This window comes from Bubalus kerabau, chromosome 3 (assembly GCF_029407905.1).
Source record: "Bubalus kerabau isolate K-KA32 ecotype Philippines breed swamp buffalo chromosome 3, PCC_UOA_SB_1v2, whole genome shotgun sequence".
Classification (NCBI taxonomy): Eukaryota; Metazoa; Chordata; class Mammalia; order Artiodactyla; family Bovidae; genus Bubalus; species Bubalus kerabau.
The window spans coordinates 155,535,829-156,482,383 of record NC_073626.1 but is presented as its reverse complement, the minus strand read 5'-3'; the positions used below and the strand labels follow the sequence as shown (position 1 = coordinate 156,482,383).

General features: G+C 37.5%; 2 protein-coding genes, 2 long non-coding RNA genes and 1 other non-coding gene across 7 annotated transcripts; 2 read left to right on the top strand and 3 right to left on the bottom strand.

The window, feature by feature from the left end:
- Window positions 1-38,222: 38,222 nt before the first annotated feature.
- Window positions 38,223-578,277, bottom strand: LOC129646728 (sperm-associated antigen 16 protein-like). Of its 2 annotated transcripts, none has more exons than XM_055573380.1 (7): window positions 577,555-578,277; window positions 532,582-532,725; window positions 474,594-474,779; window positions 373,762-373,888; window positions 274,686-274,751; window positions 241,364-241,490; window positions 38,223-38,471 (listed from the first exon to the last, which is right to left on the bottom strand). In XM_055573380.1, exons 2-7 carry the CDS (start codon window positions 532,716-532,718, stop codon window positions 38,251-38,253), a joined length of 864 nt encoding a protein of 287 aa, XP_055429355.1. In that variant the 5' UTR covers window positions 532,719-532,725; window positions 577,555-578,277; the 3' UTR covers window positions 38,223-38,250. The 2 variants fall into 2 exon arrangements, with proteins under 2 accessions (XP_055429355.1, XP_055429356.1); XM_055573381.1 differs by lacking the exon at window positions 38,223-38,471 and adding an exon at window positions 106,872-107,602.
- LOC129646731 (uncharacterized) lies at window positions 276,908-281,054 on the top strand. The gene is made up of 3 exons (XR_008712147.1): window positions 276,908-277,003; window positions 280,244-280,511; window positions 280,871-281,054. It is a non-coding gene; the product is annotated as an uncharacterized LOC129646731 (long non-coding RNA).
- On the bottom strand, window positions 571,134-577,548 carry LOC129646726 (uncharacterized). Its single transcript, XM_055573375.1, has 3 exons — window positions 576,682-577,548; window positions 573,384-576,550; window positions 571,134-573,184 (listed from the first exon to the last, which is right to left on the bottom strand). Exons 1-2 carry the CDS (start codon window positions 576,760-576,762, stop codon window positions 575,048-575,050), a joined length of 1,584 nt encoding a protein of 527 aa, XP_055429350.1. The 5' UTR covers window positions 576,763-577,548; the 3' UTR covers window positions 571,134-573,184; window positions 573,384-575,047.
- Window positions 578,278-590,021: 11,744 nt separating the features above from the next.
- Window positions 590,022-590,147, top strand: LOC129648131 (small nucleolar RNA SNORA11). Its single transcript, XR_008712715.1, has one exon. It is a non-coding gene; the product is annotated as a small nucleolar RNA SNORA11 (small nucleolar RNA).
- Window positions 590,148-799,611: 209,464 nt separating this feature from the next.
- LOC129646730 (uncharacterized) lies at window positions 799,612-923,801 on the bottom strand. Of its 2 annotated transcripts, XR_008712146.1 has the most exons (4): window positions 923,664-923,801; window positions 877,735-877,862; window positions 800,955-801,140; window positions 799,612-799,784 (listed from the first exon to the last, which is right to left on the bottom strand). It is a non-coding gene; the product is annotated as an uncharacterized LOC129646730 (long non-coding RNA). The 2 variants fall into 2 exon arrangements; XR_008712145.1 differs by lacking the exons at window positions 799,612-799,784; window positions 800,955-801,140 and adding an exon at window positions 863,529-864,951 and having other exon boundaries at window positions 923,664-923,798.
- Window positions 923,802-946,555: the final 22,754 nt, after the last annotated feature.

Below are 946,555 nucleotides of genomic sequence, written 5' to 3'. Positions count from 1 at the left end.
GATTGCTCTAGTCCTAAGAATATTTGCATAGACATCTAATAGAATGCTTTTTCTTTTGCTTTGCTTTGTTCAGCTTATATGAAGTAACAAACTGCCTAATACTTGGAATCAGAGTTCCCCAAGGCCAGAAAAATGACAGTCACCTATGTCCCATTGGAGAGGCACAGATACTGAAGCGCCTTCCTTGCCTTGAGACTCTTGACCTGGCCTCACTTATAAAATCTGGCTATACTCATCATCAGAGAGTATGGTGAATGCATCTTTTGTAGATGGTTCTGATTTCTACATTACATTCCAAAGCTTGCCAAATATGCTGTAAATGTGAGGTTCCAGCTTCCTATTCAAATAATAAAATCTCCTGGGCATTCTGAAAATATTTTACTCAAAATGAAAAATGTTGGCAGAGAAGAGGCAACCATCTTTGGGAATTATGCCTCCCTGTATCTCACACTCTGTGCATGAAGAACTTGCCCACATGAAAAGGAATCACTGCTCTTTCATACTTGGAGTAACTTTTCCAAAACAAAAGTACCCCTTGATTTTGCTGTTACCAAAGATCTTATTTGATGCAGGAACTGTTGAAAATTTAGCTTTGGTATCCATTTTCTTAATAGTAACTGGGAATTTAAAACTATTTAGAAATGACACCTGCTTTGTGACTTCCTTTGAACCATCTCCCGAACACACAGTATTCTTTAAACCATGTGGTAATCAATACCTTGAAGGGTACTGCTTTTTAGAATTGTTGTCACTAAGCATAGCAATTTTCTTGGAAAAAAAAAAGTGCCATTTTGCTTTCCCTTGCAAAGAAAAAAAGGGGTTTAACACAGTAGTACCAAGAATTCCCTTAGGATCCGGAGGAAGTGCATAGTGATAATCCATCCCAGAGGATGCAGTGGCAAACAGGGACCCTTTACCCCTTATTTACTGAAACTGCCTTTTATAAATTTTCCTCTGGAGAGTAAGAACCAATTATATTAATGTAGATGTGGAAGCGATAACTGATTTCACATCATGGAAAACATCCACTGAAAATAGTGATGGAAACAGTAGTGATCACATTCAACTGCTGTGGCCTGAATGTATAGTGGTGTTTATCATGTCCATTCTGTGATTTCAAGTCACAACTGCCATGAAAAAATGTTTTGGGGATCCTGAGAGCCTCCCAGTCATCTCAAGTTGAAGGTGTGCTCTGTTTTAATTTCCTTATAAGCTGATTTTATCTCTACATTAGAAATAAATTAGACAATGTATATGCCAGTAAATTATCTCTGGAAATGGATTCTAATAGGGCTTTTACTTTTTTTATTAAAAAATAAAATAGAAGAACCTTGGGTCCCATTCTGTTGCTTGTTTTCTGCATATTAAAACTCTCATTATTAACAGTTCTTGAACAATAAAGCAGGAGCAATCACATAGGACTACATAAAATGCATTTCAGTAGGGTTCAATAGAACCATTTTGGAAAATTGTTTTAGCCATTTTCTTAGAGATTGCCAGAAACTAGAAATGCTTTTCAAATGCTAACATTTCGTAAAGCCTGATATTTCACGTGATACTTATTGGGTAAAAAGATCTTTCATTTCTATCCCATGAACGCCAATAATGGAATCGGTGCTCTTTTAAATATTGTCACTATAGGTCTCGGACTTAAGGGTCTGTCTCGTTTAAGGCAAAGTGTTGCTTAAATTTTGTTGGATAATGACACATAACTAGCCTTGTTCACCATCATTTTACCACTTTGCTCTATCCTTGCCTTCCACTTTGCTGACAAAATATTTACTAAATTGACCATTCTTTTATTTAGTCCTTCATTTAACAATAATAATTTGTTATGGGTTAGACACTGTACTTGGATCTGGAAATGCAGTGTTTATAAGATCAGTCTCTGCTTTTGTAAAATTCAGGGTCCAAACCATTCATACCTTGTCTCCTGGCTGCCTGGGCTCTCCTGAGCTATACACATGGTTGAGGCAATTTGAATGTTCTTTCTGAAAGGTCCCCAGAAACAGAAGGGTAATTCTTTTCTATCTTTGGTATGAAATGCTTAAACCTCTGAAAATGCTTAAACCATGACAGAGAAAGGATAAGCCCACCTGGCAAGCCAAATTACCATACTCAATCCTGATGATCAATGTTATTGCACTCAGGTTTCCCTTAACAGAATTGGGGTAGAATAGGAAAAGGAGTACGTCAAGGCTGTATATTGTCACACTGCTTATTTAACTTGTTTACATCATGAGAAATGCTGGGCTGGATGAAGCACAAGCTGGAATCAAGATTGCAGGGAGAAATTTCAATAACCTCAGATATGCAGATGACACCACCCTTATGGCAGAAAGCCAAAAAGAACTAAAGAGCCTCTTGATGAAACTGAAAGAGGAGAGTGAAAAAGTTGGCTTAAAGCTCAACATTTAGAAAACGAAGATCATGGCATCCAGTCCCATCACTTCATGGCAAATAGATGGGGAAACAGTGGCAGACTTTATTTTGGGGGGCTCCAAAATCACTGCAGATGGTGATTGCAGCCATGAAATTAAAAGATGCTTACTCCTTGAAGGAAAGTTATGACCAACCTAGACAGCATATTAAAAAGCAGAGACATTACTTTGCCAACAAAGGTAGTCAAGGCTATGGTTTTTCTAGTAGTCATGTATGGATGCAAGAGTTGGACTATAAGGAAAGCTGAGTGTCGAAGAATTGATGCATTTAAACTGTGGTGCTGGAGAAGACTTTTGAGAGTCCTTTGGACTGCAAGGAGATCCAACCAGTCCATCCTAAAGGAGATCAGTCTTGAGTGTTCATTGGAGGGACTGATGTTGAAGCTGAAGCTCCAAGGCTTTGGCTACCTGATGTGAAGAACTGACTCATTGGAAAACACTGATTCTGGGAAGGATTGAAGGCGGGAGGAGAAGGGGAAGACAAAGAGGGAGATGGTTGGATGGCATCACCAACTCAATGGACATGAGTTTGAGTAAACTCCGGGAGTTGGTGACGGACAGGGAGGCCTGGTGTGCTGCAGTCCATGGGGTCTCAAAGAGTTGGACATGACTGAGTGAATTGAATTGAGACAAAGGGGTCGAAAACCACTAGATCAATTCTAGGTTTCTTCTGGAACTGATCTAGAAGGACCTTTCCTCATCTCTGTGTTTAGTTCTAACAAGCTTGGCAAAAATCTGATGGGCCTCAGATTTCTCAGCCTCTATATAGGACATCAAAACCAGTTCTGGGGTGAATCTGAAGTCACAAGGATAGTATTAGGAGGGGCAACTCTCACAAGGGAACTCTGTTCAGATATTCAACTCTGGGGGTGGCCCTTAGGAGTACATAGGAAGAATATGGGCCTAGGAATCACACTGCCTGAAAGTTCTTAACAGCTCTGACACTTACAAGTTTTGCAACTTAGTTCTCAAATTTCCCCTTCTGTACGACTGGAGAAAGCAATGCATTAAGGTTGGAGATTAAATATCTCAAATTTCCCCTTCTATAAGATTGGAGAAAGTAATTCATTAAGGTGGGAGATTAAATATCTCACAAATAAGTATATGTAGCTCAGGATATCCAATTAATACCCTCTCTTTCTTTTTTCCTTTCTGTATTACTTTGCCTGACTGTAGAGCTGGTTGCATAGGAAATTACTCAGAACTATCACATCAGATACTTGGAAAACACACAGAAGCAGATTTTGATGCAGTAATGTACACAAAGCAATGTATCCATTTTCAAAGGAAATGCACCATTTGCAAGGATGATTTACAAGTGGCTATCTGGTGTCAATCTAACTCAGAGTTCAGCAACCTGCGGCAGGTAAGCCAGACGGTGGTGTGATGAGCCAAGATGCTGGGCATGTTGCCATTCCCCAGGTGGAAAAAACTCCAGACTCACTGCCAATCTGAGCCTGGCAGAATGAGTCGTGAGTTTCTCTAACTGCTGCTGCTCCTTCTATTACACAACTGTCCTTAGAGAGCAAGGAAAAACCTGACCTAGTGAAAGCAGACACTTGTTTCCTGGACCTGAGACTGAGGGCACGGTATCCTTGGAACTTGTTTAACCATTCTCATGGGCTGGGAAGATCCCTGAAGGAGGGCATGGCAACCCACTCCAGTATTCTTGCCTGGAATCCCATGGACAGAGGAGCCTCGTGGACTACAGTCCATAGGGTTGCAAAAATTTGAACATGACTGAGCATACATGCATTGTGGTAGATAATGATGAGAAGTACCCCCCCACCTCATTTTTTTTTTTTTTTTTACTGTTGAAAACCAATAAGGAAGCATTTAACTCCAATGGCTATTGGCAGTCTTCTCAAAAGAGATGAAGTCAATAGAACAGAGATAACTACAGAGCAGAGATACAGGAATGAATTAAGTGGCACCACTGATGATATTATTAAGACAATGCACTCTGCCTCCTATCACACTTCTGAATGTGCAAACCAATGTACTTTCTCCCTATATAGGTCAGTTTAGTTTGAAGTTCTTGCTATTTGAAGCCAAATTATCCCTAACCTACTTGTATGTTACACTAGTTTCTTATTGCTGCTATCACCATTATCAGGACATAATGACTTAAAATGTAGCAATTCATTACAACTGTGGAGACCAGAAGTCTGCAATGGGTCAGAAGAGCTACATTCCTTTTAGAGTCTAGGGGAGAATCCACTTTCTTCCTTTATTGGCTCCTACAGGCTGCCTGCCAGCTTCACTGGTAGCTCAGCTGGTAAAGAATCTGCCTGTAATGCAGGAGACCCCCATTTGATTCCTGCCTTGGGAAGTTCCCCTGGAGAAAGGATAGGCTACCCATTCCAGTTTTCTTGGCTTCCCTGGTGGCTCAAACAGTGAAAAATCTGCCTGCAATGTTGGAGACTAGGGTTCCATGCCTGGGTTGGGAAGATCCCCTGGATGAGGACATGCAAACCCACTCCAGTATTCTTGCTTGAGGAATCCCCATGGACAGAGGAGCCCAGTGGGCTAGTCCATGGGGTCACACACACACACCAGCTGCCTGCACTCCTTGGGCTATGGCTTCTTGCTATGTTTATCTTTACTTTTGTCATAACATCTTTTTTTCTGTCTCTGATCCTCCTGCCTCCTCTTACCAGGACATCTGTGTTATATTGGGTCCACTGGATATATCCATGATAATCCATCTCAACATTTCTAATTTAACCACATCTTCAAAGTCCCATTTATGCTATAAGGTACCCTCAGATTCCAGTGATTAGAACTATTTTTTTGTGTGCTATTTTTGTGCTTTTAGTGCTATTTTTTGTGAAAGTGTTAGTCGCTCAGTCGTGTCCAACTCTTTGAGACCCCATGGACTGTAGCCTGCCAGGCTCCTCTGTCCATGGGATTTCCTAGGCAAGAATATTGTCAGATCAGATCAGATCAGTCGCTCAGTCGTGTCTGACTCTTTGCGACCCCATGAATCGCAGCACGCCAGGCCTCCCTGTCCATCACCAACTCCTGGAGTTCACTGAGACTCATGTCCATCGAGTCAGTGATGCCATCCAGCCATCTCATCCTCTGTCGTCCCCTTCTCCTCCTGTCTGTTGCCATTCCCTTCTCTAGGGGATCTTCCCAACCCAGGCATAGAAACCTTGGTCTCCTGCATTGCAGGCAGATTCTTTACTGTCTGAGCTATCTTTTGGGGGGCCATTATTCTGCTTGCCATGTGCACTTAACACAGCCACATGGCTCCATTCCTAAGGGGGGAATCTGTGTGGTTTGCTACCAGTAAACACTATTAATATCAAATTTTACATTTTAAAAACATTTCTGGACTTCCCTGGTGGTCTAGTAGTTAAGAATCTGCCTGCCAACGTGAGGGACATGGTTTCAGTCCCTGGTCCAGGAAGATTCCACATGCTGTGGGGCAACTAAGCCTATATGCCAAAATTAGTGAAGTCCACACACCATAGAGTCTGTGCTCCAGAACAAGAGAAACCACCACAGTGAGAAGCCTGTGCACCGCAATTAGAGAACAGTCCCTTTCTCCACAGCTACAGAAAGTCCACACACAGCCATGAAGACCCACACAGTCAAAACATGAACAAAATGTTAAATAAAGTACTTTAAAAAATGTTAAAAGATTGCCATTCATGTCATATGATCATTGATGGAACCCCCACATGCTAGCCATCTTGCTCACAAAGGTGAATTTGTCTGGCGGAGAACAGACACATGTATATGTTTGGGTGAGTCCCTTGGCTGCTCACCCAAAACTATCACAACATTGTTATTCGGCCATAGCCCAATATAATGTTTGAATAATATAACAGAATGTTTGAAAAAAGAAAGATGAATCTGTCTTTGTTCCTCTTCAAAATGGGAAGACAGAGACGGAGTCAGAAGATGTTTTTAGAGAATATTCAGTACTGTAGGCGAAGCTGTGTAAACAGAGAAGGAACATCACTCGCATTGCTGGGTTAAGCTTGGTTTGGTTTTAAGGCCTTTTTAATTGCAGATATGGAAGATACTCTCACTAGTATACTAGATAAGATTACAACAAGAAAAAACTGTTAAACTAATACATTTCCAATTTTTTTTTATTATCTTGAACTTTTTTTTTTAAACTTCCACAGGTCTGGTTTCCTTAGGTCAAGCACAGTTTGAGGAGAAGATTAAGATGTTTGAGAAGTATGGTCTGGATAAATTTGTACAATATATTTACAAGCTAATTCATTTCATAATCAATTTTTGGAAACAATGTTTGCTAAGTTACTAAGTTACCAGGAAGTACATTGCATTCCAGAGATAATTCAAAGTTAATTGAGAAATCATGGTCTCTTATATTCTAGTTATAGATAGGACAGCTACACAAACAACTAAAATACATTTAATACACCTTAGAATAATGCCCAGTCACTAGGGAAGCCATTTAAAGCTTCTTTTAAAAGTTAGTTGAGGTCTAGACAACCTAGCAAGTGCTAGAGAAAGGGAGTGAGCTGAGGCTGCTGTCCCTCCTCTAAATCTTTAACACTCAAGGGGCTAAGATGTCAGTTCTACAACCAATTAAAGGAAAAATGCCCTGTTCTAACATGTTCTTGAAGACCCATATTTACACTAACATGCTAACATGTTTATCTTGAGGGCATTATGCTATTAAAATCAGATCTTAGAATATAGTGCATCTTTGCACAACACACTAAGAATGCAGGTGACATGCGGCCATCACCTAACAGGATTTTGAGTCATGCACAGCTCATCTCTGGGTACCAGGAAGGACATACACCAAAAATAAAAGAGAAGGGAACAGCTAGCTACCCACTCCTGTATTCTGGCCTGAAGAATTCCATGGACTATACAGTCATGGGGTTGCAAAGAGTCAGACATGACTGACTTAAAATTATTGATTGTGGGAGTCCCTCATAGCTCAGTTGGTAAAGAATCTGCGTGCAATGCAGGAGACCTGGGTTCTATTTCTGGGTTAGGAAGATCCCCAGGAGAAGGAAATGGCAATCCACTCCAGTATTCTTATCTCAGAAATCCCATGGACAGAGGAGCCTGGTAGGCTACAGCCTATGGGGTCCCAAGAGTCAGACATGACTTGTTGACTAAAACTAACAAGAACCACACATTGAACTAAATGATTTTGTTTGTGGTGCTTTATTTAATTGAACGAGGTGTGCATCTACTTCAAGGTAACTGGTGCAGAAATCAAATGTTCTATTTCACATAATGATTAGCTGAGTAAATAACTCTAGTGGCGCTCTAATGTTTGGGATCCCTGATTATTCAACACATTTGCTTTCAGGGTTGCAGGTGCAGGCTGCCTCTCCAGAGTTTCGTATATTTTGAGAAGTTTATAGTTTCTGACTTTCTTTTTGTCCCCCTTCTATTTTAGGAAAAGAGTTTAATGATGCCAAGTGTTTTAGAAGAGAGAGTTTGTCAGGCAACAGGAGCTAGAGGAATAAGCTGGTCAGTGGTTGAAATGTGGGCGTATTTTTATTTCTGCTAAATACTCAGGTTAATGTTCTCATGCTGATAGACTCTAGAATTTCTGGTCCTGTTTAATATCATCAGATATATTTCATGGTAAGGATTGATTTCAACGTCTATCAGATTTTGGATAAATGTGCTTACTTGGGAATTTTATCTGAAGAAAGTCATTCTGGATATTTTTAGAGTCATTCCAGATTCCCTCCCTGGCATATTGCCACCAAGCAGACGCTTTGGGATGTTCACTTAAGACAATTAGTGTAGAGGCAGTATTTATCAGTTGCCCTTGAAATAAAAACCAACTGCTATAGCGTACAGTTCCAGGTAGGATCTTGCAAGCTGGCCTCAGTCTTTCTCTAGGTACTGTTCCTTACAGACTTCGCATGCTTCTGTTGCCACTTTGTCCTGCTTCATTCCAATTTTGCCTGTTTTTGGCTGTCACTTAACCAACCAACTCAAGAATGAAAATCATCTTTGTTTTCCTTGCCTACATCTTCCTGGAATATGGTCAGTTTTGTGTATGTAGTGGATGCTCAAAGTATTATTGCTAAGTGAAGGAACAATTTCACATTCTTTCAATTATAACTAGGATTGATGGAACTATTGTTATGAGAAAGTGAAATCAAAACTTCTATTTCATTTATCATTGGCAGGAGATTAAAAAAAAAAAGTACAGCAAAAATCAATGACTTTCTCCACCTCTGCCTCTTCACAGAAGAAGGCCCCTCCCATCAAATTTTCACTCCCATCAGCAAAGTAATCTGTCTGTCTCTGTCTTCCTCTTTCTGAATGACCTAGCAGAACTTTTGAATTAAAAAGTAAGGGTCACTGTTCTAGTGAAGCAGGGGCTTTACTCTGAGATTTCTCTATTCTTTCTTCTACATAATGATTAATAAGTTGAGGCACTGCAAGTCACAGACTGCCTTCAGAATAATACAAAATATTTACATTTTTAAAATTAATAAATTTATTGACTTTTATCCCATACAAATATACTAGGTTTGATATTGTTCTAAGAGGATGAGCTGCAATATAAGGTTTAACCTTATAATGTGTGGCTCTTATATTTGCTGTCATTACTTTATAGCCATGTCTCATGTAATCAATAGTATCATGAAAGGAAATGTAATTCAATATTTTTGCATTGGCATGTAGTACCTCCATATACTCTTCATAATATCTATTGGTGGTTAAGAAAGTGTCATTTAATTAAAGACTTTGTAAAATTGTTCAAATAAATTCTTCATATTATTATTCTGAAAACTGTTTTTTCTGAAGCATCATTTCTTTTTATTAAAAAAGTACTAGTTTGGAGGTATATTAACCTCACCAGGATTTCAAAAATAAGAAAAAAATATAGTTTTACTACATTCTTTGATATACTCTGATTTTCTCATGGACATGGGATTACTTAAAATATTTATTATGATTTTCCTTCCTCCCTGAGTTTTGCTTTGTCATCTTGAGCATCAGCAAATGTAGGTAGTAGCATTTCCTGGCACATATATTTGAATATTTCAACTCAAATAAAACTTTTATTTCTAATCTTAAAAAATAGCAAGATGGGTAACACAATATCACGGCATTTACTGGGGGTAAGCGATACCAAAGGAAGGGCTGAAATTTTCTACTATAGGTTGGCAAAAATTCCAATTCTTTAACTTCTATTGTCTAGGAATTATGACATTAAAAAACACTGTAAGTAGGTGAATGACACATTCCTTTGCCTTAAATTGTAAACTTCTTGGGACCAAGCCTGTGAAATCCGTGTAGTCTCTCTAGATGTGTGAATAGAGAAAGGATTTATGGACAAGGCTTGATATCCACCACCACTTCAACAAAAAATTGGCTTTTTCCTATTCAAACAATTCCCAGGGATATGTTTCAAATGATGTTGAAAAGAAAAGTTACTTGCTTTTTGCTCCTTTTCCTTCAAGCTCTTGTGATACTCTTGGTTATATGCAATTTGATTTTTTTGTTTGCTTGCTTTAGGAAAGAAAGTCTGATTTTGTTTAGTTTTTAAACAAAAGATAGAGACAAGTTACACTGTTACAGTGCTTCAAGGAAAGTTGAAATTACTATTTGTCACATTTGGCCTTGGAAAGCAAATGGTATAAACAGCCTATAGTACATTCAGCTTCTAGCATAGACGTAAAGCATACAACAGCATGGAATTTAGGTCTCTAATGAGTTTTGTATATATGTTTCATATAAATGTATTTAAAATATAAATTTAATATATATTTTACATATACATAAAACTATCTTCAAACCTAGTATATGAAGAATCACTAATATCTAATTGCTGTATGACTATTCAACATGGCATGTCAACTGTATTCAAAATAGGGAATGTCTAACAGAAGAAACCTACAAGGCTCAGATGTATCTCAGTGTTAAGAGAAGACAAGGGAAAGTCAAGTAATAAACTATATACAAGATATGCACACATACACATATCTGAATCTTCTACTCTTTGCATGAAAATAAATTCACATAGCCAATGATATGGATTATAATGTTTTCAGGTTTAGCTACCTTTACAGATATACAGGCTCTAGCATACAGCCTGGCCCAGAAAAACAAGTGTTAATGCACAACTTGTGCTTCTTCAACAACTAATTGGATGTTATTACATAGGAACAATGGATTTTCCATATAGACAACTTAGAGTGACTTCACTGAAGAATAGCTTTAGAGTTTTCCTACATTTTGAAGCCTTCAGACATAGTGAATTATCCTTGTAACAGTATACCTTAGACTGTGAATTTGACAAGTCAAGAAAATGTTATTTCAAAACTATGCTGAAGATATGGGATTGATGAAGAGCATTCTCATGAGATACTCATGTAACTAAAGGGAAGGTTTAGTATGCTTATAGAAACCCAAAGCTATGATCGAAACAATCTTGAGATTCCAGTCATTAGAAGGAACAATTCTTTCTGTCCACCAAATCCTCACAGAAGCTTTCAAAGTTTTTCACCAAATGCTCACATCATTCTGCCCTCCAAGATACAGGTCAGAAAATGTAGAAAAAGGTGCCCATATTGAGAGAAGGAGACTCTTCATGGGAAGAGATGGAAATTGACAGAAGTAAAATATTTAGAATAAGTATCTAGTAACAAGATTTTCTGAAAAAAATAATTGAAGCTCCTTGACACTGCCAGATTACCATCAGAAGACAACATCATATGGAATAAGTAGCAGGTAAAAAGGGGCATGAGAAATTTGGGAGTGTATTTGTATAGAACAGCAGTACTATTTTGTCTATACAATAATATAAAACAAGGTACATTGGGAGTAAAGGTATTATTTTATTGATGTGCCTCATTCCCTGAAGAGTCTTTGAGTTCAAATTTGCAATAGCACAGAAACCTTCTCTGCTTTTGGCTGTGTACTAAAAGAGAATCATAAATATAAAAAAAAAAAAGCCATTAATCTAGTAGGCTAATTAGAATCAGTTAAGTTTGATGCAGAGTTTCTTTAATTCCATGGAACTATTCTCTCAGCCCACACTAAACAGTATAAAGTTGCCAGTTCACGTAAAGGCTAACAAAAGTAAGCTTATAGAAAACAACCCAGCAAGTGCAGCTAACTCTGAGCTTGTTTGCCTTGTGATAATAAATGTGATGTTTACTGGCCACATGAATTGTTTAAGCAAGCTTTCAACTTTCTACTCTTGAATTCTTTTTGTATTTTTAAAAATTATTTTTACCTAACTCAATCTATTCTATACAACAGTATTAATATATCACAGGTTAAATTTCCTTTTTATAGAAACTATATACCTACTATCTGACCATAGTCCCAATTGCAATAATCCACAAGAAACACAGAGTGATGGTCTCTTAAAGTTATCTGACAAATGTTCTGATGACTAGACATTCACATTTTTCCTAGGTATTCATTTATAGAATTCTTTTTTATTTTCAGTTGTATGGACAAATTTATTGGTGCTTTATCAAAGCTACTTATAATTTGATAATAAAATGCATCAGACTGTCACTTTTAGAAAGAAACAGACCTTGAAGAGAGTTAAAAGCTAGTTTTATATGACAGAATAATAAAGATGTCATCTATCCCTACCATCTTGTTTTTGAATGTCATTTTTCACAGCAGGGAAAATTAATATATTTCAAAAGATATAAAGTATAGGAAATGGGCATCAGTCACCTTCAGATTTTTTAATGAAACACTGTGACAAAGTATGATTTTAATCAAGTTCGGGGAATTTTTTTTCATTTACTCACTTCTTAACACTACTCCATATTACATAAGGAATACTTCTGAAACATGCATTGTCTTCTATTTAAAATTCCTAAGGCTACATTTCATATGCCTTATTTAATTTTGCTATTCACTTCATTGGTAGTGGTGCTTATGCTTTCAGCGGTTAGATTACATTTGGGTGGCAACTTCCAATCAGTCAAAATGGCAATCATGCATTGAAGGCTGTGGGTAGTGGGAGAATTTGGCCTTGACTATCTTACTAAGTGGCAGTTCTCTAAGTCATTTAAGAGGAAAAGAAAAACAGTCATGAAGAGTTTAAGTAAGTCCTGATATTCAAGTTCAAATTCATATTTGCTCTTCAAACTCACTATATCCAAAATAATAAACTTTGAACTCTAAACTTTAAACTTTAAATGGACTAATAAACTTCTACAAACTTAGGCTTCCTCTTATGTTTCCAATCTCTTGTTGGAAGCAGGACCATCCCCTTCTGTCACTCAGGCTTGAAACCTTACTTAGACTCTCTCTCCTTTATCTTCTAGCATCCACATTCCTCAATCCCTAGAATGGTTCCTTTAGAATGTATCTATCATTCTTTTTTTAAAAGAAATCTTATTTATACATTTATTTCTTTTTGAACAGTTGCAATATCTTTCTAATAGCTTCTGAGGCCTATATCTCATTCCATAAGACATACTGACATCACAGTAATCTTCCTAAAGTTGTAAATTTGAATCTTCCTAAAGTTGTAACTTTTATCTGAGCTCATAAACCATACATAGCTCACTTCTGCCCAGAGGAAAATGATATGATAAATACACTTGTCAGTCACGCAAGTCATCCCATAATCATCAGTGGTCTACCCTCCAACCTTATTTGTCATTAATCTTTCCTCCAAAATGTCCCTCCAACTCCCTTTAGCTGAGTTGACCTTCTGGTTATTCTTAAAGAATACTCTGTACTTTCAGTCTTAATCTGAATGCCATTCTCATCTTACCAGAGTATAATCCATTTCTAAAGCCCTTTTCAAATTCTGTCTCCTGTGTGATGCTTTTAGTAAACTCACAATCATCCAAACATGTAACCATGTAGATTTACCTAAACACTGTAAAGATGAAGAAAATATACTAAGAAGATACAACATTGATGTATACCCTCAAGAATTTGTCTAGTTGGAAAATAATATAAAAACAAAGATTAGCATCAAATGACATCAATATAACATAAATAGAATGTCATTCTTACTATAATAGAAGTATAAAAAAATACTATGGGAACACAAAGGAATGGGTATCTCTTCATTAAAGAGTCAGGGAATACTTCATAGAATGAGCACAAATTGAGTTTTCACCAGTAGAACAAAGAAAGTACATTTCATATGGAGGAAACAGTCTTCAAAAGCAGTAAATGGTTAACCTATTCACAAATTTATTGAGAATCCACTATATTTCAGAATCAATTATATATCACTATAATTACTGAGGATTCTACAGTATGAAGGATGGAGAGGAACAGAAAGAATTAAAAGACATGTTTTAGTAGAATGAAAAGATAATAGTTACTCTTTAGTTGTTAGAGAATATGAAGATGGAAATGTCCACTAAAACTTTTGGGTTTCCTGAATGAAAAGGAAGATGAGCCCATAAACTGAACTAGAGAATACTAGAGAAGGAGTGCGTCTGGGTCATTTTTCAAGCTGTTAAATTTTAATTACAAATGGGTAAGATGTTCACATGGGGAATGGAAATGTGGGTCCACAGGTTCGTCAACATTAAAATAATATTTGAAGGCAAGGGAGTGGGAGTGGATTTTATTTTAAAAAGAGAAGATGTACATTGAGAGTCGATGAGATGTCTCAGAGACTAAGAGAAAAGATTGCTTAAAGATATATGAAGAGGTCACCAGCCTTAGTGAAGAACAGTTATGTAAATTATTGGGCTCAACCATTATAAGGCCCTTTTAATTTGGTCTTTGGAAACACAGTCATAAAGGAATAGCAGAGGCAGACTGCAGTGAATGAGAGCCATAAATGAGAATGGAGGGGGCTGGTGAGGTAGTAAGATATTTCTAGCTCAAGGAGCTCTAGAACTAGAAAGAAAGAGAAATATGTTCAGGAAAAGAGGTTATTTCTGATGGAGAAAGAAATGGGCAAAGTGGTAAGTAGAAGAAAACAGTAAGGGAAAAGTAACTAAAAATATGGGGGAGAGAGAAGAAATGATGGATCAGATTCTGGAGAAGGAGGGAATGACAGTCTTAATTTAAAAAAAAAAATAGGAAAAGAATAACCAGGTGGAGACTAAAACCCATGTGGAGACTAAACAACGTGCTACTAGAAAACAAAACAAACTATGGGTCAATTATGAAATCAAAGAAGAAATCAGAAAATACCCCCAAACAAATGAAAATGGAAATACAACATTCCAGTTCTAAGAAGGAGTTTATAGCAATATATGTCTTCCTCAATAAACAAGAAAAATCTCAAACAACCTGCCAAAAAAATAAAAAGAAAAATCAAAAGTCACCAGAAGGAAGGAAACAATAAAGATCAGAGGAAATAAATAGAACAGATAAAAACAACAGAAAATATCAACTGAAAGCTGGTTCTTTGAAAACATAAACAAAATTGATAACTCTTTAGTCAGGCTTACCAAGAAGAGAGAGAGAACCCAAATAAACAAAAGAAGAGAAAGAGGAGAAACCACAATACCACAGAGATGCAAAAATAAATAAATACTATGAATAGTTATATGTCAACAAATTAGAAGAAATGGACACATTTCTAGAAACATACCGCCTGCCAAGATGGAGTCAAGAAGAAACAATTTGAATACATTGATTACCAGAAGTAAAACTGAATTTATAATTTAAAAAATCTCCCAGCGAATAAGTCCAGAAGTAGATAGCTTTACAGAGGAATTCTACCAAATACATAAAGAACTAATTTCTTAAACTATACCAAAAAATGCAACATAAGGGAACACTCCCAAAATTCATTCTTCATGATCCCTATCAGGCTTCCCAGGTGGCTCAATGGTAAGAATCCGCCTGCAATGCCAGAGCCACAGGAGACATTGGTTTGATACCTGAGTCAGGAAGATCCCCTGGAGGAGGGTATGCCAACCCACTCCAGTATTCCTGCCTGGAGAATCCCATGGACAGAGTAACCTGGTGGGCTACAGTCCATTGGGTTGCAAAGAGTTGGACAGGACCGAAGTGACTTGGCATGCACACATGCACACAGGTCACTATTACTCTGATACCAAACCAGACAAAGAATTTAAAAGATAGAAAAATAAAATTATAGATCAATACCTTTTCTGAATATAGATGTAAAAGTCCTCAACAAGATATTTGGAAACTGAATACAATAATAAGAAAAAGGTCATACACTGTGATCAAATAGGATTTTTTTTAAACTTTACAAAATTGTATTAGTTTTGCCAAATATCAAAATGAATCCGCCACAGGTATACATGTGTTCCCCATCCTGAACCCTCCTCCCTCCTCCCTCCCCATACCATCCCTCTGGGTCGTCCCAGTGCACTAGCCCCAAGCATCCAGTATCGTGCATTGAACCGATTCAACATTCAAAACAATATGATACACCACATTAGCAAAAGACAGGATAAAAATTACATGATCATCTCAATAGACAAAAAAAACACATTTGACAAAACTGAACATCCATTCATAATAAAAACTTTCATCAAAGTAGATCTAAGAAGAACATATCTCAACATTATAAAAACTATTTACAAGAAACCCATGGCCAACATAATAGTCAACACTGAAATGCTGAAAGGCTTTCTGCTAAATGCAGAAACAAAACAAAGATGCCCACTCTTGCCACTTCTATTTAATGTAATGTGAGAAGTCTTAGTCATGGCAATCAGGCAAGAAGTGAAAGATTTTCAAATTGAGAAGGGGAGAAGTAAGAATGTCACTATTTGCAGATATAATAATCTATATAGAGAACCCTAAATTCCCCACACAAAGCTATTAGAGGTAATCAATGAATTCAACAAGGTTACAGGATACAATATCAATTTTCACAATTCTGTTGTTTCTATACACTAATAATGAAACATCAGAAAGTTAAAAAAAATCCTGTTCACAATCACATAAAAACTACAGAGGAATAAACTTAACCAAGGAGCTGAAAGGCCTATACTCTGAAAATTATAAAATACTGATGAAGGAAATTTAAGTTGATACAAGGAAATGGAAAAATGTCTCATGCTCTTGAAGTAGAAGAAAATTGTGAAAATGGTCATACTACCCAAAGCAATCTACAGATTTAACACAATCACTCTCAAAATATCAAAGACATTTTCACAGAACTAGAACAAATAATCCTAAAGTATATAAGGGGCCATCAGTTCAGTTCAGTTCAGTTCAGTTCAGTTGCTCAGTTGTGTCCGATTCTTTGTGACCCCATGAATCGCAGCATGCCAGGCCTCCCTGTCCATCACCATCTCCCGGAGTTCACTCAAACTCACGTCCATCGAGTTGGTGATGCCATCCAGCCATCTCATCCTCTGTGCCCCCCTTCTCCTCCTGCCCCCAATCCGTCCCAGCATGAGTCTTTTCCAATGAGTCAACTCTTCGCATGAGGTGGCCAAAGTATTGGAGTTTCAGCTTTAGCATCATTCCTTCCAAAGAACACCCAGGGCTGATCTCCTTTAGAATGGACTGGTTGGATCTCCTTGCAGTCCAAGGGACTCTCAAGAGTCTTCTCCAACACCACAGTTCAAAAGCATCAATTCTTCGGTGCTCAGCTTTCTTCACAGTCCAACTCTCACATCCATACATGACCAGTGGAAAACCATAGCCTTGACTAGACAGAACTTTGTTAGCAAAGTAATATCTCTGCTTTTCAATATGTTATCTAGGTTGGTCATAACTTTTCTTCCAAGGAGTAAGCGTCTTTTAATTTCATGGCTGCAGTCACCATCTGCAGTGATTTTGGAGCCCAAAAAAATAAAGTCTGATACTACTTCCACTGTTTTCCCATCTATTTCCCATGAAGTGATGGGACCAGATGCCATGATCTTTGTTTTCTGAATGTTGAGCTTTAAGCCAACTTTTTCACTCTCCTTTTTCACTTTCATCAAGAGGCTCTTTAGTTCCTCTTCACTTTCTGCCATAAGGGTGGTGTCATCTGCATATCTGAGGTTATTGATATTTCTCCCGGCAATCTTGATTCCAGCTTGTGCTTCTTCCAGCCCAGCGTTTCTCATGATGTACTCTGCATAGAAGTTAAATAAGCAGGGTGACAATGTACAGCCTTGACATACTCCTTTTCCTATTTGGAACCCATCTGTTGTTACATATCCAGTTCTAACTGTTGCTTCCTGCATATAGGTTTCTCAAGAGGCAGGTCAGGTGGTCTGGTATGCCCATCTCTTTCAGAATTTTCCACATAGAAGAACCCAAAAACAATCTTGAGAAAAAAGAACAAAGCTGAAGGTATTACCATCCCCAGACTTCCAACTATACTACAATCTACAGTAATCAAAACAGCATGGTACACACCAATCAGTGGAATGGAATAGAGAGCCCACAAATAAACTCATGCACCTATAGTTAATCTACGACAAAGGGGGCAAGAATATATAATGGAGAAAAGACAATCTCTTCAGTAAATGGTGCTGAGAAAACTGGATAGTCATATGTAAACCAATGAGACGATAACATTCTCTTACACCATATATAAAAATAAATTCAAAATGGTTTAAAATCTAAATTTAAGGCCTGAAAATGTAAGATTCCTGGAAGAGAGTATGTGCAGAATACTCTTAGACATAAATCATATCAATATTTTTAATCTATTTCCTAAGGCTTCCCTGATAGCTCAGCTGGTAAAGTATCTGCCTGCAATGCAGGAGACCCCGGTTCAATTCCTGGGTCAGGAAGATACACTGGAGAAGAGACAAGCTACCCATTCCAGAATCTTTGGGCTTCCCTGGTGGCTCATATGGTAAAGAATCTGTCTGCAATGGTGGGAGACCTGGGTTTGATTCCTCGGTTGGGAATATCCCATGGAGAAGGGAATAGCTACCCACTCTAGTATTCTGACCTGGAAAATTAAAGGGACAGAGGAGCCTGGTGGGCTACAGTCCCTGGGGTCGCAAAGAGTTGGACACATCTGAGCAACTTTCATTTTCACTTTCGAGGTAAAATAACTAAAAGCAAAAATAAACAAATGAGATCTAATTAAATTTAAAACCTCTTCACAGTAAAAGAAACCACTGACAAAACAACAACAAAAAAAGACAATATACGGACTCAGAGAAAATATTTGCAAATGACGTGATTGGCAAGTATCTCATAGAAGTTAATATCAACAAACAACTCAATTAAAAAAATTGGGCAGAAGACCTGAATAGACATTTTCCCAAAGAATACATACAGATGGTTTCTAGGTATATGAAAAGATGCTCAACATCACTAACTGTTAGAGAAATAAAACTAAAAATCCCAAGGCGATACTACCTTATGCTTGTCAGAATTGCTATTATCAAAAAGTATCAACAAATGTTGGAGAGGACATGGAGAAAAGGGAACCCTCATGTACTGTTGGTGGGAATGAAAATTCATGCAGTCACTATGAAAAATGGTATGGAGTTTCCTTAAAAAAAAGAAAAAAACTAGAAATAGAACTACCACATGATTCAGCAATTCCACTCCTGGGGATATACCCAGAAATAAACAAAAACACTAATTTAAAAAGATACATGTACCTCAGGGTTCATAGCAGACTATTTACAACAGCCAAGACGTGTAAACAACCCAGTGACCATCAACAGACAACTGGATTCAGAAGATATGGATATGCAATGACTTTTACTCAGTCATAAAAGAGAATGAAATACTGCCAATGCAGCAATATGAATTGACCTAGAGTGTAATATGCTGAGTTAAATAAGTCAGACAGAGAAGGTCAAATCATGTCTGACTCTTTGCAACCCCACAGACTGTAGCTTGGCAGGCTCCTTTGTCCATGGGATTTCCCAAGCAAGAATACTGGAGTGGGTAGCCATTTCCTTCTCCAAGGGATCTTCCCAATCCAGTGATTGAACCTGCATCTCCTGCATTGCAAGGCAGATTCTTGACCATCTGAGTCACAAGGCAAGCCTGATATCACTTACAAATGGAATCTAAAAAATAATACAAATGAATGAATATAAAAAGCAGAAAGAGGCTCCTAGATACCTAAAACAAAGTTGAAGTTGTGGTTACCAAAGGGAAGTGGGTATGGAACTAACAAATATAAACTACTAGATGTAAAATAGATAAGCAACAAGGATATACTGTATAGTACTCAGAATTATACCCATTATCTGTAATAACCTGTAAAGGAATCTAATCTGCAAAAATATTGAATCATTTTGCTGTATGCCTGAAACAATATTGTAAGTCAAGTATATGTCAATTGAAAAGAAGTGAATCTTGATGGAACGAGTGGTTTAGGAAAGCAGGAGGAAGATAAAGATAAATGGTAATTAATTTTAGAGATAGGAATAAGTAAAATTGGAGGAGTTCAATGGCTCCAATTTTGTGCATGTATATGATTCATTCCTACTATGTTATGACATTTTCTATTTCTTTTAAAGCATTCATCACATTCTTCTCTGAATAGATATAGATATATTCCTATTTTAACTTCCTAATAAAATTAGAAGCTGATTAAGAACAGGCAACATGTCTAATTTTCTTGTGTTTCCTCCATGTACTAAGACAGCTTTTGGTACATTACAATTTGAGGGGAACTTATATAATGCATTTTTGTGGCTATTTCATTAAATAATAGTTCAATATATATAGGTTAGATAAATTCTTTCTTGACTAGGAAGCAGTGGGTATAACATGAAAGTGAAGTCGCTCAGTCATGTCCGACTCTTTGTGACCCCATGGACTGTAGCCTATCAGGCTCCTCTGTCCATGGGATTTTCCAGGCAAGAGTGCTGGAGTGGATTGCCATTTCCTTCTCCAGGGGATCTTCCCTGACCTAGGAATTGAACTCAGACGCATTGCAGGCAGACGCTTTACCGTCTGAGCCACCGGGGAAGCCCCTGGGTATAACATGACATGAGGTTTATAAGACTGGAGAAGAGAGATTGTCAGGATCCTCTGCATTTAGAAGGAAAAAAATGTAAAATAATGGGATATCAAGTGGATCCAACTATGTAGCACAACAGGGAAGGAATGGTATGTTGATATAGTTGATCTTCTTTGTATATTTTCCCTTTATAATAGATGATGTTACTGTTAAAGCAGTTGTTACCTCTCCCTAAGGAAGGATTATATTCCCTCCTCACTGAATTCAGGCTTGGCCCTAAGACTCGCTTTGGCTCTTCCATATGACGAAGGCATACATCTACATTATGGTGAACATAGGAATGGTCATGTGACTTGCTTTTATTAGTAAAATGTAGGAGAGACATGTTTTGACAATTTTCTTTCTTTCTTCCTCTGCCATGAAACTAATAGTATCCAAGAGTAGCTGCTACTCCTTCTCCTTTCTGCTAAAGATGACCTGGCGCAGATCCTTAGACCCTGGAATGGAGTTTATGTGACTGAGAAATGAAACTGTTGCAGCAGGTTACTGAAAATTTGGGATTGTTTGTTACCACAGCAAACAATCCAGATGGGTCATTCCCCTCCTCAGATTCCCTCCTTAGGAAGTCATCTGAGATACCTTGAATCATGAAAACAAGGGTCCTACTACTTGATATGTGTGTGTGTGTGTGTGTGTGTGTGTGTATATATATATATATATATATATATATATATATATATATATATATATAATATAGTTGCAGAGAAGATAGATAAAAATGAAACAAATTAAGAATATAAAGTAATTATATCTAAGTGGAATGTAAATAATTTGAAGAGGATTTTTGAGAGCCATGTGTAAAAATGGGGCTAAATACAGGTGGGCTAAAGAAGTAAAGGCTTCACAGAAGGGGTATGTTTGGAGTTGATTAAAAGACAAAGATCAATAGATAAAGAGAAGAATGGGGGTGCTGTCTCAAATATGTAGAATTTCATGTCCAGAATCTGTAGAGCCTCCTAATTCCCTAATTTTGAAAGTGTAATCATTTCAACTAAAATAATCTTTCAAACCGATTTTCTACTTAAACAATAAATTAGATTAAGAAGTGATCTCATAGTTGGACTAGAAATTCACATTCAATGTTACTATATAATAATACATTTGGTAACAAAGACAAAAACATAAATTAGTGTGTGTATATGTGTGCATGAATATGTGGGTATGTGGGTGCATAGTCTAAGAATTCTACTTTAGTTGATATCTACATTTCTAAATTATATTATTGGTATCCCTACCACTTGAAAAATAAGGTTTCAACAAACCAAGAAAGTATACAGAGATAAACAATTTTAATTCACTGATCAATATTGAATCATTGGCAGCTTCTGACTAGTCCAAAACAAAAGATAATTTTAAATTGTAACAATTGTATTATACTGGTTTCAGTCTGTTTGAGACATTTTGACCCCTGTTTTAAATATGTAACTCCATAGTGATGAACTTCTAGGATAAATGAATCTGTCTCTAACTCAGAGTATCCTAAAAATGGCAATAGAAACTTTGATAAATATAAAGTGGCTACAGAATCTTGCTTCTGTGAAAACGTTTGAGCTCCTAAAATTGTTGTAAACTCTCTTAGAACTTGTTTCCTGGTGGTTCAGCAGTAAAGAATCCACCTGTCATGCAGGAGATGCAGGTTCAATCCCTACATGGGGAAAATCCCCTGGAGAAGGAACTGGCCACCCACTCCAGTATTCTTGCCTGGGAAATCTCATGGACAGAGGAGCCTGGTGAGCTACAGTCCATGGGGTTGCAAAAGAGTTGAACACGACTTAGTGACTAAACAACAACAAAAGATGAAGCTGGTAGAAAGCTATAGAATACCTTCGCTTTTCAATTTGTTTGCTATAGTTAAAATGAGATGTCAACACCAGAGTTTTTGTGTTTTTTTTTAGTGACTTTCCTGTCTGCAGCTGTTGAAGAGTTAAAGAAACATGCTTGAGTGTCTAAAATACTTGTTTCTCTTGTCCAGAAGAATATTCCAATACACTTTAAACATATCAAAATGCTGATTTTTTATTAATTCATAATCCATTAGTTATTTGGCTGGGAGAACCATTAAGGAGAAATTATTATGGATGCCCTAAAATTACAGAGCATCTCATTTCACGGTGAACATTCTTTGTACCTGTTCCATGAAATGACGTAACTGTGGTGACTGATGGCTGAAGGAAGGTGACAGAGTAAACTTGCATGTCAAGGGATGCTCAAGAAGTTGACTCTGGAGGGAAACGTCCTGCTTGTTTTAAAGTACAACACCTGAGACCAATCTACATCTTGGCAGTGCTCATTAGCAAGCCAACTGTAGACTAAACACTCTCCCTCAGAGGGGCTTTAACCAAGTCGGAGCTCATTAACAAGGAGTCCATGGTGACCAGAAATGTCTTCTGCAGATTATGCAGACAGACCAGCTTTCTTCATGTAAGTCTGGTTTTAATAATTCCTCTCAAAATTTTTCTCAATTAGAGCAAATTGACACTACATTTTCCTTAATACATTTAATTAACTCTTTAATGATATATAGGGCATTGGGACATATTCTGTTGCTCCAATCACTTTTTTCTCTTGAAAATTTCTCTTGAATCTCACTTAGGCCTTATGATCCTCATATATTTTCTCTATTAAAAATGTAAATAGAACCCTGGAGCGACTAATTTGAAGGTTAACAGTTCATCTGCAAATGATGTAGAAATACAGGACAGGCACAGCCTTGAGAATTAAATGTTCTTTGAAAGGCCAAAGCGTTAGATTTTTTTCAGTTGTTAAAAATGTTCTCTTGTGCTCTAAATTTGTATTAACTCTTTAGCAGCACTGAAATCCCTTTTTGTTGTTGTTTGGTCAAACAAAAATACTGCCTCCTCAAATGCCCAATATGATTTTAGGAGAGTAAGATATTTGTTGCACAAAAAAAGGACATACAGTCTGGAGTTAGGCAGTCCTGAATTTAAACCCTGATCTGTCACTCACTAGCTCTACAAACTTGGAAAATTAACCTCTAAGATTATTTCTTTATCTATAAAATGGGGTTAAAAATGGCACTTCTCAGGGTTGTTATGAGGATTATAAAATTTGATACATATAAAATACTCAGACTAATGCCTGACATATAGTAAGCTCTCAATAAATGTAAGCTTGGATCACTGCTGTTGCTGGTGTTATCTATAAAAAAAGAATAATTAAAATAACACATAGGTAGTGCCCAGCAAGTGCTTATAGTAAGCCTTTAATAATTGATCCTTCCTTTCCCTGTCTAAGGACCTCTGTGAAGTTGTGAAAAGAATCAGTCACATATTTACAAGGGGAAAAATGCAGCAAATTGATATAAATGGGTTTCTTATTATATAACAATAAATTTAAAACAGGCAAAAACTATTGCTGTAATGTTAAATGACTGTGTATGGCAAAAAGAAACTGAAAATACCCAACGCAAAGTCAAGCGATCAGCCTTACAAGTTAGAAATATCAGTACATCCTTCCTCCTGTTATGTCTTTCCCAACTCTCATCATCAACACTGGGATCTCTGTAGACTCTTTCTGATGAAATAAAACCATCAGAGTTCAGAAGACTACAACAACCAGAGCTCATAATTCTGGAGCCATAAATGGTAAAGATCCCCTGCTCACAGGCATGATGTAAGCAGCAGGAAAAACAGTAACTAAGTTTGTGATTTCAGAGTAGGTCCTATAGATTCTTTTTTTTTTTTTTTTTGAAGTATCAGAGACAAATGTCCAGAGAGCCCTTTCCAGTATAAAATTATATAGTAATACTCTATAAAATAAAAACAAAACAAAACAAAAACTTTTGAAATGCATTGCTTAACTTGTAGAGGCAAGTGGGTTATAGTTTAGGGAAAAATTTTTAAAAATGCAAAAATTTTGAAAGACAGAAGGTTACTAAAGCTTGAGTTTGCCCTAGAGATCTATTTCCTCATTCCTGGTGACTTGGTGCTGGGTAGAGCTTGTGCTGTAAGGAAGTAAGTGACATTGGGGAGGGGAGTGGCAGACTTGATGAACAAAGTGAGCATTGAGGCCAGAGACACATTTAAAACTACGATGCCCAAATGATAACACCAAGACCATTATACTTGTATACCTGCAAACACCATGCACTGCACAACCGCAGAGAATGAGCTTTGCATGAACCACAGTGTGAAAGTGGGCTGCTAAGGGCTTCTCTGATAGCTCAGTTGGTAAAGAATCCGCATGCAATGCAGGAGACCCCGGTTCGATTCCTGAGGTGGGAAGATCCGCTGGAGAAGGGATAGGCTGCCCACTCCAGTATTCTTGGGCTTCCCTTGTGGCTCAGCTGGTAAAGAACCTGCCTGCAATGTGGGAGACCTGGATTCATTCCCTGGGTTGGGAAGATTCCCTGGAGAAGGGAAAGGCTACGCATTCCAATATTGTAGCCTAGAGAATTCCATGGACTCTATAGTCCATGGGGTCGCAAAGAGTCGGACACGACTGAGCGACTTTCACTTCATTTCACTTCACTTCAGGTTGTACGTGGCAGCTCTGGCAAATGCCAACACTGAATTAATTACAGAAAAACACGCATTTCAGAAGGATTCCATCACAGATCTGTACATGTTCCAGCCATGACTCTGGGTAAAGAGATTGTTCTTGATTTAAATCATCTTAAAATGGCTAATCATAGACTCACACTCCTGAGTCTGGGGCCTAAACTCACACTAGCCACATGACCTTAAATCTCCTGAATTCAACTATTTCAAGTTTTTCTGGGACAGCAACATCTCCAAACACTTGCCAGCACACAAATAAATCCTCCTGAGCAGAAGCTCTTAAATCGAAACCTCAAAAAAACTTTTATGGGACAGAAGTCACCGTAAAGAAAATCACAACATAAATCAGTAAAAAGCTACAGGAAAATTAGCAGAAATAACAAGTTGTAGAATCAGACCCACAAAGAGTGCAGATGATATTATCAATACAGAATATAACATAAGCATATTAAACATATTGAAGAAAATAAATGACAACATCAAGATATGACAAACAAGAGACTATACAAATGGCTAGGCATATTTGAGAAAGAATCAAATACTATTTCCATGAATAAAACACTGAATTATTGAAATTAGAAACTCAGTAGATGTAATACAGTGCAAATTAAACACAGCTGAAGGGAACCTGAATAAACTAGAAGACAGATGAAAAGAATTTAAACACTGCACCACATAGACAAAAACAGATGGAGATGTAATGAGGGATGATAAGAGGAGAAGAGAAGGAATATAACATATTTCTTATTGGAATTCTAGTAGGAGATAGATAATAGAGAGGCTGGGGAGATAAGTATTTCAAAAGAAAATAATTTTCCAGAGTTGAAGAAAAGCACCAATCCTAAGACTAATATAGTTAAAGAAATTCATACTAGGAACATAGTAGTGAAGTTTCAGAGTACCGAAGACAAGGGAGGTCATAAGGCAGTCAGTAAAGAAACAGTAACTTTCAAGGGATCATTTTTAGATTCAAAGTGCTATCTCCATAAATAGCAGTGGAACCAGAGAGCAATGGTATATCTTCAAGCACTGAAAGACAAATGTTGCTGTACAAATTTATACTAACAAACAAGACTTTCACAACTATAGGAAACATGAGGGTATTAGAGAAAACACAGAGTATTTAGGATGAAATAGGCTTCCCTGGTGGCTCAGACAGTAAAGAATCCGCCTGCAATGCAAGAGACCTGGGTTCGATCCCTGGGTTGGGAAGATCCCCTGGAGGAGGGCATGGCAACCCACTCCAGTACTCTTGCCTGGAGAATTCCATGGAGAGAAGAGTCTGGCGGGCTAGAGTCCATAGTATTGCACTTAGACAGCTGACCACCAGAAAAAAAAAAACCAAAAAACCTATGAGATAGAAGAAAACTTGAGCTAAAGGGATAATAATCATTTTATAAATACTACATCATTACCATTTTATTTTACTTTCATTTAATTGTAATTAATTATTTTTTTCTGGTTGTTTACTTTTTAAAGCTTTAATTAGCGTATAATTGCTTTATAATGTGTTAATTTCTGTTATATATAACAATATGAATAGAATTAAAATAACATCTTTTGAAAGTTTAGTTAAGACAGGACACAGTGGCTTAAATTAATAAGTTGTTTAAAGGTCCTTGCATTATTCTGGAGGACAGTTAACACAGATTATCTTTATGGTAAATTTTATATTGAAATTTCTTGAGTAAATGCTAAAAGAATAAAGTATATAATTTCTGAGTTACGAGAGAGGAATACACAGGTTGAGGTGGGGGCTTTCAGCATAACCAAAGAAAAAAAATTTTAAAAGGATTTGAAATTTTTAAATTAATCATTCTCTCTGAAACACATTGTCTTTCACAAGAAAGCTTAGTAAAGTATGGGAGACCTAGATACACACACACATACCCTCTTTCACTTTATGTTGGTTGGTAACATTTGGATGCATTCCTACCAAGGGACAAGTTTTCCCCCCTTTCTCCATGATTTTATTCACATTTTACATAATTTCTTTCATTTTTCTTCACAAAAAAATCTCTGTTTAAAAGGATATGGAATGTGTTTATTGGACGTGCTTATTGCAAGGGGGAAATGTATACATTTTTTGAAGAATATGACCAGAAATAAACTGACACCAATGAAAGTGATGAATTTCTCCAGCCTATATTTTCAGGTGTTTATTTCTCATTAACATAATTCAGTCACAGCTAAGAGACATGCTGCCATGCTGAAAACAAATGTCACAGAAGCAGACTAGATACTAGTGGCTTTGCTCTATTTTATGATAATTGCAATCACAGGTTATCACAGACAGTATAAATAGCATGTGGATTTTCATGTGATGAAAGCATTGAGATTTAGGGGAAGTTTAAATGTCTTAGAATTCTAAGTAAGGTCTTACAGCTTTACACAATTGCATCCTTTATTCTTGGGTGATTCAACTCTGCCTATTAGCATTTGATCCTCAACTAATTGGGTATTTTGTTGTCTATGAAATGCAGGGCTTAATTTGTAAAGAGAGTATCTGATCTGTGGGCTTCTCTCTTGAAGAACAGCTTAACTGAGACCTTCATTAAGGATTGCCCACATCTCCTGCAGACAGATACTGGGTACTGGAACATTATACAATTTAAACTCTAAACGGTAGGTTTGAAAATGTGACTTTTTAAAATCCTTGATTATCCTCTGAATACAGCAGTTAGGCTTTGGATATTCATGATACTGATCTCCCTATGTGCAGTGTTATCACAGGAGTTAGAAAATGAAGTTAGAGGTGATTTCTTTACCCTCAGCAATTTCATATATAATTAGTAGTAAATTTAAGAAATGTTGAATTAGTCAGCTTGATTTTTAGTGTTTTGGTAAAGATACCTCCCTCTTTTTTGCCTTCATTTTTAAAAATACTTTTGGTGAATTTTATGCAATAAATAAACATTGACAGATCAAATCAATATTTAGGTTAAGCCCCATTTACAAGACGATGATGTAAAAGAATTTGATATAGGACTCCTCAAAGAACCAAGAAATTTTCCATTTATGATAATAAGGATGAACCTGGCGGGCACTACGCTAAGTGAAATAAACCAGAAAAAGAAGGAAAAACACTACATGATATTAATATCACTTATATGAGGAATCCAAACAGTCAAACTCATAGAAGCAGAGAGTAGAATGGTGGTTGCCAGGGATTGAGGGAAGGGGGATAAAAGGGGAGTTATTAGTCAAAATTTCAGTTATGCAAGGTGAGTAAGTACCAGAAATCTACTGTATAACACAGTGCCTATAGTTAATAATATTGTATTGGAGACAAAAAAGTTTGCTAAGAGGCTAGATTTAATGTCAATCATTCTTATAATGACAACATTGATGACAATGATAAGGAGGAGGAGGAAGAGGAGAAGCAGTAATAATAATAGTACAGAATGCAGGTGGAAACTTGTGGAGGTAATGGATGTTACAGCATAGATTCTGGTCCAACTCTTTGGGACCCCATGGGCTGTCACCTGCCAGTCTCCTCAGTCCATGGAATTCTCCAGGCAGTAATTAATACTGCAGTGGGTAGCCATTCCCTTCTCCAGGGGGTCTTCCTAACCCAGGGATTGAACCTCAGTCTCTTTCATTGCAGGTAGATTCTTTATCTGCAGCAGGGAAGCCTTTACAGGCATATACTTATCCCCAAACTCAATTTATATATATTAAATATTTATAGTTTTACATGTCAATCATAAAAGGCAAAAAAAAAAAAAAACACAGAAAAGATCCAAGAAGAAAGAGTAGTGAGTCACATATTAAATGTATTAAGCAGTTTATAAGAAACAACAGTTAGTGGAGGATCCCAGCAGACCCATTTGGATCTAGAATCACAGGAGAGCACTAATACCACAAACAGGCAGTGAAGTTACTGTCACTAAAGGCTCTCTGTAAAAGTTAGGAAAAAATAATTGAAAGCAAGTTCCATGGCAACATAAAATATATGTTAAAGTCAAATAATTAGTTTGAAGACAGCATAAAACTGGTAGAGTACAAATACTTTGTATAGCCAGCAGCAAAAGGGAAAATATAAAATGAGGAGAAAAGCACATGGATTTACCAGGATTTGAAAAGTATAATTTGAAATGTCAAATAATCTGAAAAAATAAAAATCTACACTGAAATACTATAAGCGATATCCAAAGAGGAGAGAAGAAACTCATACAGAGAAAGAGTCAGGAAAAAAAATTCTCATCTGACATAGTTAAAATTCTGAGGTCCAAGTATCAGGACAGAATTGAAAGACTGGAGAAAGTCAGGACAAAGGCAAAATCTCTTCAAGGAGAATGTTATAGAAGCATTTGTGAATTATCCAGTGTACCACTTATTCAAGGAAACCTAAATGGGATTTATCCTTCGAATGTAGGACAATGAAATACTTGGTCTCTCTAAATCATTAACATTAAAATTTTAAAAATGGTGATAATTTTAACAACTCAATTAGACTATCTGGGATACTTAAATAACAACGACTATTAATTCGTACACCATTTAAAAAGAAATTATATTGCTTTTTACAATGTAAGTAGAATACATTTTAATTGTAAAAAATTAGATAACTAAAAACTAAAAATAATAACATGGATAACAAAATTATCTCCTCATATAAATTCCATGCACAGAGAAGCCTGGCAGGTTATACTCCACGGGATTGCAAAGAGTCAGATAACACTGAGGGACTAACACTTTTACTTTTTACTATACTGTCAATATTTCAGTTTTAATATATGTATATAAATAATATATATACATAAATATATGATGGTATATGATTGATAGGTAACCTTAAAATATGCACATAATTTGATAGAAGTGATTCTAGAGTGCTATGGAATACATACATATATCTGTTTACATACATATAGGTAGACACCAACCTTGTTCTTTCTTTTGTAATTTCACACTACAAATTTGATTTGTACATTCATTTCCACCCCCCAGTTCTTAAATGAAAACATTAGAAAAATTCCATAGCTTTTCTGTTTACTGTTAGATTGCTGTTAGGTCTATTCCAGACTATTCATCATATGTCCGTATTCCCTTATAGTACCAAAACCTCTGTTGTTGTTCAGTCACCCAGTTGTGTCCAACTCTTTCTGACCCCATGGACTGCAGTATGTTAGGCCTCGCTGTTCCTCACCATCTCCCAAAGTTTGCCCAAGTTCATATTCATTGCATCAGTGATGCCATCCAGCCATCTCACCCTCTGATGCCCTCTTCTCCTTCTACCCTTAGTCTTTCCCAGCATCAGAGACTTTTCCAATGAGTTGTCTGGAAACTGAGTTCACATCAGACAACCAAAATACTGGAGCTTCAGTTTCAGCATCAGTCCTTCCAGTGAATATTCAGGGTTGATCTCCCTTAAGAGTGACTGATTTGATATCCTTGCTGTCCAAAGGAGTTTTAGGAGACTTCTCCAGCACCACAGTTTGAAGGTATCAAATCCTCTACTCTCATCCATTTAATGTTTCTCCCTTCATCCAGCTCAGGTCTGCAACAGGTTGGATGCATATAATGGAGAAGTAATGTCTGGTTCATTGTATTTCTTTTCTGACTCCAATTATTGTCAACTGACATTTTGGGGCAACTCCAGGTTGAGGTCAGAGGAGGTTATCATTCTTCCATGGGTTTCCTTTGGAGATCTCTTAGTGAAAATCTAAGGAGTGCTGGGATCAGAATGCTTAGTGTAAATTCACTGATCTAGTAACCTTTCCTCCTCCTGGATATCAACACCTCCCTTTTCAAACACTGAACTCCCAAAAGTTCATTACTAAATTGGAATTACATGGCTTCCATGAGATTCTCTTAGGCAGAGATCCTCTTATGATGAGCCTGAGCCTTGCAAGAAGACAACATGTAAACCAAGAGAAATATGTACCATTTCCTGCCTCTGTTTATGAGTGTGGAGTTCACTTCCAGCCCAGTCAACTGCATGTAACTTTTCAGTTTCAGATTTTTCCAAAGTCAGAGTCAGAATTCTTATCGCACTAATATGACAAAAGGCATCTACTCAGGGAAGTTCTCCTAAAGACTGTTTACTAAGCTTGAGTAAAAAGGAAAATTCTAGAACTGAAACATGCAATATCTGAAATAAAAATTCACTACATGCATTTAAAAGCAAAAAATAGAGGAACAATAAAGGAGATGTAAAAACAATAAAACTATCTAATCTGAAAGACAGAGTGATAAAAGATGCCAAAAAAATTAAAACTTTAGGGACCTGTAAGACAGTATCAGAGAGTCTATTATATATGTAATTGGAGCCTCAGAAGAGAGGAAAAAAAGAATGGGGAACAAAAAGTATTTGAAGAAATAATATTTGAAATTGCCAAAATTTGTTAGAAGAGATAAATTACAGAATCAAGAAACCCAGTAAACCTTAAGCAGGTTTTAGCTGGAGAATGTGGTAGACTTCAGTATCTAGGACAGCATCAGTCACATATCTGGTGCCTTGCTGAGAAAGGCTGAAAAAGCTATAGTACACAGGGCCTCTTCAAGACTGCAGTTTTAGGGCAGTGAGAGATGGACCATAAGGAAAGCTGAGCACCAAAGAATTGATGCTTTTGAACAGTGGTGTTGAAGACTCTTGAGAGTCCCTTGGACTGCAAGGAGATCCAACCAGTCAATCCTAAAGGAAATCAATACTGAATATTCATGGGAAGGACTGATGTTGAAGCTAAAACTCCAACATACGATGGAATACTGAAAGCAATGCACTGCATGTGAGTGTGAAAGTTGGTTAGTCGTGTCTGACTCTTAGAATACTGGAATGGGTAGCCTTTCCCTTCTCCAGGGCATCTTCCTATCCCAGGGATTGAACCCAGGTCTTTTGCATTGCAGGAGGATCCTTCACCAGCTGAGCCACCAGGGAAACCCAAGAATACTGTAGTGGGTAGCCTGTCCCTTCTCCAGGGGATCTTCCTGACCCAGGAATTGAACTGGGGTCTCCTGCACTGCAGGCAGATTCTTTACCAATGGAGCTGTCAGAGAAGCCCCCAATGCACTGAATGAACTATGATGTTAAAGAAAAGACACGAATCTCTCAGACTGAAGCAGAACACAGAAGCTGGGTACAGACCACATACTGTGCACCTCCATTTGTTTGCTGTTCAATAACAGGCCAAGCTGATGTATAGAGTTTTAGGAGGGAAAGGGCCATGGACTCAAGATGAGAGTGAAGTCACTGTGCAGTTACCTTAGGAGACACCTTAAGCAATTCCTCCACCATGAGAGGGAACATCTACTGAAAAGGCCATTGGAATCCAGTAAGGAGGCCCAAGAACAGCAGATCTGGTAGAAAAACTTGGTTTTGGGGGATCTGTGGGTCCTGGGGGAAATTTGAAGCTGCCAGTTTTCTGTGAACCCTAAAAGGCTGAGGGATATTGTTAGGATAATGGTTACCACAGAGGATGAGGAAGCAGAAAATGACTGGGAGAGGGCTTGTGGGTTGCTTCCAAGATGCTGATAGTGTTCCTGCCTTGGACCTGAGTAGTGGTTTCTGGAGTATGTTCACCTTATAATAATTCACAGTACTATACATTTAGGATTTGTGCAATTTGATGCAAGTTATATTAATTAAAAAAATAACAAAAAGATTATGCACTGGAGTGGAAGAAATGAGACAGAAAGAGTACCTAGAAGGAAATTTTATCTAGGCAAGTGATAAAGAGTCTGAGTTAAGGCAAAAACAGGGAGAAAGGAGGGAAAGCAAGAGATGAGAATCTGATGGAAGCTGGTTTAATTGTTTATCAGTAAGACAGAGACAATAGGAGCTACCACATCAAAGAAAACAGAAATACGGATAGTGTCTGCATCTGTGACCAACACAGGGCCCAACAGCAGATAACAGCCCAAGGTGCAAGTAAATGGCAAGTCAAGTTCAACAGAAAACTGTTGAAATCCAATTGTATGGGATGGAGGTTCTAAGACTCCAGTCCCAGAAGTATTAGAAAGACAAGTTTCTGGAAACAGAACTGGGACACTGTGTTCAGTAGTCAAATAAGACTACTTCACTCTCCCATTAGGCTTTAAGTTTGTTAAACTTACAATTGTTGTTCCTCATGATAGACTAACAAAGTAGCATGTGCCTAGAAATACAATAGGTGTATAAAACCTGATAAATTTGCCAATAAACCGATGACTATGACTAGGAACAAAAAATAACTCATTCATGTGAACTGAGGTTCAAGGGAAGTTCAGTTCAGTTCACTTCAGTCACACAGTCGTGCCTGACTCTTTGTGACCCCATGGACTGCAGCATGCCAGGATTCCTTGTCCATCACCAACTCCTGGAGCTTGCTCAAACTCACATCCATCGAGTCGGTGATGCCATCCAACCATCTCATCCTCTGTCATCCTCTTTTCCTTCTGTTTTCAATCTTTCCCAGCATCAAAGTCTTTTCCAAAGAGGTAGTTCTTTGCATCAGGTGGCCAAAGTATTGGAGTTTTAGCTTCAGCATCAGTCCTTCCAATGAATATTCAGGACTGTTTTCCTTTAGGATTGATTGGCTGGATCTCCTTGCAGTCAAAGGGACTCTCAAGAGTCTTCTCCAACAACACAGTACAAAAGGATCAATTCTTTGGCACTCAACTTTCTTCACAGTCCAACTCTCACATCCATACATGACCACTAGAAAAACCATAGCTTTGACTAGTTGCATCTTTGTTGGCAAAGTAATGTCTCTGCTTTTTAATATGCTATCTATGTTGGTCATAGCTTTTCTTTCAAGGAGCAAACATCTTTTAATTTCATGGCTGAAGTCACCATCTGCAGTGATTTTGGAGCCCAAGATAATAAAGTCTGTCATTGTTTCCATTGTTTCCCCCATCTATTTGGCATGAAGTGATGGGACCGGATGCCATGATCTTAGTTTTCTGAATGTTGAGTTTTAAGCCAGCTTTTTCTCTCTCCTCTTTCACTTTCAAGAAGAGGCTCTTTAGTTCTTCTTCACTTTCTGACATAAAAGTGATGTTATCTGTGTATCTGAGGTTATTGATATTTCTCCCAGCAATCTTGATTCCAGCCTGTGCTTTATCCAGCTTGGCATTCCGCATGATATACTCTGCATATAAGTTAGACAAGCAGGGTGACAATATACAACCTTGACATACTCCTCTCCCTATTTGGAACCAGTCTGTTGTTCCATATCCAGTTCTAACTGTTGCTTCTTGACCTGAATACAGATTTCTCAGGAGGCAGATAAGATGGTCTGGTATTCCCATCTCACACTTTGTTGTGATGCAGATAGTCAAAGGCTTTGGCGTAGTCAATACAGTAGAAGTAGAGGTTTTTCTGCAACTCTTGCTTTTTCAGTGATCCAACAGATGCTGACAATTTGATCTTTGGTTCCTCTGCCTTTTCTAAATCCAGCTTGAACACCTGGAAGTTCACGGTTCACATACTGTTGAAGCCTGGCTTTTCAAACTACCACATAATTGCATTCATCTCACACACTAGCAAAGTAGTGCTCAAAATTCCAAAGCCAGGCTTCAACAGTTGAGATGAATGCAATTATGCGGTAGTTTGAACATTCTTTGGCATTGCCTTTCTTTGGGACTGGAATGAAAACTGACTTTTTACAGTCCTGTGGCCACTGCTGAGTTTTCCAAATTTGATGACATGTTGAGTGCAGCAATTCCATAGCATCATCTTTTAGGATTTGAAATAGTTCTACTGGAATTCCATCACCTCCACTAGCTTTATTCATACTGATGCTTCCTAAGGCCCACTTGACTTTGCATCCCAGATATCTGGCTCCAGGTGAGTGATCACACCATCCTGGTTATCTGAGTCATGATCTTTTTTGTATAGTTCTTCTGTGTACTCTTGTCACTTCTTCTTAGTATCTTCTGCTTCTGTTAGGTCCATAGCTTTTCTGTCCTTTATTGTACCCATCCTTGCATGAAATTCTCCCTTGGTATCACTAATTTTCTTGAAGAGATCTCTAGTCTTTCCCATTCTATTGTTTTCCTCTATTTCTTTGCATTGATCACTGAGGAAGTCTTTTTTATCTCTCCTTGTTATTCTTTGGAATTCTGCATTCACATAGGTATGTGGCCTCCTCAGACAACCATTTTGCCTTTTTGCATTTGTTTTTCTTGGGGATGGTCTTGATCACTGCCTCCTGTACAATGTCACGAACCTCCGGCCATAGTTCTTGAGGCACTCTATCATCTCTAATCTCTTGAATCTATTTGTCATGTCCACTGTATAATCATAAGGGATTTGATTTAGGTCACACTGGAATGGTCAAGTGGTTTACCCTACTTTCTTCAATTTAAGTCTGAATTTTGCAATGAGTTCATGATCTGTGCCACAGTCAGTTCCCAGTCTTGTTTTAGCTGACTGTATAGAGCTTCTCCATCTTTGGCTGTAAAGATTATAATCAATCTGATTTCGGTGTTGACCATCTGCTGATGTGCATGTGTAGAGTCTTCTCTTGTGTTGTTGGAAGAGGGTGTTTGCTATGAACAGTGTGTTCTCTCAGCAAAACTTCTGATAAAAAATATGATAAATTGGTCAACAAATAAACCAATAACTAGGAACAAAAAATAACTCATTCACTTGAACTGAGGTTCAAGGGAAGAGTTTAGGCAAATGTGCATAAATTAAGATCCCAATTACTAGAACAAAGGGAAACACTTTAGTCCAGATAAGAAGAAAGATCATCTGGAGAAAGTGGTTTAGGATTGTATTTGTCTACTTCTTTGTTTACAGGGATGATGTCAGGATAGTTTGATCTGAAACTGCAAGTACAATTTCAGGAGTTCCAGTTTCATTATTTGAATGACACTTCAGATAAGATCACATTGAAAAAAGACTCAAATTTAATCTTAATCTCCATTAATTATTAAAAATAAAAGAAACACTAAACTTTAAACATTAAACTTCATTTCTGGATAACATAAAGAAAGGCATTGAATCATATTGAATAAAGTAGGATTTCAAAAGAACCTGTCATTTTTACCAATAGTAAAAATTATAATTTCTTTAAGCAATATATATTTATGAAAAAGCAAGGAGTTATACACCCAAACTGTCTTCTGATTTTTTTCTAAAGCTTTAAAATCAGAGTCAGGTTGAAATTTCCACAGTACTAGGCAATCCAGTTTTTATTTCAAATCCTTCAAAGCCATGACATTCTGATTTTTAAAAGTTAAACGATGACTTTGACTTTATTAAGTGTTATCTCCTCTACACAAGGATGTCAGGTTTTAAAAGGTCATTCAAATGCATATCCATCTACATATATCTTCTTTTTCAATACATACTGATACTCTCTTGAATATAGAACAGTGTTTTCAATAAATGGTACCTGGTAAATGTGCTTTTGCTGAAAGTATATTGGTTAGGAAAAAAGAAAAGTTCTATGGTGGAAGTGGAAACCGTTATTAAAGTGAGAGAACAAAAATCCATTTATTCTTCACAAGCAATTTGCATATGGTTGAGTTTGAGACTTAGAACTGTTCTGAATACTCTCATCTCATTAGTATTGCTGGGTTCTTTCTTTCTCATTGTTCATTTTCCCTTATTCAAGCTCAGTAAGGCAGATAGTCAATTTTATTAATCATGCTCAGAAAAATTATTTACTGTATTGGAAGTTACTTGGCTATATAAGTTACGATCTATTTGAAATTTGGACGTTAATTTAGAGACCATTCTGGAGTAGAAACTAGATTAACTAAATAGCAAGTTCTTTTAATTATTTTAAAATCTGGTATCTCATTATACGTAAGTTTATCTGGTTAGCTTAAATGTGTGTCAGTCCTGTAACCTACTAGGGCTAACAATATAATTACTGACATATAAAACCATCATCTATAAAATTAACATACACAAATAGGTCGTGCTTCTATACACTTGGAAAATTGTATTAAAGAAATAAGAAAAAGCATTCCCATTTACAATAGCATTCAGTTCAGTTCATTTCAGTCACTCAGTCTTGTCTGACTCTTTGTGACCCCATGGACTACAGCACGCCAGTCTTCCCTGTCCATCACCAACTTTCGGAGTTTACTCAAATCATGTCCATTGAGTTGGTGATGCCATCCAACTATCTCATTCTCTGTCATCCCCTTTTCCTCCCGCCTTCAATCTTCCCCAGCATCAGGGTCTTTACAAATGAGTCAGTTCTTTGCATCAGGTGACCAAAATATTGGAGTTTCAGCTTCAACATCAGTCCTTCCAATGCATATTCAGGACTGATTTTCTTTAGGATGGAGTGGTTGGATCTCCTTGCAGTCCAAGGGACTCTCAAGAGTCCTCTCCAACACCACAGTTCAAAAGCATCAATTCTTTGGCATTCAGCTTTCTTTATAGTCCAACTCTCACATCCATACATGACTACTGGAAAAACCAAAGCCTTGAGTAGATGGACATAATAATAAAATACTTAGGAATAAATTTAACCAAGGAGGTTAAAGATCTATAGACTGAAAATTATGAGACATTGATGAAAGAAGTTGAAAAGATATCATATGTGCATGAATCAGAAGAATTAACATTGCTAAATTGTTACTACCCAAAGTCACTTATAGGTTCATTCCAATCTTATCAAAATTCCAATGGCATTTTTCAAAGAAGTTAAAAAAAATCCTAAAATTCTTATGGAACCACAAATTACTCTGAATAGCTAAAGCAATTTTGAGAAAGAATAACGGGAACTAGAATCATCACACATCCTGATTTCAAACATTATTACTAAGCTATAGCAATCAATACAGTATAGTATTGGCATAAAAACAGACAAAGAGATCAGTGGAATAGAACTGGAAGCCAAGAACAAAATTATAAATATATGATCAACTAATATTTGACAAGAGAGCTAAGAATACTCAATTGGGAAAAAAAAAAAAACCTCTCAGATAACTGATGTTTAGAAAATTTAGTATTTACTAATAAAATAATTAAATCAGACCCTTATCTAACAACACTCACACAAATTAATTTAAAATGGATTAAAGATTAAAACATAAGAACAAAAACTGTAAAAATGGGAAAGCCCCTTGTGATTATTTCTTGCACTGTTGTTTTGTTTTGTTTTTGATTAAAGAATCCTGGATCTCAATAAGATCCTCATGTAGACTTTATTTTTTTTTTATTGTAGAATTTAATGTTTTAATGGATATGTTTTTAGCATTCTGTTTTTTGTTTTTTTTTGGTTTTTTTGGATATAACACCAAAACCACAAGCAACAAAAGTAAAAATCCACATGGCAGTTACATCATATTGAAAAACATCTACACAATAAAAGGGAAAAAAAATGACAACAAAGTGAAAAGGCATCCTACAGAATGGGAGAAAATATTGTCAAACCATCTATCTGATGCAGTGTTAATACAACTCCATAGCAAATAAACAAAAGCACAACAAAAACAATACTGCCTAAAAATGGGCAGAGTATCTGAAAAGATTTTCCCCAAGACCTCAAATGACCAATAGATACACAAAAAGATGCTCAATGTCACTATCAGAGAAATGCAAATAAATACCATAATGAGATATCACCTCACACCTGTCAGAATGGCCATTACAGAAAAGGTAACAGACACACGTGTTGGCAAGGCTGCAGAGAAAGGAGAATCCTAGTGCACCATTGGTTGGAGTATATATTGGTACAGCTGCTACAGAAAACATTATGGAGGTTCCTCAAAAAAAAATTGAAAATGGAAGTACCACATGATCCAGCCATTCCACTCCTGGGTATATATCCAAAGGAAACAGAATTACTATCTCAAAGGGATAACTGCACCCCCATGTTCACTGGCATAATATTTACAACAGTCAAGACATGAAAATAACTTAGATGTCCACTGGTAATGAATGAATTACAAAATATTTGATGTGTATATACACATCATGGAATATTATTTAGCCAGAAAAAGAGAATTCTGCCTTGTGTGATATCATGAATGAACCTAGAGAGCATTATACTGATAATAAGTGAAATAAGCCAGAGGAACACAAACATTGTATGTTTTCACTTATACGTGGAATCTAAAAACGCTAAACACATAGAAACAGAGAGTAGAAGGTGGTTGCCAGGGTTAAGGGTTGTGGAGCATGGGGAAATCTTAGCCAGAGACTCCAAACTGCTAGCTATAAGATGACTAAGTTCTGGATATCAAATTACAGCATGGTGACTGTAAGTAACAGTACAGTTCTACATTGCTCGAGAAAGAGTAAATCTTAAATATTACCACCATTGACAAAAAATGATAATTATGTGAGGAGATGTGGATTATTAACATTATTGTGGTAATCATTTAGCAGTGTATACATGTATTAAATCATGACGTATTCCTTAAGCTTACACTATATCAAATCTCAATACAGCTGTTAATGAAAACTATTAAATATGTCTTATTTTAAAAAATATGTACAGATATGCCAGTATTTATAGTGTTTGGCTATATATTTCACAGTTTGTTTTTAATTTTTTTCTTCTAATGGTCCAGTACAATTTAGCTTAAAATAATGCAGCAGCAGCATACCAAAATCACCCAAACTTTTGAAAAAACAAATATGGAAGAATCTCAGATAAACAGTTTCCTGACACCTCTCTCCCAGAAATCTGATTCTTCAGGCTTTAGTTCTACAATGAGTTCAGCAACTTTAGTTAACATGTGTATATCCCTATTTCTTGAGGCAGTATCTATTAATTTCTCACTACTGAAAGATGGGATTATTTTTCTTGCATTACCCTTTTCTCCTTTCTTGTTCTCCTATTTGACAGTGCCTTAAAATTTTAAAATAAGATAGATGTTAAACTTAGACTTTTCAGCCTGACATTTTTGACAATATCTTTTAGCTTGCTATTTTGTAAAACGTACATATTAAAGACTTGACTTTCCTTAAATTCTCTCCTGCATTCAACCATTCTTCTCATCATCTCCTAAATTTCATCTTTGGCCGGTTAACCTTTTACATTGTCAGGATTGTTAATCGTTACATTCAATTCTATGACTTGAAATGGTACCTGTGGCTTTATTCACAGGCTCAGTAAAAGTTGATAATGCCAGAGAGTATTTCTATTGTTATAACTATGGTCTGAAGATATAAATATTTCTTAATAAGCAGGCCAGTCATATTGAATTTTTTCTTTAGGATACTGCAAACTCTAGAACAGGGGTCCCCAACCCCAAGGATTTAATGCCTGATGATCTGAGTTGGAGGTGATGTAGTAATAATAGAAATAAAATGTACGATAAATATAATGTGCTGGTATCACTCCAAATCCATCGTCCCAACCATTTGTGGAAAAACTGTCTTCCACAAAACTTGTCCCTGGTATCAAAACATTAGGGATCACTGCTCTAGAATACTTTAATTAAAAGGGATGCTTCTAGCATTAAGGTCAAGTGAATTTTTACAATATCTCCATTATTTAAATCATTTTAGTTTATATAATATTTAGATTACCAATTTGGGAGAGCAATTTTTTTCCTAGAGTTTCCAATTCTTTTTCCCCCCTTGCATTATTTTTCTTTATTATATGGGGCTTCTCAGGTGGCATAGTGGTAAAGAATCTGCCTACCAATGCAGGAGACACAAGAGATGGGGGTTTGATCCCTGGGTTGGGAATTCTTTATTTTATACCTAATTTAAAAAGAAAATTTCCACTTATTTTAAATATAGCAGTGTGTACATGTCAACCCCAAAATTCTAACTGTCCCCACCCTTCACCCATCCCCGCTGGTAACCGTAAGTTCATTCTCTAAGTCTGTGAGTCTGTTTCTGTTTTGTAAATAAGTTTAGATTCCACATATAAGAAATATCATATCTTTCTCTGACTTATTTCACTCAGTATGAAAATCTCTAGGTCCATTCATGTTGCTGCAAATGGCATTATTGAATTCTTTTTAATGGTTGAGTAATATTGCATCATGTATATGTGTATCTTCTTCATCCATTCTTCTGTCGATGGACATTTAGGTTGCTTTCTTATTTTGGCATTGTAAATAGCACTGCAATGAATACTGGGGTGCATGTATTCTTTTGTACCAAGGACTTATGTATAGTACAGGGAGCTCTGCTTAAATTACATAACAACCTAAATGAGAAAAGAATTTGAAAAGGAGTGGATATATGTATCTGTATAACTGAAATCACTTTGCTGTATACCTGAAACCAATACAACATTGTTGATCAACTATATGCCAATATAAAATAAAAAGTTAAAAAAAAATAAAACAAAACTTCTAGGGATGTCTTCTAGTAGTCTTCTGACCACTTTTTGCCCTGGAGACCTCCCTGTCAGAGCCCTTAGACTTTGTAACTTGTTCCCTCAGTTTGTGAACAGTTATTCCACATAATCTCCACTGCTATCCTGAAATGGATTAGATCTTTCACGGTTGCTATGTTTTTAACCTCTTAGTTAAGAGGAAGTTCTTTTGCTAGAGTGCATTCCCAAGCATACTGCCAAGGGAAAAAAAAAAAGTATACTGAAGGTAAACTTTCTTTCGTTTTTTTAAATATATTAATGAAGACATCCCTTCAGATTAATACTTATAGCTATCTATGGAAATTAGATTGAAAGTTATTTTCTCTCTCTGAACTTGCTTAAAAAACATAAATTCAATCTGTCCCCTCCCCGCCACAGAAGCTGGAGTTGCTGATGAGAAGTTGAGTCTAATCTGATTCACATTCCTTTGTATGTGACTTTCTATTTAATCTGAAATAATTTTAGAATATTTTCATCCAAATTTCATTTTCTTCAGACTCCTTCTAAATCTGAAGTTCAATGGTAATTCTGGGTGTCTGTTATTTATTCATTGTGCTGGATTTTCAGTGAGTTCTTTGAACCTAAAGATTTGGTTCTTTCAATTGCTGAAAATTTCCTTCTCTTTCTAGGACTGTTGCTGAATGAGTATTAGACCTCTTGGGTTAATCCTTGGTCATTCTTGTATTTTCCATCTCTCTTTTTCTCTTACTTTCTGGAAATATTCAAAATACTTATTTTCCAGTCTTTTTTTTTTTTTAACCAATGAAAGTTTTCAATCTTTTGAAATTGTTTCCCCTAATTGTTCCTTTTAGTGGCATTATGCAATTTTTGGGGGCATAATAATATATTCATAAATCATTCTGAATGTATTAATTCTCCAAGATTTTGGCTGAGACTACAGTCCAATCTAATGCTTGGAGTTCTCTCCCCCAGCTCATTAAAGCTGTTAGCACAATTCTGTTCCCTGGGGACAGCAACCAGAGGCTGTCATCAATTCCTAGAGACTATTCACTGTTGCCTGCCCCATGTCCTCTCCACAACATGGCATTTGCTACTTCAAGGCCAGCAATAGAACATATGTATTATTTTGAATCTGAGTTTAGACCCAGAAGTAAAGAATTCATATGATTAAGTCAGGTCAATCAGGATAATCTCCTTTTAGACTAACAATACCCATTGATAAGTAAACTGAATTTTATCTAGAGTATTCATTTTTTCAGTTAATAATCAACCCATTGATTGGATCAACATCCAATAACCCCTTGAATTATTTTATCACAATCATAAGTTCTGTACATACTCCAGGGGGCAGAACTGAAGAAGGCAAGTGTCACTGGGAATCATCTTGGAATTCTGCCTATCACACAGAACTTAATGTAAATTGAAAAGTAAAATTCTTAACATTACTCAATTTCAGGGAAATACAAATAAAAACCATAATGAAGTAATACCTCAAACCTATTAAGATGGCTATTACAACAACAACAAAAAAAGTGTTGGCTAGTATATGGAGAAAAGGGGATACTTGCCCACTGATTGTGGGAATGTAATGGTACGACCACTATTGTAGTACATTGCAAAAGATTATTTCAAAAAAAGAAATACCATCAGTTCAGTTGAGTTCAGTCACTCAGTAGTGTCCAACTCTTTGTGACCTCATGGACTGCAGAACGCCAGGCTTCCCTGTCCATCAACAACTCCCAGAGTTTTCTCAAACTCATGTGCATCAAGTTGGTGATGCCATCCAAACATACCATCCTCTGACCCCCTTATCCTCCCACCTTCAGTCTTTCTAAGCACCAAAGCCTTTTGAATGAGTCAGCTCTTCACATCAGGTAGCCAAAATATCAGAGTTTCAGCTTCAGCATCAGTCCTTCCAGTGAATATTTGAAGGTTGATTTACGTTAGGATTGACTGGTTTGATCTCCTTGCAGTCAAAGGGATTCTCAAGAGTCATCTCCAACAACATAGTACAAAAGCATCAATTCTTTGGCTCTCAACTTTTTTTATAGTCCAACTCCCACATCCACACATGAATACCAGAAAAACCATAGCTTTGACTAGATGGACCTTTGTCGGCAAAGTAATGTCTCTGCTTTTTAATATGCTGTCTGGGTTGGTCATAGCTTTTTTTTTTTACAAGGAACAACTGTCTTTTAATTTCATGGCTGAAGTCATCATCTGCAGTAATTATGGAACCACAAAAAATAAAGTCTCTCACTGTACCCATTGTTTCCCCATCTATTTGCCATGAATTTATGGGACTGGATGCCATGATCTTAGTTTTCTGAATGTTGAGTTTTAGGCCAGCTTTTTCACTCTCCTCTTTCACTTTCATCAAGAGGCTCTTTAGTTCTTTGCTTTAGGCTATAAGCACAGTGTCATCTGCATATCTGAGATTATTGATATTTCTCCTGGCAATCTTGATTCCAGCTTGTACTTCATCCAGCCTGGCATTTTGCATGATATACTCTGCATATAAGTTAAATAAGCAGGGTGACAATATACAGCCTTGATGTACTTCTCTCCCAATTTGGAACCAGTCTGTTGTTCCATGTCCATTTCTAACTGTAGCTTCTTGACCTGCCCAGATTTCTCAGGAGGCAGGCAAAGTGGTCTGGTATTTCCATCTCTTGAACAATTCTCCACAGTTTGTTGTGATCCACACAGTCAAAGGCTTTGGCATAGTCAATAAGGCAGAAGTAGATGTTTTCCTGGAACTCTTGCTTTTTCAGTGATCAAACAGATGTTAGCAATTTGATCTCTGGTTCCTCTGCCTTTCTAAATCCAGCTTGGACATCTGGAAGTTAACAGTTCACATACTGTTTAAGCCTGGTTTGGAGGATTTTGAGCATGGTAAAGCATCTGCCCGCAATGCAGGAGTCCTGGGTTTAAACCCTGGGTCAGGAAGATCACCTGGAGAAGGAAATGGCAACCCACTCCAGTATTCTTGCCTGGAGAATCCCAGGGACAGAGGAGCCTGGTGGGCTACAGTCCATGAGGTCGCAAAGAGTCAGAAATGACTGTGCGACTTCACTTCACTTTTGCTAGTGTGTGAGATGAGTGTGATTGTACGGTAGTCTGAACACTTTTTAGCATTGCCTTCCTTTGGGATTGGAATGAAAACTGACCTTTTCCAGTCATGTGGCCACTGCTGTTATCCAAATTTGGTGGCATATTGAGTGCAGCACTTTCATAGCATCATCTTTTAGGATTTGAAATAGCTCTACTGGAGTTCCATCACCTCCACTAGCTTTGTTGGTAGTGATGCTTCCTAAGGCCTGCTTGACTTCACATTCCAGGATGTCTGGCTCTAGGTGAGTGATCACACCATTCTGGTTATCTGGGTCATGAAGATCTTTTTTATATAGATGTTCTGTGTACTCTTGTCACCTCTTCTTAATATCTTCTGCTTCTGTTAGTCCATATCTTTTCTGTCGTTTATTGTGCCAATTCTTGCATAAAATGTTCCTTGGTATCACTAATTTTCTTGAAGAGAGCTCTAGTCTTTCCCATTCTATTGTTTTCTTCTATTTCTTTGCACTGATCACTGAGGAAGTCTTTCTTATCTCTCCTTCCTATTCTTTGGAATTCTGCATTCACATGGGTATATCTTTCCTTTTCTCCTTTGCCTTTCACTTCTCTTGTTTTCTCAGCTATTTGTAAGGCCTCCTCAGACAACCATTTTGCCTTTTTGCATTTGTTTTTCTTGGGGATGGTCTTGATCACTGCCTCCTGTACAATGTCACAAACCTCATTGCATAGTTTATCAGGGACTCTATCAGATCTAATCTCTTGAATCTATTTGTCACTTCCACTGTATAATCATAAGGGATTTGATTTAGATCACACCGGAATGGTCTAGTGGTTCTCCCTACTTTCTTCAATTTAGGTCTGAATGTGGCAAAAAGGAGTTCATGATTTAAGCCACAGTCAGCTACCAGTCTTGTTTTTGCTGACTGTATATAGTTTCTCCATCTTTGGCTGCAAAGACTATAATCGATCTGATTTCGGTATTGACCATCTGCTGATGTCCATGTGTGTAGTCTTCTCTTGTGTTGTTGGAAGAGGGTGTTTGCTATGACCAGTGTGTTCTCTTGGAAAAACTCTGTTAGCCTTTGCTGTGTTTCATTCTGTATTCCAAAGCCAAAATTGCCTGTTACTCCAGGTATTTCTAAACTTCCTATTTTTGCATTCCAGTCCCCTATTATGAAAAGGACATCATTTTTGGGTGTTAGTTCTAAAAGGTCTTGTAATAGTTCGTAGAACCGTTCAACTTCAGTTTCTTCAGCATTACTGGTTCGGGCATACACTTGGATAACTGTGATATTGAATATTCGCCTTGGAAATGATCAGATCATTCTGTCGTTTTTGAGATTGTACACTAGTACTGCATTTCAGACTGTTTTGTTGACTATGAGGGCTACTCCATTTCTTCTATGGGATTCTTGTTCACAGTTGAGGATATAATTGTCATCTGAGTTAAATTCACCCATTCTAGTCCATTTTAGTTCGCTAATTCCTAGAATGTGGACGTTCACGCTTGCCATCTCCTGTTTGACCACTTCCAATTTATCTTGATTCATGGACCCAAGATTCCAGGTTCCTATGCAATATTCTTCTTTACAGCATTGGGCTTTACTTCCATACCCAGTCACATCCACAACTGGGTGTTGTTTTGACTTTGGCTCTGTCTCTTCATTCTTTGTGGAGTTATTTCTCCACTAATCTCCAGGAGCATATTGGGCACCTACCAACCTGGGGAGTTCATCTTTCAGTGTCCTATCTTTTTGCTTTTTCATACTGTTCATGGGGTTTTCAAGGCAAGAATAATGAAGTGGTTTGCCATTCCCTTCTCCAGTGGACCACATTTTATCAGAATTCTCCACCATGACCCATCCATCTTGGGTGGCCCTACATGGCCTGGCTCATGGTTTCATTGATTTAGACAAGGCTGTGGTCCATGTGATCAGTTTGATTAGTTTTCTGTGATTGTGGTTTTCATTCTGTCTGCCTTCTGATGTAGAAGGATAAGAGGTTTATGGCAGCTACCTGATGGGAGAGACTGACTGAGTGGGAAACTGGGTTTTGTTCTGATGGGTGGGGCCATGGCCAGTAAATTTTCTGTTGATGGGCAGGGTTGTGTTCCCTCTCTGTTGTTTGACCTGAGGCAAAACTATGGTGGAGACAATGAAGATAATGGAGACCTTCAAATGGTCCTGTGCATACACTGCTCGCACTCAATGCCCCTGACCCTGCACCAGGCCACTGCTGCCCCACGCCTCTGCTGCAGATTCCTGGACACTCACAGGCAAGTCTGGGTCAGTCTCTTGTGGGGTCACTGTTCCTTTCTCCTCAGTCCTGGTGCATGCAAGGGTTTTGTTTGTGCCCTCCAAGAGTGTGTTTCCCCAGTCCTGTGTAAGCTCTGGTGGGTCTACTGTAGGGCTAATGGTGACTTCCTCCAAAAGGGCTTATGCTGTACATAGGTCTGCTGCACCCAGAGCCCCTACCCCTTCAGCAGGCCACTGCTTACCCATACCTCCATATGATTCAGAAAAAAAATACTTTGGGGTATATTTCCAAAATCATTAAATCAAGATCTCAAAGATGCACTCCTGTGGTCACTACAGCACTATTCACAATAGCAAAGACATAGAAACAACTTAAATATCTATGAACATATAACTGAATAAAGAAAATACAGTGTTTACATATATACATATATATATAATGAAATATTATTCAGCCTTAATAAATCTTGCCATTTACATCAACATAAATGAAGGTGAAGGACATTATACTACAGTGAAATAGGCCAGTTGCAGAAGGACATATATATACTACATGATACCACTTATATGAGGAATATAAAATATTCAAACTCATAATTAGAAATCATGGTAGAAAACAAAAAGGAACTAAACAGCCTCGATGAAAATGAAAGAGAAGAGTGAAAAGCTGGCTTAAAACTCAACATTCAGAAAACTAAGATCATGGCATCTGGTCCCAACACTTCATAGAAAATAGATGGGGAAATAATGGAAACAGTGACATATTTTATTTTCTTGGGCTCCAAAATCACTGCAGATGGTGACTGTGGCCATGAAATTAAAAGATGCTTGCTCCTTGGAAGAAAAGTTACGACCAACCTCAGTTCGGTTCAGTTCAGTCATTCAGTTGTGTCCGACTCTTTGTGACCCCATGAATTGCAGCACGCCAGGCCTCCCTGTCCATCACCAACTCCCAGAGTTCACTCAAACTCATGTCCATCGAGTCAGTGATGCCATCCAGCCATCTCATCCTCTGTCGTCCCCTTCTCCTTCTGCCCCCAATCCCTCCCAGCATCAGAGTCTTTTCCAATGAGTCAACTCTTCGCATGAGGTGGCCAAAGTACTGGAGTTTCAGCTTTAGCATCATTCCTTCCAAAGAACACCTAGGACTGATCTCCAACCCATACAAGTCTGTTAAAAAACACAGACATCACTTTTCCAACAAAGGTCCATCTAGTCAAAGCTAGGGTTTTTTCTATAGTCATGTACAGAAAACTCTCATGTTGTGAGAGCTGGACATAAAGAAGTCTGAGAACCAAAGAATTGATGCTTTTGAACTGTGGTATTGGAGAAGACTCTTGAGAGTCCCTTGGACAGCACTGAGATCAAACCAGTTAACCCTAAAGAAAATCAGCTCTGAAAGGGAACCTGGAAGGACTGATGCTGAAGCTCCAATACTTTGGCCATCCAATACAAAATGTTGATTCATTGGAAAAGACCCTGATGCTGGGAAAGATTGAAGGCAGGAGGAGAAGGGAATGACAGAGGATGAGATGGTTGGATGGCATCACCAACTTAATGGACATGAGTTTGAGAAAGTTCTGGGAGATGGTAAAGGACAGAGAAGCCTGGTGTGATGCAGTCCATGGGGTTGGAAAGAGTTGGACCCAACTGAGTAACTGAACAACAACTTATATGAGGAATCTAAAACAGTCAAACTCAGAATCAGAGAGTAGGATGATGGTTGCTGGGAGCTGGGAGGTCAGGACAACAGGGAGCTCAAAGATACAGTTTCAGTTATAAAAGATGAATAAATCTTATATATCTACTATATAACATAAAGCCTACAGTTAACATTTGCCAAGAGGGTAGATCTTATATTAAGTGTTCTAATCATGAGAAAAAGACAGAAAGAGGGCAGGAGGAAAGTTCTGGAGATGATAGATATGTTTGTGACATATATTGTGGTGATGATTTCACAGATAGATACTTATCTCCAAACTCATCAAGGTGAATATACTATGTATATTTTTTATATGTCAGTCATCTCTCAATAAAATATTAAAAAAAGAAAAAGATAAGATGGTATTTAAATAATGAGTATCAGTTCCTAAAAGGAAAGAATCCATATAGATGAATTTTACATGAAATGATGTTAGATGCAGGCAAGAAATAAGCATTCTGTGATCCTACAAAGTGAGAAGTGTTCTTCGTTTGGCTAAAATAGAGATGTTAAAATCTTAAGAGGATTTCTTACAACAAATTGCTTATCAGGCATTCTGTAGAATGACTTGACTGTCTTGAAGAGAGATTAACTAGTGAGGTAAATTAAATTACAATATTAGTCTTGATTTAATCAATCAAATAAGATTTTAAGTCTAAGTCCTACACTTATATTATGACACAATTAAAATCAGTCATTTTAGTAATTTTTGCTTTTCTGTCATCTTTTTATCTGTTATATTATAGACCAACAATGGACATTTGAGGAGTGAATGATGAATATATACTTCTATAGTACCAAATGTTGTTCTGAGTTTATCGGATTTTTAGTTTCTTGTGATGGAGGAGCAGCAACCCTACCTCATTATGTTACCAAAAAAGGTATCTCCATCATCTCAGCTAACTCAAATTTCAGGCAGTTGCTTAATGAAGAATGTAATCAACCTCCAAATAGTACCTTACTGAATTCAATCCTTTTTTTGAGCAGAAGCAATCATCATAGCTTCATTTGATTGGGTATTTATTGATTTCTTAATTTTTACTTATAATTCTTGTTGCTGTGGTTGGATACCCATGAAGTATCAAAAATGTTGTGTTGGCAGAAACACCATTGATACATTTCAAAAATGAAGACAATATCGAGCAGTGTAAACAAAGCACTTGATTTGGGTATTTTTGAATGTCAAAATGCATGCTTCATCCAATTATCATAATAGTTGTCCAAGAAAGTCACTTAAAAAAACAAACAAACAACCATTACTCCTTGGACAGGGAAGCCTGTATTGCTGCAGTCCATGGGGTTGCAAAGAGTTGGACACGACTGAGCAGTTGAACTGAACTGATGACTCCTTAGTGTCAGTATTATATACTAGGATAGGGGCATAGGCAAATTATGAACAGTTTGGAATTTCTGATAGTTAGACATACCTCAAGAATTTTAAGACTTTTACTTTATTTCTACCAAATTATTTTTAGAAACTCATTAGAGACAGAAACAATTGACAGAATGAAGACTAGCCTTTTCATTCTAACCCTGTTCATCCCCAACTAGAAGCTGACAAAGACAGAATCAAGACAAGAGAAAAGCAAAAGACAACAGGACCAATGTAATCTAATCTCTTATCTATAGGAATCTTGGTGAAGAAATTTTTTTCTTGGAGGCTGCTGGAGATAAGTGTCCATTTTAACATCTGTTTTGAATGCTAGTACATTTGTTAATGTAAATGAAAACTCTCAACTCTTGCCTCCTTTTTAGAGTACATAGGATATGCTGTGCTTAATCGCTCAGTTGTGTCTGACTTTTTGCGACCCTATGGACTGTAGCCCACCAGGCTCTTCTGTCCATAGGTATTTTTCAGGCAAGAATACTGGAGTGGGTTGCCATTCCCTTCTCCAGGGTATCTTCCCAACCGCCTGCATTAAGGGCAGATTCTTTACCATCCGAGCCACCAGGGGAATCCTAGAGTATATAAGCTGAAATGAACTACTTACAAATAGAATAGGAACTTTGGGTTTCACCTATATATGCCTTTTTTTTTCATTGAATGAAAAATTCTTTAAGTTCTATAGTCCTTTACAATTTTCAAAAGTTTCACTGATGATTTTATATAATCCCATAATAACCCTTCTTTTTCATCCCACCACTTTTCATTCCCTCTCCCTCTTCCTTCTTCCCACTGTAACCACTAGGTTGTTCTCTTATCTGTGAGTCTGCTTCTTTTTGTTTTATTCACTGATTTATTTTTAGGTTCCATATATATATGTATATAACTTTTTAAAATGGATGATATCTTCAAATGCCTAAAAATATTCAAGTATCCTATTCATAGTAGTTTTGAAAAATATCCCACTATCCCTGCCACGAGTCATGTTCCTTTTGAAGAAATAGATTTTTAATTTCTAGAAGGAATCCAAGTTCTTGGCTTAAAAGGTTTATCTTAAGGTTTTGAGTAATTCTTTGGTCACCTAGTCTCATCTTCTTGTTTTTAGGTAGAAAAGGTTCGCATCCACTTACAAAAAGAAAAGAAAAAGCCCTGAATTATAATGTTGGTTGATTTCCAAAGTATAGATACTCATACCCTTGGTCAAATAAAGTTAACAATGTGACATCACTGAATACAAAATTTAGAAGAGAAATGTCTATAATTGACTCTCATGAGGCAATCTAATCATTCTCTATAACGATATACTTTTGGCCAAGATTATCCATAGGCAATTCTTATAGTTTGTTTTATTTTGCATAGACTGTCAGAACAATACAGCTGGTTTTAGAAGAGCCAGAAAACATTCATTACCCTCCTAAAGGTACTCTTAAATTAATTTGAAATATAATAAGATGTGACTGTCATTATGGTATGATTTTTCTGCAATTATGAATCAGAGATGATAAGCCATGGCCTGTTATTTGTATAGAAAACAACAGAACATACTTGTGGAGGTCTTCAAAGTAATACTTCTGACTCTCATTGACAGATGAGGAAACTGTGTTGAAGACAGGTCAGATACCATAATCAGAGTTGGTTTTAGGAATGGACTTCTTAATAAGTTGATGAGTTCAGTAGTTTGTGTGTGTGTGTGGTTTTTTTTTTTACAACAAACTTCCTAAACACTCATTTTGCCAATAGTATTTTTGCATACTTGAACAAGAAAACTTCACTATAAAAGACAAAACATTTATTTAGATACATGAATAAGCTTAGCAAACCCCAAGGATTTATATAGATTGGATCAGCACCATGATTTCTTAGACATTCCAGTGGAGGCCCCAATAACATGAGGCTTTTCTTTCAGGAGTGGGAAACCTGGGTCATTAACTGGTGGTGTGTTCTCCATTGCTTCAATTTCTGTCTCTCTAGACTTGTCTGTGTTCAGCTGTATTCAAAGAAATGAGGCAGCCTAGGAGATTGATTCAGCAGTAGAGATTTCCTATATCTCATAGTCTTTACTTTGGGCAAGTTATTGAGATCTAACATTAAACTTTTTAGCTTATTCATAAAGTTTTCCTTTTAGCTTTAATCTTACTGGAGATGATCACAGTACATTTCTTTAAAGAGTACAGTTAAATGTTGAAGAATGAGAAGATGAGAGTGGTTGCCACAGTGGTTCAATATTCAGAGTACCATGGAGATAGTTACTATTACAGGGATCCCAATACAAGATAGACAGGCAGCCAACAAAATAATTTATCAGTCTATCTACTCTAAAGAAATAATGTATGCATGATCAGGAGGCTGAACTTAGCTCTACCAATAAAAAGTCAAGATCCCTTGACCCAGGTTACCAGACCTGAGTCAATGTTAAGATTCAGGACCTACCGACTGAAAGCAAAGGTTTGACCCCCCTCCCACCCACCTCTTGAAAAATGATGCTGCAACATCATGGAAAGGACATATGGTAATCATTCACTTGGTTTCTCCTAAGGGATCTATGGCCATTTCCTCAGATAATGTTAAGGAAAGGAAATAGTGAGATAATGTGAAGACTTTTGACATTAATCTGTGGAGACTTAAGTATCACATCATGACTCTTGTTAGAGTTGCTGGAGTACATGGGAAAATATAAGCAAGGAAGTTAAAGATACTATATCCCAGTTCTAGGCCACAAATGGTCCATGAATTCATCTAGATATCATTCCCTGGTCACCAAATATGTAATTACAATGGATTTAAATGGTGGTTGGCTGAACTCCCATTGGTTCCTTGGCTTCTGGAGTGACAGAATAATGGGGAAAGTCAAATAGGGAGTATCTGTAGAAATTAGTGCCACTTAAAGATTTAAAATAATGAAGTATGGTAGTCCTCATAATATCTTCATTTAATTAATCAGTCAGGCCCCTACACAAACCACACAGATGTTGATAAAGTGCACTGCTGTGAACTCAAGTATTTCTTCTAATGCATCTGGGGCATCAGATGTATAACAAACAGTATCTCTGATAGAGCAGATGAACACAGTTTCATGTATCTGGAATATTGCGATTGTTTTCTTTTCCATCTTAATCAGGAAGGAGGATAAGAAGCAGTTTGAATTCATGTTGAATGAATAACAGTACACAGTTATGGTCTTGTTCCAAAGCTATATTAACTCTTCTGCCCTCTGTCATATACAGTCTGAAGGAGTCTGGACAACTTAGAAAATTGGTTCACTTATGTGAATATTTAGGAATTTTCCATATCAGTGAGGGCTTCAGAGGACCATCAGTCTGAGGCATGTCAGTGCATCTTCTTCAAAAATAAAGGGCAAATTATTCCATCACATAATTTCCACAAACAAGAAGGAAACATAATGCCTGGTAAGCTTCTTTGGGCTCTAGGGGCAGCTTATTCTATGCCTATGAATACTACTTCAAACCATTTACTGAGTTACATGAAAAGCAGACAGCTTGTTGTGGGTTTCAGAGCAGGAAAGAGCTCTGTAGCAGGTCTATGCAACCTGGAAGACCCTATAATAGCAGATATCTATTCTGTGATTGGAAAAAACATCTTTTGGGACATAGGGAAAGCCCATATAGGAGAGTCATTGCATAGACAGTTCAGTTTCTGGAGCAACATCAAACCATCTGCATCAAAGAATTACACACAACTCAAAAATCAACTGCTAATGCCTGTGACTCTGGTAGCGAAAGGCCACTGTCTATGGAACACCAAATAAGCATGTGGCCCAAACTGTCTGTCACAAACTGGTTTCTGCCATAAGCACTAAATCATACATTTTGAGGTATCCAGAAATAATCTGTAATAAGATGGAAGAGACTCATCTGGGATTAGCCACTGGTGGGATGAGAAAGTGAAGTCTCTCAGTTGTGTTTGACTCTTTGCGTCCTGTGGACTGTAGCCCACCAAGCTCCTCCGTCCATGGGATTCTCCAGGCAAGAATACTGGAGTGGGTTGCCATTTGTAAGTAAACATGATGAAGTTGCACTCGTGGCCCAGACCACCATGTCATTATCTACTATTTTGCCAGCACTTTTCCTTTAGCTCACGTTGGTGGCCACATGGGGGTCCCTTATGAGTAAGCAACAGAGAAGGCAAAAGGGCAAGACTGATTCACTGATCAGTCACATCAGTGTGTGGGTGTATACTGAAAATGGACTGCTGATTCATCCCCATACAGGGGTGGTCCTGAAGTCAGTGTTGAAAGAAATCCTCCCAATGGGTGGATTCGGGTAGTGTACCCAACTATCTACTTTATGTAGAAAAAATAAATGTAACCTAAGGTAGGATTATACAAAGACTCTGGAAGTGGCAAATGGGGGCCTGGAAGGAGAAAGACTGGGAATTTGAAAAAAAGGAAAGGAGATGATACATGTAGAGAGACATATGAGAGTGGCCATAAATCATCAACTTTAAAACACTTGATAATGTCTTCAATATCTGCTAGCAAAGAGGCACATACACACAAAACACACCTAAATGGACAGATTGACTTGGTCATTTGATGTCAGCCCATATCTATTATATCATCAAGCATCCCAATAGCCATGGTGTCAGGGATGTCCCTGTGTGTGGACCAAACATCTTAGGATTCCATTCCCAAATGCTGATTCATTCTGAGTGTACAACCTACCATTAAACTAATATTAAGTCAGGAATATAGCAAAAATCCTCAAAGAATCCCATAAACTGACATCGTGACAAATGTTTTTATTTGATACTTTGTACCCTGGGAAGGTCTTTATTTTTGACTAGAATGAATATTTTCCTAGTATGGATTTGCCTTTTCTGCTCACAAGGCTTTACCTAGTTCCACTCTCAGAGGATTTACCGAGTATTTGTTCAAAAGACATGGAAGAACACAAAATAATCTTAGATCAGTTTTTTTTCTCACAGAAAAGCAGGTATGAAAATGGGAACAGAGTAATAGATGCTGTAGGTCCTATCACATGCTCCGAACTTATTTGCCTGAGACATGTGGAATGCCTTTTGAAACTTCAGCTGAGAGGTCAGCGTGGAGAATATCTGCATGAATGAAGAGGAATATTACTCCCAGGGACCCATTGCAGCATTTTTTGCTTTCTATCTCTGCAATTTTAAGCAATGTAAGCAACTTTAAGTTCTCAGGGGAAAACCTTTCATCCAGGGGGACAGTTAGAATTTCATTAAACTTTAAGCTATGACCTCTGTTTGGTCACTTCTTGCTTCTTTCAAGAGTGCAGGAAATAATCAGAGGAATCACCACCTTGCCTAAAGTAATTGACCCTGATGATCAGGAAGAGGTAGAGGGCTCTGTTACAAAAGGGCAATCAGCAAAGGATATGTTTGGGACCCAAGTGATATACTTTGGCATTCCATGGTTTTCCTCTTGGCCAATTAGGACAGTAAATGGACAAACAAAGCTACTGTGGCCTGAAAAGGGCACAGTGACTAAGTGTTCACACCTATCAGGAGCAAGGATCTGGGTCACTCTACCAGACCTAAGTAGATGCTAACCATAGGTGATGGAAATACAGAATGGTTGTAAAGAAGAGAACTGATGATTATCAGCAGCAGCCTCAAGAACAACTACACTGGTAAAGGTTGTTCTCTGTCTTAAAGAGCCTTCCTCCGGTTAAGTTTCTCCAGGAAGTAAACCAATCAGAATCCTTGAAATACTGCTCTTAGATGAGGTGAATTTATTATATGAAGTAAGTATACCCAAGAAGCACGGAGCTGAGTCCTGGTTGATGCTATGATCCTACCCACATCCCTCATTCAAGGCCAACACACTCACTACCCCAGCTGCTGAGTACTGGCATCTTAGGATCTATACCTGGGAACAGGTCCAGGCATAGTTCTCAGCTAAAAATGAACTTCCTTGCTCAAGACTTTGCTCCCTTCCTAAGGCCAGTCAACACAGAATGACTGGTTTATGCAGGAGTCACAGCCACCATCCCCTTTCTTTGACTTGGGACAACTCTGAAGGGCCATCCTAGATTCATGGCTTCCTATAGGATTGACTGAGGCATCTTCACTAATGCACCAAAACTTCTCCTTTTTCCCAATTATGTTTCTCTCGTTCTCTTACAGATGCTCCCAAGAGCACTTTTCAATTAACTACCATGTCAGAGTATTTCTTGGGAAACCAAATATAAGGCAGTGCCCTTTCATTTTCTTATAACATTTCCATTTTTTCCTACTTTATCTTCAACTCTATTCCCATGGAGCTAAGAGATCTAGTTGTGCTTGTCCCATAAACTTTTCATTTTAAATTGTTCCCTTTCTGAGCTCTTTCATCTATCTTCTTTTCCTTTTCGCTCTAATGGCCCCAACATACCTGGACTTTCAAGCTGACATCTCATTGATGATGTAGGGGCAAAGTTGGGACCTTTGCTAAAAGCAGTCTTTTATAGTCCTTTGATATTTCACCAGGTTAGGATACCATTACCGGGCAGTGTTGCATTGATTTATATACTCTAGGGAAAGTACTTGGAAGAAAATCCTACCTGAAGGATGGACTTTAGCTGGAGCCAACAAGACAAAAATGCCACAATCTAAACCTTCCTTTTCGATCTTTTTCTAAGTAATTTTTTTTTTTAAAGATTGCATGCACAGCAGGTCAAATATTCAGCTATATGTTCTAGAAACTTAAAAATGTCTCCCTCCACCATTCAAATCTGAGTAGATTTTAGAAATTCTATAAAGTACTGCATACAAGCATTCATTAATTTCACTCTTTTTTTTAATCCTTCTGAGTTGCTGCTTTCTGAACATGGAGAATACTGCTGTTTGATTCTATCTTGTCTATTCAGTTCTTTGATTTAATCAAGTTGAGTAAATGAAGAATACTAAAGGTTAAACTGATTTTCCAAATATATCAAAGATCATATATATTGTTAGAAATACATTTATTTCTAAAAATTAAGATGGAACTATACATAAAATAAAGTAGTGATTCTTTTAAGGATTGGCACCAAAGAACTATAAATAACTTTGAACTTTTTAAAATTTTACTTTTTGCTGTGTTGGCCCCATCATGTCATACTCTGTATTCCAGAGCTGATTTTAGATGGAGCAAATCTCTACTTCAAAGGCAGCTTTATTCTTTGAGCAGCTCTGCCTCTCACAGAATAGAATAAGAAACCTTTGTTTCTGTGTCACAGAATTGATACTGTTCTTTTTGTCATAGAGATGTGATGCTTCAATCATATCTTTCTAACCATCTTGATGTCCCCAGCTGAAGAAGTTAACTTAGTTTCACTGTGCTTAGGTTTACTTAATTGCATCATGAAGAATTTAGGTTAGTTTCCAGACTAGTACTTCAACCTTCAAGCTTAAAACACACACACACAGACAGACTCACATGAAAAGATACACAAATTACTTTACCAATGCTTGGATCCTAGTAACATGTCAATGAATGTTAATTTTTATGATTGTTATTATCACATGAATTGAAGTGTTCATACAGTAAGAAGCTATAATAGGAAGCACCAATCAGTAGTAGATTTAAATAATTACAACATAAGAAGAGAGGGGAGAAATTCTAATTAATAGAGACACTTTTTCCTTACTATTTGATTTTGGTCTTTTGATTTGAAATAGACTTAAAAATATAAATCTGACATATTAGATTTAAATATATATATTACTCATTCTGTGAGGCCATAATTACACTAATACCAAAACCAGGAAAAGACACTACAAAAAAAGAAAAATAAAACTACAGGCTAATATCTTTTATCAATATAGATGCAAAAATCCTCAACAAAATATTAGCAAACCAAATTCAACATATAAAAAGGATCACATTCCGTGATCTAGTTGGATTTATTCCAGGGCCACAAGGATAGTTCAATATTTGTAAATCAATCATTGTGATAACAGCACATTAATAAAAAGGATAAAAATTGCATGATTATCTCAATAGATGCAGAAAAAGCACTTGAAAAAAGTCAACTGCCATTCATGATAAAACACTCAAAATGGGTATAGAGGGAACATATCTCAACCCAATAAAGCCATTTATGACAAATCCATAGCTAACATCACACTCAATGGTGAGAATTTGAAAGCTCTTCTTCTAAATTCAGAAATAGGACAAGGATCCCCACTCTTGCCACTTTTAACATATTAACATAGTTTTGGAAGTCCAAGTCATGGCAATTAGACAAGAAATAAAAGGCATCCAAAATTGGAAGGGAAGAAGTATAACTTTTATTATTAGCAGGTTACATGAGACTTTATATTGAAAATCCAAAAGTATCTATTCAGAAACTATGAAAGCTTATAAATGAATTTAGTAAAGTTATAGTGTACAAAATTAATTTATAGAAATCTGCTGCTTTTCTATACAGTGATAATAAACTATCAGAGAGAGAAAGTAAAAAAAAATCCCATTTAAAATTCTATCAAAAACAGGAATAAACTTAATGAAGTAGGTGAATAATTATACTCTGAAAAATGATAGACACTGATGAAAAAAATTAAAGATGATACAAAACAATGTAAAATGCCCCATGCTCTTGAAATGAAAGGATTAACATTAAAATTACCATATTAGCCAAAGCAATCTACAGATTTAATACAGTCCCTGTAAAAATACCCAGGAATTTTTAATAGAACTAGAACAAATAATCCTAAAATCTGTACAGAACCACAAAAGACTCCAAATTGCCAAAATAATCTTGAAAAAAAAAATCTGGAGATATCACCTCTCATACTTCAGACTATACAATAAAGCTACAGAAATCAAAACAGCATGGTATTGGCATATAAACAGTATACCAAAATGAAACAACCAGTCAAAAAAAAATGTTCAGAAGACTTGAATAGACATTTTTCCAAAGAAAATATATAGATGGCTAGCAGGTACATGAAAAGATGCTCAACATTGATAATTATTAAAGAAAAGCAAAAACAAACAAACAAACAAACAAACCAATAAATGTTGATGATGAGATGGAGAAAAAGGAACTTTTGTACACTGTAGGTAGGAATGTAAATTGGTACAGCCACTGTGGAAAACAATATGGAGGTTCCTCATAAAACTAAAATTAGAACTATCATATGATTCAGCAATTCCACTCTTGGGTATGTATCAGATTAGTCGCTCAGTCATGTCCGACTCTTTGCAACCCCATGAATCGCAGCACGCCAGGTCTCCCTGTCCATCAACAACTCCCGGAGTTCACCCAGACTCACGTCCATTGAGTCAGTGATGCCATCCAGCCATCTCATCCTCTGTCGTCCCCTTCTCCTCTTTCCCCCAACCCCTCCCAGCATCAGAGTCTTTTCCAATGAGTCAACTCTTCGCATGAGGTGGCCAAAGTACTGGAGTTTCAGCTTTAGCATCATTCCTTCCACAGAAATCCCAGGTCTGATCTCCTTCAGAATGGACTGGTTGGATCTCCTTGCAGTCCAAGGGACTCTCAAGAGTCTTCTCCAACACCACAGTTCAAAAGCATCAATTCTTCGGCGCTCAGCCTTCTTCACAGTCCAACTTTCACATCCATACATGACCACAGGAAAAACCATAGCCTTGACTAGATGTACCTTTGTTGGCAAAGTAATGTCTCTGCTTTTGAATATGCTATCTAGGTTGGTCATAACTTTCCTTCCAAGGAGTAAGCGTCTTTTAATTTCATGGCTATAGTCACCATCTGCAGTGATTTTGGAGCCCAGAAAAATAAAGTCTGACACTGTTTCCACTGTTTCCCCATCTATTTCCCATAAAGTGATGAGACCACATGCCATGATCTTCATTTTCTGAATAGGAGACAAAAAAAAAAAAAAAAAAAAAAACACCAAAAACCTAAAACTGATATATGCACTCCAATATTCACAGCAGCATTATTTACAATAGCCAAGATATGGAAGCAACCTCAAGCAAATAAATGAATGGATAAATTAGATATGAAATATTTCTATAAACTTATACACATGTATTCGGAGAAGGCAATGGCACCCCACTCCAGTACTCTTGCCTGGAAAATCCCATGGACGGAGGAGCCTGGTAGGCTGCAGTCCATGGGGTCGCTAAGAGTCAGACATGACTGAGTGACTTCACTTTCCCTTTTCACTTTCATGCATTGGAGAAGGAAATGGCAACCCACTCCAGTGTTCTTGCCTGGAGAATCCCAGGGATGGGGGAGCCTGATGGGCTGCCTTCTATGGGGTCGCACAGAGTCAGACACGACTGAAGTGACTTAGCAGCAGCAGCAGCATACACATAGATGTATATATGTGTATACATATATATATGTATACACACACACACCTGGGGGGTCCAAAGCACTGGGATCCAAAGCTACCAGAGAAGCTCCCATATTCATATATATATATATATATATATATATATATATATACACACACACATGGGAGCTTCCCTGGTGGCTCAGATGGTAAAGAATCTGCCTGTCAAGCAGGAGACCTGGTTTTAATCCTGGAGTCAGGAAGATTTCCTGGAGAAGGGAATGACTACCCACTGCATTATTCTTGCCTGGAGAATTCCATGAACTGGGGAGCCCAGTTGGGCTACAGATGGGTTACAGTCTATGAGGTTGCAAAGAGTCAGACACAACTGAGTGACTACTTCTCACTTTCATATGTGAATATTACTCAGCCATACTGCTACTGCTAAATCACTTCAGTCGTGTCTGACTCTGTGCGACCCTATAGATGGCAGCCCACCAGGCTCCCCCGTCCCTGAGATTCTCCAGCCAAGAACACTAGAGTGGGTTGCCATCTCCTTCTCCAATGCATGAAAGTGAAAAGTGAAAGTGAAGTCGCTCAGTCGTGTCTGACCCTCAGCGACCCCATGGACTGCAGCCTTCCAGGCTCCTCCATCCATGGGATTTTCCAGGCATAAGAGAGAATTAAATTCTTCCATTTGCAGCAATGCAGATGGAGTTAGAAGGTATCATACACAGTGAAATAAGACAGAGAAAGAAAAATTCTACATGATATCACTTATATGTGCAATCTAAAAAAATAAACAAATATACACAGTGGAACAGAAACAGACTCAGATACAAACTATGGATTACCAGTGAGGAGAGGTAAAAGGGCAAGGCAAGATAGGGGTAAGAGATTAAGAGATACAAACTAATATATATGAAATAGATAAGCAACAAGGACACATTGTACAGCATAGGGAATTTTGACCATTATCTTGTAATAAATTTTAATGCAGTATAACATTTAAAAATACTGAATCATTATGCTCTACACCTGAAACTAGTATTATAAATCAATTATACTTCAATAATGCTTACTATCATAAATTAGTGGGAAAATATGCATGTGTTTAAATGAACTGCCAAAATATGTAATTCCCAGTTTTCAGCAAGTTCAAGCAAGAGAAGTGAAGTGAGGGGGTCCAAAGTGCTAACATTCAATGTGATACCTTTTAGCCAAAATATGCTTAAGGACTCTTTTATATTATCAATTACCTCTTGCTCATGCACTGATATACAACATGAATTCAGAATAAAACTGAATTGCACATAGACAAATAGCTTCTCTTTCGATTTTATAAGTGAGCCCCTACCATAGAGTCTCCAGGAACCTGCACATAGATTACATCAAATTCATTTACTGTCAGATGAATCATTTCATGATCTATAATCCACTGATGCCCTAGTATCAATCAGACAAGTGACTGATTAACTAGATGGGCCTTTTTCAAAGTCCCCTGCAGGCCAACAGATTCCAGACTTTTCAATCAGGAAGTAGAAAACAATTTCAGAGGAACGAACATTAAAAAAGAAAGAGAAAAGGAAGAAGCCTACATTATATTTTACGTTTTTACTCTCAACTCAAGGAAATGCAGCCTATCCTAGTAGCAGATCTTTGAAAGTCTCATGACTCATGAGATAATGTAAAGAATAAAGAAAATAGAATTAGAATTCTGTACCTTTTATATAACTTCACATAGTTCATAGTTTGGACTGAACTTTTAAGAATATATGATGATTATGGGACTGCTTGAAAAATTAGAATGGTTACAATATCTTATTATTTTAGTCTAACTACAGGCTTGAGTGAAGACATTCAAAATATACTGATTGAACATCTGGAATGTACCTGACACCTGACAGTAATGACACGGCTGGACCATAACATTCCATCTCAATTGATCCTCACACTTCTGAAAGAAAATACAATTTTTATCCCTGGGAGCTAAGGCACAGAGAGGTTAAATAACGGCCAAGGTCTGGCCCAAGTCTCATAGTCCCTGGATGGTAGAACCACAATTCAAGCCCATATCTATCTTCCAACAGAAATTGTACGCCTAACCTTTTTCTTTGGAGAAGGCAATGGCACCCCACTCCACTACTCTTGCCTGGAAAATCCCTTGGACACAGGAGCCTGGTGGGCTGCAGTCCATGGGGTCGCTAGAGTTGGACACGACTGAGCGACTTCACTTTCACTTTTCACTTTCATGCATTGGAGAAGGAAATGGCAACCCACTCCAGTGTTCTTGCCTGGAGAATCCCAGGGACGGGGGAGCCTGGTGGGCTGCCGTCTATGGGGTCGCACTGAGTTGGACACGACTGAAGCGACTTAGCAGCAGCAGCAGCAACCTTTTTCTTAACTGCTGCCTCTTTTCATCATATCATTGAAAAAACTAGTCGTTTAGCTGAAATGATTAGAAACACTAATCATTTCAAATAAACAGTTTGGTGGTTGATTGCAACACACATTTTATAATTCTTAAACTTTTTAGAAACTGGATGTCAAAAACTTATTTTCCAAAATGCTAATTTTATTTCAAAAGAAATTCATAATCTTATTCCTATCCAATATTCAATATTTTCACCTAACACTTTGTCTTCTGTGGATAGTTACAATGGCTTGACAATTATATAGTCAAATGTTATAAGTCTTAGTACACCAACACTAGTATCTGGAAACAATACGATATTTGATATTTTTATCACACTGGGGTGAGAAAACCTCGCAAGTTACTTCATCACTTTGGACCTCCCTTTCCTTATCTTTAAGATTAAATTTCTAATATTGTCATCCTTCAGTTACTCAGTCATTCCACAAATTTTTACTTTTTTGCCTACTGCATTAGTAGTTGTCCATTGCCACCATAACAAATAAGCACAAACTCAGTGACTTAAAACAAAAGAAATTGGTTCTCTCACAGTTTTGGAGGCCCAGTGTCTGAGAGCAGGTGTCTGCAAGGTTGTTCTCCATCCAGAGGCTCTAAAGGAGATGGATATTCTTAGCCTCTTCCTTTGTTGGTGGCTGTCCAACCTCTGCTTTCATCTTCAAGTTGCTTCTGCCTCTGTGTTTGTGTTGGCATCTATTCTCTCCTTTATAAAGACTCTTGTTACTGGATTTATGGCTCACCTGTGTACAAAGGTCCATCTAGCCAAGGCTATGGTTTTTCCAGTAGTCACCTATGGATGTGAAAGTTGGGTTATAATGAAAGCTGAGCGCCAAAGAATTGATGCTTTTGAACAGTGGTGTTGGAGAAGACCCTTGAGAGTCCCTTGGACTGCAAGGAGATCCAACCAGTCCATCCTAAAGGAAATCAGTCCTGAATATTCATTGGAAGGACTGATGTTGAAGCTGAAACTCCAATACTTTGGCTGCCTGATGTGAAGAGCTGACTCATTTGAAAAGACCCTGATGCTGGGAAAGATTGAAGGTGGGAGAGAAAAGGGGATGACAGAGGATGAGATAGTTGGATGGCATCACCAACTCAATGGACATGAGTTTGGGTAGACCCTGGGAGTTAGTGATGGACAGGGAGCTCTGGGGTGCTGCAGTCCATGGGGTTGCAAAGAGTCAGACATGACTGAGTGACTGAACTGAACTGAATTGTGTAATCCAGGATTTTCTCATCTCCAGGTTCTTAGCTTAATTACACACAGAGAGACCTTTTTTTCCAAATAAGGTCACACTCATAGGTTCTAGATGTTTACATATCTTTTGAGGGGAGGCCACTGTTCAACCCACTGCACCTAACACGTGCCAGACATTAGATTTGGATGCTGGAACTATTTTGGGGAAAGAGGCATAATCCTCAAGCTTATGGAAGGCATTTTAATTGCTGCAAGAACTTTGGAAATTATAAATCCCATAAAAGTAGAAGCTATTATTATCTCTTAAAAAATAATAACTCCATTTCTCTTCCTTTTTTTTTGCCCCAGTCTGCTAATAATAGAAAAATAACTGGACTTCACATCAATGCTACTCTTCATTTGTGACTAGAACACTTGTCAAAGGAAGCTGACCAATAATAATAGTCTGAAGAAAGCATCAATCAGAAACACATGTTGATGAGGGCATTTTCCAAGTAGAATAACGGCAATAATACTTAATGTGGCATGATTTGATCTGAGGGCAAAATAACTTGTAAATGATTAAGTTTGATTAAGAGATTAACATCCCCCCAAATGATGCCTTGATAATATCATCATTGCAGATTAATTTCTTTTCCTCTTTAAAGATTTCATCATAATACACTCCTCTTCTCTACCTTAAAAGTTCTAGAAAGGATAACACCTTACAGGTTATCTACTATCACTAGGAGGGAAATAGTTTTGTTCTATGATACTCAAAGTGTGAGCCACAGATCAGCAAAATCAGTATCACATGGTAGCTTGTTAGAAATAATCTCAGGGTGAGGGTGCTTCCCTGGCGGCTAAGTGGTAAAGAATCTGCCTGCCAATGCAGGAGACACAAGTTCAATCCCTGGGTCAGAAAGATCCCCTGGAGAGGGAAATACTCCAGTATTCTTGCCTGGGAAATCCCATGGACAGAAGAGCCTGGCAGGCTACAGTCCGTGGGGTCGCAAAGAGTTGGACACGATTTAGCGACTAAATAACAACCCATTCGGAGCTACCAAGCCAGTATGTATGTTTTAACAAGATCCCTAATAACCAGAAGGTACATTACATTTGAAATGTTAATTACATCCTTTCTAACTAGCACAACGTGTTAAAACAAGGCTTTTGGTGTAGCACTTCTCAAAAGGTAGACTGCAGGCTTTTGTTCATTTATTTCAAAGGTAACCAGTATGTGCCAAAATGAGAAAAATTTGTTTATTTAATAGGTTCTGTGAAATTAAACTTATTCAAAGAAATGTCCTATTTACTGAGGCTGAGTTTCCTACTACTTCTGCATTTCACTTTTTTTTTTTAATGATGATAATATAAAAGATGGTCATGTGCAGCATGCATGCATATGGATGCATGGATGTTTAACCCTTTATTTTCAAAATGAATTTAACAAATATCCACAGTATTTTTCCCTTTAAATGACTGACCTATACAATTTAAAAGTGGTGTGGATAGAAGATGAGCCATTGAATGGAAGGGTGGAGTTGAAGAAAGAAAGGAGGGGGGTAGGTGAACATCAAAGAGGTATTATTCTTTATATTTTTCCTTAACATTTTCTTTAATTTGTTTTCCCCTTAGGGTGGACCTCTTTGGGGAGACCACACAGACAAGGTTTGACAAGTTATCATAATGCCACTCAGCGTGGGAGTACTATCTGATAAGGCTTTCTTCATCCAAGAAATGTTCATCATATACAATTCACCCCATGTGCTACTGAAAACATCATTTGAAGTAGTAGACTGCAGTGTAGAAAGTATTCTTAAGTTCTAGAATCTTCTCAAAGGGGAACTCTTCTATGTGGCTATCCACCAAATATCCCCTTTCTATTCTTTGAAAATAGACATTCACGTTCAAACCTCACCCTTTGCTTCAGAGATGGTTCCATTTCAGTTCACTTGAACTGCGAATTAAAATATTAATACTTTGAAAGCTATTCAAGTATACACTATTTCTCTAAAAGAAATATTAAGAGGGGAGAGAAAGGTGACAAGTTCTTTGAAAATGAATATCATAACATTCATGGATTCTTTGAATAAACTAGTGACATTTACGATCACTAAATTAACATTTTAATTTTTCTGAACGAAATCAGCTATTCAAAAGGCAAAGTCTTAAGCTATTTTTCTCTTTCCACAGACCCTATTGTTTCTGATGTAAATACATACTGTGCATTCATTAATTAAAGGTTATGCTATAAAAGATTCTTTTCTAATTTACCAAAGATCAGACTTTTAAATCATTAGGAAAAGCAAGATATTTAGTAAACTAAAAAATGTTATAGATCAAAGGTGCCCTAAATTCAACTTTAAAAAGTTATTCCTACACAGCTTTCTCACAAATAGTTAATGTCCCTTGAAGTGAAGTGAAGTTGCTCAGTCGTGTCCGACTCTTTGTGACCCCATGGAAGGTAGCCTACCAGGCTCCTCAGTCCTTGGAATTTTCCAGGCAGGAGTACTGGAGTGGGTTGCCATTTCTTTCTCCAGGGGATTTTCCCAACCCAGGGATCGAACCCGGGTCTCCCGCATTGCAGGCAGACGCTTTACTGTCTGAGCTACCAGGGAAGTTGGTTCAGATTGTCCCTTGCTTTTCTCATAATTGGAAATAAAACACAACATATGTGTAAATAAATATTTGATCTTTCCTAGCACTTGCATCTTATAATTAATAGTGTGATGGGATTTTAAATGTTAAAGAAATAATAATTTGCCATCAACAAGGGTGGGGGAATTTTGTTTATTAGTTTTGTGTGATTCAATTTGTGAAAATGTGCTTCATTGATCTTTGCAAAAGAACTTTAATTGGAAATGAATATCACAATCTATTTGCCACACCAATAATCCCAAGTTGCTGCAGTTCATTAAGTGCCACACCTGCTATTTAGCTTTCCACAGGGAAAAAAGTCCTTGATTTAATACATCTAAGGATGGCCAGGTGGGAACTCAAAAAACAATTTGAATTAAGTATTTCTTTTACTCATCCAAGCTGTTAAAATATACACCAAAGTGTTGCTTGAGATAAATATGCCCTAATACTTGATCTGGATATTACTTTTTCCTTTTATATAAATATAAATTATTTTCTTAAATACAAAAGTAATCCATTTAAATAATATTCTTTAAAAATATCACAAATAAATGAGGAAAAAGTCTTTTTCTTTTTTTAATACCAGTGCACACAGGGGTTGTCAGATCACCTTTACAAGCAATCTGAAGCTCAGTGGGGTGGGGAGAGGAGAAAGAACAGGCACTTTATGTTAGGATGAAAACCATAGGACAGATACCAAATAAACAATATCAACAGCCACCCTCAACAGAACAGATACCCTCAACAAATAAGAAACAGCGGTGGAGAACAAGCAACAAAGCACTCAGTAAATTCCTTTAGATGAAAGAGCTAAAAATAATATTCTAGGCGCCTGTGAAAGATTTTGCTGCTTTTAGTTATTTGGAAAATGAATTCTTACATCAGTCAATAACTGGATTTTGGGGAACCCTCTGTGCTTAAGCTTGAAACGTGATTGATCCATGTGGGGACCAAGCCCATGGCTCTAGTTTTGTTTCAATCACCCCCTCCATGAAGCAGTTAGGCTGCAGGCTGTGGATTCATATTGTGATTGTGAGCACAATAAAGTCATGGTAGTGCCAGGCTAATTAGCAACCTCCTTTTTCCCTGGAGAAGAAACTCTCACCGTGCAATTTTAAGTTTTACAAACAAGTGGCTAACACTTTTCTGATGGTAGGTGAAGTGAGAGGGTTAATATCTGAACTATATTTTAAACATATTCAAAATGCTCACTAAAATTTACAATTTAAACATTTTAAAGATGTGTTCCTCTATTTAAAAATATATTTTGAATATATATTCAAAATATAACATATATTCAAATATATATTCAAAATATAACTTCTATAAAACTATGGGAAAATGTAATTTATTTTTTGCAAAATGTACTTCATTATCAATGTTTCTGTGATCATTTTTCCAGCAGGTGAGGTATGTCCGTATACAAATTAGAAACAGAATATTTAGATTTTCTCTATCCCAGCTAATCAATACAATTTTGTCTCTCTAAAAAAGTTAACCAGGTTATTCAACAGACATGGGTACCATTTTTGCATGAGGCTTCAAGATGAGGAACAAGTAGGGATAGGGGACATATAGATAAATTACATGTGATAAATACTTGGGATGATTTAAAAAAAAAATATGACACTTAGTTTTCACCTCAACCAGACCAATGGTATCAAAATTTGGGGAAAAAAGGTCAGTATATTTGGATTTCTTGAAAAATGCCTTATGTGATTCTAATGTGCATCCAGGGTAGAGAATCATGGAAGTGTTTTAGAATTGGACCTAAACCAGATAATTATAAAGTAATGTGGTAACAGCACTGAAAGAAATATATCCAAATCTGTAAAAAGCATGGAAGAGAAACTACAAAGACAGTTCTCTGATTAACTTGGAACAGCTCAGCTTGGAAGAGGGGTGCAGGAGGTTGTTTTTATTTAACATAACTCTGTATATAGTCATTTCAAAAGAAAAAAGTTAATTTGGAAACTTAAAGGCCAGCAGTACATTCAGTTCAGTTCAGTCGCTCAGTCGTGTCTGACTCTTTAGCAATAATATGTACACAAAATATTATAGCAGCACAGAAAATTGCTACTAATCTAGGTTCTATAACCATAGAAGCCTTTCTCAAGGAAACACAAGTTTAATCTTAAGCTTAAACCTTTACCTGTCAATCAATTTGAAAACTATTTCAAATTTTCTTATCAATAAAATATTACACAAATATAAGACAGCTTATTTGTAGCATTTAACTTCCAATGATAGTCAAGTTTAATAAGAAAATAATTATATTCCAATAAAGAAAATTATGTCCCAGACGTATTATTGGAATCTATGTTAGTATTTATGTGCATCAAAAAAGTAGTTTAAAATAATTAGAATAAATGTTACTATTCATGACAGTTACATTTTTGGCTTAGTTGCTTCTCAGCACATGGGATCTTCCTGGATCAGGGATCGAACCTGTGTCTCCTGAGAATTCTTTACCAGTGAGCCACCAGGGATGTCCCAAGCCTATTTTTTATTAAGGTGTTCTAGTAATTCTTTCTCTGAAAGCCATTATCTTGCTCTTTCTTTTTTTTTTTCTGGTAAGGAAATACTGAAATACAAACTAAATGCAATACTATCTGCTGTATATTAATACTTTGCATTATATTCAATCTGCAGGCAATATATTTATTTATTAACATAACAACAGGCTTATGTGATTTTTAAAGAGGTTTTGGGACTTTTAAACAAACATAAGTTTTTCAATCAACACACTTAAAATTACTTTTCTTAATTAATGCATGAACTACTTTAACAATTTTTACTGAGAAATTGCTAAGTACCAGAATTTCCACTCTGGGAGAGTGTGGTTAACAAGAAAGGACTGCAGGCAAATACACAATGAGACAGTATCATGTGTGCTATGTGAAGACAGCATCACGTGTGCTACGTGAAGACAGCATCATCCGTGTTATGTGTGCTACTCCCACTGCACACTGTCTTCACATAAGGGCCCCTTTCTATTCCCACTACACACTATGTGGGGATAGATAGGGGCCCTTAACCCAGATGCGAGAGTCTGGGACTTCTGGAAAGAAGACTAAGCTGAAATCTTAAGAATGAACAGGACTGGACCAGATAAAGGTAGGAGTGAAATAAAAATTTTCAGGCAAAGAACCCAAAAGGAAGAGAATGGCAATGAAAAATCAGAAGGATGTTTGTGTCAAGACAGAGGGGTTTAGGAGGGTGAAACATCAAGAGGTAAGACTGGGGAGTTTGGCAGGGGATAGATAACATGGATTGAAGACAAAAAGGAGAAGGGGGCTGCAGAGGATGAGATGGTTAGATGGCATTACTGACTCAATGGACATGAATTTGAGCAAACTCTGGGAGATAATGGAGGAGAGAGGAGCCTGACATGTTGAAGTCCATGGGGTTGCAAAGAGTCCAACATAACTTAGCCAGTGAACAACAAAGATCACAGGTGGTCCTGAAAGCAATGTTAAATATTGGCAGACTACTGAAATATATGGACCAGCTTTACCCGGGCTTGCATGTTGTGTATAATTTCATGGCACTGGACAAACATCTTCAGCAATATGGCACTGGAAGAATATTTTATGTTCTCAGTAAAGATATCTTTTAAAAAAGTATATCCACTGAGTTTTCCATATAGTCTAGTCTTTTGTCTTTTGTAATGACTCTTTTCATCTGAGTCATTTCCTTATTTGGGGGTCTTATCACTACATTTGAATTATGTAATATTTCTCTAGCTGATTTCTCCTTTCATTCTTTTTCTCTGTTTCATTCTCCAGTCCTACATAGTCTTAGGTCTTCCCTGATAGCTCAATTGGTAATAAAATTGCCTGCAATGCAGGAGACCCCGGTTCAATTCCTGGGTCAGGAAGATCTGCAGGAGAAGGGATAGGCTACCCACTCCAGTATTCTTGGGCTTCCCTTGTGGCTCAGCTGGTAAAGAATCTGCCTGCAATGTGGGAGACCTGTGTTTGATCCTAGGGTTGGGAAGATCCCTTGGAGAAGGGAAAGGCTACCCACTCCAGTACTCTGGCCTGGAGAATTCCATAAACTGTATGGTCCATGGGGTCACAAAGGGTTGGACATGACTGAATGACTTTCACATTGTCTTAACTATATTAGTCTCTGTGATATCCTCACTTCACTCTTTCACCACTCTTTAAACACGTTCTCTATTTTTTTCAGTTCATTAATATAGAATCCATATGTCTTATGAATATTTAAATAAAATATTTTAATATATTTTATATTCTAATAAATTAATTGCAATATATGAAAATAAATATATAATATTTCAATAATTTAGCCTAACATTAAAGAATTCTTTAGAATCTAAATTCAACTCCACTTTTTTTTTTTTTTTTTTTTTAATTTTATTTTATTTTTAAACTTTACATAACTGTATTAGATTTGCCAAATATCAAAATGAATCCGCCACAGGTATACATGTGTTCCCCATCCTGAACCCTCCTCCCTCCTCCCTCCCCATTCCATCCCTCTGGGTCGTCCCAACTCCACTTTTAAGATCTTTTCTCTACTTTGAAACATAAGTGGGAGGAGAAAGGGAAGGATTTGCTCATCCTGAATAAATTCTCAAAACTGGCAATGTTTCAAAAGTGTGTTAAGGTAGTAAGTCCATTTAAACATTCCTAACAACAGTTGACTCATTGGAAAAGACTCTGATGCTGGGAGGGATTGGGGGCAGGAGGAGAAGGGGATGACAGAGGATGAGACGGCTGGATGGCATCACTGACTCGATGGACGTGAGTCTGAGTGAACTCCGGGAGTTGGTGATGGACAGGGAGGCCTGGCGTGCTGCGATTCATGGGGTCACAAAGAGTCAGACATGACTGAGCAACTGAACTGAACTGAACAACACAATGAGAGTGCTCTATAAGAAGCAAGGTAGAAAGGAAGATAAGAAGAAAGCCGAAAGAGAGTGATACCCTTTCACCGGCTCATGATTTATCTAGCTCCTCACCCCAGACTTGCCTCCCCATCATACCTACATACCAGGAACTCTCTGCCTAGAGTTGAGTCTGCACAGTGAGCTTTGAAGATAAGAAGCCTGTTGTCTTGCCCCACTTGCAGTCTTTAAAACACCATTCTTCTCCATGAGGTCTGGGCTGAATTCTGAGTGGTTGTAGAGCCTTATTGTTTAGAGTCCACACCCTGATCAAGTGCAATTTCTGGGATAGTCAATGAGACTACGAGGGAGTAGAGGCAGGGAAGTGAATCAAATCTACTGTTATTGCTTAGTTTAAAAGTCTTGTTCTCTAACATTTGCTGTGTTTCCTGTTTCTCTGAGGAGAATAATGATTCCTCCAAGTATGACTGATCAGTCATAACTGGCACAGTGGCAGACGCCAGGTGTCATATTATTGCACACAGCAGGTGTTTCTAGATTTGTGACAAGTACCAGTATCCTGTCAGAGGCTGATGAATCCTGGGTTCTGATCATTTCTTACACCTCAAATATCTTCTTAAAAAAACACATGCTTAGTACAATAATTAAGAAATACACTCAAATTATATTAATCCCATCCTCCCTTAAGTACTTCTTAATTCTTTTTGTTCCTGCAGAACTCTGATTTTGTTCAGGTATCTGGAGGGTTTGTACTTCAGGGGAAATGAGGGTTGTCTGTGCTGTGTTGGTTGCCAAGTCACGTCAGACTCTTTGTGACCCCATGGACGGTAGCCCACCAGGCTCCTCTGTTCATGGGATTTTCTAGGCAAGAATACTGGAGTGGGTAGCTATTCCCTTTTCCAGAGGATCTTCCCAACCCAGGGATTGAAACTGTGTCTCTTGCACTGCAGGCTGATTCTTTACCATCTGAGCCACGAGGGAAGCCCAAGGTGGTTAGTCTTAAGACAATTATGGTAATTACATTTTTTAGACAGTGACTGGTTTACGCAAGGGCATGTTATGTAATTCTGACCAATGAGATATAAGGGAAAATTCTACCAGGGAGAGTGACTGGAAAAGATTTCCTCTACTCTGAAAAGTACACAGGTAGAGATTAGTCACTTTTTTTTCTCTCTTATGGCTGCACATAGAATCTTGTTGATAAAATCACAAAGAAGGTGAATCTAGACATTTGAAACTGATGAGTTAACTAACTCTGGAGCTTCCCTAACTCTGATGTTTTGTGAATTAATAAACCCCTTAATTTTTATATTGGGCTTCCATTGTGGCTCAGCTGGTAAAGAATCCACCTGCAATGCGGGAGACCTGGGTTCAGTCCCTGGGTTGGAAAGATCCCCTGGAGAAGCAAAAGGCTACCCACGCCAGTATTCTGGCCTGGAGAATTCCATGTACTGTATAGTCCATGGGGTCTCAAAGGGTCAGACACAACTGAGCGACTTTTTCACTATTGTTTACATCATTTTTAGAAGTAACCACTGGAATACCTGCAGTCTAAAACATCAAAACTATTCTAGGATGTTACAAATGTGGCTTTGGGAATCCTGTCTTAAAATGACGAATAGGAACCTCTCAAAAGGGAGGGAGAGTCAAGGGCTGTGCTCATGTCATTTGGGAGACCTGCCGTTCAGTTCACACTATCATGGTTACATTTCTGGACTTGGATCATCTTTGATATTATAACATAGCCTGCTTTCAATGGAGCATGTGCCCAAATTGCTTTTCATGTTAATGTTAATGGTTTTTACTTTGTGGCATGGGTAAAATGAAGTGGAAAGAACATTGGGCTGGACATAATACTTTGATTCTTGTACTTATGTTGATACAATTTTATGACCTTGGTCAGGAAAATGAAATACTTTGGGATGTGGTTTTCTCAACTGCTAAATGAGCTTAGATTATATCTTACGGGGTTCTGACTCTAATTTTCTAGAGTGCAAAACATACCCACAATTTGCCTCCAGGAATCAGGAACAGGCACTACAACCTGGGGTTTTTCTAACAATGATATGTACTTTATATACTTTCTGCATTTTGTGTTTCATCATCTATGCATGCCTATTGCATAAAGTTCCACTAATAATCCAGTAATGAGCGCTATCTCATTAACTGATTTGGATCCCAGTGCAGTCTGCACAGGGTTTGGCAAAATCAGGCCTGTGGACCCTTCAGTGAAATGCTGGATAGCGCAGATGTAAGCGTAGAGGCAGAACAGTGAGGATTGTTGTAGCAGAACTTCTGAAGGTGCTGTATGATACGAGGATTATATCACACAACACTGATAGACTCTCAAGACAAAATATCCAAACTGAAAAATGAAAGAAAACCATGTTGATTTATTTATTTAAGATTGAGGATGCAGAAATTACAGAAGTTAGTGTAGGAAACACCTTATTAACAACAACAACAAAAATCATTCAAGCCTCAGGGCCTACAAAGGTAGGGGGAGAGGAGATTTCTTCATAGTTACTTCATCAACTTTCCTTGTCAAAGAACCTCAAATAAGGTGCTCATAACAAGCAGCAAGAACTGTCACCAAACAGTGGTATGAAAAGCAAGAGGCTTCACCCCTAACTGAAAATTAAGAGTCACAGTCAGCTACATACTGATGAGGTTAAGAGTCTCTTATTCACCAGCCCATGGATAAGCCAGAATGTCCTCCCATCTTACTCAAACGGCTTTTTTCTTTTTCTCTAATATTCTCACTGACACAGCTGCCTTACTTAATTGGACTATTGCTGCATTGCATTTCTAGCACACTGTTTTGCTTTGTTATAACTTTGCACAATAGCTTACCTACAGAAGCTCTTGTTAAGCCACTTGGTATGATTCATAAGTTGGATATGGCAAAACTAATACAATTATGTAAAGTTTAAAAATAAAATAAAATTAAAAAAAAAAAAGAAAATCTTTTTTCTTTTTTTTTTTCAAGAAAAAGGTCACAAGGAAACATAGTCACCAAGGTGACCAAGGCTAGTAAAATAAAGAAGCTGGTTACACAGAAGACTACAATCAGTACAATCACCACTTCATTATTAGTGCTCCATGAACAAAACAAGCCATAGGCAAAGCTAGAATCCTAAATGACAAGATATTCCAATCTCCGTTCACTCGCCACTTGCACTGGCTTAGAAGTCAGATGTCTGTACTTCCTTGAAAAGCACATTTCCATACTAAATTAAGGCTGAACAACCAAAGCCAAATGAGAGAAATATTTATGCATGATTTAGTAAAACGAGAAAACAATGCGTTCACCACCAGCTAACCACATTGTCTCCCTAGACAAATTTCACACTCAAAATGAAATCACTCATGCTTTTCCTTCCATTTGGAGGGCAAAAAGAACCTTTAAAATTTTTAAACTGAGGCTATGACAACTGAACCAACAATAGGAAATGATAGCCTCTAAATCAGTTTAATATGTTTAATAATAAATACCACTTCTTCATAAATTTAAAAGCAGGCTTGGTTTCCAGAAATGTTAACAGGTGGGAGAAAAAATATCAATAGGTGATACAGAGCTGTATTCTTTGGTGCCTGCACAAAAGAAGGCCATACGAGATAAGCATCGCTATGATCCTATCGCATGACTGCTCTACTCCTAACATTTTCTTCCCAATTACTGACATGTCCTTCATTTAGCTGTTAATTCCTTTCCTGCTACTGAAAAGCAGTGTTTAAAAAAACATAGATGAAACTCAGAATGGTGACTGGGAGTGGATGGGAGCATCCTTTCAGGCTGTTCTTTCATTAAAATCTTCTTGCATTGTTTCAATCCCTTCGATTTTTAAGGTGGGGTCCTAGTCAAGGCTATGGTTTTTCCAGTAGTCATGCATGGATGTGAGGGTTGGACTATAAAGAAAGCTGAGCACCGAAGAATTGATGCTTTTGAACTGTGGTGTTGGAGAAGACTCTTGAGAGTCCCTTGAATTGCAAGGACATCCAGCCAGTTCATCCTAAAGGAGATCAGTCCTGGGTGTTCATCGGAAGGACTGATGTTGAAGCTGAAACTCCAATACTTTGGCCACCTGATGCGAAGAGCTGACTCACTGGAAAAGACCCTGATGCTGGGAGGGATTGGGGGCTGGAGAAGAAGGGGATGACAGAGGATGAGATGGTTGGATGGCATCACCAACTCAATGGACATGGGTTTAGGTGGACTCCGGGAATTGGTGATGGACAGGGAGACCTGGTGTGCTGCGGTTCATGGGGTCGCAAAGAGTCGGACATGACCAAGCGACTGAACTGACTAATTTAATTTGACATATGCACTTATAAGAAGAGGAGATTAGGACAATAGCTAGTGGGAAGCTGCTGTATAACACAAGGGGCTCAGCTCAGCGCTCTGTGATGACCTAGAGGGATGGGATGGAGTTTGGGGGGTTGGGAGTGAGGCTTAAGAGGGAGGAGATATATATAAAAGATAACCCATACATGAATAAAGAAGAATAAATGATGAGTGTCATTAAAGCAAAAAATGAAGCTACTGTGTTATCCTTATGTGTGGTGAAAAAGGTTCAGTATAACAGATTTTAATTTTACTGAAAATAAAATGACATTTTAGAGACATTTTCCCAAACATACTTTATGAAAATATCTGAATAAATAAAATGTAACTGAATACTTGGCAATTCCTCTGTAGATAATAACCAAAAGATCTAGGAGAAAAAATTCTTTAAAATTAAGTAAGAAGTAATTTTAAATTCGGGGGTTTCCCTGGTAGTTCAGTGGTAAAGAATCCTCCAATGTAGGAAAGACAGGAGACACTGGTTCGATCGGAAAGATTCCCTGGAGAAGGAAATGGCAACTCATTTCAATGTTCTTGCCTGGGAAATCACATGGACAGAGGAGACTGGTGGGCTACAGTCCAATGGGTCACAAAAGAGTGTGATGCAACTTAATCACAAAACAACAGTTTTGAATTCACAAAGGTTCTTTCCAGAAAGCACATGTTATTATTATTAATTGGAATTAAAGTGTATATTGCACGATTCCCCAATATTAGTGGTGATTTTCAATTTTATTGACGATGGCACTTAGGTACATAGATCATAATTTCAGCTTCATTAAAGTAAATGTAAGGTTAATTCACTTGGCTTTCTAATAAACATATTTTGTTTACTTGAAACAACTTTATAGTTTGGTCATTTAAAATTATATATATGTAACAAGATAACTGGTAGTTTACTGGTTTTCTTTCTGTAGTCATGATATTTTTATGCATGGTAATTTTTTTGGCTTATAATAGATAAAGGAGTTGCTTGCATTTTTCCACTTCACTTTGACAGTGATAAACCTGACTTGAATGCTGTGTAAGCAGGATCTGTTCTAATAGAAATGAACTTGGGTAACCTGCCTGAAAGAATGCATAAAAAATGGAAAGACCGTACAGAAATAGGAAACTAATTATATTGCACTATATATAACTTTTTGATTAGAATAACTGAATGATACTTCTGAAAAAAATCATAAATCATTCATATTCTAAGGATGGATTGCTGTTTAAGTCAAATAATAATGATGCTTTGGGCTCTACATATATAAAGTGATTAAATAGCATCAGTGTGGATGATCAAATTTCTCAAAATCAAACCTTTGCACTCAGCAGTCTAGAGCACATGGAGAGAGGCCAATATATATGTTTCTGTCCATAAGAATTGAACATTTAGAGGAGGATTAACCTGATATGGAATGTCCTAGGTCTATACCAAACAAAGATAACACCAAGAACCCCATGTAAAGGATTCAAACTCAGGCCCAGGTACACCTTGAGAATAAGACCAAGTTCACTCAGGATGGAAATTATTCTCTCCATTTGGATTCAAATTTTTAAAAGGCCATAATGAGTCATCTTTACCTCTGCATGAAACCTAAGTGTGCATCAGTGCAGCAGGTGAAGTTGCTGAGTGGTATTCAAGTGCTAAAAATTACTAACTCACCCTGAGAAGGTATTTCTTTTGTTTTTAATTTGGAAGCCTCTAACACATAATTTTCAGTTTGGATTTAGACGCTTTATCATAACTGTTAAAAGATATGATTCACATCATTAAACCTGATCATTTTCATTATAAAGAAAATGATTCACAGACTAAAACCCATGCAAAATATTTTTTTTTCTTTGAATAATTCAGTTTATTAGTATGGAGACACTTGTATCCTTGAAAGTTTAAAATTCCTCATTTTAAAAATACACAGTATCAAATCTCTTCTACATAATAACAATATGTTTTGTTCTTTTTCTTTTTAAACTTTTTATTTTGTATTGGGATACAGCTGATTAACAATGTTGTAATAGTTACAGGTGGACAACAAAGGGACTCAGCCATGCAATATACATGTATCCATTCTCCCCTAAGCTCCCCTCCCATCCAGGCTGCCACATAACATTGAGCAGAGCTCCCTATGCCATACAATAGGCCTTGTTGGTTATCCATTTTAAATATAGCAGTGTGTATAGGCAACCATAAGTTCATTGTCTAGGTCTGTGAGTCTCTTTCTGTTTTGCAAGTTCATTTGTGTCATTTCTCTTTATATTCCACATATAAAGGATGTAAGAAACTACAGTGACATACCATCTTACACCAGTCAGAACAGCTATCATTGAAAAATCCACAAAGGATGGAGCTAAGGGATTCCTTCTACAGTGTTGATGGGCATGGTAAGTGGTACAGCCACTATGGAGAACAGTATGGAGGCTCCTTAAAAAAACAAATTAAAACAGAGCTACCATATAATCCTGCAGTTCCACTCCTGGGCATATACCCAGAGGAAAACATGATCCAAAAGGATACATGCACCCCAATGTTCATCACAGCACTGTTTACAATAGCCAAGACATGGAAGCAACCTAAAGGTGCATTAACAGAGGAATGGATAAAGAAGATGTGTTATGCATATATATATATATATACACACATATATATACTGTGGAATATTACTCAGGCATTAAAAAGATAATAATGCCATTTGCAGCAACACGGATGGCCAAAGAGATTGTCATACTGAAATAAATTTTATTCTCTCTAATTAAAAAAAAACAGTGGGAGTATGTGAGGTTAGGTTTTACACTGTAAGTATACTATGTTTAGTTGGGGATTTCAACCACAAAATAGTCAGTGTATCTTTATTTCATGGAGAACATTACCTTTGAAACTACCTAATCAAAGGGAAAATTTTTTAAAGATCAACTAAAAATGGCCAAGACAATGGTCTGACAATGTATAATTATTGGTCACCCTGGTCTAAGCTCATATACTTTGCTTTCCAGTTAAAGGGAGCTTGAGGAGGGAGAGTATTTAGAATCCTTTAAGGATTAATTTAATAACATAATTACTAAATATTGAATAGTAAGGTAATTTAATAAACAATCGCATAAGGATTATTTGTTGCAAGTAAGATGTAAATACATATGTATTTTAATGTTACTTTTATTGACTATACCAAAGCTTTTGACTGTGTGGATCATAATAAACTGGAAAATTCTGAAAGAGGTGGGAATACCAGACCACCTGACTTGCCTCTTGCGAAACCTGTATGCAGGTCAGGAAGCAACATTTGGAACTGGACATGGAACAACAGACTGGTTGCAAATAGGAAAAGGAGTACATCAAGGCTGTATATTGTCACTCTGCTTATTTAACTTATATGCAGAGTACATCATGAGAAACCCTGGGCTGGAAACACAAGCTGGAATCAAGATTTCTGGGAGAAATATCAATAACCTCAGATATGCAGAAGACACCACCCTTTTGGCAGAAAGTGAAAAAGAACTAAAGAACCTCTTGATAAAGTGAAAGAGGAGAGTGAAAAAATTGGCTTAAAGCTCAACATTCAGAAAACTAAAATCATGGCATCCAGTCCCATCATTTCATGGTAAATAGATGGGGAAATAGTGGAAATAGGGGGAAAAGTGGCTGACTTTATTTTTGGGGGCTCCAAAATCACTGTAGATGGTGATTGCAGCCATGAAATTAAAAGACGCTTACTCCTTGGAAGGAAAGTTATGACCAACCCAGAGAGCATATTAAAAAGCAAAGACATTACTTTGTCAACAAAGGTCCATCTAGTCAAGGCTATGGTTTTTCCAGTAGTCATTTATGGATGTGAGAGCTGGACTATAAAGAAAGCTGAGTGCTGAAGAATTGATTTCTTTGAACTGTGGTGTTGGAGAAGACTCTTGAGAGTCCCTTGGACTACAAGGAGATCCAACCAGCCCATCCTAAAGGAGATCAGTCCTAGGTGTTCATTGGAAGGACTGATGTTGAAGCTGAAACTCCAATACTTTGGCCACCTGATGTGAAGAGCTGACTCATTGGAAAAGACCCTGATGCTGGGAAAGATTGAGGGCAGGAGGAGAAGGGGACGACAGAGGATGAGGTGGTTGGATGGCATCACCGACTCAATGGATATGGGTTTGGGGGGACTTCAGGAGTTGGTGATGGGACAGGGAAGGCTGGTGTGCTGCACTTCATGGGGTCACATAGAGTTGGACGTTACTGAACTGACTGAATGCTACTTAGAAAAAGGCATTTCACTAGAATATAGCATAAGTTTAAAAATCTTAAAAAAAATATGCCTCATAGTTAAAGGGGTAAGCAGTGGATAATAGAACACACACTGACCCCCAGATTCAAAGGCCATAAATGCCCTGCCCACTTTCTCTCCTTAGGTGCTAATTGCATGACCTTTTAGAAACTGATGAGGAAAGTGGAGATTCTGACTTCAAAAAGGGAGTGAAATGGTAGACCTGAACATGAACTAACTCTTAATGCTAGATCTGGGTGCTGTGTCTTTCAGCATCAACCTCACATCATAGTTGATGGGCCTGATTTCCCTAAACTTTGTGCAGATAGCAGTGTGACACTGACTATATCAGTTCCCACGCGAGGATATGGGCACAATAATTATTGTGCAATAAACCAAGCATTCCCCATTCTGTGAGGAAACAGAATAGTCATTAATGTTGGTTATAGATTCAAGAGTCCAATACAGCTAGATTTGTAATTTGGTATTAGATAGGTACCTTGGTAGAGGCAATAGGATCAGATATTAACATTCTTATGTCTTTTTTGATAAAATTCCTTTCTATGGGAAAGGGAGAGGCATGTCCAGGTACAAAGGAGACTGTTTATAGGCAAATAAGAATGGACTATCCCACAGTCAAACATAGGCCTCCAATGGAGTTTCTTTGACTAAATCCATGATATTTTGTTGACTCAGGTGGTTGCACAGAGTCAAACATGACTGAAGTGACTTAGCACATACACATCAGGCTGGGTATGACCCATGGTCAAGGTTGATATGGAGCAAGTGAGTAGGGCTGAATTATGAACTCAAGTGGAAGGTGCTCACTGCTTATCCTAGAGCTAGGTTCTCCAAGAAGTTTAGTTGGCATTTCAATCAAAACACCGTAAGCTTATACTCATGAAAATTGGACTTTTTAATATCCATACATGATAATTTATCAAGTATATGAATCATATTCATTTCCAAAATGTAATTTTCTACTGGTGCTGATACTTTCATTGAAATAAACAAATTTGAATGCATTTGATTATAATAGAGAGAAAATCAATATTTTAAGATATTAAAACTCAAAAACCCCTACTTCCACATCAGGTAGATGAACAGATGAATGTGTTTCAATCTCAGAAAGCCCACACCCTATTATGGTCTGATCAAGCCCTGCTGGCACTACTACGCTGAGAGGATTGATTCTTTTAAGGGGATTTAATCTCTTTGGATTCATTTAACTGTGGAACATCATTCTTTAAAATGTGAATATAACAAATAAAATAATAAATCTGTGAACTGTCAGCATATATTTTGCTTCATGATGCTATTCCAACAATGGATATATTAATAGAAAGAAATCGCTGATAAGTTATTATAATAGAGAAAAGATAAAAAAAAAAGAAAACGTGAAAAGTAGAATTATTTTTACTTCAGACTTTCAGTGCCTATACAGATTAGAACTCATTAGTCATTCAAAGCCAGAGTTTTGATGAATATAATCAATAGGAAGTGGTTTCAAATAAAACAGCAGAGAATGCAAGGCACTGACATTATAATTAATAAATGTTAAAAAGCAGAGACATTGCTTTGCCAACAAGGTCCGTCTAGTCAAGCTATGGTTTTTCCAGTAGTCATGTACAGATGTGAGAGTTGTGCCATAAAGAGAGATGAGCGTCCAAAGAAATGATGCTTTCGAACTGCGGTGTTGGAGAGGACTCTTCAGGATCCCTTGAGATCAAACCAGTCAATCCTAAAGGAAATCAACCCTGAATATTCTCAGTGATGCTGAAGCTCCAATAGTTTGGCCACATAATGTGAAAAGCAGACTAATTGGAAAAGACCCTGATGCTGGGAAAGATTGAAGGCAAGAAGAGAAGGGGACGACAGGAGATGAGATGGTTGGATGGCATCACCAATTCAATGGACATAAGTTGAGTAAACTCTGGGGGATGGTGACGGATGGGGAAGCCTGGCATGCAACAGTTCATGGGGTTGCAAAGAGTCGAACATGACTGACTGAGGGACTGAACAACAACAAATAAGAAGGAAAGACAAGTAAGACAACAAAGATGTATATTTTTGTGCATGTGATCATGAGATTCAAGGAATCTCACCCCAAAATGAATATGATATGTGATTAAAAACATCCTTTCCAAAGAACTTTATTAATCACTAAGTTCATATTTCTAGCCTTAATTCAGCCAATTCAGTAACTCTTAAATAACTAGGAAACAATCTTTCAAGGTAGTTTTAATTCAGTTTAAGACAAGGGAGGTGGCATTCAAGAAGATGATCTGCCATTAGTCCATTATGGAGAGCATTAACACTTTAATGGGTTTATCAATCATTTCTAATGATTCTAAAGCAAACTGCAGGAGATCCTGAAGGGCAGGGAAGCCTGATATACTGCAGTCCATGGGGCTGCAGAGAGTTGGATACGACTTATGAACAACAAAAAAAGCATTCAGTTGACGAGCTTTAGAGCAAGTTCTAATGATTTTAAAACTCTGATTAGTTCTTTTACAGTATTATTACATGTATTTTGGAAAAATAGATAAGCGTTGATATAAGTATTTTGAGGTCCCTGGAGATTCTTTGATAAAGGATAATTTGTAATGTAGTTGGACTAGATTAGAAGTGCCAACAGACTTTCTTATCCAATGAAGGCCTCAATCATGCTCAACCTAATATTTGGCTGTACTTTTAACTTTCTGCTTCTATTGATCTCAGTAAGATGCTATCTAAACCACTTCAGAGATGAAAAATCTTCAGTTGCTATTTCCTTTGAGAATGAGCACATCCATCTTCAAATGAATGTGCATTTAAAAAATATTCAGCTTCATTGAGTCATAACTGACAAAACTGTCAATTACAAATAAAATTGGCAACTACTTTTCTACTCTTTGTTTCTACCAGTTGGACTTATTTCACTTAGCATAATGCTATAAGGATCATTTATGTTGTTGCAAATGGCAGGATTTCCATCTTCCTTGTGATTGAATAATATTCCATTGTATATACAGAATGGGGGGATGGCATTCTCAGACCACAGCATTTAAAACAGGCAAATGGACCTCTTTCACAAAAAGACTAGGGGATGGATGTCCTTTTTGCCTTCTCCCTCTCTACTGGGCCCTAGGGGGAATAATCACAATAAGTCCTTGTGAGCCAACACTATAGTCTACTCTTGCAGGTTTTATGGACCCAAACTCTGCTTGCTCTCTGAGGTGAATGTTTTGGATATCCTTCCCTCAGATGTAAGTCTTAAAAGTTGTGGGGTCCAAACCTACTGCTCTACAGACAGAAGTGGGAGTTTGTGAGTTCCCTCCTGATTGTGCCTTGCTGTGTGAGGGGTGAGGTTTATGGTGAGAATGTGTTTCAGTCTTTCCCACCTTTTAGATGTGAGTAGTTTCTCATTTCGGAGAAGGCAATGGCAACCTACTCCAGTACTCTTGCCTGGAAAATCCCATAGACGGAGGAGCCTGGTAGGCTGCAGTCCATGGGGTTGCTAGGAGTTGGACACGACTGAGTGACTTCACTTTCACTTTTCACTTTCATGCATTGGAGAAGGAAATGGCAACCCACTCCATTGTTCTTGCTTGGAGAATCCCAGGGATGGAGGAGCCTGGTGGGCTGCCGTCTCTGAGGCTGCACAGAGTCAGACACGACTGAAGCGACTTAGCAGCAGCAGCAGCAGTTTCTCATTTTCTTCCCAGGTGGCTCAGTGGTAAAGAATCTCCTTGCCAATGCAGGAGATGCAGGAGACCTACGTTCAATCCCTGGGTTAAGAAGATCCCCTGTAAAAGGAAATGGTAACCCACTCCAGTATGCTTGCCTGGGAAATCCTAAGGACAGAGGAGTCTGGAGGGCTACAGTCCATGGGGTCACAAAAAGTCAGACATGACTTAGTGACTAAACAACAAGTTTCTCATTTGCCTTATGTATAGGAACTGCTCAGCTAGTTTCTAATTTTCTTTCAGAGAAAATTGCTCTGTTTATTTGCTGACAACTGTCTGTGGAAGAAAGTGTGGGCAGGAGCCTCCTATGTTGCTATCATGGAAATGAACTCAATATGCACATTTTTTTGAGATGGACAAAGGGACTGAACTGAACTGAAAGGGACCAGAGTATCCCAAGAGTTTCCTACTTGAGGGTCTGTGGAAAGTTCTGTAGAGTCAGAGAAACAATATACAGAGCCACTATCTGCAAGGTGTGTACTATTTATTATGTGCCTTCATGCTCAGTCGTTCAGTTGTGTCTGACTCTTTGTGACCTCATGGACTGTAGCCTGCCAGCTTCCTCTAACTGTGGAATTTTTCAGGTTAAGAATATTGGAGTGAGTTTTCATTTACTACTCCAGGAGATCATCCCAACTTAGGGATCAAATCTGTGTTTTCTGCAACTCCTGCATTGGCAGGTGGATTATTTACCACTGAGCCACCAGGGAAGTCCATTATTTAAAATACACACAGTCTAGTTGTTGGAATCAATAATGGCACGAATACCATATAACTGAGTGCTAGGTGTGGAACTCAATGTTCTGGTCAAAGTCAAAGGAGAAAGAAATCAAACTAAAGGAAAACTTCAGAGATGAAATAGTGAAATTGGGTTTTAGAAGGTGGACAAAATTTATCAAGACAAAGGGAAGAAGAAAAAGAAATATGATGTAAAATAATGAAATCTTATCAGTTACTCGGAAGGAAATCTTTATTTTGTGTTGTTCCCCATGGAGCAGACTCTCAAAAGACATTCACTCCCAGTATAACCCCCTGATAAAAGGAAGGTGCTCTATGAAACAGACTATTCATTAAAATCTCTGTATTGAGTTTTCTGGAAAAACCTGAATGAACACTGGCCAACCCATATGTATGTGTAGTGTTTATTGCTAAATGTTTTCTGAAAGTCTCCTTGCTGAAGAGCTCTCCAATCAATAGGATACATTTTGATTATTAATCACTGTTTTCAGAACAACATTATAACTGGATGCTTCTACTGTAATTTAAGAACAACTACTGATCTGATTGCCCCCATTTATGCATTAGCAATTTAAGTTTAAAATGTTAATTTCTTAAGTTATATATATATTTTTTAAGTTATATTTTTTCAGGTTAAATTCAGAGTGCTATTGTACAACTAGGCAGCACTGGAATTATCACAAATGAGAAAGAAATTGGCTAAATGTCTGTATCCTCAGTGCCGCAGTGGTATACATACACTTAAAGCAATTTGCTCATTAAACAGACATTATTAAGAGCAGGAAAATTTTGCCAATACCAGCAGAAAGATTCAGTTTGGAATGTAACCCTTTCTCTCAATTTTGGCTAAAGTGTGAAGCTTTTTTAACATTTTAATGCAAATTTTATCCATTTTAAAAGTAGTTAAAGGTATTATCTCCAGAGTTTATTCTGTTCACCACTTAGTATATTCTCATCTTCCTCATCTGTGAAATGGAAATCATAAAAGACCCAAACTTACAAGTTTTGTAGCAATTAAAGGCATTAAATGTGTGATATATTTAGAAATATCTAAAGTTTATAAAGAAGCATGTGTGTGTGTGTGTGTGTGTGTGTTAGTTGCTCAGTTGTGTCTAACTCTCTGCAACCCCACAGACTGCAGCCTGCCCGGCAAGAATACTGGAGTGGGTTGCCATTTCCTTCTCCATATAAAGGAATGAAATATGTAAAGTATTCCAAGCTCATGCTCAGTCATATGTGACTTTTTGTGACCCTTTGGACTACAGCCCACCAGGCTCCTCTGTCCATGGGATTTCCCTGCAAGAATACCAGAGTGGGTTGCCATTTCCTCCTTCAGGAAATTTTCCTGACTTAGGGATCAAACCTGCATCTCCTGCATTACACGCAGATTCTTTACCTGTTGAGCCATTAGGGAAGCCCTGCAGCACTAACTTTTAGCAGGCATATATTTAACCCTCTATAAACATTTGTTACTTTTGTTGTTGTTGCTATTAAGTCATAAATGAACAAGAACCTAAAGTCCTTACACTTGCAAAACATCTTGTTCACACATATAATTATAATAATAATTCAACAAAAGAACTGATGCAGGCAAGACAAAACAAATTATCCAGTCAAGAAACCAGAGTAAAATCAATTTACTGACAGAAGACTGGTAAGCACTATTATTAATTATTAGCAATTATTAATAATTACCCATCACATACTTGCATGCTTTTACTAGGCTCTATCTCTGTTTACTTATATATAAATATGTTAAAGTATTGCTTGCTGTCATCTATACATCTCATACTGAGCCAGTATCAGATTTAGATGGTATCTCCGATCAATTTTTCATTTGAACCTGCTGTGATCTTTTTTATCTTCTTTCAACTAATTTGTCAGTGCAAGGTAAAGGCTTGTTAAAGTTATTTAGACAATCCATTATGCTATACTACATAATATATCATGTTGAAGTAATCTACATGATGTCTCACAAAGTTTTGGAGTGTATGAAACTTGAATTTTAGTTTCAGTTCCGCTAGTATCTATTTTTTCATATCCTAAACTAGTCATTTAAATTGCCCTCAATTTGCCTTGATACAATGAGGAAATAGGCTGCATGATTTCTGAGATCCTTTTCAGATTTAAAATTTTGATGCTAAGTCTGTAGAAAAAAATACATTTGCAAATTAAACAACAGTGTCTCTTTAATTCCTCATTCAAAATCAAGAAGAATATATCTGGGAAAGTATTTCCTGTTAGTCAGCTAGGATAATGTGGAGTTTCCTCTGCGTTTAGAAGAAATGAACAACCTATCAATTGCCTTAACATGAATGTTTCATAAAATAGATTAATATTAAACTCATAGAATATTGAATTACTGGACTAGAGAATCAGAATAAAACCTTCTGGTCTTCATCAGTACTACTTAAAGTTTTTCCTTACTGGATTTATTGTGACTACATGAAAATATGATTTTCTTTTTGTTTGTTTACAGACTTTCTTTTTCAGTTTCATTAGATTTGATTCAATCTGCACCATTTATAAATCATTTATGATATTTCTTGATTGATTACAGATTCATCTGTTTTATTCAATTACAATGAAATGCACATATATAAAGTATAAAATATGATTAAGTTGTAATATGTACATGCTGGTTTTGTTAATAGGTATATAGTTCTGAAGCTATTATCACAATCAATTTAATAAACATAGTCATCACCCTAACAAGTTTCATTGTACTTCTTTGTAATCTATCTCTACAACCCACCTATTCTCCATCCCTTGCCCACTGTACTCTTCCCCTTAGGAAACTACTGTCTTTCAGCCATATAATTTACTTTGTATTTCCTTGAGTTTTATACTAATATAAATGGGACCACACAGAATGTACTCTTTCTTTCTAACTTCTTTCACTCAGTATAATTATTTCAAGATTTATGCACGTTGTGTGTATCAATCAGTAGTTCATTGCACTTTACTGCATGGACAAATCACATTTGTTATCCATCTACCTGCTAGACATTTGGGTTATTTCCAGCTTTGACTATTGCAGATAAAGATGCTATGAATACTGAGTACAATTTTTGTTTTGAATATATGGTTTGGTTTTTCTTAAATAAATACTTAACATTGGAATGGATAGATCATATGGTTTTAAACTTTTTAGAAAAGTGTACAACTATTTTCCACAGCAGTCATAGCATTCATATTCCTTCCAGAAGTGTGTAATAGTTCCATGTCCTTTACGTCCTCAACATTGTCAAAAATCAGCTGTCCCTTTATGTATGGATATATTTCTGGAATCTCTATTCTGCCTTTAAGCCAATTAGAATACACTGTGGTACAATAGTAAACCTTGAAAGCAGGTAATATTATTTCTCCAACTTTGTTCTGCACTTCCAAAGTTGTTTTGGTGATTCTATATTCTTTGTATTTCCATATGAGTTTTAGAATCAGCTTGTAAATTCCTTCAATTAAAACATGCTAGGATTTGGGTTGGCACTGAATTTAACATATTGATGTTTGATGAAAATCGACAACTTTACAATTTTGAGTCTTCCGACTGGTAAGTAAAGTATAGTTCTCCATTTAGCTCCTCTTTATTTATTTTCAGTATTTTTGGATGGCTTTCTTTTTTAGTTTGTACATATGGTAAAAATCATTGCTTGATTTCAAATACTAAACCAACTTTACATTACTGGAATTATCCCTATTTTGTAATGATTTCTGCTCTGATATTTATTCTTTAGAGTTTAAAACGTGTCTACTAGGTTCTTCAGGTGAAAAATGGGATGATTAACTTTAATCTTTTTGTCCGCTGTACTATCAGCATCTAGTGCTATAATTTTCTCTCAAAGTATTGCTTTAGTGGTATCCCATAACTTTCAATGTTTATATTTTCACTGCCATTTAGTTCAAAATATGTTATTTCTTTTTTGTTTTATTCTTTGATCCATGGGTTATTTGATTTCTAAGTATTTGGAGACTGATTTAATTCTAGTTTCATTCAATCATTTTAAATTCATTGAGACTTATTTTTATTGTCCAGAATATGATATATTTATGTGTTTCACATGCACTTGAAATGTATATGTATTGTGCTGTTATGAGGTAGAATGTTCTATAAATGTCAATTAGGTAACATTGGCTGATGGAGTCAAGTATTTTATGTCCTGATCATGTTTCTATCTACTAGTTCTGGCTCTATTAGTTATTTAGAAAGATATTTATCTTTCCAAATATAATTGTGGATTTAGAGCTATAAGTTTTTGCTTAATGTATTTTGAAGTTATGTCATTAGGTACATAAACATTTAGGACTGTAATGTCTTTTTAATAAATTGTTTTAACTGTTTACAAAGTTTATTTATTATTATGAAATGATCTGATGTTCACCTTTACTCTGAAGTCTACTTTTTCTTATGATTAGTGTTAGCATAATATATAATTTTCCATCTATTTACTTTTAATTACTTGTATCTTTAAAGTGTTTCTTATAAATAAAATTAGTTTGTTCTTGGTTTAAAACAGTCAATTTATAATCAGTGGTTTTCAATTGTTGTATTTAGGCCTTTTATATTTGATGTCATTATTGATATGGTTATGTTTAAATTGACAGTCTTGCCACTTATTTTCTCTTATTATCCATTCCTCATTCTCCTTTCCAGTTTTTCTTCCTTCTTTTAAACTCATGAAATATTTTTATGTTCCCATTATTTCTTTTTTTGGACTTATAAGCTCTGTTTTGTTATTTTTACAGATGCTTTAGGGTTTCAGTTCAGTTCAGTTGCTCAGTAGTGTCTGACTCTTTGAGACCCCATGGACTGTAGCATGCCAGGCCTCCTTGTCCATCACCAACTCCTAGAGCTTGCTCAAACTCATGTCCATTGAGTCGGTGATGCCATCCAACCATCTCATCCTCTGTTGTCCCCTTCTTCTCCTGCCTTCAATCTTTTCCAGCATCAGGATCTTTTCTAATGAGTCAGTTCTGCATATCAGGTAGCTAAAATATTGGCATTTCAGCTTCAGCGTCAGTCCTTCCGATGAACATTCAGGACTGATTTCTTTAGGATGGACTGGTTTGATCTCCTTGCAGTCCAAGGGACTCTCAAGAGTCTTCTCCAACACTAAAGTTCAAAAACACCAATTCTTCGGTGCTCGGCTTTCTTTATAGTCCAACTACCACATCCTAAAGGAGCAAGCTTTAGAGTTTAATATTTACTTAACATATAGTACAAGAATCAAAAAGTAAGACTTCTATTTCTCTTCTTTTGGCCTTTATGTTATTATTGTGACACATTTTATACATATGTGTGTAGCAAATAACACAATGCATTGTTTTACTTTGTTATCTCCTAAAAAGATTTACATACTAAGAAAAAAATCATACGTATTTATTGGGTTGACCAAAAAATTCATTCAGGTTTTTCTATATGATCGTATAGAAAAACCTAAACAAACTCTTGGTCAAACCAATAGTTGTATAGTTATCTTTACCTGGTGGTATTCATTTCAAATTCTAGTTTATATTTATATTTCATCTCCTTTTGTTATCTTTTGATTGTATATCTGAAAAGTCATTATTTTGCTTTCATTTTTGAGAATTTATTTTTGTTAGGCACGGAATTGTAAGATGGCAAGTGTCTTTCTTTTACTACTCTAAATATATTGCTCCATTGTCATCTCATCCTGTTTCTGACAATGTTAGTTATAATCCTTAATTCTGCTCCTTTTTACATATTGTTTATAACCCATTTTTTCATTGCTTTATAAGACTTCCTCTTCTTTTTATACAATTTGATTCTGATATGCTTTAGTTTAGTTTTCATCATAATTCTTTTGTTTGGGGTACATTGAGTATTTTGGATTTGTGGGCCTTTAATTTTCATCAGATTTTGAAAAAATAATTGGAAATCATTTCTTTAAATATTTGTTTTAAGTTCCTCATTCACTTCTTTTAGGGACTCCAAATACATGTATACTATTAGTTCAGTTCAGTTCAGTTCAGTTGTTCAGTCATGTCCAACACTTTGTGACCTCATGGACTGTAGCACGCCAGGCCTCCCTGTCCATCACCAACTCACAGAGTTCACTCAAACTCATGTCCATTGAGTCAGTGATGCCATCCAACCATCTCATCCTCTGTCATCCCCTTCTCCTCCCGCCCTCAATCTTTCCCAGCATCAGGGTCTTTTCAAATGAGTCAGTTCTTCACATCAGGTGGCCAAAGTATTGGAGTTTCAGCTTCAACATCAGTCCTTCCAACGAATATTCAGGACTGATTTCCTTTATGATGGACTTTTTTTTTTTTTTTTCAAATCTTAATTTTAAAGTAAATAGAGGATAAGCGATGCCCTCATGATTCAGAGGTCAGTATTTCGATTCTGGTTTCAGCTTAAGTGCTTGAGATACATTCTTTTACAGGCTTTTTCTTTGTTGTGATTATTTTCTCCTGAATTAATATCTTCTATTGAGGTACTTAAGAAAATCTCCTCTCATAGCTACATGATATATGTTTTACTCCCATTCCCTCCAATAAACAGTTTGGAGTAACAAAATGAATGCCAGGTGATTCTTATGGCATTACATTTAAAAAATATTTATTTATTTTAATTGGAGGCTAATTACTTTACAATATTGTGGTGGTTTTTGCCATACTTTGACATGAAGAGTTTGCTGTAGAGTAGATTGAAATGGTTTTGCAAAGTCAAATAGATACTGAATTTACTGTATTAAATACAAATGTATGCTTCAGAAAATCTGTTGTTATTCAGTCAATAAGTCAGTCATAACTGACCCTTTATGATCCCATGGACTACAACACACCACTTCCTCTGTCCTCCCCTTATCGCCTGGAGTTTGCTCAAATTCATTTCCATTGAATTGATGATGCTAAGCATCTCATCCTCTGCTGCCCCCTCCTTCCTTTGCCTTCAATCTTTTCCAGCATCAGGGTCTTTTCCAAGGAGTGGGCTTCAGAAAATATAGAAAATTAATTAACTAAAGGCTAATTTGATTTACTTAAGCAACATACACACAGATACATTACTGCACACATATAGAATTCTGTGTTCACTAATCAGCTAGTATAACCCTGCAAACAGACAGATGTCTAAAGACTGAAACTGAAGCTAAAATGGAAGTAAATTATTGCATCTGGGGGGTGGAATTAAACTGCATGATTTATTTTCTTCTCTAAGAATCTCATTAATGTTATAATGTTTTATAAAAAATTTTAATGTCATTTCTCTTCAGGAAGACCATATTAAGCAGCTTGTTGTGCTATGATGTACTATTAATAATGTACTTAGGATTTTTCATGTCTAACCTGAAAACAAATTTGTTTTACTGTCTATATAGTGCATGGATACACTTAGAACAAAAATATTCATTGTTACAATTCAAATTTAAAGTGGGTTTTTAAAAATTTTCAAATTGTTCCCAAAGATATCTTATTGAAAGGCAAATACCTAACGGCTGCATTTTAAAACAGCATTCTATTTCTTTCTACAAAAGAAAAATCTGGCAAGTGGTTATTAAATTCAATTTTTAGGGATTGTTCTTATTTTGTTAAAGTCAAGACACCATAATTTAGTCACTAAAGTAATCAGAGTAGTTATTTCGTTGAATCACGGATTCCAGTAAAATAATTAGTAACATTTACATGTAGCAGTTTCTTGCTATTACACCTGAGTAGAATAGGAAAAAGGTTCTATACTATTCTTGCATGCATGGCATGTGTGAATGCAGAAATCTAGAAGCTAGTGGTATATTTAATTGTATATAAATACACAACAAAGAATGTATACACACACACACTCTTCAGACTCTTGTTATCTTTCCTCAAAGTATTCATTAAGCCATACTTTTTCCACTGTTTACATTCAGAATAAATGCAAGTGCCCCTCATTTCTTTTCAGTCACCTTGGTTCTTTCTAGCCTCAGGAAGATAAAACATTAAGTCTTGGAATAATACGATTATTCCTCCATCATTTTCCATGAGGAATGCCTTCCCCCTTCTTTCCAGCTCCCATCTACTCTGTGAAACTCTATTCAAGTCTTTTTTCCTTTCCAAAGCCTTTTTGAACATTCAAGTAAACTCTATTTTCTCTTTTATTCTGATGCATGCCTTGAAATCATATTTTGCCTATCATATAGCATTACCGAGAACCCACTACTGGTGAACCACTAATGCTAAAATAGGAGAAACAAGAACAACACAGTTCTTGTACAACCAGGAATTGAATACTCAACTAAAGAGCCTGCCATTGTATCAAACTCAAGTTCTAGATTTAGTTAATGAGCAAATCTTTATTCAATGGCAACAACGTGCCAGGCTCTGATATACACACTGTGAATGCTTAGTGTACAGATAAACAAATTTTTTTCATGATGATTACAGTCTACCTTTAGGTCCAGTCCAAGCTCCACCACTGAATGACTTTAGACAAATACAATTTAGCCTCTCTATATCTTAATTTGCCTATTTTACAAATTACTATAATGACATTTTCAAAAGTTACTGTATTAAATAAAATAATAAATGGGAAAATTAGTTTTAAATGACAAATAAATTGGCAGGTATTTTAAAAATCATTCTTGGTGTTTTACTTCTAAATTTCAAATATCTAAATTCTATTTCTCCAAGAAGACAGAATGCAGAATCTGCTCAGTTGTTCAGTTGTGTCCATTTCTTTGCAACCCCATGGACTATAGCCTGTCAGGCTTCTCTGTCCATGGAATTTTCTAGGCAAGAATACTGGAGCAGGTTGCCATTTCTTACTTCAGAGGATCTTCCCAACCCAGGGATTGAGCCCATGTCTCTTGAGCCTCCTGCAGTGGCAGGCAGATTCTTTACCACTGAGCCACCTGGGAAGCCCATTGCATCACATATTTCTTGGTAAACATCACACGGCTTTGAGCCATTTTATTTGTACAGTAATCTGTCCAACAAGTATTATTGAATCTAATGTGCTTTATAAAATCATAGGAAGATATTTCTCTCTCACCTCATAACCATTTGTAGACTCACTAATAAGATCAAAGGAATTACAATTTTTCTTTATGAGTTTTATAAAACCTATACATTTTACACAAAATGACCAGAAAGATTCAAGTGATAGATAACTAGTTAGTTTCGATAGACTTATTAATACCATGATGATAATGACGATAGTTTAAACCAAGCACACATTCCTGGTCTACAGCAGGCAAATCTGATATAGATATTGTGAGAATTCAAGAAATCTTTACAAAATGGTCCATCATCAGTCAAAGAAAAAATTATGAAATATTTTTGGTGTTTGGTATATTCTAAAATTCAGTAGACTGGTCTGTATAAAAAGATCATGTCACAGGTTACTTTCCTTTGTAGGACAAAGATATCATAATGTATCACTAATCTAACTTAATCTAACCCAGATTACTTATACATCTTTTTCATTACCTACTTAATAGAAACTCAACTAAAATTCAGTTCAGTTCAGTTCAGTCGCTCAGTTGTGTCTGACTCTTTGCGATCTCATGAATTGCAGCATACCAGGCCTCCCTGTCCATCACCATCTCCCAGAGTTCACTCAAACTCATGTCCATTGAGTTGGTGATGTCATCCAGCCATCTCATCCTCTGTTGTCCCCTTCTCCTCCTGCCCCCAATCCCTCCCAGCATCAGAGTCTTTTCCAATGAGTCAACTCTTTGCATGAGGTGGCCAAAGTACTGGAGTTTCAGCTTTTGCATCATTCCTTCCAAAGAACATCCCATCCAGGGCTGATCTCCTTTAGAATGGACTGGTTGGATATCCTTGCAGTCCATGGGGCTCTCAAGAGTCTTCTCCAACACCACAGTTCAAAAGCATCAATTCTTCAGTGCTCAGCTTTCTTCACAGTCCAACTCTCACATCCATACATGACCACTGGAAAAACCATAGCCTTGACTAGATGGACCTTTATTAGTCAGAACTAGCTTGCATTTTGTGGAAAGAGGAAGCAATCTATCTGCATCTTCTGTTGACAGTTCAAAATGATTAAACAAATAATCTCCAAATATTGACCAGGGTCTCTAAACACTTCCATCCAAATCATCTATCTTTCCTAAATCACATTCTTCTTGTGAACCTTATAGATTGTAATGGGCTTAAATGTGTTTCAAGCAGAGCAAACAAAATAGTTACACTTTTGTTCTCATATTGACTCCTTTTCTGTACCCTCCTTTTTAATTCCTATAAATTTTCTGTCCCGGTAATTATAAAGGCACTCATGGTCAAGATCATTAATATACTTCAAATATGGCTCAAGAGTTTGGCTAAGTGTATTTCTTATTCATTCACTTATTCACCAGATATTTGACAAGTCCTTAATAGTTTGCAAATACTGGGTCAGGCCCTAGTGATAGAGCACTGGGCAAGATGGCTTGAGTCTTAGCACCCATGGGACTCACATTCAAGACAAAGAAAGTAAACAAGCAAATAATAAAGGAAAATATGATTTTGGATAACTAGTGCTAGCAGAAATGTACAATAGTGAGTTTTAGTCACTGGTTGGCTTTGAGGGAATGCTATAGCTAATAGGTTCAGGAAAGGTCTCATAGAAAAGGTGACATTAAATTAAAAATACAAATAAGTAAGGAGCTATAAAAATTCCTTAGAATTTTCACAAAAGCAAACTCAAATGGGATTATAGACCTAAATGTAAAATGAAAAAGTGTAACATTTCTAGAATATGATAGAGGAGAACATCTCAGTCACCTTGGGTTTTAGTGATGACTTTTTAGATACAACAGCAAAAGCACTACCCATGAAAGAAAAGCATGATAGGTTGGGTTCCACTGACATGAAAAAACTTCTGCTCTGTGAATGATATTTTAAGAGAATAAAAAGATAAGTCACAGACTGTGAGAAAATATTAGCAGAATACATCAGATAAAGGACTTGTATTTACAATGTATGAAGAGCTCCAAAAAACTCAATAGCAAGAACACAAAGAACCCAATTAAAAAATGGACATAAGATCTGCACAGACACTCCATCAAAGAAGTTATATAGGTGGCAAATAAGAATATGAAGAGATATGTCATCTTATATGTAATCATGGAGTTGCAAACTGAAACAACAATGAAATACTGTTATAATGTATTAGAATGGTTAAACTCCATAACACTGATGATAGCTAGTGCTGATGAGGATGTGGGGTAACAGGAACTCTCATTCATTGTTGGGGAAAATGAAAAATGGTATGGGCAGTTCAGAGGATATTTTGGCAGCTTTGTACAGAGTTAAACTTCTCTTACCATACAATCCAGCAACTATACTCCTTGATGTCTACTCACAGGAGCCGAAAACTTCTGTCTACACTAAATCCTGTACATGGATTTTTATAGCAGTGTTATTTGTAACTGCCAAAACAAAGAAGTAAACCAAGATGTTCTTCAGTAGACAATCGAACTGTGGTGCACCCAGACAATGAAATGTTATTCAGAAATAAGAAGAAATAAGCTATCAAGTAATAAAAAGATATGGAGGAATTTTAAATGCATATCACTAAGAGAAAGAAGCTAGTCTGCAAAGCCCACATACTGTTTGATTCCAACTTTACACCATTCTAGAAAAGTCAAAACTATGGAGATGGTGAAAAGATCGGTGGATGTAAAGGGTTTGGGAAGAGGGAGAAATAAATAGATAGGACATTGGAATTTTAGAGCAATGAAACTGTTCTATGTAATACTGTAACAATACAAAAGCAAAGCACATAAGTTGAACACATGTATAGAACCAAGAGTGAACCCCAATGAAAATTATGAACTGCAGTTAACAGAAACATATATATTAACATAATAGTGAGATGTTAAGCCTTTAGTTATTATGTAATATATAACATAATACATGTTGTATACTACATAATATATGCTATGTAGTACATAACATGTGTACTACACTAATGTAAGATGTTAATCATAGGGAAAACTGTGTAAAGGAATGTGGACATATGGAGAAAGAGTGGAGTGAGAGTATATGTGCACTGTCTGTCTAGTCTTTTTTTTTTTTTAATAAATCTAAAACTGTTCTCAAAATAAAGTCTATTAATTAAAAGGAGGGCAGGACATCCTAGGTGGAAGGATTAGCAAACAGCAGAAACACACTTGGTGCGTGCAAACCCGTGTAGCTGAACTGCAGAGGAGAGAAAAGTGCATGGAGATGATGCCCATGAGGGAAATGCCATCACAAAAGCTCTGAGAGCCCATGGAGATGCTTTGAATTCACTTGAGATGCCATGGGGAACCATTCTGGGGTTCTGAGATATTTGATTTCATTTCCCTAAATCCATTTGACTATTAAGAGGAGCACGCATTTCAGAAATATGGGGGAGAACACAATTAGGAAGAGATTCCAAGTATAAAACACAGTGAGGAGATGGTTACCACATCTAGACAGCCATGTGCATTTCTGTAGTTTCAGTGCTGTGCAACTCAGTTTCTTGCTCCTAATTCTGAAAGAGGCCACTTTGTGCTTAATTTTAAGTACAAACTCAAAAGTGTTGATCAATTCTTCATAAACCTGATTCTATAATTACTCCAAGGATGTTAGTGAACTAAATATTCCATAAGAGCTTGCAAATATAAATAAAATATGTTAAAGTACAGTTTTTATATAAAGGACCAATTTTGGAAGACAGGACAAATGTCTGTTATTGTTCTCTGTTTCAACTGAAGACTGCTTATTTTAACATGCCTTTCTATTTGCATTATAAAAGCTGAAAATCATCTGTAGAAGTAGCCCTGAGGGAATTTAGCTCAAAATTCCCAAATGAGCACTCATTCCAGGCAAGCACTGAGAAGCTGACCATATGCTGATGCTAAGCCTGAAAGATCTTGGATTACCCTTGATCTGTAGCTGTGCAGCTGTAACATAATTCTGACCTATTCCACAGCTGCTAATGACTCAACACCTGAGACATTGACGTGTAACAGTCAAAAGTTTATTTCAGTCTGTGGTGGCTGTTGTTTCTTGGTCAGTGAAACAGGAATTTAAGATTTTTCAGGATAATAATAAAAGACAGACTTACTTTTTTCCAAAGTACTTGAAGCTTTTCAATAGAATTAAAAAGTGTATATCAAGTTGAAATCAATTATGCTACAAAAGGTAATTTAAGAGACTTTCTAAACAGTCAGCAAAAACAAGACTGGGAGCTGACTGTGGCTCAGATCATGAACTCCTTACTGCCAAATTCAGACTTAAATTGCAGAAAGTAGGGAAAGGAAAACCACTAGACCACTCAGGAATGAACTAAATCAAATTCCTTACGATTATACAGTGGAAGTGACAAATAAATTCAAGGAATTAGATATGAAAGACAGAGTGCCTGAAAAACTATGGATGGAGGTTCATGACATTATACAGAAGACAGGGATCAAGATGATCTCAAAGAAAAAGAAATGCAAAAAAGCAAAATGGATGTCTGAGAAGGCCTTACAAATAGCTGAGAAAAGAAGAGAAGTGAAAAGCAAAGGAGAAAAGGAAAGATACATCCATTTGAATGTAGAGTTTCAAAGAATAACAAGGAGAAATAAGAAAGACTTCCTCAGTGATCAGTGCAAAGAAATAGAGGAAAACAATAGAATGTTTTCCTAGAGATCTCCTAGAGATCTCTTCAAGAAAATTTGAGATACCAAGGGAACATTTCATGCAAAGTTGGGCACAGTAAAGGACAGAAATGGTATGGCCTTTAACAGAAGCAGAAGATATTAAGAAAAGGTGGAAAGAATACACAGAAGAACTGTACAAAAAAGATCTTCACAACCCAGATAATCATGATGGTATGATCACTCACCTAGAGCCAGACATCCTGGAATGTGAAGTCAAGTGGGCCTTAGGAAGCATCACTATGAACAAAACTAGTGGAGGTGATGGAATTTCAGTTGAGCTATTTCAAATCCTAAAAGATGATGCTGTGGAAGTGTTGCACTCAGTATGCCAGCAAATTTGGAAAATTCAGCAGTGGCCACAGGACTGGAAAAGGTCAGTTTTCATTCAAATTCCAAAGAAAGGCAATGCCAAAGAATGCTCAAACTACTGGCAATTGTACTCATCTCACACGCTAGTAAAGTAATGCTCAAAATTCTCCAAGCTAGGCTTCAATAGTATGTGAACCGTGAACTTCCAGATGTTCAAGCTGGTTTTGGAAAAGGCAGAGGAACCAGAGATCAAATTGCCAAAATCCATTGGATCATTGAAAAATCAAGAGAGTTCCAGAAAAACATCTATTTCTGCTTTATTGACTATGCCAAAGCCTTTGGTTGTGTGGACCACAACAAACTGTGGAAAATTGTGAAAGAGATGGGAATACCAGATCACATAACCTGCCTCTTGAGAAACCTGTATGCAGGTCAGGAAGCAACAGTTAGAACTGGACATGGAAAAACAGACTGGTTCCAAACAGGGAAAGGAGTACATCAAGGCTGTATATTGTCACCCTGCTTATTTAAATTATATTCAGAGTACATAGTGAGAAACGCTGGGCTGGATGGAGGACAAGCTGGAATCAAGATTGCCGGGAGAAATATCAATAACCTCAGATATGTGAAGAAGAACTAAAGAGCCACTTGATGAAAGTGAAAGAGGAGAGTGAAAAAGTTGGGTTTAAACTCAACATTCAGAAAACTAAGATCATGGCATCTGGTCCCATCACTTCATGGCAAATAAATGGGGAAACAGTGGACAGACTCTATTTTTGGGGGCTCCCAAATCACTGCAGATGGTAATTGCAGCCATGAAATTAAAAGATGCTTACTCCTTGAGGAGAAAAGTTATGACCAATGTGGAAAGCATATTAAAAAGCAGAGGCATTACTTTGCCAACAAATGTCCATCTAGCCAACACTGTATTTTTTCCAGTCGTCATGCAAGGATGTGAGAGTTGGACTCTAAAGAAACTGAGTGCCGAAGAATTGATGCTTTTGAACTGAGGTGTTGGAGAATGCTCTTAAGAGTCCTTTGGACTTCCAGGAGATCCAACCAGTCCATTCTAAAGGTAATCAGAACTGAATATTCATTCGAACTATTGATGCTGAAGCTGAAACTCCAATACTTCAGCCAATGGATGTGAAGAACTGACTCCTTGGTAAAGACCCTGACTGCAGGGAAAGACTATAGGCAGGAGGAGAAGGGGACGACAGAGGATGAGATTGTTGGATGGCATCACCGACTCAATGGACATGAGTTTGAATGAACTCTTGGAGTTGGTGATGGACAGGGAGACCTGGCATGCTGCAGTCCATGGGGTCGTAAAGAGTCGGACATGACTGAGCAACTGAACTGAACTGAACTGGGAGTTGGTGATGGACAGGGAAGCCTGGCGTGCTGTAGTCCATGGGTCATGAAGAGTCGGACATGACTAAGTGACTGAACTGAACTAAATATAGAAACTTTTGAACATGGAAATTCATTAAAAAACTGACTCAAAAATCTTGATTTTTCTATCTTCATTTCTAGAATGAAATGAAGATATGAATTTTTCTATCTTCATTTCTATGCTTCATTTCTTTTTCTTCTTGGAAAATGATATTTTTTCATGATAAGGACAGTTCAGAGAAGTTTTTCTTACACAAAATACAAAGGCTACTGCAATAAATAAAGGCATATTTGTAAAACAGAAAGTATCTGCAAGTAAGGAATATTATAGAAAGATAATAATTATAAATTCATTAGATTATCTAATAGGTATCTTATATATCTAATGTTTAGCATTTAGACATTAAAATATAGTGTCTAAGAGTAAAATAAAACTCTTCAAAAGTTTTCCTTTATTCATGATGAAAACAAAACAATCTCCTATTTTTAAAGACACTTGTCTCATAATTCAGCAATATGTCTTGGATTAGACAAAGTGTCTATGTTGCCAACTCTTTTTGGCTGATACTTGCATGAAAATCACATAGATGTCTCCCATGAAAAAAGTTATTTGACAAAATTTTTATAAATAAGGTAAGCAAAATATAATCTATTAGTCATTTGATCATAATTATATATACATGTATATATGGGCTTCCCTAGTGGCTCAGTGGTAAAGAAGTGTTAGTTGCTCAGTTGTGTTTAACTCTTTGTGACCCCAAGGACTGTAGCTCACCAGGCTCTTCTGTGCATAGGATTTTCCAGGCCACATTACTAGTGAGCGTGGGTTGCCATTTCCTTCTCCAGGGAATCCTCCTGACCTAAGGATCGAGCCCCTGTCTCCTGTGTGTTCTGCACTGCAGGCAAATTCTTTACCCACTGAGCCATCAGGGAAAAGCTGATTTAATGGTAAAGAATCCTCCTACAATACTGGAGACAAGACTTCAGTCCCTGAGTGGGGAGGATCCCTTGGAGTAGGAAATGGCAACCCACTCCAGTGTTCTTGCCTGGAAAATTCCACAGACAGAGGAGCCTGGTGGGCTACAGTCCATGGCGTTGCAAAAGAGTCAAATATGACAGAGTGATTAAGCAACAGCATATATATTTATATACTTATTTTTTATTTTAAAGTTGTTAGAAAAAGGAACACATTATTTAATGAACATCTAAATTAAAAATCAGTTCTGTGCAACATTTGGATTATTACTTTTATCCAAATATAAAAGTGATAAATATATAAGTACCAAATACATGTGGTAAGATAGTATTTCCGAAGTGTTAATCATTTTCTCTGCCTCCCAACATCCAATTTCTATCCACCATTCAATCGTATTCACTACAAGCTAGATTGTGATTCTCCCAATTAGTTCAGGGACTAAATAATTTTCTCTCTCCTTTGATACCTTCATGTCTTCTAAACTATAAAAATAACCCCTGGGGAAAGGACTGTGAAGACACTGAACAACTGAAATTAACTTCCCCACCTGGTGGCAGATGCTTATAATTGAAACTAAGTAGATTTTAGAAAAAAAATTCAAAAGTACCTTTCCTTCCTCTACACTTAGGGTAATGGGCTAAGATATCTGCATCTTGTATTGATATAAAAGAGAACCCTGCCCAATAATTAGAGCAAAATCTTTATCAGAAGTCTTTATTAGTTTATTTTATTTAGTTACTAAATCACTACAGAGTAGTTTAATTCTCTGCTAAGTAAATTTACCTTGGTCATCTGTATTCAAAAATTAAAATTTATGTAATCTTGGTTAATCCTATAAAGAAAGCCGAGCACTGAAGAATTGATGCTTTTAAACTGTGGTGTTGGAGAAGACTCTTGAGAGTCCTTTGGACTGCAACGAGATCCAACCAGTCCATCATAAAGGAAATCAGAACTGAATATTCATTAGAAGGACTGATGCTGAAACTGAAACTCCAATACTTTGGCCACCTGATGCGAAGAGCTGACTCATCTGAAAAGACCCTGATGCTGGGAAAGATTGAAGGCGGGAGGAGAAGTGGATGACAGAAGATGAGATGGTTGGATGGCATCGCCAACTCAGTGGACATGAGTTTGAGTAAACTTCAGGAGTTGGTGATGAACAGGGAGGCCTGGTGTGCTGCAGTCCATAGGGTTGCAAAGAGCCGGACACGACTGAGCCGCTGAACTGAACTGAACTGGGAGTTGGTGATGAACAGGGAAGCCTGGCATGCTGAAGTCCATAGGATCGCAAAGATTCAGACAAAACTGAGTGACTGAACGGAATTGAATCTTGATAATATGGCACAATTCATCGACAAAAGGATTTTTAAATTATCTTTTGTCCCTGAACTTTTATAATAGAAAGGTTTGGTGCAAAAAAGAATTGCTTTAGCGAAATTCTTGGGCTGTCTATGTAGCTATTCATCTGGATAATTCAGAAGTTCACTTAGAAAATAAATCCAAACATACATTCTGGGAATTCTGATTTGAGATTTCTCCTAAGAAAACAACAAATATAAATCACACACACACACACACACACACACACACACACACAATTACTCCAAGGCACTGAAGAGTGAAATAAATAAACATGCATATAGACAGTGAAGGAGAGTGAATACAGAGAAGGACATGACTCAGGATATGTTAAGCACACTTTTAAAACTTGCAGCACAAAGGAGGCCCCAGTCTGCAAGACAGGGTTTAAGACTCTTATACAAAAACCTGCAGTGTTATCACAGAACCAAAGGACAGAATTTTGGTCACAAATATCTAATGAAGTATTGTGTGTGTGTATTTGTATATAGTATGTGTGTGTGTGTGTGTGTGTGTGTGTAGCCAGGAAGGAAGAGAGTCACAAAGTTGAAGACCTCACATGTGTAAACAAACTCTACTCAAATACCTGTGCGCTTAGTCGTTCAGTCATGTCTGTCTCTTTGTGACCCCATGGATTATAGCCTCCCAGGCTCCTCTGTTCATGGACATTCTCCAGGCAAGGATACGGGAGTGGGTCACCAGCCTGCCTTCAGAGGATCTTTTCAACCCAGGGATTGAACCCAGATCTCCCTCATTGCAGGCAGATTATTTTATCATCTGGGCCACCCCATACCTGCCTGACCCCTAAATTAGCCATGCAGACTCCAAGCAACTCAGTGATAATTAAAACAACTGAACTGAAATTTAAGCTGTTGGCACTTTCAGGAAAGACTTTGTACTTTGAGTTCATCTAATAAAATTCATTTTTAAACAAAAGTAGTCAACACTTTTGAGGAAAATAAAAACAGAATTCAGAGTATCTACAACTCATTTTTAAGTAAAACCAAGATACAAGGCAAAAATAACTCAACATAGAAAGAAAAGGAAACAGGTGACCCAATCTTAACAGAAAACAAACATCAACAGACTACAATCTCAAGATGATCTGAATATTGGAATGGGAAAGAAGTTTAAAACAGCTATAACAATTATGCACAAAGACATAAAATAAAATATATTCACATGGAATAAAAAAATTAAATCTCAGAAGAGAAACTATTAAAAAAAGGCCAGGTGGTAATTGTATAATAGAAAAATACAATATCTGAAATGTAAAATTCACTAGATTGGATTAATTGCAGAATGGAGATGACTGAAGTAAGAGAAGACTGAGGAAAGGAAGATCACAGAAGACAAAACAATATAAACAGTCAAAATTGAAAAACAAAAATTGAAAAGATTAAAAAACAATAAACTGTCTCAGGAACCTGCGGTAGGACACTAAAAGTCCAAAATATGTCAACAAATTTTGCAACATATTAATAGATGAAATAGGCAAATTCCTTGAAAAATAAAACTTACAGAAATTGACATAAAATTGATCACAAAATCTGAATAGCTTTACATCTACGTTTTTGGTAGAAATTAACAAGATGATTCTGAAATTTATATGGAAATATAAAGGAAATAGGAATATTTAAACAATCTTGAAAGGAAGAACAACTCTGGAGCTACTTTTACTACTGACTTCAAGGTCACTGATTTCATCAACAGACAATATGGACGATATAAGAACTGACAAGTAGATCAATGTAACAAAATAGGGAGACAAGAAATAGGCCCAGAATTTTATAGGTATTTCATTGTTGATAAAAGCACCAAAGAACACCAATGAGGAAAGGGAAGTTCCTTAACATATGGCACTAGAATGATTAGATAACCAACAGTAAAAGTGAATTCATCAAAATCCACATTATACCAAACAATTAACTTGCAATGGAGTCTAGATTTTTACTGTAGAGCTATAAAGTGTTTAGAAAAAGCAAAGGAAAATACCGTTGCAAACCTCCAGAGGAAACAGATGTTTCTACCGGTGATAGAAAGCACTAAGCATAAAATAAAATGATAATTTAGACTACATCAAGAGCAAAACTTCAACTCACCAAAATAAAATGTTTAGAGAACAAATGAGCGAGCCATAAACTGGAAGAAAATATTTTCAAAGCATATATCTGGCAAAGGACTGATATCTAGGATATACAATGGAATTCTATAGTTCAGGAATAAAAAAATCTAATCAAAGATAGGAAAAATATTTGAACAATAATTCACCAAAGAAAATAGATAAATGACAGTAAGAACATGAAAGGATGCTTAACATCATTAAGCATTGGGGGGTGCAAACTTAAACTATTAAATACTAATATGCATCCCCCAGATTTGCTAAGTTTAAAAAGATTCACAACACCAAGTGATGGTAAAGATGTAGAATAATTGGACTCTCACATTTCACAAATAGGAGTATAAAATTATACCATCACTATGGAAGCAGTTCAGATTTTTTAAACCTATATGACTCTGTAATTTAGTCATTTCACATCTTAGTACTTAAGCATGAAAAATGAAAACATATCCCATAGAGATGAGGTATAAGAATATCCATAGTAGCTTTATTCATAATAGCCAGAAACTAAAAAGAGCACGTGTCCATCAATAGGGGAATTGATAAATAAAATGATACGTTCAAACCATAGTTACTATTCATAAATAAAATAATGGACTACTGATACACACAATAGCATGGATAATTTCCATAAACATTATGCTGAGTGAAAGAAATCTTACCTGAAAGATTCCACTTATTTGCAGTTCTACAACAGTCAAAAACTAATATGTAGTTGAAAAATACCCAGGCTGTGGTAGTTCCTGAGGGTTGTAGGTGGAGATTGAGTGAGAAGGAGCATTAAATAACAATTTTCTGGGATGATAACATTCCATATCTTATAGAGAAGTGAGTTGCATTGTTTTATGCATATATGGGAAGTCAGCAAATGGTACAATTAATATTTGTGTAAAATGAATACTGAACTCTAGTTAAAAATATATGTTGAATTAATTGGAGTAACTATAACAACATTTGCAACTTAATTTTACATGCATCAAAAAACAGGATGCACTAATATAAGTGTAGGGAAGATACATGCTGCTGCTGCTGCTGCTAAGTCGCTTCAGTCATGTCCGACTCTGTGAGACCCCATAGATGGCAGCTCACCAGGCTCCCCCGTCCCTAGGATTCTCCAGGCAAGAACACTGGAGTGGGTTGCCATTTCCTTCTCCAATGCATGAAAGTGAAAAGTGAAAGTGAAGCTGCTCAGTCGTGCCGACTCTTAGCGACCCCATGGACTGCAGCCTTCCAGGCTCCTCTGTCCATGGGATTTTCCAGGCAAGAGTACTGGAGTGGGGTGTCATTGCCTTCTCCCAGGGAAGATACATAGATAGACAAATTAAATATAGTAAAATGTTAACTATGGAATGAATGTTGTGGATATATAGGTATTCAGGATTAAAATCTTTAAGCATTTCTCTATGTTAGAAAATCTCTGGGGCCAGATTGATTGATTCCTTTGCTACTGACAAGAGAATAAGAGAATGTCTCTAAGCCACAAAATTGTGATGGCTATGGAAAGAGCTAGTTATATTTCCAAAAGCAGGAAGTGGGTGTGGGGGAGAAAGGATGCCTGATAGTCATATCAATAATGATTCACTGATGATTTATTTCACACTAGTAACTTTGATATAATAACATACTAATCATGTTCAAGCAATGATACTAATCATCAATATTGGAAGAATGTGTTGGTTTATTATATGTATTAAAATGAATTTTCCTTTTTATAAATGTAGGAGGTTAAATGATTATTCTCCAGGTTAACAAGTGCTAAAACCTGCCCTGAATGCAAGCTTTCAACTGAAAATACAGTGTTCTTTGTATCATCAACCTATACTATGGTTTTTCTAGTAGTCATGTATGGGATGTGAGAGTTGGACTATAAAGAAAGCTGAGTGCTGAAGAATGGATGCTTTTGAACTGTGGTGTTGGAGAAGGCTCTTGAGAATCCTTTGGAGTGCAAGGAGATCCAATCAGCCCATCCTAAAGGAGATCAGTCCTGGGTGTTCATTGGAGGGATTGATGTTGAAGCTGAAGCTCCAATACTTTGGCCACGTGATGCGATGAGCTGACTCATTTGAAAAGACCCTGTTGCTGGGAAAGATTGAAGGCAGGAGGAGAAGGGAACGACAGAGGATGAGATGGTTGGATGGCATCACCAACTCAATGGACATGGGTTTGGGTAGACTCCGGGAATTGGTGATACACAGGGAAGCCTGGCGTGCTGCAGTCCATGGGGTCACAAAGAGTCGGATACGACTGAGTGACTGAACTGAACTGAACACTGCAGTTTGGAAATAGATACCATTCTGAAAATAACGAATTTAATGGTTTAATAGACTTTGCCTATAAAATGGGAAATACATTCCTCTGAAAATAATTTTATGGCCTGAGCATAATAAAATTTTACTTACAGAGTAGAAATCTTTTAAAATCACCCATGTAAAAGAAAGATGATGATATTTAAAATACCAAAATTAACTCATTTAAGATGATTATTATTTGGATGTAATTTGTAGGAATTAAGAGGAAACAATAAATTAACTAAAGGCATTATGCTACTTAATCAGAATTTTACTCTGAAAACTTTAGCAAGGAGAAATAAACATCATTTTAGTTACTTAGACTCTACTTTTTAGCAATTTGTGCTTCAGATATGAATAGTTTAACCTTGAACTGAAAAACAGATTTGAACATACACACTAGAATACATGTGTAGCAACAAATCAAAGCAAGCAAGAACATTACAAGAGTATATTTGCTGGACACAGAGTGAGACCATGGGATGACACTCTTCTTGAAATATATGAATGAGGAAACCACAAAATTCAGTAAAGTGCCTTTTCAGTCATAACATATAACATAAATTTACTGACTAATAATTTTTAAGTTAATTCTTATATGTGTATAGTTTTGACACAATGAAATATAATTACATAATGTTAATCAATAATGTTTAGTGATAGTACTTAGTCATTATAGTCACTTAAGATTTTCAGAATAAGTTCATTTTTATAATATAGAAATAAAGGTGAAAGTAAAGGAAGAACTCTAATTTCTTTTAGTCTTTTTTTCTCCTTTGTTGACTATTTTTTTCTTTTAATTTTTGAAATTGAATACATGGCTCTAGCTTTGCAGTGACTTTTTTTTTCTTTTTCTGTATACACAGTAATGCTAAATTTGCTCAGGCCTCAAAGCATAGAACGTGTATGTGTATATGTGTATCAAAATACATACAATCAAGTTCTGATTTGGGAAGTATTTATATACAATATTATAATCTACACTGCAACCTGTTATATGAATTAAAACAAAACATACTCTAGTGAAAGGATAAGGGAATATTTAAATGTTTCTATTTAACTATACTCAATTGATATGCTTAAATAATAGTTCTTTATATGTATACACCAGACAAAAGAAAACATATTTTATGTTTTTTAACAGTAATGGTAGTTTGAAGCCAAACTCCTATCTTTTAATATGATATTAACATATATTAACCAACCTAATAAATGGGAAAAATGATTAAAATGATGAATCAAAATCAGGGAGAATCAGACAATCTATTTTAGAAAAAAACATGGCAAAATCCCCTTTGGTTTAAACTCTCCTTATCATTCTAAACTTTAATGTTTGACCATTTATATATTTCTTTCCAAGGGAGTTTTGTATCTTTATTATATTGTAAATTTAATGACATTGTTTTCTAATTTACAAAAGGTTAGTGAATTAATAATAATGAGACAGTTTTTAACTGTTTTCTTCCTTTTACAGATATTAAAATGCTAAATTTATTCCATTATTATTAAGATTTCATGCGTGCATACTTAGTTGCATCCAACTCTTTGCGACCCCTCTGGCTGTAGCCCATCAGGCTCCTCTGTCCATGGGATTTCCCAGACAAGAATATTGGAGTGGGTTGCCATTTCCTTCCCCAGGGGATCTTCCCAACCCAGGGATCAAACCAGCATCTCCTGCATTGGAAGGCGGATTCTTCACCACTGAGCCACCTGGGAAGCCAATGATTAAGATCAGGAAACATTAATTTACTAGAGAATTTGTGAACTCATCCATCTATTTTCCAGTCTTAGTAAATAATTAATGTGCAAGCTTAGTTACTCAGTGGGGTCCAACTCTTTGCAACCCTTTCAACTGTAGCCCCCAAGACCCCTCTGTCCATGGGATTTCCCAGGAAAGAATACTGGGGTGGGTTGGCATTTCTTTCTCCAGGGGATCTTCCCAGCCCAGAGATGGAACCAGCATCTCCTGTGTCTCCTCACCACAGGAGAATTCTTCACCTGCTGAGCCATCATTCTTAACCCACTGATAAATTAAAATATTTAACCTGCTGATAGATTAAAATAAAATTTATATTTGCTTTATTGCAAATAGAACTTGATCTCTGTTAGTACTTGCCTTAGACTTACTAGGTGCAAAATTTTTCTTCAGTAGTTTCAGATTCCTAGTAATTCATAATATTCCGCCTTTGAATGGTTTCTACATTTTTCCTCAGTGAAGGAGCTCATTTCCTTTTAATTTTTTTGCAATTCATTTGTTAAAGACATATTCAACCTTTTTATAGAAAATGATAAATAACTGTCAATGAATGTGGCAGACTACTAAATGTCTATGTGAGCACCCTATTTCTAAAGGCTTCCTAAAACTCTGTTGTGGACACGTGAACAATTCTTGTCAATGACAGAGTGAAAGTCATGTAGAGTTCCTGGTAGAAGGCGCTCAAGAGAAGATGTGAGTTTTCCTGACTCTGACCTCTCCTCCTAACCTTGTAGCTGGAAGCAAATTTCAAGATGTCTGAATTGCAAAATGAATGTAGGCTTGATCCCTGGGTTAGGAAGATCTCCTGGAGGAGGAAATGGCAAGCCATGCCAGTATTCTTGCCTTGGAAATCCCATGGACAGAGAAGCCTGGCAGGCTACAGTCCTTGGGGTTGCAAAGAGCCAGACATAACTGAGCAACTGAGCACACCAAATGTAATGTAACTAAGTGCAAAATTTTATTTCTTTGTCTCTACTGTCAATCAGTTTCTGTTTTTTCAGTTTGGGAAATTCTTGCCTATTATTTCTTCAAATACTGCTACTCTGACACACAGAACTTTTTTATTCGTCTTCAAAACATTTACCTTTTGTAATTCTGTGTTTTGGGAACAATATTCTCCCAAATATTTGCAAAGCTTACATCATCAAATTGCTCTACTTTCTCCATAAATTTCATTATATTAAAGAGTTCTTCCCCAACCATCTTATCTCAAATCTCATTCTTTTCTATCACTTTCTTGCCCTATTATTTTTTTCATAGTATTAATTACTTATACATCTCACATACTTATTTGTTCATTTATCATCCTTATTTTCCTAAAATTTAAATTCATTGAGCTTTTTTTGGTCTGCTTTATCATTTCCAATAAAGTGCTTAGAATAGTGCTTAGAATATAGCAGGTACTCAATAAATATTTTCAGAGTCAATAAAACTTCATTCAACTTAGTTTTGGCACTACTTATGCATATTAGGTCCGTCAAGTCAAGGCTATGGTTTTTCATGTGGTCATGTATGGATGTGAGAGTTGGACTGTGAAGAAGGCTGAGCACCGAAGAATTGATGCTTTTGAACTGTGGTGTTGGAGAAGACTCTTGAGAGTCCCTTGGACTGCAAGGAGATCCAAGCAGTCCATTCTGAAGGAGATTAGCCCTGGGATTTCTTTGGAAGGAATGATGCTAAAGCTGAAACTCCAGTACTTCGGCCACCTCATGCGAAGAGTTGACTCATTGGAAAAGACTCTGATGCTGGGAGGGATTGTGGGCAGGAGGAGAAGGGGACGACAGAGGATGAGATGGCTGGATGGCATCACTGACTTGATGGACGTGAGTCTGAGTGAACTCCGGGAGTTGGTGATGAACAGGGAGGCCTGGCATGCTGCGATTCGTGGGGTCGCAAAGAGTCAGACGCAACTGAGTGACTGAATTGAACTGAACTGAACTGAACCGATGCATATTGTACCTCTCAATATTTATATATCTTGTTACCTTTTTTCTGTGTTCTGGATGAATTCCTCAATACCATCTCTTAAAAAATTTAATGACTATAAATTTCATTCCTATGATATCTTATTGATTTTTTAATTTTTTTTAATTTTATTTTTAAACTTTACAAAATTGTATTAGTTTTGCCAAATATCAAAATGAATCCGCCACAGGTATACATGCGTTCCCCATCCTGAACCCTCCTCCCTCCCCATACCATCCCTCTGGGTCGTCCTGATCTTTTAATTTTTAATATTATTTTTTCCAAAATTCTGGAATTGTGGATTTTATATTCATTTTTAATGTGACCTCCTGCCCACCCTTTCTCTTTTTCTCTATTTATCATTCCCGTTCTAGTTGTTTTGCAGGTGCCTGGTCCTTTGAGCCTTCTGTTCAAAACTAGGTCTTTAAATGTCATTTTGGAACTCTTGTCCTGAGATGATACTGACTCTTATTTCAATCCCAGTTTGTTAACTGTGTCTGTCTTCTAAGAACTGTAGTCCATTGCCTACTATAGAGCTATAACTGGAGACACTGGGCTGACATTAGTTGAAGTAGTAGTGTCTCAAACTATAAACTTACTATATCCTCTGACTAATCTGTAATAACTAAGTACTCTGTGTAATTAATTTTTAACATCACACCACAATTAATCATTGTTTCTTATACAATTTTATTTAGTCATCAAACATTTATTGAGTGCCTCCAGGAAAATATTTGCTAAGTATGAAGAATCCATTCATAAATACGAGTTATATTCTTCAAGAGACAACATATGAGAGAGCCACATCAATGCAATATATAAAAACAGAAAATAAAACATAAACTTACTAGATCTTAGAAAACTCTACCTTTTTTCCCATGATGTAATAGATGATCTAAGTCAGACTTAACACATCACTCTTCTGAAATATGTGATGAAATTCTTACCACATGTTTCACAGGTGAAGGTTAAAGAGGGCAGGATTGAAAGCAACAAACAAGTAGGAAGCAGGCTATATATACCTATCCAGTCTGTAGCCTTTGGAAACGACACTTTCAATGACAATTTATATGTAACTCTACTCCTGTGATGTTGTGTTTGGAACTGCATCTAATTCAACTAAAAGATATATTGCTTGAGAGTCAATGATCTAATAAACAAGTTTGTTATAGAACATTTTGCTGAAACCGTTCAAGGCACTTAGCTAATACATCTGTGCCAAAAACATTTATGTAGTCAACAAAAAGGCAGGATTTTTTTTTTTCAAAGAATAAACAAGCAGTTTATGGATTGAAATCATTCTCTCTGACCTGACAGATAACCATCGTAGGCTGTGTGGCAAACTTTAAAATACAGCAGCTTAAAACAAAAATTATTATGATATAGTTTACATTTTCCGTGGATCTGGCATTCAGGAAAGACTTGGCTGAATGGTTTTAGCTTAGGGTGTCTCATGTAGCTGCAGTCAGAGACTGGCAAAAGCTGAAACAATGGGAGACTGGAGCAGCTGGGGGTGACTGGTTTTTTCTGCATGCTCTTTTTGTTTGATTGAGTTTGGTCATTTTTGAGGCATGATGGATTCAGGGCAGGCACAGGCTTATAGGATAGCTTAGGGTTCCAGGACAAGTGTTTCAGGAAGCCAATTCTGAATTACATCACCTTTTCTGAACAAGCCTCAGAAGTAACCCAATGTCACTTCTATCAGTTCTATTAGTTAACAAGTAAGCCTCAAGCCCCTGGAGAAGGGCATGGCAACCCACTCCAGTATTCTTGCCTGGACAGAGGAGCCTGGTGGGCTACAGTCGATGGGGTCGCAAAGAGTCGGACACGACTGAAGTGACTTAGCACGCACGCACACAAGCCTCAAGCCCTCTCAGATACAAGGGGTATCCTGGACCTCATTTCTTGAGGAAGAGGGACTTCAAGGTCACATTATAGAAGAGCAGATTGGATGGGAGCTACTATTGTGACCATTTAGGAAAAGTACAACATGCCACACTAACAGCATCCTGTCCTCTTAATTTATGAGTTTGTAAACTGTGGAGTCCAATAGTTTGGATTTATCCCAAGAACCTCTGTTAGTGGCAGAGCTAGAAATGGAACATATATCTCCTGACCGCCATTCTCACTTTTTACCTTGTCAGCAGAGTGCATCCTTGAGGGTACTAAAAGGAAATTCAGAACCTAGGTACTCCATGGTTGATGTGAGTTGCTTGGGAATTTCTAAGACATGTGTGTGCATGCCAAGTCGCTTCAGTTGTGTTCAACTCCTTGCCACCATATGGACTGTAGCCCTCCAGGCTCCTCTGTCCATGGGACTGTCCAGGCAAGAGTATGAGAGTGGTTGCCATGCCGTCCTCCAAGGGATCTTCCCGATCCAGGGATTGAGCCAATGTCTCTTAAGTCTCCTGCATTGGAGGGTGAGTTCTTTACCACTAGCGCACCCAGGAAGCCCCTTTCAAAGGCATACATAATTACTGAGCATGGAAAAAAACAAAATACACATACAATGGGGACATATATACTAGAAATCTGTCTGTACATGGAATGTCTTGACCAAACATATGATTTCTAGTATATGTGCTGCTGAAGCAAGCACAGACATATGATTTCTAAATCGCAAATTCATGTACTCAATTACTTATTCATTCAAAACTTGTTTCAGACCTTTTGAACTGTGACAGGATGTATTTGAATACATATTAGGTAAATTAAAGAAACATCCTCTATTTAGGGCTCTAATTCAATAAAAAAAAGTGCAAATGTCAAATATGATATAATATTGACATGAATCCCTAATTTAAAGAAATGAAAAATGTTTGCTTCAGTTAACCTGAAATACCTTTAGATTTTGGCAGTAGATGGCCAGATGTTGCCTTAGGTACACACTAGAACTTGTGTTCAGTATAACCTATAACATAAAAAGATATCCTACTTATGTATGAGGAATAGGTTGTTTGTTTTGAAATTCAGAATGTTTTTCTTTATGGAAAAAAAAAAGTGCTTCTCTGAAAGCCCAGGTTTCTATATAAAGCTTTCAGCCAACATATAATTAATTATTTTGCCTATATAGAGCAAATATGTGCAATGGCTTCTATTTTTTAAATTCTTCTTTTTAAACATCTAACTTAAAAAAAATATGAAAATATATCATTAAGTTAGACCCTGAAAAATGTGGTGTCCAAGGCATTACAGCTGAAGATAACTGAGTTGTCTTTGGGGATTCAGGGAAGAAATGTTGGTGGAGAAATACATGGTAATTGAAGAACTGTAAGACAGAGAGAGGACAAATGAACTTAAAAATGTACAAAAATCTATATAAAGACTAAATCTGTGATTTCAGAATGTTACTGTATAGCCAAAATAACATTCCTGTGCAGTAACTTGGCAATTACGGAATAGCATACAGAAACAGAAGTTTATAGGTAGTGTTAGAGGAATATGCATAATTTATAGTTAGAATGCAGAGTCAGGCGATAGTAGTTCAAGGACATGAGAACACAGAAAAGTAACCAATAATGCCAGGAAACTGAAAAATGTCTAGGCATAGTTTAAAGTTTTGGAAAATAGTTAATAAAATTTAGAGTTAGAAAAAGGTATCTGGAATAAGGAGTCATCTTTTGGCAGAAGAGGTAGAAATAAGATTACTGAAATTTCTAAACATAACTTCTTGTTTAGAGTCCAAAGTAAAAATATATGCTGAATATGAAAAAAGATTAAAGTATAATGATAAAATATGCTCTGGCAGTCAACAGTGAAGATCATTATGATAAAAAATAGAATTTCAATATTATTATTTATTGAAAATCATAACACTGACAGTCATAACATATTTTTTGAAATAGCAATAGATTTTCATGTAACTATTTGAATAGTTTTCTAAAAGTTAATTTTTAATTACATTCTTTAAAGTGTTTTAGTAGCATGAGTTCTCTTATAACAATTGTTCCTTCTTACCAATATTTTAACCTCTGATCATTTTTATCATATTACAACCTTACTTTTTTTCATATCAGAATCTCAGGTTTATACTTAGCTTCTTAATTTCTCTGAAAACACAGAGAGTAATTTAAAAATCATATGGAAAATCATTTTAAGTCTGTTTATTTTCAGAACTTCAGCTTATCATTGAAGAAGTCACATGCTGAGTGAGCTGAAAATTCTATTAATTAGTTACACACTAATAAGTAAGCTTTAAATCCCAATGCCAATTAAATCTATTTATAATTGCACTGGGAGCTGCTTAATATAGAACAGGTCTCCAATCTTCATACAGATTCTGATCCATGGTGTTATATATAAAAAAGTAATTTTTTAAAATGCATTCAATTAAAATATTTATTTTTATTTTTAAAAAATAATTTGCAGGCTTTTCTTTATTTCTATACATATGTGCCTAATTGAGTGGATTCACAATAAAGCCATTATAGTAAGAAGTTTGTGTGATACACAAAGCCTTATGATTAAAATTATATCATCAAACAATTTAGAAATGACTGCCAAAGTTCTAAACTGAAACTTCAGAAATATTACTGCTGATCACATTATAATCTCATGTCTTTCTGTTTGATAAGTGACTTTGGGGCAAAAGCTGAGTGACCTGTGCCTTAAGGTGACGGTGAATATTTGAGAACTTCTTCATTCCTGTTCACTGGTTGCCTAGAGGCAGTGAAAATGCTGGATCTCTGAACTGAGATCATGAGTCTGATGAGACAATCTGCAGAGAAGGGCTATGGGAACAGGAAGACACTATTACTGATGACAATGCAAACTCCACATTGCTTGATATTTATTAAACATAATTTAAAATAGCTTTTCATTCAAATTTTCAGAAAATTATTTGCCTATAAATATTAATTGTATGTAATTGGCAAACTCTTGATGGTGGGTATTGATATTTAAGTCAGTTCAGTTCAGTTCAGTCGCTCAGTCATGTCTGACTCTTTGCAACCCATGAATCGCAGCACTCGAAGCCTCCCTGTCCATCACCAACTGCCGGAGTTCACTCAGACTCGCGTCCATCGAGTAGGTGATGCCATCCAGCCATCTCATCCTCTGTTGTCCCCTTCTCCTCCTGCCCACGATCCCTCCCAGCATCAGAGTCTTTTCCAATGAGTCAACTCTTCCAATGAGGTGGCCAAAGTACTGGAGTTTCACCTTCAGCATCATTCCTTCCAAAGAACATCCAGGGCTGATCTCATTCAGAATGGACTGGTTGGATCTCCTTGCAGTCCAAGGGACTCTCAAGAGTCTTCTCCAACACCACAGTTCAAAAGCATCAATTCTTCGGCACTCAGCCTTCTTCACAGTCCAACTCTCACATCCATACATGACCAATGGGAAAACCATAGCCTTGACTAGACGGACCTTTGTTGGCAAAGTAATGTCTCTGCTTTTCAATATGCTATCCAGATTGGTCATAACTTTTCTTCCAAGGAGTAAGCGTCTTTTCATTTCATGGCTGCAGTCACCATCTGCAGTGATTTTGGAGCCCCCCAAAATAAAGTCTGACACTGTTTCCACTGTTTCCCCATTTATTTGCTATGAAGTGATGGGACCAGATGCCATGATCTTAGTTTTCTGAATGTTGAGTTTTACACCAACTTTTTCACTATCCTTTTCACTCTCATCAAGAGGCTTTTTAGTTCCTCTTCACTTTCTGCCATAAGGGTGGTGTCATCTGCATATCTGAGGTTATTGATATTTCTCCCGGCAATCTTGATTCCAGCTTGTGCTTCTTCCAGCCCAGCATTTCTCATGATGTACCCTGCATATAAGTTAAATATGCAGGGTGACAATATGCAGCCTTGACGTACTCTTTTTCCTATTTGGAACCAGTCTGTTGTTCCATGTCCAGTTCTAACTGTTGCTTCCTGACCTGCATACAAATTTCTCAAGAGGCAGGTCAGGTGGTCTGGTATTCCCATCTCTTTCAGAATTTCCCACAGTTTGTTGTGATCTACACAGTCAAAGGTTTTGGCATAGTCAATAAAGCAGAAATAGATGTTTTTCTGGAACTCTCTTGCTTTTTCCATGTTCCAGCGGAAGTTGGCAATTTGATCTCTGGTTTAAGTATAAACTTGCAAACAGGAAGTGTATGTGCAAATGTTTATTCTTACATTACCCAGTTGTTATAGAAAGACTGAAAAAAATCCACTGTTTATAATACATTATAGCCTTTTATATGATTCTATATATATCAAAGAATATCATAATAAGACAATTATTATAATCATCAATATAGGAGACTAATTTGTGATCCACAATAACATAATTAACATATGGTTCCATAAAACCATACAGTACCACACAGGCCAGGTTCTGTAGATTTATTTTAGGAACTCTTACTCCATGGAGAAAATTTTAACCAATAATAAACTATACTTTGAGACTATTTGCAAATAAATATGGGCAAACTTGCATGTTATAATCACGTTCTTTTTGTTTATACCTTTAGTTCATCTCAAGGGACTACTGAAAAAGATGAGCACTTAATATCATGATTTTCTTCCTTGATTATTGATAACACTTAGAATAATGGCATTCTGGTTCTATTTCTACAAATTGATTAAAACTAATTTTTTACTATAAAGAGACAAGTATTTCAAGGCACTGAACCAGGTTTTCAGGCTCTCTTCTATCTCTTCAGTCTTTGAACACTTAGTTACCACTTCTATAAATTTGTAAGATGCCTTACGATCTTAGAATTTTATTTTACTTGCTTTTATTATGACCCAAAACATTTATTGTTCCAATTATTGATTTCCCAGTCCCAAGCTTAAGAGAATTCAGTTTTCTTAATCAGCAAGTCATTCCTGAGGTAAACTTTTATTTTTTTATTTTTTTTAATTTTATTTTTAAACTTTACATAATTGTATTAGTTTTGCCAAATATCAAAATGAATCCGCCACAGGTATACATGTGTGCCCCATCCTGAACCCTCCTCCCTCCTACCTCCCCATACCATCCCTCTGGGTCGTCCCAGTGCACTAGCCCCAAGCATCCAGTATCGTGCATCGAACCTGGACTGGCAACTCGTTTCATACATGATATTTTACATGTTTCAATGCCATTCTCCCAAATCTTCCCACCCTCTCCCTCTCCCACAGAGTCCATAAGACTGTTCTATACATCAGTGTCTCCTTTGCTGTCTCGTACACAGGGTTATTGTTACCATCTTTCTAAATTCCATATAGATGCATTAGTATACTGTATTGGTGTTTTTCTTTCTGGCTTACTTCACTCTGTATAATAGGCTCCAGTTTCATCCACCTCATTAGAACTGATTCAAATGTATTCTTTTTAATGGCTGAGTAATACTCCATTGTGTATATGTACCACCACTTTCTTATCCATTCATCTTCTGATGGACATCTAGGTTGCTTCCATGTCCTGGCTATTATAAACAGTGCTGCGATGAACATTGGGGTACACGTGTCTCTTTCCCTTCTGGTTTCCTCAGTGTGTATGCCCAGCAGTGAGATTGCTGGATCATAAGGCAGTTCTATTTCCAGTTTTTTAAGGAATCTCCACACTGTTCTCCATAGTGGCTGTACTAGTTTGCATTCCCACCAACAGTGTAAGAGGGGTCCCTTTTCTCCACACCCTCTCCAGCATTTATTACTTGTAGACTTTTGGATCGCAGACATTCTGAGTGGTGTGAAATGGTATAGTGGTTTTGATTTGCATTTCTCTGATAATGAGTGATGTTGAGCATCTTTTCATGTGTTTGTTAGCCATCTGTATGTCTTCTTTGGAGAAATGTCTATTTAGTTCTTTGGCCCATTTTTTGATTGGGTCATTTATTTTTCTGGAGTTGAGCTATAGGAGTTGCTTGTATATTTTTGAGATTAGTTGTTTGTCTGTTGCTTCATTTGCTATTATTTTCTCCCATTCTGAAGGCTGTCTTTTCACCTTGCTAATAGTTTCCTTTGATGTGCAGAAACTTTTAAGGTTAATTAGGTCCCATTTGTTTATTTTTGCTTTTATTTCCAATATTCTGGGAGGTGGGTCATAGAGGATCCTGCTGTGATGTATGTCGGAGAGTGTTTTGCCTATGTTCTCCTCTAGGAGTTTTATAGTTTCTGGTCTTACGTTTAGATCTTTAATCCATTTTGAGTTTATTTTTGTGTATGGTGTTAGAAAGTGTTCTAGTTTCATTCTTTTACAAGTGGTTGACCAGATTTCCCAGCACCACTTGTTAAAGAGATTGTCTTTCCTCCATTGTATATTCTTGCCTCCTTTGTCAAAGATAAGGTGTCCATATGTGCGTGGATTTATCTCTGGGCTTTCTATTTTGTTCCATTGATCTATATTTCATCTTTGTGCCAGTACCATACTGTCTTGATGACTGTGGCTTTGTAGTAGAGCCTGAAGTCAGGTAGGTTGATTCCTCCAGTTCCAATCTTCTTTCTCAAGATCGCTTTGGCTATTCGAGGTTTTTTGTATTTCCATACAAATTGTGAAATTATTTGTTCTAGCTCTGTGAAGAATACTATTGGTAGCTTGATAGGGATTGCATTGAATCTATAAATTGCTTTGGGTAGTAAACTTTTATTTCAACAATTAAACAATTGTTGATGAAACAATAAGTGTAGGGCCACATCCACCCAAATGATTGTTCATAGATCACATCAGGCACATTTAGCATTTGTGTAGAAGATGCCAGATATATGCTGATTTAAGTTATCACATGATTATACTTTTTTATTATAAGAGATTTATATATTTGAATTATAATGACTTTGTGAAATATGGATGTTGCCTATTTTACCCAGTGGGAACTTACTATATTACCTATAATATTAGCCATATTAACCAGTTCATATGCTGCTTTTATTTTCTTATAGCCTGTGACTAAGGAGAGTCTGTTATTCAAAAATATAAAAAAAATATATACTGGGGAGAGAAGACAAAATAGCAGAGTAGAAGACTTTGAGCTTACCTCCTCCCATGAGAATACCAAAATCACAACTAACTGCTGACAACTAATAATAAAAAAGGCTAGAAACTATGAAAAAGTATATTTTATATCCAAAGACAAAGTGGAAATCACAATGACATAGGAGGAGGGGGCACAAGTTTTCCCATGGGAGTGAGACTGTTGAGCCTCACATCAGCCTGGGGGCTTTGTATCAGGAGGAAGATCCCTGAGAGTATATGGCTTTAGGACAAGTAGGTCTTGATTGTAAGAGTTCTACAGGACTGGAGGAAAGAGAGACTCCACTCTAGAGGTAAGCACACAAGGTCCAACACACGGTGGGTCTCAATGCACAAATAGTGACTCCATTGGAGCCTGAGCCAGACCTATCTGCAGGTCTTAGAGGGTCTCTAATAGCCAAGACATGGAAGCAACCTAAGTGTCCACTGACAGATCAATGGATAAAGAAGATGTGGTACATACATACAATGGAGTATTCAGTTCAGTTCAGTTCAGTTGCTCAGTCGTGTCCAACTCTTTGCGACCCCATGGACTACAGCACACCAGGCCTCCCAGTCCATCACCAACTCCCAGAGTTTATTCAAACTCATGCCCATTGAGTGAGTAATGGAATATTACTCAGCCATAAAAAAGAATGAACTAATGCCATTTGCAGCAATGGACCTGGATGGACCTAGAGATTATCATACTAAGTAAAGTAAGCTTGACAGAGAAAGACATGCTGTGATATTGCTTATACGTGGAATATAAAATAAAACCATACAAATGAAATTATTTACAAAACAGAACAGATTCACAGACACAGAAATCAAACTTCTGGTTACCAAAGGGAGTGAGGGAGAGGGATAAATTAGGAGTTTAGGATTTGAGCCACCATGGAAGTCCATTAAAATATACACACTACTATGAATAAAACAGATAATGAATAAGGACCCACTGCATGGCATGGGAATATATAGTGAATATATTCACTATCTGTAATAACCTATAATGGAAGAGAATGTAAAAAAAAGAGTACACACATTTATATTTAACTTAATCATTTTAAGTTAAATATAACTTATATAGTTATATTTACAGTATAATATATACAGTACAGGTATACACTGTATACCTGAAACATAGCACTGTAAATCAACTATATTTTAATAAATCATTTAAAAATTATAAAAAATTCATCTTTTTATTGATCATTTTTTCAAAACAAAATATTTTGGAAGATTCAGTAAATACAGTTGAGAGGATTCTTACTCATCAGGAATAAAGAAATTGGAAAAGAAACACAATTCAAAGTCATTCAGTATAAGTCTGTGAAGGAAAAAACAGAACAATCCTCTAAGGTTCCCTCTCTTTCCTTGATATTAGAGAATCAGAATTTGATAGGCGAATCTTAGCCTTTCTATGTCTTGGGGAAGCAAAAATTGTAATGATTCACCCCTGTTTTTGCATGTATCTTCCTTTGATACAAATCTAGTCTCTATTGAGAATCTAGAGACTTGTATGGATGAGTGGGTATCTGCCCACTCCAAGAATCTTGTCTTGTGAATGGATGAAAGTTACAACATAATTTTCCAAGGTTAGGAGCAGAATCTATAACCTCAGAAGAAATGGAAGCTAACAGGTTGAAATAAGGACTAGACCTGTGACCTTAAATTCATAAAGTCCTCCTTTTCTCCTGGGCTGAGTAGTTCTGCCTAGAAAATATAGGATCCTAGCCACAGGAAGTTGGACCAGCTTTCCTACTGTTGGCTCTCTAGTTAAGAGAAAGAAGGTTTTATAAGACAATTGATTATCCACATCTTTCTTTAAAATCTCTAAGATACAAAATTCTGAAAGTTTCATTCAGAAATCTACTTCAGTACTACTAATGAATTCTAATATCAGAATGTTTCTTTTATAAAATTAACTCGACACCAGTTCAAACCTATTTCCTTGTCATATACTTAGGGAAGAAGAAAGGCAGTTAGCATGCCCCATAAAACAATGAACCCTAAGGTCATTAAACTGTTATTCTTTCTCTTATTTTCAGTTTAACTGATACTTTTCCAAAGCCTTTCTTAAGTCATTTTAATTTTTAAATTAATTGATTTTATTTCTTAGAGCAATTTAAGTTTATAGAAAAATGGAATAGAAAGTACAGAGGATTATAATCAATTTATTTTTATTTAACCAAATAGTAAAAACCACTCTTTTTGAAGATGTTGTCACTAAAGTATTTATTTTGAGTCAAACAAGAAAGTCATGTGTACTGTGTCAATGTTACAAAAACATAAAAAGATGCTAGAAGATGCTAGAAAAATCAGATGGGCATCTTTGAATAGTAGTATTTAAATAACTAAGCTGTTCTGGCTGACAATATTCTGACTCTGTGCGACCCCAGAGACGGCAGCCCACCAGGCTCCCCCGTCCCTGGGATTCTCCAGGCAAGAACACTGGAGTGGGTTGCCATTTCCTTCTCCAATGCATGAAAGTGAAAAGTGAAAGGGAAGTCGCTCAGTCGTGTCTAACCCTCAGCGACCCCATGGACTGCAGCCCACCAGGCTCCTCCGTCCATGGGATTTTCCAGGCAAGAGTGCTGGAGTGTGGTGCCATTGCCTTCTCTGAAAGTCTATAAAGGTGCAGCCAAAGGTTGGAAGAGATCTAATGACTCCACTAAATTTTCAGAAATATGTAATTATCCATCTCTATGTACAGCTGAAAGAAAATAAACTATCTATACCTATTGTTATACATATTTCACAGAAGGAGTTGGGACTGTAGATACAATTTCTAATCTATTTGAATATTAAGACAGATATTGGAAGAGAAAGGTTGCCAAATTAAAGTCAGGATATGTATTTTTTATAATCGTGCGCTTTTCAGCATGCATTTACATTTAATTATGTATGTGCTGTGGAATGTATTATTCTTTCATATAAAGTAAATGCTTAGTAGAATTTATATAAATTCTAGGTCTCTATTATACATATTTGATGGTGGCTGTTTTACATTATAAATTCAGATAATTTTATCTGGCACAACTGACCAACTCTAAACAGCATCTGGAGGTCTTCATCTGAGGTGTACTGCATAGGTAAATTTTATAAATACTTGAAGAATTTGTGAAGAAATAAAAAGGTAACTACATATTTCTTATTTTAAGACTTCTAGCTTGAATTTACATCTTGAAACACCCTTCTTAAACATTGCTTTGGTGGTGGTGTTGTCTGGATATGGAACTGGTGCAGTTGCAATACAAATCAGATAGCTTTTCATACATTCTACATGGAAACCAATTATTCATTCACTTTCTCATCCACCATAAGCCAGATACTGAGAAAACCTGAGGGATACAATGATGAATAGGACATAGACCTGCTCTAAAAAATGTATGTGCTCTTCTAGTGTGTCTCTAAAATCAAACGTAAGAACAAAGCCAAATAAAAATTAGCATTTTAACTATTTGGCTTTGGAATTCTTTTTCCATGAAATGAATTCAAGGGAAATTAGAAACAATAATTCAGTCTTCTGAAGGCAGTTCTGTGCTGCTCTAAGATCTGTGGATTGGGGATGATAGGTAAAGCCTTTCCAACATGGCAAGATGAAAAGAGCACTGGGGGATGAGGGAAATGACCTGATATTAGTCCCAGTCATTCAGTGATAATGTGATAATGTGAGTTTGGGAAGACACTATTTGATTTCTGCTTTTCAGTTTCTTCATCCTTCTTTAACGCCCACTCGACATAGGTACACAGTCCTTAACTGGGCTGGGTACTGGCTGCTTGGTCTGGGTGGTGGAGGGTGCACTGGGGGTGGCTGTTCTTACTATTTTGTTGTTGTTGTTGTTTCTGCTTTCTCTCAGCAAGACTTTTATGAATTTTAAACTGTTTTAATCTGTCACAGTAAAAGAGGAATACGCCTGTGCTTCCCAATTTAAATAGCTGACTTAAGGTACTTAATAAAAAGTGAACACATTATATTTCCAACGATAATAACTTTCCTCTCTCAGGGATTCTGAGTTGGACCTGACAACTTGAATGTCTTCTACCACATCTCCAGTGTGACAATACTGGTGTTCCATCTACATTAAAGGGACTGCACGGAAAAAGCAGCGAGGTAACGTCTCCCAGGGTGCCCTGCAAACTCAAAACAGCCAGATGAATTAAAGGTTGCTATTATTATCAACACAGGCTTAATACATGTCCATTAAAGTGAGTGTTTATGTTTACTCAAAGTCAATTTAAATTCCACTTTCTTGGGATAAAGAGGAAATGATGAAGGAGAGCTTTCCCACATTTAGAAAGCCATGAAAGTGAACATGCATTTGCTCAGTCATGTCCAACTCTTTGCAACCTCATGGACTGTACGGGACCTGGCTCCTTCATCCATGGGATTTTCCAGGCAAGAATACTGGAGTGGGTTGCCACTTCCTTCTCCAGGGGATCTTCCCAACCCAGGGATCAAACCCAGGTCTCCCACATTGCAGGCATACTCCTTACCCTTACCATCTGAGCCACCAGGAAACTCCTAGAAAGGCTTAAAAATGGTGGTTAATTGTTTAGTGGATATAAAGTTTCAACTTTAAAAGATGAAAATGTTTCAGAAAATTGCTGCACAATAGTGGGAATACAGTAACACTAAGCTGTATCTTCCAAATAGGCTCCAAATAGGAAAAGGAGTATATGTCAAGGCTATATATTGTCACCCTGCTTATTTAACTTATATGCAGAGTACATCATTAGAAATGCTGGGCTGGAGGAAGCACAAGCTAGAATCAAGATTGCAGGGAGAAACATCAATAACCTCAGATATGCAGATGACACCACCCTTATGGCAGAAAGTGAAGAAGAACTAAAGAGCCTCTTGAGGAAAGTGAAAGAGGAGAGTGAAAAAGTTGGCTTAAAGCTCAACATTCAGAAAACTAAGATCATGGCATCTAGTCCCATCACTTCATGGGAAATAGATGGGGAAACAGTAGAAACAGTGGCTGACTTTATTTTTTGGGGGCTCCAAAATCACTGCAGATAGTGATTGCAGCCATGAAATTAAAAGACACTCCTTGGAAGGAAAGTTATGACCAACCTAGACAGCATATTAAAAAGCAGAGATGTTACTTTGCCAACAAAGGTCCATCTAGTCAAGGCTATGGTTTTCCAGTGGTTGTGTATGGATGTGAGAGTTGGACTCTAAAGAAAGCTGAGTGCCGAAGAATTGATGCTTTTGAACTGTGGTGTTGGAGAAGACTCTTGAGAGTCCCTTGGACTACTAGGAGATCCAACCAGTCCATCCTAAAGGAGATCAGTCCTGGGTGTTCATTGGAAGGACTGATGCTGAAGCTGAAACTCTAATACTTTGGCCACCTGATACGAAGAGCTGATTCATTTGAAAAGACCCTGATGCTGGGAAAGATTGAGGGCAGGAGGAAAAGGGGACGACAGGGGATGAGATGGCTGGATGGCATCACCAACTCGATGGACATGGGTTTGGGTTGACTCCGGCAGTTGGTGATGGACAGGGAGGCCTGGTGTGCTGCTATTCATGGGGTCGCGAAGAGTTGGACACTACTGAGCAGCTGAACTGAACTGAAGCTGTATATTTAAAAATAGCTAAGATGGTAAATTTTATATTTTATTGTTAGAGAAGACTCTTGAGAGTCCCTTGGACTGCAAGGAGATTCAACCAGTCCATCCTAAAGGAAAGCAGTCCTGATTTTTCATTGGAAGGATTGATGCTGAAGCTGATACTCCAATACTTTGGCCACTTGATGTCAAGAACTGACTCATTTGAAAAGACCCTGATGCTGGGAAAGATTGAAGGCAGGAGGAGAAGGGGATGACAGAGGATGAGATGGTTGGATGGGATCACTAACTCAACGGACATGAGTTTGAGTAAACTCCGGGAGTTGGCAATGGACAGGGAGGCCTGGCATGCTGCAGTCCACAGGGTCGCAGAGAGTCAGACATGACTGAGCAACTGAACTGAAATGAACTGAACCACAATTGAGATAAATTAATAAAAGGCAGTTCAATGATTAACTACATCAGAGTTATGATTCCAGTAGCCTCAAAGACCTCAAAGCTAAATTTCTAAACTGAGTTTTATGATCAACATACAGGTATGGCAATTGAATGCCAAGTTTCAAACAACAAATAACATCTACTCTTAAGAAATGTCAGCTGCAGATATTTTTATTGTTAGGAATATAATATTTATATCATGCAAGGTAGTGATTTAAAACGTGCATTTGCCTCATGAGCTAAGTCTTTGTGTCAAGCACATAAAGTCATTAATTTTTTAGGAAGAGGGAACTAGATAACATGTGAAATTCTAAGTCATCTAAATGCTCTACTATTTACGAGCACATGTGCTCAGTTGTGTCTTAACTCTTTGCGACCCCATGGACTGTAGTCTGTTGGGCTCCTCTGTCTATGGGATTTTCCAGGAAAGATTACTGGAGTGGGTTACCATTTCCTCTTCTAAGGGATCCTCTCAATCCAGGGATCAAATCTACCTATTCTGCAAATCCCCTACAAATATAAATCATATTTATAATTATTTTATATTTATTTTGAATTTAAGTAAAATTTATAATTTAATTTTTGTGGTATTCAGTTAATAGTGCTTTGTTAAATCAACTATAATGTTAATTTAATAAAATATCTTGAGTATTTAGTGAATTAATTTTTCTGGTTAAAATGCAGTTAGAATGTTTCCATCTGAACTTAGCACCATTGCTGATAGAACACCTTAACAAGAGGAAATCTAATTATTTTGCCATTGAAAAGGTAACAGGAAGATCATTTGTAATGATGTAGAATAATTGCAAGATGATCCTGAGCATAAAAATAATTCCTGAATAAAAAACAACTTGATTTCAAAAGACTGACAAGACAAGAGGGGCAAGTTCTATGGAAATTGGACAGTATGAAATGAAATGATAAGTCAAGAAGATGGAAAGTTAAACATAAAATATCTTATTATCATATGTATTCAGAATATATAATTTTAACATTAATGAATTTGAGGTAACATCAAAAAAAAAGCTAGAAATAGTATATTTAAATTGCTAACTCATGTGGAAATGTTGCATTTTCTGCAACAAAAACAAATTGTATGATTAACTAGAGGTTGTTAATGCAATAAGAAATCTACTTGATGTTAGTGACAATCTGAATTACAACAGTTTCTGCAACATGAGATCTTGTTCATAATGCAAATATTTGTTTTAGAATTAGACACAATGCTCTAATCTTTAAATCTATAGCAAGAAGCTTGACTATTTAGAAGAATGATATTATAGCTTCTAAAATGTGAAAAACAGTAATTAAAAGTACTGAAACTAAGTTTTAGTTTTCATGTATAGAAATAAGTCATATTAAATTTCTTCTACATATTCCTTCAAAAACATACTTTCATACTTTTACCCTATACTTGTTGACCTGAAATGTTTCCTTTTCATAAGGAAAATTAGTTGAAGCAAAGGTAATATTACTCCCAGGAAGGGATTTATAAAATTATAAGAATGAAATTCTATTATGCACTCTACTATTTAGTAAGTGGCAAAAGTTGAATCAACAAAATATTGGCCCCTAGATTATTGCTGCATTTTAAAACGAAATGAGTTAAGCACAATTTACAACTTATTTTTCTCCATTTTCTAGGAGGATTGTAATTATTAAATATTTAACTACATGTATTATTAAAATTTTAAAGGAAATTCATATTCTAGTAACACAGGATTAATTTTGAAAACTTCTCAATACCATCCTATAAAAACATTTTCCTTGAGAGTAGATAACTAATGATTACATGATAATATTTATCTTATTAATAAAATATCAATACTAACAACAATTAATGAATTAAAATCTTTGTCTTTTTAATACTTGACAGCCAAGTCACCAAACGCATTTACTCAAAAATGTAGGTCTATTATGAACCATATGTCAGGATGCTCTTAGGAAATTCATTCTTAATCTTTAAAAATATTTCCTCATATCAAAACAGACCATGCATCCAGAGTATAAAGAGAAAAGTAACAATATTGTTGCAAGTGATAAAATCATTTTCCCTTTTTTGCTGACAACATAAGGACACACAATACTCTCTTTTTAAAAAAAAATCATTTTTTTAATATAATCAGAATTAGTTTATTAAGTTTTAGTTTACATTACTTTTATGGTTTGCATACTCCTTCTACCAGCCCCCAGCTGTGCAGTTTATTTTTTTTTTATTACAATTTTTTTTTTACTTTACAATATTGTATTGGTTTTGCCATACATTGACATGAATCTGCCATGGGGGTACATGTGTTCCCCATCCTGAACTCCCCTCCCACCTCCCTCCCCATCCCATCCCTCTGGGTCATCCCAGTGCACCCGCCTCGGGCACCCTGTATCATGCATCAAACTTGGACTGGAGATTCATTTCACATATGATAATATACATCTTTCAATGCCATTCTCCCAAATCATCTCACCCTCGCCCTCTCCCACAGAGTCCAAAAGACTGTTCTATACATCAGTGTCTCTTTTGCTGTCTCGTATACAGGGTTATTGTTACCATATTTCTAAATTCCATATATATGCGTTAGTATACTGTATTGGTGTTTTTCTTTCTGGCTGACTTCACTCTGTATAATAGACTCCAGTTTCATCCACCTCATTAGAACTGATTCAAATGTATTCTTTTTAATGGCTGAGTAATACTCCATTGTGTATATGTACCACAGCTTTCTTATCCATTCGTCTGCTGATGGACATCTAGGTTGCTTCCATGTCCTGGCTATTAAAAATAAGGTTTCACCTGTCCTTTCATGATGAGGCTCAAGCATCAGAAGTATACATTATGGATATGGAAAGAGGTCACTTTGAGGAGAATAAGTTCCAGGAATAAAAATGGAAGAAATGCAAAGTTAAAGAATCCAAAATTGATATCACACTGTTTTTCCAAGGAAGACAGCATATAAACTCTCTGTCACTCTGAGCTTAGCCATAAATCTTATGATTATTTCTCATCCCACAGTCACTCTCAGGATGTAGGATATGCTCAGGGGACTCTTTTGAATCCAGTGAATGGCTAAAGCTTCATGATCTAAAAATTTCTATGCATGACCATCACCTTATTTGGCAAGTCATGATGATAACTGCTGGGCAATCAAGATATAATAGGTGAATTCAAAAATCATGTCTTTTAAGACTATTCACATCTACTTTTCTTTTAATAGTGATTCATTATAACTACCTATACAATATAATTTTTATTATAATAAATTAAATCTGTATCTCTTAACAGCTTAAATACCTGTCTCTTACTCTGCTTGGCACACAGAAATTAAATGCTTGTTAAATTTAGCTATAATTGTTGCTGAACTTGAATTACAAGTATCAATTTATCAAAGTTAGCAGGGCATCTGGTAGGAATTATTTAATCAATAATATGATCTGGCATATGGTTAGACTCTAATTTTCAAAATTATAAAATAAATAAGTATATTTATACTTCTACCATATTCCATTAATAGAAGATGAAGAATCTAATGTACATTTTATTCTTCAGAATCAAAATTTCTCTCCCCCTTCACTTTACACATTGTATTTGCCATGTCTTTAAAATTAGTTCCGAATTTAAAAAGCTAAAAAATAGACAAATACAAATTCTAATTGCACTTGCAGTTGTAGAACATAATGACATTTGGATGTGTATTTTACTGATGGAGTAGCTATAGTGCATCAAGAAAACAAATACAAAATCTAATTGTAATTTTGGAAATAAACATTGTTATGATCAAAAGAAAACTAAAGGAAATCTAAGTGGTTTAAACATTGCAAGTTAAAATACTTTGAATAGATGTGAGGATGAAATAAAAATTAATTCTTAGTAACTGTTAAAAACTTGGGTGACTGCAGACCATTCGTCTGTCCCACTAGTGGCAAGATCTTCAGTGAGTAAAAGGAGAGGTGCATGCATGCTCAGTCATGTCCAACTCTTTGCGACTCATGGGCTGTAGCCTGCCAGGCTCCTCTGCCCCTGGGATTTTCCAGGCAAGAATACTGGAGCGGGCTATCATTTCCTCCTCCAGGGGATCTTCCCGATTCAGGGATTGATCCTGCATCTCCTCCATTGCAGGTGGATTCTTTACCACTGAGGCACCTGGGAAGCCCATAGAGGGAGGGAAGTAAAGCTTTTTTAATCCCATTCAACACACATACATTGAATTTATTATATTCAGGGGGCAGGGAGGGATCTTTTAAATTTTAAATATCTGGTTTAAGATGTTTAAATGCCCAAATATAGTTCAATATTTATTTGAAAAAAGTAGAATGTAATATCATTTGAGGAATATTCATGTGAGAATAGTATAATACAATATATATCAGGGAAAATATTTTTAAGTCAGAGAAATGTTAATAGTATGTAAACCCCTGTTCGATTCCTGGGTCGGGAAGATCCGCTGAGAAGGGTTAGGTCATCCACTCCAGAATTCTTGGGCTTCTCTGGTGGCTCAGCTGCTAAAGAATCTGGCCTGTAATGTGGGAGACCTGGGTTCAACTCCTGGGTTGGGAAGATCCCCTGGAGAAGGGAATATCCTTTGCAGAAGGGAATGGTTTACCCACTGAAGTATTCTGGCCTGAAGAATTCCATGGACTGTATATTCCATGGGCTCCATGGTGTCAGAAAGAGTCGTACAGGACTGAGTGACTTTTACTTTCACTTTCTTTCTTCATTTCTTTCACTCAACATCTTGTTTTGGTGTGTGCTCATCCATTTCACAATGGCACCCCACTCCAGTACTCCTGCCTGGAAAATCCCATGGATGGAGGAGGCTGATTGGCTGCAGTCCATGGGGTCGCTAAGAGTAGGACACAACTGAATGACTTCACTTTTACTTTTCACTTTCATGCATTGGAGAAGGAAATGGCAACCCACTCCAGTGTTCATGCCTGGAGAATCCCAGGGATGGGGGAGCCTGGTGGGCTGCCGTCTATGGGGTCACACAGAGTCGGACACGACTGAAGCAACTTAGCAGCAGCAGCATGCATTTCCAAGATAGCAGGTATTCATTTTGAGGATATATTACATTTTATTTATCCATTCTAGTATTTACTGATGTTCAGAATGTTTTCTTACTTATCAACTAATGGCCTTAGCTTCTTGTAATATCTACTCAACAAAAAAAGAGAACACTTCAGATTTTGAAGTGATCCTCCAAAATTACCAACAAGGGAAATGCAGGATAATCCTAAAAATAAGTCATTGAACACACATTAAATTTTATTTGCCAATGTATTTTATATACATATACATATAAGTAAATGATGTATGCCATATATATATGACCTTAGTGCTATCTAAAGGAGTTTTAAAATGATCAAAAAAACCTGTATGGTGATCAAGAACTGAGAATTAGAATCGGTCATGGAATAATTGACTAGCTCAAAATTGGGAAAAGGGTACAACAAGGCTGTATATCTTCACCCTGCTAAATTTAACTTTTATATAGAGTACACAAAGTAAAATGCCAGGCTGGATGAATCACAAGCTGGAATCAAGATTGGCAGGAGAAATATCAAAAACCTCAGATATGCAGATGAATCAAAAACTTCAGATATGCAGATGATACCACTCTAATGGCAGAAGAAAAGAGGAACGAAGGAGCCTCTTGATGAAGGTAAAAGAGGAAAGTGGAAAAGTTGCCTTAGAACTCAAAATTAAAAAAAAAAAAAAAAACTAAGATCATGGCATCCAGTCACATCACTTCATGGCAAATGGAAGGGGAAAAAGTGAAGAAGTGACAGATTTTATTTTCTTGGGTTCTAAAATCACTGTGGATGGTGACCGCAACCATGAAATTAAAAGACACTTGCTCCTTGAAAGAAAAGCTGTGACAAATCTAGACAGTGTATTAAAAAGCAGAGACATTACTTTGCCAACAAAAGTCTGTCTAGTCGATACTATGGTTTTTCCAGTAGTCATGTATGGATGTGAGAATTGGACCCTAAAGAAGGCTGGATGCTGAAGAAGATGTGCTTTCAAACTGTGGTGCTGGAGAAGACGCTTGAGAGTCCCTGGGACTACAAGATCAAACCAGTCAATGCTAAAGGAAATCAACCCTGAATATTCAGTGGAAGGACTGATGATGAAGCGGAGGACCCAATACTTTGGCCACAGGATGAGAAGAGCTGACTCACTGGAAAAGACCCTTATGCTGGGAAAGACTGAAGGGAAAAGGGGAAGGGGGTGACAGAGGATGAGATGGTCAGATGGCATCACCGACTCAAAGGACATGAATCTGAACAAACTCAGATTTGGAAGCCTGAGTTTGGCATTTGGCATGCTGTAGTCCATGGGGTCATAAAGAGTCGGACACCACTTAGTGACTGAACAACAGCAACAACAAAGATGATTATTGTTCAAATCTGCATTTAGCACTTCTAGAATAGATTGATCAAATGAAATATAATCAGAAAAGTCCCTTCCCCCAATTCAGATCACTAGTGATTTAGGTAATATTTGAGTGCATCACTCTACTTTACAGTTCTCAATATTAAGACCTAAAATATTCTCAAAAAGTCTTACATAGTTATTAATTCCTTGACTAACTGGATTTTCCATGACCACTGAAAACTCAAAATCAAATCCACGTATAATGTTGAGTTATCAAAAGAGAACATTAAAAAAGAAAACAAAAATAATAAAAGTAAACCTCTGTCAACTGTGGATAAAACAGTGAAATCTTCCATACAAAATAAACTACATACAAGGCAAAAGATACTATACTCTGAGATAGCTGTCAATTAAAATTCTAAATTTTACCTTTCTTATTTCCAGAAAGGAAAGCACATAACATAAACCATATGTTTACTTTTTCCTATAACTTCTACCTTAGTTATGACTACAAGGACAAGAAAGTGTATTTAAAAATCTGTGTAAAAGGAAATATTCATTAGCACAAGCTAGCATATTCTAATAGCAGTCTTCTGTGATATTAAAGGTTCCTCTTATTCATATTAAAATATATCAGTTTAATTTTTAAAATATATCAAATATCAAATATTAAAATATAAAAACTAATTGTATGGTATGTCTAGTTACATTGTAAACAAACATAAAAACACTATTTGAAAAAAAATCTACACATACTGTTCACTTTTTTAACAAAATAAACTATGTCAAATTTCACTCTAATTCATTGAAAACATAAACAGCTCATTGAATTTCTTAATTTTTAATTTAGCAATCAAATTACATATGTGTACTATCACAATCTCTGAAAAAAATTAGATAATAGTTCCTGATGAAACTTGACCATATGTTTAAGAGTAAAGTAATGTGTCTAGAATTGCAAAAGTGATTTATTTTGTTAAGGGTCTCATTCCTCTTTCTCAAGCTCAATACCTTCCTTCTTCCTTTTCAGGCTCAATATTTTATTAGTATCTTCTGGCTACGTGAGTCTCCCTAGCATAAATCATGGATTTTTATAAATTTTAATAGAGTAAATCATGAAGTGGTGGGACTGGATGCCATGATCTTCATTTTCTGAATGTTGAGTTTTAAGCCAACTTTTTCACTCTCCACTTTGCCATGAAATTAAAAGACGCTTACTCCTTGGAGGAAAGTTATGACCAACCTAGAGAGCATATTCAAAAGCAGAGAAGTGGTGGGACTGGATGCCATGATCTTCATTTTCTGAATGTTGAGTTTTAAGCCAACTTTTTCACTCTCCACTTTGCCATGAAATTAAAAGACGCTTACACCTTGGAAGGAAAGTTATGACCAACCTAGAGAGCATATTCAAAAGCAGAGACATTACTTTGCCAACAAAGGTCCGTCTAGTCAAGGCTATGGTTTTTCCTGTGGTCATGTATGGATGTGAGAGTTGGACTGTGAAGAAGGCTGAGTGCCAAAGAATTGATGCTTTTGAACTGTGGTGTTGGAGAAGACTCTTGAGAGTCCCTTGGACTGCAAGGAGATCCAACTAGTCCATTCTGAAGGAGATCAGCCCTGGGATTTCTTTGGAAGGAATGATGCTAAAGCTGAAACTCCAGTACTTTGGCCACCTCATGCGAAGAGTTGACTCATTGGGAAAGACCCTGATGCTGGGGGATTGGGGGCAGGAGGAGAAGGGGAAGACAGAGGATGAGATGGCTGGATGGCATCACTGACTCGATGGACATGAGTCTGAGTGAACTCCGGGAGGCCTGGCGTGCTGCAATTCACGGGGTCACAAAGAGTTGGACACGACTGAGCGACTGATCTGATCTGATCTGATCTGAATAGAGTAAATCATAATTAAATAGAACCAGTAGTTCAAATAGGAATTTCAAAAGTGAAAACAAAAGAATACTATGAGTATTAGATAATACTTGTAAACTTAAAAACACAAATATTATTTGATCACATCTTTTACAAATAGATATTATTTTGCCTTATTTTAAATCATGGATTTCCTTAATCCATTATGATTTTTCATAAACAATATGACTTTATATCTAAGGTATTTCTTTAAGAAATCACACATCACAATACTGTTGCATTTAAAATATGCACTTATAAAGCTGATTCTGATCATTAATCTCTGTTCTAGATTGATTTGTGTACTTTTTTTTTATCATAGGCTGGACTATACTTGAAATAAATGTATCAATAAGTAACAGACTATCTCAAGCCCTGACCTAGTCCTGCACTCATTTCTTGCTTCCACTGAGCACTATTCTAGGACATATCTGGCTGTTCCAACTCTGTTTAGCTCCAGTGAGTCAGGAAATGAAGAATTATTACAACATGGAAAATTGTAATGGTGGGCTGGAGCTAATCACTCAAAGGAGGCACTTGAACTCTTTGGCTACACTTTTAGTAAGACCTCTTGGATGAATGGAGTTATTCAATAACTTTCTCTCCCAATGACATTGATACCCAAGATGGTAGAGAGACAGCTTGCATCTGCTTAACCCATCTTGCTTTCAAAATATACTAGGTACAATTTGGACCACAACAAGTGCCAAATCTGCTCTTTCTGAAATGTCTGCTCAATGACTTCCCATTCAACATCTCCACAACAGGGGCCTCCCCCTTGGATATCAGATACCGAATTAGACTTGAGCCGTATTTTCCTGCCTCTTTTTAGATCTAGTTCCAGAATCTTGGTGTCCCCTGCAGACTCTCTCACTTATGTTTCATGTCTATTGTACCAGCATGTACAAAGAGGTGTATTTTAATTCCCTGCTGGGAGCAAACTACTAAATTTATAAATATCAATTATTTATTAACTAATTTTTAAACTATCAGAATATTTCTCTCTGAGATAAATTATTGTTTTAAACATTCAAATTTAATGCAATAAATGTTTAATATCACTGACACATATTTATTTATATCTCATTTTGTTGCAAGAAAGAATTTGAGACACAGTCAGAACTGTACCTAGCATTGACATTACTTGACTAATAGTGAAACTAGTATCATATATACTACAACTCAGTATTTTTATGAACTAACAAAGGGTTAGGAATATTCTTTGCCATCTTTATTAGTCTATTAGCTACATGTTTTGACTAATGTAGGATTTAGTCTGATGATACAACACTGTCCAGAATCAGGTAGCATTAATGCAAAATGATGTAATTTAATACACAAAATACTCTAATCACCATGGGTTCACTGTTGTAGAATAACTGCAATGGAGGACTATTGCATATCAAACCTTTATTTTCATTGTCTCACATACTGAAAATTTAGGGAAATCATTCTGATTTAGTTATATTTTACTCTACCTTCTCTGGTATATTAGGTATTTTCTATTTTTCTACATTTATCATGTGAAATGTTGGAATGTAAGCGAAAACTCAATATGAGTTATATTCAGCAAAAATGGCATAGTTGAGCATTACTGTGCTGAAATTAGCTGATGTATCGTGCTTGTGCATGCCGTCACTTCAGTTGTATCAGACTCTTTGCGACCCTATGAACTATAGCCTGCCAGACTCCTCTGTCCATGAGATTTTTCAGGCAAGAATAGTAGAATGAGTTGCCATGTCCTCCAGGGGGTGTTCCTGACCCAGGGATCAAACTCTCTTCACTTACATCTCCTGCACTGGCAGGTGAGTTCTAAAGAACTCGCCACTAGTGCCACCTGGGAAACCCCCTATGAAAAGGAAATGTATTAACATTGTAAGTATCCTCAGTAGAGCAGAAGGCTCCATAGATTACACCTCTTTCATTACAGTTCATCTTACAACATATTCAATGCTGCCTCCACTTTTGCACTATGTAAATATTTTCTGATGGCATCAAGTCATCTTTTATATCTGCTTTCCCCCAAATATGAAATAAGCATTGAACTATCATTTTTATATTTAATATGCTAAATTATAATGTTTTTTAAGCAGAATGAGTGTGTATTTAATGTTTATACTGTAAAATGTTTAAAATGCTGTATTAAAATAAAACTCAGTTCAAAACTTTTCTCTCAATTTCAAATATCTCTATGGACAATGATCCTTTGGAATAATGACACTTAAATGGATGCACTTGTCTTTAGATGAAAACTGGCAAGAAAATAAGGATTCGTGTTCTTTCTTTCTCACATTGTTAGCTATTTTTATGGGTTAAGATATTTTTTCCTCTATTCTACTGTAATAATATTCCAGGAAATAGTCTTTGAATCATTTTCCAACCCTGCTTTCAAACTCAGAGCCAGAAGAAATGTTTTCCTATGTGCTCATTATGGTACCTTTTTTATAAGGTAGCATATATTGTTCTATATAAAAATTACTAATTTTTTTTGGTCTTTCTCCCAGTAGACTATAAGATCTTTGAGGGTAAGGACTATGTCTTGCTTACAGTTCTATCTTTCATGCTTAACACAGTTCCAAATATATGATTTGTTAAAAGAATGTTCCATGCCAAGAACCCTATAACTTAATTTTTTGCAGCCTTCATTCTACCAAGGAAATTCTCTCCTATGGTCTGTGTTCAGTTAACACTAGTATATTGACTGTCCTTCCCCTATTTTCATGGAGACAAATGTTAATGAAAGTCAAATCGGGTACTGGCTCTGACATCAATTTAGGTATAGAAATTTGAAGTTAATCTGTCTAAATTTTAGTCTTCTCAGTTGTTGATGTGGATAATAAGACTCTGATTTTTATTTTTTTTTAATTATTATTTTTTTTAATATTTGGTAATCTTTTTTTTTTTTAATTTTTAAACCTGAAACACTGTATTAGTTTTGCCAAACATCAAAACGAATCCGCCACAGGTATACATACGCTCCCCATCCTGAACCCCCCTCCCTCCTCCCTCCCCACACCATCCCTCTGAGTCGTCCCAGTGCACCAGCCCCAAGCATCCAGTATCGTGCATCAAACCTGGACTGGCAACTCGTTTCATACATGATATTACACATGTTTCAATGCCATTCTCCCAAATCTTCCCACCCTCTCCCTCTCCAACAGAGTCCCTAAGACTGTTCTATACATCAGTGTCTCTTTTGCTGTCTCGTACACAGGGTTATTGTTACAATGCAGATTGTGTATTATAACTTAAATAGTGCCTGGAAAGGATAAACTACTCTACAGGACAGTGGTTGTTCAACTTTAGAATCACTTTGATGTCATTTGAATGATATTATTAAATGACATTATTAAATGATGGCTGAGCACCACTCAGAAACTCTGGGGTTTGGGAATATGAATTTCTGGCAAGCTCTCGGGTGAGACTGATGCTGTCAATGAAAAGATCATGCTTTGAGAACCATTGATACAGGGAACTGTTACTATAAAATGGTTAAACATTTTTGTTTGCTCCTGTATTCATATTATAATCCTTTAATATTTACATATTTCAGTTCTTTTACTATCCTAGATGGAAATGTTTTTTTCTATTTCAATACTTAGTAGTTTGCAAACTTACTTATATTTGGAAAACTTACTTAATAAAAAATGAGGTAAAATATTTTCTACCCATAAATTTAATATATTAAAATGAAAAATTATTTGATCAGCTCTATAGCAAGATGAAAAAATATATTAAAGAACTTTTGAGAAAATGTTTTCAATGGCATGTATATTGCATTATGATATAAATCCATGGGTCATAAAATACAGTTGAAACTTACAGAAAGTTAATAAAGTTGAATAACAATTAACTCACAATGTACTAAGTTCTTAACAAAAATAGGTTTGGATCTTGAATTTAAACAGCCTGATACATTAATCTACTCAACCCACACTACTAATTGGAATGCATGCTCGCAGCATACTATGCAATAGACTTGGTGAAAGATTATTTCTTTGCCAGAGCATATTCAATATTCAATTATTTTCTTGTTAATAATTTATCCTGCATAATAGAGAAAACACAGTAAATAACCATCTGTCTCCGGAGCAGCTTTTATATTTACAAATATACACAACATAGAATCTCAGCAAGAGGCACGTAGAAAGAAAGAACATTCCAGGTTAACTGCTTAAATAAAAGAATTTGCCAGACTTCTATGTTAAACTTGCTCCTATTCTTGGCTCCTAGTTTGGATAAAATAATGACAATCCAAGATGGGATTACAAGGGGGAGAAGATAGTATGTTAGGAAAGCTAAAGGTTTTAGGGTATACAGACACATGGATGTATAAACTTAGTTAACATGAGGAGCAAATTTTATAACATGAACTCCAAGCTATCCATGGGAAAGTTGGAATTTTCAAATGGCCACCACCTATGGCAGAAAGAAGGGAACCACTTAGAGACAGCTACAGCAACTACTATAGGTAACCAAGAAAAGAGGGAAAGCTATATCATGACACACAGAAAGTAGGACAATGCAAAGTCAATGTGTTTGTTTCTGCACGACAGGTGCGAACATACTGCAGTCTTGCCTGGGAAAGGAATTAGAACAAGAATGACAGGAGACTAAAACTAAATATCTTAGTATTTATGAATACTAAAATAGATTATTAGTATTGTTGGCCTTTTTTTTTTTAAATCTTATCCTGAAAATATTTTAAGGTTAGGCTTCCCAGGTGGCTCAGTGGTAAAGAATCTGCCTGACAATGTATGAAATGCAGGAGATGCAGGTCTGATACCTGGGTGGGAAAATACCCTGGACAAGGAAATGGCAATCCACTCTAGTATTTTTGCCTGGGAAATCCCAAGGACAGAGGATCCTGGCAGGCTACAGTCCATGGGGTCACAAAGAGTCAGACACGACTGAGTGACTAAAAACAGCAAACATTTTAAAGTTCAGTTCAGTCAGTTCAGCCACTCCGTCGTGTCCAACTCTTTGCGACCCCATGAATCGCAGCACACCAGGCCTCCGGGAGTTCACTCAGACTCACGTCCATCGAGTCAGTGATGCCATCCAGCCATCTCATCCTCTGTCGTCCCCTTTTCCTCCTGCCCCCAATCCCTCCCAGCATCAGGGTCTTTTCCAATGAGTCAACTCTTCACATGAGGTGGCCAAAGTATTGGAGTTTCAGCTTTAGCATCAGTCCTTCCGATGAACACCCAGGACTGATCTCCTTTAGAATGGACTGCTTGGATCTCCTTGCAGTCCAAGGGACTCTTAAGAGTCTTCTCCAACACCACAGTTCAAAAGCATCAATTCTTCGGCACTCAGCTTTCTTCACAGTCCAACTCTTACATCCATACATGACCACTGGGAAAACCATAGCCTTAACTGAATGGACCTTTGTTGGCAAAATAATGTCTCTGCTTTTGAATATGCTCTCTAGGTTGGTCATAACTTTCCTTCCAAGGAGTAAGCGTCTTTTAATTTTATGGCTGCAATCACCATCTGCAGTGATTTTAAAGCCCCCCAAAATAAAGTCCCTCACTGTTTCCACTGTTTCCCCATCTATTTGCCATGAAGTGATGGAACCTGATGCCATGATGTAAGTTTTCTGAATGTTGAACTTTAAGCCAACTTTTTCACTAAGGTTACTTGGCAGCAAATGCTGAAACAGTTCCTAATACTAACTTTAGCTTATTAATTTTGACATTACTGAGGCAGCAAATTATTCAGATCACGGTTTACATTCATAAGTTATACAGAAGACATAAGAATCTCTAAAACTTCTGTAGTCACTATTTGACCACAAATTAACTGGAATAATTATCAGGAGGAAAACAATTTAACACATTTTAGGCATGAAGTATATATGATTTTTATTACTCAATTAAAATAATTAATGATACATATTAAAAGCTCTCTCTGAAAATATTTTATTGAACTTATTTACATTCTCTGGACAAGTTCTCTAGACTGGTGCACTGCTTTGTCTTTGACATGTCCTTAAGATTAATCAACTTGAATTATTTTTATTCATACTTTATTGCTAATTTAGCTATTTTCCAATATCAACAAAGGCAAGTATGAAGTGAAGTGAAAGTCACTCAGTCATGTCCAACTCTTTGCAACCCCATGGACTACACAATCCGTGGAATTCTCCAGGCCAGAATACTGGAGTGGGTAGCCTTTCCCTTCTTTAGGGGATTTTCCCAACCCAGGTATTGAACCCAGTTCTCCTACATTGCAGGTGGATTCTTTACCAGCTGAGCCACAAGGGAAGCCACAAAAGACAAGTATAAAAGCCTAAAATATAAGAAAGCACAAAGTAAAACTTTTAAAGATCTTACTACTGAAATTTTAGGAAACAAAGCATATTTTAAGAGCCAGGGAATCATTATTAGCCAGAAACTGCCTTTTATTTTCTCAAAGACTGAACTGTTTTCTGAATAATCCTTGAGTTTCACATTTTGCGATTTCTTATTTTTCAACTAATTGCTCAAAATATGACCTTATGATATTCTATTAATGTGTTTACCAAGGTAAAGTTTGGGAGGAGTGTATACAAGTACTTTAAACAGTCTTTAAATCATGTTACTGTTCTGAGCACAGCAAACAAATTTTAGAGAGCAGTAAAGGGTCAAGATTGGGAATAAGGATTTATGTGAAGGCAATTTTAATACATAAGTAAACAGCAATTCAATATTTCATATATTGATATCCCCACCTCTCATGTCTTCAAAATATCCAGAATGCAGTCATTTGTTCCTGCCTCACCTGTTTCCACTCTGGTCCAAGCCCCCATCCTCTCCCTCCTGGGTTATCACAATAGACTCCTTAGGTACACATTGTCTACAGTCTGGTCTCAGGAGCAACCAAATTGATTCTTCTAAAATGTCTGACCTTTAAGTCGATTCCTATCTTACTCCCAGTAAAAAACAAATTTTGAGAAAAGTTGGTGAGGCCCTACACGATTTGGTTCCATCTCACTCACCCCATGCATTCTCACATTTTATTCACATATCCTGCCATCTATTCTAACATTGGCTAACTCTTTTTCAGTTGCATTGGGCTTGCTTGCCTCTCCTTGAACACTGGGGAACATGTTTCAACCTTAAGTTTTGATCTTGCTCCCCCTTCCATTTGCATGGCTTAAATAATACCTTATTAAGTGAGCCTTTTTCTAAGAATTCTAGTATAAAAATTAGCAAATTCCTCCTTCTGCCAGTAAGCTAGACCCCTTTCCCTGCTTTTTTTCTTTCAACACCATCCATTGACACATGACATATTATGGATTAGTTGATTTTTTTATTGTCTAACTGTCTTCCTGCTTCCATTATGACAAATGCCATTATAATGCGAGTCCCACAAGGTCAGAGTTGATTCTACTCTGTTTCATTGCTGCATGCTTTGTGCTTAGAACATTGCCTCATCCATACTGGGTACTTGATAATATTTGCTAAACACATGAATGTTCATTTATAATATTCATTTGTTTGCTTTCAACAAGTAAAATATTTAAAAACTTAAAATTTCCCAGGACTACAAAATGAACCTTAAGACTAAAGTTATTTGTCTTATTAAACAAAGAAGCAAACAAGTAAAGCTCTGTTCTCAGGGTAATTATTTGTACAGCTTTACCTCCAAAAAGCCTTAGTTTTGCAATTCTTTCCTCTATCTTAACTCAAATGTTTTTCATACATCATATGCATTATTTATGGGTTGAGAAATTGCAAGTCTTTTTGAATGTGTCTGCTATAAAATATGTTTGTATTTGATAAATCTTAGACATTTTAATTTTAGACATATCAAAAATGTAGTGTATATATATATATATATATATATATATCTCAGTGACATCACGCACCTCAATCACAATGATCTATCTTTAATAGAAATAACTAGTCTGTACCAATATATATTTTATAGAACACTTACTGTTTTGTATTAATTTTAAATAAATAGAGTAATTGTAAAACATCTGTAATTTAGCAAATTGACTAATATGAAAGAAAAACTAAAGTATGGCCGTGGGGAGATGGCTTCACATCAGGACAAGGAGCATAGCTAAGAAATGAGAAGTCTTAAATAACTCAAAATTGCACTGTGTGGATAGTGTTTTGTTGACCCCAGGGAGGAATATCAAAATCCTTAGCATGACATTCAAGATTTTTCATGGTCCCAGGTCAAAATGACAGCAGCCCCACTGACAGCTAGTCTTCGCACTTGTACTCTAAGCTCTGGACATTTTGAATGGCTTGCCTTTCTACAAAATGCTCTAAGTTTCATTGAGTTGCTTTACTCATTCTGCTCCCTATGGAAAACTTCTCATCCTTAGAAATCCATTTCAAATGCCTCTTCCTTTGGGTAGTCTTGCTCAGTGCCTGGGGTTGAAACATGCCCTATTCTGATCTCCACACTTTATCAGTATAAGACACTATATTGCAGTTTTTATGCATATGTCTCCATCATCCAGATATGGATAACTATCTGAAAGTGGGAATCATCTCCTATTCATATGTACATATCCTGTACTGTATTAGATAAATGACACAATCACATTTGTAAAGTTGTAGTTGGGAATAGATATTTTATTGTAATAGAAACATCTTTTCTATAGCAAGATTCTATAGAATGTATAGGGAATTCTACAGGGAATGTTTAAACTTAGTTATTTTTAAATATTTTTGCCAAAATTATTTTTACTGCTTTGATTTTTGTTAGTGAACAGTTACCTCTTAAGTTAATCAAATTTTCCAATAGTTTGCATTTTATTGTTCTGAATGAAAAAGTTGAACATTACTTCTGTTTGTTTTTTTTTTTTAAATAAAAACCCTTCTCTTGTTCTCTCTTCATTACTACCTATTTGATTTTGTTTATATGCTATATGTATTCAGAAATAAGCTTCAAAGTAAACCTACCACAATAAAATATCACAGTGTGCCCAATGTGGGAAAATTACTACTCTAGGAAAATAAATCTTACAATAAAGTAGTATTCATTATTATAATGGATACTTCAGTGAATACTTCAATTTCAGCTTTTTGCTAATGACCTATATGCCCCAAGCCTTTCTGAACAGCTTTCAATTTTTGAGTTAAGACTAAACATAGATTACCTCCCAGTGAGATGAAGTCCCCCAGGAAGAGCTGACCGAGCAAAAATGGTTCACAACAATGGAAATCTTTTAAAACGCAGATGTTTATGATCATCAAAGGTTTTATCACATGTTTCATGTTAAAAATAAAAGAAAAAAACACCTGACATTATCCAGCAACACTAAGTGAATGTCTTCTTGTCAAGGAAATGGTTCTCAACAAATAACAAAAACTGAAAACAAGATTCTGAACATTCACTCGGCCCGAATAAGTGGTATTTCACCTTATTTTCACCTTAGAAGTACCTGGGGATTTTCCAAAACTACAGACCAAGGTCCCATCTATAAAGACTGCTATTTAACTGACATGCGGCTTGTGCACCAGGTACTTTATAGACGTTCTAAAGTTCAATAGGTTAGATAAGCCCAGGGTAAATATCTCTGGGGTGAATCTCTTAAAAATGTATGTTTTAGCCAGGTTAGTCAGCTTTACTAAAAAAGATAGATGTTTCTGACAATTACATTAATAGCAGTAGGTATTCTACATGGTAAACGACTATGTCATGGCAGGCACAACAGAAAAAATAATGTTTATTTTAAACAAAAAACATTGACTTGGTTTCTGTGTTTCACAGATTAGTAATAAAATTCTTATTTTTTTCCCCTGAGAGAAAAACATCAAATTACAATTTGACTGAAAAGGGTTATGAACAAGAGTTTGTGTGGATGGCTAGATTATTTTGGACTTAAAATAGGTAATCTTTCCACAGCATGCTACTGGACAGCCAGTGTCTTAGTTAATGCTTCTATAACATAATACTGTAGACTGGCTTATAAACAGTTGAACTTTATTTCTCTCAGTCCTGGAGGCTGGAAAGCCCCAGATCAATGCACTGGAAGAATCAGTGTTTGGTGAAGACCTATTCCTAGTTATAAAACTCATTGCATATCTTCTTATCGTAACCTTTCAGGGCAGAAGTGGAGAGGGAGCTCTCTGGGGTACCTTTTATAAGGGTACTAATCCATTCATGAGAGAACCGATCTTAGAACCTAATAACCTCCCTAAGCCTAGTCCTAAAACCATCAAATTAAAGGTTAAGATTTCAATGTATGAATTTTGGGAGGACATAAGCTTTAGTCCACTGAAGCAAGGGAACTAAATTCTTAACACATACTAATCTTTCAGTTGGCTGGTAAATAATCAAAGCTATTATGCAGGAGACATGGTTGTACCCATCACATCCAGTATCACTGAATATAACTCTGGATATCATAAGGTACAAATGTATATTTTTATTTAAAATGAATATTCAGATGTGTCCCAATTCTTTCAATGTAATACTGGGTTGGCCAAAAAGTTCATCCAGGATTTTCATGGTACAGAAAAACCTGCACAAACATTTTGGCCAGCCCAATATTTTGCAGTTGGTACTTTACTAATTCTAAAATAATTCTTAAATAGTATTGACTGATTTTTTTAATCACAGTACTACACACAGCAAAAACAAACCAAGGCAAATGACTTTTTAGAGATAACACCAAAGGTACAACCTGTGAAATAACTGATAAGCTGGACTTCATTTTGATATTTGGCAAAACTAATATAATTATGTAAAGTTTAAAAATAAAAATAAAATAAAATTGAAGAACAACAACAACAAAAAAATAAAATTAAATTAAAAACTGCTCTGCGAAAGACAATGTCAAGAGAATGAGAAGACAGGCCACTGAGTGGGATCTAATGCTTGTAAAACACATATCAGGTAAAGGACTGTTACTGTAATTATACAATAAGAAAACAATCTGATTAAAAAATGGCCAAAGACTTTAACAGATCCCTCACCAAAGATACACAGATGGCAAATAGACTTATGAAAAGATGCTACACATCATGTTTCATCAGGGAAATACAAATTGAAACAATGAGATACCTCTACATATCCACTAGAATGACCAAAATCTAGAATACTGATGATGTTACACAATGGCGAGGGTGTGGAGCACTGCGAGCTCTCATTCTATGCTGTAGGAATACCAAATGATACAGCTACTTTGGAAGATATTTTAGCAGTTTCTTGCAAAACTAATCCTACTCTCACCATAAATCATTTATTTATTACTCCTCACTTTCAACCTAAGGGAAAGGAATGCTTCAGTTCAGTCCAGTTCAGTCACTCAGTTGTGTCCACCTCTTTGCAACCCCATGAATCACAGCACACCAGGCTTCCCTGTCCATCACCAACTCTCGGAGTTCACTCAAACTCATGTCCATAGAGTCAGTGATGCCATCTAGCCATCTCATCCTCTGTCGCCCCCTTCTCCTCCTGCCCCCCATCCCTCCCAGCATCCAATGAGTCAACTCTTCGCATCAGGTGGCCAAAGTATTGGAGTTTCAGCTTCAACATCAGTCTTTCCAATGAACACCCAGGACTGATCTCCTTTAGGATGGACTGGTTGGATCTCCTTGCAGTCCAAAGGATTCTCAAGAGTCTTCTCCAACACCACAGTTCAAAAGCATCCATTCTTCAGCACTCAGCTTTCTTTATAGTCCAACTCTCACATCCCATACATGACTACTAGAAAAACCATAGTATAGGTTGATGATACAAAGAACACTGTATTTTCAGTTGAAAGCTTGCATTCAGGGCAGGTTTTAGCACTTGTTAACCTGGAGAATAATCATTTAACCTCCTACATTTATAAAAAGGAAAATTCATTTTAATACATATAATAAACCAACACATTCTTCCAATATTGATGATTAGTATCATTGCTTGAACATGATTAGTATGTTATTATATCAAAGTTACTAGTGTGAAATAAATCATCAGTGAATCATTATTGATATGACTATCAGGCATCCTTTCTTCCCCACAACAACTTCCTCGGCTTTCTTCACAGTCCAACTCTCACATCCATATATGACCACTGGAAAAACCATAGCCTTGACTAGATGGACCTTTGTTGGCAAAATAATGTCTCTGCTTTTGAATATGCTATCTAGGTTGGTCATAACTTTCCTTCCAAGGAGTAAGCATCTTTTAATTTCATGGCTGCAATCACCATCTCCAGTGATTTTGGAGCCCCTCAAAATAAAGTCTGACACTGTTTCCTACACAAAAACCTGCATATGGATATTTATAGCGGTTTGCTCAATAAAGGACATAAATGGTATGGACCTAAGAGAAGCAGAAGATATTAGGAAGAGATGGCAAGAATACACAGAAGAACTGTACAAAAAAGATCTTCACGACCCAGATAATCACGATGGTGTGATCACTGACCTAGAGCCAGACATCCTGGAATGTGAAGTCAAGTGGGCCTTAGAAAGCATGACTACGAACAAAGCTAGTGGAGGTGATGGAATTCCAGTTGAGCTATTCCAAATCCTGAAAGATGATGCTGTGAAAGTGCTGCATTCAACATGCCAGCAAATTTGGAAAACTCAGCAGTGGCCACAGGACTGGAAAAGGTCAGTTTTCATTCCAATCCCAAAGAAAGGCAATGCCAAAGAATGCTCAAACGACCACACAATTGCACTCATCTCACACGCTAGTAAAGTAATACTCAAAATTCTCCAAGCCAGGCTTCAGCAAAAGTGAACCGTGAACTTCCTGATGTTCAAGCTGGTTTTAGAAAAGGCAGAGGAACCAGAGATCAAATTGCCAACATCCTCTGGATCATGGAAAAAGCAAAAGAGTTCCAGAAAAACATCTATTTCTGCTTTATTGACTATGCCAAAGCCTTTGACTGTGTGGATCACAATAAACTGTGGAAAATTCTGAAAGAGATGGGAATACCAGACCACCTGACCTGCCTCTTGAGAAATCTGTATGCAGGTCAGGAAGCAAAGGTTAGAACTGGACGTGGAACAACAGACTGCTTCCAAATAGGAAACGGAGTACATCAAGGCTGTATATTGTCACCCTGCTTATTTAACTTATATGCAGAGTACATCATGAGAAACACTGGGCTGGAAGAAGCACAAGCTGGGATCAAGATTGCCGGGAGAAATATCAATAACCTCAGATATGTAGATGACACCACCCTTATGGCAGAAAGTGAAGAGGAACTCAAAAGCCTCTTGATGAAAGTGAAAGCAGAGAGTGAAGAAGTTGGCTTAAAGCTCAACATTCAGAAAACGAAGATCATGGCATCCAGTCCCATCACTTCATGGGAAATAGATGGGGAAACAGTGGAAACAGTGTCAGACTTTATTTTTCTGGGCTCCAAAATCACTGCAGATGGTGATTGCAGCCATGAAATGAAAAGATGCTTACTCCTTGGAAGGAAAGTTATGACCAACCTAGATAGCATATTCAAAAGCAGAGACATTACTTTACCAACAAAGGTTCGTCTAGTCAAGGCTATGGTTTTTCCTGTGGTCATGTATGGATGTGAAAGTTGGACTGTGAAGGCTGAGTGCCCAAGAATTGATGCTTTTGAACTGTGGTGTTGGAGAAGACTCTTGAGAGTCCCTTGGACTGCAAGGACATCCAACCAGTCCATTCTGAAGGAGATCAGCCCTGGGATTTCTTTGGAAGGAATGATGCTGAAGCTGAAAGTCCAGTACTTTGGCCACCTGATGCGAAGAGTTGACTCATTGGAAAAGACTCTGATGCTGGGAGGGATTGTGGGCAGGAGGAGAAGGGGACAACAGAGGATGACATGGCTGGATGGCATCACTGACTCGATGGACGTGAGTCTCAGTGAACTCTGGGAGTTGGTGATGGACAGGGAGGCCTGGCATGCTGCGATTCATGGGGTCGCAAAGAGTCGGACACGACTGAGCGACTGATCTGATCTGATATTCATAACTGCCAAAACTTGGGAGCAACCAAGATGCCCTACAGTAAATGAGTGGAATAATAAACTGGTATATCCAGGCAGTGGAACATTATTCAGTATAAAAAGAAATGAGCTATCAAGCTATGAAACACAGGGAGGAACCTTCAATTCACATTATTAAATGAAAGGAGACAGTCTGAAAGCACTACATACTGTATGACTCTAACTAGATAACATTCTAGAAAAGGCAAAACTATGGAGACAGTAAAAAAGAGTTGGGGTTGCCCAGGTTATTGAGGGGGAGGGAAGGGGGAGACAAACAGGCAGAGGACAAAGTATTTTTTAGGTCAGTGAAATGCTCTGTATTATACTATAATGTTGGATACATGACATTATACATTTGTCCAAACCCAGAGAATGTACAAGCCCAAGAGTGAACTCTAAGGTAAACTATGTACTTTGGGTTACTGTGATGTGTGAATGTTGGTTCATCAGTTATTGTCAAGAAATGTTTAACAGGAGGATTCCTACGTGGTGTTTCTCATAAATCCTCTGTTCCTTATCAATTTCTGGCAACAGAAACGAGTGGAATGGCACACTGCTCACAGGACTGAGGTCATAGGATGAGACAGGCTTCAATCTCCTTCAGTAAACATTCTCCTTACGACAAAACTGCTTTAGTCTCAATCCTCTTTCTTGAGATATGGCTTGTCTCCTGACGTGACCATTATTAATCCCTTGTTCCCTTGGTAACGGTTACTATACGTTTGGTTTTCTGATCTTTATCTTTGTCAAAAAAATTTCTTGTACAACAGCCTATATATACCCACAGAAAGATCATTAAAGCCCTTCCTCCACCAGAGGCTTGGGTTCCCCTGTCTCTCTCTCTCTCCCCCACTCCGACTAATTCTCTGGAGCATAGAAACCCTCCGAGCTCATTCTCCTACCTGGGCTTTCAAGACCCCCTCGAGAGGGCGCCCTGTGCCTTCATGAGCGGTGCAAGCCCTGTTCAAGGGTTTTATTGGTTCTCTGTGTAAACCAGGGAATATTAGCTTCTTTCTCTCTTTCACTTTCTTATCATCAACTCTGGACTGCCAGGTTCTGGTCCATTAGAGGACTGCAACAGGTTATAACAAGTGTACCTCTCTGGTGAGGCACAACGATCATAGGGGATGTTGTGCACGAGTAGGGGCAGGGAGTGTGAAAATCTTTTTACCTTATTCTCAGTTTGGCTGTGAAACTAAAACTGCTCCATAAACAAATAAACAAACATAAGAATGTACACTAAAAGGCACATAATTGAAATATGCAAGTGGAAACACTAAATAGAGCATGAGATATTTTTCTTTAGCATTCCTCTGCTACATAAAAAGTTCTAAACTAGTTTTGTCTGTACCTAGGGTCTGAAATGTAAAATCTCATTTTATCAATTTTTGAGAGATAAGGAGGGGGGTCATGAGCTAAAGAAATACATTCAAAAGAAACAAATATCTACTATTTAACAGTTTCTCTCTTTTAATAAAGAGAGTTAAAAGAGAAAGATAAGGCATTACCAATTCATTAGGCACAGTGAAATATCCTTCTTTAACCTTTGTGCTTTTTTTTTTTTTTAAGTGAATACTGCTAAAGTGTTACACAGATGTACCTTTGTTTTTCTTTATCTTGAGTAAGCAAAAGAGGATGAAAAATAAAATCACTGGAGAAAATAAAGACAAATGACAAGCTGCTCAAAGAGAATGAAGGTGAAAATCCTCACTTATCAAACCCTTAGAAACAGACAAGTTATGAAGAAAACTTCATCATTCTGTAAGTCTATTTAAAAATAGTCTGGCTTTGCCCAAAATATTTGAAACACTGTAAAAAAGAAAAATAAAAACTAGTTCAGGGAGTTAAAAAGTTTCTGTAGAATAAGAAGCAAAAAAAAAAAAAAAGCATTACATACACATACAAAGTTTCAGTTAAGAAAGCATTAAAAAATGTGAACTTGATGAGTATTTCTGATGAAGGATTCTAAGATACAGACACTGATTTAGCTAAGATGTTGTTGAACTTGTTTGACATCCAAGTGGAATTATCTAAAGCAAAGTAAAGGAATACATCGGTTCTCATAATTAAAACATTGGGGGTGGGGAAGAAGTTCCCAAAATCCTAGATAGAAAGACTACCCTGAAGGTATGGAGACAGAATAACTCCCTTTCAACCATATGGAAAAAGAATGGTGTAGGAGTATTCCCTTAAAATATAAAGAATAGCTATAAAATAAAATCTGTCCATCATATGGCATATGATATCATTTTTACCATGTTAATTTTATTTTGCTTTTAAGTAAAAAGCTGCTTGAAGGTTAATTCATTAATCCCTATACTTGTTGAAGGTTTACTATTTCCCTGACACTACTCTAAGAATTAGAGAGGAAACAAACAAACAAAAAAAAGCCTAACAGATGCCTTTGGTTCCCTGAAATTTGCAACCCAGTTTTGACATATTCAACTATGACAAATTCTGTAATAGTAGTATCTACAGAACACAGAAGGTATGTTTAATTCTGGTTAGATGTGAGAGGTGTGACTGGGGATTCTGAGTTGGATTTTGCTGAGGGTTGGTATGGTGGTAACATAACTTTCGGGTTATATGTCTTTTTCTATTGAGAATGTGGAGAATTTTATTGATTAAAAATTAACAAGCTCAAGTGTAATTAACTTAGTCAAACATTAAGCATTTCATTGCCTCAAGCATATGGTAGTTTGATAAGCCGGTCCAATATCTGACACCATATTATAACCAGTCGGAAGAATCAAGCAAGTTTTAGATGGCTGTGGACATGCTGAGAAGCAAAGCTGATTTTTGGGGGCGGGGGGGGGGTAAAGTTTATATACAGCTTAGATAAAAAGACCATCTGAGTCAAAAATTCTTCTTCCCTTTAAGACTACACTATAATTTTACAAAATTTAGTTTAAACTCTATTATCAGTAACTATTTAAACTTCATCTTGTAATAAGAAAGTTTACACATTTTTTGAAAGCTTTGTGTTGCTTTTAAGGGTTTCCCTGGTGGCTCAGATGGTATAGAATCTGCCTGCAATTCAGAAGACCTGGGTTCGATCCCTGGGTCCTATTAAGTTTATTTTGATGTTTATACTCCTTCATCAGTTAATGGCAAATACATAGTTGGCTTAGTGTTTCAGATAGAATAATCATCTGTGAGCTTGCCACATAGAATAATATTACAAAAATACAGAGGGAAGCTAGCAAGATTTTTTTTTTTTTCTAAAAATTTGGAGACTTTCATGGAATGCAATGTTGTGCTGTGTAACATACACATCCAGTTTTCTTCTAGGCTCTCTATCCTCAGTGTCTAAAATAGTAACTTCAACAGAGTAGGTCCTCCATAAATTATCTTATTGTTTCTTGTCATCTTTTTTTCTGATTGGAATTTGTAAGAAAGTATGAAAATAGCAAAAACTCACATAGCACTTTATAAATGCCAAGCACTTGTTCTAAATCTTTTAAATACAGTCCTTCATAGATCATATTAAGTTACAGATAGCACAGAAAACTATATATAATCAGAAAAAATTACATATATAAATAATGCTGGCAATATCGCCATTTGATAAGTTATTTCTGTTTTACTTTGTCACATGCTCAGTTGCTTCAGTCATGTCCAACTCTGCAACACAATGGACTGTAGCCCATCAGGCTCCTCTGTCCATGGGATTCTCCAGGCAAGAATACTGGAGTGGGTTGACATTTCCTCCTCCAGGGGATCTTCTTGACCCAGGGATTGATCTGTGTCTTTTACCTCTCTTGCATTGGCAAGCAGGTTCTTTACCATGAGTGCCATCTGAGAAGCCCTACTTTATAATGGTTTTGTAAATATTACTTAATATAACTAATAATTAATAGATTTGGTGTCTCCTAAAACTTAGATATTTTAACCAAAGATTACAAAAGCACATCAAGTTGAGAATTAAAAACAACACTAATTATTCTAAATTGAATTTAAACATTAATTCCATACAATAGATAATGTTTTTCAAATGCTCAAATTTATGAATACCACAGTTATATCTATTTATCCTCATAAAATATAATACATTTTAAATTTAAGTGATATCTTTGGATCCTTTATTATTTCATAAATATTAGACTGAAGTGAAATGTGGAGGGGTTTTGTTTATGTTTTTTAAAATAAGCACCATACTTTAGATAGTTTCACTTTCTATTTTGTTTCCACACCAAGACTGGTAGTTGGCTTTTCAATTCCCCAAGGTCATTTTCACAAAGCAACAAATAATCTCCCAAATCCTAAGACTTCTAAAAGCAGTTGCCCCCAGAAGAGCAGCCATTGGTGAATTCTGCTGGGATGGTGATGCTGCAGATCCGCTAAGCTCACTTGTCACATGATCCAGTCACTCTTGAATGCCAGCCTTGATGTCTGTTCCAAACTCACGCCTCAACAAAGCTATGAATGATTACATGCCATGCATCTTCACAACCACTTGTGAAATGGCAAATGTTAAATCTGCTAATACCAAAGATCGACAGTATTTAGTAATAAAGAAGATTTACCCCCGAAATGGAGTATGGCAAAACTTCCACAGCATCAGTATGTGAAAATGGAGTCTGTGTGGCCAACAGGGCACTGAAATGGACCCAGGAGGCCCCTGGGGAAGTGGGGTCTGTGCACATCTCCCTCTGGAAGGAATGTGAACTTTGAACAGCACCAACTTGCAAGACCACAGCATCCTGAAAATTGCTGAGGCTCAGATGGTAAAGCATCTGCCTGCAATGCCGGAGACCAGGGTTCGATTCCTGGGTCAGGAAGATCCCCTGGAGAAGGAACTGGCAACCCACTTCAGTACTCTTGCCTGAAAAAATTCCATGGACAGAGGAGCCTGGTAGGCTACAATCCATGAGGTTGCAAAGAGTCAGACATAACTGAGCGACTTTACTTACTTAATAATATTTCACCTAGTAACAACCATAGCAACCAATTACTTATAGTTTTGATCTGCCAGCACCAATCAAGATTCTTGCAACACAATTTATATAAGCTTCCTCCTTTTCTTTCAAACACTCTTCGGCTTTCAAACCTCCTCATTTGGGTTTCTGCCTGACCCTGTGTCTTCTGAACTGCGATTTAACTCCAAAGAAATGTTTCTGTTGCCTTATAGCACTTGTTCTTATTTCTTGGTCGGTCAACAAATGTGTCATTACAAAGTAGCTTCTTTCCTCTCTTTCCATCCTCCTTTGTCAAATAAATGTGGACTAAAGCTCTGATTATCTTGGCAGGAGCAAAGTGTGTGGGAGTTATAACACCACAATGGAGAGATTACCAGGTTAAAGGCAGCTTAAAGGCAAAAGGTAGGTCTTTAGTATCTTCAACTCCTGTTCAAGTTTCCCAGGTATGACTTGAAGCCAGGGCTCTAAACAGTCTGCTCTTCTCCTCTTTGTGTCTATTCCCCAGAATATCAATTCTCAAAATGTGGTTTCAGGACTTCTTAGGGTCTCCAAGACTTTTTTTAGGAAGACCTTGAGGTCTTCCCTTTTCTTACCACAGATCTGTGTAAGGGCTCATTTGTATTTTTCAACCAAATCAACGTATTGCAAAACACTGATTGTGGAAGCAGATATTAGAATCTTAGATTTCTTATGCTAGATGTTAAAGAAATTTGAAAAATGTAAAACAATACCAATCTTCTAACTTTTTCTTTTGTTTTGTAAAGATATAGATTTTTGAAAAATGTTTGTTAGGATGTAAAGAGAATGTGAAGTCAAGTGGACCTTAGAAAGCATCATCTTTCAGGATTTGAAATAGCGCAACTGGAGTTCCATCACCTCCACTAGCTTTGTTCATAGTGAAAGAGCTGCACTCAATATGCCAGCAAATTTGGAAAACTCAGCAGTGCCCACAGGACTGGAAAAGGTTAGTTTTCATTCCAATCCCAAAGAAAGGCAATGCCAAAGAACGCTCAAACTGCTGCACAATTGCACTCATCTCACATGCTAGTAAAGTAATGCTCAAAATTCTCCAAGCCAGGCTTCAGCAATACGTGAAGCATGAACTTCCAGTTGTTCAAGCTGGTTTTAGAAAAGGCAGAGGAACCAGAGATCAAATTGCCAACATTCGTTGGATCATGGAAAAAGCAAGAGAGTTCCAGAAAAACATCTATTTCTGCTTTATTGACTATGCCAAAGCCTTTGACTGTGTGGATCACAATAAACTGTGGAAAATTCTGAAAGAGATGGGAATACCAGACCACCTGACCTGCCTCTTGAGAAATCTGTATGCAGGTCAGGAAGCAACAGTTAGAACTGGACATGGAACAACAGACTGGTTCCAAATAGGAAAAAGAGTACGTCAAGGCTGTATATTGTCAACCTGTTTATTTAACTTCTATGCAGAGTACATCATGAGAAATGCTGGGCTGGAAGAAGCACAAGCTGGAATCAAGATTGCCAGGAGAAATATCAATAACCTCAGATATGTAGATGACACCACCCTTATGGCAGAAAGTGAAGAGGATCTAAAAAGCCTCTTGATGAAAGTGAAAGAGGAGAATGAAAAAGTTGGCGTAAAACTCAACATTCAGAAAACGAAGATCATGGCATCCAGTCCCATCACTTCATGGGAAATAGATGGGGAAACAGTGGAAACAGTGTCAGACTTTTTATTTTGGGGGGCTCCAAAATCACTGCAGATGGTGACTGCAGCCATGAAATGAAAAGACGCTTACTCCTTGGAAGGAAAGTTATGACCAACCTAGATAGCATATTGAAAAGCAGAGACATTACTTTGCCAACAAAGGTCCATCTAGTCAAGACTATGGTTTTTAGTGGTCATGTATGGATGTGAAAGTTGGACTGTGAAGAAAGCTGAGTGCCAAAGAATTGATGCTTTTGAACTGTGGTGTTGGAGAAGACTCTTGAGAGTCCCTTGGACTGCAAGGAGATCCAACCAGTCCATTCTGAAGGAGATCAGCCCTGGGATTTCTTTGGAGGGAATGATGCTAAAGCTGAAACTCCAGTACTTTGGCCACCTCATGCGAAGGGTTGACTCATTGGAAAAGACTCTTATGCTGGGAGGGATTGGGGGCAGGAGGAGAAGGGGATGACAGAGGATGAGATGGCTGGATGGTATCACTGACTCGATGGACGTAAGTCTGGGTGAACTCCAGGAGTTGGTGATGGACAGGGAGGCCTGGCGTGCTGCGATTCATGGGGTTGCAAAGAGTTGGACACAACTGAGCTACTGAACTGCACTGAACTGAACTGAAAGAGTCATTATGTTTATTTAAAATAAAGTGATAAAGATGTTTTAAAAAATTACACATACACTTAAATATTAATTCAAAGTATAGTATTAAAATATATAATATAAATAAGCAAAAGATTTTGGGGATCCACAATAATTTTTAAGGGTGTGAAAGGGTTTTAAGAATGAGAAGTTTCAGAACCACTGCCCTAGAAGCTGCTTCAAAACCACTTCAGAGGTCAAACAAGAAACCATGCATCAACTCTCAGAGAGCCCACTTCATCAGGACACTTTATGAAGCATGTCCATACATTGCCTTTTCCTTTTTCCTCATAGCTGTTTTATGAAGTTTTTCTTGTCACTCACATTTTCAGATGAGAAAATTGAGGAATATAGCCATTAAAAAATTAAGAAACATAACCCCTTAAATGTGTGACCTATTCTTTCACCTTGTGGAAAGTGCATGTAGCCTAGTGGGAGTTTATTCAAGTCTGATAGGGTTCTTGTATGTATTGCTTTTTTGTTGTTTAGTTGCTAAGTTTTGTCCGACTCTTCTGTAATCCCATGGACTATAGCCCACCAGACTCCTCTGTCTACGTGATTTCCCAGGCAAGAATACCGGAGAGGGATGCCATTTCCTTCTCCACTTATATGTATTAAGCACTATTAAAAGTGGTGACATAAACTTTTGTAAAATGTATTTAGTTTGGAAGCAACAGTTTAAAGCCAGTTAGACTGATAGGAATCTGACTTTTGGAGCACAATGGTATTTAAAGCATTAACATAATATAATCAGAGAGGGTCACATGCATGCTTTCAAATATGCAGAGCCCTTTCTTTATTTTACAACTTCTCATTCTTTTCCCTTTGCATTTCCCCAAGCCAATTAAAATGCAAACACAGGAGTCTTGATAAGAGGCAGCAAGACAAGTGACACAGGGGATAGCAGTAAAATATGACTGCCAAATATATGCAGAGTACCACGAATAATTGGATTTTTAAAGTCTGAGCTTGCATGCTTTACCCTTTATCTCCCATTAGATCAATCAGTGCTTTACTCTATTTATATCTAAATTGTTAACCTTCTCAAAATTTTAATAACTAAAACTTTATTAACAATTTTATTAAAATGTGCTGCTGTTGCTGCTAAGTCACTTCAGTCGTGTCTGACTCTGAGGTTGTGCTAAATCTGCCACTTAGTTCTTATAAATCATTGTTCTTTATCTGAAATAATGGATTTTAATGTCTGATGAAGTTTGTATTTGTTAACCTATAAAATGATTGAAAAAATGACCCTATAATTTAACACTATCTTAATCACATTTTTGTATACCTCATGCTTATTCAGAATGCCTATGCAGAATTGTATTATCTATATTTCTTTAACACAATAACTTCAACTAATGAAAAATAAGTTCAAAACTATTCTTAATGTTATTAATTGTTCTCCAGTGTTGACTGTATTAAATATTCAAAACATTTAGTGTTAAACATGCCTGTCTGCATCCTACAATTAACATGAAGTTGTACATATCTCACTGCAATAAGTCATTTATGACAAACTCATAAATCATAACATCATATTAAACAGTGAAAACATGAAAGCATTTTCTCTAAATTTGTAAATGAGACAGGAATAAAGAATATCCACTCTCACCACTTCTATTTGACATAGTGTTAGAAGTCCCAGCCACAGCAATCAGGCAAGAAAAAGAACCAAAAGCGATCCAAATTGGAAGGGAAGAAGGAAAACTGCTACTGTTTGCAGATGACGTACTTTATATAGGAAATCCTAAAGTCTCCACCTGAAAACTATTAGAATAAATGAATTCAGTAAAGTTGTGGGACAAGATTAACATGTAGAAATCTGCTGCTTTTCTATACATTAAAATCAGAAAGAGAAAACAAAAAGTCACATTTAATAATGCATCAAAAAGAAAAAAGCATATAGGAATAAGCTTAACCTTGGACATAAAAGACCTATACTCTGAAAACTATAAAACACTGATGAAAGAAACTGAAAATCATATAAAGAAATGGAAAGATATCCCATGCTCTTGGATTGGAAAAAATTAACATTATTAAAATGGCCATACTACCCAAAGCAATCTTTAGATTTAATGTAATTCCTATCAAAATGCCAATGACATTTTTTCACAGAACTAGGACAAATAATCCTAAAATTGATAGAAAACCACAAAAGACTCCAAATTGCTAACAATCTTGGGAAAAAAGGAATGAAACAGAAGGTATAACCTCTCTGACCTAAAACCATACTACAAAGCCACAGTAATTAAAACAGTATGTACCAGCATAAGACAATGGAGAAGAATAGAGAAGTCAGAAAAAAAAAAAAGAAACACCCTGCCTTTGTGGTCAATTTATCTACAACAAAGGAGGCAAAAATCTACAATGGATAAAATAGTCTCCCCAATAACTGGTGCTGGGAAAATTGGATAGCCACATGTAAAATAGTGGGATGAGAACATTCCCTCACACCATATATTATAAAAAACTTAAAATGGCTTAAAGATCTAAATATAAGACCTGAAACCATGAAACTCATAGAAGAGAACATAGGCAGAACACTCTTTGACATAAATTATAGCAATATTTTCTTAGATCAGTCTGCTAAGGCAAATGAATGGTCTTATGGCAATCAATATCTATCCTTAACATGCTTTTTTTTTTTTTTTACAGATCCCTGTAAATCATAATCCTAATCACCTCTCAGTTGTATTATTTATTCAGTCTGTCTTCTATTTTGTTTTGCTTTTCTGCTTTCTAACTTCTTCCTATCTCCATTTAACCTAATATCTTAAACAGTTTTATCATGTCTGTGCCACAGTCAAGCATTTCATTATTTTGGCCTTTTGTATCGAGTTCACTTTATCTAAATAATGCAATCATCTAAATGTATCCAATATTCTCTCATTATTCTACCAATTGTGCTTAGTCACTCAGTCATATCCAACTCTTTGCAATCTCATGGACTGTAGTCTGCCAGGCTCCTCTGTCCATAGGAGTTTCCAGGCAAGAATACTGGAGTGGGTTGCCATTCCCTTCTCAATTCTATCAATTACACTTCTGCTAATTTTATTGTCATTGGGCATGAATCCTAATTCCTAACTCCAATACTTTACATATAATTATTTGCATCTGGAATAGCTTTTCTCGAACTTTTTGGAATTAGTATCTGTTAAGTCTTTCAAAACTAACCTTCTCAATTTTAATTGAAGAAAAGAGGTCAGGTTTTCTTGGAAACTAAGCCAGGAAAAAAAAATCTGTATGGATTAGGATATAGACTGAGCCATGATGAAGATGAAATTAACCTAAAATGAAGGGAGAGGTCAGAACTGTTTGTTTGACAATACTGACAAATGAAGTTTATAGTGATGGCTGATAGATAAGTGTATTGTAGCAGGTAGAACTGTCAAAAACCAGAGTCCATCTGGGATCAGGAAGAGAGTAATGGTGTTACCATTGCAGCAGAACAACTGTGAGAAAGGAAGCTAGTTGTTTTAATAGGACTTCACTTTCCTTCACTTTTTTTTTTTTTCCCAGTTATTCTACTTCAAGTGAAAAACAAATCGAGCCATGGTAAGGTGAGACTATTCAAAGGTCCAGAGAAAAGAGATTTCTTCCAATGCTGGGAAAAGGGACAATTATAGTCACAGAGAGACCTCTCTTTTAGTCACAGAGAGACCTCTGTGACTATAAGAACTTTGAGCTTCTCAAGAGTTATACAAAAGAGATGTCCTTTTATAAAGAAGAGTAAACAAAGCCAAATAGAACCCGGTGTGGGCAAGTGGGATAAAAAGCTGGCACGATAGCACAGTAGGTCAGAGAATGTTTTATCCTGAGGTCAGTCTACTCTTAGAAGGAGGTGTATGCTGGCTCAGGCTGAAAGTGAGCTGAAGCTTAGGAATTTGGAAGGAGGACAGAAACTTAATCAAAGTGTGGTTAATAAACATTTTGTCTAATTTATTAGTGGGGATAAGAAATTCATCTAGTCATTTCTTAGACAAAGGATGAAACCTGGAGGGTCTGTGTTCAGCCTTGTCTTAGGTAAATGAGGCAGGGCAGGGGCATCGGTGAGACTTGTCTAAATTAAACTTGGAAGAAGATTGCTTTCTTGAACTAAGTCTTTGTTCCTAGAACAAAGAAGGGTGAGGACATATCTTAACCTTCAAGTAAAATTCAATATTGTTACCACTAACATCAGAGAAGGCAATGGCAACCCACTCCAGTACTCTTGCCTGGAGAATCCCAGCGACGGGGGAGCCTGGGGGGCTGCCATCTATGGGGTCACACAGAGGCAGACATGACTGAAGCGACTTAGCAGCAGCAGCACCACCACCACTAAAACTTATTAAGTTTCTTCTAAGGGCCAACTGGGGCTTCCCTGGTGGCTCAGTGGTAAGAAATCCGTCTGCCAATGAAGGAGATATGGTTTTGATCTCTGGGTCGGGAAGATCCCCTGGAGAAGGAAATAGCAGCCCACTCCAGTATTCTTGCCTGGGAAATATCATGGACAGAGGAGCCTAGTGATCTACAGTTCATGGTGTCGCAAAAGAGCTGGATATGACTTAGTGACGAAACAACAACACAACAATATGGACCAACCACTGGGTATGGGAGATTCAGAGATAAATGTTAAAAAGGTAGATTTATTATAAAAGTACTGAACTGTAATATCCAAGTCCCCTTAATTACAAAATATTTTGTGAGATGCTAATAGCCACAGAGCCTGTTAGATGGCAGGGAAAACCAAGTTGCTATCAGGACATATTTCTATGTAAGTATTTCTGGCAAATTGACTAAAGAGATCTTAAGGAAAAAGGGAACCCAAATCTATACATTTCCAGTTACTTGCTGCAATTCTTTTCTAAATATAGCTAATTGTGCCTGTGTGTGTGTTGGGGCAGTGGTGGACATGTGTATGTGTGTATAAATAATGCATTCCAGGTTCTAAAAGCTTCAGGACCCACAAAATTTATATAATAAGATAGAGCCTTCAAGTGTCTCATAGGAGATAGGCAAAAAAAAAAAAATCCAACCAACATTTACAGGTCAGAAAACCAGTAAGAGTTGGGGAATTAGAGGAGAGAGCAGCCTGCTAGACTGAAGGGTGGCACGTCGAGGAGGAACAGTAACTGAGGAGTTTTTCAATGTTATAGAAATTATAATGTCAGAGAAAATATGGATGTTTGGGAAGGGTATTTTAGTTAGAGGGAATAGCATGGACAAATGAAATAGAGATTATCAGAAAGTCCTTTTTTTTCCCAATGCTGCTGCTGAAAAGTCGCTTCAGTCGTGTCTGACTCTGTGTGATCCCATAGATGGTACCCCGCCTGGCTCCCCCGTCCCTGGGATTCTCCAGGTAAGAACACTGGAGTGGGTTACCATTTCCTTCTCCAATGCATGAAAGTGAAAAATGAAAGTGAAGTCGCTCAGTCATGTCCGACTCTTAGCGACCCCATGGACTGCAGCATACCAGGCTCTTACGTCCATGGGATTTTCCAGGCAAGAGTACTGGAGTGAGGTGCCATTGCCTGCTCCATTTTTTCCCCCCAATAGTATAATTTAAAAAATGATATGGCTCGCCATAGGACACAGGCTAAGGAATATTGGGAATTCAGGTTTCAGAAGCAAGCCTGAACTCTAGCACCAAAGGCACTGTCAGTGAGAAAGAGTTTAACCTTAACCATGAAAGTAATGAGGCTTCCCAGTTGACTCAGTGGGTAAAGAATCTGTCTGCAATGCAGAAGATGCAGGAGACATAGATTCGATCCCCAGGTCAGGAAGATCCCTTGGATAAGAAAATGGCAACCCACTCCAGCATTCTTGCCTGGAAAATCCCATGCAGAGAGGAGCCTGGCCAGCCACAGTCCATGGGGTCACAAAGAGTCAGACACAACTGAGCGACTAACACTTTTGCTCATGGTACATCCAGAGGTTAATCTGTGAGATGAAAATCTGCGCTGGGTGGAGTTCTAGATCACAGTGCTCTAGGCCCGGATTTATGGTGTCTCATGGGTCTCCTCACAAAACGCCTTGAGTTCCTAAAATTGAATCTTCAGAGGGTTATTGTTTAGGGATCTTTCAAGCATTTTTGGGCTTCCCTGGTAGCTCAGACAGTAAAGAATTTGCCTGCAATGTGAGAGACCTGGGTTCAATCCTTGGTTTGGGATGATCCCCTGGAGAAGGAAATGGCAACCCACTCCGGTATTCTTGACAGAAGTCATATTCAAAGCAACTAAGAAGAAAAGAGGACTTTTTTGGTTCCCCTAAACTAACAGCTGAAAATGAGGGGAAAAAAAAAGAGCTAGTCGGAATGCCTCTGAGAGCTTAAGCTCTGCCAGTTCTTACCTTGTGCTTCTCCCTCTGCTTTGTTCTTCCCTCTACTGTCCTTCTGTCGCCTTTCATTGAGTAGTAGGGATCTAATTCAATGTATATCCAGGCCCTGGGGAAATACTGCAGTAAACTAGACAGAGAAGTTCCCTACTCTTGTGGAACTGCCATTTTAGCAAAAGTCAGAGAAGGTGCACATAATAGCCCCTGGGAGGGGCTTCTCAGGTGGCTCAGTGGTAAAAAAATCCACCTGCCAGAGGTATACACATTTCTAAGGCTTTTAATACATAATGGTTTCCATCCACCAATGAAATATTACCTTGAAATACTCAGTAATAGTAGACAAAAATGCTAATATTTTTTGTATGAATGGAGTTCCATTACTCTAAAAATCTTTTCTAATTAATTGAGACTTAACTTTTTAGTACTAGTTGAAGCTTCTGTGTATAAACTGCTTACTTCTCTGTGACCTATTTATTAATTACCCTGTTTTTCTGTTGTAGTTTTCTTTCTTATCTACTCATAAGGGGTCTTTAAGTATATTTACCTTTTTACATATGGATTGCTGCATATCTGTTCTATGTTACAAATAAACACTTTTTGTCAGAGTTTTTAGTTATATTTTTATTGTGTTATTTGAAATACATTATTTTAGTTGTGTATGCTGCTGCTGCTGCTAAGTCGCTTCAGTCGTGTCCGACTCTGTGCGACCCCATAGATGGCAGCCCACCAGGCTCCCCCATCCCTGGGATTCTCCAGGCCAGAACACTGGAGTGGGTTGCCATTTCCTTCTCCAATGCATGAAAGTGAACAGTGAAAGTGAAGTCCCTCAGTCGTGTCTGACTCTTAGCGACCCCATGGACTGCAGCCTACCAGGCTCCTCCATCCATGAGATTTTCCAGGCAAGAGTACTGGTATGTCTTATTTTTTAATGCTTATCCTTCTGGTTTTCTGTTGTTTCAGTGGTTTTGTTTGTTGTTTTTTTTTTTAAAGGATAATCAATTTAAGGTGAGATGAGTATTCACCTCATTTCTTCTGAATCTCTCAAGACTTTATTTATTAGACTTAGTTCTTAATTCCATTTGTAATTCATTTAATGAAAGACAGAAGGTAGGAATTCATCACGACTACCACAAACAGCATCACTGCCATACTGAGGTAACTAAATGTCCTCAAATTATTTATTTAATAATTCTTCCTTTTTTTAAAAAATTATTTTTAATGGTTAGGAGGTGTAATTTTTAGGATCACACTAATATGTTAGCTTATATTCAAACATATTCTTATGTTATGTTCCAGTTAGAGCCTAGAAAACATTGTTTTCTGCTGCTAAGTCTCTTCAGTCGTGTCCTACTCTGTGCAACCCCATAGACAGCAGCCAGCCCACCAGGCTCCCCAGTCCCCGGGATTCTCCAGGCAAGAACACAGGAGTGGGTTGCCATTTCCTCCTCCAATGCATGAAAGTGAAAAGTGAAAGTGAAGTCACTCAGTCGTGTCCGACTCTTAGAGACCCCATGGACTGCAGCCTACCAGGCTCCTCCGTCCGTGGGATTTTCCAGGCAAGAAAACATTGTTTAGGACATGTTAAAACAGAGATAGCAGTATCCTATATACCCCAAATGATATCACCAACTATTCAAAACTGTCATGAAGATCTAAAAACAAATTATTCTATGTATACAAAAAAAAAAGTCTTTCTGATACTGACTGGAAATATGACCCTTCCCTCTTCTCTTCTATACCTTTGTACCCTGTCCTGGAGTTTTAGCTGATACAAATCACATTTACTCAAGTTGACCAAATAGGTCGAGAAAACTGTAGGACGGAGTATTGATTTCAGTTTGTGATCGTGTTCAACAGCTGGTATTTGTTGCCAACATTAAAGTCTCCCCTTTTAAAATCCAGTTTTCTTGATAAGGATAGAGCAAGACTGAGGTTGTAAAGGTCATGTGACAAACACAATAGACAGACTTTTATAAGAACTCCATTGGTGTTTTCTTCATTAAAAAAAAAAATAAATATATGTACTTTATTGGAGGATAGCTCTTGGGGTGACATTAACAAATAATATAATATTACTGACTGCAGAAGTTTGGAAGTTAATAACCCCAATGAGGTTTAATATAAGGCAAAGGTGCTACTGTTTCTGGGCAAAGCCAGGACATCATTGCCACCAGCATTAGTATCCGTAACTAACCAAAGGGTGGCATTGGTCATATTGGTAAAAATATCTGGAACCAAGGGTTAGGGTCCTCTGCTATAGTGATAAGACAAGGTTCACCGCAAAGATAGTACTTTTTCTCTATGGCCCGAAATAGTCTTTCAAGTTGTTGAAGGGAAAGTGAGGAAAGCAGAGGACATCTCCTTGTGACCTATTTCATGAGTGGGTGTACTGTTTGAACAGTCTTCTAGAGTGCTTAAACAGCTCTTAGGTAACACATGTTTTCAAAAGGGGACAGACAATTAAAATTAATCCTTTGCTGTTTTGGTAAATTCCACATAGAACTATCTAGTCAAATATTGTTTAAGAACAAGCAAGTGAACTGGTGAGCCCTATCTGACAATTAGAATCAGGACTTTGGTACTCAGTATAGACAGACATTGGGCAAATGATACCCTTTACAAAATTTTGATTTGAAGGCAATGTTTTGACCAATGGATGCCCCATGATAGATCCAAGAAACAGAATAACTCATATATATAGACAGGCTGACCTCTAAATGTCATAGAAGTTAATGGGACTACTTTCAAGAGAAATCATCTTTTTGTGATAAGGCCCTAAACAATTAAGGTATTTTTTAATCAACAGGCTAAGGGACAAATATATCTTACTTCTGAAAATTAAGGGCTAATAAAACAGGTCTGTGTGAATCACAATAAACTGTGGAAAATTCTGAAAGAGACGGGAATACCAGACCACCTGACCTGCCTCTTGAGAAGCCTATATGCAGGTCAGGAAGCAAGAGTTAGAACTGGACATTGAACAACACACTGGTTGCAAATAGGAAAATGAGTACGTCAAGGCTGTATATTGTCACCTTGCTTATTTAACTTATATGCAGAGTACATCATGAGAAATGCTGGGCTGGAAGAAACATAAGCTGGAATCAAGATTGCTGGGAGAAGTATCAATAACCTTAGATATGCAGATGACACCACCCTTATGGCAGAAAGTGAAGAGGATCTAAAAAGCCTCTTGATGAAAGTGAAAGAGGAGAGTGAAAAAATTGGCTTAAAGCTCAACATTCAGAAAACGAAGATCATGGCATCTGGTCCCATCACTTTATGGGAAATAGATGGGGAAACAGTGTCAGACTTTATTTTTCTGGGCTCCAAAATCACTGCAGATGGTGATTGCAGCCATGAAATTAAAAGATGTTTATTCCTTGGAAGGAAAGTTATGAACAACCTAGACAGCATATTAAAAACCAGAGATATTCCTTTGCCAATAAAGGTCTGTCTAGTCAAGGCTACGGTTTTTCCAGTGGTCATGTATGGATGTGAGAGTTGGACTGTGAAGAAAGCTGAGCGCCGAAGAATTGATGCTTTTGAATTGCGGTGTTGGAGAAGACTCTTGAGAGTCCCTTGGACTGCAAGGAGATTGAACCAGTCCATCCTAAAGGAGATCAGCTCTGGGTATTCATTGGAAGGACTGATGCTAAAGCTGAAACTCCAATACTTTGGCCACCTGATGCAAAGGGTTGACTCATTGGAAAATACTCTGATGCTGGGAGGGATTGGGGGCAGGAGGAGAAGGGGACAACAGAGGATGAGATGGCTGGATGGCATCACTGACTCGATGGACATGAGTTTGAGTGAACTCCAGGAGGTGGTGATGGACAGGGAGGCCTGGCGTGCTGTGATTCATGGGGTTGCAAAGAGTCAGACACGACTGAGCGACTGAACTGAACTGAATTCTCAAATGTTGTAGGCTGAGGCCTAACCACCTAGAATGCCTAAGTGTATAGGATAATGACACAAAGTCCTTCAGGCAGAATTGAGTTCTCATTAGAGACTTAGGTTTTCCACATTGTAAGGGAACTACCTTTTTAACATTCTCACATTTTAACAGATTTCTTAACAATATCAATGAGGTTGAGATTAAACTTTTGGCAATGGTTTCTCTGATTTTATACATTTTCTGGGATTCACTTTTTAAAAAAATTAGTTCTCAAAGTTCCCTCAAAAATGGAAATGTACATAATTTCCTTATTTAGGATATTTTAATGTGTGGGGTTTTTTTTTGTAGGATAACAAGTTATTTCATGAATGTAAGTTTCGCATCCTCAGCTAAAGTAAAAATGTCCTCAGGTAAGATGTGCCTCCAAAAAAGTGTTTATATATAGGTAAGTTGATGGGCAATTGAAGCTTCTATACTAACTGTATGGTTTAAAGAAATATTTCTATGAATAAAAATACACTTAAAAGTGTGAGGTTTATAAATACAAAAATTAAGATACAATTATGCCTTTCAGTGACTTATGGTTTTTAACTATCATAGTAACAAAAACAAGCAGGCATGAAAAGTAATACTGTTATCAACTTCAATTTTTTAAAGAACTACCAGAACCAAAAAATTAAATAAAATGCATTATTGAAAATAATATTGGGACTTATTTTTAAATTACACATCATCCAATTATCTTCAGCATGATAGTTATCTTCATCATCAATAATCTCACATAGACTTTGACTGAATCACCTTTGTTGGCAATGTAAAAGAATATTTTTAATTGCTATAGGTAAGAATCTCAACTTGTCTTTCTTCTCAGACTTTACCTTATGAGGGATTTAAAAATATAGAAATTTAGCAATTGATTTTAGTACCAAAAGAGAATGTAATTCTCTTAGGTCCATTTCCCAGGATTGTATTCTATAATAGCTTAGCAGATATAATTAAAAAAAAAATCTGTGATGTTTTCTGTGGTAGTATCAACAGGAAATTAAAAACAAAAACAAAAAACAGTATTTGCTTTCTTTGTGTTTCTATTCAAATGTGTTTGAATACTGACACTTTGAACAGATCTGTGTACTGTAAACACCATTCTGTCTTTTGGCCCTTAATGGTATAGTTTAGCTAGAGATTAGAAGGATAAGATTTGTCCAACTTTCATGTTTTGAGGAAAGTATAATAGTCTTAAAATTAGTTCAAATTTCCCCTGGTGCACATGGTTTCATGATTATTTCTAACTGGTATTCTCTGGCTCTACAGAATTGCTGTGCTTTAGTCTTTCTCCTTCAAAATCCCTTTACCTCTGCCCTGTTGACTATAGATAAAAAGTACCCCCTTTCCATGATTTTTATTAAGCATGTCTCCAAGTTCTTTTTATTAACAGATATTACTTTACTTAAGGCTTTTATATTCTAGAAATGTAAACAAGTTTAACATCGATTATTCATGTTTTCAAAAGTGCCATGTTGTTCAAACACCTTTCCTTCCCCAAGTACTTTTGTCTTTAGTTGATATATAGACATGCTGCTGCTGCTGCTGCTAAGTCGTTTCAGTCGTGTCTGACTCTGTGTGACCCCAAAGAGGGCAGCCCACCAGGCTCCCCCGTCCCTGGGATTCTCCAGGCAAGAACACTGGAGTGGGTTGCCATTTCCTTCTCCAATGCATGAAAGTGAAAAGTCAAAGTGAAGTCGCTCAGTCGTGTCCGACTCTTAGCGACCCCGTGGACTGCAGCCTACCAGGCTCCTCTGTCCATGGGATTTTCCAGGCAAAAGTACTGGAGTGGGGTGCCATTTCCTTCTCCAGGGGATCTTCCCAATTAGGGATCAAATATAAAAAGAACATTACAACTAAGGAAAAATTTTTATTATTCAAGTATTTTTAACTTAGCAGCTAGTTAAAAAATTAATTAAAAGCATTTAGTACAGAATAGGTATATTAGAATAGCTCTTCAGATTTTACTGATATGCTGATACTGAAGCAACAACTCTTTAGTAACAATTCACTGTACTTCACTGAAGCATGTAGACAACTTTGGCTTCATCTTTAGACAAGATATTTTCAATTATTTTGTTAACTGACCCACAAAATGGTGCCAATCTGCAATTCTGTAATATTAATAACATATTTTTTGTAGATGTTTTTCGAGTCTCTAGGCAAACAAAAGCTGAGTCGATCCAATGGGTCACCTGTTAATTGGCTAGAAGAAAACAGGTTATTCTGTGTTTCAGATAACATGTTTCTTTGTGTTATAACTACTATTTGATTCAAATATTTTGCCTTGTTTCATTTTCTTAAATCCAAATCAAAAAATAGGCCAAAGAACTAGATAGACATTTCTCCAAAGAAGACATACAGATGGCTAACAAACACATGAAAAGATGCTCAACATCACTCATTATCAGAGAAATGCAAATCAAAACCACTATGAGGTACCATTTCATGCCAGTCAGAATGGCTGTGATCCAAAAGTCTACAAGCAATAAATGCTGGAGAGGGTGTGGAGAAAAGGGAACCCTCTTCCACTGTTGGTGGGAATGCAAACTAGTACAGCCACTATGGAGAACAGTGTGGAGATTCCTTAAAAAACTGGAAATAGAACTGCCTTATGACCCAGCAATCCCACTGCTGGGCATACACACTGAGGAAACCAGAAGGGAAAGAGACATATGTACCCCAATGTTCATCGCAGCACTGTTTATAATAGCCAGGACATAGAAGCAACCTAGATGTCCATCAGCAGACGAATGGATAAGAAAGCTGTGGTACATATACACAATGGAGTATTACTCAGCCATTAAAAAGAATACATTTGAATCAGTTCTAATGAGGTGGATGAAACTGGAGCCTATTATACAGAGTGAAGTAAGCCAGAAAGAAAAACACCAATACAGTATACTAATGCATCTATATGGAATTTAGAAAGATGGTAACAATAACCCTGTGTATGAGACAGCAAAAGAGACACTGATGTATAGAACAGTCTTTTGGACTCTGTGGGAAAGGGAGAGGGTGGGATGATTTGGGAGAATGACATTGAAACATGTATAATATTATATATGAAACAAGTCACCAGTCCAGGTTTGATGCACGATACTGGATGCTTGGGGCTGGTGCACTGGGATGACCCAGAGGGATGGTACGGGGAGGGAGGAGGGAGGAGGGTTCAGGATGGGTAACACGTGTATACCTGTGGCAGATTCATGTTGATATATGGCAAAACCAATACAATATTGTAAAGTTAAAAAATAAAATGAAATTTAAAAAAAATCCAAAGCTAATGGATACAGCATGGTGACTGCATTATTTATTTGATAAGTGAGAGCTAAGTACTTAGTCCCTCAGTTGTGTCTGACTCTTTGTGACCCCAAGGACTATAACCTGCCAGGCTCCTCTGTCCATGGGGTTTCCCAGAAAGAATACTGGAGGGGGTTGTCACTCTCCTCTCCAGGGCATCTTCCCAACCCAGGGATTGAACCTGGGTCTCCTGCATTGCAGGCAGATTCTTTAGCATCTGAGCCAGCAGGGAAGCAGATCTTAAAATTTCTCATTACAAAAAAAGAAACTGTAACTATGTGTGGTGAGGCATGTTAACTAGACTTACTGTGATTATTTTGCAATACAGACAAATATCAAATCATTATGTTGTATACTTGGAAGTAACATATTGTCAACTATCGCTAAACTAAAAAAAAAAGCAAATGGAAGAGGTTTCTGTCAAGATGTTGCAGTAAGAACCACCAGAAATCTGTCTCCTAAAAACAACAATCACATAAGTGGAATCTGTCTGATAAAATTTTTCTGAAAGGCTTGCAGAGGCGGGCTTAGATGGTAAATTGAAGGTAATTTTGGTCCATTTCAGCTCTAAGTTCAGTGCAGCTACTTCACCCTCCAGTCCCATGAAAGGCAGTATGAATGTACTCCTGAAGCAGCCTTCACACAGCTTCTAAGAACCATGTGGGCAAATACTGGGGATCTGTATTCTGATAGTTGACTGCTGCCTCTGATCACAAACGTGCAGACACAGAGGCAGGCAGGTAGCGCTCCACTGGTGTTTATGTCCCTGCTCCTCCAAATGAATAGATTTCCAGGAAAGTCAAGAGCTGGTACCCATTTCCCTTGCTGTTTCATTTTTCTCTTTGTCCCCTTTTGGGAGAAAAATATTAAAGATTAGTACATTCAAAAAAAATATATATATATATGGGAAAATTAGAAAGTTACCATGCATGTCCTGGGAAAGGCACAAGCTTAGAAAAAGACTGAGAACACCTTAAGTTTGCCCCTCAGGTTGATCCTTGCACAGAGACCCTACAATAATCAAAATAAAACAAAACAAAGAAGAGCAAATTTTGAAGAACAGGAAAAATCACAGAGACAGAAAGTAGAATAGCCGTTTCCAGGAATGGGAGGAGAGGATAGAGGAGTTATTGTTTAGTACAGAGTTTCAGTTTTGCAAGACAAAAAAATTCTGGAGATGGGTGGTGGTGAGTGCTGCACAATTTTATGAATACACTTAATATCACTGAGCTGCACACTTGTGCATGATTAAGGAGGTACATTTTTATTATGCATTATTTTACCACAATAGATATTGAAAACAATGCTAATGGGCTGGTGAAGAAAGGCATTTGGAGTCAAATAATATTAACTGTGGATCTATGTTCTACATGTGTTTTAGAAATCTTAGATTTTATTCTGCTTTCTCAAAAGCCCTCAAAAACTTTACATTGGTTAAAGATTACAATTTTTAGAAATCTGTATTTCATGAGCTCTTTCAAAGAATTATAAAAATAATTAACTATTTTTCAGTCAATTTTTGTTGCACATGATTTGTACAGTAAAACAGTACAAATATTTCTTATTTTGAAAATATGTGATTTGAATGAATTATAAATGGGTTTGTACTTTTAAGAATTTTTAGTTAGCATATTGATCTAGACTTTTACTTGTATGGCCACCCGATATGAAGAGCTGACTCACTAGAAAACACCCTGATGCTGGGAAAGATTGAAGGCAGGAGGAAAAGGGGAAAACAGAGGACAAGATGGTTGGATGGCATCACTGACTCAAGGGACATGAGTTTGAGCAAACTTCACGAGATGGAAAAAGACAGGGAAATCTGGTGTGCTGCAGTAGAGTTGGACATGACTGAGCGACTGAACAACAACAACAAATTGTCTTATCTTCTACATGTTAAAAAAATTAATGGATTAATTCTGCTACCTAATTAGAAATAATTTAGGTCATACCTGAATGGTCTAGTGGTTTTCCCTACTTTCTTCAATTTAAGTCTGAATTTGGCAATAAGGAGTTCATGATCTGAGCCACAGTCAGCTCCCAGTCTTGTTTTTGCTGACTGTATAGAGCTTCTCCATCTTTGGATGCAAAGAACATAATCAATCTGATTTCAGTGTTGACCAAATGGTGATGTCCATGTGTAAAGTGTTCTCTTGTGTTGTTGGAAGAGGGTGTTTGCTATGACCAGTGTGCTGTCTTGGCAAAACTCTATTAGCCTTTGCCCTGTGTCATTTGTACTTCAAGGTCAAATTTGCCTATTACTCTATGTGTTTCTTGACTTCCTACTTTTGTATTCCAGTCTCCTATAATGAAAAGGACTTATTTTTTTCTGCGTTAGTTCTAAAAGGTCTTATAGGTCTTCATAGAACTGTTCAGTGTCAGCTTCTTCAGCATTACTGGCCAGGGCATAGACCTGGATTACCATGATATTGAATGGTTTGCCTTGGAAATGAACAGAGATCATTCTGTCCTTTTTGAGACTGCATCCAAGTACTGCATTGAGGACTCTTTTGTTAACTATGATGGCTACTCCATTTCTTCTAACCGATTGTTGCCCACAGTAGTAGATATAATGGTCTTCTGAGCTAAATTCACCCATTCCAGTCCATTTTATTTTGCTGATTCCTAAAATGTTGATGGTCACTCTTGATGAAAGTGAAAGAGGAGAGTGAAAATGTTGGCTTAAAGTTCAACATTCAGAAAACTAAGATCATGGCATCCAGTCCCATCACTTCATGGCAAATAGATGGAGAAACAGTGGAAACAGTGAGAGACTTTATTTTGGGGGGCTCGAAAATCACTGCAGATGGTGACTGCAGCCATGAAATCAAAAGACGCTTACTCCTTGGAAGAAAAGTTATGACCAACCTAGACAGCATATTAAAAAGAGGACACATTACTTTGCCAACAAAGATCTGTATAGTCAAAGCTATGGTTTTTCCAGTGGTCATGTATGGATGTGAGAGTTGGACCATAAAGAAAGCTGAGCACCAAAGAATTGATGCTTTTGAACTGTGGTGTTGGAGAATACTCTTGAGAGTCCCTTGGACTGCAAGGAGATCCAACCAGTCCATCCTAAAGGAGATCAGTCCTGAGTGTTCATTGAAAGGACTGATGTTGAAGCTGAAGTTCCAGTTATTTGACCACCTGATGTGAAGAACTGACTCATCTGTAAAGACCCTGATGTTGGGAAAGACTGAAGGCAAGCAGAGAAAGGGACGACAGAGGATGAGATGGTTGGATGGCATCACTGACTCAATGAACATTTCAACTAATGGCCAAGTAAAACTCAAGGGTAAATGTGGTCCGAATGCTAGCTTTTATTGAAAAAGTGAGAATGAATGTGATAATATTTATTTCATGATATAGATGATTGATTTTTAAAAATCATGGTCTTTGATATTTTCTTAATCACTTTACCAATTGATAGTGAGTGAGTGAAAGTTGTGTCCAACTCTTTGCAACCCTATGGACTATACAGTCCATGGAATTCTCTAGGCCAGAATACTGGGGTGGGGTATCCTTTCCTTTCTCTGGGGGATCTTCCCAACCCAGGGATTGAACCCAGGTCTCCTGCATTTCAGGCAGATTCCTTATCAGCTGAGCCACAAGGGAAGCCCTTACCAATTGATAGGTTAAATCCAAATAGGAGAAACATATAAAAAATACAGATGACTGTCATATAAACTGATATTCACCACATACGGCTGTCACATCAAAGTCAATAAAAAGTACTAAAGTAGAAATAACAGAAATGGAGCTCTAATGACATAGAAATCTGAAAAAAAAATTTGTGAACTATGTCACATGGATTACTTAAAACAATTTTATTAATATGACAATGATACTTTATTTGCAATAATAATTATATTTTTAATTTTTCAGTAAAACATGGAGGAGATTTGGGAATACTCACTATAGAGTTTTACTATTTAGTCCATTCCTATTGTAGAATATGTCCAAAAGAATTACATTTTATTTTAAACAGACCTTTATTGATTCAAAAATTCTGTAGTTCCCAAACAGGGCTAATAACCTTTTTAAAGTAACATTAATGTCAAAATATGAATATAAATTCACTAAAGATTTTCCCATTTATTTTGCCTGTATAAATTGCATGGTCACATTTAAATGAGCATTAAATGGTGAATTAGAACTATAAATAATATTGTAAGTCAATTTATGACCTAAATTATTTTTATAACATTTTTTTGTGCTCAGAAATTCAGTGGAATATTGTCAGGTTAATTGCCCTAACTTTATCTGAGTGATGTTCCAAAGCTTCATACTGACAGGTGTACCTGTCTTCTGTTAACTATATATCCCAGGGCCATTTAAGCCTTTAACTATTATTAATTATGACTGTTAGATTTATACATTATCATACAAAGCTAGTATCAAGCAGTTTTCCTTCAGCTGAGATTTCTCATCACTTATCCTTCTAAGCATATACTCTGAAGTAATTTTTCAATCTAATATAAAGTAAGAAAATTATAGGTTCTGTGTTTTTGATGGATTATGTTGCGCTATATGGCATTATACTATCCTTCAGCTCTCTCCTACATTATTTTTAGCTCAAGCTTAAATTAGTAGTCTGATTTTGATTCTTAAATATTCAATTCAATTCAATTAAGGAATCTGCCTGGCTTGAAAATGATGCATTTTTTTTTATTCAATTCCTAATAATGTAATAGGCATGTAGATTGATCTTATCTTTTCATCTTTATTCTCCAAGGTTTTTCTATACAATTTCTGAGCATCCTCTGTATTTTACTGGTCTGTTGTGTGTTTTCAGTTGAAATTAAGAGAATATCATAGGGCTGGGTAATAATTTATCACTCTACCATTTTGAATTAGGTAATGATATTTGTCTCTATTTTTCATTTCCCTCATAAATAGTCACCAACAAATAGACTCTGTCCGTTCTATTAGGACAGTTTTCCTTTGGGTCCTACTACCTAAGTGGAATCTGAACCATCACATAGCTCATGTAGATGTAGAAAAGAAATGACATTAAGATGGCAAATCCTTTATGCATAGGTCCTAATGCTAAAAATCACAAGATTCCAGGGTCTCAAAAGGAGATGAACGTGGAGGAGTTGAAGGACAAGGAGTTAAGGGAGGAAAGGCTGCAATGGCCTATTGATCTCTGTGTCTTTTGATAATATTCATTCTCTCTACCCTACATCTCCATCTTCCCTGACTTGTCATTATAACATGCAACATGGGGTTAATATTAGGAACACAGTGAAAATCTTTCTTTCAGAGCCTAAAAGTTTTATTATTATTATTTAACAGGGTGATTCTGGACCCCATAACATTCTACACTTATTTTGAAGATTCTTACAGGAAAACAGGAAAACATGGTAGAAAGACCATGATGTATTAGTGTTTCTCAGTCTGAGTCCTGGGCATTTTTGCTAATCTCTCTCTCTCTGCTATCCTAAATGACACTATTTATTATTTGAAAGTGAAAGTGAAGTTGCTCAGTCGTGTCCGACTCTTTGCGACCCCGTGGACTGTAGCCCACCAGGCTCCTCCGTCCATGGGATTGTTCAGGCAAGAATACTGGAGTGGGTTGCCATTTCCTTCTCCAGGGGATCTTCCCAACCCAGGGATTGAACCCGGGTCTCCTGCATTGCAGGCAGATGCTTTAACCTCTAAGCTACTTACTTGACTTTAAATAAAAACTTAATGTTGGTAACTTAAAATTCATTATTGCAGCTGGAAACTCCCCTTCAGAATTTAAACACACACCCCCACCTACTTTTCTACTTGAACCTTCATTTGTTCTCAGAAGAATCTCAAACTTAACCAGCGTAAACATGAACTACTTGTTCCTCTCCTGAATCTTTCTTCTACATTTCCCTCACCTTCACCTCAGTAAGAGCGAACCATGTCACTTAGTCACTGAAACAAATTAGAAACCTAGGGATCATAAACCTGGAGGTCCAGCCACTTTGCTAACTCACTTCCTCCACACCCATCTACAACCCCCATCACCATCTTCTATTAGCTTTACCTCCAAAGTTTGTTCAGATGTATATTTTCACTTCTCTCCACTCACTGCCCTCTTTGGAGTCCAATCATGTACGTCTATAGTAGCCCACCAGTGGTCTCCCTGCTTTCACTCCTAAGCCTTCCAATTCTTATCCTACACAATTGGTAGAGTGATATTTCTAAAATGTAAATTAGATCATAATAATCTCTCCTTCTTGGAATTAATCAGCCTTCATTTGAACTTGGAATAAAATCCAAACTCTTTAATGTGGTACCTGTCTATACGTCTATCTTTATCTCTCCACTTAACATCCATTACTGGTCACTTTGCTCCTCTTACACTTCATTTCAATTCTTCCCCAAATTTGCAAGTATTTTCTGTTCTCAGGGCCTTCTTGCAAATCATTCATTGTGAGCTGTTTACCTGCCTGACTTTTCTTCATATTTTAGGTCTCATTTTAAATGTCACTTCTTCAAGAGCCCATCCCTACAGGCTCTGCCAATTATTCTGTTTCATTCTCTGTTCTTTCATTTCATGATCTTCAAAATTTGTTACAACATACTTTTCTTATGTTTACTTGCATTGTGTCTGGCTATATTAGACTGTCAACTATAAGTTTTAATAATATCTTTTTGACCAGCAAACTCTACTGTGGGTTATAAAAATCTAAAGTGATAATGTGCATAGATGTATCTTGTTCTACAAGATATATTTGAAGAGTTATTTCTCTGGGGCTGTTAATGGTCACTATGAAAATGTGTGAGTTTATTGTGGGTACCCTTCTGTCTCATTTTCCTGCTTCTAAGTCACCCTAGAGAAGGAAATGGCAACCTACCCCAGCATTCTTGCCTGGAAAATTCTATGGGCAGAGGAGCCTGGTGGGCTACATTTCCTGGGGTGTCAAAGAGTTGAACATGACCAAGCACAAGTCACCTGTAGTTTCAGACACCAGATATCCAAAGTTTTCTCTAATAGTCTGCAGAGTAAGAGTTAATGTCCCTGAATGAGAATGAGGAAGTGGGGCTAGTAGATACTCTGGTAATCTTTGAGTTTTATTCATATGTGCATTAGTGCATACCCTTTGTGACTATCATCCAGGTAGATGGATTTGCCAGTAGCTGATTTTGAAGATCCAACACATTACTTTTAGCTTTAAACAAGTCTGAAGTGAATTTTCATACATCACCATCTAGTGGTGACCAGTAGAAAGAGCAAAAGCCCCATGAAGGCCTGTCATCTATTCTTACCTACCCTACTTTGGGAAGATCCACTGGAGAAGGGATAGGCTACCCATTCTAGTATTCTTGGGCTCCCCTTGTGGCTCAGCTGGTAAAGAAACCGCATGCAATGCAGGAGACCTGGGTTCAATCTCTGGGTTGAGAAGATCCCCTGGAGAAGGGAAAGGCTACCCACTCCTTTGGGTAGGATTCTCCATTCTGGCCTGGAGAATTCCATGGACAATTATAGTTCATGGATTGCAAAGAGTCAGACACAACTGAGCAACTTTCACTTAGAATGTGTCAGTGACCATTCAAAATATCTTACTGACCAAGTTGTGTTTACCATTTGCTGACGATATTTAAGTATTGCATAAAGAGTAACTAAAGAGTAACTCCCTTTAGAAAGTCCTATAGAATGCCAGCCAATTCTGCTGATGCAATGGTGCGTTTGAATGGTACATTGCTTTATTTACCTCAGTAGCACCTGAGAACTTTATCCTTTAACAGAAAAATATAAAACTAACTGCTTTGGTTTTATATAGAGATGATGCCCAGCGTTGAGCTTTTGTCCAGCTGAGATGACATCTGTACTGACACGGCCATACATTCTCACTTGGTCTATTTTTTGTTTTCAAAGCAAGTGTCTGAGGCCACGAAACAGAGGACAATAAAATAACCTACACTATATTGATATAAAAAAGAGCCACCTTTACGTAAGTATTTCTTTCTGGTGAGCAACCTTATACAAATACTCTCACAATAAGCTTCAGGAAGGTATTATGACTGCAACTGCAGAAAAAATGAGTTAGATTCAGAGAAGGTAAGGAACTACCTAAGATTACATAGCAAATAAATCACATAAACCTATTATTGCCAGAGGACTACTTTTTAAGTGAACCACTCTGCCTGACACCTCGGCAGTAACAGCCCTGCTGCTGCTGCTGCTGTTAAGTCGCTTCAGTTGTGTCCAACTCTGTGCGACCCCATAGATGGCAGCCCACCATGCTCCCCCATCCCTGGGATTATCTAGGCAAGAACACTGGAGTGGGTTGCCATTTCCTTCTCCAATGCATGAAAGTGAAAAGTGAAAGTAAAGCCACTCAGTCGTGTCCGATTCGCAGCGACCCCAGGGACTGCAGCCTACCAGGCTTCTCCGTCCATGGGATTTTCCAGGCTAGAGTACTGGAGTGGGGTGCCATTGCTTTCTCCCAGTAACAGCCCTAAGCTCTACCAAATGAAGCAAATTAACTCTCTCTTTCTCTCACACACACACACGCATGCACGTACAGAAAAGATCACACATTGGATTGAATGTTACTGAATTTCGAAAGCTCTTAACAGTTTAACTATAGAAATACACTTGAATGGCTTAGTATCTGTAGTAGAGGCTGTTGGGGCTTCAGCCAGTTCCCCTTCTGTAGCCGGTACAGCATCCATCCCCCAGCTGCAAATTGTCCATTGGGGCAATTTTCTTAAAAAAATTTATATATATATATATCATTTGCTAGATGCCATTTTGCCGGAAAAAAACAATGTCTCACTCTCTACCCTCGCATAGCCTCCTGCAGCCAACAACTGACTGATACAGAGGCACAAAGCTTGGAGCCTGTGTCTCCAGGTTAGGCAACACTACAGACTCTACAATGCGAATTACACTCCAGAGCTTCATGTGGGGTCAGGCAGATACTAGTCATAGGCTGAAACCTCACCACTGCGTGGCTTTTGTCCCTTCCCTTTTCTGCCTCCCTCACTCCATCACGAGTTTCTCCAAAGGGCACTCCCTTGCATTAGAATCCCTGTCTTACAGTTCAGGGTCTTCTTCTGGAGGAATCTAATGTAAAACAGAAGCTTATTGCAGTTTCCGTACTTATTTTAAAAAATGCATTATGGCAACAGAAAAACAATTATATATCAGGCTTCCCTTGTAGCTCACTCAGTAAAGAATGTGCCTGCATTGCAGGAGACCGGGGTTCTATCCCTGGGTTGGTAAGATGCCCTGGAGAAGGAAATGGCAACCCACTCCAGTATCCTTGCCTGGAAAATCTCATGGACAGAGGAGCCTGGTGGGCTGCAGTCCATGGGGTTGCAAAGAGTCCGGCACGACTGAGTGACTAACACTTATAGGTGCAATATGGCAAGCAGAGTATTTTGCTTGGGTCCCTGTCAAAGGGAAGAAATATCACATGAAGGCAAAATGTAAAGAAAACAAAATTAACCCAAACTGTCTCTTTGGAAAAGCTAAAAAAAAAAAAAAAAAATAGAGATATAAAGGATTGCATGATACCGCTAAATGAAATAAAGTGAAAGTTAAGTCTCTCAGTCGTGTCCGACTCTTTGTGACCCCATGGACTGTAGCCTACCAGACTTCTCTGTCCATGGGATTTTCCAGGCAATAGTACTGGAGCGGATTGCTATTTCCTTCTCCAGGGGGTCTTCCCTACCCAGGGATCAAACCCAGGTCTCCCACATTGTAGACAGATGCTTAACCGTCTGAGCCACCAGGGAAGTCAAATGAAATAAGCAGAACAAAATATAGCACATGACAAAAAGAAAAGAAAACAACTTTTGGTAGAATATATTACAAAAATATAGCTGCTTCTGCTGCTGCTAAGTAGCTTCAGTTGTGTCTGATGCTGTGCGACCCCACAGATGGCAGCCCACCAGACTCCCCTGTGCCTGGGATTCTCCAGGCAAGAACACTGGAGTGGGTTAACATTTCCTTCTCCAATGCATGAAAGGAAAAGTGAAAGTGAAGTCGCTTAGTCATGTCAGACTCCTAGCGACCTCATGGACCGCAGCCTACCAGGCTCCTCTGTCCATGGGAGTTTCCAGGTTAGAGTACTGGGGTGGGCTGTCATTGCCTTCTCTAAATGTAGCTAAATAAACCGTGCAAACAAAATACTATTTTCTCCTTGATTTTTGTCTCCGGGTATTTAATAGAAGAAACATATCTCCATTTCTCTTTAAGAAATACAAAATGGATTGCTTTATCAAATTGCAATGTAACTCAGTAGCAAACTTAACATTATTCATTAATTGACACAGGCATTATTTTCTTAAAGCAATAGGAAAAAAGAAACATTAAAGAAAGTATAGCAGTGAAAGAGAAAATAACTTCTTTGTTCTGTAGCAATCATTTATGTTTTTCACCTTTACCCTAGCTTTATTTTGTCAAAGACAAGTTCAAAGACTCATTCAGACTCTTGAATGAGAATACACTGGAACTGAAGCTGAGGAATATGCACATCAAAAGCATTTTAAAGGCTTAAACTTACAGTTATATGTCAACTATATCTCAATAAAGCTGGGGGTGGTGGGGCAAAGGTACTTTAAGCAATGGTCTTCAAAATAAATCTATATGTACCCTTGGGAGTCAAAAAGAATTCCCTAAGGGCACATGGGCACATAGGCACATAGCCATACAATAATCATTCCTAGAATTCCAACTTTTACACAAATTCCTTAAAATTGGTTCACACCATACTGGTTCACAGCATCCGGGCTTTTCCTTTCCAACTTCCTTTTTTTTTCAGTCATTTTTCTTCTCTATTGTACTAAACAGAAGTATGTTACTGCTTTAGGTAAAACCAAGTCACTTGTGCCAAACCAAGGAACAATTAAAGATGGATGGCTCCTAATGAAAGATTTTTTCAGGGAAAGCAAAGAGAGTTATTGGCAAGAGATACTGAAATGGCTATGCCTTTTCCCCTGCAAACAAATGACAAGGGCTCATGCTTCTTTTATCTCTCTTTCTGTTTTACTGTTTCATTATTTTGTCTTCTTGTCTAGAATTCAGATGAGATGATCTTAAGAATGTATGTGAAGTTGCTCAGAAGTGTCTGACTGTCTGCAACCCCATGGACTGTAGCCTGCCAGGCTCTTCCATCCATGGGATTTTCCAGGCAAGAATACTGGAGTCAGTAGCCATTTCCTTCTCCAGGGGATCTTCCCAACCTAGGGACTGAACTTGGTTCTCCCACACTGCAAGCAGACTCATTACCATCTGAGCCATAGGGAAGCCCCTAAGACTATATACCACATTTATATTTGAATTGATAATGAAATAAGCTTGACCTGGCTGATTGGTCTCATAATAAGGACTGGCTTTTTTACCATTCACCATAAACTCAGTAATTAAATGAATAATTGTAGCTGAAGCTAAAATATTTTGGAAAAAATATATGCATAGCACAAATATAATAGACAACATGTTGGAGATAACATCTTTTATGACTACATAATTTTATGAAACAATTTTAGATAATAATATCAGGGGAGTTTGTAATTTACATGCTTCTGTCTCGTCGCAGCAAAACTTTGAAGTGACAGATGAACTAGTGTTACAGCCCCATGTAATTTCCTTGGACAGACCAGTGTTATAACCCCATATAATTTCCTTGGATGGACTAGTGTTACAGCTCCATGGTACAGCTCAGTTTTATTTAGAAAGCAAAGGAAAATACATACTTGACGTATGAGGGTGGGCCGACCCAAAAGATGCTAAGAGAAGAGAAGAGAAGCTTCAATCCTTCTAGGCTTCCTCCTTTTATATATTTGTCTCCTCCCCCAACCGGAGCCTGCCCTGTGTAAATTGGACCATCCAGGAGGGCCGTTTGTTTTACTTGAGGTCCTCACTCTGGTCCTCCGACCTTCCTTTGTTCTATTTTCATGGACACTTCTCTTCTTTGCCTTTTAGCCACTGCCATTTTGGACTGCTTTTTCCTATTCTAACTACCTAACAATAACTTTGTAAAAGAATATATATTATTTTTTTCAAAATGTTCAGGTGAAAAATTGATGCACACTGTTCTAAAATTGTTCAAACCATGCCTCCAAGATGTATTTCAAAGCAAACAATACAATCTGGCAAATGAGGAAGAGAGGACGTCTGCAAAGGTCTCAATCATATTTCAATTTTTATCATCTACCTTTAGTCTGAGAGGAGTACCAGAGAGTGTCTATATTGAGACAGACACAGAAAAAGACCAGGAGAAAATTCCAGTGACACTGTGGTATGAATGTGAGAAAATGACTAGCATCTGATTGCACATGTCTACGTGTACAAATCAAGGTAGAAAATGATAATGTAAAACAGGGAAACAGAAAATAATTTCAGGGTAGTGTGGTCATTTTGAAGGTTGGTTCACTCAAAGCTCTTAACCATTCTATTATTTCCAACTAAAAAATCTGAATTTGTAAAAAATTTTAAGTGGCATTATCTAGTTCTTCCAGGGAATATTGGTAGTTTCAATCATTCAAAAGATAAATTATGTTAGCTCACTTTTTGATAGAAAGAGAAGGATGCACCTATACTTTAAATAGCCACATACATTAATATGCATGTAGAGAAGTTAACTGTATAATTAAGTTGATTTTTTAAAAGAACCTCTTAAAAACTTCTCTCTTCCCTGGAGTATTTTCAATCACTCTATCAAGATAAGATGGAAGAAAAAATGTAAAAAAGATGCTTATGCATTCAATACAGAAAATTCATATTTAGCATTTGCTGTTTTTGTGATCACCTCCTAGGATCACATTTCACTATAATCTTAAAAAAAATCTCTAATTAAATGATATTATTTAAATATAATTTTAAAATGTGCAAAATGCACAGGTAGGGTTATAGGATTTTATCCAAAGACGAGAAACACTGTTTATATGACTGGCATTTTAAATGGTTATCAAAAATTTCTCAACATTACTTGTAGCACAAGAATCATGAATGTCCTAGAAAAGACAATGATAACATTAGATGACATGAAAAATGAGATGGATTCCATGTTTAATGGCTTTTGTGATTTTTTAAAAATGTGAACTGCATGTTTTATAAAAATTCTTTTAGTCTTCTATTCTCAAAAACCAGCTATCCTATTATTATTCCACATTAGTTCCATTTGCTGATTTGATGAGTAAAGGCCTAGTGGCCAGATGCAAATTCTGCTTTCTGATGTTAATCTAACAAGCAGAATAGCTGTGAGTCTGTCTTTCTCCTGCCAAAAGCTTGGAGGAGTCAGGAAGAATCATTGTGAGATGCAATGCACACATCTAAGCAATACAAGGTAATTATATGAATTGACTTGTTAGTTCTGAAAGTGAAAATTCATACAACTAAAAGAGAAAAAGCCATGATTTTTTGTAAAGATGTGAGTTCTTTCTTGGTCAAGAGATGTTGCTATGTATAAAACATGACTCATTTTCTCCTAAATCTTACCCAGATTTTCAAAATCTGCTTACAAATGAAGCAAACAGAGAAATGAACAATATCACATATGAATCAATGAGTGATTACCATGAAATTAGTTAGTGACTTTAATATGAGTAAAAAAAAAAAACAAGTTACAAGAGTAGCTTTGTTATTTAAGCAGTGTGGAATTAATTGTATTAACAGATTTTCACATTTGAACAATGCTGACTAATGGGAGTTCAATATTTCTAAAATTAGAATTCAGGACCATAACAACTAAATACAAGGCTAAGGAGAGACTTACAGGTAAAGTTATGTTGCTTCTGAAGACTGAACAATTACATTTGTAAAGAGTTTGCACATTTATGTATGTGAAAAAATATTCTATGTGGATTAGGTACCAAAGAATGTTTAGCTTTTGAAATGTTAAGTAAAGAAATCCAGGTATCTAGTTCAAGGATCCCCTTGTACTCTGAAATATGGAATTTCAATTGTTCTGATTTGAAGAATCAGAAATAATTAAAATTGCTGCATCTAGACTTAATTTTCAGATGTTGCATTATGGCTGTGCCTCAACAAAGACCAAGTACATGGGACATTTTCTTTATTGTATAGAGCTTGGCACACAGTACGTGGTTTATGAAAATGTGCTGAATGACTGACTACAGAATATCTTTGAAAGACTGTATGGGACAAGGGTAAGTCTCCCTATAGATCCTCATTATACTTTCAAATATGCTTAATGGCATGTCTAATGAATGCTTTATTGGCAGTACCTCTCAAATTTTAATTGCAGACTTTCATTCTCCAGCTTTAGTGAACTAATTTCACATGGTCAAGTCAGAGGTTGAGCTAGGTAAGAGGCAGATATTCACAGAGAAGTGGAGACACAGACGTAGATGATCTGGGCAGAGAGTGGGGCACACACATGGACTTCTTCTGTGTCTCATTGAGATAGAAAATTATTAGGTAGTCAGTGTAGGGTTAAGGCCTCGGTTTCTTTTCCTAAAAATCCAATTCCAACCTCTACCTATTTTCTCAAACAAGTGTCTCACTCCAGCACTCCAGTAATCTTATAACTGTACTTGCTGTTACAGTTCCCTGGTATTCAGAAGGATGCTTCCCTGGCCCGGAGGCCATAACACACTCGAGCCCATGACAGGACAACTAGTAACTGCTATCCAACTTATCAAGGAGAAAAACACCAGGTGGGCCTTTAACTTTTAAAATATACACTTGTTTTTTAAGGAATCTCCACACTGTTCTCCATAGTGGCTGTACTAGTTTGCATTCCCACCAACAGTGTAAGAGGGTTCCCTTTTCTCCACACCCTCTCCAGCATTTATTGCTTGTAGACTTTTGGATCACAGCCATTCTGACTGGTGTGAAATGGTACCTCATAGTGGTTTTGATTTGCATTTCTCTGATAATGAGTGATGCTGAGCATCTTTTCATGTGTTTGTTAGCCATCTGTATGTCTTCTTTGGAGAAATGTCTATTTAGTTCTTCGGCCATTTTTTGATTGGGTCATTTATTTTTCTGGAATTGAGCTGTAGGAGTTGCTTGTATATTTTTGAGATTAGTTGTTTGTCAGTTGCTTCATTTGCTATTATTTTCTCCCATTCTGAAGGCTGTCTTTTCACCTTGCTTATAGTTTCCTTCATTGTGCAGAAGCTTTTAAGTTTAATTAGGTCCCATTTGTTTATTTTTGCTTTTATTTCCAATATTCTGGAAGGTGGGTCATAGAGGATCCTGCTGTGATGTATGTCGGAGAGTGTTTTGCCTATCTTCTCCTCTAGGAGTTTTATAGTTTCTGGTCTTACATTTAGATCTTTAATCCATTTTGAGTTTATTTTTGTGTATGGTGTTAGAAAGTGTTCTAGTTTCATTGTTTTACACGTGGTTGACCAGTTTTCCCAGCACCACTTGTTAAAGAGATTGTCTTTAATCCATTGTATATTCTTACCTCCTTTCTGCTGTGCATACACACTGAGGAAACCAGAATTGAAAGAGACACGTGTACCCCAATGTTCATCGCAGCACTGTTTATAATAGCCAGGGCATGGAAGCAACCTAGTGTCCATCAGCAGATGAATGGATAAGAAAGCTGTGGTACATATGCACAATGGAGTATTACTCAGCCATTAAAAAGAATACATTTGAATCAATTCTAATGAGGTGGATGAAACTGGAGCCTATTATACAGAGTGAAGCCAGATAGAAAAACACCAATACAGTATACTAACACATATATATGGAATTTAGAAAGTTGGTAACAATAACCCTGTATATGAGACAGCAAAAGAGACAATGATGTATAGAACAGTCTTTTGGACTCTGTGGGAGAGGGAGAGGGTGGGATGATTTGGGAGAATGGCATTGAAACATGCATAATATCATATATGAAACGAGTTGCCTGTCCAGCCTTTGATGCACGATACTCGAAGCTTGGGGCTGGTGCACTGGGACGACCCAGAAGGATGGTACGGGGAGGGAGGAGGGAGGAGCATTCAGGATGGGGAACACATGTATACCTGTGGCAGATTCATTTTGATATATGGCAAAACCAATACAATATTGTAAAGTTTAAAAAAAAACAAACTCAACATTCAAAAAAAAAAAAATATACACTTGGCTCTTGAACAATGGCCTGAGGTCATGAGAAAAGGTCAGGAGATAGAGAATCAAAGTTTTAGGAAAATCCAAGGACTGGGAAATCAAAGAAAGTCCTAAAATTTGACAAGTTAGACATGTTGATTTTTAAACTGATTGGTCAGGGACTACTCACACTGGGACCTCTGACCCGACCTACAACTAACAGGTCGATATTGGTAAAAGATATAAACTGTTGTGATTCCCACAGTTTCAGGACACTTTCCCCCCTCCCCATGTCTTTGCTGGGAGCCTTGTACTTCTAACTTCTATATTCTGAAATAAAACTCTGCCTGTGTGAGTGTCTGTGTGTCTGTGGAGTTCATTCTTTGGCTTTGCGACAGAACTTGTATTCCTGTTTCATTATGACTAGAGCTTCTGATGGCTTAGAAGGAGTTGCTAGAATAGAGCCTCAGCTTTCAAAGCTATATGTTCTAAAGGTCTCTCTAACCTGAATATTGAGAAAAATGCACTTTGATAATAACAAGGAAGACATGGGTATACAGAAAATAGCTCAAAGTATGAAAGCTTAGAAAACACATCACTCTCATTTTTTTCTCATCACTGTTTTTTTCTCTGTCCAGCAGAAAACTGGGGAGGCTATGAGATATGGAGTCATAAGAGAAATTGGAAAGAAATAGCTAAGGTTTGGTTAGGCATATATATCTAACCTCAATATCACTGTGGATGGTGACTGCAGCCATGAAATTAAAAGATGCTTGCTCCTTTGAAGAAAAGCTATGACAAACCTCAGCAGTATATTAAATAGCAGAGACATGACTTTGCCAACAAAAGTCTGTATGGTCAAAGCTAGGGTTTTTCCAGTAGTCATGTACAGATATAAGAAGTGGATCATAAAGAAGTCTCCTAAGACACTTCAGTTGTGTCTGACTCTGTGCAACCCTATGGACTTTAGCCTGCTAGGTTCCTCTGTCCATGGGATTCTCCAGGCAAGAATACCGGAGTGGGTTGCCATTCCCTTCTATAGGGGAACTTTCTGACCCAAGAATCAAACCCATGTCTCTTATGTCTCCTGCACTGGCAGGTGGGTTCTTTACCACTAGCACCACCTCAGAAGCCCCTAAGAATGCTGAGCACAAAAGAATTGATGCTTTCAAATTGTGGTGCTGGAAAAGACTCTTGAGAGTCCCTTGGACAGCAAGGAAATCAAACCAGTCAATCCTAAAGGAAATCAACCATGAATATTCACTGGAAAGACTGATGCTGAAACTCCCATGCTTTGGCCACCTGATGTGAAGAGCCAGCTTATTGGAAAAGATCCTGATGCTGGGAAAGATTGAAAGTGGGAGGAGAAGGGGGTGACAGAGAATGAGATGGTTGGATGGCATTACCAACTCAATGGACATGAGTTTGAGCAAACTCTAGGAAATGGTGAAGGACAGAGAAACCTGGTGTACTGCAGTCCATGGGGCCTCAGAGTCCGACAGGACTGAGTAACTGAACAACATCTGTCTAACCTGAAGTTCTTTCTATCATTTATTGTGTCAGACATTATTGTTCACAGGACAGCTGTCCACCCTCTTCTTCCTTGCTGCCCCCTGCTGCAGACAATGGAAGACACTCATCCCAATCCCTCTTGTAAGTAGGGGAGGCATATTGTTTATATTGTTTAAATTGCTAGTAAATTATGGAAACATTCTTGCTTTATGATAAAAGGGACAAGTATTTGCTGAATGAATGATGGGTGGATAGATGAATGTGTGATTTTCATAATTTCAGAAAAAAGGATGTGACAGGATTGCCAAGATTTTTTCCCCCTATTTTAGAGTGATTTATAACACCAAGATGACAATATAAAACACTGATAACTTAAGCCATAATACTTAGCTTCATCAAGGCCAAGGAATAATTGAGAGATGTTATATTTAAAATAAGACAAGAATCTTAAGTATTAACACAGAAATACACTGGAACCTTGTGGATGTTTGTGAGGATATATACTGATGCATGGAGAAGGCACTGGCACCCCACTCCAGTACTCTTGCCTGGAAAATCCCACGGATGGAAGAGCCTGGTGGGCTGCAGTCCATGGGGTCGCTAAGAGTCAGACACGACTGAAGCGACTTAGCAGCAGCAGCAGCATACTGATGCATGCATATTCATTTAAGGTATAACTACTTTATGCTTATATAGTGTCCTAGGAGAATAAACTTTAAAAATCTATCTGTCCCTTCTATTGAAACTATTTACATACTGAATAATTCCTGTATTTAGCTCTTTCCATTTCCTCAGGGAGAACTCCATTTTGGCAACTCTTCCCCTCCCCACCCCCACACTGCTTGTTGTACTGAGTTTTTATTTGAGTGCTAACTACATAAAGACAACTAGTGCAGACATCAACTACTTCCTTGTATTCTTTTGGCAGAATGCTAAAGCAGTTATCAACAACATGGCATGGCTAAGAATATTTGCTTTTCATTGAAGTTTTTTTTTTTTAATTAGTTCTTTTTCTTAGGTGTTATAATGGCATTGTTATTATACAGAAGGATGTCTTTGTTCTTTTTTTTAAAATTTTATTTATTTGACTGTGCTGGATCTTAGTTGCAGCATGCATATCTTGCAACCCTGAACACACTTGATCTCATCTCGTCATTTTAGCAATTCTTAAAACACTAAGTCCACTTAGCATTCATTAACTCCATCCACATCTACCCCTTCTTTTCCAGGGAGCACATAAGATGTAACATTACCACAACTGGAGGGAATCTGTGTGGTTCCTGACCACTGTTATTCCTCCATGGTAGCATCTACTCACAGAGAAGGAAATGGCAACCCACTCCAGTATTCTTGCCAGGAGAATTCCATGGACAGAGGAGCCTGGAGGGCTATAATCCATGGGGTCGCAAAGAGTCAGACATGACTGAGCGAGTAAGCAGAGCAGAGCCTCTACTCAGTCATCTGAGTCATTCAACTCCCTGTTCACATAATTTGTACCAGTTACTAAATCATTTCATAAGCATTGCTCTCACTGGTTTCAATCCTGAGTAACTTTTTTTCCTTTCCTTAGACTCTCCTTTTCTCCCCAGTCCATGGATTTTTTTTTTTTTTTAGCTTAGAGGAAAGAAAATTCTCAAACTGTTAGATTCTCATACAACTTTCTCTTACACTTGGACTGTCAGTTTAAAATTAAAAGGCAAGATGCTTTATGCCCTGGCTTCAGCATGAGCTATGATGACCCCTGTGGCAGCTCACTAGGAACAATTTTATGGGGAAAGAGTGTAGTAAGGTGAAGGTGGCATGAAATTCTGACTAATACCTGACACTGTCACTCTGCAATTTACCCAAGAAATGTTTTAAAAGAATTCTTAAATTTTCAGCTCATATTCATTAATTTATTAATTTAATTTTTGTTTTTTGAACACTATTTTATATTTGTGGCTCAGTGGTAAAGAACCCATCTGCCAAAGCAGGAAATGCCAGTTTGATACCTGAGTCAGGAAGATCCTCTGGAGAAGGAAATGGCAACCCACTCCAGTATTCTTGCCTGGGAAATCCATGGACAGAGGAGCCTGGGGGGCTACCGTCCCTAAGGTCTCAAAGAGTCGGACAGGATTTAGCGATAGAGGACAATATAGTGCTAGTAAGCATATTTAAATAGAGTGCTGAAGAAAACATACAAGGATTCTGCCTTAATAGAATTTACAATGTAGTGGGGAGGGGGACTCTAAATTAAATTTTTTTAAAAAAGGAATATAAAGTGAATAAATAGAAAAAGGAGAAAAGTAAAATATGATATGAAGAAATAAACAGACTGAAGGGTAACCCTGTTGCTCATATGTTTTAAGGTTACTCTAAATATAAAGTATGGTCGGGTGCCCCTGCTCTCTGATTTCCACGTAACGCCACATCCATCTCAGACAGCCCTTAGCTTCTTAGTTCCAGGTTACACAGGCGGTTTTGGTCAGTTCACCACTAATTTGCTCTCCCTTCATCCTGCAAGTTTTGCTTGCTCTGTAAAAACTTCTCAGACGTCTCCAGTTCAGGCAGAGTTCTCCATTCTTTGAAATAAATATGTGCTCTCTCTGCATCTGTGTGATGTTTAAGGGAAAACCTTGTAAGGTCCCTCCTTGTAAGGTTCCTCTATTATCACATCTCACTGACCAACCTTTCTATAAATTCTTTTATCAGAGAGGGAACTAAGTTAGGGACTTTAAATATAGGTCTATTTGTTAGTGCTATTGTGTTTTGTGATTTTTCTTATTTTGTCCCATAGGACTGGGTTGGCCAAAGAGTTCTTTTACAGTGATTACGGTGAGGATCGCTCAGTCATGTCTGACTCTTTGCGACCCCATGGACTGTAGCCTACCAGGTTCCTCTGTCCATGGGATTTTCCAGGCAAGAGTACTGGAGTGGATTGCCATTTCCTTCTCCAGGGAACTTCCCGACCCAGGGATCGAACCCGGGTCTCCCACATTGTAGACAGACGCTTAACCGTCTGAGCCACCAGGGAAGTCAAGAGTTCTTTGGGGTTTTTCAATAAAATACAAAGGAAAAACCCAAACAAACATCATTTCCAAATGCAAAGCATGCCCACTCAATAACTAAGAAATAAGCTTTGCTACAATAACCATACTATAGCAGGTGCCTATTATGTAGTGGGAACTGTATTAATTTACATAAAATTTCTCATTTTATGCGAGAAGAACCTTATGAAAGAGGCAGACCCCACCCAGCTCAAAAAGGTGGTTTTGTTGAACTGTCTATATAAGTTGGATTACAATGGAATGTACTTAAAAAGCAGGGCTGCCTCCACGATGAGCACATTTTCAAGCATTTTTCAGCCTTCACATAAGTCAATTTTATGTGTGTGCAAATCTACCTTAACTTTCAGTCACCTATGCAGCCTAATTTTTTAATCTTTAAGTATAACTAATTCTCAATGTTAATAAGCAATGTGATTCTAAAAGGTCCAGCTGGCACGTTTTTATATCCCTAACAATTTTCTAAATGCCAAAGAAAAAACTAATTTTTTTTTTTTAGGGACTTGAAATCATTATTTGTATTCTGTCATTAAATTACTTAAATTTTACTGAAGGCTTTTGATTGGAATTAAAGTTCATTTTACAGAGGCCTATCTCCCTAGGAACTCCACAACGAAAAGAGAAAAATTTGAAAGCTTTAGGTTTTCAGCGATTAAAGTGATTTGTTGAATTATATGGCAATAATTGCACTTGTAAATCCTACTATGAGATCAGTCAGCCATGTGCTGCCCTTTAAAAGAAACCAAAACTGCTGACAAATGTCTGCCAGCTATCAGGCAATAAGATTTTTTATCAAATTATGCCCTTTTGTTTTTGACTCTGAAACTGGTTGCGAATTTACCCTTAAGAAATGTATAAGTAATATTCCACCAATAGCTGGCCTTATAACATATAGCAGTTCTTTCTGAGAATATTGTGGGAAGAAAAAGAAATGCTTATGTATTTTGGTGCTTCCCTAGTGGCTCAGAGGTTAAAGCGTCTGCCTCCAATGCGGGAGACCCGGGTTCGATCCCTGGGTCAGGAAGATCCCCTGGAGAAGGAAATGGTAACCCACCTCAGTATTCTTGCCTGGAGAATCCCATGGACGGAGAAGCCTGGTTGGCTACAGTCCATGGGGTCACAAAGAGTCAGACACGACTGAGCGACCTCACTTACCTACTTAAGGCAGAAGAAATGAGTCTTAACATTAATCTGTTATGGGTAAGCCCAGTTATTCCAGTAATGTTAATAATAAACTATTAGTGAAGATCAGCAACTACAGAAAGCCTATGTTGAAATAAGCGGCTACCATTATTATTCCCTGATAGCTCAGTTGGTAAAGAATACGTCTGCAATGCAGGAGACCTTGGTTCAATTCCTAGGTTGGGAAGATGTGCTGGAGAAGGGATATGCTACTCACTCCAGTATTCCTGGGCTTCCCTTGTGGCTCAGCTGGTAAAGAATCTGCCCACTATGCAGGAGACCTAGGTTCAATCCCTGGGTTGGAAAGATCCCCTGGAGAAGGGAAAGGCTACCCACTCCAGTATTCTGCCCTGGAGAATTCCATGGACTGTATAGTCCATGGGGTCACAAAGAGTCAGACACCACTAATCGACTTGCACTTTCACATTATCAATAAAATTTGTAAAGGTTTCAACTAAATTTATATTTTTGTGACATAAATAATCCTTGGTAGCTTTTACTATCACATAACTCTGCTCAAATTTTATTTAAATGACATGCAGGGAATCTTTTATTTTATAATTTAGATAACAGACACATAGGAAGATGTTTATCATGTGTGAAAGTGACATAAAGAGTAAATAGAATGCTAACATATTTATTTTATGTGCTATGTGGTTGGCAAATCAGTGCTGTAATGTCCATTCTTTGGCTATTACTAACAGCACTTGATTCCGCTTTGGTTCCAATATATCACAATCACACTTATGCTTACAGCTTATACAATTATGTAGCAGCTGTAAAAAGATTGAAAGTTAAAAAAAAAATAGCCTTTTGAACTCAAGATTTTTTCATCCCTATCATGAAATATATGTACATAATACATATATAATGCACGTCTGTTATTTTGTAACACATTGGACAGAAGAAAAAACTTCAAGAAGAAAGGTTTATTATCTTTTAATCTTGGTTGTATAATGCACAGATTAGTCTATCCATTTAAATGGCTGGTCTGTTTTAGACCACACTGTTTGAAAAGACTTAGAGGATACTTGTGAATATTCAGTGTACTATCAGTATATTTACTTTTAAAACTAGGAAACTGATTATCTTTAGTCTCAAGAATACAAGGATAATAAAATAAGCAAACTCCTGAAAACTACAAAGTCTATTACTTAGCGTAAAATATATCTAGAATCTCCATTTTAATTTTTCTCCATTATTTTGTTATAGTTTTTTCTTCCGCAGTAAAAGGTAGAAAGGAGAAAGAGAAAGAGAAAAACCATTCATTTTACTCCATGATGAATCTTATGGAAAATACACAGCAGGTTAAAGACTATGAAACTTCTTAGGTAACATGGGGTTTCAAATCATTCTTACATTCCTGTTCTCAGTGAGTTTGCTGGGCGTGTTGTGAGTATGGGCTTGGTGGTGGTGGGTGGAATTTAATAGCATGCAGTTGTGATTTTACAGGCCACTTAAAAGAGCAGTTCAAGTCATTATGATGCAAGAAGCTTTCACTCATGATCTTGAGTATATCAAGATCATCTTAGATATTTCCTCCTTTTAATATTTTAATGCAAATTTGAAACCACCTGCTTGACTTCTAGGTACCTGTCTAGTCTAAAATATGCAATTATACATGTTATGAAGGTGACAATGGCAGATAATTATCAGACCTTTAGTTTTATAAAATTCAAACCTAAATGGGTAGAGCAGGAAGTAAATGTAGAAAAAGGAAAGATGAAAGTATGCAGAGTTAAAGCCCTGCTCTAGCAGTTTTTGTGTCCTTTATAGAGAAGGTCTGTGAGTGGAGAAGTTTTGCATGCTCCTCCATCAGGTTTCTTTCCTGTGTTCATACAGCAGTGATTAGCCATGAAGTGATTAAAAAAGAAAAAAAAAAAAAAAAGACTGCCTATAAAGGAGTCACTAGTCACTAGTGAAGTCGCTCAGTCGTGTCCGACTCTTTGCGACCCCATGGATTGTAGCCTACCGAGCTCCTCTGTCCATGGGATTTTCCAGGCAATAGTACTGGAGTGGATTGCCATTTCCTTCTCCAGGGGATCTTCCCAACCCAGGGATAGAACCCAGGTCTCCCACATTGTAGACAGACAGTAAGTTATGTTAAAACCTCCCTTGAAGTGAAAGTGAGTCACTCAGTTGTGTCCAACTCATTGTGACCCCATGAACTACAGCCTGCCAGGCTCCTCTTCCATGGGATTCTCCAGGCAAGAATACTAGAGTGTGTTGCCATTCCCTTCTCCAGAGGATCTTCTCAACCTAGGGATTGAACCCGGGTCTCATGCATTGCAGGCAGATTCTTTACTATCTGAGCCACCCAGGAAGCACCAAAAACTTCCCTTGGGATCACCTTAATTGAAAAAATCGCATTATATCTGCTGCCATGTCAAATCAGAAGCTGCTATTTTGTGCCATTTCCTAAGGAAAGAGATGTGTTGTAAGCACACAAATTTAAAATATAAAAACCACATTTATCATTTTAGATATTCCCCTTTGTTACATCTGCTCACATTTATAGATTTTCCTCCTTCCCAGATATTCTCCTTGAACCTATATTCTGCCTATTGCTAAATTAATCCCTTTCAAACACCATATACATCCTTGTTTTTCCTGAAATTATTTCTAAATTCAGTTGGAAAACATAAACTAAAGTTCAGTAAGTAAAATTAGCCAGAAGTCATTTTTACTTTTGAATAAAACAGAATACTTGTATCCTTAGTACAACTGTTAACTAAACCAATCAGGGATAACTGCAACTGAGAGAAAACAGATTTTTAAATGAAATCCATTCAAGGCCACAATGGCCCCAGGTAGTTTTGGATTGAGTTTATACTAGGCAAGATCAAATGTCATTTTGCACTGGCATAATATTAGAACTTTCACATTCAGCCTGAATTGTTAATTACTCAAGAAATTCTTTAGGCATAGAAAAAGTCTAATTCTGGAAGCACTATCAGGGCCCACACTGGAAAGACACCATTTACGCTTTATATTGAATACCTTATTACAGTAATTTGTGGGTAGCTGGCCCACCTCTGAGTATCCAGACATTCTTCACCTTACTGTTGTAATTATTCTATATACTTCAGGGCATGTGGGTTTTCTGAATGCTACCTTGTTCTTACCACATTAGCTTATTACCTAGAAAGTGAAAGTGAAAATGAGGTCACTCAGTCCTGTCCAACTCTTGGCGACCCCATGAACTGTAGCCTACCAGGCTCCTCCGTCCATGGGATTTTCCAGGCAAGAGTACTGGAGTGGGTTACCATTTCCTTCCCCCTTATAGGGAGCATGAATATTGACTTTTCGGAAACAATTTGTTGGCAATTAAATTGGAAAGACACTGTAATCTATTTATAACTTATTGAAACTTATCCTGGGAATACATGAATCCTGAATGCTATTCCAGGGATTATGACAGGACTACACAGTAATTCTGAGTTTTGGGTACCTCTTCTGATCAACTGTTCTTTTCACTGAAATAACTGCCTTCATTACTCAGCAACTCACTGCAGACCACTGTGACATCATATGAGAAAGGAGGATTTTAGCAACAACAAAAAAATCCCAGTCTTCTCTGGAAAAATTCTCTAAATACTATGAAATATATGTAAATGTCAGGCCTGCTTCATTCTTCCTTCATTGTGTGTATGCTGCTGCTCCTGCTGCTAAGTCGCTTCAGTCGTGTCCGACTCTGTGTGACCCCATAGACGGCAGCCCATGAGGCTCCCCCATCCCTGGGATTCTCCAGGCAAGAACACTGGAGTGGGTTGCCATTTCCTTCTCCAATGCAGGAAAGTGAAAAGTGAAAGTGAAGTTGCTCAGTTGTGTCCGACTCTTCGTGATCCCATGGACTGTGGCCCACCAGGCTCCTCCGTCCATGGGATCCTCCAGCAAGAGTGCTGGAGTGGAGTGCCATTGCCTTCTCCAATGTGTGTATAAAACATACAAATGAGTATAATCTCCTGGGTAAATTCCTAATGTCCCTCTGAATTACTCTCCAACTACAGGTGATGTAGCTATGGTAGTTTCTGGTGCTCTTATATGTATCTTCATAATTGGTGAAACTGATGTTAGTTTCTCATGAGATAGGGGAGTGGAGAATGCATAACATTATTCATCTGTATAACTTTATATACCATCATGCTATTTATTTAGGAGGGGTGTATATAAAATTGATCATCTCTTTATAAGTAGTTGCTAACCCAAAGTGGCCTAGTAATATTTGAATTATTTTAACATCAATTTTGTAGTTTTTTGAAAAATATAATAAACAATTAAATTCTAGGCACACAAAACCATTTTTTCTCCATCAGTGTTGCTTATGAATTCAAATTAAGTTGAGATTGGAATATACCAGTTTTACATGGTTGACATATACCAGTTTGCTCAGCGCTGCTGACAAACTCAAAGTCACAGGTACATGTAATATCTTGTGAGGCTGTCCATGAGAAAGCTTCCTATAGCCATAAATCCAACTAAGCACATTCACAATATACGTATTCTATTGAGGGCATTGTCTAGCAGATTCATTTTGTTTTACCACTTAAGTTAACCAGAGCCACTTTTGCTGGCTCTAAAATAAATAACCCGGCTTCAAGAAGGAGTAGGAAGAAGTGACAAGAAGACGAGAGGCCATTTCACAGAGAAAGGTGTTTTGACATCATGGAGCAGTCTTCATGGAAGAGGAACTGCTCCTCTGGGAAAAGAGGTGGCTACAAACAGATGGTCTCTACTAAGCAAAATTGACATGTCTACAGGTAATGAGTTGCTTCTATAAAAGAGGCAGTTTATCCACTGAGGTTTCAGCACTATAGGGCCTAATTATTCCTGACATATTGCCCATTTCGTACGCTCATGATATTATGGCCAAATAGGAAAAAAAAAAAAAATATATATATATATATATGCACACACTGGTAGCACAAAACTCAAAGGAAACAATGCAGGCTATAAAAACATTACCAGAGAATGGGTTCTTTTTGAATTCAGGTCCATCTGTTCCTTCTAATTTTGCAAATGGTGAAGGCTAAATGCCGTTACAAAAAATTCCTAGGGATTAGATGATACTTATTTTTTTTAATTTTTGGCCTTATACATTTAACTTTTGTTTTAGGAAGAGTTTCCAGAATAAGCAAGAAATTAGAGCTTGGAAATATTTTCATTTTTCAGATAATATAGCTATAATATCTTGTGTATCCAGTTTTTTTGTTTGTTTTTCTGGAAGCTTAAGAAGAAAAACTTAGTAGTTCATCTTAGTTTGTAAAAAAAAAAATATTCATAAGTTAAATGAAAACTTTAGAAGCATTTCACTATATGACAGACATATCTCTGCTTTTTTCTATATTTTACGTATAATAAACAGCACTTCTAGAAGAAGCACTTTCAGAAGAATAAATTTCCATAAACTGTTTCCTGTTAATAAAATGGGAAGAATATTTATGTAAGAATGTTTAAGTTTAGACACTGGTCATTAGAAATTAGAAATAATACTAAAAAAACTACAAGTGCTACAAAACAGTGTATACGCACATATTTCATATATATTAGGTATCTGTAAGTAACATATTTTTAAGCATGACTCATATGACTCATTACTTTAAAGACATTGAAAAGCAATGTGGACTTAAAGATTACTGCCGGGAGCCAGAATATTGCATATTGAATGCATATTGCATGTTGAGTGCAGCACTTTCCACAGCATCATCTTTCAGGATCTGGAATAGCTCAAGTGGAATTCTATCACTGCCGGGAGCCAGCGTGAGGCACTCCGCCCATGACAAAGGTCATGAGGAAGAAGGCTCGGCATACGCAAAGGCGGGATCGAGCCTCAGGAGTCCCCCTGGAAATTCTCGAGCATCTACCCCCAAACCTGAGTCTGCCTACTTTCTGCCTTGTGCTTTCTCTGACTTTACTGGGGGCTGTCCCCCACTACCTCTCTCTGAAAAAAAGAGTTAGCTTACAGCTCCAGTTAATAATTCCTGGGTGTGACAGTGTTTCAACCTACAAACTCCTTTGGAAATCCTCTAGCCTGCCTCAATAGGTTTTTCCGGCCACATGTGATTGTTCAGAGCCTCCCAACTGTGAGAGGCGGGAGATGTTCTAAACTGTCTAAACACAGATTCCTTTGAGTAGTTAAAAGATTGATTAGAAATTGTATTGGTGAAGGGTTTTTCACTTATTGGGCCAATGTTTGCTGCTAAGTCTCCATACTCCTTACCTACTGTGTCCTTGGCAGTGTATTGCTTGATATAATGGGTGTATAGAAATGTAAGTAGTAGCCTCAATGTAAGCTTGGACCCTTGAGTTAATTCTTTTCTTGATTGAGCCCACCTCACCTTTGCCCTATAAGAATGCAGCTTTGTCCAATGCTTTTTTGGAGGCTGGTGCCTGACTTTGGAATAATCACCTTTAGAGAAAAATAAGTTTCTTAAAATGTTAACAGGCCTCCTGGCCAGAAGATGATGTAATTCACCTGAACTTTTGCATATGATAAGTTTGAAAGCCTGGCTTCAATTAGGACTAGGAACTGCTGTCCTTGCATGACTCCACCCCCTCCCCCATTATCCTCTATGCACAGCTTAAGGTATAAAAACTACTTTGGAAAATAAAGTGCAGGCCTTGTTCACTGAAACTTGGTCTCCCCATGTCACTCTCTCTCTCAAATTCTGGCTGAGTCTCCATCTGGAGCGCGGAACCCACCATGCTTGCTAATTATGCCTGGGCTTCTAAGATCCGACCGGGGAGGCCTCAGTGTCTCCTCTCCTTCGGGAGAATGGAAGGACGCCTGTGGCCTACGGAAGTGGTGCCAACTTCTTGTCTTGAAGTTTTATTGGTCTCCCGCGTAAACCAAGCTACTCAGCCTCTTTTCTCCACTGAATTTTCCTACTGAGCTATCCTCATTCTATTACTCTTTATATCCTTAATTAACGTTTAATTAAGCAGTTGTTTCCTGATCCTCGCCTATGCCGTCTCTCCTTCGAATACCCTGGATCAGACGGGGCTGGACCTTGGCAGATTACCTTGAAAACATTTTTTTGATCCAACTCTATTCACGGAAGAAATTCCTTAGTATTATTCCTTGTTAGCAAGTTCTGGCTTTGGAATAAAACATACACATCCAGATGTTCCTTTAGCACAAGAGTGCTGAACCAGAGCCATATTATTTTTTGTTCAACCACCTGTGTATTAGCATCTGTTTGCAATTGTATATACTCAGATTTTTATATTGATTACTATCAATTTCATTCTTTCACAAACTATATAATATAGCAACCACAAGATTGTTATATTCCAATTTCCAAGATTAATTGTAAAAATATACTATAATGTTTGCAGAAATCCAACATCTCTTGTCTAAAGAGAGGTAGTGTAGTAGAAACAAGAATGCTTTATTCCAAAATATCACAATTGGATTAGACTAAAAGATATTTTTTTCAACAATAAGATTTTTATGATATGATTCCGTTCAGTTCAGTCCTCAGTTGTGTCTGGCTCTGTGATCCCATGGACTGCAGCATGGAACTTACTCCCATAGTGGCTACTCAGACTCACATCCATCCAGCTGGTGATGCCATCCAACCATCTCATCCTTCATCATCCCCTTCTCCTCCTGCCTTCAATCTTTCACAGCATCAGGGTCTTTTCAAAATAAGTCACTTCTTCACATCAGGTGGCCAAAGTATTGGAGTTTCAGCTTCAGCGTCAGTCCTTCCAATGAATATTCAGGACTGCTTTCCTTTAGGATGGACTGGTTGGATCCTGCAGTCCAAGGGGCCCTCAAGAGTCTTCTCTAATACCTCAGTTCAAAAGCGGCAATTCTTTGGTGCTCAGCTTTCTTTATAGTCCAACTCTCATATCCATACATGACTACTGGAAAAACCATAGCTTTGACATAGGAAAGTAATGTCTCTGGCTTTTTAATATGCTGTTTAGGTTGGTCATAAGTTTTCTTCCAAGGAGCAAGCATCTTTTAATTTCATGGCTGCAGTCACCATCTGCAGTGATTTTGGAACCCCCCAAATTAAAGTCTGTCACTGTTTCCATTGTTTCCCGATCTATTTGCCATGAAGTGATGGGAGCAGATGCCATCAACTTAGTCTTCTGAATGTTGAGTTTTAAGTCAGCTTTTTCACTTTCCTCTTTCAATTTCATCAAGAGGCTCTTCAGTCCTTCACTTTCTGCGATAAGGGTAGTATCATTTGAATATCTGAGGTTACTGATATTTCTCCCCAAAATCTCAATTCCAGCTTGTGCTTTATATAGTCTAGCATTTCCATGATGTACCCCTCATATAAGTTAAATAAGCAGGGTGACAATATACAGCCTTGACGTACTCCTTTCCCGATTTGGAACCAGCCTGTTGTTCCATGTCCAGTTCTAACTGTTGCTTCTTGACCTGCATACACATTTCTCAGGAGGCAGGTCAGGTGGTCTGGTATTCCCTTGTTTTTAAGAATTTTCCACAGTTTGTTGTGATTCACACAGTCAAAGGCTTTGATGTAATCAATAAAGAAGAAGTTGATGTTTTTCTGGAACTTTTTTGCTTTGTCAATGATCCAACGGATGTTGGCAATTTCTCTGGTTCCTCTGCCTTTTCTAAATCCAGCTTGAACATTTGAACACAGTTCAAGTACTGTTTAAGCCTGGCTTAGAGAATTTTGAGCATTCCTTTGCTAGTGTTTGAAATGAGTTCAATTGTGTAGTAGTTTGAACATTCTTCAGCATTGCCTTTCTGGGATTGGAATGAACACTGATATTTTCCAGTCCTGTGGCCACTGCTGAGTTTCCCAAATTTGCTGGCATATTGAGTGCAGCACTTTCACAGCATCATATTTTAGGATTTGAAATAGTTCAACTGGAATTCCATCACCTCCACTACCTTTGTTCAATGTGATGCTTCCTAAGGCCCACTTGACTTCACATTCCAGGATGTCTGGCTCTAGGTAAGTGAGCACACCATCATAGTTATTTGAGTCATAAAGATCTTTTTTGTATAGTTCTTCTGTTTATTCTTGCCACCTCTTAATATCTTCCACTTCTGTTAGGTCCTTACCATTTCTGTCCTTTATTGTGCCCACCTTTGCATGAAATGTTCCCTCAGTATCTCTAATTTTCTTAAAGAAATGATTAATTATATGATTAATAAAAATTAAATATGCTATTATAGAAAATTTAGAACAGACAACCACCTATATTTCCTCAGTTTCTTCTACATGTGGATATGCAACTATGTGTGTTGCACATACAAATACATACATACACATACATGCATACATACATATGGGTTTTCCAAGGTGGTTCAGTTGTAAAGAATTTGCCAGTCAAGGCAGGAGACACACAGGATGTGGGTTTGATCTCTGGGTCAGGAAGGTCCTTGGAGAAGGAAACGGCAACCCACTCCAGTATTCTTGCCTAGAAAATCACATGGACAGAGGAGCCTGGTAGGCTATAGTCCATGGTGTTGCAAAAGAGTCAGACACAACTTAGCGACTAAACCAGAACAACATAAATACATGACTACAAAGCAAATATAACTTTTATAAACAGCTTTTCCTTTTGGACAGAAGATCTTTTTTTCACATAATTCTTAGTGTGTTTTCAATGATCTGACTTTCTCTTTAAGGCAAGCTGAGTGAGGAGCTCAGAATTTTGTTGAAAGCTTAGTGTCTTCATGTCTTAGATTCTGCAATCATGATTATAAACTTTATAGTTTAATTGTTATATGTAAACTTTATGATTACATTCAAATGTCTCAGTCCACTGGTAGATCTAGAATTCTTTCTACTCTAACCATATCTATATATCAAGACAAAATAAGCCTCAGAGTAAATCCGTAAACATTTATTGATCATTCGCAATAAGCCAGACATAATATCAGATGTGGAACACGAGGATAAACAAGTATCCCTTTCTGTGGGAGTTCAGCTCTGCAAGGGAGATGACATGTGAAAACACAAGCTAACTAAAGAGCAATAGAGGTTGTACAAAGTTCAGTAAGAATATGGATGAGAAGAAACTTATCCTGCCAGAGAGATGGAACCGAGGAGTAGAAGTGAAGGAGTGAGACAAGAAAAAGTGCTGAATCAGGGGTTTTTAGCGAGAAAAGTGAAAGATGGCAAACTGTAGAGAACAGATGTCGAATCCTGAGCACAGAAATGGCTGGCAGAATAGCAGCTTCCATCAAGGGTTTAAAAGAAGGAAACTGCCATGATCAGGCCAGTCTTTTCAAAGACAAGTCTTGGGGGGAAGAGTTTGTAGCTATTTCTCATGCAGAATAGTACCTGGTATTGGTCCACATGTTAAGGAAGGTCAGTTAAAAAATTCAGAGGTTTTGAGCTAGGCAATGCTGTGGATGATGCTCCTTTTTACGGGAAGTGGGATATACATGTCTAGCAGTACAATGACTTCATATCCTTGGCAAGAAAGATGGTTTTATATCTTATATAAATAAGCTTACATATTAGAAGCTGCCATTTATTGGTAGCATTCCAAACATTATCATTAAAATTAGACCATTAATTTTCTAATAACTGTTCCATATTTATCTATATTCCTGGAGTTAGGCTCAACCCTAATTAAAAACAAATAAGAGATATTCCCCAAATAGATATTAAAAAATAAAAATCCAGCATAAAATTCTACTCCAGTGCTAATAATGTCTAGAAAAACTACTATAACTTCAAGGAAAAAATACTTTTTTAGAAAAACATGTATATAAACACACATACACACACAATAAATTTCACTAGAGTGTCATGGAAAAGCAAGCAAGCCCAGGAAGCTTTAAAAAAATTGACCATTACTGTACTTCTATTGTAATGCCAGACAATTGAAGAAATATTCAGGGAAAGATTGTCTTATTGAGCTCCCAGAGGAACAGAATATACAACTGTACATTCTTGGAATCAAAGGAAAAGGAGAAGAATCTTTTTGTTAGCTTATCTTTTGAAAATCCACAAAATTATAGGGTTATTTCACTTTCTTTGTGCATAGATGGAATAGCCATCTGCTGAAATAAATCTTTGAAAGACAACTTAGTAGACTACTTCTGAAAATACAACTACAGGGTAGAGTGAAGTGAGAAGAGAGCATAACTAAGCTCTGTTTGGAGGATTTTTTTTTTTTTCCTGTAATTTTTACAATTTTCCATAGGTCTATCTTGTAATTTTCAAACCGTGCATTCATTTTGGGGGATAACTATTTATAGCAATCCTAACTCTAGTAATATTATTTCTTTTTTATAACTTCCTAATCCTTCAGAAGCAAAAGGCAAAGGAGAAAAGAAAAGATATACCCATCTGAATGCAGAGGTCCACAGAATAGCAAGGAGAGATAAGAAAGCCTTCCTCAGTGAACAATGCAAAGAAATAGAGGAAAACAACAGAATGGGAAAGACTAGGGATCTCTTCAAGAAAATTAGAGATACCAAGGGAACATTTCATGCAAAGATGGGCACAATAAAGGACAGAAATGGTATGGACTTAACAGAAGCAGAAGATATTAAGAAGAGGTGGCAACAATACACAGAAGAACTGTACAAAAACGATCTTCACGACCCAGAAAACCACGATGGTGTGATCACTCACCTCGAGCCAGACATCCTGGAATACGAAGTCAAGTGGGTCTTAGGAAGCATCACTACCAACAAAACTAGTGGAGGTAATGGAACTCCAGTTGAACTATTTCAAATTCTAAAGAATGATGCTGTGAAAGTGCTGCACTCAATATGCCAGCAAATTTGGGAAACTCAGCAGTGGCCACAGGACTGGAAAAGGTCAGTGTTCATTCCAATCCCAAAGAAAGGCAATGCCAAAGAATGCTCAAACTACTGCACAATTGCACTCATCTCACACACTAGCAAAGTAATGCTCAAAATTTTCCAAGCCATGCTTCAACAGTACGTGAACCATGAACTTCCAGATGTTCAAACTGGGTTTAGAAAAGGCAGAGGAACCATAGATCAAATTGCCAATATCCGTTGGATCATCGAAAAAGCAAGAGAGATCCAGAAAAATATCTGCTGCTACTGCTGCTAAGTTGCTTCAGTTGTGTCCGACCCTGTGAGACCCCATAGATGGCAACCCATCAGGCTCCCCTGTCCCTGGGATTCCCAGGCACGAACACTGGAGTGGGTTGCCATTTTCTTCTCCAATGCATGAAAGTGAAAGTGAAGTCACTCAGTCGTGTCCCACTCTTCGAGACCCCGTGGACTGCAGCCTACTAGGCTCCTCCATCCATGGGATTTTCCAGGCAAGAGTACCGGAGTGGGGTGCCATTGCCTTCTCTGAGAAAAACATCTACTTCTGCTTTATTGACTATGCCAAAGCCTTTGACTCTGTATATCACAACAAACTGGAAAATTCTTAAAGAGAAGGGAATACCAAACCAACTGATCTGCCTCTTGAGAAATCTGTATGCAGGTCAAGAAACAACAATTAGAACTGGACATGGAACAATGGACTGGTTCCAAATAGGGAATGGAGTATGTCAAGGCTGTATATTGTCACCCTGCTTATTTAACTTCTATGGAGAATATGTCATGCGAAATGCTGGGCTGGATGAAGCACAAGCTGGAATCAAGATTGCTGGGAGAAATATCAATAACCTCAGATATGCAGGTGATACCACCCTTATGGCAGGAAGTTAAGAAGAGCTAAGGAGCCTCCTGATGAAAGTGAAAGAGGAGAGTGAAAAAGCTGGCTTAAAACTCAACATTGAAAAATGAAGATCATGGCATCTGGTCACATCACTTCATGGCAAGTAGATGGGGAAACAATGGAAACAGTGACAGACTTTATTGTTTTTGGGCTCCAAAATCACTGCAGATGGTGACTGCAGCCATGAAATTAAAAGACGCTTGCTCCTATGTCCAACCTAGACAGTATACTAAAAAGCAGAGACGTTACTTTGCCAACAAGTGTCCCTCTAGCCAAAGCTATGGTTTTTCCAGTTTCATGCATGGATGTGATTTGGACTATAAAGAAAGCTGAGTGCTGAAGAACTGATGCTTTTGAACTGTGTTGTTAGAGAAGACTCTTAAGAATCCCTGGGACTGCAAGGAGATCCAACTAATCCATCCTAAAGGAAATCAGTCCTGAATATTCATTGAAAGGACTGATGCTGAAGCTGAAACTCCAATACTTTGGCCACCTGATGCAAAGAACTGAGTCACTGGAAAAGACCCTGATGCTAGGATAGATTGAATGCAGGAGGAGAAGGGGACGACAGAGGATGAAATGGTTGGATGGAATCACCAATGTGATGGACAAGTTTGAGCAAGCTCTGAGAGTTGGCAGTGGACAGGGAAGCCTGGCATGCTACAGTCCATGGGGTCACAAAGAGTTGGACACGACTGAGCCACTGAACTGAATCCTTCAGAATGGGCTTCCTAGGTGGCACTAGGGGTAAAGAACATGCCTGACAGTGCAGGAGAGGAAAGTGACACAGGTTCAATCCCTGGGTTGGGAAGATCCCCTGGAGTAGGAAATGGAAACCCACTCTAATATTCTTGCCTAACAATCCCATGGACAGAGAAGCCTGGCGGGCTGCTCTCCATATTGTTGCAAAGATGCAGACATGACTGACGTGACTTAGCACTTAGCACTAGCAATCCTTCAGAATATTTTAAAATTTATCCACTTAGATAGTGTTTATTTTGATCTGTTTTACCCCACAGTTCTTTGGTGGGATATCTGTGTACACTATTATCCAAAGAAGTCTTTAATAAATGTGTCTGTAATCTAGAGCCATTCTAGAAATACAGGTTAAAAATTATAGTTCTTGGTTAAATATAAATGAACATTCTAATATTTCCTTGGCAAAATATAAATTTATTTGTTAAATGGTAGTCATCTTCTTTATTACAGAACCAGGAAATAACTTATGCCTTTGAATTGTGGTACTAGAGAAGACTCTTTATAGTCCCTTGGGCATCAAGGAGATCAAATCAAATCAATCCTAAAGGAAAAACTAGTTGTGTTCAGTCATTCAGTCATGTCTGACTCTTTGCTGCCCCAAGGACTGTAGCCTGCCAAGCTCATCAGTCCATGAAATTTTCCCAGGCAAGAATACTAGAGTGGGTTACCATTCTCTTCTCAAGGGGATCTTCCAGACCCAGGAATCAAATCTGTGTCCCTTGCACTAGCAGGCAGATTCTTTACCACTAGTGCCACCTGGGAACCTCTAAAGGACATCAGCCCTGAATATTCTAAATGGAAGGTCTAGTGATGAAGCCGAAGGTCCAACACTTTGGCCACCTGATGTGTAGAGCCAACTCATTGGAAAAGACCCTGATGCTAGGAAAGATTGAGGGAAAGAGGAGAAAGGGGCGACAGAGGATGAGATTGCTTGGATAGCATCACTGACTCAGTGGACATGAGTTTGAGCAAACTCAGGGAGACAGTGAAGGACAGGGAAACGTGGCGTGCTGCAGTTCGTGGGGTCACAGAGAGTCGGACATGACTTAGCAACTGAACAACAACACATCCAAGGAATCATAACATATAAAATAACAAATATATCAATTCTCATTGCTGTTTCCTCACCACTCCTCAATTTCCATTGATTGTGACTCAAGAAACCCTAAAGTCCCACACCACTGCTTCACATGACAGAAAATGTCCTCATCTGCATTTTTATAGAGAAAGCAAATTAGCTTTGGAGAGATCCACAAATTTACCTAAGATCATCAGATTACAACAAAAAGGGAAAAGGATTTTATAACTAATACATAATGCTATCCTATCCAGCAAGAGAGTTCCAGAAAAGCATCTATTTCTGCTTTATTGACTATGCCAAAGCCTTTGACTGTGTGGATCACAATAAACTGTGGAAAATTCTGAAAGAGATGGGAATACCAGACCACCTGACCTGCCTCTTGAGAAATTTGTATGCAGGTCAGGTAGCAACAGTTAAAACTGGACATGGAACAACAGACTGGTTCCAAATAGGAAAAGGAGTACGTCAAGGCTGTATATTGTCACCCTGTTTATTTAACTTATATGCAGAGTACATCATGAGAAACGCTGGGCTGGAAGAAGCACAAGCTGGAATCAAGATTGCTGGGAGAAATATCAATAACCTCAGATATGCAGATGACACCACCCTTATGGCAGAAAGTGAAGAGGAACTTAAAAGCCTCTTGATGAAAGTGAAAGAGGAGAGTGAAAAAGTTGGCTTAAAGCTCAACATTCAGAAAACGAAGATCATGGCATCCAGTCCCATCACTTCATGGGAAATAGATGGGGAAACAGTGGAAACAGTGTCAGACTTTATTTTTTTGGGCTCCAAAGTCACTGCAGATGGTGACTGCAGCCATGAAATTAAAAGACGCTTACTCCTTGGAAGGAAAGTTATGACTAACCTAGATAGCATATTAAAGAGCAGAGACATTACTTTGCCAACAAAGGTTCGTCTAGTCAAGGCTATGGTTTTTCCTGTGGTCATGTATGGATGTGAGAGTTGGACTGTGAAGAAGGCTGAGCGCTGAAGAATTGATGCTTTTGAACTGTGGTGTTGGAGAAGACTCTTGAGAGTCCCTTGGACTGCAAGGACATCCAACCAGTCCATTCTGAAGGAGATCAGCCCTGGGATTTCTTTGGAAGGAATGGTGCTAAAGCTGAAACTCTAGTACTTTGACCACCTCATGTGAAGAGTTGACTCATTGGAAAAGACTCTGATGCTGGGAGGGATTGGGGGCAGGAGGAGAAGGGGACGACAGAGGATGAGATGGCTGGATGGCATCACTGACTCGATGGATGTGAGTCTGAGTGAACTCCGGGAGTTGTTGATGGACAGGGAGGCCTGGTGTGCTGAGATTCATGGGGTCGCCAAGAGTCGGACACGACTGAGTGACTGATCTGATCTGATCCTTTATTAGACTTGGGATATTGATTATTAATTTCTCTTAGTTACTTGTATCAGAAACTGTTTCTTCCTTTTGAATTTATTAAACATAATTTAGTCTGGAACTTCTGAGTTTTAAAGAGCCCACATATTTTCTGATCTGCCTATCCTCTATCACCACTTCCTCTGACAGTGCCTGTATGTTGTCTTGGCGTGTGGTCTTCCTGTTATCCACTGGATACAATCTTGGGGGACTGTTAATCCAGATACCTTGCTGTCTACTAGCCATAGGACAGAAAGTGACCAGGCTAATCAGATTTTCTTTCCCTCAAAAATTCTTCCTGAGTCTTAACTGAATTAACACCTGGGCTAAAAATGCCTGGAACCATTTTATCTCACTGACAGTACTCTGAAGACCACATTCATTAATCCAATTTCTTTTACCCTTACAGCTTCTCTGATGCAAGAATTTTCTGAGACCTGGCTGTTAAGTTTAATATCTTTCTTTTGGAGTCTGCACACTGCATCATGTTCTTCTAATTTATTCCTTTCTTATATGAATTAGCAGAATTGGCTTTTGTTAATTGCAATCCATGAAAAGTAACTCATACAGTGTAGTAGGGACTTTCCAGGTGGTGCTAGTGCTATAGAAGCTGCCTACCAATGCAGGAGACATAAGAGTCATGGGTTTGCTCACTGGGTCTAGAAGATCCACTGGAGGAGGGCATGGCAACCCACTCCAGTATTCTTGCCTGGAGAATCCCATGGACAGAGAAGCTTGGTGGTCTACAGTCCACAGGGTTGCAAAGAGTCAGACACAGCTGAAGCGATTTAACACAGCACAGTGTGAAAAATAGTACTGGTTCTCTACCAAAGATTCAGACTCCCTTCCAGAGTAGAGCTGCTGCTAGACAATGGGTACTGTGTCAGGGAATACAGTTCTCAGTTTCCCCAGTATCTAAGAAGGGCCATGAGACTAGTTCTTGCCAACTGAGTGAAGTATCAACATTGATTGAGGGCCTTTGTCCTTGGTAGTAAAAAATATTTCTTTTCGTTTCTTTTTTGGCCATGCTGTGCAGCATGTGGGATCTTAGTTCCCTTGCCAGGGATCAAACCAGCACTCCCTGCATTAGAAGCATGAATCTTAACCACTGGATTGTCAGGGATGTCCTGAAAAAAGATTTCTTTTGCAGTAATGCAAAGGTAATTAAGGAGCATGTGTGCATGCTAACTTGCTTCAGTCGTGTCTGACTCTTTGCAACCCTAGGCTGCCAGGCTCCTCTATCCATGGGATTCTCCAGGCAAAAACACCAGAATGGGTTGCCATGCCCTCCTCCAGGGGATTTTTCTGACCCAAGGATTGAACCTGAGTCTCCTGTGGCTCTTGCATTGCACATGGTTTCTTTAACACTGAGCTACCAGGTAATTCGTATAATTAAGGAGCAGGCTTCTGTTTCTTCCCTCCTTTCTCTTGTGCGCTCACTAGATGTGACCTTTGAAACTGTATGGTAAAAATGGAAAAGGCTTTGCCAGCTTGGACCCTGACTGCACAGAGAAGAGCCCTCTTCCCATTGGATTGATGTGAATGAGAAGACAACATTTTTGTGTTAAGCCATTGATTTTTGGATTTATGTTTCTCATCACCTATCATTATGATAACTAATACCTGCAGGTAACATTAACTAAATTTTTTAACATTAATTATTTTTCACTTAAATATATTATATTTATTTAGTATTCTTTTTATTTATTTATTTATTTTATTTTATTGGTTTTGCCATACATCAACATGAATCCGCCACAGGTGTACACATGTTCCCAAACCTGAACCTCCCTCCCACCTCCCTCCCCATACCATCCCTCTTTTAGTACCACTTTATATAGTGGTATCAGTTGTAAATCAGTATCTTTAAACCTGATTCTTCAACTAGTAATTTACGGAACCACTGAATCTATTGTTGTTGTTCAGTCACTAACTCATGTCTGACTCTTTGAGAAGTCACGGACTGCAGCACACCAGGCTTCCCTGTCCTTCACCATCTCTGGAGATTGCTCAAACTCATGTCTATTGAGTCAGTGATGCCATCCAACCATCTCACCCTTTGTCACCCCCTTCTCTTTCTGCCCTCAATCTTTCCCAGAATCAAGGTCTTTTCCAGTGAGTTGAACCTACACATCAGGTGGCCAAAGTATTAGGGCTTCAGCTTCAACATCAGTTCTTCCAATGAATATTCAGGACTGATTTCCTTTGGTATTGACTGGTTTGACCTCCATGCTGTCCAACTGAATCTATGGAATGTGATAAAACCTTTACAGCACACGCGGAGAGCTAATTTGCCAGTACACTTTGTTAGTGCAAGGAGCAAAAGTTTTCCTTTAAAAGCAATGTAAGTTTGCTGAAAAACTATCTTCAAATTTAAACTTTGGAAGAGTTAATGGGTACTTTTAAGAAATCATATGAAAAGTTCATGAAAAAAGTACTGATAATGACTAGGGTCAAAGGTCATCAATAAATGTTTTCTGTGTAGTTATTGTCAACTAAAAAACATAGCCACAGCCTGAAAGTAGAGAGTTATTTTATTTGGTGAGAATGTTTAGGATTCTGAGCCCAGGAGGCAGCATCTCAGTAGTTCTGAGAAAAGTGTTCCAAGGAGGCAGGAGGGGCAGTCAGGCTATATACAAGTTTGCAACAAAGGGAGCAGGCAGTCTGAACATGGAAGATCAGGTACCAAGTTAAGGAATTTAGCATTCTATGTAAGGGCAGATGTAAGCCCCTGGGCTCACAGAATTCCTTCCTTCATATGCACCTCAGCTGTCTGGGGTCAATCCTGTTTCCTTATTCACCTTGCTTCTTGCATTCCCCCAGCTCCTCAGCAATCACCCCGGGGGGTGGCAGCATCCACAGGATCGCAGTTTGGGGAGCCCTCTTTCATATTTGAAATTCACATCAAGAAATCATTGATGGCTGTGACATTTCCTGTTTATTAATATGGCCAGGGATATTTTCATATCACATTATCAATCAACAAATATTTACTGAAATGATGGTATTTGTACAAGGCGAATATAAATAACTCAGTGAAGTGCAACAAAAGAACAAAATATATTTTGTAAATTAGAGAAAAGTATACTGAAAAAGCAGCACTTTGACATTCTAAACAACCTATCTCAATGTAAAGGAACCAAACATTGTTCTTTCAAATTTTTACTGTCATAATTAAGGTCTAACATAACTAAGATGGTATATGTTAATCACTCAGTCATGTCTGACTCTTTGTGACCCCTTGGATTGTAGTCCTCCAGGTTCCTCTGTCCATGGGATTTCCCAGGCAAGAATACTGGAGTTGGTCACAATTTCCTACTCCAGGAGGTCTTCCTGACCCAGGGATTAAACCCAGGTCCCCTGCATTGCAGGCAGATTCTTTACTGGAAAGTGACCAGACTTGAAAATTAGAAATATTTTTACCTTATCTCATTACCTTGAAAGCTGTATTACTACTCTGGAAAAATCTCATTACTCTAGAGTCAAGGGCTAAGGAGTCACAAAATACTGGGATCCTATGAAGTTCTCCTGGAGATATAGGCGGAATAGTAACTTTCTGATGCTAGACTTCTTCTAGCAAATTCCATATCCATCCCCATTTCTCCATCCCAGTGCCATGTGGGAGCCTGCCCAGGATCTCTGATGATGATATTTGGAACTGTAATTAAGAAGTTCTAGGGATAGAGATGGTAGGAGTTTTTAAGTTCTAAAACTCTGAAAACATGGATAGGACTATATCACAGGTCCTTTTCCAGTAAACTAGCTCCTAGAGTTTGCACAGGTAGATTATCTCAAGTGCACAGGTAATAAGACCAAAGAAGGTACAGTAACATGTCATGTAATCACATTTACTGTTAGAAAACCACAGGATATAATCAAGAGCTAATAGCATGCCACTTCTATTTCACACATCCCAATTGACCTGAAATTGATCGATACTTGTGATATCCTGAAGATAGGTGGTCTGAATAGCATAAATAGAAGGCTTATTTGATGACAATCTTGTTCCTTAAATCACAGGTTTTTATTCCAAATGAAAGTAATATTCCTTTTTATGTATCTAAACACAGCTAGAAGCACAGAGGCAACAGAAACTTGCTAAGCTGCTGAACTTCAAGGATGCTTTTAGAAAGGGTAGGATATGATGACTTTCAAAAGGTTTCAGTATCTGATTGTCTGTAGGAACAAATTAATCAGTAGAGGAAGCTCTTGTATTTAAGCCAGACATGGATAGAACTGCAGCACTAGTGTTAAACACACACACACACACACACAAACACACACACACACACACATATATAAATACATATACATATGTGTGTATATGCTCAATTGCTTCAGTCATGTCTCTTTGCTACTCCATGGACCATGGCCCACTAGGCTTCTCTGTCCATCGGATTTTCCTGGCAAGAATACTGGAGTGGGTTGCCATGCCCTCCTCCAGGGGATCTACCTGATCCAAGGATGGAACCCACATCTCCTGTATCTCCCACAGTACAGGTGGATTCTTTACCTCTTAGCCACCAGAGAAGCAAATACATACAAATCGTACACACACATGCACACATATATATCCCTCTCCCACAGGAGACATTTTTTAATGGAAGAAAAGCCATTCAAATTGAGATTTTTGCTAAGTGAACCTCTCTGAAACAACAATAACATAATGCATGTAGAATCATCTGGCATAAAACTTCCATTATTTATATGGCTTCATCTGAATTCTAGCAAAGCGTAACATTTTTAAATCAAAGGGAGATATCTTTGATTGAACTCCCACAGGAGAGAGAAGTCACTGTCCAGCTAAGTCCTACTGGGCGGGCTGATCTTGAAATTGTTCAGTTGTATCTTTTTCATTGTATTGCTGGAAAAAATCATGGCATTTCCCCCCCTCCCCCTTTTAGCCCCAGAGTAATTAACTTGTTCATTACCAAGTTGACTGACTTAATACTGTCCAGGCTGTAACCCCTTTAAGGATATTTTTGAGGCAAATCACAACCAAATTTAACTTTGCAGATTCAGACAAAATTAGCAAGTCAGTGTAATGAGGCTCCCAATCGTCTGAGAGAACCTTCTAACATTGCATATATGTCTTTGAGAAGAGAATATTTAATATCATACTATCTGCTAGACAAAAGTAGTTTCTATTCAATAGCTGTCCATCTTCCTATACTCAGGGGAAAGCGGCATTTCTCTCTGAAAAATGCAGAGAATATCAATGGAGCTAATCTCTTTAAAGCACTTGGAGCTCAAAGCAATTGCCTGGAGTTCTAAAGGGTCCCACCCTCATTATCTTAGCAAAAGAAAATTGACCAAAATGCAAAATCCTGCCTGGCTTCTGGGACAGAAATACTCAAAAAATAGTTACAATAAACATTCACCAACTCACTTCTAAGCTCAACATTTTGAAACCTAATTTACTTCCCTAGAATAAAAGAGTCAAATTATGAACCTGAATCTTTCTTAACACAAAATGAGGAGTAAAAGAGGTACATAATTGAATTATATTGGCCAGTATCAAATAACTAATCTATTGCTTTATGTCTCAGATAATATTATAGTCCAGGAAATAATAACTTTTACAATATACTCATAAATGCCTAAGAATTACCAAATTATGAGTTACATGATAGAGTAAGCTCTTTCCTAAGCATCTTATTTCACCTGAGGATTTTCTCAGAATTCTAATCTACAAAAGATAGGTGTCTCTGCTGCTGCTGCTGCAGCTAAGTCGCTTCAGTTGTGTCCAACTCTGTGCCACCCCATAGACGGCAGCCCACCAGGCTCCCCCGTCCCTGGGATTCTCCAGGCAAGAACACTGGAGTGGTTGCCATCTCTAGAAACCATCAATAGGAGAAATTCGAACACATCTTACTAAACCATGATTATTTAGTTTTTAAAATGACATGAAAGGTTTAATTTCTGTATCTCAAAGGCAAAATGGCTCTGATAAAGTAGCTGCAGTTGGGGTAATACACTTGCTCAGGCTGCCTTGTCAGTTTCCCACTGCTAAGATTTTCCACCAATAACAACAGATCCTTTAGCGTTCAATAGGATTAGTTAGAGGGGTGGATGAAGGGAGGTGGGTGTTTGTTTCCCTTTGCTCGCAGATAATTTCACCCAGCATATCTTTCCTCGGACAGACTCCTCCAAAGGCCACACAGAGTAAATAATAAATAAAGAGGTGAATCAAGCTACCACTCATTATATAAACTTGATACAAAGAATTATGACCACAAGGAAGAAAATTATGCATCTTGAAGTGTTTTAGATGCTGGCTTGAGAGACTGAGGAGACCAGGATTTTCCAAATTGCAGCTTGAAATCAATAAGTGGGTCATGAAAGAAATGTAGTGCAGCATTAAAAATGATATAACCCAGAAAATATCTATTTATATGTTTATACATATTTATAAAAATATAAATATATATAATATATATATGTATGCTTAAGATCATGTTTTAAGGTTATGATGCAAAATAAATTTCCTGCTGTGGGCTGTCCTTGTAACAAAGTTCTCAAGAAGTCACTGTTTTACTAAAACTCTCCAATACTTTGGCTTTCTCCTTCCTATTCAAAGTATGACCTATGAGACCCTTCGTGGTCTAACTCTTGTCTAGCTCTCCAAAGTCATCTCATGCCAGTCTCTGTCTTATTCATTTTGCTCCAGTTAATGTGGATCCCCTCAACCTTATTCTACCTCAAGGTCTGTCTACTTGGAATCCTCCTACTAGAACGTTCCTTCCCAAGACCCGTGCATGACTTACATCCTCACTTCATGCCTGCTACCTTTGCTCAGAGATCATCCCTGAAAATCTTACCTGAAATATTAAGTCTCCACCCTTTCAACTCTATACACTTACCACAGCTTTATTTTTCTTATACCATTTACACATGCCTGTGCGTGTGTGTATGTGTGTGTGTATGTGTGTGTGTATATGTGAGAGAGAGGGAGAAAGGGGGGGTGGTGAGGGAGAGAAAGAGAAGGACATAAAGGTTCATACAGAGATGGAGAGACAAATACTTAATTTTGTTTCTCCCATTAGAATGTAAATGTTGGAGGACAGAGACTTAAGCCTTTTTTACCATGTTTATGTGAATGATCTCATTAATGCTCACAAAAAATGATAGGTACTGTGTTTTGTTATCCTCATTTTACAGAGGAGGGAGTTTAGGCATAGGAAGATTAAGGAACATGCTCAAGGTTAGAGAACTAATAAGTGGCAGAATCTGGATTTAAAACCAATCAGCCAATCACTGTAACTCTGGAGGCTGTTGTTCTTAACTGCTCTATTGCTTATGCATGCAATTAGAATGAAAAGAGGCCCAATATAAAGTGTAAAATAACTGTATCATTACAATACTGTAGGATATATAGTTGAATGTGGTGATCAATAAGAGAAATATAGTGCAAAACACTATATATATATATATATATGTACACATATAGAGTATTTTTTATAATTTTTAGTAATATAGCAATTCTACATAATTAGGGCTTCCCTGGTAGCTCAGATGGTAAAGAATCTGCCTACAATGTGAGAGACCCAGGTTCAGTCCCTGGGTCTGGAAGATCCCCTGGAGAAAGAAGTGGCAGCCCACTCCAGTATTCTTGCCTGGGAAATCCTACAGACAGAAGAGTCTGGTGGGCTACAATCCATGGGGTTACAAAGAGTTGGACATAGCTGAGTGACTAACACTTTCACTTTCATACATACAATTATATACAGTAATTTTACATGAAGTTTCATGAGAAATAGAAAATTTTTAAACTTTGATTTGTATGATTTCATATAATTTTCTTTTATACATTTTTTTTCTGGTTTTTCTTATACTTTAACATTTTTTATATTGCTCTTTTGAAAATGACAGTAATAATCACAAAAAAAACATTCAAAATGACAAAAAATATACATCTTAAAGAATAATGCTTCCTCTGGGCAGATAGAAGGGCTCTGAATGTTATTGTGGTCTAGGAGCATCAGTAAAATGCCCTTTTCTTTCTACTCCAGTCCAGAACCAGCTGAGGAACAGTCACAGGAATTATAGAGATAGAGATCAAAATAGTACCTTTAACGTAATATGTAGCCTCGTAGTATCCTAACAGTTTCTACAACTAACTCTGTCCAGTCAATTATTGACAGAGTTGCAAAAACTCTGGCTTCTTTTCCTGGAGAAGCAATGGATGAAAGAACCTGTATAATCAGAGAGCTGGTCAGTTCCTTCTAAGCATTTCAGTTAAGCAACACAGCCCTTGAACAGGAGGAGAGAGGAAGGGCAGAGATGAAGTACAGAGGGACTAGGAATATTCTAGGACTCTTTCTTCCAGGAAAAAGTGAACACTAGAGGGTTTAAGTGTTAACCTCTCATAGACATGAGAGTCACCTGTTTCAGATGAATCCTGTTTATTTTCTCTTATGCTCATTTCTTTCTGGTTCAGGACAGGAGGAGAAGGGGAGCACTTAGAAGATCATTAGGACTAACCTGTCCAACCACAGTAAGAAGTTAAAAAGATAGCAGCTCTTCACGGTTTCATACCAGCATTATTTATTTGCATATTAGTTTTTATTTCTTTCATGTTTACATAAGAATTTTTTCCCTTTTTTGTATTAAACTTTAGAACATAGTTAGTTTAAGAAATTTAGATAGAACAGAGTAAACACCTCCCTTCCTCCCCCACTCCCCTACCCCCCCACTCCATCCTCCCTGCCACATAGAATTCCTGCAAACATTTTGGCAGCTCTATTGTCAGGCTCTTTATAAGCTTCTGCATCAGTGAATGTCTTGGAAGGAAACAAAGACCACATGCTCATTTAAAAAGGCTTATTAATGAACGGGCCGTTTACAGAGGGGAGTAAACAGAGGAAAATTTAAGAAAATAAATACATAAACTAGAAGCAATGGAAAGTTGTTACCTAGGCCTGTAGGGGCAAAAAGTGGAAATGACCTACATGGAACCTGGCTGAAAACTGGAGCCTTAGAAGTAAGGCTACTTGAAAGGAGCTGTAGCTGTCTAGCAATGCAGCCTTCCTTACAAATGCATCCAAGGTGGGATCAAAAGGAATAAATGCTCCAAATTCTCATCCTACTCTCTCTTCTTCTCTCAGTGCCTCTCATGATTTAGTCACTAAGTTGTGACTGACTCCTATGACACCATGGACTATAGCCCACCAGGCTACTCTGTCCATAGGATTTCCCATTTTCTTTTTCACGGGATCTTCCTGATGCAGGGATTGAACCCAGATTTCCTGCATTGCAGGCATATTCTTTACCAACTGAGCTACAGAGATATTTGTGAGGTTCAGATTCCCATGTCTCTCATGTGTCAATCTCAAACTGAAATCAATGGACAAATATCTTCCCAGGGAATGGAGGAGGGCAGAGAAGAGCATGGAATGGAGGAGCAAGTGGAGGGACAGAGCCAGTGAGGAATGAGCAGTATAACATCCATCTCTCTGTTTGCCTGCCTACCTTTCTGTCTGTCTATCTAAACACTCACTGTGAAATTATGTCATATATTCTATTTTGTCACTACCTTTATCTTCACTATGCATTGTGAAAAGCTATCTTTGAACTTTATTATATCCACACATGATATTTTCATGGTTACATAGTATTTCACTGCATGAGATTTTTTAACAAGTCTTATGATTATATATCGGAGAAGGCAATGGCACCCCACTCCAGGACTCTTGCCTGGAAAATCCCATGGATGGAGGAGCCTGGTGGGCTGCAGTCCATGGGGTCTCTAAGAGTCGGACATGACTGAGTGACTTCATTTTCACTTTTCACTTTCATGCAATGGCAACACACTCCAGTGTTCTTGCCTGGAGAATCCCAGGGATGGAGGAGACTGGTGGGCTGCCATCTATGGGGTCACACAGAGTCGGACATGACTGAAGCGACTTAGCAGCAGCAGCAGCATGCTTATATATTTAACTTATTTTCAAATTATCCTCAGTTATTATCCTTATGGCAACCCATTGCAGTGTTCTTACCTGGAGAATTCCATGAATGGAGGAGCCTGGTGGGCTGTGGTCCATGGGATCTCAAAGAGTCAGGCACGACTAACACACACACTATTCATACTGTTCATGGGGTTCTCAAAGAGGAACTCCCCAGGTCGGTAGGTGCCCAATATGCTACTGGAGATCAGTGGAGAAATAACTCCAGAAAGAATGAAGGGATGGAGCCAAAGCAAAAACAATACTCAGCTGTGGATGTGATTGGTGATAGAAGCAAGGTCCGATGCTGTAAAAAGCAATATTGCGTAGGAACCTGGAATGTCAGGTCCATGAATCAAGGCAAATTGGAAGTGGTCAAACAGGAGATGGCAAGAGTGAACGTCGACATTCTAGGAATCAGCGAACTAAAATGGACTGGAATGGGTGAATTTAACTCAGATGACCATTATATCTATTACTGCAGGTAGGAATCCCTTAGAAGAAATGGAGTAGCCATCGTGGTCAACAAAAGAGTTCGAAATGCAGTATTTAGATGCAATCTCAAAAACGACAAAATGATCTCTGTTTGTTTCCAAGGCAAACCATTCAATATCAGAGTAATCCAAGTCTATGCCTCAACCAGTAACACTGAAGAAGCTGAAGTTGAATGGTTCTATGAACACCTACAAGACCTTTTAGAACTAACACCCCCAAAAAGATGTCCTTTTCATTATAGGGGACTGAAATGCAAAAGTAGGAAGTCAAGAAACATCTGGAGTAACAGGCAAATTTGGCCTTGGAATACGGAATGAAACAGGGCAAAGGCTAATAGAGTTTTGCCAGGAGAATGCACTGGTCATAGCAAACACCCTCTTCCAATAACACAAGAGAAGACTCTACACATGGACATCACCAGATAGTCAACACTGAAATCAGATTGATTATATTCTTTGCAGCCAAAGATGGAGAAGCTCTATACAGTCAGCAAAAACAAGACCTGGAATTGACTGTAGCTCAGATCATGAACTCCTTATGGCTAAATTCAGACTTAAATTGAAGAAAGTAGGGAAAACCACTAGACCATTCAGGTATGACCTAAATCAAATCCCTTATGATTATACAGTGGAAGTGAGAAATAGATTTAAGGGAATAGATCTGATAGATAAAGAGTGCCTGATGAACAATGGATGGAGGTTTGTGACATTGAACAGGAGACAGGGATCGAGACCATCTCAATGGAAAAGAAATGCAAAAAAGCAAAATTGCTGTCAGGGGAGGCCTTACAAATAGCTGTGAAAAGAAGAGAAGCCAAAAGCAAAGGAGAAAAGGAAAGATATAAGCATCTGAATGCAGAGTTCCAAAGACTAGCAAGAAGAGATAAGAAAGCCTTCCTCAGCTATCAATGCAAAGCAATAGAGGAAAACAACAGAATGGGAAAGACTAGAGATCTCTTCAAGAAAATTAGAGATACCAAGGGAACATTTCATGCAAAGATGGGCTCGATAAAGGACAGAAATGGTATGGACCTAACAGAAGCAGAAGGTATTAAGAAGAGGTGGCAAGAATACACAGAACCGTACAAAAAAAATATCTTCATGACCAAGATAATCACAATAGTGTGATCACTGACCTAGAGCGAGACATCCTGGAATGTGAAGTCAAGTGGGCCTTAGAAACCATCACTACAAACAAAGCTAGTGGAGGTGATGGAATTCCAGTTCAGCTATTTCAAATCCTGAAAGATGATGCTGTGAACGTGATGCATTCAATATGCCAACAAATTTGGAAAACTCAGCAGTGGCCACAGGACTGGAAAAGGTCAGTTTTCATTCCAATCCCAAAGAAAGGCAATGCCAAAGAATGCTCAAACTACCGCACAATTTCACTCATTTCACACGCTAGTAAAGTAATGCTCAAAATTCCCCAAGCCAGGCTTCAGCAATATGTGAAGCGTGAACTTCCAGATGTTCAAGCTAGTTTTAGAAAAGGCAGAGGAACCAGAGATCAAATTGCCAACATCTGCTGGATCATCGAAAAAGCAAGAGAGTTCCAAAAAAACATCTATTTCTGATTTATCGACTATGCCAAAGCCTTTGACTGTGTGGATCACAATAAACTGTGGAAAATTCTGAAAGAGGTGGGAATACCAGACCACCTGACCTGCCTCTTGAGAAACCTGTATGCAGGTCAGGAAGCAACATTTGGAACTGGTAATGGAACAACAGACTGGTTCCAAATAGGAAAAGGAGTATGTCAAGGCTGTATATTGTCACCCTGCTTATTTAACTTATATGCAGTGTACATCATGAGAAATGCTGGGCTGAGAAGAAGCACAGGCTGGAATCAAGACTGCTGGGAGAAATATCAATAACCTCAGATATGCAGATGACACTACCCTTATGGCAGAAAGTGAAGAGGAACTCAAAAGCCTCTTGACGAAAGTGAAAGAGGAGAGTGAAAAAGTTGGCTTAAAGCTCAACATTCAGAAAACTAAGATCATGGGATCTGTTCCCATCACTTCATGGCAAATAGATGGGGAAACAGTGGAAACAGCATCAGACTTTATATTTCTGGGCTCCAAAATCACTGCTGGTGGTGATTGCAGCCATGAAATTAAAAGACGCTTACTCCTTGGAAGGAAAGTTATGACCAACCTAGATAGCATATTGAAAAGCAGAGACATTACTTTGCCAACAAAGGTACATCTAGTCAAGTCTATGGTTTTTCCAGTGGTCATGTATGGATGTGAGAGTTGGACTGTGAAGAAAGTTGAGCACCGAAGAATTGATGATTTTGAACTGTGGTGCTGGAGAAGACTCTTGAGAGTCCCTTGAACTGCAAAGAGACCCAACCAGGCCATTCTAAAGGAGATCAGCCCTGGGTTTCATTGGAAGGAATGATGCTAAAGCTGAAAGTCCAGTACTTTGGCCACCTGATGCGAAGAGTTGACTCATTGGAAAAGACTCTGATGCTGGGAGAAATTGGGGGCAAGAGGAGAAGGGGACAACAGAGGATGAGATAGCTAGATGGCATCCCTGACTTGATGGACGTGAGTTTGAGTGAACTCCGGGAGTTTGTGATGGACAGGGAGGCCTGGCGTGTTTCAATTCATGGGGTTGCAAAGAGTCGGACAAGACTGATCGGCTGAACTGAACTGAACTGAACACACACACACATTATCCTTCATGACTGGTGTTCACAGATACCCTTTTGAATTGTTTTTGAGGATTATTCATAATTAGAATCATTCAACACTTAGAATGAGAATCTCTAATAATTTCATCACATGAGAACATGAATTGACTTTGAATTATAGCAAATAAAGCTTTTTTAACACTAATTTTACCTTCATTACTGAAAACAGGAGGGCAGTATTTTAATCTTATTGACTGTACTACTGTCCACACAATATGCACCACTGATTATAATCAATTGACTGTTTCACACTCCAAAATTGGGTCAAGGCTTTCTTACAAGTTGCTGCTGCTGCTGCTAAGTCGCTTCAGTCATGTCTGACTCTGTGTGACCCTATAGACGGTAGCCCACCAGGCTCCCCCGTTCCTGGGATTTTCCAGGCAAGAACACTGGAGTGGGTTGCCATTTCCTTCTCCAATGCATGAAAGTGAGAAGTGAAAGTGAAGTCGCTCAGTCGTGTCTGACTCTTAGCGACTATGTTTAATTGGAAGTACAACTTCAAGAGGAAAAGAAAACAGAAAAAAAGTTACAGAATATTTCGAATCTAGGCAGAAGAATTAATTCAGAATAATAACCTAGTTCAATTGTCTCAAAACAAACTGAATGTCAACTATGGCAAACACACAAACAATAAAAACCAGTACAGTTCAGTTCAGTCGCTCAGTCCTGTCAGACTCTTTGTGACCACATGGACTGCAGCATGCCAGGCTTTCCTGTCCATCACCAACTCCTGGAGCTTGCTCAAACTCATGTCTATTGTGTCGGTGATACCATCCAACCATCTCATCCTCTGTTGTTTCCTTCTCCTTCTGCCTTAAATCTTTCCCAGCACCAGGGTATTTTCCAATACGTCAGTTCTTCACATCAGGTGGGAAAGAATTGGAATAGAGGAAGAGATGGGGGAGTAGAAGGACCTGCGCACATCTTCTCCTATAAGAACTCCAAAATTGCAACTTGCTGCTGAAAAACCATTGACATGAGAATGTTGGATTCCACCAAAAAAAGACACCCCACGTCCAAGGGCAAAGGAGAGAAGCCCCAGCAAGATGGTAGGGGGGCGAAATAGCATCTGGATTTAAACCCCATACCTGCCAGAGATGCTTAAAAAGTTCAAACAAAACCTTGTACACACGAGGGCCCAGAGACCCAACAGAGACTGGGCCAGAGCTGCCTTTGAGTTGTTTGAGTGTCTCCTGTGGAGGCCCCAGTCAGCAGTGCCCTGCCATGGGAACAGGGGCTCTGACTGCAGCAGATCTGGGTCACACAGACTGTGGCATAAGCCCTCTTGGAGGAGGTCGCCATTAGCCCCACCTTAGAGCCACTGAGCAGACGTCCCACAAACTGCAGAACAATTATACGAAAGAAATTCTCACACTGTTAAGAAAGTTCTAGGACCCAGAATAGATTTCCCAATGGGATCCAGCAAAGGGACTGAGAAGCCCGAGGGAATTTGACTTTGGAGGCCAGTGTGATTTGATTACAGAACTTCCATGGACAGGGAAAACAGACTCTTGGAGGGCACAAATAAAACCTTGTGTGTACCAGGAGCCAGGAAAAAGAAGCAGCATCCCCGCAAGAGACTGAGCCAGACCTGCCTGTGAGTGTCCTGGAATCTCTGTTGAAGGCAAGGGTCAACAATGGCCTGTTTCAGGGTCAGGGGCACTGAACACAGTGCATGCACATGTCATTTTGAAAGAGGTCACCATTATCTTCATTATTCCTACCATAGGTCTCAGGTCAAACAACACAGAGGGAACACAGCCCCACTCATCAACAGAAAACTGGATTAAAGATTTACTAAATGGCAATCCACTCCAGTACTATTTCCTGGAAAATCCCATGGACAGAGGAGCCTGGTAGGCTACAGTCTATGGGGTCGCAAAGAGTTGGATGTGACAGAGCGAATTCACTTCACTTAAGCATGGCCCCGCCCATTAGAAAAAGACCCAGTTTCCCCCATAGTCAGCCTCTTTCATCAGGAAGCTTTCATAAGCCTCTTATCCTTATCAATCAGAGGGCAGAGAGAATGAAAACCACAATCACAGGAAACTAACCAAAATGGTCACAAGGATCACAGCCTTGTCTAATTCAATGAAACTATGAGCCATGGCATGTAGGGCCACCCAAGACGGAGAGGTCATGGTGGAGAGTTCTGACAAAATGTGGTCCACTGGAGAAAGGAATGGCAAACTGCTTCAGTATTCTTCCCTTGAGAACCCCATGAACAGTATTAAAAAAAAAAGTACAAAACAGGTTAAAAGAGAAGTCAATTTTGATAAGGAAAACCTCATAGGACTAAGTGGTAGAAATACACTGTTGAAATGAATGGTATTAAAATTGATAAAGCTTTATACAGATACAGAATATTATTACTAGAGGCCTCCCATGCGGAGACAAGGTCTCTAAGCACTCTTTTTCTATTGCCTTACCATTATAGAATGTACAGCAAAATATTCCCAAATTCTCACTGATATAATTTTTTCTTTAAATGGAAACACCTACCTCATGTAAACTTCAGTTCAGTTCAGTCACTCAGTCGTGTCCGACTTTTTGCAACCCCATGAATTGCAGCATGCCAGGCCTCCCTGTCCATCAACAACTCCCGGAGTTCACCCAAACTCATGTCCATCTAGTCGGTGATGCCATCCAGCCATCTCATCCTCTGTCGTCCCCTTCTCCTCCTTCCCTCAATCCCTCCCAGCATCAGAGTGTTTTCCAGTGAGTCAACTCTTTGCATCAGGTGGCCAAAGTATTGGAGTTTCAGCTTTAGCATCAGTCCTTCCAATGAACACCCAGGACTGATCTCCTTCAGAATGGACTAGTTGAATCTCTTTGCAGTCCAAGGGACTCTCAAGAGTCTTCTCCAACACCACAGTTCAAAAGCATCAATTCTTTGGCACTCAGCTTTCTTCACAGTCCAACTCTCACATCCATACATGACCACTGGAAAAACCATAGCCTTGACTAGATGGACCTTTGTTGGCAAAGTAATGTCTCTGCTTTTGAATATGCTATCTGCTTTTGATCATAACTTTCCTTCCAAGGAGTAAGAGTCTTTTAATTTCATGGCTGCAGTCACCATCTGCAGTGATTCTGGAGCTGAAAAAAAATGAAGTCTGACAGTGTTTCCACTGTTTCCCCATCTATTTGCCATGAAGCAATGGGACCAGATGCCATGATCTTAGTTTTGTGAATGCTGAGTTTTAAGCCAACTTTTTCACTCTCCTCTTTCACTTTCATCAAGAGGCTTTTGAGTTCCTCTTCACTTTCTGCCATAAGGGTGGTGTCATCTGCATATCTGAGGTTATTGATATTTCTCCCAGCAATCTTGATTCCAGCTTGTGCTTCTTCCAGCCCAGCATTTCTCATGATGCACTCTGCATAGAAGTTAATTAAGCAGGGTGACAATATACAGCCTTGACATACTCCTTTTCCTATTTGGAACCAGTCTGTTGTTCCATGTCCAGTTCTAACTGTTCCTTCCTGACCTGCATACAGGTTTCTCAAGAGGCAGGTAAACTTATACATAGGCAAATCACTTCAAGAAGATTCTTAAAAACAAATCAGACTAATTTGGTTTTGAAACATGGCTGTCAGGTTTACAGTTAATTTTAGGTACTTCTAAATGTTACCAATATCAATCTTTCTCTGCATAAGTTTCCATAGTGGCAGTGAGCAATAAATTATCTATTGATGTGAAAAAGGAAAGTAGCAAATCCATGAACTATCTCCTCCTTAACAGAGCATGCAGCAATATTCATATACATAAATATCTTGTCAGCTTATTAAAGAAGAAAGTGCTGCAAAGGTAACTACAGTTCCTGAAATTGCTCATTATTATGGTATCAATTGCTGTCTATTTGTGTCTGATGTGTTTCAGTTCAGTTCAGTTTAGTCGCTGAGTCATGTCCGACTCTTTGAAACCCCATGAACCACAGCATGCTAGGCATCCCTGTTCATCACCAACTCCCAGAGTCTACCCAAACCCATGTCCACTGAGTCCATGATGCCATCCAACCATCTCATCCTCTGTCGTCCCCTTCTCCTCCTGCCTTCAATCTTTCCCAGCATCAGGGTCTTTTCAAATGAATCAGCTCTTCCAATCAGGTGGCCAAAGTTTTGGAGTTTCAGCTTTAGCATCATTCCTTCCAAAGAACACCCAGGATTGATCTTCTTTAAGATGAACTGGTTGGATCTCCTTGTAGTCCAAGGGACTCTCAAGAGTCTTCTCCAACACCACATTTCAAAAGCATCAGTTCTTTGGCTTTCAGCTTTCTTTATGGTCCAACTCTCACATCCATACATGACTACTGGAAAAACCATAGCCTTGACTAGACGGACCTTTGTTGACAAAAGTAATGTCTCTGCTCTTTAATATGCTGTCTAGGTTGGTCATAACTTTCCTTCCAAGGAGTAAGCGTCTTTTAATTTCATGGCTGATGTGTTTACATTTCTGTATTTCATGTAGTTGAGACTGTAACTTAAGTCCTACCATGTTTTTAAATGTAAATGAGAATACCAATGTTTGCTGTGATTTGATCACCCTTGATCTTCTCAGGTGGCTCTGTCTACCTGGAATGAGGCAGACCTGGGTTTGATCCCTGGGTCAGGAAGATCCCCTGGAGAAGGAAATGGCAACCCACTCCAGTACTCTTGCCTGGAGAATCCCATTAGGGAGGAGCCTGGTAGGCTACAGTCCATGGGATTGCAGAGTAGGACAGGACTTCACTTTCACTTTCTTTAGTGACTATTCTTTGACTTGATCAAATATATTGGCTCTCTTTTAAGTTTCATGTGTTATTCCCTTTTGGCAAGACTAATTTATCTATACCCTGATGAATGTGCATGCATTTTAAAAAGTAAGCTAATTTATTATAACAGTCCTCTCAAAAATAAAGACCAGAGTTAGTACCAAAGCCAATCAGACCATCTCTGATCTGGCCCTTTGATAACATTTTGACTTAATCCTCATAATTCTCCTCATCTAACTTTAAACACACACACAAAAATACAGTTTCATCTTAGCGACTTTGTACTGCTACTCTTGCTGCCTGGACTAGTCTTTCCTCTGATAATCACTCAATCTATTCCTCCACTTCCTTCAAGTCTCTGTCACATATATCACTTTATCGAGACATTATCTCTGAACATCCTCTATAAAGTAATATTCAATCTCACTACATTTCACTCTCTTGGCTTATTTTTTATAACACTAATCTTCAATTATTATTATTATATTCAATTATTATTGGATTATTATATTCAATTATTATTGATTCCATTAATTATTTATCACCTACCTTCCTCTGATCCTTCTCCCCTAAGTAAAATGTAGGTTCCATGAGAATAGAAATATATACCATGTATATACTGCTCTATCCTTACCATCTAGAATAGGAAAAAATAAATATCTCCTGAAAGAATTAAAATCATCAAAGAAAGACAAGGGCCAGAAAGGTATTGTTGCAGTTAATTTTATGTGTCAACTGGGCTAGGCCATGGTACCCATGGTATCCTGCTTCGAACAAACACCAGTATAAATGTTGCTCTGAAAGTATTTTTGTATGACTAGGTTTTAAGTCAAAAGACTTTGAATAAAGCAGATTACCCTCTATATGGTGAGCATGCCTCATCCAATCAGATGAAGGTCCTAAAAATTATAGACTGAAATCTCTGGGAATAAAGCTGTTCTGCCTTCATATTGTGTTTGGACTCAAACTATGTACACATACACTCACACACAAACACATACTATTGGTCTTGTCTCTCTGGAGTATCCTAACTAGTACAAACAATTTTTATACAAGCATATTAATGTAGAAAAAATTCATGTTTCAAAAGCTATGAATATTCGATTGAAGAAAAAAGAAGTAAAATTAAAAACATAAAAATAAAAATTCCCACAAAACAGATGTGAAAGTAAAAGTAGGGAAAGGAAGATTACCAGGAAAATATGACTTCAAAGAAAACAGGGTACCAATTCATAATATAAAACCAAATAGAGCTTAAGGCAAAATCATCATGAAGGTGATGTTACAGGTTGATAAAAGGGAGAAAAGTTGATGAATATATAACGATTATGACTATATCTATCTAAAAGCATAGCCTCAAAATATATGCAGCAAAAAACTGATAAAATTATAAGAATAACTTAACACTTGTGGTTAAGGATTTTTTACTATATCCAAGTCAGAAATGGAGAGCTCAAGGAGTCAAAATAAACGTTATAAATGATGTGAATATCTTGTAAATAAGCTCAAAGTAAATTCTAGAAAAATGCTTGATCTAATAAGGGGTGCACACATATGCATTCTTTTTGATTACACAAGAAACACTGAATAAACTGTGTATATTAGAGGTTACAGGAGACCAGCTTAATGCAGTTCATGTTCTCTGACATAATAAAATAACAACTTAAAATTTTGAAAAGAGTAAAGATTCTAGGAGATAAGAAACTTAATAGATATTTTTGGAAAAGAATAGCAAAGAGTGGCTTTACATTCCTATGTGAAGTAATACTAGAACATCCAGTAATACAAACAGAACTATGCCAACTCAGGAAAAAAAAAAAAATGTCACCAAAAGATTAGAAAAATGAATTCAAAAAAGACTCTATCTCTCTATATGAGGTTGATAGAAGTGGCATCCAGATCAGTAAGGTAAGGTTTAATTGTATAGTTGATATTGTCAAGAAAAAAGCCTCAATAGTCAGGAAAATAAAATTGGACCTCCCACTATAGTCACTGAATTATTTTTCCCAACTTTGTTTTTCTTTCTTATAACAAGGTTAAAAATCCCTAGGCATAATCCAGGACATGTCCTTGTAATCTGTAATAACAGTATATACCTCTATTTAAGTGGCTTTGGATTTGGCTTATAACTTGCTATGAATATGCTTTGGACAAACAGATATCAAGCAGACAATACTTGTCGCGTTGGAAAGAAGACATGAATGTGATTGCACTGCTTCTTTTCCCTCCAGCTATACTTACTGCAGGAGGTTAACATGTCCCACATGTAGACCCTGGGGTCCAGAATGAGAAGACACATGGAGCTCTGCTGGAGCTTATGAAAGTGCAAGTGGCCTGAAGAGACATGCAGCTTTCTCGTAAGAGAACAAGGAACAAATTCTCCAATAAGTCAGGAAGATCCTGGGTTAGTTTTGGAGGAAACACTGACTGATAACAACCTCTTGTACCTTGAATCAAAGTCCTAAAATGTTAAAGATAACAACGTAAAGCTAAAAAAGGAAGATTTGGAAAAATGATTTTATAATCTAATAATATGGGTAATATTCTCAAGCAATGCCCACCCCCCCAAATATTAAGATAAAAATACAATAGTTTTTATTCTGTGAAATTGCCTGGAGAATTATATGGACAGAGGAGCCTGGAGGGCTACAGTTCATAGGGTTGCAGATAGTTGGACATGACTGAAGAGACTTAGCAAGCACAGCATAGGTAAGATCAATAAATGTTTCTCCTTGGAATAAATATACATTCAAGAGTAATTGTACACATGTGTGCTCACCCAGTTGTGTCTGAGTCTTTGTGACCCTATGGACTGTACTCTGCCAGGCTCCTCTGTCTGTGGAAATTTCTAGGCAAGAATATTGTAGTGGGCTGCCATTTCCTACTCCAGGGGATCTTCCCAACCCAGGGATCAAACCCTTGTCTTCCACATCTCCTGCACTGAAAGCAAATTCTTTACCACTGTGACACCTGGGAAGCCACAAGGCTGACTGTATATAGATAATTAAATCTGTAAGTCCCAAGACAAAGGAAACCCAATATAAAAAAATTGGCAAAGGCAATTAATTCACAGGTGAGAAAGCCTGAAAGACTGATGAGTGAAAAGATGCTCAACAGTACTAGTAATTAGGGAAATGCAATGTATGTAGTGCCCGCTATACTGGCAGAAATATAAAGTCAAATACTACCTGTATTAGTCTACTGGGGCTGCCATAACCACTGGATGCCTTTAAAAGCAGAAATTTATTTTCTCACAGTTCTGGAGGCTTGAAGTCCCAGATCAGGATGCTGGCATGGTAAGGTTCTGTGAAGGCTCTCTTCCTGGCTTGCAGACTATGGCTTTCCAGCTGTGAGCCCTCATAATCTCGTGCTTACAGGTGACTGTTCTTAAATAACCCCTAATCCAATTGGATTAGGACATCACCCTTAGGATCTCATTTAAATTTCACTACTTCCTAAAAGGCCTTTCTCCAAATACAGTCACACAGGGAGCTAAGGTTTCAACACATGGATCTTAAGGGGAATACAATTTAGTCCATAGCTCTACCAGATGCTGAAAACAAGATTCCTGAAGGGTTGTAATCAGAACAGTGATTGTTAAGAACCATGTGACAATGCTTAATTGAATTAAATAATATACATTCTGTGGCATGGCAAGTCCTCTCCTTTCCAGGACGAGGTGGTATATACCACAGAGAAACTCTCACAGTCACTCATAATGGAGATATATATGAGGATGTTCGGGGCTTCCCCAGTGGCTCAGGGGTAAAGAATCTACCTGTAATGCAGGACACACAGGTTTCAATCCCTGGGTTGGGAAGATTCCCCTGGAGGAGGGCATGGCAACCCCCTCCAGTATCCTTGCCAGGAAAATCCCAAGGACAGAGGAGCCTAGCAGGCCATGGTCCATGGGGTCACAAAGAGTCAGACATGACAAGCACACACACTTCAGTTCAGTTCAGTCGCTCCGTTGTGTCTGACTCTTTGCGACCCTATGGACTGCAGATGCCAGCCCTCCCTGCTGCTGCTGCTAAGTCGCTTCAGTCGTGTCCGGCTCTGTGCGACCCCATAGATGGCAGCCCACCAGGCTCCCCCATCCCTGGGATTCTCCAGGCAAGAACGCTGGAGTGGGTTGCCATTTCCTTCTCCAATGCATGAAAGTAAAAAGTGAAAGTGAAGTCGCTCAGTGGTGTCTGACTCTTCGAGACCTCATGGACTGCAGCCTACCAGGCTCCTCTGTCCATGGAATTTTCCAGGCAAGAGTGCTGGAGTGGGGTGCCATTGCCTTCTCCGAGTATGTTATCTAGGTTGGTCATAACTTTTCTTCTAAGGAGCAAGCATCTTTCAATTTCATGGCTGCAATCACCATCTGCAGTGATTTTGGAGCCCCCAAAAATAAAGTCTGCCACTGTTTCCACTGTTTCCCCATGTATTTGCCATGAAGTGATGGGACCAGATGCCATGATCTTAGTTTTCTGAATGTTGAGTTTTAAGCCAGCATTTTCACTCTCCTCTTTCACTTTCATCAAGAGGCTCTTTAGTTCTTCTTCACTTTCTGCCATAAGGGTGTTATCATCTTCATATCTGAGGTTACTGAAGTAGCAGGGACTTATAGGGGGGTTAGGTTCTATGGTGCCTTACACTAGTACAATAAAGAAATAAAATGATATAATGAATAAAATTGGAATACTATCCAGTAGATGAACTGATAAACCTGATAGACATACATTAATATGGATAAACAGGATAGAATTAAAAGGCAAGAAATTGAATGAAATTTGTGACAAAATATAGTTTTTAAAGAAAATTAGATGCATTCATGTATAAAATAACTATATTCTTCAAAGATACTTGCAAATCTAAGGAAATATATCAAGGATATTTAAAGACTTCCATACAGGGTGGGAGGGAATGAGAGTAGGGATGGAACATACAAATAGAAAAGTAATAAAATCTACAAATAATTGTCTGTTACATATTGAGAATTATGGTTAACTCAGCTCTTTGTATTTGAGGAAGAATAAGAGAAAGAAGGGAGAAAGAAGCTGGATGAACAGAAGGGACATAAGGAGGAAAGGGGAGGAGGAAAGAAGTAGAAGAAGGAGAAAGAGAAGCTAAAGCAGAAGCAACAGATAACATTTATTGTTACGACTAAATTTTTATAAGGATAAATGGTTCCTAGTGCTGCATAGAAAAAGGAAGATATCAAACATTATGAAAGACATAGTGAAAGGATAACAGAAGAGCAAAACTTCAAAGTAAACTGAGTTCATGAGAAGAGAAATGGTAATGTCATTTACATTACAGAAGTGCCCGTCTTTTTTCTCCAGCTCCATAAACAGCTACAGTACCCTTTACAAAACACACTCTGATGGCACCTACAGCATATTATATGTGGGGCAGTTTAACTTAGAGGTTTCAACACTCCCAGTTTATGATTTGCACATTCATGACTATTGTTTCAATTTACTTTGTAAATAGAATCTTACCTGTCTATTCATAGTTAAATCCTAGAATTTAGAATAGTACCTGGCAGATAACAGGCTTACGCTATTTGTCAACTGAATGAATATAATTTCTACTTTTAGACAAACAAAAATACAGGAGAGAAAATAATAAAATTCTTGGCTAGAAGGCATGACTGAAATGCACATATATATTATGCCAAATGCATATTCATTATTCCACTTATCAAACTCACTATTTCAAAACATTTACAAAGTACTGATTTTCATAATATCAATAATATACTGTTATATTCCTTTTTCAATTTTTCTTTCTTTTTGTTGTAGACTGCATAGTAGGGGATGCTGCATGAATATGATTTTAAATAATTTTTGATATTCACTCCAGTTATAGTATAAGTAAGATATTCTGAGATCAACCAGATTTGAGAAAATCATATGTGAATATTGTTTGAAATTCAATTTTAGATAAATATAACTTAGTGTTATCATATGTGCCATCGGGGCCAGCTCCCTCTCTAGGAGAGCATGCAATTTGCTCTGGATTGATTTGCACTTCTGTTGAACTGCAACTTCTCTTAAAGGATTATCCTATTAAGAAGTATCAGCTTGGCTGATTAAAGATAATTATCTATTCAGTTCTGTATACATAATCTACTAAAAAGAAGACAGATTCTTGTGCTACTTGACTTTGGGCTATGAAGTATGTGTAGACTACAGATTTCAACTGTTATTATTTTTAAATTTAGTACACCATCATATGCTACTACATTAAAATAGTACATTCCTCTTAATTACATAACTGTGTACCCCTAGGAAAAATTCAAAGGTAAAACTGTACTTTAATTCTTTATATAAATGCATTTTTCTTGATTAATATATGTGTAAAAATAGTAATATTTCATAATAACCTATGCAAACATGCATTTGTTCTTTTTATAGTATTTGTAATCACACGGTCATAGTTAATTATATGGAATATTTTATTGCCTGGGTGATGTTAAGATATAGCCAATCATGAAATTAATTCCTCATACTTGTTCATTTCAGTTCAGTTCAGTTGTTCAGTCGTGTCTGACTCTTTGCGACCCCATGAACTGCAGCACGCCAGGCCTCCCTGTCCATCAGCAACTCCCGGAATTCACTCAGACTCATGTCCATCGAGTCAGTGATGCCATCCAGCCATCTCATCCTCTGTCGTCCCCTTCTCCTCCTGCTCCCAATCCCTCCCAGCATCAGAGTCTTTTCCAATGAGTCAACTCTTCACATGAGGTGGCCAAAGTACTGGAGTTTCAGCATCATTCCCTCCAAAGAAATCCCAGGGCTGATCTCCTGAATTTCTTAAACGTGGTGGCAATAACTTGGCATTAGCACAGTAATTGTTACACGAAAATAACTGCTATAAATGTATTTGAAAACTATTTCTTATATGACTACTGCAAAATTAATCCTCATTAAATATGATGACAGTAATTTAGAATTTGTCATTTTTTGGATATGAGCTGTATTTAAAATGTTTGTATATAATTAGGCACATAAGCTCTGTAATGAACTTCCAAGGAGAAAGTTTATGTACATAGGAAAACATTTCCAAGAATCTTGATCATCTAGGCCTAATATTTCTATGCAACTCAACTACAACAGAGAATTAAGCAAGGAGAAAATACTATATAAAACTGAGGACCTAACAACATAAGTGTGACTTTTTTGTATCATCCAGGCAATTAAAGCTATAATAGCTGACTGTATCTGAATAATGCTCTAATTTGTAAGATTAATAAGTTATTTTCTGCTCTGATTAAACCAGAATAGGTCAGATTTTTACTATCTCATAAAGCCCTATAAGAAGAATTTGTTTGAGTTATTGAGTTATTAAAATGTTGAAACTTATGCATGTTGTTTGATAAAATTCCATTCCTATAGAGAATGAACATGTTGTTAGGTTTGTAAGAATAAAAGTTTTATATTGCTGAGCAACACAGCTGTCTTTTCAATTTGAGGCTCAGTTTCTAAATAATCTTGATTTTTATATCAAATTGTATTTCCATTTTGGAAATAGGAAAAGTGGAGTGTTTTACTTACAGTTTCGTGTTTTATTTGTAAATGTTAAATAGTATAAAAGAGTATTAAGTTTTTATTTTAAAATATTATTTTTATCCCAGAATACCATGCTCCAATGAAGAGTGGACAAGGCACTACTCAGCTGTACAAAACTTAGGTTGGAAACATAACTGATGAAGTCACTTAATCCAAATCTCATGTTTTTAAGATCAAGTTGAAGTCAACAGAGACTAAGTGTCCTGCTCAATTTCATATTACAATTTCATATTCAACCACAGATGGACAACAATATTCTTTAGAGCCTTGCCTTGTGCTTAACTTCTGATGTATGGTATGTAAATTATTTCTATATGTTTCTTTCTACAAATTCAATCCAGACTCAGATAAGACATTAGATAGTATTGGAGATATGAAATAATCATTTCTAAAACTATGAAGACAGTTGCAAAAGTGAGGCCTTATAGTTTGTACAATGATGTTGTCATTAGATTAAGTACACACCCTTTCAAACATAGTATCGGAAAGGAACAAGAGTTACGTTCATTGATTCTGTATTTTGAAAAAGTCAGTAATTTCATTTATATTAAGCCTTCACAATTGGTGTAATTCAAATGCACTTCAGTTTTCAGAATGTATGATACATTATTAGGATGATAGTCTAAATACATAAAAATTAATATGGCGTCATCACCAACCAATTGGGCTTCCCTTGTGGCTCAGCTGGTACAGAACCCACTTGCAATGTGGGGGACTTGAGTTCAATCCCTGGGTTAGGAAGATCCCCTGGAGAAGGGAAAGGCTACCCACTGGCTTGGAGAATTCCATGGACTCTATAGTCCATGGGGTTGCAAAGAGTTGGGCATGGCTGAGCGACTTTCACTTTCACCAACCAGTCAGAATGGACAACAGATCAAACAGAATAGGTTCACGGTCAATGGTCATAACATTTTTTACAATTGCAAATATTATTTCTGAATTAATATATCTTCAAACAATACACATTTAATTAAAGTTTTCATGGCATCCCCATTATTATTAGCATGTTATCTTCTATACTTGCTATCAGGTGAATAAAAATGCTTCTAAAACATAGAATAGCATGACAAAAAACAAAGAGAAAGGACACTTTTTTATTTTACAGGTAAAGTGTAAAGCCAGTTCCTATGAACCTCCAGAATTTTTTCTTTACAATTTCCTAGAGCTAAGGATGAAATAAAATGGAATTCAGGGTCTCATAGAAATGTACAAATACATATATTTGTTAATATACATACATAATTAAAGCTCTCAAACCTTCTTAAAATGGGAGAAATGGAACCAAACCCCTAATATTTGTTAATATACATACATAATTAAAGCTCTCAAACCTTCTTAAAATGGGAGAAATGGAACCAAACCCCTAGTTCTGTGCTAAGGAAAAAACAAACAAAAAAACACCTTGTCCAGTTCCTAGAGCATAGTATACTTCATTGCAGGTATTATTCACACATTTGACTCTGCAAGGGAGATACATAATCTTATTTCTTTCAGTTCCTCCAATTCCTTTATCCAGTAGCAGAGAAGCCCATATTTTACTCAAAAACAAAATGGGTTTGCATATAAACAGGGGACAAAATAGCTGGGTTATAAATAACTGAGCAGAGTCTTCTAGTCTCCTTTTCTCTCTTGTGTTTTATCCACTCTTCCTGTTACTCTTTCCCAGGAAATTGAAGTAGAATGATCTTGCTCTTAGGAGGAGCTATTTAGCTTGTCTCTGCCTTATGCCTTAGAGATAACAGAAGTTAGCTTGCTTTACTCCTTTCCTATTTCAGTTTCTAATCAGGCCAGGACTTAAGTAAATAACAAAAAGTGCCTGTAAGCATTCACCTATTCCACCCAGATTAGTCTGATAAGAATTTACCATGAGGTGTGGAGCTGGAGTTTCAGCTCCCATTAGGAACATATTTAAGGTTCCCCATTGTTATAATCCACCTGTAATGTAGGAGAGATGGATTTGATCCCTGGGTCAGGAAGATCCCCTGGAGAAGGCAATGGCCACCCATTCCACAATCTTTGCTTGGAGAATTCCATGGACAGAAGAGCCTGGAGGACTATTGTCCATCAGGTCGCAAAGTCTATCAGGTCAATGACTGAGTGACTAACTCTTTCACTTTTCTTTTTCTCTTGTTATAAGACATCAAAAACTTGGCAGATAACACTAGGGAAATCATCTTCTCTTTTTTTCCCCCCTTTATCTTGTCTTCCTTTTCAGACACAACTAGTTGACAAATAGTGACAGGATGTTGTCTTAATCAGTTTTGAGTCAAACACTGTCAAGTGGTCATTACTTAGATTATTTCAATATCCAGGCCTTACAAAGAGCTGAGAAAAGAAGAGAAGTGAAAGGCAAAGGAGTAAAAGAAAGATATACCCATCTAAATTGGGTACCAAAGAATAGCAAGGAGAGATAAGAAAGTCTTCCTAAGTGGTCAGTGCAAAGAAATAGAGGAAAACAATAAAACAGGAAAGATTAGAGATCTCTTCATGAAAATTAAGAGATAACAAGGGAACATTTCATGCAAAGGTGGGTACAGAAATGATATGGACCTAATAGAAGTAGGAGATATTAAGAAGAGATGGCAAGAATACACAGAAAGACGATCCAATAAAGGTCTTTTTGACCTGGACAAGGACAATGGCATGGTTCACTCATGTAGAGCCAGACATCTTGGAGTGTGTAGTCAAGTGGGTTTTAAGAAGCATCACTATGAACAAAGCTAGTTGAGGTGATGGAATCTAGCTATTTCAAATCCTAAAAGATGATACTGTTAAAGTGCTGCACTCAGTACGCCAGCAAATTTGGAAAATGGAGCAGTGGCCACAGGACATGAAAAGGTCAGTTTTCATCCCGAAGAAGGTCAGTGCCAAAGACCGTTCAAACTACCACACAACCGCACTCATTTCACATGATAGCAAGGTAATGCTCAAAATTCTTCAAGCAAGGCTTTAACAGTACATGAACCGAGAACTTCCAGCTGCACCAGCTGGATTTAGAAAACGTAGGGGAACCAGAGATCAAATTGTCAACACCATTGAATCATAGAAAAAGCAACGCAAGTCCAGAAAAACATCTACTTCTGCTTCATTGACTACAATAAAGCATCTGTGTGAACACAAAAAACTGTGTTCTTAAAATTCTAAAAGAGATGGAAATACCAAACCACCTTACCTGCCTCCTGAGAAACCTGTATGCAGGTCAAGAAGCAACAGTTAGAGCCGGACATGGAACAAAAGACTAGTTTAAAATTGGGAAAGGAGGACACCACAGCTGTATATTGTCACCATGCTTATTTCACTTATATGTAGAGTGAAAGTGAAGTCACTCAGTCATGTCTGACTCTTTGCGACCCCATGGACTGTAGCCTACCAGGTTCCTCCCACCATGGGATTCTCCAGGCAAGAGTACTGGAGTGGGGTGCCAACATCCTGTGAAATGCCAGGTTGGATGATTCACAAGCTGGAATCAAGTTGCTGGGAGAAATAACAACAACCTCAGATATGCAGATGACACACCCTAATGGTATAGAGCGAAAAGGAACTAAAGAGCCTCTTGATGAAGGTGAAAGAGGAGAGTGAAAAAGCTTGTTTAAAACTCAGCATTCAAGAAACTAAGATAATGGTATCTGGTCCCATCACTTCATGGCAAATAGATGGGAAAACAATGGAAACAGTGACAGACTATTTTTTGGAGGGCTCCAAAATCACTGCAGATGGTGACTGCAGCCATGAAATTAAAAGATACTTGCTCCTAGGAAGAAAAATTATGATAAACCTAGACAGCATATTTAAAAGCAGAGACATCATTTTGCCAACAAAGTTCGATATAGTCAAAGCTATGGTTATTCCTGTCATCATGTATAGATGTGAGAGTTGGACCATAAAGAAGGCTAAGCAGCAAAGAACTGATGCTTTTGAACTGTTGGAAAAGACTCTTAAAGGAATTCAATCCTGAATATTCATTGGAAAGACTGATGCTGAAGCTCCAATACTTGGGCCACCTGATGCAAAGAGACAATTCATTGGGAAAGACTCTCATGCTGGGAAAGATTGAAGACAGGAGGAAGAGGAGGTTACAGAGGATGAGATGACTGGATGGCATCATTGACTCAATAGACATGAGTTTAAGCAAACTCGAGGAGTTAGTGATGGACAGGGATGCCTGGTGTGCTGCAGTCCATGGGGTCGCACAGAATTGGACATCACTGACAGACTGAACAACGCAACCTAGTCAAAGCTTGCTCTGCTTGCTGCAAGAGAAGTCAATGAATCTGAGACGAGGTACTTGGATTAGGAACAGACTTTATTTGTGAGCCTGCTGACAGAGAAGATGGCAGGCCTGACCCTCAAAATAACCATCTTGCTGGGGCCTGGATGTCAGATTCTTTTCTGGATCAGAGATGGGTGGGATACAAAGTAAACAGACCATTTAATTCTTGCAAATCTCCTAAAATGACAAGCCTCAGGTAGTGGGATGTGTTAATTTTATGTCTTCCTTACAGTCATTACATGGGCGGTGTGAAATGCAATATCTCCTGTCATATCAACAAACAAAGATGTCACATCTATCTGTGATCCCAGACTCCCCAAATGTGAATTTTTGGTCATGAAATGTGCTTGGTGCTATGCCATTTGCTACACAAAGAATCACAGGCATTCACAGGTGGATGGGTCTGGTTATCTCCTTGAGGCAGGCCATTATGTACGTTTATAGTAAAAAAAAAAAAAAAAAAAAGGGTTAAAGTCACAGAAGCAGATACAGTGTAAATTTAAAAGCAACTCTTCCAGGTTACAAATCCATTTCTTTCCTATCACTTTGTCTTTCACTGAATCTTTCTGCAACAAGAAATCAAGAATCTGAGCTTCATTAGGTCCTGAAACTATGTGTGGGATCTCAGCTGGAAAACCATGGGTTTGGGCTGAGTTCAAGCCCGAGCACATGGATTGAAGTCCCAATCTGAGGTGAATGATTTCAGTAGTAACAACCTCATTAAGTTGTGGTAAAGAATAAACAAGATTTTTATGAGAGCTGACTCAGATGGTTCCATTGGTAAAGGGACTAGACCCAGAAGTGTGGACTGATGTTGCCTCACTATTGAGGTAATAACATTCTGAGCCCTCTCCCTGCGTCAAGTTTTCTGCAAAGAGCCAGACAATAAATATCTGAGCCTTCACAAGCCATATAGTTTCCACTGCGAATATTCAACTCTGCTGTTGTAGTATAAAAGTAGCCTTAGATAATGCATAAATTAATGGGTATGGTTGTATACCATTAAAATTACAGATAAATACAGGTCAAGCTGGACTGTAGGCAGTACTTTGCCAAGCCCTGTTCTATGTACTATCCTTTTGAATTGCAAAAGGATAGTTGCAATTGCAAAATTGCAGTTTTACCATCCTGGTTGATGGGAGCACAAACTATTCCTAGGCTATTGTGATCCTCAGGGATTTTTCTTGTTAACTCTTCAGACAGATTTTTCTAAGCCTTTAGGCTGTCATGTACTGATCCATACTCAGCTAAAGACTGGAAGGGATCTTTTGCAAATCTCTAGAGCTCCCTCTTTGTGTTGCTGTCTCCTGTCCTGTCTCTTGTCCTGTCCTGTCTTGTCCTCTGCCTTGGCCTCACTGGACTGCCCATTCTATCTCCCTAACTCTGGGAGTTTGCTGAGCTTCCTCAAGGTTTTTGTTCATTTCTGAGATGCAATCTAGAGATTTCCTCCAGACAGTATTCTGTGCAGCCATAGAGCTCATCTTATTTACCCACCTCTCAGTACTGTCTTCCACTGCCCAATATTCAATTTCTGAAAACCATTGTTGCATAAATTTTGTCTGTTTTTTCCTTCATTTTAGGTAGGAGGGTAAACCTGGTCCCTGTTTGGCTAGAAGTGGAAGTTGTGATAGGTTTTTAACATTCCACAGACAAGGAAATTAAGACTCAGAAATGTTCAGAAATTTCACCAAGATCATTCAGCTAGTTAGTAGTAGAGACAGAATTCAAAACCAGGGCTTCTAAATTCTGAGTTATACTAACTTCCAGATGCTCCATTATACTACACTGCTTCCAACAGAAGGGATTGACCACAACCTGTCTTTTAAATATGCTGCTCCTGCTGCTAAATTGCTGTAGTTGTGTCTGACTCTCTGTGACACTATGGACTGTAACCTGTCAGGCTTCTCTGTCCACGGGATTCTCCAGGCAAGAGTACTGGAGTGTGTTGCCATTTCCTCCACCAGGGGATCTTCCTGACCCAGGGATTGAACCTATGTCTCCGGCATTGCACACAGATTACCACTGAGCCACCAAGGAAGCGCATCTTTTAAATATAAAACAGAACAGGGAACTGAAGCCTTCACTAACAGAAACTAATAAACCAAAAATGAAGATTATCTTATTATTTTTTGAACAATTTTAGAAGGGCCTGATACTTGTCATATTTTATAATGGGGTCATTATTTTTTCTTATAGTTTAGTATCTCTATTGTCATTCTGCTTGTGGGAAATATCTAGGATTATCTCCAAATGGTGGGAAACCTTGCCCATTTTAATGGTCTAAGACTGATAAGCTTTCTGTTGGAAAGTTCCCATCTGGCTCAAGCTTCAGCTTCTGCATTTTTTAAGGATGTGACTTCTTTGCAAATGTATTGGAATTACCTTTTACAAAGGAGTGAAAAATAGTTCTAAACTACATAAACATGATGAAATGAGAGCTGTGGGAAAGTGTATGTATAAATTCTCACAGTTCATTTTGGTTATTTTCACTATAAAATTCCATTTAACATTTTTCTGAAATAGTAATAAATTTTTGAATGGTAAAACATATGGCATTTGCGTATGCCAAGTGCGAGATATTTAGATAATGAATATTTGTATGTGTAGCACTGTACTACCAGGAGGTTCTCTGTTTAATGAGAAAGAACACTTATCCTTTTACAAATACATGAATGATAAATATATACTGATACATGTATATATCTATGCTGCTGCTGCTGCTGCTACTAAGTTGTTTCAGTCGTGTCTGACTCTGTGCGACCGCATAGACGGCAGCCCACCAGGCTCCCCCATCCTTGGGATTCTCCAGGCAAGAACACTGGAGTGGGTTGCCATTTCCTTCTCCAATGCATGAAAGTGAAAAGTGAAAGTGAAGTCTCTCAGTCATGTCCGATTCTTCGTGACCCCATGGACTGCAGCCTACCAGGCTTCTCTGTCCTTGGGATTTTCCAGGCAAGAGTACTGGAGTGGGTTGCCATTGCCTTCTCCGGTATATATCTATAAACATAGGTAATCTGTATTTGTTGTAAGCAGTGCATTTTCAAATAAAACATTATGCAAATAATACTATGCCACATGCAACTCCTCTTTTAAATGTGTAAGAAGCTGATTTCTTACAGCAACAGTAAAGCTAAGCCCTAGATGATGATTCACACTTCTCTAAATCTTTTGATTTTAATTATATATGCATATATAATGTTAAATATAGTTTTACTTGCTAGTTAATCATTTAAATTTTTTTTAATATTAGAGGAAAACAAGACTATATTGGGATTTCCTCATTATAGAATGCAATTAACCCATGAAACAAATTAGAATATAGTAAGACAATTATCTCTTCTATTATTTACATGAAAAGCTTAATTCAGGAAGATCAAATAACTTGCTTAAAATCTAAAAGGTGAGGAAGAGCTAAGGGTCTAAATCTTAGTGTACGTTCTTTTTCCACACCATTGGTTTGAAATATTTTTATCAAATATAACATTTCAAAAATTGATACACTGTATTTTGTTGTTTAGTTTCTAAGTTGTGTCCGACTCTTTGAACCCCATGTACTGTAGCCTACTGGGCTCCTCTGATCATGGGTTTTTCCAGGTAAGAATATTGATGTGGATTGCCATTTCCTTCTCCAAGGGAGGAAGTCCCTGATACATCATGAGAAATACCAATTTTAAAACAGAATAAGTACTATTTCATTAGTATGTAATTTACTCTTATAAATTTAAAATAAAATTATAAAATAAAATAAAAATAGTTATGAGATAAATAATTAATGAACACATTTTAATAAATATTTGAAATCAAATGTTATGAACCACAGTTTCAGTCTTTAATGATCTCTACTCAAATATCCTGTGTATCCTGTGTTGGATTTGCAGTGAAGAAATCCCTTATTTATAAAGACAAGCCATTGTGTATAGAGACAGCTCTGTTTAAGCAGCACACCTCAAAATTTCAAGATGCCCTTCAATTAAACTGATTTAGAGACATGAAATATGAGGAGAAAATTTTTGTTTCTGTGTTTATTATTTAGGATATCTGAAAACTACTTGCACATTCCTTATATTAAATTTCTCAAACAGAATACTATCAGTACTTCCGCATATGTTATATGATATTATGATGATACTGCATATGTATTATCAATGACCTTTCCTCAGGTCCAAGGAGGTAAGCTTGCATTGGCTTCCCACTGGGAATAAATAAAGTATGTCAAATGAATGTGTATTCTGAGCTTATTATGTTATATTTGATATTATTTTCATAGTCCAAATATCCTCATGACATCTTTTTATACTTTTAAAATGATCTTTTCCTGAATAAATGCAGATGAGAAGAGATCTACATGTTCCTGTCCTTATTTCAATTTTGTTTTGCTCTTGACTTCACTTTTCTTTACTCTCTTGAAATGAACATAATTTCTGGTATTTAACTTTGTGATTTTCATCTCTCTGTTCAGATCCTCATTAGACCTTGTCTTTGCTCTTCCCAAATTCCTTCAACTCTTAATGTATTTCATACTTTTAAAATGATGAGTGACTTAAGACTTCTTCTCCACCAAAGCACACATTTCTCATTATTCAATGAGAAAAAGACATTAATTTCTCAAACACTAGAATTAAAATTAATTATATCATGTTCCTTGAAGAAATGGTCAAAGGAATGGAAAGGTCAAGTTGAAATTATATTTCTTCAAACTGATGAAGTGTTTTCATTAATAGGGTCCCTGGTTTACACTCTTTATGTTTCTCATTGTTCCATCCTTGATTTTGACAGTTTTCTTAATATTAGTGTACTATCAAATATATAGCAGTAATGGAGAGAAAAAATAGATTTGTTGTACCAGGGGCTTCAAGACTTGCATGACAGTAAGATAGAACTGACATTTATTTAAAATAAGGTTTGCCTGACAATATACGGAAAAGAAATTTGAGGATGGATGATAAGGACAGTAAAAGGCAGTGAAAACATATTTAATATTATGACAGTAAAATATATATCTAGTGTTAGTTGTACAGCTTTCCAAAACATCTGTTTTTCTATTATTAGAAAGTACAGACAAAAGCTTTGAAATTTCAGAATTCAAAACTCAAGGACCTGAATACTTGGATGCTATTTCAAGATAATAAAGGAGATTTATTGATTTGAAAATGTTTATAAAAAACAAGTTGAAACTCCTTTAGATTTATGATGTCAATGTATATTCTATATATTGTAAAGTATAAATTATTATAATACTAATGAGCCTTCACATTAAAAAATTAAATTCTCATAGTTAGGATATTTTATCCTGTACAGTGTTTTCTGTTTCAATTCTAGCAAAGCATAAAAGTCTTAATGTCAAGAACATTACTAAAATATTTTTAAGGAAGTCATTGTTATTAGTGTGGCTCATATACCAGTCTGCAATGGGAACACAACTTAAGATTTATTAAGAAGACAAACTTACTGAATTCTGAATTTCAGATATGTGATGGCAATATCATGAAACCAGTTCCATGGAACACACAATTATCTTATGGCTCTAGAACTGCTGAGTATATTCATACTTTCTGGACTATATTTAAATAGAATATTATTTCCATTATATATATTCAATCTCTATTTCTTCATCTAAAATCACTATCTCTACCACTTTGAGTGACTGCCAATAAATAACAAAAGTTTTAACATCTCAAAACTTAAAAAAGTTTATAACATGTATTATAATAGCAAAGGTAAGCTATATCAATCAATAACAGATATACATTATTTAGCATAGGATATTATTAAAGATAGAGTTGTAATTGTAATTTTAACATTTTAAATGTACAAGTGGAATCATTGTGTGACTGTTAATATCAGTTGCTACACTATTGATCATCAGCAAGGATAAAATATTTTCTTATTGATAACATTCATCTTATTGCAGAAAAACGCTAAACACGATAATATACTATAATTATTACCAGTTAAAACAATTATTTTTGGACATAATTGCAGCAAAATGAATACATATTTAAATTTAATTGTAAAATCTAGAGACTATGAGATATTACGCATTTATTATAGACTAAAATAATTTTACTCTTGTCAAAGGTTTGTTCTTCCCTACTTTTAGCCATTTGCCTTCAAAAAACTTGATTTTCTTGCATTGGATGGTGATTCCAAGGCATGCAGACTCCAAATTTTGCATGATGCTACTAGGAACTTGAGTGATTTAAATGAGCACACACTTACCTTCTCTATTATCCTTTTTTTCATGCATGTAATAAATGCAATGCTTTCATTATATATATGTGATATGATATATAATATGATGATTATAACAGTGTAATATATTTTAGTATAATATTAAGGACAGAAATTTACATAGAAGGAAATGCAAAAAATTAAAATGGCAATAGAAAATACTTTCAGGACAAATATTAAAGTTGTCAACTTGGTCAAAATGTTAAACAAAAAAGATCCTACCTGATGAATCAAAGGTCACCTCATTGCCCGGGCTTGGACCTACATCAATGGACACCATGGGTAGGAGCTTCCGAAAATCCCACAGCTTTGTAACTCCACAGGCATCACAGGATGCTATCATGTGACCCTTTAAAGTATTGAAAAAGAAGTTTTATATATATACACACATACATGATACTTCTCTCAAAATATATATAAAAACTCAGACCAAAAGAAAAGATTTTCTATTACCATTTTATTAAATCCACAAGAATACATTCCTCTAAACTAAAAAGTATTCATTATACCTTTGTCTTCGACATAAAAGCATTATAAAGTGAAAATCTATATATGTAAAATCCTATATCACATTTTGGAAGATGATTCTCAGGAAATCATTTTGATGATTTTAATTATATTAGAAGATGTAATAAAACAACTACACACATGCACGTGCATGCAGTTTGTCTATATATACACATATCTCATGTATGACATGTGATTTACATATAAAAGCTACCTATACATGTAAAAAAATTGCACTAAATGCACACTCCCTTCACATGCTTGTAACTAGTTAGTACTGACAATTTATATCTCAGAATAAAAATAAAAACAGAGGTAGGAAAACAACTGGACAGGAAAGAATAATTTTTATCATAGTGGGTAGATCACTGGAACCATGTAAAATTGATGGCAAGGAAGCTGTGCCTATTGTGGTCTGTTAGACAAAATTATTAGAAATAATTTTTTAATGCCTAGTCAAAAATCATTCCTTCATTATTTTCTTTCTAGATATTCTAAAATGTCAAATAACTTGATCAATATATAATTTCTCTCATTATTTTGAACTAGCTCACATACTTATTCCTCATTTACTCCTTGATTTCTACCCTTTCTGTAAAAAATGTGCATACTGTATTAGAATCCAAGTCAAATGTTCCCTAAACATTCCAGCAATGTAGCAAATGCAATTAGTTTTAAAATTCTGTAACTGTTATCACTCACAATGCGGTATAACAATCTTTTACCCTCAATCTAATAAATGGAATACTTAATCCTTTTTGTGACTTAAAAAGAACACAAGGAACTTGGAATGTTTTCAAATATGTAAACATGTAAGAACTGTGAAGAATCAATGAATTTAATTTTTAGAAAAGAATAGTTATCAGGATTACATGGAATATTAAATGTTAAAAATTATAAAGAACTCTTTCCAGATATAAGGGCTTTCAAACACCTTTTACAAGTCACAGAATGGAATTTTTTTTCAACTTTGAGTACAGAATAAATTTTAATCAGAATTTAATTTGGAGAAACTTCTTCTCAAAGTCAGGTTATAGACTTCATGACCTTTTCTTCTCTAGATTTTATGACACAAAGAAAATCATAAAATGTGCCTTATACCATTGAATATTAAAATTTTAGAAACTATACTAAATATAAAAATAAATTATTTAAATGCTTTTAGTATTTTCATATTTCATTTTTACTGCTGTCAACACATTTAGAACATTTTGATAAAATTAAAATAATAGTCAATACTTATTAAGGGTTTTTAATGAACTAAATGCTGTGCTAAATAATTTATTGATAAAAATAGATTCATTATTTTAAACAATTTTGAATAACATCATTTAGCCAAACTTTTCCATTTACCAAGGAACTTAAAATTCATGACAAAATTTGCATTATGAAAAAACAGAATAACTTGTAAAGTGGTACAAGTTTGCATTCAGATTTGATAACCAGGAGACACTTGGTAACTACACTTTCAGTTAGAAGAGAGGTAATGTAGTGCCTCTCGGAGTGCCTGGGGCATAGAGAAATTAAAAAAAAAAAAAATTAACCCAATAGATGACAAATGCCTCATGGGTGTTTACCCAGAAGTTTTAAATTACTTTCACACTGTTGATGAGGTTCTGGAGGCCAAGAATCCTGGAGTGGTTTGCCCTTCTCTTCTCCAGTGGGTCATGTTTTGTCAGAGGATTGCAGGCCGGAGGAGAAGTGGGCGACAGAACATGAGATGGTTGGATGGCATCACTGACTCAATGGACATGAGTTTAAGCAAACTCCAGGAGATAGTGAAGGACAGGGAAGGCTGGTGTGCTATAGTCCATGGGATCGCGGACAGTCAGACTCGACTTTTTTACTGAACTTTCACACCAGCCTTAAGGTAATATTGCTTCTAACCGTAATAGTTCTGAATCAGCTAGACAAAAGGAAGAGATAAAAGATGCAGAGAATCCAGAACAAAAAAGTTGGAATATCAAGATTCTGTATTCCTTCTCACGCAATCTCAGGTGAACTGGAATCATCTGCCTTTCTCCTTCTATAGGTCAAAAGAAGACACTAAATTATTACTAATCCAAACCACACACTGTGAGTTTTGAGGTAAATGAAGACAGGGAGTGTGGAAAAGGGTTTAGTTGACAACCTAGTGTAAAAACAAATATTTTATCTATAATTTATGTCAGATAATAAAACAAAGACTAGCTACAGTTAGGCAATTAACCTAACTAAGAAACAAAGATTTCAAAGAAAATGTTTTTTGTTCAGGGAGGTAGGAATTGTGACCATCCTAAAGAAAGTATAAACTCAAAGAATTTTGGAAAATTCTTTAAAATGTAATTCTGGTTATGTCACTGGTACCAGTGCTGATACTGAGAAGGAAAGGTAATAAAGATGGCTGCATTGAAAGCTCTCAAAGAAGATCAGATTCAGGCAGATGGTTATTTATACGACACTGAATCTCCAGCACCTGGTTTAGTTCCTGTGACATTTGGGATTTGATTTTGATTTATAGAATAAATGAATATAAGAGGAGTAGAGTAATCAGTGTTGACCATGTGAAACTTTAACGGACTTTTGTTTCTCAAAATATGGTAATGAGCAGAAGCTCAGAAAAATACAATAGTGTTTTATTTTGTGTGTGTGTATGTGTGTATTTATTAGTTTTGGGATTATAGACTCAAATAGTAAAATGAAGCAAGTAAAATTTAGAAAATGGACAAAGGATACAGTTGAGATTAAAATGAATAGCCATGACTCCTAAATGCCCCTATTAAGCTTTGTCAACTCCAACTTAAAGATCCTAGTGAGAAAATCCATATAGATGTGAGGTTAATAAGTTAGAGTATAACAGTATAAAATCAAACTAGCTTTACCTAGGCTGCTGAAAATATACTGGAGAAATATTTAGCTGTACATATCAAGAATCACAAAGGTGTTCATACTTTTGAAACTTTTAAGGTTACTTATTAAAAAATGGAAACACGTGAATTTTATAATAATCTAATTTAGAAGAAATAAATCTTGTGCTGTTGTGGATCCTGAAAACTGCTAGAGGCGCCTTTTATGCAAACTTGTTACCAACAGTGTCAGGAAGAAAAGCAGACTGAACAGCTATTGCTCAGCACAGATGGCTCTAAACATATTTATATATTGTAAAACAAAGAAAAAGCAAAAATTAGCTAATGAAGTAATTTATAGGTTAAATGAATAATTAAACTATTTTCATAAATCCATAGTATTTCTTCATATAAACATATCTTATGGCTTTATATAATTTCCAAAAATAGATTTTACAAGTTTGGGCATTACTGTAAGTTTGGGTTAGGAGGATATTTTTCAGGTAGTATAAGAAATACCATAGAGTAATAAACTATTTTATATGAAATTCCTTATATATTTATATTATATCAAGAAGAAAAACATAGACTCTTAATTTATTATAGAAACAGAGGTCTAATTTGATTGCACTTTGAACCTCCTTTCTGATAAGCCAGCTAAATCAAATTAAAAATTCTGTTGGTTCAACTCACTATTTTTATATATATTCTCATATATATGTATATATAAAACATGTATATATATATCTTTATTTTTACCATCTTTATTTGGAGTGAATGTCAGAACATCTAAAGAAGGAAAATATTTTTAGGTCTATGACATTACTTCTTTTGCAAGTTTCTTCAAGGCTGAATAACACAATATATGTAATTATTCTCTTCTGAGAGTTATGCAAAATAATAGAAAATTAAATTAATGATTATGTATCAACTATGTACACATGAGAGTGTTATAAGCTCTTTAAGAATAGGTACTTTGGCTTAACAATACGTTCCCATGATCTTGAAAAGCACCTAGTAAATGTTTTGCAAATGTTTTGTAAATGATTTGCAAATAACTGCAGATGTATAAATAAATAACCGAGATGAATTACTGTGATATACTGTGCTTAGTTGCTCAGTGGTGTCCGACTCTTTGTGACTCCATGGACTGTAGCCCGCCAGGCTCCTCTGTCCATGGGGATTCTCCAGGCAAGAATACTGGAGTGGGTTGCCACCCCCTCCTCCTGGGGATTTTCCCGACCCAGGATTCAAACCCAGGTCTCCATCATTGCAGGCAGATTTTTTTACCATCTGATCCACAAAATAGCAATTAGAGAAACAATGTAAGTTTATGCTAAACTGTCATTAAACTTCTTGAAAGTATACAACAGATATGGTACAGTGATTGAATAGGGAGATATGTTTATAAAAAAATTGCTCTATATATTTCTTAAGACTTTATTTTTTAAAGGTAGTTTTGGCTCATAGCAAAATTAAAGGGAAAATAGATAAATTTTTATTTATCTCCTGCCTCCACTTAGCCTCCCCCACTTACAACTTCTCCACTGGAGTGGCACATTTGTTACATTTGATGAACCAATATTGACACATTATAATCACCTCAAATTCCTACTTTTACATTACAATTCACTCCTAGTGTTGCACATTCTATGAGTTTAGACAACTTTACAATGACATATACCCTTCACAATGGTATCATCAGAGTATTTTTCCTGTCTAAGTATTCTTTGCACTCATCCATCCATCCAAACCCCTGGCAACCCCCCATCATTTTGCCTCTCTAGAGGGCAGCCAGAATGAAAACCACAATTACAGGAAACTAACAAAACTAATCAGATGCATCACAGCCTTGTCTCAATGAAACTATGAGCCATGCCATGCAGAGCCATCCAAGACGGATGGGTCATGGTGGAGAGTTCTGACAAAATGTTGTCCACCAGAGAAGGGAATGGCAAACCACTTCAGCATTCTTGCCTTGAGAACACCATGAAGAATGTGACCCCCATGGACTATGCAGTCCATGGAATTCTCCAGATCAGAATATTGGAGTGGATAGGCTTTCCCTTCTCCAGGGTATCTTCCTAACCCAGGAATTGAACCCAGGTCTCCCACACTGCAGGCAGATTCTTTACCAACTGAGCCACAAGGGAAGCCCAAGAATACTGGAGTGAGTAGCCTATCGCTTCTGCAGCAAATCTTCCCAACCCAGGAATTGAACTGGGGTCTCCAGCACTGCAGGTGGACTGTTTATCAACTGAGCTATCAGGGAAGCCCCATGAAGAGTATGAAAAGGCAAAATGATATGACACTGAAATAGGAATTCCTGAGTAGGTGCCCAATATGCCATGGGAGAAGAGTGGAAAAATAGCTGCAGAAGGAATGAAGAAGCTGAGCCAAAATGGAAACACACCCAGTTGTGGATGTGCTGCTTATAAATGTAAAGTCTGATGCTATAAAGAACAATATTGGATAGGAATCTGGAATGTTAGGTCCATGAATCAAGGTAAATTGGAAGTGGTCAAACAGGAGATGGTGAGAGGGAACATTGATATTTTAGGAATCAGTAAACTAAAATGGACCAGAATGGGCGAATTTAATTCAGACAGCCATTATATCTACTATGTGGACAAGAATACCACAGAAGAAATGGAGTAGCCATCATAGTCAACAAAAGAGTCTGAAATGCAGTACTTTGGTGCAAGCTCAAAAATGACAGAATGAACTTTGTTCATTTCCAAGGCAAAACATTCAATATCACAGTAATCAAAGTCTGTGCCCCAAGCACTAACGGTAAAGAAGCTAAGTTGAAGAGTTCTATGAAGACCTACAAGAGCTTCTAGAGCTAACACCAAAAAAAGAAGTTTTTTTCATCATAGGGGACTGGAATACAAAAGTAGGAAGTCAAGAGAAACCTGGAGTAACAGGCAATTTTGGCCTTGGAGTACAAAATGAACCAGGGCAAAGGCTAACAGAGTTTTGCCAAGAGAAGGCACTGGTTGTGGCAAACACCCTCTTCCAACAACACAAGAGATGACTCTACGCATGGGCATAATCAGACGGTCAATACCAAAATCAGATTGATTATATTCTTTGCAGCCGAAGCAGGAAAAGCTCTATATAGTCAGCAAAAACAAGACCAGGAAGCTGACTGTGGCTCAGATCATGAACTCCTTATTGCCGAATTCAGAGCTAAATTGAAGAAAGTAGGGAAAACCACTAGACCATTCAGATATGACTTAAATCAAAACCCTTATGATTATAGTGGAAGTGATAAATAGATCCAAAGGATTAGATCTGATAGAAAGCGTGCCGGAAGAAACATGGATGGAAGTTTCTGACACTGTACAGGAGGAGTGGTCAAAATATCTCTAAGAAAAAGAAATGCAAAAAGACAAAATGGTTGTCTGAGGAGGCATTACAAATAGCTGAGAGAAGAGAAGCGAAATGCAAAGGAGAAAAGGAAAGATATACCCAACTGAATGAAGAGTTCCAAAGAATAGCAAGGAGAGATAAGAAAGCCTTCCTAAGTGAACAATGTGAAGAAATAGAGGAAAACAACAGAATGGGAAAGACTAGAGATCTCTTCAAGAAAATTAGGCATACAAAGGAGACATTTCATGCAAAGATGGGTACAATAAAGGACAGAAATGGTATGGACCTAACAGAAGCAGAAGATATTAAGGAGAGGTGGCAAGAATATACAGAGGAACTATACAAAAAATATCTTAATGACCAAAATAACCATGATGATGTCACCACTCACCTAGAGCCAAACATTTTAGAGTGTGATGTCAAGCGGTCCTTAGGAAGCATTACTATGAGCAAAGCTAATGAAGTTGACAGAATTCCAGTTGCTGCTGCTGCTAAGTCGCTTCAGTAGTATCCGACTCTGTGCGACCCCATAGATAGCAGCCCATCAGGCTCCCCTGTCCCTGGGATCCTCCAGGCAAGAACACTGGAGTGGGTTGCCATTTCCTTCTCCAACGCATGAAAGTGAAAAGTGAAAGTGAAGTTGCTCAGTCGTGTCCGACTCTTAGCGACTCCATGGATTGCAGCCCACCAGGCTCCTCTGTCCATGGGATTTTCCATGCAAGAGTACTGGAGTGGGGTGTCATTGCCTTCTCCAGAATTCCAGATGAGCTATTTCAAATCCTAAAAGATGATGCTATGAAAGTGCTGCACTGAATATGCCAGCAAATTTGGAAAACTCACCAGTGGCCACAGGACTGGAAAAAGTCAGTTTTCATTTCAATCCCAAAGAAGTGCAGTGCAAAGAATGTTCAAACTATTGCACAATTGCACTCATTTCACATGCTAGCAAGATAACGCTGAAAGTTTTCCAAGTTAGGCTTTAACAGTATGTGAACCAAGAACTTCCAGATATTCAAGCTGGATTTAGAAAAGGCAGAGGAACCAGAGATCAAATTGCCAATGTCTGTTGGATCACAGAAAAAGCAAGAGAGTTCTAGAAAAACATCTACTTCTGCTTCATTGACTATGCTAAAGCTTTGACTGTGAGTATCACAACAAACTGGAAAACTCTTCAAGAGATGGAAATACCAGACCACCTTATCTGCCTCCTGGGAAACCTATATGCAGGTCAAAAAGCAACAGTTAGAACCAGACACAGAACAATGAACTGGTTCCAAATTGGAAAAGGAGTACGTCAAAGTTGTTTATTGTCACCCTGCTTATTTTACTTATATGCAGAGTATATAAGTGAATATCATATATCATTTCACTTATATGAGAAATGCTAGACTGGATAAAGGACAAGTTGGAATCAAGATTGCTGGGAGAAATATCAAAAACCTCAGATATGCAGATGATACCACCCTTAAGGCAGAAAGTCAAGAGGAACTAAAGAGCCTCTTGATGAAGGTGAAAGAGGAGAGTGAAAAAGGTGGCTTAAAACTCAACATTTAAAACCTAAGACCATGGCATGTGGTCCCATCACTTCATGGCAAATAGATGGGGAAAAAATGGAAACAGTGATGGACTTTATTTTCTTGGGCTCCAAATCACTACAGATGGTGATGGCAGCCATGAAATGAAAAGACACTTGCTCCTTGGAGGAAAATCAATGACACATCTCGACAGCACATTTTAAAAAAGAGAGAGAGAGAGAGACATCATTTTGCCAACAATGGTCTGTATAAGTCAAAGCCATGGTTTTTTCAGTATTCAGGTATGGTGTGAGAGTTGGTCCATAAAGAAGGCTGAGCAATGAAGAACTGATGCTTTTGAAATGTGCTATTGGAGAAGACTCTTGAGAGTACTCTGAATTGTAAGGAGATCAAATCAGTCAATTGTAAAGGAAATCGACCCTGAATACTCACTGAAAGGACTGATGCTGAAGCTAAAGCTCCAATACTTTGGCCACCTGATGAGAAGAGCTAACTCTTTAGAAAAGACCCTGATGATGGGAAAGACTGAAGGCAGGAGGAACAGAGGGCAACAGAGGATGAGATGGTTGGATGGTATCATCTACTCAGTGGACATGAGTTTGAGCAAACTCCGAGAAATGGTGAAGGACAGGGAAGCCTGGTGTTCTGCAGTCCATGTATTCACAAAGAGTCAGAAACAACTGAGCAACTGAACAATATACTGAATCTATATGTAATTTTGTTCTGTAATTTTTAAGTCTCCTAAAAATGTGTTATCACACTTTCATAGGTTAATACATAGAAAAGAAGAAAAAGAAAGGAAATAGACTAGAACAAATAAATAAAAAGAATGTTTCATAAAGTTGGATATGTACAAGATCTCAAAGAATAATAACATATAAAAAGGATACACATTACAGAAAAATAGAATAGTAACATAGAGTCTACGAATAAAAGCACAGGCTTCTGAGCTATGGGTTTAGGAGCAAGCCCTAGTTATTTCACTTCTGTAGGGTATCAGAGACTACACGAACTTTGTGTCAGATGGGTGACAAAAGCTTATATATTTTTAAAACAATTGATAGTGTAGTTCAGTCACTCAGTCATGTCCAACTCTTTGCAACACCATGAACTGCAGCACGCCAGGCTTCCCTGTCCATCACCAAATCCTGGAGCTTGCTCAAACTCATGTCCATCGAGTTGGTGATGACATCCAACCATCCCATCCTCTGTCTTCCCCTTCTCCTCCTGCCTTCATCTTCCCCAGCATCAGGGTCTTTTCCAATGAGCCAGTTCTTTTCTTGAAAAGATGAAGCTGACAAAAGTTGCTTGCAAGTGCTGCCTGAAGTTGCAATTTACATGAAGGTATACATTTATAGAATCCACAGTCTCACAACTTGGACCTAAAGTTGTGAGAGTAACACAATTCCAGTTAATGAAAAATGAATACTCATTAAAGAAAAATAAGTAAAACAAAAACAATCTAAAAGGACTTAAAAAAAAAAAAACCCAAGAACTTGAAATGTTAATTATTGAAAACAAAAGATTCATTAGATGGGCAATACCTTAGAAAAGACAAACCTGAAAAGAGAGTTAGTGAATTTAAAGACTGGGAAATTCAGCAAGATGGCAGATATAAAGATAAAATCATGACAGCATGTAGATCATTGAGACGTGGGGAAGTATGGAGCTGGGTATTCCAGTAGATTACATAAAGAGAATGTATAGTCAGAAAGAACAGCAGTATTGGAAGGTATAATAATTGAAATTTTCCCACTGAAGGAAGCTATATGTTAAAGATAAAAGTGAAATCCAAGGACTGAGTATGGTATGTAAAACACACTGAGAAACAATCAATAAAATGTTATAGAGCATTATGAATTTAAAAAATTATAAGAGAAAAAGCAAAGATTATATATAAAAGAAAAACAATCAGATTTTTTTAAAATAAAAACTAGATGTTAGCACTAGTGAAATAATGTCCACAAGTTGGGGGAAAATAATATTCAATCTATATCTGTTTCAGTTCAGTTGCTCAGCCGTGTCCAACTCTTTGCAACCCCATGGACTGCAGCATGCCAGGCCTCCCTGTCCATCATAAACTCCCAGAGCCTACCCAAACTCATGTCTATTGCATCAGTGATGTCATCCAACCATCTAATCCTCTGTCATCCCCTTCTCCTCCTGCCTTCAATCTTTCCCAGCATCAGGGTCTTTTCAAATGAGTCAGCTCTTCACATCAGGTGGCCAAACAATTGGAGTTTCAGCTTCAACATCAGTCCTTCCAATGAACACTCAGGACTGATCTCCTTTAGGATGGACTGGTTGGATCTCCTTGCAGTCCAAGGGACTCTCAAAATTCTTCTCCAATATCACAGTTCAAAAGCATCAATTCTTTGGCACTCAGCTTTCTTTATAGTCCAACTCTCACATCCATACATGACCACTGGAAAAACCATAGCCTTGACTAGATGGACCTTTGTTGGCAAAATAATGTCTCTGCTTTTTAATATGCTGTCTAGGTTGATAATAGCTTTTCTTCCAAGGAGCAAGTGCCTCTTTAAATTTCATGGCTGCAGTCACCATCTGCAGTGATTTTGGAGCCCCCTCCAAATAAAATTTGCCACTGTTTCCACTGTTGCCCCATTTATTTGCCATGAAGTGATGGGACCAGATCCCATGATCTTAGTGTTTTGAATGCTGAGTTTTAAGCCAACTTTTTCACTCCCCTCTTTCACCTTCATCAAGAGGCTTTTTAGATCCTCTTCACTTTCTGCCATAAGGGTGGTATCATCTGCATATCTGAGGTTACTGATATTTCTCCCAGCAATCTTGATTCCAGCTTGTGCTTCTTCCAGCCCAGCGTTTCTCATGATGTACTCTGCATAGAAGTTAAATAAGCAAGGTGACAATATACAGCCTTGATGTACTCCTTTTCCTACTTGGAACCAGTCTGTTTTTTCATGTCCAGTTCTAACTCTTGCTTCCTGACCTGCATACAGATGTCTCAAAAGGCAGGTCAGGTGGTCTGGTATTCCCTCTCTTTCAGAATTTTCCACAGTTTATTGTGATCCACACAGTCAAAGGCTTTGACACAGTCAATAAAGAAGAAATAGATGTTTTTCTGAAACTCTCTTGCTTTTTCAATGATCCAGCAGATGTTGGCAATTTGATCTCTGGTTCCTCTGCCTTTGCTCAAACCAGCTTGAACATCTAGAAGTTCATGCGTATTGCTGAAGCCTGGCTTGGAGAATTTTGAGCATTACTTTACTAGTGTGTGAGATGAGTGCAGTTGTGTGGTAGTTTCAACATTCTTTGTCATTGCCTTTCTTTGGGATTGGAATGAAAACTGATCTTTTCCAGTCCTGTGATCACTGCTGAGTTTTCCAAATTTGCTGGCATACTGAGCTAATTATGACTCTGGATTAAATGTATTTTAAACATTCAGACTATAAAAGTTTAACTCAAAATCTGATGGAAAGAACTATTAATAATTATTTTTTACCGCAATTATCAATAGTTACATTGAGCGGTGATATAATGGTCAGCACACATACTGAAAAATCAAGGAATTTTAATCAAGGTTAGTTGACTCTTCACTACAAAAAAGAAATGCCCAAACCAAACCCTACCTGTAACTATGCTAATCCAACCTTAATTTTAGTCTTAATCGAAGCAAAACAAACAAAAACAAGAAGTTCATTAAGATGAAGTATATAAAAGAATAACAGAAAACACAGTAAGTTGTGATAGTAATAACAATAAGTATACAAATAATTATACAGATAACCACATAAATAGGCTACACATAACAATTAAAATAGACAACAAAAATGTTTAGAATAAAACAAAATACAGTCTTCTGCAAATTACAAAAGAAACATTAAAACAAGTACAGGGGCAAAAATAAATAAAATATTCAAAAAGAGTGAAATTATTAAAAATGATTAGATATTAATTAATAGGAAGCAGGTAAAGCAGCATCAGTATTAGGAAAAAAAAACAGTTAAATGAAAGAAAAAATTCTTACTAGAACTAAGGGAGGTCAAGTGATTTTACTAACATTATCTAGGTAGAATGAATTGGAATGAGGATTCAAGCATAGGTCTCACTGACTTCAGTTTCTAAGATTTTAAATAATATATATAATATAGTATAACATGTCATACTGTTTAAATATATTGAATATATTTTTTCCATTAGAATTCATTTAAATGAGTCAATAACTCAGATCAGTATCTGTCACAAAGATGTTCCTCACAATATTATTCATAAGGTGGGGCAGTAGAAATATAAGAAATAAATTAATATACAGATAGATACACAGATGCACATATATAGAGATAGATACAATGATTAACATATAATTATATAACTAAACTATTATGAGGAATGGCATTTCCAAAGACTATTAATGCAAGGGAAAACACACATATGTAGTGGAATGAAAGAAGTGGCAAAGAGTTATTTACACTTATACACACATAAAGACAAGTGTTGAAAATAAGATTGGAAGGACTAAATCAGAAATGATTATCTTTAGGTGATAGGCTGACTCATTCTTATTTGTTCCCTTTCACATTTTCAAAATTCAAATTTCAAGGAATTACCATCTACTAATTATTATAATCAGAAATATATTTTTGAATAAATAATGAAATCAAACCACCATACACAATATCTCTCAAGTGATCTAATTTTCATTTTCTTACTATCTACTGTGTAAAATGGGTAAGAAAGAGGAGTCATCAAGCAAATGACAGACACATTAGGCCCTAGAAACATCAGCTGCTTTCCATATGTGAAGGTAATGATGTGCAACTTGGAATTAAGGTATAACTATAATAAAATGTTTAGGCTCATTAAGAGGAAAATTAGTATTTCAAATATTTTTAGTATTGATATACATTAGTGTGTCTCTTAGGACAGGCTTATGCAGTATTAAGCATTAGTTCATTACACTATTTCCTTAGTACCTCAATGGCACAAATAACCCAAAGAAATTACGGAATTAGAATGGAAAGAGAAGGTAAGTTTTGGGAATGTTCAAAGATTGTGAGGCTAAATAAGGAAGGAATATAAAGCACTGGAAAGATGTCAAGAAGATTGCTGTTGGGAGTACATACATCATCCCCATAGCATTGTCAATCAGTCAGGTATTAATAACCTGGATCACCAATCATGCCCTGGGGACATGGGAGCTGGATATCTCAAACAATTACTTAGCATCTAGAGTACAAAACATTGGACTATGATTTGTTCAAAGTGGTTTCTATTTATCTCATTTCATCCTTCATTTCTGTGGTTAGGTTATGTGTGTGAATGCTCAGCCATGTCCAACTCTTTGGGATCTCATGAACTGTAGCTCACCAGGCTCCTCTGTCCATGGAATTTCCAGGCAAAAATACTGGAGTGGGTTGTCATTTCCTACTCCAGGGGATCTTACCTACCCATGGATCGAACTTGTGTGTCTTGTGTCTATTGTATTGGTAGGCAGATTCTTTACTACTGTGCCACCTAGGTTATACCACCAGCTTATTCAGATAAGGAAATAAAGACTTATAATAAAATACTATACAACTTGCCTAATAGCATTTTGTTAGTAAAATGTAGACCTAGGATTCAAATCCAGACACTCTGACCCAAGTGTCCCAGCTCTTAAATGTTCAAAAAGGAAATTTTTTGCATGCCTTGATTTTTGGGTGCTTTGGGGAACAGAAGACCATAAAGTCCCAACTAGGTGCTTAAAGAGTATAGTCTATTATGGAGGTTGAATACCCTCAAAGAGCTAACAGTATTGTAACAGAATAACAACAAATATGCATTGCCTGTGTGTTAGTTGCTCAATCGTGTCCGACTCTTTGCAACCCCATGAACTGTAACCTGCCAGGCTCCTCTGCCCATGGAATTCTCTAGGCAAGAATACTGGAGGGGGTTGCCATTCCCTTCTCCAGGGGATCTTCCCAACCCAGTGACCGCACCCAGGTCTCCCTCATTGCAGGCAGATTCTTTTACTGCTTGAGCCACTGGGGAAACATTTGCAAAGAATAAATTGAGAAAGCAGGTGTTAACTTACAAAGCGAAAGAATAATTAGATAGATGAAGACATTAGTGTATATAAATGAACAAATATTTACTGAGCTATCCTATGTCCCTGACATGGGGACATAACCTAAAGATACAACAGATACAAGCTCAAAGGGGGCTTAGAGTTAGTCATTGAAGAAAGGACTAATCAAGCACGTATCAGTTCAATGGTGTCCAACTCTTTGCCACCCCATGGACTGCAGCATGCCAGGCTTCCCTGTCCATCACCAACTCCTGGAGCTTACTCAAACTCATGTCCATTGTGTCGGTGATGCCATCCAACCATCTCATCCTCTGTTGTCCCCTTCTCCTCCCATCTTCAATCTTTCCCAGCATCAGGGTCTTTTCCAGTGAGTCAGTTCTTCGCATCAGGTGGCCAAAGTATTGGAATTTCAGCCTCAGCCTCAGTCCTTCCAATGAATATTCAGGACTGATTTCCTTTCAGATAGACTGGTTGGACCTCCTTGTAGTCCAACGTACTCTCAAGAGTCTTCTCCAACACCACAGTTCAAAAGCATCAGTTCTTTGGTGCTCAGCTTTCTTTATGGTCCAACTCTCACATCCATACATGACTACTGGAAAAACAATAGCTTTGACGAGACGGACCTTTGTTGGCAAAGTAATGTTTCTACTTTTTAATATGCTGTCTAGGTTGGTCATAATTTTTATTTCAAGGAACAAGTGTCTTTTAATTTCATGGCTTTTATTTTCAAACATGTATACTACAAAGTTAAATGCCAGAAGTAGGTAAAGTGTTGTTTATTGTACAAATTGAACACCTAATCCAAGACTGTGGGATCAGAGGTTTCTGTAGCTTTCTAGAAACAGTCACATTTTAAATAGGTGAAGATTATAAAGAGATATTAGTGGAGAGGAAGCAGGAGGGCATTGTTAGTACTGAAAATGGTATAATGTCAGAGCGCAAAGCAGAAATTAACATATTTCACATGGGGCAATATGAATTTATGATGAGATTAATAATGTGTAAAAATTCAAAAGAGTTTTTGGAGCTCACACTGAGAAATCTTAATTTTATATATGATGTAAAATGATGTAAATATTGGTATGTTAAAATAATGAAGGCCAATAGGGTACTAAGTACAAAATTGTGTTTCTGAGACCCTGAAAAACAAGTAAACATGACATTCCTGTGTTTTTCTAGTTTGTGCCATAAGTGTTAGCAAGAATTTTGCTGAACTCAGGCAAACTTGTCTGGGCCAATAGGAAACTTTATTCATCAAAGAAATATTGATTGAGCCCTTCGGGTATTAGGCACTGATTTAAGTGATAGATAAACAGACTGAACAAGACAGAAGTCCTAGACTTACAGAATTTGTATGTTTCTGAAGAGAATCACACAATAAATAAATCAGTAAAATAAGTTATGCATTAAATGTTAATAGGATTTATGAAAATAATTTTAAAAATTGTAGACAAGGAGTATTTGGCAGAGAGAGTGTTAAAATAGAAATATCCAGGTCAGTAATGGTCTCACTAGGAATTTGATCTTTGAGTCATGACCACTGAGTTAAGAAGAGTGATCCAGAAAAAGGAAATTACCTGGTCCCTAATATTAATAATGTCATGATTGAAAAATTAGCCCCTCCTTGACCTGCTTCCTTCCTGCCTCTGGTCTCCCACAACTTCTCTACACATTACTCTGCTTTCCACTCCTCAAACACATGATGCCCTCATCATCTTCTTGCTATTTCTACTGACTAGGTGCTTATTGGAGAAGGAAATGGCAACCCACTCCAGTACTCTTGCCTAGAGAATTCTGTGGACAGAGGAGCCTGGTGGGCTGCTGTCCATGGGGTCACACAGAGTCGGACATGACTGAAGCGACTTACCATGCATGCATGCCTTGGAGAAGGAAATGGCAACCCACTCCAGTATTCTTGCCTGGAGAATCCCAGGGACGGAGGAACCTGGTGGGCTGCTGTCTATGGGGTCTCACAGAGTCGGATACAACTGAAGCGATGCAGCAGCAACAGCAGGATGCTTATTCGCTATTTCTTTCTGTTAAGTGTATTTAAAACATGGCTCTAACACAACTTCTTCTAAATTATTCTAAGGAACATAAGGTATTCCTTATCTTGCACCTGAAGAACCATGTCATAAAACTTACACAACTTTTTTTTTTTTAACACATGCCTGTCTCTTCCTTCTAGATCTATATTGTGCAATTCATGTGGCTACTGAGTACTTGAAATGTTAACTTCTGCAACTGAGTAACTAACATTTTAAATTTAATTGTATTTAAAACTGAAATTTTCTCATTTAGCTAGTCACAATCATATTGGACATTTTAGACAAAGAACAGTTCCATCATTACAGAAAGTCTGTTTAGAGAGTACTGCTATACATCTTTTATACTCAGTTTGGGGCTTATACACTTAGTAAATATTTAAATAAATGAGTTAATGAATCATTCTTTCCACAGCTGAATCATTAGAGCAAAACTTTTCCTAATGGTTATAATTGACTTCTCTCAAGAATTATGTTAGATATCCCCATTGACTTTTAACTTGACATTTTTGGCATTTGTAATTTGTTGCATTACATTGATAGGTAGCTATCAACTTGGATGTAGATTTTGATTCTTTAATTATATTCTAGTTCATCAAGGAGCAGGACTAAATACTTGATTGAACCTACCACAAAACCTAGCATAATGCCTTTCACTCTGCAAACGCTAGAATTCAACTGAAAGCACAGTTCCGGTAGAACTGAGGACAGATTAATCCAACTTCCTGTCTGCTAGATATGATGTAAAATAAGTGGATTTCTGAAGGTAAAGAAGAGAAGAAGCTTTAATAAATCACTGAGAGTCTTTCTACTCTAAGGACAACTTTTGAAACTAACATTTTATTCAAGGAGAAATGGAAATTCCTAACATGACATATAAAATTAATGCATTGTGCCTCTGGCAATGAGTCTCTTCTAAAAGCACTGGAGATAAATTTTCTGAATCTCATGTGAGTTTACTTCATTGTCAGTGTCATTATTGGCATTATTTCAGGTATTCATGAATGAGATCTTCGTCTTGTAGGCTCTTAGTGCTTTCTTTTGATGCGGCTTGCCACACTACAGTCGTCTTTCATGACATATCTACAGAGTTCCATACTGACAGTAATGTCAGAGTAGGGTAAGAGGATTTTTGGAATATGAAGGAATAAACCAAAGATATATGAAGTAAAAAAACCTGAAGCTTAGTATTTAATATCTGAAGAGAGAACAATGTTAAATGATTTCAGTCTGGCATCACTGTGCACATTAAATTAAAAAGATTTCAGTTTTGCTGTTGGGCTTGCTAATAAGTATGTAGTCATAAAAGACCATTCAAATTTCAGAAAGACCAGATGGTTAAAACACATTCTTCTTTCCCTTAAAAGCTTTCTAACTGATACATTCAAATTCGATAGATTTTCTCAATTTCTAAAGAAAGCATTTGTGATTATAGACACATTTCTGAAAGAGAGTTAAAAAGGCTGTCCAAATCAAAATCTCCCACAGATCAGAAAAGTGAAAGCTTGAGAAATTTCCTCCCGTTTGGGTTCATCTTATTTGGGGCACTTCGTGCATCTTTTACCTAAGTATCTGTTTCTTTCTTATGATTTGGGAAGTTTTCAGCCATCATTTCTTCAAATACAGTTTTGATCTCCTTCCTTCTACCTTCCCCTTCTAAAGCCCCTATTATACCTAGGCTGGCATATTTATATTATCCCATTGCTTTTTTTTTTTTTTTGTCTTTTTGTCTGCTGTTGTGATTGATTTCCATTATTCTCTCTTGCAGATCACTCACTCATTCTTCTGTGTTATTTAGTCTGCTACTCATTGCTTCTAGATTAGTTTTTATCTTGGCAATCAAATTGTCTAATTTTGATTGGTTCCTCTTTATAGTTTCCAGCTCCTTGTTACAGTGATCTGGATTTCTATCAATAATTTTTCTTAATTCTTTTAGCATTTTTATTACTTCCTATTTGAACTCAGTTTCTAGCAGACTGGTGAAGTCTGTTTCATTATTGGTTCTTTCAGTGGATTTCTCTGTTCTTTTAATTGGGAGTAGTTCCTCTGCTTTTTTCGTGTTACTTAACTTTCTCTGTCTCTATAAATGTAGGTGAAATAGTTACCTACTGTGGTCTTGGAGGGCTTCTTATGTGGGAACAACCTGTGTAGACTGTAAGTCCAATATTTTTAGTGTGAGGGCTGTTTTTAGTAAAGATCCTCAGTGTGTTAGTCATTAGCCTTGTGAAATGGGTGTGACTGTCATTGCAGAGTCCAGAGCCTGTGCTGGATGTTGGGTGGGGCCTCTTTATTCCCAGGCTGCCACAGCCCTGTTGGGGGCCGAGGTCTGCTTCCCATTTTCTGGTGAAGAAGCCCTGAGTGTGGGTCCAATAAGGCTCTACGCCCTTAAATGTATGCTCTGGCCCAGAGGCGGTGAGTGCTGGAGCAAGTGAGGCCCGTGTAGTCACAGCAAAACCTATGCATCTCCCATGCAGGCATCTGTGGTTCTGCCCAGAAGCAATGCTACTATATTGTGTCCTTTTCTCCACTGCATTCATCCCAGGCCTAGAGCTGGGCTGGCACTGGGGGCCAGGGCCCACACCCCAGGCCCTCTGGCATCTCTCTGTGCTGCTAGATAGAGTCCTCTGCCAGGGCCCATCCTCCTGAGATTCATTGCCTGGTACATCGTAGCATCCCCCACCTAGTACACATTTCAGGCTGGGGAGTGCAGCTGGGGGACAGTCCTCAGTGCAGGGGTACCTCTGCCCTGACTGCTAGCAAGCCAGCACATGTGCATTCCTCTTGAGCAGAGTCCAGGCTCCTCCAACCCCTCTACCTGCTGCAGCAGACCTCCCAGAGGGTTTCCCAGGATGAGAGGCTGCCCATATCAACCTTCTCTCCTCTTCACAGATCCCTTCCAAGGGTGCCAGTCCTGTCCCCGATGCCTAATTTTTTCCCCCTTTCTACACAGTTTTATGGGATTTTTTTCCTTGCAGCTTTTTGGTTGTATAAGAGATCTTTTGCCAGCTTCTAGTTGGTTTTCTGTGAAAATCATTCCAAATCTAGTATATTTTTGATGTTTGTTGGGGGAGGTGAGTTCCACATCCTCCTACTCTGCCATCTTGATTCTCTGAGGCTGTTTCTAATTCATATACCTGGTGAGCACTAGTTGGGACTGGAAACTCAGTCTGATTGAAACCAAATTCATTAGATAAATAAGAAGAAATTTAGGAATAAATTCATATGTAAATCAGAAGGAAGGTCTTTATTTGAAGCTTTTAAATTTAATTTTGATGCTCAGTATTATTTGACTTTGGCACAGTGACCTTGGAACTAGCAGAAGTTGAGGTTATAAATATACAATGTTGGGGAAGGGGGATATGGCTTATTAGTGAATGTTGCCAGACAATGAAAAGCCTGAGTAGAGCTTGGAGTTTTATAACTTTTCTTGTCACTTTCCCTGTTATACTGGAAAATACTTAAGATTTAATTAAAACATGCCAATAAACTTCTCACTCAGTCTTTAGCAATTATAACATGGCACATGTACATAATTAATGTGGTCACTTGAGTAATTTATACACATACTAAACACACACAGACACAGAGCATATATTTTCCTGAAATTATTATATCTCAAGAGTTCTTTGCCTCTGCTCATCAACTTATTTTATTTAAACAACTATCTTTAAGTAAAGCACATATGCCATATTTATCAACATTTGAATGAAGTATGTGGTGATAATTTTACTGCCTTAAAACAACCCACACTAATGGGTTTTATAATTTGCAAAATAAAGGGCATTCGATTGCTTTTAAAAACCAATTTGTCATCTGCTGAACTTTTACTACTTTTTGATCCATTTAATTGAGCTGTTCTAACCCATCTTTCTCCATAGTACAACTTTACCCCTCCACCAGTCTACTTTTATTTGTTATGATAAGCTGAAGAAATGTATACATAATTTTAAGATGATGAATTTTCTTTTTTTAAGGATTCTGATAAAATTCAGTCATTGATTAAATATTTACCATACAAGTGTTCCCTCTTAGAATGACCCAGTTCCAGGTAATGGAGTGTGGTGAGATAGGGAGGACAGGAGAGGCACAAACTGGAAACAAATAAGATATGATCCTGAGCTCTTAAATGAGGTATGCATTTGAAACTTGTTGAAACTAGTTTGTAAACGTCCTAAATAAAATAAATTTCCTGTGACTTTACATGAGAACAAAACAGATATAAGTGAATCTCTGATTCTACAGATTTGAAAATAACATCAAACTTTCTTTTCCAATGCTCTTCACACCCCTGGTAGGACCAATATTCTGTTTTGTCAACCTTTGACTTCCTACACTGCCACTCTATTCTTTCCATTTGCCAAATCAAGAAAGAGAACGTTTCATTTAAAGTCTGAAATGAATAGCATGTGAGAGCAGCGCTGGAGCAGTTTTTGCATTGATTTACATAAGGAACTGGAGATCACAGGACCCCCTGAGGAGTAAAAGCTAGTCACAGTTGATACTACACTTGAAATACACCATGGACTGCAATTTTAATGATGCAGACATTTAAGTTTATCAATCTGTTGTTTTTCATCAAAGGAGAACAGCAGTCCTTTTACATTCCCAGAGTAATGAAGGGGGCAGGGTAGGAAATGAAAATCAGAGAAATGCAAGTCTTCTGCTGAAGTGACTAGAGGTCAGAGAGGGATTTGGAATCTGGATGAAAACTAACCAATGACTAAGGTACAGACTGTGAAATATCCAGTCAAGCCAGTCTCTTCCTTATTAGAACAAGATTTGATTTTTTCTTTTTTTTCTTCACCTAAATCATTTCCACAAATATTTATCCAGCACTTACTAAGAACAAGGTACAACTTCATATTGCTAGTAATTTCAAGATAATCATTTTTTAAGCGCTCAGACAGAGCTTTTTAAAAATACATATGTTTACCACTTCACAGTTAAATAAAACTAATCACCTAGCAAAGATGGCAGCACCATATTAATTAACCATTCTCAATAACAATTGCTTTTCTCTTTGTCCTTTGATTCTTTGGTCACTGTACATGTTACATGTACAATCACACCAATTTTGTTAAACTTGTTTTAATTATTGTTAGCAACCTAAAGTGTTAGTCTATTTGGCAGAGGTCTCTTTTAAAGTGGCCAACAGTAAATGATTAATGTAGTGTTCACTGCAATACCACTGTTGGAATAACCTGCAATTAATTTATTTCCTGTTAATATGTATATAAGCACAATTGCAATAAATTCAGAGCAGTTCCACCACATATTCAAAAATGACAATTTATGAATAGGTTTTTTTTTTCATTATTTTTACATTTCTAAGGTTCATGTGTATGACAACTGGCTTTATTTGGTTGTTGTCATATTGAAGTCACTGAATAAAATATATTTAAGACTATAGTTTGATTTAAAAAATAGATTAGAAGGTGGAACTATATATATTTAAAATTCATAGCCTTTCTAAGAACTATTATATACTAGGCTGTGCTTCTGTTTGTTCAGAATTTTTAGAAACAATTCAGTTTAGTTCAGTCGCTCAGTCATGTCTGACTCTTTGCAACTCCATGAACTGCAGCACACCAGGCTTCCCTGTCCATCACCAATTCCCAGAACTTGCTTAGACTCATGTCCATCGAGTTGGTGATGCTATCCAGACGTCTCATTCTCTGTTGTCCCCTTCCCCTCCTGTCTTCAATTTTTCCCAGCATCAGGGTCTTTTCTAAGGAGTCAGTTCTTCACATCAGGTGGCCAAAGTATTGGAGTTTCAGTTTCAGCATGTCTTTCCAATGAATATTCAGGACTGATCTCCTTTAGGATTGACTGGTTTGATCTCCTTGCAGTTCAAGGGACTCTCAAGAGTCTTCTCCAACACCAAAGTTCAAAAATACCAATTCTTTGGTGCTCAGCTCTCTTTATGGTCCAACTCTCACATCCATACATGACTACTGGAAAAGCCATAGCTTTGACTAGACAGATCTTTGCTGTTAAAGTAATGTTTCTGCTTTTTAATAGCTGTCTAACTTGGTCATAGCTTTTCTTCCAAGGAGCAAATGTCTTTTAATTTCATGGCTGCAGTCACCATCTGCAGTGAGTTTGCAGCCTAAGAAAAAAAAGTCTCTCACCCTTTCTTTTTCATTAGAGAAAATATATCCTTGAAGAAGTTGTAGGCATAGAATGCTCTTTGGAGAAAGAAAGCTATAATCTCAGAAAGGTACAGTCCATTTTTACTATTTTATGTATGAAAATCAATATAATATGGAAGAAATACATATATTAATGGCTTGGGTATATTTGTAATTTTGTATTTGAGCATGTAAACTGAAAACCAGCTATTTCTAAAAAAATTTCTATCCCTTAACCTAAGAAAAAATTTAAATACCTTTGGTCAACTCTAATAGGAAACTCATCAAAAGGAAACAAAGACTATATTTAATTAAGATTGTATTCCAAATTTTCTTCCACTTAGGTAGAGTAAAAGATCTAGATGCAACTAGTATTTAACTTAGTAACAAAATTTTTGTTTTACTTCACTATCACCAAAGTATCAGGTCAATGAATGTTAGCAAACTCTTAATAAAAAGTGAATATGAAATCTTGAATACTTCAGGAAAATACAACTAGCTTGGGTTTCTGAATGCAATCTGGATTTAGGAACTACAATTCCTTTAGTTAGGACACTGTTGAGTGTTCTGGTACACCAGTTTTAATGGGGAGGGGTGAAAGACAACATGCTGCTGATTGACATTTCAGGCCCCAGGACCATGGTAAAACCTGCCACAGGAAATCTCAGCCCCTCTTCAGGGAGATGTAAAATTTTTCCTGCAAGGCCACCCTGGATATACAATCTGAATCTTCTGAAGAGGAAGGCCAGATTCTCCTGCTATGCTTGTGGTTGTGCATGTTGACTAGCAGTTTTTAAAGTATCAATTCACAGGGTCACATTCATCAACAAATACACAATTAGGTGAAGAAAATTATATTAAAGGGGCTAATTTTTATTGTAATTGTGCTTATGAGTAAATTTGTGTGGCAGTTCATTGTGCTCTAATTATGTGACTCAGGGATAACATATGATACATTAGACATTATCCATATATGTAAAACAATCTCTTGTAAAACTCATGCTATTTATCATGCATGTAGTTTTTCAAACTTTTAAAATCTCATGCAAGTTTAGACTGTCTAACTTAATCATTACTAGAGAAAAATCTATTTTATATTGATATTTTGATTTTATTTAAAATATTTTTGTACTCTGGAAACCACTCAAATAAGATTTCATTGTACTGAAAGAATAATTTCCTAAATAGCCAAATACTTTGAGCAATGACACTGTTTCTTATAGAAGTAGTAAATATATTTTGAACAATATTGGCAGCTGTGTGCTCAAAACAAACATGGACAATCTGAAAAAGTGTAATAAATTTTACAATACTATTTTAAGATCAATAGTAAAAAATAAATTTAATCATATCACAGCAAACATTGTCCTAAGAATGTCCTCTAAAATACCCCTTGAGTTCTGACTTGTGTTGGCTTTCTAATGTTTCCTAATCAATGAATGTTTATTGATTACTTTCTGTACCAAGAACTATGCCAAGATCTATGGAGTAAAAATGTTAAGGTATTATTCAGCCAAAAGCATCTATTGTACTTCTCATAGTCAGGGCATTTTTATATGAATAAGCATTTTGAAAGCCATAGATAATGTTATGAGGTTATCCTAAAATAACCTCAACCATTTTACATTAAGCCAAAAGAGCAACCTAAGTTGACAATTATCTGTCAGACGTAAGCTATTTCACCTGCTTTATCTAATCCTTGTCCACTTCATCTGCCCTGTTCCTCTATCAGGCCACACTTCCACTACCTCAGGAACTTGTCCTTTACCGTTGCCTCTGCTTGAGTTCTCTTTCTTAAAATCATTGCACAATTTTCTTAAATGTCACTCTCTAGGAGAGTCCCTTTCTGACTATTTTGTTGTAAGCTCCAACTGTTACCTCATTACTCTTTTTCCACCCTAATTGATTTTGGATAAATAAGACTTACTATTCTTGAGACTATTCATGTGTTTACTAGTTTAATATCTCTGGTTCTTACCAGAAGATAAAGTCCTAAGGGCAGAACTTCCTTTGTGGCTCAGCTAAGGACACAGCTTCCCTTGTAGCTCAGCTGTTAAAGAATCTGCCGGCAATGGGGGAGACCTGGGTTTGATTCCTGGGTTGGAAAGATTCCAACCACTAGAGAAGGGAAAGGCTACCCACTCCAGTATTCTGGCCTGGAGAATTCCATGGACTGTATAGTCCATGGGGTCACAAAGAGCTGGACAAGACGGAGCAACTGAACTGAATGATATTTCTAAATATTTTAAGCCACCAAAAGGATACACACACACACACACATATATATACATAGACATATATACATACATATATATATATACACACAAATTATTAGTTAGTTTCACAGTCAAAGAGGAAGTGTCAAGGAATATGACATAATCACATTGCTTCTAATTTTCATGGAACTACCAAGAAAATTACAAATGCTTAAATCACCTCTATCCAACTAAAGAAGTTATTAAAGGTTAAACTTTGGGGGCAGGGTAAAATCTTAAATGTATTGTATCTTCTTTGTCATATGAAGTATTAAATTTCTGAGAACTAAGTAGAAATAAAGAACCTCTATCAATTTATTACATTTAAATATATTCTCTAATTTTTGAATGTCTGCTTACAAGAACTCTTTTTTTCCCTTCACTTTTACATTTTTCATCAAAAGTTATTTTTTCTTCACAAAAGTTAGCACAATAAGGTTATTTTCAAAAAGGTTTAGTTTAAGAAGATCATTTAGTATAGATTAGTTTAAAAGAACTGAAATTAATTTTTAATAAATGTAGGAATTATTGAAATAACTCAAATATTATATAAAATGAAAATGCCAAGTTCCATGGCCTTTAATTTTCTATTCTGTTGTTGTCTCCATTTCCCCAGATAGACAGAACCTATTTTAGTGTTTTTCATCACACATCTAAAAGTTTTGACTTATGAATCATCTAGATGTAGCAATGAATAAGAACTGACATCAAATATCAATATTATTGGCCCAGCTAAATGGTAGTTGACATCAACTTGTATTGCTGAAGAAGTAAACAAAAAAATTTTTTAGTAAGTACTGCCTGACATCATTTGTCCTTCAGAAGATCAATGACTGCATGACCTAAATGTTATTTGTATTTTTTATATAAAATGGCCAAAGATTGATACTAAGCACTTTGTTTGAGAATGAATATAAATGAACAAAATTCAGAAAACAGAAATTAATCTTCCTTTGCCAAAATGGAATGAGGATAACTTTATAGGTAGGCAATTGCAGGTATTTACTTTTCCACAATTTTTAAAAATAGATAATTAAGGCACTTATATTCACATACTAGTAACTTGGGAAAGCAATTAATCTATTACATATCAAATTTAAAGCTCTTAATAACCTAATTATTAAATGTTATGCTGTGATATGAAACAGACAAAATATTCCTATGTAGGTTTATATACATTTTTTTCATGGAATTTGCTCAGGTTTAATACAATTCAATAATTTCCTATTCAGAATAGCTTTAGAATTTATTTCATTTCTGTTAAAATGTTAAGTGTATACTTCAGCTGTACGTTTATACCATCTATTTTAAATGAAATTAAGTGAAAGGATATAAGAAAGTCATATATATGCGTGTGGTCATTTTTTCATTTACATCTACATATTTGCAAACAAGTGGCTAGAAAGAAACATCATCGTTTAGCCACTAAGTCCTGTCCAAACCTTTTGCGATCCCATGGATGGCAGTCTGCCATGATCCTCTGTCCAAGGGATTTCCCAGACAAGAATACTAGAGTGGGTTGCCATTTCCTTCTCCAGGGGATCTTCCCAACTCAGGGATTGAACCCATGTCTTCTACATTGGCAGGCAGATTCTTTACCATTGAGCCACCAGGGAAGCCCAGAAAGAAACATTAGCTTCACCAACAATAGTAGTTGTAATAAAACTCAACATTCAAAAAATGAAGATACTGGCATCTGGTCCCATCACTTCATGGCAAATAAAGGGGAAAAAGTGGAAACAATGACAAATTTTATCTTCCTGTGCTCCAAAATCACTGGAGACAGTGACTTCAGCCATGAAGTTAAAAGATGCTTACTCCTTGGAAGAAAAGTTATGACCAACTTAGACAGCATATTAAAAAGCATAGACATTACTTTGCTGACAAAGATCTATGTGGTCAAAGATATGATTTTTCATGTACAGATGTGAAAGTTGGACTATAAAGAAATCTGAGCACCAAAGAATTGATGATTTTGAACTGTGGTGATGGAGAAGACTCTTGAGAGTCCCCTTGGACTACAAGGAAATCAAACCAGTCAATCCTAAAGGTTGAACAGAATATTCATTGGAAGGACTGATGCTGAAGCTGAAACTCCAATACTTTGCCCACCTGATGTGAAGAACTGACTTCTTAGAAAAGATCTTGATGCTGGGAAAGATTGAAGGCAGGAGGAGAAGGGGACAACAGAAGAGGCAATGATTGGATGGCATCATCAATTCAATGGAGTTTGAGCAAGCTCTGGGGGTTGGTGATGGATAGGGAAGCCTTGTATGCTGTAGTCCATGCAGTCACAAAGAGTCAGACACAACTGAGTGACTGAACTGAACTGAACTGAATTGTGGTGCTAGAGAAGACTCTTGAGAGTCCCTTGGACAGCAAGGAGATCAAACCAGTCAATCTTAAAGGAACTCAATTGTGAATATTCATTAGAAGGACTGATGCTAAAGTTGAAGCTTCAATACTTCAGCCATTGGATGCGAAGAGTCAACCCTCGGAAAAAAATGAAGGCAAAGGAGAAGGGGGTAACAGAGGATGAGGTGGTTGGATTGCATCACAGACTCAATGGACATGAGTTTGAGCAAACTCTGGGAGACAGTGAAGAGCAGGGAAGTCTGACATGATTCAGTCCATGGGGTCACAAAGAGTCAGATACAACTTAGTGACTAAACAACAATAATAGTAACAGCTGGAGTGTTAAGAATAGAAGTGATAATAGTATTTTCTACTTGCCAGGTATTATATTAAACACATTATTATGTATTGTGTAATACTGTTCTTTTTATCATTCATTTTTACAATGAACTAAATGATTATCAAGATTATACATCTTGTGAGTGGAAAAGCCAGGATCCAAACTGTACTAGGGGACAAGTATAACTGAAATTGGGTAATTTTCCAGTGTTCTAAAATTATGGAACAGTGTGATGCTATAGAAGTTTTCTAAGGAACAGCTAATCTATTATGAGAATTAAGTGAGCTTGTCTTGCAGTTTAATATCCACAGAACTTTGAAAACCAACATAGTTGAAAAAGTAAGATGCAATGATACATACTATAATGAAATCCTTGTGCTTTCATTGGTCTAAAACTCTGCATTTATTCATCACATTTTTTGAATATTATGTATGCAAAATAGGCATACTAGATGCTGGAGATAGTGAGCCAAACAAGATTTAAATGTCCTATTTCACATTTCTTTTTAATGCTGTTCAGTGTATAGATTTTTTTTAAGTAAACAGAGAAAAACCCCAAGACATTGTGAACCATGACTGAAAAGGAGGTCAAACTGAACTAAATTAAGTTCTTTGCAGTAGAATGGCTAGAATGATAACTGAGGTACCCAAGCTGGGGTACAATAAGTGAAGGCAGAAGGGTGATAAGATGTGAGTAAGATTTTAGCTAATAAGAGCTCTCAATGAAGTGGAAGCACCATACTGGCTTTACTTAAGAGCTGGAAGACGGACTGGTATCTTTAGAAAAGCAATGCTTGGAACTGAAGATTTGAAAACGATGCAATTACAATTAAGGACAAAGTGTTCAGCGTTTGACTTCAAGAGTAAGTAGCTGAGGAGGAAAAAGGTGTTTGAGGAAAACTGGTCAAGGAAGTAAGTGTCAAAGTACTTCATGAGCCATATATGTAAAGATAGACAATAACTCAGGAATTATAGTCTTCAGAGAAGTAAGGTGACTAGGAGGTTCTCAGCAGTGAATCACAGCAACGAATCTGTCTTAGGATTTCAGTGGGATTACAGCATATTTTGATTTTAAAATATCTAATGCGTTAGTATAATGTATTGGTTGTTTTTCTTTCTGGCTTACTTCACTCTCTATAATTGGCTCTAGTTTCATCCACCTCATTAGAACTGATTCAAATGTATTCTTTTTCAATGATTGAGTAATACTCCATTGTGTATATGTACCACAGCTTTCTTATCCATTCGTCTGCTGATGGACATCTAGGTTGTTTCCATGTCCTGGCTATTATAAACAGTGCTGCGATGAACATTGGGGTACACGTGTCTCTTTCAATTCTAATGCATATATATGGAATTTAGAAAGATGGTAAGGATAACCCTGTATGCGAGACAGAAAAAGAAACACAGATGTATAGAACAGTCTTTTGGACTCTGTGGGGGGTGGGGGATGATTTGGGAGAATGGCATTGAAGGTCCGTCTAGGCAAGGCTATGGTTTTTCCTGTGGTCATGTATGGATGTGAGAGTTGGACTGTGAAGAAGGCTGAGCACCGAAGAATTGATGCTTTTGAACTGTGGTGTTGGAGAAGACTCTTGAGAGTCCCTTGGACTGCAAGGAGATCCAACCAGTCCATTCTGAAGGAGATCAGCCCTGGGATGTCTTTGGAAGGAATGATGCTAAAGCTGAAACTCCAGTACTTTGGCCACCTCATGCCAAGAGTTGACTCATTGGAAAAGACTCTGATGCTGGGAGGGATTGGGGGCAGGAGGAGAAAGGGATGACAGAGGATGAGATGGCTGGATGGCATCACTGACTCGATGGACATGAGTCTGAGTGAACTCCGGGAGTTGGTGATGGACAGGGAGGTCTGGCGTGCTGTGATTCATGGGGTCGCAGAGAGTTGGACACGACTGAGCAACTGAACTGAACTGAACTGAATATCATATAAGAAACGAATCGCCAGTCCAGGTTCGATGCAGGATACAGGAAGGTTGGGGCTGGTGCACTGGGATGACCCAGAGGGATGGTGTGGGGAGGGAGGTGGGAGGGGAGTTCAGGATTGGGAACACATGTACACCCGTGGTGGATTCATGTTGATGTATGGCAAAACCAATACAATATTGTAAAGAAATTAGCATCCAATTAAAATAAATAAATTTAAATAAAAAAATAAAATATCTAATGTGGTTCATGACTTAATTCTGAAAGTCCAATTATTCCTCAGTGAGCTTTCAGCTAAAGCTGGCAGCCCACATTTTCTGGAGCAACTCCTTATCATCCAACCTGAATCCACAGCCTCTGATACATACGGAAGAAGTACAGGAAGATACCTAGGCACAGAGAATGCAGAGAGGACTTCATCTTTTTTCAATACTACCATATTTTATGAGTACTGGCTTTTTGATATTTTCCTTCTGATAGTCATTTTGATTCTATGGGCATTTTGACATGCAAAATGTAAATGAATGTTATTGATAGATGCCCACATCAGCATTTTTTCCCTTATTACTTACTTAGACACTTATCTGCAAAGATCTGTGTTTGTCCCTTAATTTGATCCTATTACCTCTCCTAGCTCTCACATACCCTTCTACAGCATCCTCTAATGATCCATATATATGATCAACCAATTCCCCTGCAATGCCACTTTCTGTTCTAAACACTTCCTTCACCTTCTCGGCTTAAATTGTGACCTGAATCATTACTCACAACCATCACTTTTCTTCAAGTTCTCTAAAGCAAGAAATTATTTCTCTTGTCCTCTACATGACTCAAGGCCAACAGATGGGGTAGGAATCTACATTGCTGCAAAGTCCTATTAAATCCCTTTCTGTCTTACTTATTTAAAACTCCAAACTGCTGCAGAGTGAAACTGACAGACTTCACCTTCCATCACTCTTATTCACAGCAGGCAGTTTCCATGGAATTGTAGACGAAAAACAAGTCAGAACTTGAATAGCCATCTATTAAGGCTATATGTCATTCATTTCAAAATAAAAATATCCACATTTTATATAATTAAAGTATATACTACTAAATTAAAATAATCAATATAACAATATTTGAATAAAGCAATAGGTTAATTAAAATAAGTGAGAATAGAACTTAAGGTTGTGTGAAACTTCTTCTTTTATGAGCTGATTAGAATTCTAGAACTATTAGAATTACCTTTGACTCTACAGAGCCTTTCAGCTTTGTTCCAACAATCAATGTGTTGAGACTAAATTCCTAGCTTGAATGTGCAAGACGGAGGTAAACAGTCTCACGGAAGGATGTACTGGTATTCTAATAGAGTTGATTTACAGTGTTCATCTGACTTTTCCAGGCAGGCATAGCACAGCCATCCTGGCTATGTATCTCTCAGAACAGTTGGAAATACCCACAGAAATATAAGGACACTCACCTGACCATAACATCACTCTAGAAGAGGATCAAGAAAAGTTCTTAGAAGGCCTGATGGAATCTCCACCCTAGGCAGACTATAGGTCAATTTTCTAAAAATTTAAAGGCAGGGGACACTCTGATAGGGATCCCCTATTCATTTTCTTGCTATATATTTCTACAATTAAAAAATTACTTATATTGAGTTGTCTGTGTCTATTATCATGGTAATTACAATCAATTTTAAAAAATTGGTTTTGCTTTACAAAACTGACTTAGTAAAAAGCTTTCATAGGTCCTTAAAATGTTTCATTAGCAGATTACTTTAAAAAGAGGTTTTAGATAAAAATCTATCTCCAATAGAAAAATCAGTCAGAGATGAAGACACTGGGGCCCTAGTCCTATAACACAGAAATAAATCTTAATTTATATACTTTTATATAGAACCATGCATCCATACTGATATTGTATATTTGTTTCTATGATTCTTGGTGGCTAGCTGGATCTCAATGAGTTTTACATTTTTGATTTCTGCTTACAAATCTAAAATTAAAGAATTTTCCAAAAATTGTGTTTATGTAAATAGCTAAGTGCATTTTAACTGGTAATGTAACTTGAATGCATATCCCTAAGGCATCAAACAATTATCAGACAGACCTGATACTACACAATTCTCTGCCTGCTATATATGTACCATATAATGCATTTATGATCACAACTTTGAGAGTTTGAATGTGAACTGTGTCACAATGCCATTTCCTTCAGAAATCCTGAAAGTCGTTGCACTCTTTTGGTTACTGCTGCCTTCATCCTCCTGACACTCCCTAACAGGTATGTGAAATATGACAGTTTTCAAAACAGTTGACATAAATGACTGAAAATTTCACTTAAGAGTGTCATTCATCAAAATAAAACAGCATTTCCTTAACAGTAGTTAAATACTTATAGCAAGGAAGAGATAAATTAATGGAAGAATTCAATGAGGCTTTGGGAACGGTGATTTGGAACAGTGTTGTAATAGGCCCTTTGGTATGAACAAAGTGTGTAAACAATAACACTTTGATATTGGACAGTCACTTTGGTCAGTCACTTTGATATTGGGCACCTGGACCTCATATTCATTATCTTGCTTTTGAAATACACATAATTAATGTATGTGTCCCTTGATTGCTGAGTGAATAAATCTAATTTAGGTATTTCCATATTTATTAATTGTACTATTTAGGATTGTTAAATGGTGTGAACTTTCCAGCTATAAGACTACTTGCCAAAATAAATGCTTGACTTACAAAATATTACTTTACTACATTTTAGCTTCCATTTAATTTTCCTAGGGTATGTGAAGCTTTAAGCCACTTAATAGATTTTTTAGCATAAATATCCTATCATGTGTGTCTACAGTTCTTAAATGGCTATATACTCTGCTAGAAATAAAATTTCACTTGGTATTTAGAACTAATTTATAATATATTGACTCAAGAGAGTCAATTAAATGGAAATTCTTTACTAAAACAAATTTGTTAAAATTTAATTTTAGTTGAGCCAATCATGAATATTCCAGGGCTGGTGACCCCAGCACAATTTCACTTGAAGTATACAACATTCCGTTAGCAGAAATTATTTTTAGTGAATTATTTTTAGTGAACACTCTTCTCTCTCTAAAAGAATAATACCAGCATGATAGTAATGGAATTTTGACTATGCTATCATTTTGAGGTTGGGTGTAGGTAATCTATCAGATTTCATTTTTAGCTAATTGGAAAAGAAAGAGGAATATGGAACTAAGATTTACACTCTACTGGGAACTGAGAGTCAAATTAAAATGTTAGATATAATTAAATCATATAGTTTGAAGGGGCTTGAGAAGTCATCTATCTAGTCAAAGTGCTTTCATTTGAGAAGGTACAAACTTAAAATCATCCTTCCATGATTACCATCTGAACTCTTTTAGTGAAAGTGAAAGTGTTGTGTTTGACTCTTTCTGAGCCCATGGACTGTAACCTGGCAGGCTCCTCTTGTCCATGGAGTTCTCCAGGCAAAAATACTGGAGTGCATAGCCATTCCCTTCTCCAAGGGATCTTCCTGACTCAGGGATTGAACCTGGGTCTCCTGTATTGCAGGTGGATTCTGTACTGAGCCACCAAGGAAGCCCTTTTAGAGACAATCCCAATTAGCACAGAAACTCAAAGCCATGTTTAACAATCTTCATCACTGGCAAAATCATCCCGATCTCTACATAACTCAAACTGTAGATAAATATTTTTGCTATGTCATCAGTTTATATAAAGAAAGACATATTTGAAACTTTTTCATAAGAAACTGAAAAACTGTTAAATCAAGGTTGCTCTATTCTACCCTGAGGAAAGGCCCCATTTCTTTAACATTTTCTATTCTTGACTATCCTGTCAATCATTTTCTTTAGTTTATGTTCTTACACTAAAATTTACAAGCTTATATTCTACTTACTTTCTTGAAGGCCATGCTAGACAGAAAGCCTTGAAACATGTGTTTAAGTAGAATTAAGTACAATAGAAGATTCCCCTCTACTTACCACTGTAAAGTGTGTTTTAAACTTCTTTAATTCTATATTATGTGTACATTGTTTTCATTGCTGTAATCAATTTACAAATTTGTTCTCTCCTCTCACCCTGTTAACCTGCCATTTTTCTCTGGCACTTTTTTTCATTAAAATGAATTTGAATAATAAAGCTGTAAAATAACTTAGTGGAAGAACTCAACTCACCCTCGGAGTGAAGGTGGCATCATTGATGGAATGCATGTGACCGTAGAGAGACTGCTCACATTTCCCCTAAGAAGACAAAGCGGAAACACAAGTCAAATAAATTCCTTTCAATATATGTGAAAAGAAATGGAAAGACAACAAATGATCTTATTTGTTTTAAAGTAATGTTTAAGTCAATTAATAAAATCAATACATACTCACGGTAGAAAATGCTAAATTTTGCTGTCAGCTACCGTGTAGAATCAGACATGGCTGCACTGGTGAGTGTATCACCAGCATTGGTATTTTACAGTGAAATTCCAGTATTCTCACAGTTCTATCATTGAACTGGTAGTGAATTCTCACTAAATGACTCCATTTGCAATTAGCATACCTTTCAAGTCATGGTGCCAAGTAGTGAATTCTTATAGAAAGCCCTCGTTTTCAGGATGTTTTTATCACTGCTCAGGGTATGGGGTTCTTTTTCCTTTTTAATCACAAGATCGCACTTTAATTCATAAATTCTGAGTTTGGTATTAAGATCATTACAAGTATAAAAAATGTTACAAACATGTCCAGTAGTATTTTTAACACAAAACAAGCATTTATTTTGAGAAAAGCATGCTTTGCATCTACTTCTTTATCTTTTCCAAACAATAGATAAAACTAATTGAAACTAACTACAAAATTTCCAAAAATGAGCCCATAGCACACTATACCCTAATGGCAGAAAGTGAAGAGGAACTAAAGAGTCTCCTGACGAGGGTGAAAGAGAAGATTTAAAAAAGCTGGCTTTAAATTCAGCATTCAAAAAACTAAGATTATGACATCCAGTCCTATTGCTTTATGGCAAACAGAAAGGGAAAAAGTGGAAGTGACAGATTTTATCTTCCTGGGCTCCAAAATAACTGTGGATGATGACTGCAGCCATGAAAGTAAAAAGTGCTTGCTCTTTGGAAGGAAAGCTAGGACAAATCTAGACATATTAAAAAAGCAAATTCATCACTTTGCCAGCAAAGGCCCATATAGTAAAAGCTATAGTTTTTCCAGTAGTCATGTATGGATGTGAGAGTTAGACCGTAAAGAAGGCTGAGTGCCAAAGAATTGATGCTTTCTAACTGTGGTGCTGAAGAAGACTCTTGACAGTCCCTTGGATGGCAAGGAGATCAAACCAGTCAATCCTAAAGGAAATCAGCCTTGAATATTCATTGGTAGGACTAATGCTGACGCTCCAATACTTTGTCCACCTGATATGAAGAGACAACTTATTCAAAAAGACTTTGATTCTGGGAAAGATGGAAGGCAAAAGGAGAAGAGGGTGGCAGAGGATGAAATGGTTGGATAGCATCACTGACTCAATGGACCTGAGTTTGAACAAACCCTGGGAGATAGGGAAGGACAAGGAACGCTGGCATGCTGCAGTTCATGGGGTCACAAAGAGTCAGACATGACTTAGCAACTGGACAACAAAACATTGTAAAAGGATTTAAATGTAGGACTTTTCATTGTGTCATCAATGTTCAAAGTGCATTCTTACCTATCCTAGGGAAATAACTCAAGTCTTATAGAAGAACCAGAGAACAGAGAAAGTTAAATCTGAAATGTTGTTTGCAGATTATTGTTATGGGATGAAATTCAGATTTCATTTTATAATGCATCATTCATTTAACAAATATCTTTGAGCAATTAATGTATTCTCAGCACAATTCTTAGAATATGTTAATGAATAAAACAAAGAAACTTGTCTTCATTGACCTTAAAATCTAGGGGAAGAGTGAAGGAACAGACATTTTAAAAAGGTATGAATGTGTTGCTTAGTCACTCAGTCACGTCTGACTCCTTGCAACCCCATGGACTGTAGCCTGTCAGGCTCCTCTGTCCATCAGGATTCTCCAGGCAAGAATACTGGAGTTGGTTCCCATGCCCTCCTCCAGGGAATCTTCCCAACCCAGGGATTGAACCCAGGTCTCCCTGCAATTAGCATTGCAGCCTGATTCTTTATCATCTGAGCCACCAGGGAAGCTAAGTATGTTAGAAGAGAATAAATACTGTAGAAAGAAGAAAAGTCAGGTAGGGTAATGGGTGTCATGAATTCTGGGATTGAAGATCTAAGGGCAAATCCAATTATCAAGTAGAGTGATAGAGTTTGATCACATTCAGAAAGCAGGGTTTGAGCAAAGACTGAGGCAGTAATGGGAGTTGCCCAAGAAGACATCTGGAGGAAGTGCATTCCAAGGAGAAAAAGTTAGAACAAATGCCTCAATGTGGGAGTCTGCCTAGTATGTTTCTGAAACAGAAAAGAGGCCATTGTGGCTGGACAGAAGTCAGTCAGAAGGAGAGTAAGTGTACTCAAAAGGCTTCATCTATTTTTCATTCACTACATTTTGTTGACTTAATCCTAAACTATTTAAGGAGGAGAGATTTCAGAAAAGACTATAGAAGGAGATATTAAAAGATACAGGGTCATCATTATGCCTCCTCACTGCCACAGAACATTCACAGACTAGTTTGGAACTAAGAGGAAAGGCTTTGTAATTAAACTTATTTAATCCTCATTATTGTCACCGAATTCAACACATTAAATTTCAAGTATCTATTTATAGAACTAATGCATGCTATTAATCCCTTTTTATAGAATGCAAAATTTCCCCACATGAATTTAAAATTCATAAAAATATATTGAAACACTTTGGCACCCTCTCAGGATTCCCCCTATTCAGGCTCTTCTGGTTTAGTATCTTGATGCTGTTAATAACATTAAGCCAATTATGCTGAGGACTTCAAATCATCCAAATTCCCAAAGTAGGAATAAATTACTTACAAAGTCAAAAAGGCAAATATAAGATGTTGTAGTTAGCTTTCATATATTATCTTAGGAGCTTATGGTTAATTTTTTTGAGAACTCAGTAGGAAATAGCAAACTGCTTTAGTATTCTTGCCTGGGAAATCCCATGGACAGGGGAGTCTGGTGGTCTACAGTCCATGGGGTAGCAAAGAATCATACACAACTGATCAACTGAGTATACAATACCATATATAGTTAAATAACATTATAATTATATAATGAGTGCTAATATGGTCTAAGTATTTATTAGTAAATTTGTCTTAAAATAATTTCTGTGTTAATAAAAATTTTACATTTGGTCCTCTTCTAAATTGAGAACCTCTAAACTATTTGATTAATTGGTATGGAAAATGGAGTTTCCTGATTCAAACCCTGAATGCCAAGATTTAATTCAAAGTTGAATCTCCAAGGCCCTCTTGAAAAGCCCTGGAAATATGGGGATATAATGGAAATGCTGACGGACCACATTTGTGCTGCTATAACAAAACCTGACTCGAAGATAAATGTTTCATGAATTAAGAAAAGTTAAAAAAGCTTTTCTATCCAGCTTTGTTCCCAAGATAAAAGTGAATCTCCTCCTTTTTCTTTGTCGTATAGGGAATATGAGGGTTACTAATATTCTGGTCTGCAAACAGCCTTAATCAAAAGCAATACCCAAATCAGGACATTAAAATTTGGAATATCTTCTTTGATGAATTCTTGTCAGAATTGTTTTTTTTTTTTCCCCCAAAGAAGTGAAAAAAATGAAAAAGAGGGTAGTGTTTTCCCCAAAAAAGGAAAAAAAAAAAGCCACATGAGATAACATGTCATTGCTCCAGCATTTGATTCTCTCAGAGAAGCTGTGTGCAATAATGGTTTCTCTGACTTGCCCTGGGGACAGAAACATCTCCGACTTAATTCTTGGCTCTGCTGTGCGACCAAACAGTGGTGCGACATTAAATAGGTTGCTTCAATTCACTGTGCTTTAGTTGCCTCATGCAATTCTCAAAACAAATCTATAGATTAAATGCCATTACCCATGTCTAATGAGATGATAAAAACATTTTATCATCATTTAAGTCTGTTTTAAGAATTACATGAGATAATGCATGGGGAATGTTGGTACAGTGCCTACAGTGCAAAGAAAGAACACAAATATTAGCTCGTAGTACATGTGACATAGGCCATTGAAATACTGATGATGTTCAATACCTCTGCCCTTAGCTATCTGTCTCCTTAAAGATCCTCAGAAGGAGTCTTATCAGCATGAGTGCTGATTTTTTCCATTTATCCTTCAGATGCATTCCCCATGTGGCACTGCCCTGCTCTGTGCCCTGATCTCTACTAACTACAACATCATGGGCTTTCAGGCCCTCCATCCTCTGTTCAGAGTGAGCCAGAGGACAGTGCCAGCAGGAGACAGAAGAGCCAAACAATATGGAAGATGGATAAATGACCACTTCAGCTCCCTTCCTGTTCAGCTGTGATTTTCTTATTGGCTCTGTCCTCCGCCTAATTCCACTGCTTGTGTTGTGCAGGTTGTCTATAATGGTGGGAGCTCACACTGTGTCCACTGTGCTCTCCTTCCCTGGCCCCTTCAGCTGTAGGGGTAGTAATGGCTCTCTATTATTGCCAGCCTTGGGTGCTATGCTTGGCCCCTTAACCTTGTTCCCATTTCTGTAAACATTCAACGGGAGTACATTCCGTGTTTCATCTGTTTTCTGCTGGGATCTGTCTGATCCAGCATGTTAGACATGATATGCAAAAGCAGACTTTTTGATTTTTTACTTCCAAGCTGCTTCTCTTGACCCTTGCCAAATCTTACCTTTTAAGTAAACAGCATCACTAGTTGCTCAAAACACCAAACAAACAAAAAACCTAAGCAATCAAAAACCTGGGAATTGATAACCAACAAGGACATACTGTAAAGCACAGGGAACACTGCTTGACACTCTGTAATGACCTACATGGGAAAAGAATTTGAAAGGTATGTGTATAGCTGAATCACTTTGCTGTACACCCGAAACTGACACAACGTTGTTAATCAACTATGCTCCAATATAAAACCACAGTTAAAAGAAAAACTGAGACTTGGAAGACCTCCCTTTCATTCTCCACCTCCACCCTACCCCTTTATCCAGTATATCAGTTCTGTCTTCAACATACAGCCTTACTCTGCTCACCTCTGCCCTTCTCCACTGTTACCACTCTGCTGCAGGATAACATCCCAAGATGATGAGGACAGCAGGGGCATCCTTGATCATCGCCTTGCTCCTACCCTCACCACACTCCTCATCCATTTCTCTCTCAGGCACTGGAGTGATCAATAAAACCTGAGTCAGATCATGCCATGCTACTGTTTACAATCACCCAAACGGTTACCGTCACACTAAGAACAAATTTTCAACTCTTCACTTAGGTCCAAAGGCTTTGTATTGTTTGGCTTCTGTCTGCCTATCTGACCACATCCTTCACCATTCTTCCTTCTCATGCCTTGTGTCCCATAATTCTTTTCCTGTTTCTGTATGGTCAGGGCTTTCTGAGCAGAGTACTTCACTTGTTCAAAATGTATCTGAATAGCAACCCTGAAGATGGAGACTTCTGGAGAGGTTGAGGGGCATCTTCCCATGAGGCATTTGTTCACATTACAGGTTTCTCCTCTTCTGTCTATAGAGGATTTGCTTATATTCAAGAGTGAAGGTTTTACTTTCTTTCACTCGGCAAAACTGTCTTTTATCCTGTCTTTGCACTGCAGAATACTGAAGAATTGATGATTTCAAGTTGTGGTGCTGGCAAAGACTCTTGAGAGTCCCTGAGACTGTAAGGAGATCAAGCTGGTCAATCCTGAAGGAAATCAACCCTGACTATTCATTGGGAGGACTGATGCTGAAGCTCCAATACTTTGGCCACCTGATGCAAAGAGCTGACTCATTGGAAAAGACCCTGATGCTGGGAAAGATCGAAGGCAAAACGAGAAGGGGGCAACAGAGGATGAGATGGTTAGAGATCACCACCGACTCAATGTACATGAATTTGAGCAAATTCTGGGAGATAGTGAGAGACAAAGGAGCCTGATAGGTTACAGTCCATAGGGTCACAGAGTCAGGCATGCTTAGCGACTGAAAAACAATGACAGCAATGGAGGGGCACTGAGATTCATCATGTGAGGGTTCCTTTCTATGCTCTCAGTAGAGTAGCAGAAAATTCTATGGAACCATTTTTCCTTTCCCCTTGGACACTCAGCCAGACAATGTCAGGAGTGGCCCTGTAACCAAGTTTTGCCCAGTGAAATGTGGGCAATTGTGAAATAAGTCCAACATAGGTCTGGACCATAAAATACCCTACACAATCCTCTAAGCTCTTTGTTTTTGACTGTTTGCAGGCTGAAGGTAGAGGAGCTCTAGAAGAGGGCAGAGCATGAATATAAGGAGTCTGGGTTTCAGAACCACCTCAAGGAGAAAAGCTACTGATCAGGACCTTCTAACAGGACATTCTATGAAATAAGAACTAAGCTTCTAGTGTGTCAAGCCCCTGAGACTCCAGTGTTTAACTGTTTCAGCAGAGATTGGTACCCAACAAATAGGTCATCCTGTTTCTTTTGTATCATTCATCGATAACTAAAATTAGTTAATGAATTTGTATTCCTTTTGATTGTTATTTTCCACCCACTAGAATAGGCCCCATAGGAGAAACTTGCTTGTTTTGTACCACTATATCATCCCAAGGCCCAGGACAGCTCTGGTAGGATTTCATAAAAGTTGTTGAATGAAAAAGTAATCAGTTACATGAAGATCACTACTGAGAAAAAAAGAAAACAAAACTATCCTCACCAGATATGCTTATTTTTAGATAAATAGCTTGGTCTTCTTTCCAATATTCTTTTTTTTTTTTAATCTCATCTGTCATGACATGAAATGTGCCCTGTTTTATTCCCTCAATTCCTTTGCCATAACGTGGTTCTAACCCAGTAGCATATCTATGCATCGACTACGCCACTGTCTCTTAATGTTTTAAACAACTACATGAAGATATCTGATGACTCCCGGTCAAAAATGCAGCTTTTCATTTATTGAGTGCTTATTATGTACTTAAAGCACTGTGTTAAGTGCTTTACTTTCATTGCCATATTTACTTCACAGAACAGCTCAATGAGATGGTATTATTGTGATTACCAGTTTCGAAATGAGAAAACAGAAGCACTATTCTACAACAGCAGAAGGAAAGAATGCCAAAGCCAAGATAGTAATTGTTTTGTTATAAAGTAAGCTAATGTTTTATATGCACGAAATTGAAATGAGAAGATTATTCTATAACCATGTTAACAAACTACAGAACTAGTTTTGAGCCTGTCCAATCAATTAGTAGCGGTTCCATACTCCTGCTTACAAGTAAATAACCAGAACTGGTTTTAAACCTATTTAATTAATCAATGACAACTAATTTCAGTAAACACTCCTTGAAAAGCCAAACAGCAACAGACTCCTGATTTGAAAGCCAGCCAACTGGCTGGATTCACTACAGTGAACATGTTCCTAAGGCTGATATTAACCTTCTTCCTCCTGTGTAACAGACAAAAAAAATGAGCCTCAATAACCAACACAGCTCCTCTTCTAAGACTGACCTAACCCAGTTTTTGCCTCTGTAACCAACACAGCTCCTCTTCTAAGACTGACCTAACCCAGTTTTTGCCTCTGTAACCAACACAATCCAAAGTAAACTTACTTTGAGCCAACATGCAATCTGAAAATGAAAAGCTGCATTTACATTTCATAGTTGGGCATATATCTAAACAGATGAATATTATACATGCATATAATGCAGAAGTTAAGAGCACAGGATCTGGAGGTACATTGCCTGAATTTGAACTCAGGCCTTGAAGTTTACTGTCTTTGGAAGACTCTGAGCCTCAGTTTCCTCATCTGCAAAACAGGAATAGTAAGAGTATCTAAATCATGGTGTCATTATGAGGTTTAACCTAATTCATGTAAAAAGCTTAGATTGCTGCCTGAGACACAGGAAGTGCTAAGTAACAATACATAGATTATAAATTTTGTGATAGCAGGATAACATTTATTATCTTCATCATTTCATAATTATAACTATAGAGACAAGCTGGCTCATGAGAGGTATTTAATAAATATTTTTCAAGTTAGTACACACACACAATAAGGCCATCTCTAGGAAATGTATTAAGTTTAATGCATTTATCCTTCATCAACTTTCTTTTCTTCACATGACCTCTGCATTTTCAAGGCAATTCAGGCAGAAGGGTTAACCTTTCAGGATTTTTTATTTTATAAAACAATCCTCATGGAGAGGAACTATAGGAAATGGAGCCCTAATAATTGAATTTCACAGCCATTTGACCATTGCATGGAAAAAAATTTTATGCACTGTCTTTTTCCTGTCCAGGGCACTCCCTGCGCCTAGCAACCCCTCAGCCCTGCCAGCCCCTCACATGGCAATACAGCCTGCTCATAACATTATTTCTGTGTATATTTCTAGAAAATAATTGCTTAGAGTAAAATAGTTCTTGATTTTTAAGAAAAAAATTCTGTACATAAAATTGAATGAAATTAAAGAGGATTACATTGTGCAATAGTGTCCTATGAATTTTTAATTTCCAATTACATGACCAATGAAAAGTACTATTAAAGAAAAGAAAGCAAACTGTGTCCAAGGGTGAGCCAAATTAAAGTTGAAACCACCTTGAGCAAAACAGTCTGCCTCAAGATGTACCATTTGTTTCTATAACAGCTACTATCTTAATCATGAAGTTTAAAAAGTAATTAAGAATTTAATAAAGACCTTTTTTAAATTGAACAGGGTCACGTACTTAATATAACAGAAAAATTGGGGTAACATTGACATTTTCTGCAAATCTTTTTAAAAAATAACTTTGTGAAATCAAAGCATTTTAACTTTATAGGTTTACAAATTGTTAAAGAAAAATATATTATTATTATATAAATAATCTCACTGGTACATAAATTAGAAACAGAATAATTATTAACAAGGTTTCTGGTTTTTGTTATTCCATATAAATAACTAACCATGTCTGTGAAAGATTGATTGCAGCTTTTAAAATGTTTGCTGAATGCATGTGTAATTAAGATGAGTTAAATACGCAAATCAAGCCTAAATAGCTTCATTTATTAATGTTAGCTTGCCTTGCCTCTACAAAATGTATGCTGTGAATTTGTTTAGCATGCAGTATTTTTTTATTTCTTTATTTCTTTGTTTTAGGTTGAATTGCTAAGGAACAGGATTTTTTTTTTTTTAATAGAAGGAGGAATAACTTTAGAAAGGAGTTCCGGGTACCATTTAGAAAGGAGGGTTTAAAGAAATGCTCCCAGTACCATGTAAACTAAGTTTTTATCCTGTATTTTTCCAACTACCTTTAGATTATATTTAATTAATTCCATTTCATCAAAGTAGCAAACCTTCTGGGAATTTATTTTGATGCAAATGAGCCTTTAGTTACAATGTCTCCAACACAGTGATTAAGCAGAACACAGAGATTTAGAAGAACAGGCCATATGAAATGAACCAAAATTGCTTGTAGAAGTATCTCTCTCAAGAAGATATTTAAATTCCTCTGTATTAACCAAACAAAGCTCTCTGTGCAAAAGTACCAGCCTCATTTTATTCATGTGGAAAACACTGTCAAGCATTTACCAGAAACATAGTGGTTGTAAACAATGCAAAGGATATATAGTATAAGGCAGAGGGAAACACAACTCTTATTAAAAAGTTCAGTCAATCTCACTTGCTCCTGATAAGCAAATGGGAGGGAAAAAGTCTCATCTCAGGGCAAATACATTTTAAATTTCATCAGTCTTTTTTTGCTATTTAATTCTTTTTACCACTGCACACTGCAATCCAAGTTTCCAAAATTCAGAATATTGTTTCACATGATTATTTATTTTATTGCCTGGTTTAGAGTTTCTTTTATTTTTAATAAAGATTTTTTTCCCCAGTGGAAAATAAGTTCTTTTTTTCAAGGTTTCTGATGGGATGTTGAAGCTGAAACTCCAATACTTCGGCCACCTGATGCGAAGAGCTGACTCATTTGAAAAGACCCTGATGCTGAGAAAGATTGAGGGCAGGAGGAGAAGAGGACAACAGAGGGTGAGATGGTTGGATGGCATCACTGACTCAATGGACATGAGTTTGGGTAGGCTCCGGGAGTTGGTGTTGGCCAGCGAGGCCTGGCATGCTGCAGCTCATGGGGTCGCAAAGAGTCAGACACGACTGAGAGACTGAACTGAACTGAACTGATGGGATACATATACATACCCATACATGTGTGTGTGTGTATATATGTGATTATTTTTTCCTAATTGTGATTATAAAAACCACATAATATGAGACATTCCCTTATAATAGCATGGTGGAGTCAGGACTTAGAAACTATGCAATTTATTACACCAAAGAGAATTTAAGAGGAAAAATATAAGAATAAATTTGCTAACCAGGTAGCGCAAAGTGTTAAAGGAGAACCCTAAAGTATTCTAGAGGTAGTAACTGTAGAAAGCTGCTATAATCCCTTGGGTTGAAAGACCAAAGGGAAGAGATTTGAGTTATTAAAATTTAAAAATTTAGAAGGGCTTAAATTCAGACCTTGGAAGGAAAGTTATGACGAACCTAGATAGCATATTCAAAAGCAGAGACATTACTTTGCCAACAAAGGTCCGTCTAGTCAAGGCTATGATTTTTCCTGTGGTCATGTATGGATGTGAGAGTTGGACTGTGAAGAAAGCTGAGCGCCGAAGAATTGATGCTTTTGAACTGTGGTGTTGGAGAAGACTCTTGAGAGTCCCTTGGACTGCAAGGAGATCCAACCAGTCCATTCTGAAGGAGATCAGCTCTGGGATTTCTTTAGAGGGAATGATGCTGAAGCTGAAACTCCAGTACTTTGGCCATCTCATGCGAAGAGTTGACTCATTGGAAAAGACTCTGATGCTGGGACGGATTGGGGGCAGTAGGAGAGGGGGACGACAGAGGATGAGATGGCTGGATGGCATCACTGACGATGGACGTGAGTCTGAGTGAACTCCGGGGTTGTGATGGACAGGGAGGCCTGGCGTGCTGCGATTTATGGGGTCGCAAAGAGTCGGACACGACTGAGCGACTGAACTGAACTGATGGCGTGGGTGGTGTGCTTGGTTGCTCAGTCATGTCAGAGATGTATACATATTGAAAATATCTTCTGATTTCTTGTTTATTACAATTATTAAACTGTCTTAGCATCCCATTTCCCCTCACCTCATATTCCTAATATAACATTCACAGTTAGGTCAATATTCTGTGTTTACATTAACAGGGTTATGTTCATACCATTCACTGCTCAATCAAGTAATGTATCAAGATTAGTTTTAGTTTCTTATAGTATCCTTCTCTCAATTAATAGTTGTCTTATTTTTTATTTTCCATATTTTATTTGTACCTATTGCTAATGTCTCTTGTTACTCTGATGACCTCACCATTCAGTTGTCCACATATTAAAAGAGATTTACTGATAACTCTGACAAAGTACTGGGATGGGCATGGGGGATAAAAAGGTGGCTAAGACAGACCCCTGTCCTGCTTTGCCATACAGGAACATACAGTTAAAGTGTTTGAGGAGAAGGGAGGTGGAAATGGAAACAATTATTGATATTCTATAATGTACTCAATTTTGACATTTTGATACAAATTATTGTTATTCTATAAGTTCAATTTTGACACTTTAATATAGTGCTGGATTTCAGTTTGGAAATATTTTTACATTTGAATTCTCAAGTGAAATTGGTCTGCCATTTTCTTTTTCATATTTCAATATAATTGTTAGTGCCAGGTTTTATAAAATGACAAGAGTATTTTTTTATTTTTTAGTATCCTAGAATAGTTTGGATATCATTGGCATTATCTGTCCCTTGAAGGGTAAGAGGACTCACAGGTAAAACCATCTGGTCTCAGCACCTGTTTTAGAGGTTAGAGCTCTTCAAATGTTTCTAGTTCTTCTCAGGATGTGGTTTTATTCTTTTGACTTTTGTTTCAATTTTGCTAATTTATAGTTCACTAGAAAATATATCCTTTCTCCTAAAAAAAAAAAAAGAAAATATATCCTTTCAACAAATATTAAGTGAATTCTATTCTGCCAGACACTGCTATAGTTTCTATGGCTACCTTGTTGATTTTATCTCCATTTAAAATATTTTAAACCATCAGAATTACACATGTTGCAGTTTGAGTTCTTATATACTGGTATTTTCTTTCCTTCAGTTTATGTTTATGCAGATTATATGTGTGTTTTCCAGCATCTCTTGAATGTACACAACTGCAAATTTGTTCTTGTACACCGAAAAGACAATACTACCTGTTATACAATTACCAATAACATTTTTTCTTTCAAATTTTCCCTTGTTGTCTACAAACAATAAATGCTGGAGAGGGTACACAGAAAAGGGAACCCTCTTACACTGTTGGTGGGAATGCAAACTAGTACAGCCACTATGGAGAACAGTGTGGAGATTCCTTAAAAAACTGGAAATAGAACTGCCATATGACCCAGCAATCCCACTGCTGGGTGTACACACCGAGGAAACCAGGATTGAAAGAGACTCGTGTACCCCAATGTTCATCGCAGCACTGTTTATAGTAGCCAGGACATGGAAGCAACTTAGATGTCCATCAGCAGATGCATGGATAAGAAAGCTGTGGTACATATACACAATGGAATACTACTCAGCCATTAAAGAGAATGCATTTGAATCCATTCTAATGAGGTGGATGAAACTGGAGTCTATTATACAGAGTGAAGTCAGAAAGAAAAACACCAATACAGTATATTAACGCATATATATGGAATTTAGAAAGATGGTAACAATGACCCTATATGTGAGACAGCAAAAGAGACACAGATGTAAAGAACAAACTTTTGGACTCTGTGGGAGAAGGCAAGGGTGGGATGATTTAAAAGAATAACATTGAAACATGCATAGTATCATATGTAAAATAGATCGCCAGTCCAGGTTGGATACATGAGACAGGGAGCTCAGGGCTGGTGCACTAGGATGACCCTGAGGGATGGGATTGGGAGGGAGGTGGGAGGGGGGTTCAGGATGAGGAACACACATACACCCATGGCTGATTCATGTCAATGTATGGCAAAAACCACTACAATATTGTAAAGTAATTAGTCTCCTGTTTGGCAAAACTAATACAGTGTTTCAGGTTTAAAAATAAAATAAAATTAAAAAAAATAAATAAATTAATTAATTAATTAAAAAAATAAAATAAACAAAAATTTGTCCTTGTTGGACTCTACTCTTTCATATTGCAGAGATGAATTATTTGTTCTTTGTATGGACATAGAACAATAGACTGGTTCCAAATCAGGAAAGAAGTACATCAAGGCTGCATATTGTCACCCTGCTTATTTAACTTCTATGCAGAGTGCATCATGTGAAATGCCTGGCTGGCTGAAGCACAAGCTAGAATCAAGATTGCTGGGAGAAATATCAATAACCTCAGATACACAGATGACACCACCCTTATGGCAGAAAGTGAAGAGGAACTAAAAAGCCTCTTGATGAAAGTGAAAGAGGAGAGTGAAAAAGTTGGCTTAAAACTCAACATTCAGAAAATGAAGATCATGGCATCCGGTCCCATCACTTCATGGGAAATCCATGGGGAAACAGTGAAAACAGTGTCAGATTTTATTTTTCTGGGCTCCAAAATCACTATAGATGGTGACTGCAGCCATGAAATTAAAAGACGCTTACTCCTTGGAAGGAAAGTTATGACCAACCTAGATAGCATATTCAAAAGCAGAGACATTACTTTGCCAACAAATGTCCGTCTAGTCAAGGCTATGGTTTTTCTTGTGGTCATGTATGGATGTGAGAGTTGGATTGTGAAGAAGGCTGAGCGCCGAAGAATTGATGCTTTTGAACTGTGGTGTTGGAGAAGACTCTTGAGAGTCCCTTGGACTGCAAGGAGATCCAACCAGTCCATTCTGAAGGAGATCAGCCCTGGGATTACTTTGGAAGGAATGATGCTAAAGCTGAAACTCCAGTACTTTGGCCACCTCATGTGAAGAGTTAACTCATTGGAAAAGACTCTGATGCTGGGAGGGATTGGGGGCAGTAGGAGAGGGGGACGACAGAAGATGAGATGGCTGGATGGCATCACTGACTCGATGGACGTGAGTCTGAGTGAACTCCGGGAGTTTGTGATGGACAGGGAGGCCTGGCGTGCTGCGATTCATGGGGTCACGAAGAGTCGGACATGACTGAGCAACTGAACTGAACCGAACTGAATGGGACCGGTTGCCAAGATCTTAGTTTTCTGAACTTTGCACACAACAAATCATGACTTAACACACAGCAATCTTGAACTATGAAGGATAATAAAAGAAAACACTGTGACTTCTTAAATCAAGTGGAAACAACTGCCCCAATTAACAAATGCTTTGTGTTGAAATGAAAGAAAATGCAACACAGTAATGTATTGTTATTCTCAAAAGTTTATATTCTATGGTAATTGCTGGGGGCATGGCTGTAGATACATTTTCAAGTCACATCATAAGGAAAAAAAAATGTGGAGTGTGTCACGAGAGCAGAAAGAGACAATCACATGACATGTTTGGAATGATTTCCAGTATTAATCTTGGAAGGAGTATTTTAAAATTTTAAGGGTGAACAGTATTTCAAAAGGCAGCAAGGGAAAGATAACGTTCAAGGTAAAGGGATACAGAGGCATAGAGGAGAGAAAGTTTCTGTATTACATACAAATCAGACAAAGTGCTGCTTGTCTGTGATACTAAATATGTTTGCTTAATCAGTTTAGTCACAATCATGTCCAACTCTTTGCGACCCCAGGGACTGCAGCATGCCAGTCTTCCCTGTCCATTACCAACTCCCAGAGCTTGCTCAAACCCACGTCCATGGAGTTGGTGATGCCATCCAACCATCTCATCCTCTGTTGTCCCCTTCTCCTCCTGCCCTCAATCTTTCCCAGCATCAAGGTCTTTTCAAATGAGTCAGTTCTTTGCATCAGATTAGCAGATAATTAGGAGAAGGCAATGGCACCCAACTCCAGCACTCTTGCCTGGAAAATCCCATGGATGGAGGAGCCTGGTGGGCTGCAGTCCATGGGGTTGCTAAGAGTCAGACAAGACTCAGCGACTTTACTTTCACTTTTCACTTTCATGCATTGGAGAAGGAAATGGCAACGCACTCTAGTGTTTTTGCCTGGAGAATCCCAGGGACGGGGGAGCCTCGTGGGCTGCCGTCTATGGGGTCACACAGAGTCAGACATGACGGAAGCGACTTAGCAGCAGCAGCAGATGATTAGATGGATAGGTCTTTGAGGAAATATTTAAACATCATGGTGAAGAAACTACATTCAATATGGTAGAAATTTCCTATAAAGTCTATGATCATGTGAATAACATGATTAGAATTATTCTCTGTGAAGGTATAATTAAGTCCCATTTTAGAGTAGAGTCTAGAGTCAGAGGGCTTACCAGATGGCTCAGTGGTAAAGAGCCCATCTGCCAATGCAGGAGACACTAGAGATGTGGGTTCAATTCCTGGGTCAGGAAAATTCCTAAATGGTGGAAGTGGGATATAGATGGTGGGGAATTATGTAAAAGACAATAGAAAGGGCACATCTGCAGGATTTAACAAATGACTGAATACTCATTGAAGACTCAACTGAAATACCTATTCCATGTGAAACACTTTTTTTTCAACTCCCCCCACGCAACATGAATCATTCTCTGCTGATGTCCTGATGGCTTTTTATTAACCTTTAGAATAGCACTTATCACATACTGTGTTTACTTGTCAGTCTGCTTCCCCAATTACAGTAGAAGATCACTGAAGAAAGGTATTGTTTTATTTTTCTGTGTAAACCCAGGACATAAATGCACTCCCTGGCAAGGAACAGATACACAGTGAATGATGGAAAAATTAATACATGAATGTGTGAAGTGACATTGACTCTTAGAGCCTGAGTCATTAGGAAGTAAAGCTACCATTTACTGAAATAGGGTTTAAAGAATAAGCTGAGACATTGGGGCAAAGACCTGTTGAGTTTAGGTCCCAGTGAACAGTTATGAATATGAATTTGAGGGAGTGGCAATATCTTTATATTATTACCTACCATCAGGAGATAAAATCTAGTGTATAGATTGATCAGAAAATATGAAAAGAAGAGAGAGGCAATGTGATAACTAAACAAAATGTTGTTGAAGTTTATAATTTTTTGATGAATTATAAATGAAGCATTTTCTTTGATTTAAGGGGAGCATAAAATGTAAGGTATGAGGCAGAAAAGTGAAGTTGGCAAATCTAGATATGCTTTCAAGAATTATGTGCTGAAGAGAGCACATAATGAGAGAGAGGGGAAAATGTCATTTCAAAGACTGATAGGATTGAGGATTTTGCTTTCAGTTTATGGCTTTGTTTGCTGTGTACATGTTGGTGAGCAGAGAGTAATTATTTCACAGAAAGTGAGAAGTTAAACATGCAAACAACTGAGAGCACTTCATGGAATAAGGTCTAGAGAGGGGAGAGACAGAATGTCATGAAAAGTTACCAAGGAAAAAAGAATTGTTAATCCTGAGAGAAAGCACAAAGGAAGAGAAGACAGATGGAGATAAATTTGAAAGTACTGATAAGAAATGTGAAGACTGTCAATGTTGTAGGGTCTCCTCAAAACTGAAGGAGCTTAGTTCATCTACTGCAAGTTTGGGAGGGGGTGGATTTAGAGCTTTAGTAGATTAGGGATTCCTATGGGAAAGGAGCTAAATACTAAGCATAGATGAGGAATAACAACAAAATGATGCAAAAAATAAGGGTCAAGTTGTGTTTAGAAGTAAAGAATTCCTGTGGGTGCAATAAGTAGGACTTTGTACTTTTGTGTAACAATGTGCACAACAAGAGTGGCTGGCAACAGAAATCCTAGTTTATGGTTCCCAGTTCAGATGCTCAACAAAAGGAATGAAGGGAGGTTAATTAGTTGAGTCTGTTGATAGATAGGGATTGAGCATCCCTATTTGTTACTGTTCTAGCTGAAATAAAGAAGGCACACTAGAAACCAATAAGAATCCTCCTGCAACGCAGGAGACCCGGGTTCGATTTCTGGGTCAGGAAGATCCTCTGGAGAAGGCAATGGCAACCCACTCCAGTATTCTTGCCTGTAAAATCCCATGGACAGAGGAGCCTGGCAGGCTACCGTCCATGCGGTTGCAAGAGTCAGACATGACTTAGTGACTAAACCAAGTAGTACCTCCACTGAATTCGAACTTATCCACACAGTTATTGGGGGAGCTAAGAAAAACTGTCCTTTTTCTCTGCCTCCCAGAGAAGAAACAACTGTGTACCCTCAACTCAATAGAGGAGTAGAGAGACTGAGCCACACAGGCACAGATTCCTTCTCCATCCTCACCAGTCAGATGCTCATCAACTATGTCTTCCTTGGGGGCGTGTCTATGAGGACTCTGGAGAAGAGGCTTCAAGTATTCTTCTAAGACTTTCCTTTTAAGAAGCAGAAGTTCCTTTCCCTCTGTGGACAAGTGATGAAAGCATTCTTTCTTAATAGATGGTAGCATTACTGAAATTATTGACCACATTTCTGGCTGTGTAGACCTGTAAATAAAGTCATCAGATATGATGAATTGGAAAAAGTCAAGAAGCAATATAGGGTCATAATAAGAATTTAGAGCTTATTTACTAGAAGTGGAGAAGGTGAGAAAAAGGTTGAAATTAGTTCAATGTCAGAGTCTGAGATTATGTTTGTAGATGGTAGAGTTATTGAAAGTTATGATGTGTTGTAAGGTATGTCTGAGTGAAAGTGAAAGGAAATGACAATGTGAAGAATTGAAATTGAAGACCTGTTAGGCTAGGAAGTGAGGAAGGTCTTGATCACAGATGTTGAAACCGCTGAGCCAGTGGTTATCAACAGTGGATGAAGAGTTGAATTACCTGGGAAATGATTTTAAGAAATATTAATGCTTGGGTCCTCTCCAATTAAGCTAGAATCTCAGTCTTCTAAAGCTCCTTAGGTGATTCTAATGTATGGCTAGCATTGGGAATCTCTATGTCAGGAAAGAATGAAAGGAAGAACAGGGTGAAATGGATTTAAAGACAGTGATAAATGTGGAATGGAGTACTGAAGACAGATAGGGCAAGGAAGACAAAGCAAAAGTAGAAGAGATTACTGACTGGAGGCAGTGGAAATTAGTCTGAAAATGGCAATAGAACTAAAGCAGTAGGAATCCATCAGGGTCCCAAAAGTCAGAGGACTTGGAGAAGGTTAAAAAGTAATTAAGAAGGATATAAAAGATCTGGTGTCTTCAAGGTGCAGATACTTTTTTTGTTTTAATGAAAGGAGATTGTTAAAGAGTCATTTATTTCTAGAAAAACAAGGTTGAGTGGATCTCTATGCCTGAGTCCACGCACAACAATTTAACATTCTCCTCACCAAACAGTTAAATCGCTGTGATAAGTTCAAAATGAAGGGCAAGTGGAAAGTTTTATGAGGTCCAGCTGCAGGACACGGCAGGGGTATCAAAGCCAAGAGCAAGGGGCGAGAACAGCCAGGAGAAAAGCCAAGGATCAGAGCCAGAAATAAGCACTTGAGCCAGGATGTTGAAAGTGAAGGACAATTAAAACAGCTCAGAGCTTGAGAAACCTGAGGTGGAGGCAGAGGGAAATGGTCAGAAGTTCATTTCCACAGTGGTTCAGCTTTCTTGAGTTCTAGTGATTATAGTGAGATGGTCCCACCTGCTCCACCCTCTTGTTCCTTTCTCCCTTTAATGCAGCCCCCACTAGGGAGTGGGGGAAAAAGACACTAAACAATGTTGCAATTTGCAGCAAATTTCAGAGGTAGGCTGAGAGCTTTGTAGGTCTTGGGGTAAGGATGGCCTATTGGTTTCTTAGATCTGCCATGACAAAGTACCACCAACTGGGTGGCTTAAAACAAGAGAAATGCATTATCTCATTTATGGAGGCTAGATGTTGGAGATCAAGGTATCATGAGTTTTGGCATCTCTTGAGGGCTCTGAGGATGAACCTGTTGTATGTCCCTCTCTCTTAGGGTGGTAGCTGGCATTCTTGGCATTCCTTGGCTTGCAGTATTCCAATCCTGGCCTTCACTTTCACATGGCATTCTTCCTCCATGTCTGTCTGGTCCTCCTCTCATAAGAACACCAGTTTTATCTGAATTAGGATCCACTGTATTCCAGTATGACATCATCTTAATTAGCGACAGCTGCAAAGACTCTATTTACAACCCAGTGCCAATCACAAGTATTGGGGTTAGCACTTGAACATATCATTTCTGGGAGACACCTTTCAACCTGCAATAGAGGGCATGTTGACAGATAAAATTTAGTTAATGGAAGAATTAATTAACTATGCAGCTTGGAGCCTTGGTGCAATCCTACATATGCAGGATCCCACTTCCGAAGAGGTCTCAGTTGAATGGTGGTTTTCAGTGATGGGACAGAGAAAGGAAAAAGTTGGTTACTCTAAATAATACCTATATGTCCTTACATGATTTAAAATTTTATGTACAGAAAACATGTTCTCATTTATTTTATATTACTTTATAGCCTTGATTTAAAAGAATCTAAGAGGAAACTTCCTCATACAATAATTCTCAAAGCGTGGTCCCCAGACCAGGTGCATCAACATCATTTGGGAACTGGTGTGTAATCATTTCAGACCCACTGAATCAGAATTTTGGGCATGTGTATTCTTGGTGAGTCTAGTTTTAGGACCAAATAATTCTGCTTAGAGAACCTTGCCTGTAATTAGGGAAAATAGTCATTAGGTAAGGAGTTGTCTTTGGACTAAAACACTAACATCCAGAGTTTGATTAATAAAGAAGATAAGTATAACACTGTTATCTTGGACTATTCATAAAAATTATAAATCTTTCATGTGGTGCATTATTTTAAAGGTCTCAGTAGTTTTTTAAAACTTACTGACAAAGTTCTGGGATTAGGATCTCTTATGACACCTGTGTGTGTATTAATCGTTCAGTGATGTCTGACTCTTTGTGACCCCATAGACTGTAGCCTGCCAGGCTCCTCTGTCCATGGAATTCTCCAGGCAAGAATACTGGAGTGGGTTGCCATTCCCTTCTCCAGGGAATAGTCCCAGCCCAGGGATCGAACCTACAATTGATTATGTCTCCTGCATTGGCAAGCTGGTTCTTTACCACTAGTGTTACCTGGGAAGCCCCCTTATGACACCTGTTGGTGGTTTACAAGTCTTCAGATGATTCTGATGTCAATAGGTCCTTGTTTGCCATATGTCAGGTGCCCTCTTTGTGCCATATATTAAATGATGAACTTGATTTCTCACAAGTATTATCATAAATATTATCACCCTTTTAAGAATGAAAATGCAGATACAAAGAGGTTAACTAAACTGTCTACATTTACACAGCTGCTGCTAAGTCACTTCAGTCGTGTCCGACTCTGTGCGACCCCATAGACGGCAGCCCACCAGGCTCCCCTGTCCCTGGGATTCTCCAGGTAAGAACACTGGGGTGGGTTGCCATTTCCTTCTCCAGTGCATGAAAGTGAAAAGTGAAAGTGAAGTCACTCAGTTGTGTCCGACTCCTAGCGACCCCATGGACTGCAGCCTACCAGGCTCCTCCATCCACGGGATTTGCCAGGCAAGAGTACTGGAGTGGGGTGCCATCACCTTCTCTGACATTTGCACAGCAAGGAGTGATAAAAATAGATTTCAAATCCAATTTGATGGACTGCAAAGCCCATATTACTTCAACCACACCACTCTGCTTCAATTTAGAGACTAAAGTAGCTGCTTTAACTATTCAGAATTAGTTTTCTTTTCTAAACTCTCTTTACTCATCTAAAACAGAAACAGAAGAACCAGGCCGGGGTTGGAACTAAAAAAATCAGTCTATATTCTTCAGCACCTTGATTCTTCTGAATCAGCAATCTGTAATGACTTACCTAAGACTCTAGACTGTCTTTCCTCTAGTCAGTGGAAAACTTAATGCTTTTCTAATTTACCCTAAGCATTGGCATTTCAACAGGGATAGTGAGATTCTAGATATTGTCCGAGTGTTATAGAAAATTTACACATAATGATTAAGTTTTTGCATTAAATCCTTCCCTGGAATTCTAACTTTCTAATGTGGCTCATTTTAAGAATTGCTATGAGTATTAAAACTTACAGCAAAATTTAGCATTTTAAGCATAATGAATTGAGGACATAACAAATTATTTAAACAAAGTGATTTCCTTAGCAGATTGTGAAATAATTATTGCCAAGGACAGTGATATATAATTTGGTTAGTATTTACAGCCCTTCTAAGGTACGGTACATAATGTATGCTTAATACAGTTGGCCAAATGCATTAAAGGGAAAGGGAGAAAGATAAACAGTACCTTCTGATGGTGAAGTGGGATATAAAGAAAATTTAGTGATTTTTTTTTCCCTCATTGGTTGAAAGATCTAATTTTGAAGAATTTATTTTTCTATATTGTTTTCTATTTTGCCGTGGTTATCCTTATTCTTCAGTTCAGTTCAGTCACTCAGTCATGTCCGACTCTTTGCCACCCCATGAATTGCAGCATGCCAGGCCTCCCTGTCCATTACCAACTCCCGGACTTCACTCAAACTCACGTCCATTGAGTTGGTGATGCCATCCAGCCATCTCATCCTCTGTTGTCCCCTTCTCCTCCTGCCACCAATCCCTCCCAGCATTAGGGTCTTTTTCAATGAGTCAATTCTTTGCATGAGCTGATCAAAGTATTGGAGTTTCAGCTTTAGCATCAGTCCTTCCAATGAACACCCAGGACTGATCTCCTTTAGAATGGACTGGTTGGATCTCCTTGCAGTCCAAGGGACTCTCAAGAGTCTTCTCCTACACCATAGTTCAAAAGCATCAATTCTTCAGCATTCAGCTTTCTTCACAGCCCAACCCTCAACACCCATACATGACCACTGGAAAAACCATAGCCTTGACCAGACCGACCTTTGTTGGCAAAGTAATGTCTCTGCTTTTGAACATGCTATCTAAGTCATAACTTTCCTTCCAAGAAGTAAGCGTCTTTTAATTTCATGGCTGCAATCACCGTCTGCAGTGATTTTGGAGCCCCCCAAAAATAAAGTCTGACACTGTTTCCACTGTTTCCCCATCTATTTGCCATGAAGTGATGGGACCAGATGCCATGATCTTAGTTTTCCAAGTGTTGAGCTTTAAGCCAACTTTTTCACTCTCTTCTTTCACTTTCATCAAGAGGCTTTTGAGTTCCTCTTCACTTTCTGCCATAAGGGTGGTGTCATCTGCATATCTGAGGTTATTGATATTTCTCCTGGCAATCTTGATTCCAGCTTGCGCTTCTTCCAGCCCAGCGTTTTTCATGATGTACTCTGCATATAAGTTAAATAAGCAGGGTGACATATACAGCCTTGACATACTCCTTTTCCTATTTGGAACCAGTCAGTTGTTCCATGTCCAGTTCTAACAGTTGCTTCCTGATCTGCATATAGGTTACTCAAGAGGCAGGTCAGGTGGTCTGGCATTCCCATCTCTTTCAGAATCTTCCACAGTTTACTGTGATCCACACAGTCAAAGACTTTGGCATAGTCAATAAAGCAGAAATAGATGTTTTTCTGGAACTCTCTTGCTTTTTCCATGATCCAGCGGATGTTGGCAATTTGATCTCTGGTTCCTCTGCCTTTTCTAAATCCAGCTTGAACATCTGGAAGTTCACAGTTCACGTATTGCTGAAGCCTGGCTTGGAGAATTTTGAGCATTACTTTACTAGCATGTGAGATGAGTGCAATTGTGCAGTAGTTTGAGCATTCTTTGGCATTGCCTTTCTTTGGGATTGGAATGAAAACTGACCTTTTTCAGTCCTGTGGCCACTGCTGAGTTTTCCAAATTTGCTGGCATACTGAGTGCAACACTTTCACAGCATCACTTTCAGGATACGAAATAGCTCAACTGGAATTCCATCACCTCCACTATCTTTGTTCGTAGTGATGGTTTCTAAGGCCCACTTGACTTCACATTCCAGGATGTCTGGCTCTAGGTGAGTGATCACACCATCGTGATTATCTGGGTCATGAGGCTCTTTTTTGTGCAGTTCTGCTGTGTATTCTTGCCACCTCTTCTTAATATCTTCTGCTTCTGTTATGTCCATACCATTTCTATCCTTTATCAAGCCCGTCTTTACAAGAAATTTTCCCTTGGTATCTTTAATTTTCTTGAAGAGATCTCTAGTCCTTCCCATTCTGTTGTTTTCCTCTATTTCTTTGCATTGATTGCTGAGGAAGCCTTTCTTATCTCTCCTTGCTATTCTTTGGAATTCTGCATTCAGATGCTTATATCTTTCCTTTTCTCCTTTGCTTTTCTCTTCTCTTCTTTCCACAGCTATTTGTAAGGCCTCCTCAGATAGCCATTTTGCTTTTTTGCATTTCTTTTTCTTGGGGATGATCTTGATCCCTGTTTCCTGTACAATGTCATGAACCTCCATCCATGGTTCATCAGGCACTCTGTCTATCAGATTTATTCCCTTAAATCTATTTCTCACTTCCACTATATAATCATAAGGGATTTGATTTAGGTCATACCTGAATCATCTAGTGGTTTTCCCTACTTTCTTCAATTTAAGTCTGAATTTGGCAATAAGGAGTTCATGATCTGAGCCACAGTCAGCTCCCCGTCTTGTTTTTGCTGACTGTATAGAACTTCTGCGTCTTTGGCTGCAAAGAATATAATCAATCTGATTTCAGTGTTGACCATCTGGTGATGTCCATGTGTAGAGTCTTCTCTTGTGTTGTTGGTAGAGGGTGTTTGCTATGACCAGTGCGTTCTCTTGGCAACTGTGCTTAGATCCCTGGTCAAGAAGATCCCCTTGAGCAGGAAGTGGCAACCCACTCCAGAATTCTTGCCTGGAAAAATTCCATGGACAGAGAAGACTGGCGGGCTACAATCCACGGGGTTGCAAAGAATTGGACACGACTGAGTGCTAATGCTTTACTTGGGAGATGCAAACCCAGGACCACTAAGGTGAGGAGAGAAAGATGAGGCAGGCTAAATGGGAAATGAGGCATCCCTCATTGCTTCTGATACAAGAAGAGCCATGAGTTGTTCAGCAGCTGCACACCTCAGTCCACAGGGTTTCTGAGGACAGGATGCTGGAAAAACAACGAGTGTATAATTTGTAGGAGGGAGGAAGGACTGAGATTTAGTTAAATTTTGCTTCTTGGAAATAAAATACCCGTATATTTCTGGGGTGCACCAGCTAAGAACTTTGGCAGCCTTCCTGCTGTGTGTGCTGTGCTCAGTCATATCCAACTTTTCAATCCCATGAACTGCACCTCTCCAGGCTCGTCCATCCATGGGATTTTCCAGGCAAGAATACTGTAGTGAGTTGCCATTTCCCGCTCCAAGGGGTGTTCCCAACTCAGGGATCAAACCTGAGTCTCCTGCATTGGCAGGTGGGTTCTTTACCACTGTGCCACCTAGAAAGCCCTATGGTATACCTAATTTCATACCCTCCAGTGTGGTGTTTCAGTCTGAAAGTAATCAGCAGAGTCAGAACTCTTGGCACATGGCTAGTCGGCCTGCCTGCATGGGGCAGCCCAGGTAGGGGGAGAGCTTGGTGCTCTCAGGAGGAGTGACTGGATGGCTCTGGCACATGGGTATGGTCTGACTGGTTTTAGTCCTGGGCAGTCAGTGAAGATGTACAGGATGAGTGCCTGAAAGAATTCCATTTCCAAAATTCAGAATAAGGACTTCAATTCCACTTTCATGCTGCTAACTAGTTTCTTGGATGAAGGAGATAAAACTCAGAATCTATTGTGTAAACTTTTTTTTTTTTTTTTGGCGTGAGTTCAGGGGAACAAATACTCTGTGTATAAAAAAATAAGGGATACATGCAAGTATAAGCAGAGGCAGGAGTGAGAGGGCAGACTCTCAGGGGTCTTGACAGCTTCTTATTCCTGGTACCAGTTGCTTTCAAGGTATAGTTATATTTTTGCCTTTAGGTACCCAGAGACTTCTGTGACTTCTTACTTTCATTAAGTAATGTTTCTCTACTTGCTCACTTTTGTTTCTGTTTATGTGGGGTCAAATGGTATGGATGGTCTATCCATTCCACCAGATCATAAGACACAAAACAAATATGCTCTTGCATGCATGCTAAGTCACTTAAGTTCATTTCAGTTCAGTCACTCAGTCATGTCTGATTCTTTGTGACCCCATGGAATGCAGCGCGCCAGGCTTCCCTGTCCATCACCAACTCCCAGAGCTTGCTCAAACATGTCCATCAAGTCAGTCATGCCATCCAGCCATCTCATCCTCTGTTGTCCCCTTCTCCTCCCATCATCAATTTTCCCCAGCATCAGGGTCTTTTCTAGTTAGTCAGTTCTTCGCATCATGTGGCCAAAGTATTGGAGTTTCAACCTCAGCCTCAGTCCTTCCAATGAACATTCAGGACTGATTTCATTTAAGATGGACTGGTTGGATCTCCTTGCAGTCCAAGGGACTCTCAAGAGTCTTCTCCAAAACCACAGTTCAAAAGCATCAACTCTTCGGCACTCAACTCTCTTTATAGTCCAAATCTTATGTCCATACATTACTACTGGAAAAACCATAGCTTTGACTAGATGGACGTTTCTGGGCAAAGTAATTTCTCTGTTTTTTAATATGCTATCTAGGTTGATCATAGCTTTTCTTCCAAGGAGCAAGCGTCTTTTAATTTCATGGCTGTATCTACCATCTTCAGTGATTTTTGAGCGCAAGAAAATAAACTCTGTCACTGTTTGCACTGTTTCCCCATCTATTTGCCATGAAGTGATGGGACCAGATGCCATGATTTTACTTTTCTGAATGTTGAGTTTTAAGTCAGCTTTTTCACTGTCCTCTTTCACTTTCACAAAGAGGCTCTTTCATTCTTCTTCACTTTCTGCTATCAGGGTGGTATCATCTGCGTATCTGAGGTTACTGATATTTCTCCCGGCAATCTTGATTCCAGCTTGTGCTTCATCCAATCCAGCGTTTCTCATGATGTACTCTACATATAAGTTAAATAAGCAGCGTGATGATATACAGCCTTGGCGAACTCCTTTCCCAATCTGGAACTGTCCATTATTCCATGTCCGGTTCTAACTGTTGCTTCTTGACCTGCATACAGATTTCTCAGGAGGCAGGTAAGATTTCTCAAGAGATGGTAGTCCCATCACTTGAAGAATTTTCCAGTTTGTTGTGATCCACACAGTCAAAGGCTTTGGTATAGTTAATAAAGCAGAAGAAGATGTTTTTCTGGAACTCTCTTGCTTTTTCGATGATCCAAGAAATGTGAACAATTTGATCTCTGGTTCTGCTGCCTTTTCTAAATACAGCTTGAATATCCGGAAGTTCTCTGTTCACGTACTGTTGAAGCCTGGCTTGGAGAATTTTGAGCAGTACTTTGCTAGCATGTGAGATGAGTGCAATTGTGTGGTAGTTTGAATATTCTTTGGCGTTGCTTTTCTTTGGGATTGGAATGAAAGCTGACCTTTTCCAGTCCTGTGGCCACTGATGAGGTTTCCAAATTTCCTGGCATATTGAGTGCAGCACTTTCACAGCATCATCTCTTAGGACTTGAAATAGCTCAACTGGAATTCCATCACCTCCACTAGCTTTGTTGGTAGTGATGCTTCCTAAAGCATAGTTGACATCGCATTACAGGATGTCTGGCTCTAGGTGCATGATCACACCATCATTGTTATCTGGGTCATGAAGATCTTCCTTGTACAGTTCTTCTGTGTATTCTTGACACCTCTTCTTAATATCTTCTGCTTCCATTAGATCCATACTATTTCTGTCCTTTATTGTGCCCATCCTTGCATGAAATGTTCCCTTGGTATCTCTAGTTTTATTGAAGAAATGTCTAGTCTTTTCCATTCTGTTGTTTTCCTCTGTGTCTTTGCACTGATCACTTAGGAAGGCTTTCTTATCTCTCCTTACTATTCTTTGGAACTCTGCATTTAGATGGGTATATCTTTCATTTTCTTCTTTGCCTTTTCTTCTCTTCTTTTCACAGCTATTTGTAAGGCCTCTACAGACAGCAATTTGGCCTTTTTGCATTTCTTTTTCTTGGGGATGGTCTTGATCACTGCTTCCTGTACAATGTCACGAATGTTCTAATCCCTTGAATCTATTTGTCACTTCCAGTGTATAATCTTAAGGGATTTGATTTAGGTCATACCTGAATGGTCTAGTTTTTTCCCCACTTCCTTCAATTTAAGCCTGAATTTGGCAATAAAGAGTTCATGTACTGAGCCACTCAGGTCCCAGTCTTGTTTTTGCTCACTGGATAGAGCTTCTCCATCTTTGGTTGCAAAGAATATAATCAATCTGATTTCGGTATTGACCATCTGGTGAGGTCCATGTGTAGAGTCATCTTTGTGTTGGAAGAGGGTGTTTGCTATGACCAGTGCGTTCTCATGGCAAAATTCTGTTAGCCTTTGCCCTGTTTCATTTTGTACTCCAGGGGCAAACTTGCCTGTTACTCAGGTATCTCTTGACTTCCTATTTCTGCATTCCAGTCCCCTATGATGAAAAGAACACCATTTTTTGGTGTTAGTTCTAGAAAGTTTTGTAGGTCTTCATAAAACCATTCAGCTTCAGCTTCTTTGGCATTAGTGGTTGGTGCATGGACTTGGATTGCTGTAATACTGAATGGTGCCTTGGAAATCAACAGCGATCATTCTGGTGTTTTTTTTTTTTTTTTTTTTTGAGATTGCACCCAAGTACTGTATTTTGGACTCTTTTGTTGATTATTAGGAGTATTCCATTTCTTCTAAGGGATCCTTCTTCTTAGGATTTCTTCTAAGGGTTTCTCACCTCAGTCGTATCCAACTGTCTGCGACCCTGTTGACCATAACTCGCCAGGCTCCTCTGTCTTTGGGATTCTCCAAGCAAGAACACTGGAGTGAGTTGCTGTTTCCTCCTCCAGGGGATCTTCCTGACCCACGAATCAAACCCATGTCTCTTGTGTCTCCTGAATTAGCAGGTGGGTTCTTTACCACTAGTGCCACCCGGGAAGCCCAAAATCTTCTTGGCCTCCCTTAAATATTCTTTGTTTCTAGAGTTTAGGTTCTCTTCCTTGCAGTACTCTACCCTCATCCCAGGGGTCTTGGTTCATGCCCACAATTTCCTTTGCCAAAATATATAATGACTCTGATTTACATCTTCAGCTCAGATCTCTCTATATTAAACTTGCAGTTGATCATGATACAATTGTATGGTTCCCTTAAACTGACTGTTTCCAAACTGAATTCATCTTCTTCAACACAAACCTCTAACTCATGAACTGACCTCTGTCTACTTATTGACCTTGCTTTACAAAAAGCAAACTATTAACTTACATGCCATTGTGGTTGAATTCACAAAATCATAGTCCAAGAATCCTATTACAAGATCTACAAGAGGCCAAGTAATTTCCCAATACAACTTAAAAGTAACAGAGTCAGTATTTGAATACTTGTTGGCCAGAATCTGAAGCCTGTGATCTCTTTATTATAGTACTTGGTCTTTCTCAAAACATACACACACACACACAGACACAAAGTGGAAGAGAACTAAGAAGCTTTAACATTCATTGAGATATACTAATTTTCACTTTAGGTTAATTTCTTAATTTTATTTAACTCTCAGCTATGTCCTTATTTTAGTGATTGATTTTAATTTACAGCTAATTCTTTATCAGTGTGTTGTTGATCTTTTTGGATGAATATTGGTATAAAATACTTAATCCCCAGATAGCTTCTGTTATACATATATTGTAGATATGATTCTTCAAGATCAGGTATGTGTCTAATTTTAATACTATGCAAAACAAACTCTAATCAAGAAGATAAATTTGCCTTAAAAATCATGCAAGGCATTCTAAATTTAAATAGAAATGAAAATCATTTTTGGATTATCCATAACACTATTTTCCATTCATTTAAGATTGAATATATATGCATGACTCTGTATTTAAATATATACTCTACTATATAAAATACAAAGTATATTCAATATAGACATACATTTAACTTATTTTAATGTTTTTAATTCCATATAAGGGAATGTGATTTGAGAGAAATTTTCTTTTGCTAATCAGCTGTAATCAAGACAGGAGTCTTTACTTAAGAAAATTAACAATTACTTTTGAAAAAGTCTAAACTCAAGAACAGTTCCTGAATTTACAATCGGTTCATTTTTACTGCAGACATCAGAATGTATTTTTCCTTAAAGATATAAAGAGCTATGATGATGTATATTGAAATGGAAATAAATGAATTTCACTTTAGTTATCATCATGTTTGTATTTCCTTGTCTTGAACTTAATGAGTGGGACTGTATTTGAACTTTGCTTCTGTCCTAAAGATGTATGTCTTATTTTTTCCCCACAGCGTGTGCAGTTTCTCTCTGCATATTTCTATTTTACTTTGTAAGAAAACATTTCATTTTTATTGAAGCATATAACATGCACCCAGAAAAGTGCTTAAATCATAAGTATTTAAATTAAAGAGTTTATGTCAAGTGAAAACACCTAGATGAACTCACAGGTCATTACTAGGGCCTAGAAGCCTCCCTTCTTGACCCCTCAATCACTACATCATCAGAGTATAACTACTATTTTCATGTTTATTGATACAGATTCATTTTTATGGTTTTGAATTTTATGTAAATGGAATTTCTAATTATGTTCACTTTAATGCTTAAGTTTATGCTTATAAGATTCAGTCTTGTTTGTAGCAGTATTTCACTGTTTTTCATTCTTTTATGGTATTTCAAGGAAAGAAGCAACACTATTTACTGATCTTCTACTGTTGCTGGACATTTTAAATTATTCAAGGTAATGGCCATTACACATAATGCTATCTGAATATTCTTTTTTTCCACTTACTCTGCATCCTGGCCATTTTCTTTAAGGTTTAGCCATTGTAGTGGCTGTAGGTATCTCACTGTGTTTCTAACTTGCATTTCCCAACGACTAATGATGCTGAATAACTTATCATATTTTAGCCTCGTGAATATATCTTTTTAATGTCTTGTTTAAATCTCTTTTTTTAATGGCAATTTTCTTTTTCTTATTATTTATAGGAACATCTTTCTGTGTTCCAAGTTGTCCCCCCCCCCCGCCCAGATATTTTCTCCCATTTTAGTTGTCTTTTCTTAATAAAAGTATTTTTAATGAATAGAATTACTTATCTTTAAAATATCCAGTTTATTTATCAATCTTTTTTTTGTGGGTTTTGTTTTTGTATTCATTCAGCCATTCTTTTTTTTTTTAATTTTTTTTATTTTATTTTTAAACTTTACAATATTGTATTAGTTTTGCCAAATATCGAAATGAATCCACCACAGGTATACATGTGTTCCCCATCCTGAACCCTCCTCCCTCCTCCCTCCCCATACCATCCCTCTGGGTCATCCCAGTGCACTAGCCCCAAGCATCCAGTATCGTGCATCGAACCTAGACTGGCAACTCGTTTCATACATGATATTATACATGTTTCAATGCCATTCTCCCAAATCTTCCCACCCTCTCCCTCTCCAACAGAGTCCACAAGACTGTTCTATACATCAGTGTCTTTTTTGCTATCTCATACACAGGGTTATTGTTACCATCTTTCTAAATTTCAGTGAAAATGAGTATATAGTGTAAATGAGTATACTACTTTATCAATCTTTTAGTAGCAATATGTTTTGTGGTCTGGTTAATAAAGTCCCTCCTACCTAAAAGTCAAAGATGATTAGAATATCCTTTTCTATCATCTTCTAGAAAATTTATTGACTTACATATCATTTTTAGGTCTATAATTTACCAGGAGTTAATTTCTGTGTATTGTTTAAGTTTGGTATAATAATTATTATTTTTCATACAGGTATAAAATTGGTCCTGAACAATTAGTATAGGTGATTAACAATATTGTATTTCAGGCATACAGTAATGTAATTCAGTTATACATATACATGTATCTATTTATTTTCAAATTCTTTTCCTATTTAGGCTGTTACATAATATTGAGCAGATTTCCCTGTGCTATACAATAGGTTCTTGTTGGTTATTCATTTTAAATACAGCAGTTTGAACATGTCAACCCCAAACTCCCTAACTATCTCTCTTTCATTGCATTTTGGTTTAACTTTTTCATCCATCTTTATTGAGATACAATTTACAAACAAAAATCATATATATTTAAGCATAAAATATGATTTGATACATGTTGGCTGTGAAATGATTATCACAGTCAAGCTAATTAACACATCCATTAGCTCAAAGTTACCTTTGGGGGGTGATAATATTAAGATCTACTCTCTTAGCATATTTCAAGTATACAATATAGTATTACAAACTATACTCATACTGTATATTAATTCCCCAAAACATATTTAACATAGAACTAAAACTGTGTATCCTTTTCATGTAATTTCATGAAATTTTCATGTAAATTTTAGAAGCAGCTTATCTTTCCAAAAAAGAAACTGAGTTTTTAAAATTGCTATTGTGTTGAATTTATAAATCAATTTAGGAAGAACTGATATTTTATGACAATCAAATTCTTCCAATGCTTCTACATGGCATATTTTTACTTATATTTGGGTCTTCTAAAATTTCTCTCAATGTTTTAGAGGACTTCCATATCATTCATTAAATTAATTTCTAAGTATTTGGTTTTTTTAATGCCATACTTGGGACAGGTTCAATTGTCTGAAGGATTTTGGTCTAATATGGCTATATTTCTATTTAATGTGCTAGGCATACCCACACTATTTCAGTGGTGGTAGAAATTTCAGATGTAATACTTTAACAGCTTGATCCTTGCTTTCAGGGCTCAACCATTCAGACTGCTACTGCTAAGTCACTTCAGTCGTGTCCGACTGTGCGACCCCATAGGCGGCAGCCCACCAGGCTCCGCCATCCCTGGGGTTCTCCAGGCAAGAACACTGGAGTGGGTTGCCATTTCCTCCTCCAATGCATGAAAGTAAAAAGTGAAAGTGAAGTCGCTCAGTTGGGTCCGACCCTCAGCGACCCCATGGACTGCAGCCCACCAGGCTCCTCCATCCATGGTATTTTCCAGGCAAGAGTACTGGAGTGGGGTGCCATTGCCTTCTCTGAACCATTCAGACTAGAATAGGTATTTGCTTTCTTCCTGAGATACCTCACTGTTCCCTTGAGACATGAACTGGCAGTCATCTATCATGAAATTATTCCATTTGTTCCCACATGTACCACATGAAGAAGAAATGACTCAAATTGTCTGTCACGTGGTATATACTCCTTTTGGAGTTTCCAGTACTGGCGCAGGCTTTTAGTTTTTCCCTTTATTCTTTTATTCCTGCAGTTTCTAGGAATAGTAGATGAAAGGGAGGCACTGAATGTCTTAGTTGACTCAGCCATATTCTTAGAACTTTTTCTGCTATATTTTCTGATTCATTTTATGAATTAAGAAGAAAAACTTATCAAATCCTGGGCAATGGCAGGTCAAAATTAAAATCACAGCATATTCTTAGTTCTACTACATATGAAAAAAAATCCAAATAATATGAGTAATGTGTTAATATAATAAAACCATATCCAAGTAAGATTTATTATAGAAAAGCAAGTATGGTCAAATGTTAGAAACCCTTTAATGTAATTGAATCCTATATTGTCATATCAAAAGAGAGAAACTATATTTTCAGCTCAACTGATACTGAAAAGATACTTGAAAAAACTGAATATTTATTATCTAATATATGCTATAGTTTCTTACAACAGTAGAACTTTTCCTGATACTGGAGTAAAAATAAATAAATGACTGATACAGACTAAGAAGCCTGGCAATAGACTTATACATAGTGCTTTAGCTATATATTGGGTTATAAATAAGCTACTTCAAAGCTGCAGAGAAAGAATTTCATTTGATAAATGGTCAGTGGGCAATTGGTTAAGTATTTGGAAAATAATAAATAAAGATCTACCCCACAATGCATACCAAATGAATTTCATTTATTGTAAAAAGAAAAGAAAACAACAGAATTATAGAAAAAAAGTAAGTAAATATTTATTTATCTGCTATCATAGTAGGGATAGCTTTCCTAAACTTAAAACTATGGAAGAAAACATTAAGAGAAATATTGACATATTTGGTCACACAATAAACATAACAATGCATTAAGAATATAAAAATGAAATAGCAAACAATAAGCTAGAAAACTATTGGCAGCAAAGAAAGAAGCCTAATGAATGAAGAATTCTTTTAAATCAATCAGAAAAAAATTCTCAAAGAAAAATATACAAAAGACACAAAAGCAATTAAAGAGAGAGGAAAAAATGCCAAACATATACAGAAAGAACTTAACTGCATTCACAATCTAAAGTTATTAAGCTATGGTACCAATCCAGCTTATTAAACATAGACTCCCAGTGAGAACACTCCTGCTTTGCACTGGTTAATATAAAGGATCTAGATAACCCTGGGCATTTGCCTGCTGGCTGTCTGATGTTGAACATGGGCAAGGGACTTATTACATCCTGAGAATTTTAATAAAAGCTGAGGTTTCTTAGAAAGTCCAAATCTGTTAGTATTTATGAGTGGATACAGAAGTTTATAAAATGCTTGCTGCTGCTGCTGCATCGCTTCAGTCGTGTCCGACTCTATGCGACCCCATAGACGGCAGCCCACCAGCCTCCCCCGTCCCTGGGATTCTCCAGGCAAGAACACTGGAGTGGGTTTGCATTTCCTTCTCCAATGAATGAAAGTGAAAAGTGAAAGTGAAGTCACTCAGTCGTGTCCAACTCTTAGTGACCCCATGGACTGCAGCCTACCAGGCACCTCCACCGATGGGATTTTCCAGGCAAGAGTACTGCAGTGGGTTGCCATTGCCTTCTCTGATAAAATGCTTGGGACCTAATAAAGAAGACAGAAGGGGCCACACCAAATGAGATCCCATTTATCATGTCCCTCCGATAGTGTTTCCTCCACACACATCCCTTGTCGTATTACTTCAGGTCAGTGTGGGGGTGAGGGTGAAGGATGGAATTGGAAGGGGACTGGTGAACTTCTATTCAAAGCAGCTCTGAGTAAACCATTCTTTTGACTCATCCATTAGACCAGGCTTTTGACTGACTCATAGTTTATGGGGGCTGTCACCCAGCCAATAAAATCTCCTGAGATGCCAACCTGACAAATATTCCTTGCTTAGTCACAGTTATGACAGAGAGGATCAAGGAAGAAAGACCAGAGACAGTTTTGGTTGAAAACTCAGGATTAGAAAGAAGTCATCTAAATTTACACTAATGGCCGATTAACATTGTTGTATGGCAGAAACCAACACGACGCTGTAAAGCAATTATCCTCCAATTAAAAATAAGTATATTAAAAAAAAAAACTTACCATAAAAGTAAAGTTGATCAACATCACTAACTAAAGTGCATATAATGTCTGTACTATTATAAATATCTATATAACACTGTACATCTATACAACATCCAGTATTGTACATCTAGCAATACTGTATACAAATAACTAGTATATTTTTTACACAAAAGTCATAATAAAGTGAGTATTCACTGACATCCAAAACAAAGGAAAAAAGAGCACCAAAAGACCCTGGGATGCTCATAATAGAGACTGCCAATAACAAAATGGTATGCCAAGGGAAAAATGCAACCCTTTCAATGGCCTTAAAAAATAAACAGCCAAGCAAAATACAGGTATCAGAATGTTTCAAACCATTTTGAAGCATTATCAAAGTACATACAAAGTGATTTAAATATCCTCAAGGATTTACAACTTTAAGTAGAAAACAGTCACATCACATGGAAAATGTGTGGAAAAATAACAATGTATGTAGTATTCAAGAGGAGAACTACATGGAATGTAACTTAACCATGTGGAACTTATGCAAACAGCACATATGACTTGGGTATTTAGAAACACAGGCTTTATAACTTCTCTTCTAAGTGGCACATCTTTGGAGTCTATACAGTGTGACTAATTTCCGAGGTCATTTTGACCTTTACTTCCTAGTGCATAAAGTATTATTCTTCTGTAAAGAAGTTCATAGTTTAATGGATAAGGTGTCAGGGAATAAAAAAATGAGAATAAGCAAGAATACCCTGGTTCTTGGGCTCTCTGTTATAAATAATGCTCTCATTAAAATTCTGCCTCAGAAGAAAGGCAAGTCCATTAGTCTAGGAGCTAATTTTTACCGGCTCCTTAGATGTATGCATATTAAAAATTCAGCTTTTATAATTGCCAGTCATCAACCACCTAGTTGATGCTGTTCTTGGAGTTTTTAATTATTTACTTCATTTGCATAGACATTCCAATTTATGATCAACCATTTAGTTATCAAAGGACAGTTTAGTAATTTTTCTTCTACATTTTTATTTATCCCTTTTGTATTCCTAGGAAAAGTTCTGAGTCAGACCTTGTACTGCAGTGAGTCTTATTAGGAAATAAAAACTATGACCACCTCCATGAGTACTATTTGGAAACCATGGTTACTGCTAGAACTTGGGCAAATTAGGGTTTTATTAGAACAAATAAAGTCTCTACATCCACTTAAAATATGCTCTTTCTGAGTTCAGCATAATGGTTTGTGTGAAAATATCTAATAGCACAGTGCACACCAATAGTGCTTATTTTCTGTAATTTTCTTTTGGGAGTGGATCTTTTTAGGAAAATAATAACAAAAATGGCATACCGAGCAACTAAAATATGGCCCCATGCTATTTGTCATCTCAATATTTTCATGCTCTCCTGTTAGGAATCTGTGCCCTTGTTTCCACTTTAAGTAATATAATTGAAAGACTCCAGAAATTAAGTACAGCCTCTAATGTCATAAAAGTCAATGACTGTTGTGGGAATAAGCTCTGTTTTATCTTGTACCACAAGATATTGTCTGTTTTACTGCATGGCTTTTATACAGATTGGATGTTCTCCCGTAACTATCCAAAAAAAAAAAAAAAAAAAAAAAGAGAGAGAGACAGAGTTAAGCTCTAATTTGAATTCTGTTTACAAAGGTACACATTATTTTTATAGTTTTATGTCTCTCCACATAACAACTTCCTTTCTAATCAAAGAAGGATGTGTCATACGATGTCTTTTTCTGACTTAGAGCTAACATGGGTGGTACAAACTTGGTAATGATAGGGGAGAATAAGGAAGAAAATTAGGGCAAAAAAACAAGCAAAAACACCAAGAAGGCACATTGAATATCGAATATTTAGAACATCTGATAACATACAAAGTTATTTCAATAAAGTCCTGAAAAGGTCCATCCTAAAGAGACTGATATATTCAAATCCAGATAGATATTTTACTCATATTTTAATCAATATGATACAGTATTTATGACTAGTATTGCCATAACTTTAGTTTTCTTTCTTTTTTTTTTTCCAGAGAGAAATACACACACACATACCCACATGCATAAAATTCCTTTTTCTTAGTTTTGGGTAAGATTTGAGTGCATTTTCTAAATTTACTGCACAGCAGTACCTCACCTGAACTCCCCCTAGTTAAGGGAATGTGCACCTTCGGTTTTTCATGGGGAGAGGTGTCACAGACATTCTGACTGTATACCTGTAGTAGAGCCCACCCTCTCCCAAATCTAATCAAATCTGCACAATAAGATACACCATTAAAATTTATGTTTCCATTGTATGGCGCTCGATGTTTGAAGCTATATACATATTTTCTAAAAGAGTGGAATATTGAAGAGAGTTCATTTCCCCCGCTAAGAAACAACTCAATTATTGAACAAAACCATTGCTTTGTCTATCATCTGCGTTCAGTTACTGGCTCTGGCGGTAATAAAAGTGATTGATTCATAATCACTGGTCTTATTGCTCTCCCTGCCTCTGCACTACCTGGAGGGTCTCTTCATATCGAACGCTGAAAAGTTAATGTGAATGAAGCAAAACAGCACCACCTGGAAAGTGAGGAATTGATTATCGAGCCTTCCTGTGCTGGAAAACTCCAGTGCTATTGTGTCCAAAACTCCTGATGAGCAATCTGCTGAAAATCCCCGGAGAGTATGGTGGGTGAAGAACAACAGCATAAAAAAGGATGACAGTTCTAGAAATTACAAAATCTCTCCTTCCCAATGCAGGCAAACTTAGTACCTGAAAATATTTTTTTCTCTGAAAACTTGAAAATCAAAAATAAGTTTGATTTATTTTCCTTTCTGTTTTTTTAGTTCTCATTTCCAGTAAGACATACATCTAAATTCACTCAGTTATCAATATAAGTTTTATCACACTCCATTTCTATAATAGAGAGATTATGTTTTTTTTCGGTTTTCCATCCTTATTTTGTATATTTAAAAAACAGTTTATTTCAGCTTTTGGGAATTTTTTGCTATTTCAGTAGAAAATGTATATTTATTTTATTGGATTTTTTTCTGTAAATATTGTTTTATCCTAGATACTTGAAGGAGAAAATTTTTACCTATTGTACTGTTCACAAAGGAAATACCTGATAACAACTATAATAAAGATGGGAAGTAGATATGCAGTGAATAGAGGTGTGAATACAGTTTGATGGGAATATTTACATTAGCAGTAAAATAGAGGACACCAGGCAGAGCATTGTGAAAGAGATGTCTTTTTTTTTTCTTTTTTCCCTGAGCCTTGATGCTTGGGGAGGATTTTGATCACAAACAAAGGTCCACAACGTTTTAAAGACAAGATTTAGTATGAGATGGTCCTTGGCCATTTGAGGCAGTCATAAGGAGCTCTTTATGACTGCAAATTGGGTATGTTAGAGGGCTGTGGGAAAATGAGACAGGAAAGGTGGCTGGAACAAGATTCTGGGATCCTTTAACTTCATGGAGACGTTTTAGACCATAGGAAGGGCGGATAAGTCAAGTAGACTCATAACATAAGGAGAACTTTTTCAAGGTGATTTCATTCATTCTAGCAACAGATGATGATCTGCACTAGTGAGGTGGCAGAAAGAATGAAAAGACGGGGTGAACTTGAGAAAAATTACATACATAGAATTCAACATGATATGCTATTTAGAAAGTGGTTGGCACGGTTTAGAGAAAGGAGTGGGACAAAGAGAAAGCAAAGTTACATGTTTTCTTGATTAGGCCCAAGTGACATTTCAAAAGCTAAGACAAAGTCTCCCATTTTAATGGAGAAGTATGAACAACTCATTACATCTCACAAATATTTCAAAATGCATAAAGTTACCAGAGAAAATAAATATTTCCCATTATACAAACTCAAACTTTTTTAAAAAAAATCAACAGAATTTTATTATTATCTATCTACAGTATTCAAAAATATATTTCTGTCCAGTGATACCTCAGATAGACATCATGGAATATCCTGGCACGTTCCAGGTTTATCTATTGCTTAGGCCTGATTCTAGTCAAATTAATTTTAATTCTCTGTATTTATCTATTCCACTTTCAAATTTAACAGTTCTCCCTATTCTTCTGCTCTTTCTTCTCTGTTTTTTTTATCTTTAGCTGTAATGATATAGATTGTTATAATAAACAAAAATTTCCTCATTTCACTAATTCAAAACTATTTATTATATATCTTCTCTGTTCCAATTGTTGTTCTAAGTCTTATGATATAATATGTTTCATATAACTGACTTAAAATAGACCTTAGGTCAAAATCCCTTTGTAATTTTAGGACTTTATTTTTGAAGATAATTCAAAGTCATTGGTTTCACCTGTCAATGGCATAATACTGGAGAACATAGTTTTAGAATGAAACCCAATATGATATTTAAGTGCTGATTCTAATTTCAGCAGTTGAGTAGCCATGGGCAGATTACTTCAACTCTTTAAAGCTTAATTTCCTTATCTATAAAAGTAGGGATAATATTGGCACCACCAATGGATAGGCTTATGCAAGAATCACATGGGATAAAATATTCAAAACTCTTAGCACAGTGGCAATTCTAGGTACTACTAGAATACTATTAAATTTCCATTTGTCAAAAGAAAAATTGATTTAAAAATGTGTACTTTCTAAAGCAATTAAATAAAACCTTTTAAGCAGTCTTTCTTTTCTTTGGGATATATTTTCTTTTTAACTCAAGCCATAGTTATTACTTGTATAAAACACAAATCAGTTGTATTACTGCACAGAGTATTTAAAGATCTTCAGTGAATTTACAATATCTGGTTTAATAGCAGTTACAGGCTAGAAAATTGCCATGGGGACCATTAAAACTAATTTAAACCACTATATCAAATGGACAGCTGAAATCTGTTCATTTGTTTACATTTGATTTCTGTGATTCAGTTGGTAGGTCAACTTACAATTTAACTGCAAAGACTGTGAGCTGAGGAACAGTTCATCGAATAAGTTCTAGGAATTAAAATCCAGATGGTCATATATACACAACCAAAAAAATGGTGTAATAATCTATGTTATAATGAAGAGGTCTCAGAATATTTCTGGAGAAATACCTATAGTGTTATTCAGTGATGATCTGAATAAGACATGGATTTTAGCACCCTAATTGAGTTAATTTCAGAACAAGCCAATACATAGTCATAGTATTTTACAGCTATTAACAGTCTTTAAACTTATATTAATTTTATATAATACCCTATCTTAAACACAGCTACACTTATATATACAGATGTATATTTAGAAATTAAAAAATATATATTTGTATAGTTCTTCAACATGTTTTTCCCTTCAAAATATCGAACATATCTCAATGTCAATACTTGTGATGTTACATTGTTAAATAACTGCACAGTAATAAACTGCATTAATTTTTTTGTTTATTCAAAAAAGCACTTATTGAGCAAACATGGCATATTGGCCATTTATTTGGGAAGCTAGGGATACATAAATGAACAAACTAACCCAACATTCCTCCTCTCATGGGAGAGATTGTAGTCAGGGGAGAGGCAGATAATAATAAATAATTTAGGCATTATTAAAAGGTGATAAATAATATTATAAAACTACAGCAGAGGAGAGGAATAGGAAATGCAAGGATGGATTGAGGTAGAAAGTGTCTTAAATAGAGTGGTCTGGTGACCTTGCTGAAGTGATGACATTTGTAAACAGACTAGAAGGAGGTGAGAGAACAACCATGTACATTTTTACCGGGAGTAGTTCCAGAAAAAGGAAAAGACTGATAGAAAGGCCATGAGGCAGAAGTATGGTGACATGTTCCAGGAATATCAAGGACACCAGTGTGGCTGGAGAGGAATAAGCTAGAACTGTGATGTCCTGTATGCTACACACAAGCTGCTACTGAGGGAATGCAATTTTAGGTACATTGTAAAATACTGAAATCTGCCTGCAGGTTTTAGATATGCTGTAAAATACTGAATTTGCCTGCACAGTTTTAGGTATGTTGTAAAATACTGAATCTGCCTGCAGTGCAGGAGACCCGGGTTAAATCCCTGGGTTGGGAAGATCCCCTGGAGAAGGAAATGGCAACCCACTCCAATATTTTTGCCTGGAAAATTCTATGGATAGAGGAGCCTGGTGGGCTACAGTCCATGAAATTGCAAGAGTTGGACAAGACTTAGTGACTAAATGATGATGAAAATACTGAAAAACATGTTATTTAGAGTATATTTATGTTGATTATGTGCCAAAATGATGGTGTAGGTGGTACAGTGGGTTAAATACAATGTCCTTAAAGTAATTTAACATGATTTTAACTTTTTTCATGTGCTAGTAAAAACTTCAAGTTGCATACATGATTCACATGACATTGCTATTGGGCAGTGTTGACGAGAAAATGGCAGGTTCTGTTGTCAGACTGAAAAGGAAGGGGGAGAGTATGTAGGACATTGGGCACTAATTTATAAAATGAAAAGCGAGTGAGACTGGACATAAGAGTGAGTGATTAGACTGACATTGTCCAAGAATCACTATGATTATTATGTTAAGAATAAACTTTAAGGGAACAGGGACTGAAAAAAGAAGAGATAGAAGGATATTGCAAAGGTGTGGTGATGCCAACAATATTTTGGTGAACTGGATGTGGAAGCAGAGAAAAAGAGCGGAGTGAAAATATAACTCCAAGATTTTTCGTCAAATCGTCTGGAAGGATGGTACTATCATCACCTGATATGGTAAGAAATGAACGTTTGAGGAAGTAGTAGTGAAGATTGTTATGCTATGCTAAGTCACTTCAGTTGTGTCCGACTCTGTGTGACCCCATAGATGGTAGCCTACCAGGCTCCCCCATCCCTGGGATTCTCCAGGCAAGAACACTGGAGTGGGTTGCCATTTCCTTCTCCAGTGCATGAAAGTGAAAAGTGAAAGTGAAGTCGCTCAGTCGTGTCCGACTCTTAGAGACCCCATGGACTGTAGCCTACCAAGCTCCTCCGTCCATGGGATTTTCCAGGCAAGAGTACTGGAGTGGGGTGCCACTGCCTTCTCCGAGTGAAGATTAGGAGCTTGGTTTTAGATCTTAAGATATATGCGTGCATGCTAAGTTGCTTCAGTCATGTCTGACTCTTTGCAACCCTATTGACTACAGTCCGCCAGGCTCCTCTGTCTGTGGCATTCTCCAGGAAGAATACTGGAATGGGTTTCTGTGCCCTCCTCCAGGGGATCTTCCTACCCCAGGAATTGCACTTGTGTCTCCTGTGTCTCCTGAGTTGGCAGGGAGGATTTTCACCACTAGTGCCACCTGGGAAGCCCCTTAAGATACCTCTTAAGCATCAGAATGGAAATGATGAGTAGATACTTGGATATATCAGTATAGAAATCAGAGAAAAGATATAAAATGTCAATCCTCTGAATTCTACACACTCTTGTGTGTGTGTGTGTGCTTGTGGAAATTTGGAAGTCATCAACATATGGGTGGTGGCAATGAAAGTCATGAAACTTGATAAAATCACCAAAAGGAGTAAATGTAAAAAAGAAGCTCAAAGGGTGACCTTTGGGGGACTCCATGGTTAAGAGAAAGAGTCAACAAATGGTGAAATAAAAAGCAGGGACATCATAAGAGAGAGAGGTACAAGAGAGGAATGTTGGACATTCTTCCAGGAGAGCTGGAAGAGTGAATGATCACTGAACTTCATTAATTATGAAATAAGACCATTTAGCACACTTCTGTTTTTTTCCCACCCATATTTACCTGCATGTGAAAGTGAAAGTTCCTGAGTCGGGTCTGACTCTTTGCAACCCTGTGGACTGTAGCCTGCCAGGCACCTCTGTCCATGGAATTCTCCAGGCCAGAATACTTGAGTGGGTAGCCATCCCCTTCTTCAGGAAATTTTCCCAACCCAGGGATCGAACCCAGGTCTCCTGCATTGCAGGCAGATTCTTTACCGCCTAAGCTACCAGGGAAGCCCATTTAGCTGCAGAGGAGTAGATATAGTTTTCAGAAATCTGGATGCAGCTTAAGTAAGCTGAATAGGAGAATATACAAGATACAGGGTGAAATACAGTAAAAGTAATGGTTCAGTGAATTTTTGGTCCTGTGTCAGCAGAGGGCATTTTGGCAAGACAGTCAGCAGTCATTGTGTGATGCACAAACTGAGATTGCAAAGGTATTTTTATATGTGATTAGCATTTAAATTACCATACTTTGATTAAAGAAGATTACCCTCTATAATGTGGGTGGGCCTGAAAAGAAAAAGACCGAAGTTCCCCAATAAAGAGGGAATTCTGCCTCCAGACTGCCTTTGTACTTGTGCTGCAACATCAACTCTTCTCTGGTCTCCAGCCTGCCATCCTTCCCTGAAGATTCTTCATTTGCTAAGTCCTTCCTCTCTGTATTTCCAGCACCCACAATCACATGAGTTTATTCTCCTCTCTTTCAGTCTCTCTCTCTTCATACTCACATGTATACACACACACACACACACACACACACAGATACACATACATATGTATCTTCCATTTGTTCTATTTCTCTGAAGAACCCTGACTAATACACTGAGTATATACTAAGAGCTTTCTGAGTACTTGTCAATGCCCTATGAATTATGAGTTTTTCCAATGTGTCAGGTTGGAATAGGCACAAATTCTCAACACCATGTGATCTTTATATACTGTTTCCTCCAACTTTTTTATGGTTTCTTTCTAGACTCAGGTGTATGCCTCACACATATGTTGTTCATTACACTGCTAAATGCCCCAAGGGGTCCTTTTGAAGATCTTCAAAGTTCTCTGGTGAAGTACTCATCTCTCCAGAACTTTGCCCTGCAAACTCTAGCCATCTTGGCTTCCCTGGACTTTCAACTCCTCCTTCTCAGGGAGTTGGCTCATGTGCCACTGCCTGAAAACTCCCTCGAGAAGTAAGTCTCATGGCATCCTTGGCATTTGTTTCCCATCACTCAAGTATCACAGGTCCTCACTTCCTGATGTCCAGTATCCTGAAAATCGTTGTTTCTGTCATATATTTCTTCACCCACATTACATTTTAACTGTCAAGAGTTTTATAATATATTTTATTTCTGGGAAGAGTTTTCTGATTCTTTTCATGTGTAATACATCATGTACTAGAGATTCATTTTATATTTTATCTTTCTAAATCTCTCCCTTCTTCCTGCCCCTCAAAAATTTCAAATGTTCAATTTCAATTTCAAATGTTCAAAATTCTTTCTGGATAGAATTTTGAACAGTTTTTTTCTTATTTCATAAAGATATTTTTGAGAGATCTGCCCTCTTTTCAATGCTAAACAATTTAACATCTTATATTTTACAATGTTAAATATTTCACTGAAATTGAAAAGAAAACTTTTCCATTTACAGAAGCCTTTCCGTTCCCCAAGAAAATGCTATAGTTTTTTTTTTTTTTTCAGTTATATGTAGTTGGCCAGAACCTTGTTACATGGCCACTCCTGTCTTTTATTTTATTTTATTTTTATTTATTTTTAAAAATTTTATTTTTAAACTTTATATAACTGTATTAGTTTTGCCAAATATCAAAATGAATCTGCCACAGGTATACATGTGTTCCCCATCCCGAACCCCCCTCCCTCCTCCCTCCCCATTCCATCCCTCTGGGTCGTCCCAGTGCACCAGCCCCAAGCATCCAGTATCGTGCATCGAACCTGGACTGGCAACTCGTTTCATACATGATATTTTACATATACACAATGGAGTATTATTCAGCCATTAAAAAGAATACATTTGAATCAGTTCTAATGAGGTGGATGAAACTGGAGCCTATTATACAGAGTGAAGTAAGCCAGAAAGAAAAACACCAATACAGTATACTAACGCATATATATGGAATTTAGAAAGATGGTAACAATAACCCTGTGTACGAGACAGCAAAAGAGACACTGATGTATAGAACAGTCTTATGGACTCTGTGAGAGAGGGAGAGGGTGGGAAGATTTGGGAGGATGGCATTGAAACATATAGTTTTATTATAAGTATTATGTATTACCTACTAATTGCATCCTAAAAGTTTTATGGTTTGTTGTTATTATACATGGTCCTCTTTATTTTGTTATTTATTGCGTGTTTTATGTTTGATTTGAGGACATTTAGTAAACCATCCTCTTACTGAATTCTCTTATTATTTTCAAAAGGCATTTCAGTTTATTCTCTTTGTTTTTAGAGGTAAACAATCACATTTTCCATAATTAATGATACTATTGCCTCTTTCTTTTCAAAAGTATTTTTACCTCTTTCTTTCCAAAAGAAAGAATATGAACTTAACCTCTCACCCTGGCCCCCTTATTTCTTCTTTCTCTCTGAAGTAATTGTGAACCTAGGTTATGGAAGCTGTTGATCCTGGAGAATGCATCTAATATTCTGAGGATGGAGTAGAAAAATAAATCTCATTAAAGATAATCAATTAAAAGAAGCCTGAAAATTTTCTTGATGAGGGGATACACTGGCTTTGTGTTCTTTTGAATGGCTGCCTTATCCCAGTCACTCTCTTAGACTTGAAGGAAAGGCAGTCAACCTATACATACCTGTATTAGGACCCATGTGCCCCAAGTTCCTATGACTGACAGAGGGCTTTCACTTACACCCAAGTAAAGCAAGGACAAGTGAAGCTGCACTCCCATGCTTCAGTGAAGAACAACCCTTCTGACACATAATGCAACCTAAATACAGCGGCAAAAATGATTGTGTTTTCCACTTTATTTCACCATTTCTCTCTGCAACTTTGACATGGCTCAAAACCCATTATCTTCCAATATCTATGAAGGCCAAGGATACATACAGTAAAAAGTAGGCAAAAAAAAAAAAATACTTAAAGGGTATTAGTAACTTGTAAAATAGTGAGGCAAAACTGCATAAGTAATATTTCCCAATAAAGCAAAATTGCTGAGTCAAAAAATCATTAACATAAAATGAATGAGGATCATCAAAGGAAAATAGTTAGAAATTATTCTATAACTAAATCCTGATTCATAACTTAAAAAATATAATAGTGGAACTAAAAAGATAAAAGACCAGCTAGAGCTCAAAGTGGAAGAAAGAACTCAGAATAGAGAGAAGAAATGCAGGAATATAAGGAGCATAAGGGAAAGATAAAAGAACTGGAGAACAGATCCTAAAGATATACCAACAGTAAGTATTTCAGAAGGTGAAGAAGAAATGGAAATCAGAGAATAAACAAATAATCCATAAACTAATAATAAACAAATAATCCATAAACCAGAGAATAAACAGATAATAGAATAAACAAATAATCTATAAACTAAATAAACAAATAATCCATTAACTAATAATAAATAATCCATAAACTAAAACAAAAACTTGACCCTTCAGATCAGGGATACATATAAAAATATTTTCATGACATTCCAAAAAGATCCACATAAAAAAACAAAATATTTTAAAATATATGAAAATTATACTGGTAGATTTTATATAAGCTACCAAAGCAAGAAGATGGTAGAACAACACATAGAGATTAGAGAAAAGGACTACAATTCTCAAATCCTATAACCAACTGAAAATCCGTTAATCTCTCAATACATTACAACAGTCTCCTGGGCTTTCCTTAACTTGAGTTATCCACGTTAATAGAACCTACTGACCTTTTGGTTTCAGAAGTTCATAGAAATCTCTGGTCTATAATGTCCCCCCATCTACTCTTCTCAGTATTTCCATGAATATAGTCACATGTTTACATTTCTTCCTTTACTTCAGTGGAATTTGGAGACAATAGGGGATATAAATGCTTGCACTTGTGTGTGTGTGTGTGTGTGTGTGTGTGTGTATGCACATATGTATTCTTCTACTGTATCTTATACAAAAATGGGCTTCCCAGTTAGCTCAGTGGTAAAGAATCCCTCTGCCAATGCAGGAGCCACAGGAAAAGTTGGTTCAATTCCTGGGTCAGGGAGATCCTCTGGAGGAGGAAATGGCCACCTATTCCAGTATTCTTGCCTGGAAAATCCCATGGAGAGAGGTCTGGGGGGCTACAACCTATGGGGTTGGACAGTCTATGGGGTTGCAAAGAGTTGGACATGACTAAGCATGCATGTACATTAACGCATGCACAAAAGTATTCAAGATATTTTGGTTAAATGAATATGCATACGTATAAGGATTTTTGTCACGTTCTTTCAGTGATGAGAAGACAAACTATGTACATAGAGTAAAGGAGGTTTAGGAGTCAAAGATTCCTGTTTTGATTTGCCCCTCTGTACTCAATTTAATAGATGGAATTAGTAGATATAAGTATATAAGTATAGTAATTATCTCAACACTACCAGGGATCATATCAGTGAATTGATTATTTTAAATTGCTGTTGACAGACTCCACTCCAATTAAACAAAACAATAGTGCTTCACATCATATTGAATTGTCCACTTAGATTTTTCTCTATTAATACATGTCTTTCATTAACGATTATGTAATTGCTTTTCTACAATTTCTAATTCATAGTTTTGCTTTGTTTTCTTTTTAATTTTACCTAGGGCAGACCAAGAGATGTGCTCAAAATAAGAATGTGTGGTTAGAAGGCATATATTAAGTTGCTTTGCTGGCAGGCAACGTATATTTTTATTTTTAAATGAAGGTGGTATCTTTCTTTTGCTGGCAATTGCTACTGGCACTCAGCCACCCATATCCTAATTTTGCAATTTTTATGCCTCTGTGCTAGGCAGATGTTTATCTAAATCATTTAAATCTCTGTCTCCTACATTTTAGACACATTTAGTATTAAGAGATGCTCCCTGTAAAGCAGCATAGATTAAAAGTTAATTAAGAAGAAGTTAAAGAAGGAGAAAAGTAATTACTTTTCCCATAGATATTTGTTTCATTTTTGGCAGGTTAAAATTTAGAAAGTCTTGAAAATCAAATTTTTCTAAAAAAAAAAATCATTATTGTTTGCTTCTTCATACACTGAGAAGTGCCAAGTTAATTAAGAAAAGCAATCCACTTAGTAATGCAGGATAAGCTAATGGATAAGTAAATTTTCTCATTCAGTAGATTATTTTATAGGATTGATGTTTTTAAAAGCTCTATATGTAAATTATCCATCAAAAATGGAAATCATCAACATGTAATTAGAAATTCTCACAGGATTTCAAATATAGTAGGGTATAAGAAAAGAAATTTGAAGTTTTTCCCAAGCACTTCTAAAATATATAAACTCTAGTTGAAAAATAAGTGTAATGAAGTGATTTTACATATCTGATTTTATGCTACTGTGATTTAATGGGGAAAAATCTTATTAAATGGCTGCAGAATTTAGGTTTCTTGTACATGCTCTGTCACTCTCCTGCTGTGAATATCTCTTTAACCTTTATAAATCCCTAGAGCTCCTTCATACAGTGGTATTTTTAGGGCAATGGAATTAGTGTTCACATAGAAAGGATCTCAGAAAATCTCCAGATTGAGATACATTATTTTCAGCCTTTTTCAAGGGAACACTGCTAATTGCCATATATTTATATTAAATTCTTCATAATAATAAACACTGTAATTAGAAATGCAAGATTACTGCTATTACAAGTCATTCTAAGCACCTTAAATCTGCAATAACAAAATGAATCTCTTTGGACTGAAATGAGATATATAGCTATATCAGCAGAGGAACACAAATGCTTCCTGATTTGAGGATGGATTCTTGTGAAGAGTCCAAGACTACTGTTCATCAAAGCAGGTGACGTTCAGCAAAAAGTTATAGAAATTTCTAGTCATCGAGATGCTCTCTTTCCCATGGTTTTAGTTAATTGATTGATAATAGGGTCCATAAGATCTCAAGAATACAAGCTTTGCAAAGGAAATAAATAATTCTCATATTTTCTCTTTTATACTCTTTAATGCTCTACATAAAAGTCACTTAGTCGTGTCCGACTCTTTGGAACCCCATGAACTATACAGTCCATGGAATTCTCCAGGCCAGAATACTGGAATAGGTAGCCTTTCCCTTCTCCAGTGGATCTTTCCAACCTAGGGATTGAACCCAGGTATCCAGCATTGCAGGCAGATTCTTTACCAGCTGAGCCACCAGGGAAGCCCAAGAATACTAGAGTAGGTAGCCTATCTCTTCTCCAGCATATCTTCCCAATCCAGGAATTGAACTGGGGTTTCCTGCATTGTAGGTGGATTCTTTACCAGATGAGCTACCAATGAAGCCCCTTTAATGCTCTATCAAACACTTTAAAAGCTTAAGATATAAACAATTAAATAAATAAATCCTTGAACTAGGAATTCCCTATAGATTTTATAATTATTAGTTTGTATTTAGCAATAAAGAGATAAAGGGCCTTAGGATAAAAAATGAGAAGTGGAGAAGGAGCTATTTTCTTGTTTTGTTATTAACCTTTGAGTTACACTTAGCACCGTAAAACCAAAACATTCAACTCTTTTGCTAGCCATGTGTATTAATACAATCCAGAGTTTGAAAAGGTAGATTGACAGAAAGAACATCATCTTTGGCATCAGTAGACTGAGATTCTCAGCTTTCTGTTTTCCTGGCTGTGTGAATCTGGTCAGCTTAATTTTGGGATTCCATTTCATCACTGGCACTGTTATGATGACTGGAGGAACAAACCTGAGTCAGCCTGGACCTCGATTCTTGATAATTCATATGCAACACAGCAATCAGCATTGGGGTCTGTGGCTGCTATCCCAAGTAAGTTTTCTAGGAATTTTCTGGAAGTGAGCTGACTGCGTCTCAGGAACAAGTTTCTCTTTTGCCTTGTACTTCCGTATCAAGCTCTGGATTAAACTAAGGGAAAGTTAAAAGCACTGACTACACATGATGACCATTCTCACCTACAGTACACCTTTACTTTCAAGCAGCTGTAAAGACAACTTTTGGTCAATCTGTAATTATAACTAAAGAATATCTAGTTTTTGTCTTCCTTTGTTGTAAGTCTAGTTAAGAAGATATCATAAGGATTATACATTCTGCTTCATATAAACTAAAAGTAAGTTTAATTTGTATAATCATTAAGGGATTTGATTTAGGTCATTCCTGAATGGTCTAGTTTTTTCTCTACTTTCTTCAATTTAAGTCTGAATATGGCAATAAGGAGTTCATGATGTGAGCCACAGTCAGCTCCCCGTCTTGCTTTTGCTGACTGTATAGAGTTTCTCCATCTTTGGCTGCAAAGAATATAATCAATATGACTTCGGTATTGACTATTTGGAGATGGCCATGTGTACAGTCTTTCTTGTGTTGTTGGAAGAAGGTGTTTACTATGACCAGTGTGCTCTCTTGGCAAAACTCTTGTTAGCCTTTGCCCTGCTTCATTCTCTACTCCAAGGCCCAATCTGCATGTTACTCCAGGTGTTTCTTGACTTCCTACTTTTGCAATCCAGTCCACTATAATGAAAAGGACATTTTTGGGGGGTGTTAATTCTATAAGGTCTTGTAGGTCTTCATAGAAATGTTCAACTTCAGTTTCTTCAGGGTTACTGGTTGGGGCATAGACTTGGATTACTATGATATTGAATGGTTTGCCTTGGAAATGCACAGAGATAATTCTGTTGTTTTTGAGACTGCATCCAAGTACTGAATTTCAGACTCTTTTGTTGACTATGATGGCTACTCCATTTCTTCTAGGGGATTCCTGCCCACAGTAATAGATATAATGGTCATCTGAGTTAAATTCACCCATTCCAGTCCATTTAGTTCACTGATTCCTAGAATGTCGACATTCTCTCTCGCCATCTCCTGTTTGACCACTTCCAATTTGCCTTGATTCATGGACCTGACATTCCAGCTTCCTATGCAAAATTGCTCTTTACAGCATCAGACTTTACTTCCATCACTAGTCATACACACAACTGCGTGCTGTTTTTGCTTTGGCTCTGTCTCTTCATTCTTTCTAGAGTTATTTCTCCACTGATCTCCAGTAGCATATTGAGCACCTACCGACCTGGGGAGTTCCTCTTTCAGTGTCCTTTCTTTTTGCCTTTTCATACATTTCATGTGGTTCTCAAGGGAAGAATACAGAAGTGGTTTGCCATTCCCTTCTCCAGTGGACCATGTTTTGTCAGAACTCTCCACCATGACCCATCCATCTTGGGTGGCCTTACATGGCATGGCTCATAGTTTCACTGAGTTAGAAAAGGCTGTGGTCCATGTGATCAGATTGATTAGTTTTCTGTGATTGTGGTTTTCATTCTGTCTGCCCTCTGATGGAGAAGGATAAAAGGCTACGGAAGCTTCCTGATGGGAGAGAGTGACTGAGGGGGCAACTAGGTCTTGTTCTGATGGGCTGGGCCATGCTTAGTAAATCTTTAATCCAATTTTCTGTTGATGTTTGGGGCCATGTTCCCTCCCTGTTATTTACCTGGGGTCAAATTATGGGGCTTTTTTTAAGTCAAAAAAGTTGGCTTAAAGCTCAACATTCAGAAAACTAAGATCATGGTCCAATCACTTCATGGCAAATAGATGGGGAAACAGTGGCTGACTTTATTTTTCTGGGCTCCAAAATCATGGCAGATGATGATTGCAGCCATGAAATTACAAGACACTTACTCCTTGGAAGGAAAGTTATGACCAACCAAGACAGCATATTCAAAAGCAGAGATACTACTTTGCCAACAAAGGTCCATCTAGTCAAGGCTATGGTTTTTCCTGTGGTCATGTATGGATGTAAGAGTTGGACTATAAAGAAAGCTGAGCACAGAAGAATCGATGCTTTTGAACTGTGGTGTTGGAGAAGACTCTTGAGAGTCCCTTGGACTGCAGGAGATCCAACCAGTCCATCCTAAAGGAGATCAGTCCTGAGTGTTCATTGGAAGGACTGATATTGAAGCTGAAACTCTAATACTTTGGCCACCTAATGCAAAGAGCTGACTCATTGGAAAAGACTCTGATGCTGGGAAAAATTAAGGGCAGGAGGAAAAAGGGACAACAGAGGATGAGATGGTTGGATGGCATCACCGACTCAATTGACATGGGTTTGGATGGACTCCGGGAGTTGGTGATGGACAGGGAGGCCTGGCGTGCTGCAGTTCATGGGGTCACAAGGAGTTGGACACAACTGAGCGACTGAACTGAACTGCCTGAAACTATGGGACTATTTTCCAGTAGTGATGTATGGATATGAGATTTGAACTATAAAGAAAGCTGAGCGCCAAAGAATTGATGCTTTTGAACTGTGGTGTTTGAGAAATCTCTTGAGAATCCCCTGGACTGCAAGGCGATCCAACCAGTCCATCCTCAAGGAAATCAGTCCAGAATATTCATTGGAAGGACTGAAGCTGAAACTCCAATACTTGGGCCACCTGATTCAAAGAAATGACTCATTGGAAAAGACCCAACTCATTGGAAAAGACCATGATGCTGGGAAAGATTGAAGGCAGGAGGAGAAGTGGATGACAGAGGATGAAATGTTTGGATGGCACCACTGACTCAATGGACATGAGTTTGAGTAAACACCAGGAGATGTTTATGAGTGTCAGGGAGGCCTGTTGTGCTGCAGTCCATGGGTTCGCAAAGAGTTGGACAGGACTGAATGACTGAATTTTAATTTTAGCTCTGTTGGAACTACATTTAAATCCCTGGTTCAAATCAGAATAGCTGTCTTCCATATTTTATATAGTATTGAGAGAGTCAATTCCTGGACAGGTTGATAAGTCTGGGGTTTGGAGGAAGAGGAAAGGACAGATGTCTTTTTTTTTTTTTTTTTTCCCTCTACATTCCTTAGTCTTAGTCACAGAAAACATTTTTTTTTTCTTTAAGCCCAGAATTGATGATTACACAATAAACAACTCAGTTTAAACTCTGTACTAAGGATTATACAACAGCAATGAATCCTGCTTGAGGACAGTTTCTCCTTCCTGAAAACCTTCTGTCTAATCCTGTTATTTTAGAATACATATTATGGGAATGGGTCTGGTAAGATCTTTCTACTGTTAGTTCTCCTAAAGGAGATCAGTCCTGAGTGTTCATTGAAAGGACTGATGTTGAAGCTGAAACTCCAATACTTTGGCCACCTGATGCGGAGAGCTGACTTATTGCAAAAGACCCTGATGCTGGGAGGGATTGGGGGCAGGAGGAGAAGGGGACGAGAGAGGATGAGATGGTTGAATGGCATCACCAACTCAATGGACATGAGTTTGAGTGAACTCTGGGAGTTGGTGATGGACAGGGAGGCCTGGCGTGCTGTGGTCCATGGGTTTGCGAAGAGGCGGACATGACTGAGTGACTGAACTGAACTGAACTGTTAGTTCTAATCCTGTCATCTTGAAATGTAAAGTGTGGGCGTGGGTCTAGTAAGATCTTTACAACCTTGAAACATTCTTTTGATTTATTGTAATAACCAATTAAAAAAGTATATAACTCCCTTGCCTATACTAGAGAGGGGAGCACTCTCTGTCCCCCTTCTGATGTCTATGTCAGAAGCTTTCTCTGTTCCTTTTCACTTTAATAAAACTCTGCTATACAAACGCTCTTGAGTGATCAAGCCTAGTGTCTGGTCCTGAAGCTCCATCATCTTCTTCAGAGATTAGGAATCTGTGAATACCCTTCACTGTAAGCTATCAGTATGTCAAGCCATATTTGAATTGTATTCCTCCTTTGTCTTTTTCCTACAGGTAAAATAATCTCATTTTCTTTAACTTTTTTGCATGAGCTCTGGTTTTTACCTCTTAAGTCACTCTTGTCTGGTCCCCTCGGAACTCTGGAACACCTGAGTTGTGGTCTCATACAGGAAGGTGAGAAGGCTCACACAATGTTGAGTGTAGGCAGAAGATCTTATTTTCATAGGACAGGCTTTCAGTTGTTGCCTATATGTGTGTTTCTGCAGTATGCCTCAACCACACTGCAAAGGTGTGAAGGAAATTTTATGAAAACTGGCTATAGTTTTGCTTTTTAGTTACATCTTGTATCCACACTTTTGTGTGTGTGGGGTGTTGTTGTTGTTGTTTTTTAATGAAGTTTTGCTATTAAGAGAAGATGAATCGAAACTACAAGAAAAAGAGTCAGCCTTGCATGGAAACTGGGTAACAGCATATATAAGCATAGACAAAGCACAATTAAAATGGGCAGGGAAAATTTTTTTTTTGGTTGATTGTTACAAAAAGCACTTTCTCTGTACTGAAATAATACTCTTGTTATTATAATTTATATTACAAAATGGAAAATAATTCTCTAAAACTAAGTCTGGAAGAAATGGAGGAGACCTTGACTCCAGTTTATTTGTGTGTAATAATGCAGTCAGCATGGGAATCTGTGGCTAATGCAATCAAGGTGGAGTTGACTACTCTGGAAATGAATTAGTTACACCCCAGCAGCAAGGTGTCTCATTTCCTTCCTAATTATTGGCCACACACACACACAAACACACACAAAATGTTAGTCGCTCAGTCCTGTACTACTACTCTTCACGATCCCATGGACTATATTCATGGTATTATTCAGCCAAGGATACTGGAGTGGGTCACAATTTCCTACTCCAGGGGATCTTCTAGACCCAGGGATGGAACCCACATCTCTTGCATCTCTTGCACTGGCATGTAGACTCTTTACCACTAGTGCCACTTGAGAAGCCCCTGACTTATACTAGAAAAATTCAAAAGCTATGTGACTATAACAACAGTGATACGAATTCTAGAGAGTCCACTTCAGCTTCAAAGACCATCACCTGATGGCTGACCTCTGGTCTTGAAGTTCTTTGTCCAATCCAGTGCATTTGGACCAGTTAATTCAATTTACTTTATCAAACACTTATGCAGGATTATAGGAAGTACTAGATGAAGAATGACACTAATGTTTAAATTTTAAGAAGGTTTTTAAATGGGCTACAGTTCTCTGCTCCATGCAAAAATCAGTTCCACCAATAAAAATAATTCCACAATAATTAAAAAATATCGTTTTAACACAGCCTATTCATAAGGTTGAAAACAATATACAGATATGTTCCTTTCAGTATCAATGCCATATTATGAATCTTCCAAGAAAAAAAGGAAATATATTTTTCATTAAATAAACAGGAATATGTTAAAATTAAATCTGCTTCTTGGCAGACTTAAGTTATTAAGTACATCTAATGACATAGGATGAAAACTTTGTGATACGCAGCTGCTTGGAGTCTGACAATAGATTACTCAGAGATGTCATCTGTCAGACTCTGAAAGGCAGATTTCTCATGGGTATGTCAGCATTCTTGCTGACTCTATTAAACTGCATCTATCTAAGCCTCCCTATCGTGAGTAATCTACTCTCTAGGTGCAAGAGAAGTTGTATCATGAGATTTTATACTATTCTAAGTACAACTGGAAAAGGCCTAATAGAATGTTATAGTACATGTAGCACCTCATTTGGAAAAACAAAATGAAACTTAGTACCCATAAGGGAAGAGAAAATGCAAACTCTGAAGTGAATGAGTTGGGGAAGAAATTAGCAAATAAAAAGGCAAATGAGCTTGATAGAACTTGCCTCTCTAAGAGCTTTAGAACTGTCTAAAGTTGGCCATTTCATCACTTACAGAATCTGCTTCTGCAACTATTCTTCATATGGAACATTAAGAAAAGCTTTTCTTGGCGATTCTTCTTGGCCTCTTTTTTTCTACATTCTGTTTTGATAAATGTCTTATTTTTGAGATATTATTTCTTTGCTATAAAATATTTTCAGAGAGAAAAAAAAAAAACACACAATGAGCTGAGTAAGAGACTGGCATGTAAAACACTAGCATTAGCAAAACAGCACTGCATATAGTCCTTGAAGGGGTTACTTGTGGGTAGAGGCCAGAGGAGAGATAATGCTAAAGTGCACAGATATTCCTAGAGCTAAATTAAAACATAACCAAAAAATGTGCCATCAGTATTAAAGGGTGAGACACTGGCTGTGATTGTATGCTTCAAAAATACAGTCATAACTATTCCTCGGTGAAGCAAGCCACCCCAATTTTCTGGCATGGCTCATCCTTCTGCATTCTGAATACTCAACAAAGATGTTTTAGAGTAAAAATGAGTAATAGTGTTCTGCCAGTAACTGTCACAGTTTGGTTCATACCCTATAATTTTTTTGTAGGTGAACCTTTTTTTTTCCAAAGCTCATAATGATTTTTGAGGGGGAAAGAATTTAGTTTAATAACTTGAGGGGAGACAAAGTCTGGTGACAGAGAAGGGGAAAATAAAAGAACATAGGAGAGGAGGGTGGAGATGTTTAGTAGTGCAGAATACTGGACTTTAAGCGTGTATCAGGAATGGATGGGGCCTGGTACTATTTTCAGAAAATGACTTTTACATCAATTTCTTCATTCTATGTAAATAGGTTGGTTTCTTTACAGATTTTAATGTGACTATGAGACAGGATTAACATTATATAATCCATTCTTTAAATGTTTATATGTTTTTTTTTTACAGAAATGTATTATTAAACAATTAATATTATTAATTTGTAATTATTAAACAAAGCTAGATTAAACTAAAATAGTAATAGCAATAGAAAACCATATTCTCTTTGTGATTTTAAATTCATTCATTCATGCATGTATTTATTCAAAAATATTCATTTGGTTCCTACTCTGATTTCAGTGCCCATCCATAGAGATACAGATGTGAGTACAGACACACTCTGTGCCTTTAGGGAGCTGACAGTGTTGTGTGAAGAAGAATGTGCAGCTCTGTCAATGACTATGACCCTGAAATATCACCCAGGATTCCCTGAGGAAGTGATTTCAGTGCTGAGATCTAAAGGATCAGAAGATGTTAACTTGGAAACGAAAGATAGGAAGACTATTATTAAGTATAGAGAGAATATCACATCCTAAGGCCCTGAAGGGATGATACCTGGTGAGCACGGGGGCTATAGGAAAAATACATTGGATTGGGGCAGAGAGACCGAGGAGGAGAATCATATTAGATGAGGTTAGAGAGGTAGGCAGGGGCCAAGTCACTTGAGATCTTATAGGTCATATTAAGAGATTTTGATTTTTCCTAACAATATGGTAAAGTCATTTATGTTTCTTAAACCAGAGGGAGGTGGGGCTGGAGGAAAGTATGAATACACAAACTCAGAATTTGTGTATTGTGAATTTGGACAATCACTATGCCTACAATATAAAGAACAGATGAGTGTCAGGCAGACTATATATGAATAAATTAATTGATACACATAGAAATAACTAAAGGAGGTGGCCCTGCCCTCTGGAACTGAGGAACAGATAGCCCTGCCTTCAGGCTCATTCTGCCCTTTTTGGGGGGGAAAAAGAAAAGACAGCCCTACTGTCTTATCCTTTAGAATTCCAAAAGTCCAAGGGCCTTTCTTCATTTTGTTCCATCTTTGTCCCCTTTGGGTCTAAGCTGGGAGAGCTTCTGTTGGTATAAATCCATCTCTATTCCTGGATTCTGCTGAAATGGCTGATTAGATCCATTAAGTCACTCCCATCATCTCCTCATGGAGTTATTTTTCAGCCACATCCTTGGCATTCTCTCTAGAACACAGTTTCTTACATTTTTTTTTTTTTTCAATAAGGTGAGGTTGAGAGTTTTCTAAATCTTCAAGTTCTGATTTCTTTCTGCTTAACAGTTCTCTCAAGGCTGTATCTTCAACACTTTGCTTATAAACCTCCTCAGCTAAACATTCAAGTTTCTAACTTACTACTTTCTTTTCAAAATACACTAGAAAACAATTTACCCAGTTTCTTTGTTACTTTATAATGAAGACTGCATTTTCTTCAGTTGCCAAAACCTGTTCCTTAGTTTCATCTGAGGCTTCATCACAAGCACACTTCATATCCAAATTGCTGGACTGCAATTGATCAGAGCAAATACCGTTCTCCAGCAAGACAAGAGACAACTCCACATGGACATCACCATATGCGCAATACTGAAATCAGATTGATCATATTCTTTGCAGAGGATGAGAGAAGCTCTACACAGTTAGCAAAAACAATACCAAGGGCAGACTGACTCCAATCAAGAATGCCTTACTTCAAAATTCAGACTTATATTGAATAACGTAGGGAAAAAAACAGACCATTCAAGTATGACCTAAATCAAATTCCTTACTATTATACAGTGGAAGTGACAAATAGATTCAAGGGATTAGATCTGATAGACAGAGTTCCTGAAGAAATATGGATGGAGGTTCGTGACACTGTACAGGAGGTGGTAATCAAGACCATCCCCAAGAAAAAGAAATGCAAAAAGGCAAAATGGTTGTCTAAGGAGGCCTTACAACTAGCTGAAAAAAAGAAGAAAAGTGAGAAGCAAAGGGAAAAAGGAAAGATATACCCATTTGAATGCAGAGTTCAAAAGAATAACAAGGAGAGAGAAGAAAACCTTTCTCAGTGACCAGTGCAAAGAAATAGAGGAAAACAATAGAATGGGAAAGACTAGAGATTTCTGCAAGAAAATTAGAGCTACCAAGGGAACATTTCATGCAAAGATGGGCACAATAAAGGAAAGAAATGGTATGGACCTAACAGAAGCAGAAGATATTAAAGAGAGGTGGCAAGAATACAGAAGAACTATACAAAAAAGATCTTCACGACTCAGATAACCACAATGGTGTGATCACTCACCTAGAGCCAGACATCCTGGAATGTGAAGTCAAGTGGGCCTTAGGAAACATCACTAAGAACAAAGCTAGTGGAAGTGATGAAATTCCAGTTGAGCTATTTCAAACCCTAAAAGATGATTCTGTGAAAGTGCTGCACTCAATAGGCCAGCAAATTTGGAAAACTCAGCAGTTGCCACAGGACTGGAAAAGGTCAGTTTTCATTCCAGTCCCAAAAAAAAGCAATGCGAAATAATGTTCAAACTACCGCACAATTGCACTCATCTCACACACTAGCAAAGTAATGCTCAAAATTCTCCAAGCCAGGCTTCAACAGTACGTGAACCATGAACTTCCAGATGCTCAAGCTGGATTTAGAAAAGGCAGAGGAACCAGAGTTCAAGTTGCCAACATCCGTTGGATCATGGAAAAAGCAAGAGAGTTCCAGAAAAACATCTATTTCTGCTTTATTGACTATGCCAAAGCCTTTGATTGTGTAGATAACAACAAACTGTAGAGAATTCTGAAAGAGATGGGAATACCAGACCACCTTACCTGCCTCCTGAGAAATCTGTATGCAGATCAAGAAGCAACAGTCAGAACTGGACATGGAACAACAAACTGGTTTCAAATAGGGAAAGGAGTACATCAAGGCTGTATATTGTCACCCTGCTTATTTAACTTATATGCAGAGTACATCACACAGAATGCTGGGCTGGATGGAGGACAAGCTGGAATGAAGATTGCCAGGAGAAATAAAAATAACCTCAGATATGCAGATGACACCACCCTTATGGCAGAAAGTGAAGAAGAACTAAAGAGCCTCTTGATGAAAGTGAAAGAGGAGAGTGAAAAGGCTTGGCTTAAAACTCAGCTTTCAAAAAACTAAGATGATGGCATCTGGTCCCATCATTTCATGATAAATAGATGGGGAAACAGTGGAAACATTGGCTGACTTTATTTTTTTGGCTCCAAAGTCACTGCAGATGTTGACTGAAACATGAAATTAAAAGACACTTGCTTCATGGAAGAAAAGCTATGACAAACTTAGACAGCATATTAAAAAACAGTGACATTACTTTCCGACAAAGGTCTGTATGGGCAAACTATGGGTTTTCCAGTAGTCATGTATGGATGTGAGAGTTGGATTATAAAGAAAGCTGAGTGCTGAAGAACTGATGCTTTTGAACTGTGGTGTTGGAGAAATCAAGAGATTTCTTCCAAGAGAATCTCTTGGACTGCAAGGCGATCAAATCAGTCAACCCTAAAGGAAATCAGTCCTGAATATTCACTGGAAGGACTGATGCTGATGCTGAAATTCCAATACTTTGGCTACCTGATGCAAAGAACTGACTCATTGGAAAAGACCCTGATGCTGAGAAAGATTGAAGGTAGGAGGAAAAGGGGATGACAGAGAATAAGATAATTGGATGGCATCATCGACTGGATGAACATGAGTTTGAGCAAGCCCCAGGAGTTGGTGACAGACAGGGAAGCCTGGAGTGCTGAAGATCATTGGTTCTCAGAGTCTAGCGCAACTGAAGGACTGAACTGAACCAAGCTGCTGCCTACATTGCTTCTTAATATGTAAGAGAAAGTGAAAGTCGCTCAGTCGTGTCTGACTCTTTGAGACCCCATGAACTATACAGCCCATGGAATTCTCCAGGTCAGAATACTGGAGTGGATAGCCTTTCCCTTCACCAGGGGATCTTCCCAACCCAGGGATCAAACCCAGGTTGTCTACACTGCAGGCAGATTTTTTACCAGCTGAGCCATGAGGGAAGCCCAATTTGTAAAGGGAAGCCTAATTTGTAAATATTTCCTCTGATACTAAGGATAACATCAATTACCTAAGTAACTAGGCTACTGCCTTATTCCTTCAGATGAATGAATCATCAAGTATAAAATCTGCTATTTATATGAACATAAACCACTGCTACAGCCTGTTAAATGAATGGTCCTAACTTCATGGTCTAAATGATCAGATTTTTCCTCCAACTTCCATCACATTATTTTTTCTTCCAGCTATTTATCCTATACCTAATATTTTAGGAAAAGAAAGACGGAAAAACAAACAAACAAACAAACAAAAAAATCCACATCAGATTGCTGGAAGGAAGGAATTGGCACAGCAGGCACTAACTTCCTGTCTTGGTCTATTTGGGATGCTGTAATGACATATCAAAGACTGTGTAGCTTATAAACAACAGAAATTCACCTCACGGTTCTGGGGTTGGAATCTGTGATCAAGATGCCAGCAGGGCAGCAGGAGCATTCTCATTTGGCTTACTGAGTTCTTGTACCCTCACGTGCTGGAAGGTGCTAGTGAACTCTGGGGGAATTTCTTTTATAAGAACACTGTCCCACTTGTGAGGGCCTCACTCTCATTATTCATCTCCCAAAGTTCCCATTTAAAAATACCATCACTTTCAGGGCTTACAATTTCAATATCTAAATTTTGGGAGGATACAAACATTCAGATCATAGCACTCCCTGTAGGCAGCGAAAGTCTCAAAAGGGAGGAACACTGGCAGATAACAATCTAATCTCCTTGCTCACTGGACATTTGGGTTTATAAACTATTAATATTTTCTAAGAAGAAGATAAGTTACCTCTAAAATTCACTTCACATGATTGTCTAGCTAAAGATGAATCCATAATCTATGAGGTTCAGCTCCCTGGAATTTATGGGTATATTTAAATTAGGAAACACCTAATGTTAAATTAGGAAACAGCCATGTCAGACATACAAATGGTAGATCCATTAATTAGAGGTGTTTCCTAATTTATTTATTTATTTTTTTTTAAAGATTCTCCAATAAGTTTATTTTGCACACATTTTGTATTTTGTTTTACTGGTTTACTGTTTCCTAATTTAAATAAGCCCAGTTGAAGAGCTGATTCCAACAGCCTCAAATGGAGACCTCATTTATAATTCTTGGCCAGAGGAGGGACTCTAATGTGAAAAGACAGGATTGTGGGAGGTTCTTTTGTTGTATCAGAACCTTCTCTATATTTTGAAGTGCTCTGACATTATTTAGTAAAGTCTAATACGAGGTAAAATCTCAAAGGCCTATCTAGAAGTCTGATTGGAAAATCCATTCTTTTATGTTAACTCATACCCCGAAGAGATTTTCCTGTTAATGAGCATAGATTTTAAGATTTTTTCACCCACTATATTAACAGGGTAAAAATGGGCTGCATATAAACATAACTTCTTTCTGAGAAGATGGATATGGAAGGTTCCTTTGACTGCTGAGCACTTTGATGAACTTGGATAGACAAAGTTGGAGAAGAAACTTTGGATAGTTACACTGATATTCATTTTGGAATGAGGAGATTTGGGGAAACTGAAACACAAATCAAGAGAAACAGAATTAAAGGAAAGAGACTAAAAAAGTGCTGTGTTCTTCTACCTGCCAAAATGTTAACACAGACTACTAAACCTCAGGAAATTTCTGGACTATGTGTATTTCTCATAGGAACTCATGCAAGTATAATATTCTTTCTTATGGTGAGATGTGAAAAAACATTTTAAAAAAAGAAAAGAAATCATGATTTGGGAACAGAAAAGTGAAAAGTGAAGTCGCTCAGTTGTGTCCGACTCTTTGTGACCCTGTGGACTGTAGCCCTCCAGGCTCCTCCATCCATGGGATTCTCCAGGCAAGAATACTGGAGTGGGTTGCCATTTCCTTCTCCAGGGGATCTTCCTGACCCCGGGATGGAACCCAGGTCTCCCATATTGCAGGCAGAAGCTTTAACCTCTGAGCCACCAGGAAACAGAAAGGATTATAAAAAACAAAAAAATATACAAATAGAGATATGGGTTTTTTTTTTTTACTTCTCCAAATTATATATTGATATTTGAGACACATTAAATTAGGTCTGCACTATTTGGAGCACTTCTGATAGGTTTTGATACATTTATTTAAGCTTGTCTATATCATTTGAAAACTAGGATTAACTAATATCTTCTATAATTTAGCCTACTTTTTTCATCTAAAAATATTTCATAAAAAGACCACCTACATGTGAAAATTCTGAAGAAGTATAGGTCAGAGCAAGGATTATAGAGAAGAGAGTGCATACAGGATGCACGGAGTCAGACTTCAAGAACAGGATCAAAAGAAAGAAAGAAGTTTTATTTGGATACTGTCCTAGTGATGGGGAAAAGAAGCCAGAGGGAGAAATTTAATACTCAGTGAGATAAAAGGAAATAAAGCACAACTGAGGGGCAGATAAAGGAGATCAGTCCTGGGTGTTCTTTGGAAGGAATGATGCTAAAGCTGAAACTCCAGTACTTTGGCCACCTCATGCGAAGAGTTGACTCATTGGAAAAGACTCTGATGCTGGGAGGGATTGGCAGAAGGAGAAGGGGACGACAGAGGATGAGATGGCTGGATGGCATCACCGACTCGATGGACATGAGTTTGAGTGAACTCTGGGAGTTGGTGATAGACAGGGAGGCCTGGCATGCTGCGATTCATGGGGTCGCAAAGAGTTGGACATGACTGAGCGACTGAACTGACAGAACTGACTGAGGGGCAGATAACTCATCCCCTTACAATGCCCTCCCTTCTCCTCCCTAAAAAAGAATCCACGCAATGATAAAACTTTTTCACAGTGACAAAAGAGGACATTTTTGAACTATGAATCTAAAAATCATCAGTATAGGCAAACACAAATGCAAAAGTATAAACAGTCTTAATTTATTAAAGATTACTACCAAATAAATTAGAAAATGAGAATACTAATAACCCAGCCAATAACCCTTGTTCTACAAGCCATCAAAACCAACAGTGAAGATATAAAACCTGTAACACAATACAACAAACAAAATGATTTATTCTTAACAAGCATTTTGACACGTGTGAAAAACAATTTGAACCAGAAATTCAAAAACTGAGGAAAAGTTTCTTTGGGGATTTTTTTTTCTTTTTTTCATTGTTGTTTGTTTAAAGCCACACTGCACTGTTTGCAGGATACTAGTTCCTTGACCAGGGATTGAACCCAAGCCCTCTGCAGGAGAAGCGTGGAGTCCTAACCACTGGACCATCACAGAATTCCCTAAGTTTTTAAAAGACAAAATGACATAAAAAATGAAAACTGAAATACAAAGTGCTCCGAGAACTAATTCAAATGCAAACATATGTCTCATTAAAAATAATAGAACAATAAAGAAAGTGAAAATGAGATTAGGAAAGACACATAATTCAAGAAAAGAAAATGTGACCTGGGGATTTTAGAATCAGTTGATTTTTAAGGATCAATGCTATTGAAAAACTGCTTTACACATATACAGAATACAACCAAGTGATAAACAGGGAAACTTCAGCAATAGAATTGATGATGAACTTTTAACATATTTAATTGTAGATGTAACACTAAAACAAAGATGAGGTTAAGGATGGACTAATAATGTTTTATGACACAGGCTACATAGTATAACATACTACATATAGTATGCTGTATGTTCTGAAAAAGTAGAGTTAATATAACTAAAAAAGAGAGAAGAAGGGGGAGGAAAGAGAGAAGTTAAGGTTGTGTAGGCAATAGGTTGGAATTAAATGTATGTCATTAAAAACGGCAAACAACATAGTAACATTTTAAAAAAGAAAGCAGAGTAATAAGGAAGTTAAAACATAAAAAAATAAAGCCCATAGAGGAAATATAGTCTTTCCTAAGCATCAAATTGTGCTCCTTTCCTAAACATCAAAGTCTTTCCTAAGAATCAAACTGGGAAAGTTTGGATTTGGAAAATCAAATCCAAATTGGGAAAGGAATATGTCAAAGCTGTATACTGTCATGCTGCAAAGAGTTGGACACAACTGAGAAACTGAACGACAAAGGCATCAAAATAAATTAAAAGATGACAGCCCTTCTAGACATTTCTCCAAAGAAAATATGCAACAGGCCAACAGGTACTTGAAAAGATGTTCAACATCATGAGTCATAAGGGAAATGCAAATTAAAATCACAATGATATGTTACCTGTTAGAATGGCCCTCATCAAAAAGATGAGAGCTAACAAATGTTGATGTAGATTTGGATAAAAGGAAACCCTCTTGCACTGTTGATGAGACTGTAAATCGGTGCAGTCACGATGGAAAAGAGTATGGAGGGTCCTTAAAAAGTTAAAAATTGAAGTACCATATAATTCAGCAATTTCACTCCTGGGAATATATTCAAGGTACCAAAACACTAACTAGCTAAGATATCTACATCCCCATGCCCAGAGCAGCATTATGCTCAATAGCCAAGGCATGGAAACAACCTAAGTGTCCATCAATAGATGAACTGATGAAGAAGTTCTGGCATACACATAAATACAACAGAATATTACTCATCCATTAAAAAATAAGGAAATCCTACTTTGTGACAATGTGTACTGACATTGAAGGAATTATGCTAAATTAAATCTCAGAGAAAGAAAGACAAATACTTCATGATCTCACTTAGATATGGAATTAAAAAAAAAAAAACCTCACAGAAAAGAGATCAGGTTTGTGGTTATCAGGGGCAGAGGACTGGGTTGGAGGAAAGAAAATTAGAGAAAGTGATAAAAGTGTAGGAAACCTATGCACGTCAGAAAGCAACAGGTAGAACTGGACATGGAACAACAGACTGGTTCCAAATAGGAAAAGGAGTACATCAAGGCTGTATATTGTCAGCCGGCTTATTTAACTATATGCAGAGTACATCATAAGAAACCCTGGGCTGGAAGAAGCACAAGCTGGAATCAAGATTGTAGAGAGAAATAACAATAACCTCAGATATGCAGATGACACCACCCTTATGGCAGAAAATGGAGAGGAACTAAAGAGCCTCTTGAAGAAAGTGAAAGAGGAGAGTGAAAAAGTTGGCTTAAAACTCAACATTCAGAAAACGAAGATCATGGGATCTGGTCCCATCACTTCATGAGAAATAGATTGGGAAACAGTGGAAACAGTGGCTGACTATTTTGGGGGGCTCTAAAATCACTGCATATGGTGTCTGCAGCCATGAAATTAAAAGATGCTTACTCCTTGGAAGAAAAGTTATGACCAACCTAGACAGCATATTCAAAAGCAGAGACATTACTTTGCCAACAAAGGTCCGTCTAGTCAAGGCTATGGTTTTTCCTGTGGTCATGTATGGATGTGAGAATTGGACTGTGAAGAAAGCTGAGCGCCGAAGAATTGATGCTTTTGAACTGTGGTGTTGGAGAAGACTCTTGAGAGTCCCTTGGACTGCAAGGAGATCCAACCATCCATTCTGAAGGAGATCAGCCCTGGGATTTCTTTGGAAGGAATGATGCTAAATTGAAACTCCAGTACTTTGGCCACCTCATGCGAAGAGTTGACTCATTGGAAAAGACTCTGATGCTAGGAGGGATTGGGGGCAGGAGGAAAAGGGTATGACAGAGGATGAGGTGGCTGGATGGCATCACTGACTTGATGGATATGAGTTTCAGTGAACTCTGGAAGAGGGTGATGGACAGGGAGGCCTGGCGTGCTGCGGTTCATGGGGTCGCAAAGAGTTGGACACGACTGAGTGACTGAATTGAACTGAAAGATCAAAAGGTAGTTAAAAGATAAAAAATATTAGGGATGTAATGCACAACATGATGGCTAGAATACATAACACTGGTATGTAATATACAGGAGAGTTTTTAAGAATGTAAATCTCAAGAACTCTTATTACAAGGAGAGTAGTTTTTCTTTTCTTTTTTATGGCAACTATATGTAAAGATGGATGTTAGCAAAACTGTGATAACCATTTCATAGTATATGTAAATCAAACCATAATGGTGTATACCTTAAGCTAATACAGTGATGTATATCAGTTATTTCTCAATAGAAGTGTAACAAAATTTTTTTAAAATGACAGCATTGTAATCAAACATTTCACACTTAATGAATATAAATGAATGGATAACTCATCTATTACAAGGAATTATTTTCAATTTGACTAGGAAGGCAAAATTCAAATACATTCAAAGATATACACTTAAAAATGACTTAAAATACACTTACAATATATTTATATAATATAAATATTATATAAAGAGGCAAAGTCACAAAGGCAACACTGATATCAAACAAAATAAACTTCAAAGATGTATTAGATGTGGCGAAAATACTGTTTTACCCACAATAAACATATTAGAATTGTGAATATCCTTGTACTAAAATAACACAGCAAACACCTCTGTAAGCAAAAATTACAACAGACGACAAAAAGACATAAAAAGAAACACATTCATTATAGGAAGTGTTAATACATCAGAATTAGTATGAGATAGTCCAAGTGAACACAAATATAAGATTGAAAAGTCCTACATATTCTTATCAATGATGTAAATGTTAAGTATATGTAGAAATTTAAACGCTGATAATAATGAGTATATCTTCTCAAGCACTTATGGGACAATAATAAAATTTGACCATATGTTATGTCACAAAAATGTTTCATAGTTATAAACATTATAATTAAAACTCCAATAACATAAAAAAACATGAAAAATAAAAAAAGATTAAAAGGTTATTTTGACTGACTAGAACAACATTTTATTAATAATCCTCAAGTGAATTTTGAAATACAAAAGAATGTATTAAAAATAATGAAAGTGAAAACAAACATATACACAAATACATGTATCTATCAGATTAGATATAGACATACATAATGTGTACATATATATTCTATCCCCCCAGAATGTGGGGGGCACAAAGCAGTGATAAAATTATATAAGCTAAAAACACTATCAATCAAAATAAAAGAATATGCCTAAATGAATCAATTAAATTTTCTGTTTAAAAATCTAGAAATACAAAAAAAGAAACTAAAGCAAAAGAAAATAGAGGAAGAAATAATACAGATGTAAGTAAAAGTTAGGGGCTTCCTTGGTGGCTCAGTGGTAAAGAATGTATCTATCAAGGCAGGAAATACGAGTTTGACCCCTGGGTCAGGAAGATCCCCAGGAGAAGGAAATGGTAAGGCATTCAAGTATTCTTGGTAGGGAAATCCCATGGATAGAGAAGCCTGGCAGGCTACAGTCCACGGGGTCATAAAATGGTCAACATGTCTTAGCAACTAACCAAAAACAACAACAAAAGTAGAAGCTAATATATATTGACATTTAGACCACTAATGCTTCACAGATCCAAAAACAAAAAAAGTAAGAAAAGTTAAAAAAGAAAGGTGTGAAATACTAAAAATGAAAACAGAAATAGATGACTAAACATATTTCAATAAATAACATTTGATTAAGTGAAACTACCTAATGGGGAAATGGGGATATACAACCCAAGTAACTGTTAAACACACACTAGTAGTTGGGACTATTCAGGCTAACACTAAAAATACTCTAAACAAATCACATCAGATCAGATCAGTCACTCAGTCGTGTCCGACTCTTTGCTACCCCATGAATCGCAGCACGCCAGGCCTCCCTGTCCATCACCAACTCCCGGAGTTCACCCAGACTCATGTCCATCGAGCCAGTGATGCCATCCAGCCATCTCATCCTCTGTCGTCCCCTTCTCCTTCTTCTGCCAATCCCTCCCAGCATCAGAGTCTTTTCCAATGAGTCAACTCTTCGCATGAGGTGGCCAAAGGACTGGAGTTTCAGCTTTAGCATCATTCCTTCCAAAGAAATCCCAGGGCTGATCTCCTTCAGAATGGACTGGTTGGATCTCTTTGCAGTCCAAGGGACTCTCAAGAGTCTTCTCCAACACCACAGTTCAAAAGCATCAATTCTGCGGCCCTCTGCCTTCTTCACAGTCCAACTCTCATATCCATACATGACCACAGGAAAAACCATAGCCTTGACTAGACGGACCTTTGTTGGCAAAGTAATGTCTCTGCTTTTGAATATGCTATCTAGGTTGGTCATAACTTTCCTTCCAAGGAGTAAGCGTCTTTTAATTTCATGGCTGCAGTCACCATCTGTAGTGATTTTGGAGCCCCCCAAAATAAAGTCTGACACTGTTTCCACTGTTTCCCTATCTATTTCCCATGAAGTGGTGGGACCGGATGCCATGATCTTAGTTTTCTGAATGCTGAGCTTTAAGCCAACTTTTTCACTCTCCACTTTCACTTTCCTCAAGAGGCTTTTTAGTTCCTCTTCACTTTCTGCCATAAGGGTGGTGTCATCTGCATATCTGAAGTTATTGATATTTCTCCCGGCAATCTTGATTCCAGCTTGTGTTTCTTCCAGTCCAGCGTTTCTCATGATGTATTCTGCATATAAGTTAAATAAACAGGGTGACAATATATAGCCTTGACGAACTCCTTTTCCTATTTGGAACCAGTCTGTTGTTCCATGTCCAGTTCTAACTGTTGCTTCCTGACCTCCATACAGATTTCTCAAGAGGCAGATCAGGTGGTCTGGTATTCCCATCTCTTTCAGAATTTTCCACAGTTTATTGTGATCCACACAGTCAAAGGCTTTGGCATAGTCAATAAAGCAGAAATTGATGTTTTTCTGGAACTCTCTTGCTTTTTCCATGATCCAGCGGATGTTGGCAATTTGATCTCTGGTTCCTCTGCCTTTTGTAAAACCAGCTTGAACATCACGAAGTTCACAGTTCACATATTGCTGAAGCCTGGCTTGGAGAATTTTGAGCATTACTTTACTAGCGTATGAGATGAGTGCAATTGTGCGATAGTTTGAGCATTCTTTGGCATTGCCTTTCTTTGGGATTGGAATGAAAACTGACCTTTTCCAGTCCTGTGGCCACTGCTGAGTTTTCCAAATTTGCTGGCATATTGAGTGCAGCACTTTCACAGCATCATCTTTCAGGATTTGGAATAGCTCAACTGGGATTCCATCACCTCCACTAGCTTTGTTCGTAGTGATGCTTTCTAAGGCCCACTTGACTTCACATTCCAGGATGTCTGGCTCTAGGTCAGTGATCACACCATCATGATTATCTGGGTCGTGAAGATCTTTTTTGTACAGTTCTTCTGTGTGTTCTTGCCATCTCTTCTTAATATCTTCTGCTTCTGTTAGGTCCATACCATTTCTGTCCTTTATCGAGCCCATCTTTGCATGAAATGTTCCCTTGGTATCTCTAATTTTCTTGAAGAGATCTCTAGTCTGTCCCATTCTGTTGTTTTCCTGTATTTCTTTGCACTGATCTCTGAGGAAGACTTTCTTATCTCTTCTTGCTATTCTTTGGAACTCTGCATTCAGATGCTTATATCCTTCCTTTTCTCCTTTGCTTTTCACTTCTCTTCTTTTCACAGCTATTTTAAGGCCTCCCCAGACAGCCATTTTGCTTTTTGGCATTTCTTTTTTGTCCAATTCTTTTTGGACAAACCATGGACTATAGCATGCCAGGCTTCCCTGTCCATCACCGACTCCCAGAGTTTGCTCAAACTCAGGTCCATCAAGTCTGTGATGCCATCCAACACTCTCGTCCTTTGTCATCCCCTTTCACTCCTGCCTTCAATCTTTCCCAGCATCAGGGTTTTTCAAATGAGTCAGTTCTTTGCATCAGGTGGCCAAAATACTGGGGTTTCAGCTTCAGCATCAGTCCTTCCAATGAATATTTGGGACTGATTTCCTTTAGGATGGAATGCTTGCATCACTTTGTAATCCAAGGGACTCTCAAGAGTCTTCTCCAACACCACAGTTAAAAAGCATCAGTTCTTTGGCACTCAGCTTTCTTTATAGTCCAACTCTCACATCTATACATGACTATACAGACCACTGTCAGCAAAGTAATGTCTCTGCTTTTTCATACGCTGTCTAGATTAGTCAGAGCTTTTCTTCCACGGAGCAAGTGTCCTTTAATTTCATTCCTGCAGTCACCATCTGGAGTGATTTGGAGCCCAAGAAAATAAAGTCTGTCTTTGTTTCCATTGTTTCCCCGTCCATTTGCCATGAAGTGATGGGACCACATGCCATGATCTTAGTTTTCTGAATGTTGGGTTTTAAGCCAACTTTTTCACTCTCCTCTTTCATTTTCATCAAGAGGTTCTTTAGTTCTTCTTTGGTTTCTGCCATCAGGGTGATGCCATCTGCATATCTGAGCTTACTGATATTTCTCCCAGCAATCTTGATTCCAGCTTGTGCTTCATCCAGCCTGGAATTTCACATAATGTACTCTGCATATAAGATAAATAAGCAGGGTGACAATATACAGCCTTGATATACTTCTCTCCCAATTTGGAATCATTTTGTTGTTCCATGTCTGGTTCTAAGTGTAGCTTCTTGACCTGCCCAGATTTCTCAGGAAGCAGGTCAAGTGGTCTGGTATTCCCATCTCTTGAAGAACTTTCCACAGTTTGTTGTGATCCATACAGTCAAAGGCTTTGGCATAGTCAGTAAAGCAGAAGCAGATGTTTTTTGGAACTCTCTTGCTTTTTCAATGATCCAACAGATGTTGGCATTTTGATCTCTGGTTCCTCTGCCTTTTCTAAATCCATCTTGAACATCTGAAAGTTCATGGTTCACATACTGTTGAAGCCTGGCTTGGAGAATTTTGAGTATTACTTTACTAGCATGTGAGATGAGTGCAATTGTGTGGTAGTCTGAGAATTCTTTGGCATTGCCTTTCTTTGGGATTGGATTGAAAACTGACCTTTTCCAGTCCTATGGCCACTGCTGGGTTTTCCAAATTTGCTGGCATATTGAGTGCAGCACTTTCACAGCATCATCTTTAGGCTTTGTAATAGCTCAACTGGAATTCCATCCCTTCTACTAGCTTTGTTCTTAGTGATGAAGGCCCACTTGACTTCACATTCCAGAATGTTTGGCTCTAGGTGAGCACACCATCATGGTTATCTGGGTCATGAAGATCTTTTGTGTACAGTTCTTCTGTGCATTCTTGCCACCTCTTGTTAATATCATCAGCTTTTGTTACGTCCATAACATTTCTGTCCCTTATTGTGCCCATCTTTACATCAAATATTCCTTTGGTATCTCTAATTTTCTTCAAGAGCTCTCTAGTCTTTCACATTGTATTATTTTCATCTATTTCATTGTACTGGTCACTGAGAAAGGTTTTCTTCTCTCACCTTGCTCTTCTTTGGAACTTTGGGTGTATCTTTCCATTTCTCCTTTGCCTTTCACTTCTCTTTTTTTTTTCAAGTATTTGTAAAGTCCCCTAGACAACCATTTGCCTATTTCTTGGGAATGGTCTTGATCACTGCCTCCTGTACAATGTCACGGACCTCTCCATGGTTCATCAGGCACTCTATCAGATCTAATCCCTTGAATCTATTTGTCACTTCCACTATATAATAGTAAGGGATTTGATTTAGGTCATACCTGAATGGTCTAGTTTCTTTCCTTACTTTCTTTAAGTCTGAATTTAGCAATAAGGAGTTCATGATCAGAGGCACAGTCAGCTCCTGGTCTCATTTTTGCTGACTGTATACAGCTTCTCCATTTTTGGCTGCAAAGAATATAATCAACGTGATTTCAGTATTGACCATCTGGTGATGTCCAAGTGTAGAGTCTTCTCTTGTGTTGTTGGAAGAGGGTGTTTGCTGTGACCAGTGTGTTCTCTTGGCAAAATTCTGTTAGCCTTTCCCTGCTTCATTTCATACTCCAATGCCAAATTTGCCTGTTACCTCTTGACTTCCTACTTTCACATTCCAGTCCCGTATAATGAAGAGCACATCTTTTTTGGATGTTAGTTCTAGAAGGTCTTGTAGGTCTTCATACAACTGTTCAACTTCAGCTTCTTCAGCATTACTGGTTGGGGAACAGACTTCAACTACTGTGATATTGAATGGTTTGCCTTAGAAACAAACGATCATTCTGTCGTTTTTGAGACTGTACCCAAGTACTGAATTTTGGACTCTTTTGTTGACTATGAGGGCTACTCCATTTCTTCTAAGGGATTCTTGCCTACAGTAGTAGATATAATGGTCATCCAAGTTAAATTTGCCCATTCCAGTCCATTTTAGTTCACTGATTCTTAAAATGTCGATGTCACTCTTGCCATCTCCTGTTTCACCACTTCCAATTTACCTTGATTCATGGACCTAACATTCCAGGTTCCTATGCAATATTGCTCTTTACAGCATCAGACTTTACTTCCATCACCAGTCACATCCACAACTGGGCATTGTTTTTGCTTTGGCTCCATTTCTTCTTTCTGGAGTTGTTTCTCCATTGATCTCCAGTAGCATACAGAGCACCTACCAACTTCAGGAGTCATCTTTCAGTGTGACTACAAAAATTTTAATACAGCAAGTAGCTATTTAGACAGATGAAGGTAGATGGAGTGGTGTGTGTGTGTGTGTGTGTGTGTAGTTATCTTTATACCTGATTACATTTCTATTTACTGAGAAGGACTAAAGGCAATGACTCCCCTGCAGTGATGAGAATACGTAAAACCCCAATCTTGATCTCTAATAACATTGGTCACTAAAAAGAACCAGGGCTTCTCAGAGAAATGACTGATTCCATTGTTAGGGCAAGGAAAGTACAAATGTGCCTGAAACATCTTGTGCTAAAAGTGGAAAAAGTATTGAAAGTATTATGAGAACATGTCAAAATGACCCTGTGGCCATCTTGAAGGAGCTTACATTAACAAAGGGAACGACTTGAGTATTAAAGTAGGGTCATAAAGGGTCATAACATAAAGGGCCATAACTTACTGAATAAATAGAAAAACATTAATCTACTTTGATATCAATTTAAACAGAGGGAGACAGGAAAGCTTTTCCTTTCAGTAGAAAATCAACTAACAAATGAAGAAGAAATGATGGAATTAGAAAAATCACCACTGATAAGCATAGTAATAATAGATGAAGATGAGAATTATCAATGAATGCTGAAATGCATAGGTGAAATTTGGAGAAGACACAGGACATTTATATAATCTCAAAACTAGCAAGATATTTATTAATTACAAAGTGAAATATTAGCTGTATAGTGCAAAGACTTAGCAGAGTACCAAGACCAAGTGATCAAAGTTACATCACCAGTAATAAACACATCAACACATGCCTCTTGATATAATCCCCTGAAAAGATCACTGCTTCTGAAGTATTTTGTTAAAGTTTCATAAGCTGGATCACAAGAGAAAATACCAGACAAATGCAAATTGAGGGACATTCTGTAAATAAGTAGCCTGTACTCTTCCCAAATGTCATGAAAGACAATAAAGACTAAAGAACTATTCCAGATTAAAGGAAACTAATGAGATAGGTGAATGCAACACATGCTCCTGGATTTCCTTTTGTTATAAAGGCCTTATAGGAGCAGTTGGACAAATCTGAACAAGGTCTATAGATATTATATCAATGAAATTTACCGATTCAATTTTCCTGGTTTAAGAGCATGTCCTTGTTTTTAAATATTAAATAATGAACTATTTATGGGGAAAGGGATATTGTGCTTACAATTTATTCTCAAATGTTTTGGGAAAACATGTGCCTGTGTATATTCAGAAAGAGAGAAAAGGATAAAGCAAATAGATCAAAACCTTAACACTTGGGGAATGTGGGTGAAGTGTGTACAGTCATCCATATCGGTTCCACATCTACAGTTTCAACCAACTGCACATCAATAACATTCAGAAAGAAACAGTTTCAGAAAGTTCCAAAATGCAAAACTTGAATTTGCCACAAATTGGCAATGCTTACATAGCATTTACATTGTATTAGGTATTATAAGTAATCTATAGATGATTTAAAGTATACAGCATAATATGCATAGATTATATATATTAATATGTCCAGACACTCTGCCATTTTATATAAGGGACACCAGCATCTGAGGACTTTGGTTATCCTGGGGTGGGGGATGGAGGTGGTGGGAGGACCTGGGGTCAATCTCCCGTGGATGACTGCATTGTATTATGCTTTTCAGTAAGCTGCACCTATGTTTAAATGAATGAATGAGTGCATGCATGATGAATGAATAAACAAATAAAGCCTTTGTTCATCACCTCCACAAGCCCACAAAAATCTTCTGGCTGGTTGTTATCTCTCTGCTCCCTTTAGGGTTTTCTCAATTGGATAACCAAAATAATTCTTTAAAAATTTAAATCAGATAATGTGACTCCTCTGCATCTAACTCTATAAAGGACATGGTGCCCTTTTCACACTGTACTGAAAAAACTTGTTTACATATCATTTTCAACCACTAAACAGTGAATTCCTTAAGAAAAGAGCTGCATTTTATTTATGCTTGCCTCGTTTCCTCTTGTTCACACGTATCCACCCATCAGAGTACTGAGACTGTAAATGTTAATTTTGTGAAATTAATCTATTTAGCATCAATCATGGGGGAAACACAAGATCATGTATTTGCTGTAATTTTCTATGTTACAAGTTTATTAGTTGTTACATCGTATCTTAATTTGGTTCATGCTACTTTGACCAAAAACATTTCACTTTTTCTATCATCACAGGAAAATAGTACAGGGCATCTGACTTTACAGTTCTTCGTGTCCTTCTCTGCTGCCTGATTTATCTGAAACTCTTCATGGCACAGGAATGTGCTTTCTGTTAACTGTTTCTCAGATCTCTAAACAAGTAGCATCTTCCTGATGCTTCATAGAACAGAAGAGAAGGTGTCCTGCGTCATGGCTATTTCTGTTTCTAAGGCTTAGAGTATGCTAGAAGAGGGAAAGAAAAGAACCACTGAATATTTTTCTCATCTATAGTCTTTATATCTCAACTTTCCCAAACCAGAAACCCCTGCTATACCCCCAAAGTACTTGAATATCCAAAGTTAATTTAGAATTAGGGGTGTCGTTTTTGTCTTTTCTAAATTTTTCATCTTCTTGTAACTTCAGGATCTGATATTTACCAGTGGCTTACAAAGTTTAATTTCCCCAGAATTCACTCAAACTGTGAATCTTATCATGGCTTCTAGATAACCACAGCACTTTAAATTCTCCATAAAAATGAAAGTAAAGTTGCTCAGTCATGTCTGACTCTGTGACTTCATGGACTGTAGCCCACCAGCCTCCTCCATCCATGGGATTTTCCTGGCAAGAATACTGGAGTGGGTTGCCATTTCCTTCTCCAAAATTCTCCCTAGCTTTACTCTAAATGGTAGAAACACATAAGTTAAAATGATAGTGTTAGTCACTGAGTCATGTCCGAAAAGAATTTCTGCCCCATGTAAGGAGTGCAGCAATTCACTGGATGAATTATCTTTTTTAATGCCAATCCACAGAACTTGATATCTTCTTTAACCAATGTGCCTGTGCTCAGTCGCTTCAGTTGTGTCCGACTCTTTGTGACACCATGGACTGTAGCCTGTCATCTTCCTTTTGCCATGGAATTCTCTAGACAAGAATACTGGAGTGGGTTGCTATTCCTTTCCCCAGAGGATCTTCCCAACCCAGCGATTGAACCCAGGTCTCCTGCATTGCAGGCAGATTCTGTATCATCTAAGCTACCAGAGAAGCCCACAGTCCTCTGGTAAATCTCTCTCTCGCTCTCTTTTTTTTTTCTCTCTCTAATCTGGCTCAGGCTCCAAGCAGCTGTATTCCTGCTTCTCTGTTACTGATAAAAGTGATCATTGTATCTCCTTAGTATGCTCATAACTTTTCAGTTCCCTGCTATTCATTCTGTATTTCATGGCTCTATTCACTTGTAACTATTGAGAAAAATGATTAATTATGGGAATAGCACCAGATTCACCACTTGTAAATTATATGTTAACACTAGCGGTGTATTTGGAAGGTGGACATACAGAGCCTGCTAGTGCTTTAAGATCCTTTGTTTCTGTCATGCTGAACGAAATGATCCTCACGAGGACAAAGAGGGGTCAATAAAGCCAAAAGCACTGGTGCTCAACTTTGTCTAATTCCTGTGAAATGTTTCTGGGTCTTTTGCTTTGTTAATCAGACATGAACAAGTTGGCCCAAGTGTCTGCACCTGGCTTGACGTGGGTCCCCCTAAACACACACTGAGACAAAAACCCTGAAGGTCATTTATTTGGGAGTTGAGTGCAGAGAGCACAAACAAGGGAGTGGGGAAAGTGAAACAAAGAATAGAGAAAACCAATATGGGGTGTGTTACTGGCACACTATGAGCAGCCAGGACTAGGGCCCACTGAAGGCCCTGTGAGGAGCCGTATAAAATATGCTTCACAATTGTCCCACTGTGGGGAAGAGCTGAGCTATTTACCCACTTCATCTCCCTGGTGGCTCAGAGGGTAAGAAGTCTGCCTGCAATGCAGGAGACCCGGGTTCGATCCCTGGATTGGGAAGATCCCCTGGAGAAGGAAATGGCAGTCCACTCCAGAATTCTTGCCTGGAAAATCCCATGGATGGAGGAGCTTGGCAGGCTACAGTCCATGGGGTCGCAAAGAGTTAGACACAACTGAGTGACTTCACTTCACTTCGCTTCTGTCCCCAGGGGCACTGACTTCCACACTCCTGAGCCTAATGTGTGCTAAGTTGCTTCAGTTGTGTCCCACTCTTTTCGACCCTATGTTCTGTAGTCTACCAGGCTCCTCTGTCCATGGGATTCTCCAGGCAAGAATACTGGAGTGGGTTAGCACACCCTCCTACAGATCTTCCTGACCCAGGGATCGAATCCATATCTCTTATGTCTCCTGCATTGGCAGGTGGGTTCTTTACCACTAGAGCCACCTGGGAAGCCCTGAGCCTAGTAAGAGGTGGTGTCTAAGAAGAGCTCTCAGGCAAGGAGACTTAAAACAGATGCAGCCATGCGCCCTTGAGGCTGGAAACTGATATGGCTGTGGGACCTGTGTAGCAGGGCTACAGATGAACGTGAGGTTATGGGGCAAGGCATCAATAGCATTTACAACAGTTTCCTCACTTTATTTTGGAGGCTGACTCAGTATACTACATCACCTTTGAATACAGATGCATTCATAGATCTGCTCAGTGAACAGCTGCAAAATCAAATTCACTTGAAAGACATGTCATTGATAGAAACCTTTGCATTTTTAGTATTGATTTCAGATGGACTTCAAGTTTATAACAGTATTTCTTTGTGTAGTACATATAAAAGACAAATTGAGAATGGTTATTTCCAAGGTACATGTCAAAACAAAATTTTATTTCTATGTTAAAATCATATTTGTTTACATTTATCTTTCCTTTCTGAGTGATGGAATAATCTGCTCCATATTTCAGGGCTGAGTTAGTAGGAAAAGGGAAGAGTGACGTTTAAGTGGGTCTTGTTTGTGAGGCAATTCCACATTTTCCAAGTGCCTGTTCATTTTATCTTCTCTTCATTCTTTTCCTGCAGGTGTGTCTCAGTGCTTTCCTTTTTTTTTAAACCACATCCTCCTCTCTGCTTTATCCTTCAGGTCCAAGCCACCACCATCATTTGCATAGATGGAGCACAGCGGCCACAAATGGTGTTTCTGTTTCCACCATAGTCTTCCCCTCTCCCTGACCTTTAGACTGACAAAAGATAAAGTCATTCCTTTAACCAAAACTCTTCAATATCTTCCAACATCACCCTGAGTAAAGGCCAAAGACATCAAAGTGGCCTAGGAGATTCTGGGACCTTGCTCCCATTCTTCTTACCCAACACCACCTCTCTGGCTTCCTTTTTGTACTTTCCAACTGCTCTTTCCCTCTTTCCCTGCCCCACCCACTCCAGTTACTCCCTACTATTCATCACACACTGAGTATGCTCCCACTCTAGGGTTTTTATACTTGCTTTCCCCCGCCCCCCCCCATCTGGAACACTCTTGCCCCAGTTATCTAAAAGGGCTCCCACCCAAACCTTTTTTAGGCTTCTCTTCAAATTGTATCAATTACAATTGCAACAGTCCTGCTTCCCCACTAGTCAAAGACCTCTTATTTCCCCAATTTTTTTTCTCTGTGACATGTATCATCTTCTAACATACTAGTTATTCTTCTGGCTTAGGGTATCAAATATTAAGAAAAAATCCAAATATTCATTAGTAAGAGACTATCCAAGCAAACAGTGATACATTTATATGATTAATTAGAATGTATCCACCTGGGGCTTCCCAGGTGGCTCAGACAGTAAAGTATCTGCCTGCAATGTGGGAGATCTGGGTTCCATCCCTGGGTTGGGAAGATCCCCTGGAGAAGAGAATGGGAACCCACTCCAGTTTTCTTGACTGGAGAATCCCATGGACATAGGAGCCTGGAAGGCTAAACTCCACAGGATTGCAAAGAGTTGGACACCATGGAGTGACTAAATTTCACTTTCACTTTCATCCACAATGTACTGATAAATGAAAATGAAAATATTCAGGGTACATATTCTGAGTAAAGAAGAACTATCTTATACAATACGAGGTACAGCACAAACTTACCATTATGAATATAGGAATCTGGACATACTACTACTACTAAGTCACTTCAGTCGTGTCCGACTCTGTGCGACCCCACAGACGGCAGCCCACCAGCTTCCGCCATCCCTGGGATTCTCCAGGCAAGAACACTGGAGTGGGTTGCCATTTCCTTCTCCAATGCATGAAAGTGAAAAGTGAAAGTGAAGTTGCTCAGTCATGTCCAACTCTTCGCGACCCCATGGACTGCAGCCTACCAGGCTCCTCCATCCATGGGATTTTCCAGGCAAGAGTACTGGACTGGGTTGCCATTGCCTTCTCCAGAATCTGGACATAGACAATATATAATATAAAAATATAAAATATTATAATACTAAAATTTTGTTATTAGTTAACTTTTTCTTCAAGAAAATTAGAGATATCAAGGGAACATTTCGTGCAAAGATGGGCTCAATAAAGGACAGAAATGGTATGGACCTAACAGAAGCAGAAGATATTAAGAGAGGTGGCAAGAATACACAGAAGACCTGTACAAAAAAGAGCTTCCCAACCCAGATAATCACAATGATGTGATCACTCACCTAGAGCCAGACATGCTGGAATGTGAAGTCAAGTGGGCCTGAGGAAAGCATCACTACGAACAAAGCTAGTGGAGGTAATGGAACTCCAGTTGAGCTATTTCAAATCCTGAAAGATGATGCTGGGAAAGTGCTGCATTCAATATGCCAGCAAATTTAGAAAACTCAGCAGTGGCCACAGGAGTGGAAAAGGTCAGTTTTCATCCGAATCACAAAGGCAATGCCAAAGAATGCTCCAGCACACAATTGCACTAATAAAGTAATGCTCAAAATTCTCCAAGCCAGGCTTTAGGAGTACGTGAACCGTGAACTTCCAGATGTTCAAGCTGGTTTTAGAAAAGGCAGAGGAACCAGAGATCAAATTGCCAACATCCACTGGATGATCGAAAAAGCAAGAGAGTTCCAGAAAAACATCTATTTTTGCTTTATTGACTATGTCAAAGCCTTTGACTGTGTGGATCACAATAAACTGTGAAAAATTCTGAAAGAGATGGGAATACCAGACCACCTGACCTGCCTCTTGAGAAACCTATATGCAGGTCAGGAAGCAACAGTTAGAACTGGACATGGAACAACAGATGGGTTCCAAATAGGAAAAGGAGTACATCAAGGCTATATATTGTCACCCTGCTTATTTAACGTCTATGCAGAGTACATCATGAGAAACACGGGGCTGAAAGAAGTACAACCTGGAATCAAGATTGACGGGAGAAATATCATTAACCTCAGATATGCAGATGACACCACCCTTATGGCAGAAAGTGAAGAGGAACTAAAAAGCCTCTTGAGGAAAGTGAAATTGGAGAGTGAAAAAGTTGGCTTAAAGCTCAACATTCAGAAAACTAAGATCATGGCATCCGGTCCCATCACTACATGGGAAATAGATGGGGAAACAGTGGAAACAGTGTCAGACTTTATTTTTCTGGGCTCCAAAATCACTGCAGATGGTGATTGCAGCCATGAAATTAAAAGACACTTACTCCTTGGAAGGAAAGTTATGACCAACCTAGACACCATATTCAAAAGCAGAGATATTACTTTGCCAACAAAGGTCCATCTAGTCAAGGCTATGGTTTTTCCAGTAGTCATGTATGGATGTGAGAGTTGGACTGTAAAGAAACCTGAGCACAGAAGAATTGATGCTTTTGAACTGTGGTGTTGGAGAAGACTCTTGAGAGTCCCTTGGACTGCAAGGAGATCCAACCAGTCCATTCTGAAGGAGATCAGCTCTGGGATTTCTTTAGAGGGAATGATGCTGAAGCTGAAACTCCAGTACTTTGGCCACCTCATGGAAGAGTTGACTCATTGGAAAAGACTCTGATGCTGGGAGGGATTGGGGGCAGGAGGAGAAGGGGACGACAGAGGATGAGATGGCTGGATGACATCACTGACTTAATGGACATGGGTTTGAGTGAACTCCAGGAGTTGGTGATGGACAGGGAGGCCTGGCGTGCTGCGATTCATGGGGTCGCAAAGAGTCGGACACGACTGAGTGACTGAACTGAACTGAACTGAACTTTACAGTGTATTTTTTTTTAGCATTTTTTGAGAAGATAACTTTTTTCACACTGAAGAATATTTTACATGTGTGACAAAGAAAATATGATTAAGAATCAATATCTGATTGAACAGTGACATAAAGACTCTTTGAAGGTGATGGAACTTGAATCAAACATCCAAATTGCAAAGATACACAGCATTTGGGTGGAGAGGAATTTAGGAATCAACAGCAGTGGATTAAAATAGAGACTGGCTGAAAGGGAAAAAGTGAGAAAATGAATAATTTCTTTAAGAAAACTCAAGGACACTTCTTTTTGAAATTAAGAGATTATATTGTATACTATTAGTTATGATCTGTTTCATGACTTTATATTCTATTTCACTGGTCAATTTATCAATCTTTCTTCAGTTCTCTTTTATTTTATAGTAACTTCATAGTTTTAATACCTAGTAAGCTAGTCTTCATTATCAATATTGTTTTCCACTTTTATTAGTTGTTCTTCCAGATAAAAATGTTAGAATGACCTTGACAATTTCCAAAAACACTCAAAGCAAAAACAGTATCAGAATATCAGAATTTTATTGAATATATATATATAATATTATTCTATAAAGAAGTTGAGCGGTATGTTTGTCTCTTTTAATTAAAGCACTTGGTATCCCTTACATGAATGCCAATATTTACCTATCTCATTGTTATGAAGATCTATTCTCATATTAGACACACAATTGTTGTTTACATAGTAGATTTTTTGTTGATGTTGTTACTTTGCATTTTAACTTTTGTCAATAGAGAGGAAATCTACTGATTTTTCTCATTTAATATTATCGGGCTAACTTTATGACATTTTAATGAGTGCTACAACTCTGTGTTGGTATTTTTTCAAGATTTTCAAATCAATTATTAAAAATAATATTTCCCTATCTCTATTATTAATAAAGATATTAAGAATCAGAAATATTAATAAACAGATACTTCAATTAAATAGAATTCGGAAACCAGAAGCGGAAGTTCTCACTCTATGCGGAGAGAAAAAAAGCCCACTTTGCTGGAGAAATAGCTAACAGTTTATTTAAGTCAGCATTCTGGTACCTCTTATGGAGATCACATAAAAAACCCTCTTGGCTCCAGGTCTGGGGAGCAAACAGGTGAATACTCACAATTGAGTGCTCTGCTATTTATTACTTTTCTTGCTGAATTTGGAATTTGATGATAACAGCTTTCTCCTGGATCAAAGCTTTCACCCTATTTGCATTTGAAGCTCCCCAGACTTCCCAGGTAGACTCAGGCTCCATCGATCCCAGAGCTGGGAAGATCCCTTGGAGAAGGAAATGGCTGCCTACTTCAGTATTCTTGCCTGGGAAATCCCATGGACAGAGGAACCTGGGGAGTCCCAGTCCATGGGGTTGCAGAGTCAGACATGATTTATCAGCTAAACAGCAGCAGCAGCAGGCCTTAGGTTTTGTTCTTTCTGCTTAGGGCCTTGTTCAGTATCTGAGTACTTGTTTGACACTTTGGTCTGATTTGTTATACCAACAAATTTTACTTTCTCCTCCCCCATTAAATTGTGCTTTAATATTGTTTTCTATTTTCTTTCATTTTCATTAAACTTATTCTATTATCCCTAATATTGTGGAGTAGTTTTTTTTCCCTTTAGATTTATTTTCTTGAGCAGTAATGAAAGCATTTAAGACTATGACTTCTTCTAAGTATATTTTTGATGTTGCTCATGACTTTTAATTTGAAATAAAATTGTTATTTTAATAATTTGTTACTCCTTAACTCATGAGTAATTTAGGATAAAATACATGCATACATACATATTTAAGTATTGAGGATTTTTCTTTGGTTCATGCTGCTGCTGCTAAGTCACTTCAGTCATGTCCGACTCTGTGCGACCCCATAGACGGCAACCCAGTAGGCTCCTCTGTCCCTGGGATTCTCCAAGCAAGAATACTGGAGTGGGTTGCCATTTCCTTCTCCAATGCATGAAAGTGAAAAGTGAAAGTGAAGTCACTCAGTCATGCCCGACTCTTAGCGACCCCATGGACTGGAGCCTACCAGGCTCCTCCGTCCATGGGATTTCCCAGGCAAGAGTACTGGAGTGGGGTGCCATTGCCTTCTCTGCTTTGGTATGTCTTTATAAATACTATTGTTCATTGGTTCCCTTTTGTTGTTGATTACTGTTGCTTTCTTTTTGCATTCACTCAGTATCAAATAGACCATCTTTGATCTTTTTGTACTATTTGAGTTTTGAATATAAGCATCAGAAACTTACTTTGCTAAAACTATACCCACATACGCAAAAAAAAAAAAAAAAAAATAGAGAACATTTTTATAAGATTTGGGAAAATAGCTAAGAATGAAAGGAAACTAAGCAACAATAACATTGTCAAATACCTGATAGGAAAAATCAGGACATTGTTGTTGGTAAATGTGGACTCTCAACAATATTGCAACAATAATTTTCTGATCCTCTGTCTTTGCAACTACTCCCTTCAAATTCAAAGTTCTAGGTGGGTATACCCATATGCTAACTTACTGGAAACCACAAAATAAAAACAAAGAAAATCTGACCTCCTCAGCCCTACCTCCTACCAAATGTCATACATTATAGGTTTCCCCTCAAAAGAGAATATTTCTTGGATGCCAGGTAGTCAAATAAACAACAAGAAGCCATTTCAAACTTTATAGTACACTCCATAATTTCATTTTGTTCTATGGCTGCATGCCAAGTTACTTCAGTCATGTCTGACTCTTTGCAACACTATGGACTGAGGCCTACCAGGCTCCTCTGTCCATGGGATTCTCCAGGCAAGAACACTAGAGTGGGTTGCTGTGCCCTCTTCCAGGGGATCTTCCCAACCCAAGGATCAAACCCAAATCTCTTACATCTCCTGCATTGGCCGGTAGGCTCTTTACCACTAGTGCCACTTGGTATGGCTAACTCACTTCAGTCGTGTCTCACTCTGTGTGATCCTATGAACTGCAGCCCACCAGGCTCCTCTGTCTATGGGATTTTCCAGCCAAGAATACTGGAGTGGATTGCCATGACCTCCTCCAAGGGATCTCCCCAATCCACGGATCAAACCTGTGTCACTTCTGTCTCCTGCGTCTCCTGCATTGCAGGTGGATTCTTTACCACTAGGTGCCACCTGGGAAGCCCTGTATGGCTATATTTGACACTTTTTGCCTTTAAATACAGAACATATAACTGCCACAAACTGCTGTGTCTGAATTTACTTCAGTTTACTAAGAATTCAGATAATTTGTGTATGAGATAAGTAAAGAGGGATACACAAAGCACCTTGTCTTTTTTGTGTTTTTTTTTTTTTGAGTATTTCCTTTATTGAGTGAAAGGCTTGGGCATAATTAATGATAAAAATGATTATACACAGTGTTCATGATTATTCATTAGACATATACTTTTAATTAATTGTTAATAATTTCCTGGTGGTGTAGATATATACAGCTTTACACTGATCACAACCACAGTAGGATGCCAGAAACACTTGCCAAAAATGCTGCATTTAATTTCTACTTTCATCAATGGTACCTTAAAACTACAATTAACATGTAGTGCTACAATGAATTCAAGGTTAAGATGATCTTGAAGTACAGCCAGGTCATCACTATTGAAGCTTTAACCGGTTGAAGGTATAAAAGAATAAATACCAAGTGACAAAATTATTCTTAAGTAATTCCTATATGGTAAACTAAAATTAGGGGACTATGGACAAGATAGGTCAAATAAACACTATATAGACAGTGAAAATACAAATTGATGCAATGAATTATAGTCACTGAGTTCTTGAAAGTGACAGCAACAAGACAAAACACTGAGTGAAGTAATCTGCAATGGAATTGTTCAATTTCATTAAGCATCATTTGTGAGAAGACTGGCTACCAATATAGGAAAAATAAGTGTTCATTTTTGACTACTAAATACATGCTCCAGTGTTAACATTGTGATTAAATTATTACGTAAATAAAGTCGCTCAGTCATGTCCAACTCTTTGTGACCCCATGGATGGTAGCCTACCAGGCTCCTCTGTCCATGGGATTTTCCAGGCAAGAGTACTGGAGTGGGTTGCCATTTCCTTCTCCAGGGGATCTTCCCGACCCAGGGATTGAACCCGGGTCTCCAGCATTGCATGCAGATGCTTTACCGTCTGAGCTACCAGGGAAGCCCTGATTGAATTATTACCTCTACCTTAGAAAGAGGCTTTCCTAGTGGCTCAGTTGGTAAATAATCTGTCTGCAATGCAGGAGACCCTGGTTCAATCCCTAGGTCAGGAAGATTCCCTGGAGAACAAAATGGTAACCCACTCCAGTCCTTTTGCCTGGAGAATTCCATGGACAGAGAGGCTGGGCAGGCTACAGGCCATGGGATCACAAAGAGTCAGACATGATTGTGAAACTCACTTTCACTTGTCATGCTGAACTTTTTTGGTGTTAAATATCATGCCTTACTATACAACCAGGAAGTGACAGAAACTAGATTCAAATTCCATTCTATCTGATTTCAAAGTCTATATTTTTCTCTACACTCAACTTAAGGCAGAAAGGGCTGAAGACAGTGTTCAGGTATTTTCTTTTGGTCAAACATATTCTATGATTAAGTTACCCTCAATATTCCTACATGATAATCCTATATCCTACTCAATTCAAATAGATCCAAAAGTTTATTTTTGCCAAGAGACCATACCTAAGTTCAATCACATCTAAAATAGTGATATTCATGCCTTATCTTCTGGTTTTAACTTCCACCAATCATTTATGCATATAACTTCACTGGCAATCTGAATGATGTCATAAACAGTTATCTGCATTATCAAAATAGGGATAAAAAACATCTCTGTTTAACTTTGGTTACATGATTCTTACAAAGAAATGGCAATCCACTCCATACTCTTGCCTGGAGATTGATAGGCAGGCGTTACATGATTCTTACAAGGACATTAAACTAAACTGGGAGAGGGAGAGGGTGGGGTCCAGGTTCGATACTGGATGCTTGGGGCTGGTGCACTGGAACAACCCAGAGGGATGGTATGGGGAGGGAGGAGGGAGGAGGGCTCAGGATGGGGAACACATGTATACCTGTGGCGGATTCATTTTGATATTTGGCAAAACTAATACAATTATGTAAAGTTTAAAAATAAAATAAAATTAAAAAAAATAAAAAATAAATAAATAAATAAAGAAAATTAAAAAAAATAAATAAATAAACTAAATAATTGTGTTTTATCCTGCATTAGTGTTTACTCTTCCCCACAGTGTCAGACTTTATTTTTTGGGGCTCCAAAATCACTGCAGATGGTGACTGCAGCCATGAAATGAAAAGATGCTTACTCCTTGGAGGAAAGTTATGACCAATCTAGATAGCATATTCAAAAGCAGAGACATTACTTTGCCAACAAAGGTCCGTCTAGTCAAGGCTATGGTTTTTCCAGTGGTCATGTATGGATGTGAAATTTGGACTATGAAGAAAGCTGAGTGCTGAAGAATTGATGCTTTTGAACTGTGGTGTTGGAGAAGACTCTTGAGAGTCCCTTGGACTGCAAGGAGATCCAACAAGTCCATTCTAAAGCAGATCAGCCCTGGGTGTTCTTTGGAAGAAATGATGCTAAAGCTGAAACTCCAGTACTTTGGCCACCTCATGTAAAGCGTTGACTCATTGGAAAAGACCCTGATGCTGTGAGGGATTGGGGGCAGGAGGAGAAGGGGACAACAGAGGATAAGATGGCTGGATGGCATCACAGACTTGATGGACGTGAGTTTTGGTGAATTCCGGGAGTTGATGATGGACAGAGAGGCCTGGAATGCTGCAATTCATGGGGTCGCAAAGAGTGGGACATGACTGAGAGACTGAGCTGAACTGAACTGAAAAATATATATTATAATAAAAGAGGCAAGGTTAACAAGCTGAATTAGACTTGGAAGGTTTCCATTTTACATGAAAGCAAAAGTCACTCAGTCATGTCTGACTCTTTGCGACCCCATGGACTATACAGTCCATGAAATTCTCCAAGCCAGAATACTGGAGGGGGCAGTTGTTCCCTTCTCCAGGGGATCTTCCCAACCCAGGGTTTAAACCTGGGTCTCCCACATTGCTGGAAGATTCTTTACCAGCTGAGCCATCAGGGAAGCCCAAGAACACTGGAGTGGGTAGCCAATCCCTTCTCCAGTGGATCTTCCCAACACAGGAATCTAACTGGGGTCTCATGCATTACAGGTGGATTCTTTACCAGCTGAGCTACTAGGGAAGCCCAGTTTTTATATTTTATATTTATTGAAATTTCCCAAGCGAGAATATTGGAGTAAGTTGCCATTTCCTACTCCAAAGGATCTTCCTGACCCAGGGATCAAATCTGCGTCTCTTGAATCTTCTGCATTGGCAGCTGGAATCTTTACTGCTAGTGCCACCTAGGAAGCCCTTTTATATGGAGTAGTATAAAACTCAGTGAAAGTTGCTCAGTTCTGTTGGACTCATTGTGATCCCATGGACTATACAATTCATGGAGTTCTCTAGGCCCGAATACTGCAGTGGGTAGCTTTATCCCTTCTCCAGCGAATCTTCCCAACCCAGGAATTGAACTGGGGTCTCCTGGATTGCAGGCGGATTATTTACCAACTGAGCTATCAAGAAAGCCCCACACAACAAACTGTGTATCACAACAAACTGTGGAAAATTCTTCAAGAGATGGGAATACTACACTACCTGACCTGCCTCTTGAGAAAATGGTATGTAGGTCAAGAAGCAACAGTTAGAACCAGACATGGAAAAACAGACTGGTTCCAAATCAGTAAAGGATTTGTATATTGTCACCCTGCTTATTTAACTTCTATGCAGAGTACATCATGAGAAATGCTGGGCTGGATGAAGCACAAGCTGGAATCAAGATTTCCAGGAGAAATATCAATAACCTCCGATATGCAGAGGATACCACCCTTACAGCAGAAACCAAAGAAGAACTAAAGAGCCTCTTGATGAAAGTGAAAGAGGACAGTGACCTAAACCATTTCAATGAAAAAGAAATGCAAGAAGTCAAATTGGATGTCTGAGGAGGCTTTACAAATAGCTAATCCCTAGAGTTAATCATTTAGTCATGTACGACTCTTTGTGACCCCGTGGACTGTAGCCCACCAAGCTCCTCTGTTCATGGGGATTCTCCAGGGTAGAATACTAGAGTGGGTAGCCTTTCCCTTCTCCAATGGCTCTTCCCAACGCCAGGAATTGAACCCAGGTCTCCCACATGGCGGGCAGATTTCTTCCTGACTGATCCACCAGGGAAGCCCACATCAATACAAAAGACAGTGCAAAATAGTGTCTTAACTATGACAAGAGTGAAGTTCTGTCTTGTCAAGAATATTCAAGTTATCCTGCATAACTGGTTAGAAGTATTACTGATTCTTGTATCGTCTTATACCTCAACATTATATCTTTATTGGATTCAGTTTAAATGAAGTGCATGAAGTATGACTTATTCTTAACTCTTACTGAATTGAAATAATCTCATAAAACTAATCTATCCATATTTTTCAGTTAGAAACACACCATCATTATTAATCAGTTTCCATTATTAAAATATGACTTTTATCAAAGCCTGGAAACCAGATACGAAAGTTAAGTCTTCCTACTGCTGGCCATTGTCATGCTACTTCTTTTAACTGCAAGTATAAGAGAAAAAGAATGATGGTATTTGTGGTATGTATGCAAACATATTATATGGTGTATATGTATGTGCTCAGTCACTCAGACGTGTTCAACTCTTCACGATCCCATGGACAGTAGCCTGCCAGGTTCCTTTGTCCATGGGATGTTTTCAGCAAGATTACTGGAGTGGGTTGCCATTTCCTACTCCAAAGGATCTTCCTAACCCAGGGATAGAAATTGTGTCTCTTCCGTCTCCTGCATTGTCAGATGGATTATTTACAATACATAAAAAGAAATACAACTTTTTATGAGGCAAATAATCTTTTGAAACCTTATACTATATTAAACTGATTTATTTACTATTTTTTATTTTATTAGCTTTTAAAAATATTTATTTTTAATTTTTAGCAAGCAGTGTTTCAGATCTTTTTCTATATATTAATAAAAAGCAAGATATCTGATTTTTTATCTCTCCCTCCTTTCCTTCCTTCCTTCAAAATCTACTGATCATCTATTATGCCAAAGGATGTGAAAGTAGAGAATAAAGATCAGAATTTCCTAACAGAGAAATATTAGTAGACAAACAGTTATGATATATGACAGTTATTCTAGAAGTATACATAAAATATATTAAGTTCTTACATAGATTAGTCAATTTTCTGTGCACTTCATATGCTCAGCCATTCAATTCCCATTATACCCTCATGTGATACAGAGTACAACTATCTTTGTTTTACAAATGAGGCAACTAAGGAACACAGATTTTAGGCATTTACGGCCAATGCCACACTGCCAATAAGCAGCAGGATTTGGGTTTGAATCTCGGCAGAATGGCTGTGAGCTATTACTGTGCTGTATTGTCTGACATATATATGAGGCAATAGATTTAAGTCAAATATTCTGTAGAAACACAAAGAAGCTCATTTATTTTTCAAACATATCTGCTGTACCACATTGCTGAATCCATTAATTATTACACACAAAGGCAGAAAACTGGTAAGGTTTGTATTTTTGTGAGGGAAAAAAAAAATGCCTCATTTGTCAAGTTCAACATTTTAAGTACTATATGCCCCTCAAATGGCAAAATTCTACTACGTGGTATAAAATTTTCTTAGTTGTCTCTTGAGACACCTAATCCAAATGGACAAACATGGAGACCTTCTTCAGGGAAGGTAAGTTAAGTCTTTACAATGAGAAGTAAACTCTCTATTTGAAGGGAGGAAGAGGTATTTCAGCTTGAAAAAAGAGCAAAAAGAAAAGCTTTTCCAAAAGAAAGATCATCACATATATTGGCTAATTTCATGTGGTTATGATATAGTGAGTTTAATAGCTGATAGTAGCTGACATTTATTTTGTGAGGGAGCAGTAAGCTTTGCAAAGGATTTGTGTAACAAATGTAAAGTTCTCTGATTTGAGGTGTCCAAAGTAAGGTGCATCACAATATATGGAAAACAATGCAGTGAGGCTGTTTGTTTTCATGCACTGCAATGTATTACAGCAGTTTGAAATATTTTGAGTATTTTTAAGCTGGTTAATTTTATTCAAATGAGTCCTTTGACAATTAGAACTTTTACAATCTTTTGTGATAAATTAGAGTGACCAAGAAAAAGTTTTATACACCCACAGAATTTCACTGTTTTAGCAAAACATATAATTCTGAAGTTGATCTTAAAATAAGTTATGTGCTTTTTCCCCCAGAACACAAGTATTCCTAATTTCTTTACCATTTATGTTTTGATAAGCATTTGTTGACCACGTGGGCTTCTCTGGTGGCTCAGTGGTAAAGAATCCACCCGCAATGAAGGAGATGTGGGTTCATTCTCTGGATCAGGAAGATCCCCTGGAGAAGGAAATAGCAACCCATTCCAGTATTCTTGTCTGGGAAAGCCCATGGAGAGAGGAGCCTGGCAGGCTATAGCCCATGAGGTCTCAAAAGAGTCAGACATGACTCAGCGACTAAATGACAAATAAAATGACCATTTACTGTAAAGCAGATATTTTAGAAAATAATAATATCATCAAGGCAAAGGTAACATCTTTGACAGAGATAAAAAAAGAATCATTTTCAAAAGAAACTTTCTTTATGGAGCATTTGATAGTAATTTTTTTGGAAGTGCCTCCCCTGGCAAATACGTAAGGGCAACCACCTTTCAAAACTCTGAACTCAAAATTTTTTAAACATGTAGAAACAGAATTTTCTGCTTTGATTTAGAATATTTGAAAACATCCAGTTACCTTATAAAACCAAATGATTTAAGAGAATAGCAGTGAAACATGTACATTATCATATAAAATAGGTGACCAGTACAAGTTCAATGCATGAAGCAGGGCACCCAAATATGGTGCTCTGGGACAATCCAGAAGGATAGGGTGCAGAGGGAGTTAGGGAGGGGGATTCACGATCGGGGTGGGGCACACATGTATCAGTGCAGTTCAGTTCAGTCACTCAGTCGTGTCTGATTCTTCGCGACCCCATGAATCACAGCACGCCAGGCCTCCCTGTCCATCACCAACTCCCGGAGTTCACTCAGACTCATGTCCATCAAGTCAGTGATACCGTCCAGCCATCTCATCCTCTGTCGTCCCCTTCTCCCCCTGCCCCCAATCCCTCCCAGCATCAGAGTCTTTTCCAGTGAGTCAACTCTTCGCATGAGGTGGCCAAAGTACTGGAGTTTCAGCTTTAGCATCATTCCCTCCAAAGAAATCCCAGGGTTGATCTCCTTCAGAATGGACTGGTTGGATCTCCTTGCAGTCCAAGGGACTCTCAAGAGTCTTCTCCAACACCACAGTTCAAAAGCATCAATTCTTCGGTGCTCAGCCTTTTTCACTGTCCAACTCTCACATCCATACATGACCACAGGAAAAACCATAGCCTTGACTAGACGGACCTTTGTTGGTAAAGTAATGTCTCTGCTTTTGAATATGTTATCTAGGTTGGTCATAACTTTCCTTCCAAGGAGTAAGCATCTTTTAATTTCATGGCTGCAGTCACCATCTGCAGTGACTTTGGAGCCCAAAAAAATAAAGTCTGACACTATTTCCACTGTTTCCCCATCTATTTCCTATGAAGTGATGGGACCGCATGCCCTGATCTTCATTTTCTGAATGTTGAGCTTTAAGCCAACTTTTTCACTCTCCACTTTCACTTTCATCAAGAGGCTTTTGAGTTCCTCTTCACTTCTGCCATAAGGGTGGTGTCATCTGCATTCTGAGGTTATTGATATTTCTCCCGGCAATCTTGATTCCAGCTTGTGTTTCTTCCAGTCCAGCGTTTCTCATGATGTACTCTGCATATAAGTTAAATAAAAGGGTGATAATATACAGCCTATATTAGGACGTACTCCTTTTCCTATTTGGAACCAGTCTGTTGTTCCATGTCCAGTTCTAACAGTTGCTTCCTGACCTGCATACAGATTTCTCAAGGGGCAGGTCAGGTGGTCTGGTTTTCCCATCTCTTTCAGAATTTTCCACAGTTTATTGTGTTCCACACAGTCAAAGGCTTTGGCATAGTCAATAAAGCAGAAATAGATGTTTTTCTGGAACTCTCTTGCTTTTTCCATGATCCAGCGGATGTTGGCTATTTGATCTCTGGTTCCTCTGCCTTTTCTAAAAACCAGCTTGAACATCTGGAAGTTCACGGTTCACGTATTGCTGAAGCCTGGCTTGGAGAATTTTGAGCATTACTTTACTAGCGTGTGAGATGAGTGCAATTGTGCGGTAGTTTGAGCATTCTTTGGCATTGCCTTTCTTTGGGATTGCAATGAAAACTGACCTTTTCCAGTCCTGTGGCCACTGCTGAGTTTTCCAAATTTTCTGGCATAGTGAGTGCAGCACTTTCACAGCATCATCTTTCAGGATTTGAAATAGCTCAACTGAAATTCCATCACCTCCACTAGTTTTGTTCATAGTGATGCTTTCTAAGGCCCACTTGACTTCACATTCCAGGTGTCCGGCTGTAGGTCAGTGATTACACCATCGTGATTATCTGGGTCATGAAGATCTTTTTTGTACAGTTCTTCTGTGTATTCTTGCCACCATTTCTTAATATCTTCTGCTTCTGTTAGGTCCATACCATTTCTGTCCTTTATCAAGCCCATCTTTGCCTGAAATGTCCCCTTGGTATGTCTCATTTTCTTGAAGAGATCTCTAGTCTTTCCCATTCTGTTGTTTTTCTCTATTTCTTTGCATTGATCACTGAGGAAGACTTTCTTATCCCTTCTTGCTAGTCTTTGGAACTCTGCATTCACATGCTTATATCTTTCCTTTTCTCCTTTGCTTTTTGCTTCTCTTCTTTTCACAGCTATTTGTAAGGCCTCCCCAGACAGCCATTTTGCTTTTTTGTATTTCTTTTCCATGGGGATGGTCTTGATCCCTGTCTCCTGTGCAGTGTCATGAACCTCATTCCATAGTTCATCAGGCATTCTATCTATCATATCTAGGCCCATAAATCTATTTCTCGCTTCCACTGTATAATCATAAGGGATTCGATTTAGGTCATACCTGAATGGTCTAGTGGTTTTCCCTACTTTCTTCAATTTAAGTCTGAATTTGGTAATAAGGAGTTCATGATCTGAGCCACAGTCAGCTCCTGGTCTTGTTTTTGTTGACTGTATAGAGCTTCTCCATCTTTGGCTGCAAAAAATATAATCAATCTGATTTCGGTTTTGACCATCTGGTGATGTCCATGTGTAGAGTCTTCTCTTGTGTTGTTGGAAGAGGGTGTTTGTTATGACCAGTGCATTTTCTTGGCAAAACTTTATTAGTCTTTGCCCTGCTTCATTCTGTATTCCAAGGCCAAATTTGCCTGTTACTCCAGGTGTTTCTTGACTTCCTACTTTTGCATTCCAGTCCCCTATAATGAAAAGGACAACCTTTTTGGGTGTTAGTTCTAAAAGGTCTTGTAGGTCTTCATAGAACCATTCAACTTCAGCTTCTTCAGCATTACTGGTTGGGGCACAGACTTGGATTACTGTGATATTGAATGGTTTGCCTTGGAAACGCCCCTCGTCCAAGGTAAGGAGCAGCGGCTGTGCTTTTCTGGAGCAGCGGTGAAGAGATACCCCACGCCCAAGGTAAGAGAAACCTAAGTAAGATGGTAGGTGTTGTAAAAGGGCATCAGAGGGCAGACACACTGAAACAATACTCACAGAAAACTAGTTAATCTAATCACACTAGGACCACAGCCTTGTCTAACTCAATGAAACTAAGCCATGCCCATGGGGCAACCCAAGATGGGTGGGTCATGGTGGACAGATCTGACAGAATGTGGTCCACTGGAGAAGGGAATGGCAAACCACTTCAGTATTCTTGGCTTGAGAACCCCATCAACAGTATGAAAAGGCAAAATGATAGGATACTGAAAGAGGAACTCCCCAGGTCAGTAGGGGCCCAATATGCTACTGGAGATCAGTGGAGAAATAACTCCAGAAAGAATGAAGGGATGGAGCCAAAGCAAAAAGAATACCCAGCTGTGGATGTGACTGGTGATAGAAGCAAGTACCGATGCTGTAAAGAGCAATATTGCATAAGAACCTGGAATGTCAGGTCCATGAATCAAGGCAAATTGGAAGTGGTCAAACAAGAGATGGCAAGAGTGAATGTCGACATTCAAGGAATCAGCAAACTCAAATGGACTGGAATGGGTGAATTTAACTCAGATAACTATTATATCTACTACTGTGGGCAGGAATCCGTCAGAAGAAATGGAGTAGCCATCATGGTCAACAAAAGAATCCGAAATGCAGTACTTGGATGCAATCTCAAAAACGACAGAATGATCTCTGTTCATTTCCAAGGCACACATGTATACCTGTGGCCAATTCATGTTGATATATAGCAAAAACCATCACAATATTGTAATTATTCTCCAATTAAAATAAATTAATTTAAAAAATAAAATAAAAATAAAAACAAATGATCAACCACAGGAGGAGAGAAATGCCTAGCAAAATTTTAAGAAAAGTGTCTTGGAATAACTGGATGAATTTGAAAATCCAATATCCAAACTGATTAGCTACAGATCATGATGCACTTTTTTCTCTAGAGTTTTTGTGTCTTTGTGAAGGATCATTTGCACATCTCATGGTTGCTAAATTCAAGCATAAATCTGACTTGTGAATCATTGAGTTACAGTGTTAATGTTCTGAAAAAATGTAAGCATACTGAATCACCTTTTCTCACTAAAATGGCATTTTAACACTATTCTGAGAACCAGTGAGATCCAACCAAAACTAGAGGCTGTAAAATAAAAATATAGAATTGAGGCTGAAGAGTCAACCTGCTTCCTATTTCACCCACTGACCAATTGGATGATCTAGGACAACATGTTTTCCTCTTCTGAGCCTTTGTTTTTTCTATTCCTAATAAGCCTGGCATGCTACAGTCCATGGGGTTGCAAAGAGTGCGACACAACTGAGCAACTGAGTTAAACTGAATATAGATAACAATGGTGGTTCCATTTAGCATTGCATGGCTCTTATAGGTAAAATGATGGTACACAGTAGGTGTTCAGAGTTATTCATGAAATCACCTCTTGGAATAGTGAGCTTTGGCACAAAAAGCCAAAGCTATAGTTACAATGAGTTTACATCGATTAATACTACATTATTTTAAGATAATTTCTCTTTGTGACTGCTCCCTAGTAGGCTGTTCATTGATGGCAGGGACTCTGTAACAGAACAATCCAGAACCCATGACACTGCATGGCACAAAGATCTTCAACAAATATTACTAAGCTCAATGTGGCTGAGGAATAAAACCTAGAGAGAGAAGGTACAATCATTGCCTTTGTTTCCAGATTCTGGCTTCTGAATAATGTCAGGCTCCCTTCAGAGTTCACCAGATAGCATCTTAGGAGAACAACAGGACTAGACAGGGTGCACGTTGAATTGTGCAGTCACATGGGTTACCACTACACAGGACCTAAGAGTTACTTTTTGTGGCAAGTTCTCAGGTTTTTCACTTCAGAGAAACACAGAGGAATCAATTACTGGATCTTTTAGCTATAGCTAAGTCAGGACAACACGGTATGCTAACTGCGAGCCTGCTGAGTCAGTCTGGGGAGCAAGGCATGGCCACCAAAGGCAGTCCAAGTCATGAACTCTGTGTGTCTGATTCATTACAAGAGGTGAAATGTCATCAGTTCTAATTTTTGTCAGCCTCGCTCTGAACAGCTCATAGATGTATTACTCATTCTATTCTATGTTTTACTGTACAATGACAACATTCTTTTTTTTTTCCAAAACAATTTCAAAGCCTTAGTAGTTTTCACTGGACTTGTGAATGACTAATAATGTTGGCTTCCAAATCACTGATGTATATTTGGATTTTTCATGTCACTTTTTGAGAGGGCATTGTATGTTTTCATTAAATGTACTATATTATACATCATTTTCAGGCAATATTACAATCTGCTTTTTAAATTTTAATACAAGATTTTTACTGTTTCATAACTTTGAGGGAAAATACTCTGCATGTAGTCCTATAAAATAGAGCAATTTTATGAGTTTCCAAACTGCAAGCTATTTAACAGCCTCCATTTGGTAATTACAAAGATTTATAGCCTTTCCTAGTCTCCCACAAAATTCAGAGCCGATCTGTCCAGTTGACTTACAGACTGACTTAGAGGTCTCCACATTCATTATCTTTGACAGGAAGCTATTAGATTAGGTTAAAGATTTAAGACTAGTATATGTTTGGAAATGGGAGTGAAAGGTTTAAAACTAATTTATAGGAATATAATCCACTGGTTATTTTCATATTTCATCAAAAATATTTTAGAAAAGTCACAATACTAGTTGATCACATTGAGATGACAAAATGTTCTGCTTTTGCTTCACTAAGAGAAGGGAGTCATTCATCTCATTTTAGATTCATATTTTCAGCATCACCTGACAGTTTATCATTTATCAAGGAATTAACCTAATACAAAAGTTATAAAAAGGAGATTATCAGGATACTACAGATGTAGTTGATGTTATGAGTCTAATAATATCCATATCAGTATGTTGTACAGGCTTTACTATTAGAAAACAAAATAGCTATCCTGGTTACTTTTTTTCCAATATCTCATAATATGTAACTATAAAATTTTATTTTTAAATTCTTCATAAGTCCCTGTTATACAAAAACTTAATTTCATATTATATAAACAATGTATAATATGCACCCTTTAAAAACTATATATAAAATGTGAATTTTTAAAAATCTGGGTGTGTCAAGATTTGTTTTGTGTGTTAAAAATAAATGAGGCAGCTTAGAAACAAACTCACCAGAACAGCTAATGCAGCTTAAGTGAAATGATTCAGTTTAGTTCTAGATTTGCAGTCATATATTTTTAGACTTTTATAATAATACTTAGTTAACAACTTGCATTGTCTAATTATTAATAAGCTAAATTAAGAGAATTTTCCTTTGTTTTACATGTTTAATTCTATTTTATATAGATACTGATTTAAATATATACATTTTTACCAATGAGTTTGAAATATTTTCAGAAAATAAACTAATTAAATGAACTTTATTTCTAATTATTGATGTATTTACCACAATTGCTGAACATTTTATATATACCAAAGTTTTTCAGAGTCCTTTCCTTAATATTAATGAATGTAATGTAGCTAGCATGTAGCTAACATGTAGCTAGCATGCAGGGTAATAACAGATTTGCAATAGTATTAATAATATAAATTTTAATTTGCCATTAAAACCAATTTGAAAAAAATACATTAATAATGATTAAAGAAACACAATCTTTCTATGGACCTATATTCAATTCAAATGCTGTTCTGCTGTATGCTAAGGCCCTTTGCATATGAATTTCTATTTCCTCCTGCTCTCCAATATACTGTAGGAAATAAGACCAGAACACAAAGAGTTCCCAACAACAGATAGAAAGGTCACTGTCATAAACAACTCTATGCATAGACGGAACACACAAGGAGGAAACTTTTATTCATAAGAGAATTTTACTTTCAAACATTGTGCTTAGTCGCTCAGTTGTATCCGACTCCTTGTGACCCCATGGATTGTAGCCTTCCAGGCTCCTCTGTCCATGGGGATTCTCCAGGCAAGAATACTGGAGTGGGTTGCCATTTCCGTCTCCATCCAAGCATTAGTGCTCCAGTTTATTCACAGGAAAACAAATAAATAAGAGACATGCTTTCTGAGAACATTTAGTTACAGAACTCTGAGAGACTAAAAAAAACAAAAAACAAAAAACCCTATACCAAAAGAAAATGAGCATGAAATTTAGGTCGCTGCTAAAGTAATATTTCCTCTGTGGGTTTTCCTTTACCAATTGCTTTTACACACACTTCACATCTAAGTATTGAGAGTAAATGAGTCGAAAATTTTGCTTTTTCATTGATGCTCCATTAGCAGGATTGAACTCTCTTGCACAGGGTCTAAGCTATTTTAAATCAAGGAGGTGGCTGTGGCACCTTTTTACCCAACAACAAATTATCCTGATTTTATTAATTCATGGCTGATGCACTTTTCCCACAATGTTCTTTGACTGCTGTCTGCTGACATGCTATAACACGTGAAGTTGTATCCAAGGTATTTGTCACTCTACCACTAGCTGTTTTCTAAAATACGTGAACCTAAGGACTCCGTGTTCTCTATCCTAAATCAATTTGCCTCAAAGAACTAAAGACTCTGCATACCTTGGCATTCTCCAAACTACTGAAGTGTGTACTCAATTTGCTGTGCTTTAGCTTCTCTGGTGGTAAAGACTCTGCAGGAAACCCAGGCTCAACCCCTGAGTTGGGAAGAGCTCCTGGAGAAGGAAATGACAACCCACTTCAGTATACTTGCCCGGGAAATCCCATGGACAGAGGAGCCTGGTGGGCTACGGTTCATGGGATTGCAAAGAATTGGACACAACTGAGTGACTAACACTTTCAGCTTTCTCTTTCCAAAATCTTTAATCCTTTCCACAAGTTGTCTCCCATCTGAAACAAGGGAGACCTCTCTTAGATTCTGGAAGTATAGTCTTTTCTCCTCCTCATCTTCACAGCCAAATTCTGTGAAAATGTAGTCCCCAAATTCCATCTCCATTTGTTCACATCTAATTTACTTCTGAGGCCATACTAATCCAGGATTATCTGTTTTAACACAGAAAAATCCCATAACCCAGGAAAACTTGCAATCTTAGATAAAGTGGGACAGCTGGTCACCTTTAAACTCCTTTTCTCACATTACCTCCACCTCCAATCACTCTTCAAATTGTGAGAGTTAAACCCTTTATCCTGAATTAATTCTTTCCTTTTAATTCTCACAATCTCCTAGTTCAAATTCTCACCTGCTCACAGCCTACTTTATAAGCCTCCTCAATGAGAATGACTCCCTTAACTCTACTATCAAATCCATCTTTCTAAAAGGCTAATCTGATTGTTACCTGGTTTGCTTGTGTGTGTGTGTGAAAGTCCCTCACTCGTGTCCAACTCTTTGCGATCCCCATGGACTATATTGTCCATGGAATTCTCCAGGCCAGAATACTGGAGTGGGTAGCCTTTCCCATCTCCAAGGGATCTTCCCAACTCAAGGATCGAACCCAGGTCTCCTGCATTGTGGGTGGATTCTTTACCAGCTGAGCCACCAGGGAAGCCCAAGAATACTGGAGTGGGTAGCCTATCCCTTCTCCAGGAGATCTTCCTGACCCAGGAATCAAACTGGGGTCTCCTGCATTGCAGATGGATTCTTTACCAACTGAGCTATCAGGGAAGCCATGGTTTGCTTAACATGCTTTAATAGATTCCCTCTGAAAATAATAAAACTTCAATCAGATACTTGGTGATCTTGAGCTTGTCTATCTGTGTACACTTGCTTGTGTTTTATTTCCTCTTTCTTAAGCTCTATCAATATATATTATTACTCTCCAAATATGCTTTTATAGACTCATACCTCTAGAGCTTTGTAAGGTATGCACTGTTCTTTCCTGGAATCCATCTTCTTGAGATTATTTGGTATATCCTACTTACCCTCTAACTCTCAGCACAAGGACAGCCTCCTCTTGGGAGTCATCCACATCCTTCTAGGCAGATAAGAGATCTCCCTGCTTTTCCCCTGTATCTTGTATTTTCTTCCATTTTAATATACCTCGCCACATTAAAATAATCTCTTGGTTCTCCTTCCTTTCTAAGATACAAGGTCCTTAAGGAAAGGTGCTATGCATTTTCCTGTCATATGTATTATACTAGCAGAGTTTCTATCTCAATAAATAATTGCTGCATTAATGTTTAATGAAGCAATTACATTATTTTATATTCCTACTTTTAGGAGGCAGGGTAGATAAAAACATATAAATAAGATCTTGTAAACAGAAACATATTATCATTCTTTTATCCTATGTGCCCCTATACAATTTCTTCATAAGTTGTACCTTGCACCTGAAAAGTGACTAAGAGTGACTAGACCTATCAAAATTGGAAAAAAAAAAAAAAGTTAATGATTTGCTTACCGTTCTTGCATCCCAGATGGACAGTGACTTATCGGCAGAGCCTGTGAGAAGAGTGTTGGAGTAAGGAAAAAACTCGATGCTGTTCACAGAATCTGTGTGTCCATACAAGGTATATCTGCATCTTTCACTGCACAGAGAAAAATTAAGAGTTAAAGTTTGCAAAGTGAGCACCTAAATGTTCCTTATTCTTTCTGTACAATGCTAACAAAGATAATAAATGTTTGAGACATAGTTTTGTAAATGGCAAAAATGTACAATGACATTTTAAAGGAGGATTCTACAACCACCTTATATTCCAAGCACTTTACAGAATTAGTAGCATGAAATAGACTAATTACATCCAATTTATAAAATCACTTGGGAAAGCTGTCTTTACACTATCGCATTTATTCTTTATCATGAAATTACTACTTAAAAATTGCTCCCATCACATGAAGTAATATTCTGAGAAAAGAACTGCATGTGTGCTACAATATGTGAAGACCAGATAAACTTCTTTAACTTGCTCAGTTTCTTTCTTTCTTTTTTTTTCTCAGTGTGGGCTGTATATTAGAATCACCTATCATGCAGCTTAATCAGCTGATTCAGTTCAGTTCAGTCACTCGGTTGTGCCCGACTCTTTGCGACCCCATGGAGTGCAGCACGCCAGGCTTCCCTGTCCATGGGATTCTCCAGGCATTTGGTTATGATATTAGAAATGTACCTATGTGCTGTGCTGTGCTTCGTTGCTTAGTCATGTACAACTCTCTGCAACCCCATGGACTGTAGCCTGCCAGGCTCCTCTGTCCATGGGATTCTCCAGGCATTTCTAGTACGATAACCAGCTGGTTAAGCTCTGATCAACTGACTGGTGACTGGCTTGAGCCATTCCACACATGACAGTACAGTGGAGTGGGAAAAATTCTGCAATGGGAGCTGGGAAACTGGATTCCAGTCCTAACTATGACAAGAACCAGTAGGGTTACCATAGAGAAGTTATTCGTCTCAGTAACAGTACAGTTCCTTCTTGTGAGACTGAGATTACTTAATTTGAAGCACTGAGAGGTTCAATGTAGCTCCAACAATCTGAGATTTTTGACTATGGCAGTAAACATAAAAGGGAAAGAAGAAATCAAACTGAGCATAACATCTAATAACTGTTTGGAATGAAGCTTATTTCACCGGAAATTTTGGTATTTTTGAGAAGCCAGAAAATTTTAAGATTTATGTGGATACATATGTAAATTACTCAATGGCAATTCCCTTGATTGATACTTTTCATATCAAAGTGAAGTACTGTAGTAATTAATATCAGGAACAAGGAAATAAAATCAATAAATTCATTAATCATGGCCATTTTGTATCAGTTCCCTTATCTCAATATTTCTGAGAGAGGCTGATAATAATTTGATCTTTAAAGTTGATGAAATGTCAGTCTATACCAGGGGTCCACACACTATGGCCCTTTGGCTAGTTGCCTATTTTTGTAAAGAATGATTTACTGGAACATGTCAATTTGTTTACATATGTCTATTGCTGCTTTCCCCTGACAATAGCAGAGTTGCATAGTTATGAGAGACCATATGGTTCATAAGCCTAAAATATTTAGTATGTGACCTTTCAAAAACATATTTGGATATTTACAAGTATGCTCAGATTTTATGACATGTTTTTGAGATGGGTGCTAAACTTACAGGATAAATTACTTTATTTTTATAGAATTCTTGTTTTGTGTAGAAATTTTACCTGCTGTTTTCTAATAATTCTAAAAATATCAATATAAAGCATTTTTTGAAAGGCTTACATTCCAAAGTCCACTATAATGAAATAATCATCTTTAACCATTAATTGCTCCAGGGATAGCTCTATAATAGAGAGAGAGAGATTTTACAGAAAAATGAAAATTATGTGTATATTATCAGATCAGATCAGTCGCTCAGTCGTGTCCAACTCTTTGTGACCCCATGAATCGCAGCACTCCAGGCCTCCCTGTCCATCACCAACTCCCGGAGTTCACTCAGACTCCCATCCATCGAGTCAGTGATGCCATCCAGCCATCTCATCCTCTGTCGTCCCCTTCTCCTCCTGCCCCCAATCCCTCCCAGCATCAGAGTCTTTTCCAATGAGTCAACTCTTTGCATGAGGTGACCAAAGTACTGGAGTTTCAGCTCTAGCATCATTCCTTCCAAAGAAATCCCAGGGCTGATCTTCAGAATGGACTGGTTGGATCTCCTTGCAGTCCAAGGGACTCTCAAGAGTTTTCTCCAACACCACAGTTCAAAAGCATCAATTCTTCGGCGCTCAGCCTTCTTCACAGTCCAACTCTCACATCCATACATGACCACAGGAAAAACCATAGCCTTGACTAGACGAACCTTTGTTGGCAAAGTAATGTCTCTGCTTTTGAATATGCTATCTAGGTTACTCATAACTTTCCTTCCAAAGAGTAAGCGTCTTTGAATTTCATGACTGCAGTCACCATCTACAGTGATTTTGGAGCCCAGAAAAATAAAGTCTGACACTGTTTCCACTGTTTCCCCATCGATTTCCCATGAAGTGATGGGACCGGATGCCATGATCTTCATTTTCTGAATGTTGAGCTTTAAGCCAACTTTTTCACTCTCCTCTTTCACTTTCATCAAGAGGTTTTGAGTTCCTCTTCACTTTCTGCCATAAGGGTGGTGTCATCTGCATATCTGAGGTTATTGATATTTCTCCCGGCAATCTTGATTCCAGCTTGTGTTTCTTCCAGTCCAGCATTTCTCATGATGTACTCTGCATAGAAGTTAAATAAACAGGGTGACAGTATACAGCCTTGACGAACTCCTTTTCCTATTTGGAACCAGTCTGTTGTTCCATGTCCAGTTCTAACTGTTGCTTCCTGACCTGCATACAAATTTCTCAAGAGGCAGATCAGGTGGTCTGGTATTCCCATCTCTTTCAGAATTTTCCACAGTTTATTGTGATCCACACAGTCAAAGGCTTTGGCGTAGACAATTATTAAATTAAATTATATGAGTTTACCATGAATGAAAACAACTAGGATTAAAGGCATGGTTGAAAGTTGTCAATGTTTTTTAATTCTGAAATATTGTCTAAAAGGCACTCTCAGATTGAGAAAATATTAAAAATTAAGCATGCTATTTTTAGTTGTATTTCATTTATAGAAAGTATAAGTTAAAAAGGAAATGTTTGTAATTATGACATGTTTATAATTCCTCCCACTTTTACTCACCAACCAAGTTTTTGAAATAATATTGTCAATCTTACAATGTCAAAAATCAAAACACATATGATCAGCAATCAAAAGTAAGTTTTTGTGCCAGTGTTCTCCCAATGTTCAATAAATATCTACTTAAATAAGTTTTCTGAACTTTTATATATTTTCTTGATTATTCAGTACTTCAAGAGCAATTTTGAATGGTCGTAGTATCCTGAGTCATCAATCCTCAAACATTTGTGGATAAATGTTTCACTGTCTCCTATGAGAGAAAAAGTCCGAGGCCAGCCTAATCTCTCTTACCGTTCATGCTTAGCTTCCCCTGAGGATGATCTGCTTTTTAGGCCCACAGCCCTAATATTCTTTTGCAAACAATGGAATGCAGCATGGCATGGCTTGGTACCAATTTCCATCTTAGACTTTTGTTCTTCTAGTATACAGTTATTCCTTTAATATATATTCATATTTTTCTCTTCCATTTATTCTTTTTTTTCCCTTTAGGAACACTAGTTGTTTTATTTTGTTTTATTTTTCTCCTTCATTTAATATTCTCTCTATAATCCTTGTATTATAGAGAGAAATTATATATACATATATATGGATATGAGGATTATAGAGAGAAATACATATACACACATATATATATATCAGATCAGATCAGTCGCTCAGTCGTGTCCGACTCTTTGTGACCCCATGAATCGCAGCACGCCAGGCCTCCCTGTCCATCACCAACTCCCAGACTTCACTCAGACTCACGTCCATCAAGTCGGTGATGCCATCCAGCCATCTCATCCTCTGTCGTCCCCTTCTCCTCCTGCCCCCAATCCGTCCCAGCATCAGTCTTTTCCAATGAATCAACTCTTCGCATATATATGTAATTACTTTTTTACAACTTAAAAAACTTTTAATTATGGTTATTTGTGTGTATGTGAAGAGGGAGTAATCTATAAAACCTTTATGTTTCTGATTTAACTTTTCCCCCAATATTTCTCAGTCTGCTTTTCAACTATTGTCTTATAAAATAATAAAATGCTTCAACTCTTTTGATGTTCTCTTTTATTATATAAAATCAACTTGAAATGTAGGATTCCTGTAATTCATTGAAAATATAGAGGACTTTTTGTCTTAATTATTGGTAATTTTACTTAGGTAATTCCTTCTTCACTGTATATTCTTCAGTAGAATTTGGTTTATATTTATTTATTCTTCAATTTTTTCAATTCATCATCAGTTCTGGGTTCGTTTCTTTTTATTATGACAATATTATGGGACAGCTACTTGCTAAAGATTAACAGCAGAAAGAGGGAAATTAGATTTATCTTTCATTTCTAATCAGATTTGCTCTCTTCCAAAAAGACTTCTCACTAAATACTACTGGGTTTATCCCTCAAGTTCATCTTTCCTTCACTTTTGCATTTTTTAAGTATATATATAGCTTGTTGTCAAACAACTCAAGTCACAGGCTTTATGTTAACTCTAAAGGCTCCTGCCTCCCTCACAACCCTCAGCCTGCCTCACCCCTGGCAGTTTCCTCTATCTTCCTTATCTAACAGTAAAAATGTCTTGTTGGGATTTGTGCCACCATGATAAAGTAACCAGTACTGTACTTTTCTCTCCACAATAAACAACTATAAAATGACACACATTATATGTGGCTATGATTTTTTGGCACTGAACTAAACACAGAAAAGGAGGGTACCCCTGAACACAGGAAAATATTTAGGGAGCACCATGACCTCTAATTGGAACTCTGCATTCAGATGCTTATATCTTTCCTTTTCTCCTTTGCTTTTTGCTTCTCTTCTTTTCACAGCTATTTGTAAGGCCTCCCCAGACAGCCATTTTGCATTTTTGCATTTCTTTTCCATGGGGATAGTCTACAAGCTGGAATCAAGATTGCCGGGAGAAATATCAATAACCTCAGATATGCAGATGACACCACCCTTATGGCAGAAAGTGAAGAGGAATGAAAAAGCCTCTTGATGAAAGTGAAAGTGGAGAGTGAAAAAGTTGGCTTAAAGCTCAACATTCAGAAAACAAAGATCATGGCATCCGGTCCCATCACTTCATGGGAAATAGATGGGGAAACAGTGGAAACAGTGTCAGACTTTATTTTGGGGGGCTCCAAAATCACTGCAGATGGTGACTGCAGTCATGAAATTAAAAGACGCTTACTCCTTGGAAGGAAAGTTATGACCAACCTAGATAGCATATTCAAAAGCAGAGACATTACTTTGCCAACAAAGGTTCGTCTAGTCAAGGCTATGGTTTTTCCTGTGGTCATGTATGGATGTGAGAGTTGGACTGTGAAGAAGGCTGAGCGCCAAAGAACTGATGCTTTTGAACTGTGGTGTTGGAGAAGACTCTTGAGAGTCCCTTGGACTGCAAGGAGATCCAACCAGCCCATACAAAAGGAGATCAGCCCTGGGATTTCTTTGGAAGGAATGATGCTAAAGCTGAAACTCCAGTACTTTGGCCACCTCATGCGAAGAGTTGACTCATTGGAAAAGACTCTGATGCTGGGAGGGATTGGGGGCAGGAGGAGAAGGGGACGACAGAGGATGAGATGGCTGGATGGCATCACTGACTCAATGGACGTGAGTCTGAGTGAAGTCCGGGAGATGGTGACGGACAGGGAGGCCTGGCGTGCTGCGATTCATGGGGTCGCAAAGAGTCGGACACAACTGAGCGACTGAACTGAACTGATGACCTCTCTTCTTCTCTTCTCTGAGAAGCCCCAGCAAGGTGGTAGGCATGGGAGGGACTTTGAGGAGATACCCCTGTCCAAGGGCAAAGGAGAAGCCCCAGCAAGACAGTAGGAGGGGCAAAATTGCCCCACTGAGAATCAAACCCCATACCTGCCAGAGACTCTCAGAAGTCTCAAACAAACCTTGTATGCACCAGGACCCAGAGACCCCACAGAGACTAAGACTGAACTATGTTTGAGTGTCTCCTGTGGAAGTATGGGTCAGCAGTGGCCTGCTGCAGGGGCAGGGGCTCTGGGTGCAGTAGACGTGGGTATGGCATAAGCCCTCTTGGAGGAGGTCACCATGAACCCCACCATAGAGCTGCCAGAACTTACACAGGAGTGGGGTAACAGACTCTTGGAGGGCACAAACAAAACCTTGTGTGCACCAGGACCCAGGAGAAAGGAGTAATGACCCAAGAAAAAACTGACTCAGGCTTGCCCATGAACGTCCAGGGGTCTCTGGCAGAGGCATGGTCAGAGGTGGCGTGGTGCAGGGTTGGGGGCACTGAGTGCAGCAGTGCTTGCATGGGACCTGTTGAAGGAGGTCAGCATTATTTTCATTACCTCCAACATAGTTTGGCCTCAGGTCAAATAATAGGGAGGGAACACAGCCCCATCCATCAACAGAAAATTGGGTAAAGATTTACTGAGCATGGCACTGGCCATCAGAATAAGACCCAGTTTCTCCCTCAGTCAGTCTCTCCCATCAGGAAGCTTCCATAAGCCTTTTATCCTTCTCCATCAGAGGGCACACAGAATGAAAACCACAATCACAGAAAACTAACCAATCTGATCACATGGGCAACAGCCTTGTCTAACTCAATGAAACTGTGAGCCATGCTGTGTAGGGCCACCCAAGATGGATGGGTCATGGTGGAGAGATCTGACAAAACATGGTCTACTGGAGAAGGGAACGGCAAACCACTTCAGTAATCTCACCTTGAGAACCCCACGAATGGTATGAAAAAGCAAAAAAAAAAAAAAAAAAAAAAAAAATAGGACACTGAGAGATGAACTCCCCAGGTCGGTAGGTGCCCAATATGCTACTGGAGATCAGTGGAGAACTATCTCCAGAAAAAGTGTAGAGATGGAACCAAAGCAAAAACAACACCCAGCTGTGGATGTGACTAGTGGTGGAAGTAAAGTCTGATGCTGTAAAGAGCAATATTGCCTAAGAACCTGGAATGTTATGTCCATGAATCAAGGCAAATTGGAAGCCATCAACCAGGAGATGGCGAGAGTGAACATCAACATTTTAGGAATCAACAAACTAAAATGGACTGGAATGGGTGAATTTAACTCAGATAACCATTATATCTACTACTGTAGGCAAGAATCCCTTAGAAGAAATGGAGTAGTCATCATAGTCAACAAAAGAATCCAAAATTCAGTAATTGGGTGCAATCTCAAAAACGACAGAATGATCTCTGTTTGTTTCCAAGGCAAATCATTCAATATCACAGTTATCCAAGTCTATGCCCCAACCAGTAACACAGAAGAAGCTGAATGGTTGTATGAAGACCTACAAGACCTTCTAGAACTAATACCCAAAAAAGGTGTCCTTTATATTATAAGGGACTGGATTGCAAAAGTAGGAAGCCAAAAATTACCTGGAGTAACAGGCAAATCTGGCCTTGGAGTACAGAATGAAGGAAGCAAATGCTAATAGAGTTTTGCCAAGAGAATGCCCTGATCATAGCAAACATCCTCTTCCAACAACAAAAGAGAAGACTCTACACATGGACATCACCAGATTGTCAATACCAAAATCTGATTATTTAAATTATTTGCAGCCAAAGGTGGAGAAGTTCTATACAGTCATAAAAACAAGATGGTGAGCTGACTGTGGCTCAGATCATAAACTCCTTATTGCCAAATTCAGACATATTGAAGAAAGTAGGGAAAAACCACTAGATCATTCAGATATGACCTAAGTCAAACCCCTTAAGATTATACAGTGGAAGTGATTAATAGATTCAAGGGATTAGATTTGATAGAGTGCCTGAAGAAGTATGCATGGAGATTCATGACATTGTATGGGAGGCAGGGATCAAGACCATCCCCAAGAAAGTAATACAAAAAGGGAAAATGGTTATCTGAGGAGGCCTTACAGATAGCTGTGAAAAGAAGAGAAGAGAAATGGAAAGGAGAAAAGGAAAGATATACCCATTTGAATGCAGAGTTCCAAAGAATAGCAAGGAGAGATAAGATAGCCTTCCTCAGTGATCAATGCTAAGGAAAAGAGGAAAACAACTGAATGGGAAAGACTAGGGAGCTCTTCAAGAAAATTAGAGATAACAAGGGAACATTTCATGCAAAGATGGGCACAATAAAGGACAGAAATGGTATGGATCTAACAGAAGCAGAAGATATTAAGAAGAGGTGGCAAGAATACACAGAAGAACTATACAAGAAAGATCTTCATGACCAAGAGAATCATGATGGTATGATCACTCACCTAGAGCCAGACATCCTGGAATGTGAAGTCAAGTGGGCCTTAGGAAGCATCACTACGAACAAAGCTAGTGGAGGTGATGGAATTCCAGTTGAGCTATTTCAAATCCTAAAACATGATGCTGTGAAAGTTCTGCACTCAATATGCCAGCAAATTTGGAAAACTCAGCAATGGCCACAGGACTGGAAAAGGTCAGTTTTCATTCCAATCCCAAAGAAAGACACTGCCAAAAATGCTCAAACTACTGCACAATTACATTCATCTCACATGCTAGCAAAGTAATGCTCAAAATTCTCCAAGCCAGGCTTCAACAGTACGTGAACCGTGAACTTCCAGATGTTCAAGCTAGATTTAGAAAAGGCAGAGGAGCCAGAGATCAAATTTCCAACATCCACTGGATCATCGAAAAAGCAAGAGAATTTCAGAAAAATATCTACTTCTGCTTTATTGACTATGCCAAAACCTTTGACTGTGTGGATCACAACAAACTGTGGAAAATTCTTCAAGGGATTGGAATGCCAGACCACCTGACCTGCATCGTGAGAAGTCTATATGCCAGTCAAGAAGCAACAGTTAGAACTGGACATGGAACAACAGACGGGTTTCAAATTTGGAAAGGAATATGTCAGGTTGCTTACTGTCACCCTGCTTATTTAACTTATATGCATAGTACATCACGAAAAATGCTGGGCTGGATGAAGGACAAGTTGGAAGCAAGGTTGCTGGGAGAAATATCAATAACCTCAGATATGCAGATGATACCACCCTTATGGCAGAAATTGAAGAACTAAAGAGCCTCTTGATGAAAGTGAAAGAGGAGAGTGAAAAAGGTGGCTTAAAATTCAACATTCAGTAAATGAAGATCATGGCATCTGGTCCCATCACTTCATGGCAAATAGATGGGGAAACAATGGAAACAATGACAGACTTTATTTTCTTGGGCTCCAAAATCACTGCATATGGTGATTACAGCCATGAAATTAAAAGATGCTTGCTCCTTGGAAGAAAAGCTATGACCAACCTAGACAGCATATTAAAAAGCAGAGACATTAGTTTGCCAACAAAGTAGAGAGAATACTAGTCTCCAAGAGACTAGAGGCTTTACTTGCCTGTAGTCAAGGCTATTGTTTTCCAGTAGTCATGTATGGATGTGAGAGTTGGAGTATAAATAAAGCTGAGCATCGAAGAATTGATGATTTTAAACTGTGGTTTTGGATACGACTCTTGAGGAGACTGTTGAGAGTGCCTGGAACAGCAAGAGATCCAACCAGTCTATCCTAAATGAAATCAGTCCTGAATTTCATTGGTGACTGATGCTGAAGCTGAAACTCCAATTCTTTGGTCACCTGATGCAAAGAAGTGACTCACTGAAAATACCTGGATGCTGGGAAAGATTGAAGGTGGGAAGAGAAGGGGATGGCAGAGGATGAGATGCTTGGATGGCATCACCGACTGGATGGACATGAGTTTGAGTATGCTCTGGGTGTTGGTGATGGACAAGGAAGCCTGGCGTGCTGCAGTTCATGGGCTTGCAGAAGAATTGGACACGACTGAGCCACTGTACTGAACTCTTCTGAATGACCTCACTGACTTTCTGCTGGGAAGCACTTACTGCTATCAAAATAATAGTAGAACCCTGGTAGATGTGAAGTCTCACTGAAAGTCAGAGTCTTAGTTGCTCAGTGTCTGACTCTTTGCAATCCCACTAGGCTCCTCTGTCCATGAGTTCTCCAAGCAAGAATCCAGAGAGGGTAGCCATTTTCTTCTCCAGGAGATTTTTCCCACCCGGGATCGAACTTGGGTCTCCCTCATTGTGGGAAGATTCTTTATTGTCTGAGCCACCAATAGGGGTAGATGTGAAGTCTCAGAGGAACCGAGAGGAAATGAGAAAAATCTGGGCTGCTGGTCTGCCTGGTTCTTGCAGTGAAGGGTACATGAAAAAAGGGAGCTGCATTGCAAATGGCAGCAGTTTGGGAATTTGCCATGAATTGTTGGCCAAGATCTAGATGACATTATTACAGTGTAAGAGTCCACAAGCCCTTGAAGACATTTCATGCTGGGTGGTTGAATGCTGTACAGTGATACCAGAGACTAGGTATTATTGGAAGATATTGAACTTTAATCTCATCTAGAGTGGACAGACTCAATGGGTACATCAGACTTTCAGTTGGAACCACAAAAAAGAACCCACCATAGGAATAAGGGTCAGGTTCACTGCTGCTGCTGCTGCTAAGTCGCTTCAGTCGTGTCTGACTCTGTGCGACCACAGAGACAGCAGCCCACCAGGCTCCCCTGTCCCTGGGATTCTCCAGGCAAGAACACTGGAGTGGGTTGCCATTTCCTTGTCCAATGCATGAAAGTGAAAAGTGAAAGTGAAGTCGCTCTGTCATGTTTGACTCCTAGCAACCCTGTGGACTGCAGCCTACCAGGCTCCTCCGTCCATGGGATTTTCCAGGCAAGAGTACTAATGGAAGTTAAAAACCAAAGTAGACTTGTTTTGACCAAGAATAAAACTAAGCCTGAAAGGCAAAAATGATATGTCTATAATTAAATAGATTGCTGGAACAGAACTTTTATAGAAAGACCAATATAGATTCCCTAAAATTTGTTACTAATGATATCCAGCATTTGATTTAAAAAATTAGTACACATGTAAAGAGGTGGAAAAGGTATAAAGAAGAAAAAAACGCAGTATTAGAAACAGACTCAACTTTTTAATCAAACACCAAGATTTCAACCATATATCATAATCACAGGTAAGGATTTAAAGAAACTGCTAAATGGGTCTACAAAGAGAGAATGTCAGAGAATAAATAGAAACTATAAAAAAACAATGGATAAGTATAACATGTGAAATAAAGTTCATTGCATGAGCAAAAAGCACATTGAATACTGCAGGAATAAAAGGATTGGTGGACTTGATTAAGGTGAATAGAACTTACAGAAATAGAAAGAAAAAGAAAACATATTGAAGAACCATTGACAGAACCTCAGTTATCAGTGGGGATAATCACATGGTGTAACAGAAATAATTGGGTTTCCGGAGGTCATGGGGAGCGTAGAAAAGGAAAGAAAGAGAAAAGTGTTAGAACAAGTTTGAAAGAACAATTGCTCAAGTGCTCCCCAATTTGATGAGAAATGCCAATATACAGATCATACTAGCTCAGGAAAATCCAAACATAATTAATAACAGACAGAATACACCTAAGCATATCATAGTAAAACTGCTAAAAGCAAAATATAAAACAAAAATCTGACAGTCACAATCAATGAAAGAAACATAACACGTAGGTAATAAGGGTGCAATGACAACTGACTTCTCAATAGAAACAATAGAATATAACTTTTTAAGGGCTGAATTGAATTATTTAAAATTCAATAATCAGTTAAAATACCTTCAATAAGGAAGATGAAATAAATTTTCAAATAAATCACCAGCAGATCTTTCCTATAAGAGATGCTGAAGAGAAGGTATTCAGACTGAATGGAAAGGACAACAGATGGAAATATCCATATACAGAAAAGAATGACATCATCTAAAATGATAACTATTTGGGTAAATGGAAAAATACCTTGTTTTTTTTTTTTTAATTTTTAAAAGACAACTGATTAAAGATACCATCATTGTACTGGATAGTGTTTTAAGTATGTAGAAGTAAACTAAAAGATAGCAAAATCGCAAGGACAAGGGTGAACACAGAATTACATTGTTTTAAGGTACTCAGATGAAGCGGTACCATATTGCCTCATTAGACTGTGACTAAAAATAATGAATTGCTGACTTCTGCAACAATATACTTTAATAGCAATAATACCAAATGAAAGAATTTAGGTAAATATGCCTATGTATTATATAGTTGAATTCATATGAAGTTCAGGAACAGACACTCTATGGTTATAGAAAGAAGACACTGTTTGCTGTGGGGAATGGCTTTCATTAGATGAACTGGGAAATTATCTGTGGTTACAGAAACGGCCTATAGCTTCAATAGCTTTAAAGGCATATACATTTATCAAAATTCATCTATAATAATTGAACACTTCAGTGTTAAGTTCCACTGTGTATATCACCTTAACCAAACAATTAAAAGTAAATATCACTTGTGAGAATACTTTTTCCTTCTGCCTTCACTATCCTGATATGTGCGACACAATAAATACTAAATATATATTTCTGTGAATAGTTGAGTATTTATAGTGATTCTATCCTCTTATTAAGGCTCCACACATGTATGTGTCAAGTACATGCACCTTCATAGATGGACAAAGTATCTATAATATTTGGAATAGCTATACCAGTAATATATATATATATATATTTGTTCTCTAAAGGCATGCATTACATAGCTACCAGGAAGTCTTATGTCTAATTAAAAAGGAAATAAAAAGGAAAGGAAATATAAAGAAATAGATACAAATCACAAAAAATTTAACAGAAAAACACATGAGAGAAAATAAAACAATACTGATAATTACATTAAAAAGATGATCTGTGGACAGCATCAGCAAAATAATAAAGATGGCATTTCTAACCTCTTATGAGCTATCATGGAAAGGCAGTTTCACTTGTGACAAAATTAAGCATTGCTATTTGCAAGTAGCTCATTAGCAGTAACTTTTTAAAAGGCTGTATTTATTAAATATAATAAACATGAATAAAATTATTATTTTTTTAATTGATGCATTCCAACCTATAAACAATTATGCTCTTACATTAATTTTTTGTACATACAAAATTTGCCAAAACACTAAAATGTCTAAATACTGTACAATTTGGCAGTATTTTTAAGGCAAAAGTAACAGTGTCATATATGATTATATCCATTTCATCACAGGGAATATCTAACAAATACACACAGAAAATGTGTGATTTAGGAATGCATATCCTTACATACTATGTGTGCCACTAGTAAAACACTGTGCACATTGACAGTTGATATTTAGGCTTTGTCTGCTGTCATTAAAACCCAATTTAATTATCTGGGAGTCTATTCAGTTATGGTGGTAGGATAGAGGGAGAGGTTCCTCAATGATATATTCTAGTGCACAGAGTTTCCCAAATAAAAGAAAAAGCTGGGTCTTCACATAGCTTAAAGGAAGAAAGAACTGCTCAAGGGGGAAAGAAATCTGCTTACAAATCACTGGGTTTAGGTATGGGGCATTCCAGGCAGACAGACTGCAAGAGCAGGCTTGAGAGAGATTAATTAGCTGCCAGAGAAGGAAGTCCCATTCAGAATTCTTTGCAGGTGAAAATGGACTAAAGTGACAGAGCATGACTGCACCACAAGGGATGGAAATGATTTGCATATTTCCATCAAAAATGTCAACACTGAAGCCTGATGCAATTTTCTCTCCATTGCTCTGTCTTCTGTTTTCCTAACATTTTTGTAGAGAGAAGTTAGTGAACACGAAAAAGCTCTTTATCAACTACCTCCTGTTTTTACTTTACTTCCCCTTTTTTTCTTCTGTTCTTGTCCGTTGTGCTCCTTGATTTAATTTATTATTCTGGTAACCGAAGGATGGCTATTTGTCTCAACTATGAACTCGTTAAAAAATAAAGTTATCCACTCTTCCAGAGCAGATGCATTTTCATTTAAAATGTATTTCCAACTTGTAACTTGTAAGAGGACATTGTTTTAACACACAGCACACACAGAGTAGTCCTTCGTGAGGTATTAAATTTTAAAGATTCTATTTCCTTTGGTGTATTTGTTATAACACTATTAATATTGGATACGAAACTGTATTTTTTAAACTTCAAGCTTGTATGAACTTTTATATCAACAAAATGTGGTTAATGCAATTACATAACATTTGCAAAAGAGCAGCAATATGTATTTAGGTGAAATGAAGAAAAGGGTAAAAGATATCTATCCTTTTTTAGGAAAAAATACTGGAATTCATTATCTTATTAACCCTTAGTAAGACCTAAATTTTATTTATATTTTATGCTACAGATTTATTTTTAAAAATTAGTAGTTAATTCTGGAAAATCTTTTGCTTTAGAGAGAGCTGAAATTAATAGCAAGAATATTTACATTCTCATTTTGTTTTACGTCACGTTTCATCATTTTTCCTTGTGTCATCTCCTGTTCTTTCTTTTTGTCTCTAATTCTCTAAAAGGGGAACCCATATCCCTACATTTTTTTTTCACTTTGTACTTAAATTATAAAGTCTCTCTTATTTTCTTAATTCTTTTACAATATGTATTAAAAAACCACCCCAATATTATGGCCCAAGACTTTAACTGTTGCTGTTGATAGTCCCTAACTCCTGACTTTTTGCGACCCCTTGGACAGTAACCTGCCAGTCTCCTTTGTCCATGGGATTCTGCAGGCAAGAATACTGGAGAGGGTTTCCATTTCCTTTTCCAGGGGATCTTCTGAACCCAGGGATTGACAGGCAGATTCTTTACCAGTGAGCCACCTGGGAAGCCCCAGGCTTTAATTGTTGTTTATTCACTAAATTGTGTCTGACTCTTTTGCAACCCCATGGACTGTGGGAAGATTGTTTTCTGATCCCACCTCTCTGCTTTTTTTTTTTTTTTAATTTTTATTAGAGTAGCTGATTTCCAATGTTGTGTTACTTTCTGCTGTGCAGCAAATTGACTGAGTCAATTATATATATATATACGCACACATACATATACATATTCTTTTTTAGATTTTTCTCATATAGGTCATTACAGAGTATTGACTAGTGCTCCCTTTGTTCTACAACAGGTTCTTACTAGTTATCTATTTAATACATAGCAATGTGTATATGTCTTTTCATACTGTCATGGGGTTCTCACAGCAAGAATACTGGAGTGGGTTGCATTTTCTCCTCCTATGTATATGTAAATCCTAATCTCCTAATTTTTCTGCCCCCCCTCTTTCTCCTCTGGTAACCATAAATTTGTTTTCTACATCTGTGACTCTATTTATGTTTTATAAGTAAAAGACCTGGATTTTAAATAGCATTTGTATAACTGAACGAACATACAATGATAATATTTATCATGAGGCTTATCTGAGATAAACATTATTTATGACAATAAATATATGAACTGAGAACTATCTCCAAATGGCAATAAAATTCTACTCTACCAATGAAAAAGGCAGATTTTCCAGCACCCTCAAATACCTGAAATATAATCAGGATTTGGAGAATAAAAGAAAAAAGGTGTATAAATAAAATAACCATAATTGAGTTGAGGACTTGCTTAGAGTACCCTCAAGTCCTTACTCAGATTGTTAAACAGTCAACTGAATTGTTTTTGCAAAGGATGCGAGTGCAGGGAGAAATTTAAGAGGCTGGAGCACTGTTCACTGATAACAATGAGGAAAACATGGATACTTGGCAATAAATGGCAGCAAACTGAATAATGGGAAAAAAAAAAACAAAATAAAAAGACCAAATATTGAAATGGCAAGGACAAATGAATAAAGACAAAAGCAAATAACTCTTTATATTTCAACAGTTTCTACACTTAACACTATAGTTTAAGTTGGGACATATTGAGCATTTACTATTCTAAGTAATTTGCACACCATAACACTGGGAATACTGCGATTTGTAGTTGGCCCTAAATAGTCAAAGATCCCATAGTCAAAAAATCATAGAGACAAATTAAGGAAACAATTCCATTTACCACTACAATAAAATGAGTAAGATTCATAGGAATAAACCTGCCTAGGGCTCCCTGGTAGCTCAGCTCAGATGGTTAAGAATCCATCTACAATGCAGGAGACCTGGGTTTGATCCCTGGGTTAGAAAGATCCCTTGGAGGAGGCATGGCAACCCACTCCATATTCTTGCCTCAAGAATCTCCATGGACTGAGTTGCCTGGTGAGCTATATAGTCCATGGGGTTACAAAGAGTCGTACACGACTTGAGCAACTAGCACAGCACAGCACAGGGATACAAAAGATCTGCATACAGAAAACTATAAGACACTGATGAAAGAAATCAAAGATGACACAAACGGAGAAATACATCATGTCCTTGTTTGCTTGCTACTATTTAGTCACTCAGTCTTGTCCAACTCTTTGTGACTCCATGGACTATAGTCTGCCAGGCTCTCTGTCCATGGGATTTCCCAGTCGAGAATACTGGAATGGGTTGCCATTTCCTTCCCCTCAGGACTTTCTGAACCCCAGGATCAAAACTGCATCTCCACATCTCCTGTACTGCAGGCAGATTCTTTACCACCAACTATACTATACTACCCAAAGCAATCTACAGATTCAATGCAATCCCTATCAAATTACCAATGGCATTTTTCACAGAACTAGAACAAAACATTTTACAATTTGTATGGAAACACAAAAGACCTTAAATAGTCAAAACAATCAAGAAAGAAAAATGAAGCTGGAAGAATCAATCGTTTTGACTTCAGACTATACTACAAAGTTACAGTCATCAAGACAGTATGGTACTGAAATAAAAACAAAAGTACATTAAATAGATCAATGGAACAAGATAGCACAGAGATCACCCATGCATCTATGAGCACCTTTTCTTTGACAAAGGAGGTGAGAATATACAACGGAGAAAAGACAGTCTCTTCAAGAAGTGGTGCTGGGAAATCTGGACAGCTACATGTAAAAGAATGAAATTAGAACACTTCCTGACACCATACACAAATAAATGCAAAATAGATTAAAGATCTCTATGTAAGGCCAGAAACTATAAAACTCACAGTGGAAAACATAGGCAGAACACTCTTTGACATAAATCATAGCAAGATGCTCTTTGACCCACCTCCTGAGTGAGTGAGTGAGTGAAGTTGCTCAGTCATGTCCGACTCTTTGCGACCCCGTGGGCTGTAGCCCACCAGGCTCCTCCGTCCATGGGATTCTCCAAGCAAGAACACTGGAGTGGGTTGCCATTTCCTTCTCCAGGGGACCTTCCCAACCCAGGGATCGAACCCAGGTCTCCCACATTGCAAGCAGATGCTTTAACCTCTGAGCCACCAGGGAAACCCCACCTCCTAGAGTAATGGAAATAAAAACAAAAATAATTGGGATGTAATTAAACTTAAAAGCTTTAGCACAGTAAAGGAAACTATAGACAAAATAAGACAACCTTTAGAATGGGAGAAAATAAATGCAAATGAAACAACTGACAAAGGAGCAGCTCATGCAGCTCAATACCAGGAAAGCAAACAATCAAATCAAAAAATGGGCAGAAGACCTAAGCAGGCATTTCTCCAAAGAAGACTTACAATGGCCATCAAACATATGAAAAGATGCTCAATTAGAGAAATGCAAATCAAAACTACAATGAGGTATCACCTCACACTGGACAGAATGTGGGTGTGCTAAGTCACTTCAGTCATGTCTGACTCTTTGCAATGCTATGGACTATAGCCCACCAGACTCTGTCAATGGGATTTTCTAGTCAAGAATACTGGATGAGTATCCTTCTCTAGGGAATCTTCCTGATCCAGAGATTGAACCCACATCTCTTATGTCTCCTGCACTGGCAGGAAGGTTTTTCACCACTAGTAGCACCTGGGAAGCCCATTGGTCAGAACAGCCATTATTAAAAATTCTGCAAACAGTAAATACTGGATAAGGTGTGCTGAAAAGGGAATCCTCTTGCACTGTTGGTAGAAATGGAAATTTATATAGCCATTATGAAGAACGGTGTGGAGATTCCTTAAAAAACTAGGAATAAAATTACAATATGACCCAAAATTCCCACTACTGGGCATATACCCTGAGAAAATCATAACTGAAAAAGATACATGTACCCCAATGTTTGTTGCAGTGCTATTTACAATAGCCAGACATGGAAGCAACTTAGATGTCCATCAACAGGTGAATATATGAAGAAGTTGTGGCACATATATACAATGGAGTATTACTCAGGCATAAAAAGGACAAATTTGAGTCAGTTCCAGTGAGGTGGATGAACCTAGAGCCTGTTATAGAGTCAAGTTAGTCAGAAAGAGAAAAACAAGTATCATAAAGTAATTCGTATACATGGAGTCTAGAAAAATGGTACTGATGAGCCTAATTGTAGGGGAGGAATAGAGACTCAGACATAGAGAACATACTTATGGACACAATGGGAGAAGAAGGTGTGACCAATTGATGACATAGCATGAAAATATATACATTACCATGTGTAAACTAGATAAGAGAATGGGAAGTTGCTGTATAACACAGGGAGCTCAACGTGGTGCTCTGTGACAACCCAGAAGAGTGGGACTGGATGAGAGCTGGGAAGGAGGTTCAAGAGGGAGGGGAGATATAAACACTTATGACTGACACATATTGTTATATGGCAGAAACCACTTAACATTGTAAAGCAATTATCCTCCAGTTAAAATTAAACTAAAAATAAATATAAAAGAGGATATATTTGAAAATATTAAAAAAAAAAAAAAAGATTCCGTATTTGCAAACTGCCTGCTTGCAAATTTGTATTTACCATCCCCAAATCAACACTCTGCATGCATGTGCACATATGGGAATGCAAAATAGCAACAAAATTGAGTCATGTGACATGCACATTTCCAACTGAGCCCCAAACAGGCCATGCTCTGTCTTACTGTTTCATCTCTCATACTTCATACAGTGTTCTTTTTGTGGTCTGTTTAGTATTGTCACCTTTTTTGCATTTTTGTGGTAATTTCAGTGATTTTGCTGTTTTAAATGGCTCCTGAGTCCAGTCTTCCTACAGTTAGATCAGTTTTTAAAAGAACTCTGGCTTCTAAAAATTGTAACTAAAACTATCAAATGTCTTGTTTTTTATGTAAAACAAAAAAGGTCAAAAGGATTGTTTTGAAGCATATCTTTCTTTGAAAAGAGATTTTTTTTCCTTAAAAAAGGATAAATTAGCTTTAAAGATGATTGTGATGAACTTCCTTATCAACTGTAAGTTGATCAACAGATATAACATTAAATAATTTAAACACAAATCTACTTCTGAAATCATATATTTAAATGTCTTTCTCTAAAATATGCAACTATAATATGATCAAAAGTAGCCACACTGAAACTTTGAGACTTATACACTTTTTCCTTTCCATGTCAATCCTCCAAAAGAGAACTTAGAAGCCAAATATCAGGAATGGGAAAAGACAGTAGCTTTAACCACAGAAGCATGGCTGCAGGAGAGGAGGGATTCCAGCAAGCACAGCAGTAAGGAGAGAAAGCAGGGCTGAACTGAGGGGGAAAGTCCTTAGAACATCCAGACACTGGGTTGTTTGAGAAAAGAGACTTCAATCCAGTTGTTTACTCTTACTCAGAGCTTTCATTCAAAACTCAGTGTCTTCTGATTATCAGTCAGTCAGTTCAGTTGCTCAGTTGTATCCGACTCCTTGCAACCCCATGGACTGTAGTATGACAATAATATGACAGGCTTCCCTGTCCATCCTGTTTATTTCCTTCCAAGCCAATCACTAGGTGAAATTAACTTGATTACTTATGTCATTGTTCCCTCTCAAACCCAACAGTCAGTTCTGCCTAGAGCTGCACACTCCATGAAGACTCTGCCCTTATCTGTCATGTCCTATACATAGTGGATCCAGAGTAGGTATTCAATGTGCTGTGCTTAGTTGCTCAGTCTTCGTGACCCCATGGACTATAGCCCACAAGGCTCTTCTGTCCATGGGGATTCTACAGGCAAGACTGCTGGAGTGAGTAGCCTATCCCTTCTCCAAGGGATCTTCCCAACCCAAGGATCAAACCCAATTCTCCCACATTGCAGGCAGATTCTTCACCAGCTGAGCTACTTATTATTATTAACAAAACTACAAATTTCATTTTCTGTGAAGAGACACCATTACTTCCCAGCACTTAACCCTCAATCCAATAACATTTTCTTTGGACTTAGTCTTCAAATATTGAATATATTGTTTTAAAATAAACTTAGCTTTATGTTGATTTCAATCAGCCACAAAGGAAAAGATTATATGATCAACATAAGTGATCCAATAATTAATTCCCCTTGACGGAGCTTTAGAAACTGCCAGTATTTTAGTTTTCATTTCTCATCCAAAAGCAGAATTTAGTTAGCTTAAACTTCTGACCTTAATTCATAAGCTTACTCTTAGGAATGAAATCTTCTTAAAAGTATTAACCTGAAAAATCCTATGTTACCATCCTTGATGGTATCAATGTGAGTCAGTTTGATACAGTTTTCCACCGTTACTTTAAAATGTATATAAAAATTAGAATTTTTAGATATTTGAATTGGGATAGAACCACTGGTAAAGAAAATATAAGAAAATATTTTAAGCCTTCCAGGGAAACTTTAGCTGTGCCATATGTATTATTTAGGCAAAGAGAGAGATGTTAGCAGTTGTGAAGGGTCTTTTCTAGGCTGTGAGCTTGAGTACTTCTGTGGCCCTCTCAAATTCTGGATGTGCTTTCCCTGACACCCTTAGGCTTCCTTGAGGCTTTTCTGGACCTCTCCCTCCATGAAAAGCCACCTGAAAATAACCTATGCCACACATCAAATCCCTTAGATTTTCTTTGTTTCTAAAACATATTTACACTTTGGAATGTAAATGGAAAAGGGCATTTCCACTTCATAATTTTTAGGTCAGGCAGGCTTGGTGAGCAACTAGCTAATTTAATAAATTAATCTGTGATAATGAAATGAGAAGGCCTTCTTAAATTAGTATCCTCCCTCCCATTTCTCTGGGGCCCATTTCACCCAAGTGTATTTGTTAATCATTACCTTTTAAATATTGTAATAAATATTATATAAAACCATAATAAAGCCATTTATTTATTCTTCTTACAAAAGAAGTAACTCTAATTGCAGGAATATTAGTCCATACAAGAAAACAAAGAAATAAGATAGGAAGCTGGTGGCAAAATAAATATTCGGGGTCATGCAGGACCTTTTAATAACCTTTACATTATATGATTAAGTCACTTGTCTGTGTCTGGATCGCTTCTTGATTATGTAAATAACTTTGTTCTATGGATACCTTTAAACAAGATATATCCATTTTATTTCCTGTATAGTATAACTGTAATACAGAGAACAAAATTTGGAGTAAAAGGCACTTAAAAGCAGCCATGAATATGTAAGCAAATCAGTCAGATTGGTCTCTGATTCACTGAACAGAGATACTTTAACAGTAATATTAATAATAGCAATTATTTTATACTTGCACCTTAGTCTTCTAAACAACTTAAAAATTACTATCTCTCTCTGAAATATCTATCTAAATAATAGTTGGATTACAAGAGACATATGACTTCTAAAAGGGTCTCATTTTTTTTTTCTGTAACAAATTAACAAAACTCTGATCATCATGTTCATCAGAAGATACAATAGACCAGTTAGACCTAATTGATATCTATAGGACATTTCACTCCAAAACAATGAATTTCACCTTTTTCTCAAGCGCACACATAATCTTCTCCAGGATAGATCACATCCTGGGCCATAAATCGAGCCTTGGTAAATTCAAAAAAATTGAAATCATTCCAAGCATCTTTTCTGACCACAATGCAGTAAGATTAGATATCAATTATAGGAGAAAAACTATTAAAAATTCCAACATATGGAGGCTGAACAACACGCTGCTGAATAACCAACAAATCACAGAAGAAATAAAAAAAGAAATCAAAGTATGCATAGAAACAAATGAAAATGAAAACACAACAACCCAAAACCTGTGGGACACCAAAAGCAGTGCTAAGGGGAAAGTTCATAGCAATACAGGCATACCTCAACAAGAAAAAAGTCAAATAAATAACCTAACTACACCTAAAACAACTAGAAAAGGAAGAAATGAAGAACACCAGGGTGAGTAGAAGGAAAGAAATCTTAAAAATTAGGGCAGAAATAAATGCAAAAGAAACAAAAGAGACCATAGAAAAAATCAACAAAGCCAAAAGCTGGTTCTTTGAAAGGATAAATAAAATTGACAAACCATTAGCCAGACTCATCAAGAAACAAAGGGAGAAAAATCAAATCAATAAAATTAGAAATGAAAATGGAGAGATCACAACAGACAACACAGAAATACAAAGGATCATAAGAGACTACTATCAACAATTACATGCCAATAAAATGGACAACATGGAAGAAATGGACAAATTCTTAGAAAAGTACAATTTTCCAAAACTGAACCAGGAAGAAATAGAAAATCTTAACAGATCTATCACAACCATGGAAATTGAAACTGTAATCAGAAATCTTCCAGCAAACAAAAGCCCAGGTCCAGATGGCTTCACAGCTGAATTCTACCAAAAATTTAGAGAAGAGCTAACACCTATCCTACTCAAACTCTTCCAGAAAATTGCAGAGGAAGGTAAATTTCCAAACTCATTCTATGAGGCCACCATCACCCTAATACCAAAACCTGACAAAGATCCCACAAAAAAAGAAAACTACAGGCCAATATCACTGATGAACATAGATGCAAAAATCCTTAACAAAATTCTAGCAATCAGAATCCAACAACACATTAAAAAGATCATACACCATGACCAAGTGGGCTTTATCCCAGGGATGCAAGGATTCTTCAATATCCGCAAATCAATCCATGTAATACACCACATTAACAAATTGAAAAATAAAAGCCATATGACTATCTCAATAGATACAGAGAAAGCCTTTGACAAAATTCAACATCCATTTATGATAAAAACTCTCCAGAAAGCAGGAACAGAAGGAACATAGCTCAACATAATAAAAACTATATATGACAAACCCACAGCAAACATTATCCTCAATGGTGAAAAATTGAGAGCATTTTCCCTAAGGTCAGGAATAAGACAAGGGTGCCCACTTTCACCACTACTATTCAACATAGTTTTGGAAGTTTTGGTCACAGCAATCAGAGCAGAAAAATAAATAAAAGAAATCCAAATTGGAAAAGAAGAAGTAAAACTCTCACTGTTTGCAGATGACATGATCCTCTACATAGAAAACCCTAAAGACTCCAACAGAAAATTACTAGAGCTAATCAATGAATATAGTAAAGTTGCAGGATATAAAATCAACACACAGAAATCCCTTGCATTTCTATACACTAATAATGAGAAAATAGAAAGAGAAATTAAGGAAACAATTCCATTCACCATTGCAAGAAAAAGAATAAAATACTTAGGAATATATCTACCTAAAGAAACTAAAGACCTATATATAGAAAACTATAAAACACTGGTGAAAGAAATCAAAGAGGACACTAATAGATGGAGAAATATACCATGTTCATGGATCAGAAGAATCAATATAGTGAAAATGAGTATACTACCCAAAGCAATCTATAGATTCAATGCAATCCCTATCAAATTACCAATGGTATTTTTCACAGAGCTAGAACAAATAATTTCACAATTTGTATGGAAATACAATAAACCTCGAATAGCCAAAGCAATCTTGAGAAAGAAGAATGGAACTGGAGGAATCAACCTGCCTGACTTCAGGCTCTACTATAAAGCCACAATCATCAAGACAGTATGGTACTGGCACAAAGACAGAAATATAGATCAATGGAAAAAATAGAAAGCCCAGAGATAAATCCACGCACCTATGGACACCTTATCTTTGACAAAGGAGGCAAGAATATACAATGGATTAAAGACAATCTCTTTAACAAGTGGTGCTGGTAAAACTGATCAACCACTTGTAAAAGAATGAAACTAGAACACTTTCTAACACCATACACAAAAATAAACTCAAAATGGATTAAAGATCTAAATGTAAGACCAGAAACTATAAAACTCCTAAAGGAGAACATAGGCAAAACACTCTCTGACATACATCACAGCAGGATCCTCTATGACCCACCTCCCAGAATATTGGAAATAAAAGCAAAAATAAACAAATGGGACCTAATTAAAATTAAAAGTTTCTGCACATCAAAGGAAACTATAAGCAAGGTGAAAAGACAGCCTTCAGAATGGGAGAAAATAATAGCAAATGAAGCAACTGACAAACAACTAATCTCAAAAATATACAAACAACTCCTGCAGCTCAATTCCAGAAAAATAAACGACCCAATCAAAAAATGGGCCAAAGAACTAAATAGACATTTCTACAAAGAAGACATACAGATGGCTAACAAACACATGAAAAGATGCTCAACATCACTCATTATCAGAGAAATGCAAATCAAAACCAGAATGAGGTACCATTTCACTCCAGTCAGAATGGCTGCGATCCAAAAGTCTACAAGCAATAAATGCTGGAGAGGGTGTGGAGAAAAGGGAACCCTCTTACACTGTCGGTGGGAATGCAAACTAGTACAGCCACTATGGAGAACAGTGTGGAGATTCCTTAAAAAACTGGAAATAGAACTGCCTTATGACCCAGCAATCCCACTGCTGGGCATACACACCGAGGAAACCAGAATTGAAAGAGACACGTGTACCCCAATGTTCATCACAGCACTGTTTATAGTAGCCAGGACATGGAAGCAACCTAGATGTCCATCAGCAGATGAATGGATAAGAAAGTGGTGGTACATATACACAATGGAGTATTACTCAGCCATTAAAAAGAATACATCTGAATCAGTTCTAATGAGGTGGATAAAACGGGAGCCTATTATACAGAGTGAAGTAAGCCAGAAAGAAAAACACCAATACAGTATACTAATGCATATATATGGAATTTAGAAAGATGGTAATGATAACCCTGTATGCAAGACAGCAAAAGAGACACAGATGTCTAGAACAGTCTTTCAGACTCTGTGGGAGAGGGAGAGGGTGGGATGATTTGGGAGAATGACATTGAAACATGTATAATATCATATATGAAACGAATCACCAGTCCAGGTTTGATGCATGATACTAGATGCTTGGGGCTGGTGCACTGAGATGACCCAGAGGGATGATACGGGGAGGGAGGGGGGGTTCAGGATTGGGAACACGTATATACCTGTGGCGGATTCATGCTGATGTATGGCAAAACCAATACAATATTGTAAAGTAATTAACCTCCAGTTAAAATAAATAAATTTATATTAAAAAAAATAAAATAAATGCATTGGGTATTGAGGAAAAAACAGAATTAAATACCACAGGAATGATTTGATGTAGATTTTTAAAAATCTTTAAAGAAGTCTTTTTTGCCATAATTTCATTTGTTCAACAGCTTCTACATTTCATATTGAAACTGACGTGCTCTCTTTTCTTGGTTATTCATTTACTAGCCCATTAAAATATGCTACCTGGGTGTGTTCCTCCTCTATATTAATAAGCAAATTATATATCAGGGCTCACTGAATTTTACTGTTATCATGATGGCAACTCACACCTACTCCTCATAAAATTGTACAGACACTGAACAAATTAATGCTTTTACAGAAAACCATCATCTGCAAAAAATATATTAAAGCAAATTTGAGAAAATATACACATGCTTTTCTTTATAATATCTTATTACACTAAAATTTCTTAACTTCCATCTGCTTTTTCCACCACAAAGTGATTTGCTAGGATCTGAATATGTTGCTGGAAAAGTTCTGCAGAACCCTACAGATTATTATAAAGTTCATCATCATCATTGCCTTGTTTGTGAGATGGAACATTACTGACCTGAAGATGAGGATCCTAAACAGAATGCCATTTTCAACCCTCCTTTACCACGTGCGTTTTACCTCTCCTATGTGCTGTGTTCAAACCAGGGACAGAAATCTGCAGTGAGGACTCATACACAAAATACAGTAATGTGGACAGCTGAAGATATTAGAATACCATCTTGTTTCATGAGGTTATAAATATGTCCTATCATGTCTTTATATTTTATGACCTCTATTTTATTCCTTGGCAAATTCATATGTGACATAGCCAATCACTCATGTCAAGAATTTAAAACTACCAGCATTTCAACAAAGAAGCACACAGTAGTTTTTGTTTTTAACTGTATTTTATCTTTGGATTCAGGATCTTTCTTAAATAAAATCTGGGTTTGACATGAAAAAACACTGTTTTCTTATTAAGCATATCTTTCTAAAACGTGATAGAGACACATATGGTATCAGTATTACCTTCACTTAAAGTAGGATTTCCCCTGCTTTTTTGTGGCCTGGATGTGGTACTGGACTCAATCTGGGTTCAATTTCCAGAAAAGAAATTGGGATTGAATACTGTGTATGATGGTAAGGCAGTGAGTGCCATTAAAATTATGCGTTAGGGTATTTAGTTTTAAATGTGTATTTTTCTTTAGAACAATCATAATCAACAAACTATATTTATGCAAATATAATAGTCCTGTTAAAAGTACTTCATTCCACTGAATCATATAAATATGGCAATACCTTCTGCACTGTGTGATTGGTCCATTGACCTTGACGCTTTCTGCATAAGAATGGGTCTAAAAAGATTTTCTCACAAATTTCAAAATTAAATAAATATGTCTTCTATGTAATTCTATCCTTTGGGTGTTAGCAGCAGCTGTTATCTGCAGGGTGTCATTCTCTGTCAACTGTCTCTTAGTTTCATGCTAAGCACACTTTTCTGTTTAAATGAGGCAGTGAAGCAGCTCAAACTCTGCTTGCTTCAAGCAAACACGATCTGCCTGAGCTTGTGCTTGTCACTTCTTAGCTCATTATGCTGCTGTTAGTTTTGCTTGAAGTATTTTGTTCATCCGTTGGGTATGGCCACCCTCCATCAGATTGCTATGTAATTGTTTTCTCATTTCAGGTACTATCTGTTTTCATTACATGACTGGTCAGCACAGCTGAAAGTTGATAAGGATGACTTATATTCCTATTAGACATCTGTATCGTAAGGCCAACTTTTATATAACTTTGTTTTATCATTTGTATATAGCATCATTTGTACATGATAGAAATATCAATCAATGCATATAAATGTGTCAATTATTCCCAACAAATCTTGATTTCATGTTTATATAATTAAGAATTCTTATGTTGAGCTAAATAATTTATTATGTATTTTTTGCCCCCCCCCCATCAATTGGTACTAGTCTAACTACTTCATACTGTAATTCTTAATTCTATGAAATCTATTGGCCTTTTTGAAAAAGAAATATATTTAAAGCTCCATCTACTCAATAGAAATAAAAGATAATAATTTAAAAAGCCAATATAGTGGTCTAACTGCAACGTGCAAAGAAATGAAAAGCAAGTAATTTTAGCAAAATATTCTTTTTCAAAGTATAAATGCTTAGATTCAACTAAATTAGGGCTTCCCAGGTGGTGCTAATGGTAAAGACTCTGCCTGCCAATGAAGAAGACCTAAGAGACTCAGGTTTGATCCCTAGATCAGGAAGATCCCCTGGAGGAGGGCATGGCAAACCACTTCAGTATTCTTACTTGGAAAATCCCATGGATAGAGGAGGCTGGCAGGCTATAGTCCATGGGGTCACACAGAATTGGACACGACTGAAGTGACTTAGCACGTACATACACAGCTACATTAGGAGACATAATCATGGAACCAGAGGCTCACATCTATGGAATCATCATGGTTACAACTGTGATGAATGCAAACTGCTAAGGTATTCTGTCTAGAACTCAAATTCAAGTGGCCCTACTGCCATGAGGTGATTTCATGCAAAGGTAAACAACTGTTGTCATGTTTCAATAAAAATTAAATATTCCAATGACTTACAAAGTAGTTGAATTCCTAAAGAACAGCATATACTAAAATTTTCTAAAGAATGCTGTGGTTTACTTTCAATGTGAAACTGGTCCTTGGCTAAAAATAAAAATTAGGATTATTAACAGACTTTTTCTTTCAGCTTCATGAATATGCATAGGGGCTTTCAGAAGTCATGATGTATACAAAAATTCGTCCATTATGTAGGACTGTCCTATTCAGCAAGATGTATAGCATGCCAGGTCCCAACCACTTTACTGCCCATGAATCTGAAATAAGACAAAAACACTTTGTGAATCACCAAAACATCATTCTGAAGGCTGTATTGCTAACTGCCCTGGTAAACTACAGACTTCATGGCAAATAGATGGGGGAACAGTGGAAACAGTGTCAGACTTTATTTTTCTGGGCTCCAAAATCACTGCAGATGTTGACTGCAGCCATGAAATTAAAAGACGCTTACTACTTGGAAGGAAAGTTATGACCAACCTAGATGACATATTAAAAAGCAGAGACATTACTTTGCCAACAAGGTCCATCTAGTCAAGGCTATGGTTTTTCCAGTGGTCAGGTATGGATGAGAGTTGGACCATAAAGAAAGCTGAGCACAGAAGAATTGATGCTTTTGAACTGTGGTGTTGGAGAAGACTCTTGAGAGTCCCTTGTACTGCAAGGAGATCCAAGCAGTCCATCCTAAAGGAGGTCAGTCCTGGGTGTTTATTGGAAGGACTGATGCTGAAGCTGAAACTCCAGTACTTTGGCCACCTGATGTGAAGAGCTGACTCATTGGAAAAGACCCTGATACTGGGAGGGATTGGGGGCAGGAGGAGAAGGGGATGACAGAGGATGAGATGGTTGGATGGCATCACCGACTCAATGGACATGGGTTTGGGTGGACTCCGGGATTTGGTGATGGGCAGAAAGGCCTGGCATGCTGTGGTTCATGGGGTTTCAAAGAGTTGGACATAACTGAGCAACTGAACTGAACTGAATGATTAAATTGTTGACTCTGTCATTTATTCTTACTGCCCAATGCATTGCCCAGAAAAGACTCTGAAATCCATGCATTAAAGCTTTTAGGAAAGCCAATTATGCATTTATTATTTTTCTCCTTTACATTAATTTAAATTATAAACTGGTTGCAGTTTGGTGCTTGACTCATAGCTATCTCAGCTCCAGTAGCTGAAGTATAAGAAGTTGGAAAAGCAGCAGGAGACAAGCGAGGAGGATCAGGAGGACCAGAATGTGGGAAATATATGGAATCAGATGAAGAAATGCAACATGAGGATGCTAAAAGTAAAGAAAGGTGGGATTTAGAGAAGGAAGAAGCTGGGAAACCCTCTGCCTGCTGCCATCCCTATAAGGTACAGTAGTACCTTGCTTCCATCAGTCAAGCTTATCATGGAGAAAAAGGATTATGCAACAAAATTCTATAGCTGTTTTAAAATTTTCATATAGAGTATCTTTTTGAGTGAATTCTCAGAGAAATAATGAATGGATGAATTCCAAAAAGGGTAATTTACCTCTCAGCTTCTAATATGATCTTTTCTTACAATGTAACTCCAGCATTTTGGCTAAAAAAACACTTCCACCTATATTCAAATATAGTAACAGTCAATTTTTATTTTTATATAAACTGCAATTGAGGACCATACACATGTCTAATTATTCTTATGCCAAAGCAAAAGGTGAAGAAACAGAAATATAAAAGGGGAAGGTATTCAGTTTAGATCTGACATTTTTCCAGTAAGCATAAAGATCACACTATGTCACATATTTTTTGAACTAAGAAAAAATGTACCTTAATAATCATTATAAATGGTTGTTCTAAAATTCAATATAATATTTAAATTTATTGACACTTTACATTACTTATAGGACTGTTTACTATGACTTACTTTCTAAAAGTTTTATAGGAAGAGTACCAGGGTTTAGGGTTTAGGTTTATGAATCAATTCCACAATTTACATGACTCTAGACAATCACATGTACTCTACATTTATGTATAATCAGGATAAAGTAGAAAATGTCTTAAATTATTTTGAGAGCTGTAAAAGGCTGGCTAAACATTACTCGGTATTATTTATATCCCCTATCTATCTATCAAGATGATAAGAATTTGATCATTCGCATCAGGAATAATTTCTGCTAAAAGTTGTTATCTTAGACTTTGACATAACAGTACGACTTTGACATAACAGTACAGGTATGACTATTCTTGATTAAGTCAACTACAGAGATATGAGAATTAGTTGGGTCACGTGGAGTAGGCATTTCTACTAAGGGCATGCTCAAATGAATTTATTAAGCTGGAGTTTTAGAAACAAGGAAATTTTTTTCACACTCATAATTTTAATATGCCTTTTAAAAAATCCAGGCTATAGAAAAACATAGACACAGAAGACATCAGTTAGGAGATGATTATTCACTTTGTAAAGGGATTCTCCACAGGATTCCATTAAATACTGCACTCTTCTAAAACAGTGAAAGTGAAAGTGAAGTCGCTCAGTCGTGTCCGACTCTTAGCAACACTTCTCTGTCCATGAGATTTTCCAGGCAAGAGTACTGGAGTGGGTTGCCGAACAGTGAGTTTGACTTAAAGCGGACTTTCAGGAATACATTTGTGTAAACTGAAGGACACCAAATATTCACACTAACTATTCTCCAGGGACAATCCAGTGTTTCGTTTTCATTCAGAAAGCCTGGGGACAAACAACAGTACTTGTAAAGGAAGTCAATGGATTCTTGGGCTACTCTCCTCATCTTTCTTAGGAAATGAGGTTTTGAGGAATCCAGGCACAAAGAGAATGATCCACTCATGGTCACAGTCTTTTCACTATCCTGCAATAAGGCTCTTTCTAAAATCAGGGTTTGCAGCATTTGGCCCCGTAACACGTGAGAATTTTTTTCTTAACAAAATAGAAAACCCCATGGTAACACACCAGATGAGAACGCAAATGTAGATAAAATGCAATTGACATTTGTTCTTTCTTGCTGTGAATTGGGCTAGATAAAGGTTCTATCTACTAAATGGTAGCTTGGAAGGAATACAGAGAAAGATGAGGATAGCCAAGCAAACATTAGGGAACTCTCCCAGGAAATGAGGAAGCAAAGAGGCATGCCCTGCCCTCAGTTTCCTCAGGCCAAATTTAGAGATTGGGTCCTCAAAATAATCACTAACTGGGAACTCATTCTCACTGTCCTAGTAGTTCCAGCCCATTATAGAATCCAGCACCATCCTTGTACCCAGCATAAATTTGGATGCAGCATTTATCCCCCTATAATTAATTGCTAGCTGAGCAGCCTAGCCTTGGCTATTTTAGTAACTGCAATAATAGGATCTCCTATATTATACAATTGAATTGTCTACATTTATAGAAAATATTTCTGAGATTTTTCTAGGAATTACATTAAACTTACATATAAGTTTGTGGAGAATTGACATCTTTATTATATTGAGTTTTCAAAACCATTGGCATGGTCTGTTTCTGATTTCCTGAGGTCTTCCTGGATGTATTTCTTTAGTATTTGTAATTTCAGCACTTAGATATTGCACTTTTTAAAATTCATAACTATGTATCACCATTCCTGGAGCTACTGTGAATAGTTATTTTTTTAATTGATATAACCATACATTACTATTATACAGAAATAAGATTGTTTTTGTTTGTAGACCTTATATTCTGCAACTTTGTTGAATTTCTATCTCACAATTTTAATATATTGTGCTTTTATCCAATTAGGCTATTTCTAAGTCCCCTGTGATTTATTTCTCTTTGACCCTTGAAGTCTTTAAAACATGTTTTCAAAATATACGGAGATATTCCAAATATCTTTCTGTTACTGATATCTAATTTAATTCAGTTTTCTACCAGAAATACACTCTGAATGATTTAAATCATTAAAAATGTATTGATCTCATTGTATGGCCCAACACACAGTCTACCATGGTGGTGTTCCATGTACACTTATAAAGAATATGTATTCTGCTGCTATTGGGTGGAGTGCTCTATAAATCTCAATTAGGGAAATTTGGTTTGCAGTGTTGTTCAAGTTATCTACATTTTCACTGATTTCCTATTTATTCTAAGAAGGACTGATAGCATGTACTTGTATGAATGGCTTTGGTTTATATAAGTGAGTTAGGAACCACTCCCCTCCCAGGAACAGCTTAGGCATTCATCCCACTACTTATCTATTTGTATCTTAATACTACTGTCTTAACTTCCTCTTTATAATCCCTTCTTTTTCACCTTTCAATTGGCTATTTCTTGACAGTGTAAAATGCATGTACTTAAAGTAGATAGCACATTGAAAAGCAGAGACATTACTTTGCCAACAAAGGTCCGTCTAGTCAAGGCTATGGTTTTTCCAGTGGTCATGTATGGATGTGAGAGTTGGACTGTGAAGAAAGGTGAGCACCGAAGAATTGATGCTTTTGAACTGTGGTGTTGGAGAAGACTCTTGAGAGTCCCTTGGACTGCAAGGAGATCCAACCAGTCCATTCTGAAGGAGATCAGCCCTGGGATTTCTTTGGAAGGAATGATGCTAAAGCTGAAACTCCAGTCCTTTGGCCACCTCATGCGAAGAGCTAACTTATTGGAAAAGACTCTGATGCTGGGAGGGATTGGGGGCAAGAGGAGAAGGGGATGACAGAGGATGAGATGGCTGGATGGCATCACTGACTTGATGGACATGAGTTTAAGTGAACTCTGGGAGTTGGTGATGGGCAGGGAGGCCTGGAGTGCTGCAATTCATGGGGTTGCAAAGAGTCAGACAAGACTGAGCAACTGAACTGAAAGTAGTATTTCCTCTTATCCTGGAAATTTTTTTCATAATTTGTTAAAAATAAATATAGTTCCTCTCTTGTGGCACTTAGCACTTAGCTTATGTGTTATTAATTTCATTTATTCAAATTTAAGGACTTTGTGGCTAAAGAATGTGCATATGATTTTAGATCCGTACAGAGCTCCATATTGTCCTAACAATGGCAAATACATATTTAATTGAGGAATTAAATATCAGTCAAGTGGAAAGAACTAGAATTGTCTAAGATTATAATTCTTATCTCAGACAAATGCCAGAGATTTAAAATGGAAACAGGAACAGTGGCATATTAGTTTGTGAAAAAGTATTTGGAGAATTCAATCCAGAAATAAAAGGTACAACCTGACTTATTAAACATATCTGTTTTAAACTCAACTTGATTTATCAGAAAATTAATCAAGGATTGAAAGCATAGGTAGCATGGATCATTAAAAACAAGGTACTCAATTCAAAATTCAACCTGCTCTTCTCCTGCAGGTTGTTAAAGCTGTGAGGTGTGAGTACAGATCTAATTCAGTTAAAATGAGGGTGGCAAAAATATACAATGGAGAAAAAATAATCTCTTTACCAAGTGGTGCTGGGAAAACTGGTCAACCACCTGTAAACGAATGAAGCTAGAACACTTTTTAACCCCATACACACAAGAAAAATCTCAAAATAGATTAAAGATCTAAATATAAGACCAGAAACTATAAAACTCCTAAAGGAAATCATAGGCAGAACACTCTGACATAAATCATAGTAAGATCCTCTATGGCCCACCTCTCAGAGTAACAGAAATCAAAGTAAAAAAAAAAAAAAAAAAAAAAGACATAATTAAACTTAAACGCTTTTGCACAATGAAGGAAACTATAAGCAAGGTGGAAAAAAAGCCTTCAAAATGGGATAAAATAATAGCAGATGAAGCAACTGACAATTAATGTCAAAAATATACTAGCAGCTCAGGCAGCTCAATACCGGAAAAATAAATGACCCAATCAAAAAATGGGCCAAAGAACTAAACAGACATTTCTCCAAAGAAGACATACAGATGGCTAACAAACACATGAAAAGATGCTCAACATCACTAATTATCAGAGAAATGCAAATCAAAACCACAGTGAGGTACCATCTCACACCAGTCACAATGGCTGCCATCAAAAACTCTACAAACACTAAATGCTGGAGAGGGTGTGGAGAAAAGGGAACTGTCTTACACTGCTGGCAGGAATGCAAGCCAGTACAGCCAGTATGGAGAACAACGTGGAGATTCCCTAAAAAACTGGAAATAGAAATGCCATATTATCCAGCAATCCCACTGCTGGGCATACACACTGAGGAAACCAGAACTGAAAGAGATCCCAATGGGGTACACAACATGGACCCCAGTGTTCATCGCAGCAATGTTTACAATAGCTAGGACATGGAAGGAACCTAGATGTCCACTGGCAGATGAATGGATAAGAAATTTGTGGTACATATACACAATGAAATATTACTCAGCTACTAAAAATAACACATTTGGGTCAGTTCTAAACATGAGGTGCATGAAACTGGAGCCTAATATACAGAGTGAAGCAAGTAAGAAAGAAAAACACCAATACAGTGTATTAATGCATATATATATATATATATATATATATATATATAAAATTTAGAAATATGGTAATGATGGCCCTATGTATGAGATAGTAAGAGACACAGATATAAAGAACAGACTTTTGGACTCTGTAGGAGAAGGCAAGGGTGGGATGATTTGAGAGAATAGCATTGAAACATGTTTATTACCACATGTGAAACAGATGACCTGTCCAAGTTTGATGCATGAAACGGGGCACTCAAAGCCAGTGCATTGGGATGACCCTGAGAGACGGGATGGGGAGAGAGGGAGGAGGGGGTTCAGGACTAGGGGACACATGTATATCTGTGGCTGATCCATGTCAATGTATGGCAAAACCCACCACAATATTGTGAAGTAATTAGCCTCCAATTAAAATTAATTAATTAATTTAAAAATGAGGGGGATAGGCAGTGGGTGTGGCAGATAAGTTTGGAATTATTAGTGGCTAAGTAGAAAGGAGGGCTTCTGCCATGGCTCAGAGGATAAAGAATCTGCCTGCCAATGTAGGAGACTCTGGTTTGATCCTTAGGTAGGGAAGATACCCTGGAGGAGGAAATGGCAACCCACTCCAGTACTCTTGCCTGGAAAATTCCATAGACAGAGGAGCCTGGCTGGCTACAGTCCATGGGGTCACAAAGAGTTGGACACAACTGAGCACAAGCACAGATGGAGTACAAAGGACAGAATCCAGGGTTCAGGATTGGGTTAAAAAAAAAAAAGTTTAAATATCAAACATCTCTAGCATATGGTAGGAGTTTATACTGCACTGATGGAATGAATGAGTGATGGATAGATAAATGAATATAATTCATGACCAATTAACAAGACTCTTATGATGTTGACCAAATTAACTTTAGATGTTCTTCTATTTCCTCCCACTGGGACTCTCATAGAGGATAAGTATGATAAGATTTCAGGATCAATAAAAAAATGATTTGTAACATTTTGCTCTGTTCCTCTTTTATAATAAAATAAGCCTTAAAAAGTTTTTGTATACTTTCGTAGATTTTTTGCTGGGTGCAGAAAAATTGACTACTGTTTTCATTTAATTGCTATTGTTAAAAAGACAAATGCTTATGTTTTATTAAACTGGTATACTTATATACACAGTTTAGTTTCTTTTTACCCAATTTCACAAGTTATAGAATGGTATGGCTTAAAATCTACTATATTTACTAAAGAAATATGAAAACTTGAGCATTTCTTAGCTTAAAAATTTTTGACAACTGTTGGATACAAGTTTTATAAACTAATATTTTTGTAAGATGATTTAATAATTTTATAGAATTATTTTCAACAGCATCAAAAACATACTTAGAACTTACACTACATCTTATCATTGCTTTCATAAATTGAACATTTTTATCAAGCTTTTTTAGACAGAGATTTTGTTGCAGAAGAAAAGTGCTTTAAAAAGCCCATTGTGTTACATCGAGAAACATAACCCCAAAACTGGTTGACATGGATAGGCTGCTGCTGCTGCTGCTGCTAAGTCACTTCAGTCGTGTCCGACTCTGTGCGACCCCATAGACAGCAGCCTACCAGGCTCCCCAGATCCTGGGATTCTCCAGGCAAGAACACTGGAGTGGGTTGCCATTTCCTTCTCCAATGCATGAAAGTGAAAAGTGAAAGTGAAGTCGCTTAGTCTGAGAGAGTCATTTCCTAGGCAGGTTGATAGGGAGTCTAGGGGTTCCCAAGGAGAGAGGAGTCTGGAATTCTCAAGGAGGAAGAAAGGACAAACTTTTTTTCTTTCTTCACATTCCTTAGGATTATATAACAATAATGTATCCTGCCTAAGGACAGTCTTTGGATTCAACCTTCTGTTATCTTAAAATGTTAATTATGGGAGTAGACCTGGTCTTTACAAGGATGTATCTTGCCTGAGGACAGTGTTATCTTAAAATGTAAATTATGGCAGTAGGTCTGATGAGGTCTTTACAAACTCCAGATATTCTTTGGATTATGTAACTTCATTGTTAACACTAGCAAGCGGGTACTCTTTCTGCCCCCTTCTGATGCCTATGTCAGAAGCTTTTTCTATCTACTTTATACTTTAATAAAACTTTATTACACAAAAGCTCTGAGCGATCAAGCCTCGTCTCTGGCCCCGGATTGAATTCTTCTCCTCCTGGGGCCAAGAATCCCGGTGTATTCGCGTGATTCAACAACAACCTTTCAAGTCGTGTCTGACGTAGCAACTCTATGAACTGCAGCCTACCAGGCTCCTCCATCCATGGGATTTTCCAGGCAAGAGTACTGGAGTGGGTTGCCATTGCCTTCTCCGGACATGGATAGGAGGGACTCATTTTTTCCTTTATTTATTTATGATATACTTTTTGAGGACCTCCGTTTAGAAAAATACAGAATATAGAATATATAAATATAGAACATAGACATGTTCTAAACAGTGGAGAAATAACTACAGAAAGAATGAAGAGATGGATCCGAAGAGAAAACAATGCCCAGGTGTAAATGTGACTGGTGAAGGAAGAAAAGAGCGGTACTGTAAAGAACAATATTGCACAGGAACCTGGAATGTTATGTCCATGAATCAAGGCAAATTGGAAGTGGTCAAACAGGAGATGGCAAGAATGAACTTTGACATTTTAGGAATCAGCAAACTAAAATGGACTGTAACGGGTGAATTTAATTCAGATGACCATATATCTACTACTGTGGGCAAGAATCCCTTAGACGAAATTCAGTAGGCCTCAAGGTCAACAAAAGACTCTGAAATGCAGTTACTTTGGTGCAATACCCAAAATGACAGAATGATCTCTGTTCATTTCCAAAGCAAATGATTCAACACAACAGTAATCCAAGTCTATTCCCCAACCACTAATGCCAAAGAAGCTGAAGTTGAATGGTTCTATGATTACCTACAAGACCTTGTAGAACTAACACCCCAAAAAAGATGTTTTATTCATCATAGTGGACTGGAATGTAAAAGTAGGAAGTCAAGCAAAGCTGGAGAAACAGGCAAGTTTGACCTAGGAGTACAAACTGAAGCAGGGCAAAGGTTAACAGCTATGTCAAGAGAATGCACTGGTCAGAGCAAACACCCTCTTCCAACAACACAAGAGACGACTCTATACATGGACATCACCAGATGGTCAATATCAAAATCAGATTGATTATAATCCTTGCAGCCGAAGACAGAGAAGCTCTATACAGTCAGCAAAAACAAGACAGAGAGCTGACTGTGGCTCATATCATGAACATCTTATTGCAAAATTCAGAGTTACATTAAAGAAAGTAGGGTAAACCACTAGTCTATTCAAGTATGACTTACATCAAATCCCTTAAAATTATACAGTGGAAATGACAAATAGATTCAAGGGATTAGATCTGATAGAGTGCCTGAAGATCTATGGATGGAGGTTTGTGACACTGTATAGGAAGCAGTGATTAAGACAATCTCCAAGAAAAAAGAAATGCAAAAAGTCAAAATGGTTGTCTGAGGAGGCATTACAACTGAGAAGAGAAGAGAAGTGAAAGGCAAATGAAAAAGAGAAAGCTACCCGAATGTAGCTATATCTGAATGCAGAGTTGCAAAGAGTAGCAAGGAGGTGATCAGTGTAAAGTAATAGAGGAAAACAACAGAATCTCTTCAAGAAAATTAGAGATACCAAGGGAACATTTCATGCAAAGATGGGCGCAATAAAGGACAGAAATGGTATGGACGCAACAGAAGTAGAAAATATTAAGAAAAGGTGGCAAGAATACATGGAAGAACTATACAAAAAAGATCTTCATGACCCAGATAAACATGATGGTGTGATCACTCACCAAGAGCCAGGCATCCTGGAATGTGAGGTCAAGTAGGCCTTAGGAAGCATCACTACCAACAAAGTTAGTGGAGGTGATGGAATTCCAGTTGAGTTATTTTAAGTCCTAAAAGATGATGCTGTTAAAGTGCTGCACTCAATATGCCTGCAATTTAGAAAACTCAGCAGTAGCCACAGGACTGAAAAAAGGTCAGTTTTCATTCCAATCCCAAAGAAAGGCAGTGCCAAAGAATATTGAAACTACTGCACAATTGCACTCATCTCACACTCTAGAAAAGTAATGCTCAAAATTCTCCAAACCAGGCTTCAACAGTATGTGAAATGTGAACATCCAGATGTACAAGCTAGATTTATGAAAGACAGAGGAACCAAAGATCAAATTGCCAACATCCATTCAGTTCAGTTCACTTACTCCGTCATGTCTGACTCTTTTGCAACCCCATGGACTGAAGAACACCAGGCTTCCCTGTCCATCACCAACTCTTGGAGCTTGCTCAAACTCATGTCCATTGATTCAGTGATGCCATGCAACCATCTCATCCTCTGTCATCCCCTTTCCCTCCTGCCTTCAATCTTTCCCAGCATCAGGTATTTTTTCAAATGAGTCGGTTCTTTGTATCAGGAGGTCAAGGTATTAGAGTTTCAGCTTTAGCATCAGTCATTTCAATGAATATTCAGGACTGATTTCTTTTAAGACTGACTGGTTTGATCTCCTTGCAGTCCAAGGGACTCTCAAGAGTCTTCTCCAACACCACAGTTCAAAAGCATCAATTCTTCAGAACTCAGATTTCTTTATGGTCCAACTCTCACATCCATACATGACTACTGCAAAAACTATAGCTTTGACTAGATGGATCTTTGTTGACAAAGTAATGTCTCTGCTTTTTAATATGCTGTCTAGGTTTGTCATAGCTTTCTTCCAAAGAGCAAGTCTCTTTTAATTTCATGGCTGCAGTCGCCATCTGCAGTGATTTGGGAGCCCCCCAAAATAAAGTCTGCCACTGTTGCCATTGTCTCCCCATCTATTTGCCATGAAATGATGGGACTGGATGCCATGACCATAGTTTTCTGAATGTTGAGTTTTAAGCCAACTTTATCACTCTCCTCTTTCACTTTTATCAAGAGGCTCTTTAATTCTTCTTGGCTTTCTGCCATAAGGGTGGTGTCATCTGCATATCTGAGATTACTGATATTTTTCCTGGCAATCTTGAGGCCAGGTTGTGCTTCATCCACCTCAGCATTTCACATGATGTACTCTGCATATAAGTTAAATAAATGGGGTGACAATATGCAGCCTTGACATACTCCTTTCCCAATTTGGAACCAGTCTATTGTTCTAATTCTAACTGTTACTTCTTGACTTGCATACATACTTCTCCAGAGGCAGGCAACATGGTCTGGTATTCCCATCTCTTTTGGAAGTTTCCACAGTTTGTTGTGATTCCTAAAGTCAAAGGCTTTGGCATAGTAAATAAAGCAGAAATAGATGTTTTTCTGGAACTCTCTTGCTTTTTGATGATTCAGTGGATTTTGGTAACTTGACCTCTGGTTCCTCTGCCTTTTCTAAATCAAAATGAACCTTTGGAAGTCATGGTTCATGTACTGTTGAAGCCTGGCTTGGAGAATTTTGAGCATTACTTTAATAGCATGTGAGATGGGTACAATGGGCAGTAGGTAGTCTGAACAATCTTTTGCATTGTCTTTCATTGGAACTGGAATGAAAACTGACCTTTTCCAGTCCTGTGGCTACTGCTGAGTTTTCCAAATTTGCTGGCATATTGAGTGCAGCACTTTCACAGCATCATCTTTTAGGATTTGAAATAGCTCAGCTGGAATTTCATCACCTCAAGTAGTTTTGTTGGTACTGATGCTTCCTAAGGCCCACTTAACTTTACATTCCAGGATGTCTGGCTCTAGGTGAGTGACCACACCATCATGGTTATCTGAGTCATGAAGATCTTTTTTGTATAGTTCCTCTGTGTATTCTTGCCACCTCTTCTTAATATCTTCAGCTTCTGTTAGGTCCATACCATTTCTATTCTTTATTGTGCCCATCTTTGCATGAAATGTTCCCTTGTTATCTCTAATTTTCTTGAAATGTTATCTACTGCTTCCCATTCTATTGTTTTTTCATATTTCTTTGCACTTATCATTGAGAAAGGCTTTCTTATCTCTCCTTGCTATTTTTTGGAATTCTGCATTCAGATTGATATACCTTTCCTTTTTCCCTTTGCCTTTCACTTCTCTTCTTTTCTCAGCTAAAGCCTCAGTAAAGCCTCCTCAGACAACATTTTGCCATTTTGCATTTCTTTTTCTTGGGCCAAAATGGCAGAGTAGAAGGACGTGTGCTCACCTTCTCCTCCAAAAACTCCAAAATTACAACTTGCTGCCTAACAACCTCTTAACAGGAGAATGTTGAATCCCATCAAAATAATATACCCCACATCCTAGGGCAAAGGAGAAGCCCTAGCAAGATGGTAGGAGGGGCAAAATCGCGTTTAGAATCAACATCTGTTGGATCACAGAAGCAGCAAGAGAGTTCCAGAAAAACATCTATTTCTGTTTTATTGACTATGACAAAGCCTTTTACTGCGCGGATCACAGCAAACTGTGTTAATAGCAGACCACCCCACCTGCTTCCTGAGAAATCTGTATGCAGGTCAAGCAAGTTAGAACCAGACATGGAACAAGGGACTGGTTCAAAATGGAGAAAGGACTACATCAAGGCTGTATGCTATCACTGTGCTTGTTTAACTTATGTGAAGGGGACATCATGAGAAATGCTGGACTGGATGAAGCACAAGCTGGAATCAAGATTACTGAGAGAAATATCAGCAAGCTCAGATATGCAGATGACACTACCCTAATGGCTGAAAGTGAAGAGGAACTAAAGAGCCTCTCAATGAAAGTGAAAGATGAGAGTGAAAAAGCTGGCTTAAAATTCAACATTCAAAAAATGAAGATCATGGCATCCAGTCCCATCACTTCATGGCAATAAATGGAGCAACAATGAAAATGGTGAAAGACTATATTTTGGGGCTCTAGCATCACTGCAGATGATGACTGCAGCCATGAGATTAAAAGAGGCTGGCTCCTTGGAAGATAAGCTATGACAAACCTAGACAGCATATTAAAAAGCAGAGACATTACAATAAAATTCATCTAGTCAAAGCTATGGTTTTTCTAATAGTCGTGTATGGATGTGAGAGTTGGACCATAAAGAAAGCTGAGTGCTGAATAATTGATGTTTTTGAACTGTGGTGTTAGAGAAGACTCTTGAGGGTCCCTTGGACTGCAAGGAGATCCAACCAGTCAGTCCTAAAGGAAATCAGTTCTGACTGTTCATTGGAAGGACTGAGGCTGAAGCTGAAGCTTCAATACTTTGGACACCTGGTGCAAAGAACTGATTCATTAGAAATGATCCTGATGTTGGGAAAGATTGAAGGCAGGAGGAGAAGGGAACGACAGAGGATAACATGGTTGGATGGCATCGCCAACTCAATGGACATGAGTTTGAGCAGGCTCCAGGTGTTGGTGAAGGGCAGGGAAGCCTGGAATGCTGCAGTCCATGGAGTTGCAAATAGTTGGGCATGGCCGAGCGACTGACCTGAACTGAAGCAGTGTGGACATATCAGTATAATTCTGATAAACTCTCATAAACTTTTCATCCTTCTGTTTGTGTTGAGACAATAAACAAATATTTAGACAACCTAATCTAGTAAGCACAAGCTGGAATCAAGATTGCTGGGAGAAATATCAATAACCTCAGATATGCAGATGACACCACCCTTATGGCAGAAAGTGAAGAGGAATGAAAAAGCCTCTTGATGAAAGTGAAAGTGGAGAGTGAAAAAGTTGGCTTAAAGCTCAACATTCAGAAAACGAAGATAATGGCATCTGATCCCATCATTTCATGGGAAATAGATGGGGAAACAGTGTCAGACTTTATTTTCGGGGGCTCCAAAATCACTGCAGATGGTGACTGAAGCCATGAAATTAAAAGACGCTTACTCCTTGGAAGGAAAGTTATGACCAACCTAGATAGCATATTCAAAAGCAGAAACATTACTTTGCCAACAAAGGTCTGTCTAGTCAAGGCTATGGTTTCTCCTGTGGTCATGTATGGATATGAGAGTTGGGCTGCGAAGAAGGCTGAGTGCCGAAGAATTGATGCTTTTGAACTGTGGTGGTGGAGTTGGAGAAGACTCTTGAGAGTCCCTTGGACTGCAAGGAGATCCAACCAGTCCATTCTGAAGGAGATCAGCCCTGGGATTTCTTTGGAAGGAATGATGCTAAAGCTGAAACTCCAGTATTTTGGCCACCTCATGTGAAGAGTTGACTCATTGGAAAAGACTCTGATGCTGGGAGGGATTGGGGGCAGGAGGAGAAGGGGACGACAGAGGATGAGATGGCTGGATGGCATCACTGACTCGATGGATGTGAGTCTGAGTGAACTCTGGGAGTTGGTGATGGACAGGGAGGCCTGGCGTGCTGCGATTCATGAGGTCATAAAGAGTCAGACACGACTGAGTGACTGAACTGAACTGAACTGAATCTAGTAAGCTCGATAAAGAAAAATAAAGTTAGTTGAATGTATTATTTAAATAGGTATTTAGGGAAGTTCTCTTTGATAAAATTAATCATAAGCAGAGAGTTGAATGAAGTGAGGGAATAAGTCATGTGGATATATCTAAAGCAGTGATGTCCAGGTGGAGTAGGGTGCTCAGGCATAGCAGCGGAGAGGCCAGTGGCTTCTGGACTGAAATGAAAGACAAGGAGAGTGGCATATGGCACCAGTGGAGTTGGAGGCCACCTTGAACAGAGCCTTAAAACCATGTTTAGGATGTGGGTTTCCTTCTCCCTTGATTTGTTTCACCAAAACTCTATTAAAAGCACGTTTTCAAAACACCAGTGGTTCAAAGGAATGCAGCTTAAAATGGCCCACAATTCAGGATGGGGAACACATGTATACCTGTGGCGGATTCATTTTGATATTTGGCAAATCTAATACAGTTATGTAAAGTTTAAAAATAAAATAAAATTAAAAAAAAAAAAAATAAATAAAGGAAAAAAAAAAAAAAAAAAAAAAATGGCCCACAATAATAATCAAAATAGAAGATGCTCAACTAAGATGACTCACTGACTTCCCATGAACCAAGAGATGTGGTGGATCTTGGAAACAGTATTTTACTGGAGAAACAAGGCCCACTGTGGAACTGGCTGACTAGACTGGAGGAAGTACAGAAACCCGTGATGCGAGAGAGTTACGGTAAGCTTTGCTGTATTATCCTCCAAGCTGAAAGGACACAAAGCAGGCTCTGATATGCTACATACTTTTTATATACTGTATAGATTTGGATATATATGTATTCACACTTATGTATATGTATACAGGCATGTAAGTATATATACACTGCCAAGCATTCTGCTTCCACAAATCATAAATGAAGTATATGTCTGTATACAATGTCAATTTGAAACATATTAAGAGGAACCTCAGTGATAAGTTCTGTAACCAGCAATTAGATTTTTTAGTCAGTTGATAATATTCATGTAATTTGATTTGCTAGAATAACATATCAATTATTTCAATTATATTCATTCATGCATAAAATGATACAAGCAGCATTTACTTCTCTTTTGGGATTCCAGCTTGGATGTGCAGAGTGATATACTAGCCACAAAATCTCCCAATCCTGAGATTCATCTCTCTCAATTCCACTTAATCCTTTTATTTCATGATCTCTTCTGTTTCTGATATATGGGAAATGGGTGGGAGTTTGCAAATTATGTTTGTTTCAATGTCACTACAATAATATTACTGTGAAGACCTATGCTAAGGAACTAAGGTAATGTCTTTATCATTTTATATTCTGCATTATCTATGTCAAGGGCTTCCTCAACTCCCCTTATTGCCTGGCACATAATAAATATTATTTACTAATTACAAATAAGTCAAATAAATTATATAATAAAGCTTTGTTGATTTTATTGGGGGGAAGTTTGGCATTCAGTACTACTTTAAACGGTCATCTGTTATTATTACTATTACTGTTGTTGAAAAACAAACTACCTCCAAATTTTGTCTTAATGAAACTTGAATGGGCTCATTCTTAACTTACTTGATCTCCAAGGCAAAATACTAAACTTTCAAGTGACCTTTAAAAGACTGATACATTTAGCATTTCTTACTAACTTTACCAAACCGAGTTCTTTCTTTTTAATCATAAACAAAAAATTATAAGCTAAAGCCTTCATTAAAAGATGATTCCCTTATGCCTGAAATTTTCAATAGCAGCAAATAGTATTTATTATATTCTATAGTACTGGTCACAAAAGCTTAGAATTTATAATAGTATGACAAAGTAATATTCAAGACTGTAAATTCTGTTAGGAGTCATATTTTGGACTTTAAGAGTTCCAGATGAATATTAAAATTATATTAATAATAAAAATTGTTAAAATAATGATACTTGAAAATATATTTGTGCAACTTTTCTATGACTTACTCTTTCACTAAAAAAAGTGTTCTCAATTAACAAATTAACAGCAAAGAATTTGTGATTTTTCTAAATTCCAAAGAAGTTAACTTTCAAGTGCCGTATTTTGCTCAATCATCTTGTGTTCTTATGTTGTCAAAAGTGTAAGAGTCACATACACTGTTATTTTGTAAACTCAAATGACCCATACCAGGCACATTCGTCCTCCTCCTCCCTCTGTCTCTCCACCACACACACACACACATATATACACACACATGAACACTAGAAACTAAAACTTGGAAGTTGGTTTTAACTGTGTTATGTTTACTTAATGGAAGACATATTTTATTTCTTCTAAATGGTCATTGTTATTATTTCTTTTCAGATCTAGAAAGTGCTTCAAACCTTCACTGTAAAAATATGTGTAAAATACAAAAGCATTTGCTTTTATTTCCTAAGAAAATAATTCAATGATATCTTAACTCAGTAGTAAAAATGATCAACAAGAGAATTTATTATTTTTTTTTAATTTTATTTTATTTTTAAACTTTACATAACTGTATTAGTTTTGCCAAATATCAAAATGAATCCGCCACAGGTATACATGTGTTCCCCATCCTGAACCTTCCTCCCTCCTCCCTCCCCATTCCATCCCTCTGGGTCGTTCCAGTGCACCAGCCCCAAGCATCCAGTATCATGCATCGAACCTGGACTGGCAACTCATTTCATACATGATATTTTACATGTTTCAATGCCATTCTCCCAAATCTTCCCACCCTCTCCCTCTCCCACAGAGTCCATAAGACTGTTCTATACATCAGTGTCTCTTTTGCTGTCTCGTACACAGGGTTATTGTTACCATCTTTCTAAATTCCATATATATGCGTTAGTATACTGTATTGGTGTTTTTCTTTCTGGCTTACCTCACTCTGTATAATAGGCTCCAGTTTCATCCACCTCATTAGAACTGATTCAAATGTATTCTTTTTAATGGCTGAATAATACTCCATTGTGTATATGTACCACAGCTTTCTTATCCATTCATCTGCTGATGGACATCTAGGTTGCTTCCATGTTCTGGCTATTATAAACAGTGCTGCGATGAACATTGGGGTACTCGTGTCTCTTTCCCTTCTGGTTTCCTCAGTGTGTATGCCCAGCAGTGGGATTGCTGGATCATAAGGCAGTTCTATTTCCAGTTTTTTAAGGAATCTCCACACTGTTCTCCATAGTGGCTGTACTAGCTTGCATTCCCACCAACAGTGTAAGAGGGTTCCCTTTTCTCCACACCCTCTCCAGCATTTATTGCTTGTAGACTTTTGGATCGCAGCCATTCTGACTGGTGTGAAATGGTACCTCATAGTGGTTTTGATTTGCATTTCTCTGATAATGAGTGATGTTGAGCATCTTTTCATGTGTTTGTGAGCCATCTGTATGTCTTCTTTGGAGAAATGTCTATTTAGTTCTTTGGCCCATTTTTTGATTGGGTCATTTATTTTTCTGGAGTTGAGCTGTAGGAGTTGCTTGTATATTCTCGAGATTAGTTGTTTGTCAGTTGCTTCATTTGCTATTATCTTCTCCCATTCTGAAGGCTGTCTTTTCACCTTGCTAATAGTTTCCTTTGATGTGCAGAAGCTTTTAAGGTTAATTAGGTCCCATTTGTTTATTTTTGCTTTTATTTCCAATATTCTGGGAGGTGGGTCATAGAGGATCCTGCTGTGATGTATGTCGGAGAGTGTTTTGCCTATGTTCTCCTCTAGGAGTTTTATAGTTTCTGGTCTTACGTTTAGATCTTTAATCCATTTTGAGTTTATTTTTGTGTATGGTGTTAGAAAGTGTTCTAGTTTCATTCTTTTACAAGTGGTTGACCAGATTTCCCAGCACCACTTGTTAAAGAGATTGTCTTTAATCCATTGTATATTCTTGCCTCCTTTGTCAAAGATAAGGTGTCCATATGTGTGTGGATTTATCTCTGGGCTTTCTATTTTGTTCCATTGATCTATATTTCTGTCTTTGTGCCAGTACCATACTGTCTTGATAACTGTGGCTTTGTAGTAGAGCCTGAAGTCAGGTAGGTTGATTCCTCCAGTTCCATTCTTCTTTCTCAAGATCGCTTTGGCTATTCGAGGTTTTTTGTTTTTCCATACAAATTGTGAAATTATTTGTTCTAGCTCTGTGAAGAATGCTGTTGGTAGCTTGATAGGGATTGCATTGAATCTATAGATTGCTTTGGGTAGTATACTCATTTTCACTATATTGATTCTTCCAATCCATGAACATGGTATATTTCTCCATCTGTTAGTGTCCTCTTTGATTTCTTTCACCAGTGTTTTATAGTTTTCTATATATAGGTCTTTAGATTCTTTAGGTAGATATATTCCTAAGTATTTTATTCTTTCCGTTGCAATGGAGAATGGAACCGTTTCCTTAATTTCTCTTTCTGTTTTCTCATTATTAGTGTATAGGAATGCAAGGGATTTCTGTGTGTTGATTTTATATCCTGCAACTTTACTGTAGTCATTGATTAGTTCTAGTAATTTTCTGGTGGAGTCTTTAGGGTTTTCTATGTAGAGGATCATGTCATCTGCAAACAGTGAGAGTTTTACTTCTTCTTTTCCAATTTGGATTCCTTTTATTTCTTTTTCTGTTCCGATTGCTGTGGCCAAAACTTCCAAAACTATGTTGAATAGTAGTGGTGAAAGTGGGCACCCTTGTCTTGTTCCTGACTTTAGAGGAAATGCTTTCAATTTTTCACCATTGAGGATAATGTTTGCTGTGGGTTTGTCATATATAGCTTTTATTATGTTGAGGTATGTTCCTTCTATTCCTGCTTTCTGGAGAGTTTTTATCATAAATGGATGTTGAATTTTGTCAAAGGCTTTCTCTGCATCTATTGAGAACAAGAGAATTTAATTCAGATACTTGAACAACTGACTTCTCAGGATTGCCTTAAGAGAAGGAATTAGAGAACTTTGTGGGAGGGTTTAACTACAAAAAAAATTGCAGAAAAATGGATCAAAATATAAGGATACATGATAGTCTCGATTTATACTTAAAATTACTCCTTCATAGTAATCCCTTCTTTTATTGGCTTCAGAAGACAGTTTGATAAATTTAACATAAGTTGGTATTAATAGAAGCAATATAATGCTAGCTAGATCTCTAAAGTTAAAATGTCATTTTATATTTTACTAAGAACATATTTCTTATGCTTTGGCTATAACATATATCACTTACTGACTTTAGTATATTTAATAGCTTGTCAATGTTTGTTATATGTCACATTTTCCTTAAATGCAATAAAATATATAGTATTTTTGAAAAGTAATAAAATGAGAAACTCAACTATTAATCCAAGAAAATGGATTCCTTCATTAACTGAGTTGTTTTACTTCAAAAATGTTTGTCGAACAGTCCTTTTGACTGTTGTGAGCACATGTGTACGTATGTCTAGAAGATGAATGTTGAGAATAGCTTAATTCAAGCTTAACTCAATCTACTATGGTGTATCAATGCCCTTGTATAATAGTGAAATTATTATAATGATATACTGGACTGTTAACATAATAGATTTGCTTTAGTCTTAAATCTGATCCTCTATTAAGAGGCTGGGCTTCCCTGGTGGCTCAATGGTAAAGAATCTGCCTGCTAATGCAGGAGATGTGAGTTCAATCCCTGGGTCAGAAAGATGCCCTGGAGAAGGAAATTGCAACCCACTCCAGTTCTTGCCTGGGAAAGGTCATGGACCGAGGAGACTGGTAGTCTACAGTCCATGGGGTCACAAAAGAGTCAGACAAGATTTAGTGACTCTAACAATAAGAGACTACTGAAGTGAATAAAACAAGTTCAAGTCAACTTTTAGGTAATGTGATATTCATTATTTTAATTTCCTTCATTACTACCAGTAACTTCAGTTCAGTTCAGTTCAGTTCAGTCACTCAGTCATGTCCGACGCTTTGCGACCCCATGAATCACAGCACGCCAGGCCTCCTTGTCCATCACCATTTCCTGGAGTTCACTCAAACTCACATTCATCGAGTCAGTGATGCCATCCAGCCATCTCATCCTCTGTTGTCCCCTTTTCCTCCTGCCCCACCTCCCAGCATCAGAGTCTTTTCCAATGAGTCAACTCTTAGCATGAGGTGGCCAAAGTACTGGAGTTTCAGCTTTAGCATCATTCCTTCCAAAGAACACCCAGGGCTGATCTCCTTTAGAATGGACTGATTGGATCCATATCCAATTCTAACTGTTACTTAGTTACCAGTAACTTAGGTAGGCAAACTTTGTCAATTTTCCTTTGTAAAGAAAAGTCGGTTAAATTGCAATGTGTAATATTAAACTTAAATAAGGAATGCTTTAAAATTTGAAACTAAGGAATGAAAAAAAATTTTTCTGAAATAATAGCAACAACAGATCATCATATATTGTGAGCAACTTACTTATTGGAAACAAATGTATTAAAAGTTCATTATCTGTACTAATATTGAGAAAAATAATGTGAATAAACACAAACCCCTTTTGAAAAGTACCCCCTTGAAATTTCTAATATCTCAAAGTCCAAGCACATTTTTTCCTTATAGGGTTAAGCACTAAAGACTTGATAAACTTCATGCCCCCAAAATTCATGTGTTGAAGCCCTAACCCCCAATGTTATTCTTTGATGTAAGAAAGTGAAAAAGGTTAAATGAGGCCATAAGAGTAAATCTAGGATTAATATGATAAGTTTCCGTATAAGAGATACCAAAGAGCTTGTTCACCCTCTTTACCATGTGAGAATACACAGAGAAGGGAGCCATCTCTAAGCCAAGAAGAGAGCCATCACTAGGAATCAAATCATCTAACCCTGTATCTTGAACTTTCCACCTCCAGAACTGTAAGAAATCAATTTATGTTGCTTAAGCCATTCAGTTTGTGGTATTTGATTATGGCAGCCTGAGAAGACTAATTTAGAAAGACCTATACATGTTCACTCCAAACATATTTGCTCCTACAATTCATGTGATTCTAGTAAGTCTGGTTCTATAGTATTCATGCTATAAAAAAAAAGGAACCTGGAAAAGCAGAGAGAGAATTTAACAATCTGGAACATATACACCAGTGGGATATGGCTGAGGGCAGACTGAAGGCTAGAGGATAAAGCAAAGCTGGAAAAACAATAATCTCAGCAATTCCAAAAGTTCAGTAGTACAGAAATATTATGAATGTTGGAAAACAGTGCACCACACAGTAATAGACCTATATGGCATTCTATTTGACCATAGGAGAAAAGCCATGGGGTTTCAGTTCAGAAGACCTCAGTTAAACCTCTATTTTCTTTCCAGTAGCATCTTGAATAACATTATGATCTTCCCAGAGACAAATGTTCCTACAGTATAATATACAAATCTCTTACAAAAAAAAGCAACAGAAAGAGGGGACATGACTCATTTGAGTGTCAGAGGGTGTACTGTGGCAGCCAATTTCTAAGAGGCACCACACGATCTCCACATATTCCCCTGTTACATCATACCATAGGTCTTTATATCACCAACAGAACACATGAAAAGCAGAGATATGTTACTTATGAGATTAATTTATAAAAGATACTGAAGCTGCCATCACTAGTTTCTCTCTCTCCACTTTTTCAGCAAATCCAATTTTTTTTGTCTTTTTTTTTTGGTCTATTATAGTGAAATTTTTCCTATTACCACCAAAGATCCATTTTGGAATGTATCAGTGTTTTCTTTCCTAATGGATTAACAGGTTAATGTTGTTGTTTTCATCTTTATTGAATATGATACAATGATGGGCTGGATGAATCACAAGCTGGAATCAAGACTGCCAGGAGAAATATCAACAACCTTAGATATGCAAATGATACCGCCCTAATGGCAGAAAGTGAAGAGGAACTAAGAGTCTCTTGATGAAAGTGAAAGAGGAGAGTGAAAAAGCTGAAAAAATTTAACATTAAAAAAAGTAAGATCATGGCATCCACTCCCATCACTTCATGGCAAATAGATAAAAAATGAAAACAGTGGCAGATTTTATTTTCTTGTGCTCAGAAATCACTGTAGACAGTGACTGCAGCCATGTAATTAAAAGACACTTACTCCTTGAAAGAAAAGCTATGACAGAACTACACAGCATATTAAAAAGCAGAAACATCACTTTGCCAACAAAGGTCAATGTAGTCAAAACTATGTTTTTTCCATAGTCATGTAATGATGTGAGATTTGGACCATAAAGAAGGCTGAGCACCAAAGAATTTATACTTTCAAACTGTGGTGCTGGAGAAGACTCTTGAGAGTCCCTTGAACAGCAAGGAGATCAAACCAGTCAATTCTAAAGGAAATCAGTACTGAATATTCATTGGAAGGATTGATGCTGAAGCTCTAATACTTTGGCCACCTGATGTGAAGAGCTGATTCATTGTAAAATACCCTGATGTTGGAAAAGATCAAAGGCAGGAGAAGGGGACATCAGAGGATAAGATGGTTGGATGGCATCACTGACTCAATGCACATGAGTCTGAGTGGGCTCCAGGACATTGTGAAGGACAGGGAAATCTGGTGTGCTGCAGTCCATGGAGTGGCAAAGAGTCAGACATGACTTAACAATTGAACAACAAATTTGTTTGTAGGGCAGAAAGCCTTATATGGATGTGCATCTATATCTATCTTGTTATTATGTATCACATTTAAGTCTATGAGTTTTTACTTACTTAGAAACGGGGTACTATTATTTGAACATGATTATTGTTATGATGGAAGTTTTCTCAATGTCTCTTTGCACAGATGTTGCTTTTTCTGTTTGTTTTAACAATAGGTACCTGATACTTCATGGATGCTATCAGTTCAGTTCAGTTCAGTTGCTTAGTCATGTCCAGCTCTTTGCCACCCCATGAACTGCAGCATGCCAGGCGTCCCTGTCCATCACCAACTTCCAGAGTCCACACAAACCCATGTGCATCGAGTCGGTGATGCCATCCAGCCATCTCATCCTTGGTCATCCCCTTCTCCTCCTGCCCTCAAACTTTCCCAGTATCAGGGTCTTTTCCAATGAGTCAGCTCTCCACATCAAGTGGCCAAAGTTTTGGAGTGTCAGCTTCAACTTCAGTCCCTCCAGTGAACACCCAGGACTGATATCCTTTAGGATGGACTGGTTGGATCTCCTTGCAGTCCAAGGGACTCTCAAGAGTCTTCTCCAACACCACAGTTCAAAAGCATCAATTCTTTTGCACTCAGCTTTCTTTATAGTCCAACTCTCACATCCATACATGACTATTGGAAAAACCATAGCCTTGACTAGATGGACCTTTGTTGGCAAAGTAATGTCTCTGCTTTTTAATATGCTGTCTAGGTTGGTCATAGCTCTCCTTCCAAGGAGCAAGTGTCTTTTGAATTTCATGGCTGCAGTCACCATCCTCAGTGATTTTGGAGCCCAGAAAAATACAGTCAGCCACTGTTTCCACTGTTTCCCCATCTATCTGCCATGAAGTGATGGGACCGGATGCCATGATCTTAGTTTTCTGAGTGTTGAGCTTTAAGCCGTCTTTTTCACTCTCCTCTTTCACTTTCATCAAGAGGCTCTTTAGTTCTTCTTCACTTTCTGCCATAAGGGTGGTGTCATCTGCATATCTGAGGTTATTGATATTTCTCCCGGTTATCTTGATTCCAGCTTGTGCTTTCCAGCCCAGTGTTTCTCATGATGTACTCTGCATATAAGTTAAATAAGCAGGGTGACATATACAGCCTTGACGTACTCCTTTTCCTATTTGGAACCAGTCTGTTGTTCCATGTCCAGTTCTAACTGTTGCTTCCTGACCTGTATATAGGTTTCTCAAGAGGCAGGTCAGGTGGTCTGGTAGTCCCATCTCTTTCAGAATTTCCCACAGTTTATTTGATCCAAACAGTCAAAGGCTTTGGCATAGTCAATAAAGCAGAAATAGATGTTTTTCTGGAACTCTCTTGCTTCCATGATCCAGTGGATGTTAGCAATTTGATCTCTGGTTCCTCTGCCTTTTCTAAAACCAGCTTGAACATCTGGAAGTTCACAGTTCATGTATTGATGAAACCTGACTTGGAGAATTTTGAGTATTACTTTAATTGTGTGTGAGATGAGTGCAATTGTGCAGTAGTTTGAGCATTCTTTGGTATTGCCTTTCTTTGGGATTGGAATGAAAACTGACCTTTTCCAGTCCTGTGGCCACTGCTGAGTTTTCCAAATTTGTTGGCATATTGAGTGCAGCACTTTCACAGCATCATCTTTTAGGATTTGAAATAGCTCAACTGTAATTTCATCACCTCCACCAGCTTTGTTCATAGAGATGCTTCCTAAGGCCTATTTGACTTCACATTCCAGGATGTCTGGCTCTAGGTAAGTGTGAGTGATCACACCTTCATGATTATCTGGGTTGTGAAGATCTTTTTTACAGTTCTTCTGTGTATTCTTGCCACCTCTCCTTAATATCTTCTGCTTCTGTAGGTCCATATCATTTCTGTCCTTTATTGAGCCCATCTTTGCATGAAATGTTCCCTTGGTATCTCTAATTTTCTTGAAGAGATCTCTAGTCTTTCCCATTCTGTTGTTTTCCTCTATTTCTTTGCATTGATCACTGAGGAAGGTTTTCTTACCTCTCCTTGCTATTCTTTGGAACTCTGCATTTAAATGGGTATATCTTTCCTTTTCTCCTTTGCTTTTTGCTTCTCTTCTTTTCACAGCTATTTGTAAGGCCTCCTCAGACAAAAAAAGCCATTTTGCTTTTTTGCATTCCTTTTTCTTGGGGATGGTCTTGATTCCTGTCTCCTGTACAATGTCACGAACCTCTGTCCATAGTTCATCAGGCACTCTGTCTATCAGATCTAATCCCCTAAATCTATTTCTCACTTCCACTGCATAGTCATAAGGAATTTGATTTAGATCATACCTAAATGGTCTAGTGGTTTTCCCCACTTTCTTCAATTTAAGACTGAATTTGGCAATAAGGAGTTCATGATCTGAGCCACAGTCTTCTCCTGGTCTTGTTATAAAAGGAGATAAAGCCATGTAACAATCAAGGTCTCCAGAGTGTGAGTGAATGGATTCAAATCTCAGATCTACTAATCACTGGTTAAGTGGAGAGGCAAATTTCTTAATTTATTTGTCTCAGGTTTCTAAATGGGCATCAGGGTAATAATGGTTCCTAACTGATAGGCCGTTCGAGAGCTACTTGAACAACCACTTATTAGCATTTAGAGTAATGCATGATACACAGGAAGCACTCAATAAGTGTTGGCTCACAACTGTAATTATCTGTATTGTGGACTTTAAATGGTATTTATCTAAACATATATCTTGTACTATGTATTGTATTTCCTTATGTTGTACTTTGATTTAATATTAATATTTTAACATAAGTTGTTTTTAAAATTACATTTGCCTAGCATTTTGAAACTGTAGGTGTCATGATGTTTCAGTTGGTTTTAAAATAAACAAATTTAGTTTTTTCTTGACATAAACTGAGATGCATTCATTTTTAAGAAGTTTTGATATATAATCAGATTTAATATAACAGCTAATATTATTTATCATTATATTTCATGCTTTTACTTTTCTTATTCTTTATCTTCTTAAAACTTTATTTGTTTTACTATATAAATTCTAGTTTTATTTCTTTCTTTCTGTAATAAATAAGCTATAAATTACACTTTTCTTTAATTAGGGTTCAAGAATAAAGCAGTATCTATTGCTTTCTCTTCACGGAGGATGATACATTTATTCTTTTACATGTTTTTCTCCAAACCTTTCAAACGTTTCCAGGTTTTTATGGAGATAAACTTCGACATTTGATCCACATCATGATTTGATTCTCTTTGTATTTTCTTATAGACTATTTAATATTTTCCTAAAATATAATATCCATATTAATAATACATTCAGTACAATATTATTTTGTTTCTATCACTGTTTTATTCATATATTTCTTAACTTTTTAATCTTAAATAATTACTACATTCGCTGAAATATTTTTAGAAATGTCTGCAAGAAAGAAGAAAAGTAAGTTTCAGTCAGCAACAGACTAAATATGGAAATTTAGTCTTTTTTCTGTATGTATGTACGTACATATGTATGTATGCAGTCCATGGGGTCGCTGGGAGTTGGACACGACTGAGCGACTTCACTTTCACTTTTCACTTTCATGCATTGGAGAAGGAAATGGCAACTCACTCCAGTGTTCTTGCCTGGAGAATCCCAGGGACAGGGGAACCTGGTGGGCTGCCGTCTATGGGGTCGCACAGAGTCAGACACGACTGATGCGACTTTAGCAGCAGCAGCAGCAAGCACATCTTGTTTATCCTCTTCTATACTTTCATGCATTGGAGACAGAAATGGCAACCCACTCCAGTGTTCTTGCCTGGAGAATCCCAGGGACTGGGGATCCTGGTGGGCTGCTGTCTATGGGGTCACACAGAGTCAGATGCAACTGAAGCGACTCAGCAGCAGCGGCAGCAGCAGCACATTGGTGTTAGATAAGTTATATTTTATAAAACTCTTCAATATTTCTAACATTTGGAGGATGTATTTTCCTAGTTTTTTGGTGACGATATGTATTTCCTCTTTTCCTTTTCCTTTGCCATGGTAACAATAAATTTTGAGCAGAGAGTAAAATTCACAGGTCTGATCAATATCCTGGACTGGAAGTAACTCACCTAAGATTTCTGAGGTTCCACTGGATAAAGTCCTGATATATTGTTTTTACACATAAATGTTATCTCTGGTCAAGTCTGTGTCATTCTGTAGAGGGTATTTCAGTGGCATACATTCTGAATGGTTGCCCAGGATAGAGAGTCTTGCTAACTCTGTATTACTTGGAAATCATTTTTTCATTCAATCTGTTCAGGGACAGATTAATCTATTTTAGTCCTAATTAAGTATTGCAACAAACTGCTGGAGATGGGAGGCAGCCACAAAACATGGGCAAAAAAATTCTGCCCACTGAAAAGATACTTGGAATTTTGATCATGTAGCTGTACTCTCTTGCTTACTACCATGAAGGGTTGGGACAGGGCTAGTTTAGAAAGTAGCACAGATTGATTAATAATATTGAAGAATCAAAGCACATAAAATTATTTTCATTGCAACTATGAGAATTTTTAGTAAAAAATTCCTTAATATTTCATTCTCAGAAAACAGCATTTATTATGTATGCCATGTAGGTAAACTATGATGGGATATTCAAAAGAAATTAGAAATCATGCCATAAATAAAGAATGCTGTGAACTGACATAGACTTATATAATAGGATTCATTAGTATTTTTTTTTTCTTTTTTTCCCCTAGTGTCATACCACCAAAACAAGGTTGTATCTCAAATACTCAAGATTCCCTGTGCATACAGGTAATGTCAATAAATCAGATTATACCAAAGATGTTGATCTGTTTGGAGATATAGCTTATAGCCAACATCCTTTGAGAACTTGTAAAACTTCATATCCTTACTAAAATCATATGTAATTGAGCTAATATTACTTGCTTAGATTTACCGAGCTGAAAGCATGTAACAGAGATTTACATAGATAGTCAAGTGATAACATAGTGATTAATGGAAAGTCAAGGGCAAATGAGAAAAAAGAAACAAAGAGTATTAATTGGTTTATATATTATAGCTTTGTCTGTAAAGGGTGATCCTGTCCAGGTTTAGTGACTTTATTCTTCTCTTATGCAGCACACAGAAGATTAGTGATAGTAAATTGTTAGATGAATGAGTAAATGAACAGCCTATAGAAGATCCTTTGAAAAGAAAACTGCAAGGTCCCATGGTCTATGCATATAGTATTTTACCAGTCCCACTAGGATAAAAAGAACAAAGTTCTACCTTCTAGCTGTGTTTATATTCTAACTATTAGACACATTCGTGTATAAGTCAAAGCAGTACACAACCTGCTGAATATCACTTTTTAAAATGCAAACCTCAGTAGAAGAATCCTGAAAAAAAGGTGCTTTGCCTCAAGCATCTCTTATTAGCAAGTTACATAGATTTGTTCACTAAATTTTTAGCCAAGATAATGCAGTTATTTTAAAGAACAATTTCATTGAGACGAGGAAGAAAGAAATCCTTTATACCAAGATGGCAGCAGGGAACACTAACCTGTGAGTCAAGCCTCAGAGGAGCAGATTGAGAAAGAGGCTATGGGTGTGAAAGGCATCTGGGAAAGAAGCTGGGATAAAATACAGTTAGTTAAGATATGCAGAACAAGATTTCTCACCATCCATCACCATCAGTGCATATTCCCATGTTCTCTATCTTTCCTTTACCTCTTCTTCACCACTAGGTTACATTTTAATTAATTATTGTTATAAGACCAAGTTTTCCCTTTATAAATCTTAATAGACAGACACATAAGACAAAATTATTAAGAAAAATAAAAGTTGCATCATCATTCTATTCAATGAAAACAGTATTAAATAATTTTTCTAAGCAAATTTTTGAAAGACTAAATATACCTTTTAAGTAAGAAACAGTCTATTAAAGTAAACATATTGAGAGAAGAGTAGATAACTGAGCTATGAATAATTTTATTAGTATCTTTTATAAATAGGGTATTTTAATGGTTTCCCTGGTGGCTCAGAGGTTAAAGCATCTGCCTGCAATGCGGGAGAAGGAAAATGGCAACCCACTCCAGTATTCTTGCCTGGAGAATCCCATGGACAGAGGAGCCTGGTAGGCTACAGTCCACGGTGTCACAGAGTCAGACACGACTGAGTGACTTCACTTTCACCCTTATATTGATGCTTTTTGTTTAATATCTAAGTCATGTCTGACTCTTTTGTGACCCCATGGACTGCAGCCCACCAGGCTTCTCTGTCCATGGGATTTCCCAGGCAAGAATGCTGGACTGAGTTGCCATTTCCTTCTTCAACCTTTATATTAAAAGCAAGTATTCTTTAACTCATACACACACACACAAAAATTATCAAGAACCTATATGATGACAGCACTCACCTACATGTTGTGAGTAAGAGAACAAAACAAGTCTTTGCACTCATGGAACTTAAATTTCATTGAGTTAGAAAATAGCTGTGTCTGAATGTGAATGAACATTCATTCATTCATTTATTATATTTTGCTGATCAAAGTTTATTTTCTTTTTATTTCAATTTATTTAAACAACACAGTCCAGAAATACTTTGGAATATTTTTAAATAGAAAATATTAGCTATTTGGGAGCCAAGATACTATAAATATAAAATACAAAAAAAGGTACTGAAAATTTTATACACTTCAATATTGGCCTTTAAAGAGAATATAACAGACACTTATTAGATAAAAATAGGAAAAATATGCCTGCTAATATTATGAATAATCTCTGTTCATTAAGAATAGGATCTATATTTATTTGTACTCATTATTTTAATTGTATTGCAAAATTTAATTGCTATATATTGCATCATATTAGATGTTGTGAAGTTTGCAACAGATTGATAATTAAACACCAGAGGATGGCTTTTGTTTCATATTTTAAACTATGATAGATTTTTAAACAATTTAGTTAAAATTTCCAAATTAGAAATAATTCTTAAGTACTCATACATAAAATACAAGCATTCAGCTACAAAGCAAAATACACCCATCTCAATCCAACTTCTTTGTTCTCAATATATTTTTACACATCCCTGCCAAACTAAACTTCTAAAGCAGTAGCTTTAATCATAGTATTTCTTTGCTTAAAAGCTTTTATTTTCATTGCCTTCTGAATAAAACATAGAATTAATATCATCTGGCTTTACTTTCTACCAAAAATCTGCAAATAGCCTACATACCCTAAAACAGCACTCCCCTCTGTTCTATTTCTCATTCCTTGTATTATACTTGCACTGTAACTTCTAGCTAAACTTTTTCTCCTCATTATCACCAACTATAAAAATCCTACTTAACTTCCAAAGTCTCACTGGGACGACCCAGAGGGATGGTATGCAGAGGGAGGAGGGTTCAGGATGGGGAACACGTGTATACCTGTGGCAGATTCATGTTGATATATGGCAAAACCAATACAATATTGTAAAGTTAAAAAATAAAATAAAATAAATTTAAAAAAATTTATCATCAGTTCTTTCCCAACTCCTTTGATTTAACGCAGGTCATAAATTACCTTGTATAATAGAAATTTATATGCATGTCATGGTATCTAAATCCCTTGAGGGCCTAGTCTTCTATCTGTAGATCTCCTATAGTACTTGCTGCTGCTGCTGCTAAGTCGCTTCAGTCGTGTCCGACTCTGTGCGACCCCATAGACGGCAGCCCACCAGGCTCTGCCATCTCTGGGATTCTCCAGGCAAGAACACTGGAGTGGGTTGCCATTTCCTTCTCCAATGCATGAAACTGAAAAATGAAAGGGAAGTCGCTCAGTCGTGTCCGACTCGTAGCGACCCCATGGACTGCAGCCTACCAAGCTCCTCCGTCTATGGGATTTTCCTATAGTACATAGGGCAATGCTTGTCTTAGAGTTAGCAGGTTACTTATTAATTCCATTGACTCCAGTTAGAATATAAAATTCTAGTAAACGAGAGGGCGGTCCCAACATGGTGGAGAAATAGGATGGGAGACCACTTACTCCCCCACAAATTCATCCAAAGATCATTTGAATACAGAGCAACTTCCACAAAACAACTTCTGAATGTTGATGGAGGACACCAGGTACCCAGAAAGGCAGCCCATTCTTTTCAAAAGTAGGCAGGACAAAATAAAGACAAAAAGAGAGAGGAAAGAGTTAGGGATGGAGACCTGTCCTGGGGAGGGAGTCATGAAGGAGAAAAAGTTTCCAAACAGTAGGAAATGCTCTCACAGGCGGGTCTGTGGGGAGTTTTGGAATCTCAGAGGACAACATAACCGGGAGGGGGAAAACAAACAAACAAACAAACACAGAATAGGCACCTAACCACAACTGCCAGCAGAGAAGTAGCCCAGACGCTCGCATCTGCCACTAGTGAGCAGGGGCTGGACAGCGAGGTGTGGGCTGCATTACCAGCCCTTAGGGATAGGATGAATGCCCTGAGGACAATCTGAGGGAACTAAAGTGAGACAGCAATCCAAACCGTGGGATCCCCTGAAAGGAAAAAAAAGGGAGAACTTTCCCGCGAAAGGCTCTTAATCAGAGCCTGGACTTCTCACAGAACAAAGGATTGAGTGAATACCAAAGGAGAGCTAGCTGGCTGTGTACAGGTTCTTCCCCACCCACTGGAGGCAGAGAAGCAGGCGTGCAACAGCCAGAGCTGTAAGGCAAGGGGCTGGTCCAATCTCTGCAGCAGAGACTGGCATCCTCCAACAAACTATGACCAGGCTCCCAGTTGCTAACCATGTCTTCCTGGGATCCTGGACGGTTGACACCTGCCAGGAGGGTCACAGCTTGAGACCGGGTCCCCAGAGGGGACACATGGCACACCTGAGATGGTGCTCTTGCGGTGCACTGGAAAACTGAGTGGCTGGGACAGGGGAGGTGATTCAGACGCACAGCCCACCTGGGACTGTGCACTCACCAAGCACATGGTCGCCTGAGCTGCTCGGATTTGGGAAGGGTACAGAACCACATGCTGAAACAAGTCTGTGCCCAAGAAGCTGAACCTGAGTGGCTTAGACCTGGGAAGTGCATGAAAGGCAGGGCCCACTTTGGACAGTACCCCTGCAGATCACCCTGGAGCATGATCAGTGCAGACACGGAAAGCACATGCTGCTGTGAGCTGGGACAAACCCAGTGTCCCAGTGGTCTATTCACTATGAGCACTGCCCACACACACCAGCGATATTTCTTTGTAGTGTTCTCCCTCCACACAACACAACTGAACAAGTGAACCTAAATAAGTGACCACCTTCACCCCCTTGTGTGAGGGTGGAAATTAGACACCGAAGAGACTTGCAAACAGAGGAAGCCAAAATAAACAAAGAAGAGGGAACTGCTCTGGAAGTGACAGGTGCAACAGATTAAAACCCTGTAGTTAACACTGACTAAGCATTGGAAGGGGGCTATAGACCTTGAGAACCAGTACAAGCTGGAACAAGGACCTATCTGAAACTGAACTGACCCCGCGCTGCCCACAACGGCTCCAGAGAAATTCCTAGATATACTTTTACTAGTATCACTTTTTAATTTTTTTAAATTTTAAGTTCATTATTAGTCCTTTAATTTTAATTTTTATAAACTACTATTACCTTGCCAAAAAAAGATCCTATTTTAAAAGCAAATTTCATTCTATATTTTTTATAATTTTTGTGATTTATTTTGTTCTGTATTTTTAATATTGTACTTTTGAGAGTCTAACCACTACTCTAAATTTTTAATCTTTGCTTTTTGGAATTTGTTTTCAATTTTGTACCTTTCAGAATCTAATTTTCAGTATCCATTTTCACTCAGGGGTGTGATTACTGGCTTGATTACTCTCTCCTCTTTTGACTCTTCCTTTTCTCCCCCAGGTCACCTCTATCACCTCCCTACCCCAACTCTGTGAATCTCTCTGAGGTTCCAGGATATGGAGAATAATTAGGGAACTGATTACTGGCTATATTGATCTCTCCCCTTTTGCATCCCCCCTCCTCTCCTCCTGGTCCCCTCTACCTCCCTCTTCTCTTCTTCTTGTAACTCTGTGAATCTCTCTGGATGTTTCAGACAGTGGAGAGCACATAAGGAATTGATTACTGGCTAGATTTTTCTCTCCCTTTTTGACTCCCCCTCTTCTTCTGGTCACCTCTATCTCTCTCTTCCCTCTTCTTTTCTCCTTGTAACTCTGTGAATCTCTCTGGGTGTCCCTCACTGTAGAAAATTGTTTCACCATTAATCTAGATGTTTTCTTATCTGTGCTGTATGGATGGAGAAGTCCTGGGGCTAGTGTAAGAATAAGACTGAAAGTCAGAGGCAGAGGCTTAACTCCAAAACTTAAGAACATCAGAGAACTCCTGATTCCAGGGAATATTAATAGACAAGAGTTCATCCAAAAGCCTCCATACCTACACTGAAACCAAGCTCCACCCAAGAGCCAACAAGTTCCAGAGCGAGACATACCATGCTAATTCTCCAGCAAAGCAGGAACACAGCCCTGAGCATTAACAGATAAGCTGCCCAAAGCCACACCAAATCCATAGACACCCCAAAACTCACTACTGGACATTTCATTACACTCTAGAGAGAAGAGATCCAGCTGCACCCACCAGAACACAGGGGCAAGTTCCTCTAACCAAGAAACCTCGACAAGCCACTAGTCCAATCCCACCCACAGGGAGCAGGCTCCACAATAAAGAGGAACCACAAACTTCCAGCCTACAGAAAGGGAACCCCAAACACAGAAATCTAAACAAAAGGAAAAGGCAGAGAAATATTCAGCAGGTAAAGGTACATGATAAATGCCTACCAAACCAAACAAAAGAGGAGATAAGGGGTCTGCCTGAAAAAGAATTCAGAAGAATGATAGTAAAGATGATCCAAAATCTTGAAAACAAAATGCAGTTAGAAATAAATAGATTAGAGACAAGGATTGAGAAGATGCAAGAAATGTTTAACAAGGACCTAGAAGAAATAAAAAAGAGTCAATCAATAACGAATAATGCAATAACTGAGATCAAAAGCACTTTGGTGGGAACCAACAGCAGAATAACTGAGGCTGAAGATAGGATAAGTGAGGTGGAAGATAGAATGGTGGACATAAATGAAGCAGAGAGGAAAAAAGAAAAAAGAATTAAAAGAAAAGAGGACAACAACAGAGACCACTGGCACAAAGTTAAATGTTCCAACATTTGAATCACAGGAGTCCCAGAAGAAGACAAAAAGAAAGGGCATGATAAAATACTTGAGGAGATAATAGCTGAAAACTTCCCTAAAATGAGGAAGGAAGGAAATAGCTTGAACCCAAGTCCAAGAAACCCAGGGAGTCCCAAACAGGATAAACCCAAGGTGAAACACCCCAAGACATATATTAATCAAATTAATGAAGATCAAAAACAAAGAGCAAATATTAAAAGCAGCAAGGGGAAAGCAACAAATAACACACAAGGGGATCCCCATAAGGATAACAGCTGATCTTTCCATAGAAACTCTTCAGGCCAGAAGGGCAGGGCAGGACATACTTAAAGTGATGAAAGAGAGAAACCTACAACCCAAATTACTATACCCAGCAAGGATCTCATTAAAATATGAAGGAGAAATCAAAAGCTATACAGACAAGCAAAAGCTGAGAGAATTCAGCATCAAATTCAGTATCACTAAACCAGCTCTTCAACAAATGCTAAAGGATCTTCTCTAGACAGGAAACATAGAAAAAGTTTATAAACTTGAACCCAAAACAACAAAGTAAATGGCAATGGGATCATACTTATCAATAATTACCTTAAATGTAAATGGGTTGAATGCCATATGAAAAGACAAAGACTGGTTGAATGGATACAAAAACAAGACCCTTATACATGCTGTCTACAAGAGACCCACCTCAAAACAAGCGACACATACAGACTGAAAATGAAGGGCTGGAAAAAGATATTTCATGCAAATGGAGACCAAAAGAAAGCAGGAGCAGCAATACTTATATCAGATAAAATAGACTTGAAATAAAGGCCGTCAAAAGAGACAAAGAAGGGCACTACATAATGATCAAAGGATCAGTCCAAGAAGAAGATATAACAATTATAAATAGATATGCACCCAACAGGACTTCTCTGGTGGCTCAGATAGTAAAGCGTCTGTCTACAATGCGGGAGACCTGGGTTTGATCCCTGGGTTGGGAAGATCCCCTGGAGAAGGAAATGGCAATCCACTGCAGTACTATTGCCTGGAAAATCCCATGGACAGAGGAGCCTGGTAGGTTACAGTCCATGGGGTCGCAAAGAGTTGGACACGACTGAGTGACTTCACTTTATGCACCCAATATAGGAGCACCTCAATACATAAGGCAAATGCTAACAAGTATGAAAGGGGAAATTAACAGTAACACAATAATAGTGGGAGACTTTAATACTCCGCTCACACCTATGGATAGATCAACCAAACAGAAAATTAGCAAGAAAACACAAACTTTAAATGATACAATGGACTAGTTTGACCTAAATGATATCTACAGGACATTTCACCCCAAAACAATTAATTTCACCTTTTTCTCAAGTGCACACAGAGCATTCTCCAGGACATATCACATCCTGGCCCATATCTAGCCTTGGTAAATTAAAAAAAAATTGATATCATTCCAAGCATCTTTTCTCATCACACTATGATAAGATGAGATGGCAACTACAGGAAATAAACTATTAAAAATACAAACATATGGAGGCTAAACAACACACTTCTGAATAACCAACAAATCATGGAAGAAATACAAAACGAAATCAAAATATGCATAGAAACAAATGAAAACACAACAACCCCAAACCTATGGGATTCAGTAAAAGCAGTGCTAAGGGGAAGGTTCATAGCAATACAAGCTTACCTCAAGAAACAAGAGAAAAATCAAATAAATAACCTAAATTTACACCTAAAGCAACTAGAAAAAGAAGAATGAAGAACCCAGGATTAGCAGAAGGAAAGAAATCATAATGGGGCAGAAATACATGAGAAAGAAGCAAAGGAAACTATAGCAAAAATCAACAAAACTAAAAGCTGGTTCTTTGAGAAGATAAATAAAATAGACAAACCATTAACCAGACTCATCAAGAAAAAAAGGGAGAAGAATCAAATCAACAAAATTAGAAATGAAAATGGAGAAATCAAAACAAACAACACAGAAATACAAACGATCATAAGAGACTATTATTGCCAACTATACACCAATAAAATGGACAACTTGGAAGAAATGGATGAATTCTTAGAAAAGTATAACCTTCCAAAACTGAACCAGGAGGAAATAGAAAATAGTAACAGATGCATCACAAGCATGGAAATAGAAACTGAATTAAAGACCTTGCAACAAACAAAAGCCCAGGACCAGATGACTTCACAGGTGAATTCTATCAAAAATTTAGAGAGGAGCTAACACCTATCCTACTCAAACTCTTCCAGAAAAATCACAGAGGAAGGTAAACTCCCAAATTCATTCTATGAGGCCAACATCAACCTAATACCAAAACCAGACAAAGATACCACCAAAAAAAATAAAGAAAAGAAAAAGCTACAAGCCGATATCACTGATGAACATAAATGCAAAAATCCTCAACGAAATTCTAGCAAACAGAATCCAAGAACATATTAAAAAGATCATACACCATGTTCAAGTGGGCTTTATCCCAAGGAGGCAAAGATCCTTCAATATCTGCAAATCAATCAATGTGATAGGCCACATTAACAAATTGAAAGATAAAAACCATATGATTATCTCAATAGATGCAGAGAAAGCCTTTGACAAAATTCAACACCATTTTATGATAAACACTCTCCAGAGAGCAGATATAGAAGGAACATATCTCATCATAATAAAAGCCATATATGATAAACACACAGCAAACATTATCCTCAATGGTGAAAAATTGAAAGCATTTTCCCTAAAGTCAGGAACAAGACAAGCATGCCCACTATTCAACATAGTTTTGGAAGTTTTGGCGACAGCAATCAGATCAGAAAAAGAGATAAAAGGAATACAGATTGAAAAAGAAGAAGGAAAACTCTCAACTGTTTGCAGATCACATCATCCTCTACATAGAAAACACTAAAGACATCACCAGAAAGTTACTAGAGCTAATGTATGCATATAGCAAAGCTGCAAGATATAAAATTAATACACAGAAATCCCCTGCATTCCTATACAGTAACAATGAGAAAAAAGAAAGAGAAATTAAGAAAACATCCCATTCACCATTGTAATGAAAAGAATAAAATACTTAGGAATAAATCTACCTAAATAAACTAAAGATCTATATATAGAAAACTATAAAACACTGATTAAATTAATCAAAAATGACACAAATAGATGGAGAAATACACCATGTTCATGGATTGGAAGAATCAATATAGTGAAAAAGAGTATACTACCCAAAGCAATCTATAGATTCCATGCAATCCTAAAAGCTACCAATGTTATTTATCACAGAACTAGAACAAATAATTTCACAATTTGCATGGAAATACAAAAAAACCTCGAATGGTCAAGGCAATCTTGAGAAATAAGAATGAAACTGGAGAAATCAACATGCCTGACTTTAGACTATACTACAAAGCTACAGTCATCAAGACAGTATGGTACTGACACAAAGATAGAAATATAGATCAATGGAATAAAATAAAAAGCCCAGAGATAAATACACACACCTATGGACACTTCCCAAAGAAAGGCAAAGCCAAAGAATGGAAAAACTACCGCACAATTGCAATCATCTCACATACTAGTAAAGTAATGCTTATAATTCTCCAAGCCAGGCTTCAGCAGTACAGGAAACATTAACTTCCAAAGTTCAAGCTGGTTTTAGAAAAGGCAGAGGAACCAGAGATCAAATTGCCAACATCCGCTGGATCATGGAAAAAGCAAGAGAATTCAAAAAAAACCCAACTATTTCTGCTTTATTGACTATGCCAAAGCCTTTCACTATGTGGACCACAATCAGATCAGATCAGATCAGTGGCTCAGTCCTGTCCGACTCTGCGACCCCATGAATCGCAGCACGCCAGGCCTCCCTGTCCATCACCAACTCCTGGAGTTCACTCAGACTCACGTCTATCGAGTCAGTGATGCCATCCAGCCATCTCATCCTCTGTCGTCCCCTTTTCCTCCTGCCCCCAATCCCTCCCAGCATCAGAGTCTTTTCCAATGAGTCAACTCTTTGCATGAGGTGGCCAAAGTACTGGAGTTTCAGCTTTAGCATCATTCCTTCCAAAGAAATCCCAGGGCTGATCTCCTTCAGAATGGACTGGTTGGATCTCCTTGCAGTCCAAGGGACTCTCAGGAGTCTTCTCCAACACCACAGTTCAAAAGCATCAATTCTTTGGCACTCAGCCTTCTTCACAGTCCAACTCTCACATCCATACATGACCACAGGAAAAACCCATAGCCTTGACTAGACGAACCTTTGTTGGCAAAGTAATATCTCTGCTTCTGAATATGCTATATAGGTTGGTCATAACTTTCCTTCCAAGGAGTAAGCGTCTTTTAATTTCATGGGTGCAGTCACCATCTGTAGTGATTTTGAAGGCCAGAAAAAAAAAGTCTGACACTGTTTCCACTGTTTCCCCATCTATTTCCTATGAAGTGATGGGACCGGATGCCATGATCTTCGTATTCTGAATGTTGAGCTTTAAGCCAACTTTTTCACTCTCCTCTTTCACTTTCATCAAGAGGCTTTTCAGTTCCTCTTCACTTTATGCCATAAGGGTGGTGTCATCTGCATATCTGAAGTTATTGATATTTCTCCTGGCAATCTTGATTCCAGCTTGTGTTTCTTCCAGTCCAGCATTTCTCATGATGTACTCTGCATATAAGTTAAATAAGTTAAATACAGCCTTGACGAACTCCTTTTCCTATTTGGAACCAGTCTGTTGTTCCATGTCCAGTTCTAACTGTTGCTTCCTGACCTGCATACAAATTTCTCAAGAGGCAGGTCAGGTGGTCTGGTATTCCCATCTCTTTCAGAATTTTCCACCGTTTATTCTGATCCACACAGTCAAAGGCTTTGGCATAGTCAATAAAGCAGAAATAGATGCTTTTCTGGAACTCTCCTGCTTTTTCCATTATCCAGTGGATGTTGGCAATTTGATCTCTGGTTGCTCTCCCTTTTCTAAAACCAGCTTGAACATCACGAAGTTCACCGTTCACAAATTGCTGAAGCCTCGCTTGGAGAATTTTGAGCATTACTTTACTAGCGTGTGAGATTAGTGCAATTGTGCGGTAGTTTGAGCATTCTTTGGCATTGCCTTTCTTTGGGATTGGAATGAAAACTGACCTTTTCCAGTCCTGTGGCCACTGCTGAGTTTTCCAAATTTGCTGGCATATTGAGTGCAGCACTTTCACAGCATCATCTTTCAGGATTTGAAATAGCTCAACTGAAATTCCATCACCTCCACTAGCTTTGTTTGTAGTGATGCTTTCTAAGGCCCACTTGACTTCACATTCCCGGATGTCTGGCTCTAGGTCAGTGATCACACCATCATGATTATCTGGCTCATGAAGATCTTTTTTGAACAGTTATTCTGTGTATTCTTGCCATCTCTTCTTAATATCTTCTGCTTCTGTTAGATCCATACCATTTCTGTCCTTTATTGAGCCCATCTTTGCATGAAATGTTCCTTTGGTATCTCTGATTTTCTTGAGGAGATCCCTAGTCTTTCCCATGCTGTTGTTTTCCTCTATTTTTGCATTGATTGCTGAAGAAGGCTTTCTTATCTCTTCTTGCTATTCTTTGGAACTCTGCATTCAGATGTTTATATCTTTCCTTTTCTCCTTTGCTTTTTGCTTCTCTTCTTTTCACAGCTATTTGTAAGGCCTCCCCAGACAGCCATTTTTCTTTTTTGCATTTATTTTCCATGGGGATGGTATTGATCCCTGTCTCCTGTACAGTGTCACGAATCTCATTCCATAGCTGTGGAAAATTCTGAAAGAGATGGGAATACCAGACCACCTGGCCTGCCTCATGAGAAACCTATATGCAGGTGAGGAAGTAACAGAACTGGACATGGAACAACAGACTGGTTCCAAATAGGAAAAGGAGTATGTCAAGTCTGTATATTGTCACCCTGCTTATTTAACTTACATACAGAGTACATCATGAGAAACGCTGGGCTGGAGGACACACAAGCTGGAATCAAGATTGCTGGGAGAAATATGAATAACCTCAGATATGCAGATGACACCACCCTTATGGCAGAAAGTGAAGAGGAACTAAAGAGCCTCTTGATGAAAGTGAAAGAGGAAAGTGAAAAAGTTGGCTTAAAGCTCAACATTCAGAAAATGAAGATCATGGCATCCGGTCCCATCACTTCATGGCAGATAGATGGGGAAACAGTGGAAACAGTGCCTGACTATAATTTTCTGGGCTCCAAAATCACTGCAGATGGTGACTGCAGCCATGAAATTAAAAGACGCTTACTCCTTGGAAGGAAAGTTATGACCAACCTGGATAGCATATTCAGAAGCAGAGATATTACTTTGCCAACAAAGGTTCATCTAGTCAAGGCTATGGTTTTACCAGTGGTCATGTATGGATATGAGAGTTGGACTGTGAAGAAAGCTGAGCACTGAAGAATTGATGCTTTTGAACTGTGGTGTTGGAGAAGACTCTTGAGAGTCCCTTGGACTGCAAGGAGATCCAATCAGTCCATCCTAAAGGAGATCAGTCCTGGGTGTTCATTGGAAGGACTGATGCTGAAGCTGAAACTCCAATACTTGGCCACCTCATGCAAAGAGTTGACTCATTGGAAAAGACTCTGATGCTGGGAGGGATTGGGGACAGGAGGAGAAGGGGACAACAGAGGATGAGATGTTTGGATAGCATCACCAACTCGATGGACATGAGTTTGAGTGAACTCCGGGAGTTGGTGATGGACAGGGAGGCCTGGCGTGCTGTGATTCATGGGGTAACGAAAAGTCGGACATGACTGGGTGACTGAACTGAACTGAACTGATGGTCACTTGATCTTTGATAAAGGAGGGAAAAATATACAGTGGAGAAAACACAATCTCTTTAACAAGTGGTGCTGGTAAAACTGGTCAACCACCTATAAAAGAATGAAACTAGAACACTTTCTAATACCATACACAAAAATAAACTCAAAATAGATTAAAGATCTAAATGTAAGACTAGAAACTATAAAACTCCTCGAAGAAAACATAGGCAAAACACTCTCTGACATAAATCTTAGCAGGATCCTCTATCATCCACCTCCCAGATAATGGAAATAAAAGCAAAAATAAACAAATGGGACCTAATTAAACTTAAAAGCTTTTGCCCAATGAAGGAAACTATAAGCAAGGTGAAAAGAGAGCCTTCAGAATGGGAGAAATTAATTTCAAACAAAGCAACTTGTCAGGATCCGCATTAGGCATTACTGACAAAATGGAAGCACGGCGCCAGCCCCCTCTCCTCATTCCGCAGGCTTGGACCTGGGATGAAGGAGTTAGCTCTTATGATTCTGACTTGTTCCTTCCTTTCTTCGGTTGAGTTGGCTGGAAAGAATGTTAAGGTGCTTATTGTTCTTGAGAGAAGCGTGGGAAAGCACAAAGCCTTCTGCAGTTGTGCCCAGAAAATAATCTGTAAGGTAACCGTTGATATTTGCTCAAGTATTTTTACAAAGAATGTCCCTGGATGAGCACATAGGCCGCAGATTGAGGCCATGGGAAGGATTGTTATCTGAGACCTGTTTGTGAGAGATATGTTTATGGCAAAGGAAGTTTGCTAAGCTTCAGTTCAGTTCAGTTCAGTCGCTCAGTCGTGTCCGACTCTTTGCGACCCCATGAATCACAGCACGCCAGGCCTCCCTGTCCATCACCAACTCCCAGAGTTCACCCAGACTCACGTCCATCGAGTCAGTGATGCCATCCAGCCATCTCATCCTCTGTTGTCCCCTTCTCCTTCTGTCCCCAATCCCTCCAATATCAGAGTCTGTTCCAATGAGTCAACTCTTCACATGAGGTGGCCAAAGTACTGGAGTTTCAGCTTTAGCATCATTCCTTCCAAAGAAATCCCAGGGCTGATCTCCTTCAGAATGGACCGGTTGGATCTCCTTGCAGTCCAAGGGACTCTCAAGAGTCCTCTCCAACACCACAGTTCAAAAGCATCATTTCTTCAGTGCTCAGCCTTCTTCACAGTCCAACTCTCACATCCATACATGACCACTGGAAAAACCATAGCCTCGATTAGACGGACCTTTATTGGCAAAGTAATGTCTCTGCTTTTCAATAAGCTATAACTTTCCTTCCAAGGAGTAAGCGTCTTTTAATTTCATGGCTGCTTGGAGCCCCCGAAAAATAAAGTCTGACACTGTTTCCACTGTTTCCCCATCTATCTGCCATGAAGTGATGGGACCGGATGCCATGATCTTTGTTTTCTGAATGTTGAGCTTTAAGCCAACTTTTTCACTCTCCACTTTCACTTTCATCAAGAGGCTTTTCAGTTTCTTCACTTTCTGCCATAAGGTTGGTGTCATCTGCATATCTGAGATTATTGATATTTCTCCCGGCAATCTTCATTCCAGCTTGTGTTTCTTCCAGTCCAGCGTTTCTCATGATGTACTCTGTATAGAAGTTAAATAAGCAGGGTGACAATATACAGCCTTGACGTACTCATTTTCCTATTTGGAACCAGTCTGTTGTTCCATGTCCAGTTCTAACTGTTGCTTCCTGACCTGCATACAGATTTCTCAAGAGGCAGGTCAGGTGGTTTGGTATTCCCATCCCTTTCAGAATTTCCCACAGTTTATTGTGGTCCACACAGTCAAAGGCTTTGGCATAGTCAATAAAGCAGAAGTAGATTTTTTCTGGAACTCTCTTGCTTTTTCCATGATCCAGCGGATGTTGGCAATTTGATATCTGGTTCCTCTGCCTTTTCTAAAACCAGCTTGAACATCAGTAAGTTCATAGTTCACATATTGTTGAAGCCTGGCTTGGAGAATTTTGAGTATTACTTTACTAGCGTGTAGGATGAGTGCAATTGTGCGGTAGTTTGAGCATTCTTTGGTATTGCCTTTCTTTGGGATAATTTAGGGTTTAGGAATAATTAAGAATAGCTGGAAGCCTTTTTAGGAGATAGTGAGCTTAAGATACTAGGGGCAAGCAGGATTTAGAAAGATATGAAATAAACTGAGGAATGTGCTATGCAGCCCACACATAAGCATGAATTACAATGTAATCACAAGTAAACAGGATTCTGAGAGAGTTGCTGAAGCAGGAACTCTATTTGAAGGGCAACAATGAGACAATAATCTAGGTGAGGGGGAACTGAAAATGTCAAACCTCTGACCTAATGCTTTTGAAAAAGTATAAAAGAGAACCTGATGCTTGAAATAAACATGTAGTCCTGTACCTGGAGTCAGAGCATCATTTCCCATCAACACCGCTCATCCCTTCAGGCTGATCCCCTGGCTGCTTGAGCTGGACTCTGGCAGCAATTGACAAGGAATTAGTCTCAAAAATATTCTAGCAGCTCAGGCAACTCAATACAAGAAAAATAAATGACCCAATCAAAAATGGGCCAATGAACTAAACAGACATTTCTCCAAAATAAGACATACAGATGGCTAACAAACACATGAAAAAATGTTCAGTATCAATCACTATCAGAGAAATGCAAATAAAAACCACAATGAGGTACCATCTGATGCCAGTCAGAATGACTATCAAAAAGTCTACAAACAATAAATGCTGGAGAGGGTGTGGAGAAAAGGGAACCCTCTTACACTGTTGGTGGGAATGCAAACTTAGAGCCAACAAGGAGAACAGTGTGGATATTCCTTTAAAAACTGACAACAGAACTCCCATACAACCCAGCAATCCCATTTCTGGGCATACATGCTGAGGAAACCAGAATTGAAAGAGATTATGTACCCCAATGTTCATCGCAGCACTGTTTACAATAGCTAGGACATGGAAGCAACCTAGATGTCCATCAGCAGATGAATGGATAAGAAAGCTGCGGTACACATACACAATGGAATACTACTCACCTATTAAAAAGAACACATTTGAATCAGTTCTAATGAGATAGATGAAACTGGAGCCTATTATACAGAGTGAAGTAAGTCAGAAAGAAAAACACCAAAACAGTATATTATCGCATATATATGGAATTTAGAAAGATGGCAACAATGACCCTATATGCAAGACATTAAAAGAGACACAAATATAAAGAACAGAATTTTGGACTCTGTGGAAGAAGGCGAGTGTGGGATGATTTGAGAGAATAGCATTGAAACATGTATATTACCATATGTGAAATAGATCACCAGTCCAAGTTCGATGCATGAGACAGGGCACTCAAAGCTGGTGTACTGGGACAACCCAGAGGGATGGGATGAGGAGGGAGGTGGGAGGGGGGTTCAGGATGGGGGACACATGTACACCTGTGGCTGATTCATGTGAATATATGGCAAAAACCACCACAAGTTTGTAAAGTATTTAGTCTCCAATTAAATTAATTAAAAAAAAAAAAAAGACTCCAGTAAAGGGGTGTGACTTCAGCAAAATGACAGAGTAGGCAGCTCCATACACCTGTCTCATCACAAAAACATTGAAAACCAGACAGATATGGTTACAACCTACTTTGTGAGTACTCTAGAATAAACAGGCAAGGGGATATAGTAACCAAGAAAATGTTGAATTCAGAAAAAGGCAATCTACAAACAGTAGGAAGTTGTAGCATTCTTACTTGCCTTTGTCCAATCCTATTTCTGACTCAGCTGCAGTGAAGATGGGAGCTAATGGTCCCTGGTTCTGGAGGAAGCAGTTGTTTGGTTGCTAAGTCATGTTTGACTCTTTGTCATCCCATGGACTGCAGCACACCAGGCTTCCCTGTCCTTTACTATCTCCCAGAGTTTGCTCAAACTCACATTCACTGAATCAGTGAAGCCATTCAATCATCTCATCCTTTGTAGCCTCCTTCTCCTACTGCCCTCAATCTTTCAGAGTATCAGACCTATCAATATTTCATTGTGTTTGTCTGTTCTCATCTGACTGGGGAGATATCAAAAGGATGGACAGAGGAATTAATATCCAGAATATATTAAAAAAAAAAAAACTCCTAAAACTCAACCTCAAAAATAAAATGGGAAAAGACCTTAAATGGACGTTTCTCTAAGAACAAATGGTCAAATGAACACATGAAAAATGCTTAATGTTATTTTTCATTAGGAAACTGCAAATCAACACCAGAAGATAATACATCTCACTTACTATTGCAGTACTGCTGTAATGAAAGGAAAAAAAATCCCCACAGATGTTAGTAAGAATGTAGAGAAACCGGAGCACTTGTACATTTTCAGCAGGAATGGAAAATAGTGTGGCCATTGCAGGAAACAGTTTGGTGGTTCCTCAGGAAGTTAAACATATAAATGTTTACCTGGCATCTGCTTGAATCCCTCTTTGCAAATCTTTTGGGTAAAAATTTGAGGTGGAATCACTGGATCATATAATAATTCTATGTTTTGGCCTTTTGAGATACAGTTTCTATTTGGGATGATGGAAGATATATTAAAATAGATTCTGGTGATGGTTGTACAACATTGCAAATGTAATTGTAATTATTTCCACTAAAAACTGTACAATTAAAAATTATGACATTGGCAAATTTTATGTTATATATATTTTGCCATAATAAACAACCCACAGTGCATTAATTTTACATTCAAGTTGTATATGTAATCATTATAAGCATAACATGGTAGATATAATTTCTAAGGACTTATGTCGTTGAGTTTCAAATAATGAATATGAATTTTTTCCATATACCACATGAAGGTAAAGTACTTAATTCAATTAGCAGTGTATAATTTTGCACTATTGATGCAATAGTTATATCTAAAGATGTGGTACCAATACACAGGGAGGCCTGGCATGATGCAATTCATGGGGTCGCAAAGAGTCAGACATGACTGAGCAACTGATCTGATCTGATCTGATTTTATAAAAAATTTCTTCTAAAGTTTACTAAAATCAGGTCTTCAAAAAATAAAGTAAAGAAGCTTAGGGAAAAGAATGCATATTTAAACTGTCAGCTAGCTAACTAGGATCACTATCAGTTGATTACATTTAAGTTGAAATTAAAAAAACTAAATGGAACATATACCAACCTGTTAATATACAGATTATACTCACTATCATCAAAAACAACCTAATTACTCTCTTGGGTATCAAAACAAGTATGGCATTAATATGATTAGTGTAGGAAAACTGTAGTCATGCTTAATGAAAATTAAGCCAGTTCTGGCAGTATTATGAGCAAATGAGGTATTATGTAAATTTAATGAGTAAATGTAATCTCTACCATACATCCATTCAGGACACATATTTTTAAGCATTTATTCTATATAATGACTATATGCATACACATATTACGTGAATTGTCTAATTTCATGCATATACTCAGAAGAAGGACTTCTACCAAATATTTCTATTGAGACCAGGATACATGTTTTCCTAAAGAACAATGTGTGCCAATTCTATTAACTAAGAGATAACCCAGACATTTTCATCAGTAGTACAGTTATAAACTTTTAGCATTTATCTGTCAACATTTCGCTACTTTGCCATTTTTTTACTGTTAAATATTTGTAAGTAGATTGTCAAATGTGTATATGCTTTTCCCCCCACATTTTACAACCACATTCATTAAACTGTGACACTTGAGTTCAGGGTTTCAAGTCTTAGGAATTAACTAGTTGGCATCTTCTACTGACACCAGATTTAGAGAAACAAATATAAAAGGCATAGGAGTCAGTGGGCCATAACATAGACTAAGAAACATTACAAAGCTCCAATAGCTCCCCACTGAACCAACAACAAAGTCCACCTTGGTCTCCTAGTTCTTCTGTGTAAAAATGCTTTACAAACAGTTTTCACCACGTTTCCTCCTAACCTATATTCTGAAGGTGAAGTCACTCAGTCGTGTCCGACTCTGCGACCCCGTGGACTGTAGCCTACCAGGCTTCTCCGCCCATGGGATTTTCCAGGCAAGAATACTGGAGTGGGTTACCATTTCCTTCTCCAGGGGATCTTCCCGACCCAGGGATCGAACCGGTTCTCCCGCATTGGAGGCAGACGCTTTAACCTCTGAGCCACCAGGGAAGCCCAAACCTATAGTCTAGGCAGAGTTAATTTTGTACCACTCTATAGCCATGAAAGAGCTTGTTTCCGTTAAAATAGTTCATGATTTTCTACCTGGGGATCTGTTTCTTCTTTTTTTAAAGCTCATTTCAAATGCCACTACTTTATCTTTTTTTTTTTTTTTTTTGAACTTTTATTTTGTATTGGGGTATAGTCAATTAACAATGTTGTGAGAGTTTCAGGTGAACAAGATCAGCCATATATATACATATACATATATCCATCCTCCTCCAAACTTCCTTCCCATCCAGTCTGCCACATAACATTGAACTGAATTCCATGTGCTATATAGTAACTGGTCCTTGTTGGTTATCCATTTTATATATAGCAGCGAGTACATATACACTATGGAATATTTGTTGTTGTTTAGTCACTAAGTTGTGTCTGATTCTTTTTGTGACCCCATGGACTATAGTCCACCAGTTTTTTCTGTCCATGGGATTTTCCAGGCAAGAATACTGCAATCGGTTGCCATTTCCTCCTCCAGGGGATCTTCCTGATCCAGGCAGGGATGGAACTCATGTTTCCTGCACTGGCAGGGAAATTCTTTACCATTGGGCCAGGAAGTCCTGTAGTGGAATATTACTCAGCCATTAAAAAGAATGAAACAATGACATTTGCAGAAATATGGATGGACCTAGAGATTGTCATACTGAGTTAATTAAGTCAGACAGAGAGGTGAAATATCATATGACATCCATTATATGTGGATCTAAAAAGAAATGATAGAAATAAGCTTACTTACAAAGTAAGTAAGAGACAGACTTAAGAGAATGAACTTACGATTAGCAAGGGGAAGGATGGGGGAAGAGATAGGGAGTTTGGGGCGGATATGCCACTACTTTAGCATTCCATATTTATTTAGGAGTTGTTCTGCAAGTTTCTTATATTGATAATACTTTGCAAATCTGTATACCATCTGATTCTTTGAATGTATATTATTTGTATTTGCTTCAACTAAGGTAAGAAAACTTCAAGAGAGAGGGAACTCAGCATAAAAATAGGCACTAAATATATATGTACTACGTACAAAAGTTAGAATAAAGCCCTGGAATTTACAAAGGACTTTCATATTCATTATTTCATCTGTTTTTCTCAAGGTGATATTGTAACTTGCATTTCACAAAGCGGAGCTGGATTTTATAGAAATCAAGAAATACATTCCTTGTCAAATATCCATTAACACCAGATGGAACACAGGTTTAAATCCAAGACTTTCAATTCAAAGTCACTGTTTTATATAACTATGATAGAGAAGAGAAATGAAGTAAAAAGGTTAAATTATTATCCAAGGATTTAGGATTTGAATTCAGTTCATCTAAATTTAAGCCCTATAAATTTTCCGTATTTTCAGCAAAATCCTGATCTATAGGCTTAAATGAAAGTAGTTGATATTTTGAAATTATAAATCAGTGGATTTAGACAGCTATGTGGACATCTTCATATATAATATGTTAGATATTATAGAAGTAAACTACCTTTAAAGTCGGAAATAGATTAATGATTGGCCATTAAATAAATTATTGATGTACCTAAAAGGAAGCATAAACACTATAAACCCTTATTATCATTTAAATTCTATTGTCCTTCAAGTCCCATAAAATTGGCCGAAGTGTAGTACACACATTGATTATGCAAAGAGCCTCAATGTAAAATAGAATGTGTACAAAGTCCATAAAACACTATTCTCCTACAATATATATTTAACCTAAAATTAAGATGTTAGTGCTAATAAAGATACAACAATTATGACACTTTAAATTTATAATTACCTTACTTTTTAGCAATCACAGATGAGGTTAAGGTAGAATTTACATCTTAGTTCTTTGCACAAAAGCTTATATCTACGTATTTTAATGTATATACACTTTCAGAATTAAGTAAACAATCTAAAATTGACTTTAGGATTAAAAACAAAAAGTATCTTTTATCCCACAATAGCTATACCAGTATTTGAATATCACACATTTTATAGATTATTTCATCTCTGTGTTTAAAATGTCTCTTTTGGGGTCCCTACTTTGATCTTTTTATTTACCTTTGAGATCTAGCTTTGTTGGATTTGAGAGGTCTTATTGAGTGAAATTCAAAGTGACAGAAAACCAATTCTCTAATAAATACCTAAGGAGAGATAAACAGGTATGTTGATGGCCATATTTATGAGTTTAATTACAGAAGGTGCTGATGGGAGATTTTGTCAGACAGAATATAAGCTGAAGTGAAGCATTTGGAGAGTGTAAGAGATAGAACACTCTATTAGGCAGGCTGAATGATATAATAAGTTCTAATGTAAAAATCACAAGAATAAGGAAGACTACTTGAATGTACAGGCAGAAAAAGTAGTACTGAACTGAATTAAGCTATTCAAAGTTTTAAACAACTTGAGAAATTCCTGCTGGGTACTGTTAAATTTCCTTTTCAAAGGTGTATATGTGTGCGGTCAGTTGTGTCCAACTCTTTGTGACCCCATGACTGTAGCCCACTAGGTTCCCCTGCCTATGGGATTTCCCAGGCAAGAATACTGGAGTGGGTTGCCATTTCCTACTCTACGGGATCATCCAGACCCAGGGATAAAACCTGAGTCTCTTGCATTGTCAGGCAGATTGTTTACCACTGTGCCACCTGGGAAGCCCTTTCTGCTTTAAAAGTTGACCTTCATGTGATCTGCATGATCTGTAGGTAGCTTGGAACCAGAAGGAAATAACTGATCAGGTGTGAATTTCAGGTGCCTTTCATGATTCCCTTAGTGAGTAGAGAAACAGAGGTGGCCATAGTAAGTCATGTACCATATCAATCAAGACAGAGTAGGCAAAAGACCAGGGAAAAATGAGCAAGCAAGCAGTCAAGAAGCACTTAGTGAAATTCATTCAAACACTGTACAGGGTCAAATTCTTATTTTTAATAACAGCTATTATTAAGAAATAAATATATATTGAAGAAGACTTGGAAAATATGTAAAGATGTATCAAAGAAAATAAAAGTCATCCTTAATTACATAGCTCAGAAAAAAATTTTCTAACATTTTGGCATACTTAAGAAAATTACTTCTCTCTCTCCTACTCTCTCAGATAATATGCTTACATTCATATTATCTCAAAAGGATTATATTGTATATAATATACAGTTTCACTTCTGCTTTTATAGCTAAAATAACATTGGGGCATTTTTCTTGTTATAAAAATTATTGATGCTTTTATACTTATTTAATTTATTAACATGTATTGCTTACACAGTAAAATGATAATTTAAATTTTTTCCCATTCCCTAATTTTCTAAACTCCTACTTCAATTACAACATTTTCAGATACATTTTTATATGCATAGCACATCATATATTTGATATATAATAAACCAATTTCTTCTCTATTATTTTCTGTTATGAAATCATTTTTGTCATTTTTCTTATGTCTTACACTGCCTACAAAACTTTAAAATAAATTTTGCTATATCAAATTATAAAAAATAATTCATGGGGTTAAAACTTTAGGAATGAATGATGGTAGATAGTATTATATCTGATTTTATGGGATATACATTTAAAATTTCAGCTTTAAGGAAGATGTTGCCTGTATGTTTGAAAAAGATAATTCTCTTTTCATTAAGTTATATTTTTTCTATTGCTTTTTAGTAGAGAGTTTTATCTCACATGCTAGTAAGGTAATGCTCAAAATTCTCTAAGCCAGGATTCAACAATATGTGAACTGTGAACTTCCAGATGTTCAAGCTGGATTTAGAAAAGGCAGAGAAACCAGAGATCAAATTGCCAACATCTGCTGGATCGTCAAAAAAACAAGAGAGTTCCAGAAAAAATATTTATTTTTGCTTTATTGACTATGCCAAAGCCTTTGACTGTGTGGATCAGAACAAACTGTGGAAAATTCTGAAAGAGATGGGAATACCAGAACACCTGACCTCCTTCTTGAGAAATTTGTATGCAGGTCATGAAGCAACAGTTAGAACTGGACATGGAACAACAGACTTATTTCAAATTGGGAAAGGAGTACATCAAGGCTGTATGTTGTCACCCTGCTTATTTAACTTATATACAGAATACATCATGAGACACGTTGGGCTGGATGAAGCACAAGCTGGAATCAAGATTGCTGGGAGGAATATCAATAAACTCAGATATGCAGATGACACCACATTTATGGTAGAAAGAGAAGAAGAGCTAAAGAGCCTCTTGATGAAAGTGAAAGAGGAGAGTGAAAAAGTTGGCTTAAAGCTCAACATTCAGAAAACAAAGATCATGGCATCCGGTCCCATCACTTCATGACAAATTGATGAGGACATAATGGAAACAGTAAGAGACTTTATTCTTGGGGCTCCAAAATCACTGCAGATAGTGACTGCAGCCATGAAATTAAAATTTCTTGGGAGAAAAGTTATGACCAACCAAGGCAGCATATTAAAAAGCAGAGACATTACTTTACCAACAAAGGTCCATCTAGTCAAAGCTATGGTTGTTCCATTAGTCATGTACGGATGAGAGAGTTGAACTATAAAGAAAGCCGAGCCCTGAAGAATTGATGCTTTTGAACTATGGTGTTGGAGAATACTTGAGAGTCCCCTGGATGGCAAGGAGATCCAACCAGTCCATCCTAAGGGAAATCAATCCTGAATATTCATTGGAAGAACTGATGCTGAAGCTGAAACTCCAATACTTTGGCCACCTGATGCTATGAAGCTGAAACTCCAATACTTTGGCCACCTGATGCTAAGAACTGACTCGTTTGAAAAGACCCTGATGCTGGCAAAGATTGAAGCTGGAGGAGAAGGGGACAACAGAGGATGAGATGGTTGGATGGCATCACCAATTCAAGGGCATGAGTTTGAGTAAACTCTGGGAGTTGGTGATGGACAAGGAGGCCTGGCGTGCTGCAGACCATGGATTCGCAAAGAGTCAGACATGACTGAGCAAATGAACTGAACTGAATGAGTTTTAAAATCAGGAAAATTTATTAAATTTTATCCATTCTTTTGGACAAATACTAAAATGAATATATGGATACTTTCATTTACTATTTTTTCCTACAAAAAAAAACAAATTCTTTATTGAATTAATCTAACTTTAGCCTTGCTTGCCAAAAATAATTATGCATAAAAGTGACACATATTTTTAATAGTGGTAATGTTTATCATCCATTTCTCAGTGAATATTTCAATTACATTTATGTTGTTACACAATCATATCTCTAGAACTCTTTCCATCTTGCAAAACTGAAACTCTACAGCTTTAAACAATTCCTCATTCCTCCTCAACTCCCCTCAGTTCTTTGGCAAACATCCTTCTACTTTCTGTCTCTTAAGAATCTGAGTACTCTAGGTATTAGGTACACAACATAAGTAGAATCACATAGCATTTGTCTTTTGTAAATGGCTTACTTCATCTAGCATAATGTTCTCAAGTTTCAGCCACATTGTGAAATGTTTCAGAATTTTCTTTTTTTAAGGCTAATTTATTTTATGTATACACATGGACTGCAAGCAGATCCAACCAGTCCATTCTAAAGGAGATCAGTCCTGGGTGTTCTTTGGAAGGACTGATGCTAAAGCTGAAACTCCAGTAATTTGGCCACCTCTTTCGAAGAGGTGACTCATTGGAAAAGACTCTGATGCTGGGAGGGATTGGGGGCAGGAGGAGAAGGGGACGACAGAGGATGAGATGGCTGGATGGCATCACCGACTCGATGGATGTGGGATTGGGTGAACTCTGGGAGTTGGTAATGGACAGGGAGACCTGGCTTGCTGGAATTCATGGGGTCGCAAAGAGTCGGACACGACTGAGCAACTGAACTGAACTGAACTGAAATTTTATTTAAAACTCATCTACCCATGAACACTTTGGTTGCTTTTACTGTTGGGTCATTATGAGTAATTCTCCTGTAAATGAGCATACCTGCTAAGTCATTTCAGTCATGTCAAATTCTTTGAGACCCCATGGACTATAACCCATCAGGCTCCTATGTCCATGTGATTATCCATGCAAGAATAGTGGAGTGGGCTGCCATTTCTTCCTCCAGGGGTCTTCCTGACCCAGGGATCAAACCCAAGTCTCCTGCATCTCCTGCATTGGCAGGCTAGTTCTTTATCACCAGCACCACCTGGTAAGCCTTACCATGAATATACATGTACAAATCTCTCTTTAGGGCCTTGCTTTCTATTCTTTTTGGTACATACACAGAAGTGGAATTGCTGGATCTTATGCAGATGACATCACCCTTATGGCAGAAAGCAAAGAGGAACTAAAGAGCCTTTTCATGAAGGTGAAACAGGAGAGTGAAAAGCTGGCCTAAAACTGAACATTCAGAAAACTGAGATCATGGCACCCAGTCCCATCACTTCATAGAAAATAGATGGGTAAACAGTGGAAATAGTGACAGACTTCATTATCTTGGGCTCAAAAATCACTGCAGATGGTAACTGTAGCCATGAAATTAAAAGATGCTTGGTCCTTGGAAGAAAAGCTATGACCAACCTAGATAGCATATTAAAAAGCAGAGATATTACTTTGTGGGCAAAGGTCTAGTCAAAGCTATGGTGATTCCAGTAGTCATGTATGGATGTGACAGTTGGACCATAAAGAAGGCTGAGGACTGAACAATTGATGATTTTGAAGTGTGGTGCTGAAGAAAATTTTTGAGAGTGCTTTGGACAGCAAGGAGATCAAACCAGTCAATCAATCCTAGAAGAAATCAGTCCTGAATATTCATTGGAAAGACTGATCCTGAAGCTCCAATACTTTGGCCACTTGATGCAAAGAGCCAACTCATTGGAAAAGATCCTGACGCTGGGAAAGATCAAAGACAGGAGGAGAAGGGAGCAACAGAGGATGAGATGGTTGGATGGTATCACGGACTCAATGGACATGAGTTTGAGCAAACTCTGGGAGATGGTTGAAGGACAGGGAAGCCCGGGTGCTGCAGTCCATGGGGTCGCAAAGAGATGGACACATCTAGGACAAAAGTCGGACACAAAGAGTCAACTGACAACAACAACAACAATTTAAGATTCAGGTGAATCTCTACTCACGCAGTAGAACTCATGAATAAGAAATAAGTGCCAATTCATATCAGTGAAATATATTTGTTACTTCTGATCCAACATTATATATTTTTGTGTTATCTGAATAAAGGTTACATTTTGTTTGCATAAGTAAGGCATGTACTCTTACTCAGTGACAGAGTGCTATACATTAAAGATTTGCTAAATGAAGAGAACAAAATCATCTTAATTAATGTTAATTTTAGAAAATAACCTGAATGTGCTGCATGACATTTCACCTGAATATAGGAGCAGAGGCATCTCTGTACATAGATTTGTGTGTCTTTAATTTTGTCAGATTCAAACCTGCTTTCATACATCATGCAGTCAAAATAAAGGGCACATATAGGTATGGTAGGGTTTCCCTCATAGCTAAGTCAGTAAAGGATCTGCCGGCAATGCAGGAGACCCAGGTTCGATCCCTGAGTCAGCAAGATCATCTTGAGAATGGCAACCCACTCCAGTATTTTTGCCTGGAGAATCCCATGGACAGAGGAGCCTGGCAGACTACAGCCTATGGGGTCACAAGAGTTGGACACGAATTAGCATCTAAACTACCAGATATGGTAAAATAATATTTGGAGTTAAATATTTAGTGACAATATTCATTCAGTCCTACAGTTGGTCCTTATTTGCTTTGACAAAAAATGTCTGAATACAAAGACCTCGTAGTGCAAACAAATATATATTGAAAGTTAAGAATGGTGATCATTTTGTCAAAAGTGCTTTTAATTCATTAGAGTACTGGATTTAACTCATCTGCATTATTGTATGAAAAAAATTGTACATTAAAAAGGAATTTGATAGTTTAGTGTGCCCCTGCCACCTATAAAATAGGTACTATTTTTATACAGTTTGAACTTTTTCATCATTCTATCCTGCAGATGTTAAGTGAAGAGAGAAAGTATCAAGTACTCAGATTTCCTTAGTTCTCACTCAATATGGCTTTCTGAAGACAAGGCCAGAGGAACCCTATTGCAGAAGACAGTGGATGAAAAATAATCGTATGGAATCATTTATTCAAGTTCAGGTACAGAAGTTACATATCTGTCAAGGAAAGAGAATTGGAGGAGCCATTTAACTGTTTGCAATCTATGGAAAAACTAAGACAGAAATACATGGGAAAGTGCAGGAAGTAAAGCTTACTTTGAAAGGAGTGAAGATTTAAGAATGGATTCTAAGAAAAAATATGAGGTCAAAGGTGGGATAATCTGCCATTCACAGAATATTTTAAAGGGTAGAGAAAATCAGAGATTGTGATGTGGTAGAATGACAACAAAAATAAGAGAATTAGAGCAGAAACATGAATGCTTTATGACAGAACAAATTATTGAGAAAAGCCAGTGCTGGGTTACCTAACAGAATGAAGCAGCATGTGCCTTAGGCACTACACCAAAAAGGAGGAGAAAGGGCAAAGAGAACAGGGGAAAACAGAGAAAGACAGAAATTTTTAAAGAATTTTATATTCTAAAGTATAAGTAAAGAGAAAGCATCAAAGAGATTTTCATAGACAAAAACTGAGTCTTAATGGGCTTTCTTATACACATGGTTCATTGTTATTAATTTTAAAATTATATGTGGATCTTAAAGTATATGTGGAGGAGTGGTGTGTGTGTGTGTGTGTGTGTGTGTGCATGATTAAGGACTTAAAACTCACAATCTGACTTTAATAAGAAAAAAATGATTAGGAAAGAAGAAGGTATCCATCAGAGATTGAGGGTGAGGCATGGAGGCTTCTTAGAAGGGCACAGTTTCCCACTTAAGTATCAGTTCAATTCAGTTCAGTCACTCAGTCGTGTCCAACTCTTCACGACCCCATGAATCACAGCACGCCAGGCCTCCCTGTCCATCACCAACCCCCAGAGTTCACTCAGACTCACGTCCATCGAGTCAGTGATGCCATCCAGCCATCTCATCCTCTGTCGTCCCCTTCTCCTCCTGCCCCCAATCCCTCCCAGCATAAGAGTCTTTTCCAGTGAGTCAACTCTTCGCATGAGGTGGCCAAAGTACTGGAGTTTCAGCTTTAGCATCATTCCCTCCAAAGAAATCCCAGGGCTGATCTCCTTCAGAATGGACTGGTATAGAAGGAAATAAAAGGTGGATTACTGGAAGAGAATCTAGAGGGAATTTAATTCTGAGGAGGAGCATGAAAAAAATAAAACAATTAGCAATAAGATACTAGTTTGGGTTGGAAAGAAAAAAAAAGATATATATTAACTAGAAAAAGAACATGAAATTTACTGGCCAGGAAAATCAGGCTGAAGTGATTTTAGATAGGGAGTGATTTTAGATACATTTGAGAGGACAAAGCTAGATTGTCTCAACAATATTTAAAAGAAAAGAAAACAAAAACTGAAGAAGTCACACTATCTGATTTTAAGACTTACTATTACTAATCAAGACTATATGGTATTAATGAGATAATAAATGCATATATCAGTGGAATAGAGAACCCAGAAATGAACTCATTTAAATATAGTCAACTGATTCTTCACTTTCGTCCATTAAATTACTCTTGTATTTTTTCTAAAAGTCAAATATTTTGTTTTGTTGTTGTTGTTGTTGATTTTCATCAAACAGTGATCCCACTGCTTACACAAAACTCTCTGACAAAGGACATGCATCCAAAATTAATTAAAAAAAAACTTTCAATAGAAAATCCACAGTAAGAAAACAATCCAAGTAGAAACTGAGTCAGAGCATCAACAAATACTTCATGGGTGGCAAGTAAGTACAGTTGACTCCTTAAAAACATAGGTTTGAACTGTACATGTCTTCTTGCATATGGATTTTGTTCAATAAAGATCTGCTACAGTACTACCAAATTCACAGTTGGTTAAATTATGGATTTGGAGGACTGCTTAAAGTTTTACACCGATTTTTAACTGAGCAGAGGCCAGTGCCCCTAACCTCTAAGTAGTTCAAGAGTCAACTGAACATGAAAAGATGTTCAACATCATTAGCCATGAAAGAAATGCAAATTAAGACCATGACAAGATGCTGCTATACACCTATTAGAATAGCTAAGATAATAAAAACTAGTAATAATATCAAATTCTGATGAGCATGTAGAAAAACTGAATTTCTCATATATTGTGATGGCAACCCACTCCAGTACTCTTGTCTGGAAAATCCCATGGATGGGATCCCTGGTGGGCTGCAGTCCATGGGGTCGCTAGGAGTTGGACACGACTGAGCGACTTCACTTTTTTTTTCACTTTCATGTATTGGAGAAGGAAATGGCAACCCACTCCAGTGTTCTTGCCTGGAGAATCCCAGGGACGGGGTAGCCTGGTGGGCTGCTGTCTATGGGGTCACACAGAGTCGGACACGACTGAAGCGACTTAGCAGCAGCAGCAGTGATAGTAATATAAAAATAGTATCGTTACATTGGAAAACAGTTTGGCAATTTTTAATAAAGCTAAGTGTACACTTATCACACAACCCAACAATTGTACTCTCAGGCATAAATTCTAAAGAAATGAAGACCTGTGCATGCGTGCTAATCCTTTCAGTCATGTCCGACTCTTTGCGACCCTATGGACGGTAGCCCACCAGGCTCCTCTGTCCATGGGATTCTCCAGGCAAGAATACTGGAGTGGGTTGCCATTCCACCCCCACCCAGGGGATTTCCTGACCCAGGGATCAAACTCATGTCTCTTACGTATCCTGTATTGGCAGGTGGGTTCTTTACCACAAGTGCCACCTGGGAAGCCCTACACAAAAACCTACACATGAACATTCACTGCAGCTTTATTTGTACTATTCCCCAAAGGGAAACAAATGAAACGTCCTTCAAGGAGCAAATATAAAAGCCAAATGGTATACTTAAACAACTTTTATTTAACACTAAAAAGGGATTAACTATCGATATCCAAGACAATTAAGTGAATCTCAATTTAACTTCAGATGCCCAGTATAAATACTGTAAATATAAATACTGTATAAATACTGTGAGCATTTATATAACAATTTTGAATCAACATTATAGTAATGGAAACCAGAACAGGTTGAGGGTGTTGAAGGATTAAAGCTAGGGGAAGAGTGCAATCATTAAGGTAACATGACAGAGTTTTCTTACAGTGATGGAATAGTCCATATCCTGATTATATAGGGTTACATTGGTTACTCTAATTTACATGTGTGATAAAATTTCACGCAACTACAGACACACACACACACACACACACACACACACACACATGCATGGAGAAACTTGCAAATTTGACTAAAGTCTGTGCTTGCATTAATAATATTGTATCAATGTCAGTTACCTAGTTTTGATAATATTCAAGTAAGATATTATCACTGGGGGAATCTGGGTAAAAAGTACATGAAAACTGTTTACATTTATTTTAGGTAATTAAAATCATTCAAAATAAAAAAAGATATAAAGGAGTAGTAGGGATCATCTAAAGTTTACTGAGCAGAGAAGTACAGATAGCCTAAAACTACTCCAATAACCTATTTATCAGAACTTCTCCAATAATCTATTTTAAGAATTGAGACGAGAAGTCAGACTCCATTTTAGTCTAGGGATGATCATAAAAGTCTATATATACCTAGGTCAACTGAAGAAGTATGAATTCTATAATATAAATATGGTTAAAATACAATTTTAATACTACAGTCATATTTGGAAGATGATTATAAGAGGAGCAGGGCTTCCCTGATGGCTCAGTTGGTAAAGAATCCACCTGCAATGCAGGAGACCTGGGTTCGATTCCTGGGTTGGGAAGATTACCTGGAAAAGAGAACAGCTACCCACTCCAGTATTCTGGCCTGGAGAATTCCATGGACAGAGGAGCCTGGCAGGCTACAGTCCATGGGGTCACAATGAGTCGGACACGTCTGAGTGATGTTCACTATAAAACAGGAAAGGAGTTAGAAAGAGGGTATATTTTTTGAAAGGTGGTTGCCATTTATTCCTCTTCCTAAATGAACACTTTTAGGTAGTCACGTCTTATCCTGGTCCTGGTCTTGGCCATGTGACTTGCTTTGGTCAATGGAACAATAGCAAGCAGAAGTTTGAACAGAGGTTTGAACCTGGGGGAAAAAGGAGTAAAGGAAGGTATTAGGAATTTAAAAGGAGAGCAGAAAGGAATGAAATATTCATTTTGTATAGTAGATGGTTAATTGATGAAGGAAATGCAGTAGGATTCAACTTGTGAGCTGAAGTTATAAAGTGAGATCAATCATCACAATTCCAGGGTGTGTGTGTATATTTTCTGTCCATGTTCAACTGACCAGGTACAGGCAGAGAATGATGAGTAAATTTGGTTTAAATAGAGTTGGGGTATTGACAGGCAAGAAATGTAGAGGAAGAGAGGACTAAGGGATCTGAAGCTGTGTGGGAAGGACAGACCACTATCATGGTCTTTGGATTTCACTCTGGATGAGACAGGAGAAACTGGAAGGCTGTTATCAGCACTAGAGAAAAAATAATAGAGACAATAAACTATCAATACTACTGGAAACACAGAATTGTTGGAGCAAGTGGTCTTAAAGGATGTAAGCCAGGGAAAGGGGGAAAAGGTGCTGACAGTGCAGAAAACCTGAAACTGAGATTTGAAAGTTGTTGTAAGTATGGAAATAAGAAACTGGAAGTCCAAGGAGTTGACACAAATTTTCTGCTTGGATAGTGATGCTGCATTCAGTGAACATGGTAAGCCATGTGCTAAATCATGTAAAACATGACAGATAAGACAGGATGTCAGTATATGACAAGACCATGAATGAGAGGCTAATGTTTTGTTCTCACAGAATATGTTTTTGTGGTTTGTGCTGATGTGGGAAGAAAGCAAGTGGTCTCGAAGTGACAATGAAGACCATGGAGGGAATTGAACCATTAATTTAAAACATATATATTACTTTCCCAGTATGTTCCAAACTCTAGTCTGAGCTCCTAGTTTGAGTAGTAGGAACATATTCGTGAACAAACTTTCAGGTTCAGTGATGGGGGAAATTTGTGCCCCCCAGCTAAATCAGATAAATGCAACAAAAAAATCTCGAACACATTTTATGTGTTTATATCTCAAAGACAGGGTCTAATGATTACAATTTACTATGTTATAAATTTTTTGGAAAAAAAATTAAAGTGAATTAGTTATAGGCACCATTGGAAAAGGCACTTCATCTCCTCAAGGGAGACCAGTTTAAGTAAAAAAGATAGAGTACAATGAAGAGATGGACTATATAAGATATTTTTCCAATGTTAAGCACTGGATTCCAAAGCATACAGTGGAAGGGAGATCAGAGGTGATGACAGATCAAGGCTGATTAGTGGATATATGGACAGTAACTAGAACATAATGGCTCGTTTTATTGTGATGATCCAAATAAACAAGGCTGTCAGTCATATGGGATTAAACCCAATAGCCTCTGAAGGGAAGATGAACAATCGATTCCAGTTTGGGTACTGGGTTCTTAGGTAGATTTTAGAGGAATATGAACATAGGTAGTAAGAGTTACATGCTGTTGAAGCCTGGCTTGGAGAATTTTGAGCTTTACTTTGCTAGTGTTTTGAGATAAGTGCAATTGTTCAGTAGTTTGAACATTCTTTGACATTGCCTTTCTTTGGGATTGGAATGAAAACCGACCTTTTCCAGTCCTGTGGCCACTGCTGAGTTTTCCAGATTTGCTGGCATATTGAGTGCTGCACTTTCACAGCATCATCTTTTAGGATCTGAAATAGCTCATCTGGAATTCCATCACTTCCACTAGCTTTGTTCGTAGTGATGCTTCTAAGGCCCACTTGACTTCACATTCCAGGATGTCTGGCTCTAGGTGAGTGACCACACCATTGTGGTTATCTGGGTCATGAAGATCTTTTTTCGTATAGTTCTTCTGTGTATTCTCGCCACCTCTTCTTAATATCTTATGCTTCTGTTAGGTCGACACCATTTCTGTCCTCTATTGTGCTCATCTTTGCATGAATGTTCCCTTGGTATCTCTAATTTTCTTGAAGAGATATCTAGTCTTTCCCAGTCTACTCTTTTCCTCTATTTCTTTGCATTGATTGCTGAGGAAGGCTTTCTTATCTCTCCTTGCTATTCTTCAGAATACTGCATTGGAATGGGTATATCTTTCCTTTTTTTCCTTTGCCTTTAGCTTCTCTTCTTTTCTCAGCTATTTGTAAGGCCTCCTCAGACAACCACTTTGCCTTTTTGCATTTCTTTTTCTTGGGAATGGTCTTGATCACTGCCTCCTGTACAATGTCACGAACCTATGCCCATAGTTCTTCAGGCATTCTGTCTATCAGATCTAAAACCTTGAATCTATTTGTCATTTCCACTGTATAATCATAAGGGAATTCTTAAAGAGATGGGAATACCAGACCACCTGACCTGTCTCCGGAGTAGTCTGTAGGCAGGTCATGAAGCAACAGTTAGAACTGGACATGGAACAACAGACTGGTTCCAAATCAGGAAAGGAGTCCGTCAAAGCTGTATATTGTCACACTGCTTATTTAACTTAGATGCAGAGTACATAATGCAAAATGCCGGGCTGGATGAAGCACAACCTGGAATCAAGGTTGCCAGGAGAAATATCAATAACCTCAGATATGCAGATGACACGACCCTTACGGCAGAAAACAAAGAACTAAAGAGCCTCTTGAAGAAAGTGAAAGAGGAGAGTGAAAAAGTTGGCTTAAAATTCAACATTCAGAAAACTAAGATCATGGCATCTGGTCTCATCACTTCATGGCAAATAGATGGGTAAACAATGGAAAAGGTGAGAGACTATGTTTTTGGGGGGCTCCAAAATCACTGCAGATGGTGACTGCAGCCATGAAATTAAAAGACTCTTGCTCCTTGGAGGGAAAGCTATGACCAACCTAGAAAGCATATTAAAAAGCAGAGACATTACTTTACCAACAAAAGTCAGTCTAGTCAAAGCTATGGTTTTTCCAGTAGTCATGTATGGATGCGAGAGGTGGACTATAAAGAAAGATGAGCACCGAAGAAGTGATACTTTTGAACTGTGGTGTTGGGGAAGACTCTTGAGAGTCCTTTAGACTGCAAGGAGATCAAACCAGTCCATCCTAAAGGAAATCAGTCCTGAATTATTCATTGGAAGGACTGATGCTGAAGCTGAAACTCCAATACTTCGGCCACCTGATGCAAAGAACTGACTCATTAGAAAAGACCCTGATACTGGGAAAGACTGAAGATGGGAAGAGAAGGGGATGACAGAGGATCAGATGATTGGATGGCATCACCGACATGATGGACATGAATTTGAGTAGGCTCCAGGCATTGGTGATGGACAGGGAAGCCTCACGTGCTATAGTCCATGGGGTTGCAAAGAGTTGGATACCACTGAGCGACTGAACTAAACTGAGTAAGAATCATGATAATTCAGATAATTAAGAATTAATTTACTGTTGCAATACCACTGAAAGCCTCAAGTCTAAGATGTCATAGTCTCCTTTGATATGATTAACAGTAAATAAGAGCAAGAAATAGAGGGCTACATAAATAATTACCACACATTTGTTGGTTAATGTTAGTTGTATAAGAAATTTACATTTCATATAATGAATATTAAGTATGTAGGCAATATCTTTGAGGTGTAGATACATAATTTATTGCTACAGTTTTGCATATACATATGATTTATATTTGTGTACTAGTGAAACCAAGTTCAAAGTAAAATTTATTCTCAAGATACTGAAATTACTATCCTCTAAAAAGGGCATTTAATTTGTCAGTGGTAACTAGAAAACTAGACAATAAAATGACTTACATAACACCACTAAAACTGGAAGCATCAGATACTTTTATAAACTTGTCATACATTGGACCAAGTATAATCAAGAGAAAAATATCAATAATTCACTTTTTTATAGTAGTCATGGCTTCATATAAAGGTATGCTATGTGTTTCCAGGCTGAAACACTGTACTTTTTAGAAAGCATATTTAAATAATCACCATGAATGTCCAACCATAACTTAAAGTCTTAAATTTTTGAGTAAGAAAATTTTAATAGGACATATATTCGGATGATAACACATACAATAACTATATTTAAGTCATTAGATATCATTAATTTTTAAATGTCTGAGTTATGGGCCAAATCAGAAGGGATGACTTTTCTAGCAGATGGAATCCTGCTAGAGGCAATGCTTCCTGCAGGATCCATTCTAGGTTAAGAAGGAACTGAATGAAGGCCAGACCAAGGAATAACTTTTCATGTTCTCTGACTAATGAAGATCTGGTTCATTCCCTACACAGGACACACACTAACAAGTTCTGCTCTCATGGATATATGGTAGAATTTTGTTCAAACTCATGCTAGATACTATGAAGAAACAATATTTAACATTTCTATGAAAAAATGTCTCTAGTGTTTAATTTAAAAGAACAAATTCAGAGCCTGAAGTCAGGTAGGTTGATTCTACTACAAAGCCACAGTTATCAAGACAGTATGGTACTGGCACAAAGACAGAAATATAGATCAATGGAACAAAATAGAAAGCCCAGAGATAAATCCACACACATATGGACACCTTATCTTTGACAAAGGAGGCAAGAATATACAATGCATTAAAGACAATCTCTTTAACAAGTGGTGCTGGGAAATCTGGTCAACCACTTGTAAAAGAATGAAACTAGAACACTTTCTAACACCATACACAAAAATAAACTCAAAATGGATTAAAGATCTCAACGTAAGACCAGAAACTATAAAACTCCTAGAGGAGAACATAGGCAAAACACTCTCTGACATACATCACAGCAGGATCCTCTATGACCCACCTCCCAGAATATTGGAAATAAAAGCAAAAATAAACAAATGGGACCTAATTAACCTTAAAAGCTTCTGCACATCAAAGGAAACTATTAGCAAGGTGAAAAGACAGACTTCAGAATGGGAGAAGATAATAGCAAATGAAGCAACTGACAAACAACTAATCTTGAGAATATACAAGCAACTCCTACAGCTCAACTCCAGAAAAATAAATGACCCAATCAAAAAATGGGCCAAAGAACTAAATAGACATTTCTCCAAAGAAGACATACAGATGGCTAACAAACACATGAAAAGATGCTCAACATCACTCATTATCAGAGAAATGCCAGTCAAAACCACTATGAGGTACCATTTCACACCAGTCAGAATGGCGGCGATCCAAAAGTCTACAAGTAATAAATGCTGGAGAGGGTGTGGAGAAAAGGGAACCCTCTTACACTGTTGGTGGGAATGCAAACTAGTACAGCCACTACGGAGAACAGTGTGGAGATTCCTTAAAAAACTGGAAATAGACCTGCCTTATGATCCAGCAATCCCACTGCTGGGCATACACACTGAGGAAACCAGAAGGGAAAGAGACACGTGTACCCCAATGTTCATCGCAGCACTGTTTATAATAGCCAGGACATGGAAGCAACCTAGATGTCCATCAGCAGATGAATGGATAAGAAAGCTGTGGTACATATACACAATGGAGTATTACTCAGCCATTAAAAAGAATACATTTGAATCAGTTCTAATGAGGTGGATGAAACTGGAGCCTATTATACAGAGTGAAGTAAGCCAGAAAGAAAAACACCAATACAGTATACTAATGCATATATATGGAATTTAGAAAGATGGTAACAATAACCCTGTGTACGAGACAGCAAAAGAGACACTGATGTATAGAACAGTCTTATGGACTCTGTGGGAGAGGGAGAGGGTGGGTAGATTTGGGAGAATGGCATTGAAACATGTAAAATATCATGTATGAAACGAGTTGCCAGTCCAGGTTCGATGCACGATACTGGATGCTTGGGGCTGGTGCACTGGGACGACCCAAAGGGATGGAATGGGGAGGGAGGAGGGAGGAGGGTTCAGGATGGGGAACACATGTATACCTGTGGCGGATTCATTTTGATATTTGGCAAAACTAATACAATTATGTAAAGTTTAAAAATAAAATTAAATTAAAAAAAGTAAATAAAGAATATGGAGACAAAAAAAATAAAACTTCAAAAAAAAATAAATAAAAGAACAAATTCAATTTCATTATCTAAATAGGAAGTATTTCACATTTAAGCAACACTGTTGTATATAAGAAAGTATTTTAGTTCTACCTAGAATTTTATGACTTTCTATTTTTATATCAAACAGTTTACATCTTTTGATTTGATGTACTTGGGCATTCAATTTACTTCAGTAGCAATTGAATAAAATCTTAAGAGTTTTCTTTAAATAAAAACCATTTCCGTAAATTCTAAAACAATGTTTCAGAGGCATGGTAATAGTTTTTTGCTGTCTCAAATAAATGGTTTTGAAACAAATTAGAGTTTGGAATCATAAAGAAAGAATAGTAAATCAGTCGGTAAATAAATAAATAAATAACTTTGATTAGGGGCTTCCCAGGTGGCTTAGATGGTAAATAATCCACCTGCAATGCAGGAGACCTGGGTTCAATTCCTGGGTCAGGAAATTGTCCCCTGGAGAAGGAAATGGCAACCCACTCCAGTATTCTTGCCTGGAGAATTCCATGGAGAGCAGAGCCTGGCAGGCTACAGTTCATGGGGTCACAAAGAGTAGGACATGACTAAGTGATTAACTTTCACACTTTGATTAGATGATATTTAGAATATCTGAGATAGTAAAATATTTACAGTAGTCTAAAATTAAGAGCTGTACATCTGAATACACTGCTTTAATACTAGTATATGTATATACATCAACATTCAGATATACACAAACACACATAAGTGTACTATATATATGATATGATCAAACCTTAAATATAAAACTGTGTGATTTTAGTTTTTTAACTCCTGTGTACTATACCCATATATCTTTTAACATATATGGATGAAAAAATACAGCAAACTCTTTTCATTATTACTGAAGAGGATGAAGATTCATCTATTGACCAGATTCATTTGGGAGGGAATGGAGAAGGAGGCCTGCATCTTTGATATGTCAAAGTGTTTGCTTTGATTGGTGCTAATACAGTAATAATGGAGCATGTTTTAAAACACATATATTCACTCTTATTAGAACACCTTTAGTTTCATCTATATTCATCTGATTTCTAATATATGGTTCAGTTAGTTAGTGAAATAACAGAGAAAGTATGCCTTATTTAGTGAAAATTAGATACAGATTATATAACTCATTTACATGAAATAGTTTGTTTTACAAATGCAAAGAGCTAAATGTTAAATTCTTAATGTTATCTCTTTTATTGGTCAAGTCTTTATATACTGAGGTAAAAGAATGCTCACATCAAGCTTATTGCAGTAGACACTGATGCTTGAAGCATTCTTCACGCATACACAAAAAGCCAACACTGGTTGCGAGACAGCTTCTTGATAATTCAATCAATGTTTAACTTGCTAAATGAAACCTGGAACTTAAGCCTTAATATACTTTTCTTCATAAGCAGACATTCTTTGATATTGCTTATTAATTATGCACTGGTTTAGAGGGAGCATGACAGTGCAAATAATATGCTATTTTGTTTTTCTTATTTATGGACTTATTTATGTATTTATATTCAATAATACTTAGCTATCACTCAAAATATGTATTTCTAGAGGGAATCATTCATTTGAATATAAATGAAAACCCAAGATGTAATAATTGATTTATTATCTGTGGAACAGGATAAATTGATCACAAGAGGTCAATTTTATAATGTCACCATTTCCTTTAATGTAACCTAATTATGTTTCAAGTACTGCTTTAGCAATCTATTAACATATACCTTGGGTTCCTTTACAAGTATAAGGCAGCAAGCTGGGAGGTTTTATAATGCAAGACAGGTATTAATGTACCAACAATACATGCCCTTGAATCTCAATATCCTCCTTACATTATTATGCTTTAAAATCATTAATGTTGTACAATATGCCCTTCATCTCTAATAGAGTCAACTTAGCATATGTATCATAAAGAACAGAATGTGTATTATTAATAAAATACAAACACTAAATTTCATTTTGTAACTTATTTGGTGCTATCTCATCATTATTAATTTTTAAGGAAATAAATTCACATCGGCACATTATTTGACCAAAAAATTAATAGTACATGCTATTAAAAGAAGATAACTTATCATATGAGAATCTTAGTATTTCACATTTCCTTTTTCTTAAATTTAACTGTTTCCTTTATGTAAATCGTTCTGTTTCTCTCATCCAGTCTGGGGGCTATATTGCTCAATGAACTTTTCAATTAAGAAGGAAGCAGTGCAGGTGAGCAGGAAGGAACATTCAATTCTCATCAGTAGGCATCACCTGTTAGATGAACGAGACAATGTCCCTCATTCTACAGCATTTTCTAAAATGGAACTGATGAATCTGGCTGGAAAAGCCTTTTATAAAGTTCACATTAGTGCTCTAGTACAAAGAGAAAGAGCTTTACACCCATCAGGTGTCTCAATATGTAACAGGTGATTTGCTTTCTCTTTCTCTCATGACTCATAATGTCTCAGCAATTTCTAGTGGCTTTATCTTCCAAATCTATTTTTATTTCTCCCACTGTTCCCATCATAGGCTCAAACCTGATTTATTTTTCTCTCTTAAACATAATCTTGACATCATCTGAACCAATACCCTTAGATATTAAGGCAGCAGATTTATTTCCCATTGTTTAGGGTCCAGAAGTTGAATTTTACGAAGCAATCTGTTTCCTTCCATCCCTGTTACAAACCACTCTACTCTAGCCTGTGCAATATTGTTTTAAGCAACAGGGCAGCTACATCCAGTAACATTCTGCTTGTTTCAAATCCTTTCATTTTAAGCTACAACTAAGTACAGGCATGTGGTCTGAGCTCCAAACATCAGAGATATAGTGTCATGTAGACACGCAGTCAAATACCCAACTATTTTGGGAAGAAAAGCATCCAGGACCAGTCAGAATTTCTTCTCTGATATTATGACTTGAAGATGTACTGCATATTTTCTGTTATAAAACTGCTGCATTTTAAAATTATTTGTAATCTCACTGAGGGCAGTAATGGAGTCTTAGAATCTTCTAATGTCTAAAATATAGTCCTACACTGGTAATTCATTTCATGAATGTTTAATGGTAATCTCATGCTTTAAAGAAACACAATTTTTATAGTCAACTGAGACATTCTCTGATTTTCCTATCTAATTTTCATCACTTTAAAGATTCATGTAGAATAACACAATAATTGAATCATAATTTGAATGTGAATGGAAGCAAGGAAAGCACTTTCTTCATGTGTATATACTAATTTTCCCTTTATCATTTATGCAACAAAACTGCCATGTGTCAAGCATTCGCCGTTAAAGATACAATGAGGGGTGTGTGTGTGTGTGTGTTGTGTGTTCAAGGGTACATGTATGCTTTAAGACTGATTTTTAAAGCATATGTATGAAAATTAAGGTAGTAATAAATGACTACAAAATAAAACATAAATTTCTACTTTTTATAAATGATCATTCAAAAGACCATTGAATCACTACTTTTAATTGTTCATAGAAACTTTATAGAGTGTCAGTGTGTCCAGACTAAGAATGACAGAGGTACAATTGTTCAGAGATTCTTATTAGTATTTAGTTAACAGGGATCTTGATCTGGACTTTTTACATTAATTATGATTGCCAGGGATACAACTTTCTGGTGAGGAGCTAATTAGATGGTCTTAGCAGGTAATATCTAATTTCAGGAAGAGTTGCAGGAAAAGGAATGACATACCAACTAACAGAGGAATTCATGGCTGAGCGAGGGTTTCAAAGGAAAGGGTAGACTGTGAATATAAGGATATATTCTAATTTTTTTCCTGGTGAATCACAGAGTTTATCAATATTTTGTAATTAAAAACTATGGGGCATCACTATAAGAGTATATGATCCAGCACAGTACAGCTTCTACCATCATCATCTTACCAAAGCAAATAACCTCTATCCTTAAAGTCACTAAGCCTGTAACAATGACCTATACAATTTTAAGCAAGACACTAGTTTTAGACATATTTACACAGTATGGATCCATGAGCAATCGTAAATTACAGCTCAGGGCTCTGATTACAGCGCTGAAAAATCTATCAATAGCCACCAAAGAAACAGTCTCTCCCTTATTTGTCAATATTTATCCACTATCTCAGCTTCAAATCTGGTATAAGTTCTTTGTCTTTGATGATGAAGGTGAGCTCTTGATATTGATGGGAAATTTGAAATGCAAATAATTTTTGGCATCAATCAGTAGCAATTTTGATCTGGTATATCAACATCTACTGAGTCTCTTCTGGGAGACAGTATTTGGATATCAGGGTCATGGAGAAAAGCTGTCAAAGTGCTTGAAATCATTCTTTGTAGAGATGAGTCTACTGGCAATCACTTTATCATTGTTGTCACCTTAATACAGTTTGATTTAAGCACTCTAAGTGATTAATACATTTAAAGATACATTTTAGAATGGACTGCAGTCTTTTGTAAACACCTTCGACTAAGCCAAAAGTAATAAAAAATTAAAATTAGAGAACAGCATTAAAATTTTACCTATATAAGATGAGTAAGCCCTAGTGATCTAATGTACAACACAATACCTATAGGTAAGAGCAATCTTAGGATAGTTAAAATTTTGCTAATAGGTTAGTTATTATATTAAGTGCTCTTATAAAAATAATAATAATAAAGAGAGCAGGAGGAAATTTTTAGAGGCAAGAGATACATTTATGCATTGACTGTAATGGTTTCACAGGTATATATTTCAAACTCATTACATTGTTTATGCTAAATATGCACAGCTTTCTGTATGTCAATCATACGTCAAAATAAATTGGCTTTAAAAATTCTAGTAATCCATTATAATAATATTTATGAAATATGGCTGTGTAACATAGAAACATAATAAAATTAAGAATTACATGGCTGCTTATTCCAGATAACCAAATGGTATGCACATGACTATTAAACTACATCTTAAACTGTCACTACTTTACATAGAAAGTAAGTGAAAGTGTTAGTTGCTAAGTCATGTTGAATTCTTTGTGACCCCATAGACGGTAGCCCACCAGGCTCCTCTGTCCATGGAATTCTCCATAAATAGGTTTCAAACCTATTATTTAGAGCTATGCTTTCTCATTCAGAATATGTCAAACATTATTTAGCTATATCTTTGTAACTCAAGTGGATTATGCTATTTATGCATCAATGCCCAGTAACTGCCAAAATTGGATGGGAGACCGAACTTGCACTTAACATTTTAACAGTAAGAATTTAATATAAGGGATGGTTAACTGTGCATAAAGTTGTTAACTAGATAACTATAAAGGGAAAACAAGAACATGAAGGTATGGAGAGAGCCCTGAACGAAAGAGCTACCACTTTTAGGACTGAATGCACAAAGGGATTGAAGTGGAATTATTATAACCTTGGTGGGTGGCACCACAGAGCTGAGGAGTGGTCCTGAGACTGCTAGTATTGATATCCCTCATCTTGGAAAGAGGCCAGGCAGATCTGGGAACGCAGACCTCTGAGAAGGGGGCAACTGTCTGCTGGAGTTAATGTCTTTGATGGATGCATGATACAGCTATTTCTGCAAACACTAGAAAAACTGTCAACTGGATTCAGCTGCTGTGATGTTGCTGAGGTGAAGTACTTCTAGGGTGATGCTCATTGAAACTGTAAGTCCAGAAGAAGCCCACAGGAAGGAGAGAGGGAGAAGAGGACCCCCCTACCACCTCTAGCCTTGTGGCCTCCTACAAGCAGCCAGTATTACTAAAGCCTAATACAGAGTCAGTTGGCAAAGTGAAATGTCATTTGCAAAGTTCCAGCTCCAGTATCACAAAAAAGATAGAGAAGGGTGGGTCTGGTGCAGAGAGAAAATACCATAAAAACTGGCACATGGTCTTAAGAGATAATCAAACTACAAACACAACAGAGCAGACCCTTTCAAGAAATCCTCCTAAAAATCCTGTTGACCTTTTTGTGAGCACCTTACTTGCTCTGTCTTCTAAATAGGTCACCCATAATTCAAGGAAGAATGGGGAAAGTTTGTTCAAAGTACTGGTTTGACCCGTAACTCCCAAAACAATAGTGCTGACCTTCAAGATGAGTTCGTCTCTCTTACAAAAGAATTGCAATGGCTCAGTGATAATTTGTTACACAAATTTTGAGGAGTCACTATTACTTATATTTGTAATCTGGGCAGTAATTAAAATATTAAAGTGATCAGAAATCTGACTGATGATATATAATTACTTAGTTAGACGAAGTAATCAAGGCATTTGATACCAGCTTTTAAAATTTTATTTGTTCTATACATCAGTGTCTCTCTGTGGGAGAGGGAGAGGGTGGGAAGATTTGGGAGAATGGCATTGAAACATGTAAAATATCATGTATGAAATGAGTTGCCAGTCCAGGTTCGATGCACGATACTGGATGCTTGGGGCTGGTGCACTGGGACGACCCAGAGGGATGGAATGGGGAGGGAGGAGGGAGGAGGGTTCAGGATGGGGAACACATGTATACCTGTGGCGGATTCATTTTGATATTTGGCAAAACTAATACAGTTATGTAAAGTTTAAAAATAAAATAAAATTAAAAATAAATAAATAAATAAAATTTTATTTGTATACATAATAGGATGGACTAATTATCCAAAAATGCATGGATGACAGGTATTTTGATAGCAAAAAATAGGTCTGTCTTGAATTAAGATCAAACCATATAGTATTGTATTGTATTTTATCCATTCCTACAATTTTTGAATTGCTAAGAAGCATTTAAATTGGAAATGCTATATCAAAATTAAGTAAAAAGCCCTTAACTATTTCTGTCATCTTCATGTCTATCAAATTCTTGGTTTGATAATCCAGACGGACAGCAGACTGGTGGAGAGGAGAACTAAAAACCTAACTCTAAAAGAAGTATTTGTTTCTATCTTGCTTAAAACAAATAGCTTTCTGACGAAGCGATTCTAATCTGATTGCACAGGCTTGATCTTGAACCTTTATTTAGAAAGAACTCATTATATATCTATATATACGGAAAGAACTCATTATATATCTATATATACAAACTATATATACGGAGAAGGCAATGGCACCCCACTCCAGTACTCTTGCCTGGAAAATCCCATGGATGGAGGAGCCTGATGGACTGCAGTCCATGGGGTCACGAAGAGTCGGACACAACTGGGTGACTTCACTTCCACTTTTCACTTTCATGCATTGGAGAAGGAAATGGCAACCCACTCCAGTGTTCTTGCCTGGAGAATCCCAGGGACGGGGGAGTCTGGTGGGCTGCCGTCTATGGGGTCGCACAGAGTTGGACACAACTGGGGTGACTTAGCAGTAGCAGCATTATATATCAGCAGAAATTAATGGAGTTACAAATGGATGTCACAGAAACTAATTCTATAATTTTATGAATTAACAGATTTTTTTTTAATTTCCCACTGAGAGAAATTACATTTATCAAAACAGAATGTTAATATTATTAGAAATACTTCTTACCTATTAATATCCCAGATTTTGCTAGTTGTATCCAGTGAGGAAGAAGCCACAAAATCACCACAGGAGTGCCATGTGCAGGACCATACAGCGTGGGTATGTCCCTCGAAGGTCAAAATGCAATTACCTTTAGACAGGTCCCATAACTTAACTGTAGTATCACCACTTGAAGTAGCCAACTTGTTGCCACTATATGCAAGAACATGAAAAGGTAATTTGTGAAAAAAATCAATTTACAGTTCACTTATTTTTATAAATGGTTGTAATATTCTGTGAATAACTTGTGTGCATTTATCTGAGTTATTTTTATTTTTAATGGCATATCATTACACCTGACTCATTATTTTATTTGAATCTATATAATTTGATACTTCCGTATATGGTTTAGTGAAGTATCAAATTGTGTAGATTTAAATAAGACCTTGATGCTGGGAAAGATTGGAGACGGGAGGAGAAGGGGATGACACAGGATGAATTGGTTGGATGGTATCACTGACTCGATGAACATGAGTTTAAGTAAACTCCAGGAGTTGGTGATGGACAGGGAGGCCTGGCATGCTGCAGTCCATGGGATCGCAAAGAGTCAGACATGACTGAGCAACTGAAATGAATTGAACAATATGGTTTAGTAATTCAAGCTGATGAAACTGCTGTTGCACACTTTCTATACAAATTATTCCATAGTTTTCCAGATTAATTTACTAAATTGGTACTTTTTAAAAGCACATGTTGATTTCAAGGACAATGTTACACTCTGTGGATGATACGGCCTCAGGATGATGAAATTTTAGACAAGTTTAAAAATGTAAATCAATATACAATGCTGGTCAGCATTGTTTATGTTTGTATTAAATGCTATAAGAGTGCAGTTTGGGTAATGAAGGAAGATGTGAATCAGAAATGAGGGGGCTATGGAGCTACATCTTGAGAGATGAAAGACTTTGAAAAGGTGGTTGGTTAAGAATGAGTCACTCGATTTTCCATTTGAGTCATCAGTAGACATTAAAAAATTTCAGTGGCTTTCAAGTGGTAGATACAAAAACAAGATTAAGAATAAGTGGGTGCCAGTGATGTCAGCAGAGACATCTAGGTTTCTTTTGGCAAAATATCAACTGCTAGAACATTGCATGTCCATCATCTTCTCCATATCCTTCAGCACTGTGTGCTCCTTGTGTATGTTCTCCCAGTAATTTATCTCTCACTGAATATAATGAACTGCTTATTTGACTCCTTCCCTTTTTTTTGAAGGGGAACTGCTCCCTCTCTCCGTTCTGACAGCATCAAGCATTATGATTAACCAACTGAAATGCTCATTAAATGCTTTCAGAAAGAATAAATATATGAATGAATGAAGTGATGCTACAGATGAAGAGTCGACCAAAATTTCTAAGACAGGAAACAGCACTTAGATCAAGATAAGTGTTTTGCTTGCTCCCTTTTATTTGTTTATTTTTATGCTGAGAGAACTAAACTTTTATATGCATATGAGTATCAAACACTAGAGAGGAAGACTTAAAGATGCTGCCAGAAAGGATTAGAGAGTGAAGACATTCTCAATAAAGTCATAAAAGGATATTCATTTGTACTAACAGAAGTACTCTGTAAGTGTAGTCCTTTACTGATAGATAATAAAACCTGTCCTTTGTTTTTCAGCTCTTGTTTATTTGCACATGTTGGCCATTAAAATTTTTACTTTCTAAATATCAAAAAATAAACAATATACAGTTGTCTAAAGATAACTCATTATAACATCATGGGTTATAGATTCAAAATTTGAATCTGGGTGAGCATTGGAGGGGAATACATATATTCAGTCCATGGCAGTATATAAGTTAAGAAATAAGGATGATAGAAAAAAAAAAAAAGAAAACATTTTCCTAATAAAAATCTCAGAAGAGAATGATATAAAATGGGATACATACAACATTCAAAGAAAAAAAGGTAATCAATTTACAGAAACTAGAAATTTAAGATGTAGAACCAGAGATTCAGGGAAAAAATGTATACCACATGGAATAAACAATGTAAACAAAAGGCAATCTTCACCTAGTTAAATTTTAGTCAACTGTAAAGCACTATAGGCAACAACAATAATTATAAGAATAAGAAAATGAAGTCATTTACTTATATAGTGCCTAACATGTGGTATAGGGCTTCCCTGGTAGCTCAGCTGGTAAAAAAAAAAAAAAAAAAAAAAAATCCGCTTTAATGTAGGAGACACTGATTTGATTCCTGAGTCAGGAAGATCCACTGGAGAAGGGATAGGCCACCCACTCCAATATTTTTGGGCTTCCCTGGTGGTAAAGAATTAAAAGGGAACAGCTACCCACTCCAGTATTCTGGCCTGGAGAATTCCATGGACAGAAGCCCCTGGTAGGCTACAGTCCATGGGATTGCAAAGTCTGACTTAACTGAGTGACTATCACTTAACATGTGCTAGAAACTCTATTGAGTACATTATATGTATAATCGATCCTCACTAATAGTTTGAGCGACTTTATTATCATTGAAACACACTTGACAGTCCCTATTTAAATAAATAAAATGATAAAATGTTTCACTGCTAGCAAGGTTTTAAAACTAAATTATATGAAATATTAAATGTATTTTAACTGATAAAAATGGCAATTGCTAGAACCACAGAAATAAATTGACCAATATAAAACAGTATAGACATAACAGAAGCAGAAGTTATTAAGAAGTAGCAAGAATACACAGAAGAACTATACAAAAATGATCTTAATGACCAGGATAATCACGATGGTGTGATCGACTCACCTAGAACCAGACATCCTAGAGTTCGAAGTCAAGTGGGCCAGAGAAAGCATTACTACAAACAAAGCTAGTGGATGTGACAGAATTCTAGCTGAGCTATTTCAAATCCTAAAGATGATGCTGTGAAAGTGCTGCACTAAATATGCCAGTAAAATTGTAAAACTCAACAGTGGCCACAGGACTGGAAAAGGTAAGTTTTCATTACAACCCCAAAGAAAGTGAAAGAAAGTGAAGTTGGTCAGTAGTGTCTGACTCTTTGCTACCCCTTAGATTGTAGCCTCTGTCCATAGATTTTCCAGACAAGAGTACTAGAGTGGGTTGCCATTTCCTTCTCCAGGGGATCTTCCCAACTCAGTGATTGAACCCAGGTCTTCCACATTGCAGGCAGATGCTTTACCATCTGAGCCACCAGGGAAGCCACAAATCCCAAAGAAGGTCAATGCCAAAGAATGATCAAACTACTGCACAACTGCACTCATCTCACAAGTTAGTACAATGCCCAAGCTAGCTTTCAACAGCACATGTGCCAGAAACTTCCAAATGTTCAATCTGGATTTAGAAAAGGCAGAGGAACCAGAGATCAAATTACCAACATCCATTGGATAATAGAAAAACAAGAGAATTCCAGAAAAACATCTATTAGTTTCACTGACAACGTGAAAGTTGTTGACTCTATGGATCACAACAAAGTGCAGAAAATCCTTAAAAAGATGGGAACACCAGACCACTTACCTGCCTCCTGAGAAACCTATATGCAGCTCAAGAAGCAAGTTAGAACTGGACATGGAACAATGGACTGGTTCAAAATTGGGAAAGGATTACAGCAAGACTGTACATTGCCACCACTCTTATTTAACTTATATGCAGAGAACATCATGCAAAATGCCAGGCTGGATGAAGAACAAACTGGAACCAAGGGATAGCCAGGAAAAATATGAATAACCTCAGATATGCAGATGACACCACCTTTATGGCAGAAAGTGAAGAACTAAAGAGCCTCTTGATGAAGGTGAAAGAGGAGAGTGAAAAGCTGACTTAAAGCTCAACATTCAAAACACAAAGATCATGGCATCTGAGCCTACCACTTCATGGCAAATAGATGGGGAAGCAATGGAAACCGTGACTTTATTTTCTTGGGCTCCAAAATCACCGTGGATGGTGACTGCTGCCATGAAATTAAAAGACGCTTGCTCCTTGGAAGAAAAGCTATGACCAACCTAGACAGCATATTAAAAGCAAAGACAAAAAAAAAAAAAAAAAAAGCAGAGACATTATTTTTCCAATGAAGGTTAATATAGTCAAAGCTACGGTTTTTCCAGTAGTCATGTACGGATGTGAGAGTTGGACCATAAAGAAGGCTGAGCACCGAAGAATTGGTGCTTTTGAGCTGTGGTGTTGGAAAAGACTTTTGTTAGTCCCTTTGGCTATAAGGGTATCAAACCAGTCAATCCTAAAGGAAATGAGTCCTGAATATTCATTGGAAGGGCTGATGCTGACGCTGAAGCTCCAATACTTTGGCCACCTGATGCGAAGAGCTGACTCACTGGAAAGACCCTGATGCTGAGAAAGACTGAAGACAGGCATAGAAGGGGATGACAAAGAATGAGATGGTTGAATGGCATCACCAACCCAACAGACATGAGCTTGAGCAAATTCTGGGAGATAGTGAAGGACAGGGAAGCCTGGCGTGCTGCAGTTCATGGAGTCACAAAGTGTTGGAGACAACAGAATGAACTACAACTGTCAAAGTGATCTTCACCAAATAACCAGTGACCATATACTTTTGTCAAGTATATATATATGGAACATTTATAAAAACAGATAATATAGAAAGCCATATGGCAAGTTTTTAACATATTTTTTACCATGGATGTTATATTTTCTCATCATAATACAATGATAAGTAACAAAATATAGATTTTAAATCCTGTATATCTGTGAATTTTAAAACAATTTTAAATTAACTTAAATATCCAAGAACTAATAATAGTGGATATTTTAAAATAATTAGAACTAAATGAAAACAACATATTAAAACCTTGAGGTGAAATCAAAATGGAATTTCAAAGTCACCTTAATTTCTTTACCTCTGATTAATGAAGACAGTCTCAAAATTTTTCTGCTAAGCATGAGACATTAAGTTTAGAAAAAATATACTATCAACTATTATAATGGAAGATCAATATAGACCAAAGTGGTTCTTTGAAAAAAAAAGAATTTAAATATATCTCTGCTAAGGCTGGGGAAAAAAAAGTCCCTCTTGATGTTAAACTATTAACCAATACCCTAAAGACAGATTATAAATGTATAAAGTAGTTTCATTATTTTCTTTTTTCTTGGAAATTATTTTTCATAACAAATGTTATATTAGTATGAGATTTTGCAACTTATAAACACTCTACAAATAAATCATACAAATCTGGTTCGGTCAAGCTAATTTATACTTTACAAACAGTAAGCACAAAGTATCATTAATTTTCTAAACTTTTAATCTTTTCTGTAATTGCTTTACTCCTTATTTTTACATATTCTTTGTTCAAATTGACTTTTCAGACTTGAGCATGTAACTGCAGAAATATTTTGTTAGTGTCAAAAATGACTTCAGTTTTGAGAAATAAATATATTATACTTTTTAGATTGATGCTAATTACCTGTTTTTAATAAAACATAATAACATGTTTTATAAGAGAGGTGTGGAGCAGAAAGAAATGAATGCCTTTTGTGTCACAAAATAGGAAGTGAAGAGTATAGAAGCAGGAAGACGTGATTGGTTTCTCATCTTGGCTTTGCTAGCTGACCTCTGTGACTTTGGACAGGCCATTTAACATTTCCATTTAACACTTGGAAATTCATTGTCTTTACTTGGAAATATGCGATAAGTTCTACTCAATATGAAGTGCTGTTCTGAAGATCAAATAAAATAATTTTTATAACAGCACATTTTAAATTCCAGGTATTTTTCAAACCTAATATTTTTTTAAAAAAGATTATCTTATGGTCTCTAGTTCAGTTTTATGTGAAATTGTTTATCAACATTTCTATAAACAACAGAATGAGATGCAATTACCACCATTATATTGTAGTCTCCTCCACCTGCACCTATCTACTCAATAGGAGTATGTGAATTTGTAAAATGACCATCAGTCACAATGTTCTCAGGTACCATAGGATGCATATATCAATATTATTTTATGTAGCAGAATAACATACAACCAAAATCTAAGTAAGGACAAGGAAATGGCAACCCATTTCAGTATTCTTGCCTGGAAAAGCACATGGATAGATGAGCCTGGAGGGCTGTAGTTCATGGGGTCACAAAGAGTCGGACATGGCTGAATATAAGCATAAGCACAAAATCTAATTAAAATAGTTTCTTCTCCTGTGTTTATATAGGTAAAAAATCTAATTTTGGTTTTACTGAGCTCATAAAATGATGATATTGGAAAAACTCACAATTAGAATTCAGATTACCTAAAACATTGTCATATTTGAGACACATTTAGTGTTCCCAGTTTGAGAGAATCCTCCAGACTTTAAAAGTTAAAAGAGCTTAAGAATCCTTTAATACAAATGACTGTAAACTCTTTAACTTATACTTAGATACAGACTGCTTGGCTGCATTAGGGCTGAGGACACCGTGAAAGAGCAAAGAAGGTAAGTACATGTCCACACAGAGAACAGTCTTGGTTGGTTTTCTGAAGTAAAGGGTAAGTAAGTAAGTAAGTGACGTCGCTCAGTCGTATCTGACTCTTTGTGACCCCATGGGCTGTAGCCCACCAGGCTTCTCTGTCCATGGGATTCTCCAGGCAAGAATACTGGAGAGGGTTGCCGTTTCCTTCTCTAGGGCATCTTCCCAACCCAAGGATCAAACCTGGGTCTCCTGCATTGCAGGCAGATGCTTTAACCTCTGAGCCACCAGGGAGGGTGCCCATGTCCAAATGTTCTTGTCTTCACTTTCAAGTGAGACACTCTTATTTGTGCAGGAATCTGGAGTCAACCAACAATCACAAACGAAACCCAGAATACAGCTTTGTGTGCAGATATTAGAGACTCCAGCAGAAGCAGAGAGGCAGGGATGAGCATTCAGGAAAGAATTAGGCTTTCCCTGCCTGGCTGTAAAACTATTCCCCTTCTCGGGTAGGTAGCTTGCCTGGAGCTCCAGGTTAACCTGTCAGTTGAAAAACTTCAATGGGATTTTCAGCTCAGCCTTTCACAGAAATGGCAAGATACTGCCAAGTGAACTCCCCAACACCTGTCATACAGTGTTTATAGGATACACTATTTTGGGGGGTTAAATGCATGAAAGATACACATATTAAGGAAGGAGATAGTTCATTTGGAAATACGTCATTGTTAATAGAAGCATGGCCTGTATCATTTAGAGCTGTATGTTTGAACAAGTTTACAGAGAGCAAGACATCTTGCTGCAGAGGAAAGAAAAATACAGAATTAAAAAAAGGAGAAATACAAATCTATTGCTCAATAGGCTATGTTATGCACTACAGTATCCTAGACTCTTAATGTGGACCCAGTATTGAATTGTCATCAGGCCTTAATAGCAGGAGTATTGCGCTGCTGCTGAACAGCTTGAGGTGATTTCTCTCATTGACAGTGAAAATCCCATGGCTGACTAGGTCTAACTTCTGTTGACTGCTAGAATACCCGGGCCCAAAGCTGAAGCACTCTTTTAGCAGTTAAATAAAAGAACGTTATATTACAGCTTTATTTATGAATGAATTCCATGTTGCCAACCTTTACCAGAAATAATTCAATGTAGATTACATGTATTTTATGTACTAACTTGACCCTAGGCTTCACCTTACTTTACTTATTCTAAGTTACCCTCCTGAGAAATCTGTATTCAGGTCAAGAAGCAACAGTTAGAACTGGACATGGAACAACAGACCAGTTCCAAATAGGGAAAGGAGTATGTCAAGGCTGTATATTGTCACCCTGCTTATTCAATATAAATGCTGGGCTGGATGAAGCACAAGCTGGAATCAAGATGCCAGGAGAAATATAAATAACCTCAGATATGCAGATGACACCACCCTTATTGCAGAAAGTGAAGAAGAACTAAAGAGCCTCTTGATGAAGGTGAAAGAGGAGAGTGAAAAAGTTGGCTTAAAATTCAATATTCAGAAAACTAAGATCATGGCATCTGATCACATCACTTCATGGCAAGTAGATGGAGAAACAGTGGAAACAGTGACAGACTTTTTTTTGGGAGGGGGCTCCAAAATCACTGCAGATGGTGATTGCAGCCATGAAATTAAAAGACATTTTCCTTGGAAAAAAATGTATGACCAACCTAGACAGCATATTAAAAATCAGAGACATTACTTAGCCAACAAAAGTGCATCTAGTCAAAGCTATGGTTTTTCCAGTGGTCATGTATGGATGTGAGAGTTGGACTATAAAGAAAGCTGAGTGCCAAAGAATTGATGCTTTTGAACTGTGGTATTGGAGAAGACTCTTGAGAGTCCCTTGGATTGCAAGGAGATCCAACCAATCTATCCTAAAGAAAATCAGTCCTGAATATTCATTGGAAGGACTGATGCTGAAGCTGAAACTCCAATACTTTGGCCACCTGATGCAAAGAACTGACTCATTTGAAAAGACCCTGATGCTGGGAAAGATTGAGGGCAGGAGGAGAAGGGGACGATGGAGGATGAGATGGTTGGATTGCATCACTGACTCAATGGGCATGAGTTTGAGTAAACTCCAGGAGTTGGTGATGGACAGGAAGGCCTGGCGTGCTGCAGTCCATGGGTCACAAACAGTCGCACACAACTGAGCAACTAAACTGAACTGAACTATGTGCCTAGGATCTAAAATGATTGAAATAAACTTTGCCCTCAAGAACCTCATGGTCTAATAGTTTACACAAATGTATAGCTAATTAATTATAATATTTTCATAAATATTTTAATAGATACTATACAGGATACAGTGATAGAACAGAGAAGGGCATAACCAATTTTCTAGGCTTGGAAGATAGTCATGAAGGCTTTAAAAATGCAAAGATCTTAACAATATCTATATGTATAAGCATAAGTCCACAAAGTGAAAAAAAAGAAAAACGGATGAGTGTTAAGCATGTGGAAACTGTAGAATATTCAGAGATTAAATATTTTGCTTTCAAGAAGAGTAATTGAAAAATTAGTTTAAATATTTTAAAAATAGTCATATAATAAAAGACCTAGCCTTCACCCCTAATAGCTTCCCTGGTGGTTCAGATGGTAAAGAATCTGCCTGAAATACAGGAGACCTGGGTTCAATCCCTGGGTCAGGAAAATCCCTTGGAGAAGGGAATAGCTACCCTCTCCAGTTGTTTATATATATATATATATATATATTTTTTTTTTCTTTACATTCCTGTATTCTTGCCTGGGAAATTCCACGGGCAGAGGATTTTGGTGGGTTGCTATCTATGGGGTCGCAAAGATTCAGACATAACTGAGCAACTTACACTTTCACTTTAACACAGTACTAAAGTGTTCTAATTTGTAGGCTATGAAGAGAAATGAAAGCATTTTAAGAAAGGTGAAAAAGTAATCAGATACTAATCTTAGGATGCTAACTCTGGAAACATAACAAAGACCCAATTGTTAGACGAGCAGACAGATGTTAGAGAATTGATAGTGATTTCTAGTAGAGACTGGCACTTGCTTATTGATCTTAATTATTCTCAGATCTATGCTTTGTATAATTACACCATCACCCAATTTTGGTAGATGATTTTCAAGATAAAGTCTAACTCTTGTATTGTCCACGTAGGTAAAGGATTGTTCCAAGTCTAAATTGTAATAATTAAGGATACATCATTTTTCCAGTGGAAAGTCTCTCTGTGATGATGCTGTTCCCTACCTTACCTTCTTCTGACCTCTGATCTGAGTTAGTAAAAATCCTGAATTGCAGAATTTTTTTATGTACTCTTTTGTGACTTTCAGGAGTGCATGGTAACCAAAATATGCAGTGTGATGCTGAGTTCAAGTCTTAGGAGGATTAATTTGGCAAAAATATTCAAGGTCGACAGAGTGAGGACACATATTTTATCACCCGAAGCCAATGACTATGAAATGAAATACTTTCTCAGCAGCCTCTGCTTTGGCACCCAGAATTGTTGCACAAAACTGCAATGAGATAAGAAGTTTAGTGAAGAGGATTGCTTTCGACGGACTTGTGAAAATTCTAAGTGAAACTGGGATAATGTTTTCCAAATAATTATTCTCCACGTTTAGTTTGGAAAGTACAATTAGAAAAGGACTTCCCTCATATGTCTGGAAAGGAATATTCAATTTTGGAATAAGGTTTTCTCACAATCCACAAGTGCCAAAGCCACACTGACCGATATCCTTACAATGAATACAAATGAGCAGGATACTTCTATGGTTCCAGAAGATGCAATGAAAAAATAAGATGTTTTCCATAAATGGCGGGGTTATAAGGACAATTAATATATCTTCAAAACTACTCTGGTGAAAGCAAATCTGTATATCATGGAATTCTATAATGTCAAAGCCAGAGTGCCCTTAAATCCATCAAACCCAGTCATACACCCTTCATTTTAATTATTTCTACTAATCTTATATTATTTTATTGCCCAGGCTCCATTTAAAATTTCTGAACACAACAAACCCAGTTTGTTTGGTTTTGAGCAGCTCTGTTAGAAAGTCTTCTTCCACCGTCATTAAAGTCAGTAACAATCTTTGGCATCATTCAGAATTCAAATAATCCTGCTTTCACTCAATCGCCTTCAGAGTAGAAGAGAAAAGCTACCATGCCCTAGGATGTCACTCCATTCACTCTCATCTCTCAAATATTCTCCATGCTACCTCCACTTTAGAGATAAGCAAGGATCCCAGAAGTTGTACATCTACTCCACCTTTACTCATAACTGGTCTACTTCTATTGAACAGGGCATATAGTTCCATTATTCTATTCCAATCTTGTATCCTATCACTTCAAATCCTGGTAATAAATTTAAAGGCATGTATATTTCCACATAATTAAGTATGAGCTTCACTTTGCTTATTTTCTATTCCTTAAGGCATCAGATATTATTTCTTATTCTTTTATTAATTACTTCTTATGTTTCATGTACACATTGTTATTTTTCCTTTCCATGACAGTTTTGTTTTATTTTTAATGACCAGGCTAACGTTTGGATTGAAGTTCTCTTGATAATACCAATTTGTTTCAGGATAAACAAAGCTGTTTCTAATATTCTAGGCTATAGTGTATTTCTACCTGGGAAGCCAGTTGAGCATTTCAGTTTATAAAGCCATTTTTCATAAATCCAAACTCCATTAACTTAAATCATATATAAATCCAGCTGTTCACCAGTCTTGTCCCTCTCTCCCTGCAAGTATGAGAAGAGAAAGAACTAACAGTGACCACACATGTATCCCTGAGTTTTCTAATCTCCTGTCAAAGATTTTGTAATCCCCAAAATGTTTTACTGGTCTTTCCATGAGCGTCATCTGGTCCCACCATAAAATCAGGGATATGGATTCAGGGAACATAGACATGATCTCAGCAAATTCTCCATCATATTTCTCATAAACTCTGGAAAAAAAGCACGGATTTCACCAGAATTTTCTGTCTTCACAGATCAAGTATTCCCCAGGGCTGTACCATTTACCAGGGATATAACAACCAGCAGGACAGAAATTAGTTCATTTTCTGTGTGAATTCTGTACCTCAAATTTTACAAGTATAAATAAATTTGATCCTTTACATGTACTAAGTTTCATAATCAATAGCTTTTAATTGTCCTGGAAATAAGTGAAACTAGAATATTAACAGAAGCTAGACTCTCAGTTTCTAATCCTATCTTTGCTATTTAAGAGCCTGGCTGCTTATGAAACTCTTTCTAGAGACTACTGTTCTCATCCATAAAAGGAAGAAATGATACCTTTCTACTGTGATTTTCTAGTACAGATTAAACTAAGGATGTTTCCCAAAATATAATCCACAAAGCAGCTGTGAGTTGAAGTAAAATCTGTGTATCTTTTCTATAATAGTCTTGAAGGAGCTGCCACTTGCAGGGAGCACACTGCTTTAAAAAAATAATAATATTTAAAAAAGTAACTCAGGGGCAGGTAATGTATTGTTTATTAGAAGGATACTGCTCTTCTTGCTATCTTCCAGGAAGTCAATTTTTTCTCGCAGAAAAGATGGGGCTTTTGTGAGCAGAATAACTGTGAACCCCCACTGTGCAACCACTCCATGTAAGGACTAAATTACTGGCTATGGAACAGTTGCTAGAGCAGAAGCTGGAATTAAAAATTAGATGTATATCATTTGAATATACAGATAAGCACAGAGCAATGAGCTCAGTGACTGGGAGTGACCCACTAGAGCTAAGCACAAGCTTTAGCCTGAGACTCACAACAGGCAGTGTGGCTCTAGGAGAGTGAACTCTCTAGAAAATAAAATAGCGTAATGCTAAAAGCTTAAGGAAATACATGTGGATGTAGAAACAGAAAGAAAGGGAAAAAGTCTTAAACACTAAATTATTGGGTGTGGAGAAAGTGATGAGGAAGTTTGGCAAACTACTGCAAGATTCAAAGTTAAGACTGTGAAAACACAGTGGGCAAAAGAAGGAGCACGAGAATCAAATGATTATTATTATTGTGTATCTACTGACAGGACTGCTAAGTCACTTCAGTCCTGTCCGACTCTGTGTGACCCCATAGACGGCAGCCCCCAAGGCTCTGCCGTCCCTGGGATTCTGCAGGCAAGAACACTGGAGTGGGTTGCGGTGGTGTCCAAATTTGGCTGTAAAGCATAGCCAAACACGCTTCAATGTTAATGCACTGTTCATTATACCAAATTGTACAGAACTGTATTATATGTTATGTATTTATTTATTTTTAAATAACGGCTAAAACAATTCTAAATGTTTCATCTAAAGTAGAAGAAATATGCAGCCACTATGGAAAATAGTATGGTGGTTCCTCAAAAAACTAAATTTAGAGTTACCATATGATCCAGCAATCCCACTCCTGGGCATATATTCAGACAACTATAATTCAAAGAAATTCACGCACCTCTGTGTTCGCAAAGAGTCAGACACAACTGAGTGACTGAACTGAACTGATTTCTATGTTCACAGCAGCACTATTCACAATAGCCAAGACTTAAAAATAATCTAAATTTTCTTTTTTTAATTTTATTTTATTTTTAAACTTTACAATATTGTATTGGTTTTGCCAAATATTGAAATGAATCCACCAACATACAACAGAATACTACTCAGCCATAAAAACAAAAATAATGAAATAATGCCATTTGTAGCAAGCAACAAGGATGGACCTAGAGATTTTCATACTAAGTAAGTCAGAAAGAGAAAGACAAATACCCTGTGACAGCACTTACATGTGGAATCTAAAATATGATACAAATGAATTTATCTATGAAACAGACTCACAAACGTACAGAACAGACTTGTGGTTGCCAAGAGGGAGAGGGGGTAAATGAGAAATGAAGGGGGAGTTTGGGATTAGCAAACAAATCTATTATGTATAGAATGAGTAATCAACAAGGTCCTACCATATAGCACAGGATACTATATTCAATATGATGTGATAAACTGTAGTGGAAAAGAGTATGAAAAAGAATGTGTGTGTGTGTGTGTGTATGTGTGTGTGTTTTACATATATATACATGTATAACTAAATCACTTTGCTCTACGTGTATTTTATACTAGAATAAAATTAAAAATAAAGTAGAAGAATATGAATTTTAGTTACCATTACCTATTGATCAACTGCACACTGGACTCCTGTCAATTTAGGTCAGTTCATCCCAAAATGACTCTACCTACAGGGCTGTATACTTGGATGATATGATTGGTGTCCCCAAATGTCACAATGACAAAAGTATTCAGAACACTGCAAAATATTACTGAAATAGTATACTTATCTCTGGTGAATAAGAAATGATACATTCGGGGACATATAGACTGAAGTGACTTAGCAGCAGCAGCAGCATGCATACAATGACAAGCTTCCTTATTTTACTCCTGAATCAGTCCCCATAGATTTAAAATTTTTATTATATTGGCACTATTTGAAATTCTTATTGACAGGCCATTAATATCATAAAGGGGCATAAGTAAACTGTTTTATACTTTATATTTTTGTGACCAACTTAGACAGCTTATTAAAAAGCAGAGAGATTACTTTGCCAGCAAAGGTCCGTCTAGTCAAGGCTATGATTTTTCCAGTAGTCATGTATGAATGTAAGAGTTGGGCTATAAAGAAAGCTGAGCACCAAAAAATTGTTGGTTTTGAGCTGTGGTGTTGGAGAAGACTCTTGAGAGTCTCTAGTACAGCAAGGAGATCCAACCAGTCCATTCTAAAGGAGATCAGCCCTGGGTGTTCTTTGGAAGGAATGATGCTAAAGCTGAAACTCCAGTACTTTGGCCACCTCATGCAAAGAGTTGACTCATTGGAAAAGACTCTGATGCTGGGAGGGATTAGGGGCATGAGGAAAAGGGGACGACAGAGAATGAGATGGCTGGATGGCATCACTGACTCGATGGACATGAATCTGAGTGAACTCTGGGAGTTGGTGATGGACAGGGAGGCCTGGCATGCTGCGATTCATGAGGTCACAGAGTCGGACACGACTGAGCGACTAAAATGAACCATAGACTGAAATGAACTGAGACCATAGATCAAATATAAAATGCAAAATTATAAAACCCCTATAAAATAATACAGAAATTTGGATGACCTTTGTCATAGTTATTTTTAACTGGATGACCTTATGTCATAGCCTTTTTACTTACAATACCAAAGAAACGATCCATAAGAGAAATAATAGGCAAATTATATTTCATTAAAATTTAAACACTTCTGCCTTGTGAAAGATAATTCAAAAGAATCCAAAGACTAGGAAAAATATTTGCAAAAGACACATTTTTTAAAGGATCATTATTGAAAGTACACAAAAAAACCTTCAAACTCAATATAAGAAAGCAATTTGATTAAAAAATGAATCACAAACCTTAATAGACATTTTAGCAAAGAATATATACAGATGTCAAAAAAGCAGGTGAAAAGACACTCCACATCATATATCATCAGGGAAATGTAAATTAAACCCACAGTGAGATGCCACTGCATATCTAATTAGAATGGTCAAACTCTGGAACACTGACCACAAATCCTGGCAAGGATGTGGAGTGACAGGAATTATACACTGCTCATAGGAACACAAAGTGGTACAGCCACTCTGGAAGACAGAAACGAGTTGCCAGTCCAGGTTCGAAGCACGATACTGGATGCTTGGGGCTGGTGTACTGGGACGACCCAGAGGGATGGAATGGGGAGGGAGGAGGGAGGTGGGTTCAGGATGGGGAACACATGTATACCTGTGGCGGATTCATTTTGATATTTGGCAAAACTAATACAGTTATGTAAAGTTTAAAAATAAAATAAAATTTAAAAAAAAAAAAAAACTAACCATACTCTTACCATAAAACCCAGTAAACATTCCTTGGTATTTATCCGAAGGAGTTGAAAACTTATTTCCACACAAAAACCTGCACATGAATGACTAAAAGTGAAGTGAAAGTCACTCAGTCATGTCCGACTCTTTGTGACCCCATGGACTATACAGTCCAGGGAATTCTCCAGGCCAGAATACTGGAGTGGGTAGCCTTTCCCTTCTCCAGGGGATCTTCCCAACCCAGGGATCAAACCCAGGTCTCCCACATTGCAGGTGGATTCTTTATCAGCTGAGCCACAAGGGAAGCTCAAATGACTAAAGCTGCTTTACTAATGCAATTATTAATGTATATGTGCCTAATAACAGTACCAAACTACATGACTAAAAACTGATAGAACTGCAAGGAGAAATGGGCTTCCCTGGTGGCTCAGATGGTACAGAAACTGCCTGCAATGTGGGAGACTCAGGTTCAATGCCTGTGTTGGGAAGATCCCCTGGAGGAGGGCATGGCAACCCACTCCAGTATTCTTACCTGGAGAATCGCCACTGACAGAGGAGCCTAGCGGGCTACAGTCCATGGGGCTGCAAAGAGTCGGACATGACTGAATGGCTAAGAACAGCACAGCAGGAGAAATAGATTAATTTACAAACACAGTGGATATTTCAACCCCCTCTCTCATGGACAGATCCAGCAATCACAAAATCAGTAAGAACAGAGTTGAAATCAACAATGCCATCAATCATCTAGATATAACTGACATTGATTGACTACTTCATCCAACAAAAGCAGAGTATACATTGTTTTCAACTTCACATGGAATATTCACCAAAAACAGAACACATTCTGGGTCATGAAACACAGCTTAACTAATTTAAAATAATATGTCATACAATGTCTGCTCTCAGACCACAGTGGAATTTACTCACTCATAACTGCCAAAATGTGAAAGCAACAAAGATGTCTTCCATAAATGAAAGGATAAGCACACTTTGGTACATCCAGACAATGCAATATTATCAGCCCTAAAAAGAAATAACCTAATGGATGATGAAGAGTCATGGAGGAACTTAAAATGCATATTTCTAAGTGAAAGAAGCAGTTTGAAACAGATACATACTGTATTCAGTTCCAATGAATGCTTAGGTATGCTCAACTCTTTGAGACTCCATGAACTGTAGGCTGTCAGGCTCCTCTGTCCATGGTATTTCCCAAGCAAAAATACTGGAGTAGGTTGCCTTTTCCTACTTCAGGGGATTTTCCCAAAGCAGGGATCGAACCTGCATCTCTTGCATCTCCTGCACTGGCAGGTGGGTTACTTACCATGGCACCATCCAGGTACAACTCCAACTCAATGACATTCTGGAAAAGGCAAAACTATGGAGACAGTAATAAATCAGTGGCTACCAGGAGTTTGGGGGTGGGAGAGATGAACAGACAGGGAACAAAGGATGCTGAAGGCAATGAAAACACTCTGAATACTAGTCATAATGGTGGACATGTATCATTAAATTTTTGTCCAAACTCAGAATGTACAAGAGTGAACTCTAAGCCAAACTTTGGACTTTTCGTGGTAATAATGTGTCAATGTAAGTTCACCTTTGGTAAAAAATGAACAATTCTGTTGAGTAATGTCTGAAGGTAGTGGTTGGGAGGTATGCTGGAAATATCTGTACCTCTCAACTTTGTTGTAAACTTAAAACTTCTATAAAAATAAGTCTTAAAAATATGCTAGAAAGGAATACCGGAGAAAATTAGAAGAAACATATTTGAATATGAATCAAATTGTAGATGTGAGGGGTAATTTTCTAATCTCTATGTTCATGGGGAAGAAACCCTCCACCCTCCCCAAAAATGTTGAGAAAAACTGCAAGCTCCAAAGTTCAATATACTAACTCTTAAAGAGGAAAAAATAGAAAAAAGCAAAGCAAAATGCTACTAATATTTCACAAAAAAGAGAAACATATTTGAAACATAAATGGTTCATTAAAATTGAAAATAATTCCATTAATTATTTTTACAGGAAAAAGTTAATAAACAGGTAATTAACAAATTAGAGATTATAACTCCTCTATACAAAGAATGGAGAAGGCAATGGCAACCCACTCCAGTACTCTTGCCTGGCAAATCCCATGGACAGAGGAGCTTGGTAGGCTGCAGTCCGTGGGGTCGCTAGGAGTCGGACACGACTGAGCGACTTCACTTTCACTTTTCACTTTTCACTTTCACGCATTGGAGAAGGAAATGGCAACCCACTCCAGTGTTCTTGCCTGGAGGATCCCAGGGATGGCGGAGCCTGGTGGGCTGCCGTCTATGGGGTTGCACAGAGTCGGACACAACTGAAGCGACTTAGCATAGCATACAAAGAATAATGGTCAAGAAAATAACTGAAGAAATATAAAAATTATCTTTTTTTGTCTACCAAAGTAACAAAAGAAACTTACTTAAAACTATCGTTATTCATGATAAATTGCTGTAATTGTTGCAATGACACTGAAGTTGGAAAGAGAACAATGGAAATATTTTTGATTATATTACGTACTTTTGATACTCCTCAGTTTCATAAGATTGTTTACTAATAACCATGTTTTCTGTAGCTCATACACGTTTACTTACTTTTCAAATCCTGAATAATACTTCTTTGGTATAAATAAATTGAAAGTCACTGGGACAGACAGTAAGATTACTGACAAGAAAATATCACCTACTTATATGACCTTTCAGATTTAACATGAGTTTTTAATTTCGCTTTAATAGTTTTATATTCAGGATTTTTTTTTCTCTCATAACCTGTAGATGTTTAACAATGCCACTGACGTTATTAGCTCAGATAATTTCTAAAAAGTATTGCTCTCACTAAAGTTGCCAATGTTTATTAGTCTTCGAATGAAGTGGCTTGAAGGTTGCCAAATTATGGCTGATATTGGTCTGCTGAATGTGAATTCAAATTTTATAATTTTTATGAAAGATAATTATAAAACAAATTACCTAATGATTTCAGTGTATTCATATCACAATTATTCCACCTGCATGTACAACCTTGTTGCTCTTATTGTTTAGTTGCTAAGCCTGCCAGGCTCCTCTGTCCATGGAATTTCCCAGGCAAGAATACTGGAGTGGGTTGCCATTTCCTCCTACAGGGGATCTTTTCAACCCAGGGATCAAATCTGTGTTTCCCGCACTGGCAGGAGGATTCTTTACCACTGAGCCACCAAGAAAGCCCCCACAGTATACCTGTATCTACCTATCATACTATGAAAATAATTTCTAGACAATTCCTTTTTTTCAAATAATAGTGTACAGATTTTTAATATTTTATATTCAGAGGATATTAAATACTTTATAACCATAAAGTATTATGGGCGTGCTAAGTTGCTTCAGTCATGTCTGACTCTGTGCAACCCTATGGACAGCAGCCAGCCAGGCTCCCCTATCCGATTCTCCAGGCAAGAATGCTGGAGTGGGTTGCTGTGCCCTCCTCCAGGGGATCTTCCCAACTCAGGGATCAAGCCTGCATCTGTTATGTTTCCTGTATTCGCAGGTGTGTTCTTTACCACTAGCGCCACTTGGGAAGACCTAGAGTATTATATTTGGATATAAAGTCTAAATATTTCATAGATTAGAAACTTACCATGGAAAGGTTTCTATGTTGTAATTTATTCTAATTTTTAGATTTGGTAGAGTAATTTACATAAGTAGTCATTAAATGCTTTTTAAAAATACATTTTTTTAATTAAAATTTTTTAAATGTATTTAAAAAACAGTTAAAAATACATTAAAAACTTGGTTCATTAGGCAGTATTTTGTTTTCAGTTCTATTATTTCCCTACCTTGAAAGATATTTAGTTAGGGAAAAATATCTAAATTGCTATTCAAGGAAACACCATAACCCTAGTCTGAGTTTTCCTATGTAGTTTAAAGAAATAACTCCATGCCTGAATAATTCTTCTGAGGTCTTCTCAGAGAGGTAAAAATATGCAGAGTAAAGAGTTTACATGGACTTCTAGGTATCCTCTAAATGTTAAGTCCTAGCCTACACCTTCACCTATGTGAAGGTGATATATGTTGTTGTTTTACAGATAAAGGCAAAACGTTTTATTTTTAGAAGCAATTTCATATTTTGGATGCAAATGTTTTTAATATTTGCATAGTGCAATTTATTGACATAGCAATCAAACTGAAAAATTATTCAAGAATTGGAAATACTGCTTATGAAATTTACAATGCCAAGACATTTAAGGTGTGGACTTTTAAAACCTCCTTACAGTTCTTTATAAATATTTTATGGTACTTCAATATTACTTAAGAATAAAAAGAACATGTTAAAGAAATACCGTATATCATTACAGGTCATCCTATATGCATTATTTCAATACCATGAAGTGGATTTGTACTAGAATACATTAGCCTTTTCCTCTTGCAGAAATGAAGGGAGAACATTTTCCTGCAAATCTGTGTTTATAATCTAGTCCAGTGAGTTACTTCACTATAATCATTAGGAATGAATTGGCCCTACCCTCAGCAACTCTCTCTCCTGCTGAAGAGAACCTTGATTCCAGCTTTGGTATAAAGTAACCAGATAACTTTATATAACACAGAAAAAGCAGTTGCTTGAAAGGTTGAAAATTAAAAGGTAATTATTGACTGAAAAGTTAAAGCTTTCAAGCCCGGGCCCATGCTAACTCTGACAGGCACAGCTTTTTTGGTGTCTACTGAACAGGAAAAGTAATCCAAGTGAGAGCCTGACAGGCTACTCAAGAGCCTCTCCTGCAGTGGCCCTCGTGCTCGGGTCTGATAGGAAGACACTATGGTAGACAAGGGTAGTTCAGGCAGAAATGATGCATTCATTTTAAATAACTCACAAGACCTGGATAAAAGAAAAACCTGGGAATTTTCTGGCGGTCCAGTGATTGATTTCATGCTTCCAATGAGGGAGTGCAGGTTCCAACTCTGGCTGGGAAACTGAAAGCTCACATGCCACATGGTGTGGCCAATTTTTTTTTTTTTTTTTTAAGTAAATTCTAAGGACAGTTTTGCACACGAAACATAGCTGGCTGGCAAGCCAGAATACTGAATCTTCACATTCCCTTCCAACCTTAAGAGTCTAAAACGGAAGCTAATTTGTGGTTAGAATATCATTTGGTGACCATGAAATTAGATGAGAGGGTTGGGTTGTTTTGATACTTAAGATATATGAATGTAATCATCATCACTGTACATGATACTGTTCCACACCATCTTCTCTGGAGGAAGTGTGATATACTTACAGATTCTGACTTTCGGCTACACTGTTTCCACGAAAAACACACTTCTTCTCCGAACATACAGTTTGTCCAGGAAAGTTACAGTAAACTTGCAGCTTTATACACTCTTACATTAATCACTTTCCAGGCCAACCTTTCCCAAATCTCTATCAGCTGTATAACAGGAGATAACTTAAAACTAACTGGTTTCTCTAAGTTAAAAGATCAAAGTTTTGGTCCAAAATGACATACAGAAGAATTGGTGGTTATTTTTCTTTAATAGGATAATCCTATTCACATACCAGGAGATGTCCCCCACGTTTTTCAAGTATGGGATTAATGGTAGTAAAAATTTTTAAAGAATTAAGTAACGTATCTCTGAATATCAAAATTTCCCCTAAGAAAAAGGAAGTCATTGACATGTGCATTTAAATTTAGAGTGGCTTTTCATAGTAGGTTCTTCAAAGTGCAAGGTTTGCCAGAGGCTATCAATTTAATTTCATAAATAGTAAAAAATACTTTTACTCTACTATCCAGCTTGCCAGTAGCAAAGATTCAATAAAAGCAAGATGGCAACCTTTCTCTTAAGAATATCATACTATAGAGAAGAAACTAATATCCTACTAAGTAAATGAAGCTTGTCAATAATATTGGCTCCATTGGGGGATTTTCAGATTTCTAGTGTATAAGAGAAGTAATATAGGTAATTTATTTACAAAATAATACAAGTGCCTTACATAAAACTTAGAACTACAGATAAGAAAACTCTAGGCAAAAATATAAACAACGTTTGTACCCTCAGCTAAACACTGCTTTTGGTTGTATTTTCCCAGATGATTTTTCTGAAAGATATGAAGACCACCAAAATATATAAAATTAAAAAGCATATGCTTAAAAACATTAACCTTATTCTTTAATAAAAATAATATTATCTCTTTGTAAAGGGGAATTAGAAAAAAAAGAAAACAGAAAATTACATGCAAAAAGTTTTAAAAGATAGTTCATTACTATTCATATTAATTTCATCACCCAGGAAAAAATATAGTCAGCATTTCCCAAAATTATTTAGACTTTACATATTTATATCTAGAACTAGGTAAAGATGGAGGCAGAGTTGTTGAGAGAAAGAAAATATGAAAATACAACTGTATTATAATTAGAATAATACTCATTTAGATTTTGCTAAAAATTACTACTACCTGAATTCATATCACCTTCAAAAAAAATAAATTAAACTGTGGGCATTTTTAGCTTAAGTACATTTTTATTCCATTCCAGTTTATAAAAATTAATGAGAAAATATGAGTTGCTAATTTTTTTTAAATGGCATGTTTCACTGCCTATTAGGATATGTTGAGGGCACATAATCTCTATCCTGTTCTTCACAGAAATAATCTATCTTCCCAGAAAACACTGGACAAACACAACTTGAGGGTTATTCTAAAAAATACAGAATACGTGCCCTATAAAAATGTTAAGATCATGAAAGTTAAACAAAGTTGGAGGAACTGACATAGATTGGAAATGCGCTAAATGTCAACTAAATACAACCTTGTATCCTGGTGTGGATCCTTAAACAGAAAAATGACATCAGCAGAAACGCTGGAGAAATCTGATTAAAATCTATAGTTTAGTTAAGGATATTATGTCAATGTTAATTTTTAAAAGTCTGTTCATTGTACCCCAGTACATGTGGTTAGTCGCTCAGTGGTGTCCAATTCTAAGAACCCATGGACCATATCGCTCAAGGATCCTCTGTCCATAGGAATCTCCAGGCAAGAATGCTGGAGTACGTAGTCATTCCCTTCACCAGGGGATCGTCCTGAACCAGGGACTGAACCCTCATTTGCCTGCATTGTAGGCAGATTTTTTTTACTGTCTGAGACACCAGGGAAGCCCAGTATATAAGATGCTAAGATTAGGATTAGGCTTATTTAACTTCTATGCAGAGTACATCATGCAAAATTCTGGGCTGGATGAAGCACAAGCTGGAACCAAGATTGTTGGGAGAAATATCAATAATCTCAGATAAGCAGATGACACCACCCTTATGGCAGAAAGCAAAGAGGAACTAAAGAGCCTCTTGATGAAAGTGAAAGAGGAAAGTGAAAAGGCTGGCTTCAAACTTAATGTTCAAAATATGAAGACCATAGCATCCGTTCCCATCACTTCATGGCAAATAGATGGGGAAACAATGGAAACCATGATAGATTTTGTTTTCCTGGGCTCCAAAATCACTGTAGATGGTGAGTGCAGCCATGAAATTAACACATGCTTGCTTCTTGGAAGAAAAGCTATGAGAAACCTAGACAGCATATTAAAATGCAGAGACATTACTTTGCTGACAAAGGTCCGTATAGTCAAAGCTATGATTTTTCCTGTAGTCGTGTATGGACATGAAAGTTGTACCACAAACAAAGCTGAACACCAGAGAATTGATGATTTTGAACTGTGGTGTTGACAGTCCCTTGGACTGCAAGGAGATCAAACCAGTTAATCCTAAAAGAAATCAGCCCTGAAGCTCCAATACTTTGGCCACCTGATGCAAAGAACTCAGGAAAAGACCTTGATGATGGGAAAGATTGAAGGCAGGAGAAGAAGGGGACGACAAAGGATGAGATGGTTGGATGGCATCACCGACTCAATGGACATGAGTTTGAGCAAGCTCTGGGAGTTGGTGATGGACAGGGAAGCTGGGCATGCTACAGGGTGGCAAAGAGATGGACACAACTAAGTGACTGAATTGAAGATTAGGGTAAATCAGATGAAGACTTTAAGGAAACTCTCTGTACTAAATTCATAATTTGGCTGTACATTTAAAATTAGACCAAAATCTAAAACTTTTTAAATATAGAAAAAAACACAGTTTTACTTTTTACCATTTCTGCCAACCCCAAGCTCTGAAGCATATAGAAATTAGAACTGTTAAATTTCTACTCACTAGATTTTTATTTGTAATATTTATTTCTAAGTTTTATAATATATCAGCATACCATCCCCAGTTCTAATTTCTAAATGAATCCAATGATCTTCACCAGTTCTTTTTTCACAGTTTTCCTCATGTGTTGTTTTTTGATTCATTTTCAGTTAGATAAATTTTACTGCCAAGTCTTTTTTTTAAATATTTTTCCAAGAAGGGGTTATAGGTCTTATGCCCTCAAGTTCTACTGCGTTTAAGATTTACTCGCTACTGAAATAGTCTTTCTTGTTTTCCTTCAGAAACGCATTTGCACTGCTCGAGTACTTTCCTGGCACTGAGGATTAAGCAAGTCCTTTGTCACTGCATCTTTATTCATCATCTGTTGGATGGACATTTTTCTCATGTTTTTGCTGTTGCTGCTGCAGTGGTTATTTGTTTAATTCAATAAGGCCAGGCTCATGAGTTTTGTATGTTCTGAGTTCTTTACTACTGGGGAATGATATACTTTGTAGATACTGCTCTATCATCTTATAGCATTGAGTTGTTACTGTGGAAAAATGTGAAGCCAGTCTGATTTTTTATTTCTTTGCAGGCATTTTTCTTTCCATTTGTTCCTTTGAGAGTTTATTTATACTTGAAGTTCAATATTTAACAATAACATATCTTGGTAAATCCTGGAATAAGTTACCAGATTACTCTACAGATTTAGCTCTTCATTTCAGAGAAATATATATTTTTTATTTCTATAAATATGTTTTCTCTTTCATGTCAGTGGCACCAATTATACTTACATTGTAACATATATTTATGTCCTCCACATCTGTTATCTTTTCCTCAACTTTTAAAAAATTTTCCTGTTTTTTCTGCAGTTAGTGATTATTGCAAGCTTTCTTGGAATGTAATTCATTTTTATTTTATCACTCTCTAGAAAGATTAAAATTTGTTTTTAGCTGTGTATGTTTTCTAATAGATTATTTTGCATTGACAAGGTATGAGTGAATTCCCCTTAACCCCCTTGTCTTTTTGTTTGAGATATGTTTGTTTTCCCCTCCATTCTAGGGTTTAACAGCTAAGGATTCTATATTTTTCACTGGTCTACAACTAAAATTTCTCTGTGTGATTGTGTCTGCATACTTTATGTATAAAGGTTGGCAACTTAACTGGATCATGTGAGTTTTTGTTTGAGGAGCATTTTGAGAACTGCTCTTTTATTTCTGATTTTTTAAAAAATGTTTCTTATGAACATTTATTCTCCATCATCTAGAGTATTGTTTTCTGTAAACAATACATGTCCCAGACTATTTGTACTAATTTATATGGGGCCCTGGAAGACAAGAAGTTTCTAGTTGTCTCTTCCACACTGAAAGAAATCTTATGGAGGTGGAAAGTTACTTCTGCACTTACAGCTTTTCTATTATTTTTCTGTAGCTGCCTAGATCCTCCTTTAATTTACATATCTCCAAACTGTGGGTTATTGTTGAGAAGTCTTAATATATTCTCATTTTTCTAGTAACATGAGTAGGATTGAAGCAAGCATTGGGTACTTCAAATGTTCTAACACAACCTCTTTCTTTCTTTAGCTACCCATTTCTAAACTTTTATGTCAAGAATTTACTAGCATTTTTCATTAGCATCTAATAAACTGTTTTGCCATGTATTACTGATTCTGCGTATTTATTTTTAATCGGCAAAGTGGAGAAATACTGCTTAACTCATTTTAATCTTCAATATCTGAATGCTTCTCCAATGTCTTCTTTTTCCTAAATCACACCAATTAACTATTATAGTGTGGCAATACCATTTTAACATGATGCTGTTCAAGATTATGCATTCACTGTCATTAATTTTTATTTATTTTTTAAATTTTATTTTATTTAACTTTACAATATTGTATTGGTTTTGCCATATATCCAAATGAATCCGCCACAGGTATACATGTGTTCCCCATCCTGAACCCTCCTCCCTCCTCCCTCCCCATACCATCCCTCTGGGTCGTCCCAGTGCACCAGCCCCAAGCATCCAATATCGTGCAATGAACCTGGACTTTCAATGCAATTCTCCCAAATCATCCCACGCTCTCCCTCTCCCACAGAGTCCAAAAGACTGTTCTATACATCAGTGTCTCTTTTGCTGTCTCGTATACAGGGTTATCGTTACCATCTTTCTAAATTCCATATATATGCGTTAGTATACTGTATTGGTGTTTTTCTTTCTGGCTTACTTCACTCTGTATAATAGGCTCCAGTTTCATCCACCTCATTAGAACTGATTCAAATGTATTCTTTTTAATGGCTGAGTAATACTCCATTGTATATATGTACCAGAGCTTTCTTATCCATTCATCTGCTCATGGACATCTAGGTTGCTTCCATGTCCTGGCTATTATAAACAGTGCTGTGATGAACATTGGGGTACACATGTCTCTTTCGATGTCATTAATTTTTATAAGGAAAATTATTCATTGTTTATATACAGTTTCTGAAGTTGTTTATCATTTGCAAAATTTTTCTTTATGATAAATGGTAAAATGTGATGGAATCATAACTAAAACAGTAATATTTAATGGAAGTTGAATAGAAAGAGAAATCATTGCAGACTGTCGGTCCAAAGCAGATTGAACCTTCTGCTTTGTAGAAGGTATGAGATATGCCTGGACTTCAAAATAGGAAAGGTTCTGGATGGACAAATGAGATGGTAGGGAGCATTCAAAATGAGTATGGAAACAGGGTAGAAAGTCAAAACAAAGTCCAAGTGCAGGAATAAATATTTTGTATGCAGTTTCTTTGGTACTTTGGCTAGTACTAAGCCCTGTGTTGGAGAAAAGGCGTGTGCCAAGACCAGAAATCTTATCCGGGTCAAATTACGGAAGTCCTTGACTATTACTTTAAAGAGAATCATTTTTTCCCCTCTCTCCTTTTTGTTGAAAGTATCAGATAATGACAGTTTAGTTACATTGAAATATAACACGATAGATAACAGTTTTAGGACAACAAATCAGTCGGAGTGGATAACATGGACTTAAGGGAGGCAGGAATAAAAGGCAGTTTTTTTCATGATCCATAAATTAGATCATAATGTCTTCAAGATAAACTAGAACATTAGTATTATGGTAAATACTTTTACCAGAGATCAAATTGCCAACATCCTCTGGATCATGGAAAAAGCAAGAGAGTTCCAGAAAAACACCTATTTCTGCTTTATTGACTATGCCAAGGTCTTTGACTGTGTGGATCACAATAAACTGTGGAAAATTCTGAAAGAGATGGAATACCAGACCACCTAACCTGCCTCCTGAGGAACTTATATGCAAGTCAGGAAGCAACAGTTAGAACTGGACATGGAACAGACTGGTTCCAAATAGGAAAGGGAGTACATCAAGGCTGTATACTGTCACCCTGCTTATAACTTACATGCAGAGTACATCATGAGAAACACTGGGCTGGAAGAAGCAGAAGCTGGAATCAAGTTGCTGGGAGAAATATCAACCTCAGATATGCAGATGACATCACCCTTATGGCAGAAAGTGAAGAGGAACTCAAAAGCCTCTTGATGAGAGTGAAAGAGGAGAGTGAAAAAGCTGGTTTAAAGCTCAACATTCAGAAAATGAAGATCATGGCATCTGATCCCATCACTTCATGGGAAATAGATGGGGAAACAGTAGACAGTGTCAGACTTTAGTTTTTTGGGCTCCAAAATCACTGCAGATGGTGACTGCAGCCATGAAATTAAAAGACGCTTACTCCTTGGAAGGAAAGTTATCACCAACCTAGATAGCGTATTCAAAGGGAGAGACATTACTTTGCCAACAAAGGTCTGTCTAGTCAAGGCTATGGTTTTCCCAGTGGTTATGTATGGATGTGAGAGTTGGACTGTGAAGAAACCTGAGCACTGAAGAATTGATACTTTTGAGCCATGGTGTTGGAGTAGACTCTTGAGAGTCCCCTGGACTGCAATGGGATCCAACCAGTCCATTCTAAAGGAGCTCAGTCCCGGGTGTTCTTTGGAAGGACTGATGCTAAAGCTGAAACTCCAATACTTTGGCCACCTCATGCGAAGAGTTGACTCATTGGAAAAGACTCTGATGCTGGGAGGGGTTGGGGCAGGAGGAGAAGGGGACAACAGAGGATGAGATGGCTGGATGGCATCACCAACTCAATGGAGATGAGTTTGGGTGAACTCCGAGAGTTGGTGATGGACAGGGAGGCCTGGCGTGCTGCAATTCATGGGGTCGCAAAGAGTTGGACACAACTGAGTGACTGAACTGAACTGAACTGAAATATTTTTAGTGGCACAAGATGTTGGGAATACAGAAATAAACAGTATGGTTCCCAGCTCTACTATCCCAGAGTTCACAATCCAGAAGAGAATATAGGTACTCTTCTTTTAAAAAAAACTTTGTGTGGTGAATGCTGACAAAAAGATGCTAAGTGAAAAACTGTTTCTGAGAGATTATAATAATCTTTGAGGATCAGAAAAGATGTCCTTAACAGTGACTTTGAAACTCAATACTACCAACTGTTTGTGTCCCCCAGATTCATATGTTGAAATCTTAACCCCCTATGTGACTATATTTGAACAGGAGGTCTTTGGAAGGTAACTGGGTCAAGAGGTTCGAGTCCTCAAGAATGGAAATAGTGCCCTTATAAGAACAGACACAAGACAGCTTGTTTCTTTCCTCTCCACCAAATGGGCATACAATGACAAGGTGGCCATCTGAAAATCAGGAAGTAGACTCTCACCAGATAGCCTATCTACCAGTACCTTGATCTTAGACTTCCCAGCATTCAGTCTGAGAAATAAATATTTGTTAAGTCACCATGCTATGGAACTTTGTTAAGTAGTTCTAAACTGACTAAGTTACTTACTCCTGAAACCACATTAGTCAGTCAGTCAGTTCAGTCGCTCAGTCATGTCTGACTCTTTGCGACTCCATGAACTGCAGCATGCCAGGCCTCCCTGTTCATCATTAACTTCAAGAGTTTACTCAAACTCATGTAATTGAGTTAGTGATGCCATCCAATCATCTCATTGTCTGTTGTCCCCTTCTCCTTGTGCCTTCAACCTTTCCCAGCATCAGGGTCTTTTCAAATGAGTCAGCTCTTCGCATCAGATAGCCAAAGTATTGGAGTTTCAGCTTCAACTTCAGTCCTTCCAATGAACACCCAGGGCTGATCTCCTTTAGGATAAACTGATTGGGTCTCCTTGCATTCCAAGGGACTCACAAGAGTCTTTTCCAACACCACAGTTTAAGAGCATCAATTCTGTGCTCAGCTTCCTTTATACTGAAATTCTCACATCTATACATGACTACTGGAAAAACCATAGCCTTGATGAGACAGACCTTTGTTGGCTAAGTAATGTTTCTGCTTTTTAATATGCTGTCTAGGTTGGTCATAACTTTTCTTCCAAGGAGTAAGCTTATTTTTAGCTCATGGCTACAGTCACCATCTGCAGTGATTTTATAGCCCCCCAAAATAAAGTCTGTCACTGTTTCCACTGTTTCTCCATCTATGCCATGATGTGTTGGATGGGGAGCTGACTGTGGCTCAGATCATGAACTCCTTATTGCCAAATTCGGACTTAAATTGAAGAAAGTGGGGAAAACCTCTAGACCATTCAGGTATGACCTAAATCAAATCCCTTATGATTATACAGTGGAAGTGAGAAATAGATTTAAGGGACTAGATCTGATAGAGTACCTGATGAATTATGGATGGAGGTTTGTGGCATTGCTCAGGAGACAGGGATCAAGACCATCCCCAAGAAAAAGAAATGCAAAAAAGTAAAATGGCTGTCTGAGGAGGCCTTACAAATAGCTGTGAAAAGAAGAGAAGTGAAAAGCAGAGGAGAAAAGGAAAGATATACCCATTTGAATGCAGCGTTCCAAAGAATAGCAAGCAGAGGTAAGAAAGCCTTCCTCAGCGATCAGTGCAAAGAAATAGGGGAAAACAATAGAATGGGGAAGACTAGAGACCTCTTCAAGAAAATTAGAGATACCAAGGGAACATTTCATGTAAAGATGGGCTCAATAAAGGACAGAAATGATATGTACCTAACAGCAGAAGATATTAAGAAGAGGTGGCAAGAATACACAGAAGAACTATACAAAACAGGCCTTCACAATCCAGATAATCATGATAGTATGATCACTCATCTAGAGTCAGACATCCTGAATGTGAAGTCAAGTGGGTCTTAGGAAGTATCACTATGAACAAAGCTAGTGGAGGTGATGGGATTCCAGTTGAGCTATTTCAAATCCTGAAAGAGGATGCTGTGAAAATGCTGCACTCATTATGCCAGCAAATATGGAAAACTCAGCAGTGGCCACAGGACTGGAAAAGGTCAGTTTTCATTCCAATCCCAAGAAAGGAAATCCCAAAGAATGCTCAAACTACTGCACAAATGCACTCATTTAACACACTAGTAAAGTAATGCTCAAAATTCTCCAAGCCAGGCTTCATCAATACATGAACTGTGAAATTCCATATGTTCAAGCTGGTTTTACGAGAGGCAGAGGAACCATAGATCAAATTGCCAACATCCACTGGATCATTGAAAAAGCAAGAGAGTTCCAGAAAAACAACTATTTCTGCTTTATTGACTATGCCAAAGCCTTTGACTGGGTGGATCACAATAAACTGTGGAAAATTCTGAAAGAGATGGGCATACCAGACCACCTGACCTGCCTCTAGAGTAACCTGTATACAGGTCAGGAAGCAACAGTTAGAACTGGATATGGAAAAACAGACTGGTTCCAAATAGGAAAAGGAGCATGTCGAGGCTGTATATTGTCACCCTGCTTATTTAACTTATATGCAGAGTCCATCATGAGAAACGCTGGGCTGGATGAAGAACAAGCTGGAATCAAGATTGCCAGGAGAAATATCAATAACCTCAGATATGCAGATAACACCAGCCTTATGGCAGAAAGTGAAGAAGAACTAAAGAGCCTCCTGATGAAAGTGAAAGAAGAGAGTGAAAATTTTGGCCTAAAGCTCAACATTCAGAAAACTAAGATCATGGTATTCAGTACCATCACTTCATGGCAAATAAATTGGGAAACTGTGGAAATACTGGCTGACTTTATTTTGGGGGGCTCCAAAATCACTGCAGATAGTGATTGGAGCCATGAAATTCAGAGACGCTTACTCCTTGGAAGGAAAGTTATCACCAACCTAGACAGCATATTAAAAAGCAGAGACATTACTTTTCAACAAAGGTCCATTTAGTCAAGGCTATTGTTTTTGCAATAGTTATGTATGAATATGAGAGTTGGACTATAAAGAAAGCTGAGCACAGAAGAATTGATGCTTTTGAACTGTGGTGTTGGAGAAGACTCTTGAGAATCCCTTGGATTGCAAGGAGATCCAACCCAGTCCATCCTAAAGTATATCAGTCCTGGGTGTTCATTGGAAGGACTGATGTTGAAGCTGAAACTTCAATATTTTGGCCACCTGATGTGAAGAGCTGACTCATTTGAAAAGACCCTGATGTTAGGAAATATTGAAGGCAGGAGCAGGAGGGGATGGCAGAGGATGAGATGGTTCGATGGCATCACCACCTCAATGGACATGATTTTGAGTAATAGGAGTTCGTGATAGACAGGGAGGCCTGGCGTGCTTCAGTTCATGGGGTCTCAAAGAGTCAGACATGACTGAGTGACTGAACTGAACTGAACTGATGGGACCAGATGCCTTGATCTTTGTTTTCTGAATGTTGAGTTATAAGCCAATTTTCCCTCTATCCTTTCACTATCATCAAGAGGTTCTTTAGTTCTTCACTTTCTACCTTTAGGGTGGTTTTATCTGCATATCTGAGGTTATTAATATTTCTCCTAGCAATCTTGATTCCTGCTTTGCTTCATCCAACCCAGTGTTTCTCATGATGTACTCTGCGTATAAGTTAAATAAGCACAGTGACAACATACAGTTTTGATGTACTCTTTTTCCTATTCTGAACCAGTCTGTTGTTTCATGTCCAGTTCTAATTGTTGCCCTGCTGTTTATTGGGGCCATACTGTCGTGGAAGTAATGAAGATAATGGTGACCTCCTTCAAAAGACCCCATGCATGTACTGCTACACTCAGTGCCCCAAACCCTGAAGCAGGCCACTACTGACCCACACCTCTGCTGGAGACTCCTGAACATTCACAGGCAAATCTGGGTCAGTCTCTTGGGGGTCACTGCTCCTTTCTCCTGGGTCCAGGTGCACAAGGTTCTGTTTGTGCCCTCCAAGTGTCTATTACCCAGTACTGTGTAAGTTCTGGCAGGTCTATGGTGGGGTTAATGGTGACCTCCTCCAAGAGGGCTCATGCCATACCCACGTCTGTTGCACCCAGAGCCCCTGTCCATGTGGCAGTCCACTGCTGGCCCATCTGTCCACAGGGGATGCTGAAATGTTGAGGTCCTTTAATGGACCGGAACCTGGTGGTCCAGAGTCGACGATAAGAAAGGAAAGGAGAGAAAGAGGCTGATATTCCTTGGTTTACACAGAAAGCCAAGAAAGCCCCTGGCACGGGGCTTGCTCTGTTCATGGAGGCCTCAGGCGCCCTTTCGATGGGGTGAAGGCACAGAGTGCCTTCTCGAGAGGGTCTTAGAAGCCCAGGCAGGAAAGTGAACTCAGAGGGCCTCTGCGCTCCAAAGAAATAGCCTGAGAGAGAGAGAAAGAGAGAGAGAGAGAGAAAGAAAGACATGGGGACCAGAGCTCTGATGGAGCGAAGGTGTTTTAATCAACATGGTGTGGGCATATATACTGTCTTGCTGCTGCTGCTGCCGCTGCTAAGTCACTTCAGTCGTGTCCGACTCTGTGCGACCCCATAGACAGCAGCCCACCAGGCTCCTCCGTCCTTGGGATTCTCCAGGCAAGAACACTGGAGTGGGTTGCCATTTCCTTCTCCAATGCATTAAAGTGAAAAGTGAAAGTGAAGTCGCTCAGTCGTGTCCGACTCGTAGCGACCCCATGGACTGCAGCCTACCAGGCTCCTCCGCCCATGAGATTTTCCAGGCAAGAGTAGTGTCTTACAAGGTAGTTATTCTCAGCAAAGATAAAGATTAAAATTCCAGATTTACAAAACATAGATGATCCATATTAAAGAGAGAGAGAGTTGTAAACAATCACTTTTATCGTATGGTTCACAAGAAGGAAGAGGGTACTTATCACCATATAGAGACACTAATGAAGGAAATGCCTGGATTCCTCAGTCCCGGGAGAGGCTTGCCTCTCCTCTTAATTCTTGAGTATTCAGGAATTAATAAGGAACAGAGAATTCCTGACAGATCCAAAACAGCACACCGGAAGCCCCCTGTTAAATGCTTCCTGACACTGAAACACAGTTCTGTCTCAGTCTCTGTGGGGTCCCTGGGTCCTGGTGCACACAAGGTTTGTTTGAGTCCTCTGAGCATCTCTGGCAGGAATAGGGTTTGATTCTAAACATGAGTTTTCCCCTCCTACTGTCTTGCTGGGGCTTCTCCTTTGCCTTTGGATATGGAGTATCTCCTCACAGTCGCACATTAAGAGTTAGCTATGCAAATACTGTGGGCGCAGTGAAGGAGAGAGTCCAGTGAACATTTAAAGAAGAAAAAAATAGACTATATAAAGGCCTTGAGGTGCTAGATAAGTACCATGATCAGTTTTCTGGAATTTTATATGATATCCAATAGCCTCTGAAGAGCAAAATGACTGAGAAGACTCAACTACAGTTACTGAGCAAACTTGATTGAATTATCTTGCTAAGCATGTTGCCTCTTCTATGGAAAATGTAAAATGCATTAAAAGGTTGTCAGAATCAAAATAAAAAAATTTATATAAGTGAGGTTTGTAAAATCTCTTTTAAGTATGTTAATAAGTTCAGTTACACGTGACATCAAAGTAAAAACCCCAAAACTAAAATTATAGAGAGGCAGAAAAGTACATAATTTAGAAATGAGTTCTAAGGCCTGTGGCACTATGACAAGAAACAAAGCCAGCCAGTTACTATAAGAGAGATCATATTAGTATGGGAAAGAGCTATTTGGCTTAGGAAGGAGAAGGGTGGAGAAGAAAAGTAAACATTTTAATCAAATTCAATACTTTGTTATTGATTTCTCTTTGCCAGACATACCTTGTAGAATACTTATAATGCTTTTGACATTGAGATATTTGGCCAGAGCTATTGGATTAGTCAAGGTAAAAGCTCTGCTCCTGGTGTAATCTCTTGTATTTCATTTATATGTGATTTATTCCTTTCTCCACAAGAAGTGTATTTTTATTGATAAAAATAAATGAAATTGAGAATCCCAAAGGGAATCTGATGTCCACTCTCACAAAATAGGTTTACCAAGTGTAAGTAGCAGACAAGAAAATGATTCAACTACATGAATATTGTTCTCTTTCTTTTCTTTTTTTCTTTCTGGTTTTTATTCTCTGTTGTCAAGTCAATACTAGCCAGATTTTCTGTCCTTTTATGTGTTAGTCAATTAGTTATCCTTGACATTTCAAATCACTGAAAGCAATGTTCCTACGCTTGAAATGCAGGGTTTTGTTATTCAAAAATTTTGTGTCATATACTGCCAGTAAGGCTGCACCTGCTTATAGATGGAAACTTTCACATAATGTCAAATCTGCAAAGATTCTTAAAGTAAACTCTCTACTGGGGTTGCTGGTATTTTACATTTCTGCTTCATCAAAGTTAGGACAGTTGTCCAAAATATCATGACAAGCCTTAAAGTTATCTTATTTTAAAAGTCTCAGTAAGGGTTTTGTATCACACTGAGTTATCAAAGCTTCCCCAATTAAAATAATGTCCTGGTTAACATTTAATATAACTACAGTAGATATTGCTGAGCTTTATGTCAATTGAAGAAAGACATCACATACAGAAAAAAAAATGAATTTACAATCATAATAGAATAATTCCTAAGGAATACACATCAGGCCCATTTTTATTTAGTACCAAAATGATAGATAGGAAAGAAATATAACCTATAGTTGTTAGTTCTTACACATTTGGTTTTGTCTGGAGTCAGTATTTAGTTTTCAGATCCTGAGAATGTCAGCAGTATAAGGACATCATTTCTCAGGGCCTTGTCCCTTTTGTTTTAAAATCTAAGAGCCAGAATAGATAAACAAAAAGTTTCTATATTAAATTAGCACGAGAGCAACAACGAGGGTCTACTCTTTAACCCACTGCAATCACTCTTCTGAACCCTCTTTCAAACCCTCTTCACTGTATTCACCAAAGGCTCCTAGTTGCCAAAAGCAATGGATGGGATGTATTCACTTCGTATCTTACTTCACAACTTGATGGTGTTGACCTTGTCATTTACCCTGTTTCATGTACCTCTCTTTGTCTAGGTTTCCTCAGATCCATTCTGTCCTGTCTCATTTTCTGCTCCCTGGTGCCTCCTGCATGGACTCTAAGCATAAATCATCTCTTCTCCTCCCACTGCATATTCTGTTCCAATTAGTTCATCTATTCCTAATAAACCCCCACAATGTAGGTCTTCCATATAATTTTTTTTAATTTTATTTTATTTTTAAACTTTACAATATGGTATTAGTTTTGCCAAATATCAAAATGAATCCACCACTTACTCAAACTGGAGAAATTTTTTAGAGTAAGGGGGCATGCTACCAATAGTTCTATAAAAATAGCAGGAGTAAACTGGGACTTTTCTGGGCAAACCTGGATTCATGGTCACTTCATCAATATGAAATGACAGAATGCAAAAATGGATTCAATACTCCACCCCTTCCTGTACCCATGACATTGACCTTGACCTTGTTATTCGGTAGTCCCCACCCTCTCTCACTCTGGGCTTTGACCAACAGAATGAGTAGGAGATTATGTCATACCCACTCAAGCCTAGTCCTCAAGAGAATATGTACAAGTTTGTAGGTTCCCTTGAATGGCTGAGCTTGTTTGTCTTTGTACCTGAGCCTCTTTGTGAGGACACCTCCAGCCTTTCCTGTGGTAGGAATGTGAGAGGCATGTAGAGGATGGGGGATGTGGGATATTTTATTATGCATCATTACTGTGTCACTGGATAACACACAGTAGCTCAAATCTGTCTCCTGAGATTCAGATTCATACACTAAATATCTTTACCTAAATACCCTAAAGAGATTTCAAACTAAATAAACACAAAACAGAGTTATAAAATTTTCCACAAGTGTATTCCTTTACCTCTAATTTTTTATATCAGAAGCCTCGTTTTTCAAGTTAAAAAATCTGTGACCATATTAAATGTTCAGTTTTTCCAAATTCTGATGAGATTTACTTATATTGTGTTTATCACATATACATTTATAAATCAAACTTTTCTTCTGTTACCACTCACTGGGCCTTAGTCTTTGACCCTTCTCAATCAGAGGTCTAGTAAGAAACTTAAGCCCTAATGTCCTACTATACTCATTGAATATATTACATTTATTTAATTCCTATATACCCAGACATCAAGAATTAGAGAACTGAAAAAGTAGTATTCAATTTTCTCTAGTGTTTAATTCTCTTGAAGAATCCAGATTGAAAAAGGTTGGACACTGTGCTCAGTTTTCACCTAGACTAGTGCAAAAGTCTATCTGGTTATTCTACCTTTAGCCTCACCTTCTTCTAACTGGCTGCCCTTAAGTTATGATTTGATCTAGCCTTTGCTATTGGTTTTCACCTGTGAATGAATTGTATTTAATAAAAATACTATGATTATCTCTGATAAGGATGCTAACTAAATTTAAACAATAGTGCATTTAACATATGCTTAATACCTCTATATTGCTTACTTTGCTATTATCAGTAACAATATTTTTGTACAAAAGCCTGCTGCTGTCCTGTCACTATCTTTATGATGGCTATCATCACTCTATGATTGTAATGAGTGTCTGATACAGTCTTTGAAGAGAGTTGAAGATCAATGGAAGAGTCATGCAATGAGTCATTTTGCCCATATGGATGTGGCTCTGGTACACATTTACATCAAAGCACATCGTTGATCCAGAAAGACAACTCTTGACCTGAGGGCTTGATGTGTCTTTCAAGGCAGTACATCCTCTCAGTTAAAATGTTTTCATATATATTATAATGCTTCTCCTAGATGAGAACTGTGAGCTTTACTGATATCCGTAAAGCAACAAAATTTTCTAAAATCTGCAGAAGTTGCCAAGCTTTCCTCTGTAATTTAATCAGGCCATCAATCAGCAAGGTTAGGTCATACAAGCTAATATTTCTTTACAGCTTAGATACAGTTGAATGGTTTTTGGTTTAACTAGAGGCAAAATGTTAGTTCCTCATGACATTTAACAGTTCCTGGAGTCATTATTTTGACAGCATCTATTTGACCTGAGAAACTTCTTGCCTATGGAAATAAGTCTTAGGGCAAAATTTGCTTATATAAAAACATAAGAAAGAAAATGACCCTAAAAGTCAATTTTAATCATCTATTAAAAATAAACACAGACTTCTGAATAAGATGATGATATGGACCCAAGTTTCTAACTCCCCCTACCTAGAGTTTGTAAGAATGACCAAGAAAAAAATGAAAAAAAGAACAAATGCTCTAAGCTTGAAACTAAGAAATTTGTCAACAGATGCCCAAGATCTCAATTAATATCTGCTAAGTATGCTACATACCAAATTGGCTAGAAGAATGCATAAAGATCTGGGTTTCAGTTTTTAAAATCTCAGCATTAATTACAAACATACACAAAAAGCTTGTGAAACCCCACTAAAACCTTCTTAGGGAGCAGAGGGGAATTTATGAGACTAAAGTTCATAATATGCAGAAGTCATTGCAGCAAGGGTGCTTTCATAAACAAGTGTCTAAAGTATAGACAGAATACCCTGTGGTAGCTCCCTGTAGATGCAAATGTATCACTAAATCTCAGAAATTTGTCTTCTTTTGGGGAAAAGGATCAAGAGAAGTAGAAAGCTCACAAAGTCTTAAGGTTTCTTTCTGAAAAGAGGATGTAAAATAATTGGAAAGTCAGAAAATTTAGAATAGTTTTCAACTGAATAATTTCATTTTTTTAAATCCCCTTAAACCAGAAGATGTTTGAACTGATGCTAAAAGTCAGAAGAAGGGGATAATTTTACAGAATCGGAGACAACAACTTTCTGAAACCCACTCATTAAAAAAGAAAGGAGAAATAACTAGAAAACTACTGCATCAAATTTCCAAAATGTTCAAGACGACTTAGCATTAAAGAACTTAATATCTATGAAGTTAGAGGAAATAGTGGTGTGGTAGGAAAAATCTGAAATAAGGATCATGAAACACATCCAGGCATAGGGTTATTTGTAAAATGGGTTACAGGATAATAAATTCAACTCGGGAAAGGAATTCAAAACTATAAAGTATACACGTTGGATGTGATCAAATGTTTTCTGCTAATTATATAAGTACCACTTACAGCTCATTCATCCAGAAGTGTTTTAGAAGAGCAAGGTCACTGACTACTTCTTAGGTTGGTCAGGTAAGACAAGTGTCACCGTTTCCTGAACATATATGAGCAGCTAGCTGAAGACCCAAGGGAGATCAGGGTGGCCGTAACAAGAATGTCCCTTTCAAGCTATCTCAGTCTTATACTCCAAACTGGAAAAAAAAGAAAAAGTGACTATGAACTACCGTATTCTGTCAAGCCTGTTGAGTATAAATTGTGACCTAAATATATTATTTATGTGAAAACTGAATATTTTCCTGCCATGCAACAAGTCAGACTGGAATCAAATCTTGGTGTCTGGTAAAAACAACAAGATTTCATACAGTGGAAGCTCTGTGGAAGTGAAAAAAAGTTATTTTAATATGAGTCCAATTAAAGCTCTTTGAGGGTGGACACTGTCACTGGCTGTGGCAAGTGGCGGAGTGGATGTGAATTGGAGACTTGGAGAAAGAAAGTGGAGGCTGCTTCCTAGCTCTTTGAGGGATAAACAGATCGACCCAAAATGAGGTTACATGTGTAGTACAAATTGTTTACAGACATTAAAAGAACTATTAACTACATCTTTTCCAAGGAGCAAGGGAAAACATAATTATTAACTAAATCTGCAAGGGGGATACAAACATAAATAAGCTATTTTATAAATGTTAATTAGTAAAGTAAAAAAATATTAATTTTTAACATTGTACCCAATTAAGAGGAGGGAAAGAGATTAATTAGGTGAAAATAAGAAAAACAGATGACAGACTTGGCAATAACATTGTAATAATGTTGTATGGTGACAAATAGTTACTAGAATTAATACAAGAATCAACTCATAATATTTGTCATTGTTGAACTACTCTGATATACACCAGAAACTAATATAATACAGTAAGCCCCCAACCTAGAAACCTTCAAGCTTTGAAATTTCAAAGATGCATATGTGAAGACCTGATGGAATTGGAGGCCCAGAGAAAGGATGGAGAGAGACAAGAGTAAGAAGTAACTGAGGAATGGAGACTCATGGCACAGGAAGCGACACAGGGATTTTCTTTATTTGAGGAGCTCTGGTAGTTTTGAGGCACAGGATCTGAATGGAGAATAGTATGTGAAAGCTGCAGCAGCCGTTCAGAATGCAATCCAGTGCTATCGTGTTATCTATGATGAGAAAAAAAAAAAAAGCTACTTTCCAGACATCACTGGATCATTTTTCCAAAAGGGTAGATAGAATTGAATCCAGCAAGTAACCAGAACCTGAGCATGTAGCAAAAGCAGTCCTTAAAGGAAAATTCATAGAGATACAGACTAGCTTAAAAAAATAAGAAAAATCTTAAATAAACAATCTAACCTACCACCTAAAAGAATTAGAAAAAGCCTCAAGTCAGATGAAGGAAGGAAATAATAAATATCAGAGATTTATTTTATTTCAAATAAAATAGAGATTAAAGAAACATTAGAAAAATCATTAAGACCAAGACCTGGTTCTTTGAAGGGCAAACAAAATCGACAAACTTCTGGCCAGTCTCACCAAGAAGAGTAGAAAGAGAAGGCCAAATAAATAGTATAAGAAATGAAAGAGGAGAAGTAACAATAGATACTGCTGAAATTAAAAAAAAAAATAGTGGAATACTATGAACCTTTATATGCCAACAAATTAGACAATCTAGAAGAAATGGACAAGTTTCAGAAACGTACAGCCCACCAAAACTGAATCAAGAAGAAATAAATGATATGAACAGACTAATCACTAGAAGTGAAATAGAATCAGTAATTAAAAAAACAAAATAAGTTGCTGCAAATAAAAGTCCAAGATCAAATGACTTTACTGGAGAATTCTATCAAACATGTAAACAACATATACTGATTTTTCTCAAACTCTCCCAAATGTTTTAAGAGGAGGGGAATACTCCCCAAATCATTCTATGAAGCTATCATCACACTGAGACCAAAACCAGACAGAATTACTATCAGTAAAGAAAATTACAGGCCAATATCTTTGATGATTATAGACGAAAAAAATTTTAGCCAACATAATACAATATATAAAAAGAAGATCATATACCATGATCAAGTTGGATTCATCCCAAGGCTGCAAGGATGGTTCAAAATACACAGATCAATCAATGTGTTATACAACATTAAGAAAAGAAAAGACAAAAATACAAGATCATCTTAATAGATGCATAAAAACCATTTGATAAAAGTCAACATCCATTCATGATTAAAGCTCTTTCCAAAGTAGGTACAGAGGGAACATATGTCAACATAATAAAACCTATGTATGCCAAACACATAGTCAACATAACATTCAATCGCAGAAAACTGAAAACATTCTCACTAAAATCTGACAAGGATCCCCACTGTCACTTCTCAACATAGTATTAGAAGTCCTAGCCATAACAATCAGTTAGGGAAAAAAAATGCTATTCATATTGGAAGAGAAAAGGTAAAATTGTCATTATATGCAGATGGCATGATATTGTGTAGAGAAAAATCTAAAGATGCCACACAAAAATGACTAGAAATGATAGATGAATCCAGCAAAACAGTAGAGTACAAAATTAACATAGAATTTGGTTGAATTTCTTCATAAAAAAATGTATCAGAAAGGTAAAGTAGAAAGCATTCCTTTCATAACTGCATCAAAAAATACAATTCTTAGGTATAAATCTGAAAAAGAAAGTTAAAGACTTACATGCTGAGAACTATAAAGCATTGATCAAATAAATTAAAGATGATTATAAGAAATGGAAAGATATCTCATGCTTTTGGATTAAAATAACTAACATTGTTAAAATGGCCATAGTAAGCAAAGTAATTTAATGCAATCCCTATCAAATTACCTATGACATTTTTCACAGAACTAGAATAATCCTAAAATTTATACCAGAATTTTATATACCCAAAATACCCAGAATTGCTAAAACCAATCATTAGGAAAAAGAATAAAGTTGGAGGCACAACCCATCTAGACTTCAGACAATATTCCAAAGCTTCAGTAGTCAAAACAGCATGATACTTGCACACAAAAAAAGGCGTAATGTTCAAAGAAACAGAAGAGAGAATTCAGAAATAAACCTATACCTATGGTCAATTAAATCTTCAAAAAAGGAGGCCAGAATACACAATGGGGAAAAGATTATTTCTTTAGCATGTGTTACTGAGAAAGTTGGACAGCTGCATGTCAATCAGTGAAGTTAGAACACTCCCTTACTTCATACAATGATAAACTCAAAATGGCTTACTGACTTGAAGATTATTGTTGATATTCAGTTGCTGAGTGGTGGTTCACCCTTTCGCAATCCCAGTATCCCAACAGGCTCCTCTGTCCATGGGATACCCAGGCAAGAATAATGGAGTGGGTTGTCATTTCCTTCTCCAGGGGATCTTTCCGACCCAGGGATTGAACCTGCATATCCTGCATTGAAAGGCAGATTCTTTACTACAGTGTCACCAGGGAAGCCCAAATATAACACCATAGAACTCATAGAAGAGCATCCTGGCAATACGTTCTGTGATATTGTTGTTGCTCAGTCAATCCGTCATGTCCAAATCTTTATGATCCCATGGACTGTGGCACACCAGGCTTCCCTGTCCTTCCTTAGCTTCAGGAGCTTGCTCAAACTCATGTACATTGAGTGGCATCTCATCCTCTGTCATCCCCTTCTCCTCCTACCTTCAATCCTTCCCAGGATCACAGTCTTTTCTAATGAGTTGGCTCTTTGCATCATGTGACCAAAGTATTGGAGCTTCAGCTTCAGCATCAGTCCTTCCAAAGAATATTCAAAACTGATTTCCTTTAGGATTTACTGGCTTGATCTCCCTGCAGTCTGAGGGACTCTCAAGAGTCTTCTCCAACATCACAGTTCAAAAGCATCAATTCTTCAAGACTCAGCTTTCTTTATGGTCCCATTCTCACATCCCTACATGACTAATGGAAAAACCATAACTTCGATTATATGGACCTTGGTCAGCAAAGTAATGTCCCTGTTTTTTAATATGCTGTCTAGGTTTTTTATAGCATTTCTTCCAAGTAGCAAGCATCTTTTAATTTCATGGCTGCAGTCACCATCTGCAGTGATTTGGGAGCCAAAGAAAATGTCTGTCATGGTTTCTATTGTTTTCCCATCTATTTGCCATGAAGTGATGGGACCAGATGCCATGATCTTAGTTTTTTTAATGCTGAGTTTTTAGCCAGCTTTTTCATTCTCCTCTTTCACTTTCATCAAGAGGCTCTTTAGTTGTCCTTCGCTTTCTGCCATAAGGATGGTGTCATCTGCATATCTGGAGAAGGAAAATGGCAACCCATTCCAGTATTCTTGACTAGAGAATCCTGTGTATGGAGGTGCCTGGTGGGCTGCCATCTACGGGGTCGCACAGAGTCGGACAGGACTGAAGCGACTTAGCATGCGTGCATGCACTGGAGAAGGAAATGGTAACCCACTCCAGTATTCTCACCTGGAGAATCCCAGGGACAGAGGAGCCTGGTGGGTTGCCGTCTGTGGGGTTGCACAGAGTTGGACATGACTGAAGCGACTTAGCAGAAGTAGCAGCAGCATCTGCGTAACTGAGGTTATTGATATTTTTCCCGGCTATCTTGAGTCCAGCTTCTGCTTCATCCAGCCTGGCATTTTTCATGATGTACTATCATATAAGTTAAATAAGCAGGGTGAAAATACACAGCCTTGATGTACTCCTTTCCCTATTTGGAACCAGTCCTTCATTCTATGTTTGGTTTTAACTATTGCTTCTTGACCTGTATACAGAAGGAGGCAGGTAAAGTGGTCTGAAATTCCCATCTCTTTAAGAATTTTCCCCAGGTTGTTGCCATCCACATAAAGACTTTAGTGCAGTCAGTAAAGCAGAACTAGATGTTCTTCTAAAATTCTCTTGCTTTTTTGATGATCCATTCAGTTCAGTTCAGTTCAGTTCAGTCTCTCAGTCGTGTCCGACTCTTTGCGACCCCATGAATTGCAGCACGCCAGGCCTCCCTGTCCATCACCAACTCCCGGAGTTCACTCAGACTCATGTCCACCGAGTCAGTGATGCCATCCAGCCATCTCATCCTCTGTCGTCCCCTTTTCCTCCTGCCCCCAATCCCTCCCAGCATCAGAGTCTTTTCCAATGAGTCAACTCTTCACATGAGGTGGCCAAAGTACTGGAGTTTCAGCTTTAGCATCATTCCTTCCAAAGAAATCCCAGAGCTGATCTCCTTCAGAATGGACTGGTTGGATCTCCTTGATCTCTGGTTCCTCTGCCTTTTCTAAATCCAGCTTGAACATCTGGAAATTCTTGGTTCACGTACTGTTGAAGCCTAGCTTGGAGAATTTTGAGCATTATTTTACTAGCATGTGAAATGAGTGCAATTGTGCAATAGTTTGAACATTCTTTGTCATTGTGTTTCTTTGGGACTGGAATGAAAACTGACCTTTTCCAGTCCCGTGGCCACTGCTGAGTTTTCCAAATTTGCTGGCGTATTGAGTGCAGCACTTTCATAGCATCATCGTATAGGATGCTATAGCTGAACTGGAATTTCATCACCTCCACTAGCTTTGTTCATAGTGATGCTTCCTAAGGCCCACTTGACTTCGTTCTCCAATATGTCTGGCTCTAGAGGAGTGATCACATCATTCTGGTTTTCTGGGTCATAAAGATCTTTTTTGTATAGTTCTTCTGTGTATTCTTGTGACCTCTTCTTAATAAGTTCTGCTTCTGTTAGGTCCATACCATTTCTGTATTTTATTGTGCCCATTTTTGCATGAAATGTTCCCTTGGTGTGTCTGATTTTCTGAAGTGATCTGTAGTCTTCCCATTCTATTTTTTCCCTCTATTTCTTTGCATTGTTCACTTAGGAAGGCTTTCTTATTTCTCCTCGCTACTCTTTGGAACTCTGCATTCAGACGGGTATATCTTTCTTTTCCCTTTGCCTTTAGCTTTTCTTCTTTTCTCAGCTATTTGTAAGGCCTCTTCAGACAATCATTTTGCTGTTCTGCATTTCTTTTTCTTGGGGATGGTTTTGATCACCACCTCCTGTACAATGTTATGAAAGTCTCTCCACAGTTCTTCAGGCACTTTTTTAGATCTAATCCCTTGAATCTACTTGTTATTTTCACTGTTTAATTGTAAGGGATTTGATTTAGGCCATACCTTAATGGCCTAGTGGTTTTCCTTGCTTTTTCAATTTAAGTATGAATTTTGCAATAAGGAGTTCATGATCTGAGCCACAGCTCCCGGTCTTGTTTTTGCTGACTTTATAGAGCTTCTCCATATTTAGCTGCTAAAATAATCAATCTGATTTTGGTATTGACCATTTGGTGATGTCCATGTGTAGAGTCATCTTTTGAATTATTGGAAGAGGGTGTTTGCTATGATCAATGACTAACTCTGTTAGTCTTTGCCCTGCTTTATTTTGTAGTCCAAGGCTAAACTTGCCTGTTACTCCAGGTATCGCTTGCCTTCCTACTTTGCATTCCAGTCCCCTATGATAAAAAGGACATCTTTTGGAGTGTTAGTCCTAGAAGGTCTTATAAGTCTTCATAAAACCATTTAAATTCAGCTTCTTTGGCATTAGTGATTGGGGCATAGACTTGGATTACTGTGATACTGAATGGTTTGCCTTGGAGAAGAACAGAGATCAGTATGTCATTTTTGAGATTGCACCCAAGTACTGCATTTCGGACTCTCTTGCTGACTATGAGGGTTACACCATTTCTTCTAAGGGATTCTTGCCCACAGTAGTAGAGATAATGGTCTTCTGAATTAAATTCTCCCATTCTAGTCCATTTTATTTCACTGATTCCTAAAATGTCAACATTCACTCTCACCATCTTCTGTTTGATCACTTCCAATTTACCTTGATTCATGGACCTAACATTCCAGGTTCTTATGCAATTCTGTTCTTTAGAGCATCATACTCTACTTTCACCACCAGACACATCCACAACTGGGCACTGTTTCCACTTTGGCTCAGCCTCTTCATTCCTTCTGGAGTTATTTCTCTGCTCTTCTCCAGTAGTATATTGGGCACCTACCAACCTGAGGTGTTCATCTTCCAGTGTCATATGCTTTTGCTTTTTCATTCTGTTCATGAGGTTCTGTGACATAAATCATAGCAATGTTTTCTTAGATCAGTCTCCCAAGGCAATAGAAATAAAAGCAAAAATATACAAATGGAACTTGGTCAAACTTGCAAGCTTCTGCACAGAAAAGAAAACCATAAACAAAATGAAAAGAAAACCTGCAGAATGGTTGAAAATATTTGCAGACAAAGCAACAAACAAGGGCTTAATTTCTAAAATAGACAAAAGCTCAAACAACACAATAACAAAAAACAAAAAATACAAAATGGGCAGAAGACAAAAATAGATATTTCTCCCAAGAATAATTTTTTAGTATACCAGAAACTAATACAACATTGTAAATCAACTATACCTCAAATAAAAATATGAAGAAAGGGATGTCACTACCAAATTTACAGAATTAAAAATGATGCAGGAAACTAGAAACAATGCAACAATAAATATGGAAACAGTATGACAACAAATTAAGTAGTCTAGGTGAAATATTAGGTCTTCCCTGTAGCTCAATCGGTAAAGAGTTTGCCCGCAATACAGGAGACCAGGGTTCGATCCCTGGGTCAGGAAGATCCTCTGGAGAAGGGGATGGCAATCCACTCCAGTGTTCTTGCCTGGAAAATCCCATGGACAGAGGAGACTGACAGGCTACAGTCTGTGGGGTTGCAAAGATTCAGACATGACTGAGCAACTGCCACTTACAGGTGAAATGCAAACATTCCTCTAACTTAATTAGTAATCAAAATCATTCCTCAAAGAACAGGCCAGAACCAGCTGGCTTCACTGATGAATTCACCAAATATTTCACGAATTAACACTAATCCTTACAAATTCTTCCAAAAAAATAGAAGAGGAGGGAAACTTCCCAACCCATTCAGTGAAGTGTGTGTTATTGTGATTCCCAAACCAGACAAGACATCACAAGAAAACCACTACTTGTATCTCTAATGAATATACATGCAAATATCCTCAACAAAAAACTAGCAAACTGAAGTCAGCAACATTTAAATGAGTTTCCAAAAAAGGAAACAAATAACAAGCACTGGAGAGAATATGCATAAAAAGGAACCTCCTACATTGTCAGAGGGAAGGTAAATTGTAACACCCTCTATGTCAAACAGTATGAGGATTTCTCAAAACATTAAAAATAGGAATACAATATGATCCAGCTATTCTGCATTTGAGTATTTACCTGAAGAATATGAAAACATTAATTCAAATAGGTATATTCATACCTATGGTCATTGCAACATTATTTACAATAACCAAGATATGGAACAATCTAAGTGTTCAACGATGGAGGAATGGATAAAGAATATGTGGTATACACATACAATGGAACTCTTCTCAGCCATAAAAATGTGTGTGAAAGCTTGCCTTTTGAGAAAATATGGAAGGGAATTGAGGGTATTATGCTAAATGAAATAAATTAGAGAAGTACCATACCATTTTATTTGTATGTGGCATATTAAATAAATAAACCAAACAAAAACACAAAAACAGAGACCAGAATCGTGTTACCGTAGAGGAAAGGAGGTAAAGGAAGGGTGAGATAGGTACAAGGGTCAACTGTGTGTTGACAGATGAAAACAATTTTTGGTGGTGAGAACTCTGTAGAGCATATAGAAGTCAAAATATAATTTGTACACATGAAGCTTATATAAATTTAATTGTAACAACTTTTGCCAGGCTTTATGAAGGAGAGATTCTTGAAGGTCCTTATTCTGGTGTTCTGGAAGTTCCTCTCCTAATTATTAAACTTCTGACTGAAATTTATCCTCATTGCAGTATTATTCAGAGAAAATTTTATATTTTAGGGTTTTTGTGTCAAACGAAGGACTAATATTAGGTTTTAAGTGGTGATGTAATCTCAGTATAACAAGTGGTGTGTGTTGAGTGTGTTTGCATGTGTATGTTAGAGAGAATATCCCTATAATCACACGATACTACTAAGTATATAAGAGAAAGTTGCCATATTCCTGGTCTATTATTTTAAACTTTGTTCATTTTAATTAAATAAATGTTTACTGATTCTCTATAATGTTTCAATAGGTAAACTATGTCCCAAGGATACAGAGATACCCTTCCCTAAATAAACTTATAATATTCCTCAATTTTTTTTTTCTTGCTATAAAGAGACAGGCCAGTAGACCTGGAGAAGACACTGGTTTCAGAAGAAACCAGATCTTGACCAGAATCTGCCAAACACCAACAGTGCTACTTTTATCAAATATTTACTCTGAGCCCAGGGCTGCTAAATGTTTTGAATACATTCTCTTAGACATTCTTTACAAAAACCATATGAAGTAGGTAATCTGAATTTTCAAATGAGTAACTGAGGCTCTCAGAGACTAGACCTAGCTGCTGATTTGCCACACTGTCCTGTGAAAACAAGTCTGACTTTAGAAGGTGCTTCCCAAGTAGAATCAGATCCTGCCACTTGCCTGAGGACAGCCCTCAGCAGTCTCTCCAAGCCTGCACTGAGCTGTAAGACTCTGGGAGATTTTTACTTTCTTAACGCTTTTCTCTATGGTGACCAGTATTATTTTTAGAATTAGACAAAAAAAAAAAAAAAAAAAACATACCACTTAAAGTAGTATGCTGTTATGCTTAGCCTCTTCAGGTGAAGATGAAAAACTGCATTAAGAACTATATTAAGAAGCATAACATATACCTCTTCAAAGATTACAAAGTCGAATGATATTATTTAACAGTTACACCTCAAAATTATCTTGGTAGAAATCTACTGAGGTTTCAAGATTATGAAAGCATCTGGAGCTCAGAACATCACAATCTTAGGGAATTGGTACATGAATCCCTTCTTTATGTTTTGGAATGTGAACCCTGGGCTTATGTTTATAGAAAATAAAATGGTTAACCATGCTTTTATTTTTTAATAACTAAATTATATGCTTGTCAAAGATCTTTCATACTAAGGTTTTAGGCACTGTAAAAAGAGCTTTCATACTAAGGTTTTAGGCACTGTAAAAACACAAAGAGAATATCAGGGGTTTTGTAGAGGCCTATTTATTCACAATACATAAATCAGCTTATATGGATAGAAGTTACATTTAACAGGATGCTGTCTGTTCTATTTCTGCTTCAGGCAGTGAAATCAGGAAAAAAAAAATGCAGCACCATGAATTTGTTAAATCACTAATTCCAATCACTTTCATTTTATAGAGGTATCTGGGAAGATACATGCTGCTTCACATAATAAGCTGTGGTCAAAGAAAAGAAAATGCAACCTCAAGCTTCCAGAGAACTGAACATTGTATTTACACTCAAAACCACATTACTGTCATGGAGCAGTTACCTGGTATAGCTTAAGACAAAATATGTTTTATTAAGGTAGTTTTATCAATCTTTTACTATTAATCAGGAAGTTGATACACAACTCTTTTAGTTGCCCAGAGCTAAATGGACCAATAATACTACATGTCTGTGAATAGAGCAGGTCAAATATTACACATTTTACATTCTTCAGAAACAACAGAAATATTTTATTTTTAAATACTTTCAATTCAAATATGTTTCTTTAATTTAAAAAGTAAATTTTTGATGTCTCTAACCAATTCCTTTCTTTCTTAAATCTTAAAAAAAAAAAAAATCAGAATTATTTCTCTCTTCTGTAAAAACAAAATACAAAGCACTCCTGGTATAGTTTTTAAAGAGACACATTTTTTAAGGGCTAAGAACAGATGAATAACATATATCTTTTTGTGTTATATTTGTTTTTCAGTTTATAAATGTTTTTATGTTTAATTTGATAAGGACGTCAGACAGCATCTTCTGACATTTCATGGTTTGAGAACATTCTTCTAATTCTAGCTTGGTGTAACACAGACATCACAATGTAGTCTTTTCTTCCTAACCAACTGTGTTTAAGGCTACCAGTTTTATACATTTTTTTGAGCTTTCCCCAAGTTCTCAACATTCCTATCAATGAATAAAAGATAAGAATGGGTAACATTTCTTGAGCATATATGTTCCAGGGAACAGAACTAGTGTTTTTCATATGCCTTAATAATTAACCTACAAAGTAGGTATCATTATTATACCCATTTTGCAGATGGGAATACTGACACGACTAGCAAATGTGAAGCTAAGATTCTCACTTTAGGAGTTTAGAGCATGTCTACCTTGCCACAGGACTATGCTTAAGGTTTCTGCTTTTTGGCATTATACATTTCACTCTTTCAACAGGGCAAAGGCAGTAGCAATGCACACTCTCTACATTATTCTACCCCCTCATCATTTTCAGTAACTCATGAATCCCTTTCATCAGTCTACCCAGTAAACGGAAAGGGTGCTTTACCTTACCAATGTATGATCGCCATCTAGTGGTAAAAACTTAATCATGATTAGTTACCCACGTCATTCCTATTAACAGTGTCTTTTTTTTTTTAATTTAATTTAATTGTATTTTTAAACTTTACAATATTGTATTGGTTTTGCCAAATATCGAAATGAATCTGCCACAGGTATACATGTGTTCCCCAGCCTGAACCCTCCTCCCTCCTCCCTCCCCATACCATCCCTCTGGGTAGTCCCAGTGCACCAGACCCAAGCATCCAGTATCGTGTATCGAACCTGGACTGGCGACTCGTTTCATATATGATATTATACGTATTTCAATGCCATTCTCCCAAATCATACAGTGTCTTGATAAATAAGTTGTACTAAGTGCTGGGAGCCGGCATATTGCATATTGAGTGAGGATCTGGAATAGCTCAACTGGAATTCTATCACTGCCGGGAGCCAGCGTGAGGCACTCCGCCCATGACAAAGGTCATGAGGAAGGAGGCTCGGCATACGCAAAGGCGGGATCGAGCCTCAGGAGTCCCCCTGGAAATTCTCGAGCATCTACCCCCAAAACCAGAGTCTGCCTACTTTCTGCTTTGTGCTTTCACCTACACCTCTGACTTTACAGGGGGCTGTCCCCCACTACCTCTCTCTGAAAAAAGAGTTAGCTTACAGCTCCAGTTAATAATTCTTGGATGTGACAGTGTTTCAACCTACAAACTCCTTTGGAAATCCTCTAGCCTGCCTGAATAGGTTTTTCCGGCCACATGTGATTGTTCAGAGCCTCCCAACTGTGAGAGGCAGGAGATGTTCTAAACTGCCTAAACACAGATTCCTTTGAGTAGTTAAAAGATTGATTAGAAAATGTATTGGTGAAGGGTTTTTCACTTGTTGGGCCAATGTTTGCTGCTAAGTCTCCATACTCCTTACCTACTGTGTCTTTGGCAGTGTATTGATTGATATAATGGGTGTATAGAAATGTAAAATGCAGCTTTGTCCAATGCTTTTTGGAAGGCTGGTGCCTGACTTTGGAATAATCACCTTTAGAGAAAAATAAGTTTCTTAAAATGTTAACAGGCCTCCGGGCCAGAAGATGATGTCAATCACCTGAACTTTTGCATATGATAAGTTTGAAAGCCTGGCTTAGATTAGAACCAGGAACTGCTGTCCTTGCATGACTCCACCCCTTCCCCCATTATCCTCTATGCATACCTTAAGGTATAAAAACTACTTTGGAAAATAAAGTGCGGGCCTTGTTCACTGAAACTTGGTCTCCCCATGTCACTCTCTCTCCCAAATTCCAGCTGAGTGTCCATCTGGAGCGCGGATGTCCTCTGCGACCATTTATTTGCCTGGGCTTCTAAGACCCACTCGAGAAGGTGTCTAAGGTGGGGCACCTTCCGCTATTCGAGAGGGCGCCTGCGGCCTCCATGGTCAGAGCTAACCTGGTGTCACGGGTTATATTGATTTTCCGCGTAAACCAAGCCACTCAGCTTCTTTTCTCCACTGAATTTTCCTACTGAGCTATCCTTATTTCAGCCGCTTTTCTCCACTGAATTTCCTCACTGAGCTATCCTTATTCTATTACTCATTGTATCCTTAATTAAAGTGTAATTAAGCAGTTATTCCCTGACCCTCGCCTAGCCGTCTCTCCTTCGAATACCCTGGATCAGCCGGGGCTGGTCCCCGGCAACTAAGGAACTTACAAACTTAGATTCAAACAAAGCCAATTTCTACTGTAAACAATAGATGGTAATCATTTATTTGTATATAGTGTTATTTTGAAATGCTATAGCCTTCGTAGTAAGAGTTTTAAATTGTATAGTCTGTATAATATTTGTATAGTGTTTATAGTTAAAAGTTTTCCATATGCCTTTTATTTCTTGAGTTATATATATGGTATAAAATGTCAATGTTTATTTTTAATAAAATAAAACCATTACCATTTTTAAAAAATGTGGCTAACCATTACCGTGTGAAAGAGATAAAAGTGAATGTGTTGGTCACTCAATTATGTTCAACTCTTTGAGACCCCATGACTGTAGCCCATCAGACTACTCTGTCCATGGAATTCTCCAGGCAAGAATACTGGAGTGGGTGGCCATTCCCTTCTCCAGGGATCTTTCCAACCCAGGAATCGAGACTGGGTCTCCTGCATTGCAGGCAGATTCTTTAACATCTGAGCCATCAGGGAAGCCCTTACAATTATTGAGAATGTATATACCAACTGGACAAGTAACAAGGCTTGCATAGATACTGACGATTTGGACCAAGAGGCCTTGCTCCTGTTTTGATTGTAGGTATTTTAGGTACCTTGCCTGTTTGGTTTTATGTTCCCCACTTTGCCCTATTACCTGTGAATACCATTCCTCATCTGACTCATCTAACGCCACAGTATCCCCCTGCCAAGTCTTCTTAGTTCCCAGCTGTTCCATAATTCATTCACCTTATCAATTCCAATACGTGGGGATGAACAATATTTGTAGACATATGTGTCTTAAGTATAGATGCTAGATTTTTATCCAACATAAAGCAATTTTCAATGTCTAACTATTAGTAAAACTTATGAAAGTATGTCCTCATAGCTGAATCACTTATATATTCCACCCTTTTCAAGTATGCATCTTACTTGGTCATTGTACACTGATTTTTTTTTTAATATACAATTTCATTTTCTGCATTCTCTTTAAAAGTTTTGCATCAATAACTGTGAAATGGGGGTATAATTGTGGTGGGATTGCTACACTTATTCAATTTAGAACTGTTTATGCTGTATTTGTAAAATTAGTAACACAATTTCAATTTTTTCTTGTCTTCAGAAAAATCAGTGAACCGAAAAATTAACTGATTTCTTTTGTCTTTTTAAATAAAGGTTTTAAAACTCAGTCATAAAACTGAAGAAGATGGGAATGAAAAGCAGAACTTCTAGAACTCAAATTTCTTCCTTTGTTATTAATCTAGTGTGGGTTTCTGTAACATCTTGATTCAGTATTGGTGATCAGATCAGATCACTCGTTCAGTCGTGTCCGACTCTTTGTGACCCCATGAATCGCAGCACACCAGGCCTCCCTGTCCATCACAAAACTCCCGGAGTTCACTGAGACTCACGTCCATCGAGTCAGTGATGCCATCCAGCCATCTCATCCTTTGTTGTCCCCTTCTCCTCCTGCCCCCAATCCCTCCCAGCATCAGGGTCTTTTCCAATGAATCAACTCTTCGCATGAGGTGGCCAAAGTACTGTAGTTTCAGCTTTAGCATCATTCCTTCCAAAGAAATCCCAGGGCTGATCTCCTTCAGAATGGACTGGTTGGATCTCCTTGCAGTCAAAGGGACTCTCAAGAGTCTACTCCAACACCACAGTTCAAAAGCATCAATTCTTCGGTGCTCAGCCTTCTTCACAGTCCAACTCTCACATCCATACATGACCACAGGAAAAACCATAGCCTTCACTAGATGCTTATTTTCATAGACATCTATTATTTTATCAAAATTCCAAGCATATATATATTTTTTTGTTTCTGCATATGTGGTTTTAACTCTTTCCAAATTGCTAAGGTTTATATTTATGTTTCCTACATGTATTTTTCCAGCAATTTTTGAGTTATCGACTTGTTTTATTATAGTGCCTTATTTTTTTAGTTTTTTTTAAACCCTTTTTATTAATATAAATTTACTCTTTTTATTCTAACTCATTCATTTCTACTTTCCATTTATCCATTCTCTGCTTCTGTATATTTGTTGACCAGTTATTCCTTTTAATTTAAATAATTCACTTATTTTCTTCTTTTCATTTAAATATAAAGCTTTTAAAGGGACAAGTTTTACTCTAAATGCATTTCTGGTTACATCTCATAAGTTTTATAGTATTGTATTTGGGATTGTTTTATCAGCTAGGTAATGATATTATAGTTCTTTGACCCAACATTCATTTATTTAATTTTTAACATTTCAGATTTTATTATATTTTATTTATGGATTTGCTATTTTCTTTTATTATTGAATCTTGCTCACAAATTTTAGTTTGTACATTTGTTATTTTGAAGAATCTATTTATGTTCAATCTGTAGTTTAAGATTTATATATTTTTAAAAACTTAATGAATGATTTCAAAGAATCTATAATCTCTCTTCATGTATAAAGTTTATGATGATGAAGTTCAAACAGTTCAGTTCAGTTCAGTCGCTCAGTCGTGTCTGACTCTTTGCGACCCCATGAATCTCAGCACGCCAGGCCTCTCTGTCCATCACCAACTCCCAGAGTTCACTCAGACTCATGTCCATCGAGTCAGTGATGCCATCCAGCCATCTCATCCTCTGTCGTCCCCTTCTCCTCCTGCCCCCAATCTCTCCCAGCATCAGAGTCTTTTCCAATGAGTCAACTCTTCGCATGAGGTGGCCAAAGTACTGGAGTTTCAGCTTTAGCTTCATTCCTTCCAAAGAAATCCCAGGGCTGATCTCCTTCAGAATGGACTGGTTGGATCTCCTTTGCAGTCCAAGGGACTCTCAAGAGTCTTCTCCAACACCACATTTCAAAAGCATCAATTCTTCAGCGCTCAGCCTTCTTCACAGTCCAACTCTCACATCCATACATGACCACTGGAAAAACCATAGCCTTGACTAGACGGACCTTTGTTGGCAAAGTAATGTCTCTGCTTTTGAATATGCTATCTAGGTTGGTCATAACTTTCCTTCCAAGGAGTAAGTGTTTTTTAATTTCATGGCTGCAGTCACCATCTGCAGTGATTTTGGAGCCCTAAAAAATAAAGTCTGACACTGTTTCCACTGTTTACCCATCTATTTCCCATGAAGTGATGGGACCGCATGCCATGATCTTCGTTTTCTGAATGTTGAGCTTTAAGACAACTTTTTCACTCTCCACTTTCACTTTCATCAGGAGGCTTTTTAGTTCCTCTTCACTTTCTGCCATAAGGGTAGTGTCATCTGCGTATCTGAGGTTATTGATATTTCTCCCGGCAATCTTGATTCCAGCTTGTGCTTCTTCCAGCCCAGCACTTCTCATGATGTACTCTGCATATAAATTAAATAAGCAGGGTGACAATATACAACCTTGACGTACTCCTTTTCCTATTTGGAACCAGTCCGTTGTTCCATGTCCAGTTCTAACTGTTGCTTCCTGACATGCATACAGATTTCTCAAGAGGCAGGTCAGGTGGTCTTGTATTCCCATCTCTTTCAGAATTTTCCACAGTTTATTGTGATCCACACAGTCAAAGGCTTTGGCATAGTCAATAAAGCAGAAATAGATGTTTTTCTGGAACTCTCTTGCTTTTTCCATGATCCAGAGGTTGTTGGCAATTTGATCTCTGGTTCCTCTGCCTTTTCTAAAACCAGCTTGAACATCAGGAAGTTCACGGTTGACGTATTGCTGAAGCCTGGCTTGGAGAATTTTGAGCATTACTTTACTAGTGTGTGAGATGAGTGCAATTGTGTGGTAGTTTGAGCATTCTTTGGCATTGCCTTTCTTTGGGATTAGAATGAAAACTGGCCTTTTCCAGTCCTGTGGCCACTGCTGAGTTTTCCAAATGTGCTGGCATATTGAGTTGCAGCACTTTCACAGCATCATCTTTCAGGATTTGAAATAGCTCAACTGGAATTCCATCACCTCCCCTAGCTTTCAATATATACTACTAAAGTTCAATATATACTACTAAATACACTTGCTGTTAATTTCTCTAATTCCACTGTAATTTTGTTTACTTGACAGATTAACAACTAATTTGCTTTGAAGTATTTGACTCTGATGACTATAATTTTGTCAAAATCTAGTATTTCTAAGAGCTCTATTTTATATATTTCAATATCATCTTATCTGATCCTCAAGTGATAATTAGTTACCCTCCCAGTTTATTTTTTTCTGTCACTCATCTTTCGCCTGATATTATCATGACCGTTGTATTTACTGTTTATGTATGGAAGATGTCCATTATGACAAGGAAAATAGGATGACTAAGACTGGTTCGAGTCACTCGGTGAATAGCCCACTCTCATATTAAGTAAGTTTGATCCCTAAAAGGAATCTGGAATCTGACAGACGTTACTGTGACAGGAGAGACAGTGGCGTCCATGTCATAGTAATCAGGAATACATCTAACTGGAAGTTGTAGAAAATACTCAGTTGGGGACAACCACAATCAAAAATTACAAAGAAAATGTCCAGGTTTATTTTTCTGTGTGAAGGGCAGAGGAATTAGGCAGGCAACACTGTGTAATGTGTCTACTCTGGACCTCTTCCAAGGGAGTAACATCAAACTGATCACAAAAATGGGCTCTGAGAAAGACTATGACTGCATGTATTCATCAAAGATCCAACCACAGATTAGTGTCACATTTGAATCAAATTTATTTTATATTTGATTCTTTGATTATAGATAAGTATATAAAGAGGAAAAGTATTATCTTTAACAGATAAATTATTTTTTTACTGACTAAATTATCTAAGCAAAAATAAACATCAAGTATCACAAATTTCAGAAAGCAGGAACTTCAACAGCTTTTAGACATAAATATTATATTCACATATATGCATATATTTATATATAATGTATGGTTTTCAGTGTTGATTTACATACATTAAGCATTGTAAAATGTCTCAAGCCTGAAATATAAACTTGAGAAATGGTCCCTACCCCAAATAAAAAAAAGAGCTTTTTTTATTGTTTCTAATAAACATTCATTATTTTTGTCAATTCTGCAAATAGAAGACTCGTTATTCATTATCTCTCACTTAAAACACATGTGGCTAAATGTATTTTCTCCCATTATTTTTATCCCACATGCACTAGAAAAAAAGCAGCATGGCTGCATTTTACTAAAATTCTACCAAAGAAAGTACTAAATGTAAACTCATACTATGAGTGAATAATGATATATTTCACCTCATTTTAATTTCAGTAATTGACTGGAAAAGTAGGAATATCTATTAAAAGGACCATGTGCTAGTCAAACACTAATAAGAAAATGTCAGAGTCACAGGTTGTCATGGTGACGGGATATTACGGAAATCTGATTAGTATGCCCAGCAGCTGTGTAAGTGATACACTACACTTCCGAATGTGCTGTCTCTGCTTGCAAGATGGGCTTTATGTTCCTGAGAGGTAAGAGATGGTGCAGATCTGTTTATCCACATATCAGGTATGGAATGCATTCTACGTTTAAAAAATTAAATCCAAACATCTAGAACTAAAGTTGTATTTTAAGAACACTTCCAAAATTTTTTTTGAAAAATTAGTTTACTCTTCTCTTTAAGACACAAATTTTTGAATAATTTAGTTTACTCTTATTTCAATCTAATTTCACTGACTTTCATACTAAGGATAAGACAAAGATGCTTTTTTAAAAAAAAGTTTTGTGCAAACAAAAAATTAAGTTCTCCAAAGAACAAATTTTCCCAATGGTACCATTCAGAAGTTTCACTAAGAACTACCTGTCTCCAAGAATAATTAGACCAGAAACTGTTAGAAAGAGCCAGATGCAGGAGTGTTTAAAAATGTTAAGCATTATGATGATAAGAGAAGACCACTGGGATCAGGGATAAGAGTTGACCACAAGCAACAGTAGGCAGTCCTTCTTGCCACCAGAAAAATGTGTCTGTGTGTTTCGTTCCTTCTGTGCCCTGGTTCTTTTGGTACAAAAATTAAGTGAATCTTGAAAATTATAGGGCTCCATGCCTTTAGTTCTGCTTGTTCCCTTTTACATCTTAAGTATCATTGAATTTTTAAAGGAGTTGATCACTGCCTCCTGATCCTTTTTGGTAGATATCTTAATTCTAAACAGAAAACATACAAGATTAACAGAGGCAAAGTAAACACTGCTATGCATTATTGAAATTCATGTGCCTTGTCAGAGTTTATGAGGACAAAGAGCATTTCCGAAGCTTGTCCTGGGAAGCTCATTACTCTTCTTAAATGCATCAGCATGTGGATTAAGTTTTATATGTACTAAATATCAAAAGCAATCAATCTAAAGTCGATATAATGAAAGCCAAAGGAGCATTTATCTACATGTTTCAAAATTCAGTGGTAGAGGTGGGGTTGCAGAGACGAAAGTGGCAGTATAAACTTTCAAGTTTCATTTATATAAGACGAGTTAAGTCCTAGAGATCTACTGTATACCATAGCATGTACAACTAACAATTCTTAAGGAATACTTAAAAATTTGCTAAAGAGGGTAGATCTCAGGTTGTGCGTGTATGTTCAGTAGCTCAGTTGTGTCCAACTCTTTGTGACCCTATGGACTGTGGGCAACCAGGCTCCTCTGTCCATGGGATTTCCTAGGCACAAATATTGGAGTTGCTATTTCTTCCCTAGGGGATCTCCCTAACCTAGGGATCAAATCTGAGTCTCCAGAGTCTCCTGCATTTCAGGCAGATTCTTTTTTTTTTTTTTTTTCTTTTTCTTTTATTTTTAAACTTGACAATATTGTATTAGTTTTGCCAAACATTGAAATGAATCCACCACAGGTATACCTGTGCTCAGGCAGATTCTTTACCACTGAGCCACTAGCATTTACAAATCTTAAGTGTTTTGAGGACGATGATGATGATGATGATGATAAGATAAAGTGGATGGGAGGAAACTGTTATGATACCATAACATGTTTATGGTATAGACAGCAGTGATGATTTCAAGGAGGTATACTTATCTCCAAGCTTATCAGTTGTATACATTAAATATATAGCTTTATTTATACTTCAATAAGTGGTTTAAGGAAAAAAAAAAAAAAAGACAGCAGAATGAAGACACAGAGTAAACAAGTGCATTCCTGGAGAGATGAGACTAGCTCTGAGAGCTGTGTGCACTGACCTGGGATGGAAGCAGCAGTTTGAAAGCCAGTCAGTGTGGCCCAAGCCTGTGAGAAGCACGTTGCCCTTGGGGAGCCCCACCATCTTCCAGACACGGTCCTCCCCACAGGAGACAAGGAGGTCTTTGTGAGGGTGCATGACGATGCTACACAGGGAAAGAGAAGAAAAGGTTGTTAAGGGAAGGTAACAGTGAATGGATTCATATGGAGAATAAATGAAATGGCAGTATTTATCTATTTCAGCCAGACAGGACAGCTACAGAATGCTGGGTCAGAAGTCAGAAGAGCCAGGTTCAACCTCCTGGCTAGAGCCCTAACTTATACCTTCCTGAATGTCATCAACCTAATTAATTTCACAGGATCTCACATTCCTCATCTGAAAAATGGGATGGTTGATTTAGGTGAATGCTTATATCTAATTCTGGTTTGAAATAATAGTTCTGGTTTTTCATTCAGGGAGGAGAAGTTATGCCAATGAAAAGTTGGTGTTCAGACATTTGGACCAGTAGCCACGCTTATTACAATATATAAAATCAAACTTCTTTTCAGACTGTAGTATATCTTAACTCAGATACTATCCAGGAATAGATCATAAATCATAACCACATTATCATAGTCCTGTAATAAATTCTATAAAAGAAACATTAACTCCATGAGCTCCTATCTACGGAAAGCAAAGGAGCTCAAATTCCACACTGATATGCCACTTAAATTGGCTTCAGTCAAGGCACAGTACACAAATCACAGTAATGAATTCAGGATGCAAGAGGCAATTCCCACTCTATAAAGGCATAGAGGGAACCGAGAAAGAAGTATGTAAAATTAATGATTAACACATTAAGCAGTATTACTTGAACCAGACTATGATTGTTGTGGCTATTTAAATATTGACGCTAAACCATTTGAAAATCAAGAGACTAAAAGGTTAATGCCTCATATTTTATCTATGGCAATACTTTAATCTTATTTATATAGTTTCATCTGTGCCTTCCAATGTAAAGGGAACAAATGTATCCTGTGTTAAGCACATATTAAAATACCAGCTTAAATATTAGCAGCAAGTGGTTCAATTTCAACACAGCTGTCTCACATCAAAGACATAATGAATTTACTTGCATGTATAATAAAGTGAAATGAATAGGGACTTAAAAATAAAAACTAAATATTCATTTCTCCCATAGTCCATTGTATGAATGACATTGTTCCTTTCCTCTGCAATATAGACTTTAGGAAATCAATTTCCCAAAGAAACCATGGTCTCAGCCCATACCTACATGAGTAACTCCAGGGCTTACATGAAAGCACACCTTTTCTCATTTTGGATTCCTTCCAAGAATATTCTTAAATCCCCAAATTCTGAGCTGAAAAATCATGTCCTTCCATTAGGCCTATCCAGTTTTGGAAATACGCTGGGGTCAGTCAGCGCTGGAAATATTTAACTCACAGACACATAACCACTGTGAGCAGGGCTTTCGTTTGAGTGAAAAGAATTCCCTTTTCTCCAGCACTTTGCTGCTCAAAATAAACATGGTAGAAGGGAAATTATTCATTTTGCAATCCATCATAATGCTGGTTTGTGACTTTCAGAAGGCCAATTCAGAGAAGGAATTTATCACAGCTCAAACTGGGGGGAGGTTACATTTATAGAACTTAATTAGAAGAAAAATATGATGAGAGGTTAAAAAAAAAAGTCAGGTTGAAATGAATCCTACATTAAATCACACATAAGAAAGCAAACCAAATCCCTGAAGCTCCTGAGTGTGATGTATGTTGGTCACAGCTTTCCTGGCAGACACATGCGCACTTGACTAGATGATAAATTACCCTCTTTAAGTGAAGATAACCAAAATCACTGACGTCTTTACAAACTTTGAAAGATGTTTCCAAAATGACTTCTGTGAGGGGAACTGTTTGCAGAAGTTAAGGAAACAATATAAACACAAACCTGTTGGTGGTTAATCAGTTTGGAAGTGTTTCTCCAGGCTCTATTGAACCCTTCTACTTTGCAGTTCCCTCCACGCCACCTGAACTGCATGTGAACTGAACCTACTAATCATGCTCTAAGGCTTCTTTGTGTTGTATCTCTTTTCTAGCACTGTCTCTTTTTAAAATATCTCTTATCTACATATGATTTTTTTTCCCTAACCATTCTGGATTGGTTTCAGTCAAACATCGATATTCTATTCTTTAAAAAGTATAAGGTACTTTGTCCATTAAATGATCTTTATGTGATTAGACATAGTTCCAACATGTATAGAAGGAAATATCCTATTGCCTTCATACATTTGTGAGTTGAGGAAGTAAATGCACTTCCTTCATTCTAAGTGAAGGACTTAGACACATAATGAAAACTCAGTGAATGTCATCCTAGTGCAGAGACAGAGACAGAGACTTTGAAACCAGCCTGCCTAGATTTTAATATTGGCCTAGAACATATTGACTAGCAAATGACATTCAATCTCCACAGCCTCAGTTTCCTTATCTGTGAAAAGGGGGAATATTAAAAGGGTGACCATAAGGGTCTTGTGTTGTAAGGACAAGCTGAGACATGGAAAGTGGTTGGAACAGCATCTCAACATGGCCAGCTTTCTGTAAATATTAGCTATTATTATTACTGTACATTATTGCACTTCACTGTAGCCTGGCCCTTCATGTCATTGACTTCTATAATCCACACATGTCTCTTATAAAGATCATAAGTAGTACATTTAGTTTTTAAAACTGTAAACATTTAGAGAAAAATGATGTTTCCATGTGGTTTTGAGAGACACCAGACTTTACTATATTTTTTCTAACATTAAATCCTCTGCCAAAAGTGCAGGCTCCACACAGAATACTTCCACACACAAACATAAGGAAATTTTCAGTGGTTTCTTTCATAATATAGATTTTAGGAGTGCATTGAGGGGTACAGAGGAGAATATGTACACAGTGACCCCTTCTCCCTACCTTCTTATATACAACCGGCATCACTGGGGATGGCCTCTGCTAGGCCCTGGACATGCCGAGATGAAGACCGCATAGTTCCTGTCCAAGTTTTGTCCACAAATAGGTGTCTCGCTTGTAACATACCATAAAATGACTTTCCTTTTCAAGATGTCTTCCCAAAGTTCTAATTAATAAGAATAATGAGTTCCCACTTAATATCTTCCTGGTACCTGCGCTACGTGCCACAAAGTCATTTTACTTTAAACTTTGAATATAACCTTTCTGCTTCCCTTTAACTTACTATTAATTATAATTGCAAGATTCAAAGACAAAGGCCCTGTCACCTCATTCCCAAGTTAATAAGCTTGTGACTGGGTGAAAATAGTATGGGAAAACATCTTACGGATTCAAAAAAAGAAACCGTGGGTGAATGCTAGTCCTGCTTCTTAAATCAAGTCATGTCCTGATGAAGTATCCATAAAATGTTTTGTTAAACAATATATCAGGCATGTTACATAAAATATTATGTTCTATCAGAGATTTTTTTCTCTTTTATAATAGGACACATCTCTCACAATAGACCACATGATATATACATTTCAAAAGCTCTCCTCTCTAATTGAAATTGTTCTTTCCAGTAGTGGCATTACACAAGGATATTTTGGAGGGAATGTGTGTAGGTGTATGGTGAATACTATTAATTATCAGCAGAGTCGCTGACACAAGCACCACTGTTAAGAATTTTCAAAGTCTAATCCAAAAAAAAGATTGTCACAAGAAAGACTAATTAGATACCCCTGTCTTCACTTTCAGTTATTCAGCATTATAAATATTTCCTTCACTTCAGTTCACAGGCTCTAATTATTTCCAACACAGAAGATGCACAGTGGGTTGAAAATCAATCAATATCAAAATGTATGCCCCGTGAACATGGGTGACTACTGATCTACTCATACTTAATGATGGCACATGCTCACACATCACATATGCTTTTATCCAGCTTACCAGGACAAACATACAAAAGATTTGTCTGTTGCTTAGTTAATACTTGCATCTTATATTTGGATATGCATCAGGATTTACACAGCATTCTAACATGCAACTTTTACTCTTTATTTCAATAAATATGAATTAAAAGCCTATGATACAGTATGCAAAACAGATAGAGGCACCACTCTCAGGGAGCCTACATATGAATGTGGGGAAAGAGCAACAATTACATGTCTGAACAGAATATCTGAGCTATATGAAAAAGCTAAAAGGAAAAAAAAAAAGTGATATGACAATGATTTGTAGGAGAATGTTATTTTCCATGGGTTGGTTACTAGAGTCCTCACTGAAGACATGACATTCCAGGCAAGATCAGAGGGAAAAGGAATCTTTAGGACAATTTAGGGGCAGACGGTTTCAGGCATAGATGACTGCATATGCAAAATTGTACTCAAGGGACAGAAAGAAGGCCAGAATGACCACAGAGAATGAAGGACTGTGTTGATGATGAATGAAGTGCATGTGAAAAGTATGGACCGGATCAGATGGGTCCTCATAAGCTGAGAAAAGAAGACTGGAATTTACCCTAACATCACTGAATAGTTTTAAGTAGGAGACTGATATATGAGTGATGATTATTTAACAGATCTCTCCAGCACCTGTCTGGAAAATAAGAAAGTGAAGAGCATGGGAAAAAAAAAAAATAGACATTAGCTCGGAATGAACAGTAGTAACTTAAGAATAAAAGCTTTAGAGCCATTTAACACACAGCTTCTCATTATTATGATAGATGTCACTTTGGTATATTAATATTTTCACCATTATCTTCAGGTGGAGTCAACTCAGTTCTTCTCACCAATAAAAAATATTAAACAAAGAGGAGTATTTTAAAAAGAGTCAAAATGAATTAAAAGCCATAAAGCAAATATGTGCACAAAACAATGAAAAATCTGTCAAAATGTTAGGTCTCGTTCTTTTTTAGAAGTCAGCTAAGAAAATGTGAAAATATGAAATATCAATACTTCCCTGGCACTTTAAAAATGTAATAGTATAGATTTCATTCAAAGCTATATGGGATTTGTATTGTCAGGATGTGGAAAGTATCTTCCCTTCATTTGTACTAAATAGGTGAGGCATTTTCACAGTTTCTGGCATTATTAATAGGGAGGCTTCCCATGTGGCATTAGTGTTAAAGAACCCACCTGCCAAATCAGGTTAGACACAAGACATGCTGGTTCGATTCCTGGGTCAGGAAGATCCCCTGGAGAAGGGAATGGCAATCCATCCAGTATTTTTGCCTGGAGAATCCCATGGACAGATGATCCTGACCAGCTACAGTTCACAAGGTCGCACAAGAGTCAGACATGACTGAAGCGACTTAGCACAACGTGGCACATGACATTATTAATAATTATCCAGGGGGTAGTCATTAAAGGTGAACGCTTCCTTTCAATTTCCCCTGTCCAGTGTTCTTCCAGCCTTATACATATAGTAAATTTGGAGCCTGGTGGGGTACCAAATAGTCTTCCTCTTGCCTTGTTACCTGGCTGGTAGTTTTAATCCTAATCATGGGCAAGGAAAGAGGCAGGCAAGACTGTATGTGTGTTCTGGCTTATCTCCAGGGCAACACTATGATTGTTACCTTTTCTATATAAATGCTCCATTGAAATTCATAGATTTATATTTTTGTAAGAAAAATTCATCCAATACGTTCACCAGGGTAAAGATTATCTACCAACATTCAAACACTTTTCACCATTTATTAAAAGTCAACATATATGCAAATATGCAGCCTCATAATTTTGCAAAATAAACTCTCACGTCATCTACAGAGCTGAGTATCCTTGTTTCACAGGTGAGGGCACTTCCACTCTGGTGAGTGCATTAGCCAGGCCATTTCCCAATTACCTCCCAAATGAAAATTCTTAAGATCAGACCATGGCCTTCAAGAAAAGTCATTTGAATTTATTATGTTTTTGTTTTCTCATGTTAAAAAATGTGATATCATTTATCCTGTTTTCTAAATAAAAAGTATCCCTGTTTTATTTATTAAACAAAACAAAACTTAAGAAAAGATATTCTTAAGCTAAACAATATATAATTTCCATAACCTCCAGAAGTTCTAGTTACAAAAATTGTTACAATATGTAAAAGAAAGACCATTCTAAAATACATAGCATCAACAAAATGAAATTTATAAAGTTCAAAGACAGGGGGAGGCAGGCCCCACTATTTTGGTAAATGGAATAAAGAAGATCAATGAAACAGGTTAACTACTTTCAGATTTACGAAAACAGCTCCTGGAACTTCCCCGCTACCTTAGCTGCTAAACATTTTATGCTACATAGTTTTATACACACTGTTTCATATTATGAAATTGCTGTAGCTCTTTACAGTTTAACAAGTTTGAAAAGTCACATTATGCATTTATATTCTTAAGAAACTCATTTCAATAATAAAGTTTATTTGGTTACTTCATGTTTCAGCAGTCTACAAGAATTCTGTATACTTATGAATATTAAAAATTTTCCATTTCAGATTTCCTTAGTATATTAGTGACATAGAGTAGGCGCTTTCTAAGCTGAAATCAAACATCTTCATGGCAAGAGCTCTATCATGAAAATCTCTTTTCAAGGAGGATATTTAGAAAACAAAACCTACATATAATTGAGGAATAACTAGAAGTATTACTACTTAAGACATGGAATTGAGGTGCATTTATACATCAAAGTAAGGCAATGGCACCCACTCCAGTACTCTTGCCTGGAAAATCCCACGGACGGAGGAGCCTGGTGGGCTGCAGTCCATGGGGTCGCTGAAAGTCGGACACAACTGAGCGACTTCACTTTCAATTTTCACCCTCATGCACTAGAGAAGGAAATGGCAACCCACTCCAGTGTTCTTGCCTGGAGAATCCCAGGGATGGGGGAGCCTGGTGGGCTGCCGTCTATGGGGTCGCACAGAGTCGGACACGACTGAAGTGACTTAACATAGCATAGCATAGTACAAAATTCTGTTCTTAGCCTAATTTATTAGAAACCACCAAGTCAATCCGATGACTGTCATGATATTTAATTACTGACAATTTCTTTTTGTACCTGTTTGATAATTGTTAGAAAATCAAAATGAATTATGTGTGGTTCCTTTATTATTCAGGAGTACTGACTAAAACTCAGCATTCTTTTACAAAGAAAGTTTAGGAAAAGTGAAAGTGAAAGGTGCTCAGTCATATCAGACTCTTTGTGGCCCCATCGGCTGTAGCCTGCCAGGCTCCTCTGTCCATGGAATTCTCCAGGCCAGATCCTTTCCCTTCTCTGAGGGCGCTTCCCAACTGAGGAATCAAACCCAGGTCTCCCTCATTGCAGGCAGATTCTTTCTTTACAATCTGAGCCACCAGGGAAACCCAAGTTTAGGAATTTAAGACACATATATTGAAATTAGCATGTTACAAAAATTGTTATGAATCTCAATTTCTATATTGAAATCTGTACTAAGACTGAAATAACTTGCATCATAATGCCTCATGGGTGTCAAAGGCCATGTGGCAGAACTGATGGGGACGAGAAAAGGGACTAACTGGCATTCACTGTATAGCTGGTGTAACTAGAGGAAGATGAAGAACACCAGTGTGTGAGCCCCTAGTTGGTTTCCAGGGGACTGGGGAGAAGATATGGAGTCAGATGAAGGGGGCAGTAGTAAGGAGTTGATAAAAACATTAAAGTTATGTAAAAACACAAACAAGTTGAATTCAAGATTGGTGATCAGATGTACATGGCCAGAATTGAATAAAATGAACTATTCAAGTTTTAGGGATGGCATTAGATGACCAATTGGGCCAAAGTGAGATGTGCTAAAAACCCTAAGATGGTGAGACATAAATCCTAGAGGGAACAAGGTAGACCGAAATGGATCCAAACAATGGAAGATTAAGAAAAGCACGAAAAAGATATGAAACACATCCTGATAACTGGCCATGCAGTAAGATATTGCTTTGTCTTTTATCCCCATACATTTGTCTCTGCATCATAGATGCTACTGCAGTCTTCCTTTTTCTGCTCCATGAGAAGGAAACAAAAGTAAAGAGGTGTGTAGCAACTCCCTAAAGACCCTGATTCTGGGAAAGACTGAAGGCAGGAGAAGGGGACGACAGAGGATGAGATGGCTGGATGGCATCACCAACCTGATGGACATGAGTTTGAGCATGCTCTGGGAAATAGTGAAGGGCAGGCAAGCCTGGCTGTGCTGCAGTCCACGGCATTGCCAAGAGTCAGACACAACTGAGCAACTGAACAACAACAAATCCTCTTTCCAACTATCCATTTTGGGTAAGAAAAGGGGACAAAGAGAGCAATCTAAGCATCGATCTGCTACAATTTCAGGTAAGCCTTGGATCTTGCATGCAATATCCCTGGTGGCTCAGATGGTAAAGCATCTGCCTGCAGTGCAGGACACCCGGGTTCGATACCTGGGTCGGGAAGATCCCCTGGAGAAGGAAATGGCAACTCACTCCAGTACTCTTGCCTGGAAAATTCCATGGACAGGGGAGCCTGGTAGGCTACACAGTCCATGGGGTCCCAAAGAGTGAGACACGACTGAGCAACTTCACTTTGGATCTTCTATTTACGACCAGCCCAATATTATAATCAATTAGTCTGAACAGGAGCAACTGCACAGATATTCAATTCCTTGATTTATTATCTACCCTGAGTTCTACCAAATTCAGTGCAAGAAAGGAAAGGTATGCACCATTCCCAATTCTCTCAAGCACACAGTTTAATCAACCCTCTTTTAATAAATAACTCAGATCACTTTCCCTGTCGCAGCACTCAACGTCTGCAGCACAGGGCTCTCTGGAAAATACTCAGTGTTTCTCCTATAACATAAAGTTCTGCCTCCAGATATTTTTGTATTATGTGCTTGTATCTGTGTGTGTATGTGTATAAGTTAATGTTTTAACATTTGTTTTCTTTAGTGAGGAGAGGGAATATCACCACAAGGGCAATCAGGAGAGATGGTTAAGCATGTGCTGCAGAATTAATCAACCTCTCAACTCTGCTTGTTTAAACTCCACGTCTGTAGCCCTCTCTTTACCTCACTCACGTAGGTATAAGAAGGCATAAGAGTCTTTGGTTCTGTGTGCTTGCACATTCTGCTTTATCTCTTTTCAATATAAGGTTTCAGTGACGTGTAGAATTTCATGTGATTTAAAAACGTCACGTATATTATTTTAAATTTACTTGATATCTTTCCATCGTCTTACACGGCATATCCAGCTGTTCCCCTGGCCCCTCCCCCATGCCTTTATCAACACTTCTAGTACCTTAAAGCATTGTTTACACTGGAGGGGATAAAAAGAATGATGTGGGCAGATAATCATGTAAAAATACTACCTTAGTTCATTTTGTATAAACTTAGGCTGGATCATGGAAAAAGCAAGAGAGTTCCAGAAAAACATCTATTTCTGCTTTATTGACTATGCCAAAGCCTTTGACTGTGTGGATCACAATAAACTGCGGAAAATTCTTCAAGAGATGGGAATACCAGGCCACCTGATGTGCCTCTTGAGAAAACTGTATGCAGGTCAGGAAGCATCAGTTAGAACTGGACATGGAACAACAGACTGGTTCCAAATAGGAAAAGGAGTACGTCGAGGTTGTATATTGTCACCCTGCTTATTTAACTTATATGCAGAGTACATCATGAGAAGCGATGGGCTGGAAGAAGCACAAGCTGGAATCAAGTTTGCCAGAAGAAATATCAATAAGCTCAGATATGCAGATGACACAACCCTTATGGCAGAAAGTGAAGAGGAACTAAAAAGCCTCTTGATGAAAGTGAAAGTGGAGAGTGAAAAAATTGGCTTAAAGCTCAACATTCAGAAAACTAAGATCATGGCATGTGGTCCCATCACTTCATCGCAAATAGATGGGAAAACAGTGGAAACAGTGTCAGACTTTATTTTTTTGGGCTCCAAAATCACTGCAGATGGTGACTGTAGCCATGAAATTAAAAGACGCTTATTCCTTGGAAGGAAAGTTATGACCAACCTAGATAGCATATTCAAAAGCAGAGACATTACTTTCCCAACAAAGGTCCGTCTAGTCAAGGCTATGGTTTTTCCAGTAGTCATGTATGGATGTGAGAGTTGGACTGTGAAAAAGGCTGAGCACCGAAGAATTGATGCTTTTGAACTGTGGTGTTGGAGAAGACTCTTGAGAGTCCCTTGGACTGCAAGGAGATCCAACCAGTCCATTCTGAAGGAGATCAGCCCTGGGATTTCTTTGGAAGGACTGATGCTAAAGCTGAAACTCCAGTACTTTGGCCACTTCATGCGAAGAGTTGACTCATTGGAAAAGACTCTGATGCTGGGAGGGATTGGGGGAAGGAGGAGAAGGGGACGACAGAGGATGAGATGGCTGGATGGCATCACCGACTCGATGGACATGGGTTTGAGTGAACTCTGGGGAGATGGTGATGGACAGGGAGGCCTGGCGTGCTGTCATTCATAGGGTCGCAAAGAGTCAGACACGACTGAGGGACTGAACTGAACTGAACTGACCTTCAGTTTTGTTAGAAATTAGAGATGACCAAAATCACTCTTTTAATTTCTACCAATTACAGTCCCTCTTTATCAAGTACTGTTATCTCCCTGCAATTTTTGTTCTTCTTTTTGACTTTATGTTTTCTATCTGATCTGTGAATGTTAATTAGGCTGAGATGGAACTATTTACACTGAATACTCCTTCCATGTAACTTTTCCTATTCATTACTTTCGGTTTCATTCAGTCACGCTACTACTAAGTTGCTGGAAATGTCAAAGGAGAGAAGTAGAAAATCTTTATACAAAATGAGTATTCCCTGTTCTAAGCCTCTGTTTTCTGACAGTTTGAAGATAAAAGGACACAAATAAGAAAGTAACTAGTTCCTCGACCTTTAGGTTTTAGCTTCTGTATTCCTAATACCACTGTCACCCAACCTGCTGCTCTGAACTATAAACAATCTACAACTGCTACAAGCGGCTCTAAAAAATTCAAATTATTGTAAGTTTCATAGTATAATTATTAAAAATGGCTAGAGGGAAGGCTCTCATCTAGGTCTTGTGTGTGTTAATGAGGAATCTCCTGTAAAAAAGACTGGACTTCTTTCTTCCCCAACCCCATCCTTCTGAGGATGTAGAAAAAACGTATCTGAGCGGTCACAAAGCAACTCTGGAGTAAAGGGTTAGCATTACAAGAGACAGCTTCTTCTAACTTCTCTCTTTTCTGGATCAGCCTGCCTGCAGTGAATCTGCATTTCCAAGCTCTTCTGTGTTGTTCTTTGCAAGGATAGGCCCCTATGTGACAAGCCAGCTATCACTCAGCATTATCTGTGCCCCGGGAGGTTAGCCTATTTACTAGATGGAGTATTGGAAAGCCCATTAAGGCAACACATTGTAATATCCCTTTAATCCCTTTAACCAGTAAAACCTAATATTTTATCTCCATCTTTCACAGTCCTATGAATTCTTGACTTGATCAAGAAAAGAGGGTGTTTATCTACTGGCTCTCTAAATGCCAAATATTGAAGGAAAAGCAAGCACTAGCATTTGGAAGACTAGAATAACATGGTTTTCATAATCTTGGGGCATGCTGGATTTGAGCCTAAGAGTTTTAGGTAGCTCTTAAAGGGCCTACTGGCTGCTTCCCTGGTGGATCAGTGGTAAAGAATCTGCCTGGCAATGCAGGAAATGCCGGTTCCATCCCTGGGTCAGGAAGATTCCCTAGAGAAGGAAATAGCAACCCACGCCAATATTCTTGCCTGGGGAATCTCATGGACAGAAAAACTTGGTGGGCTACAGTCCATGGGGTCACAAAAGAGCTGGACGTGACTCAGTGACTTAACAACAATAGGCCTATTGCTCTTAGGTTTGCAGTTGCTTTTGTAGACTTATAGAAGACAGTTTTGATGAATGTGGGCCAAATACATAAGTTAGGAACCATGAATTGAGTGGCTATCCATGACTCGTTTCATGAAATAATTTCTAAAGTAAGAGGAAGCATTAAACTCTGGAAATCAGATTTTCCTCTAGAAATTACCTACAAAATAAGCATTCTTGAGATACAGAAGTTATCAAGGTTTGCCTTTCTATAATTTCTTAAGATTTCTAAAATAATATCCTCCATACGTTGAAAAAATCATCTAGGTTATGTGCTTATAAATTTGTTTTCTCATTTATAGAACATGAATGTCAGGGAATTAAATGTATGTGTGTGTGTGTGTGTGTGTGTGTGTGTGTTAGTCACTCAGTCACGTTTGACTCTTTGCAACACCATGGACTAGAACCCACCAGGCTCCTCTGTCCATGGGATTTTCCAGGCAAACATATTGGAGTGGGTTGCCATTCCCTTTTCCAGGGGATCTTCCTGATGCAGGGATCGAACCCAGGTCTCCTGCATTACAGGCAGATTCTTTACTGTCTCACCCATGAGAGAAGCCAGAGTATTAAACAGAATTTAAATTAAATTATATATTATAGATGGGATTTAGGAAAGTACCTGTCACATATTAGGTGCTCGGTTAAATGTTGGTTACTCTTTTTTTTTAATAATTCAACATTTAAGAGTCATTTTCAAATTTCTAAAATTTTTTTATTTTTTTCAAATTTAAGTCACATATCTGGGTTTTAAATATCTCCCTATTTCATATGTAGAGCTTTCCTGGTGGCTCAGACTGTAAAGAATCTGCCTGCAATGCAGGAAACCTGGGTTCAGTCCCTGGATTGGGAACATATGGGTTCAAACCATGGGTTAGGAAGATCCCCTGGAGGAGGTCATGGCAACCCACTCCAGTCTTCTTGCCTGGAGAATCCCCATGGACAGAGGATCCTGGTGGGCCACATCCATGGGGCTGCAAAGAGTCAGACATGACTGAGCAACTAAGCACACACACACAGATTTCACATCTAAACTCCTCAAACTTATGTAACGGTGACAGTGTTTATAAAAAGTCTTGCAATAACAGTGAAAACAGGTCAGAGGGTTATCTGTTGGTGTTTTTCAATCCTAAAGCACTCACTAGAAGTGTAGACTCTAGTAGAAAGAAGTTATAGATGGACTCTTGCTTCACACCAATCTGCCCAAAGAACTGTTTCCATGGATTTTTCTCTATGTTAAGTTAGGGTACCAAGGCTCTAAGAGTACCAAAACTACTGATGAGTACTTTGCTGCCTGCATGTAACACAAAATGGCTGGTTTCTCAGTCCCCCCTCTAACAGCAATAATATACATTTTCCCTATCCTTGTCATAGCTAATCATGAGAATTAATGGTTTTAACAGAGGACAAATTAAAAGACCATTAATCCTTGGAAAAAAAGTTATGACCAACCTAGATAGCATACTAAAAAGCAGAGACATTACGTTGCTAACAAAGGTCTTTCTAGTCAAGTCTATGGTTTTTACAGTGGTCATGTATGGATGTGAGAATTGGACTGTGAAGAAAGCTGAGTGCCGAAGAATTGATGCTTTTGAACTGTGGTGTTGGAGAAGATTCTTAAGAGTCCCTTGGACTGCAAGGAGATCCAACCATCCATTCTGAAGGAGATCAGCCCTGGGTGTTCTTTGGAAGGAATGATGCTAAAGCTGAAACTCAGTACTTTGGCCTCCTCATGCGAAGAGTTGACTCATTGGAAAAGACTCTGTTGCTGGGAGGGATTGGGGACAGGAGGACAAGGGGACGACAGAGGATGAGATGGCTGGATGGCATCACGGACTCGATGGATGTGAGTTTGGGTGAACTCTAGGAGTTGGTGATGGACAGGGAAGCCTGGCGTGCTGCGATTTGTGGGGTCGGAAAGAGTCGGACATGACTGAGCAACTGAACTGAACTGAATGGCCAAGAATTATGACGAATGTTATTTTATATAAAGTTGCCTAAGAATATTTTTTTCAGGTAAATTAGTTTTCCATCTCAGTTTTCTCTGAAACTGCACAAATCCTACATGCCATCATTTAGGAAATGTTTATCTCCCCATTCAAAGGCAATCCATATGCAGAAGGAGATGAACATAACACACTAACATATTTTTCAATGAGCGGATGTTCCATAGTATCTAGTTATGGACATCAACAAACTGATCCTTTGGTACATTAATCCTAACATACCCATCTCCTGTTTTTCACCAGTTCACTTTTTAAGAAATTTATTTAAATGGCAAGATATATGCGAAGGAATTGATTGCTTATTTACAAATCATATGAAATTTTTTGGTGAAAATGTATAGATGTCTTATTTCTTACTGTTAAATGAACAAACAAAAACACAAAGACAAACAACAAAGAGTTCTGAGATTACCAAGAAAATAAGTTTACTTTCAAAATAAAGCTAGTGGAGGTGATAGAATTCCAGTTGAGCTATTTCAAATCCTGAAAGTTGATGCTGTGAAAGTGCTGCACTCAATATGCCAGCAAATTTGGAAAACTCACCAGTGGCCACAGGACTGGAAAAGGCCAGTTTTCATTCCAATCCCAAAGAAAGGCAATGCCAAAGAATGCTCAAACTACTGCACAATTGCACTCATCTCACACGCTAGTAAAGTAATGCTCAAAATTCTCCAAGCCAGGCTTCAGCAATACGTCAACCGTGAACTTCCTGATGTTCAAGCTGGTTTTAGAAAAGGCAGAGGAACAAGAGATCAAATTGCCAACATCCTCTGGATCATGGAAAAAGCAAGAGAGTTCCAGAAAAACATCTATTTCTGCTTTATTGACTATGCCAAAGCCTTTGACTGTGTGGATCACAATAAACTGCGGAAAATTCTTCAAGAGATGGGAATACCAGACCACCTGATCTGCCTCTTGAGAAATTTGTACGCAGGTCAGGAAGCAACAGTTAGAACTGGACATGGAACAACAGACTGGTTCCAAATAGGAAAAGGCGTACCTCGAGGCTGTATATTGTCACCCTGCTTATTTAACTTATATTCAGAGTGCATCATGAGAAACGCTGGACTGGAAGAAACACAAGCTAGAATCAAGATTGCCGGGAGAAATATCAATAACCTCTGATATGCAGATGACACCACCCTTATGGCAGAAAGTGAAGAGGAAGTAAAAAGCCTCTTGATGAAAGTGAAAGTGGAGAGTGAAAAAGTTGGCTTAAAACTCAACATTCAGAAAACGAAAATCATGGCATTCGGTCCTACCACTTCATGGGAAATCGATGGGGAAACAGTGGAAACAGTGTCAGGCTTTATTTTTTGGGGCTCCAAAATCACTTCAGATGGTAAATGCAGCCATGAAATTAAGAGACGCTTACTCCTTGGAAGGAAAGTTATGTCCAACCTAGATAGCATATTAAAAAGCAGAGACATTACTTTTCCAACAAAGGTCCATCTAGTCAAGACTATGGTTTTTCCAGTGGTCATGTACGGATGTGAGAGTTGGACTGTGAAGAAGGCTGAGCACTGAAGAAATGATGCTTTTGAACTGTGGTGTTGGAGAAGACTCTTGAGAGTCCCTTGGACTGCAAAGGAGATCCAACCAGTCCATTCTGAAGGAGATCAGCCCTGGGATTTCTTTGGAAGGAATGATGCTAAAGCTGAAACTCCAGTATTTTGGCCACCTCATGTGAAGAGTTTTCTCATTGGAAAAGACTCTGATGCTGGGAGGGATTGGGGGCAAGAGGAGAAGGGGATGACAGAGGATGAGATGGCTGGATGGCACCACTGACTTGATGGATGTGAGTCTCAGTGAACTCCAGGAGTTGGTGATGGACAGGGAGGCCTGGCGTGCTGCGATTCATGGGGTTGCAAAGAGTCGGACACGACTGAGCGACTGATCTGATCTGATCTGATAGGTACCACAATAATAATGAACGTTATTCTAACTAAATATTTAGTCCTTTGCTTGTAATACTAATCCAGTAGATGGTTCTCCATATGAAAGGATTACATTTCATAAGATCACAAGCTTTCAGAATTCAAGAAAGAAATGCAAGTATAATTTGAAGAATTTTTTTTCAAAACTGCGATTCTTAACTCACGTATTACATGGATGTTATGGTGCTTTCATTTTTCATTAAAATGTTTAAAAAAGGTTATATGATGTAGACCAATTCTGCAAGACTATAGAAATGAATATGAATGGTTAATCATGAATTTAAAAATCATTTAGTAACTATATATCATCCCATTTTTTTGCCTTAAAATATTCCTTGTTTCTCATCAGGAGAAAGTGGATCCTAAAGAATGCAAAGATTCAGATAAGTTGTTTTTTATTAATACAACCTAGATTTTACTTATATAAATATTTCTTACAATATACAAAGCCCCAAAACAGTCAAGTACAAAATTTATTAGGGGTTTGAAGGTCTAATAATGCATGTATAATTTGATGCAATGAACACAGCTATAATTATGGTCTACAGGAAAAGGATTTTCTCTACTTAAAAAATAAGTCCTCAATTATCACAAAGGCTACATTATCTTTCATTAACTTAACAATATAGCTCCACTTTAACCATGAAAAGTAATGAAACCTTAAAAACACATCAATAATTGAGTCAAAATTGCAAGCATGAAAAGAGAAATGTTAAGGCCAGGCAAATTATGGTTCAGTTAAGTGACTTTCAAATTTTAACTTTTTCCACTAGAGTGATTATTTCACTCTTTTTATTAGGAAGAATTTTCTTCAGATTAAAAAAAAATGTCACTAATACCAATCACACAAATAGTTAAACAAGTAAACCAAGAATCTAAAATGTTCGTGCCCCATCAGCTTCCCACAAGAGAAGAAACATCCTTGCCAACCTAAGCCTGTATTCACCTCTCCATTGCTCTTAACTTTTAATCCACAACTATTGTGCTCATGGCTACTTTTTCAGGGGTGGGTTGGGTTTGACAAAATTTCTGTCTTCCTCTCATTTTTTTTTAAGGGAAATCAATCAAAAAACAAAAACAAAAAAGCACAACAATAATGTATTCTTCCACCAAACTAAACCACTCTCTGACCCCCAAACAAGCTGAATAAGACACACAATGTTCTTTTCAACATTATTGTTTTGCTTCTCCTGCCTAGTGACAACTTGTTCCTCCATAAAATACTCCCTCTCTTCTTCCCACTTACAACCGAGCCTTATTTGAGACTTCAGAATCCTTTTTCAAAGATTACCTATTCAAAGCAGCCTCTCAGTTTCCTCTTAACTAGTTGTCTTCTTCCACATTTAAACTTTCAGGAGGTTTTACAGACATTCATGGAATGCACCTTTTTGCTGTTCAGTTGCTAAGTTGTGTCCAACTCTTTTGCAACCCCATGGACTGTAGCTGGCCAGGATCCTCTGTCCATGGGATTTCCCAGGCAAGAATACTGGAATGGGATGCCATTTCCTTCTCCAGGGGACCTTGCTGACTCAGGGATCAAACCCACATCTCCTGCATTGGCAGGCGGATTTGGGAAGCCCAGAATGTACCTTACCCTGCCTCAAATGAATATTTTCGTCTTCCCAAATTAGTAAGCTATAATCAAATTTCCTAAAGTCTAGGTGAGTTTCAAAAGTCAAACAATCAGTTTAACTTCTCATTTATCTTAGAAATTATTTCTTATCAAAAGGGAAATCAATGCAAGAGTTTGTCATAGACTGGGGAAAAAAAACATTCTAATTCATTTTGAATAGTTCAGGACCTCCTGAACAACAGCATCAATTTCAGATCTATTATCTGGCATTCAGCTAACTCAACAGTATCATATCCTCTGAATGGTTTTCGTCTCAATTGTCAAGGTAATTGTCTCAATATTTTTCATCACTGGGTAGTTGAGACCTGGCCTAGATATAATTATTAAAGTTATGCAATTAAAAATTAAAAATCCTTCTTTATCTACTTAATTTCCTATGAAACTTTTAATGTACATTCCTAATTTCCAAATGTGAAAAGTCTATCCAAATTTGAAATGACAACAAAAAATATGCCTTCTTTCAGAAATGGCCTGGATTAGAAACCCTCAGGAACCTAAGGAGTAACTATGAACCTGCAATCTGAGATGCTTGATGAGCATATGGACTTCTCATAAGTACTGCCACTGTAAGTGTTCTTCTCCTACCTTTTCTGTTTCTTTCTTCCTTTTCTTTGTAGGAAGAGCCTTCCCCTCCATTTCCCCTCCTTATCTCCTTTCTATAGCTGTTAGCAGGAAGTCACAAATTTTATGTCAGAAAAAGATGCTTTAAATGGTAGCTCAGAGAAAGTAGGTAATTTTCCACTACAGGAGTATACTGTAGTATAATCAACCCCTGAAATTTCATTGATGGATGACATGGTTGGATGCATGCCACACACTGTACACATCAACTTTACTACTGCGTTACAATAATGTCACATTCTTGGTTGTGAAATATGTTCTCTTTTAAGGTAACTTGCAACACATAAAAAAAAAAGAAGATCTCATTTCAGAATTGTTGGTTTTGGCTAGATACAATATGTGGGAGAGCTCGCAAAAATGTTTTAGAATTCTGCTACTTGATTAGCCTGCATAAGTGGAAGGAGCATTCATTTTAAATCACTGTTATGTCTAAGATCTTGATAGAGAAATTCTACTGAGATATGAAGCATTTTCTTAGGGATTATTTGCAGCTGAAATACTGTTTACTATTTTTTTCTAATTAAGAGTGGGAAAGAGTATGAAAAATGTTTCCTTAGAGGAAGACAATGCATTTTTAATAATTCAATTAAAATTCTATATTGCAAGTATTTTCTTTTGGGACAGCAAGGAGATCAAACCAGTCAATCCTAAAGGAAATCAACCCTGAATATTGATTGAAGGACTGATGCTGAAGCTGAAGTTCCAATTCTTGGGCCACCTGATTCGAAGAACTGACTCATTAGAAAAGACTATGATGCTGGGAAAGATTGAGGGCAAAAGGAGAAGGGGGCGACAGAGGATGAGATGGTTGGATGGTATCACTGACTCAATGGACACGAATTTCAGCAAACTCCTGCAGATAGTGAAGGACAGGGAAGCCTGAAGTGCTGCAGTCCATGGGGTCACAAAGAGTCAGATGTGACTTAGTGACTGAAGAGCAGTGTTTTTGAATCAAAGAACAACCAGGAGTAAAAGGCTCAACTAATAGTTAATAGACCTGGTGACTGTACTCTGTGCCTTTCTTAGAAACATTACACAGCCCAATGTTTTCAACAGGAGAGGAGCTGAAAAACTGTGGTATCTATAGTAAGGTTATAGTAGGGTTAGCCCAACCCATCTGATTTATTTAAATTTGTATTTCACAGTTCCTGAGGATTGGCTCCCCTAACCATTCACAATGCCACTTCTCTTTCTTTTTTAGTACAGAGCTTGGAAAGCTAAAACTCCTTCCTGGGCTTTCTTATAGTGACAGTAAGCATGGGACACAGTTTTTTTCAATGAGATATGGACTGAAGTTTTTGGCAAGGGAAGTCTTTCCTGCATGTAAAGGCAAGGACAAAAATATAACTCTTTGTCCTTTGATTTATGCCGTTTGCTCTATCTATTTTAGTTTTCCTGCCAGTCATGAATATGATGTCTGAAAGTGCAGCAACACTTTTTATAATCATGAGGACCATAGCAACATACTCAGAATGACAGACCTGAAGGAAAAAAGGAGTCAGATTCCATGTGGTTTTGTTGAGCTGGTCTGTATGAGATAAAGAAATCCCTAATTGTTTAAATGATCATTACTCATGGTGCCTCTTGTTCTAACGTGATATGCCATTCAGCGCATGAAAAGTGCATTGCCATAGTGTCAGAACCTAAAATACATAACTGCCATAGTGGAGAAGACACAGGTTAAGGACCTAAGAATTTTAGACTAGAAGATTAGTAACACTGGTAACACGTTGGTAGAAAGTTTGTTCTATTCAAGTCCACAGGAGAAGGGAGGAGAGAGAAGGGAACAACAGAGGGTAAGATGGTTGGATAGCATCACCGACTCGATGGTTTTCCAAGGCCCAGGAGTTGGTGATGGACAGGGAAGCCTGGCGTGCTGCAGTCCACCGGGTCACAAAGAGTTGGACATGACTGAGTAACTGAATTGAAGCCCGCATACGCTATATGCAGAAAGCACACTCATCAACAGGACATATAATGAGTACATACTTGTATCCTTGTTATAATTTTTTAAAATTACTAACTCTCAAACCTGGAATGGTTGGATACCCAACATTCACATTTTTACCATCTCCATACAGACAATGAAGCAACACCATCAAGTAAGAAGGAGGGTAGATGCTATTCTCTGGGTTGCAACATATTCTCAAACTAGCAGCAGCCAATTAACTGGATTTAGCCTTTGGCCACATATGGTCTTCCCTCTTCAAGGAGCTGCTGCTTCTTCAGGATCCTTGGACAGAGCTCTTTTCAGAGAAGCACAAACTGCTCAGGGCCAATCAATAATGGGGCCTAAAAGATACATAAACTGTTCAAGGGCAATGGATATTTGAATTTTCTATTGCTGGTACAACAAAATGCCACAAACAGTGGCTTAAAACAACATAAACTTACTATGCTGCAGCTCTGTAGGTCAGAAGTTTGCAGTGGGCTTTACTGGGTTAAAATGAATGTGTTGCCAGGCTGATTCTTTCCGAAGGCTCTGTGAGATTCCATTTCCTTGCCTTTTGTAGCTTTTAGAGGCCACCTACATTCCTTGACTCATAGTTTCTCTATCTTCAAAGCCAGTAGTGGAGTATCTTCAAATTTCTCTCAGGTTCTGGAACTTGTTTTCATTATTACACCTCCCTTGACTTCTGCCTGCCTCTTTCTCTTACACGGACTCTTCTGATTACACCAGGCCAAGCGGGATAATTCAGAGTAATCTCTGAATCTCAAGTTCCTTAATTTAATCACATCTGCAAAATCTCTTTTGCCATAAAAGGTAAGATTCTCAGATTCTGGAGACTAGGATATAGATAACTTTCAGTTCAGTTCAGTCGCTCAGTCATGTCTGACTCTTTTCGACTCCATGAATCACAGCACGCCAGGCCTCCCTGTCCATCACCAACTCCTGGAGTTCACTGAGACTCACATCCATCGAGTCAGTGATGCCATCCAGCCATCTCATCCTCTGTCGTCCCCTTCTCCTCCTGCCCCCAATCCCTCCCAGCATCAGAGTCTTTTCCAGTGAGTCAACTCTTGGCATGAGGTGGCCAAAGGACTGGAGTTTCAGCTTTAGCATCATTCCTTCCAAAGAAATCCCAGGGCTGATCTCCTTCAGAATGGACTGGTTGGATCTCCTTGCAGTCCAAGGGACTCTCAAGAGTCTTCTCCAACACCACAGTTCAAAAGCATCAATTCTCCAGTGCTCAGCTTTCTTCACAGTCCAACTCTCACATCCATACATGACCACAGGCAAAACCATAGCCTTGACTAGACAAACCTTTGTTGGCAAAGTAATGTCTCTGTTTTTTCAATATGCTATCTAGGTTGGTCATAACTTTCCTTCCAAGGAGTAAGCGTCTTTTAATTTCATGGCTGCAGTCACCATCTGCAGTGATTTTGGAGCCCAAAAAAATAAAGTCTGACACTGTTTCCATTGTTTCCCCATCTATTTCCTATGAAGTGATGGGACCGGATGCCATGATCTTCATTTTCTGAACATTGAGCTTTAAGCCAACTTTTTCACTCTCCACTTTCACTTTCATCAAGAGGCTTTTTAGTTCCTCTTCACTTTCTGCCATAAGGGTGGTGTCATCTGCATATCAGAGGTTATTGATATTTCTCCCAGCAATCTTGATTCCAGCTTGTGTTTCTTCCAGTCCAGTGTTTCTCATGATGTACTATGCAGAAAACTTTAAGAGGACATTATTCTACCCACCACAATATTCTTTTTGTTTTTTTTCCCAGCAAAAATAAAGATGGGAATCCTGGTTATTTAAACATTACCATGGAAATAACTCAATGTCCTTAACCACAAAATAGCAAACATTATACTGGCACTGTAAGGAAAAGTACATTTTAAAAATCCATAAAACATTTTGAGGGGTAGAAAAAACTTTTGCATGTTTAAAAGTGACCCTTGCATAGAACAAATACAATTTGGCATAATTGGGATTCATTTATGATTTTCATTTAGGAAGAGTACAAAAGTTGTCAGGCTATAAATGATATTTATTTTAGCATGTATTAAGACGTAACAAAAAGAATTCTTTTTATACTTGACCTAAGGCCTATACAGCAAATAGATCCAAATTTTCTCCAGTTTAGCTTCTTAGCACAACTAAACCATTAACTAATACAGTGATCCTCGAGGTAGATAGGAACACTGTATGGGCACAGAAATAATTTTTTTGTGGTTTATTCCTATAATATGATACTCACCAAAGAGGGATGCACTTTGAATCCCTAAGAATCTGCAAGATGATAAGGAGAAAAAAGTGATAGTAGCAACAAGAATAAGGGGAATTAAAATGAGAAGCCCTCAATAGAGTTCAAAAGTATCAGGGAGACCCTTGAGGCTGGTTCAGAGAAAATAAATACATATATGGGGGTAGGTTAATATCAATTCTTTTCTTTCACAGAGGGAAGGCACTGTTGAAGAAACTAAACTTTTAAGATTAGGACAAGTTCTCATAATGAAAACCAGAGTTGCTAGCAGGCATAGACAAATTTTCAAAAGAGAAGTTGGATACTTATTTACCATCATAAAGGATGAATTAAAAAAATCCTGAGGAGCACAATACCTATTATAAGTACAAAATGTCAGCAGTTTTATTTCCTTCATTGTAATTGTTGAGTTAGATAAAAATATATTAATTAAAAATTTAGAACACTTTTCTAATTTAGACAGACTTAAGAATTTCCACTAAAGCATATTTCTCTCATGTTTAGTAGAGAAAACTTTGGTTAAATTACTTTTTCCTTTGGCTAAAATACTCCTTGAGTGTGCCTCTAATTAGAAGAAAATACAAGGAATAATTGTAGCATCTAATTGCTTCAGAATTGTTTTTATCATCTCAGACATGGAAAGAGGAAAAAATACTGTAAATAGCTTAAGTGTTTAGCTTGAATTTGCTCTTAGAGATAAAATGAGTACTACTAATTCATTGTATCTAAAGAATGCTCAAACTACCACACAATTGCACTCATCTCACACACTAGTAAAGTAATGCTTAGAATTCTCTAAGCCAGGCTTCAAGCAATACATGAATCGTGAACTTCCACATGCTCAAGCTGATTTTAGAAAAGGCAGAGGAACCAGAGATCAAATTGCCAACATCTGATGGATCATCAAAAAAGCAAGAGAGTTCCAGAAAAACATCTATTTCTGCTTTATTGACTATGCCAAAGCCTTTGACTGTCTGGATCACAATAAACTGGAAAATTCTGAAATAGATGGGCATACCACATCACCTGACCTGCCTCTTGAGAAACCTGTATGCAGGTCAGGAAGCAACAGTTAGAACTGGACATGGAACAACAGACTGGTTCCAAATAGGAAAAGGAGTATGTCAAGGCTGTATACTGTCACCCTGCTTATTTAACTTATATGCAGAGTACATCATGAGAAATGCTGGGCTGGATGAAGCACAAGCTGGAATCAAGACTGCAGGGAGAAATATCAATAACCTCAGATATGCAGATGACACCACCCTTATGGCAGAAAGTGAAGAGGAACTAAAGAGCCTCTTGATGAAACTGAAAGAGGAGAATGAAAAAGTTGGCTTAAAGCTCAACATTCAGAAAACTAAGATCATGGCATCTGGTCCCATCACTTCATGACAGATTGATGGGGAAACAGTGGAAACAGTGGCTGACTTTATGTTTCTGGCTCCATAGTCACTGCAGATGGTGACTGCAGCCATGAAATTAAAAGACGCTTACTCCTTGGAAGGAAAGTTATGACCAACCTAGACAGCATATTAAAAAGCAGAGACATTACTTTGCCAACAAATGTCCATCTCGTCAAGGTTATGGTTTTTCCAGTGGTCATGCATGGATGTGAGAGTTGGACTATAAAGAAAGCTGAACACTGAAGAATTGATGCTTTTGAACTGTGGTGCTTTTGAACTCCACAGAACTGTGGAGAAGACTCTTGAGAGTCCCTTTGACTGCAAGGAGATCCAACCAGTCCATCCTAAAGGAGATCAGTCCTGGGTGTTCATTGGAAGGACTGATGTTGAAGCTGAAACTCCAATACTTTGGCCACCTAATACGAAGAGCTGACTCACTGGAAAGGACCCTGATTTTGGGAAAGATTGAGGGCAGGAGGAGAAGGAGACGACAGAGGATGAGATGGTTGGATGGCAGCATCAACTCGATGGACATGGGTTGGGTGGACTCCGGAAGTTGGTGATGGACAGGGAGGCCTGGCATGCTGCAGTCCATGGGCTCACAATGAGTCAGACATGACTGAGGGACTGAATTGAACTGAACTGAATTCAAGCTTTTAGATGCTACTGATCTTAGATAACTAACATAATATTTTCATTCAGTAACCCAGTTTCCACTGAATCTATTCCTCACAAAGAAAACTATTTATTGAAATATAAAAACAGTTATTTTCAAAGGATGTAGTAAAAATGACTATAGGTTTACCTTTGCTTTAGTTATACCACAGAATAAATAATGCTGCTGCTGCTAATTTGCTTCAGTCGTGTCTGACTCTGTGCAACCCCATAGACGGCAGCCCACCAGACTCCCCCGTCCCTGGGATTCTCCAGGCAAGAACACTGGAGTGGGTTGCCATTTCCTTCTTCAATGCATGAAAGTGAAAAGTGAAAGTGAAGTCGCTCAGTCGTGTTGGACTCTTAGCGACCCCATGGACTGCAGCTTACCAGGCTCCTCCATCCATGGGATTTCCCAGGCAAGATTACTGGAGTGGGGTGCTATTGCCTTCTCCAGAATAAATAATGGAATCTGTCAAAATGTCATCATACTCCCATCCATACATTTTCACTTTGTTTCAAGTGATATATCATAACATTTTGATATTAAAATAAAAGCAAATAGATAAATTCACTTTGTTTGTGCTAGTTATCCTATAAAGTAAAAATTGGTCAGTATTTTTCCAGTATGAATAAAAAATATTGTCATGCAAAATTGGTACATTTTATATGTGTGGAGGTTAAACATTTAGGATATAACTCTCCCATTGGAATGATTCTCATTAAACAACGATTTGCAATTATGGAAAAGGGGGAAAATATTGAAGTATAAAATAAAACCTTGAGGGAGTTGGACACTCAAACAGAAGAGACCATAGCATAGATGCTTTAAAATAAATGTCTGAGTGGTAAAGTTCACAATGAGCTTCAGACTGTAAACAGTGGTTGAAACAAACAGTGCATGGGATTCTCTAAGATCTATCCCACTCAAAAAAGGCAATCATGGAACCTGTTGGTTGTATGGGAACATGACTCAGTGCTATTGGATTATAAATTAGAATTCTCTGTGATATACTCAAATCTTTGTTTTTCATAAAGAAAAATTATTTTCATGCTATAAATGAAAATCAACATGGCACTCAGTTCAGTTCAGTCACTCAGTCATGTCAGACTCTTTGAGACCCCACTGACTGCAGCATGCCAGGCCTCCCTGTCCATCACCAACTCCCCGGAGCTGACCCAAACTGACGTCTATTGAGTCGGTGATGCAATCCAACCATCTCATCCTCTGTTGTCCCCTTCTTCTCCTGCCCTCAATCTTTCCCAGCATCAGGGTCTTTTCCAAAGAGTCAGCTCTTCACATCAGGTGGCCAAAGTATTGGAGTTTCAGCTTCAACATCAGTCCTTCCAATTAACACCCAGGACTGATCTCCTTTAGGATGGACTGGTTGGATCTCCTTGCAGTCAAAGGGACTCTCAAGAGTCTCCAGCACCACAGTTCAAAAGCATCAATTCTTCAGTGTTCAGCTTTCTTTATAGTCCAACTCTCACATCCATACATGACTATTGGAAAAACCATAGCCTTGACTAGACAGACCTTTGTTGAGAAAGTAATATCTCTGCTTTTTAATATGCTGTCTAGATTTGTCATAGCTTTTCTTCCAAGGAGTAAGCCTCTTTTAATTTCATGGCTGCAATCACCATCTGCAGTGATTTTGGAGCCCCGACACATAAAGTCAGCCACTGTTTCCACTGTTTCCCCATCTATCTGCCATGAAGTGATGGGACCAGATGCCATGATCTTAGTTTTCTGAATGTTGAGCTTTAAGCCAACTTTTTCACCCTTCTCTTTCACTTTCATCAAGAGGCTCTTTAGTTCTTCTTCACTTTATGCCATGAGGGTGGCGTTATCTGGTTCTTCGCCCTTTTCCAAATCTAGCTTGTGTTTCAAGGTTGACTGAATCAGAGGATGCAGGGGAAACCTGGATAAGGCATGCCAACTATAAGTTATCTGCTGATTAACCCCATGCATTGTTCAAGAGTCAACTGTATTTAACATCTCTATGCTTTGTTAATATCTTGATAAAATTGTTTTCTAAAGTTCCCACTTAAGAAAAATTTAAAATTTAGCTTATAAAATCAAGGGGAAATAACTCCATAAAATATTCTATTTAAATATAATACAACCTGTAACCAGAGACAAGGAAAATCTGAGATGGGGTGAAGGGGTTCAAATGTCTTTTGCTACTTTAAATAGTATCCAATGAAAGAACTGGACCCAAAGAGAGGGAGACGATAACTGACTCTACCCAATCATTTTCTCCTAAATCAGACACAAGACTATAAACCAATCAGTCTTCCTTCCCCTGAAAGAGCATGAGTTCTGAAGTCAAAGAGAGTATTATGACTTTTTTATATAAATACTACTATCCTCTATATTACTTTAGATTCTATAATTAATATGTCTAAATTACTACAAGAAGCTGAAAGGGAAAGTACCTGCGGTAGGTTCATTACAGGAGATGTGTTAAACTAAGGACTTGAAAATTGGGAGACCAGGAGAAAATATTTTTCCATGAGGTCTATTGGTTTAAATTTCTCAGAAACAAGCCATGTGGGAAGTCATCAGTCCAGCAGAGGCACATTAAATAACATTTGAACAAGTTAGATCCAGGAGCTGTATAAGCGAGTGTGAATACACATGTGCAAGTGCCAGGCTTCCAGCAATAGCTATTACAGCAACACACACAAAACTAGAGAATTTGATTAATACAATTCACATACTTTGCATATTAGAAAACAGTCTGGTGGATATCTCCTTGTTTGAAAATAAACAGAAAACACCAGCTGCAATAAGATCAGCAATAGCTGACACAAAGGAAACAGATCATCTGAGGTGAAGAAGGCCATCTCTGGGTGACAGAACATATTAGAGAAATTAAAGTTCAGAATACCTAAAAATATTAAAGATGCAGTTTTCAGGAAGGAGGACTAAAATGCTGTGGAGAGAGAACACATCAAGATAAATACGCAGGGGGACAGCATAATCATTTAAGAATGAAATTCAGAGAGGACTTAAGTAAAAAAGGATTATATAAAACAAAGATAAGGCTTCCCCAATGGCTTAGGGGTAAAGAATCTGCCTGCCAATGCAGAAGACATGGGTTCAATCTCTAGGTCAGGAATATCCCCTAGAGAAGAAAATGGCAACCTGCTCCACTGTTCTTGCCTGGGAAATCTCATGGACAGATGAGTCTGGAGGCTACAGTCCATGGGATCACCAAGAGTCAGATGCGACTTACTAACTAAAACCAAAGCCAAAACAAACAAACAAACAAAAACAAACATACAACATTCATAGCAGATTTAAAATTTGTATTATAGACAGTTAAAAGAAAAATTTGCACTTCAGAAGCAATTCAGCCAGTGGCCATGGGTAAAAGTTTTAAGCAGATTATTCTACTTCTTTTATACTTTTCATGGGGTTCTCAATGCAAGAATACCAAAGTAGATTGCCATTCTCTTCTCCAATGGACCATACTTTGCCAGACTCTGACTAGCAGGGACATGCCAGGAGAAATATCAATAATCTCAGATATGCAAGGGCTTCCCTGGTGGCTCAGATGGCAAAGAATCTGCATGCAAAGTGGGAGACCCGGATTCAGTCCCTGGGTTGGGAAGATCCCGTGGAGGAGGACATGGCAACCTACTCCAGTATTCTTGCCTGGAGAATCCCCATGGACAGAGGAACCTGGTGGGCTACAGTCCATGGGGTTGCATATAGTCAGACAGGACTGAGCAACAAAGCACAGATATGCAGATGACACCACCCTAATGGCAGAAAGTGAGGAGGAACTAAAGAGCCTCTTGATAATCATCAAGAGGAGAGTGAAAAAGCTGGTTTAAAACTCAACATTCAAAAAACAAAGTTCAAGGCATCTGGTCCCATCATTTGATGGCAAACAGATGGGGAAAAAATGGAAACAGTGACAGACTATTTTCTTGGGCTCCAAAATCACTGAAGATGATGATTTTACTGCAACCATGAAATTAAAAGATGCTTGCTCCCTGGAAGAAAAGCTATGACAAACATAGACAGCATATTAAAAAGCAGAGACATCACTTTACCAAAAAAGGAGCATATAGTCAAAGCTGTGGTTTTTCAAGTAGCCATGTACAGATGTGAGAGCTGGACCATCAAGAAGGCTGAGCACTGAAGAATTAATGTTTTCAAACTGCAGTGCTGGAGAAGCCTCTTGAGAGTCCCTTGGACTGCAAGGATATCAAAGCAGTCAATCCCAAAGGATATCAACTCTTCATACTCACTGGAAGGACTGATGCTGAAGTTGAAGCTCCAAACCTTTGGCTACCTGATGCAAAGAGCCAATTCACTGCAAAAGACCCTGATGCTGGGAAAGACTGAAGGCAGGAAGAGAATATGATAGAGGATGGCGGATGGCATCATCGTCTCAGTGGACATGAGCTTGAGCAAGCTCCAAGAGATAGTGAAGGTCAGAGAACCCTGGAGTGCTGCAGTCCATAGGGTCACAAACAGCTGGACATGACTGAGTGACTGAACAACAATTCTACTTACCAGTTATGTGATTATTGGGAAAATTACAAAAACTATTTATGTCTCTGTTCCTCTATAAAATGGAGAAATAATACGAGTAACTTTAATATAGAATTATCAGGAGGATTAAGTGAATTAATACTTGCAAATTTTTTAAACAATCAATGTTAGCTATTGTTAATAACACCAAATCAGTAGTGTGGCATGTAGCATGCATACATACACTCTCCTAGGACACAAAGAAAGTTCAAGGAGTTGGCAGAAGTTGAGGGTGGGGGGAGTTACATACTTAAGTGTTATAAGTTCCTTAAAAGGAAGTTATATACTTGAAGTGAAATGGAAATCAAAGACACAAATTAAGAAAAAAATTCTAGTTAAAAACAAGCAGGCAAACCAACAAATATAAAACAAAATGCAAACGGCTAGCCACAACAACAAAGAATTGTGAATACTGGCTAATGGGATTTATCTATTCTATGCAAATATAACTAAGGGATACACTGAAAATATTTTTTAAATGAAACAATGGAAAACTAAACCCAAAATCTTAAAACATTTTGGCAAGGGAAAATATCAGTTTCAGTCAAAGACAAAAAGATTTGGGAGAATGGCATTGAAACATGTAAAATATCATGTATGAAACGAGTTGCTAGTCCAGGTTCGATGCACGATACTGGATGCTTGGGGCTGGTGCACTGGGACGACCCAGAGGGATGGTGTGGGGAGGGAGGAGGGAGGAGGGTTCAGGATGGGGAACACATGTATACCTGTGGCGGATTCGTTTTGATATTTGGCAAAACTAATACAATTGTGTAAAGTTTAAAAAATAAAATAAAATTTAAAAAAAAAAAGTCATGCATCACTTTCCAGAGTAAATTAGAAGAAAATGAAGAAACAACAGAAGAATTTTGAGAGGAAAGAATTATAAATCAGACGATCATTAAAGAGCAATTATCATTCACATAGAAAGATCAGAAAAAGGCAATCTAAACTACTCAACATTTCAAAAAATATAAGTACTTAAAAATACATTACTTTTAAGTGTCCTAAAAAAGATATGCTTAAGAATAATTGGCAGTTAACAATATATGACTCAAGATTAAGAACTCAGGTTTAGGAAATTTGAAGGCAGTGAGCCTTGAGGGAAGGAAAACAGATTATAGTGAGTACTGAATAAAATCAAATATAAAATAAAGTCAAATAATTTTTATAAAGGGTGGATCCAAAATGTAACAGAAAAATTAAATCATAATCTCTGAAAATAAGCCTACACATTTTAAAATAAGCAATAATTTACTGATAAAAAAACAATGTACTAATAACGATTTAAGACAAATGCCTTTTTATAATGAAAAAAATAAAATTTAAAATTTATATTATTTTATTTCTTGAAACAATATAGGTGAAAGAATGTTTCACAAATGTCAAAGTAACCCCAGTAGACTCGAAAAACTATAAGCTTCCCAATTTTCTGGAGAATAAGAAAAGCCAAGAAAGACTTCATAAAGCAGAGTTAGAAAAGAAAGTCAAGTTTTGCATGAATGAATAAAACTGAAAATCATATGACAGAAGAATGACTGCGAGATTTAATAAACTTGTGGGATTTAAATAGCCTATTTAAAAACTATAGTTAACAGACTGAATTAAAGAAAGATGCATGAGAAAATTTATCAGAATTCTATTTACAAGGAACACAATACAGAATGTTAAGGGAAAAAAAGATGCATAAATATTTATCAGAATTCAAAACAGAATTTCTTGTATTTGTTTACTTCCCTATTACCAGATCTTTGCATAGTGGGACAAACTTAGGACACATTTAATAATTATTTACATATGAAATACAAACAAAAACATTACACATATGAATAATGAACTAAACAAAATAAGATTGGTAGTATTCATTTTACACAACTAGCAATTACATCAAGAAAATAGAATTGATAACACAGGTCATTTAACACTGATGAAAGACACAGGCCACAATGATTATTTAATGTCATAAACATATACATTTCAAGGGATATCATCAAAATGCATATTTGGCAAATATTCATACTAGGAGTCTTTATTATACCTCTCTCAGCAATTAACAGACTAAATACACAAAATATAAATATATAAGAATCCAAATAATATAATATTCTCAAAAATTTTCTCATGCTTCATAGTCAGTAAACTAAGATTACACTTTTCTTCAAGGGCCTATGGAAACTGAAATTAAGACTTTTCAAGCATTCATTCTTACAGGAGCTGCTAACAAATCACCTAGGTGTTACTTCACATCTCTGGGCCCATCATCAAAGGAATTTGTAAACTCTGATAGAATAAGAGTCTCTTGCAAAAAAATATGTTACCAAATTCAACAAAGAAGCAGGAACATAAATAGACCAGTTTCTAGCTTCAGAATTAGTCTTTTATAAAGGCTTGTTTATTCTTTTACAAACATTAATTGAACATCTCTGCTACTTAGTATCTGAGAATACAAAAACAATAGTCCTCCATAAACCTTCTTAGAAGAAAACAGACATTAAAAAAACAAACTAATAAATCTATAATAAAATGTTGACTAGTGATTAGTTCCATATTAGGGTTTAAAAATGTATAGAACAGTCTTATGGACTCTGTGGGAGAGGGAGAGGGTGGGAAGATTTGGGAGAATGGCATTGAAACATGTAAAATATCATGTATGAAATGAGTTGCCAGTCCAGGTTCGATGCACGATACTGGATGCTTGGGGCTGGTGCACTGGGACGACCCAGAGGGATGGAATGGGGAGGGAGGAGGGAGGAGGGTTCAGGATGGGGAACACATGTATACCTGTGGCGGATTCATTTTGATATTTGGCAAAACTAATACAGTTATGTAAAGTTTAAAAATAAAATAAAATTAAAAAAAAAAAATGAACATAATTTTATCAGGAGGTTTTTCAACCTTCCAAATGTTTTCTACATTATATACATAGACGGCAGCACAACAGGCTCCCCCACCCCTGGGATTCTCCAGGCAAGAACACTGGAGTGGGTTACCATTTCCTTCTCCAATGCATGAAAGTGAAAAGTGAAAGTGAAGTCGCTCAGTCATATCCGACTCTTTGCGACCCCATGGACTGCAGCCTACCAGGCTCCTCCATCCATGAGATTTTCCAGGCAAGAGTACTGGAGTGGGCTGTCATTGCCTTCTCCATATACTGAATAGCCTTGTCCAAAAAATAGAAATGCAAAACCACCTGACTTGGATGCAACCATCAGACTTGGATGTTCAGATACCTACTGTAGGGCCTGCTTTAATATAGAATCATGTACAAAGCAATATTATTTCAATGTCTGTAACATCTTAAAGCTCAATTTTATAAAGAAATTCACCACATTAATTTTAAAAAATCCCTGAAACATAAAATATAACCAATAATTTTTAAGAGGATAATTACAAAGAAGGGTAAGTGTACACATTCATTCATTCACATATGCTCATTTATACATGCCTCCATATGACATCTCGGAGAAGGCAACGGCACCCCACTCCAGTACTCTTGCCTGGAAAATCCCATGGATGGAGGAGCCTGGTAGGCTGCAGTCCATGGGGTCGCTAGGAGTCGGACACGACTGAGCGACTTCACTTTCACTTTTCACTTTCATGCATTGGAGAAGGAAATGGCAACCCACTCCAGTATTCTTGCCTGGAGAATCCCAGGGATAGAGGAGCCTGTTGGGCTGCCGTTTATGCGGTTGCACAGAGTCAGACATGACTGAAGCGACTTAGCAGCATCAGCAGCAGCAGCATATGACATCTGGAACATTTCTGACTGCATGTATGTCAACATCATTGTATATGACTAACTTCTTTACTATACATTCCATTCCTTAAATTTTTCCTGTTTTTTGTAAAAATAAACTTTCACTATGGAAGCCAATTTATAGTATATGCATGTTATAATATATCTATGTGTGTATATGTACATATATATCGAGAGAAATACAGAGACTATGTAAGGTATTAAGTTGACATCTTTGAGTAAAAGATTGGCTCATAGGGTAAAGCATCTGCCTGCAGTGCAGGAGACCCAGGTTTGATCCCTGTGTCAGGAAGATCCGCTGGAAAAGGAAATGGCAACATACTCCAGTACTCTTGCCTGGAAAATCCCATGGATGGAGAAGCCTGATAGGCTACAGTCCATAGTGTCGCAGAGTTAGACACGACTGAGCAACTTCATTTTCTTTCTTTCTTATAAAAATTATTTCTTAAGTTGTTTTGGAGAATTATGGAGACATGGCATATTTTTACCTATTAAATATGCAAACTTTTTTTTTCTTCTAATTTTTAAGTTTGCCTTTTTTGAATATCAGGTTTTGTGAGAAGATCTTTCACCCAAGACCCAGGCAAATTTCCCTAAGGGGAGCCAATCCTTGAATGTCACTGTTTGACTCCTGATTCTTCTTGGCACAAAAATTAGCCTCTCAACATTTCTAGGGCATTAATACAGTAATATTGGACGTAGCAAGTTAAACACTGACAACTGCATTAAATATAAGGTCACTGATAACATTTTCTGAGTGACAAAATATAAAAATATGCAGATTTTTAATCTGAATCATTTTCAGCATGCATTGTCAAAGTAAAGTGGCTCTGGAGGTCTTACTAATATATCTTACTAATTATGTACCTAAGAGATGTGTGTGAGTACTATCTTTCCATTACAAAAAGATATAAACTAATGTGTTCTGGGTATTGGCATAAATGTTTCCTAGAGGCCAAGCAGACAGTAGCATTAATCATTTGTCATAATTTATCAATTTTAATACTAATTAATTACAACTTAATACAAAGGTCATACTTAGAAAAATAAATTCCATTTGAGAAACCTTATGTTTTTGGGAAAACAGACTCTGGATAAGCCATTTTAGTTTTCTTATAACTATTGTTTATGGAATATGCTTTCTGATATTTTAGCTTCTAGCCAATCTGCATCTTTATACCTTAAAGTGATGTCTAATAGAAAGAAAATGAATGAGTAGATTTTTAAAAAAAAAAATCATCCGATAACTGACATTTTAGGTAAGTAATATTGAATGTATTAAGTGATACAATTGGGTCTAATCTACTATTCTACTATTTTTTATTTGTCCTGTTCATTCTTTGTTGCTTTGTTTCTCTTTTCCATTCTCCCTCTAGGCTTTTTTTTTTTTTTTTTTTGAGATGTAGTTGATATATAATATTATGCAATTTTAACGTATGCAATCTATTAATTTGATATATTTATAAATTGTATTGTGTTTACCGCTATAGTGTTAACACCTTTATCAAGATATTAGTTTGATTTCTTTTAATTCCACTTTATCTTCACTACTTAGCTATACCATTTCATCTTCATTAGTTCTTCCTACAGTGACTAGAGTATAAATCTAATCTATATGTTCTAATATAAGTTTATGTTTACAGTAAAAACCTAACAACCAGACATCTACGTCCCTCATTCCCATCCTTTGTACTAATTTTGGTAACATTTTATATTTATTATAAATTTAAATAAAGTGTTACTATTTTTTGCTTTAAGTGTAAATAATATTTTAAAAATATTAAAATGAGAAAATGTTATTTATATTTACCATATCTGCTCCCCTTCATTGCTTTGGGTCTAGATACACATTTCCACACACTAAGCGTGGCAGCGGCTGCGACCAGAGCACTAAGCGCAGTACTTGGATGCAATCTCAAAAACCACAGAATGATCTCTGTTCGTTTCCAAGGCAAACCATTCAATAACACAGTAATCCAAGTCTATGCCCCAGCCAGTAACGCTGAAGAAGCTGAGCTGAATGGTTCTATGAAGACCTACAAAGCCTACACGATCTTTTAGAACTAACACCCAAAAAAGATGTCCTTTTCATTATAGGGGACTAGAATGCAAAGGTAGGACGTCAAGAAACACCTGGAGTAACAGGCAAATTTGGCCTTGGAATACGGAATGAAGCAGGGCAAAGACTAATAGAGTTTTGCCAAGAAAATGCGCTGGTCATAGCAAACACCCTCTTCCAACAGCACAAGAGAAGACTCTACACATGGACATCACCAGATGGTCAACACCGAAATCAGATTGATTATGTTCTTTGCAGCCAAAGATGAAGAAGCTCTATACAGTCAGCAAAAACAAGACCAGGAGCTGACTGTGGCTCAGATCATGAACTCCTTATTGCCAAATTCAGACTGAAATGGAAGAAAGTAGGGAAAACCACTAGACCATTCAGGTATGACCTAAATCAAATCCCTTATGATTATACAGTGGAAGTGAGAAATGGATTTAAGGGCCTAGATCTGATAGATAGAGTGCCTGATGAACTATGGAATGAGGTTCGTGACATTGTACAAGAGACAGGTATCAGATCATCCCCATGGAAAAGAAATGCAAAACAGCAAAATGGCTGTCTGGGGAGGCCTTACAAATAGCTGTGAAAAGAAGAGAAGCAAAAAGCAAAGGAGAAAAGGAAAGATATAGGCATCTGAATGCACAGTTCCAAAGAATAGCTAGAAGAGATAAGAAAGCCTTCCTCAGTGATCAATGCAAAGAAATAGAGGAAAACAACAGAATGGGAAAGACTAGAGATCTCTTCAAGAAAATGAGACATACCAAGGGGACATTTCATGCAAAGATAGGCTCGATAAAGGACAGAAATGGTATGGACCTAACAGAAGCAGAAGATATTAAGAAGAGATGGCAAGAATACACAGAAGACCTGTACAAAAAAGATCTTCACAATCCAGATAATCACGATGGTGTGATCACTAACCTAGAGCCAGACATCCTGGAATATGAAGTCAAGTGGGCCTTAGGAAGCACCACTACGAACAAAGCTAGCGGAGCTGATAGAATTCCAGTTGAGCTATTCCAAACCCTGAAAGATGATGCTGTGAAAGTGCTGCACTCAATATGCCAGCAACTTTTGGAAAACTGAGCAGTGGCCACAGGACTGGAAAAGGTCAGTTTTCATTCCAAGCCCAAACAAAGGCAATGCCAAAGAATGCTCAAACTACCACACAATTGCACTCATCTCACACACTAGTAAAGTAATGCTCAAAATTCTCCAAGCCAGGCTTCAGCAATATGTGAACTGTGAACTTCCAGATGTTCAAGCTGGTTTTATAAAAGGCAGAGGAACCAGAGATCAAATTGCCAACATCCTCTGGATCATGGAAAAAGCAAGAGAGTTCCAGAAAAACATCTATTTCTGCTTTATTGACTATGCCAAAGCCTTTGACTGTGTGGATCACAATAAACTGTGGAAAATTCTTCAAGACATGGGAATACCAGACCACCTGATCTGCCTCTTGAGAAACCTGTATGCAGGTCAGGAAGCAACAGTTAGAACTGGACATGGAACAACAGACTGGTTCCAAATAGGAAAAGGAGTACGTCAAGGCTGTATATTGTCACCCTGCTTATTTAACTTATATGCAGAGTACATCATGAGAAATGCTGGACTGGAAGAAACACAAGCTGGAATCAAGATTGCCGGGAGAAATATCAATAACCTCAGATATGCAGATGATACTACCCTTATGGCAGAAAGTGAAAAGGAAGTAAAAAGCCTCTTGATGAAAGTGAAAGTGGAGAGTGAAAAAGTTGGCTTAAGCTCAACATTCAGAAAAAGAAGATCATGGCATCTAGTCCCATCACTTCATGGGAAATAGATGGGGAAACAGTGGAAACAGTGTCAGACTTTATTTTGGGGGGCTCCAAAATCACTGCAGATGGTGACTGAAGCCATGAAATTAAAAGGCGCTTACTCCTTGGAAGGAAAGTTATGACCAACCTAGATAGCATATTCAAAAGCAGAGACGTTACTTTGCCAACAAAGGTTCGTCTAGTCAAGGCTATGGTTTTTCCTGTGGTCATGTATGGATGTGAGAGTTGGACTGTGAAGAAGGCTGAGCGCCAAGGAATTGATGCTTTTGAACTGTGGTGTTGGAGAAGACTCTTGAGAGTCCCTTGGACTGCAAGGAGATCCAACCAGTCCATTCTGAAGGAGATCAGCCCTCGGATTTCTTTGGAAGGAATGATGCTAAAGCTGAAACTCCAGTACTTTGGCCACCTCATGCCAAGAGTTGACTCACTGGAAAAGACTCTGATGCTGGGAGGGACTGGGGGCAAAGGGAGAAGGGGACGACAGAGGATGAGATGGCTGGATGGCACCACTGACTCGATGGCCGTGAGTCTCAGTGAACTCTGGGAGTTGGTGATGGACAGGGAGGCCTGGCGTGCTGGGATTCATGGGGTCGCAAAGAGTCGGACACGACTGAGCGACTGATCTGATCTGATCTGATATTTAAGATCACCAATGCTTTCTTCTTGTGTCTAGCCTGCTGATAAACCCATAAAAAGAGGTCTTTGTCTTAGACATCATGCTTTTTATACCCAGCATTTCCAACAGACTTTTTTTTTTTTTTAAGATTTCTCTCTACTAAAATTCCCCCATCTTTTCAATGCATAATTTCCATATTTTACAGTATGTTCTTTAACATAACAATCAACACAATCGACTTTAAAGTACCTGTCTGCTGACAGTTCTATCACTTGTGCCATCTCTGCATATAAAAGTATTATTAGTAACATGGGAAAGGAAACTGTCAACTGTCAACCACATCCAGGAGAGTCCCAGGCAGGATAAACCCAATGAAGAACACACTGACACACATAATCAAACTGACAGAAATTAAAGACAAAGATAAAATATTAAAAATAACAAGGGAAAAATGACAAAGAACATACAAGGAAACTCCCATAAGGTTATCAGCTGATTTCTCAACAGAAACTCTACAAGCCAAAAAGGAATGGCATGATATATTTAGCGATGAAAGAGAAGAATCTACAACCAAGAATACCATCAAGACTCTCATTCACATTTGACAGAGAAATCAGAAGTTTTACATATAAGCAAAAGTTAAGAGAATTCAGTACCACCAAACCAGTTTTACAAAAAATGCCGAAGGAATTTCTCTAAGCAGGAAACACAAGAGAAGGAAAAGATTTACACAAAATAAACCCCAAAACAATTAAGAAAATGGTAATAGGATCATTTGTTGTATAGTGGCTAAGTTGTGCTCACTCTTTTGTGACGCCGTGAATGCATACATATCAATAATTACCTTAAATGTAAATGGATTAAATGCACAAACCAAAAGACACAGACTGGCTGGACAGATAAAAACATGTGCGTGTATACACTTCCACTTACCAGATCACTTTACTTAACTCCCCAAATTGTATGTAATTATTTCATATTGTTAGGTTAATCATGCTTTCATTATGGCTTGCAACTGTAATGATCTTTTATTTTTTGTCTATTATGAGAAGTGATAAATGTCTTCTATTATAGTGATTTGTGCTTAATAATTGTATCATGACTGGTCAACTGAAAATAATGGAATTCTATGTAATTCTATATCACTAAAACTACCATTTAATAGAAAAACTTGTAATCATTTTTTAAAATCCAAATGCATATCAAAATTATCTTGGAATGTTCTGAAAAAAAAATGCCCAAGTATTTTTTTTTCGGTTGCTTTTTTTCCTTCCAAAGCTCCAGATGTGTTTCTAATGAGCAGCCATATCTAAAAACAACTGGACTATATGATGATCTTGTACTTTTGAAAGGTTGTTGTTGAATCACGCGAATACACCAGGATTTTTGGCTCCCGGAGGAGAAGAATTCAATCCGGGGCCAGAGACAAGGCTTGATAGCTCAGAGCTTTTGTGTAATAAAGTTTTATTAAAGTATAAAGGAGATAGAGAAAGCTTCTGACATAGGCATCAGAAGGGGGCAAAAAGAGTACCCCCTTGCTAGTCTTTAGCTGGATGTTATATAGTCACTAGCAGTCTGTTAATGAAAGAAAGGAATGTCTTAAAATTTAGAATGGCACCAAATGGTTTATCTTGGGCCATAAAATAATTAACTTGAATCTTAAAGAAGGACAGACCACCATACAAATAGTTTCATTTACATAGATTAGGGGAACAATATCTGAGTATAACATACTGGTTTGTCAAGTAGGTTTTGGGCCAAGAGGCGGAACCGACTTGGAGACAGAGTTTGGGGTAAAGGCGTAGTACATTAGCATAGCTTAAGACAAACATTTCCATAAGAAAAAGGCATTGGTTATCTCTAGTGTCATGGCAACACAGTATTTTAAGAGAAACCTCTCTTTAAATTTGTATAGAGAAGGAAAAAAATATTGCTAGTTTGTTTCCTCCTGTCGCTTAAGAGAGAGAAAAATGTCTGACACTTGCAGGCTATTTCCTCCATTTGGAGACCCCTGGCCTTCCTATCTGTTACCCTCTCATTCCCCCCTTTTCTTTTAGGAGAATTATGTTGCCTAGGGAAAAGGGGCGTCGTTTTTATTCTATAACTACTTCCGAGCTGACAAGGGGCGTTGTCCCTAAATTGGTGAGGCAACATATTCTCTTAATCCTCATATTGAGGATATCTGATCCAGGGGCCCCAAATAGTAGTCGGAGGAAGCTACAGCAGTAGCAGGAGTTTGAGCAACCATTTGTAACTTAAAAGCTTTCATGCGGCTAGAAACAAATTCAGTTATACAATTACAGATGCAGGGAGCAAACAGCAAGAACAAAACAACCAGAATTATTGTAATTAAGATAGTTGTCCACCATGGGGAACTAGTTAACGTCTCCCAAAGTGAGGCAATTGAGGCTTCAGGAGTATCTATGGCCCTAATCATCTTGTTCATGTGGTTAGTAAAATGAGTAACATTTGTGCTCATATCAGGTATGTATGTACAGCATTGGGTATGAATAATGGCACAGGTTCTTCCTTGTGCATCTGTCAGAATATCTAGAGCCAATCTGTTTTGTAAAACCACCTTTCTAATTTGTGCTTGTTCAGCATTAAGAGCTGAAATAGCCTTCTGAGAATCTTGTAATGTCTGTTGAGTAAAATTAGTCAAAGCATCCACTCGTAACATAACATCTGTAGTCTCCAAAGAGGGAACAAACGCTGCAGCCAAATAATCATACTAATAAAATACAGACCTTGTCCACCGAGTTTTAAGGTGGGGTAAATTAGCAGGCTTTTCTGGAAGCTCTGAAAATATAAAGCCATGAGTAAAGGCTAGACCCAGGGTGCATCTCTCTATCCAACCAGGGGGAAGCCACGCCCATAGGTAAGAGCCACATATCCAATAAGTCCCATTTGGCGCAAGCCAGCGTGACTGAGATATCCAGTCTCAATTTGTGCCTGGCCAGACAAAGGGAGAACCTGATCTGGGGTTGGAAAACACGGGAATGATTACACTGCATGTTTCTTGAGACAAATATCTCAATTGTTTCCAATCATTGTAATTAAGTTGTTGGCTAACTTTTGGGGACGGCTCTGTTTGTTCCCAGCATATAGAGGCAGTAGATATTAAGCGTCCTTTTTCAGGAGTTAGCCATGTAACCTCGTCCCATATTTGATAAACGTCAGGTAAAAAACCATTAGATCTAGACCTATTTACCTTATATGTAGAAAAATAGTCATTGAACCTAGACAATGTATAATCAAAATTAAAAGTCACATTATGTCCATAGTTAGAGTACAAAGTGTTGCACCAGTCCATTTTAGGGTTGGTAGTTGTCATCAGATGAAGAAGAGGCATCACATGTGTTTGTTGTCGAAGGTATTCACAGACTTGGAGAAAGTCTTTTTCTTGAAGTGGGGATGTCCACCACGGGAAGCCTTCTATTGACGAAGAGGGGAGTGTTCCGCAGACCCAGCAGTTTATCTTTTAGATCTTCTCGAGCTGCATAGTTTAAAGTTAGGAATTGAGAACAATCGTGATCAGGTGTTTCATTTTCCTTCTCAGGAAGGAAAGTGGCAGGATTTAAATTTCCACAAACTTTAAGCTTAGTTACTGGTCTTTTTAACAACAATGACTCATACTTAAGAAGCCTACTGTCTGTCATCCAACTATTAACCTTAGAATTTAAGATTCCACTCACATCATGAGAAGTCAGTACAGTAAGGTTTTGTCCATTAATTATTTTTAAAGCTTCAGGTGCTAATAAAGCCGCTGCCCCAATTACTCTTAGGCAGTGGGGCCACCCACGTGAAACTACATCTAATTCTCTGCTTAGATAAGCTACAGGTTGCTGGTGAGGCCCTCGGGGTTGTGTCAAAACTCTCAATGTCACACCTTTTCTTTCAGTGACAAACAAATTAAATTCTGACCCTGTGGGCAAGCTCAGAGCTGGAGCTTGCAGGAGAGCAGTCTGAAGAACCTTAAAAGCCTTTTGAGTTTCTGGAGACCAAACCAGTTTGTCGGTTTGGGCCTGCTGAGTTTTAGCTATAAGTTTATATAAAGGCCGGGCAAGTTCCCCGTAACCCGGAATCCAAATGCGACAGTAACCTGTGATTCCCAAAAATCCTCTCAATTGTCTTAAAGTCATAGGTAGGGGGTGATTTAGTATAGGTTTAATTTTCTCAGGGCCTATGGCCCTAGTCTCTTCTGATATGATTAGGCCCAGATATCTAACCGATTGTTGACAAAGCTGAGCCTTTTCTCTTGATGCCTTGTAACCACAGTCCGCCAGAAAGTTTAAGAAATCTTTAGAGGCTCGCGAACAAGCTTCTTCTGTCTCAGCACAGAGCAAAATATCATCTACATATTGTAACACCACTGTTTCAGAGCTATTAAACTTTGGAGATCTCGTGACAAACTTTGTCTGAATAAGTGAGGACTGTCACGAAATCTCTGGGGCAAAACTGTCCAGGTTAATTGAGAAGCTGGCTGCGTAGGGTCTTCAAAGGCAAATAGGAATTGACTTTTTTTCGCCAAAGGCACTGAATAGAAGGCATCTTTTAAATCAATTACTGAGAAATATTTGGCCCGTTTAGGAATTTTAGACAATAGAGTATAAGGATTAGGCACTACGGGGTGTAAAGGAACTACAGCCTCATTTATTATTCGTAAATCTTGAACTAGTCTCCATTTACCATTTGATTTTTTTATACCCAAAATAGGAGTGTTGCAAGGACTCTTACAGGAAATTAATAGTCCCTGTTCCTTTAAATTTTCAATGATGGGTTTTAACCCTTTCTTAACTTCAGGTTTCAGTGGATACTGCTTCTTATGTGGAAATACGTGCGGGTCTTTGAGCTTAACAACTACAGGAATAGCATTTTGAGCTCGACCCACAGATTTTCCATCCGCCCATACTCTAGGATTTACATTTTGTTCAACTAAAGGGAGAGAAAGGGAGGGCTCCATATTTATGAAAACAGAGGCATGGACCTTGCTCAGTATATCCCTTCCCAAGAGGGGTGAGGGAGATTCTGGCACAATCAGAAACTCGTGTGAAAACAGCACAGAATCCCAGTTGCAAGATAAAGAATAACTGAAATAATATCTTTTGGCTCGTCTAGACAGTCCCATTACGGAAGCGGATCGGGAAGAAAGTGGGCCAGGGGCTTCAGTGAGCACAGAATAAGTTGCCCCAGTATCTAAAAGGAAATCGACAGATTGGCCCCCCACAACTATTAATACCCGGGGTTCCTCAGGTGTAATTAGGACGGGAGCTTGTGTGGGGACCCCCAGGCACCTTCAGTCCTGATTGTCTTGAGAGTCCGACCCGGGAGACCTACGCCTCTGGGGGCAGTCTCTCTTTCAATGTGGTCCTTTGCAGACCGGACATGGAGCCGGGGGCGGCTTAGATGCCTGAGGGCAATCTCGCTTGAGGTGTCCCTCTTTTCCACAGTAGTAGCAAGCCCATCTCTTTTCACCTGGGCCCCTCTGGGCACTTTTCTCAGGCTGTTTAAGAACGTTTTTCATAGCCATGGCGAAGGCTTCCGCCTTTTCCTTTGTCTTTTTTTGCCTTTCTTTCTTTTCTTCATATTCCCTACCATAATAGACTGTCTGAGCCAGTTGTAACAGAGTATCTAAAGACTGATTTGGTCCATACGCCTGTTTTAATAGCTTACGGCGGATATCTGGAGCCGACTGAGTGAGAAATCTATCTTTTAAGATCACTTTTCCCTCTTCACTTTTGGGATCAATCTCAGTGAATCTGTGAAGGCCTTCTCGCAGTCTATCTAGGAATTTACCAGGAGCTTCTTTTTCCTCTTGTTCTATATCTGTCAATTTGCCATAGTTTAAAGGCTTAGAACGTGCCTGCCTAAGTCCTTCAAGAATACATCTAACAAAATGATTTTGATCCCATCTTTCTTTAGCTGTGTTGTAGTCCCAGTCTGGTTCTATAGTTGGGACCGCCTGATTCTCAGTGGGGAGGGCCGCTATCTCGTTCTCCCTCTTCTCTACTGATTCATTACCAAGCCATTCATCTCCATAAGCAACCGCTTTTCTCAAAACTCGAGTCTTTGACTCGGGAGTCAGCGTTTGTCTCAAGATATACATCACATCTTTCCAAGTGAGGTCATAAAGCAGAGTAACACCTTTAAAAGCTCTAATATATTTTTCTGGGTCATCTAAATAGTCTCCCAGATCCTCCTTGATTCTTTGTATTTCTTGATAAGAGAAAGGCTTATTAACTCTCACAGACTGATTATTTTTCCCGGTGGGTGTTTCATAAAGAGGCAACAGCTTTTGTGGCTGTTCCTCAGTCTCTCTGGCTGCTCTGCGCATATGATCCCAGGGATAGATTGGAGAAACCTGTTTTTCTTCTTCTCTTTGTCTCCTGTCCTCTATCTCATCTCTTACTTCGATGGTCTGAGTTTCTACTGAAACCAGAGTAGTCTGAGGTCGTACTGAGACAGGAGTTGTTTGGACCTCCATGTGGGCAGTTTGAATCTCAGTTTGGAGTCCCCAGCACGGGGGCAAAGTAAGAGGACAGGAGGGAGCTGAAGGTTTCACGCCCAAATCTATACCCTTAGGACATAAGTCTGGCATATTTCGCAGAGAGTAAAAGGGCAACACATATGCTACTTCTACCCATTTCCCTTGTTCCTTACAGAACCGGTCTAATTGTAGAACAGTATTATACTTAAGAGACCCTCTAACTGGCCACCGTTCGCTGTCCTCCAATGGATACCGTGGCCATGTAGTATCACATAGGAAGACCAGGTGTGTCTTCTTTAAGCCCTGGGGATCAAATCTATCCCAGTTTTTCAGGATACAGTTCAAAGGAGTGAGGCTGGAATTGTTAGCTCCCATCTGTAAGAGAGAAAAAAGCGACCAGCGCCATTTTTTCTACCGGAGGCGTCCCTCCCTGCTCTAGATGGGGGTGTAGACAGACGTTACACCAAAAGCTTTTCCTTTCTGGTCGGACTTAGTCTGTCCCTTACCGACGCAGGCGCCGTACTCGTCCCTCCCGGTTCTACCACCGAGATGGGGTGGGGATGTACCAGGGGTAGACTTGATAGCATCCCTACTTGACGTCCAGCTCTTCACCCTTAACCTTGTTTGCCTCTGATGTCACCTGGGGTGAATCAGAGTAACCTTCCGGAATGCCTCCCAAGCTAAAACCGCTGTGGGAAACATTCGTCACCTGAGTGCCTGTGCACGACCCTGAGCATTTCTTGACTACAATAAGACTGACGCGAACATAAAACTGAGATGTTCTTTCCAAGCATCACCACACCAGTATAACAGCCTCCTCTGATCCACTAAGAGCCGGCGTTACCCATCGCAGTCCCAATCTGCGTAACCTTTAACCTCAGAGATGTTCTGGGAGCTAGAACTCCATCTAGCTTCCGAACTTTCGATTTCTAGCGAGGCTAGGCGCTTTCTTGAATACCAATCCAAGTTTGGGACCTAAGCCACAGTATACAGTAACAATATAGATCACAAGTCTCTTGAAAGTCTATGATCCGATAGATTAGGTTAGTACTTCTAATTCTCAAGGAGTTATGAAATGGTCAAAGAGACCGAAAAGTTTGACCGAGAAAGGAGAGTTCGGTCCACACGCTTTGCCCATTTCTGGTCGGTTCTCGAAGGAGACATTGGGTGCCTCTTGGCATTGACAGGTCGGTATAACACCCCAACAGGTTTCTCCCATAAGCCGTATGAGATCACTGTGGAACCGCAGAGCAGGGCCCCTTACTTGCTTCACGCAGAGCCTGCCATTCATTCACACAAGCACACAGTAGAGTTAGTAAAGCACAGCAGAAAACGTGTTCGCTAAGAGAACAAAGAACTAAAGCTCCAAGCATCCTTACCTTGTCCTGAAGGATCCCGGACGAGCCCCCAAGATGAAAGGTTGTTGTTGAATCACGCGAATACACCAGGATTCTTGGCTCCCGGAGGAGAAGAATTCAATCCGGGGCCAGAGACAAGGCTTGATAGCTCAGAGCTTTTGTGTAATAAAGTTTTATTAAAGTATAAAGGAGATAGAGAAAGCTTCTGACATAGGCATCAGAAGGGGGCAAAAAGAGTACCCCCTTGCTAGTCTTTAGCTGGATGTTATATAGTCACTAGCAGTCTGTTAATGAAAGAAAGGAATGTCTTAAAATTTAGAATGGCACCAAATGGTTTATCTTGGGCCATAAAATAATTAACTTGAATCTTAAAGAAGGACAGACCACCATACAAATAGTTTCATTTACATAGATTAGGGGAACAATATCTGAGTATAACATACTGGTTTGTCAAGTAGGTTTTGGGCCAAGAGGCGGAACCGACTTGGAGACAGAGTTTGGGGTAAAGGCGTAGTACATTAGCATAGCTTAAGACAAACATTTCCATAAGAAAAAGGCATTGGTTATCTCTAGTGTCATTATGGCAACACAGTATTTTAAGAGAAACCTCTCTTTAAATTTGTATAGAGAAGGAAAAAAATATTGCTAGTTTGTTTCCTCCTGTCGCTTAAGAGAGAGAAAAATGTCTGACACTTGCAGGCTATTTCCTCCATTTGGAGACCCCTGGCCTTCCTATCTGTTACCCTCTCACTTTTATATAGTTTATTTAACATTTTCTATTTTATATTAAATACTCCATTTCATTTAGCTTGTTTTCCAATTTCTCCTTTTTTAGTAATGTTCTTGCTCAAGCCTACCAAGCATAGTAGAAAAGCTTTTGTAAACATATATAGAGATATAAGCAGTATGTATATTTTAGAAAACTTATGAATTTTTTCCTAGCTAAACAATGTAGGACATTTTTATTCTACTTTTTTGACTTAGTATGAATAGAAAGCTATATTTCTAGTTTATAATCACCTAAATTATTGATATAGCTCCATGTATTTTGGCATCTACTATTAGTCCTAAAAGTCTAGAAAGTTTATTATCTTAGTGATTAAAAAAAATTGAAGCTGAAACTTCTAATCCAATTCTGAGAATATAATGAAATATCATGTTGTTTAAAAAGACAGGAAACTAACAGATGATACAGTAATATTAACTGAAGTACAGATTTTATTCAAATCTCACAAAATTTTATGCTAGTGTCCATTATTTCTTTTTATACCTTATTCAAAACTCCACATTGTATTTAATTGCACTGAGCAGCTTCAGTTACATGCAACAAATTCTGATAAGCTCTCTTTTCATTTTTATTATAAATATTTTCTAATTTTCCTTGTTTTGGCTTTTACATATAGTGATTATTTAAAAGTGAACATTTAACTTCCAAATACATGAGATATTTTAAAATATCTTTAATATTAATTTCTCATTTTGATATTAATTTCTTGTTTAAATGCTTTCTTCTCTGCAATCACCCTCTGTAATGTTTCAATCTTCTAATGTTATTGAGGCTTTCAATAGCTAATTTTGCTAAGTCAAAGCTCTCTCTTGGTAAAGGTGACACTGCACTTGAAGATACGAGGGTTATTTTCAAATATCTTTTGATATTGATCTCTAACATAATTCCACAGTAATAAGAGAACAGACTCTGAATGATTTCAATACCTTTAGACCATGAAATTTCTGCACCTGGTCTTTTGTCTCTGGATATGTTCCAGTGTCTCCTAGTTTATGGGAACTTGAATAGAATTTGTATCCTACTGTTGTGTGAAAATCACATAAATCTTAATTATGTCAAATTGGTTCATAATGCTTTTCAGGTCAACTATATTCTTCTACTTCTCTGCACATTCATTCTACTAATTTCTGAGAGCTTGATATTGAAACTCCAACTAAAAATCTTAATTTACCTACTTAAAGTGAACAATTTTAATACATAGTGGAACTACATGTAACTTTGTTTCGTATTTTCCAAATCTCCTATAAACGTATTATCATGTTTTCATAATTTAAAAATTAAAAAATACAAAAAACTATTACTACTTTATCTTTTGATAAGGGTTTTTTTGGCTTTTTTTTTTTTGGTGTTTTGTAATTTTTGAAGGCACATAGGTTACTGCAAATAGAGCCTGACATAAACATTATTTACACACAGATGGACGCAGTTCTTCAGTCAGGCCCCTAATGTCAGTCTGATGCATAAGTTTTGTTGTTGCTGTAGTTAACCTTCACTTCATCACAGAGATTTGAATTCCTCCAGTGGTGTACTGCTGGTTCCTGTATTTATTGTGAGGTTTGCTATACCCAAGAGTGTTTCCCAGTATTTCTGCTTCACTCTCTGCCACACAGAGGGAGATTCTCTCCCTGGTCTTGCTCCACCTTGGCAGTAGACTATTGTATGCTGCATGTTACTTGGTCCAAAGCTCATAACTTTCCCGGTGCAGCCTCAGTCTTAGGCATGCCTGTACATCTACGCTTCAGGTTTTGGCTTTCTCAGAACTTCTGCCCTTCCACTTGATGGCAGATAAATTATGTTCTATATCTTTGAGGACTATCAGATAAGCAAGCTTCCTGCACTTCTTCAGTGGCACAAACCTCTGTCTTTTATCAGCACAAGAATCGGGAAGTGAACTCATTTCTTATTCCTCTCTCAGGGTAAATAACTCACTTTGATCTGTCCCCCATTTACAGCCGACCTTTGCTTATGAAAGTGTTCCCTAGTGACTCAGATGGTAAAGAATCCCTGGGTCAGGAAGATCCCCTGGATAAGGAAATGGCTACTCACTCTAGTATTCTTGCCTGGAGAAATCCATGGACAGAGGAGCCTGGTGGGCTGCAGTCTGTGCGGTCACCAAGAGTCAGACATGACTGAACGACTAATGCACTTTTCACTTAGTTTTGCCTATGAAAAGGGGACAGGTGGGTTGCCTACCATTCCTCCAGCAGCAGATGGCTTTTGCTGCAATGAGATTTCAGTGTGGAAAGCAGATGGAGATTTTTGTCTATGCACTGTTGAAGAGAGCTCTCTCAGATGTCCTGCTCGGCCCAAATCTTTCTGGTGAGCACAGGATAGAAATCTGTGGAAAAGATTCGTTGCTTCACCTTGGATGTGGGACTCTCTAGGGATTCTAGTCTGCTATACTAGCCGACATTTGACCTTTAAGAACTCATTGACGTTTTCGTTCCTTACTTCTTCCCTACTTGTGCAGTTTTCATATTTTCGTTCCTTGCTCTGCTAAAGGTGATATTTCTGTGCCTTGTCTCTCTTTGAAGGTGCTGTCACCTTTTGGAATTTAGTTCACCTGATTTCCTGTAACATTTGTTCTCTCGTGGGCATACAAAATGCTATGATTCTGTAGTTTATCTGGCTTGTTCTTACTGTTAGTGACTTTGTCATGGGTTTTCTCTTTTTAAGGTAAAGCAAAACTTCTCAAAAAATGTTTAAATCATGAAAGAGAGTCAATTTTATAACCTCTTACAGTTTTTAATTTTTTTTTGCTTATCAAATGAGAAACTGTAGATTGATAGTTCCTCAATCTTTTAAAATCCTATTTTCTTTTTATAAACATATACAACTCATAAACTTTTATATTATGTTATTTCAAATTTTTAAAATGTTAATAACATAAGAAACAGTGTGTCAAGACAAGGAGACAAAACAGGTTTTATTTTTAAATACTCATCCCAGTTAGTTTTTCCCTTGTTACATGAATTAAAGGGCAAAACAATAATAACTGCTATATTAATAAATTAATCAATCAAATTTCTCTATTAGGTTAAGCAGCATTAAAATATTTGGATACCAAATATTACAGATGTTAGGAGAGATAAAACTTTTAGTATATTCTGAGATAAAAAATGTGGTTCTTTTTTCCCCCAGAACCAATTCTCTATACTCCTCTGCACCTTCTTTCCCAAAACAAGCACACTCCCGCTCCTAGGTAATTACTGTACAATAGCTGAAAGAATTACATTTCTCTCAAATTCAATTCTAATTACTTTTTAAAATATGTTCTGGTTGTAACAATGTACTAGGTTTCCTGTTCTTTGTCCATTACCAGAGCTGAGTCTCTTAGCCCCCAGCTGCAGACTTGGTTCTGCTATCAAGTCAGAGACAAATATCTGGCTTCATTTGCCCAGGAAATTCAGTGCACATGGCTCTTACAACTTCGCTCTGCTCCTAAGTCCCAGTTCTAGAAAATGGGTATTTCTCAAGTGATGGCACACTTGTTCCTGTCTCTTGGCCTCTCTCTACTTTGTGATCCACTTACTGAGCGCAGGCGGCTGTGACCAGCGCGCTAAGCATGGCCTAGAGGAGATACCCTGAGTCCGAGGTCAGGGGCAGTGGCTGGAGGAGCTACCCCATGCCCCAAGCCCGAGGCCAGGGGCTCTGGACAGGAGGACCAACCCCACGTCCAAGGAGCCATGGATGCGCGGGTGCAGGAGGGCCTAGAGGAGCTATCTCACCTTGAAGGTGAGGAAGGGTGGTGGTAAGGAGATACCCCTCGTCTAAGGTAAGGAGCAGTGGCTGAGCTTTGCTAGAGCAGCTGCGAAGAGATACCTCATGCCCAAGGTAAGAGAAACCAAAGTAAGACGGTTGGTGTTGCAAGAGGGCATCAGAGGGCAGACACACTGAAACCATACTCACAGAAAACTAGTCAATCTAATCACACTAGGACCACAGCCTTGTCTAACTCAATGAAACTAAGCCATGCCCATGGGGCAACCCAAGACAGGCAGGTCATGGTGGACAGATCTGACAGAATGTGGTCCACTGGAGAAGGGAATGGCAAACCACTTCAGAATTCTTGCCTTGAGAACCCCATGAACAGTATGAAAAGGTAAAGTGATAGGATACTGAAAGAGGAACTCCCCAGGTCAGTAGGTGCCCAATTTGCTACTGGAGATCAGTGGAGAAATACCTCCAGAAAGAATGAGGGGATGGAGTCAAAGCAAAAACAATACCCAGCTGTGGATGTGACTCGTGATAGAAACAAGGTCCAATGCTGTAAAGAGCAATATTGCATAGGAACCTGGAATGTCAGGTCCATGAATCAAGGCAAATTGGAAGTGGTCAAACAAGAGATGGCAAGAGTGAATGTCGACATTCTAGGTATCAGCGAACTCAAATGGACTGGAATGGGTGAATTTAACTCAGATGACCATTATATCTACTACTACGGGCAGGAATCCCTCAGAAGAAATGGAGTAGCCATCATGGTCAACAAAAGAATCCGAAATGCAGTACTTGGATGCAATCTCAAAAATGACAGAATGATCTCTGTTCATTTCCAAGGCAAACCATTCAATATCACAGTAATCCAAGTCTACGCCCCAACCAGTAATGCTGAAGAAGCTGAAGTTGAAGGGTTCTATGAAGACCTACAAGACCTTTTAGAAATAACATCCCCAAAAGATGTCCTTTTCATTATAGGGGACTGGAATGCAAAAGTAGGAAGTCAAGAAACACCTGGAGTAACAGGCAAATTTGGCCTTGGAATACGGAATGAAGCAGGACACTAAGAAAATGCACTGGTCATAGCAAACACGCTCTTCCAACAACACAAGAGAAGACTCTATACATGGACATCACCAGATGGTCAACACCGAAATCAGATAGATTATGTTCTTTGCAGCCAAAGATGAAGAATCTCTATACAGTCAGCAAAAACAAGACCAGGAGCTGACTGTGGCTCAGACCATGAACTCCTTATTGCCAAATTCAGACTGAAATGGAAGAAAGTAGGGAAAACCACTAGACCATTCAGGTATGACCTAAATCAAATCCCTTATGATTATACAGTGGAAGTGAGAAATAGATTTAAGGGCCTAGATCTGATAGATAGAGTGCTTGATGTACTATGGAATGAGGTTCGTGACATTGTACAGGAGAAAGGGATCAAGACCATCCCCATGGAAAAGAAATGCAAAAAAGCAAAATAGCTGTCTGGGGAGGCCTTACAAATAGCTGTAAAAAGAAGAGAAGCAAAAAGCAAAGGAGAAAAGGAAAGATATAGGCATCTGAATACAGAGTTCCAAAGAATAGCAAGAAGAGATAAGAAAGCCTTCTTCAGCGATCAATGCAAAGAAATAGAGGAAAACAATAGAATGAGAAAGACTAGAGATCTCTTCTTGGAGAAGGAAATGGCAACCCACTCCAGTATTCTTACCTGGAGAATCCAAGGGACGGGGGAGCCTGTTGGGCTGTCATCTATGGGGTCGCACAGAGTCGGACACGACTGAAGCAATGCAGCAGCAGCAGCAGCAGAGATCTCTTCAAGAAAATTAGAGATACCAAGGGAATATTTCATGCAAAGATGGGCTTGATAAAGGACAGAAATGGTATGGATCTAACAGAAGCAGAAGATATTAAGAAGAGATGGCAAGAATACACAGAAGACCTGTACAAAAAAGATCTTCACAATCCAGATAATCACGATGGTGTGATCACTGACCTAGAGCCAGACATCCTGGACTGTGAAGTCAAGTGGGCCTTAGAAAGCATCACTACAAACAAAGCTAGTGGAGGTGATGGAATTCCAGTTGAGCTATTCCAAATCCTGAAAGATGATGCTGTGAAAGTGCTGCACTCAATATGCCAGCAAATTTGGAAAAATCAGCAGTGGCCACAGGACTGGAAAAGGTCAGTTTTCATTCCAAGCCCAAACAAAGGCAATGCCAAAGAATGCTTAAACTACCGCACAATTGTACTCATCTCACATGCTAGTAAAGTAATGCTCAAAATTCTCCAAGCCAGGCTTCAGCAATATGTGAACCGTGAACTTCCTGATGTTCAAGCTGGTTTTAGAAAAGGCAGAGGAACCAGAGATCAAATTGCCAACATCCTCTGGATCATGGAAAAAGCAAGAGAGTTCCAGAAAAACATCTATTTCTGCTTTATTGGCTATGCCAAAGCCTTTGACTGTGTGGATCACAATAAACTGTGGAAAATTCTGAAAGACATGGGAATACCAGACCACCTGATCTGCCTCTTGAGAAATTTGTATGCAGGTCAGGAAGCAACAGTTAGAACTGGACATGGAACAACAGACTGGTTCCAAATAGGAAAAGGAGTACGTCAAGGCTGTATATTGTCACCCTGCTTATTTAACTTATATGCAGAGTACATCATGAGAAACGCTGGATAAGAAGAAACACAAGCTGGAATCAAGATTGCCCGGAGAAATATCAATAACCTCAGGTATGCAGATGACACCACCCTTATGGCAGAAAGTGAAGAGGAAGTAAAAAGGCTCTTGATGAAAGTGAAAGTGGAGAGTGAAAAAGTTGACTTAAAGCTCAACATTCAGAAAACGATGATCATGGCATGTGGTCCCATCACTTCATGGGAAATAGATGGGGAAACAGTGGAGACAGTGTCAGACTTTATTTTTTGGGGGTCCAAAATCACTGCAGATGGTGACTACAGCCATGAAATTAAAAGACACTTACTCCTTGGAAGGAAAGTTATGACCAACTTAGATAGCATATTCAAAAGCAGAGACGTTACTTTGCCAACAAAGGTTCGTCTAGTCAAGGCTATGGTTTTTCCTGTGGTCTAGTATGGATGTGAGAGTTGGACTGTGAAGAAGGCTGAGTGCCAAAGAATTGATGCTTTTGAACTGTGGTGTTGGAGAAGACTCTTGAGAGTCCCTTGGACTGCAAGGAGATCCAACCGGTCCATTCTGAAGGAGATCAGCCCTGGGATTTCTTTGGAAGGAATGAAGCTAAAGCTGAAACTCCAGTCCTTTGGCCACCTCATGCCAAGAGTTGACTCACTGGAAAAGACTCTGATGCTGGGAGGGATTGGGGGCAGGAGGAGAAGGGGATGCCAGAGGATGAGATGGGTGGATGGCATCACTGACCGATGGACGTGAGTCTGGGTGAACTCTGGGAGTTGTTGATGGACACGGAGGCCTGGCGTGCTGCGATTCATGGGGTCTCAAAGAGTCGGACACGACTGAGCGACTGAACTGAACTGAACTTAAGCAAGTAAAGGACCCCAGTTCTTCTCATTATGTGACTCTGAACCTCCCCCTTCTTGGTCCCTATCTCATTTTTGCTGTGCTGTTGATTCCTGCTATTATACCCACTCCTTAGCTTTTGTTGAATTGCCCTTAACCCTGAAATCATGATTACGTATTTTCTCTTTCTATATTCTTTCTACTTGCCTGAACTTCTTTGAGGAGCCTGCAGCAGTCAACCCATGCTGTCCAGCCACCTCCATACAATTTCCAGGATGCTGCTGCTGCTGCTGCTAAGTTGTTTCAGTCGTGTCTGACTCTGTGCGACCCCATAGATGGCAGCCCACCAGGCTCCCCCGTCCCTGGGATTCTCCAGGCAAGAACACAGGAGTGGGTTGCCATTTCCTCCTCCAATGCATAAAAGTGAAAAGTGAAAGTGAAGTTGCTCAGCCGTGTCCAACTCCTAGCGACCCCATGGACTGCAGCCTACCAGGCTCCTCCTTCCATGGGATTTTCCAGGCAAGAGTACTGAAGTGGGGTGTCATTGGACAGGCCCATCCCTATTCTCTAGGGGGGTCAAGTAGGGAGGTTATTGACTTTTCCCAGTGACCTACCATGCTAAAGCCATTCATTAGCAATTTTACTGATAGTTACAGTTCATTTTATGTTAGGATTATAGGCATCATAAACTCAATGGACATGAGTTTGAGAAAACTCCAGGAGACAGGGAAGGACAGGAAAATGTAGAGTGCTGCAGTCCATGGGGTCACAAAGAGTCAGACACAACTCAGCGACTAAACAACAGAAACAAAAAATAAACATTTTATCTATCTATCATCAGTATAAAATCATCTCAGGCCTCAGTCACCTGCCTGACTAAATGCCATAACTTGGGAGACTGCATTTCCTTTTCAGAAGTCAGGGGGCACATCTGCCTTTTGTTCTTTTTCTAGCTGCACTTTTACACTTTTCATCTCATCTCCTTTCTTTTCAGGCGTGAAGTGTGCCGGGGAATAGATGAAAAGATGGGAAGGAATGGAGAAGAGAATCCAAAGAGGAAAACTCCCAGCTTGTCATCAAATGAGAGCACTGGTCCTCCTCACTGCACTGAGAGCCTACCACTCTTGTGCTGTCATGACCATATTACATGCAGAAGCACACTTGCATACACAGGCACAGGGTATTCAAGAGGTTTATAAGGATGTAAACTGGAGGGAAATAGAAAGGAAGGCAAACCCTCATCGTGCCCTGGTTTGTCTTCACAGCTAACAGTATCGTATGTTTATTATGGAGCCTGATTGCTGGCTTTTTAGAAAACATGTACCTTAATTATAGTCATTAGTAAATAAAAAAGATTTTGTATTCCCAAGAGGTATATTGAGTGACAAGCCCTAACGTTTACACTATTAATCCAGGAGAGAAGTCTTTGCTTAAAAATAAGCAGAAAAGTATAAAAATTAAATAACAATACATTTGAATTCTTCTTAAAAGTATATGCATTAACTATTGCTTCTTTTTCATAGCTAATAAAAGTCAGTAAGAAAACAAGATTTCCAGAATGGTCTAAGTTTATCACTAATTCTCTCTTGTTCTCCACATTATACACAAGCCAGGATCAAAAGGAGGGCCAAACGCTACCCCACAGTAGTCCTTACTCATCACTGGGCTCAGTCACTAAGTCATGTTCAACTCCTTGAGACCCTACAGACTGTAGCCCAACAGGCTCCTCTGTCGATGGGATTTCCCAGCAAGAATATTGGAGTGGGTTTCCACTTTCTCCTCCAAGGGATCTTCCTGACCTAGGATCAAACAGTCTCCTGCCTCCCCTATGTTGGCTATGAATTCTTTACCACTGAGCCACCTGGGAAGCCTACAGGACCCTGCTCACTGTTCCAGAACAGAAATGTACTTCTGAACAATAAGACATTGAGAGCAACTCTGAAGTATCAGCACCTTCACATTTCTCCTAAGAGTGGACCAGATATTATCTGGGACTCTCAATCAGTTCCACAATCAAAACATCTGAAGCCGATATCCGAATATCTGAAGTTGAAACCAAGCATGACCCTGTGGGGCTCCTGGACACAACAGCCTTTCTGTAGCTCCCATTTCTTTGATTACAGGAAATAGGTTTCTTTCAGCCTCCAAGATCTTCCTTGAGTACCAAGAAGCAGGTTCAAACAGTTGCTAAGTAGGGAAGGGAGGGGATGCTGAAAGGCAAGGGAGGAACAGTCAAAAGAAACAAAAATGCAGCCTTGGGGCAGTTTCTGGCTCCCCCTAAGTTAAGTTCAGTTCATTCTCTCAGTTGTGTCAGACTCTTTGCAAACTCATGGACAGCAGCACGCCAGGCTTCCCTGTCCATCACCAATTCCCGGAGCCTACTCAAACTTATGTCCATAGAGTTGGTGATGCCATCCAACCATATCATCCTCTGTCACCCCCTTCTCTTCCTGCCTTCAATCTTTCCCAGCATCAGGGTCTTTTCAAATGAGCCAGTTCTTTGCATCAGGTGGCCAAAGTATTAGAGTTTCAACATCAGTCCTTCCAATGAATATTCAGGACTGATTTCCTTTAGGATTTCCTTAAGGATTGATGCAAGAGTCTTCTCCAGCACCACAGTGCAAAAGCATCAATTCTTTGGCACTCAGCTTTCTTCACAGTCCAACTCCCACATCCATACATGACACTGGAAAAACCATAGCTTTAACTAGACAGACCTTTGTCAGTAAAGTAATGTCTCTGCTTTTTAATATGCTGTCTAGGTTTGTCAGTATCTTTGAGCTGTTTTGCAGATGCTGAAATCCCTACCAGGTGGGAGAAGTTAACTACCTGCCCACAAGCACACAGATCCCAGACCGGTTGGAAGCAGAAGGTTGACGATGCTGACTCCCACTTACTTCACCACCAACCCATCAGAAGAATGTTCATGAGCTGATCATGCCCTCTTTGAACTATTACTGTAAAATTCCTCACCATCCTCTCCAGTTTTGAGGGATTTAGTCCATTGTGTCCCCCTTTGCCTGACAAAGCAATAAAGCTGTTCTTTTCTACTTCACCCAAAACGCTGAGATTAACATGCTGGATTTGGCTTCAGAGTCAAGTAATATTAGTTATGCCACCATCCCAGCAACCCTCCACCACCAAAGTAAAGGCAAATATTTTCCCAAACCCTCATGCTCTGATATTCTTTGTCCCTTAATCTTCCTGCTATGCTAACTTCCTTTTCTCAAGCCCTTCTGATGTGTTCTCTGTATCTTCAAACTCTCTCATCAAATGGCTAACCTGAGATTTTCCTTCTTTGAAGAGGTGACATGTCCCCACATCTGTGTCATTTGGATACAGTTAGGAGATAAATGTATTCTCTGGAAAACTTTTATCTTTTATATTATCTTGTCTTTTATGAAGACTTATGTCTGATAGGGCCTACATGGGGGCTTATTGTTAAAATGGCTCATTACGTTGACCTCACAAAGAATAAAGTCACAGTGACCCTTGAGACTGACCAAATTTCCCAAATAACATTCTGTTTTCCCACTGCCATCTACCTTCTCAAGGCTACGAGACCACCGGATTCCAGATCTCTGGCCACGTGACTGCAGGATTCAGCTACAGGCTAAAAATTAACCATCCCTTCAGAGAATTTTTCATTGGCGGGGTATAAGAAAGACCCTGTCAGAAATGCAGATGCTGGTTCTTCTTAAGGGCCAGTCACCCTATCATCTTCCTTTAATAAATTTTCCTTTTCTTTTCCTGACTGTGCAGCTCACTCTCTTTTTCTTCACACCTGCCTGACAATGTCATAACGTCTTATGGACTTCCAACTAAATTCTCAAAATTTTTTAATTTGCCAAAATTTGGACATCTCACATTCTTCTCATCAGAATTTCCATTGCTGCATTCCTGTTTTCAGCTGGGCAAAATATTTCACACCAAGATATGTCATAGGCCACTAACTAGCCTTGTAGGGGGAATGACTCTTGGCAATTTCCCACTCCAAGCCAGATTAAACAATAAGTGTAAAATATATATTAGAGATATATGCAACTTCATAGGTATTTTGATATAAAAAAACAACCAGTATAAACTAAGAATCCCTACTTTAAAAAATTTATGAATTAACACACGTGTGAATTAACATGCACTGGGGTGACTGCAGTGATAAAGAACCCGTCCACCTAATGCAGGAGACTCAAGAGACAGAGGTTCAATCCCTGGGTTGGGAAGATCCCCTGGAGTAGGAAATGGCAACCCACTCCAGTGTTCTTGTCTGGAAAACCCCACAGAGGAGCCTGGTGGGCTACAGTCCATGGGGTCACAAAGAGTTAGACACGACTGAGCATGCACGCACTAGCTCAAGTTTACATTTAAGCCCTGAATAGTCTAATTGGTAAATTAAATCATACCTCAGTTATATAGCTACTTCCGCTCTATACAGAAATAAAATTTCAAAATCCTTTATTAATATCTTAGTTCTGTGGGGTGTGCTCACAGAAGGGGACCTGAAGAAATGGCTTATGTGTTTATAACACAGCTGACAGGAATCTGGGTTCATTGTGACAAGGGGCACAAAATGTATGACCTTCCTATGAATAACTAGGGGGTGTCCCCCTGTACCTCTACGTGGCTGCTGGGCAGGACTTGATACTGGAAGAAAAGCTACAGTATTCAGTGGGGAAGCTTGCCACCTAGAGTCTGTTTGGTTCTGGTGGGCCATAAGTGGTCCTATAAGAGCTTTGACCCTTTCTTTTCAAGGAGAGAGAAAAAAATTAAAAATGGATTCCAACTATATGCCATTCTGGAAAAGGCAAAACTATGGAGACAGTAAAAAGATCAATAGTACCCAGAGGTTCATGGGGAGAGGAATACAGAGTACAGAATTTTTAATGAGCAGTGAAAACATTTTGAATGACATTATAATGATGGATACATGTCATTATATCCATCTCGACCCAGGGATTGAACCCAGGTCTCCTGCATTGCAGGCAGATTCTTTATCATCAGAGCCATCAGAGAAGGCTATATGTCATTATACTTCTGTCCAAATGCATGGAATGTACAACACTATTCGCGTCATTAAAGTGGACCCTGAGATGAACTGAGCACCTTGGTGATTATAATATGTTCAATGGAGTTCATTTTTGGTTTTTTAAAAAGATATCACTCTGCTGACAATGGCTATATATGTAATGGGAGGGGTACATGGGGGAATTTCTGTACTTTCTATCAGATGTGTTGTATACCTAAGACTGCTTAAAAAAAAAAAAAAGGTTTCAAAAAAATTAACACTCAAGGCATGTTTTTGGTGAAACTTTTGTTTCATTTTTATATATGTTTCAGTTCATTCACTCAGTCATGTCCGACTCTTTGTGACCCCATGAATTGCAGCACGCCTGGCCTCCCTGTCCATCATCAACTCCCAGAGTTCAGCCAAACTCATGTCCATTGAGTCGGTGATGCCATCCAGCCATCTCATCTGCTGTCGTCCCCTTCTCCTCCTGCCCTCAATCCCTCCCAGCATCAGGGTCTTTTCCAATGAGTCAGCTCTTCGCATGAGGTGGCCAAAGTATTGGAGTTTCAGCTTCAGCGTCAGTCCTTCCAATGAACACTCAGGACTGATCTCCTTTAGGATGGACTGGTTGGATCTCCTTGCAGTCCAAGGGACTCTCAAGAGTCTTCTCCAACACCACAGTTCAAAAGCATCAATTCTTCCGCACTCAGCTTTCTTCACAGTCCAACTCTCACATCCATACATGACCACTGGAAAAACCATAGCCTTGACTAGACGGACCTTTGTTGGCAAAGCAATGTCTCTGCTTTTTAATATGCTACCTAGGTTGGTCATAACTTTCCTTCCAAGGAGTAAGCGTCTTTTAATTTCATGGCTGCAATCACCATCTGCAGTGATTTTGGAGCCTAATATGGCTTCCCTGGTGGCTCAGTGGGGAGGAATCTGCCTTCCAAGCAGGAGTCACAGTTTCCATCCCTGGGTTGGGAAGATACCCAGGAGAAGGAAGCAGCAACTCACTATAGTATTCTTGTCTGGGAAATCCCATGGACAGGGGAGCCTGGCAAGCTATATTCCTTGGGGTCGCAAAAGAGTTGGACATGACTTATCGACTAAACAACAACAATGCATTATGCATGTGTGTTTGTTGAACTGTGATGGAAAATAAAATTTTTAGATCAAAAAAGTTTACAGGTCACTGTAAATTTATACTGGCTAATAAAATCACAAATTTATCTCATAAAAATATCCCACATCTGAAGGAGAGTTGTGATACTTCACAACTGTACACTCTAGTATACAGTCATCTTTTGTTTTAACTTGTGATTAAAATGTAGGTTGTGGTTTTTATTGCAGCATATTTTTTTACATTTTTACCACAAAGTAGAAGGCTATGCAGTAAAACTAATCTAGCCTCTACATAAAGTCAGTGACATCTAAAGGGGAAATGTATCGATACTAGAATAAAAGAGAATCATTTCAAGGAGGAAATTGATATGAGCCTGGAGGTCAATGGAGATAAATGGGCTAGGGTGGGTGTCTGGGAGACTTCACCACAGAGGTAACGTTTGGAGACGAAAGAATGAATGACACCATATAAAGAAATGTTGTTGAGAGAGAAAACAAATTGTTCTGTGTCTCTGACATCTGCAGGTAGGATAAAGGACCAGAATCCCGTCCCACCAGAGACTAAAATAAAAGGGAATGTAAAAAGGGATATGGAGCAGTGTGGTATTATGCAAGGCAAGGAAACAGCATGTTTTCAGAAGGAAAGCACAGTCAGCTTCATCACTTGCTACTGTGAGTTTAAAATCAAAACAATCTGTTGGGTGGCAAAGAAACTGTCCTTATAAATGACTCTAACCAGATAAACTTACTAGATATGAATATTTCCTTTATCATGGGTAGGATGATAAGTCAGATATGGAGGGCTGAAGAGGACACAAGAAAGCAGGCTTTTTCAGAAAATGTGAATGGATATGAAAAATATAAATTGATATTGAAAAAAAGTTAATGCCTCCTGATCCTTAAAAACATCTCTTGATAAGTCACAGCATTTGCTATTTATCGAAGAAGTCATGTATCCTTTTGTAATAGGATCTAGATAAGTTAATTTTAATATCTTTTTATCTTATTAAGGTTTGTCAGGTAATTTTATATTAATATACATGCACTTGTTTGAATCTTATTTGCAACACTTCTAAATTTTCCTTTAAATCATTTATTAATATCTTAATAACTATATTATACATTTCTTCCTTTACATGTACATAATGCTTAAAAATTTACCCCTATTTATAAGTCCACTGGCTTTAAAATTTACTCCTATTTATAGTTCCACTGACTGCCTTTATATCAACACAGCAATTTATAAAGAAATAATTCAAATTTTACACAATGCATTAAAACATGTCCATGGAAATTCATTGTGAAACTTTTTTTTTTAATAAAGGTGGCTGCTATTCTAAGGGAATACTTAAAACATTACAATGAATTTAATTCCGAAGTCTCACTTGGCTAATATTTTCCATCTTACCATTACCAAACTTGTCACAAGAGCTATTAAAAACATTCAAATTGTCTGTTTTGATTTAATTCAATTACTTAAAAAATATGAAAGCACTTTAACTGTAAACCCCTAGCTAATAATGCCTACTTCTGCCATCTGGTGGCAGAAGCAAAAGGTATATTCATTACTGGTAACAAGGCTGTAAAACAGGCCTCAGTGAACAATCACAAATTAACATCCCAGATTGCAGGTATCATTCTTCACTTGAAAAACTCTAGTTTTTTGTTTTTTAACAGGACAGTGCTCTTTGTAGTTTTTTGAAACATTACTAGCTTCATGCTGAGCAGATTAGCAATGCCTTATTCTAATCGCTTTCACTTTTCACTTTCATGCACTGGAGAAGGAGATGGCAACCCACTCCAGTACTCTTGCCTGGAGAGTCCCAGGGACGGGGGAGCCTGGTGGGCTGCCGTCTATGGGGTCGCACAGTCGGACACGACTGAAGCGACTTAGCAGCAGCAGCAGCATTCTAACAAAGGAAACATCAATTTTAAAGCAACAATCAAATTAGACATAAAAACTTGATAATAAAACTCCATTTATTGTACATATACAGCAATTTATAGCATGTCTAATTTTTTAAATTAATGATCAATATTTCTCAAGAAAGCTTTTCAAGGAATTGATCTTTTTTATATAACTTGGTATGTCTGATTTGCCACAGTACAATAGAACTCAGCTTTTAAAAATCATTTTACATGAAGACATATTTTTAAAGAGTAATTTGAAATATGAGAAAATTTATTTGCCTTATAGACATTTTAGTATATTTTTATACTTGTTTTCATTTTAAACAATTTATTTTTTCATTTAAAAAATTAAAATTTTATTTTAAATTCAAAATACTACACTTAATTATTTATATATCAGAGAATCACATAAATGAGTTGGGAGAACTATTAGGTGTCACAGGGTTCATTTATATGTTCCAAGGATAATTTTTTTCTGTAATGTAATTCACAAGTAGCAATCAAGCTCTGCTCATATATTCTACATAATAGAAAAATTCTACAGTCCTGGAGTTTGACAACACCCATCCCCAGAGAATTCTTCTAAGACCCTATAATGTACTTTCCTGTACATCAACCCCACTGGCCTTGGTTAGCTCCATGGAGTCCTGTAGAGTAAATTTGTATTCTTTAATATCCAAAGATAATTGGCATGATCCAACCACTCACCTTTCTCTTCTTTAGCAGAAAGTTACCTAGTTCCTTCAGCTACTCCCCATATGCCATAACATCAATTTCTCCACCAATCTGGTCTTTTTTATTCTAGTTTGAAAATACAGAGCTTAAGACTGACCTCTCTTCTCCAGGGGTCATCAAACTGAACCAGCAGTGTTTATACCTTTAAGTCCTTTCCATGTGTGCTCTTGTTTCACAGAAAGCAACTTGTGATAAAGAGAGGATCACTAAGCCAAGAAACAGAGGTGTGAGTTTGCATCTCAACTCTATCACTTAATAGGGCTATGATCATGAATATCTGATAATCTCTCTGAATTTTAGACTCTTCAACAGCAAAACTGACATTATAATACTTAATGGAATACAGGTCATTGTTTCCAATAAGAATTTCTCACTGTATTATCCCCTTGCTTGAAATCTTTCAAAGACCTCTCTTGCACTGAGGATGAAGACAAAGCTTCCTAGCGTGGCTTAAAAGGCACTGCATAAACTGGCCTCCAGCATTATCTTACCTATCACACATCGAATTTCCCAAAATTCTATCTCATTTTAGGAACACAGGTCATCTCTCCATCTCTTACTCTCTCCATGGTGCACACAGTTTTAGCACCTGTGCCCCCTTTTCCAGGAGTGCTCTTCACTCTCCTCCTCCCCTCGCTGCTGCTGCTGCTGCTAAGTCTCCTCAGTCGTGTCCGACTCTGTGCGACCCCATAGATGGCAGCCCACCAGGCTCCGCCGTCCCTCGGAGTCTCCAGGCAAGAACACTGGAGTGGGGTGCCATTGCCTTCTCCGCCTCCTCCCCTTACTCATCCTTAATTAAAGTGTCATCTCCTGACCTCCATAGCAAAGTCAGTTTTACCTAATACATGGTTTTGCAGCACCTTGTAGTTCCTTTCACTTAACTCAATTTCAGTTCTACTTGTATTTAAGCAATTACTTGATTATGTCTGTCCTCTGAAGTGAAGTGAGTCGTGTCCGAATCTTTGCGACCCTGTGGACTGTAGCCCGCCAGGCTCCTCTGTCCATGGGATTCTCCAGGCAAAAATACTGGAGTGGGTTACCATTTCCTTTTCCAGGGTATCTTCCCTACCCAGGGATCGAACCTGGGTCTCCCACATTGGAGGCAGAAGCTTTAACCTCTGACCCACCAGGGAAGTCCTCTAGTAGATTTTAAATTGCATGAAGACAAAGACCACATCTGTTTTTGTTTTCAATTCTTACCTAGCTTCTAGTCCAGTACTTGATATGTAATAGATAATCAATAAATATTTATAAATAATGAACTGCAGTTCATGGCTGCCAAAGAAACCAAAAATTGAGCAGCAGGGATTCTGGAAAGAAGAAAGGCACAGGGATATAAGCCCAATATTTAGCAATGGTTTTCTCTTCAAGGACTTTTTTGATCCCAAGATGCAGAAAGTTGTAAGTTAAGAAGGTAGGAAGAACCACTGAAAAAGAGACTAGAATTCTTATTAAGAAACTGCTGCAAAGAACACAGTGAGCACTTTAGGCACTCAGTTGGGACCTCTGGAACTATTTAGGGTTTTTCTATCTTTTCACGCTACACAGGTAGCCTCTTGGAAAAGACTGAAACAGTGGGAGGTTTGACTTATAAAATAACTCAAAAGTAAAATCTTTCTCCTTCGCTCTTACCTTTGCACCACCCCCCGCCCCTTAGCACATAAGACCATCAAATCCTTGTCATAAGACATCTTGTATCACTTTTTATTTACTATGCTTCATTACCATCTCATTACATTTTAGTAGGATCATCTTAAATTACTGTCTCTCAGGAGAAGGCCGATCTACTCTACCTAAGAACTGTAATTTGTATCCAATCTATCATCCTGCCTTATTCCAAGGGACCTTCTTTCCATATGGCTGTCACAGGTGATCATTAAAGGTGATCAGTCCATCTTCCAACTTGCAGGGAACCTACATTTATTGAAATTATAAGGTTTCCTCAAAATTTCTAATATTCATTTGTTTCTACTTACAGAGATATATTAACTTTATAGCTATTAATAGATACATGTTTTAAACAGCAAACAAAAGAGTCCTAAGTATTAGTACTCTAGACTAAAATCTATTTGAAACAAAAGACTATCAATTAAAACACTTAAAATAGATGCCCAGAACTCTTTGATCTTTCCTAGTAATTTTACTTCCTATTACTCTAGTTTTTTTTTTTTAACTTTCTATTCTAAAAACAATTATTTTGAATAGTAGAGAGAAAACAGACATTGTTATGATTTGGGGGTTTTCTTCTGTTTCTGCATTTTTAATCTACTTTTTTTTTTCTGGGAGGTATGAAAAATAGAGAAAAGTAGGTATTAAGATTAAAAAAGAGAGAATAAAAGCATATGAATAATTCACCAAATGAAAAGCATACAAATTAAACTCTGGATAATCACAGACAGTTTATATATTTTATTTCTCTTAACACTTTTACTTCTTTTGTAAAATGAGTATGCTTAATATTATTTCTCTCAGGGAATCAGATGTTCATTTTTTTAGACCAATATTAAAAATACATTACTGTCTTTATTTCCAAAATCCAAGTAGGTGCTTTTCTCAAAAGAAAATGTTATTTTTTTAAAACATGTCTGGATAAAAAGGAATAGTTGCTTATTTCAGAAAATTACTGAGTTATACAATCAGATCATGACAAGAAACTGAATTGCAAGCTGATATATGTGAGAAAATATAAATGATTTGGGGGTAGTTTTTAGAAGAATTTTTGATTTCTCTGTAACTTGGATGAGAGTCAGTCACAAGCAAAATAGTTAATAAGGTTTTGTGAGTGACGCTTACTCCTTGGAAGGAAAGTTATGACCAACCTAGAAGCAGAGACATTACTTTGCCAACAAAGGTCCGTCTAGTCAAGGCTATGGTTTATCCTGTGGTCATGTATGGATGTGAGAGTTGGACTGTGAAGAAAGCTGAGCGCCAAAGAATTGATGCTTTTGAACTGTGATATTGGAGAAGACTCTTGAGAGACCCTTGGAATGCAAGGAGATCCAACCAGTCCATCCTAAAGGAGATCAGTCCTGGGTGTTCATTGGAAGGACTGATGCTGAAGCTGAAACTCCAATATTTTGGCCACCTGATGCGAAGAGCTGACTCATTGGAAAAGACCCTGATGCTGGGAAGGGTTGAGGGCAGGAGGAGAAGGGGACGACAGAGGATGAGATGGCTGGATGGCATCACTGACTCGATGGACATGAGTTTGAGTAGACTCCAGGAGTTGGTGATGGACAGGGAGGCCTGGCGTGCTGCGGTTCATGGGGTCACAAAGAGTCAGACACGACTGAGCAACTGAACTGAACTGAACACTTTTGTACATCTCCTTTTGTCTGAATGACCTCTCCCTGTCCTGATGTCTGTCTAATACTCACTACTGAGGAGCCAATCAGGATTCTGCCAAGATGGAAAACGTTCTTCCCCATCATCTCTCATCATGAAGACCAAGTCCTCAAAACCATAGCCTATGGCTAAAAAGCTCCCGTATGAGAAGATTAGTGGGAAAATAACTCAGTCTTTTCCTTATAGCATAAGCAAAATGCAAACCAAAATACGTGGGCTTTTCTCACGTTCTTTTCAGTCAGTTTTTTGTGTTTTGATGACATGAGAAAGTGGCAATTTTCCATAAATGACCTATACTTAATTAAGCATAGCAGTCCCTCTATTCCCCAGATGACTATCCCAGAACCCTCCCTGCCCATGGATACAAATTCCATGGATGTTCAAGACCCTTATAGTAAATGGTACTGTATATGCATATAACCTATGCACATCCCCTCAAATGCTTTAAGCCATCTCTAGATTACTTATTACAAATGAACTTATTTACAAAATCAAAAACATACTCACAAACATTGAAAACAAACATGGTTATCAAAGGGGAAAGTGGGGGAGGGATAATTTAGGAGTTTGAAATTAACAAGCATACACTAGCATGCATAAAAAAAGATAAACAGCAAGAACCTTTTTTATAGCACAGGGAAGTAAAGTCAATAACTTATAATGGAAAGGAATCTGAAAAATAATATATGTGTATACTCATATATAACTAAAGCACTTTGCTCTACACCTGAAAGTAACACAAAGCTGTATGTCAAATATACTTCAATAAAAAAATAAATAAATAAAAGCCTAGCACAATGGAAATGCTGGGTAAACAGCTGCTGGCATGTAGCAAATTCAAGTTTTTATTTTTAAAACTTTCTAGAAATTTTTCCCCAAATATTTTCATTTCATGGTTGGTTGAATCTGTGAATATCCCTGGATATGGAGGACCAAATGTAAATGCCTATGGTTTATATGGAATTTATAACAATGTGACTTGGCATTTATAAAGTGTATCACTCTGATTTTATACATGAATAGAGCAAACTCAAATCTTGTCAAATAAGCAAATTACTATTCACACTGAATATGTGGTTCCCACAATCACTATCAGGAGCTCAATAATTTCTAAGCTTAGAATACTTTCATCTCCTTCCAAATTTGCTCCTAAATTCAGGGACTGTAAGTAAATGAGATTGAGAACAGCAATTCGGCAATCTCAAGGTTCCATCTCAGACTCTCTGTTCCTGCCATCTTGCTCTTTCAACTTCCTTTTCTCCTACTGTCTCATACATGGCCTAATTTTCTTTACCTTACTGTATTTGGAACTGACCTTTAGTTCTTTCATCTTCCTGGCTTGAAAGAAGGTTGTTTGGACAGTGTGGAATGATGTGTGATTTATTTTGTTGCCCTGAAAAACACTGTGTACCTTGCGTTGTGCAAAACGCATTTGACTGTGGAACTAAGGTAGCATACGCCTAGACAATCTGTCAATCTTCCAAAATACAGTTTTTACTTTTAATCTTTTAGTGCACAATGAAAACAATGAGAATAAATGACAGAATTAGTGACAGCTTTCAGATCTGTTGTGCCAAAGAATGCATAACCATCTCAAAGTCAGCTGATTCTTAGAATCATAAATTAGGAACTATAGAAAGCCTTTATTCCACAAAAAACAAGCACAGATTCTTCTTCACTCCTTTATTTCATAGTTCAATATTCTTTTATGATTGCTTTGAAAATAACTATGTTTTATATAACCAGATATGAAGACATATATAAATGATTATAAATGTCATCTATTTATTTATGCCACTAGTTTTATTAATGTGAACAGGAATGAGCAAGTATGAGTTTGTATATAACTTATGATAAAAGGGTGTCTATTTTCAGGACGCAGAAATTTGATCTTTTTAGATAAGGGATCTATTAATAACAACTAGGAAAAGCTTGAAAGCATAAGAATTTAAGGTTCCTTTCCAATGTAAAAACATAAATCTGTAGAAACGACTAGTAGTAATAGTATCAATATTATGTATTGATTAATTACAATAGACTTTTATATACTGTTATGTAAACAGCTTATGTTTAACATTAATCTGAGTCCAATCACATGAAAATAATTTCAAAAATCTGCTAATATGAATCTTTAATTATTGCTAATCATTGGATCTCATTACCTGCAATATTTATAGGCTCTGTCTCACAACTATCACATTGGACAGAACTGTCCTAGACTTTTAGAATGAACTCTCAATTATCTTCAACAGTATACTTAAGGGGGGCTCACTTGTCATTTAAATGCACTGGATTTTATTCTTATAAGCTCTCATTATCACACCAATCTTTCACCTTCCACCTACATATTAGTTTTAACCTACATATTAGTTTTAATAGTGACCAAACAGAAAACATTCTAAAGCCAAATTTAAATGAATTTTGGATAATCTAAAGCTTTAGATTCATATCATTTATCCCTACAGAGAAGTCAAAACATGAAATTTAAGACTGCATTAAGACAGAATTAGAAACCGTGTTTCAATTATAAGTCCCTTATTAACTATAATCTCATGTGTTATTCCATTTATAAATCTAAATCTGTTTCTTCCATTGTAAGATTCAGGGCATATAATATTATTGTTTGTTTTCAAGGAATGCTAAAAGAATTAAATGAGACAATGCTTTAAAATATATTAAATAAAATGTATCCATGTAACTTGTGAAACATTTAGTATATTCTGTAAAATGTCACCCAGTCCAACAATTTTATTTCCCCCATCTGAACAACTGTCTTTGGAGGTAAGAATTTTGCAAACAGAGTTTAAATTAAAATAATATAATCATTTGAATCAGCTGTAATGAGGTGGATGAAGCTGGAGTCTTTTATACAGAGTGAAGCAAGTCAGAAAGAAAAACACCAATACAGTATATTAATGCATATATATGGAATTTAGAAAGATGGTAACGATGACCCTATATGCAAGACAGCAAAAGAGACACAGACATAAAGAACAGACTTTTGGAGTCTGTGGGAGAAGACAAGGGTGGGATGATTTGAGAGAATAACATTGAACTATGTGTATTACCATATGTGAAATAGATGACTAGTCCAAGTTTGGTACATGAAACAGGGTACGCAAGGCCAGTGCACTGGGACAACCCAGTGGGATGGGATGGGGAGGGAGGTTCGGGATGGGGGACACATGTACACCCGTGACTGATTCATGTAAATATATGGAAAAAACCACCACAATATTGTAAAGTATTATCCTCCAATTAAAATAAATTAATTAAAAAATAAAATAATCAACAGAAGGGAATGGAAAAGACAAAGCATAAGAACAAAGACTAGGAAAGAGAACATGTAGAAAACTAAGAATCTATTTTTAGTACCCCTTTCTCTTTGCAGAAATACTACTTTGTTTTAAAATAAAGCTTATAAAATAGAGCTATCATTATGACTTGAGCTACCACTTACATGCTAAAACTGTATAATGTGCATATGTTATATCTGATATAATTTCACTTCTTAAAGGAACTCATATAAAACAAGCTACCGGAAAGAAATAATATATTGATTTTTCTGTCATGGTAATTAAAATAATTTTCATTTCAAATCCAGCGAGTTTTTAAGAATACAATAGGAAATTATCCAAGAAATTCCCTTATATTAAGAGTATTCTGAATAGGAATAAAATGAATACTTAAGGACAAAGTTTGAACTTTAATTCAAAACACCCTGGTCCTTTAAACATACCTCACTGATGTAATGAGAAGTTTTTATTATACTTTATAAAAAGTTGAAGAGTTTCTTAAATCTAGATCTGATGTAAGTGAAAGTTGCTCAGTTGTATCCAACTCTTTGCAACCCCATGGACTATATATACAGTCCATGGAATTCTCCAGGCCAGAATACTGGGGTGGGTAACCTCTCCCTTCTCCAGGGAATCCTCCTAACCCAGGAATTGAACCCAGGTCTCCCATATTGCAGGCAGATTCTTTGCCAGCTGACCACAAGGGAAGCCCAAGAATATTGGAGTGGATAGCCTATCCCTTGGACTATGAAGAAAGCTAGGCACCGAAGACTTGATGCTTTTGAACTTTGGTGTTGGAGAAGACTCTTGAGAGTCCCCTGGAATGCAAGGAGATCCAACCAATCCATCCTAAAGGAGATCAGGCCTGGGTGTTAATTGGAAGGACTGATGTTGAAGCTGAAGCTCGAATACTTTGGCTACCTGATGAGAAGAGCTGTCTCATTTGAAAAGACCCTGATACTGGGAATGATTGAGGGCGGGAGGAGAAGGGGACGACAGAGGATGAGATGGCTGGATGGCATCACCAACTCAATGGACATGAGTTTGGGTGAGCTCCAGGGAGTTGGTGATGGACAGGGAGGCCTGGTGTGCTGCAGTTCATGGGGACACAAAGAGTCGGACGCAACTGTGCGACTTCCTGAACTGAACTGGCAATAAAATCTTCCTTTATTTAATGCTTTTAGAGATTTCTTCTTTGAATTGTTCTCAGTGCTTACAGCAATCGCTTGTGTATGTAAACTATAAGTTATTTAAACCATAGAAATGACGAAATTTGAAATCAGTTCTCAAAGTATTTTTCAAAGGATATTAAAGTTGTCACATACAAATAACAAGTAGAGGCTATTTAGAAGTAAATTTGAGAGTAAATTATGTGTGCAAGAGCTAGGTGATGATCTATTTATTCAGAGTGAGTAGATAGTAAGGTGAGGTGGCAAGTGACAATTGACAACAAAAAAATTGACTTTAAATGGGAGGAAAGAGAAATAATGGTAGCTGAAGGATATATGCAGAATAAAGGTTAGCATGTTTTGTTGTTCTCATCTTGCATGTTTTTGGTGCTATCTCATCTGATAGGAAGAACCACCTGTTTTTAAACATCAACTGGAAGAATCAAAAGGAGATTAATCTCAATGAAAATATAAGACTGGGACAAAAAAATTTGCTTAGAGCTCTGAGAATGTTGAAGAGGGTGGAATACAGCCCTCCTGTGACTGCCTAGGGAAGCCCCTGAAGGAAGATGCTACCATTTTAATAGGAAGGAAATCACTGGCAAGTTGTATGTGAGCTTTAGAGACACAGCAGCAGGACACTGAGGACTTCCTTTAAGATTTATTTTTTCACTAAGAAATAGAAACATTGCTGGAAGCAAGGAACGTTATTGGAAGAGCAACACAGCTAGAGGTGTGTCCTCAGAGATGAGAGAGGCGTAGCACATGTGCAAAGCATCGTTTCAGACTGGAGAAACCAAACTGATTTGAAGACTTCAGGTTGCTGGAGAGTGTGAGCAAAATGAAGTTGGAAAGCATGGCAGTTTTTGTACCACTTAAGGGCTGGTAAAAAAAAAAAATTCTATATACAGTCCTCACAAGCACACATTGAGGGAGGCACCACCATTGCGTCTTCATAGAAGAGAAAACAAAAGAGTTCAGTGGGGTCAAATGGAATGTACCAACGTCAGGGCAATGAATGTTACACAGTTAGAAAATGTACTTCCTCCTGACAGCGGCCAAGGATTTCTCTCTGATTTCATTCTGTGTGCCAAAGACTGAGGGCCACTGCAGAGAACTCACTTCAGTTCTGTTCTCTACCTATGAAGATTTTGTTTTTTCAATGGATGACATTTTAGAACATTATTTTTGAGCATCTGTCTTAATGACTACTTATTTGGGACTTCGAAGGGAATAATGTTTTTGGCTTGGAAAGGTTATCTTGTATTGAAATAACTTTGAGGAAGGTTGGCTTCCAGAGTGTCACAAAATTCTGTCTTTAATATGCTAACGAGTGAACTGACTTCAAAGTAGAATGGCATAACACACTCAATATTTTGAAAAACATTTATTCATGAGCACTTTTTTCATTAAACATCATGTAGGACTTATTTTCCACAAGGGGAAAAAAAAAAAAAAAACTTTGGGAAATATGACAAAATATTTTTACACTCACACCTAATCCATTCCATTATATGATAAGGACTTGTCTTACCATGCTTGACTTACATTTTTAAAAGAGCTTAGAAAATCCATGTGGCTATTATAGGAACATGTTTATTATTTATAATATTGAATGTATATCTAAAAAGGAACATGATTTTCATGTTTGAGATTAGGATGCATACATTTCTTCTCCCAGTCAAATTCCAGATTTATGCAATCCACCCCATTCCTAGAGAACACTAGTTTAATCCCTTTACATGGTTTAGGGCTTTTATATTTCGTATCCTTTAAGCTGCTGTCAAATAGTCTTCCCTAAAAATTATGATTATCTACTCAGTAGCTGAACCTGATGTACCATTTTGCTCCTCAAATCTGCCCTCCTTGTATAAACAAGCATGAGACGTATTAAAGATCGGTGGTAGTATTTGCTTGCAACTTTTACTGAACATGTCTCATAATTCAAAAATGAAGTGTATATAGAAAGGATTAGGGTATTTTAAAACTTTAGTTTTCTCCAGAGAGGCTTTCATTTTTCTACCATAAGCTTAAAAATGAACAAACACTCAAAAAAGGTTTGGATTTGCTAAGAATCCTTGACTAGAGGACTGCTGTATTCGTTTTGCTCTAAAAGAAACCTGGCAATTAAAACAGCCCAAAACCCATGAAGGCTTGTTTAATATTTTAACACTTATGGCCATGTCCACACCACAGAAAATGTATTGCTAAATTAACCACAACTGGAGACTATTTCAAATTGCTTCTAAAAAAATCAGCGATAATTAAACCACCAGGGATTTCTCAGTGGATACTTATGTGCTATTTTCATCTAAAACAGTATTTGTAATTTAGCTGAGTACAGAATAGTTTAAAGTAAGATAGGCAGGGAGCTGCTGGATGATGAGTTAATGTGAGACAACAAAGGCCAGAACAGGCAGAAGCAAGTTATTTAAGACATCTTGATGTGCAACTTCAACTGAGGTGGAGTAGTCAGACTTGGACAGTGACAATACTGTGAAATGGGCAAAGGTACCTCCTTCAGCTTAAGCTATTTTCTTTTGTTACCTCTGTGTACACAAATACACACACACAGACAAATACTTATTCATGTGTGGGCACATACATACACACTCATAGATACATATACATTGCATACAGTCAGGTGTTTTTTCATCCATAATATAAAACAGAATTATACAAATGTGATATACAGTAATACTTCACATTAATATTTAGAATAAGTTAATAAAAATGCAAATACAGAAGTGGTAGAAATTGAAAAACAGCTTCAGAAAGAACCTACAAAATCTTCATGGAGAAGATAGTATTAAAGCTAAATCATATCACAGATATGTATATTTTTTGACTATAATGATCTGGGTTGTGGATAATATTTAAGCTGATGAGAACAGTGCTTTAGGAAGAAAATGCTCAGAGAATGGTAAGTGATCCACTGGGATTGAACTCAAGATAAAAATGTTGAAAGCTGAGAGGTGGGGGATAGGAGTTGAAAAAATATAGTGAATTATAGAACTCAAAAGATAGTTTGTGGAATTACTGTCAAATATCTTTAAGGCCATAGAAAAATATGCATCTTATTTTATAAGCTGTGATGAATCATCGATGGTATTTAATAATTAATGAAATCCATGACTGATAAAAATCATTTTGGTTATAAGAGAAAATACATTTTGATATATGGCAAAACTAATACAATTATGTAAAGTTTAAAAATAAAATAAAATTAAAAAAGAAAAAAAAGAAAATACAGACAATTATCAACTTACATTGGCACAACTTGATGATTTTCTGACTTTAGGATGATATTAAAGCAATACTCATTCAGTAGGAACTATGCATCTAATTTTGAATTTTAATCTCTTCCTGGGATAACAATGTGCAGTAGGATATTCTCTTATGTGCTGGGCAGTGGCAGCAAGCCATAGCTCCCAGTCAGTCTATGATCAAGAAGATAAACAACCAGTATACTTCCAACCATTCTGTACCCAGATAATCATTCTGTTTGTCATTTCCTGTGCAACATTCAATACATTACAGGAGATATTCAATATTTTATTATATTATACTAGTCTTTGTGTAGATGATTTTGCCCAACCATAAGCTCACCTAAGTTTTCTGAGCATGTGTAAGGTAGGCTAGGCTAAATTATAATGTTCTGTAAATTAGGATTATTGAATGCACTTTTGACTTACAATATTTTCAATTTTCAATGGGTTTAAGGGGATGGGGCTTTCTCAATGGCTCAGTGGTAAAGAATCTGCCTGCAACACCAGAGACACAGGATCCCTAGGTAGGGAAGATCCCCTGGAAGAAGAAATAACAACCCACTCCAGTTTTCTTGCCTGAAAAATCCCATGGACAGAGGAGCCTGGCAAGCTACAGTCCATAAGGTCGCAAAGAGTTGGGCAGACACAACTGAATGACTGAGCACACACACACAACCCCTATCTTAAGTCAGGAAGATCTGTACACTACTGCAGAAGGACAAGGGAATAGGTGATGCCATGGGATTAAAAGGTAACTGCAATAGCAAGTGGATGGAAAGGACAGAACAGATGAGAGGCAAGGCATAGGTCATTTTTGAAGGGTATATGTTAATATAAATGGTAAGAATAATCTAGAAAAGAGATTAAAAGTAATATCAAGGTTTCTATTCAAAGTGGACTGGATGATTAAAATGTTATAAAAAACTGGGCACATAAAGGACTCATATAATTTTCAACATTGAGGCAAATGAAAGTGAAAGTCACTCAGTTGTGTCCAACTCTTTGCAACCCCACGGACTATACAGTCCATGGAATTATCCAGGCCAGAATACTGGAGTGGGTAGCCTTTCATTCTCCACGGGATAGTCCCAACCCAGGGATCAAACCCAGGTCTCCTGCTTTGCAAACGGATTCTTTAGCAGCTGAGCCATAGGGGAAGCAAATAGATGATTATGTCTGGAGGTTAACAGTGGAAAGATATAATAGGTTCAATTTTAGTTGAAAAATGAATTTCAAACATCATAGATCCTATGCGGAAAGTATTGTGCCAACACAAGAAGATTAGAGAGAGTCCTTTCAAACAAGAGAAATCATTACAATATGTGAATGAATAAGGCCATCACTGAGCATATCTGTCAAATGTTGAATGTAATTTACTGAAACGGTGTGCCTTTTCTGAGCTGCAAGTGAAACAAAAGGTAGAACGACAAACAAATTTAAGTTCTGCAAATAGTGCTCCAACCAAATATCAACCAATACTCCCTTGTGTGCATTTATCAGGAGAGATGTTAGACATTGTCCCAGACACTTTAATACAGGTGCAATGAAAATTCTCAGCACTGTGGTTTTACTTATCAAACAAACACAGGGAAGGACAGGGAAGCCTGGCGTGCTGCAGTCCATGGGGTCGCAAAGAGCTGGACATAACTGAGTGACTGAACAACAACAACACAATGTAAAATTATGTTCCCACTGACCATAGAATAAAGGGCATATGATTTACATGGCTGTTCAAAACCTACCGTCTTCCTGTTTCCAAGATTACCTCATCATGAGTACCATATTACAGCTTTATCTCATTCATTACCTCACACCCTCAACTCAGAGTCTAATGGAAATACAGTGAAGTGATCTAGCAGGAGGTGAAAATTCAGTACATACTAGTTCTTGATGTATTTATTCCTATTTTATATTCTCAAGAGCATAATGGAAGCATCAATATCATTGCCACTCATCATCATCATCATTTTTTTCATCCTGGAAAGAGTAGTCTCCTAATATACATATTCCTAACTTTCTAACATATCTAGCAGTACTCAACTTGCATATAACAAACATCACACTATAATATTGATTATATAACTTTCCTTAGACCTTTCATTCAATAAAGATAGTAATCAATTTTGCTTGTAAATAATCCTCATTTGTGTCCATTTATATGGTCTTAGCCCTTTCCACAATGGCACTCCACTCCAGTACTCTTTTCTGTAAAATCCCATGGACAGAGGGGCCTGGTAGGCTGCAGTCCATGGGGTCGCTAAGAGTCAGACATGACTAAGCGACTTCACTTTCACTTTTCACTTTCATGCACTGGAGAAGGAAATGGCAACCCACTCCACTGTTCTTGCCTGGAGAATCCCAGGGATGGAGGAGCCTGGTAGGCTGCAGTCCATGGGGTCACTGAGAGCGATTTCCCTTTCACTTTTCACTTTCATGCATTGGAGAAGGAAATGACAACCCACTCCAGTGTTCTTGCCTGGAGAATCCAGGGACAGGGGGCTACCATCTATGGGATCGCACAGAGTCGGACATGACTGATGCGACTTAGCAGCAGCAGCCCACATGAAATTAAGTGGAATTATTTTAAATCTGTTGATGTTAAATCTCAAATCCCTCGATAAAATTGAATTTATATGAATCCCAGTTTTCAGAAACCATTAAATTAATCCACAGCGACTTAAGTCAACATTCTGTTGCTCTCGCTGTTCAGTCCAACTCTTTGTGACCCCATGGACTGCAGCATGCCATTATTTATTTGGCCGCCCTGGGTCTTAGCTGTGGCACGCAGAATCTTTAGTTATATCATGTGGGTGCTTAGTCACAGCATGTGGGATCTAGTTTCCTGACCAGGGATTGAACCCAGGCTCCCTGCATTGGGAGCACAGAGTCTCAGCCACTAAGACCACCAGGGAAGTCCCCAGATTTGTTTTACGCTATTGAAGTCAAATCTCAGTACAAAATCGATCCTCTCACAGAAGTGAGATTATACTGGAGGTAACATAAGAAGGAATCTCTCTACATGATCTTTCACATTAGTGTTCTATGTTAATATTTTTCTCAAAATAAAATAAAAACTTTGCTATGACATCACAAAGAGAAAGTAAAAGAAACAGGCTAATTCAAATCAAATTATGGAGAAGTAAAGAAAAAATGTCTTATTACATTAATCATGTGACATGTTGGGAGGTAGAGCATTAATGTTCACTTTCTTTGATTTTTCCCTCTCTCCTTCTTCTCTCTTCCACCCCCTCCACCTGTCCCTTCTTCCCTTTTTCCTCTCCTTTCTTTTGTTTTCTTGCTTTGTTAAAAACAACACTAGTTCATTAGTTAAAAACAACAACAACTTAAAAGAGGACTGTTATAGCTAAGAGTGCTAGGAAAAATATCAACTAGAGGTAATAAAATTCACAAAATTCAAAATGAGATAGTATTTCATTTCTGGCACATATTACACGAATGTATATGGAGGTGCTATAATTTAGTCAGCAGGAAGCTTTCCATCAATGTGACAGTCTTATTAGCCTCTGAAGAGGTGAAAACACAAAGGAGGTAGTTATTGTTCTTGAAAATATGCTTCTGTTAGCTCTTTTTTCTCTAGTCATAAAATGCCCTATGGAGTTATTTACCAAAATGTTTTGGAGATTTTAAACTCAGTCTAAACGTTTACTACATTTTAATATTTCTTGGTTTATTTTGACCATGGCACTACAAAAGGCAATCACAGGAGTAAAAAGCTCTTCAATAAACAAATTCAAAAACAGTTTTCCTCAAAGCCAAATTGCAAAACAACAACAACAACAAACAGTTGAACACATGACATGATTTCTGATTTTACCCAGCTCAGAAAATCCTTTCCTGTTACAGTGCTGATGCCTGAAAGTCCAACATTAAAGATTATTTCCCTAAATATAAAATATTACCTTCTGTTTAGATTTAAGTACTGCTGTGAACAGGAGCCATGTTAAGATGTTTCAGTCAGTTATAAGGTAAAGAGGAAGGTATTTATTCCTTCCATGGGAAGGTAGGGACAGGGGAGAAATTTTAAAAAATAAATAAAAACTCCAAATAACAGAGATGGAAAGAAGAGAATCAGAATGAGAAGGTACCAAGTTTTTACTTTATTTTTTAAAATGTTTATTAAACTAAGGCAACGGACCACACAGAAGCGCGGCGGCTGCACCAGAGCACTGCAGAGAGGAGCTACCCCACGCCTAAGGTCAGAGGCTGTGATTGAGAGCACCAGGCTGTGACGGCACAGGAGCAGCCAAGAGGAGCTATCTCACGTCCGAGGTCAGGGGTGGCGGCTGAGAGGAGCTACCTCACGTCCAAGGAGCTGCAGCTGCGTGGGTGCAGGAGGTCCGAGAAGAGCTACTCCACATTCAAGGTCAGGAGGGGTAACCTCGTGCAAGGTAAGGAGCAGCGGCTGTGCTTTGCTGGAGCAGCTGTGAAGAGATACCCCACGTCCAAGGTAAGAGAAGCCCAAGTAAGAAGGTAGGTGTTGCGAGAGGGCATCAGAGGGCAGACACATTGAAACCATAATCACAGAAAACTAGCCAATCTGATCACACAGACCACAACCTTGTCTAACTCAACGAAAATAAACCATGCCACATGGGGCCACCTTAGATGGATGGGTCACGGTGGAGAGGTCTGAGAGAATGTGGTCCACTGGAGAAGGGAATGGCAAATCAGTATTCTTGCCTTGAGAACCCAATGAACAGTATGAAAAGGCAAATTGATAGGATACTGAAAGAGCAACTCCCCAGGTCGGTAAGTGCCCAACATGCTACTGGAGATCAGTGGAAAAATAACTACAGAAAAAATGAAGGGGTGGAGCCAAAGCAAAAACAATACCCAGTGGTAGATGTGACTGGTGATAGAAGCAAGGTCTGATTCTGTAAAGAGGAATATTGCATAGGAACCTGGAATGTTAGGTCCATGAATCAAAGCAAATTGGAAGTGATCAAACAGGAGATAGCAAGAGTGAATGTCGACATTCTAGGAATCAGCAAACTAAAATGGACTGGAATGGGTGAGTTTAACTCAGATGACCATTATACCTACTTCTGTGGGCAGGAATCCCTTAGAAGAAATGGATTAGCCATCATGGTCATAAAAGAGTCCGAAATTCAGTACTTGGATGCAATTTCAAAAACAAAAGAATGATCTCTTTCCTTTTCCAAGGCAAACCATTCAATATCACAGTAATCCAAGTCTATGCCCCAACCAAAACGCTGAAGAAGCTGAAGTTGAATGGTTCTATGAAGACCTACAAGACCTTTTAACACTAACACCCCAAAAAGATGTCCTTTTCATCATAGGGGACTGGAATGCAATAATAGTCAAGAAACACCTGGAGTAACAGGCAAATTTGGCCTTGGAGTATGGAATGAAGTATGGCAAAGGCTAAGAGAGCTTTCCCAAGAGAATGCACTGGTCATAGCAAACACCCTCTTGAAACAACACAAGAGAAGACTCTACACATGGACATCACCAGATGGTCAACACTGAAATCAGACTGATTATATTCTTTGCAGCCAAAGATGCAGAAGCTCTATACAGTCAGCAAAAACAAGACAGGGAGCTGACTGTGGCTCAGATCATGAATTCCTTACTGCCAAATTCAGACTTAAATTGAAGAAAGTCAGGAAAACCTCTAGACCATTCAGGTATGACCTAAATCAAATCCCTTATGATTATACAGTGGAAGTGAGACATAGATTTAAGGGACTAGAGCTGATAGAGTGCCTGATGAACTATGGATGGAGGTTTGTGACATTGTACAAGAGACAAGGTTCAAGACTAGCCCCATGGAAAAGAAATGCAAGAAAAACAAAATGGCTGTCTGGGGAGGCCTTACAAATGGCTGTGAAAAGAGAAGCGAAAAACAAAGGAGAAAAGGAAAGATATAAGCATCTGAATGCAGAGTTAGAAAGAATAGCAAGGAGAGATAAGAAAGCCTTCCTCATAGATCAATGCAAAGAAATAGAGGAAAACAACAGAATGGGAAAGACTAGAGATCTCTTCAAGAAAATTAGAGATACCAAGGGAACATTTCATGCAAAGATGGGCTCGATAAAGGACAGGAATGGGATGGACCTAACAGAAGAAGAAGATATTAAGAAGAGGTGGCAAGAACACAGAACTGTACAAAAAAGATCTTCAAGATAATCATGATGATGTCATCACTCACCTAGAGTTAGACATCCTGGAATGTGAAGTCAAGCGGGCCTTAGAAAGCATCACTACTAACAAACCTAGTGGAGGTGATGGAATTCCAGTTGAGCTATTTCAAATCCTGAAAGTGATGCTGTGAAAGTGCTGCACTCAGATCAGATCAGTCGCTCAGTCATGTCCGACTCTTTGCAACCCCATGAATTGCAGCATGCCAGGCCTCCCTGTCCATCACCCACTCTCGGAGTTCACCCAGACTCACGTCCATCGAGTCAGTGATGCCATCCAGCCATCTCATCCTCTGTCGTCCCCTTCTCCTCCTGCCCTCAATCCCTCCCAGCATCAGAGTCTTTTCCAATGAGTCAACTCTTCGCATGAGGTGGCCAAAGTATTGGAGTTTCAGCTTTAGCATCATTCCTTCCAAAGAAATCCCAGGGTGCATCTCCTTCAGAATGGACTGGTTCGATCTCCTTGCAGTCCAAGGGACTCTCAAGAGTCTTCTCCAACACCACAGTTCAAAAGCATCAATTATTCGGCACTCAGCCTTCTTCACAGTCCAACTCTCACATCCATACATGACCACAGGCAAAACCATAGCCTTGAGTAGACAGACCTTTGTTGGCAAAGTAATGTCTCTGCTTTTGAATATGCTATTTTGGTTGGACATAGCTTTCCTTCCAAGGAGTAAGCATCTTTTAATTTCATGGCTGCAGTCACCATCTGAAGTGATTTTGGAGCCCCAAAAAATAAAGTCTGACCCTGTTTCCACTGTTTCCCCATCTATTTCCCATGAAGTGATGGGACCGGATGCCATGATCTTCGTTTTCTGAATGTTGAGCTTTAAGCCAACTTTTCCCTCTCCACTTTCACTTTCATCAAGAGGCTTTTTAGTTCCTCTTCACTTTCTGCCATAAGGGTGGTGTCATGTGCATATCTGAGGTATTTGATATTCCTCCCACAATCTTGATTCCAGCTTTTGTTTCTTCCAGTCCAGCGTTTCTCAGAATGTACTCTGCATATAAGTTAAATAAGCAGGGTGACAATATACAGCCTAGACGTACTCCTTTTCCTATTTGGAAGCAGTCTGTTATTCCATGTCCAGTTCTAACTGTTGCTTCCTGACCTGTATACAGATTTCTCAAGAGGCCGGTGGTCTGGTATTCCCATCTCTTTCAGAATTTTCCACAGTTTATTGTGAACCACACAGTCAAAGGCTTTGGCATAGTCAATAAAGCAGAAATAGATGTTTTTCTGGAACTCTCTTGCTTTTTCCATGATCCAGAGGATGTTGGCAATTTGATCTCTGGTTGCTTTGCCTTTTCTAAAACCATCTTGAACATCAGGAAGTTCACGGTTCACATATTGCTGAAGCCTGGCTTGGATAATTTGGAGCATCACTACTAGCATGTGAGATGAGTGCAATTGTGTGGTAGTTTGAGCATTCTTTGGCATTGCCTTTCTTTGGGATCAGAATGAATTTAAAGAGATGGAAATACCAAACCATCTTATCTGTCTCCTGAGAAACCTGTATGTAGGTCAAGAAGTAACAGAAACCTGTATGGAACAAGTGATTGGTTCAGGAATGAGAAAGGAGTATGACAGGGCTGTCTGCTGTCACCCTGTTTATTCAACCTATACACTGAGCACATCATGAGAAATGCTGGGCTGGGTGAGTTACAAGTTGGAATCAAGATAGGTGGAAGAAACATCAACAACCTCCAATATGCAGAAGATATCCCTGCAGATGGTGACTGCAGCCATGAAATTAAAAGACGCTTACTCCTTGGAAGGAAAGTTATGACCAACCTAGATAGCATATTCAAAAGCAGAGACATTCCTTTGCCAACAAAGGTCCGTCTACTCAAAGCTATGGTTTTGCCTGTGGTCATGTATGGATGTGAGAGTTGGACTGTGAAGAAGGCTGAGCGCCGAAGAATTGATGCTTTTGAACTGTGGTGTTGGAGAAGACTCTTGAGAGTCCCTTGGACTGCAAGGAGATCCAACCAGTCCATTCTGAAGGAGGTCAGCCCTGGGATTTCTTTGGAATGAATGATGCTAAAGCTGAAACTCCAATACTTTGGCCACCTCATGCGAAGAGTTGACTCATTGGAAAAGACTCTGATGCTGGGAGGAATTGGGGGAAGGAGGAGAAGGGGACTACAGAGGATGAGATGGCTGGATGGCATCACTGAGTCGATGGCCGTGAGTTTCAGTGAACTCCGGGAGTTGGTGATGGACAGGGAGGCCTGGCGTGCTGCGATTCATGGGGTTGCAAAGAGTCGGACATGACTGAGCGACTGATCTGATCTGATCCTTTTAATGGCAGAAAGCAAAGAGGAACTAAACAGCCTCTTAATGAGGGTGAAGGAGGAAGAGAGTGAAAGAGCCACCTTAAGACTAAATATTAAAAAAAAAAAATACTAAGATCATGGCATCCACCCCTACTACTTCATGGCAAATAGAAGGTAAAAAGGTGGAAGCAGTGACAGATTCCCTCTTCTTGGGTTCCAAAATCACTGCAGATGGTGACTGCAGCCATGAAATCAGAAGACAATTGCTTCTCCACAGGAAAGCTATGACAAACCTAGACAGTGTGATTAAAAGCAGAAACAATATTCTGCTGACAAAAGTCTGTATAGTCAAAGCTATGGTCGTCTTAGTGGTCATGTATGGTTGTCAGAGCTGGATCGTAAAGAAGGAGAACAGCAAAGCATTGATGCCTTAGAACTGTGGTGCTAGAGAAGAATCCTCAAAGTCCCTTGGACAGCAAGGGGATGAAACCAATCAATCTTAATGGAAATAAACTTTGAACACTCATTGGAAGGACTGTAGCTGAAGCTGAAGCTCCAGTATTTTGGTCACCTGATGCAAATGACCTATTCATTGGAAAAGTCCCTGATGCTGGGAATGACTGAGGCCAGAAGAAGAAAATGATTTCAGATGATGAGATGGCTGGATGGTATCACTGATGCAATGGACATGAACTTGAAAAGTATCATTGCTGGAGAGGAAGGATACACTCAATATCAAGGATGTATTAATATATATACTTCTACAGATCAAAACAGAAAAATGGGCAGAAGTATGGAATCAGAAAAGCCAAACATATTTGAAAGACATCCTTAAAGGCAGGCTACTTTGAATTTGGTAGAAACATCATGTGACAGATGTGAAAGAACCACTTATCAAAAACTTGGGGGAATTAGGGAAAGGAGATGCCCCAGAGTTGGCTGAAAAGGAGCCAAAGTAAAGCCAAATCTAGCCATTCTTCCCAAAGGGCCTAAGGTTCCTGGCTAGCTCCCAGGATTAGTAACCCAAAGCCACCCCAGGCAAAGTCCCTCAGACAGAGTGGGTAAAGAATAGGAGCCAGCAGGCCTAGAATGCTGTCTCAAGCAATACATCAGGAGTTTCATTTAAATGTTATAGAATCCTAGATCTGTCCTTTTCTGTGCAATCATTGTTATTAATTTGGGTTCAGTATAGTCTGTTTCTTTGTGTAATAAACACCATTGATGGCTTATCCAGCATTCTCTTTTCCTCCTCACTGTGAAAAATCACCCCCTTCCTCTTTTTAAGTATGTATACTTCTGCTGCATAGTCCTTAGGACTCAGGAGATGTTTAAACCTAGCCTGGGTTCCAGACAAGGTGCCTGAGTAGATAGACTAAGCCAGCCCTGGCAAACCCATCCCTCTTGTCAAAGACTGCTTCAGTTATATAGGCTTAAGACAGAAGATTCATTTAAGGAGTAACTGTCTATTTCTCCCTCCGCATGTTAGTAGGTTAGACACTGCCTTAATTGTAGATGGCTGCCTTCTTTTAACCATGAAAAACAAATTCAAAATATAAGAAGGCAGAACTGAAAACAAGAATCACAGATGAACAGAACTAGAATCCTGATTGACTGGGCATCTTTATATAGAAGTTGAATATTCCTTAGAAAATTCATTGCTGTTTAAGTCAGATTTACTATAGTTTGCAGCTGAACCCATACCAAATGATAAAGACATGGACTGTGGAAGTGAGGGAAGATTTGATTTGACTTTATTACTATTGTTATTTCCTTATAATATAAAAGAAATGAGACATATTTGAGAAGTCAATAAAAACCTCATAGAGAAAGAAAAGTTAGAAAGATATGGCTTTAAAAGAGAGGGAAATGATGCAGTAGGTCCTTGAGAAACATTAAAGAGGAAAGATGGCCCCTCCTATATTGTGGGGGAATAAAAGCAAGTCAGAATGGGTTGTAGTAGATGGAGACATCTGTTCAGGTCTGGTGATAAGTTCATAACAATCAGTCAAGATGATGTTTATGTTATTTGGAAAGAAGTAGGTGAACGGATGGGATGAGAGTGAAATGACATATGGTGGCTGTGTAATTATCTAAAGAAAGCAGACATGTTTAGAAAATACTGGACAGAGAATAGGATAGATGACTATGAGGAGAAAGAAGTCTTGTTGAGAAACCCTGTGGATATGACACTGGCCAATATTCATTAATATACTCACCTTTCCAGTTGCATAAGAAAAACTACTTGGTCAATAGCTAGACTGATGCAGTTGGATCAACGGGCCAGAGACTGAGGATGGTGGCAGAGGTTAGTTGAAGTGATGATCCATGGATTTGGGTAGGGGCAGAAGAGAAGGTATGAAAAGATAAATGTATCAGGGATAAAAAGAAAATATGTACTAATAGAGTTAGTAAGCCCTTGGTTTATGTTCAGAGCATTGCAATATTAAGACCTATGACAAACTCTAGGGTATAGTTATTGGAACAGATGAAGATATAGTACAGATATAAGCACTAAGATTAAGGCAGTCAGTAACAAAGCATATTCCATACTGCCCTTGGGAAGTGAAGAGTATAAAGAATTTCGTTGCTATCATTAAAGATTACTTGACTTTGAGTCTAATTTTTACATTTCCCCCTGTTATTCTATCCTCACTGTCAGGATTTTAGTTATCACTTCACAAAATTGTCAATGTCAAAAAAAAAAAAAAAAGCCTAGCAATGACTTTAATATTTTATCTGTAGCTGACTGTATACTTTAAGTTATAAAATCAGGCTCTGACTGAAGACTTTAAGCATCCTCTAGAAATCACAATGATCATTCGAGTTGATAATATAGGTCTTTATACAATTCTCATCCAGTATCAGGGAGCTTCAAATGTGGCTTACTGGCAAAGAATCTTCCTGCCAAACCTGCGTAGGTTTGAACTCTCAGTCAGGAAGATTCCCTAGAGGAGGAAATGGAAACTCATTCCAGTATTCTTGCCCGAAAAATCATATGGACAAAGGAGCCTGATGGGCTATACTCCATAGGATTGAAAAAAGTCAGACACAACTGAGCACGTATCCCATATAAGGATATTACAGAGCAAACAATTTTAATATCAAACAATATAACAATTATACTATGTATTTATATATTCTCTGACAACTTACCTATAATTAGATTGTAGAAATTACATACAGAACATTTTGGTCTTTAGCCAGCATCTTTTCCCATAAACTTATTGAGATTATTCAAGAACAAAACTAAAAAGCCAGGCTTTCAAGGATTCTTATGCTTCAGTCTTTAGGAAGATGATATTTTAAACTGCAATTGGATTGGTTGTAGAAAATATAGAGTGCAGTTGAATTACATACAACTGGAGTGCAATTAAGTTATACTTAAAAACTGGCCACTTGCTGGAGAACCATGGGAATAACTGGGCTTAATGCTGTGTTAGAAAGATTGGATTTTAAGAGGAAAAATAGTGCTATCTTTAGAAAGTATTTTTCAAACAGTCTAAAAGAAAAAGAGAGCATAGTATAATGTTCTTAATTATGAAGCAACAAAAAACTTATTAACTTTTATTAACTAAGTTTGATATTGTTCTAACATTAAATTGGTTACTTTTATTTTTGCTCCCTTTCTGAATATTACACAACCTCAAATTTACCTGTTTTCTACTGTTATAGAGCCATAAAATTACCCCATTCTAAGATACTTTTATTAAGATGATGTTAGTGATGATGCATGGAACATTTATAAGTCATATATGAAGAACAGTGCTCTGAACTTGAGGGCAACTGAATATTGAAAAGAGAATGTGTTGTAAGATCTCTTTTCTTTGAGGATTTTAAGATTTTAAAATACATTTCTTTATTTTTCTAAACTAATGTTTATAAAAATGTTAATATTTCAGTATTCTAGTATCTTTTTTCTTACTCTATTGGCAAAATAAAGACAGAATAAGATAAAAATATATTTTTTTATAATTTTGCTTTCACAATTTTCAAAAATAAGTTCACAAAACTAATAATTATTTTATGCTTTTGTAGGTTAAAGTCCAACCTGGGTCTCATGCACTGAAAATCAAAGGGCCAGAGGAACTTCATTTCTGAAGGCTGTGGGGAATAATCCCTTTGTCTCTCCAGCTTCCAGTCAATGTTGACCTCTGTGTTCAAAGCCAACCACATTTTCAGTAGCTTCTCTCTTATGCATGAACTACTGATGCATTTTGTTATAAATTATGATTTCAATTTTTGTTCTTCAGGTTCATCTGACTAGATTTTCTAAATTTTTCACTTATTTCACTCAACATTGTCATAAGTATTTAATCTATTGTTAAATAATAATGCTTAATGTGAATAAAATCTTAGTATATGCTGTGCTTTTCATGTAATTTCTTTTGGTACTGTAAATTCTTTACAAATCTAACAATTGTCTGGTTAAATCCAGGGGTGACTCTGCTCCATACATATGTGATTCCAGCCTAGTCATATTATCAATAAATATTACAATCTTTAGAAATACAGAAGTCTTTTAAACATTAAATTTCTTTAAATTATTAACTAGGAATATTAAACATCCTATGGGGTAATAATGAAATTGTAAGTAATGACATATTTATCTTTCTATTAAAAAGCAGCATACCTCCAATAATTATATCTAATAATAGAAATATATTTGATTCTGGATAATCTAATCATGGCTATTACAAAGGAACATGGATATTATTCATTCAACAATTACTTAGTGAGTGCCTACTTCTGGCAAAAGGCTGTTCTAGGCATATCAGTATTTATTTCATATGTATCCTGGTTTAGGAATAAAACTATCTGGAACTAGATTTTTAAAATTCTGCTGAAAATTCTGTTGTCATGGGTAATTAGCAGAAAATTCAGAAAATTTTCCAATATGCATTTAAGTGTACTGATTGCTTATGTGTGAATTACTCTCTTTATATTTTATTTATTTTTGTAAAGCAAAGTAAAAAGTTTTTGAAAATACAAAAAAAGTATGCTATTTACAGTATATTTCAGTAGAATAAGTGAACAATGGGAGAGAATGGGTAGAAAACTTCAATAGAGCAGTGGAAGCTACAAAAACAAACTAAGAGGAAATATTACAAACATAAAATAGAATGAAAAATTATGTTAGTTGACTTGTCGACTAGAATTACAAGAGTAAAGAGTCATTAAGCTTAAAAGGGAGTCCACAGAAATTATCCAAATTAAAGTAAAAAGAAACACAGGTCCCAGACAAAGGTAGACAATCACTAATGGAAGAAAATGAGCAAAATTCACTTGCCTCTGGACAGGAACAGAAACTCTCTCCCATATATGTTTTCTCATAGATTCAAGGAAGAGCACAAATGCCTTAATGGGAAGAGGCACGAGAAAGCAGCAGCAGCAACAAAACACAAACATTCAGGAACTGACAAAAGTAAAGACAATGTCCAGCATTTAATACAAAATTTTGAGACACACAAAAGATAAAAAGAACTCTTTGTTGTGAAATAAGCAGAATGATAAAGATATGATGCATACTGAAACTATCAGAGATTAAAAGAACTATAGTTAATATGTTAAAGGATTAAATGCAAGAGATGAACAGGTGTGAACAGATGTGCAATTTTAGCACTATGATGGAAAACATAAAAAGAAGAAGAAAAGAAAAATACACTATCGGAGATGGAGAATGTCTTTGACAGACTTATAACCAGATTAGAAATATTAAATAAAAGAAGTAGTGAATTAAAAAATTGGTTCTAGAAATCATCCAAACTGAAAGACAAGGGGAAAGACAAAGGAAGATAATGCCATACAAATATTAATTAAGAAAAAAGTCTATGTGACTAAAGAAATTTATTGACTTGAAGACAAAAAGGTATTATCAAGGATAAAAAGAAACATTGTATGACGAAAATGCTTGCTTATTCAACACAATACCACCTCAATATATACACACCTTTACCTAGTACCATAAAAAACTAAAGTTAAAAGAACCACAGATCTAAATATAAATCTACAAGTTTAAAAGTTATAGAAGAAGGCAAAGAAGAACATTTTTGTGACTTAAGTTGGGCAAATTATTTTTAGATTTGATTCTAAGAACACAAAACATAAAGTAAAAATTTGATAAATTTTGTTTGGTCAAAATTAAAGACTTTTCTTCATAATATACTGTTGATAAAATATAAAGATAAATCACATCTATTAAAGGACTTGTTTACAAAATATATTAAGATTAATTATTCCTTAATAATAAAGGGAAAGCAACTCTAGAACATTTAAACCCTTAAAAATATGCAAAAAAAAAATGTTCATGGGTAATTAACAGAATTACCTGTTAGTAATCACTAACTAATCACTGTGAGTCTCAGTTCAGTCGCTCAGTCATGTCCAACTCTTTGGGACCCCATGAACTGCACCATGCCAGGCCTTCCTGTCCATCACCAACTCCCAGAGTCTACCCAAACCCATGTCCATTGAGTTGGTGATGCCATCCAACCATCTCATCCTCAGTTGTCCCCTTCTCCTCCTGCCTTCAATCTTTCTCAGCATCAGGGTCTTTTCAAATGAGTCAGCTCTTCACATCAGGTGGCCAAAGTATTGGAGTTTCACCTTCAGCATCAGTCCTTCCAATGAACACCCAGGACTGATCTCCTTTAGGATGGACTGGTTGAATCCCCTTGCAGTCCAAGGTACTCTGAAGAGTCTTCTCCAACACCACAGTTCATTTTGATATTTGGCAAAACTAATACAATTATGTAAAGTTTAAAAATAAAATAAAATTTAAAAAAAAATGAAAAAAGAAAAAAAAAAAACAATAGCATCAATTCTTCAGTGCTCAGCTTTCTTTATGGTCCAACTCTCACATCCATACATGACTACTGGAAAAACCATAGCTTTGATTAGATGGACCTTTGTTGACAAAGTAATGTCTCTGCTTTTTAATATGCTGTCTAGGTTGGTCATAATTTTCCTTCCAAGGAATAAGCATCTTTTAATTTCATGGCTGCAATCACCATCTGCAGTGATTCATTCTTCTTCTTCTTCTTCTAAGTCGCTTCAGTCGTGTCCGACTCTGTGCGACCCCATAGACGGCAGCCCACCAGGCTTCCCCGTCCCTGGGATTCTCCAGGCAAGAAAACTGGAGTGGGTTGCCATTTCCTTCTCCAATGCATGAAAGTGAAAAGTGAAAGTGAAGTCACTCAGTCGTGTCCGACTCCTAGTGACCTGATGGACTGCAGCCTACCAGCCTGTCCATGGGATTTTCCAGGCAAGAGTACTGGAGTGGGGTGCCATTGCCTTCATTAGGGAAATGCAAATAAAAACAAAATACCAATATACACCCTCCAGAATGGCTAATTTTTGTTTTAAAGACAATTGCCATATGCTGGTATTTGGATACTGGGCAACTGAAGGGATACTTGGCAACTGAAAATCTCATATATTTCTGGTGGAAATGCAAACTTATATAGGCACTCCAGAGAACACTTCGGCAGTTTATCATAGAGTCACATCAAACTTATTATATGATCCAACAATCCTACTCCAAAGTGCATACACAAATAACATAAACATGTATCAACACAAAGGCATTTTAGGCACATATTTATATTAGCACTACACTAGAACTACTATATAGTCCTACACTCAGATCAGATCAGATCAGTCGCTCAGTCGTGTCCGACTCTTTGCAACCCCATGAATCGCAGCACGCCAGGCCTCCCTGTCCATCACCAACTTCCGGAGTCCACCCAACCCATGTCCATCGAGTTGATGCTGCCATCCAGCCATCTCATCCTCTGTCGTCCCCTTCTCCTCCTGCCCTCAATCCCTCCCAGCATCAGAGTCTTTTCCAATGAGTCAACTCTTCGCATGAGGTGGCCAAAGTACTGGAGTTTCAGCTTTAGCATCATTCCTTCCAAAGAAATCCCAGGGCTGATCTCCTTCAGAATGGACTAGTTGGATCTTCTTGCAGTCCAAGGGACTCTCAAGAGTCTTCTCCAACACCACAGTTCAAAAGCATCAATTCTTCGGCGCTCAGCCTTCTTCACAGTCCAACTCTCACATCCATACATGACCACAGGAAAAATCATAGCCTTGACTAGACGAACCTTTGTTGGCAAAGTAATGTCTCTGCTTTTGAATATGCTATCTAGGTTGGTCATAACTTTCCTTCCAAGGAGTAAGCGTCTTTTAATTTCACAGCTGCAGTCACCATCTGTAGTGATTTTTGAGCCCACAAAAATAAAGTCTGACACAACAAACCATATACTCATTGTAATTATAAGTAATTTGCAATGAGGTTTTGCTCAACAATAACAACAACATATTATACATGCAACAATCTGATTAAATCTCAAAAGAATTATGCCAAATGAAAGATGCCAGACACAAACAGCAACATAATATGACTATAGGAATAATGTGATTCCCCTTAGGACATTCAAGAAAAAAAAAACTGTTAAATTGTATATAGAGAGAAATCAGACATATATTTTCTAGAAGGAGAGGTATGTAGGAGGGGACTGACTGCCAGCAGCTCCAAGACAATGTTTGGAGATGCTCATATGTTCTTTATCTTGACTGTGATTGACACAACTCGTCATATTATTGAGAGAGTAAATTTTACTATATGTAAATTATATTCCAACATACTCACCATTCTCACACACACAGACAAAAAAAAAAAAAAACACCCCCAAAAATCTCCAGGCTCAGATGGCTTCAGTGATGAATTATGTCAAACATTTCAAAATAAAATATTATCAATATATTATACAAACTCGTTCAGGAAAAATGGGAAAAGGAAACATTTTCCAGCATGTTTTATGAATCAATATAACCCTGATACCAAAACAAAAGATATTACAAGAAAAGAAAGTAACAGAACATTATGCCTCATGAATATGGACACAAAAACCTTTAGCAAAATATTAGCAAATCAAATCCGGCAATATAAAAAGTATAAAGCAATATAAGAAGTATAATGACCAAGAGAGGTTATTTCAATAATAGAAACTTAGTATTTCATATGAAATTTAATGTAGTTCATTTAAATAATGTGATTTCCTGTGATTACAAGGATAAAAAAAACATTTGACTCAATATATAACGATATTTTTATAATGTCAGCAAAGTAAACAAAACATAAAATTGCCATTATAATTAATGATAGAATTTTGAATGTCCAATCCTTAAGGATCAGAAGGAAACAAGGCATATTTATGCTTCTATTTATATGCACGTTTAGAACAGGCAAAAGGAATCTATGGTAATAAAAATTAAATGCTGACTGCTTTGGGCAGGAGATTGCAGATCAACAGAGTGTACTTTGCATATCTAAAGACAAATGTTCTGTGTTTCCATAGGGGTTACATGGTTGTCAAAGCACTGTACACTTAAGATGTGTGCATTTCACTGTATGCAAATTATATCTCATAAATTGTACATCAGTGAATTCCTGTGTGGAAGCAAGAGAAACTCACATTTAATTAAGTGGAAATATATTTCAAAGATACTGGGTAGCCACCAAGACTGATGATTTTGAAATCTATAGCCACAACTCAGGTCTCTTGCCTGAGTCAAACATACACACAAACATGAATATATGACTGACTGCTGAATTATTTCCACCTGGATTTTTCATATATATTACAAATTCAACATATCAAACATTTGTCATATTCCCGTATCTATTGCTCTTTGTTCCTTTGAGTAAATTGCACCATGTCCACCCCACTGTCCAAACTAGATATTTAAATCCTTTCCCAAACATTCCATATTCAACTACTAGTCCCCATGCATTTCAAATCATAAAGATGTTTTGTGTATACATATACCACACTCCATTGTGATGACTAACATCCTAAATTCGAATACCATTATATTGCCAGAATTAATGCCAAAGCTTTTAAAATAACTTTTCTGTCTTTGCTCTTACTCATTACCAATTCATTCTTGGCACAGACATTAGGAAGACTGTCAAATGCAAATGGCAGATGTGATTATGTCATCACCTTGTACAATGACATTCAATTGTTTTCTTCCAACCTGTCTTAGAAAATCTTCCTTATTCTGTCATCACCTCTTTTTCTAGCTCCTGCTCTCATCAATCTCTTACCTGATACTTCATACTGAAGCCATATTACACTCCATTCAGATCCCACACAACACCTTAGTCTGTGGGTGTTGGCGTATGTTTCTTCCTTTTAACAAGACACCCCTTCTTTATACTGCTTCCCATTTTCACTATTCAAGGTGGAGATAAGATCTTACTTTATCCAAGTAGCCATTTCTTAAAAACCACCCCAACTCACTTGCAAAACTGAATTAAGGGTCATTTCAGTTACCCCTTTAACAAGCCCTTTAACTACATTTCCCTCATCAGAGCATTTATTACACTATATTGCAATTGATTATTTGCCTACACCCTCCTGCTCCTCTATTAGCTTGAAGAAGGTAGAGAGTGTGTTTACTTCTTTACCATTGTATCACTTAAATAGACATCTTACTAGCATGCTCATAATAAACTGCTCAGTAAATGTGTTAATTTGATTTACAATAATTTTAGTTATTCCAATGGGGTAAGTAGGCAAATATCTATAATATCCTAACTTCAAAGTTCTGCATTTAGTTATCTAAAATTACACAAATCTTTATCTTTTATCTAAATTTGTGTGCATCGCTTTCTTAATCCTTTAATATATCTGTCTACATTTTCAATTTTCATTGATGGTCCTATGGACCATCATGTAGCAAATGGTCTCTTTAGAGTGAGGATATTTAATATGATGGAAAATTAATAGAACACACAATGCATGTCCAAACAAATTACTGATGGTACAGAGAAGCCCACTAATGTATGAATTAATTTACCACCTAGAAGATACTGAAAAATATTTTTTGTTATTGATGTTTTTTTCTTCTGAAAACTGAGATGATAATTTACTTGGCAATCTAATGCAAAAAATGTAAGGGACGACAAAAAAATATGTTTCACAAAACAACTGGTGATTTATTAGAGATTAAGAAGTCTGTCTCCTGGTTAAAAACATGACATAATGTTTCAGGGCTGACCGGCAATGACTAAGGTTTTACCTTGTGGGCCTGAAGCTGACTTCTGGACACCAGCCTTGATGCACAGTAGGTGCCTTGCAGTCTCCAACGCCGCAGTCAGGATTTCAGAACCCTCTTGAGACTCTGCTCTTTGCCTATTTGCATTTCTAGCCGAGTGCCTCCGTCTTCAGGTCTCCTAAGCTGAGTCCTTGGACTGAAGTCTTCCGCAGGCACCTCTACTAAGACCTCTTTACTGCGCCCAGCGTGCGCAGCGTGGGGGCAGGCAGCATGCGGGGCTTGGAGCAAGAAGATTGAAAACACTTCCCTACTCCGACTCATTACCCTGTATTTACTTTTCCATTCCTAGCCCTCTCCAGCCCCATCCCTTAGTCTGTAATATTGTTGAAGCCTTTGGTTCATGACCTCAACAAGTGACGTGACCCCCAAGTCTTCCTGGACCCCCCAGGCCCTCCTTCTAGGGCAGACAGAATAGGGGAAATCGGCATTTTCTCTAGTTCTAGCCATTTGCTTATACCGCACAGTAAATGGTTGAAGGCTTGACTCTTTCTCTCTGGCTTATCATCTTAATAACTGCACCTGACTGTACAATGGTCTCTCCAGGTCAGCTGAGCTGCTGACAGAAATCACTGCAGATACCACTGCAGAGCGATACCAACCTATGACTAGATTTCTTTTCACTAAAATGCAGTTTACATAAATGCACCATTTAAAAATGTACAATACAGCGGATGTTAGCATATTCACAAGGCTGTGAAAATCACCTATAATTCTAGAACATTTTCACCACTCCAAAATGAGAAACATAGTGTTAGCTCGCCCTCCCCTCTCTCCCTTGCTCTCCATCCCCACCATCCATTAAACTACCTCTGTAAAAGTCCACATGGGAGCTACTTGGTTTTCAGAGCTTCATTACAGCGTTCCACACAAAAAGTCCCTAAGGCAGCTGCAATACAGAACTAAGCCCTCTGGGCTGAGTTTTAATACCTAGAGCAGAAAACAGAAGTTCCCTTATTCTTTTTACTCCAAGGTCAGTTCCAGGCAAATGTTACAACTGCTACTTTCCTTTGGCTTTGGCTTGTTCTCATTTACTGAACAGCACCTTCCTGTTTCTTAGCCCTTCTTTTCTCTTAGCACTGTCCTCAATGTGTGTAGCTCCGTTTTCAAGTCTGTTCTATCTCATAGCAGCCCCAGCTGTAAAAATACTAACTTCTAGCACAGTCACACTTACATCACCGCGGAAAACAGAACTCCCCTAGTATTTCAATGTTGCTGCTGCTAAGTCGCTTCAGTCGTGTCCTACTCTGTGCGAACCCATAGACGGCAGCCCACCGAGCTTCCCGTCCCTGGGATTTTCCAGGCAAGAACACTGAAGTGGGTTGCCATTTCCTTCTCCAAGTATTTCAATGTTAGGAAAAAGCAATTATTCCTAATTAACTGGAAGTTACCATGACTCTCTGTTAAGATCTTAATTACAAAGGGGCTTACATTTTTTTTCAATTGGAGGCTAATTACTTTATAATATTGTGGTGGTTTTTGCCATACATTCACATGAGTCGGCCATGGATGTACATGTGTTCCCCATCCTGACCCTCCCTCTCACCTCCCTCCCCATCCCATCCCTCAGGATCATCCCAGTGTACCGGCCCTAAGCACCTGTCTCATGTATTGAACCTGGACTGGTGATCTGTTTCACATATGATAATATACGTGTTTCAATGCTATTCTCTCAAATCATCCCACCCTAGCCTTCTCGCACAGAGTCCAAAAGTCTGTTCTTTACATCTGTGTCTCTTTTGCTGTCTCACATATAGGGTCATCGTTACCATCTTTCTAAATCCCATATATATACATTTTAAGAGAAGATATTTGGAAGTCAGGGTAAGTGTGTATTGGAAACATTTGAGATAATAGAGCCAAGTAAAGAATATGTGTGAAATCTCAAGAGGATGTAAAGGGATTCCCTAAATCTCTTTTCTACCTTCCTTTTTCTAAACCTGATCAAAGAACCACTGACATCAACATATGAGAGAATGGTGACCTTTGCCCAAGTTAGGAATTTACAGTTGTCATGATGTTCTCCCAGACTTTTGTTCCTGAAATCACTATCCTTCTCAGGATGAGTATTGAAAACTAGAGTATTAAGATGGGAAAGTTATAAACAAATGTTTTAGATGTTAATATATTTATTAAAATATACATGATTATTACATATATTATCATTTGTAATTCCATATTTCATAGTTTTAAAATCTTCTCTGTATTCTTTTGGTAGATGCTACTTGTGGGCAAATAATCAAATTTCTTCTCAGCAGTTTCACATATTTTGATTTCATTCAGGGAAAAGCACTAAAACTGATTTCAAAAAAAGAAGGCCAGCCCTAAAAATGAAACAATATAGCTGTTTATATAAAAGAAGTTCTTAGAAGTTATTTCAGCCATAGGTTCTCTGTTTTTTTTTTCCAGAAACTTCGAAAACAATATTTTGAATACAGTATATCATCTATGAAGTGGCAAACATGTAAATCTAAGGCTACATTCTAGCTCACTGTCAATTTACTGCCTTTTGCAGATTATTCTCATATTCAGTAACTGACATGTTGAGTTTCTTCAGTTTTTTTTCCTTTCCTTGACTGTGTCAATGTCACACAAATGGATATAAACACTGCAAAGTATTGCAGGGGCGACAAAACAAGGCAAAAAAAAAAAAAGCAGTAATTGCAAGCAGTCACTTGTGCTGTGTCTCAAAAATTATAAAAGAAAAAATACCCCTAAAGGGGAAAGGTAGTGGATAAATTAGATACAAGAAGAAAGTGTGTGACACTTGAGAGCAAGAGTTGAGAGTTTTTTAGAACATCACTGAGATCCATTTGAGGCTGTGAAGAGAGAAATGAATCCCCACCCTCAACATCAATTCAATTTCAGTTGATTCGCAGACCAGGTGCAGCCATCAGTGCTCCTCAGATTAAAAACTCCTGCTTTAAATGTATATCCTTTGATTCTCACAATAGCCCTGAAGGAACCACTGGGCTTTAATATTGTCTTTAGTAAAATAACTTGTCCTAGGTAAAATAACTCAAAAGGAGCAAAGCGAGTCTTAAGTTCCTATGTTTGCATCACAAGTGCAGTGTGCTTTCCACAACACAAACTTCATCACATCTGGGATTCTATTCCAAACTCCCATTTCATTTCTTTGTCCTCTCCTCCATAAAAGTAACCCTATGAAGTTTCCTTATGTTCAAGCCTTCACAAACTCTTCTTCAGTTGAGTTCAGTTCAGTCGCCCAGTTGTTTCTGACTCTTTGTGACACCATGAATCGCAGCACACCAGGCGATTACCAACTCTTCTTAAGAGAGGCTAAATACTACCAACCTACATGATGCCAACATTGAGACATGGGCTTAAAATATCATTCATTACAGAACTTAACTTTGATGTCAAGACTTTATTTATTCTTTTAGAAAAATATTTCAATGTATTTTAATAAGTACATATGCATACACACATAGCTTAAGGCATCAAATTTTAATCTATCTGATTAAATTAAATTGAATCTAGTCTCCCACTCCTAGATCCTATAATCTCCTGATACTCTAGAAAAAAATCTGGCATCAAAATTAGTGTAGTGGGTGGCTATAGATTTGAAAAGGTTGTTTCCTTTCTATGTCGTCCAGCAGAATTTATGATGTCCTAGGGCAAACCATTGCTCTTCGTAACAATACTATTCCCCGTGCCAAGGACAGGACCTCAGTTCAGTTCAGTTGCTCAGTCGTGTCCGACTCTTTGCGACCCCATGAATCGCAGCATGCCAGGCCTCCCTGTCCATCACCAACTCCTGGAGTTCACTCAGATTCACGTCCATCGAGTCAGTGATGCCATCCAGCCATCTCATCCTCTGTCGTCCCCTTCTCCTCCTGCCCCCAATCCCTCCCAGCATCAGAGTCTTTTCCAATGAGTCAACTCTTCGCATGAGGTAGCCAAAGTACTGGAGTTTCAGCTTAGCATTATTCCTCCAAAGAAATCCCAGGGCTGATCTCCTTCAGAATGGACTGTTTGGATCTCCTTGCAGTCCAAGGGACTCTCAAGAGTCTTCTACAACACCACAGTTCAAAGGCATCAATTCGCTGCTCAGTCTTCTTCACAGTCCAACTCTCACATCCATACATGACCACTGGAAAAACCATAGCCTTGAATAGACAGACCTTTGTTGGGAAAGTAATATCTCTGCTTTTGAATATGCTATCTAGGTTGAACATAACTTTTCTTCCAAGGAGTAAGTGTCTTTTAATTTCATGGCTGCAGTCACCATCTGCAGTGATTTTGGAGCCCTAAAAAATAAAGTCTGACACTGTTTCCACTGTTTCCCCATCTATTTCCCATGAAGTGATGGGACCGGATGCCATGATCTTCATTTTCTGAATGTTGAGCTTTAAGCCAACTTTTTCACTCTCCACTTTCACTTTCATCAAGAGGCTTTTTACTTCCTCTTCACTTTCTGCCATAAGGGTGGTGTCATCTGCATATCTGAGGTTATTGATATTTCTCCCGGCAATCTTGATTCCAGCTTGTGTTTCTTCCAGTCCAGCGTTTCTCATGATGTACTCTGCCTATAAGTTAAATAAGCAGGGTGACAATACACAGCCTTGACGTACTCCTTTTCCTATTTGGAACCAGTCTGTTGTTCCATGTCCAGTTCTAACTGTTGCTTCCTGACCTGCATACAGATTTCTCAAGAGGTAGGTCAGGTGGTCTGGTATTCCCATCTCTTTCAGAATTTTCCACAGTTTATTGTGATCCACACAGTCAAAGGCTTTGGCATAGTCAATAAAGCAGAAATAGATGTTTTTCTGAAGCTCTTTTGCTTTTTCCATGATCCAGCCGATGGTGACATTGTACAGGACACAGGGATCAAGACCATCCCCATGGAAAAGAAATGCAAAAAAGCAAAATGGCTGTCTGGGGAGGCCTTACAAATAGCTGTGAAAAGAAGAGAAGGGAAAAGCAAAGGAGAAAAGGAAAGATATAAGCATCAGAATGCAGAGTTCCAAAGAATAGCAAGAAGAGATAAGAAAGCCTTCCTCAGCGATCAATACAAAGAAATAGAGGAAAACAACAGAATGGGAAAGACTAGAGATCTCTTCAAGAAATTAGAGATACCAAGGAAACATTTCATGCAAAGAGAACAGGACCTAAAACATATTAAAGTGATTTTAAGAAATGAAAGAAAGGTTTAATTCTCTTTCACAAAAGAAGGTATTATATATGATATATTGTCACATATTTCAAAGAATTAAACTTTGATTTGTGATATTTAACTGTTTAGTGGAATTATATATTACCTATATATTTCACAAGAGAAATGATTACCAGAATTTTTTCCAAAATAAGCAAATTTTTTTTTTCACATTCCATTACAGGGATTCTTATGGCTTCCACATTTTCTATACAGAGTTTGCTATTGATCAAAAACTATTTTAAAATATTTACCTTGAATAACCATGGACATTTACAGTTTAATCTTTCACTTCTTTCTCAAAGCTATGATTTAGAGGATCATAACATTGGAATAAAATATCTTTCCTTTTGAAATACTACAAGATTTGGTTAACTATAAAAACAATAATAACAATAACATCAAAAAAATAAAACTTAACTGGCCAGTGGCACTAAATGTTGCTGCCAGGAGTGTGTCATTATATCATCAAAAAGATCAAAGCTGAATATTGTTAACACAAACAATTATTTTATCATTTTATCAGTACGCCTGTTTGTGTATTACTTCTCAATACCTTTTAGACATATCCAGACTCAATAATGAAAACCTAGAATTACTTAGAAAATAGTAATTACAGGTTTGCAAAGACTGGATTACAACCTCCAGCAGAAAGCTCAAGTGCCAACAGCATGATATCACTATCAACTGTTTGTTATAATAAATTGCCTTCAAAAAGTCAGCAGGTGAAATCAAAATCACATTTCTTAACATCAAAAGCCTCTACAGTTTAATGCAGCTGAGCATACTCCAGATGATTTTACTCCAGCAAATAGGCCTGTTTGTATTCACCAGGTGAATGAAAAGAAACTCATCATTGGGCTATGAAAGTTTATTTAATTTCAACATTATATTTAAGACATTTTTTAACTAAGACTAGTATAGCTTTCATTTCTATTCAAGAAAAAACATGTATTTTCATATCAGTGAAAGTTACAAAGGGAAATTAGATCTCATAAACTATAATGTGGTTAATATGTTCATCAGTTCAGTTCAGTCGGTTAGTCGTGTTTGACTCTTTGCACCCCATGAACGGCAGCACACCAGGCCTTCCTGTCCATCACCAACTGACGAAGTCTACCCAAACCCGCGTCCACTGAGTCAGTGATGCCATCCAACCATATTATCCTCTGTTGTCCCCTTCTCTTTCTGCCCTCAATCTTTCCCAGAATCAGGGTCTTTTCCAATGAGTCAGCTCTTCGCACCAGGTGGCCAAAGTATTGGAGTTTCAGCTTCAACATCAGTCCTCCCAATGAACACCCAGGACTGATCTCCTTTAGAATGGACTGGTTGAATCTCATTGCAGTCCAAGGGACTCTCAAGAGTCTTCTCCAACCCCACAGTTCAAAAGCATCAATTCTTCAGCATTCAGCTTTCTTGACAGTCCAACTCTCACATCTATACATGACCACTGGAAAAACTATAGCCTTGACTAGACGGACCTTTGTTGGCAAACTAATGTCTCTGCTTTTCAATATTCTGTCTAGGTTGGTTATAACTTTCCTTCCAAGGAGTAAGGGTCTTTTACTTTCATGGCTGCAATCACCATCTGCAGTGATTTTGGAGCCCAAAAAATAAAGTCAGCCATTGTATCCACTGTTTCCCCATCTATTTGCCAAGAAGTGATGGGACCAGATGCCATGATCTTAGTTTTCTGAATGTTGAGCTTTAAGCCAACTTTTTCACTCTCCACTTTCACTTTCATCAAGAAGCTTTTTAGTTTTTCTTCACTTTCTGCCATAAGGGTGGTGTCATCTGCATATCTGAGGGTATTGATATTTCTCCCGGCAATCTTGATTCCAGATTGCGCTACATCCAGCCCAGTGTTTCTCATGATGTACTCTGCATATAAGTTAAATAAGCAGAGTGACAATATACAGCCTTGACATACTCCTTTTCTTATTCGGAACCAGTCTGTTGTTCCATGTCCAGTTCTAACTGTTGCTTCCTGACCAGGTTTTAGGTTTCTCAAGAGGCAGGTCAGGTTGGCTGGTATTCCCATCTCTTTCAGAATTTTCCACAGTTTGTTGTGGTCCACACAGTCAAAGGCTTTGGCATAGTCAATAAAGCAGAAATAGATGTTTTTCTGGAACTCTCTTGCTTTTTCGATGATCCAGCAGATGTTGGCAATTTGATCTCTGGTTCCTCTGCCTTTTCTAAAACCAGCTTGAACATCTGGAAGTTCACGGTTCATGTATTGCTGAAGCCTGGCTTGGAGAATTTTGAGCATTACTTTACTAGCATGTGAGATGCGTGCAATTGTGCAGTAGTTTGAGCATTCTTTGGCATTGCCTTTCTTTGGGATTGGAATGAAAACTGACCTTTTCCAGTCCTGTGGCCACTGCTGAGTTTTCCAAATTTGCTGGCATATTGAGTGCAGCACTTTCACAGCATCATCTTTCAGGATTTGAAAGAGCTCAACTGGAATTCCATCACCCCCGCTAGCTTTGTTCATAGTCATACTTCCTAAGGCCCACTTGACTTCACATTCCAGGATGTCTGGCTCTCGGTGAGTGATCACACCATTGTGATTATCTGGGTTGTGAAGATCTTTTTTGTACAGTTCTTCCGTGAATAATATGTTCATACATTATTTTGTATTGGTTATGAAGCTACACCTATTAAATATAGTCTTTAAGTACTTGTATGGAAAACAGTGGTATGTGATGAAGCTTAATTTTCATGTTTTAATGCCATATACAGCTAGGGCAGAGGACAAAATAAAGATAAGTCATCCTTTCTCAGGCCCATCCCTTTCCAGTTCTCTTCACAGCAGGTATAAGTGCTTTGAACATATAGGAATAATCTTGCCACTCCTTTATCCTCCCTAACAAGGCTAACAGTGGACTAGAAAGACTGGTTTCAATACTTGAGTGAAAGGGAGTGAGCAAATGAAATAAAATGCCTAGTATTTTTTATGTTTCTGTCCTAAGCCCAGGATCTGGTATGCTTAGAGATGTGTTCCCAAATTTTAAGATTCATAAGCATCACCTAGGGAGTTTAATACAGATTTCTAGATCCTCTCAGGCCTAACAACTGTAACAGGATTAAGTATCTGAATTTTTAGCCAGAACTCCAGGGAATCATAAATAGATGACATTTTAATAAACAGTTCAGTTGCTCAGTTGTGCCCAACTCTTTGCAAGCCCATGGACTGCAGCACGCCAGGCTTCCCTATCTATCACCAACTCTCGGAGCTTGATCAAACTCATGTCCATCAAGTCGGTGATGTTATCTAACCATCTCGTCTTCTGTCTTCCCCTTCTCCTCCTGCCTTCAATCTTTCCCAGCATCAGGGTCTTTTCCAATGAGTCAGTTCTATGCATCAGGTGGCCAAAGTATTGGAGTTTCAGCATCAGTCCTGCCAATGAATATTCAGGACTGATTTCCTTTAGGATTGACTAGTTTGATGTCTTTTCAGTTGAAGGGACTCAAGAGTCTTCTCCAACACCACTGTTAAGAGCATCAAATCTTTGGCAATCAGCTTTCTTTATGGAACAACGTTCACATTCATACATGACTACTGGAAAAACCATTGCTTTGACTAGACAGACCTTTGTCGGCAAAATCATGTCTCTGCTTTTTAATACACTGTCTAGATTTGCCATAGCTTTTCTTCCAAGGAGCAAGCATCTTTTAACTTCATGGCTGCAGTCAGCATTTGCAGTGATTTTGGAGCCCAAGAAAATAAAGTCTGTCACTGTTTCCATTGTTTCCCCACCTATTTGCCATGAAGTGATAGGGCTAGATGTCATAATCAATTAGAACATGACACTGGTTCATCTATAAACGCCATGACTTGCCCTCAAGAAACCTGCCTGCCTCCACACTGGATACTGTCTTACTGTCACTCCTTATAGGACTAGTCCAACAGCTCTCCAAGGCACCTGACACTGGATCCACCTGTTTCCTGTCTTCCTATCTCTTCTCGACCTGTGACTATTAAGACCTAAGCATGCTTGGAATTTACTACTACCAGAAACTAGTATCCTTTATCTGTATATTCTAATACTTATAATACTGATACATAGAATACTTCATATATATATAGATATTAAAATTAATTCACAAAAGGACAGAAATATCTTATATAATCATAATAATCTTGAGGAATCATGAGAAAGTCCAGTGGCATTTCAAAAGTATTAAGTTGCCTTAAGGTATGAGAAAGAGATTACTAAGCTAAATAACATATGATAGAAAAATATATATAACTTTGGAAGTTATCATAGAATTGGCTAATGGGCTTCAATATAAACAATTTCACAGTAAAATACTGTGCAAAAAAAAGAAACCCATGACCATGATGCCTTGCAAAGTTCCAATTACTGTCCAGGAAAAGAAGCCAAGAGTCTCTGTGCTTTATTTCCTGAGGTTATTCTGCGGCAAACTAAATAAGGTTAAAAAACTGATGACATTCTAGGCTTTGTAAACTTATAATAAAGCAAAGCCGACTCTTTTCTGTCAAGTAGAATCCCTTATGTTTTAGTGTAGTGTGTAGTTTCTAATGCTTCATAAAATACGAAGCAAAAACAATATGAAGGGAACAACAAATAAGACAGCAAAGCAATGGAGAGATTTCAAATGAGAAAAGAATGGAGTGGAACTCCTGATCAGAAAGATCAAGAATTAAATGACCATGAGAAAAGTAATAAAATTATAAACAATTCAATCACAGGAATAAGACTTTCATTATCAAATTCTAATATGTCTAAAGAAAGTTTAAACCCTTTTGAAGTACAATAGAAATTGTCAAGAGAAAGAAAATGTGCTATTTACTATAGATGCTATAGTTATAACTATCAGTATAGTTCAGTTCAGTCACTCAGTCGTGTCCGACTCTTTGTGACCCCATGGACTGCAGAAGGCCAGGCCTCCCTGTCCATCACCAACTCCTGGAGTTTACTCCAACTCATAGCCATTGAGTCAGTGATGGCATCCAACCATCTCATCCTCTGTTGTCCCCTTCTCCTCTTGCCTTCAATCTTTCCAAGCATCAGGGTCTTTTCCAATGAGTCAGTTCTTTGCATCAAGTGGGCAAGTATTGGAGTTTCAGTTTCAGCAAGAGTCCTTCCAATGAATATTCAGGATTGATTTCCTTTAGGATGGACTGGTTGGATCTCCTTGCAGTCCAAGGGACTCTTGAGAGTCTTCTCCAACACCACAGTTCAAAAGCATCAATTCTTCGGTGCTTAGCCTTCTTAATGGACCAACTCTCACATTATATATGACTACTGGAAAAAACATAGCCTTGACTAGACGGACCTGTGTTGGCAAAGTAATGTCTCTGCTTTTTAATATGCTATCTAGGTTGGTCATAACTTTTCTTCCAAGAGCAAGAGTCTTTTAATTTAATGGCTTCAAACACCATCTACAGTGATCCTGGAGCCCCAAAAACTAGAGTCTGTCACTGTTTCCAACTTTTCTCCATCTATTTGCCATGAAGTGATGGGATCAGATGCCATGATCTTAGTTTTCTGAATGTTGAGCTTTAAGCCAACTTTTCCACTCTCCACTTTCACTTTCATCAAGAGGCTTTTTACTTCCTCTTCACTTTCTGCCATAATGGTGGTGTCATCTGCATATCTGAGGTTATTGATATTTCTCCCGGCAATCTTGGTTCCAGCTTGCACTACATCCAGCCCAGTGTTTCTCATGATGTACTCTGCATATAAGTTAAATAAGCAGGGTGACAATATACAGCCTTGACATACTCCTTTTCCTATTTGGAACCAGTCTGTTGTACCATGTACAGTTCTAACTGTTGCTTCCTGACCTGCATACAGATTTCTAAGGAGGCAGGTCAGGTGGTCTGGTATTACCAACTTTTGAAGAATTTTCCAGAGTTTGTTGTGGTCCACACAGTCAAAGGCTTTGGCATAGTCATAAACAGAAGTAGATGTCTTTCTGGAACTCTCTTGCTTTTTCGATGATCCAACAGATGTTGGCTATTTGATCTATGGTTCCTCTGCCTTTTCTAAATCCAGTTTGAACATCTGGAAGTTCACAGTTCATGTACTGTTGAAGTCTGGCTTAGAGAATCTTGAGCATTACTTTACTAGTGTGTGAGATGAGTGCAATTGTGCAGTAGTTTGAGCATTCTTTGGCATTGCCTTTCTTTGGGATTGGAATGAAAACTGACCTTTTCCAGTCCTGTGGCCACTGCTCAGTCTTCCAAATTTGCTAGCTTAGTGAGTGCAGCACTTTCACAGCATCATCTTTCAGGATTTGAAATAGCTCAACTGGAATTCCATCACTTCTTCTAGCTTTGTTCATAGTTTGCTTCCTAAGGTCCACTTGACTTCACATTCCAGGATGTCTGGCTCTAGGTGAGAGATCATACCATCATGATTATCTGGGTCATGAAGATCTTTTTTATATAGTTCTTCTGTGTATTCTTGCCACCTCTTCTTAATATTGCCTGCTTCTGTTAGGTCCATACCATTTCTGTCCTTTATTGAGCCAAATTTTTCATGAAATATTCCCTTGTTATCTCTAATTTTCTTGAAGAGATCTTTAGTCTTTCCCATTCTATTGTTTTCCTCTATTTCTTTGCACTGATCACCGTGGAAGGCTTTCTTATCTTTCCTAGCTACTCTTTGGAACTTTGCATTCAAATGGTTATATCTTTCCTTTTCTCCTTTCTTTTTCACTTCTTTTCACAGCTATTTAAGGCCTCCTCAGACCTTTTTTCCTTTTCTTTTTCTTGGGGATGGTCTTGATCCCTGTCTCCTGTACAATGTTAGAAACCTCTGTCCATAGTTCATCAGGCATTCTGTCTATCAGATGTAATCCTTGAATCTATTTGTTCGTTCCACTGTATAATCATAAGGGATTTGATTTAGGTCATATCTGAATGGTCTAGTGGTTTTCCCTACTTTCTTCAGTTTAAGCCTGAGTTTGGCCATAAGGTCTTCAAGATCTGTGCCACAATTAGCTCCTGGTCTTGTTTTTGATGACTCTATAGAGCTTCTCCATCTTTGCTTGCAAAGAATATAATCAATCTGATTTCGGTGTTGACCATCTGGTGATGTCCATGTGTAGAGTCTTCTCTTGTGTTGTTGGAAGATGGTGTTTGCTATGACCAGTGTGTTCTCTTGGCAAAACTCTATTAGCCTTTGCCCTGCTTCATTCTGTACTCCAAGGCCAAATTTGCCTGTTACTCCAGGTGTTTCTTGACTTCCTACTTTTGCATTCCAGTCCCCTATAATGAAAAGGACATCTTTCTTGGGTGTTAGTTCTAGAATGTCCTGTAGGTCTTCATAGAACCGTTCAGCTTTAGCTTCTTCAGCATTACTGGTAGGGGCATAGGCTCAGATTACTGTGATATTGAATGGTTAGCTTTGGAAACAAACAGAGATCATTCTGTGTTTTTTGAGATTGCATCCAAGTACTGCATTTTGGATTCTTTTGCTGCCTATGATGACTACTCCATTTCTTTTAAGGGATTCTTGCCCACAGTAGTAGATATAATGGTCTTTGAGTTAAATTCACCCATTCCAGTCCATTTTACTACAGTAAAGAAACTGAATGGAGGCAGGAGTGAGGGACAGAGGATAGGGAGGTCAGGAAAGGCCAGGGGTGATATATTCTTATAAGAATGGGGTCAAAATATTATTTCTAGAGTTGATGGAAAGGGCATAAATGTATAGATATAGTATTTAAGTCACAAATATAATGAGGAAGTAAAAAAATATGATATAACTGTATTGTTGGTTGTGGAGTAAAGAAAGAGGAAGGAGGGTAGTTATAACCTGATAGAAAATCAGCAGAACATGTCTATCATGAACTAATCATTGTTGCAATTTTCACTGTTTAGAAATATGAAGCAACTCCAAAAAGAATAAAACCCTGAGATATTTATGAACTATTATATCTCTAGCTATGGGATTGGAGGTAGAGCCAGGGAATGTCTACTTGTTACTTACTATAGGATTATCTCCAATTTTTGGTTTATTTTACTATAAATATATTTCTTAAAAAATTGAAATAAGTAAAAAAATTAAAAATAAATTATTCTTAATGATATCAGCTGCTTCAAATGCAGAGGATACACTCTGCTACTATCAGTGGAAAAAAAGATGCATTATGAAATTTTAAATGGCTTTCACATTTCTAGCAAAGGCTGAAATGCTAAATTGTGTTTAACAGAACAACTCTGAGAGCTTTGCCTCAGAACTGAACCACCCAGGGAGTTAATGCATCTTCTGTTACCTAGAAGCTGGTCGCGATTAGGAATGAGGAGACAGCTCTGAGCAACGAAACCATGATCCTGGATAGGTACCCAAGAGATATTAGACAATTACAGCAGGTGTTTATCAGCAGAAAAATCTCACACACATACCCTAGACTCCTTTCTACCTTCTAAATTTCACGTGTGCTATGTTCAGTCCTGTCCAACTCTTTGCAAACCTATGGACTGTAACCCGCCAGGCTCCTCTGTCCATGAGATTTTCCGGGCAAGAATACTGGAGTGGGTTGCCATTTCCTACTCTAGGGGATCTTCCTGACCTATAGATCAAAACTGTCTCCTGCATTGGCAGGCATATTCTTTACCACTGAAGCACTGAGTAAGCCCCAAGTTGCACATTCAGTTCAGTTCAGTTCAGTTCAGTTGCTCAGTCGTGTCTGACTCTTTGTGACCCTGAGGCCCAAAATTATATACAAAACTTGAGTTTCCAGTGTTTTGGGGAAATGTAGCTTTTTAACTTCCCAAACTCTGGAAGTTAGAAAGTTTGTATGAAGCAAGGTGAGAGTCGATTCCCTGACGTATGCCCACCACTTAGATAACGGAACATGAATTTTTAGTTTCCTAGGATTTACAACCAAAAGAATATACCATAAAAGATTATTAAAATAAGTGTGAAAATGTTTGTTGAAACTGTACATTATAACAAAACATTTTTTTTTTCAAATAGCTCTCCATAATAGAAATTCAAACATTCCATTTTGTTCATTCATTAACAATCACAGCAGGTAACATGCGGGTATGTTTTAATTTCTTCATTTGTAATTATGATGCAACTTCAATTTAACTATTATCGTCTCTTTTTTCAGTGTTTCATATAATATTGAAAATGAAGTTAAATTTTTTCTTTGAATGCAAACAGCTGGCAATACTAACCTTGTTAGGGAGTATATGTGCTTGCATAACTGTACCAGCATTAGCGTTTACAAAGTCTTTGTACAGCGTTTTCTGTCTTTACTTTGTTAACAACTCAGGTTTGTTGGACTACTTGTCTGCCAGTATAAAACAGAGAAAAAATTAGTATTCTGATCCTATTAGTCAATGTAGTTATTATGTCTAGGATTCAATCCGCTGCTCTACTCAGCTCATTGTAAACACAAAATATAGGATAATGCCAGTTCTCAGAATGCAATCCAAGAAGGCCAGAAGGATTGATGAGTGGAAATAAGAGTACCCTAACTAACAGTACCTTAACTAAGGTTTCACTAATGTCATGAATTCTGCTACAGAACAGAACTTATTGATATATTCCCATGTCTCAAGGTATGAATGCTAAACTGATTACAAGTTAAATTACTCAGGAGGAGAAATTGCCAAAAGAAAACTCAAGCTTGAAAATAATTCTTACATTCAAAGTAAAGGAATTAAAAAAGGAAAACTAAGGAACAAAATAAAGTAATATTTATAAAAGTGATATCAATTTTAAGATTCAATAAAATATTTTCATAATGAGTGGTAGCTATATCCAATATGTTCAGCTTAAGCACCTTATATCTAATATCTTGTTATATTTATATGGATGGGCTTCCCAGGTGGCCCAGTGGTAAAAGAATCAGTCTGCCAATGCAGAAGACACAAGAGATGGGGGCTCGAGTCCTGGGTTGGGCAGATCTCTTGAAGTAGCAAATGGCAACCCACTCCAGTATTCTTGCCTAGAAAATTCCATGAACAAAGGAACCTGACGGACTACAGTCTATGGGGTTGCAAACAGTTGGACACGACTGAGCACACACACACGTATTTAAAAGGAAAATACATAACACTGCCCGATTCTTTATCTTCTTAAGAAAAGAAGAATCAAAATGATACTAGACACTAGATCAGGCAGAATTTCTTCCTTAATGCTGCTTTTACCCAGATGCTTTTATCATTTACTTTGCCCTCCTCAACCCTAGCCTGGATCCTGAAGCTTCTTCCATGCAAAGCACAGACTCATATAGCAAGGAGAGGAAAACTCCATTTATGCTGCTGCTGCTGCTGCTGCTACTGCTAAGTCACTTCAGTCGTGTCCGACTCTATGCGACCCCATAGATGGCGGCCCACCAGGCTTCGTTGTCCCTGGGATTCTCCAGGCAATTTATGCTGCTAGAGTACATTAACTGGGAAAGTGGAGAAAAGATATCAAATAGTCATTATTACAGTGGAAATGGAAAAAAAAGATACACAGTGGAAAATAAGTGGCAGTGATTAAAACTTTTGGAAAGTTTTTTTCTTTAATAGACATAAGTCAAAAGAATGTATTTTTACAAAGAATATTCTGTTTTTGTGTGTGTGTAAAAATACATTCTTTTGACTTATGTCTATTAAAGAAAAAAACTTTCCAAAAGTTTTAATCACTGCCACTTATTTTCCACTGTGTATCCAGAGGGATGGAATGGGGAGGGAGGAGGGAGGAGGGTTCAGGATGGGGAACACATGTATACTTGTGGTGGATTCATTTTGATATTTGGCAAATCTAATACAGTTATGTAAAGTTTAAAAATAAAATAAAATTAAAAAAAAATCTTTATGCATAAAAAAAAACAGAATATTCTTGTTTTAAGTACTAAATAATAATTTTCTAGCTATGTTATAAATTTTAAAATGAATTAAAATAGATTGTCTCAGTTCAGTTCAGTTCAGTTACTCAGTCGTGTCCGACTCTTTGTGACCCCATGAATCGCAGCACGCCAGGCCTCCCTGTCCATCAACAACTCCCGGAGTTCACTGAGACTCACGACAATCAAGTCAGTGATGCCATCCAGCCGTCTCATCCTCTGTCGTCCCCTTCTCCTCCTGCCCCCAATCCCTCCCAACATCAGGGTCTTTTCCAATGAGTAAACTCTTTGCATGAGGTGACCAAAGTACTGGAGTTTCAGCTTTAGCATCATTCCTTCCAAAGAAATCCCAGGGCTGATCTCCTTCAGAATGGAACGGTTGGATCTCCTTGCAGTCCAAGGGACTCTCAAGAGTCTTCTCCAACACCACAGTTCAAAAGCATCAATTCTTCAGCGCTCAGCTTTCTTCATAGTCCAACTCTCACATCCATACATGACCACAGGGAAAACCATACCTTGACTAGATGGAACCTTGTTGGCAAAGTAATGTCTCTGCTTTTCAGTATGCTATCTAGGTTGGTCATAACTTTCCTTCCAAGGAGTAAGCATCTTTTAATTTCATGGCTGCAGTCACCATCTGCAGTGATTTTGGAGCCCCCAAAAATAAAGTCTGACACTGTTTCCCCATCTATTTCCCATGAAGTGATGGGACCACATGCCATGATCTTCGTTTTCTGAATGTTGAGCTTTAAGTCAACTTTTTCACTTTCCACTTTCACTTTCATCAAGAAGCTTTTTAGTTCCTCTTCACTTTCTGCCATAAGGGTGGTGTCATCTCCATATCTAAGGTTATTGATATTTCTCCTGCAATCTTGATTCCAGCTTGTGCTTCATCCAGCCCAGCATTTCTCATTATGTATTCTGCATATAAATTGAATAAACAGGGTAACAATATACAGCCTTGACATACTCCTTTTCCTATTTGGAACCAGTCTGTTGTTCCATGTCCAGTTCTAACTGTTGCTTCCTGACCTGCAAATAGGTTTCTCAAGAGGAAGGTCAGGTGGTCTGGTATTCTCATCTCTTTCAGAATTTTCCACAGTTTATTGTGATCCAGACAGTCAAATGCTTTGGCATAGTCAATAAAGCAGAAATAGATGTTTTTCTGGAACTCTCTTGCATTTTTGATGATCCAGGGGATGATGGTAATTTGGTCTCTGGTTCCTCTGCCTTTTCTAAAACCAGCTTGAACATCAGGAAGTTCATGGTTCACATATTGCTGAAGCCTGGCTTGGAGAATTTTGAGTATTTCTTTACTAGAGTGTGAGATGAGTGCAATTGTGCGGTAGTTTGAGCATTCTTTGGAATTGCCTTTCTTTGGAATTATGTGTCAGTAATTTTAGTATATGTATGGATATCTGGATATGGAAAATGACACACAATTATATACAACAAAATGTATAACTATTTTCAGATTATAGCCCTAATTTGTGTTGTGCATTAATAGATGATACAGGTAAAAATAAATAGTAAATATATACAGTTAGTATCTTGCAGTGGCATGAATTACTTTTACATATTGAGGTTATATATATATATATTTTTTGGAGGTTATATTTTAAAAAGAACTAATAAAATGGTAATTATATTAATGATTGCTTCAGTTTTTTTCAAATTTAATTTAAAAGAATATATTTAGTTTAAGAAGAAAAAATATGTTAAATCATAGCAATGCAATTTTATTTAAATCTATTTTAGGGTGCACTTATGTTCAAAAGGGAAGTAAAACGCATTTGTGTTTGAAAGAGTCTAAACAGACGTTCACCTAAGTTCTATTTTTTAAGCAGACTTGAATAAAATGCTCCTGAACATGCATCATAAAGTATTTTTTCATTTAGGAATATGTTCACTCTCTTTTTTTATAGCTATTTTTTAATAAAATATTCTTGAGTAAAACATCTAGAACCTCTGTCTCTATACTTTGTAATCCATTATATATGGACCACACTGTAACTTTATGATGGATACTGGAAGAAGAAAAAATAAGAATCAATCTGACAAATTTTAAAATAATTTAACATAATTAAATTAACAATTAAAATGGACAATTACTAACAATAATGTGACAATTTGAATATGTTAGTTGTTATAAAAGGTTGCATTTTATATAGATGGTATAGTACAGTTTAAAGTTCAGTCATCGCAGGGCTTCCCTGGTGGTTCAGTGCTAAAGGATCCACCTGCCAACGCAGGAGACATTGATTCAATCCCTACATGCTGAAGAGCAACTCTGCCCATGTGCCATAACTACTGAGCCTGCACTCCAGAGCCCGGGAGCCACAATTACTGAGCTGAGCCCACATGCCACAATTATTTAAGCCTGTGGACCCTAGAACCATGCTCCACAAAAGAAGCAACTGCAATGAGAAGGCCACACACCACAACTGGAGTAGCCCCCACTTGCCACAACTAGAGAAAAGTCCACACAGCAGTAAAGACCCAGCACAGCCAAAGAGAAAAAGAAGATAAAAAAAGTAAAAGTTCAGTCATCTCAAGGACAGTATAGTTCTGAACGATAAAATATTTTATTATGGTAAGAATTTAGAACATCAGAAAAGCTGACTCCAATGCTATATATAAAGGATCTTTTATACTAAATTAATGGGATAGCTTTCAGACAGTATTCTCAATAATTTCAAAACCTCTCAAATTCAAATGAATGTATAGATCTTGCATTTGCATAAATTATGTAATATTTTAGAAGTCTTCAGTGCTTTAATGAATAAAGTATAATGAGAGAACACACATTTTGTTTCAAGTATTGCCTATATGGATAGTTTCCAAGGAAAATAACCAGTAGGTATGTTTCTCCAGGTCCAATGGTCACAAGTCAAAAAAGCATATATTATGAGGAACTGAGTCAATTAAATGTTGAGTGGTTCACTTCCACCAAGCAACATCTATAATATCCATGTTACAGTCAGAGCATGGGTCAATTGTAGAAGAAATCAAGAAATGAAGACATAAAGAAATCATAAAAAAATATAAAATGCATGATGAACTTCACTTTCAAATTTAAGGTACATAGTTGTACTCAGTTTACCATTTCAGATAACTTCTTTTATTATCCCATTCTGATATTTAGGGCAAGAAATTTTTCTCCTTGACCAGAAAGAGGTCTCCTTTTAAAATTTATTATTATAAGATAACACTTATAGATATGGCATTTGAATAAACTACCATGAACTACTAAGAAATACCTCTGATTAATTAAAAATATAGATGTAATTCAAAACTATTTATAAATACAATAATTATGGGATGATAAAGATAAGTTTTATCTTAATATATAACATATATATAATTTAAATGTATAAAATTAGAAGAGTATTTAATAGTAGGTAGGAAGTAACTACATAACAGAAAGATGGACGCACCATAAATAGGCCAAATTAATTATAATATAGGTAGAATCCTAAAGTAGAGACATATTTGTATTTAATAAATAACAACTGGTTAATAAATAATAACTGATTAAGTTTTTAGGAAAAAAGACAACATGAACCCATAAAAGTAAACTCCTGATTAAACCCAGAAAAAGAGAATAAAAAAGTGAAACCAAATAGTTGAAAAAAGTTTAGATGAATTTATGCTTGATATTTCAGTGGGGAAAGATCTATTTATTTCATGCAATACACAAAATCTAGAAAGGATGATAATTTTTTTTAATGGGCCAAAATGGCTTTATGAATAAGCATAAATTTGTGCCTGAAAGTCTATGAATGCCAAACTTTTATCCTAGATTTTGTCACCAAAAATATTAATAAGTGTAAGTAAAAAGTGTATCTATTCATAGTGTGACAATTAGCTAGATTCATATCACATAGGTGTCAGTCCGCCTCTTCCAAAGTCTTCCTTCATACTTCTAATTATTGTTAACCAATTCTTCCAGAGTCATTCATTAAACAGTCGCTAATATGCCCCATTGATTTGAAATTATTTCTAAGATCAGTAAAACAGAGACACTATGGCAATTAAGTTGAGGGATGGAATCTCTAGCTGAAAATAAAAACTATTCATGATGATAATATTTTACACTTGCAGGTATAAATATCTCCCCAAAGAACTAACAAAAAGAGTCAAGACAGAAATCCAGAGAAGTTAGCAAAGCACTAAAGCTTATTTCGTCCAATTTTTTGCCAATCTTGGTGAACCCAGGCTTATGTTATCACAGTCTACCTAAGCTAGGGGGATAGAGAATGAGCTTGTTGTTGTTTAGTTGCTCAGTCATGTCTGACTCTTTCCAACCCCATGGACTGCAGCAGTCAGGCTTCCCTGTCCTTCACTATTTCCCAGAGTTTGCTCAAACTCATGCCCCTTGAGTTTGTGATACCAACAAATCATCTTATCCTCTATCACCCCCTTCTCCTCCTTCCCTCAATCTTTCCCAGCATCATCAGCTGGCCAAAGTATTGGTGATCACATAGCTAAAACATAAACCCACATGAAAATGAAAATTTAATCCAAAGACTATAGAATGCTCTCTCCCTGTCATGTATTTAAATCACACCAAAGGAACTCCAATACAATACGAGAGAATTATAGCTTAAAGAACTACAAAACAGACTCACTCTGAAAAGACACATTTAGAAAAGTGGCTCAGTGGGTAAAGAATCTGTCTGCAATGCAGGAGATGCCACTTTGATACCTGGGTTGGGAATGTACCCTGGAGGCGGGCATAGCAACCCACTCCAGTATTCTTGCCTGGAGAATCCCATGGGCAGAGGAGTCTGAAGGGCTATAGCCCATAGGGTCACAAAGAGTCAGACACAACAAGCAACTGAGCATTGACGCACACAAAGTCAAAAACAGACAAACAAAGGTAGACATGAGGAATTTGAAGCCTCTGAAACCTACCGCCACATCAGCATTAAACACAGTTCAACATCTAGCCAGAATAATACAATGACAACAACTGAAGACCTATTTACCTTAGTTCTTATATACAGCTTTCAACAATAACAACAACAAAATCAAAAGGAATTCTAAAAGGCAAGAAAGAAACATGGTAGAAAGAGATAAAGCAATAATCAGAACAAGACTTAGATATGAGACAGATGTTGGAATTACTGGACAGAGAACTTAAATTTACTATGTTTAATATTTAATAGTTCTAGTGGAAAAGGTTGACAATAAGCCAGAATAGATGGAGAATGTAAGCAGATAGATGAAAATACTAAGAAACAATCACAAAGAAACAATAGAAATCAAACTTTTGTGACAGAAATGAAGAATGTTTTTGATGGGCCCATTGGTAGACTTAGCACAGCAATGAAAAGAATCAATGAGCTTGAATGCATGTCAATAGAAATTTCCAGGCCTAAAATGCAAATAAATTTTTAAAAATGGGAAAAGTTGGAGAGAATAAAACACTGAATAATAATTAGACAGTCAAAAAGTATAACCCACTGGAATTCCAGAAGAGAGTGAGAATAGAGCTGGAAAGCATTTGAATTAATGACTTAGAACTTCCAAAAATTTCATGATAGACACCTAACCAAAAATCTAGGAAGCTCAGCAAATACCATACAGGATAAATACATCCTATTTATTCAAAACCAAAGACAAAGAGAAAATCTTGAAGGAAGACAAAGGGGAAAACTGTCCTACTTGTAGAACAACAATGATAAGAATTACAATAAATTTCTTGTGATAAACCACACAAGCAAGAAGAAAGTGGAGTGAAATACTGAAAGTACTGAGAGAAAAAGCTCCCAACCTGTTTTTATCCTTCAAAAGCAAAGGGGTAAAGTGAAAGTGATTAAATGTAAATAGCTAAGCCTTCTAATTACCTGATATTATACCCAACAAAGGACAAGCAGTTGCTCTCACAGTGGAAACACTGTTCATTGGTCTACATTTGCATTTTGATTCCTAACTTTGACTTTGCCCAATCTAAAATTCTCATATGTGACTACCATTTTCTCCTTAGTTGGGTCTTTCCCTCATTGATATTACACTGTAGGTTTTTCATATCAGTAATGACACTTCTCATGGTTAACTGATAATACCTGATATAATGGATATGCTTAATCAACTGTGAACAGGTCATTCAGGTCACTGGGCATTCCCAGGTAAATCAGTGTAATCACAATAAACCATAAGATAAAAGAGACTATGACTAAATTAAGGTCAAATTATTGGTTCTCTGTCCAACATGTAACAAGACAGTTTGCCCTGAAAATCTTGCTCAATCAGTGTACCTTAGAAAGGTGCATCCTCTCAGCCCAATAACGGAGAGTTGACCTAGATATCAACATAGCTGACATGCTCGCTGCATAGCTGAGGGTTTATGTGCATCCATTCTCACCAATGGTTAAAGAGAATATCCTCTACAGCAAACTTACTGTTTTTGTCTCTGATCCACTGTGTTCATTAAACAAATGTTAGACTCTCTACTTGGAATTCTCAAATATTGGAAAGGGTGTCATGAATGAGGGGCATAAACATAGTGGTCTCAGATTATTTTAGATTAATACCTTAGGAGTCTTGTTTACATGCCAATCTACATTATGACTTGACAGGTAGAGTTTGGCTTTGAAAATCTGTTTTGACCGATTCCAGGGTGTAAGAGGCTGATTGCCACTGGGTCATTGTCAAGATAACATTATCCTGTAAGACTCCTTGATGGTCAGGCATCCAGCCTCCTCATGGTAAAAACTCTACATGTCCATGTGCTTTGCTCCTTCTTAGTTACAGCAAGAGTTATAATAGCATTTTATATGCTTCAGTTCAGTTCAGTAGCTCAGTCATGTCCGACTCTGTGACCCCATGGACTACAGCATGCCAGGCCTCCCTGTCCATCACCAACTCCCAGAGTTTATTCAAACTCATGTCCATTGAGTTGGTGATACCATCCAACCATCTCATCCTCTGTTGTCCCCTTCTCCTCCCACCTTCAATCTTTCCCAACATCAAGGTCTTTTCAAATGAGTCAGTTCTTCACATCAGGTGGCCAAAGTATTAGAGTTTCAGCTTCAGCATCAGTCCTTCCAATGAATATTCAGGACTGATTTCCTTTAGGATGGACTGGTTGGATCTCCTTGTAGTTCAAGGGACTCTCAAGAGTCTTCTCCAACACCACAGTTCAAAAGCATCAGTTCTACAGTGCTCAGCTTTCCTTATGGTCCAACTCTCACATCCATACATGACTACTGAAAAAACCATAGCTTTAACTAGATGGACCTTTGTTGGCAAAGTATATCCTTACAATATTGTATTTGACTTCATAATCCTGTAAGGGAGCAGTCTAAGTTCTGATAGGTTCATTTCAGAATTAAGGATAATTTCAGAGTTAAAGTATCTATCACCCAAAGTCACACAGGAAGCATGATTCAAAGACCAAATTCTTCTAAACAATAATGCATTTCTCTTCCCAAAGAATATTCTTTGGAATACTAGCTATGTGATATTGTCTATTTAAAATTTTATTAAGAATGGATAAGAAAGCTGTGGTACATATACACAATGGAGTATTACTCAGCCATTAAAAAGAATGCATTTGAATCAGTTCTAATGAGGTGGATGAAACTGGAACCTATTATACAGAGTGAAGTAAGCCAGAAAGAAAAACACCAATACAGTATACTAACACATATATATGGAATTTAGAAAGATGGTAACAATAACCCTGTGTACGAAACAGCAAAAGAGACACTGATGTATAGAACAGTCTTATGGAATCTGTGGGAGAGGGAGAGGGTGGGGAGATTTGGGAGAATGGCATTGAAACATGTATAATATCATGTATGAAACGAGTCGCCAGTCCAGGTTCAATGCACGATACTGGATGCTTGGGGCTGGTGCACTGGGACAACCCAGAGGGATTGTATGGGGAGGGAGGAGGGAGGAGGGTTCAGGATGGGGAACACAGGTATACCTGTGGCGGATTCATTTCAATATTTGGCAAAACTAATACAATATTGTAAAGTTTAAAAATAAAATAAAATTAAAAAAAAAGAATTCTTTTAGACAACTGCCTAATTACATTTATCTTTGAGCAATAAAAAGCAAAAACCTTATACTTAACAAAAGTTGTAAGAAATCTTCTGTAAAGACATCCAGCATTTCCCAATCATATTTGATCTGAACAATTTTTCCATATAGCATCTCTCAATATTGCTTTTCCTCCACCAAAAAAGAAAAAAAAAAGGAACTTTAGAAATTCTTCGGTGCATCATCTCGCTACATCCACTGTCAGCACCGTGGTGCACGCAGGCTGCCATCTCTCTTAAAAGCCACTTCCCAACTGGTGTTGCTGATTTTGCCCCTGTTCTGTGTATAAGTTGTTCTCTAAAACCCACTTCCTTCTCCTCCTGAACATAAATTTAAAAGGCACTTTCTAGCCTACTTTGCTGTTAAATACAGCTATGTGATGAAGTTCTGCACAGTGAATTATTGTTGCAAATAATACAACTGCTTCTATGAGGCTCTCCACCTCTCCTCCCTTAACTGGTAGAGATGTAGAAGGAGGCAGCAGACACCCTGGGGCTGGGGCTCTGAAGGAACCACAGGATGTACAAGCCTGAATTCCTTTTTTGGCTGCTTGGATAAGAGCCTTTCTCTGCCAAACACTCATATTCACTTAGTTCTATGAATGAATAAAGAGATAAATAAATCAACTGCTATTATGTTAAACCATTGTGACCTGAACGTGATTCGGTTTTTAAATAGTCAATTCCCTAATCTGACAAATACACTTCATACTATTTTTAACATATTAACCAGATCAATGGTACTGAAATATGTCAATTAAGGTCCTTCCTTTGCTCTGAATCCTCCAGTGGTTTCCCACACAGTCCACGTTATGAACCAAAGATCTCAGAGTGGCTTGACTCAGGGCCCTATATGATCAGACTCATTGCTGCCTCACTTAGCACATCTCCAATACTTTTCATAAGCATTCCACTCCATGTGGCACTGACTTAATTTCTGTGTAGAAACATTTCTGTGTTAGGGTCATCGCATTCACTGTTCCCTCTGCTTGATGTGCTCTTACAATAGATACTGTTACGGCTCACTCTGTCACTCCATTTCTGCTTTTGCTCAATCACTTGGATGAATTTTTTTCCCAGACTACTTCATTTAAAAACTATTCCTTCAAACCTGCTTCACCATGTCTTGTCACATTCCCTTGCTGCATATTTTTTTTTCCTCCATTATTATTGTTGTTTAGTCCCTAAGTCACGTGTGACTCATTGCAACCCCATGGACTGCAGCATGCCAGGCTTCCCAGTCCTTCACTACCTCCCATAGTTTGCTCAAATTCATGTCCATTAAGTCAGTGATGCTATCTGACCATCTCATTCTCTGCTGCCCCCTTTTCCTTTTGCCTTTAATCTTTCCCAGTATCAACACTTATTAACATCTATATTGTTTTTTAAACTTTTTTAAACTACCATTTTCTTCTCTATAATTAATCTCCATGAAGACAGGTTTTTCCATTTTTTAAACTATATATTTAAGTGACTACTTAATTTCTATTGCCTGGCATAAATAACAGACTGAATCAGTGAATGAATTGACGAGAAAACTGACAAAATTTGGTAAGCAAATTTATTTTAAATTTCAGTGTATGTTCATTACAACCTGAGAAGATTAGGATAGTGACTTGATAATGTCACTAGATTTATATCAAAAGAACCACAAGCACTATGTCTGCTATTAAGATTGAATGCATGAAAATGTTGATAATCTTTTGCAAGGATAAAATTCTACCTTGATTATATGTTCAAAATTAAACTTGCAGAGCAGGATGTCTAGTGGATATGTGTATCATTAACTATCTTTTGAGAATCTTTAAACTGAAAGGAATGAGTTAGAACAAAAGTTTGACATTTGTTGCTGACATTCAGACTCATTTTCCCATAAAGAGTTCCACCTCTGTCAGAGTCATCAACTGTTCCAATAGCATGTTCCACGTTGTTAAAGCAGTGCTTATGAGTGTGATCACACCAGTGTAACCAAGTTGTTTCCCTACCCAGTTTGACGTGAATAATGTCATGTCCTGGCATCTTGACATCCTTGACATGACTGCTTCTACTTTGAGTTCCTGAAACTTTCAAAGTGAATGCTAAATGCCAATTAATGACCAGTGTAGCATGCGATGCCTGTAGGGACATGTTTCTGATGGAAACTGCAAAAATCCTAACTTGTTTTCATATCACATAATCATTGATTGCCAAGGCCTTCAGTCACTAAAATTATTATTTTTTCCCCCAAAGGAATGATTGGCAACTAATAATCTCTAACTCTATTCAGCAGCTTTAAAACACAGTCAGTAAATGATATTTTGGATAGAAAAGGTTGTGTTTAGTTATCCTTGCCTACAGCAATTCAAACTAAGACAAGAAAGGAAAGGTGGCTAATGAAGACTTAGTAAGCCAGCTACCACTGAGGGTGTGGGATTGGACCTTGAGCTTGCTGGAGAAACTGCAGTACAGGCTGCATCCCTCAGAGATATACAACCTTAGGGGTGAAGAAAGTGGAATATATACACACAGATGACTACCAGTCACTGACTTTGGGTTACACCCAGCAGACTTAACTGCCACATCTCTTCTTGATGGCCATAGGGGTGGCCAAACTGGACTTCAGCAATAAAAGGAAGCCCTCAGGGATTATTTCAAATACAAAAACATTTAAAGAGCCATCACGGTAGTTGGGAATCAGATTGACACGCACTGGAGCGGTAAGGGTGGGAAAGTGTTAGGTTCTCAGTCATGTCCTACTCTTTGTGACCCCATGGACTTTAGCCTACAAGGCTCCTCTATTCATGGAATTCTGTAGGCAAGAATAACGGAGTGGGTAGCCATTCTCTTCTCCAGAGGATCTGCATGACCCAGGGATCAAACCCGTGTCCCCCACATTGCAAGCAAGTTCTTTTCCATCTGAGCCACCAGGGAAGCCCACCGGTGATAGAATATGGGCAAAACACTGACTGCATGTGCTACAGAGGTCACAAGCATTCCAGAAGAGGGATCTTCTGACTTGATCTCAGGATGAAGGATGAGGGTAGGAGCACAGTCTAGGAAGATGAAATTCAGAATATGGTTTTATCACTGAGGCTAGACTCTGGAGGTAGTAAGAGACTGGATAATAAAGGCATATGGGATCCAATAATGAAGGACAGGGATTTTGGTTTCTTTGGTTTGTGTGCAGCTGTTTTATTCACATCTATATCCCCAAGCCTATAAATAACACAGAGTATTATGTTTAATGCATATTTCTTAAATGAACTATTAGATTTTTCTCATTTCCAAATTTTTTCATATTCTCCAATCTTACTCTTTTCCAACACAGCTATCTGGCTTATGTCCTTTTGGATGACAGCCATACCATCCCACTCATCAAGTAAATTGATATTATCACTCTCTTTTATTTTATTTTTTCTTTTTATGAGCTTGACCTACCCTGCAAATATGCTATTTATTTTCATTTCACCACTTTCAGTTTCATTCCTTCACTTGAAGTTGTAGAGGAAACTCTTACCCTTACTTTTATTCTATTTTTAATGTTAAAGTTACCAGCTTCTGCCATTTCTTTATTTAAAATACCTCTTGGTTTCCCTTCTTCCTCCCCATTGTCATTGTTACTACTGTATCCTTGACCCACTAGCTCAAGCCTTCTGACTGGTCAATCAGTTTTCATTTGCTCACCCCTAACCTTTTATATAACATCTGATTAGACTCTTCTTCCCAAGAAAAAGTTTTCTTATATTATTTCTGCTCATCACAAATAATAGTAATTTTTTAGCTTAATGCTAGAGCTATACTATGTCTATCCCCACTCCTATGTGTACTTCTCTATCCTAGTCTGTAGAAATTGAATGGGAGGAAGGGGTTAAAGTGGTGGCTTGTGATTTATCAGTTACTGGTTGCCAGGAGACACATTCAAAGAAAGAAAGTGGCCTGGGTTATCTTTCTTGTAATCATAATGATAATGTACTTCCTGGTAAATAAACTAATACCATTTCCTACAGAAGCAAGTACTTATCCATAGAAAACTCTTAGTAGGAAGTCCCTGGTTTCATTTGTTTACGTTAGACAAATTTTAACTTTTGGGTTTTTGAAGCACAGCTCCCTGAACAATGTCATATGAGCCCATAACAGTCTGGCTGTAAAATGAAGATGTTTCATAAAAATTCCTACTAGATGAGGTGATTTGCAAACCTTCCTAGGAATTTCATCTATTACTCTGGGCTGGAATGCATGTCTGAAGGGAAAAAAGAAGACCCAAAGAGACACTTAGAATATCCTAGATCTCTCCCCTTTTTTTGCTCCATGTTTCTTGATTGCTTGATTGCTTGAAACTATTGGTAAAATTTGACACTAGGTAAAATTAGACCCTGTCTGACTTTATGATTCTGATTTGACAATCTGATCCTCAGTGCTAGTTCAGAGCACAATAACAACACCTATCTTTCTCTCAGATTACAGAAACAAATGAAATACATACAGAAGAGTGTAATAGAGAGACTAGCTTGGATTACTGAATATGCCTTTAATATGCAGACACAAGGGCTTCCTAACACCTTACCCTGGACTTAGTTCTTAAATCCCACTGAAAGACCAAACTGGACAGCCACAGGCATCCCCGCAGGGGCAGGAATCTTACTGATTGAGAGAGTCTGGAAAGATCATCTGGTTATAAAATTAAAAGCAAAGAAGAAGCTCAAATTACCAATCAGATAAATCATTCTTCATCCACAGAAGAGAAAATGAGGAGTGGAGGAAAAGATTAGGGATGTTCCTCTTTCCAAAACCCTTCAAAGTGGAAGGCCCTTTTCCAAGAGGGTCAGCTGTGCTAGTGAATCTGAAAGCTCCCCTCTCCCTATTTAAGACATGAGAAAAATCTTAGAGAAGGCACCTTAATTCAGAATTCAGTTCATAATTAAGGTTAGTTTTGTTGCTTTTAGTAGACTAATACTGGAACAGTACCTCGGTCATTGGTTCCATGCCTGGATTCCTGTACTCTTAACCTCAAGCCTTTACTTGAGTCCTTAGCTATTAGTACTCACCCTTACTCTGATGGATGGCATCACTGACTGGATGGACATGAGTTTGAGCCGGCTCTGGGAGTTGGTAATGGAAAGGGAAGCCTGGTGAGTTGCAGTCTATGGAGTCACAAAGAGTCAGACCCGACAGAGTCACTGAACTGAACTGACTTACTCTGTTGAGTTTCCTGGACTCAGTTCTGGACCCCTAATTTTTTCTGTACAGCTCTGACACTTTCACAGAGTTCAACCATTTGGATGTTCCTGCCACATGATTTTGAACTGACAATCCAATACAATCTGCAGGTTACTCATACGCTTGATTCCTTAGTCATTAGACATCCATCAGCTCCCTTGTCTGAAATCATATCTTGACCTTAAACTTTGTGGATCACAACAAACTTTGGAAAATTCTTAAAGAGATGGGAATACTGGACTACCTTACCTGCCTCCTGAGAAATCTGTATGCAGGTCAAGAAGTAATGGTTGGAACCGGACATGGAACAACAGACTGATTCAAAATTGGGAAAGGAGTACATTAGGGCTGTATATTGTCACCCTGCTTATTTAACCTATATGCAGAGAACATCACCCAAAATGCTGGGCTGGATGAAGCATAAGCTGGAATCAAGATTGCCAGGAGAAATATCAAAACCTCAGATATTCAGATGATACCACCTTATGGCATAAAGCTAAGGGGGACTAAAGAGCCTCTCAATGAAGGTGAAAGAGGAGAGTGAAAAAGTTGGCTTAAAACTCAACATTAAAAAAACTAAGATCATGGCATCCAGTCTCATCACTTCATGGCAAATAGATGGGGAAACAATGGAAACAGTGACAGACTTTATTTTCTTGGACTCCAAAATCACTGCAGATGGTGACTGCAGCCATGAAATTAAAAGATGCTTGCTCCTTGGAAGAAAAGCTGTGACAAAGCTAGACAGTGCATTAAAAAGGAGAGACATTACTTTCCCAACAAAGATCTGCATAGTCAAAGCTATGGTTTTTCCAGTAGTCATGTATGGATGTGAGAAGGGGACCATAAAAAAGACTGAGGACTAAAGAATTAATACTTTTGAACTGTGGTATTGGAGAAAACTCTTGAGAGTCCCTTCAACTGAAAGGAGATCAAAGCAGTTAATCCTAAAGAAAATCAGTCCTGAATATTGATTGGCAGGACTGATGCTGAAGCTCCAATACTTTGGCCACCTGATGTGAAGAATGGACTCATTGGAAAAGACCCTGATGCTGGGAAAGATTGAAGGCAGGAAGAGAAGGGGACAACAGAGGACGAGATGATTGGATGCATCACCGACTCGATGGACACAAGTTTGAGCAAGCTCCAGGTGATAGTGATGGACAGGGAAGCCTGGCGTGCTGCAGTCCATGGGGCTGCAAAGACTCCAACATGACTGAGAAACTGAACAATAACAACAGCCTTGACTTCTGAGCCGACCCCTCTTACTGCCATCCTCAGCAGCAGGTATTGACTTTATCTCAGCGGTAGGTGCTAAAGGCTGCCACAGTATGTCCTATGCTTTGTGCACAATTCCTACCAGATTCTAACATATGTGGTCTGCATACTCCCGTTTGTTTCCTCTTTGGAAAACTAGGCCAAGAATTGTAGAATTGAAGAATTCCTGAGTAGTTAGGAAAATATCTTTTATATATCTCTCATTTCACAAATGAGAAAATATGGTTCAAGTAATGTATTGTCCGGAGAAGTCAATGGCAACCCACTCCAGTATTCTTGCCTGGAGAATCCCATGAATGGGCTGCCGCCTATGGGGTCATGAAGAGTCGGACATGACTGAGCAACTTCATTTTCACTTTTCCCTTTCATGCACTGGAGAAGGAAATGGCAACCCACTCCAGTATTCTTGCCTGGAGAATCCCAGGGATGGAGGAGCCTGGTGGGCTGCCGTCTATGGGGTCGCACAGAGTCGGACACGACTGACGTGACTTAGCAGCAGCAGCAGAAAGTATTGTCAGTTGCTCAAATTTTGCACCAACTTTTTAACTTCAAGTTATCTGATCCTTAGCCCCATGCTCTGCCAAAAAAGAAAAAGATATGCTATCTTCTAGTGATTGTTTTTTTTTTTCTGTATTTCATCCACTTGTACCTCATCCTTTAAATCTGAGCTCCTCTCATTTTTCATCTCTATAATTACTCCTTTATTCTCTCAGCTTTGAATTCTTACCTTGTATGTATTTTCAGAAAATTTAGACGATATTTAGTCTTTAATTATTTGTGTGTGATATTTCATCTCCTTGAGAGCAGAGGGCATTTCTTATACTTCTATGGGACTTCCCACTTCAATTACTGAAATTTCAGTTACGTTTAAAGAGAAAAAGTTTACTTTTTACATATCTTTTTTTTGTTTTATTATATCATTTTCCTTAAAATAAAGGATTGTAATTATAGGTTAGGGGCTTGCCTGGTAGCTCAGTTGGTAAAGAATCTGCCTGCAATACAGGAGACCTGGGTTCGATCCCTGGGTACAGAAGATAAGTTAATCACACATTTAAATGTATTAACTGTATTAAAAGCTTCCAGTTGGTTCTTTCATTCTTTTTACTTCTGTGGAAATTTGCATTCTTGTTTAAGATAAAACAAGGACTAATTAACATAAGGCATTATACTCTGAGAGTCTTACCATTTCTCAATTCAGTTCAGTCACTCAGTGGTGTCCAACTCTTTGCCACCCCATGGACTGTAGAAGGCCAGGCCTCCCTGTCCCTCACCAACTCCCAGAGCTTGCTCAAACTCATGTCCATTGAGTCGGTGATGCCATCCAACCTTCTCATCCTCTGTCATACACTCTCCTCCTGCTTTCAATCTTTCCCAGCACCAAGGTCTTTTCAAATGAGTCAGCTCTTCACATCAGGTGGCCAAAATATTGGAGTTTCAGCTCAAGCATCAGTCCTGCCAATGAATATTCAGGACCAATTTCCTTTAAGATTGATTGGTTTGATCTCCTTGCAGTCCAAGAGACTCTCAAGCATCTCAGCACCACAGTTCAAAAGCATCAATTCTTCAGCACTCAGCTTTCTTTATAGACCAACTCTCACATCCATACATGACTACTGGGAAAACTAGAGCTTTGACTAGATGGACCTTTGTTGGCAAAGTAATGTCTCTGCTTTACAATATGCTATCTACGTTGGTCATAGCTTTCTTCCAAGGAGCAAATATCTTTTAATTTTATGGCTGTAGTCACTATCTGCAGTGATTTTTGAGCCCAAGAAAATAAATTCTGTCACTGTTTCCATTGTTTTCCCATCTATTTGCCATAAAGTGCTGGGACCAGATGCCATGATCTTCATTTTTTGAATGTTGAATTTTAAGCCAGTTTTTTTTTCACTCTCCTCTTTCACTTTCATCAAGAGGCTCTTTAGTTCCTCTTCATTTTCTGCCATAAAGGTGGTATTATCTGCATTTCTGAGATATTCTGCCAGGATATCTCCTGGCAATCTTGATCCCAGCTTGTGCTTCATCCAGCCCAGCATTTTGCATGATATACTCTGCATATAAGTTAAATAAGCAGGGTGACAATATGTAGACTTGGCATACTCCTTTCCCAATTTGGAACCAGTCCGTTGTTCCATGTTAGCATTTCTACATGATGCTAATTAATGATCTTGAAATTATTAAATGACTAGCATACGAGGCTACACTACTTGACTTGTGGGCTTCCTAGGTGGCACAGTATTAAAAATTCTGCCTGTCAATGCAGGAGGCACAGGAAACAAGGGGTTCAATCCCTGGGTCAGAAAGTTTCCCTGGAGAAGGAGATGGCAACAAATTCCAGTATTCTTGCCTGAAAATTTCCAGGGACAGGGACTAGTGGGGTACAGTCCATGGGGTCACAAAGAGTCGGACACAACTGAGCATGCATTTGACTTTTACTCTTCCATATTGAGAAAAAAATACATACTCAGTGTGCCCCAGTTCTGACTACTGAAAACTACAAAGAAGTTAATACATTCATAATTTGCAATGAATGGTTATTCCCAAGATTCATTACATAAGGTGGGAGAGTAATATTATATAATTAAGGATCTTAACCAATCAGGTCAATAGAAGTACAAATTTGTCAATTACACCTATAATTCAAATTATATCATCTCTTAATGGCTAACACTAAATATGAAATATAGACAATTAAGTTTTCTTCTTGAATGATTGGCAAAATATACTGCTACAATTAGAGTTACGACAATAACAATGGCTAACTTTTTAAGGGCTTCCTTGGGTCAAACATTGAATTCAATGATTTATACACATCTTAACCTCTTCTAACATTCTCCATGAGGTACCTATTTTATCCTCATTTTACAAAATGGAAACTAAGACCTTCAGTGGTTAATTTCCCACCATACATCTTATTTATTGAGCAGAGAGACTAGTTTGTTATTCTGAATTGCTATATCTATGTCTGTCTATTTATTTTCCCACATCTTAGAGATACCATCACTTAATTCCTAGATCTATTATGAGGGTTCATAGTAGATAATAGATATTAAGATGCCTAAGATAGTGAAAGTATTAAAGTAAAATACTTAGGATACTCCTGGCCTTCCCTTCATTCTGTTTATCTTTACAACTCAAAGGGTGGTCCCCAGAGCACTACATAGAAATTTGCTATAAAAACAGAATTTAGGGTCTCCAGATGGTGCTAGTAGTAAAGAATCTGCCTACCAATGCAGGAGACTAAAAGAATTGAGTCTGATCCCTGGGTCAGGGAGATCCTTTGGAGGAGGGCATGGCAATCCACTCCAGTGTTCTTGCCTGGAGAATCCCATGGACAGAGGAGCCTGGCGGGCTACAGTTCATAGGGTCGCAAAGAGTCTGACACCACTGAAGCAACTTAGCATGCATGCGTGCATTAGGGTCTTTAGTCCACAGTTACACTCACAGTCTGCAGTTCAAGGAGATTGTCAGATGGTTTCTAAAAACAAAGAAGTTCAAAAAGCACTGCTCTCTACAGTAGGACTATGTGGAGGGTGGATACAAATGGCCTTTACATTCAGCTTTATAGAATAAAAACTATTATTTTTCTTTATTAATCTATCTTTATTGAAACACATGCCTGTCTTTTCAACTCTAAACATATCAAATAACTCTTCCAGAAAAAAAAAAAAGCACAAACTATGAAACAAATTATGTAAATAAAAGCTTCAAAGGCTTATTAGAATGTGAAAGCAGTGGAATTCAGGGGTGTACGACTGCATTTCTCTTTTTTCCCACTGAGATCAAAGAACATATTTTCACTTGTCAATACATTTTAATTCTGGTGATGTTTACTATTCCAGATCCTACAGATTGCAAATAGAATTTGTAGAATTATATTGATGACAAAGTAACAGCAAGACAATCACAGGATCTATAAAGTATTGCAAAATGTGATTTAAGTTGTATAGCATTAATCTTGAAGGTAATTAGAAATGATAGATTAAAGAAAAGAAATAATAAAATTGCCCTCACAAGAATTACAAATAGAAGATAAGCTGATTTACCCTGAAAAACCAGTTGGCAAATGATTATAAATGATGCCAAACCAATAGCAATTTAAGACATCAACTTTGTTTTGGGGGAAGGTTCTTATTCTCATTCTTGTTTAAAAAAACATCATTGCTGGTCTCTTTGTTCCTCATGGTTTTTCCTCAAACCCAAATTTGGGTTGGTGTCTAGATTTAAGTATCATTTAACTCTGAATTATACGATTTGTTTACAACCTCCTCAATGCTGTATATTATTCACTGACACCCTCAAATTACCTTAAACATCAGCTAATTAACATACCAACTCATGATATAATAGAGCTGTGTATCAAATCAATCTGTAAATCCCTTCATCTGTCACCATTTTGATATGTGGAGCAGCATTTTTGCAACAAACTGAACATTTTATTGCATCTTAACTCTTTATATAATTAGAAAAATCCAAGTTTTGTTAAATAGAAGTATGGCTCAAAAATATATTGCATTTGAGGAAAAAGATGAAACAGAACTGAAAAAACTGATTTGACTTCAGCAGATTTACCATATGTTTAAATATGAAGGGAAAAGAATTAACTTAGAGAACATGCGTAAAATACAGAAAATAAAATGTCAAAAATATCCCAGAATGTGACAGTTTTGGCAAAGGCCTTAAACAGAGAGATGAGGAAAAATTTACCCCTTGGTATGGTTTTATCACTTCCTACTTGACATAATGTTGCACTCTGTAGGTAGTGTGTAATTATTTTCCCACTTAATTGCTTCATCCATTATGAACGTGGAATGGGTGACATCCTAGTACCCCCTGCTCTTGTTTCAGACCAAAACAAAGCAGTCTTGTCAGTAGATAATGACATCTAATGGATTGTCATTATCAATACATAAGAGCAATGAACTATCTTCATGAAATATCAGCTTCCTCTGAGAGCAACCATGTACCTTTTGTGATGGGTAGTGTGTTCATGCTCAGTCCCTCAGTTGTGTCCAACTCTTTGTGACCCTGTGGACTGAAGCCCACTAGCTCCTCTGTCCATGGGGTTTTCCAAGCAAGAATACTGGAATGGGTTGACATTTCCTATTCCAGGGGATCGTCCCAAACCCAGGATTGAACCCAAATCTCTTGTGTCTCCTACACTGACAGGCAGATTAAAAGAGCTTTATCACTGATGTCAGGTAGATGAGAAGATAATATGGTCTAGTAAAAGATGGATAGCATTAACTGAGACCTTATGTGCCAGGAGCAGTGCTAATCTCTTGAAAAGGAAGCCTTTCATGTATTCCCCTCAATGCAACAGGAGGAAGGTACTGGTGCTTCATAGATAAGGCAGACAGTATAGAGGGTTTGGAAAACTCAGCAGTGGCCACAGGACTGGAAAAGGTCAGTTTTCATTCCAATCCCAAAGAAAGGCAATTCCAAAGAATGCTCAAACTACCACACAACTGCACTCATCTCACACGCTAGTAAAGTAATGCTCAAAATTCTCCAAGCCAGGCTTCAGCAATATGCGAACCGTGAACTTCCTGATGTTCAAGCTGGTTTTAGAAAAGGCAGAGGAACCAGAGATCAAATTGCCAACATCCACTGGATCATAGAAAAAGCAAGAGAGTTCCAGAAAAACATCTATTTCTGCTTTATTGACTATGCCAAAGCCTTCGACTGTGTGGATCACAAGAAACTGTGGAAAATTCTGAAAGAGATGGGAATACCAGACCACCTGATCTGCCTATTGAGAAATTTGTATGCAGGTCAAGAAGCAACAGTTAGAACTGGACATGGAACAACAGACTGGTTCCAAATAGGAAAAGGAGTATGTCAAGGCTGTATTGTCATCCTGTTTATTTAACTTATATGCAGAGTACATCATGAGAAACGCTGGACTGGAAGAAGCACAAGCTGGAATCAAGATTGCCGGGAGAAATATCAATAACCTCATATATGCATATGACATCACCCTTATGGCAGAAAGTGAAGAGGAAGTAAAAAGCCTCTTGATGAAAGTGAAAGTGGAGAGTGAAAAAGTTGGCTTAAAGCTCAACATTCAGAAAACGAAGATCATGGCATCTGGTCCCATCACTTCATGGGAAATAGATGGGGAAACAGTGGAAACAGTGTCAGACTTTATTTTTCTGGGCTCCAAAACCACTGCAGATGGTGATTGCAGCCATGAAATTAAAAGACGCTTACTCCTTGGAAGGAAAGTTATGACCAACCTAGATAGCATATTCAAAAGCAGAGTCATTACTTTGCCAACAAAGGTTTGTCTAGTCAAGGCTATGGTTTTTCCTGTGGTCATGTATGGATGTGAGAGTTGGACTATGAAGAAGGCTGAGCACTGAAGAATTGATGCTTTTGAACTGTGGTGTTGGAGAAGACTCTTGAGAGTCCCTTGGACTGCAAGGAGATCCAACCAGTCCATTCTGAAGGAGGTCAGCCCTGGGATTTCTTTGGAAGGAATGATGCTAAAGCTGAAACTCCAGTACTTTGGCCACCTCATGTGAAGAGTTGACTCATTGGAAAAGACTCTGATGCTGGGAGGGATTGGGGGCAATAGGAGAAGGGGATGACAGAGGATGAGATGGCTGGATGGCATCGCTGACTCGATGGACGTTGAGTCTCAGTGAACTCCGGGAGTTGGTGATGGACAGGCAGGCCTGGCGTGCTGTGATTCATGGGGTCGCAAAGAGTCGGACATGACTGAGCCACTGATCTGATCTGATCTGATCTGATAGAGGGTTTGTATTACTTTCCCCAGGATATATGCAGGGCACTAGAACCCAAGCTATTCCCACATTAGCAAACTTTTTTAGCCATTTATAGTTCTTGGTGCCAAGTGTTTGTCAGGAGTTAACTAACTTAATCTTTTGGTGTCATTTTTCAGTCACTTGTCACACACAAAAAATTAATGACACACATAAGTCTTTCCTAACTCCATCTCCAGTCAATTTTTACATTCTGTTTCCTCATGGTATTAATATATCTTGAATCTCTCCTTTTCTATCCTTCTCCATTAGCTCTGATCAGCTCACAATAGTCTAACTGCCCTATTTTCCTCCATTCTTGCTCCCTTCCAAATTATTTTACACAGATGTCACAGTGATCACACTGAAAAGCCTATCGCATTGTAGGAAAAGTCATTTGGGAATTTCTTGATAGCTCCTAACAGCTAAGTGACAAGTAAGCAAACATACACTGAACAAGGAGTTGTAGTTGTAGAAGCAACTTTGTACCTGCTTCCCTCTCTATACTTAAACCTGCTTAGTGATGAGGGAAGTTTCCCCATATCTGACACTTGATGACAAATAGTCTCTGACATTTATCTTCACTTTTATCCTATAAAGTAGTTGTTAGGATCATTTACTTCAGAACCAGACTTCCCATGTCAAAATTCCAAAGTGTTACTTACAAATTATATATATTTGATAAGTCATCATGCCCTAGTTTTTTCCTCTATAAAAGGCAGATTATTTTCAATTTCTGTATCCTGGGGTTGTTGTGAGGACTGAGAGAGTTTATAGAGGTAACAGCTATTACAACCAAGTTTGGCACATACTAGGGGCTCTATGCATTAGTCCTTACTCTTAAGGAAATGGGAAAATTGAATAACTTTAATGTCAAAACACAGTTAGATTTACTAATGATAAATGTTCTATGTTTTATCCTATAATAAACATTTCTTATGATTAATCTCGATTTTCAATTTCACCCTGCTGTAAGAGCTCTTTATCGTCCTTCCCTATGGCTATTAGCTGCTGTTTTCTATCTTCCAGCAAGGATCAAAAAGGAGGAAGAAAAGGAAGGTGAGAAGAGCATGAACGCTCCTGCTTGACTGGAATGATTGTATGATGGTTTAATAATTTCTGAATCTGACAGGTTTTTAAAGGTTTCTTCTCTTTTATGGGATGCTTTTGTGAGTTCTTGGGGACATCAGGAGAGACAGTGCAGTATTTTGAGAATATTCTGCTGCACTCTCTGAGGCAAAAGAAATATATTTTCCTAGTTTTCTGAAACTTTCAACCCCAGGTTTTGTCTTTCCAACCACTTCTTGGAGACATCTTGCCTCTGTAGTCAGTATCTTAGGCAGGATTTATCATGGATCCAAGATCATGCTCTCTTCACATCTACCACCATAGAGTAGTTCTATAAGTAGAGTAGTTCAAATAACTAGGTTGGTGAAAAATAATTGCAGTTTTGCACTGTTGAAATTTGCCATTTGACATTAGAATATGTTCTTAAATAAATCTAGTTAAGTTATACATCTCTTAATGCACATTTCTCACTTTGTTTTTTGCTAATAACATTACTTAATGTGTATTTTATATTTATTTTAGGCTATGGAAATGATGTCAGAAAAAAAGCAAATTCAAGTGATTTTTATTATTCGAGTTCAAAATGGGTTGTAAAGCACCAGAGACAACTGGCAACATCAACAATGTGTTTGGCCCAGGAACTGCTAATGAACGTACAGTGCAGCGGTGGTTCCAGAAGTTTTACAAAGGAGATAAGAGCCTTGAAGATGAAGAATGTAGTGGCTGGCCATTGGAAATTGACAAAGACCAATTGAGAGCAATCATTGAAGCTGATCCTCTTACAGCTACAAGATAAGTCACAAAGAACTCAATGTCAGCTATTCTAGTGTCATTCAGCATTTGAAGAAAATTGGAAAGGTGAAAAAGCTCAATAAGTGGGTGCCTCGTGAGCTGACCAAAAATAAGAAAAACAAATTGTTGTCTTGAGTCATCTTCTGTCATTCTACACAACAATGAACCATTTCTTGATCAGACTGTGACGAGTGACAAAAAGTAGATTTTATAAGACAACTGGTGACAACTAGCTCAGTAACTGGACAGAGAAGTTCCAAAGCATTCCCCAAAGCCAAACTTGCCAAAAAAGGTCATGGTCACTGTTTGGTGGTCTGCTGCCAATCCGATCCACTACAGCTTTCTTATCACAGCAAAACCATTACACCTGAGAAGTACGCTCAGCAAATCAATGAGATGCACTGAAAACTGCAATGCCTGCAGCTGGCATTGGTCAACATTCTTCTCCAGGGGATCTTCCAAACCCAGGGATCAAACCTGTGTCTCCTGCATGGCAGGCAGATTCTTTGCCAATGAGCCACCTGGGACATCCACTTCCAATCTCTCTTCCAGTTTGGCTTGAAATGGGCAAGGTGGGGAGTTTGCACTTCTTTCCCTCCCTTGATCTTTTCTTCAAGCTGCCTTTGACTCCTCAGGGGATATGAAGAAGTGAAAGGCAGAAGAAAGCTTAAGTTGCCATAGGTCATTGACACTGTCTCTGGCAGCTGGTCCAAGATCTGTTTGTTTGTTTACTTCTTTGAGATACTTGTAACTTGTTCAGAGAGTCCCTCACACACTAGTGACCTCCATTTGTTATTCCTAGTATTCCTAAGACTGTGATTTCTTCTCATTTAGGCAGCTTATAATGTCCTTTCATTCTCTACTTCCAGTCGCTTTTTGCTGTGGTCACTATATAACTTCAGATCATCTTGGAAAAAGCTCTTTTCTGGTCTTCTCACAATCATCTCTCCTGTGTGGCACCCACATCCAATCTGATCTATAAGAAGTATGGTGTGAAGTGCACTTCACCCCTAGCCAGTGTCTCCTAACCTTGCCACCAGGCAAGCCAGGCACCCAGCTAGTCTCTTGCCTCAGGACATTATTATATTATTTTTTTTTTTTTAAGAAATCATCAGCCGGCTTTGATATTCCTCCAGTTCCAGAGAACTCAAGCAAAATTCTCACTGGATGTAAGAGAAAGAGAGAAGAGTCTTTCTCCTTGCCTAGAGGAATGGAGGACAAATGTCACCAGACTTTGATCTTCCTCGAAGAAATTTCCCCTTTCAAATCTCAGATTCAAATGAATCCCCAGCCTTTCCTTTATTAAGTGTGGAGGGTTGGAGATGCTAGCAGAACCATTTCTCTGGGCACCTTTTACAATTCTGACACAGGTGGTTCAGAATCCCAGTTTGGAATGTAAAAATACCTCCTGACTACTGTCTGCAGTCATTGAGCTGCTAATAATTTTAGAGCATAATATCAGTAAGTCTCCTTTTAACACCCGCTTACCCCATCATCTGTAGTGTTTCCAAGAGCATAGGAATAATGTCTGTCTTACTGATACATTGCTTCCCTAGTCCTTAGCTCAGTATCAGTGCACAGAAATATTTATTAAACCAATAATAAGTGAGCTGAAGTACATTTAATTTTGAGGTTATTAGTAGAGATAAATATTAGTTTTATAAAGTGATACATACCTATGACCATTATGTTTGTGTATGTGTTCATGTATATTTACATATTATGTAAATATGTATATGTATTACACATGACCACAGATGTTGCTCATCTCTAAAAGAGATATCATGCATATAATGGTCTGCATAAGTACAGCTACACTCTTAGGAATGTTTACAGAAATAATAGTGAGAACAGTGCAGTTTGGAATTCTGAAAATCTTAAGACCTATTACATGAGTGTATAAATATGCATTCTTCTTGTATCTGGATATATTTCATATATGCAATTGATCACACATTAAATATCAACTATCTATTATGAATAGGTTTAAATGATACAGATGGCATTAGATGTATATAGGGATAAATTAAATATACAATTGTAAGGCAAACAGATATTACAAGTATACACAAAAATGTATACAATTATAAAAAATACTTAAAAATTCTATTTAAATGCTAGTGATTGTTTCTTTAGGTTAACTGGAAATAGGTTTTTACTTGTCTGTTTATTTATTATATATATGTACATGTGTATGCATATATAAAAAAGAAAAAATTAATTTCATAATAAAAATTAATAAAGAATGAATTTCACAATGAAAGGTAAACAGAATCTAAATGATCTAAGATATTGATTTTTTAAGTCTTCAAATCAGATCAACACACATTTACCACGTATTGTTTAGGGATAATTTTAGTCAAAACAATTTATCTAAATATCACCTTTCAGAACCTGGGGAAACAAATCTATCAACTTGAAAATAGGGTAATGGAGGCAATAAATTGGGAGAGTGGGTCATGCAAATTTAGAAATATTAGTTGTTTATGATCCTGTACCACCAAGGATATACCAACAGCTAAAACTGTTGACTGCAGTTGTAGCTGAAGGCTTATATAAGCAGTAGTTTACAAGGACTATCTAGAGTAATTAGCATATTCAGTTCAGTTCAGTTCAGTTGCTCAGTCGTGTCCGACTCTTTGTGACCCCATGAACTGCAGCACGCCAGGCCTCCCTGTCCATCACCAACTTGCGGAGTTCACCCAAACTCATGTCCATTGAGTCGGTGATGCCATCCAACCATCTCATCCTCTGTCGTCCCCTTATCCTCCTACCCCAATCCCTCCCAGCATCAGAGTCTTTTCCAATGAGTCAACTCTTTGCATGAGGTGGCCAAAGTATTGGAGTTTCAGCTTCAACATCAGTCCTTCCGATTACCATATTACAAACATTCAAAAACATTCCTGGTCACTTCCACAGTTTCATTGTTTAAACTCTTTTATCATTACTTTAATAAAAATGCCAAATAGGATTATTGCTGAAAATAAGCTATTTATTTGCCTGCTGTTTGCCTAGCATGTGATGAGGAGGCAATATGGTTTTCAGTTATTGATTTTAAAACTTACCAAACAGCTAATTTCAAATCACATCCCATAAGGTTGAGAGAAAAGAAAATTACCACATTGCCAACAAACTGCATCACTTTGATACCAGTTTGAGTTCCTAATACTAATGGTTTACATATTTGAGTTTCAAACGTATTGATCACTGTCATGAAAGTAACTGAACTATTATATCCAAAAAAACTATTGTATCTTGGACCTTAAGAGAAAACACATTTCACTAAAATCTACTGAGTTTTATATTCTTTACCCATTTGCAATATTGGTTTGTCAGTGTCCTCACTATAATATCAACAAAACACATCCATCAATGTGATTCCTATCCAAAAGTCATTGGTAAATACTGAACTATAACATATATGATAAATATTATATTATTACTTATTACACAGATATGTATTTACATTCTGGTGCTAGAGGCCTCAGAGTTCTTGTTGTTGTTTAGTTGCTAAGTCACATCCGACTCTTTCTACACCATGAACTGTAACCCGCCAGGTTCCTCTGTCCATGGGATTTCTCAGGCAAGAATACAGGAGTGGGTTGACATTCCTTCTCCAGCGAATCTTGCTGACCCAGGGATTGAACCCATGTCTACTGCCTCAGCAGGCAGATTCTTTACAGTTGAGCTACCTGGGAAACCCTCAGAGTTCTTAGGATTATGCAATAAACTAAAGTAAAAAATTATAAAATAATTTCTTATAAACTAAATATAATTCTGTAATTTCCTGAAGATTCATGTCATCCATAACTTCTAATTTTTGTACAATACCATGTACTTGCAGCCCACTAACAAAATGATATATATAAATTGCAGAAAATTTTATTTTGAAAATAAAACTCAGTCTTTGAGTTAAAAATCTGCATTTAGGCTATGATTAAGCTTACTATGGTATATTCCAAGAAATTCCCTTAAACTTTATAAAATCAAATAAACTTCCATAGTCTTTAAGGAAAAGTGTGTCGCCATGCCCTGACTCTTTAGACGATGAGGATTCAGGTAAATAAAAGAACTCTACTTTCCATATTTTTTATAACTTTTCTTTATTAGTTAATAAAAATTTATATTTTCAATTGAAACAGTTGAGAGTTAAGTCTACTATAAGCATTCAATAGTGTTTTTCTCCTACTAGCATTTTGATTTCTTTTGAATATTTTTAAGTCTAAAACTTCGGTGAGCTGAGCCATAGCTCAAAACACCGGCTTTGTTTCCTTTTTTTTTTTAATTTTAATTTGTAAGATATGTATGAAGTCACAAGAATATGTCCCAAGTACACCCCAAATCTGTCCTAAACAGTTCTTATAAAAGTATCATAAACAGAAAGGAAACTCACACATTACTTTTCCATTGTACCCATCATATTCATGTCTCAAACCACAAATCATCAAAGAATAATTTTATAAAATGTAGGCTGCATGATCTGTAAATGATGCCAATATAGCAGGGGGCCACAGATGACCATGAACTCATTATCAAATACTGTACTAATCTGTGCTGTATGTAAATGCTGCACTGACAAAATTCACAGGTAATTATTTCAATCTGGGGATCTTTTACGAAAATGTCTTCCATGTCAGTTCATCTATGAGGGGGACCAAGGATAAATGTCAGCCCCAAAGGCATACAAAGCAGAAGCATCAGCATAATTGAGACAAGTAACCAGCCAGGTTCTGTTCAGTCAGATAGTATTTAAGATGCCACATCAACCCACATGAAAAGCTTTCTGAGAGTCTCCAATCGGTAAGACAGAACATGAATTCGCCCCTTCCCTGCTTCCTTTCATTTAGCTGTCATTTAACATAGCTGGAGAGATAGATACTCCAACACTTTAAAATAATGGAAACATTGACTGGAACTTTGCCACTGAGGTACTCTTCTTAAGTGCTACTCTTTCTGTAAGGAATAGGGTCTCTTACTGTGAATAGTGATTCGGTTATAATCAGTGATGTTGAGCAGGAGCTAAAGTGACATATTTAATAAAAACATTTCAAACTCATAGAAATGGCTTTAGGTGATCTTTGTTTTATACAGTTAATTAATAATAGCATATTTTGCTAAAGGATGTTGTGCTCATATTTAAAATTGGAATATGAATATAATGTGTAGATAAAGGAGTATGTCACAGCTGTATATTGTTACCGCACTTACCTCACTTATATGCAGAGAACATCATGTAAAATGCCAGGCTGGATGAAGCACAAGCTGGAATCAAGATTGCTGGCAGAAATATCACAAAAAATCTGACTTAAAACTCAACATTCAAAAAACTAAGATCATGGCATCTGATCCCATTACTTTATGGCAAATAGATGAAGAAAAAGTGAAAACAGTATCAGACTTTATGTCCTTGGGTTCCAGAATTGCTGCAAACAGTGACTATAGTCATGAAATTAAAAGACACTTGCTCTTTGAAAGAAAAGCAAGGACAGACTTAGACAATGTATTAAAAAGCAGAGACATCACTTTGCTGACAAAGGCTCATATAGTCAAAGCTATGGTTTTTCTAGTAGTCATGCAGCATTATGAGAGTTGGATTATAAAAAAGACTGAGTGCTGAAGAATTGATGCTTTTGAACTGTGGTGCTGGAGAAGGCTTTTGAGAGTCCCTTGGCAGCAAGGAGATCAAAACAGTCAATCCTAAAGGAAATCAACCCTGAATATATATTAGAAGGACTGATGCTGAAGCTGAAGCTCCTATACTTTGGCCACCTGATGAGAAGAGACGCCTCATTGGAAAAGACCCTGATTGTACTGGGAAAGATTGAGGGCAGGGGGAGAAGGGGGTGACAGAGGATGAGATAGCTGGATGGCATCATCGACTCAGTTGATAGGAGTTTGAGTGATCTCCAGGAGCTAGTGAAGGACAGGGAAGCCTGGCACGTTGCAGTCCATGGGGTTGTAAAGAATTGGACGTGACTAAGCAATTGAAAAAAAAACACCACTACATTTGAAGACATGAAATTTTTGACTTAGTCTATTTTAACCACAACATTGCAATTTCACAACTTTGAAAGAAAAATTTTTAATTTAGTAGAAATTCTTAATTGATTCTCACTGTTCTCAGATGTCAGAGTACTGAGCTATAACTTATTTTATCTATAACTGATTTATAAATCATTTTTAGATAAATCATTAGCTTATCATTAGCTTATAAATCATTAGCTTATCATTGATCATTGGCAGAAAAATATAGGGTGTGTATTTCTATAATCACAAATTATTACTGTTATCCTACAGAGTACCAAACCCTAGTTTTGATATATTACATTAGATGTTTCCTCTGTTTTTAATGTTTGTAAAGAAAGTTAGATAAAAATGATTATAGTTGAATTTAGCTATTTATTAGATTGTGTCTATTCTTACACTTATTTGTATAATCATTCATTCATTCACTCGTTCAACAAATATTTCATTTTAGGCATGGGGTGGGCAATGAGGCAGGATGATGAACAAATTATGCTAACCTCCTTCCTTTGTAGATCTCAAAGCCTGCTTGTGCGTACACAATAGGAAGAAAATGCAATTATGAAAGATATGTGTAACAGCATCACTGACTCAGTGTACATGAATTTGAGCAAACTCCAGGAGATATTGAAGGACAAAGGAGCCTGGTGTGTTGCAGTCCATGGGGTGGTAAAGAGTCTGACACAACTTTGCAACTGAGCAACAATAATAAGAACAACAATAGACACTGTAATTTAAGAAAAACAAGATACTATGTGGAAACGGAACCAAGTCACCAATCCATGATTGTGAAGTCAAGGTAAAACTTTCAGAAAAGAATAATATTTAACAAGCTAACCCTAAGAATGAGTAGCATGGAAACATATACATTACTATATGTAAAATAGTTAGCTGTATGATGCAGGGAGCTCAAACCAGTGCTCTGTGATAACCTAGAGAGGTGAGATGAGGTGAGAGGAAGCAGGGAGGTTCGAGAGGGAGGAGACATATGTATACCTGTGGCTGATTCATGTTGATGTATGGCAGAAACCAATACAATATTGTAAAGCAATTATCCTCCAATTAATAAAAATGAATGAGAGAAGTGAATCAATAAAATAATGGGCATATGAGATCTGAGATGAGAGTGATAACAGTATGGTGCATTAGAAGAGCCAAATAAAGATTGTTTTATGGCTTGAGCACAGTCCCAGTAGTGTCAAGATAAAGGTGAAGATGTAAGAAATGGTCAAATCACAAAAGGTTTTGTAAGTAATGTCTTAGAGTTAGAACTTATTCCCAAAGTAAACAAATGAAAACCAGCTATGATAGCCAGCCTCCAGGATGGTACCCTATGATCTTTACCTCCGATTACTTAAACTGCTGTGTGCTGCCCTAACCGACCCATAGAATATGACAGAACTGATAAAGAAAGCTCTAAGATAAGGTCATAAAAATCAGTGGAATTCTGCTTTGCTTGTTTGAGTCACTCTGGCATAAACTAGCCATCCTGTTTTGAGGACATTCAAGCAGCCCTAGGGAGAGAAACCAACTTGTTATGAGCAACCTAACAGCCATATAAGTGAGCTTTCTTATGAATGGATCCCCCAGCCTCAGTCAGCCTTCATATAACTGCCGTTTCAGCCAACAAGCCACCACAACCTGAGAGAGACTTCAGACCAGAACCAGTCAGTCAAAGCACTCCTAAATTATGGACCCACAGAAATGGTGAGAAAAAAGAAAATAATTTATGTTGTTTTAAGCAGCTAAGTTTTGTGTGATTTCATACATAGCATTAGTTAATGGATTAACCTACTAAAGTTTTTTAAATAGGTGATATCATGAGCTATTTTAGAGAATGCCATGATTAGATTTTTTTCCAGAAAAATCTCTTTGTCTATGTTGTGTAGAAAGACTGAAGAAAGGCAAAATAAACATAAAAAGCTTATTTCAGTATCTCAGGTGAGAGGTGATGTTGCCCCTAAATAGGAAAAATAATATTTAGTACTGTATTTATTTTTATTGCTACATTTACTGATATCTTAAAAATAAAATATGAATTCTTTTAGAATTTTTTTAGAATAATAACAAAACTGAAAATCAATTCTTGTTTTGCCTATTCATTTAATTCCACATTCAAGAAACACCGTGGAGTTCCAGAAGCACAAGTAAGTTAGTAGAACTTTCATTCACTCTTTAATTCACTATTCACTATTATTTGTTGAAATTTTGCCAAGTGAAAATAGTCACTGACACTTTTCTGCCTCCTGAAATTGATGTCAGCTATTCATCAGACCGACAAAGAGCCCAGGAAGGGCTCCACCTTGTGACCCTGTCACTCCAGCTCTGCAGTGACTTTGGAAATCTTTGTTGCAGCAGTGTGAGGTAGCCACACTCAGCAGCAATTTCCAAAATGATACACTTTACTTTGCCAGGTTTGTAGCAGATGTAATACAATTTACCAGGGCATAGGAGAATAAAGTAGAGCTTCTTTCTTTACTTTTCCTAAAATTATTTGTGCTGTTTAAGTAACTACTCTTTATAGCGAATATCTATTTTCCCTGATGTCTAAAGTTTATGAGATTTACATAAATCCTAGAATTTTTTGAGAAGGAAATTTGGTTGTATCGGATGTTTGCTTAATGCTTTTCACAAACTTAACAAATACTCCCATTATGATTGACTCCCTTTTCATATTTAAGTGACAGTTCTAAGATGTTATAAATTCTCTTTCAAAAGACTGGATAAAATATGTATATGGCATTGAGGGAGTTTAAAAGAAAGTTAGGAGGCTAGAGGAACATAAAGTAGGATGTTAAATGGACTTTATTGAGGTTTTTGCCTGAATAAAATCTTACTAATGTTATAAATATACAAAACTTCCAAACCAAAGCTCTTTCATATTCATCTCTGTATTCCATCCAATCTGTTCCCTCCCTCTCCTTCCCCTTTCTCACCTACCTCAACTTTCTCTCTCTGAATAGTATTGAAAATTTTTAACAGTTACCTCATTCAAATGACTCCTTTCACAAGTGAGTAAACCAAAGTCCAGATGATTTAAAAATTCAGACTAATGTGACACAATTTAGTGGGAAAACTAATCTATAGCTTGAGTTTCCTAAATGTTTTTCTTTTTTTTTTTTGTATTTTTTTTAAATTTTATTTTATTTTTAAACTTTACATAATTGTATTAGTTTTGCCAAATCTCTTTTTTCTCCCACTTCTTGCCACTAAATGCCATAATTCAGCCATGTGTTACCTCTACCTACAGCCTAGATACATTTCACTGCCTCTTTCTTTCTTTCTTTATTCTTGATCTTGTCTTTATATCTAGGAGGGCACTCTCAAAAAAGTTGGTGAATACTGTGTGAGTTTGTTCCTCCAACAAGCAGATGTCAAGCCAAAGTTAGAAGTGTAAACTATCTTGGACAGTAGGATCCTTGAAGAGACAGGAGAAAGCAGGGTTGGGCAGGAGGAAATGTAAGACAGAACACAGATCTGACAAAGTCTCAGCTGGCCCTTTGCAGAGCCTCAGAACAAAGATTATCCATTGGACAAGTCCCCTGTTGACAGGAAATGACCAGGTTCTTGAACCACAATCTGGTTTAGTCAAACACTAAAGCTACTCTGAGGAGCAGATAGCTTTAGCTCTATCTGAGGTGGAGCCAAAGGAGTTAGATGGTTATCATGGCTGGGCAAGAGTCTTTGCCCGAAGAGGGAGCCAATCTGTGCAGCTGTACAGTGTCTGGCAGAGGTGGTTAAGAACCACTCAATTGTTAGCCAAGAACAAGAACTAAAGACTGGCCTTCCCTCAAGATATTTCTACCCCAGAGTTCTATATGGAACTAGAGAATCAGTAAAAATAGGGAAGATTGCACTAGACTCCGGGTTTTTTACAGTTTTCTGATATCTGGTTTTAGCGAAGGTACTTAGCACTGGAGGATCAGGAAGGGTGTCTTTAATCACATGGCTCAGTGGTAAAGAATCCACCTGCCAACACAGAATACCAGGGTTCAGTTTCTGGGTTGATAAGATACCCTAAAGAAGGAAATCGCTACCTACACCAGTATTCTTGCCTGGGAAATCCCATGGACAGAGGAGCATGGTGGGCTACAGTCCACGGGGTTGCGAAAGAGACACAACTTTGTGACTAAACACACATACACATTACAAAGGGAGTAAGTAGCAACACTAGTGAATAATCTGAACAAATCTGATCAGAGAAGTCAGGCTAGGTTGTGTTTCAGTAACAAATGACTCTAAAACATCAGTGACTTAAACCACAAGTTATTTATCACTCATCATACATGTTCATTGCTGGTTGTCTGCAGCTTTGTCATGCATCTTTTGGACACAATACATGTGACAGAGGAGAAGGAAAAAAGAGAGAATGGCAAAGCAAAGTCTTAAAGTTTGTGCCAGCAAGTAAAATTCTTCCCTTTGTCCACATTTCATTGACCAAAACACACTACATAATCACATGGGTACACCTGACTTCACCTTGCAGATGGACATAACCCCCCACAGAGAAGTTCAGGGCATACAGGGAAGAGTAACACAGTCCGTAACAGAAGCCAGGGAGGAGCCCACCTCAGTGGGGCTGGCTGCCAGCTCTACTGTCAGACTTCACCTCCCATGAGGAAATTGTTTTATTTAGGGTCAATCTTAAATCTTCCTGATTTTTACCAACCAAGGAAACAAAACTTTCCAAACAACAGTAAAAAGAAAATCTGTGTTTTTTGTTTTTAAATTTTAATTTTGTCAAATTGCTCTCCCCTGTAATTCAATAAACTGGAACATCTGCAGATCTCAGATTCTATGTGCTGTAGATTATGACATTTATATATCAGAAATATCTTGAAATGATTTTGATAAGTTAAAAGGATGACACAAAAGTGAAGTATTATTATTACTCTTATATTGTAAGTGCTATTGACTCTCTTTACTCTTGAACGCAGATGACTTTTTAGATGTCAAGTCCCTGCAGACTGTTATCTTCTCTACATCTAGATCATCTTTGAAAAGATGCAGAAAGAAAAGCAATGTAGCATGGAAACAAATACATTATCCTATGTAAAACAGATAGCCAGTGGGAATTTGCTGTATGATGCAGGGAGCTCAACCCAGTGTTCTGTGACAACCTAGAGGGATTGGATGGGGTGGAAAATGGGAGGGTGTTTCAAGAGGGAGGGGACATGTTTATACCTATGGCTGATCCATGTTGATGTATGCCAGAAACCAACACAATATTGTAAAGCAATTATTTACCCTCCAATTAAAAAAAAATTATTCTGTTGATGTCCTAAAAAGAAGTATCCAGGAATCCTTACTAAAAAAAAAAAAAAAAAAAAAAAAATAGAGAGTTTTGGAAATCTATAAAAGGAGGAGAAGAAAAGCAGCTTACATAGATACATGAATTCTCATTAACAGATAACATAACCTGAAGAATCTATTTTCTATTAGATACATGCTACATTAAAAACACAAAAGAATGAAAAACTGTTTTCTACAAAGTGAGAAAAACACTGAGACATAAATGTAATGTCCAAAATATAAAGCTTCACAGCTTGATTATCCTTTCATTAAGATATAAGTAACATTCTAGGAAATGTTGTGGTTCTAATTACAACATGATGAAATACATATTTTTCTGGAAAATAGCACTCTTGAGAATATGTAATATTCATTGTAACAGTGAAAAAAAAAGAGGAAAAAGACACAAATATGGTGTGCTATATTTCTAGTTCTCATAAATAATATATAAATAGTTTAGGCTACAATTTTCTAAAGAATATGGGATGTTTTAAAAAATAAGCTAAACTTATTTGTAAATTGGTTCATATGTAATTCATGGAAATGCATATATTTCTATGGAAATGATTTCTTAAATAGTTGGAGGCCAAATGAATGAATCATTTATTTTTATTTTTTAATAGTCAAAAGTTCTAAAGGGTCTATAATAGCAAATAATTGGTCAGATTGATGTTTCCTCTATGGCACTGTATATACTCAAACATATAGAAATTGATGATATACTGCATTATATACATGTATATTCATTTATATTCATTTCTTCATTGAATTACTATGATAATGCATTACCTCAAAGGGAACTGTAACCATTACAGATAGTTATCAATATTTTGGAGTCATAGCTTAGCACTGACTCAAATTTCCAGAGAGGTCTTCTAGCAACTTCAGTCATTTGAATGTCACCATATCCACTGAGAAAACCCAAAGGTTTGAACTGTCAAGTCAGACTCACAGAAATCTTAAACCTTACCTAGTTGCAAGCTTTACTAATGATTTCAAGCATATACATATTCAAATGGCACAGACAAAGCAGGGGCATAAATGGAATAATGGACACAACATCCCAGAACTTTCTCATCAATCAGGACGCACGGGCCCAAATTAACAAATGAAGACCCTAATGGATATGTTCAGTGTTAGCTTTTGCCCAAAAGGAACTATTTGGATAATTTTAAAAATTTACATTTTACACTAGGAGTGTGACACAGTCTACATGACATTTCCAGGGGCCATGCCACATAAATCCATAGACTGTATGTTTGTTTTCCACAAGCACCCTAGATATCCGGTGACAGCAGCCCATAGATAATGACTCTCCTACTAGCAAATACCATTAGTACTTGCCAGGTGATCTGTCACTAACTTATTTCAAGGAAATTTCTTTTCCAGGACTTGCCTCAGGTAAAGGAAGCCTACAGGCCTCTACTAATCATGCCCTTCACATTTGTACTATAAATAATAATGATAAAATAACTTGCAACTATAAAAAATAAGAAGCAGAACTTGGTGAAGAGGAAGATGTCTTCAAGAGTGGTCTGGATTACTGAGACTCGTGAGAAGGAAGAGAGTGACAAAGAGAACAGAAGAATGAGAGTGGGAGTGACAAGGAAAGTGAACAAAAGAGAAAAGAGAATTCAGGAGTGACAGCAAAGGTGGTGGAGAAAAATGCAAAGGGGAGTGGGAGTAGCAATGGCGGGCTGTGAATATCAAAAGTGGTGGGAGAGTTTAGAAGCTACTCCAGAGGCAGCACTAGAAAATACAAGTGCCATGGTAGGAGTTACCAGCAGATGCAGTATTTAGAGAGGAAAAGAAGAAAACTAGCAGGAATAATAATGGCTAGCATTTATTAATCATCTACTGTGTACCATATACTATGCCTTGACTTGACATACCTTGTCTCATTTAATGCTCACAGCTTAGAGGCAGCTTACTATTTTACATATTAAGATGAAACATCAATTGCCTAAGCTACTGCAGGTAAGAAGGGAACAAAGTCAGACTCATATTCAATTCAGTGACCCCAGATCCAATATTCTTAGTCACTGCAGTCTAGTATGAGTGTGCTGTGGAGCAGGATGACAGGGACTGTCATTCCAAGTCAGGACCTGTCAGGGTGAAAGAAAGGTGGAGTAGAACTGAGTATATTTGTGCAGCTAAGTACTCTGTCAGATAGAAATTCTAGAGTGATCAGTATACAAACAGTAATTGAAGTCCTGAAAATAGATCAGACTATTTTAAAGCAATGTAGAGAATAAGAAGAAAAAAGAGTTCTATTAAGAACACACAAGAACCATGAAATTACAGATGTTCATCCTGAATTTAGCAAAGGCACAAAACCAGAGATCAAATTGCCAACATCCACTGAATCATCGAAAAAGCAAGAGAGTTCCGGAAAAACATCTACTTCTGCTTTACTGACTATGCCAAAGCCTTGACTGTGTGACTCAAAACAAACTATGGAAAATTCTTCAAGAGATGGGAATATCAGAACACCTGATCTGCCTCCTGAGAAATCTGTATGCAGGTCAAGAAGCAACAGTAAGAACTGGACATGAAACAAGAGACTGGTTCCTAAATGGGAAAAAAGTACATCAAGGATGCATATTGTCACCCTGCTAATTTAACTTATATGCAGAGTATATCATGCAAAATGCTAGGCTGGATGTAGCACAAGCTGGAATCAAGATACTGGGAAAAATATCAATAACCTCAGATATTCAGATGACACCACAAGCAAAAAGGAACTAAAAAGCCTCTTGATGAAACTGAGGGAGGATAGTGAAAAGGCTGGCTTAAAACTCAACATTCAGAAAACAAAGATCATGGCAGCCAGTCCCATCACTTCATGGAAAATAGATGGGGAAACAATAGAAACAATGAGAGACTTTATCTTTTTTTGGGAGGGGGAGTTCCAAAATCACTGCAGATGGTGACTGCAGCCATGAAATTAAAAGACGCTTGCTCCTTGGAAGAAAAGCTAAGACCAACATAGACAGCATATTAAAAAGCAGAGACATTACTTTGCCAACAAAAATCTGTCTAGTCAGTTCAGGTCAGTTCAGTCACGCAGTCGTGTCCAACTCTTTGTGAGCGCATTATCCGCAGCACTCCAGGCCTCCCTGTCCATCACCAACTCCCGGAGCCCGCCCAAACTCATGTCCATTGAGTCGGTGATGCCATCCAACCATCTCATCCTCTGTCGTCCCCTTCTCCTCCTGCCCCCAATCTTTCCCAGCATCAGGGTCTTTTCCAATGAGTCAGCTCTTTGTATCAGGGGGCCAAAGTACTGGAGTTTCAGCTTCAACATCAGTCCTTCCAATGAACACCCAGGACTGATCTCCTTTAGAATGGACTGATTGGATCTCCTTGCAGTCCAAGGGACTCTCAAGAGTCTTCTTCAACACTGCAGCTCAACAGCATCAATTGTTCTGTGCTCAGCTTTCTTTATAGTCTAACTTTCCAATTCATACATGACTACTGGAAAAACCATAGCCTTGACTAGATTGACCTTTGTTGGCAAAGTAATGTCTCTACTTTTGAATATGCTGTCTAGGTTGGTCATAACTTTCCTTTCAAGGAGTAAGCGTCTTTTAATTTCATGGCTGCAATCACCATCTGCAGTGATTTTGGAGCCCCCCAAAATAAAGTCTGACACTGTTTCTAATGTTTCCCCATCTATTTGCCATGAAGTGATGGGACCAGATGCCATGATCTTCGTTTTCTGAATGTTGAGCTTTAAGCCAACTTTTTCACTCTCCTCTTTCACTTCCATCAAGAGGCTCTTTAGTTTTTCTTCACTTTCTGCCATATAGGTGGTGTCATCTGCATATCTGAGGTTATTGATATTTCTTCCGGCAATCTTGATTCCAGCTTGTGCTTCCTCCAGCCCAGTGTTTCTCATGATGTACTCTGCATATAAGTTAAATAAGTAGGGTGACAATATACAGTCTAGTCAAGGCTATGACTTTTGCAATAGTTATATATGGATGTGACAGTTGGAGTATAAAGTAAGCTGAGCACTGAAGAATTTATGATTTTGAACTATGGTCTTAGAGGAGACTCTTGAGTCTCTTGGACTGCAAGGAGATCCAACCAGTACATCCTAAGGGAAATCAGTCCTGAATATGCATTGGAAATACTGATGCTGAAGCTGAAACTCCAATATTTTGGCCACCTGATGTGAAGAACTGACTCATTGGAAAAGACCTTGATGCTGGGAAAGATTGAAGGTGGGAGGAAAAGGGGATGACAGAGGATGAGGTGGTTGGAGGACATCATTAACTCAATGGACATGAGTTTTAGTAAGCTCCGGGAGTTGTGTGATGGACAGGGAAGCATGGCATGCTGCAGTCCATAGGCTCGCAAAGAGTTGGACATGACTGAGCGACTGAACTGAACTGAGCTGAAGAACACTCAGGAAAAAATTGAAAGGGTAGCCATGAAAGAGACTAAATAAAGGATGGAGGTGGGGTGGGACTAACTAGTGGAAAAGTGTTGCCTGAGAATAGAAGAGAGAATATCACCAAAATGTGAAAATTAGTTGCTTAAACAAGAGCCTAAGAAAAGTAGAACTGCCTGAAGAACTATGGACAGAGTTTTGTGACATTGTACAGTAGACAGTGATCAAGACCACTCAATATACCAGCAAATTTGGAAAACTCAGCAGTGGCTACAGGACTGCACAAGGTCAGTCTGCATTCCAAGCCCAAAGAAAGGCAATGCTAAAGAATGTTCAAACTACCGCACAATTGCACTCATCTCTGCACGCTAGCAATTAAATGCTCAAAATTCTCCAAGTGAGGCTCCAACAGTACATGCAGCGAGAACTTCGAGATGTTCAAGCTGGATTTAGAAAAGGCAGAGGAACCAGAGATCAAATAGCCAACATCGTTGGATCATAAAAAAAGCAAGAGAGTTCCAGAAGAAATATTTTTTCTGCTTTACTGACTATGTCAAAGCCTTTGGTTGGGTGGATCAAAACGAACTGTGGACAATTCTTCAAGAGATAGGAATACAAGAATACCTTACATATCTCCTTAGAAATCTGTATGCAAGTCAAGAAGCAATAGTCAGAACTGGACATGGAACAACAGACTGGTTCCAAGTTGGGAAAGTACAACAAGGATGCATATTGTCACCCTGCTTACTTAACTTATATTCAGAATACATTATGCAAAATGCCAGGCTGGATGAAACACAAGCTGGAATCAAGATTGCCAGGAGAAATATCAACAACCTCAGATATGCAGAAGACATCACACTTATGGCAGAAAGTGAAGAGGAACTAAACAGCCTCTAGATGAAAGTGAAAGAGGGAGTGAAAAAGCTGCCTTAAAATTCAACGTTCAAAACAGTAAGATCATGGCATCCAGTCCTATCACTTCATGGCAAATAGATGGGGAAACAATGGAAACAGTGACAGACTTTATTTTCTTGGGCTCCAAAATCACTGCAGATGGTGTTTGCAGCCATGAAATTAAAAGACACTTGCTACTTGGAAGAAAAGCTATGACAAATCTAGACAGCATATTAAAAACAGAGACATTCCTTTCCCGACAAAAGTCCACCTAGTCAAAGAAATGGCTTTTCCAGTAGTCCTGTATGAATGTGACAGCTGGATCATAAAGATGGCTCAACGCCAAAGAATTGATGCTTTTGAACTGTGGTTTTGGAGAAGACTCTTGGGAGTCCCTTGGACTGCAAGGAGATCCAACCAGTCCATTCTAGGGAAATCAGTCCTGAATACTCATTGGAAGCACTGATGCTAAAGCTGAAGCTCCAATACTTTGGCCACCTGTTTCAAATAACTCATTCACTGGAAAAGACCTTGATGCTGGGAAAGATTGAAAGCAAGATAAGAAGGGGATGGCAGAGGATGAGATGGTTGGATGGAATCACTGACTTGATGGACATGAGTTTGAGCAAGCTCCTGGAGTTGGTGGTGATGGACAGGGAAGGCTGCTGTGCTGCAGTCTATGGGGTCGCAAAGGGTTGGACAGGACTGAACAACTGTACTGAAAAATTAGAAGTGAATAGGTTAATTTGGAATTAAGAATAAAAGCACATTGTCAAATATTTAGAGTGGTCTACTAGAGTAAAATGGTGAAGATATTTGGCAGTGGATTAAGGAATGGATAAGAGATGAGTTGGAGAATGTAAGAATTAAAACCTTTGTTGATATTGTTGTTCAGTTACTAAGTGGTATCTGACTCCTTACGATATCTTGGATTGCAGCACACCAGGTTCCCTGTCCTTCACTATCTCCTGGAGTTTGCTAAAACTCATGTCCATTGAGTCAATGATGCCATCCAACCATCTCATTCTCTGACATCCCCTTCTCCTCCTGCCTTCAATCTTTCCCAGCATTAGGGTCTTTTCCAATGAGTCAGTTCTTTGCATCATGTGGCCAAAATATTGGAGTTTCAGCTTCAGCATCAGTCCTTCCAATGAATATTCAGGACTGATTTCCTTTAGGATTTACAGGTTCGATCTCCTTGTAGTCCAAGGGACTCTCAATTGTCTCCTCCAGCACCACAATTGGGTTATAAAGAGAATTATATTGATAAGAATGTTAGCTAGAATTCAATAGGTGAATTTAAGGAATTTTGTTTACTTTTTTTTTATTAATGTTGCATTTTAAATGAAACTCTTAAGCATGTTTGCATGCTAATAGGAAATAGCCTAAAACAAGGAATAAGTTATAGATACAAAGGAAGAGAAATAAACTACTTAATTAATGGCATATCAGTTTCTTCTTACTGCTATAACAAATTACCACAAACCAACTAGTTTTAAACATGAGAAATTTATTCTCATCATATTACCATTTTCTCTTTTCTAATCAAATTTCTTTCTGCCTCCTTCTTAAAAGGACACTTGGGATTACATTTAGGACGGATCTAGCTAATCCCAAAAATATTTATCTAGTGATCCTTAATCACATCTGCAAAGTCCCTCTTGTCATATACAGTAGTAGTCGCAGGTTCAGAGATTAGATCCTGGATGTTTTGGGGGACCATTCTTCAGCCTACCACATGTTGCAAACTTCATACTGCACAATCATGATGTCTTGTCTCACTCTAAATGTATAACCACAGTGTGACAAATGGTACTACCTAATGCCCTGAAAACTACTATATTGTATGTTTCCTCTGACACGATCCAAAACGAGTAATTCATGCCTTCTCGTTTATCAGTGGTGCCCTCACCTCTGGTCCCATTTCCTTTCCACTCACTCTTCTCACTCAAATGCTGAACTTTATAAAATAGAGTTAGTCTAAAGTTTCTTCAGTTTCATCACAAAATTTGCATGAAACTGAACTTCTATCCACCCCCTCTATTTTTTGCTTTTACAATAAATGAAAGGTCCTTTTCACATTAAACCTCTCCTTTGGTGCTCCAGCTCCCACACTGCTCACCTTCTATTGAACTTGGCTCTGGCAATGATCACCTCTCCTGCATTATCAGTTGTTTCTACAGAATCAATCATACCAGCATACATATTCTAGAATCTTACTGCTGTATGGAACCCTCTTTGGGTCCACATTGCCCTGCAGCTATCATTCTTCTTGGTTCCCTTTCACAATATCTTATTGGAAGAGTTGCCTGTTGTCTCCCTCTTCTTCATCTTCCATTTTCTCCTCAAAAGATCATCATTCAATTGAGACAGCTTTTGTATCCAATAGCCACCCCCATGCTAACTTTAACAGCTATTTCAATGTTTTAATTTTACTAGATCTGTTAGCTAAACAGTTGGCTATTTGCTTCTTCTTGAACTATTCACTTTTCTTGGCTTCTGTGGCAACATTCTTCCTTGGTCTTTTTTCTTACCACACTAGCTATTTCTCAGTCTCCCTTGTTTGATGCCTCTGTTATATGTATTCACTTTTATTCAGTGTTGGCATGTTTGAGAGCTATGCCTTGGATTTTTTTTTCTTCTTTCTCTACAATGTCTCCTTAGATCATTTTACTAGGTTTCATGACTTATTAACCTATATGCCATTGGGTCTCAGATATTAATATCCAGTGCTGACCTCTCTTCTGAACTCCAAACTCAAATATCCAACTGCCAATTAAACATTCTTAATTCATGTCTAAGAAACATCTGAAATTGAGCATGTCTAATACTTCATTCTGGAGGGCAATTTTATCTTTACCTTCAAAGAATTCTGTTTCTATTCTCCTCAATTCAGTGAATGATGCCACATGATTATTCAAGTGGAAAAAATTAGAAGTATTCTTATTCCTTCCTTTTAGTTACTTTCTATATCAAATATGTCAGTAAGTCTTTTTCGGTTCTACCCTCTAAATATATTCTTCATCTGTAATAATTCTCTACTTCTCTGTTTTCATCTAAAGTCAAGTTAATAATACTGCTGAAATTACCTACTAAATGAGTCTCTTCCTCCACTCTTACTTTCATCCACCAACAGAATGATTTGTTTTTGTTTGTGTATTTTCACCTATATCAGATCATGTCATTGACTCTTATGCTTAAATACCACCAAATGCTTCCTAAGAAACCTATGATTGGCTACTGAATGACTCTCTGAAGTGACCCTCTACTGTACTTTCCCATGATCATTCATACATATCTACACTGATCTTTTATCTATACGTGAAACACACCAAGTCATTTCCCAAGTTAGGACTCATGTGCTTGTTCTTCTCAATGAAATCATAGGCTTATCCTCTATATCTTTTCATGGTTGGCTCCTTCACATCATTCAAACTTGTGATCAAATGTCACTTCCTCAGGGAAGCCTCCCTACTGACTTGATAAAGTACACACCCAGACATCCATTATTCAATACATGACACTGTTTCATTATTCTTTAAAGCATTCACTACTAGATGAAACTAATCATATTTCCCTAGTTACTGATTATTTCCTCCAATAGAATATAAGCTTTCTGAGAATAGGGTCCTAATATATATTATTCATTGTTGTGGCCCAAGAGCATAAAACATTACCTAATAAAATAGAAGATAAATAGAAATAAAGTAAATGAATGAAAATGAGGAAGTTTTGGCAGTGGTACACTGATAGTTGAAGGAATTAGCCTAAGACAGAAACATGATATACATATTTTTACTATACTACTTTGTTAGAGTAGACAAGTTGGTAGATGAGGAAAGTGAGGAAATTTAAGAGATGTTCTCCTGATGGACATTGTTCAGAAAAATTTATAGTAGGAGTTGACAACTAGTGGACAAAATTTAATCTAATAATGTATGTTTGTTTGTTTCATTCTTTTTGCTTTCCATAGAGAAAAAAATGAAGTAAATATTGTTTATGAGTTATAAGATACGACAAGATAAATTCATATTCCTGGCTTTTCTCACATGAACAAAATGTGTTGCACCCCTGGGCTCCCAGCATGGCAGTCATCTAGTAGAGGTGAGTGGTAGCCACCCCATTCAGATAAGGCTTACAAGCTAAGGTCCCCACTATGCCCACTTCACTTATTTTCACTTATATTTCAGGTGCAGTGCATTTGATTTTGACTTCCCCTTTATCAATGCTGAAAAAGCAACTGTTTGTTTTCACATTAATGACTTCTACCATCAAAGACTAAATAATCGCAAGTCATTCTTTAAGTAAAATTGAGAGGGTAGCAGGTAGGAAGGCGAGGGGTCCCCAAGTGGAGGAAATAAACTGCAAGTGGCTGATGTTTTCTTTTTTTTTTTTTCCTTCTCTATACAAAACTTAAACTAGTAAAGTAATGCTCAAAATTCTCCAAGCCAGGCTTCAACTTCCGTGAACTTCCAGATGTTTAAGCTGGTTTTAGAAATGGCAGAGGAACCAAAGATCAAATTGCCAACATCCACTGGATCATCGAAAAACACAAGAGTTCCAGAAAAACATCTATTTCTGCTTTATTGACTATTCTAAGGCCTTTGACTTTATTGACTGCCCCAAAGCTTTATTGTGGATCACAATAAACTGTGGATAATTATGAAAGAGATGGGAATACCAGACCACCTGACCTGACACCTGAGAAATCTGTATCCAGGTCAGGAACCTGCAGTTAGAACTGGACATGGAACAACAGATTGGCTCCAAATAGGAAAAGGAGTATGTCAAGGCTGTATATTGTCACCCTGCTTATTTAACTTACATGCATAGTTCATCATGAGAAACGTTGAGCTGGATGAAGCATAAGCTGGACTTAAGCTTGCCAGGAGAAATATCAATACCTTCAGATATGCAGATGACACCACCCTTATGGCAGAAAGTGAAGAAGAACTAAAGATCCTCTTGATGAAAGTGAAAGAGGAGAGTGAAAAAGTTGGCTTAAGGCTCAACATTCAGAAAACAAAGATCACGGCATCTGGTCCCATCACTTCATGGGAAATAGATGGGGAAACAGTGAAAACCATGGCAGACTTTATTTTTCTGGGCTCCAAAATCACTGCAGATGGTGACTGAAGCCATGAAATAAAAAGACACTTACTCCTTGGAAGAAAAGTTATGACCAACCTAGACAGCATATTAAAAAGCAGAGACATTACTTTGCCAACAAAGTTCCATATAGTCAAGGCTATGGTTTTTCCAGTGGTCATGTATGGATGTGAGAGTTGGACTATAAAGAAAGCTGAGCACCAAATAATTGATGCTTTTGAACAGTGGTGTTGGAGAAGACTCTTGAGAGTCCCTTGGACTGCAAGGAGATCCAACCAGTCCATCCTAAAGGAGATTAGTCCTGGGTGTTCATTGGAAGGACTGATGTTGAAGCTGAAATTCCAATACTTTAGCCACCTGATGTGAAGAGCTGACTCATTTGAAAAGACCCTGATGCTGGGAAAGATTGAGGGCAGGAGGAGAAGGGGATGACAGAGGATGAGATGGTGGGATGGCATCACTGACTCAATGGATATGAGTTTGGGCAGGCTCCAGGAGTTGGTGATGGACAGGGAGGCCTGGCATGCTGCAGACCATGTGGTAGCAAAGAGTTGGACATGACTGAGTGACTGAACTGAACTGATACAAAATTAAAGGGAGGTTTCTTTTATTTTTTTTTTTTAATTTTATTTTATTTTTAAACTTTACATAATTGTATTAGGTTTCTTTTAAATTCGGTTTTGTTATGACCACACCTGGTTCCTGATCTTAACTTTCTCAAACCTTCAGTTAACCAATGTGTTTTTCTTGTGAAGATGTTTTCCTTAAGCTATGTTAATGAACTATGTATTTGCCTTGGAATCTTTCTTTCTTCAGGTGGTTGCCTAAGACTCAAACCTTGAAACAATGTTTTAACAAACCCATATGTCTTACTCATGGAAATGTTCTCTTAAGCCATGTTAATGAAACTATGCATTTGCTTTGAAATCTGCCTTTCTTTAAGATTCATGTCAATTGTTTACTAGCCTGGATGACTCACCTGTGTCAATGCTATTCAAAATGCATGTTGTCGGAGAGGGGCCTGATGTAACTCTCTCAGTTTTGAGGTGATTCTTTAACAGACATATAACTCCATGCTAAACACTAGCAAGGGGGAACTCTTTCTGTCCCCTTCTGATGCCTATGTCAGAAGCTTCCTCTATGCCTTTATATTTTAATAAAACTTTATTATACGAAAGGCTTCCAGTGATCAAGCCTCGTCTCTGAACTTGGATTGAAATCTTCTCCTCCAGAGGTCACGAATTCCAGCGTAGCTCACTGCTTGCATCTTCAACCTTTCAAAACCATTTCAAAAGAGGCAACTTGGCATCTTATTGACCTAACTAACTGACTAGTTATCATGATACTCCATTCTATAAGGAAAGGAGGGGTTCCCAGGTGGCACCAGTGGTAAAAAACCTGTCTGCCAATCCAGGAGATCTAAGAGACGCAAATTCGCTGGGTCAGGCAGATCCCCTGGAGGAGGAAATGGCAACCCACTCCAGTAGTCTTGCCTAGAGAATCCCACAGACAGAAGAGCCTAGCAGGCTACAGTCCATAGGGTCGCAAAGAGTCAGACACAGATAAAGCAACATAGCACATAAGGAAAAGAGGAATATAGGTTTGTAGGTAAGGAGGAATATAGGACTATAAGTAAGGTTAGGTTAGAATCTGTTAGTAGCACTTAAAAAAACAATTAAATTATTTCACAAACTATATCATGTATTATTATTTGTTGTTATTCAGTCACTCAGTTGTGTCTAACTCTTTGTGACCCCATGGACTGTAACATAACAGGCTTTCTTTTCCTTTACCATCCCCTGGAGCTTGCTCAAACTCAAGTCCATTGAATCTGTGATGCCATCCAACCATCTCTTCCTCTGTCATCCCCTTCTCCTCTTGCCTTCAATCTTTCCCAGCATCAGGGTTTGTTTTTTTTTTTTTTTTTTTTTTATTAATTTTATTTTATTTTTAAACTTTACATAACTGTATTAGATTTGCCAAATATCAAAATGAATCCGCCACAGGTTTACATGTGTTCCCCATCCTGAACCCTCCTCCCTCCTCCCTCCCCATTCCATCCCTCTGGGTCGTCCCAGTGCACCAGCCCCAAGCATCCAGTATCGTGCATCGAACCTGGACTGTTTTTTTTTTTTTAATGAGTTGACTCTTTGCATCAGGTGGCCAAACTATTGGAGCTCCAGTTTCAGCATCAGTCCTTCCAGTGAATATTCAGGACTGGTTTCCTTTCGGACTGACTGGTTTGATCTTGCAGTACAAGGGACTCTCAAGAGTCTTCTCCAACACCACAGTTCAAAAGCATCAGTCCTTTGGTGCTCAGCTTTCTTTATGGTCCAACTCTCACATCCATACATGACTAGTGGAAAAAAAATCATAGTTTTGACTATACAGACCTTTCTCGGCAAAGTAATGTCTCTGCTTTTTAATACACTGTCTGGGTGTGTCATAGTGACATTTCATTTTGTTCGTTTTGGGCTTTAATGTGCAGGGTTGTATGGCAAATGTTAAATAAATGAGAAATAGCCTTGTCTATAAAGAGAAAAATGTAAAACTTGAGTTTCAATTTACTGAAGTAAGTTCTGGTCTTAATTTTTGTTTTGCCCCTGATTCAGACAAAATTTTAGCCTGTGTCCTCGACTCACATTATGACATCCCAATCTGTATGCTGATTTTATGCTATCTATCCATATTGATGTTTTTAAGCACCCCCAACAGTTATGCCTCATTGCTTTAAGTTGCATGTGTCCAATAACTGAATTCATGGAGCATAAGACTTGATAAATTTCCCAGTCAGACTTATAAGATATTCAAGTTCAGAAGGAGTCTAAAAGGATTAATACACAATTCAAATATATTGCAAGATTAAAGAAGGATGTTTGGGAGTTTTCAATGCTTTAGTTTACTTAGAAATGAATGTTGGCATTTGAAGGCAAACACTAATGATCTTTTCGAACAATACTAAGATTCTAGTTATATATTCAAAAAATGAATCTCTGAATGTTTTTAAAATTCAGACCCTATAGTTTTTAAAGGATTTTCAATGAACATGCTTAAAAAGTATTTTCTTTTTAAAACTCATAGTCATTCTTCATATCACTTATTTAACTTTCTAAGAGCTGAAATATATTACAGTTTAAAACATAGAAGATCTTTGAGGAAACAATACAACATTATTCTTCCACAACAAGCAATTTGAATTGTGGACATCAACACAACAAATCAGTTTCTCTCCTCTTCTTTTGAAAAATACATTCTTTCCATATTTTGAACACAAGTACAAGTCAACCTCTAGAAAATGGCTCATTAAATAGTGTCAAAGTGATGTTAATAAACATGTATAACTCAAATTATGTTTAACTCTTTTAATTGCTCAATAAAGCTACTGCCAGAGATCCTTGTCCTGAAAAATTGCAGCTATATGCTCTTCATCTTAAATTTTGTTTTGTTTTTTGAACAAAAATTCTTAATTCTTTTGTTCATTATGACTCCATAAAGTTTTATAGTAATAGAAAATCACTACCAAGAGTCATATAGTGGTCTAATATAAAAGTAATTTCATGTAGCTTGTATTTCTCCTAATAGCTACCTTTCAATTTGCTATTTACAAGTCCCTAAGTTAGAAGACACTATGATATTTGTTGATATTTTAATTTAGCATTTTGGTTTTAGGAATATGCCACATTTAAGGTGAAGTTGTGATCATCTCTAGAAAGATTCCTATTTAAACTTTATGATAGACTACTGCTTTTTCATTTATTATTTCTACAAATATTTATTGAATCCCTGTTGTATATCAGGCATACTGTTGTAGACAATTATTGCATATCTTGGAAGAAAAAAAAAAAGGACAATGATCAGCATCTTCTTAGAGTTTTTAATCTAGTGAAGACAACCAGTCTAAAAAATAAACCCTTAACCTAACAAAGTCGTAAATCATACAGTATATTAAAGAATAATAAATGCTCAGGGGGAAAGGAAAAATGTAGCATAGAAGATTTGAAATTAAGCAAGGAATATGGGAATTAAGGGAAATTAAGCAAGAAATATCTAAGTCATCCTAAATTATAAACTACTTGAAAACTAAGTGGCTTAAAATAATGTTTTATTATCTTTATAGTATTGTGCTTTAACTTGGCTCAGCCAGTTGGTTCTCGCTTGGGTTTCTCATGTGTTTGCAGAAAGAGATTAGCCAGGGCTTTCATCTGGGCTGGAGGTCCAAGATGACCAGCGGCTGGAGGTCCAAGATGGCCAGCAGCTGAAGCTCATCTGAGGTTATTAACCAAAGTGTCTACCAGTGGCCTTTCCATGTGACTTTGGCATCACAGCATGGAGGCTGGGTTCTGAGAGAGTGTACTGTCAGTGATCATACTGAGAGTTAGTATTTTAAGAAACTTCCTCTGATATAGCCTCAAAAGTTCTCAACTGTCACAGTTGATACATTCTATTGGTTACAAACAAGTCTCAGGGCAGTCTAGATTCCAGGTAAGAGGGCTGCACAACTTTCAGTGAGGCCCATTTTTAGAAACTGGTAGGGTGATCAGGCTTACTGAGAAGTAAGTCTTAAAATAGGTGGTGAGTTAGGCAGTCAAATATCTAGAGGAATATTGTTCCAAGCAGAGAAAATGGCCAGTATAAATGCTAAAGAAAACAAAAACAAAAACATACAGACTATGCTTGAGGAATCAAAAAAGAAATGTAGAGTGAGTAAGGGGGGAAATTAGCAAAGATGAGGTCAAACATTATGAGGGTTATATCACTCAGACCATAAGTCAAACAGTAGGTTTATCTAAATGATGGTCATTAGCGACTTGCTGGAAAGTCAGTTTTCATTCTAATACCAAAGAAAGTCAATGCCAGAGAATGTTCAAACTATCACACAATTGCACTCATCTCACACATGCTCAAAATTCTCCAAGCTAAGTTTCAACAGTACATGAACCAAGAACTTCCAGATGTTCAAACTCGATTTAGAAAAGGCACAGGAACTAGAGATCAAATTGCCAGCATCCATTGGATCACAGAAAAAGCTAGAGAATTCCAGAAAAACATCTGCTTCATTGACTATGCTAAAGGCTTTGACTGTGTGGATCAAACAAACTGGAAAATTCTTCAAGAGATGAGAATACCAGAACACCTGACCTGCCTCCTAAGAAATCTGTATGCAGGTCAAGAAGCAACAGTTTCAAGAAGGACATGGAACAATGGATTGGTTCCAAACTGGGAAAAGAGTATATCAAGGCTGAATATTGTCACCCTGTTTATTTAACTTCTATGCAGAGCACATCATGCAGAATGTTGGACTGGATGAAGCATATGCTGGAATCAAGATTTCTGGGGGAAATATCAATAGCCTCAGATAGGCAGATGACACCATCCTTATGGTAGAAAGCAAAGAGGAACTGAAGAACCTCTTGATGAAAGTGAAAGAGGAGAGTGAAAAACCTGGCTTAAAATCCAACATTCAAAAAACAAAGATCATGGCATCTAGTCCCATCACTTCATGGCAAACAGATGGGGAAACAGTGGAAACAGTGTCAGACTTTATTTTTGGGGGGCGGGGGGGGGGGCTCCAAAATCACTGCAGATGGTGACTATAGCCATGAAATTAAAAGATGCTTGCTTCTTGGAAGAAAAGCTATGATAAACCTAGACAGCATATTAAATAGCAGAGACATTACTTTGCCAACAAAAGTCCATCTAGTCAAAGCTATGGTTTTTCCAGTAGTCATGCATGGATGTGAGAAGGGGACCATAAAGAAAGCTGAGCACTGAAGAATTCATGCTTTTGAATTGTGGTGTTGGAGAAGACTTTTGGGAGTCCCTTGGACGGCAAGGAAATCAAATCAATCAGTTCAGTTCAGTTGCTCAGTTGTGTCCAACTCTTTGCAACCACATGAACCACAGCACACCAGGCCTCCCTGTCCATCACCAATTCCCAAAGTTTACCCAAACTCATGTCCATTAAGTCAGTGATGCCATCTAACCATCTCATCATCTGTCGTCCCCTTCTCCTCCTGCCTTCAATCTTTCCCAACTTTTCAATGGGTCTTTTCAAATGGGTCAGCTCTTCTCATCAGGTGGCCAAAATACTGGAGTTTCAGCTTCACCATCAGTCCTTCCAATGAACACCCAGGACCGATCTCCTTTAGGATGGACTGTTTGGATCTCCTTGCAGTCCAAGGGACTCTCAAGAGTCTTCTCCAACACCATAGTTCAAAAGCATCAATTCTTCTGCACTCAGCTTTCTCAAACCAGTCAATCCTAATGGAAATCAGTCCTGAATATTCATTGGAAGGACTGATGCTGAAGCTGAAGCTCCAATACTTTGGCCACCTTATGCAAAGAACTGACTCATTGGAAAAGACCCTGAAGCTGGCAGGATTGAAGGCAGGAGGAGAAGAGGATGACAGAGGATGAGATGGTTGGATGGCATCACTGACACGATGGATGTGAGTTTGAGCAAGCTCCAGGAGTTGGTGATGGACAGAGGAGCCTGGTATGCTGCACCCCGTGGGGTCTCAAAGAGTCAGACATGACTGAGTGACTGAACTGAATTGAACTGAAAAATTTTTATGAGAGGGAAAGCAAGAGGGAAAGAGGTTAAGGGAGAAAATAAGTTATGAAAAGAAATTATAAATGATCTTTCCAGGAATAAACAGGACTACAGTCCAAGGAGGGCAGCATTCTGAAGAGAAGAGAACAGCAGAAAAAAAATTCCAGAGATTTGCACATGTGGTCCCTTGATTATTCACCTGGGTATGGATCAGTGCATGGCTGTGAGGAAACTACCAGAGGCTGAGAATAAAAAAGGCACCTGAAAGGATTAAAGGAAATGATTTTCAGAGTTCAACCAAGTTTGGGAACAGTGAATGTCTTTCCAACAAGAAACCTCATAAATCAGGGGGATACTGGGAAGAGTACTTAGAAAGACGCTGCCATGGCAGTGAGATAATAACAAAAAAGGATTCAGAACTAAATACTGTTCTGTATCCACCCAAGTTTCTAGCAGGACCTAGAAGAATCAAACTGCTTCTTAGTACATTAACTACATTTCAGAATAAAGCCAAAAAATATGTATAGGATATTTAAAATATATCCAGCATCTAAAATGTAAAAAATTGAAGCACCTGGCATAAAATGAAAAACTAGCAAATATGCAAAGAAACAAAATCTGAATCATAATGAAGATTAAAAACATATAAATCACAACAAATCCAGAACTTAAAATTTGAATATATTCCAATGATATTTGACTTGTGAGTTTTTTAACATATGTAAAATAATAAAATAATAACAGCAGGAAGATTATTAGAAGTATAAGAGTGACATGTTCTTATAAGTTGGTTTATCTGTGAAGTAGTATACCACTTAATATTGAAAGTAGAATCAACCACAAAATAGCCAAAAATAATAGCTAACAAGCCAATAATATATAAAAGTGAAAAAATACAAATATTCAATCCAAAAGAAGGCAGAGAAAAAGGGAAAAACTCAAAGAACAAATGAGACAAATAGAAAGCAAGTGGTGAATGGTTGATTAACAGTTAACCATACTAATAATCACATTAAATATAAATAAATGAAACACCCTCAATTAAAAGGCAAAGATTATCTGATAAGAAAAAAAAGCAAGAACTGATTATTTGCTTTCTGCAAGGAACCCACTTTAAAACAAAGATACAAATAAATGAAAAGTGTCCAGATTCGATGCACGATACTGGATGCTTGGGGTTGGTGCACTGGGACGACCCAGAGGGATGGTATGGGGAGGGAGGAGGGAGGAGGGTTAAGGATGGGGAACACATGTATGCCTGTGACGGATTCACTTCAATATATGGCAGAACCAATACAATATTGTAAACTTTAAAAATAAAATAAAATTAAAAAAAAGAAAAGTGAAATGATGACAAATGGCACGTCATGAAAAAAGAAAAGAAAAAGGCAAAAGAAAACTGGAGTGGTTATATTAGTATCAGACAAATGATTTCAAAGATAGAAATACCACAAGGGATAAAGAAAGTTACTGCAGAAGGATACTAGAAAACTTGGACCTGGATATGTTCATTATCTTTACTGTGGTCATAATTTCATGGCTACATAAACAAGTCAAATTTTATTAAACTTCACATTTTTAATATGTACATAAAATGTCAATTATATCTCAATCCATCTGTCATCCACAACTGGTAAACAAATAGATGGAAAAAAGATGGTAGGGAGAATGATCCAGTGCAGACCACAAAATTAATGGTAAAAGAGAAGAGCAGAGGATTTCTGTAGCAATGTCCTTAAGCAAACTTGCTTTATTTGGTAGGCTATTTATAATTTTCAATCTAGTCTGTGGTTTTCACTGACTTCTCTTCATAACCATTGTCATCACTCTTGTCCAAGCTACCCTTATCTCTTTTTGGACTGTCTACTACTTTACTCTGAGAATAAAAGCAAAACTCCTAACAGTGGCTTTTAGGACCCTCTCCATGATCTGGTTCCTACTTATTCCTCCATCTTCTCTTCAGATCAACTTACTCTTCTTCTCCCTTTTCATCTGCCTTAACCTACTTTCAATCCCTATACTAGTTTCCTAAAGTTGTTTTCACAAAGTAACACAAACCAAGTGACTTAACAGAAATTTGGTGCCCCACAGTTCTGGAGGCCAGAATCCAAAATCAAAATGTGAGCAGGGCCGTACTCTCCAGAGGTGCCAGAGAAGGATTTGTCTCCAATTTCTAGCAACTCTAGGTTGCCTCTCTCTAAGTTTCTAGCAACTTCAGGCATTCCTTGGCTTAAAGATGGTTATTTTCTCCCTGTGTCTCTTCACATAGTCTTCTCTGTGCATATCTGTGTCATATCTGTGTCCATCTTTCCCCTTTTTCATCAGGATATCAGTTATCTTAAATTGGGACCTACCATAACAATCTCATTTTAACTTTGCTAAACCTGCAAAGACTTTATTTTCAAATAAGCTCACATTATTTGGTATGAAAGGTTTGGACTTTAGCATATCTTTCAGGGAGAATACAATTTAACCTAAAATACTCCGGGTATTAGTTGAATTGCATTTTGCTGATGGAACTTTATGCAGTTCTTCTGCCTGAACAGATCCTTCTCTGACTCTTTTACCAATGATTCAGACCAATCCTTCAGACCTAAACAAAAGCATAACCTCTTGAAGACTCTCGACCTGCTTCATTATGTCAAGTTCCTATCCAGGCTCTCACAGTCTTAGAAACCTCTCCTTTATAATTCTTCTTTGAGATACAATTTTGCATGGTAGGACTATTTAAATATATATATTCTTTCTCAATAAACTCTTAACTCCATGAATATAGGTAATGTATCTGTTTTGCCACCACTTTGTAGAATACAGAGAACATAGTACATTATCAATAAATAACTATTACATAATAAATAAGCTTATTTTTAATTAAATAAGTTGCTTGTTAATGACTTCAAATAACACAGGAGCTTAAAAAGATATTTTTATTATTTCTATAAGAGAGTAAAAGAGGTGGGCGGGCTTGGCAGTTTAACTAACAAATGAATAAAATAAAAACAAATGCATTTCATTAATTTAATATATAATAAGTACAACTTTAACATGATTTACTCTGTTATATTACAGTAAGTTTGACAGAGAAAAAAAATCTATTTTCACTTTCTCAGTGAAATTAATTTGTTCTATTATGTAAATCAATAGGAAAGTTAAGTATAAAATCAATCCTGGAATGATCATCAAAGTAAAGAGATACTGTCCCCTATTTTGCTAGTTATGAAGAATTTTGAAATTAGCTTTGGCTATGTGTATGTTTTGATCTAATTTTAACTAAAAATTTTACACATTTCTTTCACCCTGATGCTTTTAGTATAAACTAAAAAAGACCTACGCCATATCATTTTTTAACCATGAATGTACACTTACATCACATAACATTCAAGTTAGTCACATTTTAGTGATAGAACTGATGTTTTGAGTTTATTAACAAGCAAACTTGTTTTAATTAACTCTTAATGAAATCCCAGTATTGACAGGATAACTTGAAGTTTTTATAAGCATTTGTTTTTTAGTCTATTAAGAGTTGAACAAGACTGAGTGATTGAACTGAACTGAAGTTTCAATATGATGGCAAAGTTGACAGCTTTTATCAGCTGTCAATCCAATCTGTCAGTCTGGAATTAGGATAAATTCTTTTCATGTACTTACAAATCCACAAAATTAAAGAGAGAAGCTATGGTTATAAAAACACATAATCTTTTCCTGATTTGAAATCAGAATATTGTGAAATTTTTATAGGCTAATGTTAATGTTGTTATACACAGTACTTAAGACTTTAGTAATCTTTTGTTAAAGGGAGATCAAGAGCCAGTTCCCCTTTTATCAACTAGTAGGGCAGATACAACAAAACATAGAAATCATTGCAGGTATTGCTTTGAGGAAAATTCTGTTGGGATACAGACATAAGGCCATTTATTGAAAACGGTGTTCCTTTAGGGTCACTGGGCTGGGTATAGGGGGGCTTGGCAGGAAAAGAGTCTGAAGGTGCCAGAGGACAGTTTTAAGAGACTGAATTTGAAAGGAAAGGAGTCTGTCTGCACCAGGATAATGTCTGTATATGTCAAACAAAGAGAGAAATATTAAGAAATAAAATGACATATCCATTCAAAAAAAAAAAAAAAAGAGAGAGAGAGAGAGAGAAGATAAGAAAGCGGGCAAGGAGAAGAACAAAAAAAAAAGGGGGGGGGCTGATTCACTCATTTGACTTGGTGGATGGGAAATTATATTTTTTTTATTTCCTGAGAGACAAAACTGCAGAGGGGAACTGATATGACGGTCTGAGATATTTTCTATGCACATTTCAGAAGGGCCTGCTCCCTACACCTTTTCTTGCTGAGGAAATCTTTCCCCTCAGTATTTGCTCAATCATTTAGTTTTGTTACATAGCCACACATCTAAACCAGCTGAGGCTAATTATATATAAAAAGAATGTTTGGCTATCTTGAAAGCTTGCCATGAGCATATGACTTAGCCTAGTATTGATGCCTCTTTAAGAATGCAAAAGTCTAAGAGAATCAAATAGCGTCATGAATTTGAACCTAAAAGAAGAGAAAAAGGTTGTCAGATGTTAGCAGGCGTTATAGCTAGAAAGTCAAGTACTTCTGAGATTGAGGAAAGTGACTCCTGAGAAGTATCCAAAATTATAAGAAAGATGCGGAGCCAATAGCTAAGCTTTCCCAGTGGATAAGTGATAAAGAAGCCATCTGCCAATGCAAGAGACAGACACAGGGTTTTATCCCTGGGCTGGGAAGATCCCCTGGAAGAGGAAGTGGCAACCTGCTCCAATAGTCTTGCCTGGAAAATTCCATGGACAGAGGAGCCTGGAGGGTTACAGTCCATCAGGTCATAAACTGTCAGACACGACTGAGCACACACACACACACAGAGCCAACAGAGAGTAATGATCAGAAACATATAGGTGAGCCCATGATCCATGAAAGGGGAAGAGACCATCTTTTAAGAACACAGAACACAAGTTTGGTTCCTAATGTCTTGCCATAATTTTGGGACTTGGATTTCCATAAGAGTCATTGTTTTCCCTTTATAATAAAACATCATTTTATACTATTAGAGAAGATACTTGTTCCTTACAAAGAATAACATAAGAGTGGTTTTGTGTCATAAGGTCTGAAAATAAAACCTGATGCTATGGATTGATCCTATGTGCTGCCATGACATCTGGTGAAACTTGGAAGGCCTCCAATGGCCTAATTGCAAGAACTACCCCGCCACCTCAACTCTGTTCCTGTGAATAAGGTCCCCTAGCCAATCATTCTTCTTATCAAAGTGACTAGGTACAATTCTACTGAACCCTTAGTCTTGGTTTCAATTCCCTGCTAGTGGTGGAATAATTCAAAAAAAAAAAAAAAAAAAGAAATCAACCACATCCTCTCTTAAGAACTGAGGTCACTATATAACTTCTTGACACTAAAACTTGCCTTTTCACAGCCCCTGCTTGTTCACTCTGTTCCTGAAGGCCCTTTGTGACCTGGACTGGTGTGTTGTGTCCTCCCCACTGGGTTATAAGTTTCTGTGCTAATCTGCTGTGGATCTCACCTGTTCAGTTTCAGGTAGGTCTTGTGTATTTGACCATCCCCGTAGCCCTAGTGAGAATCCCTTTCTTACCAGTGGGGTGAATAGGAGGTGATAAAATTTGCAGAGACGTGGATGGACCTAGAGTCATACAGAGTTAAGTAAATAAGAATGTGAAAAAATACCAAATATCATGTATTAACACATATATGTGAAATCTAGAAAAATGTTACAGATGATCCTATTTGCAAAGCATAAATGGAGACACAGACACAGAGAACAAACACAGACACCAAAGGGAAAGGGAGTGTAGGATGAATTGGGAGACTGAGATTCACATATATACACTGCCATGTATAAAATAGCTAACTAATGCAAATCTACTGTAGAGCACAGGGAGCTCTACTCAGTGCCCTGTGGGACACAAATGGGAAGGAAATCCAAAAAAGAGGGGGTGCATGTATATATATATGGCTGATTAACTTTGCTATTCAGCAGAAACTAACACAATGTTGTAAAGCAAATACACATCGATAAAATTAAAACAAACAAATAAATTTTAATGTATATATCTGAATCCCATGGGTGCTTCCTGTGAGGGTCCTCCCATTTACACTTCCATTTCAATGGCGGTTTCCTTAGGATCTCACATATTGATTGAAAACAAACAACAAAAAAATAAATAGTCTCTATTTCTCTAAAATAATATCTTTATCACACTTATTTTTAAAAATTTAGTCCTAAATATTATACAGCTATAACATTAATGAATACAATCTTCAGACCCAAGGTACCTTTACATTTTCATCATAGATAAAACGGCAAACACATAAATCACAGGAACAACAGTGAATTGTGAAATATAGTTAGGAGCATATATGGCCATACTACCCTGAAAGCCCAATCTCATCTGAAATATAGTTAGGATAAAAGATTTAGAAAGTGAAAAAAACAGTTTCTCCCCAGATGCTTTTTAAGTCTTTTTACACTTTGAATGCTGTCTAGTAAGTGTGGGAAAAGGAAGTTAAGGGGAAATTACAATAATCCTTAGTATCAGGACCAGCAATACAATTTTAAATCAAATTGCACTGCGTATTTGGATTGTGGTTCTACTTTTTGAGTGCCAGATTTGTCGGAAGTAGCAAGACTGCAAAAGAGTAGAAATTTTCTATTATTATCTGATTCCTGAAAATAGCAATTCAAATTCTGAGAGAGAGCGAAAAACAAACAAAATTGTTAGTAAAGAATATTTCTTCTAAACTTTCCAGTAAAAGCAATTTTTTATGATTATAGTGTATAGACGATGTTGAGCAAACTCAAAATCTGTTTCATGTCACAGAACTTCAGGCTAAGATTATATTGACATTAATATTTAGATCTCTGTTAGAAATCTTGGTAAATCCCCTCTCCCAGATCCATTTTATAAAGCTGATTTGCATTCAGAGAAGTTGCCCTTCCTTAAGGAGAACACAGTTTGATATCTCCTGCATCCCTGTGAGCAAGCATGGAAAAGGTGTAAGGATGTTAAAAAAGGAAATAGCAACAGACAGAAAGGTAGGTTGAAGAATTGGAGAGAAGGATGTCCCTGTCATTTCTGTTATAAACAGCAGAGCTCTGGTAAGGTAAAACGAAAGGGAATGTTTCTCATTGGGAGCCCAGACCACCTTATGCAGAAAGTAGCATTCTCCAGGATGGCTCTGAGACATGACTGGATACCTATAAAATGAGTGCTTACCTGTGTATGAGACCAGTTTTTTCATATAAATAATGTTAAACTGTGTACCTTCGTCAGCGATGTACTTTTCCTGCTCTGAACAATATTACAGGATTTATATTGACATGGGCACACCCTTTTTCAAAACTGTGCAATGTTTTGAAGACAGATGTTACCTTCAGTGACATTATAATGAGTATATTAGCTTTAATTAGTCTAAAAGTGACCTTTTTGTAAAACTTTTTCATAAAAATATTTGATTTCTAGGAATATGACTCTATTTTAAAAATATCTCTTTAATGATTGTCAATTTCTCTGGTGTTAGGAAAATACAGTTACAGACAAAGATGGTAAAAGACTCCAGTAGTAAGACAATTTCATGAGTGTTGTGGTATTTGGATCCTTGCAGGATAGGGGAAGTTTGAATAAAGAAGAAAAAAGATGAGATATTTCATGAGCACCATCTATATGAACACCATCGGTAAAAGGGCAAAAAGTAGCAAAACTTTGAAATTCAAGAAAGAGGAAACTATGGAGCAAGTTAGAGACCTGATCACTGATGAGGAATCAGTTATTTGGAAGAACTCTGTTGTGGGGAGGGGCAGATGATGCTTCAATTTTTGAATGCTCTGTGGTGAAACATTTAGCTGGACACCCATGAAAACATTTTCAAAACAATTGGAAATATAAACAAGAATATATAATATAGGACTCAGTTTAGTTCAGTCGCTCAGCTGTGTCTGGCTCTTACGACCCCATGGACTACAGCATGCCAGGCCTCCCTGTCCATCATAACTCCCAGAGCTTACTCAAACTCATGTCCATTGAGTTGCTGATGCCATCCAACCATCTCATTCTGTCATCCTCCTCTCCTCCCACCTCCAGTCATTCCCATCATCAGGGTCGTTTCAACTGAGTCAGTCCTTTCCATCAGGTGGCCAAAGAATTGGAGTATCAGCTTCAGCATCAGTCCTTCCAATGAACACTCAGGACTGATCTCCTTTAGAATGGACTGGTTGGATCTCCTTGCAGTCCAAGGGAATCTCAAGAGTCCTCTTCAACACCACAGTTCAAAAGCATCAATTCTTTGGTGGTCAGTTTTCTTTATAGTCCAACTCTCACATCCATACATGACTACTGGAAAAACCAAAGCTTTGAGTAGACAGACCATTGTTGCCAAAATCATGTCTCTGCTTTTTAATATGTTATTAAGGTTGGTCATAACTTTTCTTCCAAGAAGCAAATGTCTTTTAATTTCATGGCTGCAGTCACCATCTGAAGTGAGTTTGGAGCCCCCAAAAACAAAGTGTCCCTGTTTCCATTCTTTCCCATCTATTTGCCATGAAGTTATGGGACCAGATGCCATGATCTTAGTTTTCTCAATGTTGAGCTTTAAGTCAACTTTTTCACTCTCCTCTTTCACTTTCATCAAGAGGCTCCTTAGCTCTTCTTCTGTTTCTGCCATAAGGGTAGTGTTATCTGCATATCTGAGGTTATCAGTAGTTTTCCCGGCAATCTTGATCCCAGCATGTGCTTCATCCAGTCCAGCATTTCTCATGATGTACTCTGCATATAAGTTAAATAAGCTGAGGTACTCCTTTCCCGATTTAGAACCAGTCTGTTGTTTCATGTCCAGTTCTAACTGTTGCTTCTTGACTTGCATACATATTTCTCAGGAGGCAGGTCAGGTGGTCTGGTATTTCCATCTCTTTCAGAATTTTCCACAGGATGTTGTGATCCACACAATCAAAGACTTTTGCTTAGTCAATAAAACAGAAGTAGATGTTTTTCTGGAACTCTCTCGATTTTTCTATGATCCAATGGACGTTGGCAATTTGATCTCTGGTTCCTCTGCCTTTCCTAAATCCAGCTTGAATATCTGGAGTTTCACAGTTCATATACGGTTAAAGCCTTGCTTGGAGAATTTTGAGCATTACTTTACTAGCGTGTACAATGAGTGCAATTGTGTGGTAGTTTGAGCATTCTTTGGCATTGCCTTTCTTTGGGATTGGAATGAAAACTGACCTTTTCCAGTCCCATGGCCACTGTTGAGTTTTCCAAATTTGCTGGCCTATTGAGTGCAGCACTTTCACAGCATCATCTTTTAGGATTTGAAATAGGTCAACTGGAATTCCATCACCTCCACTAGCTTTGCTCATAGTGATGCTTCCTAAGGCCCACTTGACTTCTCATTCCAGAATGTCTGGCTCTAGGTGAGTGATCACACCATCGTGGTTATTTGTGTCATGAAGATCTTTTTTGTATAGTTCTTGTATAGCTCTTCTGTGTATTCTTGCCACCTCTTCTTAGTATCTTCTGCTTCTTTTAGGTTCACACCATTTTGTCCTTTACTGTGCCCATTTTTGCATGAAATATTCCCTTGGCATCTCTAATTTTCTTGAAGAGATCTCTAGTCTTTCCCGTCCTATTGTTTTCCTCTATTTCTTTGCATTGATCACTAAGGAAGGCTTTCTTATCTCTCCTTGCTATTCTTTGGAACTCTGCATTCAAATAAATATCTCTCCTTTTCTCCTTTGCCTTTCACTTCCCTGCTTTTCTCAGCTATTTGTAAGGCCTCCTCAGACAACCTTTTTGCCTTTTTGCCTTTCTTTTTCTTGGGGTTCGTCTTGACCACTGCCTCCTGTACAATGTCGTGAACATCAGTCCATAGTTCTTCAGGAACTCTGTCTATCAGATCTAATCCCTTGAATCTATTTCTCATTTCCACTGTATAATCATAAGGGATTTGATTTAGGTCATACCTGAATGGTCTAGTGCTTTTCCCTACTTTCTTCAATTTAAGTCTGAATTTAGCAATAAGGAGTTCATGATCTGAGCCACAGTCGTGTTTTTGCTGACTGTATAGAGCTTTTCCACCTTTGGCTGCAAAAATATGATCAATCTGATTTCAGTATTGACCATCTGGTGATGTCCATATGTAGAGTCATCTCTTGTGTTGCCGGAAGAGGGTGTTTTCTATGATCAGTGTGTTCTCTTGGCCAAACTATGTTAGTATTTTCTTGCTTCATTCTGTATCCCAAGGCCAAATTTTCCTGTTACTGTAGGTATCTCTTGACTTCCTACTTTTGCATTCCAGTCCCCTATAATGAAAAGGACATCTTTTGTGGGGTGTTAATTCTAGAAGGTCCTGTAGGCATTTCTGGTTGGGGCATAAACTTGGATTGCTGTGATATTGAATGGTTTGCCTTGGAAATGAACAGAGATCATTCTGTCGTTTTTGAGATTGGGCCTAAGTACTGCATTTCTGACTCTTTTGTTGACTATGAGGGCTATTCCTTTTCTTCTACAATAGTAGATATAATGGTCATCTGAGTTAAATTTGGGGCTTGCCTGATAGCTCAGTTGGTAAAGAATCTGCTTGCAATGCAGGAGATCCTGGTTCAATTCCTGGGTTGGGAAGATCCCCTGGAGAAGGGAAAAGCTACCCACTCCAGTATTCTGGCCTGTAGAATTCCAAACTTGCCCATTCCAGTCCATTGTAGTTCACTGATTCCTAAAATGTCGATGTTCATTCTTGTCATCTCCTGTTTGACCATTTCCAATTTGCCTTGATTCATGGACCTTACATTCCAGGTTCCTATGCAATAATATTCTTTATAGCATCAGACGTTACTTCCATCACCAGTCACATCCACAACTGGGCATTGTTTTTGCTTTGGCTCCGTATCTTCATTCTTTCTGGAGTTATTTCTCCACTCTTCTCCAGTAGCATATTTGGCACCTGCCAACCTGGGGAGTTCATCTTTCAGGGTCATATCTTTTTGCCTTTTCATACTGTTCATGGGGTTCTCAAGGCAACAATGCTGAAGTGATTTGCCAGTATTGGTATTCAAATTAAATTAAATTTGAAATTTAATTTGAATTTAAAACAAGTTAAAGAAGTTATCCTAGCAAATGTGGGTGAGCATCATCTAACCCATTGAGAAACTGAATAAAACAAAAGGGAGATTTTGTCCCTTCTGCCACAATGTGTGAGCTGGGGCATTGGTGTTCTCCTATCTTCAGACTGAAATTTATACCAAAAACTCCCATGATTCTTGAGCTTTCAAATTTGGATTAAACTATACGCAACCAGTGGAGAAGGAAATGGCAAAACATTCTAGTATTCTTGCCTGGGAAATCCTATGGACAGAGGAGCCTGGTGGGCTACAGTCCATGGGGCCCCAAGAGTCAGACATGACTGAGTGTGCACACATGCACACACTAGACAGAAGTTGGTAGGACCGCTCAGCCTCCATAATCTCATGAATGAATCCTTCATATGTGTCAAAGGATGGGGTAAAGAAAGAAGTCTTGTGGATGAGTTGACAGGGAATAGGAGGCAGTGGAAGCACCAGAGGAGAAAGAGGCCCTTCGGATCAGTTCAGTTCAGTTCAGTTCAGTTGCTCAGTCGTGTCTGACTCTTTGCGACCCCACAAACCACAACATGCCAGGCCTCCCTGTCCATCACCAACTCCCGAAGTTCACTCAAACTCATGTCCATCAAGTTGGTGATGCCATCCAGCCATCTCATCCTCTGTTGTCCCCTTCCCCTTCTGCCCCCAATCCCTCCCAGCATCAGGGTCTTTTCCAATGATTCAGCTCTTCGCATCAGGAGGCCAAAGTATTGGAGTTTCAGCTTTATCATCAGTCCTTCCAATGAACACCCAGGACTGATCTCCTTTAGGATGGACTGGTTGGATCTCCTTGCAGTCCAAGGGACTCTCAAGAGTCTTCTCCAACACCACAGTTCAAAAGCATCAATTCTTTGGCACTCAGCTTTCTTCACAGTCCAACTCTCACATCCATACATGACCACTGGAAAAACCATAGCCTTGACTAGACGGACATTTGTTGGCAAAGTAATGTCTCTGCTTTTGAATATGCTGTCTAGGTTGGTCATAACTTTCCTTCCAAGGAGTAAGCGTCTTTTAATTTCATGGCTGCAATCACCATCTGCAGTGATTTTGGAACCCCCCAAAATAAAGTCTGACACTGTTTCCACTGTTTCCCCATCTATTTCGCATGTCCCTGATTACTGTTAAAATCTCCATCCCAGTAATGCATTTATTCTCCAGAAAAAGGCCTCTTGGTCCAAGAATCCTTTGAGAAATCTTGGCTCTTTACAATCAATGACTCTCCAGGGATATGAAAAGTCTCTTTGAACCACAATTTCCTGATCCTCTGAGTCATATACCACCTTCAGAATGGCTGACACAGCCAAGCTCCCACTGTCTTATATTTTCCTTAATATTGTTTTTTAAATGACTTACTTTTTTACTTATGAATATTCTTTAGCTTATCTTAAAATATCAGCCAAACCTTTGCTTTAATATAGTAGTCATTTCTAGTATATTAAAGACACAATTATAAAAAAGAAGGTTATTCCATATACACTCTTAAAATTACTTTATGTAATTTTGGGCCTCTTTCAATTTGAAAATAATCTAGGAACTGATCATAGATGATAGCAGTGAAATATTTTCATAGTTGTTTTTTAATTAAAGACACTCTGTTGTAACCCTGTGGGAGTTTCTGATTTGTAGCACAGACTTTGGTAAATAGTTGGAGAAACCACTTTTTACTCCTTTAGTTTATCTTGTGAGAACTACTAATATTTTTGTCTTGAAATTCCAACTCTGCTTTAATTTTCTAATGTACTTTATTTTGCTTGCTTATTTGAGAGAGTCCGCAACATTCTAAAATATTGCAAACACATTTAAAGACTAGACATAAAACAGACAAGAGAGAAGTTTTATATTTGCATGCACAGGGTGAGCACATTAGCACTCCAATGATCAATCTGCAGTAGTCAGTCAGCTTTGGAATATTAATGCAAGCACTACCAGTATGTGGAAAAAGTCTCTCTAATATTTCCTAGGACATAGGAAGCATACTAAATATTTAATTCCAGGGGAAAAAAGTCATAAATAAGTGATATACAATAAAATAAAACAACCCTCTCCTCAAATTCTAGACTCTAAGACTGATAAAAAAAAGTATATGAGAAACATTGCTTTTATAATATGAAACTAATTGTTAGTGTTAATTTTTTAAACTACTTAACAATAATGAAACTACTCCGTGTAACGCATGACTGACTCCCTGTTCAACATCATCTAACAGATTGTTGAATCTGTTCATCATTCAACAGCAGTTTCAGAAGAATTTGGAGAATTAGACCATGTTTGCCAGACCAAAAGTAGAAAAGCCCCATTTTCATACATTTCTAAATCTACCAGCCAGGAGGAAGTGGTATGAAATCAGATGTTGCTAAGGAAAGACTGGTTGTGTTCTAGCTGCACCAGAAACATGGCATCACCTAGAGGCACTATTCCTACCACAGGAGGTGAGAAGAAAGGAGTGGAATCAAGTGAGAAATGGGAGCAATGGTGTTCCCATGGGAACAACACTTGCTAATAAGCTACTGCCTAGAGTTCAGAAACCCAGTTTTTTTTCATCACAATAGAACACCTCTCATGAAACTCAGGGGCTTTATTACTCCCAATCTGAGAATCACCAAGATTAATGGAGGGTTCATATTGTCCTATTTTAATATTAAGCAATATAAAGTTTGAGGAGTTTTTTTTATTTTCTTCTCCATTTATTTTTGTTAATAAAAAACAGTGCAGCAGAACATCTATTTGGTGTTCTCAAACATTACAGAGTTTTGTGCTTAACCATTAGATTTCTATTTGTGGATACTTCTGAAAACTCATTTTAAAAAATGAAGAAAGGATTTCTACAGCCTTCTCATAGCTAAACTAAGATAAATGATGTTTTCTTAGAGGCTGCCTTAGTGGGAATATTACAGGCAAAACAACGACGTCTTGTGACAAGAGCAGTAATAGGAATTTGAAATTTTTACTTTTCTATCCCAAGGCTCAAACCTTAATAGCCATGTAGCTTTGGTGATATGCTACTAATACAATTCATAGTTTTCCTAAAGAAAACCAGATCAGGATTAAGGCAAACACAATATTCACATCATAACTCTGAGTTAAGAATGCAAAACTGGGAAAAATTCCCAACACTGGGTGAAAAATGTGAAAACATCCAAATAAAGTCAAACTGATTTTTTACAATTTGTCTGAGTTACTATGTCTAAACAAGCAAATATGCAACTCATAAGTATTTTAAACAGTCAACCAAAATGCAAAATTTGCATTTTAATATAATAACACAATTTATGGGCTATCTTCCAAAGAGAGGGCATTTTTTATATACTATAACATTTCTCACAAAATGTGCATTAATAATGCAGTGTGCTACTCAAAGAGCTATGCTAAATATTAATTACAAGAAAGTAAAACAAAAATATACCACTCTAAAGATTTAATAGAATTCAATCTGTAAATAAAATTATGTTGTTCAGCTTAAATTAAGACATTACACACTAATTTTCCTTGGATGCTCATAATTATAATTTTTGCATGCATGGATGAGTCCCTGAGCTATTTTAATAGAATTTAGTGGTTGCTCTTGTGCCTCTAAGGCCAATAGTGTAAGGAATTTTTTTTTTTTAAAGAAAGCCCACATCACTACAAAAACATTAAAAAAAATCTAAATATGGATTAAATGTACTTTAAAAAATAAGATTTTTAATCAAATATTATAATTATATAAAATAATTATGTACTCTAGCTGCACACCTCACCACTGTAAGAAAAGAAATGAAAGAATTTAATAAAAATAGAAAATAACCATATCCACTGTCCACATTTTTTCTTAACTCTATTTTATGACTCATGATTGGTAATATTCATTGCTATAGTCAGCATATAAAGATCTTTTATCTCTTTACCATTTCCACTTTTACATTCCATAACGTAGTTTTCATATGATGACACCTGTGGTGATCAAAAACTATTAAACTGCCAACCACCTTGACCTTGTGGTTCCGTCATTTTACTCTTTACAGCATCTAAGAGAGATACCTAGAATACAGTTTTCCCCCTTGGGGGCTGTCTTAAATATCACTTAGTCCACACAAGTCAGTTTAAAAATGAGGGTGGTGTGGGGGAGACACATGTACACCCATGGCTGATTCATGTCAATGTATGGCAAAAACCACCACAATATTGTAAAGTAATTAGCCTCCACTTACAATAAATAAATTATTATTATTATTATTTTTAATGAGGAGCCTAAAGAGACAAGAAGCTGACCACTGACTTGCCTGAGGTCCCAGAGCAGACGTGAGAACCTTGTCGGGATTTGGGGTTTCTGAGGCCTCCTAACTCCCAGAGAAGCTCATTTTTTTTTACAAAACTCCTTTTCCCGGATTCCCTCAGTGCTCTATTCTACATTACTTCATATTAATATTTTAGTTTACCCTTAACATCCAGTTCATGTCATGTGTTCTCATGTTTCAACTTTGACTGACACAAAATATCACTCTCTACAGATTCATATGTCTGTTTTATTCTTTCAAAACATCTTTTCCATAAGATACCTAAAACTAGATTCTGAAGAAGAACTAGCAAAGACCAATTAACCTTTTCTCCATTAACTTCACCAAACACCTTCTACATTCTAATGGGCAACAGATCTTGGTGTAGACATATTTCTGTACTTCATAGAGCAACGCATTAGGCAACCAGATCATGGCACTCCATTGTATCAAGCTTTCCAGTTCATCATGACTGCCATTCCCCTAGGCTATGGATGTGTCTCTTCGCATCTAGACATTCACACTTTACTTTTAGCTGGTCTTCTTTCCCCAGCTAGAGAACCATGTAGCCAGGCCTCAATGTGACTTCTAAAGCCTCTTCTTCCTCTTCCATTAATCATATCAAACCCTCTGTTATGTTTACAAAGAAAGAACACTTAAGTTTTCATGAATGAATACCAATGGGCTTTGTTTTCTCCCCTCCGAACTAAACTACTGTATAGTTCAAGCTGTGTAAAAACAAAGTTCTATAAACCTATCAAATGGATATTAGTTGTGTGTGTGTGCTTGTGCTCAAGTCACTTCAGTCCTGTCCAGCTTTTTGCGACCCCATGGACTATAGCCTGCCAGGCTACTCTGTCCACGGGATTCTCCAGGCAAGAATACTGGAGTGGGTCACCATGCCCTCCTCCAAGGGATCTTCCCAACCCACAGATAGAACCCAGGGATCAAACTCACATCTCTTATGTCTTCTGCATTGGCAGATGTGTTCTTTATCACTAGTGCCACCTGGAAAGCCTCAGATATTCAGTTCAGTTCAGTCTCTCAGTCATGTCTGACTCTTTGCAACCCCATGGACTGCAGCATGCCAGGCCTCCCTATCCATCACCAACTTCCAGAGTTTACTCAAACTCATGCCCATTGAGTTGGTGATGCCATCCAACCATTTCATCCTCTGTCATCCCCTTCTCCTCACGTCTTCAGTCATTCCCAGCATCATGGTCATTTTGAGTCAGTTCTTAGCATCAGGTAGCCAAAGTATTGGAGTTTCAGCTTCAACATCAGTCCTTCCAATGCATATTCAGGACTGATTTCCTTTAGGATGGACTGGTTGGATCTCCTTGCAGTTCAAGGGACTCTCAAAAGTCTTCTCCAACACCAGAATTCAAAAGCATCAACTCTTCAGTGCTCAGCTTTCTTTATAGTCCACCTCTTACATCCATACATGACTACTGGAAAAACCATAGCTTTGACTAGAAGGACCTTTTGTTGGCAAGGTAATGTCTTTGCTTTTTATAAGTTAGGGCCAAATAAACGTAAAATTGAAAGTAGATCCCTGATTTGGATACTGGTGTTACTCAAAGGTTGAAGTATCTGTATGAACATAATCCAAGTATTTCTAGATTTTATGCATCACTGCTGATACCACTGAAATGTGTGTATGTGTGTGAGAGAGAGAGAGAGAGACAGAGACAGAGACAGAGAGTGTTAGTACCAGATTTTTGCTCCCAGTTAAGAAATACAGGACAGAATAAGCACGCTGTATGAGTTGACAATAGAGAGAAAACCAAATGATTAACACAGAAAAAAGGGAACAGGTCCAGAAACAAATTTACAGTGTCAGCCTACTTTACTCAAATACTACAGCCCTCCATGAGGTTAATGTATAAATGGCTCTATAATAATTGGTGGAACGGCTCAAAGTGAGCAGAAAAGGAAAGTAGTTATAGCATAACAAAGTAAAGATTATTAAAAAAAATCTTTTGACTGTTCTACAGGCTCCAGTTTCATCCACCTCATTAGAACTGATTCAAATGTATTCTTTTCAATGGCTGAGTAATACTCCATTGTGTATATGTACCACAGCTTTCTTATCCATTCATCTGCGGATGGACATCTAGGTTGCTTCCATGTCCTGGCTATTATAAACAGTGCTGCGATGAACATTGGGGTACACGTGTCTCTTTCCCTTCTGGTTTCCTCAGTGTGTATGCCCAGCAGTGGGATTGCTGGATCATGAGGCAGTTCTATTTCCAGTTTTTTAAGGAATCTCCACACTGTTCTCCATAGTGGCTGTACTAGTTTGCATTCCCACCAACAGTGTAAGAGGGTTCCCTTTTCTCCACACCCTCTCCAGCATTTATTGCTTGTAGACTTTTGGATCGCAGCCATTCTGACTGGTGTGAAATGGTACCTCATAGTGGGTTTGATTTGCATTTCTCTGATAATGAGTGATGTTGAGCATCTTTTCATGTGTTTGTTAGCCATCTGTATGTCTTCTTTGGAGAAATGTCTATTTAGTTCTTTGGCCCATTTTTTGATTGGGTCATTTATTTTTCTGGAGTTGAGCTGTAGGAGTTGCTTGTATATTCTCGAGATTAGTTGTTTGTCAGTTGCTTCATTTGCTATTATTTTCTCCCATTCTGAAGGCTGTCTTTTCACCTTGCTAATAGTTTCCTTTGATGTGCAGAAGCTTTTAAGGTTAATTAGGTCCCATTTGTTTATTTTTGCTTTTATTTCCAATATTCTGGGAGGTGGGTCATAGAGGATCCTGCTGTGATGTATGTCAGAGAGTGTTTTGCCTATGTTCTCCTCTAGGAGTTTTATAGTTTCTGGTCTTACGTTGAGATCTTTAATCCATTTTGAGTTTATGGACTCTGTGAGAGAGGGAGAGGGTGGGAAGATTTGGGAGAATGGCATTGAAACATGTAAAATATCATGTATGAAACGAGTTGCCAGTCCAGGTTCGATGCACGATACTGGATGCTTGGGGCTGGTGCACTGGGACGACCCAGAGGGCTGGAATGGGGAGGGAGGAGGGAGGAGGGTTCAGGATGGGGAACACATGTATACCTGTGGCAGATTCATTTTGATATTTGGCAAAACTAATACAATTATGTAAAGTTTAAAAATAAAATAAAATAAATCTTTTGAGATAAATTTAGTTTCTGTGATATATTAAAAAGCCACATGTGAATTTTCACTTTTTAGATCTGCTGCTAAGATATTAAGAAGTTCAAAAGTCTAGTACCTAAAGAATTTGAATGTGAAGAGACTTGTTAGCAAATATGTTTGTTTAAGGCCAGATAGATGAGATGATGTTTCTGTCTTTCAATTTTTAAGAAAACAATCATATTCTGCAGTTTGTTATCAGTTTGAGTAAACACATTAGAAGTTCCTAGTATTGAAAAAAAAAAAAACACACCATTAAAAGTAATAAGTGGAGCATTGTTTTTGCAGCCTGGAAATATCTTTATTCTCAAGGTCTCTGATCATGATCTTCATCTCAGTCTAAGAGATTGACTTCCCATGCCATGAACTTTCCATGCAATTCTCTCTTTCTCTTTCATTCTCTACTGAGAATTTTTCCCTTCTCTCTCAGTTACATCCCTATCACTCTTTTTCAACTAATAGAACTGTGTTTATTCTACAAATGTCCCCTTCTAGGATTTAGAGAAAGCATGGAGAAGAAAGGAAGAGTGAGAAATCAAACAGTTCAGAAGAATAAGGGCAAGTATTAAAATCTGAATAAATGTCAGTCACTTTATATAATTTTTTCATTAATTTCTCTTCTTCAGTAGGCTGGATTTTAAATGTTTTACTAAATAAATTACTCCAACATGTCTGTATGATGGAAAGGTATAGTAGAAACGGCAACAAAATAGTAAAGAAAGAGGCTGAAATAATCCTGTCTCTGCTTCTTCTATGTTATTTGAATTTAGACAAAATGACAAAACACTTAACTTCTCTGGTCCTATTTATTTATCTATAAAACAAAGGATTGACCTTTCTGATACCTAAAACCCTTTCCACTTCAAAAGTAATCTGGTTTTCAAATAGTTACTAAACAAACTAGCTTTTCTGGATATTTCCAAATTACTTTGCAATGGCAATCCCAATGGACACTGGCAAGTAATGATGAGTATGGAAATGCCTGGGTTCTCCAAACAGAAGGATCTGAATGCAAATGAGAACCTGCACTTATTATCTGAGCAAAGTAAGACATTTTATAACAGTTCCCAGAATCTCAGTTTCCTGTTTAATAAAATTGAGTCATAATATCAATCTCACAAATTTATCATGAGGATTAAACAATTTCATAAAGCCCTTAACCCAGTTATCTGTTGCAAAATAAAATTTTAATAAATTTTGCTTTCATTACTTTTCTTCTCTAACCCAGATTGCTTTTACTAGGAAAAAAAGTGGAAAACAGAAAAACAAAATAGATGCCCTAATGGGAATATGAGATAGGTATATAGTTCTTTTATACGTTTTAAGATGCTCAACAAGAAAACAAAGGAAAATGAACACTTAGAAAAGAAGGTTTTCCTCTGAAAATAAAGACAGAAAACAGAGACATTTTAAAAAGTAGTAACAATTGGCTCTGGAATGGAGACAGAACACTAACACTTTAAGAAAGTAATAATTTAAGAAATGGGCACTGTTGAATCAAACACTTGGATTAGACTTCTGCTTCATTACTTATCAAGGAGTGAATTTGGATAAGCTATTTATTTTTAATTTATTTATTTTTTAATTTAAGGATAATTGCTTTACAGAATTTTGTTGTTTTCTGTCAAACATCAACATGAATCAGCCATATGTATACATAAGGTATTTAGTTTATCTAGTCCTAAGTTTCTACATTTGTAAAATGGAATCAATTTTCTCTTCTTATATATATATGAGAAAATGTAGGAAGCACTCATCAAATAGTAACAATTATTATTCCTTGTAAAAGAGGCAGAAATTTTTGTTTTGTATATGACTATACTTATTGGGAAGAAATTGTTACACAGTAATTTTATTACAAATGGGAGATCTCCAAGTAATGTTTTATTAGTTCCAGATTTTATACAACTGACCAAGAAAAGGAAATTCAATGATTTGGTAAATAGAGACACAGGAAACTTGACATCTCCCTGAAAGTAGTCTACTTTATGGGGGGAAAAAAAAAAAAAACACCTATGTATTTGGGGATAAATTTTTGTTTTCTCAAATTACTTTGTTTCATGGAATATTAGAAAGCCCATGTGCTCAGTCACTTCAGTCCTGTCCAATTGTGTGACCCTGTGGACTGTAGCCTGTCAGGCTCCTCTGTCCATGGGATTCTTCAGGCAAGAATACTGGAGTGGGTTTCCAGTCCCTCCTCCTGGCTCTTCCTGACCCAGGGATGGAACTCAAGTCTCCTGCACCTCCTGTATTGCAGCTGGATTCCTTCCTGCTGAGCCACTGGGGAAGCACGTAGAAAGCAGTCTATCCTTATTATTGGGAATTCTGTGTTTGTGAGTTTGCACACTCACTAGAAACATTTTGCCACCTCCAAATTAATACTTTCAGTGCTTTCATGGTTATTCATGGACATTTTCAAAGAATAAGATGTTCTGAGTTACACAACACGCATGGTTCCAGCTAACTCAAACATGGTAATGTTCTCCCTTCTTTCAGTTCTAATACTGTCCGTGTTCTTTTCATGGTCTCTTTAGGGCTACACTTGTGCATTGCTTTGCTTTTTGGTGTTGATGTCTCCATTCTACATGGTTTAACTTCAGCCCCCAGGCATAGAAAAAAGCGCTGACTTGGCTTTTTTTTTTTTGCACTTCTGAAGTGCCAAAAAAAAAAGGCTGGTGAGCACAGTGTTTATGAATCAAACATACATATTAATTAAAATATTTTAAAACATGCTGCTGCTGCTGCTAAGTCACTTCAGTCATGTCCGACTCTGTGCAACCCCATAGACAGCAGCCCATTAGGCTCCTCTGTCCGTGGGATTCTCCAGGCAAGAACACTGGAGTGGGTTGCCATTTCCTTCTCCAAGGAAGGAGATGTTTAAAACATAAACACCCATAAAACAAAGTTATATGCTGATCGGTCGATGAAAATATTGTAAACGAAGGCCCTCAAGAATGTGACTCTGTACTTCCCCTAGGAACAGTGGTTTCAGTTCAGTTGCTCAGTCATGTCCGACTTTTTGCAACCCCCTGAAACGCAGCATGCCAGGCCTCCCTGTCCATCACCAACTCCCGGAGTCCACCAAAACCCATGTCCATTGAGTCGGTGATGCCATCCAACCATCTCATCCTCTATCGTCCCCTTCTCCTCCTGCCCTCAATCTTTCCCAGCAACAGAGCCTTTTCAGATGAGTCAGCTCTTTGCATCAGGTGGCCAAAGTATTGGAGTTTCAACTTCAGCATCAGTCCTTCCAATGAACACCCAGGACTGATCTTTAGGATGGAATGGTTGGATCTCTTTGCAGTCCAAGGGACTCTTAAGAGTCATCTCCAACACCACAGTTTAAAAGCATCAATTCTTCGGTGCTCAGCTTTCTTTATAGTCCAACTCTCACATCCTCCCAAAATAAAGTCAGCCTCTGTGTCCACTGTTTCCCCATCCATTTGCCATTAAGTGACGGGACCGGATGCCATGATCTTAGTTTTCTGAATGTTGAGCTTTAAGCCAACTTTTTCACTCTCCTCTTTCATTTTTGTCAAGAGGCTCTTTAGTTCCTCTTCACTCTCTGCCATAAAGGGTTGTGTCATCTGCATATCTGAGGTTATTGATATTTCTCCCAGCAAACTTGATTCCAGCTTGTGCTTCATCCAGTCCAGCGTTTCTCAGAATGTACTCTGCATATAAGTTAAATAAGCAGGGTGACAATATACAGCCTAGACGTACTCCTTTTCCTATTTGGAACCAGTCTGTTGTTCCATGTCCAGTTCTAACTGTTGCTTCCTGACCTGCACACAGGTTTCTCAAGAGGCAGGTCAGGTGGTCTGTTATTCCCATCTCTTTCAGAATTTTCCACAGTTTCTTGTGATCCACACAGTCAAAGGCTTTGGCATAGTCAATAAAGCAGAAATAGATGCTTTTCTGGAACTCTCTTGCTTTTTCCATGATCCAGCGGATGTTGGCAATTTGATCTCTGGTTCCTCTGCCTTTTCTAAAACCAGCTTGAATGTCTGGAAGTTCACGGTTCACATATTTCTGAAGCCTGGTTTGAAGAATTTTGAGCATTACTTTACTAGCATGTGAGATGAGTACAATTGTGCAGTAGTTTGAGCATTCTTTGGGATTTCCTTTCTTTGGGATTAGAATGAAACCTAACTTTTTCCAGTCCTGTGGCCACTGCTGAGTTTTCCAAATTTGCTGGCATAATGAGTGTAGCACTTTCACAGCATCAACTTTCAGGATTTGAAATAGCTCAACTGGAATTCCATCACTTAAACTAGCTTTGTTCATAGTGATGCTTCCTAAAGCCCACTTGACTTCACATTCCAGGATGTCTGGCTCTGGGTGAGTGTGAGGGATCATACCATCATGATTATCTTGGTCGTGAATATCTTTTTTATACTGTTCTTCTGTGTATTCTTGGTTTCAGTTCAGTTCAGTTCAGTCACTCAGTCGTGTCCAACTCTTTGCGACCCCGTGAATGGCAGCACACCAGGCCTCCCTGTCCATCACCAACTCCCAGAGTTCACCCCAACTCATGTCCATTGAGTCGGTGATGCCATCCAGCCATCTTATCCTCTGTTGTCCTCTTCTCCTCCTGCCCCCAATCCCTCCCAGCATGAGTCAACTTTTCCAATGAGTCAACTCTTCGCATGAGGTTTAGCACTCACTAATTCAGTATTCCAGGTAACTTTATAGAACTTAACTACCACGGATCATAAGAATCAACTATACAGGCATTTTCATACAAAGTTAACAGAAATTTAAAGTGTATAATCTTTTCTGCAGAAAAGAAAGACCTAAGGCTGACATATTTTTGACCCTTAATACAACTGCATAAGGGAAATTTCTTGGTGGTTCAGTGGTAAAGAAACTGCCTGCCAATGTAGGAAATGCGGGTTCCATTCCATTCCTGGGTCAGGAAGATCCCCTGGAGAAGAAAATAGCAACCCACTGCAGAATTCTTGCCTGGGGAATCCCACAGACAGGGGAGCCTGTGTCCATAAGGTCACAGAATCAAACACAACTTAGCAATCAACCAGACATGCATAAGCACCTAATCACAGATATGCCTCAAAGTTTTTTGTATGTATATGTATAAGCCTAGCTTGAAGGATTTTGAGCATCACCTTGCTAGTATGTGAAATGAGCACAATTGTACAATAGTTTGAACATTCTTTGTCATTGCCCTTCTTTGGGATTGGAATAAAAGATGACCTTTTCCAATCCTGTGGCCACTGACGAGTTTTCCAAATTTGCTGGCATATTGTGTGCAACACTTTAACAGCACCATCTTTTAGGATTTAAAATAGCTCAGTTGGAATTCTGTCACCTCCACTAGCTTTGTTCATAGTAATGCTTCCTAAGGCCCACTTGACTTCACATGCCAGGATGTCTGGCTCTAGGTGAGTGACCACACCAGTGTGGTTATTCCAGTCACTAAGATTTTTTTTGTACAGTTCTTCTGTATATTCTTGCCCCCTCTTCTTAATATCTTCTGCTTCTGTTAGGTCCTTAATGGTTCTGTCCTTTATCATGCCCATCCTTGCTTGAAATGTTCCCTTGATATCTCTGACTTTCTTGATTTCTTTCCCATTCTGCTTTCCTCTATTTCTTTGCCTTGTTTATTTTAGAAGGTCTTCTTATCTCTCCTTTGGCTTCCCCGATTGTTCAGTGGGAAAGAATTTGCTTGCCAGTGAAGAACACCCAGGTTTGATCCCTGGGTTAGGAAGATCCCTGGAAGAAGCAAATGGCTATACAGTGCAGTATTCTTGCCTGGGAAATTCCATGGACAGAGGCGCCTGGGTGGCTATGGTCCATGAGGTCACGAGAGTTGGACGTAACTTCCCAACTAAACACCAACAATCTCTTCACTCAGTGAAATGAAATGGATCCATAGTTTAGTTTCAAGTTAGGAAGTTAATAGAAGAGTAAAATATGCTCCTCAAATTTCATTTGAATTTCAGGAGAAAAGTGAAAAATTAATTAATCCACAAAGCACTAACAATAGAAAAGAATGCCATTAGGGAATTGGAAATTTTTATAAATTTTACAAAGCTGAAATTTTTAAAGAAATACATTGAAATATTGAAAGAAAATCAGAGCAGAGGAAATACTGTGCAAGCATATGAGATATTTCAAAATCAAAGTGTCCAGAGATTCATAGGGCAGCAAGGTTGACCAGAGTAAATTAGTAGATAGGAAGATAAAATGGAATAAAAGTCAGAATTTCAAAAATATAGAGATGAAAAACATGAGAGCATTTAAAAGACATAGAAAGTCTATTCAGAAGGATCAGTACATATACAGAAAGGATCTGTCTGAAAGACAAAGGAGAAAAAAAATATTAGCAGGAAGAAAATCAGAGTAATAATAAATGGAAATTTCTTGTATCTAAGAAAGCATTTATCTTGAAATTAGAGACCAACAATCCTTGAATATAATCAATAAAATATTTCACATGTAGACATATAATAGTGATATCCCAATACTGTAAGGAGGAAAAAAAATCAAATCTTGTTATCCCAAGGTAACAAAAACAGATCCTTTCAAAATGAAAATCTGACTAAATTCAAACAGCTTGTCATTTCTTGTCATTCTGGTTGTATACTAGGTGACTACCTATCTAGGTTGTTCAAGAATGGCTCCTGTTTACCTCTGTTGTCCTGAAATAATTAATAGTGTTCTTTTTTACTCTCAACAGTATCCTGACATAATTATGATCTTTCTGTGTGTAGCGGGTAGGCTTATGTCCTCCCTAAGATGTCCACACCCTATAATCCCCAGAACCTGTAAACACATTACCTTACGTGGCACCTTCACCAACTTGCAGATGTGATTAAGTTAAAAACCTCGTGATGAGATAATTCTGGCTTATCTGGGTGACTACCTCAAAGCAATCACAGGGTACCATAAAAGGAGGCTAAAGGGTCAGTGATGGAGGATTTGAAGAGAAGCAGAGGGACAAAAGGTGATATGATGAAAGGCTATAAGTCAAGGAATGAAAACAGCCTCTGAAGACTATAAGGCAAGAGAATACATCCTCCCCTATAGCCTCCAGGAAGAACCAGCTCTGCCAACACCTTGATTTTATCAGCCCCCTGAGACCGACTTTAGATTTAGACTTTAGACAGAAGATAATAACTGTGTGTTGCTTTCAGCTATTAAGTTTGAGGAAATTTGTTACAGTGGTAATAGAAAAGCGATACACGATTCATACCATAATTTCCTACTTTCTTCCACTAACATAACATTACAAACCTTTTCTTATGACTTTAAAGTGTTTGTATACACTATTTTTAGGGATCAAATAATATTATCAAATATATATGAGCCCTTATTTTCTTAACCAACTCTGTATTTTTATATAGGTTGTTAAATTTTACTTAAGAAATACGAATAATACCCAAAATATTTTCATTAATAAATTCTCAACAGAATGAGAATTTTAATGTTTCTTGTGGAAGATTCTCAGAATTGTATTATTAGGGCAAATAGGATGGATGTTTTGTGGTATATACATTATCAAATTGCTTTCCCTAAATTTTTTAGCTATCACAATATACCTAAGCATGTGGTCCTTTCAAGTGCATGGAGGCTTGCCGAGAACGGCCCTGACCTGGAGCCTGCTGCCACAGTGCAGCTTCACCACACGCCTCTGTCTTCCTGAGACTGTTTCAGTAAGCCATGCTTGACTTCCCTCTGCCCTGTTTTTATTTGGTGTCATGGGGGAAAACCTCCGCACCTAACCACGGGAGCGAAGCCCGGCGCTTTGCTCCTCAGTCTCCTGCACGCTGCAGGCAGAAATGCCGTCCTTGCTCCTTCGTCTAGCCCAGGCCCCTGCCCCGGCAGGGGAATCCTGTCAGGGACAGCCTGCCGGCCCTGTCACTCACCCCTCTCCCATTCAGCAATCAACCAGGATAAGGGGTTCGGATCCCTAGTGATGACAGACCTAAGATTACGTCTGATTTATTATTCTCACCTTTTCGAATATAGTGGGGGAGGGGGAGCAGGTTATGATATTTAATATGAGAATAAACGTTTTGCACATAAATGTATTGTACAATAGTGAGGTCCTCCGTTCTAACCAGCTGTCCTTATTCTCTTCCTGCAGTTCTTCCCCTCCATGGCCTGCCCCCTCCCCCACCGCTGTGCCCCATGACGTCCCCTCTTCCCCCTCTGCCATCATCTCCTGAGTTCCCATCTTTCCTGCCATCCCTTCACAACCGATCAAGTGAAGACTCGATTATTATTTCTTCTTTTCTGTGTTTTTATCTTTTTTGTTTGGTTTTAATTAATAAAAAAAGTTTCTAAATTTACATTTTTATAGGGTATTGTAAATAAAAACAAATTGTATACTTGAAAAAAAATTTTTTAAAACCTTAATCTCATCTTAAAATATATATTGGCTAATTTTATATATATATACCAATAAAATGCATCAGTTTAATGTACATTATTTGTTTACTATCTTTAAATATCACTTGCTATTTAAATAATTTGAAAGGCATAGATTGTTGGTTGCTATTATATTAACAATTTTTATACTTTCTTATATATCTAAATTGAGACTATGCATAAAAACTCATGACTGTACTTGAAACAAATTACAGGATTCACAGTTATAGTAGATTGAAGGGATTAAGATCCACTCTAAAAAATCCTTGGTTTTATGTTTATAATATAAAAATAACTTATTCACCACTATCTGCCATGGGGTTAGATAGGGGATAGGTAGCTGCTACTATGATAAGAGCTAAAATTGGCTAAAACTATCTTCCTGTGCACCCTGCATTAATCCTATAAGGTGAATGCGTCAACAGATAATTTGATCTGTGCACCATTGAAGCTTAGCCTCCAGGCTAATGTCTCTCTTAGAGAAGGTGATTGATACTGTTTATTGTCACTGCATGTTATAGATTGAAACAGCTGCTAGGGAAAAATAACATACATATGCATATACATACATATTACATATTAACGATAAGTCCTGGGAAAATAACCCAGAATAATAGGTAACCATAGCCATTACATTGGTAAAGCAATAGCAACATCTTTGAGGAAGAGGAGGAAGGATTATATATCCTCATATGGAAACTAAGTTCTCGCCTAACTGTGTGTATGTGTGCTAAGTCGCTTCAGTCATGTCTGACTCTTCCTGAATCCGTAGACTACCTAACGAGGCTCCTCTGTCCATAGACTTCTCCAGGCAAGAATACTGGAGTGGGTCACCAGGCCCTCCTCCAGGGGATCTTCCCAACCCAGGAATCTTACCCACAACTCTTGTGTCTCCAGCATCGGCAGGCGGGTTCTTTACCATTAGTGCCACCTGGAAAACCCTCTCAGGTAACACAGTGTAAGTTAACTTAGGAATTACTGTCTATATTTTATTCATTGACAACTGACCACTAATAACACATTTCTCCACAAACTAGAAAGTTTTAAAGATTTTAATTATTTAGCATTATCGTTCAGAGAAAAATAATTACACTTTAAACAAAAGAGAAAACTGAGACATGAAGAATGTTTTGGATTAAAGTAGCATTAGAACCTTAAGCCCATAGATATAAGATCTCTAGAATCCATTGTTTTTAAATCAAAAGAAATAAATCAGATTATCCTATTAGGGTATATTAAATATTAATCTATTTAAAATTGAGAATAAATTGAGGTATCATAGGGAAATCCAATCAGTTTATTTCTAGGATGGTATTCATGCTAGAAAAAGGCAAATAGTTGGGTACACTCTGATTAACAAATTAATGTAGATCTTAACTAATATACATATATCACAATAATTATTAGACTATATATACATATATATATATCTTTTGTTTTTATCCAATCAGAAAAAAAATTCAGTGAGAAAGCAATCCTTCTATAATTTCCTTAATAACCAAAAGAATTATTTATAATATCTATGATCACTTTCACTTGAGGTCTATCAAAGCATTCTGCAAAGATTTTCCAATTCTAATTTTCATAATTAGGTAACATGTATGCACATTAAACATACGTTTAAAATAGAAGGTAATATATAAAATTATATAAACACAATGGTGAAACACTAATGAGAGACCTAACATTGTTATGGGCCAAAGACCACTTAAATACATACACACATATGTCAGCACATACACGCAGATCTACACGCATGTATACATACCTATGTACACACATGAATGCAAAACACAAATACAGCATGGGACAATTAGTTTTACATGATTTTGATTATTTATAAATTTAAATACAATCAACAGCACATCGATAAAATAAGTGCAACAATTAGACAGTGAATAAAAATCCAACTGTAATACATTGGTAAGGGAATAGAAATAAAAAAATCCATCTGTATCATTTTGAGATGACATTGTTTACTGTGCTTAACTGTGTTTAAAAAGCCCAGCAGGTTGCTCTATGAATCAAAAATCACTTCTGAGGAGTCTTTATTAATTTGTTTCTAATACTCATAGTACCTTTTATAGTCATATCATCCAGAAGGACTCTAAAAATAAAGATAATAACTCTGACCACTGGGATATTTCAAGAAAGGGTTCTATATTTTAAAAATCTGATAATGTGAATATCCTACCTTTATAATTACAGAAGTTTTATTATCACCATCATTATTATTAATACAAAATCTGTTTACATTTATCAACTTCATTAATGTAGTATTTCTTATAGAAATGTTTATCAGTGAACTCACTTTATCAGTTAACCTGTTAGAATTTCCTCTTTAACATTACTAGGACCTCACCTGAATACAGTTAAATCAGAAAACACAGGAGATAAGCCTGAGAATATATACTTTTTAATGATTTTTCTAGTTTTCTCATGCACTCAAATACTTGAGAACAACTGCTTTTAAACATAAAATAACAAAGATGTAGCTGAAGAAAATTGTAAAATCAATATGCATTTTGACATGAATTATATTGAGGAGTGCATAAATATAGTACAGAAAAAGCTTTAAACATTATTTAAAATGTGCTTTAATTACCCAACAGAGTGGCTCTTAGTGTTGTTTTTTACATAAAAATACCCTAACTCTCTCTACTCTTCAGCACATTTCTAGAGAGGGAGTAGATGATACTGGTTAAGCACAGAGGCTCTGGAGCAAGCCACTTGGATTTGATCTTGCTCTGTCACCCACCTACTACCTAACTTCTCTCTACCTCAGTTGCCCCACCTGTAAACCAAGATGTTGCAGTGAACATAGCATAAGTTAGTACATATATAGTGCTTGTCCCACAGTGCCTGGCTCATTAAATGTTGTCTCTTATGGCACGGGGATAAACAAGATTGATGTTCCTGCTTCTTGTGGCTTGTAGCCAGATACTTCTTTACATACATAAAAGTATGATGAAGACTACACAGAAATATATGGGAAAAGGAGTTTTATCTAGTCTGGCGGAGTTGGGGAAGACAGGGAGGGAGTGTTGTTTTATAAGAAAGAAACTAGCATATTGATGCCAAAAGGAGGGAATTACTAAGGAGACTGTTCTACACACAAGGCGTGTCTTAATTAAGCAAATGAAAGTAGTAGCTTGTGGACCAGAGACAAGAGAGGACTCAGGATGAGATTGGAGAAGTCTTGTTAAGGTTTTATACCAAGAGAAGGAAGAAGGACAAAAGAATTTCTCCTGGTGAACTGGAGCTTTTTTAATAGGAAGAAAACACCTCCTCATGACCAAAAATATGTTGCATGAGTAACCCTGTGTGTGTACTTAGTTGCTCAGCCTTTCCCACTCTTTGCAACAACATGGACTGTAGCCCACCAGGCTTCTCTGTCTGCAGGATTCTCCAGGCAACAATACTGGAGTGGATAGCCATTTCCTCCTTCAGATTCTTCCCCACTGAGGGATCGAACCTGCCTCTCTAAAGTCTCTTGCGTTGGCAAGTGGATTCTTTACTGCTGAGCCACTGGGGAAATCCAGAAATAACCCTAGATGTAAGAAACCTTGGGAAATCAATATTTAAGCTTTCATATTGCAAAGTTATGAAAGACAAAGGGGAAAAATATGAATGTATTCTGAGTAGCTAATTCATGAGGTATATCATTTTTTTCTTTTAAAATATTATATGAGAAATTCCAGGTTAAGAGACTCATTCTTGACCTTTATCAAGATAATATTGAAAACTCTACCAATTCTTCTTCTGTTTCTTTCTCCTTCTAAAATATTTATAGAGAAATGAGTATGAATACTACACTTGATCTTAGCCAAAAGACCACAAAGCGATGTGAGATTTAGAGTGAGAGCTGGACTCTAAAGAAAGCTGAGCAACAAAGAATTGATGCAGCTTTTAAACTATGGTGCTGGAGAAAACTCTTGAAAGTCCCTTGGACTACAAGGAGATCCAACCAGTCCATCTTAAAGGAAATCAGTTCTGGATATTCATTGGAAGGACTGATGCTGAAGCTGAAATTCCAATACTTTGGCCACCTGATGCGAAGACCTGACTCATTGGAAAAGACCCTGATGCTGGGAAAGATTCAAAGTGGGAGGAGAAGGGGACAACAAAGGATGAGATGCTTGGATGGCATCACCGATTTGATGGACATGAGTTTGAGTAAGCTCTGAGAGTTGATGATGGACAGGGAAACCTGGTGTGCTGCAGTCAATGTGGGTCGCAAAGAGTCAGACATGACTGAGCGATTGAAGTACAAATACAAGTCTATATCTTTTCTATCTTAATAAATGTTAGTTTATGACAGTAATCCATTCACAAAGGAAACTTTGGTCTTAAGAAGAGATTTGGGAATGCAAATTTTCTACGATCATTGTCTTTCTTTCAGTAAAGATTTTTCCAAGATTCTGAAACTAACAAATAACTTTGTAGCAACCATTACTGAAAGGACTTTCGAAAATTACTGAAAGCATCCAAAGCTGCATAAAATCATAAAAATTAAAGGCAGCCACCTTTCCATTTTACTTCAAAGTATCACAATTATTATGATACCTAATTATTGAAAATATCATGGTTTAAAAGCTCTCATGTATATAGTGAAATATACAGTATCCCTGTAAAACACTGCAAAATAATAATATAGTTAATATTTAACGGTTGGAGATGGTTGGATGACATCACTGACTCAATGGACATGAGTCTGAGCTAACTTCAGGAGATGGTGAAGGACATGGAAGCCTGGCATGCTGCTTCCATAAGGTCACGGACACAACTGATGGGCTGAACCACAAATATTTAATGAGCACTTGTTATGTGTCAAGTGCTACAGTAAAATTTTAAATATATTACCTCATTTAACTCCTTATAAAGTGAATATTGGGCTTCCAAAGTGGTGCTAGTGGTAAAGAACCCGCCTGCCAATGCAGCAGACAAGAGACATGGGTTCAACCCCTGGGTTGGGAAGATATCCTGGAGGAGGGCATGGCAACCCACTCCAGTATTCTTGCCTGGACAATCCTGTGGACAGAGGAGCATGGCAGACTACAGTCCATGAGGTCACAGAGTTGGACATGACTGATGCGACTTAGCACAGCACAGCACAAAGTGAATATTATTTGTCACCCACTTTATAGACAAGGCAATTAAGTAGGAATGAAATTAAAAGAAATTAAGTAACTTGATCAAGGCTGCCACCCATAAGTGGCTAAACTGATAACTGAATCTTTGAAGTATGATTCTGAAGTTCACATTTTAAAAAGAACCTCAATATTTTTAGGACTTTTAAGTGTTGACCTGTGGTGGATTCATTTCGATATTTGGCAAAACCAATACAATATTGTAAAGTTTAAAAATAAAATAAAATTTAAAAAAATAAAAAAAATAAATTAAATAAAAATAAAAATATGTATTTGTGTATGCTTACACATTCAACCAGTTAACATAATACACTCAATATTGCACTTGTACTTGCTTTATAGAATCAATGTATTAGCATGGAGACAACATAGAATATTTATCTTATTAAAAATAGAAGGTATTATTAATATGAAGTTGTAAACGGACTGTAATCAACCAGCTCCTGTGTGTAATTCACACAGGCTCTCCTGTCAGCGAATAAAACCACAGATCTTTCTTTGCCCTCTGGGGAAACAAACTGAAAATGTCATATATGAATACATGTGAACTCAAACATACTGCAATGCCTGACTCGTCCACACTCATAGAGGTAAGATCAGATCAGATCAAATCAGTCACTCAGTCATGTCCTACTCTTTGCGACCCCATGAATCACAGCATGCCAGGCCTCCCTGTCCATCACCAACTTCTGGAGTTCACTGAGACTCACGGCCATCGAGTCAGTGATGCCATCCAGCCATCTCATCCTCTGTTGTCCCCTTCTCCTCCTGCCCCCAATCCCTCCCAGCATTGGAGTCTTTTCCAATGAGTCAACTCTTCGCATGAGGTGGCCAAAGTACTGGAGTTTCAGCTTTCGCATCATTCCTTCCAAAGAAATCCCAGGGCTGATCTCCTTTAGAATGGACTGGTTGGATCTCCTTGTAGTCCAAGGGACTCTCAAGAGTCTTCTTCAACACCACAGTTCAAAAGCATCAATTCTTTGGTGCTCAGCCTTCTTCATAGTCCAACTCTCACATCCATACATGACCACAGGAAAAACCATAGCCTTGACTAGACGAACCTTTGTTGGCAAAGTAATGCCTCTGCTTTTGAATATGCTATCTAGGTTGGTCATAACTTTCCTTCCAAGGAGTAAGCGTCTTTTAATTTCATGGCTGCAGTCACCATCTGTAGTGATTTTGGAGCCTAGAAAAATAAAGTCTGACACTGTTTCCACTGTTTCCCCATCTATTTCCCATGAAGTGGTGGGACCCGATGCCAAGAGGTAAACACGGTGTAAATCTGTCCAGTAAGTGATTCTAGCCATAATAAACATGGCATCCTGGCCAGAAGATGATGTAAATCACCTAAACTTTTGCATATGATAAGTTTGAAAGCCTGGCTTCAATTAGGATCAGGAACTGCTGTCCTTGCATGACTCCCCCCCTTCCCCCATTATCCTCTATGCACAACTTAAGGTATAAAAACGACTTTGGAAAATAAAGTGCGGGCCTTGTTCAGCGAAAAAAAAAAAAAAACCAATATTTTCATAAAATAATAGCAGGACATGATGAATATTCATTGGAAAGACAACTCTGAATATTTGTTAGGAGGACTGTTGCTGAAGCTGAAGATCCAGTACTTTTTTGGCCACCTGATGTGAAGAGCCAACTCATTGGAAAAGATCCTGATGTTCAGAAAGACTGAAAGCAAAAGGAGAGGGAGGTGGCAGAGGATGAAATGGTTAGATAGCATCACTGACTCAGTGGACATGAATTTGAGCAACTCTGGGAGATAGTGGAGGACAGGGGAGCCTGGCATACTACAGTCTGTGTGGTCTCAAAGAGTCGGATATGATTTATTGACTGACAACAACAATGCTTTTGAAATAAAGGTGTTTTCCTAAATATATTCACTTTAGACTGAAGTAGCATGTTAGAATCAGAGAAGGCAATGGTGCCCCACTCCAGTACTCTTGCCTGGAAAATCCCATGGATGGAGGAGCCCGGTGGGCTGCAGTCCAAGGGGTCGCGAAGAGTCGGACACGACTGAGCGACTTCACTTTCACTTTTCACTTTCATTCATTGGAGACGGAAATGGCAACTCACTCCAGTGTTCTTGCCTGGAGAATCCCAGGGACGGGGTAGCCTGGTGGGCTGCCGTCTATGTGGTCGCATAGAGTCTGACACGACTGAAGCGACGCAGAGCAGCAGCAGCATGTGAAAATGGAGAAGAAATATCCAAGATATTTTAACTTCAATAAAGATAACTGGTTACTAGAAATAAAACACTACATAGTCCAAAGTGCTACCTGAAGAATTATATTTCATTTAAAAAATCCCAGAATTAGTTTATAAAAATACCCAGGAAATTCTAGAATAGGCTCCAAATTATGGTTTTTGTATTTTTTAATGTAAAGCTCACATTAAATCAATTTCTATTTCATTTATAAAATTGGAACTTGATTTAGATCCAAGTTCTCTCCACTTATTTTACATATGATTAAAGGTTAGGGACATTTAAATTTTAATAATTTAAATTTATTTTTATGACACAGCTGATGGGATTTGATCAACCAAGGAAAGTCAGTAAGAAATTAATTTTGAAGTACACTCATTCCAAAACTGAAAATACCTATGAGTCAGCCGCAAGATCAAGGAAATAGAATATTATCATCATCCCAAAGCCCCACTTTAAATTACTGCTGCAGAAAGAGTAGCTGCCTTATCCTAACTTTCAGCAGCATCACATACCATCCCCAACATGCCACTGAGCTACACACACTTAGTTGTATTCCATAGTTGTATTCCTCTTGAGAAACCAGTATGCAGGTCAGGAAGCAACAGTTAGATCTGGACATGGAACAACAGACTGGTTTAAAATAGGAAAAGGAGTATGTCAAGGCTGTATATAGTCACCCTGCTTATTTAACTTATATGCAGAGTACATCATGAGAAACACTGGGCTGGAGGAAGCACAAGCGGGAATCAAGATTGCTGGGAGAAATATCAATAACCTCAGATATGCAGATGACACCACCCTTATGGCAGAAAGTGAAGAACTAAAGAGCCTCTTGATGAAAGTGAAAGAGGAGAGTGAAAAAGTTGGCTTAAAGCTCAATATTCAGAAAACGAAGTATCATGGCATCTGGTCCCATCACTTCATGGCAAATAGATGGGGAAACAGTGGCTGACTTTATTTTTTGGGGCTCCAAAATCACTGCAGATGGTGACTGCAGCCATGAAATTAAAAGACGCTTACTCCTTGGAAGGAAAGTTATGACCAACCTAGACAGCATATTGAAAAGCAGAAACATTACTTTGTCAACAAAGGTCCATCTAGTCAAGGCTATGGGTTTTTCAGTGGTCATGTATGGATGTGAGAGTTGGACTATAAAGAAAGCTGAGTGCCAAAGAACTGATGCTTTTGAACTTTGGTGTTGGAGAAGACTCTTGAGAGTCCCTTGGACTGCAAGGAGATCCAACCAGTCCATCCAAAAGAAGATCAGTCCTGGGTGTTCATTGGAAGGACTGATACTGAAGCTGAAACTCCAGTACTTTGGCCACCTTATGTGAAGAGCTGATTCATTGAAAAATACCCTGATGCTGGGAAAGATTGAGGGCAGGAGGAGAAGGAGACGACAGAGGATAAGATGGTTGGATGGCATCACCAACTCAATGGACATGGGTTTGAGTGGACTCTGGGAGTTGGTGATGGACAAGGAGGCCTGGCCTGCTGAGGTTCTTGGGGTCGCAAAGAGTTGGACATGACTGAGTGACTGAACTGAACTGAACCAACACATGTCTGGGCCATTCTTACAGGCTGCAACACCTGTGCATGGGTTCCATCCATCTCTGCTCACCCTTAGTTTCCATCCATCTTCCCTTCCCAACAGATAGAGATTATTTAATCAGCTCTACAAATTGCATATAGTCAAATTTCTGTCACAAATTCTTTATTCCACTTACCTTTCAGGGATTTTTTTATTGGTCTTTTACCTTTATTCAAATACCATTTCATGGTAAGGAAAGGATTTTAAGCTAATTTTTACTAGAAACGAATTAAAAACTGTCCTTTTTCCCCTTGAGAACAGAATATAATAAGAGTCAGAAACCTTCTTTATTTTCTTTTTATAGATGGATCGGGATGGAATGATAATATGTAAGGTCATGATAGTGCCTGGGCCCTTTTATTAAGAATGTTCTCTGGTGTTGAGTCCTGAATAACTGGATGAATAACTAACTCTACAACGATCTTCTTAACAAAATGAGCTCTGCAAAGTGAAATCTATTTTGCCCTAATTTGTTTTGCTGTTTTTATGTTTTCCATCTTCCAGAATCCTGCATGATTTTTCACGATGAACAGAGGAAAAAAAAAATCCATTCATAGGTATTTCAATTACTGAGGCAAAATTAATAGATTAGTCATCACCTATCTAACCCCTCATTGTGAACCTTCCAGTAGAAACACAAAATGATCCTTCTCAAACTCTACTCCCTTTGTAACATTACATCTGGAAAACCACAATAGTGTCTTATTTTTCAAGCTCTCTCTCTGATCAATCCTGCAAGTTGCCACTAGGTAAGGTGTCATGAAATTCACTGTTCAACATGTCAATTTTCTGCTTATAAATACTTTAACTGGTATCTCAGTTTTCTCTGATTTTTTTCCAGCATGAAAGAAAAAATCTACTTTACAATTTATAAGTGAGCAATGCAGATTTTATTTTCAAAAGTTATAATAAGGAATTTCTATTGTATATCTAACAACACATCATTTGTCCTACACTGTTCATTTAGGTTATCTTTTTCCAACCCCCGAAATGCTTTATTCAGCTGTTTCTCTCATGTGGTCAGGATGGACTCTTGTTCTTGTGGCCATAGGATTAGGCAACTAACCAAAACTGGATCACCCAGGATATCCAATTCTGTTCAGAACAGCATCTGGCCTAAGCTAAGCACATCTGAGTACCTGCCTGAGATCTTTCAAATTTGAGTTGAGGGGATGGGATATAGTGCCCTTTTTATTGCGGTTTGTGTGTTTATGAGCTTGGAAGGCCTTTGACCAAATATCCTATGACTGAGACAATGAAGAAATGAAGAGAGTAGAGATGAGACAGCTAACATGCAAGCCTCTGTGTGTGTGTGTGCCTGTTACATACCAAAGCTGAAGTGTGAAATTTCCCCCTTTTCATTATGTTGCTTTAATCTAGACATTACAATGAGTTTTTATGTAAGAGTTGGTGAATTCATTACATCGCTGAAGCTGCAGGTGAACTGAAGTGCAGACTGAACTATAGTTCAGTCAAGGTGTTAATTGGCTGGCACTAAGTGTGGTTTGAGGTTGGTGCGGCAGATGGAACCCAATGAATATAGAGCTTTGTTATACAAACTATAGATGTACTTAAGCTTTCTACATCTGTGCTGAACTTTTTTTCAAATAGACATAGGTGATAAAACACCTGCTACCTAATTAACACCCTTTGTAGTCACTCACAACGTTATTCTCAAACCTGCTCTGCCAGCTGTAAATGTTAAAACTTCACTTGCTATTCCTGGATATTTTTCTTTCCTTTATTTTATAAAGGGAAAGATTGAAAAATTGAAAAATATTCAACTCTATCAAATGAAAGAGAATAAAAATGGTTAATGAATGAGTGAATGGACAGATAGAAAGGTAAAGTAGAAAAGTTCTGAAATTTTGAGCTGATAATTCAATGAAAACAATAGCCAAGCTAAAGGAATTTTTTCAGAGATTAGACATTTCTGGGAAAATAGCAATGTTTAAATCTCTTGGCTCCTTTATACTCTCAAATCCAGCATGTCTACCTCCTATGAGCCAAGAAGCTGTGATTACAGGAAGGAAGGGATTATTTAGGGGAGGCAACTCAGCTGTCAGGTCTCCTTTGGTCCTGATGAAGATCACTGGGACATGACTTGTACCTGTCCAGGCAGATAGAGTCTAGGGCCTGGGATGAGCCATCTAGACTGATGGTTTAGATTAGGCTGAGACGGGTCCTAAGAGTTCTGTCAACAGAGCTCCTCAGAGTTGGGTGAAGTTGCTATACATTTCATTGGTATCTCTAGTCCAGCCAGCCTTTAGAGCTTTGAGAAGAGCTAAGTTTCTCTACACAACTAAGAGCAGGAGTCTACAAGGAGATGGGTGAGCAGAGATGTTTTCCTTCTGGGACCTCAATAGGAACTCTAAATCTGCCTGTTGTTAATCAAAGACCCACAGGAGCAGAGTAAATGCACCATTCACCACTCTATGGATCACCTCCATATATGCTATGCCAGCAGCTAGACCTAAGTCCTAAACAAATGGAGAAAGGTATTAGCATATTCCTAAGGAGGGCTCAAAACAGAGAGGAAAGAACTGATCCCTAGAAAAATAACAATCTAGAATAAACAAATAGCACTTTCTGTCACATGCTATGGTATACAGAATGTGATCATTCATAGGCCTTGGCATGTAACACTTCCATCATTGATTCATACATGGCCCTCTGTATTTATTAATTCAACCCTTTTTAGTAGCATAATAAGCAACTAAGAGTCCACCAAATGCAATGTGAAAAGTAGGATTCGCCAAACATTTATATCTGTTTATGGGTCTTTCTCATTCTGTTCCCTCTCTCCACCCCCGCTCAAGCTCCTTCTGAAGCTTGTTTTTCATTTCTTTGTTTTCATCTTAATTACTAAAACCTCTTTTCTTTTTTTTAAACTTATCTTCATGCTAATTATGTTTAAATTGCTCAGGTTTATATGGTTTATATTGTTAAAATTCATTCCTACCATTGTGTGACATTTATATTAGATCAGGGTTCTCCAAAGGATAGTTCAAATAAAATAGAGAGATATACTTAAGAGAAGATTTATTATAGCAATTGACTCTTGTGATTGGTTCATGAGGTCCCAGGATCTCTCATCCACAAGCTGAGAACCAGGAAGGCCAGTGGTGGAATTCAGTCTATGAAGGGAAACCTGAGACCCAGAGGCATCAATGGTGTAAGTCCATGTCCAGTTCAGGAGGCCCAAGAACCAGAAACACAGATGTCTGAAGGCAAAAGAAGACTGATGTCCCTGTCAAGCAGAGATATCAAATTCATCCTTCTTCCAACATTTCTGTTCTATTCAGGCCCTCACTGGATTGAATGATGCCCACCCACATGGGTAAAGGCAATCTTCTTTCCTTAGTTTACAAATTCAAATAATAATCTCTTCCAGAAACCCCTCAGAAAATTCAGAAATAATGTTTTACCAGCTATCTGGGCATCCTTTAGCCCAGACAAATTGACACATAAATTAATCATCAAGCCACTTCTGTAGTTTATTTATTGTATTGCTTTTTAACAGTCTATTCCACTATATTCAGTCACACTTCTGCTACAGAAGCATACAATTTGCCAATCTATGGAAGCATATCAGTTCAGTTCAGTTCAGCAGCTCAGTCATGTCCGACTCTGCAACCCCATGAACTGCAGCACGCCAGGCCTCCCTGTCCATCACCAACTCCCGGAGTTCACTCAAACTCACGTCCATCAAGTCGGTGATGCCATCCAGCCATCTCATCCTCTGTCATCCCCTTCTCCTCCTGCCCCAATCCCAGCATCTGAGTCTTTTCCAATGAGTCAACTCTTCAAGGAGGCAATAAATAAAGAAAATCTCACTTGCTTAAAAAGAATGGAGTCTCTAGATTTAAATGATCAGCAATGAAGAGAAAAATAATGAGAAAATCATAGCATTGGGTATATTCTTGCCAAATTACTGAAGTCCAAATGTTACCAAAAAAACAAAGAACCTCATAAGTTTCCAGCAGAACAGATAAAACAGGAGGGAAAGTTAAAAAAATTAACCACCCAGGAAAATAATAATATTTATCTTAACAGATGCAGTCCTTCCATAAACTTTGTAAAATAGAAATAAGCAAAAATAATCCTATTATAATATGACAAATGCTATTTACCATAATCAGCAAAAAGTATCACTAAATAAAAAAACTTTAAAATCACTTCAATTAATATCAGGAAGCTTATAGTGATAGCTATCAAAGTTATTATTTAATATTGGAGTTTTGAGCAATAAGAAAAGAAAATTATTAGAGAATATTTTTAAACTAACATGATTTTAAGCCTAGATAAACTAAGATATTCCCATAAACTACTAGAATTAATAAAATAATTTGTGAAACTCATACATAAGACAGAGGTACCCCCCCAAAAAAATAAGAACTTTTCTCTCCTCTGGAAAAAAAGAATATAGAAATTAAAATATATACATCTGTATTTTTCTCTTTATCCAAAGCAATGTTGAAAAACTCGAATGGGTTAAATCTACTTACTGAACAATTCAATGCTACAATTGATATCTTTGGAACTAATTTTGTCTCTTTACAAAAATTTAAGTAGAAAGATATTAAAATGGCATAGATCTCTGGATGCCAATATAAGCTCTGCATTTCTAAGGAAGTGTAATCTGTCCATTTAGTTCAGCAATTGAAATCAATAAATGTTTACAGATTTAAATTTAAACGATCTTGCTATAGAATGATTGCTATATTAATCTATGTCTTTTGACAAGTATAAGATTGCATTTGCATAACATATGTAATAGTAGTATGCATTGAGCTAATATTTTTTCCTTTTAAACCAAAGTAACCATAGACAGGGACACAAGACTATCCTACTGATCTTTGTATTCCACCTCCTATCCCCTGCACATGCTATGAAGTTACAGCCAGACTGTCTCATTCAGCAGACTACCATAATCAGGTACCATCTGTGCAAAACACAGATGTAGTGTAATTCAGTGTAGTACCAATATTGACCTAACTGTAACATGAGATAGAATATAAGACATCCACACTATTGAAGGAACTGTAAGTTATGTAAGATCATGCTGTATAGAGGATCTGCTTCTCATGGTTGGCAAGATGGTTGCAATGAAGTAAGAGGCTTTTCAAATTAAAATCAGTCTATATGACTCAGCGCTCTCAAAGCCAATTACCAAGGGTCCAAACTGTGAAATAAATACTGATTATGGTGATAAATCACAGAGTAATAATTTCTTCTTGCCTACCAGGCTTTCTTCTTTAAATAACTGGAGAAATTCTACTCATCAAGTAAGATTGTACTCAAATAAAATCATTTCTAACAGTTTCCGTTTTTGACTTCTCAAATCCCCTACTAATCATTTCTTCTGTTTTCCTCTTAGTTTTATCTATTGTTTTAGCAAGTTTAACATATATTATTTTAGTTGTCTTCCTCCTTTACCACACAGTGAACTCTTACAATATCCTGTCATTTTACTTCTAGTATTTAAAAATAAAAGGAACTTAGTTATTGACTATTGGAAGAATGAAAAGAAATCAATAAATTGACAAATAAGCTAAATAATAAAACACAGACCTGAGATCTCAGACATACAAAAACAATATGCCATGTAAAGCAATTATCCTTCAGTTGAAAAAAAAGAAAAAAGAAAAACAATATGCCAGTGGAACTCTCCACAGAGTAAATGTTCCCAGAGCATAAATATCTTAAACCTCTTTGCCAGGCATAGCATTTGCCTGATATCAAGAGATCAAGCTCTCTGGACTAGCTAGCATTTTAGAGAGCAACATCACTGTCACTATTCTTTCTGCAAGGCCATAAATTACCAAAGTGCAAATATTTCTTCAATTCAGAAATGTCACCATGCAAAACTTACAGTATTTTTAAGAGTGTAATATTTTGTCTGAAAGTGTGTCTGCTCAGTCGAGTCCAACTCATTGAGACCAATGGACTGTAGTCTGCCAAGCTCCTCTGTCCATGGGATTCTCCAGGCAAGAATACTGGCGTGGATTGCCATTCCCTTCTCCAGTGACCTTCCCAACACAGGCATCAAACCCAGGTCTCCTGCATTGCAGGCAGATTCTTTACTGCCTGAGCCAAAAGGGGAGCCCAATATTTTGTCTATACAATTCTCTTCAAAAAGAGAATAATAGAGACCTTAGCACTGCCTCGCCCATATTTATGTCTTGCATTGCTTAAATAGCCAGTGAGCAAGGCTGTGCTCTTTTAACACTAGATTGAAATTTCATCCCCCAGAGTTACTAAAGTCAGCTTTTCACAAATTTGTAATTATCTAGTTATAGTTCAATCATGAGATCATGGTTTCTCAGCAACTAAGTTTCCACCCTTTTCTTGTGAGGTCAGGAAAATTCTGAGTGTTTTCCAGGATGCAAATAGTTTTACAGATAGCCCCAGGAGCTGAATCAGACTCTTGATTCTTCCCAGGAGTCTAGTAAAGCGCAAAGCAAATTCTACCTATTTATGGCACTTCTGTGCACCTAAAAATACAGCTGGTCCTTCCAAATTTTTATGCACTGAGGGAATTTAGTCTCTTTATTATCTTTATATTTAAGTCTTATGAAGAGCCTTATTACCCATCTACGTGATCATTATTTAAAGCAATGTACAATTTCACCAGAGAAGAGGTATGTGCCAGATTTAGAAAACTGGTTAAGGAAATATAAGTTCCTAATGCCTGATTATTTCTTTGGAAGGAATGATGCTAAAGCTGAAACTCCAGTACTTTGGCCACCTCATGTGAAGAGTTGACTCATTGGAAAAGACTCTGATGCTGGGAGGGATTGGGGGCAGGAGGAGAAGGGGACGACAGAGGATGAGATGGCTGGATGGCATCACTGACTTGATGGACGTGAGTTTGAGTGAACTCCAGGAGCTGGTGATGGACAGGGAGGCCTGGAGTGCTGTGATTCATGGGGTCGCAAAGAGTCAGGCACGACTGAGCGACTGAACTGAACTGAACTGAATGCCTGATTATAGCATATTGCACCACGGATTCATTTACTTTGCATATCATTATGTCTTATAGATCAACACAACTTGTGTTTTACTTACAATTTCCAACTTCTGTTTCTTGACTTGGATGCTTTGTAAAGTTTACAGCCCATAATTAGTCTTAATGGAATTCGATATTTTGTATCATGTTGCTGCTGCTGCTAAGTCGCTTCAGTCGTGTCCGACTCTGTGCGACCCCACAGACGGCAGCCCACCAGGCTCCCCCGTCCCTGGGATTCTCCTCCAGGCAAGAACACTGGAGTGGGTTGCCATTTCCTTCTCCAATGCATGAAAGTGAAAAGTGAAAGTGAAGTCGCTCAGTCGTGTCCGACTCTTAGCGACGTTACATTTCTTCAAATGGTTTGGGTCACTTTGAATTTTGGTAATAACTACTTCTAACTAAATGTAACTGCAAAAGAAGTAAATATCCTGTTTACCTCATCAATAGGGAAAATGGATTGACCCAGGAAGGGTACTACTCTTATTTACTCATTCATTCCCTCATCCATTCATTCGTTCAAACTATGTTTACTGAGTATGTTGCATGTGTCAAACACTATAGAAAGAGCTGAAAATAAAGATATAAATAATGATGCATTGATCCCCAAAGAGATAGTGAAGGACAGGGAAGCCTGGCATGTTTCAGTCCATAAGGTCACAGGGTCGGACACAACTTAGTAACTGAACAAATCCTCAAATTATCTAAGAGAAAGAGAAGGAGTAAAAGGAATGTCCTATTACAGTGTTCTAAGTGCTATGACAGAGATAAGGTAATAACTTCCTCAAAATCAGTAACACATAAGTTAAGGACTGAAAATATAGTTTTGAAAGGAGTATTACAATGTTAGCATAATTGAAAGAGCATAAGTTTGGGAGTCAGAAATCAAGAATTCTAAGACAAACTCAGTGGTCACAATGAGGATTGTCCCTCAACAGCCGTATCTATAAAGCAGTGGACAAACTGATCAGGATGATGGCAGCAAGAATCATGGGAGCCACTTTCTCAGATTCACTACCACCAGGGAATACATGTGCTACTAACCCACAGCTGTAACAACATCACCTAGTCACATGACTAACAATAGTTACAAAATAAATCTAGGAGTAAGAGAACAACTTAAAATAAATTCCAGAAGATCCCTGTTCATGATGCCAAAGGAGAGCTGTAAAATTGACTTTATGTTCTTTAGAAACCAACACAAGGAGAGAATCATGAGTGGAGCCATATTTTAGTGCCCATTATAAATAAACGGGAACACATGTATACCTGTGGTGGATTCATTTTGATATTTGGCAAAACTAATACAGTTATGTAAAGTCTAAAAATAAAATAAAATTAAAAAAAAAAAAAAAAACAACTCAATCACCATGAAGGGCCATGCTTTTTTCCTTTCTTGAGGAAGTACTAACTGGAGACTGGAGGGGGACAGAAAGGAAGCAGCCAGGGTAGTTCTTCCCCAGACTCTAACATGAACCTCTGGAAGCTGCCATGTCTCCTGCATGGTTCTGACTCTCTTATTGCTCCGGTAGAGCTTCCTCCTTCCAGGAACCCTGACGCCCTCAATTCAGGAATGTTGCCTACTCAGTTTGTCCCTCTAGTTTAGCTGTGGTACCCAATGGATCGCTAGTCTCTCATTTGCCTCATTGTTTCATTTGGTTGTTCAATGTTTCCATCACCCACATAACCATCGCCCTACCTTAAAATCCCTCATCTCTGTTTTAACTACTTAAAGCTCTGTTTCTTTAGACTGGCTGGTATTGAAAACATAAGTCAATGCTCAATTCCACCACTTCTGAAATAATAATAGGAAGTTGTATATGTGTAAGTCTTATAACATTCCTCAGTGTGAACTACAGCATAATGTGAAAACACAGTTCAATAAAAGTAATTCTGCAGTTTTCCAAGTAACAAAATGATGCCAGATATCCAGTTTGATGATAGCTGGTTAAAACTTCAGAATGAAACAAAGAATATCTAGAAAAATGGATAGAGCTGCAGATGATTCAGAGACCTCCAGAAATATATTTTCCCCGCACAACCAAGTTTTAGGTAAGTAGTAAAGAGCAAAGAGCATATGTTTCTAGCTAATACCTGGAAGACCATTGGAGCACTACCAACAGTCAGCTACACTGGAGTAAAATTAGCAATCTGTGGTGTACTCCCAGGACATGAAGTATGCCCCCAAGGAACTTATATGCAAGCAGGAAAATTAGACAATAAACAAATAGTAAACAAAGAAATGAATGAATAAGTGGCATTTAGGGTAAAAGATTGAAGAAAACAATGCAGCGATGGGATAGTTATGAGATAGGATTGCTGTAGTGGTGATGGATTGAATGGTCAGGGAATGCTATTCTAAACAGAAGCCATGAAGCCAAGACCTGAAGAATGAGATGGAGATGATTTTATGAAATCCAGGGAGAACACTATTGACAAAGCAACAGCAAGTGCCAAGGCCCAAAGTGGAACACATTTGGCCTTTTTTGAGAACTAGAGAAACGTGAACTTGTTTCTGAATCAGAAACCTATACTTGCTAGTTTCTCTAATAGCAAAAATACAGAAAAAGTACCAACAAAAAACCCTACTTGCATTTGTACTCAAGTTCATTTAAAAAAAAATGGAATATGTAACTGTAAACAATATAAATTCCCAGAAAATGCTGTTAAACTGATGGCAAACATACCCCTGGGTGACTATGTTAGTCTATTTGCTAAACTCCTTGACCACTGATTATGTTCCACTAGCTATTCTGAGTGCTTTAAATGTTCAAATTCATTTAATCCTCATAACCACTTTATGAAGCAAGTACTGTTACTATTTCCATTTACAGCTGAAAAACTGAAGCATGGGGTTTAACATGCCCAAGATCATGAAGCTGTAAACACAGGACAGCAGTCTGAATGCAGGTTTTCTGGGTCAACAGAATACCTCCTGTAGCACTATGTCAAGGTATTGTGGTCAAAGGTGTGGGGACTTGATTCAGACAAACCTGGGTTCAAATCCCAACTCTGTCCTTAAAAGTCAGTGACCTAACATAACAGTGTGCAAAAAAACAAAACAAAGAAAAAAACATCATTTTCATCATTGTAATCTATTCCCTACTGATATTCAGTCTTTTCTTTCAAGGCCACAGGAGAGAAACATCTTCCAAACTTTGATTTGTCACTTCCTGAAGCCCCAGCATCTAGCACTGCATTAGCCTATATGTCTTAGCTTTTAAAAAGAATGTTAGAGATATATTCTTAGAAAATATAAAATATATGTTCCAAATAATTTTTTAGTATGCCTTTTTAAAATTATCCTTGCTTCTGGAGTCACACAAGAGATAAATATGTCTCCTAAATGGGCTTTATTGTTATTTTACTTTTTCAAAGATGATGATAAATAGCTTGAATTATTCTTCAATGACTGAATTCTCCCTTTGAAGGATTTGCTCTAGTATAAGCACTTGTAACTTAAAATACTGATAATCAAAACCCAGAATGCAGATATACTTTCCCTCTAGTTTAAATTCTACAAGATTTGAGGTATTAAAAATAAAACAAATATACTAAAAAATGCATTTTCCTTGAATTGGCATAAATACATTATACCATAGTTTATATAATTACTAAGTAGCATGTAATTGATCTAATGAAGTACCATTTTATTTTATTAATTTACTTAACTTATTCCATTATGAAATAGGTACCATAAAGAAATGATGCCACATAATCTTCCCGTATGGCATGGCATGGCATGTGCGCTCAGTCATGGCTGACTCTTTGTGACCCTTTGGAATATATGGCTACATTCCAAGATCCAGGCTCTTCTGTCCCTGGGATTTTTTAGGCAAGAATACTGGGGTGGGTGGCCATTTCCTCCTCAGGGGATAAGATCCCCATATATAAATGTGCAAATGCCTAAATTTGACCCTTTAGGGTACATTCATCATAAGTAACAAGTTAAGGATGATAGAGGGGTAAATTCATTGATGTTTATTCTGGTATGTATTGGATTAAAATTAACACATCTTTTTATGGTTTTTTTATTGTCAGCTGTTTAATGTTAATCAACATGGCTTATATGAAATATATGCTTTTTTAATGTATTTATTTTTAATTGAAGGATAATTGCTTTACATAATTTTTTTGTTTTCTATTAAACATCAACATGCATCAGCCATAGGTCCATATGTTCCTTCCTTCTTGAACCTCCTTTCCATTTCCTTCCCTATCCCACCCTTCTAGGTTAATATATGTTTTTTAAAGTACATAATTTCATTTATTACTAGAATAATCTGCCTCTTCATCATTTAAATTATTATTTTTCAAAGCAGATCAAATAAATGCATATTCCCCATTAACAAAAAGGAAGACTAGTTGCTAGATAGAACACTTCTATTTCTTTGGAGAGAACAAAAGAACATGATATAAAATGAGCACATAATATAAATGTGGAATACTAATAATGAAATATTACTACTTCACATAAGCCTAAAGGTGGATGCTTCATAAATATTTTCAAATCTTCTAATATGTTACTTGTCTGTCTTTATCTGTTGCAAGGGAGGCAGAGAATTCACAGTCCAGAAAAAAAATTAAAACTTACCTTCAATTTAGTGACAGCATGGCAAAAAGTTTTATATACATGATAAACCACTAACTGTTTCATTTTTTAAAAAAGGAAAATAAGCAAAGGGTTGTGATACAAGAAAAAATATGCATTTGGTCTTTGTCCCCAGTTCCTGGCACACTGCTCCTGAAACTCCTGTGATCTCCAGAGTGCTGTTTACTACTACTAAGTCACTCAGTCAGGTCCAACTCTTTGTAACCCCATGGACTGCAGCACGCCAGGCTTCCATGTCCATCACTAACTCCCAGAGCCTTCTCAAACTCATGTCTATCAAATCAGTGATATCATCCAACCATCTCATCATCTGTTGTCCCCTACTCCTCCTGCCTTCAATCTTTCCCATCATCAGGATCTTTTCTAATGAGTCAGTTCTTCGCATCAGGTGGCCAAAGTATTGGACCTTCAGCTTCAGCATCAGTTCTACCAAAGAATATTCAGGATTTATTTCCTTTAGGATTGACTGCTTTGATCTCCTTGCAGTCTCAGGGACTCTCAAGAATCTTATCCAACACTACAGTTCAGAAGCATTCATTCTTTGGCGCTCAGCTTTCTTTACGGTCGAACTCTCACATCCATACATGACTACTGGAAAAACTGTAGCTTTGATATGATCTTTGTCAGCAAAGTAATGTTTCTACTTTTTAATATGCTGTCTAGGTTTGTCATAGTTTTTCTTCCAAGGAGCATGCATCTTTTCATTTAATGGTGGTAGTCACCTTCTGCAATAATTTTGGAGCCCAAGAAAAGAAAGTCTGTCCCTGTTTCCACTGTTTCCCCATCTATTTGCCACACATACATAGCCTTCCCTATTATGAACATTCCCTGCCAGAGTGGTCCATATGTTACAACTGATAAGTCTACACAGACACATTATAATCACCAAAGTCCATAGTTTACATTATGGTTCACTCTTGGTATTTTATATTCTATGGGTTTGGATGAATCTATGATGACATATATCCATCACTATAACATCATCCAATGTATTTTTACTTCCCTAAAAATCCTCTATTCTCCATCTATTCATCCCTCTCCAAACAACATCCCCTCAAACCCAGGAAAACTATGATCTTTTTACTCTCCATAGTTTTGCCTTTTCTAGAATGCTATTGGAATTGTACAGTATATAGTCATTTCAGATTGGCTTGTTTCACTTCAAAATGCTTTTAAAAAGCATTGAAATCTTTTCCATATCTTTTTATGGTTGAATATTATCCCAGTGCCATATGTACCAATATTTATTAATCCATTCACCTACTGAAGGGCATCTTGTTTGCTTCCAAGTTTGGGCAATTATAAATAAAGCTACTATAGATACCCAAGTGTAGGTTTTTGTGTGGACATAAGTATACAATACAAGTCTTTTCGGTAAAAACCACGGAGTGCTGATTTATTTTTTCAAAGAGAAAATATTTACGTTGAACAAGAAACAGAGTCCTTCATTACTCTTCACACACATATTACACGTGTCTGAGAGATTAACAAACAACATGAAACAAATGATTCAAATTGAAGCATCAACAGTTAAAGGTATAGGGTTATATTTTTTCTTAAACATTTAGATTTGAATTTTTCATAAAATGCAAATTTTAAAGAACCCCTAAAACCGAAATCCCAAGTGAAATTACCTTATTCACAAAAAAGTTAGTTTTCTTCTATCACAATGACAGAAATGGAATTGCTGAGCTTGTATATTCTATGGATTTGATTTCATTCAACCAAGAGAGTGCTGATGATATTTAATTTAATAAAAGTAACCAGTAATGTTCCCTAAGGACCAGGCCTCAGAACACAGACTGGGAGAGAATCACAATTTCTGATAATTTCAAATTTAGCATAAACGAGTAGAGTCATCTTCAATTATGCAGGTGTATTTATTGTTGAAAGCATGTTTGAAATGTTCTGCATTTAAAGACAAGCCCCGGAGATGGGCATTAGATATCTGGGCTCTAGTAACCCTGGGAAAGACTCAAGGCAGGAGGAGAAGAAGACAACAGAGGATGAGATAGTTGAATGGCATCACCACTCAGTGGGTATGAGTGAAGGACAGGGAAGCCTGGCATGCTGCAGTCCATGGAGTCCAAAGAGTCAGAGATATGACTGAGCTATTGAACAACAAAAACAGTAAACCCAAGTAGAGTTCCACTGGCAGTAGTGTCTCTTTTATGGTTTTGGAGCTTCATTATGAAAATAAGATATAGTAAGTCTTGCTAAAAATGCAAAGCCCTGGATCCCACTTAGACTTATTCTATTAGACAACTGGGGTTTAGGTACCTTGAATATGTGTTTTTAGCAACTCCCTAGATAATTTTATCATATAATTTTACCAGGTAAAATTACCTGAAGAGTTCAAAATTTCAAGATCAGACACATTTTGAAAATGAATATATTTCATCTTTCTATCCAAGAACTCATCCAAAGTTTGAAAAATTGTTTTAAAAAATCCATTAGTAAAGTATAAAATTTCAATCAATTATTTAGAATTCCATGCAATGTATCCTAGACTATCTTTATAAATATATCTCACTATTATATAGAATTAAATCTCTCTGCTCCTATTCATGTCCTTCTGTCTCCTGAACCATTTACATTTCCTCTTCTATCTCCCTCTATCAAATCTTTCCTGAAAGTCTCATCCAACAATATTCTGTCTACTGATAGCAAAAAATCTTCTATGCCCATTAGAAATCCTCTATCATGAAGTTTTTCCCACTAGTCAAACTAACAGTAGCCTCTTCTAATAGCACAGCACACTTCTTTCTAAAAACAGATTGGCCTTTATACATATTGTTATGCCTTACTTATGAAGTATGTCATCTGCTTTGTCTTTTATCTTTTCAGAAGGTGTTGCAGTTGCCCATATAAACAGTATCTAAAGGCTTATGATTCCATAGTGTTTTTCTGCAATTTGAATGACTTAAGAGTTGGACACGACTGAGCGACTTTCCTTTCACTTTTCACTTTCACGCATTGAAGAAGGAAATGGCAACCCACTCCAGTGTTCTTGCCTGGAGAATCCCAGGAATGGGGGAGACTGGTGGGCTTACATCTATGGGGTTGCACAGAGTCTGACACGACTGAAGCGACTTAGCAGCAGCAGCAGCAGCAAACATAAAAATAAATCTCTTCTTCAATTATTATATTGCTAATTAATAAAAATGTATGTATACATTATAAATCAATACACTAACACAACCACTCATTGCACATGAAAATTTATGATTTAAATGGATAAAATTAACCTATTTGATTATGTGTTCACCCAAAATTAGCCAAAATAGCTAATTTGTTTATCCTGATTGTGACAATTTCATTTTAATATGTATATTTGTTTAAAATAGCAGGAAATATCATAATACTCTATTTTCACTACAGGGTCCCTGGCCCATGAAATGAAGTGTACAATTTCTGTATTAATTATTTCACTTCTAAGAATATTAGTAGTATGAAAGATTAAATGATAACATACTTTACACTATTCTCTGAGAAAAGCAGTAATTATACTGAAAACGTAATAGATAAGATTTGATAAGATTATTTTTTCAATCTGATAAATTTAAATATTGATCATGTCAGTAATTAGAAATATAAAAACAACTCAGCCTACTTAAACTGTGTTTATCTCTGTCTCCCATATTCTGTAAATGCATAGAATCATAAGAGATTTGTAGCAACTTAAAAAAAAAATACTGTCATAATATTTCCATTGAAAAATCATGATCACTCACTAACTTACAAATAAAGATTATTTTAAATACCTTATAAATTTAATTTTAAAAAATAAATAATAAAATCTAAGGTCTTTTATCTTTTTCTGTCAAAATCTTAACTTCATATCAAATTATATTTCAACAAATTTAATTAAACAAACATTAATTTTCCTTATATAATTATAGGTAAATCATAAAAAAAGCCAAAGCCAAAGTGAAGTTAATCAGTCATGTCCGATTCTTTGCGATCTCAAAGACTGTAGCCTACCAGGCTCCTCCATCCATGGAATTTTCCATGGAAGAGTACTGGAGCGGTTTGCCATTTCTTTCACCATAAATTGTAAAACTAGCACTTAACTTTAAAAAAAGGCAAATCAAACGATATAAATCAATACAATAACATTTTTAATTGTCCTCATAGTTAAGGATAAGCTTACAGAGACCTTTGAAGGAAGACCTATGCATTTTAAAATAAAAACTCTGTTGTATCTGAATTTCATAGGAATTAAAATCTATCTGCAGGGTCTAACAGTCCTAAAGGATCCAAAATAAAACACAGGGAAGCCTGATGTGCTGCAATCCATGGGGTCACAAAGAGTCAGACATGACTGAGCAACTGAACTGAACTGAACTGAAAATTAGATTAAATTAAATATATATTATATAACACAGTAGTTTGTACCAAGATCACAGAAATATAAAGAATCAGTAAAATGGACAACATGTTATGGACAAATTCTTAGAAATGTATAATCTCTCCAGACTGAACAAGGAAGACATATAAAATATGAATAGACTGAATATCAGTAATGAAATTGAAATAGTAATAATTAAAAAAAAGAAAGACCTCCCAACAAACAAAAGCTTCACAGCTAAATTCTACCAAACATTTAGAAAAGAACTAAAATCTATCTTTTTCAAACCATTCCAAAAATTGCAGAGGAAAGAATGTTTTTGAACTTAGTTTATGAGACCAGCATCACTCCAATACCAAAATCTGACAAAGATATCACAAAGAAAGTAAAATTATAGGCCAATATAACTGATAAACATAGATGCAAAATTCTCAACAAAATACTAGCAAAACAATTGAACAATACTTTAGAAGAATCAAACGACACCATCAAGAGTGATGTTCCTCAGGAAAGCAAGAATGGTTCAGTATCCACAAATCAATGATACACATTTAATGATACACATTAAAAAATTAAAGAATAAAAACAATATTATCACCTCAATAGATATAGAAAAAGATTTTGACAAAATTCAATATTGATTTACAATAAAACTCTTCAGAAAGCTGTTATAGTGGGAACATCTCAGCATGATAAAGGCCATATACAATAAGCCCAGAGCTAACATCATACTGAACAGAGAAAAGCTGAAAGCTTGACATTAGAGTTCATAAAAGGTGCTGTAGTGCTCATTCTTTCTATAAGTGGAAATCCCTTCCAGGCTCATTTTTATGGAGGTTGCTTGCAAAATGCAATGTTCAGATCAGATCAGATCAGATCAGTCGCTCAGTCGTGTCCGACTCTTTGCGACCCCATGAATCGCAGCACGCCAGGCCTCCCTGTCCATCACCAACTCCTGGAGTTCACTCAGACTCACGTCCATTGAGTCAGTGATGCTATCCAGCCATCTCATCCTCTGTCGTCCCCTTCTCCTCTTGCCCCCAGTCCCTCCCAGCATAAAAGTCTTTTCCAATGAGTCAACTCTTCCCATGAGGTGGCCAAAATACTGGAGTTTCAGCTTTAGCATCATTCCTTCCAAAGAAATCCCAGGGCTGATCTCCTTTAGAATGGACTGGTTGGATCTCCTTGTAGTCCAAGGGACTCTCAAGAGTCTTCTCCAACACCACAGTTCAAAAGCATCAATTCTTCGGCACTCAGCCTTCTTCACAGTCCAACTCTCACATCCATACATGACCACAGGAAAAAACATAGCCTTGACTAGACGAACCTTTGTTGGCAAAGTAATGTCTCTGCTTTTGAATATGCTATCTAGGTTGGTCATAACTTTCCTTCCAAGGAGTAAGAGTCTTTTAATTTCATGGCTGCAGTCACTATCAGCAGTGATTTTGGAGCCCAGAAAAATAAAGTCTGACGCTGTTTCCACTGTTTCCCCATCTATTTCCCATGAAGTGATGGGGCCGGATGCCATGATCTTCGTTTTCTAAATGTTGAGCTTTAAGCCAACATTTTCACTCTCCACTTTCACTTTCATCAAGAGTCTCTTTAGTTCTTCTTCACTTTCTGCTGTAAGGGTGGTGTCATCTCATATCTGAGGTTATTGATATTTCTCCCGGCAATCTTGATTCCAGCTTGTGTTTCTTCCAGTCCAGCGTTTCTCATGATGTACTCTGCATATAAGTTAAATAAGCAGGGTGACAATATACAGCCTTGACGTACTCCTTTTCCTATTTGGAACCAGTCTGTTGTTCCATGTCCAGTTCTAACTGTTGCTTTCTGACCTGCATATAGGTTTCTCAAGAGGCAGATCAGGTGGTCTGGTATTCCCATCTCTTTCAGAATTTTCCACAGTTTATTGTGTTCCACACAGTCAAAGGCTTTGGCATAGTCAATGAAGCAGAAATAGATGTTTTTCTGGAACTCTCTTGCTTTTTCCATGATCCAGCAGATGTTGGCAATTTGGTCTCTGGTTCCTCTGCCTTTTCTAAAACCAGCTTGAACATCAGGAAGTTCACGGTTCACATATTGCTGAAGTCTGGCTTGGAGAATTTTGAGCATTACTTTACTAGCGTGTGAAATGAGTGCAATTGTGTGGTAGTTTGAGCACTCTTTGGCATTGCCTTTCTTGGGGATTGGAATGAAAACTGACCTTTTCCAGTCCTGTGGCCACTGCTGAGTTTTCCAGATTTGCTGGCATATTGAGTGCAGCACTTTCACAGCATCATCTTTCAGGATTTGGAATAGCTCCACTGGAATTCCATCACCTCCACTAGCTTTGTTTGTAGTGATGCTTTCTAAGGCCCACTTGACTTCACATTCCAGGATGTCTGGCTCTAGGTCAGTGATCACACCATCATGATTATCTGGGTCATGAAGATCTTTTTTGTACAGTTCTTCTGTGCATTCTTGCCATCTCTTCTTAATATCTCCTGCTTCTGTTAGGTCCATACCATTTCTGTCCTTTATAGCCTTCCATAATTAATGAGATCCCATGGACAGAAAAGCCTGGCGGGTCCATAGTGTTACAAAAGGTTGAACACAACTGAAGCAACTGAGCACACACGCATACAATAATGAAATTAAACTCCTGTATTATAGAGAGGGCAGTTATATTTGGAATGTTCAATGTTAATTCCTCTTTCTAATATAATATTAATAGCATCTGGATTCTTTACTGGAATTGTGTTTTCCCCATTGGATCCAGCCAATATGCTGGGACTTAGCTACCCAACAGACAAGAGGCCACTCCTTATCTCTTGTATGCCTGGGAGGTAAAGACAGTAAAGATGCTTGGCATCTATCCTGATTGGCCTACAATATCCTGAACAGGTTGTTCATATTGCAGTTTCTGTTTCCAATAAACCCCAAGGATTAACTCAGTCCCTTACTTTTTGTAAGTAAGAATGCTTCTTCTGCCTCAATTAAATTTTGAGATCTTTTTGTAAATTCCTATTTGTTTAAATTACCTACAGCCCCCGGTACAGACAAAGTAACCTAACTGAGCCTGAGCCATACTGTCCAGAATGAACTAGTTATCAGTGTACTAATGTTTAATGTGCTTGAGTGAATTAAAAAATCACCTAGGGAGCTTTTAAAAATGGCACATTTGGGACCCAACTGTGAGATTCAGATTCAGTAGTTAGGGCAGGAACCCAGGAATTTGTGTTTTTAATAAATTTCCTCAGGATTCTGAAGTAAATCACATTTTGAGAAATAATAAGACTGTCTTCTAGCTTCCCCTTACTGCCACCTGCCTTCTATGATTCACTGTTCTCCACTGTGTGAGTGACAACTTCCAAGGTGCCTAAGGGCAGCCTTTGTGGCTGTACTTGTTACTGTGCCTCTTTCCTCACCTCTGTGATAAGGAAGTTAATGGGATGTTTATACTTCAAAGGCCTCCTGCAGAGTATCAGACTCCATAGGGAAAGAAAAGTAAGTAAGAAATAGTTAATTGTGCAAACTCATTCATTTATACTATAATCTGCTTAATTATGCAGTAAAATCAGAACAATTTGCTGGAGGATATTTCACAGAGAAGCAGGAAGTGAGTTTACATATTCTCTTGATATCTTCAAAAGAGCTCTGAAAATGGCACAAGAGAATGTGGGTTTGAATCCTCAATCTGCCACTTACTGGTTGTAGGGCTTTGAGCATAAATTAACCAAGATGCTACCAGGCTTCCTCATACGTAAAAGGGACTAATTTCATAGAGTTATTGTGATAGTGGCATAAAGTAACAATACTTTTGTAAATCACATAACTCATGGTATTGTATGATATTCCTGTTATCTATGTTGTATTCTAGATCTGTACTCCAATATCACTATAAATTCAGCTATTTACACAATTCAAATTAATATTGCTCATGTTAATACAATCAAGCTTTTAGATAAAATTAGGTTATTTTCTTTAAGTTACTATAGTATCATGTCTACACTTGCAAAAAGAAGTTATTTTAAAGATAGATCCAGGTGGTGGGGCGGTCCTAAGATGGTGGAGGAATAGGACGGGGAGACCACTTTCTCCCCCACAAATTCATCAAAAGATCATTTGAACACTGAGCAAATTCCACAAAACAACTTCCGAACACTGGTGAGGAGACCAGGCACCCAGAAAGGCAGCCCGTTCTCTTCGAAAGGAGGTAGGACAAAATATAAAAGATAAAAAGAGAGACAAAAGAGTTAGGGACAGAGACCCGTCTTGGGGAGGGTGTCATGAAGGAGGAGAAGTTTCCAAATACCAGGAAACCCTCTCACTGGCGGGTCTGTGGGGAGTTTTGGAATTTCGGAAGGCAACATAACCGGGAGGGAAAAAAACAAAGAAGCCAGAGATGAGGCACCTAGCTGCAACTCCCAGCAGAGAGGTAGCCCAGAGCAGGGGCTGAACAGGGAGGGGCGGGCTGCATACTTAGAGTGGGGACCTGGCCTGAATGCCCTGAGGAAAATCCGAGGGAGCTAACGTGAGATAGCAACCCAAACTGTGGGATAGCAAGAGAGGGAAAAAAAAGAGAGAGAGAAAACTTTCCTGCCACAGCCTGGCCCACTCTCAGAATAAAGGATAGACTGAACACCAGAGGAGAGCTAGCAGGCTGCGGACCAGCCCCTCCCCCAACTGGAGCCAGAGAGGCAGGAGGGTGGCAGCCAGAGCCAGAAGGCGAGGGGCAATATCGGTCCAAGAGACGGCATCCTCCACCAAACTGTGAGCAGGTTCCCAGTTACTAACCAAGTCTTCCTGGGATCCCAGATGGTTGACATCTGCCAGGAGGGTCGCAGTCAGAGATCAGCCCCCAGAGGAGACACACGGCACACGTGAGATGGCACTTTCGCGGCACACTCAGGAGACTCAGTGGCTGGAACTGGGGAGGTGATAAGACACACTGCCAAACTGGGAGAGAATGCTGGCCAAGCATCTGGTCACCTGTGCTGCTGGGACCTGGGAAGGGCACAAAACGTAGGCCCAACCAAATCTGTGCCTTTGTGAAGTACCCAAGAACCTAAACCTGAGCAGCTTAGGCCTGGGAAGTGCATGCAACCCAGGGCCTGCTTTAGACAGTTCCCCTGCAGAACAACCTGGAGCCTGAGCAGTTTTGACCAGGAAAGCACACACACGCGGTGAGCGGGAGCAAACCCAGTGTGGCCCAGTCACCACGAGCACTCCCCACACACACCAGTGATATTTGTTTGCAATGTTCCTCCCTCCCCTCAGCACAACTGAACAAGTGAGCCTAAATAAGTGACCACCTTCACCCCCTTGTGTGAGGGTGGAAATTAGACACTGAAGAGACTTGCAAACAGAGGAAACCAAAATAAAGAAAGAAGAGGGAACTACTCTGAAAGTGACAGGTGCAACCGATTAACACCCTGCAGTTAGCACTGACTACATTGGAAGGGGCCTATAGACCTTGAGAAGAAGTATAACCTGGAACAAGGAACTATCTGAAACTGAAGTGACCCCACACTGCCCTCAACAGCTCCAGAGAAATTCCTAGATATATTTTACTATTATCATTTTTTATTTTTTGATTTTAAGTTCTTTATTACTCCTTTTTCATTTTTATAACCTAATATTACTTTGCAAAAAAAGACCCTATTTTTAAAGCAAATTTCATATATATTTTTTATAATTTTTTTGATTTATTTTGTTTCGTATTTTTAATATTGTATTTTTGAGAGTCTAACCTCTACTCTAGATTTTTAATCTTCACTTTTTGGAATTTGTTATCAATTTTGTACCTTTAAGAATCTAATCTTCAGTATCCATTTTCACTCTGGGATGTGATTACTGGCTTGATTGCTTTCTCCCCTTTTGACTCTCCCTTTTCTCCCCCAGGTCACCTCTATCACCTCCCTCCCCTACTCTTCTCTACCCAACTCTGCGAATCTTTCTGGGTGTCCCGGGCTGTGGAGAACACTTAGGGAACTGATTACTAGCTAGATTTGTCTCTGTTCTTTTGACTCCCCCTCTTCTCCTCCTGGTCACCTCTATCTCCTTCCTCCCTCTTCTCTTCTCTATGTAACTCTGTGAACCTCTCTGGGTGTTCCAGGCTGGGGAGAGCACAAAGGGAATTTATTACTGGCTAGATTGCTCTCTCCCCCCTTGATTCCCCTTCTTCTCCTCCTGATCACCTCTATCTCCCTCCTCCCTTTTCTCTTCTCCATGTAACTCTGTGAACCTCTCTGGGTGTCCCTCACTGTGGAGAATCTATTCTCCATTAACCTAGATGTTTTATCATCAGTGCAGTATGGATGGAGAAGTCTTGAGACTACTGTAAGAATGAGACTGAAAGCCAGAGGCAGGAGGCTTAAATCCAAAACTTGAGAACTCCAGAAATCTCCTGCCTCCAGGGAACATTAATCAATATGAGCTCATTCAAAAGCCTCCAAACCTGAAACCAAGCTCCACCCAAGAGCCAACAAGTTTCAGAGCAAGATATACCAAGCTAATTCTCCAAGAACACAGTAACATAACATGAGTATTAAAACGCAGGCGGCCAAAAGTCACACCAAACCCATAGACACCTCAAAACTCATTACTGGACACTTCATTGCACTCGAGGGAGGAGATCCTCCTCCTCCCTCCAGAACACCAACACAAGCTTCCCTAACCATGAAACCTTGACAAGCCACTTGTCCAACCACACCCATAGGGAGGAACCTCACAATAAAGAGGAACCATAAACTACAAGCATACAGAAAGGCCACCCCAAAAACAGCAATCTAAACAAGACAAAAAGGCAGAGAAATATTCAGCAGGTAAAGGAACATAATAAAAGCCCACCAAACCAAACAAAAGAGAAGGAGATAGGGAGTCTACCTGAAAAAGAATTCAGAATAATGATAGTAAAAATGATCCAAAATCTTGAACACAAAACGGAGTTACAGATAAATAGTCTGGAGTCAAGGATTGAGAAGATGCAAGAAATGTTTGACAAGGACCTAGAAGAAATAAACAGGAGTCAATCAATAATGAATAATGCAATAACAGAGATCAAAAACACTCTGGAGGGAATCAACAGTAGAATAACTGAGGCAGAAGATAGGACAAGTGAGGTGGAAGATAGAATGGTGGAAACAAATGAAGCAGAGAGGAAACAAGAATTAAAAGAAATGAGGACAACCTCAGGGACGTCTGGGACAATGTCCAACACCTGAACATCCAAATCATAGGAGTCCCAGAAGAAGAAGACAAAAAGAAAGACCATGAGAAAATACTTTAGGAGATAATAGTTGAAAACTTCCCTGAAATGGGGAAGGAAATAGGCACCCAAGTCCAAGAAACCCAGAGAGTCCCAAACAGGATAAATCCAAGGTAAAACACTCCAAGACACATATTAATCAAATTAATGAAGATCAAACACAAAGAACAAATATTAAAAGCAGCAAAGGAAAAACAACAAATAACACACAAGGGGATTCCCATAAGGATAATAGCTGGTCTTTCAATAGAAACTCTTCAGGCCAGAAGGGAATGGCAGGACATACTTAAAGTGATGAAAGAGAAAAACCTACAACCTAGATTACTGTACCCAGCAAAGATCTCATTCAAATATGAAGGAGAAATCAAAAGCTTGAAAGACAAGCAAAAGCTGAAAGAATTCAGCACCACCAAACCAACTCTTGAACAAATGCTAAAGGATCTTCTCTAGACAGGAAACACAGCAAAGGTGTATAAACCTGAACCCAAAACAAGAAAGTAAATGGCAACGAGATCGTTCTTATCAATAATTACCTTAAATGTAAATGGGTTGAATGCCCCAACCAAAAGACAAAGACTGGCTGAATGGATACAAAAGCAAGACCCCTATATATGCTGTCTACAAGGACCCACCTCAAAACAAGGGACACATACAGCCTGAAAGTGAAGGGCTGGAAAAAAGACATTTCATGCAAATGGAGACCAAAAGAAAGCAGGAGTAGCAATACTCATATCAGATAAACTAGACTTTGAAATAAAGGCCATCAAAAGAGACAAAAAAGGACACTACATAATGATCAAAGGATCAATCCAAGAAGATATAACAATCATAAATATATATGCACCCAACATAGGAGCACCACAATATGCAAGGCAAATGCTAACAAGTATGGAAGGAGAAATTAACAATAACACAATAATAGTGGGAGACTTTAATACCCCACTCACACCTATGGACAGATCAACTAAATAGAAAATTAGCAAGGAAACACAAACTTGAAATGATACAATGGACCAGTTAGACCTAATTGATATCTATAGGACATTTCACCCCAAAACAATAAATTTCACTTTTTTCTCAAGTGCACACAGAACATTCTTCAGGATCACATCCTGGGCCATAAATCTGGCCTTGGTAAATTCAAAAAAACTGAAATCATTCCAAGCATCTTTTCTGATCACAATGCAGTAAGACTAGATGTCAACTGCAGGAAAAAAAAACTATTAAAAATACAAGCATATGGAGACTAAACAACACGTTTCTGAATAACCAAAAAATCACAGAATAAATCAAAAAGAAATAAAAATATGCATAGAAATGAATGGAAATGAAAACACAACAACCCAAAACCTATGGGACACTGTAAAAGTAGTGCTAAGGGGAAGGTTCATAGCAATACAAGCTTACTTCAAGAAACAAGAGAAAAATCAAATAAATAATGTAATTCTACATCTAAAGCAACTTGAAAAAGAAGAAATGAAGAACTCCAGGATTAGTATAAGAATAAAAATCATAAAAATTAGGGCAGAAATAAAAAGAAACAGGAGACCATAGCAAAAATCAACAAAGCTAAAAGCTGGTTCTTTGAGAAGATAAATAAAATAGACAAACCATTAGCCAGACTCATCAAGAAAAAAAAGGAGAAGAATAAAATCAACAAAATTAGAAATGAAAATGGAGAAAACACAATAGACAACACAGAAATACAAAGGATCATAAGAGACTACTATCAGTAGTCTCTTATGGTATATACTGCATATAGCAGTAGCTATATGCCAATAAAAAGAACAACTTGGAAGAGATTGACAAATTCTTAGAAAAGTATAACTTTCCAAAACTGAACCAGGAAGAAATAGAAAATCTTAACAGACCCATAACAAGCATGGAAATCAAAACTGTAATCAGAAATCTTCCAACAACCAAAAGCCCAGGACCAGATGGCTTCACAGCTGAATTCTACCAAAAATTTGGAGAAGAGCTAACACCTATCCTACTCCAACTCTTCCAGAAAATTGCAGAAGAAGGTAAACTTCCAAACTCATTCTATGAAGCCACCATCACATTAATAACTAAACCAGACAAAGATGCCACACAAAAAAAGAAAACTTCAGGCCAATATCATTGATGAACATAGATGCAAAATTCCTTAACAAAATTCTAGCAAACAGAATCCAAGAACATATTAAAAAGATCATACATCATGACCAAGTGGGCTTTATCCCAGGGATTCTTCAACATTCACAAATCAATCAATATGATACACCACATTAACAAATTGAAAGATAAAAACCATATGGCTATCTCAATAGATGCAGAGAAAGCCTTTGACAACATTCAACATCCACTTATGATAAAAACCCTCCAGAAAGCAGTCATAAAAGGAACATACCTCAACCCAATAAAAGCCATATATGATAAACCCACAGCAAACATTACCTTCAGTGGTGAAAAACTGAAAGCATTTCCCCTAAAGTCAGGAACAAGACAAGGGTGTCCACTCTCACCACAACTATTCAACATAGTTTTGGAAGTTTTAGCCATAGCAATCAGAGAAGAAAAAGAAATTAAAGGAATCCAGATTGGAAAAGAAGAAGTAAAACTCTCACTGTTTGTAGATGACATGATCCTCTACATAAAAAACCCTAAAGACTCCATCAGAAAATTGCAGGAGCTAATCAATGAATATAGCAAAGTTGCAAGATATAAAATTAACACACAGAAATCCCTTGCATTCCTATACACTAACAATGAGAGAACAGAAAGAGAAATTAAGGAAACAATTCCTTTTACCATTGCAACAAAAATAATAAAATACTTAGGAATAAATTTATCTAATGAAACAAAAGACCTATATGTATGCTGCTACTGCTGCTAAGTCACTTCAGTCGTGTCCGACTCTGTGTGACCCTATAGACGGAAGCCCACCAGGCTCCCCCATCCCTGGGATTGTCCAGGCAAGAACACTGGAGTGGGTTGCCATTTCCTTCTCCAATGCATGAAAGTGAAAAGTGAAAGGGGAGTCACTCAGTCATGTCCGACTCTTAGCGACCCCATGGACTGCAGCCTACCAGGCTCCTCCACCTATGGGATTTTCCAGGCAAGAGTACTGGAGTGGGGTGCCATTGCCTTCTCTGACCTATATGTATAGAAAACTATAAAACACTGATAAAGAAATCAAAGATGACACAAATAGATGGAGAAATCTACCATGTTCATGGATCAGAAGAATCAATATAGTGAAAATGAGTATACCACCCAAAGCAATCTATAGAGTCAATACAATCCCTATCAATCTACCAATGGTATTTTTCAGAGAACTAGAACAAATAATTTCACAATTTTATTGAAATACAAAATAACATTGAATAACCAAAGCAATCTTGAGAAAGAAGAATGGAACTGGAGGAATCAACCTGCCTGACTTCAGACTATACTACAAAGCTACAGTCATCAAGACAGTATGGTACTGGCACAAAGACAGAAAAATAGATCAATGGAACAAAATAGAAAGCCCTGAGATAAATCCACACACCTATGGACACCTTATCTTTGACAAAGGAGGCAAAAATATACAATCTATTTAACAAGTGGTGCTGGGAAAACTGGTCAACCACTTGTAAAAGAATGAAACTAGGACACTTTCTAACACCATACACAAATTTAAACTCAAAAGTGGATTAAAGATCTAAATGTAAGACCAGAAACTATAAAACTCCTAGAGGAAAACATAGGCAAAACACTATCCGACATAAATCACAGCAGGATCCTCTATGATCCACCTCCCAAAGTAATGGAAATAAAAGCAAAAATAAACAAATGGGACCTAATTAAACTTAAAAGCTTTTGCACAACGAAGGAAACTATAAGCAAGGTGAAAAGACAGCCTTCAGAATGGGAGAAAATAATAGCAAATGAAGCAACTGACAAAGAATTAATCTCAAAAATATACAAACAGCTCCTGCAGCTCAATTCCAGAAAAATAAGCGACCCAAACAAAAAATGGGCCAAAGAACTAAACAGACATTTTTTCCAAAGAAGACAAACAGATGGCTAACAAACACATGAAAAGATGATCAACATCACTTATTATCAGAGAAATGCAAATCAAAACCACAATGAGGTACCATCGCACTCCAGTCAGAATGGCTGCTATCAAAATGTCTACAAATAATAAACGCTGGAGAGGGTGTGGAGAAAAGGGAACTCTCTTACACTGTTGGTTGGAATGCAAACTAGTACAGCCACTATGGAGAACACTGTGGAGATTCTTTAAAAAACTGGAAAGAGAACTGTCATCCCACTGCTGGGCATACACACCGAGGAAACCAGAACTGAAAGAGACATGTGTACTCCAATGTTCATCACAACACTGTTTACAATAGCCAGGACATGGAAGAAACCTAGATGTCCATTGGCAGATGAATGGATAAGAAAGCTGTGGTACATATACACAATGGAATATTACTCAGCTATTAAAAATGGATCTGAATCAGTTCTAATGAGGTGGATGAAACTGGAGCCGATTATACAGAGTGAAGTAAGTCATAAATAAAAACACCAGTATATTAACACATATATATGGAATTTAAAAAGATGGTAACGATGACCCTATATGCGAGACAACAAAAGAGATACAGACGTAAAGAACAGACTTTTGGACTCCATGGGAGAAGGTGAGGGTGGGATGATATGAGAAAATAGCACGGAATCATGTATATTATCATATGTGAAATAGATCGCCAGTCCAGTTTCAATGCATGAGATAGGGTGCTCAGGGCTGGTGCACTGGGATGACCCTGAGGAATGGGATGGGGAAGGAGGTGGGAAGGGGGTTTAGGATGGGGAACACATGTACCCCCATGGCTGATTCATGTCAATGTATGGCAAAACCACAATATTTTAAAGTAATTAGCCTGCAATTAAGTAAATTTAAAAACAACAACAACAAAAATAAATATAGATCTAATGATTCAAGGATCCAAATACATTCTTCACTCCTGATAACAATATTGGTATTCTCCCTGGTGGGTTTTTGTTACCTGGCAAATAATGAGAATTACATATGTAATCTGTATCAGCTGTCTAGAATAACTGTGCCCATAGTACTTATTAAACAAATGTTTGTAGAGTAAGTGGTCTATCATCTTAATATTGGGGAATTCAAACATTCTGACACTCTCAGATTACATTATCAGCAAAATGGTTCTAATAATACCAATATCAAAAGATTATTTCAAAATTAATATAACTGTATGAACGTACTTAGCATATTCCTCAGCAATGAGAAGTTCAAAGGAAACACTGATTCCCTTCACTACCCTTTACTCCACCAGTGGGTAAGATGTAACAGAACTCAGGGCAGATTTTCCATATATAAACTACAGATAAGAGACATTAATATTTCAGATGGAAATAAACACCAGTTGCTTCAAACTCTCAATATAATTTTGCTGTAGGTATTTAAAATATAACCAAATTGGCCAAAGTTACAGTTTATGCAAATAGTTTTGAGATAAATAAACAAATGTCACTGTATCTGTATAAAGCATTGCACCTTTTATTATTACTCTCATTGGTATTATATCATCATTATCATTTCTTTGATTTCAAAGTTCCACCCATACAAAACATTAATTGTGGAGAACATTCTAAAAGCAGTGTTTAAAAAGAGTAGCTTTCTGTGAACCAAAATAGGGAAGCTTGCTTTTAAATTTAAAAAAAAAAGAAAAAAAATTAAAAAGAGAAAGAAACAAAAAGAAATTTCTGGTTTCAATTTTTTAAGGTTAAATGTTAAAAAAAAGAAACAAAGATCTCTCTACATTTCCAATGTTTCCTCATTTACATCCTTGCATATATTTTAAGATATCACTATCTAATATAATAATAGGATATGTATGAATTTTGTAAAATTGTATTTCTTGTGGGAATTCTATTATTAGTTTAAACCGCAAATCTCCTAAAATCTGGGATAGTTAATAGTGTAGCTATCTGTGAATAAAATAAAATGAAGGCATAATTCACAGTATTTCTTACTAAATACTCCATTTAAGCCAAATAAAGCCATAAAAATGACTGAAATCTTTTATACTATATCTAACATAGCTTGTTGCTGTTTAGTTGCTAAGTCCTATCTAACTTTTGCAACCCCATAGACTGTAGCCTGCCAGGCTCCTCTGTCCATGGGATTTCCCAGACAAGAATACTGGAGTGGATTGCCATTTCCTACTCCAGGAGATCTTTTGGACCCAGGAATCTCCTGTGTCTCCTGCATTGCAGGCAGATTCTTTACCACTGAGCCACTGGGGAAAACCATCTAACATAGTTTGCCAAGATATTTAAATATTTTTTATTCAATATGATAGCAACTAGATTTATTTTTCAAGAAGTATAGCATTTGTACTGCATATAAAGACATGCTATTAATATATAATTATTGATCTTCATTTTAATCAATATCCTTGAATATTTTGTTTCAACCAAAAATAATACTGAACAGTAAAATATTCAAGAATGTCATCATTAAAAAAGGAGAAAATGAGGACAATTCAGTCAAAAAAGTTTGAAATAAAAGTGTCAAGAGTATTTAAGTAAAATTGGCCATCGTTACAACACTGAGACAATAACAGAGAAGTTACTGGAAGTTATATGAAAGTCAATAGATTCCCATTAAGTCCTGGGGTGACCTAAAAAACTAAGCAAATAGAGGATGCGGCATTCAGAATAAATTTAAAAGGCCACACATAGAAAAACAGAGAGAGACATATTAAAACTATACCCAGAGAAGAAAACAAAAGTCTACAAAATAAAAATGGTAACAATGGAAGAAAAGAATTGGTATGTACCACATTTATGAATTGATTCATTGGAAAAGACCCTGATGCTGGGAGGGATTGGGTGCAAGAGGAGAAGGGGATGACAGAGGATGAGATGGCCGGATGGCATTACCCACTCGATGGACATGAGTTTGGGTAAACTCCGGGAGTTGATGATGGGACAGGGAGGCCTGGCGTGCTGCAATTCACGGGGTCACAAAGAGTCGGACATGACTGAGCGACTGAATTGAACTGAACATTTATGAATGTAGAGTAAAAGAGGTTACTATTTCTTTAGAATTAATTTAGTGAACAGTAAGGGAAAAAGGGACTTCCCAGGTGGCACTACTGGTAAAGAAAGCTGCCTGCCAATGCAGCAGATGTAAGAGACGCACATTTGATCCCTGGGTCAGGAAAATCCCCTAGAGGAGGGCACTGGCAACTTATTCTAGTATTCTTGCCTGGAGAATCCCATGGACAGAGAAGCCTGGCTGGCTACAGTCTATAGCATGGCAAAGAGTTGGACATGACTGAAGACTTAGCATGCAACATGCAAGGAAAAGGGTTAAAATGGTCAATATAAATCATTGTTTCAGTAATTTAGAACAAATGTAGAGAATCCAGCTAATAGCTGCAAAAAGGTTCCTGAGAGTCTTCTAAACCTCTGGAGGTTTTCTGGCTTTTATTGTCAAAGTGACAAATTCACTGGACAAATTCAGGCTCTTATTTGAGTTTTACTGTAAAGTCAAGTCTCTGAGATAAATGAATAACCAGTTTTATTATAACCTCTGCAAAATGATGCAAATATATAATTTTTAAGAGGGTTTTTCTCTTAAAAATTTGTCTTTATATATTGGTAGATTTTGTTTTCTATTTGAAAGTACAATAACATGAATCTCATGTCCTTGCTCCCCTCCTATCTCTCTCCAGTCTTGCTCTCTCTCTCTCTCTCTCTCTCTCACTCAAACACACACACACACACACACACACACACACACAGAGAGAGAGAGAGAGAGAGAGAGAGAGAAAACAAAATTAGCAAGCACTGACGGGCATGAATTTGGATCTGTAGTCTCATGGTCTCAAGGATCCATTGAGATAACTTCTCACTGAAAAAAAATCCTTCACACTATAAAGGATCATAGTTAAATTTGGTACCTTAGAAAATAATAAAAATGAATTGAGATCCAGAAAGTAAAAAATTGACCTATGAAAGGTGCTTATTAGAAGGGAAATTAAATAACTTCCTGAAATCAGAGGCAGTTGCACCTGACAAATTATCAACTTTCTCCAGAGGAAAATGTAAGTATTCTCTGCAATCTGTGGGCAAAAAAAAATGAATGCCTCTTGGTAAGAATATCAACTGCATCTTAGATAGATTTTACAATGCATATATTTGTAGATCACATAGTAAACAGAACAGACAACTCAAGGTGGAAAGAGGAATGGGTTTCAAATCATTACACTCGGGAGTTTGTCAAAGCCCTGTCTTTATTTTCTAAGTCCATTTTAATAATTTGTTTGGTGTAAAATGACACTAATATTGTCTACTTGCACTCTGTCATTAAAAAGTAAATTATGCATAAGAAAATTTTGATATATTCTCACTAGCATAGATGCTGTAAGTAAATAGACTTAATCTTTCTAAATTTCACAGGTGAAGGTGCAAAACATCTATCAATATTAATCTAGAAAGTTAATTCATATACCTAATGTATTACTTAAGCACTAAGGAATATACATAGCTCAAGTCTTATTTTTATAGAAAAGTTCAATAAAAGAAGTAAACAAATATTCAACTAGAAATATGTGTGTATAATTATTTTAACTTTTAAATAGTCAAATATGCCCTTTTAAAAGCCTGTAAAATAAAATATAACCATAGAAGAACTATAATTTTTTTTTTGGTTGCTCCCTATTTTCTATTAAATCAAATTGAAATTGTTTGACCATACTTCAAGGTATTTTACCATCTCTCTTCCCTTTATCTAACCAAAATATACCTTCTTACTGATGAGTCAGACACACACACTATAAACGGTGACTAATTTTTACTCTTTTATATAATTCAGTCATTTTCTTCCCCGAGATTAGTCTGCCTTTCCCTATCAACACCTTCTCCCACCATTATTTTCATCTGATGATTCCCATAATACTCTGGGGATTAATTCATTCATCAGTGTCTCTGTCCCAGTGAAGGTAAGATACTATAACTAACGGACAGATGAAGCTTTATATCTCATTGAGAGTATGAGTGGCAGCAGAATTAGGAAGTACCCAGTGGTAAACATGGACTCGGTGACAGAGAAATCAACTGAAATCTTCAAGCCAAAGAGAAAGACGTAGATAATAAAATCTTTAGTTGAATATCAGACTAGAGATCATGAACTTTAGTGAGTCCAGCTGCAAATTAATAGCCAAGTTCAGGTGGACATTCAGTAACTGGACCAAGTACGGAGACCTACATAGATATTCTTAGCTGCATTATTTGTAATTAATAAAAATTTGGAAATACTATCCAATGTTCAAATCATTCATTATCAGAAAATGGCATTTAAAAAGTAACACAATATCAGTAAATATTAACCAAATATCTATAGTCAAGAGATCTAACAATATCAACTCCTGGCTAAAAATGTGGAGCAGATAGACTTCTGTTACATTGTTTGTGGGATTATAAATTAGTTCAACCATTTTGGAAAGCAGAATATTAATAGCTACTACTGAACATGTGCTACTCCTATTATCTAGCAAATTTCACAAAAAATGTCACATACATGAATGTTCACAGCAGTTTTATTCATACTAATAACTAAAAAGAACATAAATGCCTTTGATAGAATTGTGATATATTTATATGATGGAATGCTACTCAACATTAAAAATAATTATCTGGATTCATATAAAAACATGGATAAATCTCAGAATACTATGTTAAGTGAAAGAAATCAATACCACGAGTACACTATTCAATTACATTCATTTAACATTTGGCAAAACTAAACTATGTTAGAAGGAAATGGCAATCCACTCCAGTACTATTGCCTGGAAAATCCCATGGACAGAGGAGCCTGGTAGGCTACAGTCTATGGGGTCCCAAAGAGTCAGACATGACTGAGTGACTTCACTTTCACTTTTCACTTTCAACCTATGTTTATTGAAATCTGGATAGGATTAATTCTAACCTTGATGGTTTTGAATCACTTAGGAAAAAGGAAGTGATAAAAGAAGCTTCAGGGAATTCATAAATGAAAATCTGGGAAATCCTCAAGATTCTGTAGCCTTCCTCAGGGAAGAACAAACTAGAATAGAATACTTCAAATCCAAATTGCAATCACTGTGTGTGTGTGTGTGTGTGTGTGTACGCATGTGTACGTAGGGCTTGTAATAATCTTATGCATCAGCTTGACTGGGTCAACTGATATTTGATTAGACATTATACTTGGTTTCTTCATGAGGTTAACATTTTTTTTTTTAAAAAAAAGAGGCTAACATTTAAATTGTTAGACTGAGTAAAGCAGATTGCCCACTTCAACATGCAAGAGCTTCATTCAATTAAATGCCTGAATAGAACAAAAGGCTTTTAGCTCTCTCTTCCTATCTTTGAGCTCCCTTGTGAGCCTTATTCTGCCATCAGCCTTAGATTCACACTGAAACTTCTGCTATAGGCTCACCTGCTTCTCGGACCTTCAGACTCAGACTGGACTTACAGCATTGTCTCTCCTGCATCTCTAGCTTGCTGACTGCAAATCTTGTTTTCTTATAAATAAAATATATACATACATCTACAATGGGTTCCAACTCTTTAGAGAACCACAGCTATAACATACAACTCTTGGGATGGATTGCTGGGTAAGAGGAAACTGGCTAATAAACTATGAAGATTATCCACTTATCCTAATGTTTTATGTAAGATTAAATCAAAGAAAATTAAAGGAATAGTATAAAAGAGAAAGAAAATTTAAGCATAAACTGTTAGCCAATAATTCATTTCAGTGAGCCAAGGCACAGTTTGGAATTATAAGTTATCTACAGATGATATTTAAGAGAGCAGACAAGAAATATATAATTCTTATTCAGCCCTTCAGAAATATTTTCTTAACAACTGTTCCTCCTTTTCTTCACTCTGTCATAATCAGGCTGTTTATTTTTTACTTTACTAAAAGTAAACTGAGCTTTATAGTTTTTAACTGAGTCTTTAAATTCTGAAATAGATATTTTACTTGTGACCATTTCTTCCTAAAGAACAAATAAATGGATCAAAAGTACTTGAGAATATAACAGAATGACACTGAAGAGATATAACCTTTCCTAACACACATTTGCTCAATATAGATAACATGAAGATAATACTTTCTAAAGGTCAACTTTTTGACTCAAATAATTAATATTCAAAGACAAAAAATAACTAGGTTGTCTACAGAGTTTGTTTTCCCACCAAGTTTACATAGCATGATGATACGCACCAAAATTTAGCTATGTTTCAATTTTAGGACCCATTACCAAAACATGTTAGCATCCATAAAACAAAAAGAGAAAGAGAGATAAAGTTTGTGAAACTCTAATTTTCTTAGTTCATTTGAAATCTTGATTGACTTTGGTCAAACTTTTTCCTTTGAACAAAAATTACAATATATAACATAAAATAAGCAATTCATTAGAATAATTCAGCTCATTCTTATAACCCTTCATTTAAGTCTCAAAAGTCAATTGGGTTCACAATTTTTAATCATTTGGAATTCTTCTCGGCAATGTTGAATATTCTGAATTTTATACTCTGGTGAACCTGGCATCTAAGAGTCTTGTCTGTGACCATTACCATATTGCTTGACAAACTATTGATAAAAATTAATTTGATTATCTCAAAAGGCATTTAAAAACCACTCAGTTGTGTACATAAAATACTGTTATTAATACTAGTATTTGAAAACTATTTGATAAATATCATTTGTATAAAATTTAATAATATCTCTCTGTTTATCAAATAAAATGGCAATATTTGTGAAAACTTCAGAGAAACAAAGTTCATGGACATCAGTTACCACATATAATTGGCCAAAAGTAACAGTGAAGTTAGATATCATCACCAACTCAATGGACATGAATTTGAGCAAACTCTGGGAGATAATGAAGGACAGGGAGGCCTGGTGTGCTGCAGTTCATGGAGTCGCAAAGAGTCGGACATGACTTCAAGATTGAACACAACAGTGAAGTAAATTCACTTTAAAAAACAAATTCTAATAGATAAAATTTTTAATTAAAATGCCACATACAGCAAATTTCTAAAATTTAGATACAAAACTGTGTAATGTGATTTTAGCACATGATTCAGTGTACCTTGTATAACTGTGTAAAAAAGTTCTCAAAAATATTCTGATGTTTGCAGAACTATGGCTAGCAAGAACAAGGACTTCGGTAAATTAAGGATGTAGAGAAAGTCATAAAAACATATAGTGAAACTATATTCTATGTATGTTATAAGAAGGCTATAAGGTTCCATGAAGACAGAGATCTAGAATGCACACCTAAAATGGTATCCCCAGTGATCAGTAAAGTGCCATGATCAATAATGTATGCAATAATTATGTGTTATCTTAACAAATGAATAAACTTATGAATGAATGAATCTCTTTTAATACAAGTAAGAATTTAGGTACCAAAATCTACAGTGAGTAAAGTTCTACTGAATTGCTGTCATCAGACAGCAATTTACTGAGGCAGATTCTCATGTCAGTTTTATTTCAGTTTTTCCTCATTTTAAAAAGTAAAATTTTGTCCCCTTAAAAAGTAATATCTTATATTTCTATTCTGGCCATTTTATTTTCACAAGTCTCAGCGAAATGCTTTTGTAACCTCCAGCCCTTTCATAACTAGGAGGATCGGCTGGCCACTGTTTAGCTGACAAGACATTTTCTCTGCAAAAAAAATTATTAAGAGGGGTGTCAAATAATCAGAAGTTTGCTTCGCGACTATGGAAGCAGACTGATGGAAGTGTATTTAATTTCAAAGGCCTGATAACATTAACTAGGATATCTAGTTGCATTGCTTCCAAATTGGTACACACCTATTTCAAGCTCACTCAGTGCCTTTGACTTCCATAGATCTCCTTTCCCTTACCTTCCAATACCAAACAACCCACAAGGACACAGGTACTACTTAGAATCCTTAATGAGATTAACGTAATCACACCACTATATATAAACTAGATAGCTAATAAGAACCTACTGTATACAGTAGGAAACTCTTCTCAATATTAAGTAATGACCTATATGGGGAAAGAATCTAAGAAAGAGTGGAGATATATATATATATATATATATATATATATATATGCTGTGCTGTTTAATCTCTAAGTCTCTGCAACCCCATGGACTATAGCCCATCAGGCTCCTCTGCCCAAGGGATTCTTGAGGAAAGAATAATGGACTGGGTTGCCATATCCTTCTCCAGGGGATACATGTATATGTATAACTAAATCATTTTGATGTACAGCAGAAACTGGCATAACATTTTAAATTAAATATATTCCCATGATGGCTCAGACAGTAAAGAATCCACCTGCAATGTGGGAGACTTGGGTTCGATCCCTAGGTCAGGAAGATCCCCTGGAGAAGGAAATGGCAACTCACTCCAGTATTCTTGCCTGGAAAATCCCATGGGCAGAGGAGCCTGATAGGCTACAGTCCATGGCATTGCAAAGAGTTCGACATGACTGAGCGACTATCACTTCATTAAGCAATAATTAAATGAGCATCCAAAATTACTAAAATTTTGTACTTCAGTTGTTTTAATGTGAAACTTTTTTAAATCATATTCTATCATATTCTTTTTTAAATTTTATTTTATTTTTAAGCTTTACAATATTGTATTGGTTTTGCCAGATATCGAAATGAATCCACCACAGTTATACATGTGTTCCCCATCCTGAACCCTCCTCCCTCCTCCCTCCCCATACCATCCCTCTGGGTCGTCCCAGTGCACCAGCCCCAAGCATCCAGTATCGTGCATCGAACCTGGACTGGCGACTCATTCCATATATGATATTATACATATTTCAATGCCATTCTCCCAAATCATCCCACCCTCTCCCTCTCCCACAGAGTCCAAAAGACTGTTCTATACATCAGTGTCTCTTTTGCTGTCTCGTATACAAGGGTATTGTTACCATCTTTCTAAATTCCATATATATGCATTAGTTTACTGTATTGGTGTTTTTCTTTCTGGCTTACTTCACTCTGTATCATATTCTTAAATGTCAGTCCTACAAACACCATCTGAAATTCAGGTTGGAGAGAGGCCTCAGATTTAAGGGATTTCGATCTCCCATTTACAGTTTTTATACTGAAAAATGAGTATGTTCTGAAGCAGCAGAAGTGCTAACTGAAGTAAACATTACAACCAACTCAAGGCTACATAAAATCTACATAGAAACCTAAAATGCTATTACATAAAATTTCATCCTTAAGGGCCCATAAAAACCAAAATTTTAAAATAAGTTAGATTTCCCAAGAGAGACAAGAATACAAAGTTATTCAGGGTTCAAATCAGCCTAAACAATCTCTGTAGCATTACCCAAAGCTTATAGGCACCTTATGCTCTAAAGCAAGGAGATATTATTCCCCACAGAGAAATGAGCCAGGCTTTTTTTGTATTAAATTGAAATGTATTTTCTATTTATCTGATCAGTTTAATCTTTGAATCTGCTATCAGTTCAGTTCAATTGCTCAGTTGTGTCCAACTCTCTCTGACAGCATGGACTGCAGCACTCCAGGCTTCCCTGTCCATCACCAACTCCCAGAGCTTCCTCAAACTCATGTCCATCAAGTAGGCGTTGCCACAAACTATCTCATCCTCTGTCATCCCCTTCTCTTCCTGTCTTCAATCTTTACCAGCATCAGGGTTTTTTTTGTTTGTTTTTTGTTTTTGATGAGTCAGTTCTTCCCATCAGGTGGCCAAAGTATTGGAGCTTCAGCTTCAGCATCATTCCTTCCAATGAATATTCAGTACTGATCTCATTCAGAATGGACTGGTTGGATCTCCTTGCAGTCCAAGGGACTCTCAAGAATCTTCTCCAAAACCACAGTTCAGAAGCATCAATTCTTTAGTGCTCGGCTTTCTTTATGGTCCAACTCTCACATCCATACATGACAATTGGAAAAACCATAGCTTTGACTAGATGGACCTTCATTGGCAAAGTAATATCTCTGCTTTTTATTAAGCTGTCTAGATTTCTCATGGCTTTTCTTCCAAGGAGCATCTTTTAATTTCATGGCTGCAGTCACCATCCACAGTGATTATGGAGCCCAAGAAAATAAAGTCAGTCACCGTTTCCATTGTTTCCCCATCTATTTACCATGAAGTGATGGGACCATATGCCATGATCTTTGCTTTTTGAACACTGAGTTTTTTTTTTTTTTTTTTTTTTTTTTGCGTGTCACTATATTATTTCTTTTTTTTTTTTTTTTTTTAATTTTATTTTATTTTTAAACTTTACATAACTGTATTAGATTTGCCAAATATCAAAATGAATCCGCCACAGGTATACATGTGTTCCCCATCCTGAACCCTCCTCCCTCCTCCCTCCCCATTCCATCCCTCTGGGTCGTCCCAGTGCACCAGCCCCAAGCATCCAGTATCGTGCATCGAACCTGGACTGGCAACTCATTTCATACATGATATTTACATGTTTCAATGCCATTCTCCCAAATCTTCCCACCCTCTCCCTCTCCCACAGAGTCCATAAGACTGTTCTATACATCAGTGTCTCTTTTGCTGTCTCGTACACAGGGTTATTGTTACCATCTTTCTAAATTCCATATATATGCGTTAGTATACTGTATTGGTGTTTTTCTTTCTGGCTTACTTCACTCTGTATAATAGGCTCCAGTTTCATCCACCTCATTAGAACTGATTCAAATGTATTCTTTTTAATGGCTGAATAATACTCCATTGTGTATATGTACCACAGCTTTCTTATCCATTCATCTGCTGATGGACATCTAGGTTGCTTCCATGTCCTGGCTATTATAAACAGTGCTGCGATGAACATTGGGGTACTCGTGTCTCTTTCCCTTCTGGTTTTCTCAGTGTGTATGCCCAGCAGTGGGATTGCTGGGTCATAAGGCATGTCTATTTCCAGTTTTTTAAGGAATCTCCACACTGTTCTCCATAGTGGCTGCACTATGAACACTGAGTTTTAAGCCAGGTTTTTCACTCCCCTTTTTCACTTTCATCAAGAGGCTCTTCAGTTCCTCTTTGCTTTCTGCCATAAGGGTTGTGTCATCTGTATATCTGAGGTTATTGATATTTCTCCCTGCAATCTTGATTCTAGCTTGTGCTTCCCATCCAGCCCAGCATTTTGCAAGATGTACCCTGCATAAGTTAAATAAGCAAGGTAACCATACATGACATACTCCTTTCCCAATTTGGAACCAGTCCATTGTTCCATGTCTGGTTCTAACTGTTGCTTCTTGATCTGCATACATATTTTTCAGGAGGCAGAGAAAGGTGGTTTGGTATTCCCATCTCTTTAAGAATGTTTCAGTTTGCTGTGATCCACACAGCCAAAGGCATTAGTGTAGTCAATAAAGCAGGAGTACTTGTTTTTCTGGAACTCTCTTGCTTTTTCTATGATCCAGAGGATTTTGGCAATTGGATCTCTTGCTCCTCTGTCTTTTCTAAGTCCAGCTTGAATATCTGGAAATTCTCAGTTCATGTACTGTTGAAGCCTAGCTTGGTGCATTACTTTGCTAGCCTGTGAGATGAGTGCAATTGTGTGGTAGTTTGAACATCCTTTAGCATTGCCTGTCTTTGGGATTGGGAAGAAAACTGACCTTTTCCAGTTCGAAGAAGCAAAATAAAGAAATGTTGCTCATAATTGATATTACTTTGTGATTTGACATTGAATAACAAAATGATCTATCCTGAGGAGACTGACACATGATGAACATTAACTTTCTGTCAGCTATTAATTAATGAAGCACAAAACCACATTGATGAAGTACACAGTGGTGATCAGGGTAAACTTTGATATATGATTGCATAATGAATGCAATAACTTGCAGAAGAAATACTTTCAATTTTAACAAAAATTGTCATCTAATCCGCACAACAGTTAATTCTGCCATTTATGTATAAGGATTACTTGATTCATATTTCCAGGGAATATAGTGAAACAAGCCTTAGAATGTCTAAATTCTAATATTTGTTGGCCTAGTTGGAATTTCAAGTTCACTGTGTTACTTGAAACAGTGATACAATTTATTCAATATCTAGGAATACTTATTTCTACTCGAGTATGACTTTATAGTTAGTACAAAGAGATTCATGTGTTATAACAGGAAAATTCTAAAACTTAGCTCAAGAGCCATGTTAAACTTAAATTACCTAAACTCTGATGGCATATGAAACTTATTAAAGTAAACTGAAAAGTGTCAAATGTGTCAAGTTGGATATATGATGAAAGAAAAGCTACATTTCTTCTCAAGCTAATTGACAATAAGGAGTTACCGGTCTATCTGTCTTTGTCTAACTTTTTCCAGCTGGAGAAACTCAATTGTTATTAAAATTGACAAAAAAAGGGGGTATTCTTAATGGAAGTAACCACATGATGTTAAATTTTTCAGCACAACATCTCAGTGAGTTAGAATTAATTGCATGATACTGGAGATAAGAGAGTTCATAGGTGAGAATATGAATTCTTTTCAGTTTGTTTCCATATTTGATGGAATAGCAGCCTATCATTTGCATCCTTCAAAAGGTAAATTATATATGTTTCTAAATTATAATCTGAAATGTATTGTATCCCCTCAAAAAAAACTATTATCCTTATTCAATAGTACAGGTATATTTATAATTTGTCAAACATTGACTGTCAAGTCAAAAGAGCCTTCTAAAACCATGAGATAATTTAGATAGATAGATAGACAGATGAACAGACAGATGTGGATATGGTTACTATACTATTAGGTGAACTCCAAAACCACTACAATCTTTATGCTATTCTATTCAGACACAAAAATATATATTAAAACACCAGAGAATATGTTTTAAAATAACACACACACACACACACATACATAAATCTATATATATTCAAAATGAAGTTTTTAAGTAGAAATGAAAGATTCAATTTTTTTTTTAACCAACATTCTCTTGATTGTCTCCTATGTATCTGGCTCTATATCAGGTCCCAGATATCTATCTACAAGCCCCAGCTTCAAGGACTGAAGCAGACAGAAATGTAAAATAATGAATTGCAGTAATATTTATTGCAGGCCTAGAAGAGGGATCACTGAGGGATTGCAAGGGGAAATGAAAAAATTTTCAGGAAGTAATGCTATTTAAGATTTACAAGATGAATAGGGACTGGCCAGGTACAGAGAAAGAGGGGAAATGCAAACAGAGAAGAAAGCAGGACAAAATGCACAAAAACATGAAACATAATCCTTAGGAGTATTTTTCTTTTAATGCAACAGGAGGTTTGTAATGAAGTACAAAGTACAGGGAGGAGATACTTTTTATTAGCTCACTTCCAGGTCACAGAGCGCCTTACATGTGATTCCAGGGAATCTGGACTTAAAAAATTTATAGATCACAAAATACTATGGGAGATTTTATTTAGAAAAAAGAACTTTGATATAGGTAACACAAGATGTAGAGGAAGTGATGAAGAAAGTGAAGTCTGCTTTGATTCTCTGGTTAAGGCACAAAATTAGCTAACTGGGAATGCAGGAAAAAAAGCTGATCTAGACAAGAGAAGGAAATTATTCTGAAGAATTCCAGAGAAAATTTTTTTTTGTCCTGGCAAACAAGGTGACTTACAATATTGAGGCAAATATTCAGGAAATATACAATTATGAACAAAATTCACATTGTTTTAATTGGGAAAGTAAAAATATTTAAATGTCTCAAGTGCTGCAATATTTTAAAGTATATTGTTAACAGGCTTCCAAGGTGGTGATAGTGGTAAATAACCTACCTGCCAATGCAAGAGATGTAAGAGATGTGGGTTCGATCCCTGGGAAGATTTCCTGGAGGAGGAAATGACAACCCACTCCAGTATTCTTGCCTGGAGAATTCTCACAGACAGAGGAGCCTGGCAGGCTACAATCCATAGGGTCACAAAGAGTCAGACCTGACTGAAACGACTTAGCATGCAAGTCATAGTAAAAGCTCATGAGCAGGAGTAAGAGATAGATGATAAGAAGGAAAATAAAGGGAGAAGGGGAAAGAGAGTTTCCAAATGATCAAAGTTATGACTATAATCCCATGAATTCGACTGAGGTCAACACTGCATCTTAGTATACAGAATCTGGCCAGGGGATAGGAAAAGACATGGACCCAAAGAAAAACGTGACTGGGTCCATGTCTTTTCCTAACCCCTGGCCAGATTCTGTATACTAAGATGCAGTGTTGACTCAGTCGAATTCATGGGATTATAGTCATAACTTTGAATATATATATATATATATATATATATATATATATATATATATATGAGAGGGGTATTAGGAGTCACACAAGATAACAAGAAGCATATATGCCATGAAGTAGAGCTCCAAAGGCATTACATCAGTCTTCATATTTCTGAGGAGGCTTCCAAGAAAAGACATTGGCTAGCAGAGGCCTGGCGTGCTGCCGTTCATGGGGTCACAAAGAGTCGGACACGACTGAGCAACTGAACTGAACTGAGCTAATCTTTGAAGGATAAATGGGTAAATCAGGTGCTTTCTAGAAGTAGAAAAAAATGGGACTGAGGTTGCTTTCCCCTAATCAGATGAAAGCAGGGATATAGAAAACTCAGGGATACAGTAAACATGGAAGTGGTGATGATGTGGGGGTGATATCTATTAATGTGAAGATTAGCATAGTTTTTAAAATCATTAAAACACATTCCAATAGATTATACTTGCCTATACTTGTGTATTTCTTTCTTCCAATGTGAAGAAGAAAGGTGGGAAAGGGTCTTATTGTTATAAGAACAGTACACTCAGAGTGTCAAACTGGTTACTGCATTTTAGAGATTCATTCACAGCAACAACCTTAAATTGCTTGCTTTGTGTTGCCCAGCAAGGAGCTTCATTAGTGCCATTCAAACTCTGAACTTCCTCCCTTCTTGAAGAACAGGCATGGATAATATTTCTAAACTGCACTGAAGATCCTTCTTATGAAGAAGGACTTCCCACAGGCCTCCATAAAATGTTAAAGCTAAAAGGGACTAAGGAGTCATCTAATCTATTATCCACATTGTTAAGATTGACAGATGTTTTCCAGAATATTGAACATCAAAGGACAGGGCAAAGACATATATACTTATTTAATTTTTTAATGTATTTAAGTATATATTAATACCTTTTATAAAATGTTTAATTTTAAAACAAATACTCTAGAACAAATATTAATAAATGGAACTATAAATGCCTTAACTTTTCCTAATAGAAAGTTAAAATACTAGACTAGATTCAATCAGAGACCCTTTGTAAGGGTATTCATTTTACACATGAGTAAAGCAGGTAGCTGCATTTTTATATGTTACACTTCAGTATTTTATATGTTACACTTCATTCCTAATTTTGACCCTCATGATTTATTATCTTAGTGGCATTGCCTTCCTTGAAACATATCACTAAAAATTATATACTTCTTACTACTAATCTATACTGGCAAGAACAAAGAAACTAGAATTTTTGAAGCATTCCTAAAAGTATGTGCTGTGTTTAGTCCCTCAGTGCTGTCTGACTCTGCTACTCCATGGACTGTACCCTGCCAGATTCCTCTGTCCATGGAATTCTCCTGGGAAGAATACTGGAATAGGTTGCCATGCCCTCCTCTAGGGGATATTCCCAACCCAGGGATCAAACCCAGGTCTCCCGCATTGTAGGTGGATTCTTTACCATCTGAGCCACCAAGGAAGCCCCCCAAAAGTATGAATGACTATAAATTTTCAAAACAGGGTCTTTTAGAGTTAGAATTAAATGATCTTCCTTAAAAGTTAAGTGATTTTAAAACCTGTACTCCAGAATGGAATACAACTTAAGTGACAGATGTAACAGAGTCCTAAGTCTGGAAGATAAAGATGAACAGATGCAGAACAAATGGTATGGTTACACTGAAAAATTGTTAGCCTTTAGGTATTGTAGCTTTTGTAAAGAAATCAGCCATTTTCAAGAGTGTTTTCATAGCAAATTTCTTGACTTTTTACTTATTATGCATGCTTTTTTATTATCAAGCTGGGTTGAGGATGAGGATAGGAATATTGATGGTTTCAGAAGATTCATAACTATACAGACCTGAAAAAGAATAGGAGGAAATACTATTACTCCTGAAGAAGAAATGACAGAATTTGTAAACTCAAAAGAGTACTTAGCATTCCCAATGTCCAAGGGAAACTATTCTCAGGGAAAGAAAAAGCTGTGGTAGAGCTCTTTGGGAAAGGAAAAGTGGGAAGTAGGGCCAATGCTGGCACAGGAAATGGCTAAAGCAACTTGATTTGCCACAATCAGAACCTCAGTCACAATCCCATTTGCTCCAAATTGTATACAGAATCTGGTGCAATTTATAAGGTGCAATAGTGGGAGGAATCATGAGTAAACTTTGGTAGTTAATTAAAATCAGGATGGGGAACACATGTATATCTGTGGCGGATTCATTTTGATATTTAGCAAAACTAATACAGTTATGTAAAGTTTAAAAATAAAATTAAATTAAAAAAAATTAAAAAAATAAAATAAAATTTAGAAATCTTTCAACTGCATTGAAAAATTGGCATCTTCCATGTGTTCACCAATAAAGTACCTAGAATTATTTAGCCAAGTGAATTGTAGACAAATTATTTCAACTATGAGAGTATATTCATGCTATTAGTTATATTCTATACAGTTCATGGAATTCTCCAGGCCAGAATACTGGAGTGGGTAGCCCTTCCCTTCTCCAGGGAATCATCCCAACCCAGGGATTGAACCCAGGTCTCCCACATTGCAGGCGATTCTTTACCAGCTGAGCCACAAGGGAAGCCCAAGAATACTTCAGTGGTTAGCCTATCCCTTCTCCAGGGGTTCTTCCCGACCCAGGAATTGAATCAGGGTCTCCTTCATTGCAGGCAGATTCTTACCAACTGAGCCATAAGGGAAGCCCACCTTACCTGCCTCCTGAGAAATCTGTATGCAGGTCAAGAAGCAAAAGTTAGAACCGGATATGGAACAACGGACTGGTTCCAAGTTGGGAAAGGGGTACGTCAAAGCTGTATATCATCACCCTGCTTATTTAACTTATATGCAGAGTATATCAAGAACAATGCCAGGCTTGATGAAGCATAAGCTGGAATCAAGACTGCTGAGAGAAATATCAATAACCTCAGATATGCAGATGACACCACCCTTATGGCAGAAAGCAAAGAGGAACTGAAGAGCCTCTTGAAGAAAATGAAAGAGGAGAGTTAAAAAGATGGCTTAAAACTCAACATTAGAAAAAACGAAGATTATGGCATGTGGTCCCATCACTTCATGGCAAATAGATGGGGAAACAATGCAAACAGTGACAGACTTTATTTTCTTGGGCTCTGTAATCACCACGGAGAGTATCTGCAGCCATAAAATTAAAAGGTGCTTGCTTCTTGAAAGAAAAGCTATGACCAACCTAGACAGTGTATTAAAAAGCAGAAATGTTACTTTGCTGACAAAGGTCCGTCTAGTCAAGGCTATGGTTGTTTCAGAAGTCATGTATGGATGTGAGAGTTGGACTAGAAAGAAAGCTGAGCATGGATGAATTGATGCTTTTGAAATGTGGTGCTGGAGAGCACTCTTGAGAGTCCCTTGGACTGCAAGGAGATCCAACCAGTCCATCCTAAAGGAAATCAGTCCTGAATATTCATTGGAAGGACTGATGCTGAAGCTGAAACCCCAATACTTTGGCCACTTGATGCAAAGAACTGACTCATTGGAAAAGACCCTGATGCTGGGAAAGATTGAAGGCAGGAGGAGAAGGGATGACAGAGGATGAGATGGCTGGTGGCATCACCGACTGGATGTACATGACTTTTTTTTTTTTTTTTTAATTTTATTTTATTCAAGCTCCAGGAGTTGGTGATGGACAGGGGGAGCCTGGCGTGCTGCACTCCACAGGGTCGCAAAGAGTTGTACATGACTGAGCGACTGAATTGATTAGGTATATAAAGTCATAATGTTGAGATACTTGTTGCTCATCCACACTGTGTTAATTTTCTGCTGTTTTGAAGTAGGAGCAATCTACATTAGTGAAACACAATTTAGGAAACTTTATACATGAATATAATTCAGTAAGTATTCAATGTTATTCTTTCTTTTTGAATCACTAGAATACTGTTGAATCTACTAAGCAGTTTTTACTATATATATATATATATATATATATATATACACACACATATATATATATTTTTTTAATTTTATACAAAACCTGGGCGGTGCTAGTGGTAAAGAACTCTCCTGCCAATGCAGGACACATAAGAGACTTGGGTTTGATCTGGGTTGGGAATAGTCCCTGAAGGAGGACATGGCAATCCACTCCAGTATTTTTGCCTGGAGAAGCCCATGGACAGAGGAGCCTGGCAGGCTAAAGTCCATAGGATAGCAAAGAGTCAGACATGACTGAATCAACTTGGCATACTTGCAATGATTGAAAAAAGCATTATCAGCAATAAGTTCCATTTCAAGGACCATTTGATTAGTTTATCATTTACATGTTAACTCATTTTTCTAAAGATTCTTTTTCCCACCATGTAAGTACTTTGACATAAAATGATTGTACTTTCTGGTACTTTCCTATTCAATTATAGTTTCTCAAAATGGATAGCACAATGTCATTTTGTTGTGATTTTGAGATTTCTTGCAAAAATACTCCCAAATGTATAAGATGACTTCTGTTTTGTTCAAAAATATTTTAAAGTTTTCCAACAGTCTAAGTCATTGTCACTTTAAATTACTATCAGCCTTCATTGTAAAGGCTCATATTCAATTTCCTGTTAATATAAGCATATGACAATGTGTCTTCTTGATTGATATGTAATGGACAACCTATAAATTTTCTATTAAAAAGATAAAAAGGAGGAAATGGATTATCTGAAACCATTTTAAATTATTCATGTGCCTCTGATGTTTAATATATTACTTAAATAACAAAGAAGTTTCACATACTACTCAGGTGACTATTTTAAAATCCCACAGAATAATTTTTCCAATCTAATAACAAAAATAGGCAGCTATATATATATATATATACACACACATATGTGACTCCTAAATTTACATTTTCAAAGCTCATTTTTCCTGAGCTTCAGGTATACATCCAATTTTCTACTGGTAATCATCACTTTTCAGATATTAAATTCATTATTTGTCTTCCTACTCCCACCATTCAGTCTTCCTCATTATGATCCTAATTTTAAGTAATGATACAATCATCCACTCAATGAATCAAGAGTTCTCCTGCTATATCAAGGCATGTAATCTAGAGTCTACACCCCAAATCACTGGTAATTTGTCTAGTCTATTCCACCCCCAAAGCATTTACCCTAATGAAGGACATTCTCACTTCTCACTAAAATTTCTGTTATATCTTGTCTTTCTGCCTGCAATGTTAATAATTTCTAACATATCTTAATTTGTCAAGTGTATGCCATCATATCAATCCCTTGATTAAAACCAATCAATGACTCCAAGTTAAGTTTCAGTTCAGTTCAGTTCAGTCACTCAGTCATGTCCGACTCTTTGCAACCCCATGAATCGCAACACGCTAGGCCTCCCTGTCCATCACCAACTCCCGGAGTTCACCCATACTCACATCCATCGACTCAGTGATGCCATCCAGACATCTCATCCTCTGTCGTCCCCTTCTCCTCTTGCCCCCAATCCCTCCCAGCATCAAAGTCTTTTCCAATGAGTCAACTCTTCGCATGAGGTGGCCAAAGTACTGGAGTTTCAGCTTTAGCATCATTCCTTCCAAAGAAATCCCAGGGCCGATCTCCTTTAGGATGGATTGGTTGGATCTCCTTGCAGTCCAAGGGACTCTCAAGAGTGTTCTCCAACACCACAGTTCAAAAGCATCAATTTTTTGGCGCTCAGCCTTCTTCACAGTCCAACTCTCACATCCATACGTGACCACAGAAAAAAACCACAGCCTTGACTAGACAGACCTTTGTTGGCAAAGTAATGTCCCTGCCTTTCAATATGCTATCTAGGTTGGTCATAACTTTCCTTCCAAGGAGTAAGCATCATCTGCTGGATCATGGAAAAAGCAAGAGAGTTCCAGAAAAACATGTATTTCTGCCTTACTGACTATGCCAAAGCCTTTGACTGTGTGGATCACAATAAACTGTGGAAAATTCTGAAAGAGATGGGAATACCAGACCACCTGACCTGCCTCTTGAGAAATTTGTATGCAGGTCAGGAAGCAACAGTTAGAACTGGACATGGAACAACAGACTGGTTCCAAATAGGAAAAGGAGTACGTCAAGGCTGTATATTGTCACCCTGTTTATTTAACTTATATGCAGAGTACATCATGAGAAACGCTGGACTGGAAGAAACACAAGCTGGAATCAAGATTGCCAGGAGAAATATCAATAACCTCAGGCATGCAGATGACACCACCCTTATGGCAGAAAGTGAAGAGGAACTAAAAAGCCTCTTGGTGAAAGTGAAAGTGGAGAGTTAAAAAGTTGGCTTAAAGCTCAACATTCAGAAAACAATTCCTTAAAAAACTGGAAATAGAACTGCCTTATGATCCAGCAATCCCACTGCTGGGCATACACACCGAGGAAACCAGAAGGGAAAGAGACATGTTTACCCCAATGTTCATTGCAGCACTGTTTATAATAGCCAGGACATGGAAGCAAACTAGATGTCCATCAGCAGATGAATGGATAAGAAAGCTGTGGTTTATATACACAATGGAGTATTACTCAGCCATTAAAAAGAATACATTTGAATCAGTTCTAATGAGGTGGATGAAACTGGAGCCGATTATACAGAGTGAAGTAAGCCAGAAATAAAAACACCAATACAGTATACTAATACATACATATGGAATTTAGAAAGATGGTAACAATAACCCTGTATACGAGACAGCAAAAGAGACACTGATGTATAGAACAGTCTTTTGGACTCTGTGAGAGAGGGAGAGAGTGGGATGATTTGGGAGAATGGCATTGAAATGCATATAATATCATATATGAAATGAGTCGCCAGTCCAGGTTTGATGCACGATACTGGATGCTTGGGGCTGGTGCACTGGGACGACCCAGAGGGATGGTATGGGGAGGGAGGAGGGAGGAGGGTTCAGGATGGGGAACACATGTATACCTGCAGTGGATTCATTTCAATATATGGCAAAACCAATACAATATTGTAAAGTTAAAAAATGAAATAAAATTAAAAAAAAAGAATTAATGACTGAAAAAAAAAGAAAACAAAGATCATGGCATCTGGTCCCATTGCTTAATGGGAAATAGATGGGGAAACAGTGGAAACAGTGTCAGACTTTATTTTTTGGGGCTTCAAAATCACTGCAGATGGTGACTGCAGCCATGAAATTAAAAGATGCTTAAAATTAAAATTAAAAGTTAAGTTTACAAAATTCAAAATCCTTTTTATAGATAGCATACAGCATCAACTTTGATTTGGCCTCTGCCTACCACTTTAATCTCATCTATTACATTTACATTTTGTTCTAACAGTATATAATTTTTTTCAGATCTTTTCCACAACAGAGATTTGTTTCGACCTATTAAGCTTCTTTCAGTTCTCCTATAACATATGATTTTCTACATTTTCAGGTATTCCTAAAACATAGCTCTTTTTATTTTCATCCTTTCATCATCATTCACTTTCTTCCTACCACCCAACTCAACAGCAAATCCTAGACTAAACTGTAAATAATCATTTCAGCAAGGATTTCTTTCTAAATATTCTATGCTCAGGCTAACTTAATTCCTCCCCTGTTATTTGTATTTATAGCATTTAACATTTAGACATTTAATTATATTGTTCGTGTCTTCTCTTACTATGAACTGTTGGATGTCAAGAACCAAGCCTCTGAGGTCTGAATATCTAGAAGTTAGCATGGGACACAAGGGGAGGGGTGGTAATATTTCAAAAGAAGCCCTTTTTAATCTTGCTGGTACTATCTCCTTGTCTTGGACATGAGTCATAACTCAAACCAATTATGAGAATTTTGTCACTTCCAAAAATTATTTGTTAAGGTTCAGTTCATTTCACTACAGTTCAGTTGCTCAGTCATGTCAGACTCTTTGCGACCCCATGAATTGCAGCACGCCAGGCCTCCCTGTCCATCACCAACTCCCGGAGTTTACCCAAACTCATGTCCATTGAGTTGGTGATGCCATCCAGCCATCTCATCCTCTGTCATCCCCTTCTCCTCCTGCCCCCAATCCCTCCCAACATCAGGGTCTTTTCCAATGAGTTAACTCTTCACATCAGGGAGCCATAGTACTGGAGATTCAGCTTCAGCATCAGTCCTTCCAATGAATACCCAGGACCGATCTCCTTTAGGATGGACTGGTTGGATCTCCTTGCAGTCCAAGGGACTCTCAAGAGTCTTCTCCAACACCACAGTTCAAAAGCATCAATTCTTTGGCACTAGGCTTTCTTTATAGTCCAACTCTCACATCCAGACATGACTACTGGAAAAACCATAGCCTTGACTGGACGGACCTTTGTTGGTAAAGAAATGTCTCTGCTTTTGAATATGCTATCTAGGTTGGTCATAACTTTCCTTCCAAGGAGTAAGCATCTTTTATTTTCATGGCTGCAATCACCATCTGCAGTGATTTTGGAGCCTCAAAAAATAAAGTCTGACACTGTTTCCACTGTTTCTCTGTCTATTTCCCATGAGGTGATGGGACCAGATGCCATGATCTTCGTTTTCTGAATGTTGAGGTTTAAGCCAACTTTTTCACTCTCCTCTTTCACTTTCATCAAGAGGCTTTTTAGTTCCTCATCACTTTCTGCCATAAGGGTGGTGCCATCTGCATATCTGAGTCTTTTTAGTTCCTCTTCACTTTCTGCCATAAGGGTGGTGTCCTATGCATATCTGCATAAGAAAATTAGAGATACTAAGGGAATATTTCATGCAAAGATGGGCTCAATAAAGGACAGAAATGGTATGGACCTAACAGAAGCAGAAGATAATAAGAAGAGGTGGCAAGAATACACAGAACTGCACAAAAAAGATCTTCACAACCAGATGATCACGATGGTGTGATCACTCACCTAGAGCCGGACATCTTGGAATATGAAGTCAAGTGGGCCTTAGAAGGCATCACTACAAACAAAACTAGTGGAGGTGATGGAATTCCAGTTAAGCTATTTCAAATCCTAATAGATAATGCTGTGAAAGAGCTGCACTCAATATGCCAGCAAATTTGGAAAACTCAGCAGTGGCCACAGGACTGGAAAAGGTCAGTTTTCATTCCAATCCCCAAGAAAGGCAATGCCAAAGAATGCTCAAACTACCGCACAATTGCACTCATCTCACACACTAGTAAAGTAATGCTCAAAATTCTCCAAGCCAGGCTTCAGCAATACATGAACAGAGAAATTATAGATGTTCATACTGGATTTAGAAAAGGCAGAGGAACCAGAGATCAAATTGCCAACATCTGCTAGATCATCGAAAAAGCAAGAGAGTTCCAGAAGAATGTCTATTTCTGCTTTATTGACTATGCCAAAGCCTTTGACTGTGTGGATCACAATAAACTGTGGAAAATTCTGAAAGAGATGGGAATACTAGACCATCTGACCTGCCTCTTGAGAAACCTGTATGCAGGTCAGGAAGCAACAGTTAGAACTGGACATGGAACAACAGACTGGTTCCATATAGGAAAAGGAGTGCATCAAGGCTATATATTGTCACCCTGCTTATTTAACTTATATGCAGAGTACATCATGAGAAACACTGGGCTGGAAGAAGCACAAGCTGGAATCAAGATTTCCGGGAGAAATATCAATAACCTCAGTTTGTTCAGGTTAAATTTATGCAAATTTAAATGTTTACAAATTACTGACTTGACAAGATTATATTTTACCTCTCCAAGAATAGAAACTATGCTATATTTTAGAGATAATGCAATTAAGGGATGGGGAAAAAAACAAACTTGTTATAAGTTGCATATATAAAATTAATGTTTAGCCAGAAATATATGATCATATTTGATTGCCTTCAGTCTAAGTTTTTATACTTAAATTCCTTCAGTATTCACATAGAAACGTCAGGGGATATTAAAGGTCCTTAAAAGGCTAATGTTAATCAGTTAAGAATTAAAAAACAAGAAAATCTCCTTTTAGTCATGCTTCCTCCAACACACCCAAACACATGCTATTTGAACCCATTACTATTAAAATATATTTCTTAGCTGCCAATACATCCTTAGGATGAAGACATCAGTGAATAATGCTGATGACTGAGTTATTGAAATGGTGAAGTTCCTTTTTCATGAATATATCACCTAGATTTATTATATCCTTCTCCCAATCCTCCCTTTAAAATCCTGACTTACACCCATGTCTGTTTCTTTTTTTTCCTATAAGCAAAAAAGTCTGCAATTCTTCTTTCTTTCTTTTTTTTTTCTTTTCTTTTTGGTATGGGTATTTTTTTTTTTCTTTTTACTTTTTTTTAATATTATTTTATTTTTAAACTTTTCAATATTGTATTGGTTTTGCCAAATATCGAAATGAATCCACCACAGGTATACATGTGTTCCCCATCCTGAACCCTCCTCCCTCCTCCCTCCCCGTACCATCCCTCTGGGTCATCCCAGTGCACCAGCCCCAAGCATCCAGTATCTTGCCTCGAACCTGGACTGGCAACTCGTTCCATATATGATATTATACGTATTTCAATGCCATTCTCCCAAATCATCCCACCCTCTCCCTCTCCCACAGAGTCCAAAAGACTGTTCTATACATCAGTGTCTCTTTTGCTGTCTTGTATACAGGGTTATTGTTACCATCTTTCTAAATTCCATATATATGTATTAGTATACTGTATTGGTGTTTTTATTTCTGGCTTACTTCACTCTGTATAATCGGCTCCAGTTTCATCCACCTCATTAGAACTGATTCAAATTCTTCTTTCTTTAAGACTCTTTGAGCTCTCCCTTCTTTATCATGTGTCAAAATAATGATTTCCTGGGAAACTCTAAGGCCAACCTCAATTTCCTTCTGAACCTTATTATTGCTTTCCCGTTTTCAAGTCACAGCTTGTTCCCACTATGGTTGGAAAGATCCAAGATCAGTAACCCAATCTCATTTCCCAAAAGTTGGCTTCAAATGTTGACCATATAAAAACTCCAATGAAAATTAAGTTACTAGCAGGATAAAAACAGTTCAAATAAATTTATCCAGTATCATATGTTAGAGGATGAAGCACTCTGCTGGGTAACCAAGGATAGCAGAATTTGGCTATCACATAATCCCCAGCTTCAAGGATATTATTATTTTACTAAAATGTACACTTCTACAATTAGATTAGTCCATGATATTGCACAAATGTGTGAGTGCCAGGTGTTTTTTTCTTTAATTAGCCAAATGGTGTGTGGAAGCATCTGTACTCATCTTGTTTATAATCTATTGCCACCCTTTAAACCTAAAATCATTGCTAACATCTCACTAATAGTTTCTACAAAATATTTCAAGTCTTTTTTTTTAAGAGAAATTCAGATTTTGTAACAAAATTTCTTGTGTCAGTATCCACTTGAATGAGATTTTTAAAAAAGAAATCAAGAGATCATGAGTATCAAATTGGGGGGGGCACTTTATAGGGAAACCTAGTTCTTTCTTTGCAAAAGCCAGTAAAGAAAGTGATTTATATTTAGTTATTGAAATCTCAGACGAGATACTGTTTTCCTCCTAAGCTATCTGAAAAAAAATATTATCATCGCCTCCTTAGCTGTCTCTGATATATCTTTACTTTTTGGTCTTACATAGAAATTTAGCAACATCTAAAGTGCTACACACAAGCATTTGAGGGACAAAATACAGCATGGTTTTCTACCATCTGTTATTTCTAAAGAAGGCTAACATGGTTAATAGGAATTTGAAACAGTATAGTATCACAACTAATATTTCTAAGAGCAGATACAGTGAACATTTGAAGGATAATTGCCAACACTGTCAAACATTTGAGAAAATATTAAACAGCATATCATGTGGTTTGTTTTGTATCCAGTGTAGTTAATTATTTTCAAAACTAGATAGAGACTTTTTATTCACTGGCAAGTTGATATGTGATTCATTCCATTTGGAAAGAAGCCAGATTTTTTTTTTCAGATAAAATTACTATTGGCAAATAAATATCAGAAATAGAGAAGTCAACTTAATTTATTTTTCTTTTAAAACACACTCTATGCTGCATATACAATACTCCTTTATTTAAAATAACAAAATACAGAAACAATGGCTTTATTTGCTAAAGTAACTGTAGCTATTCATTTGAAATAAATAATAAATTTAATAACATTCAATAAATGTTAATGTAGCTTTCCTATTTTTGCATTTGAGTTATAGTTTCATATTATTTTTAAGTATTATAGCATTTATATTATTGCTTCTAGAAATTAAAGTTCTGACTATTTATGTAATTAGTCCCTGGTGCCTAAATAAACAAAAACTAAATAAAAATGAACACTTTATTCTTTGCAGAAAAGTGTCCCCATCTACCAAAATGTATGCAGAAAGTTGCTACTTTTCCACTGAAAATAAGAATATTTGATGATTATCTAGAATTACCTATGACCTCCTATTACTCAATTTACTTCAGTACATTGAACATAGAGCTTCCCAGGTGGCTCAGTAGTAAAGAATCTGCCTGTAATGCTGGTAATGCAGGAAATACAGGTTCAATCCCTGGGTCAAGAAGATGACCTGGAGGAGGACATGGCAACTCACTCCTGTATTCTTGCCTAAAGAATCTCATGGACAGAGGAGCCTGGTGGGCTACAGTCTATAGGGTCTCAAAGAGTCAGACATGACTGAAGCAACTTAGCAAGCAAGCACACTGAACATGCCATTCTATGGAGAAGGCAATGGCACCCCACTCCAGTACTCTTGCCTGGAAAATCCCATGGACAGAGGAGCCTAGTAGGCTGCAGTCCATGGGGTCCCAAAGAGTCAGACACAACTGAGCGACTTCACTTTCACTTTTCACTTTCATGCATTGGAGAAGGAAATGGCAACCCACTCTAGTGTTCTTGCCTGGAGAATCCCGGGGACAGCAGAGCCTGGTGGGCTGCCGTCTCTGGGGTCGCACAGAGTCGGATACGACTGAAGTGACTTAGCAGCAGCATGCCAGCAGTGCTCTTTCAAAAACACAATTATCTAGTACAGAAAACAAGTTGAAACTAAATATCAAAAACACCTGCTTTAAAGCCCCCTGTTTTCCACTTTGTCCTGATTCTAACCCTCAATCACTGTAACTTATCATACAGCACAGTTTCAACTCTCTCTTTGTTCCCCTGTCCCTCGCAGTCCATGACACCCAGGCCTCAAGTGTTATGGCTACAGTCCGTGCATAGTTGGCCATCTGTTTCCTCATATTCAACATCCACAGAGTCAACCAAATCCCAAGAAAAACAGGAAAAAAATTTCAAGAAGTTCCAAAAGGCAAAATTTTAACTGGAAACTATTTGCATAATATTTACTTTATATTTATAACTATTTACAAAGCCCTAATATTTTGTATTAGTTATTATGAGTAATCTAGAGATGATATAAAGTATATGGGAGGACATAAAAGGTTATATACAAATACTACCCCATTTTCTATACAGAGCTTAAGCATCCATGGATTCTGGTCTCCTCAGAAGGTCCTGGAACCAATCCCCAATGGATACTGAGAGAGATGACTATAATCAAGAACCTTCTATTGATAAGCAGAGAATGCTTTTGTATAAAGAATTTGAGAATAACTGCTAAAAATAACTAATTGTTTCTTTCCAGCATACTTTTATTGTTCAGTCGCTCAGTCATGTCCAACTCTTTGGGACTCCATGGACAGCAGCCCACCAGGCTTCTCTGTTCATGAAATCCTCCAGTCAAGAATACTGGAGTGGGTTGGCATTTCCTTCTCCAATTTTTTTCTTCTCAGCATACTTAGTCATTTAAAAATTTAAGGTTGTGCATAAAGGTAAGATATATTCATCTGATTTGTGATGTTAATATGACAATTTAAAAAGAATATGATATAGAAGGAAAGTTGTATTATCTAATCTATAAATTTCTGGATAGTATCAAAAGTAACATCTACAGATTCTGTATACTACCTATTCCCTCTTTGAAAGTATTTTGAGAGTAAAAGGTAAGATTTTGTATTATAAATAAAATATAATAACATAATTTAGATTAAGGAAACTCAAAAGACAGGTTGTGTTAGAAAATTTAAGTCAGAGAGTCTCTCTCCATTCCATAATTCACATTTACCAAAATTAGGCAATTGCTTTTCATGACTTTTTGTGATGTACAGAGGAGAGAAGAGGGGAAAAAGTCTGAATGTTTGAAAGAATTATTTGGCTCTTTAACTGAAAGTTCCCTTAATAGAGCTTAGCTTTGGGTGAGGTTTGATCAATGCAATTCACTATCACAGCATTTACATCTGAGCTAGACTTCTTTCCAATATTAGATCCACCTTTAGCTGACTTCCACCATCCTAGCCAAGTGGCAGATGTGTCATTGCATGCTAAGTTACTTCAGTCATATCTGACTCTGTGAGACCCTATGGACAGCAGCCCACCAGGTTCCTCTGTCCACAGGATTCTCCAGGCAAGAATATTAGAGTAGGTTGCCATTTCCTTCTCCAATGCATGAAAGTGAAAAGTGAAAGTGAAGTCACTCAGTTGTGTCCGACTCTTAGCGACCCCATGGACTGCAGCCCACCAGGCTCCTCCGTCCATGGGATTTTCCAGGCAAGAGTACTGGAGTGAGATGCCATTGCCTTCCCCGCTCCCCCAACTTCAACATTTCCTAGAATTCCTTTCACTCTAAACGGGCCAGATATAAGATGTGATTTGTTTAATCAAGGTCAATTTGGACTTAGGAATGAGATCAACAATACATGGTTCAAAAGTATTGTTTCCTAAAGAACACTTAAGGCCATTAAAAAGCTAAAGAGAAAAAGGTTAGCAGGCATCTGATAACAAATAATATGATAAAAGCTGATAAATGTTTTGCTCTGATAAATACAGTAAAAATGATTAGTAATTGTCAAGAGCTTTAGAGTTACTCAACAAAGTTATATCTTCATTTGTAAAACTAAATGACAGACTTATGTTTAAATGTAAAATATCAAAAAAATTAACTTGAATTAGAAGGAATCTTATGAAGCAAAACAAGAAGTCCATAAAAGAATAGATAGGCTTACTTAATTACATAGTTTGTTTAACTGTCAAAAACCAGAAAAATGATAGGCTGAAAGATATATTTGCAAAACCCGTGGCATATAAATAAATATATGGCAGGAAGTACCTATAAATTTATATGAAAACAGCAAACTACTAAAAAACTTTTAAGCAAGAATACAAATAAGACTTTCAGAAAAGAGGAAATGTACATCATCAATATAGTTGTCAAATGATGATCTATCTCAGTAAGAGAAAAGTAAGTTAAAACAACAGTGTATAACTTTCCGTTCTGAGTAGAATAAAGTAATAAGGAACAATAACATGCATGCTGACAAGACAGAAAAATGGCACTCTATCTGCTGTTGCTGAGGTTGTGAATCACTACAATCTTTTGGGAAATAAGCTTGAAACATCAATAACAATTAAATCTTACATTCACTGTTCTATGGGGCATCCCATATAGAGCAGTGGCAAAGAATCAACCTGCCAATGCAGGAGATGTAAGAGACATGGGTTCAATCCCTGGATGAGGAAGATCTCCTAGAGAATGAAATGGCAAGCCACTTCAGTATTCTTGCTTGGAAAATTCTATAGACAGATGAGCCTGGCACACTATATAGTCCGTGGGGGTCCCAAAGAGTCAGATACAATGGAACTACACAAACAAATATTGTTATGGAATTACCTAAAGGGATATCTAATGGTATTCAGATAAACCACCTCAGTTCTGATATTTATGTACAATCAGGATCAATAGCACAACTGTACATTTGTTTTGATATCATACATGATAATGATGTCAATTAATATTAGATCACAAACAAAAAGTTGACCAGAAAAGCCAGGGAGAATGAGAAGCAATAATTTTGCTTATTATTACTTATTACTTAAACTTATTACTTTTATAAACAGATATGTTAAAGAAAGGTTGGGTAAAAATAAATGTAGATTTTATCAATTCAAATGCACCCAATCTAAATATAGTTAAATCTATCAAAATGCACATGGAAATTGATTATAAAAAAGAATGGTATCGAACTTGGACTGGCAACTCGTTTCATACATATTTTACATGTTTCAATGCCATTCTCCCAAATCTTCCCACCCTCTCCCTCTCCCACAGAGTCCATAAGACTGTTCTATACATCAGTGTCTCTTTTGCTGTCTCGTACACAGGGTTATTGTTACCAGAGGGATGGTATGGGGAGAGAGGAGGGAGGAGGGTTCAGGGTGGGGAACACATGTATACCTGTGGCGGATTCATTTTGATATTTGGCAAAACTAATACAATTATGTAAAGTTTAAAAATAAAATAAAATTAAAAAAAAAAGAATGGTAAAGAGAAAATCTTTCTAAAAGGAATCACAAAAATTATTTCCCAATATAGATTCCTATATAAAGATAATATTCTTTTAGTAGAGTACCAAGGGAACATTTAATGCAAAGATGGGCAAAAATGGACAGAAATGGTATGGACCTAACAGAAGCAGAAGATATTAAGAAGAGGTAGCAAGAATACACAGAAGAACTGTACAAAAAAGATCTTCAAGACACAGATGATCATGATGGTGTGATCACTCAACTACAGCCAGACATCCTGGAATGTGAAGTCAAGTAGGCCTCAGGAAGCATCATTATGAACACACCTAGTGGAGGTGATGGAATTCCAGTTGAGCTATTTCAAATCCTGAAAGATGATGCTGTGAAAGTGCTGCACTCAATATGCCAGCAAATTTGGAAAACTCAGCAGTAGCCACAGGACTGGAAAAGGTCAGTTTTCATTCCAATCCCAAAGAAAGGCAATGCCAAAGAATGCTCAAACTACCACACAGTTGCACTCTTCTCACATGCTAGTAAAGTAATGCTCAAAATTCTCCAAGCCAGGCTTCAGCAATATGTGAACTGTGAACTTCCAGATGTTCAAGCTGGTTTCAGAAAAGGCAGAGAACCAGAGATCAAATTGCCAACATCTGCTGGATCATTGAAAAAACAAGAGAGTTCCAGAAGAATGTCTACTTCTGCTTTATTGACTATGCCAAAGCTTTTGGCTGTGTGGATCACAATAAACTGTGGAAAATTCTGAAAGAGATGGGAATACCAGACCACCTGACCTGCCTCTTGAGAAACCTGTATACAAGTCAGAAAGCAACAGTTAGAACTGGACATGGAACAACAGACTGGTTCCAAATAGGAAAAGGAATATGTCAAGGCTGTATATTGTCACCTTGCTTATTTAACTTATATGCAGAGTACATCATGAGAAATGCTGGATGAAGCACAAGCTGGAAACAAGATTGCTGGGAGAAATATCAATAACTTCAGATACACAGAAGACACCACCCTTATGGCATAAAGTGAAGAAGTAGTAAAGAGCCTCTTGATGAAACTGAAAGAGGAGAGTGGAAAAGTTGGCTTAAAGCTTAACATTCAGAAAAGTAAGATCATGGCATCCGGTCCCATCACTTCATGGCAAACAGATGGGGAAACAGTGGAAACAGTGGCTGACTTTATTTTTTTGAGCTCCAAAATCACTGCAGATGGTGACTGCAGCCATGAAATTAAAAGATGTTTACTCCTTGCAAGGAAAGTTATGACCAACCTAGACAGCATATTACAAAGCAAAGACATTACTTTGCCAACAAAGGTCCATCTAGTCAAGGCTATGTTTTTTTCCAGTGGTCATGTATGGATGTGAGAGTTGGACTGTGAAGAAGGCTGAGTGCCGAAGAATTGATGCTTTTGAACTGTGGTGTTGGAGAAGACTCTTGAGAGTCCCTTGGACTGCAAGGAGATCCAACTACTTCATCCTAAAGGAGATCAGTCCTGGGTGTTCATTGGAAGGACTGATGCTGAAGCTGAATCTCCAATACTTGGGCACTGTGATGCGAAGACCTGACTCATTGGAAAAGACCCTGATGCTGAGAAAGATTGAGGGCAGGAGGAGAAGGGGACAACAGAGGATGAGATGGTTGGATGGCATCATTGACTCAATGGACATGACTTTAGGTAGACTTTGGGAGTTGGTGATGGACAGGGAGGCCTGGTGTGCCACGGTTCATGGGGTCACAAAGAGTCGGACACGACTGAGCAACTGAACTGAACTGAGTGGATTTCTCTTTCTTAGAACTAAAGAGCCTTGAATAAAGTGAAGATGATTAAAATATGCTTGGTCAATATTTTCATGATTAAATTTAGAACACTGCAAGGGAAAATACTGTCAATTTCACTAACAGAATTATCCTAAGTTGCAGGACTGCATCTTTTTTTTTTTTTAAAACTGTACAGTATCTGTTGGAAATTCCAGAGGAGACCAGGGAACAGGTCTGAGCATAAACAGATAGTTGTAAGATGGAGTCATGTGAAAAGAGTCAAGACAGACAGACAGAAAGACAACCCCATTGGAAAATAGAAATGGACATTGGAAAGATTACACTTGCTCTTTGCTTAACCAGGAGCAGATGTGTCAAGTACAAAGTGAACAGGTCTCAAAAGGGAACATAAATTCTGGTGTGAAGTAGGAAAGCGTCTGTCACTCAAGTTTTAATTTGTACTGTAGAACTCAAGAGAACTATGGTACAGGAAGCAAGTAACAATGTTCAAGTCAGGCAGGGTGTTTAGAATAAGGATACACTTATAGCCATCTGTGATTGTGCTGCCAGGGAACATTTTCTTTTTTCATATGAAAATTCCCTTTCCTTTCCATTACATGTTCCACTCCAAGAAGCATGTAATACTGATCTCTGTACTGAAATGTACTCTCTATCAGTTCAGTTCAGTTCAGTTGCTCAGTCGTGTCCGACTCTTTGTGACCCCATGAATCGCAGCACGCCGGGCCTCCCTGTCCATCACCATCTCCTGGAATTCACTCAAACTCACGTCCATCAAGTTGGTGATGCCATCCAGCCATCTCATCCTCTGTCGTCCCCTTCTCCTCCTGCCCCCAATCCCTCCCAGCATCAGAGTCTTTTCCAATGAGTCAACTCTTCGCATGAGGTGGCCAAAGTACTGGAGTTTCAGCTTTAGCATCATTCATTCCAAAGAACACCCAGGACTGATCTCTTTTAGAATGTAGCATGTATTAATTATACGTTTATGATTATATTAACCAATGAGGAGAAAGAGAAAAATTTGATCTTATATATTTTTTTAACATTGAAGAAATGGATTTCCAAATAAAAAGTGAAAGAAAAGTAAAATGGAGTATGCTCGCTTCTTGGCTTTTTGGCTAAGATCAAGTAAAATGAAGTAAGAAAAACATTGGAATCAAGTGAGTACTTTTATGGGCTTCTGGAGTATGCTCATTATCAGAAACTCCATTTTGCAATGCAAGAACTATTTGGGAAACAAAAAACAGATTGATAAATTATTAACAATCATGTGTAACAATATTTGTTAAAAATGAGCATGGTGCTCAATGACTTTAAACCTCATAGAATGAAGACCACAAGGCAAGTAAGTTATATCCATTCACAGTGTATTGGCTAATGGAAATGGACCATAATGTTGATTTGAATTTCTGAGCAACTCATTCACTGAACAATTGAATGAATAAAAATATAATATGGAATTATTGGAAATTAGCAGTTAGAAACTCGCATGGCAATTCATAGGCCAATAATATGTCAATGTTTTATTAAATAGCCTGGGCTTACAGTGAAAATTACTGGTAATATAAATATGTATATATACATGTATAAGACAAAAAACTTATAAACAAATTTATTTTGAAGCTGTACTGGATCATATCTGATATGACTTAAGAAAATGTAATAATCAATTGAGGATAAGATAGTAATTCTCCAATAGATACAGAAAGAATAATAAAAATACAAAATAATATATACCCATTGTTTATAAAAATACTAGACTATTATTTTAATGCTTTTAAAGTTACATTCAAGGTATCGATACAATTATGTCTCCCACAAAATCCTGTAAAATAGGATTTAAGTATCCCTATAGGCTATTTGAGAGAATAAAATTTCCAAGGTGGTGTCTTTTGTACCTAAACTAATTCATTCATTCTGGCCTAAGGGAATTACTGTCCAGTCTCTTCTCCTCACTAATTACAAAGAAGTAGTTATAACTCAAGGGTTTTAGAGACTAACGCAGCATTATGTTGATGGATGATGGTTCATGGGGTTATGCTTATCAGAGAAGCAGAAAAAGGACTCCACTGATTAGATCCTTTTTCCATGGAAAGGGCTTCCCTGGTGGCTTAGACGGTAAAGCATCTGCCCGCAATGCAGAAGACCTGGGTTCAATCCCAGGGTTGGAAAGATCCCTGGAGAAGGAGATGACAACCCACTCCAGTACTCTTGCCTGGAAAATCCCATGGATGTAGGAGCCTGGTAGGCTACAGTCCATGGGGTCGCAGAGAGTCGGACACAACTGACCGACTTCACTTCACTTCACTTCACTTCACTTCCATGGAAAAGGATCTCAAGACTAGTAAAAAGGAGAGGGAAAAGGGAAAATAAAGAAAATGGCAATATATAGGTGTGTGTATGCATGAATAGATATTGATTAGATGCTGACCTGTGCTGAATATCATAATTTGTTCTCTGGTTCACAACAGACCAAGAGGGCATAAAGCTGACTTGATATAGCTTAAATTTTTCGATACATATGTGTATGCATAATATATACATATGTAGTGTGCACATGGTGGTTCTCATAAGTAAGATGAGGTATTAAGTCAACTAGTGCAGTTAACACTATCTTGCAGCCTAGGAACTTATTCAGGTGTCCCTGAAGGGGTTGGTTCAAGATGTTTATTTTGGCACATGAGATTTCCTCTCTTACTGTGCTCAGCTTCTTCAGTACCAATATCCCTAGCACCCTTGTCATAATTACTCTGATATAGAATGTTCCTTGTTTCCTTGAAAGCTTGGATTTGCCCTTACCCACTAATTTGCTATAAGCAATGAGCATAAATAACCTTGGTTTAGAGATGAGTGGGTTGATACCGAACATTAAAAGAACAGTCATAGAAACTAATGTGGGCATAAATTTGATTGTAAGTGGTCCCAGCAGGGTTGATGAAAAACTGAATAAACAAGATTAGACAGCTTTTTTCTGAACAGTTTTATAGTGAAAGGATAGAAGAGTAGTATATCATCTACAACTACAGACAATATTCTCAGTAAACTCCAAAGTTTTATTTGATGAAAAATATTCAAACATACTAAAATGTATAGTTATTTATATCTTAATTTCTCAAATTATGGTCCGAGGACCAGCAGCATAGGTATCACCAAAAACCTTATGGACTTCCCTGGTGGCTCAGATGTTAAACAATCCACCTGCAATGTGAGAGACCTGGGCTCGATCCTTGGGTTGGGAAGATACTCTGGAGCACGGCATGGCAATGCATTCAGGAATTCTTACCTGGAAAAGCCCATGGACAGAGGAGCCTTGCAGGCTATAGTTCGTGGGATCTCACAAAGAGTCTGGACACCACTAAGCAACTAAGCACAGCACAGAGAATTTATCAGAAATAAATAATTTCAAACCTCACTTCATTCCTGGTAAATCTGAATCTGACTTTCTTTTTTCTTTAACTTTTATTTTTTATTGGGGTATAGTCAGTTAACAATGTTGTGATAGTTTCAGGTGAACAGGGAAGGGACTCAGTCATACATATACATGTATCCATTCTCCCCCAAACTCCTCTCCCATCCAGGCTGCCACATAACATTGGGCAGAGTTCCATGTGCTATACCATAGGTCATTGTTGTTTATCCATTTTAAATAACTATTCCCTCTCCCAAGCAACCATAAGTTCTGAACCTGGCTTTTTAACAAGATCCCCAGGTGAGAAGCATGCACATTAAAGTTTGATACACACTGGTTTAGATAGTTCTAAACTTTGAAAGTGAAAGTGTTAGTCGCTCAGTCATGTCTGATGGTTTGGTACCCCATGGACTGTAACCCACCAGACTCTTCTGTCCATGGGATTTCCCAGCCAAGAATACTGGAGTGGGTTGCCATGCCCTCTTCCAGGGGTTCCTCCTCCAGGGGATCTTCCCAACCGGGGGCTGAACCTGGCTTCCTGCATTATAGGCAGATTCTTTACCATATGAGCCACCAGGGAAGCCTATAGTTCATAAATATCCTCATTTTATTATCAAAATTAGCTAAGCAAAGCCTCTAGAAATTTTTAGAAAACAACCAAAACTTTTTATACCAGTAAAACAAATATGCATAGATATTTAGGACAAAATTAAAAGTCTGAAAAAAGGAGGAAAAGAAAACACAGAATAGACATGATACCTACAAAATGTACATTTAAAAAGGCATTCTCAAAGCAATTATAGCAGTAAGAAACATAAAGTACAATATTTCAAGAGAATTTTATAGAAGTACAAAATTAATGGCTGAAATTTTAGCATTGAGAAATAGCTACTATTAACCAAGATCAGTTATATTTAGAATATAAGAAATAGAGGTAAATAGCATGCACCAATTATCTGCAGATTAATGTCAATTTTGGTGAAAGAGTTTTATTTACTTGTTGAATAACAGCATCCTATCGAAAAACAGAGATATCAAAAATTATCACAGAGTAATAAACATGATTGTTATAGATGATTATAATTAATCAAGGATTAAAAACTGACATCTGAGTTGATTAGAATCTGTGTTGATTAGAAAAGAGCATCCAACTTTGTCTCCAGAGTTTTTGGTCACTCTATTACATTTCTGTTTGCATCTGACTCAGCTCATCAGAAGATTTAAACAGCATTGGCAATGGCTCAACATAAGCCAGAAGGATGAAAATCATATCATCATCAATTAATTATGAGAGGATCATTTGCCTGTTCTAAAAAAATGCTTGATAAGAAATCAAGTGCTAGAGTTAGAAGAAGTATCAGAAAATTATACAGTGATTTCTGATACTGGTTTCAAAACCTATAAAGATGCAATAATGTACACTATTAAACACATGGATTAAGCCAAATGAGAAAAAACAAGCCAAATATTTTCAAATTGTACACTTTAGGAAAGGGCAGTTTCTTAAGCCATGGATGTATCTTATTACACAATCACCAGAGAGAGCATTTAATTCGCCTTGGAATTAGATTGTCTTGCAGATGTTGCACAGAAATAATTAAAAATTCTAATTGATTTTTAGTCCACAGAAGGTATACCAGATGTTACATACTGAATTTAGGTCATTAATCTGTTGTCAAAAATTACTGTGAAGAATAGCAATTTACTTATGGTTATAATAAAATAATAGCTATGAAGTTTAAGGTTTTCCCTTCTGAATAATATCTGAATTTTCAAATAAATTTTAAAAATTTTTCCTCAACTTACATATTTTTTCTTAAATTATGGGCTGAAGATTTATTCTTCAGTAAGTTTTACTCTTCAGTGTTTACTAAAGAGGAAGAAAGAAAAATGACCCTTAGCCAAAGAATAAAGGTTTGTAGTGTTTTTTTATCCTTCTGAATATTTCTCCTGTTAAAGTTGAAATCTTACAGAAAATATTAGCTACATAACTTTTCTAGTACTTCTTATTCTGAGAGGCCTTGGCTTCTTCTCAACTTAATTCTTGCTTGCGTTCCATGCAACTGCATCATCTAATTTGGACAATTATTTCAACTACCTAGCTGTGAAGTTTCTTGGTTTCTTCCTGATCAATTGTCTTCCTCACACCAGCAATCATTTTGCCATATCTGAAGTTTGTTATCACTCAGTCCTTAAATTGTTCAATGGGAAGAGGAGCTTTGTGTTCACAACTTCCTGTCTCCAATCACCATGATCTCCAGCTTTAAAACCATTCATTTCTCCCAGCCTGTGAATCCTCTCTTTTTCTCCCTCCCCAAGTGAGCGCAAACCCTATCATCATTTAATTCAACACATCCTCAGCAGGCCTGGCATATTCCTCCCTACAGTTTTATCAAAGAGAGAGAAAGAGAGAGAGAGAAGTCACTCAGTCATGTCAGACTCTTTGCAACCCCATGGTCTGTAGCCAGGCTCCCCTGTTCATGGGATTTTCCAGGCAAGAGTACTGGAGTGGGTTGCCATTTCCTTCTCCAGAGGATCTTCTCCACCGAGGGATCAAACCCAGGTCTCCCGCATTGCAGGCAAATGCTGCATTGTCTAAGCCACCAGGGAAGCCACATTTTATCAAAACATCCCCACTATTGCTTAGAACAAACATGTTCTGTATTCCTCTGGGAATCAATTGGGCTAGGAAAAGATGATCTTCAAGGACCTGTGCTGTTTCAAAACTGGTTTCCAGTCTTTCTGAGGCCTGGAATGTTTCTGGTTAATTATTAATCCTAGGCTGTAGCCTTTTCTTAACCCCTCAGGGTCTCAACTGACAGGAATTTTGCAAGGAAGTTTGTTGGTCTGTTGTTGTTGTTTTTTACTCGCTGTCATGTTCAACTCTACCACCCCTCAGACTGTAGCTGCAGAACTTGGATGTGTAGTACATCTAGCGTGGGAAGCCAGATGTTCTTGCCATCAAAAGTAACACTGACACATTACTTTGAACAACTCTTCTAAAAATATGTATTACTAAATTTGTTTAAAATAAATACTTTGATACTTAGTGACCATAATACAACTATTAAGTTTTTGAATTTTCACATGTAACACTTTTGTGATTTTTAACATTTTCTTTTTAAGGTAAGATGTGGATTTATTTAGACAGAAACACCCTTCACAGACAAGGTGTGGGCCATCTCAAAAGGTCAGAGACCCAATTTTTAACATTTGCATTGGAGAAGGCGATGGCACCCCACTCCAGTACTCCTACCTGGAAAATCCCATGGGCAGAGGAGCCTGGTGGGCTGCAGTCCATGGGGTCGCTAAGTGTCGGACACGACTGAGCAACTTCACTTTCACTTTTCACTTTCATGCACTGGATAAGGCAATGGCAACCCACTCCAGTGTTCTTGCCTGGATAATCCCAGGGATGGGGGAGCCTGGTGGGCTGCCGTCTATGGGGTCGCACAGAGTCGGGCATGACTGAAGCAACTTAGCAGCAGCAGCAGCAGCAGTGATATAATTTAGCTCTTAGGCTTAGGGACTATAGGACTGTAACATTGGCTTGGTTGTTCAGTCATTTTTTCACCTTGGTAAAATCTCATAATCATTGTAGTTTCAGCTTCCGACTGTGTAAAGTAGAGTTTTATTCTTGTTCTTCAATTGCTAAATTGTGTCCAACTTAGCAACCACATAGAGTACCACATAGAGACACCAGGCTTCCCTGTTCTTCACTGTCTCCCAGAATTTGCTAAATGTCATGTCAGTTGAGTCAGTGATGCTATTAAAAGGTAGTTAATAGTGGTATAAAACTCACAGGATTCTTGTGTGTATAAATAATAAATATATGATACTCAATATGGCACTCAACACAGGACATGGTCAATAACTGTTAGGAAGTGGTAGTGTATCATGAAAATTTTCTCTAGTTGTTCTACATGCTGCAATGCAGGAAATAAAAGGTGTTACCACAGAAATTTGCAAATTGTTGTTGTTGTTCAGTCATTAAGTTTTATCTTTCTCTGAACCCATGGACTGCAGAGTGCTAGGCTTCCCTGTCCTTCTCCGTCTCCAAGAGTTGCTCAAACTCATGTCCACTGAGTCAGTGATGCCATTCAACTATCTGAACCTATGCTTCCCCTTTCTCCTCCTGCTCTCAATCTTTCCCAGAATCAGGGTCATTTCCAATGAGTTGACTCTTCTCATCAGGTGGCCAAAGTATTGGAGCTTCAGCTTCAGCATCAGGCCTTTCAATGGATATTCAGGGTTGATTTCCTTTAGGATTGATTGGTTTGATTTCCTTGCAGTCCAAGTTACTCTCAAAATTCTTCTCCAGCATCACAGTTTGAAAGCATCAATTCTTCAGCAATCAGCCTTTCTTATGGTCCAACTCTCATATCCACACATGATTACTGGAAAAACTGTCACTTTGACTATACAGACATTTGTCCGCAAAGTGATGTCTCTGCTTTTTAATATGCTGTCTAGGTTTGTCACAGCTTTCCTTCCAAGGAGCAAGCGTCTTTTAAATTCATGGCTACAGTCACCATCTGCAGTGATTTTGGAGTCCAAGAAAATAATATCTGCCACTGTTTCTACATTTTTCCTGATCTATTTGCCATGAAGTGATGGGACCAAATGCCATGATCTTGGTTTTTTTTTTTTTTTTTTTTTTAATTTTGAGTTTTAAGCCAGCTTTTTCACTCTCTTTCACCTTCATCAAGAGGCTCTTTAGTTCCTCTTTGGTTTCTGCCATTAAAGTGATATCATCTGCACATATGAGGCTGTTCATATTTCTCCCAGCAATCTCAATTCCAGCTTCGGATTCATCCAGCCTGGCATTTCATATGATGTACTCTGCATATAAGCTAAATAAGCAAGGTGGCAATGTACAGCCTTGATGTACTCCTTTCCCCATTTGGAACCAGTCAGTTGTTCCAAGTCTGGTTTTAACAGTTGCTTATTGACCTGCATACAGGTTGCTTATTGACCTGCAACAGTTGCTTATTGACCTGCTTCCTTCTCAGGAGGCAGATAAGTTGGTCTGGTATTCCCATCTCTTGAAGAATTTTTCCAGTTTATTGTGATCCACATAGTCAAAGGCTTTCACATAGTCAATGAAGCAGAAGTAGATGTTTTTCTGGAATTCTCTTGTTTTTTCTATGATCCAATGGATGTTGGCGATTTGATCTCTGGTTCCTCTGTCTTTTCTTTTCTTTTACATGTGGAAGTTCTCGGTTCACATACTGTTGCTGCTGCTGCTGCTAAGTCGCTTCAGTCGTGTCCGACTCTGTGCAACCCCTGAGATGGTAGCCCACCAGGCTCCCCCATCCCTGGGATTTTCCAGGCAAGAACACTGGAATGGGTTGCTATTTCCTTCTCCAATGCATAAAGGTGAAAAATGAAAGTGAAGTCACTCAGTCGTGTCTGACTCTGAGCAACCCCATGGACTGCAGCCTCCCAGGCTCTTCCATCCATGAGATTTTCCAGGCAAGAGTACTGGAGTGGGGTGCCATTGCCTTTTCCGCACATACTGTTGAAGCCTAACTTGAAGGATTTTGACCATGACCTTGCTTGCATATGAAATGAGCAAAATTGTACAGTAGTTTGAACATTCTTCAGTATTGCTCTTCTTTGGGATTGGAATGAAAACAAACATTTTCCAGTCTTGTGGCCTGTGGGAAAATATTTGCCAGATGTCTTTGCAAAACCATGAGAAAAAATAACAGGAAACAGAAACAAAAATTAACCAGAGTACATGGGCTGATTGGCTGGGGTCAGAGTGATCTGCTTGAGCAGATGGAGAGGAGGAGTGCAGACTTAGGAACACTGGGTCAGTGCAAGCTAGAATGCTGCTTGTGCATGCACTGATTATTTCTCTGATGTTCCTGCAGAGATCTTTGCTCCCACCCATCTGGAGCCCTTTGTACAGAAAAAAAACACAGCAATTCAAAAGAAAAACATTAACTGAGGATATGACTGGGAACATGGGAAACTTATGTTCTCAAAAAAACGCAGATACTTTCTGCATAGCAAGAGCTCAACAAAAGCAGTGTGGAATCAGTCAGTAGGGCTCTTGACCCTCAACGTCTTGAGTCCCCCAGTCCCATCTTCCTTGCTATTCTGTCTTTGTTTTTCTTAAGTTCTGCATCACCCATCTCTCACCCGGTTGTGCTGAGCTGATCCAGCAGTGGCCACTGCTGAGTTTTCCAAATTTGCTGGCATATTGAATGCAACACTTCAACAACATCATCTTTTAGAATTTGAAATAGGTCAGCTGGAATTTCATCACCTCCACTAGCTTTGTTCATTGTAATGATTCATCAGGCCCACTTGACTTCACACTCCAGGATATCTGGCTCTACATGAGTGACCACATCATCTTGGTTATCTGGGTCACTGAGACCTTCTTTTACAGTTCTTCTGTGTATTCTTGCCACCTCTCTTTAATCTCTTCTGCTTCTGTTAGGTCTGTACCATTTCTGTCCTTTATTGTGCCCATCTTATCATGAGTTGTTCCCTTGGTATCTCTAATTTTCTTGAAGATATCTCTAATTTTTTCCCATTCTATTGTTTTCTTCTATTTCTTTGCACTGTTCACTTGAGAAGGTTTTCTTTGCTTTCCTTCCTATTCTTGGAGCTCTGCATTCAGATGGGTATATCTTTCCCTTTCTTCTTTGCCTTTTGCTGCTCTTCTTTTCTCAGCTATCTGTAAGGCCTCCATTTTGCCTCCTTGTATTCATTTCCTTTGGGACGATTTTGCTCACCATCTCCAGTGAAATCTTATGAACCTCCATCCATAGTTCCTCAGGAACCTTTTGTACCAGATCTAATCCTTTGAATCTATTTGCCCCTTCCACTGTATAATTGTAAGGGATTTGATTTAGATTATACATGAATAGCCTAGTGGTTTTCCCTTCTTTCTTCAATTTAAGTCTGAATTTTGCAATAAGGAGCTTATGATTTAAGCCATAGTCAGCTCCCATTCTTGTTTTTGCTGACTCTTTAGAGCTTCTCCATCTTTGGCTGCAAAGAATGTAACCAATCTGATTTCAGTACTGACTGGTGATGTCCATGTGTGGAGTCATACCTTGTGTTTTTGAAGTGAGTGTTTGCTATGACCAGTGTGTTCTCTTTTCAAAGTTCTGTTAGCCTTTGACCTGCTTCACTTTATACTCCAGCATCAAACTTGCATGTTACTCCACATATTTTTTGACTTCCCACTTTTGCATCCAATCACCTATGATGGAAAGGACATTTTTTTTTTTTTTGGTGTTAGTTCTAGAAGGTCTTGTAGGTCTTCATAGAACCATTCAACTTCAACTTCTTCAGCATTACACATTGGGCATAGACGTGGATTACTGTGATGTTGAATGGTTTGCCTTGGAAATGAACTGTGATCATTCTGCCGTTTTTGAGATTGCTCCTAAGTACTACATTTCTGACTTGTTTGTTGACTATGAAGGCTACTCCATTCCTTCTAAGGGATTCTTGCCTACAATAGCAAATATGGAAAAGATTAAAATGATGTGACATAGAGAGACATGGGGTTCTCAGGTGGTGCTAGTGGTAAAGAACCTGCCTCCCAATGCAGGGGATGCAAGAGATTGCTGGGTCTGGAAGATTTGCCTGGAGGAAAGCATGGCAACACACTCCAGTATTCTTGCCTGGAGAATCCTATGGACAGAGGAGCCTGGTGGGCTATCGCCCATAGGGTTGCAAAGATTCAGACATGACTGAAGCAACTTAGCATGCACAAAAGAGAGACATAGAAGATTACTTCAAGAAGGTCAACCTCAATAAACATATTTTCCAGGAAAAGCAAAAAGAGATAAAAGCCTAGAAAGCAATAATTAATAGCATGAACTGTTTCATGGCTAAAATTGGAGTCTTCAGAACTAAAGATGTCATAGGGCAAAACAAAGGTACTTTGACACATCTCGTTAAACCTCAAAACAAGGATTATGATGCACACAGAATGTTCCCCTCCCCACCCTGCCAAAAAAATGTCAGTTAGTATTTGAGTCCTTGTTAAGCAACTCCGAACTCTGAAAGACAATGGGGAAATGTCTTCAACATCCTGTGGGAAATGATTTTAAATACTGAATTCTCTGGCAATGATATTATCAATAAAATATGAAAGTAGAAAAAGAAATTTTAGGTATGCAAAAATCAAGAAAACATGTCCATTTTTTAAAAATTTCTGGAAGATATTTTCACTCAAAGAAAATGAACAAGGAGTTTAAGAAAAAGGAATTGACAGGCATAAACTGAAATTCAAGAAAAGGTGTATGTACAACAGGAATACAAAACAAAAAAGAACGAAATTTCAGAATGACAGCTGACCAAAGGATCTAGTAGGAAATCATTACTGATTAGCACATTCAAGACATAATGTATTCAATGAGCTATAGTATATTAGTAATACAGGAAAAGGCAAACCTTTATTGTCAAAAGAATAATAATACATGCAGTTGGAAATTCTTGGATAAGCAAACATTATTTTTTTAAAGTCTTTGACCAAATACAGCAAATGAAAATATAGCACAATTCTTGGTAAAAAATTTAAGAAAAGAGGATCTTATTGTTCTATATGCATGAATATACTTCTTAGGCAGGAAAAAATTGTTAGAGGTCAAAAATTGATACTCTTTTACATACAAACCTGGAGGTGCTGGAGAAGATTCTTGAGAGTCCCTTGGACAGCAAGGAGATCAAACCAATCAATCTGAAAGGATATAAATCCTGAATATTCACTGGAAGGACTGATGCTGAAGCAGAAGCTCAAATACTTTGGCCATCTGATGTGAAGAACCAACTTACTGGACAAGACCCTGATCCTGGGAAAAGACTGAGGGCAGGAGGAGGACGGGTCAATGGAGGATAAGATGTTTGGATGGTATCACTTACTCAATGGACATTAGTTTGAGCAAACTCCGGGAAATAGTGAAGTACAGGGAAGCCTGATGAGCTAGCTGTAATCCATGGGGTCGCAAAGAGTCAGACAGAATTTGAGATGTGGACAGACATTGAAGGAAAATTAATAGATGCTAAATGCTCGGAGGGACTGGGGGCAGGAGGAGAAGGGGACAACAGAGGATGAGATGGCTGGATGGCATCACCGACTCGATAGACATGAGTTTGGGTAAACTCTGGGAGTTGGTGATGGACAGGGAGGCCTGGCGTGCTGCGATTCATGGGGTCACAAAGGGTCAGAAACAACTGAGCGACGGACTGACTGAAATTCATTCATCATTCATTGTGTAATGGCAAACATAACTTCAAAATAGGCGGATAAAGAAGTAAAGATTAATTTATTGATTCAGTGTATTAATGTATCCAATTGATAAAACAAAACAAAAATAATTCTTAAGGGGCAGGAAGTACAAGGAGCAAAAAGAACTAGTTCTAGCCTTCCATTCTGCAGAAACAATAGATTTTACTTAGAGATGATATTCAAGAAACACATAAGCATATAACTTATACCAGGGAAACTAAATATACAGATGATAAAAGCAGCTACATTTTTTTTAAGTGTAAGAATCTGAATTAAGAAGGAGTCTTTTACTATTTTTCTTTTTCAACGCTTTTTGAAATTTTATTTCCATGTCATGGAGCATTAAAATCATAACTGGTTTTTTCAGGTTTGCTGAAACTTAGTCCACTAACATTGTTTGTTATAGAATCTAAGCATATTCTATTTGTCCTGCTAGAACTGCTTGAAATATATATGGATTTATTTTTCCTGTAAAGGAAAAATGACACATTACTGGTTTTATTGGTTCATGTAGTTAGATGAAATATTCAAACTATAGTTTCTAGATTTATTTTTCTCCAAGTAATAATCAACCCACTATGCTTATGACCCTCCATATCCTAATACTTCATTATGTTCTGGACTCTGCTTCCAAGATCCATTAACCTTAATATAATGGGTTCTTTTCCTCTTATATAAGCTTCATAATAAAGTGAAAATTACAAAAAGAAGCACTTGGAGTAAACATGATGATACAATTTCATGTTTAGTTCCTGAGTTAACACTGTGTACACAATTCAACATTTATAATATATAAGCAGTATATGAGCAATACATGTCCACATTTAGGCTGAGTGAGGTAGACAGAAGTTTGGTTTTCACCTTTAAATCTCACTTAACATTTTTGGGGGGGATTAGGAATTTTTGTTAAATTTAGTTATTTTTTAATTGAAGGATAATTGCTTTTACAGAATTTTGTTGTTTTCTGTCAAACATCAACATCATGAATCTCACTTGACCTTTACAGTTGATTTTTATGTGTATAGGATTTATCATCTAATAAAAGGGGAAAATTCAAGAAAACACCTAAATGAATTATAAGCATACTGAAGAATACTAGTGACAGACTGGAAACAGTGACAGACTTTATATTGGAGGGTTACAAAATCACTGCAGATGGTGACTGCAGCTATGAAATTAAAAGATGCTTGCTCCTTGGGGTGGGGTGGGGAAGCTATGACCAACCTAGACAGCATATTAAAAAGCAGAGGCATTACTTTTGCCAACAAAGGTCCATCTAGTCAAAGCTATGGTTTTTCCAGTAGTCATGTATTGATGTGAGAGTTGGACCATAAAGAAAGCTGAGCACTGAAGAATTGATGTTTTTGAACTGTGGTGTTAGAGAAGACTCTTTAGAGTCCCCAATTGGACTGCAAGGGGATCAAACCAGTCAATTCTAAAGGAAATCAGTCCTGAATATTCATTGGAAGAACTGATGCTGAAGTTGAAGCTCCAATACTTTGGCAACCTGATGCAAAGAACTGACTCATTTGAAAAGACCCTGGGGAAGATTGAAGGCAGGATAGGGGACGACAAAGGATGAGATGGTTGGATGGCATCACCTACTCGATGGACATGAATCTGAGTAAACTCTGGGAGTTGGTGATGGACAGGAAGGCCTGGTGTGCTGCAGTCCATGGGGTCACAAAGAGTCGGACATGACTGAGAGACTGAACTGAAGAACACTGTATTTAAAACACTGATTGTCATTCATAAGTCAATGTTAAGAATAATTTAAAATCTTTCCCTGTTAATCATTAGCCAGTTTTTGATCTTCAAAGTATTAATAAGTGTACCTGTATTTTGTTGAACATCACTGTATTTAGCTAGGCCTCACAGAGAACTAAAATTATTGAATGTGCAGTCCAGGTTCGATGCATGATACTGGATGCTTGGGGCTGGTGCACTGAGACGACCCAGAGGGATGCTAGGGGGAGGGAGGAGGGAGGGGGGTTCAAGATGGGGAACACGTGTATATCTGTGGAGGATTCATGTTGATGTATAGCAAAACCAATACAATATTGTAAAGTAATTAACCTCCAATTAAAATAAATAAATTTATATTTTTAAAAAATTAAAAAAAATTATTGAATGTGCATGTGTGCCAACTCTGCAAACTCATGGAATTTTAGTCCACCAGGCTCCTCTGTCTAAGGGATTTTCCAGGCAAGAGTAGTGGAGTGGGTTGCCATTTCCTCCTCCACAGGAGGATCCTTCCAGGGAAGATCCTCCAGGAGATCTTTCCAACCCACATCTCCTGTATTTCTTTCATTGGCAAGTGCATTCTTTACCACTGAGTCACCTGGGTTTACATATTTATAATTAGAAAAAAGATCATCTGTATAAATCAATCACATAGCCCATTGCAAAATTACATTTTAGAAAAAGACAGTGAACTAAAGTTTAACAAGTTTTTGGATATTTTTTGGCATTTGCACATCTCTCATTGTGCGAATATATAAAATTAAAATATGTGTACTGTAACTTTACAAATATACTCAGGAAATCTTTTAAAATATAACCAATATTCAACGACTAAAATGTAATTTGTGGTTTAGATTAAATATGTAAGGATTCAGACAACCAAGTATTTCTTTTTAAATTAGAACATTATTTTTAGATAGGTAATATAATTTGAATTTGTTATGATCTTTCCATTGTAATTCAGTTGTTGAAAAACAAGGGCCCACAAAAGCTGCCACATAGCTGTGAACTATTGTTTTAGTCTGTGAAATTTCTCTTTCCCCTTGTTTCTCCTTAAAAATGATTGCAATTACCTGCAGTGATTTGAGGCACCTGACACTAATTGCATTCCTTCTCAGAAAACCTGCATGACATCACATTACCATCACAATGCAAGAAGTTTATGTACTTGCTGACCTTCTAAACTGAAATGAGAATAAACACAGCCATTCCATTTGTAAAGTGTGCAGACCATTCAGAAATGATCTCTGTAGGATGACAGTTATTATTCTGCTTTCGAAGATAAAGGCATAGAAAACCAGTACCCAGGTTTTTATTCTTATATTGATGAAAGGATAAAATTAATAGTCTTGTTTCTTCAATATTTCAGTCACGGTCTGTGCTGTTAAAATGAATCCTATGAAAGTGGTCTACAACCTTTTTGACACCAGGGACTAGTTTCATGGAAGACAGTTTTTCCATGGACCGTGGTTGGGAGGGATGGTGTGGGGATGATTCAAGTGTGTAACATTTATCACAAACTTTATTTCTATTATTAATACATCAGCTCCACCTCAGATCACCAGGCATTAAATCCTGGAGGTTGGGGAACTAAAGGAAACTGAATGAGGACTAGGTCTTAGATAATATAAAGAATTACCATCAATACTGTTAATGTAATAATGCTATTCTAGGTTTTTTTTTAAATTTTATCTATTAGAAAAACATTCTGAAGTATTTATGAGTGAAGTGATACAATGTTGGGATTTGTTTTAAAACATTTCAGAGAAGGAAAGAAAAACCAGAAAAACATAAAATTTAGCAGATATAAAGCTGATGGTTTTTAAAGCTGAGTAATGGTATGCAGAAATACTTTGTAACATTCTACTTTTATGGGTATTTTAAATTTTCTATAATTAAAACATATACTAACTAAAAATATATTCTGAACACAGTGAAAGAGCTCAAAGAATCAAAAGTATTCCATTTGTCTATGACTTAGAATTTTCTGACAGAAAATTTCGTTAATATTCTTAAACAGATTATCAGGGATAAAGACTATCTATCACTTTGTTTTTATCTCCACGTCCCTAGTACATAACTAACATGTAGAAAGCATTAATAAGATGCTAGTTGAATGAATAAAGCTAAATCAAGAAATATAAACCATTAAAACATTTTTATTAACATTTAATAATATTGGTATCATCAGTTCAGTTTGGTCGTGTCCGACTCTTTGCAACCCCATGGACTGCAGCATGCCAGGCCTCCCAGTCCATCACCAGCTCCCATTACTGAAACTCATGTCCATTGAGTCAGTGATGCCATCCAATCATCACATCCTCGGTTATCCCCTTCTCTTCCCACGTTCAATCTTTCCCAGCATCAGGGTCTTTTCCAACGAGTCAGTTCTTTGCATCAGGTGGTCAAGTTGGAGTTTCAGCTTTGGCATCAGTCCTTCCAATGAATACTCATGACTGATTTCCTTTCGGATGGACTGGTTGGATCTCCCTGTAGTCCAAGGGACTCTCAAGAGTCTTCTCCAACACCACAGTTTAAAACTATCAATTCTTTAATGCTCAGCTTTCTTTATAGTCCAACTCTCACATCCATACATGACTACTGGAAATACCACAGCTTTGACTAAATGGACCTTTGTTGGCAAAGTAATGTCTCTGCTTTTTAATATGCTGTCTAGGTTGGTTATATCTTTTCTGCCAAGGAGCAAGCCTTTTCATTTCATGGCTGCAGTCACCATCTGCAGTGATTTTGGAGCCCCAAAAATAGTCTGCCACTGTTTGCACTGTTTCCCCATCTATTTGCCATGAGGTGATGGGGCCAGATGCCATGATCTTCGTTTTCTAAATGTTGAACTTTAAGCCAACATTTTCCCTCTCCTCTTTTACTTTCATCAAGAGGCTCTTTAGTTCTTCTTCACTTTCTGCCATAAGGGTGGTGTCATCTGCATATCTGAGGTTATTGATATTTCTCCAGGCAATCTTTATTCTGGCTTGTGCTTCCTCCAGCCCAGCCTTTCTCATAATGTACTCTGCATACAAGTTAAATAAGCAGGATGACAATATACAGCCTTGACGTACTCCTTTTCCTATTTGGAACCAGTCTCTTGTTCCATGTCCAATTCTAACTGTTGCTTCCTGACCTGCATACAGGTTTCTCAAGAGACAGGTCAGGCGGTCTGGTATTCCCATCTCTTTCAGAATTTTCCACAGTTTATTGTGATCCACACAGTCAAAGGCTTTGGCATAGTCAATAAAGCAGAAATAGATGTTTTTTCTGGAACTCTCTTGCTTTTTCAATGACCTAGCAAATGTATATTTGTAATAAAATTATAAAATTCAAGAAAATAATAAAATAAATATAATAAACATAAAATATAGTTATAAAAATTAATATATTTTATAGAGACATGATTAATAAAGTATTATTAAGTTATGGATCATTATTAAATGTTACGCCCATTACTGGGCATACAGCCAGAGAAAACCATCATTCAAAAAGACACATGCAATACAAGGTTCATTGCAACATTATTTACAATAGCCAGGACATAGAGTCAGTCTAACTGTCCATCAACAGAGGCATGGATAAAGAAGTTGTGCTGTGTTTATATAATGGAAAATTACTCAGTCATAAAAATGAAATTGGGTCACTTACACAGACGTGGATGGACCTTGACACTGTCATACAGAGTGAAGATCAGAAAGAGAAAAAACAAAACTATCATATATTAAAATGTGTATTCAAACCTAGAAAATGGTATAGGTGATCTTACTTGTAAAACAGAAATAGAGACACAGACATAGAAAACAAATGTATGGACACCAAAAGGGTGGGAGGGTAGTTGTGGGATGAATTGGGATTGACATATAAACACAATTGATACTATGGGTAAAACAGACAACTAATAAGAACCTACTTTATAAACTTCAGGGAACTCTAGTCATTGTTCTGTGCTGACCTAAATGGGAAAGAAATCCAAAAAAGAGGGGATATATGTATATGTATGGGGCGTCCCAGGTGACGCTAGTGGTAAAGAATCCACCTATCAGTGCAGGAGATGCAAGAGATACGGATTCAACCCCTGAGTCAGGAGACCCCTGGGAGTAAAAAGTGGCATCCACTCCAGTATGCTTGCCTGGAAAATTCCATGGACAGAGGAACCTGGTGGCTGCAGTCCACAAGATCGCAAAAAGTAGGACACAACTGAGGGACTGAACACACGTATACACACAGTTGATTCACTTTGCTGTACAGTAGAAACTAATACAACCTTGTAAAGCAACTATACTCCAATAAAAATTGATTTAAAAAACACTTTGGAATGTCTTCAAATGCAAATTTCTTACATTTCAAGTAAAAAACACACATCCTTTAGAAGTGAAAAGACACTTACAAAGAATTCTTTCTTTTGTAGACTTCTTCCTCATTAAAACAAAATAAAACAAAATATCTTTGCAAAGAGATAAAAGGATTATGCTTGTGAATACAAATTAAAAGAATGCACTTCAAATGTACATCAGTTTGAGAAGAAAATTAATTTCAAACCAGTCAGTATATAGATTATTTGAATTTGAAAAAGAAAATTTTTTAAAATATATAAACTCATTAAAGATATATAAAATATCTATTTTTTTACTATAATTTCACCACGTGTAACTTTCTTTATCCTTTCTTATCATTCTAATTTCTCCATATACCATAGCCTAGAATGAGCTAAACTTTTAAATTTCAAAATAATTCATTCTTAATGATAATTACTGTCTCATGAAAATATTATTATATGTCATAAAAATTCAGGAAATAGAAAAAAATTTGAAAATTAAAAAATTTTCCAACTATTCAAAATTGTCCAAAAATATATAAAATTAAAGAAAATGAAGGTTGAGTATGTATGTGTGCAAACATGAATTTAGAAACAAAAACAGAGTGAGAAAAGTAAATGGAAACTAAAAGATTAAAAAGGAAGGTAGATTATTATTTATTGTTGTTGTTTACGTGCTAAGTATTTGACTCTTTGTGACCCCATGGACTTAGCCTGCCAGGCTCCTCTGTCCATAGGATTTCCCAGACAAGAATAATGGAGTGGGTTGCCATTTCTTTCTCCAAGGGGATCTTCTTGACCCAGGGATTGAACCCGAATCCCCTGCTTTGGCAGGTGGATTCTTTACCACTGAACCGCCAGTAGATTATTATTATGAAGATACTATCAACTGTAGAATTCAAGAGCTCTAAACATCCCAATCCCAAAGAAAGGCAATGCCAAAGAATGCTCAAACTACAGCACCATTACACTCATCTCACACGCTAGTAAAGTAGTGCTCAAAATTCTCCAAGCCAGGCTTCAGCAATACGTGAACCGTGAACTTCCAGATGTTCAAGCTGGTTTCAGAAAAGGCAGAGGAACCAGAGATCAAATTGCCAACATCCACTGGATCATCAAAAAAGCAAGAGAGTTATAGAAAAACATCTATTTCTGCTTTACTGACTATGCCAAAGCCTTTGACTGTGTGGATCACAATAAACTGTGGAAAATTCTGAAAGAGATGGGAATACCAGACCACCTGACCTGCCTCTTGAGAAACCTGTATGCAGGTCAGGAAGTAGCAGTTAGAACTGGACATGGAACAACAGACTGGTTCCAAATAGGAGAAGGAGTACGTCAAGGATGTATATTGTCATCCTACTTATTCAACTTGTATGCAGAGTACATTATGAGAAAGGCTGGGCTGGAGGAAACACAAGCCGGAATCAAGATTGCCAGGAGAAATATCAATAACCTCAGATATGCAGATGACACTACACTTACGGCAGAAAGTGAAGAACTAAAGAGCCTCTTGATGAAAGTGAAAGAGGAGAGTGAAAAAGTGGCTTAAAACTCAACATTCAAAAAACTAAGATCATGGCATCTGGCCCCATCACCTCATGGCAAATAGATGGGGAAACAGTGAAAACAGTGGCTGACTTTATTTTTCTGGGCTCCAAAATCACTACAGATGGTGATTGCAGCCATGAAATTAAAATATGCTTGCTCCTTGGCAGAAAAGTTATGACCAACCTAGATAGCATATTAAAAAGCAGAGACATTACTTTGCCAACAAAGGTCCATCTAGTCAAGGCTATGGTTTTTCCAATGGTCTTGTATGGATGTGAGAGTTGGACTAAAGAAAGCTGAGTGCAGAAGAATTGATGCTTTTGAACTGTGGTGTTGGAGAAGACTCTTGAGAGTCCCTTGGACTGCAAGGAGATCCAACCAGTCCATCCTAAAGGAGATCAGTCCTGGGTGTTCACTGGAAGGACTGATGTTGAAGCTGAAACTCCAATACTTTGGCCACCTGATGTGAAGAGCTGACTCATTGGAAAAGACCCTGATACTGGGAAAGGTTGAGGGCAGGAGGAGAAGAGGATAACAGAGGATGAGATGGTTGGATGGCATCACCGATTCAATGGACATGGGTTTGGGTGGACTCTGGGAGTTGGTGATGGACAGGGAGGCCTGGTGTGCTGCAGTTCATGGGGTCGCAAAGAGTCGGGCATGACTGAGTGACTGAACTGAACTGAATTGAAACGGTATTGTTCTAATACTATTCATTACCTACTCCCCTGAGCATATGAAATCCATTTACTCAGGGAATATCACAGATAACATAAATATGACTGTTAAACTAAGTTGTACTAATTTGAGTTTATTCCAAATCATGATGCTTAGTCAAATATTTTCTTTCAGTTGGATTTTTTTTTACTTCCTGATGTAATGTTAACAGAAACGATATCATTTTGCATCAGACAGATGAATGGATTGAGAAATAAAAGAAGAAAGAAAACAAGTACAAGCAGAAATCTATGTGTTACATAGGTTTGTGTCCATGCCTTTTACGATATGAAACTATTAAAAAACATCCACATCAAATGAAAACATGATCTCACTGAAGTGAGGCTTTACTCTAGGCAATAGAAGAAAAGAATCTTAAGGTAGTAGTCAGTAAAGAAATATAGTCTAGGCTTTCGCTAATTTAGAGTTAAATGAGGCATTTGGCTGAGGAATGATACAGTACAACATCTGATGTCCCTCTGGATATAAATATAAATAATCAGAACCCTCAAAAAGTCTCAATCTTTATTTAATTACATATACTAATATAAGCTATATGGAGACACATTAGGAGGAAAAAGGAAATTAGAGTTTTAGATGATAAAAATGTTTCTAAATAGTAAGATCACACACACACTACACAGCTCAGTCATGTCCGACTCTTTGCGACCCCGTGGACTGTAGCCGGCCAGACTCCTCTGTCCATGGGATTCTCCAGGCAAGAATACTGGAGTAGGTTGCCATTTCCTTCTCCAGGGGATCTTCCCAAACCAGGGAGCGAACCCTGGTCTCCCACATGGCAGGCAGATGCTTTATCCTCTGATCCACCAGGGAATTCAATAGGGATAGGCAAATGATTTCAGTGAAACTGGTTAATAACTACTTTAAATTTTTATGTCATGACATCCACAAAACTATAGATTACTTTCAACATTCCTGGTGAACATATATTCCCTCCCTCTTGAGCCTCCATTTCACCCCACAATCCCATCCCTCCAGGTCATCACAGAGTACCCTTCTAGTTTTAATAGGAAGTATTATAGTAACTGTGTGTTTAGAGTAGTCATCTAAAACATATTTTGGTTGATATTTGTAAGGAAATAAATTTAAATGTATAAACTAGACACACAATTTAAATTTTTTTAAAACAAAAAAATTACCAACTGATATTTTCAATCTGTAATTTTTAAAAAATTTTATGTTTATTTCAAAATTTTTAAAATTAAATATACTTTAAATCAAAATATCAGCAGCACATTCTGCTAAAGAACTAAATGAATTACTAAACTTTTCTGGAACATGAAAATTCTAAGATAAAAGAGAAATAAATATTTAAATATATATTAAAACTTATGATATCATTGAAATAGTGAAAAATAATGCCATAAAATAACAAAAAGAAAACTAAAATTTATAACATGATAATTCTATCATTTAAATATTAGGGGAAAAGTGCCATTATTTAATAAATAATGTTTTACAATCAGCAAAAACATGACCGGGAGCTGATTGTGGCTCAGATCATGAATTACTTATTGCAAAATTCAGACTTAAATTGAAGAAAGTAGGGGAAACCACTAGGCCATGCAGGTATGACCTAAATCTAATCCCTTATGATTATACAGTGGAAGTGACAGATTCAAGGGATTAGATCTGACAGACAGAATGCCTGAAGAACTATGAGATTTGTAACATTCAATAAATGAGACTGCTCAATTGGTTATTTGGAAAACTACTGTATTATATTCCTAATTCAAATCTTATATGGAAACAAATTCCAGAAAGAAATTTAAGAGTAGGAAAGGAGCAACATAAACATGTTATAAGAACAGGTGAATATTTATCACTGAGCATACACATAGCTGAGAAGAAAATGGCAACCCACGCCAGTACTCTTGCCAGGAAAATCCTATGGATGGAGGAGCCTGGTGGGCTACAGTCCATGCGATCACAAAGAGTCAGACATGACTGACCAACTACACTTTCACTTTTCACTTTCATACACATACACACACATACACATAAACCCCGATGACCACATAGTGAGCTCCTGAACTCCTGTCTTCCCTTTGACAAACCAAATCTATAGCTACACGGGGAGCACTTCCCCTGGGGAAAAAAAAAATCCAGAAACAAGCTGAGTGATTCCTATACATTGGTCAAACAAGAAAACTTTTTGGTCAAACAGAACAATTTTTAAATATGCTAAATTGTATATAAACAAGGGCAAGCAGGAATATACATTCAGGCTTGTTTATATATAAATAAGACCTCTAGAAAGAAACACAAGATACAGGAAATGTTTACTTCCACATAGGGTTTGGAGATGGGGTAAAGGCAGGACCATGGTGGCAGGGGTAATTTCACTATGCACCCACTTTTATATACTTAATTTTGGAAGCCATATGTCTGAGTTAATCCCAAACTTAACAACTACTCTACACACACACACACAACACTCATTCTACATACCAAATACAGTTGTTTAAATACTGTGACAAAAAATAACTGATGTACACTAAAATAATTTAAATGTTTGTTTAATAATTTTACTGGAAAAGTACTGATACTAGAGAATTTTTAAATTAAATCACTACCATAAAATAAATATCAGCAAGAAACTGAACTATGAATTTAAATAGACCAAATAAATCTTCACTCTCAAAGCGATAAACAGGAAGGTATTCTATATTGTTTCCTTTTTAATAAAACAAAGCAAGACAACAGAGAATAAACCAGGACTACTTTTACTGGAAAAAAAATTTATTTGGGACGCCTTTTTCTATTTTATCATTTCAAGACAATAAAGGTGATATTGCTAACACAATATTTTGTCAATGATAGGAAGAAACTATATTGGTAATATATTAGGTCATCCTCTGACAGTGATTTTTAGAAAATCCCTGAGGCTATTACTTAAATAGAAAAAAGTAAATGATATTTAGTTTGAACTCTGAAGGGAGATCCACAGTAAAATATATTATTTTAATCTATGTTCCATAAGTGAGATGTAATCTATTCCTATTAGCCTCAGGTTTCTTTCCTTCCCTCCTCCAGCTCCATAAACAAAGCAGTATAACTGCATTATACACCTTTTTCAATAGAAACTTAGATTTCCAAAGGGTATTTAAACCACAATTCATTAAATAGCTTTATTTTACCAGTTCTCCCAAGACAGGGAACACAAGGAGTAGAGATATACTTCCTGTAAAATAATTACAAACCCTACTAACCAATACAAGTACCATTTTTACTTCTAAGTATAACTTTCAGTGATTCATTTGATCCTGTGTTAATTATATACATATTATATATATACTTAATTGTAAGTAATAAGGAAGAGGGGAAGAGGCTTCCTTGAACTACATGTTTTAAACATCCTTTTAATCTGTTGCTATCATTTTATCTGCTCTATTTCTTTCCATAGCATTTATCACTAACTTCAAGTGTCAAATAGTTATTATTTAGTATTTTTTACAAGGATGTAGTTCTCTGTTACCTAGTATAGTGAGTGAAACTTTAGTAAAATATTTGTTAAATGAAATCATTATCACTTCATGTTTGTATACATGACAGATATACATCAATCTAAACCTTTATGGAATTCTTCTTATGTGCAGAAACTAATATGACCACTCTGAACAAATGAATAATAGAAAATATACATTTCTAGCTTTCAGTTTAACACAGCAAGGTTATATATACCAAAAAACAATCAGAACAATAATACACATTGTGCTTGATGAAAGCAGGAGGCATCTGTAATTCCAAAATGAAACAAAGGAAATAGGAAACAGAGGGAAAAACAATTACTTAGCAGAGAAGAGCACAAAGCTAAGTGTTTACAGAGAAGGGTAACAAAGAGGCTAGAGAGTCAAGCAAAGGCAGGAACCTCTATACAGAGGACCCTACTCAGTCTATTTAAGGAGCGGTTAGGTTTGAAAGTCCTTGTTTCCATTTTGTTTTCATGAATAGAAAAGTTGTAAGATATATTGTCTAAAGAAATTCAACAATAGAGGCTTTAACTCAGGAACCCCATTATGGAGTAGAGCAAAGTGAGGTTCCACACTACAAACAAATGAATTAAGCAGTAGTCTACAGATTGAATGGCTGAGACACCCAACCCAATCCCTGCAAGTCCTTTTCTTCTAATCAGCTCTAGAACACAGAAATTAGGCTTATATCTCTGGAAGTTCATATCTGCTAGTTCATTCTCTGCAGAGAGAAAAGACCTAGAGACATCAACATTTGGGAAGCCCCAAAGAAAACGGTGCTTCCCCTGTGGCTCAGTGGTAAATAATCCACCTGCCAATGCAGGAGACCCAAGTTTGATCCCTGGGTCAGGAAGATCCCCTGGAGAAGGAAATGGCAATCCACTCCAGTGTTCTTGCCTAGGAAATCCCATGGACAGAGGATCCTGGCAGGCTACAGTCCATGGCATCTCAAAAGAGTCAGACAGGAGTCAGCAACTAAACAAGAAATAAAATGGTGGCTAATAAATCACACAAACTCCTTCCGAGCATGAAGTGCTTCATTGGTTATCATGAATAGTCAGCCAGTTAGCACCAAATAACAAAGGATAGTCTCCTACATGAAAAACAGGGCCCCCAACAGATGAATAGATGATAAACAACTTAGAATAGATGCAGATGCTCTAAACAAAAAAATAATTTAAAAATTTTATCAGACATAAAATATTCATGCAATATAGACAGGAATTCTATAATGAAAGAACACCTAAAAAACAAGAAAGAGTTTTCAAATTAAATATATATTAATGAAAACTAAAACACTAATTAAGTGTTTCAAAGAAATTATTCAGAGTGAAGCAATGTGGAAAAAACAACAGGTTGAATGAATAGGATAAAAAAATACATAAAATCAGGAAGCTAAATAAATACGTCCAATATTTGACTAACATGATTTCCTGAAAGAGAAGGCAAGAAAATTGTGAGGAACTTATTAAAGAAATTAAAGTGCACAGACCTTTCACTGAGAGATATGAAAACCTTCCATCAAAAGATTTGAAAGATGTCTGAAAAGGTATACCACGTATATGGATAAAATCGTTTAGCACTGTAACAAATATCCACAAATTAACCTGTAAATTCAACACAATTTCGGTAAGAATTTCATGTGTCATTTTTTGAGGAAGTTAGCATGTTTAATCAAAAGTATATATAGGAAAATAAAAATCTATGTAAAGCTTGGGCCAAGTTTGAAGGAAAAAAACAAAGAAGTAGAGACTTTCATTAAACTATGAAAATATATTAAACAGTCATATATATAAAAAAAATCATATATAAAGCTGCTTGGTGAAGAACAAACTGACCAACAGAATAGGATAGAGAGCTCAGAATATTACCAATATGAAGATGGATTGTTACGTTAAATCTCAAATAGACTAGAACTCATCAAAATTAAAAACATAAGGCCAAATGAAAATGTATAATGCCACAAAATAAAAATATATGAGTATTTTCCAACTAGGAGTAGGAAAAACAAACTCCAAAATTAAAATCCATGAGAGATAAATTTAATGAATTTAAATGCATGAAATTTAAGTATTTCTAATTCAATAATAGACACTATGAATGAAATTAACCAAAAGAAAATAGGAAGAAGTTACTTGCAACATCTAAAACTGCCAAGTGATCAATATATAAAAAGTAAATTTCAACAAATAAAAAGAAAATTACTGAGTTCAACTAGAAATGGGCAAAAGATATGAAAAGAATATTCATAAAAAACCAATAAACTTAAATGAGATGTTCAACCTCACCAGTTTCTAGATAAAAATCTATCCAGATGACCTATTTCATCTTGAGTGGGATTTAGTAGCTTATGTCTTTCACAGAATTTTTTCATCGAATTTGGTGAATTTATCAGCTATAACATTGTTCTTAGTATTTCCTGATTTTTCTTTAAATGTTTATAGAACCAGTGTCAATGGATTTTCTCTTATTCCTGATTTTGGTCATTTGAATCTTCTCCCTTTTATTCTGGTCAGTCTGGCTAGACGTTTATCAATTCTAGTGATCTTCTTCAAGAATCAGTTTTTAATTTCATTGATGTCTCTATTTTCTATTTCATTGATTCCTTTTATTTTTATTATTGCCTATGTGTATTTATTGTAGTTTTAATTAGTTCTTTTTTTTTTTTTTCACAAGGACTTTATACTTTATTTACAGAGATTGAAATTTAGGATTTTTTTTTTTTAAACTTTACATAACTGTATTAGTTTTGCCAAATATCAAAATGAATCCGCCACAGGTATACATGTGTTCCCCATCCTGAACCCTCCTCCCTCCTCCCTCCTCCCTCCCCATTCCATCCCTCTGGGTCGTCCCAGTGCACCAGCCCCAAGCATCCAGTATCGTGCATCGAACCTGGACTGGCAACTCATTTCATACATGATATTTTACATGTTTCAATGCCATTCTCCCAAATCTTCCCACCCTCTCCCTCTCCCACAGATTCCATAAGACTGTTCTATACATCAGTGTCTCTTTTGCTATCTCCTACACAGGGTTATTGTTACCATCTTTCTAAATTCCAATTAGTTCTTCTTTTATGGCACAAACATTTCCATATTTCAAGTAAAACAAGAAAAAGCAGAGCAATGTGTAAATGGGAAAAATTAACATTAAAAATTATATTCGGTAATATTATGTCCACTATCAGAGAAAAACATAGGTTAATGGCCTTATTTTTTTCCCTCTGCCTTTACATAATGGCAATGAAAATACACCTCATATATTTTCTTCATTTATTTAAACTGTTTCTGATTTTTATTCTTCAGTTGATTAATGCCATGTGTTTCATTGTTTGACTGGGGGTGTTGAAATACACTTGTATTCCTTTGATAAATCTCACTTGATCATGCTGTAAGACCCTTTAAAGTTTTGCTGAATTTGGTTTGCTAATATATGTATTTTGTTGAGGATGTTTGCATCTTTGTTTATCAGGCATTGATGCTGATGTTCAGTCACACAGTCATGTCCCACTCTGCGACCCCATGGACTGCAGCATGTCAGGTTTTCCTGTCCTTCACCATTTCCCAGAGCTTGTTCAAACTCATGTCCATTGAGTCAGTGATGCCATCCAATCATCCTGTCCTGGGTCGTCCCCTTCTCCTCTTGTCTTCAACCTTTCCCAGCATCAGGGTCTTTTCTAAAGAGTCAGCTCTTCATATAAGGTGGCCAAAATATTGGAACTTCAGCTTCAGCATCACTGCTTCCAGTGAATATTCAGGACTGCTTTCCTTTAGAATTGACTTGTTTTAACTCCTTGCAGTCCAAGGGACTCTCAAGAGTCTTCTCCAACACCACAGTTCAAAAGCAGCAATTCTTAGGCACTCAGCTTTCTCTTGATGAAAGGGAAATAGGAGAGTGGAAGAGACAGCTTAAAGCTTAACATTCAGAAAACTAAGATCATGGTATCTGGTCCCATCACTTCATGGCAAATAGATGGGGAAACAGTGGCTGACTTTATTTTGGGGGGCTCCAAAATCACTGCAGATGGTGATTGAAGCCATGAAATTCAAAGACGCTTACTCCTTGGAAGGAAAGTTATGACCAACCTAGACAGCATATTACAAAGCAGAGACATTACTTTCTCAACAAAGGTGCACCTAGTCAAGGCTATGGTTTTTCCAGTAGTCATGTATGGATGTGAGGGTTGGATTATAAGGAAAGCTGAGTGCAGAAGAATTGATGCTTTTGAACTGTGGTGTTGGAGAAGACTTTTGAGAGTCCCTTGGACTGCAAGGAGATTCAACCAGTCTGTCCTAAAGGAGATCAGTCCTGGGTGTTCATTGGAAGGACTGATGTTGAAGCTGAAACTCCAATACTTTGGCCACCTGATGCAAAGAGCTGACTCATTTGAAAAGACCCTGATGCTGGGAAAGATTGAAGGCAGGAGGAGAAGGGGACAACAGAGGATGAGATGGTTGGATGGTATCACCAACTCAATGGACATGAATTTGGGTAAATTCCAGGAGTTGGTGATGGATGGGGAGGACTGGCATGCCGTGGTTCATGGAGTCGCAAAGAGTCGGACACAACTGAGTGACTGTACTAAACTGAACTGAACAGCTTTCTTTATAGTCCAACTCTCACATCCATACATGACTTCTGGAAAAACCATAGCTTTGACTAGATGGACCTTTGTTGGTAAAGTAATGTCTCTGATTTTTAATGCACTTTCTAGGTTTATCATAGCTTTTCTTCCATGGAGCAAGCATCTTTTAATTTATGGTGGCAGTCAACATCTGCAGTGAGTTTGGAACCCAAGAAAATAAAGTTTGTCACTGTTTCTATTGTTTCCCCATCTATTCACCATGAAGTGATGGGACCCGATACCATGATCTTAGTTTTTTTGAATATTAAGATTAAGCCAGCTTTTTGACTCCCCTCTTTCACCTTCAAGAGGCTCTTTAATTCCTCTTCACTTTCTACCATAAGAGTGGTGTCATCTGCATATATCAGGTTATTGATATTTCTCCCTGCAATCTTGATTCCAGCTTATGCTTCATCCAGTCCAGAGTTTCTCATGTTGTACTCTGCATATAAGTTAAATAAGCAGGGTGACAATATATAGCCTTAACCTACTCCTTTCCCAATGTGGTACCAGTCTGTTGTTCCATGTCTGGTTCTAACTGTTGCTTCTTGACATGCATACAGCTTTCTCAGGAAGCAGGTAAGGTGGTCTGGTATTACCATCTCTTTAAGAATTTTCCACAGTTTGTTCTGATCTACACCGTCAAAGGATTTAGCAAAGTCAATGAAGCAGATGTTTTTCTGGCATTCTCTTGCTTTTTCTATGACCTAACAGATGCTGGCAATTTGATCTCTGGTTCCTCTGCCTTTTCTAAATCCAGTATGAACATCTGTAATTTCTCTGTTCACATAGTGTATAAGCTTGGATTGGAGAATTGAGCATTACTTTGCTAGCATGTGAGAGCAGAGCAATTGTGCGGTAGTTTGAACATGCTTTGGCATTGCCTTTCTTTGGGACTAGAATGAAAACTGACCTTTTCCAGTCCCGTGGCCACTGCTGAGTTTTCCAAATTTGCTGGCATATTGAGTGCAGCACTTTCACAGCATCATCTTTCAGGATTTGAAATAGCTCAACTGGAATCCCATCACCTCCACTAGCTTTGTGTGTATTGATGCTTCTTAAGGCCCACTTGACTTTACACTCCAGGATGTCTGGCTCTAGGTGAGTGATCACACCATCATGGTTATCTGGGTCATTAAGGTTTCTTTATAGTTCTTCTTTATAGTATTCTTGCCACCTCTTCTTGATATTATCTGCTTCTACTAGATCCAAACCTTTTCTGTCCTTTATTATGCCCATATTTGCAGTGACAGACAGGGAATCCTGGCATGCTGCAGTCCATGGGGTCACAAAGAGTCGTACAGGACTGAGCAACTGAACTGAACTTGCATGAAATGTTCCCTCTGTAACTCTAATTTTGTTGAATAGATCTCTAGTCTTTCACATTCTATTGTTTTCCTCTATCTCTTTCCATTGATCACTGAGGAAGGCTTTCTTATCTCTCCTTGCTATTCTTTGGAACTCTGCATTCAGATGTGTTTACCTTTCCTTTTCTCTTTTGTCTTTTGCTTCTCTTTTCTCAGTTATTTGTAAGGCCTTCTCAGCCAACCATTTTGCCTTTTTTCATTTCTTCTTCTCATGGATAATTTTGATCACCACGTCCTGTACAATGTTTCGAACCTCCATCCATAGTTTTTCAGGCACTCTATCAGATCTCATCTTGAATCTACTTGCCACTTCCACTGTATAATCATAAGGGATTTGATTTTGATCATACCTGAATGGCTTAGTACTTTTCCCTACTTTCTCCAATTTAAGTCTGAATTTTGCCATAAGGAGTTCATGATCTGAGCCACAGTCAGCTCCCGGTCTTGTTTTTGACTGTATAAACCTTTTCCATCTTTGGCTGCAAATAATATAGTCTGATTTCAGTATTGACCATCTGGTGATGTCCATGTGTAGAGTCATCTCTTTTGTTGTTGCAAGAAATTTTTTGGTGTATTATTTTCTTTTTTTGTGATATCTTTGCCTGGTTTTGGTACCAAGATGATACTGGCTTTGTAGAATTAATTTGGAAGTATGCTTTATTCTGTAGCTTTTTGGAATCATTTAAGAAGGAAAGGTGTTACCCTAACCACAGGTATAGAAAATGGCTCTGCCATATAGAGACATAAGAAAAGCAAAAATCCCTGACTGACACTAATACATATCACTGCTCAAAAATTTAAAAAACTAACATTCAATATCAATGATAAAATGATAGAGAGTATAACTAGTGTTTGAGCCTTATTTAATAATACAGAAATATGTTAGATCCTACTTCAATACATAATTGAAACAGAAGAGAAATTACAAGGAAGTTTGGGTGGATAGGGCTTCTCTGGTGGCTCAGACAGTAAAGATTTTGCCTGCAATGCAGGAGACCTGGGATTGATCCCTGGGTTGGGAAGATCCCATGTAGAAGGGAATGGCTACCCACTCCAGAATTCTTGGCTGGAGAATTCCATGGACAGAGGAGCCTGAAGAACTACAGTCCATGGGTTTGCAAAGAATCAGACACAACTGAGCAACTAACACTTTCACTTGAGTAGATACTTTACCTCAAAGTTGGACACACACATAGAAAAAACTCAAAGGAAAGCATAGACAACTGATACTTTTCATCTCAGTGCAATTAGCATTGTTGTAAGTTGCATTTGTGTATTTTTTGTTGTTATCTTCCATGTCTCTACTAAATATGCTTAAACTTTTAGGCACTTGAACATATGGAATGCAGTTATAATAAATGTTAATGTTTTTGTCTACTAATTACATAATCCATGTCATTTCTATCACTTTCAACCGATGGATGTTTTACACTCATTTGCAGTCATGTTTTTCTGATTCTAAGCATGGATGGTAATTTTTGTTTGCATACATGCCAAACACTGCAATTTTATTTTAGTCGCTTCTGGATATTTTAAAATATTAACTAATGTTAAATAAATATTTTTGGTCTTTGTTCTGGGCTATAGTTACATCATTGTGGGACAGTTTTATGTTTTGGAACTTGTTTTAAAGATTTGTTAGATGGACAGTAATTAGTTTGTGGGTAATTTGGTCCAACTACTAAAATAAAAACTGTGAAAGATAAGATTTTACATTCTGGATGATAACAATAGAAATTTCTCAGTCCTATTTGAAACTCTATGGATTTTTCACTCAACACTTTGGGTAGATTTTTCACCAGCATAGAATAGTTGTTTCAGACACATGCACTGATAAGTAAATTAAAAGATACTTGCTCCTTCAAAGAAAAGCTATGACAAACCTAGAGAGCATATTAAAAAGCAGAGACATCACTTTGCCAAAAATGGTCCATACAGTCAAAGCTATGGTTTTTCCAGTATGGATATGAAAGTTGGAACATAAAGAAGGCTGAGCACCAAAGAATTGATTCTTTTGAATTGTGGTGCTGGAGAAGGCTCCTGAAAGTCCCTTGGACAGCAAGGAGTCAAACCAGTCAATCCTAAAGGAAATCAACCCTGAATATTCACTGGAAGGACTGATGGCTGCAGCTGAAGCCCCAGTACTTTTGGCCACCTGATGTGATGATCTGACTCACTCAACAAGGCCCTGATGCTTTGAAAAAACTGAAAGCATGAAAAGGGGGCAACAGAGAATGAAATGATTGGATGGCATCATCAATTCAATGGACATGAGTTTGAGCAAACTCTGGGAGATAGTGAAGGACCAGGAAACCTGGGGTGCTGCAGTCCATGAGGTCACAAAAAGTCAGACACAACTTAGCAACTGAACAACAACAGCAACTAGATAATTCAGAAACCTATATAACTATTTGAAGATCTCCATCTAAAGAGCTCTCTACTTTCTTAAACTCTGTCTTGAAAACTCTAGCTTGCCTGGGACTCTGAATTCTGAGCTCCATTTCCTCAACCCTGGAAGACCACTGTGATACACCTGAATCCCCCCAAACTGTGAAATAATCTGGAATTTCCTTAAGGTGGGAATCAGAAAATCATTCTAGGGCTCATCTCATTGATATTTTTTTATTTCTCAGTGATAACCATTTTTATTGGTTAATGCTGAATATCTTGAAAACCATCCACTCATATACGTTGTCTGCATTTTTTCTCAATATCTCAGTCAGGAGAGCAATTCTTTGCCTGTTACTTTGGCTTGGCCATAATTATCTAATAATTGAAATAACTGAAATTTTATTAAGTATAATAACATATAGTAATCTACACAAATCTAGAAAGTAGATGTATTAGTATGCTGCTGCTGCTGAGTCACTTCAGTCATGTCTGACTCTGTGTGACCCCATAGACGGGTCCCACCAGGCTCCCCGTCCCTGGGATTATCCAGGCAAGAACACTGGAGTGGGTTGCCATTTCCTTCTCCAATGCATGACAAATGCCACAGACTGAGTAGCTCAAATAATAATATAGAAGCTAATTTTCTCACAATTATAAACACTAGAACTTTGATGCCAGAATGTTGTCAGGGTTGGTTTCATCTGAGGTCTCTCTCATTGGCTTGTAGATGACTGCCTTCTTTCCACGTCTTCACACGGTCTTCCAGTGTGTAAGCCTGTGTTCTAACCTTCTCCTCTTATAAGAATGGCAGTCTATTGCATTAGAGTCCACCTATATGATCTCAATATTCTTTAATTACCTCATTAAAGGCTGTATCTCCAAAAATTTGGAGAAAGGAAGGGCAACCCACTCCAGTATTCTTGCCTGTAGAATCCTCTGGACCGAGAAGCCTGGTGGGCTACAGTCTATAGGGTCGCAGAGTGAGACACGACTGAGCAACTAACACCCTCCAAACAGTGTCACATTCTGAAGCAGTGGCAGTTAGGACTTCAACATATAACTTTTAAGAGAACACAACTCAGTCCATAACAGTAGAGTTTCTTGAGTTGTGACTAATATAAACTCATCTAACCAATACCCTAAAATTAGAAACAGACATTAAGAAAACTTCTTAAAGTTCCATTGTGTCCCTTTCCATTCTTTCTCCCTTCTCCCTCCATGAAGGCAACCACTCTTCTGATTTCTAACCCTGCAGATCATATGTAACTGTTGTTGAACATCACAGAAATAAAATTACACAGTATATATTGTTTTGATTCTTTCAATGAGCATATTTTTAGGATCCCTCTATGTTTCTTTAGAAATCTAGCATTCATTTCTTTTAATTCTAAGCATTCTACAAGTATATCATAATGTTTTTATCTAATCTTTTTTGGTGTAAGTTTGTTTCCAATAGTATTTTATTAGTAAAGAGTTTTACAATACATATTTTTACAAGTTTCTTGTGGACACATGTTTTTAATTGTTTGGCATAAATTCTTAGGAGAAAAGTGACTGGATAATAATGTGTTTAGCTTTTTGAGAAAATGCCAATTTCTTCTCCACAGAGACTGTAGTAAAGTAGACATTTTTAACCAAAGTGCATATTAAAAGTGATAATTATAAAGCAATCAAAAAGATGAGAAAAATAATTTGTAATATATAGGATAGTTCAAAGATTAATACTGTTATAGAAAAAAAGCTCTTTCAAATCAGTAAGAAAATACATATTGAGATATAAAAAATATGAAGGGCATGATCAGATTATACTAAATAAATAAAGTAACCAAAACCATTGTAGATGTTTGTGATAATTTATAAATGGATTTTTCATGGTGCAATTTATAAGAGCAAAAAATGAAAATAACATAAACAGCCAACAATTTAGGGTGATTACATGAAATAATGTAAATAGAATGAATATCATGCATTCATTATAAACCAAACTATCAAGCTATTTAACATATTTTAATGACATATACAATTTCATTCAAAATTAAGTAAAAGGTATAAAATGTGTGATTCTAAATACACCTATAAAATTTATATATAAAGCATGATTGTGCATAAATATGGTTAAGACCATGTATAAAATATCAATAACAATTATCTTTGATTAATAGAATTATAGATATTACTATTTCTTCCAAGTATTTTCTCATATTTTCATGTTTCTATGAAATACATTATTACATTTATACTCAGAGAAAAAGTAAATAATATTTCTTCCTCAAAAAAATGTATGTAAAAGAATTCCTAATTACTTTTTAAGTTTAAAAGACAGGAAATTTTGCACAAATTGTTTAATATATAGTACAGTCAACCTCTGGTGTCATTTGGTTCATTACATCCAAATTTAGTGAGAAGATGCCAAATATTGCAAGGGCTTCATAATAGAATAGAATGAGAATTATGTTAGAGTAAATGTCTTGCAACCCAAGTAAACTACTCCCAAATTGTTTGTCAGTGAAGATAAATGTTTTGCCTTTCAGCCTGGAAAGTGTCAGCCTAACCCTAACCACTCAATAAGTGTGAATGTACAGTGCAGAATACTAAGGCATGGGAAGAGTAGAGAACACTTTAAGTATTCTGCTTAATCTGGCCTTAAAAACACACATTATATATACATGCACAAAGAGAGGATGTATATATATATATTACCTATACTCATATTTGTGTTACTTTTTGTGTATATCTGAAACATAGGTAACCATGTTCACTTCTAGGCATGCACATATATGTTACTTTTCATATTCAATAGTATGCACACATACATTAAAGCTATATATACTCATATAGATATTTATTCTATGATGTAGACAATAATTAGTTGCACTTGTACCAGTATACATGGAGACAAATGAGTTCATTTATATTCATATTCTTCTCCAGTTGTAGTAGTTCTAAAATGTATGGGAAAATATAGACACATATTTTATTAACATTAATATTATTAAAATACAGGTTTAATCTTTAAATAACTAGTCAACTATTACCTTCAGGGATGTCCAAAAAAATAAATTTTAAAAGGAGGTTATTCTGAAGGCTGTCTTTTCACCTTGCTTATAGTTTCTTTTGTTGTGCAGGAGCTTTTAATTTTAATTAGATCCCATTTGTTTATTTTTGCTTTTATTTCCAATATTCTGGGAGGTGGGTCATAGAGGATCCTGCTGTGATGTATGTCGGAGAGTGTTTTGCCTATGTTCTCCTCTAAGAATTTTATAGTTTCTGGTCTTATGTTTAGATCTTTAATCCATTTTGAGTTTATTTTTGTGTATGGTGTTAGAAAGTGTTCTAGTTTCATTCTTTTACAAATGATTGACCAGATTTCCCAGCACCATTTGTTAAAGAGATTGTCTTTCCTCCATTGTATATTTTTGCCTCCTTTGTCAAAGATAAGGTCTCCATAGGTGCGTGGGTTTATCTCTGGGCTTTCTATTTTGTTCCATTATTCTATATTTCTGTTTTTGTTCCAGTACCATACTGTCTTGATGACTGTGGCTTTGTAGTAGAGCCTGAAGTCAGGCAGGTTGATTCCTCCAGTTCCATTCTTTCTCAAGATTGCTTTGGCTATTCGAGGTTTTTTGTATTTCCATACAAATTGTGAAATTATTTGTTCTAGCTCTGTGAAGAATGCTGTTGGTAGCTTGATAGGGATTGAATCTATAGATTGCTTTGGGTAGTATACTCATTTTCACTATATTGATTCTTCCGATCCATGCTGCTAAGTCACTTCAGTCGTGTCTGACTCTGTGCAACCCCATAGACGGCAGCCCACCAGGCTGCCCCATCCCTGGGATTCTCCAGGCAAGAACTGGAGAGGGTTGCCATTTCCTTCTCCAATTCTGATCCATGAACATGGTATATTTCTCCATCTATTAGTGTCCTCTTTGATTTCTTTCATCAGTGTTTTATAGTTTTCTATATATAGGTCTTTAGTTTCTTACAGCCTTCAGAATGGGAGAAAATAATAGCAAATGAAGCAACTGACAAACAACTAATCTCAAAAATATACAAGCAACACCTGCAGCTCAATTCCAGAAAAATAAACGACCCCACCAAAAATGGGCCAAAGAATTAAACAGACATTTCTCCAAAGAAGACATACAGATGGCTAACAAACACATGAAAAGATGCTCAACATCACTCATTATCAGAGAAATGCAAATCAAAACCACTATGAGGTACCATTTCACACCAGTCAGAATGGCTGTGATCCAAAAGTCTACAAGCAATAAATGCTGGAGAGGATGTGGAGAAAAGGGAACCCTCTTACACTGCTGATGGGAATGCAAACTAGTACAGCCACTATGGAGAACAGTGTAGAGATTCCTTAAAAAACTGGAAATAGAACTGCCATACAACCCAGCAATCCCACTGCTGGGCATACACACTGAGGAAACCAGAAGGGAAAGAGACACGAGTACCCCAATGTTCATCGCAGCCCTGTTTGTAATAGCCAGGACATGGAAGCAACCTAGATGTCCATCAGCAGATGAATGGATAAGAAAGCAGTGGTACATATACACAATGGAGTATTACTCAGCCATTAAAAAGAATACATTTGAATCAGTTCTAATGAGGTGGATGAAACTGGAGCCGATTATACAGAGTGAAGTAAGCCAGAAAGAAAAACACCAATACAGTATACTAATGCATATATATGGAATTTAGAAAGATGGTAATGACAACCCTGTATGCGAGACAGCAAAAGAGACACTGATGTATAGAACAGTCTTTTGGACTCTGTGGGAGAGGGAGGGGGGGATGATTTGGGAGAATGGCATTAAAACATGTATAATATCATATAAGAAATGAATTGCCAGTCCAGGTTCGATGCAGGATACAGGAAGCTTGGGGCTGATGCACTGGGATGACCCAGAGGGATGGTATGGGAAGGGAGGTGGGAGGGGGGTTCAGGATGGGGAACATGTGTACACCCATGGCAGATGCATGTTGATGTATGGCAAAACCAATACAATATTGTAAAGTAAAAAATAATAATAATAATAAATTAAAAATAAATAAATAAAAAGAGGTTATTTAGAAATGTGGAAGTAAATTATAAGTCAAATGTAAAAGTGCTTTACTTCAGAGAAAGAATATTTGAGGTGGGGAGGATTAGAGCACCAAAACATGATTTTACTAATGTTATAATGGAGGTATTCTTTATTTTAAAATATATACATGCATGACCTGGTTCATTCACAATAAGCAAAACCCCAAAAAACCTAATATCTATATTTATATTTTTAAGAAAACAGTTTAAAGCCAAGAGTTGGAAAAAAGGTGATATAGAATATTAGATATTTGAAAATTAGATTATCAAAATTAATTTTTTATTTGCAAATCTATCTTTAAACAGTTTTGTTTAAATCTAATGATGAGCTATTAATAGCACTAAATTAATGATAACTATTTGAATCTCTGCTTCTCCATAATTTTAAAAGTATATATATACATAATGTATTTTTGTTTGTCATAAGCATTTTAGAATATATTCAAGCTCCATTTACAAGTCTCTCTAAAATTTGAATCTGGAATTATAGTGGTGGTAGGCAAAAAGATGTGTCATTCAGATCCTCATTTCAAGCAATATATACAGGGCTGCAGGGAGTGCCTGTATCAGTTTCTTCAGTGTCAGCCTCAGTAGCAGAAGGCCACCATGCTCAAGGTCATACCCACAGAGGCCAGTACCTGAGACAGACAGAGATTTAAGGCAAGACCCTTTCAGTCCAGTGTGTGGCATAATGTCAATGGATTGGCAGAGGCTTTGTCAATCTTCCCCTGCACCCAGTTCTGCTCCCCACACCTCCCTCTTCACAGCAATTGATAGGGCCACCTCCAGGTATATGCAGCCAAGAACAAATGTTTTTCTGTCAGGCTCCTGTTTATCTGTTGTATATTGTATATATGTAACATATAAACATATATGCTTACAAGCTAACAGTAGACCATATATTGATTATAGGAATAATTTTATTGAAAACATTTGTCTCATGTTTCTGTATCTCGGCTCCATCTCTTCATGTTCAGATTCTGGACCTATCTTATTGTGCTTTACTTTCAAATATGCTATTCATGGTTAATTTCTCTTATCCAGTCACAGGGGAAAAAAAAAGATAGCTATACTATTATGTCTTACAATGCCATTGCTCTTCAGAACTTGTTTCTGTTGAACAATAGAGATATTCTTGGCTCTGCAGTTCTTTAATCTCTTTATTATTTGCTACTCACATTATTGCTCATGACGCTGCATCATTCATCATGAATATCGGTTTTCAATGACACTCTCAAGTGATACTGCGATGCTTCATTGATGTTGACCACAAATGAATGTCTTCCCCAAGAGCATGCAGAAAAGCACGAATGATAATTTATTTTGTGGTCATGTTAACTTTACCACTTGGAATGGTAACACATAAAGGTAAAGCAACACATTACACCACAGAAGCAGCATAAATGTAAAACAATACATTTTCAAACATGACTACTATTGAACACTTCAGGCCATAATCAGTGCATTTCTAGAATATTGTCTCTTCCTATGCTAACACTGGCTTTCCACACAACACCACTAGCAGGGAAGACAGGCAGGCAGCTTATGGCCAGTGCCATTCATGCAAGGAATGTCTGTCCTTTGGTAGGCACGCCTTAAGACTGACACAGAAACCTGTAATATCAATAAAACCAAACAGATTAGACAAAAGAGAGGCCATCAACTGGAAGAGCCTAAGGACTTTGTGCCTCACAGTCTCAAAAGCCCTCAAAGACGACAGGCCCAGCGATCCTGGAAGACTATTTGAAAATATGTTTTCCAAGCTAAAGAAGGAGGGTGGAAGGGTCACCCATGGGTGAACATCCTTGGATGTTACAAACTAGAACTAACACAGCAAGACATAAGATGGTCAGGAGAGAATACACATATTGATGGACAAGAGCCTATACCCAGATCCCTAAATTGTTCTATGCCCAATGTGAATGAGAAGTCACCCTAAATCAGCATGTCAGGAACATTGTGACAGACCAATCTTGTGTGATCTAAGGAAGGAATTACTTTTTAAGTAAGCAGGAACAATTTGATTATGAGGGAACCTTCCTGAAACCAGGATCCTAGCATTTGGGCCCTGAAAAAACCCATAGGCACAAGTTCAGGAGCTCCATAGGGCATTTGGTTGAATCCACACTCAGAATAGAGGATCAGAGAACAACATCCCAAAAGGAGAAATGAGGATGATAAATATTGATACACTGCCCAGCAAATGACACTGCCAGCCCCAGACATTCCCAGATATCAAAGAAGGACTTAAAAATCTCAATAAAGCCTCTCTAAATGGTAGATCTCTCTAAGGCTCAGGGCAAGAGCTGGAGGCCCATTTGTCTAAAATTAAGGATGAAACTGACAGCTGATCCTTAATAAACACACCTAAACTCCATTTATATAACTGCTTCCAGACAACTCTGTTTTGACAATAATTTGTTTGGGAAATTATGTAGAATAATGAAAAGTTGTTTAAATTACTAATAAAAACAGCATTGGTGGATTGCTTGTTATTTTGAAAAATTTTGTTCCAAAGTCTTTGAACAAGGCAATAGGAATTAATGCAGTTTTAGTCTCCTAGGGCTGCTCAAAGTACCACTAACTGTCTGGCTTAAAAGAGCAGAAACCTATTCTCTCACAGTGCTGGAGGCTGGAAGTCTGAAATCAAGGGGTGGGCAAGGCCTGTTCTTGTGAAGGCTGTGAACAAGACACTATCGTGTGTCTCTGTTCTTTCCTAACTTCTGGTGGTTGTTTGCAGTCCTTTGCATCTCTTGGTTTGTGGCAGCATAAGTCCAGTCTCTGTGCCCATCATCACATGGTGTGCTTTCTGTATGACCCTGTGTGTGTCCATGCGCATATCTCTTCTCTTAAGGACACCAGTCATATTGGATTTGGCTCATGCTAATCCATTATGACTTCAATTTGATTCCATCTGCCAAGACCTTATTTCCAAATAGGATCACATTCACAGGTATCAGAAATTAGGACTTTAACATATCTTTATTGGGGGACACAATTCAACCTGAAACAAATATTATTCTATAAAAACATGTTTACTCTACTTTCATTTTCTTACACAGATTCTACAGGAGAGTTGAATACAAAGACATTCTACAGAGGTGAAGAGAGATTGTTTCTAGGAATAAGTGTTAAAATTCTGAGACATAGTTTTAATTATAGCTCAAGGACAAAATGCTAAGTCAATAAGAAAATATAAGAGGATGAGTTGGCATAAAATTATGAGCTTTATATTCAACATTTTCAGGAATGCTTCTAATGCAAAATGTGACAGATTAGAATGCACTAAATAAATTCAGAAATATGAAAATCAATTATATTGAAACTTTTTTATTTTTCCCATTTAATTAAAAAGCAAGTGAATTATTTTCTTGGAAAAAAAATCCCACTGCACCTAATAGATACCTTTTTTAATGCTTACCTTCAAAGGTCAATTCAAAGAGAGCTTTTCTTACACCCCACACTGCTTCAGTTTGCTGTAGGTGGCCTCCTAACTTCATTATATTGTGCTTGTAAGTACATCATCCAACCAGACTCTGAATTATTTGAGGACAGATACTTACTTTTCTGTAATTACACTATCTATAATAGAGTCTGACACATATTAATAGCTAAATAGCTATTCTAGAATCAATTAATAAATGAGTTCATAAATCCATGATTGAAAGATTTATGAGTAATGATAAATCAACCTTCAATCTAGGGGCATGCCTCAGAAAGTAAGAAGTATACATTATTTTCTTTAAAAGTAAAGAAGCTTTAATATTAATTCATCTTTCAAGGAAAAAATGAAATATTACAAAATGTCTTAGGCTTCATTTTGTCATCAAGCCTTACTAAAATGTAATTTGCTTTTGCTGTTTAGTCACTAAGTTGTGTCCAATTCTTTGTGACCCCATGGACTGTAGCCTGCCAGGCTCCTCTATCCATGGGGCTTCCCAGGCAATAATACTGGAGTGGGTTGTCATTTTCTTCTCCAGGGGAGGGGATTTTCGCAACCCAGGGACTGAATGTACATCTCCTGCACTGCATTGTGGGCAAATTATTTTCACTGCTAAGCCACCAGGGAAGTCCAGTAAAATGTATGGGCAACTATTAAAAAAAAAAATGATTCGACCTTTGTGGTCAATTGATTATTTTTATTATACTATTATTACTTAAATATACAATAAACCAGGTATAAATTTCCACAGTTGATGTGAATTTAAGAGTATAGTCTCATATGAGCAAGAAACGTACCTTGTTTATCTTTCTCTGTCTTAATTGAGTTTCTCCTTTGTGCATAATTTCTTAGGTCTTCCCATTTTATACCAGCACTGGGGATGAGACCATAAGAACCTAAATATGTGCTGGCTTTATAGGCATCACTAAAATAATTCATTAATAGTTTATATAAGTGAAAGTGAAGTCGCTCAGTCATTTCCAACTCTTTGCGACCCCATGGACTGTAGCCTACCAGGCTCCTCTATCCATGGGATTTTCCAGGCAATGGTACTGGACTGGATTGCCATTTCCTTCTCCAGGGGATCTTCCCGACCCAGGAATCGAACCCGGGTCTCCCACATTGTAGACAGACGCTTTACTGTCTGAACCAAGTCTTTATCAATAAAAACTTTCGGTTCTTTTTCTGTGGCTTTTTTTGGTTCAGAAGCTCTATTTCTGCTATTTCTGTTCCACTATCAGAAATATAGGACTCACTGGGTAGTTCCTAGTCTATTGCTGGAGGGCGAGGCTGTCTGTCTAGACAAACCATAGAGCAGTTTTGTTATGTTTTGTTTCTGGGGTCTTGTCACATCACTAGGGCAATACTTAGTAAATGGGCACAGATCTCTTGTGTTGTTGGACCCCATAAAATTACTTGGAACTAAGGGAAAGGGAGTGGGCCCTGCACTTAATACATTATGTTTCTCCACTGTGATGTAACTATGTCAGGAGGTTCTTCCACTCACCAAAGGGCCAAAGTTCCCATAAGAAAGAGATTCTCTTTTTCCTCTTTCTCTGTTCTGTCTTATACCACTGCCCCTCACCTCCACCTCACTGCCCCACCCCCACCCCAGACAGAAGTACAGAACCAAACTACTCCACAAGTGACAATGGCAATAGGAAAAAAGGAATTATCATGGTTAAAAAAATTAATATTTCAATCATATTTGTGAATCACATACCTTATGCTTGTATTAGACCAGATGTACAAGCATGGCTCAGGAAGCACTCAGTATGGAAGCAAGGGAACAGAAGGCTACTGAGGGAATGCTGCTGCTGCTGCTGCTAAGTCACTTCAGTCATGTCCGACTCTGTGTGACCCCATGGATGGCAGCCTACCAGGCTCCCCCATCCCTGGGATTCTCCAGGCAAGAACACTGGAGTGGGTTGACATTTCCTTCTCCAATGCATGAAAGTGAAAAGTGAAAGTGAAGTCGCTCAGTCATGTCTGACTCTCAGCAACCCCATGGACTGCAGCCTACCAGGCTCCTCCATCCATGGGATTTTCCAGGCAAAAGTACTGGAGTGGGGTGCCATTGCCCAATAGGGGTTGTAAATAGGAGTCCAAGTACAGAGGAAGTTAGAACTCAACTTTCAGTAACAGTTAGTTATCAACATAATGAAAAGAAAGTGAAAGTCCCTGAGTCCTGTCTGGCTCTTTGTGACCCCACGGTCTGCAGCTTGCAAGGCTCCTCTGTCCATGGAATTCTCCAGGCTAGAATACTAGAGCGGGTTGCCATTTCCTTTTCCAGGGAATCTTCCTGACCCAGGGATCGAATCCAGGTATCCTGCATTGCAGGCGGATTCTATACCATCTGAGCCACCTGGGAAGCCCAAGAATACTGGAGTGGGTAGCCTATCCCTTCTCCAGCAGATCTTCCAAACCCAGGAATTGAACTCAGGTCTCCCACATTGCAGGGCTACCAGGGAAACCCCATCAATATGAGGGTAAAATATAAATGCTACATAGTAGGCTTTCCTGTTTTGAAAGAATTTAGTAATTTTGGAGGATGAGTTGGAGGTAGGAGAAATCACTGGCAAGCTATTGAGTCCAGGTAAGAAATCACAAAAATCTAATTTAAGTTACTTTTACAGTAATTCAGATAGCATGGATTTTTACAAATATAAACTACTTATTTAGTAGTTTGAATATTTATTTAATTCATTTCATGATTATATAAAGGTTATCTGTTTTGCAGAAGATAAGTCATCATAGATATGTTACTTCAAATAAAAAAATCAATTTACTTCTAAGTGATAAAATTTGAATATGATTATTAAGTGCATTAAAGACTTGATGCTGATAATAAGTGAACTATTATAATTCATCACATTAACACAGATTTAGAACAGCATCTGTGATTAATCTAGAAAAATGTGTAGATTACTTACATTATCGAAATGATTACAGCCATCATAGTAAAATAACTTAATGGGATTCCATTTTAGGAATGCATAATAATTAATTATCTGGGTTATTAGCACAATTAGCCTCAACTTGTATTTGTACTATCATAAATAATTTCAATTTTATAAATTATATTTCCCTTTAGATCTATGAGAATTGAAAAGTTAAAAATTAAAATTATATTGAGATGTTAAATTTGAATAAAATAACTTTTTAATGAAGTAAACTATAATATTTTCACACTATCTTCATAGGTTAGTATTCATTGTACTTAACCTAAAATTTTATTGAGAAAGAAATGTTCATTTAGGGAAATCAGCTGCATGGAGGACAGTACTATGAGGGAATACCATCAGTTCATTTCCTCAGCAATCATGTGTTCCTCAATAAACTGCAATGTGACAAACAATCTCATGATTTATTGTGGACTATTTATACTGAATTTATCATCAACCATATAATTTCCATATCAGCCTCTCTAAAATCCTCATATTATTGAAGCCTTTGCAAAAGATCAGCCACTCCATCATCAAACTACATGTTTGAAGTATCAATACATTTATATACCAGCTTACCCTGAAGTTTGTGGCTCAGCTGGTAAAGCAATGCGGGAGACCTGAGTTTGATCCCTGGGTTGGGAAGATCTCTTGGAGAAGGGAAAGGCTACCCACTCCAGTATTCTGACCTGGAGAATTCCATGGACTGTATAGTCCATGGGGTTGCAAAGAGTCGGACAGGATTGAGCGACTTTCACTTTCACTTTTCTCCAAATTTTAGTTTGTCAATTAAATTATCCTCTTCTCCTTTAATATGCGTTTCTACATACCTTTGACTTTTCAATGTCATTGAAAATTTGTTTCCTCATTGCAATAACAGGTATGTTTTTGGCCATATTTTGTGGCTATGGGATCTTAGTTCCCCAATCAGGGATTGAATCAGTCCCATGGCAGTGAAAACACAGAGGCCTAACAACTGGACTGCCAGAAAAACCCTGCAATAACAGATTTTAACTGACTTTTATATATTAATAGCCATTTTAGCTAATCAAGCTAAAATATAATCTGTACTTCTCTGTAACAAAAGTGTAATAGTATTTTATTTCATTTTTCTCCTAAAAGTAAAAGAAAAATTACACATCTATACTGTTTCATTTGGCTTCACAAATAAAAGAAAACTCAGAATAAAAGTACTGTGAGTACAAATATTTTAATAAAGAAAAGTTTAGAAATATATACTATACTTTTATTTTTATTATTTATAGATTAATTCCTCTATTTTATATAGCCCTAATCTATTATATTATGTCTGTGAGAAATGAGACTAGAACAAATATGAAACCCTAAAGTCAACATAACATTGCACTTTTGAAAGGTAAGAAGTATCCCCAGAATAATACAAGCTTGATGGTAGAAAAATTTTAATTTAAAATATAATACTAGGAAAGTACTACTATATCAAGTAGAAAAAATCCCAGAGGAAAATGAATCATGATGTAAAGGCCCTTTCTAAGCAGAAATGATCCCAATGTGCTTCAGGGTTAAAGAAAAATGGAAAAATAAAAGAAATTATTATACAGGAAAATAGCCTAACATTTATTTTCTTAAATCAAATTTTGATTTTAGAACTGGTTTACTTCAAAACAATACTACCAAAAATGTAGGATTATAGTTCAAGAAGACACTAAGTGATTTATTTGACTATATATATATTTTCTGAACCTGGAAACAATGGTATTTTCTCTGAAGCTGGCTGTCAAATCATGTTAATTTTTTCACTGATATTTCAAAAGTAGTGCCATTTGAAATTCATTCCTGCTTAAGAAATCCAGGCCCCTCCCTGAGAGGTCCATCCTGGTTTAGTTGACATAACAGGAATATGTTCTCTCCAGTCAGTCTGAAACATGTCAATGTGTAAACATCAAAATACCAAATATAATAGCTTTCTGTGAAAGAGACAAATTATTAAAATAGGTTGACCTTTGAGGTTTAAGCAATGAAGAAAAGGAACAAAGTGCTATGAAAGTAGTAATATGGAGTACTCCCTGGTGGCTCAGAGCTTTTTCTGATGAAACATATGTGAGAGTTATGTATGGGTTAACTGAGTTCATTGTATTCATTTTTGCATTTCCAATTCACCAATTAAGCAAGGCCAATTTCATTTTGCCACTATCTCTGTGAAAATGTGATGCTGTAATATTTAAAGTGACTTGTTGGTGATGGACAGGGAGGCTTGGCGTGCTGCAGTCCATGGGGTCTCAGGAGTTGGACACGACTGAGCAACTGAACTGAACTGACCTGTAACATTAAACAGGCATTTAAAAAAAAAATCAACTTGACTTAGTGGCATTCAAGATTGTTGAGCATGTCTTCCATTTAGTTTTTCATGACATGCTGCTTTCTAAATTCAGAGGTCCTAGTCATCTATTGTTTATGTTCTTCTTTCAAACTCATTTTGACTTACTCATTAAATGAGTAATTAAAGCCTTATTTCAAGGTCTTCTATTCTCATTCTTTCAAACATTTTCTCCATCCTTATTGCTTACTGTCATATATATGAAGGTGGCAGTCTACTTAATCTGTCAGTCTATTCTCACCTCAGAGCTCCATCTCCGTATTAGTTTGATGTCTCACAGGCAGGTGCAACTCACATGCATCACATCAATCACCTCCACCCAAAGTTTGTCCTCATAAACTCACCAGTTCCAGTTCAGTTGCTCAGTCTTGTCTGACTCTTTGTGATACCATGAACCATGAACCATGCCAGGCCTCCCAGTCCATCACCAACTCCTGGAGTCCTCCCAAACCCATGTTCATTGAGTTGGTGATGTCATCCAACCATCTCATCCTCTGTCGTCCCCTTCTACTCCTGCCCTCAATCTTTCCCAACATCAGGGTCTTTTCAAATGAGTCAGCTCTTTGCATCAGGTGGCCAAAGTATTGGAGATTCAGCTTCAACATCAGTACTTCCAATGAATATTCAGGACTGATCTCCTTTAGGATGGACTGGTTGGATCTCCTTGCAGTCCAAGGGACTCTCAAGAGTCTTCTCCAACACCACAGTTCAAAAGCATCAATTCTTCAGTGCTCAGCTTTCTTTATAGTCCAACTCTCACATCCATAGATGACTACTGGAAAAACCACAGCTTTGACTAGATGGACCTTTGTTGACAAAGTAATGACTCTGCTTTTTAATATGCTATCTAAGTTCGTCATACTTTTCTTCCAAGGAGCAAGTGTCTTTTAATTTCATAGCTGCAGTCACCATCTGCAGTGATTTTGGAGCCCCCAGAAATAAAGTCTGTCACTGTTTCCATTGTTTTCCCATTTATTTGCCATGAAGTGATGGGACTGGATGCCATGATCTTAGTTTTCTGAATAATGAGATTTAAGCCAACTTTTTCACTCTCATCTTTCACTTTCATCAAGAAAGCTCTTTATTTCTTCTTTGCTTTCTGCCATAAGGGTGGTGTCATCTGCATATCTGAGGGTATTGATATTTCTCCTGGCAATCTTGATTCCAGCTTGTGCTTTCTCCAGCCCAGAGTTTCTCATGATGTACTCTGCATACAAGTTAAATAAGCAGGGTGACAATACTCCTTTTCCTATTTGGAACCAGTCTGTTGTTCCACGTCCAGTTCTAACTGTTGCTTCCTGATCAGCATACAGGTTTCTCAAGAGGCAGGTCAGGTGGTCTGGTATTCCCATCTCTTTCAGAATTTTCCACAGTTTATTGTGATCCACACAATCAAAGACTTTGGCATAGTCAATGTACCAACAACTCCATTTGAGATTTTACAGAGGACAATATGACAAAGAGCATCTACCTTTTGAAGAATAAGGGTATAGTTGTAACATCACCATCTAAAATATGCTGATTATTCTATTGGTTATACACTCAAATTCTATTGAATATCTTTCTTAAGTTATAACCAAATAGTAAACCATAACCCATTAAAAGGAAAGTATATATAAAAACTGCTCATGTATTTTTCTTCTCTGTTTTTGACCTTAATTCTTATAATTGCACTAAAGATTTCTGGCAAATTTGAATAAGGCATAGTGAATATCTCAGAGATATTTATGAACTGTATTTATGATGTGATAGATATTTTGGTCTCCTCCACCCAGAAATATTTATAGAAAATATCAACATCACTCAGTCACAGACTGGGAGGATTCTAATTATTACTTCCATTTATCATTTAAATTACTGGAGAAAAGCACACAATATGATGGATACTGTCTCCTTTTAGGAAGCTTAGAGTGTAAGTTATTTTTTCTTGAAGATCTTGCTCCAGCCAAATGAGTAATCTACTTCTCTATCTACAAGCGTCATTTCTTACAATGCTATTGATTCATGGCTATTACATTAAAAAAAAATGGAGTAGAGAATGATCAAATGTCATACTGTCCACAAATGAACCCTTTTCCAGTCAAACAGCATCAGAATATTCAAAGACGAATCTCAAAAGGTGTCCAATACTCACAGGTCCAGGTTAGTAGTTAAATATTATCTCAAATAAATATTCATATGTAATAGATGCTCTGTCTCAGGTCACTACATTGATGAGACAATACCAAGTCAGAGAAAGAGAACAGAGATAGCAAATAGGTGGAACATCTACTGAGAACATACCATGTTCTAGGAATAATGCAATGAAGACCACTTCATTGAATCCTTAAAGCCTGAGAAGTACTTTCATTCTACTGGTCTGTTCAGCTCATAGACCAATGTCCTGAGTACATATAATAAATGTTGCTAAAGAAGTGGCTGCATGCATGATTACCTGTGGCAATTTTCTTTTTTACTACACAATGCTAAATATTACAACAGAATCTCAAAACTAGTAACAGAGAAAACACCCAGAGATACTAGATGGAACACATGGGAATATGCTACAACTTGAAGAACCAGAAACTGGTTAGCACTAATCACCATGAAATCTAGCAGAAACAGGAACCTACATGATGTAGCTGAGCCTTTGTTCAGCATCCATCCATTTGAACAACTCCCAGGCTGTTTACATTTTAGGAGCTTCCCACCCTTTCACTATCAGCTACATGGACTGATAATATCTCTATCTGGAGAAGGAAATGGCAATCCACTCCAGTATTCTTGCCTGGAAAATCCGATGGACAGAGAAGCCTGGTAGGCTTATCATTCTCCTTGTCACGATATTCAACTCTGGAATGGCAATTTATCCAACCAGTCACTGAGGGTGGCACTTGCCTTAACTTGCAGGAAAAAGAACTTCCATGCTTCAAGAGCCATGCAAGGTGACCCTTCCCTGGGTGGTGTTGTGAAAGAATATGAAGTCTAGAATCGCTTCAGCCATTTTGCTCCCATAAAAGGAAAGCTTAGAGCCTGAGGATAATGCTGATACAAAAGACAAAATAGAAAAACAGTGAAATAAGGTACTAAGTGATATTTTGAAACACTGAATCAGGCTTGACCTGGAGCCACTTCTAGTTCTGATCTTCTCAGTTTATTGATCTAGTAACTCCCTTTTCATCTTTCAACCAATTTATGCTGTATTTTTCAGTCACTTTCAATAAAGTATCCCACCATATACAGGTAGCAGATGGGATCTCAGCTTGGCTCAGGTGATAAACAGTCTCCAAAACGGCCATCAGGAAGCTTATTTAATGAGCCCCAGTGCAGAGAGTGGTGAGATGAAGGTGGGAGGTAAGATTAGGGGAGCACTCTAATCACCATGAGTTTGAGTGACTTTGCAGGGAGAACAATGGGTCCATATGTGAAAAAGGAAATTAGGTATAAAGCAATTTATTTTTACTTTAAGATTACAAAAATATATATATATATTTGAGATAAAACTTGTATACTTGAGATAAAACTTACTAAGTCAAGGTATTTATACACATTACATTATATCCTAGAATTATAAAATGTATACGATTATATATTTTTAAAGAAGTGAGTTGAAGGTTCTAATATTACTCCAACATGTATTCCAGTGGAATAAGAAAATAAATTTACTGCCAGTCAACAGCTAAAAATATAATTAAGGTGTCTCTATATAACTAAAGTAAAAATATTTATTATTACATCAAGAACTAACTAGTTTCTTGTCTAGTATCCCTATTTCTTAAAATTAAGCACGAACGTTAAAGGAAAATTGGTAGAAATAGGTCATAGTTAAACTCTATAGGTAATTTAACTACAGAAATATATTGTATTTATAAGTATCTCATATAAATAGGAAAACTGAAAATGTCACTAATAAAAAAGAATTCAAATTAAATAGGTAAGTACACAATGATCTATGTAACAATATAATTGTACCTGTGCTATTTATAAAATGACAAAATTATTAAATGAAACATATTGATGTATTAATATTGATCATATATATAAACAATGATGGGATTGGTAATAGAAGGATATTCACGTGTTAACTGCACAAAGCAAGTTTTAGAAAAGTCTTTATAATACGATCCTAACTGGAGATGTGGAGGTGGAAGAGGAAAGAAGATACAATTTTAAAGAATTTCTGACAGAATAATAGTTACCTCATGCATTAATAATGCTTATCTATTTTGGTATTTGAGGAGTAGATCAGGGAAGAGTGTGTATCATTCTTAAAATAATAAATGTTTTTTTATTTATTAAAAATGATACAAATAAATAAATGGCATTTCTAAACTTACAAAGTTGTCAAATTTATATGCATTGGGTTGGCCAAAATGTTCATTCAGCTTTTTCTATAAGATGCTACAGAAAAACCCAAATGAACTTTTTGGCCAATCCAATAATTATGTAATATTTACTATCTGTCCTATAATTAAAAAGTGTCATTTTTATCATTAACTCCTTCCCCCTACTGAATAAGCAGTACTTTTGTTTTACAATATTATTGACAAATTTATATTGTCAATACCAATATTATAACTGTATGACCTTTGAAAATACAAGATCAATAAGATACAGCTTTATGGAAGAGTAAGTTTTGCAGAGTGAAACAAACAGGGTATAACACAATCTTACCCAATATTTCTAAAACAGTTATAACACTAAAAAGAGAAAAATAGGCTCCAGTTTCATCCACCTCATTAGAACTGAATGGCATTGAAATAAGTATAATATCATATATGAAATGAGTCGCCAGTCCAGGTTCGATGCACGATACTGGATGCTTGGGGCTGGTGCACTGGAACGACCCAGAGGGATGGTACAGGGAGGGAAGAGGGAGAAGGGTTCAGGATGGGGAACACGTGTATACCTGTGGCAGATTCATGTTGATATATGGCAAAACCAATACAATATTGTAAAGTTAAAAAATTAAATAAATAAATAATGACCAACTTTAAAAATAAATAAATAAAAAGAGAAAAATACAATATTTACAAATACATACACACACAGATATATATATATATATATATATATATATATATTGGCCAATAGTAAAGAACCCGCCTGCCAATGCAGGAGATATAAGAGACTTGGTTGGGTTCAGTCTCTGGGTCGGGAAGATCCCTTGGATGAGGGCATGGTAACCCACTCCCGTATTCTTGCCTGGAGAATCCCATGGACAAAGAAGCCTGGAGTTCTACAGTCCAAAGGGTCGCAAAGATACCCCAATGTTCATCACAGCACTGTTTATAATAGCCAGGACATGGAAGCAACCTAGATGTTCATCAGCAGATGAATGGATAGGAAAACTGTGGTACATATACACAAGGGAGTATTACTCAGCCATTAAAAAGAATAGATTTGAATCAGTTCTAATGAGGTGGATGAAACTGGAGCCTATTATACACAGTGAAGTAAGCCAGAAAGAAAAACACCAATACAGTATACTAACGCATATATATGGAATTTAGAAAGATGGTAACAATAACCCTGTGTACGAGACAGCAAAAGAGACACTGATGTATAGAACAGTCTTATGGACTCTGTGGGAGAGGGAGAGGGTGGGAAGATTTGGGAGAATGGCATTGAAACATGTAAAATATCATGTATGAAACAAGTCGCCAGTCCAGGTTCGATGCACGATACTGGATGCTTGGGGCTAGTGCACTGGGACGACCCAGAGGGATGGTATGGGGAGGGAGGAGGGAGGAGGGTTCAGGGTGGGGAACACATGTATACCTGTGGCGGATTCATTTTGATATTTGGCAAAACTAATACAATTATGTAAAGTTTAAAAATAAAATAAAATTAAAAATTTTTTTTTAATTTTTAAAATTTAAAAAAATTAAAAAAAAATGAAATGACAGAAGTGATTTAGCATGCACGCATATATATCACTATAAAAAAGAAATATACTGTTCACGTATAAATCTCATTTTGACAGCAGCTAGTATTTTTGACACTGTATATTTGAAATAGATACCTCTAGTTCTATAATAATACCCTTTAATATAAATCTCCATTACAACTAATCTGTATAGTCCAGGTGAAATTAAAGGTCACTGTTATCAAGTATAAAGATCAATTTATGTTTACACAAATGAACATCTGTTGCTATAAACAGTCATGAATTCTGAAACATCCATGATACAAATGATATTTTGAAAGTGCGCCAGTGCTTAAATGCACTTTCTTGAATGGAAATAAGTATTTATTTAAGACTGTAGACCAAGGCTAAGGGCAAAAGATTGAAAAACAGTGAGCACCTTGCAGTGGATATGTCCAAATGGCCTTAACTTTTGCTAACATAGGCAAGTCTGTGTCTGACTGATAGCTGAACACAGGAAAGGGTGAGAGTAAAGGGGTGGTTGCTGAGAGGCTCTTAGAGACATGTGCATCTTGAAAGTTTCCACATGGACATTTAGCCAGGATTCAACCTCACTGGCCTATATCTTGGAGTTTTTATATACTCTCCATTTTCCCCCACTTTTCTACCTTGTTTTCTTACATCCTTACAGAGTGTACAATTTTATTACCCAGCAGCAGCTTGCCATTTTTTTTTTTTACTACTTCCAATTGCTTTGATTTTTGCTGGTTGTTTTAAATTACTCCTTTTACCAACTTCACTATATATTTTATCTTTAGTCTCCCTATTTCCACCTGATCTTCTTTATCTTTCCTAACATACATTTTGGTTTATAAGACATAGAAAAAATACACCTGTGATAGTTCTTATTTTTATACTGAAAAACATTCTTATTTTTAAACTTCTAGTTTAGCTTTTTCTATTCTCTGCTGCTTCTTTTAGGTTTTTAATCTATTGATTCTTGTATTTTAATACCTCTCATCTTTATTTCTTAAATTTTTTGGGAAAAGAACCATGCCTTGTTTTATCACAGTATCCGAGTCCATAGTACAGATTGTGACACATACTTGGCACTTAAAATGTATTTGTTACGTGAGTGAATGAATAAATCTTATTGTTGTTTATTTGCTAAGTCACATCTCTTTGCCACCCCATGGGGGTTTCCGGTCTCCTCTGTCCTCCACTTTCTTCCAGTTTACTCAAACTCATGTCTCTCTGGTAGCTCAATTGGTAAAGAATCCACCTTCAATGCAGGAGGCCCTGGTTCAATTCCTGGGTCAGGAAGATCTGCTGGAGAAGGGACATGCTACCCACTCCAGTATTCTTTGGCTTCCCTGGTGGCTCAGCTGATAAAGAATCTGCCTGCAATATGGGAGTCCTGGGTTCAGATTCATAAGTAACTGCAATATATGTCTTTGCGATCTCATGAAGGAGAAGAGGTAATATAAATTGAGTCAAGGGGTGCTTCTTAAAGATCATGATAACAAAGAATATAAGTTCAGACAGTTGAAACAGATCACACAACACTTGAAAGCAAGACAAAGGATACGTCTGGAAACGAATGCAATTAATTAAACTCATCATAGTTGGTGGAGGGGATAATATCCAAATACGGTTCAAATATTCCTTCTTGCACTGTTTGTACATGCCACTCTGCCCATCAAGTTGAATCACTTTGCTGTACAGTAGAAGTTAATACATTACAAATCAACTATATTTTAGTTTTTAAAAGGTGCATATTTTCCTCCCCTCCCCTTGAATATTTGATGGCCTGTGACTTGCTTTCATCAAAAATCATGACTCTATGACCTACAGGCCCTAGGCTCTGGTTCTAAGACAAACAGCAACTTCTGGTTCCTAAGTTTTGGAAGCCAGCTACCATAATGGAAGGCAATCTAGGAAATCTTGCTGAGATTCTATCTATTCATCCATCCATCTACCTACCCACCTACCTATCTATCTAACTACAGAGGAAGAGAGAAGGAAAGAAAGGGCTGGGGAAGAAGAAGGAAGGAGAGTAGATACATGAAGAAATCTTATAGAATAGGATATCACATGGAGAGGGAGAACCCAGGAGGAGACTGAGAAATCAAACATATCAGTAAGCTTTCTTGAACGTTTACATCCACTGGCTAAGTGAAGTTGAGTGAGTGAGCTTAGTTGAGTCACCTGCAACAGAACAATGTGACTGAGCCCAATCAACCCACAGAATCATGAAAAATAATTTAATGCTTTTGGTTGAAGCCACTGAGATTGTTATTACTTTTTATTGGAGTATAGCTGCTTTACAATGGTGCATTAGTTTCTATTATACAGCAAGGTGTATCAGCTATATGTGTATGTATACATAAGCCAATGAGATTTTAACAGGTCTAGCTGCTAAAACATCTGGCATGTAAAGTGTAGGAACACAGCGTTGAAGAGGTAGGCAAGAACCAGATAACAGATGGCAGCCCACCAGGCTTCCGCGTCCCTGGGATTCTCCAGGCAAGAACACTGGAGTGGGTTGACATTTCCTTCTCCAATGCATGAAGGTGAAAAGTGAAAGTGAAGTCGCTCAGTCGTGTCTGACTCCTAATGACCCCACGGACTGCAGCCTACCAGGCTCCTCTGTCCATTGGATTTTCCAACAAGAGTACTGGAGTGGGGTGCCATTGCCTTCTCCAAAAGGTTTTATAAGCCTTGTTAAATACTTTATCTTTTCCTATTAAAAAGAGTTGTTTGAAGGTCTTTTTTTTCTTAAATTTTATTTTATTTTTCAACTTTACAAAATTGTATTAGTTTGGCCAAATATCGAAATGAATCCGCCACAGGTACACATGTGTTCCCCATTGAACCCTCCTCCCTCCTCCCTCCCCATACCATCCCTCTGGGTCGTCCCAGTGCACCAGCCCCAAGCATCCAGTATCATGCATCAAACCTGGACTGGCAACTAGTTTCATACATGATATTATACATGTTTCAATGCCGTTCTCCCAAATCTTCCCACCCTCTCCCTCTCCAACAGAGTCCATAAGACTGTTCTATACATCAGTGTCTCTTCTGCTGTCTCGTACACAGGGTTATTGCTACCATCTTTCTAAATTCCATATATATGTGTTAGTATACTGTATTGGTGTTTTTCTTTCTGGCTTACTTCACTGTGTATAATAGGCTCCAGTTTCATCCACCTCATTAGAACTGATTTAAATGTATTCTTTTTAATGGCTGAGTAATACTCCATTGTGTATATGTACCACTGCTTTCTTATCCATTCATCTGCTGATGGACATCTAGGTTGCTTCCATGTCCTGGCTATTATAAACAGTGCTGTGATGAACATTGGGGTACACGTGTCTCTTTCAATTCTGGTTTCCTCGGTGTGTATGCCCAGCAGTGGGATTGCTGGGTTGTATGGCAGTTCTATTTCCAGTTTTTTAAGGAATCTCCACACTGTTCTCCATAGTGGCTGTATTAGTTTGCATTCCCATCAGCAGTGTAAGAGGGTTCCCTTTTCTCCACATCCTCTCCAGCATTTATTGCTTGTAGACTTTTGGATCACAGCCATTCTGACTGGTGTGAAATGGTACCTCATTGTGGTTTTGATTTGCATTTCTCTGATAATGAGTGATGTTAAGCATCTTTTCATGTGTTTGTTAGCCATCTGTATGTCTTCTTTGGAGAAATGTCTATTTAGTTATTTGGCCCATTTTTTGATGGGGTCATTTATTTTTCTGGAGTTGAGCTGTAGGAGTTGCTTGTATATGTTTGAGATTAGTTGTTTGTCAGTTGCTTCATTTGCTATTATTTTCTCCCATTCTGAAGGCTGCCTTTTCACCTTGCTAATAGTTTCCTTTGATGTGCAGAAGCTTTTAAGTTTAATTAGGTCCCATTTGTTTATTTTTGCTTTTATTTCCAATATTCTGGGAGGTGGGTCATAGAAGATCCTGCTGTGATGTGTATGTCAGAGAGTGTTTTGCCTATGTTCTCCTCTAGGAGTTTTATAGCTTCTGGTCTTATGTTTAGATCTTTAATCCATTTTGAGTTTATTTTTGTGTATGGTGTTAGAAAGAGTTCTAGTTTCAAGCACACATGGAACCTTCTCCAGGATAGATCACATCCTGGGCCATAAAGCTAGCCTTGGTAAATTCAAAAAAATAGAAATCATTCCAAGCATCTTTTCTGACCACAATGCAGTAAGATTAGATCTCAATTACAGGAGAAAAACTATTAAAAATTCCAACATATGGAGGCTGAAAAACATGCTGCTGAATAACCAACAAATCACAGAAGAAATCAAAAAAGAAATCAAAATTTGCATAGAAACATATGAAAATGAAAACACAACAACCCAAAACCTGTGGGACACTGTAAAAGCAGTCCTAAGGGGAAAGTTCATAGCAATACAGGCACACCTCAAGAAACAAGAAAAAAGTCAAATAAATAACCTAACTCTACACCTAAAGCAACAAGAAAAGGAAGAAATGAAGAACTCCAGGGTTAGTAGAAGAAAAGAAATCTTAAAAATTAGAGCAGAAATAAATGCAAAAGAAACAAAAGAGACCATAGCAAAAATCAACAAAGCCAAAAGCTGGTTCTTTGAAAGGATAAATAAAATTGACAAACCATTAGCCAGACTCATCAAGAAACAAAGGGAGAAAAATCAAATCAATAAAATTAGAAATGAAAATGGAGAGATCACAACAGACAACACAGAAATACAAAGGATCATAAGAGACTACTATCAGGAATTATATGCCAATAAAATGAACAACGTGGAAGAAATGTACAAATTCTTAGAAAAGTACAACTTTCCAAAACTGGACCAGGAAGAAATAGAAAATCTTAACAGACCCATCACAAGCACGGAAACTGAAACTGTAATAAAAAATCTTCCAGCAAACAAAAGCCCAGGTCCAGACGGCTTCACAGCTGAATTCTACCAAAAATTTAGAGAAGAGCTAACACCTATCCTGCTCAAACTCTTCCAGAAAATTGCAGAGGAAGGTAAACTTCCAAACTCATTCTATGAGGCCACCATCACCCTAATACCAAAACCTGACAAAGATCCCACAAAAAAAGAAAACTACAGGCCAATATCACTGATGAACATAGATGCAAAAATCCTTAACAAAATTCTAGCACTCAGAATCCAACAACACATTAAAAAGATCATACACCATGACCAAGTGGGCTTTGTCCCAGGGATACAAGGATTCTTCAATATCCACAAATCAATCAATGTAATACACCACATTAACAAATTGAAAAATAAAAACCATATGATTATCTCAATAGATGCAGAGAAAGCCTTTGACAAAATTCAACATCCATTTATGATAAAAACTCTCCAGAAAGCAGGAATAGAAGGAACATACCTCAACATAATAAAGCTATATATGACAAACCCACAGCAAACATTATCCTCAATGGTGAAAAATTGAAAGCATTTCCTCTAAAGTCAGGAACAAGACAAGGGTGCCCACTTTCACCATTACTATTCAACATAGTTTTGGAAGTTTTGACCACAGCAATCAGAGCAGAAAAAGAAATAAAAGGAATCCAAATTGGAAAACAAGAAGTAAAACTCTCACTGTTTGCAGATGACATGATCCTCTATATAGAAAACCCTAAAGACTCCACCAGAAAATTACTAGAACTAATCAATGACTATAGTAAAGTTGCAGGATATAAAATCAACACACAGAAATCCCTTGCATTCCTATACACCAATAATGAGAAAACAGAAAGAGAAATTAAGGAAACAGTTCCATTCACCATTGCAACGGAAAGAATAAAATACTTAGGAATATATCTACCCAAAGAAACTAAAGACCTATATATAGAAAACTATAAAACACTGGTGAAAGAAATCAAAGAGGACACTAATAGATGGAGAAATATACCATGTTAATGGATTGGAAGAATCAATATAGTGAAAATGAGTATACTACCCAAAGCAACTTATATAGATTCAATGCAATCCCTATCAAGCTACCAACGGTATTCTTCACAGAGCTAGAACAAATAATTTCACAATTTGTATGGAAATACAAAAAACCTCGAATAGCCAAAGCGATCTTGAGAAAGAACGGAACTGGAGGAATCAACCTACCTGACTTCAGGCTCTACTACAAAGCCACAGTTATCAAGACAATATGGTACTGGCACAAAGACAGAAATATAGATCAATGGAACAAAATAGAAAGCCCAGAGATAAAGCCACACACATATGGACACCTTATCTTTGACAAAGGAGGCAAGAATATACAATGGATTAAAGACCATCTCTTTAACAAATGGTGCTGGGAAATCTGGTCAACCACTTGTAAAAGAATGAAACTAGAACACTTTCTAACACCATACACAAAAATAAACTCAAATTGAAGGTCCTTTAGAACAGTGTGTGCTAAGAGTGTGTGCTGTGTGCTAAGTCACTTCAGTCATCTTCGACTCATTGCAATACTATGGACTGTAGCCCAGCAGGCTCCTCTGTCCAAGGGATTCTCCAGGGAAGAATACTGGAGTGGGTTGCCATGCCTTCCTTCAGGGGATTTTTCAGACCCAGAGGTTACGTCCACATCTCTTACATTCCTGCATTGGCAGGCATGTTCTTTACACACTACCGCCACCTGGGAGGCCCTTCAGTTCAGTTCAGTCACTCAGTCATGTCTGACTCTTTGCAACCCCATGGACTGTAGCACTCCAGGCTTCACTGTCCATCACCAACTCCAGGAGCTTGCTCAAACTCTTGTCCATTAAGTCGGTGATGCCATCCAACCATCTCGTCCACTGTTGTACCCTTCTCTTCCTGCCTTCAATCTTTCCCAACATCAGGGTCTTTTCAAATGAGTCAGTTCTTCGCATCAGGTGGCTCCCAGTGTGACTGAGTTCATGACATATCGACTGAGTTCATGATATATCAGGTGGAGTTGGTGAACTTGGGCAAGCAGTTCCAGCAGGGGCCTGGGGAAACCTTGGCAGCATGGGTTCTGTGACTGCGGGACACAGGGGTGGGTGGCACCCTTTGTTCTGGGGATGAGGTAGAATGGCTGGCATCCCTGACCCATCATTGAGACAGAGATTGCAGCATGCTAAGCAGCTCATACAGGGTGAGCCTAACCAGACACACTGATGGAGTGGATCAATGTTGCCATCCACATCATGGGGATGAAAGCAGGAGAGCTGCTAAGGACTGTCAGTAAATGGCATATGTATGCCGAGTTGACCCAGGTGGTGAGAAAATTGGGCATGAGACAGATGATGTTTAACCAGAAAGCCTGGAGCCCAGCTAACGAGTGTTTCTCTGGTGGTACGAGAGATGCTATTTTTAATAGTGCTCCGTCTGCCTATTTTGGATCCTTGCCTGCTATGCTTATACTCTATGTGAAAAGGGAAAGTGAAAGTCACTCAGTCCTATCCAACTCTTTGCAACCCCATGGACTATACAGTCCATGGAATTCTCCAGGTCAGAATACTGGAGTGGGTAGCCTTTCCCTTCTCGAGGGGATCTTCCCAACCCAGGGATCAAACCCAGATCTCCCACATTGTAGGCAGATTCTTTAACAGCTAAGCCACCAGAGAAGCCCAAGAATACTGGAGTGGGTAGCCTATCCCTTCTCCCAAGGATCTTCCCAACCCAGGAATTGAACCAGGGTCTCCTGCGTTGCAGCTGGACTTTTTAGCAACTGAGCTATAAGGGAAGCCCCTACACCCTACGTGGGGCACCCTATCTATGAGGTGACCTCAGTGATGGCTAGCTTGGGAGATGCATAAGGGCAACAGCAGGCTAAAGAGGTTAGGACTGTGAAAGCCCCAAATGGCAGCCAAGCTGGCAAAGGCCCCACCCGGGTGACATGGGCGCAAATGTGGGCTGATTTGCTAGCAGCAGGACTTGACAAGAATAAAATTGAGAACAACCTAATTCTGTATTCCTAGAGCTATGGAAGCAATTGAGCCCGGAGCAGCAGTGGGACTCCCCTGGTGCATTCAACCCATGACTCTGGCTAACTGGACTTGGAAACACAATGTTTTCTGGTTGACACTGAAGACAGCTGAATGGGAAGAAACAAAGCACCTGACTGTACAAGAGGTAAAGAAACAAGGGAGGATGCCTCACCCCCAGGAAGGACATGTACTGTGGGACAGGTTTTCCTGGTTACTGGCTGTGAGTGTTGACTTGCGAGATGTTGTGCCCCTCTGTGTAGAAAGGAGAACTGGTACTGAAGCAGAGGGGTGGACACCCCATCTGGGAGCTAATGGAGTCAATCAAATGACTTATAGTGTGATTCCTGTCCCTCATGGCACCCTGTGGGTATGAGGGTTATAAGGATGGCCATACCTGCCTGAGAATTGGACCAGAGGGTGCACTTGAGGCCAGCCCTATCTTCCCACCTGGGTCTATGCAACTCTTCCACACAGACCTGCCAACTGGGATGATGTCCGTGCATGGTACTGAGTGAAATGGATGCCCTGGTGGTACTACCCCTTGACTTTGTTTTCGCCCAAAGGGGCAGTCATAGTTACTGAGGCACAAGTTACTGTCCTTGCTTTGCACACTGCCTGTACTTTGAATTATATACACCAAGCCTTAACTTTGTTAGATGAAGAAATGTACCACATGAAGAAAACTGTTTTGCAGAACCGAATGGCTCTTGATTTGCTGACTGCCACTGAGAGCTGAAGAATTGATGCTTTTGAACTGTGGTGTTGGAGAAGACTCTTGAGAGTCCCTTGGACTGCAAGGAGATCCAACCAGTCCGTCCTAAAGGAGATCAGTCCTGGATGTTCATTGGAAGGACTGATGTTGAAGCTGAAACTCCAATATTTTGGCCACCAATACTTTGATGCAAAGAACTGACTCATTTGAAAAGACCCTGATGCTGGGAAAGATAGGATGACATGGTTGGATGGCATCACCGACTCAATGGACATGAGTTTGAGTAAACTCTGGGAACTGGTGATGGACAGGGAGGCTTGGTGTGCTGCAGTCCATGGGGTCACAAAGAGTCGGACACGACTGAGCGACTGAACTGAACTGAACACAAGGTGGCATGTGTACACTACTGGGTACAAAATGTGGTGTGTATATACCTGATAATCATAAAAATGTTACAGTAGCATTACGGCACATGGACAAGAAATCCATGATGGGCAAGGCATTGCAGGAGATGCACTGCTGGAGCGGTGGGCCAGTACCTGGTGTTGGGTTTTGCCCTGTAGTAGCTGTGTAGCCTGCACACTAGTGCTTTGTTGTTGTAGCCCTTATTGTGGTTTTGGAATACGGCTGCAAGCAGTGGTGATGTGCTCCAGAACAAAGCTGCAGAAGGCCGAGCCTATGTAATCAGTGGGACAGAAGACCCTAATGGGTGGATTGTGGGGAAATTAACTGACAACATGGCATCAGTCAGGCTCTCCTACCCAACTCTCTCATGGCCTCATACCTTATGTTTTGTAAACAACGATATTGCTGACCTTGGTAGCACTGTGCCTGTGCACCCACTTGGCCATGGGCCACTTCTGTCTGTCTTAGTATATCAGTAGTCTTTGAAGACTCCCTGCTGCTACTACCGGGAGAGCATAAACATGTCTGCAGTCCCCATGGCTCCTAGAGTCTTCTTCTAGCTTCCCCGGTCGTGCCTTATCTACACTGGATCCAGTGAACAGTGTGAGCAGCAAGACAACAATAAATTATTTTAAAATTTTTGTTTTATTTTCCCTTCATCATATTTATTTCTCAGCCAGTTATCTTAATTTTTTAAATTTTCTTTACTGTATTAAATATATATTTTAACTCCTTTAAATAATTTTGACATTGTAGAATATAAAGGTACAGTTTTATTCCTCTGCTGCTGCTGCTAAGTCACTTAATTCCTTAATTTATACTATTGAGGTAAAATAATGCTTTAAATATCGTTTTTGAAAAGATTTAAAGTTTTAAACCTCTTATAACTAAATTCTTCAGTAAACCCTGAAAATTTCTAAATACAAAATCCTTCCATCTAGAAGTATTCAAATACTCCTAACCAAAAATTACAAAATTAATTTTATATTTAGGACTTATCTAACAGAAGTGTTATAATTTAGAAATTATTAGACCTCTAAGTTATGCATTATTAAATAAATGTATTTAGTATTGAAAATGAGCTAAGTTATTTACAAATATTAATTCAATTAGACATCATAAGTGCCTTTGAGTTAGGCATAATAATAATTCTCATTTTGGGGGAATAGAGGTAAATAGAGATTAAATAACTTGTTCAATGTTTCACAGTTAATATGTACTAGAAGAACAGTATGAACATAAGCCAGTTAGCACTGGCATTTGTAATCTTAACAACTAACCTATATTTTTTTACCTAAGAATTTTAATGAGGATTAAATAATAAAACATATGAGAAGTCTTTAACAATGTGATTGCCTCAACTTCACAATAAAGGTTCATTGTGATTACTGTTGTATCAGTATCATCCACAATTTAAGGTCAAATGTTAGCTGACTGCTGCTGCTAAGTCATTTCAGTTGTGTCCGACTCTGTGTGACCCCAGAGATGGCAGCCCACCAGGCTCCCCCGTCCCTAGGAATCTCCAGGCAGGAATACTGGAGTGGGTTGCCATTTCCTTCTCCAATGCATGAAAGTGAAAACTGAAAATGAAGTCACTCAGTCGTGTCTGACTCCTAGCGACCCCATGGACGGAAGCCTACCAGGCTCCTCCTTCCATGGGATTTTCCAGGCAAGAGTACTGGAGTGGGTTGCCATTGCCTTCTCCGTAGCTGACTGCTAAAGAGAGACTAGTAAGCTAGTTCATACACCACTATTTTATTTAGCCTATAACTTCAATATTTAGGCTTTCAGGTAACTGACATTGTGTGATGGGTTAAACATTTAAAAATAAATTCTTAAGTGTAGCTCCTTGTGTAAAGGTACAACTTCTGAAACGGACAAAGAGATTTTACATACTGTGTAGTACTACTCCAGAGTAAAAGCCATATTTAATTTTTTTTCATAAAAAAAAAAGTGTTTTTATTTCATTTAAAAAAAAAAAAAAACCTGTTCAATATCCCTCCCCCTCATGCAAACAGCTCTCATAGGAGAGTCTTCAAATTTTACGTTTTTTCCATTCTGGCTCATTCTTTGTTTCCTCATCATCAGACTCAACTTGGGCAAACATGGTTTGGGGCTGAATCTTGGAGTATGCTGGAGAAACCCTGTATGGGCTGTCCCTGGCTGCCTTGGCATGCCGCAAAATACCTTCCCGGGGACTGCTGTCATCAGTTTTGTCCAAAGCAATGTTCTTTACAACGTATGAAGACAGAGTGCCTCCATGGGTTCCAACCCGGCCATCACAACCTGGGCCTACTTCAGAAAATCGCTTTGGAAATACTCATCTAGACAATGATAAATTCATGTAATTCATAAGTCACTTTGGTTTACAGCCTAAGACGTCATTCATTTGGACTAATCCAATACCTAAATCTGCAACTTAACAATTTTCATAATTTTTCTCTTGTTGCTTTTATTTTAAAAAGAAAAACAGATAAATTCCAAGATAACTAACAAAAAAAGATTAAAATCAATAAAATTAAGAATAACTAAGATTCAATATAGTCTAATATCTATTTTCGATATTTGCAAAAGCATTACAAATAAATATACATCCTCTACAAAGAACAAAAGGAAAAAATCATATTTTCTCTCATGTACTAGACAAGCTTAAATGTACTGAAAGACACATTTCCACCCCAAATAAGTTCTCAAAATGATCACCAAGACATTATGATGCAGTTATTTCTCAATCATCCTTTAAATTTAAATACCAAGAGTAGGTTTTAACACATACAATATTCTGCTTCCTCTGAACAGAATTACTGGCATTATAATGGAGACCCCTGGTAATATTTTACATAAAATATTAGGAAGAAAAGATGGAAAATTTAGAAATAGATATAACTTTTTTTTCATCAAGAGAGATTCTGGTCCTTTGAGTTTCCTCAAGCATAAATGTAAAGCAAACATAGGTAAATTCCTCCTATTCCTAGATTACAATTTCTCAAGCAGTTAATACTGCTTTAAGAAATGTTCAATATCATTAGTAAAGCAACATAAGTGATGAGTAAGTGAAAAGTGATAGTTGTTCAGTCATATCCAGCTCTTTTGCAACCCCATGGACTGTAGCCCACCAGGCTCCTCTGTACATGAAATTCTCCAGGCAAGAATAAAATGCTGGGATCGGTAGTCATTCCCTTCTGCAGGGGATCTTCAAGACCCAGGAACTTAATTGGGTCTCAGATTCTTTACCATCTCAACCAGGAGGAAAGCCCAAGTGATGCCTAATTTATTACCAATTTGTTAGGCTCCTTGAGAGATCTTTGATACTAGTGTGGTTTAACATAACATAATGAAAGTCATAAAAAAAAAACAAAATCTACATGGTGGCAATGGCAGCTGCAAGAACTGTCTCAGATATAACTTTAAAAGGTTTAATTGTTAAAAGGTTTAATCATAATGAAATCAGATATTTATGGTTACCTTTTTCCTATGGGAAAGTTCTGTATCTCTCTCCAGAATTACCCATGTGTTTGTGTAGGAAAAAACCTGCATTTTATATCATAAACCATATTTCTTTTTTTTTTAGTAGGTACATCTACTATCTTTATTTTAAAAATGAGAACACTGAGATGCAGAGAGATCATAATACCCGCCCAGTGGCAAACAGCTCATTAATGTTGGAGCTGTTATTTTAAGCACTGTTTGGCTCCATTAACTGGCTCTAAACCAGCACTATGTTGCTTTTCCTTTAATTCACTTCAGTCACTCAGTCCTGTCTGACTCTTTGAGACCCCATGGACAGCAGCACGCTAGGCTTCCCTGTCCATTGCCAACTCTCAGAGTTTACTTCAACTCATATCTGTCCATATGAGTCAGTGATGCCATCCAACTGCCATCTGTCATCCCCTTCTTCCACCTTCAGTTTTCCCAGCATCAGGGTCTTTTCTTTCTTTTTTATTTTTTTTTATTATTTATTTCTTTATTTTACTTTACAATATTGTATTGGTTTGCCATACATCAACATGCATCCGCCACAGGTGTACACGTGTTCCCCATCTCATTACCCCTGACATACTCGGTTTAAAATATTGTAGACGTTGCTCTGATGCGATTAGGAGGTAGAACCTTTTGGGAAACTAGGAGGCCCACATCTTTTCTCAGGCACCAATTACTTTCTTCTGATAAAACATTGGACAAACACAAACTATCTAATCTCTGCTCTTAGATTTGACAACTGGACCTCATTTCACCCTGTTCCATGCAGCCCCACCCTTAAGGCCTAATATATTAACAACATCAATTGGACAGAACAAGATGGTGGAAGAGTAGGTGAAGGTGGAGTACATCTCTCTCCATGGATACATCAGGAATACACCTTCAGATACAGAAGTGCATGCAGAAAATGAGCTGAGAGTGGACAGGAGTACCTGACCAGTGGAAAAGAATATACAGAACCATGCAGAACTTGGTAGGATGAAGGAACTGGGGGAAAACAGGAGTGTTAGTAGGACTGGACCAGCCCTCGGCAAGTGGGGGAACTGAAGCAGGGGTCCAATCCCCACACTGGGGCAACTGTCTAGTTAGAGAAGAAACATTTTAAGCTGAGAGTGGCCTACATGGAATGAGAATCAGAAAGTCCTTGCTGCAGCCATAAATACTCTGGACAAGGACACAGATACCCTAGAAGGCACAGCAGCTGGGACCTGGAGTTTAGGGATTGAGGAGCAACCCTAGGGTAAGAGCTGCTGTTGACTGGGGAGAGAGACAGATGGAGGGGAAGTGAGGGAGGAGAAAGTGGCGAGAAATGGCTGTGGAGGAAAGCCAGGCAACCATGGAAGCAAGGTGATAGTGCTGAGTCACGTGTAGTGGGTGGAGCCATCACCATAGCCTCTCTCTCCCGACATGCCAGCATTGGCAGCTGAACAATAGACAGGCTGGCCCATCAAATGCCTGACCCACTGAACTACAGGGTAGGACCCCACCCAGGGTGCCCCTATACGTGTCTGATGCACCGATCTACAGTAGGACCCCAGCTAGGGGGGCTTCTCTATGTTCCTGATGCACCGAACAACAGAGAAGGACCCCAGGCAAGGGAGGCCTTTAAGTGCCTGAACAGGCTGAGTTACTGATAAAGACTGGCCAAAGAGGCCTTCTGACCACCAGCTACAAGAGGCTTAAAAAAAGACTGATAGTTGGAGAAGGAAATGGCAACCCACTTCAGTATTCTTGCCTGGAAAAGTCCATGGACAGAGGAGCCTGGCTGGCTGCAGTCCATGGGGTTACATGACTGAGCATGTGAGCATGAGGGTGGAGGGTCACAGGTTGGTAGCAATAAACTGGTAGAACTAAAAAAAAAAAAAAAAAAAAGACTGATAGGGCCATAACTCCTGTGGTGGAGGCAGTCCTTATCGCTGCACACATGGGACCACCAGGGTCCCTGCAAGCCAAGCAGCTGCGCCACCTTCATGCTCAACCCTCCCTGATACAAAGCTGCTACAGTAGGCAAAAAATGTCCTGCATTTATGCATGCAGGGTCACTTCCATCGTGTCCGGTTCTTTGCGACCCTGTGGTCTGTGGCCTGCCAGGCTTCTCTGTCCAGGTAGTTCTGCAGGCAAGAATACTGGAGCATATTGGCCAATACTGGTTGCCAGACCCTTCTAGAGCACCACATTTCCTGCTGCCCTAGCTGCCAACTCCCCTGAGTACCTGGTGCTGCCATATCCCCTGCAACCCAAGCAGCTGCACCATTTCCACACCTGGCCTTCACTAGGGCAGACCCAAGTCCTCCAAGGCAGCCCCAGGAGCAAAACCCTATGAACAACTCACATACAGAGGTGGAAATAAAACCACAGTTGAAACACAGGGGCAGTGTAGCTAAGGAAAAAGACTCAAAACCTTCCCACCAGCTGTACAAGCTGCAGATAAAATCCACACAATCAATTAGGCAGACTATGTATCTGTGGAATATATAAAAGGCCATTGAGAGTTCCCACAAAAGAAAACACACTAGTTCTGATAGCTGTGGACTTTGGAGGCAAGAACCTGCAGGAGTAGGACCAGATTAGAAACTATGCTATCTCCACTGCAGGTCCAGAGACCAGCACAGAGTTGGAGGGCATCCTGGGGAGGTGAGGTGGACTGTGACTTCCAGTGAAGGAAAGGACTCTGACAGCAGTGACTCAAGAAAAACATTTATTGCTCTTATGTTTTGACTTGTTCTGTAGGTTCTTTTGGATCTTTTCTTTTTTCTCTCTCCCTCTCTTGTAGTTCTTGATTTTATTGTCATTCTGAAATCTAATTAAGCTTTTGAGGGTTTTTTTCTCTCAGTCATAATTTTTATTGCTGTTGTTATAAACTTCTGCCTGTACATTGGAGTTTTGCAGTTCTGTGGAGTTTTCCTTTTTTTTTTTTTTTTTTAACTCTCTTCTTCCTTTTATTTTTTCTCTTTTTCTAATTTTAATTTTTTAAACCTATTTTTTTTACATTTATTCCTTTGTTTGCTTTTCCTACTGTGTTTTTTCCCCTTGAAATTAGCCTTTAATGTCTATAAACCTTCTTCACCTACCTCTATTTAACTTTGCACATCTGTTCTTTCTTTCTTTACTTTCTTTCCTTTCCTCTCAACATATTTGTTAGTTTTGTTTTCATTACTTTATTCCCAACTTGGCACCTTGCTTTAGTTTCATTTTCCAGTTTGTGCTTAAGTTAGTTTTGTTCTTAACTGGTTAATATAATTTTTGATTTCCTTTGCTCGCCAGGTCAATCTACTGTACTTTATTTTTGTTGAACTGTTTTGATTTTGCTTATGGGTGTATATGTATATGTATATATTGCATTATTTTAATTATTATTTGCATGATTTTGTACCTGCCATCTGTCTGGAGTTCATCTTTGATTTCTCATTTTTAGGTATTGTTTTAATCTCAATTAATGCCATAATAAACCATTTGTGGAATCTTTGTTCCTGACCAGAGATCAAGCCCTGAGCCTTTGGAGTGGGAGAACTGACTCAAGACCCTAAACTACCAGACAACTAACCCTAAAGAGTATCAGACAGTGAGAACTCACACAAAGGAAACCACTTGGATACAAAACCTGGAATCGCCCAACCACCAGTAGCACCCTGTGAATCATATAAACAACAGACAAAACAAAAATGCAAACCCAGTCATCAGTAGACAGGACTACCACCTCACTCAGCCTTGCCCATCACAGGAAAAACTAACAAAACAAAAACCTCAGCACAAATCTCACGCTATACAAAACTGACACAAACCACTGGACTAATGTTAGGAGGGCAGAAACCAAAAGGAAGCAAGAATTCAACTTAGAAGCCTGGGAAAAGGAGACCTCAAACACAATAAGTTAAAAAAATAATAATGAAAAGGCAGAGAAAAACAACACAACTGAAGGAAAAAACTAAAAAAACAGAAGTCCAAATAAATGAGGAAATAGGCAAACTATATGAAAAAGAATTAATAATAATGATAGTAAAGATCCAGATAATCATGATGGTGTGATCACCCACCTAGAGCCAGACATCCTGGAGTGTGAAGTCAAGTGGGCCTTGGGAAGCATCACTTTGAACAAAGCTAGTGGAGGTGATGGAATTCCAGTTGAGCTATTTCAAATCCTCAAAGATTGCACTCATCTCACTCACTAGTAAAGTAATGCCCCAAATTCTCCAAGCCAGGTTTCAGCAATACATGAACCGTGAACTTCCAGATGTTCAAGCTGGTTTTAGAAAAGGCAGAGGAACCAGAGATCAAATTGCCAACATCTGCTGGATCACTGAAAAAGCAAGAGAGTTCCAGAAAAACATCTATTTCTGCTTTATTGACCATGCCAAAGCCTTTGACTGTGTGGATCACAATAAACTGTGGAATATTAAAAAGCAGAGACATTACTTTGTCAACAAAGGTCCACTTAGTCAAGGCATTGGTTTTTCCAGTGGTCATGTATGGATGTGAGAGTTGGACTATAAAGAAAGCCGAGCACCAAAGAATTGATGCTTTTGAACTGTGGAGTTGGAGAAGACTCTTGCGAGTCCCTTGGACTTCAAGGAGATCCAACCAGTCCATCCTAAAGGAAATCAGTCCTGGGTGTTCATTGGACAGACTGATGTTGGAGCTGAAACTCCAAAACTTTGGCCACCTGATGCGAAGAGCTGACTCATTTGAAAAGACCCTGATGCTGGGAAAGATTGAGGGCAGGAGGAAAAGGGGATGACAAAGGATGAGATGGTTGGATGACATCACCGACACAATGGACATGGGTTTGGGTGGACTCCAGGAGTTGGTGATGGACAGGGAGGCCTGGCATGCTGTGGTTCATAGGGTAGCAAAGAGTCAGACATGACTGAGCGACTGAACTGAACTGAACTGATAGTAAAGATGATCAAAACCTTGAAAACAGAATGGAGAAAATGCAAGAATCAATTAACAAAGTCCTAGAAGAATTAAAGAATAAAAGTACACAGACAAATAACACAATTACAGAAATTAAAAATAATCTAGAAGGAATCAATAGCAGAATATCTGAAGCAGAGAATGAATCAGTGAGCTGGAAGATAAAATGGTGGAATTAACTTCTGAAGAGCAGAATAAAGTAAAAAGAATGAAAAGAACTGAGGATAGTCTCAGAGACCTCTGGGACAATATCACATGCACCAACATTCAAATTATAGGGGTCCCAGAAGAAGAAGAGAGAAAAAAAGAGTATGAGAAATTTTTTGAAGAGATTATAGTTCAAAATTTCCCCAACATGGAAAAGGAAATAGTCAATCAAGTCCAAGAGGTGCAAAGAGTCCAATACAGGATAAACCCAAGGAGAAACACATCAAGACACATACTAATCAAACTAACAAAGACTAAACACAAAGAAAGAATTATTAAAAGCAGCAAGGGGAAAACTACAAGTAACATACAAGGGAAACCCTATACGTTTAACAGCTGATCTTTCAGCAGAAACTCTGCAGGCCAGAAGGGAATGGCAGGTTATATTTAAAGTATTGAAATGGAAAAATCTACAACCAAGATTACAATACCTGGCAAGGATCTCATTCAAAATTGGTGGAGAAGTCAAAAGCTTTTCAGAGAAGCAAAAGTTAAGAGAATTTACTACCACCAAAACAGCGTTACAACAAATGTTAAAGGGACTTAGATAATCAAGAAATGCATGAGAAGAAAAAGATCTACAAAATCAGATTAGATCAGATCAGATCAGTTGCTCAGTCGTGTCTGACTCTTTGCGACTCCATGAATCGCAGCACGCCAGGCCTCCCTGTCCATCACCAACTCCTGGAGTTCACTGAGACTCACGTCCATCGAGTCAGTGATGCCATCCAGCCATCTCATCCTCTGTCGTCCCCTTCTCCTCTTAACCCCAATCCCTCCCAGCATCAGAGTCTTTTCCAATGAGTCTACAAAATCAACCCCAAACAATTAAGAAAATGGCAATAAAACATATATATCAATAATTACTTTAAATGTAAATGGATTAAATGTTCCAAGCAAAAGACACAGACTGGTTAAATGGACACAAAAACAAGACCCATATATATGCTGTCTACAAGAAACCCACTTCAGACCTCGACACATGTAGACTGAAAGTGAGAGGATGGAAAAATATATTTCATGCAAAAGGGAAGCAAAGGAAAGCTGGAGTAGTGATCCTCATAACAGACAAAATAGATCTTAAAATAAAGAAGATTACAAGAGATAATGAAGGGCACTACATAATGATTGAGGGATCAATCGAAGAGGAAGTCTTAACAGTTGTAAATATCTATGCAGCCAACATAGGAGCACCTCAATACATAAGACAAACATTAACAGACACTCACACCATGGACAGATCATCAAAGCAGAAAATTAATAAGGAAATACATCTTAAATGAACCATTAGATGATGGATCTCATTGATATCTTCAGAACATTCCATCCAAATGCAGAAGAATACACCTTCTTCTTAAGTGCACATGGAGCATTCTCCAGGATAGACCACATCTTGGGTCACAAATCAAACCTTAGTAAATTTAAGAAAATTGAAACTATCAAACATCTTCTCTGACCACAATGCTATGAAACTAGATATCAATTACAAGAAAAAAGCTGCAAAAAACACAAACACGTGGAAATTAAACAACACATTTCTAAATAACCAACAAGTTACTGAAGAAACCAAAAGGGAAATCAAAAAATTTCTAGAAACAAATGACAATGAAAACACAACAACTCAAAATCTATGGGATGCAGCAAAACCAGTTCTAAGAGGGAAGTTTATAGCAATACAATCCTACCTCAAGAAACAAGAAAAACATTGAATAGACAGCCTAACTTTACACCTAAAACAACTGGAAAAAGAAGAACAAAAAAACCCAAAATTAGCAGAAGGAAATAAATCATAAAGATCAGAGAAGAAATAAATGAAAAAGAAATGAAAGAAACAATGTACAGATTAATAAAACTAAAAGTTGTTTCTTTAGGAAGATGAACAAAATTGACAAAACTTTAGCCAGATTCATCAAGAAAAAAAGAGAAGAATCAAATCGACAAAATTAGAAATGAAAAAGGATAATTTACAACAGAAAATGCAGAAATACAAATGATTATAAAATACTATTATGAACAACCATGTTGCCATAAAATGGATAATCTGGAAGAAATGGACAGATTGTTACAAAAGTTCAATTTTCCAAGACTGAACCAGGAAGAAATACAAATTATGAACAACCCAATTACAAGCACTGAGACTGAAGCTGTGATTAAAAATCTCCCAAAAAACAAAAGCCCAGGACCAAATGGCTTCACAGGAGAATTCTAACAAATAGTTAGAGAAAAGTTAATGTCTATCCTTCTAAAACTCTTTCAAAAAATTGCAGAGTAAGGAACATTTCCAAACTCATTCTATGAGGCCACCATCACCCCGATACCAAAACCAAACAAAGACAACAAAAAAAGAAAACTACAGGCCTATATCACTGATGAACATAGATGCAAAACTCCTCAACAAAATTTTAGCAAACAGAATTCAGCAACACATCAAAAAGCTGATACACCATGATCTAGCTGGATTTATTCCAGGGATGCAAGGATTCTTCAGTATATGCAAATCAACCAATGTGATACACCACATTAACAAATAGAAAGATAAAAACCATATGATAATCTCAACAGATGCAGAAAAAGCCTTTGAAAAAATTCAGCAAACATTTATGATTAAAACTTTTCAAAAAATGGGCATAGAAGGAATCTACCTCAACATAGTAAAGGCCATATATGACAAGCTTATAGCAAACATTATTCTCAATGGTTAAAAACTGAAAGAATTGCCCTAAAGATCCAGAATAAGACAAGGGTGTCCACTTTTACCACTATTATTCAACATAGTTTGGAAGTCCTAGCTACAGCAATCAGAGAAGAAAAAGAAATAAAAGGAATAGAGACCAGAAAAGAAGAAGTAAAGTTCTCACTGTTTGCAGATGACACGATACGGTACATAGAAAACCCTAAAGATAGTATCAGAAAATTACTAGAGCTAATCAGTGAATTTAGAAAAGTTGCAGGATACAAAATCAGTACACAGAAATCACTAGCATTTCAATATACTAACAATGAAAAATCAGAAAGAGAAATTAAAGAATCAATCCCACTCACCATTGCAACAAAAAGAATTATATATCTAAGAATAAACTTAGCTAAGGAGACAGAAGAACTGTACACAGAAAATTACAAGACACTAATGAAAGAAATCAAATGCAACATAAACAGATGGAGAGATATTCCATGTTCCTACCCAGGAACAATCAATATTGTGAAAATGACTACAATACCAAATGCAATCTACAAATTCAATGTGATCTCTATCAAATTATCAAGAGCATTTTTCACAGAACTAGAACAAAAAATTTCACAATTCATATGGAAACACAAAGACCCTGAATATCCAAAGCAGTCTTGAGAAAGAAGAATGGAGCTGGAGGATTCAAGCTGACTTGATTTCAGGTTATACTACAAAGCTATAGTCATCAAAACAGTATGATACTGGCACAAAAACAGAAATATAGACCAATGGAACAAGACAGAAAGCATAGAAATAAACCCATGTGTCAGGGAACATTTAACAGGAGGATTCCTGCATGCTGTTTTCTATTTCTCAAGGATTCTCTGTTCCTTATCAGTTCCTGTTCCAAGAATGAGTAAAGCTGCATGCAGTTCTCAGGACTGAGGTCATGGATGAGGCATACAGTGACTCTTTTCAGCATCAGAGACCTTGTATGTATTAGACTATCCATATTGTGGCTATTGATAAAATTTCATCCTGTGTAATAGCTGAGTAATCATCTTACTAAAGATATATAAGCCTGCATTTCTGCTAATAAAGCACCTTTGCTCCATTAGAGCTTGAGTCCCTGTGTCTGTCTTTCTTTCTGTCTCTCTCTATCCTTGGCTAATTCTCTGGAGCACAGAAACCTGTCTTGCTCACTCTCCTGCCCAGGCTTCTAAGACTCTCTTGAGAAGGCACCCCGTGCCTTCACCCTCCTCTCAAGAGGGTGCCCGATGCCATCATGAGAGACACAAGTCCTGTGTCAAGGACTTTATTGGTTCTCTGCGTAAACCAGGGAGTATCAGCCTCTTTCTCTCTTTCACTTTTCTTATCATCGCCTCGGGACCGCCAGGCCCCAGTCCATTAAAGGACCCCAACACCCATGCACCTATGGGTACCTTATTTTTGACAAAGGAGGTAAGAATATACAATGGGGCAAAGACAGCCTCTTCAATAAATGGTGCCAGGAAAACTGGACAGCTTTTACATTTTTAATTAATGTAAAAGAATTAATTTAGCATACTTCTTAACACCATACACAAAGATAAACTCAAAATGGATTAAAGACCTAAATGTAAAACCAGAAACTATAAAACTCTTGGAGGAAAACATAGGCAGAACTCTTGATGACATAAATCAAAACAAGATCCTCTATGACCCACCTCCTAGAGTAATGGAAATAAAAACAAAAGTATACAAATGGGACCTGATTAAACTTAAAAGCTTTTACACAGCAAAGGAAACTGTAAGCAAGGTGAAAAGACAACCCTCAGAATGGGAGAAAATAATAACAAATGAAACAACTCACAAAGCATTAATTTCCAAAATATACAAGCAGCTCATACAACTCAATACCAGAAAAACAAACAATCCAATCAAAAAGTGGGGAAAGGCCTAAACAGACATTTCTCCAAAGAAGACATACAGATGGCTAACAATCACATGAAAAGATGCTCAACATCACTCATTATTAGAGAAATGTAAATCAAATCTACAATGAGATATCACCTCATACCAGTCAGAATGGCCATCATTAAAAAGTCTACAAACAATAAATGCTGGAAAGGGTGTGGAGAAAAGGGAATGCTCTTGCACTGTTGGTGGGAATGTAAATTGATACAGCCACTATGGAAGATGGTATGGAGATTCCTTAAAAAAAAAAAAACTAGGAATAAAACTACCATATGACCCAGCAATCCCAATCCTAGGCATATACCCTGAGGAAACGAAAATTTTAAAAGACACATGTATCCCATTGTTCACTGTAGCACTATTTACAATAGCTAGAACATGGAAGCAACCTAGATGTCCATCAACAGATGAATGCATAAAGAAGTTGTGGTACATATACACAATGGAATATTAGTCATAAGAAGGAACACATTTCAGTCAGTTCTATGAGGTAGATGAACCTAGAACCTATTATACAGAGTGAAGTAAGTCAGAAAGAGAAATATAAATATCATATTCTAACATATATACAGAATCTAGAAAAATGGTACTGAAGAATTTATGTACAGGGCAGCAATGAAGAAAGACGTAGAGAATAGACTTATGGACATGGGGAGAGGGGAGGAGAGGGTGAGATGTTTAGAAAGAGTAACATGGAAACATATTACCATATGTAAAATAGATAGCCAACAGGAATTTGCCGTATAGCTCAGGAAACCCAAACAGGGGCTCTGTATCAACATTAGAGGGGTGGGATGGGGAGGGAGATGGGAGGGCGGTTCAAAAGGGAGAGGATATATGTATACCTATGGCTGATTCAGGGAGAAGGCAATGGCACCCCACTCCAGTACTGTTGCCTGGAAAATCCCATGGATGGAGGAGCCTGGTAGGCTGCAGTCCATGGGGTCGCTAAGAGTCAGACACGACTGAGCGACTTCTTTCACTTTCCACTTTCATGCACTGGAGAAGGAAATGGCAACCCACTCCGGTGTTCTTGCCTGGAGAATCCCATGGACGGAGAAGCCTGGTAGGCTGCAGTCCATGGGGTCGCACAGAGTTGGACACGACTGAAGCGACTTAGCAGCAGCGGCAGCAGCATGGCTGATTCATGTTGAGGTTTGACAGAAAACAACAAAGTTCTGTAAAGCAATTATCCTTCCATTAAAGAATAAATTAATAATAAAAAAAACACCAATCATTCTCTATCCATTTCTTCTTCCTACAGTCAATAACTGAGTCTCTAGGTCTTAATACTGCAATGATAAATAGAAACCCAGAAATCAGTCAATCTCTCTCTCTCTCCATTTATCTCCAATGTTTAGAACAATCTGATACATGGTCAGGATGAAATAAACAATTACCAGATGAATGAAGAAAATCAAGCAGAAAATGTCTATAATGTCCCAATTCAGGACCACTTATTCTCCTCTTACATATAGCTCCAAGTTTCAGCATTGTGACCTAATCATGTCCTTTTTTTGACCAAATCAATGCCCCTCCTTCTCAACTGTGATCTAACTGGAAATGAGAGGTGGTTTTAACTATATTTTACTATCCCATACCCATATCCATGACATTCAGATATCAAAAGTACCTGGAATGCCTAATTTTCCTTCTCACATATTCTATATCAATTACAAAGTCTTAAGTTCATTGATACATTCTAGAACATTCATACATTCTAGGCAATATATCCTAAATTTGTATTTGCTGCTGAATTCCTCCATGAAAGCATTTTTAAGGTTTCTCAGATATATCCTCACTCCTTAGATGCTGAACAATGTGGAATATATAGTTGTCAAGAAAATCAGGTTGAAAGCCCAGTTTCTGCGTCACCGAGGTCCGAGTTAAAAGCTACTGAGTAGTCAGATATCAGAAACAAATCAAAGAGGGCAACTGGGTGAGGGAAAAGCATAAGAGTAATGAATCCAACAAGAGTCTTAATAGTAAAATGTTAAATGTCTAGGATCTGAGAGGAGAAAGTACATGTTGAGGGTACAGACAAGTAAGAATAAGAAAAGAAAGTCTGACAAAGAAGACAGTCTATATTAAAGGAACCTTTTTTACACTTCCTGACAAATGTGAAAGAACTAGGTCTTGAGTGCATGACAGAAGTAGCTATAGTTACTGTGAGAATATTTTTTATAGCTAATATATCCAGTTGGCTCAGTGGTAAAGAATCTACCTTCAAAGGCAGGGGATGTAGATTTGATCTCTCGTAAATCAGTTGTTAAAGAATCTGTCTGCAATACAGAGGAATGCGGTTGTATTCCTGGGTTGGGAAGATCCCCTGGAGAAGGAAATGGAAACATACTCTAGTATTCTTGTCTGGAAAATCTCATGGACGGAGGAGCCTTGTAGGCTACAGTCCATGGGGTCACAAGAGTTGGACATGACTTAGCAACTAAAACCACAGTATTCTAGCCTGGAAAATTCCATGGGCATGGACAGAGGAGACTGGCAGGCTACAGTCCATGGGATCACAGAGAGTCAGACATGACTTAGTGACTGAACAACAATATGTAGTCATTCCTTCAATACATGCCAGGAACCTCCTGTATGTCATGGGCTATTAATAAGAAGACATGGTCTGTTCCCTCAAGAGTCCTTGTTGAGGGTTTGGAGACATAAACATATAAATAAGCCATCTTTGGGATTCCATAGGATCTGTTCTATATGACCCTTTAATATTGTTAGAGAAGGCAATGGCAACCCACTCCAGTACTCTTGCCTGGAAAATCCCATGGACGGAGGGGCCTGGTGGGCTGCAGTCCATGGGGTCACTAAGAGTTGGACACCACTGAGCGACCTCACTTTCACTTTTCACTTTCATGCATTGGAGAAGGAAATGGCAACCCACTCCAGTATTCTTGCCTGGAGAATCCCAGGGACGGGGGAGCCTGGTGGGCTGCCGTCCATGGGGTCACACAGAGTCGGACACAACTGAAGCGACTTAGCAGCAGCAGTACTAACAGACCAGAAAGGATGGTTGATTTATATGTGGGGATTTCTTTAGGTTGCTCTTTATTTACAAACAAAAAAAAAGGAGAGACGTTTCCAGTGAAAGGAAAGTGACTAAGACATGAACATGTGAAAAGACTGAGTCTAGACCATAGTGGTATAGAGGCTAAGGGTAAAATAAGAGCTAAAAAAATAGGTTGGAGCTAGACTGAGATAAATCAAGCATATCTTGAGGGCTTGAAATATAATAAAATATTTTAAAGTAGAAATAAGATCTCAGAATCATTTTAGAAAGATTACTCTAATGGCAGTAAAGAGCATAAATTAAAGTTGGAGGAACAACTGGAGGCAGAGAGATCAGCAGGAGGAGGTTACAGAAGCCGAAGTGTTAGCTGATGGACTGAGAAATAAATAGTGCACAACTCTTTTTGGATACAGAATACATAGACTTAAATGACTGATTGAATGTGATTAAGTGGTTAGGAGGACCAAACATTCACAGATCTTAGGTGATGATACAGATGATAATGACGCAAACCAAAATAGGAGAAAGAAGGGAGTGAGGGTAGAGGGGAGGGGTTGGTAGAAGATGGAATTGCCTTTGAAAACTATTAACTCTGAGGTGCTCACAAAACATGCAAATTGAAATGTCTGATTTTATGAGGTACTCTGCTTCCCTGGTGACTCAGGTGGTAAAGAATCTGCCTGCACTTGGGATACCTGGGTTTAATTCCTGGGTTGGGAAGATCCCCTGGCAAAGGGAAAGGCTACCCTCTCCAGTATTCTGGCCTGGGGAATTCCATGGATTATAGAGTCTATGGGGTCAAAGAGAGTCAGAAACCACTGAGTAACTTTCACTTTCACTGAGTTAATAGCATTATCTTGGGATAATGTCAGTAATTTTAAATTAAAGTTGAATTCAAAGTACAAGTACTGTCACCTTGTTGGAGGTATAATAATAAAAAAGTTTTTTACTCAGATTATAAAACACTGTTGATATGAAAAAAGTAATCATATAAAACGAACATGATAACTTCATCTCGGTCATGGCCACATAAAAAACTACCAAAATTGGCTTAAGATTTAAATCTACTGTCACAAGCACTGATATTTATAGCTCATTCACCACATATCTATGAACAGCAAAGGAAAAATAACTTGTGAGCTATCATTCCACGTGCATCAACTTTAGCATGGATTAAAGACAAAGTCTTGGCAAATTTAAGTAAGACATCCCAAGTAATGACAAAAATTACTGAAACCACTTATTACTTATCAAATCTTGTAATCCCTGATTATTTAAATGGACTTGTTAGTATATGTGTGATTATGATATAGCTTGAAACAGTAAATATATTGCTCAAAAGAAAAGTATATTGATACTTGCCCTAAACCATCTTCCCTAACATTCTGTATTTCAAGGATTATACTTTTTTGTAAACTTCCATTTTCCTTTCTATTACATAATAGGAAATACTATTAATAGCAGGCAGCTAAGCAAGAAAGTAGAGTGAGAGATAGTTTCCATATTTATTGGAAAATTATTGCATTGTCATTCCATGGAAATTTGACTTTCCTTATCATAATAATATACCCCAGAAAAGAGTTTAAGGTAAAAACTGAAGGACTAGACTTTTTCAAAAAGTGAAGCCACGTCCTAAGGAAGGCAAGCATAGTTTCATTTTTACCAACCTTAATTAATAAGCTGGATTTTATGCATTGTTGTGCTACACATAATTGCTATTTATAATTATAATATGTCCAACAATACCTTCTTGTAGATCACTGTGGTTATTATTATGGATCTAGATAATTAAAAACAGAATGAAAAACTGTTATAGCCCCAGAAGGATAACTGTCGGTCTCTCTCTGAGTCTATGCACCCCTGGAATTGAAAATGCTTTGTGCAACATGCATAACCAATGAAAAGGTCTTTCCATAATTTTAGCTGTAACTTGATTCAGAAAAAAAATCAGAACACCTTCTGGAAGATGACAGCTGCTCAACAAATCCAAAGTGCCTAAACAAGCCGAGTTTAAAGCTGAAGGCAGATACAGGCAAGGGCACTAAAGACAATCTGAAATAAATTGAGAATCTGATCTCCTAATTAGATGATGCATTTATTTATGGAACATACACAAAGTGATAAATGGGTCATAAAAATGTATGTTTACATTTACCATAAATTTATGTACCTCTTTCTTTTTAAAAATTTAGGTCATAAATATTATCATTATTTAATGGAAAATAACTGAATACCTTAGTACTTTGATAGTAAACCACAAAATCAACAGAATATATTTATATACTACAGAAAATGTTTTAAAATATTCTGTACACTCCTTGTAAGTAATGATTACAAATATTACAAATATTTTACTGCATATAATTATTACCCTTCTAAGGAGAATTTTCTTGATGTTTCAAGAGACTATATAGCATATTAAAAAGCAGAGATATTACTTTGCCAACAAAGGTCTGTCTAGTCAAGGCTATGGTTTTTCCAGTAGTTATGTATGGATGTGAGAGTTGGACTATAAAGAAAGCTGAGCACCGAAGAATTGATGCTTTTGAACTGTGGTGTTGGAGAAGACTCTTGGGAGTCCCTTGGACTGCAAGGGAACCAACCAGTCCATCCTAAAGGAGATCAGTCTTGGGTGTTCATTGGAAGGACCGATGCTGAGGCTGAAACTCCAATACTTTAGCCACCTGATGGGAAGAGCTGACTCATTGGAAAAGACCCTGATTATGGGAAGGATTGGGGGCAGGAGGAGAAGGGGACGACAGAGGATGAGATGGCTGGATGGCATCACCGACTCGATGCACATGAGTTTGGGTGAACTCCGGAAGTTGGTGATGGACAGGGAGGCCTGGCATGCTGTGATTCATGGGGTCGCAAAGAGTCGGACACAACTGAGCGACTGAACTGAACTGAACTGAAGGAGAATTTTCTTGATGTTTCAAGAGACTATTCTTTTCTTCTAATCATTCAAAGTTTAAATATATATTTTGCTCTAATATATTGCTTGTCTGTTTAGGGGATATAAGGAGAAGGCAATGGCACCCCACTCCAGTACTCTTGCCTGGAAAACCCCATGGAAGGAGGAGCCTGGTAGACTGCAGTCCATGGGGTTGCTAGGAGTCAGACACAACTGAGCGACTTCACTTTCACTTTTCACTTTCATGCATTGGAGAAGAAATGGCAACCCACTCCAGTGTTCTTGCCTGGAGAATCCCAGGGTTGGGGAGCCTGATGGGCTGCCGTCTATGGGGTCACACAGAGTCAGACACGACTGAAGCGACTTAGCAGCAGCAGCGGCAGCAGTTAGGGGATATAAATACCATGAAAATAACAAAATTCAGCTTAATGTAAATTGCTGTTTAGTCGCTAAGTCGTGTCTGTCTCTTTTGCAACCCCATAGACTGAAGTCCACCAGGCTCCTCTGTCCATGGGATTTTCCAGGCAAGAATACTGGAGTAGGTTGCCATTTGCTTCTCCAGGGAATCTTCTCAACCCAGGAATCAAACCTGTGTCTCCTGAATCTTAGGCAGATTCTTTACCACTAAGCCACCAGGGATCCCCGTTTTATAAATATACATTGTAAAATTCAAGTTAAATTTATAGTTATAAAAAGGATCTAATATTTTATTTGGAAATACATTTTAAAATATAGTAGTGATTCCTTATAAACATATATAATTGGTAGCCCAAAGAAGATCAGAGATACTGATCTATGCTAAAAAATTACATTTCCATGATGCCCATTTTTTTGCATTAAAAGCTACTTAGTCACTTTTTCTTTATTTCTGGTGGTGCTTCTATGGAAGTGCATGGGACAGTACTGACATGAAATTAACTACTTGCCAGGCAGCATATGCAGCTGTGAATTGTGTTCACAGTGGAGCCCAAGGGGTCCCATTCACCTCTAAGTCTACTTGCAAGTTTAATAAGCTTCCCAAACTTGACATGACCAACCCCACATTCCAAACCTGGCCGTCCCTTAGCCTTGAAATTAATAGCCACTCTATCTTCATTTGATCTGACCAAAAACCCTGGAGTCATCCATAATTCTTCTCTCTCAGCCTATACCCAGCCTACCCAAAAATCCTGCTCACTTTCTCATCAAAAACTAAAAATCTTACCATTTAGTCTCCATAACACTATCTATAACCTAGCCCAGAAAATCTTTATAACTCTCTTAAATTACTGAAATAGTTCCTAACTAGTCTGCCAGCTTCTACTCTTAACCTCCATTGACAGTCTAATTCCCACACAGTTGTCAGAACATCTTGTTGTTATATAATAGAAGCCAAATTGCATAATTCTTCTCTCAATCTTCTAATAGCTTTCCAGCATTCTCAGAATAAAATTCACAGTCCTCTTTACTATGATTCGTGAGGACTTAAGTCTCACCCTCTCTGGTCCCCAAGTACCTAACTTCATTTTCTTCTCCTCTTCTATTAATCCAAGTTCACTTACTCTGTTTCTAGCAGACTCCTTGTTGGAACATTCTGGACATGCTACCAGAAATACATAGACCCATGCTAAAAAATTACATTTCTATGATGCCCATTTTTTTTTTGCATTAAAAGCTACTTAGTCACTTTTTATTTATTTCTGATGACTGCTTCTATGGAAGTTCATGGGATAGGACTTTGCATTTGTTGTTTTCTCAACTCTAATTTTCTTCTTTATGTGGTGTATGTCTCACTTCCTCACCCACTTCAGGTTTTTATTACATGTCAGCGTCTCAGAACAGTCCTGGCTCCTTGTGTTTAACCTCAAGCCATCCTCTATTCCATGTCCCTCTGTCTGCTTTGTGTTTCTCTGTAGCACTTATGATCATCAAAGATACAAGAGCATATATGTGTTCACTATTGGCTTATTACTTGTTCCTTGTAACAAATGTAAGCTGCTGGAAACATATTTCTATGTATTTAGTTAATGGTCCACAGTAGTACCTGATAAATGCTAACTACATTTTTGTTGAATGGGTAAACGTGAAAGTACTTTCAGTCTTTCTTTTTTTAAAATGTTTCATTAATCTTATATATACTAATGCATCTATTTTCACAAAAACATTGTGCATTAGTTAGGGAAGTTAAATTAGGATGTCAGGCAAAGCTTGCAGACAACTGGAAAACTCTCCAAGCAACACATGACCCAGAGATGCACGTGCCTTCTAGCACACAACTTGTCACTTTCAAAGTTTGCTCATTCCAGCTATGAGGATGAAACTGGAGAGAGCAGAGAATCCTATTGGAAGACTTAAGAGATGACTCACTTCAGAAGGCTAGGAGATAGAATCTTCCAATAGGCCCAGGGAGGAGGAAACTGAATTGGTGAGTATTTAGCCAGTCTCTGCCATCTATAAATTAGGAAAACACTAAGATTTCATGTTCTTTTTCTTTTTTTTTTTTTTTGGTAAATTATTTTATTTATTTTAATTGGAGGCTAATTACTTTATAAAATACTTCAAAATAATATATACTGCATGCCTGCTGAATTCCATGATGGAAATAAAGTATTAATAGAATGTTAGGATTGACAGTAACTGAAGGAATGAAGAGTAAAACATTAGTTACATATTTCAGGAACTGCCTACCCAAGGAGGTAACATCTGAGCTGAGATTTTAGAGATAAGAATGAGCCAGACATGCAGAAACTGGAGAAGTAAAACCTCAAATAGAGGGAAGAGTTAGTATAAAGACCTGAGGGCAGAGATAAGTATGGCAGGTTTGCAGAATAGGGAGAAGATTGGGTAGTTTAGTCTTAACAAGGAAGCAGGGAGAGCATGTGGTCAATGCAACGAGAGGTGGACAACGGTCCCAACCAGAAGAGTGTTGTAGGCCTCAGTAAGAAGTTTGGGATCTTACTTTAAAACAGGGGGGAGACATTATCGTACTGAAAGAAGTGAATTTTATCATCTGGTTTATATTTTTAAAAGATAGATTTAGCTAGCATGAAGTAAATGAATTAGTAGGCTTTTGCAATAGTGTAAGATATGGCCATAGTAATATAGATAGAGAGAAGTGGGAAAATGTAAATGTGTTTTGGAGGCAAAACCTATCAGACTTACTCTTGGATTGATGGTGGGAATTGTGGGGTGAGAGAATGAGTAATTAAAATTACTTACAGGCTTTTAGCTTGAATAAGTTCATGTAAATTCACATTTTGCTTTTGCAAAATGGTGAAGATCAGTAGAGCCAGTTTTCTGAGGGAAAACAAGAGTTCTTTCTGAACGTGATAATTTGAAGAAGCCTATTAGGTGTTCAAGCCCAAGGGAGATGTCAATGGTAGAGATATTGCCAAGGGGATTATCTATCATTGTGTGATCAGCTGCTCAGTCATGTCTGACTCTCTGTGACCCCATGGAATGTAGTCTAACAAGCTCCTCTGTCCATGGGATTTTTCAGGTAAGAATACTGGAGTGGGTTGCCATTTCCTACTCTGTGGAGAGTACTTAAAGACTGAGCTTGGAAGAGGCCACAGGAAAAAGTGTAGACTGTGAAAAGATGAAGCCAGAAGGCTGAGCCAGAGCAATTACCAGCCATAAGTCTGGCAGAAGAGAAGCAGCCTACTGACCAGACACTGAGCAGGACAGCCTGGGACCCAGTAGGAAGACCAGGACCAGGCAAATAGTGAAGTCAAGAGAGTAAACACAGGGGTGGTGGGCTGTATCAACTGCAGCTAAGAGGAGAAGAATGAGTGAGTGGCCACTGGTGGTGGGCATGGCAGCAGCCAATGACTGACAAGAGTCAGTTCCAGAGTAGAGGACAGAGAAGGAGTTCCACTGAATGGGAAGACTGAGTAAAAACTATTAGTTCAATCAGCACTACTGCCAACCTTTTTTAGGGAAATGAGCAGAGCAGCTTCTGGGGAAACAGCATAGGTTTGGTGGGGGCAGGGAGGGGGTGGTTGGTCAAGAAAATTTTTTGTTTTAACTAATGGGAGTTAATGTTCTAGGCTGATGTAAACCATCTTGTAAAAAAAGCAGGAGAAAGACAGCTATCTTAGTATTCAAAAACTCTGTTAACTAATCTGATTTAACCTATGAAACTGCACTCTATAAAAATGAAAATTAGTAAGACATCAAGAATTTTTAAATTATATGGAATTTAATGTGCATTTATTTTATTATGACCTTATTAGAAAAATTCAGCAAAAATACATTTTAATAAATCTGTGTTTTCCAGGGAAACAATATATAATTAGCAAATTCTGCACTTAAAAACAGTCTAATGAATTATTTTAATATTTAAGTTTAAAGCAATTATCCTAGGTTAAATTTGTCAGGGGAAAAAGTATCTTGGCCAAACTCATGGGTTATATAGTTGTAGGTTACTGACAAATTTGTATGCTTGATTGTAAAAATAGAAACTATTTCCTTGGTCTTTTTCTTTAATACAATGTATGGACTTATCCGCTATTTTGTGGTTTGCTTTTGAGTTAACTGGACCTGATACAAATTCTTTCTGTGTAATTCAAAAGGTTTCTGAGCCTCATCTGTGTGTGTGTGAATGTGTAAGTAAAAGAGACAGAGACAAAGAGAGAGACATAAAGAAACAGGGGAAACAGCTGAATCCTGGCATTTACAGATGCTTACTAAAATGGTTTATTGTTATTATTGATATTCTTTCATTATCATTGTTATAACTGTTATTGTTATTTTGATGAAGTTAAGAAACCTATACACCATAGAGGAAGAATTTTATTTACACTCATGGTAATTTAAAATCAAAATAAATTCACAGCTACATATAAAACATTTTTTTTTTATATTTCAAAGAAACATATAATTGAGTCAATGAACATTATACTATTAAAGACCTCAACATTCAAAAAAGTGAGATCATGACATCAAGTCCCATAACTTCATGGCAAATAGATGAGGAAACAATGGAAACAGTGACAGACTATATTTTCTTGCACTCCAAAATCACTACAGACAGTGCCTGCAGCCATGAAATTAAAAGACACTTGTTCCTTGGAAGAAAAACTATTATAAACCTAGATGGTGTATTAGAAAGCAGAGACGTCACTATGCTGACAAAGGTCCACATAGTCAGAGCTATGGTTTTTCCAGTAGTCATGTATGGATGTGACAGTTGGACCATAAAGGAGGCTGAGCACTGAAGAACTGATGTCTTCAAACTGTGGTGTTAGAGAAGACTCTTGAGAGTCCCTTGGACAGCAAGGAGATCAAAGCAGTTAATCCTAAAGGAAATCAACCCTGACTATTCACTGGAAAGACGGATGCTAAAGCTGAAGCTCCAATACTATGGCCACCTTATGCAAAGAGTTGACTCACTGGAAAAGAACCTAATACTGGGAAAGACTGAGGGCAGGATGAGAAAGGGGCAACAGAGGATAAGACGAATGGATGGCATCATCAACTCAATGGACATGAGTTTGAGCAAACTCTGGGAGATAGTAAAGGACAGGAAAGCCTGGAGTGCTGCAGTCCATGGGGTCTAAAAGAGCTGGACATGACCGATGGACTGAGCAACATTAAAGACCTATAAAGTACCAAACTTCTGTGTGTATATAAGGACTGAAGGGAGTGTGGTGATTGGTTTTAAAATTAAGAACAGAGAATATTAAATTATCTGAGCAACACTAGAAATTTACAGTTGAGTTTTTTATTATGGCCAGTTAAGGACTGGTGGCATACAATAAGAATACAGAGAAAGCAGTAGAAGACAACAAAGTGGGAGAGAGAAAAACAAACCTGGAACCCAAAAGAAATGGCTGTATCAGGAAGCAGAAAGTGAGACAAATTGAAAAGGAACAAACAGTCAGAGAGGAGGAAAAAAAAAGGAGGGGGGTTCCCAGGGAAATGAGTTGTCCCAAAGTCACAGCTTAATTTTCCTTTGAGGTATGTTACTCTGGAAGATTAGTGATTATCATTTTCTACTCACAATTGATCTGTTTTTTCTTACTGTCTAACTCATAATGCTAGAATATTTTCTCCTAATGGGCTAACTAGTGAAGATTATGACAGAGAAATTGTTCCCTGGGTTGCAGTAGTAGTTATCAGGGCAGCTGTCTTTCCAAAGGCTGCAAATAAATTCAGCTGAAATCTAGATTTTGTCTTTGACTAAGAGTCAAATGTTTCCCATGTTTTCTTTTCCTTGTTTTCATTTAGTGAAAGCTTCTCTCTTAACCTTCACATAATCATTGGTCACTGTAGGCTGTGCTTACAGTACCTAGACTGTTCAGAGATCCCAGATTGTGCGCCAGCAGACCAGCACAGGCTGTTCCTACCAGCTGAGGTCCAGGATCACAAAGCATCAAAGGAGTTTGTTATTCGCCCTTCAAAAGCCTGTTGTGTTTGCTACTGTGAAATAATTAAAAATTAATCAAGGTGATGAAATATGAGTGTGATAAGCAGAACTGCTATCAATGAAAATTAAATTAATGCTGTGGAAAAGTGAGGAGATCATCTGTGTGTCTCAAGCTCTTGTTTTAGATTACGGAAATTACAAAATTGAACTTGTTAGTGATGCATTATTGGAAAGAAATATGATGTAGAATTCCAATCAACAGTCAGTTAATCAAAGAAAAGGTCATGACCTTACATCAAAAGACTGGGATGTGAGTGCAGATGAACTGTTTTAAGTTGAAATAGACTATTTAAGGAATGAATGTATCATTATTATAGTTCTTTTTACTAACAAACTTCTTCAATTCATTAACCTACAGGTTTTCATCATGGCAGATAAGATCATATCCACTGTGCTCATAAGCAGGGTACCATAGACAGTATTCTTGGTACATGCAAATAATCAAACAAATGGGTCTTAGAAAGTAAATTCCACATAAGTTCATCCAGAGCAAATGAAAACCTCATCACAGGTAAGTGTATGTTATTAGAATTGGTTAACACTCTCTTCTGAGACATTCGTCCTCATTAAACGTAACACGGGCTTCCCTGGTGGCTCATTTGGTAGAGTCTGCCTGCAATGTGGAGACCCAGGTTCCATCCCTGAGTGGGGGAGATTCCCTGGAGAGAAAAGGCAACCCACGCCACTCTTCTTGCCCAGAGAATCCCATGGACAGAGGAGCCTGGTGGGCTACAGTCCATGGGGCCACAAAGAGTCGGACACAACTGAGTGACTAAGACTTTCACTTTTCATTTTCTTTCAAATATAACAGGAGTTATTATGACAAACATGTTTGTCAAGTATTTTTGTACAAATCCTAGAGTTCTTAAAGGTCAATAATAAACTTGGGATTATATGAACAAATACAAGAAAACAATATTACTAACCTAAACTGTAATCAAAATGATATATCTATGATTATTTACAAAAGCTAACCACTTAGTCAGAAATTAATCTACCATAGAAATCTATGATAGGCTGTATATTTACTGATTCTTCACAGAAATATTTTTCTCAAACATTTTAAATAAGAGCAGTATAAATTTTACAAGATTTTTAACATTTGCTAAAAATGTAAATATTCAGATTCATAAAATAGTACATTTTAATAAATACCAAATAATAGGCTTCACTTTCACACTGATGTGATTATGGTTTGCAAAACTATGATCCTCAAAAGAAAACAAAACAATGTGTTAATGAGAAAAAAAAGTACACTGGTAAAATTTTAAGTAAAATAATCAAATGAAATGCATAGTTGCTGAGATCCTATTTTTAAAAAAATCCTACAAACATCTCTAAAAACAACGTGTGCTTCATTTTAACCAAGAACTGCAACCTCTACATTAAATATGCACAGTCGTGCACTTGGGCTGTACTGCCATCAAGTGCCTAAACCAATTAGTATTGAGGTTCTTGCAGCAGCTTTGAGCAGATTCTTTCAGTGTTACAAGTAGTAATTTCAGATACAGGCTAAGAGCAAACCACTTTGATCATAAACAGCTATAAGAGCATCAAAATTTAGACACGACAATAAAACCTCAAAGGTATTAATAAAACATCAAGCATCCTACCAGCTCACTGGAAGTTCATGAAGTCTGAATATGTTATTCAGCTTGTAGTCAAATTTTGCTGGACAAAGATTCTCTTTGCCTAAATCCAGGTTTGGATTTGGTTGCATATGTGTAGGAAATTCTGAATCCTAGAGAAAAAATAAAGAACTCTGTGTAAAATAGAAACTCATTGTACACATTGATACAGTCTTATTTAATATTTTATTAAAAAACAAATGCTACTATTAAATCCATCATTCTTGATTTTAGTTTTGAGAAAATATGCAATAAATATAAAATTTTAAATAAGGAATATATCTAATTGCATAAATCTAAACTGCATGCTACATGGTAAAAATTACTTGCAAACATCCCTTTACTGAATTACAATGAAACACAATATAGCATTTCTTATATATTATTGGCCTATTGTCCTTTTTCAATAAGTTTCCATCCCCAACAGTATTATTTTTATATTCCTTTTGTTCTCTATAGATGGGGAACTGAACAAATTTTAACTGGATAACAAAATAACAACATTCACTAACAATTATGGTTTTCTTTACATCTGAGGCCACTGGGATAATTTAAAGTTACTAAAGATAACGAAGAAGGCAATGGCACCCCACTCCAGTACTTTTGCCTAGAAAATCCCATAGACAGAGGAGCCTGGTAGGCTGCAGTCCAAAAGATTTCTGTCATAATCATTTTAAATTTCACATACATTAGAATCCACATCTGCCATGTATTGGTCATTTCCCTCCAAAATGATGAAAAAGATAATTTTCAGCCCCTGAGAAAGCAGTCTCTCCTCAGTGGAAAGAAGACATCCTATGAATAGCACTTGAAAGTGAAGTGTTAGTCCTTCAGTCCTGTCCGACTCTTTGTGACTGCATGGACTATAGCCCGCAGGCTCTTCTGTCCATGGAATTCTCCACGGATGAATACTGAAGTGGGTTGCCATTTCTTTCTCCAAGGGATCTTTCTGACCCAGGTATTGAACCTGGGTCTCCGGCACTGCAGGCAGACTTTTTACAAACTGAGCCACCAGATGGATGGATCAATTGTTCAACTCAACAGAAAAAGGAACTGATCAGTCCTTAACACTTTGAAATTGCCTTTAAAAGAGGGAGACACATTAGTTGTTTGTACATGCATTCATTTGTTCAAAAGGTATTTTGGAGTACTACTTTATCCCAAACATTATTCTAGGTATGGGGAATCCACTAATGAACAAAGCAGATAAAAAGACTTGCCCTGTGAAGGTTACATTGTAACAGATTATTTAATATATCCTCAGAGTTTGGAGAATTACAAAGATAATTTTAATAAATGAAGTATCTTTCTGATCACAAAGTAATATATTAATACATTCTTTTAGAAATTTTATGCATTTTATACTACTACAAAGAAAAAAATTAAACTTTTTTTACTACCAGATTAATTACTATTAGATTCCCTGGTAGCTCTGAGAATCTGTCTGAGTGATAATAATTAGTGTTATCACTTTGGTTTACAACTTATCTGTCTCTGTATCTCAATTTTTACAAAACTGGAACCATCCTCTACTATCCACCCTCCATCTTTCATTTAACATTACTGCATTTTCACAGTAGTCTATTTTGAAAGAATGCAAACACCACATTTTACTTAAAATAAGCTATATTTGTTTCCCATATGATTATCAATTCTATGAACATGGTTTTCTATCTATAAATCTCCACTTTACTGATTGCATCCTTAAAGCACAGTTTAGAAGTGTAAGTGAATAATCATCCAAAGAAAATATATTTTTTTAAAAACATGATACCCTTTCACAGATTTCTCTTTAGAATTATTACATGAATTCATACCCCTGCCAGTTTTATAATAATATATACAATGCACCATACATCTTTGTTATGGATCCACTCACACAAGTATTTATTTCTTTGGGAAATATTTATTATTGTCTATGTAAGGACAGGCATTGGCTTCAGATCTTACAATATATCAGTGACCAAAACAGACAAAATTGCCTCCCTTGTGGTGACTGCATTCAATCATGATGACACCATGAACAATAAAATAATAAATATATAAATTATAAGGTAGAAAATCTGAAAAAAATGTTGCTAATTCATATATAAAAATATTTCATTGGTGTTTCACTGATTAGATTGACTATTTTTATATTTCTTTTTGTACTTCATTTTTCATCAAGTGTGTGTATATGCCTTCTGCCCATTTCCCTATTGTTGTGATAGTACTTCATTTTAATAATATTACCTATGTTAGAAATGGAGGAAGGGTAAATTATTATGTTGGAAAATACAGAAAGGTGGTGGGAATCTGGTCTTAGTATAATTTTTTGACTACATGGAAATATCTAGAACCAGAAACTTATTATTTACAGCAATTTGTATAAGCACTGTTAAATCAATCATTAGTAAAACTAATACAATGAGGCATTTAAGAAACCTAATCAACTAATTTTAATAAAACCTAATCAACTACAACCTGTTTGATAAAACTGAGAAGAATATAGGGAAAGATTTACAAGAGCAGTGAAGGCATAATAATAGCAATCCTATCTCAGTATAGATATGGAGAATCCCATGGACTGAGGAGCCTGGTGGGCTGCCGTCTATGGGGTCCAACAGAGTCAGACACGACTGAAGCGACTTGGCAGCAGCAGCAGCAGCAGAGGCAAAACATAAGATACTTTATAACCCAGGCTGTATACTGAAACATTCCAGGAGACAATAGCAGGCAGGAAACAATCAATCAGCAGGGAGGATCAGAGAGGTAAACCTTGGATAAATAAATACAGACAATGCATAGAGGATCAGATCAGATCAGATCAGATCAATGGCTCAGTCGTGTTCAACTCTGCAACCCCATGAATCGCAGCATGCCAGGCCTCCCTGTCCATCACCAACTCCTGGAATTCACTCAAACTCACGTCCATCGAGTTAGCGATGCCATCCAGCCATCTCATCCTCTGTCGTCCCCTTCTCCTCCTGCCCCCAATCCCTCCCAGCATCAGACTCTTTTCTAATGAGTCAACTCTTCGCATGAGGTGGCCAAAGTACTGGAGTTTCAGCTTTAGCGTCATTCCTTCCAAAGAAATCCCAGGGCTGATCTCCTTCAGAATGGACTGCTTGGATCTCCTTGCAGTCCAAGGGACTTTCAGGAGTCTTATCCAACACCACAGTTCAAAAGCATCAATTCTTCGGCGCTCAGCCTTCTTCACAGTCCAACTCTCACATCCATACATGACCACAGGAAAAACCACAGCCTTGACTAGACGAACCTCTGTTGGCAAAGTAATGTCTCTGCTTTTGAATATGCTATCTAGGTTGGTCATAACTTTCCTTCCAAGGAGTAAGCGTCTTTTAATTTCATGGCTGCAGTCACCATCTGCAGTGATTTTGGAGCCCAAAAAAATAAAGTCTGACACTGTTTCCACTGTTTCCCCATCTATTTCCCATGAAGTGATGGGAACAGATCCCATGATCTTCGTTTTCTGAATGTTGAGCTTTAAGCCAACTTTTTCACTCTCCTCTTTCACTTTCATCAAGAGGCTTTTGAGTTCCTCTTCACTTTCTGCCATAAGGGTGGTGTCATCTGCATATCTGAGGGTATTGATATTTCTCCCAGCAATCTTGATTCCAGTTTGTGTTTCTTCCAGTCCAGCGTTTCTCATGATGTACTCTGCATATAAGTTAAATAAGCAGGGTGACAATATACAGCCTTGACGAACTCCTTTTCCTATTTGGAACCAGTCTGTTGTTCCATGAATGAAAATAAATCTTAAAACTATTTGAAATTATATGACTATTGTCCTTCCTTTGTATTGACAAGGTACAACTGGAGGGCAAAGCTAAACTGTCAGTAATGGGCCTTGGTAGGTCAATGGTTCTCAACTCAGTTCATGTTGAAATCACCATGTAGCTTTTTAAAAAATACCAATATCACCAAACCAGACCAATTAAGTAATAATGCCTGAAAGTGAGGCTCTGACATCGGTATTTATGTTAAAGCTCTCCATGTGAAAAAAAGTAGTGATTGATAATTGTGACTTTTCCTCACAATTCAGTTTCACCACATACTAGTATGTGAATTTATTCAAGCTACTCACCAAGCTTTCTAAGCTGTATTTTCCCACATGTAAAATACAACCAAAATCACACTGAATTCATTGACTTGAGGATTAAGTGAGTTAATCTTTGTAGAGCACCAATCACATGCTTGCCATCTAATAAATCCTTAATAAACATTAGCTATTTTTGTGTTTATTTTTATTATTGCTGCAATTAGTGGCACATGTTAGTCTCAACTGGTGAGTAAATTCATTGAGTTATTTCATACTTTACTTATTTATTATAAAACACTTTCTCTTAATCAAATCAAAGGTTTAATTTCTTCTGGTATGCTGATTACAGAATAGTTTACTGTGATCCAACCTGTCAGAATTCAGTCCCATATCTGGTTAACTGCTGGCTATCTCTCTTTGACCCGGAATCAATAATAAATGGAGTTCTCTTGCTTCACTGACCAGCCAGTTGGGATTAACACAGCCTTGCTGCTTATATTCACAGGATGAAAGACCAGATGGGTAACTTTCTCTTCACTTCAGTGATATATCAGTTAGGTATCCCCTGTATCTATCCTGATTCGGAAGTCAATTATCTATTTGGCCTCCTTCCACATGAGTCTCTTGGGTACCAAGGCTCTGTGTCTATGCCATTTAACTTCTGTCTGCTTCTCTGTCTTGTTTAATGCTTTCCATTGATAACCCACAACAATCTTGAATCTGAAGCTCAAAATTATTCACTCAGGCATTCACTTAAAACATTTGAGTGTTTACTTCATGTCAGGCATTAGTTTAATTTTACCAGACCACAAATATAAGTAGAATACACTCCTTCCCTTACAAGGACTCAGTCTCAAGAAGGAATAGTATAAATGAAAAGGACAGCTAGATTAGAAATATGTAGACAATATTAAGGTGAAGAAATATGCAATAAGAGTATAGGAATGAAGTAGATAAAGTTATCATATTCATATATTGTGATTTACATTGATAGACATTAGAGATAAATAGGTAATATGTATAAAGCTAAATGGGAAAAGGGAATTATAAAGAGATCATATAAATATAAATGTACTACAGTTATAAAGTAGTAATGTTCATTATATCTTCTGTATATATACAAAGATAGATATACAAAAGAAAAGATATAAAAGATATAAAAGAAAAGATATAAAAGATATATATATATATCTTTTATAAGATATATATATAAAGATGTAAAGATATAAAGATATAAAAGAAAAACATTTCATTAAATCTAGCAACAATAAAACACACTTACCTCGTAGAACGCTAATACAAAACTCAGTAAATCTCAAGAAAAACATACTTTATTCAGAGATATAAAACAGGGATTGATTTAATATAGATATCCCACGGACTCAGGAAGTCTATTAACAAAGTTCTTGAGAAGTTTGATTTAAATATTTAATATATTTCAAATAAAAACTTTACTGCGAATTTTGAGGAGCCTTAGAAAATCATTCTAAAATTAATCTGGAAGAACAAACCAGACAATATTGTTTTGACATTTATAATATCTCCATTTTACACTTGAGAAGACAAACTCATAGTAATTAATCCAAATACAAGCAACCAGTCTAACTCAGTTCAGTTCAGTCACTCAGTTGTGTCTGTCTCTTTGCAACCCCATGGACTGCAGCACTCCAGGCTTTCCTGTCCATCACCAACTCCCGGAGCTTGATCAAACTCAAGTCCATCGAGTCAGTAATGCCATACAACCATCTCATCCTCTGTTGTCCCCTTTCCTCCTGTCTTCAATCTTTCCCAGCATCAGGGTCTTTTCAAATGTGTCAGCTCAGCTTCAGCATCAGTCCTTCCAATGAATATTCAGGACTGACTTGCTTTAGGATGGACTGGTTGGATCTCCTTGCTGTCCAAGGTACTCTCAAGAGTCTTCTCCAACACCACAGTTCAAAAGCATCAATTCTTCGGTGCTCAGCTTTCTTTATAGTCCAACTCTCATATCCATACAGGACAACTGGAAAAATAATAGCCTTGACTAGATAGATCTTTGTTGGCAAAGAAATGTCTCTGCTTTTTAATATGCTGTCTAGGTTGGTATAACTTTTCTTCCAAGCAGCAAGCGTCTTTAAATTTCATGGCTGCAGTCACCATCTGCAGTGATTCTGGAGCCCCCCAAAATAAACACTGTCAAGATGCCATGATCTTAGTTTTCTGAATGTTGAGCTTTAAGACAGATTTTTCACTCTTCTCTTTCACTTTCATCAAGAGGCTCTTTAGTTGTTCTTCACGTTCTACCATAAGGGTAGTGTCATCTGCATATCTGAGGTTATTGATGTTTCTACTGACAATCTTAATTCAAGCTTGTGCTTCATCCAGCCAAGCATTTTTCATGATGTACTCTGCATATGTTAAATAAGCAGTGTGACAATATACAGCCTTGATGTACTCCTTTCCTGATTTGGAACCAGTCTGTTTTTCCATGTCCAGTTCTAATTGTTGCTTCTTGACCTACATGCAGATTTCTCAGGAGGCATGTCAGGTGGTCTGGTATTCCTATATCTTGAAAATTTTCCACACTTTTTTGTGATCCATACAGTCAAAGGCTTTGGCATAGTCAATAAAGCAGAAGTAGACAATTTTCTGGATCTATCTTGCTTTTTTGATGATCCAACGGACGTTGGCAATTTGATATCTGGTTCCGCTGCCTTTTCTAAATCCAGCTTGAACATCTGGAAGTTCATGATTCACGTACCATTGAAGCCTGGCTTGGAGAATTTTGAGCATTACTTTGTGAGCCTGTGAGATGAGTGTAATTATGTGGTAGTTTGAGCATTCTTTGGCATCTGAACTTTTTCAGTCCTGTGGCTACTGCTGAGTTTCTCAAATTTGCTGGCATATTGACTGCAGCACTTTCACAGCATCATCTTTTAGGATCTGAAATAACTCAACTGGAATTCCATCAGCTCCACTAGCTTTGTTCGTCTTGATGCTTCCTAAGGCCCACTTGACTTTACATTCCAGGATGTCTGGCTCTACGTGAGTGATCACACCATCGTGATTATCTGGGTCATGAAGATCTTTTTTGTACAGTTCTTCTGTGTATTCTTGCCACGTCTTCTTAATATCTTCTGCTTCTGTTACATCCATACCATTCTGTCCTTTATTGTGCCCATCTTTGCATGAAAATATCTCTTGGTATCTCTAATTTTCTTGAAGAGATCTCTAGTCTTGCCCGTTCTGTTGTTTTCCTCTATTTCTTTGCACTGATCACTGAGGAAGGCTTTCTTATCTCTCCTTGCTATTCTTTGGAACTCTGCATTCTAATGGGTATATCTTTACTTTTCTCCTTTGCCTTTAGCTTCTCTTCTTTTCATAGCTATTTGTAAGGCCTCCTCAGACAACCTTTTTGCATTTCTTTTTCATGGGGATGATCTTGATCACTGCCTACTGTACAAGGCCACAAACCTCCATCCATAGTTCATCAGGCACTCTATCAGATCTAATCCCTTGAATCTATTTCTCACTTCCACTGTATAATCATAAGGAATTTGATTTAGGTCATACCTGAATGGTTAGTGGTTTTCCCTACTTTCTTCAATTTAAAAGTCTTAATTTTGCCATAAGGAGTTCATGATCTGAGCCACAGCCAGATTCCAGTCTTGTCTTTGCTGACTATATAGAGCTTCTCCATCTTTGGCTACAAAGAATATAATCAATCTGATTTCAGTGTTGACCATCCTGTGATGTCCATGTGTAGAGTTTTCTCTTGTGTTGTTGGAAGAGGGTGTTTGCTATGACCAGTGTATTCTCTTGGCATAACTCTATTAGTTAGCCTTTGCCCTGCTTCATTCTGCACTCCAAGGCCAAATTTGCCCCTTACTCCAACTATTTATTGACTCCTTACTTTTGCATTACAGCCCCCTATAATGAAAAGGATATCTTTTTTGGGTGTTAGTTCTAGAAAGTCTTGTAGGTCTTCATAGAACTGTTCAACTGCAGCTTCTTCAGCATTACTGGTCAGGACATAGACTTGGATTACCATGATATTGAATGGTTAGCCTTGGACACGAACAGAGATCATTCTGCCGTTTTGGGGACTGCATCCAAGTACTACTGCATTTTGGAGTCTTTTGTTGACTATGATGGCTACTCCATTTCATTCTTGCCCACAGTAGTAGACATAATGTTCTACCTCTAAATATCTCCAAATCTAACAAGTTTTCAACTATTACAAAATGATGACTAAGCAAGAATGGATATTTCCTTAATCTTTCAATTATCAAATTGAGTAAAGTTATAAGATTTTTAATGTAATAATGCAAACTGTTGGATAAGATATGGAAAATATTTCTTCACTTGGAATGACTATAAACTGACTTGACATTTTCAAAGAAATATCAATCAAAATAAAAACTGACTTGGCAATTCCATAGCTAGGAATTTGTCTTATGGATAATCTCTCAATGTTTCACCAAATTATATACACAAGCTTTCTTTTTCATTTGTGTTTTTTGTTTTTGTGGTTTGCTTTTATTTTCTAATATGCTGCATTTCCTACAATTTTAGATATAAAGGACAACTTAATTGTGCATCAATACCTTGATTTATTGTAAAAATTATGGTACTATTCTGCTATACCATCTTTAAATAGACTGAAGTACATCCAGTACTGTTATAACCCTAGGGCCCAGTTGTTAAAATACTGAAAAATATTTGTACTACTTGGAAAATAGCCACTATCCAAAGCATATACTCTATATTCCTGTTACAGCCACACTTTATCTACTTCTTTGGGTACATCCCCTGACCCAATTTATTTATAATATTGCCCTAATTATGGTGATTTTTGCCACACCTGGGGCTCCCGGACCATTCTCCCATCCTACATCCAGCATCTATTCTGATTGGTCAGTTCTCATGCTCTAATGTTGACTTGTCAAACACTTTGAATATCACTCTAAATTTATATGTATTTATGCAAAATTAACTCTATATTACTAACTTAAAAATGTATAGAATGGCATATTAAAATCATTCCATTTTTATAAAATAAACAAAGGATCTACAGGTAAGGACTAATGGATTGTGATACATTTTTTAGAGAGAGAAAACAAGAATCTTAACAGTGGTCATGAGGAGGAGATCAAGATGAAAGAGCAGGAAAATGTGGAGCTCACCAACCCCCATGCATGCATGCATGCTAAGTCGCTTCGGTCGTGTCCAACTCTGTGCGACCCTATGGACAGCAGCCCACCAGGCTCCTCTGTGCACAGGATTCTCTAGGCAAGGATATTGGAGTGGGTTGCCAATTCCTTCTCCAATGCATGAAAGTGAAAAGTGAAAGTGAAGTCGCTTCAGTCATGTCCAACTCTTAGCAACCCCACGGACTGCAGCCTACCAGTGGGTTGCCATTGCCTTCTCCAACCCACATAAACACATCCAAAATTCAACAACATGGAACAATTCTCACTGAAAACAGAGACTGGAAGAAGACCCACAAGTAGGCAGGCAGAAAGGGAACAGAAGCAATTAGACTGGCACTGAGCCCCTAGGAGGGGACACAGAAGAGGAGTGGGACTACATGGGCTGGACAACCCTTCCTAGGGGGTGGGCAGTTGAATCCCCATCTAGGGTGTATGACACCAAGATACACTTAGCTGGTTTGAAAACCAGTGGGACTGACAATGGAGCTGTAAGAAAGTTAGACTCTGCTTGTGAAGAGTGCACACATGCTTGTTTGGTCCCAAAACAAGGCAAAGGAAGCAGACTGAAACTGCCCAGTGGTCAATTTCCCCACAACTGTCCCAGCATGCTTGGTGGGAATCTAAATTTCCATAGTCACTATGGAAAATATTTTGGGGAGGTTCCTTGAAAAATTGAAAATAGAACAACCATATGATCTAGAATTTCTACTATGGGGTATATATTTGATGAAAACAAAAATATTTTCAAAAGATACCTGCACTCCCATGTTTATAATAGCATTATTTGCAATAGTCAGGATATGAAAACAACTTAATTGCCCAGCAACAGATGAATGAATAAAAAATATGTGGTAGGCTTCCCTGGTGGCTCAGATGGTAAAGAATCTATCTGCAATGCAAGAGGACCTGGGTTCAATCCCTGGTTTGGGAAGATCCCCTTGAGAATTGAATGCAATCCTACTGCTAATATTCTTACCTAGAGAGTTCCATGGACTGATGAACCTGGCAGGCAACAGTCCATGGGATCACAAAAAGTCAATCATATACAACTGAGTGATTAACAATGAAATATTGCTTGGTCATAAAGAAGAATGAACTATTTCCATAAAAATGAATGACATATTTGAAACAACATAGATGGGCCCAGATGTTGTTATGCTTAGTGAAATAAGTCAGATAGGTAAAGAAATATACTGTATTATCATTTATATGTGGAATCTAAAAAATGAAACAGATGAATAAGGTAAAACAGAAACAGATGTACCTATACAGAACAAACTAGTGGTTACCAGTGGGGAGAGGAAAAGGTAGAAGGGAAAGACAGGGTTGAAGATTAAGAGACATAAACAACAGTATAAAATAAATAAGCTATAAAGATGTATTATACAGTATAGGGGATATAGCCAATATTTTATAATAACTTTAAATGGAGTATAATATATAAAAATATTTAATCACTGCTATGTACCTGAAACCAATATAATATTATAAATGAACTAGATTTCAATAAAAATATAAAAAATTTTAAAAAGGGGAAGTAGCTGTGGATGTTCACCGCAGCGCTATTTATAAGATGTGGCAGCTAAGATATGGTGGTGGTGGCTGCTGCTGTGGTTCAGTCACTAATGGTTTGTCTCTGAGACACTGTGAACTATAGCCCACCAGGCTCCTCTGTCCGTAGGATTTCCCGGGCAAGAACACTGGAGTGAGCTGACATTTCCTTGCTAAGACATGGAAGCAACCTAAATGTCCATCAATGGGCAAATGTATAAAGAAAATATGGTATATACATACATGCAATGGAATATTAATCAACCATAAAAAAAATGAAATAATGCCATTTGTAGCAATAAGAATACATCTAGAGATCATCATATTAAGTGACCTAAGTCAGAAGTAAGTGAGACAAATATCATATGATAACACTTATACATGGAATCTTAAAAAAATAATACAAATGAACTTATTTACAAAACAGAAATAAACTCACAGACACAGAAAAGAAACTTAAAATTACCAAAGGGTAAAGCAGAGAGAGGAATAAATTGGGAATTTGGGATTAACAGATTTATACTTCTATGTATAAAAGAGATAAGCAACAGAGACCTACTGTATAGTACAGGGAACTATATTCAGTATCTTGTAATAACCTATAATGGAAAAAAGTCTGAAAAAGAACATATCTGAATCAGTTTGCTGTATACTTGAAACACTTGTATATACTATACTTCAATTTAAAAAATGAAAAAATTATATTAAAAAAACAATAAAACATTGAAAAAAATTAAAAATAAAATAGGAAGAAGCAGGCAGAAGGCTCAGGATCAGCAAATGGGATGGGATGATGGAAACAGAGTCTACAGTGATGTCCTTTGAAGTTGAAGGAAGGGACCATGTTCCACGCAATCTAAGTAGCCTCTGTTTGCAGCTAGAAAAGTCTAGGAAAGGATTCTCCCCTAAGGCCGCCAGAAGAAAGCCAGCCCTGACACCTTGATTTCAGACGTCTGCCTTCCAGAACGGTGACTTAATAAATGTTGTTTTAGCCGAAAAAAAAATAGTTGTCATCAATGGATGTAGTAAATTAGAAAAGACCCTGAATGCTCGGAAAGATTGAGGGCAGGAGGAGAAGGGGACGACAGAGGATGCAAAGGCTGGTTGGCATCACCAACTCAATGGACATGAGTTTGAGCAAACTCCAGAGATGGTAAAGGACAGGGAAGCCTGGCATGCTACAGTCCACATGGTCGCAAAGAACAAAATAACAACAGAGATCAGAGCAAAGGGAAAATAATTAATTACTTTTAATATTATACCTTTCTTTACTGTTTGAATATTTTATCACATGAATAGTATTTTCTTAATTTTTCAAATAAAGTAATATATATAAAGAATCTATCTAGTCTACACATATTAAATGCCCTCAAACTTGTGACTAGTACTTTCAAACCACGGCTCAACTGGATATGATATAGTTAAAACCTTAGATTTTAAAAGACTGTTCAAATAAAACAAGTCTGGTTAATATAGCAGAGACTATTAAGAGTTCTTTTACATTTCCCTACCTCCCTTACAGTTAAACTGAGTTAAAGTTACAGGGTTCTGAAAAACAGGATGTAAGTAGAAATAATGTAAGTTGTTTCTAGTCCTAGCTTTTAAACATCCCAACATAGTTCCAGATTTTGTAGTCACCAGATGGATGCCAGTATACATGAGTCACTAAATGGAAGACAGCTATGCAGAGGCATGACACTACCCACAGTTAGTATGAACCTTAGTTGTAAAAAGCACTTTGGGTTTGGGGTCTTACCTCTTGTAGTAGCTAATGTTGCTTACACTGACTAGTACAGATGAAAATTATGATGCTTAATTATGTGCCTACAACTGCAGGCACATAATTAAGGTGGTAAAGCATCACCTGCAATGCAGGAGACGGGCTAGGTTCGATCCCTGGGTAGGGAAGATCCTTTGGAGAAGGAAATGGCAACCCATTCCAGTACTCTTGCCTGGAGAATTCCATGAACAGAGGAGCCTGGTAGGCTATATATAGTCCATGGGGTCGCAAAGAGTCAGACACGACTGAGCAACTAACACACACAATTATTTGCCATTTGTATTAATTTTAAAAACTACAAGGTTAAAGGATGAATGTTTGCAAGTAGACATGGCATTAAATGAACACTGCTGTAAAACAAATTTTAATGTGATTTTTTTCTCTCCCTCTCCTAAATTCCTATGTTGAGAGGAATTTACCAGAAAAAGGGAAATTTTGTTCAGGCTTCTGTGTCCTCATTATTTCATTCATCACTCAAGTAGTCCATTGCCTGCTGACAAACTTCACACATCACTACCTAGGAATGATTGACAGCTGACATTATCTGCAAGACTTGATTGAGCTAATTGACATTCACAGTCTGAGCATAAAAATGAGAGTGAGGGAAAGTCTTCCTCTTTACTTCTGTGTTCTTGCTTGACCTTCATCTGTGTTTGCATTGTGTGACTTTAGATTGTAGAGATTATACTTGCAAAATGTTTTCACAAGTATTTAGGCATTTTTAGGAATACTCCTAAAACTAATAATTCTTTAAAGTTTCTTCTGTATATGATTATATCAAGCAAATAGTTCTTCTGTATTTAAAAGCTATGCCTGAGTCAGTCTTTACTTTGACCCACATCAAATTAGGCTAAAGTAAAAAGACTAACAAAAATAAAACATACAACCACTAAATTGTCACTTGAGAACCCCTCTAGGTTGCCACATTCTTCAAGTATATTTCTAGATTAACCTACTTATTTGTGCCAAATCCTCACAATAGCTCTGCATGTTGGGTATCGTCTCTCTTTGACAGATGCTCAAAAATAGAGCTCAGGTAGGAGCTGGTCAGTGGAGTGTTCAGCTAATTGCTCAGTGATAGAACCAAGAATCAGATTCTATCTTTCTGGCCCTAGGGTCTCAGTTATTTCTTCTTTGCCCTATAGCTCCAGTATCTATGCCAGTATTCTTGTGTCTCCAACTGGACTCTGTTAACTAAGATCTATTGATGAAATAAGACTTAACTTTTCTTCTAGCTTAAGAACCATTTGGCTTAATTATAAACCACAAGCAAACAGCTCCTGAAATTGCTGAGGAGAATGCCATATCTATGTGGAATTTTCAAGAAATCATCTTCAGACAGGCTTGGAGGTTAGGAGGAGGTGGATAAAGATGAACGTGATGAGACTGTACATCACTTTGATTACAACAAGGATGTACAAAGATTGTTTATCATCCTCATTTTATGATGAGTAAAATCAGTTTAAAATAACCTAATCCTTTTCCCAATGTCATGGATTCTTTAGGTTAAGAACCTTAAATTGAAATCCAAGTTTGTTTGACTCCAAAATCCTTTTCATTTTACCATATTTTTTCAGTTCTTTCATCAAAGCCTGCTGATTTAAACCTTTTTCTTTTTTTAAATGAGCTTCCTAAACAAAAAAGAGTAAAGATAATGAAACTTTTTTTTTCCCCCTCAGGGGCTTGGTAAAAATTATGAATACTACAGTCAAATAGTACAACTTTGTACACTCTTTAGTTTTTCGGTCTCCTTCTAATTGTAATAATTACAGCACTTTCTGCTCTTTATTCAGCCCCTTTTTGTGCAGTTTCTAATCTGCTATAAGCCACAAAATACCTCGACCAGATCACTTAAGAATATTTTCTTTGCTATGCCAATAAGGTTCTGTATGAATAACTTCTACACAGTAGCACAATAATTTTTAATGTAGATCTCCGGTGGGATCTCTCTGATAGTTTTGTTGAGGGATATGTCTACATTTTTGATGATTTAGACTCCAGAAGATTCAATATAGATTAATGAATAAACTTGTGAAAACTAGTTTAATTATTTGGGAACATAAGGCAGAAAATTGTATCTTATCCTGCTCCCAAATTAATTTCAAATGGATTAAAGATCAATGTTAAAATAAAAAGAAATCATGAAAGAACCAGAAATAACATGTAAGTAAATATATTATTTTGGAGTACAGAAGCTCTATCCAAGCATAATATTGAGGAAGAAACTGTGAAGTAAAAACAGTTTTAATGATTACACAATTTTTTAAATTTCTAATATTAAAAAAAGTCAAAGGAAAGACTGTAAGGAAAATGTTGGTATTTAAAAGTAATACTATAAAGTACAGAAGGATATTTTAAAATTAATCATAAAAACTAAACTCTTGGGGGAAAAAAAGAAAAAAGTCTATAGATACACAAATCACCCATAAAGTAGTCAGTAAACATGTAGAAATGGTCAGTCTCACTAATTATTTAATAGACACATAACCACAAATGAGGTGTTATTCATTTGCAAACTGGTAAACTATACTTTATACGTATGGATGTGAGAGTTGGACTGTGAAGAAGGCTGAGCGCCAAAGAATTAATGCTTTTGAACTGTGGTGTTGGAGAAGACTCTTGAGAGTCCCTTGGACTGCAAGGAGATCCAACCAGTCCATTCTGAAGGAGATGAGCCCTGGGATTTCTTTGGAAGGAATGATGCTAAAGCTGAAACTCCAGTACTTTGGCCACCTCATGGGAAGAGTTGACTCATTCAAAAAGACTCTGATGCTGGGAGGGATTGGGGGCAAGAGGAGAAGGGGACGACAGAGGAAGGATGAGATGGCTGGATGGCATCACTGACTCGATGGACGTGAGTGTGAGTGAACTCCGGGAGTTGGTGATGGACAGGGAGGCCTGGCGTGCTGCGATTCATGGGGTCGCGAAGAGTCGAACACAACCAAGCGACTGAACTGAACTGAACTGAACTGAAACTATACTTTAAATGAGAAATTGGTGAGGTACTCTCACACACAACAAGTAGAAATATAAATTTATATAATTTTTAGCAGGAAACTTGATTATATGTATCAAATTTATTAAGAAATTATCAAATAACTTTTATCAATAAGCCTATTTCTAAAAATGTACTCTAGGAAAATACTCACATCAACATGCTAAGATGTATATATAAAAATGTCCATGGACCATTATTTATTATAGTGAAATACTAAAAACACCTAAATTTTTTAAAAAGGGATTAGTTAATTCAAGAATACCGTGCATCTAGGTAATGGGACAATATTTAGCTATTCAGTTCAGTTCAGTTCAGTCACTCAGTCATGTCTGACTCTTTGCAACCCCATGAATCGCAGCACGCCAGGCCTCCCTGTCCATCACCAACTCCCAGAGTTTACTCAAACTCATGTCCATCGAGTCAGTGATGCCATCCAGCCATCTCATCCTCTGTCATCCCCTTCTCCTTCTGCCCTCAATCCCTCCCAGCATCAGAGTCTTTTCCAATGAGTCAACTCTTCACATGAGGTGGCCAAAGTATTGCAGTTTCAGCTTTAGCATCAGTCCTTCCAATGAACACCCAGGACTGATCTCCTTTAGAATGGACTGGCTGAATCTCCTTGGCAGTCCAAGGGACTCTCAAGAGTCTTCTCCAACACCACAGTTCAAAAGCATCAATTCTTCGGCATTCAGGTTTCTTCACAGTCCAACTCTCACATCCATACACGACCACAGGAAAAACCATAGCCTTGACTAGACGGACCTTTGTTGGTAAAGTAATGTCTCTGCTTTTGAATATGCTATCTAGGTTGGTCATAACTTTTCTTCCCAGGAGTAAGCGTCTTTTAATTTCATGGCTGCAATCACCATCTGCAGTGATTTTGGAGCCCAAAAAAATAAAGTCTGACACTGTTTCCACTGTTTCCCCATCTATTTTCCAGGAAGTAATGGGACTATGTGCCATGATCTTAGTTTTCTGAATGCTGAGCTTTAAGCCAACTTTTTCACTCTCCTCTTTCACTTTCATCAAGAGGCTTTTTAGTTCCTCTTCACTTTCTGCCATAAGGGTGGTGTCATCTGCATATCTGAGGGTATTGATATTTCTCCCGGCAATCTTGATTCCAGCCTGTGCTTCTTCCAGCCCAGCGTTTCTCATGATGTACTCTGCATACAAGTTAAATAAGCAGGGTGACAATATACAGCCTTGACATACTCCTTTTCCTATTTGGAACCAGTCTGTTGTCCCATGTCCAGTTCTAACTGCTACTTCCTGACCTGCATACAGGTTTCTCAAGAGGCAGGTCAGGTGGTCTGGTATTCCCATCTCTTTCAGAATTTTCCACAGTTTATTGTGATCCACACAGTCAAAGGCTTTGGCATAGTCAATAAAGCAGAAATAGATGTTTTTCTGGAACTCTCTTGCTTTTTTGATGATCCAGCGGATGTGGCAATTTGATCTCTGGTTCCTCTGCCTTTTCTAAAACTAGCTTGAACATCTGGAAGTTCATGTAAATAATTATATTCACAAAGAATATTTATGGAATACAAAGTATCCACATAATATGGAGGACATATGTATGATATACCTACAAATGCTTATGTGTGAGAAAATTAAAGAAAATGTGTCAAAATATTAATGGTAACTAACTCTGTGTGCTGCCTATTTTGTCTTCATTTCATATTTTCAAATTTTCTAGAAGGAACTGAGGTTACTTTTAACAGCTGGAAAAGCACTATATTAAATACATGTATGATATACAAATGATACAGGATAGGATGACACATCTCTGCCCTTTGAACTTGGGTGCACCATGTGACTTACCTAACCAATGAAATGTGAGAAAAAGCCACATGTGGTACTTCTGGATACCAGCTTGAAATGCCAGCATAGGATCTGCTACTCCTTTGGTCCCTTTCCCCGATACATGAAAGTGATAAGAGCTTCTTCACTGGCCCATATTCCTAAGTGATGATGATTAGTGGAGCCTCTTTGCTGAAGCACAATGGTCATGTCATATATGTGAGATAACTTGTTTTTGTGTTTTAAGCCACTGAGATATTTGAGTTGGGGTGTGTGTGTGCATGTGTGTGTTCGTGTGTGTGTGTGTGTGTGTGTGTGTGTGTGTGCATGTGCGTGCACAAAGACAAACAAATTTCAAACTGGTAGACATGACCACACACACTGAGAGGTTTGGAATGTCTCATTGTTTCTACCCATTACCAAGTCAACTTATTACTGTTTTAATCTGCAACTAAAGTAACCATTTCAGTAATACTCTTCATGTACAAAAAGTTACACTTTACAGCCTTCCTAAACTTATGTTTTTAAAAGCAAAGAATGAAGTCTACATGCTCTCTTGGACAGACCATTTCTGAGAAATGGGAATAATGATCCTATTCATATGTGTTCTCTTGGCAAAAATTTCCCTTCTAGGAAAGTCATAAATAACTTTCTGTTTACCATGCACATTTCTGGAGGGCAGCCAGCTGGCACAGGTCCTCTTACTGGCACAAAGAGCACACAGCTGGGTTGCTTATGCTCCTGTTTCATTGGAAGGCATCCTAGTGGCTCCCATAGTTCCCAGGAGCCTAAACAGATGCTAAACAAAATACAAATAGGATTTACAGGTGTCAAACAGGGTCACTCACACAGTATCTAGCTTTCTTTATGCATATCTATTTAAACAGAGATGTTTATTTTCTCAATAGTTTTAAATCAGATCAGCTCACTGTTGTAAGAAAATGGTTATAATTTCCTTTAAAATGCTATCTGACACAAAATATAAGCAATGAAATGAAAGATGACAAAAATCAATGAGTTGGATATTTTCCAATAAAGGACATAATCTATTTAGGTTTGTACAATAAGGCAATTCTCCACCAGCAGTTTTATTTGAAAATGAATGAAGACTTTCTAAGCTTTTATTAATTCCTCTCACTTAGCTGCATGTAAACTGATAGGCCTGGACATTTGAATGACTTTTGGATTTTATTCCTCTCATAATTTTCACTTAAAAATAAGCAATTATATAATCCCTATGAAACAGAGATCAAGAATAAGTCATAAAAAGGTTAAATCTGCCCAAAAATATATTTAACCAGCTAGAAATCACTGAATTGGATGACTTGTCTAGTTGCATTCAGAGTGTAATATATTCTCTAGTTGGCAGGCTTCCAAAAATGAAGAATAATCATGCATTTTTGTCATTGAAATTGTAACATTTACCTCAGTTCTCTTACACTGACTTTAATGACTTTAGATTAAGGATTGTAATTTAATAAAAATATTAACTCATTCAATTTTTAATTCTGAGAAAACATTATAGAATTATTCAGTTTTTGCACTATGGAATGATAATGAGTACTAAATATTTAGTGACTCTAAAAATGCACCTACTGATTTACAACAACCAGCAGTAGCACTCTGTGTATATGATTTTTAAAATTATCATTATGCACTGATATTTTAATAATACCTTTCAGAGGTATTCTGACTCAACTTCTACCTTTTAACTTCTAGTCTTGCCTATATAGGTTAAATTTACTACATATTCCTAAGAAAGGTCAAAGAGTAGCTAGCAATAATTCAAGATAACCTATGTTTCAAAGATTTCAAACATTTGTCCTCTGGTCAAAATTAGTTTAATCACTTTCCCAAAAGGTTGCCTCATTCCTGTTTGTGTGTTCCTGCAACATTAACAAACACATACAATAAATTGAAACACATTAATCTACAGCCAGGTAATTTTCAGCAGAGTGAGACAACCAGAAGGGAGCAAATTCTCTGATAGGGATCTATCCTGATACAATAATTAAGACTTGTTCTTGCACTACAGACCAAGTAATTCCAAACTCAAAGGAATCACAGTCTTTTGGACAGAAAATGGCACTTGAATAAGATAGTAGTGAACAATATGCATTAATATAAAAAGCATTTGACTTTGGGAAAATCAACTAGTACTTCAGATATTTTTGGACAAAAGAGAGTTTAAAAATAAGAAACCCAAATGCATGTGAAAATACATAAGCAGAGGGTATAAAGTAAATAAAGAAGGAAAGATGGGAAAAAGTGAATGGTAGAAAACCACGAAGGAGTAGGAAGACCAGATAAAACACTGGATCTTTGCAGACACTGAAGGAATTGAAATTTCTAGGCAAAAAATGCAATTCAAAAACATACATCACAGTTTTCAACAAAAATACACTGTTTTAAATTATTCAATAGGTGTTACACCCTACATATAAAAATAAAAATCTAAGTTTTATGTACTTCTTCTCAGAGCAGACAGCTGTCTGCTGTCACCCTGGTTTTGTTTTTTTTTTAACTTACACACAGAGCACCTCATGAGAAATGCCAGGATGGATGAGTTACAAGCTGGAATCAAGACAGGCGGGAGAAATATCAACAACCAACAATATCCCTCTAATGGCAGAAAGAGAAAAGGAACTAAAGAACCTCTTGATGAGGGTGAAGGAGGAGAGTAAAAGAGCCTTAAGACTAAATACTAAAAAACTAAGATCATGGCATCCGGCCCCATTACTGCATGGCAAATAGAAGGGGAAAGGCTGGAAGTGATGACACATTTCCTCTTCTTGGGCTTCAAAATCACCCTGGACGGTGACTGCAGCCATGAAGTCAGAAGATGACTGCTTCTTGGCAGGAAAGCAATGACAAACCTAGACAGTGTGCTGAAAAGCAGAGACATTAGCCTGTCGACAAAGTCCATATAGACAAGGCTATGATGTTCCCAGTGGTCACTACAGTTGTGAGAGCTGGACTGTAAAGAAGGCAGAATGCCAAAGAATCAATGCCTTCAAAATGTGGCTGAGAAAGACTCATGAAAGACAGCAAGGAGACTGAAGCAGTCAATCTTAAGGGAGATAAACCCTGAACATTCACTGGAAGGACTGATGCTGAAGCTGAAGCTCCAGTATTTTGGTCATCTAATGTGAACAGCTGACTCATTGGAAAAATCCCTGATTCTGGAAAAGATTGAGGGCAGGAAAAGAAGAGGGCATCAGAGGATGAGATGGCTGGACAGATTACTGATGCAATGAACATGAACTTGGGCAAATTCTGGGAAATGGTGAGGGACAGGGAAGCCTGGCGTGCTACAGTCTATGGCATTGCAAAGAGCTGGATACAACTGGGTGACTGAACAACAACAACAACCTCACAGCAGATGAGTTTCAGTAATGATGAATGATATGTGGAACAATCTTCCAGTCGGGAAAAAAAAAAAACACTAGAAAATATGATAAAATATTTTTTAGGTGTTTTGAAATCATCTATGTTTAAAAATATAGTGAAGAATAATGGAATCAAGATTCAAGATAAGAAAGATACATGGAGAAGAGCCTAGCATTTGGAGTTCATTTTCTCCTGAAACTTTAGCTGTCAGACAATTTTAAAAGAAGAGGCTAAGAAACTAAGACAAAAAGAACCAAAACTGAAGCCAAGAATCCAGCCAAAGAACAGGTTCTGTAAACGCACCAGGATTTTCATTGTGAATCTGAGTAATGAGAGTGAACTAGAAATAGACTTGACCTTCCAAAGACCAAAGATAAACTCTGAACCATCTCAATCATAACCGGAATAAGGTGATATGCCACTGACAGTGCTTGCAAGATGTCAGCATGGATTCTCTTTGGGAAAAGATAATATCACTCTTGAGCTTCAAATCGGACTTGTATTTTTAAAAGAAACTTCTATTTTTTAAAGGTGTCTGATACTCAAAAATCAAAACAAACAGAAATGGGCAAATGAAACTACGACAATATGACCCAAACTCAACAGAAATGATGGACATTAAAAACTTACCTACCAGAAATGCATATGATGAAGAAATCAGTCACAGATATAGCAATAATTTCTGAACTAGAAGACGGATTCAAAGGAAAGAACCTGGATGACAATGGAAGAGCTTAAATATATGGAAAATAGCATAAGATACAAAGAAAATAAAAGGGAAAAATTATAAAATGTAAATTGCCATACCATTCAGAAATAGAGAGAAAATGGTGAAGAAGCAATAATTGAAGAGATAAAGGTTGAGAAGTTTCCACATCAATAAACATCAAACCACAAATTCAAAAAGGATTGCAACCCACATGCAGTATAAATAATAGGAAAGCCACACACATGTATATCATAAAGTAACTGCTGAAAATCAAAGATGAAGAGAAAATCATTAAAGAAGTCAGAGGGAATTGCAGATATACTGTACTTGAAGGAGGAATAGTATGAATCACAACCAATCTTTCAACAGAACAAAGGAAGCCAAAGATGATGCAAGAGTATTTTAAAATACTTTAAGATAGTAGTTGCCAACCCACCACTGGGCACTCCTGGAGAAGGAAATGGCAACTCACTCCAGTATTCTTGCCTGGAAAATTCCATGGACAGAGGAGCCCAGTGGACTGCAGTCCATGGGGTCGCAAAGAGTATACAAACACACTGTGTACTCAAAATTATCTTTCAAAACTAGAGATAAAATAAAGGCATTTTCAGATAAAATCAACTAAGAGGTTTTTTTTTCATGAGTAGGTTTACACTTAAGGAAATTTTTTAATCTTGAGCTAGAAGGAAAATGATTTCAAAGGAAAATCAAGGAATGATGAGAAATGAAACAGGTAAGTATTTGAGCATACTCAATAAAACTGACTATCTTAACAATAAAAATGAAGTTTTGTAGAGTTTCAGTTCAGTTCAGTCACTCAGTCGTGTCCCACTCTTTGCAACCCCATGGACTGCAGCACATCAGGCTTCCCTGTCCATCACCAACTCCCAGAAAGTGAAAAGTGAGAGTGAAGTCACTCAGTCGTGTCTGACTCTTTGCAACCCTGTGGACTGTAGCCCACCAGGCTCCTCCGTCCATGGGATTCTCCAGGCAAGAATACTGGAGTGGGTTGCCATTTCCTTCTCCAAGGGATCTTCCCAAACCAGAGATCAAACCCAGGTCTCCCGCATTGTAGGCAGATGCTTTAACCTCTGATCCACCAGCTCAAATTCATACCCATTGGGTCAGTGATGCCATCCAACCATCTCATCCTCTGTCATCTCCTTCTCTTCCTGCCTTCAATCTTTCCCAGCATCAAGGTCTTTTCCAATGAGTCAGTTCTTTGCATCAGATGGCCAAAGTATTGGAATTTCAGCTTCAGTATCAGTCCTTCTAATGAATATTCAGGACTGATTTCCTTTAGGATTGACTGGTTTTATCTCCTTGCAGTTCAAGGCACTCTCAAGAGTCTTCTCCAACACCACAGTTCAAAAGCATCAATTCTTGTAGAGTTTAAGTACATAAAAATGAAGATATGTGACAACAGTGGGATAGTAAAAAATTAAAGGGAATAAATAAAATTCTAATATCACAGGAAAAGTTACTAATTTGTATTAGCATTGAAGAGAAGAATACTGGAATGGGTTGCCATTCCCTTCTCCAGGGGATCTTCCCAACCTAGGGATCGAACACAGATCACCTAGCATTGAAGGCAGATTCTTTACCATCTGAGCCAACAGAGAAATCCTGGCAGATGAATAGTGAAAAGGAAAAAATGCAAGTCAAAAATTTTAGGATCCTACAACACCAGGGCTTCCATGGAAAGAGGAACCTGATGGGCTAGAGTCCATAGGGTCGTAAAGAGTCAGAGATGACTGAGTAACTAACATTTTCACAACACAAAAGGAACCAAATATTAGAGGATACCTAACTCTGTCCATGATTAAAAAAAAAAAATCTAGAGTAAAGAAACCAGCTTTGATATACATATAGAAAAGGTCACTAGTGAATTAGGAATCTTAGGAACAACTCCAAATCAACAAAAATGAACAGAAGAAAAAAACTGACACATATAGGGTTATTACATACCCTACATTACCCTTTATTAGAAAAATAAAGATTGGTCACATCTGAACTGATGAAAATTCCCCTTCAAAAACAACATGAAGCAGAAGAAAATTATATGATACAATTCCAAACAAAGGTCTGTCTAGTCAAGACTATGGTTTTTCCAGTAGTCATGTATGGATGCAAGAGTTGTACTATAAAGAAAGCTGAGCACCGAAGAATTGATATTTTTGAGCTGTGGTGTTGGAGAAGACTCTTGAGAGTCCCGTAGACTGCAAGGAGATCCAACAAGTCCATCCTAAAGGAGATCAGTCCTGAATATTCATTGGAAGGACTGATGTTGAAGCTGAAACTCCAATACTTTGCCCACCTGATGCGAAGAGCTGACTCATTTGAAAAGACCCTTATGCTGGGAAAGATTGAAGGCAGGAGGATAGGGGAACAACAGAGGATGAGATGGTTGAATGGTATCACCAACTCAATGGACATGAGTTTGGGTAGCCTCCTGGAGTTGGTGATAGACAGGGAGGCCTGGCATGCTGCAGTCCATGGGGTCGAAAAGAGCCAGACACTACTGAGCGACTATACTGAACTGAACTGAACTGAAATACACTCAAAGAAGCACTTGAAAGAAAAGTATCTTGAATTGTAAATTCAAAAGTTAAAAACAGAAATGGATCAAACTAAGAATAAATAAAAACAAAGTTGACCAAACTCAAGAAAGAAATGGAAGAAAAAGATAAAATTATCTCAGAAATGAAAAATAAAAGAAAAGAGATAGAAATCAAAGTTTTATTAAGGAGTAGTAAAGAAAGGTATAAAACAATCAAGAGGATAAAAATGAGAAAGTAGTACACAATTTCAAAGAATGTGAGGGAAATGGAGCACAGGGGAAGAAGGGATAACATCCACATGATTGTAGTATTCAGAGAAGTAAAATAAAACCATGAAACAGAAATAATATTTAAGACTGAACTTCAAGACAACTTTCTATAAATTTTAAGAAAATGGCAGCCTACATAGAAGTCCAATGACAACTGGGAAACATTAACCCAAAATGTCAACTTTAAGACATATCCTAGTAAAAAAATAAGACCTCTTTTTAAAAAATCTTTGAGGTAAAGGAAGGAAGATCCAATAACTTACATAGGAAAAAAAAATGAGTGAGAGAGAGATACAGAGAGTAGACTAGCCTTCCTGTTTCAAAAAACAAACTGAAATAGAGAGAAAATATCAATAGTATACCATTTTTTTTTAAAAAGTGCTCAATACAATTGAGTATTAAACCAAAAAATTTTAATGCAGCCAAACTGTCCTTCACATATCAAAGCTATGAAAAAACAATTTCAAACATGTAAGAATTTAGAGAATACTGACCCCATGCCTTTCTTGAGGAATCTATTAGAGCTTCATGCAACCATAGATGATTGAAGATGCTTCAGCAAAAGGACTGAGAGTGACCACTTTAATATGTATTAGTCTAAGACTAAAAGTTGAACAAGAGTGAATGCCTAATACATAAATGTCTATTAACAGTGGAATATAAAAATAAATTACAGTTTATTCATATAATAAAATACTAACTACAACTGAAATGCAAGTTATTATAGTTACATACAACACGGAGGAATTTTACAAACAAATTTCGAGTAACAGAGGCCAGACACAAAGTCATACACCCTGTATGTATTCATATGCATTTTGAAGACAGGCATATATGACACAGTATTTGATGGCAAGAGAGTTGCTAGTGCTGGGGAGAAGGAAGGGAACAGAAATGAGAAGGTTCCAGAAGGGATTAACTACAACTTTGTGTTTTATTGTTCTGAATGAGTGTTATACTTCATTTTGAGTAGGTTTACCACACACAAAAAAGTCCAGGGAAAGAAATTACTAAAATTGTGGTTAAGGACAACCCATTCCAGTATTCTTGCCTGGAAAATCCCAGGAACAGAGGAGCCTGGCGGACTACAGTCCATACAGTTGCAAAGAGCTGGACGTGACTGAAAACACACATGCACAGTGTCATACACTTGAGTTTGTTCAGTCTCCTATTTCTGGGAATTCACTTTTCCTGCTTTATGATCCATGGAATCTTTTAACTCATTCTTTTCTGCTTCTTTCAATTTGATCCTTTTCTTTAAACTTCTGTATAAATTGTGTATATACAGCCACTTTTCTCTTTCCATAAAGTTTCTTCCTTAGTTTCTGAAACAGGAAGCTTTTTTGTTTGTTTCTATATGAGGATCTTTGTTAAAGTCAAGAGACAGAAAATGTGATTACAAAACAATGCTTGGAATATGTGCTAAGAATAGCATATACCACATCAGTTAAAGAAAAATAATTAACTTTGTGTATGTGAGCACAGATATTTCAACTTTGAAGAATATAAAAGACTTAAGCTTATCCACTCTGAGAGCAATGATAATCTACCATAGCCTTTCAATCAAGGATTTTGGCTAGATTGTGTATATGTGTTTACAGGTTTGGAAGGAGACCAAATAAGGACTTTCTGTTGCCCATTTCAGGTTAAATCAGTATGACTTAACTTCAAAGAAAGGATTTTTTTTAATTAATTTATTTTGATTGGAGAATAATTACAATACTGTAATGGTTTTTGCCATACATCAACATGAATTGGCCCAGATAATCTTCATGTCCCAGATAATCACGATGGTGTGATCACTGACCTAGAGCCAGACATCCTGGAATGTGAAGTCAAGTGGGCCTTAGAAAGCATCACTATGAACAGAGCTAGTGGAGGTGACAGAATTCCAGTGGAGCTACTTCAAATCCTGAAAGATGATGCTGAGAAAGTGCTGCACTCAATATGCCAGCAAATTTGGAAAACTCAGCAGTGGCCACAGGACTGGAAAAGCTCAGTTTTCATTCCAATCCCAAAGAAAGGCAATGCCAAAGAATGCTCAAACTACTGCACAATTGCACACATCTCACATGCTAGTAAAATAATGCTCAAAATTCTCCAAGCCAGGCTTCAGCAATACGTGAACCATGAACTTCCTGATGTTCAAGCTGGTTTTAGAAAAGGCAGAGGAACCAGAGATCAAATTGCCACCTCCACTGGATCATGGAGAAAGCAAGAGAGTTCCAGAAAAACATCTATTTCTGCCTTGTTGACTATCCAAAGCCTTTGACTGTGTGGATCACAATAAACTGTGGGAAATTCTGAAAGAGATGAGAATTCCAGACCACCTGACCTGCCTCTTGAGAAACCTGTATGCAGGTCAGGAAGCAACAGTTAGAACTGGACATGGAACAACAGACTGGTTCCAAATAGGAAAAGGAGTACCTCAAGGCTGTGTATTGTCACCCTGCTTATTTAACTTATATGCAGAGTACATCATAAGAAACGCTGGGCTGGATTCAGAAGTACAAGCTGGAATCAAGACTGCCGGGAGAAACATCAATAACCTCAGATATGCAGATGACACCACCCTTATGGCAGAAAGTGAAGAGGAACTCAAAAGCCTCTTGATGAAAGTGAAAGAGGAGAGTGAAAATGTTGGCTTAAAGCTCAACATTCAGAAAACAAAGATCATGGCATCTGGTCCCATCACTTCATGGGAAATAGATGGGGAAACAGTGGAAACGGTGTCAGACTTTATTTTTTTGGGCTCCAAAATCACTGCAGATGGTGATTGCAGCCATGAAATTAAAAGACGCTTACTCCTTGGAAGGAAAGTTATGTCCAACCTAGATAGCATATTCAAAAGCAGAAACATTACTTTGCCAACAAAGGTCCATCTAGTCAAGGCTATGGTTTTTCCTGTGGTCGTGTATGGATGTGAGAGTTGGACTGTGAAGAAACCTGAATGCCGAAGAATTGATGCTTTTCAACTGTGGCGTTGGAGAAGACTCTTGAGAGTCCCTTGGACTGCAAGGAGATCCAACCAGTCCATCCTAAAGGAGATGCACCCTGGGATTTCTTTGGAAGGAATGATGCTAAAGCTGAAACTCCAGTACTTTGGGCACCTCATGCAAAGAGTTGACTCATTGGAAAATACTCTGATGCTGGGAGGGATTGGGGGCAAGAGGAGAAGGGGATGACAGAGGATGAGATGGCTGGATGGCATCACTGACTCAATGGATATGAGTCTGAGTGAACTCCGGGAGTTGGTGATGGACAGGGAGGCCTGGCGTGCTGCGATTCATGGGGTCACAAAGAGTTGGACATGACTGAGCGACTGAACTGAACTGAACTTATAAATGTGTCCCCCATATCCTGAACCGCACTCCTACCTCCCTATCCCTCCAAGTTGTCCCAGAGCATCAGCTTTGGGTGCCCTGCCTCATGCACTGAACTTGCACTGGTCATCTATATTACACACGGCAATGTAGGTTTCAATGCTATTCTCTCAAATCATCCCATCCTCGCCTTCTCCTGCTGAGTCCAAATGTCTGTTCTTTATATGTGTCTTCTTTGCTGCCCTGCATGGAGGATCATGGGTACTGTCTTTCTAAACTCCACATCTATACAGTATTTGTCTTTCTCTTTCTGACTTACTTCCCTCTGTATAATAGGCTCCAGGTTCATTTATATCATTAGAACTTACTTGAATGTGTTCCTTTTTAGAGCTGAGTAATGTTCCATTGTGTATACGTACCAAAACTTCCCTATCCATTCATCTGCTGTTGGACATCTAGGTTGCTTCCATGTCCTAGGTTTTGTAAACTGTGCTCCAGAGAGGGCAATGGCACCCCACTCCAGTACTCTTGCCTGGAGAATCCCATGGATGGACGAGCCTGGTAGGCTGCAGTCCATGGGGTCGCTAAGAGTCAGACACGACTGAGCAACTTCACTTTCACTCTTCACTTTCATGCATTGGAGAAGGAAACGGCAACCCACTCCAGTGTTCTTGCCTGGAGAGTCCCAGGGACGGGGGAGCCTGGTGGGCTGCCGTCTATGGGGTCGCACAGAGTCAGACACAACTGAAGCGACTTAGCAACAGCAGCAGCACATGTGTCTCTTTCAATTTGGTTTCCTCGGTGGCACTAGTGGTAAAGAACCTGGCTGCCATGCAGGAGACCTAAGAGATGCAGGTTCAATCCCTGGATGGGGAAGATCCCCTGGAGAAGGAAATGGCAACCCGCTCCAGTATTCTTGCCTGGAGAATCCCATGGATAGAGGAGCCTACAGTCCATAGGGTCACAAAAAGTCGGACACAACTGAAGCGACTTAGCACATATGCCCAGCAGTGGCATTACTAGGTCATAAGGGAAGAATTTTTTTAAATCTAAGATTTTGGGAAGCAATTTTAATCCACTAATAGTAAGATGCTTTGCTTTGTACTTTTCTGGTATCAGACCCTCATGTTCTTTTAGATATTGTAGGGTGTGGTTGAAGGTTATATACTTCTATAAAAGTACTGGGTTCCAACCCACTTCTGACCTCACTTTGGGAACCCATATTCCTTCCCAGACTCAATCACATGCATTCAGATATACAGACAGGCTTCTTCCTTCTACTAAGATCCCTTCCTAACCACTGATATTCCCCAAGCCACACATACTAAATAAGACTCCCTTAGTAGAGCTTGGAATTAAAGTGCATCCCATTAATTATTTGTGTTCTCCCAGGTTATTGTGTAGATTACAAATGGAGTTCAAGATAAAGACTTTTCATAGCACTTGAATATACAAGAAGAACCTGATGAAGAAAGTGTGTAATTATAGAATTCAAACTCTTCTAAACATACTGCTAGCAATTGGTAACATGAAAAATCTTATCTACATAATAATATTGTGAATATATAATATATAACATAAAATGCCTTATGCAAAAAAAGTACATTTGAATTTTTCTTTTTTCTAAGGTAAAACTTCATAATAATAAATCTACCCTGGTCTTTAAGAAATTTAATCAGTGATAAGAGAACTTCAAAGCTCTCTAGTGTTAATGGGATAAAATAAATAGGTAAAAGGTCAATTTTTGAACAAACAGATTTTATTATCTGGCATTTGACAATTAGGTGATTTTGAAACTGAGATTTCAAAAACCAACACATTTATTGACTGTTTTTCCACTAAATTAGAACTAACTCTAGATGTTTTCAAAGTCTTTAGAATGACTTTGGAAGTTTACAACACAGAATCAGGCTAAACCACCAGACATAGACAAAATACAATTTAAGCATCTAAAATAAGTGTATGTCTAGCAGATGGGAAGAATATATATGTTTCAGATTAGAATGAAAACATAGCTAAATTAGTTGAATGCAATCTTGGGAAGCAATTTGTGCTTGGTTTACAAAGCTTCATCCATTCTAATCAGGCAAGAAAGAAACAAGATAATACATGATTTAAAGCCAGGGGCATGCTCAAAATGACCACGCCATTTTTAGGTTTGGGTGTGCATTACAAAAACTATGAAAGAGGAGCTCAGCCTTAAGTCAGGCTTATGAGAACTGCCTTACATATTGGCAACAATGAATCCTGCCATTCATCCAGAATCTCTGGTTAACAGGCAACCGCAGGCTGCTCATAAAGTCACTCTTAAGCACTATAATTGTCCACCTGGCAACCAAATATTTCTAATTCTGGGAAAATTACGAGTAAAAATAAAGAAATAAATCTAACCTATGATATTAATCTGGGGTCATATTTCCAAAGAAATTTCAAGGTCATAGAACATACAGACAATAAATACAGTGTTATAGAACATAAATACAGTGTCAACTTTATAGACATAGAACATACAGTGTCAACTTTAATCTTATTAAATATCATTTAAATATATAAGAATCAAAGTTATAAACTGCAAGACAAATATAGAGAAAATGTAGTCTTGATATTATTCTACAAACTAAAATATAAGTGGGTATATTAAAAACCAAAGGAAATAAATAGTATTTAAGGTGTTTAAGTGTTAGGATTTTGAAAAGAAATATACATGCTTTTTTAAAATAGTAGATCAACATTTTGTTAACATCAAAGCAAAGCAATGAAATTAATACAGCAAAATTCTTCTGTATTTTCTATTACATAAAAATACTACAATCTTCATAGTGAAGAGAGAAAAGGCTGCAGATAATAGTGCATGACCTCAATTTCACTAGAGAATTGTGCTTACACATCATCCACATGTCATTAGGGATTCCTGGCTATGGACAGCATTTACATACTAAAATCTTAGGAGTCACAGTAGAGACAGGGAGAGCAAGAGGGAGAAGCAAGAAGGGGACAACAGAGGCTGAGATGGCTGGGTGGCATCACCGATTCAATGGACATGAGTTTGGGTAAACTCCGGGAGTTGGTGATGGATAGGGAGGCCTAGCATGCTGCGATTCACGGGGTCGCAGAGTCGGACACAACTGAGTGACTGAACTAAACTGAACTGAGAAGGTCGCACAGAGTCAGACACGACTAAAGTGACGGAGCAGCAGCAGCAACCAACTCACTTTTAATGCAAAATCTCCTCTGCTTCCTTCTGAAATGTTTTTGGGCACAACTGCAAACAACACAAAACCCACCCGAATATTTCTCCGATATGCATATATTCTTCCCCTGGAACTAGTTCATTGTTATTGACTCACTGGGCTACTCCACTTTGCAGCTGGGCCAAAACAGGAGCAAGGTAAGCAGTCAGTGCCCCACTCAATGCGTGGGGCCTGAGTCCTCCAGAACTGGAACCAGGGGCTGTGCTCTACCCTCTGACCTCCCAAAGACAAACATACAGGCAGAGATGATCACTGAGTCTGCCTGTAAGGGTCTCATCCTCCCAAATTCTCCATAGGCATCCACCATCTCTCTCACCAAGATTCTTCATTTTATTAGTATTACAAATTATGAAAAAAATAGTCTGGTTAAACTAGAAAACCTAAGCATTCATATATTATTTTTAAGTATGTCCAAGACAAGTTCTGAACATTCAGTGTGGTAATTATTATAATAAGCTAAAAATATATCATTACCATGGAATAGTGCCTTTAGAGTCAAATCTGATTTGAAATCCCACCTCTCTCACTTAATAGCTCTTTATATTCATACTCTCAAAAATCACTTCTCACTATGAGCTGGACTCTATGGTGGGTTGGAGATGAAGTAATGACCAAAAAGCAATAGAGCCCCTTCTCTCTCAGAGCTTGCAATGAGGGAAGGGGACATTAATCAAAATATTATTAATAAAGGTAGAATTATAAACTGAGATAATGTTCTAAGAAGAAAAGAAACAAGGATCTAGATTTTATGAAGCAGAGAATAACAAAAGACCATGACCTGGAATGAGGAGTCAGAAAAAACTGCATTGAGGAAGCTGATATCTAAAGTAAACAGGAATTCATTAGTCTTAAAGGTCAGTTCAGTTCAGTACAGTTGCTCAGTCATGTCCGACTCTTTGTGACTCCATGAATCGCAGCACGCCAGGCCTCCCTGTCCATCACCAACTCCTGGAGTTCACTCAGACTCACGTCCATCGAGTCAGTGATGCCATCCAGCCATCTCATCCTCTGTCATCCCCTTCTCCTCCTGCCCCCAATCCCTCCCAGCATCAGACTCTTTTCCAATGAGTCAACTCTTCACATGAGGTGGCCAAAGTACTGGAGTTTCAGCTTTAGCATCATTCCTTCCAAAGAACACCCAGGGCTGATCTCCTTTAAAATGGACTGGTTGGATCTCCTTGCAGTCCAAGGGACTCTCAAGAGTCTTCTCCAACAACACAGTTCAAAAGCATCAATTCTTCGGCGCTCAGCCTTCTTCACAGTCCAACTCTCACATCCATCCATGACCACTGGAAAAACCATAGCCTTGACTAGATGGACCTTTGTTGGCAAAGTAATGTCTCTGCTTTTGAATATGCTATCTAGGTTGGACTTAACTTTCCTTCCAAGGAGTAAGCGTCTTTTAATTTCATGGCTGCAGTCACCATCTGCAGTGATTTTGGAGCCCAAAAAATAAAGTCTGATACTGTTTCTACTGTTTCCCCACCTACTTCTCATGAAGTGTTGGGACCAGATGCCATGATCTTAGTTTTCTGAATGTTGAGCTTTAAGCCAACTCTTTCACTCTCCTCTTTCACTTTCATCAAGAGGCTTTTGAGTTCTTATTCACTTTCTGCCATAAGGGTGGTGTCATCTGCATATCTGAGATTAATGATATTTATCCTGGCAATCTTGATTCCAGCTTGTGCTTCTTCCAGTCCAGCATTTCTCATGATGTACTCTGCATATAAGTTAAATAAGCAGGGTGACAATATACAGCCTTGACGTACTCCTTTTCCTATTTGGAACCAGTCTGTTGTTCCATGTCCAATTCTAACTGTTGCTTCCTGACCTGCATACAGGTTTCTCAAGAGGCAGGTCAGGTGTCTGGTATTCTCATCTCTTTCAGAATTTCCCATAGTTTATTGTGATCCACACAGTCAAAGGCTTTGGCATGGTCAATAAAGCAGAAATAGCTGTTTTTCTGGAATCTCTTGCTTTTTTGATGATCCAGCGGATGTTGGCAATTTGATCTCTGGTTCCTCTGCCTTTTCTAAAACCAGCTTGAACATCTAGAAGTTCACGGATCACGTATTGCCGAAGCATGTCTTAGAGAATTTTGAGCATTACTTTACTAGTGTGTGAGATGAGTGCAATTGTGCGGTAGTTTGAGCATTGTTTGACATTGCCTTTCTTTGGGATTGGAATGAAAACTGAGCTTTTCCAGTCCTGTGGCCACTGCTGAGTTTTCCAGATTTGCTGGCACATTGAGTGCAGCACTTTCTCAGCATCATCTTTCAGGATTTGAAATAGCTCAACTGGAATTCTTAAAGGTATTTAATTCGAAAAGATCTCTCCAAATAAAACTCAAATTCATATATTTTATATGGTGTATTTTTATGTTCTTTTTTCCCCTTTACTTGCTAGGTTACTGGTTAACATAAAAGGATATGAATGAACTGCCAGATGAAGAGATATATAGGGTAAGGTCCCAGACTTAGAAGTTTCTATCCCTGGAGTTTGAAGCTTGACACATAGATGCATTCTGGTTCACTAATCTGAAAGCTTCTGTGGTTTATATTTTATGTTACATTAGTAATAAATAAAACAAGTCATGATTTAGAGAATAATTTCTATTAGGTAAATACAGTACCCCACTTTCAAAGGCAGATGATCTGAAGCTGGGTTAGGGCATATGCAAAAGCCCAATCACAGGAGGGGAAGAGGTACATCAGAACACCCGAAAGAAAGCTCCTGGAAGGTGATGGGAATTTGGTACAGACTCAGTGCACAATGGAAAGGGGCAGAACTCCTTACTAACACATATCTGAAAATAAAACCAGACTCCAAGAGCCAAAAGAGTGAGGTAAATTGAAGTGCAAAGTGAGAAAGAGACAGTGTTGAAGCAAAACAAAGAAAACATGATAACATCACTTGAACCCCTCAGATCCAGAACTGACATACGGGCTTCTCAATTGCATTAACATTGCTATCTTATAGATAAAACTAGAGGTCAGGATTCCTGGTTTTCACTCAGGTCTTCTGGGTTCCGCTCCCTGTATGGGAACGCCAAACCTCTGGGCCTTCCCAGGTTGCAGAGACAGCCCAAGTAAGATAAAGTAACAGATGGAGAGAGCACTTTGCAAAGTAAACCAAGATCTACCAAACATCTCCATAACATAAGCACTGAAATTTCTCTAACCATGTAAAATAAAATACTGGGGCATGACTGTGGGATTGGAGTTCAAAGGAAAAGCTCACTGAGGAAGAACAAGTCAAGGGTCTATAAGACTGAGTGATGTATTTATGGGATTGGGGACTGTAGTTACTCTCAATTTACCAGATTTGTGGTAGAATAAATTGGGTTTAAGCAAGAAGGCAAAGCTTGAAAAATGAAGAGAAAGATATTTTTAATAAACAACTAAAATATAGAAAGATTCTATAAAAAATATAGAAAGATTCTTAATAGTAATAATATGAAGGTTTGTCAAGTACTGAGCACCTGGTTAAATTCTATAGACATTTTATTATTTAACTCTAATAAAAGTTATTTTAAAGTGGTTATTACAAAACTGATTTTAGAGGTGATAAAACTGAAGATCAGAGAAATTAATTTGCATAAGGTCCCAAGTTAGAAATAAATAAGGCATGGGCAATATGACTCACAACCTCATACTTTTCATGAAAATGCCTGACGACTAAGAGGGCTTTCATTTTTGCAAAGTATTACATGTCATACTAAGAAGAGAAAGACTGCAGATGAAGACATGTAAAAGATTTAGTCCAGAGTTGCCACTAATCATGATTAGTGCAAATATTACCATAAAAGTAAAGGAATTTAATGGTATTTGAAAAGGAATTAAATGGTATTAGGAAAGGAATAGCATTTCAGACAAAGATTTGCTAGCTGTGGGTAACATGAAGAAATATAATATGTAATACAATATAACCAGTATTTCTGACCCTTAAATAACTCATTAACTTCCTGACTGGCTAAGACATTAGTCAAGTTTAATAGCATGATGAGAATAAAATAATCTAATTATTATATTTTATTATATTTTATGTAATTAGAAAATATAATAAAATATAATAATTAGATTTTTTATTCTATAATTATTTTATTCTATAATTCTATAATTATTCTATAATTATTTTATTCTATAATTCTATAATTATTCTATAATTATAAAATATAATAAATTAAAAGTAATTTTATTTGTCTTAAATTTTATAGATTTAATGATAAAGTATCAGAAGTCCACAGTACTACACATTTTTCTAAATGCCCAATATCATTGTTGCTTAATGTATGGGCTCAAAAAATTTTGACTACTTTCAGAAAAGAGCCACACTGATCTTTTATGTCATCTCCATGCCTAGCCAATGCCTCTTCTAGCCACCAACATTTCTTCTTACTCCATCAACTTTCTAAACCCCTAAACTGCTTTCAGTTGCCCACTTAGTCCTGCTCATAATCTTTCTGATTAACTTATAAAAAGCTGCAGCAAAATGTCATTAAGTGATTTTTGTTGTTGTCAGTCACTAACTCATGTCCAAATATTTGGGACCCCATGGACTATACCATATACCACATCAGGTTCATCTGTCCTCCACTATCTCCTGGAGTTTGTTCAAACTCATGTCCATTGAGTTGGTGATACTAAGTGATTTTAACTAATATTAAGATATTAAGTGATTTGTCTAACATTAAGCAGCTGATAAATAACAGTGCCTGGACTAAAACTAAGAGCTTATGACTCTAAGCCCAGCGTACTTTCAGCTACACCTGATTGAAAATCTAAGAATGACTTAAGATAATTCTTAGACATCACGTTTATTACCAGTAACTAAAAGACATAAAGGATAAAAGATATAAAGCAAATTGTTGTTCAGTCACTAAATCATATATGACTCTTTGCAACCCCATGGACCATAGCCCACCAGGTTCCTCTGTCCATATAATTTTCCAGGTAAGAATACTGGAGTGGGTTGCCATTTTATTCTCCAGGGAATCTTCTGAGACAGGGATCAAACTCACATCTCCTGCACTGGCAGGTGGCTTCTTTACCACTGAACCAGCAGGGAAGCTCAGATAAAGGCAGATCTGCCTTTAATACAAGGAGAAAAGGTTAACTACATGAAAAGTGAGCTGGTTCCAGACAGGTTAAGTTACTTGTTCAAGATTATAGAACTAGTGAGTTGTATTAGGATTCTAAAGATTGCCAACTTTGGCCTAAATATATATGACTTTGTTATTTGATGAAAAACATTACAATACATAATTTGATGTAATCAGTTGAGTTCAAATTTATTTTCAGTCCTGAATGAGAAATCTGTATGCAGGTCAAGAAGCAACAGTTAGAACTGGACATGGAACAACAAACTGGTTCCAAATCAGGAAAGGAGTATGTCAAAGTTGTATATTGCCACCCTGCTTATTTAACTGATATGCAGAGTAGATCATGTGAAATGCTGGGCTTGATGAAGCACAAGCTGGAATCAAGATTGCCAGGAGAAAGATCAATAACCTCAGATATGCAGATGACACCACCCTTATGGCAGAACTCGAAGAACTAAAGAGTCTTTTAATGAGAGTGAAAGAGGAGAGTGAAAAAGTTGACTTAAAACTCAACATTCAGAAGACGAAGATCATGGCATCTGGTCCCATCACTTCATGGCAAATATTTGGGGAAACAATGGAAACAGTGACAGACTTTATTTTGGGGAGCTCTAAAATCACTGCAGATGGTAACTACAGCCATGAAATTAAAAGACACTTGCTCCTTGGAAGAAAAGCTATGACCAACCTGGATAGCAAGCATATTAAAAAGCAGAGACATTACTTTGCCAACAAAGTTCCATCTAGTCAAAGCTATGGCTTTTCCAGTAGTCATGTATGGATGTGAGGGTTGGACTATAAAGAAAGCTGAGTGCTAAAGAATTGCTTTTGAAATGTGGTGTTGGAGAAGACTCTTGAGAGTCCCTTGGACTGCAAGGAGGTCCAACCAGTCAATCCTAAAGGAAATCAGTCCTGAATGTTCATTGAAAGGACTAACACTGAAGCTGAAACTCCAATATTTTGGCCACCTGATATGAGGAATTGACTCATTGGAAAGGCCCCTGATGCTGGGAAAGATTGAGGGCAGGAGGAATAGGGGATGATAGAGGATGAGATGGTTGGATGGCATCACCGACTCAATGGACATGAGTTTGAGCAAGCTTCAGGAGTTAGTGATGGACAAGGAAGGCTGGCGTGCTGCAGTCCATGGGGTTGTGAAGAGTTGGACACGACTGAGCAACTGAACTGAAACTGAACTTAATAGGTACAATGTGAGACAATTCTATAAATCTGTTTTATATTTAATAAATATTAAACTAAATTATATTAAACTCCATAAGAATTTTAAAAACTAAATGAAATGAAATAATCATTAAACACACTGTATCTCATTGTTCTATATCAGATTTTTATTATTTAACTACATAATAAGAGATAAGGGCTTTTGGTCTCCACTCCAAAAATCACTATCTAGAAAATAACATGTACTATTACATGAATTTTACATACAGCAAAGAAAATCTGCACTGAATAATTTAATGATAGCCACCAGGTCAATCTTTCCTAAATAATCATTATTAAGTAGATAAGATATTCACTTTTGATAACTAAATTTGAAATATCATGGAATATATCTTAAATATAATACAGCAATTATCCCTGGAGAGTAGCATCATTGTCCTTGCTGTCACTGCTTTGGGGTCACAAATCCACTAAGAATCTATTGACATTCCATCCTTAAATCCATTTATAATACAAAAAACCACTTTGGCAATTCAAAAATCAAAATATCAAAGAAAATATCCCAATGAGTGAGGCCTTTCAAAGCAGGAAGATAGATAGACAGATAGTAAGATAGATAGATAGATTTCAGTCCTAACCTTTTAAGGACAGTTCACGGAGAAAATTTAGAGATGATGGCAGTATAAAAAAGATTATAATATTTGCTTTCTAGACAGAGAAGCAAAATTATGGGTAAGAATACTACCATTGGTGAAATGAATCAGTAGTGCTAACACATAATACAAAGTTTGAGAACATTTTTGGTCTGTTTAAATTGTGGATTTAAAAAATCTTTATAAATTAATGAAAAACAAGTCACTTCATAGACATAGGAAAAAAGATAGCTGGATTATAACCTATTACCGGATGTGCTCAGTCACTCAGTCACATGTCTGTTTCTTTGTGACCCCATGAATTATAGCCCACCAGTCTCCTCTGCCCATGGAATTTTCTAGGCAAGAATACTGGAGTGGGTTGCCATTTCCTACTCCAGGGGATCTTCCCCACCCAGGGATTAAACCTGTGTCTCTTTTGTCTTCTGCGTTGGCAGGCAGATTCTTTACCACTAGTGACACCTTGGAAGCCCTTCATACCAGACATGCCAAAATAAATTCCAGATAAATTAAAGATACAAATGTAATATATAAAGCCATGAAAGCACCAGAAAAAAACTTGGGATTAATAATATTTGAATACGGAAAAATTTTTATGAAAGTATCAAGAAAAAAAACAGTAAAATAAGAAGAGTGATGAATTTGACAAAAAAAAAATTTAAAGCTTCTCTGATGGACATTATTATATCCAATTAAAACAATTGAAAAGGCTAGTATAAAACTGCCAAAATTATTTGCAATGTATGTGCAAGGAAAGCAGTAAGTATGCAGGAGACTCTGTTTAAATCCCTGGGTCAGGAAATGACAACCCACTCCAATATTCTTGCCTGAAAAATCCCATGGACAGAGGAACCTGGTGGCCTAGAGCCTATGGGGTCACAAAGAGTCAGACACAATGACTAAACCACCACCATCTTTATTCAATAACTATTATAAACCACATAGATGAGAAATAAAAAAAAGGGCTTCTTGAGACACTAGGGCACAGATAAGCTATCCACTTGAACCAAGGCCACAGAGCTAGTATGTGGCCAACCTGGCATCTGAGTACAAACACTATCCTCTCCAGTCTTCAACCTTCATTACCCTGTTACACTATGTCTTTAATTCTAAGGTAACTTAATCCTGTGTTAAAATAGGTTTTAACATGTATCTTAGCAGCAGCAGCAGCAGCATACCTACTATTGGGAGCTGAACAAAGTAAAGCAGGTTTTGGTCTGTGAATGGGAACTTTTTTTTTTTTTTTTTCACAGTTCCACCTTTGGAGAAGGAAATATAAAGTAAGGCCAGAGAAATGCTCAGGTTTTAAGTGGCAAGAATGTTTTGGCTCAGAATGTACCATAAGAGACAATTTTGTCCTGATCAACAAAACCCAGAGAGAATAATGAATCATTTCCCCAAATAAGATAAAGATGGTAAACCAATAGTAGCCATATACCATTACTCCTCTGCCTGAGTCCCATGAAGAAATGAATCAATAAAAGACAAGCCTTAAGTGTTTGAGGTGAAAGAAGTATATACTAGGGAGAAGACAGCCTTACTCTGATGGATAGGGGAAATATTTAGGAAGTCTGAACTCTCATCTTAGACTGAGGCTGCAGTTGGTGATATTACATCCACCTCTGGAGACCAGGACTCTGGAAGATGGTACCCAAAGGGCTAAACTTTGACTTACAGTAGCCATTAACTTCATGTCAGCAAAGGAGCAAAATGAATAGCCTAAGGAATCTTCTGTCTTGGGTCAGACATTGGAGAATGGCACACTTGGGGGTATGGGAACAACAGTAGAGGGAAGTGGCTCTGTGATACCTGGTACCAAAACTGGTTTTCCTATTTATACACCAAATAACCAGGCTCATGGTTCTGTGTATGCATGTGAACATGCATGCTTAAGATATTGCTTCTTTCTTTTTTAAAAGTGCCTTTGGGAAATCATGATTAAATTTCCAGAAAAGAATTTTTTAAAAACAAAAAGTTATTAAAATTAACACAGATATCATTCTGTAGCAATTATTTGATGCTTCTAGAAACACCATAAGGGTTTTACATTATATAGAATTACAGTTATATGTAGAACTTATATAGTTATAAGAACTATAAGAACCTCTTGTAACACAGAATAATTCAAGATATAGTTGCATAGAATGAACTCAGGAAATTTTTTAAATTCAAGAGTATCAAGGCAACTGTGATTTCCACATTCACATCCTTCATTGCTGTGTAAATTCTGAATACCTTCTTGGCCTTTGTCTTTTAAAATAAAAATGTGTCTCTGTGCCTTCCAGCTTATAACAACACTCTTCCTGAGTGATAATACACTCATCTTTGCTTCATACAGCAACCTATTTTCTTTTACTCTCTTTTTGTCATCTCAAAAATGGGTAATAACTGTCTCTGAAGAAAAATACAGTATATAAAGTATAAGTGTACTCTCTGGGGATTATCTGACAGTGTCTTGTGATAGATTATCCAAACAATACATATCACTGTTCTTATCCTTCATCATCAGATCAAATTTATCTATCCAGGGTTTACTTTTGTGCGAAGAGTAAGTTCCAAAAGAAAGCAATAAACATCACTGCCATTTTGACATATATTACAAATGTGAGTAGGAGATATGTCACACTCTAGGCAACAGTGCTGCTGAGAAATAGTATAAATGAAAAATGTACACCAATGAATATTGCTTTTGCTGTTTAATGTTTGATAAAATAAATGTATATTTTAACTTTATCTTGTATTAATTGAGAAAGCAATATTATCCATAGAAATCACTATAAATGAAACCTGTCATTTGTTAACCCACTTTAGGGACATGAACAAAAGTGTATATAACTAGTTCCCTTAAGGCATCCTTTTTCATGTGAAAGTTCCACAAACAGGTCAATTACTATAGTAATTGAAATAAGATGTGCCCATAACATGACTTCTTCACAGTGATCTCTCATATTATTAAACTGCCTTCATTTTGATGCTCAACATGTTCTTTTAAGTCATGCTTTGGATTCAAACCTGTAACCTAATCTGCCTAACCACAATGTATTCCATAAAACAATAAGAAGCATATATGTAATGTGACTAGTTCTTTACAAAGGGAATAAAAAAAAAAAAAACACTGTGTTTTTAATGCACAATTATTTTAAAGAAAGAAAGAAAAAACATTCATTTTCAGAAACTGTACACCATTTTAATGTCATTTGGCTTTATTTCTCAAAGGCCTTTCAAGTCATAAGTGCCATGTAAATATCACAAAGTTCAGAATATGATCCTTTCTTATAAATATCTTCCTTCTCATCCCTTATTTTTATTTGACCTTCATTACTGCTCCTAAAATAATCTTCTATGTGAGCGTATTTAACATATGCAGAGTACATTATAAGAAACGCTGGGCTGGAAGAAGCACAAGCTGGAATCAAGATTGCTGGGAGAAATACCAATAACCTCAGATATGCAGATGGCACTACCCTTATGGCAGAAAGCAAAGAAGAACTAGAGAGCCTCTTGATGAAAGTGAAAGAGGAGAGTAAAAATGTTGGCTTAAAACTCAACATTCAGAAAACTAAGATCATGGCATCTGGTCCCATCACTTCATGGCAAATAGATGGAGAAACAGTGGAAACAGTGGCTGCCTTTATTTTGGGGGGCTCCAAAATCACTGCAGATGGTGATTGCAGCCATGAAATTAAAAGATGCTTACTCTCTTTTCTGACCACAATGCAGTAAGATTAGATCTCAATTACAGAAGAAAAACTATTAAAAAGTCCAACATATGGAGGCTGAACAGCACGCTGCTGAATAACCAACAAATCACAAAAGAAGTCAAAAAAGAAATCAAAATTTGCATAGAAACAAATGAAAATGAAAACACAACAACCCAAAACCTGTGGGACACGGTAAAAGCAGTCCTAAGGGGAAAGTTCATAGCAATACAGGCATACCTCAAGAAACAAGAAAAAAGTCAAATAAATAACCTAAGTCTACACCTAAAGCAACAAGAAAAGGAAGAAATGAAGAACCCCAGGGTTAGTAGAAGGAAAGAAATCTTAAAAATTAGGGCAGAAATAATTGCAAAAGAAACAAAAGAGACCATAGCAAAAATCAATAAAGCCAAAAGCTGGTTCTTTGAAAGGATAAATAAAATTGACAAACCATCAGCCAAACTCATCAAGAAACAAAGGGAGAAAAATCAAATCAATAAAATTAGAAATGAAAATGGAGAGATCACAACAGACAACACAGAAATACAAAGGATCATAAGAGACTACTATCAAAATTATATGGCAATAAAATGGAAAACGTGGAAGAAATGGACAAATTCTTAGAAAAGTACAACTTTCCAAAATTGGACCAGGAAGAAATAGAAAATCTTAACAGACCCATCACAAGCACGGAAACTGAAACTGTAATCAAAAATCTTCCAGCAAACAAAAGCCCAGGTCCAGACGGCTTCACAGCTGAATTCTACCAAAAATTTAGAGAAGAGCTAACACCTATCCTACTCCAACTCTTCCAGAAAATTGCAGAGGAAGGTAAACTTCCAAACTCATTCTATGAGGCCACCATCACCCTAATACTAAAACCTGACAAAGATGCCACAAAAAAAGAAAACTACAGGCCAATATCACTGATGAACATAGATGCAAAAATCCTTAACAAAATTCTAGCACTCAGAATCCAACAACACATTAAAAAGATCATACACCATGACCAAGTGGGCTTTATCCCAGGGATGCAAGGATTCTTATATATCTGCAAATCAATCAAACCACATTAGCAAAGTGAAAAATAAAAACCATATGATTATCTCAATAGATGCAGCAAAGCCTTTGACAAAATTCAACATCCATTTATGATAAAAACTCTCCAGAAAGCAGGAATAGAAGGAACATACCTCGACATAATAAAAGCTATATATGACAAACCCACAGCAAACATTATCCGCAATGGTGAAAAATTGAAAGCATTTCCTCTAAAGTCAGGAACAAGACAAGGGTGCCCACTTTCACCATTACTATTCAACATAGTTTTGGAAGTTTTGGCCACAGCAATCAGAGCAGAAAAAGGAATCCAAATGGGAAAACAAGAAGTAAAACTCTCACTGTTTGCAGATGACATGATCCTCTACATAGAAAACCCTAAAGACTCCACCAGAAAATTACTAGAACTAATCAATGACTATAGTGAAGTTGCAGGATATAAAATCAACATACAGAAATCCCTTGCATTCCTATACATTAATAATGAGAGAATAGAAAGAGACATTAAGGAAACAATTCCATTCACCATTGCAACGAAAAGAATAAAATACTTAGTAATATATCTACCTAAAGAAACTAAAGACCTATATATAGAAAACTATAAAACACTGGTGAAAGAAATCAAAGAGGACACTAATAGATGGAGAAATATACCATGTTAATGGATTGGAAGAATCAATATAGTGAAAATGAGTATACTACCCAAAGCAATATGTAGATTCAATGCAATCCCTATCAAGTTACCAACAGTATTCTTCACAGAGCTAGAACAAATAATTTCACAATTTGTATGGAAATACAAAAAACCTCGAATAGCCAAAGCTATCTTGAGAAAGAAGAATGGAACTGGAGTTATCAACCTACCTGACTTCAGGCTCTACTACAAAGCCACAGTCATCCAGACAGTATGGTACTGGCACAAAGACAGAAATATAGATCAATGGAACAAAATAGAAAGCCCAGAGATAAATCCATGCACATATGGACACCTTATCTTTGACAAAGGAGGCAAGAATATACAATGGAGGAAAGACAATCTCTTCAACAAGTGGTGCTGGGAAATCTGGTCAACCACTTGTAAAAGAATGAAACTAGAGCACTTTCTAACACCATACACAAAAATAAACTCAAAATGGATTAAAGATCTAAACGTAAGACCAGAAACTATAAAACTCCTAGAGGAGAACATAGGCAAAACACTCTCTGACATACATCACAGCAGGATCCTCTATGACCCACCTCCCAGAATATTGGAAATAAAAGCAAAAATAAACAAATGGGACATAATTAAACTTAAAAGCTTCTGCACAACAAAGGAAACTATAAGCAAGGTGAAAAGACAGCCTTCGGAATGGGAGAAAATAATAGCAAATGAAGCAACTGACAAACAACTAATCTCAAAAATATACAAGCAACTCCTACAGCTCAACTCCAGAAAAATAAATGACCCAATCAAAAAATGGGCCACAGAACTAAATAAACATTTCTCCAAAGAAAACATACAAATGGCTAACAAACACATGAAAAGATGCCCACTCATTATCAGAGAAATGCAAATAAAAACCACAATGAGGTACCATTTCACGCCAGAGAAAATGGCTGCGATCCAAAAGTCTACAAGTAATAAATGCTGGAGAGGGTGTGGAGAAAAGGGAACCCTCTTACACTGTTGGTGGGAATGCAAACTAGTACAGCCACTATGGAGAACAGTGTGGAGATTCCTTAAAAAACTGGAAATAGAACTGCCTTATGATCCAGCAATCCCACTGCTGGGCATACACACCGAGGAAACCAGAAGGGAAAGAGACACGTGTACCCCAATGTTCATCGCAGCACTGTTTATAATACCCAGGACATGGAAGCAACCTAGATGTCCATCAGCAGATGAATGGATAAGAAAGCTGTGGTACATATACACAATGGAGTATTACTCAGCCATTAAAACGAATACATTTGAATCAGTTCTAATGAGGTGGATGAAACTGGAGCCTATTATACAGAGTGAGGTAAGCCAGAAAGAAAAACACCAATACAGTATACTAACACATATATATGGAATTTAGAAAGATGGTAACAATAACCCTGTATACGAGACAGCAAAGGAGACACTGATGTATAGAACAGTCTTATGGACTCTGTGGGAGAGGGAGAGGGTGGGATGATTTGGGAGAATGGCACTGAAATATGTATAATATCATATATGAAACAAGCTGCCAGTCCAGGTTTGATGCACGATACTGGATGCTTGGGGCTGGTGCACTGGGATGACCCAGAGGGATGGTATGGGGAGGGAGGAGGGAGGAGGGTCCAGGATGGGGAACACATGTATACCTGTGGCAGATTCATTTTGATATATTGCAAAACCAATACAATATTGTAAAGTTAAATAAAATAAAATTTAAAAAAAATAACAAAAAAAATAAAAAATAAATAAAAAAATAAAAGATGCTTACTCCTTGGAAGGAAAGTTATGACCAACCTAGACAGCATATTAAAAAGCAGAGACATTAGTTTGCCAACAATGGTTCATCTAGTCAAGGCTATGGTTTTTCCAGTAGTCATATAAGGATGTAAGAGTTGGACTATAAAGAAAGCTGAGCAGGGAAGAATTGATGCTTTTGAACTGTGGTGTTGGAGAAGACTCTTGAGAATCCCTTGGACTACAAGGAGATCCAACCAGTCCATCCTAAAGGAAATCAGTGCTGAAGATTCTTTGAAAGGACTGATGTTGAAGCTGAAACTCCAGTACTTTGGCCACCAAAGACCCTGATGCTGGAAAAAATTGAGGGAGGGAGAAGAAGGGGACAACAGAGGATGAGATGGTTGGATGATATCACCAACTCAATGTACATGAGTTTGAGTAAATTCTGGGAGTTGGTGATGGACAAGGAGGCCTGATGTGCTGCAGTCCATGGGGTTGCAAAGAGTCAGACAGGACTAAGCAACTGAACTGATACTGATATGAGTGTATTTGAGAGGAAAATGGTGGTCGATTAAGAAGGCAAGAAGAAAGGACAATGGCTAAAATATTTAATATAAAGGAAAACAAAAAGGTATAATTCCACAAAGATAAAACAAAATGGGATACTGAGAAAAGAGGAAAAAAAATGATTAGAAAATACTGATGAAGGAAGTGAGGAAAGAGAACTCCAGCCCAGAATATTCGTGGAGGCATTACAGTTTAGAGACAACTGTTGACTCACTCTGCATATTCACAGAGAGAATGGGATCAGGGAAAAGCTGAGAAACTTTATTTACAGCAGCAGTGATTAAGAGGGGCTAACAGTAGAGGGTTCACTGATCCACCCAGAATAGCTGACTCCCTTTCACTCCCACTTTTCCTTGCTCTCCTTACCTTTACCACAGTTCTCCCACAGCATAGACAGATAAGGAGAGCAGCATTTAGATCTCCGAGAAAGAATGTTTACCGCTAAAAAACTGATCAAAATGCTATGAGAGGTACAAACTAAGTCAATTAGTAATTAGTTTAAGTGTTGAAACCTGGAGGAAAACCCCTCTGACTTCTGATATTTAAAAGCCTTAGAGCAATGATCAGTTATCCATTAACTCATCCAGCACCAGCCTTGCCAGAGGACAAACCCAAATAATTGCAAGACGAGATCCCACTCAGATTTTATATTGAATCATTCTCAAAAGTTAACTTAGTTCAATAATCGGAGGCCATTTAAGGGAATCCTACACCATTAGAGAAGACAAAACATAGTTTAAAAATAAGAGCAAACAAGGGGAGAGAGCAAATTAGCCAAGATGGCGTGTTCAGGCTCTCTTACCCCAAGTTTTGTAAATAATAACTATGTAACAGCTGAGATCATTTATAGCACAGCTCATGCACATCACAAGGTTTATGTAACAGCTGAGATCACTTAGAGTACTGCCCCTGTGTGTCATGAGGTACTCACTTGCTCACGAGCTACTTTGTGCTGCAGGGATATGTGAGTGCCACATAAAAAGTGGTGGCATTACTGCTGCCTCATGGCTGTGTCCATTGGGTCAGCCAGGAGAGGAGAGAACACAGCTCTACTGTTATGGCTGCTGTGTCGGCCAGGAGAGAGGTTGTGTGCCGTTATGTTGTATTATGCTATATCTGCTTCTGCGGCTGCTGTGCCAGCCAGAAGAGAATAAATGTGTCTGCAGTTCCTATGACTCCTCCTGTCTTCTTTCAGCCTCTTAGCTCACTCCTTGCCTACTCTGGGTTCACCAAATATTGTGGAAAGTGTGAAAAGCAAGACAACTGGCGTCACAAACAGGATGAAGAGCAATACAGTAAGATTCTAGATAAATGAATAGTGCCAGAATCCAAAGACAATGCCAAAAAAATCTAATTATTACCCTTGAAAAATATATTTCATTAAGATTTTTTCATTATATATATATATATATATTTCAAAATATACAAGGATAGAAAGATATGCATGGAGCATATCTACGGTGCTGAAATCTGTGAATAAGGCTATTTAGTAATAGAGCAGAATTTCTTTCATGGGGTTGGTTCCTGGGATTGCCTAAAGAGTTTCTTATTGAGAATAGTTGTGAAGTTCTCTGAAGTTAGGAAATTTACTTTGTATAAAACTATAGGTCTGGGTGAAATGAAAATCTACCTGGACAATAGCTACTGAGTTACCTTGCTTCAGCAAGATAAGGGAAATGTAAGTCATATTATACTACTGAGTCAAGGCTGCAGTCCATGGGGTCACAAAGAGTTGGACACAATTGAGCGACTGAACAACAAGTGAGTCAAGAAACTGGAAACTATTTAGGGAACAACCTGCCATGGAAAAGGAGAGATGAAAAGCTTCTTATTCTTTCATTAATAAATTAGGTCAGTTTTTAAATAATATGCTCATTGAAAAATTCACACATTTCTCAAGTAATTGGAACAAATTATTTGAGTTTTTCCTAAAAACCCAATGAACTTTTTGTCCAACCCAATAGTTCAATCCAGTTCCTATTTTCTAAAATTGACTCATTTTTAATTGGGGGATAATTGCTTTACAATATTGTGCTGGTTTATGACATACACATGAATCACCCATAGGTATACATATGTCCCCTCCATCCTGAAACTCCCTTCCACCTCCCACCCCAGCCAACCCCTCTAGGTTGTCACAGAGCAGTGGTTTGAGTTCCTCACATTATATCATAAATTCCCACTGGCTATCTATTTTACGATATCATATACATTCATTAAGATTGATTAAGCGTGAACAAGAGGCCATAAAAAGTCACAAAGCAAGAAAGAACTACTTTAAATCAAACAGATCATTCTCAAAATAAAAATTTTCAGTAGAAAGGAAAATGTGGAAAATGAGAAAATATAAATGAAACAGATTAATATAGATCAACAAGCAGTCAGGAGTTTCAGAAAAAGAAAACAGATTAAAAAAGACAATATATTTCCCAGCACATGATCCAAAATCAAATAGCTCACTTAATACTGAGTTAGAAAAAGAAAAATCTACCATCTAGATTTAAACAGTGAAATTTTTAAAACACCCAAATTATAAAAGGATTAGTTACTTCCTGTTAGCATTGTAGGATGCTAGAACAAAACAGATCAATTCATTTAAAGTTCTGAGTCAAATGTTTTTCCATCTGGAATTTAATGTTTGACCAAATTATAGATTAGGTGAATCGCCCATTTTCTTAGGAAGTGACTTAAGAAAGTACATTAGCAAAATGAAAGTAAACCCGAGTAATAAGGAAACAAATCACCCACCCAGGAAAGCAGCGGATAAAGATGTCAGAATGATATTTTGGTGCCAGACCTAAAGAGTAACCACTCCAGACAGATTTGTAAGGAAGATCTCCAGGAAAGTGCTGAAGCAAGGGGCTAGCGTGTGGGGAGAAGGGAGGAATTGGATTTCTAAATATATAATGTGAAATATTTGAGATTTGGAAGAAACTTTAGGACATAAAAAGGAACAGAACATGAGGAAATAAAAAGGCAAAGAGAAATAAAATAAAAACCTGCATAGGAAAGTTCAATTCAGTTCAGTCGCTCAGTCATGTCTGACTCTTTGTGACCCCATGAATCATAGCACACCAGGCCTCCCTGTCCATCACCATCTCCCGGACTCCACTCAAACTCAGGTCCATCAAGTCGGTGATGCCATCCACCCATCTCATCCTCTGTCGTCCCCTTTTCCTCCTGCCCCCAATCCCTCCCAGCATCAGAGTCTTTTCCAATGAGTCAACTCTTTGCATGAGGTGGCCAAAGTACTGGAGTTTCAGCTTTAGCATCATTCCTTCCAAAGAACACCCAGGACTGATCTCCTTTAGAATGGACTGGTTGGATCTCCTTGCCTAAATATTAAAGCAATCAACTCATTAGAATAGGAAATCAGTGAAATTCAAAAGAAGAATACCATATACTGCAGGCAATAGACATGGTAAGTATTAAAAATACAGAAAATAAGCATAAATTTCTTCTTTCCACAGGAGACTATGAGGGTGATTACAGAAAAAAATCTGCTTAAAAAAAATGCTTGCTATGAATATGAAGAAAATGAATACATGGCTCAGTTTTGAGTATGTACAAACAGGACCCTGTGTAGGGGACAATCTCTTTTAAGTAGGCCCAAAGCTTGGATATAAAGGAAAAATATGTATTCACAGAATACTACTTGGCTTTATAGGAACTAATATTTACATCACAATAATGAAGGAATTTACCAGTGTTCAATTTGTATGGGCTTCCCTGATAGCTCAGTTTGTAAAGAATCTACCTGCAATGCAGGAGAACCTGGTTCATTTCCTAGGTAGGGGAGATCCTCTGGAGAAGGGATTGGCTCCCACTCCAGTATTCTTGGGCTTCCCCTGTGGCTCAGCTGGTAAAGAATCCACCTGCAGTGCCAAAGACCTGGGTTCAATCCCTGGGTTGGGAAGATCCCCTGGAGAAGGGAAAGGCTACCCACTCTAGTATTTTGGCCTGGAGATATTCCATGTACTATATGGGGTCACAAAGAGTCACACACAACTGAGTGACTTTCACTTTCACTTTTTCACTTTTAATTAGTATTACAAACAACCCAAAGAGAGAACACAAAAGATTTAAAAATTGCTTACACATTAGAATGTTATTTAATTTAATGTTATCCATCTTGAAAAATGTAGAAGCGCAGCTGACAGATTTTAAGAAATGGAAGTGAGAATGAGAGATAAAGGAATGAAGAGAATCTCAAATAGTGGATTTTACAAAGGAAGACACAAGACATACTGCACTTCATGAATCTAAACATAGAAGTTTAAGCATATTAATTACTAGGAAACATGTTATTCCATTTACAAGGAAAAATAAAGATATTGATACAACTATGACAAGAGAGGAACCAGAAGTTTAAACTACAAAAAGAAGCACAAAATAAAATATTTCAAAATAGTTGCCTCTCAAAAGCAAAATTTGAGATGGCTGTAAGGTACACAGGACAATCGTAAGCCCTTTTATACAATCTGTTTTTCCCTTTGCTTTTAACCCACAAACAAGTAAAACACTCAAAAATATTTAACAGCAGAAAATCCCATATGTTCCAGCAGAGCAGCGAATTTAAAAGAAGGAGCCAGGAGGAAAGCTGGAAAAATCCACTTAACCTCTTGCTGAAACCCTTTGGACCACACCTGGAAATCCCCTAAAATCAGCTTGGAACACCCTTTAGGGGGCTTCACTTCCTGCAACAAAACACGATGCTCTTGACATAGTTGTATGTATATCTAGATAGACAAATGTAAATGTATATATCTACAGATAAAATTGCATGCACACATATATGTGTATGTATGTTTAATAGCGTGTGAATAATGTAGTCTATAATTAATAAGGTAATTAGCAGCTCACATTTATCTATAAAATGTCTATGAAGCCAACTAAATGTACATACTAATAGTATATAATATGGGATCCCAGGTGACTCAGTGGTAAAGAATCTGCCTGCCAATGTAGGTGACTTGGGTGTGATCCCTGGATCAGGGATCCCCTGGAATAGGAAATGGCAACTCACTCCCATATTCTTGCCAGGATAATCCCATGGACAGAGGAACCTCACAGGTTACAGCTCTTGGAGTCACAAAGAGTCAAACATGACTAAGAACAGAAGCACATTATATAATATAGTTAGATAAAGTAATCACATACTAAGGGAGCTATTGTTTACTTGAGTGTGTATTTCCAATTAAGTTTTATACTTTTATAAAGGAGCTTATTTCTAAAATAGAAATTGTTTGCAAAATTAAAATGAGATAATATAAACTAAGGATATAATTCAGTTCCTGGCACACAGGGCAAAATATTAAAATCTTCATTACTGCCTTCTTATCTATGCTCAGTAACAGTTGACAGGTCAGGCCTGCATTATCAAATAACCTAATTTTAGCAAAAACAAAACATAATATAGCACTTAGAGATTACTGTATTCTTGCCTAGAAAATTTCAGGGACGGGGAGCCTGGCAGGCTATAGTCCACAAGGTTGCAAAAGAGTCAGACACAATTGACTATGCACACACATGCACACAAGAACTATAATTCCCATTCTAGTGAATTTTTCCCCAAAATTATTTTCATAGTTTAAAATGAACATGAACACTATAAGAAATTTGAGAAATCAAAATTTAAGTTGAAAAATGTTATCATGTCTGCTTTCCACTGCATTCTTACAAAAGACAAAACATTGAAAATCAGAATTAAAATAAGTCATATTTTTTAAATAAGAAATTTTATTCTACATCATGTATCTTTACAAATTCTTAAAAACAGTTGAAGAAAGATGAAATTCCAAACTTAGATCTTTATTAGAGACAAAAAACTACACATGCACTAAAGATTTTTGACTTGGCAGCTATATGTCTGTGACATATAAAAAATGATAAATGATAAATCAGCTATATGTCCATTCGTGTGAAAACACTGTAACTGAAAAAGCAAGTATCTAAATTGTGCATAATAGGATCTCATATTTGAAAAGCCTAAACAAACAAACGCATAAATAATTATATGTTACTTATATATATTTTTGTCAACTTTTTTTTTATTAACAACTGTGTATTGTCAACAAAATAAAATCTATTCTCTCAAATGATAATATTTGAGACTATTATCAAACTATTGATATCTCAGAATAGGAGAATTACACATGATTTTTAATTTCTTCATTATGACTTTCTGTATTTCCTATAATCCCTGAAGAGTCTGTAATGAGAATATAGCATATTATTTTCTATTATAAGAACTAGAGCTATTTAATTACAAACAGATACTGTCATGATTTACCAAAATTAATTTATGTATATGTCAGCAAATATATACTTTTTCGTAAAGCCAGCTATACCCATTCAATATTTGTATATGACTATGTCACACTGAGAATTCTACAGTTCAAAAAGGAGAAAAAAATGTCTATTTCACTGTGTAATATACATTGCACAACTGTAATTTCTTAGATATATATTGTCTTCTAATCTGAGCTACTATGAAAGCAAATTATGGAAATATGTTGAGGCAAAAATTACTAAACAGTTGTCAGAAGTTCCTGACATTTACAACAGCTTTGACTTCAAGTCAGAAATGCTGAGGACATGATATTCATGGGCTCTATATAACTTACAGTTCTAAGAACTTGAGTAGAGAAAAAAGAATTATCATCTAAAGACTATATAAATACATGGGGATATTTTCCCCTTCCCTTAATAGTCATATTAGCATCCTTCTCCTGGAAATTATGACCTCTTATCATCTTGATAAATCATTGTGTGACATACGTATGTTCCCTTCCCTAAAACGACAAGCACCCTGAACAGTTGAAATATTACCTCTAACTCATATTTGTACTCCTCAAAAGAGAGCTTTCCAATTGGTTTGTCATAAACGGGTTATGACCACACCCAAAATATTGATTCTTTTTTTTAATTTATTTAATTGGAGGCTAATTACTTTACAATATTATAGTGGTTTTCTGCCATACATTGACATGAATCAGCCGTGGGTGTACATGTGTTCCCTATCCTGAACCTCTCTCCCACCTCCCTCCCCATCCCATCCCTCAGGGTCAACCCAGTGTACCAGCCCTGAGCACCCCGTCCCAATATTGATTCTTTCTAGCCCCTCAGAGAAGTATGCTAAGCCACTTCAGTCGTGTCCAACTCTGTGCGACCCCATAGACAGCAGCCCACCAAGCTCCCCTGTCCCTGGGATTCTAGGGATGCCAAGAACCTAAAGTCTTGTTTCTTTCACCATTGAAAATCTTTGTCTGTTTACCTCAGTGGGCCATACAAATATTTTATCATAGTGCTGTGGTACTGTCTAAAACATCAGGTGTTGTGCTAAGTTTTCATAACACCAAGATCAGGCCACAAGCACTGGAATGGTGTTCACAGTTAAAGCTCTGGTTTTCCAATACCTAATTTGGTCTATGACCTACTTTTTGCTCCTAAAAACAAGTTTACAACTACTGGGACTATACTTCTGAGCCTCACAAAAATCTGGCCCCTAATGCATTCTGTGAGCCTGTGTAAACAGCTCTCAAGCAATTCATGTGTGCGTGACAGAATTAGGATATATTTGAAGTCTCCCCCTCTAACACAGGCTACAACTGTGGAAATAATACACTCTATTCAGACTTTTTTTTTTTTTTTTTTAGTTCTTAAAATTTACTCTGTTTTCTTTTTTTTTTTTAATTTTATTTTATTTTTAAACTTTACATAACTGTATTAGTTTTGCCAAATATCAAAATGAATCTGCCACAGGTATACATGTGTTCCCCATCCTGACTTAAAATCTCTCATATTTCCTCCCTGACCCCCATCAAGGAAGGGCTTCTGGTACTGATGCTTCCTGGGCAACTTCAAGCTAACAAACTCAGTGTGGATGATGTCCTGCCCAGGTAGATGACCATTCAAGACGTTGGCCCCTACTCTCTCCATTCATCTCCTCTTTATACTGTTTCATGTTTAACCAACCCTTCTCACTGGTGAACAAACTCCCCAGGACAGTATAGTACTCACAAGTGTTAGTCGCTCAGTTGTGTCTGACTCTTTGTGATCCCATGGGCTGTAGCCTACCAAGCTCCTGAGCCCATGGGACTCTCCAGGCAAGAATACTGGAGTGGGTTACCATTCCCTTCTCCAGGGGATCTTCCCAAACCCAGGGATCAAACCTGGGTCTCTAACATTGCAGGCAGATTCGTAACTATCTGAGCCACCAGGGAAGCCCATAATATTCACAAAGAATACAGAAATAAATCAGTGGAACACATAAAGAGCCAAGAATATAGTGAATATAGTCAACTGATCTTTGACAAAGCAACAAAGGCAATATCATGAAGCAAATATAGTCTTTTCAATAAATGGTGGTAAAACAACTGAACATCCACCAAAATCAATCTAGACACAGATATTGCACCCCTCAGAAAATTTAATTCAAAATGCATCACAGACTTAACATAAAATGCAAAACTATAAAAGTCTTAAAAAATAACATAGAAGAAAATATACATAACCATGAGTATGATGTCTTTTTATGTATAATAGCAAAGACATGACTCATAAAAGAAAAGAAACTGTTAGATACCATTAAATTTAAAAGCATCAGTTCTGCCAAAGACAATGTGAAGAGAAAGAGATGACAAGCCACAGAATATCAAAAAATAACTGAAAAACACACATTTGAATAAAGACTATTATCCAAAATATACAAAGAACTCTTAAAACTTGACAGTAATAAATTCAACAATCCAATTTAAAAAATGACCAAAGACCTTAACAAACCCCATACAAAATGAGATATATAGAGTAGAAATAAAACTATGAAAAAAGCTCCACATCATTTGTCATCAGGAAAATGCAAATTAAAACAACAATGAGGTACTACTACACACTGATTAAAAACACCAAACCCAGAATACTACAGCAACGAATGCTGGGAGTTCATGAAGCAACAGGAACTCTGACCATATGCCAGTGGAATGCAGTATACTACAGTCACTTTGGAAGATATTTTGGCATATCCTTACAAAACTAAAATTAAACATAGTCTAATCAAGCAATCCAGCCATTATGTTCCTTGGATATTTGGGTAACTATTTACTCAAAGGAGCTGAAAACTTATGTCCACACAAAAGCCTGTACAGGGATGCCTGCAGTAGCTTTGTTCATAACTGCCAAAACTTGGAAGACAATCAAGATGTCTTCCAGTAAGTGAATGGATAAATAGACTGTGGTACATCCAGATGATGGAATATTATTCAGCAGTAAAAATAAATAAGCTATCAATCCAAGAAAAGACATGGAGAAAACAAATGCATATTAATAAGTGAAAGAAGCCACTTGTCTGAAAAGGCTGTATACTACATGAATGCAACTGTATGACATTCTGGAAAAGGCAAAATTATAGAGAGAGTAAAAAGATTATTGGTTGCCTTAAGTCGGGGGCAGGTTTAGGGAGAGATGAATAGATGATATACGGAGAATTTGTAAGGCAGTTAAAATATTCTGTATGATATGATAATGATAGATACATATCATTATACATTTGTTTAACCTCTGTGTTGTATAAAACCAAGATGAACCAAAGGTAAACTATGGACTTTGATGATTATAATTAGTCAATGTAGGTTCATCAGTTGTAACAAATGCAGCACTCTGGTAGGAAATGATGATAATGGAGGAGGCTATGAATGTGTGGAGAAAGTGAAACCTTGGGAAATCTGTTTATCTTCCTCTCAATATTTCTGTGTACCTAAAACTCTTCTAGAAGATAAAGTCTTAAAAATATTTAGTATTTAAAATCTATCCTAAGTGTCTTTATTAGATGCTTATGTTAATATATAACACTTTTCTATGAGTAGATGTTACCTGAATATTAAATTTGTTGTTTTACTTATCCAGTGCATGGGTGATCAGTTGTGTCTGACTCTGCGACCCCATGGACTGTAGCCAGCCAGGTTCCTCTGTCCATGGGATTTCCCAGGCAAGAATACTGCAGTAGGTTGCCATTTCCTACTCCAGGGTATCTTCTCAACCCAGGGACATAACCTGAATCTCCTATGTCTCCTGTACTGCATGAGGATTCTTTACTGCTTGAACCATTGGGGAAGCCCACTATTAAAAAAATAATGTATTGATTAAATTATTGTGAGAAATTATTGATTAGATTAAGATATATCTTACTAATTTTCCTTAATATTTTTAACTATTGGGAAAATGAATGATTTTAAATAAAGGAGAGAAAGATACAAAACAAAAATGCTTTGTTTTACAAAGACATAGGCTCCTAAGGGATTGTTGTCAAAACCTATAAACTTATTTTAGTAAAACCAAAAGTTCTCACCAGATTCTTAGTCAAGTGCTTTTATTTTACTGCATCACAAAATCATATAGAACTCTTTACCAAGAGTGGAGCAGGGGTATCAGTTACTTATATAAAGATGGAGTACATTAAGTACAAAAAAATTAGAGCTTGAATCTCTGATTTATCACCTAGAAGAATCTAGGTCAAATACTTTATCAGGAGTTATTATTTATTTGATATTAAACATAAATCAAACTGTCTTGGCTTCCTATTTAAGGCACAATGCTTAAATATTTGCATTGGAAATATATCACAAGACTGGAAATTTATCACTTTTGTAACACAAAATCACTTTTATGTCAAATTAATCATGTGATAGTTTTGATACGGAGAAAAATAATTGTCCCTTAACATTTAATTTTTGTATTAATTTTTTCTATTTAAAAAGAGAATCTGAAAATCCCAATTTCTTTATCTAAATTAAGAATATCATAAAATTAATATTTAAAATATAATTTAAAAATTACTACTTTTTTATAAAGAACTAAGATTATATATTTTCTGTAAAAAATTAATTCAAGAACTAATTTTAAAATCATGAGGTAATTTTCATATAATTAGACAAACTGGACTAAAAAACTACAAATTAGTTCCAGGGAATTAATTCTAAAAAAAGTATATTTTTTCTCCTGGGATAATTTTAGAACTTTAAAGTTAAAAGAGTATCTACATATAACAACAATAATAATATTTTAAACCTAAGAGAACAATTAAGTAAATAATATTTCCCTTGCTCAAAGAAAATAATATAGAGAGATTCCAAAATTTAAATGATACAAAGCTGTCTGCAACATACTAAAACTTTAATGATTATCTAGTCAATTACAGAAAAAAAAATGTTACACTACAATCCCATAAGAAAGCAATCAGAGTAACTGATTGGAACCTTAGCATTCTCATATTATGTGCTTGTACTTGTCAAGCCAACAGTATTTTTGTTTGAGTATCCTAAAGGGGCTCCAGAGAGTTGAAGGAACTTAGAAAGGAAGAAGCTGAAATAACATGCATGCACATATAAAGGAGCATATACTGTCACCCTGCTTATTTAACTTATATGCAGAGTACATCATGAGAAACACTGGACTGGAAGAAGCACAAGCTGGAATCAAGATTGCCGGGAGAAATATCAATAACCTCAGATATGCAGATGACACCACCCTTATGCTAAAAAGTGAAGAAGAACTAAAGAGCCTTTTGACAAAAGTGAAAGAGGAGAGTTAAAAAGTTGGCTTAAAGCTCAACATTCAGAAAACTAAGATCATGGCATCCGGTCCCATCACTTCACGGCAAATAAATGGGGAAACAGTGGAAACAGTGGCTGACTTTATTTTTCTGGGCTCCAAAATCACTGTAGATGATGATTGCAGCCATGAAATTAAAAGACGCTTACTCCTTGGAAGGAAAGTTATGACCAACCTAGACAGCATATTAAAAAGCAGAGACATTACTTTCTCAACAAAGGTCCATCTAGTCAAGGCTATGGTTATTCCAGTAGTCATGTATGGATGTGAAATTTGGACTATAAAGAAAGCTGAGCACTGAAGAATTGATGCTTTTGAACTGTGGTATTGGAGAAGACTCTTGAGAGTCCCTTGGACTACAAGGAGATCCAACCAGTCCATCCTAAAGGAGATCAGTCCTGGGCGTTCATTGGTAGGACTGATGCTGAAGCTGAAACTCCAATACTTTGGCCTCCTCATGTGAAGAGCTGACTCTTAAAAAGACCCTGATGCTGGGAAAGATTGAGGGCAGGAGGAGAAGGGGACGACAGAGGATGAGATGATTGGATGGCATCACCAACTCGATGAACGTGGTTTGGGTGAACTCTGGGTGTTGGTGATGGACAGGGAGGCCTGGAGTGCTGCGGTTCACAGGGTCGCAAAGAGTTGGACATGACTAAGCAACTGAACTGACTGACTGACTGAAAGGAGCATACATTTAAATATTTGAAGAGCTTTAGTAAAAAGAAGTAGTAGGCACATTCTATGGCTCTTAGAGAGAAATCTACAGGGGACTGGGTAACGGTTACTATAGAATAAAGATGATGCCTGACATTCTACTCTAAAATGAAGAGGGTCACCTCATAAATAGTGAACATCTTGCCTTTGGAAATGACCATAATGAAAGGATGCTGCTTTAGGGTGAAGTAATAAAAATAGAGGTTGATTCTCTTTCTCACAAATGCTAACCCAATACTCTGTATATACTCATAGTTATCTCTTGTGTTAATGAAACCCTCTAAATTTACTGGCTTAAAACAACTATGTATTATTATTGCTAATGGTTGACTGGGCTCAGGCAGATATTTCTTACATGGTGCGTCTCCTGCAGTTAAAATCAGACAATGTTTAAGGCTGATGTCATTTGAGGTCTTGACAGGTTTAATATTCAAGACAGCTTCTTCAATGACGTTTGGTGCTTCAGATGGGATGGCTGAACAGCTAGCCAAGCCTCTATCTTTTTTCTCTATGTGGCTTCTCCATACAGTGAGCCTCCTCACAGGACAGTATTAATGATTATCAAATTGTTACATGGTGGCCAGTTACCCCTAGTAGAGTGTTCAAGAGACACTTCCAGAAATTGTCATCCTTTTTATGACCTAGTATTAGAAGTCATGTATTATTAACTTAGCTGCATTCCATTGGTCACATAGGGTTAACCCAGATCCATTGCAGAAGGGTGTGAATACTGGGAAACATGATTTCCTGGGGATTTATCCTTGGCAACTATCTACTACATATACTTCACATTTAATGTTAAAGAGTGACAAAAATAAATTATAAATATTCCTATGTTTCTTTGAGGAGATATGAATGGAATAGGAAAGCACATTTAACTATTCCTTTATGCTTTAGGTCTACAGTTAAACATCAAGATTGTAGATATTTGGCAAATAATGATACTGTGATATAAACTGACCACCTACTTTCTTGCATTTCTCCAAATCCAGGGCTTTCAATCACAACTGTGCTTGCATTATAAATATCCCATTATAAAGTATACAACTGACCATGTGCTTACAAGAGGTGCTAAACAACATCACATAGAAAATTGGTAAAATTCTGGGCTTGTGATGTCATAGCCAAATATACTGATGATGTATGTAGTCAGGTCCATAATTCGGAGAGGTGATGTGTGGAGTACCACACATTCCTGTTGTGTTCATTTACCCTGCCATCTTTTCAGCTCACTATCAACTTAAGCATTCCTTTTTTAAAAAATTATCTTAATCGGGGGATAATTACTTTACAATATTGTGATGATTTTGCCATACATTAATATGAATTGGCCATAGATATACATGTGTCCCCCCTCATTCTGAACCCCCCTCCCACATTCCTCCCTACCCTATCTCTCTAGGTTGTCTCAGAGCACTGGGATTGGATGCCCTGCTTCACACATCGAATTCGCACTAGTCATCTATTTTACATATGGTAATGTAACGTTTCAATGATTTACATCTCTGTCTTTTAAACTACTTACTTTATCATAAACCTTAACTATGATAAACTACTTACTTTATCATAAACCTTAACTAAGTCCCCTGGTGGCTCAGATGGTAAAGAATGTGCCTACAGTGCAGGAGACCTGGATTTGATCCTTGAGTTGGGAAGATCCTCTGGAGGAGGGTATGGCAAACCACTCCAGTATTCTTGCCTGGAGAATCCCCATGAACAGAAGAGCCTGGCTGGCTACATTCCATGGGGTCTCAAAGAGTTGGACTGAGCAACTAAGCACAGCACAACACATGAATTAAGTCACTTCTACAAGCACATTTTTTTAAAACTACTCTTTTAAAATATACATTAAAAACAAATGTTGATAATTATTTTGAATAGTATATGTAATTTTCTCTACAAGTATAAGAAGGCTATTAAATTTTAAATAGGTCTATTTAATTTAGGAAATATATGTAAAATATACCTAGTACAATGTTTGGCACAGAAGAGCATGTTCAACTGTTTTAATTAGTATATAAATGCACACATATAAAAGTCTTCCTCCGTACCACAGTGGTAAAGAATCCACCTGCCATTGAAGGAGATGCAGGAAATGAGGGTTCAATCCCTGGGTCAGGAAGATCCCCTGGAGTAAGAAATGGCAACCTATTCCAGTATTCTTGCCTGTAAAAACCCCATGGAAAGAGGAGCCCAGCAGGATATGGTTTGTGGGATTACAGAGTTGGATATAACTGAGCAACTGGACATGCACGCACACATACACACAAAACCACATATATGTGCATACAAAACAATATTTTTTCTAGGAGCAAAGATTATTATTGGATTTTCTTATATACTCTTGAAGCAATATTTCAACAACCTGATATTCTAAAATTTTTTGAAATAATATCTAATCTTATGGATACCACTATAAAGATATGAACACTTCAGTATAGTTTATATGTATGAGCTTCTGTGGAATAGCATAACATTTTTTTCTAGAAGCCAGATATTAAGAAAATACATTAAGAATGGTAACAGTATTAACTCATTCTTTTGTGCCTTGGTAAAACCATTTACAGTCTTGAATCAACATATTAATTAATAGCATTATTCAGGATAATTCAAGAGTATCTGATATCATAGATTGAAAAGATCCTCATATTACAGATAGATCATGTATGAATCCAGCTGTTGTTACTGTTTGGTCACTAAGCAGTATCTGTCTCTTTGTGACCCCATGGACCATAGCCAGCTGAACTCCTCCATCCATGGGATTTCCCAGGAAAGAACACTGGAGTCAGTTGTCATTTCCTCCCCTAAGTGATCTCACCCAGTTAAGGATCAAATCCACACCTCCTGCATTGGAAGGCTGATTCTTTTTTTTTTTTTTTTTTTTAATTTTATTTTTAAACTTTACATAACTGTATTAGTTTTGCCAAGTATCTGATTCTTTACTGCTGAGCCACCAGGGAAGCCCAATGAATCCAGTACTGTAAGTCTAATACTCTATATCTTTAAAAAATATCATAATGACTTTTAATTTTAAACTTATAACTCATTTTTTTGAGTGAGGAAATTAATGATTTACAAATTTTCACTGTTAATCTTATCTTTGTAACACTATTGTTTACCGCTCCTTGGTCTGCTCTCTTATCATATTCTTCTCCTACTCTTCTAAATTTTATACCATGCTGGGTGCTTTTTTTGTGTGTGTGCTGTTGTTACAATCTCATTGTGACATAACATCAGTCTCAGACTTTAGCCTACAGCCCTTCAAAAATGGTGAGTCTGCAGTGGGGAGGGGAATAAAGTAGGGAAAGTAAAAAGCCAAAATAAATATGACTATGAGTGGTACAAAATACCACTCTAGGTAACTTAGCAAAGTTAATATGGGAACTATGCTAGGATTTATTACGGGCCTACAGATGATAACACTTGATTCATAAAGGTTGAGTGGGTGCTTGGAGTAAAATTATATAGTTATATCTGATTTCTACTCAAACTTTTTCTGTATATCAGGGTAATACTCTTCATTCTATTTAAATAGAGTTATAAATGTATATTTTTATTAATTAACACTCAATGCTTTCAATTATTTTGGTTCATAAATTTACCCTATAAATTACCTATTTACAAGTTATAAACTAATATAGTTTATAACTTGGCTAAATAAAATATTACAAATTAATATTCCAAAGTTAGCAGTTTACAATCAAGTGAAATAGGATGATACTTTCTTCCTCAGTATAAAAATCATTTGATCAAGACTGTAAAATCCTCAAAAGCACTATTCTTTTCTTTTCTTTTGTATCTTCCCACAATGAGAACAGATGCAAGAATAAAATGACAGTTTATGTGTCTTTCCTTCTATTATTAAGCCTCTACTAGTTGATTCATAATAATAAGTATAAAAAAATTGGAAAACAAAAACTATTGAAAAAGGTAACAAAATTACATACATAGTAATCTACTATATACCGAAGTGAAAGTCACTCAGTCATGTCTGACTCTTTGCGACCCAATGGACCATACAGTTCATGGTATTCTCCAGGCCAGAATACTGGAGTGGGTAGCCTTTCTCTTCCCCAGGGGATCTTCCCAACCCAGAGATTGAACCCAGGTCTCCCTCATTGCAGGTGGATTCTTTACCAGCTGAGCCACAAGGGAAGCCCACTATATATTAAATTTACTAATAATACATATTATATATATTAATCCTTTCCCATCTCTCATCCCTTCTAGGACTATTCTAATTAAGAGTTCAGTTTACCATGGCTGATTCATGTCAATGTATGGCAAAAACCACTACAATATTGTAAAGTAATTAGCCTCCAATTAAAATAAATAAATAAATTTTAAAAATCCAAAAAAAGAGTTCAGTTTATCCACTGAGTATAAAATATTTCAAACAAATGCACTTAAAATTTATTATTATTTTCCTTCATAGGTTAAAAATGGATTGTCATTTACTTGTATTCTTCTAAGAGACATATCAAATGGAGAAGTTTAATTGCTAAAATTAAATACTAGACTCAGAAATATATTAAACTACATACTCTGAAGGATTCTCCCACTGGAAAACAACTAAAAACCAAGTAAAACATAATTTTATTGCATAGTTGCATTCCACAAAAGTTAAAGGAGGCAAAGATAAAACTACGGAACTAACGTATGAGCTCCGTCCGTGGGATTCTCCAGGCAAGAATACTGGAGTGGGTTGCCATTTCCTTCTCCAGGAGACTTTCCCAACCCAGGGATCAAACCCAGGTCTCCCACATTGCAGGCAGACTCTTTACCATCTGAGCCACCAGGGAAACTCCTATAAGCAGTAAGAACATGCAAAAAACGGGTAGCCACGATGACATATGCCAAACCAGAACTGCAATCTGGAGACTAAATGGTAGACCACCATAAGCTATGGAAATAGTATCTTAAATGTTTACAGAAATAAAAAGTATATACAAATATACAAGTGCAAGCAGCAAGGAACTATCAAGAATTATCAGGAATGGTCTTAAACAAATGTAGCCTTTAGAAGTAAAAGACAATACATAAATTCCCATATTAAAACACAATGGCTAGATTTAAAAATGAGAATGCCACAAATATAGAGAACAAGAATAAAGAATTTCTGAAAATACAGCAGAGAGAGTCAAGAAAAAAAAAAAAAAAAAAAAAACAGAAAAAAAGAGGTTAAGAAGTATGGAAGATAGAATGAGACAGTATAGCCTATATCTAATTGCAGCCCTGGAAGGAAGGAATTTCTTTTTTAATGAAGGAAAGGTAATATTTATTACAGTAATGAATGAAAATTTTCAAGAAACAAGCAAACAAACAAAAAAATCCTGCTACCTAAACATAAAAATCATAATATATTCCATGGGATAAATGAAAACAATGTTATATAAATTATAGTAAAACTGCTGGACAAAAAAGGCAAAGATGAAATTGTGACTACAGTCAGAACAATGAAATTAATACATTTGTAGACAAATCTAAACAAGTATTTATAAGCTCAACTCTCTTTATAAAATAACAATGCCTGTTTTGCTACGTAACAGAAATTGAACTAAATACCAGATCCCCAAAAAAAGCAAATAGAGAATTTTTTGTTTAGGGTTTGCAAATTTTTGTGTTACTCAAGTAACTAAGCTTAGATTGTATTACATGTACATGCTAAATTCTTAAGAGTAAAGACTAAAAAAAAAGAAAAAGGAAAAATACCCGGTGAAAAAAATCAATGTATTTTAAAGCATGGAAAGATAAAAGCATAAAAAGATTAGATACATATAGAGCAAAAAAGATAACAGAAGCAAGGCAAATATATAAATAATCACAATAAGTGTAAAACACTTAAATGTAAATGAACAAAATCACCACCTAAATTAAAGAGATTGCATATGCTATTTATCAGAGACAACTAACCATATCTGATAAATGTTAAAAATAGATTTTAAAAAGTACCAAGAAAATACTAATCAAAGAAGAATAAAGTAGCTGTATCATAAAAAATAGACCACAAGGCAAAGCATTTTTATAAACAGAGAAGTTTGAGGTAAAGAAGAAAATGTGTAAAATAAAAATGAATGAGAGTAGCAGACTTTAAAATGAATTTCTTTATATTTCACTTTCAAAACACAGTCTTGAACAAACATCCCCAACAATGACAAACCTTGAGTTCTATTCTAAGGAAATAGTCAGAGACATGAACACAGCTTTTATGTATAAGGACTGACCTCATGGAATTATTTTAAACAATAAAAATGGAAATAACCAAACTGAGTACAAACAAGGAGATAAAATCATAACAAAAATACAAATTATGAAGTATTATAAGGGTATCAAATCTGCTTGTCTGAAGAATATATCAATACATTGTCATGAGAAAGGCTTATGATGTTAGATGAAAAATTAATGTATAAAATGTGCAAAAATATAAATTAGCATTTTACTTGAAAAAAAGTATTTAAAGTCATTCCAACACTAACTTAAATATATACTGTATGCTGCTAAGTCACTTCAGTCGTGTCCGACTCTGTGCAACTGCATAGACGCAGCCCATCAGACTCCCGCATCCCTGGGATTCTCCAGGCAAGAACACTGGAGTGGGTTGCCATTTCCTTCTCCAATGCATGAAAGTGAAAAGTGAAAGTGAAGTTGCTCAGTCATGTCCAACTCTTCATGACCCCATGGACTGCAGCCTACCAGTCTCCTTCATCTGTGGGATTTTCCAGGCAAGTATGTATATAAAAACATTGGAAGAAAATTAAAAGGACAGTATTGATTACTAAGGTTGGTTTAAAATTTATAAAAATTTTAAGAAGAAAAATTAGAAAAAAGATTACTACAAATGATGCTTTAGTTCATCTAGTTAATATAACAATTTTAAACTTTTAAGCATCTAATAAAATAGCTTAAAAATGTTTAATGTAAAAATTGATTAACTTATAGGAAAAGACTGAAAAATCCATCAGTTTACTCAAGTATTGATATTTACCAAAATATAATACAGTTAAAGATTTCAGATTTGAATATACAAAAGTCAAATTGTATTAAATATATATGAAATTCTCAACTCCAAAATTAGAAAATACATTCTTCTCAAGTGCATACTGTTACAAAAATGGACCATATTCTAGTTTATAAAGAACTTGTGCACACACGCATGCGTGCTCAGTCATGTCTGGCTCTTTGGAACTTCATGGGCTGTAGCCCACCAGGCTTCTCTGTCCATGGGATTCTCCAGGCAAGAATAATGTAGTTGGTTGTTGTTTCCTCCTCCAGAGGATCTTCCCAACCCAGGGACTGAAACCATGTCTCCTGGGTCTCCTGCATTGGCAAGCAGATTCTTTGCCACTGAACCACCTGTGAAGCCCCAGAGAACTTGTAATATTAGGATAAAAATTAAGCTGCTAAAGCTGACAGATCTCAAAAAGGGTGGACTGACACAAATAGAAAATAATCCTCCCACAAGTAATTCTTCCAAGGTGAGTGATCAAAGTCCATGCACAGCTGAGCCTGATAGATCAGGATTCCTTTCCTTTTTAGTTCATCAATTTAGGATACTGTCTTGGCCTGTCTGCACAGTCAGATGGATTACAGGCACTTCCTTGATCCACATAAACTGAAGATAAAAGAATATAAAGCAGTTCAAGCCTGATGCTCCTTTAAGGACCAGACCATGGTAGCAGCATTGTATCAGTGTCATAAAATAAGCAACCACAGCATCTCAGTGGTATACAGCAAGATTTACCTGGCTCATATATTGTGGGTCAGCTGGAGATGAGCTGATGTTGGCCAAGCCCAGTTACAGCAGCACTGATCCTCATGCCTTTCACTGAATCAGAGGTTAGCTGGGACATGTCTTTCTTATTCCATGGCACAGGTACAAGAGAGCAAACCAAAATGTGGAAGAACATCCAGTCCTGTCATGTCAGATGATCAAGTTACGATTCTCCAAAATATACACAAGTATATACTCAAGCTCTGCACTAATGATCAAAATAGTATCCTTCCTTGAAAATGAAGGGAAAGTGTAAGTATCTCTAAAAAATAATTCATAGGCACATACCACATAAGTGCCTATTCTATTGGCAAAATTTAGTGTTACTGTCACATATAGGTAGGAAGGAAGCTGAGAAATATAGTCTAACTACAACGCTAGCAATATCATGAAAAACATGGAATAAATAAAATATGTTTTGGCGGAGAACTAGCGATCACTACCATAACAAATCCCACCATACTTTAAGAACTGACTTAATACAGACTATATGCTCTGACGATGACTTATTTAAACTAGAAATCTATAATAACCAAAAAAGATAACCCTATATCATGCATATGCAAATATACAAATATTCTCTAAATCAACCATGAGATGCTGCTGCTGCTGCTGCTAAGTCGCTTCAGTCGTGTCCGACTCTGTGCAACCCCATAGATGGCAGCCCACCAGGTTCCCCCGTCCCTGGGATTCTCCAGGCAAGAATACTGGAGTGAGTTGCCATTTGCTTCTCCAATGCATGAAAGTGAAAAGTGAAAGTGAAGTCGCTCAGTCGTGTCCGATTCTTTGCGACCCCATGGACTGCAGCCCACCAGGTTCCTCCATCCATGGGATTTTCCAGGCAAGAGTACTGGAATGCATTGTCATTGCCTTTTCCTCAACCATGAGATGAAGAAATCATAATGGAAATCTTAAAATACTTAAGACTGAGCAAAAATTAAAATGCTACATAGAAACATGTGTAAGAAGTAGTTAAAGTAGTATTTAGAAGGAACTTTATAATACTAAAAAGAATAGTGGGAAGGCCAAAAATAGACTATGTATCCTGATTCATAAGTGGAAAAACAAAGAATAAACCCAAAGAGTACAGACAGAAGGAAATCATAACAATGAAAGCACAAAGTAATGAAAAAAATACGTATATATTTAAGAGGATCAAAAAACTTAAAAGTTATTTGAAAATACCAGTAAAATTCCTAAATCTCAAGGAAGACCAATGAGAGATGAGGGAGAGTCTTGTCAGCAGGGAAACTTTAAGGAGGAAGATAAACAGATACCAGAAAAAAGAAGAGACTATAACTGTGGATTCATTAGAGATTTTAAAAATAAATAATGTAACAAATATCTTTATGCTGGTAAATTTGAAACTTAGACAAAACGGTTATATTCATGTAAATATATTACTTAATGATTTACTAAAATTGATTCAAGAAGAAATAATTGCTAGAATTCTATTACACTAAAAAAATCTGAATCCACAGTACAAAATATTTCCATAAACACATAGCAGCTCCTGTTAGTTTCACCTAAGACTTCTATGCATACATTTAAGGCAGATATAAAAACTCAAGAGATAAAGAGGGAAATATCTGCAATCCATTTTATGATACCAAAATTATAAAAAGACTGACTAAAAAGGAAAATTAAAGGTCAGTTTTATTCAAACTACAGAAACACCCTAAGGAAAAAGCAGTGAACTGGATCCCGTGATATATATAAATCATATAACACATGATGAATGAGCTAGTTTCATCCCAAGACTGAAAAGAGAATGTTACATTAGAAAGTCCAGCATGTCATTTACCACATTAAAACGTTAATGGAGAAGATCATCTCAGAAGCAGAAAATTCAGCATTTGTTCATGATAAAAGTTTTAAACTTAAACATGATAAAAAAAATTCACCATTCATTTATGATAAAACAAAATTAATGTTAACTCATGATAAAACACAAATAAACTTGACAAATGTGGAAGTAGAGAAAAACTTTTTTAATCTGAGAGGGAATATCTACCAAAGATTTATAAGAAATATCACTTCTTGTGTTGAAACATGAGAAATATTGCCTCATTTTAGGAGAAAAAAACAGGATAAGAATGTCTATTCCAACCTCTTCAATTTAACCATCTCTAGAAGTCCTAAACAATGTACAAAAATAAGAAATACACATAAAATTTTCCAGGATCAGAAAAGGAAAATCATAACTATCACTGTTTATAGGTGATACCATTATTTACAAGGAATTTTTTTAAAAGAAACCTATTACAGTAGAGAGTTTAGCAAGGTCTCTATGTTTACAATTGACTTACAGTAATCAATTTCATTTCTATGTAACAACAACTAACAGAACGTATATTTCTTAGGTATTCCTTCATTCAAACACAAATATTTATGGAGTACTTACTATTGGCCAGTCACATTTTTGGCACTGAGCATACAGAAGTGAATAAAGCAGGCAAATATTTCTGCTCTTGTGGAGCTTACATTCTAGTAGGGAAAAGGTACAGTAAGTTAATAAGTACAACACAGAACATAAGAGGCAGATATGTAAGAGGAAAAAAAAAAAAAAGCAGGAAAGAGATCCAGGAAGGAAAAGGGAATTTTAATTAAATATAAATTAAAATTTAAATAGGATGGCTATGGAAATTCTCTCTAAAAAGAGACATTTAATGAAAGATTTAAAGAAGTTGAGGGGATGAGCCATTCAATTTTCTGAGAGAAGACAACTCAGACAGATAAAACCTCAAATGCAAAAGCCTGGAGGCAGGGCATGACTACAGTATTCTTCAAACAGGGAGGCAAGTGTGTCTACAATTGAGTGAAAGATGGTCCAGCAACTGGAGATGAGGTCCAAGAGGTTAAAAAGGAGCCAGAAAATGTAGGACCTCAGAGGCTATAATGACTTTCCTATAGCTCTGAAAAAGATAGGAAACCACTAAAAGTTTTCAACTGAGACATGTAATGGATAAATTTATGTTTTAGGAGGATCGCTCTGGCTGCAACATTCAACAAAGACTAAAGGAAAGGAAAGAAAAAAAGCAGAAAGACCCACTGGGGAGCTATTGTAGTAACCCAGGTTAGAGATGATGGAGAGAAAACAGAGAGCAACGCTGCTGGTGGTAAGAAAAGATGGAAGAGTGGATGTGTTGCAAAATACAACCAA

Bases quoted from the DNA above. Each gene is read 5' to 3' on its own strand.
- LOC129646728 (XM_055573380.1), bottom strand. From the start codon at position 532,718: ATGCACCCTCACAAAGACCTCCTTGTCTCCTGTGGGGAGGACCGTGTC. The intron at 373,889-474,593 runs GTAAGAAGTATT...TTCTCTGTGCAG, and splicing joins AAAATCTGGGATATTAATAG to TGAAAGATGCAGATATACCT. The intron at 38,472-241,363 runs GTAGGATCTTTT...TTTTTTTTTGAG, and splicing joins GGTGACCTTTGATTCATCAG to GAACCTCCATAATGTTTTCT.
- LOC129646726 (XM_055573375.1), bottom strand. From the start codon at position 576,762: ATGCTATCAAGTCTACCCCTGGTACATCCCCACCCCATCTCGGTGGTA. The intron at 576,551-576,681 runs GTAAGGGACAGA...TCTCTCTTACAG, and splicing joins CGAGTACGGCGCCTGCGTCG to ATGGGAGCTAACAATTCCAG.